The 1046765-nt window shown below is 44.9% G+C and overlaps 1 protein-coding gene, 4 long non-coding RNA genes and 1 other non-coding gene across 12 annotated transcripts; 4 read left to right on the top strand and 2 right to left on the bottom strand.

Annotated features, from left to right (window-relative positions):
* Nucleotides 1-211551: 211551 nt before the first annotated feature.
* On the bottom strand, nt 211552-994980 carry LOC147573425 (uncharacterized). 2 transcript variants are annotated; one of them, XR_015244758.1, is made up of 10 exons: nt 994404-994980; nt 893924-894057; nt 804776-804930; nt 764611-764701; nt 614991-615072; nt 500920-500963; nt 486113-486213; nt 228918-229080; nt 217646-217729; nt 211552-212110 (listed from the first exon to the last, which is right to left on the bottom strand). It is a non-coding gene; the product is annotated as an uncharacterized LOC147573425 (long non-coding RNA). The 2 variants fall into 2 exon arrangements; XR_015244759.1 differs by lacking the exon at nt 228918-229080.
* LOC147573428 (uncharacterized) lies at nt 298806-306323 on the top strand. The gene is made up of 2 exons (XR_015244757.1): nt 298806-298905; nt 304623-306323. It is a non-coding gene; the product is annotated as an uncharacterized LOC147573428 (long non-coding RNA).
* LOC147573427 (uncharacterized) lies at nt 375930-395529 on the top strand. 2 transcript variants are annotated; one of them, XR_015244764.1, is made up of 5 exons: nt 375930-376104; nt 388633-388834; nt 390040-390101; nt 390580-390770; nt 394951-395529. It is a non-coding gene; the product is annotated as an uncharacterized LOC147573427 (long non-coding RNA). The 2 variants fall into 2 exon arrangements; XR_015244765.1 differs by lacking the exon at nt 390580-390770.
* Nucleotides 402525-402630, bottom strand: LOC112857605 (U6 spliceosomal RNA). The gene has a single exon (XR_003223335.1). It is a non-coding gene; the product is annotated as a U6 spliceosomal RNA (small nuclear RNA).
* On the top strand, nt 788453-804837 carry LOC147573426 (uncharacterized). Of its 4 annotated transcripts, none has more exons than XR_015244761.1 (3): nt 788453-788797; nt 794996-795209; nt 804138-804837. It is a non-coding gene; the product is annotated as an uncharacterized LOC147573426 (long non-coding RNA). The 4 variants fall into 4 exon arrangements; XR_015244762.1 differs by lacking the exon at nt 804138-804837 and adding an exon at nt 795446-795893; XR_015244760.1 differs by lacking the exon at nt 804138-804837 and having other exon boundaries at nt 794996-795893.
* A 20-nt stretch (nt 994981-995000) lies between the features above and the next one.
* On the top strand, nt 995001-1028837 carry CDH5 (cadherin 5). 2 transcript variants are annotated; one of them, XM_086689277.1, is made up of 12 exons: nt 995001-995149; nt 1004741-1004942; nt 1009893-1010181; nt 1011250-1011366; nt 1012327-1012491; nt 1013379-1013566; nt 1015181-1015431; nt 1019302-1019444; nt 1021465-1021589; nt 1021945-1022053; nt 1024378-1024623; nt 1026692-1028837. In XM_086689277.1, exons 2-12 carry the CDS (start codon nt 1004760-1004762, stop codon nt 1027204-1027206), a joined length of 2331 nt encoding a protein of 776 aa, XP_086545403.1. In that variant the 5' UTR covers nt 995001-995149; nt 1004741-1004759; the 3' UTR covers nt 1027207-1028837. The 2 variants fall into 2 exon arrangements, with proteins under 2 accessions (XP_086545403.1, XP_086545404.1); XM_086689278.1 differs by lacking the exon at nt 995001-995149 and having other exon boundaries at nt 1004581-1004942.
* The last annotated feature ends 17928 nt before the right edge of the window (nt 1028838-1046765 follow it).

The raw sequence follows: 1046765 nt of genomic DNA, 5'->3' as shown, positions 1-1046765 counted from the left end.
ACTCTTGATTTAGGCTCAGGTCATGATCTCACAGTTGGTATGATCAAGCCCTGCATGGGGCTCTCTCTGTGCTGACAGCACGGAGCCTGCTTGGGATTCTCTCTCTTTCATGCTCTCTCCCCAAAAAATAAAGAAAAAAAAATATATATATATATATAATTTAATATAATTAAGATAAATATATATATATTAAATAAGATTTATTCCCCTCACAATTTTAAAATATAAAACCAGTTGTAAAATTGTGTGTGGGTAAGTGTAGTTAAATTGAGGATATGAAGAAGAAATGTTAGAGGATTCTCAAAACCTGAAATATTTATAATAGTCATGTGCTGAGAGCTGAACACATTGTGTAAAGCATTTTGTATACATTATTTCTAATAAAAATGTGATAGGATTATATCCCCACTTTATAGTTGAGCAGACTGAGGCTTAGTGAGGCTGAGTAACTTGCTCAGATCCCCCTCTCTCAGAAGTCCACATTGGTCTGATGCTGAATGATTCCCTTTCCCCCTGGTGCACTGCAGTCCACCCTGCAGAGCATACATGTAGCTCACATGGTATGTCACTGTCTTTTGGTGATGTGATCCAATATCAAGCACATGTTCCCTCCAGCCTGAAGAAGCTGCTCTGAGTAGATAACCCTTACATTCATTCCAGTGAGGGGCATGAAGGAACTGCTCCTACTCTCAGAACCAGAGAAAGGGGCATGCTGGCATGCACTGGGTCCTTATACACATTAAATACATCTCAGAGCAGCTTAATACCACAAAAAGTCTCCCCATTTTACAGATGAGCAAAGTGAGGATTTTAGAGGTGGTAATGCTTCCATACGGTTCTAGGCTACATCTAATATTCTGAAGCTGCTCTGTCTGATTCCAAAGCCGGTATTCTCCCAACACCATTCCTCACTGTTTCCTCTAAGCACTTAGTATCTTTTTGTTGTCTCAAACCAGTACAGAGTGGCTCTCCTCTGGCTAGGTAACCGTAAACTTGGAAGAGATTATTTTTGCCCTCTGGGAGGAGTCCTGTCTTGGATCTCAGATGCAGAGTTTAGTTGCAAAGCTGGATCCATGTGTGACGAAGGCAATAACACTGCTGGGAGTGGTGGGGAGCTCACTGGTCAGACGCCAGCTGGCTCAGGAGACCATCTCTCTTCCCTTTCCTGGAGCAAGCAACGATCCGTCTGGCCATGCTTGTCTGCTGTGGTGCCCAATTCCACAGCCATTTCAAGTTTTTCCTCTCCCCAAAATGAGCATTTACACTCCCATGGATCACCCCTTTGATATTTCTAACCACGTAGCTCCAGCTCAGAAAACAAATCAGGAGTGACATTCTGTTACAGTATTTTCAGCTATAGCTCATAATTTGGTGTAAGGCTTGTCATTGTCTAAGAAACATATCCCTGTGCAGAGAACCCATTGGACACCAGAATGAAATTGACTAAATAAAAGCAGTTTCACTGAACGATTTGCAAATATCACTGCTTCTTGCCAAGCCTTTTTGGCAAAACCATCTACAGTGACTTGAGAGCTTTTCCAGCCAGAAAGAGATTTGGGTTACCTTATGCTTTCCTCTCTCATTTTTCTGATATAAATACTTTCATTAAAGCCACATAAGTCACAGACAATAGAAATGTCATTCAGGGAAACATTTGCATTTATTTTTCAGGAAACATTATTCAGTTTTTCCTTTTTACAGGGAGGGGAGGGACCTTATTTTAGAGCCCAAAGTAATATTTGCTAGAGACAGTTCTGAATTATATGTTGAAGGAGTGTTGGGGGTGGGGGGTAAGGGGCAGGAAGCTGTTTCTGGAGCTGTATTTCTTAGGGGAAAATGTATCAGGTTCTCTGTCTCTCATGAGCTTAAAATTGAGGAAAGGATGACTTTGGGATAGGAAAGAAGTATGGTCTGAGGGATAATTGTGAAAACCCTGGTGTAGACATCAATGGCTAACATGGATTCTAGTCCAAATCTAACCAGCAACTGGTAGCATGTTCTTATAAATTAAGTAAGTGTGTATATATACATATTTATATTATTTATATAATATATATATCGCATGCTTATATATATTATATATGTAATATATATTATATACATGGCAAAAATAAGGGGGTTTTTTTGCAAAATTAAGTTTAAAGATTGATTTAAGTTTAAAGATTCCTTTTAAAAAGAAAAGGAAAAATATGCAAAATTACAATCCACTTTGATGCTTAAACATGTGATGTAGCTTCTTTAAGCCTTAGAGTTTTCGTCTATAAAATTGGGTAAAAAAAAAAAAAAAGCAGCAACCCAAATTGATACTTATGCAATCATGTGCCAGACTCCACATGAAACTTAAGACAACATGTCATTAGCCCAATTTTCCACTTGGCAAAATCAATGCTATTCCAGTTAATCATTTTTTGAGACATTTTAGGGGCACTTTCTAAAGGAAGATGTCATTATGAGTAGAACAAGCCCTTCCCCTTTCTTCATGGAGCTTATAGTCTAGTGACCAAGGTCACACAACCAAAATGTGAGTATCTGGACTAGGAAGCCAGGACCCCTGGACTGAAGCCTGGGTTCTTTCCAGTGTCCAGCTGCTCCCAGGATGACCCCCAGTGGATGGCTGATCTTCAAACATAATTATTAATGGCCAGTGTACTAGTTTGAATGTTAAATTAAATTATATGCTTGCACTATCAATGATGCCCAGGGTTCCTCTTAAGACTTCTAGCTGGACAATTTTTTTTTTTTCCCTGAAGATACACAGGTGAAACTAGGGCAGAGCAGCAGCCAAAAGTGTCAGTCCAACAGAGCCTCCAGAAGTTTCTGGAATAAGCAATTTGCTGAGACATGGAAGCTTTGAGCTTTTAAAGGGCTCTTAAGAGAAGATCTAAGCCAGGACAGTTTACAGAGAAGCAAGGCCCAGAAATGGAGACTGACTTAGAGAAGGTTCAACTCAACGTGAACAAAAACAGATCAAGGACAATAACCAAGTTTTCTGGACTCTGGTCCATTTTTCTCTCAGTCTCCGTACTGTCTCTGAGTATGGCCCTCAAAGCGATGTGATTGCATAATAAAGAAAGGAAGGAGAAGCCAGAGTAAGAGAGGGACTCTCCCCAGATGGAGCTGCTGGTGTCTTAAAGGTATCTGCAGGGACAGTAGAAACCAAACCTGCAGAGGAATAGGACACGGGACAGTTTGGCCTGTTTTTCTTCATTCTTTCAGGTGACTTTTAAATTTGTATTCTTTTTTCCCTTTTCAAAAGCACAGTAGGACATTTTGATAGTATGATATGTACAAAATGTAATTATATAAATATGTAATACATAGCAAAGCCCTAATTCCACCACTAACAGATAAGTCTGATTAACTCCCAGGGATATATCCTTCGGACATTATCTATGCATATAATTATGTTACAATAATAAGATCATACTGTTCATGTTAGCTGGTGGTTTGTCTTATGGGGTTTTTTTGTTTTGTTTTGTTTTTTGTTTTTTAACCCACGTAACCATATCTCTAACCTTGTTTTGGTAAAAGTCTTTGAGTCTTGAGAGGTCAGAAAAGCCTTTCTTCCCACCTCCATCCCTGGAATATCCCTCCCCAGTCTCCTATGATGCCAGGAACTTCATTAGAGAGCCACTGTGTTAGTGTTGATGCATGGATTACCATGTAGATACCCACAGGACAGGCATGGCACGAGGCGCATATCAGTAATTGAAATCATAGCCCGAGCCAGCTGATTGCATCTTTCTCAGCCTGCTTCCAGAGTGGAGATTTCTGTCAGAGAAGAGAAAGGATTGGGGATGGTGAGTTGCAGGATCTGTGTCACAGGGAGGGAGGTGAGGAGCACAGAGCTCCAGACACCACTCCCCAGAAGGCCAAGCGGGGAAAGGCGAATGACTTGTAGGAAAGACTTGAGTTCAGAGATCTGAGAGGAGAGAAAACAGAAGACTGACCCTGCCAAAAATGCTACCTTCTAGAGTGTCCTTATCCTCAGTATTAAAGTATAGTGATAATATTGCCTCCCTCCCCTCCTCCCTCCCTTTCTTCCTTCCCTCCTCCCTCCCTTTCTTCCTTCCCTCCTTCCTCCCTTCTTTCCTCCCTCCCTTCCATCCTCTTTTTCTCCCTTCCTCCCATCCTCCTTTCCTTCCTTCCTCTCTCCCTTCCTGCCTCTCTTCATTCCTCCCTCCCTTTCTTCCTTTTGCTTCCTTCCCTCCTCCCTCCCCCCTCCCCTCTCTCCTCCCTCCCCCCTTCCCTCCCTCCTCCCTCCCCCCTCCCCTCTCTCCTCCCTCCCCCCTTCCCTCCCTCCTCTCTCCCCCCTTCCCTCCCTCCTTCCTCCCCACTTCCCTCCCTCCACCCTCTTTTCCTTTTCTCCCCTTCCTCCCTCCTTCCTCCCTCCTTTCCTTCCTTCCTCCCTCCCTCCCTTCCATAAAATCATTCTTTTTCCAGTATTTATCCAAAAGCCTGCCATGTGCCAGGCACTTCCCTGTGTGCTGGGTTGTGATGATGAGCACAACAGACATGGTCTTGCCCCCATGAAGTTGACAAACCAGTGGCAGAGTCAGGCTGTTAACACAGGGATAATTACATAATTAAATCTTGTTATAAGTGCTAAGTGTAAAGGAGGAAAATGACAGTGTTCTATAAGAGAGAATAACAGAGCAGGATGAAAATTGGTCTACAGGGTCAGGGATGCCCACTGACACTGGTATTTAAAGGAAATCTGAAGAATGAATAGGAATCTGGCAGTCAAGAGACAAGGAAAAGGCTCTCCAGGGGGGCAGGGGTGGGGGACAGCAGGAACAAAGGCCTGGAGGTTAGAAAGAGTAGAGTACTTTGGAAGATCAGAAAGTCTGGTCACTGTGGCTGCAGTTCCTCCCACAATTAGAGGGGTCTGCAGAGGTGAAGGCCCTTTACCATCTGCTAGGGATTTTAGATGTTCAAAGAATTTTATGCAGAAAAGTGACATTTTCATATTTATTTTTCAAATCATTCTGGCTACTCTGTGGAGAATGTTATTCAATATATTTTTAAACTTGTTTTCTTTATTACCATTCTGTAAGCAAGATAAGAAAATAAACACCCATTAAAAAAAAAAAAAAAAAAAAGCCGAGACTATGAGTGTTGTCTCTCTGAGGTGAGAGGAGTCTGTGCTCATTGGAAATTTTCCTGAAGTTCTGAAAAGCTAGATCCATTCTTAGTTAGCCCAAAGCTGTGTTTCTGTCTAATAATGGCTCATGGTTTTTTGAGTACTTATTATGTTATGCATTTCATTAAGAAATTTGTATTAATATCTCTTTTTGCTAATAAAAAATCCTTATAGCAACTTTATGCAGGAAATGTTATTATTCCTACTTGAGACTCACTCGAACCCCCCAAATAAACTAGAATTGGATCTTTTTGCCTGGAATCTCTACTGGTGCTGACTTCGTCGTCTAGGCCACTGCCCCAAGGGGTCTGTTGGCTATATAAGTCTCCTTCATTCCCTAAAATGGCTTACATCTGGACCAAAATTTGTATTTGGGGATACAGATCAAATTGTGGACATTTAAATACAGCTTTTCTCTTGTATTTAGAAAAAGCACTTCACTGTTGTAGGAGAAGTTTTTGAGTGTCTAGAAAACATTATCAGGATGAGGGGGAAAAAAAGGAACTCTTATCAGCTGCTTCTGACTACTGCTACCTGGGCTCTGGTGACAAGTGATGTCTTAAAAAGGGATAATGTCTGTTGGTGATTCTTACTGACAGCATCAAGATTGGCTGAGCTTGATCTCAACCCTTGAGCTGAAGAGCCCCTCGCAGAGTGTCTGGTCCAGCCCTTTGCCTTCAGACTGGGGCAAACCTAATCAATCAACCCATCCACCAGTGTATGGGTCCCCTCTTAAGACTTGCAGGATTCCATTGTGAGGTAACATTTAAGTTCAAGAAACAATGTGAGAATGCTCTACCGTTTATTCAGTTGCAAACCAAAACATTCTTCTGAGTCCCCCAAGCACAAGAAACATAAATTTACCATTTTAAACTTTAGAATAATTAGGGAAAAAAAATATGGACTGCAAACAGTGAATTAAAAAGCAACATAAGAACTTACAGAAAGACAATTTTTAAGAAATAACTTTTTTTATATGGCTCCCACAAGATCTTTTTCTATTCATTGTGTGTGTTCATGCTGATTTAAAGATGCGCTAACTGGATTTCAAGTTGACAGATGGCCATTTCTTTTCACTTCCATAAACTTTTCCCTTTTTTGTACACATCCGGGCTGGTGGACACATTAACCATATCAGTCCTTCAGGTGCTAACTTTTATGGATAATATTTCAATTATAGTGTAATATCTACTCACTAAAGAAAATAGGGAAACTGTAGATAAGCAGAATGAAACATCTCAAAGCCCTATGTGCCAAATACAACAGATTTTGCCACTATGGGAAATTGCAATTTCTTCTTTTAAGAAACAAAAATTCAACTGGGTAAATTTGAAGATCCAATTGGCTTTATTTAATGCTTCATGAATCAGGCAGCATCCCATGTAGCCAGTAGAAAGGAACAATGCTTCAAGGAAACTTGGAAGACTTTTGTAGGCAAAAACGGGGTGGGACAAGGAAGTTATTAGTAAAACAAAAGAAAGGATTATTTTGGGCATGGTCACCTTCCTTTGAGGGAACTCAGGGAGTCAATCATGCCAGTTATCTCAAGAGTGCTAATAGGAAAATTCCAGATTGACAGGGAAAATTCACATTGCTACAATTAAGTCTTGGTTTGCTGTTTGGAGGCAAGTGACTCCATTTTGGCCCTGTTGCTTCTTCTTTTCATTTCTTTTAACATTTCCTTATTTTTCTTTGTAATCTTTGTTTTGTTGTTCAAATAAAATACTTGTTCATAAACTGAAATTTAGGACAGTTAAAAATAAAAGCAGCAACTGGGTTCTAAAATGCAAATAAAGCTATGGTAAGTATTGATACATTTATCCTCTATGGCTGTGCATTGTTTAATGTAAGCATTAAAATACTTTATAGATAAACTTAATATTTGGCCACTTAACTTCTTTTTTTTTTTTTTTTTACAGAGACACTATTCTATCTCATTACATTGCTTTTTTAAATGTCATTTTAATTACCTCCTGTCTTTTCATCAGGCAGATGAAACTAAGGACTATTTAACCACTCTTATTGCTGAGAGTTAAGGCAGTTTCTAAGTTTGCATCTTTATAAATAATTCTGTAATGGTGATCTTGTAATGGCAAATATGCTACACATACATTGCTTTCCAAGAGAAGTTTAGCTGAAATGAGATTACCATGACAAAAAGAATAAGCATATTTATATTATGGAAAAAGTTTTTCAGATTAATTTGCAAGTAGATGTTACAACTTTGTGAAAGAGTGACTCGTTAGACTTCCTAATAAGCACATGATATTATCATTTTTTTTAACGTTTATTTATTTTTGAGACAGAGAGAGACAGAGCATGAACAGGGGAGGGTCAGAGAGAGAGAGACACAGAATCCGAAACAGGCTCCAGGCTCTGAGCTGTCAGCACAGAGCCCGACGCGGGGCTCGAACTCACGGACTACGAGATCATGACCTGAGCCGAAGTCGGCCGCCCAACCGACTGAGCCACCCAGGCGCCCCGATATTATCATTTTTAAAATAGTTTTTAGAAGGTTTAAAATGATTCACATTTCATTAACTATTTTTGATTGTTGTTAAACTTTGCTTTTCTTGTGCCTCTTTACTGTCATAAATTATCTGTGTTCCTTGCCCATTTGTGTATTAGGGTCCTATTGTTTACTATATCAGCTTGCTTTAAGACCTTTTTGTGCTAAAAATAATCAGCTTTTTGTCTTCTATCTCTATAGAAAAGGTTTACTAGCCTGTTTCTTGCTTTTTAAAAAATTATTAGTAAACCTTTTTCACAATAGTTTTAGATTTACAGAAAAATTACAAAAATTGTATGGAGTTTTTGTATTCAGAAGTCCCCCCTTATGTGTGGGAGATATATTCAAAGACCCCCAGTGGGTGCCTGAAACTGCAGATGGTACCGAACCATGGATAGACTACATTTTTTCCTACACATTACATACCTTTTATAAAGTTTAATCCATAAATTCATCAGAGTAAGAGATTAACAACAATAACTAGGGGCACCTGGGTGGCTCAGTGAAGCGTCCAACTTCAGCTCAGGTCATGATCTCACTGTGTGTGAGTTTGAGCCGTGTGCTGGGCTCTGAGCTGACAGCTCGGAGCCTGGAGCCTACTTCGGATTCTGTGTCTCCCTCTTTCTCTGCCCCTCCCCAACTTGTGCTCGCTCTATGTCTCTCAAAAAATAAGTAAACGTAAAAAAAAAAAAAAAAACCACAATAACTAATAATAAACTAAATTTATAACAATATGCTGTAATAAAATTTATGTGAATGTGGTTTTTCTCTCAAAATATCTTACTGGACTATACTCTCCCTTCTTGTGATGATATGAAACGACAAAATGCCCATGTGATTGTGAGGTGAGCTGAATGTGTAGGCGCTGTGACATAGCGTTAGGCTCCTATTGACCTTCTGACAGTACATCACAAGGGGAGGATCATCTGCTTCTGGACTGTGGTTGACGAAGAGTAACTGAAACAGTGGAAAGTGAAGTGCAGGCGATGGGGAACTATGGTATCCTTAAATAGGTTTTTAGCCCAATTCTAGTGTGTGGGTGTGGGCTTTGGGGGATTTCCAACCAATTCTCTGACCTGCTGAGTATCCTCTAGTTCAGTTCAATTCTGACGCTGTCTACCCAGAGATAGCATCAGATGCTGCAAGTTAAGTGCTGAATCCTATAGGAGTGCCCCCCTTCCCCTTAAGATGCCAATCATAAGACCAGGTTATCACCTGTGCTTCTGAATCTCCAGTTATAAATCAGAGGTTCTGACAGCCTTCCCCTTGGGTTGGAATTGCTAGAGCAGCTCATAGAGCTCAGAGAAATATTTTACTTAGTGGATCATTGGTTTGTGATAAAAAGATACAATTCAAGGAAAGCCAGATGGAAGCGATACATAGAGCAAGGTATGGGGAAGGGGCATACACCTACCATGCTGTGTCTCTGAGTGGCTACTCTCCCCAGATCTCTTTGTGTCCATTAACCCAGAAGCTTTTTGAACCCTGTCCTTTGGGTTTTTGTGGAGGCTTCATTACATAGGCACAGTTAACTAAATCATTGGTCATTAGTGATTCATTCAACCTCCAGCCACTTTCCCCAAACCAGAAATCAGGGTGGGAATAAAAGTCCCCTGCTCTATTCAGGGTTGATTCCCCTGGTCACCAGTGCCCATCCTTAGGTATTTTCCAAATGTCACCTCATTAACATACGCCTAGTTGTGGTGGAAAGAGGTTTATTGTAAGTAACAAGACACCTATTTCACCTTAATGGCTCTGAAGTGATTTCCATAACTGAGGACAAGACCAAATATTGTGTCAAAAGATGTTCCTATTGCTCTTTTTTGCTTAGGAAATTTCAAGGACTCTGGGAGATGTGATCCGGGAACTGTGGATAAATATATATATATATATATATATATATATATATATATATATATGAGAACTATATTGTGGTCACCTGAATGACCAAATATATATTTCTTATAAATTATAATATCCATTATCTAGGGTTTCCTATAATTAATATCTTACATTAGTATGGTATATTTATTACACATAATGAATCAATATTGATATATTATTATTAACCAATGTCCATATTTTATTCAAAGTCCCTAAGTGTTTACTTAGGGAAAGACTACTGTTCTTTCTGTCTTCCACAGTCCCATCCAGGATACCACATTGCTGTAGGTCATGGTGGCTTCTTAGGTTCCTCTTGGCTATGATAATTGCTCAGACTTTCCTAGATTCTGATGAATTTGAGAATATTGAGAAGTACTTTCAGATATTTTTAACAATGTTACTCAATTGGGATTTGCCTGAGTTTTTTCCCATTATCCAACTGGAGTTATGGGTTGGGGAGGAAGAACACAGAGGAAAAGTGCCATTTTCATCATATCCTATTAAGGATACATACTGTTAACATGACAACTTATCACTGTTGATGCTAATCTTGGCATCGAACGAGGTGGTATTTGTCAGGTTTCTCCCTTACCCCTTTTATACTCCTTACAGTGAAGTCACTACTCAGCCCACACTTAAGATTTGGGGAGTTATGCTTCATTCATTGCCTTGAGAGTGGAGTATCTATATAAATTATTTGGAATTTGTAAGCATGGGATATCTATCTCTTCTTTCCCACTTATTTGTGTATTCAATCATTTATTTATGTAAGTATGGACTCATGGATATTTATTTCATACTTTAGGTTATAATTTTTTTTTCTTCCAAATTTTCATTTAAATTATAGTTAGTTACATACAGTGCAATACTGGTTTTAGGAGTAGAATTCAGTGATTCATCAATAACATACAACACCCAGTGTTCATCATAACAAGTGACCTCCTTGATACTCATCACCCATCTAGCCCATCCTCCACTGACTTCCCTCCATCAGCCTTCAGTTTGTTCTCTATCTTTGAGTGTCTCTCATGATTTGGGGCACATGGGTGGCTCCGTCAGTTAAGCATTCAACTTCAGCCCAGGTCATGATCTCTCGGTTTGCAGTTTGAGCTTCTTGTTGGGCTCTGCTTCAGATTCTCTCTCTCTCTGCCCCTCCCCTGATTGTACTCTCTCTCTCTCAAATATAAATAAACTTAAAAAAAAAGAGTCTGGGGCACCTGGGTGGCTCAGTCGGTTAAGCCCCCGACTTCGGCTCAGGTCATGATCTCACAGTTTGTGAGTTCGAGCCCCGCATCGGGCTCTGTGCTGACAGCTCAGAGCCTGCAGCCTGCTTCTGATTCTGTGTCTCATTCTCTCTCTGCTCCTCCCCCACTTGTGCTCTGTCTCTCAAAAATAAATAAAAATGTAAAAAAAAATTATTTAAAAAAATTAAAAACAAGGGTCTCTCATGGTTTGTTTTCCTCTCCCCCCCCATATGTTCATCTGTTTTGTTTCTTAAATTCCACATTTGGGTGAAATTATATGGTATTTGTCTTTATCTGAGTGAATTATTTCACCTAGCATAATATACTCTAGCTCGATCTACATCATTGCAAATGGCAAGATTCTTTTTGATGCCTGAGTAATATTCCATTGTATATATATGCTTTGGGTTATAATCTAATACTACTTTGTTTGTTTTGTTGATGAGATTCTTCCAGCTTTGGTAATTGGTAGCTCTTTCAGTTGGCTTCTGTATCCTTTTGACACATTGCCATTATTGTGAGTTTTCTTGCTTTTTAACTCTGGCTGTCTGTACATGCTTATGAATGCAACTGTTGTATATGGAAATTTTGTGTGTGGGTGTGTGGGTGTTTCAAGTTGTCATCCAACTAAATGTTGATGATGGTTTAGACAGAAAAATCATATAAGAAAACTTGAAGCAATAAGTCCTCAACTTTATTTTATGGGCAGAGTCCTTCCCTGGAATTGGACAGACCTAGGTTTCAAAATCGCTATGAGAGATTATTACATGAACAGCCCTCAACAAATCTTGTTTCCTAAAATCTCTGCATTCTGATGATCACTCTTCTGCACAGATTGACTCTAGGATTGACAGCTGATTTTCTTTGGCTAATAGGGTATAAGCTAATTCGACACAAGAGAGGCTGGATAAGCACTTGCATACAAGCGTGCACTCTTGCAATTCTGTGACCATTACATAAGAAATGAGGGCCATCCTGCTATAAAGGACATATGGAAGACACCACCACCCCAGCTGACAGCCCTAACTAGGCATGTAAATGCACCCACCTTGCCACAGCTCACCTCACTTAGGCCGCCTGATAACTGCACACATGTGCATGACCTGGGGAGAGTATCACAAGAACTGCTCAGCTAAGCTCCCCCCAGAATGTAAAACCATGAACAAATAACCTGCTGTTTATAATCTAACATATTTTGGGTAGTTTTTTATGTTGTAAATAACAGATACAACATCTATACCAGAAGTGGGCTTCAAACTCATGTGGACAGTATTAAGGTTTATTTTTTTCCTAATTTTTTCCAGTTTTATTGAGAAATAATTGACATATATCACTGTATAAATTTAAGGTATACAACATGATAGTTTGATTTACATGATTACCACGATAGGTTCAGCTAACATGTATAATTTCATCTGGTACAGTAAAAAGAAAAGAAAAAAAGTTTTTCTTATGATGAGATAAGGATTTACTCTCTTGACAACTTCCCCGTAGATCACATAGCATCCCCCTATATCATACAACAGTGTTAGCTTTAGTCATCATGTCATGTGTTACATCCCAACTACTTATTTATCTTATAAGTGGAAGTTTGACCTTTTGACCACCTGCATCCAGTTTTCCTCCCCTACCTTCTGTCTCTGGTAAACACAAATCGGATCTCATTTTCTATGAGTTTGTTTTCTGTTGTTGTTGGTTATTGGGTGTTTGTTTGTTTGTTTGTTTGTTTTAGACTCCACATATAAGTGAGATCATATAGTATTTGTGTTTCTTTTTTTTTATTTTTTTAATGTTTTTATTTTTGAGAGACAGACAGAAGGTGAGTGGGGGAGGGGAAGAGAGAGAGGAGACACAGAATCTGAAGCAGACTCCAGGCTCCAACCTGTCAGCCCAGAGTCCAATGCTGGGCTTGAACTCGTAAACTGTGAGATCATGACCTGAGCCGAAGTTGGACGCTTCACCAACTGAGCCATCCAGGTTCCCCTAGTATTTGTCTTTCTTTATCTTATTAATTTCATTCAGCATAATGCCTTCCAGGTCCATCTGTTTCCAAAAATGGTATGATTTACTCACTGTTTGAAGTTTATTATTTATTTTGAGAGTTTGGGTGAGGGACAGAGAGAGAGGAAATGAATCCTAAGCAGGCTCTGCACTATTAGTGCACGGCCCGACCTGGGGCTCGATCTCACAAATTGTGAGATCTAAAATCAAGAGTGTGTGAGCTAAAATCAAGAGTCAGACACTTAACCAACTGAGTCACCCAGGTGCCCCTGGATTTATTCATTTTTAATGGCTGAATAATATTCCACTTTGTGTGTGTGCATGTGTGTGTATGTGTACATACATATGTGTGTGTTTGTATGTGTGTGTATACATATCCTAACTTTTTTGTCTATTTATCCATTGATGGATGTTTAGGTTGTTCAGACAACCTAAGGTCTTGGATATTATAGGTAATACTGCTATGAACATGGGGGTGTAGGTGTTGATTCAAGTTAATGTTTTCATTTCCTTTGGATATACTTCCAGAAATGGAATGTTGGATCATATGGTGGTTCTACTTTTAATTTTTGGAGGATTCTCCATAGTCTTGTAGGTTCCCTTTTCTCCATATCCATGTCAACACTTGTCACCTCTTGTCTCTTTGATAATATAACAGGTGTGAGGTGATATCTCATAGTGATTTAAATTTGCCTTTTCTAAAAACCCGTGGTGTTGAACAACTTTTTATGTTGGCTTTTGGAATATCTTCTTTGGAAAAAGGTCTATTCCAGTCCTTTGCCCATTTTTTAATTGGATTATTTATTTATTTATTTATTTATTTATTTATTTATTTATTTTGCTGTTGAGTTGTATGAGTTCTTTATATATTTTAGATATCAATCCTTTGCCAGATATATGGGTTAAAAATATTTTTTCCTGTTCTGTAGGCTGTCTTTTCACTATGTTTGATGGTTTCTTTTGCTGTGCAGAAATTTTTAGTTTGATAGAGTATCACCTATATATTTTTTATTTTGTTGCTACTCTTTCTGTGTCACATTCAAAATATCATTAACAAGGAGCTTTATTTCTCTGTTTTTTTCTAGGAGTTTCATGGTTTCAGGCTTTACATTTAAGTCTGAATCCACTGTGAGTTAATTTTGTGAGTGGTGTAAGATAGGGGTCTTGTTTCATGAATATTAGTTTTTGTAATTTCAGCTTATTGTTTTAAGAGCCTGAACTTCAGTTATCCATCCCCGGATGGAAATAATAATAACACCTACACTCCTGCTCCCCAAATTGAGCATACACCAAGTGAAATCCTGCTTATTGAATGTCCCATCCAGGGCTGGAATATAGAACTGGCTCTTGCCGAAGCTTCCTCTGCTGCAGCCATTTTACTAAAGCAGAGTCATTAGAATAGTCCTTCCTTTCTCAAACACAGTGTTATCTAAGTCAGAGTCTCTTTGCAATAAGGAACATTGCAAATCAGGCTCATTCAATGCAGCAAAATGGGGATTTTGAACTAATGCCTCATCCATAAAAACTGCAGCCTGAAGGTGAGCTCCCTGAGTGGTAGTTGGGACATTTTGACATAGTTTTCCAATGCCATTTATATTTGGACTAATAAAAGTATTTGATTCCAAAGATCTATATGAAGCCAAACACAGGTTTTCCTCCTTATTCCCCAGTACTTAGAAGAAATCCTGAGTGCTAGGCTGTGTTTTGTAGATTTAATGCCAGAATATAAGTATGTGCCTTGGAAACAGGAATCTGTGAGCATGGCATGGGAAGATCAGACATTCCAGAAGAGCACATATGGCTGATAAATACAGACAGGACAGCACTCCTTTCTTTCTGGGGGGAGGACAAGTTGTGCAGAAACTGTCTGGTTTTGTTGTGGTTGAGTAAGAGCATTTAAGACTGGAGTGGTACACCGTCGTCATTGATTTACCTTAAATCCTTTCTCTCTATCACCTTGTTAGATGTAATTGTCTCTAAATTTATTAAGTGACTGCAATTGGTTATATATCATAACATGTTGGGAAAATGGCATTCAAGTTCTGACACATTAACAAAGTGATTATGAATTATCTGCATTTCACTGTTTCTTCATCTGCCAAGTTGGGTTTAGGCAACTTCATTTCCATTCAAGGTCTTTTTTTTTGGCTCAAACACTCACTTTATGGCTAATAAGCAATTACTAATACACAGGAGAATGGACTGAAGTGCACATGAACTTGGGTGAAGTCTTGCAGACAAGCAGAATCGTTATCAGTATGCTTAATATACTTTAAGCAAGAGAAGAATTCTAAGTTCCAAAGTATGTGCCCATCTGCCCCATGCCCCATGACATCTGTCAGTGATGTTTACTGCCCAACAGAAATGACAAAATTCAAATGAAGTCTAGCAGGGATCACAAAGAACAAGTCAGTTTTAACCAAGCTCCATGTCTTGTCTAACAGACTGGTCTGCTGTGACAAGGATTCAATAGACAGTGCTGAATTCCAGTGAGGCTGTGTAGTAGTCCCTTGTGACAGTCTTATCTGTAACTGAAAGGTGGTTAGGTAGAATAGAATCCAATCCAATAACCATTCAAATGGTACTGGTTAACAGAACACTGTCAATCTGAGTGATATTTCTGAACTTTTATCTCAGGGTTGCAACCTCCACCCTATCTTGTCCACGTCAATGATTTATTTATTTATTTATTTGTGGGGGCATAATAGTATTTATTTATTTTTTAATATGAAATTTATTTTCAAATTGGTTTCCATACAACATCCCAACAGGTGCCCTCCTCAATGCCCATCACCCACTTTCCCCTCTGTCCCACCCCCCATCAACCCTCAGTTTATTCTCAGTTTTTTTTTTGTTTTTTTTTTTTCAACGTTTTTATTTATTTATGGGACAGACAGAGACAGAGCATGAACGGGGGAGGAGCAGAGACAGAGGGAGACACAGAATCGGAAACAGGCTCCAGGCTCCGAGCCATCAGCCCAGAGCCTGACGCGGGGCTCGAACTCCCGGACCGCGAGATCGTGACCTGGCTGAAGTCGGACGCCTAACCGACTGCGCCACCCAGGCGCCCCTATTCTCAGTTTTTTAAGAGTCTCTTATGGTTTGCCTCCCTCCCTCTCTAACTTTTTTTTTCCTTCCCCTCCTCCATGGTCTTCTGTTAAGTTTCTCAGGATCCACATAAGAGTGAAAACATATGGTATCTGTCTCTCTCTGTATGACTCATTTCACTTAGCATAACACTCTCCACTTCCATCCACGTAGCTACAAAAGGCCATATTTCATTCTTTCTCATTGCCACATAGTACTCCATTATGTATATAAACCACAATTTCTTTATCCGTTCATCACTTGATGGACATTTAGGCTCTTTCCATACTTTGGCTATTGTTGAAAGTGCTGCTATAAACATTGGGGTACAAGTGCCCCTATGCATCAGCACTCCTGTATCCCTTGAGTAAATTCCTAGCAGTGCTATTGCTGGGTCATAGGGTAGATCTATTTTTAGTTTTTTGAGGACCCTCCACACTATTTTCCAGAGTGGCTGCACCAGTTTGCATTCCCACCAACAGTGCAAGAGGGTTCCTGTTTCTCCACATCCTTGCCAGCATCTATAGTCTCCTGATTTGTTCATTTTAGCCACTCTGACCGGTGTGAGGTGGTATCTCAGTGTGGTTTTGATTTGTATTTCCCTGATGATGAGTGATGTTGAGCATTTTTTTCATGTGTCGGTTGGCCATCTGGATGTCTTCTTTAGAGAAATGTCTATTCATGTTTTCTGCCCATTTCTTCACTGGATTATTTGTTTTTCAGGGGTGTAGTCTGGTGAGTTCTTTATAGATTTTGGATACTAGCCCTCTGTCTGATATGTCATTTGCAAATATCTTTTCCCATTCTGTTGGTTGCCTTTTAGTTTTGCTGATTGTTTCCTTTGCAGTGCAGAAGCTTTTTATCTTCATGAGGTCCCAATAGTTCATTTTGCTTTTAATTCCCTTGCCTTTGGAGATGTGTCAAGTAAGAAATTGCTGCAGCTGAGGTCAGAGAGGTTTTTTCCTGTTTTCTCCTCTAGGGTTTTGATAGTTTCCTGTCTCACATTCAGGTCCTTTATCCATTTTGAGTTTATTTTTTGTGAATGGTGTAAGAAAATCGTCTAGTTTCATTCTTCTGCATGTTGCTGTCCAGTTCTCCCAGCACCATTTCTTAAAGAGACTGTCTTTTCTTCCATTGTGTATTCTTTCCTGCTTTGTCAAAGATTAGTTGGACCCCGAATAGCCAAAGTAATATTGAAGAAGAAGACCAAGGTGGGAGGCATCATAATTCCAGACTTTAACCTCTACTACAGAGCTGTAATCATCAAGACAGCATGGTATTGGCACAAAAACAGACACATAGACTGATGGAATAGAATAGAGACTCCAGAATTGGACCCACAAAAGTATGGCCATTCAGGGTCTTTACATACACATGTGGCACACACACATATAAAGAAACATAAACGTGTATGTATAGATAACCACATACAAATATACACCCAGATACACATATAAACATGTATACATACATGCCCTTACATTTACAAACGCTTGTTCTCCACTATCAATATCAGTACTGTTATTGACTGAATGGGTGAGTTTTTATCTAACCTTCTCATATCATTTTTAGCAGGACTTAGCCCAGGGGTAAGGCAAGCTAATATGGTGCTGTCAGAGCACCCAGTGGGTACCCAGAATTAAGAGTGAGGGTGGGGAGCATCATAGGAAATCTTTGAGGAGGTGAGTTCCATATGCCTTGAGACCCACATGTCTTTGCATTTTTCCTAAGTAAGCATTGCTACATTTACTCTCAGAAGGGGGTGTTCAAAAAGATTCAGAAGTGCTAGGTTCTGCTTCTGTGTCTTCCACTGTCTTCTTTTGTGACCTTGTGTGAATCACTTTCCTTCCTGGACTGGGTAGAGACTTCCAGTCTTAGCCAAGATGAAGTAAGCTCATTATATCCCCTCCAACTGATTATAACTGAAATTCAAAACCTGAATGCAAAAAGCAACTGCCTGAAGTCTCCGAAAAGTAAAACCTTGTAGGTTGATTGGGGAGAGAAGTGAGAATTTGAAGAATGAGCAGTATGGAAGAGGGATTCTTTTCTTCTTTTATCTCCCAGCATTGACCTAAGGACAGAAGAGTACAGCCAAGTATGGACAGCAAAAACTCAGATAAATTCTCTCTAGTTAGAAGAGAGATCACTATAAACCAGAGAGTATGGGGTCACACTGTAAGTCAGAGAGCCACCTTTTTTTTCTTTCTTATTGTAGTGGACATACAATGTTACATTAGTTTCAGATGTACAGTTCAGTGATTTGATGAGTCTTTATGTTATGAAGGCCACATTTTGCCCATCCTTTTTTCCTCAGTTTTTCAGAGATATCATTGACATATAATATAAATAAGTTTAAGGTATATACATTATATATATATATATATATATATATATATATGTAATGTGATGATTCGATACATATGTGTGTGTGTATATGTGTGTATACACACACACACACACACACACACACATATATATATATATGTATGTATTGCAAAATAATAATTACCACAGTAAGGTTAAACACCTCCATCCCCTCACACAATTACCATTTTTATTGTGATGATACTATTTAAGATTTACTCTCTTGAAAACTTGCAAATATATACTTTTTCTCCCCCTTTTCTCTCTCCTGGCTGTGCCCAGAGGCCAGCTTGTGTGGCTACATGGTGGTAGCAGAAGTGCAGAGGTGCGGGCAGTTAAACCCTGTGAGGAAAACCCATCTCTGTGGTCAGATAATGTGAGCTGTGAAGAGCATATGTGTGAGGGGAAGCCAAACTGTTTATTATTTTTCTCTCACTACTTTGTTGAAAGGGTACCCCCGGCTATGTGAAAATGGCCAAGAACAAATAAACTCTGAGAAAAAGCACTTGTTTTTTTCTTGGTCAGAGCAATAGGAACAGGGAAAGGGGCTCTTGAGAGCTGGAGGGTATAAGGGAATCATGGAGAAAAGAGGGCTGGAAAAGGAGATCTCCTAACTCTGTGTATGTGCATCAGAAATTCCGAGCTCACCCTGAAAGGCACATGTACAGAAGAGACCCAAGAAAGCCTAGAAGAGGCTTTGAGAATTGAACTAGAATATCAACTACAATCCACATTTGGTGAGGGTATATGGCCACACTTACTTCTTAGTGGTGCATGTGTAGATGACATACATCCAAAGACCATAGCAAAGCCTGGAACCTCTGCACGCAGAAGACAGCACTTGTGACCTGTACCCCAGCCAAGTCTGCCACAAGCAAAATAACATCAATGTTCTCCAGAAGATTATAATTTCAGAGTCTCACAACATATTTAACTTGTCCAGGATACAATTTGAGATGAGTTACATAAAAGGAACCAGAAAATTGTGACTACTTCTCAAAATAGGCATTGGTGCACTATAGTCCATGGGCCAAATCTGCCCTGACACCCATTCTAGTATGACTTATAAAGTCAGAAGAGATTTTATATATATGTAAACATTTGAAAAAAGAATCAGAAGAATATTTGAAAACGTGAACATAGTATGTAATTCACATTTTAGTGTCCATCAATAAAGTTTTATTGGAATATAGCTGTACTAATTTCTCTATTGTCTATGCTGGCTTTCATGCTACAGTGTTAGATGAGCCATTGCAACAGAAATCATATGGCTAAGCCACAAAAGCCTGAAATAATTAGTATCTGATCCTTACAGAAAAAAAAAAAAAAGTTGGCTCCTGCTAAGGGAAAACACAATTGAAACAAGTAGCATTTAAATTTTTTTTTAAATTTTTATTTATTTTTGAGAGAAAGAGACAGAGTATGGGCAGGGGAGGAGCAGAGAGAGACGGGGACACACAGTCTGAATCAGGTTCCAGGCTCTGAGCACAGAGCTAGACACGGGGCTTGAACTCACAAATCGCAAGATCATGACATGAACTGAAGTTTGATGCTTAACCAACTGAGCCACTGAGGTGCCCCCGATTTTTGATATAGTCTACATATTGGAATTATCAGGCAAAGGCTTTAATGAAGATATTACTATGGTCAAAAAGGTAAGGATTAGTACTCTCGAAATGAATTGAAAGAGAGAGAGAAGAGAGAGAAACTATAAAAACAAAACCAAATGGAAATCTTAGAACTGAAAAAATACATCTGACATTAGAAATTCACTAGATGGACTCAATAGCACAACTTAGACAACAGAGGAAATGTCAGTGAACCTAAAGATATGTCAATAAAATTATGCAAATTGAAAAACATGGAGGAAAAGATTGGGAAGGGGGGAAACAGAGTTCCTGAAACCTATGAGACAATACAGAAAGATCTGATACTTATGCCATTGATGTCCCTGAAAAAAAGGAGAAAGAGATTGGGTACAGGAAAAAAATATTTGAGGGGCACCTGGGTTTCTCAGTCGGTTAAAGTGTCCACTTCTTGATCTAGCTCAGGTCATGATCTCATGGTTTGTGAGATCAAGCCCCGCATCTGTCTCTAAGCTGACAAGGTGGATGGAACCGTTTGGGATCCTCTGTCTCCCTCTCTCTCTACCCCTCCTGTGCTCTCTCTCCTTCTCTTTCTCTATTTTTCTCTATCAAAATCTATAAATAAACTAAAAAATATTTGAAAATATAATGCTGAAAATTTCCCAATTTTGGTGAAAGATATAAATTTATAGGTTCAAGAAGCTCAGGAAAGTCCAAATGAGATAAAGTCAAAATTATGCCCAGATACATCATAATAAAACCCATGAAAACAAAAAGAAAAGGAAGGGGTAGTAGCAAATAGTTATAAAAAACCTCAGTAGAGTCTACATTAAACTGATAAAGAGGTCAGTTACAGAAAGATAAATATGAAATAAACATGGAACTTTGTGGTTATAAGAAACAGTAAGTACTGTGGCACTCTCAATGTTTTCTCACACATGCTGTTTTTATCTGATTAAAATGAAGGCTGAAGGATTGAACAACATGGCCAAAGTAACTCTTAAGCAAGTGTTTTCAAAAAAGTAAGACCAAAAGACCAAAATAAAGGAAGGAAAGAAGGGAGAGAGGGAGGGAGGGAGGGAAGGAGGAAGTAAATAAAGAAAAGAAAGAAAAAAATAGTGATCTGTGCTGAGTGGGTGGAGTTAATAAGGATCATAACAGTAACTCTGATTACCATATTTTTTTCCTTAGGGAAGAAAACAAAATGGTGATTTTTTATGAAATGAAGTATTTTAGGGCACCTAGGTGGCTCAATAATTAAGCATCTGACTTTGGCTTATGTCATGATCTCACTGTTCATGAGTTCTAGTCCCTCATTGGGTAAGCTAAAGCCCTGCCTCAGGTGAACATGAGCCCTGCTTCTCTCTCTCTCTCTCTTTTCCTGTCTCTTTCTCTCTCTCTCTCTCTCTCTCACACACACACACACACACACACACACACACACAAATGAAGTATTTTAGGAGAAAGCAATGCTCACTGAAGAATCTCAGTTGGGAGTTTGGGACATCCAGGTTTCTATTGGGTGGTGGTAGAGATTACAGAGATGCAGCAAATGCTTGAACGTGAAGGTGGAAAGGAGCCGGGGAGATATTTTGCTTACTTGGAGATATTTGCTGAAGTCATGTTTAAAAGGTCAGGGGAGCAGGGGCAGTGCTTTATTTTACACAGGGCAAAACCTTGGAAAACTCAATCACAAAAGATAACTCATTTCTGTGCCAAAAAAAAATTAGATGAATTATCTGTTGATATTATGTAGACAGAAAAAGAAAAGTGACACAGTAGATTCTTGGCTACACTCACAAATGCTTTGGCAGAGTGTAGACATGGCTTCTCTTTCTCCTGCTTCACTTCTTCCTTCTTCTCCTTCTCTTCCTCTTCCTCCTCCTCATCTCTGTCCTACTTCCTTTTGTCTCTTTCAAACCCCCCACACACACTCCTGAATGAGGATCCAAATTCCAACAGGACCTACTCCCTCTCTTGAAGATATACTGAAGAAGCTCTTAAAAGTACTGTTTAGGACCTAAACCTTTGGGCTTAAGATAATGAAACAAACAGAGAGGAGAAATTCTATTTGGAAAAAGTGTTCTGAGACCCTGAGATTCATTCTAACATGTAGAGGGTTGAAATCTTGTCAAAGTTTCTGGCTATGGGTCAAGATACAGAGACTCAATTAACTTCCAAATAACACCCAGAGTAATTTATCTAATTTCTAAGACATATCCAACAATACTGGCACTTATTGATAAGACTACCCTCCAATGCTAGTGAGGAACACTAGCAGCCAGATCAGCATTAAAAACCATGGGTGCAACAAGATGGGCATCATCAGCCACCAGAATCACATCATCCACCTGAGATGTCAGGTGACCAACACCACTCTGAGCAGGGAGAGCAAAGGTAGAATGAATGGTAGCTAGAGGACATCTTTGAATTCGGCCTAATAGAGTGCCCCAGGATTCTGAGAATTCTTCCGGGACAGTGGACGGGACTTGAGATCCTTGAGACCCCTGAGATGGACGTCACACAAACTACCATTTGTAGCCCTGTTGTAAATCATAGACATATCCTTTATGCTGCTGGGGTCTAGAAAAGGAAGGATCATATCTATGTCAGTGTTCCTTGCGAAGAATAACTAAAACAATATACTTTATGGAACATGAAGATATTTTGCACAAGACCAGCATTTCAGAATAACCCCTGCAACCTCTGCTGCTTTCTGAGCCTAGGCTGATCTGGTCTAATCTTTCTGCATCTGACATTTTCCTTTGTTCTGTCTTTTTTGTCTGCAGACTCAATATTAAAAAAAATGTTGTTTTTAAAAAATGAAATGGATGGCTGACATCTAAAGGAAAGACTCCAGGGGTTTTCTTGCAAAGGACGATAGAGGCCCAAGGATTGTTTTGAAAGCTCCGCTGCTTGGGCCCTTCAGGACACCAGTTGGGAAGGGGAGAGGTGATATAAACTGATTAGAATTCGGCAAGAGGAAAAAAATTCCTGGCAGGTAGTCAGATACATTCTATTTGTATAGACTTGGCTAAAAAGTACTGTTTCTCCAGTTTCATTCACATCTCCAATTTTGTTTTATTTATTATTATTATTATTACCTTTATTATTATTATTATTATTATTATCATTATCATTATCATTATTGCTGCAGAGAGTTGAGCTGCAAAGACTTGCCTTGAGTAATAGTTATAAGCCTATAACAAGACACTCCTCCAGGTGACTTCTAGTGAGAAGAGCCTGTATAATTGTTCTATTGACAGTATTTTGAGAGATGTGACTCTGAAAAATAAACAAATCTAAAAATTATTGGGCATGATTGCTTGCCAATTAGATGTTAATTCGTTCTAAATGGGGCGATCAGCTTCCAAGGAAGTTTGCACATGCACAGTGCCATTTCCTTGGCTTTGTGCTCAGTATTGATTAAGGAGGGCGGAGCTCAATGCCCTTAAGTGAAGACAGATTCAGGACTCTTGCAGCAGCAGTTGGGAATGAAGAGGCCCCAGTGAGAAGGGGAAAGGGAGGATTCTAGGAACCCATCGGTGAATCTGCAACATGTCCACAGGCGGCAAGGCTGGTGATGAGTGGAGGGGAAATAGGAATCCTGTGTTAAGTCCCAACTCATAAAAATGTGAACAGCAGTTCTTTTTGTAAAATAAATGAGGTGCCAGGGCTCTCATCTTAATAAATTATGAAATGCTTCCCTCTGTCCACCTCTCCTCATACCCTCCTTCCATTCTTTATTCCTGTTAACTTGCAAGCTTGTTTCTGCCAGAGGAATCAGGAGAGATGGGAATGTTAATTTGCAAAAGGCCACTCCGTGCACATTGTTTGTAAGCTCTGGTGTGTTGGTGAGCTGAACGGGTGTGCATAGCACAAGTAACCTTCTAGAGCCTGGTGGGCATCACTGGTGGGAATATTTCAGAGGCTTAATTCATCTCAGTAGCAGGTTTTTGTTTTTGTTTTTTTTACATTAATAATTGGAGTCACAAATCCTGACTTCTTTCTTTTCAATTTAAACCAATCTACTGAGTATTAATTAGCTACTACTCTGTGTCAAGTAATAGTTGCTGCTAAAAGACAAGCAAATAAAGCAGAGTGTGCTCTCAAGAAATGTAGTCTAAGAGAGAAGACAAACATACAGACAGATATTGTCAGACCAAGTGATAAGTATAGACCTGAAAGCATTGCTAGTCACAGAAAAGAGAAAAATTAACTATATATAGTGATGAGATTACTCAGGGAAGGCTTTTTTAAATGTTTAAATTTGGGGGCTTCTGGGTGGCTAAGTCAGTTGAGCATCCAGCTTCAGCTCAGGTCATGATCTCCCAGTTCGTGGGTTCGAGCCCTGCATCGGGCTCTGTGACAGCTCAGAGCCTGGAGCCTGCTTTGGATTCTGTGTCTCCCTCTCTCTGCCCCTCCCCTGCTCATTTTCTCTCTCTCTCTCTCTCTCTCTCTTTCAAAAATAAATAGAACTTTAAAAATTTTTAAATGCTTAAATTTTGAGCTCATTTTTGAAGAAGCTAATAAAATGAGTTTACGTTTTGAACAAGGAGAACGGTATGGCATTCTAGGAAGCCACATTTGCAAGGCATGGTAGGAAATGTTTGGTGTTATAAAAATCTAAGTCATTTGGTATTGATGGAGCATCCTAGTTGTGTGTAAGCAAGTGAGGAAGCGCAGCTCTGCAGAAAGCCAGCAGCCAGCAGTGTCTTCTCCAAAGAGAGAAGAAACAGTGGTGGCGTTTGGTGAACTGCATCCTCAGCTAGCAGTGGGGGCAGAAGCTCAACACAGCCTCCAGTTCCATCTTGGAGATTATCAAAGGCTAAGAACCAAGGTGGGTAAAGAAATTGTCAAATGCCAGAACTTCTGTTACTTTCCCATGTATGTCAGTCCCTGTTTGTTTCCTTAAAACAGTCATCAGTGAAACCTTCAAAAGAATATGGGTCTTGGGGCACTTGGGTGGCTCAGACTTTAAGCGGCCAACTCTTGATTTCAGCTCAGGTCATGATCTCACGGTTGTGAGCCTTGCGGGAGGCTCCATGCTGAGTATGAAGCCTGCTTAAGATTCTCTCTCTCCCTCTCCTCCTGCCCCTCCTCCACTTGCTCTCTTTCTCTCAGTAAATAAATAAATAAATAAAATAAAAGTAAAGTAAAATAAAATAAAAAGAATATAGATCTCCAACCTTTTTTTTTTCTTCAAAAGAAGGAAACAATAAAGGAATTGGGGAGAGACTACACAGATTGAGGTATAGATGTCCCTAGGGAAGAATGGGTCAGTGCAGCTACAGAAAACAGTCTGCAGGCAGGCTCTAATGGTGAAACTAAATCAGAGAGAGAATAAAGGTTGGAGTGTAGGAAACATTTTATGAATCTGAGAAAAGGCCCGGTGTTGAGGGACTGAAGTGTTCTCAAGGAAGGGTATTTTCTCTCATATATAATTGGGCCAAAGCATGCCTCTTTTAGTTGGAAGAAGAGGTCTCCTACCCCCAGGAAAGGACATGAGGATGGAGCCAGTATTCCATCTCAAGGTCTGGAAGCATTAATGGGCATGTGATTCTCTGCTCTTGGTGATAAACATTCCTGACTTGGGAATCTTAGATTGTGTGCATCTGTTCATTTTGATAGCTAGGAAAATTAGCCATTTTGGAAGCAAAGTAAAATATACAACTTATTTTTTGGAAGGCAAAGTGAATCTCTCAGAAATGGAAAAAAAGGAACACCAAATACAACACCAAAACATATACTCAGAATCGCCGGATTGGATCCTGGAGACAAGATACAGTGCAGAAGTCAAAATCTAAATGATGCTCAAGGAATCGAATCCTCTCCAGCATCTCCCTCAAAAATGGAGTCAATAGAGTATGGCAGGTTCATGTAGAGGATGGAGAGATGGAATGCTTTGTCTGCAAATGGAGATAACAATACTGTATCACATGGGAATCTATTTACTGAAAATGTCTTCCTTCTCAAATACCTGACATCCAGTAACTTCTCCATATGTATACCCTCTGAGTAACAGCTGAACAATGTACAATGGCTAATGGGCTCCCTAGGGGTGTGAGATGGGAGTATCAGATTCATGAAATCGGTCTCTATTTAAACTCACAGTGTTGGAACTAATTATTTGATTTCAGTAACATGTTGTGGAGGTGTGGGATGTTGGATGTATGTTTAATGGTGACTACATGTAGGAGATGGTACAAAGGACCCAATATGGAGATTCAGATTCTTATCTCTTCTTCACATTAACATCGACATGTAGGCACATTACTAGACTGATAGATGAAGAAACAGGTTGAGCAATTTGTTCAAGTTCCCACTGCTGCTAAGTGGGAAAAGAAAAATAATAATCAGTACTATGTCTTCTCAAAAATCATGCTCTTTTCAACAAATGGTGCTGGGGTAACTGGATATCTATATGCAAAAGAATCAAGTGAGACCCCTGCTTCACACCATGCACAAAAGTTAACCTAAAATGGATCATAGCTTTAATGTAAGAGCTAAAAGTATAAACATCTTAGAAGAAAACATAAAAGTTTCATTACCTTGAGTTTAGCCATGGTTTCCTAGATATGATACTAAAACACAAGTGACAAAAGAATAAAAAGTAAATAAATAGGATGACATCAAAGTAAATATTTTTTTGTACTGCAAAAGATACCATTGAGTGAAAAGACAACTATGACTCAATAATAAAAAGACAGCCCCATGAAAAGTTGGACAAAGGATTTGAATAGATAGACATTTGTCCAAAAATGTATATAAGTGACAAGCAAGCACATGAAAAGATGTTCCACATTCTTATTTATGAGGGAAATGGAAATCAAAATCACACTGAAACACCATTTTAGACCACTAGGATAGCTAAAACCATAAGGATAGACAGTAATAAGTTGGCAAAAATGTGGAAAAATTAGAACCCTCATAAAATCTTGGTGGGAATGCAAAATGGTGCAGTCACTTTGGGAAATAGTTTGAAAGTTCCTCAAAGTACCAAACATAGAGTTGCCATATGACCCAGCAATTCCACTTTTAGGTGTATACCTAAAAGAACTGAGAACACATATCTGTACAATATAAGTAAAACCTTATGCATAGAGCAGTGTTATTTATAATTGTCAAAAAGTGTAAATAACTCCAATGTCTATCAATGGATGATGAAATAAATAAAATGTGGTATATCCATACAATGGACTATTATTTGACAATAAAAAGTAATGGAATACTGACACACGTGACAACAAGGATTAATCTTAAAAACATCCTAAGACCCCGTCACAGAATACCAAACATCGCATGATCCCATTTATCTGAAGTGTCTAGAATAGGCTACTCAATAGAGACAGAAAGTAGACTAGTGCTTGTCTAGCAATGGGGATTAGGAGCAGAATGGGGAGTACTGCTAATGGGTATGGGGTTTCCTTTCAGAGAATACATATGCTTTAAGATTAGATTGTGGTCATTCACAGGGTTGCACAACCCTTTGAATTTACTAAGAACATTAAATTTTATACTTTAAATGGTTCATGTATGACAAGTGAATTATACTTCAATAAAACTGTTTAAAAGTATAAGTAAGCAAAAATAAGCAAATAATAAAAAAAGGAAAACAAACACATAACACTCATGCTGTTTTGCTCTATAGCATTTAAACAGTACAGTGTGCTCCTGGAGGTGCTCAGGATTCACACACCTAGATCTTAGTTCTATCACTCATTATCTCTGTGGCTTTTGGAAGTTCATCTCTCTGCAAGCCTCAGTTTTGTTTTTTTTTTTTCATCTGTAAAGTATAAATAGCAGTGACCATCTCATGAGATTGTCATGAGGATTACATGAGATAATGTATGTTAAGATGCTTAACACAGTGCCTGATATGCCTAAATTCTTTGTTACTTTTTTCTCCTGCATTCTTCTTCCATTTTGCAAAAGAGATCCAGGCTTAGTCACTAGGGCCATTTTCTAACACCTACCAACAAGGCTCCTACCTAAACAGCAGCCCGGGTGTTTTATGACTGTTTATTGGTACTTTGTGTTGGCACAAGTGTGACCCTCGGTGAAACAGCTAAAAATAGTGGGAAGAGCATGGACCTACTCAGGATACAAATAGGTTCAAGATCTGATTCTACCCTGATAGCCCATCGACTGACCTCTTCAAGCTTCAGTTTTATTTGTTGATAAATGACTCAATAGTGTCTGCCTGGACAGGTTTTTGTGAGGGTTAAATGTCATGACCTGTGATAATGCAGAGAACACCAAGCACAGTACTTGTCACTGAACAGATGCTCAAGCGATATGAGCTCCCTTCTCTTCCCTTTGCTTTCTTGCATTCAGCCTCAATAAAATGAAATGATCTAATAAGAGAACAAGAATGCACTTGATATGAAGGAGTGAAAAACCCACCTTGGCTGATGGTTTTCTCTGCCAAAAAAGATCTTACCTGGAGCTTCCTAAATGACTCCAATTAAGAGGTATTTTTGAAGGCACACACATGTATGATGTTTTTATTCCCTTTCTCTTCAGTGATCAGGTTAGAGAGAAAGAAATAAGACAGACTACTTCAATTTCACATAGAATTTCATGAAAAATTTAAAACTCCAACCACTCCTGCTCCCCAAATTGGCATTTATTAGAGTTATGAAGAGAGTTTGCAAGCAAGAACTACATCAAAAAATATGCACAGGGCTCTTGGAGAGTTACTTTCTGCAAGTGATGATGTCTTACTGTCAGTCTTTGAAAGAAATATCAAAAAGGTAATGTGAGCTGAAGCTTAAGATTTCTCAATATGTCCATTTGAGTTACAAAGGATTTTTATGCTCCATTTCAGACATTATTTAAACATTGTTATTCCTGCAAACATGCCACACAGAGATAAGGTTTTGCTCTGAACCACATCGAAATGCAGATTGGTCTAGAAAGTCAGTTTCAAAGTGCCTTCTTGGAGGTAACTGTTTATTAAGCCTTGGAGGAATTTCAATTGCAAACCCTTAGTGGAAGAAGGGGGAGTAGTAAGATTTGTAATATTCTCCTTAATCATGTGATTTGCACAACACTGGTACAGTTATAATCTAAATAAAGTTCCTGGAGCCATCAGGGCATTATGCTGTAGCTGCTTCATTTAATCTAATGGTCCACATTTAGGTAATTTCCATGCATTTTAATCTATTTAATGATCACCTTTCTTGGGTGATTTACAGCAGCTGGATGTCTGGGGCTCTGGTACCCAGGAGCCATGCACTGCACAATAGACTGGGAGAAAGTGCTACTGGAAAATGCATGTTTTGTGTAGATCTGCCTTCACTAAACACCACGATAATATTTGCTGAGGATGTCTCTCTGCCTCTCAAGATTTGGCAATGGGCATTATATAGACACCCAAAGGACAGAGTTGGCTGTAGGTTACTTTGCCCAATAATATAGAATATATTGAAATACTGGACCTTTTAGTGGAACAGATGGACAAGTACTTACTGATCATTTCCCTAGAACTCAGTCTCCTAGGATGTCTTATGGAAGATGATTATGTATAGTAGCTCCCACACTGTGCCAGACTTGGGGTGTGCTGTATTTGCTTATTCAAGACTGAGAGAAGTCCATCCAAAGGAGGATATATTTTTATTAGTTTGTATAATCAATGGTTCCCAAACTGAACTACTCATAGAAATTATTGTACCTTGTTACCCCTTTTAACATCATGCAGAACATACTTCAGGAGAGAGAACCTCAGTCTATACTCAATATCCATTTTTCTTGGGAAAAATAAAACATAAATATGCAGACAGAAACATCTGGGCTTTCATCTGGCATGTACAAGCACTGAGATCTCACATCATAAGCTGTTTCAGCAATCAGAGCCTTTTGAAAAGTGAGGATGATAACAGCTACCTTGTAGGAGAACTGTGGAGTTTAAGTGGGAAGGTATATGGAAAATGATTAGAGAAGAATCCGGCGCATAGTAGGCCATAGTAGCTCCTTTCTTCTCTTCACTGTAGGTCTTGTAGTCTCTAAGAAGCTGAAATACAACCATTGGTTCCTGTTTTGTAGCATCTTAGAATTTTTTTCAAATGAAAGTCTGGTCTTTGTTTTAAATGACCCTCTGCACAGATATTTCAGGAAACCAATAATGGAGATTTTACCTTACATGAGCACTTACTACATGTTAAATATTGCACATTGTCATACATCATTTAATCATTGGAGCACTCCCATGAAGGGAGCATTTCAAATGAGAAAACTAAGTCTGCTGGATGATTGTGACTGTCTGAAATCAATCAGTGCTGGAGAAGAGGGAAATAAACCCAGTATTATCTCATTCAAAAGAACTTGATATTGATAACCACTAGATTGTTAGTTATCACAAAGAACTTGTTCTTTGTCTTGCCATTAGGGAATCAATGACCAGTCATGAGGGTCTTGAAGAGAGAGAAGGAGGAAAGAAGACAAGTAGGTAGATAATTAAAAGGCACAATTCACAGAGCCAGTATGCGAATGAGACTCAGGATGGTTGGGCTGTGTTTGACAGCCAGAGAGGCCCTCAGGTGGTTCTGTTATGTCATTGGCAGAATTCTGCAAAATATTGTGAATTTGTCAGAGCCTGGCAGATGACATGCCTCATTAGCCCATGTAAAGTTCAAAGTGATTAATATAGATTAAAATACTGTTCCATTTGCCAAGATTTTGTCTATCAAGTATGTACAAGAAATGGTAGAGATTCCCCTAGACTTCCATCCCAATGACCTCAAATGGCCTTGTCATTTCTCTAGGAGTTCGTGGGCCATAGTTTAGACTTCTGGGAAGCACTATCAGTAAAGGTAAGAGAGTTACAAGAGCTTAATTAACTCTGAAGCTTTTGAAGGTGATGAGGACATAATGTTTTGGTGGCATAAGTTTGAAATTGAGAATGATTTTGAGTAGATAAAGAAAATCCTTTCAGGACCCTGAGTTCAAATAATTTTGAAAAGTGATGAAGTAGTTATCTTTGAATATTTAGAGTTGTGTCTTATTAAATGGGCAAGAAATTTATACTTCTGAACATCTTTATCCATGTCTGTAACAGTTAGGAAACAATCTGGAGAACTTCTTTGCACAAATATAACTATGTTTATTTTATTTATTTAATTAATTAACTTACGTTCATTAAAGTTTTATCTGTCATGTACTTAATAATGCATGGAACTGGGATGGAAAAGGAGATATTGAGATGAAGGAGACCTGGATTTCTATGATCTAGAGCTCACTGAAAGAAAGAGATGAGCTCTAAGTATAGACTATTTGTGTTGGGAGACTAGAGAGGGCAAGAATTAATTTTCATAGAGGAAGACACTTTCAATTAAAAGAGTATTTCCTAAAGGAGGGGATATTTAAGTTAAATGTTGAGGAAGGGTGGGGTTTTGACTGGGAGATGGTGGGCAAAAAGAACCCAAAGCAGAGGGAGCCTTGACAGCGAAGCCAAGAAGGTGTGAGGTAGCTTGATGTGCTCCTTGAAGTATAGCCAGCTTGGGATGCTCAAAGCCATACTCCAGATGGGCGCATAATGTGAGCTGAAACTGCTGGGTGAGGAGGGACCTGGTCCTCGAAGGCTTTGATGGCCATGTCTAGAACTTCAGACATTATCCAAGTGAGGACCAGAAAGCCACAGAACAACTTCAGCAAGGCAAGAAGGAATGCACAGTACACAGAAAACCACCTCAGTATCTCTATGGGGAAGCCTCTGTGATTAAGTAAACCATCTCATGAGGTTGATAGACATCACAGAATGGTCACAAAGGTTCCCTCAGGCATCCAGATAGATATGCAGCCATCCTCGCTGAAAACCTGTCCCGTAGGAAGGGCTTAGTCCCTCCATTCAGTAAGGGACAAAATCCTCCTGTGTAAGCTTCACTCAACATCTCATGTCCTTTAGTAGAGTTTTGAATCCCACTGCATAAAATAGCATGGTTTAGGCAAACTTTGATTTCTTCATATTTTACATGGTATATTTTATATAGTCAGAAGTTAAAGATTAAAAGAAGCATCAAAGATAATTTAATTTGTTCTTTCAGCTGATGCTTGAATCACTCTTGTCACAGGTTGTTCAGGCTCTGAATAGGTATAGTGATAAGGAACTGACTATTGGACCCAGTAAAAGAACTAATCAGGCCAGTGGGGACAAAGGGAAGACTGGAAAAGAGCAGGGGGCAAGTGGGTATTCAGCTCTTAGGTGGCTGGATGCAGGGCAAGTATGCCCAGGTAGTGAGTGACTATTGCACTTGGAGCTTGGGAAACTTGTGGAAATCTCAGTGTATCAGGGAGGGTTGTGTCTACACCACAGGAGCCGCATTCTAAGAAGTCAGCGTCCACATCCCTGGGATTCAGGTGCAGAAGCTGGAAAGTAATGAAGTCGGATTAAGTATTAGGACAAATAGGCTGGTTGAATCAAGATATCTGAAGGTCCAGACTGAGAGTGGAGGACTATGGCTGCATGTTGATGGCAGGTGGAGATCGCAAGCACAGGATTGGTTTAGCAAAAGCCTAGGAGAAAGACCATCAAGTGTGAGAATCTGCAAGCCTGGTTTATGACAGAAGTCTGTAGAGTGAAGGTGTAAGACTTAAAGAAGCAGGTGAGCCTAGACAGAGCTTAGAGGAATCCAGCACAGGAAGGAGTATTTGGGACCAGGTAGAACTTCATTCCCATTTTCATATGTGGCCGATTGTGATGAGTGGCCGATTGTGCAATGCCGTGTGCCAGGTACTGCTGTGAGCAGGACCAGGCTTCACCTCCACGAGCTTGGGGGGGGGGGGGGGTACCTTGCCTACTAATAGCACCTATGGATGATATTGGCAACATGCAGTCTTGGTTTCACTTTAACCCCCCTGGAGAATTCTTTCAATGTGGAGGGTCCTCTCATTTCCTGCTGCTGCTTCACTTTTGAACGTATTATATATGCTGGGCAAAACTAAGTTGTCTGACAACACGAAGAAATGGCATTTTAGCTGGGGTGGGCAGGTAGGCTTATGTGCGCTGCAGCGAGGGTAAGGGGCAAAGGATGTCCTTGAACTGATCTTTGTAGGAAATTGCAAAATGAAAAACAAAGGACAGATTTTCAAACTAGATTTCCTCTCTGAGAGAACATCCTGAGACATCGCTATTAGTCATAGATACATAATTTAAGGGTTCAAAAGAAGTGTCAGAAAACAATTTTCATGCCAATTTTTCAAACTCAAAATGGAGGGATGAAAAATATGGAAGGCACTGAGGTCGTGGACATGCATATTTTTCAGGCTTAATGCCCTGATGTAGCAATTATAAAAATCTGGTAATTGGGCAGTTACTTTGTCAAGATACCTGACTGGTTAAATCAATTTGGCAGGTGAGGGTCTGTGAGCTTGGTGTTGAGCATTAACTCATTAAATAAGATTTTTTCAGGCATATTTAACACAGGAACACCAGATTCTTGTGTCGCTTATAGGAAAACTTCATGAAAGAAAACCTCAGAGAAAACCAAGATTAATTTAAATCAACTTAAATTCTCTCTCTCTTCCCCCTCCTCTCCCCACCTCCACCCCCCACACGCACAATACATGAACACACACACTATTAGGAGAACTATTTTAGCTTTACTGGAATAGCTAGTCATTGAAATCAGGACCATGATGAAACACAAAGTGTAATAGCTTATTTGTAGGTAGAAGGAATCTAAAAAGACAATGAATATCCAGCTGTAGGTATCCACTTGAATAGTGAGCACTTTACCCTCAACACCTCTCAAACTAAGCCCACATTCTCCTAACACAACTCTTGTCACTTCATGTTTTCCCAAACTTGTAAATAGTACTAACATCCACATAGCAGATCAGAGATCTGGGTATCATCCTTTACACCTTTCCCTTTCTCCTCTCTTTTCAAAGCAATGTCTATGTTCTGTACAGTCCAGTTCCTGACATGGACTTCTGAGTCTGTCTACACCTGTCACCACTCATGACCAAGGTACCATTATCACTCAATCAGACTGTCGCTACAATTATCAGCTACTGCGTTTCCTTCTTTTTCTCCCTTATTTTCAAATCCTCACACTATAGCTGCCCAATGAGCCTTTTTTTTTTTCATTTTTTTTTAATTTTTTTTCAACGTTTATTTATTTTTGGGACAGAGAGAGACAGAGCATGAACGGGGGAGGGGCAGAGAGAGAGGGAGACACAGAATCGGAAACAGGCTCCAGGCTCTGAGCCATCAGCCCAGAGCCCGACGCGGGGCTCGAACTCACGGACCGCGAGATCGTGACCTGGCTGAAGTCGGACGCTTAACCGACTGCGCCACCCAGGCGCCCCACCAATGAGCCTTTTTAAATGTAAACTTGATCATGTCCCCCACCTGGCCCTATTGCTTAAAAACACTTAGTAACTTCCCATTACTCTTAAGAAAACAACCAAAATACTTAATGGACCTACATATCCCTTCATAATAAGACACTAACTTATCTCTAGACTTAGTGAGGCCTCTCTTTTCTTCCTACCTGCATTAGTACCCATTCTCCCTGTAAATCCTTTGATTTCCGTGGTCCTCTGTCTTTAAGGCCGCCCCACGTGTCTTTCCCATTGCATGGAATGCTCCTATTCATTCCTTAAAGTTCAAAGTGATTTCTGTATACTTAGAAATCAAAATTATGTCTATAGGAAGTTTTCCCAGAAGCCCTAGTCTAAAGCAAGCTCCTATTATAAGCCTCCTTTTATCATTTTTGTTGAAATTATTTAATGACTGTTTACCATGCTATGACTGTAAGTTCCATTCATTCAAGAAAAGATGTGTCCTCTTAACCAGTGCATCCTCAGAGCCTGAAGCAGCATCTCAAACTGAGTACTAAAAAGGCATTTGTAAAATGGGCCAATGAATTCTTTGTGTGGCCTTTGATCTCTTGGAATCACAATGGATTGTACCCATAAATCAGATGGACTCAAGGTAAATGTGAGTTTCTGAGCCTGGATCCTAAAGATCAACTTTCCAATTGTAGATAGAAGAAAAGAAACTGAAGATTCTGGCTGAATATAGACATAATTAAAATGAATTGTTGCTGGTATAGCTGCTAAAGAAGTGATTTTTGTTCTTGGCATTTGTAAAGAGAAGTAGGCTATCCAGAACAAGAAATGTGGCACTTCTGTTCCATTCTGCACTGACTGAAATATTTCAGTCATATCTGAGATCTTACACATTTGAACAGTCCAGAGGTTGGAGAAGAGGATGCTGAGGGGGGCTGGAAACCATGGAAACCATGAGGTATTGTTGAAGTTGATGGGGAAATACTTGGGAACTCTGTTCAAAAATCTGGAGAATTCTCATGCTTGTAATGAAAGTGTCCTAAGTGTCCTAAAAGAGAAAAGGAGGCATGAGCCTCTGGGTGAATTTTGGATGGAGCCAGATGATGACTCTCTCTATAGGAGAACAGTTTTGAGTAAACTTCCTGAAATGTTAAAATGGGCTGTGCCCAAAACCAAAAGAACACTCTAGGAATCAGTATTGTCAGGTGGTAGAGTGGGCAAACCTAGAAATTTGTGAGGTTTCTGCCACTTGGTCTAACCAATGTAGACTCCCTGTCCACATAATGCTCACATTCCAGGCTTGTTGGGGATCAGCAGTATGGGGGCACTAGTGTCCTATTTCACTGGCATTTATTTGGGAAGACAGTATGTTTCTGGACTTTTGCTGGACTCGTTCACAAATGTGGACTGCTCTGTACCACACCACAGCTTCATAAAGTAGATATCTATCTCTATAGTCCCTATGTAGTAGAGGACGAAAGGGAGATTTAGCAAAGTTAGGGGACATCTTCAGAATAGCAGGGATGGCAGATGAGCATTCTCAGGTCCATTTTTTCTTTTTATTTCACGATCCTATGCCACTTTTTCAGAATGATACTTCAAGGCCCTTAGGACTTATCTTCTCCAATTCTACATACTGGGCTTGACAGCAAACATGGCCAGCACAACTGAGAAACCTAACCGCAGTGAAAATCCATTTTCACAATTGCACCAAAAAATAAGGGTCTTCAGACTGGGCCATTTCTAATCACCAAATGTAGCTGATACTGCAGAGAATGAAAAATAAGTAATAGTGGCAGAATATTTGTGATATACAGGATGGCATTCTAATTTAATATTGTATTCATGTTTCTAAGAGGTAACAGTACCAGATTTGGCAACTAGGGAGGTTGTGACTCAAGTCATTGAAGGGGAAACCTGGAAAATCATGATCAAACCTTCATTATGCTCATAATTAGGCTAAAAATAAGAGCATACGGCAGCTATGGGAACACGTGCACTGCAGATATTGGATTTCCAGTAGATAAAGTTGAAGCAGAATGAGTATGTGAAGTCATATTATTGTAGGTGGAAACAGGGAAGAAATAGATGGAGTTAATAACTTAATGCATCTGAAAAAGTAGGGAAGCTTTGCAGTGATAAATAGAAGTAGAAGTAGAAGAAAATAAATGAATAAATAAAGCAAAGAATAAATGGCCAATAATGCCAGATACTAAAATCCTAACCCGCCATCAAACATAATAAAAATACGGGAATGGATATGTAAGAAATAAAAAAGGCAGGAATGGAATGCATATGGCAAAAATGAGGATAAGAAATATCTCGGAACTGTGTAAGAAATCTCTAATTATTTGGTGAGAGACATGTAGCTCATAAAACCCTATGAAATTAGAGTGCAATAGGGTAGCCCCCAAGGCGTTGATTAGACATTCAGAGCAACCTGAAAGAGTGCCATAATATAGCAGAAAAAGAATGGAGATGTTACAGTATAGAGAATTTTTTTCTTCCTGCAGGATGAGAAATGGAGAGGGGTATTTGAAAGAACAGAGATGGATTTTGGGACCATGCTATTGGGGTTAGAATCCTGGCACTCTGATGTGAGGAAGGTGTGTGCCTTTTGCCAATTTTCCTAACCTCTGTAACCTCAGGATTTCCTCTGCTGAGTGGGAATACTAATGCTCACTGTGGTGTCCTGTTGTGAGCATCAGATATGAAAACTGTGTCTAAATGGCCTGCCAAACAGCTCCCCACACAAAAGCTATTTTGATTGCAAAGTAGGGTGGTGTAATGGAAAGAGCCATTACAAAAGTGAACTTAAAGGGAAGGGAGGAAATTCACTTTGGTTGAGCCCTTGTGGTGTTCTGGACAGGTACAAATGAATTCTTTTAAGCCTCGCAGTAACTCTATGACAGTGACACTAATGTCCCCAAATTTCAGAAGAGCAGAAGGAAGTGTAGAACGCTTAAGTGAAATGTCTTTGGTCTCTCCACTAATAATTGGTAAATCTGGAAATCAAGCCCCAGTACCTGAACATGAAAGTCCTGTTCTTTGCGTCATGCCAGCCAATTAAAATGGACGAACCATTTTCATCTGTCTGGTTCAGATGCCTGAAGGCTGTGACCCAACTTTAACTATTTGGAGTCCCATGTTCTTCTCTTAAATTTGAAGAGCTTTGTTTTTACCTCCAGTCCGTTCAGTGGGGAAAGACCTTCAATTCATAAGGTGTCTTGGGGGTCTATGAAGTTGAAAAACGACCCCAGCTCCAGCTTCTCCATCCCACTAAATATGCCAGGGGCAGAAGGTACCAGGAGGAGTTATCAAGACTTCAGACACCATGTCAGCAGAGGAGGGAAGCAAAAGACTAGAATAAAGAGCCCTGAGCAGGCTCCAGTGCCCCGTAGTCTATCCCGTTCAGTGAAGAGATCTTTAATTTAGATAGAGGACTTCTGCCCCAGAAGGACATGGGCGGCCCTTAGAAATGTATTCTCAGCAAAGGAGGTGTCAGAATGGATTCACGAGAGGCATTCATGCCTCACAAATCACCCTGAATATTTCATGTACATTAAAAAATTAGTAGACAAAACTGGAGCGGTGGTGTATAATTTACCTAGGCTTGTGAGATGTTTTGATATGGAGCAGGGTGGAAGATTTATCTGTGGGCGCATGAAGCTGCACTTGGAACAAAATGCATGGGTCCTGCGTTAGTGCCCATCAGAGAGGGTAGCAGAAAGAGCCGCATTGTGGTGAAGCAGTAAATACGGGCTCAGCAAAGGGAAATATTATCTTCATTTTTCTTTATTTTCTGCAGAGTGGATTGGTGAGTTTCTGCTCTCTGAAGGACGAGATAGCATTGCCCCTGTATGAATGAGTTTAAAAGGCATAAACAAGGGAGTCTGATGGCCTAATTTGGAGGGGTCCAGCGGGAATCTGCCTCCTTGTAGATAATGAGATCGTATTTGGAATAGATATGCCACCAAGTGAGAAAATGAATTTAATAGAAATATCACTGCTATTTACAACTAAAGGAACATTGGTGAAATATGCTGAAAGAGAATGAATTCGTGGCCTGGGACCTTTTTTATGTTTGGAAAAGCACATAATATGTGACCCTCATCCTTTGGATAAATGTAACATGAGTTTATAGTAATTCAAACCTCTGAGTTATATTTAGCTAAGGTTGAAAGAGTTTGAAAATTCAGCCTTGAGCTACATTTACTGGCAGTAGAATCAGTGTCTTGCGTTCACTTTCTACCTTTCTAGGTTCTAAAATTCTCAGAACTTGGCACCAGTCTCTTTTTCTCAACAGAGGATGTGCCCTAGAGTTGGTGCTACAAGGACACTGGTTTGTCTGCAACTCTAAACAGTGACTGTGTCTTGATCAGTGATGAACAGAAGTACTTTACTATGCCTTCTGCTAACAGAAAATCACACAACTATGTAGAACTTTAGTTTTTTTCTTCCTTTTGGCCCTTTGGCTTTCCTACACACGGGCAGAGTCTTCCTGAGAGACCTCACGTTGATGATGAATTAAGAATTTATTGGCATATACTTGCAGCACACACAGATTAATGTCTACTCATAAACACTAAAGTAGGCGTGTTTATGGAACAGCGCTGAACTGGAGACTGTGTGCTCCCAGCTAAGTGAATGCTGGTCTCCCTGGAATCTATTTACTTTGTAAACTTTAGGAACCAGAATATATAGTAGCCAGTTATTTCTTATGATTGTAGATAGTAGAGAAAATAGACATAGTGGACCAGAAAGAAAAGTTGGATGGCAAAGACTGAAGATGGTCATTTGGGGCATGTAATGATCAATGCTCAAGAAATAGTCTGTGTTTTTGAGCTACCCACCTTCCTAGGGCATATTCCCTGCTGCTCCATTTGAGTCAAACAACATACCTATAACACTTATTTCCATCTTGCAGGTGAGCAAATGATTCTTGGTGTTTTAATGATTTCTCGAGGTCACAGTGTCATCAAAAAGCAGAATTAGGTTATGCATATAGAGTTGACTAGCCCCAAGCCCAGAATGCTGAGGCTCAGCAGCCTCTAAGAGGTGGTACCCTAGGAAGAGTCACAACCAACCAACCAAACAGGCTTAGGAATTTGCCCCTCCATTTGAGGTACCTGATTTCCTCTCTCTTCCCCAGTGAGAACCCCAGCCTCCTTTTATGGATATAGGAAATAAAATGAGATGAATGAGCTGGAGATTTAAATTGTTATAAAACTATTAAAGAGAAATCTGTCTTAAGTTATCACCTAAGGGGCCCGTAAAAATTGGTCGTCATAGAGGTGGATTTTTAAATAAAGTTTGAACAAAATTACCCTCAGATCCCTAGGGATGCTGCTAAATAATCTTTTCAAACAGAGGGTTACACAGCGAGGTGACCTTCTTGCCTCACTGCCTGCAAGTTTTATACCAAGATATCCTGTGTCGAGCAAGGCTCTGAAGAATTCTCATTCCCTCTGTGGATACTTACGTCTCCTGGGTCTTCTATTATTTTGCCCAAAGCAACACATTAATCTTGGGGGAGGAGGAGTCAGTGCTTCCTGCAAATCTGGGGACTCACCTGAAATTTGCATCCTTGAAAATCCAGTATCCTTTGAAGAATCTTTACCTCAGCACATGTCTGCATAATAATCTCTTAACCTCACATCTCTAATATATCAGTCCCTTGCGTGAAAACCTGTCATGCTGGCCCTGGCATTCATACTACCCTGTCCTGTCTTCTGCACCATTTCCTGACTGTCTGTATTATTTTGTACTGGCCCCCCACGTACACCCATGGTAGAAACCGCCTCAAAATTTACCTCCTATGGTAAGATTTTCTTTTATTTTTTTTTATTTTCAGGGAGAGAGAGAGAGAGAGAGACAGGAGTATAAGTGGGGGGGGGGGGGCTGTCAGAGAGAGGGGAAGAGAGAGAATCCCAAGCATGCTCTGCAATGCCAGCACAGAGCCCGATGTGGGGCCTCGATCTCACAAACTGTGAGATCATGACCTGAATGGAAACCAAGAGTCGAATGCTCAACCGCCTGAGCCACCCAGGTGCCCTTCTATGTTAAGATTTTCTAAACCTAGTGCAGAGACAGATTTTTGCCTCCTTAGGCCCTGTACCTGCCCTACCATCTACACAACGTGCAGGTCTCTAATTGCCCATGACTGAGTGTTTAAGTCTGGGAGAATCTTGAAGGCAGGCTGTGGCTGAAATATCATTCCCCTCTCCCATGCTTAGAGGAGTTTTGACGCACCATAAGGAGAAAGTAAATGTTTACTGAACAAAAAACAAAGGAGTGGCAGAATGGAAGGAAGGTTTATTCTGGAAAGGCACTTGGAGGCTTCCCTATCACCAGAGCACACCTGGCAGTTCCCACTTTGCCAGGCTATGGGACACACTTCTCCAGTGGTCCCAATCTTCCCAGCCCATCAAGACTCATCTGCAGTGTGCTTCCCTTCTGAGCCCATCTCGTCTATCGACTCTACCTTAGAGCATCTCAGTCACTGAGTCAACATGTATGGACTGTTGATGGGCGTGGACACTGACAGGAAAGAGAAGCTTCAGGAAGATTTGCATTAGGTGAGGCAGTTTAAATGGAAAACATCTCTCCTTCTTGACCTAATTTTTAGTCATCCTGAGCACAGTTATAAGATGGAATAGAGTGGGGATCTAATGATGTCAGCAAGAAAGTGCAGATTGGCAAGCATCATCTCCCAGGTGTGGCATGGGGTGGAATTGGTGGGTCCCAGCTAACTCCATGACAAATGTGTTTCCCTACTGAGGGGCCTGGAGCAGTAACCCCATGCGCCCATTTCAGAGAGTGCCTATTCTCAAGTATGTCTTTTTTCAAAGTGAGACATTCGAGATTTACCTGAAAGGTGAGATTTACATCCTCAGAGACAACCAGAGACAACCACAGAGATTAGCCCATCATCTGCCATTGTCCTTCTGGAGGGAGATATTTCACATCCTAGAGAGTTCACGCTGGATGAAAACCACTTTCCAAAGTAGTCAGTCCAGGTATGCAAAGATGAAGAATACCCAATGCATCATTCTGTCTACACTTGCCTAAGAAGAAAATTGTTTCTAGGCTGCAGGAAGCATAATTGTTCTTAGTCTCAATACCACATTCTATCAGGATGGGGCTTTTGTCAAGAGCTCTTTATGACCGTGATTCCATTAAGCTTCCCTCACACCCTGTTATAGAGGAAATATCTTGCTTCCGTCACAGATGGGCAAAATGAGGCTTAGAGAAATGTGATGCTTCTACAGAGGAAGTAGGGAGTGGGGGTTGATCATGACCTCTGATTACTAGCTTACCTGGCAACCCGAGCTCAGCTTCTCTCCCTGCATTGTTTAAAAATCTCCACAATCAGCCAAAAGATTTATATTTTCTTATTACCTTAGCAGCTTCTTCTGAATAAATCTTTTTTTCCCGGCACAAGGAATGAATTTAAAGGAATATATTAAATATAAAAAAAAAGGGCTTGCAAAGCAAGGTTCTACTTTGACCCTAATATCTCCCTCAGATTTCCTCTTGCACACACACGTCCTTATCAAACACAATTCACCCCTCTGGAAACAGGCTGAGATTGGAGTCATGGCCAAAGGCAGGAACAGAGGTGTGAGCATTATCATAGCAAATAACAAGCAAGTGGATGATGGCTGTGAGGGATTTCAGATGCCAGACCACTAATTGCTGAGAGTTTTCCAAGAGTAGAGGAATTTGGGTAAATTATAATTTTTAATACAATTACATTAAGAAATACGTTTTGAAGAATGAATTTTAAAAATTGAGGTCACTGATGTTTTTGCATTTCTCTCCCATTAGAGGGAATAAAAACAAGCTTATTAATATCATAGCCTCATGCCAGATCATCCTCTTGGCTCCTGAGATTTCACACATAAGCTCATTGGACATCTGGAAATCAGCTCCATGAGCAACTTTAAAATAAATACCTACATATTTAAACACACACTTGTGATGGGCACACTGCTTTTCCTAAAAAGTGCAACACATTTCTTACACGAACTTAATCTCAAAAGAATGACATAGAAAAGCTAAAATAGTAGGCTTTTTTTGTGTGTGATATTCTAATTTGATTTAAAATCACTCCCAATTCAAATGAAAAATAACTTCTTTGAAAAAAGTGCTTTTGTCCCCCTGATGAGAATACACAATCACTTTGAGGAATTTGAGAGCTGCTGCAAAAGTAAAGAAAACAAAAAGCACACATCATCTCACATCTTAGAAGTAGGTGTTAATCGTTTGGTAAATTCTCTCTTTCTGTCTTGACTTCATTTATCATTTTTCCCACTTAACAGGTATCATAGTGCACATAGAACTTCATATATTTTCTTATATTCCTTTTAAGATTCTCTGATACTGATTTCCCCATGTTGATAGAAATCTTCAAAAACGTTTCTAATAGCTAGTCAAAGTTTTATCATATAGATACTTCTGTTCCCTTACATTATCAGTTTAGGCTCTTAAAGAACATTTAAAATGCATTTCTTAATGACAGAAGGGTATGAGCAAAGTGGGTTTGAATTCCATTTGGAAGAAGAGCATATGGAATCACAGAATTTTCAAGCCAGAAGACGACCACCTGGCCTCATTCAGAGATCTGAAAATCCCAGCCTAGGGGAAGGAGACTTTTGTAGGGTTACACTGTGAAGGAGCAATGGAAGAATTGGAACTGGAAATCTGTTTATCTTTTTCCCAGCTCCTCATCCTCCCTGTGCAAGACATTTTCCTTCAAGAAGGATGATGGCTCATTCTGCTCTTTGAGAAAAATTGCTTATGAAACCAGCACCTGGGGCCCCACAGGACATAAAGAGACTGAATAACGAGTCTATATAGGAAGGACACCTGTTGTTATTTCAGGCTTAAACAAGGTCTTCCGCCAAACCAAATCGGAATGATGCTCAGAGAACACCTGGACTAAAGGGATTCAAAAAGTTTCCGGTGCCAGGAAAAAAAAAAAAAAAAGAAGTTTCAGGTATCAACATCAGAAAGATTACTGACGATGCGATGTTCTGAAACTCCCCAAATCTCACATACTTCATACCTAAATGTCTTTGTTACGATGTTTGGGCACACGTACTTAACAATCTTAGAACCTTTGTTGAGAGAGTAAGTGTGTATCTGTTGTACCCCGCAATTAGGTAAGCGGCGGACAGAAAGAGTTCCATCCTCCTGGTGCTATGGAATCAGAGAACAGGTAGGAGAGAGCTGCAAAGACCCTTCCCACTCAGAAGCCTGGGACAGGGAGAGGAAGACAAGAGCTGCAGGTTTGTGTTTTTCTTAAAGTTAATCGCTAAACAACCAAGAAAGAGATGGAATGGATGGAGTGAGGGAAAGAGAGAGGGGTGGATGAGAAAGAGAGAAGAAGGAAAGAGCCATGGAGGGGGAAAAGGATGAGAGAAAAAAAGATGGAATGTCTTTGTATGCTGATCATGCTAAGTACGTCAAATATACGTGCAAAGGAATGCTGGCTTTCTTAGTCTGTCGTTCCCTACGTTCCCTATGGGGCTTCCTGAAAGATCAGTTCAGAGCTTAGTCTACCACTAACCCCCGACCCAGCCCTATTCTCCCTGATTGTAGGAAAGGAAAACTAAATGCAGGTTTGAGGGGTAGGGGCGAGGTGGAGTGCAGTGCTCTTGGATGTTATTCTGTCCTCTTTGGTGGAAAAAGGGGAGAGGGTTCTACCTCTCTGTGAAGCCAGAGAAAAGATGGGGTAGACCAAGACAGTCACCTGTGAAGACTGGGAAGGCTGCAACAAAAATCTCCGTATTGAAGTCTTAGTAGATTTGCCGACCTGCCCTTCAGTTACCAAGGGAGGAAGGCAGGCAAACGCAGAGGGTCCATGATGTGCTGATACTTTCAGGTAGATGAGTATGGATACCCATAAACCTCCTCCTAAGTTCTTTTGTCCTGAAAGTTTTAGCAGGTAGATTCTACATTTGGTTGCAGCCTGAGGGTTAATTGAAGTAGTTGAGATGGATGAGTGGCCAGGCACCGGGGGAATGTACCAAAAACATGTCAGTTTCCGCATCTGTAAAATAGGAATATTTTAGCCTTCTCTTAATGTGATTTAAGTATTCAATTGAGCTAAATAAAATATTTAGTTTAAATTTAATATTATGATAAGTGTATGTATTAGGCAGTGTTCTAAAGAGATTTATTATAGGGGACTGGCTAACATGATTATGGAGGAGGGCAGGTCCTAAGATCTGCAGGGTGATTCAGCAAGCTGGAGACCAAGGAGAGCTGATCATTTAGTTCTAGTCCCAGTCTTAAGACCAAGACCAAGGAGAACCGATGGTGTAGTTCCCATCTAAAAGCCAGCAGACTTGAGATCTAGAAAGAGCTGAAGTTTCAGCTCAAATCCCAGGCAAGAAAAAAACCAGTGTCCCAGTACAAATCCAGTGAAGCATAAAGATTTTTCTTATTAAAGAGAGGGTCAACCTTTGCTTTAGGTGGCCTTCAACTGATTGGATAAGGCCCATCCTCATTAGGGAAAGTATCTGCTTTACTCAGTCAACTGATTTAAGTGTTAATTTTATTGAAAAGCATCCTCACAGACACTGCCAGAATAATGTTTGATCAAATACTTGGGCACCTGGTAGCCCAGTCAAGCTGACATAAAATTAACCCTCACAATATAGTACCTGGCATATAATAAGAATTCCAAAATGGCGAATATTGATTATTTTTATTATTTTTAATATTTTGGATCATTTCATTTTGTCTTATACTTCCTTTAATGAAAATGCAAATATATGCTAAGCAAATGGATGACGATAGAAAGGCAGGGTTTTAATAGCACCTTAATTATAACCTACAGTCCGGCTAGATCAAGTTTTGCAGGTTACAACCATGAAAGTTTAAGCATTTTGTCTACTAAAATATCATACATGAAAGATTTAGAGAACTTTTATAATAAGTTTCATCCATGAGTCAGTCACCTGCAAAACATACTTTGGAAGGTGTTGGTGAACAACCTCTATGCATCTCTACTTACAGGTATATGACTGTACATCTGGGTCTGCATAGATACTCATACACACATAATCCTAAAAGTTTTTGGTAAGTTTGGAATAATTCAACCAACTTATGAATGTAATTAAGCGTTTCTCCACATAGTGTGTTGGAAGAGACAGCGGTTTATACAAAGACCATAATCTAGAAAAAAAAATTATTTTTCAGAATGGAAACCAGGTCCTCAGGGCAAATGGGACATTTTGCTTGTCAGCAAAATAAATTTATTCTGAATTTATGAATCGATAATAAGCCACCTTCTCATAATGATTAATGGTAATTAACCTTTTAAGGTTCCATCACTTCCTGGCCATCTCTGGCTGACAGGCCTTGGAGACAGGACAGAATGCTGATGGTGGAAGAGACCTTTCTCTGGACTTCCAAGGTCCTGTGAGGTAGAAAACACCATTTCTGTGTGGATTTGTGACAAATGTAATGCAGCCTCAGAGAATTTCAAACATGGGGAAAATATACGCATGACCCATAAGGGTCAGTTGCTTTCTCCTGGAAGGGCTTGGAAGTTACAGTCAGCTGTACTGCTGAAACCTGTGTGTGGGACGTTGGTAAAGTATTTTCACCTGTGTGCAACCAACTTCATCTGTAAAGTGGATGAATACTGAATTCATTAACAATCAACCTCTGCTTTTTTAAGAAAAAAAAGGGTTTTATTTTGAGAGAGAGAAATAGAGATTGAGGGGCAGAGTGAGAGGGGGGGGGAGAGAGAGAGAGAGAGAGAGAGAGAGAGAGAGAGAGAGAGAGAGAGAGAGAGAGAGAGAGAGAGAGAGAGAGAGAGAGAGAGGGAAAATCCCTAGCAGACTCTGTGCCGTCAGCACAGAGCCGGATGCAGGGCTCAAAATCATGAACCGTGAGATCATGACCTGAGCTGAAATTAAGAGTTAGACGCTCAACCAACTGAGCCGCCCACACACCCGACAGTTAACTTTTTAAATGAAGAGTCCAGGGGGCTCGCACAGGACCAAAGGCCAGCCCTCTTCTCAAGCAGGCAGCACCACATGAAATCTGTCTTCCAGCAAGTGAGCACTTGTCATACATGCAGACACTAACCTAGATCCACGACATGCTCCACATCTTTGCCTGTTCTAGGCTTTCCCACTGCGGACATTGGCAGTATGAACATCAAAGATAGCTGGGAAGTAGATTCTGGATTGGGGTTTAGCAGGTAAGAGGTTTATCAAGGGGAGCCCTGGAGAAGAGTGGAGAAGGAAGCAGGGTTCAGCAGAGTGAGAAGATCTGAGGCACGATGATAGATGTGGTTGAGTCCTGGAGCTTGAATGGCCCCATTGGAATTGTTATTATTTTTTACATTGAGGGATAACTAACATAGAGCATTATATTAGTTTTAGGTGTGCAATATAATGATTCAGTATTTGTGTCCAGCAGAGTCATTCTGAAACAGCATCAGTGGCCAAGACTGTATAGCCCTGCAACAATTAGTCATTGGATGCAGGCTGCCCCAGAAAGAGTTATGACCTTGATCAAGGTGGCACGCTCTACCTGACAGAATCCCTTTCGAGGGGCTGAGGGTTGAAGGTGATTTGCAGATAGCACTCCAGGCTTCTGCAGCCACCAGCCCTTCGTGGAAGGGGACACTGGGTGGCCTAGCACATTGCTCTCCACACCAGTATTCAATAAGCATTTACTGTATCCCAGACAGGCTCTTCTGGGCTGGTACCTGCTGTATCATATTTCACTCTTGCTGTAACCCTTTGAGGTAGGTATTAATGTGCACATTTGCCACATGATGAAATTGAGGCTAAAGGTCTAAGAGCCAGTAACTTTTGTGCACCTAGAATTCAAACCAGGTCATTAACTCTACTTAATATTAACTTGCATGAGTCCAAAGGTTTGCAGTAAGTTGAGAGTCACCTCACACTAATCACCAATTCTTACTAGTACTTCTGATTTTTACTTGGGGACTGGTTTCACTCCCCGCCCCTCCTTTTCAATTCCATATCTCTGTATAATTCATTCCAGACCATGATTCCATCTTTCCCAGTTAGCCAGAAAATCATTACCTGCTCTTTGTCCTCCAAGTATTTGGCTAGCTCTGTGAACTTGCAGAAGGTACTTGTCTCTCTGAGCCTGTTTTCCTCATCTGTAGTATGGGAATCATCGTGGCCCTATCACATCAAATTTCCAAGAAGATATTAAAAATAAATGCATAGGTATGACACTGACAAACATGCCTGGTGTAGTAAGGGCTATCTTAAGTATTTACTAGTGTTTTTATTTGCATTTTCCTCTAATAATGTATGTCGGTAATATCGTCATTAATGGTCATGTGTCTATGGATTTTCTTGTTCATCAGCTTCTTTTTTATAAGGATAAAGTAGTGTGATATTTACCATTATATACTTAGGTCTTAGCATAATGCCTCCTAGCAGTAGGTGCCCAGTAAAAGGCTATTGCATTGAACTACATTTTAACAAAACACAACCAAGTTTTATCAATTATAAACCTTATTATCTTTCAAAACCGTCTACTTGGCTCCATGCATCACCCTGCCCAAGTCTGTAACATTTCTTCCTTCTGATTTGAAGTCAGTCAGATTTGGGGGATCAAAGTCTAGCTGAACATTTGTTACTTAGCCAGTTTAATCCTGTATTTCTACACTGTAAAATGGAAATGGAGTGCCGAGTCACGGGGTTTGTAAAGAGAATTAAATGAGATATGTAAACAGAGTGGTTAGTCCAGGACATGGCACATAGCAAACCCTCAGCAAATGCTTGTTCACTAACAGTAACAGCTCCAATTACCACGACAGTCTTTTGAACTTACTTAGTGCTTCTTAGCCTTCTGTGGGATAAAAGCACCAAATTAGAAGTACAGTAGAAAGAACATATCCATTGGAGTCTGGTTGCATCAGAAAGCATGTCTTTTTTAAATTTTTTTAATGGTTTTTTTTTTTTGAGAGAGAGAGAGAGAGAGACAGAGTATGATTGGGGAAGGGGCAGAGAGAGAGAGGGAGACAACAGAATCCAAAGCAGGCTCTAGGCTCTAGGCTCTAAGCTCTCAGCACAGAGCCTGACACGGGGCTTGAACTTACAAACTGGGAGATCGTGACCTGAGCCAAAGTCAGCCACCTAACCAACTGAGCCACCCAGGTGCCCCCAAAAAGTATCTCTTAACCTTTGAACAAATTAATTAGTCTGCCTTAGTCTTGGCAGGGTTTTTTTGGTTGTTTTTTTGTTTGTTTGTTTTATTTTGTTTTGTTTTGCTTTGTTTTTGTTTTTGTTTTTGCAGTTGGGAACAGTATAATGCCTATATCATAGAGTTTTTGGGGTTAAGTGGGGAAATACATCTGAAGCATTTTATTTAGCTACTGAGACCCAGTAAGCACACACGAAATGTTACCTTTGTGTGTGACGTAACACACAGTAAATACTGCGGAGTTGCTCGGAGAGCACGGGAGATGCTGGCACAGAGTGGGTCCTCCACACACACGGAAGCCTTTCTGTTACAGATACCATTCTACGCCAGGGGAGACTGGCCACTCCCAGCCCGACATCCTGCACAGTGCCCAGGAGAATGTTAAATGGTGGGGAAACGTGACAAAGTCTGTTCTAATGAGATGTCCCGTTGACTCTGGCTGCTCCTAGGTCAAGCTGCCTGTGTCAGAGCAAGAACAAGAACACTAATAGACTAGGTGGTCGTGTCTCTCCATCTGACTGAGCTCTGGGTTTTTAATGAAGCAAGTGGCCCACATGCCCAGACGGTTTTGGTATGTGTGTGTGTGCCTGTGTCTCCAATGACAAATGATTTTTGTCCTAAAAAGAGAATGGAGAAAAACGACAGGACAGGAAGGCTCAGAATGTCCTCTTATTTGCATCCATCAGAGAAAAGCTGACCAAGACCTTCCCACACATGCAGATGACCCTTGCACCAGGCAGAAAGAAATAAAAAACACACTGCTTTTCCAGAGGGGCCATAATACCTTCAATAGCTTTAACAAAGGCTAGTGTCAGCCGCTTGACTTCTTAATGATGAATAATTCATATACATCAAAGCAGCCCTCACAAAGTTTTTTTTTTTTCTACAGGCTCAAAGACAATGAAACAACAGCAAAAAGGCCAGAAGGGGAAAGTTTTTTTTTTTTTGAAATCACAGCATCTCTACTATCTGTCCTCCCTACTTTATACTATCCATGCTCTGGTCTTGATTGAAATCAACTGCAATATAATTTTACAAAAACATTTTTTAATACTCTGATGTGCTTCTTAGCTCACATAATGGCAAACTCCTCTGCAGCCTTCAAAGCCCAGTTTAAAAGTCACCATGTTTTGAGGTCAACTCTGCTACCCACCTTCCCAACAGGGTCCGTCTAACCTTTTCCAATTATATGAAACACAGTCCTACTGCAAGCATTATTAAGCTCTCATTCCTTTAAATCTCTGACTCAGACTTCGAAATTCTTAAGCTTAGACACCCAGTCTTAGGCATTTCAGAATCACAGCACCCAACACGGAGCTTAAGACACAACAGGAACTGAATGAATGCTCATGGATTTGAAATGATTGAATTCTTGAAATAAACAAAGAACATACTTCAAGTGTAGAATTGGAATGCTAATATATATTAAGTCTATAAAAACCAAAAGTAGATGGAAAAGTATTTTCAGAACCTCAAAAACATCATCGAGCATTATTTTTATCATTTAGAATTTACTAAGAACCCAGATCAAATGCTTAGAAAGGCAAGGAGTTGGGGGATCCATTTGGAAGGCTTATCAGCACTCTTTAAGGGGGCAAGCATTTTAAAGTGAAATATTTGTCAGAGCTAAGATAAAATTAAAATGGCAGGCTCGCAATCTAGGTTATTTTTATAGTCTGTCTTAAAACATAAACTCCTTAAACTCCCTTTCTTTTTGATCATCGTAAATGAAAATTTACTACAGACGTACACACATCAAAATGCAGACATTACCCACTTTTCGTATTTCTCAAGTGGCTGCTGCTTCAACAAAATACCACTTCAATGTCAAGGGAGAACACATTTTTTTTTTTTTTTGTGGGGTAAATGCTTGTTATCAAAGGGAAAAGATATATTTTTAAACTGAACTATTTATTCACTGAATGTATGATAATGCTTATTGTGTGCCAGATATTGGGCTAATCACCAAGGGGACATTCGGATGAGAAAACGTCATCTTCTCCTCATGGACATCATAATGTAGCAAAGGACAAAGATGCAATGAGATGATTGTTTTAAAATATGTTTTTCTACTTAATGTATGAACAGAGTTATGGATTTGCAGAAGGTGCAGTGACTGATTCTTTCTGGAGAGTTAGAAACGGTTTCAGAAAGAAGAGATGATTTTTAATCTGATTCTTCAGGGGTGAGTGAAGGGATATTTTCCAGTGGAAGGAAGGCAGCTGGAGCTTGTCAGAAGAAGCGAGCAGTGCTTTCAAAGATCTGGGGTTATGGAAGGTATTGATGGAAAGTTCCATATGGCTGGGTGCCTAATTTATGGCAAGAGATGAAGCAGACAAAGCTGGAGAAGCCAGAAGACACCTCTTGCTAAGAGCCTTAATTCTAGGTTCCTAAGCACAGTGTTTATGATTAAAGACGACCCTATCTGCCTCTTGGGTGGTAGAATGGGGAGAAAAGAGGATGGGAGCACCAATTAGCCGCTTCTTGGCAATGAGTAAAGTGATGACAGTTTGACCTGAGACTATGGAAGAGGATACAGAAAGAAAGCCTAGGCTATTAAAGGTTACTGAGATTTTCTGAAGATGCCAAATACATAAGAAGATCAGACATGCAAGTGAAGGTGAGGAGGAACAGAGAAGGACTGAGTGGGGGGAGGTTTACAGTTTGTCATGAAATTAGTTGAATGAAAAAAAGAGAAAGAGAAAATGAGAAAGAAAGAAAGAAAGAAAGAAAGAAAGAAAGAAAGAAAGAAAGAAAGAAAGAAAAGAAAAGAAAGAGGGAGGAAGGAAGGAAGAAAGGAAAGAAAGAGGCAGGGGGAAGGAGGAAAGAAAGAAAAGAAAAGAAAAAGGAAGAAAGAAAGAAAAGTAAAAGAAGGAGGAAGGGAGGAAGGAGGAAAGAAAAAAGGAAGGAAGGAAGGAAGGAAGGAAGGAAGGAAGGAAGGAAGTTGTGTAACTTCCAGAAAGCTGGGAACGTAGCCCAGTTCATTTTAAATCATTGGAACCAAAGATAAAATGACAATTGCAAATTGAGGCACACTGAGTTTTGGGTGAGGGGGCGATGGCTGGAGCTGCAGGGCCTGGGACCAAGAATTGAGGTGGTATTAGGAAAGGTTGCACTATGGCAGGACTGTCACCTTTTATGAGCTTCAGGATCATGCGTCTGGGTTTTCAGGGATGGTCCTTACAGGATCGTGGGTGCAGGTGTGAAGCAACCATCTCAGGTCTACTGGTGAAGACAGTAGGAGAGCACATCCTACTTCTCTTCTCCCGCCCTCCCCTGAAAACCTTGCTTCCTTACTCAGTACTGAAGATTTTGCCACTCATGATTCTTTTGTGACTCTCTAAGTTGTCCAAAGGATGACTCCAGGACCTGGGTCTCACCAGTCTGGATATCCCTTAAAATCAGGAAACATATGCCATTGTAAGCGGACAGCAGACTGGGTATGGAAGGACAGATAGATTAGTATCATGCGTGGAGGAACCAGGGCTATGACCAGAAAAAAGACACAGACATAGTCAAACTATGATGCCTTACACCAAGGCATATCAGGAGAACCAACAAGCAATAAGTGGCCAAAAAGTTGTTGTTGTTGTTGTTGTTGTTGTTGTTGTTGTTGTTTAAAGAAAAAACAATAGATAAAATGCAAGGTGAAGTGGGCAGCTCAGAAACCAGTTTACCATTAATCTGGATTTCTCTTAGGTAAAGGTTGGTCTATCTCCGTTGCTAATTTAAGTCTTTCCCAGCGTTTGCAGGAAAGGTACAATACAGCTTCTTAATCCTTGAATGATGAGGAAGATAAAGCCCCGCCTTTTAATAGACATATATGAAAGGCAGCCATTTGGTTCCACCTAATTAATAAATAATTCTAGTTCCTTATCAGGCAACTAAAATTGTTTTGCATGTACTTCTGAAATGCAGGTTGCCAGATCTTCACTCATTGTTAGCCGATCTTTACTGAGTACCTCCTGTGAGGCCCTGTCTGTGAATGAGACAGTGCATGAATACGTGACAGAGAGCAAAATCGGGCATGATCCCTGTTCCCATGGAATTTTCAGTCTACTGAGGAGTGATAGACATTAATTACATAGTCACAAAACTAAATAATTGTAATTGAGATTAAATCTCAAAAGGGATAGAATAAATTTTTATAAGTGCAGGCATGACCTTGATTCAGGGGTAGGTTAAGAGTTCCCCAAAAGATGAGACTTGAGCAGTGATCTTAAGGATGAGTATGGTATACAAGCAGTTTAAACAGAGGGAGCAAGCAGCCTGTGCAAAGGTCCTGTGTCTAGGTTCTGAAAGATTTCTATTGTGGCTTGGGGTACAGAGAACCGGTAGAAGGGAAGAGGGTAAAGCATTCTGGAAAACAGCTAAAAGTCAAGGGAGGGCCACACAGATGCTTCACTAAGGTTTTGGATTCTTTTCTTACTGTTCTAAGAGCAGTGAGTTTCTGTGCACCAGTAAGTTCCATAATTTTGTTGCTTCAATATGCATGTGGCTTTCATTTCCTTCACTCTTCACAATAGTATAATCAGAGCTATGTACCTTGATGTAAGAAATAAACCAGAGATGAACCAAATTAGACAGGTTTGCAACTCTCAAGAAACCCACGGTTTACAAGAGAGAAAAGCAAACATAATTATGAACAGTGTAAACAGTGGGAGGAAAAGGATGAGCTGGGGGGGGGGGCGGCTAATAGGGGTGGGCTCCTCACTAAACTTCCAGAGTAAGGACAGATTTCAGGTGGGTAACATTTGAGCCCAAAGAACAAGTAGAATTTTCCTAAAATATTTAGAGCAACAGCTAATATACATTAAATGCTTACTACGTGCCAGGCACTAAGTGGTTTTCACCTGTATTTAAGGTAGGAAAGACCATATGACATATGTTCTATTATTATCCTCCTTTTAAAGACGCAGAAACCAAGGATCAGAAACGCTAAGCAATTTGTTCAAGATCACACAGCTAGGACATGGGAGAGACATGCTTTGAACAAAGATTATGTGTGCTTAACATAAGGGCCAGAGTGCAGGGAGATTAAATTGAAGATCTCACATCAAAATATTAAAAATTGAGATGTGTTGATTTAGAATGATTACAGCTTCTTTGAGATTGTAAGTGCAGCATCTTTGCCCAAATTTGTGAATAACAGCTTGAGCCAAAATAACACTAATCTCCACCCTTAAAATAGTGCAATCTTTTGTGCGATGGGCATATTAAAAACGAATAATGCATATGCATCAGAGAACACATCAGTACTTAGACAATCCAAAAGGACCTGTTTTTATTTCATTTGACTTTTCTTCTCTCCCCCTATAATTACTTCATTTCAGCTAAATCACACTGTATTATGATTTAACAACTGGAACAGTCACTTTAGCATTAATGTTTTGCAAGCACCTTTCCAGCATTCCCAGCAGCTATCCGGGCTTAAAAGGGACAACAACAAGGGATCAATCTCTAAGTGGCCCAGATAAACCATGTAGATGTGCCCAGTGTTCAGTTTTGCTGCTTGAATGCTGCCCTGCCTGGCCAACAGCTGCCAGAATTCTTATTATTAAACTCTCAGGTAGAATAATCATGGAGTGAAGCAGGAAAAAGATTGCAGCTCTTAGAGCAAAGTGAAGTTGGCAATGGGCGGGGAAAGGCAGGGATATTCTGACTATAGGTTGCAGCTTTACCTACCTTTTCAAAATTCACCCCTCCCCTCCGTAGCCCACTCTAAAACACTGTAAATTTCTTTCTTTACCCAGTCACCTCCAAATGAAGAGGCAATATGCATCCTGTAGCTCTAAGATGAAATGCAGAACCCTAATTGTTCCCATGCTTCCTGCAGATTTGAAATTCCAGCCTGTTTCATTCCCATGCATTTCTTGGTAACTCCACACATATGTGAATAATCAGACACATCTAGTGGTCAGGGGTTGTTTTCTCTGTAAAATGTGTATGGAGTAGGAGTAGGCAGAGCCCTCAGTACAAATAGTGACTTGTACTCGCAGATTTACGGACTTTTAGTCCTGAAAAGAATCTTGAAGACTGCCTTCCAGGCCTTGTGTGATAAATAAATAAGGGGCCTCGGGCACAGATGGGGAATGTGAACTGCCCAAGTTTGCAGGATGAAAACATTGGCTTCCTGATCTTAAGCGGCTGTTTTTCCAACTACCCTGCATGGACCTAAAATAGCTTTGCATTTCGTGCTAAGCTCTATGTCCCCTTACTTCCTAATCAAAGGCATAATCAATCATCATTTGTAAGGCACTCGTTTTAAAAAGTAGGAAACGAAATTTCCCAATGTAGTTACCTTTTAATTTGCAGAGAACCACCAACTCCGGCAGCAGAAGCTCTTAAGGGGAAGGTCACCAAAATGCATGCTGGTAACAGCCTTGCTACTCGGACTCATGTGAGTCACAAGCAGTGGTCGGCAAACTTTTTCTTGTACAGGTCCAGCTAGTCAATGTCTTTAGGCTTTGTGGGCCAGTATAGCAACTACTCAACTCTGCTCTTGTATCAAGAAAGAGGCCACAGATGATACATAAAGGAATAGGTTTGATTTAATTCCAATAAAACCTTAGTTATGGATGCTGAAATTGGAATTTGATATACATTTCACACAAACCAAAATCTTATTCTTATTTTTTTTTTTTTTTGAAAACAATTTTAAAATGTAAGAACTATCCTTAGCTCACAGTTATACAAAACCAGATGGCAGGCTGGATGTGTCCCTCATGCCATAGCTTGCTGTTCCCTGGTGCAGAATACAATACTTGTAGCTGCTTCTCGGTGTGGTTTGTACTATTAGCAAATATTCATTTGGCCGCAGAATTATTTTTCAGCACAGGTCCTATTTTCCATTGTATTCCAAAACACAGCTAGATATTTCCCTATAGAGAAGTCTGCAAAATACTTAAAGGTATATAAAGTAAATCTTCTTTCTCCCCTAGATTATAATCTTCTCCAAAAGAGACACACTATATTTTATTTGCCTTGAAATTATGGATATGTAGCAAACCACTAAGCCCATATAATCAACACTTAATAAAGAATTATTTGGGGGGCGCCTGGGTGGCGCAGTCGGTTAAGCGTCCGACTTCAACCAGGTCACGATCTCGCGGTCCGTGAGTTCGAGCCCCGCGTCAGGCTCTGGGCTGATGGCTCAGAGCCTGGAGCCTGTTTCCGATTCTGTGTCTCCCTCTCTCTCTGCCCCTCCCCCGTTCATGCTCTGTCTCTCTCTGTCCCAAAAATAAATAAACGTTGAAAAAAAAAAAAAAAAAAAGAATTATTTGGGTAGAATTAACCATATTAATGCCCTCATTAGAACGCTTCAAGGTTTCACTCTCACTGTAGACATCATGATTCCTAGTTTCAAGTTGTTTTTTTTTTTTTTTTAACTTTATTTCATTCATTCGTTTTTGAGTATCTCATGAGCACCTACACGGTGGCATTCAAGTCTCCCTATGATGTGACACGGATGGAATTCTGACATCATCTCATGATATGCCTCCATGCACATTCATTCATTTATTCAACCCACAGATGCTGACTATCGGTGTCCCAGCTACTGTTCGAGTTCTTGAGAGTAAGCAGTGACCAAGCCAGTCATAATTCCTGTTCTCACAGAGCTTTCAGTCTGGTAAGGGTCTTCAGCAGATAAGGGATACTGAACTGTATGAATAAATGATTAGAAACACGGATACATCATGGCGGCAGGCCAGGTTTGTGATGCATGGAGAGTTACTCGTGGGGATGGTTATCTGGCACTGAAAACAAGTCAGCCCTTTTCAGATACTTTCTGGTCCTCTGCCTCACCTCCACCCCCAACACACACACCTGAATTTCAAAGCAACATCATTTGCAATTGCTCTTTATCCCCCCCCCCCCAAAATCACCATTGGGGAGGAAGGTCATGTTGCTTTGCTGTTGTTTTTTTAAGGAATCTGTCACCCCACCCCCTTTCTTCAGTCTGACTCTGCATTCAGCAGTTCCAGAAGATAAGTCCCTTCTTGTTTGAATGGGGCTTGGAAAGCAGCCACATTTTACAGAGTCCAGTAGAAACAGCCAAAAACATTACTCTTCATCAAGAGGTGACACCATTTAATCCCAATTAACTCACATCTTACGTTCAAGGCTTCTGGTTTACTAACATGAATCAATACCTTACTTTATCAGTTATGTAAATGCAAACCAGTAACATTCCTTGGCAGTTTTTTGGAATTAGTATCAAAGTCCTGCCAAATGGGGCATCGCTGCAAGCCAGATTATGCTCCTGTCTGGAAGTGTTGCAAGTCAATCTTATTTTGCATTTTTGTTGTTGAACAAAATAACAAGAAGTATATGGGGGTAAACTTGGTGCCAGGAGCATAGTAAGTACTCAATAAATATTAATTAACATTAGTGTCACATCCCCAACTAGATATTCCAATGTTTCATAATTCTCAGTCCAATTTCAATGTTCTTTTGAATTTTCTTTTGTTCATTCATTCTTTTGTTCAGTAAATATCTATTAGGCATCTATGAGGTGTTTGTAGCTGTGTTACGTCTCTGGGGAGGAAATAATGAATGGGCAAGACACAGACCCGCTTCTCACGAAGCACATGGTGTTCCCTAACCTACCACAAATATGTCGCTTTTCTATCTAGACAGTGAATCAATGTCAAGCTTTCTCTTGCAGAAAGAGTTAGTCTGCCAAGAACTATCCTTCTGTGCTTGGCACATAGTAGTTGCTCAGTAAATCCCAGTGGAATGAATAAGTGTGAGCTGAATGAATAGATGGCTAATGGCAATGAATGTCTCATATTCTTGAATACTGAGGCATGAGTGAGAGGATGTAGACTCCTTTTCAGTGTTTTCAGTCGGAGAGACTATGTTGTGTGTGCATGCACGTGGTTTGCTTAATTTACTCTCAGTCAAAGAGTATCCTGTGGAGGTTTTAGCATGTTTACATTAAAATTCTGGTATTAACTTTATATCCAGTTGTCATGACAACCGTGTTATTGAGATAATTAGATACTAACTTGAGTGTCTGGAAGGGCCAGTCATTTTTGGCATGGAATTTGATTGGAGAAAGACAGCCCTGTTGAACTTCGGGTCCTGCCCCTCACAGTCACTTCTCTCAGAAGACCTAGGATCCATCAGCCCTACTGTGTCAGTGTGTTAGCTCTGCCTTAACAAACTATCACAAATTGGGTTTATTAAGCAACAGAAATTCATCGTCTCCTTATTCTGGAGGCTCCATGTCTAAAATCAGGATGTTGACAGGATTCCTTACCTTCAAGAGCTGTGAGGGAAGTTCTGTTCCAGGCCTCTTTCCTTGGTTTGTGGATGCTGTCTTCATATTCACATGGTGCTCTCCCTGTATCTTGATGTCTTCCCTCTATATGTCTCTGTCCAAATCTCCCCTTTTTATAAGGACACCCTAAGGACCTCCTCATAACTTGATGGCATCTGTAAAGATCCTGCCTCCAAATAAGATCACATTTCAAGGTACTGGCAGTTAGGACGTCAACATATGAATTTTAGGGGGACACAATCCAATCCATAACACCTTCTCACTGGCATTGACATTGGATCATGCTCTCTGTGACCTCCCAAGGTATTACAAAGATGCAGTTAACAGTCCCGTTTCATTTAGAGGAAAAGGGAGACCCAGGAGGGTGCAGCTACATGCATCAGATTATAGAGCTAAGAGAACTGGGACAGTTGCCTCATATATGATACTCCCAAATGCTAATACCCATTTTTTATCTGGTTGTGTCCAGAAGTTTTATGTTTCCTTTATTAAACAGTCAGAAGCCGAAGGAGAGCTATTGTGATTTTTAGTGCTCAGCTCCATCAGAGGAAGGGCAGAGTCTTCTGGATCCTCCAATATTAACTCCTAATCAGTTTTGTGTGGCTCTGGCAGGCCTGGCAATTAAAGAGATCCAAGGTGCATTTACCTTCCAGGCAGTGAACCTAGATGGCCACCGAAGCTGTCATATTTTTGCCTTCCCCAAAATGAAATGTTAATTTACCCACTAGACCCTCCACAGATTTAGTTTGTAGGCTAGTAACACTTCACATAAAAACAAGGGAAATGCCACCCTTGCTTTGATGTATAGTCACAAAAAGGAATGATCTTTAAAATTCCCTTCAAAAGGGGCAATGTTTATGCATCCACTTTCAGTGGAGGATATAAAGGGATCTGTCTAGCCCTGGTGTGATTTTACTCATGCAGAACAGCAGCCCCGTTCACTGAGCCCGCCCAAGTAGGAGCTCACAAATGGGGCCAACTTTCTTCCACAACACCAGCCCCGGGGCTTGAAGCTGCCTCAGCCTCCTGGACCACTCAGGGCCTCTGGGGCATTATTTCTTTTTCTTCTTGCTTATTAATTAATGTGTTTCTTTTTCTTCCTGCTTATTAATTAATTTGTTTCTTTTTCTTCTTGCTTATTATTTATATTAATTTGTTTTTCCCTTGTGCTCTTGATGTGAGAAGTGAAGAATATAATGGAAGACTTTTTTTTTCTCTTAATGTTTATTTACTTTTTTATTTTGAGAGAGAGAGAGGCAGAGAGAGAGGGGGGGAGAGAGAATCCTAAGCAGTCTCCACGCCCCATGGAGAGTCTCAGTGTGGGATTCGATCCCACGACCATGAAATCATGACCTAAGCCAAAATCAACAGTTGGATGCTTAACCAACTGAGCCACCCAGGTGCCCCTATCATAGGAGACTTTTTACCCACACTGCCGAACACAGCCCTGGCTGGGCCTTGATAACAAAAATGCCAAAGATGTTGAGTCTCTTTGGTTGCTTTCCTTTCCAAGTTTATGCACCAAAGGTTGTGAGCAATGGATTTCCTAGTGAGATCATTCAAAGGCAGGAAGGTAATAAAATGTCTTTATTTTTAAGTGTGCTGGTAACTGGTTACCTGATATCTAATGCCCATTGTTTCATATTGCATCCAAATTTTAAACTAAGTTTTATATACCCATTTTGCTGATGAGGAAAGTGAGGCCGAGGCAACTCAACTAAGTTTGCCAAATTTATGCAGCTCATTTAGATTCCATAGGAGGTTGACCTGACTCTTCCTACTACACTATGATCCCATAAGCTTTAAAATGTCCATATTAACCATACATCTGCTCATTCATAGGCATGCTGGCTTGTTGCTGCCTTTATGGCTCTCAAAAAATTAATTTCATAAATGATGAAATAGATCAGTTCTCTCAAGAACACCATAAGAGATGTAGTCCTAGAAGTTTGTTAGATTGACCCTTGTTTAAGATGACTGTTACTCACTTTAGACTCTTCAGGAAGTTCTTGAAGACTCTTCAAGAAGGTAATTGTCTCATTGAAGAAAACTAGAAGAGCCAACATCCAGATTGTCATGGCCTTAGCTGCCATTTAGTTTCTGGAGGAGGGGACTAGGGTGGGAAAGCATAGTCCTGTCAGTCATGAACCTTAGCTCTTTGTTCTTATTCTGTCTCTGGCTGCTTGCATGACCTTTGTTAAATCACCCAAACCATAAGATGTCATCTGTGAAATGACTAAAAATGGGTATGTTGTTTAAATACACATACGTCTGTGCACACGTAAACACACACACATGCGCACTGTATACATATGTTTAATTATAAATGCTCAATAATTATTGGAACCCTACCAAAAATCAGCTTTTGTACTAGAGCTCTTATATGCTTTTTAAGTATTAAAGTTATTCCTGTTTATCGGATGAGGTGATTGAGGGTCACAGAGATTGAAAGAATTTCTGTAGTCACACGGTGATGGAGTTGCAAGTCAAACTCAGGACTGTCTGGCTTCAAACCCATGTCTTTCTACAATATATATTTCCCTATCTAGGATTATCTGAAAGAGTTTACTATAGTTTATATAGATGCAACTTTGAACATGATGTTGAATCTAAAGAAAGCTCAGTATATGATCTGACATTCTAATGGGGTGTCCGACAAGGACAACTAAATTTCAGAGGTGTTTCTCTGGGCTGCAGGAAACCATCAGTGTGCACAGCCAGGCAAATAACAGAGGGCTTAATCTACCAGAGATTCCCTGACCTTGAAGGTGCCCAAAGACAGGGGTGCAGGCAAATGCCAGATTCATGTATAGTATTTGTGTCTATTCTCATGAATACAAGATATTTCATCCCTAACCACCCCACCTGCTTTGAAAATTTGGCTTGTTAGCCATACACCTGCTACACAAATTTTCCAGTGCTCGTTTGACTACAGTTCCACTTTTCTGGCTATGATTTCCTGCCAAGGGAAATTTATGACCTGACCTAAACAAACAACTGCGACCACAGCCTACCTTTCCTCTGCAGCTGGGGAGAACCCATCTTTAAAGTGAGGAGGGGGCTATTTTTGGCATCGTCACTCATTATCATTTTCTATTTCTGCTCCATTTTAGGCGTGTCGTTTGTTGTAAAACAAAACCAAAACACCTCACATCCTTTCTGGCAAGAGGGGGGTTCAAATTGTTTAGGCCCACAAAAAATGTGGGTTAAAGATGGAGGGAGGTCCCATCACTAGACTGGAATTGCCAACACAAACCTCTTCAAATGGTATATTTCCACAATTCCAAGATTATTTCTCTATGAAATATTTCCAATGAAAATTTGTTCTAGACTTTGCCAGATGTATAGGCTCTCCTCACTTCACATGGCAACTGGAGTATTTATTCAATAATCATAAATTCAGCACCTATAAAGGGCTGGATAGAGTCATAAGTAGAATAGGGACCCTGCTAACCTCAGCTCATGGTGTGAGAGACAGACAGGAAAAAAGGGCGAATGCAATATATTATGAGTCCTGACCCCTTCTCTTGGTGGGATGGAGATATGAATCTTAGAAGTGCTTCATTTCACTTAATTTAACATTTTCTCATTTTTTTATGTCACACTTAACATTTCAATTCATTCTGCAACTGAGACCATCACTCTTAAATACTATACCAAATATTTATTTTCTCCAACCTCTCCCAATCTACTAATTTGCAGTTGTCAAGGGCTTTCTTTTATTACCTATAGAATCAAGAGTAAATTCTAAACATGCCATTGATGCTACAGGCCCATTTTACACATCAAGACTTATCCTCTGGAGTCCCCTCCGTGAACTTCACACTCCACACAAGCTGCTTTCATCCCCCTCCTTATGCTCATATGAAAACCCATTTGTAATGATAACCTTTTCTTTTCCTGCTCCTCTCACCTCTCATGTCCTCTACCTGTAAATCTCAAATCATCACAGAAGCCCCAGATCTGAACTCCACTCTCTCTCCAGATCTTCCCCAGCTAGGGCCATGGAATCTTTGAATTGACTGAATCATCTGTGGTCACACTTAAACCAAGTCAGTAATTCCTACTCAGTAGGAGTAGGTAACTCCTACCTCCAAGATGATGGCTAACACCATCCCTGCTCGACATTCAGTAAATAGAGTGATCCCAAGATTTTAAGGAAGATGTACTCATCATCGAATTGTTCTTATCTCTAGGAATTTCTTTTGATGCAGCCAGAATTTACTTCTCTGGAACAATCTTGACCTGGTTTCTGCTCTGCCTTTTGAAAGAAAAGAACAAGTCCGTCATCTTTTTCACATGCCTACCCTTCACATGAGTGAAGGCCGTCATGTTTCTGACTTCATCATCCTGCTTAGATCTCTTCTCCTGCAGTCCAAATATCCTAATGGCCTCACCTCTCCTGGGGGAATGCTGTGTTCTCTCAATGCCCCATTCAAATGCAATACCCCAATGCAGCATATACCTCAGCTGCAGTCTTTTATAGAAGAAGATGGTTCACCTATTTCTTCTCTTCTTCATTGATTTTATTACTCAAAACTAAGTTCATAATTGTTTTTTTCCAGCACCTATTTCATGCTGGTAGTCATCGTGAGAACAAGGTCAACTGAAACAACCCACTTTGTCTGCAGACACTGCTATTTAGACAGGCCCTCTCCATCTGGTGCTTGGAGAGTGCAATTTAAAACTTGGTCTAGACAAGCCCATGCAGTTTCCACCCACCATGCTCTGCATCCACAGAACAGTTTGCCTGCCTCACCAGGGTTCTAAAGCTTGAAACCTTCAAAAGCATGAGCACAGTATCACGGGTATTGAGAGCTGGACTGAAATATTTCAACGTCCTCTCATTCCAGCAGACCAAACTGTCAGGAGTAATAGTTATGTTTTACATGTCAACGTAATAATAGTTAATAATGATGCTTTGTATTTATCCACTGCCTTTCCTCTGGAGACATTGGCAGAGTAAAGCAAATCTAACATCGATATTAAAAAATAAACCCCTGAATTAACACCAGCATGACACCCCCCCCCATAAAAAAACCAGAATGCATAATATATGGTTCTCTGACAGACTGGAAATGAATGGTTTTTCAAAGCCTGAAAATCTGGCCTGTAGGGTGACAAGAAAGTAACGTGTCACCTGTGACTAGTCCTAACTCCTACCTTTGGAGTGGGTGTTGGTTTAATTTCCACTCTGGAGAATAGCAGAGAGGTGAAAGGCAAAGAAAATGCAGCGAGGTTGGGGCAAGGCTACTACCTCGGAGAGAAGAAGCTGAACATAACAGCTTGGCTGCCTGGACGGTGGAGAAGCGACCCATTGAGAGGGAAGTTTTGAAAGCTGCTCTGTGAGGGGCATGAAGCGGTCTCACACCCCTCCCTTCTAAGGGATGCTAAGTAAAACAGACATTAGTCTCCGAGGCTTTGAACATAAAGTAATGACTTCTGGGAAATGTAAACAGATGCCAAGTCCTCTAGGTATCAGTGGACTCACAGCAAAGACTGAGAGAAGGAGCAGGATTAAGAGAAGAGCTGACATCTGCATAAGAGAGTTATTAGGCATAAATTAGTATATGTAAACACCTCCTCGGAAACACTGCATCAATTATCATGAAAGTAATTTATACATGAGCCATTTTAAGCAGTAATAATGCCTTAAGCATAAGGAAGAAAGTTCTAATGGTAAAAACCTAAACATAAACTGTAGACCAAAAGGAGGGAAAATAAAGTATAGAAGTTAATTATAAGTCTTTCTATATCTGCAAGTAAGCCATGGAGTTATCAGTGCAAAAAATATTTAATAGATTAATAGATTAGCCAATACTCCTTAAACCAGAAAGTAAAATACAATTTAATTTTCTCTCTCACCCTCTCTTCCTGACCCCAGCTCCCAAATACCCATATTTATTGAGTATTTAGGTGTGGAGGGAAATAGAACATGATTCCTAAACATCCCTTTCTCTCAAGGAGCCAGTACAACCATCAGGGAGATGATGTATCAAAACAAATAGCCAAAATCTAAGGAAGAAGGTGCCAATTAACATACATGAAGATAAAGGGCTCTGTAGGGTCATTGGGAAGGTGATCTCACTGGGGAGTGGGAACAATCTGGAACAACACCTTAAAGTTGCAGAAAGGGCATCCTAAGCTATGTAAACACTCATAGCAAAGACATCTGAAAAGAGCAAAAGGTATAGTATTGATGGTCTAGAACACAGGGGCTATCAACTGCCATTATTTAATATGAACCTGTTCCAGGGTAGATAATGTCAGTGTTCTCATGGTCATCTTTTGGGATTTTTAAATAGTGAAACTATTGGGCAATATCCAATCTGTCATGACAGCTAACTTTTATTAAGCAGTTACTATATGACCAACTTTATGGTCAGTGCTTTGCATTTGGTGCTTGATTGATTGTACTGTTGGCCCTAATTATTGGCCTCCATGTACTCATGTCCCTGTCCCTTTTTGAAACTTTGAAACTCCTTTCTTTCTGGCTTTGAGTTTGCTTTGTGGCAGAACTGATGATATACTAGATCTGAGCCTAAGCCCCAATAGGGTTTAGGATCTCTCTCTCTCTCTCTCTCTCTCTCTCATTCTGTGTGTGTGTGTGTGTGTGTGTGTGTGTGTGTGTGTCTTTGTCTCAGTCTCTCTCTTTCTCAACTCTGCCCAAACCACAAGAACAAGTCCAGGATAGCCTGCTAGAGAATAAAACACCATCTAGTAGAGAATCTAGTTATTGTGGCCAAGATCATTTTAGACTAATGCTGAGCTATCCACCTCCCAAACATTTCAGAGAACACAGCCAAGATCAGCAAAGCTTTCTACCCGTATTATAGTTAATCATACATGTGTGAGTCCAGCTAAGACAGAACTGTCCAGCTAATACATAGATTCATGAGCAATAATAAATGTGTTTTTTATTTTGAGACATTGACTTAAACAATTGAGTTTTGTTAGTATGTCGTGCATGCTCGCTGATACATATATACTCCTCATAACAAACTGTGAAGTAGGCACTGCTATTCATCCCCATCTTACAGATAAGATAATTGAAGCTGAGAATATTACATCACTTTTGCTGTGTTATACGTAACAAGAAAGTATTAGAGCCAGTGTTTTAATTCAGACAGTCTTTTTCTAAGAGCCAGAGCTCTTAGCCACTTTGCTGTACTGACTGCCCATTATGGTCCAAATATCACGGTTAAATTTGAAATAGGCAGAGTCAGGCACGTACTAAGTAGCAGAATTGAGCTGCCAAACCAGGTCTACGCGACTTCAAACCCTCATGTGTTTTCTGCTGCTCTAGCCCCTCCCCCCCCCCCCCCCACCGGAAAGGAAGCACTAAGAACTGAATGCCATGGTAAAGCCACGTTGAGGTCAGAACATGTGGGCTTCTGGACACCAGGCTGAAAGAGCTGTGCCCATGTTTGTAGATGTCAGGCAGCCCTAAAATTATCTGAACAGGGGCAGTGAAAGAACAGGGATCTTCTCAGGAAGTTTACGAAGCAGCAGGGCACTTTGAAACAAGCCTTAACCCAAGACTGAATTTGGTACTTGTGTTTCCTGCCAAGAAAAATATCTCTCTGTAGAAAGTGTTCCTCTGTTTAGCTTAAAAATAAATTCAGGATGGATAAACCTCCAAAACTTCAGGGGCTGGGTCAGAAAGGTCTCTTCCATGCAGAACATAAACGCCAACTTTGTGGAAACTTGAAGTGTCCGTATTTTCTTAAATCATAAAATATGTTGGCAAACTTTACTTCCACAAGAACCCCTACCATGAGGATAATCTTAATCCAGCACAAAAGAAAAATAGTTACAGGAACTGAAGCCGGCAAGTTTCTCTCCCCTGTGCTATATGATATACTGACTACCCTGATTATGTGACAGTTTGATGGGCATGGTAGGGAAAAAAAAATGCTCCAGAGTATAAATATTAATGCTTAGGCAGTGATTTGTGTAAACTGCATAGCAAAAACAAAAGTACAGATATAAGTTTTTTCACATATTTTGCCTTGTCCACAGCGTGTACTATTCACCCCGCATGCTTTCCATCTTTACAGCTCGTCTGTGTGACTGGGGGCCACATTTCTCAAATACTGAATTCTCATACGAGTTTTATTTTAATCAGAACAGAATCGAAGCCGGTTTGCAAACTGACATTTCAGACATTAAAATTGAGCTTTAAAAGTCTTCTGTGAGTATTATGTGGTATCAAAAGGAATTCGGTGTGGCAATATTACGCAGCATCAGTGTATTTCTAAAAATATTTTTAAATACCATTCCAGATGATGCAGTCTTCAAAGAAGAAAAATGTCCAAATACCCTGCTGGGCATCATCTGTCAGGGGACCAGGGGCCTTATTCTACTCTTTGAATCCTACAAAATGGCCCTCAGTGGTGACAGGAGAAAAGAAATTCCTTGATTCTTTGCTAGAGGTAGAAAAGAAGCTGAATTCTTCTGTACCCTGCATGCCACACTCTTCACTAATACTACCACAGCTCATACTTTTTGTTCTTGAGCAACACTGATGTACACATTCTCTCTGTCTTTCTACCAACTATTTATTCCTAAACTGCAACATGTAGCCAAACTGAGGACAAACGTACTGTGGCTCAATAGAGGCATCCCTTATCTGGATGGTTCTAGTTATCCCCTTAGGTCAGGTGGGAACACCTGACCAGGCTACAGCATTGACCTTGTAGGGTTAATGGCAAGTGAGGTCAGGGATGTCATGTTCTACCCTTAGAGTCTTCAGCCAACTAGTCAACAGATAATTCTGGAGTACCTACTTACTGCCAGACCTTGTGCTTGGTGCTAGGCACGTAGCATTGTGGAGGGCAGCAAGATAGACATGCTCCTGGTGACCATGGGAAAGAGATCACAAACTGTAAAGAAATATGCAAACAAAGAGGTTTGGGGTTGTAATATGTGCTCTGAAGGGAATAAATGTGGTGATATAGTAGAGGGTAAGTCTATAGTGGAGGGCATCTGTAAGGCGAAGGTGGAGTTCAGATCTGAGGGAGAAAGCAAAGCCAGTTATATGGGGATGCACAGAGGTACCTTCCAGTGAAAAGAAAAAAGGAAGTGCAAAGGCACCAAGGTGAGAGAGAGCTGGCATGCTTGAGGAACTGGAGCAGGTGGGAGAAGATAGGGCTGGGGAGTAGGCAGGATTCATATGATTTAGGCATTTACCAACTGTAGCAAGGAGTTGGGATTTCATATACATGCAGTGGAATGTTTTTGGAGTGTTGCAGTCAGAGGTGAAACATGCAAGCAGAGATTCATAAAGAATCTCATTCCGTACTCAAGATTGGGGTTTCCCTCCAACCTCTACTTTGTAGAGAAGTTCCCCATGGAGGAGACTTGTCTGCCTCCTTGCTGGAGCCGGAGTCTCATCCTGACCCCAGGGATTCTGCTTGCTGCCTGGCTCCCTAATTGGCTGCCGTCCTTCCCCTGATGACCATCACTGTCTAGATATCCCTTCTCCATTACCCTCCCATCTGTTTAACAAGCTTACATAATTACCCTGGCTATGCCTGAATTTAGTGTTCTGTCTCTTTGTAACTAGTGGTTGAAGTACTGTGAGAGTCAGCCCCAGGATCTGTATGGGTCTCTATGCTCTTCTGACCTGTGCTACTAGCATGCCTTCTCAGAGGGAGACCCATGAGAGATATTCTGAAGCTTAAAATCCCCGAATAGAAAGAGCCCAAAGTAGAAAACTACACAAGAGATAGCTTGTATGCTTTGCCTTGTCAGGTCATCCAAATCTTAATTGGTAAATATTGACAGGATTGAATCCCAATCCTAATTAGATCATTAGTTCATTAGTTCCTTTCTCTCATTTCCTTCCATCTTTCTTCTTTTCCTTCCTTCCTCTCTTCTTTCCTTCCTTCCTTCTTTCCAGTTTTCCTTCTGTCCTTCCTTCCTTCTCTCCCACCATCACTCTTTCCATCCTTTCTAACTCAACATCTAGAGGAATGATAGAGTCCTTTAAGGTATTTATGAATATGATAATCCTGGTAATAATACTAATAATGATTATGATGATAATAAAATAATCATGGCTAGCATTTACTGAACATTTAAATGCTGCAGGAATGGAACCAACACCCTTACATACATATAATCTCATAAATCTTCACAACTCTAATGGGTAGTGTTACTATCTCTATTTTAAATGTGAAGAACTCAAAACCTTTTAAAGTGACAAGTGAAGACACTTGTCAAAGTTACGCAGAGGGCACACGACAGAACTGGATGGTCCAAATGCAGAGGCCATATTCTTCACCACACTATTTTGGATGGCTTGTGTTAAGCATGAGTGAATCTATATTCTTTACTGAGAACTCTGTAAAATATACACATGTAGAGACAAAGCAACTTTAACTCTCATCTGGAACAAGATAGCTATACTTAAATAAAGGGAAATTGGATCCAGCAGACAAATTGTTCTAATCTTGGCCCTCTCGTAACTTTTCCCGGAAGTGCAGGTAGAAAATCTTGACCATTGTGTCTGATGGGAAAGGTCTGGTCCATCTGGAAAGAGCCATAGTTGTGTGTGTGTGTGTGTGTGTGTGTGTGTGTGAGAGAGAGAGAGAGAGAGAGAGAGAGAGAGAGAGAGAGAGAGACAAAGAGAGAGAGAGACAGAGACAAAGAGAGACAGAGACAAAGAGAGACAGAGAGAGAGAGACATCTCTAGATGCCATGAGTACTGAACCAGCCCAGATTCTCAATCCCTCAGTCTGAAGTCAGTTTACATCAGTAAGGATGTATCTCCATCAATTTCTGCATCCCCTCAAGGTGTCTACCTACTGAGGGCTGTACTTGTTTGATAGTTCAGAGATTGCTGTCTTTTCTGCTAACCTGAACCCTCCATTGATGGTGGTGGTGGTGGTATAGGTGTCGGGGGGCGGGGGCCCTTTCATTCTGACCACTGTGGCTTATGTAGGAGTATTTTAGATTCTCTTCTGAGGGAAGAGTTAATCCAATGTGAGGCTTGTGCCAAAACCAGATTATCCATTGGACAAATACAGCCACCGTAACCCTTCTTTCCTCTTCAACCCCGTTAAATAACCCCTGTCATCAGGCTCAGCAGTACGTTGGGGGGTGTGACAGTATAATCACCGTATGCCCATTAGGGGGTTGGCTCAGCAGCAGCATTTACTTTCAGAGTAAGTACACCTTTGAGATGACTTCTTTATAAAAGAATGTAATTTAAAATAAAAAATCCAGCAGGTTTTGTATTTTAAGCTGTTGATCATTGAAGAAACTGGTCCTATTATCATTTACTTTGCTCTATCAAATAAGACATCATTGCACAGAGCTATTTATTTGACTAGGCAAAGTACACAGAAGCATACATACAAAATCATTATGCACAATGGTCTCTAGGAAATTAGGGTCTGGGATGAAATATTATTATGCTTTAGGAAGCCTCTGTAGCCTAGAGAATTATTTCTAAAGATACCACACTAAATAGCTACCAAGTCATTTTAGGTTGTTCTGTGAGTTGTTATTTTTTGAATATATTTTTAATATGGAGATATCAATGTGTTTGGCCACATATTTTCCACATAATTGAACTTTCCAGATAACTGAGACTCAGCATCCACCCTGTTGAAAATTGCTTTTTTTTTTTTTTTTTTTTCCAACGTTTTTTTTTATTTATTTTTTTTGGGACAGAGAGAGACAGAGCATGAACGGGGGAGGGGCAGAGAGAGAGAGGGAGACACAGAATCGGAAACAGGCTCCAGGCTCTGAGCCATCAGCCCAGAGCCTGACGCGGGGCTCAAACTCACGGACCGCGAGATCGTGACCTGGCTGAAGTCGGACGCTTAACCGACTGCGCCACCCAGGCCCCCCGAAAATTGCTTATTTTAACTATTCTAAAAAGGAAACCATTTTTTAATGTATCACATACATCTTAGCTTTTGGAATCAGAAAATACAGAAACCAGGTTAACCTTTTCTCAATGTCACAGGCTACCATTATCAACAGTTGTGGCAGATGGAAAGTACTGTATTTGAAGTTATTTGATACTATGTACATGTTTATACTTTGCTTCTCTTCACCAAGAATTTGAAGCAGTTTACAAAATTATATGTAATGTAAAGGAAAAGGACAAATAATTGAAGGAATCAAGATAAGGGGAAAATACAAACTTGCAAATACGAAAGCCAGGGAAAATATCCATGAGCAGGGAACCTGCCTTAGTGTTCTGGCTGCAAGTGAAGGAAATCCAGCTTGGAATTGTCCAAGGACAACATGAGGAATTCATTGCTGTATCTAAAATAATGCATTAGTGAGGGATGGTGAAAATGGCCTTGTGGTTGACCAGGATTAGCTCCTGAACACTGTCAGGATCCTCTCTATAGGTTTCTTTTCTTTAAACATTTTTTAAAAGTTTATTTATTTTTGAGAAAGAAAGAGAGCATGAGCAGGGGAGGGGCAGAGAGAGAGAGAGAGAGAGAGAGAGAGAGAGAATCCCAAGCAGGCTTTGCACTGACAGCATGGAGCCCCACGTGGGGCTCAAACTCATGAACCACAAGATCATGAAACCAAGAGTCAGACACTTAACCCACTGAACCACCCAGGCGCCCTCTCTATAGGTTTCTAATCTCTGTTTCTTTGTGCCCTGGTTCCTTTTCCTTCCACTACATAAAGGGGGTGAGGTGGTTTGGCTCACAGGAAAGTGCATTTCTCTACCAGGTCTGGGGTGGGAATCTTGGAGTAGGATTCTAATTGGCCCAGCTTGGATCACATGGACATCCTTGGACAAATATTTCTTGGTAGAGAGGGATTTTTATTAGGATCAAACCAGTCTCATTCCCATGCTATCTCCAGAGCTGGGTAAGTGATTCTCTTATCCGAACAAGGAGAAGGGATGATAGTCACTCAAAAGCAATAACCATTATAAAAACATTCCACATGACCTTATAAAATACTCAGTGTTGGCTAGATTTTCATTTAAGCTTCCCAGTGGGCAAAACAAAATAGGAAACATGATTGCTAACATGATTCTCAATTTCTGTAATATGCCAGGAAAGAGGGTGGGGGGTGGGGAGACAGTAGCAAAGAAGGACCAGTTTTTTCAAGGGAAGCTCAGTATCCCTTGCGTTGATTCCAGAAGTACCTCTCACATGGTGGTGTCTGAGCTAGGGAACCATGGAAACCCAGAATTCAGAATGTAGGATAAGGAGCTCCAATACCAAACTCTGGGGCTGGAATTGCATTCCCCTTTGCTGAGTGGTGACAAACAATTGTGTTCCCTCACTTCTTGGTCTTCAGGATCCTGCTAGGGTCTGGATAGCCTGCCTTTGCCAGCATTCCCAACGATCCCTGTTGCAAATGGCAACCAAAATAAACAAATGCAACATCCTGGATCCCTTACCCATAGCAGGAAATAGACATCCACATCCTGGACCCAGAAATTTGCACAGAAGGAGCCACTCTGGAATGCTCAGATGTACAATAAAGGCCCAAGTACCCAGCGATGTGAGTAACCCCAAGGAAGCCCTGGTCCCCGCCTCAAGGTGCTATTTTTAGATGTAACAAAACAGTTGCTATCAATCCAAGTGCAAGGATACTCTCCCACGTTCATGATCATGGAGATGTAGGTTAATTTGCATTCTTCTGCCAGGGAAAACTTTAAATGGCCTTTTGTGAAGCCCACCTTTATTGTGCATGGAGGGCAGTCTGCACTTCTGTTCTTTAGTGGCTCATCTTCTCTCCTGGTAGTTCCATGCCAAGCCACAGCCTCACAGGAAGTAGATCTGAGTTAGAAATAATGCCCCAAGGTCCTGAGGGTACTGACTCAGCCAGGCTTGCATCCACTTAGCCCTCAGCCTGCCAGTTCTCTCTGTTGCCAATACTAACACCAATTAGAGTTTTCCTACCCCAGACTGCCATTTGCTTGTTTCTTTATTGCTGGTCATTTCTGTGATTGTTTTGGAGGACAGGGGTTCCTAGTTCTCTGTATTTGGATTCTTCTTTCAACTGGCAGGTAATCTGTTTTATAACCTTCAGTGTGCCAAGCAGTAAATAGCAGTTTCTAATTGTTTTATAGGTTGGAAACCACATAAGAAGGTTTATTAGAATCACGTATAAAGTTACAGTCCATGAGTACTGAGTGAGTTCTAAAGTGTGTGTGTGTGTGTGTGTGTGTGTGTGTGTGTGTGTGTGTGTGTGTATGCATTTAGAGGCTTTTGGAAAGCCATTATTTCTGCCTATCTCAGTCCCTTCTCACTTATTTCTAATTTCAAGAATTAATTTCGTTAAGCTACTACAAGTCTGACATCTAAGTAAGTGACACATAACTGTTCTTACACAGATATCAAATAGCCTATGAACCATACGTTCCACACCTCTTAGAATGACTAGTTGATGTGTTTTTGTGAATAGATTGGGGACCCAAATAAACTGTTCCTGTGTCCACAGTGAAGAACATCATTGCTCTTGTACAATATATTATTTGCAAAAAGAAATATACCTGGAGCTTCTCTTTCAGAGGGCCAAGTGTGTTCTGCGTGGATTTAGATTTCCTTACATATTATTGCTTAGATGAGCCGCCAGAACGCTCACATTTTCTGAAGGAAGTAGAGAAGCAGGAGTGGTTGCAAAGGGAGATTCATGCCCCAACTAGGCTGGGACTCATCAAAGGGCAAAGCTTTCCTGGGGCTCCAGACAGCTTCTCATCAAGATGCCCTGGAACTCTCCCAGCTTTGCTTCAGATGTTCCAAGCTCATTTTGGTATGTGCATTTACATCTTCTCTGTCTTCCTCAGGGGATGTGGTTTAAAGTAAGGAGATTGTGAATTTGAAGTTTTGGAGCTCAGCTTGCCGACATTCCTCTAGAGGAAATCGTGGGGCAGAATGACAGGATCACTCCCTAGGGTTTAAGTACAAGGAAACAAACCTTCCTTCCCGCCCCACTTCCACCTCCAGTATCCATGCACTACGCGCGTGCACACACACACACACACACACACACACACACACAACTTCAGGCAAATCGCTGAAATCATCCCAGACTTATTTATTCACTGTCAAAGGCGAATAGCAATGCCCAGACTCTATTGGGATGGGGGCGGGGGGGCACTACAATTAAGCACAAAATACCAAACATGGTACCTGAGACATACTCAGCATTCAATCCCTTTTTATTTTTTTTTTTAATTTTTTTTCTACGTTTATTTATTTTTGGGACAGAGAGAGACAGAGCATGAACGGGGGAGGGGCAGAGAGAGAGGGAGACACAGAATCCAAAACAGGCTCCAGGCTCTGAGCCATCAGCCCAGAGCCTGACGCGAGGCTTGAACTCACGGACCGCGAGATCGTGACCTGGCTGAAGTCGGACGCTTAACCGACTGCGCCACCCAGGCGCCCCTCAATCCCTTTTTAAAAAAATAAGAACTATAATTGCATGACTGGGTACTTTAGGAACCTGCTGAGATTGTCCTCTCTCCATGAAGGTCTCTGTAATTTCTCCAGCTGAAAGTTTGTGTCCATTCTCCAAGGCTCACTTAGGACTCTGTTGGTTTCTGGGCAGACACAGTCACTTATTTATTTCACTATGTATTTGGTGTGTGTGTGTGTGTGTGTGTGTGTGTGTGTGTGTGTGTGTGTGTGTGTGTGTTTATGTCCCAGTGTCTGTGTGTGCATTGTATTTATGTCTGTGTTTCTTGTTGGACATTTCAGTCCTTAAATTTGCTAGTCCCAGACAGGAAATGTGGCTTTGTCTCTTGATCTCTGTGCTTGTCCACAGGAAGGATTAATAATGTCGTGACAAGTTTATTTATTTATCACCATGTGAGAGCTATTATTGTGTTCCAGGCTACTTACTGAGTTACTTTATACATGGTATTTTATTTAGTCTCCATAACATCTCTAGGAGATAGGTTTCATTAACTGCATCCTTGTAACCACGATTTATATAGTCAATCAGACTGTAATGACTTCCACCCCCCTACTGAGCAGATGAGGAAACCAAGGTTCCGAGGGCTTAAGTGGCTTACTGGGTTTCACACACCTGTGGAAGTGATGGATCTGGGACTTAAACCAGCTGTCTTGTTACTAACTCAGGCTCTGAAATCTAATTAACCAATTGCTCCCATGGTGAGGCCTCCAAACCAGCAGTATCAGCATCACAAGGGAAGGTGTTAGAAATGCAAATCATTGGGCCCCTGGCCCCAGACCTGTGGAATCAGAAATTCTGGGGGTAGGTTCCAATAGTCTTTATGTAACAAGCCTTTCAGCTTAGGTTTGGGAACTCCTGCCCTAAAGCATCAAACCAGGCCCAGGCCTAGAAGTCAGGGCCAGGAGGGTGCCACGGTGGGTCACAGCAGCTCTGGTTCTGGTTTGAATTCCAAGCCAAGCTTCTCTGCTTTCTAACTATGTGCCTCCAACTATGTTTTTCATCATTCCTGTGTTCCAATTCCCTCCTGTGTAAAGTGCCATGATGACAACAAACCCAGGTCACTGTGAAGATGAAAAATGTTGGTAAAACATTTAACCCAATACCTGACACATAGTAGGGACTTGGTAAGCGCTATTTGTCGTGATTCTAATTTAAAGACCTAAGATTACTTTTCCAACATAGTTCTTCAGGATCCAACTCAGAGTCTGAATTGTTTTGTTTGCTTTTTATTTTTTATTTTTGATAGAAGACAAAATGACTTGGGGTTCGCCTTGCTTGAGCTCCTAAATTTTCCTTCTTGTGCTGTGTCAGTCTTCTAAGGATTTCCAGTTGTTTACCCCTCTCCTGAATTGCCTACCCTTTCTTGAAGGGTGTGACTTAAGTGCTTTTCCTAGAGAAAGGTCTGCTGTAATATGATCTCAAAGTCAGCCTGGAATCTGTCTGCAAATTTGAGTCATGAACCTTAGGCATGCTTAACATGTGGAATCATCTTTTACCTTATATGCAGAAAGTGGGGGAAATTATCATGAGAGGAGATGCTAACATTTATTGAGCACTTACTGTGTCCCAGACATTCTTCCAAATATTTTCTATGTTATCTCATGCAAGCCTCAGTTTACCTATGAGGTAGGTAGTAATACTGTCTCCTGTCACAGAGAAGTCACACAAATAAGAGTGGAATCCACAAAGTCTGACTACCAAGCAAGAATTCTTTTTTTTTTTTAAAGAGATCCCAGTATAATTAACATACAGTGTTATGTTAGTTTTGGATGTATATTAATTAAACAATTCTATACATTACTCAGTGCTCAACATGAGAAGTGCACTCTTGATCCCCATCACCTATTTCACCCATTCCCCCACCCACCTCCTCTCTGGTCTGGTAACCATCAGTTTGTTCTCTCTACTTAAGAGTATGTTTTGAGGTTTATCTCTTTTCTTCTTTGTTTGTTTTGTTTCTTAAATTCCACATATGAGTGAAATCATATAGTATTTGTCTTTCTCTCACTGACTTGTTTTACTTAGCATAATACCCTCTAGATCTATTAGTGTTATTGCAAATGGCAGGATTTCATCCTTTTTTTTAAAAGTTTATTTATTTATTTTGAGAGAGAGAGAGCACACAAGCATGAGCAGGGGAGGGGCAGAGAGAGGGAGAAAGAGAGAATCCCAAGCAGGCTCTGCACCATCAGCACAGAGCCAAAAATGGGACTTGAATTCACAAACCATGAGATCATGACCTGAACAGAAACCAAGAGTCAGATATTTAACAAGCTGAGCCACCTTATCCTTTTTTATGACTGAGTAACATTCCATTGTGGGGTGTGTGTGTGTGTGTGTGTGTGTGTGTGTGTGTGTGTCACATCTTCTTTATCCATTCATCTATTAATGGACACTTGAGTTGCTTCCATTTCTTGGCTGTTGTCAACAGTGCTGCAATAAACAACTCAATGAGTTGTTGAGTGAAATAAGTAAAACACAAAATGGTGCCTGGCACATGAAAGTGCTTACTAAATATTAGTTGAAGCAATGAATAATGATAATAGTAATAATATTAAAGACAATCATCAACAATGCTAGAGATTTTATCATTTGTTACAGGTGGGATTGAATCTCCTGAGAACCAGGTAAAGAGATCTCTGTCTTGCCCATGAGTTCAGCCAGCACTTAGAGAAGACTTCTCTCTCTTCCACCCTGGTGAACCACTGGTGTCATTAAGAAACAGTTAACACACATCATCTTTCTTAGCTATTTTTGCTGCCTGCCATCTGGAGTGCCTCAGCTCTCTTGGATGTGTTCACACTAAATCAGCAGATGAAAGCATTAACTAATTTCTCCATTTCAGATCTGCTCATTTGGGTTACGATGACCTTTAAAACTAGTGTCATCCACCTCATAACCATGTGCCATATGTTGGATGTCAGATAATAAAGCATATTTAAACTTAGCAGGCTCCATAACACCTTATGGCTGACTGGCAAGTAATTAATGACTTCCTTACCAGCATCTTCTGGGCTAAGGCTGACAAGGCGTTTTGTTTGCCACTTAGTGTCCGTTTGCATTGGAACCTTTTCAAACATACTCCAGGGAGATTTCATTGTATACTGAGCTTCCCCATTCACTCTTGGCATTTGAGGCCAGGACACTTCCTCCCAAGACACTTATTGCCATGCAGAAGAATATACTAGATGTAGATCCCTAAGTGCTACATGTTTTACATGGGTTCTCATTCATTGCTTATGGTCATCTCACAGGACAAGGGTTTCTGTACCCATTTACACCCACTTAGCAGACAAAAAGAGTGAGGATCAAAGAGGCTGAGCAGTTTCCCCAGTTCATGGAAGGGCTTTGATTTGAACCTACATTGCTGACTCCTAATGCTATGACTTCATTTTCATTTATTTTCCTTTTCACTGAAATGCAAGATACTATGTTGACTGTCTTCTTGTCCTGCTCAGAGAGTCAAGCTCTGCTCACATTCATTTCTGAATCCCAGTATCTCCAGTCTCCTTCCAGTTCAACACTTCCATCACCCCGAGGGTCCACGTAGAGACAAATGAGCAGGGATCCTGACAGTTATCTTGCCCAGGACTCATGTTTCTTCCAACAGCCATTCATTCACAGCCTCAACCAGTAAGCCATGGCTAGACTCCTCTGTGCACCAGGAGATTTATCAGAAATCTTAAATCACACTATTTTATTAACTACATACGAGGAACAAATATTAATCAATTTACCCTTTGTGAACCTTAGATTTCTAGGGACTATCCTTGGTCCCAATGAAAGTAACTTCCAGTCTTTAGAAGAGGTATTTTGAAGTGATTACCTGGGAATGAAGGGGAACCAAGGGAAACCATGCATATACCCACTGCCCAGATATTCAGATACTCCATAATGCAGGTGAGACCAATAGAATTTGAATGGGAGAAGAACTGAACAGCACCGTGTTCCCAGAACCTCCTACAAGTCCATGTCTTTAACTATAGAGTTAAGCAGGGTTAAAGGTAACAACCCAGGCCTCTAGGAGTCATAACTTATCTGAGTTCAGTTGTAACATAGTGGAGACCTCTCAAGATAAGAGAGCCAGTGGGGAGGCTAGGGATGAGCACACTAGCCAAGCAATAATGTGAGTAAGGTAGGTCCAGCAATCCAAGTCACCATATCCAAGGAGGTGGGACAACCTGGGATGTGGTTCCATTATTGTTAATGCTCCATAGATTCCCTCATTGGGGAGGGTGACACAGTACTAGTCTCAAATTTGTTCTCAGGTTAGAGCACATTATATGCCCACAGACACAAAGTAGTAGGGAAAATATGGCACATAGCCCTCTGTTCTGAACTTTCCTTGACCGCTTTTAAAATAAATTATATGTTGAAATTAACAGGAATATAGAAAAGGAACAGTAACTGTGTGTGTGTGTGTGTGTGTGTGTGTGTGTGTATACACGTATATATATTTTAACCAAAAGTCTTCAAAATACTTTGGTCATTTCAATGGACTTTCAGGCTATGCCTCCAGACCTCCCAGGGTATGATTTTTCATTTAATCTGTAAGAGTGATAGAGAACTTTGATGAACCATGATGTTGCTTACCTGCCCTTACAAACCCACTTGAAATTCTGTACAAAAAAACCCTGTAGGGTTTTTTTTTTTTGTTTTAGAACTTCTCACAATTTTCATTTTTCTACCATACTGATCTCTTTAGTTGATGAGTTTTTTCCATCTAAAGTGTAAGCTCCAGGTAAGCAGAGATCTTGTCTATCTTGTGCGTGGGAACACAAAGAGACCATTTTACCCAGAGTGTCAGCCACATCCACCCATCCTGGAGTCCAGATAAAAAGGGTCTTCTGTAGGTAATCTTTTCACTCTAAAAGTGACATGGCCATGGCATGGTCAGCAGCAAAGACATTTGGTGAGCATCAGCCAGTGGCTGGGAGTAAAAAATAAAGATGAACTACCTATGGCAAAATGAAGACTCCCAGACTGTGGTGTATCAAGTTCACTTGCTTATAGTTCTTGATTGGCTTCTCTGAAGTTTGACATAGAGACTCAGTGGAGCAAGACTTACTTTAGAGAAGCTCCCTAATACCTTTAGGGAGTATCTGGGGACAGAAACAGACTGTCTGTTAACAGAATGCTTTCTGTTAACAGAAAGCATTAACCTAAGAACCTGCTGAGGTGTGATAGGGTGTAGGGGAAGGGAACCTTGGTCCACAGGATTTGCCTATTCCACCCTAGACCACTTCATAAAAGAAAATGCCTACCCCACTTCCAGTGAGATCTTGCTTCCTCCCCCTAGTTCATATAAGTATTTAATTAAATCCAATCACATTGAAATGTTGCATTTCAGATTCCACTTTTCACTTCTTCATTTACTTTCTGGTATAAAGACGCTCTGGGTTTTATTTAGTCAGACGTCTAACTAGAAATTGCACTTTTCAGAAAAGATAAAAAATAATGATCATCTAATTCCCTATTTTCTACAGAGCCACTTAACTTTCAAGTACTCAGTACTAATCAATAAAAGCCTTTCATCACAAAACCCAATAAGCAAGATCAAATTCAAGGGAAATGCTCAAAAGAGAGCATGGTTGGCACCCAAACCATTTTGTGAGGTCAGAATCACTTTTCCACATGAAGCTATTTCCTACTTATGGCCCGAAGCCATGCCACCTCCTGCTCTCTGATCTCTCGCTTTCAGAAGCTGAGTCCACTGGGTGTCCTGCTGAGAACACAGGGTCTACTGTGATCAGCATCTGGTGAAAATCTAAAACTGGAACTGACACCAGATACATTGTGTTACCTGCTTGATGCCCAATTTAAGGGCTGCTTCTCATCCAGGAGAACTTGCACCCATTGGTTTAGAGAAGAAAGCAGATATGAAAAACGATGTTAAGATTCAGTCTCCGATGACATTAAGGTGGCATTTGGACCAAGATTTTCTGAGCTCGTTCCCTATACCTCCTTCCTTTTCTCTACCCCCTCCAGGGAAGATGAAAATATGGGGAATAGGAGAAACAGAAGTGGAAGAGCCCTAATATTCAGCTGGGCTTGAACCCCAGATCTCAGTACAGAAAACTCTGGTAGCTGGATTGCAGTTCAGGGTCAATATTAGCCTTTCCTCCCACCTTAAAATCTAGCCTTTGAATATTACCATCTACCATTCAGTCACATGGAAAGAAAGGACAGAAGAGTGAGAGAAAAATCTGCCAATAAATGTAGACCAATTAGTTAACTGAAATTTGCTCATTGATAGTAGGATTCAACTATTACCTCTATGAAAATAGTAAACTGAAGTTTGGATTCAAGTCTTCTATGAAGAAAACTTTCCTGTAATATAGGTGAAACTTAATGAATACTTGTTAATTTATGTGTGAATATGTGAGAAAAAGAAAGAAATTATAGATATACAGATATATTCCTCTCATAAACTATTTTAACCCAAATTGGAAACACATTACCACAACTAAAACATTAATAATTCCTTGAAACATAGCCAAAGCACAATTTATTGTTAAATAGATCTTTTTCTTTATTTACTTTCTGTGTTATATTTAAAAAATACTAGCAAAGGTTGTAGAATTTTGCTCTAAGTAAAAATCCATGGGTATCAGCAAAAATATACATAGGTAGAAAACTGTTAAAATATAAGTAGTATCACCAAATGAACAACAGTCCACAGTTAAAGGTCAGATGTCAGTATAATATTAATAGCAATATAAATGCTTGCAGAATTGTTTTAATGTTTATTCCAAGAGAACTCAGAAATGGATTATTGTAAATTGCAATACAAAATTCCTAAAAATTATTAGCTCCCAGGCTACTTGGAACATTTTTTTTTCTTCAGATCAAGTCTAAAAGTCAAAGTAAAAGAAATCACTCATGTCCAAAGACCTCAATCCCAAAGTCACTGCTTGTTTAAGAGAACAGGAACAACCAATGGCTTTGGATTGGACTTATCCATGTGAATCCACCCACCACTGAGTATCACAGCCCATGCCAAGTAGGCTGTGGGCAGTATTTCAGTGCACTTTGAAGATGACCAAAATACTCCTGATTGAAATCTAATACAATAACTTCACTGCTTTCCTTCTAGAACCTGAATTTATGAAGTAAATAACCAACTTTTCTCTCCAAAATTGATACTTCATGAAGGAGAACTCTAGGAATCCCACCCACAAGAAGTCAAAATACTGATCCTTCTTACCTTATTAGCCTATTTACAATAGCGAGGTTATAAATTCTTTAATTATAAAACTTCACCTTGCCAGCCATCCTGCATCAACCCCAGAGGTCAACCAGAGGTTGCTCTTCCAAAAAATGGCCATTAAATTTGATCCACTTATTTGGAAAGAGCATCACTGTTGTCTAGATTTGGGGACGTTGCCTTGTTTGTTGAGTAGCCTCCAGGTCTTCCATGCGTCAAATGTTTATTAGTGAAAAATAAGTGAATGAACAAGTAAATTACCTTAAGTTTGGTGGGAAGGGTAGAAATCATGGCAACAAACAAAAAAGAACCTGTCCCTTTCTAAGAAAGATTTTGGCATTTTATTTTGAACAAGTTTAGAGCTGGATGCTTGGTTTTGTAACTGTGGGCTACATTTTCCATCATCCACTGTAGAGAACTCTCGTTTTACCAGATCTTATTTTGACTTGAAATGTTTCATGACAGGTTTATGGCATTCATTTCCTCCTCTTGGGTGCCTGGTCCTTATATGTGTTTTCTTCAGAGGGTAAATCAACTTGCTAGGGCCAGATAGAGTATCGGATACGTGACCATAAGAAATGGTCTTAAGCAAACGGACTATGAGGGATTGTGGCCCACCATGGAATACCCCCTCTGCCAGGTTTTAATGCTAAAAGCCACCAGAACACATAAGTAATCAGCTTTTAAAAATAAAGGAGTTTTAATTAAATGATTTCTCAGAGCCTTATTGCTGACACCGTCACTTCTATTTCTAATGGATTTTGAGACTTGTTGTTCAGAAGTTAATCCTGTTAATAAGATTCGATTTTCTTTTTGCCTTAATAGTGTACTTTGAAATACTTATGAGGAAGCCAGGGCATATGTGGTGTGCTGGACTGACGGGGCTCTGTGTGTAATCTTAGCAAATGAGACTAAGAGGAGAATGGAGATAAAAAGGGGAAAGATTGACTTCTTTGCAATTTAGAAAAGAAAATAGGCTGTTGTTTCCTTCTATGGGTCCAGTGAAATTCTGTTCAATCTGGGATGCAAGTGTTACAGTCAATGGCCTTTAGCCTGAAAGGAACCAGCCAACTCCCTTCTAACAATCTAACTGCTTAATAACTGCATAAATGATTGTACATTTGATTAAAAAGAAAAAATTTCCTGGTGCAAAGCAGACCTGCCCGTTCTTCAGATTTTCTTCTGATGAGATTTCCCTAATGAGCTTTAATAGTCCTTTATGTTTAAAACCTTTTTTGACTACCTTAGAGATATAAAATCTATGACTGTAACGTAGAATCCAGAAACACTTTTGTTTTATGTACCTCTTATTCATCATAGATATAGTATTATGAACCTGCCATGTGCAGGGTGCCTGGATGGCTCAGTTGGTTAAGCAACTGACTTTGACTCAGGTCATGATCTCATGGCTCATGAGTTCAAGCCCCATGTCAGGCTCAGTGCTGATAGCTCAGAGCCTGGAACCTGCTTCAGATTTTGTGTCTCCCCTCTTTCTGTCCCTCTCCCACTTGCTTGCTCTCTGTCTCAAAAAATAAACATTAATTTTTTTTTAAATAAAAGAACCTGCTATATGCAAGATAGTGGATGGAGAGTTCAAAAACCAACCAGAATTTCATTTGGATATTTGAGGATAATAGTGGAAAGGGAGGGCATGTCAGGTGAGGGTCTGCTCTAAGTAAGGACATTGTACTGTCATAGGGGAGGCAGGCTTTGAGGATGAGTCTGCATCTGGACTCCATGTTCATGAAGGAGAGTACCTGGAAAGCAATCTGAAAGTTAATCTAGAGCAAGAAGGTAAAGGTCTTGAATGCCAGGCTAAGAAAACATGGGCTTTATTCTGTAGACAGTGAGAAATGCTGCATTTTGGTAGGGAGGGGAGCAGGGGAAATTTATTGTTCAGGCTAATGCTTGAAAACACAGTGAAAGTTTTGAATTAGGGAATGTTTTCTCACGCTTTAAAAACATTGTTTCCTAACTTTCCCAGAATTATAATATATCTGGTTATTGTTGATGCTCTACTGAACTGAAAACTTTTATTAGTATTTGTGTTTTCATTTTATAAAATTATCATAACTGATGGATTTACGGTTCTGAAACAGTAACCAAATTTTAATAATGAAGCCATTAATACATACCTTGGCTTGAGGGTATGATATTTGTGACAATGTAATATTTGCTCTGAAAGTAGGAATCCCCAAACTAATATATTTATATCTCCATGTAAGTTGCACAAATGTCTCCCCAGCTAGCAGCACATTGTGTTGTCTTGACAGAGTTCTTCCACTGATGTTGGTGCTTTCTCCCTCTTTGCAGGAAGAAAAAAGGGATGTTTAAAATATAAAAGAAATTAATTATCAAGGTAATCTTGAGAGACTTAAAAAATAATTTAAGAAGGAATTTCAATTTGAAAAGCTCACTGTTCCTGGTGCTTCTCTGCAAAGGCTTCAGAGTGTGTATGTGGGTTTCCTAAAACTCACTGCTGCATTTACATTTAAATGAAAATACAGACATACATGTTTGACAAAGACCATGTACTTATGCACCTTAAAACCATTCTTTCATAAAAGGAACAGAAAACATCCTGCTATGCCAATACACCAAGATACCAATTTATTCTTTGTGGAAAAAGATAGCATATTATACATCAGTCTGGAATATTTATTGTTTACTTTCCATGTATTTGTCTATATATCTATTTATATTTAGTTTATTCATTATTTTGCTGGACAGACATATATGTTAAGAATCAGCCTCCTGAAGAAACAAATGGCTGAGGTGTGTATTCTTTTAATTACTGATGGTGAAAACTGAGAAAACTTTGAGGTTTGTTTTGACTGCACTCTGCTCTCCTGACTGCCACCGTTCTTGTTTTCATGAAACTGAGACCCACGTGGTCACATGACTTACCCTGACTTGTGCCCCATGTGACAGTGCTGGGATTTGGAATTATGTCTCTTGACTCCTCACCAGTGCTCATTTTTTTTTTCTTTTTTTTTTTAAATTTTTTTTTCAACGTTTATTTATTTTTGGGACAGAGAGAGACAGAGCATGAACGGGGGAGGGGCAGAGAGAGAGGGAGACACAGAATCGGAAACAGGCTCCAGGCTCTGAGCCATCAGCTCAGAGCCCGACGCGGGGCTCGAACTCCCAGACTGCGAGATCGTGACCTGGCTGAAGTCGGACGCTTAACCGACTGCGCCACCCAGGCGCCCCACCAGTGCTCATTTTTGACATGTTTCTCACACGCTCACTTAAGATACTTATTGGGAGAATGTCAATAGCATCTGAAAAGGATTTTCTTCAGAAAAGGATCTTACCCATCCAAGATCTTTCTGCTTGTCGTAAGCCAAGCAGTGTCCTAGGTTGGGGATGACATGGACTGGGGGATGTGAGCAATTAGTACTGATAAAAGAGCTAATTCTGAAAAAGTCAGGGTGTGTAATTACTTCCCTAGCATGTGTTCTTTTGTTCTAAGTCTAATTATTCAATACAGGCAATACCATAGTATCTGTGTTACTGTCTGTATTTATACCATGTGAAACTTGGAGACATGAATTGCTTGTCTAATAGCACACAGCTAGTAAGGTTCCGTGCCCAGCTTTGAACCCAAGTAATTCTGAAATTGAAGTCCATCGTTATCTCTATGATGCTAGCTCTCACTGCCCAAAGGACTACAGCCAGAATCCATCTTAACAATTCTGCTAACCGCCTATCCCTTTGCACAGCTTGTCCCTTTGGCTTCTAAACTGCATATTGATAAAGTATAACAACTGATCAAAGTATAAGGACCACCTGTGATAGTTGAGATACTTATTTCCACATGGAGCCTCTGGGGTCTTCAATTTTAAGTATCAAAGCAAGACTTCCAGGCATGACACAATGATCTTCCTGAAATGACTAATGCTGCAATGTTGGTATAAACCACTTTGGGAAACTCCCAAAGCTAAATTACTCTCCTGAGTCAAAGGCCTAACTGCTCTTCTGGAGAGCCTTAATTATAGTCGAGCAACTACTTATTTTCAGTCCTTTGGGACCAAGTTCACCCAAACCCCTTATTTTTCTAAGATGCAGAAATGTTTCTATGAATGTGATTTTCTCAGTTTGGCTTATTTATTAAATTTAGTATTGTTTATTATTTCTCTATTTATTAAAAGAAATATAGCTGTGTACAAACCTGGTGAGGTAGTCATGTGGATGGGAGAAAGCTGTTGTTTGTACAGTATCTAGAACTGAGGTCGATGGGTAACTGTAAATTTGCTTCCTGCTCGATGTCCTAGGGAAGGCGCAGGACAGACACGGATTCCAAGGAACTGAGCTGGAATTCCAGTCCAGATGCTCATCAGCTGCTGAGTGTCCTCGAACCGAAACTAGAGACTTGGCAGAAGTTAGCTTCAAAGGAACAGAGATCAAATGTTGCACCCCATGCACACTTAGGGATAGATACCTGATTGGCCCTTGGAGGTCAAGTTTTCCGTAGAAGAGGGGAAGCATATAATGTGAGTTCTGGGCAAATCCATGACGGGTTGAGGCCAAATAGGGAGAAGAAACGGTCCCACTCACAAAGTGGGGCCCCTGGTCCCACTCACAAAGTTTTCACAAGCAGGTTCATTGTCACTGGTCCTGTTTCCTTTTGATCTGTCTTAAAGGCACCATTAAGCATTTAAAATTTACTAACTGGCAGCCATTTTTCAGCACTATTTCCCCCAAGGCTGTAAGCTCCACAGGGACAGAGAGTAAATCTGCTTTGTTCCTTGCCATGCCCCAAACTTACTTCATGCTTGGCAGCTGGCAGGTATGTCCTAGAGGTAATGGTTATGGTTATTACTGAAGGCATTTCTATTTTCCATATTCATATTTCCATAATGGACTCAGATAATTTTCCAGAATCACTGCACTCTACCATCTTGGCTCCTTTGTTTGCATTTGTTTGCATCTTATTGCTGCTTTTCAGTTTTTACTCATTTTTGTCTCACGGTTCTTAATTTCTATGAGCACCTGATTCTCTTTTCCTATCCCATACTTCACATCACCCTCCTTGACTACCTTTATGTCCTTGCACAAGAAACGCCATGTCTGAGCCTCATTTTCCGGATGCTGGGTTTCTGGGTGGCTGTCTAAGAAAATGCATGTAAATTATCCAGCACGCTATTCGAGATGTGTTTATTCACTGCCGCACTAAAAACCTTCTGACTAATTGTGTGTTCGGTAAACTCTTCTGATGGGATGAGAGCTGTAGTTACCCTTCCCTCAGCCTGGAGAAACGGAGCTGGGAGAAATAAACCTGTGGGTTACGACTCGCTGTAGAATTTTCCTGGGCTGTTTATAATGGTGATTTCTAGAAATGAGGAGTTGCTCTGAGCACAAAGCAAAGTAGCGATGTGTACATCCTGAAGTCCACCTGTACTCATTTACAACTGAGCAATAAATGTCATTTGCACTTAAGAACATAAGAACAGTGCAAAGCTGAAATTTATTTCACTGAGAAAGAGTAAAAAAAAAAAAAAAAAAGGTATTTGGACAGACGCAGGCATAAGCAAAACCTCATGTTCCCAGTGGCCATGACGCGATGTGATTCATAAGGTCAAATTTTACAATTACAAATTTTGCATAGGTCACTCCTTTGGCTTGGAAGATAATTCTTTCTGAGATGTGTTCTCTCTTCTACCCTAGCTCTAGGTGGCCTGTCACACTCTTTAGGTGCAACATTGCAATTCAGCAGCGTAAGAGATTCTAAATTTGACCTAAGCTTTGGCAGAATTAAATGTGCCCTAGCTAACTCCAAATCAAAGTTGGTTTTCCATTGCCCCTTTCTGATATTTGCCACTTTATAGGGAAATGAATGTGTGAATGACTAAACTCATCTATATACTGCAAAATGGGCTAACCTCACCTACCTACGTATCTGAACATAAAAATAGATACCCTTAAGAGTCCATAACAACAAAAAAAGTAAGTGATATAAAAAGAAATGTATGGAATCAAATTATATGCGATATGCATGTATCAATTCAATCCATAGTTGAATAGCTGAATGTGCTTTCTGTAAAGTAGGATTTAGTCAAGCAATACAAACTTTCACTCTCGAAAGATTAGGCTAGCCATATTGTTGAAACAGGGTCTGGCCCTGACGCTGAAAAGGAAGGAGAGAGATTAAGAAAAATAGGAGTAAGAGAAGATCCTAGTGGGGAGAAAAGGCAAGAGTATTCACAGGCAGTGGCTTATCAGTTTATTCTTAGTTCTGTGCTTGGAGTGACCTTCCATAGTACCTGGTGTCATCTCTTAAGGCTCCTGTTTAGTAACCTTCATTATTTCCCTATAGCCCAGAGGGAAAGGGCAACCTAATGACTTGGCAGTCAAGATGCTCCCCAGCCTGTCCCAGGCTCCCTGTCCGTGTTTTATTATTCCTCCTTTCCCTGTAAAATCCAGTACACATCCATTCTTTATCGTAGCTTAACTCCTATGGAATTGAGTTATGGGTGTCCATTCAGCTCCCCCTTCTCATCCTGGTGCCTATCTTAGCCCCTCCTTAACCATCTAAATCCCACTCAACCTTCCTTGAATGTTCAGAATGGGTCCTCTCTTGAGACCTGTCTTGCCCTGGACCCTCCCATGTGAAAGCCTGGAACACCGTAGGCTTTGCATGTTTAGGGAGGCATAATGGGTAAAAGTTTGACATGTGGAGTCAGCCACATCTTGATGAGTCTCCCTTTCTGAGGGACTTTAGAGTGCTGACTTATCCAGCTTAACCTCAGTTAGCACTGCTTGAATACAGAATGATAGTACTGTAAGTCTTACAACATATTTGTGAAAATTAAAAGATAGTGTAAACAAAGACTCGTGGCATATGATCAATAACAAGGTTCATAACTCCTTAACCCAGCCTTACATACTGGTTCTGAACTGAGCCTCCTTGAAATCCACTGATAATTCTGATGAGCCCATCAGTGTTAGCAGGAAATACATTAGCAGTTCATGGAGCACTCTTTTAAATTACACTTTAGCAAGGATTTCTTTTTGGAGATAGGATCACATGGGAGGTTTAGCAAAAAGACAGATTTCTCCATCCTCCATTTCCACTAATCGTGTGTGTGTGTGTGAGGTCGACTAGGGGAAGTCCAGGAATCTGTACTTTTAACAAATAATCCTGCTGATTCTGATGCAGAAGTGTAGGGAACACATTCTAACAAACAGGACCTTGCAGAGGTAATCCTTATTCTAAGATTGGAAACTCAAGACACTATATTTAGGATTGTTTGACATTTATACTTTTTATTGTCGTACCAAACCTTTGCACGTGTGTCGTTGTATTGATGTGTAATTCATATAGAGAGACACAAATGTAATATTTTACTTATGTATTCAATTATGTATGTGTACCTGTGTCTAACCACTATTCAGATCAAGACGTAGACCATTTCCATTCATCCAAAAATTTTCCATATGTGTCTTGGCAGCAATACCCACCTTAGAGCTAACCACTGTCTTTACATTTATCATCATAGCCTAGTTTTACCTGTTATTTAAGTTCATATAAGTGGAATAATACATTCTGTATTCTCAACATTTATCAGATTCACCCTGATGTTGTGACATGATATACATTAAATCTCTCAAACATGCTCTCTCGCTTTACCCAATGAAAGCTACCTTCCTCAGCAGTACTGCAGTTGCCTAGAGGGACCGACCTTTCTGAGACTTGAAAACCACAGCACACAGCCCCCAAGTTCCAAGCTGACTCACTGAACAAGTTTCAGATGTGACCTTTTGGAAATGATGCCTCTTCTGACACAAGCACATGTTTTCCAATCCAGGCCAATACTTTACATTCAATCCTGAGAGTAGGCACGAAGGGGGATACATGTCCTGGGCACCATCTATAATTAAAGATGACATTTTTCTGAACTTGGAAAATAAACAAAAACCTGCTGAATGAATCAGGGCAGAGAGCACCACGGAAGAAATCAGCAAAAAAGGAGCAACTCCTTTTCAAATCATATACCCCTTGAATTACATTGGTAATTTAGTGTGTCATCTGTTATTCAGCCAATTTTATAGAAATTATAGAGAGGTTCATTCCTAATTAAGAATAATCTGATGGCTGGGCTTGACCCAGTTAAATTCTTATCTTTATGACATCAATCTTTTATAATGCTTCCAGAAGCCTTGGCAAAGACTCCAATTTTATAAGTAAAAATTAATTAATTGGGACATTAAATTTGAAAGATGCTTTTATCTTTTCCCTGGTTCATGCCTTCACAACAGAATGCAATAATTAACAGTTTTATTCAAATATATAAAATGATTCCTTGAAGATTTCTAACCACTTCAAGTACTCCAAATATCAAGTGTTTTAATGTCGAGATATCAAGAGACAAAGGAAAGTGAATCTTTTGGAGATATTTTATCAAGAGCGTTCTCTGTAGTAATCACTTACACTGGGGAAAAGACTGGGTGACCTGATGTGAAGTTGACTTGGGACCAAATTATACTGCCGAAAGAAAAAAAAATCCAACATGATTTTTGGTTTTAAAAAAGTGATTTTTTTTTAATTTTCTTTTTAAAAAAAAGTTTTTACTTATAGAGAGAGAGAGAGAGAGAGCTAGGAGCAGAGAGAGAGGGAAAGAGAGAGTCCCAAGCAGGCTCTGTACTTTAAGAACAGAGCCTGACGTGGGGCTTGAACTCAAGAATCCTGAGATCATGACCTAAGCTGAAATCAGGAGTCGGATGCTTAACTGACTGTGCCACCCAGGTGCCCCTATTGTTTTTGTTTAGGATTTCAAAGCTTTGTCTCTGGAAAGTCTTCCTAGCTAAACTCACCTAATATGAGTACCCATAAAATAAAGTCTCAGCCTGCATGTTGAAATTATGATTTGAATCCATTGTCACAAAACTAGTATTTGCTTATCCACATAGGTTCCATATGTTTATTTGCCTGCCATTCATCACTACTTCCTCAAGCATGGCACATTCGGAAGAGAACAGTTAAGAAGACTATACAAACTCCAAGAGGCCAACAAGGACTCCTAGCAGGCCGAGTACTGCCTCTCAAGAGTTTGGTTGGCCAGCCTGAAAAGAAGCCTCAGGTGGTGTGCCCCAGCACTCTGACCTGGCTGAAAGTTTTATTACAAACTTGGGAGAAGCTGGAGAAAATGAACTGATCCTTTCAAATGAACTGACTTATTCCAATAACATGAAATGAATAAAAACAAGAAATTGAGTGGACCGGAGAGAACCAGCTTGCAAGTCTGAGAAGGGATGGTGGCAGGTACTGCAATACACTCGTTCACAGATTCTACTCCTTTTCTCACCCCAAAAAGGATTAAAAGTGGGGTGTGAGTAGGAAGATTACTTGCTCCAGATCACACAACAGTACATATTAGAGTTGATGGCTTTTTGAGGTAGGTCTGTGGGCCACAAATTCCTTCACGCACCTCTTATTGGGAAGTGGGATCTATGTCCTTGTCCCTTGAGTCTGAGTCAAGCTTTGTGACCTGTCATCGATGGAGAATCGTGGAAGTGGTGCAGACCTGGTTAGGAAAGGCCATGCAGCTTCTGGCTGGTTCCTGTGGGTTACTTGCTCTTGGAAGCCAACCACCACGTTGTGATGAAGTTAAAGCCCATGGAGAGACACATGTTGAGAGAAACCAGAGCCCCTGGCCTGACCCACAGTCCTAGCTGGCTTCTCAGCTAACAACACCAACTTACAAGCCATGTGAGCAAGCTATTTTGAAAGCGGACCCTCCAATCCCTCATTGAATGTACCCTGCTGAAGAAACTTAGAAATCCTTAATGTTCACTATCAACTGCATGAGGCTAAACTCTAGGCAAACAGGGTTTGAGCCATTAGCTTGTATTTGTCAGTTGAATCCACATTGTGATGGGTTAACTTGGGGGACCCAGTTTCTGCAGAGCATTTGTGACTAACATCAACTGAAGAACAAGCTCAGTAGAAAGTACATGTGGGTCTTTAAATGCAAAGAGGGCAAACCCCATTCCATCCTGACCACAGTCAGAAGGGTATGCTCAGCTTGGGGAGCCGTGGTCAGGAAAACCATTGAAGAAGCTGACCAGTATCCTGGAGAAGTCAATTAAATGATGAATGGTGTGCCGATTATGTCCTGTGTGGAAGAGATGGTGGTGCCATTGCCATCTAGCCAGCCAGAACAAGTGAAGTATGGAGCAAGAACCAGGACAAGGATGCAGTGACCATGCAAGGAAAGAACATTCACTTTGAAGCCAGATGGCCTGGCTAATCATCCTAGCTGTGTGGTTTCTGGAGAGTCCTACATACCCAACCATGAACTCAGTTACAAAAGGAAAGGATGGGGTGCCTGAGTGACTCAGTCGGTTGAGAATCTGACTTCAGCTCAGATCATGATCTCTTGGTTCATGAGTTCGAGCCCCACATTGGACTCTGTGCTGAAAATTCGGAGTCTGGAGCCTGCTTCAAATTCTGTGTCTCCCTCTCTCTCTCTGCCCCTCCCCCACTCACACTCGGTCTCTCTCTCTCAAAAAAAATCTATTAAAATATATATATATATATATAATATGTAAATATAGTACATATATAAATATATATATAAAGGAATGATCTCTACCTCTCTCATAGGCTTAGAGGTACAACATTAGGATTATTGAAGATAATGTATAGAAAGGCACCATGCATGGAAAACAGCAAGCCTCCTATGTTAATCTTCCTTTAAGGGCTGGATGCTTACTCATAAGGGGTATCAGAGAACATTTGGCTATGTGTGGGAGGCTGGCCATTGTGTCCTCTAACTTCCCTTTGGTCCCTAAGGGATTGCACTCACAGCTGCCTTCAGAAGCTCCGACACTGTCTCCCTTACTTGCCCCTCCACCCATCCTAGAAGCCTGGAGTGGCCTAACTCTCAACAGGCATTAGCATTGCTTTAGCATGGGATGAGTCCTCCAGAGTTCCAAGTTCTGTGGCCAGCAGGCCACGCACATTCAGACTTTGAAGTCGTGCATTCAGCTCTCCTCTCCCCCTCCACCACGAGTATAGAGCATCTTGGTTGAGATTTAAAATATTTTCAGAATTCATGTATGCAGAAAATGTTGTCTATCAGACAAGTGTCTGTACTTGAAAGGAACTATGAACATTTAATATTCTACACCAAATGTTGAAACCAAAATTCAAGGGCATTTTGTTCTTTGAATCGGAGACATTGTCATGCCTCTTCTTCCCTCTTCTACTTTTGTGTTGAGAGTTACTATTAAACAGGGAGCAGCAGCTATTTGTAAGGGGATTCAGTTTAAATTTCAGCTTCATGACTTACCAGCTCTGCAACCTACAGCAAGTTATTTAACCTCTCTGAACTTGAGCCTCCACATACAAAATGAAAGTAATAGTATTTACCTCTGGGGGATGTTGCGAGAATTTAAATAAGATGAAATGTGTGCTGGTGCCTGCAGCAAGTAGGAAATTAATACATATTAATGTGTTAATTTTTTCTCACTCGTTGATTTCGTTGGGCTGTTTCCATGAAACTGAAAAGGGGCATCATTTTTTCCCATCTTTGTCTCTCTCCCCAAGACAGACATCTGAATTGTGCTTTGTCAGGAGAAATAGCTTTTAGGGTTTGAGTCTTCATAGAGGAGGGAAATGTAACTCCCTTCACTTGCATTGTTTTGTTTGTTTGTGTGTTTGTCTTAAATTTTTATCCTGGATGCTGTGGCTGTTAGTTGCCCAGCTCAAGGCACATTCTCTCCGAACTGCTTAATATCAGAACCCCAATTTTTGGCAGGGCACTTTGCCTTCTTAGGGAAAAAACGGGGCAGCCAAATGCTGCCATGCACTTAACGTTCTGGCCCAAGAGGTGTATACAGGAATGGTGTAGACTGATTCATACTTAAAGAAAGCCAACTTAGCTGAGGCGTGCCTCCAGTTTGCTCTTCTCGACTGTCCTCCTTCTTCCAGCTTGAACCTTGTCCTTGCCACCTACAGTACCAGTACGAATCCTGAATCATAAAGTAACCTTGAAGACATGACAGAGAATAAAGATAGGACCATGAGTCTCTGTGGCCCCAAAGAAAGGAGCCACCATGACATTTTGACTTCTCAGTCTGACACTTCTTTCACTTGGGAGAGAAATAAGGCTGTATCTTGGGTTTAGCCACTGCTATTGATTTTCCCTCTTGTTTGTAGTCAACTCTAATGCTAACCAAGAAGCACAGTGTGTGGGGGGGTGGGGGGGAGGTGGGTGTTCCAGGGAGAAGAGTGTTGGAAACAAAGTTTCCTGATCCACTTTCCCTAAAAGGAGTCAGTCAGCTTTTCTCTTAGGAGGTGGCACAGGTGGTGACAGTATAGTTCTGTGTCATAGAGCAGAACAGTCTGGGAGAGGCATACAACTCATACATTCATCAAGAATTGTCACAGGGTATGGAGATCACCGTGGATGCCATCAGTGTATAGATCTAGAGCAATTACTCTAGCTTGAGTTGAGGAAAGGAGGGTTCAGGAAGGCTTTGCCAGGAAGGTGTCTGTGCTCAGTCAGGCAGGATAATAGGCTTCAGCCACGTTGAAGAAAGGACCTGCATTCCAAGGTCTGCAGCCCTGACTGACACATCCCACACCCCGTGGCAGAGCACTGTGTCATCACTAATAACTTCTCCCTAGTCTCGATGTTTGTTCACATCTGCCACAATTTAAATCTGGCTCAAAGGCCACTCAAAATCCCAGTCACTCAGTCAGTGTTGGATACAGACAAGTGAACACTCGGGGAAGTCTGCCTGTGGTAATTACCAGTTTAATCTCAACAACCTTGTGATTTGGGAAACACTCTTCCATGTAACTGTCAAATTAGCTGGAGAATTGCTCCCATACCTCCCATAGTGGGTAAGGGCAAATGCTTGGGGCATAGTGACCCAGCAGAGGCTCCAAGAGCCCTCCCAAGATGGCAGCCCAGTGCTCAGCAGGCAAAGAACGTCTGAACCTCATTGCCAAGAGGGCCAGGGCCCTGAGAGGTGCAATAATGTAGGTAATCAGGCAAGATTGATCAGCTCTTTAAGACATAATAGATATATTTTTTTACTGCTTGCCTTTAGGGATGCACAGGAACATCAGAGGAAGAAAGAATTGAGGTTGACATTTATCCAGCATCTACTATATGTCAGACCATTATTTTATGCATTTAACATATATTGTCTTATTGAGTCATCACATTAACACTTTAAAGGATATATTGGAACCCACATTATGTAAATGAGAATTACAATTACAAAAAGATTATGAGAATCCACGATTATGAAGGCTTCCCTGGGGTCACACAGGCAATCAAGGATTTGGGAATCCACTCCAGTCGACCTGCTTCCCCTACCCAAATCCTACACTGTCCCCTCACACCAAAGCACATTCCATACCAAGCTCCAATTCGAACTGACTCCATGAGGCAGAGAGACCACACTTTTATGAGTGAAGACAGGATGGAGGGAAGGCTAATAATGATGATGGACTAGCTATGCTTCTTGGTGTTTCTGTACCAGGAGCTGTGGAGATTTTCCCTTGTGGAGAACAGCTACCTGACAAGATATATTTACTGGAGATGTTTTATATTCCTTTCCCAAGGGGATAAATGTAGCTTCTGGTCTCTAACTAGGAGAAATAATTATGTGTGTTTCCTGTTTGTCCTCTGCCCAATAACGTTTGCCAAGCTGTTTGCTAATTACCCCAGAAACAACAGGTCCCCAACAGAAACAAAAAAGTGATCTATTATCTAGGTGCCTTTTCACTCTGGGTTAGAGAAGAAAAGAGAAACACACCGTATATCCTCAGTTAATGGGCAACCAAACAGATGACTTGGCAGAGAACAGGAGAAAGGACAAAAAATATCCTCTCTCTGCCACAGGAAATACATAAAGCAAAACAAAACTCAATATCACTGTCAAGTGCTCCTGGGTGCTCCCCTGAAGGGACAAACTCACAGTCCTGGTTTGGCTATGTTATAAACTTGAAAGCTATCTTTCCTTTGCCCCTAAATTATCCAGAGCTATTTCATCTCTCTTCCTCAGAAGAATCTTGACAACCCCTTTGGCACCTGGGAGATGGCCAGGTACAGCAGGAAGAACACGGAATTTGAAATCATTAGACCGGAGATTAGATCTGGCCCCACCACTTACTACCTGTGTAACCTCAGGCGACTCATCCTTAGGAGTCTTACCAGACTGTTGAGAGGAGCAAACAAGAAATAGGTATGTGTAAGCATTTTGCAAACTCACAGGCGCTCTATAATTTAAAAGGAAAAAAGTAAACATTGATGGGTCATACCATTAAGATACAGAAAGTACAAGTCACAGTCACAGGAGAATGTTAATGCTAAATAGAATCACATTCCCCTTTCAGTGAGCACCTACTAATTGCCAGGTATTATCTCCTTCCAGGGAGGTACTATTTGCATGCCCATTTCACAGATGAAGAGGCTGCCACTCAGATAAGGTGATTTATTCATGGTTACAGAGCTGGTAAATGGCAGTTTGAATTCAGATACTAGTTGGTCTGACCCCAAGGCCCACGTATGTTTCCAGGGTACCACCTTAGCATTTTCATCAAAATTCAAATAAAAACTTTGTGTCACCTGACACCAGTGACGTATCATGAAATACATATAGCTGGATGCCACTGGCAATGCTCAACAGCTGGCTCATCTCCTGACTGGCACAACACCCAGATGGAGGTTGGGACTGATTGATTGATTGCTCTCAGTTTGTCTGTCTCCTATGTCAGTGCCACTCTTTGGAGTGAGGTCACCTCTGCTCAGTGGACACAGAAGGAAACTAATGAGCATATTGGAGAAAGAAGGCAACTTGTGATTGAATTCTGAACTTGTCTTCTTCCCACATGCCCTCCAAGTTGCTCCGTTAAAATTCTCAGGTTTAAAATCCATTCGTTTTAGGGCCGCCTGGGAGGCTCAGTTGGTTAGGTGTCCAACTTCGGCTCAGGTTATGATCTCGTGGTTTGTGAGTTCCAGCCCCGTGTCGGGATCTGTGCTGACAGCTCATAGCCTGTAGCATCTGCTTCGGATTCTGTGTCTCCCTGTCTCTCTGCCCCTTCCCTATTCGCACTCTGTCCCTCCCTCTGAAAAAAATAAATAAACATCAAAAAATTTTTAAATCCATTCATTTTATACAAAGATAAAATGAGTGCATGTGAAAATTGGTGACTTTTGAGTCACGTCTGTGGACTTGTTATTGTAATGTGCCAATATCAATTTCCTGCTTTTGACAATGTAGAGTGGTTCTATAACATGCCACCATTGGAGGGGATTTGAGGGATGTGTACATGGGATCTTCTGTACTATTGTTGGAACCTAATACGTACTCTTTCAATTCATGTTACTTTCCCCCCTTGTTCTTTTTTTTTTTTTTTTTTTTTTTTTTTTAATGTCTGTTTTTGAGAGAGAGACATACAGACAGAGCTCCAGCAGGGGAGGGGCAGAGAGGGAGACACAATCTGAAGCAGGCTTTAGGCTCTGAGCTGTCAGCACAGAGCCCAATGTGGGGCTCGAACTCACAAACCACGAGATCATGACTTGAGCTGAAGTCGAAGGCTTAACTGACTGAGCCACCCAGGCGCCCCTCCCCACCTTGTTCTTATCGGAGTGACCCAGCCCGGAGCGACCCAGCCCCCTTCACTACTCTCATAATACCCAACACTTACCTTGATCTTGGCACTTAAAGCCTGTTCTGATTTCTTCCATTATCTTTTATATCTTATTGCTAGACTCTGAACTCATAGAAGGCAGGGATATTTCCTGTATGCACTGTATCTCAGGTAACTGTATGGAGTCTGGTCCATAAATTTTTGCTGAATATATAGAAGAATAGATGAGTAAGCTATAATAAATATAGTGAGCTTGCTAGTAAGAAACCTGTGGATAACTCACCAGGGAGACCCAGGGTAATGTTGCTATAGTTTCAGGGGCTGCCGTACGATGCCCAGTCTGTTCCCAGAGGCCCTCTTCCGCAGGTCATTTCACTTACCTGGTATGTCAGGTGCATAATGGGAAGTACAAATGGTAGGAACTGAAAGTAAGTAAAAAGCCTTTCTCACACACATAGTTCCACCAGAGATTTGTGCAGCAATTTTCGAAGTGAAATAGAAAGGGAAAATTGATGAGATAAAATATAAAATCAGAGGGAAAAAAAGAAACTTTTCTTTTGTATCATATGAACTCTTGCAGTTACTGTTATTGGGAAATGAATGTTCCTATTTTCTTGGAAGAGTCATATGGCACTGGGCATGTCACCAAGGTGCAATTTGATCAGCATTAAGTGATGCTGTAGACTTTGGGGTTCAGAATGGAATTTTAACAGAAACAATAAAACAGTCGTGATGGACCTTTTCTAACTTAATGAAGTGAAATATTGGTCCTGGAGTTGAAAATGGGACTCCCGGCTTATCAGTGCACATTATACAGATGCCTAGTGAGCAAAATAAGCACCAGACCAGTTGATGAGCCTCAGGTACATTCTACACCATACTTTCACTGTTTTTCAGGCATATTTGACTTACCTTTCTTTATTTCACATATTAACTTTAAAATTAGAATGCTGTTGGTTTGGTAGGTAGAAAGCTTGATGTAGTTGTCATTGCCTATCCATAGGTATTAAAAGTTGCAGAATGATGGGGGCGCTTGGGTGGCTCAGTCGGTTAAGCATCTGACTCTTGATTTCGGCTCAGGTCATGATCTCACGGTCTGTGAGTTCAAGCCCTGCATTAGGCTCTGCACTGAGAGCCTACAGCCTGCTTGAGATTCTGTCTCCCCATCTCTGCCCCTCCACTGCTGTCTCTTTCTATCTCTCTCTCTCAAAATAAATAAACATTAAAAAAATTTTGTTAAAAATTTGCAGAATTAGGATCAGCACCTCAGGAGATACCCGTTGCAATAATGCTCCCCTCTTTCAAGAAACGCTGTATCACCAGTGGCCTTGGTATGGGAAAGACCAGATATCAATAGCTTTGAATTGAATAGTGAACCTGAAAAGTTTTACTTTGAATGTGAAGAAGTTTTATTAGTACCTTAATCAATTAATTTCACTTTTAAAAAATAAATGCACAAGAGGGGCGCCTGGGTGGCGCAGTCGGTTGGGCGTCCGACTTCAGCCAGGTCACGATCTCGCGGTCCGGGAGTTCGAGCCCCGCGTCAGGCTCTGGGCTGATGGCTCAGAGCCTGGAGCCTGTTTCCGATTCTGTGTCTCCCTCTCTCTCTGCCCCTCCCCTGTTCATGCTCTGTCTCTCTCTGTCCCAAAAATAAATAAATGTTGAAAAAAAAAATTAAAAAAAAAAAAATGCACAAGAATTAACATGTGGCAAAAGCTTATGTCTAAAGAAGTCTAAAGGAGCTCTTTTCGATGAGTTTTTTAAAGATTCAGAGTGATAAGAAATTACTGTGCCATAGTTTAATTGGAAGCAGTTTTTCTTTTCTAGTTGTCTATATAATAATGATACACCTTAAAATTGACGGTTCCTGGATACAATGAAATAAATTGTGTTCTGGGTACAAGTGTCAAAATTCAAGTTTATAAAACATATTCCCAAATCAATTATGTAAAACCAATTAGAGGAGTGACCTAAAACCACTTTCTGCAAGCAATTACTGTCAATATCCAATAGTTGGAGAGAGAAAAGTTTTTAAAGCTTAATTTCATTGAAAATAGAAATTCAAATGATATATAGCAAAAATGGAAATTACCCATATTACATTGAAGAGCCCCCCAAAAAGTTAATAATAACATAGTAAATGTATCTCTTGAGTCCCCTGAGCATAGGGACACAGCCCTCCCCTGGAGGGAGTAGCACATGGCTCCACTAACTAGGATTGTCTTTGTTTTTTAATTACTATTAGGTTTTTTATTTTAATTCCAGTATAGTTAACATACAGTGTTATATTAGTTTCAGGTGTAGAATATAGTGATTCAACAACTCCATACACTACTCGGTGCTTATAATTAGGATTGTAGATTTTGAATCTACAGTCTGTAGATTGAAGATTTTGAATCAAAATCTTCAGGTTTCAAAAGTAGAAGGGTAGGGCACCTGGGTGGCTGAGTCAGTTAAACATCCAACTCTTGGTTTTGGCTCAGGTCATGATCATGCGGTTGATGAGTTTGAGCCCCACGTCAGGCTCTGTGCTGACAGCATGGAGCCTGCTTGGGATTCCCTGCCTCCTCTCTCTGCCCCTCCCCAGCTTGCTCTCTCTCTCTCCCTCACTCCCTCAAAAACTAAATAAACATTTAACAAAATTCAAAAGTAAAAGAGCACCTAAACAGAGCTCTTCACTGTACAGATGAAGGAATTGTCACAGGGTTGATTCTGATGCTTAAGTCACTCACAAGGTTGTTCTCAATCTAAGACTGTACTTACACACCAGAAACATGAAAGAAAAATATACATTCAAAAATAACATAAATATCAGCTGAATCATGGATCATCAAAAGACTTTGGTCCACTTAGGGGAGCCTGGGTGGCTCAGTTGCTTAAGCGTCCAACTTCAGCTCAGGTCATGATCTCACGGTCCGTGAGTTCGAGCCCCACATTGGGTTCTGTGTTGTCAGTTCAGAGCCTGAGGCCTGCTTCAGATTCTGTGTTTCCCTCTCTCTGCGCCTCCCCCGCTTACGCTCTGGGTCTCTCTATCAAAAAATGAATAAATGTTTAAAAAAAATTAAAAGAAAAGACCTCAGTCTACTTCAACATCCATTGAATGTCTTGTTGCTGCCTTACCTAGAGGATCTCATGTAAGAGAACACTCACAAACCCTATTGCCCAGCCTAAAATATGAGGAATCTGAAGCCTAAAGGTTACAGTGCTTTGTCCTGGGTCACATGGCTATTGGGAGCAGTGAGAAGCAAATCAAGTTCTGTGATATCCATGTCATTGCTCTCTTTCTGTCACGTGACACTGCCTCAAGGTACAACCATGGAAGAAATGTTGCACTCTTCTGAAACTGACACTCTCAAGGGAAAGAACAAATATGAAGATACATAGTTAAATGCATTTGATCTAGTGCCTCATAGAGGTCTGGACACCAGCGGTCTGTTCCTCTCTACCTTTGCTTATAGCTGGAGTGGTCCCCTCTGTCTCTATCTACCACAACATTTTCTGCGGTTAACTCCTACTCATGAATTAAGCTTTAACACAAACATCAGTTCTTAAAGAAGAACTCTTAATACCAATTACTGGCTTCTTACTCTCTGCTCCCCTAGACCCCATGTTTCCCTTTATCGTTGCATTTATGCCATTACATATCAATATCACATAGGCCATTAGATAATGAGCTCCCCAAGGACAGGTAATAGCCTTTTCATCTTTAGATCCTCAAGGCTAGCACTGATAACAGGACTGTTGAATGAATCCCATGCCCCATGTGGATTGCTAAAATTTACTTGTCCCCTCTATAAGCAGAGACCCTTTGCTTCTCTACACTAGTAACCACAATCAAAATATTTTAAGTGGTGGGGCATATGAGGAAGAAAGCAGTCTAGCTCGCTTTATTAAAAATTGGATGACTAATTCCCCCAAACACATAATAGAAACAAGGTTGGGGATAGTCTGTGGAAGGTGCTGACCGTGTGTCATGCGGCTTAGAGAAAAAAAGAAATCAGGATTTGATAAATCATTACACGTTCTTTTTCTAAGATGTCATATTCCTCTATCATTCGGTCAGTGCCTGTACTTCTGTGCATCACACTTTCTTATAGAATGTTTTAGGATGGCAGCATCGAGGCAGAAGTTAAGGCATGTCTAGGAATTGGTGAATGAATGGATGAGAGTGGGTTCAGGAATCCAGGATCCTCTCACATTCCTCTCCTGCTTCTTTCTCGTTTTCCTCAGTAGCCCAAGATGTCTTTTCAAAACAAATCCCTCAGGAAACCTGGGTGGCTCAGTCAGTTAAGTGTCTGACAGTTGGATTTTGCTCAAGTTACAAGCTCACCGTTCATGGGCTCTGCGCTGTCAGCACAGAGCCTGCTTGGGATTCTCTCTCTCTCCTCTCTCTGTCTCTCTCTTTGCCCTTCCCCATTCACTCTCTCTCTCTCTCAAAAATAAATAAAATTTAAAAAAAATAAAAATTAAGGGGTGCCTGGGTGACTCGGTCAGTTAAGCGTCTGACTTCAGCTCAGGTCATGACCTCACAGTTCGTTGGGTTCAGGCCCCACTTCGAGCCCTGTGCTGACAGCTCACATCCTGAATCCTGCTTCGGATTTTGCGTCCCCCTCTCTCTCTCTGCTCCTCCCCCACTCACGCTCTGTCTCTGTCTCGTTCAAAAATTAATAAACATTAAAAAAATTAAAAAATAAATGAATAAATAAAATAAATACAAATCCCTCAACATGTCACTCCTAATTATTAGAACCTATTCAATTAAATTATTAAACATCCCACCGGAAAATACCTACCAGGCCTTGCAAGATTGCCCCCAACCTATTGCTCTGACGTCTCCCCCCACAACTCACCTCTTCTCTCACTACACAACAGCTACATTGACTCTCTCCCCTCCGTGAACATGCCTAGAACCGCCGTGACCCACACTCCTCCTTCTGGAGCTTTACCCTTCTCTCTTCATCTGGCCAGCTCCTCCTCCTTCCAATCACTGCTAGATATCACTTCCTCTAGGAAGTCTCACCTGATCCCGTAAGCCTAAGTGGGATCTGTTATCTGTTATCTGTTGCATTCCTTAGTTCTCCACTGGAGCACCTATTACAGATGAAATTAAATCATTATGAGTACAATAATTAGTTGGATAACTCTCTCCCCTATTTGGCCTCCTCCCAGGGGCAGAGACTGCCTGTCTTTTTCACTACTCCCTCCTCAGCGCACAACACGGTGTCATTAATGTTCAATGCTCTGTGTTGGAAAAAAATGTATATTTTTGGACAAAAGAAAAGGAATAAGTGAATGAATGAATAAATAACGATTCCTTTGGGGATGAAATGGGTACCATGTAATACAAGATAACATGTTCCTCCTTCTACCCTTCCCATCCTGCGAACCACTTTCCCACCCTGCAGCTGCCTTCTCAAAGAATCTCAGAATCTCTGCTCTTTAAATCGTGAAAGCTTGCTGCTGGGAACACCCACAGACGCTCTCTACAAACACACACAACTCACTCTGAGTAATCGTATTGATTCGGAATTAACGGCCATTCAGATACCTCATTGAAGATGCCATCTGGGATGTTATTGCTCTTCAGAGGTAGATCATATTCTGAGAAAATCTGTCAAAACGTAGAAATAACTCATCAAAATGGCCATTGCAGAACGTAGCCGCGCTTCAAAGAGAAGCAGACTCTGATGATTCAGGTTTCATTCCCCCTAAGACGCAGGAGGAGGAGAGGCTGTTTCTTTCCTCTGTTTCTAAGAGTCAAGAGAAATGGAAAGTTGAGACGTGCATAAAATGATCTTGGACTCCTTTGCTCATTCAGAGACATCTCCCTGAAAAGAAATGTTTCTCAAGAGTATCGCTGATCCTGAGGGTATGTGTTTAGGCAGAACTCAGTTTCAGTTCTTTCCTGGCCACTTTACTGTAGAGTTTGCCTATTTTCCTCGTATAAGTACCCCCACCATGTTCTGATTCAAGCAATGACAGTTCATCAGCTAGCTCCCCAAAGTATAACAATTAAACATTGCAAGCCAATACAAGCCAGCTTCGAAAAACCACAGGAGGAGCATGTTCGTGTCCTACCTGCCCTCCTTCTGGGTTGCTGCCAGGCCTTGATTGTGCCTGGAGAAACCCAAAATACAGGCGTCTCAGTAGATGCCTGCCTCCTCCACCACTCAGGAGCACCCAGGTGCTCCTGGCTTCCGCATCATCTTTTTCATCTCCACAGAAGACCCACCCTCCGTGGGCAGCACACCATTGTCATACTTGGGAAATCCAGTATTATTCACCAGGCACCTTTGAATTGAAAATAACATTTGAAAAGGATTATCGGGGGCAAAGTCATCAACTGCTGTGTACTCATTGAACTCAAAACAATACAAGATTGATTACTTTTGTAGTGTATGCAAATTACAGATGGCATTGGTATTACTAAACCCTTAGTATTTGACTTCACCTCCAAGTGCTTCACAATTATTGTTTTTAAATCAAGAAGCTGGATTTTTTTGTGTTTTGGATTTTTTTTTGTTTTGTTTTGTTTTTCTTTTTACAAAATCAGTTTATATATGTATGTATACCCTTCTTCAGAAAACAAAAGTGAGGAAACAAATCACATCTAAAGTATACTAATTAACCTTAAATGCTCATAGGAAAAAAGCACTTTATCAAAATGACCTCAATCCTCTGAGGTTTCTGACCTCCCGCATGGCACCTATAATAAAATGTCATGCCTTTGTGTGGGTGGTTCCTTTGACTCTAATTGAAGGTTTTACCTTTTCCCTTTACCTTTTCACAGCTTGGCCTAGTAGATTTATCATCTTCACTTCCAACATATCATGGGTATTAGCATTAATTTACCTAAGTGTCTTCCATATGCACAAACACTCTTTAAGGAGATTGAGCTGTAGGACCTTGGACACAGATAGGGGTATAAGAGGGAAGAATTCTTTAACATGGTCTGGGGGGGGGGTGGCAGGGAACAGGTGTGCTAATATTTGCATAGCACTTACTGAATACCCACACAAGATTCTGAGCATTACATAAATTATCACACTGTATTATCACAACATTTTAAGAAGACAAAAATATTCCCCTCATTTAAAAAAAATGCAAAAACAGATGCTGAGCACTTAAAGAAACTTTCCCAAAGTGGTACATCTGAAACTGGACAAGGCAGGATTGGAAACTAGGTCCTTCTAGTTGCAAAAACCATTGCTTTCTGTGTGGCATCACTCTGCCTTATAAATCTGTGCCCCAACAGCTGTCTGGAAGCTTGTCTCATTCCTTCCATCTATTTCAAGTCAAAAACAAAGGCACCTTCTGTTTCCACCTTGTCTAAAACTTGAACTTGAGATGATGTCATGGGATAGTCAAATTAAATCAGTACAGATTGATCAAGGTCTTACTTCATTGGAAATGCTATGCTGGGTGTAAAATAACTGCAGAGTCCTTCCCAGTGGGAAAGTTGGCTCTTCTGCAGAGAGAGATGTTGAGTATGATGAGACAGAACCTGATTACAGCCAGACCTGAGCTCTTCCCCTCATCCCTTGAGCCCTGCTTGCTCTGCTCACATCAGAACCTTCTGGTTCTCCTCCCCCTCAGTTTCCAAGCCACCTAGAGCCTACCTGTGCCTCAGCTCTAAATCCGTATGTACCCCTGCCCCATGTAACCATAACCACTGCCATTACCCCAGCACTTGGTTGTATTATCTCTTTCCTGGACTATTTAAACAACTTTGAAGCTGACATCCTTCTTTGTTTCATACTACATGTACACCCAGATTAATCTTGTGTTTATAAATTCAGCCTTTATCATGACACTGCCTGTCTCCAAATGATTTACACACTTAAAAAGAATGTAAATAATATTTTCTCAAAACAAAGAATCTTGCTTAGAAGCTTAGAAACAAAACAGGTGAGAACAGATCATCTTTAGTTTAGACCTGAGAATTGGGGGCCCTTGCCCTTTGGATTCCCCCTTCCTTAGGCCCCGAGCACATCCAAGGCACCTCCATGTAAACACTCAAACACGTTGCAGTTTGAGATCACTGGCCTGAGAAAAAAATCCCAGGTCATTAGTACAATATTCACGGACTTTCAGCCCTTCTGTATAGTGGGCTTAAGAGCCACCCCATAGGGTTGCCGTAAGATTCGGAGTCAATACACTCAAGGACTTAGAACACTTCCAGTACATGGTAAGTGCTCAGTTAATCGAGTTTGCTTGTTTCCAATCCTTCACCCATTTCTGAACCCTAAGCTTCAGTTTACATGAGCTTCTCTGCCCAGTGTTTTCCTTCCTCATTTATCTGTCTCTAGTCATGCCCTTAAAACTATTTCCTCAGCCTAAAATCCCTTTGCCATCTCATTTCTGCATGTTCAACCAGGTCCCTCTTCCAGGACTCATGGCCTCCTGAATTATCATCTCAGCCAAGAGCCATCCCTCCTACCTCTGAGCATTTGTAGACTTGTACCTGGGCCTTTCCCAGAACCTGGTTGCAGCATTAATTGTGCTATTCTGTTCCATCTCTCCCACCCTAATGGGCATGCTGAATCTGAGCCATTTTTTTCCCTTGCCTCTATCCCTATGTACCATGGTAGGTTCCCAGTAAATGTTGAATAAGTTACAACTCACTTCATCCCTTGAAATGATGATGTGATGCCACCACTTTGGCATTGCCACTGCTGAGTTAATCAAGGATACCTATGACTGTGAGATACCAACAAATGTTATTTGAAAGCTAAAATGTCATGAAAGGTGAACAGGCCTTTCTCAAAATATTTTTGATTGAATCATACAGTGCTTGCATGTCAACCTCATTTTATTCCAGGTTATATTTCTTTCCTGTTGTTGACCTGGAGTTTTTCTCCAGCAGGTTGTTGGCCGTCATGCTGCTCTGGCCCCAGCCTGTGGGTCACGAGTCTACTGAATGAAGAATCCCAGACAAGGTAAGCTGCCCATAGCTCTGAGCTTGCCTCTGTGGTACCTCCCCCTCCTCAGCTCTGCCTAGGTTGGACCACTTGGCTCTCATACCTGGATTACTGGGGTCAGCCTTCTAAGCTAACCCTGCCTCATCTCTTCTCTACTTGGCCATCCTTCAAAGCCCCCTGAGTGGGGTTTTATAAAGCAGGGATGTGACCACATTATTTATTTTATCCTTTCTTAAAAGCCATCATTAGCCACATTTCCCAAAATTTGATCCACAGAATTATCAGAAGCACTTGGAGAGCTTGGTAAAACGCTGATTCCTGAGCTCTGTCCTGGACCCAATAAGTCCTGGCAGACAGCATTTTTCAATAGCTTCAAAGGTGATTTCTGTGCACACAAAGGGTTTTTTTTTAACTTTATTTAATTTTGAGAGACAGAGAGACAGAGCATGAATGGGGGAGGGGCAGAGAGAGAGGGAGACACAGAATCTGAAGCAGGCTCCAGGCTCCCAGGTCCCAGCTGTCAACACAGAGTGTGACGCGGGGCCTGGACCCACAAACCTTGAGATCATGACCTGAGCCTAATTCAGACGCCCAGCCAGCTGAGCCGCCCAGGCACCCCTATGCACACAAAAGTTTAAGCAACCACAACTTAAATACGGGCCAGTTGTCCTTGCCAGCATCCCCTGGAAGCAGCAGCATCTTTCTCATCTTGGTCCCGTGGAACCTCCTCATTTCCCCCATGGGCACACTCTTGCCCTATGAAATACTTTTGCTTCCCTCTTGCTGTCTAGGAGATGTCACTGCTTCTAGAAAACTTAGTTTCCTATAGGCATGTTCAGTTTCCCCCACTCAAGGTGCCTTACCTTACCTCCTAAAGCACTGTTCTGTGAATGTTGATTTACATGCTTTTCCTCCAACCCCCATAAGTCACCCCCATAAGTCCACCATAAGTTGGAACCATGTGTGGATTTAAAGTCAGTATAATACTGTGGGTTTTGAGCCATGGGCTCATGTAGTATGCTTCTTCTCTGTGGCTTTCTCACTGAGTGACAATGGATATATCCATGTATCTCCCTGGGCCTTGGTTTTGTTATCTAAGATGACTACATCACTAATCACTACCCAACTTTCCTTTTTTTGGGACTAAATGTGATAATACATGTGAAAGGCTTAGAAGGGTACTCAATAAATACTAGTCACACTTTTGTTGTTATCAATATTATCATTCCCTTATCTTGTTATCTCAAGGGTGAAACAAAATGCCTGCCACAAAGGGACATTAAATCACTATAGACCTTACCTCCTTGTAAGGCTCTTCGGATAAGGTCTATATCCTTGGTAGAAAAAAAATAAAGTAGCATTACTTTTCTTTTCTCCCTCTTACTTTATATAAGATAAATGTCCAGACTTTGCTGGCTTGTAAACCAGAACTCAATTCCATGTGAGGTTCCTGTGACTGCTGATGGTTCTCTCATGGTACAGGCAGAAGAGAGCCACAGGAGAGGTATCAGCACATTGTGCCTCAACCATGAAAAAAATTGCTCTGTATTGACCACTGAATACCAGAGACCAGGCTCAAATGTAAAAGACTTTAGTGGACATTCTGGGTGAGAAAGGAGAATAAAGAGCAATGATTATAACCATTTACATTGATTGAACAGCCTTCTACACTCTTTATCCAGTCAAGAAATATTTATTAAGCACCTACTGTGGGGAAGGCATCTACTATACATGATACAAAAAATGTTATACTAATGATTAGTCAAAAATCCCTGTACTTAGGTAGTTTACATTCCCATAGGGACAAAGAGTAAATAAAAACAATAATAAGCAGGACGCCTGGGTGGCTCAGTTGGTTGAGCTTCTGACTCTTGACTTAGGCTCAGGTCATGATCCCAGGGTTGTGGGATTGAGCCCTGCATTGTGCTCTGTGCTGAGCCTGGAGCCTGCTCAAGATTCTGTCTGTCTCTCCCTCTGCTCCTCTCCCGCCCATTCTCTCTCTAAAAAATAATTTAAAATAAAAACAATAAAAAGCATAAAAACCTACAGATTATGATATGTGCTAAAGAGCATAAAAGGAAATAGAGCACCATAAGGAGGGTGTTTTGTATTACCTCAGTAGCCCATCATTGAGTAGACAGATTCTATAGTGTTCTTAACTGAAAAAACTGAAGCACAGAGAGGGGAAGTAATTTGCCCAACTAGCAAAGAATCAAGTTAGAATTTGAATTCAAGCCATCTGGCTTCAGAGTCCGTGCTGTCAACCACAGTGTACCCCCACAACCAATGTCAGTGGTCCGGGCAGGAGTGACAACTTGTTTGTGGCTACCGTGTGCAGTTGGACAGTGGGACAGCTGGCCTCCTACATAAACAGCATCCTGAGCATGTCTGCTCTTCAGGGATCCAGGCCCTAAATGCAGTGAGGACCAGAGAGATGAAAATGATTTTCCTTCACTCCAGCCTAATGCCCTTATTCATTGGCTGTGGTCATACCTTCAGCCTCCTTCCAGGATGACTGACAATGTCCATGTCCAGTTCTTTCAGGGAAACCCAGTCCCTCCCTGCAATTAAAATACATTAGAAAAGAATTGTGCAACCTCAGTGTGATTTACTCTCTGCCTAAATCACCTGCACTCAAGTGGCTCAAGGTTTCCATTTTCTTTAGGGTCTTTGGGTGGGATGTTGTTTAATATTCTAGTGTAGTGTCTAAGAGACCCTTGAAGTGATTTCCATGGAAAAAGAGACAATCTGCTACAATGATAAATGCAAAGTTCAGTCTGAGAGACAGAAAACAATTTAAAGGTTTGAAATGGCAATTTTCACGTTTCAAAACTCTTAGACACTGTCATATCCAGAGCTGTCTGTGATAAGTACTACAACTAGGACATCCCAGAACTGCTGAGATTGAGAGAATCTAAATGGCTGACCCATCCATCAATCCATGCCAGAACAGAGCGAGCTCTTCAGCAGTGGTGAAGCCCCTTCTGGCAATGCTGTGGCGTAGTCCTATTGTCGTACATCTCTTTCCATCCACACTCTGCTTGCACCCACTTCTCTGTGTCCGCTCCTGCTTATTCCTGCCAGACAAAGTTATCCTGATTCTTTTCTACTTCCTAAAAGCCCTCTCATTTTATCATGATATCTGGTTCCCACCTCCTCTGTGAAGCCCTTCAGTGAGAGCTTTGACCACCTCTGCATCTCCAAAATTGAGATGCCCCCAGATTGACATGAGCAGTTCTCACAGTGTTTTTGTGAATCTACCTTCTCCCTACTATTGTCACATACGCTTCATGCTCATACACATTCACTCTCTGCCCATATTTATTGAGCAGAAACTGCTTTCCATACCTGAGAACTATAGACATAGAACCAGACTGGTAACTGTTCCCATAGAACTTTTAATAGAATAATAAAGCATCCATATATTTCCCTTCTGTTCCACACACATGTGCATTATATGCACGCAGTAAATACCTGATGATTGACTGAATTATTGATTGATTAATGTTTTTCCTTACTCAAAAGCTATGATCCTGTGCTACACCAGGCAGTGTGCTAAGCACTGCCGTTTCTGGGTGGGCATAAAAGAAATAGTGTCCATGCTCATGAAGCTTTGAACCAAGGTACCTATGTAAAGCCTAGGATTAAGTCATTAATTTTTAAAGAAATATAGTTTGTAGAAAGACTTCTAGACAAATGCATCCTTTCACCAAGAGCATCCATACTAACTTAACATCCAACTAACTGCTTTTACTTCAAAGATGTTACTTAATCCACACAATTGTATGTGGTTGGTGCAGCTCTGAAGGTAAGAACACTGATGATCAGAGAGGTTAAGTGACTTCAGCCTGTGCCTGAGTGGTAGAGCTGGGAACCCCTTGCGGGTCCCCTGAGTCCAAACTCCAAACACTGTGCCCAAACATCTGGGAATGATTCTCTTACTTTTAAGGATCAGAACTGTGCCACAGTCCCTTACACAATCAAATAATAGAGAGATGGAGTTGAGATTCTCATGCAGACTGTTAAGTATTATGGAAAAATAAATGAGAAATAATGATAGTTATGTCAGGAAGCAGGATTTTCAGTATGAAAGAAAGAACATGAAGATGTAAGACTGAAGGGATCAAGTAAAAACCTTGCAGTCAAATGAGATTTATTTTTATTTTTATCCCTGCAAAAATTATACCTCAGATTTGATCTTGAAAATATCGGGGCGCCTGGGTGGCGCAGTCGGTTAAGCGTCCGACTTCAGCCAGGTCACGATCTCGCGGTCCGTGAGTTCGAGCCCCGCGTCGGGCTCTGGGCTGATGGCTCAGAGCCTGGAGCCTGTTTCCGATTCTGTGTCTCCCTCTCTCTCTGCCCCTCCCCCATTCATGCTCTGTCTCTCTCTGTCTCAAAAATAAATAAACGTTGAAAAAAAAAAAAATTTAAAAAAAAAAAAAGAAAATATCTAGAAACATGGAGGATTACTCAGTTTTAATGTTCAAAATATTTTATTAGTTTAATCTGTATCCAAAGATTTTTTAAACATTGGATAAGATCGTTTGTTAGAGAATAGATGGAGACGGGATTTCGATCAATTCTTAAATAATTCAGTTACTGTTCACAAAATACTTTGAGTAATGTAGAAGGAGACTTTACAACATAATGGAGTATCCTCAACTTACATCTTCATTTTACAATAATATTAAGATCATATTTCCAAGATCCCTATAGAGTCATGATAAGGTAATCCAAGTAATTTTTCTTACAAACAAAAGAGATCTGTCTCTTACAGGCTAATTATGTACTATTCCAATAAAAGATCCAAGACTTCTCCAGGCTCTGCCTCCACACCATAAATAAGAGCATCAATAGTAAGTAATCCTTGTATTCTTGCTTCGGCCAAAAGAATATCTAGTTATTAGTTGTGGCTCCGTTAGGTTTTTCCTTGGATTTCTAACTCATTCCTGAGAAGAAGGGTGCATTGTGTTTTACGTTAGCAATATTTCTTGTTGATTCTCATAACTCCACTTAATGAAAAATAGAACTTGGTCTGGATTCTTAGTGTCTTGTGGCTCTTTGTTGAGAACTAATGGATTTGAGACACAAATCCATTGCAGTAGTGTGGGAAACCATCAATATATTTTAAAGTCAGCTGGTATAGTGGAAAAAAAATAATGAAAGGCTGGAGACTCAGCTTTGGGTTCTAGCTTCCTGACCTCTTGTGAGTAAACTTTGGAAAGTTATTTAACTGCGTGGAGTCTTTGTTTCTTCAGCTATAGAATGGGATAACCCTTATAGGATCTTTAGAAGGACGGAAATAAGATCATGTAAAATATTTTGCATAAGGTAGTATCCAATACATAGTATTTATTCCTTTATCTTCTGAGCTCGAATATTATAACTTTCTACTAGATTTTTAAAGAGTAATTCACCACATTTATGTATTTATTTACATACTAAATGTGTATTCATATCTATCTATATGTCTTATAAATGAAGATTTCTACTTTATATGGAATTTATAAGTCTGTCTCTTTCAAATTTAATGTTCTTTAAAATTCATCTCTTTCTGTCCACTTATAGCAGTTCAACCTGTGTAATATTCTTCTATAACTCACATGAGCAAAGATTCGATGAATCATTGGTTGTCCTCCCTTTCACCTTCCCAGGCTCGGCAAGGTCCTTCTCATAATTAATCCACTGCCAGAATCCTTGACAGACAAAGGGAGACAAACTTTCTCAAGAACAGATGGCTGTGTCCAATCTCAAATCCATATCCACTCCAATTTAAAAAGCAGTGATTCCTCCCTATGTTCTGTACTTCTGGACACCACCAGCATAAATATTTACCTTGATATAGTGTCTTATTAGGAATATCTTCACCGTGGACTTTCTTTGATGCTTTTTTCTTAGGGAAAGGATTCAGAGAGTTAGAAAATAAAATTCCTCTTTGCTACAGGCATCTTGGTGTAAAATGTCATGTTACATGAGAAAATGGGCCTGACTCTCTAGTTACTGTTCACTCCCCATTTATTTAGTCTTTCTCTTTTTCCTCTTTATTTTTCCCTTTTATGCTCTGCCTTTAAACATTTTTGAAGTATTGTGATGTGCCAAGACCTTTGAAACACATGGGCAAATAGACTATTCATTTTTAAAAGGTTAATTACCAAAAGTCAGTTTCCAGGTGTTTTAAATGTTAATGATTAAAAGACCTGAAAATAACGTATGGATTGTAAATCACTATATTTTTGATGGTATCCAAGCAAAATAGTGGTTGGGGAATCATAAAATTCTGCTTTCTCTATGCTCTTTGTCTTAGAAATACCTTGCAAATGGTAGAAAACTTAAATAATGTTTGAAATAATTTATCTGGCTTCAGGTGATGCAATAACCTCTATAGGAACCTCTTATTTTTCAAGGATTTAAGACGACTATGTTGTAGCCTTTCGACACATCAATATGAAATCTGTAACATAAACTTGGCTTAGAAATTGCAAATGCCTGTATAGATTTGTTTTAAAAGATAGTCACAAATCAAATGACCAATTAGAAAAAAATATTTGCACCTGAAATCACACAAGCAGGATTGATATCCCTTATAGAGAAACAATATTTTAAAAATAGAGAATAAAAATAGCAATTCTTTAGAAATATGGGCAAGAAATATAATGAGGCAGTTCACAAAGGAAAAAAAAAGAAAAAGAAATGGAAAGTTCCATAAATATGTGAAAAGATGCTTAACCTTGATCACAGAAATGCAAATTAAAACTACAATGAGATACAATCTCTCACCTATCTATTGGCAGAGTTCCGAATGATAACATTGTCTATTGGCATCTCTGTGGAGAAATAGGCATTCTTCTGTGTTGTTGGAGGAAATGCAGCAGTGTGTAACTGGTATGGAGGAGAACTTGGCAATGTCTGGCAGAATTACTAACCATTTAACATTAACCCAGCAACTCCGCTCCTGAGCATCTGTCTCCAAGATACACAGACAAAAATATAAGCCAAAAAATATGCAAAAGACCGATTATTTTAAGTTTATTTATTTGGAGAGAGAGTGCACAAACAGGGGAAGGGCTGGGGGAGAGGGAGAGAGAGAGAATCTCAAGCAGGCTCCACAATGTCAGCACAGAGCCCAGTGTGGGGCTCAAACTCACAAACTGTGAGATCATGACCTGAGCTGAAATCAAGAGTTGGACGCTTAACTGACTAAGCCACACAGGTGCCCTAAAAAAATAACAATTTTTGCAGCATTATTTATAATAGAAAAGGATGGGGGTAAATCACAGTAAAGGTTGGACTTTGAACACTAATACGTATCCATATAATGCAGGTGTAATGCCAGTATAAGAAATATATGATATATAAAATGTACTTTAAAGTGAAAAAGCAAGGTAACAAAAAGGTGCATAGTATATAAGAAAAGGAAGAGATACAAATACAGATACACACATAGTTTGATCAGATTTTTTGAAAAAGCTACACAAGGGGATAAAGAGGAGAGAAGACCCAGCAATAAATCTAAACTCTCTCTGGATTGAACATGCCTTGCTGTATAGCCTGACTCTTGAAGCATATCATTATCTTAATAATTATAAAACAAAATTAACTCTTAGAAAGGCCTTTCTAAAAGTGATATGAAAAGTAAAACAAATTAAAGTAAGACAACTTAATACTATTGGTGTATTAAGTTGTTAACATTAGCATAGACAGGAGTAATTTCAATAACTTTAAAACACAGTGATTTGGGGCGCCTGGGTGGCGCAGTCGGTTAAGCGTCCGACTTCAGCCAGGTCACGATCTCGCGGTCCGGGAGTTCGAGCCCCGCGTCAGGCTCTGCTGATGGCTCAGAGCCTGGAGCCTGTTTCCGATTCTGTGTCTCCCTCTCTCTCTGCCCCTCCCCCGTTCATGCTCTGTCTCTCTCTGTCCCAAAAATAAAATAAATAAACGTTGAAAAAAAAATTAAAAAAAAAAAAACACAGTGATTTAACTGTACATCTCTAATAAGACATATGAGGTTAACTCCAAAACATCTTTGGTTCTTTTTGGTAATCTTATTTTGTGGTAATGTTGGTAACCATATTATGAGACTCTTGCATATGGTGGGGAAATTAAGGATATAATGATACTGGGAACCAGGAGTTTCAACATAAAAGTAAGAAGATAAAGATGTATTGTTCAAGAAATTAAGTAAAAACTTTGCAGTCCTAAATTAAAATTCATGGTGTATTTCACCTATAAAGCAACGTATATCTTAGTTATGTTATTTTCAAAGAAGTTGAAACAATGGTCAGCTACATAAAATGATGTCGTTAGGTATACTGAGTGTGGTCTCTAAATACTATTTTCCATTAAAAAAAAAAAACAAGAAAGATTCTTGGTAAAAGATGAAGTCTGAATCACCTTATCATACCACAAAACAAGGGAGCTTTCAAAGACTTCTAGTCAGCCTGTCATGGCAAAACAACTCAGGAGTCAAATTGACTCCACTAGTCAAAGACAATAAGGATAATAACTGCAGTGGAATGAAATATACCAAATACACTTAAGTTCGTCCTTGAGGTTGTAATTATATTTAAGATACACAACACTTTGATTACTTTTGGATGATGTTAGGGAGCCTATTGATTTATTCTGCATATTGGTAAATGAAGGAAAGGAATAAAGCCTTTCCTGTATAAACTGTATCTCAGTAGTCTATAAGGAACAATTTCTCTTTGTAGAACATTCCCTGTGAAGTTGTCTTGTAAAAAATATATATTTATATTATATATATAAAATAAGTAAAAACCAAATCTGAATCTCATCAAGCTTCTGGATCTAACTTCCAACTTAGAGAAATGTAGAAAATGTTCAATGACATCATAGAGATAAAATCAACAAAATCTAGAATGTGGCAAATTCTGTATGACAAAAGGATTTGGTTTCTTCATCAAAGAAATTGAAGAATTGGAGAAAGAGACAGAAATAGAAGAAGAAAGAAGGTAGTGAATGATGGAGGGAGAAAGAAAGAGGGAGGAGGGGAGAAGAGTTTGATAAAGGTATTATGGTTGTGCTGAAGTCATAGTTCTTTACTTTTAGAGATACATAATAAGGTATTTACACATGAAATAAATTGTCTGGAACCTGCTTCAAAGTTAATTAGGGTAGAGAAGGTGGGTAGGGATATAAATGAGGTAAAGATTGCTATGATATAATGTATTTTGAAACTAAGTGATGGATACGTGGGGGTTCATTATATTATTCCTCCTACTCTTATATATGCTTGATCTTTTCTATATTTAAAAACTCTTTATAAAAAAATAATCAGAGACTGCATGGTAGCATTTATGAATTTGAGAGTGACAGTTCTACGTTAAACCTCTCAGCGAGTTCTTCTGGTTGGTTTTCAGGTTGAATTCCAAACCATTTAACAAGGGACGCAGACTTTCCACACTCAGACCATTGCATGTACTTTCTGTTGCCTGGAACATTCTTCATATTTTGTTCTGCCTGAAGAAATTCTGCTCATCTTTAAAGACACAACACAAATGTAGCCTTTTTCTTGACTGCATTTTCTGCCCCTTATTTAGCAGAATTAATTACTCTCGCCTCTCTTCTTTTTGCCATAACCTGTACATTCAACAGTTATGTCTTCACTTGATTATTATCATTCTTTTTTTTTTAAGTTTATTTATTTATTTTGAGACAGAGAGAGAGGGAGGGGGACAGAGAGAGAGACAGAGACAGAGAGAGAAAGACACAGAGAGAGAGAATCCCAAGCAGGCTCCACACTGCCAGCGCAGAGCCCTTCGCGGGGCTTGATCCCACAGACCGTGAGATCATGACCTGAATGACCTGAGCTGAAATCAAGAGTCAGACATGCAACTGACTGAGCCACCCAGGTGCCCCATCACTTGATTATTCTAAAAAAAATTTTTTCAGTGCCTAATGTAAGCCAGACTTAGTGCCAGATACTAGAGATGTTGCAACAAGAGTCCTTGCCCTTGAAACCTCGAGTCTTGATGGAAAGTCACTTAAACTATTATGAGTGTAATGCTGAGAGAGGTACTGGGAGCTAGCTAAGGAAACATCTTCTGGGAAAAGGTAACCTAATCTGAAGCAGGGAAATCCTCAGACCCTCTCACCCAGAACGGCCTTTATGTTTATATATCTCTGTGTCCTTCCCATTCCACCTTGTAAACTCATTGGGATTACCCTAAAATTTCTTAAGGATTTTGCATACTTTGTTTTCTAATCCTATAATCCATCAAAGTTGCTATTTTTATTCTCATTTTGAGATGATAACATTGAGGTTCAAAGAAGACTACTTCCACCTAGTAAATGCAAAAACATGGTTCACCTGATGCCAGGTTCCAAGTGCTGTGTAGTGTGCCATACTGTCTCTGAAGAATGAACCTAAAAGTGAGAAATTCCCATTAGGCTAATTGATCCATATAAATGTCAGGTGGTCAACTTTCATTAAGAAACAGAAATATCCTTGTTCTAAGGGTTATCTTTGTGTTAACTGATTGGATGTCCTCTTTTCAATAGGAAAACCACTCTAGTTAACTATACTGATATCAAAAGTCCATGTGGAGACCATAGAGGCTAAGTGAAAGGTAATGAATACCTAGGGCAGTGCTTCTCAGTCAGGGACAGTTTTGCCCCCAAGGAGACATTTGGCAAAGTCTGGAGGTATTTTTGGTTGTTACAAATTGGAGGGAGCGTGCTACTGATATTTAATGGATAGAGGCTTGTGTGCTACTAGACATCCTACAAGTCACAGGCTAGGACACCCCCACAAATTGGAATTTTCCAATTCAAAATTTCATAATGTTGGGGTGCCTGGGTGGCTCAGTTTGTTAAGCATCCAACTTCAGTTCACTTAATGATCTTGCGATTCATGGGTTCAAGCCCCACATTGGGCTCTGTGCTGACAGCTCAGAGCCTAGAGCCTGCTTTGGATTCTATGTCTCCCTCTCTCTCTGCCCTTCCCCCAGTCCCTTTCTTTCTTCCTTTCTTTCTTTCTTTTTCTTTCTTTCTTTCTTTCTTTCTTTCTTTCTTTCTTTCTTTCTCTCTCTCTCTCTCTCTCTCTCTCTCTCTCTCAAAAATGAATAAACTGTTTTTAAAACAAGGTCATAGTGCTGAAATTGAAATCCCTGCAGTAGGGTAGCTAGCTGCACATCCCTCTGCACTGTAACATATGGTTGAAACTGACTGCTAGAGTTTCTTTTCCCCCAACACTTGGGGAAGAATGAATGAGACCAAGATGCCATTTCCCTTCCTAATGTCCATTTAGTGCAATCATTTGGTTCCATCTTCTTTTCATCAGAAATATGGATTTTAAAGAATGATGTGTATTGCTAGAATGAAGATCTAATACCTAGGAAATTTGGGTGACAGTTCCACCAGTTGAATATAGTTATTTTAATTTTTTCATGTTCTTGTACGGTTCTTTCTTCTTTTCTCACAGAAAGTGATATGGAGTATTGGTTAAGAACTCCAGAGCTAAGACTAGAATACCTAAGTCTCCTTTCTCCCTCTGTCACCTTAGGCAAATTACTTAATCCCTCCAAGTCAAAGTTGGCTCCTCTGTAAATGGGATGCTAACAAACCTCATGGGGCTGTTATGAAGATTCAGTAGGATAGTCAATGCAAAGTGCTCAATAAAGTGGCTGGCAATAAAGAATACTGTATAAATCTTAGCTATTATTTTTTAAGTCTGTAATCACAGTATAGTTCCCATTAAATATTTTTATTTATTTTCTATCTAATTAGATATTATGAATACTTTTCATGTTGCTACAAAGTTGTCAGCATTAGAATGTTCAGTAATTTGTCTAGGCAATGGATATGTCACCATTTATTTAACCTGTTCTATGTTGGATATTAAGGCTGCCTCCAACTTTAAACTTTAAAAACAATAAACACACACATAAATTAGCAATTTTCATTCATGCACCTCCTCCTGCATTTTGGATTATTAAATCCAGGAAGGACTCCCAGATGTTGATTACCACATAGGAATGTATTTATAGCTCTTGACAAATTCCTCCCAAAAAGAGATTTATAAAAAGTAATTGCCATCAGCAATACAAAAGCATGGCCATTCCAACACACATTTTGTGTTATCATTTTCTATCAAAATAAAAGATGCAAAGTGATAGCTCATGGTTGTTCTACTTAGCAGTCTTTGTTTATTACTCAGGCCAAACCTTTTAAATGTTTATTTAGTGGTGGATTTCCTCTTATATAGTGTTCGGTATTTCTGTCATTTCTTTATGTATCATTAGGATGTTTTCTTAATTATTTGTAAACACTCTTTACATGTAAATTATATTGATACTTTTTAATTAATTCCTCAGGTGTACTGTCTCCCTTTGAAACCATGGAACAGTTATTTCTCCTCTTACTATTAAAGGCAGATACATGTTGTCACATTCATGCCTGTGACCATGTGGAAAGTATCATAGCTGACTTTTGTTTCTCATTTCTGAGGAATCTGTCACATCATTTCTGATCTTCTTTCAGAGTCAAAACCTTTTCATCTGAGTTCATTCTCTTCCAAACTCCATTCCCCTGAAATTGCACCAGAAACCCATGATCACATCATACCACCACCGATAAACCCTGTGCTGAGCGTTATTGTTCCTCCAGGCATCTGAAATGGTTCTAATGTTCAAGTTCCGAATGTCAATGGGGACTGCGCACCCTTCACTCTCAGTAGATGCTGAGTTTTATGCCCACCCATTACTTTCCGTTCACTGCCACCAGTTCATATAGTGCATCAATTTTCTTTCATTTTTGTTTCTCAACTCCTACGGCAAAGTTTAGCACCGTAAAATATGTGACATGACTCGAAGCAGCAACTTCCTGCTAAAACTTCAGAGCAAGAGGCACTTTTTTCATTTTAAAGAAAGAAAGCCATCGAGCTACCAGCTGTTCTCCTAAAAACAGATGTGGCAGCATTAGCCATGCAGATATTCTGCAGTTGTTCCCTGGCCACAATGAAAAGGGATCTTTTCTCTTTGTTTAAGGCTCAATTGCATGTGGCTTCCAGAAACTGGCCACAGTAAAGATCTGTTATCTTTGTGATGGCTAAACTGAGTCCAGGTGCCATACTCAGCCATCGTTAAGGTCAGTGTCTTCATTTCTTGATTCCATCTGCAATTACTGAAAGACGTATAAAAATATAGAAAATGGTGTTTTTAAAAGGTTACATGACATTAAAATGTGTCTCATTCTACTGTCAAATACCAGTAAATGCCACTTAAAAGAAGTGTTGCCCAGATTAAGGCAAGCAAGAATTCACTTGATCTTTCTCTCTCCCTGTGCCCTTCAACAATATTATCCAAGAGGAACTATCCACAACACGGATGGAGAAGTATACTGGGGGCAGGTTTGATGCTAGGGTGAGTTGTTATTCTCCAAATGACTTGAAGAGCAAAGACAAATGGAATCATTGCTCCAGATAGCACATAGTAGGAATGGCTACTTTGCACAGATAAAGCCATAATTTTGCATTTACGTGTCCAGTAAAGCTCCTACCACCTGGTTTAAGAGCACTTCATCCAAAATGATAGTCTACTCTCTCTCTCCCTACTCTCTCCTTAAAACCCACCCCTGCTATGGAGCTTGGAGTAGAGGCAGGATGGGGAAATGATTGCAGAGGCAGGCTTTTTCTACTTCCTTTCCAAAGAGTTGAGCTACCAGGGTTTATCACAAAAATGTTGAGACAATTGGGGCGCCTGGGTGGCACAGTCAGTTAAGCGTCCGACTTCAGCCAGGTCACGATCTCGCGGTCCGGGAGTTCGAGCCCCGCGTCAGGCTCTGGGCTGATGGCTCGGAGCCTGGAACCTGTTTCCGATTCTGTGTCTCCCTCTCTCTCTGCCCCTCCCCCATTCATGCTCTGTCTCTCTCTGTCCCAAAAATAAATAAACGTTGAAAAAAAATTAAAAAAAAATGTTGAGACAATTAAAATAATTAGGGGGAAGGAGAGAGAAAAAGGGAGAGACCATACAGAAGTCATCCAGTGCTCTGGGGATTGTCCTTGACTTACTCCTCTCTATTCCTCCTCTGCAACCAATCACTTACAAAGGCCTGTGATTTCTGTCTCCCAAAAAATACCTCCCCAGTGCTTCCCTATCCAAAGGACCTCTTACCCAGTTTTCACGAGTTGGCTGTTTTCCCTTCCTTCTGGGTCCACCTCACCTTCCAACCTTTCACCCCAGGCACTGGGTGCTGGCTCTAAAAGGCATTTACTCATGCCTTTTAGTAAATAAATCTAATTTACTTTATAAGTTCATATATTTTATAAGGTTCCTTATTTTACACAGAAGACCCTTTGCTTTGTATTCTATAGAGAATAAAACTCAAATCTTATGCTGTCATGTAGGAGAGAAAGTTGCCCAGCAGGGTGGGGGAAGCAATCTGGAAATCCAACTGTTTCTCAAGCACACGTTTAACAGTGGTCCTACTCCTTAAAAGCACTGTCTTCACCTTTACTTTCAAACATGTTGTCTAATCCTGATCCATTAGCTTGGTCTACTTGGTCGAACTTGGGTTGCCTCTCAATTTTCCCTATTACCAGCTTGATACTTTTCTCAGTACTACCAAGCCTATTGGTATTTATCCACCTGCTTTCCACCTTCCAAAATTTTGTGGAGGTTGTCACATATTTCTTTCTCTGTTTCTTATTTATGCCTTTTAAAGAAACCCCTTATTGTCATTTTAATTGGATTTGGAGAAGGAAAGAAAATCTATGTAAATCTCCAATCTCCCATCTTTATTGGAATCCACCTGTAACTTCTTATTCTTTATGTAAATACAATAAACTAGTCATAGTCACACAGATTCATAACCACATACATACAGTATTTATGTGAGGAGGTGAAAGGGATATTTTCAAAATTAAAAAACTGTGTTGAGTCACTGTACCATGCAAAAATGAAATTGTTAGAGATCATTTGTAGTTTAATATGGAACTTTAGAACATAGCCCTAAAAGAGATGATCAATTTTTATGCTCTTAAAGCAGTACAACACAATAATAAACATAAAACATATTAAAAATTCACCCATAGTGTGATATCCAAAATCAAACTGTTTCTGTCTTCTTTACAACTCTTGTGTATTATGAAATATACAGTTTCATAAACAGTTTCATGTGAGAATAGTCTTCATAACTATCATTTGTAATTGTTGTGGAGTTTTCTATTGAATTGATACACCACAATTCACTAATTCATTTCCAACTGCTTCCCTAGCATAAATAAAACTCTATACACATCATCATGCTACTGCAGTGGTGATCCACCCCAGTTTTACCACGAGTTCTACAGCATTTGGCATTTCCATTTTAGACCATGTTTATTTAGTAGTGATAAGTGTGTTTCCATTACAATTTTTATTAATAACTTTAAATATTGTATTGCCAATGTTTACCATGATATTGTGTTATATATTGTGGGGAGTATTGATATCTTCTCTTCTTTTACAACTTAGTTATTAGTTTTCTAACCAAGCGACGTGAAATCTTTCTTCATTAGACACACACCTACAGCAAGCATGTTGTGGGACAGAGAGCAGGGAAGGACCTGACCATTGCCTGTTTTGAATTCACAAGATATTACAGTGCAGGCTATAATGAGCTTGAGAAGACTGGTGTGGACATGGTGGGGGATGAGCTGAGGATGCCATGTGCCTGCCTCAGAAACAGTGTGGAGAGAGCAGTCTCGGTAGATGAAACAGGAGAATCAAAGTTAGGGAGGCAAATATTTAGAAAATATAAGAAATAAATATACTGTCTCATCTCTCACATTTGCTGTAAACAGTTTTTCTCATTTTTGCCTTGCAAAAACTTATTTAATATTTTGAAGTGCATATACATGATCAGATTTGTCAATTATATTTTTTGCATTCTTTCTCTAAATATGATTCCAGCAGGATCTGGGTCATCACGGTTGACTTGGACAAAAGCATAATCAAGCTAACGGTGTTTGCCATGGCTAACACCTCACCTTAGGGGCAGTTATACAAACATCATTTTTTTTTTAACCATAAGTAATCGATAAAGAAGTATTTGATTAAGACAACACTGCATTAAGGCAGTATTCTCAAAGTGCCTCTCAGAATGGTTTTGGCTGTCATGTGTTAGGATGGCAATCAACATCGCTGATCATTATTCTGAGTAAAGAGTGTAGTTATTTGGCTATTAATGACAGATATGGAATGGGCCTGAAGGGACTGAGTCTGGCTCCATTCTTGATGCAGAAATACTTCTAAAATGCAGGACCTTATAAAATGCTATGGTCTTTGCTACATCTTGTTGCATTTAGACACAAAGGGAGTCACAGTTCTTACCACAAGCCCCTGAGGGTTTGATTATTATTTGGGCAACACTTCTTCACTAAGATATACATAAGTAAGAGAGATGTCAAAGATATGAGTGAGTTTTTTCTTCTAGGGTTTATAGAAAATTTGGGCTGATCGTAATACTTTGAAGACTATGTTCAGTTACTACTTGCCTATCTATTGCTTGCTAAAGTGTAAGCCCATTGAGGGCAGGAATTATGTGCATCTTTCCTTATATCCATAGTGCCTGCTATATAATAGAAGCTCTAGAAGCTCAGTGAACATGTATTAACTGGCTGGAAGATGTGCATGAATGAGACGTGTGCATGTTACAGCTCTAATCCTGCTGCCCTGTGTGAGTGGTGGAGAGAGATGTGAGAATCTGTGGGCTGGAAAGAGGATGACCAACTGGGGAAGATGAAAACAGACTACTAGCAGAGTCGGTTTGTGGGCTCAGCCTGTGGGTAAGCCAGGGGCATGCAGAGCAGGGAAGAAAGGCAACTAAGGCAGCAAAGGGAAAGGTGAGACTGAGAGGTACAGCATCAAATCCCAGCAACAGTGACCAGCTCAGATTGGCCACAATTATGGGTATATGGAGGAGAAAGGAGGACAGTCGGGTAGGCAATGCTATCAATGAAGCCAAGGGATATTAGGATACTCTCGGTAGGTGATGGGAAACCATACCCAATATATGCATAGTAGCATCATCAGATTTTTGCATTTGAGAGTGCATTCTAGTGGCACTGTGGGGGGAGAGAGAGAGAGAGAGAGAGAGAGAGAGAGAGAGAAGCCTGTGCAAAAGGAAGCAAATTACTAAGCTTCTGCAGTACTATATATATGCAATAATATATGTGAAGGTGAAATAGGGCAACTTTAGTTGAAACTATAGATTTCATGCATCTATTATGCAAACAATACATAGTAACACAGATGTGAGGGCCTCTGCCTGCCACACCTGTATTATGTACAGAAGATACAATCCTAAGCAGACAGATTGCCTCACTCGCATGAGAACACAATCACAGACTGCATGAAGGACAACAAAATCTGATCCTGCTTAGGGGTTTGAAGAAAGACTTCAATAAGAAGACTTTCCAGATATCAAAACCTGAAGGACAAAGTTGTGCCCCTTAGATAAAGAGGGTTGGCAGAGGATGAGGGTCATGGAGGAGGACGTTAGACAGAGGTGCGCAAACAGCTTCTCTTAGCAGGGACACGGGGCATTCTGTGAGCTACACACCACATTCTGTATGGCTGAAGGCATTGAATGAAGGGATGCTCGCTGAGGGTGACTCCAGGGCATGCCCAGATCAAGCATGGCCAGCCAACATGAAGAGGTATTGAATTTTGTTTTTAATCAGAGGAGATGGCACAACTAGATCGTTATTTTGGAAAAAAAAAAAATCATTCTGGATTTTTTCTGGAAAATGGGTTGACAAGAGTGAGAGGTAGTGTGGAGGCACCATTTAGGTGGCCACCAAAGGTAACAGGTGAGGATTGCTGCTCAGACCAGGAGGGTGCTGAATAAGTGGAAGAATTCCACAATTATGTAGGAGGCAGATGGCCTATGAGAGATAAACGTAACTGCCAGTGCCATTAACTGTGATAGGAGTCTTAGTAGGTCCCAGAAGGAGACCAGGTTGGGCAGGTAGTTTGGGAAGAATCATGAGTTTGATTTTGGACATGGCAATTTTGAGATTTTGGATAGGCAGAAGCCTAAATAAACCTTGATTTCAGGGTATGTGCAGATTTGAGTCATTGGGTCAGGGTAATCTAAATCCTCAATGTTATCCCTTCTCCAGGAAATTAGGGAGGGCATAAGGGTATATGCAGAAATGTAGCGTCAGACTGGCCTATAGTCCAGGGAAGTTCACAGGAGAATGGAAGTCTCTTGACTGAGTGAGGAACTGCTTCATATTTTCTAGACTCCTTCTATACTAGGAGTTTTCCATAAGCAGGCTTATTACCCCACTCTAAGGAGGACTGGAGTGGTGCCATTCTTTGAGGTGTCACTCATGGAGTTGGGGCCATTCTTCTAAGGCCACACAGAAAGGAGTTTCAGATTTAAATCAAGTCCATAATTTTTCTTGTATATAATTTAGTACTCCAGTACATGAGATCTTAGGAGATCATAAGTCTTGCTCAGGTCTAAAACCTGATGACCTTACACCACGAATCTACCTTAAATATAGAATGCCTCTTTTTTCCTTCTTAATGGACTTCACCTCCTGTGGTAGTGTTACAGACTGAATGTTTGTGTCTCTCCAAAATTCACACATTGAAACCACACCCCACAATGTGATGGTATTGGGAGCTAGGGCTTTGGGGAGGTACTTAGGATTGGATGAAGTAATGGGGGTGGAACCCTCATGAATGGGATTAGTGCCTTCTAAAGGATCACTTGAGAGCTTGCTGCTCCTCTCTCTGCTCTCTGTCATGTGAGGGTCTAAGGAGAAGTCAGCAATCTGCAACCCAGAAGAGGACCCTCAACAAAACCTGACCATACTGGCACCCTGATCTCGGACTTTCAGCCTCCAGAACTGTGAGAAGTAAATTTCCATTGTTTATAAGCCACCCAGTCTGTGGCATTTTGCCTGAACTAAGACCAGTAGGCAGAACAAAACATTACTGCCCCACAAGATGTCCACATCCCAATTCCAGGAAACCGTGAATATGTTACGTTACATGGCAAAAGGGACTATGCAGATGTGGTTAAGGACTTCGAGAGAGCGAGATCATCCAACGTCATGCATGTGGGTCCAAACTATTACATGAGCTCTTATAAGTGGAAAGCCTTTGCTGGCTGTGCTCAGGGGGAGATGAGACTATGGAATTGTCAGAAGGATGTAACATAGCTGTCTTTGAAGATGCAGGAAGAGAGCCATGAGCCAAAGAATGTGAGAAGCTTCTAGAAGCTGGAAAAGTCAAATGAAACAAATTCTTTCTTACAGCCTCCAGAAGGACACTGCCTTGCTGACACCTTGCTTTTATACCAGCTAGATCTCTGTCAGACGTCTACCCTACAAAACTCTAGAATAATAAATTTGTGTTGTTTGAAGCCATCATGTTTGTCATAGTGTATTACAGCAATAATAGAAAACTGTTACACCTTACAGGAAGAACTCTACATTTAAGTTGTATGGTGGGCGTAGTAGGAATCATGTGACTCAGGGTAACATGAGTTTAGGTGGCTGTGTTCGGTGGCCCCAGCCTGCCACACTGCAACAGCCAATTACCCTCACAAGGGTCAGGATTCACTCCGTGGAAATATTGCAAAAATGTCATTTTGTTTCATCTAAATGATACCACACCTGGAGCATAAACACTCAAAACACATACCTTCATAAATAGATCATGAACAAAACAGAATGACCTGTCCATAGCAGTCTGGGTCTGAAGGCCTGAGATCTAGGAGACCTGATGGTGTAAATTATAACTGAAGGGTTGAAGAAGGCCAATGTCCTAGCTTGAAGATAGGCTGAGAGAGCAAGTTCTCCCTTACTCAGACTTTTTGTTCTATTTAGGCCTTCAGGGATTGGATGAGACCCATCCATATTAGGGAGATCAACTTGGTTTACTCTGTCTACTTAATCAAATGGTAATCCCTTCTAGAAACCCCCTCAGAGACATATCCAGAACGATGTTTAACCAGATATCTGGACCACATGGCCCAGTCAAGTTAGCACATAAAATTAGCTATCAAAGATAAACCAACAGATATATTGATAGGTTGACAGATAGACAGACAGACAGATAGGTATATAAAGGAAACCAGAGGAATCCTGACAACTGAGTTTACCTGTTAGTTAGACTCAGCTAAAGCCAACATTTCTGGAGATAGAAAGAAAAAAAGCAATCTACACTCAATGTTGTTCGCTTGATTTTGGACAAAAAGGAACCTATATGGGCACCAAGGTTGGAAGGATAGTCTAGCTTTGCCTATTCCTGGAAAAAACACTGACTGCTGGTGGCTAGTCATTAAATGACTTAGTCTTTAAAAGACATGTTAATAGCTCTTAGATTATGTGTGTGTGTGTGTTTTGTTGACTGTGTTTGCTTATTTGAATTCTTACTGCTTTTCATTGGTTTCGGAGAGGTACAGTTCCTGAGGCCATATTCTCTGGATCCTTGCAAGCCCTGGCCTCAACCCTAATAGTGCCCTCCAGATACCGGAGAGTGGGGGGAGTTCTTGGTGCTTGAGTCATTAACCACCAGCAGGTACCAGGTTCTTGACTTTGCCCAAGGAAGCATTCAAAGATGAGTCAGAGTAAAGTACAGCAGAGGGAGCTTTATTGCCAAGTGGAAAGTGCACAGTCCAGAAGAGGAAGTGCACTCAGAGGTTCTGAGTCACCCAGGGCAGATGTGGGGGCTCCAGTTCTTAAGGGTGGTTATAATTTGGGCACAAAATATTCATGTGGGGTTCTGGGAATAAGTGGTGTTTCCTGTGAACTCTGCATGATATTATGCATGCTTGATGTTAGCTACTGTGCACAGGCGCAGTCTGATTTTCCTCTTGCGGATACTCCATATACAATCCGGATCTGCTGAGAGTCCTCTAGCACCCCCAGTGGAGGGGTCATTCTCAGTCATTTGCAAGCTAACTGGGTCATTGTGCACATACATGCCAAAATTAAGCAACAGCATCAGGATGCTTAGGAACCACAGGTATATCACAAGATCATTTAATCTCCAGAAACTCTGTGTCAGGTGTCAAACTCAGTTGCCTGGTTTTGTTCCTCCTGCAAATATCCGGTGCTTGTGTATTCCACCTGCCTCCCTCCGTCGTCAGCGACGGAGAGGGTGTGCCCCAGAGCAGTGCAGTGTCGTCCTGGATCCCATCCTGGGATCCATGTCACAATACTGCATGTGCTTCCCTCCTGTTCTTGGTGGGATAGACTTTTAACTTTCAGAGTTTTTTAAAGAGTAGATTAATTTATTGAAAAAAATAAAACTTTCTCTTGCTTACATTGATCATTGTTATAGATATCAATGTGCCAGGACATTTAAACATACTCCTCTTCACCAGGGGTGAGGCTAGGAAGGAAAAAGCCGGTAAATGAGAAAAGAACTCTGTGATGCCACATATATAAAGATTTCATATAAATAAATAAGGAAAGAAAAACTAAAACTAAGCCCCTAATAGAGAAGTAAAGGACATAAAGAAAACAATTCACAAAAGAGGAATTTGAAATCATTAACAGGCAATTGCGGGGTGAGGGGAGGATTTTCAAACTCTCTAATAAAAATTAAAAAAGGAGGCAATTGCAAAAATGAGAGGCGGTTTTTCACCCGTCTAATTAACACACATGAAAAATTTAAAAGACAGGAGAGAAGAGAAAATGATGCTTGAAAGTGTTTGGCTTAACTTCCTTTCTCCGTTTCACTAGGGAGTGTTAATTAGCACAACCCTTTTAGGAACATTTTAGCAATATGTATCATGTGCCTTTAAAATACTCCTACCTTTTGACCCATTAATTCTACTTCCAGGATACACGTAAAAATGAACATAAGAAGTTCATGAATAAAGACCTTTATGGAAATTATACTTATGATAGTGATCCACTGAAAAGACCTTACACTTCCAGAGAATTAAAGTTGTATCTATGAAAGATATCTTAAAAACAAATTTTGTTATTGTTAGATTCAAACTGATTTTTTTTTAGAATCAATACTTCCTTGAAATATGCATATAAAGAATGCATCAGAATTCTAAAACTATTTTACAAAACCTTGATTGGGATCATAAGTGATCACGCTTCTTTTCAGGTTTTTTTTTAATTTTCTAGATTTTATATAGGCAGTCCATATCACTGAATTAATTAGGAAGAAACTATTTAAAACAAAAATGTAGAATCCATTGTGAAGTCCTTATATGATAGATCATCAGTGAGGCCCCAAATGAAGAGTCTTATGTGTGGCTTTAGCAGTTTGGGGGGGGAAGTGGAAGTTATTTGATGGTACCTCCCCAATCACACTCATAGAGGTGACCCTAACCTAGTAATCATTTGTAATATGACAGTGCCACATAAGCCTCTGAAATCCTCCCTCTACCTGCAAGAGAGAAGCAGTCATTTTGGAGGAAACTAAATTCATATTGGATGAGAGAAAGTCACAATCGTTGCCAAAGCCAATTGTGTCAGAATTGTAGCTGATGAAAGTTCTATACTCCAAAAACCAGTTCCTGAATGACTGGAAAGAGAAGGAATTCTTTGCAATTAGCTTATCAACTCCCCACTCAAGGGACATTAGCTCTGCAAGAACATGACACATTTGCTGTCAGGTCCACCTTCCTAATAGCCAACATGTGGCTTATCCTAAGTGCTCAAGGAATATGTGTTAAGTGAACAAATCAAGTCAGTTGCTCAAGCCAGATCCTAGGAGCCTTCTTGAGTCTTCTCTAGCCTCAGCCCCATATCTAGTCCATCCTTTTAGTTCCACCTTAATGTGTCTCCAGTTGTCCCCCCCCACTTCCACCACCCATCCCTCACTCCAGGCCAGCATCTCTCTTGTCTGGAGAACTCAAACAACCTCCTGTCTGCTTCACCATCTCTGGCCCTCTTCCTGTGCATTCTCCACTGACATATCGAGTCATTCTGTTGCTTAACTTCGAATTTCTCCAGCGATCCACCTCCTTTCATGCTCCCCAGTCACCTGTGTTGTCTGCCACTTTCTGTTTCCTCCCAATTCTCGACTGGTCCACCTTGCCCTTTCTCACCATGCCACCATCACCTTGTTCTTCCAGTTGACTGAGGTTTCTTCAAAAACCAAGCTCCTTTCTACCCCGAGGCCTCTGAACCGTGTTCCTCCTGCCCCCCAGCACACTTTCTTCAACTTAAATCACCTGTCTTCAAACACCCCTTTCTTATCCACCTAATTAAAGAAGACCTCCTTGTTATTTTTCATATAGCTCTCACTTCTGGCCTTGTGTAGCACTTATGACAATTTATAATTACATATATTTATCCTTTCAGTCTGTTTCTCCCGCTCGGATGGCACCCCATGAGTATAGGAATGGTGATCAGCCTTATCTACTTCTGTATTCCAGTGTCTAGATGAACAGCTGAGCAGGGTAGTGACTTCATGTCTGTTTGCTAAATGAATGAATGAGCTGTGCAAGGGAGAAGTGAATGAAAACACAGATCCATTGAATGAGTGCAGGAGGGGGTAGACCAATATATAGTTGGGAAGCAGGTAAGAGCAAAGTACTAACAATAAAAGCAGCACTGATGTGTAATAGTCCATCCTGCCCAGAATTTCACCAGTGCCCCTGGAAGAAGTGAATGGCAGGGTGTCCTTATGAGGTCGTGAGTACTAATGGACAATGACGTACTCCTCAGTACCTCTTTATAAACTGTATGCAACTCATTAGTGTGAATTCTCTTTCTTTTTAAAATATATATAAAATAAAATATATAGAGTTTATACTTTTTGTTTTCAGTAATTCTCACCAATCTTTGTTTATTTATTGATCTTCATGTTATTGTTATTAACATAATATCCTGAGTTTAAGAAAACTGTTGGACCAACAAAATCAAAGTGAAGCCTGGGTACCCAGAGTGATCAGAGCAGCCGACGTTCCTTATTACAGATTGGATCTGAAGAGAGCCTACTTACATGTACGGGGCAGAACCATCCCTTAAAAGAACACAGATGGTGGAGGACACACTTTGAAACTATGCGCCGAACATGTTGGGAAAGCAATTATGAAGGGATTTAAGTAGATGGCAAAAATTGAGAGGTTAAGTCTTGATCTCTTCTGTGGTATATTAAATGGTAAAATGAAAAAGCTTTGGAACATCAAACTAAACTCATCTGGCAAATTGTTTTGGGAAGGAGATGAGCTTGTGCATTTGGACTCCTGTCAGCTGTGTAAACACCCCATTATCTAGCTGGTTATCTCCGCGGTCCTGAAAGCCCCGTGCAGGCTCGCTGTACCTGCCCACGGATGCAGCCCCCCACCCTGAAAGCAAAACAAAACAAAAATGCCTGTTATGGTAAAGGTGCCTGTCTGGGTGGCCTTGGCAGTTGCTGTCTCTATGTTGGAACACTTTGCTGCTGTTCACTTTAGGGTCACAATGACCCTTTTTGGTGGGAAGCCAGCTCTGGGAAGCACAATTTTCTGAAAGAACGAGGGGTTGGTTGACATCCCTGACTGAATGGCAGGATGCAAAAAAGATGGTCTGCTGGCTGAATAGTCATTTTGTTTTCTTTTTAGGTCCCCCAATTATGTTAATTTGGAAACTGTATCTATTAATTGCCCAATTAGACATCTGGTAATCGCTCTCTACAGAAATATCCCAAATCATAGTGGCAAGGGCTGGGTGCACTATTTTATTGTATCGCAAATAAAAATCTAATTTAGATTTAATAAAAACTAATTCCAGCTAATTTAATACCAATTGATCATTAACAGCGTGCATTTTGTGGTTTATCAAGAATATAAGAAGGGTATATAATTAACTGGAAATGGCGTCCGCAAGGTTATAATTAAATTCTTGGTAACTTTTAACTGTCAGCAAATGTTTTACCACTTAATTAACATTTCAGAAGATGATTTATAATATGACTTGTTAAACACCCATTGCACAGAGTGCTGGACAAGCTAATCAGTGCAGTGATGGAGCTTCCTATTTACAAAGTGTTTTCTCTTTTCAAATAGAAAAGTGTAAATATCCTGTGTAAATATCCTGTTGCAGAATAAATCAGATATCTACATACCCTTTTAATAAAAATTAATAATCACTCATGGGCTAAAGTGATCGCATTTTGAAAACATTATGGTCATAGTGTTTAAGTCACACCTATTTAATTTCTATTCAGCGGAGACCCGGAGACTCAGATGGAATAACCAAGAGTAATGGTTTCTTTGCCTGAATTTTGTTCACCTCCTTCCCCAGAAGCTAGACACCATCTCTGTTAGCTTGTGAGGGGCAAGAGGGCTGGGACCAGTCAAGAAGTGGGAGGTCGCATCCCCAGCAACACATAGTCAGAATCAGCGAATCATGATTTGCACGTAGTCAGATTTGCTGCTGAGATACAGAGCAACTGTGAGGAGCACAGGAATGAAAGGCAACGATGTCTATGATGTCTGCAACACCTAGGTTGAAAGGTTGGCTGCAGTGAATTCTGCATTTTGTACAGACTTACGGTGTGTATGAACACATCAAATGCAAGTGTCTTTGTGAGATTTAAGTAAGATGATGCCTATTAAGAGCGTGATGGAGTAAATACTAAACAAATGTTGGCCGCAATCCTCCTTATCTCTTTATCACAGTTGTAATGTCGCACTGAGTTGGATGATCGCCTGATCACTCACTTTCTTCCCCACCGGACCACAGGGCCTGTGAAGGCAGCACCAGAGCTGGGTTTGCTCACCATCGGGTCTCCAGTACATGGTAGTAAAAGCGACCACAATATTGGCTTTCGGTCAATATTTGTTTAAGCAATGAATGGATGAACGGAGTCGTTATTGTTCTTCCTTATTCAAAATGGCCAACATATTTGGCCCTCTAATTCTATGTTCTTCAAAAGAAGGAAAGAAAAGCAGAAACTCAGATGATGGTGTGTTACTCGTAAAGTGAACTGTGGTGTTGTAAAACCTGTGGCAGTTTGTTCTCTGTGGCAGGACAGGTCTTCACAGGACTCCAGCCACAGGATCTGTCTTTAACCTTCCAGCTGGCCTCCAGTGACTCTGACGTTATGAGCTGCCTGCATTCTGTGCCATCTTTGTTCTCCCAGGATGGCCATCGGAGCTTATTGGAGAATCATTTCCCCACAATATCTCAATATGCTCTTACACCAAGCCTGGTCCTGCAGGGGCTGTCTCATTTGCATCTGAAGGTATCAAAATCTTGCTGAGCTAGTCCCTTCCATCCCAGGCATCTTTTGAGATGTGAGCTCAGCGCCGTTTTAACATGATGCTTCTCGCTTTCCCTGAGGCCTGTTCCAGGAAGGTAAGCTATATTAAACTTGCTGCTGTAATGTTTGGGCTTATTGATTTTTTTTTTAACTTGGCACCAAACATCCAACAGGCAGTTTAAAAAAAAATCAAAAGGGGAGAGAAACAAGAAGGGAAAAAAATGTACCCTACTGCAGCATTTAGCATTGTCCATCGTGCAAGGCATTTAAGGGCTTATGCTCCAAAATGTATCAAAGCCAGGGCTCTTCCCTTGACGGCCTTCGTAAATGGAGGAGGCAGTTTAAGGGTAGAAGCAACACCAAAGGACAGGGATCTGAATCCATAGTTTTATACTGTCAGTGTTTGGCTGACTCCCAGAAGGTAGAAAACACTTAGGTGAGGCTCCTTGCAAGTGAGGATTCTCTTCTCCCATTAGTTCTGGCAACCTCTAAAATTTGACAGCCAGATTCATTATGGGAATCTTGAGGTCTGTAGTATTACCACAAATTCAAAGGCACTCTTCACACAGTTGCCTCTTGAGGGTTGTAGGATCAAGTTTGCTCATCGATTATATGTGGCCCTTTTGAGCAAAGTGCAGGAAGCCTTAGGAAGGGATGTTTAACCCAGTCTGAGGTACAAAAAAGTCATCTCAGATTTGTCTCCAGTAACCATCAATGAAAAGGAGGCTGAGGCCAGTGTAAAGTTCATCCATCCATCCATCCATCCATCCCCCATTCATCTCTTCCTCCATCCCTCCACCTGCCCTTCCCTTCCCTCCATCTGTCCCTCCCTCCATCCATCCATTCATCCATCAACAACTATATGTCAGACACTGGGCTACGCACCATGGATTAGTAAGATTATAAAATTATTTCAAATCATCAAGTGTCTCTATCTTCCAAATCTTTCATGATCTATCCTTCATTTTTTTGTTCTTGCTTATAACCAACCCCGAAATACCCTTTCCCATCAGGAAAATTGCTTCTCATTGTTAAAATCCCAGTCCAAAGATACCATTACCTGAGAAATATTTCTCAAATGTTTGAGCCTGAATCAGTTGTTTCTGCCTGTTAATTTGCTTGATTCTTTATGCATATGTATTCACTAGCTCTTGTCACATTTTATTTTAGTAATTTAGGATAATGATAGCAAAGAATAATAGCACTAATAAATAGATTTGATGTAACAAATACTCACTATGACTGGGCACCTTTGCCAGGCACCTCACATGTATTACATATTTAGCCTTCACAATAATTTCAGGAAGAATCTACTATTATGACCCTTACTTTTGAAGAAACTGAGGCACAGACAAGTCATTTATGGGTCATTATAACTTGGCAGTGAGCTCTGCTTGGGAAGTATGAGGGACACTGTACCAAAAAGATGAGTTAATGCCTATCACAGAGGAACAAAAGAGATACTCAAAAAATGATTGGACGAACCAGGGAATAAAAGAGTAAGTATAATTCAGAAATTCCAGGTCTAATCTCACCTTCCTACAAGATTGGACCAATTATAATAATAACCACAAAAAAAAAGCGCAAAATGTTATAGTGGTTCCTACTTGGCCACCTGCACTTGTCACGCATGTGTGGTTTTACTGTGAATTTTGGTGCAGTTCAAGGGACCGTCACTGGGTCCTGAATTTATGTCAGGCAAACCAATATACATTTTTTAGTTTTTTTTAATGTTTATTTATTTTTGAGAGAGAGAGAGAAAGAGCATGAGTGGGGCAGAGAGAGAGGGGGAGACACAGAATCCGAAGCAGGCTCCAAGCCGTCAGCACAGAGCCTGACACGGGGCTTGAACTCACGAATCGTGAGATTATTACTTGAGCCAAAATCAGACGCTCAACCAATGAGCCATCCAGGTGCCCCAAACTTTTATACATTGTACATAGATTTAGTCCTTTAGGAGCTTACAACACCCTATGAGGTAAGAACACTTGTTATTTTATTTCACAGGTGCAGAAAAACCAAGGCTTAGAGGTATTAGAAGCTTACCCAATGTTACCTGGCTAGGAAGTAGTGAACTTGGTGTTCAGAGCCATGCAAGCTATCTCCAGGGCCTTCAGACTTCAACTGTGTGTCTTTGCTAAGAGGCACACAGAGAGAGATAAAGTGATGAATGGGAAGAGAAAAAGACCAGTACAGAAAAAATAAGACAGGGACATCATTTCCTGAACAGTATACTTAAGCTGTTCTATCCATACTTTTCTTTCAAGCTCATTGTTTTCAATAATATCTATTCAAAGTGCCTTGAAATGCTAAGCACTTGATTAAAATTCCCCTGAGAAAAGGCTGGACTTCTCCTCAATGAGAAATTATGTATAATTTGTGGGGTTTTGTGTGTGTGTGCTTTTAGGTTCAAAATGATATTATTAATTGCATAGCCATGATGGCATGGCTGACCATTATGTCTCTTTCATCTCTATGGGATGTTTTCTGTTCAGGTTTATGAATAGATCCATATATACCACAGGCCTTGGCCTTCAAAGTAGCCCTACTAATGCAATTATTTCTTACCCTATCAGGAGTTCAGCAAAGCTATGAGTACAGATGGTATGCAATCTTTCTGCAATCACTTGCAATTGTTTATCTTTTCCTACCACAACCTTGAAATACCTTTCTCAAAGATCACAGATGACCCTTTGCTCACCAAAATCAATGGCCTCTTCTCAGCCATCATGTTCCTGGAACTTGCTGAACCATTTGATATCCGTCATCACTCTCTCTGTGAAGCTTGTTACTGCCTTGAACTTCTTTGTCTTTGAATACTGGGCACCTTTTAATTTCACCATCTATTTATAATTTCACTTTATAACTTGCAGAGATCACCACATTATCTAGCCTTCAGGGTCAGCCTTTCTATTGATATCTCAAATAAAAATTGGCTCGAAGCCTGTTCCTGTGATATAATGGGAAAACAACATTTTACCGTCATCCCATAGATTTGGGCCATCCATTTAAGAACTCCTATTTTAAGATTGTCAACTGCCAGAGCCAGTGTCCAAAATTCATGTTGAAATAGCTCTACATAGAAAAGGAGCATAAACTGAGTTTTATGTAGGTGTAGGACAACTTCATTTCTAATCATCAGACTCTTGTACTTGTGATTTATTTGGCTTCTACCTGTTGAGTATGACAAACCACAATTCATCACAACCCCAGACTTTGGGGCCTGAGAAATATGACAGACAGTAAGTGAGAAATGGAAATAACATGTGAGCCCTCTTTAACTTATAAGAAGTAAGCATTCTTTCAGACCCTGTCTACTAAACAATAGAGAGGAATGGATGTTTACAACTGGAAACCAACAAACACCTATAATTAATATATAATTGTAGAAAAGAGTAAAGGAACAAAAATTATGTTTTTAGAGAGGTCCATTTAGTCTTTGGGTTTTCAAGGAGTAAAAATTGAAGCAGAGCACACACACGTACACACAATTAATATTTGTACTGCTTCAGCACAACAAACCACCTGCTGTGATTTTGGTTGAACTGACATGAAAACACTATTAGAAATATCTTCACTCACTTTTGAGCTATTCACAAATATTTTGTGAATATTCTTTCTAATTCTCCCTTAGGCATTTGGAAGGTAAGGGCAGCATGGAGCACCAAGTCTAAGCTTAACCTTAGGCATTTGGGAGGTAAGGGCAGCATGCAGCACCAAGTCTAAGCTTAACCTGGGCATCTGTTATACAGCTACACGTGGTATTCTAAGGGAGGTGTTCAAGGGTCCAGCACTGGGCTAATTTTTTTTTGACCAGTCATGGCCAGAAAGGCCTAAGGTGTTTTCCCTGTCAAAAAGAACATCAGTTGTAAAATCAGATAATTCAAATGTAGACTTTGGTTGCAAGGAGAATCAGTGAGTAGTGAGTAATGAAAACAAGGCAAGGACTCAGGAGTTGCCTGGTTGTAGAAATCAGTAAGGGCTAGAGAAGTTGGGGACAGGGAATAAATAAAACACATGTGTCTTGGATGTGCACTTAGATGTCCTTAAGGGCCCATGTGCCATTGCACTGATGCTGACTGAGTGGGACGTGGGTGGGTTGGTCTTGTTTCAAAGCACAGTGTTGGCAAGGACAGGAGCCAGCAGGGCAATAACACATACATATTTCTCAAAAAATATTGAATGAAAGACTGAAATGTCATTGGAAGGTTGTTAGGACCATTTCTTTGCGTAGGAGAGGATAAGTTCTACACAAATATATTTTTTTTCTTTTTATACTTTTTTAAGAGGAGACGTTATTACAAATATTTTATGTAATGTCTTGATAAACTAAAAACTATTTCTCCTACCCCTGTTTTCTTTGTGGATTTTTTACATCCATTTACTTTGAGAGGAAGAGAGAGAGAGAGGAAGAGAGAGAGTGAGAGCATGCACATTCATTCGTGTGCGTGTGTGAGCATGGGAGGGACAGAGAGAGAGGGAGAGAGAGAGGGAGAGAGAGAGGGAGAGAGAGAGAGAGAGAGAGAGAGAGAATGAATCCCAAGCAGAGACAGAATCCATACTATCAGTTTAGACCACGACACTGTTCTCCATCTCAGGAAGTATGAGATCATGACCTGAGCTGAAATTAAAAGTCAGATGCTCAGACCAACTGAGCCACCCAGGTGCCCCTCTTTGTGGATTTTTAAATACTATTTACAGTGATATGACCACCTATTTTCCCTGTCAGTTGAACCAGTTGATATGGAAATATTTAATTTCTTGAAGAAGTACCTGTCAACCTTATGGTGACAAAAGTAATACTGGTACAACCAATATGAATCATCACCACCTTCAACAACAGCAATAATAATTATTACAATAATGATAATAATAGTATAAACCAACAACACTGACAGTACAATATTTGAAGTAGATAAAGCAGAGACTTGGCAGTCAAATATCTCAAGACTCAAATTTCTAACTCAGTAACTTTGGGTAAGGAACCCTTTAAGTGACAATTTCTTATTTAGAAAAGGAAGCTAATTATACATAACCAGTAGGGTTATATACAACTCACAGGGTTGGGGGAAAGTGAGTATGTTATAAAATTAAAAAAAAAAACATATCTTCTAATGCATATTTGGCTTCTAATACATGATAGTTCTCACATGTATTTTCATGATCCCAAAGCCAGTTGAATAACTTTTGCAGAGTTTGGAGGAGAGAAAGGTGGCATTACAGACAGATGAGCAAAGGTCGTCCAAGTTGTTTTTTCCCCACCCAAAACAGCATTATCCCTGGAGTCATTTGGATATTATTACCCATAAATTATTGTTAACTCCACAGTGCCTACTTAAAAACCTCTCTCTCTCTCTCCAACCTTACACAAATTCTTTTATACCCATAAAGTGAGATACTTTGACAAGTCAAAGCTGAGAGTAAAAGACAATCTTTATCCAGAAAGATAATGGTCAAAACAATTATCAAAAAAGAGAGTAAGAATGAGTCTATAGACAGTAACATATACAAATTCAGTTCTTACGTGAGAGGCAGTGCACTAAGAATTTCACATATGAATTTTATTTAATCCTCAAAACATTGGAGGCAAGGAATATCTGACCTCCACTTTACAAGTGAGAAAACAGAGATTTTTATCAGCCATTAAACCAACTGTTCAAGGTCAAACAGCACCAGGTAGCTAGCTAAAATTCAAATATAAACAGGCTTTCTCCAGCCTATATGTTCCATGTTAAATTTATCCTACCCAGAAGAAAGGAAAAATATACTATAAACAAAGACAGGGAGAAAGGCAGGAAGGGACAGACAGAGGCATAATTTTTAAAAAGTGGGGTTTTTGGGGGGGTTTTTTGTTTGTTTTTTTTTTTAAGAACGGTACATAAAGTTTCCTATGGAACTCAAACAATTGAGTTGGTTCCAAAAAAAAAAAAAAAAAAAAAAATTCCCATGACCCTAACACTATGTTCTCCCTAATAACCCATTTTGAAGCACATTGTAATGTTAAGACCTTGAATTAAAGGCTCAGAGGAAAAGTTAAACCTCAGAGCAGAGGCAGTGCATTTGTACACGTGAAGAGCACAATTTGTTTACATGTCTTCTAGAACTTTATTCTCAAAAGAATGGTCTTATTTCTATTCTTCAGCTTATTATTCAGTCTGGTTTGGCTGGACCTTATTTTTCTCCTCTGAGTCCCAGTGGTACAATGTTGTTTTCAGTTTGCATCTATGAATAGACCTACGAACACCACTGACCTTGGTGGAGGAAGCCCATGCCACTAATGGAATTATTTTCAGACTAGAATTACCCCCAGGAATTCAGCAAAATGTGGGGTAGTGATAGCACGTTATCACTCAACAACCTTTTCAATCTAGTGTGTGCTCTCTCTGTAATCTTTAAATTCTTTATCTCAAGGATTGCAAGTCACTGTCTCTTCCAAACGTAATGGTTTCTTCTCAGCCTTCAGTTATTTCACGATTTTTTTAACCATTTGATCCCACCTATCTCCTTGCAATGGGTCTTCTGAACTTTTATAATTTGTTGACTCTATGGCATGTTTTTAGCAGTAAAACTCTTTATAACATCCAAAAGACTGAATTCCCAGCTTTAAAAAGTCGACAACTTTCCTTTGAAACCACGCTACATCCCCATTGTGTTAAAGGCCGAAGTCTACGTGCTTTGGTTGACATTATCTACATCTCATCTCCAGTGTCAGGTGTGAACCCAGGTCTCCAGGATCAACCCAGGTGGACTCCTAGGCCACAGTGATGAATTCAAAAGTCAGCATGTAACTTTCTTTTCAATCCCAGGATTTCTAGGGTGAGATGTCCTCTTTAAGAACTTGAAAAGCGCCAGTCAGAATGGCCAAAATGAACAAATCAGGAGACTATAGATGCTGGAGAGGATGCGGAGAAACAGGAACCCTCTTGCACTGTTGGTGGGAATGCAAATTGGTGCAGCCACTCTGGAAAACAGTGTGTAGGTCCCTCAAAAATTAAAAATAGACCTACCCTATGACCCAGCAATAGCACTGCTAGGAATTTACCCAAGGGATACAGGAGTACTGATGCATAGGGGCACTTGTACCCCAATGTTTATAACAGCACTCTCAACAATAGCCAAATTATGGAAAGAGCCTAAATGTCCATCAACTGATGAATGGATAAAAAAAATTGTGGTTGATATACACAATGGAGTACTACGTGACAATGAGAAAGAATGAAATATGGCCCTTTGTAGCAACATGGATGGAACTGGAGAGTGTTATGCTAAGTGAAATAAGCTATACAGAGAAAGACAGATACCATATGGTTTCACTCTTACGTGGATCCTGAGAAACTTAACAGAAACCCATGGGGGAGGGGCAGGAAAAAAAAAAGAGGTTAGAGTGGGAGAGAGCCAAAGCATAAGAAGAGACTCTTAAAAACTGAGAACAAACTGAGGGTTGATGGGGGGTGGGAGGGAGGGGAGGGTGGGTGATGGGTATTGAGGAGGGCACCTGTTGGGATGAGCACTGGGTGTTGTATGGAAACCAATTTGACAATAAATTAAAAAAAAAAAAAAAAAAACTTGAAAAGATGTGAGGCTTAAAGTGCTGGCAGCCATTCTGCCACCAGGTGTTGTATGAGAATAATCCATCATGGAGGAGAGCAGAATTAGATTTTCTATCAGAGACCTAATGGACACTCCAGTGTTTTCTGCTCAATCCTGCGTCAGCTGACACTTTTCAGTCTCTTGTTTTGCTGTTTGCCTCAGCACTCCTGGACATCTGTTCTGTCCTGAGAGATCACCTGTTACCCACTTCTCACTGTTCCTTCATGGTGCTGCTCTGCCCATTCCTGTGAGCCTAAGGAGTAGATGTTGACTCTCTCTTAATCTGCTAAAGCACAGTTGAAACCAGACTGTTTGAAAATAAGCCTGTGACCTCAGGTCATAATGCAGACAATATCATAAAGGCATATAAAACTCAAAGCTAGATTGTGTACTCTGGACTCCTTTAATTGAATTACTGGTCCCATGCTTCTACAGGGGAATACCCCCTCCCCATCTTTCCACCCAGCCTCTGGCCTGATGCCATATTGCAGAGGCCAGATTAGGGAACCACCCCCCCCCACCCTGCCAACACCACTGGAAGAAACTATTTAATTATTTCCTTATCCCTCTCAGAATCTGTACCCACATTTTCCTGAAGCCCTTACAAAGGGAAATCTTGTCAGACTTACTTCTCCAGAGCAATAGACAAAAAATTAAAAATTATGGTATTGATTTTTAACTTCAAGTCTGACCCCATTTTTTAGCCATAAAAATTTTAGAAATACATCAGCAGTTTAGTCACAGGGCACCTAGTTACATGATACACCTTTTATTTCATATTTGTAATAACATTAAAGACACATACATTTCTGTTTCCAGTAATTCAATTAAAGGAGAAATGATAGGCTGATCTTACTCAATAATATAGGTGTAAAAATACTACATAACACGTTAACAGAAGGAATACAAGATTGTTATGACGAAATAGTATGTATTGAAGGATGAAACAATGGTTAAATGTTAGACAAGCTAATGTAATTCTCCATATTACATGATTCATGGAGAAAAATTATATAATCTTTCCAAGAGATACAGAAAAAAATCAAATAAAATTTAACACCTATTCATGATTTAAACAATAAAAAATACTTTTAGGAAATTAGCAGTGGAAGGGGACTCCTTTAACCCAATAAAAAGTAAATGAAAATTTAGAAACTTTTCCATTACACTCAAGGCCAAGATGTGAATTCCCATTTTTACATCAACCTTGTTCTGCATATCTTAGCCGGCAAAAGAAGGAAGGAAGGAAGGAAAGAAAGGGAGGAATGGAAGTCACTGAAAGGGAAGAATCAAAAGTGTTCACAAATGATATTGCCTTTGTTGAAAATATGAATATTTACAGGCAATTTACTGGAACTAATGAGAGTGTTTATCAGTATTGTTAAGTAATCAATGTAAAAATGCACATTAAAAAACTAGTTTCTTATAACTAATAGAAACAAATTAGAAAATGTAATTTTTAAAGATTCACAGTAGAAGCAAAAATATAAAACACTATGTGAAATTTGAAAAAATTTATAGAAGGAGGTGAAGTAAGACCTAAGTAAAAGGTGAAACATACCATGGTAATATATGAAAAGATTTGATATTTTAAATATACCAATCTTTCTTAAATTAACCTGATGTGAGTCTTATGCTAAAACATATTCTTTACCCCCATCAAATACTACCAAAGGGTTTCTCTTGAGAAACTGGATAAGCTTAACCCAAAATAACCTACATATATATATATATATATATATATATATATATATATACACATATACATACACAAACACACACACATATATGTATATATATAGAGGACAGAGAAACAAAAAGAGGATTAAAAATTAACAACATTTAGTATGAATCTGTAATAATTATTTCATAGTGGCTGGTGCAGCAATGGACAAATAGATCAGTCTACCTATGTACGAATAATATACTGTTGTAATTACAGAGTCCCAAAGCATGGCCATGTATAAATGGGTATGTGCTATATTTCATATTTGGCTTTATAATGAGTGAGCATGGATATACAGTCTAATAAATGGTGTTGAGTTAGGGAGGGGAGTTCCAGATTGTCATCCATATACAAAATCAAATACATTTAGATACTTGCCTCACACTGAACACGCAAAAATAACTTCCAGAGGTACACAACGTCAAAGACTGATGCCACTACTCTCCATGTTAAAACAATCCTAAATATAGTTGTAAGGACATATATATGAAGTTGAAGTGTGAGAGCATTCATGGGAGGATTTCTCATCAATTTTAGGGGTGTGGAAGGAGAATGAAATGAGAGTGGGTAGGTCTTTAGCTGTATCTCTAATATTTTATCTCTTTTTAGAAAAGGTAAGGTAAACATGGCAGAATATTAACAGTTTAAAATGTGGCCCAGCGCCTGGGTGGCTCAGTTGGTTAAGTGCCCGACTCTTGATTTGGCTCAGGTCATGATCTCATGGTTGTGAGATCAAACCCCGTGTCAGACTCTGCACTGAGCATGGAGTCTGCTTAAGATTCTCAGGGGCGCCTGGGTGGCGCAGTCGGTTAAGCGTCCGACTTCAGCCAGGTCACGATCTCGCGGTCCGTGAGTTCGAGCCCCGCGTCAGGCTCTGGGCTGATGGCTCAGAGCCTGGAGCCTGTTTCTGATTCTGTGTCTCCCTCTCTCTCTGCTCCTCCCCCGTTCATGCTCTGTCTCTCTCTGTCCCAAAAATAAATAAACGTTGAAAAAAAAAAAAAAAAAGATTCTCTTCCTCTGTGTGTGCTCGCTCTCTCTCTCTCTCTCAAAAAATAAATAAAAATAAATACTGCAAAAATTTTTTTAAAGTGTGGTCAATAGGCATAGTAATATCTGATTGCTTTTTTAAATATTTGTATCTATGTTCAAATACCCTATAATTTAGAAGGAAAAATAAGCAATTATAATAGGTCAGTCACCATGTATTCAGTCATTAAATTCACCATTTTAACAGAATAAAAGAAGAAAAAATAAACGAACATTTCAATAAATGCATAAAATACTTCTGTTAAAGTCAATACTCATTCATTATAGGGAAAAAAAAATCTCTCAGAAGACTAGGAATGAGGTAAATCACTTAATCTGATAAAAGGCATTAGACAAACTACAGCTAACATAATACTTAATAGTAAATATTGAATGCTTTCTCCTCTACACAAGAAATAGAGCAAATATGTTCGCTGTTAACTCAACATTGTACTGGAGGCTCCAGTCAGTGAAAATAAGGTAAGAAAAATAAATATAAAACATACCATTATAAAAATAAGAGGTTGATCTTTTTATTTACAGATGACATGATTAGGTACATAGAAAAATCAAAAGGCAACAAATAAACTACTAGACTATAATAAGTGAAATTAGTAAGGTCACTGCATGGAAGGTCAAAATATAAAAACAAATTGTGTTCCTATGTAACAGGAACAAAAAATTGGGAAATTAAAATCTAAATTTATTGAGACACATTAAAGGAGACATAATTAAATGGACAGAGATATATCATGTTCAAGGATAGAATAACCTGATATTGAAAATATCATTTTCCCCAAATTGCTCTATAATTAATTGTTTCACTCAAAATTCAGTACATTTTTTATAGAAATTAACTATATACAAATGCAAAGAAATGCAAAGAACCTGGAATAGCCAATACAGTATTTAAAGTGAACACAGGGGCGCCTGGGTGGCTCAGTCGGTTAAGCATCCGACTTCAGCCAGGTCACGATCTCGCGGTCCATGAGTTCGAGCCCCGCGTCAGGCTCTGGGCGGATGGCTCGGAGCCTGGAGCCTGTTTCCGATTCTGTGTCTCCCTCTCTCTCTGCCCCTCCCCCGTTCATGCTCTGTCTCTCTCTGTCCCAAAAATAAATAAACGTTGAAAAAAAAAATTTAAAAAAAAATAAAGTGAACACAATTAAGGATGCCTGGGTGGTTCAGTCAGTTGAACATCCAACTCTTGCTTTCAGCTCAGGTCCAGGTCATCATCCCAGGATCGTGAGATTGAGTCCCACATCAGGCTCCATGCTGAGCGTGGAGCCTGCCTAAGATTCTCTCTCTCTCTCCCTCTGCCCCTCTTCCCTGCTGTCTTTTTCTTTCTCTCTTAAAAAAGAAAAGGAACAAATTACTCTTTTAAATGTTAAAATGTACTGTTGACACTACAATCATTAAGACAGTGCTCACTTAGTGTGAGAACAGACAAATGAATTAAGCTGGGAAGGAACTTTAGAAATAAACCCACATGTATGTAGGTTTACATATACAAATATACCAACCTGATTCAATATAGAAAGGAGATATTTTCAGTAAATGGTGCTGGAGTAACTGGGTATTCACATAGGAAAAAAATGTCTTAACCCTTACTTAACACCATACATATTTTTTTTTTTTTGAGATAGAGAAGAGACCTAAATGTAAAAGGAAAAAAAGAGAGAGAGAGATTGAGAGAGAAAAAGAATCAATAAGGATAGGAAAAGCGGTTCAATGCCATTAATCATCAGGGAAATATAAAATTAAACAATTAAATTAAGTTAAATTAATATTCAGAAATAAGACCAAAAGACAAAAGAAAATATTCAGCATTAAACCCACTATGGGGCAATAATACATGGTACCCCACAGCATGGCTAAAATTTTGAAGTCTGATAATACCAGGTATTGGTGAGGATGCAAACCAGCTAGAACTCTCATACATTGCTAATGGATGTACCACTTTGGAAACTGGCAGTTTCTGGCAAAATAACCTATGAGTCAGTCATCGCACTTCTAGGTAGTTAAGAGAAAAGAGTACATACGCCCTTAAAGAGACGTGTACAAGCATGCTCTATGGAATCTTTATTCATATTAGCCAAAAACTATAAACAACCAAGTGTTCCCATCAGTAGAAAGATGAATAAATAAATTTTGATATATTCATACAGTGGAAATCCTGGAATACTAGTTAGTCATGACAAAGAACAAGCTCTCTAATATGCTTAACAAGATGGGCAAATCTTTAAAATGTTATGTTAAGTGAAATAAACCCGACAGGCCAGTAAATACTGTATGATTCTATTTGTGCCCAGATAAGGGAAGGGGAAGTCTAATAGGGTAGGAATGAGTCAGTCCATTAGGATAGGCTATGCTGTGTTGTGGTAATTAATAACCTCATAATCTCGGTGGCTTAGACAAGAATTTATTTCTTGCTCGTGTCGTGTGTCCATCATGAGTTAACAGGAGGGTTTTGCTTATAGTCAGGCTGTAGGAACAGCCACTATCAAGCAGGATAATTAGGAGGATCTCATACTGACATTTAAATGTTCAAGTCTGAGGGCACCTGGCTGGCTCAGTTGGAAGAGCATGCGACCCCTGATCCCAGGGTCATGAGTTCAAGCCCCACATTGGGCGTAGAACTTACTTAAAAAATACATACATACATACTCAGGTCTGGAAATGTCACAAGATACTTGGCCATTAAAACTCATTGGTAGGAACTTGCTCAAAGGAAGCTAAGAAGCATAGTCCTTTTATTTGCTCAGAAAGCAGAGTTAGAAATACATGTCCGGCAGCATGAATGACTACTGCAGCAAGATGAGGATGAGGAGCTGGAAAAGAGACATTAATAATCTAGGGAAAGGTCTTAGAAATACCAAGATGCTGTAGACCATGGGAATTCTCTTGTAATGGCTATCCAAAAGGCTTTTGTAACAGGAATGTCTAACATTCAATTATAACTTGTTGGCTTTGGTTGGTTTTATATACTCCTCATCGAAACCTGCTACAGAAACACACATGTACCATTTTCTTGAATTTAGGTTTTGTTTTGCGAAAATCAAAGTATGCAATGACACAGTGTGTAACAAAGAATAGACCCAATATCAGTGCTCTGAGTCAAAGTTGGCAATGAAAGCATAGCTCTCAAGGAATCTATGAAAATCGTGAAGAGGCAATTGGGCTGTCCTAGAATCATGGATTGGGGTCACACCCGAATTTATCTAACTCTTTTTAAATGATTTATTTACTTATTTATTTTGACAGAGATATATAGAGTGTGAGTGGGGGAGGGGCAGAGAGAGCGAATCCCCATCAGGCTCCATGCTGTCAGCACAGAGCCCAATGCGGAGCTCAAACTCAGGAACCATGAGATCCTGACCTGAGCCAAAATCAGGAGTCAGACACTTAACCAACTGAGACACCCAGCCACCACTGAATTTATCTAACTCTTAAGAAGAAGACACGCCTCAGTTAATGATGTTATCAGAAAGAAAAGCAATCAGCATTTTGTGAAATGGTCTCAGAGAGTGCTTAGCGCTGGGGCATTGCTCTGTAAATACTAGTTTTAATGTAAGGCCTGAGAGAATTATATAACTTCTGATAAGAAATGGTGTGTTAAAGAGTTACAGTGTGACAAAAATATGACACAGCAGCCTCAGTACAGTCCAGGGATCCATGGCTGGGTCTCTGGTCTTCATTGCAGAAGGACAGTGGCTTCTGTTACACTAATGGGAACTCTGCCTAGGTTGTGTTTCCTGCCTATTTGCAAGGGAGACCAAAAACCTAGAAGAAAATTTTTTCACTGCCTAGTAGGGTTAGAGCCACACTTTTTTTTTTTTCCCCTCACAAATGTGGAAGCTGGAACTCAAGGCTATAAGCCAGACAGGGGCCCAGGGTGGGGTCAGCAGTTAAGAAATGTTCCATCCATTGAGGAGATGTCTTACGCCTGATCCCCATCCCTAATGAAACTTCAATGGGACTTTCTAATTTGGAATTTCCACTTGTCTTTCGTTTATCAATTCCATTTTTGTGTCTTTCTACTTCTCAGAAACAAATGTTTTAGTAAGAAAAAAAATCAGGGAGCAAGGCACGATGCATCTCCTCATCCCCTCAGCTCTACTGACAAAGTGCTGCTAATTCTGGCTCAGAATGCACTCTTCTGCCAACACTCGCTGGCCTGCCTTAATTCTATCCCTAGACATCTCTACCCTGGATGTGCAAAGCAGCCTTCCTTGGGGGCACACTGCCTTCATTCTAATCCATTTCCAGGCTGTTCTTTGCACTGTGCACAATCAAAGCTCCAAAATGGAGTTGAGCTTGACATACTTGTTTGTAAAATCTTTAGTTGTCTCCATTATCTGAAGCAGAGGTTACAAGCAGGGTGCCTACAGGGGAGCTGATGGTACTCCCCTCAGGTTTTTGCATGTCTTTTTGCAGTTTCTGCTTGACCCTGTCTTGTCTTCCCTGTGCTTTTGCCCCTGCAGCTGGGACTGGAGCCCCTTCACCTAGTAGCACAGGGAGCACCTAGAGGTTTCCATCCTGTGGGACAGCTCTAAGCCAGTAACTAATGGGCATGGAGTATGAAAGCCTAAAAGTGAGCCCCCTTGCCTCAGGTCAGTACAACTCTGAAGTACCACTTCCACTCAGAGCTCCCCTGCAGGAACAGCCTGAAACTCCTGTTCACAGGCCTTCCCTGCAAACACACTCCTGCCTTTCCCACCCTGGCCTGTCCCACATTGTCCCCCATTCCCAGACTGGCTTCTCCTGGGAACACCTTCTTAATAACCCACTTGCATACGAATCCTCACCTCAGAATCCACCTCTAGAGACCGACCTAAAGACACTCCACTCCTCATGGGCCAAATTTAGATTTTAAAACATTGTTTGTCATATTTAATTTTCAAGCTGAGTATTTTTAAACTTCATTTACTAACCGAGTTTACTTCTTACCTTCTATTTTATTCCAGTCCTATTGTTTACTGATCTTCTTTGCCCAGACTGTGAAGGCATTTGAGTTTTTAACCCCTGACCTATGGGCTTTTGACTAAGGTAGAGTGGTTTAAAGTCCTTGACAGTCTGACTGTATTATACTGTCTGGCTTCATCTCCACCTCCCTGCCCCAGGCATCCTGATTTCCTGCCACCACTGAATGCCTTTGTATCCCCCAGCCATGCAGACACTTGCTCAACTGTGTTCCTCTTTACACATGATTCTTGATCTGAATGAAAGACTCTTCCCTGCTTTAGGTTCATCTCACAAAATTCTATTCATCAAGGTGCTCATCAAATGTCTCTTCCTCTGGGAAAGCTACTTCTGCAATTTCCTATAGTTTCCCCTGAGACATTTTACACATGTCTGTGATTTGACATACCATACCAAAGTGAAATCTGAAGGACATCTGGGACTAACTTACTGGAAGGAGATGATGTAAATGTGTTTTAGGCAGAGAAACAGCAGAGGAAAGACCTCATGGTGGACTGGAAAAGGAAGGATGGGCTGGAGCATCATATGCTGGAAGAACTGAGTAAAGACCAGTGCTGGGGGCAGCTAGAAAGGCAGGGGCAAAGAGTGGACAGTAGTGGACAGGGGCAAAGAGTGACTGGGAGTCACAGCAGTTTCCAGTCTGGAATTCATGGATGAATGCTACAGGATGGGAAAACACCCTCAACTTTATATAATGTTGGCGTATTTCCATTTGTTTCTGGAGAGAGAGATTGTAGTTTTCATCTCATATCTCTACTAAGAGACAGGAAGGGAGGAGAAAGAGAGGGATGGAGAGAGAGAGAAAAGAGAAAGAGAGAAGGGAATAGGAATTTTTGAACATTCTACATGTCAGAACTCCACTCAGGCTCCTACTCTCCATAACAACATAATGAGGTCTATAGCTACCATTGTTCCCATTTTGCAGGTGGTAGAGCTGAGGTTCAGAAGGGCAAAAGATCTCCAAGGACACAGCCTGTCCATGTCAGAGCCAAGATGCCAATCCAATTTTAGGACATGCAAGATTATGCTCTCTGTTCTACTGGCATCTGGACAAGAGAGATCAAGTTGAGGTATCTCCAGAAGGAAGGCTTTTGTGTGACATCATGGGGCTAGGACAGGGCAAGTTGCAGGCAGAGGCTGGCTGGTATTGTTCTATTATATGCTTCTCTGGCCTGTTAGCTTATAAAACTGAGATTGCTTGGGAACTGTGCTCACTGGGGCCAGAGCTTGCCTTGACAACTTCATTTGGAAAAAAAAAAAAGTCCCTAATAATCAAAAGCCAGAAAATATGAGGAAAGAGAGATAGAAAATTAAAAAGCCATCTGTTCTCTCATGACCCTGTAGCCTCCTTTAATTTAACATGTGTTCTTTATAATTATCTACACTTTAAATCTGTGTTTCTCAAAGCATAGTCTCAGGACTGGCAACATCAGCATCATGTGAGAACTTGTTAAAAATACAAGTTCTTAGGCTCCACTTCAACCTACCTGATCAGAAACACTGGGGGTGGGGCTCAGCAATCTGTTTTGTTTTTTTTTTTTTAACGTTTATTTATTTTTGGGACAGAGAGAGACAGAGCATGAATGGCAGAGGGGCAGAGAGAGAGGGAGACACAGAATTGGAAACAGGCTCCAGGCTCTGAGCCATCAGCCCAGAGCCTGACGCGGGGCTCGAACTCACGGACCGCGAGATCGTGACCTGGCTGAAGTCGGACGCTTAACCGACTGCGCCACCCAGGCGCCCCCCAGCAATCTGTTTTTAACAAGCCTGCCAGTTGATTCAAATGCACGTCTAAGTCTGGGGACCTCTGATGTAATGTGTGCAAAGCCCTCTCAGATTTGTGATCTCAGTGGTTCTTCCTGGAAATGTTGAATACATTTTTCTTAGTTGCACTGTACATTTGAAGACACTGAGGATAAAAAGGGATGTGGTTTCCTGATCATAAATCCAGTTTGTTGGCTTTGTAGGATAGCCCACTTCTTTGAGTATAGTGTATCTCCCACCACATTCTCAAGGTATCCCTGTGAGACTCACAGCTCACCAGAAGTTAAGAAGGCAGCTTTGCCACCTTTCTCCTGAGTATTCATGTGCTTCATGACAAGCCGGTGGACAAATATCCAATTTGTATGCCTTGTAGGACCCTAACTGATGTTGGAAGATATATTCAGACCAATCCACTTGACTTATTTTCTAGGAAAATAATTTGGATGTCCAAGACTTTTGATCCATGAGAGATATATGTTTCCCCATAAAAAAAATTCTACAGACATCTGAAATAGCCAAGTTTTTAAAACAAAGTGCTATAAAAATTTTAAGAGTCATCACCCTTTTGATGAGCATATACTAAGCGACGTTACTTTCCACATGTCATCTTTTTCAGTCCTTATAACAAGGGTGCAGAGTTGGTCTCTTCTTGCTCATTTTATTAAAAGAGAAAAATTAAGTTTCTAATGTAATTGTGATCACTATCACTCTTCCTGCTCCAAACCTTTCAGTTAATTTCCATCCACCTACGGCAGTGGCTCTCAACTGTGGTTGCAGACTAGAACACCTGGGGAATTTAAAGTCTTGATATCCAGCCTTTATTCCAGACCGATTAAATTAGAACCCCTGAGAGAAGGACCTGGTATTTTTCAAAGTCTTCCAGAGGGTTCCAGTGCATAGCACAGCTTGAGAATCACAGATCTAGAAACCTCAGTCTCTTCAGTGTGGTCTACAAATGCCTAGATGCTCAGGCTCCTAGCTACCTATTTAAATTGCATCTTATCTCTTCTCCCCAGAGCTCAGCATCCTGGCTTTTTCTGTGCCTTAGCTGTATTTCAATGGCTTCTCAGGGTTTTGCATCTATTCTTCCTTCTGCCAGGATGTTTGTTCTAGAAGCTCTTCATGTGTTTGACTCACTAGCATTCTTCAGGTCTCAGCACAAATGTCTCCTCTTCTTAGAGCACTACTTTGGCCACTTCATCTAAAGTCATGCTCAGTGTTGCCTACCTCCTGGTTCATTTCTTTGGAAACATGTTTTACAAAGTCTTGGTTATATATTATTGACTTGTGTGTTGTTGGTCTTACCCACTTTAATAGAGGATCTAGAGAGCCCAGAGACCATTCTCTTCTTCTTCACTACCATATTCCCAGTGGCTGGAAGGGTGCCTGGTTCAATAAATATTGCTTGAATAAACAAATGAAGGAGAATGAATGAATTCAGAGCATTTAAGCGATTAATCTTCAGCCCTATAATTGTATTCAGTATTTGGACTCCAATGTTCTGAGTCCAGGTTCATTGATTTTTTTTTCCAACACAATCTAACCATTTCTGCTTTCACTCTATTCACACATATTTAAACCAACAAGGTTAGAAAGACATACTGTAGCTAATAAGGAACCTGGGACGTGGTGACTTGGAGTTCACCTTCTGGGACGCAGCAAGGAGTAGGCGACCGGGTATGGCACAACACCAGCTGTGTAAATAGCGTCACCTCCAGTCCAATTTAAATGAAGTCAGTAAATTATGCTTCCAGACCTTAAACCATTTATTTCACCATGCTGGAGAAAGAAGAAGGAGTGTTCAGAGAAGTAATTTCTCTGCCCAGGTATTTCATTAAAAACGGAATAGAAGGGGCTCCTGTGGGAGAACATGGCACCTGATATGATGATGGGCGACACTTTCTAACAAAATGGAATAATCAAACGGCAGTTCGCCTACCCCAGTCAGTTCTCACCATTATCAATAATGGAGGGCCACAAGCTGGAATGAACTCCAGCCCACAGTGTGCCCTGGCAGAGACACAGAGGTCCAGATCAGCCCTCCACCAGCAGAAGCAATAACACCAGTGTTAATAACAAGTCTCACCTTTGTCAGTTCTTTGGGGGATAGCTGTGTGTGTGTGTGTGTGTGTGTGTGTGTGTGTGTGTGTGTGTGTGTGTTGTGTGTGTTGTGTAGGGAGGTGATCTTAATATTTTTCTCCCTCTCCATTGTTTCTGACAATGGAAATGCACCTGCGGATAATATTTTGTTGGCTTAACATGCACAATAGAGTCAGCTTTCGCTCCTTTGCCACCACAATAAAACAACCTCATTCAGTATCAGAGAAGGCTAAGTCTGGGCAGCTATGGCTGAGAGTTGGCTATCAATATTTACCTTACTAGCATTTGTTCTTAAAGGATGATTGAGGGACAAGGGTACAGAGATTTCAATAATTCATTTTCAAAAACTGTCATTTTCTTTGAGCCTTGTCGTAGTTCCAAGAACAAAGCAAGAGTTCTTGTTCCCATTTGGGAGAAGAGGAACCTGAAAGGAAGGCCATGCAACTTGCTTGCAATCCTTTAGTTACTAAGCCACAGAGCTGGGATTCAAACCCAGACAGAACACATTTTGTAACACACTACAGACTTGAGGGGCCTCTGTGGGTGCTAATAATAATAAATATACTAATATGATTAATATTAACACTAACATTTATTATTAATATTGGCACCTAATAAATGTTAAGTACATGCCAACACTGTGAGTGTATTAGGCATCTAATTTTATTTAAATTTCATACACAATGTTATTTAATTCTTATCACAACCTTATCAAGTGAGACCTATTACTTTCTCTTTATAGATAAAAATACCAAGGCTCAGAAAGTTTAATGGCTTGCCTAGAATAGTCTAAAGGTGGCAGAGATGTAATTCAAACACACATCTTTGAACCTCTTTTTGCTCTTCCCTGGTACCCCATGCGGACCACACCAGATATCACCAGGCTTCTCACAGCAACAATAATGAACCCAGAGGTATGAAACCTGCTTTGGCCTCTAAGTCATGGTGCGAACTTTGGATGAGTCCTCTCTCCTCTCCAGTGGACCGCAGGGCTGGCCAGCATCTGTTGCATTTGTTGCCTCTTCCCATGTTCATTCCCGTAATGTAAAGACGAGGATAGAACACACAAAGCCACCATCTGGTAAGCATTCCAGTTGGACACTTTCAGATGCAAAATCACCAGGTTTAAACATTAACGGTAAAAGAAACTTTCCTCTCTGGACACGAGTCTCAGGAAGACAGAGGAGCAGGGGCTGCTGGTAGAGGATGGGCAGGAGACACTCCCCTGTCCTTTTGCTGCCGCTCCAGGAAAAGGAGCAAGTGCCTCATGGCCTCACCTCATGCACTCTTCACAGGAGCTTTGGGAATAAAAGAAAAAAACATACACACACGATCTGGAGCTGAGAACATAATTACATGAACTTGAAAATGAGGTAAAAACCAAGTTAAAGCAGTAAGCCTTAGGCATAAATACAAATGGATGAAAATTGGTAAATCCCTTGTGGCAGCAAGTTAAAAAAAATGAGAGAGATCCTCTTGCTATTAAAGTATAAGTTGAAAGAAAGAAAATGTGGGAGGTAGCACAGAGGTGGAATCCAGGGGTTTTGCCTTCCTCACAGGGCTCCAAAGAGATATCATTGTCATAGCAATAGAGGCATCAGGCCCTGTGTTCAGCTTCATCTCTCTGAGTGTTCACACAGTCCCACGAGACAGGTGTCATCACTACTCCCAATCTCACAGACGGGCAAATGGACTCCAATGCTAAAATCTTGTCCAAAACATACAGCCAGTTAGTGATACCGCCAGGATTCAGAATCAAGATGTCCTCATCCTGAGATTTTCTCTTAACCAGTGTGATAGACTGGTTTGGGGCAGAGTTTAAGAGCAGCTCCCGTCACTGGCTCTATTCCTGACTAGGGAAACCCTCTTCATTCAAGGGATAAGACAATGTGTTCAATCCCAGCGGCCAAGTTTGCCACCAGGGCTCTCGGCTTCTTTTCTCAGCCCCATGCAATGTGCTGCTGTTGTCAGTTGCTTAATCTCCACAATCCCCCCTCAGCCCGCTAAGTCATTGTTCTCTCTCCTCATTATGTATGACATTCATTTCTTCCGCTGTACTTAAAACTTCTTTATTTGGTTACTGATAGCTTATTGATTGAATATTGGTTGATTCATGAGTCTTCAAATATCTCCAAGGTGTGTACTTCAGTGCCAAGCTCTGTCTGAGGTGCTGAGCACATAGATAAGGGTGTGAAGTGGGGTGCAGGAAAACTCCTCAGGGAGTGCACAGTGCAGTGAAGACAATGTTGGGCAAATGTACCCCCAGCTGACAGTGGAGGGGGTGCCACTGTGCTATGTGCAGGGTCTGAGAAAATGCACAGAAGGAGCCCCAAAGCCCACCCAGGTGAGGACAGTAGGTTCCCTAGAAGTGACGCTGGAGGGAGGAGCTGTTCAGCCTTGCCTAGGATGGTGTGCACAGGAGGCCCGTGACACTCCAACTCTAGTGTATGAAAATCGCCAGAGGACTGGTAGGGAAAACAGAACATGGGCCTCATAACCTCATGAGCCACAGAGTCTTATATAGCCATCTGGGTGGTGTCAGGAACCTAAGTTGTTAACAAGTGATTTCATTTCAGGTGGTCTGAGCTACAGCAGGCAGTCAATTAGTACTTGCTAATGAATACATACAAACACACATACATGTATGCCACTGAAATAGACAAATACATGTTTATTAGGTACTCCTCGCGGACAACATTTCATAACACTTCCCCCCCTCCTCCACAATGTAGTTATTGCACAAAGTGTCATTGGATGAGAGAGTCCACTTTTCGGGAAGTCCTGGAATAGCTGAAATGAAGGATAAACACACTGAGGTCAGAATCATAGCACAAAGCTTAATGAACAACACCACCACAATAAATGTTCACTGTCAGGGAATGTGAAGTCATAGTCTTCACTCAGACTCAGTCGATAGAGCCAGTCCCTTCCTCTGCCCCACAGAGCTTCATTTCCCTCCCAGTGGCAAGGTCAGTGCCCACCTCTACCTTTATACCTCTGATGCTTCACTAGAATTCAGTCCACACTAAGTCTTAACGTGCCACAGTTTGAGCTTTCATTGCCCCTCAACACAGATGCTGGCTTTGCCTTCCCAGCTAACTAACCAGCCTCAAATCTCTTGATTTTTGATATCCTAGATGTCTACACATCACATAGTAGCTATTGCCTAACTACTCACTCATCATCCAACAAAAACTTACCTAAATTAATTATTCATGCATGCGGCGGGCATTTCTTGAGCACATACTAGGCACCTAGCTCTGTTCCAAGCACCATGTGCCCTGCAACGGAAAGGCAGACATAAATCTCCTGCTCAGAGGATCTTGGGAAGTCCGTCATAAAAAAAAAAAATAAGCAAATGTTTAACCCTATTGAGTGTTTTAAGAAGAAACTTGCAGGTCATGAAAATAGGGAAACAACAGAGGTGATAGTGTACATGAGTCTGAAGAACTAGAAAATTCAGGACATAACATCTTCAAAAGGCTGAGTCAAGAAAGGGCTTGGCATCTTCATCAAGGTGAGGTGGTGAGAAAGAAGAGAAATAATATAAGACTAAGTTGGAAAGGCAAGATGGGCTGGATGTCCAAGCACCTTGTAGCCACAGATGGCGCCTTCAGTAGAATATGAAATGAAATGGAAAGCCATTTAAGGGTTTAAGCAAGAAGTGACATGATTTGTTAATAAGGATGCCTATTGTGTAGCTATAACACATTGTTTATGTATGTATTAGTATGTATTTGGTTGTATCTACCTGTTGGCCATTGTGAAATAGTGCTCCTATGAATGTTCGTAGACAAGCTTTTGTTTGAATACCTATTTTCAGTTATTTTGGGTATACACCCAAGAGTGGCATTGCTGGGTTAACTAAATACTTAGCTTCTTGAAGAACTGACACAGTGCCTATAGCATTTTACATTCCCACAACTATGTGAGTGGGTTCAAAATTTTCCACACCTTCTCCATGTTACAAAATGGACGAAACTTGAACACACTATGCAAAGTGAAAAAAAGTCAGACACAAAATGCTGTGTGTTGTACAGCTCAGTTGATGTGAAATGTCTGTGACAGGCAAATCCATGGAGTCAGAAGGCAAATTAATACTTGCCAGGGGTGGAGGAGAGAAGAAATGGGGAGTGACTGGTGGCCGGTGCAACGTTTCCTTTTGGAGTGATGAACTTCTAAGTTCTAGAATTAGACAGAGGTGATAGTGGTTGCACAACACTGTGGATGCATCTAATGCCATTAAATTGTACACTTCAAAATGGTGAAAATGGTACATTTTATACTGTATGTATTTTACTGCAATTTAAAAAAATGGCTGCCTACCAATTGCATGGAGCATTAATTAGGAAGAGGACATGAGCAAGGCTGTGTCAAGATGGCTTCAGTAGTCTGCATAAGGGACAACAGAGGCTCTGAGTAGGAGGGAGGCCGTGGGACCTGCAAAGACAAATGGAATTCCTTTCACTTGATGCCTTGTTATTCCTTCTTAATGCAACCTCTTTTTCTGTTTCCCATCAATTTACTCCTTGTACCCACTGATTCATCCCTATGTCTCTCCTCCCATTGAATCCTCTGTTGTACCAGAGGCATCCGTGTCTTATTACATTTGTTAAATAAATAAAATAAGTCAGTAGCATCAGATAGCTTGAGGTTGTGTGTGCAAACCTGCTGAGTGGCTCTCCTCATTACACCTTCCTCCCCATCTTCCTACCCCAGCCAACCTGGGGTCCTAGGTTGCATGGAAGGAAAAAGGCCCTGAAATCAATACAGTATTTAACGGGAAGGCGCTGAAGCGTGGCCAGCCCAGAAGCAATCTGCTGAGTCGAAGCATCGGGAGGGCTTCTCAGGCCTGGCTGCCGCCTGCCCAAGCAGTGGTGGAAGCCCCAGAAAGACAAATTGCAGTCATCAATCCCAGGGAAGAAAGATTTGCATCCTACCTCCTGTATCAGCAGGAGGGAGAAAGAGTTGCAACCTGGTAGCTCTGTTTCTGAGATAGTAATGAGGATCCTTCCGACACTGGATGACAGTAGACTTGAAAGCAAGTCGGAAATCACCCGGTTTCCTGTTAGCAGTCTGACTTTATATGCTGCGGGGTCAGCATGGGCCAGGCCTGTTGGCGTGACTTTGCGGAGAAGGTGCTCTGATCCCATTAATATGGACTCTGCCTCCTTCGACCCTAACACGAATAAGCATGCTGCCATCCACTGTGCACAAAGATCAGGTACAAGGAAGAATGCTCAGAGCTTTGAAAAGTAAACACAACAGACTTATGCGAACATTGTTAACTATACTCTCTTCTCCTATAAAACAATCCTGTGTATCAATTATAATGGAGCCTAGTGCTGGGCATCATTACATTTCATTGTTGAAAAAAATAATAATTTTATAGGCATCCCTCGGTAGAAAACAGAGTAACAAGGAGGGTAAGACAACGTCCTCTGAAGTCACACAAACCCAAGTTTAACTGTTGGCTGTACCACTTGCAAGCTGAATGACCTTGGTGGGAAGATTACTTAGAGTCTTAAAGCCTCAGGCTCCTTCTCTGCAAAATGGACATAAAATGGAGATAATTATATTAACTTCACAAAGCTACTGGGGAGTATAGGACATGATAAATGCATGTTAAGATCTATGACGTGGCTTGGGTGCTGGTGAAGGACTCATATGATGACACATAATCTACGTAAAGCCAATGTTCAGGACTTTTCAGTGTCACTATTACTGGAATCACCATTTTATGCAAAAGCAGAAAATTCCTTTGCTATCCCGACCTCACTTAAGATGAGGACAGCAAATGTCCACAACTATAAATGACTAACTTACTTTTTCTTAACCTTCTCCTCACCAGAAGCTGTTTTCAATACTGATCAGGAGTCCTGGTTTGAATCTACACTATATTTACCCCAAGCTAGGGGGAAAGTATTTCCCTGAGCCCTGGAGAAAAACACCACCCAGGGGAGAGAGAAGGGAGGTCCACCTATGGAGCACTGTGGGAGCAGACAGGGGTGAGAATTTGGAGGGAAGCTCACTGCCCATCAGTCTGGGTGCCCTCTAGTATGAGTCCCTGGAGTTTTTGATCCATTACATATGTCTCCACCAAAGGGGGGAGGTGCTTTCCCAGGACTCTCCCCAAGGATGTGCCTAGTGAGATGTTCTCCCTCTCTTTGGAACTCTTTGCTCTAGAAACTCTGATGACTGCCACTGGGGTGATAACCTGTGGGTGGGTGCAGGGCTAGCAAGAGTTTGAAGACCACTTTACTAAGGTAAGGGGCTTTAAGGCAAGTGTTCACAGTTAGTAAAACCTAAAGGCTGGAAGAAGTGAAAGAATGTTTATACCAACCTGATTCATAACGAAATATCTGAATGTCCATCAACAGTAGAATGATTAATGTGTTCTAGGTTTCATTTTTTCAAAGTTCAAAAATAAGCCAAATGAGTTGATGGGTTTCAATAGGAGAATAGTGGTTGCTTTGTGAGGGGAGTGACAATAAAAGGATGCTAGAACATTCTATGTCTTGATGCAAGGGTTGGTTACACAGGTGCTTTCATTTTGCAAAACTTCTTTGAGCTCTAAATGTATGATTCATGCACTTTTCTGTATATATGTGATTCCACTAAGAAAATAAAGTTCACTTAAGTAGAAAGCACTGGCTTCCCGAAGTCTCCAGGAGGCATTGGGTCAGTTCAGAACCCATGGCTTCAGCATACATGAGCAAAGGTGCCTCAGGACCAGGATCAACACCCTCAGCACCACCCACCTTTACAGAGCAGGGCAGCAGCAGCAACCTAGGTCAGAGAAACCAGGACACTGGAAGCTATTACATGCACTGAATATATCACTTGTTGGAGTCCACATATGTAGACATCCTTCATTTAAAGATTCTCAGGAAATATCTAGGGAGGGCTTGGAACATCCTGACTTTCCTACACAGGGGGTTAGTACATATAGAAAAAAAAATACCATTTTAGAAAGTTGCTATGACTCTGCTTTCACCCTCAAGCAGGTGACAACTAAGAAACATATTTTGAAATGTTTTGTGAAGACTTCATCACCAAATGGATGGAAGGAACTCTTAGGGAAAAAAATGCAGGCAATGTTCCTTCCCCTTTCCAAATATTTTTTAAAGTTTATTTATTTATTTGGGGGGGGGGAAGTAGGGGAGGGGCAGAGAGAGAGGGAGAGAGAGAATCTCAAGCAGACTGCACTGTCAGCAGGGAGCCCGACGTGGGGCTCAAACCCACCAACCATGAGATCGTGACCTAAGCTGAAATCTGATGCTTAACCAACTGAGCCACCCGGGCACCCCATCCCCTTTCTATATTATGCAAATTGAAGTCATTGAAAAACAATAAAATAATTCCTCAACTTTAATATAATTAAATAAACAATCTAAATTTCTGAACTATGGACACTTTTGCTTCTGTGAAAATTATGCAAGTTAAAATGTCCTCCCCTGCTCCAACAATATTAATATAATATTAATGAGAATGAAAAATTATTCACTCATGCACCACTGTGCCAGTGAATAAACTATTGTCTTTAAACATCAATCAATGGGTAGATGTTAAATTTTGTAACCACTCCTACTTCACTGAATATGGATATTTTCCCCAACCTTTGATGTTATAAATATCACTACAAAGAAATGTTTGTGCATAGTTTGTTTTTCCCTCTCTGTTTGGATTATCTCCAATAAGTTATTGGAGTTCATGCTATAAATAGCATTACTAGGTCTATAGACTTGGGCATGTTTAAGGCCTATGACAAATACTTCCCAAGCTTTTTCTTATAAAAATTGTAAATTTTACTTCCTCAGTTTATTGTTTTATTTGTTTGTTTATTTTGTATTTGTATTGCAAGATTATTTGGGAAGAGGTCAGACGACTCTGGCCCTCATGTCCAACTCTGGCGTAACTGAGCACTTAAGATTCACAGAGAGAAGCAGTTCTATGGAAGGAAAACTTTATGGTTTTGAGCTTAGCCAGGCTCTTGAAATGAGAACAGCCACATGCAGGATCCTCTCAATATTTCTAAACCAACTGAAATCAGACTTCATATTCAAATCCTATCTGGCTGAATTACTTCCAATCTAAAGTGGCTTTGAAATTTTTCATATTAATGGATTTAGATATAAAAAGTAATAAGAGAAATCTATAGACCTATATAATTTTAAAGTTTTATGTGTGTGAACCTGGAAAATATTAGAAACGTATCTCAGGCTAGTGAATAATATTCGCAATCTAAGAAGATCTATGATGTGGTCTGGGTGCTGGGGAAGGATTTGTCCAATAGCACAACCATTTTTTTTTTTTTTGAAGGGCACAAGGAGTTTAAGGCAGGGAACATATTGCAGCAGAAAAAAAAAGAGGAAGAAAGGATACAATCATCTAATTGTCCCTATTTACCTCTAGTACAGTGCTTCAGACCTGTACTCTTCTTCCCACAGACATTGTACTGTGCCCTCTAACCCTCAGATTTTCATGTTTGGTTCCCCCAAAAGTTTTCAAATGGTTGCTTAAAATGACATTGAAAAATTGGAATTTAAAAAGAAAATAATTAAGAGTAAAAAGGGGGGAGGGAAGAGAGCAGCTGTAAGGGTTCCAATGTTTCTATGATTAAGTATAAAGTAGGGCTCTGAGCTCCCTGGTGTCCAAGATAAAGAAGGAAACATGGTCTCTTTCTAATGGCATAAGACATCCTCCCAGTTCTCTGAGTCAGAAAGAAACTTGGTTTCTGAGTGAAACTTCTTCTCTGGGCCATTTATGCAAGGGGCAGAGGGTAATGTGAAGGTCAATATTATCTGCCAAAATTTTACTGCAAATGCAGAAGTTGAATTCATTTTTTGAGCTTTTAGCACAACCTTCAATTAAAGTTAGAGGAGCTGGCTGCCGTCCAAGTCAGCGATGGCAATTGTGTGAGGACAAGGATGATATATTTCAGGTTTGTAATAGAAGTACCGCAAAGACCTATATCACATTTGGGTTTCCAGAGAATGACCCTGTAGCTCAGGGTCCATCTAGACAAAGGTCGGGTGTCAACAGACAAGGTCAGCTTGACATTTAAGAAATCAGGGTTTCACAAAACGGATTAAACATCAGAATCACTTGTGGGTTTTTGGGTTGTTTTTTTTTTTTTTTTTTGCCTTTTCTATACATTGAATCAGAGGCAGTGGGGATAGCATTCAGGAATGTGCATGCGTTTTTATTTTTCTGTTTTTGTTTTTTCTTAATTCATTCTCCGGAGGAGTCAACATAAGACAGTTTGGGTCAAATTTGAAAACAAATGGTTTTGAAATGGCTTTTCCCCGAAGGCTTCTTCTGCCTTCTGGCCTTTGGCAGGAGCCAAAGAGGAGCCAGGAGGCAAAGGACAGGAGACTGGGACCCCTGAAGAGCTTCTGCCGAGGGGGCCGCATCATGTGGAAGATTAAAGGTGAAGCCTGCATCTTAAAACTGCTTAGAGACCGTGGTGGTTTGGGGAAGAAAGAACAGGAGCCCAGACCATGAGTCCACCCTGGCGTGTCCACTTCTTGCATTCAGGGGGCCCAGATATTCCCTTCAAGGCACAAGGGCCCATTACAATCATTCTTCTAGCATGGCAATGTCTGTCTGCTCTGGCAAATTTTGATAAATGCAATGCCAAGTTGAGCAGTGTGCAACCACTGCAAGCATTATTAATCAAAGAAGGGGCTGGTAGATCTCTCGGGTACTTCTGTAGCAAGGGAAAAATAATCATATGTCTGATTTCTTCAAATGACCACATTCTTTGGTTCATTTTTTTTTAACCTAACGATCAGGCTGTCTGCCGTTTAATAGTTAGAATGGTATCACCAGCTAGTGTGTAAAAAGCTATCCCCTGGAGGCCTATTCCTGATTTGTACTCTCTCCAGGTCCCTGAAACACTAAATAAATAAAAGCGAATGGCTTTTAATGAAAGCCTTAGCCTCCTTGGTTTAGCTTTTAATTGTGTGACAGTCAAAGACACACATACACATCACATCCTGAGCTGTTTATTGGAATTACAAACCCTCAGCCTAAATGTCAAGCTATGCCACAGAGAAATGTGAACAGCTCAGTTTATTAATGGCAAGTTCGGTGGTTGGTCCCATCATTCACTGCGATGGGGACTCCAGCTTGCTCAAGCTCTTAGCTTCCAATACAGATCAACAGGATCACAGTGTTGACTTAGAGCAGACTAGAAACCCAAGGCAAAAGAAGAGATTGATGAGACCCCTTTGCCGGCTCTGAGTCATCTGCATACAGAAACTTGAAACATAAAGATAAGAGGCACCGGTGTTGGCTTGGATTAAAAGGCTTTCCGGGTTTGCCGGGTGTGAATCTGTTCACTACAGATTGAATAGTTATCGAGCAATGTGTAAGTCTTCTTTTTCTCATTGGAAATTGGCCATCGTATCACCTGCCTCGGTAGGGTTGCTGTGAGGTTTCCAGGCCACATATTTTAATATCTACTAAACATATAGTTGGTTGTCAAAACAATAGCTGCTAGTTCAATTGATAGAAAAAAAAAATTAATGTATAGGGTATGGTCTAATTTCAAGTGAATAGTTCTTTCAATTTGGAAATTCAAGACAGACATTTATTTTTTTTTTTCTTTCAACGTTTATTTATTTTTGGGACAGAGAGAGACAGAGCATGAACGGGCGAGGGGCAGAGAGAGAGGGAGACACAGAATTGGAAACAGGCTCCAGGCTCTGAGCCATCAGCCCAGAGCCCGACGCGGGGCTCGAACTCACGGACCGTGAGATCGTGACCTGGTTGAAGTCGGACGCTTAACCGACTGCGCCACCCAGACGCCCCAAGACAGACATTTATAATAAAGACACATGCAGATGAAGACATGTGGTGTACATAACAATACAGTTGAAAGTTCAATACCAAGTCAGATGGGACACCTTATAGTGCTGACTCATTCTCCAACTGGTACCCTCAAGTCAGAACAGGTCTGCCGGGATCAAAAGCAGGAGTCACTTTTCCAATTCTTGTTGTCATGTCATTAAGGTGACAAAATGCCAAAGGGACAGGAAGCCAGTGAAAGAACAGTGCCAGAAGCCAACAATGGGCCTTGCAATATCTTACCCTAATGCTACTACACTAGATATTATTAGCTTGTGACATGTTCTTCTCCAGATAAAGACAACAAAGAAAAAAATCATCTAAGAAATCGTCTTAGGTCAATAAACAGCTAAACACTATAGGCATCTCAGTGCTTATAAATCCCTTAATATTTTCATCCCAAGGAATGGAATAATTAATACTGGAAAAACAAGCAGCTAGGTAAAGACAGGTAACTTCGTGTTTTCTTAAGAAACTCCTCAAGGACAATTCATTTTCATTGATCTGGTATTTACAGACCCCAAAGCCTTGCTTTATATGGTTCTAGCACACATTGCCTATAGAGGTCATCTCCCCTTGAGTGCCACAGGGTGGGAACCCATTTATCATACTTGGCTGTTACTAGTAAATTAACAGCAGCTACTAAAAATGACTCAGTTAATGTCCTTGTCCAATAAATTTTATCAGTTTTGAAGCGGAAGCAGTGAAGGGTTATTTGGATGCCTTGGGGTTCCAAATGTACCTTGGTGACCGACCTAAAGTTGACTTTCCTCTTATTATGGCAAGTGGGGGATAGGAAGGTCTTAAATTAAAGCATCATGTGCTAATATACCACCAAGAATGGTCCATCAGCTCTCAACCACAAATGCTTGCCCCAGACCTGGGCATCACACCCTTGAGGGCCCAAAGACAATCTGTGAGCTACCATGTACTGGAAGCATAGCATCAGCCAGCTGTGTGTGTACTGCATGCATAGTTCAGGCCTCACAACGTTCTTCTCGCACCTTACAGATGAAAACACAGATTTAGACAAATTGAGTATTTTGCCTAAAGGCACACAACCAGTGAGTGGCAAAACCAAGGCTCGAACCTAACTAAATCCCAACTTCGTTCTGCCTCCGTATGCACGACAAAACTTACATAAATGCCATTCAGGGAATGAGAAGTCTTCTCTATTCATTCCTATAACCTCATCCAGCACTGGACCTGGTTCAAAGCCTGTGTTCAGTAAATAGTATTCAATAAATATCCAATGAGGGGCTACTGTCAAGGACAGCTGATGTTGAGAAGATTGGCATCCTTCAACCCCACATCTCCTTGCCTCCATTTATTTTTTTTAAGTGTTTATTTATTTACTTTGGGAGAGAAAATGGAAGCTGGGAAGGGGCAGAGAGAGAAGGATAAAGAGACAATCCCAAGCAGGTTCTGCATTGTCAGGGCAGAGCCCTATGAGCAGCCTCATCTCACCAACTGTGAGGTCATGACTTGAGCCAAAATCAAGAGTCAGATAGGGGGCACCTGGGTGGCTCAGTCGATTAAGCTTTTGACTCTGAGTTCAGCTCAGGCCATGTTTTCATGGTTTCTGAGATCGAGCCCCATGTTGGGCTGACAATGTGGAGCCTGCTTGGGATTCTCTCTCTGCCCCTACCCTGCTCGTGCACTTGCACCCTCTCTCTCTAAATAAACACTTTAAAAAAGGGGGGCAGTGGATGCTGGACTGACTGAGCCACCCAGGCACCTTGCCTTGCCTCTATTTATACCCAACACCGGACTGGGCGTTCTTCATACATTTTGTTTCCTTTGGTGCTTGTCACTATTTTACTGTATGATTTTGGCTAGGTTTACCCTCTGCCCCCAGGGTGTCTCATTTCTTGTAGGAACGTTCCTTGTTCTCATTCCCAGCATCATGCATTTTACAACCCTGCCTCCCACTTCTGTACCACCAGGTCTGGCCCTTGACTGATGCTTGATCATGAACTCCATCTCCCCATGCGTGAGAGGAAGAAGGAGTTCATTTAGCCCAGAAGAAAGATTTGATACGTCTAGGGTAGGAGAATATACCAAGCATTCAAGACAAGCCTCTAATTGGTAAAATCTTTTGTCTTGTGCTTTTATACCAAGCATTAGTGTTAATAATGCATTTCCAAAACAAAACTTACTTATTTTCATAAACCTGCAAAGCTCCAATATCTTGTGAGAGGGTTCATGTTGTCCTTTCTCAGTTTGTCTTCAGTGACCTCAGAAAAGGAGACAGAAGAGTCATCTAAGGGACACACAGCAACATATTAAATGCCTCATGTAATACTGAGTTATGACTTAGGCGTTCTTCATATATAGGCAAATATTTTATTATAAGTATATATCACCATGAAATACAATTGAATTGAATTCTAAATAAAGCTAAGTAGAATAGGTGAGTTTGTAATTATATCAAGGCTGTTTAGATGCTGAGGGTTTCTTTTAGAACAGGAAGGTGCTTTTCAAGATGTTCCCAATGCCTTGTCCATGAAGAATCTATTTGGGGGTTGTGTAATATGCAGTGACCCTGTCTTCTTAAATTCAGTCTGGAAAGGGCATAAGACAAGAGCAGTCAATCTAAGTCAAACCATGGGCAAGGCTTCTTGTATACTCTTAGCTGCTCTGGACCCCCTGCAGCCTTTCTGTGATTGCTCTGTGCCTATTGATTGCTTTTCCTGGGAACCTGACTAATGGTTGCAGTAAAATGTGACTTAGGAGAGCTTTCTGTTCCATCCAGATCTGGCTTGATGGTGATCAACCTTGACCTCACTGCGACCCAGGCAGTATAGGTAGAGAAGAGGAGTGTATGTGTGTGTGTGTGCGTGGGGAGGAGGGGTGGTGGTGGTGGTGGTGGTGATGTAAGGTGAGACTCAAAAACACAATAACTGGGGCCATTTGGTCTTGGCTGGCGCATACTACCAAGGAAAGATGGGGCCAGAAAAGCAAACTGAATGGGTTTCCTATGGGGTAGCTCCAGAGGACAGCCTCTTCCTGAAGTTAGACCTAACCACTCACCTGCATCCTGGCCCCAACATCTTAGCTCCATACCTCAGCTTCAGTTCCTTCCTTTAGCCTCTTTGGATTTGGACACTTCTCTGTCCTCTCCTCCTGGTCATCTGGAATTTGGGCAGATATTCCAACTGAAAAATCGACTTCTGCCCCCAAAATGTCCAAAGACTCCAACTAATCTCTATTTGCTTTTAAGCCTACAACAGCTAAAATCAAGCTGAAGTGAGTCTGCACTAGTGAATTTGTAGGCAGCCCTAGGGACAGAGGTGACAGCCACATCCCTCCAGCACCTGTGGCCCCTGCCGGCTCCATTCGCTTCTCTGTCTTATGTCTCAGCAGCAGCTCAGTTATGTTTTCTGTTCACTCAGCTCCGACACTATTTTTACATCTCCGTCAAAGCTCTCCCTGATCCCCCTCCTTTGAAAAGGACCCTTCTAAATCCCATCATAATGGCAGGAATGCAAGAAAGTGCAAGGGTGGGTAGGGAATGGGCAGTGCATGGTCCTACAGCTGTTACCATTTTGGGATCAGAAAGCTGGTGACATTTTTTTAAAAGGCAGCCACACTGCTATATATCATACCATGTCTGTCTTTCACACATTTTAACTGTCTGTCTTCACAAGGCCTTCCATGGCTTTTACCTTAATAAATATATAAGTAAAATTTTTAAAATTCACTTCATTCTTTTTTAACCAAGCTCCACGACTTGAAATAAGCCAACTAGAATGCCTCATTTATTTACATGAGTCCTGTCCTCATGAGTTCACAGCTCATTTATGGGTATATGATGAGGGGAAGGGTGAGGTAGACTGCAGATAAGTAACCCATCAGTGACTTACAGGGTGACACATATCCTCGTTGATGAAGAACCAAAAGCTGGAGGAGTCCAGTGCCAGGGTCCTAACTCAAGTTTGCTGAATCTGATAGTACCTTCTGGAGGAAGTAGTGTCTAAGCTGAAACCTGAAAGATGAGTGAAGAGCCAGATATAGAAGGAACAGAGGGTATTACAACCACATGCTCCAGAATGTGCAAAGGCCCAGGGTCCAAAAATGGTGCAGTGAAAGAAATCTGGTATTGTTTTTGCTTGGACTCCAGAGAGACAATGGTGAGGAATAAAGCTATAGAGGTTACCAGGACCAAACCATGAAGACTATTGATATCAGCTTCTAAAGCCTTCCTAGTCCACTCCAGCCTTGAATCTGGAAGCCAGAGCCACAACATCTCCTGTCTTTCTGGGCAGTGCGGTGCTTGGCTACTTCTGGATGTTCTGGGCTCCCCATTACCTAGATAATAAAGTCTACCTTCTAAGACTTTTGTTAAATGTCTCTCACCCACTCATTCCAACTCTCCATTATCATTTTCCCATACAACTTGATACCGCCATCCCAAATTTCCCCTCATTTCATGACACTCCATACTCTTCCTAACACCATGTGTCTGCCCATGGCACCCCCTCTTCCCAGAACGGCCCCCTTGCACTTACTTTCTGCTTACACATCTCTGCCCAATCTTTTAAGGTCCACCTCCAGGTGCCCAATCTTTCAATGCCACCTCCAGGAAATCCCCTCAGAGATGATTAGCCATGCCTTTATTAACACTTTGCAGTGCAATCAGCTTTCTTCTCTAGACCTTTGTTCCTAAGACTCTATCACAAGCTGTCGATTTCTTTACATAAGGTCTTCTCGCACGTGCCTAGATAAATAGTGCAAAGTACTTTTTTAATATCAGAAATAACACGAGTAGTCATTTGATAAACTGTAAAGGACAATTCATAGTTACAGTCTATAATTATTTTATGTATATTCATGTTGGCTTATTTGTATAGTTCTGCATCTCCAACTAGACTATAAGCTCTTTCAAAAAAGGAAACATAGTTTTCTTGTTTCTATATTCCCAGTGTTTAATTCCAGCACATGGGACATATTAAGTGCTCTCATAAATATTTGTTGAGTAAAGAAATGGGAAAAATAATGCAAGCAATGGACCCCCTCTATCCTCCCTGCTCCCCACTCCCCACCCCCAATACACACTCAAAAAAACCTTAATCCTCTTTAATTCTTTGCTAAGAATTTCTGGGTCAGTGACTGAGGACAGCAGTTAAGTGCCCAAAATGCCTTTTTTGGGATATCCAAGAAAAATTTAAACTTTCTGTGCTGGATTATTCAGCCTACTGGAATTCAACAAGACAGAGAGCCACTGGAGTTTTACTCTTGACTTTATCACTGACCTTTGAAAGGCACTCAACATACCAATTAGAAACTGTACATTTGCACAACTCAGTAAATTAACAGATGACCAAAATCAAAAAAGAAAAAAGAAAAATTAAAGAAACTTTCCTTCAGTTCTCTGTGAATTTTCCAATCTAGTACCCAAATTGCTACATACACCTTCCCTAGAAAAACAATGAAAGTCCATTTTTCATCATCAGCTACCGTCTGCTGTCTTCATTTTTTTTAACCCCAAGGTGTATGCAAAATTAACTGCCCTGAAGAAAGAAAATGGTTTCAACATAAGTCAACCAGCAAGCTCCTGCTTCAGCAACCCTGTGACATCTGAGACCGCATGCACTCACTCCCATGTTTGTTGAATTTGGGGCCTGTTCCACAGACTCTGCATCTGTTTCTAATCTGGCCATGGGTCTTGGGAGTTCTAATCTGAAGCTTGTTTGAGAGTAATTCCTGAAATCATCACTGGAGTAGACTCCTAAGAATAGAGGCCTCTCTGAAGGTAAAAGCTTAAAAGCTCAATCTGGGAGACCCTGTTCCTCTGCACAGTGGAGAAGGCCAGCAGGACAGCAGTAAGCTTTCTCCTAGTTATGGGAAATAGAAAATGAACTCACGATTTCATTCAGTTGAGTATCTGGTCATATTGACTTTAAAAAAAGTTACTTATACAAGGATATTAACATTACACCTGCTGGAAGCTTCCTTTTTCAGAGGCCTATTTGTAAACAGAAAACATTGCAGATTGATGGTAATTGTCACATTAAAATTATCCTGGTGGTTTATACAAATTTTGTAGCCAGTGCTGCTTACTCAATTCCAATTGCATTGTGCAAATTGGCCTAATAATGAAAAGCCATACATTTTTATTAGTGCAGTTGTCCTGTCTGCTGATGGCTGACATTCTAACTTTTGATAAACAGCAGGAGTCTCTAAACTGCTGATGTCGCAACTCAGAACTCTCTGCTAAGACAAAATGAAATTTGACTTCTGAATCTCACTGGTAAAAACTCCTCCTCAAAGATGTTCTGAAATTATAGGCATGTTTTTTAAGACCACCTGAAATGGTGACTTCTTATTTATAAGCTGTCTTCTCTCGTTTGTAAAATGTACACAGTAAGGCATTTTGGAGGCTCATTCATTCATTTCTTCATTTTTTGACAGATATTTGCTGATTGTCTACCAGATAATTCGTCCTACACTAGGGATTGTGTGCTTGAAATAATGTGAATACGCAGTGGCTGAGGGCAGGGCCTTCTCCCCTTTCTACAAGAGTCTAGGTAATAGGAATAATAATGAGAGATTTGTATCATAGTCATTTTGACCAAAGAATTGTCATCTGTCATGGGAAAGACTTAGATTTTGAGAATTAGAAACACTCTCTGATACCAAAAAGCTTTCTCCCTAACTCATGCTGCGATTCCCCCACCCCCACTGCACTGTTCATGTTTACATAATTTCAGCAAAAGTAACCTCGGAGCCACTAAGGCAGCCCATTCTATGAGTAGACAGTTTGAGCAACTGGATCTTAAAATATGCCTCAAATAGTGGCCCACCCATTCTTGGGCTTCTCTCAGAGGTAGAAAAAGTAAGTCATCTCAATTTTCTATATTTGAAGATAGTTGTTTTTTTTTTAACTCCTAAGCCTTCTTTCAAAGCTGATCACCCATGTTTTTTCTAACATTTAAGTTGTTGATGTAGATTTTAGCCTCTTCTCCCTATTGTTCACTTACCTCTAGATGTCCGTCAGTCAGTGACCCTCTTAAAATAAAATATTTATATAGTTTTAACTCAAAGTAAGTGAGAAGTAACATCAGCAGAATTTCCTATGGGCACAGTGCTCATGGACCACTCTGTATTCAACTACTTGGGTCTTCACAAGCAGCCCTACAAGGTTTCAGTTTTAGGGTAATGATTGGCCTGTGGTCTTACAAGACACTAAAGGGCAAAGTCAATGCTCAAAGCCTGGGGGCTCACTCCCCAAGTCATGTGATCTTTTCCCCTTGTTCCACAGATCCATTATAACTGGAGTCAGTTTATGAGTGATTCTCATCTACATTATTTACAGAAAATATTCTCTTGCTAACACGGACCTAAAGAGAGAATACAGAGGCAAGATTTGTTAGGAGCAGCCGTTCTATATAACCCTCTGAATGAAACTGTGAAGTGAGAGACAAGGAAGCAGACAAAAGAGAATTATGTAGAATCAAGAGGGCTTTAGATGATATATGAAGGCATTAATAGAAAAGTGGCTATTCACAGGGTTATGATTGATTATGTATTTAAAGTAAACACAGTTGCCTTTCTTTACTTTGGCTCTGAGAGGGGCTGAACTTTAGCACCATAATGGCCCACTGTTGTCTACATGGCAGGTGGCTGGTACATAAATCCCCACAAGTGGCAGACTGAGGGGCCAATGTATGGATTCGATCTATGAATATTGCATACCCTGCATTTTTGCAGAGAAAGAAACCAGCTGTGTCTGTGTTCCCCAGTCTCTGCCTCAGCTTCATGGGAGAAGCAATGAGGACCTATCTCCCCTTTAGCTTAAAAATGGAAATTACTAACTGCAATTAAAAGTTAATTGTTGCAATCCCTCATGTAAAATATCTTTCCAGAGTATGGAAGGAGCATTTTCATGCACTCTGAGGTTATAAAAAGTCCTCTAGGGTTATCAAGTCCAATCCCTGAAGGGATACTTTAGACATCTGTACAAGAACTCAAAGGTATTATAATGCCTAGTGGAATATTTGGGGGGGAATGCAAACTAATTATTTCCCAAAGTAACCTACTTTTTCATATATAAATACACGTTACTTCAATATGGCAACTCAGTGGAACATCAAATACAGGACAGTAGTCCCCTTTAATAACTTATATTCACTGGGGTATAGAAGACAGGAGGGAAAATTTTAAAAAAACAAAAAACATCTTCATTGACAATCCATCCATGTGCCAAGGGAAGATTTGGGGGAAAAGAAGGAATTCTTAGGACTGGAATTATCTCTGCAGGTCACCTGGCCCACCATCCTGATGTACAGATGAGAAAAACAAAGCCCATATAGAACCATGACCCACCATTGGAGAGCCATTTCTGTTCTACCAAACCAACAATAGTCTCTGGCTTGATGTCACGACCATCCCATTGCCCTCATCATCAGACACCTATTTAGGCAGTGTCTTACAGTGGTTAAAAATTTGTGTGTGTTTCTCTCTGATTTCACACACACACACACACACACACACACACACACACACACACACACTGTCCTCTAATCGAATGACCAGACATTTGTTCAATTATTTTTAGAAACACGGGTCTTTTAACTGTGCCATCTTCTCCTTTTATCCTCCTGCAAACAAAAGGACAACTAAAAAACACATTATGGAGGGGCTGACCTGATTTTACAGGGAATGAACATGAGATTTTGTTGTAAATTGCCATTTTCCTCTACTAGTAATAATGGCAATAATAAGATAGTTAACATTTACTGATACATTAGTATGTTCTGAGCATTACTCTTACAGTCTTCCACAATCATATTTTAAAAAATTGTAATAACACTAATATTTATCAAATACTAGTATCATACCCATTTTATAGAGGAAACTGAGGTTTCAGGAGGTTAAGTAACTTCGCTAACGCCACAGATCTGGAAAGTGATGGATCTGGGATTTTAACACAGATAGTTGAATACCAAAAACCTACATTTGGACATATGGCCCCATTCTTTGGGAAGGCAAGTGTGAAAAATATATAGCAACAAGACACTCACTCATACAGTGGAGAGGGTAACACAAGCATTTATCTTAAAACTTAAAAGAGCTAGGTGAAGTGAAAAATCAATAAATGATTTAAAAAGTGAGAAAAGCAAAATGTCTGATTGTGTGAGACTTGCCACCATAGTTATGAAAGAATGTACGTCTGTGCAGACGGGCACTGGAAAGATAAAATCATTAGTTTTGGGGTAGTGAGACTTGGAGCAGTTTATTTTTCTATTTAAAATATCCTTCAGCTGATGACTATTTTTATCAATATCAATTTTTAAAAATCAAATGGTAATAATATGGACTTCTCCATGTTGTCCTTTGGTACATTCTCTAACGCACCCTAAAGGTTGGATGACAATATTGATGAAATGACCCACAGAATTCCCCATTCTGGCCCCAGCACATCCTCTCTGCAGCAGAGTGCAGCCATCTGCCTCGGTTTATATTGCATTCAGCAGATATTGTGGGGCAACCACTACATGCCAGCTGTCCAAGCCAAGACTTGCTCTGCTCTCAAAATATTCTAGGGAAGGTGAAATGACCCCCACACAGAGACCATAACAGAGCAGGAGAAGGGGACACATTACCTGAGTTCAGGGCTTCACAAAACAGGTTTTATCTGAGGGGAGCCTGTAAGGATGATTAAGAGTTTGCCAGAAGACGAAGGCAATAACTGAGGGTAGGGGGGACTGTTTGTGCAAAGGCATGGAATTGTAAAACCAACATAAGCAGATGGGTGTGGTTGGATGTGAATCGCAAGCGGGGTGGCCAGGAATGAAGGTAGGTAGGCACCGGGGACCATTTCTTAGAGGGTTTCCTGAGACGTGCTGAGAGTCTGGAGGATCCCTAGATTCATTTTTAGTAGACAAGTGCCGGAACAGAGTATAGACCTTCCTGTTCATAAAATTATAATGGCTCCCATCCCCTCATGCTACCACCTATGGATGTGGAGGAAAACTCAAAATAGAGAGCCAGAGTGGAAATAGGCTGGCTGGCTGGAGGCTTAGGTCTCCAGTTTAGAGCCCCTTGGGGGTACCTCCTCCTCAGGTGACATGCTGTGCTCACATCAATAAACCACCTCACAGACAGATCAACTAACACACAATGTCTAGAGCCCTTGTATTCCTCTGTGGACCTCAAAAGCCCCTTAGTGCACAATCTTGTGTAACTAGCCCTTGGGACAGATGAAAACACATACAAGCCCCTATGTACAGGAGTTTTTTTCTCCAGTTTGTGTTTTTCATTTTGTTTGTAAGAATAAGGAGCAAGGACCGTTCACAAATAATCAATTGAATGGTGTCCCAGTCTCCTGCTATGTTCTGCTTTCGTGTTTTAATAAGCTTAACAGTGAACACAACTCAATGTTATTAAAAAAGAAACAGCGTATGGCTGTTTCTTCCCAGTCATCCTATAAATGTGCTTCCCTCTGTTACTTCAAAAGTATTAAAAGGTAATTGTTTTATTTTTCAATTAAGACCTGCATTTGCGAGAGTTTGTGTCCATATGCATTCCCAGCACAATTGTGTTTTCACGGTGCCATGGCTCTCCCTTGGGTGACTGTTTTTCCATTTGGTGGTGAATGATGGCAACTCCAGCCCAGCTCTGGTGAGCGGTTGGCAGAGTCTGAGCTAAAACTCACCCAAGGATCGCACTGCCTGGGTTTTTGTCAGCAAAGGAATATGAATAATTGAAAGCCAGAAGAAGCAAGGATGCTGTTTCTGGAGCCTGGTTCGACTAACGGAGATAAAATGGCTTTGATTTAAGGGGAGAGAAAACCACACCATAATGAACTCCAGGATTTCATAGGCGAATTTTGCCATTTTATCAAGGGAACAGGCAAAACCGATGTAACTCAAAGTGCTGATTACCTTGCTCCCTGGATTATGCAAGGTAGTAACTTCTGGGAGCAGGAGACAAATTGGAGCAAGTTTTAGGAGAAAATGATTGGGCTGTTCTCATTTAGAACCATCTCCCTTTCCCCAGTCCTACCCCGGCAAAAATGCAAATGGAAATTGCCTGGCAGTTCTTTCTAATCAATCTGCCTCCAGAGGTAGTAAATTCTCCCTGGCCTTCTCTTAACTGAGCTCTGCTCCAGCTAGAGCATGATAGATCCTCTGCCTTTTGCCGCCTCCATCTGTGACACTTCTGGGAATTAGAATCCGCAAATTTGCCACTAGGAGAGTGTGGGGTGCCCAAATACAATCTCACCAATCTTCAACTGGATTATTTCTCAGTGAAAAAGCAGCTGATTAAGAGCTATAGTATTTCATTCAATTGCAGCTCATCAGAAATTATTTAATAAAGGTATCCTATTCACCAACAGCTGCAGAAAGTCTCTGGCATTTAAGGACAGCCAAAGATGACATAGATTGTGAGGTCTGGGTTTCTTTCCCGAAGACAACATTATTATACTTTATCATATTTACCTGTTTGATATCAGCCTCACCTGTAGGATTATAAGTCACACACTGACAGAGTCCAAGTCAAACTTGTTCATCCCTCTCTTCCCCATGCCAGGTTAATGACAGGCATTGAGAGCGACCCAATCAGTGCTTCATTCATTCATTCATTCATTCATTCAACAAACCAAGTGGGGACCTTCTCTGAATGAGCAGGCACTGTGTTAAGCCCTTGGATTACAACAATAAACAAAACAGGCATGGCTTTTGGACTCACAGAGCTCACACTATATGGGGGAGGCTTGAATTAGCAGATAACTGTGGAGAGTGAGAAAGGAAACGGACAGACTCTGTGAGACACTAATGAGAGAAGGGGGCTTCATTCACTTTGGGGTCAGGGAAAGCGTTTATAGAAAGGTGACATTTCTGTTGACACTGGAGGAGGGAGAAGTACCCAGGCATACAGGGAGAGAGGGGAGAGAAAACTCCTGACATCAGAGAGGCCCTGCTGTGTCAAAACTTGGCATGTTTGGGAAACCCATGTGTTAGTCCGTTAGGGCCACCATAACAAAGTACCACAAACTGGACAGCTCAAACAACAGAAATTTGTTTTCTCGCAGTTCTGGAGGCTGCAAGTCTGAGATCAGGGTGTCAGCATGGTTAGTTTCTTCTGACACCTCCCTCTTTGGCTTCCAGATGGCTATGTCTTTCCCCTGTGTCTTCACATGGTCTTTCCTCTAGACCCATCTGTGTTCAAATTTCCTCTTTTTAGAAAGACACCAGTCGTGTTGGATTAGGACCTACTCAAATGAATGACCTCGTTCTAGCTGAATCACCTCTTTAAAGACCACATTTCCAAATACAGTCACATTCTAAGATCCTGGGGTTAAGGACTTTGACATAGGAATTTTGGGGGACACTGTTCAGCCCACAACTTGATGAAGGCCAGTTGGGTTGGCTCTTTCCATCTAACTGTGAAAGATCTATGAAAGGGTGATAAACAAAGAGTCCCAGGGCTGATTTGCTTTTATAGTCACTGCTTTGAGAGAAGTATGGAGGAATAATCATGGTGTGACAAAAGTAGATGTGGGTAAAACAGGAGCTATCACAGGTGCTCAGCAAGAGAGGATGATGGAAGTGAGGTTAGGGAGAGGAGAGGGCTTCAAGATGAAGCTGGGAAACAGAAAGTCATGTTTTGAATGAGTGAATGAATGAATGAATGAATGCATCATTTAATGAAATATACAGAATGAATAAATCAAGCCCCATAGACATTATGAAAACCCTGTTTTTTCCTGCTGTCAATGAAATGAGACCTCTTGTCTTTCTGTGTCTGTCCCCCATATGGGGACTTCTCTGCATTGTGTGGTGCGTTTGTGTTGGGGAGCCTCTTATTCTGCATGCAAAAGGGTCAATTCTCTGTTCTTCCTCTCCCTGTCACACAGCAGGCATTGCACATGCATTGTTTGAGCGGGCAGAATGCAAAGAAAGGGCAACATCCACCTCACTGACACTTACTGGGGACACTGGTATTGGTAATTGTCATTCATCAGCCTTTCTGCTTTTTAGACAAGCCCCTGTCTTTGAGAATGTCTTTCCAATGTCAATTGCAAAGCAGCTTTTTTTAAAGGAAAGTGGTTTTACTCAGTTGGGTTTGTGACATTAGCCAAGCACCATTTTCCACAGTATTTATAATGTGGGTTTTCTTCCTTCACCTCACACGTGCACACACAGAGCGAGGGAGCCATTCCTTGCAAGAGAGGTCCAAATGATTGATTAATTAGTGCAATCAGGGATTCACAGATCCATTCAGTTGCAGCTCTGAACGGGGCCCTCATGGCATGTGAGTCCACTAGCCCCTCCCACCTCCATCCTGACCAGAATTTCCTCTAGAAAAGTTGTGACAGGTACCCCAGCCTCTTCTTGTACCACCCATGGAAGAAGCAGCTCACCATCTTACAACACTCTCTTCCATGCTACTGCCAATCTACTGTTCATTTTGACCTAAAGAAGAAAAATCAGGTAGTCTTTCCCATATTCACACAGCTCCACCCCTCCTTTCCTGTAGCAGCCATTCATGGGTTTGCAGCTCCTTGTTTAATGGCTCCATTTCCCTTAGTAGATGCACAGGGCAGATGATTTCAGTGCCTTCATCAACCTGATCGTTTATCTAACTGAGGCCCAGTTGGGTCATTGTCTCTCTTAAAATGAGGTGCAGACATTGAATAGTGTTCCAGGCATCTATTGGCAAAGAGTCTCCATCTTGGTTGATGGAAACACCATCCTCCCAGACACTAATTTTCCTTAAGTTCTTTTGTTTAAAAAAAAATGTTTATTTTTTATTTTGAGAGAGACCACATACGAGCAGGGGAAGGGCAGAGAGAGGAGACAAAGAATCCCAGGCAGGCCTCTGTGCTGTCAGCACAGAGCCCGATGGGGGGCTCAAACCCATGAATATGAAATCATGCCCTGAGCAGAAATGATAAGTCGTACACTTAACTGACTGAGCCACTCAGGCACCCTTCCTTTCCTTTCTTATTAAAGACTGAATGTTTGTGTCTCCCCACCACACACAGCAAATTCCTGTGTTGAAATCCTAACCCCTGCTGTGATGGTATTAGAAGGTAGAACATTTAGTAGGTGATTATGTCAAAGGGACGGAGCTCTCATGAATCGAATTGGTACCCTTATTAAAAAAAAAAAAAAAAAGACCCTAGAGAGCTCTCTCACTCTCCCTCTGCCATATGAGGCTACAATGAGAAGTTGACCATCTGCATTCCAGAAAAAGGGCCCCACCAGATCACACCCATACTGGTGCCCAGATCCCAGACTGTCAGCCCCCAGAACTGAGAGAAATAATTGTCTGATTTTTATAAGTCACCGGTCTATGGTATTCTGTGGGCTTCAGTTCAGAGGCCTTAACTGACTAAGACCATTCTTTTTCTACATGCAAATCATGTAACCTTGTGATATTTGTCTCTTAACTTTTCCTTGTTTTTTTTTTCTCTAATCTACTAACTGTTCTTCCTCTTGCCTAAAGAGTACAAAAATCTCCAATTAAACTATAATCCTGTCTCCAGTCTTTTTACTCTTGCCTTAATGTTAAAGCACTTCCCCAAGGACTACAAATTGTGCAATCTGAGCTTGCCCTCTCCTTCTTTAAAAGCTCTTTGATGTGTGTGTGTGTGTGTGTGTGTGTGTGTGTGTGTGCGCGCGCGCGTGTGTGTGCGTGTTTGCATGGTGAGGCAATAGGTTTCCGATGGCTTTAAAACGCCTGAAAGTTCAAGTTCAAACTTCAAATTCATACACTGCCTTTCACAATCTACCCATCACCTGATTCCCTAGCTAGCCCCATCCCCCTTCCCCATCTCCATACTGTGCTTTTTGAATGCCACTTTAATCCTTGTCCTCATCATATTTGTCCACCCACTGCCAATAATGACCTTCCCCACTGCTTCTCTGGGCAGCACCTACTTGTCTGTCAAGAATTAGAGTTCCATCCCTCAGGGGACCAGTCCCGGCTGCCCAGGTCAGGCTAGAGAACCACCCTTCTCTCACGAGGTTTTTTCCTGGCCCTGAAGGACAGACATATCACAGTGTGGTGACCTGTGTATCTCTCCCATTAAACCACAGACCCCAGTTCATCTGTATCCTTGGTGTCTGGGACTATACCTAGAATGGAGGAGACACTCAGTGCATGTTTACTGAGCTAAATTTTATCCCCAGTGAATGGAGGCCTGAAGATCAGGACTGCCTCAGTCTAACTGGGAGGCCATATCATGGTTCACATATTCATTTCCTGGTAGTATTGGGCACAGAGAATATACAATACCACCCCTACAGAGTCAGCCTGAAGCCCAAGAGTACGAGGGCTTGGCAGAAACCCTACATCTAAGCAGTTATATTTACACTGCAACTGGGAAACCAGATCAAAAACAGCTCAACAATACCTCGCCTCAAGAGGTGGGAATGTTTCATGGACCAAACACAGCTCCAGCCATAGTCACTAGTAACCACTTATTACCTCAGCCCAACATGAAACATATATTAAATTGATTTGATAACTGCCCCACCCAAGTATTAAGGAAGAAAAATGCATTCACATTCTAATTAGTAATTTTAAAAAGTAATTTTATACATACTTTTATGATCAAACAATGCAATATAAAACAAATATTTAAAACTTATCTTAAAACATAGCTACCCTGATAAGCATAATTTAGAAAGCTTTAATGAATTCACCTCAATTAGCCTTTAATTAAATAGCTCATTAAAAGCTGATTTGAATACTGCTCATGGAGAAATCCTTGTTCAACTGTTGTGACAGAACAGGAAGTTAATGAAGTTAAAATTAAGCGCAATTTTGGGGGAACAGCCTGAAAGTCATAAAGCTCAAGAGGAAATAAAATCTCTGAACTTTGCCTGACACCTGAGACTTTTCATCATCACCAGAGGCTCAAGTAAAGGGTAGATTTGAGGCCCCAGGCAGGAAACGTGTCTTTCTACCCTTTGTTCTCCTCTTGGGGCTTAGGGCGTTGGAGGCAAAGGTAGTGTTTGATGAATGAACATATGAGTGAATGAATAGTCAAAACTGATCTGTACACATTCTAAATTCAAGCAAAAGAGAAAGTAATATAAAATAAAGTCATATTTTTGAAGCACCTACAGTGTGTCAAACATTTTGCAGGAATTTTTAAAAATGTATTTCTCCTTATAGCTCTTCATGCTGGGGGGGCTAAAATATTTTTTACTTTTAGGTGAAAATATAGAACAAATTGGTTAACTAACATAGGTAGCAAATATCTGAGCTGAAGAGAACCCCAGCATTTTAAACCTTTCAAGGCCTCTTTATAGACTTACCTGGAAAAATATGTCTGCCATCAGCCTTCAACTTCTCATGACTCTCCCCACTGCCAACTCCTTCCAAAGAATATATCCCCAAGTTGCTGACTTTTGTTGCCATAGCTCTGACATTCTTGGGATGTCATCTATCAATTGATTATTCCTGTAAATGCTGCTCGATTGCCTCCTTCTGGGAAACCTGAGGTTTTCTAGCAGCTCCAGGTGAGCTACAGTGAAAAGACCGAGAATTTACGTTGAGGGGTATGGGATGCTGAGGTGCAGAGATCTGGTTCCCCACACCAGTATGGCCAGAACAGCTCTGTTGTTCTCTTTTATGTATCAGGTTGTTGCAAGGAAAGTCTTTAGGACACAAGTTTTCCTGGCTTAAGGATAAAGGACATTTAGAAGATGCTGATAGGACCCAACTCCTTATGCCTACAAACCCCACTGATGCTTTTGCAATTTCTGTTCCATTACTTTCGGGCTGGGCTAGAAGTATCTCTGACCTCCAGGAGCTGCGTTTTCCATTCTCAGACAGGTATGACCTTGAGAACAACCTTCCTTGCCTCAAACCAAGAGACCATTCTGAAGCTTATAGCCTCTAGCCCTGTTTATTTATATTCTTTGTAGTCTCAAGGAAAATCCATTATCTACATAGACATTAATTAACATTTACTGAGCGCCAGCTATTGGGCCAGACAATATCTTTCGTACAACTCCCCCCACCCACAGTTTATGTCAGGTAGGGATTATCAATATTCCCATTTTGTAGAAATCAGTAAGGCTCCGTGAGTTAGGATAACTAGGTCACATTGATGGGGTATAGCAGGGATGAGATTCAAACTGTGTCTCTGAGTCAATATCCCATGTTGGCAAACATACAGAATAAAGAGGGTGGAGAAAACATGGCCTCTCTGATGGGCAAGTTCCCCTAAAAGCTCAGTCTGGGACACAAGAACCTCTGTGCTCTGTGGCCTCTGGACTCCGCATTCACCAGGCCATGCATCCTCTTCTTACCTCTGTCCCACCCAGGACCTAGTACATAAGGGGTACTCAGGAAATGTGTGCCACCGAAATAAATGAATGCAGAGGGCAAGGAACTCCTTGAGGTACCTTCAAGTTCTTTAAAACAAGTGTTTTCTGGACCTTGGTTGGTTAATCTAGAAAATCTATTTAATTCCTGCCCATGAGTAAGTTTTGAAATATGTAAAGCACTGTGTACAGGAAGCACTATGTATCCGTCCCCTGCCCACTTCTCCCGCCTTGCCTCCGGCCTAGTTCTCTCTGCCTTTCTGGATTCCTGTCTCCCCAGCATTTTTAATGGGCCATAATCCTTCACTTTGTCGTAGTGTTGGCATGGGCTCCTCCCCCTGGCTCCTGTTTTGTTCCACCTTTACATGCTACTCATCCTCCCTTTCTTCAAGGAGCCTGTCTTTTTCTTTCTGGTATCTATTAAGTGACCATATGTGTCATCCCATAGGACTCTCTATTATTTCCCTCTTTAAAATATCATGATTCTATATACTGAACATCCCCAGTCCCCAGTAGGGACATCTCTGAGGAGGAGAGATGGTGCCTCCTGCTCACCATGAGATTGCCACCACCTGGTACCTAGTAGATGTTCATTAAGTATGTACTAAATGAATGAATAAGTGAATGCAGGGCTCTGTAGTATATGCATACAAACAATTGTAAGATGTCAAACAAATATTTAAATGCTCACATCTGTGTAAATAGCTCACCCTTCTGCCCTATCCAGAAAGCCCTATCCAGAAAGACTCACTGCATTCCTCTCCCTACTTGCCAAGGTGCCTCTATCTATCTACAGGACTGGCCAGGCCATGTCAGCACTTCTGGGACTTCTAGGAAGGTTGAGTTAGAACCACAAATTCTGTCTCCAGACCATGAAGAGCATATGGGACACAGCATCATTAAACTGAAGGTAATTGGTTGTGAATAAGTTTGAAATTTTTTCAAAGGTCCACCTATGTGCATGAGAACACTCAGGCTGGGTTTGCATCTCCTTCCAGATGTTAGCACATGAATGAGCACATCCATATACTCATGCAGCTTTCAGTGCAGTGATACAGCGCAGGTGACAATCAGGCATTCCCTTGCATAGACCACTGAATTTCATCATGCACCCACCATTCCTTCCTTCCTCATTCAGTCCTTATTTGTTCATTGCCACCTTCAGTTCTTCATTTAGACCCTAGCATGCAGAATCCATCCATCCATCCATCCATCCATCCATCCATCCATCCATCCATCTCGATTTCTAAGCACCTGATCTTTGGCTAAGATTACTGTCTGGCCCACAGTGGGCAATTCTCAGGCATGTAGCATACAGTCTCTCAGAGGCCCCCAGCAGAGCTGAGATGCAGTTGCCCACGGCATTAATCTGCTCCTTGCAATCACCTGTATTTGCTTTCTTCAATTCCTTGTCTCATTTCTCCACTCTCTCACTGAACTCTCTAAAATCACTTCCCTAAATAAACATTTTGTGCCCAAATTGTTGTATAAGGATCTGTTTGAGGGGAGACAAATTAACAGATCATCACAGAAACATGTTCCTTTCTTCCAGATCACCTCACTCATTGGTGATTATGCATGCATTAGAGCCAGTCTTTGCTAACTGTCAGTCTCCCTCTTCAGACTGTTAGCTCCTTGAGAAATGGCACCTTGCTAGCTCTTAGTTCTCCATTGACTACCTAGTGCCTGGCACAGAGCAGGTCCTCAATGAATCTTTCTTAAATGAATAAAAGGGCATGCCAGGCTGGAAATTAAACTATATTGACTCAATCCCTGATCACAGGCTGGGAGAAGCAAATTGGAATATTTATAATATACTCTCATTGAAATAATTGCCATTCATTAGCATCAATGTTATGAGGTCTTAGGAAAGGATACTGAACCCAGCTAAAGAGTAATCCATGAAGCCTTTCCAGGGAAGTGATCCTGAAGCCTAATCATGCAGGACACATAACCCAAGGGAAGAAGGGCACATACACCAAGGATCTGTGGGATTATTGAGAAGAAGCAGAATACAACTTCATGGGCTTGATAGTTGGGAGAGTTATAATACCTGTAACTCAAAGGCTTAGAACCAGACTAATCATCTTATAGTAAATATTAATAATGAAAATGAATACTGAAGACATCCATAACAACAGGCGCATCCAGTGTGTGCACTCAGATGTGGCTTTTTCTAGAAATTAGGCTGATCTAAAAATACTCTTGTGGAGGTGATCTCACTTTCTGGAAGTAGTGATTAGGGCAGCAGGGGGCTTGGCCCAGGGATGTTTCCTGTCTGCCAAAGCTTTTCACTCCCCAGGGACCAGGAGTCTTGTTCAGGGAGCAGATGCCTCCCCAGCAGAGCTTCTGAGTCCTTAACTCCAGTTCTGTCTTTAAAGAGCCATGCCTGCAATTGTCAGCAACTCTGTTTTCATTTGCAAATGTACTTACTCTGGGAGGGATTTGCCAGATTGTCTATCAACTGTGATCATTGAGTAGGATCCAAATTTGTCTTCTGTATTATGGTGAGGCTGATTGCTGTAACGAACAATCCTAGAACCTCAGCCTAATATACTAAAAGTATATTTCTTGCTCACATGAAGTAGAATTGGGCATTAGGTGGGTGGTCTTCCAATACTGCTATGTAGAGACCTAAACCTCATTAGCTGCTGGTTCTGCCATCTCCTCTGGTCTCAGTGTTCACTCTGGATGCTCTACACCCTACCAGCAGCCTGGACAAGTGCCTCTCGGGTTGCACAGGAGGTTGTATTTCCTGAGCCTGGCGAGGTTTGCCATTTCTGCTCACATGTCATTGGTCATAACTCAGCTCCAAACTCCACTGAAATGCAAGGGAGCGTGAGAGTCATGGTCCAGCTGTGTTCCCAGGCAGAAAAGATAACAGGATTTTGTGGACCTAGAGTTCTCTCCCATACTTTCCAAGGTATATTTTGAAAAGATGAGGCCATGAGAAAATAACCAAATATGGCATTCCCTATCTGGTTAATGGAATGCAGTCTGCCCCTCTTTCTTGATAAGATCGTTTTTTCTTCTTTTTAACTGATAATGAGGATGAAGAGCTGAGTCAGTTGGACCCACTGATCTAAAATCTTACTGATGATTGTGTTGATATGAAGACTTACTGGAGAATGTGTCCAAATCACCTTTTTCACTTTAGGAAATGCAAGGTCCAAAAATTAGTGATGTTCAAAGAATGGACTGCCTCTTGGCCAGATAAATGACTTTAGTTTTAGCTAAAAGTTTATAAGAACTGTGTGTGCGCGTGTGTGTGTGTGTGCACGTGCGCACATGGACAGGTACACATGTGCAGGTGTGCCCAAAAGGCCTTGGGAGAGGCGATGTAAAGATATACCAAGTGAGAATGTATCCCAAATATATGTGTCTTTGAAAAATCTCTCAATTAGAGCTGGAGGATCTGAAATTATTTTCTCCATATTAAGAACGGAGTTGAGGGGTGTCTGGGAGGCTTAGTTGGTTGAGTGACTGGGATTGAGCCCTGTGTCTGGCTCCATGCTGACAGTGTGGAGCCTACTTGGGATCCTCTTTCTCCCTTTCTCTCTGCCTCTCCCCTACTCAAGCTCTCTCTCTCTCTCTCTCTCTCTCTCTCTCTAAAATAAATCAATAAAATAAAATTTAAAAAAGCATTGACTCTATAACGTCTGCAACCATATTAGATTGTTATAATCATCTCCATTTAAAAGGTGAGTAAACCAAGGCTGAGAGGCATTAACAATTTGGCCTCCAAGGCTATACAGCTAGTAGAAGGTGGAGGTAGGATTAAAACCTCAAAAATCCTTTGTGAAAGCCCATCGTTAACAGTATGTTTTCCTAAGCCTCTTGGAGGTATCTACCCTCCAAGAGGGCAATATCTGCCCAATATTTTTGCATGAAAAATATTGCTTTCTAACATGCATGTAACTCATTTGTGACTATTGTGTACTACAGTCTAAAAATTTGGACTGAAGTGGAGTAAACAAAATCCCATAGTTCCTCTACCCAAACTGCAACCATGGCTAAAATTTTAGCAAAAATGAGAGCAAATATTTATTAACTACCCCACTCACCACATCTCACCTTCAGAAATCTTCTTTACTAAGTTATTAATTCTGTCCAGTCCTTCTTTATGCTTTTCATCACCCTTAATATCTTCCCCTCTAACCATGGACTTGGAGAAGCCAAAAAACCTCAGGGTCTTTTACTGAGAAGTCTGTTTTCCAAATCAAAGTAGGAATTGTGGCAATTCCAAACTCAGAGATGATGTTGTTCATAACAGATCCATTTCGGAAAAAAAAGTGGTGTGGCCCATGACTGTGCCCTAATGACATTGCAGTTCCCAGGAATGCAATAAGTCATGATGACTGGATGCTGACTTCACGGTTTCTCACATGTGTGCATTGTCCCCAAGTATCGTGACATCTCTCCTTTCCATCTTACTATGGAATAATAGAAATAATTGAAGAACATTGAAGTAGAGTTCAGTGCACATAGCCATTCATTCTTCCGCTATTAATTGGGGTGTTCTTTGCACAAAGTGCCATGTCAGGTATGAAGGATACAACAAAGATAAAATTTTATATTATGGCACGTTTTCTACCTAGTCTGGGAAAAAAGCAATGAGAACTCAGCCCTGGGCCACCAGTGTGGTGTTTGTTCCTCTTAAGTATGGGAGGTAGAAGAGACACTTCAATATCACCATTTTGCTGAGGAGGAAACAGAGACCCATAAAGTGGGGGTCTTTATTTAGTGATTTACTGAGGGGGAAGCACAGGTAGATCATAGTCCATCCAGAGCTCAAACCTGTGTTGGTGATTTGTAATGTAAATGAGGACATCGTTGTGTAAATGAGGGCATTGTTAGGAGTTACAGGTCACCACTTAGACACATCTTATGTAAAAATCCACAAGACCCGTCCTACCCAATATTGCTTTCCTAACCACTTAATTTGGAGGATCATGATAGTAACCTGTCAGGATGTCCTAGTTACAAGTCGAAAAAAGAAAAGAAAAGAAAAGAAAAGAAAAGAAAGGAAAGGAAAGGAAAGGAAAGGAAAGGAAAGGAAAGGAAAGGAAAGGAAAGGAAAGGAAGAAAGAAAAGAGAAAAGAGAAGAGAAAAGAAAAGAAAAGAAAAGAGAAGAAAAGAGAAAAGAAAAGAAAAAGCCCATGTTTCCTGACTCTGAAATTGTGCATGGAAAGCCCTAGCACAGTACTCGGCGCTTGACAAGTGTTTGGCATGCATCATACATTCCTGCACTTGTCACATTTGAGATGATGAACACATTATTCCCAACTTACCTACTTTTCAAATGTGCACCTACTTCCCGGTCCCCCCCCAAAATCAGGACTATGCTTTTTTTGGTCCCCGAGACATTTCCATAAATTACTGAGGAAAAAGTACCAATTTACTAGCAAAATAAAATTTAAATCTTAGCACAAATCTGCTATAACCTCAGCATGTTTAAAAAGGTGCCTTTGTCCATTGTTTCACGCCCTGAAGTCCTGGGCTGATGTTTTTTACAAGGAATTGATTTGAACTGGGTAGGAGTAGGCAACATGGCAAACAAGGTAAGCATTCAAAGGAGCTTTTCATTTGGGCCATATCATATGTGTATAAATTACCTTCAGCAGGGAGGTTTTATTATTAATCATTTGTGCCAATAAATGTCTCATTAAATCTAACTTTCACTTACGGAGTATGCAATTGCCATTATATAAATATTATTTAATTACATAATGGCTCAACTATTAAGAAATCTGTATTTAACTAATATTCAAACCATGTTCTTAAAATGCTCTATCCTAGTGACTATTTGAGAATTCCATCATCTTTTGATTAAAGACTGTAGTACTTTACTGATTGTATTTGGATAAGCCATGTTGTCTTTATAATAAGGTGTGTTGATATTAAAAATGATTAAACATTTTCCAGGGAAGAGCCACTTCATGTTCACCCAACTTTCATCTCCATATTATGAATTATATATTATTCTTTCACTTCTATATCCTAAATACTTTTTTTTCTCTTCCTTTGTAGGCAGTTATACAGTGACCCATCCATATAGCTCATGAGATTTCTCAATTTTTTATGAATGTCTGTAAATATGGAGGAAATGAGTACAAAATTTATGACCAGTTGGACCATATTAATTTTTTTGGAGGGATATAGTCATCACACTGTCCTGTTTGAATGTAAGAGGAAATTATTATAGAATAGTAGAGGAAAGATGGATATTTAAATCCAGAAATTTCTTTTAGCCTAGGATGTGACCAAGTTCCACGTAAGCTGAAGCTTTGGGAGAGCTAACTTGGATGCTACTTTGATGCATTTTCTGGGACATGGCAGGAGATTCAGAGCTCAAGGCATGATGAGTGAGTTTTAGCTGCCTGCTACCTAGAAGAGGATGAATGGAGGTGGGACTGGATTGGGTCAAGTTTAGGGAACTAGTCTATGAAGAGTGTCCATGTCCAAGGAGGCATGATAGACTTAAATTTGATCTTGGCCCAATGCTAATACTCACAATAACATAACAGAATGCTTCAGATGCACTTGAAATGTGGTTAGTGCCAAAGTGGCTTAAAGCCTAACCCAGAGAGGACAGGAGGGAGACCATGCATCCCTCCCAGGAATTATGGCAGAGAATAACCCATGATAGGGGGTAATCTCTATGAGGACACGGCCCATAGCTTTTTCATTCATGGTTATATCCATAGCATCCGGTATATGGTCAGCACACTAGTTTTCTAGAAATATTTGCTGAATTATAGATAGAAGGAGAACGTGGCCATTGTCAAGGCTCAGACAGAATATCAGACTTGTGGGCTGGGATTTAGTACATGGTTGGACACCTAGGGCAGAGCCCTAAGAAAAAATCCAGGTGTGTGGACTAGTCCTAGAGTAAAAGGCCTCCTAGGATGGGGAAAGTACATGATGCTCAGATCTCACTCAAGGAGCAATGGGTACCCATCTGAAGTGGAATTTGTTTCTCTCCTTCTCACTTATTCATCCAACAGATATTTTTGGACACTGGCTTTAGTCCAAATATCATGTGAAACTTTGGGACACAGTAGTAAAATGTCATGATATCTGGCTTGGAAGAACTTGCACCCTAGTGGGGGAAAAGCATTCAAACATCGTTACATGGTGAGCCAACATAGGCTATAAGAATGGTGTTTGCAGAGTTTCAGCTTGACTGCCTCCAGGGTGGTGCTCTGGATATCACATTTTGAGGAGGAGTTCAGAGAGCCCAAGTTCTCCTCCACAGCAGGACTTGAACCTTCGAGACACCCCAAATTATGCTTAAGGTATCGGTTACTTCATTTCAGTAAGCACTTAGATAGGGTCAGGCACTATGCAAAGGGCTTCACAAAGTTTAATACACTTGATCATCACAGTGATTCTGAGGAATAGGTACTAGCATTACTATTGTAGAGGTATTCAGGGGTTAAGTCATTTGCCCAAGATCCCACAAATAGTATTTGGGGAATCCTGGATTTGAAAATCCATAATCCATAATGGTAAACTCTACCTAACTCAACTCCGAGTGATGTACTATTTCTAGATCCGTGTGGGGTGAGGCTGGTAGAGCTGGGTGTGTGGAGGTGTCTGGTGGTGTCTCATGGAAAGTAGGGACTTGAGTTAAGTCTGCACGTGGAGGAGAAAGGCCAGCCATTCTAGAATGAGTCTCCAGTAAAAGTGAAGGTGTGAGTGTATAAATCCTTTCATTTATTTGAGAGATATTTATTTAGGATCTGCAAAGGATTTGGGGCCTTATGCCAGGTGCTGGGCACACATTGGTAAGCAGGGTGGGCAAGCCTTCTTCCTCAAGGAGCTCCCAAGCTACTAAGGGAATCAGCAAGTCAACAGGTGATTCTAATAGCGGGGCAAGTTCAGCCTTGGGTGGGGACCCAGAAGAGGGGCTCCCGACTTATGAGAGGAGCCTAGTCAAGGGAAGATTTCTGGAAGAAGTGCAACATGGAGAGAACGGCATTGGAAGAGTCTAAATGAGATTTGAGGAGTATGCTGAGCAACCTAGCCAGGGGAGCCGAGGCAAGAGGCAGCAATGCCAGGTTCAGAGAGACCAGCTCTCTGCAGTCTCTGCTTCTGCTTCCCAGAATGGAGCCAATGAGTCCTCACCAAGGACAGTGTCTCAGTATCTCCGAGGAAAATATTATCGATCACCCTCGGTTCCTCAAACCCAAAGCAACTTTTCCCCTGCATCAGCAATCTGGTAGATTTAACTAAATTATAAGACATTCCTGTTCCAATCTGCTTTGTGAAGCACTTGTGAAAAGGCCCTTTATAAATCTTTATAATAATGAATTATGAACAACAAAAAACATGCTGCAGCATCCCCCTCCCCACCACCCTCCTTCTCCTCCGAAGGGGAAAGCTGAGTCTGATTCATATATCCTGCTTCGTCTGGCCTTGTTGTCTTTTGAAGACAAGAGAACATCATAACCTTGAGCTATCTGGTAGAAATAAAAGATTGATGCTAACTTTACTGTGTAAAATTTGGGGTCTTTTCATCCAGATGTGAAGACAGTTGAATATTACAAAAATGCACAACCCACTCGAGGAAAACTTATTTTATCCAAACACCGAGAACCTTCACCTTGAGAGAAACCTTTTTCTGTGAAAATAAATAAATACATGCCTCCATACATGTATCTGGCAATTTCAAATCTTGAAGCTAGAAAGTCCAACCACCTCATTTTAACAGTGCAGAAACTGATGACCCAGAAGGAGACATGACTCACTCAAGGTCACCAAACACAAATGGGCAAATTAAAATCCAGAGAGTTTGACCCCAGAGTTTCCTTTCACATCCACAACATGGTGTTAACCATCACCTTCCAGGCCATGACGCAAAGTCGGCTCTTCATGCTCAAAGCACATTAGAAAAGAGGAACCAGGAGAACCCTCACTGGCTGAGCCCACACCAAAGAGGGGGCCAGAAGGAGTTGGGAAGAACACCTGATATGAGGTTGTCCCGGGAACACCTTGTGCGAGTTGACATCTAATTGTCATGCTCATTATAAATGAGCACTGGTGTGTCTGACGAAGATGGCACGGGCAGGTGACTAGGCAGCCAACCTCCTGGGGCAGCATTAGTTCCAGCACCCAGTGTGGTCCAGTCTAGCCCTGCACCCCTGGCATGTAGACCCCAGTCCTGGCACTGTTCACACATTCACTGAGAAAGCAGGAAGCAGAGGAGAGCTGATCCAGCAAGAGTTCATATGATAAAGACCTGATTTGACTCTACCTGAAAACAAATCAATGGCATGATCCATGGGGGGAAACATGCATGATCATATTATAATTAAAATTGTTAAAATTTGAAAGGGCAAATCCACAAACAAGTAATACCCTAACATAATTTTAAAGTACATTAAGAAAAGCAGAATATCCAAAGTGTGGATATGTGGATAAACTATCAGCAGCAGCATTATCATTAATATTAATAATAACATTATTATTATAATCATCTGCCATTTTTTTAGTGTCAAGCACTCTGCTAAGCATTTCAGATGGTTTAATTCATAATTCATCAATCTCCACAGCAACACTATGAGATGGGTGATTTTATCTTCACTTTATAAAGAAAGAAAAGGAGACTTAGTCGATATGCCCAAAGCCACTTGGCTACTGAGTGAAGTAGGGGTGTTCAGAGTTGGTTAATAGGGGTTTACCGACATCCTCAGTGACCCAGGTTCTTTCCACCTTTTTTTTCCACCGTCTCCATTAAGTCAGTTGGTCTGCAGTTGGCTACTGAAGTCCCAGCCATTCAAAGCTGACAGCGTCTCTTGAGGCAGAAAGGGGCTTTGTCTTCACTCCATGGGTCTCTTATTAAGAATGAGAAAGCCCTTCAGTACATCTGCCATCATAGCTTATTGACCAAAAGTGGAACTCAAACAAATAATCCCAGTGGGGACATATTGTAAAAGCTCCTCAAATGATTTCCAAGAGTGGATGGTCAAGACTATGGTAGATTCACTCGTTCAGTCTCAAAGGGGTACAGACTCCCCTGAGACACAAGCTACCATACACTGACCAACTGGGATCATGTAGAAAAAAGAAGGGAGTGGGTATTAACAGTCGTCTCCCCCAGTCTCCCACAGCCAGCCTGGGGAGGGGCAGTAATTTACATGCAGTGAGGTTGAACTTGAACTGAGGATTCCCAGTGGTAGGCTACCTGCTCTTGGCAAAAGTCCTCTTTCCATCACAAACCTCAGGATTCTGGGTTCTGTGCTAGCAAGCAGGTGTTTGTGAATGCTTTTATGAATCATAGGAAATCCTGTTGTATTGTAGAGAAATTTGCTGGGTGGCATGAGAATGATGGATTTTCCATCAAAGAAGAGTCACCAACTGGCTTTGCTTCTGAACCCTTTCTGAGGTGTTGATTTAAGGCAAATGTAAAAGATGTAGATAAATTCTTTTAGGAACCAAAGTTTAGCCGTTTAGCCAAGTGTTTTCCTTCCTTCCTTCCTCCCTTCTTTCCTCCCTCCCTCCCTCTTTCCTTCCTCTCTTCCTTCCTTTCCTCCATCCCCCCTTCCTCCCTTCCTTCTTCCCTCCTTCCCTCTTTCCCATTCTCTCCCTTTCCTCTATATAAGGTGAACTGCCTCATGGTGAGCTAAGTCAGGTCTGGTCTTGTTGCTGTGCAGTCACCTTGCTCCCTCTCCTTCTCCATTAAGATGACAGCCTCACATAGCACAGGTTTACTATCTATCACTTTCAATAATATCTATTATTCCGGCCAGGCACTTAGTTCCACAAAGGTGGGCACTACTGTCTTTCCTCTACTTCTCTAGAGGTTTAACACAATGCCTGGTCCATACAAGGGACTCGGTGTCCAGTTAACGATGGATCCTTGGGTCTTCTATATCAGAGCCTTGACAGGAGGGGTAACCCCCGCAGGCTGAGGGAGCTGAGGCTCAGCACTTCAGTGATGAGGTGAGCCTTGTGCAAATAGGATTGTGTGAGGCTCAGGTGGCCCTGCCTGTCTGAGGGGACCGCAGTGCAGGTAGGGGGTGCAGCAGAGTGCCTCCCCCCTGTTCACACCTTTCTGTAGCAGCAGTTCTGAAACACCAGAATCGCCTGGAAAGCTTGTTAAGACAGACTGCCCCTCTCTCCTGATGAAGCAGGTCCAGGATGGGGGCCTGAGAACATGCATCTCTAACAAGTTCCCAGGTGAGGCTGATGGCTGTTGATCAGACACTGTGACAAGCACTCCACAGCCTGTCCTGGAGGAGTTCATTCCTTATCTCGGGAATTCACAGACACTTCATGGGGTTGTTGTGGAGGACGGAGTCGGCCCACATTTGTGTCTGAAAGGAGGCAGTAGCTTTGCCGAGTCCCCGGGGTAGACATCGGAGTCTAGGGACAGAGGGGGACTCTCGGGGCCAGTGCTCCCCCAGGAGTGGGGCTGGCGAGAAAACCCAGACCTACGAGGCAGTGAGCCCTCTGTGAGCCCAGGGCTGCACTGCACCCACATAGGGGCCAGGGGACACTCAGAACTGGCGATGCTCACTTCCAACCCGGGGACTTCCACAAAAGGTCCTTGTTGCCACAGTCACTCCACACGGAATCTTTATCAGTAAGAGCTTTTCAACACAATTCAGCTTCTCTGGCGTAATCTAGGGACCTGCTCACCACAGGGCCCCTTTCTCTGTCCTGGGCTGTCCGTGTTTGTGTTTGAGCTCTCCTTGGCCAGGTCAGGGTTTTCCTCTGTGTGTGGTAAAGGGGCATGCATGTGAAAAAAAATTTTTTTGGCAGGAATAATCACACCCTGCTTGATTTCCTAACTAAAAATAGTTTCTCTGTGTTGTGGAGAAACTTAGAGGCCAAAAAAGTACAAGGCGACATCAACCCTCTCTCCAGAAGCAGCAACACCTGGAATGGCTGCTTAATTATTTCCGAAGCAACGACAGGCAATTTAGAGGTTTCAGGAACCTCACGTGTGGTCTTGGCAGCTGCCAATCACAGCAGGATCCAGCCCCAGAGCTGGGGGTGCTTTCGGTCCATCATTTAAGAGTGATGTGACTTTGGGCATGTCGTCTCCTCACTGGGCCCCAGCTTCCTCACCAGTAAGTTGGGGGAAATTGAGCTTTGTTCTCAGGACCAATGTGGCGACACTGCAAGAGCATTTCTGAGAAGAGTCCTCCCTTCAGAGACAAGTACCACTGAGGGCTGAGGAGGACATCCCAGGGGGGAGACAGGAGCAATGCTGGCAAGCATGCGCCAAGAGGCGGGCACCCAGAAAGGAGCGGTGAGTGGGTTTTGCCGACCTAGACAAAGCAAGAGGCTGGGGAAAATGAGGCATACCCAGAGCTGGTGCAGGGCGGAGGGAAACAGAGATAAAATGCAGCTTGGGATCCGATAGAAACAGTTTTCTGTGGCTGATGGGGTGTCACTGGAAGCTTTTAAACAAGGAAGGACATCAGAGTTGTATTTTAGAAAGTGTGGGGAAGATAGGAATAGCCTGGAAGTGGAGTCCAGGGAGGAGGCTCTGGCCAAAAAAAAAAAAAAAAAAAGTCAAAACAGTACAGAGGCAGCGGGGATAGAAAGTAGGGACACACAAGATTTTTTGGAAGGCTAAAAAAACAGGCCTATTGACTGATTAGAAATAGCTTGAAATTAGCATATGCAAATGAAGACCTGCCTCCCATTCAAGCCACGCTGTGCCCCTGGCAAATCCCAGGGCTTTCACATCACACTGGCCTTCTCTCGCCACGTCCCCACTGTCCCCCGCTTGTCCTGCCCCAAGGTTTGGCCTATGGTCTCCTTCCAGGCCCGAGCTCCAAGTTCACCCTGCCGACTGCAGCCAAGGAAAAAGGACATCCAAATGGGAGGAAACCGCAGAGTTTTCTGTTTTCTTCTGCAGGAGAAAGCAAGGTTATTTTTGGCCCCTTTCAGTACAAATCAGATTTTTTTTTCTTTCTCAAAGCCTTGTGTCTGGCAGGCTTCGGGCAGGGGAGTGGAAATTAGCGCTTGCATTTTGAATACCTCTGCATTTTTTCTGGGTGTCGGTTTTGTTTGTCTTCCTCTGCCTGGCTGTCTCCCCTGTCTCCGGATTGTTGACTTCACTCAAACGCTGCTCTCAAGCCAAAGAAAGTAAAACCAAGTCCTCGTGCTCAAGGATGGGGCGCTTCGGTTGGAAAGAAAGGACAAGAGGGAAATGTCTACAGTCTGGATCTGGCTGTGCACCCGCCACTTTCACACTCAAGGCCAAGACCTTTAAGGTCCTTGAGTTAACTCTCCTGCGGGGAACCTGTGACTCCCCCTGGTTGTTGCACAGCTGGCGGGGCTCGGCCAGAATTGAAGCCGGGCTTTCAGACACGCGGGCCACCTTTGCTCCTATGTTTCACCTCTGCCTCCTTCGTGGATTGTAGTTGCTGCCGTTCCCCCCCCCCCCCCCCCCCGCCCACCTGATGGCGTCGGAACCAGGCGCCGTGAGCCCCAGCTTGCCCCAAACTGCTGGAAGGGTTGGAGCCCTGACTGAGCAAACCTCCATTTTCCTGGTTTGCGAAATGGGGATGTTAGCAGTGCATGTTGAGTTGATGTGAGGGTTAAATGGGATGAACCATATAGAGAACTTTGGGAGCCACCCGGGACACATTTAGTGCTGACCAAGTGATTGTGCATGAGTGTGTGAGTACTGTGTGCACGTGCGAAAACCACATGGCCTTTTGCACCCAGCGGCCGCGCGATTTTGTTAAAACCCTGCTCGTGGTGTTCAGCAGAAGTTGCCAATGAGTTTTTGATCCTTTTCTCAGAAGATTCTTTTAATTTTTTCCTTCTTTCCCAATGGAATCTTACACTCAAGGCAGTTCAGGTTAATGTAAAGCTGTAAGGATGTGACAAACAAATTGGAAGGCATCGCTTTGTGCATTTTTAGCCTGTACATTTTTAGCTCTTTTTTCTTCCGTAAACAACACTGGCATGTGCACCATCACACACATCTACACCATCCTGATGGCACTTTGTAAGCATCACCTTTTCTCATATCCAGTCCTTGCTCATCTTGAAAAGAGATTCCTCCACTTGCTAGACGTGAGGCCCTCCAAAAGTTCCTACTCTGGTTAATGCTAAATGACAGCCAAGACAATAATGCTGAATGCACCCCATTGAATGAGCACTTGTTATGTTTTGGGAACTTTGCTTATGTTAAGCCAATCTTTTGAACAGCCCTGAAATTTGTTCCCATTTTTTAGTTGAGTCACAGGGAGGATGTTGGATCAGGGATCCAGAGTTGTGAAGGATCAGCGTTGTTCAGGAAGGTAATGAAACAAGGCTGATAATGGAAAGCAGGCCCATCTGATTTCAACTTTTTAATGTTTATGTATTTTCAGAGAGAGACAGACAGGCACAGCCTGAGTGGGGGAGGGGCAGAGAGAGAGGAGAGAGGAAATCTCAGGCAGGCTCCGCACTGCCAGCACAGAGCCCGATGTGGGGCTCGAACCCACAAAACCGTGAGACCATGACCCAAGCTGAGATCAAGAGTGGGATGCGTAAGCAAAGGAGCCACCCAGGCGCTCCATATCTGGTTTCAAACCCTGTGTTGTGGTTTATTAGCTTTGTACCAAGATGCCTCTCCTTAAGGACAAGAGGGGTGTCGGCCTTGCTCTCTCTTGTATTTCCAGTCTCTGGCACATATTTGTTCAGCATTTGCAAACATTTGTTGGATGCCTGCAGAAACAAACAGGCACAAGCACGCACACACACACACTCACAAACACACAGATTGTGTTGTTGTTTTATTGTAACAAGATACATATGGCTTCAAACCAGGCTTCAGTGGCCATGGAGAAGAGAAGTGGAGGGTCCCCGTGGTTTTGGCAACTGCCAATCACAATGGGATCTCGCCCCAAAGCAGGAGGTACATCATTCCATCACTGAGGAGTGACGTGACCTTGGGCATGTTATCTGTCCTCTCTTGGTCCCCTGTTCCTCATCGGTAAGTTGAGGAGAGATCTCAAAGAGCATGAGAGGGGGCAGTTCTCTGAGGGACCTGGCAGCACAGAGACCTCCCCATCCTGCCTGGTTTTCCAAATGTTGCAGAGACCACTGAGCATCCTGGAGCTGGTCTCCGTCTCTGAAAGGGAACCAGTTAATTCCTACTGATATGAACGCAGAGCTGGCACCTGGTCACCAGTGCCCCCAAGTCAAATATTCTCAATTTACCAGGTCTACAGAACAGCATGCCTCACACCCCAGCTTTTCTCACCATCGCTGACACTCACCACGTTAATCCCATTAGCACTCAGAGTGCTGTGTGTCAAAAAAAGCACGGGAATCCAGCTCTTTGGGTTCGATTTAAGGGCTTCTCACCCTGACTAGTGGTGGTCATGTGAAGGCTTTTGACACCAACCCTGGGAAACCAGGTTAGGCTTCTCTGCAGAGGCAGCAAACACGGGGACATGCGAGGCTGTGTGTACATATCGAAGGGGCATTGCTATGAGCTGTTTGATTCATTTGTTCATTGACTGAAGGACTATTCCTCCCAGGATAGAGTTCCGGCTTGCTTCTGAGGAACATTGTTTCTGTGTTCTGCTATTAAGTTAGACTTAATAGAGACCCAAAGAGGGAGGGAGGGCAAAGAAAGAGATGGAACATTCCTTAGTCAAATAATTTTGGGAAATTTGGATTAAGCAAACTTAAGCATACTTTTTTTTTTTTAATGCAGGATTTCTCAGCATCTTTAAGAGGTTAATATGCATTATAAGTGCACAAGAGAAATATGGTATCTTATAATTAACATGCTCTTCTGACAACAGAATCATTTCCTCCCTAAAAACATCCCAGAAAACTAATGTTCTGGACCACACTTTGGGAAAAAGAACTTCCACAGGAAAAGAGGAATTGGAGCCTGGCCTTTTACGCAATTTTTACACAGATGGAAGCAATTCCAGGTGATTCAAGTCAGGTCAGCATAAAAGGCCTCAGGCGGGGGAGAGTCTCCTTTTCAATGGCAGCTCCGTTTTCGATTTCCTCCTCAGCAGGCTTGTGGCCTCACGTGCTCTGTGCAGGTAAGTCTGTGCTGAGCCTTGAGGGCGGGCCTTCCAGGCTTTGCAGAGCAGAGGGTAGGGCATCCTGAGCAAGATGGAGAAGGGAGCGGTAATACCGGGACACATTCTGGCTTCTTTTCCTGGTCTTTTCTTCCGCACCCACATCAACTAACTACACACACCATTCTCTGGGAAAGCCTTAGAAAAGGGATGTTCAAGTGTGTGAGCAGAGGTGTTACCTAGTGGGGGGGGTAGCATGTGAAGCCCAGGTTCCTAGGCTGAACCTAAAGTGATTGTACCCCAAAAGGTCACCATTTGGGAAACCCTTGTGGAAGCTCTGTGGAAGCTGTGGTGGCACAGAGCTGTTGGCAGGGGATGGCTTGCTCTGGGTGGACAGTGGCCACTGACTTGGGTAAGGCTGGGATGGTCCTCATGGATTTGGTGGTCTAGGTCATTTCCCTAAGAGGGGTGGTTGGTCACAGATCCATACAAGTGTCCCTATATTTGTGATTATTCTCAGTATCTTAATGCACAGGCTCATTTTTAACTTCAAGCAACCATCTAAAGTTGAGGTAAGATCAAATATTGACTTTAGGGGCGTCTGGAGTAGCTGGGTTCTGTGTCTCGCGTGAGGTCTGCACACAGAGGTGCCCTGCCCCCACCCGAGAGGCTCTCTGTTAGAGGAGGTTCTCATTCAACACCCGCCCTGACACAGATTGGCTCTGGGCTGAGCTGATAAAGGGATTGTGATAAGAAGGAAGGGCAGGAATTTCAGAAATGCCATTGCCTCACTTCCAAAGATGAGCTTCCAAAGATCAAACCCTGAGCTCCTACTACCCTTGCTTTTAGTGAGTGGAGAGTCGGGGAGCTTGCCTCGGATTGCAGCCTTGGTGCCTCCTTGACTGGCATTATGTGCCGGTGGTTTCTCAAAAAAGCATTTGGAGACCCCCATTTTCTCTAGGATTTAGGGAAGAGGAGGCAGGTATTAGCATTCACTGAGTGATGACTATGCCTGGGGAAGACACTGGGTTAAATCTCCGGTTCACAGACTTGGCTACACGTTGGGATCCTTGGGTGGTTGGCTGGTTTATAAATAGTGATTTCCGGGTCCCATTCCTGGATATTCGGATTTAATTGATCTGGAATGTAGCCTGGGCATCTGAGTTTGTGAAGCCCCTAGGTGAGTCAAATGTGCGATGAAGCTTGAGAACCACTGGTCTGGAAGCTTCTATCACTCCCATTTACTCACCAACAATCCTCCGATGGGGACACTCATGACAGCTGCTTTTGGCAGTTGAAGAAACAGAGGCTCAGGGAGTTAGGGGCGTTCCCAAGCCCACACAGCTGTAGAGACTAGAACATGCTTCCACCGCCAGTGTTGTATCACACTGACTCACATGAGGCCAGTACTGGGCTTGAAGGAGTTGGCGTCTTACTGCAGCCATAATGCTCACTCAGTGTGCTCTTCTGGGCTCCTTTCAAAGGGCAGGAAGTTGTAACCAGGCCCATGAGCTAAGTGACTTGAACCCCACAGCTATTAGGCCCACCCAGGAATCAAGATGGGCTAACACTAGGCAAAGTTTATTTTTCTTTTCCCTTCGAGAGTGGTAGCCAGAGGAGAAGACTGCAGGGGAAGTAATGCAGACACATGTGGGCCCCTGGGGGTGTGGGGTTCACAGTCCATCAGGAGCCAGCCAGGCTTGACGCATCATCCCTCCCTCTGCACTTCCTCAGACACAAGGATGTCTGCACTCCCACTGGTATTCAGGAACAGAGACTTGACTTGGAAAAGAAAAATGTGGCCAGAAAGGATGCTAGGGCTGGAAACCAAAAGGGTGTGGTTTGTACCAAGTTGTTGAAAGAAGGTGTAAAAAAGAAAAAAGGGGGGGGTGCATAAAGGATAAAGGACTTCGAATATCACTTCCCTAGATTTTGCATAAATCTCATCACCTCCAGGAACTTTAATTTCCTTATCTTCCTATCAGAGATTAAAAATTCAGGTCCTTCTCTACAAAGTAAGGATTACAATCACTCAGAGTTGTGATAATGAAATGTGATTATATGTTACATATTTGTATTATATGTAGGTATTACATGTTATATAATGTGTTGTTAAATGTATAAATAGTATTATAGATAACTGTTATATTATTTATATGTGTATTTGCTCTAGGCACAGCCACAGGGAACAGCATGTCGCGCTAAATCAGTGCTGATTCCGTCGGTAGCCAGTTGGCATGCTTATACAAATGATGGTACATCCATTGACCGGAGTTCTTTGTAGGTGTTGAAAATAAGATCTGTCCATATATCCCAGTAAGGAGAGCTGTGCCAGAAGGTCAGGAGGAGGAAAAAGCAGTGTGCAAGGCCTCCTTTTCCTTGATGAAAGGCGTTTACGTACACGTGTGCTTGTATAAAAATGTAAAACAAAACCACCAACAGATTCTTGTTGTGCTTATAAATGTGCATCTCCTCAAGAGGATGGGTGTGTTTTCTGGAGAAAGTACCTGTAAGAGTAGACTTTGGCAAAGGGAAAAGAGAAAGGAATTCTCCATTTGATTTTATACTTTGCACCTTATTTCATGCTCACATGAATGGTTTGTATGTTTACAGTGTGTGTGTCTGTGTCTGTTTCAGTAACAGAAACAAAAGGGATTTGCATTAAAACATGAAAGAAAACAAAGACAGGTCTAACCCTGGGCCTTGAGCTCCTTCCCTGTGTTCTGGGCCAGCCCGGCAGACCTGGTTATTTTTCCAGCCGGGAATCGTTTCATTTTCTTGCCTCAAATCCTGGATGAGTCCGGGTCTAGCAGGAGGCTGACAGAGGCCTGGGCTGAGGGAGGCCAGCCACCACCTCCCGCGGCAGGTGCTGTTGTTCGTATGTGTGAGCGTGCAGAGGGTGTAAGGGGTGGGCATGTTTGGGGAGGGGTGGGGAGGAGCTGGACAAGCCTTCAGAGCAGAGGGAAGAACTGACAGTGCCGAATAAGGAAAGCCATGTGGTGTGGCACCAAAGTTTTAAATGCTTTAAAATAAAACTGGAAGTAAATTTAATTCAGAGGAAAATGCTGATAATCCATGCATGGATGCTGGAATCCTCTGGGTGAACAGATACCAGCTTTGGGGTTGGTCCTTCCCCTCACCAGCTCTATTTTTGACTGGTGACCCCAAAAAGTCCTGTCCATACCCCACGTGTCTGGTTTACCCCAGAATCTGTGAACACAAACGTACTTGGGGAGAGGTCTTTGCAGAGGTAATAAGTTAAGGATCCTGAGAGGAGATAATCCGGGAGTATTTAGATGGGCCTTAAATCCAATGACAAGTGTTCTTGTTAGGCACTTGGACGAGACAGAAGAAAAGACACGAGGACATGGAGAGAAAGCCATATGAAAGTGAAGGCAGAGATTGAAATGATGCAGACTAGCTAAGGCACACCTGGAGCCACCAGGAGCTGGGGAGGCTTGGAAGGTTTTTCCCTGGGGCCTTCAGAGGGAGCAGGACTCTGCCGAAACCTTGATTTCAGACTTCTGGCCTCTCAAACTGTGAAAGAATAAATTTCCATTGCTGTAGCCACTGATATGGTAATAATTTAGTATAGCAGCCCTTAGGGGACTAATATACTTGCTGAAGAGACAAGGGTGGCCTTGGATCGACTTCCCAGCACGAGGGGCAGACTCCGAGGTTTGGGAAGAGAACAGGCAGCCCTCTGTACCTCACCCAGGACACCATGTCAAGCCCCTAATACCCTCTGTGGCCCTGCCCCTTCTTCTGACTCTATTGGCTTCTTCCGCCAAATTTTTTCTGCTTAGGGCCTCTCATGACCTGTTACTCTTATCTATTTGTTTGATTTAATTTTGCATAGTAACTGTCTCCCCCGGGAATGTGTGCTTCCTGAGGGCGGGGCTGTCATTTGGCTTCCTTCGGAATCTACCCCTGGAAGAGTGCTGGGCATATAAGGGTGCCCAGGTGACAAGGTGATCTTTGAGGAAGGAGGAGAGGAGAAGAGAGGGCACTCTGACCAGGACCCTGGGATTAGCAGGGCATAGAGCTCAGAGGGAGGTGGAGAGCTCTGTCACTGAGCTCACAGTTGAGGAAGGTTAGGGCCAGCAAATGGGGGGGGGGGGGGTGGGGGGAGGGGGGGAGGGGGCGCTATATCACAAGGACAGAGGGGAAAGAAGGAAACAGAAGTTGTAAGAAGGGGGCAGACAGTGCTGCGGGAGGAAGACAGGGATGGAGAGACTCAGCATCTGGGGAGTCTCACAGCTGTGACAGAATCCCCTGAACCCAAGAGACAAGGCCTTCTCCATGCCACCACCTTTGCGACAGGCAGCGAGGGAAAACAGAGATGAGGGGCAGTCAGGAGAGGCCCTGCAGAGAAGGCCCGGTGGGACCAGGAAGACATGGTGTTGTGTGTCCAGGGATGAAAGGCCCAGAGGGGCTTCAAACCAGGAGCCTGCCCTACTGCCCCTGTCCCTGGACACCAGCTCCCCCACCTCCAGGAGGTTAGTCTGTCTTCCGTCCTTCCCAAAGCTCGCAGTTGTTACGTTAGGAACTGCAACTGCTCCTTGAGTCCAGAAGCTTCCATAGGTAGAGTTTTAATCCTTTCGAAACATTCATATGATAGCATGATTATGCCCTTTCTGCAGATGGGCAGCATTGAGGCCTGGAGTGGTAAAATGGCCTTGGAGCTGGAAATTTTGGGGTTCAATATTCAACCCCGTGTCTCCTGCCTCCTGGTGACAGGATGTGCGCTCACCGGGGCCTGTACTCCTCCCTTACTGCAAATGGTGCCAGGATTTCTGGAGGAGTTCACACACGGGGCTCTCCTTTGACCTGAAAGCAGAAGTTTGGGACAGCCTAGGGCAGGGATTATTCACCCCATTTTACAGAAGAGAAAGCTGACAATTCAAGGAATGGAGGGGTCTTTGCCAGTGAGCTGCATCAGAGGAGCTGCAGACCCAGGATGAAGGACATCAGTGTCTCGTGCTTAAAGTCCATTGCTGGGGTGGCTTGTGATCAGTTGTGTTGATACAAAAATGCAAGATGCGTGCAGTGGAGACCAGAGTAGGGCAGGAAGTGGGTGAGGTTTGCTCCAGACCTCATGCCTGCTGAGAAGGACTGTTGTCCACGAGCCCAGATCAGTGGGCAGTGAGGCTGCCCATCCATCTCCAAAGGCCCTTCCAGGGAAAATCGTACTCCCTGGAAGGGGCTGGATGCATCCATCTTGTAGGACAATATGCTATTTTCATGAGAAAGCCACAAGGCATAAATATAGATTTCAGAACCTTTTTTATGAGCTGACATCATGGCCTCTGGTCATCTCTTCACTAAACCAGAGAAAGCCAGACAGCCCTTTCCAGAAACCGCACATCTACCTGTGTCCCAGGTAGAGCTGGGAGCCTACAGCTACATGGCAGAAAGGGACCCCCTTTGTGGGGAAAAAAAAAATCAGTGGCTGTTTGTGTCAGTACAACCTTACAGATGAATGAAGTAGTCACCAGAGGGCCCCCTCTGTCTCTCCTGCTGTGACATCTCTTTCCTCCTGCCCTATAACAAGGTCAAATCCTGGGATGCAGAACCAATCCTGAGTCCTGTGCTCAACCTCCCTCAGCCTCTATCTGCCTTCCCATGTTCCCAGTGCTGCTCGCGCGCGCTCTCTCTCTCTCTCTCTCTCTCTTTTGCTACCACAGGGCCTTTGCAGGTGCTCTTATTCTACCTGGAATGCTCACCTGTGCCTACCATCTGTGCCTAACACCCTTTAGTTCTGACCTCCAGTCATACCTCCCCGAGCCTACCATCGGGGTTACACCCCTTTATGATAACAATGCCTGGAACCATAGTCCTTTTATTCTGAGCACGTACCCCAGTTTGTAAGGCTGTGTATGAATATTTTATTAGAGTCTGTGTTCCCCACTCCACTGTAGTGCTTCTGTTGCATTCCCAGAGCCTAAAAAGATACCTGGTCCACACTCAGTTCTAAGTAAATAGGTCCTGAGTGTAAACAAATGGACCAGTGAATCAATACTTAGATGAATAAATACATGAGTGAACAAGTGAGCAACCTGTTTGTCCCACCTGGGCACGGTGGTGGTTCTACGGGGACAGGATAGAAGCCAGGGGTGCTGTCAGCATCCAACACTGCACAGAATAGTCCTTCCCACCTCCCAGCAAAGAACTGATCTTGCCCTACATGTCAACAGTCCTGAGGGTGAGGAACCCTGAGATTTTATTCCCTAGGGCTACGTAACAAAACTGCACACATTGGGTGGCTTCAAACAGCAGAAATGTATTTGATTTTAGTTCTAGAAGCCAGAAGTCCAAAATCAGGGTGTTGGTAAGGTTGGTTCTTCGTGGAAGCTCTGAGGAAAGACGCCCCATGCCTCTCTGCTGGCAAGTCTTGGTTGTTGGCCGTCCTCCATCTTCCTGGCTCCCTCCCAGCCGCCTCCCTCCAGTCTCTGCCCCTGTCACCTTCCCTATGTATCTGTTTGCATCTTCTCCACTTCTTATAAGGACATCAGTCATTGGATTTAGGTCCCACCCTAATGACCTCAACTAATTACACCACAAAGACCCTATTTCCAAATAAGGTTACATTCACAGAGAGAGAGAGAGAGAGAGAGAGAGAGAGGGAGAGAGAGAGAGAATGAGCTGGGGAGGGGCAGAGAGAGAGGGAGACAGAGGATCTGAAGCGGGCTCTGCACTGACAGCAGCAAGCCCGATGCAGGGCTCCAACTCAGAGATCCTGAGCTGAAGTCAGACACTCAACTGACTGAGCCACCTAAGCGCCCCCATGAACATCTCTTTTTAGAAGATGCAATTCAACCCACGACACCTTGGTTTAACAGAAAGTTAATCTTTCTTACCCCTCTCCCCTCAAAAAAGAAACAGCAGGGAAAGGAAACCTGTCTTCTTCCTCCTCCTCTCCCCCACTCCTCTGAGGGTTTGCACTCAGCCAGATGCCTGGTGGGCTTCTTGGCCTTCTCTCCCTAGCCCCCGCCCCCAACCACCACTCTGTCACTTGTATGTTGTCAGTTCTTTACCTGAGGAAACTGCCTCTGTGTTAGAAATGTCCTCTACACGAGGAGCACCAATCCCATAAGCAAGGCATTCCTACTGCCCCTGTTTACAGAAAAGGCAACCAGGGTTCAGAAGGATAAAGTAGGTGCCCAAGATGACAGAGCTGGTAAGTGACAGAGTTTGGGCATCTGATTCGACAGCCCACACGTAACCCCTGTTCTAGGGAGTTTTGGCCTCCCTTCCTTGGGTCCTGGTTCTCTTGGGCACTTTCCTGGCTGGAGCTCCTCCCTGTCCCCTTCTGATGTAAGAAATTTGCTTCTGCCACAGCCCTGTTCTCTTAGCTTCCTTCTTGTTTGTTTATATTCCTCTCTCCCTTCCAGACAATGAGGGCTTTCAGGGTGGATACAATGTTTATTTCATCTCAGTACCTACCCCAGGGCGGGGCACACACAACCAGGCCATGCTGGCTGAATCAATGAATGCATTCACGCTTCAACAGTCAAGTCTGAAGACATTCCCTTTGTTTCTACCAGAAATCCCCAAGTTACACTGCCATGAAGACACTACAACACTGCAGCTTTCTTAGAAGCCACCAGAAAGTGAATCAAATTATAACTAAAACAGAAAGGTTGTTCTGTAATCAAATTAGCCTGGGTAACTCTAGAGAAACCAACACTATACATGTTTCCTTACTGCTCGACATCACAATCCTCTCAGGTGCTTTTGGAATTTCAGATAGTCTTCTAGATATTGAGGATTCTTTTTTAACCAATTAAACTGGTTTTTATTTTTTGAAAAGTCTCACAGAATACTAACCATCCTACAAAACCCAGGAGGGCACGTTCGCCTTCCTGGAGAAAGACTCTTATTCCTCAGGATCTGGGAGCAGAATACTTCCTTCCAGTACTGGAGATGCCATCACCTGAGGACTGGGATGATTCTTCTTTCCCTCTGGCCTCAGGTCTGCACCCACATTCTCTTGTGACCCTTTTCAGTCTTGTTTTGGGTTGATTTTTCTCCAACTCATCAGAGCCTGAGTTCCCAGAGCTGGAGATGAATGTGGGTGGCCCAAAGCTCCCTGTACCTCATTAACCTCTACATTATCTCAGGGAAATTACGGCCATTATCACACTGGAGCTCAGGATCGAAAAGCCACCAAGGCTGGGCAGACAGAGATGGATGCTACCAATTTAAGGAGAGGAGAGGCAGCTCCTTAGGTGGTGAGAGAATCCTTTGTTTTGCCAGAAGAAGCTTTGCCATGGCAGACCCCAAGTATGGCTCTCCCGGCACCTTTCTGTAGGCTGCACATTTCTGGAGGGGACTTTGTTTTAATAGCATGTACTGGTTAATCTTGTTTCCTCATTGACTTAATAGAAGTAAAGAGGAAAAAAAAAAAACCCAAACATATAAAAATGGTCCATAATCCACCTACCCAGTGATATCTGTTGACCTTTAAAACCAATCAAAATGAAAGTAATAGAATATAGGTAGGTCTAGACAATTCAAGGACTTCAGTAAGTAACAAAGTTAAAGTGAAGGTCTTCGGCCACCTTTCCAAGTTCAGCCTCTCAAAAGCTAATAGAGTTTTGTGGTTCCTTTAGAAATAACATGAACTGGTGGAGTATCCCGGCTTACAGAGCGGTGGCTCTCTGACCTGCGTGGACATTGAATCACTTGGAAAGCTCATTCTGTCATAGGTCGCTGGACCCCAACCTTAGAGAGAGTCTAGGCCCAGCAGGTCTGGGGAGGGGCCCCCAGACTTCCTTATTTAAAAGTTGTTATAGGATGATGCTATGTCTTGGGCCATTTCCAGCTGTGATTTTTTTTTTAATTTTTTTTTCAACGTTTTTTATTTATTTTTGGGACAGAGAGAGACAGAGCATGAACGGGGGAGGGGCAGAGAGAGAGGGAGACACAGAATCGGAAACAGGCTCCAGGCTCTGAGCCATCAGCCCAGAGCCTGACGCGGGGCTCGAACCCACAGACCGCGAGATCGTGACCTGGCTGAAGTCGGACGCTTAACCGACTGCGCCACCCAGGCGCCCCCAGCTGTGATTTTAAAGATCGCCTCTTTTTGCCTCAGGTTCTCCTTCTGTAAAATGGGGCTCATAGAGCTGATACGAGGATTAAATGGATCAAACTATTAAAAAGCTCCTCTATATTAAGAATGATGTAATTTTGCTACTATTCTGCATATACCAGCCTGTAAATGTGTCCCACTATCATCTATGGCTTTGTAATGTTAACAAAAGGAATAATTCTATATACACCTCAGTGCTGTGCTTTATTCATAATATTTTTCACATACTTATATACAGATATGTTTAGTTCTTTTGAATTATCTTCACATAAAATCATAGATGTACATTCTAGAGGATCTACTAGTCCCCTGGAAGTGACCACACCAGTTGTTTCCGGGTACCAGCTAATATCAACCTTGCAGCAAGGGACATTCTTGTACATGTCATGGCACACATTTTGTGAGCATGTTCATGGAGTCGATTCCTAGAAGGGGTTTCCTAGGCCAAAGTGAATGTGCACTTCACCTTTTGGTAGTTGGAAATAAAAATACACATTCTTGGCAAGGCTACATTTGTTTCTAAGCATAGGTCTGCCAGAAGCCCTGATGGAACCGGATGGTAAGTGGTGTTAACACCTCTCTACGGACTGTGTGGTGTTCATCTTCAACACGAGAATGGGAAACCAAGTGATGTTGCATATGGAGAGTCGGTTCACTCTGAGCTCTTTGTCTAGCACAGATCAAGAAGCTTAGGGTCCAGAATTGGTTAAAGCATATCTCTATGTTCAAGGAGTCCTGCTCCGGAAGGGTGAACCCTTAAGAAAACAGTTGCATCATAGACTGGCATGAGAAATGCATTGAAAGCATAATGTGTACAGATCAAAGATTGCATGACCAGTGAATCAGGTAGGCTAAAGGGATCAGGAAAAAGTTCAGGAGGATAAGGCAGAGTTTTTTCAAAATGAGAGAGAGTGGGCAGGAGGGAAAGGCAGTTCCAAGATTAAACTTGGTATGTGTGAGAGCCCAGAGGTTGGGTAGCACCTTACCTGAGGTACACTAGGTGCTCAAGGACTGTTAGTTGAACACAGTCTCAGCCCTCCTGGGGTATACAGTGTACAGATCTGCTACATTCTAAATGTAATTTTAGCTTCGTGACTAGCTTAGTGAATTCCTAATGAATTCTCCTGATCGAGACAATATCTGCCCTTTTATACCTCTAATGACCAGGTTGGAATATAAGTATTTAAATAATCTTCAGATGAGCCCCGACCTTGCCGGCAATACCTACACCCTGGCTCGAAGTCCTAGGACTGAGTGTTGACTAGTCCTCGTCCCTCCCTTCCACAGAGATTCCATTCCCTGGTAGATGACCAGTGGACATTGCTCTGGCTCTATTGCCAGCCGAGACAGTCTCCTGACACAATCGGCTGAAACAGTGGACATACATGCAACCTTGTAGTTACAACACTTTGGATTTTGCAAACTCTTAACCCAAATGGTAAGGGAAAAAAGGACATGAATCAGAACTGTAGGAGACATTTGCTATCATTGCTTCAAGGGACAGTGTTCTGGTCCAGGCTGCTCTTCAAATATGTCCCAAGATGAATTGGAAAGCATACATCAGAAAGGTGCATTTCATTTTTACAGTCTGCAGGTGGTGCTGGACAAGGACACTGTGACTGCAGTGGGTAAGACAACATGGTCCACTGTCATGGAATAAAAGCAGCCGATGCAGTCTTCAAGTTGACCCCCAAATATTCTAAAGCCATCATCTCTTCCAAAAAGGTAGAAGAAGATCTTTGAGGTGCTCTGATTAACCTGCCCCATTATCAGACCCCTGATTGACAAGTAAGGTCTTCACCCCTGGTCCCTGCTCACTTCACCAGCTCTATGTCTGCCATGCTTCCCTGCCAGCCAGCCCTGCATAGGCGTTAAGTCTGACAGACTGACTTGAATCAAGCAACGCTGCTTTGCAGCTACACAAGCCAAAGAAAGTCTGCTAACCACTCTGAACTCCACAGTGTCCCTATCTGTATCATGGCGATAATGTTGGGAGGATTAAACAGTAACCATTTTTGGAAGGGTCCAGCTCAAAGCTTCAATCACACGCATTCATTTTTTGCAGTGCCCTCTATGGCACTGAAAAAGAGGATTGCTATCACATATGGATATTCCTTTTAAGTTGGATGGCCTGTTAGCGCATCCCTTAACTATAGGTTTCGTTGGTGATCTCACATGTGTGCTAATAAGAGTTAGGGAAAATGAAATGAATTAGTTAGGACTTTTTGTGCTTGCCAAGACTAAACCCAACTTGAGCTGGCTTAAGAAAAACACAGATGGCATATTAGCAATAGCGACGTTTCATGAAATGGTGGGATGGAAATGGCAACGGAGACTGACTAGGGAAGGGTCTCAAAACCGGGACTGGAAGATGTAAGTAAATCTGATAATTAGCTCCTTCCATTTGCTATTCCCGCTTCCCTTCAGGTGCTTGATTCATTGTTTCTTCTGTTTACTTATAGCCTCTCTCTGCTCCCAGTTCCATGGTAGAAATATATGGCCCCACAGATCCTCTGTTTACCTGAGGACTGATCAGGAACAGAGACCATCAATACTATTCCTGGTCTCAGTTTCAAATTGCTACAAGACAGAATCTGATTCTTCTGCCTGTAGCCTACACTTGCTCTAATTAGCTCTGGGTGGTGAGTCATGAAATAACTAACGGCTATGGGGAGCTCTTGGACATCATGGATAGAAGATGGGAGGCGTCTATCATAGAGGGACAAATCGATGGTTCTAGCAAGAGAGGAAAAGGAAAGAGGTTTAGAAAAAAGTAGTAGATTAAATGTTGCTCAGTCCTCACTTGCTATAAAGTACTATTGAATACCCAGGTGTGTATATCAGGCTTTGGAGAAGTATCTATTTTTCCATGAGAAAGTTGAAATAGATCGATGGGTTATCAGCCCTGGCTCATCATATGAATACCATGGGAGGTTTTAAAAATCTCAATATTTAGGCAGCATTCCCAGACCAAATAAATCGGATCTCTATGGGATCTGAATATCAATTGTTTTAAATGTTCTTTAGATAATTCCAATTTCAGCTAAGGTTCATAACCATTGGACAAGAAAAGTAACTCTCAAATGAGAATCTAGTGAAAATGAATATTGTGATCTAATGGGCTCAAAGTGAGGCATTGGGGTTCTGCAGGGCTAAAAAGCTTCCCGGTATTGTCAGTAAAGCTTGTCCATAGATTGTACTTAGAGCTGCAAAGCACTAAATTATCCCTGAGTTCTAGCGCAGCCCCAAGACTTTAAGAAAGAATATTTACTCCACAAATATTTATTTTCTGCTCTGTACTGGACCCTTGTGCTCAATGCTAGGGCACAGAAATCTAAGTTCTAGCCCGGGGGGGGGGGGGGTCACATGTAGCCCCATAGCTTGAGAGTGGCTAGAGAAAACATACTATGTATACCACTTTGTCTTTGTTGGAAGTCTAATTATCAGGGATTTTTGTTCGCTTTGTTTTAGTTTTCAAGAAAATGACCTCGTTGAAAAGTCAACTGGCTTCCCTGAAAGAGAAAAGCCAGTTCAAGTCTGGGGCTAAGATCATTTGATACAGAAGGAAGAGAGGTGTTAACATCGAGTAGTTGAGGGTAATATGAGCAAACCATGGAGTCTGTGATGGAGAGAGAAGCTTGGCCCTGGGCAACAATGGAAAATATAGAAGCTAATATTGGGGAGTAAGAAAATGATCTGTGTGATGGGTACATACATAAATGCTCCATTAAAGAATCTTCTTGTTTTCCAGTGGATTCAATGATTAATGAGCCAAGGCCACTCTAAGAGATCATTAAGATGTTGTAGGGCATAGTGAGAGTCCCTAGTAACAACAGAACTAAAGTCGTTCCAAGGCTTATGGTGTAAGTCTACTCACTTCTCAGTAAGCTACTTTGTGCCAGAAAGCCCGGAATGACACGAGTTGTGATGCCTCGTTTCCATATCATAGAGTGGGCATCTAAATAGTAGATGGAGAAAGGCCATAATAAATAGCCTGATTTTCATTCAGCAAATATTCCCAGAGTGCCTCCTGTGCGCCAGGCACTAAATTTGATCAAAGTTTCATGCATTTTGAAGGTTATTCCAATGCTATTAGCCTTTAATGACAAGTGCAAGCTGTTTGTCTATACATGATTACATTTAATCCTTACTAAGACCGGGATGGAGGGGTCAGGCTGATGATGCTGTTGATATTGCTGCTGATGGTGATGGTAGTGATCAGGTGATAGTGGTGGTGTTGCGATGCATTTCCTGTTTAAAGAAAATTTTTAAATGAGCTCCAAAATGGCAAAGGATTATAGAAAGCCCCACAGTTGGTGCATAGATAGCCAGGCTGGGGTAAGAATCCGGATGTCCAAACTCCAACTGTGGCTTGCTGTCCATTCAGCCATGCTGAGGAACTAGAACATGAGTCAGTTGCTGAAGTTTAGCTTTAGGGAGGGCCAGGCAAGAAGCACGAGGAAAGATGAACTAAAACTCCAGGATCCTCACAATATTATGGCTTCATGTACAAGAGAAGGAGAGTTTCACAAAGGCAGCTCCGGAAGTCTCACTGATTTTTCATTTCCAACTCACATTCTTCTCTCCTGGCAAGGAAGTCTGGAACAAACATCGGTCGTAAAGGAAACGTTTCTCTCTGCCTCACAGATGCATTTCTGTGCCAAAGTTAGCTTCCACCTTTACAGCTAATACACATAAAAAGAGGATATTTAGACAGGCACTTCACAAAAGTGCGGTTAGCTCAGGAAGTCAGAGGGCTATAACTGCCCCCCAAGAAAATGCCGTGCTTTTCAAACGGCTTCAATCTTGCTGGCCTTGCAGCACACACACCGTCTGGTTGTGTTCCAGTCCCACCCACCCCACAGCCAGAGCGAGTCTATCCAAAATGCAAATGTGATTGCCTCTCTGGGGGGCTAAACATTCTCAATGGCTCCCTCATCTGCGGAAGAAATTCAGGCTCCTCAGCTTAGCACGCAATGCCTTTTGTGACGTGGCCACTGCTGACCGCTCCAGCCTTTTTTTCCTTCCCACCTTCCAGCCTTCCGTAATGTGCTTCAGCAAAAGCAAATCGCATGTAGCTGCGGCCCTGCTTATTAAACTCACAGCGTGATGTTCCTATGCCTTTGATTATGCTGGTTCCGCGGCAGGAAGGCTGTCTCTGCTTTCCTCACCCGGCACACTGGCTCTCATCCTTAAGGACTCACCTTCTCCAAAAACCCATCTTGGACCAGTCTCAGCAGAGGGGCCACCTCGGGCATAATTCTGTCAGACTATGCCATATCTGTGAGTTGGTTTTTTTTTTTTGTTTTGTTTCGTTTTGTTTTTACAGCAAACCCATTCACCATCGTGGTCGCCCCTCCTCCAAGCAATCATTGAGGCTCTACTAGGTTGTAATCACTTTACATGTATTCTTATTTTAAATATTCATCCAGCTCTACGGGATTTGAAAGTAACCAAAAACAAACACAAACAAAAACAAAACCTGGAGCTTCCCAAATGTAACAGTGCCTGGAATACAGTAAGCATAGTATTGCGCAGTAATTTGTACAGCTGAACGGATAACTACTTATTCATTTTTAAAAATAGGCTTTATTTTTAGAGCAGTCTTGGATTTACAGAAACACTGAAAATACAGTGCAGAAAGCTACCATATACTCTGTATCCAGTTTTCCCTATTATTGACATCATACATTACTACAATAAATGAACCAATATTTGTATATGAATATTAACTAAAGTTTATAGCCTATTCAGATTACCTTAGTTTTTACCTATTGTCCTTTCTTCTCCAGGATCCTGTGCAAGACACCACAGTACATTTTGTTCTCACGTCTCCTTGGGCTCCTCTCAGCTGTGACAGTTTGTCAGACTTGCCTTGTTTTTTGATGACCTGGGCAGCTTTGAGGAGTACTACTCAAGTATTTCGTAGGATGCCCCTGTATAGGAATTTGATGTTTTACTCATGACTAGTCTAGAGTTGTGGGTTTTTTTTTTTAAGTTTTTATTTTAATTCCACTTAGTTAACTTCCAGTGTAATATTAGTTTCAGGTATACAATATAGTGATTCAACAATTCCGTACAACACCCACTGCTCATCACGGTAAGCGCACTCCTTAATCCTCATCACTTGTTCAACCCATCCCCCTCTCCTCCGTTACCATCAGTTCTCTATAGTGAAGAGTCTCTTTCTTGCTTTGTCTCTTTTTCCCTTTTGTTTCTTAAATTCCACATATGAGTGAAATCATATAGTATTTATCTTTCTCTGACTGACTTCACTTAGCAATATACTCTCTAGCTCCATCCGTGTTGTTGCAAATGGCAAGATTTCATTTTTTATGGCTGAGTAATACTCCAATGCATATGTATATATGTACCACATCATCGTTACCCATTCATCTATCAATAGACACATGTGCAGCTTCCATATCTTGACTGGTGTAAACAATGCTGCTATAAACATGTACCCTTTGAATTGTGTTTTTGGTTTCTTTTTTAATTTATTTATTTTGAGAGAGAGAGAGAGCGTGCGCACACACCCACTTGTCGGAGAGGGGCAGAGAAAGGGGAGAGAGAGAGAATCCCAAGCAGGTTCCAGGCTGTCAGCACTGAGCCTGACATGGGGCTCAACCTCATGAACTGGGAGATCATGACCTGAGGTGAAACCAAGAGTCAGATGCTTAACTGACTGAGCCCCTTGTATTCTTTGGGTAAATACCTAGTAGTGCAATTATTGGGTCATAGGGTAGTTCTATTTTTAACTTTTGGAGGAAGCTCCATACTGTTTTCCACAGTGGCTGCATCAATGTGCTTTCCCACCAACAGTGCAAGAGGGTTCCTTTTTCTCCATATCCTCACCAACACGTGTTGCTTCTTGTGTTGTTGATTTTAGACATTCTGGTAAGTGTGATATCTCATTGTAGTTCCAATTTGCATTTCCCTGATGATGAGTGATGTTGAGCATCTTTTCATGTGTCTGTTGCCCATCTGTATATCTTCTTTGAAGAAATGTCTGTTCTGCCTTCTACCTTTTTTTAATTGGATTTTTTTAAATTTTATAAGTTCTTTATATATTTTGGATACTAATCCTTTATCAGAGTTATGTCATTTGCAAATATCCTCCCCCCTTCTGTAGGTTGCCTTTTATTTTTGTTGATTGTTGGCTCCATTATTGTTTTGATGTAGTCCCAATAGTTCATTTCTGCTTTTGTCTCCCTTGTCTCAGGAGACCTATCTAGGAAAAAGTTGCTACTGCTGATGTCAGAGAAGTTACTGCCTGTGCTCTCTTCTAGGATTTTCATGGTTTCAGGTCTCATATTTAGGTTTTTAATCCATTTTGAATTTAGTTTTGTATATGATATGAGAAAGTGGTCCCGTTTCATTCTTTTACATGTCGCTATTCAGTTTTCCCACACTATTTGTTGAAGAGACCGTCTTTTTTCCATTGGACATTCTTTCCTGCTTTGTCAAAGATTAATTGACCATATAATTATGGATTCATTTCTGGGTTTTCTGTTCTGTTCTATTGATCTATGTGTCTATTTTTGTGCCAGCACCATACTCTTGATTACTACAGCTTTGTAATATAACTTGAAGCCTGGAATTGTGATGCTTCCAGCTTTGCTTTTCTTTTTCAAGGTTTCTCTGCTTATGTGGGGTCTTTTGTGGTTCTATATAAATTTTAGGATTTTTTGTTGTAGCTCTGGGAAGAATGCTGGTGGTACTTTGATAGGGATTGCATTACATGTGTAGATTGCTTTGGGGAGTATAGACATTTTCACAATATTTGTCCTTATAATCCATGAGCACGGAATATCTTTCCATTTCTTTGTGTCATCTTTAATTTCTTTCATCATTGTTGTATAGTTTTCAGAGTTAATGTTGTGGAGTTTTGAGAGTAAGACCACAGTGGTCAAGTTTCACTTCTCTCCTATCATATCAAGGATTCTTAGTATCCACATGACTTACGTCTATGGATGTTTGACTTTCATCCCCTGGCTGAGGTAGTGTTGGTCAAGTTTCTCTACTGTTAAATTACTCATGTTTCTCCCTTTTTCATATTTTTTTGGAACAAAGTCACTGTGCAGAGACCAAACTTGAGGAGTCTGGAGTTATGCCTCCCCCTTCTTAAGGGCAAAGTGTCTACATAATTATTTGGAACTCCACACAGGATATATGTCTCTTTTCTCAATTACATTTATTTAATCACTTATTTAGACAAGTATGGACTCATAAATATTTATTCTCTATTTTGGTTTTAATACAGTACTACTTAATTTTGTTGTTTAAATTATACCAGCTTTGGCCATTGAAAAAGTTCTTTCAGCTGATTTCTGTGCCTCTTTGACTCCCCCCACCCCAATAAATGTAAGCCCTTTAATTTTTTGAGTACTTTCTTCCTTTTTTTTTAAAGTTTATATTTACTTAGAGAGAGAGAGTGGGATGAGAGCTGGGAAAGGGCAGAGAGAGAGAGAGGGAGAGAGAGAATCCCAAGTAGGCTGCATGCTATAACTGCAGTGCCTGACATGGGGCTTGATCTCACAACCCGTGGGATCGTGACCTGAGCTGAAACCAAGAGTCTGATGAGTCTTTCTGATCCAGGCTCATCTTGCTTACTTCCTGCTGTGGCACTGAAGTCAGCAATTTCTTCTAGAAGCCCAGTTCACTAACCAAGATCTTGGTTCTAGCTGTGCACATTGCTATTGGGGTGTTGTTTCTTCTTGGTCTTCTCAGCTGAGAAAAAAAATTATAAGTATTATGTATGTATCTGTATACCAACTCCTGTATATATGCATCTATCTATCTATCTATCTATCTACACACACACTCATGTATATACACACATGAATATTTCTGCCGTAACCATCTGTATCTATATCCAGCTAAACATGAGTTCATACTCCTATCTCCAGCTTTAATCCATTACATTAATCACTCTAGCCTCCTTACCTTGCTTATCTGTAAATTCCTGCTTAAACAGTGAGAAACCCAGCTCCCATCACCTGCCATCCATTTACTGAATTGTTTAGTTCCAGTATGCATGTCTAACTGCATCAGAATTATTAACCTGTAGCCCTTAGGGAAACAGCATTATCAGCCTGAGTACAGTGCTTATGTGTGGTTCTTTTTGCCGTTAATCTTACAGACTCCACTTACTTCCAAAGTTACCGCTATCAGCACCTTCTCCCGCTGCCTGCTTCAGCGAGATTGTCTTACACATTTGTAATACAGTTGGAGTCTCTTGTCACAGTCTACATTTCTTTCTGGGGTTCCCCTGATTTCCTAAATGATTTTTTTATGTGCATGCATTAAGGTTTATCCTTTTGTGCTGTACAGTTCAATTATTCATTCACTCTTCATTATCTATTCATTCCCTAGTCATTCATTGTTTACAGCACTCCTATCACATGCTCAAAAATAAGTTGAATTAACTGACATTTAGAAAATGTCTCTACTGGCCTTTAAAGTAGAAGAGAAAGATTAGAATCTACAGAGAGGAATAGAATAAACTCTACCAGAGCGTAGCATGAAAAAATTCCTGCAGTAGAGAATTAAAGCTGGCTAGGAGTCTCCTGGCTGCCACGCTGATGAAAAGAAACATAGCAGGGTCCGAGGACAGACAGATCCTCTCCTGGTCCGGAACACTGAGTGGTAGCTGTAAGGGGTCACTTTACAGTGCTGTGATACAACATCTGGGCCTGGCATGCCTGTGGGGAGTTGTAAAGTCCGTATATATGGACTAGTGGACTAGGGTTCACTTTCGATCTGCATGCAGACTCCCAGGTGGCAAGAGTTCAAATTCACCCTAAGGCCAGAGAAGCTTGCGTTTCAAATTCCTTCTGGTTGCTCCAGGGATCTCTCCCCTAGAAGCTCAGGAGAGCACGTGAGATTTGCTGCCACCACTGGTTAAGAGCCTTCATCATCAGCATCATCAGGAGGAACATTTGAAGAGACATGTTACCCCCGTCTTTACAAAATGCTTGTACTTGTTCTTCCTCTTCGTATGTTCATGCCCACCTCGGAAGTCTTACCTGGTACCTGGTTATCCCCATCTTACAGATAAGTGCAAGGTCAGAGAGGGCTTGATTTCCTGGTGGCCCACAGTGAGGACAAGGTACTCAGCCCCAGGATCCAGCTTTCTCCTGACTCCCCAGAGTGTTTCTATTTCCATCACCCTTAATGACTTGGGGACAGAACCCCAAATAAAGGTCATCTGACCCTGAGACTGCATCCTCATTTGTGATTCCTGTGAGAATCTATATTAGAGGGACTGAGATTTCATATATACGGACTTTACAACTCCCCACAGGCATGCCAGGCCCAGATGTTGTATCACAGCACTGTAAAGTGGTCCATGGCCTTCTTTGACAAAGAAAGCAGATGTTCCCTTTTGTCTTTCCAGGTCCTTCTTAGGTACCAATATTTTCTCATATCTCACATCATTTTTTTAAATACTCAGAAACAAAGAAGAATGAAAACTTGTGAACAGTCGGAGAAGGTTGTGTTCATTCCATTCCCATTCTGTTTGCACACACATATTCAGAGATTTTTCACTCTGATTTTACACACAGAGTTCAAATGTCAGTAATTACTTGATACCTAGGCTTACAGAATATTCAAAACAGAAACTGGAAGAGAGGCAAGCAGGTATTAGAAGGATTAGGCATAAAGTATTTAAAATAGGAAACTGTCAGGGAATGCTTAGTTCGGGGTCACAGTGTCTCTGGGCACCTCCATTTCCCCTGAGAGCACTGGTTCATTGAAGCACAGTGCTATAATCTGTGCTCAGAAAAATGTTTCCAAAATATTTTTTAGGTACAAATATTTTAAGTGGTGACAATTTAAAAAATGTTATTCAAAATGATTAAAATAAGTAAACATTTCTGTATTTAAACTAGGTAAGCCTTAAGTCTGTGGAAATCAAGATTACCCAGTATTACACATAAACTCAATCAACATTTACTGTGTATAAACTGTGCAACAGGAATTGGGGATAGAGAAATAAATAATATTGATCCCTGTCTTCAGGAAGCTCAACATCTAATTTGAGAATCTGTCCCCAGGGGTCTGGATTGCTGATGTTTTGGGGCATAAAAGGCTGATGGTTAAACCTTTCCACTCTATGAGTCTTGGGGACTCCTGGAGGTGAGAACCACTGAATCAAACACTTAAAGTTTGAGAAGAAGCAACAAGGAAGGATGGAAAGAGGGAAAGAACCCTGTTACCTTATTGAATTTGGGCAGATGGAAAAAAAAGTCTTATCCAAAAATTTCCACTCTGTGGATCCATATCAATTTAGCCAAATGCCATAAGTAAAAGGGTAATTTTACAAACACCATCCCCTCCATGATTTGTAAGTTAGCAATGTAGGTGTTATTATCCCACTTTCATGGGGGTACAAAACTGAGGCCTCAAGAGTCGGACCATCCTACCCAAGCTTAGGCTAGGGTAGCCAGGCATGGTTAGGATGCGAATTTGGTGTGAAATCTCGGCCCTCTTCACTAGGCAACATCGCCTTCAGCCATAGGAGGTTGGACTGACGAGAGAAGTGTCTACAATGATGTGCTACGAAAAGAAAAAAAGAAAAGAAAATGCATCCTTAGGATTCCCTTCACAAGAGAGGCAAGTGCTAACTCCTCATTCATCCATGACTGAGTATCTAATCCATCCCCTTGTAACATGGCCACTCCATCAGTGAGGGTTATAGTGCATTCCAGTTGTGTGGCTTGAGAGTTTAATAAAAAGAATATTTACTAAAGACATAGTGCCATGTAGCAAACCCACAGGACATGTGTATAGTAGCCCAAGCTGAGTCAAGAAGCAAGGGGAGGGAAACAGTGACTGGGATCTGGAGAGGGAGACCTGAGAGCAGAAGGACTTCTAACAGGAGCTGTGCCCTTCCTTTTGAGGGGGATGAAGTCATCCATGGTACCCACAGTGAGGGAACCAGGGGAATAAATGATACCCTCTCAGTCTTTTTTTTTTCTCCCTCCTTTCAATCTCCTGATGGATTCCCCATTGGCCCAATCCATCTGGAAGCTGGGAGGTGAGGGACCCCATGAAGCCAAGCACAGAGCGGAACAAAAAGGGGAAAGTTCATCTGGGGAAGGAAATAATACACCCCACCCCCACCCCACCGATGCTTTCCAACATGGAATAAACTTAGCATCAAAAGATGTTTTTCCATTGGGATCAGAAGAAATCTCATGATCTGTGCTTGCTTTGGGAGCATATATACTTATGGTCTTTTTTAGTACAGCTTTCCAGGACCTAAGAGTAATTGATTGGAAGTGGCATAGAGGTTGGGATACATTTGCCTAATCCCAGCCTTAACTTGTCCCTTATTTTTCTTTGATTGGTTTGATCATTTTGATACCAGTAATGGCTTATAATTTTTTTGTGTGATTAGCTAGAAACCCAGCATAGGTAACACTTTATGGATTTAAAATATCCAGGGAGGAGTGCCTGAGTGGCTCAGTTGGTTAAGTGTCCAACTCCTGATTTTGGCTCAGATTATGATTTTGGCTCAGGTCATGAGATCAAGCCTGGTATTGGGTTCCATGCTGTGCATGGAGCCTGCTGAAGATTCTCCCTCTCCCTCTTCCCCTCCCTGCCCCCCCCCACTCTTACTCTCTCACTCTCTGACTTACTCTCAAAAAAAAAAAAAAATCCAGGAGACAGTAATGTTGTCATGAAAGTAGCAATGGACTTGGTTTTAGAAATTTTCATATCTTACAAACTGGGTGACCTTGGGCAAGCCATGTGCCTTATCAGAGTCTCAGATCTTCTCAGGGAATGTCACCAAAAAGATGTGACTGTCACTTGACCCGTGAGCTAGACCTGGGCACTCAGAGGTCCCTCACCCCTTTCCTTGTCCTTGGAATGTGTCTTTTCTGTTCCCAGAGGCTGCTCCAAGGACATAGCCTTGAGATTGTGACATGGTATTGAAAACACTTGCATGGTATATGTGACTGAGGACATTGAAGGCCTCTTTATAAACTTTTAAGATTTGGCAGGTAAGGTGCAGGGATCCATTCATCTTGCTGCTGCCTAAGACAAGCTTGCATGTAAGTTCTCATTGCCTATTAAGTCCACCATCTACCAACTTGAAGCGTCCTCTTTCTTTGGCCTCTCCCTGCACTCCAATAGTCGGGGCTGGTTTCAGATTACACCTGGGAAGTTCTGGGAGGCTTACAAACCAACAGATCTCACTGGTGTGAAATAGGAATATGAAGTTATTTCTCAGGATGGTACAATTCTGAACAATAAAAATGTGGTTATATTACACACAAGAGGGATATGATTTTTCATATTACATTTTAGTGAGACATTATAGTAGTTTAAAAAATCAACCTCTAGGTTGATAAAGACTTCAAACCTGGGCTCGGGAACTTCCTAGCTGGGTGACAATGAGCAAATTCCATAATGTTTCTAAACCTTAGTTTTCTAATTTATAAAACAGTACTAACCAGAGCACCCAGCTCACGGGCCATTCTTTACCTGTTCATAATAAACAGTAACAGTAACCATGGGTGTTAGTTATTACTGCCTCATCCTAGATGCAAAGGATGCCTTCAAAGCAATGGTCAAGTCCATAGTCCAGGTCATTCTTTAATGAAACAGCACTCACGGTGCCCTGGTATTCTTTAGGATGCCTTATCTCTCTGGAGACAAACATCAACAGTTAACATCTACCACTCTTGAGACCATAGGTCATAAACAGAATTAAACTCCTGAGTGCTGCCTGCTTCTAGTGTTCCTCCTGGATTTTGTTTATCAAAGATACTTTTGCTTTAGTCTCGTGATTTGCCATATAAGCTGATTGAACTCACTCGCTTGGCAGTCAGATCGGCACATCTCCTGTTTCTGCTAATTTGCTAGTTGACCCTGTATAAACCACCTAATTTTCTAGGTCTCATCAAACTCGATAGATAGATAGGATATGTAGATAGATATACAGATAGATCAAATTTACACTAGTAAACCCACTCAATTTCCATTTCAAAAATTTTGTGATTCCATCAACCATTCTCTGAAAGTAAATTCACTAATTCCTGAAGTTCCTTTATCACTCTTCACACGTAGAAAGTGTTCAACAGACTCAAAAGAACACACAAATATCAAGCACCTACTATGTGCCTGACACCAGATACGTACTTAATAAAGTCTGGATGTTTTCTGAAACAAACAGTGTCTTCCATATCAATTTCCCAAACCAAGACTTTCATCTGTCTCCAACGCAGTAGAAGCAACTCACATGAATCTCACCTTTGTTAAATTCTGCAGTGGACATAAAGGCTCCGAAATTCCATATGGATGCACGTTGCTGAGCTTTGATTCATACTTAATTTCCTAAAATGAGAAGGGAGGATTAGTTGAATAAAGGGCTGTGGTATAAAGAGCAATACATATGTCTTCTTGGCTAATGTCTGCTTTTTTTCCAGTTATTAGAGTTAATGCCATCACAGGAAGGGAGCAGAGTTGTTTTTCCCCAGTAGAACAACAGGGGGAATGTACTGCAGATAAGAAACATTTCTGGAAACGGAAACAGAATAGCTGTATACATGACAGCTTGATCTGGGAAGCCTGACAATCTTCCCCCTTTCCTCATCTTTTAATTCTGATTACTGCCAGACTGAGATCTATCTATCAGTTCTCAATGCTCTTTGCAAGAAAGGTTTCATTGTGAAGGAGGGGGGCTGGCCTTATTTTACCAGTAGAAGGCTATTATCTTGCAACAGCTGTTTATAGTTAACTGCAGCCCATACTTAAAGCCTGAACGCTAGAGCCTTATTTAGTGCCTGTGGATTTGCGGTGAACAGAGTCAGGCTTAACTCTTTGTTCTCCCTGGAGTTGATGGCTTCAGTGGGGATTCGAGATGGAGAGGGTCTTTAACAAAGAGGGTGGAAATAGATGGAGGGTTGCAGCTCACAAGTGGAGCAAACAGTTCCACGTAACGATGGTAAATATTGAGGTATTATGATCTCTTACGGATGTGCTGAGCACTTTGTAGGTATTATTTCAGTGAATTTTGACCAAAAGTGCTCTGATGTTGATATAGTTGTGCCCATTGCACAGGTGAATAAATGGAGGCTCAGGCAATGAATGCTGGGATTCAAATCCACATGAATCCAGTTACAGAGCCAGAGTGCTTAATTCCTACGTTATATTGTATTAAGTCTCCCATTATTCCAGAGGTGTTAGCTGAAGATACTCAGTGCTTTGCACTGTGGTGCTGTACTGTCTATTAGAGAAAGAAAGTTTCCACCCAGAGGACACTCAGGCTGGCCAGAAAGGTGAGTGAATACAGGTGATGCACTGCAAACAAAGAAAATCAGTAAAAAGTACAGAGACTTTTCAGGGTGGAGAGAGTAGATGAGGACCCAGAGGAATTTAGGGAAGGGGCAGAGTTTACTATATAACAAAACAAAACAAAACAACAAAAAAACCCCACTAATTTCAAGAAGGAAACCCAGCTGCAAAAAAAAAAAAAAAAAAAAAAAAAGGAACAGTGCAGACAGGCTGATTTAACCAGAGGATTATTGAGGGGGCCGAGGTATACAACCAGAACCCTGGAAGCATCTTGGCTGCCCAGCCAGGAACTTAGACTTGATTCTCCAGGATAGGAGCAACGAGGTGGTCAGATGCGCATTTCAGAAGGACCACTCCAGCTGTGGTAGGAAGATGTTTTGGAGGGAGTAAAGCAGAGGAGGTGAGAAGAGTTAGGATGTACTGTGATGATCCAGGAAGAGGAGAATGGTGCCAGGACAGTGGAAATGGGCAGCGGGAACTGGATCAAACAGATGCATTGCAGGTAAGAACAAATAAAATGGTGTTCAGCCTCCTTGCCTCACTCAAGACTAAAAAGAGGTTAAATTTTCCAGCAGGAAGTTGGAAGGAACATTGCTCCAACCACTAACTCAACCCCAAATGACATACATTCCTGAGGGTTACAATGCTAATCAGTGGCATTTGGCGGTGGTGGGTGAGACCATGCCAACAACACACACACACACACACACACACACACACAGAGTTTCATTTTCTCAGCACGCCTGGAATTTTTGTTCTTTGTTTGACTCCAACATCTTTCCAGATGACAAAGAAAACCAAAGATCTCTCAGCCCATTGTTAAGCACAAAGAGAGGCGAAGTCAGGGGTTGTGGGGGAAAAGTTGGCGGACTCCGAATTTTTATTCTCTGCGAGGAGGTTCGCAACAATTCACAGTGGGAGAGAGAGTGGCTTGCCAGAGGGCTCCATGTGACTGGGCTAAACTAGAAGAATATGTCAAGTTCAAGATGAAAAGACAGCCCTTGCAGTTGAAAAAGGAGCTGGGAGCTAATGGAGCTGGGGAAGGGGGCCTTTACAAAGGAAAGTGCTTATTTGCAAACTTGCTTCTCTCTAGCAAATGCTCCCAGGACCTCTGGCAAAAGGAATTCCTGGACACAGGCCTTCCCGTTGAGCCGTTAGTGATCTGCGGTTAATTACCTCTCGCCAGGCTCCCCTTCTGCAGCCAGTCTGTGGGGTGGCTGCAGAGGTTTGGGGTGGAGGTTTTGCCCTTTTAATTCCAACATTCAACAAAGTTAAACTCCTACAACTGCAGAGCTAGAAGAAACCTTACTTCTTCTGCTCTAAGTTCCTAATTTTTATAGTGGCAGGAGTCCTGGGTCAGACAAAGCAGGGAGAAAGGCAAAGCCAGCATGGGAGGCCTGGGGGTCTGTGGGTGGTCCATGAGCAAGGTGGGGCCCTCATGCTGGGAGGGTATTCTAGGAGATCCTGACTGTCACTCAGCAAGAAGATCTGCCTTCATTGTAGGAAGTGGAGCGTTCCCATCATTTAGGCCCAGATTTGCTTACACTGGCCAGATGGGCTAAGGCCACTTCTACTGCCCTTTCATGCTCCCACTCTTTTACAGCAAAATAAAACCAGTCTTTCCTGAGAAGAAAGTGCATTAGATTAGTCAGGACTCTGCAAAGATAGATAAATAGGTAAGTGGAGAATTATTTTGAGGAATTAGCTGATGGGATTGTAGGCGCTGGCAAACCTGAAATAGAGCAGGCTCAAGGGCTAGAGGTTCAGGTCAGAGTTGATGTTGTGGTCTTGAGGAGAATTCTTTCATCATCAGGAAACCTCTCTTTGGTCTTCAGGTCTTCAACTGATTGGATGGGGCCCACTTACATTAGGGATGGTGATTTGCTTTATGCAAACCCCACTGATTTAAATGTTACACTTTAAAAACATACCTGGGACACCTGGGGGCTTAGGTTAAGCGTCAATCCAACTCTTGATCTCTGTCTCACAGTTTCGTGAATTCGAGCGCCACATTGGGCTCTGTGTGGACAGCTTAGAGCCCGCCTGGGATTCTCTCTCTCCCCTCTGTCTCTGTCCCTCCCCTGCTCACACGTACTCTCCCTCTCTCAAAGTAAAGAAATAAACATTAAAAAAAATAAAAAACAAAACAAAACAATATATTTGTGTTTGACAAAACAACTGAGGACCACAGCCTAGCTAAGTTGACCCATAAAATTAACCATCACAGAAGGAATTCCAACAGTGTCCAAAATGTGTCCGTAGTCTCTATTGGGAGATCCTGGGGATGAAGCCCTGTCTAGGGATTTTCATCCTTCCTCCCCTGACAAGAGTTTAACACATGCCATTTTAGATCTACCAGCACCCCACCCATCTCTTCATCCCTAATCGTAGCATTTCCTCATTCCAAAAGTAAACATAAATCATAAGATGAGCAAAGCCAGGACTCTGCTTCTAGATCATAGATCTCATAACTGGCATGAGCCCTTGGCAGGGGTCTGTTGAGGAATCTCGAAACCCTAAGGTTATTTGGTGCCTTTTATCTCCATGATTTACTCATTCCATAACTGGAAGCTTTTTATCTCCCACTCCCGTTCACCCATTGTATGCAGCCTTCCCCACCCCTCCCCTGTAGCAGCCATCAGTTTGTTCTCTGTATTTATGGGTCTGTTTCTGCTTTTTGTTTGTTTATTCATTTGTTTTTTAGATTCCACGTATAAGTGAAATCATATGGCATTTGTCTTTGGCTTATTTCATGTAGCATAATACCTTCTGGGTCCATCCATGTTGTTGCAAATGGCAAGATCTCATCCTTTTTATGGCTAACACTTCATTGTGTATATACATCATCACATCTTCTTTATTCATTTATCAGTGGGCACTTGGGTTGCTTCCATATCTTGACTGGTATGGTCTTCCATATCTTGACTTGACTGGTAAATGCCCAGTACTGGAATTACTGGGTCATATGGTATTTCTATTTCTAATTTTTCGAGAAAACCAACATTCTGTTTTCCATAGTGGCTACACCAGTTTGCATTCCCACCAAAAGTGCATGAGTGTTCCTTTTTCTCCACATCTTCATTAATGCCTGTTATTTCACGTCTTTTTAATTTTAGCCACTTTGATGGGTGTAACCTGATAACTCATTGTGATTTAGATTTAGGATTCCCTGATGATTAGTAATGTTGAGCATCTTTTCATATGTGTTGCACATCTACATGTCTTTTTTGGGGGGAAAAATGTCTGTTCAGGTCCTCTGCCCATTTTTAAATTAGATTGTTTGGAGTTTTTGGTGTTGAGTTGTATAAGTTCTTTACGTATTTTGGATATTAACCCCTTGTTGAATATATCATTTATGACTATTTCTTCCATTCATCAGAATGCCTTTCATTTTGTTGATGGTTTCTTTTACTATGAAAAAGCTTTATATTTTCATGTAGTTCCATAGTTTATTTTTGCTTTCATTTCCCTTGCCTGAAGAGATGAATCTGGAAAAAATGTTGCTGAGGTCAGTGTCAAATAAGTTATTGCCTGTGTTTTCTTCTAGGAGTTTTATGATTTCATGTTTCACATTTAGGTCCTTAACCCATTTTGAATTTATTTTTGTGTATGCTGTAAGAAAGTGGTCTGGTTTTCCCAGCACCACTTATTGAAGAGACTGTCTTTTCCCCATTGTATATTCTTGCCTCCGTTGTCATAGATTAACTGACCATATAAACATGGTTTTATTTCTGCTGTCTACTCTATGTGTCTGTTTTTGTACCAGTACCATACTATTTTGATTGCCACAGCTTTGTAGTGTATCTTGAAATTTGGGATTGTGAAACCTCCAGATTTGTTGTTCTTTCTCAAGATTACTTTTGCTTTCTGGGCTCTTTTGTAGTTCAATACAAATTTTAGTATTATTTTGTTCTAGGTCTCTGAAAAATGCTGTTGGAATTTTCATCAGGATTGCATTGGCTATGTAGAGTGCTTTTGGGTAGTGTGGACATTTTAACAATATTTTTCCAATTCATGAGAATGGACTATCTTTCTGTTTGTGTCATCTTCAATTTCTTTCAACAATGGTTTATAGTTTTCAGAGTACAGGTCTTTCACCTCCTAGGTTAAGTGTATTCCTAGATATTTTATTCTTTTTGGTGCAATTGTAAGTGGGACTGTTTTCTTAATTTGTCTTTCTGCTAATTTTTATTAGTGTATGGAAATTCAACAAATTTCTGTGTGTTAATTTTTATCCTGAAACTTTACTGAATTCATTTATTACTTCTAATCGTTTTGGGTGGAGTCGTTAGGGTTTTCTATATATAGTGTCATGTTATCTGCAAATAATAATAGTTTTAATTCTTCCTTACCAATTTGGATGCCTTTTATTTCTTTTTCTTGTCTGGTTGTTGTGGCTACAACTTCCAGTACCATGTTGAATAAAAGCAGTGAGAGTGGACATTCTTGTCTTATTCCAGATCGTAATGGAAGAGTTCTCACTTTTTCACCATTGAGTAAGATGCTAGCTGTGGGTTTTTCATATATAGTCTTTATTGTGTTGAGGTATGTTGTTTCTAAACCCACTTAGTAGAGAATTTTTATTATGAATGTGTGTTGAATTGCATCTATTTGAGATGTTCATATAGTTTTTATTCTTTTTTGATGTGGTGTATCACATTGATTGATTTGTGAATATTGAACCACCCTTGTATCCCCAGGATAAATCCCACTTGATTGTGGTGAGTGATCCTTTTAATGTATCATTACATTTGGTTTGCTTGTATTTGCTGAGGTATTTTGCATCTGTGCTCAGCAGGGAAATTGGCCATAGTTTTCCTTTTTTTGTAGTGTCCTTGTTTGGTTTTGCTGTCAAAGTAATGCTGGTCTTGTAGAATGTATTTGGAAACTTTTCTTCCTCCTCTATTTTTTGGAATAGTATGAGGAGAATAGGTGTAAACTCTTCTTTAAATTTTTGGCAGAATTCACTTGTGAAGCCATCTGGTCCTGACTTTTGTTTGTTGGGAGTTTCTTTTTAATGAACTTAACATTTTTCTTGAGGTTTTTTGCTCTTTATATTCTTTATTCTTTAAAAAAACACAAGAGACAACACAAGGGGAGAAAAGGTCTGGGAGACACAAATTTAAAATAAAAATCAAAAAGTTAGAGCTAAAATATTACTCTCTTATTCTAAAAAAAAAAAAATGTATCACTGTCTCATATTGTTTCTTTATACTGCTTTTGGCCTGAAGGTCAGTTTATGTACAAGGAGGGGAAACCGACTCCTTAGATTGGGAATAAAGATTTATACTGGGGTTTTCCAGACTTTAAGTGAACATATTCTGAGAAGCCCCACTATTTTTCTCTCTGCATAAGAAGGGGTCATATATATAAATACAGGTGGAAAGTCGTAGTATAGGTCTTTGATTTAGGTAAGGGGTATATCCTAAGAAGCTCCTTTAAAAAGTCATTCATGAATGCCTCAGTAGCACCAATTAACCCCCACATAATCCAGTAAAACATAGCTAAAAACTTGGAGTGATACAACTCAATCTTTAATAAGAATCACTAATTATTATATGATGATAAATAAAAACAAGACCACCTGAAGTTTTGGGGGTGCCTGGGCAGCTCAGTTGGTGAAGCTTTGACTCAGGTCATGATCTCACAGTTTGTGTGTTCAAGCCCTGCATCAGGCTCTGTGTTGACAGCGTGGAGCCTGCTTCAGATTCTTTGTCTCCCTTTCTCTCTGCCCCTCTCCCACTCATACTCTTTTTCTCTCTCAAAAATAAATAAACATTAACAAAAAACAAAGACCACTTGAAGTTTTGGGTGCTTGTAGGCAGGTTAAGGACCTTTGCAGGTTGAAAGGGTCATATGATTATCCTGGTGTCACAGTAAATTTTTATGCACAGGCCTCACAGGAATGACATACTATAGACCTAAGAGGCCTTAAAAGTATGACCAAATTCTAACTTTCCTTAGCCAATGCCAAAAACATGAGACTTTTCAGATGCCTTCTGATAGGCGTGACTGGCCAAGGCCCTCAAGTCTGTGCTTCTCCCTTTGTAGCACTCCTTGCCATCATGGTGAATAAATTGCTGGGTCGGTTGTTTATTTGATGGTCTTTCTCCTCTGCTGGATGGTGAATTCTGTAAGGGCAAGGATCTGAGCCTAGTGTAATGATTGACATAACACTGGGTAAACTATAGCTTGAGGAACACTCATCAAATGAATAAATATATTGACCAACTAACCAGTAGCCAAAGTACTACATTCTTCAAGTGTGATTAAGCAGGTATTTTTATTCACATGGTCCTATCTACTTCCAGTTACCATAGACACAAAACTTTAGTTTTCCCTCTCTTTTTCCTTTCTTCTCTTGGGGTATAGACATGGATAACTCCATACTTGCAGGGATATTTAGAGGCTACCACATATTTGAGGCTGCCCCCATTTTCTGCTACCACCACTCCCATGGATTAATTCTTAGAAAACCAATATCAGTGTGTCAGTGTTTGCCAACTACCCATCTTTTATCTTCCTTCTCTACAAGTTACTTCAAAGCTTGAAGAAAATCTGGTGTGTTTGTTACTTCCACATTGGCTGTTGGTTTTTCAAAATGAAGATGTCTGGGAGCATATATCAATTAAAGACGTTACTCAAGGCGCTCTATAATTTTATCTACATCTTTTAATTTGTTCTCATTCCTAGCCACTTTCCACCATGCCCTGAGTGCCCCAGCCCACCACAGCATAGGGATGCATATAGAGAAATGGTAACTAGGTATCAGGTCGTGAGGAAGGTACTGAGAATACATGGAGAACCAGACAGACATGGTCTCAGCCCTCATGAATTTACACTTGTTAAAAGACAGACTGAGGCATATTAGAAATTTCAAGAGTTTATTTGAGCAAAAACCATTTCAAATCAGGCAGCCTCAAACTAGAAGAGTTTAGGAGCCCTGTGCTGACAGGAGTCAGGGCAAAGACTTATACAGAGAAAGTACAGAAGCAAAGAAAGGAAATTATGTCATTGGCCACACCGTAAAGCCTAGTTGGCTGTTTGTGATTGGTTGTCCTTAGCATTTCAATTTTGTAAGTTTGAGGCATTTACAGGCTTAAATTTTGGTTTGCTTACTTAGTCCTCCATGGATTAGGGACTCGTCAGTTTCATGGCCTCATCGTTTAATTAATTTAACACACTGGATTGGGGAACGTAGGCATTAAGCAAGTATGCCAAGAATAATGCAAGTTAACAAAGAGGATTTAAGAAGTGTGATGAGAGCATAAATCTAAGAATTTAACTGAGTCTCGTGTGTCAGGACAGGCCAACTTGAGAACGTGACATTTAAGAGGAGAATTGAAGGAATGGGTAGGATTTAATCAGGGACCAGAACTGGGCTGGGGACTCTGTTACAGGCAGAAGAAAGAGTGGTTAAGAAGACCCAGTTTTGAGAAAGAATATGCTGTGTTCAAGAAAATGAAAGAAGCCAGAACACTGGCAGGAGAGGGAGAGTTCTTCTACTACAACATACATATAATTTGGTGTCCCTCTATCTTCCTCACTCTTGCATTCCCTTCATCTTGAATGTTATCCCCCTTCTCAACCTTGTGCATACTTGGTTCAATATTAATGTTCTAAAAGTTTGCCGAATATCTCCCCTGATGGAATCACTTCTTCCCTGACAACTCTGTATTCAAACTTCTTCCATGGTGCTCATTTATTCATGATTCTGCCATGTCACTATATTCTCCTCTACCTGGTGGTGGCCTCTATACACCTTATTCCCGGGACTTACACTGTGGCCAGTGCAGAGAGAAACTCAGTGCCTTTCCCCAAATGAATTATATTGTTTGATTCAGCCACATTCAGTGGAGAGAATACCCCCCCCCCCTCAGAAAGCATCTAGTTCATGGTTCCACCTAATACTGAAACACTTTCTTCAGCATTTCTAACTGACAACAGGCTTTCTAGCTAATTATTGCTTCAAGAAAGCCCACAGAGGGCAATGAATATAAGCTTCTGAGTTTGGAAATATCTATAAAAGAACAGATTGGGAGAAAGGTTTAATTTGGGTAAGAAGATTAATACTCTGAGCTTAAAAATCATTAAGGAGATGTGAGGGAGGAGTGAACTTTGAATAAACAAAGCCATATCTAATGAAACATTTCTTTGATATTAAAGGCAACTTAGGAGCCAAGGGACTAACACTGGGTTTATAAACATCATAGAGTCATGGATATTGTGAGCAGGAAAACCTGTCACAGTAAGATGTGGCCACGAAAATCAGGTCAGCACCAGAAGGTCTGAGAATATTCTAAGTGTTTCTGAGTGGAGGACTCAGGATCATTGAACTCCCTGCTTGGTCCTCAGACCCAGCTTGTACCTCTTCAGCTGTCCTGGTCTCTGAGGCCCTGTGTTCTTCTTTCAGTAGGTAGCCCACCCCCACAGTCCCTTCCGCACTTGTTTTTCTTTGGGCTTATAGTCCCTAGCATGTGACAAGTGCACATGTGTGCATGTGTGGCATCATTATGATAACAATAAAAGCAACAACAGCAACAACAATAATGATGTTGTAATATACGAAAACTCTCTTCACCTCTGTGAGCTGCCCTTTTTCCCTTTCTGAAATGCAGATCATAACATTCATCCTTAAGTCTGAGGGCGTCATCAGGAAGGGGCTTAAACTGTAGTGAGTACACATAAAGTTACTGGAAGTAAAAGCATCATGTCATGATAGGAAAGCATCCGTTTTTGCATAGATCAATTTGGCAGACTTCCCTTCATGTATATTCATTCATATATTCAATCATGTGTTCCTTCATCAGCAAATGTTTATTCCATGACTTAGAAAATCTGTCAATAATATGCCATATTTGCTACTTACCACTAAACATACTATCTAGAGTTGGCAAGATGAGAAACTTTGATTGCAAGTCAAAGCATAGTCTTTTGATTTAGAGCTTGTATTGGAAATTGCAGTTTATTTGCTATTTCATATGACCTTGCATGAAGGAATTTTCTTTTTCCATTTGGCTGTCCTGGGGCATCTTGTCGTATCTCAGTGTCTTCAACTCAGAAATGTCTATTTTTTTTTTTTTTTAACGTTGCCTCCTGGAGCCACCCAGTGGGAATTTTAACTTTGACAAATAGTTTATATTTTATCTTAGACCATCCCAAATATACCTTCTAAATTGTTGGTATTACATCCACAAATATTTGTGGAATGTGGTAAGAAACAATCAGAAATGTGGTTTTATTTATATGGACACCATACTAGACCTTAAGCGTGTAATCCTAAACAAGGAAGGCCCAGCACCTGCCCTCCTCGGGCTTAAACTCTGTAAGGGAAGACAAATGTTGTGCAAAAAAACACAGTAAAATCTGATGAGTGTTAAAGTAGGGAAAGAATAGAGGAACATGTAGACAAATGGCAGAGACCTAACTCAGTGTAGGGGTCCATGACATTTAATAAATATTTATGAGTGTGTAATCTTAAGTAATTCAAAGGCACAAGTAGGGTTAGGCTAGGAGGTAGTAGGGACAGAGAACCATGCTCTAGTTAGCACAACAAGTTGGTATTTTAAGTCTGGCAATGAAAGGATAGCGGTGAATACAGGATACTAGGGTTCAAATCCTACCTCTGTAACTTACTATGTGACTCTGGGTAGGTTACACAACCTTACTGTGCCTCAATTTCCTTACTGTAAAGTGTAAAAATGCAATGCGCAATCTTGTGGCGTTGTTTTGATACTCAAATTGATATATAAAAAGCTCTTAAAAGACTGCAAGGCTCATAGTGAGAGCTACATAAGTGTTAACGATTATGATCATGATTATTCTACTGTTACAAACTCTGCAATTTCAAAAGAGGCAAATAAGCACCCGGAACCTCATGCCCTGGATCCACAAAATGGGGATATTAATATCTTCACTGCAGGGGGCATTATTAACTGAAATGTTAAATGCAGAGCATATGTATCTGCTAGACATCCTGTAGATGTTTAGCAGATGCCCTTTGGTTTCATAGTAATAGCCCAAACTTCGTGGAATGCCTTGGCCTTGACCTTGGCCCTGGCTGCTGTTGACAGGCTGTCTTCCTGTGTATATCCTTATAGGTCTTCCTCCTCCAGGTTTTCCTAAAGCAATGAAGCTCATTCAGAGGACAGGTCAGGTGTCCCTCACCCAGACATAAAGATGGACCACCCATGCTTGGCAAGGACCATGTTAGTGAGCCCAACACTACCTGATGACCGCATGCTTCCTTTGTAAGTTGTTTAATGATGGTGCTTCAGACATCCTGGACCCTTGACAATTTTCCGTGTCTTGCTCTGAGTGTCACACTCAGTGGGGGAAAGGTCAGCAACAAAGAGGAGGTGGACACAATGAGGAAACTCTTGTGCCAACACCTGTCAAAGAGAGATGCAATGACCTTTCAATGGCTCCCCTTGGGCTCTCCTTGATGCAAATCTGGGAGGCATAAGACGGGGCTGCTCTCTGTAAAAAGAATCCATCACCCAGCCATTTCCCCAGATCCCATTAAAATGCTGACACCATTAATCTGCACTACTTTACTCCTCATTATGCAGAAATGTGCTCCTGATCAAAAGTCCCCTTGTGTAGCAGCCTGATTCATCACCAATAGCTATGGGCCACACACCAGAAATTCATAATCGGTTGACATTATCCACCCAAATCATTCCCAGGATTTGAAAGCCTAAAATGATGTCTGTCATTGGGAAGAGGCAACCACACAGGATGCAATCTGTAAACATCTGCAGATAGCCCTGGTGGCTAATACAATGGATTCCCTTTTGAACATGGTTAAATTAAGGAATGAGCGATCTCCCTTGTACATGTTTGGGTCATCTGTTTTCTGAGAACTCACCCACATTCCCATGTGGGAACTAAACAGTTTGGAGACTAAAGGGGTACCTAGGTACCTAGGTATCCTAGGTACCTAGGATAGGGAGATGCAGACTCCGTGATACAAAAGTCCTAGCTTGGGGACACAAAGCCAGAGACATTTCTACTATGAGCTTACATACTTCTGAGTGCAGTGCCCTTTCCCCAACACCCACATTTGACGGTTGCCACTGAGTCTTTTGTGAGCTTGTTTCAGTCACTTGCATTCTGCCCTCGCTTCTTCATTCTGTCTTTCAGTGCCTCACACAGGAGTGACTTGGATTAAATAATGAACTGTGAGTTGTAAATGTGTTCTGACTCTGAATCTGTTCTCTGGGTGATAACCTCTCAGTTGACTAGAACATTTTTTTGTAAGAAATGGAGCCCTAAATCAAGCTTGTTAATAAAACTAATAGCTACCTAATTCCCTGAGAGATGATCAGGTACCAGAGACTGTGGCATGTGCTTTGCAAGCATCATAGCAATTATTTTTACAAACTGCCACAACTTCGTAGGATTGTTACGGGAATTTAAAAATTAATACACATAAAATACTTAAAGCATGGTAAGTACTCAGGAAATGATATTCATTAGTATTATGGATCCCTACTAAACATTCCACAAACAGGCTGCTTTATCTCCATTTGAACATCTTCTGACAAGAAAATTGCTTCTGAACACTCTATCTCAATTCTAGACCCGTCTGGCCATTGGGTTGAACTGTCGTGACTTGGGCTAGACAGAATCTGCATCTTCCCAGGTCCCATCTACTGTTTCTATATTTGCCTCCTACCTAAATAGAAGAAGTCCAGTTCTTTCCATTAAGAAAATATCCCTAGAATAATTTAAAAAGTAATCCTAATCTTGTTAAGTCTTATATTAGCTAGGCCTAAAAAAAAGTCATTTCTTTCCACTGGCCCTTCTATGACTCGAGCTTCACTTCTTAACTTAACATTTAAAACCAACCATCCTCCACCTCATGGTGCTTCATGTTGAAGAACAGTGGTCAACGAGCCAAATGACTTCTCTACTTAAGCAAGAGAGGAAATAGGTACTAAACAGGCACCCAGGGACTTTCCTCAAGGATTAAACAGATGCTATCATTTTGCCATATTCACTTCAACTTTCTTTTAAGGAAGAAATAATACAGTATGGCTAAAACCTCACTACACATTCCTCCACCTGTCTCTCCCTCCCTGGAGGTGACCAAGTTGAAAGTTGATTTGTAACTTTTTCTATGTGGATACAATTGGATGTTTCCACAAATAATATGTAGTGTTGTGAAAATTTAAAATTTAAATAAATGCTTCCATGCTGTGCCTATCATTTGATACCTTACTGTTTGTACTCCAGTTATACACATTTTTTAAATATTTGGGTTTTTTTTAAGTTTATGTATTTATTTTGAGGGAGAGAGAGAGGAAGAGAGCAGGGGAGGGGCAGGGAGACAGGGAGAGACAGAATCCCAGGCAGGCTCTGTGCTCATATAGTACCAAGCCCAACGTGGAGCTCAATCTCACAAACTGTGAGATCATGACCTGAGCCAAGATCAAGAGTCAGACACTTGGGGCGCCTGGGTGGCGCAGTCGGTTAAGCGTCCGACTTCAGCCAGGTCACGATCTCGCGGTCCGTGAGTTCGAGCCCCGCGTCGGGCTCTGGGCTGATGGCTCAGAGCCTGGAGCCTGTTTCCGATTCTGTGTCTCCCTCTCTCTCTGCCCCTCCCCCATTCATGCTCTGTCTCTCTCTGTCCCAAAAATAAATAAACGTTGAAAAAAAAAAAATTAAAAAAAAAAAAAAGAGTCAGACACTTAACCAAGGTGGAGGCTCCTTACCAGTGGTATAGAATGTAGGCAACGCTTCCATATTACAATTTTTCATTTTAATTCTTTCTTGCTGTTGTATAGTGATCTACTGTGTGAGTTAGCCACAGTTTATTCAATCCCATTATATAGGACAATTACCTGTAGGTTAATTAGGTTGATTTCATTTTTTTAAAAAATACACACACACACATATATGTATATATACATGTATCTAAATATATACATAGATATGCACATATATACATACACAATCTCCTCTTATATATATATATATATACCCATGTGTGTGTGTGTGTGTGTGTGTGTAAGCACAGAGACCCAGAGAGTATGTGTATACTCTCCCCTTGTATATGTGCCTGGGTGTGTGTGTATGAATTTCATATAAATTACCAGTGGCATAGAATAGGCTGTCATAGAACATGCACACCTAACAGCATTATTGGATATTGAAAACTTGTTCCCCCAAATTGCTATGCCAATTTATTAACACCATTAATATATGGAATCATATACTTGATCTCAAAAACATAAAATTAGGAGAGATTATATAGGTCACATTTCCTACTCACCAATCTAATAAAATTAGAAATAATCACAGTAAAAGGCAAAAGCCAAAATCACTTGAAAATTGAAAAAAGTACAGGATAATTGAATTATGAACCTTGGAAGCAAGTGATGAGGTAAATTGTTGCATACGAAAACCTACAGAAAGTAACACAAAACTGTACTCAGTGGGAAATATAGAGCCACATATTAAATTCATAAATTTTAAAATGCATTCTTTTCAGAACCAAAGAATAAGAACAAATTAAGAAATGTGGTACTCAGTAAACCAGAAAGTAAGAAACAAAAGGAAGGAAGAATTAATAAAGTCTATAGTTAATAAAATTTTAGAAGTAGCAATGACAAGGAAACCCAAAATCTGTGTCCTTAAAAGACCAATGAAACATATCAGGAGTTTTGTTGAGAGAGAGAGAGAGAAGAAATAGGCAAGACTATAAAAAAGAAGATATGACTGCAAACAGCAGATTAAAATAATGAAAAGGAATCATACCTATAATTTTATGGAATCAGTTGGAAAACTTACTGGAAATTCATGATATCTTAGAAAAATATACATTGACTCAGGAAGGGAAAAATAGAATACTATATTACTCTAATATTAAATAATTAAAATTTATCACTGAAAAAGGCAACAAGACAGACTAGTTCAATGTTGACTTTTATCCATCATGTTTAAAGTCGCCAACTCAAATGTTATAGAAGCTAGTTCTGACCATAGAAAAAAAATGAGAAATTGGCCAGTTTTACATGCAGCCAGAAGAACACTAAAATCTGATGAAGGTAGTATAAAAAATACCAATCACTTTCACTTAGGAATATATAAACACAAATATTATATAAAATGTCAACAAATTGAAACAGTGATACACCAAAGAGTAACCCCTGTGAGAAGCAGCAAAGGTGCAAAGTCTCATTTCAACTCCTAGGGAAAGGATGGATTATTTCAAAATGGCACTGGCAAAACTGTCCATCTGGAAGAAAAACATCCAAGACCATATACAAAAATACATACTTAAAGTCTTAAAAGTAAAAAGTAAAAATAAAATCCTCTATAAAAACCAATAAACATACATACAAAATATGCACTTCTTGACGAAATCTGGGAACCCAAATGTCTTTGCATTACATGACACAATTGCATACAACACATATAATATTAATTATTATAGTATTTAAAGTAACCATACATATTGACAAAGAAAAGAAACTGTAAAGGAAAAATCTGTGAGGATATGAATAATAACACACGAGAAAAATTAGAATGGCTCACAAACATTTAAACATGTCCAAAGTCAGAATCAGAGGCATACAAATTAAAGTAAGAGTCAAATAATAATTTATACCCACAAAAGGTAACTTTTTAAATTTAAAAACAGCCATTGTTGTCAGGGATATGGGTACTCCCATAGATTAATCATAGAAGTCAGAATTTTTAACTTCTATTATGAACAACCTGACAACATTTGTTAAACCTAGAAATACACCTAACCCACAACCCAGCAATACCAATCTTGGGACTCTGTTCCATAGAAATAGAGCTCCAGTGTGGGAGGTTATTTGGGTACTGTTTTGAATATTATATCTGTATTTTTGGAATCAAAATGAATCAATTAATATATTTGAAATAAAAGTGAATAGATGGACACACATATATAAATGCATACACACATATTAAAATTATATAATTCTCTCCAGAAAGGCAATCATATAGTACATATTTTTCTGCAATGTGCTTTTCTAGTTCAACAGTACCTCATGGATATCCTGTCAAGTCAAAAGGTATGCCTCTAACTAATTCTGTTAGTTATGCAGATTATTTTTTGATGTGGTAAGATAATTTAGTCAAACATTCCTACAGACTTGGGTGGCTTCACTGGTAAACATTTAAAGAAGAATGAATGTTAATCTGCATCAACTCTTCAAAAAAATGGAAAAGGAGTGAATGCTTCCCAAAAAATTCTGAGTCCAGTATTACCCTGATACCAAAATCAGGCAAAGACTTCATAAAAAATTATAAACCAATATCTCTGGTGAACATAGGTGAAAAACTCCTCAACAAAACACTAGCAGACCAAACCTACCAACATATATAAAGAATTATACACCATGACCAAGTGGAATTTATCCCCAAGTTTGATTTAACATTTGAACACAAATTAATGCAATACACTATATTAATGGAATAAAGGATAAAAAATATCATCACAACAGATGCAGAGAAAGCACTTAAAATCTTACATGCTTTAATGATGAAAACCCTGAACAAACTAGGAACAGGAGATAATTTCCTCAACCTTATCAGGCTAAATATTTACAAAAGAACACACAGCTAACATTTATACTTCATGGTGAAAGACAGGATGCTTTGTCTCCTAAGACCAAAAAGAAGGCAAGGATGACTCCTCTCATCACTTCTGTTCAACATTTCTAGTTCTAGTCAGAGTTCTAGATAGGGTATTTACATAAGAAAAAGAAATAAAAAGCATCAGGATTGGGTAGGAAGAAGTAAAAGTACTTATTTTTGAAGGTATCATGACCTTGTACATAGAAAATCCTGAGGAATTCACTTTAGGTAAAAACCTGTTAGAACTAATAGGAGTTTAGCAAGGTTACAGGACACAAGAGCAATATACAAAAGATCAATTTATATATATATATATATATATATATATATATATATATATATACACATACATACACACACACACATACACACACACATATATATATAAATTATTTCCATATATATAAATAAATGTTTATTTTTGAGAGAGAGCATGAGTGGGGGAGGGGCAGAGTGAGGAAGACAGAGGATCTGAAGCAGGCTCTGCACTAATAGCAGCCTGGTGTGGGGCTTGAATTTATGAGATCATCACCTGAGCTGAAGTCAGACACTTAACCTACTGAGCCACCCAGGCACCAAGATCAATTATATTTCTATACACTAGGAATGAAATATCTAAAAATGAAGTTAAGATAACAATTCCAATTATAGCATTATAAGGAATAAAATAGGAACAAATTTAACCAGAAAAAAGTACAAAGCTTATACTCTGAAAATTACAAACATTATGAATAGAAATAGAAAACCATACCAAAATAAACGGAGAGTTATCCCATGATTATGAATTGGAAACCCTTAGTATTGTTAAGATGGCAGTACTCTCCAAATTGATCTATAAATTCAACAAAGTATCCAAATTTTAGCTGGCTTTTGTTGTTGTTGTTGTTGCAGAAATTGTCAAGGTAATCTCAAAATGTATACAGAATGCAAGGGACACAAATTAACCAAGACAATCTTGAGATGGGGGGAGAATCAAGTTGGAGGACTCAACACTTGTCCAATTTCAATACTTACTACAAAGGAACAGAAACCAAGACAGTATGGTATTGGTAGTAAAATAGCCATCTGTGGTATAGAATTGAGAATCCATACCTAAACCCTTACATTTACAATCAATTGATTTTTGGCAAGGTTGTCAAGACAATAAGGGGGGAAGGAAGAGTCTTTTCTATAAATAGTGCTGGGACAACTGGATAGCCACAGACCAGGGAATGAAGTTGGGCCACTTCCTTACACCATACAAGACAACCACAGTGGATCATGGACCTAACCTTAGAAGCTAAGTTATAAAATTCTCACAAGAAAATGTAGGAGTAAAAATTCATGACCTCAGGCTAAGCCATGGTCTTCGTGATATAGGACCAAAAGCATAAGCAATAAAAGAACAACTATATAGATTGGACTTCATCAAAATTTAAAAACTTTTGTGTATCAGGGGCGCCTGGGTAGCTCAGTTGGTTAAGCGTCTGACTACGGCTCAAGTCATGATCTCATGGTTTTTGAGTTTGAGCCCCACCTCAGGCTCTGTGCTGACAGCTCAGAGACTGGAGCCTTCTTCCGGATTTTGTGCCTCCCTCTGTCTGCCCCACCCTGCCCACACTCTGTGTGTCTCTCAAAAATAAATATTAAAAGAAAAAAATTTTTTTAAATAATAAAATTTAGAAAATTAAAAAAATCTTTTGTGTATCAAAGGATACTATCAAGAAAGTAAAATGACAAATGCAGAATGTGAGAAAATATTTGCAAATCATATATTTGATAAAGGACTTGTAGCCGGAATATTTAAATAACTCTTACAATTCAACAATAAAAAGATAACCCAAAGAAAAAAATGTGCCAAGTGTCTGAAGATATAGGTCTCCAGAGGAGATGCAGAAATGATCAATAATCACATGAAAAGGTATGCAATATTGTTAGTCACTAGGGAAATGCAAATCAAAACCACAATGAGATTCTGCTTCCTACCCAGTAGAATGATTATCATAGAAAAGCTCATAAGAAGTGTTGGCACAAAGGTGGAGAAATTGGAACTCTTATCCAATGCTGGTGGAGGGTGAAGTGATGCGGCTGCTTTAGAAAACAGTTTTGCCATATCCCTTACACCGGTAAACGTAGAGTTGTCCTATGACCCAACAAATTCATCCCTAGATGTACATGTAGGTGAATACATATACCCAGACAAAAATGTGCACACAAATGTTCATAATAACATATTCACAAAGCCAATAAGTGGAAACAATCAAAGGTTCAAACACGAATGAATAAATAAAATGTGATCAACTCATTTGATAAAAAAGCAGTAACAAGGAAGTTCTGATGCGTGCTACAGTCTGGATGAACATAAAAACATTATGCTAAGAGTAAACTCAGATAGCCCACCCATTGTATGGTTCCGTTTATACAAAATGTCCACAATGGTGAACCCATGGAGACAGAAAATAGATGAATGGTTGTCGTAGGCTTGGAGAGATAATGGGGAGAGACTGCTAATGGCCATGGGGTTTCTTTAGGAAGGTGATAACTATGTTCTAAAATTAGACTGTACTAATGGTGCGCAGTTCTGTACTAAAACTTATTGAATTGTGCACTTTAAATGGGTGAACTACATAGTATGTAAATTATGTCTAAATAAAGCCTTAAAAAATGAAAGAATGGATCGAGAGTCCAGAGATGAATCAGACTGGCCTACATTTGGGGCCTTGTATTATGAAATGTCTCTTATCACCTGGGAGACTCCAGGTTCTTTACCTATTCCAATGTCTATTTTAAAATGAAATAAAGTATTAAGCCTTTTATTCTTCCGTGGAAATTTATATTACATGAAATTTGCCATTCTGTTCCAGAATGTAAAGAAATATCTCATTGTAAATGGTATGCCTATCCCAAATGGATAGCTAGAAGCAGCTGAAAAGCATGTTGTGAAATTTTGGAGACAGTGAAGTTAATGAAAAGACATATTTATGGGGCGCCTGGGTGGCGCAGTCGGTTAAGCGTCCGACTTCAGCCAGGTCACGATCTCGCGGTTCGTGAGTTCGAGCCCCGCGTCGGGCTCTGGGCTGATGGCTCAGAGCCTGGAGCCTGTTTCCGATTCTGTGTCTCCCTCTCTCTCTGCCCCTCGCCCGTTCATGCTCTGTCTCTCTCTGTCCCAAAAATAAATAAACGTTGAAAAAAAAATTAAAAAAAAAAAAAAAAAAAAAAAAGAAAAGACATATTTATAACATCAACAACTTTAATGCCAAGCTGGGCAAATTAATTATAAAGTGATTTGAAGGGGTTGGACCAATGAAAGAATCTTAAAACCATCAATATAATATATGCTATAAAACCATAAATATAATTTTCATCTCTTAGTTTCTTCACATATCAAAACTGCAAGTTTTTATTCTGGAATGTGCTAGTTGCAAAGATGAATGTCAACTCATAGTATTTTTTTCATTAGCACTCATTTGGGAACAAATTATTGACTCAAACTTAACATATATAGACGTTTCTAGAAGTATTCTAGGAAAGTTAACTAATAATTAAGCATGACTAATACCGGGGAAAAAAGGCATGTATCAGGGCTGGTTCACAAGTAAGATCTTTCTGGAGTTCATGATGGTCTGCATGTGTAGTCATCTAGAGTCTTCGCAGCCTCCACAAAACTTGTGGTTACCCTCCTTTAGCCTCTTTAAATGGGCACAATAGGCCACCCAAAATCTCGTAAAAGGCTGCTAGAATTTCTTGCTTTTGAAGAGTTTTCTCACCATCCTCTGTCAGTGTGTCCTGATCCTCGTCTTCAGCTTTACTGAGTTAGAAGCTCCATTCCAGGTCCATGTCTTGGTTTTTTAACATTTTGAGGGGAGACTCAGAACCCCATGCATTTCTGCTGTTACAGAGTATGAGAGTTTCCAAACGGTCAATGAGCATTATCTATACCCCAGAACCTCCACCCTTCTCACTGAAGTGGAGGTGATAAAAGTAATTATTATGAAGCACACAATATAAATCAAGTTTGACACAGGTGCTTTATACCTTTCAATCTTCATGGCCATTGTCTGCCATTGGATTTCAATGGGAAATGCGTTAAGTGTTTCAGGAACTTTAATACAGTTAAGCAACTACTTAACAGGGTCAGAATCTGAGTATTTAGTCCAGCGCCAGTGTTTCCCTCAGCTTGGCCTAAGAACAGGTGTTAAGGTCACCTGGTTGTTTGTTAAGCACACTGATTCTCTGGGCCCAGCCCAACCCCCTGAATCAGACTGGGTGGATAGGAGGGATGGGTGGACATGTTAATACTTCACAATTTCCACTGGAGACTGTGATACACGCAAATGTGAAAAGGGACTACATTCTTCCTTGAGCGTTTAGTGCAACATTTCAGCAATTTCCTATGAAGACTCAGTCCCCTCATGGCTGAAGTACACATGAGCACCATCATTTCTACAGTGTATAGAAAAGGATTTTCTTCTCTTTACGATCCCCATTTGTTATACTGTTCATGATTCAGTATGTACCAGAAAATCCAAAAGGAAAAAAAAAACACACACACACAACAAATTATTCATTGTGTCTGTGGCACCCCTTGACTAAAAAGATAAGCTCATGAACCTGGTTTTTACTGTCATTATTCAAACATATGTAGAGGACCCCCCACCACACAATTCTCACGGCTCAGCTGCAGGCTTGTTCCAGAGCTACTAAACCCTCTTGCTTATGACTTAAAGTTGAGTTTCCAAACACAGTCAGTCTGCTCCTATTTCAGACACAAGATCACAGGCATGGAGAGATGTTAATAGACTTCATACTCTTGAGAACATGGCCCTCACAATGGCAGGGGGAAGGGTTTTTATTGGATGCTTGGTAGAAAAGTTTTGTTTAGGATTTAGACAACTGGTTCTATGCATTGTCCACAAATTTAAATAGAAATCCTCTCCAACACCCAACACAATGCCTCATTAATGGCAAATTGCATCACAAAGTTGGACCAGATGAATGTGTCAAGGTACTAACCGAGGGTGAATATCAGAACCTGAAGAGACCTTTCATGGGGCTGCTTTGGATGTGTGCATCTCTTTTCACAATTAAGAAAACATGATCATTGGGGCGCTTGGGTGGCTCAGTAGATTAGGTGTCTCACTTCAGCTCAGGTCATGATCTCGCCGTTCCCGAGTTTGAGCCTTGCATTGGGCTTTGTGCTGACAGCTTCCAGCCTGGAGTTTGTTTCAGATTCTGTCTCTCTTTCTCTGCCCCTCCCCCACTCACGTGAGCTCACTCTCTCTCAAAATTAACATTAAAAAAATGAAAGAAAAAGAAAAGAAAAGAAAAAAACCCATGATCCCTGGTCAAGACTCAGATCCTTTCCCCAGAGGATCAGGTCCCTCCATCTCCATCTGTTTCTCCAGAGTGTGGGGCACTTGGTTTAGAGTAGATTGTGCCATCTATGTGCCAGGCTCTGTGAGTCTCTGACTTTTACAGATTTCTCTGTTGTATTTTGTTTGCCCAAACCACTGTGACTTCAGACAGTGTTATTTTCCCACTCCTTCTTTATGTAATACCGATACCTGCCCTCTGCCTGACAAAGACAAATAAAAGGCACACTTATTGAGAGAATAAAATGAACAAGAAAGAGAAGATGATACTCCGAAGATGCTACTCATTACCAGACACAAGAAAAGGAGAGGAAGGTGCAGAAGATAATTTCAAAAACACAATCCCACTGAGCTGGCAGCGCTGAGGCCTTAGAATACCCCCTTTTAGGGTAAAGTTTCATTCGTGCTGACATGACAGCCATTTTCCCAGCAAAGGAAGTTTAACACATTATATAAATACCCCAACACACATACGCAGTGGTAGTAATAATTAGTTTTCTCCCCTTTCATCTCCATTGTGCCTGCCCACACATATTTCCTATTTCGAGCTTTGGTGTAACAAATGCATCTTTCAAACTGGAAGCCCACGCCTTGTTTGCACAAACACAGGTCTCTTTATCGCCCGGCGCAGTCTCTCCAGCTTGCAGAACTGAACAATGAGGCATTTTCTTTCCTCCCCGGCCCTGGGGCTCTGACAGAATTCGTTTAATTTCCTTGTAAAATGTAATCTGCAGATAATAATAGGTCACTCACAGCAATATCACTCCACTCGCCCCAATCGCCCATCGCTGTGCTAATTGTGGGATAATGGAAGAGACAGCTAAGGCATGAGAATGGAATGGGACTTGGGCATTCTGTTTTTGTGATGCTGTGAAGGACGATGGAAGAGAAAGTGGGAGGGAATGCCATAGACACTGCCCCCCTCTCAACTGACTCATGAGAGAAACAAAGGTAAGGCTCCTCGTGTGCAGGACAGCCTTGATATGCTTGATGTCACCTGCAAAGCCCACAGGATTTTGGTGTTTTACTGGGCACAGGTGTTCTACTGGGCACAGGCTCTCCCATACCTGATGGAGAAGCTTCCTGGGAAGAAGCAGAGTAGCCACGTGATTGCTGGGCAGGTGACGATCACCCATTTAGTAGTTAATCTTGCTTTAACATATTTCTAATATGTTGGTCACAAACCTCTAAGCCCAAAAGAGAGGCACAGCCTGTTTCTGTATAGTGCGGCTTTCCTCAGGGTGACAGCCTTCATCCGCCCGCCGGGTGCTGTGTTCTCTTGTTTCTGAGTTGGCCAGATCAGGAACTAGCATGAAAGGTGGGTCCCAGGAGGACTATGCTCAACCCACTCACTTAACTGGTATCATAACACGGTTTCTTATTACACAGACAACACACAGTCGTTGTAAATTATTCGGAAAGAGGGAAGACAGCAGAAACAGGGCCCCTTCCAGAGAAGCCCTGGGTGCAGGCCGTGAGGGTGAAGCAAGCCGTTCTGTGTCAGGAGAGACAGCAGCAAAGGTGGGGCTTGTGCTTACAGTGAGGTTCGGAAAGCCATACCTGAAAAGAGCCTGCGTCTCTCCCTCTCAGCTGTCGATGTCACCCATGGGCTCCGTCTCACCCTCGCTTTCCGCCTACTGGGTGAGGCAGAGGGGTGCTGCTCGGCAGGGCCTCGGGTGCCTCTCCTGCCAAAAAAGCAGAGGCTGCTGGGTCAGCTCGGCAGGCCGGCTCCAGGGCGTCGGGCCAGATGGTCAGGCTCCGAAAGAGGGAAGGAGCGGCCCATTCCCCGCACTCACTCTCCAGGCTGGTTTGGGTAGGGGCAGCTGGGAAGTATGCCCGCACCCTGGAGACAGAGGGGAAAGTCAGAACGAGACAGAGTGAGCCTGAGGAAGAAAGTCTAGAAAGTGAAGGGAGTGAAGAGGAAGGCACAGAGGAGGGAACAGGGGATGGGAGAGACAGGCACAGGGGACAGGGGCGAGCTGGGACCCAGGGGAATAACATGGGGACAGGGGGATGGAGAGAGAGACAGAAACATACAGGCAAGAAGGACTGGATTGCAAGGAAGAAGCCTGAATACAATAGAAACCAACAGGAGCTCTGTGGAGCTCCCCAGGGCCTGAGGGGGCTGTGAAGCCGACTGACCTGTGCCGGGCGCTGGGGGCCGAGCGTGTGCCCAGTGTGCCCATGGTGGATGGATGTGTGTGAGGATGTGAGTGTGTGGTGGGGCAGTCAGAGCCCGGGGGGCCTTGACAGGCCTGGGTTTGAAAGCTTCCTCGGACTTTTCCAGTTCTCTCTGCCACATCTACCCCTAGATCCTTCCAGCACCTCTGTGAGTTTCAGAACTCTTCTTTTTGTTCTTCCTCTCTTCCTTAGAAAGAGTCAGTTCTTCCCCCATTCCAGTCATTCTGTGGACAACCTGGTGACTGGTTTGTAACTGCACACCCTGAGTTGTAGGAGGGGTCACTTGGAGGGGGAGTCTTGGGGTCTGAAAGTGGTGTGGGGAAGGGAGCTGGGCCCCACAGGTGTGAGAGCTGTCCGATGGAGGGGTGAGACCCGCTTCTTGCGGGGCACTGAGGGCTAAGCCACATGCTAGCTCAAAGGTCTGATGCAGGAAGGCAGGCACAAGGGTCATTCCTGAGCAGTCAGGCGGGTGACTACTCTCTGTCCAGGAGGCCGGCTGTGGGTGCATTAATGGAGTGTTGCAGGCACCCGGATGGATGGACACCCGCTCCAGGGCACAAAGACCAGGATGAAATTCTGGAGGCCAATATGGGCTGGGGGAGGGGGGGGCGGGTGAAGAGAAAGCTCAGTCTGCAGGCAAGGAGAATGAATGGAAGTGGAGGAGATCCAAGGTAGAAAGTGGGGTTTCCCAGCAAATGCAGCTGGGCCTCTCTCTCCCAGGTCACAGCAGGTGACTTGATTCAAAGCCTCTCGAGGTGGAAGGAGGGAAGCAGCTAGAACCTTCTGCCTGTGAAAGTTGTTTCCAGTTCTGGACAAGGTGGATCCATTTGTGGGGAACGAGAAGAAGAGAGTCAGATGTGATGCCTGTCTTATAGGTATGCGCAGGTACACAGGACGGGCAAACACACACACATCCCCCACCCACCCCCCAGAAAGGAATGTTAACTTTATATCCTTGCTGCTCAAAGTGCAGGCTCTCGTGCCCCATCAAGGACATACTGAATCAGAATCTGTGCTTTAAGGAGAGCACACCAAAGTCTGGGAAGCAGTCCTATACCAGGCAGGGGATCAGGGAAGGCTTCTCAAAGGGCTGGCAATTTCATGAGGTGGGCATTACTCTTTTTGTCATGCAAGTGAGGAAATGAAGTTTGAAAGATTCTGTATTAGTAGCCCAAGGTAGCATAGCTATTAAATAAAAGCTGGTCCTCAAACTTGGGTGTAATGACTCAAAATTATATTTGTTAAACTAAAAGTACCACTTATTCATGGCTACTCTGTGCCAAGCCCAGAGCTGAGTATGATGAGGGAGCGTGGGGCAAGCTGAGGACAGAGTGCAAGCTACCACAACCCTCCACTCCTCCAGGTTGGATATATGTGATATTCCTCAGGCTCTCCTGGCTGCCCAAGGACAAAGGAAAGGAAAGAAAACAGACGGCTGATAGAGATCACAGTCATACAGGACATAGGTCTCCATCAGTTTACAAATATCTTAGTAAATTACAAGAAAAAGCCAATCTTTTTTTTTAATATTTGTTTTTGAGAGAGAGAGAGACAGAGTGTGAGTGGGGGAAGGGCAGAATGAGAGGGAGACACAGAATCCGAAGCAGGCTCCAGGCTCTGAGCTGTCAGCACAGAGCCCGACGCGGGGCTCAAACTCAAGAACCACGAGATCATGACCTGAGCCGAAGTCGGACGCTTAACCAACTGAGCCACCCAGGCGCCCCAAGAAAAAGTCAATCTTATCAATAGCCAACTCTCCAGAAACCTATAGACTCAGTTTCCTGGAGCCCTAACATCACCCCTCCACAGTGATATGGGGAACAAAGGCAAGACGGAAATGGCAGGTAAAATTAAGTTTCCTCATAACCTGTAGCTCATTGGCAAATACTTGAGGCAAATACAGAGTATACCATTTCTCCAGGAACCCCCTACAGTCCTAAGGTTAATGCCTTACTAGAGGGAAACAACCTTAGCTTGACAATAGCAAGGCCTCACGTGTCATAGGAGTCTTCTTTAGCATATCAAAGTCCCTCTGGAGGCCTCCCTTTGACTTTACCTCCCCCAAGTCCATACTATATAAGAAGCCACTCTTTACAACCCTAGTGCAGCTTTTTCTGCCCATAGGACCTGTCCTGTGCTTTAATAAAATCATCTTTTTGCACTAATGATGACTTCAAGAACACTTTCTTGGTTGTCAGCTCCAGACCCCCCACCATCACCCCAAAACCTCATCGAGTACTTTATTATATCCATTATCTACTTGGATTCTCCCAACCACCAAGATATACTTTCTCCAATTCGCAGGGCAAGAACTAGTTGACTCAGAGAGGTCAACAATGTTTCTCACAGCTAGCAAGAAGCAGAGCTGGGATTCAGATGCACACCGTCTAACCTCTACACCTGCACTTTACTTTTGATATTGTTCTGTATTGCCCAATGGCTGGCCACAATGACTTCACGCTGCAATTCTGTAGATGGAAAATCTGTTCCCCTATTCTTTTCCCCTCTCTGGTTACAACCGGCCACGGCAGTGAGGCCTGTGGCCAGCAGGCAAGAACCACCAAAGCCACATGTTGAGGACAGGTCTGTGCACATGCTGGTCAATGACACTGAGCACAAGAACTACAGACCAGCTGAGCATTTGGAACTTGACTGTGGGGGCAGAAATAGCAATCTGTGTTCTTTATGCCTGAGCTACACAGTTAATGTCTTCCCGTGGCCACAGGCTGGACCCCCTGGAGCTGCCAGCCTGGGGAAAGTTCAAGGAAATCAGGTTCCCAGAATGTCTCTGGGTTTCCTGGTAGCAGAATGTCTGGGGGACACGTCTGCTCCACTGTTTCTCTAATTATAACAAGACATCTTTCAACTCCCCCTGCTCACTGTTCTTCCCATGCAAACTCCAGGTGGCATTTCCTGTCCTCACAACTCTTGCGTCAAATGCAGGCAGCTGCGAATCCCTGCCCTCTACACTGTTCTGCAGAGCTGACAAGGGGGATGCCAGTGGACCTTCTCACAATTTTGTTTTCTGAGTTCCCCACTCGCCCAGCCTGTGTGTGAATGCATCTGCCTGTAGGAGAGAGCTCTCCAAAATGCAAACCACATGTGCCTGAAGCAAGACAGCTCCTTGTATTCTATTATACAAAAACTAGCAAAATCCAAAAATACAATCAAATCAGGTGACTGAAAATATATATGGATCATAACGTACCCCTCAGGGACACAACCATTCAGAAGTCCCAGAGTCTCAATTCTGATTTTCTGAACTGCTTCTCTGAATGATCACTCTCTTGGGTTCAGATCGCCCCCAGGCAGGCTGGAGGCCATGGGCCCTGCTCAGGTGAGGCTGCTTAGTGGAGCAGGTTCTTAATAAGGCAGGTGTCAGTCGAGAGAGAAAATATCATTAGTGATTGTTTGTGAAGGAGGAAACGCTCACGGAGTGGCTGGGAAGGCAAGTGACTGCCTTAGCGGTCTATGATCAAAATATAGAGTCCTCATATCCACAGCGGGGCGGATCCCATCTCTGTGTTGGAAAGCAACGACCTCAGGACGACAAAGCCATCCTGTTACTAAGACGCCAGACCACTTAACAGGTACAGAAATATTTAAGGAAAATGGTGCCTGTTTGACTGTACTCATTGTAAAAGGATGTTGAGGCAGGCTTAGTGATTGTGGGAAAGTTACCTGGGAATAAAAACACAGCTTTTAGCTCTACAAATGCTTTTGAGATTAGAGGAGCCCCTTGGTGGCTTTGACTTTAAGTGGAGATTGTTCCCCTGAGAGAAATCAGCCTCAAATTTTCCGAGCGCTCATGGGCATAAGGAAGGAAATTGTTCCAGCAGGGAGGCTTTTATCAAAGAACCGGGTGTAAAGTCAGAAGTAGAGAAAGGCACTCACTACATGTCAGTGGGATAGGCTGCTGGAGCCCTCCAGTTAGAGAAAGGGCGGAGAAGACACGGGTACAAAGCCAAAGGTGACCCCTTCCCAAGGTGAGAGCTTCTCAGGAGACCACAGACGGGCAGTGGTTGCGGGGGGCGGGGGGAGGATATGAGCTTGGGATATCGAACCAAGACTCCTGGCTTGGAGAACCTGACCCATCTTATCTCTTAGCCAGTCTGACCCCAGAGGGATAAACATGGCTTTTGGTTTTTAGCTTTTCTAATTATCATTTATACGCAACAGGATTCTCAGATTTTAAGTGTGCAGCTGAGTTTTGATAAACGTAGTACCCGCGCTCCTACCAAGCCAGTTAAAATATAAAACATTTCCATCACCCCAAAATGTTTCTTCCTTCTCTTTTCAGCCAATACACACCCCACCCCACCTCCTTTCCTTCCATGGGCAATCACTGTTCTGAACTCTGTCGTCACAGGTTTAGTTTTGCTTGTTTTAGAGCTTCATATAAATAAAAGTCACTAGTATGTATCCTTTTAGGTTTGGCTTATTTCACCCCAAAGAATGCTTTTAAGATTTGTCTCTGCTGTTGTGTGTAGAAGTTGGTTCTGGGGTGCCTGGGTGGCTCAGTCGGTGAAGCGTCTTGTTTTTTTCTCATGTGGCAAATTTCAGTTTATTTTTATTTTTTTTAAATATAATTTATTGTCAAACTGGTTTCCATACAACACCCAGTGCTCATCCCAACAAGTGGAAGCGTCTGACTCTTAATTTCAGCTCAGGTCATGATCTTGGATTCTGTGGCACAGGGCCCTGTGTCGGGCTCCACGCTGACAGCATGGAGCCTGCTTGGGATCCTCGCTCTGTCCCTCTACTGCTCGTGCTCTCTCCTTCTCTCTTTCTCAAAATAAATAAATAAACTATTAAAAAAAAAAAAAGAAGTTGGTTCCATTTTATTGCCTAGCAGTATTCAATTATAAGATTACATCACTGTCTGTTTACCTGTTCACCTGTAGATGGACTTTGAGGGTGATAACAGTTTTGGCTATTAAGAATAAAGCTATGAAGAACATTCCTGCACAGGAATTTTTCTGGAGATAGGTACTCATTTACTTGGATAAACACCCAAGAGTGGGATTTCTGAGTTGCAGGGTAGATGTATTTTTAGCTTTATAAGAATCTATCAAATTGTTTCTCAACATAGTTGAACCGTTTTACATTTCCAAAAGCAATGTAAGAGCATTCCAGCATGTTCCACATCCTTACTAACCCTTAATATTGTCTGTCTTTTAAAATTTAGCTGTGCTGATGTCTGTCTGTAAAGTGGTGTCTCCTGTGATTTGATTTCCCTTCTCTGAGGACTGTGTGATGCCGCTTCTTACAAACTTGTTGGCTGAGTATATCTCTTCTTTTGCCAGTGATTTCTCCATTTTCTTCTTGGATTATTTGTTTTATTATTGAACTGTATGAGTTCTTTGCAGATTCTAGATAAAAGTCCTTTGAAAATTTTTTTTTTCCAGTCTGCCGCTTTTCTGAAGGTGATTTTCTTCAAGAGCAGAAGATGTTAAAGTCTATTTTTTTGTATTTTATTATTAGTGCTATTGGAGTCTCATCTAAGAAATTTTCATCTATGTTATTGGCATGAAGATATTCTTTCATATTTTTATAGGAGTTGTCTAGTTTTAGCTTTTATGCTGAGCTATATGATCCATTTAAAATTAACTTTTGTGAATGATATGGGTAAGGATTGAGGTCTTTCCTGATTTTTTAATCTACCTGTCCAGTTGATCCAACACTATTTCTTAAGGACTTTACTTTCCCCACTGAATTGCCTTGATACCTATAGATGTGAGTTTATTTATGGACTCTGATTTTTGTTCTAATTGAATTATTTGTCCTCACAATACAGCTGCACAAAATTTTCATTTGCTGAAGCTTTTCAAAATCAGGCACTGTAAGTCTTCTATCGTTTTTATTAAGATAGGTTTTGACTATTCTAGGTCCTTTGAATTTGCACATACATTTTAGAATGCACGTATCTATTAGCACAAATGGACCTGCTGGGATTTTAATTAGAAACACAATGAATCTGTAGAACAATTTGAGGAGGAATTAGATCTTAACAGTATTGAATTTTCCAATCCCTGAACATGGTAAACCTTTTGTTTATGTCTTTTTAATTTTCATCAGGACAGGGTTTTATAGTTTGCCGTGTAGAAGCCTGGCTTATATTTAAAAAAAAAAAAAACTATCCTCAAATATTTTGTTGATGTTTGTTAATGTCGTTGTAGATGATAGTACTTTAAAGTTCATTTCCCAATCACTATATTAGTTATCAACTGCTGTATAATAAACCACTCAACAATTCAGTGGCTTAATATAACAGTATTTTATATTCCTTCTCTATTGTTCCTTCTCTGTTTGGAGCCAATTAGATGGCAAATTCCAGGTCTCCTAAGGCTGCAGTGAAATATCAAACAAAACTGCAACCATCTGAAGGTTTGACCTGTGACTAGATGATCCCATCACAAATTAGCTCTCACGGGGTTGACAATTTGGTGTTGATCATATTCACTCTATGAGCCTCCCCATGGGGTTGCTTGAATATCTTTATATCAGGGTCACTGGCTTCCACCACACATCCAAAAGACCTAAGGAAAAGCTGAAATGCCTTTTATGTAATGCCTTGTTACTTTTGACTTATTCTATTGGTCATTTAATGCAGCCCTGATTCAGTGTCTGGGGGGGAATAAATAGTGGGAGGCAAGGATCACTGGGGACCATTTTGGAGATTGACTACTAATCTAGTCTATAGAAATAGAATTATTTCTGTAAGTTGATTTGTATGCCATGCAAATTGACAATAATTTTAGTAGGTTTTATTAGGTGCATTAATCCCATGTAAACAATCATGTCATCTGTGAATACAGTTATCTCTTCCTAATCTCATGCCTTCTACTTGAATGTATTGGCTAAAATGTGTAGTACAATGTTGAATAGAAATGGTAAGAGTAGACATCCTTGTATTCTCCGTCTCAGGTAGAACATATTTAATACTTAACCTAAAGCGAAATGTTGTCTGTATTTTTTTTTCATGAATGTCCTTTATTAGCGTGAAAAACTTTCCTTCTATTCCTAGATTCCTGAGAGCTTTTCCCCCCTGTATAATACCATGAGACTGAATTTTGTCAAATGCTTTTTTCCTGCATCTATTAAAGTAATTACATATTTTTTTTCTGTTTTATTTTGTTAATGTGGTAAATTACACTAGGTTAGCATGCCCAAATCAATCAATTTTGCATTTTGGAATAAATCCCAATGATGCATTACCCCTTTTTTGTATTTCTGGATTAATTTTCCTAACACACTTTTAAGGACTTTTGCATTTGGACTATGAATTTATTTACTAATAATATGGTTGTTACATTTTGATTATCAGAGTAATATTGACCTTAAACAGGTCAGAAGTGTTACCCAATTTTCTGTTTTCTAAAAGAAATTTTGTGAGATTAGTGTTATCTCTTTCTTAAATGTTTCTTATAAGATTTTTTCCCTAAGTCAATTTCTCTAAAGATATATTACTATTCCATTTGTATCTATCTTATTTATTCATCTGTTGATGGATACTTAGGTTGTTTCCATATCTTAGATATTGTGAATAATGCTGCAACCAACATGGGAGTGTAGATATCTCTGGAAGATTCTGATTTCAATTTGTTTGGATATATACCCAGAAGTGGGATTGATGGTTTATATGGTAGTTCTGTTTTTATTTTTTTATCAACAGTTGTGTGCATTACTCAGTGCTTTGATAAGTGTAGTCACCATCTGTCACCAAACATCATTATTAGAATATTACTATGTTCTCTATGCTGTATCTTCCAACTGCATAACCTATTTATTTTACAACTGTAAGTTTGTACCCCTTAATCCCCTTTATGTATTTCACCTATCCTTACACTCACTTCCCCTCTGGCAAACATCAGTTTGTTCTCTGTATTTAAAAGTCTATTATTTGTTCATTTGTTTTAGTGTATGTACTAAAACACACACACACACACACATATATATATGTTTCATATATATATGTTTCATATATATGTTTCACATATGTGTGTGTGTTTCACATATGTGTGTGTTTCATATGTATATATATGAAATGATATAGTCTTTCTTTCTGATTTATTTCACTGAGCATAATATCCTCTAGGTCCATCTGTGTTGTTACAAAGAGCAAGATGCCATTCTTTTTTTTTTTTTTTTTTTTTTTTTTTTTTACAGATGAGCAATATTCCATTGTGTGTGTGTGTGTGTGTGTGTGTGTGTGTGTGTATCTTCTTTATCCCTTTATCTATCACTGGACATTTGACTTGTTTCCATATCTTGGCCAATGTAAATAATGCTGCAATGAATATAGAAGTGTAAATATCTTTTTAAGTTAGTATTTTCACTTTCTCTGGGTGACCCGGTAGTGGAACTACTGGCTTATATGGCACTTTATTTTTAATTTTTTGAGGAACCTCCATACTGTTTTCCACAGGAGCTACACCAATTTACATTCCCACCAACAGTGCAGGAGAGTTCCTTTTACTCTACATCTTGCCAATGTTTATTTCTTGTTGTTGTTGTTGTTGTTGTTGTTGTTGTTGTTGTTGTTGTTTGAGTCTAGCAATTCTGAGAGGTGTAAGGTGATAAGTCATTGTGGTTTGGATTTGCATTTCCCTAATGATGAGTGATGTTGAGCATCTTTTCAGGTGTCTGTTTGCCATCTGTATGTATTCTTTGGAAAAATGTCTATTTATGTATTCTCATTCTGCTCCTTGTTTTGTTGATAGTTTCCTTCCTTGTGCAAAAGTTTATCGCAGTATAGTCTCAATATTTTTGCTTTTGTTTCCTTTGCTTCAGGAGACATATCTAGAAAAATGTTGCTAAGGTCAATGTCAAAGATATTACTGCCTATGTTTTCTTCTAGTTTTATGTTTTAATGTCTCACATTTAGATCTTTAACACATTTTGAGTTTATTTTTCTGTGCCACGTAAGAAAGTGGTCCAGATTCATTCTTTTGCACATGGCTGTCTAGTTTTGCCAACATCATTTTTTAAAGAGTGTGTCTTTTCCCCATTGTATATTCTTGCCTCCTTTGTCATAGATTAATTGACCACATAAGCATGGGTTTATTTCCAGGTCATCTATTCTGTCCTATTGCTCTGTGTCCATTTTTGTACCAATACCATACTGTTTGACTGATATAGCTTTGTAATATATCTTTTAATCTGGAATTGTGATACTTCTAGCTTTGTTCTTCTTTATCAAGATTCTTTTGGCATTTGGTGGTCTTTTGTAGTTCCATACAAATTTTAGGATCGCTTGTTCTAGTTTTGTAAAAAATGTTGGTATTTTGATAGGGATTGCATTGAGTCTCTAGAATGCTTTGGGTACTATGGACATTTTAACAATATTCTTCTGACCCATAAGCATTGATTATCTTTCCATTTCTGTCATCTTTAATGTCTTTCATCACTGTTTTATGGTTTCCAGAAGACAGGTCTTCTACCTCCTTGGTTACATTTATTCTTAGGTATTTTATTATTTTGGGTATAATTATATAAAAGGGATTGTTTGTTTTTTAAAAGTTTTTATTTAAATTCCAGTTAGCATACAGTGTTATATTCTTTTCAGGGGTACAATATAGTAATTCAAAACTTCCATATATAACCCAGTTCTAATCAAAAGTGTACTCTTTAATCTCTTCCACCAATTTACCCATCCCTGCCCCCCCCCCCCCCCCGCTCTCTTCCCCTCTGGTAAATATCAGTTTGTTCTCTGTAGTTAAGACTCTGTTTCTTGGTTTGCCTCTTTTTTTTTGTCCCTTTACTCATTTGTTTCTTAAATTCCACATATGAGTGAAATCATATGGTATTTCTCTTTTTCTTTCTTACTTTCCTTAGCATAATACTCTCTAATTTCATCCATGTCATTGCAAATGTCAAGATTTCATTCTTTATTTTATGGCTAAGTAACCTATTTTATGGCTAAGTTATGTGTATATGTACCACATCTTTATCCATCAATTAAGGGACACTTGGGCTGCTTCCATATCTTGGCTATTGTAAACAATGCTGCTATAAACATCAGGATGCATGTATCCCTTTGAATGAGCATTTTTGTATTCTTTGGGTAAATACCTGGTAGTACAATGGGTGGATCATAGTGAGTTCTATTTTTAACTTTTTGAGGAAACTCCATGCTGTTTTTTAGAGTAGTTGCACCAGTTGGGATTCCCATCAACAATGCACGAGGGTTCCCCTTCCTCTACTTCTTTGCCAACACCTGATGTTTCTTGTGTTATTTTTGTCATTCTGATAGGTGTTAAAATGATACCACATTATAGTTTTGATTTGCATTTCCCTGATAAGTGATGCTGAGAATCTTTTCATGTGTCAACCATCTGTGTGTCTTTTTTGGAAAATTGTCTATTGATGTCTTCAAATTTTTTAACTGGATTATTCATGTTTTGGGTGTTCTTTATATACTGTGGATACTAACCCTTTATCAGATAAGTCACTTGCAAATACTTTGTCCCAATCAGTAGGTTGCCTTTTAGTTTTGTTGTTTCCTTTGCTGTACTTTGCCTCAGGAGACCAATCTACAAATAGGTCGCTTTGGCCTATGTCAAAGAAGTTACTGGCTGCGTTCTCTTCTAGGATTTTTATGGTTTCAGGTCTCACATTTAGGTCTTTAATTCATTTTTTAATTCATTTTTGCATATGGTGTAAGAAAGTGGTCCAGTTTCTTCTTATTTGCATGTACTGTCCAGTGTTACCAACACTATTTGTTGGAGAGACCCTCTTTTCCACATTGGATATTCCTTTCTACATTGTCAAAGATTAATTGACCACATAATTGTGGGTTAATTTCTGGGTTTTCTTTTCTTTTTTTTTTTTCTTTTTTTTTAAATTTACACTCAAATTAGCATATAGTGGAACAATGATTTCAGGAGTAGATTCCTTAATTCCCCTTACCCATTTAGCCCATCCCCCTCCCACAACCCCTCCAATAACCCTCTGTTTGTTCTCCATATTTAAGAGTCTCTTATGTTTTGTCCCCCTCCCTGTTTTCATACTATTTTTGTTTCCCTTCCTGTAGGTTCATCTGTTTTGTATCTTAAAGTCCTCATATGAGTGAAGTCATATGATATTTGTCTTTCTGTGACTGGCCAATTTCGCTTAGCATAATACCCTCTATATTGTTAAAGTGTCAGTACTACCCGAAGCAATCTACATATTCAATGCAATCCCTATCAAAACAACACCAGCATTCTCCACAGAGCTAGAACAAATAATCCTAAAACTTGTATGGAACCAGAAAAGACCCTGAATAGCCAAAGCAATCTTGAAAAAGAAAACCAAAGCAGGAGGCATCACATTTCTGGGTTTTCTATTCTGTTCTATTCATCTATGTGTCTGTTTTTGTGCCAGTACCATACTCTTTTGATTACTACAGCTTTCTAATATAACTTGAAGTCTAGAACTGTGATGCTTCCAGCTTTGCTTTGCTTTGCCTTGCTTTTCCAAGATTGCTTTGGCTATTTGGGGTCTTTTGCGGTTCCATATAAATTTTAGGATTGTTTGTTCTAGCTCTATGAAAAATGCTGTTGGTATTTTGATAGCTTGCTTTGGATAGTATAGACATTTAGCAATATTTGTTCTTTTGATCCATGAACATGGAATGTTTCTTCTGTTTCTTTGTGTCACTTTTAATTTCTTTCATCAATGGTTTTATAGTTTTCATAGTACAGGTCTTTCACGTCTTTAGTTAGGTTTATCCTAAGGTATCTTATTGTTTTTGGTGCAATTATAAATGGGATTAATTCTAAAAGGAATTTTCTTCTTAATTTCTCTTACTTTGATATTAGTGTATAGAAATGCAGTGGATTTTTTGTATATTAATTTTGTATCGTGCAACCCCACTGAATTCATTTATCAGTTTTGATAGGTTTTGGTGGAGTCTTTAGGGTTTTCTATGTAGAATATCATGTCATCTGCAAATAATGATACTTTAACTTCTTCCTTACCAGTGTGGATGCTTTTTATTTCTTTTGTCTGATTGCTGTGGCTAGAACTTGCAGGACTATATTGAATAAAAATGGTCAGAGTGGAAATGCTTGGCTTATTCTTGACCTTAGAGGAAAAGCTCTCAATTTTTCACCATTGAGTTTGTTGTTAGCTGTGGGTTTTTCATAGATGGCATTTATTTTGTTGAGATATATTCCTTCTAAGCCCACTTTGTTGAGAATTTTGATCATGAATGGATGTTGTATTTATCCAAATTATTTTTCTGCATCTACTGAGATGACCATGTGCCTTTTATCCTTTCTCTTGTTAACATGATATATCTATCATGTTGTTGATTTTGCAACTGTTGAATCACTTACATTCCTCTAATAAATCCTGCTAGATTGAATTTTTTTTCTGTAATTTTGAATTTGTTTTGGTAATATTTCATCATGGATTTCTGCATCTATGTTCATCAGGGACATTGGCCTGTAATTTTCATTTTGTTTGGTAGCATCTTTATCTGGTTTTGGTACCAGGATAATGCTGGCCTCATAGAATGAATTTAGAAGCTTTTCTTCCTTTTCTATTTCTTTGGAATGGTTTGAAAAGAATAGGTATTAAGTCATCTTTAACTGTTTCCACCTGTTCCACCTGTGAATCCATCTGGTCCTAGACTTTGAGAGGTTGTTTTTGGTTGTTGTTGTTGTTGTTGTGTTGCTTTGGGTTGGCTTTGGGTTTGTTGTTGTTGTTGTTGTTGTTGTTTTTAATATTACTGATTCAACTTCATTACTAGTAACTGGTCTCTTCACATTTTGTATTTCCTCCTGATTCACTTTTGAAAGAATATATGTTTCTAGGAATTTATCCATTTCTTGTTCTCCAATTTTGTATGAAATTTTTCCATGATATTCTCTTAAAATCCATTGTATTTCTGTGCTGTTATTTGTTAATCTCCTTTCAGGCTTTGAGTCTTCTCTCCTTTTCTTGATGTCTGACTAAAGGTTTATCATTTTTTTTATTTTATCTTTTCTAAAAACCATCTTTTGGCTTCATTAATCTTTTCTATTAGGTTTTTAAGTCTATTTCACTATTTCTGCATTAATCTTTATTATTTCCTTCCTTCTACTAGCTTTTGGGCTTTGATTATTTTTCTTTTTGTAGCCCCTTTAGATGTAAAGTTAGGTCATTTCTGTGAGATTTTTCTTGCTTCTTGAAGTATGCCTGTATTGCTGTAAACTTCCAAAAGTACGTTTGCTGCATCCCAAAGATTCTGGGCCAGTGTGTTTTCATTTTCACTTGTCTCCATATATTTATTTCCTCTTTGATGTCTTGTTTGACCCATTCTTTAGTAGCATGCTATTTCACTTCCATGTATTTGTATTCTTTCCAGATTTTTTTCTCATAGATGATATCTAGGTTTACACCATTGTGGTTGGAAATGATGCTTGATAGAATTTCAGTCTTCTTGAATTCATCAAGATTTATTTATTTATTTTGTTTTTTGGGTTTGTTTTGGTTTTTTTGTTTTTTTTTGTTTTTTGTTTTTTTGTTTTTTGTTTTTTTTTTTTTTTTTTTTGCAGCTTAATGTGGGAGGGCAGATATCTCTAGAGGATCCTCACTTCAATTTGTTTTGATAAATACCCAGAAGTAGGATTGCTGGATCATACGGTAGTTTTTAAATTTTTTTAACTTCATAATGTTTTCTATACTGGCTGTATCAGTTTGTATTCCCACCAACAGTACATAAGGATTCCCTTTTCTCCACAGCCTTGCCAATACTTACCTCTTGTCATTTTGATGACAGCCATTTTAACCTGTGTGGAGTGATGTTTTATTGTGGTTTTGATTTGCATTTTCCTGATGATGAGTGATGTTGAGCACTTTTTCATATACCTGTTGACCATGTATATGTTTTCTCTGGAAAACTGTCTATTTAGTTCCTCTGCCCATTTTTTTTTTTTTTTTTAAATTTTTTTTTTAACGTCCATTTATTTTTTTGGGACAGAGAGAGACAGAGCATGAACGGGGGAGGGGCAGAGAGAGAGGGAGACACAGAATCGGAAACAGGCTCCAGGCTCTGAGCCATCAGCCCAGAGCCCGACGCGGGGCTCGAACTCACGGACCGCGAGATCGTGACCTGGCTGAAGTCGGACGCTTAACCGACTGCGCCACCCAGGCGCCCCTCCTCTGCCCATTTTTTAATTGAGTTTGTAGCTTTTTCTGCTATTGAATTGTAAGACTTCTTTATATATTTTGGATATTAACCTTTCATCAGATACAGAATTTACAAATACTTCTCCCATTTCTTATGTTGTCTTTTCATCTTGTTGATTCCTTTGCTGTGCACAGCCTTTTGTTTGATAGGATTCTATTTTTGCTTTTGTTGCCTGTGCTTTTGCTCCCACATGCAAGAAATCATTGTCAAGCAGTTTGTTTCCTATGTTTTCTTCTAGGAGTTTTATGGTTTCAGTTCTTCCATTTCAAGTTCTTTTTTTTTTTTTTTCTTTTTTTAGTGTTTTATTCTTCTGCATGTGACTCTATAGTTTTCCCACCAACATTTATTGAAGAGAAGATCATTTGAGTATCCCCAATGAGTATTATTGGATTCTTTGTCAAATATTAACTGACCATATATGTGAGAGTTTATTTCTGGACTCTCAGTCCTGTTTCATAGGTCTGTATGTTTATTTGTAAGCCAGTACCACACTATTTACATTACTACAGCTTTGTATTACACTTTGACATCTGGAAATGTGGTGCCTCTGGCTTTGTTCTTCTTTCTCAGGATTGCTTTTGGCTACTTGGGATCTTTAAAAGTAGGCCCCATAGGAATTCTAGCATGGCTTTTTCTATTTCTGTGAAAAATACAGTTGTGATTTTGATGGGGACTGCATTTAATCAATAGATGGATTTGGGTAATATGAGCATTCTTAACAGTATTAATTTTTCTAGTACATGAACACAGGCTATATTCCCATTTGTATCCTCATGTTTTTCATCCAAATCTTGTAGGGTTTTTTTTTTTTTTTGAACTTTTAAAAGTATTTACTAGCAATTGTTTTATTGACTGAAAAATTGGTTTCCTGGTACTAGTGGGCCTGAGTTACAGCTGTATTGAAAATATATTTTTTACTTTTATTTTTTATTTTTTAAGATTTACATCCAAATTAGTTAGCATATAGTGAAACAATGATTTCAGGAGTAGATTCCTTAATGCCCCTTACCCATTTAGACCATCCCCCCTCCACAACCCCTCCAGCAACCCTCAGTTTATTCTCCATATGTATGAGTCTCTTTCTTCTGTTTTGTCCCCATCTCTGTTTTTATATTATTTTTGTTTCCCTTCCCTTATGTTCATCTGTTTTGTCTCTTAAAGTCCTCAGATGAGTGAAGTCATATGATTTTTGTCTTTCTCTGACTAATTTCACTTTCATTGCTGAATAATACTCCATTGTATATATATGCCACTTCTTCTTTATCCATTCATCCATCGGTGGACATTTGGGCTCTTTCCATACTTTGGCAATTGTTGATAGTGCTGCTATAAACATGGGGGTGCATGTGTCTCTTCGAAACAGCACACCTGTATCCCATGGATAAATGCCTAGTAGTGCAATTGCTGGGTCGTAGGGTAGTTCTATTTTTAGTTTTTTGAGGAACCTCCATACTGTTTTCCAGAGTGGCTGCACCAGCTTGCATTGCCACCAACAATGCAAAAGAGATCCTCTTTCTCCACATCCTCACCAACATCTGTTGTTACCTGAGTTGTTAATGTTAGTCATTCTGATAGGTGTGAGGTGATATCTCATTGTGGTTTTGATCCGTATTTCCCTGATGATGAGTGATGTTGAGCATTTTTCATGTGTCAGTCGGCCATCTGGATGTCTTCCTTGGCAAAGATTCTTTCATGTCTTTCACCCATTTATTCACTGGATTATTTGTTTTTTGGGTGTTGCGTTTGATAAGTTCTTGGTAGATTTTGGATACTAACCCTTTATCTGATATGTCATTTGCAAATATCTTCTCCCATTCTGTTGGTTGCTTTTATTTTTGCTGATTGTTTCCTTCGCTCTGCAGAAGCTTTTTATTTTGATGAGGTCCCAATAGTTCATTTTTGCTTTTGTTTCCCTTGCCTCTGGAGATGTGTTGAGTAAGAAGTTGCTGTGGCCAACATCAAAGAGGTTTTTGCCTGCTTTCTCCTCGAGGATTTTGATGGCTTCCTGACCTCAATGTAAGACCATGTAAAATCTTGTAGTTTTAAGTGTACAGAACTTTCGCCTTCTTGGTTAACTTATTAAGTATTTTATTACTTTTGATGCTATTGTGAATGGGATTGTTTTATTTCTTTAAGATGTTTTGTTATACTATAGAAATGCAACTGTTTTCTGTATTTTGATTTTTGTATCCTGCAACTTTACTGAATTGGTTGGTTGGTTCTAGCAGTTTTTGTGGCGTTTTTAGGATTTTCTGTATACAATCATGCCATCTGCAAATAGACACGATTTTACTTCTTCCTTTTTTATTTGGATACCTTTTATTTTTTTGTCTTCTCTGATTGCTCTGCCTAGGATTTCCATTACTATGTGGAGTAGAAGTGGTGAGAATGGGCCTCTTTGTCTAGCTCCTGATATTAGAAAGCTTTTGATCTTTGAGCAAGTATGATATCTGTGAACTTGTATGGTCCTTATTGTGTTAGTTATGTTCCTCTTATACCCAATTCATTATGTATTTGAGCATCATAAAAGAATGTTGTACTTTGTCACAAGCTTTTTATGAATTTATTGGGATGAATATAGGATTTTTATTTTTCATTCTATTATGGTTATCACATTCCTTGATTTTTTTTTTCACATTTCTTGATTTGTATATGTTGAGCCTTCTTTGCATCCCAGGGATAAATCTCACTTGATCATAGTAAATGATCCTTGTAAATTGTTGTTGGATTCAGTTTGCTAATATTTTGTTGAGAATTTTTTAATGTATATACATCCGGAATATTGGCCTGTAGTTTTTCTTTTCTTGTAGTATCCTTATCTGGCTTTGCCATCAGGGTATTCCCTTATAAAATGAGTTGGAGAGTGTTCCCTAGCCCCTTCAGTTTTGGGGAGAGTTGGAAAAGGATTGGCATTAATTCTTCAAGTGTTTGGCAGAATTCCCCAGTGAAATTAACTGGTTTTGATCTTTTCCATTTTGTGAGTTTTTTGATTACTGCCTCCATCTCCTTACTCCAATATTTGCCTTTTCAGATGTTCTATGTCTTCATCATCCAATCTTGGCAGGTTGGATGTTCTTAAGAGTTTATTTCTTCTATGGTTATCCAGTTTGTTGGCATATAATTGCTCATATTAGTCTCACACAAACCTTTTGTATTGCTTTGATATCAGTTGTAATGTCTTTATTTTCTGATTTATATTTTGAGTCCTCTGTTTTTCTCAGTCTAGCTAAAGGTTTCTCTTTTTTTCACCCAAATAAACAGCTCTTAGTTTCATTGCTCTTTGCTATTATGTTAGGGTTTTTTTTTTTTTTTTGGTGTTTTTTTGTTTGTTTGTTTGTTTGTTTTTTCTAGTTTCTTGAGATGCAACAAGAGGTTGAGATCTTATTTCTTAACATAGGATTTATTGCTATAAATATGCCTATTGGAACTGCTTTTGCAGCATCCCATAGGTTTTGATATGTTGTGCTTCCATTTTCATTTCAGAAGATTTCTTGCTTGCTCTCTTGATTTCTTCTTTGACTAATTGGTTATTCTTGAGAATGTTGTTTAATCCCCACACATTTTTTAATTTTATTGCTTTCCTCATGTTACTGATTTCTACTTTCATAACCTTGTGATTGGAAAAGATACTTGGTATGATTTCAACCTTCTTAAATTTACTGAGACTTGTTTTGTGACCTAGCATGTGCTCTATCCTGGAGAACAGTTTTGTGCACATGAAGAGAATGCATTTTGCTGTTGTTGGAGGAAGTGTTCTTTATGTTTGTTAGGTCCTTTTGGTCTAAACTATGGTACAAGTCTAACGTTGCAATGTTGAGTTTTTCTGTCTGAATAATCTGTCCATTGTTAAAAGTGGGGCATCAAAGTTCCCTATTCTTATTGGTGTCTGTTTCTCCTTTCAGATCTGTTAATATTTACTTAATATATTAAGATGCTGCATATATATATATTTATTTTCTATCTTCTTGATGATTTGACCACCTTATTATATAACAACCATTTTTTGTCTCTTGTTACCATTTTTGATTTAAGATTATTTTATCTGATATTAATGTAGCTACTCCTGCTTTTGTTTGTGTGTTTGTTTGGTGTCCACTTGTATGGAATATTTTTTGCCATCCACTCACTTTAAATCTGTTTCTATCCTTAGAGCTGAACTAAGTCTCTCTGGTAGGTGGCATACAGTTGTGTTTTCCATTGTTGTTTTTGTTTTTTATATATATCCAGCCACTCTTTGTCTTTTGAGTGGAAAATTAAATCCAATGACATTGAGAGTAAATATCCATAGCTAAGGACTTATCAGTGCCCTCCTATTGTTTTTTGGCTATTTTGTAGTCGCATTTTTCTTCCTTTTCTATTAACTTCCTTTGTATATTGATAATTTCCCTTCTCTTTATTTTTGTGTACCTAAAGTTGATTTTTGCTTTGTGGCTCCCATGAAGTTTACGTAAAACACTGTAAAGATATAAAAGTCTATTTTACACCAATCACAATTTAACTTTGATCATATACCTCTCTTTATCCCCTCATTATGTTTTTAATGTGCATTTACATTTTTGTGTGTATTATTAAAAATTTGTTGGGGTGCCTGGGTGGCTTATTGATTAAGTGTCTGACTTTGGCTCAGGTCATGATCTCACAACTTATGAGTTGCAGCCCCATGTCTGTGTTGATAGCTCAGAGCCAGGAGCCTACTTCAGATTCTGTGTCTCGGTCTCTCTCTGCCCCTTGCCATCTCAGGCACACATACATACATGCACTCTCTCTCTCTCTCTCTCTTTCAAAAATAAACATTGATTTTTTTTTTTTTATATTGTTGAAGTTATATGGGGCGCCTGGGTGGCTAGTCGGTTGAGTGTCTGGCTTCAGCTCAGGTCATGATCTCCACAGTTTGTGGGTTCGAGTCCCACATCGGGCTCTGTGCTGACAGCTTGGAGCCTAGAGCCTGCTTTGGATTCTGGTCTGCCTCTCTCTCTGCCATTCCGTCGCTCACACACACTCTCTGTCTCTGTCTCTCTCTAAAATATAAATAAACATTAAAAAGTTTAAAAATAAATTGTTGAAGTTATAACCTTTTTCATTAGTGCTTCCATCCTTTGACCTTTATTCTAGAGTTTACTTAACACATCTTAGAGCATTAGGGTACCCTAACTATGTGTTTACCTATCAGACTTACGTTTACTTTTACTGGTATGGTGTATATTTTCATATGTTTTCATGTTACTAATTAGCATCTTTTTATTTCAGCTTGAAGGACTCCTTTCAGCTTTCCTTGTAAGGTGGGCTTAGTGGTGATGAATTTGCTCAGCTTTTGTTTATTAGGGAAAGTTATTACTTTGCCTTCAGTCTGAGGAATACTTTTGCTAGGTAAGGTGTTCTGGCTGGCAGTTTCTTTTAGCACTTTGAATATATTCTCCCATTTTCTCCTGGCCTGTAAGATCTCTGCTGAAAGATCTGCTGATGGCCTTAGGGAGGTTCCCTTATAGAGGTTTTTTTGGTTTTTGTTTTTGTTTTTGTTTTTCTCTTTTACTTTTACAATTCATCTTTGGTTTTATACAATTTTATTATTCTGTGTCATGGAGAATAAGATTTCAGATTGAAATTTTCAGGTGACCTATTAGCTTCATGAACTTGGATGCCCAAAGCTCTCCTCATCTTTAGGAAGTTTTCTGTGGTTACTTATTTTAATAAGGTTTCTATTTTCTCCTTCTTTTCTCCTTCTGGGACTCCAGTAATGCAGACATTATTTTTGCTGATGGTGTCCCATACCTCCTGTGGGCTATCCTCATACCCTTTCATTCTTTTTTCTTTTTGTTCTTCTAATTTTCTAATTTCAATTGATCTGTCTTCCAGCTTATGGATTCTCTCTTCTCCTTCTTCAAGTCTGCTCCTGAAATCATCTATTGAATTCTTCAGTTCAGTCATTGTATCTTCAGCTTCAAATTTTCTGTTTTGGTTTTTTTCAATGTTTTTTTAATCTTAGAACTTCTCATTTTGTTTTAGTATTGTTTTCCTTGTATTGTTAAATTGCTTTTCTGTGTTTTATTTTAGCTATCTGAGATTCTGTAGAAAAATTATTTTGAAATCTTTATCAGGTAATTACTGGATATCCATTTCTGGCTAGGTCCTGGAGTTTACTTAATTTATATATATATATATATATATATATATATATATATATATATATATATATATATATATATATATATATTATTTATATTTATATTCATATTCATACTTTTTTTGCTGCAGACATATTTCCTTGATTCTTCATGATCCATACAGCCTCGAATAGTTATGCATTTGAAGAAACACAGACTTTATGTACTAATTTTAGGGAAACCCTTCATCTCAGATGGGGCACACTGGATTGTGCTATGACCCTGGGTCTAGCGTTGTATGGTGGCAAGTGCTGGGGCACTTGGTAGTACCATCTCCAACTGGGGTGTGATGTTTCATTGGCCCAGGCCAGTGAGGTCTACAATATTGACAACTACGTGGTCCTTGGCAAGCACTGCAAGGGTGTCTGCAGTGCTGCATGGGCTACTGGGCTCTTAAGCAGCATCCTCCATGACTGGTAACTAAGGACCAGTGCAGGCAGTGGTGGTGGTTGGAGCCAGTGGTATGCACACATTCAGCTGCAGGTGCCTATATAGTGGTAGAGGTAACCACAGACATACTTGAAGTGAAGGAGACCAGGGCCAGTAATAGGCTCATTGGTGTCTGCAGAGGGCCTAGGTATCAACGTGCCCTTTTATGATTTTACACTGTGCTCCCAGGTATGCATACTGTCTTGGAGGCCAGTGACAGGGATGGACCCGGGGGACATATAGCCCCAAACTGGAGGGACTTGCTCTAGGTGGGCATGATGGTGCTGGCCATTGACAAAAGGCAAGATCTGACATGGATTTTCAAGCAGCTGTGGGGAGCCTGGATATTCACATGCTCACCTAATGGCTACAGTCTCTTTCCCTAGGTATGCACACTGTAGTAAGAGTCAGTGACAGGGGTAGGGCTAAGGGTGAGGGGCATGCCAGAACAAAGCTATCTTACAGCTAGGAATGGTGTTTCTAACTGGTGACAGAAGGCAAAACTTGATCCATACCCACAAGTATCTGTGGGAAACCCTGTATATTAGTGTGTTTATTGGTGGCTGCACATTCTCCCCCCTCCCCATGCATAAGTGCTGCAGTAGGAGTCAATGATGGGCATCATGCCAGTAGCATGCAGATGCATTTCTGGAAGGGCTAGCCACAAGTGCAAGCATGCTAGTAGGGGTCAGTCCAGGTTGCCTCCACTGGTATCCTGAACTCACATAGCTGTAGAAGCCTGGGCTGGCTGTGAGCATAGATCCCAGGCCCTGGTGGAGTTGGGAAGGGACCAAGGTGCTGATTTATTATACTTGCACTGCCACAAAGATCTTGAATGGCTACCGGTGTGGATCCAGGCTTTCGCAGAAGGGGCTTTTAAGGGAGGTAACAAGAAGGGAGAAGGGAGGGACTGAAGAATAGCTAATATTAGCAATAGTAAATACCTGTGGCAAAGCTGCTGAGTTTTTCTGCGGAGCATGTCTCTGTGAACCACAATCACTCCTGCTATGTGTTTCCTAATAATAGCCTCTGTTTTTCTTCCTGTTCCTACCTAGCTCTCTTTGCCAGTTTTGGTGGGGTAAAAACTGAAGTTTGACCTTCACATAGTGCCTGAAGAGGCTAGAGAAGCTCATCATTCACTCACACTGTTCTCTCTTTCCCAGTGAGAGGAATTCTCACTAGCTGTGAAGCTTCTTCTTGGACTGAACAATGCTGGCTTGGGAGATGGGATGATGTGATGAAAATAAAGTTGTCTTTCTTCTCTTCTTGTGTGATTTTTCTCAGGTTTTTTGTTCCATGTTGTTACTAAAATTTCCAAAGTGGAATCGAGCTTTCCTGGAGCTGTGTTTGTTCATGGATAGCTAATTATTGGTTTTTGTGAGGGTATAAGGAAGCTGGAATCTCCTATATCACCATTTTTTCCTAAAATGCTTTGGTCATCTAAAAGTGATTGCCTGCTAATGCCAACTCATGGTCATTTGGGAGGGGGAGTTACTTTTACTGACTGGTTTCCCCAAGAACAAGGGTCACATTGTCTTGTTCTTGCATATACCTATTTTTTATTGTGTGTTGGGCATCTTTGGTAATGTGGTGTAGAGACTGAATCTTGCTAGCTCATTTGGAAATGGGATGATTTTTTCTTCTATCAGTTGAGTATATTATTTACAGTTCACCTTGATCCTGTCGCTGCTTAGTTTTAGGCTTTGTTAGGCCGATTGGTATGTTAGCTTTGCCCTTAGTCCTAGGACAAATTGCTTAGTTCTTAGAGTCTTTACTTCCAAGATAGGGAAGTGAAAGCCCAGAGACTCACCAAGCACCTCTCCCATAGAGGGATTCTAACTCCAAACTCTTCCTCCTTTATGGTAGGTGGCAGATTAAATCTCTCTGCTTAGCTCTTTCATCTTTCAAGTTTCTAATATCGCCCCAGACTGTGTCATCTGAACATGCATAGTTAAGGATTCAGGATAAAACTTCTCAAAACTTTTCTTCTCAATGTTCAAGGATTTCTGGAAATCCAAAAATTGTATTCTGATTCCATGGGGCCAAAAGACTTATTGTCAGCTCTCCCTATCATATGCCATGACTATTAGAGTATCCTCAAGAGAAAAATAAATGTGGCTATCCTGCAGTGTGGCTTCTTTTTGTTTTCCCAAGGATCAAGTCCTTACTGGTTTAAGCCTACATTTGGTCACTCTATGAGTACTCTAGTTTTGTTGTTGTTGTTGTTGTTTAATTGTATCCATAACTTTTCAGTCCTTTCCTCTGGAATAATTGGTTCATTGCAAGCTGCCCTATTGCCTAAATTAAACTCTTTGAGTAATCTTAACCTATTCATTAATTCAGTAAGTGTTTGCTGAACCCCTACCATGTGACTTACACTGGGGTTAGACATGGGAGATATAATGGTGAATAAAAACATAAAGGGAGTGAGTAAGATAATTAAAAAGGCTATAATTCCCATCTTTATGAAACTTACAGTTTGACAGCAACACACACAAAGAAATCACACAAATATATGTATAATGATAGTATGTGATTATGAGAGCCTATAATAGGGCAATTTGAATTCATCAAGGAGATTCAGGAAGATGTCTCTGGGGAAGTAATAATGGAGCTACCATCTAAATTTGCTGTTGGCACCTGAGAAGTATTCATGTGATTATAGAAGCTGAATTCCCTTTGCTGAGATGGGTAGCCATAAGCTTGATATCAGTTGTCCAGTCAACCATGCATTACCAGCAGAGGAGTCCATGATGTGCTGGATACTAGATGCATGGATTTATCCTGGATACCACTTGTCTGAGAAAGCATCTGTGATAGACCCATGGATCAGGAAATGTGTGATGGGAGTAGGAAGAGAAAAAGGAAGCCCCAGCAGACCTATCGCTCCAGTGGAGGGACATATGTGAAAATAAATGGCCACTTCCAGCACTTCTGGATAACTGTGAATAGATTTCAATGACACAGATGGGGTAGGATCTGAGAATTGCTTTCTTTACTGAATTCTAAAAGAACCAGAAAAGAAAATTTTCTTCATGGAATAAAAATTCTGTTGGTGGAAGGGAACTGGGAGACAGCCAGGATTTTGTCACTTCATTGGAAGCCTGGGAATCTACCCCTATGGATTCATGTTGTCACGACCTGAGGAATGGAAGGCAGGGGGCTACAGAATGAGCTTTGGGGAGCAGAGGGTGAGCACTTCGCCCATAAAGCAAGAAAGGGGGAAGGCACTCCTTCATTCCTGTCATAGCAACTGCTTAAAGTTCTTTTATTAAGATTTATTCTGAGTCCTGTCAGCCTTATGGTAATGTTTTCTCAACTTATTTTATAATTATGAAGTAATTATAAATGGGTGACACAAGATACTTAATTCTTCTCTTTCTTTCTGTGCAGTGGTGGACATTCTGCCTGAAATTCTATTCTGATTAGCCAACCCTTGTAAATCTTTGTAAATTTTCCTAGTTCTAGTTATTTTTAAACATTAAAAATAACTGTTACAAGGCATTCATTCTTTGAGTATCAATTGAATTTTCATTAATAGAGGTTCTGATGCTATGAAGAATATGTAAGAAAGCAAAACAGAATGGTAGGAAGAAAGACTTTAAAATATGCATATCCTATTACCTAGCCTTGGATGTTGGCAGCAATGAGCTTTAAGTGCTTTGTGCCTGTTAACAGAAACATCTGAACCAAAAGCAGGACTCTCTGTGGGCCCCAAAGTGGCTGCATAGATAAGGCAAAAATGATGAGGCAGGAAAGGTTTCCTTTGACCAAATCATATATATAGCCTTTTGAGATACATTAAACATTTTAGTACTTATTCTTGAATGAAAAGTCATTGAAGGGTTTTAAGAAAATTCTATATCAATATTCATATATCCCTCTGACTGCAGTGTAGAGAATGTATCGGATTGAAGCAAAGGTGCATGAGGAGAGGCTGCTAGGAGGTTGTTGATCTCATCCTGATGAGAGTCACCAGTGGCCAGGAGGAAGATGGTAGTGATGGAGAAGTAGCAGTGTTCATAGATTTAGATCTTTAGGAAGACCAAATGAACAGGCTTGGTGATTGGACATGGAATTTGTTCTAAGCTTTTCTTTCTCATATACATGTTTCCCCTTAATAGTGTTGTCTTCTGTACAGAAATATTATACTCTGATTCTCTCATTAATGTCGTTATTACATACTGTCATTAGTGATATATAATAACCCATTGAGTTTACGCACCATAATTGAATCCCCTGGTCCCCACTGTGGGATGCACAAGCTGTCCTCCAAGCTTTGCTAATCTATATAATTCTGGTTGATATCTTCGGGCATAAATAACATTCTCTATCGCTGATTATTTATTTAGAATAAATTCCCACCAAAGAATTCATTTGGCTAAGATATATGATCATACTAAGATTCAGATGGCAACAAATGGATATGCCATAACATTATAATTATATCATTTCTTTAGGGAAACAGTCTTATGTCAGGTTGATTACATCAGGATTCTTTGATCATGTAAGAGATCGTGATTTGTCTTCACTGTAGTAGATACATATTCTGGATATAGATCTGGCTTTCCTACCCACATTATATGATATATCAGAACCACCATCCATAGAATAGCAGAACATTTTATTTTTCATCATGAAAGAACACACAAAATTGCTTCTGAATACAGAACTTATTTTACACTAAAATAACTGTGGTGATTGTTTTGTACTAATGGAATTAAATGGTCTTATAATATGCTGCATTTCCTTCAAAAGCATCTAGTATCCTGGAATGGTGGAATGACCTACTGAAAAGTTGGTTATAGTGCCTATTAGGAAACAGTACCCTGAGAGTTTGGAGTTAGAGCTTAAAATATGCAGTATCTGCTTTAAACAAGCAACTGATACATGGTTTATTTTGCCCACAGTCAGAAATATCGGTGTGAGAATCAAGAGGTAAAAGCAGGAACAACTCTCATGTCTATACCCATTCATAGGATATTTGTTCCTTGTCCCTACAACTCTGAGCTCTTGTGATCTGAATGTTTTAGTTCTTGATGGGGAAATGTTTTTTCCAGGAGACACAATGTTCCACTCAATTGGCAGTCTCAATGGCCATCTGCCCATTTCAGGCTTGTTACACCACTAAACGAGTAAGAGGAGAAGTTACTATCCTAGCTACATGTTTGTTCTTAATCACGAAGAAGAAATTTGAGCTGCTGATGCACAATGGGTCAGAAAGGACTATGTCTGGAACCTAGTGGATTCTCTTGGGAAGGTTTTAGAATCCCCATGTACAATACTAAAAGTACCCAGAAAGCTGAAATAATCTAAATAGAAGGCAAAAAAAAAAAAAAAACCTACAAAAAACAAAGGATTTAGACCATATAGGAATGAATCCATAAAGAAGTAGAGATAGTGGATAAGGGGGAAGTTAACAATAGCAGCCACTACCTTATGAGAAGCTACATGCACACATACACACCATGATTTTCTTTCTTTTTTTTTTTTTACTTTTTAATAAATCCTCTTCCTTTTCCTTTATTTTATATAAAACTTACTAGCAGTGGTTGAGAGCATAGGTGGCATTCAGTGCTGTCGTTAGATTTAAAGAAAAATGTTCTTAACATGGTTTCACCACGTGTACCAGGGCAAAGTAAATGAAATGAAAATGTTCAGATAGTATACGGGTACACTGCCTTCTTGTAGGATTGGCATAGCCAGAAGGATATCCCTGTCATTAATGACCAATGGAGGACTGAGTTCACCTTAGCATAAGAAATAAGTTTCTGGGGCGCCTGGGTGGCGCAGTCGGTTAAGCGTCCGACTTCAGCCAGGTCACGATCTCGCGGTCCGTGAGTTCGAGCCCCGCGTCGGGCTCTGGGCTGATGGCTCAGAGCCTGGAGCCTGTTTCCGATTCTGTGTCTCCCCCTCTTTCTGCCCCTCCCCCGTTCATGCTCTGTCTCTCTCTGTCCCAAAAATAAATAAACGTTAAAAAAAAAAATTAAAAAAAAAAAAAAAAGAAAGAAGTTTCTAATAACACTATGCAAGAATGAAACAAGCCTCTTTGTCAATGTAGTAAGTTCCCTGTCACTGGGAGACTAAATGATCCTCAATGGGATTTATGTACTAAGTACAAGATTGTGAAACCAAATCGAGCACTATTGTTTTTGTTTTGCATTTGAGGAAAATAATTCTCAGAGAGGTGATAAAACTTGCTTATCATCACACAGCTAACAGTGGCGCTGTCTAATTGCATCTAATGACAAAAAGTTGCTCTGCAGTTTGCTGGTAACCCAACAGAACAACGAGTAAAACTATTAGATTTTTTTCTTTGTTTCTAAGAGTTTCAGCTCTTTTTGGGAGCCAAGTTCTTTCTGTATATCAGCTTATGTGAGCCTTACTTACATATATATTTGAAGTGCATCATTACATGATATTCAGACCAATTATTTATCCCATTAACCTCTAAAAAATGTACAGAAAACTGGCATAACAATACATAACCCAAAGGCAGTAACTGTTGTCAGTATATTTCTTATGCTCCTCTTCCCTTACCACCCCCAGCCACACACAACATACAGGTATACAATATGCTTATACACACACACACACGTACACATATAACACACTGCACATATTTTCGTAAGCATGTGTGTTTGATTTTAAACATTTCTCATCATGTGTACTGATGCATTTTTAAAAACTTAAGTCCAAGTTACTTAACATATCATGTAATAATGGTTTCAGGAGTAGAATTTAGTGATTCATCACTTACGTATAACACCCAATGCTCATCCCAACAAGCACCCTCCTTAATTCCCACCACCAATTTAGCACACCCACCCCCCTCATACCCCTCCAGCAACCCTCAGTTTGTTCTCTGTATTAAGTGTCTTTCATGGTTTGCCTCCTTCTTTTTTTATCTTTTTTCCTTCCTTTCTCCTATGTTCATCTATTGTGTTTCTTAAATTACATATATGAGTGAAATCATATGATATTTATCTTTCTCTGTCTGACTTATTTCACTTAGCATAATACACTCTAGTTCCATCCACATTGTTGCAGATGACAAGATTTCATTTTTTTGGTCGCTGAATGATATTACATTACATAATATATTCTTTATCCATTCAACTGATGCATTTTTTTAAAGTAGAAGGTAGCTACATTGTTTATATACTTCGCTATCCATGTACAAAACAAAATGTTTTTTCCCAGTATTGAGATATACTTGACATACAGCACTGTATAATTTTAAGGTATACAACATAATGACTTACATATATTGTGAAACAGTAAGTTTAGTTAATATCCATCCATCTGATATAGATACAAAAAAAATGGTTTTTCCTTGTAATGAGAACTTTGAGGATCTACTATCTTAGCAACCTTTAAACATACTATACAGCAGTGTTAACCATAGTCGTCATGTTTTACATTATATTCCCAGTCTTACTTACTCTTGTAACTGGAAGTTTGTACCTTTTTGAACAACTTCATCCAATTCCCCTAACTTCAGCCCTCATCTCTGGTAACAATTCCGACCCCTTTTTCTATGAATTTTTATTAGGATTCTACCTGTAAGTGAGATCATGCAAAATTTGTCTTTCTCTATGAACTTAATTCACTGGCCATAATGCCTTCAACAATTCATTCTTGTTACAAATGGCAGTGTTTCCATTTTTATGGCTGAATAGTATTCTTGGGTGTGTATGTATAATACATATATGACATTTTTTTTATTCTTTGTTCATCCATCAGTGGACACTTAGGTTGTTTCCATGCCTTGGCTATTATAAATAATGCTGTAGTAGACATGGATGGGGATGCAGACATCTTTTAGACACAGTAATAACATTTCCTACGAATATATACCGAGAATTCAAATTCCTGGATCATAAGGTAATTCTAGTTTTAATTTTTGAAGGAACTCCCATACTGTCTTCCATGTGACTGCCCCAATTTATAATTCCACAACACAAGGGTTCCCTTTTCTCCACATCCTTATGGGCATTTGTAATCTCTTGCCTTTTTGATGATATCAATGCTAACAGGCATGAGGTCATGTCTCACTGAGATTTTGATTTGCATTTACCTAACAATGAGTGGTGATGAGTACCTTTTCAGGTAGCTGTTGGCTATTTGAAAATCTTCTTTGGGAAAATGTCTATTAGGCCCTTTGTCCATTTTAATTGTATAATTTGTTGTATTGCTATTGAATTACGACTTTATAAATTTTGCATATTAACTCTTTATCGGATATATGATTAGCAAATATTTTCTCCCATATTGTTGGTTGTCTTTTTAGTTTCTTGATTGCTTCTTTTGCTGTACAAAAGCTATTTAGTGTATGTATACTCACTTTTTTATTTTTATTTTGTTGCTTATGCAATGATCCAAAAGTCCATTGCAAAGATCCATCTCAAGGAGCTTATTTTCTGTTTCTTCCAAGAGTTTTGTGGTTTCAGGTCTTACATTTAAGTCTTTGCTCCATTTTGAGTTTAATTTGTGAGTGGTATTAGGTAAGGGTCTAGTTTTGTTCTTTTATGTGTCAAAATCCATTTTTCCAGCACTATTTATTGAAGAAACAGTCTTTTCTCCATTTGAGTATTCTTGACTCCCTTGTCAAATATCTGTATACCATATAAGCATGGGTTTACTTCTGGGCTCTCCATTCTGTTCCATTTGTAAATGTGACTGTCTTTTTGAACATCTTTTTAAGTTTAATTATTTTGAGAGAGGGGGAGAGAAAGCATGAGGGGGTAGGGGCAGAGAGAGAAGGAGAGAGTATTGCAAGCAGACTCTGCTCTGTCAGTGCAGAGCCCTACATGGGGCTTGAATTCATGAACCGTGAGATCATGATCTGAGCGAAGATCAAGAGTCAGTCACTTAACCCACCAGCCCACACAGGCACCCCAATGTGTCTGTTTTGATTGCCATAGCATTATAATATTGCTTGGAATCAGGAGGTGTGATGCCTCCAGCTTTTTCTTTCTCATAATTGTTTTGGTTATTTGGGGTCTTTTGTAGTTCCATGTAAATTTTAGGGTTGTTTTTTCTACTTCTGTAAAAAAAAAAAAAAATGCTAGTGGAATCTTGATAGGGATTACATTGAATCCATAGATGGCTCTTGCTAAGGATATTTTAACAGTAAACTATTCCAGTCCAGAACATAGGATATCTTTGCATTTATTTGTGATCTCCTCAATTTCTTTCATCAAAGTCTTATAGTTTTCTGTGTAGAGACTTTGACTCTCTTGGTTAAATTTATTCCTAAGCATTTGTATTGGTTTTGATACTGTTGTAAATGGAATTGTTCTCTTCATTTCTCTTATAATCTTTGTATGTAGAAAAGCTACTGGTTTCTGAATGTTATTTTTGTATCCTGCAAATTTACTGAATTTGATCTAACAGATTAAACAGTATTTTGTTGAGTTCTTTGGATTTTCTATATATAAAATCATGTCATCTGCAAATAGGGACAATTTTATTTCTTCCTTTCTAATTCCATTGCCCTTTATTTCTTGCCTGGTTGCTTTGGCTAGAAATTCTAGTATTACGTTGAACTGAGGGTTGATGGGGGGGGGGGGGGTGGGGTGGGGGGGGTGATGGGTATTGAGGAGGGCACCTGTTGGGATGAGCACTGGGTGTTGTGTTGTATGGAAACCAATTTGACAATAAATTTCATATTTAAAAAAAAAAAAAAGGAGTAGTGAGAATGGGGACCCTTGTCTTGTTCATGATCTTAGAAGAAAAGGTTTCAGCCTTTCACCACTGAGTATGTTAGATGTGGGCTCATCATATATGGCCTTTGTTATGTTGAGGTACAGTCCTTCTATACCTAGCTTGTTAGCAGTTATTTTTTTTCGTGAATGGATATTGAATTTTATCAAATGCATTTTCTGTATCTGTTGAGATGATGATATGATTTTTATCTTTTATTCTGTTAATATGGTATATCACATTTATTTGCATATATTGAACCATCCTTGCATCCTAGGGATGAATCTTACTTGATCATGGTAAATGATCCTTTTAATGTGCTGGTGAATTTGGTTTATTAGTATTTTATTGATAATGTTTGCATGTATATATTTCAGAGATGTTGACCTATAGTTTTCTCTTCTTGCAGTATCCTTTTCTGGCTTTGGTATGAGGGTATTGCTCAAGTGAATTTCAGAGAGTTCCCTCCTGTTCAAATTTTTGGGAAGAGTTTGAAAAGGCTTGGCATGAATTCTTCTTTAAATGTTTGGTAAAACAAATGAAGCCACTGGTAAGCCACTGAACTTTTCTTCCTTAGAAGATTTTTGATAACGAATTATATCTCCTTACTAATAATTGGTCTGTTCAGATTTTCTGCATCTTTCTGAGTCAGTCTTGGTAAGTTGTATGTTTCTAAGACTTTATTCATGTCTTCTAGATGATCCATTTCTTTTAGTTCACCCAATGTGATGGCATATAGTTATTCATTGTAGCCTCCTATGGTTCTTGGTATTACTGTGGTATCAGTTGTACTGTTTCTCTTTCATTTGCACTTTTGATATGGGTCCTATCTCATTTTTCCTTGACTAGGCTAGCCAAAGGTTTGTCAGCTTTGTTCTTTGCAATGAACCAATTTTTTTTTTGATTAATCTTTACTATTTTCTTGTTTTCTATTTCACTTATTTCTTTACTAATCTTTATTATTTCTTTCCATTTGGTAACATTTGGCTCAGTCTGTTCCTCTTTTTCCAGTTTGTTGAGCTATAGAGTTAGGTTGCTTATCTGATTTTGTTTCTTAATGTAGGCATTTATTGCTATGAGCTTCCCTCTTAGAACTGCTGTTGGTGCATCCCATGATTTATGGTAAGTTGTGTCTCCCTTTTCATTCATTTTGACAAGCTGTTTAATTTTCCCTTTAATTTCTTCTTTGGTTGTTCAGAAGTATATGCCTTAATTTCCACTTATTCATGAGTTTTCCAGTTTTTCTCCTGTTAATGATTTCTCTCTTCATATCATTGTGGTCAGAGAAAACACCTGGTATGATTTTGATCTTCTTCAATTTGCTAACCCTTGTTTTATGGACTAACATATTGTCTATCCTAGAAAATGTTTTATGTGTGCTTGAAAAGACTGTATATTTTGCTGTTGTTTAGATACAGTACTCTATATATTTGTGTCAGGTCCCTTTGGTCTATGATATTGTTCAAATCCTGTTTCCTTACTGATTCTCTGTCTGGAGTACATCCATTATTGAGACTACAGTAATTAAAGTCTTCAACCATAGTATTTTGCTATTTACTTCACCTTTTTTAGTTCTGTTTTGCTGTTGTTGTTGTTTATATATTTGGGTGCCTCAATGTTGGGTTTATAAGTATTTACAACTGTTATATCTTCTTGGTGGATTGGATTGACCCCTTCATTATTATATAATGACCTTCCTTCTCTCTTTTTACCGTTTTTAACTTCTGTTTTGTATGATATATGTATCTCCTAGTTTTTGGTGGGAGGAGTTACTCTTTGCATGAAATACATTTTCCATATCTTCACTCAGTATATGTGTCTTTTAAAGTTAAAATAAGTCTCTGGTAGGCGGCATATCATTGTATCTTATTTCTTATCCATCAGGCATTCTATATCTTTAATCAGACTAGAGAGTTTAATCCACCTACATTTAAAGTTACTATTGATAAAGACTATTGCCATTAAAAAATATTTTCTGTTTTATAGATCCATTGTACTTATCCTTCTGTCTTATTTGTGTGATTTGATGATGTCTTTCAGTATCCGTATGTTTGGGCATCTTATTCTGTCTTTTTGTATATTTACCACTGGGTTTTCCCTTGTGGTTACCGTTAGGCTTACATAAAATATCTTGAATTAAAACACCTAATTTCAAAAATTAGAACACTCTGTTTCAAACTGATAACACTTCACTTCATAGCATTCCTAAACTTTATGCTATTTTATGTCTCCTCTTCCTCCTCCTCACATATTAGGTTACGGACATTACAGTTTATGTATTTTTATATTGTGTATCCAATAGCAGATTATTGTAGTCATGGTTAATTTTACTTGATTTGTTTGGATTATAACTATAGTTTAAAAGTAAATCACACATCAGTATTCCCATGCTGCAGAATCAAACTTTGATTATATGTTTACCATTACCAGTGAGTTTAATGAAACCATCCTGGTTTTTATGGCAATTAGCATCCTTTCCTTCACTGAAAGAACTCCCTTTAGTATTGCTTATAAAGTAGGTTTAATAGTAATGAACTGCCTCAGTTTGTTCAGGGAAGTTGTTATCTCTTCTTTTTTCATGAGCTTTGGCAGATATAGAATTCTTGGTTAACATTTTCTGGCTTTCAATATTTTGCATTTATCACCCCATTCTCTCTTGGACTATAAAGTTTCTGTTGAGAAATCTGCACATAGCCTTACTAGGTTTCCTTGTATGTAACCTGTTTTCTCTTGCTGGTTTCAAAATTCTTTTGAGTTTTGATAATTTAATTATAATGTGTCTCAGTGTTTCCCTATTCAGATTCAGCCTATGTTGGGTCTTTTGAGCCTCATGCGTCTGGATGTCCATTTCTCTCCCTAGGCTTGGGAAGTTTTTTGTCCATTACTGTTTTGAATATACTTACTGTCCCTTTCCCTTTCTCTTCCCCTTAGGCCATTCTCATCTGATGGTGTTCTATATTTACTTTAGCTTTCTTTACTCTTGTTTTCTTCCTTTTGTCCCTCTGGATAATTTCAAATGGACTGTCTTCTTTTTGAGTGGTTCTTTGTTTTGCAGGGTCAAAACTGATGTTGAAGCTCTCTTAAATTCAGTTCAATTAGTGTATTCCTCAGGTCTAGGAATTGTGTTTTGTGTTTTTGATGGTTTGTGTTTCTTTTAACTTTTTTTTGTTTATGCATTGTTTTCCTAATTTTATTGTCTGTCCGTATGTTCTTAAAGTTCACCAAACTTCTTTAAAAGAAATTATTCTGAATTTTTGTCTGAAAGTTCATAAATCTACATGTCTTAGGGTCATTTATTGGGGCTTTATTAGTTCCTTTGGGTAATGTCATGTTAACCTCATGTGTGTGTGTGTGTGTGTGAGTGAGAGAGAGAGAGAGAGAGAGAGAGAGAGAGAGAGAGAGAGAGATCCTTGATTCCTTACATTGGTATCTGTGCATTTCAGTGAGTGGTCTCCTCTCTTCCAGTTTCTTCAGGTTCACATTGGCAGCAATGCTTCTTCACTAGTCAACTTAGTTTTGGTTTCTCGATGTGTCAGTGATAATGTCCAGAGGGTGGACTCCTAAGTTGCCTGGAATCTCTGGTTAGGTTCCTGAGACAGTTGGAATTAGATACCATACTCAGCAGGTGGTGGGGCTATGAAATAGTGTCCTTGCCCTAGAAGGGCAGCAGAACAGGCCCCAAGTCCTCAGCTCATTCCATGAGGACCCTCAAATCAGGCCAGACTGTACTGAATAACCTGGCCAGATGGAGCCACTGGTTTTCTTTGCAGATGGGGAAAGCCATGAGCTGTGCTCTCCATTCAATTGACACTCTAAGCAGGGCTGAAGGATGGGCTATGCAGCTTCCCATCTACTCTGGTTAGATTTACCATTCAGGAGAGCTGAAAGCTGCATTCAACAGAGGGCAGGCTATGAATTAATGTTCCTACACAGGCCAGCCCCTAAGGTTGGCAAGCCTCCTATTTGGGGATCAAATTAGACCAATGTATACAGTAAATTTCCTGTCTTAGCTCTGTAGGTGAATAGATCCACCTACCTAGCTCTACTCAAGTGTCTCTGTAATCTGAGTTTCAGGATGAGCTACACAGATCCCTGGGGATTCTCGTTAGATTTCTGCTTAGGCTTGGCTATATAGGCTGTATTCAGCAGCATCTGTGACTATAAATTAGCTTCCCAGCCTGGTTGGGTTGCAGAATGGGCCCCATTTCTGGAAAGTTTCTTTTTTGTGTGTGGATCAAATTAGAAATGTGTGCTAAAGTCTCTGAACAGAAGGGGCCACTGTCTTGGCTCTCCAGATACTGAATCACTGGCCAGGATTCCCATTCAAGTGCTGCTGTAACCAGGACTAGAGGGTGGACTACCAAGATTCCCAGGAACTTTGGTTCCTGGTTGGCAGTGTGGAAGGCTGGATTTAGCAGCAGATGGGACTACAGATTACCTTTCCTGCTGTGGGGGGGAGAGCCACAGAGAAGGCCCCAAGTTTGGCAAGAATCTTGTTTGGGAAGCAAGTCAGGCAGAGCTGTGTATCAGGCTCTCTGGCCAGACTGGGTCACTGGGTTGGTGTGCAGACAGGCAGACCTGCTGGCCAAGGTGATAGCTTGAGTGTTACTGGACCAAGCAGTTTCCCAGGTCTCAGGTCAGGCTTTCTGGCCAGGCAGGGTCAGGAGCTATACCCAGCAGGGAGTGGGACTATAAATTAGCTCCCCTGCCTAGGCAGACTGGCAGAACCTCCTCCAAAGCTGGCAGTGCTCTTTGGGACTTAAGCTGAGCCATGCCTCAAGTTCCCTGTCAAACAGGGTCACTGACTTTGCTCTACAGATGGTCAGTGCTTCTCGCCAAGCTCTTAGCTCTAGTGTTGCTGGGCTAAGTAGCTTCCTAATTGCTCGAGCCAGACTTCCTGGTTGGGTGGGTCTAGGAGCTATACTCAACAATAGATAGGGTTATGACTTAGCTCCCCTGCCTGGGCAGAGGGATAGACCAGGCTGCAGTGATGGCAAAGATCTTTGTTGCAGATCCCAAACCTGTGCCCTGCCAAGTTCCCTGGTCAGTCTATGCCACCAGCTTGGCTCTGTAGATAAGCAAAATGACTAATTAGAATTTCTACTTGGGTGCTGCGAGTAGGAACTCATTCTGCCAACATGTGAACACTGGTTGCTACAAGCCCCTCCCTCCTCTTCCTCACAATCCAATTCTCAGTGGTCAGACCCTTGATATTTCCTCCATAATACCCATGGAGACCCAAGTAGGCCTACCAAAAAGCAACTCACAATGTTGGGGGTGGGGCTGGATGTCTACCTGGGCTCTCTTTCTCCTCCTGAAGAAAGTGTAGAGTCAGGGGGAGTCCTTGACCCTTCCAATGCAGTTCATCTCAGTTCATCTCAGTGTCAGTGGAACAGGAGATCTGCTTCTGCCTCACCCTGTGTTCTAGAGTTTTCACAGTGGTGCCTTGTCCATGAATAGTTGTTACTCTTCTTGTGAATGAGAAGGAAGCCAGTGATGGTGACGTCACTCCTCACACACCAGAGTTTCTAGTTCTCCTATCCTTCCAAAGACATGTAAGGATTATACTTGCCCATACCTTTGAAGTTCAATATGGCCATGTGACTTGCTTTATCTAATGAAATGGGGCTATGAATTAAGAGTCATCCTGAAGCCTGGTATTGAGATGTTAATATCCTAAGATGGTGGAGTCCCCACTGGATCAGATCCTTGCAGGACTACAGATAGCAGAGCCCCCTCTCACACTTAATTAGCCATGTAGCATGCACAAGAAATAGTTCTTTGTTGTTTTAAGCCACTGAGAAGCAGGATTTGATTGTTACTACAGCAGATCCTAATCTTTTACATGTGACTGCCAGGCCCTATATTAGGGATTGAATCTGCAAACATGTCTGCAAGATAGACATTATTCCATTTCCTAAATGAGGAAATTTTGGTTCAGTTATTAACATGCTCTAAATCACATAGTGAGAGTCCAAAGAGTTGGGAGAGACAGTGGCCCATATTTCTAAGGTAAGATAAGGCTTTGGATTTGACGCTGGAAAGAATCATTTGGTTTCTCCAAAGGGAAACCTTTCCATAAGCTTTGATAGTCCCTTCTCTTAACAACATTAATTTTTGTAAAGATAAGACCAGAAGAATATGGAACTAACTCCACACCGAACATCCCCAAGATGGGTTCTTGGATGAGGTCAAATGAAAGTGACTATGGTAGAGGCAGGTGGCTGGGAAGGGATTATATAGAAAAATGACAATGAATTGTACATTCAAAAGAAAGGTCTTCTCTGGAATCAAGACCCACAGGAAGATGCAAATATACTCCAGTAAGCTACAGCTGTTTCTAATCTGTCTGAAACAATACCTGTTCAAAGTGTAGGTGATAAAACATCACAGTAGTGGATGAAGTCATGCAGGTAAGTGTGCATGAGGTTGGGGGTAGGGGGGCGGGAAAAGAAAGGAAAAGGAAAGAATTCAAGGTATCAATTCTGGTAAGTTAGGTGTTGAAAAGCCACATCATAATATTGTGGGCTCCAACCAAGATATTATTGCACATTATCTGAATTGTCCAATGTGGAATCCAGTGAGGAATGACAAAATTTTTACTGTAGTAAGTGTATAAGCTTTCAGGCTGACTGGCCCATTAAAACCCTTTTTTATTTGACTGGCTGTGATCTACATAAGATGATGGAAATGCTTGCTTCTGTACATAGAAAGCAAGAAAAGGAAGATACCCAAGTTCATCTTCTTAAAATGTCTCATCTGTAAAAACAAACCAACAAACTAATTATCCCTTTACCTGGAATGTTCTCCCACAGATGGAGACATATGGTCCCTAAACAAAATTGCTGTCTAAAGTGAACTGCGTAAACATGTTGTTTTCTACTTTAGCAAAATAATGTTAAAAGAGGCAGAATGATTTGCTTGAGGTCAAAGCTTGATGTAGAGCAGAACAAAGAAGCCCTCTGCTCTCCCTTGACCCTGTATATAGCCCTTCATTTGGTCTTGTCTAATGTGCCACCACTGAAGCACTCAGATGCCCTCTTTGTCTCTTTTCTCCCTTTCTTGGTCTGCATCTTGGCCAGTGACCTTCACTAAGGACATTGCAACAGCCCCCAAATTGCTCTTCCTGCCTCTAGTCTCTCCCTTCCTATCCTATCTCCAGTAGATGACAGAATGATTTTTCAAATCAAAATAACAATTGAATCACATCACTACCCTGATTTTAAGGTCTTGTGTGGTTCCTTAGAATGAAATCAAAACACCTCATGACTGGGAAAACCCTTCCAAATGAGGCATCTCTCTGTATTTTTTGTCTTATTTCCTAGCAGATGCTTACACTTTTCCCTTTAATTTTATGGAAACATGAGAGGTTTTGTTGACCTGAATTCTCACCCTTTCTTTCCTCCAAAATTCCTACTTACCCTTTAAAATCAAAAGTAGGCATTTCTTTCTCCAAGAAGCCTCCCTAGACATCTCACTTCACCCCAGCATCTTGGGGATGTATTTGATACTCTGTTTCAATTCCATTTCATCTTGATGACTTTGACCACCAGTAAATTGTGAAGTCCTTGACATGAGGGAATCAGTCTTATTTACTTTGTATCATGAGACATACCTTGGCCATGTAAACACAGAAAGAAAGGAAGTGAGGGAGAGAGAAAAAAGTGAAGGGGAAAAAAAAAAAAAAGAAAAAAAGAATATGTCAATTCTCATGTTCCCTCTCTCTTGGTCCATAGCCTTTTCACCCATTTCGTTGCTATTTTGACTATAGCTATAAATGAAACATTACCATATAGATATTTTGATAGTTAATGAAAATTTTATTACTATATAATTTTATTCAAATTCAAGAAGTTAATAGAAAAGTGACAGGATTTCTACAGTGAGGTGTTATAGCAGAGGTACTTTGCAAGCTCAAAAGCTGTTGGTTGTTGGATGTTGAAATAAGCATAAAAAGAAGACAATAAAATAGTTTATAGAGTTATATAATCCTTAAATAGCATTCATGGGTAATCTCTTATGTGGTATTCAAAAATGTTATGTTAGGCAGATAGTACCATTTCCATTCTGCAGAAGAGGAAATGGAGGTTCAGAGAGGAAGTCATTCCTCAAGGCCACCTTCCAAGTCATTGGCAGAACAGGAGAACATATGCAAACCTCTGAACCTCACATCATTCAACTTCACTTTCCATACATCCTGCTGAGCCACTTTGCCTTAAATAAAAAGGGAAGGAAATTTCCTTGCCTTAAATGCTGCCCTGGGTTTGACTGCCCTTTGTTTAGGATTTTATATTCAGCTTTCTATGTGAGTTGTTACAACTCAGCACTTACCCAGTAATCTTCTCCAAGGGAAAGAATAGTTTTCTTGGGTTTGGGCTGTTTTTTCCTAAGATCTCAAAATTACTGTTTCCCAAATATCTTCCCTGAAGTTTAAAGTGTATAAAACAAGAGTATATAAAAGAGATGAAAGAAAGGCCATTGGTCCCGTGAAGCCAAGGACTCTTTTTATGACCAAAGACCAACTTAAAATGAAGATTTGATCCTTAACTTAAATCCATGGAAGAATCTTTGCATTAGTATAGGGAATTTATGCTTAACCATCAAGTATCCCTGGGCCTGGGGACTACAAAATTATTCTTTCATTGGTCCCTTTAATTAATTGATCATTTGGTAAACATGAAGCTCCTATACTCTACCAGGCATTGTTTATACATAGGATTTGTTTGTTTATAAGCTTAAAACCCCAATCTTGAAAGCACCTTAAATCTAGTGGAATCCTCTTCTCTTTCTGAATTTCATTCTTGAATTCTGTATTTCCATGCCAACAGGCTTTCTGCCTGCCCAGGTTTGAATTGCTCTGCTGATGTGAGTCTCATTACCTCTAGAGGTTCCTACAGTTGAATAGGTTGCTTTGGTCAGTTTTGGGACAGATAATTCTCTCACCCTCGGGGAATGACAGAAACACAGGGAGGCCAACTCATTAGGAGACTTTGTAAAGCTTCCCCTTGGTACTGCATTAGACTAGCAGACTGTAGTCTGCTTTAAGACAAAAGAGACCCAACCATAATTAAATAGTCACAGAAATTCTTCGTGGGTTTCTTTCTTTACACATTTAGAAGGACACTAATTAGGTAGGGGATCCTTGTATGCCAAGCTCTCCTGAGGCATGGAGGGGGTCTATCTTGGGGGAATCCTCTTTGACCAGCAGCAGTGTTTGGCCTCCTCATTGATTCTCTAAATTTTGTTTGCCCCGCTAATAAAGCCCTAACAGTGGGAGCCAGAAGGCTGCCTGCCTTTCTCCATCCAGGGGACTCAGCTTTCCTCCAGTGTGGGCTGCTAGCCATGAATGACCCCTTTGTCTTTATCGCAAATGTTTTGGCAGTGCTTCTGAAAACAGTGGTGAATGAAAAACCACATGGTTCTAATTGTTTTCTCTGGGATCAGACTGATTTCCTTAGGGTGTCTACCACACACACACACACACTCACACACAAACTCACACATGGTGCTTTGGGATCAACACTATCCTTACACTTCCCAACTAACACCCCAAACTGTAATGTATTTTAAAGTACCAACATATACACAATTATTTTCAGAGAGAACATCATCTCTTCCTGTTGGTTATCAACCAGGTGAAAACAACGGGGTGTGATTTTTTTCTTACCAATTAGAAGGTACACTAAGCCAAGAAGAGCCACCTGTTTGTATCAGAGAAGGTATTAAAACCTTGAGGAGAGGGTTGCAATTTCTTGAATGAGGAAACAAATGAATAAACACTGAATGAAGAAAGGAAGGGATTGGAATAAACTTTTTTCATTCCAAAACTGTGTACATATTGTTGGAATATTTATCTTGCCCCAGTCACGGGGTCAGGGTATCTCAACTATTGAATTTTAGGCTGAATAATTCTTTCCTTTAGGGGCTGTTCTGTGCATTGTAAGGCGCTGAGTAGCATCACTGCCTCTACCTACTAGACAGCAGTAGCAACACCCTTCCCCTAGTTGTGGCAATCAAAAATGTCTCTGATCTTTCCAAATTTCCACTGTTGGGAAGGGGGGGGGCAGCGTGAAAAATTGTCACTGGTTGAAAACCACTGAGTTAGATGAATCAAAAGAACAAGAGTTGTGGAAAAGTTCATGAGAGTGAGTGCTAGAACTGGCAGCTGGGTAAGAACCCTAGCTCTGTCTATCCCTGACCTATTCCCCATCCTCCCTGAACCCACCTTATGAAGTCGTGGCAACTTAATGAGAAATCACATATAAAGTGCTTAGCACAATGCCACGTACATAGCAAAAGGGGAATATATATTAGCTAGTGTCAATATCATCCCGCGTGGTTACCTCTGCCATTTAACATGGATGACAGACCTCTTGTCTGAGAACATGATGCTCTCTCTGTTCATGCATCTGCTGTGCTCATTTTATGCTGTTTGTGTTCATCAGTTCTAGAGTTTCCCACCTCCATATTTCAGACTCAGGAACAACAAGGACTCTGGCATCACCACGACCCTTGGCCTCCCTCCTGGGGTACACACATGCCAGGGGCTGAGAAAGAAAGATGTTTCCCACGGACGAAATGGCTGCTGACATTTTAACAAACACATTCTGCAGGCCTCTGACCAGCCAGGGCCATAGGTCAGATTCCTGGCTCTCCCATTCTCCTTCCTCCAAAAGAAAAGGTCCATGGTGCTAATAGATACCTTCGGCCTCTGGTTACAGCCTGGGAAGGAGAAGGAATCCCTGCAATGTGGCTGTTACAGAGGTTTCCACACCTCACATAAATGCTGATACCAACAGTCCCCTACCCAGCATGGCCCAAATCCTGCTCTGTGGACCTGCCTCTTCTCTCGTCCTCAGGACTTCCCTTGATTTCCATCTCCCTGTCACTCCCTGAATTGGAGATTTACAGCAGCCTCTTCACCACCCCCTATCTCCAGTGCATCCTCCAAGCCACCAACCAGTATTATTTTTCTAAACTGCAACTATAGTTATCGCTCTCTGCTTCAAAAATCTTCCATGGCTGTTCTTTTCTTTTGGACCAAAGGTCTCAGTTTGACATACAATCCCCTGACTGTCCTGATCCTTGCCTACCTCCCTTCATCTTTCAAGAAATCGCTCTTTTCCTTACCTTCACTAGCTGTCTGTTCTTTAGGCAAAGAACTCCATGCAACTCTCTGAAAATGTCCTATTTCTCTCTAGAGCAGATGTGTCCTCTCAGCACTATAGACAGGATGCTCAGGACCAATGATATTGTCAAGAGCCAGCAAAAGTGTTTGAGGTCTGGAAAACAGATGTATCAGATTGTATTTTTGAAAAGAAAAGTGAGAATGCAAAATGAATAAACACTTAATTAAAATCCACAAACTCAATCCATAAAACACAATCCATAACTCAATTCATACAATCTTATATAAATATGGATTAAATTACACAAATAAGTTATTGTGCCAAAACTGAAAATTAGATGTATAATGTGAACTGTGCATATGTATTTATGTCTGATACAAAAAAGGTTGGGGCGGGGCGCCTGGGTGGCGCAGTCGGTTGAGCATCTGACTTCAGCCAGGTCACGATCTCACGGTCCGTGAGTTCGAGCCCCGCGTCAGGCTCTGGGCTGATGGCTCGGAGCCTGGAGCCTGTTTCCGATTCTGTGTCTCCGTCTCTCTCTGTCCCAAAAATAAATAAACGTTGAAAAAAAAAAAAAAAAAAAACAAAAAAGGTTGGGGCTCCCGCCATCAGGAGAGGCTTGAATGTGAAAAGGTTTGAAAATGTTTCTTTCAACCAGGGATATTTGCATGTATCCCCCCCCCCACCGTTTTATTGATATAATTTACATTCAGTACCATGTAAGTTTAAGGTGCATAGCCTAATGACTTGACATACATACGTATTGTGAAGTGATTACCAGAATAAGTTAACATTTATTACCTCATATACTTACAAAATCATTTTTTTCATTGTGATGAGAACTTTAAGGATTATTCTTAGTAACTTTCAAATAGACCATACAGCTTTGTGAACTATAGTTATTATATGGTACATCACCAACACTTACTCATCTTGTAAGTAGAAATTTCTATGTTTTGAACATATGTACCCTATTCCTCCATCCTGACCCCCTGCCTCTAACCACAAATGTGATTTTTTTCTATGATTTTTTTTAACATTCCACTTATAATGAGGCCATACAGTATGTTTTTCTCTGTGTGACTTATGTAACTTAACACAATGCCCTCAAAATCTATCCAGATTGGACTGGATTGATTTGGATTCGATTCAATTTGATTTGATCAGCAGGATTTCCTTTTTTATGGCTGAATGGTATTCTATTGCATATATATGCCATATATATTTTATCCATTCACCTGTCAGTGGACACTTAGGTTATTTCCATGTCTTGACTATTGTAAATAATGTTGCAATAGATACAGCAGTGCAAATATCTCTTCAACATTGTGATTTTGTTCCCTTTGGCTATATACCCAGGAGTGGAATTGCTGACACTATTTTTATATTTTTAACTGTTGGAGGAGCCTCCATACTATTTTCCATAGAGGCTATATCAATTTACATTCTCACCAACAGTGCACAATGGTTTCCTTTTCTCCAGAGCCTCACCAGTATTTGTTACTTGTTGTCTTTTTAATGATAGCCATTCTAACAGGCATGAGGTGGTATCTCATTGAGGTTTTGTTTTGCCTTTCCCTAATGATGACTGATAACTTTTCAGGTACCTTTTGGCTATTCAAATATCTTCATTGGAAAAAGATCTGTTCAGATCCCTTGCCCGGTTTTAAATTGGATTTTGTTATTGTTGTTGCTGCTGATGTTTTTACTACTGAGCTGTAGTTCTTTATATATTTTGGATACTAACCTCTTACCGTGACAGATGATTGCAAATATTTTCTCACATTGCCTTTTCATTTTGTTGACTCTTTCTTTTGCTGGGGAGAAGCTTTCAAGTTTGATGCAGTCCAACTTATTTTCTGTTGTTTCTTGTGCTTTTAGTAATCTATCCAAAAATCGTTGCCAAGATCCATGTCAAGAATTTTCCCCTACATTTTCTTTTAAGAGTTTTATGGTTTCACTTCTTACATTTAAGTCTTCACTCTATTTTGAGCTACTCTTTGTGAGTGGTGGAAGATGAGGATATGGTTTCATTATTCTACATGTGAATATCCAACTTTCCCAGCACCATTTAATGCAGAGATGGTCTTTTCTATTTAGAATACTTGTGACTCCCTTGTCCAATAGTAACTAACTGTATATGCAAAGGTTTATATCTAGGCTCTTGATTCTGCTCCATTGGTCTATGTGTTGATTTTTATGCCAGCACCATGCTGTTTTGATTGCTTAGCTTTATAATATAGCTTTAAATCAAAAGTGTGATGCCTCCAGCATCCACAATTTTGACTTCTTTCTCAAGATGGATGTGGCTATTAAAGGTCCTTTGTGTGGTGGTTCAAATTTTTATTTTTTCCACTTCTGTGGGAAAAATAACAAACAGTGGAATCTTGTTAAGGATTACACTGAATCTATAGATGGATTTGGGTAGTATGGACATTTTAACAATATAATTTTTCCAATCCATGAACACCATATCTTTGCATGTATTCATGTCATTTTCAATTTCATTAATCACTGGTTCATAGTTTCAGTGTAGAGATCTTTCGCTTCAAGATAATTTCTAAGTATTTTACTGTTTTAGATACTATTGTAAAAGAGATGTATTTCTCCTTCAGGTAGTTCACTATCAATGTGTAAAAACACTGATTTCTGTATGTTAACTTTGTATCCTGAAAATTTACTGAATTTGTTCATTACATTTAACAGTGGTATTTTCTATATATAAAACTATATAATGGAGACAATTTTACTTCTTTTTAATTCTGATGTCATTATTTCTTCAGTACTGTGTTGAATAGAAGTGTGCACCCTTGTTTCTTTGGTTGTCATTGTTTTGTTTTTTAGTGTAGTCTTGTTCTTGATAATAGAGGAAAAACTCTAAAACTTTCGCCACTGAGGTGTGCCTGAGTGGCTCATCAGTTGGTTGAGTGTCCGACTTGGGCTCAGATCATGATCTTGCTGTCCGTGAGTTTGAGCCCCACATTGAGCTCTGTGTTGGCATCTTGTAGCCTGGAGCCTGCTTTGAATTCTGTGTCTCCCTCTCTCTCTGCCCCTCCCCCACTCATGCACACACACTCTCTCTCCTCTTTATCTCTCTCAAAAATAAATACAGATTAAAACAAATGAAATATAAAATTTTCAACACTGAGTAAATAAAGGAAAGGCTTTAAAACTTTGACCACTGAGTAGATTTTAGTTGTGGGCTTGTCATGTATGGCCTTTATTATGTAGAAGTATGTTATTTCTACGCCTAATTTCTTTAGAGTTTATCAGGAAAGAATGTTGTATTTTGTGAAATGCTTTTTCTTCACCTATTGACTTGATCCTATGATTTTTTGTCTTCAATTCTATTAATGTTAGTTATTCCATTTATTCCCATATGTTGAAACATCCTTTATTCCCAGGGATGAATCCTACTTGATCATGGGGTATAATCCTTTTACTTATTTTTAAGTTTTATTTTACTTCCAGTATAGTTATCATACAATGTTTTATTGGTTTGGGGTGGACAATATAATGATTCAACATTTCTACATATTACCCAGCGCTCATCATATTAATTGTATGCTTAATCCCCTTCACTTACTTTACCCATGCCCCCACCCACCTCGCTGCTGGTAACCATCAGTCTGTTTTTTGGTTTGTCTCTTTTTTTTATTCATTTGTTTTGTTCCTTACATTGCACCCATAAGTGAAATCATATGGTATCTGTCTTTCTCTAATTGACTTATTTCAGTTAGCATATTTTCTAAGTCCATCTATGTTGTTGTAAATGGCAAGATGTCATCCCTTATGGCTGAATAATCCATTGTGTGTGTGTGTGTGTGTGTGTGTGTACACACACATACACACCATATCTTCTTTATCCATTCATCTATTGATGGACACTTGGGCTGCTTTCATAATTTGGCTATTGTAAATAATGCTGCAATCAACATAGGGATGTATATATCTTTTTGAACTGGTGTTTGTGTATTCTTTGGATAAATGCCCAGTAGTGAAATTACTGGATATGGTAATTCTATTTTAACTTGTTGGGGAACTTCCATACTGTTTACCACAGTGACTGCACCAGTTTGCTTTCTCACCAACAGTGCATAAGGTTTCCTTTTTCTCCACATCCTCACCAACACTTGTTTATCATTTTTAATTTTAGCCATTCTGACAGATGTGAGGTGATACCTCCACTGTAGTTTTTATTTGCATTTCCCTGATGATGAATGATATTGAGCATCTTTTCAGGTATCTGTTGGCCATCTGAATGTCTTTTTTTTTTTTTTTTTTTTTGGAGAAATGTCTGTTCATATCTTCTGTCCATTTTTTATTGGATTATTTGGGGGGGGGGGTTTGTGTTGAGTTTTATAAGTTCTTTATGTATTTTGGATACTAACCATTTACCAGATATGTCATTTACAAATATCTTCTCCTATTCAATAGGTTGTCTTTTGGATCTGTTGATTTTTCCTTTGCTGTACAGAATTATATTTTGATTTAGTGCCAATAGTTTCTTTTGGCTTTTGTTTCACTTGCTTCTGGAGACACATCTAGAAAAACATTCCTATGGCTGATGTCAGAGAAATTACTGCCTGTGCTTTTTTTCAGGATTTATATAGTTTCAGGTCTCACATTTAGGTCCTTCATACATTTTGAATTTATTATTGTGTATGGTATGAGAAAGTGGTCCAATTTCATTCTTTTGCATGTTGCTGTCTAGTCTTCCCAACACCATTTGTTGAGCCAACTGTTTTTTTCCTATTGCATATTCTTGCTGCTTTTGTTGAAGATTAATTGACCATATAATGGTGGGTTTATTTGTGGGCTCTCTATTATGTTCCATTGATCTATGTGTCTATTTCTATACTAGGATCATACTGTTTTGATTAATACAGCTCTGTAGTATATCTTGTAATCTAAGATTATGATTACCTCCAGTTTTATTCTTTATCAATATTGCTTTGGCATTTGGGGGTCTTTTGTGGTTCCAAGCAAAATTCACCTATGAAGCCATCTAGTCCTAAAATTTTGTTAAGCTTTTTTTTAATGTTTATTTTGAGAAGAAGAAGAAGAGCACGAACAGGGGAGGGGCAGAAATGGAGAGAAAGAATCCCAAGCAGGCTCCACATGTCAGCACAGAGCCTGATACGGGGCTTGATCTCATGAACTGTGAGACGGTGACCTGAGCCAAACTCAAGAGTTGGATGCTTAACTGACTGAACAACCCAGGCATCCCAAGTATTTATAATCTCACTGATTCAATCTCCTTGCTACTAATGGGTCTGTTAAGCTTCGTTATTTCTTTCTGATTCAGTCTTCATTATTTTGTAATCTATAGGAATTGATGCATTTTTTTCTAGGATGTCTAGTTTGTTGTATAGATGTTCATAGTAGCCTCTTAGGATGTTTTGTGTTTGTGAGGTATCATTTGTAATGGCTCCTCTTATCATTTACAATTTTTTTTGCTGTTAATTTTGTCCTCATTCTTTTTTCCTTGGTAAGTCTAGTTAAATATTTGTCAATTTTATTTATCTTCTCAAAGAACCAACTCTTAGTTTTGTTAGTCTTACCTATTATTTTCCTGTTCTCTCCATTTATTTCTGCTTTAATCTTTATATATATTTTTTCCTTCTGCTTGGATTTACTTTGTTCTTTTCTAGTTCCTGGATACATAAAGTTAGGTTATTTGAAATCTTTTCATTTGACAGTAGTATTTAGAGCTAAAAATATCTTTCTTAGAATGTTTTGCTGCATCCCATAAGTTTTGGTATGTTGTATTCCTATTTTCATTTGTCTTAAAATACTTTTTAATTTCTCTTCTAAGTCTTTGATGTGTTGGTTCAGAAACAATATAGTTTAACTGCTATGTATTTATAAATTTTCCAGTTTCCCTCCTGTTACTGATTTCTAGTTTCTTGCCATTGTGTTCAGAGAAGATGGTATGGTTGGTATGGTTTCTATTGTCTTTCATTTGCTATGACTTGTTTGTAGTCTAACATATGATCTACCCTAGAAAATGTTCTGTGTATGCTGAAGAATGTATATTCTGCACTTGTTAGATAAAAGGGACCTAACAATTACACAGAGAAAATTCTGGCCATAGTGTTGTCCAAATTTACTGTTTCATTACTGATTTTTTTCTAGATGATTTATCCATTTTTGAGAGTAGGATACTAACATATCCAACTATTACTGTATTGGTGTTTATTTCATCTAGTTTTATTAGTACTTCATATATTTTGGTACTTGAATGTTGGATTCATGAAGATAAAACAGTAGTACTTTTTTTAATGTTCATTATTTAGATAGAGCACAAGAGTGCATAAGCAGGCGAGAGACAGAGAGAGAGGGAGACAGAGGATCCAAACAGACTCTGTGCTGACAGCAGAGAGCCCAATGCAGGGCTTGAACCCACAAATTGGGAGATCATGACCTTAGCCAAAGTCTGACCCTTCACCAACTGCGCCACACAGGTGCCCAACAATAATAAATATTTTTGAAGGATTGACCATTTTATCATTAAATAGTGACCCACTTTGTCTCTTTTTTACCATTTTAGCTTAAAGTCTATTATGTCTGATACAAGGATAGCCATTGCTGCTTGTTTTTTGGTTACCCTTTGCTTGAAATGTCATTTTGATTCCTTCACTGTTTATATGTGTCTTCAAAGTAAGTCTCTTGTTGGCAGCATATAATCACATCTTGTTTTTTAATCCATTAACCCATTCTGTATCTTTTGATGGAGAATTTAATCCATTTGTGTTTAAAGTAATTATTGATAGGCAAGGACTCACTATTAGCATTTTGTTAAGTGTTTTCTGTTTCTACATCCTTTTCTTCCTTGCTTCTTATCCTGTTTTGTTTTGTGATTTGATCATTTTTGTAATTGGTGTGCTTTGTCTTCTTGATCACGATCTTTTATGTGACTACTACAGGTTTCTGCTTTGAGGTTATCACGAGGATATATACAATATCTTAAATTGTAACACCCCATTTTAAACTGATAACAACTTTAACAGTGTTAGTGAAATTTATATTTCACTCCCTCCCACATATTTAAATTTACTGATACTGCAATTAACATATTTTTGTATTGTGTATCCAATAACAGATTGTAGTTATGGTTATTTTTAGTGTATTTTTTAACTTTTAAAGTGAATTATGCACCAATATTACCATAACCAAGATTCTCAGTTTGACTATATATTTACCATTACCAGTGACTTTTACACTACCTTCATGTTTTTACTATGTTACTTAGCATCCTTTTGACTCAAAGTACTCCCTTCAGCATTTCTTCTAAGGCTGGTCTAGTGATGAATTCCCTCTGCTTTTGCTTGTCCAGGATTTTCTGTCCTCCATTTTTGAAGGACAGCTTTGCCAGATATATAATTTCGGTTGACAACTTGTTTTCTTTCAATATATTCAATATGTCATCCCATTGGCTTCTGGCATGAAAAATTCTATTGAGAAATATGATGATCTTCTGAGGTTACCTTCTATCTAACTTGTCTTTTTTTCTTGTGGCTTTCAAAATTCTTTCTTTGTCTTTGACTTTTGGCACTTTAATTATAGTGTGTCTCAGTGTTGCCCTATTCAGATTAAACCTATTTGGGATCTCTTGGGCCTCATGGATCTGCAGGTCTATTTCTCTCTCTGTGCTCTGAAAATTTTTAGTCATTATTGCTTTAAATATACATTCTGTTCATTTTTTCTTTAACTTCTGGAAGTCCCATTGTTTTGTCTTGTTTTTGTTTTTTTGTAAGTCTGTAGTTTTTCTTCTCTTGCATGTGCTTTTTTTTTATACTATTTTCTTTTTGTGCCTCTGAAAAATTTCAAATGCCCTGTCTTCTAGATCTTTGATTTTCTTCTTCTATATAGTTAAGTCTGATGTTGAAGCTCTCCGATGAATTCTTCAGTTCAACCATTGCATTCTGCAGCTCTAGGGATTTGTTTTTTTTCTAATGGTTTCTATCTCTTTGTTGAGCTTCTTGTTCATTCATTGTTTTCCTCAATTCTTTTAGGAATTGTTTCTTAGACCTAAACTTCTTAAGGTCTGTGTTTTCTTAGACCTTAAACTTCTTAAAGAGGTTTTCTAAGAGATTTTCAAAATTCTTGAACAATTCACAGAGCTTCATTTTTTTTTTAGGGTCTGTTATTGCAGTTTTATTAATTTCCTTTGGTGGTATCATGCTAACCTGGTTTTTCACAATGCTTGATTCCCTACATTGGTATCTGTTCATTTGAGTAAGTTTTCTTCCCCTCCAAACTTCAAAGGTTTGCTTTGACAGAGATAGCCCTTTGCTACTCAGCTCAGCTTGGGCTTCTGGACATGTAATCTGGTAGCATCCTTAATCAGTGGAGTTGCTATCGGGTCTTTTTGGGCAAGGCACTGCTGAAGATCTAGGTTGAGATGGGGGTGCCACTGGCAAAGAACATTTGGATAGGGCTATTGGCATAGTTCCACGTCCTAGTGCAGCTAGAGCATAGGTTCCACAGTTGCCCAGATTCTGCTGTCAGGCTTTCTAGATGGTCAGGATTGGGCATTATACCTGGCAGGAAGCAGAGCTATGAATTAGCTTTGATGCTTGGGTAGGGCAGCAGAAGGGGAACTAAGGTTAGAATAGCTTGTGTCAGGCAGGACTATGCACCTAATTCCCTGGTCCTAATGGGCCACTGGCTGTGATCTGCAGACAGGGGCAACTACTGGCTGTGTTCTTTGTTCAAGTGCTATTGGGTAGAGGGCTGAGGATTGGCTATACCACTTCCCACAGGTTCTGGTTAGGTTTACTGATTGGGAAGGCTGAATGTTTTACTCTGCAGTGTTGGGGCTTCAGATTAGTCTGCCTGGATCATTCAAACACCAAAGCTCTTATCTGGGGACAAAACTGGGCAGAAATATGCACCACATTACCTGGGCAGACAGCTGGATTCTCTATTCAGGTGCCACTATAATCAGCATTGCAGGACAGACTACATGGATTCCCTGGAACTCTGAATAGACTTCCTGCTCAGGCAGGGTGGAGGCAGTACTCAAGAGTGGGAAAGGCTATAAACTAGATTTCCTACCCAAGTGGGGCCTCAGAATAGGCCCCTAAACTGGCAAGGCTCTTTGGAGACAAAATCAGGCCGAACTGTGTACCAAGCTCCCTGGGCAGATAGGGGCACTGGCAGAGCTCTACATATGGGCAGATGTTTCCTGGTAAGGCAGGGAAGGGATCTAAACTCAGAAGTAGCTGCAGCTATGAATTAGCCTCCCTTCCCAGGCAGAATCAACTGGCTTCAAGGCCAGCATTGCTTGTTAACTGGGGTCCTCAATCTGGCAGACCTGTGCCCTGCTGAGTTCTTTCATCTGACTGGGCCACTGTTGGCCCTATAGATGAGCAATGCCTTAGGCTGGGATTTACAGTCGGGTGCCACTGCAGTTGGGGCTCAGTCAGCCAGGATCTGAGCATGGTTGCTGTAAGCCTTACCATCCTTTTCCAGTGCACTCTGATACCCAGTGCTCAAGTCCTACAGATTACCCCACAGTTCATATAAAGTGAGACCACAGTGGGCTTCCTGAAAAGCAACCCACAATGCTCGGGGAGCTGGATGTCCAGCTTAGGCTGTCTTGTCACTGGAGGAGCTGTAGGCTCAGAGGGGCCCTCTCAGTGGGGAAGGGCAGTGCTGTCAGTGTAGCCTCTTCTCTTATTCTTTTAATGGTGTCTGTCTCAGTCTCTGTGTTCCTGGTGAGTGCTTCAGTCTTACCCTGTGTTCTAAGATTTTTGCAGTAGGGTCTTGGCCATGGATAGTTGTCTCATGAGGGGGCCTAAAGTCAGGAACAACCTATGTCACCATCTTGATATTACTCTCTACAGGTATTCTCTTTCTGCAGAACATGTCCTCTAGTCTAGTAAACGAGTCTAGTCTAGTAAAGCATTATTTCTCATTAAGACTTAGTTATCTCCTTCTTGCTGTGTGCCCTGTGTTCTGAGCACTTCTCACACTAAAGGTCTATCTCTTCCCAATTTTGTTTTGGGAGGGGTTCGTATATGAGACCCAGGGCTACATTCTGTTGATGTTTAAGCTGTCCTCTAGTGCCCGGAAATTGCTGTGTAATGGGTAAGTGTTAACAATGATAGGATCTATGGTGATAGTTATCTAGATGCACTTAACTGGTAGACCCAGAAACTTAACTCTCAGACTATATGCAGAGTGGTCTTTCTGCTGTTGCTGTCGGCTGCATCGGAACACCCTGTGCTCTGAGCATGGGTTAGGTCATGTTACAACAAGTAGCTATTAGCTGGGCAGGTAAATCACTATTCATCAGCATGACTGGCTTTCTCTCTCCAGCCCACAACATGGTTATAAATGAGACTGGCACATCTCAAATCTGCTGCTCTCCATCATTAGTACCTCCAGGGCCTGGCATGGCCCTTCTCCCTGAGAAGTAAGATACCGAGAGAATTTCTCAGGCTTAGAACAAGGGACCAGCTATATTGGGCCCGTGGTGGCAATGAATGGCTTTTGTGGCTGAGGAAATGAAATTCTGAGTACTTGAGGCATTGTGCATCTAGCCATGAAGCATTCCTGGCTGCTGTCCCTAAGGGAACTGTGGAAATTTCACAAGTCCCTGTTTCTCCCCTTTTAAGGGTTGGGGGTAAGGGTAAGGAGGGAGGTCCATAGAGGCATGTTCTTGGTTCATGAACCAGATGCTTTGTTTCTTTATCGTTGCTCAGAAAAACTAGAAAAGCAAGCAGAAGTAGCCTTGGGCAGTATTAAAAAGTGGCTTTTGGTGTAAGTCATGCTTGAGTTTGGATCCTAGCTCTGCTACTTACAAGCTGTGTGATTGGGGAAAAGATCACATAACTCCACCAACCTTCAACATCCTCCTTTGTAACCAGGCATAACATACCTTGAGTTCATATATTAAATACCAAGCATGAGAGTATCCATGGTTCATGAGTAGTGACTGGTGCTATTGTAGCTCACATGCTGGGTGAGACTGATCCTGGCTCCAACACCACTATACCCTGCATTCCTTCTCCTAAAATGAATTTTCCATCCTTAGAAACAAAATCCTAAAAGCTAAAAATGCTTTCCTGAAGAATCCTGCTCTTAAGGACTCTAAGCCATGGCAATGGACCACACTGCAAACTGTGGGTATAAATTTCATTTTGAATCTTCCTCCCATTAACTGGGGACAATTATTCATGTGAGAGAGCCTTCCGGAGAGAGAGTGGGACATCAGAGAAAACTCTGGAGTAGGAATTTGAACACTTGAGTTACGATCTCAAATTTGCCACCTATCCATTGTATGGCCCTGGATAAAAAAATAGTAAAAATGAGTCTGTACAGTTTTAGGGAATAGCACTGTTTGTAAAGTGCTTTAACAGCACAGAAAGTTACTTTAACAGATGTGGCACTTGTATTATGCTCTGGGAGGTGTACTAAGCATATTGGCCTATGTTATTTCACCCTACCTTTTTAGTGACTCTGAGTGTCTTCATCTGTAATTGTCCTGGTTAACATAAGGACTTTTTACCTCAGAGTGAAAGGTTATACAACCAATAAGTGACCGAATGAGGATTTGAACCCCCATATCTGATTTTAAAACTGATATTCCACCCCTAAGGAGCTCCCTGAACCTTAAGAGTAGGGCTATCAGACATAGCAAATGATAATATGATACCCAGTTATATTTGCATTACAGATAAACAACTAATTTTGGAAGTATATCCAAAATATGTTATTTATACTTAACATGCAAGATGCCCAGTTACATATGCATTTAATACATATGCATTTATCTAGCAACTCTACTGGGGTGCCTCATGTCACATAAGCAGGTGAGAAGTGGTATCGTAGAGCCTTTCCAAAGGTACCTAAAGGCAGTTCTCATGAAAACGTGCCCTTCCAAAAAACTAAACACACTCTTCCATGATAGGAATTGTAAGAATTTTAGACAAACAGAGATAAAGGAAATCTCCAAAGGTAATGTAGGATGTGTCTTCTAGATGAACTTAACATGGGTCTAGATACTTACAACCTGTGCAGAGCAAGAATTGCAAATCATGATTGATAGTGGCATGCATTATGGGCAGACCTTCTTGGCTGGGTAAACTCAGGTCTCACTTGTAACCCAAGGCACAGACCTTTTCTGGCAGCCAACACTTACTGAAACCCTCCTATAGACAGTCACTATGTTGTCACGTTATTTATGGCATCTCATTTAGAATCAAGGCAACATCGTGAGGTAGGATAACTGCATTTACTGACTGACTGCCTGTCAGAGAAGTGGAATCCACAGCTCATGAGCAGCAGAGCTGAACTTGAGGCAGATCCATCTGAACTCTACACCAGCATCATGCTGTTTAGTTGATGGGAAGTCAGGTTGGCCACAACCCAATGATTGAGAGGTTACTCAACAAATATCTGTAATAGAGTTTAAATTATTCTTTTTATAGGCCTGTTACCTGAATGTTTCCCTGTCTTTTCCCCTGTACCTATCTTAAACCCTACATCTAAAAACTGTGCTTGATGCTTTCATTGGGATGCAGCCCCTCCTGTATGCCCCAAAGCATTCCCTGGCTTGGCTTCCAGTGGCTTCCAGATTTGGACTCTCACTGTGGAACTGGGCACTTCCTCTCCCACTGTGGTCTTCTGTAACTACTAGAGGGTCCATACAGCATAGTAGTTATGATTATGGGCTGTGGAGTCCTACCACTGGACCCACCCTTAATGGCTGTGAGACCATCTGCGTACCTCCATTACTTCACCGTCACGCAAGAGATGATAATACCTACACCTCAAGGGGTGATAGTGAGGACTGAATGAATTAATGTGCATAAGTCACTTAGGACAATTCCTGGAACATAAGTATTCAATACACAACACAATATAGGGATTACTGTTACACCTATTGTGATTTGACCTCTGGTAGGCACCAAGCACAGAGCTGAGCAGCTCACACACATAATGTCATTCTATTCTCACAGTCCTCTTACAAGTAGATGAAATTATCATTCAAACAGAAATCAAGGAGGAAAGAGGCAAACCCTGACTGACCATAGAGCCTATAATTGCAATCTCAACCCTTCTATTCTCATATTTCCCTCTTTATTTCTCATAGCTTCCTGAAGTTACTCCAAAATGGTGATTGACATGAAGTGTTATTTTCTCTATTTACATAACACATGAAGAAATAGCATTGAATGCTACTGAGTCAAAACCTTCTTTGTAATATGTGCAACTAGAAGAACTTCTAACAGAAAGGGTTTAATGAGGCCATTTAAGTATAGATTTAACAGTTAGCCTGACCTAGTTTTCAATATGTGAGCTGCTTTTCATGGACCATGGCATGACCACTCCAGACCTCATATTCTCCCTTGGGCCATGAGGGTAATACAAGTTAGTTGTGAACGTATCTTAAATATTCAGATGCCTCATCTTTCCTTCATTCCTTAAAATACTTTTTTTTTTTAACTTAGTATACCATTTTACTAACCCCACGCTGGGGTGGACTCGGGGGCAAAATCAAAGAAAATCTTGATCACCTAAATCATTCAGTGTATTATCCATGAATGTCCACATTTCTGCCATAACAACATACTACACCAAGCAAATCATTTGTCTTGAGCAAACAACTCTTCTGTTGATTGTATAACCTCTAGAGAGATCTGCTTCCATCCCTAGCAAACAAAAGACTCTAGACAGATAACTTTGCTAATGAATAAGAAGGATTCTTTTCTAAAAGACCTGAGCAGGATTTTCACAGCCACAGTGACCAAATGAAACATTCCAGTCTAAAAGCCACAGTGGCAACTTCAGAAAGACACTGAATCTTCACAGATGAGTGAAGTTTGTGAAAATTTTCACATGGCATCGGCAGACATGAGGCTTACAATCCATCTTGGGATCGATCCAGGGATACCCTGTCTCAACTGTGGGACCATGGGCAAATGTGTCAGCTCTTCTGAACCTCAGTGTTCACATCTATGAATTTGTGGAAACCATCCTTCTCAGAATTGTGATAGGTACACAATGAAGTCACAGATGTCACAGCACTTGGTATGGTAGCTTCCTACCAATTACATTATTTTGTTAAAGAAGTTGATTTCCCAAGTATCAATCTTAACTTTATTCATAGTATACATATTTCTGGTTTCAGGAAACTGATTATTTTATCAAACTCATAATGGGCATGGCCACTGAAATTCAAAGGCTCTCTTCTTTTGCTATTTAACGGCATTGATTTGCTGGGTTTTCCCTTCTCACCCACTCATAGTTCAGTTATCTGAGTGAAAAGACCACGCTAGAGCTATAAAAATATGATTACATTGCGGTTCCAAGTTTCCAAACTCAGATGGTTGTAACCTGATGCAGGGCATTCCAATTTTAACTATCTACTGCTGTTTTTATTTCATAAAGCCACTAAAAACATCCTGCACTGCTTTTATATACATCACTACTTTTATGGCTTTTGTGTCATAATAAAAGGCAGTTCATTGGAAGCTGATGGGGTTTTTTTCCAGCAGAAAAATAGCGAACTTAGAATGAGACATCTCTGTCTAGTTTCTTTCTTCTAACTCTGTCCCATGCAATCAGTCCATGTTCCTCCAGGCTTTCAGGCTTTTTTTTCCAAAAAGCTATTTGTAAAGCATTGCTCTGTTCAACCTTCAACCCCCCCCCCCCCCCGGTATGTTGATTGGGAGGCCCTACATCCTGAACCTGGCACTTTAAAGATGTCTAGTATCTTTGAGGCTCCTGGGTGGCTTGGTCAGTTAAGTGTACGACTTCAGCTGGGGTCATGATCTCGTGGTCTGTGCTGACAGCTCAGAGCCTGTTTGGAATTCTGGGTCTCCCTCTCTCTCTGCCCCTCCCCCACTTGTGCTCTGTCTCTCTCTCTCTCTCGAAGATGAAAAAAATCATTTTTAAAGGGTTTGAAAATGTCTAGTATCTTTATAACTTTTGTTTATATAAAATAAAACACCTATTTGCTCTTTACCTTCGTGCATACTCATGGCTTTATACACAGTATGCTGCCTCCACCATTTTGGGGAAACCCTCTGCCTTGATTCTTTCTGTCAATTTAACTGTTATCACTAGGAAGCCTGTTTTTTTACACAACTTTTCCAGGAACTCCTCCCTGTCATAACCCTTAGCAGAACTTACTGCCCCCTTTTCTTTCAACACAATCATATTCTGCCTAGTCGTGTCACTTTGGTTGTTGCCTTATCACTTGTGTGACTCTCCAAATCCAGATCTAATGTTCCCTTGAATTAGAAAATAGGTTTTATATGTTCACTTTTCCTGTGCTGTGCCTATGATGCAAATGTTACATTTGGAATGGAAAGGACTCCAGGTGGAAACTCATCAGACCTTTGTTTTACAGAGGTTAAATGACTTGGCCACGGCCACATGGAATTTATGGGAGATCACCTGAAGCCCACTATAATGCACTTTCAAGGAACGAGGGAGAAAGGGATACATGGACAAGCAGGTAGGTGGATATATACGTGTGTGTAGTGTAAGTAGATACCTATTCAACTCTCGATTCAAGGAAGGAAAAAAGCCTGATGAGAGAAATGACAACTATCATGTCTAGTTGGTAGAGATGGGAGTCCTTCAGTCATAACCCACCAAGACCTTGGCTGAGTAGCCAAACAGGTCCTGCGGGGGGCTGGGGCGGGGGGAAGATATCAAGTCTCTGGGAAATATTAGAACCAACTTGTTATAAAGGTACATTTTTTCATCAGGGATCTAGACTTCCCTACTATGTCCTCCCCAGCCAATGTTTTCCTTCATTCTTCAGGGTCCTTGCTACTCAGATACTAAACTTACTTCAATAATATAATCAGCTTCAAGGATGATATACAATGAGTGATTTATACTCTGATGTATCCGTTAGTTACTAACAATATCACTGTGGAAACTCAGAAAAGTACCTATCTAGGCATCTTTCATGTGGACAGATCACCTGACAGGTGGCTATCCAGACTCTGATAATAAATATCTAGTGACATAAGGACTTCTTCGGTTGGTTATCAGCTCTAATTTTCAGACAATTCTGATTCCTATTAAGTCTCTTGCCTAATAGTCACTTTGTATAGTTCCTGTCAACAAACAGTTGTTGACATTGGATGAAATAGTTGCCATAATGCTACACGTGGCAATTATGACAAAGACAGGGCTCTTTGTCCTCAAATCACTTTCAATCTAGGTAAAATCTCCATTTAATCCGCTTCTCCCATTAATCTTGTGTCAAGCTGAACACTTTAATTAGTGAATAATCAGCTCTGTAGGAATATTAAAAATAATTGTTTGAATCTGAAAAATAATTATTTTCTTCCCCATCAGTATCTCTCCTTCTAGCTAATCATCACAGTGCCTTCTAATTCTTGCCAATATGTCATTATCCGAGTTCGTCCACATTCCTGGTCACCCCACCTGTGACCACCTCTCCCTCTTGGTAATGAGTTATAAATGAAAAAAGCCATATGAACTCAGCTCTTAATATTGACGGAAACTCTTCAGTCCAATACTTCCTTATTATAGATCATATGGTAGGTTCGATGAATAGAACCAGAGCCAGATCAATAATCCCCAGCACTGGACTACCAATAAAGTCATCATTAACCTCTGAAATCCCACTTCCATAGTGGGTGGCTAACCATATTCAAGATAGCCTGTTGCTGAGAGCAACCTTCGGTCATTCTTGACCTGAAACCTAAGTCTCCCATATGCATCCTCAACATGAGTTTCACACATGCTCATCTGGCTTGGGCTGTTTAAAAAATGTTCACAGTGCCCCACAAGGCCTCTGATAAATCAGAACTTTCTGGAGGGGATCTCGTTTTGGTCCAAATACAGGCTCTTCCTCAGCCACACACCTTAAGTTACAGTCTTCTTGTAATAGGTTACTGTAACCTTTAATGAGAAAATGTAATACTTAACCTCTCATCCATCCTCTTGAATTCTGCACATACAATACATCAATGATGCTTAGAGGAGATAAGCACATACAGACTGTTCTTCGGCCTTTATCTTATCTAATAGCAATATTAGGAGTCAGAATAATTCAGCATCCCACAAGTTCTATTCTTTCTGGTTGTGAGTTTGATTATGTATTACCACAAAGGATAAGGTGCATTCTATGAGATGGGATCTAGTAAGAGTGTAATGCAGTTATCTGTCCCCTGTTTAAGAAAAGCCATAGCATTTCAATGTTAACATCAGAGAAGAAATATCTAGGAGAGGTTGGTATGGTTGAGGCTCACATCACCTTGAGCTATCTCATGCCAGTGTTTTTGTCACCATTACATTAATCCCCTAGGAGTCCTATGATACGCCCATTGTGGACACTGGCTCCTTTTATGTATGCAGTGCCAGTAAAACAAGGTGAATCATTATGGTGAAATTTTATTAAAGATTCATAATTCACATGGAAGAAATCATCGCTTAGAACTTGAGCTGTACAGTCAGGCAGATCGTGGCCAACTTCTGTGATTGTGCACAAGTCAGTCAACCTTTATCAAGACTTCATATTGAAACTAAGAATTTTAGTATTAACCCCATTGGCCTGTGGTAAGGATTTAGTGAGAATAGAACATACTAGATGCCAAAAGAATCGGCTATAATTAAACAGAACAGTAATCTGGCTTACCTTTAAGGCACAGTCTCTAGATCTCCCCATAATTTTTAGTCCATTTTTATATTACAAGCTTCATTCCAAGCACAGAACTTTGAAGAACACACCTCAAAATCCAGACCCAAAAAAGAGTGATACCCTTGCTCTTCTCCTCTCTTAAAATGAGAATTTTATTTGCTTCACATTTTTTCTCCAAAGTATTAAAATATATGGTATTTCTTCTGTGTCCGTAAAATTTTAAAACAGATACAGATGTTCTTCTCGACTAAGAGTCAAATTCAGACTCAGAAGACCGGGTTGTGAATTCTGCCTCCTCTGCATATTAACAGTGGGATCTGCATCAACTGACTTCACCTCTGATTCTTGGTATCTCTAAATGCTAAGGAATAGCAGTGATGTCCTGATGGTGATGGTGACAGTAAGGGCATCTACCTCACAAACTTGTTGAGAAGATTGGATGAGATATTATGTGATAACAGTTACAATGTTGAAATTAAAAAGCTCCCCCCGCCTTATGATTGGGGGGAACCAAAGCTCATGTTGTGGAAAAAAAACGCTCAAGGTCATGCACCATGTGAGGCACTTCCACCTATGTAAGTAGCCCTGTGACATGTTAAGTAGAGAGTTATTCCACCTTTACTTCCTACTTTGGGGGAATACCCATGGAGAAGAATAGGTCCAGAATCTTCACATCTGTATGGTTTTAATGTGATGGACAGAACTCCCTCTACAAAAGAACAGTATTTAAGCTTTCCATTAATGTAATCTCTTAATTAGGGCTCCTTTGGCTAGTTGAAATAAATTGGGGATTTATCAAAAAGCTCCTGGGGTATCTCATAAAATTGATGCAACAGCTAAAGAACCATAAGTTGACAAAGGAGATACCCAAAGAGGCTCTGGAGATTTCCTTGGAAGCCAAAGGCCATAAAATTGAACTCTAGTGCTATGCTGTCCAATACAATGTATATATTATATTTTTTATTTTTTTTAATTTTTGTAAATGTTTGTTTATATTTTGAGAGAGAGGGAGACACAGAATCTGAAGCAGGCTCCAGGCTCTGAGCTATCAGCACAGAGCCCCATACACTATATTTAATTTTAAATGTAATTTTAAATTTAAATTTAATTGCTAATTTAAATTAAAATTAAGTAAAATTAAAAATTCAGTTTCTCAGTCATTGTAGCTGCCTTTCATATACTCATTATCCACATGGCACTACTCTATTGGATAATACAAGGTATGGAACATTTCTATTACCTGAGAAGTTTCGATAGCAGAGCGCTGCTCTACACTGATGTCATTTAAGTACCTTTAAAACTCCCAGACTTTGTGTCCCCTTATTCCAATTTTCTAATTTTTCGGAGAGGGAATTAGCCAGGTTTATATGGTATCTACATTGTGAAACAACTATGACCAAGTTGGACAGTATCCTTTAATATAGTCCTTGCTTTGCTGGCCTCCTTGACTAGGGTGGGGGATGGTTCCCAGAAAAAGGGTATGGTTTTGCCTCCCAGAGCTTTTTTCCTGCTGAACCCTTATAACCCTCACTGCAGCCTAGAAAGCAGAGAAAAAGCTCCACCCAAGACCTCAGAACAAGTGATTCAGGGTTACAGCCCACTTCCTGTGTCTTGTTTGGAAGACTTCTTTAAAATCTTATTAGGAGAGGTATTTATATTTATTTTCTCATTGTTCATTTTGGATAGCATTCTTGCAACATCCTAATAAATATCAACCTCTTAAAGAAGTCCCACTGGGCATGTTAATAGGAAAAAAAGACAAAACAAAACAGCACTTTTATGTCTCTTCATTCTCAAGGTATAACCCAACATATCTGGAGCTGTGTATGCTGAAAGGATGATTTATTTTAAATCTAGACAACCTTCTGAATGCATGATGCACTTTTTTAGAACACAAGTTCAGAGGAGGGACAGAGAAGCCAAAAGAGGTTTAATTTACGATCTTTTGTCCCTTCTATGAAAAGCGCCTGAGGTAATAACAAAGAAACTAAACACACGAAACTAATTATCGGAGTCATTTTTAATTAACCTGGCCAGCTAACGTAATCCCTGAAACATTTTATCTTCAGGACAAAACATCACTGGTTTTTGTATTCCTGGATCTGCATCGAGTGAGCATCATCAAATCCTGATACCAAGTGGATGGGTTTGTGCATCTAGGGTGGGTAAGTAAGCGGAGGGTTTTGACTTCCCCCACAGCTTCTAGCTTCTTGAGTTTGCTTTCCTGTAGCCTTCATTTTCTGGGTGTTCTCAAAAAACACTCAGGTCTTGTGTCTCACGGTACCTAAACCATAGGAATACCCTGGCCCAAACATGCCTTCAGACCAGGAATCAGAATGCCTCTCACCTGCCGCAGGCAGTGACACTCTGAAGAGGCACGTGCTGTTCCTTGAAGGCGGCGGTTCTCAGCCTCGCCTGCACATGAGCATCGCCAGAGGAGCTTTTCAAAGGACTCAGTCCAGCTGTACTCCAGACCAATTAAATTAGAATGTGGAAGGGCAGCACCAGCATCAGTACATTTTATAGCTCCCCAGATGACAGCAAAGATTCTTGGCAAGCGAGTGGATAGCAGCACGAGCGCCACCTGGAGTTCGTGACAAATGGAGGCTCCCTGACCCCCAGCCACCCCTCCTGAACAAGAATCTGCATTCTGAGAAGATACCCCAGGTGACTTAATTGTGTATTGAAGGTTGAGATACAGAGCCCAACCAGTTTGAACAGGTATCAGAAGCACCTGGAGAGTCGTAAAATGCAGACTGCTGGGCCTCACCCCCAGTGTTCCTGGTTCATAAGGTCTAGGGTAAGGCTTTGCCTTTCTAAGAATGATGAAATGCTCGTGATCCCCATTGATGCTGACACCATGCAAGACCCACAGTTTCAGACACACTCCTCCCTAATTCATTTATTAACTCTCTCCCCCAGTTCATTTATTCTGCCAATAATCTTGAGGCACAGGGGACTTTGCAGTGAACAAAGAGAATCCGTGCCTCATGGAACTTTAATTCTAGAGGAGGTTCAGACAATAAATAAGCAAACGAAATATAGAAACAAGTGTTACAGATTATGTTAAGTTTTTTATGAAAAAAATATACTGAATAAGATCCAGGGTGACTAGAAGATGCCAGTTTAGATTAAATGGTCAGGGAAGGACTTGCATTTGAGCAAAGACCTGACGGATGAAGGTTTTTTTGTTTTTTTGGTTTTTTTTAACGTTTATTTATTTTTTTGGGACAGAGAGAGACAGAGCATGAACGGGGGAGGGGCAGAGGGAGAGGGAGACACAGAATCAGAAACAGGCTCCAGGCTCTGAGCCATCAGCCCAGAGCCCGATGCGGGGCTCGAACTCACGGACCGCGAGATCGTGACCTGGCTGAAGTCGGACGCTTAACCGACTGCGCCACCCAGGCGCCCCGAAGGTTTTAAAAGCACGTTATCGAACAGGAGAAGCTGGCTTCTAGGCAGAAGGAAAAGGAACCCTAAGTGCCCTGCGCCAAGGTGGGTTTAGTAAACTCCAAGACCAAAAAAGTGAGATTTTCCTCTTTATTTCTCAGATCTACAACCTTCCTGCTGAATGATGTGGGGACTGCTACCCTCCTTTCATGGCCTGTTTACTCATCAAGCTTCCCTGGTAACATTCTTTGGAAGATTAAAACTTCAGTGTGAACAGAGCATTAACTAAGTTTTTAATGACGTTACACTTGCTTACTGGCACCTGGTCTCTGAGGGAGAAAGAAAACAACTTTCTAACAACAGTGAGTGAGCCATCTATCTTTCCGGAACCTTGTAATAGGAGACATGAAGAATGAGAAGACTGGACTGCCATCAGGAAACTCCCAGCCACACAGGATGGTAAATGGCAGGAAGAAATAGCAAATATGTAAAAAGAGCAGAAATGGCTGCATAGGTATGGGGTAGGAGTGATGTCACCAGGAAGGTGACATAGGTAGCTCCTGACTGTACAAGAACTGAAAACCATTCATGATGAGACCTCAATGAAAACATTCTAGAATGTGAAGCACCTCTGCACCAAAGACCTGGAGACAGACCTCACTGGAAGGATAAGAGGAGCAGTTACACATTGGTGTTATGCCAGCCGAGGGAGGGACACATGGGGAGGTCTCCCTAAAGCCTACAGCCGTCCCGTAAGAAAAGAGAGCCCATCATGGACAGTGGGTCCCTTTTGGGGAGTTTATACTTTGGTCTCACCTCAAGGAGATCATGGGAGAATCTGCAGGGCTTGCAAAAACTAGCATTCAGATCTTGGCCAAATGGCTCCTACCAGCAATGCCCAGGTGGAAGTCCCAAGGAGCAGCCTCACCCATCTGCACGGCCAAGACAGTGGTGCAGTTTGACCAGGGAATGAGGCAGGATGCAGGTCTGCCTGATCTGGGAACTCAGATGAAGATCCTTGCTGTACTCTGAGTCTGGTCTCCTCACCCTGGCAAGGCAGCTAATTCTTAGCCCAGACCAATACTGAATGCAGTTCCTGGCCCTGCCCAACCAGCAAGCCTGTTCTGGTAACTGGGAAATGTCATGGCACGGCAGGGCTCAAACAGCCCAGCCAGTGGCTCTGCCCATCTGTGGAGACAGACTAGTGAGCTTATCTGGCCAGAGAGTTTGAGGCACAGGTATGTCTGGTAAGACTCTCACTTGGGGAGCTAAGCAGACTTGGGACCTTTTCTTTGGCTGCCTACACCTCCTTGTGCAGGAAAGCTCAGCTGCAGCTCTGCCCACTGCTAAATAGAGCCTCCAGTCCTGCTAGCTGAAACCCCTAATCTTGGTAGCGTGCCCGCCAGCCCTGATTATAATGGTACTTGAACAGAGAACATCACCAGCAGCTTTGTATCTGTGGAGCCATTTGTCCAGACAGCTGAGTGTGCAGGTCTGACTTGATTCCTCCCACCCTCAAAAGACTAGTCTGCAGCCTGCCCAGGCAAAGGAATATAGAGCGGCCTCCAGACTGACACAACCCTAACCAGAGCTCTTTCCAACTTGTGACCTGTGAAGGGCCTCATCTAAGCAGAAACACTAATTCGAAGCCTCACCTAAACAGACCCTGATAGCAAGTGCCACCTGCTCAAAGATGTTACAAACTGATAAATGCAGAAAATCAAGTCAAGTGGTCTGGCCCAGTCTAGAAGAGGAGACCACTTACTCAAATGTGCAGATACTGACCTAAATCACTAAAAAATGTAAACACGATACCACTGGGGCAACTAATGAAGCGCTAATAAATGACACTAAAAAATGGAGATCTTGTAGTTCACTAAACTTAAGAGGATTATTCTGAAGTGTCTGACAGTTAACAGAACACAGAAGACAACAAAATTAGGAAAACAATGCATGAACAAGTTCAACAAATAAAAATCATAAAAAATTAAATCCTAGAAGTGAAAAATACACTGAATGAACTGAACAATTAAATAGCTTCACCAGCAGACTTGACCATGCAAAAAAAAAAAAAAAAAAGTATACAGGGCCAATAGGGCACAATCAAAAGAAAAATACCCACATAGGAATCCCAGGAGGAAGAAAGGGATAAAGTATATTTAAGGCACTAATGGCTGAAAATTCCCAAATTTTGGGAGAGAAATGGACATCCAAATCCATGAGGCTGAAAGGATCCAAAATAGACTGAAGCCAACTAGGGCGCCAATAAGTCACATTCTAATTAAGTTGGCAAAAGTCAAAGACCAAGAAAGAATTTTGGAAGCAGCAAGAGAAAAGAGAATTTACCTAAAGGGAACCCCCATAAGACTACTCAACAGAAAGTTTCAGGCTAAGAGAGAATGGAATAATATATTCAAAATCTCGAAAGAAATTATAAACCAGGAATTCTATACCAGGCCAAGAAATTACTCAAAAATGAAGGAGAGAGAGCTTTCATAAACAAAAGCTGAGAGAGTTCTAAGACTAGACAGGTCTTAAATGTTAAAGGGAATTTTTTCACTGAAGAAAAAGGATGGTTTATATCATAAAAGCATAAGGTAGTATAAAACTCCCTGGTAATGGTAAATATATGATCAAATATATATTCTGTAATATGGTAACTGTACATAATTCACTTACAACACTAGTTTAAAACTTAAAAACAAAGGCAATGAAAATAAGTATAATATTTTGAATTATTTTGGATAGATTAAAAATATATAAATTATAACATCAATAACCTACATGTGGTGAAAAGTATAATTTGAAAACATAGGGAGTGCTCTCAAAATTAAAATGAGAATAAATTGAAAACAACTTAAGATATTTCATATAAGCCTCATAGTAACCCCAAGAAAAAGCCTGTAGTGATTACAAAAAAGATAATCAAGTCAAAGCAAACTGATACCAAAAGGCATCAAACACACAAAATTGGGTAGGATAAGAAGCAAGGAACAATGGATCTATAAAAAAGAAAACTATTAACAAAACAGCAATACTAAGTCCTTACCTATTAATAATTACTTTAAATGTAAATGGATTAAGTTCTCCAAAAGACATACAATGGCTGAATGTATAAAAAAAAAAATCAAGATTTAACGGTATTCTGCCTACAAAGACTCACTGTAACCTTAAAGACATGCAGACTGAATGAAAGGATGGAAAAAGATATTTCAAGCAAAAGATAATTTTTTTAAAAAGCAGGGGTAGCTATAAATCTATGAGACAAGAAAGACTTTCTCTTTTGCCATTTTTAAAGAATGTCATTATATAAAGGCATCAGTCCTACAGGAGGATGTTACAATTGTAATATGTATTTACCCTATATTAGAGCATCTCAATATATAAGGCAAAAGCAGAACTGAAAGAATCAAATAATATAAAAATTATTAATATCTTATTCTTAATAATTAGATAATCCAGAGAATCAATAAGGAAAGAGTCAATGTGGGCAACACTATAGACCAAATGGACCTAACAGACATATGCAGAACATTTTCTCTGACAATAGTAGAATACACATTCTTCTCAAGTATACATAGAACATCTTCTGAGACAGATTATATGTTAGGCAATAGAAACAAAGTCTTAGCAACTTCAGGAAGATAGAAATCACACTGAGTATCTCTCTGATCAAAATGGTATGCTTGTTAAAATAAAAAATAAATTTGAAAAATGGTATACATGCTAGAAATTAACAATAGGAGAACAAGTGGAGTATTTCCATGTATTTGTAAGTTAAACAGCACTCTCCTGAACCACCAATGGATCAAAGAAGAAATTAAAAGGGAAATAGAAAAGTATACTGAGAAACACAAAACAGGAAGCACAACATAGCAAAACTTAGGGGATGCAGCCAAACTAAGAACTTCTAAGAAGTTCATAACAATAAATGCCCACATTAATAAACAAAGACATCAACTACACAAGCTAACTCTATACCTCAATGAATTAGAAAATGTAAAATTAACTAAGCCCAAAGTTAGCAGAAGGAAAAAATGAAATAAATGAAATAGAAAACAGGAAAACAATAGAAAAGATTACCTTTTCAAAGAACCAACTCTTAGTTTTGTTAAACAAAAAGGTAAACCTTTAGCTAGACTAAGGAAGGGAACAAAAGGAGTCAAGTCAAAATTGTGAATGGAAAAGGAGACAAACTATCTGCCGACAAACTGGACAAACTAAAATAAATTATTAGAATCATAACCTACCAAGACTGAATCAGGAAGAGATAGAAAATAAGAACAGACCCATTATTACTAAGGAGATTGAGTTAGTAATAAAAAATCTCCCAACAAAGAAAAGCTGGTAAATTTTGCCTCCCATTAAAGAAGGATTGTAAGAGTTACAATCAAGATAGCAGAGGAAGAATTATCCTGATCTCCCTTTACCCATTGGACACACCAAAAGTATACATAGAGCACAACTCTCTTTGAGAATTAACTGAAAGCTAGCAGAACAGCTCTTCCACAACTAAAGATATAAAGAAAAGCCACATCAAGGGGGGGGGGGAGGGGGAGGGTAGAGATGCGATCTAGGCAGGACCTTACACCCCTAGTGCAGCAGCCCATGAGTAGGACAGATATAAAAAAATGCAGTGATCCTGCCTGAGGAGCAGATCATTCAAGATTCACATGAGGAACCCCTTCCCTGGGAAGACAAACTCCCATAATGCCTGGCTTTGAAAATCTGTTAGACTTAAACTCTAGGAGAGTCACAGGGCTATAGGATATCAAGATTTTGCTTTTTTTTTTTTTTTTTTTTTTTTTTTTTACATATTTATATTTGAGAGAGAGACATAGTGCCATTAGGAGAGGGGCAGAGAGAGAGAGAGGGAGACACAGAATCCAAAGCAGGGGTCAGGCTCTGAGCTGTCAGCACAGAGCCAACGTGAGGCTCAAACTCAGACTGTGAGATGGTGACCTGAGTCAAAGATGGAGGCTTAACCAACTGAGCCACCCAGGTGCCCACAAGATTTTTCTCTTAAAGAGCCCAAAGTCACTCTGAGACCCAGCACAGAGGCAGCAGTTTGGAAATCACCTGAGTAGTATGTGAAGGAAATGTCTCCAGGAAGGGAAGGCCTGCTGGGTGCCTTTTTTCCTACTTCCCTTCTTATCTAGCCCAGCACTAGGGGGTGCTGTTTCTGACATTATCCTTCTACTTTGCTAGCACCACTTGACCTACCCTCCCTGGCAGTTGCCTCTCCAAAGCAGGTCCTGTTGACCACTCCTACTGAGTGACCTCAGCCAGGACTGGTGCCCCCATAGCCATAGCAGAGGCCAGCTCTGTCCACCAGTGTGCCTGCAGCAGTCGTGGCTGGGCCACACAGGGACCAGCCCTGGAGTGCCTAGTTCTGATGGCTGGGTGAGGAAGGGATGGTGCTTCTTTGCCCCACAGGACACTCTCTATATAAGGCCACTCTTCCAAGACTAAGAGATGTAGCTGATCTACCTAATACATAGAAACACACACAGAGAGTCAGGCAAACTGAGGAGAGAGAGGAAAGTGTCCCAAACAAAAGAACGAAGAAAAAGGACTAAATCAAAGAGACATGTGCAATCTACCTGATAAAAATTTCAAAGTAATGATCGTAAAGATGCTCACCAAACCCAAAAGAAGAGTGGGTGAACACAGTGACAACTTTGAAAAAGAGATAGAAAATATAAAGAACCAATCAGAACTAAAGATTAAATAAAACGAAAAATACACTAAAGGGAATCAGATTAGAGGATGCAGAACAACAGATCAGCTATCTGGAAGATGGTAGTGGAGATCACTCAAGCTGATCACAAAAACAAAAAAGAATTTAATATAGTAAGGATAGTTTAAGGGACTTCTGGGATAACATCTAGCATACTAACATTCATATTACAGGAGTACTAGAAGCAGAAGAGACTGAAAAGGAGGCAGAAAATTTATTTGAAGAAATAGCTGAAAATTTCCCTAACCTGGGGAAGGAAACATTCAGGTCCAGAAAGCACGGAGAACCACAAAGAGGTCTGCACCAAGATCTATAATTAAAACGTGAAAACTAAGAGATAAAGAGAGAATCTTAAAATCAGCAAGAAGAAAGCAACTAGTCACATTTCTTCTAGAACCAACCCCCCCCCCCCCCCCCGCCCCATCCCATGCACTGAGACTATCAGCTAAATTTTCAGCAGAAACCTATAGGCCAGAGGTAATGACACAATAGATTCAAAGTGCTGACAGAGGGGTGCCTGGGTGGCTCTGTTGGTTAGGCGTCTGACTTTCTCTAAAGTCCTGATCTCATGGTCTGTGGGTTTGAGCCCCGCGTTGGACTCTGTGTTGACAGCATGGAGCCTGGAGCTCACTTCTGTGTGTGTGTGTGTGTGTCTCTCTCTCTCTGCCTCTCCCCTCCTCACACTCTGTCTTTCTCTCTCAGAATATTAAAAAAAAAAATCAAAATGCTGATAAGAAAAATCCTACAATTAAAAACATTCTACCCAGAAAGGTTATCCTTCAAAATTGAAGGAAAGATAAGTTGTTGTCCATATAAACAGGAGTTAAAGGAGCTCATCACCACTAACCCGGCCTTAAAAGAGGTCCCTTTAGCATTTCTTTTAAGTGGAAAATAAAAGACCACAAGTAGAAGAAAATTATGAAAGAAAAAAAATCACTGGTAAAAACAAACCTATAATAAAGGCAGTGAATCAGCCACTTGCCAAGCTAGTATGAAGGTTAAAAGACAAAACTGGTAAAAATCAACTGTATTTGCAGTAATTAAGGGATACACAAAATAAAAATATAGAAAATAGGACATCAAAAACAAAACATGGAGCTAAGGAATAAAAATATAATGCTTTTACAATGTATTTTAAGTCACCATTAACTTAAAATAGACTGTTCTATACATAGGATGATCTATATGAACCTGATGGTAACCACAAACCAAAAACCTATAATAGATTCACTTAAATCCAAACAAAACACTAAAAGTCTAACCCTAATCTAATCACAAGAGAAGAGAGGAACAGAGAATTACCAAAGCAACGAGAAAACAATTCACAAAATGGCAATAATTTTATACCTGTCAATAATTACTTAAAAGGTAATGGACTAAATGTTCCAATCAAAAGACAAAGGGTGGCTAGATCAATTAAGAAAGGAAAGAGACCCATTTAGAGGCTGCGACAAGAGACTGACTTCAGACATAAAGACACATACAGACTGAAAGTGAAGGGATAGAAGGAGGTACTCCATGCAAATGGAAACAAAAAGAAAGCTGAGGTAGCAATACTTAAGTAAGACAAAACAGATGTATTATAAAAATTTGAGGGGCGCCTGGGTGGCGCAGTCGGTTAAGCGTCCGACTTCAGCCAGGTCACGATCTCGCGGTCCGTGAGTTCGAGCCCCGCATCGGGCTCTGGGCTGATGGCTCAGAGCCTGGAGCTTTCAATTCTGTGTCTCCCTCTCTCTCTGCCCCTCCCCCGTTCATGCTCTGTCTCTCTCTCTGTCCCAAAAATAAATAAAAAATGTTGAAAAAAAAAATAAAAAAAAAAAATTTGAACAGGAGACAAAGGCATTACATAATTATTAAGAAATCAAGAAGAAAATCTAACTGCAAATATCTATGTGCCAAACGTAAAAGCACCTAAGCATATAAACATTAACTGACATAAAAGGAGGAATTGACAGTAACACACTAATAGTAGGCAACTTTAACACCCTACTTACATCAATGAGTAGGTCATCCAGATAGAAAATCATGAAGAAAACAGTGGCACTAAATGACACATTAGACCCACTGAAGTTAATAGATATTTATAAAACATCCCATCCCCAAACAGTAGAATAAACATTCCTGACAAGGGCACATTGAACATTCTCCAGGATAGGTCACATGTTAGGCCCCAAAACAAATCTCAATAATTTAAGAAGACTGACATTAAGCATTTTTTTTGCCCACAATGGTATGAAACTAGAAATCAATAAGAAAAAATAAACTGGAGAAAAACTTGAACACATGGGAGCTAAACAAAATGCTAACTAAACAAGTTGCTGAATAAATCACAAAGCAAGTAAAAAAATACCTGGGGACAAATGAAAGTGAAAGCACAACAATCCAAAAATATATGGGAAGCAGCCAAGGCAGCTCTAAAAGAGAAGTCTATAGCAATACAGTTTTATCTCAAGAAACAAAAAAATAGGGGCGCCTGGGTGGCTCAGTCGGTTAAGTGGCCGACTTCGGCTCAGGTCATGATCTCACGGTCCATGAATTCAAGCCCCGCGTCAGGCTTTGTGCTGACAGCTCAGAGCCTGGAGCCTCTTTCAGATTCTCTGTCTCCCTCTGTCTCTGACCCTCCCCCGTTCATGCTCTGTCTCTGTCTCAAAAATAAATAAACATTAAAAAAAAAAAAAAAAGAAACAAAAAATCAAACTATTTAACCTTGCACCTAAGTGGACTAGAAAAAGAAAAGGTCCAAAATTAGTAGAAGTAAAGAAATAATAAAGATGAGAGTGGAAATAAATGAAAGAGCCTTAAAAAAATAAGCAATAGAGAAGATCAATGAAACATAGAACTGTTTCTTTGAAAGATAAACAAAATTGATAAACTTGATCCTGACTCACCAAGGGAAAAAAAAAAAAAAAAAAAAAAACAGGGCCCAAATAAAATCACAAAGGGAAGTTACAACCAATCACACACAAATACAAAGGCTTATGGGCATTATGAACAATTATGCACTAACAAATTGGCTAGAAGAAATAAATTCCTAGAAACCCATAATCTTCCAAGACTGAATCAGAAAGAAATACAAAATCCAAATAGACTGATCGCTAGTAACTAAACTGAATCATTAATAAAAACTACCAATAAACAAAGGTCCTGGACTAGATGCTTCCTAGGTGAATCCCACCAAATATTTTAAGGGTTAATACCTATTCTCCTCAAGCCATTCCAAAAAACTGAAGAGGAATGAATACTTCCAAATCCATTCTCTGAGGTCAGCATTACCCTGATACCAAAATCACAGACCCTACCAACATCCCTCCCGACGGGCGGCCTCCCTCCTGGTGCTGCAGGGCCCCTCCCGCAAGGGACCACCAACACAAAGCTAGCTAAGCCTGCCCCTCCCGCCCCTGTGCACCTTGTGGATCCACCCCGTTTAATACGCCCTTGGCCGGATCCCATTGAAGCAGCACCACAAGCCTGGCATAGTGCAAGTAGCCCAGACAGGGGCCACACCACTCCACAGTGAGTCCTGCTTCTGGGAGAGGGGAAGATAAGGTACACACCAGTCTGACTGTGGCCCCAGTAGTGAACTGGGGGCAGACATCTGGTCTGATTTTGGCCCCACCCACCAACACAAGTTTCTCCGGACAGCACAGGGGAAGTGCCCTGCAGTTTGGAGCTACCGCAGGGACTGGCCAAAAAGACGAAATGGAACAATTCTCCTCCAAAGAAACACAGATGCAAAAATCCTCAACAAAATATTAGCAAACCAAATTCAACCATACATTCACAATATCCGAGACCATGATAAAGTTGGATTTGTTCCAAGGATGCAAGGATGGCTCAATATCCACAAATTAATCAGTATGATATACCACATTAACAAAATGAAGGATAAGAATCCTATGATCATTTCAAACAGATGCAAAAAAACATTGGATAAAATTAAACATTCATTTATATTAAAAAAACTCTCAAGTGGGTAGAGACAGCATACCTCAACATAATAAAGGCCATTTTTGACGAACTCACAGCTAACATACTTAATGGTGAAAAACTTAAAGCTTTTCCTCTAAGGAACAAGACAAGGATGCATACTCTCCCCACTTTTATTCAGCATAGTACTGGAAGTTCTAACCACAGAATCAGACAAGATAAAAGGCATAGAAATCGGTAAAAAAGTAAAACTGCCACTATTTGCAGATGACATGACACCATACAGAGAAAATCCTAAAGACTCCACCAGAAGACTATTAGAATAAATTAATTCCATTCAGCTGTAGGATATAAAATCAATATATAGAAATTGGTTGTGTAAACTATACAAACTAGACAAATTTCTCAGAAGAATTAAGAAAGCAATCCCATTTACATTCTCATTAAAGACCTGTAGTCTGAAACCTATAAGACATTGGTGAAAGAAATTGAAGATAACACAAATAAATGGGAAGATATACAGTGCTCAGGATTGGAAGAATTAATACTATTAATATGTCCATATTAATGGACAAGATTGTCCAAAGAAATCTTGAGAAAGAAAAACAAATCTGGAGGTGTTATAATCCCTGATTTCAAACTGTAATACAAATATACAGTAATCAAAACAGTATAATACTTGCATAGAAACAGACACAGATGAATGGTAAAAATGTAGAGCACAAAATAAACCCATATTTATAATAAACCCATATTTATATGGTCAGCTAATCTATGACAAAGGAGGCAAGAGAACACAATGATTTAAAGACATTTTTCAATAAATGGTGCTGGGAAACTGGACCATTTTGTTATACCATACACAAATAAAAACCCAAAATGGATTAAAGACCTAAATGTAATACCAGAAACCATACAACTCCTAAAAGAAGACATCGACTGTAAACTCTTGGACATCAGCCTTAGCATTATTTTTTTTATCCTTCTTCTCAGTCAAGGACAACTAAAGCAAAATAAACAAACGGAATACACTAAACAGCTTTTGCACAGCTAAGGAGATCATTAATAAAGCAAAAAAGGCAACCTGCTGAATGGGAGAAAATATTTGCACAGAGGACCTGATAAGACATTTTTTTCCAAAGAACACATATGGATGACCACTTGAAAGATGCTCAACATTACTACTCATTAGGGAATTGCAAATCAAAATCATAATCAGATGTCACCTTACACCAGTCAGAATGGCTAGTATCAAAAAGACAAGAAAAAACAGGTTTTGGCGAGGATGTGGAGAAAAGGGAACCCCTTGTGCTATTGGTGGGAATGTAAATTGGTGCAGCCACTGTGGACAACAGTACGGAGGTTCTTCAAAATATTAAAAATAAAAATATCACATGATCCAGCAAATCCACTTCTAGGTTTTTATCCGAAGGAAATTAAAACATTAATTTGAAAAAATATATGCACCTCTCTGTTCACTGCAACTTTACAATAGCCAAGATAGGTAAGCAACCTATCTATTGACAGATAAATTGATAAAGAAGATGTGGTGTGTGTGAGTATGTGTGTGTGTTGTGTGTATGTATGTATGTATGTATATATATGCAATAAAATATTACTCAGCCATAAATAAGAAAGAAATCTTGCCATTTGTAACAACATGGATGGACCTAAAGGGTATTATGGTAAGAAAATAAGTCAGAGGGGCGCCTGGGTGGCTCAGTAGGTTAAGTGGCCGACTTCGGCTCAGGTCATGATTTCGTGGTCCGTGGGTTCGAGCCCCACGTCGGGCTCTGTGCTGACAGCTCAGAGCCTAGAGCCTGTTTCGGATTCTGTGTCTCCCTCTCTGACCCTCCCCCACTCATGTTCTGTCTCTCTCTGTCTCAAAAATAAATAAACGTTAAAAAAAGAAAAGAAAAGAAGTCAGAGAAAAACAAATACCATGTAATTTCATTTGTATGTGGAACCTACAGGGAAAAAAAAGAACAAAACAAAAACAAACTCATAAACACAAATAATAAGCTGATGGTTGCCAGTGGGGAGGACAGAAGGGAGGGACAAAATAGGTAAAAGGAATCAAGAGGTACAAACTTCCAGTTATAAAGTAAGTAAGTCATGGGAATATAAAGTACAACCTAGGGAATATAGTCAATAATATTCTATTTACTTTGTATGCTGACAGATGATAGCTATACTTAGTGAGGTAATCTTTTCAAAATGTATCTAAACGTAGAATCACTATCTTATACACCCAAAACTAATATAATGTTATAGGCCAACTTAAATTTTAAAAAATTAATGCTACATGTTCTACTTTTCAAACAAATTGAATAGGGGGGGACCCTCCCAAACTCATTTTACAAGTCCAGCTGTATTCTGCTATGAAAGCCAGTAAAGGTACCACAAGAAAACTGCAGGCCAATATCCCTTATGAATATAGGTGGAAAATTCTCAATAAAATACTAGAGGAGTGAATTCAGCAGCACATAATAGGATCCTTCACCATGATCAAGTGGGACTTATCCCTGGGAGGCAGGGATGGTTCAACACATGCACATGAGTAATTGTGATATGTCACATTAATATAATGAAAGATAAAAATCATATTATCACCTTAATAGATACAGAAAAAGCATTTGACAGAATACAATATTCTTTAATAAAAACTCAACAAATTAAGTATAGAAGGAATGTAATGCAACATAATAAAGGCCATACATGACAAGCCCACAGTTAACATCACACTCAGTGGTGAAGGATTTAAAACGTTTCCTCTGAGATCAGGAAAAAGACAGTGTGTCTGGTCTTACCACCCCTATTCAACATTGCTCTAGGTAGGACTTCCACCACTGTCAGGCAAGTGAAAGAAATTAAAAGCATCAAAATTGGAAACAAAGAGAGAAAACTGTCCCCAAATACAATCAGATCTAATCAAGGAATTCAGTTAAGTTTGCAGGATTTACAAAATTAACATAGAAACCTCGGTAGTGTTTCTATGCACTGACAACAAAGTATCTAAAAAATAAACATTCTCATTTATAATATCATCAAAAACAGTAAGATACTAAGGAAGTGAAAGATCTCTACACTAAAACCTATAAGACATTAACGTAAGAAATTGAAGAGAACACAAATAGAAAGGTACTGTGCATTCATGGATTGGAAAAAATTAGTATTGTTAAAATGTCCTTAGTACCCAAACCTATCTATACAGCTAAAGCAACCCCTAACAGTATTCCAAGTGACATTTCATACAGAAGTAGAAAAAACAGCCCTAAGATAAATGAAACCACAAAGGACAATGAATAGTCAAAGCAATCCTAAAAAAGAACAAAGTGGAAGGTATCATTTTCTGGTTTTAAGCTGTATTATCAATCTGTATAATCAGAACAGTATGGTGCGTGAATAAAAACAGACACACAGAACGATGGAATAAATATGAGAGCCCAGAAATAAACTCATGTCTATATGGTCAACTAATATTGACCAGTGAGCCAGGGATACTCAACAGAGAAAAGACAGTTTCTTCAATAAAAGGTTCTAGGGAAATTGACCACTCACAAAAATCAACTTAAAATGGATTAAGATCTTAAATGTAAGACCTGAAATCATAAAACTCCTAGAAGAAAAAAGAAAAAGTTCCTGGAGATGGGTCTTAAAATTGATTTTCTTGGGTATTCAAAAATAAACAAATTGGACTATATCAAACTTAAAACTTCTGCACAGGAAAACAACCAACAATATGAAAGGATAACTTACAGAATGGGAAAGAGTATTTGCAAATTATGCATCTGATAATGAGTTAATACCCAAAATATGTAAAGAACTACTACAAATCAATAGCAAAAAACCCAACCCAAATAAAAAATGGGTGAAGGACCAAAATAGTCATTTTTCCAAAGAAAATAATCGGCCGAGAGGTACATGAAAAGGTGCTCACCCTCTCAAGAATCATTAGGGACGTGTACATCAAAGCACAATGAGATATCACCTCACCCCTGTTAGAATGGCTATCATAAAAAGACAAGAGCTAACAATGCTGGCAAGGCTATGGAAAAAGGGGAACTATTTTGTACTGTTGGTGGGAATGTAAATTGGTACAGTCACAATGGACCAGAGTATGGATGTCCTTCAAAAAGTAAAAAATAGAACTACCATATGACCCTGAAATCCCACTTCTGGATATATATCCAAAGGAAATGAAAACATTATATCAAAGATACATCTGCAACCCCATGCTTTTTGCAGCTATACAATAGCCAGCACATGGGAAAAATGTAAGTTCCCATTGATGGATGAATGGATAAAGAGTGTGTGTGTGTGTGTGTGTGTGTGTGTGTGTGTGTGTGTGTGTGTTCACGATTTAAAAATAAGGAAATCCTGCTATCTGCAACAACGATGGATGGAATCCGAGGGTATTAAACCAAGTGAAGTAAGTTAGAGAAAGAAAATTCCATATGATCTCACATACGGAATCTTAAAATTCATAGAAACAGAGATCAGAATTCTGGTTACCAGAACAGGGAGTGGGATGGGAATTGGATACAAGTGGTCAAAAGATACAAACTCCATTTATAAGATAAATAAGTACTGGGGATGTCATGTGTAACATGATTACTGTAGTTAACACTGCTGTATGTTATATTTTGAAGTTGCTAAGAGTATATCCTAAAAGTTCTCATCACAAGGAAACACAAATTTTTATGTATCCATATGAGGTGACAGATGTTGACTAAACTTTTATGGTAATCATTTCACAATGTATGTAAGTCAAGTCCTTATGCTGTACACCTTAAACATACACAGTGCTGTATGTCAATTATATCTTGATAAAACTGGAAAAAAGTTGTGAGGTGCATGACTAGGGGATAGTCCAAAGTCTTAAGCAATCAAAGAAAGCTACCTGGAAGAGGAAGAGTTTCAGGTAGCCCTTAAAGGAGGATTAGGGTTGGGGTAATTTTATATATATATATATATATATATATATATATATATATATATATACACACACACACACACACATACACACACACACATATATACACACACTATATATTAAATTATACGTTATATATAATATATATTATATATAGAATTATATATATTTAGAATTCTATATTATATATAGAATTATATATATATAATATATAGAATTATATATATAATAGATATACTATATATAATTTTGTCAGTTTGTTTTTTTAGAAGAGCTAGATGCACAAAGTATGATGATGATAATACTGGACCAGCTTTAAACACCTTGTCTTGGAGTTTATATACTTCCTTAATTCTTTAAAATATTTTCACTTCTCATTTCCCTCCTTGACTTCCCTTCTAGAAAACACAGGGCCAGAATTAATAGCCACTTAGAGAAAACATATTTGCTTAAGTTTCAGATGTAATGATTTGCCTCCTTTATCCACAGCTTAATATTATAATGACAACATTTTAAAAATTATCCCCAATGGGAAATTCTTGATCTTGGGTTCAACCAGGCCTAGATTTGGAAGTTCCAGCACTTTGAAGCTTTGAAAGAATAAGTAAGTCTTAAGGTTACTGAGCACCCATTTCTTCATATAAAATAGAATGTCTGAAAAAATGACTTTTAGGAATTTGTTTCATCACACTAGGAAAAACAATATGTGGAAGTAAAGGGGGTTAGTTCCTGGCATATGTTCTGTAAATGCTGGTTCCCTTCCCTCCTACAATATGTGAGCTGCCATCACTCTTTTCCACCCTGTCTGAACAACACAGATCCTGTCCAATGTACGATTGGGAAATATTCCCAAATGCTTAGGCCTGACTGATGTTCTACCTTCGGCTCTCTTCCATCCCCAATCCTAGTTAAATGCTCTATAAACGATCCCCAGCCCACACACATTTCCCCTCTAACTTCCCCCTAGGTAAATAACAGATGCTATTGTCTTCCATTAGGTTCATTACAGATGTTTAATCATCCGAGCCCCTATGGTTGCTTGCCCATAAACAAGATAGCCTTACCAAAGTGTGGGGAATGCCAGAGCTCTCACATTATGAGTCCTAAAATTGATAAGGGAGTTGGCAGTGCCTGAGCCCCACAGCCCCGTGTCAGGGGAACCCCCCTTCCTGATTTGGATGTTCTTTGTTACTTATATTTGGAATGTCAAAGAATATTTCATAACCCTACTTCCTTTCCTTTTACTGTCTGTGATCCCAAAAGGGATATCTTTGGTCAACAGCTGTTCATAAATGAATAATGAAAAAAGATGCCTTTAGAGTGTTCCTTTAACAGCCTAAAAGATAGCAAGGCAGCCCTGAAGCCGGGATTATGCTTGAAACCCTGGCCAGTTAGCTCAATGTATAGGAATGAGGGTTATTTCAATACAATTCCATGAGGAGTCCTGAGTTTGCAAAATCCACCACTCCCATGCTCCAGCTCCACGTTGACCTTGTAGGTAAAAGCCCGTGCACATGCAGATGACTCAGTGACAAGGGTACAGACACCAAACCAACACCCGGTGCTGCTCTGAACACCTTCACTGGTCATCTTTACCCAGCTTTCATGGTGTCTACTTCTAAGCATCTGTTCATGGGTTTAATTTCTGGAGCTAGATCTTTTTCAAGGGATAGGTCCATGGATTCTTGATGCATCCAAAAGTTAACATTCATGTCTAGCCACTGTGGATGCCATCTCCTCACACTCCTGTGTCCTAATGCAGTAAATGCTTTTGGTGCCTGACCTACCTCTGATTTGAGCCACAGCTGTGGTGGAAAGTTCCATTTCCACAGAGCAGAGGGTCTCTGCTGATGGGTAAGAATAGCTCAGCATAGCCCTAGCATTACACAGCAGCATAGTTCTTACTCTATCTGTGTATCTCCTTCTCCTTTCTTTCCTTCCTGTCCCTCCTCCCATGTAGACAGAGAAATATACACATGGCCATACAGAGAACTGAACGTGGGTAAGCAGCCTCGTAAGTTTAACCTGAGAGATAGAAAGGTAGGATCTCAGAACTCATCCTAGACCTACTGGCTCATATTCTGCATTTTAAAGAAGATCTTCAGATTATTCAAATGAACACTACAATTTGAGAAGCACTGGTCTAGATTATTTTACGCATAGGAAAAATGACCCAAAGAAGCCCACCGACCCTCTGATCACCCTTCATTTCAGATATTGATGGCCGCTCTAATATCTAATGGAGTAGACCAGAGTCGTCTTTCAATAAAAGGGAAAACTGCCTCATGCTGTCCATTATATTTCGTTGTCAAATATCAAGAATCATTCAATTAATTAACTTGGAAAACAAAGCTACTTTAAATTACCGAATGCAGGTTCATTCTGGTGCTTAAACACCAGCAGTGCCAGAAAGAATAATTTCCTGAAAGCTTCCTATTGCCACACAAAGGAAGTCATTCTTGAGGGAAAAAAAATAAATAAATAACAGTCCTAATATAATCGCTTTTCATTTGTGCTCATGCAGGAAGTTGCCAAATGTTTGCACTCACCCATTCTATCAAAAAGTTGCTTTCTTGCCATAATTAAAATATATGAACTCTGCTCCAGCAACTATGTCATGACACTGGCACAGGCACAGAGAATCTCCCAGCTCACCCCCCGCCCCCCACTGTGTCATGAGTAGATCTGAGGTTGTTGAAGCTGCGCTAAGCCTTACACATGAATCTGGAGCAACTCCTTTATTTTACAGAAGACGCACACGCATGTGCACTAACAGGCCTGAGCACGCACACAGAGGCTTCAAGGAATTGTCCAAGCTGGAATTCTATTACAAACTCCTCAGCCCTGGCCACAAGGATCTTCTGATGTCTTTTCAAAAAATATTTGAGCATTCATTTGATCCAAAGGAAGACTGGAAGTTGAGAAAAACAGTTGCATTCTAGTCCTATTCACCTCTCCCCGCCTCTACCATATCTGCCTACCTACCTATCTAATCAGCGACCGTTTAAAACCAAAAAATATTCATTTGAGCAAACTCAGATACACTCAGCAAGGGACAGGTCTATTACTATGACTCTACATGTAAATCCTGTAACAGCTAGTGGACGTGTGGCTCCGCACATCACAGCCCTGGGGATTATTCATTCCCTTGAGTTTTAACCAGCGTTGCTTCTTTGAGTCACCTGGAATCATATATGAAGACCACTGGGCAACATTTGGTAGCTTTTCTCTGAATCCTGAGTGACTTCTGTTTCTGACCCAGAGTTCCTTTGGGTTCAGCGAGGGGAGAACCTCTAGTTCAGTCTGCAGAGGCCCCGGGAATTATCCTATAGACTTCTGGAGTTGGTTTGCCCTGACTCTTCTAAGTCACCCTTTGTTTCTGAAACAGAAACCTCTCTCTTGCTGTTTGCCAGGTTACAAGGGAAGAAGGAAATGCCTAGGATCACACAGAGAAAAAGTCTACGAATCACAGGAGAAGTGAAGTCACACATCCTAATAAAAGTGACACCTCCTTGTAACAACCCAAATGTTCAGTTTTTACAGTACATGCATTGCCCAATTTGACCACCACAACTCCAGGAGGTGGCCAGGTCCAACACCTTTTATTTCATTTTACATGGGTGCAGAGAGACAGAGACTTTTTGCCCATATGGCACACTCTCAGTGCCTACTGAGAAGCTCCAGTTTGAATGTTCTATGGTTGGAAAAATGTCTGACCCTAAGAAGCATATCAAGCCCCTATGAACCTGTGTTCCAGCTCATTCCAGACTGGCCTTACTGGAGAAATGAGATGCTGTGTGTATACATATGGGCCAAGAAGGCAGATGTCAGTAAATGGTGTTTCTTGTGCTATCAACACCATACATGGAACATGACTGTTTATACTACTCAACTTTATTTTCTTGCCTTTGGGTTTCTCTCTTGCCTTTTAAGCTCGCTCGCTCTTTCTCTCTCTCTCTCTCACACACACACAGCCTTCTTGACCACTAACACACTGTGATAGTTTCAAAGCAAGCCCCCACAATTGGAAATTGCTCTTTAATTATTCATAAAGATGATCATCAATCTCCAGGTCTGAGTCACCCTGGGACCCCAGCAGTGGCTCAGGCATTTACTTCCAAACCATAGCCACTTGGACAAGAATAGCAGCAAATGCCCAGGCTTCCTTAGCCCCCGACCCAGGGCAAAACTCACCCCTCAGGTGTGTGTCCCTCTGTCTGTTGCATGTTTCAAAGACCAGGGTTTTCTTTCAATTAGTGCTATGAGGCAAAGGGAACACCCCCGACACAGACACACTCATCCTGATAGCGCAAATCCATCTGTTTAAGAAGCAGACTAGGAACGCCTGGTGGCTCAGTCAGTTAAGTGTCTGACTTCAGCTCAGTTCATGATCTCACAGTTTGTGGGTTTGAGCCCCCTGTCAGGCTCTGTGCTGACAGCTCAGAGCCTGCAGCCTGCTTCGGATTCTGTGTCTCCCTCTCTCTCTGCCCCTCTCCCAGTCATACACACACACACTCTCTCTCTCTCTTTAATCTTTACATAAAGATTAAAAAAAAGAAAGAAGCAGACTAAGAATGAAGATCCTTAAGCTACTATTCATACCAATACTATATAACTAAAAAGATAGGGGTCTGGGTGGCTCGGTTGGTTAAGCATTCAACTTCAGCTCAGATCATGATCTCACAGTTCATGAGTTTAAGCCCCACATCAGGCTCTGTGCTGACAGCTCAGAGCTTGGAGCCTACTTCGGATTCTGTGTCTCCCTCTCTCTCTGCCCCTCCCCTGCTTGTACTCTCTCTCAAAAATAAACATTTAAAAAAATTAAAAATATAAACCTGTTTGCCCCACTGCTTTCAGCCAATTACTGTAATTTTCATAGTGATGGTTAGAGACCTTATGCCTCCCTACTGTCCCCTTCTTTATTCATGTCCTTTGCTTTGAGCACTTAGTTTCCACTAAGCCCTGTACTGGCCACTGGGGTTATAGAGATGAGCATGACCAGCCCCTTCTCTGAAATACAGACAAACTAATTTTTTGTAGAAGATGCAAAAAATAATATCTGGGGGTGGGTGGTCCAGCTTATTGGGGGTTGGGTACCATGTCAAGCCCATCTATCATTCACGTGCCTCACCTAGTCAAGGCCACACCCCCACCAAGAAATAGGCTGATGTCATCTTTGCCTCACAGATGAAGAAACGGGCTCTTAAAGGTGTTTATGGACTTTGCTCAAGCGTAGCTAGAATGGCTGCTATGGACTCTCTATGTCCTCATAAAATTAATACATTGAAATCCCAATGCCAATATGATGGTATGGGAAGGTGGGGCTTTTGGGAAATGCTTAAGTCATGAGGATAGAGTCTGCATGAATGGGATTATAAAGGAGGCTCCAGAGAGATCCCTAGTCCCTTTCATCACACGAGCAAGAAGGCACCGGTTATGGGCCAGGAAGAGGACAGCCACCACAAGGTGACCACGCTAGAACCTTAGACTTCTCAGCCTCCAGAACTATGAGCATTAAATTTCAGTTGTTTATAAGCTACCCCGTCAGTGGAGATTTTTAAAGTTGTCTGAAAGGACGAAAACAGTGGCCCATGTTCTGTGAAGCCCATCCCAAATCTTACTATACGTAGACATCACCCCAGAGTTTATAGGACACGAGGAGGTCCCCAAACCGAGATGGGTAGAGGTGAAGTAGACCCTAAGTAGGCTCTTCCCCAAAGGTGATGCCTGAGGTCAGCAGTGAAAAGCGAGCAGGAATTACTCAAGGAAAGGACGGTGCAAACAGCATCACAGTACAGAAAGGAGCAGAGGCTGGACTATGGCATGGCAAGGTAGCGATGGGATACATCTTCAGGGTTTTACTGTGGCTGGAGAGACAGTGGATGTGGAGGGAAGGGAAGGGAAGGGAAGGGAAGGGAAGGGAAGGGAAGGGAAGGGAAGGGAAGGAGGGGAGCAAGAGAAGACGCAGCAGTCTCAGGGATTTTCTCAGCTATAGAAGGCAGGGATATGGGACAAGCTCCCTCAGGAGAGAAATGTGGGGCCACTTCCAGTATTCTGATGTAACATGACCCCACTACCCTGCCACACACACAGCACATACCCTGAGCAGGCAGTCATGGAGGGCTGGAGACCCAAGCAGAGCCACATGGTCGCAGGACAGGCCATGAGAGAGATGGTGCACAGGGCATAGTTTCAAGGGGAACTTCACAGGGTGGGAGAATTTTTCATTTTAAAGGAGCTAAAAGGCTCAGAAAGAACAGTTCAGGGAGGCATGAGGACCAAGAGGAAGAAACTCCTCTGCGGTATCAGGCTGAATCCGAGCTCTCAATGTCCGGTGGGTGTGGGAGCACGGGGGGATGATGAGGAGGTATTAAACAGGTGGATCCTGCCACCTGGTCCTGAGAGGGGACTTGGCTCCAGCAGTCATGAGTGGGGCACACACCTCATGGGGTTCAGCACGCAGCATTCTGTGGAGCTAGGGGACATCTGAAGCCTGCCTTCTCCTGGTCAATAAAAGACAGGAGTGCACTTTTCTCTCACAGACCAAACACTGCGCACTGAGCCTTCCGTAAATGGAAGCTCTTTGCACAATATGTCTGTAACATGCTCTGAGTGAGCGTGAAAGAGTAAGCTGACAGTTTTGGGTCACAGGTGCCATCCCCGAGGGTAGACGCAGGCAGTGTTACACAGGAAGACTGAGAAGGAAGTAGGGTCCTGAGGAGGGCTGGGGAAGAGGGGTGGTTCATCCCACCGGGACGAAGACCAGACCTTTCCCTTCAGGATGCAGGGAAGATGGTGACAAGAGAGAGAGGCAATAATGGGAGAGCAGGGAACTCAGCCTCCTCCTCTCTGCCGGGAAGGCTTTGGGTAAGTAAGCCAGCACCCACCATACCTGGAGTGAACCCCCTCCTACTCTTGCTGGGGGCCCCCCACATTTGTGCATTTGCACTTAGGGAACCTGGAGCCCAGAGGTGGGCTCTGACAACACTGAACCCTGTCAACCCCACCTCTCCCAGGATAGCAAGACTGTACTCTGCATCCCAGTATCCTGAGTCTCGTGCTGGTCCAGGGTGAGAGGGATAAAGAAACATGACAGGGCAATATCAATGTGCACCTGAAGCCATTTTGTGCTGACTCAACTCCCCTGATGCTGAGCCCACCCTGTATGTGAATGCTGGTCTAGATGGAGCCAATCTCTCCCACGGTCAGCAGGATGTATACCGTGGTGGCCGCCCCCATATCCTACCTGGGACCCCAAACTAGCACCCAGTCATACCATTGAGGGGGGAGAGAGCTTCCCCAGATCCTAGTCCTGACCAAACCTCCTCCCCTCCTTCCCCCACCAGCCTCTGTGGAGGCCCCCAGAGGCCCTCACAGTGATGTACAAGGTGTGAATAGTCCAAATCTGTCCACCACCCCACCTGGGCTCTCCCACTTCTGTCAATGGTATGTCACTCATAGATGAGAGCTTGCACCTTCTGTGTTCTCATCCTCACCACCCTTAGAACTATTAATCTGTCCATGCTAACAGAGGTCAGGTTCACTTTCCATGTGGCCATTTTAGAGATGGTGTCCATCTCACACACTGTGGTTCTCTGCATAGAAGGTACTTCATGAGACCTGGAGACCAACACTATGCAGCTGTTTCACAAAGCTTGATGTGAAGAGAAGGAGCTAACAGAGGGGAGGAGAAAAGAGAATGGAAAGTACCCCACCCCTCTTCAGAGCAAGACACTGGTTTGAATTCTGCCTCTAACAGGTACTGTTGTAAGAGTGAACGGTTTTCCTAGGGATGATAACCTCAGGAGAGCTACTTAAACAAGTCCTTGTGATACGCAGTGACCTACTGTGCATATAGCCTGATGTGAACACTGTATAGACTTGACTCCCCCTCTATCCTTGTGTCATCCCTGGGGACTAGGGATTATTTCCATTTCAAAGATGAGGGGAGTCAGATTCTGAGGAAGAAGACCTGAGCAAGATCACATGGTAACTCAACACCAGAGCCAGTATTTGGACCTTGGGCTGGACATCCATCTTCAAAGCCCACATTCTTTCACTACCCTACACAGTGCCCTCCCCCTTTGCCTCTCTCGTCCATATTGGGAGGAAATGTCAAGTATAATTCCTGAATCTTGAGCTTGGAAAGTCAGGCCAAGAAGTGCAGCAAATATAGTACACATGACATATCTTGTGAGAAGCTAAAAAATGTCAAGTTTTGAAACCATGAATTATTTTCCTTCTGTTTCCTCAAATCAGCACAAGCCCATCTGCATGTGGTTTTCCTAAGGCAATATGTTGAGAACAAGTTCCATCCAGGTCTGTTCCACACCCTTAAACCTCCCATGACACTATCTGAAGAAGCATAGAGAACACAAGGGTTGGAAAAATGGTGACTGCCTTGTGGTGGATTTCATAAGCCCTGGCAAGACCTTGAGCTTCACCACTAAATACCCAGCCTGATTGCAGATATCTCTGCTTCATTTAATAAGAAAACATGCTTCATTCTTTAATGAGAAAAATGGAACTTGTTCAAACAAATTCCCCAGGACGACACTCTAAATTTCCTACAAAGGTACATATGGCTGACATTAGGAAGAAGAGGATGATGCATGTTTAGCATTTTATATACATTTCCCCATTAATCTTCATACTAACCATTAAGGAGACAGGCTGTTCTTGCTCCCACTTTACAGATGAGGCTCAACCAAACACAGACACATTAGTGGGAGAGCTAGAGTTTGAACTAAGGCACTTGAACTCCAGAGTCTGTGAATGTTGGAGCAATGAAATAGAAAATGTATCCAATTTTTCCACTTCACAGATACATAAACTGAGTCACAGACAAATGTATGTGCCCTATAATAGTTTACATAGTATGTTAAGAGTCTTTGTACTTAGACAGTTAGGCTCTTATTTACTCATACTTCCAATTACACATCTCTTCTCAAGCACTCTGAAAACCACCTACCTGTAGCAGACTCCTTCAGTATTCTGCCTCATCCTTCTTTCCAAGAGGGTGTACCCATTCCCTACCTGCAGTGTATGTTGGTTGCTAATAGCCCACAGATGCAACTTTCTCTGGAGAATTGCCCTCGAATGACCAGAGTAGGCTAAGAGGTTATTTCCATGCTGGGACTCCCCACAGGAACAGCACAGAGTCAATGAATGACTGATTTATTGGACCCCCAAAATCACGACAGGACAACTTTCCAGAGCTCCCTATGAGATCAAGCTAAAACGAGTCTCCAGGTGAGAAAACATCCTTCCTCAGCTTATTTTCTTTTGCCTTATTCTACTTCCCTCAGTCTCCTTTTCATATAAACACTCCTTCAATAAGTCATTTGCATAAGAATCATCCCTGTCTCAGGCTCCACTTCTAGAGAACACGTCCCAAGATACCATCTAAGGAAGGAGGGGGTACAGCACACAGGCTAAAGCCATTAAGAGTAGACACCGAGGGGCGCCTGGGTGGCTCAGTCGGTTAAGCGGCCGACTTCAGCTCAGGTCATGATCTCACGGTCCTTGAGTTCGAGCCCTGCGTCGGGCTCTGTGCTGACAGCTCAGAGCCTGGAGCCCATTTCAGATTCTGTGTCTCCCTCTCTCTCTGACCCTCCCCTGCTCATGCTCTGTCTCTCTCTGTCTCAAAAATAAAAAAACGTTAAAAAAATTAAAAAAAAAAAAAAAAAGCGTAGACACCGAAGTCTTTGCCTTGTGCTCATTCCCTGGATACTACTGGAACTTTTTATAGGTTCCCAAAATAAGAGCTAAATATTTTTTAAACTCAAATGGGCTTTCGTGACATCTGGTCAACCCCTCCTTTTTAGTGGTGGGATGGCCAACGCCCACTGAGGGGAAGCAACTGACCCAGCTCACACAGAATTAGAACCCAGATCTATTCCTACAAATTATACATTGAGACCAAAGATAAAGCACATTCCCATTCCTACTGTGGAATGTTTATGATCTGCTCCAGTATAGGTGGGAGGACTTCTCTGTGGTGGAACAAGACAGTTTGTACTCAGACCTTGACTCAAAACTTGACAAGTTTTGATCTGACCACTCTCCTACTTATAAACCACTGCTCACAGAATTAGCACCATGCTCCCCAGCCCAACACTTAGGTGCTTTCACATGGCAATGCCCTGGAGCCTTAGCACTTGACATCCATGCTCCCCAAGACACCCCAAATTCCATGTACCTCTCATCTTTCCCTAAGCCTAAGCATGATGTGCTCTTACTGGTCCATGCTAGATATCTGTAGAGTTACTAGATCAAATACAGATTCCCAATATGAAATTCAAGTAAACAACAAATACATTTAAGCATAGTAAGCATGTCCCACATACTGAACGGAACATATTTATGCCTAAAAAGTATTTCTCGTTTACCTAATGTGGCATATTATTCATTCTCTCTGCCTGTAATTCTCACCCTAACAGTCTTAGCAAACTCCTCCTCATCCTCCAAAACAGCTCAACTTGAATTATTGATAAATAGCTTTCTCTAAATTCTGAAATAATCCCTCTTATCTCAGGGGCAGAGTGCCCTGGGCTTTGCTCAACTAGGGTAGCACTGTTACAACGTTATAATATGTTATCAGGAATGGCTTTAGCACTGGGTTCCTGGGAACCACATGGGACAGCAGGAGGGCTCTGTGCCCCATTCACACAGTTATTCATGCACGCATACATATATTTATTCATTCAATATGTACTTAGCATCTTCACTGTGTCTATCCTATGTGGGACGTAGGGTCTACATATCATTAAATAAAACAGGCATGTTGCCTGCCACAATAGGGCTTACCACTTAGGTGTTGGAATAAATAAATGATTTTAAATTATGTTCAGTTCTATAGAAGAAAGAAACAAGGTACTTTAATGAAACTAATATAATATTATGTGTCAATTATATTTTTATAAAAAAGATTTTAAAAAATATAGATGAGTAATAGCTAGAGTGGTCGTGGAAGATCTTTTGTAGAGGTAGCCTTTTTTTTTTTTTAATTTTTTTCAACATTTATTTATTTTTGGGACAGAGAGAGACAGAGCATGAACAGGGGAGGGGCAGAGAGAGAGGGAGACACAGAATCGGAAACAGGCTCCAGGCTCTGAGCCATCAGCCCAGAGCCCGACGCGGGGCTCGAACTCACGGACCGCGAGATCGTGACCTGGCTGAAGTCGGACGCTTAACCGACTGCGCCACCCAGGCGCCCCTAGAGGTAGCCTTTTTAACTAGAAACTGAAGGATAAAAGTAACCAGTTGTATAAGAAAGAACAGCCTGTGAGGAGGGCCTGAGACCAGAAAAACTTGTCATGTTTGAACCCATTAGAAGAAAGGAGTAGACAACAGGAACAGGAAGCATGAAGAAGTATGATGCCATATGTAGGCGACAGATCATACAGGACCTTACCAACCATGTGAAGGAGCTTATTTGAAGTAAAGTGGGAAATTGTTGAAGTGTCACCATCTGATTAATGTGTTAGAAAGATCACACTTCCTGCTGTGAGCCTCTTACATCTCTGAACCCCCAATGTTCACACTGAGTGCACTCAATAAATATGTTTTGAATCAATTAGTCTGTTCCCTTATTTGACCCTTGCTTTTCTCATCTGTAACAGGACCAGTGGAACATCCATCCTGACAGTTTTTCATCCAGGCAAGATGGCATCCCATTATTTACATGTCCCAACTGTTAGGAAAGTTATCAGAAAGGTATTTCAAATACTCAGACACCCATCTTTTTTGGAAGGAGCTTTGGTCTACAAGAGCTGAGATATAAGTTAGCAAACTTTACCAAGTAGCATCTTAGCTTTTAAATTAAATGTCAGCACTGGTTTTCCACTGGGAAACTGGCCCAAGCTTCTGAAAAGCAAAATATGATCAACAACACAGGCCCAACCTCAGGATGGGACACAAAGAGAAACTGAGATGTGGGGGGATGACCGAGTACCCCTCCCAGTATGCTGATCCTGGGGCATAGTGACCCATTCCAGGAAAGTGTGCATGTCTACGTGTGTGTGTGTGTGTGTGTGTGTGTGTGTCTGTGTGTGTCCAACAGGAAACAGAGGGAGACGTTTCTACTGTCTAGAAGAAAGGGAGGGAGGGGAGAATGATGCCTTCCTCAGTCCACTCTCTTCATCCAGTGAAGACCCACCATTGAAGATCTTACAGGCATCTTCTGTTGAAGATCTAAACCACAGTTACCAAGAAAATGGCTAACCCATAGTTACCCATAATTCTCAAGACTAGAGGGAAAAAAAACAGAAGGGATTCGGGGAGTCTCCTCCTTTTTCTTTCTTGGCTGAGATTTTTCTGGACCTCAGTCAAGTTTTTATCCCTTATCTCGGGACTCCAGGGTCTCCAAAATTACCCTCAATATCCTTGGAGTTTTATAGCCTACTGTTTCCCTTCTCTTCCCCAATCCATTTCACCTCCAAAATACCCTACACTGTAGTCAGACCTGAATACATTTTGCTCAAAAAGTTCCTTCCCTTTTTTTTTTTTTTTTTTTTGTTTTCAGCTTCCAAAAGTCAAAAGTCTTAGTACCCCCTCAAAACCCCAAGGTCTTCTGGCCCTGCCTCACCCTTCTATGCATGAGTGGGAAGGTTGGACAGCGCCCTCCCCCCACACCAAGCACCCAACTGCCCTGTACCTACACCTTCTTCACACTTTGGTTGTTACCCACCTAATGATACAGTCAATTACATACCACCAAGGAGATCAGCTCTTTTAAGAGGAAGGAATAGCAACTCTCCCTCTCTGAATGCCCCAAGGGTCAAGCCCCATTATTGAAGAATGGAGGGAAGAGTCATAGAGTAAGACTCAGTAACATCTCAGTTTACTTTCACACTGACTCTATATGATTCTATCAGATGAGAAAAAAGGCTTGTAGAAGTTAAGCAAAACCCCCAATCACCTAGGTATTAAGTAACAAAGTCTGAATTTAAGTCCAAGCCCATCTATCTCTAATACTGATTCCACTCAGCCCCGACTCAAGGCTACCCCAAACAAAACTACGTAACTTTTTAAGAATATTTGCCTCCTTTTCCCTTCTGCAACCAACTCTTCTCCTGCATTTACTGCAAAGATCATTTGTACCCACACCTCTCTCCTCCAGCCCTTCACTGAAATCTGGCATTTAATGGGAGTGAGCTCGCTAAGCCTCCTGCAAACACGATGGGAACACAGGGACTGTTTGGATTCCAAGCGACCAGATTGGACCAGAGGCACCAGAACAGACTACATCTGCCACGCGTGTGAGGAGACATTTTAGTCTTCACTTGCTCGAAGATCTCATCTGGAACAGTTATAGTCTCAGAGCAACATCACAGCCAGCAGTGAGGATTTTTTTTTTTTTTTATACTTTTCCACAGGTCAAAAGTGGTTAACTATAGCAAGAAGTCTCCTTCTGGTTGCCCACTGCCAAAAAGTAAAGTCTCCTTTGCAAGGTTAAGGGACTTAATTCCCACTGGGGATACAGCAGTGGACCAAAGGAACTAAATGCCTTCCTTCACGGGATTTATGTTTTGGTACATGGACTGCCCAGTCACGTGAGGCTAGGTGAAAATGCTTGGCCCCTCCAGCATTGTTTGTGCCTCCAGCAAAGAACACTTAACTCTCATCTTTGTTTCTCCAGGACAAATTGAGTAGATTTGATGGCAGACACTCCATCATTTTTTTATATTAAATTGGGGAAGACATATGTCAAGACTGAGTGACACTCACCAGGAGTCCAGGATACCTGGCTCTGCACAAACAACCTGTATGATCTAAGACCAAAGCCAGTTCCCATTCTCAGACGTAGCTTCCATATGCTTCAAATGAACTATGTAATTCACAGTATATTTTTCACAGGAGGAAAAAAAAATTAAAAGCTCTGGGTAGATCCTAACTGGATTTGGACTCAGTTACCAGGAAGTCCCTATGTCTCAGCCAGTTCCTTCTGATCCTAAGCCCAGGGCCCGCCGGCAACCTGATAGCCCATCTTCAGATCAATCCCATTGATCTTGCTCTGTAACAAAGCCACTTCCCGACAGACTACAGCTTGGCAGAGGGGCTTGCTGGGATTTCCCGCCATCCTGTGTGGCCATGACTTTATTTCTATGCAGAGACCGAGGATGTATGAGGCATGCCTTAGTCACAAAGGTTTGACCCTTTTTGTGTTCATGTTGAGATAGTGGCCTTTCTTCCTGCCACAAAGTAATTCTATCCAGGGTGTGAAGGAAAACCTGAAATCTCACCAATACATCCTCCAGATGCATGGCCATCTCTCTCATGAATTAGGGGAGACAAGGGCATCTTGGAGGATATTATGAACAGGATGGGAGAACCCCTGAGGATTCTTTTTTCATCACCTAGATATGTTGATGGATTATGACCTAAAGATGGTTAATGACCAGAGGAATAGAATCATTTCATCAAACACCACCATCTCTTAGGTATTTGAATAGAAAACTTCTTTAAACGTTGAAAAGAGGAAGAGGCCCGCATGGGGAGAGAGTCTGGACCTCCCAGCCCAAATTTAAGCCTCTGATACCCACCTTCCTCAAGAGACTTCTAACCAACTCCCCCGACCCACTCTTCAGTAGCCTCGGGAGGTGCTGTTTCCCCTGTCAACTTGCTGTTTCTCTTAATCCTTTGGGGCACAACTGAAATAGAGCTGGGAACTCCAACTGAGACAGATTAAAAACCTAGGAATAACAAGAGGGAAATAATCGCAGAGTATCATGTTAAAGCTGAAAATCAGATCACCTGACTTAGAAAATTTGACTTGATCTCTGGACTTTTTACTACATCTCCATTCTAGCTCTGGGTTTGCCTCCATGAAATCACACCCCCAGGAGCCCACAGTTTGATGCTTGCCCACTCAGGAGTCCAGATGCCGGGAGTGAGTCTCTGAAAAAGACAAGAGTTTCCCTTCCCTGTGCTATTAAAGGCTCACTTTGTAAGATCCAGTTTCTTTTTTTTTTTTTTTTTTTTTCCGAGGGACACAATTTCCCACTGGGGATCAGTCTCCTCTAGAAGGGACCTCGATCGTACTTTATGGACTCAAAAGGTTGATTAGATGAAAATTTAGTCCAATAAAGCCAATACCCCCCTTTGTGACAAGTGATAGATTAGTGTAGTATCAGAAGACTTGTGTTTTGCAGTTTTGCACATGTGACTGCTTAATGGACGGATGTTTCTTCCAGATCCCCAAACTCAACTCACGATCACCCTCCTCCCAGACGCCACACCTGGAATCCTCTCTAGCATGCCTCGTTTCTTTTTTGTAACGTTTATTTCTGAGAGAGAGAGAACACGCAAGCGGGGAGGGACAAGAGAGAAGGAGTCACACAATCTGAAGCAGGCTCCAGGCTCTGAACTGTCAGCACAGAGCCTGACTTGAGGCTCAAACCCACGAACCATGAGATCATGACCTGAGCCAAAGTTGGGTGCAAAACTGACTGAGCCACCCAGATGCCCCTAGCATGCCTCTTTTCAAAGCAGCACCAGGTACCCCATAGCCAAACATACAAGCTCTTTGCATCCTTTTCCTCAATCTTTCTTTGCTCCCTCTTTTGCCAAGCCCTGGTAATATTATCCTTGTAAGTTACAGCCATCTTTGCTCTCTACCTCCCCAGCTTTGTCCTTTCAGACACTCCCACCTGTTCCCTGAACTTCTGGAACATCTTCCTAGCTGTTTCTCTTTGCCGCAGGTCACTCCTTTCCCAACCATCAGGCTCTTGCTACACAGTTCCCTGAAAAATCACCTCAGGTCTTATTGCCTTAAAACTGCTAGAAGCTTCTCATTGACTTAAAAAAAATCAAATATTTTATTCTCAAGGGTTTTACTAAGTGTCCCATGGGCTACATGTAATACAAAAAGAGATTTTCTGAAAAATACACCTGGGAAACTAGATTAATACTTTGAAAAAAATTGTAACTTCAGGACTTCTCAGTGCCTTTGATAAGATATAGATAAGCAAGTGTATTGAAGTCCCATGGTGTAATATATTAGGCAGACTTCCAAAAATTATTTTTTTCCAAAAATTATTTTATCAAAAAACTATTTTAACAGTATGATATGGTACTCATGTCACATGGAAAGTGCCTTTAAAAATTTGGTTTTGTAATATAAAACCCAAAGTCTATATTCTCCTATTTAATGTACTCCGTAATTTAACTCCACTTTTGTTTCCTCCTCCAATTTTATCCATGAACAATGCTTAGTTTATTGGGTTCCAATTATAAAATGCATAATTTTTATGAAGTTAACTAAGAGTCTTTATAAAGAATTTAACATTTATTTTCCTTTAAGCCACTGCCCAAAGATGACAAATTCTACCATTTTTATCATTCGATTTCTCTCTTGCTATGCTTATAGTTACACAAAATGCAAATACAGGCTTCCTTATTCTTTCTCATCTTCCTCTTCTTTTCTCTCTCTCTCTCTCTCTCTCTCTCTCTCACACACACACACACACACACACACACACACACACACACACACAATCAGAACACTACATATTTTAGTCTGCAGCTTTTTATTTTACTGACAGTGTTTTGGACATCTCTCCATATTAATGCACACTGATCTTTCTCATTCACTTAAGTAGCTTCCTGATGTGTTACAGGGCAGATGCACCAAAATACCACAATTTATTCAATCATTTCTCCTATTGATGGATTGATGGCATTCTAGTTGTTTTCAGAATGTGTGTGTGTGTGTGTGTGTGTGTGTGTGTGTGTTAATACATGCAATGCTATAATAACCACTTACAGCGAAATCCATTCATTTTTAATTTCTGAAGTCTAGTCTCAAAAGTTGACCAAGCCCATTTTTACCAGAAACTCAGATTATTTACTTTTACTAGCTCTTGGGTGAGACAAACACCTACTGAATGGTCAAGTGTAGATGCCAACCCCCTGGCAGGAATTCTAAACAAATAGGTTAAAATGACCTTCTGCCCTTTTGAAGTCAACCCTTAGGATGCCTCTCTTGTCTCTAGCCATCCCCTTCCTGCCTTTACTCCTGCTGCATGCTGATGATCCCTCCTGAGGTGGTTCTCAATGACATCTTCATTTAAAGAAAAGCAAAAAGTAGCAGCCATGTGACAGAAGCAGGAAATAATGCAAAGAACATGTGACTCAGAGACTACTATGACCACAGAGGCTCATGATAAAGACACAGGAGCAGGGCTGACATAGGGACAGGAGATACCCCACTCTCTCTCATCCTGTAGAGTGACTACTCAGTGCACAAGCGGACTCTGCCCACAAACTGGCTCCCAGTAGGCTCTACTCATGGACACAGTCCGTTCTGGGAGATATCAAACTTTCCTTCCCTGCTCCTTTACTGCCTCTCCCCTTTGAAACCCATTCTGTTTAACAAGCTGCAAGTGATCCTACAGATTTAACTTTCATCAGAATCAAAATAACAGAGAGGATGTAAGCCCAGACTCTGGAACTAAACCGCCAGGCTCAAAGCAAGTTACTTAAACATTTTGTTCTTTTGGCCTCAGTTTCATTATCCATAAAATGGGAATAATAGTAACAACACATAGGGATTTGAAGATTTAATAAGTATAAAATTATTTCCATTCAAATCATTGCCCAGATATATAGGTACATTATATATATGTATATATAATATATATATTATATATGTATATGTATGTATGTATACATATGTATATGTATATACATAATGTGTAATATATATTATATATACGTATATAATATATGTAATATATATGCAATACATTATATATATTTATATTTATATTACATATGTATATATATATTACATTACATGTACATATTTATAGTTATACTTATATGTATATTTATATTTATATATACCTATAAATTGCTTAGAACAGTGGCCCACAGTAATCTCCCAGGAACATTACTTAGCTTTTACTCTTGGACACATACCCAGTGTGAGGCCAGGTCTTCCTGTATCACACCAACTCTACTCTTGGACACATACCCAGTGTGAGGCCAGGTCTTCCTGTATCACACCAACTCTGTTCCCTGCACAGGGTATGAGGCCAAACGCCTACACCTTTGCCCATGCCCCTCCCTCCCTCAGATGGACTTCTCCCTAATCCAGGGTCTGCTTTCCCAAGTCCTTATCTTCAAAAGCTCAGTTCAATGGTACCCCCTTATAAAGCCTTCCAAGATTCCCACCTATCCTCCGCCACCTCCAAAGCTCTCTCTCTCACCTTGTTTTATAGCACCCCTGCTCTCCTTAGTTCAGTCCTTCCTTCCTTGCATTACAGTCAGGTATGCCCTTGACTTTCTCTCATTCAGACCACAAGCTCCTTGACAACATGGATAAATTCCTTCTGTCCCCTTCACTATCTACAGTGATTGACACATAGTGATACTAAATACTTACTGCCCAAGAGTGTCATCTTAAGAATGCTCTGCAGTGACAATGTCTCTGCCCATCTTTGAATTCCATTCCATCCCTGCATAAAAATCAAGGCTTCCTCTCAATGGGCAGGTGGATGCACAGACTCACTGCAGTCTGGGGTCCACCACAGCGCCCGGGTGAAGACAGAATGGCCACGGTATCATGCAAAGTGTGGGGGTCAGGCTGGGTTGTGGTGCGAGCACAGGGACTGACCATGCGGGCTCAGGGCATCTGAAGCTCCAGCTTCAGTCATGTGCCCACACACCTTACCAGCTCATCACCTGTCTCAGAGCCCAAGTTTTAATTTAAAGTGCAGTGTCTGACCCAACTGAAATGGAATCTAGGGAAGGTCGAATCCTATTAAGTCACCAGACCATAAAGCAGAAAGGTATAAAGTTGACAAATTGCTTCTCCCCGAGGCAGCAGCTGTGAGGCACTCAGCAAGGCTGGGCTCTGACCCAGGAAAGGGCCAACAGATATTCCCTCCTTTTTCCCAGGGAGTGATCTAAACATCCTTTCCCAGTCAAGGGGGCCTAAGTGTTTTACAAGTAAGTGTTTAACATGGTTCCTTGTATTTTATTTTCCAATTTAAACAGAACCTGGGTGTACCAGGGTCATGCTAACCTGCAGAATAATAAGTCCACAGTAACCCTTTAAAAAGGGATTTCTGCTGGGTGTGCAGCAAGTTAAAATTGCCCAAGTCCCGGAACCCTGCCCTTTACCTCCCAGATGGCCCTGGGAGGAGCTGAGGGTGTCACTCATGCATTCCTCCAAAGAGTTCTCTTGGCTCCACTGGAGTATGCACTATGCTCCTTATTAATGCTCTGTCAGCCAAGATGACTGCATCCAGAAGAGGGGAAGATGAGGAGGGAGGCAAATATTGTGTCCATTTTATCTGCATTATCCCACAGAAGTCTCCCTACAACCATGTAACGTCAGCATTATGATCCCCATTGTACAAATGGACAAAGAGAGGGCCTGCAAGGACAGTTACTTATCCAAGGTCAAATAGCTAATACAAGGTCAAGTTGGGACACAAGGTTTAGTCTTCCTGATTAAAATAATTTTTAATCCATCACACAACACCCATATTCTCACTGCCTCCAAAGCCCTCTTCTGGTCCACGAGTGCCTCCCTGAAACGTAAAAAGCAGCATCCTTCATCTAACATGTGCATTCTTTATTCTCACAATGAAATTATGCATTCCATGCTAGGACCTTTCAACAGACTTTACGGCTTCCCAGAAACACCTGCTAAGATTTTTGTAAACACGGCTATGATGTTGGTCTCTGGTTTCAGTATTTCTCCAGAGCACTTCCCATTACCCCGGACAGTTCGTGGTCTTTGCCTTACACTATACTGGTCGCCCTTCCCCTACCCACCTTAGCTCCTAAACCTGGCCCCCAGAGCCCTTGTTCTGATGAGCTATTGGGGAAAAAAAGCTTCATCTTCTGAGCTTCAAATATTATTGCTCAAGCAAAACTTTTAAATGGGACCCATACACCCTAGCTAAGGGACACTTCTACTTAAGCACAGTAGTGAACCTCCGTTTCCTCGCATGTCAAAGGAATAATATTTATGCCTCTCTCCTTGGGAGATAAAATGTTGGTCCTGTCCTGTGTATATCAGGTGCTTAAAGTGGTAGCCAGCACAGAATGAAAGCCCAATACATGTTAGCCCCATCCTCTTCATCAGCCACTCTACCTAGTCCCAAGTCACCAATGTTGACAGGACCAGCATGCCCCAACCCTTGTTACTGCGGACACTAAAGGGTTGGTTGAGGGGAGGGGGGGGGCTTACATGGAACAGAGTAGCCCAGGGTTTTCCACGTCTCTCTCAGAAGTTGTGATTTCCTTCTCGCCTGGACCAAAGAAAGGACTCAACATCAGCTGGCTAACTCACTGCTGCTCTCAGAAGTGCCCTATCAACTGACTTTAATCCATTTACCCTGAAGATTAATGTACCCAAAGCTCTTCCTTTGGGGTTTAAATCTTTCTGGGAAATGCCCACTTCTCATGTAGACGCTCTCAGGATGATCCATCCCTCTGGCCCTGCAGACATTTGGATTCACTGGGAAAACCTTTTTTCTCAAAGAAAGTAGAGACAGAATTAGGGCCACTGCTCTACTGACCAGGTCTTCCTCCCTTCCTACTTCCTCGACCATGGCCAGCTGCATCCATTCTTTCATCCATACTTATCAACAGATTATTTAGCTCTGTCCAGAAGATCCAAATTCTGAGGTATGTTAGGACTCTTACTTTTTAAAGCAAAAACTTCAGAATAAAGAGTAATGTTACCAGTCTGATAGATATTTTGATAAAAGCTGATTTTTCTATCTTGTCCGCATTCTTTTTATTTCTTTAGGCCATAAAAATCTACCAAGGTCCTACTATATGCCAGGCACTCTGCTAGGTGCCAGGGATACAAACATTGGTACTAATAAATCCAGTGCAGATCCCAGAATTGTAATGGAAATATTTTCAGGGTGCAGTGGAAGCACAGGGGAGGGTGAGCTCAGTTCGACCTGAAAGAAGAGTAACCTGATGCCATTCCACTCTCGGAAAATGCCTTCTTCCTTCAAGTTATTGTTCAAACTTTACCTCCTTAGGAAAGCCTTTCCAATGAGCAACTTAAAGTTTCAGCAAAGTTCAGTGAATTTCAAAGACCGAAAACAGGGTTACGAGGTTCCATTCGGACTTCCCCTCGATAGGTCTGGGAACACAGTTTGACCTGGGAAGTAACTGGATTTGGAATCTGGTGAGCCATGCAAATACAGGTGTTTCCCCAAAGTTCTTCAGAGGATGAAGAAAAGGAGGAATCTAGGAAAGTCTTCCAAAGGAATGTAAATGAGAAACTTCTCCACCCTGTGGGGATTTTAGCCCAATAATTTTGGGAACTTCCAAGCATATAACACTGTGACACACCCCCACTTCTACATTGGGTGTCTTCAGGTTGTATGTGGGAGGTGGGGCGGGCAGTGGGGTTCTTCAGCTCAAAAAAGGCTTGTCATTTGTAAGGTATGAAGTCAATTATCACATTCAACTCATGAGTGGATATAAGAATAATTAGCAACCATTTGGCCCAAGGGGCTACTTTTCTTCTGTGAGCAACAAGTGCTTCTTAACTTTCCTATACATTTTGCTATTCGTGTTTCATTTAATGCCAGAAGGCATCAAGAACAATCCCATTCCTGGGGCGCCTGGGTGGCTCAGTCGGTTGGGCGTCTGACTTCGGCTCAGGTCATGATCTCGCGGTCCATGAGTTCAAGCCCCGCGTCGGGCTCTGTGCTGACAGCTCAGAGCCTGGAGCCTGTTTCCGATTCTGTGTCTCCCTCTCTCTCTGACCCTCCCCCATTTGTGCTCTGTCTCTCTCTGTCTCAAAAATAAATAAAAACATTAAGAAAAAAAATTAAAAAAAAAAAAAAAAAAAGAACAATCCCATTCCTATTCTCACCTACACCATTCCCATGACTGCACAGGCACAAGAATTCAGACCGGGATGAAGCAAGACACTGATCTTTGCTTAGTCAAGCTTCGGACAGTCCCAATTGGATTTAGGAAGACATGATTATTTTCATTCAGTGTTCTCTCTACTGAATGTAAAAGGAGAGAATTAGGACTCGTGCCAGAGTTCGAGCTTCTCATATGATAGATCTAAAGAATGTTTCCTCTTATGGGCATGTCCAGTTCTATAATGCAAGCTCTATTATGAACTCATGATGACTCCTTCCAACAGCAAGACAGTGGGCTCCAAGATTTGCCTGTCCAACCAAAATCTGTATCCTGAGATCTGATTGTCACTGAACATGCACCAAAGCCCAAGTGTATTGTCTCTCCTCTCCCTGTATCTCCCTCTCTGGGTTTTCCTATATTGGTGAAGGATGCCACCCATTCACTAACCTGTGTGCCATCTTGCTGTTCTCCTCCCTTGTACCACCAAGTCTTATAGAGTTTATCTTCCATATTACCTACTATTCTTTCCCCACCCCACTATACAACGTGGTCCAGCTTCATGTCACCTCATGCATGAAGACAAATATCTCCTCAGTGCCGCCCACACACACTTGAGCTGTCTCCCAAGCTTTCCCAGCTGCCATAGTAATCTTTCTCCAGGGTAAATGTCACTAAGTCACTAAATTCTTTACATTACTGCTCATTTCCCTTCAGGATAAATTCCAAGCTTCTTACACTCCCTGAAGAGCCCTCCATAATCTGCGTGTGGTCCTACTCTCAGCCCCTTCTCTACATGCACTCTATTCTCTATCTGTGGGAACATTTATATCCCTTCATCATCAACTTCTTTTATAATGATTTAGTGTTCCTGTGGCAAATGGCATAGAGGATGATTGGGTTTTATCTCTCAATCTGGAATCACTGTCTTTTAACAAGTGACACTAATTCATTCATAGTGTTGTGATTACTAATGATTACTAATATACTTGGACTTATGTCCAAGTATATTAGTAATCACAATACTATGAATGAATTAATTTGTTCCTTATTTGCTGCTCTTTCTGGTTTTTGTTATTTTCCTTACCTTTTGTTACTTCTCTGATGTCTGTTGGGTTGAGTTTCCTCTGCTCTGTTTCCCCTGACCTGAATATTTAGTGCTTTGAAGGATTGTACTCCAGGTCTATTTTTTGAATTGTTACCTCATGCTTTAGATAAACATACTTGAACATGGGTTACTCTGAACAATTTTAGAGATAATCAGCATCTATATTCTCCACATAACAAGAATCCCAGCATGCTCTAAATTCCATCTGCCTCCTCTCTCTACAGCCCAAGTACATTGCATTTGAAATTAGGCGAAATATTTTAGTTGGAAAATTAATTTTTAAACATCAAAATTAGTTTTTTTCTGGTTTATTTGCTCACAACTGTTTCTTTCATCCTACTTCATCTTGGATTTATTTTCCCCTGGCTTATAATTCTCTTCAAGGGATCTGCATGTGGCAAATTTTCCCAGTTCTTTGCATACCAGAAAATCTATGGATTTTATCCTCAAACTTGAATTAAACTTTATTGGATATAGCTATCCAGATTCAAAGTTAATTGTCTCCCTGACATTTGAAAATATCGCTCTATTATCTATTGCACCCATTGCTGCTAAGATTTCTGGTGTCAACCCTGATTCACACCCCTTTATGAGTAATCAGTTCACCCAAGCCCAGTGTACCTCACTCCAGATGCTTTTGGAATTTCTTTTAATGATCTAACATTTCACCACAGAGTGTCTTGTATGGATTTAATTTTTCATTTATTTATTCTGTTTGACATCTAAGAATGCCTTTCAATCTAAGAACTTATTGGATTCTTTAATCCTATGAAATCACCTTTTATTGTGTTTGAATTATTGCTAGGTTCATTCTGCCATTCAACTCTTTCTTCTTTCAACAATATTTAATTTCTGATTCTTCTCTAATATCTACTTCTTTTATCTGGAATTATTAAGACCTTACTAAACTGAGCTCAAAAAGTATTCTCATTAAGTAGGATAATTATGCTAAACTGAGCTGTTATCTGGAGTGAGTCAGTTTGAAACAAAAATGCCCAATTAAAAAATATATAGTTTTCATTACAGAAGTTTGTGAAAGGCCTGGACAATTCAGGATTTTACGTCCTCAGAGCAGGAAAAGGTGAGGAAATCATAGCTCCGGATGAATGTCTGACCATGTCCTCATTGCTGGTCTTTCAAAGACTCTGCCCTAATCACATCTTTGAAGTCAAGACACCCATGCCCCACCAGCCCTGCATCGGTACACAAACCTCTGAGACAAGTGAATGACTTCAACACACCCTAACAAGCCAAAAAAGACAATGCCCCTATAGCAACCTTAATGCATCCACACTACATACATCTACCTGGAAACAGCACTTCCTAGGGCCATGTGATGCATATGAACCAGGGAGAACACAAATAAATACATCTTCACTTTTGCTATTCTGTGACCTTGGAGTATTTACATTCTCAACTAAACTGTTATATTGCCCTAGGGTTTGCATTTAATACCTAGTCTCATACTGAAGACATGTCGCTGGTGAATGACTTTGAACTGGTTGAAAAAGCAATGAGCTCCAAATAACAAAAGCAATGTGTTGAAGATGTTATTATTAACTCCCCAGCCATCCTTCAGAGTGTCAAAAATCACCCTCTCAAGGAGCAGGAAGTCTAATATTGGTACAAATTCCCTGAGTCTTGACATTCAGTTTCAGAGTTTTAATCGACTACAGACTCATACACCATGTGTCCCATGAAAGACAATACTCTTCAAGATCTCATCCCTACCCCCCCACAAACTGTCTGAAACTCCAGATTCTTAAGGAAAGGATATTGTCACATCATTAGCACCCTATTTTCAGAGGCCCTCTCTGCACCTGGTAGTGGCAGTATTTTCCTGAGTCTGTGATCAAGTCCCTCAGCTATCAAAAACATGCATCATGGAAAGTTCAGTCTTCAAAAAAATTTCCATGCGTTATAGTTCTGGCCTTCATAATCCTTTCCAGTCAAGGCATTACTCTTCCACTGACAAAACAGAGAAATGTAACAACAACAACAACAACAAAAAAAAAAGCACCAACAGACATAGTTTCCTAACATAGAAGAAAGGGAAAGGAACTGGTATTAATTTAGAAAATGAAATGTTTACCAGGGGGTTCACCCACACAATATAGTAATAGACAGAGGGGCGCCTGGGTGGCGCAGTCAGTTAAGCGTCCGACTTCAGCCAGGTCACGATCTCGCGGTCTGTGAGTTCGAGCCCCGCGTCAGGCTCTGGGCTGATGGCTCAGAGCCTGGAGCCTGTTTCCGATTCTGTGTCTCCCTCTCTCTCTGCCCCTCCCCCGTTCATGCTCTGTCTCTCTCTGTCCCAAAAATAAAAATAAACGTTGAAAAAAAAAAAAAGTAATAGACAGATATACAAAGACATAGACAAAGGCATAGATATGGATATACATTTCCCCCTCAACATAATCCTTTGAGGTAGACTGAGTTACATCATTACTAGCTAAATGTGCAAACTGAGGTACAGAGTGATTAAACCCTAAAACTCCCTGCATTCATCCTTAGCCCTTGGCTAGGTAGTAATGTATTCTCAATTGTTATTTCTCCCATTTGATGGTCAGGACCTCTGTTACATTCATCCCAGGATCCCTCTGCCAGAGTCTGGAACATGGTAGGCAGTCAGTGAACTCTGACCGCCTGTCTATAAAGTCTGTCATTCTTCATTACAACTTGTATTATTGTCATATCAGCACCAACTCTTTTTTTTTTTTTAAGTTTATTTATTTATTGAGAGAGAGAGCACGTGCACACATATGGGGGAGGGGCAGAGACAGAGGGAGAGAGAATCCCAAGTAGGCTCCACACTGTCAGTGCAGAGCACAGCATCGGGTTCGATCCCACAAACCATGAAATCGTGACCTGAGTCGAAATCAAGAGTCTGAAGCTCAGCCGAATGAGCCACCCAGGTGCCCCAGCACAAATTGTTCATTTACTTGTTGAAAATTCATTGACCACCTACTATGTGCCACACCCTTTGTTAGGCAGAGTAATAAAGGAATAAATGGAACAGAAATAGTTCCTGACCATCTACTGGGATGAATAACAACTAAGAATACATTATTACTTAGTGGAAGGCTAAGGAAGAATGGAAAAGATGATTGTGAAGGAGATGAATTCAGGAATGGGAAAAGAGGTGGGTACCCTCGCATCAGATACCAGGGTAGTGAAATCCTCTCTCTCAGAAGGTCATCATGACCTCTGTAACCCCCACATACCTCAAATGCTATGGCAAGATTCTGCTGCTTCGGAACACACACATACTTCAAATATTGAATTTCCTAGGACCTAGGGTTGTCACATTTAGTAAATTAAAACACAGGATTCCCAGTTGAATTTGAATTTCAGATGATCCATTTTTCTTTTTTTTTTTAAAAATTTTTTTTCCACGTTTTTATTTATTTTTGGGACAGAGAGAGACAGAGCATGAACGGGGGAGGGGCAGAGAGAGAGGGAGACACAGAATCGGAAACAGGCTCCAGGCTCTGAGCCATCAGCCCAGAGCCTGACGCGGGGCTCGAACTCACGGACCGCGAGATCGTGACCTGGCTGAAGTCGGACGCTTAACCGACTGCGCCACCCAGGCGCCCCCAGATGATCCATTTTTCTAACATAAGTATGGCTCAACTGTTAACTGGAACATACTAATACTAAAATACTAAAATAGTTCTCTTTGTTTATGTGAAATTCAAAATTAAGTAGGTGTCCTGTATTTTCTCTCTCCAACTTACTAAAAAAAATATTCAACAACTTTAAAGTTAAATAGAAAAAAATGTAGATTTTATTGGAATAGAGGTAGGAGACCTAAATTCCACTGATTATTAAACACACACACACACACACACACACACACACACACACACACACACACACGAGTTAACTTTCAAAGAAGAAAGCAGTATCTGTGCAACCCGTTTTTCTGACACGGTAAATGTAGCTCATGAAGACCACAGAACAGCAAGAGTCTGGTACACAACAAAGAGTCAGTGCCAACTATGGTTGTTAGATTATTTTCATTGTTGCTGGTGGTGTGCTCATTATTACATCGTGATCATGTCTATTGAACCTTGTTATTTTCCAGGCACCTTACTGGCGTTTTTCACTAACACAATCTCATTCAACATTTCCAGCACACATATGAGAAAAAATATAATTAACTCGAGATTACATATGGGGAAACTGAGGCTGAGTGATACAGTATCTTGCCCAAGGTGAGACAATCTGGGTTTCAACCTAATTCATCTTGATTCCAAGCCTTCAGCTTCTCCATCACAGAAAGTGAGAACATAGAGTGTTTGGGTTTTAATTTTAAACTTCACCATAAAGAAAGGAAAATGAATCCAAAATAGCTAATTCTAATTAAGCAGTGCTAAATATATCTAGTATGTTTTTGCAGCAAGGCTCTCTCTGCTCTGTGTGGTTACTTGTGACAGGTCACCCACCTGTTTCTTTGCAGACATAAATAACTCCAAGGAAGGAGTGTGTGGAAGGAGATGTGGAAAGACAAAGAACAAAAGAACTTTGGTGTAAAAATGTCACATTTGGTAGAATAAACATGGTCGACAATGAGTTGCAGGCCTTAGACTCTGCGCTAGTGACCCAAAACAAAGAGAGGCTCAGACAAGGGGAATGAGGGACAGTTTTTGTCCAATACCATACTCCTTATGTATAATGAGTAGGCACCACTCTGAGGTGGAAATGGACTCAAGTCCTCTAGGACACTCTAAAGCTCTTGCCCTCCAGGATACTGTTGGTGCATCAGATAAACATTAAGGTACTGTAATGGGGGGCAAAGTCTGTGAAGTCCTGAGCTGTTCATTCAGTATCTGAAAGTCCCCAGACAGGGAGAAAGGGTTGCACAGAGTAGGGGACAGAGCTGCAGCAGCCTGCAAAGCTGTTCTCATGGCTCAATGTTAATAAAAATAACAACACAACATACATCCCTAGTGTATAATTTCCAAAGCTCCCTGTAGTGTAAGTATGATATTCATAATTATGCTCATTTTATAGCAGAGGTCCCAGAAGACCCGAGGGGTTGGTGATGCTACTCTCCCAGAGTTTCACAGCACATTCACAGGAGAGCTGGAAACAGAAGGCAGGTCCAGAGTGAGTGCTGGAGGTGCTGGATCTCATGCTATTAAAGGACATTCTCGGGCGCCTGGGTGGCGCAGTCGGTTAAGCGTCCGACTTCAGCCAGGTCACAATCTCGCGGTCCGGGAGTTCGAGCCCCGCGTCAGGCTCTGGGCTGATGGCTCAGAGCCTGGAGCCTGTTTCCGATTCTGTGTCTCCCTCTCTCTCTGCCCCTCCCCCGTTCATGCTCTGTCTCTCTCTGTCCCAAAAATAAACAAACGTTGAAAAAAAAAAATTAAAAAAAAAAAAAAAGGACATTCTCATGCATCAAATTGTCCATATTTTTAACCAGCCTTTCATTACTGTAATGAACCCACCCATTGGTACATGTGATGCCCCAAAGCCCATACTCCTTTGCCTACCCAAATACATCATTCTATATATTAACTCCTCTAGCATCATCAGTTGTGACTTTGATCCTCGATCATCCTCATCAGCATAAGAATATATGCTGCATTGTGTACAATCGCTCACGTGTGTACACACATACAATTTCTGACCCCATCTCACTCCAATTCTGCATCATTTCTCTATCCCTTTGACATAAAAAAAGGCGGATTGCTAAATGGATGTAGGGTTAGAGAGATGGATAGACATGAGAAGGCAAATCTATAACAGGTTGATTATGAATCTGGGGGGGTTTATATGGGCACCCACTGTACACTTCTTTCAACTCTTCTGCATATTTGAGAATTTTCAAAGTACAATATTGGGGGGGGGAAGTTGTCTCTATTTCCCTTCACCTCCTCTTCTGCTCCTCCTAAGGTCACTCCAATAAGGCTTTCACCACCACTGTCCACCAGTTCTGGTCAAAGTCACCAATGACATTTACATGCCTAAATGTGGTGGTTCCTCCCAATCCACTTACTTGATCTATGTACAGCACTTGACTCCTTCCTTCTTCCGATTCTCTTCCCCCAACTCGGCTTCTGGGAGATCAGTCTTCCCTAGTTTTCCTCATAGGTCACCGGCTTCCTCTTGTCAGTTTCTTCACATTTTCTTCTCACCTCCCCAACATCTGAGCAACAGTGAGCCGAAGAATTTATTCCTTAGATATCTTTTCTGTTCACACTCGCATGCTGAGCTTGTATCTAGTCTCATGGCTGTAAATAATATCTTTACAGATGACTTCCAAATACATATCTTTAGCCTAGACCATGCCCCTGAACTCTGGACTCCAACTGTATATCTGTACTTGAAGGTCTAATAGACATTCCAATCATACAACATCCAAAGTCACACTCCTGGCTGTATACCAACACCCCCAGTCTCACCAAAACTTGCTTACACCTTGTGAACAAGCCCAAGTTGGTCAGCTAGGGGATGAGAGGCTGTGGAGAAGAGAACCAAGGCCCTGCAGGTGACATCCCATCAACTGCAAGTCATCTGAGTAAGGCCATCCTAGGTCATCAGCAAGTCACCAGGCAACAAACCAGCTAATGACAGATACACGTGTGGGCTGAGCAGATCAGGTGAGTTGGCCCAGTCAAGCCACAGAATTATGAGACCAGTAAAAGGTCATTTTCTTAAGCCATTAAGATTTAAGATGTTTTCTCTTTTCTTGATGAAAAACTTCAGAATACCTTGTTCTACAAAGTATGTGTGATTTTAAGCAGAAAGAGTCACTCTTGAAGAAAAGTAATTACCTAATTCTTTAAATACATGAATTGGGAGCTGGTCCGGTCATTTGCCCTTATTTCCTTGAATATCGTTTCTTAAACTTCGTCAATTTCCTCACTGAGGAAAGTTTTCACTTTAGGACAGCTTCTTCCAACTATCTCTGAGATTTTTACACACGGTCTCCAGTTTGAGACCCCTGAGTCAATACACACTCCCTTCTCTCTGAACTGCAGACAAGGGAGAGGGAGGTCTACACAATGTGTCCTCTGTTTCTTTTTATTTAATGCCAAGTGATATCCCCTGGATTTTAAATCTAATTAGTGTGGTTTACATGGTGAACACACCTCCATTTTGTATTGATTAACTTGTGAAATTGAATCAACCTATCTTGAATTATTAAAACCTTAATTTTTGACTCGCAGTCGAATGCAAATATGGTTTCAAAATTTGTTATATTTCTCAAATTCCTCCATAAACTGTCTTAGGAAGCTAGTGGGGTCTACCAGTTTTGGATTTGGTCTGTGAGAAAGATGCTCCAACAACTTAGCAACTACATAGGTTCCAAATCCTGACCCCGAGCAGTTACATTTGACTTCACAAAATATTACTAATGAATCAGCAGTCTGATCCGATTGCTGTAGTAAAATAAAAGATTCCACAGGACCCAGTAACCCCTAAAGTTAACTACTTCTACTCCTTTTCTGTCTTCTCATTTGCTTGGCTCTATTCTAGTACACTCTGATCACACATTGGGAGCCAGGCCCATGAGATCCCCTGCCTGAGCTCCTCCCACCCAGCCTCATTTACACTGTTCTCAACTAGGGCCTCACACTTTACTTTATTATGTCTGGTTAGCTCTTAATGCATGGCATCACCATTATGAGTTGGTTAGCCATCTGCCCTACTAGACTAGATAGTCCTTGAGCTCAAACACTGTCTTATTTATATCTGGATGCCTTGTGCCCAGCATGGGATTTGGGACTATGTTGGTGCCCCAAATAGGTTTATTGATTTAATGAAGTAAATAGCCTCACATCTTGTTGTCAAGTACAGATCTCCCCCCAAGAAGGCTGGGAGCTGATGAAAACTATCCCAGTGTTCATTACCATCATCATCACCATCATCATCATCATCATCATCATCATCATCATCATCACTCATTTCATTTCAGTAGCTGTGTTCCCTAGACTTCATTTGTTTCCCCAAACTTTATTATCTAGTAAGCAGTGGGAGACTGGGCAAAACTCCAGGCCTCCTGGCTCTGAGTCAGTCCATCTTTCCTCACAACATGATTATCATTAGTCTGATGGAGACCCAGAGAGGTCAACATAGCAAGAGTGGCAGAGAGAAGTCTGGAACAGCACATTGGAGCCACTGGCCCAACAAACGAGAAGGAAGAAAGTTACCATTCAGAAAATAATAACTGTGCCCTGTCACTGTGCTTGTCATTCTATGTTTCACCTCTTATTTAAAAAAATTTTTGTGTGTGTATATACAATGGAATACTACTTGGCAATGAGAAAGAATGGAATCTGGCCATTTGTAGCAACGTGGATGGAACTGGAGAGTATTATGTTAAGTGAAATAAGTCAGGCAGACAAAGACAGATACCATATGTTTTCCACACTTACGGGGACCCTGAGAAACTTAACAGAAGACCAGGGGGGAGGGGAAAGGGAAAAAAAGTTACAGAGAGGGAGGGAGGCAAATCATAAGAGACTCTTAAATACTGAGAACAAACTGAGGGTTGATGGGGAGTGGGGGAGAGGGGAAAGTGGGTGATAAGCATTGAGGAGGGCACCTGTTGGGATGAGCACTGGGTGTTATATGGAAACCAATTTGACAATAAATTATATATATACACATATATATATACATATATATATGTAATGAACATTACAAAAAATAAGAATAAATAAAAAAACAGACTTGGGTTTTTTGAGAAGTTTTAAGTTCATGGCAAAATTAAGAGGAAGGTACAGAGATTTCCCATATATCCCGTGGCCCCATATATGACTAACCTCCCCCACTATTAATATCCCCCACCACAGTGGTCCACTTGTTATAACTGACAGATCTACAATGACACATCATCATCACCCAAAGTCCATAGTTTACATTAGGGTTTACTCTTGGCATTTTATATCCTGGGGGTTGATCAAATGTGTGATGACATGTATCTACCATTATAGCATCATACAGAGTTGTGTCATTGCCCTAAAAATCCACTATGCTCTGCCTACTCATCCCCTTCCTCCCTACCCATTGGAACCACTCATCTTTTCACTGTTCCTAGTTTTGCCTCTCCCAGAATGTCCTTTGTTGGAATCCTACAGCATGTAGCCTTTTCAGATCCCCTTCCTTTACTTCAGAACATGCATTTAAGGATCCTCCATGCCTTTTCATGGACTCATAGCTCATTTCTTTTTAGCACTGAATAGTAGCCCACTGTCTAGATATATGACAGTTTACTTATCCATGCATGTATTGAAGAACATCTTGGTTGCTTCCGAGTTTTGGCAATTATGAATAAAGTAACTGTAAACATCTGTGCTCAGGTTTTGGATGGATCTAAGTTCTTTACTCCTTTGGGTAAATACCAAGAGTGCAATTGTTGATCATATGGTAAGAGTATTCTTAGTTTTGTAAGAAACTGTCTCACTGTCTTCCGAAGTGGCTGCACTGATTTGCATGTTTCCCCTCTTCTTAATTCTCATGACAAGGCTGTGAGGTCAGTAATAATATTACAGATGAGGAAGCTGAGTGACAGTTAATTTTCTAGGCAAGGCAGTGATTAAGTAACTGACCACTCACCACCCTTCAAGCCAATTTGCCATCCCAGATGTTCTACAAATGTTTCTACGTAGCTCCAAAAGGTTGCTCACAGCCCTACCCGAAGGTAAAATAAAAATCTATGACATCTATTAACATGGCCAACTTTACTGGAGGCTGGAAAAAGAGGAGAATGCTATTAGAAAAAACAAACCAACACACACACACACACACACACACACACACACACACACACACACACTATGGTTCTTGAAGACCAAACAGCTCTTCAAGATAGAAGGGGCACTGAACCAAGCCTGTTTCATGAACAGGACTCTGTAATTTTCCAAAATGTCTGAGCCCCAGGAAGTTTGAATCTGTTGTCTGTGACTCTGCTCCGAGATCATACATCTCATAAGCAAACATCCTGAGACCGTGGATGATTTTGGAGGAAGATACCTCACGAATGTCTCATGGGCATCTAAATATTGCATGGAACATACTTTCACTAAAAAAAAAAAAAAAAAACTGTCATTTATCTGAAATTCAGATGTAACTAGGTGTGCCGTATTTTTATTTGCCAAATCTGGCAACCCGACATGGGTCTCTTTTTGATAGTGAGGACACTACCAGAAGACTGGTCCTGCCTGTGTCATTGGCCAGAATGATGACCCATGTCCATGTTTACATGGACTCGTAGCAAGGGGGTAGAACCTCCATACAGGATTTCAATCATTATGGATAATTCCAACGGGCCTCCAGCAACACACCGCCGTGGGTACTGAGTGGGGCCTCTGAGCCATAGGGAAGGGAGATGGGAGGCGGAGGAGCAACCCGCACTGTCAGCTCCATTACTATCATTATGGCACAGTCGCACGGCTGACACCCCCTTTTCTAGTCCCAGTCAAGCACACACGTTCTTAAGACCCCGTCTGCCACAGCTATGGAGGATGGAGGGAGCTGGATGCATAAAGGGAGGCAACCTGCAGCCTGCTTTACTCTTTACCTGCTTTACTCTTTACTTTTGCCATGTCCTTCAGTAGCTACTACTTCATGTTCATCACTTCCTTCAAGACCACGCCTCAGAGGTCATGCTGTGGAAAGAAAACTACCCTGCATGAGTAAGGAGACGTGCTGCAGTGCTGAGGCATAGACCCAGCTCTGTATCTTGAGTGCTGCCCTCGGACAGGCAACGTCCTCCGCTGTAAAAGGGGCGGGGTATATACTGTAAAGAAGGAAAAGTCCTTTCTCATTGTATTGTTTTATTGTTTTTTTTATTTTATTTTATCTTCTTTTATCTTCTTTTATCTAATTTATTTTTTAGCAGAAATCTCCCCTGGCTTCTCTCACCCTAAACCAGCTTTGGCATCTCTTAGAGATCACTCTTTTTTTTTTTTTTTTTTTTTTTCATTTGTTTCCCCATCAGAGTTCAAATGAGTGTCAAATATTTCCCGGACACTATCAGGCAGATACTGACAAAAGATGAATAAAATGTGCCCCCAACCCCAAGCTACCCTTGAGCTCACAGTCCTGGAAACAGACAAGCTAACTGCTAACTGCCATTCAGTGTGGGAAGTGCCACTGTCGAGTGATAAAGAAAGTACCAGAGGATGTCTGAGGACGAGGGGGCAAGAAGCCCTATGTGAGGGAATCTGGGAAAAGTTAGAGATGAAGGGACTTCCGAACCAGGTCTTGAAAGATGGGTAGGGTTTCACCATTCAGGTGAAGAGCCTAGTGTGTTTAGGGAGCAGTGAGAGGCTCCATTTGGACAAGAGAAAGTTCCAGGATGGTAAATGATAATGACAAGAGGTAGAAGGACCGCTTCCACAGCAATGGGGATAAAAGAACAGGAGGAATCCATCACGTTTGTGAGCACCGAGAAGACAATTATTTCTAATGCATCAATTCTCAAAATGCCTTTCCTGGCAACATTAATTCACTTAGGTGATATTGAAGCCTCTTTAAAAATAGGGTTGCTAGCAATGCATTTCAAGGCGATGTGATGCAGGATCCTAGAGCACTGCTTAAATGAGAATGTGTCACCCCACGAGGTATTTGCCTCATTCCCAACACGGATCCCATGAGAATGGACACATCCCACAAGCAGCATTTATACTGCCTTTCCATCTCATGGTATTTTATAACATCCTCAACCTAAATGAGGCTCCTAGAGAAGGACGAGTGGTGGTTTTCGGGTTGAAAATCAGTGTCTGTTCCTTTCAGCAGGAAGCTGACATCTCATTTTTTAAGGGTGACATGCCATTACAAAGATGCATTGAAAGGTTAAAATTCTAACACACTCTTGAACATTCTAAGTGGCACGCCGGCTAGAAAGGAGCTCTCATTAGGTGTAATGGCTCTTCTACCTTGAAATGCAGGAGAAGGACGTACGCTACAAGAAAATATAACAACACAGGTTGGGTAAATAAACACTCTCTCGAAGAAATCAGAACAGAACAGGTTTTCTCCAGTTTCAAAATGGCACAGCCCATTATGCTAAAGGGGGCCTAGCCCAAATACGTATTGTTAGAAGCCTCCTTTTACAAGAGCCCGTTGCGCTCTGCAAAGCACTGGGAGGGCGCCCTGATATTCAGCAAGCACTAGTCATCCCTATCATCATCGTGGGCATTTTCTGGAATGACATTCACCTGCCTTGAGTGAACTAAGAGCTGTCTTCCAAAAGTCTCCCCAGAGTGAGGGAGGCTCTCGCAATCTCCACTTTGAGATAAAGAGAGAGAGAAAGAGATGGCTAAACACCATCCCAGAGGCTCCACAGCTAAAGAGCGATAGCACCTTGATAAATTCAGGCTTCCCTGAAACCCAATGGAACGTTGTTCTGCTAAAGCCCAGAGACAGGACACGATTTGCTCAAGTTCACTGAAAGGTCCTGAAGGAGGGTTGGAGTTTGAACCAAAAACCTTATTTTTCTGAGTTCAGATTATGCCCTTTCAGAGAAAGTCTTCCTCTCCCAAACCTCCTGACCAACTTAAAACTTTCAGTCAAGTTCCCTTCAACAACTGTAGTCTCCGGTATTTCTGCCCTCTATTTGAAAGGGAATAACTTGATAACCTTTAAAAATCCTTCTTTGGAGAAAAAAAAAATACCCATTTATATTCCTGCTGCAATCCTCATGGCTCTACCTGCCTCTGAGCTGGCTTTCTTGGCCTCTTCTGCACCTTAGGCTTTGTTAACAAACCCTCTTTGAGGTTAGGGTGAGAAATGGTAATTCAACTACTCACAGGGGCTACTGGGAGGCAAGCCTGAAAGGTTTCCAGATAGCCAGCAGGCACAGGTCATGTTTTCAATGGACAAGGGCAAAAGAGCAGGAGTCATTTTCCCTATGTGGCACATATGTGAGTATGTGCCTGAGAGAGGGCAGGGGGGAAGGAGGAAGAGAGTTACAGAGAAGGAGTGGGAGGGAGATAAGGGGAGAACAGAGAATGAGAGATTATACCAGTGGCAAGGAAAATCAGTCTAGATTCTTTCAAAATAAATTTAACTTTTGGGCAGAATCTTGGTTTCCAAATAGGCTTACAGAATCTCCATTTTTCTCATTTCAAAGCCCCCTATTGCATCCAGAATTTCTACAAATATTCCTTTGTAGAAAAGTAGCACTGTAAGAACAAAGAGGCATCATAAAATAGAAATTGGGACACAACACATTCTCTTCCAAACAGCAATCTATCAAAGGCACGGTTCTGATCTAGGTGGAAAAGGGATCCCAAGGTAAGGTTTGCTTTGCGTTTCCCTTCCCACCTACATGCCCTGAGTGGAGCAGTGTCCAGCACTCTGCACGTGAAAGGAAGACCAAGCTATAACTACCAGAGTCGTCCCTGTGGGTGGGTGGGATGTTGGGGGCCTTGGCCCCATGCTCTGACTCCATTTTTCCATTTTTCCCTTGGGGTAACTGAAGTTGTTTCCCATCACAGCAGACCCTGGGCATGTATCCTGCTTTGAACCCAAGACCTTAGTGAGTTCAGCACCCATCCCTTCCTTTGTTCCCTTTAGCATAATTAAAAGAGAAGACTTTCCTGAACCAAAAGGGAAAAAGAATTGAAAATCAACTCAGGCAACATAAAGGCTATAAAGATGGGTGTGGGTTTTTTGAGGGGGAAATCTACTCAAACCCACATGTTCCCTCCTGTAAAACTCCTTGAAGAGGTGGCACTCCCATTTAGAACACAAAAGAAGCCTCAAACCAATCCCTGCTTGAAGCTCATCAGTAAACTCCTGGGTGCCGGGTATACGTGTATCATGGACTATTAATCAGCCTAAAGAGGAAAGAGATTCCAACACGTGCTACAGCACAGATAAACCTTGAGGGCATTATGCTAAGTGAAAACGCCAATCGTAAAAAGACAAATACTGCCTGATTCCACTTCTAGGGAGTTACCTAGAGTGGTCAGATTCATAGGCACAGAAGGTAGACTGGCGGATGCCAGGGGCTGGGGGAAGGAAGCGCGGGAAGCTGGTGGATACAGAAATCCAGCTTTGCAAGATGAAAGATTTCTGGAGATGGATGGTAGTGTTTGTTACACAACTTGAACGCACTTAATCCAATGAAGTTTACATTTAAAAATGGTTAAGATAGTAAATTTTATATGTACTTTACCACAATGAAACATTTTTTGAACATGTTAAAACCTGGGGGACTTCCACAATGATTGTGCCTTTTCGGCCTGGTTCTGCGACCTTCACAAACCTTGGAATTGTTAGACTCCGCCAATTGTGCTAATAAGCTGCAAGAAATGTTCTTGACTTTGTTGGAAACAAATGGGATTCTATATTAAACAGATTTTTTTTCCCAACTAACTGTAAAGTTCCAACATAACACACTTACAGATCCCATGACCTCAATTCCTCTCTGCTAATTACCTCATCCATTTCTTCACCTCATCATTTAATATATAATATTTTGCTCATCAACCTTTTTCAAAATCTTAGGACAGTTAGAGCTGTGCTCTCATCCCTTCCTCTAGGAGGAGGGGGAAAAGGGCCATATTCATAACTGACTAATCAACACCAGATTCAGCTGACATTTATGAAGCTCCCACAATAGGCTAGGAAGTAGGCAAATAAAATTGTATGGCCACAAGGTTCTAATTTAATCCTGCTTCCTATCTAAACCGAATCACAAGGCTATTGTTTTGCCTACACTCTGAGCAACTCATTGAATTCCTGTGTCAATCTATCTTCCTGAAGCATCGCAATGGATGGTCCCTAATCCTGGCTCACCAAGACCTTACTCCTGCTTCTTTGCAGCCGCACATCATTGTGAAGTTCCATGTGGAGCTCCAGAGTAAGGTTCTGGGGTCATCAGCAGGTAAGTAGATGGTGGGTGAAGCCACGAGACTTCACGAGATGACTCAAGCAGAACTTAGACGGCGAGACAAGAGGAGTGAGGAAGAAATCTTGGAGACCATCAACATCCAAGTGATGAGCAGAGAAGTAAAATGACTGGAACAGAGAGGTGTCACCAAATCCAAAGGAAGAGGAGTCTTCAGCAGAAAGTAATGGCCAACAGAATCTTGTCAAATAGGATGGGAAGTGAGGGGTCATTAGGATGTGACACTTAGGAGGTTCCTGGTATTTTTAGAAAATCCTTTCCACAGACTTGGGGTGGCAAAAACAATGGTAAAATGTAACACAACAGGGCAAATAATTGCAGATAGTTCTTATACAGCCATTGACCAGGAAGTTAAGGAAGCATCAGAGAGGAGTCTCAAAGGGAGGCAGGTGGACCCAAGGCTGGGAGGTGGTGGTATCTGTTGTTGAGTGCTTTTGCAGGTTGTACTGGAAATGATTTTGAGAGAGAGAGAGAGAGAGAGAGAGATTGATTCAAGACTCAAGAAGTAGAAGGGTGGGCAGGTCAGTGGAGGAAAATCCTAGAGTGGTGATAGATAGGAGCCTGAATCAGCCAACAGGGCATGCCCTAGAGGGAAGGGAAAACACTTTTACAAAAGAAAAGCCAATGAGGTTCAATGGTACCTCTTCCACAGAGCCTCTCATACAGACCCCCGACTCACCTAATGCCAACCTCCCTTGCTGACCACGGCAGGGCCATGTGTGGGTTGGGCACAGAGCAATTATTTGTAGTGAATGAGGACAGAGACGTGGCTCAGAAATAGATTCAATGTGGAACCCTGGGTGTTGAGCAGCCCCTATGGCGTGGGCAGCAGGTGCTCTGGCTCCATCAATATCCGCCACTCACTTCCCTTCTTCTTCCCTGCGTCTCTCCTTCTCGTTTAACCCTCAATGTTTTTATTTCGGGTGCATTTCTCTTCCTAATGACAGAGACACTGGGTCATGCTGTAATGTGCTGGGAAAATCCAGAGCCTTTTATGAAAAGGCAGGCAGAGGCTTTCTTGTTCACAGCAGGAAATCTGAGCAGTGCTCAGCCCTGCATCCACAGGGAAGGGGAAGGGCTAGCTCATCCTGCCCCTTCCCTCCTCCTGTGGGGCGCTTACCTAGAAGCACTAATGGTGCTAAGTTCATGCAGTGCCTAACAGTGAAGTGAGGGCTGCGTCTACAAAGAAGTCGGCAGCCACCTGCTCTGCAGGAGAGGGGAAGACATCGAACTCTCCATAGAGAGATGGTGGGCGGCACTGCCCGCCACCCCTCCCCACTGCTGGGCTGAAGGACCCAACAGAGAGGCTCGGCCCAGCCCACAGAAGAAGAGCTGGCTGCTCACAGAGGGTCGACTTTCCTACTTATCCACACTTGGCTTCACTTCCTGCGGGAGGGCACAGTGCCTCCTCCTAAGAACACAGCGCCTTCCTCCTTCCCAAGGCAGCCCCACCCTGTATCCCAGACTGAGGCCTTGGATAACTGGTACCCGGAGCTGCAGCTGGCACTTCCTCCCCATCACTGTGCCCTTTGTAGGAAGTACATTCCGCTCCCACACACCAGCCAAGTCCCGGGTCCCATCCAACTCGCGACCCCATCCAACTCGCAGAGGGCAGTTGCCGCCTGCATTTGCCTCACCCTGCAACCTGCCAGGACACCGTGGGGGAGCCCTCCCAGCAGGGACTGCTCACCTGAACCCCACCACCCATTACTCACTGACCAGCCTGTCTCATTCCACGCTGGCCTCAGTCTCCTGCTTTGTAAAACGGATGGGATGATAGCACCCCCTGCCCAGGGTCGGGGGGAGGCTTCAGTGAGACAGGGAGGGACGGCACGCCTCAGACCCCCCATGCGTGATCACTGGTGGGAACTACTGCTGAGCTCTATCCCTAGCCTGCAGTGACTGCTTCAATCCCAGCACACACAACGTGCCCACTAAGAAGTTACCCAGCTGGAACCAGGCAGACCGAGGTTTGAATCTAGACCCCTGTACTTACTACCTGTGCAGCTCAGAGCAAAATCATCAACACCCCCCCGCCAAGCAGCTTGTTCATCTCTAAACCCTCCCTCGCAGCTTTTGGGAAAGACGAAGCGTGGTGGCCTGGAACACACCTGGTTATCCAGGGACCTGAAATAGATACCACACTCCTGCCTGGCATCCCATCTTTGGAAAATGCAGGGAGGGCCTCCCAGACTTTGATCCCGAACACCTTGGGATTTCCCTCGGAAGAGCCCTGGATCCTTTCCCTGAAGGACCAGTGTCACTTCCCCTGCAAGCATGAGATGTGTTTGATGTAACCAACGACCGCCCCTGCCTGTCTGCTGCGTCCCGGGGAGGCCTGTATCCCAGGTGCCCACATAGATTCCACCAAAGTAAATGCAAGCCTGGGGAGAGAGTGACCTTTGTCAGGATGAGGGGTCAAGAAGGATTCCCGTTCTCCTACAATGGTTATCGCACACACCTGTGTGTTTCTCCCAGCACGACCTTTCAGCTGATAACAGCATCCTGTAACAGGACTGGGAGGTGCAGGAACAGGCCTCGATCACCCCTGCCACTGAGCCAGCTGAGGAGGTCCTGGGCCCTGCAGGGAGGTGTCCAGAAGCAAGCACACTGGGGTCAAACTGCCAGGGTTGAAACCCAGCTTACTAGCTTAGGAATGTGGGCAAGTAACATCACCTCTCTGAGCCTCTGTCTCTTCACCTGTGAAATGGGCATTATAACACAGCCAGAGGATGCAGTGTGGCAAACTCAAGGGCACAGTGCTGATGTTCTCTAAGTGTTGGTACTATAATTAGCTGGAGCTGGATGAGCAGCGTCTGAGTTCTAGGTGTTCTGTAATGGAAAGGAAGGGAAAGCAATGGCGGTGCAAAGTACCTACTCTGTGCTCCTAGTACATAGGTGTTTAATCCTCAAAACAAGCCTAGGAAGGGGGTACACTATTCCCATTCTAAGGCAGAAGCTGGAAAGCCTGGAGAGGTTAAGTGACAGACTGACGTCTGCATCACTAGCTCGGGGATGCTCAGCCACATGTGCCTGCTTCTTAAGCACCCCACAGTGCCGGGATGCCTGGGGGGTCCAGGAGGGTTAGCAATTCACAGGTGCTCTGGGCTGCTGTCTGGACCACACTGGAGGAGGAGACAGGGAACGGGCAAGTGGGCCTGACTGAGTAGCATGGCCATCCCTCCAGGATACCCCGAAGCTGCATGAGCAGGCAGGCAGAGTGCTGACTGTGGTCAGCACCCCATCCCCCAGAGCAGATGGGCTTCCACTGGCTCTTTGGCACCAGACTAAGGCAACAGAAGGCTTCTGGAGGAAGAGCAGGTGCACCCAGGTCTGCTGTAACCATCCAGCTCAAAGGACCCTACACCCTCCAGCTGTGGCCTCCTCCGGAGTCACACCCAGGGTTCCATCCTTCCTGCATATGGTCCGAAGCATGCAACACACCTCTGCGAGAACTGTGTCTCACTACCCTGCTGCACACAGTTCCAAACCCCACCACACACAGGAGGGCACATGCATGTCATTACCAATGATGGCCTTACTGAAAGGACGTAGGTGGAATTCTGACTTCACCCCACAGGGATGCACCCGGGGGCAAGGGGCGCCAGTCGCCGTGGGCCGGCTACAGTCTGGACCGTGCAGGAGGCTCAGGGCTATTCATGGCAATGCTTCCAAGCCGATTCATTCATGTGCTCATTCATTCAGCATGTGTTTTGGGTGGCAGATAATACCACAAATGGAAGATCCCAAAGCTGATAAGACAGAAGGCGATGACAGCATCCGGCAGGTGAACAAGGGGCAGGTGCCGTGCTGGGGGATCAAAGACAGGGGGCAGAAAATTCTACCTGAGACCAGCAGGAAAAGCTTGTTTGGCAAACAAGAAGGCAAGACCTGCTGAGCAGCCAGTTAAAAGCAGTTCAGTTCAGAACCATGGAGCGTTGGGACGTTTTACAAAATCCCCAAGAATACAGGCATGCTGACCACGGAGAGAGAGAGCGGAACAAGGATTCAAGGCTTCAGCTGGATGAACCAGCTGGCCCTATTTCCTTCTTGACTGGGTGTCTAGGCTGCACAGCACAGTAGCCTCTGCCTAATATTTGAGTCCTGAGCCCTGGGGACAGTCGATATTGTTATTAACAATAACAGTCAATATTAACAATAATAGTTGCTGAGACATTGTGGGCTGCAGCCCTCAACTTCCAGACGTGGCTGAAATATGACAAATAGAGACTTTAGCCGGGAGGGGGTGACTTTACAGGACCCCTTCCAGGCTGCAACTGTCCTCATCAAACCACCCACCTCCCCACTCGCCCAAATGCCCTTCCTTCTAACTCAGGTGTGATTAGAAAAATGACCAGGCTTGAGCTAAAAATACAAATGCTTTATGTTCCTCCACAGGGGGAAAAAATAAGACAAGAGAATCTATGAAAGTAACAAGGAATTTCATCCTTCAGTGGGCTTTAGAATGGATATTTTAGACTCAGCCATCCATAAACATTGGGTAATATCATAGTCTTGTAGTGCAGAATGAATTCCAGGGAACGAGCCACAAATCTGCATTAGGCCCAGCAAGGGGAGGGGGGTGGTCCACCAGCATTTAAAAATCCTGTGGCTGGCAATGGCTGGCATCCTGTGTGTCCAGGTAAATAGATGCCCAGTCAAGGGTCAACCAACCAAATAGCAATGTGCTGCTGAGATGTGAAAAGAGGACACCTCGGGCCCCGGGCTTAGGCAGCAGGTCAGCTGAGACAGGGGCCTTCAGGCCTGAATCCCAATCACATCGGCCCCTGTGACTAGCCTGGCATCCCAGCGACTTCAGGGCTTGCAAGGCACCGAGTGGTGTGGCCCCAACTTCTGGCCACACATTATCTCCCATCGTTCCCCACTTCCAGCATAATCCTTGACACGCAACTGAAAGAGTCAAGGCTGGCTGTCTGTCTGTCCTCCTCCCTGCCTCCTGCAATCCCCGGGGTTCCGTCCCCACTCTTCTTTCCACGTGGGGCAGCCATTCCCCAAGACTTCAGCTCCCAGCTTAAACATCACACACTCTGGAAGTCCTCCAGACCCCAGAGTGGATTAGCCAGCTGCCTCTTCTGCAGTGACTTGTTGATTTGAGGCAGTAAATACCAAGCCTGGCACATGCTTAATGCCACCTCGCCCAAGCCCCAGCCCCACCCAGGCTTCCTCCTCATCTTGCTGCATTAGCCAAGCTGTACACATGCGTGCACACACAGTACTTTGAGTCCCTGCCTTCCCTGAGCCTGCGAAGATCCTGCTCACATCTGAGCCACCGTCCATGCAATTTCCCCAGGGATTTTCCCATGGTTGTCAAACTGAATTAAAACCTCAGAACCTCCTCCTCATCCTTCAAGGATCAACTCAAATGTTACCTCCTCTCTGAAGCCCCTTACTCCAACCAGAACCTATAGACCTGCCCTCAGAGGGGTGCCCCTCAGCCCCGGGTACCATCCACATCCTCCCCTGCTCCCAGCAGTTTGCCCACACGTGTGGAAAAGGAGCATTCGTCTCAGCTGAGTCCAGAGCTTAATGCGCAGGTCTAAGCCATCTCCCATATCCCTGGGATCCACACAGCTCCTGACTCACAAGAACCTACCTCACCATGAAACCTGGAATAGGAAAAATAAAATACAGGGGTTTGCTTCCCTCATTGTATGAGCTAGTAACCTGAGTTGTAAGACGAAGGGGCTATCTGGGAGGAAAGGTGCATAGTCTCCACTCTCACCCCCAGCTCTGCTCAGAAGGACATGTCTGTGAGTATCCCACAGCAAAGCAAATGCTGTCCCAGGACCATGGTACAACCAGTTCTGTCCACTCTGGACTTGGAAAAAGAAAGTACAGTATTTGTAATAAAAGCCGGCATTATGGAGGATTCATAGTGCATTTGCCTGGCCCCATGCTAAGTGTTTTCTATTCCTGATCTCCTCCTACCCTCTCAACCACCTGATGAGTTCAGTCCAACCACCCCCATTGCACAGAACTGGAAACCGAGACACGTAAGTATTTAAGTCTCCACCTGGCCGGGTCACGCAGAAATCCATGGTCAAACTGGCATTCAGGGTTTCGGCGCCAGTGGCTTGGCTCCAGAGCCAGAGCCGCCATGCTGTGTCCCTATCTTTGCATGTGGATTTCTTCAGCACATACTTGGATTCTGCCTGGTGCTGGGAGAGGCTGTACAGCTTGCGCACATTTAGATCAACTTGTCAACGGCAGGCTTGCTCACAACAGATCTTTTTCATCCCTCCTCCCCTGGCTCATGAGGCTGACAGAGTGGTGTATTGGATTTCCAAAGGAGTCTTTCATTAGAAAAATACATTCTTTTGATCACCCTCTGTCTCCCCAAAGTTGCAAAGGCTGAAGATCAAGTTGCCGACTGGAATCCCATTCATCATGGAGATAAACATCAGCCGCCTACCCCTCCACACACAGGCTGCCACCTTCAAAGAGCACATGTCAGCTGGTTGACAGCTGGTGGTAGGACCAGAAGACCTGGTCCTGGGAAGATCCTAGTTGGAACCCAAGCTCTGTTACTATGCATGCACCAGTGTGACCTTGGGCAACTCACTTCTTTCTGCATCTGTCCAGCAAGTCTGGACCCCTGTAGACTAGTAAATGACTGAATAAATGAACTGACGAATTAATGAATTAGGTAAGATACCCACCATCTTCCTGCTCAAAGATACTAGACTCTAAAGCATTTTTCTAAAGAACAGCCCAGCTTGGTTATTGGCCAAACCAGAATCCAGGCAATCAGAGACAGAACCACCTCACATGTCCAAGTGAGCCTTATACTCATAGTCCCTAAAGCAACAGGGCTTTAAGCTGGCCCCGAAGCATGATGCGGGGCTTCTGAATGCAGGGCCTCTCCTTTCTGCCCACGGTTAAGCCCAGCCATCCATCCACAGGCAGCCAGCACAGGGCGAGGGACTGTACAGATTCGGGGGCAGCTGAGCTGAGCATGAGCTGACCTCTCAAGGTCACTCCTAGCTCCAGATTCTCTGATTCAGTAATAGTCCCTGTGAATAATAGATCTGGTCTCTGACACTGTGCATGATAAAGTGACCCGGTGCAAAGTCCTATTAAGATAAATCACATTTAAGTTTAGGAAATTATATGTTTGAATCCTGTAATTTAATGTCACCGTGACGCCCGAGAGGAAGGAGAGGAAACTCAATTAGAGGCTAATTAGACCAGACTACTCACCAGGCCTGGGTTGCCTTTCTGCCTCTGCTCAAGGCAGTGAAGCAGAGCAACCCGTAACCCCAGCCCCTGTGCCTTAGTTTCCCCACCTGTAAAATGGGGACAGTCCTTGTGAAAAAGAGGGAGCAGAGGGCATTGGGTAAGCAGAGAAAGAGGTGAGGGCTCCCTAGCACCTGCCCTGACCCCTTTGGCTTCTGGGGTGGGGGAGGGGGGTCCTGGATAGGCTTCAGAGGATCTGTGAACTCTGTTCCATGAGCTGTATGTAGCCCCTGCACGTGGGTCAAGTTTGCAGAAGAGTGGGTCTCTTGTGGCTTCCATTGAATCTTCCAAAGGTGTGTGGAGGTCAAACCACCACAAATTACTCCTCTCACCATCCTTGCATCCACTGCTCCAACACTTTCCCATCTCACCAGCACCTTCACGCTTTACTGTGCCCTGCTATGACCCATCTTGCTGCAACAGTGGGCCATGGCTACCATGCTACTTCCCCACTCCTCAATGTCCTGCTGTCACCCCCGTTCCCTGAAACCGCTCTTCCAGGGTCTCCATGGTCTCCTAGAGAGCCACCCCATTAGTCCCTGTCCCTCCTGCCATCTCTCAAGCATCGTCCACTCTTTGCCCCTTCACTGAATCTCTGTCCCCTTCTGGCATCTGTGACCCCAGATGCTGTGCTTCTAGAATCTTAGCCAGGCAAGCACATCACTTATTTCTCCTGGGCTCCAACCTCATTCCTTCTCCAACCATGCTGCACAGCCTGCCAGAGAGTACCCCCCACCCCATCAGCACTTCTACACTGGGATGCCCAGATCTAATGCCACCTGAACTTCTTCTTGAAGATTCAGACCCCTGTATCCTCTCCTGGATTCCAGAGACTCCGGACATTCAACATTCAAGAACAAACTCATTCATTTCCCACCCATTTCACAGAGATGAGATCATGACAAACTCAGTTGCTATAAGCAGAAAAATTTCTCCTCAACTTCCTGCATCTTCCAAACCTGATGTTCTGTGGATACCAAATTCTGGGACGTGTAAGATGTCCTGCTGACTGGAGGTCTTTGGTGGGGGCGGGGGACATTCCATCAGGGGGATTGTGAGGGTCAAGGTTCCCAAGGAGAGGCTAATGCTTTGAGGGGGGGCTCTACCTTGGAGTGGAAGTTCCAGAACACCACCTCAGAATAAGCAGGTGTGAGAAGATGGGCAGGGCTGAGCTCGGGATGTAGAGGCCATAAGAAAGAAGGTGACAACATTCAGTCCAAGATGATGTGCCGTTTAAGTGGTAAGTAGGGTCAAGGGCAGAGTGGGATTCAGGGGAAGGCTATGGATGGAGGGAAGGAACATTTAGGTTCAAAATGGACTATGGGCACAAGTTTTCTGTAGCTCTGTTCTCACCCCATTTCCTGCCAGAGTCTGGGGTCCGGCATGTTTCACCTGCTCTTGGTAGGGGAGCTAGTTTGAGGTGAGGAGAAGAAACTTGGTAAGGGATACAAGCCCATAGGAGCAAGCTCCGTGGAGGGCAGGTGGAACATGGGCAGGGAGGCCTCTGGCCCCAGACCAGCACCAAAGGAGTGACAGAAACCAGGCTTGATTTCCTGGCCTCCCATAATGAATATCAGAGAACTTCCTCTATGACTACTTTGACCAAACGATGATGGGGAGAATGAGGACTATGTAGGAATAATGAAAGGAGAGCCTCTCTCTGTGCAGCACTTAAGTACCATTTAAGCTTTAATAACTTCAGATATAAATATATAAATACACACTCACTTGCAAATTTGTCTAAATTTCTTTTGCATTCATTCACTTCTGTACATTTAAAAAAAAAAAAGTCTCTAAGTTTTTTTTTTTTCTTTCCAGCCCCTCTGGCTGAACATGGCAAATATTGACCGAAACAAAAAATTAAAACTAAACACATATAAATTCATAAAATTAGTATCTTAAAAAAATGGAAATACATCAACTTTTGAATGATGTGTTTCCTAAGCTTATAGCATCTATGCCTCTGAAGTTATTAAAGCTTAAAATTACGCTAAAGCTTTTGGACACTTTTTATTTAAGAGTCACCATCTTATAAAACAAAAAAATCACCATCTCAGCCAATCCTCATAATAATTCCCTGAAGGTAGGTACTGTTATCACCCCCATCTTTACAGACAAAAAGCAGAGGGTCAGGGAGGTTGAGAGACTCACCTGAGGTTACTCGGGGAGGGATTCTGGAGCTCAGGTTCCTGCCTCTTGTGACCAAAAGGAAATTTAACCTAAGGAGAGGTCTGAGGAGCAAACCCCCAGCTCAGGCAGCGGCATCTCTCGGCGGACCTGCCAGGCAAGTAGCCTTATAAAGTAGCAAGGAGCGGCTCCAAAAGACCACCGCGTGGACAGAATGCAAAGCAAGGAGAAGCCGAGAGTGAGCCTGAGGCCAGCTTATCTCAGGAGGAACACTCCAGAGTGCAATCAGAATCAGTGAGGGTCACGCCTGCAGGGGATAAGCTGGACACCATTTCATCTCCATTCATCCTGGCCTTGAGGTTTATACAGACTGTGGGGAGCAATCTGGGCCTCCTTTTAACTGGGGGTATGGGGACCAGACGGGGAAGGACGAAGGGCAGGTAAAAAGAAATCCAGAGGGAGACTGGAGAGCAGCAGGGGGCAGAAATGGAAGAGACACGTGGGATTTGGTGAATACAGGCTATGTATGTGCATGGATGCTCAAATATGAATCAACTATATTTTAATGGCGTAAAACACCAGTGAGCTTTGGAAGGATCATAAAGAACGTCGATATCCCGAATAACGGTATTGTCACTCTGAGTCCTTATAGCCTCACCTTTGGCAGGAAGCTCAGCAAAACCCTAAGCAAACAGTCCAGGTGTCGGACACCGGCTTTGCCACACGCGTCAGCCACGGGTCACCAGCACCCACACGTTGGTATCATGACCAAAGCTCTACGTTAGCCGCCCCTTCACCATCGAGCCACGTCTGCAAATCCCAAGGCTACACAGCTTTTTCTACCGAGAAAGGCTCATCCAGGAGCCACTGTGTGACCCCACGCACAGGACGGACCTTCTGGAATTTGACTGTGACAGCACCAGGGGGACTTGAGGGTGGCGGAGGAAGGTCAACAGGCACACCGTGTGACGGGACCAGCACGGGCCCAGGTGTGTGGTATGTGGGGACAAGCCAGCCCCAGACCCTCGTCTGGGGGCTCCTCGTCTTGGCTGCTTGGGGTCAAGGATACCAGAAGAGCAGCGAGGTATCCACCCTCACGCAGCGCGGCGAGCTGGGCCCTCGGCGCGGGGCTCTGAACTCCCGTTGCCTGCTGTCCTGGGCCGCACGCGGGCCTCTCCAGCAGGGCGAGGCCGCTGGTCGACAGGGAACTGCACTTATTCCTTGCACCTCCTTGCACCGTCTGGGGAGACCATCCCCTACCTTGTAAAGTTGCAAAGGCACGGAAGGCCGATTTTCTTAGACCCGTGGTGTAACCCGCTCTGAGCACTGACGTGAACAGCAAGAGGACTCAGCAGCAGTCTCTAAAAGCCGTGGCAGTCTGCCCGTTCCGGAGGGAGACACGAGATGGCAAGCACGGCCACCGGCACGGGAAGCAAGAGAGAAACCACCCACATCCACCCAACACCTGCTCTCCTGAGGCCTTTCGCCTACAATGGCTCCGCCCTTCAGAGGCAAAGCGGGTTGAGAAAGCCGAAGCCCCTCGTCGGGGTCACTCGGCTCCTGAGTGACACTAGTGAGCCAGAGTCCCACGCACCGGGCTCCAAAGACCCCTTAGGTGTTCTATGGAGCCACCTGTCCAAGGCAGCCAGCAGCTCAGGGAGATCAAAAGACCCCAACCTGGGACACCAGACAGCTCTTCACCGTCTACCCTTCCTGCTGGCACAAAGTGAGCGAGTGGGGAGCGCACCTGGGAGGAAAAGGCGGGCACCTGGGGAGGCTCGGGAGGACAACCTATCCGGAACAGGACGAAGGGAAGGGCAGGCTGAGGAGTCAGGCCCACCTGGCTGGGAATCCCGACTGCTCCTTCTGCCTCACCTTCTCAAGCCCAAGATGGGAGCCACAGTCCTACCCATCCACGTCACAGGACTCGGAGGATCAAAATGCCAAAACGCTTGTGATGTAGCAAATGGTGTACAAACGTTGTTCTCCTCTTTCCCTCCCTTACACAAGTTCAGGATCACTCTCCCCAACAGACCTTGGGGTTTCCCTCTTCTCAAAATCTTCTGGCCTCAGTGTCTTGGCGTGAGTGTGATTTTTTTTTAATGTTTTATTTATTTCTGAGAGAGAGAGAGAGAGAGAGAGAGAGAGAGAGAGATCGTGTGCAGGGGAGGGGCAGAGAGAGAACGAGAATCCCAGGCAGGCTCAGCACTGTCAGCCCAGAGCCCGCTGTAGGTGCTCGAGCTCACAAAACAGTGAGATCATGACCTGAACTGAAACCAAGAGTGGGACGCTCAACCAACTAAGCCACCCAGGCGTCCCTGTGTGATTTTTTAAAATTGAAGTATCATAGACACACAATGTTGCATTAGTTTCAGGTGTAGAACAGAGTGATTCCAACTTCTCTATCATTTTGCTGTGTTCACAAGTGCAGCTGCCATCTGTTACCATATATCGCTATTATAATAACATTGACTATATTCCATATGCTGTACCGTTTATCCCCCTGACTTATTCATTCCATGACTGGAAACCTAGACCTCCCACTCCTCTTCACCCATGTTGCCCAATGCCCCCTCACCTCTGGCAACCATCAGTCTGTTCCTATGTTTATGGGTTGTTCCTGCTTTTTTTGTGTTTTTAGATTCCACATATATGTGAAATCATACGGCACTTGTCTTCCTCTCTTTTCACTTAGTATGATACCCTCTAGGTCCATCCATATTGTTGCAAATGGCAAGGTCTCATCCTTTTCTATGACCGAGTAATATTCCATTTACATATATACCGCATCTTTACCATTCACCTGTTGATGGACACTTGTCTTGCTTCAGTATCTTACCTATTGTAAATAATGCTGCAATAAACTTAGGGTACATCTATCTTTTTGAATTCGCGTTTTGTTTTCTTTGGGTAAATACCTAATAGTGGGATTACTGGATCATGGGGTATTTTTAATTTTTTGAAGGACCTCCATACTGTTTTTCACAGTGGCTGCACCAATTTACATTCCCACCGACAGTGCATGGGGGTTCCTTTTTGTCCACATCCTGATCAACATCTGTTATTTGTCTTCTGAATTCTTACAGGTGTAAGGAGGTATCTCGTTGTGGTTTGGGTTTGTGTTTCCCTGATTAGTGATTTTCATGTGTCTGTCTGCTTCTGGTCTCAGTTTCCACATCACAAAACCTGAGACAGCAGATCTGCCTTCCAGGCAGGGCTGCTGTGGACAAATGCTCAGGCAGTGCACTGTACAATTCCAGGACATGCTTCCTGCAGAGCTGTAATCTTCACATAGAGAGGTTTGTGAGAATTTCATGAAATTTTGTGAGATCAGTTTGGAAAATGCCAAAGACTGTGTGAAGATTAGCCATCATGAAAACTGTTGCCACAATTAGGTTTACAGTTATCCTCTCTTCACTGATTCTCTGCAGACTCTAAACTTTTGTGGTACAGTAAAACCTTGGATTGCAAGAAACTTGTTCTGTGGGTCCTCTGCAAGACGAGCAGACATTTCTAATAGATTTTAACTTGATAGATGAGCAATGTCTTGCAACATGAGTAGGTCACGTGATCACAACTGAGCCAATGGTTCCTGACATTTGCTTGGAGAAGCAAGTGCTTTGGATTACAAGCATATTTCTGGAATGAATTATGCTCGCAAAACAAGGTTTTACTGAACTTTTTTTCCCTCAACTTTACTATCAGCGTGACAGCAGCAGCAATATGCCCACTATTTAAACACAAGTGTCCATCACTACCCCCAAGATCACGCTCTCTCCTAACACAGTACTTTGCAAACTTGAAATGTGTAGGTCAATCATTTGGAAAATTCTATTAAAAGGCAGATTCTGATGGGGGAGGTAGGAGGTTTAGGGGGAAGAAGGGGAGGAGGTACTCAGCTTTTGTATTTCCAACAGTCCAAGGGGACCTCGTTGTGGTGAAGCTGATGCTGTTTCGCTGACCACCCTTCGAGGAGCACCTGGCCTTAGTGTAAATAGTGTAAGGGATGGACTTTTCTTGAAGACTAGCTAAAAAATGAAGGGGCATCAAACCAACACCTATAGGTCAAATCCAGCCCGGGTGCCTCTTTTGTAAATAAAATAGTAACCACATCCACTTATTTGCCTATTGCCTACACTATGTATAACACAGCTACACCTATTTATTCGCAGATTGTAGAAGGCTGTTTTTGCAGGAAAGCAACAGAGTAGTTGTGGCAAAGACCACATAGCCCACCGTACTGGAAAAGAGATACACTCAACTTAAAATCAAACACATTTCTTTACGCAGGATATTTTGCGTAAATATCCTGGGGCCAGGCCCACTGAATTACTTGAAGAAAGTTTTTGCCAATCCCTCTCCACAGGAGGACTGTAGATCAGGTCTCCCTGGGTTTCCCTGCTGGGGGAAGAGACCCCCCGGCCCCCATCCCTGAGGCCTCATGCAGCTGGCAGAAGCTGACAAGTGTGCAGGGTCCAAGGTATTCTAGAGGAGCTCAGCTGGCCCAGGCTGTGTCCCAAGACGTGGCCAACCATCCCTCAGGGGGCCAGTTCATTTGAAGCTGGGCCACCACGCAGAGGATCCACTGTTACAAGGCTGACCATAAGTAACTGAGTCAGCCCCTGTTCCTGAAACATTTTATGGTCCCATAGACTCTTAGAGCCAAGCTGCGTCTCAAGGTCCTCTGCTCTGATCCCACACAGGAGTTCAAGGTTCTGACCAGGGGACTCCAGCCTCTGCTTGAACACTTCTGATGGTGGAGAGCTCACTACCGCACATTTTCAGGAGAGTTATGTTAGCCAAGTTCACACCTGCTTCCATGTAGAACCCACCCACTGACTATTGTTAAGTCTTCTCCTAGATGATCTCCAAGAAGTCCCTTTGCCACAGCGAGCCTCAGTCCCTTGCGTTTCAAAAGGGGAGGACCTAACCGAACAGGCAGAATGGGTGTGAGGGTCGGTGGGCCAGTGCTTGTGAGGCCTTCATCTGCATTATGTCTTGATGTTCACACCAGCCGTGTGACAGGGAGATTCCTCATGCTCATTTTGAAAATAAGAAAGCAGGGGAGCCTGGGTGGCTCAGTCCCTCAAGTGTCTGACTGTGGCTTAGGTCATGATCTCATGGTTTGGGAGTTCAAGCCCCATGTTGGGCGCTGTGCTAACAGTGCAGAGCCTGCTTCAGATTCTCTCTCTCCCTCGCTCTCTGCCCCTCCCCCACTCATGCTGTCTCTCAAAAATAAATAAATATTTAAGAAATAAATAAAAATAAGGAAGTTGAAGCTCAGAAGGGTGCACTGAGGGGTGTGGAGGCGGGGAGGGCTTCAAATCCAAGCACACCTGCCATAAACTCGGGGTTCTGTGGGGCTCCTCACTTGCCTCTCAGGAATGTAAGAAACACACTGGGGACAAGGACACCCTCAGGCCTCCCAGTTCTGGACTCAAGGATCCCTAAATGGGCCCCCAAAGGCTTGAAATCTATCAGGTCCATCTCAAACTCCCTTCGTTAAGAGAAATGAAATGTTTTATCAACTTCTTCGACAGACAATCTGATTTCCTTCCCTGTCGCCACTTATCATTTCCTCCCAGCTACTATTGAGGTCACAGCTTCAGAGACTGTTAGATGTCTGTCACGTGGAGTATTATTGCCCCCATTTTTCACCCAAGAGAAGCGGACTGACGCTTGCTGCAATCGCGGGGATGGAGTCACAGCTGTCTGTGCAACCGCGTGTGAGGGGGCAGCGTGCACACCTCCCACACTGTGGGGTGACGGAGCACGGGGCCGACTGACCCACTGGGCACCGCAGCGAGGCTGGGAAGCCAGGGAGAGCGACAGGAGGGAGGGGCGAGTCCTCAGGTGCGTCCATGCCCCCTGGTGCGCACAGCTGGCCGGCCGCCCTGCCCCCGCCCACCTCTTTTGAGGCAACAGCACCTACCTCTCACCGGAGTTCTGCAGTCCTTCCTTCCTGCCGTTGTCCTTGGCTCCAACCAGGTCCTCTGCAAGCCTTTTCCCACAGTGAGATTTTTCTCAGCTGCCCATCTGATGTCACACCCCTGCTCCAAATCCTTCAGTGCCTTCCCACTGGTCCAGGATAAAGTCCAGACTCCGCGACATGTGGCAACAAGGTCTGTTCCACCGGACTTCTGCCTGTGGGGGATCCCCGCCCATGACCGTGGCCCTGGTGTGCTCAGGTCCAGCAGTCAGGGGTCCTGTTCGCTTCCCCCAGGTGGTCAGGCTCCCTCTGCTGGAACCCTCCTTCCAGCTCACCAAGATGACAGATTAAAGACGGCCACATATTCTTGGATGCTTCTTCATCAGCAAGTGGAGGGGGAGATCTTTGTCCTCTTCCCCTGAAGCTGGGGAGCCTTTGTGACCACCTTGACCAGTGGGGCTCAGGGGAAGCGACACCTTGCCAGCTCGTGGCCCCCGGCCTTCAGAGACTGGCCCTTGCCAAGTCCTCTCTCGTGGAGCCCTGAGGTGCCTTGTAAGAAGACCAACTACTTTTCTAGAGAGACAAGACAGGACACATGGACAGTCCTTGAGACCATATAGAGAGGCCGGCTCCCTGCTGTCCCCACCAAAGCACTAAGCACGTAAGGGAAGCCCTCTCAGACTCACCAAACCTGACTAATTTCCAGCTGAGTGTTATCAAACGGCCTCAGGACCCCATGGAGAACAACCACCCAAACAAGCCTTGACTCACAGAACGGGGAAACAGAGGAAAATGGTGGTTGTGTGAAGCCACTGAGGTGTTGGGGCAGTTCATCATGCAGTAACGGCCCAGACATTTTCTCTCCCTTCCTTTTGTTGACTAATCTGCATGTATCCTCTAGCTCAGATGTCCCTTCCTCGGGAAAGCTTTCTCTGATGATGAATCTGTTTTAGGTGCCTCTACTTTGGGTAGGTGTTCCCATAGAAACCCACCCCCATCAGAACACACAGAGTTGCTGGCTTCCCACTCCCCCTACCTTACGAGGCCCCAGGAGGTGAGGATCCCCTGCTTGCCTGCCTCAGCACTCTATCTCCAGCAGGGAGCCCAGTAGCTGCTCAATAAAGATTTCACGAGTGAGTTAATGAACAAATAAATGGAGTCACCTGAGATAGCTACGAAGTTCCTAATTAGTGGTGAGAGGTGAGCTACAGACAGAACCAATTTTTTTAATTTTTCTGAAATGTTTCTTCATTCATGTTTTTTTCCTTTTGGCGGGGGAGGGGAGAGAGAGAGAGAAAGAGCATGAACAGACGAGGGAGGGGCAGAGAGAGAGGAGGAGAGAATCCCAAGCAGGCTCCTTGCTGTCAGCACAAAGCCCGACATAGGGCTCGAACTTACAAACCGTGAGATCATGACCTGAGCTGAAAGCAAGAGTTGGATGCTTAACCAAATGAGCCACCCAGGCACCCCAAACCAAACTTGTCAAGTAGTCCCAGCAAGCAGGGTTAAATGACTCTATCAAGACTGTGAAGGAAGTAATGTATAAATTATGTCCAGCCCCAGGCAGTTGGGTAGATAGATATTCCAACAAAAATATAATGAGCTACTATGTGGCCATTAAATGTCTCCATATGTGAAAAGCAATTGCTAACAATATTATGTGATAAGACAGTTGACAAGTCCCCACCCAGACCCTTGCACTCAGCTGAATCCCAGACCTAGTTTATGCGTTCATTCATTCCCACACATTCATTTGTTCAAGAAGCATTTATCAAGGGTCTCCTGTATATGGGACGCTCTGCCAGTCACTGGAGCTGTAAAACAGCAAAAAGCACAGGTTGTGGGACCATGAGAGCCCCGCACAGACTCAGCGCTGATCGGGGAAGGCTGTCTGTCCCCTTGCAAGCACCTGGCGGGAGGAAAGCGCGCCAGGGAGAAAAACCCCTTCTGCCCTTGCTCTGGAGTCGCCAAGGATTATATATTGCTCGTGGCTGTAATTATGAAATTAAAAGCAGCTGGGGAGTGGGGATAAAAAGGGAGGTATCCTCAGTGGTGGGGCAGGAGCAGATGCTTCTTAGGAGGGAGAGAAAGCCCCTGGGCAAAACCCAAGGCCTGCAGTGAGGGCGGAAAGCTGGGACCTGTTAACGAGGAAAAAATGAAAAGCTTGAGGCAAAACCCAGAGTTAAGGCTTAATTAAGAAAGCAGGCGTTTTAGGTTCACACAAATAAGCAAACAGAATCCCCTCAGCCCTTCCTGATCATCACCAAGTAATTGCTTTAAAGCTGTGGTTTGCTCTGCTTGGGCAATCCTTAAATACATGTGGATAAAAGTAAGGAAGGTAGAGTGAGTGGAGAGCAGGCTGCCTGTCCCTTGACGGCCGGGTCCTGGCGTGGCCCTCGCTGTGCGGGACCTGGACGCTGCCAGCCCGCGCGGGGCCTCTGTCTGCCTCCCCGCCCCGCACCGCCAGGGCACGGAGGGAATGTATAAAGGGATCCCGAGTCCTCTCTCATTCTGGAAGTAGGAGGTGCGGTTTGATATAGGGGCACAAACTCTCGCTTTGAGAGCCCTTTGGGGTTCCCGTGGAATCTCCATCATGTACCACCCGCGTGATGTTAGGCACAGCAGGTTAGGACTTGGAATGGTGTGTCTTTTCACCCTAAAATTGGGGTTTTTACTGCCTGCCTCCGACTTCTGGGAGAATTATGGGAACAAGGTCCACAGCATCAGTGCCCAGGGACACCTTGTTACTGCACGGGACGGCTGATGTCTACCACGGGGTACTGCCCAAACCAACCACTACCAACGACGCTTGCTCAGAGGCAGAGTGGTGCCTTGCAGAAAGGGTGGGCGTGGGACCGCCAGGTGTGGGTACTTGTGGTCCTGTGCGGAACTCTCTTCCTCCGAGCATTAAGCTTGTCTTAGGAGCAACCCCTTCTTCCTCTTCCGGCCCCGCTGTGGTGGAGCCTTCCTCTTGGATGCTGCCCCAGAGCCCCAAGTTCAAGGTTGATTGTCCTGCTACCATCAGAGCCTTTAGGGTGCATCACAAGCACCTACCTCTTTGTCCCTCCACTGGCCCTCTCCTCCCAGGACAGGAAGCTCTGTGAAGACAAGGTCCAAATATGTTTCAACGGACACCGTCTGGCACTTTGTCACAACTCCATGACTGTTACTTAAATCAATTTTTGAGTCAATCCAACCCACCTCCAGGACCGCCACTGGCTAACTGTGTGATTTTATGCCAAGAAAACCACATTACCTTTCTAGGCTCACCTGTGAAATGGCCCCACCTGTCCCCAGTGCCCACGTATTGAATCACCATCAGGCACCATCAATTGTAGGATGCGTGTTGTCTTCTACGTCACTGAGAAAGAAAGGATACTTCCAAATCACTTGGACCTGATGTTTTAAGTCTCTTAAAAGTTATTTTTTGTTGCTAGTTTAAATGCTCTTTTCTATTTAATTGGCAGGTATTTTATCACTCTTGGGCTTATGTATAAAGGGAAAATTATGAGTGGATTAAATGGGTGAAAGTATCCCTAAACCTTCTTCAGATTCAGAGTCACTTTGTGATTCAAAATCATCAGGTAGGTAATGTTTCAAAGAGCACTGCCCTCCATGTCATCAAGATTATAGGTGATGCAGCAGTTCTTAAAAGAATCCTTAAAAAGAACCGAGACATGTTTGCTGAATGTTCCTTCTGCCTTTGCGGTGATGCAGAGCTGGCCTCCTGTTGATGCCTGCTTTCAGAGTATTGCTAAATACCTCTGATTTGGCAATTCTGTCACCCTTTCTGCACAACCATTTGATTCCTGGGGACTCAAAAAAATGATCTCCGCTTCTAGGATTTTCTTCCCAGCCACTGACACCCATCCTGGGAGTTGTGATGCTGGTACGTGCAAAGGCAACACTGTGTATGTCACGATGCTACATGGCCAACAGCAGTGATAAGGTGACATCGGTTATAAGGCACAGCCCAATTTTGAGTTATTAATGAATGAAAAACACATACATCTTGAAACTGATGAATTATAGTACTTCGTGGGATTGATCTCACAATGAAAGCATGACCTTTCTGGAAAGCCTCTAGCATAGAGCCTTGCATATGGTGGGACTGAACACCATGTTCCTTTCTTCACTCTTTCCAGCCCAGAGATGTTTCCTGTGACTATAGGTCTCCGGGCTACGATGAGGGGTTGATGGATGGGGAACTAGTTTTAATACACAGAATGAGCATCTGATGGGGGGTGGGGAAAATATGAGAGGCAATATGGGGCACGGTGTTTCTAAGCCTACATCTGTAACGACCATATAATTTATCATCTAAACAAAGACACTTCTGAGAGTGGAAGAGGTCATTCGTGATAATTTCACTGAGACCATAAGCATAAACTGGGGCTGACCCAGAAGTGCTGGGATGTATAACAACCCACTATATCCCATCTTCCATCCAGAAAGGCAGGCGAAAATCAGATGCAAATTTCTCCGTGCTTGGGCTTTGGATGCCTTTGTCCAAAACCAGGAAGGCCGTGAGGTAATTGATGGGCATGCAAGTACTTTTGGCTCCCATCCCAAGAAGGCTTAACAATAAATTCCAAAACTGGTTAAAATCCGATGCTGCTGCGTTGTGGGAGAGGCTCCCCTTCCCCAACTGTTATTTATGGTGCAGAGAAAAGGCACCGCATTGATGATGGATCTGCTTTTATCAGATAAAAATGGGAGGAACAGTGAAAGATCATGGTGAGATATTGTGCAGAATTTCAGCAGGACACTTTAAAAACGTATATTAGAGAAAATGAATTTTTCACTGGCGAAAATGTATCCATTTACAGTCGGAGCATCCATATATTTATGAGTGTTTTTTAGCCCTTAAAATAGTAACCCAGGACAGAATAACAGAAAGTCTCTTAATAGCCCTAATTTATCAGGCTCGGCGGTTTAAGAAAAATAAATAAAAAGAAATAGAAATGAGAGAGAGAGAGAGAATCTGAAATACTGGAAATGGTACCACTCAAAAGGTGACACCATGTCTATCTTCTTAAGAGAATGAGTCTGAGCCTGAGCAAGCCAAGAGTGGCTTTAAAAGTACCCAAGGTCGGGTCCCCAGGGGGTGAGGGAAGGTGGGGACGAGGACAGTGGTTTGGCCATGTAACCCCATCTCTTTTTGAATGGGCACCTTTGCCCTTGCTTCTTTGAATGCATTTATTTGAGGACTCCAATCGCAATTTCTTACTAGTTTTCTCCATTCTCCTTTCTCTTTCCTTGTCTGATGTTTTCTCTGGACTGTGACCCATTTATATCTGCAACATTGCTTTGGATGCCACGATGCCACACAGTAGACAGAACACAGAAGTTGGGTTCAAATCTCATTTCTGAGACTTTCTGCTGCATGACCTGTGGCAAGTTACTGGACCTCTCTGAGTCTTGATTTACCCCTTCATGAAATGGGGTTGTCACAAAGCCACCAATCCCTTCTTTGCATAACTTTCATCATCACTAGAAACTGTTTCTTAACCCTGGACTGAAGTCTGTCCCCTGCCCCCAAAAAAGGTTCCCTCATCAATTAAAAACACGACTCACAGGGACGCCTGGGTGACTCAGTCGGCTAAACATTGGACTCTTGATTTCGGCTCAGGTCATGATCTCACATGAGATCAAGACCCACATCATGCAGTCAGCACAGAACCTGCTGGAGATTCTCTCCCTCTCTCTCTCTGTCTCTGTCTCTCTCTCTGCCTCTCCCCCACTCACACACGCATGCACTCTCACTCTCTCTCTCTCAAAATAAATAAACTTTAAAAACATGGCTCCTTGTGTTCAACTCTCTGTGACTTCAACCTAGGGAAAACATTTGCAACATAAATGTTAGTTCCCTTAATATATAAACATTTCTAAGAAATTAATAATAAAAGCATAACCCAGGTAAAACAAAAGTAGAAATAACAGGAAAAGGACATGCGCAGGAAATTTGCCAAAAAAAAAAATCAAATAAAAATCATCCAAACTGGTAATTAAGGAAATAGAAATCAAAACAATACCTGTGAATTTTTAAAAGGTCAAAAAGAATTATAATACTAAGTGTTGAAAAACAGTTGCTCAGGGAGCTGTGGAACTAGTGAAACTTCTCTAGGTGGAAGTTAGAAATATCTAGCAAAGGTATAAAATATCTGGAACCCTTTTGACTCTAAAATTTCAGGAAATTCATCTCAAGGACAAAAGTTTTTGGGTTTTTTTTTTTTTTAAGTTTATTTATTTTGAGAGTGAGAGAGCACAAGCAGGGAAGGGGCAGAGAGAGAGGGAGAGACAGAATCCCAAGCAGGCTCCTCACTGCCAGCACAGCCCCAGGCAGGGCTCAAGCTCACAAACCATGAGATCCTGACCTGAGCCGAAACCAAGAGTCAGATGCCCCACCGACTGAGCCACCCAGGTGCCCCTCAAGGATAACAGTTTTTCAAGTGCACAGAGATTTATGTGTAGTGATATTTAGCACATTATTTAAATTATAGAAAATGTGAAAACATTCTACATTTCCAACAACAAAAGATGGGCTATGTAAAACTAAGATAAAGTGTAATTCTTTGCAAACATTTAAAATTATGCTTTGGAGAAAATTAAATAAGAGAAAATGTGCAGAAAACAATTACCAGAAGCAAATACACGGTGGTTATCTCTGGATGGTAGGATAAAGGATGATGGTTCTCTTTAAGTATTTCTGTATTTTGAAATTTTCATTTTGAAGCAAGGAGGAAAGAACAGAGTGGGAAGGAGGAAAGGAAGAGCAAGAGAAAGCTTTGTTTCTGCCATGTTCTCTATTGGATGTGAATCCGAATGTTAGAAATAGTCGGGAGACAGGAGGTAGCATTGGATCACCGTCTTGCTGCTGACATGCTGTGTGAGTTTTTACTTTATCCTTAACCTCTCTCTGCACTGCCGCTTTCTTCCGTGTCAGATGAGGAAAAATGGCCAGGCTCGCTTATGCATCGGGTAGCTGCGATGATCAGAAAGGACGCCAAGCGTGAAGGGGCTCATAAAATGGCCAAGTGCTGTACAAGTCCTGGATAGGGTAATTATTGCCTTCGTTACTGCAATCATTCTCTCCTGCTCCATTATCCTTTGCTGGAGAGCTGCTTGTCGGGCTGTGAAGTGCACTCAGCATTTCCGCATTACACAAAGTGAAGTGCATGCGGCTGCCTGGACCTATTTCGACAGATCTGGCATCCAGAGATAACCAAGCAGACCCCAAAGGCCTCCGTGGCTGCCCGGTGGGAGTACGTGTGGTTCTAAGAGGACCAACTTGGCACCGGCAGACCTAGACTGGAGTCCAACTTGTCCATGGTAAGCCACGCGAACTGAGACAACTCGCTCCACCTGCCTGAGTCCCAGTCACTCACCTGTGAAATGGAGACAGTAATACCAGTCCTAATTCTATCACGTGATCATCGGGAGGCTGCCTCCCAAGCATGTGTGTGATTCTCCATGACCACCAACGCATGCAAGTGGATGTAACACCGAGAGTGCTCTGTAATCTGGGCCATCGTGTGTCAAGTTCACACCCTACAGGACATAGTTCCTCTTGAAGTTAACAAGCAATACGTGAAACACAGGCTCTGTGAGCAAAGTTTGCAGAATCACTGGATTTTAAACAGTAATGACACTTATAGTAGAACAGGTTTCTGTAAGACTTCTCAAAGGCTTTAATATGCTCTTGTCTGTGTGAATCTCCAAGAGCAGGTTAAATTTCCTAAAGACCTTTGACCATGGAATTCTGATTTTATGCAGCATCTAGCTTATGCTCCCTGACACAAACCTGGCAGAGGTTGACCTGAGACAAAATGAACTACAAAGGCCCCAGCTGGGTTCTAACCTTGTATCTTGGCTGCTTTTTACTCCTGAGTCCTTTCATCCCGACCCTAAGATGTAGCAGCATCTCAACTCTGGAAAGGAAATCTCTCTCTTACCCATTTATACACGTTAATGCCAACACAGCCTACCCTCTTACCCATCACCTTCTTATTAATTATTTGTTCTGGATTAACCAATCCATTGATTCCTCCATTCTTTCAACCACCCATCAATCCATGTCTGTCTGTATATTCATTCCCATTTAACAGACTGAAAATCAGAAACTCAGAAAGATGACATAATTTGTCTCAGATATGTAGCGTTTAGATTCAAATCTAAATATATGTGTTTCTGAGGTCGACTAGGAAGTACGGCAGCCCCCCAGCTCCCCACTACTCCCAGAGGCCCCACAGCCCAGATAGTCAGGAAGCCCCATCAAGACTGACATCCAAGAGCACCAATGAGTCGTGGAGTAGTAGAGAGGAATCTGGTGAGGGGAAGGGAGTTGGAATGGGTGAGAAATGGTCTTCATCATTCTGGTGTACTGGGGTAATAATCAGATTGTGGACTTGGGGGCCAATGACATTTCAGTTAGAATCCATGATCCAAGTTTACTAGCAATATACCCTCACTGAGCCTTGGCTTTCTTCTCAATAGAGTATGACGCTACCTGTCTTGTGGGAAGGCTACAAGAAGCCAACGAGCTAATGTGTATAAAGGCACTGAAGCTCTTGGCCAAGTACATGGTGAGTAGCACCTGGCCTCATTTTATCCCCAGTTGATATGGCCTGGGTACCACTCATGGAGTCACCATTTACTGGATGCCTACCATATGTCAAGTGCAAAGGACAAGAGCAAGGACAAAACCCAGATTCATCCCTTGGAGGAGACCAGAGCCCGTTTGACCTCCTTCACATCTCTGCTTTTCTGGGCAGGGAGGGTTTGGTACATCAAGAGACTTCTTTACAAGCTCTGCAAAATCAGCTAAAATTTCCAAGTGTTTGTGTTTGATGAAAAGATTGTCAGAGAGAAGTTCATAAACCCCGAGGAAAGAACAACCAAGTTCTAAGAAAGTGTTACTATTATTAATAACAAGGGCAGCAACAACAACCTGACCAAAGCCATGTTATGTGCTTTTTAATGGTATCTTCCCCCAAATTCAGTTTTTATTCGGTAACCAATACCAAATAGGCAGCCTTTCTGAGGCATCCCTAGAAGACCCTGCATACGTTGTCCTTTTCTCTCTTTGTTCATTAAAAGAAAAGGAAGAAGAACGTGTTTCTTGTCGAGGACTGTCCTGTGCTGCAAAGGGCACTGGATACAAGGATTGTTCTAGTTGAGGACATGAGGAGCAGAAAAGCTTGACTAATTATGTTGCTAATTACTTGAAGCATCTTCCATTTGACAATATAATTATGCCAGTGTAAGGTGAGATGTCTCAATTACTGAATAAAAAGAAAGGAATGCCCCCTCCCCACTACTCTTCCCTTTTCTGTTATTCAGGGTGGATTTTAAAAACTCTCTCTCAACTCAGAGGTGATTTACCAAAAAATGAGGCCCCACCCCTTTCTCTTAAGCCATCACAGGACATGTAAGGTCTGATGAGCCGCCCCACACACACAGCAGGACTTCTATAAATAAATGAGGTTTGCTCAAAGGAAGTAGACCTTTCAGTGACTACCCAACCACTCCATTGCTCTAGGTTAAGGTTCAATTGTCAGCAGGGTGTGGCTTCCTGCAGGATCTTTAAGAGTGTTCCAGAAGGATCAGAAATGTGAAGACAAACAGTGCTTTCTTGTGGTCAGGGTCTGAACACACCACAGTGGAGGTGGACATCACTTCTGAGATGCCCCCAGTTGACCAGGTTGGTAACCGCAAGATGGGTGCAGGGGTAGAGAGATAGAAAAAAGTCAGTAGAAATACAGAATGATGAGCAAAAGGTTATCGGAATTCCTGCACCAAGCAACTTGTCATGTTGATGGTGAAGCAGCCTTGACTCCTCTCTTCAGCCTCTTGAATCGGTTTCCTAAGTGGTAAAATAACCCATTGGGCGAACAGCTTGCTATTCAATGTGTGGTCTGTGGACCAGCTGCATCGGCGTCACCTGGGGGCTTGTTAGAGCTGCAGAAATCCCAGGATTCTCCCCAGGTTTAACTGCATTTTAGAAAGATATCCTAGGTAATTCATGTACACAGTGAAGTTCGAGAAGCCCTGGAATAGCAAATACTTCTGACGTACTTCCTTTGATCATTTCTCAAAAAGACAATCCCAAATGAACACATATCCACAGGTCCTTGCTTCCACATACAGTCAACCCTTGAACAACACTGAGCTAGGGGTTCTGACACCCTCCTGCAGTCAAAAATCAGTGTATAACTTTTGATTCTCCAAAACTTAACTACTATATATATTTTTTAAGGTTTATTCATTTATTTATTTTGAGAGGAAGAAATAGAGTGTGCATGCACAAGCGGAGGGGGGGGAGAGAGAGAGAGAGAGCGAGAGAGAGAGAGAGAGAGAGAGAGAGAGAGAGAATCCCAAGCAGTTTCCACACAGTCTGACCAGAGCCCGGCACAGGGCTCATACCCATGAACCACAAGATCATGACCTGAGCTGAAATCAAGAGTCAGAGGCTTAACCCACTGACCCACTCAGGCCCCCCCCCTTCAAAACTTAACTACTAATAGCTGGCTATGACCAGAAGCCATATTGATAACATAACAGTTCATTAACTGATATTTTATACTATATTCTTACAATAAAGTAAGCTAGAGATAAGAATACATTATTTTTTTTAATGTTTATTTATTTTTGAGAGAGAGAGAGAGAGAGAGAGAGTCGGGGAAGGGCAGAGAGAGAGGGAGACACAGAATCAGAAGCAGACTCCAGGCTCTGAGCTGTCAGCATAGAGCCCGACACGGAGCTCAAACCCATGAACTGTGAGATCATGACCTGAGCTGAAGTCAAACGTTTAACTGACTGAGCCACCCAGGTGCCCCAGAGGAAAAAAAAAAAAAAAACATAATTAAGGAAATCATGAGAAGAAAACACATTTGCAGTACTCTCTGCTGTATTTATGGGAAAAAATGCTCATATAAGTGGACCGGAGTAGTTCAAGGGTCAACTGTATCTCTAAAAAGACCCTGAGAGACCAAATCACTGACAAATATGTCATCTCTGATTGGTACTAGCTACCTAGACTGTGGTGTAGATAAAAGATCATGAGGTAGGATTAAGACCCAGGAAGAAAGAGTTCTGTGATCAGTTAGTAATGTCTGCCATAGGCACAGGCCACAAATGGCAGGTGTAGTCAGTTATATTTTAATGAGTTACATCTTAAAAGAGGACTTGAGGTTTGGGTGTTTATGGGTAAAGACCATGGGAACTAACTGACCTGGATTCTATTTTTGATTTCAGACCTCAGATGGAGATGCTGAACTCAGATCAGTGAAGGACCTTATTGCCCTGATGTTCTTTAATCCCAGTGATCTATGATCACATGTATAGAGTCCTATCACATATGCTCATGCTCTCACGAAAACAGATTTCATTCCTGTGTCACACAAACATAGCTTCCCTTAAAACCAGAGCCCTCCTCTTAAATAATCACCTGGTGGTGCCTGTGGGGGTGGGGGGGGGGAGACAGCGGGGGTTGAGGGATATGGGGAGGAGAGCTGCCAAGCACGCTGGTCTGAAGCAGGCCCCAGCCCGCCACCTCCGCTAGGCATCTGTTTCCAATGAAGCTAAGGAAATGCCTAACCCCACTCCTGCATTCTCTCATCATTGCCCTGGTCTCGCCTCCACACCAGCCTCTCCCCTGTGCGGGCTCTGAGCCAAGCCCCAAATCCCCATGGGCTCTCAGGGGCCAGGAAGCAGAACAAGGCCTCACTCCCTGACTCCTCTGGAAGCGGAGGAGGGGCTGTGCTAAAGGTCCCTAAGGGGAACACCCACCCTTCAGGGTGTCTGAGGTCTGCTGGAGGTGAGCCAGACCTCTCAACGTGGCTGTGTGTCAGGGCAAGAGTTTTAAATTGAACTCTCAGTGATGTGGCTTTTCTAGAGATACCTGCCCACATGTATCAGGAAAACCACATGCTACTTTCCAACACTGCAAATGGGGGGGGTGAAAGTGCACCTAGAAAGTCTTAGGAGAAATGCAGTGGCTTTCAACTAGGGGCAATCTTGCTCCTCTGGGGGCATCTGGCAATGTCTGGAGACATTGGGGGTTGTCATAAGGGGAGAGGGCAGTGTTACTGTCCGGGGGTGCTGGTAAACATTCTGTGATGCACAGAAAGCCCGCCACAACAAAGACATTATCCAGCACAAAATATCAATAGGGTTGAGAAATCCTGCTGTAAGACAACTTGGGGACTACCAAGCATATCCCTCTGGTTCACAGATGGGACAACTGCAGGCCACAGAGGAATGCATACTTGCTCCGGATGGCAAGCTAGTAGTGGAACTAAAACAGGGGCTCTGATCCCCTTGTCTGCCCAGCTGCAAACTCAGGGAACCTGGAGAGTGAAGAAGAAAACTGGCCCTGAGGATAGGCCCTGCCCAGACTTGTAGAGAAGGAAGAAGAAAAAGAATAGTTATGGGAATGATGAGCCTTAACATATGACCACACCCAGCAGCAAAACGTCAGTGGCTCTCCTGGACTCACTCAGATTAGCCAATCCTTCCTCCTTATTGGGAATTAAAAAGGAATGGAAAGAAGGCATGAGTGTGGTGGAAGGGAGCCAAGGAAACTACATCTAATCGATGCACACTGTGGGCCACAAAATACCCAAACAATAGGTAATTTGTTGTCTTAGTTATTTGCAGAGGAAGCCTCCAACTTTTCCCTCTAGAAAGTGATTTGTAGGGCACTATTGAGATGCATTCAGGTATATCACTAGTCTCAGGGAGTAAGTTCCACTATCATTCTGTGCCTCCAATGTGAAATCCCATCGTGAATCAGGTAAGAGGAGAGCCATCCCATACCCATGATCCTGATTCAATATTGAAGTCTGAGTCAGACTATGTCAGAGCAACTGCTTGGTTGTCTTGCTTCAGAGTTATTCTAATTACTCCCCTATTGTGACAGCAGTGCCTTGAGAAGGAGTTGAAGCAGATGGGAGCATTGACATGAGCCCCCATCCCGTGAACTCCATCTGGTTAAGACTCTCCACTGTCAGTCTGTCCAACCCAACCAACTATCCCATGTCATCCAGAGATCTGTTTATTACAACTACCCTAGTCTTACATACACAGATGTGCTTGGAATGTCCATTTTCAAGTGGCCCATTTCCAAATGTCAAAGTTGGAGTTCATTCTGGAAGGGGCTTTTTGAAGCCTGTAGACTCAAAATCTCTCCAGTGGCTCTGACAGCTAGCCCCCACTAATTGTCCTGGCTTCAGCATATCTGGAAACCAGTCCCATTTTTTTTTAATCAACACATTTTCTGATTTTAAAAGCAATCCACATACATTACAGCATACATGCACAAAACAAAATGTCACTTCACATAGCCTCATCAAGAAATAACCAGTGTTAAGTAGTGTGCATACCCTTCTACATTTCTTCCAATATGTGTGTGTGCCTACATCTATATCTATCACTATACACAAACACACGCAAATATTTAAATTTAATCTCACTGCCTGCAGAATTTCATCACCTGCTATGTTATCAAATTATGTATCATAAATTTCTTGCCCTGCCATTAAGTCCTTTTCTACATCACCACTGCATGGCATTCTATCATATCACCCTACCATAATTGACTGAACTCACACTTTATAATCAGGTGGTATTTTTCTCCTGTGGCTACTGCAAATAATTCTGTAATGAACATACAATACACATTTGAGAGCATCTATAGCTTCCTAGGGCGTGTTCCTTTAAGAGAAAGTGTTGGCACGAGATCCATGTACCACTTTTATGACTTTTGAGGCACACCTTCAAATTGACAGGTCATACTTTTGAATATATTGGAAACTTTTGTTTCAAACATGCAGGTATATAAACTCCCATATTGGAAAAATGATTAGAATGACTCTTTTTGCCAAGATTTGGGAAGTTAGGGGGCACCCAGATGGCTCAGTCGGTTGAGTATCTGACTCTTCATTTCGGCTCAGGTCATGATTCCGGGGTCGTGGGATTGAGTCCTGTTTCGGGCTCTGTGCTAAACATACAGCCTGCTTAAGATTCTCTCTCTCTCTCTCTCTCTCTCTCTCTCTCTCTCTCTCTCTCTCTCCCTCTGCCCCTCTCCCCTACTCATGTGCATGCAGCTCTCACTTAAATAAGAAAAAAAGAAAAAAAGATTTAGCAAATTAAGATCTAATTCTAGTCCTGACGCCTTATAACTCACTCAGTGGTTCTACACCGGCCATTCAGTAATTGGCCACTAATGGCCACTCTTTGGCTTTGGAGGATGAGGGTAAAACTTGCAAGATCACATAGGTATCCAATACTATAAATCCACCAATATTATAGCATATATTATTCACAATTCTGTTTCTCCCCATCAGATTTGAAATCCTGAATGGAAGGGGCCACGTATCTTTAATCTCAGAAATCCCCAACACAAGCAAAGTGTTTGCCACAGACTACACATGTATGTTACGGGTTGGAAAGCTGCCATCAACATCTAAACAAACACCTCCATACAATTTACATAGCAAGGACGCCAAGGTCCCCATGAGAGATTCTGCTTAATCAAAAAGGAGACACCATCTCCAGCATGGATCTTAGTGCCAGTCAAGGAAGAAGTGCATTTTTCCATTCTCCCAGACAGAGAAATATGTTTAAATAAAGATATTTCTAGAAAAGCATCATAATTTAAAATACAGAAAAGATAAGAAAATAAAAAGAAGGTAGCTTGTGGTATCTTAGGGTAACCAGCCAAAGGATGACATTTCTCTCCTGGTTTCTAGTACATATTTCTGGGAACAGATTAGGCTGCAAATGGAAATAAGAGTGTGTATCATTCCAGGTCCTACAAAACAGACGGTGAGAGGCAAGTTGGTTCATTTCAAAAACAGAGGGTCTGACTTTGAACTACTTTGTGGTGAATGAACCAACCTTCCTTGCAATGTCTGGCTAAGGCTTCTGTCTACACTGAGTGCCAAGGACATTTAAATGTGTGATATTTGATTTGCTGGGTGCAAAGCTCAGATGGGGCCTGGAAAATCCATCTGTACTCTCATAGCTTTTCAAAGGGAAACAAGGTTATTAGCATTTATGCGGGCTTTAATATCACGGATCAGTCACTGAGAGCGTGAGAAGTCATCAAGTCAATGGGATGGATCCCATGATAAGCTCTCAGGACAGTAGAGAGTATGGTGAATTTTGGCCAAGACTGGAAGGCACATTAGGATCATATTCTTTAAGATGGAGAAAGTAAGCCCCAAAGAAGGAAAGTGACTCACCTGAGATCACCCAGGTAGTTAGACACTTAGCCAAAGCAAACAAATAACCAGAAATACCTGGTCTATTAACTTGTAGGTTATTGCTTTGTCTCTCTTCTCATTTCTGTTTTAGTCTTTTGTTCTCCTTGTCTGTTTCATTTCATGGAAATGTGAAAACTGGTGATAAATTAGAGCATCCATGCCTGACCAAGCATCATTCTTTACTGGCAGAGTTACATAACAAGGGGGTCTTAAAAGACCAATGCTATTTGAGATCTAGGGGACAGTATCCCAAATGGTGGAATGTCATAATAGCAAAGGATACTCTTTTTTTAAAGGTTTCTTTTAATTGTTGTTAATGTGTATTTATTTCTGAGAGGGGGAGAGAGAGAAAGAGAGAGAGAATGAGCATAGGAGGGGCAGAGAGCAAGGGAGACACAGAGTCCAAAGCAGGCTCCAGGCTCTGAGCTGTCAGCACAGAGCCCTATGCGGGGCTCAAACCCATGAACTGCTGGATCATGACCTGAGCTGAAGTCAGATGCTCAACCAACTGAGCCACCCAGGCGCGCCCCACAAAGGATACTCTTTAGGTCAAGAAGACAAGGAATTACAACTCTATGTAGGATTTTAATTAAGGCCATCTCTAAACCTTCTCCTCTCCTCCAGCCACTCTTATTTAGGCCTTCACATATTTTACATGTATGACTTCAATAGCCTGCTATCTCGGGGTCCAGACAGAAAAACAGAAACCACAGAATGTATCTGAACAAGAGGAACTAAAAGCAGGAATTTGGTTATACCAGTGTTGGAAGAGCTGAGAATCCACAGAGGTGACAGAGATTCACAGCAGCAGGAAGTTGCTACCTTCCTTAGATTTCAGGGGCAAAGGGGGGAGATAACATCACTGGAGTCCCGGGTCTGGAATCATGTGGGGGAAGCTGAAATCATGGAAGGCCTATATAGAAAGGAGAGAGACAGAGAGACAGGAACAGAGGGAGACTGAGGGAGAGGGAGAGAGCGAAGGAGGAGGAGGAAGGAAAGGAACAAAGACACAGAATATCCCGGCTTCCCTCTGAAGCTAGGGAACAGGAATAAAAAGACAGGTAAGGGATGGGTTTAGTACCAACAGACCCAACCAAGCCTGATTCAACTCCTAAATTATTTCACTGCCTCTCATCTCTCCCTTGCAGAATCTGCCCACCACAACACTGCCTGAGTGATCGAACACGCAAGCCTGATATTGTCAACCCCACTTTAAATTCTTCTTTGGCTTCTACTGCATTTTGGGGAAATGACCCTCACTTCCAGCCCAGCATACAAGGTTCATCTCCACCTGGATGCATTTAATAAAAGCAGACCAAAGCTACTGAAGTTCTCACTCTGCAAAGGCAGGTATGTTGGGCTGCAGGAAGGAGGTGGCAGGCCGTGAGCCACATGGGCCTGAAGTGATGATGGACGACATGAATGGAGGCCGTTCTGGAAGAAGATGATCATGGGCAGAGAGGGAGAGCACACGAGGTTGGGGCTGGACTTCAAACCACAGTCCCCCGGGTTCTAGCACCCTTCAATAAGAAAATGGATGGGGAGGAAAAAAATTCCTTCTTCACATCTCCCACGTGAATGTGCCCAGCCCCTCTCACATTCCAGGCCTATGATAGATACAGTACGAGGACAAAGACAGAAGTACAACTTAGGTCAAAGAACTAGGCCTTGAGTGCCATACCCAGCAGCCTAGACTTCATTCAGGGGGCAGGTGACATGAGCCCCGCTGTGGGAGGGAAAGCCGGCTCTCCCCCAACCTGGAAGCTTGGTCTGTGTGGGGAGAAAGGGGCATCCTGTGGCATGGGCTGCTGCCCCCTGCCCAGCCTGATGGAGCAGGGCCTCTACCAGCCCCTATCCAAACCCCCTACCCCCACCCCCCGTACTGCTCCCTCAAGGCTGAAGAGTCAATAAACTCAGTTTCTCCCAGAAAGAGTATGTCTTCGGGAAGGCCCTGGGGAATACGTCTGCAAAGTTTAATTTCTGTTGAAGGATCCTGAGTAGGCAAAGAATATGGAAGGAGGGGGAGCGTGAAGAGGAGCGGAAGAAGCAGACATCTGTTTGCTGAGAATTTAACTTATACCAGGACTTTCTGGGCGCATGGTAACCTCATTCGATGCTTGCAACAGCCTTCTGAGCTGGGGAGATAATGAGGGCATGGGTGGAACTCGGAAGAGATCAGGGAGGCCCTGTGATCTCCGATATTTGATTCGTTCAGCAAATAATTATCAAGTGACTCTGGGTGCTGGGCATCGACCGAGGTGCTAGGGACCCAGCAGTGCACATGACATCATCCCTTTCCTCAAAGATCTTTCCGTCTCGTGTTGGAAACAGGCATATTGACAGGACTTTAGAGCCCTTTTTCCAGTGCGTTAACCTCCATTCATGTTTCTGCCTGATCACCTCCAGGAATCAAGAGACTTTACCTCTCAAGAAACTTATCAAACATCCTTAAGCATATGATAAATATTTCTTTTCTTTTTTCATTATGTCTTAAAAATACGAATGCATCTTACAAGTGACACAGGAATTCACGTAGCTGATTTTTTCATTAACAGCAAAAACAAAGAATACAATGTTATTCAATCAATGATGTGGATCGATAGAGCCTTAAATCTGGGTAAGCATGGAAAATGTTTATAACTGAGATGTGTTTGGGGTGGGGGAAGTTTTGGGGGATAAAATTTACAACCCCTCTCTCTGATGATGCATTTGATGCATGACTGTTTTCATAAACATGATCTTAATCACTGTCCCATGTGAGTTAATTAAGGTCATCATGAAAAACAAGCAAAAAAGAAAATCTGCTCCTTAATGTTCTTTAATATGAACATGTAACTCTTGGAGAAGGAAGGTTGTAGATCAATCTAGACTCAAGTCTCTGACCAAAGGCCTAGTAAAGATGGGAATGTGGATACCCATGAGGAATTGCATCTATGCCATTTTCAACAAGAGAACAACGTAGACCATGACAAAATACCCTGTTTTTCCTTTTTCATTTGTTAAGCCACAATCACACTGAAAACATTTCAACTTCTTCCTTTGTTAAACCAAAAGTCAAATCCGTGTAACTTACACAAATTTCCCTAACTTCCTAGAGTCTGAAGACCGAGAACAATATCTAGGTTTCAAAAGGACGCAGAATGTGTTCCAACTTCCCTCTGATACAGTTCTAAATTAAGCGCCGTGGAAGAAAATTTAGATGAAACTTCTTGGGTGCTTTTGCAAAAAGGTTACCCACAAGGCTGTATGCATGACTGGAAATGAGGTGGCTTCAGAAATGCAGCAGGTAGGTCCATCAGAAGGTAGAAACCCCCAGGTCAGGGGAACAGGGGAGACCTGAGCCAAGCAAGCTCATGACAGACCTCCTCTCTCCTCTTCTAAATGGGAAAAGAGGGAATGTGATTTAAAAAAAAAAAAAAAAAAAAAAATCTCAGCCCTGGGGATCTCCAGGGGACATTTGTTTTGATGAGATTTCAGGCCTGATTTTCAAGAATAAGGAGGTGCTAACTATTTGTAAAAGCTCCTAAAACAGCATGATCTCTGGCCCTTAGGAGATTTATCTTTTATTTATACAGAGTATTTTTAAAAACCTGTTACTGTAACAAAGAAGCAACTGAGAGGCTTCATGTAAAAGGCAACACAATGTTTCTAGAGCCTACATCTGAAGCAAATATGTGCATAATATTATAAAACAAATGAGCTGAAGGATAGGTAGAAGGTTTCAGGCAGTCACTTCAATACACATGTAATCTGGCGCTCTTAGGCCACAGGGAAGAAGAATCTGAACACAAGCCATTGTCACTGAGGAACGAGAGCGGTCTGGAGAAGGAAACTGACTTGTAAACATACGTAGTTCAGCTTTGACTGACATGAGATGGGGTAAAGGAAACCATGACTCAGAGGAAAGAAAAGTAGCTACTTCCCTGATGGGATCAATTAAGGCTCTCCTGAAAAGGTGGTTGGAGTTTGGGCTTGAAAAAAAATGCATCCTCTTAACCTCCCATCTATACTAATATATTAGCTATTTATAGCTGCATAACAAATTACCATGAAATTTAGTGGCATAAAATAAAAATAAACATTTATTATCTCACATATTTTCCATGAGGCAAGGGATCTGGGTGCAGCTTTACTGATTGATTCTGGTGCGGGAAGTTTGAGGACGTTACACTCGGGATCGGGCCAGGGTGCAGCTCTCCACGGGCTTGTCTGAGACTGCAGGATCTGCTTCCAAGGCGGTGCACTCACACGGCTGGCCAGCTGGTGCTGGGTGCTGTTGGAAGGCCTCAGTTCCTTATCATGTGGACCTCTCCATAAGGCTGCTAGAGTGTCCTCCAGCATGATGCTGGCTTCCCCAGAGCTAGGGATCCAAGAAAGAGCTAAGCACAAAGTTCAGTATCTTTGGGGACTTAGTCTCCTCAAAAGGTATTGTCGATGATATCCATGATATTCTGTTGACCACACAGGCTGGCCCCATTCTTGTGAGAGGGACCTACGCAAGGGCATGGATACCACAGGTAGGAATGATTGGAAGCCATCTTGCAGGCTGGCTACCACAACCAACCATGATGCCTTAGATGGTGGCACTTGGTTGTTATATTTGGTCTGTAATGATTGGGGATGGAAGTAATGGAGGAAGTTGGGAGTTTTGTTTTGTTTTGTTTTTAGTTTAGTTTTGAGAGAGAGAGAGAGAGAGAGAGAGAGCGAGCGAGCATGAGCTGGGGAGGGGCAGAGAGAGAGAGGGAGACACAGAATCCAAAGCAGGCTCCAGGTTCCAAGCTGTCAGTAAAGAGCCTGACACGGGGCTCAAACCCACAAACTGTGAGATCATGACCTGAGCTGAAGTGGGACATTCAACTGACTGAGCCACCCAGGTGCCCCAGTAACGTGGGAAGTTTGTCCAGTGGTCAGTTAACACCAGCCTTTCAAATCACATAAGCTTTGGTTCAAATCTGGGCCCCATCATTTACTGGCTATATGGCTTCTCTGATGTTTCGGAGGTGAAAGGATCTGGTAAAGCCATATTAGATACAGAGATAGAAGCCATAGTTTGGAACGAGCCCAGCCACACCCAGCTGCCCTGGGTCACTTTCCTGTGAACTGTCATGTGAGGAAGAAGTAAATTCTACTGTACTTAAGACACTGTGTTTTAGGGTCTCTTTGTCATAAGAGCTTCACCCCTACCTTAATACATTAGTTGATACAAAAAGTTTAACCTCTGAATCTAATTTTCTTCATCTGTAAAGTAGGAATAGAAAAACAAACCTCACATTTTTCCTGTGAAGAAAAATAAAATAAGGCATGAAAGAGTTTGTCCAGTGTCTGGCCTGGAATCCACAGACTCGTCATTGTCACACTTGTCCTGTTTGAATTTATGATCAGTGTCAACACACTGATTCAACAACTGTGTGTCTCCATCCACAACAGTATCTCCCAGGGAATTTAGAACCATTTTCTTTGGAGACTCCTTTAATGGGAACTCGGCGGTATTTAAATAAACAAGGCAGTGGCTTCACAGAAAGATTATTCAGTGACTGGTTTGGGGCCAAGATCTGCCATGAACATCTTGTCCTCCCTCATCCTCCGTTTCCAACTCTGGAAAATGAAAGGGAGAGAAGAAGGAAGAGAAGGGAGGGAGGGAGGGAAGGCATAAGATCAATAGTTCTCGAATCCCAAGGGTTCCAGAAAGCAACCACAGGAGCTATGCTATTTCCGGTGTTACGTTTTTGGTTCTGCATAGCATTTTGCTGAGGAAAGTGTTTTACTCTAATGAATAAGTCTGGAAACCACAGATGGACACGATGATCTACAAGGTACTGTCGGGCTCTATGAATCTTTCCTAATCCAGTAGCAGGCACTTCTCCAGCAATAACTCCTGCTTCGAGAATCAAAGAATCCCCCGACTTCTTATACTCTTAGGGGCATGCTGTTTGTCCCAAATGAAATTAACAGAAATTTGACAGGAGTCCAGTGATGGCTTCCTGAGCCAGCTGAATCCGGGCAACGCAGAGAAGTAGTCTGAGCCACGCCATCTAGTGAACAAACCCGGGCAGCAAAACCTCCTCCACTTCCTGCAAGTTCAGGATGGGCTGAAAAGCCTCCTTCCAGATGCAGTGGCAATTTAAATAAAGAATGAAAATGAGGAAATGAATTAGAATGCTGAAATGTCGTCTCCATCCAATGCCCTGGGCCTGAAATGATCAAAACTGTCATTTTATTTTTCTCCTCTCTTAAAATTACTACTTTTAATTTAATTTCTCTTGCTGAAGTTTCTCTGGCCAACTCATCAAATTTTCTATCAGAATTACCCACAGAATTAATTTGTATGCATGGGCATAAAAGAATGGGCTGACAAGATGGGTCACATCCAAATGAAAAGTAAAAAAAATAATAATAAAATAAAATACTATAAAATAAAACCTCCCTCCACCCACACAGTAGATAGAACAGAGGGGTGATGGATATGATGTCCCAAGAGTCCTGCACACATTGGCTGAATCCTTGGCTTCCCTCTTGATGGTGAGTGTCTCATAGCCTCAGCATCAAGCCACGTCCAGTTTTCCTTGCAGAAGCTTTTCATTGGAGGACCAGAGTCTGATGCCAACACTTCTGTGACCCCTGAACCCTCCTCTGCAGGTAGAATCTGCCTTATGAATGAACACCTAGGGAAGTTTTGAATGCATCTGGAAGTCCCAGAGTGCGTCATAAAAAAGAAGTATGGCATAAAAAATAGAGTTGAACCTGATGATGCCCTTTCATCAACAAGATATACATAGTTATGCACCTGTAGGGTCAATTAAATATATTTGTTTATTATAAGGAACTTTGTTTGAGGCAGGGGTGGGGGTAGTAAACACAAGGTCGTCAGGGATCAGTGAGAGAAGTCTAGGCTTCAAAGTCGAGTTCTGGGTCTTTCGAGATTTCATCTACTGATGAATGATCTTAGGCCAATGACAACTTCTCTAAGCTTCCATTTCTTCATATGTAAAACAGAACTTATAACAGTCTCCTTCTTTGGATTCTTTCTGGAACGGTATGAGGTTTAAGAATGAAGTGACTGAAGCATGGGACCTTGTCCCTGGTAATCATGTAATAAAACACTGGTCACCTTGCCCCTGGGGCTGACAGTCCCAGCCCTGTGAAATCTTTCCCCAGTGTGGCTCACTGGGCATGCTCAGGAGTCAGGAAGGAGCTGAGGAAAATGTCACGGAGAAGAGAGGAACCGGTGGATCCCAGCTATGGTGATGTCTGCACCTGTGTTATGGCAACATAAAACACCAACCCACGCTGTGCCCTGATAGCAGAAGCTGTCACTCAATGCCTGGATGTGCAGACGCTCAAAAAATGCTTGTAGAGTTCATTAGAAATTACTGTTATTTGTAAACTGGATCTTTATATAAAGTTTTATATTTATTAAGTGCTCCAATTCAATCAGAAAACATTTATTTTGCATTTACTTTGTGCAGGCATTGGGCAAGGACTGTGAGAAACAGAGATGAACCAGGGCGCCTAGCCTCAAAAGGCTCACAAAATGGGATCCTCTTACAATGGGCCTAATGTCATATTCGCAGTGAGAAATAACAGGAAATAATTGTACGTGAAACCACTGAGAAGGCTTTCCAGGGAGCATGTGCTTTCAAGGGCGGATGGAGTGAGGGACTTGAGGGCACATGAGGAAACTCTCGCAGCCAGAGGGAACAGAGCATGCAAAGGGATTAAGAACTTGTCTGGTACGTTTGGGGAAGAGCCACAGAATCAGGGGACTGGAATCAACCATGCAAGAAGAGAGTCTGTGGTAACCAAGATGAGAAAGTTGGCTGAGTCAGGAGCTGAAGGAAGGCCCTCAGGAACCAGGCTCAGTAGGAGAGCCCAGGTGAGCGGGGACCTGTCAACGCTTCCAAATGGTGAAGGTGGTTTGTTCTGACTGGAGGTTTGGTTTCCATAACCTGCCACATACACTGTCTCCAAACAGTTGTACGGCCGTAAATTTCCAGGGTGGCCCAGTGAATGGAGTCCATGAAATAAATAATAGGAAATCTTTGTCAGCTGATTTGCACAAATTTACATAAATACGTTGTTGTGCTTTAGTTGAGTAGATGCTAGGAAACACGCAGAACAAAAATATGAGTTCCTGGGGCATTTTCTCATCACGTACAAAAAGAATCACCTGAAAGCTTATTTTCAGAGAAACCAAATGTGGGACCCAGGGCTCTGAATTTCTGGCTCCTAGAGAATCAGGAGAAACTTGAGGACTTTTAGCTCTCTCCCCGAATCCTGTGGGCCGCAGGCGCCAGGGCTCCATCTCTGGTGATGGATGGAGAGGTCACCCTTCGTGGCCAGCACGCAGACATCCATCCCCAGGCAATAGACAGAGCTGCTTCCTGGATTCTGTCCATTTTCTACCATGTTAGGAAATTCATCTTGAGAAAGCACATTCCTTCTGAGTTCACCCCGTGATTACCATTCTGAACAAAAAAAAGAAAGAAAGAAAGAAAAAATAACCTCGAAGATGAAATTTCTTCTTGTGCCTCTGCCCATTGCAACTCCAGTTGGTTTTCATTTATTTCAATGTGTACTTTGGAACCCGAGCCCCAAGCTTTCCCAGTTAACTCCCGCCACCTGGGGTACATTAAGTGTGGGGGGGGCAGGGACTCTGGCTCGTCCCCTGCTCCCACCTCTTTCTCCACATTGTAAAAACAGATTGTTAAAAAGGTGGCCCCCGTGTGCACAGAGTGAGAGGGGAAGAGAGTGAGCCCTTGCTGCTGGGCTGCGTTAAGCAAAAGGCTTGGGGGCCATGACCACCTTCAGCCAGGAATTGCAAACCCCAGGGCCAGGCAGGGTGATGGGTCCCTGAAACAACCCCCTCTGTTTGGATCACTTTTGGGGGCGAGTCTAATCAAGATGGGATGTGTGACTCCAAAACAGCTGGGAAGCATTACAGGTCAAAAGTTTAAATCAAGTTAAGAACCGTCGGAATGTGCAAACCCTGCCGTTTCTAATCTCTGCCTCCTCCTCTAATCTGCACAATTGTGGATAAAATGTCTTGGTCGGGCTGGTGTTGACACATGGGCTCAGGCAGGTACATTCGTGAAGGAAGGACTGGGGAGGATGTCCGAGAGGTAGCTTATTTCCTTGCAAAGTGAAGATGGGCCAATCCCAGGTGCGAATGTAAACAAGGGACATGCAGAGTCAAGATACCGAAGCTGAAAAGATCATTGCAATTCACTCAAACCCATTTACTACTAGTGTGAAAATAGGCCCAGAGAGGTTAATGTCCAGCTCAAAGTCACACAGCACTTTGTAGCTATGCACTGTAAAGGTGAACATTGTTAGATCACGCTACACCCCCTGCCCAAAACCCAGTGGCTTCTGCTTGCCAGGGAGATAAAATGAAATTTCTCTGGTCTATGAAGCTTTGGGTGGTCTGGCTCCTACCCACTGCTCTGTTTGCTGGGACCACACCCCACCTTTTCCACCATCCTTCTGGCATATTAGTTTCTTCTTGGTTCCATAGATTCACGAAGTCCTTTCCTACTTGAGAGTTTGGGGACTTGCTATTTCTTCTTTCTAGAGGATGAGCCCTCTGTTCCTCTGTCAACTGGTAGGTGAAACCCCACCTGTCAGCAAGGCCTCCCTGAAGAAGCTGTCCAGAGTCACCCCCCTAGAAGTCCTCAGCTGGCTCATGTCCATCCTGGCACCTGATGCCCCACGATCTTCCCTGTTTGTTACTCAGTGACGATTAGCCACTTTGTTCGAGTCTAAGTGCCTGAGGGTGGACACCTCGTCTGTTGTTTTGTTATATCCTGGTGTCGGACACATGATAGTTGTCCAATGTGCGTTTGATTAACAGATTAATCAATCAGCCAGCTAGACAATCCAGCAATTCAGACAGGCTGTCACTGTCTCCTCAGTGATTAAGTATTGAGATGTGTGGAGATTAAGGATGGCCACAGATGGTGTTGAAGAGCAATGATCTGTGTCCATCCCCTTGATTCCAGGTGGATTGTGACTGTTTGGTCAATAGAAGAATGTCAGCAGTGGCCTGTACCACTTTCCAAGCTTTAAGACACCGGAAGCTTTTTATTTTTTTTTTTTAAGTTTATGTATGCATTTTGAGAGAGAGATTGAGAACACAAGTTGGGGGGGGGGGTGCAGAAAGAGACGGAGAAAGAGAGAATCCCAAGCAGGCTCTGCACTCAAAGTGCAGAGCCTGATGCAGGGCTGAAACCCACAAACTGCGAGATCATCACCTGAGCTGCAGTTGGAGGCTTAACCGACTGAGCCACCCAGGCACCCCGAAGGCAGCTTCTATTTGCGAGTGCCTTGGGAAGCCCTGAACTGCCATGTAAGTAGTCAAGATACCCTGAGATGACCACCATCCTGAAGAGGCCATTGCTTCAGTCAATAGTCCCAGCTACACCCGCCCTCCCAGCGATCCCGGACAAGGCACAAAGTAAGTGAGTGAAGTCATTTCGGACCTCCCTCCCCCCAAAAAGCCCAGCCACCAGGTGAATATCAGTAGGTGACCTTAGCCAGTGCCATAAGGAGAAGAAACACCCAGCCAAGCTGAGCCCTGCCTGGATTTCCAACTGCGATAAAATGGGTGTGGCTTTTGGCTGCTAAATTTCAGCTTGGTTTGTTAGACAACAATAGATAATTGCAGTGGGACTCTTGTAGCCAGATGGTTTGGGTTCAAATCCTAATTGCATCAATTGTGAGCTAGCTGGCTGACCTCCTGCATATGGATTTTCCTGAAGCATCAGTAGCTGAATCCTCTGCCAAAGGGGCACGGTGGGATCTCCCACCCAAAGCGTTGTTAGGGGAGGAAGTGAAATCCATGTCAAGCACTTAGCACAGAGCCTGGCTAGGGACACCAAATATTGTTTGTATCTTCTTTGACACACCCTTCCAGCCAGGTAGAGCTCCTCTTTCCTATAGGAGGCAGGAGAAAAGAGATTCCAGGCATTTAAAGTGCACCACTCCCTTGCCATTAATTCATCCATCTGTCCCATCACCAAAGGGAAAAGTCCAAACTCATTAGAAGTTGCAAAGCTCTCGCCCTGCTTTCATTTGGTTCGGTGTCTCCACCCCCCGCCCCACCTCAAACCCTGTTTTCAGCCAGCCCTGTACACGTGCGTGCACCACTCCCAGAAGTAACAGGAAGGAAATGGATAAACATTCCCACAGTGAATCCTTCTGAGTATGGAGATTTCAGGCCTATTTCTTCCTTCCTTGTGATTCCTTTTGTATTTACTAAATCTTTTACAGCAAACACTTTATTTTCATAAAACGTAGTCAATATCACCAAAAACAGGAAGTGACAATTCCTTCTACTTGAAGATTAAGACACTATTTTATTTCTCTGTCTTCCTCATGCGATCTGCCTGAATATCTCTTATGTGATTGAATGAACGAATGCATGAATGAGCTCAAAGTAGTGCAAAGTTCATTGTGTATATATTTAGGTGGAGTAACCTACATTTATATACTGAATATATTTGTAAGAATATAAAGTTGGAAAGTTCTCTCTTTTTTTTTTTATTTGGGTTTCTTTTTTTTTTTCAAAGATACTCATTGGTGAAGCTTTTTTTTTTTTAAATGAAGAAACCCTTTTTGAAGTGACTAATCATACTGTAATTTATTCTTTTTAAGGCCAGAATGCCAGAGTTTCTTAAAATGAGTTTCTTCTTCTGTATCTATGTTTATCAACTAATGACAGGCTCTTAAACATTCATTTAGCAGTGAGAAATTTCCAAGACAGCGTGTTATATTCTAGTTAGAAGAATTCAGCTTAGCCAAATATATATAAACTGCTCGCACGCCAAAGGGAGAGGACATCTCCGGGAACACTAAACTACAGAGTGCAGATTTGTAGCCACAAACATTTCTTCTCTTGGGACAGCCAGTGAGCTGACTCCCCGTGGCAACAGCCACAGGCAGGCAGGGCAGATAAGCACCCATTTCTCCAGAAGTCCTTCTCTCCCTCAGTGTTTCTTTCCGGTGGCTAACTGGATGGATTCAAAGTGTTCCGTTTCCAATTCTTTCACGAATTTTCTAAATAGGTTACTAGTTCATGCGCTGGTTTTTTGTGCAGTCTTCGATTTACAAGCTCAGTTTAAACCAAATCAGGCCAGTCTGTGTGAGATGAATTCAATGAAGGTGGAAATTGCCTCCAAGTCCCTCCTGCCTCCAGTGCATACACAGCCTCTCCCAGAGCTCCTGTTTTGGATTCCTCATGCATTAGCCAGCTTCTTCCAACACGATAGCACAGCCGCCTTCCCCCTTCCTGAGTCTGTATGATCTCAGGAGATTTTTCGAATCTTTAAGTCAACCCAACAGGCTTCTTTTCTGGTCATTTCTCATCACTTAGAGCTATAAATATTAATCACAAGCCTCATATTTTAAAACCTCTTTGAGCATATTAACTATTTAGCCACATAAATCAATCCTCAACTAATCTTAGTGGTCCTTCATACTTTTTCAAGTTCCAGAACTTTCTATTTTAGCTGTCACTCTTCACTGCTTTGGCCACCACAGTTATTTCATACATTTTCAATCTAGCATGCCCTTCTTTAAATAAAAAGGAAGTGAAAGGCAAGGAGGGAGAGAGAGAGAAGGAAATGGGGGAAGAAGGAGAAAGGACAGAGGACAAAGAGGTGAACCAGTGAGCGACATAAACCCCTCGTGGGTCTGAAAGGTCAGGGCCTTGCTTCTGATTCTCCAAGCAGCCTCAGGCATGCCAAGCAAGCCGCTTAACCTCTCTGGGGTTGGCTTGGTTTAGAAAGTATCTCTAGCATCCTCCCACTGCAGACCCTATCCTCCCCACAGTAAAATCGAGAGTTTTCTCTCTTCATAGCAGAACATCTTTCTAAAGGGACTCCCAGGTAATACAAAGGTTGCTTTGTACCTTTTTCTAAGTGCTCACCAGAGCAGGTCAAGGACTGCAAGAATAGTGATCAAGATGGGCCCCAGTCCTTGTCCCAAGATTCACTAGTGGACACGAGCTCTGCGGGTGTAGTCTCTGCAGTGTGTTTCTGGGGAGCCCATTTACACACAAATTACCTTTCAGGGGTACCTCCTCGTTATACAGAAACCACATAGACAACCTAGGAGTACTTGGGGAAATCCTAATAGCACTGATCGCTTTGCACCAAGTATTTCCAAAAGGGATCGGCGGCAGGGGGAGGGAATAACACTGGCAACTAAGACAGCAGAGTCAGGTATGCCCAGTTCAAATACTGGCCCCTGCAGGTGTTCGCCATTAAGCCAGGTGCCTCACGGCCCTGAGAGGCATTTCTCTCACCTGTAAAGCACAGGGGCTTCTACATGACTCATCTGGTTGTTATCCAGAATAAAAGAGACAATGCTGCAGCATGTCCCGCTCTGCACCTGACTCATAGTTAGTGTTCAATAAATGTGAGCTTTTATCATTACCATATTTCGTCCATTCTGAGACACCATCGATCGGAAGTCAAAGCATCAATTTAATAACTTCTCAGGGGGAAAAACAATATATTAAACACACATTCCCATTTTAAGACATCACAATTTCAACAATATTAAAAGGTGAAAAGAAATGTGTCTTAAAAATCAATGAAATGTGGCCTTATTATTGTCACATTCTGGAACCATTTTAAGTCATTTGCTTGTTTACTTGCCTTTTTCCTGTTTGGTCTGGCTTCCCCTCAGGAGACACAGAAGTTTCATGAGAAAGAAGAAATAAATCCATGTTCGACACTGTGCTCCCAGTGTCCAGCACAGGTGTCGAAAAAATATTTGTTTGACGAGATGATTTAATGTTACCTTAATATGAGGGGCTATGGATTAAGGCCCCACTAAATGTCATTGCTTCATATAATGAAACTTTTCCTCATATCTTTGAGATCCATTCAACTTAGTTCCTTGGGAGAAAGGTTTGTTTGTCTGAACGTATATTTGTTAAAAACTGGCATTTTCCTTGAACTGTACATGCAAAGAATGAGGATGAAAACAGACAAGTGCACAGTGTCCACCGTCACCCCTGACACAGAGGTGGGAGTCACAACTCGCACTTGAAATTGAATACAAAGTTGGGGCACCTGGGTGGCTCAGTCCAGTTAAGTGACCAACACTTGATTTCAACTCAGGTCATGATCTAATGGTCTTGAGATCGGGCTCAGTGCCAGGCATAGCGTCTGCTTAAGATTCATTCTCTCTCTCCCTCTCCCTCTCTCTCCCTCTCTCTCTCCGCTCCTGGGTGTCTCAGTCGGTTAAGTGACAGACTCTTGATTTCGCCTCAGGTTATGATCTCAAGGTTCATGAGATCATGGGCTCTGAGCTGGCGCCACAGAGCTTGCTTGGGATTCTCTCTCTCCCTCTCTCTCTGTGCTCCTCCCCAACTGGCGCGCGCGCGCTCTCTCTCTCTCTCTCTCAAAAAATAAATTTAAAAAAAGGATCCTCCTCCTGCCCCTTCCCCGCTTTCATGTGTGCATGCTTGCTCTGTCTCTCTCAAAAGAAAAAAAATTAAATTAAAATAAATTAATTAATTGAAGAAATTCAACACAAAGCAATGGTAGGGTATAGGTTCCAGTCAGCCTAAAATACGCTGCCAGTTTGAATGTCTTTAGTTTCTGCAGATATGCATTAGACATTAATAAATATCAATTTATGGAATCAACTAAAATTTCCCCTTTCAATTTCCAAAAAAGAATAATAAACATTGAAGTAATCTCCCCAGGGCAAGTGACTTTTAATTGCACATTCAGAAATAAAAACATTCATTCAGTCAATCAGCAAGTGTTTATTGAGGCCCTTCTATGTGCTGGGTGTGCCACGTGCTGGGGGTGAGAAGCCTTCTGCAATAGTATGGACAGAGAAGACAAATGAAGGTGACACCCGCATATACAGGCCATTGTTCCATGTCAGGGAGAAAGCAGCACTGTCTCAGGGCTGTAGGGCCCAGGGTAAGGGGCAGGAGTGATTCTTTTTTTTTTTTTTTTTTTTTTTTTTTAATTCTCAAATTAGCTAACATACAGAGTAGTCTTGGCTTCAGGAGTAGATTAAAAATATGGAATGCTCAGGAATTTTCGTGTTATCCTCACACAGGGGCCGTGCTAATCTTCTCTGTGTCATTCCTATTTTAGTATATGTGCTGCCGAAGTGAGAACAGGAATGATTTTGAAGAGGAGAGAATGTCAGTCCCATCAGATGGCCTGGAAGTAGAAGGAACTTCCATCACCGATTCTGCATCCCTCCATCCCTTTCAGATTCCCTGCTGCAGAAACCAAATCCCAGGTCCGGGGACCTGCCAGACTCCAAGGGATATTCTAGGGTCTTATTGAAAATGAAATGGTTTCTTACTGAGAGGAAGTAAAGTTTTCTCACTTGCCTTGCAAATGAGGTAATTACACAAAGAAAAGTTACTTTTAACTTACCATGAAACCGTAATTCTCTAATAATTAATATAAACAGGAAATTGGGTCCTCTTACCCCAATCATGAGGAACTTGTTTGACAAGAGCCTGTTCCAGGGTGGTTCTCTTCTTTAATGAGGATGAGGACAATTCCTTAAAGAGCCCAGGGAATAGCCACACTATCTGAACAAGGAAACAAAAGGAACTGACTGATAGAAAAAGCTGTAAGCCCAGCCCTCAATAGATCAGGGCTGGATTGATCAGATGGACAGGATGAGTTCTAGGATGTCAGACTAGAACGTGTCTCTTCATGGAGACTGGGGCAGGAAGCGTTGTTGGAACACGATGGCACTGCATTAGTCTTCAACCATGAGAAGAAATTCAACATTGGCAGAAAGGAAGAAAGGCCTTGCCAGCCTGAGATAGCACTGGAGCAGCAAAGGAGCTAATCCAATATGGCATCAGTACACAGAGATGAAGGTGATGAAGAGGGAGATGCAGGCAGGAGCTCATTCAAAGTGGATCCTGATTCTACAAGGAGCTCAGAGTTGTGTTGTTTTGCTTTGCTTTGTTTCAATTGTATTGAGGATGAAAATTTTGAGGACAGTGACACAATCGGTTGTGCATTTCAGGAAGACTATTCTGGCAGTGCGGAAGTTCAGCTGGGAGAGATGGGAAAACATTGGAAGGAAACACAGTTATTGCAGTAATTCAGGCAATGGGTGGCAGGGTCAGACCTCAGAGACTGGGGAGATGGATGCCTGGGCCTCGGAGATCAACTGGATAAAGAGGAAGAGGTTGAGGAAAACCACCCCAGCCTGCTAGATTATTAGCATGAAGACCGTTACCCTCTTATGTTCACCAGAAGGAATGTCCTGGAACACTCACAGCAGCACTCTCCATGGTGGCCACTTGGAAGTTACCCAACACCCATGAAACACCGTACCACGTGGCTGTGAGACAGAAAGATCTCCAACAGAATGATCAACATGGGTGAATGCACAAACCAGACTGCGCATACGCTCACCAAACAGAAGAGCCAGAGTGTATGCTGTATAATTCCATTGGTGATAAGTTCAAAACCAGGCAAAATGACTGTATGGTGTCCAAAGTTATGATATGCCTTATACTTTGGTAGGAGTTCATGGCAGGTACTAATCGAGGGAACATGGGTATCCATTGGGTGAGTTCTGGTGTTCCAGTTCCAAGTTCTGGTTATATAGGTGTGTTTGCCATGTGAATATCCACCCAATTGTATACATATTATCTGTGTGTACTTTTATGCAAATATATTATACTCAAATTAAAAATGTACACAAAAATGAAATGATTTTTATTTGCAGTGCCTCCCGTACAAGATTAAATTTCAGTACAACATGACAGCAATTTCAGTTACAACAACAGCACCTTCGATTTGGGAATGTTAATCCTATGTGCTAGAGACTGGTAGGTGCTGACAGCAACCTGGGGAGATCAGTTTTAAACTCCTATTTAAAGATAAGAAAATGGAGGCACTGAGATGCTAAATAATGCCTAAATCCACCATCTTTCTCTAGAGATAGCCCCTTACCTTGGGCTGTCATGATTCCACAAGTGTTTCTAGAAATGTGGCTGTGATTATTCTATTTTAGGCATTGGATCTGCTATGTCTACATGACTTTACTTTTCCAGCATAAGGTAGATCTGTCACCCACGTACTTCCAAATATTTGGGTTATCTATGAACTATTTCAGTGCTCTGCATTGTGCTTACTTCCACAACCTCAGCCCTCTCCAGCATACACCTTCTTTTTGAAATTTTCAATCAAACAAATGAATTCAACCCAGAAAAGCAAACACATTTTGGATAGAACAGTCATCATTTTTAATCAGTTTTTGTGTTTCCCATATAAACCAGCAGCCCAGAGGTACTATTTCTGAAAGCATTTTGTAACAGAAGATTTTACCTGAGTGCTATTTAGTATTATCATTATTATCCCTGTTATTAATAATAATGATTTATAGAGCAGTTTGAGGAGGCATTGCTATTTATAAACCAGGAACACCAAGCCTGATTTGATACTTAAGTCAGCAAATAGGAAGAAAAGAGGCAAGAGGAGAAATTAAAACAGACGGCTGTATCTTGAGACATCTACCTTCCTTCAGGAACCAAGAAGCAGGTAATATGAAAGAAAAATTCAGCAGAAATGGAACCCAAGGACAAATATTTTCTCCACTAGGTCACCACCACTCTGTTGAAATTCACAGAGCCTAGCCAAAAGCCATAGTACCTTGAATGAATCAGCTTCAGACATGTCAATGACCCTGGAGAGTTTTCAAAGCAGTTCTACAAACAAGATTGCATGTGACCTTTGCAAGAATGCTGCGAAGTAGACAGGGGTGGCCTAACTTCACATCTCCACCCTGACCACACTAGTAAAAGCACTGAAATACAGGAGCACAACACCGTGTGGCAACATCACAAAAAAACACACTGGCCACGCTATCAGGTAAAAGCACCAGGACAGAAAGTGATCCCAAGGGCCATCTTATTGGGTGGTTCACAGACATTACTGACTAATAAAGCTTCGGGGGAATTTTGTGAAGGATCACAAAACTCCTGAGCCCCGTTCCAGAACTGAGGGGAACCCAAGAACTTATAATTCAAAGAAAAACTGTCCCAAAGAAATCATCATAGGAACAAAAGAACTTGGGTCTTCCGAATGATAGATTCCTTTGGACTATTGCCAAGAAGACAAAAAAACCATAAAGTTTAGGGGCGCCTGGGTGGCGCAGTCGGTTAAGCGTCCGACTTCAGCCAGGTCACGATCTCACGGTCCATGAGTTCGAGCCCCGCGTCGGGCTCTGGGCTGATGGCTCGGAACCTGGAGCCTGTCTCCGATTCTGTGTCTCCCTCTCTCTCTGCCCCTCCCCCATTCATGCTCTGTCTCTCTCTGTCCCAAAACTAAATAAAAACGTTGAAAAAAAAATTTAAAAAAAAAAAAACCCATAAAGTTTCACATCACATCCCTGTGAGTATCCAAACTAGCAAAGATAAAGAGAAAATCCTGAAAGCTCAAAGAGAAGAAAAGAGTTATCTTCAATGGGACAGTAATCAGATTCACATCAGTTCTCACCCTTCGAGGGAAAATGGATTTCAATTATACACCCAGACAACACAAATACAAAGATACTAACATTTCTGCAAAGAATATTTTCTACAAAACAAGAATGAAATTGAGAATATACTTCAGCCAAATGAAAAAGAAATCCAAGAAAAATAGAAAGAGTCCAGGAAATCCAAGGAAAAATAGAAACTAATCCCAGAGGGGAATAAAATGAAATCTCAGAATGACAAGTGCACAGCAAAAAGCAATCAGTGCAAATGGAAACAGGAAGTTGGCAGGTGCCGGAAACAACATCTGCAAGAGGGAAGTAGATTCTGTCCTTTCATTGGTATAACAAAGAAGCTGCAAGTCCTTAATGGGAACACGAAGGCAGAGTTTTCTCTGTCAATAAGAAAAACTAAAGGAACCCCCGGAAAAACAAGAACATACAGTTGGCCCTTGAACAACATGGGGATTAGGAGCGCCAACAATGCACCATGCAGATGAAAGTCCCCATAAAACTTTTGACTCCCCCAAAGCATAATCTCTAATAGCTTACTGTTGACCGGAAGCCCTACCAATAATATAAACAGTCCATTAACACATACTCTGTATGTTATATGTATTATATACTGTATTCTTAATAAAGTAAGTTAGAGGAAAGGAAAGGTTATTAAGAAAACCTTAAGGAAGAGAGAATATATATCTAGTACTGTTCGGTACTTAATAAAAAATGTCTGCATAGAAGTGGACCCAACCCACGCAGTTCAAACCCATGTTGTTCAAGGTCCAATTGTACACAAAAAGCCTGGGATGACTGTGAAAAACTAAAATGCAGGATGTCATTTTGAGGAATTCACTTGGTATAAGCAAAGAAAGAAAGTTACGTTTTCCCACATCCCTTCAAGTGGTGTGAGTTTACAGGCACAGTCTTGCGCTCCCTTCCTGAGCCCAGCTGGCCCACAGGATCATGGTGAGTGCCACGAGGGGTACTGAGAGGCCACAGAACATACTGGCCCTGAGCAAGAGGTCTGAGGTGACAGCCTGGGATCAAACTCTTGCCTCTGCCACTTACTAGTTCTGTGACCTTAGAAAAGTTACTTAACCTCTCTGTGTCTTAGTTCTCTCATCTATCAATGTCACCTACCTCATAGGGCTGATATAGAGGCAAAATAAGCTAATATATGTAATCTATTTGGCATGGTAATTCCCTTCTAATAAACATGCAAATAGTAGCTGTCATTATTATTCTCACAGTATTAAAATATAGAGGGGTGCCTGGTGGCTCAGTCATTTAAACGTCCAACTCTTGGTTTTGGCTCAGGTCGCAATCTCATAGTTTGTGGGTTAGAGCCCCATGTCAGGCTCTGCGCTGGCACTGTAGAGCCTGCTTGGGATTCTCTCACTCTACTTCTCTCTCTCCACCCCTTCCCCACTCTCTCTCTCAAAATAAACAAATAAACTTAAAAACATTTATAAAGAATGTTGAGTTTTGACGTAAAAGCTATTATTAAAATTAGCCTCAACAAAACATAGAAAACAAAAACAGAATTAGATATCATAAAACAAATATAAAAATTGAGAAGGGAGAATAAAGATATAGTTGACACAGCAGGAGGCAAGAGACAGAAGTTGCAGGAGGAGGAAGGGTGTTGTTAATTCCTTTACTTAAGATGGAAGGATCTAGACTGTACAAACTGAGTAGATGAATCCATAAAGAGTTTTAAGCATAAATATATAATTTTAAATCATTTAATTAATAAGTTAATTTTAATTCTCATAAATTTATTAATTCCTCATTGATTATAATTATACATTTTATCTACATGTTATATATTTTATATAATTTATATCATACTTATGGCTAATTATAATAAATAATTAATCCATTAATTTAAATGAAATTTAAAGTAACAAAGCAAACACTAAACGTGATGTTTAGAAATTCAGAAAAGCAGGTGGTAGAGAAGGAAGGTGAAGTGAGAGGTAAGTAATGACTGTTGACCTTTGCAGAGTGCTTACCATGTGCCAGGCACTGTGCTAATTGCTCTACATATATTATTTCAATTAATCCTCTAACAACCCTACAAGTTAAATACCATTCTTATGATGATGACCGTTTCACAGGAATTTGAGGCAGAGAGAGACTAGGTACCTTGCCGGGATCTCACGACTAGTAAGAGAAGAGTAGTCCTTAGCCTCTGCCTTTTACCACTTCTAACAGAGCAAATCCTCCTCCACAGTGGGGAGGGAGTAAGAGTGGTTTACAGATAGGATTGAGTGTTAGGGTGGCAAAGAAAAAATTAACCACTGCGGCGGCATGAATAGTGTACCAGGAAAATGTCATGTCTACCCAAGACCTCCTAGAGTGGCCTTATTTGGAAGTAGGGTCTCTGCAGAGGTAATTAAGATGAGGTGATACTAGAAATGGATAGGTCCTAAATCCAAGGACTGGTTTGCTTGTAAGAAGGGGACAAGAAAACACAGGGAAGAAGTTCATGTGACAACACAGGCAGAGACTGGAGTGGAACAGCCAAAGACCGAGGAACAGAGATTGTCAAGAGCCGCCAGAAGCTAGGAAGAGGCAAGGAAGTATTCTTCCCTAGAGCCTCAGAGGGAGTCAGGCCCTGCTGACACCTTGGTTTCATACTCACAGCCCCCAGAACTGTGAAAGAGTAAATTGCTGTTGTTTCATGGCCACCTGGTTTATGATAATCTGTTAGGGCAGCCTTGGGAGACTGAGACAACCAACCAAAACCTTAAAGTACAAACGGTCAAAATCGATGGAAAAAAGGAGAATTGGACCCTACAGCTTTCTTTACTTTTTGCTTTTTAAAGAACTCTCACGTGCTACTCTTTGTGGTAGGCAGACTCGAAGGTGGACTCCACGACCCAGGTTCCCGGTAGTCACATGACTGTGTAACCCCCTTCTCCTGAGTGTAAGTGGAAACTGTGACTTGCTTCTAACCACTAGAATACAGCAAATACAGGATGCCACCTCCATGATAGTACTATTTAAGACTGTCATGTCAGTCTTGTAGAGTCTCTCCCTTGCTGGCTTTGATGGAGCAGATGGTTGTGTTGAGGAGACCCACGTAAAAAGGAACAGGGGCAAATCTCCAGCCAACAACTATCTAGGAACTGAGAGTGCTGGCCTCTCACCCACAGCCAGCAAGAAACTGAGGTCTCCAGTCCAATGGGCTGAAAGAAACTGAATTCTGCCAACAATCACATGAGTTTGGAACCGTAGCCTTCCCCAGTCCAGCCTCAGCAGAGACCACTGCCCTATCGAACCCCTCCATTGTTGCCTTGTGAGGCTGGGGACTCAACCAAGCTGTGTGTAAACTCCTTACCCACAGAAACTGATATCGTAAAGGTAATAAAGGCATTTTTTTTAAGCCATTAGATTTGTGGTGATATTGTTATGCATCAATAGATAACTAATATTCTCCTATAAATAAAAATAGTAATACTAATACGCTAAGGTTTTTTAAACTAGCAATGGTTTGCTACAATTAAAAATAAACTTAAGACAAATTATTTGGATGATCAGTCAGGTTTGGGAACAATGCCCTCATGAAACAAAAAAGGAAACCAAAGCACAGAAAGATGGAGTGGCAGGGACAGATTCACCCAGGCCATTAATAAACTGAGATGTCACTGAAGCACATGTGTCCCCACCGATTCTGCACGTTCCATCTTGCTTCTGCCTGCAGAACGACAGCTAGAATACAGTCGGAGGATGGCGAAGGAGCAAAGAGTAAGATAATTGCTCAAATCAAGGGCAAAGCTTCAGTTTTGCCTTCGATTATATTCATGATGAGCTCTGTTCCCAACATTACCCCCAGTTCCTGGAAGGGTAAATGTGTGAAACAGGTCCTTATTAGACAATTTTTTGACAGTTGCTGCCTTTGCAATTACTGTGGTATAATTTTTTTTCTTCTGAATGGCTCCAGATTTGTTTTTGTCTGAGCCGAGGTGGAAAATTGAGAAATAACAGATTCAACAATAATTGACTTTATTAGGAATATGAATGTATTACACATGCTGTATATTAAAAACTCATTGCTTTTATATTGGCCTCGCACACTGTATGCTACTTTTATGGTTCCCTAGTCTCCGGTGTTCCCCCTTCTTTACTGTTCCCATCAGCTTTATGTTCCTCATTCCCTGTCATGCAGAGGAAATAAATGGTTAAAAATCTAAGTGCTCATCAGACACAAGCCAGAGTTCATAAATGAAAGCGGGCAGGCTTGGGTAATTTAAGATATTGCTGTGAGCTGGTGTTGCCAAAAAAGAGATGCACTTATTGAACCATAAACAAAAGCAATTAAGATGAGATGTTGATTAGTGTGGAGAAAAGCTCCCCAATAGCACAGAGAAGTGGACCACAGAGGGAACCTCATTTGCATAAGCATCTCTGGACTCCTGGGATGTCTAAGGAGGGGCTGCAGAGGTCCCTTTTGCAAAAGGTTTCTGATGTCTCATGGGAAGAATCCTGAAAAAGCCCCTGGAACATTCAGCATAAGGAATCACAATTCCTAGGCAAAGAAGGGAGAGGAAGGTTGACTACTTCCTTACAGCAACGACAGACAGGGAGGAAGGAAGTCCCTTGGAGGCAGTTTGAAGGCATAAGACACTGGGCAAAACACAGCTGGAATGTAATACTGTTGAATTCTACCTGGCAAAGCATTGCCTCCGTCCAACATTCCACATCTCCTTGGAGAAGGCTACGAGCTCAGGGAGAGGAAGAAGGCCTCCTGGTGCTACCTCTAATGGCTGGACACTCCCGGGTTGAATGAAATGCAGTTCTGGTGTGAAAGGCTGAGCAACGAGAGCCTGGATCAGTATTTGGCAGAGCACCTGCCGATGCCTGGCTGCAGAAGCAGCAAGAACCACGGAAGCAAGAATATATATGAGCTGTCACAGAGGAGGGGAAGATGCAGGAGTGGTTAGAAACCTGGAGACAAAACTAGGTAACTGGTCTGGACAAACCCGTAGCCATGGCCAGCCCACGACCCACCTGGCTCCAAGCCCTCAGCCATCCCCCACCACTGGGGCAGACTGCACAAGATCGCATTAGACATCCGTGGACACTCTGGTCGTGCTATCCTCTCTCTGAAGCAGAAAGACACTGATCATGGGGAATTGTGCCTAAAAGTCCCCGAGAGCAAGGCACATGGTAGGTACTTGACAATTGTTGAAAGGGGAAAAAAGAGAACGGGAACGAATGGATGAATGGATGGCATGCATGCATCCCTGGGACAGAAGCTAAGGCCGGGACTGACATTTAGAGTGGCCTTGAGGAGGCAGGGTGGGAGGAAGGAGCACACCAGGGCAAAGCGCCCGAGACACATCTTAAGCAATGAGCAGGAGCTAGACAGGCAGGAGAAGAAAAGTGAGCATCCAGCCAGACAGATGATGTTGGGTCAACTCAACCCTTCCCCTGCTGTCTGCAGAAACTCCGCAGGCACACAGTACGGCATGCCAATCAGTCACAGCGAGCGGTGATTGGCATCTGTGGGCCCGGCACCTATGAGAAGATTGACATTCAGGCAGACAGGTCCAAATGTCACCAGCCAAAGGCCAGAGCACCTGGCAGGCTGGCTGGGGCCACTCAGACAGGGGAGGTGACAGTCAGACCAATGCAATCACCCTGAGTAGTGGTTTGAAATTCACCTCCAGTGGCCGGTTCATTCGACCAGGAGACATATGTGCATTGGTGTATATGAGGTTATAAAGGTGCGGGAACCCAGGGAAAGGCAACTAATATGTGGAGACCACTTGCTTAGTGCCAGTCTTTCCACTAAGGTCTTAACACCAGCTCGCTGAATGGTGGTGGTTATTAGCTCTATTTTTCTGATAAAGAACCTCAGGCTCCAATAAAGGCAGTGGTCTTTAAAAATTCCCACAGGTGATCAGAGACAGACCCAGGATCAGATCTCGATTGTCTGAGCCATGGAAGTCTTGTTCTTTCTACTAACTCTACACTTTTGACATTGGCACCGAGAGGCACGGATATCTTCAAGGTGAAATGTTTTCCAAGGCAAAGAGGCAGAGGTAGAGGAATTTTAAAAATGTTTTTCTGCATATTGCTGTTGCCATTCTGCAACTGCAAGAGAAATAATTCATGAGGCAGATGGAGAATAAGATGGTATGCAAAAGTAGCAAGAAGAGAAAGAAGTATTATTTCTGCATCGGGCTTGTATTCCAGCCCTGAATGCCATGATAGATAAGACGGAGGCTGAGAGGGAGGCATCATTTCTGGCAGAAACAGGATCCCAGAGCACACTCTACAGTGTCGCTGGGAAGGTAAAATAGGTTATGTACAGGAACGTGGAAAACTGACACAATGTGCTGAGTGAGGAGAAAAATGGTAAAGGACTCAGTTACCCAGGATTCTTTCAACAAACATTGCTGAGTGTTGCATTAGCTGCCCTCATCCCAGGCTACAAAAGCCCATTGGGGGGGGGGGGGGAAGTCCTGCCCATACAGCTGTCCGAATCCAGGAGGAGGGCAGACACAAGGGAAGACAAGGTCATACGGTGATGCTCTCTTTAGGGAAATGTACTTCCCAGACTAAGTTTGTACGATTTTGTGAATTAATTCATTCAGTCGATAAACATCTATTGAATGGCTCCCTTGGGACAGACCATTGTTGGTTCTAGGGGTGGATGAGTGAAAAAAACAGACGAGAAAGTCTCTGGTCTCCTTTGCCTGTATTCTAGGAAAGTGTATTCTGTCTATATCCAGTCTTACCACATTTCCTCTCCATGGGTCTATTAGAACAGTCCTTGTACTTCCCTCCTCAGATAAGTGGGTGTTGGGCATAGAGAGTAGGATTATTATACACAGGAAGCCTTCATGAAATCTTAGTCCCGGATTGTCACATCCTAACTAAGAGATCCTCTAAAACAACATGTTGCAAAGGCTTTTTCTCCCTTGTAATACTGGTGACAATAATCTTTTTTTTTTTTTTTTTTTTTTCAACGTTTATTTATTTTTGGGACAGAGAGAGACAGAGCGTGAACGGGGGAGGGGCAGAGAGAGAGAGGGAGACACAGAATCGGAAACAGGCTCCAGGCTCCGAGCCATCAGCCCAGAGCCCGACGCGGGGCTCGAACCCACGGACCGCGAGATCGTGACCTGGCTGAAGTCGGACGCTCAACCGACTGCGCCACCCAGGCGCCCCGACAATAATCTTTTCCTTGAAGGGATTTTAGGAGACTTGATTTGAGTATGCTCACATCGTCTAGCCTGACACATAGACACTGAAAACAGAAGTTTCTATTCCCAAGTCGAGACCTCTCTCTCCCCAGGCCTGAGTTGTTGTATCAAACTGTTAAGCACACATCCCTGCTTGTGGTTATAACTTTTAGTTATATACTTTTAGTTATAACTGTCCGCATAGCAGCTCCTGTGTACTGTGGACATCTGCGTAAGTTGGAAGCGTTACTTACGTTATACTATCACAGCATATAGAAAACCCCAAATAGTTAAGTGTGGAAAACAGGGACAAAGGAAGAGGGGAGGCAGAGGCAAAGAGACCAAAATAAGGTATTTCTCCAGTCAGAGACAATGATGAGCATCCTTCCCTTCACTGGGTGTATGATCCAGTAGAGCAGGAGGAAATGCTTTGGGGAGAACTTTAGGAAGTTCTTCCCTATAAGTCATGTCAAGACATTAGGGCTCAGAAACAGGGAAGCCCCAACATTGTCCAGTTTCTGATCTGGGCTACAGGGTAGAGAACAGTGCTACCTAGAAAGACCCAACAGAAGGGAGGCAGAGTTACGAGCCGCGGCTCTGTTCAATTTGACGTGTCTAACGGGCAGTTGGGTGATAGCAACTAGGAGCTACCTAGAAGACTCTGCACTTTATGGACGCCTGGGCAGGAGATGCAGATGTGGGAGTCATCGGAATGTGGGCAGTGTCTGTTGCCATGAGAGTAAATGAGATGATTTGAGGGGAGTTAGCAGAGTGAGAGGACGGCATTGAGGGAAGAAGCACAGGGAGGTTGCTGTATAAACTCGAACGTGGAAGTAAAGTCAAGGAAGTGAATACAGAGAGGGAAGCAGAGCCGGAGGCTGAGTAACTCTGGAACCGAACTGGTCCGCCAAACGTGAATCATTGTCCGCATCAGGACCAAGGGCAGAGACCCAGGACACATCCTCTTCCTTTCACCCACAATAGGCAGGGTGGGCACACCAGTAGCTCCCTGGAACACACCCTTCTCCAGGGCTGGAGAGAGAGGGCTCTGCACAATTACAAAAGCAGCCACTGGCTTTGCCAGAAGAAATGTTCCACTGGGGGGAGTCCCAGCCCCAGAAAGGCAGGTGACTAGGGCAGCAGTGACCAAAAGTGTACCTGAGATGGATGGCCCTGGAGAGTGTTCACTGGGTTTCCTGGGACCTTCTGGAGAGTTTGTCCTTCCCCTCCTCTGTGAGGTGGAAATGCTTTAGAAAGAAATCTACAGTTATAAATTCTCTGGGTTCCTTCTTACCCAGTCAGGCAAGATTGATGGGCTGAGCTTGTTGACACCGAAGCAATTGGGAATATCATTATTCGCCTTGTATTTATCTGCATTTATGTTAATGGTTTTGTTCTTGATCAGAGTGGCTACTAAACTAGGGGAAATGTTTATTGCACTCAAAGTTTTGCTATGATAAATTATGTGGGAGTCACAGAATAGCCAATGCACATAATGTGTAGAAGAATTTTCCTTTCTTTTCTTTTCTTTTTTTTTTTTTTTTTTTCCTGCTTCTGATCCCAACAGCACAGGCCTCCTGCATACTTGGGACCAAACCAACTCAATTTTTCATATTCTGCCTTGTCATCTGATTGATTTAATGCTTCTTGTGGTCAGACTTTGCAGAGAAAAAGAACACGCATACAATTTCTCTCTCTGGCATGCGCTCTTTCTTGCTCTTTTTTTGATGGGCAATTTCATAAAATCACAGGGCCGGGAAGGACCTTTATGTGCATTTTTTCCTAACTCCTCACTGTACAGAAGCATTTGGGAGAAAATAAGAGACAGAAAGAAGTAACTTTTTTGAGATCTTTCACAGGTCAGGCTGTATGCACAGATGCTTCACTTATATTAGCCTATTTTATCTTCCTGAATCTTTTTTTTCCCTCATGCTGAAGATGAGTACATTGAGGCTTGGAGAATTAGGTAGGCAAACTACTGCCTGTGGCCCGAATCTAGTCCACCTTCTGTTTTTGCAAATAAACTTTTCTTGGAACACAACCATAATCGTTCATTGATTTATATATTGTCTATGGCTGGTTTCGAGCCACAATGTCAGAGGGGAGTGGTTGTAACCAAGACCATTCAGCCCACAAAGCCTAAAATATTTACCGTCTGGCCATTTACAGGAAAAGTTTGCTAATACCTGGTGTAGATAATGGCTCCGGTCACAGATAAACCACCTGTTTCTGTCTGACTCCAAACACTCTTTCTTCCATGTCACTGCTTTCCTGTTCACAATGTCCACCACATGGAGGACAGACCAATTTAGGCGGCCTCATCCGAAACCACACCCACCCACCCACTCACAAACCAGTAAGGCTTCCTGCAGCAAATTCAGGCAGCAGTAAGGGTATACATGTTTGGAAGGCATTTGATAAATAGGGATTTAGTTCTTCCTTACCCTTCATCCCATAGTGGGTTTCCTTTCCTGTTTTGCAAAGGAAAGCAGAACGGATATTACTTTAATGTCACTTAATGAGAATATTGCTATCCTTCATAACTGTGTTTATTAGGGAAGGCTTCCTGGAAGAGGTAGAATTTGATACAAGTTTTTCATGTCACAGGTCTTGTAAGTTTCTCAAGCAGCTTCTTGTAAGTTTCTCAAGCAGCAGGAAGTGAGAAGAGGTAAAAAAATAATTTTGAAGACTACCAGCCATTCAGAAAGGTGGTGCTGAGGCAGGTGGACGAAGATGAAACTGTCAGGAGCAGCCACGTCCTGAACATATATCACAGGGCATGACATTTATGTCAAGTTCTTCCAGTCTGCACCACCCTTGAAAAACAACATAAATTTTTTTGAGATGAGGAAAGGGGTAATCCTAAAATGTGAAGGGACTCACCTAGGATCACATGGTTAGCAAGACAGGATTTGAATTTGGGTCTGGATGCAAAGCCCACTTGGGTTTCCCACGTACCACTTCTTTTTTTTTTTTAATTTTTTTTTTCAATGTTTATTTTTTTATTTTTGGGACAGAGAGAGACAGAGCATGAACGGGGGAGGGGCAGAGAGAGAGGGAGACACAGAATCGGAAACAGGCTCCAGGCTCTGAGCTGTCAGCCCAGAGCCTGACGCGGGGCTCGAACTCACGGACCGCGAGATCGTGACCTGGCTGAAGTCGGACGCTTAACCGACTGCGCCACCCAGGCGCCCCTACCACGTACCACTTCTTAAATGAAGCTAGCCAGTCAAAGAAGCAACTTCCAGAATTGATCCCAAAGGCAGTGTTCACATTTTCTCAGGGCTAACTTTTCTTAAAGATGAAGTGAACTTAAGTGAACAGAAACCAACCAAAGTAGATATTTCTGGTCCTGATGGCAACTAGAAATCTGGAGATGAGAGAAAAGAGGGGTGTAGCAGAGACAGGGTCTGGGGAGGGAAGTATGGAGGGGAAAGAAAATGGAAAAAGAAAACTTTAAGTGGAGGCTCTCTGGACTGGGAGACCTGTAGGATCCAGTCAAATCTAGGAGGAGACTCAAGAGAGACCAAATGAGCTCTACCCATGGAGGCCAAGTCTACAAGGCTTTGAAAGAGCAACACATATGACCTTGGGGATCTCATGTGAGATGTGATCCCTCTAGATAAAGGGTCTGATTAATCAGGGAATTTTAAAACATCAGGCAAAGAAAGGAGTTATGGGTCATCCGGTTGGTTCTTCCACCCATCCTGACACCTCTCTGCAACACCCGCTAGTGTGGATGCCCAGACCCCACGTGATTATCCCTAGTGACAAGGAACCTAATACCCACAGCACCAGAGAAACCTAGTAAGACAAATGATTTCCCTGCCAATCAATTTACATATGCCAGTCAATCCCAACTCTCCCCCCAGGAGATGATCAGGACACATGTAACATCTTTCTCATGTAAAATTACTTAAAAAAATTTTTTTTAATAATTATTTTTAGAGATGGGGCACATAGGTGACTCATTCAGTTAAGCATCTGACTCTTGGTTTCGGCTCAGGTCATGATCTCATGGTTCATGGGTTTGAGGAGCCCCACATCAGGCTCTGCACTGACGGTGAGCAGCTTGCTTGGGATTCTCTCTCTCTCTCTCTCTCTCTCTCTCTCTCTCTCTCTCTCTCTCCCTCTGCCCCTTTTCCTTTTCCTCGCTCTCTCTCTCTTTCAAAATAAAAAATAAACTTTAAAAAATATCTTGAGAGAGAGAGAGAGAGAGAGAGAGAGAGAGAGAATATGCATGGGAAAGGGGCAAGGGGAGAGAGAATCTTAAGTAGGCTCCACACTCAGCGTGGAGCCTGATGTGAGGCTCAGTCCCACGACCCTGGGATCATGACCTGAGCTGAAATCAAGAGTTGGAACCTCAACTGACTGATCTGCCCAGGTATGCCTGTCATGTAAAACTTCTTAAAGTATACAAACACAGCAGGTACCCTTATGGTTGTCTTCCCAAGATAAACACAAAAATCATCATATATGGATGCCTTCTATGTAGATACACGTGCCTTCTATGTAGAGGCCTTCTATGTATAGATCCCTCACCAGAAGCTTTATATGTTACATCCAAAAGAAGTTTTTATGTCTACTTTTATAGGAGAGAAAACAGAGGCTCAGACCACAGAAGTAAGTTCCCCACGATAACGTCACTAGGGGGTACGAGAGACAGATTTCCAACACAAGTCATTCTTTAAATCCCACGCACTTCCTAACATGATGATTTTGAGCTCTCTCAGCATTATGGTAACTTCACTCAGGACTTTAAAAAGTAGAATAGTATAGGTGGGTATGTTTTTGTCTATTTTTTTTTCTTCATTATATTGACATGGAGGAGAAAAAGTAGGTGATAAGTAGAATACAGTCAGAGCTCTAGAAGAAAGACAATTGACCAGTTGAAGAATATCTTCTTATAAAATACCGTTTGAGGTTGCTTCTGACTTTTAAAATAAAAACCAGTGGTACGTGTCTCTGTAAATTCAAGTCAGAAAATCACCAGTTTCCTAGGAAGAGTCAATAAAGTCATATTTTCTTACATTTATCAAACAGTTGGGAATATATATTTCATAATTAGATAAACTTCTTCTCTTTGTCATTTGAAAATCAATAACATCTTTAAAATGTATTTTCATGATAATCTCCTTTAATAAAAAGTGTCAGAAGAGGCTGTTTCATGGACTATAACTTCACAGACAAGGAGATTAATCAAGGTGGATATGTTTGCACAAATGGCTAGGAGTTCTCAAGCCTCCAAGGTCGAAAGACAGACACCAACTCTATACAATTTTGGTTTTAAATGGTACCATAAATGCCAATGCCAGTTACAATTTCCAGGTTTTCTCTCTTCAATTATTTTGCCCCAACACCCTTCCAAATTAGGAACTGGCTTTCTGTGAGCACATTAATGAAGTTGTAACTCCTGTGAATTCTGTGTCTGGAACAACTTCCTTATGTTGCAGATGAAACTATCCAAAGCCACAGGGGCTGAAGTTTGATTCCAAAGGCCCAGGGCACCCACTGTCTGACACACACTTACTTTTTGAATATTTTAAAGACAAAGGGATTAGGCACTTCAAAAATAACAGATTCTGCTTTGCATGAAAATATAATATGTTTCCATCTTAATGATGTAAAAGAATAGCTTGTTATCACCGAGCTTCTGAAGAAAAAACAAATTACACATGCAAATGTTTTTTGGCTAATTAATTCAATTCTGAAGATAAAATTGGGACAGTACAGAATTTCAAGCAGATTCCTAATAAGTTCTAGAATCGAGCAATTTTCAACTAAGATACCAGATCATCTATTTCCAGGAGATGAGGCTTCTTGCAAACCCTTGCGTCGACATCGACTCACTCAAATTTTGCAAAAAAACTTTAATATATTGCTTGGTTATTGTCCCATCACTCCTGCACTGTCAAAATTTCAGGGTCAAAATTTAGACTAAAGGGGTGGAAATTCTAGCTGTCTTGTACAAATTAAACTATGTCCCAGAAAAGGACTTCATGGATAGCAGTGATATAAAGATGACATTATAAAACCTATGTCAGTTATACAATTAAACTGGTCTTTCAATCTGAAAGCCTGATTCCACTTGAAATTAGTGGGAAGAACATGGTGTTGGAGGCATACAGACCTGGATTTGAATAATGAATCTGCCAGCTATTTGCTACTTGAGAAAGAAAACATAGTTATAATCCCTAATATGTTATTCAATTTTTTAATGTGTAATCTGGGATTAAAAATGTCCACCCTCAGGGCTTTTTTTTTTCTTTTAATGAGAATTAGAACCAAAAATGTATTTGCATTGGAGAAAAAACATCTTTATGATCCTTTATTTATTATTATTTTTAACTATTTTTTTAATGTTTATTTTTGAGAAAGAGACAGAGCACAAGCAGGGGAGGGGCAGAGAGAGAGAGAGAGACACAGAACCCGAAGCAGGCTCCAGGCTCAGAGTTGTGAGCACAGAGCTTGACGCGGGGCTCAAACCCACGAACTGTGAAATCCTGACATGAGCCAAAGTCAGACACTCAACAGACAGAGCCACCCAGGCGTCCCTACAACTTTTTTTTTCTTTTTTTTTTTTCTTTTTTTTTTAATTTTTTTTTTCAACGTTTATTTATTTTTGGGACAGAGAGAGACAGAGCATGAACGGGGGAGGGGCAGAGAGAGAGGGAGACACAGAATCAGAAACAGGCTCCAGGCTCTGAGCCATCAGCCCAGAGCCTGACGCGGGGCTCGAACTCACGGACCGCGAGATCGTGACCTGGCTGAAGTCGGACGCTTAACCGACTGCGCCACCCAGGCGCCCCTCTTTTTTTAAATAAAAACTGCCTTTTGTATTTGTTTGCTCCTAATTTAAAAAAAAAAAAATATTTTTGTTCTGCCATGAGACCAAAATCTCTTGAAAACCACAGAAATCTTGCAGAACTCTTTGGACTTCCACAAGGCATAGATAAAGGAGGTGAGTAAGTTTGTCAAATCCAGAATTTAGGAATCAAGAAAGACTCTAGATTATACAGACTGTACAGAAATCATCTCAGAGCTTGGTATGCCATAGATGATCAAGAAACATTTCTTTCTTTCTCTTGTATAGGCATTGTTTCTGTGCGGTGACATCCCAGTTTTCTAGAAGTACCAAGAAATTCCCTATCTTCTTTTGGAGTACCAAATCTCTGCAGTCCAGCAGCAAAGAGAAAATCTTTACTCCCCACTTAATGGTGGGCTCCAGACAAGTGACTAGAATTCTAGAAGGAAGAGCATACATCCAAATGGAACAAAACGTATGTGACACACAGTTATGACACCCTACCCTGTGGCCAGGAAAGACATTGCTGGCCAAAGACAAAACTGCCCACAACTCCGGAACTTCACATGGCCAAAGAACTGGACTTGGCATGAGAGATTAAACAAATTTCCCATTATTCATGTGTTTCAGTAGAAGGGGGACTTCCTTGGTATCTTGCCTGAGGTTGACCACTCTGATCGACCCTGCCAGTGAGAAGAGGAAAATACCGAGGGTCACTGGGCAGGGAGACTTCTATGAAAAATCTTGTCCAGACCATAAAAATCAGAAATTTAGTCTAGAGTTGTAGGAGATAAGGACCACCTGTGCTGAGATCCAAGAGATGAGCTGACAACAAGAAAAAGAGATCACAGAGCCAAGTAATGGGTCAGGTCAAGAAGAACGAATGGAGTGAAACAGAATAGTGAGCCCAGAAAGGGCCTGGTAGGGGCACCAGGCCAGGACATGGAACATTTCTCATGTCTTGAGGACTTAGCCCAGGAAGGGGTTTGAGAGGAAGACATCCAGTGTAGGACAAGTAAGGGAAAGATGGGAATCTAAAATCTGTGAAGCAACCATAGGCATGAACAGCCAGCACTGGGAGCCCACCTAGGGGTAAGGGCCCATGGGACTCATGAAATAGCTGCACCTCCGAGTAGTTTTCATTTTCAAAGAATGTCTTAGATTGTGTACCTACCCAGGAACATCACAAGGACAAGTAAAAGCCATACTTCTAAATCAAATGCGTGGAGGTCCCTTTGATCTTTCTGTTGGTGGGAATGAACCACAAATTCTTGCAAGCCCAATGAATAAATCCAATGCAAGTACATTTTTTTCTCTTGCTAAAATACACCAGTATCTCTTCCCTGAATTGCTTCTGAAGTCCTCCGACCAACACTGATTTCTCAGACCTTCAGTTTTCCATCTACCAAGTGGTGTGAATAATGTTGACGTGGCGGCACGTCTTGAGATAGAATTTCAGCAGGAATGGGGAATTGTCCCGGCTCTCTGGTTAAGCATCTCTGAATTCTGGAGTTAAATTGGACTCCCTATTTTGGCCCCTGTTTCAGGACCTCTGAAATTCAACTCTGAAGCAGCCTTGTCTAGAAAATAAGGCCACCCTTGGATGATCTGAGTCCTCTCTTGGACTTGAGCATTTCCTATATGGTAGGCATGGTAAAAAAAAAAAAAAAAAAAAAAAAGGTGCTAGATAAATTATCTCCTTATAACAACCCTATGATATGAGTACTACTGCTTAGCCTCATTTAACAATAAGGATACTGAGAGATGGCAGTAAAGTAACTTGGCCAAAGTCACCCAACTATAAAGTGGTAAAGCCAATACAGAGGTTCCCTGACTTACAATAGTTTCAACTTAGGACTTTTTTTTTTTTTCTTACTTTACGATGGTGTGACAGCAACATGCATTCAGTAGAAACCATACTTCGTATTTTGATCTTTTCCTGGGCTAACAACATGTGGGACAATACTCTGTCGTGACACTGGGCAGTGGCGGTGAGCCAGAGCTCCGAGTCAGCCACACAATCACGAAGGTAAACAACTGAGACACTCACAACCGTTCTGTACCCACACAGCCATTCTGTTTCTCACCTTTGGTACAGTATTCAATAAAGTTCATGAGATATTCAACACTTCGTTATAAAACAGGCTTTATGTTAGATGATTTGCTCAACTGTAAGCTAACCTAAGTGTTCTGAGCACGTTTAAGGTAGGTGAGGCTAACCTATGATGTTCAATAGGTTAGGTGTATCAAATTAATTTCCAACTTAAGATATTTTCAACTTTACAGGATGTAACCCCATCTTAAGTCAAGTAAGATCTGTATCCGAATTCAGGCAGTGACTCCAGAACCAAAGCTTTAAGTCTCAGTGTATACCATATTCAGAGTTAGGATAAGTGAATGATTTTGAGCTTTCCAGTAGAGAAGGGGAGGGCTGATTTCTATAAACACTGGTCACAGTGTTCTCCTTGATGCGGAGATTTCGGCACCATCATGCAGGGGACACCATGAATTGATAGTGTGGACTATATGTGAGTCAGACCTGTTGTTGTCTTCTCCATAGGATTCCAGCCCCTAAGTTACAGGAGAAGGGAAGGCCTTATGACCAAGTCAGCACAGAACAGTTCAGGCTTTGGCCCATCTGATCTGCTCGCCTTGATTTGCAAATGCCCAAAGCCCCACCCATGCAGGATTGTGGGGGAAAGACAAACAGGTCATCCTTGCTTTTTAATTCCTCTTTTCATCTTCTTATCTCAAGTTCTTTGGTAATTTTCCGATTTCAAAGGAAATATTTGGAAAGATATCTGAGGACCACGTTTTACACCAAATGCTTTCAACATTAGAATCCGCCCAGTCGTATCTAATAAAAATATCCTTCCAGAGCTGGTACCAGGAGGTTTCATTAAAATAGCAGTCGATAAGCAGAACTGATTTGGCACCAAGAGGAAAAAAAATCATAGGCCTATCAGGCCTTTGGAATTCAAGAATACAGCTGAATCTAGGCCCTTTTTAATTGTCTTAGGACCATATCCTAAGTCTTGCCTCATCAGATATGGAGGAATGTACTAATCCAAACAATACTGAACTGTCAGCATGAAAGAAGAATTGGATATCTTTTCTCTATCCATCATGCGTGAGGCAGAGAAATCGGAAATGCTTTCGCTGGGGTCCTGGGATATGGGACCCCTCCGGCCCATGAGTTAAAAGTTTCTGTGAGCTCCCAGAGAGGTTTCTTCCCAGGGCTTCATTTTGTTGGACTCAAATGCCTGATCAACAAAAAAGTCAGAATAGGGTCCAAATAAGTAACTCCAAATATGTGCATTATTATATTTTTAACTGCTTCTTGCATAACATCATGGGTTAGGTCTGCTAGGTGCTGGGGACTCTGAATTAAACAGAGATCTCAGCTGCAAGGGGCTTGCCACATAATGGGGAGATTAGGAAGCCATCATTGCCAGAAGGAAATTGAAAAGAGGAAGGAATTATTCACAGCTAGTGGAAGCATGGAATGCTTCCTGGAGGAAGCGACATCAAAGCCAGGCTTTGAGTATAGGTGAGACCTGGGAATCAGAGATAGGATAGAGTTTGGAGGGGCAAGTTAAGAGGATGAAAGACCAGGGCTGTGGCTGGACAAGGGGTATACTTACAAGTCCAGGTAAGGTAAAGGTACGTAGAGGCCCGAAGGTAAATGTATGTAGAGGCCACGAATGGCAAAAAAGGTCAAACCCCAGTAACGGGCCTCTACTATCTGGATGTAAGTTTATTCATTAACCTGGTGCATATGCATGTGGAGGTCCCTGCCAGCACTGATCATTTCTAACACCACCTTCCTGAAACAGCAGAAACCTTGGGGTTTCTATAAAGGTAAGGGGAATGCAGAGAGGCACGAGCTAAAACCCAGGCAAGCAAGAGCATCCTTAAATCTCACAAATATTTCTAGTCTAATCCTGGGCCTTTGCACATGGTGTTTCCCAGTCTGACATGACTTTCTCCTTTCTCCACCTGAAGTGGTTCTAGACACTCAGCTCAAATACTGCCTCTTCTGTGACTAAAGGCCGCTCTCTTCCCAGTCACCTGGCAACTCTGAACTTCAGGCTCTCTTCTGCTTTCCCAGGACCCTCTGCCCATCCACTGAGCCCTTGTCCCACTGTGCTGAGTTTATCTGTGTAAGCAACAACAGCCGGGGTGAGGACAGATTGTCACATCACTTACTCCGATGGACTGGAATTCACCACAAGGACAGGGACCTTATCCTACAGTAAAGAGCAGGGATGCTGGAGCCAGACTGCCAGGGTTTATTTACATCCTGGTTCTGCCACTTAAGTAGCTGTGTGACCTTGGGTGAGCTACCAGTCTCTATGTGCCTTGGTTTTCCTCATCTGAAATATGGGGATAACAAGAATACCAGCTCATAAGCACTATGAAAATCGCCATGAGTCGCATAAGAAAAACCATGGCCCTGGAGGCTGTGGCAGAGGTTCAGTGAGTCAGGATGTGTAACGTACCTAGTGCTGAGTGCACAGGAGGAGCTCTGTTTAGGAATGTTTATTTTATTATGTGTATTTTTAAACTCAACCTTCTCTACATCTAGCAACTCTGCTGAACACATGAGCAAATTTTCTAAAGTCCCTCCCAGTCCCAGCTGCCACTTATTGGTGTTAGGGTAGAGCATAACCCCTGGGAAGACCATCTTATCCCAACACATCACGGTGCAGGAGGTGGGGGGAAGCCACCGCAGGGGTACAGCATCCAAGCCTGAGAGGGGCACCCAGGACACAGATGTCCTGGGTTATGCCTGAGACTTCTAGTGCTATGGAAATATATCCTTCAAAACATTTTACTTTTTTGTTTCCAGTACATGAATTAGGTCTTTAAAAAAATAGAAAAAAAAAAAAAAGAAAAAAGAAAGAAAGAAAAGTAAAGAAAGGAAAAGTAACTGATCTGTTTTGTGCCAGAGCTGTCTGGTCTCTCCAAACACTTAATCCAGTGGCTCTCATTGTCTGGGATCAAAGCGCCTTCCCCCCCACACGCTGGCTTTGTTCTGTTTGGAGCAGAAGAACAGGCTGAAAGGAAAACTCCTCCAGGCTTCCTGTCCCTCCCTTCCCCTGAACTTTGAGAGAACAAAGAGATTTACAAGGCAAGGATCCCAACTACAAGGTGCTAATGATCTGAATCACATGCGTCCAGATCTGGACCAGTTTTCCTAAATCAGAAGGCTTCCGGGAGGGGGAGGAGCCACAGGGAGCAGGGAGGAGCCAGGAGCTGGGAGTCTGCAACCAAAAGCACTCTGGATTTGCCTATTGGAATGCACAGCACTCCCAGGCAAAAGTGTGGCTCCTCCAGGAAGCCTGCCCTCCCCTGGGGTTGCTCACTGGGCCCTCAGCCCTCCAGAAATCAGGCTGGCTCCATCCCATAATTAGGTCCTCTAGGGCACAGCACCTGAAAGTGCTGTTTAGTCTCAGTCTGTGCATACAATGGCAAAGGGTTTGCGGAGAATGACAAAGCATAAACTCTGGAAAGAGAGCTGTTTAGCATGAATCAGAACCACCTTTAGGGCTTGTTAAAATATAGATCACTGGGCCCCAGGCTCAGAGTTTCTGATTCTGTAGATCTGGGCAGGGCAGGACATGAGAATTTGCATTTCTAACAGGTCCCAGATGCTGCTGGTTCAGGGATCTGCCTTTGAGAGTGCTGCCCTGTACAACTCCCTCCTGGCTGATACACAGTAAAGTGTATGGGGGCTGCTATGGTCCCTGCTCACGGTTTCTGGTTGCTTCTCCCTAAGGGTCTGGAGACCTCATAAGCCACCAAGCTGAATGCACAGTCACCTCCCAGGTTGGGCCTCTGTTCTCTTGTGTTTGCCCTGGGGTGGGTTGGTCAAGGTGGAAGCCTGTGTGTCCTGCTCTAAAACCCTTGATGCAAATCACAGAGATGCACTAACGCTGTTGTGAAAAGCCAACTGGGGTGCATGGTGGCAGAGCAGTGGGAGAGGAGGTTGCTAAGGCAGACTCTCTGGGTTCTGCAAATCTACTTAGTAGCTGGGTGATCATGGATAAGTCACCTAAACTCCATTAGCCTCTCTCTGCCCCCTGGAGAATGAGGTAAATAGACCGCTCCTCACTGAGTTGTTGGAAATAATATTACACAACCTCATATCAAGTTCTGTAATAAGTTAGTTTAAAAGCCACCCCACCCTGCCTAACCTGCCTCTCTGACCTAGACTCTGTCTGTCCTTTCCACGAGCTTAGCTTTTGCCTGCAACTGGTATCAGTGAAAGGAATGATTTTAACCTCAAAGAGCAAAATAAATGTCTTCCTGCCGGAAGTCCCAAGGGCAGAAACATGGACCCCAAGACTTGCGTATCCATGATCTGCAGCCACCACCACCCCCGTGGCAGGGGCACGTGGCAGGGGCACGGGGTGGCATGGCTGTTCAACTTGGCCATGTCCAGGTTGCTGACATTTATGTTTTGGCCTGCACTGCCAGGGATCTGTCCTTTCATGGGCAAGACCCTCCTACCGAAAGGGTCTCCTCTCTTTTGCGGCTAAGAGCTAAAGCTGGTGGGATTTCTGAGGGATTCTCCAAAGGCAACCTCAAGAAGGAGCGGCCAGCTCAGGTTGGCAGAACAGATAGATTCCCAAACATTTCTGACTTGAAACAGAAAAAATAAAAGTAAAGCAATGTGGTGACTTTCCTCATCTTGTGAACATTCATAGTAGATGCATCAGGCCTGACTCCCCAAGGACTCTGCTCAGGGGAAGCACCGAAGAGGGAGAACTTGAGCTTGAGTTTAGCTGCAAGCACTTTCCGTCCATGGGCTGGGTGTCTGAACCTCTCTGTGAGCCAGTTCAGACCTCTGTGTGATTTCATAAAAATCAAACCAATGACCAGACACGTCTGCTGTCATATTGCTGCAGCCTCTATGAGGAGCAAGGTGCCTCCCACAGGCCGCCAGCTGGGCTTACAGTGTCTAGGATCCTGAGCAAGGCGTGAAAGGCAGACTGTGGCCCCCAGTGCGCAGAGGACTGAAGGTGAGGCTGCCGTGTCAAGGTTAAAAGGGGAGAGGCCAACAGACGCACCAGCCTCTGAGTGAGAACTGCATAGCAAAATAGTGCAAAGCCACTAGGGGTTCCAATCCCACTTTCAAATGCCAGTGGAATGACTGGTGTTTTCAATGCTATTTCCAAGAAAACACGTGGTCAGGTCAAGGTGTCTCCAGCCAGCCTCAGGTGTCCTTTTCTTGGTGAATCCATCTAAGTGCTGTTTTAGGTTCTCAGCTCCGGGGTTTGGGAGAATGAGGTTTTGCCAGCATCTGGAAGGGGAGGCTCATCTCTTTGTGCCAGACTCCCACATTCCAGCTGAACAGTGGCCCCCAAAGATATCCAGGCTCTTATCCCTGGCACTTGCAAGTATTACCTTAAATAGTGAAGGGGGGATGACGGGATTAAATGAAAGCTCTTACTATAGGAAGACCAACTTGAATTATCCAGCTGGGCCCAAAACAGTCACAAGTGTTCCTATAAGAGGAGGGCACAAGAAATGTGACAGCATAGACAGAAGAGGCAGGCCACGTGGTGACAGAAGCAAGAAGCTACAGGCAGGCCACCCCCCAGTTCAGGGTCCTCTGCAACAGAATGTATATCAGATGCTGGGAAGCCAAAACAGACAAATGTGTACTGTGAGTGTCCATGCTCAGCTCAAGTCATGGGAAGGAATGGGGAGGACAGGGAAGGTCCAAGTACAGAAATCTGGAACCAGCACATCCAGCAGTCTGGATACTTCCCCACATCATGCCCCAGGAAAAGAGAAAGTGCTAGCACTGGCCATTCTAGAAGAGGTCAAGGAGAAGTTTTCATTAGCCCTCTACCATCATGGCGGCCATTTCTTGAGCACTTACTATGGGTGGCCCCCAGGGCCAGGCAGTAACCAATTCTCACAAAACTCATAATGATCTTACAAGGAGGACAGCATCACTCCCTTGGCCAGCCTTTATTTTTCCCCCAATAACATTTATCACTTCTACATACTACTTAAACTCACTTATTTCTCTTGTGTTATTACCCGTCTCTCTCCATTACCAGAAGGTAAACTCTGTAAGTGCAGGGCTTTTTGTCTGTTTTTGCTCACGCTTTTGATCCAGGGCAAACGAGAGGACCTGGCACATAGTAGGTACTTTGACGAAGTCCATGTTGAGTGAACAGATTTCTCCAGCAGACAGATGGAGGCACTGTCCAGTTATGTATATGACTGGTAAGCACAATGGGAAAGATTCTGAATTCAAATTCAGGCCTGTTGGAATTCAGAGTGTTGGAGAAGTGAATAAAGTAGGCCAAAGATGGCCGATGGGGCTAAAACAAACTCTGGTTTCTAGCTTAGAGACCCCTCCTCCGGGTTCTTCTCCTTTTGTTTGCTTCGCGTGCGAAAACCCCCACAGATATGGAAGGTGACAACTATAAATTACCCTCCCCACTTGCATTCTGTGCTCAGATCTTTGGAGAAACAGTCTCCTCTGAGCCCACCGGTGTTAAATAAATCTCCAATCCACCAAGATTTCTGAGTGCCGCTTGGTTTTTCCGCCAGTGTTCCAGCCTCATTCCCTAACATGTTTGCTTCCCTGACCTGGAAACCCAACCGTGCTGGCCCTTTGTTGCCACCAGTTTGGAAGAACGGCGAGACGGTGACGGAGCAAGAGATTGCGAGGGAGAAGGCGGGCCCTGCCTGAATTTCGGCAGTCTCCTACTCGGTTGCCTTTGGCTGGCCCCACTTGGTTGTTCCCACCGGATTCAAAGAGACCTGGTAGGTAAGGACCTGAATGCGACGTTGGAACCGGTAAGGCTGGGGCCCCAAAGTAGTCAAGCCCACCCAAAAGGGTGGAAGGGGGACCTGATCAATCCCCGAAAGCCTCAATAGTCTCACAGGTAGAAAATTTTGCGGGAAGGAATGTAAACAACTCTGGGGTGTGTGTGTGTGTGTGTGTGTGTGTGTGTGTGTGTGTGTGTGTGTGTGAATGTGTGAATGTGTGGCTCAGCCAGGCTTGCCAATCGAGTTCGAGTTTGTGGCTCCATGGACAAGCACTCTTAAGGTCCCCAAAAGTCTACAGAGTCTGAATGGGCTCTCCTGTGTCATGGTGAGAATATAAGGTCTAGGGTGGTATTGGATCAGATTCCGATCACAAGTCACAAAGCTGAGTCAGTTACAGCCAAACTCACCTAAAGTTTCCCTCAGGAATGTAACCAGTGGAGTATCTGATTGGTCCTCTCATCTGAGGGGATACCCTCCCTTTGTGTGTCTTTGCAACACCAAACACGAGAAATAAATTAATAATGGGATCAAAACAGAGTAAGCCTACGATTTTAGAGGTCATGCTCAAAAATTTTAAAAGGGGATTTTCAGGCAATTACAGGGTGAAAATGACACCCAGGAAGTTAAGGACCTTTTGTGAACTGGAATGGCCCATATTCGATGCAGGATGGGCCCCAGAAGGGACGTTAGATGCTCAAATAGTGCAGCGGGTTTGGCTAATAGTCACTGGGAACCCAGGCCACCCTGACCAATTTCCATACATCAACTCCTGGCTTGAAATTGCCCCAAATCCCCCGCCTTGGGTGCGATTCATCCTTAGCAAACAGAGCCAGGCAAAAGTTTTATCCACTTTATCTGGAGGCTCACCCAGGGAGCCAAAGAAGCAACCCACTGCTCCTCTAATATTTAAAGGAGACACAGAGGAAGATATTGTCTTTCCACCTCCTTATGACTCATCCAGCTCCCTCGTCCCGCCCCCTGAGCTTCAAACTCCTCCCCTGTCTGTCTCTCCAGCGCTGCCTCTGCTGCTGCAGTCACTGCCACCCATCTCCCTGCCCCTCCCGGACCTGGAGAACCCTCCCCCCACAGGGGCCAGCAGCCATACTGCACCCCAGACCCAGACCTAACGCTCTCCAAATGCCTGTAAGGGAGACAAAAGAGCCTGAAAGACAGAATGAGGACGGAAGAGTCCAGCCCAGCCGTCCCATGATGTATTATCACCTTTCTCTACAACCAACCTCCTCAATTGGAAACAAAACACTCCATCATACTCTGAAAAGCCACAAGCAATGGTCAACTTGATGGAGTCCCTCTTCCAGATCCACTGACCGACTTGGGAAGACTGTCAACAGTTACTCCATACTCTGTTTAATACAGAAGAAAGAAGAATAAGAATGAGAGAAACATGACAGTACCTAGAAGATCACTCACCTCCGGGGATTAATGACCCTGCTGTCTGGGCTCAAGCTGCTGTGCCTGAACAATGCCCAACATGGGATTTCACCATAGAAGGACAAGCCCACATCCTATGACACTAGGAAGCCCTCCTTCGGGAAATCTGAGCTGGAGCCAAAAAGCCCATGAACATGACTAAAATATCGTCAGTTACACAGCACCCTGGGTAGTCTCCCGGAGACTGCTATGAAAGATTATGTGAAGCATACCATGTATACACCTTGTTTGACCCTGAGGCACCAGAAAGTCAACAAATGGTAAATACCTCTTTTGTGGGACAGGCTGCCCCAGATATCAGAAGAAAACTCCAAAAGTTGGAGGGCTTTGCTGGGATGAATATCACTCACCTGATAGAGGTTGCCAATAAAGTTTTCATGAACAGAGAAGTCGCAGCCAACAGAGAAGCGGAGAGAAGACTAAAAAAGAAGGCCACCTTTCTCACAGCAGCACTAAAAGAAACAGACGCTACAAAGATGGGAAGACCTCAACCACCAAAAGGGGGGAATCCCAGAGCCCCCTTAGCAAAGGACCAATGTGCATACTGTAAAGAGAAGGGACACTGGAAGAATGAATGTCCGAATTGGAAGGGGCCCTCAAAATCCAGCCGACATAGGGAAGAACCTCGAGGTGAGAACCTCATTGGTCTGGCCTGGATAGATTCGGACTGAGGGGAACCAGGCTCTTTCTCTCTTAGCCCCCATGAGCCCACGGTCGAAATGAAGGTTGGGGGCTGAACAAGAACTTTCATGGTTGACACTGGGGCTGAATACTCCATTGTTACTTCCCCAGTGGCGCTCTTAAGCCAAAAGATGGCAACCATACTTGGGGTTACTGGGACATGGGCGATGCAACAGCCCTTCTGTCAAGCTCAACAATGTGAACTTGGGGGGTCACAAGGTCCGGCATGAGTTCCTTTACTTACCTGACTTCCCAATTCCTCTCCTGAGCCAAGATCTGCTCTCCAAACTTGGGGCCCAGATAACTTTTGACCCCGCTGGACACGCTAGTCTCCAATTAAACCCAAGGCAGAAGGAAACCCTGGTCTTGGTGATTACCCTGCCAAGGGAAGAAGAATGGAGACTATTCTGTGCCCAGGCCCCACCCTGTAGCCCCTCAGAATTCAGGCTTACATTCCCCTCTGTATGGGCTGAAGATAACCCACCTGGACTAGCTTGGAGTCAGGCCTCCATCATTGTTGACCTGATCCCTGGAGCCCAACCTCAGAGACAAAGGCAGTACCCCCTTCCACTCGAGGCTAGAATGGGTATACAAGAGCACCTGACCAAGCTCAGAGAAGCAGATATTCTAATTGAGTGCCAATCGGCTTGGAATACCCCACTCTTGCCAGTCAAGAAGCCAGGAGGAGAATACCGACCAGTACAGGATTTGAGGGCCATTAACAAAGTAACTGTTTCCTTACACCCAGTGGTTCCAAACCCGTATACTCCCCTCAGCCAAATTCCGGGGTCAGCCAGATGGTTTAGCCTCGACTTAAAGGATGCTTCCTTCTGCCTCCGCCTGGCTCCTCAAAGTCAACCACTGTTTGCCTTTGAATGGATTGAGCCCGTTACAGGGCGCCAGGTGCAGCTGACCTGCACCCGACTTCTCCAAGGTTTTAAGAATTTGCCCACTCTTTTTGAGGAAGCACTAGCTGCAGACCTCGCCGACTTTCCAAGGGAAAACGACATGGTGTGTCCTCCTCCAATATGTAGGCAACCTCTTCCTTGCCAGCGACACCCAAGGAGACTGTATGAAAGGTATCAAGGCCTTCCTGCAGCTCCTATCCTACTTGGGGTCCCGGGCCTCTTGGAAAAAGGCACAGGTTTGTCAGCAGCAGGTCTGATACTTAGGCTTCAGGACCAGAAAGGAAGAAAGTTATCACCATGCTGCCACAGCCCCAAACAAAACGAGGCTTTTGTGAATTTTTAGGGGCCGAAGCATTCTTTTGCATTTGGATTCCTGTATTCTCAGCCATAGCGAGGTCCCTCTCTGACCTGTTGGGAGGGCAGGACCGGGAGCCCCTCACATGGGCTGAGGTGGCAAGGGCCGCTTTCACAGAAATAAAGTCGGCTTTGGGACGAGCCCCAGCCCTGGGTTTGCCTGACACAGAAAGGCCCTTTAACCTCTTTGTACATGAAAAGGACAAAATAGCCCTTGGAGTGCTCACTCAGAGCATGGGGCCTTGGCAATGGCCAGTGACCTACCTGTCAAAAGAGCTTGATCCTGTGGCTGCAGGATGGCCACCGTGCCTCAGAGTGCTGGCAGCCACAGTCCTACTCATTAAGGAGGCAGACAAACTCACACTGGGACAAAGACTTAATTATAAGGTCCCACACACGGTCATGTCCTTCACGAGCACCCAAGGATATCATTTCCTCTCCAATTCCCGGCTGACACAATACCAAGGCTATGAAAACTCATGGGTCGCTCTCATAACAGTAAGAACACTAAACCCGGCCACCTTCCTTCCCACAGAGGAGGGAGAAGCTGACCATGACTGTTCCAAAGTAGTGGATGAAGTCTACACCAGCCGCCCGGACCTCCAAGACCAGGCTATAACGAGCCCGGAGATCACCCTGTTCAGCGATGGGAGCAGCTATTTACAAGAGGGCAGCCGAAGAGCAGGGTATGCGGTAACCACAACCACCGAAGTTCTGGAAGCCAAGGCCTTGCCGGAAGGACAGTCGGCACAACGGGCTGAACTGTACGCCTTAACCCAAGCCCTCATCCTTAGCAAAGGTAAAGGAGTTAACGTCTACACTGATTCCGGGTATGCCTTTGCTACTGTGCATGTACACGGGGCCATCTATAAAGAAAGAGGCCTCCTTACTGATGCAGGCAAAACTATCAAAAACAAGGAAGAAATACTAAAGCTTCTTGAGGCCATATGGCTGCCAGACAAGGTAGCTATCCTACACTGTAAGGGACATCAGAAAGGAGACAACCCCATAACTCGAGGAAATCGCCTGGCAGACAAACAGCCAGAGTGGCCGCCAATGGTGACCCAGGCAAAGCTCCTATCACACTATGACTCTTGCGCCCCAGAGGGAAGCCTCCCCACCCCAGTACACAAACAAAGAAAGAAGCTGGGCCTCGACAGAAGGGGGCACACTAAGCAAAGAAGGATAGTGGGTCATGCCAAATGGACACATCTTTGTCCCGTCGTCAATAGGAAAACACCTAATGAAGGAATATCACCAACTCACGCACCTACGGAAAAGTGCACTAGAGGCCCTCCTCAAAAAGAACTACTATATCAGCCAGCTGCTGGCATTATGCTGAGCTGTCAGTGAACAATGTGTAGCATGTGCCAAAAACAATGCTTGGTCTGCCCCACAGCCCCTGCCTGGCACACAAAGGATGGGGGCCGTCCCTTTCGAAAACTTAGAGGTGGACTTTACCGACCTAAGACCAAATAAAGGGTTCAGGTACCTTCTTGTAATAATCTGCACATAGTCAGGATGGGTCAAAGCGTTCCCGACCAGAACGGAACGAAGTCACGAGGTGGCCAAAGCTCTTGTATGGGAGATTGTGCCTCGGTTTGGTCTACCCTTAACTATACACAGTGATAACAGACCTGCATTTGTGGTGGACATTATACAAACCCTGACAAAGTCCCTCAACATTACCTGGAAACTGCACACTGCTTACCGACCCCAGAGCTCAGGGAAAGTAGAGCGGATGAATCGCACCCTCAAGGAAACCCTGGCTAAGTTCCACCAAGAGACTAATCTCCCATGGCCAGATTTACTACCACTGGCCCTCCTGCGTGCCCGATGTGTTCCTGGGGCACTAGGATTCTCCCCTTTTGAGTTATTGTATGCACGACACCCCCCCCCCCATCATGTTTAGGAAAACTCCAAGGAGACCTACACCAGATTGGAGACAAGGGAATAAGAGAATAGCTCCAGACCTTGGGGGCAGTCCTAAACAAGTTACAGAGATACACCATAGAGAGGGTCCCAATTTCCTTAAGGACTCCTGTTCACCCCTTTCAGCCAGGAGACTGTGTTGGTCAAAGATTGGAAGAGGGAACATCTTAAACCACAGTGGACTGGGCCTCATACTGTTACTCTAACAACTCCTACAGCCCTTAAATTCTCAGGTATCATTCCATGGGTCCATCACTCCAGAGTTAAGAAGGCCAACTCAGCAGAACCCACAACCTGGCAAAGTGATCCAGATCCAATCAACCCACTTAAACTGACCCTCAAAAGGGAAACTGGCCCCTGAGACCTCCAGCCCTGCTCCAGCCACACCCCAGAAGCTGGCTGGCCTGCGCACGGCAGAAGCTTGAGGAATCAACGTGTGAACCTAGCCCAGGGGTTTGGATGCAACTCTGCCAGCCCTTGCCCCTTACTGGTGTCATAGCCCTGATCTTACTTTTTTACTGTTGGGTTGACAGAGACTGCACCAACAAGCTGGACATGGGACAAAATATGCATGCTGGGTCTCACATACCTCCTCTGGATGGGAGGATTATTAAGTATTGCCTGCATATTATGATAACCTCTCTCACCCTCAAAACTGCTGCTTACCCATTTTGCCCCCAGGATTGTTATATGACAATAAGGGTCAAGGGCATCCAGCACCTTCACCTCCTTCCACAAAGATTGCTACAAGGGAAAAACACCCACTCTCTGTCAGTCACCGGTGCCCCAAGGACTAAGTATTGGATCATAGAGATAACCCAAAATGTCAGGAACCCATGTCACAACAAGGGCCTCCAGAGAGGGAAGCGAGCTTGTTACACTTACCTTCCTCAGTGGGGGATCTCGGGGGATCTCGGACGGGGAAGAGATGCAAGACAGGGCCCTTCAAAAGGTTACAAAGGATACTCAGGACAGGGTAATATAAGCCATAAAGGTGACCACTCCCCCAGCAGCCTACCAGGGTTTGAGCCTTTCAGCCCTCAATCAGATGTTTACCAATTCCCTACTCCAACGTTGGACTAACACTACTCTACAAGTCCTCCACTTGTAGATAATCACACCCAAACCTGCTGGATGTGTTTGCCCCTCAGCCGGAGGGCTTACTTAGCCACTCCTATCCCTTTGACCTGGGAAGTTCCTGAAAATCTCAAAACCAACACCTCTGTCTTAATTGGACCCTGGCCACTGGGATCTGTCTCACAAGTGCTGACAATCTAATCTGTACAACCCCTGAAGATATGAATGGTACCTCTCTATACAGAAGAAATATAACCTTAGAGAGGAATGCAAACCTGTGTTCAACCCCTGGGGTGTTCCATCTGTGTTCTGATTCGGCCTACCGATGCTTAGAGGCCAAGCGGACTCAGGTATGTTATTCAATCTTCCTAACCCCAGAGATATCTGTATACACTGAAGATCAGCTCCTAACACCCTTTAGCCCCAATCTCGGACTAAACAGGCAATCCTGCTACCCGTTCTGATAGGAGCAGGAATTGTGACAGGAATAGGAACCGGAATAGGGGGCAGAGATTCATCCATAGGACTGTACCATAGACTACATCAAGAGCTAAATGAAGACATGGAACGGACAGCAGATTCTCTGGTAACCTTACAAAGCCAAATAAACTCTCTGGCAGCAGTGACCCTCCGAAACAGGCGAGCCCTTGGCCTCCTCACTTCAGAAAAAGGAGGGACTTGCATCTTTCTGGGGGAGGAACGTTTCTGTTTCATAAACCAGTCAGGAATAGTTACAACTAAGGTTAGGGAACTCAAGGAAAGAATTCAACGTAGACAACAGGAAAGTATCAATCAACGGAAAGGATGGGATCTTAACGGATTGGGCATCCTGGCTTCCTGCCCTGGGGGGGCACCTCCTCTCCATAATTTTACTTGTATCCATAGGCCCCTGTATAATGAATGCTGTGGTACATTTTATTGAAAACACTGTTGCTCTCTAAACTACAGCACGTATCTTAGCCTTCCGAGAGTACCAACCTATAAAACTGAAAGGTGATGCCTACTGAAAGTTTTTTTTTTTTTAAAGGCATCAAAGGGGGGCAATGTTGGAAAAGTGAATAAATATGCCAAAGATGGCCGATGGGGCTAAAACAAACTCTGGTCTCTAGCATAGAGCCCCCTCCTCCGGGTTCTTCTTCCTTTGTTTGCTGTGTGCGCGAAAACCCCCACAGATATGGAAGGTGATGACCATAAATAACCCTCCCCATTTGCATTTGGCGCTCAGATCTTTGGAGAAACGGTCTCCTCTGAGCCCGCCAGATGTCAAATAAATCTCCGATCCACCAAGATCTCTGAGTCCCGCTTGGTTTTTCTGCCAGCGTTCCAGCCTGGTTCTGTAACAAGAGTCCATGACCTTTGCCTTCCCAAAAGGGGAAGGGAACTGGAGAGAGAGCTTCCTTTAAGAAGATGCAGAAGACATAAAACAGAGCCAGAGGTGAAAGAACAAGTGAATAAGTCAAGGAGAAGCCTTAGTTCAAACAAAAAGTCCCATGGGCTGGAAGTAAGTTCAGGGTTGAGGAACCTCATGCAGGCCTATAATCAAGAGAGTAAGAGATGACAATGGCGGGGGGGGGGGGGGGTGGGTAGAGAGAGCAAAAAGGGGACACTGACTTGGGCAGCATACCCTCATAGACCAGGTGGAGGTGGTGTTGAGCTGCCGAGAAGTATCCAAGTCATGGCAGACAAGAGCTCTGTGGCCTCGGCCATGACATTTAATCACTCTGGGCACAGACTACAAGATCTGCCTAAGCTTTTACTTGACATTCCGATTTTCAACTGCAGGCACTTTCCATTTTCTCAGTAAGGATGACAAATACTTTACAGGGCCTGTAAGAATCAAATGGAATACTGTGTGTGAATTATCTGTATTAATAACTAGCAATGGTTATTAACTGCTGGACCCCAGTTTTCTGTATGTCACAGACTCTATGACACAATATAAGGTTCACTCTAAGGAGTGCCCGATGCCACAGATACTCTTCCTGTGCCCACTTCATAGCTGAGAAAAGCGAGTTTTAGAAAGGTTGGGCACCTTGCACAAGGTCACAGAGCTGTGGGGAGGGCAAGTCGGGAGTGAAACCTATGAAGTGCGACTTCAGAGTCTGTGCCTTTAACCACCTCCGGCCAGGGCAGTGAATGTAGGTGTAGGCTCACTACAAGGTCATCACAGGCCCCTGGGAACCCAACAGTGCTGATCGTCATCCCTGTCTGGTGTGCCTTCACCCGGTGACACCCATGTCTTTCTGATTCGAGAGACGTTAACTGGAGCCACAGCTCAGTGCTGATGCTAATTGCCTCCAAGCCTCTATGCTCCACAAGGAGATCACCCAACAAGCCACGGGCTGCCTGGAGGCTGTGAAGACATGCGCAGCCCCTTTCCAAAGCTCGTGATTGAGAAGATACAGTTCAGATGGCACCCCAGGGCCTGCTCTGAGCCTCAGTCTTGTTGACTGGAGCTGATGTTTTCTGGTGAAAAGTTACTGGCCGCCTGTGACTGACATTTACTAGCAGTTTAAACACGAGGCCCCTTGGGGAGAGAAGCTCAGAACATGCTTCACCATGTCTTACTCTGATTTTCTATATTAATCCATTTAGGAAACATTTTTGAGCACCTACTACTCTCTATTGAGAGGGAAGGTCCAAGTACAGAAATTTGGAACCAGCACATCCAGCAGTCTGGATCCTTCCACATCATGCAGCAGGAAAAGACAAAGTGCTGGCACTGGCCATTCTGGAAGAGGTCAAGGAGAAGTTTTCATTAGCCCTCTACCATCGTGGTGGCCATTTCTTGAGCACTTACTATGGGCGGCCCTCAGGGCCAGGCAGTAACCGATATACTGAGCTGGAAGAATAAAGGAGGTAGTTCACTCTATGGCTTCTTAAACCTCAGAGTCCAGCATTAAAGACACACACAAGGTGGGACACAGACCGTTCCAGGCATGAGGATGTGGTGCTGAGGCCCAGGAACTAAGTGGCTCAGTTTGCCTGGAGGCACTGGGAAGTGTTGAGAAAAACAGTGCCATTCAGTGTAATCGTACTGCTTGCTCAGCAGAGAGGGGAGCCCTGCCAAGCAGGGAGAGCAGCTTATGTGTACAAAGACTTAAGATACTAATGAAGGACCATGGAAGTGCAGCCCTATCACTGAGTGTATGGAGACGATGCGCGGGATGAAGGGCTCACAGTCCTAAAGGTGACAGAGGGAATGGCGGTTCAGCCCCCCGCCTGACGGGGATGGAGATTACACGTCAGGCTCTACAGCAAAATCTGGAATGGGCTGAGTCTCCAACCTTTTCTCCCTCTCTTGCCTCAAACTCTTGAACCCTGGCTCTAAAACGTGTCACTGCAATGCTCCCATGTTAATGAGGGAACGTCAAGGCATCTCATTCATATGCAAATGCTCTGACACAGCCGCTCTAGGAAATGAATTCAGATGGAATGTGCCAGCATCTTTTTTTTAATCCTTCCAGAGAGTTATGATGTTGCTACATAAGTTAATGAGAGGAATAGAAGAGGAAACGCCGCTCCTGAAACCTGTCAACAGTATAACTATTTAGATGGGTATTAAAGCCAGACACTGTCATATAATTTGAGGGTATGGTTGAAGACATCTTAAGAATATTTTGTTTCTGACAATTGAGTCATAATTTTAATAGACATCTCCAAAAAGAGAAGCAGTGGTAGCAGCCATGTAATGTTTATTTAGGAGCTGGTGAAGATCTCTGATTCAAAGTGCTGGCTGCAGTGACAGTACCCGGCTCTTAGAATGTCACACCTGCCAGAGGGTTTGAATTTTGTTCTAACGGTAAGGGCCCAGGAAATATCAACTCGGTGCCCGGCACCATGCGAAATGCTTTACGTTCATTTTCCATAAAATCCTTGCAGCAGCTTTGCGAGGTAGCCACTTTTATTACTCTCATTTTATAGGTGGGTAAACTGATGCCCAGAAAGGGCGAGGAACTTACCCAAGGTCACACAGCTCATGAGTGGAGGAGTAGGGATTCTAACCTTAGAGTCTGGCTCAAGTCTCACCCACTGCCCTGTACTCCTTACAGGCAATGAATTCTACTGCTTGATCCTTAAAGGCGGGGACGTGAAGTCCAGCCCAGGAGGGCCAAGCCTTTTAGAAACACTGTAGAATAAAACTGTTTTTCCTTAACTCCCAGTAAATGTGAGCTTTTCATCGAATCTTCTAAGGAGGTGGTACGATTTTGTGAAAGGAACAGAATCTTTACAGAAGCTAAAAGCAGGATTAGAATCTCGGCTTTGGCATTTGTTAGATCTGCTGCCTTGGGCATGTATCAAAACTTTCTCAGCCATGGTGTGGTCATGCGTGCAATTGGGAGACTCTTACTATCGCACAGGGTTGTCAATGGGGACACCTGCAGTCCTGAATTAAAGTCCATGCAATAAGCCTCATGTCTGCAATTGCCCTGAAGTCCCACCCAATGGCTGCCAGGAGCTACTGGGGAAGTGAAGCAGGTGGCTTTTAGAGCAAAGGCTCCATGACTATCAAAAAAGTGGGCACTACTGGATTGTAAAGGAAACAACCCAAATGTCCATCCACAATAGAAAGGACATGTAATTTGTGGTATATTCACATATTTAATGGAATATTATACAGCAACGAGAATTGACAAGTTATAATTACACACAATAGAATGATGATTTTCACAAATGTAATGTCAGGTGAAAGAAGCCAGACAAAGAGTCCCTGTGGCAGGATCCCATTTACATAGAGAACATAGGTAGGCAAAAGTAGCCTACAGAGGTTACCCAGATTGGGGAGGGAGTTACCAGAAAGGGCAACGGGGAAGGTGATTTCTGGGGTACAGGTAAGAATCTGCTTGGTAATCTGGGTACTATTGACATAGATCTGTTAATTTTGCAAAAATACAACAGGTCGTGTGCACTATTATATGTACTTTTGTTTTTTTAATGTTTTTTTAAATTTATTTTTGAGAGAGAGAGAGACAGAGCATGAGTGAGGGAGCAGCAGAGAGAGAGAGAAAGAGAGACACAGAATCCAAAGCAGGATCCAGGCTCTGAGCCGTCAGCACAGAGCCCAATACAGGGCTCAACCTCATGAAACATAAGATCATGACCTGAGCTGAAGTCGGACATTTAACCAACTGAGCCACCCAGGTGCCCTTGTATTCACTTTTCTATATGCTCTAATGATAAAAATTTAAGGACTCCAGTGGTCTAAAACTCCTCTTTTAAAGGCACCTGGGTGGCACGGTCAGTTAAGCACTTGACTCTTGATTTCAGCTCAGGTCATGGTCTCATGGTTTGTGAGTTCGAGCCCTGTGTCAGGCTTTGTGCTGACAGTGCAGAGCCTGCTTGGGATTCTCTGACTCCCTCTCTCTCTGCCCCTCATCCACTGGCTTTCTCTCTCTCTCTCTCTTAAAAATACATAAACATTTAAAAAAAAAAACCTCCTCTTATAAAGAACAAAGTCTTTGATCCCACAAAGCCAAAAGAGGCATAAGGCATACCCACCTGGGAAGAGAGAGACCACCCAGTCCAACCCACTAAGAAGGACAAGGGACATACCCACAGCCCTCCTGAGAGATTTTGGATGGCAGACATATAAGAAGACAATCTTGGGGTGTGGAGTGCAGGTAGGGAGCACCTGGGAGAGAAGAAAAGCACTGAAAGATAGGCCGGTGACCATCTCAAACACATCCATTCCCTTTGAGGGAGCTGCTCTTATGCACGTGTCCACCACATGCCTATCACTGCAGGGCATAGGACAGGCATCACGTTATTGGGTCTCACAAGGGCTTTCTGAGATGGGTTTTATTGTCCCTCCTTACAGAGGGCAGAAATAAGGCTTTATGCAAATAAGTTGCTTGCCTAAATGTAGCCAGCAAGCCGCAGATCTGGAATTTGAATCTGCATGTCTGGCTGCAAGAACTGTCCGTTGACCCAGGCCCTGTTCCTCCTCTACGTGGAAAGAGAATTGTGCTGACCTCCCGATCCCGGGCAAGAGTTGAACGGTTAGGATGAAAGCGAACTGTGTGGGTGAAAGCGAACCAGAGTGCCTCAAAACCAGTCTGCCTGACTGGTTTTTAATGACCAAACCTCCTGTTAGATCCTGATGATGTAGAGAAACCAAGAGAGACATTCAGGTGACAACACCCGATCAACGTATCCCCTGACAGCAGCGTGCCTCCGCGAGTCCGCGAACAGAACGAGGAGAGCACATGGCCGTGGCCGTGCAGCTGTCTCACCGTAGCTCACCCTCACCATAAACACTGCAACGGTTTTTTATCCCCGCTGTACATACAGATGAGAAGGTGAGGACCAGAGACAGGAATAACTGGCTCAAGAAGGCCCAGGAAGGGAACAGCAGCGCCAGAAATAGCCAGGCCTATTAATGCGCACTTGAAAAACCTGTGCCAGGATGTCAACACTCCAGCCTACTGTTTAGACAGTGAATCCTCAAAACCATGCTAAAGAGAAGCCTCTCTTTACTTAATGAAGCCCAATGATCCTTTAAAAATAGTGCTGCTATTTATTGTATTTCTGGAGCACAGAGCAGCTGAGCAGAATATTTTAATTCTGAGCAGCTCTCACAACGACGCGGGTTTAGACCAGTGATGCAATCGGCAAACCTCGAGAATACAGTTGCCTGTGATATTTGCACAAACTCTCCTTCTTCTTCCTTCTCTGAGGTCTCTGAATGGCATACTATTCCTGTCTGAGGCCAAGGAGAGGAGAAGAGGGGTTTGCCTGAGTCCACACAGCCTGGTTAAAAGAATTTACCAATCACCCAACTCCAAGGAAATCTCACTCATCTGCAGCCTCTCAATCAATTAGTTCTGACATTAATAGGTGCGTGTCGGGGGGTGTCTCTGATGGATGCTTCCTCCTCTGCAATTCTCAAACAGTACTGCATGGCCAGCACGTAATTAGGGGCCATAAAAAAAAAGAAGAGCAAGAGTTTGCCCCCTTCTTGTTCCTTGCTCTTAGTGGGGAGATTAAATCACAGGCCCAGGACAGAACTAATGAGGGAACAACTATAAGCCAAAGGGTATCTCTGTAGAATCCAGTGGAGACCATCTGAAATGGTTCCTTCTTACTCCATGACCTTCTCTGCGTAGAAACCAATTCCTCCTGTTCCCAGAAGACAACAAGCCAGGAATTTGAACGCCATGTGGAAAACAACTTATTTTATACTATTTTACATTCTCATTACACTGCTGATTCATTTGTCACACTTCTTGTTCTTTTATGATCTTTGTGCAATAAAAAAAAAAATGTTTTCACTGGCTTTTCATCTGTATCGTCCAGCATGAAACCTCACTCTGTCGGTGCTGGAGACGGTCCCCGCTCTCAGAGTCGATGCTCTCCTGAAGGCAGCTGCTCTTTCTACTGCCCGTCATGCTTCCTCCCTTTCTCTGAGACCTTCTCTGCTCTCCCAAAGCTGCCTTATCCACATCTGTATCAGCCCCCACATTCAGACACCAGCTGAAGTCATTGAAAATTCCAACCTCACTCCTCCAAAGTGTCCAGCCCTTGCCTATCTCCCAGTGAACAGAAACTGCAAGGCTCATGGCTCCCCTTTTGTTAATTAGGATCAAATCTCACTCTCTGATAACCCAGAGAAAGGAAAAGGCAGCCAGTCATGCTAAGAGGCTATAAAAGGACTTCCTCGAATCCTCCCAAAGCACTCAAGAGAAGGCTTTCCGCCAAGTCAGGGTCACTTAATGTATTCTGCTCTAGAAAAGATATTTAAAAATGATTGAGTTCATTAAAAAAGAAAGAAAAGAAACCTCATCTAAAGCAGTGACCTCTGCTCAGCAGCTTGTGTTAAAACAAGTACCTTTTCTCAGGATCTGATATGTGTCTGAAATTTCAACAAAACTGTGTAGAAAGACAAGACACACCCACACCAGGGAGTGGGTCTTTCTGTCTAGCAAACCAGCAAAAGTGCCAAGGATCAGAAGCAAACATCACTCCAGACTCAGTGCTGAAGAGGGGCCAGAGCAGGTAATATACGGTTGCGGTCCATAAATACCTTACAGTCTGAAAAGAGAGACAACAAAAATACAGAAAAGAAAACTACGTGATGGGCACAAAATGAAAGGATCCCTGGAGAGAGAGCCTGTGTGCCAAATCTTGAACAAGGAGTTGAGTTGGGAAGGGCAGAAAGCACGTTGCAGGTAGAGAAGAAAATTTGAGCAAATAGAGGAAGTTTACAAAAAGAGAAATGCAACGTTGGCCCCAGGGGAGAGTGAGTAAAACAGATTGAGTCTTTAAGAGCTTAGACACAAACCAATGGGCTGTGAGGTTGTTCAAAACATCGAGTGTGAGTGTATTTTTACATGAAAGGGGATGAGCAAGATCTCCTCTTAACCGGCTCAGAACTCCCAGTGCGCAGAATTCTCAAGTTGCTATTACATCTAACCTTCCCTATCTTTCTTCTCTGAATTACCTCAAGTTTTCAGCTGGGGGCAGTACCCATCGACAGAGCATTTGGAAATGTGTGTAGAGCACTGGATCACCACTAGGACTGGGAGATATGACTGGCCTTTAGAGTGGAGGGAAAGAATACAAAATGCCCTCCACCGTTCAGTGAAGAGCTGTCTTGACTAACTCGGCAACAGTCCCCCTTTGAGTTGGACCAGCTGTGATGATGATGACACTAAAACAATAAAATCACAGATCTAATCAATATACAGCTGAGAGCTAAATTCAGGTGTATCCGAGTCAAAACCCTGTCCCTTGCCACCAGGATGACAGCCTCTAGTAGATCTTGACAGAGTATGTGTCTGCCCATCACTCATGCTGGAGAGGCAGCAACCATGGCCAACCGATTTCCTCTTTTTCCTGCAACTTTCGATGTGGGAGTCATCAATGTAAAAGATCTCTCTAAAAATGGGAAATAGAGGCAAAGGGGGCATTGCCTTGTCTTCTTTCAGTAGTTCTGAAGCCAAATAGGACTACAACAACCCTGTATTCCAAAGAACAAATCATGGTTTGCTGCCAAGGCACAACAAAGAATGAGTGTGCCCCCTATAAGTACGAGGATCAGGGTAGAAGATAGAGTGTGGGTGCCTACGTATTGGACATATTGGAACATCTCAATTAATAAAGATGTATGGGGACAATAGTAGAGAATACTTAAAACATGGTATCGGTCCATTGACCATTGTTCCTCTCACAACTTGGAATGGGCTCTGACTCAAGGTTTGCTCAACTTGCAGGTGGGGAGAGGAATTTCCAATTACTCAAAGGGGAAGATGAAATTTCTCGTGTTGTGTGATATTCACCAACAAAGTAGACTGAGCATCCTTAAAGAGTCTCAAAGAAGCAGAAAAGATTAGCAAGAGGATTCTGCAGTTGTGAATGGCCTGTCCATACTGGAGTATGACCCAAGTAGTGTGACTTGATCTTGTGAAGGGGAAGCTAATTGGATTTAAGCAGAACCGCAGGGCCCTAACCATGCATACTAAACTCCGGGCAAGATCTCCATTCAATACAAACTACTGTGCATCTTACTATGTACCAGGATTTTTCTCCATGATATACAGTGAACTAGACCACATCCATTACATTCTCAGCAGGAACCCAAGTATTAAGCTAAAGCTAAAGCTGTGGCCCTTTTGGACACCTCCCAGACATTGTGGTGGGAACAAGGAAAAGATGATGTCATGGTGGCAAGTGAGGGGGCAGTAAGAATCATCCCACAGCCACCTGGACAGGATTGGCCTACTGTTCCTGGGCTGGAGAATTTAGGTAAGAGGAGGTGACTGACCATCCTCGTTTCCCAGAAACTGAGGGGTTTCCGGCACAATGGAATTTCTGTTTGATTTGGGGAAGGGCCTATGATGAACTGGTCACTGCAGATGGGAGATGCCATCTTTTGCAGCTGAGCAGGGATAGGGTGGAGGAAAGCTGCAAGCCTGAGGCCAGCCTGGACTCTGCTTCACTCCTACTTGGTTCTCCTTCCCTCTTTCCAGTTTCACATGCCCCACCCCAGCTCTGTTCCATTTTAGGTCTTGAGGCTTCACCATGTGCCATGAACTGGTTTGCCCAGCTTAAGACTCTGACTCTTTTTTTTTTTTAATTTTTTTTTAACGTTTTATTTATTTTTGAGACAGAGAGAGACAGAGCATGAACAGGGGAGGGTCAGCGAGAGGGAGACACAGAATCTGAAACAGGCTCCAGGCTCTGAGCTGTCAGCACAGAGCCCGACGCGGGGCTCGAACTCACGGACTGTGAGATCACGACCTGAGCTGAAGTCGGCTGCTTAACCGACTGAGCCACCCAGGCGCCCCAAGACTCTGAGTCTTAAGTGGTACTACCACTACCACTGACATCAAGATAACTCCCATTCATTGGACACCTGATATCTGGTGGGTAGGTGTTTTGCACAATGTATGTAATGAATCTTCATATCCGCGAGATAAGAATTATTCTCATGGTAGAGACTGGAAATTGAGACTCAGGGCAACTGAGTGCCCAAGAGACTCTCCTCCAGATCTGCTTGCAAGTAGGATGCCCCCGTTACACCAGACCTTGGAACCCTGCAGCACCTGCCCACCTAGCTCATTCTCCCACTCCAATAAAAAAAAGAAAGGCATTTTGCAGCATCACCCACACTTGTATGTTTCTCTGATGACTCAAAATGCCCTTGGAAGCTAAACCAGGGAAAGCCACCATATGGTGAAATACTCCCATCTATAGTGGTAATATTCACTGGCTTATAACCTTCACTGTGAAAAATCTCCTTGAGGCCTTTATAAGCGATATATTCCCTTACAGCAGATTTTGAGAAATGCAACACTTTCCCAACACCTCAGACCCTTAGAAGCATGGAGAATTCCCATCATCAACTATGCTTTGTCACCAGGCATTAAATGTAACACAGTGCACCTAGTGTCTGGGATTTCCTTCTTGAGCAGACCCAGTAATGAATCTGCTAGTTTGTACCTTTCGTTTTCCTTTAAATAAAGAAAGGAAACTTAAGCTCTCCTATAAACTCCATGCCCTTCAGCTCAGCCTTTCCAACAACCATTTACAGATGAGGAAATGGAGCTTGAGAGAGGAGCAGTTCCTTGAACAAGGTCACAAGGCTAGTAAGGAAAGAAGCCGTGATTTGAGCCCAAATCTTGGTTCCAAACCCACTGCTCTCTTTCCTCTTGGCCTATTCACTCCTGCTCACGATGGAATGAGGGATGGGGGAACAAGAGAACCACTAGGATGTTTTTCAAAATGTCCATGTCTCATTCCCCACTTCAGATCTCTCTTCCTGGAAAGTTGCAAAAATCCGCTGTCATACCACATGGGGAAACGTGTATTATGAAAAGTTTCAAAGATGGTTCTGCTAAGATGCCTCATATTTGCAAGTTGGAAACCTGTGCACCAGACTGTAGGGCATCCTATCATGACTAGAATCCAGAGAAGGTAATCTCAGAAATCTGTGAGCCCCTGAGAAACACGAAGTGGTCTGTGCATGTACCACACACATTGTTCTTGGAAAGATGCCCTAATTTTTACCAGATTCGCAAACTAGTTACCGACTCAAAAAAAGTTTAGAAAGCACTCCTTTGGAGAAAATGGGTTGCCCCTCAAGCAGGAATGTTAATTCGGTCCTTTCCAGCCTCAATAGGCCCTGGACATGTGTGATTTTAAGCCATTATTCAGGGCACTCATTCAGCTTGCATTTAAGGGAATGATGTTTCTTCAACTTAATGTAATATTGCTATTGGCAAATAGATCACTCTTAGAGTCATCGAACTGCCAACTTTTATATCCACCAAGGTAAAAAACGTTCATCAGATTTTGTCTTTTCATTCTCTCAACAGGCTTTAATAGATTTCTGTCTAGGATCAAAAGGTTGGCTGAATACTGGCCATGCATAAAGTTTTGTGGGTTAATTAAGATGATCATTAGCTGATAGAGCTCACTCTTAGCATCATGATTTGTAGGTAGAGAGATTGCTTCTATCAGACACAGCTTCTCCACTGGGATCAACGTGTGTGTGCGCGCGCGTGCGTGTGTGTATGTGTGTGTGTGGAATGTTCAAGCCAACACAAGACCCTTACAGAAAACCTGGCTGGTTTCTCAACATCAGTCCTGATGCTGCTCATCCAGCAGGGTGCTTTTCTCCTGGTTTGGTCCATTAAGCCATTGCAGTGGGAACTTTTGTTTAAACATTTGTGGGGAATCCTATTGCTATTATAATTGCTTCCTTATATTCTCTGCTGGTAAGTTTCCATCTTTTTCACCAGTGGTTGTCGGAATACATCCACTGTATCTCTTTTGTTCTGTGTGGGGCACATCGTTATGTTCATTGATCCAAACCCTTATTGAGCACCTACAGTGAGACGGGCAAACTGCACTCACGAATAAAAGTATAAGTGGGACATGTGGTCTCCATCCTCAAAGAATTCCTCATAACCAGGTGGGACAGAGAGGGAATGAATGAACCCATCATAGAGCTTTGGTGGAGACAGGGTGCCAGAAGGAAACAACGTTGAGTCTCGAAGGGCCATTAGAAATTAGATGGGAGAAAAGGGAGTAGGTAGAGGCTCTCCAGGCGGAGGGAATGGTTTGTGCCAGAGCAGGGAGGCAGGCAACAATACACGTCTCATGGGCCACACCTATTTCACAATGGCCAGAAGAGAGATTGTAGATCACACAGGAATGCCCACCCCTCTTTTAGAAACGTGAACAGTCTCAGGTTAGTTGTCTGGCTCACAAGTAAAGATGCTTTTAAGGGCTAAATGTTTATGTCCTTCCAGATTCATATGCTGAAGCTATAAGCCTCAATGCAATAGTATTTTAGGTGCAGCCTTTGGGAGACAATTTGGTTTAGATGAGGTCATGAGGTGGGACCCTCATGATGGAATTATAAGAGGAAGACAGCTTTTAGGAAGCTGTGGTCACAGCCATAGAAAGTATGGGCAGTGAATCCTAACACTTGACTGTCTAGAGAGGGATAATAGGGGTTAAATGACAATTTCTTGTTTATTGAATTTTCAACAAAATGAGGCAGCTCTTTCTGGAAACCCCAAGATGACCAATGATAGACAGTGATGTGATACGAGATTTAAACTCTGTATTTTATGCCCAGGGTGCATTTCTTACAATTCTCCAGGCAATCTGGTAGGAAGGCTAAGAACTTTGATCCCCTAAAAAGTTCGGTTGGTGGGTTGTGGGGACTTGTGGAGAAGATGAAGGATTCCATAGGGAAGCCTACTTGAGAGACACCCCTCATCCAAGGGCTTTTAGTATATTGAGTGTCCATGAGTGTAAGGCCTCCAGTTCAAAACTGTTCGACTTTTTAATTTTGGTCACTGTTAGTATTTTCCAAAGATTATGACCTTGTATCAGCCTCCACCATCCACCTTTGTGTTGTTGTTGTCATTTCAGGTTTACTTGGGTTTGTTTTGCTATTTTGCTCCTAACCCTACTTAACATCCATCTCAAGGATCCCCATTTGGGAAAACTGCACCAGACCGGTGCAAAGACCCGCATACACACATTCGCTGGGCAAAAAGGGAGGGAGGCTAGCACGTTCACAGCTGTTATCTCTGTGTGATACCTTCCCATCTAATTGTATTTTTATTTTTATACTTTTCTGAATTTCAAAGCTTATAAACTGAGTACTTTACCTTCAGAATTCGGGGAAATTATTTTTTGGCTTGAAATCAAGTAAATGACTATTTATGGCACCCAGGGGCACTTTTTACTTACTGCCTGGCCAGTTGTACAAGTTGCAATTGTTTATTCTTACAACGATTGGGGAGTATCGTTGAGGAGTTTGAAGACGCGGGGCTATGGAATTGGAGGACCTGGAGATACTCTTTTTTTAATTTTTTCTATGTCACTGGTTCTCAAAGTGTGATTCCTCGACCTGCGGCATCGCCTGGGAATTTAAAAATGCAAAACTCCCACCACCGCAAGTACATATATCTCCACTGAATCAGAAGCTCCAGGGATGGGGTGTGTGTTTTCACAAAACCAAACAGTAGTTTCAGCACTCTCTCTCCTAGACTCAGAGAGTCGTGGGTGGGCTGTCAGCGTTGGAGGTGACTTGATCCTGACTTCCCCCTTCCAGCCACCTCCTCCCCGCCAGCTTGTTCCCCGGGTCAGCAGCACGGGGGCGGGGGCAGCCCTGGCCTAGAAGATTCTTCCAGGTGTCTGTGAGGAGCAACAAGCTGCCTCATCGCCTTAATCAGCCTTCAGCTGCTGCCGCTTTCGTTAGTCAAACCGCACCAATCAGCGAGCGGGTCCTACAGCTGGAGAACATCAGGCGCCCGGGGAGGTAATGAGGGGCTTCCCCTAACTGGGGTCGATTCCCCAGCCCGCCCCCATCAGGGAGCCCAGCCCCTGCAGATGGCTGCGTAGCCTGAGGTGGGCCCCCTCCTCCCTGACTTCATCCGGGCACTTGAACCCACCCGGGGCAGGTGGGATGGCTCAGCTGTGACACGACCCCGAGATCACCCCTCCCGAGTCCCTCATTTTGCAGATAAGAATCTGAGGTGCAATGAAGATAAGCATAGGGTATAACCAACAGTGGCTTTCAAAAGTTCCGTTCCTCACCTTAAATCCGTCTGCAGGACACGATAATGGGAGATGAAGATGTTCATGAAATAAATACATGTAGCAATGAATCAATCATCATCTTGTTATCGCAACAGATATAGTGTAGATGAGTAGATATCTATCATAGACTGGTCACCATTTAAAATAAGGCTACCATAGAGGACAGCTTGCAAATTACACCAACCGGCCCTGAATTACACTCTTTTCCAGGCCTTTTGTACTGGCTCCCAGTCTGCCCTTTGCTCACGTTGGAGCAATCAGGAACCATTTTGCCCCTGGTGCTTTGAGACACGGCCAATTCATGATTGAGGCAGTGGGAGGTGCCGGGAAAAGACTACTGGCTTCAAGCAGTCCCGGACCTGCTGCTCACTCATCAGTGTGACCTTGAACAAGTCACTTCAAACGCCTGGCCTCAGTCTCCCCGTCTTTGAAACCCAGGGGTTAGTTAATGCTCTTCAAACGCCTTCTCATTGACAATAATACACACTTCCCACACACTTCCAATTTGCCTGCTTGGGGCAAACAAAAACACCCTCTGCAAGCCCTCTGAGATAGGCCAACCTGTCTCTGCCTGGGTGTCCTTGTCCCCTCCACCCCTTCATAGCATCCCCTGTCACAAGGCTTGATCTTGTTTGAGGCTCTTGGGAGTCAGAAGTCCTGACTAATTTGCCTGCCTGCTCAGCCAGCAAGCCAGCCTTGGTGGGCTCATTTGGCATTCCAGAGACATTTGGCTCTGGCTCCAGCAGGAATTGTCCCTGTCCCTCCAAATGGCCATCTTGGAGACTATGAAATTAAAGATTAGACCGCCGAACGCTGAAGCACACCCCACTCCATCCAGTGCCCGTTGGAGATGCTTCTGCCATTTACAGCCCCGAGAAGAGCTGGTCCCCACTTGGGCAGCTGGAGTCAGTCCTAAATTACCTAAAGAGCCACAGTGCCGGGCCTGGGCTCCATTTGTTTACAAAATAGGCACTTTCAAAGGCCCTTTACTAGGGACTGGCAATTCCCAGGTCCCCTGCTATAGGCTGATGCATAATGCATAAGATGCTGGGAAATGTGTATTCATGAGGGCGGCTTGGCTTTTGTCAAAAAGAACTGTGAAATATTATGATGGAACAATTTTCATTTCTGCCACATTGTTTTTATCGTGCATTCATGACTGGGGATTGAGGGCTTTTCGAGTTTTGTCTGGTGCAGATGTTGCGGTGCTGAGAGCTGCTTCAGACATCCTTATTTTCCAACTTTGTTGCTGACAATTACATGGGGGGGGGCGGTTCTCACAGGAGACAAAGGATATATGTCCTCAAGTGATCTTGTCCTGAATTCATTCAGGAGGGTAGGGGTGAGGAGGGATGGAGGGAGGGAAGGATGAGAAGGAGGGAAGAATGAGAAGAAGGGAAGGAAGAAGGAGGAAGGAAAGGAGGGAAAGAAGGGGGCTGAAAGGGATGTTTGGAGACTAGCCTCCTTGAGTGCCAGGCCTTGGGCTATAGGGCATCCCACGTTGTTTCTCCCTTATTCCCACGAATTCCCATTATCTCCATTTACATATGAGGACACAGAGGTCCAGCAAGGCTGGGCCACTTGTCTGAAATCACGTAACCTGTGAGTTGTGAAGCCTGGGTTTGAATCCACTCTGATGTACCCAAGCTTCTGTTCTTCTCCAGCCCCAGGCTATGAGAACTGAAGCCAAGGATGACTCTACTTCTACAACCCATCAAGAGACAAGGGGTGAGAGGAGCACAGGCGGCCACTGGGTGAGAAAAGACTTGAAGAGACTCAGGGCTAGAAACGGCGTTGGGCATCTGGGCGCCATGTTTGGGCAAGCACACATCTCGGGAGGTTGAGGAACTTGCTGAGATTCCATAACCCCTGCCTTCTGGTACCAGCACCGTGGCTCAGATCTTCCACACCACAAATACCAGCTTCGTCTCACTAAGCCATTGGCTGCCTCCTAGTCAGGGAAAATGCTGGACACTTCAAGTCCCTCAGCCAGGAGGCCATAAACTCCTGGGGGGCAGGAATTGTGGCTTCATTTTACTTGGATCCCCAGGGCTGGCATAGCTCCAGGCAAGCTCAGAGGGCAGGCAGGCTCCCACACACACTTTAAATGTATCCAGCAATAAAGAGAGGCCCCGGCTTCAATCAAACTCTGAGGCAAAAGGGCAGCGGGACAGTCAGGGGAGCAGAGCAAAGAAAGGGAGCAGGGAGTGCCCTTGGCCTTGCCCCTGGAGAGCAGTGCAGTGGGCACAACACAGGGGGTCTCTTAAGACGAACACATATTCAGAGCGCTGAGCAGATGAACGGCAGAGAACAGAACAGGGAATGAAGGAGTGCCATAGGCACAGGTGGGTCCCTCCCATAAGGCAGAGGCAGAACCTTAAGGCCAAGCTTCAGGGAAAAAAAGGCAGGGCTTTTAGGTCGAGGAAGCCCACAAACAGGAAATCCCTGGCTGCCACTGAAGACCCACTGCCCCTGCTCGTGGACATGACCCAAGTGAGTCTGAAAGTCGTGGGAAGTAATAGACACACAGAGAGACACTGATGTGTCTCCTGATTGTCTATCAGGCTGGAGTTCATGAGGATCTCCAGACGTGCCCAGGCCCACTTCCCTTTCCACGCCAAAGTCTTCCTTGTTCCGGGAATCTTGTCCATGGAGCAATTCCAACTTTCGGTGGTCAAGAGCTAGTGTTACGGTGGTGGGTCTCAGAGCAAATGTATCCCCCACAAACCTCTCTCCCCGTTTCTAAAGCAGACCAGACTCTTTCTTCCTTGTGGGTCTTGGCACTGGCCGTTCCTCCATCTCCAGCACCGCCCACCCCCTCTCTAGTCAGGGCTGGTGCCTGCCCACCCTAGACCTCCGGTTATCTGGTTGGCTCTCTCATCCCAGTATTTCCATCCGAGCGGGCTGTCTGGGTTTGCTGTTGCCCGTGTGGTTGTTACTGTCTCGGTGTCTTTCTCCAGCGGTAATGCAAGTCTGTGATAGCAGGGATCAGGCCAGATCTATTCACCCTTCTCTCCCCAGCAGCCAGCATCACGCCTAGGACATGGCCAGACCTCACTAAATGTTTGAGAATGAATGAATCAGTTCACAGCGTGTTACGCAAGAGCATTAATAAGGCGTATCTAAAGGGATTAAAATCCAACAATTTGCTCTCAAGCTGCACAGGGCGCTTCCGCCTATTTGGATAAGCAAAACCGGGCCGGGGGCAAGTACCAAAGCATGAAAAAACAGATCAAAGCTCACTGCAGTCAAGTCCAAAAGTTTGCCCTGACCCTTCTTCCCCTCAGCTGTCAGTCAGAGTCTTGCAAAAGATCGGAACAAACGTGGTTTCAAAACCACACACTCCAGGTATAAATGTTGTAACCATCAGCCTCAGTTTTTCTCCATCAGCATAAAAGAGAGTAAAGCCCTCTGCCGGGGTTGCCATGAAGATTGAGTTAGAGCAGTGTTTCAACCAACGGTGATTTTTGCCCCTCAGGGGACATTTGGCAAATGTCTGAAGACATCTCTGGTTGTCACAATAGGGGTAGCAGCTCGGGATACTGTTAAACATCTGACAAAGTGCAAGACAGCCCCCACAACAAAGAATTAGCCCCAAACGTCGGCAGTGCCGAGGGCCAGCAACACTGAGTCCAACAGGTTGCAGCTACAGGAAAAGTATTCATACCCCAACCCCTTTTCCACGACTGGGGCCGCCTGCAGGCACTCGTGAGGGGCCTGACCAGCCTTGTGTGAATCTGCCCCGACAGCTCCTCCCCCCGCCATCTCTATAGGAGAGTCTCACCAGGAACACTGTTGCCTTAGTCTGTCTGAGCTGCCATAGTGGGATATCATAAACGGGGTGGCTTAAGCACAAACACTTCTTTCTCATACTTCTGGAAGCTGGGACGTCCAAGATCAAGGCACCAGCAGATTCGTATCTGGTGAGAGCCTACTCCCTGGTGCACAGACGGCCGTCTTTTCGCTGTGTCCCACCATGGGGTGGAGGGGATGGGAATGCTCTCTGGGGTCCCTTTCATAAGGGACACTAATGCCATCACAAGGGCTCTACCTGCATGACCTAATCACCTCCCCGAAGCCTCACCTCCAAATACCACCATAGTGGGTATTTCCAATGCATGCAATGGGCAGGGGCAGTGGGGGTGCACTCAGTCTAGAGCACCTGTCTTCTAACTGCTATTCCTATTAAGGTCCTTCTTTCATATCTAAATTCAAATCTGCCCACCAAGAAGCCTCCACCTGGTCTCTTGGCTGCCAGTCCTGTTTGTTCCTGCTGCACTGAACGTCTCCAGCAGTACAAATTTCAGTCCGCCTGCAGCTGAGGCTTTCTGGCTCCACACCAGCACTTCCTCCAGCCATCCTTAGGCCTTCGCATAAAGCATTGCCTCCTAAGGAGAGAACTTGATTCATGAAAAAGGAGAGGGCTTCCCAGGTAAGCAAATCCAGTCTCCTAATTATGTGGTTTCTTCCTGTCTGGCCCTTCTCACTTGCAAAATGGGCACAAGCAAATCCAAGTATCAGGCTCCCCCTGAGCATTTGAGACACTGCATGTGACATGCTGCATGTCGGCAGTAAAAAGCCTTTTTTTTATTTTTCAGATGCAGAGCTTGGTAAAGTCCTGACTGTTAAATCACTCTCTTGAATGGAATGGTTTTTGGTTTCTAATTCCTTGAGAGTCAAGCATATTGCCAGGTAGGATAGGAAGGCATCAGGCTTCAAGGTGTGTACTTGGGAGAGCACATTTTCCTTCTGGGATATCTTTCCATTCCATTGCTCTCCCTACACGAGGCTGAAAGGGCTCTCCTTTCTGTAGCAGAGGTCTGGCAGCGTGGATTCCCCAGCTCTCCTGATCCCGTCTCCGCTCCCGAGTATGAGCCGGCCACCTGTGATGAGCAGGAGGCTATGTGGGGACACCGTCATTGCCAGGTGTGTGCTTCATCTGTAGCTGCCCAAAATGGTGCGTTCTGGGGGCCAGGAGTGTCTATAATAACCACTTCCTGAAAAAACAAAGGGACTCACAGCTCTTCGATTCCCGGACACTATTTCCAGGACACACAGTGATTCTAGAAGGAGAATGTCAAAGGAGGGACCGGTGGCTCATTTTAGCAGGCCAAACACTATTCACCTCCAGCCACTGAGGCAAGTCTGACAGAGTCAGGGACACAGATCCAGCCACTTGCCCCCATCCCCGGGGCCTCCTTCACCTCATTCACAGCCCACTGTTTTACGAAGTTCATGCAGAAACACCACAAGGGGAAATAGTACTGGCAGATGGGCTGAGGGTACACCCGTTTCCTTTACTGGAAGGCCATCCAGGATGGCACACACAGGTCCCTTGGTTCATAGTTCCAATCTTGATGGAGAACAGGGGACAATGATATCCTAGCCCTGAATGAACCATCTAACAATGCAGGTTTTAGAGCAGATTTCACGTGCTGGTTCTATTACCGTGCTGGGTTTCAGATGGTCCCAATTCCTTCCTCCCGGCCCCCACCAAGGACCTGAGGAGAGGTGGACCTCTGTCCTTGCATGCTTCTCCACCTCATCTCTGTTAAGTCTTACTCCAGAATACATGGGACAAGCAGAAAACACTGTAAGAACTTTAGCAGCTTGCTCTGAAGATCTTGCTAAGATGTGCAGCTTTCTGTCCAAAGACAGGGAACCATCACAGGAGGCCTCCAAGCAGAGGGGAGCTAACGATTTGGGAGGAGGAAGCAGAAGTCTGCAGCAGACACTAATCCACAGACACAGGAATGGTCATTCGAAGAGGCCAGCTGACAGGAGCAGCTGCAAAATACTTTATTTCAGTGACTCAGAATTTTACCACTTCTGAGAGGACAGGCACAGCTATGTCTGATCAGACTTAATATGTAAAACATAACCCAGAAACTGGCAGACAAAAACAGACACCATCTTCACAAGGCTGACTGATACCAGGGATGATGCAAAACCCCAGGGTGCACTGGGCTCTAGGGAGGGGGAGATCTGCTCTGGCCCCCTCTGTGCCTCACTGTCCCCATCTGGGACATGGGGACAATAACCCTGCTTGGCCTATCTATTGTCAGGATCAGAGCACAGGAGGATTCAGAAAAGATGAGATAAATCCTTAAACATTAAAGGACTAGGAATTGCTCTCCGCAGATGAAAGTTTTAGTATCATTTCTTCTGGAAGATTCCCAGGTCCTCCCTGATCCAATCAATTTTGCCATTAGCTCTCATAGTACCATGTCACCCTCCGGAAAAACACTTCTCATGGTTGTCATCTCACATTTTTCTGATTCTTTAGTGTTTGCTCGCACGTGAGAATGTAAACGCCAAGCAGGCAAGGAGCCGTGTCTTCTGTGACGGCCACTCTTTGTTCTTACTGTGGCCTCCTGGTCCAGGTCTTGATAGACATCACATGACCAAACAAATGGCGTTGGACAGAAACTGCAGCAAACGGCCCTCAATCACTGCCACTGCATCGTTACAAAGGTGTCCTCAGGCTTGATAACCTACAGTATGCCTCTCTCCGAGACCATTATCTCTTCCTGAGATTGAGCAGGTTAATGAAGGTGGCCGCTATTTAATCCATTTGGGGGGGGCCATGGAATCTTTCCTTATCTACTAACCACTGAAACATATTGTGCAGGCATCCTGAAACATGGAGCGAGTTTATTTGATTTGCTTTTAAAGAGAAAGAGAGAAAGAGAGAGAGAGAGAAAGAAAGGAAGAAAGAGAGAGAGAGGAAGGAAGGAAGGAACTCGTTTTGCATTTATGGTTTCCAGCAACCACAAAAAGCAAAAGGCTGAAATGGGAAGAAACAGGAAGTGTTGGGTGAGTCTTAAAAGAAACATGGAGAGTAAGTTAAATACTACTTTGTGCTAGTGGCACAATGCATGGCAATTATTAATCCTCAATTATGTAGAAATCTAAAGATCTGTGGCCCTCTAATTAAGAGTCCAATGGTCTCCGGCAAGCATGCACCACTGTTATCACGTCCGTTGGAGAGAAGCAGGAAACAGTGCTTTGCACTCTGTGGCCATTTGTTATGGCCAACTCATTTTCTCCAAGGTTTTGAGCAAAATAAGTTCCTGAAACAGTCCTTTTTTTTCATCTTTTTTTGCTCCTTGTCCCAAGTTGAATTTCCCCTCTTTTGCAGTGAGCTTTGGATAATGGCATCATTAACTTGGTTACTACCCATTTGGCAGGGGAACAGGTGGGCAGTACAGAGGTAACCGTGCTAGAATGAAGAGAACAGCAAAAAGTAAATTGTTTAAAGGCCCCAGGCGATTAAACAATTACTCTCTTTGTAGTTCATATTTTAGAGTAAATAGCATTTATCCTAGACTGCACTTTTTTTAAATTTTTTTGTCTCAGAAACTCATCTGCCTCTGCCGACCATCCGTGGGTCCCCTTTCTCCCCGATGAAATTTTATCCCTCCAGGAACTCTTTTGTGAGCAGAAAAGCAGAGTTGGCTGATCTCTGGCCAAATGAAAAAGGCCTGTGCTTTCTGCTCCTCATCCCGCATCAGGCTCTAATTTCCAAACACGATATCGTTTCCCTGATAGCCGGCTGCACTCCATTGCTTCTCTCTGCACACTAATTCAGAGGTTATAACTCCTTCTCTCAATACTGTTTACCAAGGATGCCAGCGATACGGCCGGCCTCCCATTTTCAATGGATTTCTGACTTCCAGAGGCCGTTCGTTATTCAGGCCCCCACCCTGATGCCCGCAGCCTCTGTGTGTTAGTTTTGATGAAGTATCAATGGAGCACGTTTGTGAAGCTGAGCCTCCCTAAGCTGGACGTCTGGGAAGCTTAAACCCCCAGCATCTAAGTGGGAGTTTGGGGGGCTAGGAACTAACTGTGGCCCACGTGTTGCTGTGATGTGAACCAATCTGACAATTTTAACCAGAAACAATGAAGAGTGTATATGTATGTCTGTAATAAAAGAAACACTCATGACCTGGGTGGGTGGGAGGGAGGGAGACAGATAGATGCAGAAGGAGAGAGAGAGGGAAGCGAATTACAAATCGAGGGCTGCTCCTAAAAGCACAAAGTAATAGGAGTGTCATAAATTTGGACCAAGTTCAAGTTCCACACAATTAGGGGCAGCCCTGGAAATCTAGCAAAAGTGGGATATCAAACTGCAGTAAGACCTGTTCCTGCAATCTGTGCCATCCAGGCAGAAGAGTCTCAACTCCAAGACTCGGATGACTGTACCTCCTCGAGGTCTCTATCTGAGCTAAGAGGGGATCTTTATCTCCAGCCTCTTCCTCAAGATGATAAATGGATTTATTGAGTATGCTGAAGTTCATGCTCTGGAAGGAGAACTTGATTCATGTGAGCCCACACACTGAAATAAATAGACCACATAGAACACAGTGGGCTTTGAGCCCAGGCTTCACTATTAACACTGAGATGGGAAAGCGGCAGCGGCACCTGGGACTTGGTAGACATGCAGATTCTCGGGCCCCCGGCCCAGACTTTCTGAATCAAAATCTGCATTCTCAGAAGCCCCCCATTTGGAAAGTGCTGCTCTAGAGAGTTTCTGATAATCTGCAACCAGTGTGTGTGGGGGTTTTGCAGTTCATTTCCAGCCCAGATCACCAGCCCCTAGAATGTGGGCTCTAAGGGCCATGGTTCATCTACCCCCTCCCTAGAAGGCCCCCACTAAATGAATGACTCTTGTTCTCTGTGCTCTGTATGCACTGGACTGGCCACTCCCGGCTTCAGGAACCATGTTCCTAAGTTTTAGAGTTTGCTTATGAGTTGTCAGCTTGTTCTAAGCCCAACCTGTGAGGTCCTAGTGTTTGTAAGCTAACCCCATGATTAGCAGCATTGTGCAGCAACCATACATCCAATGTGAGCCCTGGGACAAAACTTCCACTTTCACCTCAGCCTGGGAATGTTTCAATCTCTTCTACTAGCAGCAATCACTTTCTGGTTGCTGGGGAAAGCCCAGAGGGCAGAGCCTGGGCACATCCTGTGCAACACTATGAAACTTCCCCCAGCAGAGCTCTGACCCGGCCTGTGCAACACCATTAAACTTCCCTGTTCCTTTACTGACTGCAATCTAGACTGCGATCATTTTGTCCCAAATATCAATTATAAGAGGACAAAAAGCAGACTCTCCTATGTCCTCAGTCTCTCTTTTCAAAGTGTAGTGGCTGTGCCTCTTTCTAACCAGACTTGGCTTTACAGCTGGCCATCATAAACGAAACAAAACAAAAATAAATACCACCACCTGTCTCAAGATATTGGAAGGGAGGCAGAGAATGTGAAATAAGGAGAGTATCTAGGGCAGATATGGCGGTTGTTTCATCTTTTCTTATTTCACGGATGGGGTACGTGAGAATCTGAAAAAGGACACCCATTACCTTCAGTTCCATCTTTTCTAACCTCACATACAGAAGGTGAGAAGCCCTCATTACATTCTCTTCAAGTCTGGACTTGGCCTGCCCTGCACACTGAGCCACTGAGAGGGTTTGCTTTACCACAGACTGGCTCAGCCACAGCCAGCTCTGCCCTCCCTGAAGGCCCCTTCCTGTGCCCACTCCCCTCCCACAAGATGGCCTCTTCCACCTGCTGCTCTCCGCCCAAATAGAGCTGCTCATATACTGTCACTTTCACTTATTCACATTCCCTGGGAATGTTTCTTTACTTTCCCATTCACCCCCAAGTGGGAGACACAGTGACCTATGGATTTTGGAGTTAGATGCCCATGCCTTAAAATCCCTGTCCTGTCTCCTCGTTGTCAAATGACCCTGGCAACTCATTTATCACCTTTACGTCTCTGTTTCATCCTCTGTAGAACAGAAGTAATAGTATATACCACATAGGGTTGTTCTGCCAATTAAAAAAGTGAGCCTATATCAGGTACATAGGTTAATGGTCAATACGTACTACTGACCATACTACCATACTACCCACCAGGCTCTGCTACTGGGGTTCCTACGGATGCTCTAAATCAGGTCTGCCTAGAGACGGAGAGGAGAAGCTTATGGAAACCCACTTCACCTCATATGTGAGATCAGACCCAACTCCTTCTCAACCCTTGATCTTCCCCAACTGTCACAGAAAATACACAAAAGCGAGAGCCATCTTGAAAATCAGTGAGTGGAATCCTAAGGCCTAAGAGGGGAAATGTATTACAGGAAAAGAGACGCCAATTTTCCAACCAGACAAATCGAAACCAGACAAGCTGTGTGGCCTCGGGCAAGTCACTTGAGCTCTCTGAGCTTCCATTTCCTCATTTGTAGAACGGAGATAACCACGGCTCCTTGCAGAGGTTGCAAGGTGGGATTAAATAAATGTGTTTAAACATCTAAAACAGCAGATCCATAATTGGGGATAAACAAGTGAGAGTCGGTCGTCTCTCTTGCCTTTTCATCAAAGGTCAGGGAACATTGACATTGAGGAGGCTGACATCACAACCTGCTCCTCAAGAAGTGACAGCTCCTCGTGAGCCATCAGCACAGGAGTGATCACTTGAGCTATTCATTAGCATAAATATTCCACAACAATGTCATTTTAATGCTCCCAAAAGAGCACCTGTTATCTATCCCACAAATTGGGCCTTCCATGACATAAATCATCAAGAAGCACTTCCCATGTGTCTTAAATGAAGGAGTGCCATTCCAACCAATAAAGCAAATAGTAAACAAAACAAAAAACAGACAAAGCACAGAAACACCCCACGCTGTGACTTTAATAGTTGATCAATTGCAGATCAAGAGCTTTAATTTCTCCTTAGCACTGGGTTGACAGCAGGAGCTGAGTTCCCACTCATTTAGAGATGATTACTTTCGTGAAAAACAAAGGCTCCATTCATCAGAACTTGGCCAATAAACACCTCCAAAGTTGAGACCGGCTCCCAGAGAAAGATCCAGAAAATAGACAACACCACAGAACTGCTAAATGACCCCCACAGAACAGGGCTGTAGACTGACCATCATCCTACCACATAGCCGAGTTGCGAAGCTGATTCTGTTTCCCTGAGTAGATCATGGGTCATCGGAGGTTACAGGACATGCTTGCTCTACCACTGGATCCAGACCCAACCAAGTTTGCTTAATTAATTTCCTCAGGCAAACAAGTGGTGGTCAAGCCAAACTTTGCCTCTCTTGCAGGACTATTCAAGTTCCTTTGCTGATTTTTTTTTTAAGAGAGAGAGAATGCAGGAGTAGAGAGGAGCTGAGGAAGAAAGAGACAAAGGGAAAGGGGGGAGAGATGAGAGAGAGAGAGAGAGAGAGAGAGAGAGAGAGAGAATCCAAAGCAGGCTCCATGCTCAGTGCAGAGCCCAATGCGGCACTCAATCCCACAACCCTGGGATCATGACCTGAGCCAAAAATCAAGATTCAGATGCTCAGTGGACTGAGCCACCCAGCTCAGTGGTTATGAACCTCTAATTCTACCAGGCCCAGCTATTTACCACCTTCTCTTTGAGTCCTCCTCTGATATTTTGCTGAAAAACATAACAGTAATTATAATAATAATAACCCACACTTCTTCCAGTCCACCTAGAACTCCTTCTGGTTCACACTCGTGGCCCATTTCATATGACAGCATCTTTGCCCTTACTTGAGGACAATGGAGTCATCATACAAGACTGGGGGACGATGAGGACATGGAGATACCACATCCACTGGAGTCAAACAGACCAGATCTGAATCATGGCTTTGCCAGGTAATGGTGCAATACTATTTATATCACAGTTTACCCATTCATTTTTTTCTACAAATACTCTGGAGTGCTTCATTTACCAGCCACGGATCTAAGCATTGGGGATTGAGCAGTGAACAAGACAGACATGATCTCCGATCCTGTTGAGTGAGGTGTAGACATAGCCTCTTTGGAAGTTGCTAGTCCATAGGTTCCTCAAAACATTAAAAATAGAACTACTCTATAACCCAGCAATTGTACTACTACTTATTTATCCAAAAGATACAAAAATGCTGATTCGAAGGGGCACATGCACCCCCATGTTGATAGCAGCACTATCCACAATAGCCAAAGTATGGAAAGAGCCCAAATGTCCATCGACTGATGAATGGATAAAGATGTGGTATATATATACAATGGAGTATTACTTGGCAATCAAAAAAGAATGAAATCTTGCCCTTTGCACCAACACAGTTGGAACTAGAATGTATTATGCTAGGTGAAATAAGTCAGTCAAAGAAAGACAAATATCATATGATTTCACTCATATGTGGAACTTAAGAAAAAAAAAGATGAACATAGGGGAAGGGTAGGAAAGAAGAACAGTGAGGGAAGCAAACTGTAAGAGACACTGAAATACAGAGAATACACTGAGGGTTCCTAGAGGGGAGGTTGGTAGGGGGAATAGGCTAAATGAAACAGGTGATGGGCATTAAGGAGGGCACTTGTTGGGATGAGCACTAGGTATTATATGTAAGAGAGGAATCACTGGGTTCTACTCCAGAAACCAATATTACACTGTATGTTAACTAACTTGAAGTTAAATAAATAAATTTCCATGCTGGTCCATGGAAGTAACTCAACAAATACACAGTTATTTCATTTGTAAAGCCCAGGACCATGCCTTGACATATAACACTTGCTCTATAAATAATGAGAGAATAAAGTAAGTAATTGCTTCTAAATTAGCCAGAACCAGATCCAGCATACTTTAAGCAACATGATCATTTCTCTGCCTAGTTAAGTGTCGTTCAGGTCAACTATCTTGTCATGGGGCTGCACTTAGCTCAAGTTTCAGGGAATACCTAGCAGAATGGATCATATTCTGCTAGGCTGAGGGGAGAATGAGATGTAAACAGCTCAATATAATTACCATATGGAAATGCACATCAAGTTAGACAAATGTGCAAGACTCTGCAGAGGAAGGAGTGAACTCTCCCAAGTTAGAGGTGGCCCCCCTCCAAAGGAGTCACACCTGAGTGGGTGTGACAGAGGGAGGAGCTTTGTTATTGGATGTTCCTTTCAATCTGCTCATTTTATGCGCTCAGTGTGTGCCCAGCTCCATGCTGGGTTCTGAAGGTCAGGTTCAAAGTCAGAGGCTCTGTCCCAAAGAGTGCATAGGATAAACAGGTCTTTCCCAGAGGGCTGTGAGGAACTCTGTAGTGCTCAGAAAGTGGTGTGCCTAGAGTAGTCAAGGAGGCCCTCTTGGAAGAGGGAGATGCGGATCTTAAGGGGAGAGCCATATTGAAGCCAGGTGAGAGGGAGACACACTGCAAGAGAGTTGCGTTTCCTACTTTCCTTGGCCTAGACTTTTTCTCTTAAGCATGACCTCACACGGGAAACATCACATCTGTGGAAGAACAGAACCAAAGAGGGAAGTTACCACTGAGAACAGCTATTTGGGGCCTCAAAGGGTGAGGAGGCACATGCTGAGTGGCCTTCAGAAGCAGGACATTGCTTAATACTGGCCAGAACCAGACGCCAGACAGACTGGTCTCAGGATGCTGGAGAAGCAGGCTATGTGGGAGGGTGGCCGTCCCCAGGCCTTCCCAGCAGAGAAGGGATAGGCCATGACATGGGTCCGGAGCTGGTAGGGGATGCATGCGTTGGGTCCTGGCCCTTCCTTCTCGACCAGAGCCCACGAATTACAAGCTGCCTGGCAAGAGCCAAGGGCAGTGCTGAGCTGAGCAGAGAAGAGCAAGGGACGTGGGTCCAGGCCGAGAAAGGCCTGCTGCCTTTCTACCCTTCTCTACTTTTCAGAGGCCTTTCGGCTTCCAGCAGCTCACCTTTACGAGAGGACAGGGCACAGACAGAAGGGGTGATGGATCAAGAATCAAAATCACAAAATGAGATGCTGGTGAGCTCCAACTTTCTCCTGGAGTCTCTGCATTTTTCACCTCCATCTCCAGGTATCTATCATCAGCAATAAAATCTTGATAATAAAATCAACCAAAGAGTAAAATTCAGCAACAGAGAGAGGCCCTCTGTTGTCCGGGAGCATGTGTTCCGGCAGGAGAGGAGCAGGAAAAAGCCCAGCCTCGTGGAGGCTGCAGCCTTCTCATGACAGGCCATGAGGGCACTGCACCCACAGGAGAAGCGATGAGGGGCCGCAGTGATTTGGGAAAGAAAGGATCCTATCTCCATCCTTCTCCCCAAGAGCATCTTTGCCCCAGGCTCTTCAACTGCCTTCAATTAATCTCCAACCTCGAACAATCTGCACTTGTTAATATGGAGGGAGTGACATGATCATTGTTATGAGCTGAAATATGTCCCCCCAAATTTAGATGTTGAAGCACTAGACAGGGCTTTCAAAGGCAAGCAAGTCCACATAAGACCACTTGGGTGGGCCCTAAACAAGATGACTGGTATTCTTACAAGAGGAGATAATGACACAGAACAGACACCAGAGATGCATGCACACACACACACACACACACACACACACACACACACACACGGCCATGTGAGGACACAGCAAGAAGGCAGCCATCTGCAAATCAAAGGGAGAGGCCTCAGAAATCAACCCTGCTCATTGGTGTCCTATTTCCAGCCTCCAGAACAGTGACAAAGTATATTTCTATTGCTTAAGACCCCCCGGTCTGTATTTGGGGAAGGCAGCCCTGGCCCACAGTTTCCCGTGAGGCAGCATATCCGAAGCACGGAGCACTCAGACAGCAAGATATGTACCAAGCAACAACCCGCCAAGCCCACCGACACGCACATGCGCACACACAGCCATGTGACAATATTTACTCATCCACGTCTGTGGTTGACATGATGGAATACTGAGAGCTTCCAAATGTCCAGTCCTTCCTTTTGAAAGAAACAATTCATTTCTCAGTAACTGTGGTGTGGTGGGGGGAGCGTGCCTTTCTATAGTTCATTTGGATGGTTTAGTATTAAAAACAAAATTTAACTCCTACAAAAATCCTCTCCCCATTTGACCTAACTAGTCACACTGGTGGGTCTGAAGGCCTCATTCCTTTTGGGGGCAATGGCTGTTGCAGCTCTAAGCTGGAAAGTTTGCTCTTCAGGGCACGGGGGAGCCCCGTAAACATGACACCGCCTCAAAGCCACATTTCCTATCATTGAGCTCAGCTGTCTCTGAGAGCTTGGGACATGTGTGACATCTGTGATACTGCTAGGACAATTCCCCACATCCCTTTGTAACCTGATGCCTTTGTCAGACTGAAGGGCTCCAGCCTGGAGGAAAGGAGCTAATTGAAGGCAGGTGGTTTCCACTCCTTCAGGGAGGAAACTCATTTGATGGCTTCCTACCTCTCTGTCAGTCAATCAACAGGCAAGTATTGGCAGCTCGCTGAGTGCAGGGCACCAAAGTGACTGTGGAAAAATAGAGAAATTTGAGGAAACAAATATCCCACTGGCAACATCATGAATCACCAATGGAAAGATCAGGGCAAACAATGACCACCCCTTCCAGGCAATTTTAAGACGCAGCTCAGCCTGCGTAGATAGAGCCCCTCACTCCGTGATGGGTTGATGACTTCTCTTAATTTAGACTGTAATACTTTGGCCTCTATTTCCTGCCCACTCGCTGCTAGGAAGTTCATTCTGGCGGGCAATACCGGGCGTTCAGCACAGGCTCCCACCACCCCATGCAGGAGCCTGCACCTACCTAAGCTCACTTCCCGCAGAGGCTGCGGTCTCAGATGGCTTCTCCATTCTTCCTTCCCATCCTCTCTACAATTGCCACAAAGCAGATAGCGGAGTGCTTGACATTTCCTTTGAATTAAGGCTGCAAGTTAAGTGGACATTTTCCAGTAGATAGATGGCGACTCCAGACCTCCCCACAGCTAATGACGCCTGCCCGGGATTGCAGATTTCACCTGTTTCTTTCATAGGCCCACAAGCTGCTTGAAATTTGCAAGTCCTCAATGAAGAAATAGCCCTGATTGCTCATTAAAAGGAGAGAAAGCAATTAAAATACAAAAGACAGAGCAAAGCTTAACACTTGGAAGTTGAGCAAGCATTGTCAGAAGGTGGGGAAGCAATTTTGGAGGGCGGCAGGAGAGAGAATCGAGGGCCCTTGTCAGTGACACCGCAAATGCGGACAGATGCAGGGTGGAGCGCAGAGCCACAGGCTGTGGCAGGCCTAGAGCTGAGCATTCTTTTCCTTTTTTCCATTTCTTTTATATTCATTTAAATTCATTTAATTCACTAAAATGAGCTTGGCATGAAATCTAATTTCCTTAAAAAAAAAGTCCCCTTCCTTTTTGTCTAGAAAGCTCATGTTCAGCAGACATGGAAGCAGGCTTCATGGACACATAAGCTGCACCCTGCTTTGAGGGGCCACCTTGCACGGACTCACTTCTGAACAAGGGATCCTGCCTTTTCATTTGGCCCTGGGCCCGGCAAATTATGTAGCCAGTTCTGCCGCTGGAATAAATGACTGTCCAACCCAGATTGTTGTTTCCAAACCCTTTTCCAGAACGATGGGTGGGACGGGCCCAGCCCCTCCCAGCCCCACACTGCACTTGTCTGGTCTGTCCGCACACATGTTGGCCTCATTTGCCAACAGGATCATGGTTAACTTGAAAGAGGATCCATGGTGTATTACAAATTAAAATAAGACTCCTAGATGGCAGTTCCTGGGAGGATTTTTGGTTGGCCTGAAGTATTTGTGGGGAAGTGAGTCTTCCTTCAAATTGTTTTGCTCCTGGGTAAGCAGCAGAGAACTACTATCACTGTAGAACCATTGTCCCAGGCAATGCAAATTTATCCTAGGTGTTAATTAGCTCAATATTTATCTCATCTAATATGCAAATTAAGACACTGCGGTCTCATTAGCGTCATCTGTGTTTCCTTTAAGCAAAAACTAAATCTCTTGCCAATGCAAGAAAAAGAAAAAAAAAAAACATCAGTATTTCTCTTTGAAGCTAATGAGGGTGTGATTTGGCTCTTTCTTTGTTATGAGGTAGCAAGTTAGGAAAACCACATTTTAAATATGCCAAGTGGAGCCTGACCTCATCTATCAGAAGCAAGAACATGGCCTTGACTGGTTTATCAGGCTTTCTGCGTCTAGCATGTGCAAAGCACCGGGGCCTAAGAAGCCAGCCGGTGAGTCGGCCACGAACCACTATGAGCAGTTGGACCAAGAAAGGAGATGCAGCCTGAGGGAGAAGCCTGCATAGCACACAGATATACCTCACTGAGAAGAGAGGGAAGAAATAACTTTAATGCCACAAATCTTAAAATGAGAAAACTGTTCTCAAATTGAAAAAGAGCAAAGGGATTTTAGCTCAAAATTTCTACCCCTTCCGGCTACCCATTTTGAGGTTTTAGAGTTTATACAGACAATAAGCAAACAGGCATCAGATACCCACATTGTGCCCCAAAAGCTAGGCTTCGTGTGCCCGTGACAACAAATGCTACGTACAGAACATCGCGAACATCAGGAGCAACCTGAATGTTCTGGGCCCGCGGCAGGCTGCTGGGAAGTCCACCCGCATCAGCTCTAACCTTGGCGGTCCCTCAGCAGAAGGCTATCTCTCCTCCTCACCTTCTCCTTCTCACATCTCTCCTTCACACGGTGCTTCAGGGTGGTTAGGTCACTAGATCATGCAGCTAAAATGTAGCCAAGGTGGAATGAAAAGGCAAAAGGACCATGACAGGCCACAGGGTATGCGGCCTAATTAGCGAGGTGTCCTATGCACAGTGATCGGAGGGTGGCGGGGGTGCGTGGCTCTCTCACCCCAGAGGCCAGTGCACGTTGTGGATCCCTGAATCCCGAGACCACAGGCTCCAGTGTGGCTCCTCGCCCTCCCCCCTTTCCTAATTTAACAAGCTATTCAAAATCTGTTTCGTGAACACCATCTGCTCCTTGGGGCAGGAGAGAGACGGGTCTGCATCCCAACACCTTCTGGCTGGAGCCTGAAAACTGAAAACCACCGCACACGCGGACGGAGGCTGATTTCCATACTTTGCAAATCGCGTCAAGTGTCGCCGCTGTGGAGCAGGGAGAGCTCCCTGCCTGCAGTCGACCAGGGACAGGAGTGGAAGGCGGAGGAGCTGTTTCCCAGGGGAAACAGGAGAAAGAGCCATGACCTCCCCGTGACGCGTGGCCCAAGGATGACAGATTCCCGCAGAGAGACTTAGTCTTGTCAGATTCCATGCCTGTGAGTCTGGCCTTCACCTTGAAGCCGAGCAGCTGAGCAGAAGGCAAATGAACGTGGCTGGGCTGTGGGAGAGCTGCGTGAAAGTGCTGCCATTTCCAAGAGCATCTCCACTGGGCTGTCAGACAACCGCATGGACAGATGCCTCGAGTCTCTGGAGACACTTACACTCTTGTACTGGAACTTCCGGAGGACGCTTCTGATCTGTCTGGGTGCTTTTCCTTCCATCACTGTCTCTGAGCCACACACACAGGCAGACATGGACAGCCCCACTTGACAGATAGGAATACTGAGGCCCCAAAAGGCAAAGTGGCCTGCTCAGGCAGGAGAGCCAAATAGCTTGGAAAAGAACCTGTTTCTGAACTGTCGCCTCTATTCTAGTTCCCACACTGGGGAAGGGTGGGGAGGGGGCGACCAAAATGGGCTTTCTCCTAGCACTGTCACAATGTCCAACTGAAGTAGGTATTGCTATCTCCATTTTAGGGATGGAGAAATTGAGCACATCAAGGAATGGGAGAAGGAAACGAGTATTTGTTGAATGCCTAATGCTGGCGGTGTTGTATAGAATAGGAACAGGTAATAGAGGGATGGCACCAGAGTTCCAAGTGCAGAACGCCCCTCAAGGACAAGGTAGAAAAAGTGAGAGGGGGATAAAAAGCTAGCTATGTACTTCCTGTGACCAAATAGCACCCTTCACCTCCTGCCCCAGGGCAAGAGTTACAGGCAGCACACAGAGAACAGAGCAGAAAGCAGAACAGCAGCCTGTTGCAAAGCGAGGAGGTGTGGACACAGGCATTCCAGCCCATGGCCTGCCTTGCCTGAGGGGGAAAAAAAAAACCCAGAGGAAGAAAGCCACACCTGCTGAGGGTAAACAATGCATCTGGAAGCTTAGGGTCACATGGAGTCTCAGTGCGTTTTTGCTACTGTCTCTACATCTGGTGACAAATAATGTGTTTTTGATTTCTTTTTTCCATTTGATAAACCTCTTCACATAAACTTGCTTTCAGGGTGGTTGCTCTGGGTTTCTTTAGGTTATGTAATATTTGATACATAATGAAACGTACATCAGGTTTGTGCAAGATATAAAGCAAAATCATAAAGCCCACCCCCACAGACTAAGCACTGTTGACCTGAGAAATAATGTTACTAAAGCACTGAGGCTTCTGAGGGTCCTTTTCGTATTCTGTCTCCACCTTCTGCCTGTCAGAAACAAGGTTTAACCTGAATTGTGTACTCATCCATCATCAGATTGCTTATATATTAATATATATCTATACATACTACATATATATGTATAGATACACATATCATATATACACATCCCTTCATGGTCCGTTGTTTAGATTTCCTTGTTGGTGAGCTCTACAAAAATGGCATCATAGTATGTGGACAGCTGCATCTCTCTTTTCTCATATTATGCCCTGTTTCTCAAAGTCTCAGTAAAAGGGGAATTTGACATAGCAGTAAATTCTATACAACTAATTTTACTAAGAGTTCATGAAAAAAAAAAAAAAAGGTGGTATTGCAGTGGGTGTTACGGATCCTAGTGATTTATTTCATCCTGTCCCCATTTTATAGACAGATGTCGAGTCTAGGGGGATCGGGTCACTTCACCTCCCCAGGGGCCTCAGGGAGCCAGGACTTGGCCCTGGGACTGCCCAGTGCCCCCTGGAGGTGACACGCAGCACCAACTCCAGTTTGCCAGCAGGGTCTGGTAACGGTGACTTCCTTCTCCTGGGATGCGTGATGGGGGCCCTGCCAAAGCTCCTACTTCCATCTCTTTGCTTTGCGCCCAGAACGGGACTTTTAGTCAAACCTCTGCCAGGACGACATGCCTGCTTTTTAGGAAATTTCACACTGCCAGTGTACTGACTGAGTCTTATTTGTTTTATTTCCTGTTATCCGATTTGTGACAGTGAGCCTACTAAAAATTCCTTTCAACTCCAATGTCCTCCCCATGCTATATAATCCCGGAAAAAAAATCACATTTTGCGTTACCGAGAAAGCGTCTCGCCCGCCTGATTGTCCCCGACACCCAGGAAGAAATGCCACCGCTGAGAGATAAGACAGCCTAGAAGGGAACGTGAGGATCTCTAAATGAGATTTCAGCTGTTAACCACGGTTCTTTCAGAGCTGTCTTACCTGAAGGGAGAGAAAATGCTGCAAGGGTGAGAGAAGGAAGCAAGGGAACCTCATTCCTGGGGCCCCACAACACACCAGGTATGTTTCCCATATGCATGACCACAAGCAGTTGTCATGGACGTCCTGGCAGGCAGTGGGGTTGTAAATCCCATTTTACAGATGAGCAAGCCGAGGCTCTGAGAATTTAACTGCCATGCCAAAGGACAAGAGCTCGTCAGTTTGTTGACCTTCAATCCAAATGATTTTCTTCCCACGAGAGCTTCGTGCTTCTTTCAGCATGACAAGATGATGTCTTATGCCTGCTTGGACACAAATCTCATTAGGCATTTCTTGAGTGTGAAATTTGCAGACAGGTCAAGAATTGTGGGTGACAGACTTCCAAATAGAGCAAACAACCCTACTTCCAAAATGTGGAAGGGGGTCCAGAGATCATCTCACACCTTTCTCCTGTTCTACAAGTGGCAACAATGAGAACCAAATCTGAAATCAGTGAAGCATCTTTCAGAAGCCACACAACATCAAAGGCGCCCCCTTCTGGATCACATTCACTGATTGCCAGAGAAGAGCTCATAAGTGCATATCCATTGTTGCATTAACTTTGCCTGCTAATTTTTTTTTAAAGTTTAAATAAGCCTTTTACTCTTGAATAACTTTGGACTTACAGAAAAGTTACAAAGGTGATCTGGGGAGTTCCCATATACCCTTTACCCAGCTTCCCCTACTGTTAATATCCTCCATGATTATGGTCCCTTTGTCAACATTAGGAAATTAACATTGGCATATACCGTAACTAGCCAAAGGTTTCATTTGGATATCAGCAATTTTTTACTAACGTCTTTTTCTGTTCCAGGATCCAATCCAGGATTTTAAACGCCAGTTTAATTATTTATAAGTCTCTCAGCCTTGAAAACATGTCCAATATCTGCCCACCCAGTAGGCCATGGAGTTTCCAGAAAGCAAGGGCCCCAGGAAATGTAGTTCTTAGCGTGCAGCCACAAGATATGCATTTGTTAAATGTGTACTAAGCAATGTAGACTTAACAAAGATTTGTTATACTGGCTGTTGATCAATGCAAAGACCTCAAAAATGGCCCCAGGACCACAGTGCCTCCTTCATTCTCCTCCATATTGCCATTAAAAATATGAATGTAGGGAATTAGGGTATATAGACCTATGTGTGTATGCTATGCACACCAGCACGTGTGTATATAGAAACACAAATGCATAGGAACATGCTCCACAAAAGACACATTTCAAATCCACTGAGAAATGGAATGAGAACAATTAATCCATTGTTCATGGAACTCTTGGCTATTCATAAGCATATTCATGTGTGAGTAGATTCCTACCTACCCCTTATGTAATACCATTCATAAAAACAAGTTAGAGAATGATTAAAGTGTCAAATATTGAACAAGTAAAAATATCAAATAATTAGAGGAAAAAACAATTGAGGTGAGGCTGGCCTTCTAAACGCAAATGCTGTGAAGGGAAAGAACAAAACAAACGCTGAATTAAATATATAACAAAATATATAACAGAAAACACTAATGAGGAGAGAAAGATTAAGGTGAGAACATATAAAAATGTCTACAGATCAATAGGTAAAAGATTAAAGAAACCGACAGAAAATGACCTACATTTGAACTGGCAATCCCCAGAAACAGAAGGATAAACCCCCAAAGCACAACCAAGAGGAGCCACCCTCCCTGGAAACTGGGAAGCAAACATGAAAGCAACAAGATGACCCTTTCACCCAAAGGTTACCACGGGTTAAGCAAATGTGCGTCAGTCTGGGGGGTTGGGTGATGGTAAGGGGAACAAGCCTGGCTTGAGCTGAGCTGGGAGAGGGCTGTGGCTGTAAGGCACCTTACCCATTGTCATTAACCGTCTAATGCAAATTCCACACCTGCAACAACTGTTGCCTTTACAGCTTCTAACCTGGGCCCGGGGAAGCTTAACCAAGAGTCCCGCACCTGAGAGAGAGGTGTGAACCAGGACTGAAGTCTCAGGCCAGTGCACCAGGCCCTAGCATCAAGGCTTTGGGGAAGTTTGACCTTTCTCTGGGGCAGTAATGTTGGTTCGGGACGAATGTACAAAATACTGCTGTAGGTGGGGCTGTGTCCCAGGTGCGGCTGTGTCCCTGTGTCAGGTGCTGGATCCAGGTGCCCCTGGCCCATCCTCAGCCCACCACCAACCCCGCCCCAAACTCAGATCCCCAGTGTCTGCTCATGAACACTGAAGGCAGAAAGGCAAGAGAACAACAGCAGCAAGAACTGTTGGGCACGCTGCTGGCTGCTCAGATCGTCCTGAGCTTGGGCAATTTATAGCCGGGCCTTAGAGCCCTGTCTGAGAAGAGACTTGATCCCTGCCCTCCCCGGGGCCAGCTGCCAGGTTCTGCCGTCCCAGGAGGTGGTTCTGAAGATCCGTCCTATGAGGATTGCCTACAGTGGCTCTCCTAGTCCCACGCCATTCGTTACAGAGCTTTATTTAGAGCCTTAATACCAAGGGGCCCTGACCCAGCACCCACCATGAGTAATATTTTGTATGTTCCCTGTGAACCATTGTTGCTGCCCACAGAGAAAGGCCAACATTTCAGGCTCCTTCGGGGAACATTTGCATGACTTACGAGGTTTATTTAGGGCCTTAGGAGTGCCTTCCCAGAGGAAGGGCAGGGCTGGGCCTCCTCCTGGCTGGAGGCCCCGGTCAGTAATATGCCCGAAGATTTGCTGGCAGGAAGCTCTGAAGCTCTCCCCACACTGCCAGGCAATTTGTTCTGGAGTCTAGCGACTGGAGAGGGGAAGTGTTATAAGAGGATAGTGAAGACTTCAAAAATACTGAGGAAGGAGCTCAAAAGCCCTCAAATCCAGACTCAGTAGCCTGCCAAATGGAGCCATTTCCAGGGCTTCCACTGGTAAAGTGTGAGGCCCTCTGAATGACATCAGCTTCAAAATGAACAGCTCAGGAAATAACAGATGTTGGCAAGGGTGTGGAGAAAGGGGAACCCTGCTGCATTTTGGTGGGAATGCAAACTGGTGCAGCCATTCTGGAGAACAGTGTGGAGGTTCCTCAAAAAGGTAAAAACAGAAGTACCCTACAACCCAGCAATAGCACTGCTAGGGATTTATCCAAAGAATACAGGAGTGCTGATGCATAGGGGCACTTGTACCCCAATGTTTATAGCAGCACTTTCAACAATAGCCAAATTATGGAAAGACCCCAATTGTCCATCAACTGCATCAACTGATGAATGGATAAAGAAGATGTGATATGTGTGTGTGTGTGTGTGTGTGTGTGTGTGTGTGTGTGTGTGTTTACACAATGGAATACTACTCGGCAATGAAAAAGAATGAAATCTTGCCATTTGCGACAACAATGATGGAACGGGATGGTATTATGCTAAGTGAAATAAGTCAGTCAGAGAAAGACAGATATCCTATGTTTTCACTCATATGTGGAATTTGAGAAACTTAACAGAAGACCATGGGGAAAGGGAAGGGGGAAAAATAGTTACAAATAGAGAGGGAGGCAAATCATAAGAGACTCTTAAATACAGAAAACAAACTGAGGGTGGAAGGGGGCGGGGGGACAGGAGGTGGAGAAAATGGGTGACGGGCACTGAGGAGGGCACTTGTTGGGATATGCACTGGGTGTTGTGTGTAAATGATGAATCACGGGAATCTACTCCCTAAGCCAGGAGCACACTGTATACACTGAATGTTAACTAACTTGATAATAAATCATATTTAAAAAACGACATTAGCTTAAATTAGCCAATAAGTTTGGTGGCTGAGTGTTCAAACCCCAAACTTGAGGCCAGTCAGTGCTGGGAGAAGTCCACCAGGCAGAGAGGTGTATCTCATCCCTGACATTGTTCAGAATTGCCAGCGCAAGGCGATAACAGAAAGTTGGCTGATTTTTATTGAACTCTCTGCCGACAAGGCCCTCCCTTCTTGCCTACACCCAGTGTGGACTGTCCCACCATCCTGCCCTTGGTGTGCTACTGTGTGAGACCTGGCCTAAAGCAATGACCGAACGGTGACTTATATATGGGAAAAGACTTCAAAGGTCAAGCTATCAATTCATATTTCGTAGGTAATTAATGATTCATTCATTCTTACTAGAAAGAATAAAATCACGCAGACTTGAGACTATGGTCTGCTTCTGCAGTCGAGCCGGTGACAGACTTGGAAGTTGACCTGGACCCTCCTGCCTCACCCTCGCACGTGAGCAGACCCTCCCTCCCATGACAGCCTCTGGGCCACTCCACTGTCCAGGCATCACCTGGTTCTCACTCATTCCCTGGGGATGCAGAGGGGAACTTTTCTGAATGTGCATTATTCGTGTCATTCCGTGACCTCCGAGGAGTCTCCATCTACCCTTGTCCACCACGCAGGCTGCACAAATCCACCCTGATCCCGGGATGCTGTTCTGCTACGCTCCACATATGCTGTGTAGCAGCCCCATCGCTTCAGCCAAGCTGTTCCCAGTGGAAAAAGAGGCAAACCTCTTGCCTCCATGGTATTAAGCCTGTGTCATCCTTCAATATCCATCCAGCTGCCCTGCACCTGGGACTTAGCATTGTCAGTGCCCCAACTTCTGGGAACTGTTTATATGTCCATCCCCAGCTAGATGTCTTACTACGTTTGAATTCCTGTCTGGATGGTTCCTGGCCTCTGGGTTCATGCTCAGTGAAAGACAAAAATAAAAAAAATCAATGAGTGTGTGGTTTGGGGATTTCTAATCCCCGCAGGGAGCTATGAGGGTTGAGAATCCAAAGTTAGTGGTCACTGATAGTTTCACGGAAGATGGGGAGTAGGTTCTGGGGCCTGGGCTCTCAGCCTGTGAAAACACCACCCGGTCATCTCTGGAGGGAGGAAGATCTGGGGGCGACTGCCTGCCCCCAGGACCTCAGGCAGACTGAGGGAGCCCCGACAAAGCACAGGGCACAGAGCCAGGCCTCCCAGGAGCCCCCAGAACAAGCTGAGTCTCTGCCGTGGCCCAACCTGCAGTGCTATGGAGAACGTGGGGGCTGCCAAGAGCGCGGGGCAGAAGCAGCACCCCATGCTGCAGGGCCCGAAAGGATTTCTGCTACGTGGCAAAAAGCAAGACCCAGCCAGGCAGTGAGAGGCAGTGTGGTGAACTTCTGGTGCCGAAGTGAGAGTTTGTGAATACATTCTGCTGGAGACACAAGCCACACGGGCCCGGCCTCCATCAGAACCCAGCCTGAGCACAGGCATCTACTAGGAGCCAGGTCCTGCTCGTGGGGCCCGGGTTCAAATGCCAATCCTGTCACCGACCTTCTGCCTTACACTGGATGAGCCACTCCCCTTTCCCTTCCTCAGTTTCCTCTTTTGTTAAAGACAAATGGGTCAGCCACTAGGATTCCCACTGTTCCTCCTAGCAGTGACTGTAGGGGGTCACTTCTCCCTTGAGGCCTCGGTGGGGTCCCTATCTGCCCACACAGACTGCAAAGACTTGAGTGGAAGGAGGAGATTGGATGGGCAGAGGCAAGAAGGAGCACGCATTTTCCAAAACTGGTCTGCTGACCTGTAGATTCTGTGGGAGGTGTACAGGGGTTGGGAGGGGTGAGGGTTCTTTGTTCATAAGTTTGCAGGACTTCTCAGAGCTTTTAATAAGCAAATAAACACTAAGAAAATTGACTGTGAGCCATCACTTACTAGACGCAGAACGCACCCTATCCCAGTCTGGTCTGAGCATGGAGCCTGTCTTTCCTCTAGCAGACACTCTCCTAGGACCAAGAATCAGGTAAAAATCACTTTCAAGAAACAACTTTCTGGGTCTCAGAAATCCTAGTCAGATGAAAACCACTATCAAATTTGAACCAAATCTTCCTCATCATTTATTTGTGTGAACTTGGGTACATTTGAGGCTTAGTTTACTTGGATGAAAATGGAAACATGAACCATATCTAACAGGCAGCATATAATTCTGTCCTACATTTCTGTATTTTCCAAATTTTCCATAAGAGGCATTTAGAGTAGCTACTTCTTAAACTTAGAATAATATGAGTAGCATGTGAAGTGAAAATTCAAGGCCTTCTCCCAACCCACTAGTCCCATACCTCAAAAAGAAAAAAAAAAAAATTAGCACCTTGTTTGCATAACCTTTTAGAACCTCCATGTGAACACTTTAAAATGCGAAAGAAAACGCTTTATTTTCAAACCAGAGTGCCCATGATCTCCAGCTCTGGTGACTGCTGTAAAAAATGTGAAGTTGGCTCTGCGTATGAATGAGCCCAACACAGAGCTTGGCATAGGACGGGCACATCAGAAATATTAGCTCAAAGCAAACTCCTACTTCTGGATCCAAACACTCGCTCAGGGGGATCCTATGCCAGTTGCTGTCAGGCTTGATGACTTCCAGAAGTTGCTGCCCTGTGCATACTCAGGAAGAAATGTATCCCTTCCTAGCTCCAGCCCCCGGAGCCTCTAAAAGCAAACAACTGTGGCAGAGATGTGTGCCCCACCTCTTGGAGGGGCCACAGGGCTCGAAAGCAGTGCCTCCGCCAGCCCGGGGCCAAACCGCTTTCCTGACAGTGGTGCCAGGAGAAATCCCTCCGTCTGGGGAGCCGGGGGTCAGAGCAGGAAGGAGGAGGAGGGCTGGAAGGGGTCTGCACCTCACTACGGGCCAGGAGCTCCACTCTTCACCACAGGGTTCTCTCCAAGTCCTTCCCCGGCCAAGCTTGGAAAAACTCCTCCTGGATTTTTATCATGGTCAAATTACTCATTTACAAAAAACACTGCTGCAGATGGGCAAGTCCCCACGAAACCATGCCAAGGACTCTTTAGGGCAGATCCCGCTGCTTGGCATAATAAGCCCTTATTACCGTAGCACTGAGGGGTGTCGGCTTGCCAGAGGCCTGCTTTTAATGAACTTTACCATCCAAAATTGGCCGAGGGAACACAAGTCAGATTTTGCCAATCAATTGGAATTGATTACTTCTCGAAAGCCAGGCCTCAGCTTGCAGGAAACACACACACAAACACACCCAACATTTGGGGGTTAGTTTGATTTCTTGGAGAAAAAGGAGTTCTTGGCAGCCTGAGATAATGATGGATCAGCCTTTTCAAAATTCCCAGGACACTGGAAGGAAATGGTGTTTCTTGAAGGAGCCCAGGCAGATGGGGGAAGCTTGGCAATCTCATATCAGATCAGGCTCTTTCGTTTTGGTTGGTTTTTTCTTTTGTTTTGTTTTGTTTTAAATTCATCTACCCGTCTATCCATTCACATGTCTGACCTCAGCAATGCTGAGAATTGACTCTATCGCAGGTCTGGTACCAGGATCCGGGCTGTCAGAGAAGACATCTGTCCATTGAGGGCACTGGGCTCACTGTTGGGTGGTGACACAGGTTCTCTGGAAGGTATGGGGAAGGGGCTATGGGAAGTCAGAGCAAGGAGATTCTAGGCTGGGCTGAATCCTGGAGCATAAGGTGCATTCTCCTGGGGACCAAGGTGAGGTGAGAAATGTTCTCGACACCCAAGCCTTCCCAGCGGCTGTTCCTTCTACCTGGACAACTGCCAATTGCCAAACCCTGCCACAAATACCAACCCCTTTACCAGTGAAAGTGAATACATCCTTCAGTCTTGGCTTGAGGGAGCATCTGCTCAGGGCAGGCTTCCTGAAACCCTACTGACTTGGCTGGGCACCGTGACTGCACCCCAGGGTGCTCAAGGGCCTCGTGCGGCCCCCACCAGAGCCCTCGGCCCTAGGCATCATCAGTTCTTACTTGCCTATCTGATATGCCCATGGAGCACGAGCCCTGTGATGGAAGGGGTCATGCCTAGCTTGTTCCCCACTTTATAGGTGCTAGAACATAACCGGCACAATACTAAGTGTTTGAGCATAGTAGGTGCTCAAAAAATGCTTACCGTGTGCAGAGTGGGTGGACCGTCTCAGGAGGTAGCAGGAGACACAGGGGAGTGGCATCTGTTCAGGACCCTGGGAGCAGATCACTGGCTGCCACCGCCCCTCACATACACTGTGAGACATAGAACAGGTGGTGTCCTCCAGAAGGGGAGGCCTGCAGGCCCGAGGCAGCTGTACTGGCCCAGGTGGAGGGCAGAGTCAGGCTTGAGCCCTCACATCTTTTTTTTTTTTTTTTTTTTTAAGTTTATTTATTTATTTTGAGAGATAAAGGGAGAACATGAGCAGGGAAAGGGCACATAGAGAGAGACAGAGAATCCCAAGCAGGCTCCACACTATCAGCGTGGACCGTGAAGCAGGGCTCGAATTCACCAACCACAAGATTACAACCTGAGCCAAAATCAAAAGTCAGATGCTTAACTGACTGAGCCACCCAGGCGCCCCTTGAGCCCTCACATCTTAGCTACTTGCTTCTTTAGCCTCCCCATTCTCCAGAAAGCCAGGCCTGTCTAGGGGCAGGGGGGCTCTTCATCCACATGGCCAGGCTGAGAGGGCATCAGAGGGGTTAGGGACAAGTAGTCAGGCCCAGAGGGGGCAGTTCTCCATCAGGGCCAGGCCTGGGCCGCCAGCTGATAGAGTGCTTAGCAATGGAGGGTGAGACAGGCCAGAGTGGGGGTGGGGGGTGTGCGGGGGCAGCGGCTGGGCTCTGTCTGGAGAGGCCCAGCCATGCAAGAGAAGACACCAGTGGGGTGGGGGCAGGAGCCAGTGCTGGCAGCAGAGGGAGGGAGAGAGCTGCATACGTGTAGAAGGAGAGAGAGCGAGCCAAGAAAAGAAAACAGGGTGGGGGCAAGTGGGAGAGGAATAAGCAGTGGCAGGCAGAGTAGAACTGCAGAGCACATGGCATCACAAGGGATTAATGAACCCAAGGGAAGCATGTCAGAGCGGCAGACAAAGATTTGAAGACAACCAGAGGCAAAGACAAAAGACAATGACAAGAGTTAGAAAGGCTGGCTGGAGAAAGCCAATCCGGGTCTCCAGGCCTGCAGGCCAGGGCCCGGGGCCTCCTGTTCCCCTCTGGGCCATGGCTCTGTTCCACTGCCTCCCCCGGAGGGTATGGCTCTCCTGTGGCAGTGTGAGTCCCGTGTGCGGTGTGCTAGGTGGTAGGACGGCAGGAAGAAGGAGGGGTGAGGGAAGGAGAGGTGGGGCTCCAGCTCTCTGCACCTCAGACAACAACCCACCCCTGTAGGCTGGTGAGGGCGGGCCGCCCGGCCCTCAGCTCACCCTCGTCTGGCCTTGAACACTGACTGGCTGGCACGGCTCTCCATGTGAGGGTCACCTTGTCCCTGACCTAAAGCCACCACACGGCATGTACTGCTCAGATTCTCCGTGGAGTCCAAGGACTCCCTGACCCCAGTCCTGGGCGGGCGACAAGGCCAAGTTCCTTCACTTCTCTGACCTGTTTCCCCCCATTCAATGGAATACTGAGTAATCACCCACAAACTGTGTCTATTCCTAAGAACGGTAGCAAATGCGTGCTTTCCCTGTTCCTATGGCTCAGCCCATCCTTCCTGCTGACAAGCTGACCCTCCTTTGGTCATTGGGCAGAACATCTCTTCCTGTCTGTGGTCTTCCCTGAAGAGAGCACAGCACTGTCCCAAATAGGGAGGCTAGTCTTACTTATTTTTCATCTTCCAAATTACTCTTCCCCCTAAGCCAGGGAAAGCATGTCATTACCCTCTCTTCTACTTAACCTATAGATATCTATACGGTTTTCTCCAGAGCCTGCTGCAAAAGCCCTGTTTCAATTAACTTAAAATTATTTCTTAATGAGGAGCATGAGATAATAGACATGTAAATTTGGAAGGGGCCTTGGAGATCTCCTAATCCAACCAGAAAATTCTATAGTCCAGGACACCAGGCCCTGAGAAGCAGCTCTAAACGTACCAAGTCACTCAAATTAACTGAGGCGTGCAGACTTAACTCCATTTGCCCTATTCCCAGGCCAGGGCTCTTTGTAAAAAAAAAAAAAAAACCCACCTTTCATTTGTTTGTCTATTAATTCAGTTATTAAGCAGTGTTTGGTCATGCAATATACATCTGTTGGTTTGGACTTCCCAAGGATCCTTCCCTTTTCCTGGTGCCCCAGGTCCTTTCTGTTGGATGACTGTCCTTGCCCTTGGTCCCATGGGCTTGGGGGAACTGGCATCCATACTTCTCACTCCACTACATACTGCTGGGGCAGCAGGAGTTAAGAGTCTGACATGGGGGCGCCTGGGTGGCGCAGTCGGTGAAGCGTCCGACTTCAGCCAGGTCACGATCTCGCGGTCCGTGAGTTCGAGCCCCGCGTCGGGCTCTGGGCTGATGGCTCGGAGCCTGGAGCCTGTTTCCGATTCTGTGTCTCCCTCTCTCTCTGCCCCTCCCCCGTTCATGCTCTGTCTCTCTCTGTCCCAAAAATAAATAAACGTTGAAAAAAAAAAAATTAAAAAAAAAAAAAAAAAAAGAGTCTGACATGTACTATCCACTCTCCCCCATGTGATCCAGGGGTGGAAATGGGACCCAAGCATGCCAGCCAGCCCTCCTGGAGACTAACAGATGGATCTCAGGGGAGGAAGAGCCCTGCATCCCACCCAGTGCGTCCCCACGGAATGCTAACCCGTGAGGGCGTGACTCTGCTTCAGGCTTGTCTCCTTCCACCTTCCCAACCCACAGAGACAGACAGCCTGCCTGCAGAGAGAAGCCAACGCACAGATGTCGGCGGCACCACACAATCAGAAGAAAGTGGGGGCCTAGCAGCACCGTGAGTGCCGTGGACCCCCCCTTGGTTCCTCGAGGAGCCCCATCTTCTGAGGAAGACAGCCACCAAAAATCACCCATGACGAAAGCCATACAAATACAAATGATATCCGTCTTTCATGCTGATGCTAACTTGATCTCCTTCAATCCACAAAACAATTCCACGAAACAAATATCATTAAGTGCATTTGGTGAAGTAAGGAAGGCTTTGAGAGGTTAAACGTCTTGCCCTAAATCTTAAGTCCAAGATGGGAGTCGAGACTGACTTCAAAGCCAGAATGTTTCCCTTGTCCACACTTGCTTAGCTGTGATGGGGAGAAGGAAGAGGGTGGTGAGCCCAGAGGGAGCCTGGGACAGGAGGGAGGAAGTGAAGGATGCCTTCATTATGAATATGGACAGGGAATTACATCTTGAAGAAAAAGCCAAAGTGGATGTGGCCCCTGAACAGGGAGGGGAATGCCTTCAAAGGATAAGCCTACAGGTTGTATCTGACATGCACATCCTGTTTTATCATTTCCATTCCAAACTGCAAAGAGGCTTCTCCATGTTCAGACAGTGGTAATGATCAAAACTGTGTAGAAGTTACTTTTCAAAGAGACCCGCCCCACCTCTCTCTCTCTCTCTCTCTCTCTCTCTTTCTCTCTGTCTGCCTGTCTGCAATTCCTGCCAAAGGCACTGGAAGTTTGGAGTCTGAATTCCAGGGTGATCTGAGGTGACAGGAAGGCCCAGGCAGGCATCTATCTGTATTCCAGAGAGCCTCGCTGCAGCATTACTTAAAAGGCGTTCTGCAACCTTTTGCTGCTGCTTTCTTTAAAGGCTCGAGCAATTTCGATATTTTGGTTCAGTGTCACTATAGAAAAGCTTTACAATTCTAGCTCGGGAATTAGAAGATATATTTGTAATAAGAATTGCTAACCACTGTCAGCTGGCAGGCCCGTGTCCATGCATGAAAATGATGCCATTAGCTTTCACAAGGGTGGGCGAAACGTAAAGATCATGGATCATATAAGAGACTGAAGAGGAAAAAAACCCCTCCACACTCCGGGGATTTCTGGACGTCAGGGTGATAGGGCTAACATGCATGCATTTAGCCCCTTGATGAGGTAGAAAGCTCGATACTACTTGTCTCTGCAAATACTCATTTTTTCCCTGTATTTTATCTAACTGCTTTCTCCTATAATGTTGATGAATCACACAATTGCATTTTAATGAGGCAATTGCAAAATCTGAGAGACAGTGAGGGGGAAGGAGAAGAGAAGAGCCAAGGGAGACGGGAGCCGTCCCTGAGCACACAAGTCCCCACAGATCTGCGTAGGTCCAGGGCATGGAAGCGACACCCCATGTGTCCCCGGCAGGAGAGCTGGCTCACCCACTGCATGAGCATGAAAGGGTTGGGCTTCTGAACCAGGCAGGCCGGGTTTCGGTTCTTGCTAAGCCACGTGCAGGCCACGCAGCCTTTGGCAGATTGCACATATTCCCATTTCTGGTAGAATGTACTCCCTTGCAAATGGAGAGGGCATGGCTGTCTCTTGGCCATGTCCCGGGTGCTAGTGAATGCAAGCGTCAACCATTCTTGCATTCTTGACACTTGGCTCAAGTGGGACGAGGACGGTAACAACCCAACAGCACTGGCCTGGGAGAAGATCATATGGAATCAGGGGGCCGAAGGGCCAGGCATAAATAAAGTAGGTGCTTTATTAATGCCTGTTCCTTTCATTCCTTACTCTCATTTATTGATCACTTTGATGAAGACAGGAGCTTATCTTTAATACCATCTCCTAGACAAGGATGAGAGTGAGGGGCAGAGGCTAGAAGACACATCAAGGACAGAAGCTTACTGGGCACAGTGTGCCCTTAAGTCTGTCTGGCTCAGAGCTGTGTTGACTTTCCCTTCACCAGCTCTTTGCAAGTCAAAGACAGTAGCCAGGGTCAGAGTTGTGGAAATATCGGTTATCCTCATTATGAGAAACATGCAGGTGGCAACAGGAAAGGTGTAGCCTGCTCCTTGACCCCACCTGTGGAGTACAGGAGAGGACAAGAGAGGTGTGTAGATGGAGAGTGGAGTGTGGGGGACAAGGGAGGGGACCAGACCCGAGGCCTCAGCAGAGACAGGAGAAGGAGGCCTGGGCAGTGCCACAAGCAGGACCTCACTTCGGCCTACCCTGTTCTGGGGACATGGGGGCAGGTCACACCGCTCTGTCCCCACTCCAAACCTGCACCTGACGGATCAGGCCAGTCAGTCCCTGTCCCCTTTCAGCACTGCCTTTGTGGATTACAAGTGGTCCCCTGGGCTGACTTAATTGCAATTCACCTTGTAAACGATTCTTTATTTTTGAAAAATAATTTCTTGGGGCGCCTGGGTGGCGCAGTCGGTTAAGCGTCCGACTTCAGCCAGGTCACGATCTCGCGGTCCGTGAGTTCGAGCCCCGCGTCAGGCTCTGGGCTGATGGCTCGGAGCCTGGAGCCTGTTTCCGATTCTGTGTCTCCCTCTCACTCTGCCCCTCCCCCGTTCATGCTCTGTCTCTCTCTGTCCCAAAAATAAATAAAAAACGTTGAAAAAAAAATTAAAAAAAAAAAAAAGAAAAATAATTTCTTATTTAGGATTAAGAATATGGATTTGGAGACTCATCATAAAATAAAATGAACCCATAAATTTAAAAATAATTAACATTTGAAAGGTATTTTATGGTTTACGAAGCACTTTTCTCATATAATATCTCACGTGATACCCTTAAAAGGTTCCCTTCAAATCTGTACGGGCAGGTGAGAAGAAAAATGACACCCCCAAAAGTTAGCAATGGGTCTCAACTTTCACAGCTGTTTTTGGCGGGTCTGAAGTTTAAGCCCAAACATCATGACCTAAAACCCAGCAGACATCCTACCAGCAAGGATCTCCTAATCAACGAAGGGAGATGATGTGCACCAATCAGGTGCAAGTCTATTTACAGCTGCACTGAGACCTCACAATGACCCCACAATGCAATATCCCTCGAGTGTCGTCCTCAGGGCACCCACATGGCACCCCAGTTTCCCCAGGAGCTTGTTGTGATATAACCATCAGAGCCCATCCCAGACCTAGCGATTCAGCATCTCTCGGGACAGGGTTGAGGATCTGCATCTTATTTGATGAGCTTCCCAGGGATTCTCATTGGAGAACCACTTTAGTAAGATCAGTGTGTATTGTCTGTGGTTATCTAGAATCTTGTCAAGTCCATGGAGTGTTAGATTGTGGGTCCAGTCTCTACTCTTCATGACACCTAAAGCCTGGGGCCTACCAATAGACTCGTTCGTTCAGTGAGCATGTACAAAGCCCAACAAAGGGCCAGCCGCTGTCGTTGATCACGCTGACACACAAAGATGGCATCCATCCACTTCCTTGTTTCACTGGGTAGTTGCTGGAAGAAATAAGCCTAAAAGTTGGGGTTGGGGCAGAAAGAGGGGTCTCAGGGCTGAAAAAATTGTTGGGTCCGGATCTGTTTACAGAAGCAGTGAGGCTATTGGAGATAGCTCTGGAGAAAGCTCTGTTATCTAATCTGCCAATAATCTCTGAGGAGGTGTTATTATTATTATGCTTCTCCCTCGTTCAGAGCTGGGAACTCAGAGAACAGGAAAGCTGAGTGAGCCCACAGTGAACGGGAGGTGGAATTGAGCTATCTGATTTCAGAGAACACACTCTTGAGCCCAACATTGGAAAAGCCCCCAGTCTCCCTTTGAGCTCATGAAGAAAGCACGCCCCAAACACCAAGTTCATGGGCTTAGTATCTTCTGTTCTTGTGACTGGTTCATTAGCAGTTTCCCATAAAAGCGACAATGTTAATAGCTATAACCTAATACAACAATGTAATAATCATTATAACAGCAATCAACATCGCCAAACACTTTAATGAATCACGGATGACTTTCCATCACCTTAAAGAAAAACACATTTGAGCAGCCATTTCCACGAGAAAACAAGAGACCCATCATGCTTAACCAGCTAATCTGTGGAAACGGGTTATCCTGCTTGGGGGCAGCCCCATGCACGGAGGGTTCTGGTTTCTGGTCAGAGGCAGGGTGCAAGCCAGCCAGCCCTGGACTTGACTGGCAGCTGAGGGTTCCGGGGGTGAGCACAAGATGTGGATTTAGAAGACAGATGGCTTCTGTCCTTCCTTCTAGCTCTTCCCTTCCTTCCTTCCTGCCATTCTTCCTTCTGTCCACTATCAGCCAGGGTCCAGTCAGGAGACAGAAGTCAACCCAGTTATGGGAACGGAAACCACTTAACGTTAAGAATTGTTCACTGGGAATCTAGTTGATAACTAGGCAGCCGAAAGGGTAAGAAAACCCCCGGGCGTCACGGTTCAACCAACTGCAGGAGAGAGAGCCACCACTAGGGCTGGGAAGATGAAGACAGTTGGAATTAGGAGGCTCCGGGGACCATGGACAGGGACTCGGGCCCCTGCAGGGGGATGCCCGCAGGCCAGGGCAGGTATCGCCAAGGGGTGCATCGAGACCAGCGCTACAACTGTTGCAAAAACTGCCAAGTGTGGTCAGCTGCTGCCCCTGGGAGGCCCTGCTGCTGCCCGGTGCACAAGCCAGGCTGTGGCAGCACCACAGGGTCAGGAACCTGAGGGCAGGCCTCGGAGGGAAGAGCCAGGGGGGAGGACAGGAGCTGCTGTATCCCCGCCCCAGAAGTACTTCCACACTGCCTGCTGTCTGGCTCTCTGAAAGAGGAAAGGATTTGGGGCATCAGGGAATTTGGGGTTTCCCGTACTTTGCCCACTGTGCCAAGACTCAAACCGCACACGATATTGTCCTGACACACCCAGCAGTGGCTCTAGGCCAGTGCGTCTGTTATCTCATTCACCTTTCCTCCAAGTTCCTGGGAATCAGATATCATCATGCCCACTGCAGGGTAAGCAGAATGCCACCCAGGGAAGCTGAGAAGATTCTCCAGAGCCACACAGCTCATCAATCCCAGGCCTGAAAACTTGCAAACAGCGCTCTCCTGGGAGACCCTATCCCAATTCCACACATTTATTCTGATAGTCCCCAACATTTAGCAGGGATCACAGGACTTCTACTATACGCAGTGCCCTGTATGTGCTAGATACACACAGAGCATAAGGACATGAGGCGCGGAACGGTCTGGAAAAAAAAGCATGTGACAGCTGTCAAACGGCAGCTTGACTGCACGCACCAAAACCAAATGCCCTAAAGTCTCTTCCAAGCCGAGGTGAGCTTAAGAGACACTCTAGGAAAAAAGTCCCATCTTGCCAGATACATTTGGGAAATAGAACCCCTCTTGGAGGGTCATCATGCATGGTGACAGAGCAAAGACTCAGAGGGGAAAAAAAAGGCCTACAGTAAGAAAATTCAAGTATTTGGCAAGCTTATATCATAAATCTTGTTTGCCCACAACATTTATTAATGTCCCACGGACGGTGTTTTGCCTTGCATGCCTGGCAATGCTTAATTCGAGGGAGGCAGGCTTGCAAGGGGCACAGGTGTGTACTTACCTTGGACCCACCGTTCAAGGTGGCCTCTGACCTCAGAGGCAGGGAGGTGAGGGTCTGCTGGGGATACAGGAGATCCAGAAGTTCGTGGGGGACACTTGCAGCTGAGGAGAGACAAAATCAGGGAGTGTAACTGAGAGCAGATGCCCCGGGACCAGAGATGGGGATACATCACTGCTCGGAAAATGCGCTGATCATCTCAGACCGCAGCTAAAACCTAATGCCCTTTGAAACACTTACTGTGGAGCATTTCAGTCTCTTCCTGTGCAATGTGTATAACAAAGAATACACAGAACATATAAAAAAAAAAAAACATAACAAACCTATAAGAAAAAGACAAACACCCCAATACAGAGTAAGCACAAGAAAGGAAGACACAAGTATCAAAAGAAAAAAAAAAAGAATGGCCCACAAACATAAGAAAATACACTCATTTTGACAGTAATCAGTGGAATGCAAATTAAAACAAGACATCTGTTTGGTGATTTTTTTTTCCATCAGATTGGGAAAAAATTAGATTTGCTACTACTGAGAATGTTGGTAATACAAAATGGTCGGGCCATTTGGGAGGGCAACCTGGCATTTTCTGTTAAAATTTAAAATGCGCATACTCTGTCTCAGCAATTTCACTTCTTAGCATCTACTATAGATAAATGCACAAGGAGTTGTGAGTCCGTTCACTGCAGCGTTGTTAGTGACAGCCACAAACTTCAAACAGCCCAAGGTCTCACACCATGCCAACATACAATGCCAAAGGGAGCTAGGTCTGAATATACTGACATGTGCATTGAAAAGGTAACACCTCAGTCTGTACAAGATAAAGATGTGCACATTTACACATGCAAAATGATAATGGTATAAAAATTCGAGAAAAGGCCTGGAAGGACACATCTCAATCTGATGCCAGTGGCTACCTCTGGAGATGGGGGGAGGCCTTGGGGTAAAAAGGGCAAAGGAGGCTTCGGCCTCCTTTATCTGTGGTGTCTGAAGTTTTGCAATGACAGTGTGTTTGCGTGTTGCTTACATACTTTTTGAAGAAAAGCAAGTTTATGGGAAATGAAAAACTAGTATATGACATGAAACAAGGACAGACATCTCTTGCAGGGGACACAGAGCAGAGAATAGAAACATCTTTCAGTGAATGCAATGACTCTTCTGCTTCCAGCAGCTATCAGTCCATTTAGTACTGATGGCTTCTGCACGTGGGGAGGAAATAGCTTTCCTGGAGCACCTCCTGGGTACCAGACCCAGTGCTCGCCACTCTGTACACACTCGCTCATCTATTGTTACCAAAACCTTAGGAGGGCAGCCTCTAGAGAGGAGGAAGTACCCCGGAGGTTGTCTCGACAAAGCCTGGACTGAAATCCAGATGCGCCTGAAGACACATCACAAGATGTGATGGTTCATCTTATGGGTCAATGCAGCTGGGCTCAGGGATGCCGGGAGTAGGTGAAACACTATTCCTGGGTATGTCTGTGAGCTTCCCAAAAGAGATTGGCGTATGAATCAGCAGACTAAGTAAAGAAGAACTCCCCACAGAAGTGGGTGGGCTTCATCCAATCTGCTGAGGGCCTGAGTCAAAGAAATAGGTAGAAGATGGGAGAATCTACTCTCTGCTTGAACTGGGACATCCCTCTCTTCTTGCCCTCAGACACTGGTGGTCCTCTTTCTCAGGCTTCTGGAGAACTAGATGTCAGACTGTGGGGCTTCTCAGCTTCCAAAGTCACATGAGCCAATTCCTATAATCTCCATATACAGTTGACCCTTGAACAGCACAAGGGCCAGAACTGTATAGATCCACTTACAAGTGGATTGTTTTTTGATAAATACAGTACAATAAATCCATTTTCTCTTCCTTATGATTTCCTTAACTTTTTTTCTCCAGCTTACTTTATTGTAAGAATATAGTATGCATATGACATACAAAATATGTTAATCGACAATTTATGTTATCAGTAAAGCTTCTGGCTCAACAGTAGGTATTAAAAGTTTGGGGGGAGCCAAAAGTACATGAGGATTCTCGACTGTGCAGGGTGACAGGGCCCCTAATCCCTGTATTGTGCAAAGGGCAACTGTGTGTGTGTGTGTATGTGTGTGTGTGTGTGTGTGTGTGTGTGTATGGATGGATGTGTATGTATGTTTATATATGTATTGTGCACATATGTATATATTTCCTACTGGTTCTGTTCCTTTGGAGAACACTGATTCACAGTCTTTCCAAAAACAACCTTTATTATTGAGCTATGTATACATATGTCCATGTATATTTACCTATAGTCTTTCAATCTCTCTATCTCTGTAATCGTAAATAGTTGTATTTATACCAGCGGTTCTCAATTAAGGATGATTTTGCCCCTCAGGGGACACTTCGCACTATCTGGAGACATTTTTGATCATCGCAACTGAGGGGAGAGGGCTCCTCCTGACATCTGGTGGGTAGAGGCCAGGGATGCGGTTAAACATTCTACGATGTATAATACAGCTCTCACAACAAAGAATTACCCAGCCCCAAATGTTAAAAGTGCTGAGGTTGAGAAACCGTGGGCTTTACCTATAAGAATTGCTTGAAATCAGACACCCTCAGAAAAGTCTGGCAAGGTCAGCATGAAATGCCCAACTTATATTTAGTCCCTAAACCCAGGTTTGGCCAGTTCCCACGGCCAGATAATATACGGCAATGAAAAACTATTGCTCACTGCCCTCTGGACCAAAGCCAGTCAAGTTCTCTGTGGCTTCCTGTGAAACCAAATAGGAGGGCAGCAGGGTCCAACCCAGTTAAAGATAATGCAGCTGAGGCTGAGGTAAAAGGTCAAGGAACAGGTGAAAATAGTCCCTTTGATATTTCTCACCCAGAAAAAAAGCTTATGGAATTCGTAACCAATTAGACCAGAAAAGTACAAAGAATATTAGTAAGTAAACAGAAATGTCCCATTTTATATTTGGATTTTTTTTTCTTATCAGATGGCATTTCAACTTGAAGATGTGTTTAGATAAATAGGCTTTCAGAGTATTTATCAACTCTCCTTTTGGTGTAAATTCTTCCCGTCTTGTTTTCAAGTCATTTCCAGTAGTGAAAAGGTGCCAGTGATAATTAAAACCTAATTCTATCCCCACAGTCCTTAAAAAAATAAAAAAAGAATATGATCTCCTATAAAGCTCTCAGAAATAATCAAGTCTCCACATCCGCCCATGATAACGTGATTTCAAATGGATAAGGTTTGCAGAAGAACTACCCAGAAATGTAGTGAAATTAATTGCTGTTTTTCACGAAGCAGCTTTAAAATGCAGTAATTAATTGACCTACTGCTGGAGACAGTTTCCTCATAGTTAATAACCACTCTTCCCAAACATGAGAAAGACAGATTGCTTCCATTTGAAAACAGTCTCCACTAAAACCAAATGATGGAAGAGATGGCCACATTTTCTGGTACGTGCACCATAGCCAGATGGGGTTTCACGAGCTGCTGTTAGTCTTTTAGCCCAGTGAGGGGAACCTGCATCATGGGTCCTGCAAGACGTGTTTCTGTGATTCCTGAGTCTGAGACACCTGTCAGTCCACTGACTGGTGTGTATCCAGAGAGAGCCTGCTCTTGGAAATCGGTGTCTTGTCCCATGGGAGGCAGCGTGGTGTTGCGGCCAAGCCTTGCTTTTCCTCATCTGTCTAAAGGGCAGAGCAGAGATGGGAAATGGGTTCCACCTCTTCCCTCTCACGCTGACGATCACTGTGATGTATAAGGGCAATGAAGCTGGGAGGGAGCAGTCAGGTCAAAGTCACAGAACTTCTGCAGCTTTCCCCATGCCTCCACTTGTGAGCAACTCTGAACCCCCACCCACACAGTGCTGTACCGCCCTCGCCCTCCTCTCTGCTTCTGGTGTCCTGTGGGGCTGACCTGTTTGGACTGCACCAAGGGACTCACTTGGCTTCTGGCAATCCCTTTGGGTGTGGCCAGCGAGGAGCCCCGCAGGAAAGACTTGGCAGGGGTAGGCGAGTGAGGTCACGGTACCTTTTCTTCTACCATTCACCCCCCTTCTCCGTCCCCCTTGTGCAGATCTTCCTCAAGTTGGCTCCAACTGCCACGGCTCCTGTCTTGGCACCCCTCTTCTTGCCAACCTCTCCTTCCAGATGCTGTCCACCTTCCCTCTCTTTGCCTTTATAGGCCCAGGGTGACAAGGATAACAACCCCTCCCCACACCGTTACTAGTCCCAGGGCACTGCACTCCCCCTTGGGGTTTCTGTACACCCAGGCACATGTTTATAAAGAAGGCCTTTATCAAACCCCCCTCCAGATGCACGACTTGAGTACGCTCTCCTTTCCTGCTCTGGACTGACCTTCTCATGTCTCTCTCAACCTGACCTCAGCTGGGGCATTTGCTTTTCTCTAACCTTCCAGGGCCTCGCAAGCAATTGCTCTTCATGAATCTGTCTACACCCAAAGTGCTCTCAGGACCATACAGGATTTAAAGTCTGCCCCAGCCCCCAGGAGTGACAGGGAGAACCGGAAGCTAGAACCAGAAGTAAGCTAGAGCATAACTAACCACTATCGCTCACTTTGGGGGTGGAGGAGTCAGAACCCCCTCCCCCCATCCTGGAGGCCAGAGGCAGGCAGTGAATTCTGACTCCGTGCACACGTGGGGTCGAGTTGAGATAAATTCACCCAGAGGCAGACAGACTTTTGTCAAGGGGTTTGGATGCATCTTTCTCCTGAGTGAGGAGTTGAACTCAAAGTTTTCCAAAATCCCTCTTAAAACCCTAGCTCCATGTATCACATTCCTTGAGTCAGGATTCACGGCTCAGGGTTTAAGGTGACTTTCCACTCCTCACAGTCTGGAGGGAGAAACACTAACTAGTTCTGTTTGTTCGTCAGTCTGTTCTGTTTTATTTTCTCTTCCGTCTTTGGCTGGAGCATGAAAACAAAAGTTCCTTCTCTCTTACTCAGGGTGAATGCTGAATCGTGGTGGCTCCTTTATCCAAATTTCCCTCAAGAGAAAAGTAGCACACCTATGTGGGTCCTGATCCTTCTCCTGACCCTCCCCCCACCCCTTCTCCTTCCTTTTCTTTCTTATTCATTTTGCAAAGAAAGAAAGTCCATGATACCACCCCCACAACAACACCCAGTAAAGCACTCAACAGAAGAGCTAAGACGTATGGCTCCCAGAACAACTAGAGCCCTCCTGCCGTCCATCAGGTGTGGCTATTGTATTTAAAATTTAGGGCTCTCACATATCTCAGTATAACTACAAAAACTGTCCATAAAAGTCTCTTCTTGTCCTTGAGTGGTCAGAGCGACAAATGACTGATTACCCTGCAAGCAGATTCTCAGCCCATCCTGTGCAGTTGGAGAGAGAAGACGATGGAGGCATGCAGTCAGGAAGCCCTGCATGCAAACAGAGTCCGGCGGCCTGGCTGGAGGAGGTGGTCCCACTGCAGTAACCTGCTCGCCTACACAGAGGCATCCTGTGTCTCCTTGCCCCATGACTGTCTAAACTAAATTTCAAGGCAAGGAAACAGCTGAGAGAGACCATGCCATCAGCATCCCTGAAGCTATGGTTGGCTCTGGGAAGGAAGCTTCGAAGAAGGTACAAGCCCAGGTGTTTACTGAATTTGAGAACAACTGGGGCTGCGGCAGAGGGGCCATCCCAGGAATCTTAGAGGAAATGTCCTATGCTAATCCTCACGTCTAGTCCTTCCAACTATTCCTACAACTGAGACAAGAGGTACCAGGTGTGTTAAAACAACAGTTACCCCATCTTTGTGAATGAATCCAGAAAAAGCCCAATGACCTTAGCACACTGGCACTCTACAGATACTTCCGAGGCTTTTGTGCAAACGTGTACCTCGATCAACACGTTAGGATGACTTTACACACAGAAACACCTGAATAACTAAATTAATGTACTATACAGAATGAGCATAAATAATGATAGAGGACCCAGGAGTACATGTATATACTGTATGTGCATAGGAATACACATGTGGAAAAGAGAGCAAGATAGGTAGATAGAGTAGATTGATAGATGACTTGGTGGATTCAGAGACTGGTTTTCCCAAAGATTCTTTGAGCAATAGAATCTGTTTGATTTTGAAAATGTACTTTTCAATCCATATCATTAGCCCAACAATATATGGTCCTACACTCTTCAATGTATGCTGTTTTGCTAGTTTGTCTTTTTGTATTTTGATTGAAAGTTGTATCAAATAGGGGCTCCTGGGTGGCTCAGTCAGTTAAGCATCTGACTTCAGGTCATGATCTCATGGTCTATGAGACAGAGCCCTGCGTCAGGCTCTGTGCTGATTCACAGGGATTCTGTGTCTCCCTCTCTCTCTGCCCCTGCCCCCACTCATGCTCTGTCTCCCTTCATCTTTCAAAAATGAATAAATGTTAAAAATGTTTAAAAAAGAAAGTTATATCAAATATACATAGTCTGTGATATTACTAACTTAGAAGTACATATTCATATTTTGCCTGTGCTTTAAGGTGATTTATGACTCACAGAAACGATCTGATCTTCAATGGTATGACAGAAGCCATCAATGGAATTGCCTGCCACGTTAGACAGGATGTTTTCATTTTCTTCCGTGGTAATTGGTCTCTTCAATTAATTATTGGGTTGTGGGTTTTTTTTTTAGCCAATTTCAGTTATTTCTATTTCTTCCCTAATAAACTGTATCAATAATTTTATTAAAGTACTGACCTAGAGTTTGTACATTTTAATTGCATTCTCTTATTTTTAAGCCTTCTCTATATTTGGAGTGATCTAGTCTCTAATTTTCCTTAAGGATAAATGGTGATTCTTATTTTTTAATAAGATGATAAGAAATTGATCTAGTTGATTGGTTTATTTATTTTTGATAGAGGGCAGAGAGACAGACAGACCTAGACAATGGGCTAACTTAGTTCTTTTATTTTCTAATTATTTCCTATTTCAGTTTATTTCTATTCTTATCTTCATCATTTGTATTTGCCTAGTATCCCCAGGGGTTTTGGGTTCTCAGTCTAACATCTGAAAGAGACTGATTAATTTACTTTTATTACTTCTTATTGACTAAGGAATTGACTTCTGTTATGACTTTGCCTTGGAGTAAAGCTTTGGAACTATAACTTGTGTTTACAATAAAATATTCTTACTTTAAAAATATTTCTAAATAATTACTAACTTAGGTCCCATTACTCTTTAACCAAATATTAGTTAGAGGGGAATTTTAATTGTTATTATTGTTTTGACTTTTATTTTTCATCTGTATTTATCTGACATTAAATTTGGAGAGTTGATCTTATAAAATACCCCTATAAGGAGTGTATCATGCTTATTCTTATGGCTTAGCATAAGAGCAACTGTTATCAATCTTCCATGAAAGCCTAAGGAAACATTTTTATTTTAAAATATGAATGTTATTATTTTATTTAAATTTGTCTATGTACTTATGTATTTTGAGTCTCTTCCCTGCCAAGGATAAGAGCGATATGTCTCAGCCTCCCAAAACAAACATGTGTCTGTAAATTTCCCATTTTATTTTGAACATTTTTAGCCTTATATATTTTGATGCTATGTAATTCAGCAAATAAATTTTCATGACTATTTTATCTTCACTGTGGATTGTAAAATGACATTCTTTGTCTCCTTTAATATTATTCGGCCTGGAATAAAGTTTGTTGGAAACCAATGTTGTCAGCACTGGTTTCTCTGTTTTTGCATTTCCTCGGTAATGTGTTTTATCCAGTTTTTCCAACGTCCTTTGTCTTTGAGTTGTATGTAACACCAGGTGGGAATTTACTGTTGAACATAATAAGAGAAGTTTGGTCTTCTCATTGTTGGAGAATATTGTTAATTATATAGAATCTTTTAAAAGGGTCTAAAAACATCAACAGAAGCCTCTCCCGGGCCGTCCAGGAACCTCTCTCTGTGTGGTTTCCTCTGGGATGCAGAGCTGTGAACTATCAGCCCTTCACATCATTTTACTCCTGCCTGCTGGTGAGAATGTGCTGCTTAAGCAAGCATGCCTCTAGGCTACAGAAGCCATTGGGCACTCTGAAAACATAGGCAAAATGACAGAGGTACGTAAGACGTGACTCCTAGGGAAAATCCCAGTGTTTACAATATTAGCAATCAGGTACTTCTTCGTGTATTTTTCTTCCCACTGCCCTCTTCTCCTGTACTCTCAATATAACAGTGGAGCTGTAACAGTGTTGAGTTGGCAGGGGGATAAGATCGCAGGAAACTATCTATAAGATCTTCTAGATTTTAGGTAGCATCCTCTCTGCCCAAGGCAGGCTTAGATAAAAACGTTGCCTGTCTGCAATGCCAGATGTCAGGGTCAATACTAACTGCCAAGAAATCTGCTCTAAGCACTGTCGATGTACTTAAACACCTGTGCCTCAGTTTACTCATCTATTAAAAAGGATTCAGTGAGGTGCATAAAAAGTGCCGACAGCAGATTCTTGGCATATAATAACTAAGAGACGAGAATCAGTTAATGTTATTATTGACTGACTTGATCATCTTGTTTTATATCAGCTTTTCATATTGCTTGACCATTTCCTTCTTTAACCATATTTTTATTTTTTTGGTCTACATTTTGTTTTTGCTTATTTTTTTCCCAGCAGTTTGGAAGGAGCTGTTTTACAAATTTTGCTTTGCTCCGCATTGCTTTTATATATTTGTGTCATTTTTTTCTCTGATTCACAAGATTTCACATCAACTCTCACCCCCTTGTAAGATGAGCAACGTAGTGAGTTTGTGTTTTTCACCTCCCTTTCATAAGCCCATTTCCTATTAGATTAGTACTGGACGATTGAGAATCATCTCTTTGAAGAATTATATTTGCATTCAACTTAGAAGGATATTTACAGTTTTTGACTTTATATTCATTCTTTTCTTTGCTTGTAACCATCCTTTTCATACCTTGGGCTTCACCTTCTTGAGTCTCTAATTTCAAGACAGTATCAGTATGTGTAACTCATATTCACATTCTTTCCCCCCACTGAATAAGACTTTAGGGGAAATCTATTTTAAAAGTTTTTCAACCTGTTTTTTGTTTGTTTGTTTGTTTGTTTGTTTGTTCATTTTGTGTTTGTGTAGGTTTTCTGGAGATTTTTGTTCTGTTTGTGTTTTGCTTTTGGCCCTTACCGGCGAAGGGGCATTTGGCTGGTTTTCCCATTGTTGAGTCACATGTTTTTCTCTGAAAACACTGTACCAGTCACTCTATTTTCTGGAATTTGCTATGGTATTCTAGGTGTAAATCTTCTTTTCATTATCTCTTCTTATAATACAGTGGGGATGTTTGATCTCCGTATTTGGATCCTTTCAGCTTTAGAAAATTGTATCTAATTATACCCTTGATGATTGTTTTCTTTCCATTGCTCTTTTAATCTTCAGAAATATCGAAAATTTATGTGTATTATATCCATTCTCTGCCTCTCTATCCTTTTCTCATCTTTTTATTTGTATTCCTGTGACACATATTGAATGCTCAATAAATACATAAGAAAGACAGCAAGAAGGGAAACCGGGAAGGAGGGATCTATTTAGCGGACATGTTTTGAATTTATCCTAATCAGCTTGGATTTGACTTTCTGATCATTTCTGTCTTAACTGTGGGTAGGGAGCCATTTACCTCCTATTACTCTCGCAATCTTTTCTTGTATCCTGAGCTTCATATTTTCATATGTTTGTGTTATTTTTGAAATAGCTTCCAAAGACCGTTTTAGGACCCGTCTTCCCTTGGATTTTACCAAACATTCTCTGTGTTTCCTCCACACCTAACTTTTACAACAAATGATTTTCAGGGTGATGTTATTTTTCTTTCGTACTGTAGTACTTCCCACTCACTACCACTGACTTGTTTTGTGATAAACGTTCTTGAATGATTCCACACGGATTTGCTCGTCCGCAGGAGTGTTCTTCCATTCAGGTACTGCGGGGCCAAGGTGAGATCCTCTCCTAATCCATCTGTTTGGTTCTCTGACACGTGAAACCAACGAATCAATGAAACACAGAAGTCACGGTTATTGTCAGCACTGCTGCCAGGGACTTTCCTGTCTCCCACACAGCCCTTTCCATATAGGAGTTATGGTCCCTGAGATGTAAGGGGGCCCTGTTCACCCTCATTGCTTGTCTGAATTTCCTTTGACTAGGCACCAGTGGGATGGAGCAAGATATGGGGGAGTCAACTGGCCCTTCCAGAAGAATAAGTGCTTTAAATAAATGACTATTTTTATGATTGGTATAAATCCTGAGTCTCTGAGCCAGATAGAGAGAGTGTGAAAGTGTTGGGGGGGGGGGGGAAGGGTGTATGTGTGTGCAGTGGGTGAAGTGGAGAATAAAATTTCATCCTCCATACTTTATACATGCAAAATACACTTCTGCAAACTACTGCTTTTTCTCTCCACTCACTTTAGTTTAGTATCTGTTAAATCCAAGGATATATTTTTTCAGATAGGAAATTAACATAGACAACAAACCCCCTGAGGACAGGGACTATGTACTTACTTCCCCAGTGAATCCCATGGCCTAGCCCATATATAAGACTGAATGAATAAATGAGGGATTAAATAAAGGTTGGGATGGAGTGAAACAGCCCCACATTTTTTTTATTATGGACAGTCTTCTCCGTATCTTTCTATTTATATTGGTTTACAAATATATTTTTCAAATTATTAGATTAGAAAATTATTCCTACCAGCATCCAGCATATGGTAATGATTGTAAGGGGAATTTTTTATTAGTCCTCTTTGTAAATTTCAATTTCAATTATTTCAATTCCTTATATGTGAGAAGTGTTAAAATTAACAGAATTTAGTTCATATAATGTCAAGGAGTTTGGTATGCACATGAAAATTACCGTGACTGTTACAGGTTGTTTTGTTTTGTTTTGTTTGGTCAAAGTCCCTAAAAGACAGTTGGAGAACAAGGGAACAAAAAAGCCCCCAAATCCCAGGACCGAATGTAGCCACTATTTAACATCTCCATATGTTTCCTTCCAGGCCCTTTTCTCAATGTTGAGCCTTGTGGCTGTGGGTGGAAAGGGATTCATCAGCCAAATCCTACTGGGAGGGTCAAATCATGGTATTTAGGAAGAGGCGTGAAAACTATACCCCTGTAGCTGAGACACTCCTTTTATTATTTGTATTTTCCCATTTTGAAAAAATAATTGCTGCTACCAAACACCCTCCACAGCACTACACCCCATGGCAATCAAAGGAACTGAACCATATCTGGGTGCAGAAAACAGAGCGGGTGCACAGACAAACCAGAGAAGTAGCTGGATATGGTGGAACACGATGGAGGAAAGCAGAATGCCCTTAGAACATGACTTATAATAAGTTGTGTTGTTCACATTCTATGAATTTAACTATTTCTAGTTGCAGGAACCTAGGAAATCCTGCATCCCATAGTCCTCGGCCTGCCCCACAGAAATGTGACCTTGGGACAAGTCTACATGTGTCCAGAATGGCATGGGAAGAAGAGAGCTTGGATAGCGAAAATGAACAAACTGAGAAAAAACAGATAAATGTCTTGGAGGAAATTGGAAGTTTTTATCCAGGCCCTGCTTTGTAACATTCAAAGGTTATGTGAATCATGGGTATGCCAACCATCTAAATATCTCCATAAAATTTTCATTTCAGATTGAGTTCAACCATGCTGACCTGCCTTCTGACTCCTTTATGATATCCTCAGTTCAACCACACCCTCTACCCTCCAAGTCCCGTACAACACGCTCTGTCCATCACAGAAATCCAAATCAGGCTCAGACTAATGGGAGACAGATTCTGATACTCAATGAGGACAGAGCAGATGAAAGGCCGACTCCCCACCTCACGGAAGAGGGCTCTTTCCAGATGCATTCCTGTGTGATTGTGCTAAGTTTCAGACGTTACTGGATATTTATTAGATGGGTTCCTTTTTTACCGTTAAGCATTTTAACATGCATTATAGAACATACTTTGCTTCTTATTTTCACTTACAATGATATAATCAAGTATCTCTATTTTATTAAATGGCTGTTGTAACTACCATTTTAAGAACTGCCTGATGCCCCAGGCACTATGCACACCACCGTCTATTTCTCCCAGGGTCAAAGATCTAGACGGAAGAAGTTACTTTGTAAAATCCCAATGTGGACTATTCACTGGAAGACTTAATGATTTACACCAAGGGTTCAGACGTTTTGATACTTTGTGAAGACAGATGTCTCCCACCCAAACCAGGAAATGTACCATTCAGAGTCCTGTGTTTTATTGTCGCTTTTTTTTTTTTTTTTTTTTTTTTTTTTTTTTTTTTTTTTGGTTTTTAGCACTACTAACCAACTCTCTGTTTTTCTGTTTATAGACAACAGCTCATTAAGTAATATAGTAATTAAGTAAGTAGCTACTTTATATAAAGCTGCCAGGGGTTTGGGGTATCACTTCAGAAAGGGGCATGGAATAATAAAAACTATGAGCCCAGCCACACACACTTCTTCTGGGGCCAGTTGTTGGATATTTTGATTTTAATTCATAGCAAGAGGTCCTCTGGCAGGGCCTGGTCCTGGAAGCTGACTGACGGAATTGAGGGGATTTAAGAAAGAGAAGGAAGGCTGTAACCAGAGCCCAGAACACCTTCTCTTTTTAAAACAACAATAAATGATGACTCTTCTCTCTCATATATATATAAGGCTTGGCAATTTCTGAGTAAAATAAATTCAAAATAAGATGTGCAGCCATGTGAAATACCTTTGGTTAAGCTGTCCTGTGAATCACTAAATTCAACACACAGATGTGAGTGTGTATGTATGTGTGTGTGTGTGTGTGTGTGTGTGTGTGTGTGAGAGAGAGAGAGAGAGAGAGAGAGAGAATGTGTGTATGTGTGAGAGAGTGAGTGTTTGTGGGAGACAGAGAGAAAAAAAAACACATGTATTTAATATGAAATAGGTAGAAATAAAGATAGTGCCCTTCTGTTCCATACAAGGGAGGATGGGTTGGAAGTGGAAGCCATCTGTCCCCAATGAAGGGTATTTTATCAGTGACATTGTTTAAGAAGTCGGTTGTGTCGGGGCCCCTGGGCAGCTCAGTCAGTTAAGTGTCCAACTCGTGATCTTGGCTCAGGCTGTGATCTCATGGTTCATGGGTTTGAGCCCCACATCATGGAGGCTGCTTGGGATTCTCTCTCTTTCTCCCTCTGTCTCTGCCTGTGTGCTCTCTTGCTCTCTCTCTCTCTCAAAATAAATAAATAGACATTAAAAAGAAAAGTCAGTTGTGTTATTACTTTTAAATCTCTATTGCAACACACTCACCACTGTCTGTACTCGGGACAGAACATTCGCACTTGCCAAACCTTGTGTGCCACCGGTCCCCTCAGAAGCACCTTATCACCCTTACAAAACAAAATCAGCTGGGGTAGTGGTTATAATTCCACTTTAAAGATGAGGAACCTAAGACTCAAAGAACTGAAGCAACCTGCCCCCGGCCATGTGGCTCATAAGAGGTCAACTCAGGATTTGAACTGCATACATTCGGAGTCAAAAGACTACATCCTGTGAGACACGCTGACTGCATAGAGATGGTGGCTAGAGCTTTTATTCACAGAGAGAGAAAGGGGAAAAGCAAGAAGAGTAAGAGCGGAAAAAGAGAGAAACACACACACACAGCAAGAGTGGAGAGAGAGAGAGAGAGAGAGAAGTTAGTTACAGACTGGCCATTTTTACATTTTTGGGCCTAAGATCTTTCCCTTCTTGCCTGATAATATTTAAAAAAAAAAAAATTTTAGGGGCGCCTGGGTGGCTCAGGTTAAGCGTCCGACTTCGGCTCAGGTCACGATCTCACAGTCCGTGAGTTCGAGCCCTGCGTCGGGCTCTGTGCTGACAGCTCAGAGCCTGGAACCCGTTTCAGATTCTGTGTCTCCCTCTCTCTGCCCCTCCCCTGTTCATGCTCTGTCTCTCTCTGTCTCAAAAATAAATAAACATTAAAAAAAATTTTTTTTTAAATAAATTTTAAGCCAGAAGTGTTATGTTGAAGTCCTACCCCTAGTGCGTCAGGATGTGACTGTGTTTGGACATGGGGTCTTTAAAGACATCACGAAGTTAAAATGAGGTGATTATGGTGGGCCCTAATCCAATGTGACCAGGGATCTTGTAAAGAGGAAATTCTGACACAGAGAAGATACAGGCACTGAGGGAAGATGATGTGCAGACCCAGGGAGAAGATGATCATCGACCACCTGAGAGCCAAGGAGAGAGACCTCAGGAGAAACTGCTCCAGACGTCACCAAGCTCCTGGACGGTCCGCCTCCAGGAGAAAAGAAGCGTCTGTTCTTTGAGCCACACGGCCTGTGGTATTCTGTTATTATGGCAGCCCCAGCACGCGCACACTCTGTCAGACTCACATGGAGGCAGCACGTCTGGGGGGCGGTCCCATGCTGACACTGACAAAGCCGCTCTCCCCATGTGACCAGTTAGCGGGGCCCTGCTACCTCCGCAGGAACAGGGTTCCAGGATCAGGCCAGGACCCACTGCAGAGACGGGACTGGCTCCAAATTAACGTTTCTGCTAGGGCACGACCCCACCTTTCTCTTTTTTTCTGTGTCAAGCCGACGTTTCCCAGGAAGTTGGATTAAACGTGCACTGGCAGCCTTTGGCAGAGATGGGCCCTCGTACGGGCGCTGGTGAATCGGGGCCTTAACCAAACACGAAATGACAGCACCGTTTCCAGCGGAGGACTAAGTGAGCCAACTCAAGACAAACACAACGTATTTTGGCATTGCTTTTGACAGATGGAAACAAAACAAACATTAGCAACCGGACTGCAGCTAACAATATGCAAAATTAAAGAAGATACCTTTTTAACTTTGTCTCGGAGCCCACCGGCTTTTCTTATAAAATCTGCCCAAGAAAAAAGAAGACAGAGCTGTTAATCTCGTTACACAACCAGTTAGCACATGCAAACAAGGGAAATTAAAAGTCTTTGCATTCAGGGGAGGAAATAGATATTTGACACATATATTTATTAAGGAGACTGGACTGGAAAATAGCACTGCTGTATTAATCAGAAATGGTGTAGGAAATACTTAAATAATATAACAGAATATGCACAGACAGCATAAGCTGCTTACAGATGGAAGCCTAAGGTCCAAGTATTTTTATTTGAAGGTTAAATTTTCAATTAATTTTTTTCAGCTTGTTGCCATCTCTTCCAAGCATCACTGTTAATTGCCATAAAACAATACCTCTCCCTGTTTAAATTCTGGACATGGAGGCCAGAAGCCGTCAGCCATCTAATGAGCATCAGAGTATTGTGGCAGAAATGAAAACCACTCTGTAAGAGCTGAACCAAAACATCAGGCCCCGAGAAGTCAACTGATCGGTTAAAGCCCCTTTTTCCATTTGCTCAGTTTTCCAGAAGTTACATTTATAAGTTCCAGCCTGTCACTGGAAAGTACAAATAGAAGCCTTCTTTTATTGGAATTTCCATACATCCCAACTTCGGGGAGTTGTGGCAGCCAACGGTCTGTATGCCCACTTACTTGCTGGCTCACCAGAGAAGGAACCTGACGCTTTCTTTTTCTTTAGGATGGAACAATATACATGTCCCGGCCGTAAATGGGCTTATTCACTTCTGCTCGGTTAACCGGCACTGCAGGGCTCTCTTCCAGGCTGAGATCCAGCCCACATCGTGTGGGATGACACGAAAACAGACTTTAGAAAGCACTGGTTGGAGAACTGAGGTTGGAAATACGGTTTCGTCTTGACTTGAAGACAGGATTAGAATGAAGGTTTGGAGCATAAATACATTCACATAGGTTTGGGCTGGAAGACCTCTGTGTTGAGAGTCAGAGTTAACTTTGGAAATGATTTTAGGTTGAGAATAAAGGAGAAAAATGGCATTGATGATAAAACGCATAACACTGCATTTAATTTAAAATGGCCTAGCATCCTAGAAAAAAAATGGCCTTTTCTAATAAGGCAACTTTACTTTGTAACCCAGCACCACCACTTACTGCTTATATAACTTTGTGTAAGTCACCTAAACCCTCAACCTGTTTCTTTAGCTGTAAAATGGGAGTGATAATGTCTACTCCATACCTTCTTGAAAAAAGCAATAGAGAGAAATGAATAGATAATAGGTCAATCTTGTTCTCCCTTCCTCCTAGGGGACGTGTGGCATTGTTTGGGGAAATTTTTGATACCAGAGGCTTGGGTAGTGAGTGCTACTAAAATCTAGCGGACAGAGGTTCAGTATTACGCTATATACCCCATAACAATAGGACAGACCCCCAAGAATTGTCTTTCCCAAAATGCCAGTAGTGATGATACTAAAAAACCCTGAATTAGATATAAATAGGCAGATGACAGAACACAGATAAAAAGCTAATTTTTTAGCCTTTGGGGAGGAATGTATAGATCATCTATAAATTTACAGGTAGATCAATTAATACAATGATGAGAAATATTCTGACATGGGATACTCTAGACATTCAACAAATGTAAATAAGTTTTTATTAAATCCGAAGAGAAGATTAACAACATCATGGTTGGGATGAGGTTACAGATGGTGCTAAGCATGAAACAGTAATGTTACTGATGGAAAAATGCCACCATCATGCCGGGTGCTTGGTATTTTTATCACATTTAAGAAGGGGGTCATCTGAGTCTAGGGCTGGGGCTCGTGTTAGAGCTACGGGTCCAGGGAAGGTTGGGATCAGGGCTGGCAGACCATTCCCAACAAGCAGCCAAAGCTCGCTAATTATTTTGGCAACATGCAGACAGTCTCTCCAGTGCCAAGCATCTAAGTCCCTATTCGGAGTCCCTGCAGTTCCATAGGAGAGGGGCAGACCCGATGTGGCCTATACATGTCAGGGCGGCCCACCCCATAGTTGCCCACTTTCTCAGGCAATGGTATTAAGATTATCTGGAGTATGTTGATGACCCAGTTCTATCCCAGCCTTTGTATCCAACTCCATGAGGAAGGAGCAGCAGTGGCTTAAGAGATCGGGATTTCATGTTAAGAGGAGATGCTAGGAACATTCCAATATTAAACCCGCTTTGAGAAAAGGCAACTGTTTGTTCAACTCATATTTAAGAGAATAAGAAGTGTATGAGGTTCAAGCCAATGTCTATACCCTGTGTCCAATCTACAGGAGTATTGGGCATCTCCAGAATCTAGGAGAGCAGGGCCTTTGAGAGATAATAGGAGGGCTGGCCACCTGCAGTCACACCTTCACATCTTCCTGTCAGGAAAGTGGGTCAGCATAATCACACCACAGTGTGAGAAGATAAATCTGTAACGTCATCATACATATGAACAAAGAAACAGTGTTCTGGCTGGAGAAAGTCTGCTTGAACAGAAGTGAGTTTTCTGATTGGAGTAGGCTAAAGGGGAGAAAAAAAATAGACTGGAGCACTTGGGTGGCTCATTAGGTCAAGCATCGGACTTTGGGTCAGGTCATGATCTCACAGTTCGTGAGTTCGAGTCCCACATTGGGTGAGCTTGAGCCCCACTTCGGGTGAACATAAGCCCTGCTTCTCTCTCTCTCTCTCTCTCTCTCTCTCTCTCTCTCTCTCTCTCTCTCTTTGCCCCTCACTCACTTGCGCCCTCTCTCTGAAAGAAAGAAAGAAAGAAAGAAAGAGAAAGAAAAAGAAAGAAAGAGACTTGACAATGATTCACCTGCAATGTCCTGGCTGAGAGTCACTGAATCTGGGAAACAGTAGCAAACTGGACCATAAATGGGCATCTGCAATAAGTGGCTGGTTTGGTACGTGGGCCCCTTCAGTGGACAGTGTGAGCCATACGTGATACTGTTGATCACCCCAGGTTCTTACACCATGCCCAGAGAGTGGGCTCCAGATGGCCAACAACCTGCCAGATATTCAGTGCAGAAGGTGTGAGCTCTCGTAGGGCGATGTAAACCTTCTTGTTCCTGGGAAGGTCAGTTTCTTCATTATAAATTCAGAATGGACTTTGGTTCCAACATGTCTCCCCAATCTGGATTCCCGTGCAATTCCATGGGCTAGAGGTCTGACGTTCTGCCAGCAAGTTTTATTGAGTAAAGGAGAAGTTAAATTTTGAACCACCGTAACCTTGCCGTCTTACTTCCAGCAGGCTCCTAACGCGTGCACGCACACACGCGTGCTCACACTTAGACAAAATCTACACACCATAACATTTACCCATTTGAAGTGAGAAATTCAATGATTTCTTTCATGGTAAACTTTCACTGAGGTGCAACCATGACCACAATTGCATTTTAGAACATTTCTAACAGCTCGCAAAGATCCTCCTTGTACTCTTTTGTAACTAACCCATTCCCACCTTCTAGTCTCAAATGACCACTGGTCCATTTTTTTGACCTCCAGGACTTGCCTTTTAGGGGCATCTCACATAAACAGAATGATACATCAGGCACTTCACTGCATCTGGCTGTATCCGCTTAGCACAATGTCCCCTGAGATGTGTCCATGCTACAGCATGTATGGTACTTCACTCCTTGTTAAGTCTAAAAACGGTGCTTGATTGTGTGGATACACCACATTTTGTTTACCTGTCCATCTGTTGAAGGACGTTTGTGTTGTTTCTACTTGTTAGCTATAGTGAATAACGTGGCTATGAAGTTGGTTTGGTTTTCATTTTCGTTTTTTGCTTGGGGCAGCTATGAAGTTTTGTGTACAAGCTTTCGTTTGGACGGATGTTTCCATTTATTTCTTTTGGGTAGGTACCCAGGAGTGGAAAAGCTAGGTCACTTCGTAAATTTATGTTTCCCATGGTGGGATCTTGAGCAGCCCCTGACCCAGCCTCCTCCTCAGCGTGGTGCAGGCTCATAATGGGATAGCCTGAGAACCTAGCTACTAGGAGTTGATAGCATTCATTTCCTGGGAGATTTTGAAGTTTTTGAAACCGTACCCAGCTTTAAATGGAGGACGACCTTGTAGCAGCCACCTGAGATTGCTATTTCAATCAGAGGATTCTCTGAAACAAGTGAAAGCGTCTTGAAGAGTTGATAATACGATATTACTGCCGTCATTAGTGTTACCCATTTGTCGTCTGCGATTTGAAACGGTGGGGTTTTAAGCTCCATGGTAGGATCAGGAAGCAGCTAAAATCTAATGCAATGAACCCTTGACTCTGATGTTTGGTCTCAACACTCCCACTTCCCAGTTACGGGACCTTCCCTACAGTGATGTGCCTTCCCAAGCTTTAATTGCTTCGCTTAAAAAATGGGGCCACCAACCTCATCTCTCAGGGTTTCCATAGGATTAAACAAATTGGCAGCACATTTAATCTGGTCCTGTGGGGCTGTTGGGTGGTTAAATTACCTGACCCTAATTTTAATCTAGAAAGTCTGTGTATCTCAAGGGAAACCTCCAAGAAGTAAAATATGCAGCAGGATAGGCCACATATGATTCTGAGAGCAATTCCAATGGGGGTGGGGGGCTTTCCTGCACCAACCAATTCTCGGACACCACCTGGGTGTCCTGCAATTCAACTAAATTCTGACACTATCGACCTAGAGATAGCATCAGATCCCCCAGGTTAAGGGTTAGTCCTACAAGACTCCTCCTATCCCCTTTAGACACCAGTCACAAATCCAGATTGTCACCTATACTTCCGATCTACTAGCTATAAATCAGACATTCCAATGAACCCCTCCTAGGGTTTGATTAATTTGCTAGAGTGGTTCACAGAACTCAGAGAAATATGTTATTCACCAGATTACCAGTTTATTGTAAAAAGATACAACTTAGGAACAGCTAGATAGAAGAGGTGCACAAGGCAAGGTATGTGGGAAGGGGCTCCGAGCCTCCATCCACTCTATGGCAGGCCCCCTTCCCCAAATGTCCACTTGTTCACCAACCTGGAAGCTCTATGAATCCTGTCCTTTGGGGTTTTTATAGAGGTTTCATTCCACAGGCATGAATGATTAAATCATTGACTACCTATTAAATCATAGGTACTTGAACTCAGTCTCCTCCAGGGAGGTGGGACTGAAAATTCCAACTCTCTAATCATATGGCTGGTCCCCTAGCAACAAGCTTTGGGTGGCCAGTCATCACCCCCATCCCCAGCTTTAGGGATTCCTAAAGTCACCTCATTAACCTAACTCAGTTATTGTTGAAAAGGCTTGATGTAAACAACAAGACACCCATTTCATTTTTATAGCTCTGAGGAGATTTCAAGAAAAAAGGACAAGAGACCAAATTAAACAAAAGATATTCCCCTGCTCTTATGGCTCTGGAAATTTAAAGGGCTAGAGGAGCTGTGAGCCAGAAACAGGAAAAAACCAAATATCTATTTCTTATTATAAATCACAGTATCACATTTTATTCATGTATTCACTTTATTTCACTTGAGATTTATTTGTACAGAATGTTAGTATACAACATTCAGTACTAAGTGAAATAATGACAAAAATAACAGTACCCCACACTGATAAGGCCTTTTTATTATTTAAAAAAATTTTTTTAATGCTTTATTTTTGAAACAATGCGAGAGACAGAGTGCAAGTGGCGGAGGGGCAGACAGAGGGAGACACAGAATCTGAAGCAGGTTCCAGGCTCCGTCTGAGCTGTCAGTACAGAGCCTGACGCAGGGCTCGAACCCACAAACCGTGAGATCATGACCTGAGCTGAAGTCGGACGCTTAACCTACTGAGCCACCCAGGGACCCCAATAAACCCCTTTTAAAAGGGGATTTCATATCAATATGATTTAGGCCATTAAAACCTGTGACTTGAGAGCCTGGTTGCTCATTAGTATGACCTGGAGAGAATTCAGTCATGCTCAGTGCTTGAGCCCCAGCCTCAGGGATCCTGATTCAGGATCCAGCAGGAGGCAGGACCAGGAGGGCTCAGAAATTTGGAGGGTTTTTTTGTTTTGTTTTGTTTGGTTTGGTTTGGTTTGGTTTGGTTTGGTTTCTTTTGTTTTGTTTTTACTTCCCAGGTGATGTCAACGCAGAACCAGAGTACAGACCCATCGCATGGACAGTGAAGAATTAGGCAAAGGCTACCTTCTCTACGATTTAGTTGGGGAGCTTGGAGAGAACTTACAGGACTTGACCTAGAGGATCACAGGTTGTGATGCCATTGGCGTTTTAGCCCAGGTCTCCAGATTCAGTCCAGGACTCTGTTTCCTACACGATATTTTCAAGGAAGAAAATGTAACTAGACTTTAGCTAAAAGGAATTGAAATGGATGGAAGTCCTGGAGTGGAGAAAGGACAATTGGAGTCCTTGGCAAAAATATACAAACGAGCGGCAATAACACACTCACCTAGAACAAGTCCACAGGAGGGCCTCGTCGTGCCTCGCATGTGCCGAAATCAGGGCATGGTTGGTTATAAAACTGCTTACTGTGAAGAAGTTCAGTGAGGGGTAGAGGTTCTAAAGGGATAGATAAATCTATAAGCAAGATTACTGAGTTGGTAAAATGCCCGGCTCAGCAGTTCGGAGCCAGAAACAGAAAGGCTTTGTGAGCAGGTGGGTACCTTTATTATGGTAATCAACTCTGGGCCCAAGAAGCAATGAGGTCATCAGGTTCCCGGGATGCTCTGAAGGAAGTGAGTGGGCCTGGCGAACACAGAAATATGTAACTGGAGGTCATCCTGCTGGGGCGACCAATTTAGGGCCTCTCTGCAGCCAAGGCCTGAGCAAGTTTTAGGCAACTTGTGAATCGTTGCGGATTGATGGGGGAAAGGCTGAACCGGAAGGAATGCGCTTGAAGGACCATAACATTTGAGAATGAAATGGGAGTCCAAATTCATGACACCAAACCCCTCATTTTACAGTTGAAAGAAAATGAAGCCCAGAGAGGGGCAGTGACTTGCTTCAAGGACACAGAGCTGGGGGAGTGGAAGATCTAAGCCTTCCTTCCCAGTGATTCTGCCCCCATTAAAAACCAAGCAAATATGAAAACATGGTCAAAACACAGACAAGCTCCAATTACTGTCAGGAAGAAGAGATTTGGGGTGGGGGTGGGGGTGGATCACTGCATGCATTGTCACTCTCTGTTCTACTTTTCTATCCTCTCCTCTGCCTGTGGAGTTAAGCTGCCACTTTGGCTTCCACTCTGTGTTATAGGGATCAAGAGAACATCGTGGACATCTGGATTCTGGTTCTGGCTTTGCTGTGTGTCTTAGAGTAAATCACTTCACTTCTCTGGGTCTCAGGTTCTCCTTTAGCAACATGAGTGTGAAAAGACAATGCGAACGATACACCACTTGATCTATTCTCCAGGGATTGGCAAACTTTGGCCAGTTCTGGCCCACCACCTGTTTTTGTGAATAAAGTTTTATTAGAATATAACCACATCCGATCGTTAATGTATTGTCTATGGATGCTTTTCTGCTATCGTGGCAGACTTGAGTAGATACAACAGAGACCACCATATGGCCTGCCAAGCTGAAGGTATTTACCAGCTGGGCCTTTACAGAAAAGTTTGCTGATCCTTATACAACATCTATCATCTATTACCTGAGAGATACACACACATACACACACACGCCTACCATACATTTACGTATGTCTTGGTCCAGATAATTTCTCTGCTATGTGTTTCTGGTGGGAAAACATTTCAAATATATACCCACGCACAGAAAAAAAGTCAATAAGTGATCCTCATAGCCCCCTCATTTTAACAGATGTTTGTATTCAGTTAGAATTTATGTTTTCAGAATTCTGTATCATAGTAATCTACATTTATAAATAACACCGAATTCTCTGAGAAGGAGGAGAAGAAGACATACACACATGTACGTAGAGCTAAATGACCCAAAGAGTTCAGCCCTACTCTACCATGATTACTGCCAGTTTGGAAGGGGGAGGTTTTCAGATGAGTAGCAGGGTCTTACTTATGAGATCCATGGTCTAAATCACTAGATTGACATTTTACCAGAAATTCAAAAAATAATCTTGAGGACTTTTGTCAGTCAAGTATATAGTTTAATATGAAAGTCAAATTGTGATTTTGTTCATGACACATCATCAGAGCTATCTTAACCAGCAGCGTTAGAGGCAGTGTTCAAATGCTCGTACAAATAGGGCAAGATTTAAAGGAAATAAAGCCTGAGATTGTGTTGAAGACCCTTTTCCATCTTTTTCATTTCCTTATCTTAATCCACTTGGTGAGATCTCAATCTTAGGTATCACTCTTAATCAGAATGTCCTTTTATAGCCACTCTAGCTTTTGTTAGGAGAACTAAAACCTTGGAGACTTCTCTGGACTCCAAGGTTTACACAACTTCATTTGAACTCACAGTCCCTATAGCCATTCAGCTCCCCCGTGACCTGGCCCCAGCTCACATGAAAACAAGGACAGATTTTTGTTTCATTTTCTGCAGACACAAGAGACAGAAGAGGAAGTCCCTGCCTCTTTCATTGGACTTCATCAGCATCAATATTTGGCTTCTGTAACCTGGTAGTATTTCTTCACTGTATTAATTATTTGCCATTGTGAGGATCTCTCACGGTGTGTGCGCGTGTGTGTGTGTGCATGCGTGTGTGTGTGTGTGTACGTGTGAATATGCGCATGCGTGTCTGCCTTCTAATCCTCTTTCGCTCCTTCCAATCGATAACTGGCCTGGAAATGAGGTGCACAAACACTGGCGTTGAGGGCTCACCTTTGAAAAATCTCCCTAACCAATATCCTTCTAATATAGAACTTGAAGTTCAAACTGTTTCTGATAGAGCCAGAAAAACATGTTCTTCAAGAGATGAGAAAGTCTGCTGGGTTAGCTCATGGTTAAATAGTCACAGAAGTCAGCTCTTGAGGCAGAAATATATATTAGTTTTATGACAGTTATTTTAGCTGTGCTAATGACTCCACAAGGCAAGGAGGGGGTGACATGGTCAAAAGATAATGTTTCCGCCTGTCTTCCCTATTCCACTCTGAAGTATGCCTGTCTCGCACGTGTGGTTCCCCTCTGCAGATTAAGGCCACAGTGTTTTTAAACTTTGGGAATGAATATCTCTGTTTCGACATGCAGAAAAGCTCTCCCTAAAGCCAGGGACAGATCTCCAACCACCTATCAGCCATCTCAACCTCCCAAGCCGGGAACCAGAAGCGTGCTCCATGCAGAACCCAAGGCGATTTTGGGATGGCTAATAATGGGCGATTCTTATACACATCATAAATATCTATTACCAGGACGATTAATAATGATAAGAATGACCTTTCCTTAGTGTAAGGCTTTTCTCTCTTGATATTTAACCCACCTGCATAGATGAGGTTAAGCTATGTACTTAATGGGGGACTATTAAGACACCTGAAATTAAAATGACTTTTCTCTGGAGTGCTCAAGGAAAATTATAATTTTTTTCACCTAAAAATTATGAAAACATAAAAAAAACTTACAGCAAATTTGAAAAAGATAGTATCTCTCCTAATTCTATACCCCTCAAAAAGGCATAAGGGAACGGTCTTGATATAGGACCATCACGCTTGGGAGATACAAGGACACCTGCAGAATCTACTCAAAATGCATGACCCCAGGCCCAACTCACATCAACTCTGCTTGTTGAGATTGGGGTCAGGCTCAGGACTGCACCTATCAGTAATGCCCTAGGCGCTTTGGATTATTGATAGTCAGAAGAGCAAGCTTTGAGAAATACTGTAAATATTCAAGACTGCTCTTTTTTCTTATACAACATATACCCTCCCAATACTCCAACTCTACATTCTAGCTTCTGGTTATCCACTACATATTTATTTACTCACAGGTATGTTTTTCAGGCTAGTAAAAATTTAGGAGATCAGAGTTTAAATCCCAAATCTTCTGTTACACAAATTTGAGCAGACACATCCATATTAACAGGCCAGAGGGCAGAGACACATTTACAGCTTCGACTTGTGTTGCCATAGTGCTTTCTTCCAGCATTAAGAAACTTCTGTTTCAACTGGCAGATTAAGAGAACCCCATATTCACCATAATGTCACCAGCAATGTGTATTTGAATTTATTTTTACTTTGTTCTGCTAATTTAGTCGGTGTAAAATGGTATCTCAAGGTGGATTTAATTTGCACTTCTTGCATTTCTAGTAAAGATTAATATGTTTCCCTGTATTTCTCTGCTATTTATATGCTTCCCAGAGTTACAGTTAAACTTTTGAATCTCTCTTTGGGTTCAGGGCAAGGATTCTTGCTTATTTATCGTTGAGGCAACGGAGCCTTAAGAGAGAGCACAAACCAGTAATGGAGCCGAAGCCATGGCTTGAGTCTGCGTCCAAGGGTGGTGTTCTCGGCTAAATTACCCTGTGTCCTGCAAGTCTGAAGACAAAAACTTCGAGAAGGGAGGAAGGAAGGCATTCCAGGTCAGGTTCCCCAGGAAACAGACTCTGAGACGGAGATTTGCATGCAGAAGATTCTTGACCAGTTTCCTCAAGGTGAAGACCTGCAGGGGGTGAAGGAAGCTGGGGCTGGCAGAGGGACGTGTTTAACAGGCAGAGTCTCGCAGCAGCCCTGGGGACCTCTAGAGCCGGGATGACCCTTCGTTGTTGTTCTGCTGTAAGGCAGAGGCACCAGGACTTTCTTCCTGTGCATGGACTAGCCATGTCCTGCGGGCTGCCCCAGGGAAGGGACTGTGAGTTCAGGTGAGGTGACTCTCTGCAGGGGAAGGCAAGTTCTGGAGAGGTGCTCAGCAGAGAACTGTCAGCCAGCAAGGCTACCAGCAGCTGGGGGGTGAGAGCCCGAGTCCTGAAGAGGCACCACGGCATCCCCTACTGATTTGATGTTGGTTGAGATGCTATAGTTTCTCTAATGGATTCTGATGTTTCCCTTATCTACTGACATATAACAAACCATTCTAAACCTTAGTGACCCCAGAACAAACAAAAACATTTTAATTTTGCTCATGGTTTTATAACTTGGGTTGGGTTCAGCTGGGCATTTTTTCTGCCAATCTTGATAGTGATTTGCTCATTGGGAGTTGTGGGCTGGGCTCGGCTGGGGTGATAGGTTGACTGGGCTTTTCTGGCTCTCTCCAGGGATTTTAAGGCTTCTTCTCAATGTGGTCTTCTCAAGTCACCTCCAGATAGCCTCTTTTCATGGTCATTGCAGCAAGATAACTGCTTTTCTTATATGGAGAGTTAGAGCCAATTTCCAGTTGAGTTTCCCAACCTCCATGCTGTTGACACTTGGGGTTGGATCATTCTTTTTTTTTCAATGCTTATCTATTTGTTTTGAGAGAGAGAGAAAGAGAGAGAGAGAAAGACTGGGGGATGGGCAGGGAGAGAGGGAGAGAGAGAGAATCCCCCTCTGTGCTGACAGCACAGAGCCTGATGCAGGGCTTGAACTCACAAACCATGAGATCATGACCTGAGCTGAAATCAAGAGCTGGACACTTAACCAACTGAGCCACCAAGTGCCCCTGAATAATTCTTTGTTACCATTAATATCCCCATATTATAATGTGAAACCAAGGCTCATTCTTTCAGAACCACACAGTTAGAAAACCACAGCACTGAGACCCAAGCCCTAGAACTGCCTGACACCAAAGCCCACACTATCCCCACAACCCTGAGCTGCCCACAGCAGGTTTCAAAGTGTTACTTTTAGAAATGAATGACCCTTAATCTCCTAAGAAGACGTTTTAGAGAAAAGAGCGAGGTCTTACTTGGGTTTAGTTACGGTTCATGAAGAAAACATTAATCACTTGAAGTGCTATTTTGGAGCTCATGAAACTGAAATGAAGCGCAATATAAAATGTTAATTTATTTCTGAGGTGTTTATTTTGTTAACATTCCATCTTTCAACCCTCTGCCTTATTTATAAAGTTTGAGGGAAAGAACACTATTTTTTTTTTAAAAAGTAAAATTCTGAATGGTACAAGTAACAGCCTCCTTCTCTCAAGGATGCAGAAGTCAGGGGCTGGAGGCAGAGCAAAGACATGCCATCGGAGGCCATGCCCACCAGGCAGAGTTCCCTGGAGGCTGGTGCTCCACACTGAGTGCCGGGGCCTTTGCAAAACCCCAGCTTCTGCCAGGGTATGAGATGCCTGGACTTCAGGCTTGGCCTCACCACCCACAGGATTCTTGGCTTTTGATGAGTCATTTAAATTTCCAGAGCCCCAGTTTCCTTATCTAGATGTTGGGTGAAATAACTCCTAGCCTGGGGGTTCTGTGTTGAGTAAATGAAGTGATACATGGACATATAATCCCTTCGCTGTTCCTTCCTGGGAAAGGAGGGAACTGGCAGTGGATGTAACAGACACAAACAAGAGAAGGTCTTTCGACTCACGGACGGATGAACTCAAGCCTCCTCCTTATCAAGCAAGAAGCCCAATGTAGGAGAGGAGGCTACCAGTGGGTTAGGGCTCCTTCTGCTGCCACCGTGACTCATGCATCAGTGCGAACAGAAGACCGGAATTCAACCGTCACCCATCATCAGGAACTAGTCATCACTACGTTCCCAGCGGCTCTCAAAACACAGTCTGTGAGCTCTTCTCCGTCTCATGTTCCCCATATTCATCACAGAGAAAACTCTTTTGTCTGGAATGCCCAGGACCTTAATGCTCGTCTCCACTGAATGCTCTTATTTGATGGGAAGGCACCAGCTATTCTAGGAATTCTAGCTTTCAATGTTGGAACATGGCAATGGGTTTTTTTTTTTTTTTTGAACAAAGTTTTAATCAAACTCAATTTAATATTCATCTGAGGACTTGTAAAGCACAGCAGGACTTTATACTGCCTCCAGGGCATAATAGGAAACATCCATTTTCTAAGTCTTATCTTAGAAGGGTAAAAATGTGCATTATTGGAGGTTTCTCCTTTATATAGTGAAAATGACATGGATTTCTTTCAAAGTCAAACTGATCGGGGTTGAATCCTGGCTCTAGATTTACTAGCTGCCTATACTCAAGGAGGGTAATCTCCACAAGCTTTAGTCTCCTATCTGTAAACTTGATATAATGGCATTGCCTGTAGGAAACAATCAGATGATGATAGAGCCCTTGGTGCAATGCCTCACTGATAGCAAGTGCTTAGTCAAGTCAACTTTATTTTGCCCATTCTGTTCTTTGGAAGTCTGTGTCAGCTGCGTGAAAAATAAACATGCAGAGAAGGATCCAGGGAAAACTACAGAACACCTAACTGTCCTCGTGGAGGAGACGCTGACAAGGCATGCAATGGAGGGTGAGGGTATGGAGAAACTTCCAAAGTGGGTGCACACACCCCATCTTATGTAATCATCACGGCCACCCTGCCGGTGTGAACAAAGGCTCATTAGAGACATCAATTCAGGATGCCATCCTAACTTAGGAGTGGACTTCCCCAAGCCTGTGCCGGGGAAACCTCTACTTGGATAAGAGTTCCTGCAGTGGTGAAGTCACAGGTATATTTCTAGTGCTTTGGTTAAAGTGCTATCGGTCAGCTCCAAATGGCTTTCCCACAGTGACTTAGGAAAGGAGAGGGCATCACAAAGCCCTTGCTATGCCTCCTTGTGTGATCCCAGAGACACACAGTGGCTCTCTTCTGTCGTCAGTCACCCTTGGGCATCTGTAAGCACAACTATTTCTAAGAGATTTTGCTTCAGATACTGAGCCTAATCATTAAACTAGTGTTTATTTAATTATTTCTAAATGATAGCTAAAGTCTCCCTTTTATGTGCTGGCCCATTGTTTATCTTATTATTAATGTGCCTCAATTTCAATTAGGTCAACTGATGACAGGTCTAGGCTGAGACAGGTAGACTTTCCAGTGAGGACCCCCTGTCTATGTCTCAGCCACCCCAAGCGTTGTTCTGTGACAGTTTACTCGTACAGGATGGGGTTAGCTGTCCATGGGGCACCGAGGAAGCAAGAAGTTGTCTTGAAGTGTGACGTGTGAACAGAAAAGCTCAACGGGCATCAGTGATGCAAGAAACGCTTTGGCAAGAGGAAACAGATTGAGCGAGGTGGTGCTGTGGGCAGTCCCCTGCAGCCCAGAGAAGCAGCAAAGGAAAGGTTAGCAGGACATGCAGTTTCTCAAGAGACACAGATGAAGAAAAATGTGTTTTTTCAAAGACTTGCTCCAATGGTGACTGCTGTGTTTGCGTTAGCTCTGCACATGAAGCCTCCCATTGGCTGCACCAGCCCGGGGACCGGGATGATGTGGGGGCTAAAGGCAACACTATTCCCATAGCACTGAAAGGGAGGTGTTGGAAAGGCCAGATGAAACCAGCCAGTGTCTTCTCGAGGGAAATATCTCCTTTCTCACTCAAGCCAGAGAATGAACACATGGGGAGAAGTGAGGTGTTCAGTCTTCTGGATTTCAATCTGCAACACCCCATATTGAAGACAAGGCCGTGGAAGATGGAAGGGGTATGGACTTGAAATCCAATGTCCACGGGGCGCCTGGGTGGCGCAGTCAGTTAAGCGTCCGACTTCAGCCAGGTCACGATCTCGCGGTCCGTGAGTTTGAGCCCCGCGTCAGGCTCTGGGCTGATGGCTCGGAGCCTGGAGCCTGTTTCCGATTCTGTGTCTCCCTCTCTCTCTGCCCCTCCCCCGTTCATGCTCTGTCTCTCTCTGTCCCAAAAATAAATAAAAAAAACGTTGAAAAAAAAAAATTAAAAAAAAAAAAAAGAAATCCAATGTCCACTGGTCCACTTTTTCTTTGCCTCTTGTAAGTAATTTGATCTTGGGTCTCTGTTTTACCAAATTGAAATAGGGATAAGACTAGGACGTCGTAGGGCGGCCATGGGGTTACATGGAAGAACACATTTAAAAGATATGGTACATATGATCCTCCCATGTGTATCCTTCCTTCCTTTGCTTCCAAAGCCTTGACCAACTGTGGGTAATTTCCTACTAAAATCCAATGTCCCATCTCCCTAATAACCGGACCCTGATTCCACGTAAGGGCAGCCATGAGCCTAAGTAAAAGACCACATCTGGCAGCTGTCTTGTAGGTAGAGATGGCAGCAGTCACTGAGTGGCGCTTCGAGGAAACCCCCTTCAACACTTGTCCAACCCTTTCTCCCACCCAGACACCATCCAGGAACCTGGCGCGGTTTACCTGGTGCCCAGGTTACACTATCTGACTGCACGGCAGGAAAAGAAATAATAACGATGACAGAGACAGCTGACATTATGAGTGCTGCACTACGCCCATCAATGTGCCAAGCCTTGTATTTGTTTCATTTAATGTCATCTTTAAAAAGACTCTATAAAATAGTTTCTACTATTAACAACCATTTACAAAAATTAGGAACTTAAGGTTTAGGCATACATGAGTAAATCCGTGTAGGCAGGAGTGAACGAATGTTTGCATGAAAGTGGAAACACATGAGTGACAGGCCCGCTGGAGTTCAGGCAGGAAAATTAGAGGTGGTAGGTAGGTTGAGTTTTCTATTGCTGCTGCAACACGTTGTCACAAATTTGGTAGTTTCAAACAACGCAAATGTATCCTTTTACAGTTCTGTGGATTAGTCTAACACAGGTCTCACCGGGCTGACATCAAGGTGTCAGCAGGGCTATGTTCCTTTCTGGAGGCTCTAGGGCAGACGCTGTTTCCTCACCTTTTCCAGCTTCTAGAAGTCACACAAATGGATCATGGCTCCCTTCTTCCATCTTCAAAGCCAGCAAAATTGGGTCAAGTTCTTCTCGTGTGCTACATAGCTATCTCTGTTCCCTCTGCTGTTTTAGGGACCCTGGTGTTTACACTGGGCCCACCTAGATGACCCAACATCATCTCCCTGTCAAAGAGCTGACTAGCAACCCTAATGCCGCCTGCAACTCGAATTCCCCTTTGCCACATAAGGCAGCATATCTACCATTTCCAAGAATGAGGACGTAGACGGACCTCTTCCGGGACCATTATTCTGCCTATGACAGTAGGGTTTTCAGAGGATTTCTCCTTGTTTATAAGGAACCGTTTGCGACGGGAGCAGCTGAGGCTTATACCTACCTTCGTGGCAGGATGTCAGATCTCATTTTAAAGATTACAGGAAGACGAAAGCTGTTTGGCTCATTTTTCCCGGCAGACAGTCTCATGCTGTCACCTTCTGATGCAGACTCGCAGTCAGTCCTCCGTGTGGAGGGTAAGCCACTCACACCTGTGGGCCACAGGGCTTCCTTATTTTATATCCAGAGGCCACTGGCCATGTGAGATGATTTTCAAGAAATAGGGAAAAAGGGAGACACTGAAATTACAATGGAGCCAGGGTCAATCTCTTCATGTTCATTTTCAAGATTTAGGCTTCAGTGTAAGACACTAAGGCCTTAAGAGGGAGAGCAACCAGCTCCAGGTGGCCCAAGTACAAAATGACAAGGCAGAAACTGGGGTGCGGGGCCTTCTGTCCAGCCTGTCTCTGAGCCAGCCTGTCTCTGAGCCAGCCTGTGTATCCACCAGTCCCCACAGCCAGACCATTCCTTGGATCTCTGAGCCCAAAGCCTTTGATGGCAGAACCACCTCTCTATGCGCCTATGTGCTTATAGCTTTCTATCAGAATCCATGCTGCTTCCAGAAAGTAACCTCCCACCACCCCGCCGAAGTAGGCCATTTGGCTTCTGGTCCTTCCTTTGTCCATGTCTGACATCTCTGTTACGTCCAAGATGGGTCCCTCTCACTTGCCCTTGGGTTCCATTAGTTCCCCACCACCTTGGCTCCTGCCACACCTTTCCCACCACTGACCATCTCTAAATCTTTGCTGCTTAAAAGACAACTGGATGCTTTGAATCGACTCTAGTCAACAAATATTTTCCTTGTACTTTTTCACCTTAACACAGAAGCCTCAAAGCAAATCAGCTACCTTTTCTCTAAACTTCAACGACAAAAAAAAAAAAAAAAAAAAAAAAAAAAAAGAAAAGCATTAACATTTTCTTAGGACCTACTGGGTCCTCCACATAAGTCCCTTTCCATGCTTTGGAAGAAATTCCTCCCCACTCTTCACCCAAAAAGCAGAAGACAGACTATTTGGTCCTTGAGCCGCCTTGAAGTTTCTGCAAAGTGAAACAAGGTGACAACATAGCAAAGTCCATTTGTGAGGCTGAGAGAGCAGCGGCCCTCCCCCAGCCTCAGTCCATTGAAACCCAAGAAGCAGATGGTGGTTTCTTGCCTAACTGAGCACTGCTAAACACTACTGTTTGAAGAGAAACACTCCTAGGTCAGATCTCACAGATAAACACGTAATCACAATTAATCCCTCCTAATTGCCATCCTCCTTCTGCCTGGCACACTGGAAACAAATCCTCACTCATTCTTTCCAAGGGTCCTGAGAGGTGGGTGAAAGCTTCCATGCTGCCTGTGGAACCCTCTAGGTGAAAGACCTGTGTCCCCATTTCATGGATAAGAAAGCTGAGAATACATAAGGCACATGGTTTCTGGAATTGCTGGGGTGGTGGAAACATCTGAAACTGCATCTCTCCGTTTCCAGGAGGGTTCAGTTAGGGGGATAAAAGGGGCACCTGGTTGGCTCAGTTGGTTAAGCGTCTGACTTCAGCTCAGGTCATGGTCTCACGGTTTGTGAGTTCAAGCCCTGTGTCAGGCTCTGTGCTGACAGCTCAGAGCCTGAAGCCTGCTTCAGATTCTGTGTCTCCCTCTCTCTTGCTGCCCCTCCCTTGCTCGCACTATCTCTCTCTCTCTCTCTCTCTCTCTCTCTCTCTTTCTCTCTCTCTCTCTCTCTCTCTGCCCCTCCCACACTCACGCTCTGTCTCTGTCTCTCTCAAAAATAAACAAATATTTTTAAAAAATTGGGGCTCCTGGGTGACTCAGTCGGTTAAGCATCTGACTTTGGCTCAGGTCACGATATCTCAGTTTGTGAGATAGAGCCCCGTGTCCGGCTCTATGCTGACAGCTTAGAGCCTGGAGCCTGCTTTGGATTCTGTGTCTCCCTCTCTCTCTGCCCCTCCCCTACTCATGTTCTGTCTCTTTGTCTCTCTCTCTCAAAAATAAATAAATGTTAAAAAAATTAAAACAAAACAAAACAAAACAAAAAAACTAAGGGAATAAGATGCCCGAGGACTGATGATCACACAACTAATCTGAAAGACCGTCCATCTTTGAACCTCACTGTGGGGGGAGGGGTGGGCTAACTTTGGGGAAGCACCTACTCTCCACCAAAAACTGAGCCAGACATTTCTACCTTATTTCACCTAATCTTTATAACAACCCTGTATACGTTATAAATTCCATTTGATAGCTGACAAATCACTTCACTCAAGGAAGTGAAGTGACTTGCCCAAGCCCCCTGGCCCTGGCCCCCGGTTGCAAGAGAGACAAAACCAAATCCTGAATGCAGTTTATCCATTCTTTTTGATTTCTTCTTGAACAAGTATTTATTATAGCATTATAGGCACTGCATCCATAGACAAACCAGGCCAGCGGGAGAAGCCAGAGTCCCTGCAGGGCTGCGCTTTAATCTGAAACTGGCCTGGCATATCCCAATAGGCAGGACATGCTGAGTAGCTGGGGCAGGTCCAAGGGAGAATTTGTGTCCTAGAAAAATCTGTCTCATTCGGCATTATCTTCCTTCCCAGGGCAAAGGTAATTATGGGATCACTAAATGCAGTTTTACAAGAGCTTCTGTTTTTCCCAATCCTGGGAGAAACACCCCCAGCACAACCCAGTAGTTCACAGCCATTTCACCAGCAGCAGGGCAGACCAGAGAGAGACGGCAGGAAGTGAGTGGCCAAGCTGGGTAGGCTGGGCCCTGGACTTGAAGTGCAATTACTGGGTTTGGGCACCAACCCAGACACCTCCTAGCTCTGCAGATGTCACTCCGCCTCTTGGTGCCTCCATTTCCCACACAGTCAAATAAATAGTAAGTCCTTCTTGCAGACTATGGTGGAAATCGGAGGAGGTAACATATTTAGCACATGGGAGACACCTTAAACAAACATGAGAGAGAAAAAAACCCGCCCAGTTTGGCCGGGCAATGTAGGAAGGTTGTAGAGGGAGTCAAACCTAAGCAGAGCTCCCAGGTGGAAGAGAGTAAGGCCCATGAAGCCAGGAGCCACATCTGTGCCCCAGTGTCTAGAAGACAGTCTGGAATACAACAAGCATTAAAAACAAAACAAAACAAAACAACACTGTGAATTTAGAATGAATGGAAGTTAATTACTGTCATGGTGGTACAAGAAAATGCCAATAATGCACACCCTGGTGGGCAAAACTTAAATCCTAAGACCATGGGTCTAGGGCCAAGACATGGTGACAGAATGAGAGAAAGGCCAGCATCCTTTGAGACCAATTCTAGGAGGTGGGCAGAGCCTTGATCTCAAACAGGAGGAGAGTGCCTGAGATCTAGCTATGGAGCACTTGACTTGGCAAGACTGGGTGCTGCGACGAGTAGACGAGGCCCCCTGGGGCTCCTCCCTGTCCCAGCCAAGCCCATTAGAACTAGCACCATTTCCAACAGGCCCCATGTTTGGAACCATTCCTCCGGAACTTCTGGGCCAATTTAGCAAAAAGACAGAGGCATCCAAAGCCAATCCCATGTCCCCCAAATACAACCAGAAATGTCATACAGAGAAACATGGTGGGCCTGTGTTGTGGATGTCAGAGGCTGCCGGTCTGCTCCTCGCCTCCGCCAGGCCTGGGTGGCTTCAGAACTTGGCATGGCAGGGCTGAGGGAGGCCAGCCTGCCCCTCACCCCACTTTTCATTCAGGCCAGGGCCCCGTGACCCATGTCCACCACCACCTGCCTCTGCCGGAGTTCCCATCAGGGTCTGAAATAGTGTCACAATCCAGGATGCACCACAGCAGTCTACAATTAATTAATTAATCAGTCATACTCTATCAGCAAGTGCAGACCAGGAATGTTAAATAAACAAATTAAAGGCTATGTTTCACTAAAGCTCAGCCCAATGAAATAATAATGAGGCAAAGTTAACTGCTCTGAACAGAAGAAGGGAGAATATTATAATGGAATAGACCAGCGCAGTAATATCCTAGAAAAATGCCAAGAGGATCCTGCTGTGGGACCCTGTCACCCCGTGCTGTCCTTGGGGAAAGTGGTGAGATGCCAGAAGTGCTGTGTGCCCTGTTCTGCAGTCACACGGAGCTGCACTTGAGTCCCAGGCTGGCCGCTTACCAGCAAAAATCCATCCCAGCAGGGCTGCTTATCAGCAAGTCCCTGAACTCCTTTGAGCCTCAGTTTCCTAACTTATTAAGAGGAGGAGGAAGAGAACAGAGGTCAGTGCCCACCTGCATCCCCTCTAGGCACTCACTTCTGCAGACACTACAGCAGAACTTTCTCATGCTGCAGGAGTGTGGCTTTGCTCTGGTCAGGCCAGTGCACTGGGGAGTTGACCCTGGGGGAGAGCTCTCCACCCACGTGAGTGTGGGTGCGTGAATCCATACCTCAGCTCTGAACCCTGGATAGGACAACTCCAGCGTCTCCCAGAGACCCCATGGGGGTGGAGTGCCCGTGCTCAGAGCCTGCTCGCTCTTCACAGACAGGAATTGTCTTCCTTCTTGCCCTGTCATGCTTCTCTCGCCTTCTGGTGCTTCCCTGATCACCTCCAAGGTCAACCACTTGCAATCAGAATCTGCTGCTAGGAGACCCCTGCCTGAGACTTGTTCTTTGAACAGCTTTTGTGAGTTATATTCAAATGTTCTGCCTCTTTCCCTTCAGCTACTCTGTAGTCCTTGGTCATAGAAGCCACAGAGATTTAACCCTCTTCAAGGACGGTGGGCCCATCCATTCCACTGGTTGTATCGCCCAGGAGAACTTGCCTTTATGGCTGTTCAGTCATTGAGGAATTATTTGCTGAGAGTCCCACATGCCAAGACCTGTCTAAGGGCTGGAGGGACGACTATAAGAAGCACAGTCAGATATCACTTGGAACGCTGAGACACCCAGGGCATGCCTCAGGGGCAGGGAGAAGCCACTGTCACAGCACAGGACTAGGTGGGTGGCTTCTGGTTCTGGGCCTGGGATAGAAAGCCACACACCATTTGGCATGACCCTCAGCCTCTGCCGCTACAAAGGGAACAAATTCAGACCCTGGCTGAAAGTAAGCTGAATGCTTTAGAATCTTCAAGAAGCTGGCTCAATCGTTCTCGCAGAATCTGTGCTTACTCATCCAGGAATTGATATCTGGGCAATTTTCCAGCATCACTGTTAGATGATAATGTTCTTTCCCAAGGCTTTATCTATACAGATCAGCATCTGTGGCCGTCAGGAAAGGTCTCTATTTTTCCTCTTCCAGGCCTTCTGTTTGGAACCTGCACGTGGTCCCAGGGAAGGCCCCTCACATGTACCGGGGACAGCAGCATCTCTGCTCCCTGCTAATGACATCATCATGCAAGCATCTTGTGTGCATTTTCTGAGCTCCTCCACAGGGAAGCCCCCAGCTCTAGGATTCTGGCACAAATAGGTATACAGTGCATCTGAAAGCCAAGGAGAAAAGTTCCCAGAGAGTGTTCTAGAACTTGGATAAGAGGGATCCAGAGGACCAAAGTTACACTATGGGCCAGTCACAGAGGCGTCCTGCTCTCTCCCCAACTGGGGTCTCTGAGACGTTGCAGGAAGGTTGTCAGTGACGCTCAAACCAAAGAGACGGTAATTATCTCAGGGAAGTGCTTCCAGTCAGGGCCCTTCTAGTGGTGGTAGGTTTTCTGTGCCTGCCGGTTACACGTAAAAAATGCAGGTGATGACTGGTGATAGGGAGTTCCATTATACCTGGACACAGATCTGTCTGCCAGAGAATTTTACTCTGCTTCTCTCGTGCCCTCCCCATTACACACACACACACACACACACACACACACACACACAAGTTTACCTTGCTTTGCACCAACACTCCCTTCTATCTCACCCAGTAATCGTAGAACATCAGAGCGCTCTATAATGTCACATAACAGTTGTGGGATGGTCTCTGTATCATCTGACAGACTCTCCTGGATTTCTACCACCCTCATGCACACCATTCCTGCTGGGACCTGGATACCGTGCTCTGTTCTGCCCAAATATGACTGGTAGTAAAAAATAATATTAATGATACTAACAGCCAATATACTACTTATCATGGCTTACACTGTGCCAGGCCCTATGCTAAGTGCTTTACATGCATCAATTTAGGGATTAGCAAATGACAGACTGAGGCTGAATCCACACCCCCTTTCCCACATGCTAATGTGAATAAAGTTTTATTAGAATAGCCACACCCATTTATTTATATAAGGTCTGTGGCTGCATTAGCAATGCAATGGCAGAGGTGAGTAATTGAGACTGAGACCACATGGCCCTCAAAGCCTAAAATATGTCCCTCCTAGCCCTTGATGAAAAAACGTTGCCAACCCATCCATTCATTCATCTTGATTTACAATCATGATTGTAAAAGTATTTCACACAGAGGCAAAGGAAGTAACAGCACTTTGGGTCCTGGAAGCATGCATCAGGAACAGGTGTTGAAACCTCAGGATATTGGGGGACCTTGAGAAGAGGAATTTGCCCAAATCTACAGAGAGACTCATTCCTTAGGTCCAACAGAACACAGTAAAAAGGCATCTATGCCAGAGGCTTAGGAGGAAATGCTACCAGCACCAGATGACGACAAATATTTCTGTGGGTCACTCACTGATGGGAAACTTCTGTTCTACAGACACAGGCAAGTGAAGCCTCATTAAATAAGCGTTCTCAAATTTACAAGTCATCCTCTCTGTGACTGTCTGGTAATAAATGTCACAGCTTATTGTCAGTATGTGGCAAAATAGATAATGTTCTAGTTCTGTCTACTCTGGTCTGGTTTTAAAGTGAACACCCTCCTGAGGTTAGTTAGTCCTGGTCACAATGACCCTATAAAGACACTAAAGCATCCTTGGAAAGCAAATCCGCCAGCACACGTCAGCAGGATCACAGCAACGGGAAGCAAGGGAAAGACTGCCCTTCTTACTGACAGGACCTCACATGCTAACTGTTTGCTACAATTTGTATCCAAATAAACGGAGGCCACAAAGTTAGAAACGGCAGTAACACAAGGATAAGAACAGCTTGGGGTTAAGTCTGGTGACCTCCACACACATCTAAAACGAGCTGAGAGAGAGAATCTGCTCCTCTAACAGTCCCTATGACTGTGCCCAGACACCCACATCCGGCAGGAAGTAGCTACAGAAGATGGACCTTCACCCCATCCCCCTCAAGAACGAGGAGCAGAATAGAACCAGAGGACGGATTTGTCACCAGCTAGATCCCAAGACCTGGCCTTTATGGCCCACCTGCTTGTCCTCACTAACCTTTGTCTTACATTCTCCCCTAAACTCTTCTTTCCCACTTTCCTTTTAACTCAGATGAAACTGGAATACACCCCCAGATGATGGGGGCTTCCCTGACAAAATCTCCTGCCAGCCCAGACCACCCAGACCTTTGAGCCAAACCAGACTCGCGCCTGCATAGATGGACCATGGAGTGACCCTCTGGAATGACCTGCAATTACCTTTACCTCATTATAATCCTAAAACCTCTGCCCAAGGAGGAACCTCAGCCTCCTTTACGTAACACACAACGTATGTCTAGGTATGTTTCCTTAAGGCGCACCTGCCTCGACACGGGATGACAAGGCTCCCCTACCTAAACATTCATCCTAACTCTAAATGGAAGGAACCCACCCATCCTCTCTCGGGGGAGTCACAGCTTGGGAAGCCACTCCCTGTGACCTCCTTATTTGCTGCAAGTAAAAGTTTTCTTTGGAAGACAACTCAATAAAGTGTATCTCACATAAAAATAAAGGAATTCAAAGAGGTTAAGCACTCATCTCTGGGACACATAGTTTGTGAGTAAGAGAACAAGGATTGAAACCCAGGACTGCCTTTGAAAGTGAATCCAAGACAAGGAACACGTTGAAGCTGTGGTCCACAGGAGGACCAGGCAGGGCCGGGGCGGGGGCTGGGGCACTGATTAAGGAATAACCAGAAGCCCCAGGGTGGTAGGAGGGTCAGGAGTCTCACAGGTGTTCTGAAATCTGGAAAGGATTTGTGTCCCTTCTTCTCCCCGTCTCTGTGAACACTTAGTGGTTTGTGTCTGCCAGACTTATAATAAGATTCAGTATCATACGGAGCAATTTGTCACCTGACATCATGAATTTGCAGAACCTGGTGAATAGCAGATGCTTGACTGCGTTTGCAAAGGTTTGACTCTTTTTAAGTCTCCTTCCCACAGTGTATGGAGAATGGGGCAACGTTGTCTCAGTTTTAGAATTTCAGAATTTCAAAAGTGCCTGAGGACCTAAGAAGTTATCCCCTCCTCTGGAATGCCCAGCGTGTCCAGAGCACCCCCTAATTTGTTGGTCTCCTAGACCCTTCAAGGACCCCTGGGCTGAGCTTCCCCACGTGTTTCCACTGCCCTCATAGGATAAGGTAGGATAAGGTGGCCACACGTGGGTCCTCCCAGCTGGGTCCAGTGACTCCCGACTCCAGCTGCCTTCAAAGCCTTCAGAGCTTTGTCCAAACACAATCGAGAGTCTGCTCGGAGCGGACTCTCCAGGTGTCCAAACATACCAGGTCTTCCGCGGAGCTCAGGGTCTGTTAAAGTCCCACCAGGACCAGTGTGCAGTGTGGCCTAAGGACTGGTGTCCTGGTCCGTTATGTCTCAGAACATTCCCGGTGAACTGAGGATGGTTTTGCGAACTCTGGTTTGCTCAGAAGGGCCCCTTAGTGCTGCTGGTGCCCTCCTTCCAACAGACATCAGCTTGTCACACACCTCCCGGGCCAGGAAGGCTTCTGATTGGAAATCTCCTCTAGTCAGAAAAGTTGGAGCAGGTTGGTTGCACATATGAAAAGGAGAACTTCTAAGGATCTCTCCATCCACACAGGGTGTTGTTATTTAGCACCTGCATCTACAACAACTGCAAGGAGACTGATAATGATATTTATTTTTTTAATGTCTAGTTATTTTGAGAGAGAGAGAAAGAGGGAGAGGGAGAGGGAAAGGGAGAGAGAGCATGCATGTGTGTGAGCAGGGGAGAGGCAGAGAGAGAATCCCAAGCAGGCTCCTCACCGCCAGCTCAGAGCCCAACACAGGGCTACATCTCACCATCGTGAGATCACGACCTGAACCGAATCAAGAGTCGGATGCTTAACTGACCAAGCCTCCCAGGTGCCCCAAGCCTGATAACGACATTTAAACAGGAAATGAAGTTGAATTTTCCTTACTGCAAAGGAATGATTTGGAAAAGTAGTGACGGGTTTTTTGGTGAAGTTCTATTTCAGAAAAGAGGAACTGATGATTCGAAGCTTGCAGTTAGATTGAGGGCCCAACTCAGACCGTGACACGTCCAAAATATCACTATCTTCGACGTACCCTTCAGTATCTCCAACCCCAGCATCTTCATCAATCAAATGAAGACAGTGACCTTCCTCTCCCCCAGAGTAGTTGGAAGACAAAACACTGGTATCAATTCCCGGGGCCAGGTGGTCCTCCAAAGACACTTAGAAAACCCATAAGGCCCAGTAGGAGAGAAAACATCATGCATAGAGCTCATGACCAAAGGCGGGGGGAGCCACAAGATGGTGGGGAAGGTCAGCAGAAGCAGGAAGGGAGACTTCAGGATAAAGGAAGTCTGTGACCTTGGTCTGAGAGGGCCATTTGGCTGGGTTGCAGTATTTAAGACCGGGGAGAAAAGGCCAGCCTGGCAGAGGGACGGCAGAGGTGCACAGGGGCAGCCGTGGGCATGGACTGACTGCCTGTACGGGCCCCGCGCTTTCAGCAATAAATGCGGAGACCGTGTGATGGGGCAAGTGGCCCAGGGTGCATTTGTTCCCCTCCCCCCTCCTGCTGGGGGACGGGGAAGGGGCCAAAGGAGATTTTATCCCCAAGGTCAGCTTGGAATTGAAGAGCTCCAACATCTGTGCCCTCTCTGCAAGCCGCCAGGGGGAGACACCCCAGAATCTAGACACAGAAAAGGCCAGGACAAGGAGGCTCAGAGCACCCAGGAACTGCCCAAGGCAATGAGTATGGCCCAGACAAATGGGAGCTTTACCAACACCTGGCAGGAAAACACCAGCAGAGAGGGAGCTGGCCAATCAGCCGGACACATCAGTCATTCTGCTTTTATGCCACCTATGCTATATTTATCTGCTTATGGAAAGGGAAACTCTAGGGGCATGAAGAATGGGTTTTGATATAGTCTGGGGTTGTTCAATATTTTCTAAGATGAATTGCCTCAGCCTTTGCATGAAAAGGCGCCTATGGCCCAGGAGGATGCAGTGACAGGTGCACACCTGGCTCAGTGTCCCCAACAAGTGCCAAGAAAGCCTCAGAATACCAGCATGGTGTAGGAAAAAAGGTCTCTGAGGTCAGAAGTCTTCGCAAAGGGCTCGGTCACACCTTCTTTGTGGCACTGGGTCTTCAGAGAGGGCGAGATGCTGATAACACACTAAGAACCTGCAGAGGAGGAAAGAGCACGTGGGGCTGTCAAGTTCACACCACCATCGTGCCCCGGCCCCGCTTTTTTCTAAGAGGCCCTTGAACAGCTCTGCTGCCCTGGGGGCCCACAGAGCATTTTAGGATGGACGGAGATTGCAATATAGAGTAATGTAGCTTCCTGTGACCAGTGGCCATCCTGGCAGGTGCATACACCTGTGCTCAGGAGGTGGCACGAGCCTCGGCTTCCTCCTGTCTGCCCCCCTCGCCCACCTAATCCTAGCTGCCTGGATGCCCCTAGGGGGCTGATGTGCATGACAGCTGGGCCTGTGCCCAGCCCTCTGCTTCCTTATTTAATTCTCCTGGAACTCCTTTTCATGTTAACCGTATAAGGTAGCTACTGTCGATGCCATTTTATAAAAGAGGAAACCAAGAGAGACAACCCGGGGACAGTCGGAATCCTGCCAAGGTCACAGGAAGAGCTGGGAGTTGGATCACACCTAACTGGGTGGGCATTTCAACCCTGTGACGAGGAGAGATGCAAGGATAAATGCTCACGGCTTCTCTGAAGTTGAGGAGAAGAGAAAATGTGGGGCGTAGAAGGTAGAGCTGTGTAGCAGAAAGCCAGAACTCAAACTCCAGCAGCCACTGTCTCTCTGGCCACCAGCTGACTGCATCTCAGCAAGTCAGGTGGGCTTGGGGGTAGATGGATCTGCAAAGCCAGCGGGTTCGACATTCCATAGTTGTATCGTTGGGTGTCTCGCTTCCGTGGAGGCTGTTAGGCCTGCAGGTGAGCCCTGGTGGGATCCTGGGGCTCAGTCGCAGTTATCAGATATGATTATGTCCACAAATGTAAAACCAAGGAAGCCGAACTGCTATCCATCAACAGAACAGCAGAAAGTAATGTGGGTTTATTTTCCTTGGACTTTATCATTTCATATTCTCCTGCTCCCTCCTTTTTCTCTACTTATGAAGCAAACTCTGGAACCTTCTATCCCGGAAATGAGTGTGCGGAGCCGGTTGGCATTATCTTCATCTTTGATTCCTTCCCCCTGCCTCCACCACCTCACACCCCAGATCAGAGCCGAGCGTCAAGTTCTGACACCTCCACCAGCTGCTGTGCGGTCCTGGTCAAATCTCTGCCTTCTCTGAGCCTGTGTCCTCACTTGTTGTAGGCTGAATAATGGTCTCCCAAAGATGTCCACATCCTAATCCTCAAAACCTATGAATGTGTCAATCTACACATCTAAAACGACTTTGCAGATGTGGTTAAGTTAGAATCTTTGAGGTCAGGAGATTATCCTGGGTTACCTGGACAGGCTCAATATAATCACAAGGGAGCAGGAAACAGAACCTTAAAGACGGCAGCAGTATGAGATCTCAGCCAAGAGTTGCTGACTGTAAGATGGAGGAAGGAGCTGTGAGTGAAAGGGTATGAGCTGTCTCCAGAAGCTGGAAAAGGCAAGAAAACAGACTCTCCCCTGGACCCTCCAGAGGGGACACTGCTCTGCCAACACCATGATGTCAGCCCAGTGAGATCCATGTCAGACCTCAAACCTACGGAACCGTTGGATAACAAACTTGCATTACTTCAAGCCACTGAGTTTGTGGTAAGTTGTTATAGCAGCAACTGGAAGCTAATACACACGGATAAGGAGGAGAACGGTGTTCATCACCTCCAGTGAGAAAAGGCCAAGTGATTTTTGCCCCTGTTGGTGGGATGATCTATGCAGCAAGAGCTGTTAACTATAGCTGTTTCCCGAACTCCCTGCCAGGGGTGACACCTTCCATGTAGCTCTGTGATCTCAAGATCTATATAGACCCTCAGGAGTCACAGCACCTGGAAGCAGGCTCATTGGTTGTCCTGGGTCTGAGGTCACAAAAAACTGGATTCCATTGACTAAAAATCGTGTTTCGTAATATTTTCTTGAGTATCTACTGGTGTCTAGCATTTTGTCAGGCAATTTCACAAGCTTTATTTCATTATTTTCCCCATTTCCTAGGGAATACCTAATTATTATGCTTCTCATGTGACATATGAAGAATAAAATAAAGACACTTGACACATGTTTCCGAAAGTTACCCACGTAGCAAATGGCACAACTGGAACTCGAGCCAAGTTTCTCCAGCTGCAAATCCCAGGGTCTGACCTAGTGGAAAGGGGGGATGGTATGCAAGTACATGTGGGGTTGACATAAACAAATAACACAGTCAGATAAGAAGATAGGTGTAAACCACTTCCAATTCCTTTAAAAGCCACAAGTGAAATAGTAAAGTGCCTGGCATATAGTGGGTGATCGATGAAAATGAATTGACTTTTTAATAAAAGAGTAAATGTGTTTGGATCAAAAGGAACATTTACTTTTTCCTGTTATTCATTTCAAAGATGAGGAAACTTGCAGAGAAGAATCAAGTTCAAAAAATGCATGACAGGAACCTGGCTTACAAGAGCGCCACTGATTAGCAGTGGGGGGGGGGGGGCTGTACGCATCATCTTAAGTTAGAGGTTGAGGGAGAGGGGAAATAAGACTCTTCAAAACTCAAACAAGAGAGAAAGACCATATGAAGAGGCAGAGGAGGTTTCCAACAAGTGAATTACAAGGAGATTGACAAGGCCATCGAAAAGGGCACCGAGAGTGTCATGGCAATGTGCTTTTAGATGTCAGTGACCAGAGCTCCCACTGCTTCTAGGAAACTGGCAATCAGGGAGTGAGGGGTTCATGCTACCCCCACACCCTCCTTCCAGGGGTCTCAGTGGAAGACTCAGCCAACTTCACGAGGAATGCCAAAGATAAGAGGATCCTTCAGAGCTGTCCTGAGTTGGGACAGTGAGAGGGCCAGGCCCTTAGACCCCCACAGCAGTCAGCCACAGGAGGTGGGCCACCCTAGAAAGAGGGCAAGCCTTGGGGAGAGATCTTTCTTCAGCTGAGGAAATCCCTGGGGCAGGGAGCTCTGCGTGGTACAGGAGACAGTCTTCCACGGACAAAGTCTAGGTTGCACAACGTTTTTCCAGAATCCATCCCTGGATTATGTCAAGGCCATCCATCCGAGGGCACCTTCAGCCATCCATTTCCTGTTGATCCCGTGCCCAGACCAGTGCCTGATTAGGCACTAAATTTCAATTCTACCATCAGATGTGTGCCTGCTCTCAGAAGCTCTACTCTGTTGTTTAATTTCCCAGAGTGGTAGGATCCCAGGAGCTGGAGGTGGAGAGATAGACAGAAGCACTAATCAGGATCTGGTCTGGGTTTTCCTTCCCCAGAGTCAGGTTTCTGAGATGAGCACATCTCTAACCACACCTTGGTGATGAATCCACTTCACAGTTTGATGCCACTGTGCAGAGCAATGGCTTTCAGTAATAGGGCACACCTAAGCACACAGCTCCTCACCTTACTATCTCTGGGAAGACCCCCAACCCAGCTGGGCCGGGAGCCCATGCTTGGGGGCCTCTCAGCAACAGCAGGAAACCTAAGCCAGGCCTGCTGGAGGAGGCACAAGTGGGCATGGAACATGACTCTCTTAATGAGTATTTACTGGCATAGAAATCCACACTGTATTAGCTTTGATCCAAAGCTCAGGAGTCCTGAGTTCAGGCCAAACAGTGGCATTCACTCATGTGGGAAAGTTGCTGGACATCTCTAGGCATGGATTCTCATGGTAAAGTGTGTTTTCCTTGCCTCCAACCTTTCACACATGCTGTTCCTCTGCCTGGAATGCCTACTCTCCCTTCTTCTCTTTTACTGTCCTTATTCTTCAAGATCCAGCCTCAGCATCTCCCCCAGGGTGATTCCCCGACCACTCAAAGGCAATCAGATGGTTCCTCTTCTGTGCCCATTGGAACCACATACATCTTTCTCACAGAACTCCCCTCCTGCTTTCCCCACCATCCTGAGGTTTCCCTGAGGACTGGCACGACATCAGCCTCCAATCAGCGTTCCCAACACTCCACTCACAGCCTGCAGTAGAGCAAACATTCAAGAAGAATTTGCTTACTGAATCAATGGACCAACGCTGGGATCAGGGAAACACTAATATCTAGAAATCTGTGACTGCTATGTTGGGTGAACATATTTTCCTTTGTGAGACTGAATGAGGCAATTTGAACAGACACTTCTTCAAAGAAGATATACAGATGGTCAGTAAGCACTTGAAAAGATGCTCACCTATGCTAATCATTAGGGAAATGCAAATCAAAACCAAAATGAATTACTACTTCACATCCATTGGGATGGCCATTGAAAGAAAGAAAGAAAGAAAGAAAGAAAGAAAGAAAGAAAGAAAGAAAGAAAAAAGAAAAAACAATAAATGTTGGTGAGGATGTGGAGAAACTGGAACCCTTGGGCACTGTTGGTGGGGATATAAAATAAGGCAGCTATTATAGAAAACAGTATGGTGGCTCCTCAAAACATTAAACACAGAATTATCATTGGATCTAGAAGTTCTATGTCTGGATATATATCCCAAATAATTGAAATCGGGGATTCAAACAGTTATTTGTACACCCATGTTATAGCAGTATTATTCACAACAGCCAAAGGTAGACACAACCCAAACATCCACTGATGGATGAACAGATAAACAAAATGTAGCCTACACAGATAATGGAATATCACTGAACCTTAAGAATGAAGCATTCAGGGGCGCCTGGGTGGCTCAGTTGGTTAAACTTCTGACTTCGGTTCAGGTCACGATTTCACGGTTTGTGAGTTCAAGTCCCACATCGGGCTCTGTGCTGACAGCTCAGAGCCTGGAGCCTGCTTTGGATTCTGTGTCTCCCTCTCTCTCTGTCCCTCCCTCACTTATGATCTCTCTCTCTCAAAATAAATAAACATTAAAATTTTTTTCTATAAAAAAAAAGGAATGACATTCTGACACATGCTTCAACACGAATAAACCTTGAAGACATTAACCTAAGTGAAATAACCCAGACAGAAAAAGACAAAAGATTGTATGATTCCACTTATAAAAGGTACCTAGAAAAGTCAAATATATAGGACAGAAAGTAGCACAGTGATTACCAGGGGCTGAGAGGGGAGTTCACGTTTAATGGGTACAGAGTTACAGTCTGGGAAGATGAAAACGTCCTGATGGTAGTGGTTGCACAAAAATGCAGAACACTTAATGCCGCTGAACCTTAAAATGCCATTTAAAAACGGTTAAAATGGTAAATTTTACGGTATGTATACCTTATCACAATAAAAAAAAAACTAAGTGGAACATTTTTCTGGAGGTAACAATTACAGTCCAGCCACCCTTTACCTAGTGCTTATGCACATGTGACTGCCCTATGACAGAGGCATCATTATCCCGACTTACAGATGAGGAGAAGGGGACAAGCAAGTATGTAGTAATTTGCCAAAGTCACACATCAATTAAGACAATGAACTCAGAAAGAATCCATCTCTTTCCGACTCCAAACCTATAAGGCTCCATGTTGCTGACATCTGCACGGATTAGGTCACCCCCACCCCCTTCCTGGGGAAGGCTCTGAGGCAGGTTCTGGGGCAATGTCAAGTCACCTGCCTCAAAGCAGAGGGCTCTGATGACAAAACTTGTCCATCCACATGGTACCAGATCCTGTGGCGGCATCCTGTCTTTTTGATCAAATCTAATATGGGCTTTCCCAGTCCATACTTAGCAAGAGAAAGAAAATAATTCATTCTCCCAAGTATTAAATGTTGGTGAAGCAGGATAATTTGTGTACACAGAATGGCATTTGTTAGCCACTGAAGACAAAGAAAGTCCAGAGATGCTCACTAGAGACTGTGTCCCAAACTTTGGTGGAAACTTTCCTCCAACTCAATGTCCAATGGAAAGTTAGGCAGAAGTACCTGTGAGCCCTTCCATGCTAGGGACCTTTCAGGAAGCACAAGCCTAGGAGACTCCACAGACCAGGCCTTCATGGCTGCCTGCCTGCCCTGAGGCATCTGGGAAGCCTGAGTGTCGCCAGCAGCTGACTGGGCTGCCAGTGTTGCTGGCACCTCTGCTCATCAGGGATCAAAGAAAACTGCTATCACAGCATCTTCTTAGGACAAGAACAAGATATTCCTGCTCCTCCTATATCCCAGAATCTAAGCAAGGCCCAGGGGTGAGGGTTTGAACAGCCTTCTTAAAATGAAAACAGTAATAACAGTGGGTAAGCTTCCTTGAGGTCTTACTACGTGCTGTGCACAGGCTATGCCTTAGTCCTCACCCAAATGCCCACAATAGTGTGAGCAGGGTTCTTGGATCCATTTGCCTTTGGAATTTGAGGACTGAGGCTGGGAGAGGTTGAGGACCTCATGCAAGGCCATATAATTTGTGAGAACAGGATGAGAAAGGAAACTCAGGTCCCCCAGCTGCTAAAGGCAACTCTCTTATCATGGTGGCTGGACTTGAACTCTGACCAGGAAGATTCAGGCCAAATGCCAGCTCTGGTACCTACTAACCATGGAATTTGGGGCAAGTTGCCCTAATTTTCTACTCCTCTTGCTCTGTAAATGGGCATAAAGACTTTGCTCTTTTAAAATGATTGCAAGGTGGGGGCGCCTGGATGGCGCAGTTGGTTAGGCGTCCGACTTCAGCCAGGTCACGATCTCGCGGTCCGGGAGTTCGAGCCCCGCGTCCGGCTCTGGGCTGATGGCTCAGAGCCTGGAGCCTGTTTCCGATTCTGTGTCTCCCTCTCTCTCTGCCCCTCCCCCGTTCATGCTCTGTCTCTCTCTGTCCCAAAAATAAATAAACGTTGAAAAAAAAAATTTTAAATGATTGCAAGGTGGTAGTGGGGATTGGGGCAGAAGAAGGATATATATATATATTTCCATATATATATGGAAAGGACCCAGACCAGGATGTGATCGGGCCATAGAAGGATCTTGTAGAAGAGCCCCATCTTTGTAGGTATAATGGGCATGTGACTCTTCATTCTTGCCTGTCTGCAATCCGAACCTCCATTCCCTTCCTGGGCATCACAGAACTCAGTGGACATCCCTGTTCTCCACAAGGTAGAAACGGACTGAAATTTCAAGTCCTCGGGGAGGACCTTGTGTCTGGGGTAGATTCAGGACTCACTGGTGCATTATGTGGTTGCAAAGAGGTTATGAAGGGACAGAACCCAGGAAATGGCTGGCACCTAGCAGGTGTATGATACAAATGGCATGAAAATGCAGGTAGACCAAGGACTGGTGTGAGCCTATGTTTCTAAGAAGACAGCTATCTGGGCTGTTCTGTCTCTCTTTGCCAGGACTTTTTAGTGAAGGATCTAGAACTGATGTTGGAGCCTGATTAGTATTTCACTGGATGCACTCACCTCTCTTGGCAGGCTTCCTCTACCTGCATAGTCATATGAGCCAAGCACCCAGAATCTTTATGCTCATGAAACTCTTCCCTGGAAGATCTGGCAACCAGAGGCCAAGAGTCACCTTCTCAACTAGAATTGGCCAAGAATCGTCTATTATCTCAATCCTTCAAAGTAAGTTTCCTTTAGACCCCTCGTTCCTAGAGATGCAACTGAAAAGCCCCAGAGTCTCCCCTAATCCCTGCCTCGTGGCACAGTGGTGCTGAGAGAAGCCAGAGGTCTGGGGGACTCTTTTGATGGCCTGGGGGAAGGTGTGGCTCCTGTTGGGAAAACTGAAGGTAAGGCTACCATTTGCTCACATGGTCACTGTGCTGACCTCTGGCAGTTCAAGGTGACACATAAGCTTCCCGCCTCCAGAGCCGTGGGGCTGCTGAGCAAATGCAACAAAGAGCCAGCTGAGCAGCAGAATGAGGAGCTCTGGGTTGGACATGGAGAGAATTGAGAACAAAAAGCCCCTGACAGAGTAAGGAGAGATGGTGTGGTGGGGACATAAGCTGATGTAGAACAGCCAGCATGGCTTGGTGGGAGCCCTGAGTTATGGGACGTGAGGCCACATTGGTAGGAACCCACCATTCCACACTAAAACTTGGCTTTTGTTCTAAAGGCAATAGCCACCGAAGAAACTGGACCCAACGATGACATGATTGGATTCTTTTGACAATCCGACAGGTTATTTGGTTTGAAGACAGGGCAAGAATTCCAGAGAAGGTGTTGGAAGGACCAGCATTTTTACTACTAAGTGTAAACCCTGAGTTTTTTTTACATGTTTATATGCACCCCTGTGCTTGTGATAGCCTGTTACCTTTATGCAGACAAATGTCCTCTGGGCTGGACGGTGGCCTAACATGCCCCGGTCTGTGGTCCATTCTACTCTAGCAGCCTGGAGTGCGGCTCTTACCACACCACTTCTCTCCCTCCTCAAGGAGCCTCTATGGTTTTCCATCGCCTAAAGAAAAAATTCCAGCCTCCATCTCTGCCAAATTCTCACAAGTTCCCTTGACCTGATTCCCTACTTCCTTTTCAGTCTTGGTCAGAGAACCTCTGTCCCATGTGGTCAAAATATGTTCCTCACTCTTCCCATGACCTGGCCCTGGGTTCTCAAGTCTCAAGCCTGTTTAGCACCCTTCCCTCTGCCTGTGAGCCTTTCCTTCCATACCCACCTTCTGCTCACATCCAAATTCCAGCACCCTAAGCTTGGCTCAAATGACACCCCTTCCAGGAAGTCTGTTCCGATCCTCCCAGTCAAATGGTGAGGTCGTCCAGCCTCCACCCCTCCCTAAAATTACTATATTATATTAAAACTGCTGATGATGGGATGCCTGGGTTGGCTCAGTCGGTGAAGTGTCTGACTTTGGCTTGGGTCATGATCTCATGGTTCATGAGTTCAAGCCCTGCATCGGGCTCTGAGCTGACGGATCAGAGCCTGGAGCCTGCTTCAGATTCTTTGTCTCCCTCTCTCTCTGTTCCTCCCCTGTTCGCTCTCTGTCTCTATCAAAAATAAACATTAAAAAAAATTTTAATTGCTGATTAACTGGTTATCAGTTCACTATTAGCCTGTGAATGGCTAGTGGACAATAAGCCAACCTTATCATTCCTGCTTCCTGAACAGAGCCTTTTGCATACAAGATTTTTAATAAACGGGTCTTCTTTGAGTGCTACACATTCAGGCTTCAGCTTCGTTTCGCTCCTAACTCTGTTCTCCTACAGTGTCTTATAGTGGGACACCTAGTCTGTCTTCTAAATGTAAGTCCCATGACTGCTCATGGGCCACAACAGACACCAAGGGTAACTAGAAACCACAGGTGGGACCAAAATCCACATTTATTGCCAGGCTGATGACACAGGTGATTTCCTTAAAGGTAGTTTCTCTAATATCTAGCTGCAAGTGATTTAACGTAGCCTTCTTTCACTTATCATATAATTAAAATCTCACCCTGAAATTAGGTTCTTGGGCAGATCATGTGTCTTGATCTTGGTTTTAGGAAAGAAAGCGTACACTCCCATTTCTCTCTATCAGGCTGGACACAGGTACAGTTTTATAAATGTTTTCCAAATTGAGCTGGTCTGGACAGAAGTCAAAGGAGAGGGAATTAAACAGCATTCTGAGCACCACATTTCAGAGTCGCATCCTGTAGGCAGAAGAGTGGGAAGGCGTGTGGGAACCCTGAGAAGAATCGGAGAGTTCTGGGGGCATGCATGGTGATGGTGATTCTTATGATAATTCTGATTTAAGGCAAGGAACAGAGACCTACTCACACGGGGTAAGTTCCCATTCGAAATCTTCTACTGTCTTCAGCTGGGGACAAAATGAGGCATAGAAGAGTGTACATTGCTTTGATGGATGTAGCCTTTATAAATTATAAATGAATTTATAATTCAGTTATAAAACCCACAGTTACATCTAGCTTAAAGGCCCCAGCATGGGTGACTTGCTCTGAATGTCACCCCTGCCCCAGGCTCAGCAGTGGTGATAATCTGGACTCAGCCTCATGCCAGCCAGTTGATGATGAGTGAGTTACTGAAGGACGCTGATTCCGAGGCTAGCCCAAATGTTCATCGCTCTCTTTCCCTGAACTGTTCTACTCTTCAATTCACCAACTCTGTAACTGACGTTTCCACATGACTTTCAAAGTTTATTTATTTATTCTGAAAGAGGGGGGGGTGGAATCCCAAGCAGGCTCTGCACTGTCAGCACAGAGCCGGACATGGGGCTGGTTCCCACAAACCGTGAAATCATGATCTGAGCCGAAACCAAGAGTCCAACGGTTAACCGACTGAGCCACTCAGGTGCCCCTCCACTTGAAATTCAAATAGTTGTCTCAAATTAAATAATTCCTATACCAACCTTGTGATCCTTACCCCGAAGCAAAACCCTTGACCACACGCTACAGAGTAACATCACCCACCTTATACCCAGGTCCAATCCCAGGGTTTAATGTTTCTCTTTCTCTTGCTCTCACCCTTCCAGCCAATCCACCTTCCTCTCTAAGATGTTACTCCAGGGGCCCCTAGGTGGTGCAGTCGGTTAAGCATCCAACTCTTGTGTTTGGCTCAGGTCATGATCTCAAGATTCGTGAGACTGAGCCCCAAGTCAGGCTCTGTGTTGAGCATGGAGCCTGCCTGGGATTCTCTCTCCCTCTCTTTCTGCCCCTCCCCTGCTCGCTTGCTCTCTCCTCTCTCTCTCTCTCTCAATATAAATAAACAATTTTTTTAAAAAGATGTTGTTCCATAACCAGTTAAGTGGGGATAATCTCTCCCTTCCTCAGATGATACGAGGATTAGATGCAATGTACATAAAGCTCCAGGCACACAGAAAGTGCTCAAATGATACCAATTTTCATTACTGTGCCCCCATTCACTGAACAAAAGCCCCCACGCTCCTACGTATTCACATAGGCTCTGAAAACGTGCATTACAAAATGAAAGGGAAGAAGGTATGTCCTAGAGTCCAGGCTTGGAGGGGCAAATGCTAATGGCTTTGGGTAGGTGAGCAGGAGCTCAGAGTGAGAGCTGTTTGGCATTAAATGAGGGCCCTCTCACATTAAAGCTCCAAAGCAACCCTCTAATAAACCATGACCATAACAGATAAATGGAGATTTAACAAAAAGAAGAAGAAAAAAAGGAAAGGAAAACAAATGTGCTCTTCAATCGAAAGCCATTTTGCTGCAGTTATGCAATTTCAAGTTCAGAATCAGGCATTATGCTTATTTTCATCTCTGATAACTAATACATTAGTCTGCTGCTAGATGCAACTATTATGGAGAAAACAAAATTCAATTCACCTGCATTTGTCACCAGAGTATTGTGTTTGCTACACAAAGGCAGGAGATTGAAATGAAAGATGCCTCTTATTGAATTTTAATTTCGAGAAAATGTGACCAGTTTCTGGGTTTTGCACACACGGCCAGCCAGATGGTTTGAAGAAGGCTCAGTGTTCAGCATACAATCCACATCTAAGGCACCCAAACACGTTCTGTTTAGGCACATCTGCACCCTGGCCCCACCCTGTTTCATATTTATACCGAAGATCTTTAGTCTTTCTTATTTGTAGACTGTTGAGGCAGATGTTTGCCCCTAATGAATCTGAAGAGCCCCTGAAGTCTCAAATAAGACATTTCCCCTCACTGGTACAGCTCCTGGAAACCCCCATCATAGCTGGCTCTGGGAAAATGTCTGCCCCTCCACAGGTCTCTATCCAATGCAGTATCTGGGGTTGTCTGTTACCACTTTATCAAAATCAAATTCTCTATCAAATTATTTTGCTGTAGCACAACAAAGAAAAAGATCACCTTTCCATTGACCTTTCCCTCACGGCAAGGATAAAGCACACACTAGAAGGAGCCATAATCTGTTGATCGTGATAAAACAACAGGGAGGAGGTAGAAGCTCATAAGGAAAATGTCTCCCTTAATTTTGCCTGAAAATGTCAGAAACAAGAACTTAGAGTCAAGGAGACCTGAATTTTGGTCTTTGCTTTGCCTCTGCCTTACCTTGGGACATGGAGCAAGTCCAATTCTTTGTGGTCCACAAAGACTGGCGTAAGGAAATTCACCTGGGGGTGAGGCTGGGATGGAGGGAAGTATTACAGGTACAGGACCCAGGCCAGGGTCAGGCCCAGGATCTTGCAAAAGAAGCTCAATCTTCTTAGGTGTGTTTGGCACCAGGCTCTTGATTTTTGTCTGTTATTTGAACTTCTGTCTCCTCGCTGTGCTTGAGAAGCTCTCCACTTTATGAGTCAGGGACAGCCTCTCAATATAAAGGGCAAAAATGCAAGATACTTTTTTTTTTTTTTTTTTTTTACCACCACCATCCCCTTGCATCTAGAGTGATATATGGAACCTAAGTTGTGCCTGAACAGACTCGGGATGTGGTAACTCAAAGATTCAGAACTGCAGAGATTCTATTCTGGCAGGGGGCGGCCATAGTATAGGGGCCAACACTGAGCCTCCAGGGAGAGTGGCAGCAGAGGGAGAACCAAAGGGTCCAGCCACCCAGTTGTGGCAGGGCATCCTCCCAACTGGCTCTGTGGTCTTGATTTTGGCCATCATTCTAGGAGTTGCCTGGCAGCCACTGTTCTTATCCCGTTCTTAGTTCCTTCCGTACTTCCACCCTTCCTTCCTTTTTCCACTTATAAAGTTATTTTCAACACACCATAAAATATTGAGATAATATGAGAGACACCTGTTTCACAACCACAAGCTTGATAAAATCTTAGCATTTTTCTAAGAACTAAAATATTGCAGATAAACTTGAAGCCTCTGTGTATCCCTCTCTAATCCCATTTCCTTTTCTGCCTTCCAGAGATAAACTCTATCCTGAATATAATAATTTTCGTGCAAAGATACATTTTCATTATGTGAAATTTACTAATTTAATAAAATTTATAAATGTCACATATGAATGTGTACACCCACACCCACAGTGACACACGCTAGATATACATGGGTGACTTCTGCTCCAGACAATTTGGCAAACAGATATCCTGAGAAACCCTCTCATTACCAAATATGTAGAACAAAGACGTTTTTTAGTGGATAGATAACTTCATAAAAAAGTGAGGGAAATCAGTAGACTGAGTAAAGCAGGCTGTTGTATCTAATGTGGGTAGGTCTCATCCAATCATTGAAGACCTGAATAGAACAAAAAGGCTGAGTGAAAGGAAACTGCCTGTGTGATACTTGAGCTGGGACATCGGTCTTCTCCTGCTCTTGGCCTGGGACTTACACTGTCAGCTCACCCGGTTGTCAGGCCTTTGGACTTAGACTGGAACTAAACACCAGCCTCCTGGGTCTCCAACTTGCCCAATGAGATCTTGGGACTCCTCAGATTCCATAATCACATGAATCAATTCCTCATAATGAATCTCTTGAGGGGGCGCCTGGGTGGCTCAGTCGGTTAAGCGTCTGACTCTTGATTTCAGCTCAGGTCATGATCTCACAGTTCATGAGTTCGAGCCCCACATCAGGCTCTGCTCTGACAGCGCAGACCTTGCTTGGGACTCTCTCTCTCTCTCTCTCTCTCTCTCTCTCTCTCTGCCTCTCCCACACGTGCTCGCTGTCTCCCAAAATAAATAAACTTAAAAAAATCTCTTGATAAATAGAGACAGGTAGACAGATAGAGCCTATTGGTTTTATTTTTCTGGAGAACACTGACTAATACAGATTTTGGTACTAAGAGTGGTTCTAGAGGAATAGAAATTTAAGGATGAGTTTTCTTTTTTTTAAGTTTATTTACTTATTTTGAGACAGAAAGAGACAATCCCAAGCAGGCTCTGTGCTGTCAGCACAGAGCCCCATGCAGGGTCTCCATCTTATGAACCACAAGATGATGACCTGAGTCAAAACCAAGAGTCAGATACTTAACCAAGTGAGCCATCCGGGAACCCCAAAGATGAGTTTTCTGGGTTTTTTTGTGGGATTTCTGGAATTGACAGTCCATCTGATTAGATTTAAGGACAAGAATGACTATTTCCAGTAGTAAAGAGAGCACTGGTAGTCCACAGCCTGATCTGGCAGCAAAGAAACACAACATTATCAGCCATGCATATTCCTAATGAACCACTTCTAAGAAGCACAGGGCTGGCTGGCTGTGTATATGATACTTTCAAAAGTTTCTGGCAAAATAATGAACATCATGAGATCAGCTGGTTGCTCCTAATGTCGCTGGACAAAGTGGAGAAAGAAAAAAAGATGAGTTCAGAGATTCGAATTCCCAGCGTGAGTGCCACCTAAATGAGGACTTGGACTAATACAAGCTGTAAGAGGGGAGGACAGACAGTCGTCACAGGAAATGTCCAGTGGAGGCTTGGGGTTGCGGTGCGGTGGAGGAACAGCAGCGACAGAACGGGTGGGAGATGAGAGCAATATGGCGGCAGAACAAACACTGGCCAAGTGTCTCTTTATTGATGTTGGGTCCAAAGACCCAGGATCACAGGGTTCTCTTCTTCCCTTTTATTACCTACTTATTTCTTGCTTTAGTTTTTATTATTAAATGAAATAAAGTATGTAAAGCCCCCAGTTTTAAGAGAACAGCATTATCCCCCCTGAGGAAGAAGAAACAGAGAGCAAAAAGTAGAATGAAGTACTTAGGGATATGGGTCTGTGGCAGATTCAGAAACGGTCATCTTTGCTCAAGGAGATAATTTGCTCCATGGAAGTCATATCTTGCCTTCTGGGCAGAAGGAAAAAAAAAAAAAACAACCAAAAACTTTGTTCAAATATTATTGTTATAAAGTAATATAGGCTCAGTGGAGACAATGTTCAGAGTAAAGAAAAGAAAATTAGAGATAGAAAAATCATCCATAGACTCAGCACCCAAAGACTTTACTGTTGGTAACATTTCAGGGTGTTTCTTTTCAGATAAAAAATGTAATTTTTAGGGATGTGAAAGACTGTCAATCAACAGAGAGCTGTGGCCACAGGGGACATGAGGGAGAACAGCCCATGCTGCTTCCTAACTGCCTTCACACTAAAGTCCTTCTCATCCCCTAGGTGGGGGGTGGGCCAGCTGGGGAGCCTAGTCCCACCCCTCAAGCCCCTGAGGTACAGCCTCTAGTAAGCCCCCCAGGATTAGTTTCCCAGACATCTGTGGGCTTGGAGGAGCTCTGGCCTGTTGCTTGCTGGGGCTCTCTGACTTCTCAGATCCTGCAACAGGGCTGAGCCTTTCCTCCACCTCACATTTCTGCCTAAACATTCGGGCCTGGAATGCATCAATGTGAAGTGTGTGACACAGCTTGGTTTCCCAGGATGGAGGCCAAGCATGGGACAGGGCCCAGATGGCAGAGAGATATGTATATAAACAGCACGTGGGAGGTCTTGTCACCAGGGCAAGTCTTATCTCTTCCTGATTGGCTCACAGCCCTGAATCCTGGGCAAGATCACCAGTGGCCAGTACCTCTCTCTGTGTGTCACTGAGAGCCAGCGCTATCCCCACTTAGCCCTCATTCACCGCCAGCAGCAGCTGAGAGTCTCCCTGGTAGGAGGAAAAAGCCAAGTATGCAGCCCCCACCTCCAGGAAGTTCAGGAATAAGAAGCTCACTCCTAACCGGGCCATCATCACCTTAATAGCACTGTCCCAATTGACATCAATGCTCAATAAATCTTGGTTTTATTGTTCCACACTAGTGGGCTGGGAGAAGAGTGGTGCACTTCCCCTGGGCCCCCAGGGGTGTAGACTATGTTCCTTTCCATGGAATTCCATTTACAAGGGACCTGCGGCAGATAAAGACAGTGGGCATCAGGACCCTGGACTAGTCTCTGTCTCTCTCTATGTCTCAGTTTCCCATCCGGGAAATAGGGAGGGGCTGCTATGCTAGTGAGCAAGGTATCTTTAGCACTATTATCAAGGGTTCAATGACTGCATAAGGGATGAGGATTTGCTCATGATCAGGTTCGAATCCTGGCTGCCCGGTATGACTAGAGGCCAAGATCTCACTTCCCACATGCATGTAATGTACAAAATTAGGACAAGAGTTTCGACTTCACCAGAGCAACGTGATACTGAAGAAAGGCTCTCAGTGAAGAGAAATATGGACACATCTGACCAAGGAACCACTTTCTCTCTTCTGAGAGGGCTTGAGCTGCTCCTGTCCCACTGAAACTGTGATTCCAACAGCTTACATCTACTTGTAACAAGTCATGGGGGTTTGTGGAAGCCTTGACCTTTGGGCCCATATGAAGACCCTCACTGAGAGGAGATGTGGGCGAGGCCCTAAGTAGGGCAGCCATTGTTTGCAATTTAAATTTTTCTAGTAGTGGGGTACCTGAGTGGCTCCGTCAGTTAAACATCTGACTCTTGATCTCAGCTCAGGTCTCGATCTCAGGGTAATGAGTTCAAGCCCTGCACGGGGATCTGTGCTGGATGTAAAGCCTACTTAAAAGAAAAAGTTAAAAATAAAATTTTCCAGTAGTTACATTTTTGTAAAAAGTAAAAAGAAACTAGTGAAATTAATGTTAATACAACCTATTCAACCCAATGTATCCAAAATATTACTTCAACATTTAATGACTATAAGAAATACTAATTTGAGTTTTGTGCCTCATTTTCTCACCCTCAACTTTCAAACTCTGGAATCCTTGTGTAATTACAGAATATCTCAATTCAGATGGTAAATTTTTATTAGCAATGCTCAATCTGTACTTAGCCCTCCTTTCTCTCTGAGTCTGTTTATTTAGTGACTTCTCAGGACTCAGAAGATCAGAGCTGCTGCCTGGGTTGCAGAGGACAGAGTGGAACAGCACATTTTCCTGTCTTTCCAGGAGCATCCTTAGTCTTGGCCACCAGGTCCCATCTCAGAACTTTTGCTTGTCCCTTGCCTCCTGCCCGGAACGCCCTTCCCCGTTCGTCTCCACCTACTTCAAGTTCAAACGTGCTTCACACCCAAGCGCTACATGGTCTTTTCCAGTCATTTGGTCTTCACGTGTCCAGAATGCCAACCGTGTTCCAACACGTGTCCTTTGTTCATCCCTGGAAACACCATGTCTTTTATTTGCACCACTGTATTTTTCCCTTTCCAGTTAAACTGGATGAAAGCTGGAACCTGTTGAGGGCTTCATGTCCCAAGAGGCCCTCCCACGTCTGCCATCCTCGCCAACACCGGATGCGGCAGACAACTCGTGGTATGAAATGTTGACTGAGCTCAGTCTCTATTCTCAAGGGGATCATATTCCAGCCCAATGCCTTGCTCCTAAGAACACAGATATTAGCAGTAACTCACTTTGCGAACGCTCAAAGGCTTAAAAGGCACCTCTGTGTGACACTTTGATAATAATCCTCAAACAGTTCTAACTCCTTGCCTCTGAAACTCGCCTAACATCCCCTTCCCAACAGGCTCTTTCTAAGACCCCCTACTTCTTTTCTCCACACCCCATGCCACAATTTGGCATTACTTTGTTTTTTCTTTTGTCTCTCTCCCCTACTAGAATAGAAGTCCCACAAGGGCAGGAAGCACTTGTATCTCCCTCTGCCAGCACAATGCTTCATCCCTGGAGAGCACCCCCTACATTTGTGGTGAATGAATGAATTAGCTCATTAATGTGTGACAAGCTTCGCATAAGGCTTTCTCGACATCAGCTTTCTCCAATAGAAATAGAACGTGAGCCATGTTTGTCATTTTATTTTATAATTTTTTTAACGTTTATTTTTGAGAGAAGGAGAGTGCGTGTGGGGGAGGAGCAGACAGAGGATCTGAAGCAGGCTCTGTGCTGACAGCAGGGACCCCAATGTGGGGCCCAAACTCACAAACCACGAGATCATGGCCTGAGCCGAAGTCGAACGCTTAACTGACTGAGTCACCCAGGCATCCCAATGCTTGTCACTTTAAATTTTGCAGTAGTTACATTTCAAAAATGTAAAAACAAGCAGGTGAAATTAATGATACTATATTTTATTTAACCCGATATATTCAAACTATTATTGTAACACAAAATGAATATAAATCATACGGTTGAATTTTTTTAGCCTTAACTTTTTCATCTTATGTTTTGGAAATCCGGGGTGTCTTTTACAACGAATTTTGGTTGGCGATACCTGATCTATATTTAGATCTCATAACTGTGCGGTTGAAAAAGCAGATTCATACACCCAAGTTGTTCCAAACACACTTAAAAGTTTTCCAATCACTGAATCAAGTAATGATTTTTTAATTTAAATTTAAATCGATTCGAATGAAATAAAATGGAAAATCCAGTCCCTCTGTCTCCTCAGTCACAGTTCCAGGGATCCATGGCTTCCACGTGGGGAAGCAGAGGCCTAAACGGTACCGCTAAGACAGAGCTGAATTGTGTTGTTGCTGTGATTATCATTCTCCAGTAGTGCCCGTCATGTCTGGGGTAACAGTCAAAATCCTGACAATGGCCCTCAAGGCCGCCAGCTGCACCACCTACGCGTCCATCCTCATTCTTGCTTCTCTCCCCCTTGAGGACTCTACACCCCCACCTCACCTCCTCACGGTTCCTCACACTCCCCAGACCTCCTCTCAGTTCAGGCCCTCCGCCATGATGCTCCCACGCCCTTCCCCAGTAGCATCCTGAGCTACCCTCACTCCCTTCCGATCGCTCTTCAAAAGCCACCTTCTCAGGAAGTCCTTGCCTGGCCAGTCTGTTCTGAAGTGATGACTCCACCCCTACTGATGCTTCAGTTCCTTCTTCCCTGGACATCTGACTCCTTGGCAGTCAGTTAGGTGACAAACTCTGTATTTTACTTTTTTGAGATGTTTATTATCTTACCTCCTCACCCCATAGAATGTCAGCTCTATGGGGGTAACATTTTGTCTGTTTTGTTCACTGCTGGATCCCTAGCCCTTAGGACTTCATTTGTGGAAGGAAGGAAGGAAGGGAGGAAGGAAGGAAATGTATAAACATACATTTATGTCATCTGGTGACATTATTATCTCCATTTTACAGATACAGAAACAGGATCCAGATGTCACAATGATGAGCCCAAACATAAAATGGTCAAAATAACTATAATGCAGGTTTTACTCCAAATTCCATGTCATTCCCATCATTCAAGCTGCCTTCAAAAATTGCTGCTTGTCAGATACCTTCAGAAAGGGGATTAGAATCTTATAGAACACTTGAGAAATACAAATCCTTCAAAGAGCAGGTCAACAAGCCAATTAATAACTGTAAGATACCCACACGTGGGCCAAATCCATTCCCTTTGTTTTGTACATTCCAAACATGCACTGTGCTGTCACAAGTGGAAATCTGAGACAGCTTCCCTTTGGATGAAATTGATACATGCCCACCACTGCCCCTAGTGGATGCTACCTGTAACAGATGTGGTGGTAGGTAACTGGCCCCTCCGCCCTTCCTTTCAACCATGTCTAGCCCAAATCTCAAACTTGAAGTCACACAGTTACATTTGTAAATATTTATGTGGATGGCAAATTTCCTTTAGGAGCAATATCGTTTCCAACAGGAACAATCAAAACACAGCTTACAATGAAATAACTACCAAGTGTCAGATGCTAATTTTTTAACACACATGATCAGATGCATTCCCCTAATAACCCCATATGCACCGTCGTGCCCATTTGGCAGATGAGGAAACTGAAGCTCAGGGAAGTAACTGCATCATGGTCCCACTATTAGGAAGTGATGGAGTCAGAATTTAAATCCAAACCTATCTGTCTGTTATTGTGTCCATAGCAAACTGTTTCACTACCCTGAGAGCTCTGAGAAACCCATAATCAAAACTTCTGGAAATAAGACAGAATTAGTCCAACAAGCCAACTTAAGACCCATTCATTTCCCAGATAAATTCACAAATTCATTTGCAAATATGTAGAATCTTGTAGCAATTATGTTGCTTCAAATTTGCTTAATGAATGACAACTCAGCAAAGCAGAAATGCAGCTCAAAGACCCTTTTATTAATATGTTTCTCTCTATAAATCTACCAATGCGTCAAGACAGCGATAACAAATCATTAGTAAGACAACACCTTCCTGAATCTGCACATTTAGGTCCCGACCTTGGGATCCACAGAGTCTGGCACAAACACATCGCCTTAGCTTCCCTTCGCATCAGCAGTGACAACCAGGGCGAGACTAATTCAGCCCAGGCGCTATGTTGACGATCATTTGTTTTTAAGTGACACACATATTTCATATTCTCAATGCACGATCGACCTGCGTGAGTGTCGCCATTAATATTCACAACGTGGCTGTGACAAACAGAAGCACGTTCACAGGGCTATTCACATTTTGAGTTTTTCAAGGAAAAAGAACAGGCTGTTGCTAAGACCCTATTGGTAACACAACAAAAGCCCCCTGCAAACAAGCTTAAGCAGAAAAAAGGAAATACATAGGCATAATACCCTCATAACTCAAAAACAGGCAACAAAGGCAGGCCTCAAGGAGTGCTGGAAGGAGAAACAGAAGACCAGTCAGCAACATAGGCCACTGTATCTCCCCACCTTCACTTCTTTCCAGATAGTCTCTATACCTTCTCTTTCCCATCTCTCTCCCTTTACAGGGCAGCGCCCATCTGTTCATGCACAGAACGGCCACCAGGGCTCCAGGGTTTATGTGCCTGCAGTTTGAACAACATCCTAACAACTGCTAAGTACAAATCTTCAGGGAATACATTGAGAAGAACCAGTTTTGTTCATGTGATCTTCAGTGGTCCCAGGAGATCACACCCTAGAGAATATCTGTGGGGTAAGGTCAATATGAGAGACATGTTTGGACTCTGGGTAGATGAACCCCCGAAAAGTTATCACCCACCAGTGTGACTAGTCTCAGGAAGTTCTTAGTCAACAGTAATTTTCTCAAAATTGCTTCTTCTTCCCAGTACTCACTTATTCAATAAACACTTATTAAATGCCCACTAAGTGCCAAGCAATCAGCCCTACCCAAAGGCGTGCAATCTGGAAGGAAACACTATCAGGCATTTTAAGGCTGTGTGGAAGTTAGTATAATCGGACAAATCATGGGATATAATGGGCGAACATATATAATTCAGCCCAAGATGGGGAGGGTGGGTGAGTGGGGTTGTGGGTGGGGGTCGAGCAGGGATAGGATGTCTCCCAGAGGAGGAAAGAATGACCTGACATTTGGAAGATGAATAAAAATTAACGAGGCTATAAAAGAACAGAGTGGGTGATTCTGGATAAAAGGAATGTGGAGGTAGAGACGCCAAGTTGTCAGGAAGCAAGAAGTTGGGAGAAATCAAGGGATTCGGGCTGGAAAGCTAAAATGAGGTCAGCACATGAAGAAACTTGCGTGCCAAACTACAGACCTTGCAAATGTTTCAACAGTTCTAAACATTAACTTAATAGAACCAAAGACAGCCTGCCAAGAAGGTAAATTTAGTAAATGTTGCCCTTTATAAGTTCCTTTTGGAGAGTCACAATTCACATCGGCATATTAAAGGTTGTGAGAAGCCTTGTAACAAACACACAACAAAAGCACCCGGTTAACTTTGTTTAACCCAGGGTTTCCCAAATGTATCAGACTATGAATGTCATTCCTAGCTCATCCCCTGTGAAACACTGATGAATCCAGTTGGAGAGAGGCAGCTCTGAGGCAATGGGGAGCCTCCTGTAGGGTTTTAAAAAGCAGAGTGAAATGATACCTCTACGCTTTAGAAATGCCTACAGCCTGCTGCAGAGAATGGAACCAAGGAGTGTAAGCCAAGATGCTGGGAGACTTGTTGGGGCTGCTCTAATGATCTAATGGAGAGAGGATGGGGACCTAAACTGAGGCAGCGGCAGTAGAGATGCTATAGCTGGGAACAATCGTGGTTGTCTAAGATCCTAAAGCAAATAGCTGCTCTGTGACAGGCTACATTTAGGAAAATAAAAAATGAGCACGAGACGGAACTTTATAATGGGAGCCAAGAATGGAAGCACTAGCAGGGGGCAGGACAATTACCAAGCAGTGACCGTAAGTCTCCAGCTTATAAAGGATCTGACATTTCAAAAAGGACAGTGTCCCTCTGCTGTGGAACTGTACGGTCTGCCCCCTAGGAAGGACCGCCCCGAGCAGTCCTGACTGCTGGCCTGGTTTACAGACCAATCCAGTTCAACAGAGGTTTGCTCGTCAAAGAGCAAGCCTGCAGTGGACAACCAAAAGAGAAACTGAATGGCAGGCTGCAGAATTTACCCCTTCTTCCTCATGCACATTTTATTTATTTATTTTTTTTTTAAATTTTTTTTTTCAACGTTTATTTATTTTTGGGACAGAGAGAGACACAGCATGAACGGGGGAGGGGCAGAGAGAGAGGGAGACACAGAATCGGAAACAGGCTCCAGGCTCTGAGCCATCAGCCCAGAGCCCGACGCGGGGCTCGAACCCACGGACGGCGAGATCGTGACCTGACTGAAGTCGGACGCTTAACCGACTGCGCCACCCAGGCGCCCCTGTCATGCACATTTTAATTAAGCACTTATTATGTGCTAAGTTTATCCAGATACTTTGAAATTTTCTTTTTCGGTGTGTCCGTCAGATGTCGCTAGATTACAAGCTGTCCCCAAACTTAGTAGCTTCAAACAACAAAGATTTATTATCGCTAGTGATTATATGGGTTAGCTGGACTCACCAGGTGGTTGTTCTATCCATGTGATATCAACAAGAGTCACTGTCATCTGGAGGCTTAATGGGGCTAGACCAGCCATGACAGTCTCTCCACGTAGCCATGTCACTGGCAGGTGGTGCTGGCTGTGAGCTGGGAGTTCAGCTGGGGCTCTTTTCTAGGATATTTGCATTCTCTTCTACACAGCCTCTCCTGTGGCTAGGCCTGGACTTCCTCAAAACATGGTGGATGGGTTCCAAGCCCCAACTCACATGTGGTTACCAAGACCTGCTGTCACACATGCCAAAGGCCCATTGGCCAAGACATGTCCCATAGCCAAGTCTAGTATCTATGTGAGAGGGACCATGAATACTGGGAAATGGTTCCTAACAACATGTATAATACGTAGTATATGTAAAAATATACCACACTTTACAAATTATACACGGTACATATAATAAACCCTAGGATGAATTCCTGTATCTGTCTACATTATTTTAGGATGAAATAAGGTCTAACTAAAAAAGAGTTCTCAAGAGAAACCAACACCAAATGCACAGATATAGAAAAATAATTTGTGAGTAATTAATTTAAAAAACAGAGATTTGGGGGGCAGTGGGGCAAGGTTCATTCCAAGGCCTGTTTCATCTTTTCTTAGATGTGTGTTTTAGTAAGCTATTTTGTGCCCGATTCCTCATCTGAGAAGTGGAATTAGTAAAAGCTGCCTCGCAGGGCGATCTGGGGGATTTAAAATAGTGATACGTCTGTACGTAAAATAAATTTAGTGTCACCAGTGTAACAAAGCAGACATATTCATGTCTTTTTGTTCCTTTTGAACCTTTATGCCTCCATGTAAATATATCAATCTGCATCATTTTAATCAAAGTGTGCACAAAATTGTATTTTGATATTATACGTATTTTAAATCAGTCCGTGTTTCTACATCAGCTTTGTGTTTAGCCTTTTTAGCTGCTGCAAAGTATTCTGTATGTCGACGTACGATAGGGTAACCCATCTCCTATATTTGTGCACTTGTGTTACTTCTTGTTTTCACTCCTGTATATTACACGAATGAATCCCTGTTTAAACTGTTCCTCTTTTGAGATTATTCTCTTGGGGTGCCTGGGTGGCTCAGTCAGTAGCATCTGACTCTTGATTCCAGCTCAGGTCATGATCTCATGGCTCGTGAGTTGGGAGTCGCACATCAGGCTCCACACTGACAGCACGGAGCCTGCTTGGGATTCTCTCTCTGCCCCTCCCCTGCTCATGCTCCCTACCAAAATAAATAAATAAAACTTAAAAAAAAAAGATTATTCTCTTGTAGTAATTCTTAGAACTCATATTCTAAGGTAAAAAACATGTGAAAATATTTAGAATTTGATATGCACTGCTAAATAGTCCTCCAAAGCGGGTGTGCCTGTACCAACACAATGTCATCAACCGTGGGCTTTTATAATTTCCTTTGTTTTATTCTGTTTTGATTCTTGTTTGACAGAGATAAAGTATATGCTCTACCTTCTGTCCCAATCTCAGGGTGTCTCTGTCATATCGTGCAGCTACAATATGAGAGTGTGCTAATGTGTGTACTGTGAAATTCTTTCAGAGATTTTTTAAAGATGTATGAAGTAACTATTATTACTTCCATTTTTTTTAATGAAAAAGAAACTGATGCAGACACTTTGAGTACTGAAAGAGTCTGGTCAAGTCTGGAGTAGCTTTACTGATTTTTTTTTTTTTTTTAATAGAGAAGCACACATTTTCTCCTTCATCAGTTTTCACCCTGAGAAGCAAATAACCACTCATTCAGAAGAAAAAAAATGCTTAATAGAAGGCAATCATGTGAACGTACTGGACTGGATGCTGGAGGGAGCTGGCAGCAGGAAGTGACAATACTATACACGTGCGACCCACCTTTGTTCACGTGCATTGCAACAACACTCAGAAACTGTAATTTCTCTTTTTTAATGTTTTTTTTTAATTTATTGTTGAGACAGAGAGAGACAGAGCATGAGCAGAGGAGGGGCAGAGAGGGGGAGACACAGACTCCCAAGCAGGCTCCAGGCTCTGAGCTGTCAGCACAGAGCCCAAGGCAGGGCTCGAACTCACAAACCGAGATCGTGACCTGAGCCAAAGTCGGACGGTTAACCGACTGAGTTACCCAGGTGCCCCCAGAAATTGTAATTTCTGAGACTCATGTAGGAATCCAAAATATTAATTGAACACATGCTATGTGCAAGCCAAGGCTCCCCGTGCTGGGGATGTTCAAGGTGGGTGAGATGCCTTCCCTGGAAGAGGATGTGGAAGGGAAGTGCAGATGTTAGGGGCACCTACTACGTGCCTAACACAGTGTCAGGTCAGGAACTGTCCTGATGCTCTCCCGGGGACAGCGCTAATCCCATGAAAATTCACATAAGAAGGATTAAAAGGCTCAGGGGCATGAGGTTGGCCCTTTGCTGGAGGTAATCAAGTCTGTTGTGGAATGAAAGGGCCTGAGCAGGTCCTTAAGCAACAGAAAGGACTCAGCCTTGCAGGGGTGAGAGGCAAGAGCAAGAGGCAAGCCGGGGAGGGGTAGGCGCTCACACATCAGCTTGGCAGGAAGCTTTTCCCCCCTTCCATTCCTGAAATGCCTCTCCTCTGAATGCACACGGGGTGACACCAGTCACTGGACCAGGACCACACCCATTCAGGGGCAATTCTGAGTTAAGGGCTGTGGTCTGGACCTCCTCCAAGCCGAGGTGCTGTAGAACAATTCGGAGAAGATAAAGCAGGATACAATTTCCTGCTAGTTTCGCACGCTTGGCTCTCCATGAGCTCTCCCACACCTGCCAGACGATACAACCAACTGGGGCACTCTGTGGGTCCTTGGCCCACTCACCCTAGAGACTTCGATTTGATGGGTCTGGGGAGGGAGCAGAATCCCAGGGGTCCCCGTGACCCACATCTGCACTGACACCACAATGCGCACCTCTTAAGGTAGCAGTTCTCAAAGCCACAAGGACCCAGGGCCCTGGCAAACCAAGCACAAACGCTGGCTCTTCACCCCAGAATGTCTGCTTCTGCAGCTCCGCCATCATACCATGAGTCCCCGTGCCGGTGGTCATGCCTCCCGAAGTTTGGGAGCCACCGCTCTGAATGCCCGGTGATCTTCCAGAAAAGTGAGGACATCAAAGCAAAGCACAGTGGACACAGTCACAGGGGCCCTAACTCTTTCTCCCTGGGGCAATGTCAGGCCTCTCTGAGCCTCAGTTTCTCCACCTGTAAAAGGGACGAAATGATCCCGACCTCACAGGGTTGCTGGGATGCAGAATGAAATGACGGCTGTTTAAGGTCTGATGCCATGCCAGGTACTCAGGTACCAGAAGGCATGTGCAGAATGGTCAGAGCTTCCTCAAAGAGGGGGCCTGAGATAGACTTAAGGGGTCTAATTAATAAGAAAAGGGGAGTTCATGGGGCATTCTGAGGATGGGGGTGTAGAGAGCTAGAACAGAAGCGGAAGATCAGGATCAGAAGTGAGCACAGGACATTCCAGCCACGGGACAGGGAGGGAGAGAAGAGGAGACTAGAAAACAGTCGTGTTACACTGGGTCTTGCCAAGACCTGCACTGCACACGTGCAGACACGCTGCAGACCCCACAGCGGGAAGCTTCCCCTACATGCAGCTAGTATCTCCGGGCAGCCGAGATCAGAACAAGAAAGCTGTGTGCCTGGCTGCACACAAGATTACCTTCACCTTCCTGGTTTCAGTTCACGTTGGTCACATTAATTCACCCTTCTTGAGCTGAGTGTCATTCTTCAGGCTCAGTGGCAGCCCAAGGGAGCACTGTAGCACACAGTTTGGCATGTCCGGGCCCCTAACAGATGGCCACTTTCAGCTTCCTTGGGACTCCATCCACCTGACCTGGAAATTTCTTGCTCAAGTGATCTCATATCAGACATGATGCTGTCACTTACATGGCACCTATCTGCTGACCGATAGAAGTTTCCTCACTGTGGCATCTTCTCTGTCAGCCTGGGATCCTCAGATGGGAATAGGATGGGGGCTATTTTGTCCCCCTCTCGATGGTGGCGGAGGCGGGAAGAAGCTGTTTGGAGGGAGTGGCTCTGAGAGAAGCCGGATCCCAGAAATGTTGCCAAGCACTCAAGTCTCTCATTCTGAGGGGCTCCAAAGCCAGCTGCCCCTTCCATGGCTTGGTTATTTAAGGTCCACTATACTCTGAGCTCTGCCATGACTGGGATTTCCATAGGTTTTGATAACCACTGTGTCCCTAGCAGGTAAAATAATTTCAGGCCTATCATGGACACTCAACAGGTACTCAATAGGTTGGCTTCATTCTCTAATACTGTCAGCTAAAGCAACCCGATAGTCCCTCCCCATCAGCAGTACTCACCAAATCCCGTGCCTGGAGAATCTTCTATCAGTTCCAAGGGTTGGCGTCAATGTTTCTCTCCCAACCAGACACCTGGCGTGACTTGGAGGCATTCTGCACATTGACGTAGCCAGGAAGTCCCCTTCTTCCGCCTTGCCTCCGTGTGACACTAGTCTCAACTGCCGGAAGTAAGACCCTGTGAGGGCTGCGTGCTGCCCTTCACATCACCACCGCCGTCCCTGGGCTTCAAAGGGGCTCCGACAGAACTGACCGGGGCACTGGGTGTGCTCTGACATGTAATCAGGAACTGAGCTACTGCTCAAGGACCCTGATTCTGGCTTCAGATTTTGTTTTGTTTTTACTGAGTTTTTGTAGGTCTGGCTTTTTTTTTTTTTAAATAAAGTTTATTATAAATGGGTTTGGGTTTGACACGGAATCTAATCCCTGTGGAAGAACTTAGGGATGCCTGCAGGCCAGGGGAGAGAGAAGGAGGAGGCTGTTCCTGTAGAGGATCCCCCTACTCCCACTTCCTTACTGCCCCAGTGTGGACAGGAAGACAAGAGCCTGAAAGGTCCAGATCCTGCCTCTGCTGTCCAGAGGTGGAGAGAAGGTGGAGCCACGTCCCTGCCTCAGGCATGGCGTTCAGGACTGATAGAGGTGGCTTGGCATTGAAAGAGAAGCAGGTCAGTCCTTCCCCAGCACAGCAGCCCTAGTGGCACTGGAGAGCCCAGGGCTCTACCTCAACATGGCCTGGCTCCTATGGCCACCCCATACCCCACACCAAAGTCGGTAGCCTCTTCCCAGACCCAGTAAGGTTGGTACTTAGCACTCATCGAAGGAATTCTGGATAGAACCCAAAGCACTTACAGAACATTGCTTTGAGGAGGGACAACCTGCATAGAGGGGTAAGGGGGTCTCCCCAAGGGCCCACGGCCCCCACCTGACCTCACAGGGCCAGCAGTACAGTGCCAGTGTCTCTTTCTACCGAACATTGTTATCTTTTTAATGTTTATTTATTGGAGAGGGAAAGAGAGAAAGAGGGGGCGCATGTAAGCAGGGGAGGTGCAGAGACGTGGGGACAGAGGATCCAAAGGGGCTCTGTACTGACAACAGAGAGGCTGATGAGGGGCTCGAACTCACAAACTAAGAGATCATGACCTGGGCAGAAGCTGGATGCTCAACCATCTGAACCACCCAGGGGCCCCCCACCCCACCCCAGTTGAACTCTGTTATTAAAAGCTACTATTAAGGTGCTATTAGGGAAATGGGACACAATGATGTTGCAAATAGGCATATATTTCATATTTTGAAAAGGGTGTGTGAACTCTTCCAGCCTGCCTGGAACACACGTGTCCTCCCAGCCGGGAGAAGGCAGCATCCCAGCCACAGGAGCCTGGCCCTCCATGAAGGGAAGGCCATTTCCTGGACCATGTTTCTCCCAGAGCTGAGTTTTGATGAGGCGCTCCCCCAGACCTGATACTCCTACAGCATTGAGGGACTGCCTGAAGATGGGGGTTTACTGTTTAACAGAGGCAGCGCATAGAATACAAGAGGCTGTGGGTCTGAAGGGTCCCCCTGTGTCCACAGAAGCAGCAGGTGTCCTGGTGATGGAAAGTGAGAGAGGGAGGGAGGGAGGGAGGAAGAGAGGGAGAGAGAGAGAGAGAAGTAGGAGGAGGAGGGAGAGAGACAGAGAGAGGAGAGGGGGACAGGAGGGTAGGACAGGGGACAGAAGGGAAGGAAGAAGCTTTCAGGCGACATATTTCTTCCTGAGCCCCAGTCCCCTTTCAGACTTTTACTTCCTGACAAAGATATAGAACAACCATAGAAGACGAAATCTCCTTTTCCAGAGTCACTGACTTATTTACTACCTACCTACTGAACTCCGCCTGCGGGGCAGGCCCCATGGCAGACTCCGGGCTTGGGCCGATGAGGGTCAGGGCCACCATGCAGCTGCCTGGAGCACCGCCCGCCTGCACTGTAACTCTTGCTGTCAGGCAGAAGCCAGAAGTCTAACATCTTTTCCAGACTTCCTCACAGCTGGAGATCCAGATGTGGCTTCTTTTTCCCCTGTTCGTCCCACGCATCAGAATCAAGTCACATCGAGAACAGACAGGCTACAGGCATTTTGCTGGTGTGGATCAGGGCAGCAGGGTGGCTGCGGGGCCTCCATCAAAAGGTGGCTTCCCGAGTCCCTCAGCAGCTCCCCAAGCTGACCATTTCCTGCCTGTGACAGAGATGGCAGTGGCCTTGCGGCCCCCAACTCTGCCGTGATGCTTTGGGAATGGCCCCCAGAAGCCCAGTCTGTTGTCTGTTTCTTCAGACCTATTAATGATTTTGTAGGAAATTTAATACCTGACTGCTGGGGCGCCTGGGTGGCTTAGTCGGTTGAGCGTCTGACTCTTGGTTTCAGCTCGGGTCATGATCTCACAGTTCGTGAGTTCAAGCCCCGTATTGGACTCTAGTGTAGAGCCTGCTTGGGATTCTCTCTCTCTGCCCCTCCTCTGCTTGCACTGTCTCTGTCTCTCCCAAAATAAATAAATAAACTTTAAAAACATAACCTGACTGCTAAGGTATATAATAAGCTACAATGAAGTACACAGAAGACACAGTCAGTGTCCCTACCAATAGCAACCCAACCAGGGATGTTGGTAAATGCTTCAGCACCTGTTCTTTGGAGGGAAAAAAAGTCCTGAGATCATTGACCAATTTCCACGATGCGAATATTCCCTGAGTGGCTGATGTACATACACATCATCGTATTCTATTTTCACCATATGAATATGATAACCTCAAGAGCGTAGAGAATTGAAAAATGTAGTTAAATAATTAGATAAGATGTATTTGTTACCTTTGCCTTTCATATAATTTATTTAATTATGGGTTTGTAAAATGCAATTTTTAATAATGGCTGTGTTTCACGACCAGCTAGCAAAAATTCTTAAAGACTCGACTCTGGGCTCTCAGACAGTGGCATAAGCTGACTCCAGCATGTCAGGGATCCCCACCCTCCCCAGAGGTCCCTGGCAGGTAGTTCCTGGTCTTCCAGTGGCCTTCTGTGTCTCTCCCAGAAGGGTTTTCCCTGGCAAAGGCAGCATGATTGGCCCAGTCCAGAGGCACGAAGTGCCAGAGAATTCGTACCCAGAAGAGGCTGTCCACCGGCCAAGAATGAGGGTGATGCATAAACACCCAGTTTCTCCCCAGCAATAGTACAATTTTGACATACGCACCTGGGTTCTCAGAGTTCCCTGGGGAGAGTGCCCACGTGCCCACAGCAGCAGCAATTCGTTAATGCACCCTAAATGGTTTTCCTCCTTCCCCGCCTCACCTCCCCGCTCATGCCTCATGATTCCTGTGATCACTCCCCAACTACACGACTCGCACCAAAATTCTTGTTCCAGAGTCTGCTGTGGGGGAATTCACACTAATAGAAGGTGGGATTCATGCTACAATATAAGCAAAACAGCTAGTATAGGCTAGGCACAAAAAAGGATAACCACATATGCTCCATATCTTTCTGTGAACACTTACAGGGCATGACAATCACTGAGAACCCTGTGAAGTGGGTCCGCTGGGGTACACTGAATCTGACATCAGCATCACGACAAGGTGCGGGCAGGTGGAAGAACGGGACCGGGCCACTCCCTAATAAGAACCACACAGTGTAAGTGTTTCAGGGGACCTTAGAGATCTCTTGGTCTCTGGAGGTCCCTGTCCACTGTGGCCAGCGTGGCCTCCTGGCCAGAAGCGCCGTCAATAGAAAGATGTGGAAAAACTGCACGTGTGCTCCCCAGAGGCCCCTCACCCCCTTCCTCCAGGGCCCTGGCATCAACTCAGCTTAGGAGGTTGCTAGGTGACAGTGCCCCGGGCAGCATTGGGAGAAATTTTGAAGCTGGAACCACAACATGTAAAAGGAATGGATACAGTGGGGCCCCAGGACCATCAGAATGTATCTCCGGATCAGCAGCCACCATGTGGCCGCAGAGGAGTGTGACTTACTTCAAGGAGCAGTGAAGCCTTGGGCCCATCCACTCGGGGGGGAATCACGCCTACACTGCGGTTGAGGCACCATAAGCAACTTTTCCTAACCGTCAGCAAGCCTGTGATGGGGCAGAGAAGGAGCCTTATGCTCTCACGCTGCGGGGCTGGAGGCACATACCAGGTACAGTGTCACCCAGAACCTGCTACAACAAAGTGGGGGTATTATTCTCATTTTCAAATGAGTCCACTGCTGAGGCTCGGTATGGTTCACTGATATGCCTGAGGTCACATAGACTGGTAGTAGTGCTGGCCTTTGAACCCAATTCTGGTTGTGCAATCTGAATTTGAGGATTCTCCTACTCCACAGAAGCCTGCTAAAAATCACTGGAATACCACAGTAAGGCAAAGACATGTCAAGTTCATGGTGTGCTCAAGAACTGCAACTGATACAGAAGGGCACAGGGCAAGGATGGCCTGGATTAGTGGGAGGGCAGGAGGTGAAGAGCCCTGAGGGCCAGACTAATAGGTTTTGTGTTGGTTCAGTGAGCAATAGGGAGTCATAGCCTGACAGAGGGTGAGTCCCTTCGCTGAGCTGAAGCAAACCCAGAGCCTACGCCTGTCACTGATTAACAGATAGTATTCAAGGCAGGCAGAGCAGAGAGAATTACTCTGGAGAACCCAGGTTCTAGGAGGTCAAAGCCAAGAGCCAAAAGTTAGAACCAGAGACTCAAATCAAGATTTGAGGGTGAAGGATAGATGCCAGACCACAGACAGAAGACAAGACCAGAGAACACACAGGGACAGAGGGGCAGGGACATCGTGAAAATGAGGTGCAAAGTGGGAAAAGGGGGAATGGAGATGAAAGTTGTGGATGTTGGCCATCAGCGAGCCAAGGGTGTGACCAGCCTCTTTTTGTTGGCTATTGGACACAGTTATTGGACACAGGTTCACTGGCCAAGAGACCCAGATTGGACTGGAGGTACATAAGCCAAGAGTGGTTTCTCTGCTATTTATGGGTTTTTCTGTAGGAGTCACATGGTCAGAGGGCTATGAATATAGGAAAGTGTGGAAACGTGGGGAGGAAATTCAGCACAGATTGTCAAAAGTGTGCACACAAGACTCAGAATGGGAACCTGGTATGGCCTAAGCCCCAACAGGTCATATATCTGTGTGGATACATGGATGGGGTAAACCAGCTTGAGACTTCTCAGTGGCACAATACTCAAAGCCTAAGGCAGGACTCAAGCTGGAGTGGGCATTGGTGTCATCTAGAACCTGACCATATGTCCTTAGATAAGCACACCTCTTTCTGGGTGAAATTTCTCTTTCTTCACCTGCAAACGGGGCTCTTCCTGATCTGGCATCTGCCTGGTGCATCTTACCACCAGACAATCTAGGGAATGTTGCAGCCTCCCCTGTTGCTTCTGGAAAGTTCTAGAGGCTTCCTAGAGGCTGCCCATGCCTCTTGACTGGGCTTTGAAGGATGTGGAGAATCAGAACAGTAGAGCATTGATGGCAGGAATGGGGCTGCGGGAGGCTGGAGAAAAAGCAGAAGCAAAGCAAGGTGATGAGAAAACACCTGATGGCTTGTGGGACAAGGACACTGACAGGTGAGCCTGGAAAATGAAGCCTGGTGGGGCACGTCCATGTGGGACGATGACAAAGAAGAACATGACTTAGAGAGGTAGGCATGTGTGGACAGATTGCCGAAGGCCTTGAGGATTACATCAAAGAATTAAATTATGTGCATAATGAGGCATCCATGGGCGGGGGTGCCGGGCAGGTCGCCATTTGCACTGGAAGAGCAGTCCTGAGGGAGTTTGCTGAGAGGTCATGGGGGCTGGGAAGAGATGGACCAGAAGTAGCCCCCAAGGCCGTGTGTTGTCCAGTGGGTGGGGGGCAGGGGGTGCTGCTGCAATCACCTAATTAACAAAGTGCCCACGGCAACAAGAATGGCCCGGCCCTAGAAGAAAATTCAGGAGACGCCCTTTCTTGTGGTTGTCTATATATTTTGGGCCCACATATTAAACGCTGGTAGTCATTCCACAGAAGTCACGCAGAGCCACATCCTAGAAAATCCTTGGCCAGATAAAGACTTCAGGTCAAAAAAGAATTTAAACCTCTTTTCTGCCTGTGTCGCCTGGTGAAAAGGAGCCTGTCCGGCCCAAACTCAGCGCCTTGTCTTTTTAATTCAAGCGCAAATGGACTGAAGGCTTAGATAACAACATAAAATTTGTTAATCAACTTTCATCCCATATTTATATTGCAACGGGGAGATTTTACAGTTTTCTGCAGCTCAGCCCAGTGTCCTGTGAAAGCCAGCCAGCATTTTATGTCCCCTTAAAACTGCAAACGAAAGGCCCCTCTGCTGTCAGTGACCCACCACCCCTCCCGCTAACCAGCTCTCCCGTCCGTCTGCACAGAGCAGTCGGTTTAGTTTTCATTCTGAGCGCGCAAGGCCCTGCAGGAATAGGTTTTATGTTTTACTCGAGAAATGAAAATCGCTTTTTGTTCCCATCATCACATCACCACGGAGGGATGCCAGTGAAGTCATGGAATGAGTAAAATGGCTGAAAATATTTTAAACTTAATTTTCTGTGTCAGGCAGACCCATACCATGGTTGTTGCAGGCCTGGTTAAACGTCTCTCTTGGCTTCCTGCCGTTCACAGGATAAGGTCTGGAGCTCATAGCCTGGCACACGAGGCCCTCTGGAATCTGGCCCCTTCATCTCTTTGCTCAAGAAGTAATTTTTTAGGACACAGGAGGAGCATGTCACAACGCCAGGCACTGGGTGTAGAGCTGTGAGCAACACAGAGCAATCCTCCGGTCCCGGGTTGGTATTCTAATGAGGAGGACAGTCCAAAACACTATAGGCATCTAAATGAAAGAACTAATTACAGACTGTATACAAGCTCTACAATAAAAGAAACAACGGACTCAGAGAATAGGTTGGAGGAGGATGGGAGAAGGAAAGGGGAGATGCTTATTGTAGAAAATGGTGAGTTTGACAGGCAGTGGGAACAGCATGCGCAAAGGCTCAGAGGAGAGAACAAAGCTGGCAGGTTTACAGACAAAGAGGACCCTGTGGTGGGAGCTTATGGAGAGAGAAGGTGATTGACAGGAACTGAGGTCTGAGGGGTTGGCAGAGGCCAGCAGATCTGGACTGCGTCCCAGGGGCAAAAGAGAATGACCTACGATTTACGTTTCAAATGTGCATCCCTAAGGAGCACTTGGGTGGCTCAGTCTGTAAAGGTAAAGCCTCTGATTCTTGATTTTGGCTCACGTCATGAGTTCAAGCCTTGAATAGGGCTCTGTATTGATGGTGCAGAGCCTGCTTGGGATTCTCTCTCTCCTTCTCTCTCTGCCCCTGTCTCTCTCTCTCTCTCTCTCAAAATAAATACAGTGTTTTAAAAGAAAGATGCAACGTGGCAGAGAGATGAGAGAAAGGACAAGTAGAAGGGAGAGCCTTGCTGAGGCTTCTGTTCTGGTTAAGATGAGAAAAGATAATGGGGAACAGAGGAGGTAATCAAGATGGGTGGGTGAAGGAGCAGACAAGAATTTTGCCTCTCCAGCCTTACTCCCCTGCTAACCTTGCACTCCAACCTTCTCAGCTTCACTCTGCCCTCTGAATGCCTTACACCCTTTTCTGACTCAAGCCATTTCTCCCTTCTCCATCTAGTGAACTTCTATTTATCTGTCAAAACCCTATGCAAAGTTTCCCTTTCCATGCCTTCACCCCTGGAAGGGCTTACTTTCCCTCTTCTGTGTGTTCCTATTACCATATATCATCACTGACCTTAATATATGAGGTTGTCAGATATCTCAGGACAGTTTAATCACTTAAAATCATTTTGGGGGCACCTGGGTGGCTCAGTCAGTTAAGCGTCCGACTTTGCTCAGGTCACGATGTCACAGTTTGTGAGTTCGAGCCCTGTGTCCAGTTCTGTGCTGACAGGTTGGACCCTGGAGCCTGCGTCAAATCCTGTGTCTCCCTCTCCCTCTGCCCCCGCCCTGCTCAGGCTCTGTCTCTCTCTCCTGAGAATAAATAAACGTTAAAAAAATGTTTTTAAATAGTTTTCATATATATTTCCCTTGCTTCATTTTAATACAAAGACAAAGACTTTTAAATTTCTGAGTTCCTGACACACTCACACTTAAGGAAGTGTCCCTAATTAATGGTGAACGAATAAACTGTAGCCAACAAAATGAAGCAAATGACCTGGCTTCAGAAAGCATCTGGAATTAGCATATTAACAAATGACCATCTTTGTGTGGCTTTTTCCTCCCTGCACAGATTGCCCTGATATTTGGGGAAATAAATGTTCAAATGCTTAAAAGGAAAAAAAAAAAAAAAAAAAAAGGCTTCCAACTCTAGTATCCATTCTTGTGGCTTAAGAGTCGTTTATGGAAATTATGACCGACACTACCGTGATAATTAAAACCAAACTGAATACCTATTCACTAGCGCTCCGGCTTAGTGGGAACAAAGAGGAAACTCCATGCTTATTCGAGCTGCCCTAATTATGTGTTCCTTGTAATCAACATTACTTTTCCTGGTTACATTTCACAGTTAATTTGTTTTTCCCACACAAATCGAATTCTGTACCAGAGATGCAAAGTTTATTGTATTGCTGCCCGCTTTTTTTTAGATTCTAGTTTAAAAAGAATACAATCCCACAAGTACAATTAGTCTTAAAAAATGAAATTCTCCCCACGTGGGTTTAAGATTAATGGTATTTGTTTATTATTGGATGATCTGCCTTCAATAAGTGGCATGAATAAGAATTGGCTCCGTATCTTAATGTATTTATTTTCATAAGCCAAATAGCTATAAACAACATCAAATGTAATTCTCCAGAATGGTAACAGGTTATTAACTTCTTAAGCCATTCCCTAATGGGCTTTAAATCTCTAAAAAACAGTGAGTTCTAAAGCAAAGGAGACATGGTAACATTCCTGTCTGCTTTGGAAAACCAGCCGGCCCTGGGTCTCCCAGCACCCAGAGTAGGGCCTGGCAGAGGTTGCTTTCTGCATCTCCTCCAGGATTTCAGTCTGAATTACTTCTTCCTCACACCTCTGCCTGTTTTCACTACATTTCCCCACTCCTTTTCCACAGAGAAGACAGAGTCGGGTTCCATTTAGTCTTGGGTCATTATGAGCATGAACCAGAGCAGGGTGGGACAGCGAGTCAGGGGTCTGTGCCTCCAGACCCAATCATCAGTGTCCAAGAGCAACTCCTTAACATCTTCCAGAGCAATCAAGATTGGATCCGCAAGGACCCAACACCTTCTGGGTGACATCATTCTGAATGCAGAATGGGCCATCAGGACATTGCCCATGAAGGTGAGAAGGGGCGAATGAAGAGTAAGAGAGGAAGAACTAAGGTGGCTGATGGAGAAAGGGGACAGGGTGGCTCAGGAAGCACCAGCTGTTTTTAGTCAGACGGGAGTTATCTTAAAGCAAAACATCTGCTCTCTGCCAGCCCATCTGTCTCTGTATTCTGTGCAATTTTCTTGCCCTTTCTCTGTCTCTTTATCCCTAAAGCATTAGGGGGAGCAAATTCTGTCTCTGTTCAATGCAAGGGCAATGGGCTTGGTCTCTTGCTGGTTCAGGAGAAAGGGAAGCACAAAACATTCCTGGTTTCGCACAAATGCTACCTGTTCCAGCTTCTTAGAACAAAGGACTCAGTCCCCAACCTCACAATGGCTGATCTTCCTGCTCCCTCACCCCCTGGGTCTGAACACTCTTCTCCGGGACCTGCTCTTCCCTCCAGCCCAAGCTCAGTACCCTCCTCCAGGAGTGGGTCTCACATCAGGTAAGCGTGAGGTTCAGAGGCAGAAGTGAAGCATGGAGATCCCGGGAGGACCAGGGCAGAGATGAAATCCTGAGACAGGGAGACCAGGGCAGAGAGGGTAGAATTAAGTATGATATTCAGGGATAGCTATTTAATGGTCACTTTCTATCTGGAGTGACCTTTGATCCTCTCTGGGCTCCCCTCTTCAGGAGGGTTTTACAGGGTCTTCGATTTCCTTACGTCATCCAGGGAGCTTGATAAGCATGCATGTTTCTGCGTACCATGATGGAACCACTGAACATATGTATGGAAGGTGAGGTCCAGGAAGATGCCGTCTCATGAGCTCCTCAGAGGATTCTGAGATACCCTCGGGGATAAGACTCCTGTTCCATAGGAGAAATTGCATAGGACCAAGAATTGATCGCCTGGGCTTAAAAGCATACCAACGTCTTTCTAGTTCTTGGCCTTGGTCCCTACTGAGCTTCTGTCTCCTAATCTACAAAGTGCAAACAATGAATTTACTTACAGGGCTACTCCATGCATGCTCTTAAGTAAGTCAGCAGATGTAAAATCAGTGACCCCTAGGCCTGGCACAAACAGATATCCAACTAATATGAGCCACTCTTAAAGACACGGGAGCTAGCCTTCAACTTAAATCTCTAGGCAGTATCTAGCAGGGGCTCAAAAGCCAATTTAACAAATATTCCACAGTGAGCGAGAGAAAAAAAACCCACAACATTCTGTAGTAATGATCAATTATTTCTAAATAGCAACATTGGTCTGAAGGTAAGGGCCAACGTGACTCCCAGGTTTAACTGCCATAGTTTTTTCTTCTTTTCCACATTTAAATAATTGTTTTAAATGTTGCCGGTTCAAAGTCCCTAAACAATAAAATCATTTGCTGATGTGGAAACCATCAGAGGATCAATGATCTCTCAGCACCATGTTCAATTTTGGGCAGTGACAAGGGAGGCTTGCCTCGTCTGTCTCCCTAGTGGGATACTGCAGGGGACTTTGTAGTTAGCTCAGGCTTCATATTTTCAACCTGAGAGGCAGGAAGGACAGATAAAATCCCACCTCTAACCCAACTCTCTTCCCCAATCTTCATAACTGTCAATTGAGACCTGATTCAAAGCTAGAAAGATCATTCAATCTGAGGGACTAAGATATTACATCACAGCTATAATACAATTTAAACCTTTTTAAAGGGAAACCATGCTGAGATTCTTATATTTGGGAAGGAAAGGAAAAAAATATAGCTCAGCCTTAGTCTTTGTTGATTAAGCACACATATTAAACATTTAAGGAGAATGTATCCACCAAAGGAATAAAATAGAATATATAACTTATAATCCCAAAGGGTAAAAATAAACAGAATTTGAGCAGTTCAATATGAACCAGGAAAAGAGAGAAAAAAAAAACCAAACCAAAAAAGCAGGGTAGATGTAAAATTTGAAATTAAATGGTGGAAATAAGTCAATATATAACAGCGCTCAGAACAGATTTACTCTTATTTAAAAAGGCAGATGTTGTCAGATTCAGTTGGAAAAAATCCAGCTCTACATTTTTCTGAGTCACTGAAAAAATTTAAAAGTAAAGAGACAGGAAAAGGCATGCCAATCAAATACAGTCACATCTCATTATTCCCAGTAGTTATGTTTGGTAACTATGTTTATGTTTGATAAATTCAGTGAACACTGAATTAGCGAATACTGAAGCTGGTCCCAGGGGACATGCAGAATCAAGTTCCTGCAAGCATCTAGTCACAACATTTTCATCAACTGATCAATCTATAAACTTGTTTTGTGTCTGTGTGTTGGCTTACAATACCTTATTTAATATGCATGTTGTTGTTCATTAACATTGAACCCATGACCACCAGCACTAAAATTTTAGGCTTGAAGGAAGTTAATCTAACATGCATATTTTCCCCATAAAGCACATCACAGCCTTGTGAACCCAAGAACACCAGCCAGTACTTCAAAACTATGCCTGGGGGCCATTCAAACAGCAAAATCGCTAACAAAAATCACAAAAATGCAAAAAATGTGGCACAACAAAGACAGAAAGGATAGTTGTTTATAGTATAAGAAGGGCAGAAAGAAAGCTGAGCATTGCCTTGTTTGACCTCAGCTGGGATCACACACGTTGGATGAGCCAACTCCTTGGGCACTCTGTGAATGTCTCTGTGTGACCATGAAAACACCATGCGTACTGATTTGGGGGTGACAAATTTTGAAGAATGGGCATATTCCCAGATACAGAACCCATGTATAATGGGAATCAACTGCATCGGTAAAAACAAAGGTGGTGTAACTATACCGACATGCCAACGAGGAAAGGGTGATGACTAACAAATGAGGCTGGGACCGTTGGCCATCCCTGCAAGAATAAAATTAGAATCAAATAAAATTAAATACCAATTTACTACACACACGAAACTAAATCCAGATGGTTTCCAATCAAAAACCCAAAAGGTATGCATGTGTGTGTATGTGTGTGTGTCTTGATAAGCTTATTATGAACTGGAAATACAGAGATCCAGAAGGAAGGAAAACACCTCTGAAGAAGAATACAAGGTAGAACTTGCTCTGCTAGGTCTCAAGACTGACCGAAAGCTTAATGAATTCAGGCGGTATGGTAATGACGCAAGAAGAGACCAGTGTAACAAAACAAAAACCAGAAAAGGGCCCGTGTGTATACACACACTTGGTTTATGATAAAGATGCTACCTGGGGGTTCTGGGGAAGGGCCAATCTTTTCAATTAATGGTTGTGGGAGAAGCGGACACCCCCAGGGAGAGAAATGAGGCTGAGCCCCATCTTACACCATATCTCAAACTGGAAACAATCCAAGTGCCCCACAAGAGCAGAATGGATAAATGCATTGTGGTTTACGCACCCAACGGCCTGACACACCATCAGGAAAATGCATGAACTGGAGCATACCTCGTGTGGACTAGACTCACAGCCTGGCTATTGAGGAAGAGAAGCCACACATGAAAGATTGCATGCTATACCATTCCATTGAGATGGAGCTTTTAAAATATAGGGGCGCCTGGGTGGCGCAATCGGTTAAGTGTCCGACTTCAGCCAGGTCATGATCTCGCGGTCCGTGGGTTCGAGCCCCGCGTCAGGCTCTGGGCTGATGGCTCAGAGCCTGGAGCCTGTTTCCGATTCTGTGTCTCCCTCTCTCTCTGCCCCTCCCCCGTTCATGTTCTGTCTCTCTCTGTCCCAAAAATAAATAAAAAATGTTGAAAAAAAAATTTAAAATACAAGCAAAACTGCGAAGTTTAAGGTGCACACTTTGACCGTGAAACTTTAATGAAAAGCAACAGTATGACTGCTATCACAGTTAGGATGCTGATTACTTTGGGCAAGGTGAAGGTGGTGTAATGAACACGGGGCTTATGAAAGGTTTCTCTGACCCTGATGTTTTATTTCTTGACTTAAACCATGGTTACATCATGTTTGCCTTATAAAATTTTTTTAATGTTTATTTATTTTTGAGCGAGAAAGAGAGACAGAGTGTGAGCGGGAGAGGTGCAGAGAGAGAGGGAGACACAGGATCTGAAGCAAGCTCCAGGCTCTGAGCTGTCAGCACAGAGCCCTATGCGGGGCTCAAACCCATGAGCCATGAGATCATGACCTGAGCCGAAGTCAGAAGCTCAACCGAATGAGCCACCCAGGTGCCCCACATTGTGTTTGCTTTATAATAATTAAGCCATACAATTTAATTTCATGAAATTTTCACAGTTAAAAGAAAAGCTTGGAGTTTTTACTCCATTTGAGTTAGGGATTTAAGTGTAGAAATAAAACCTTAAATCTTCTGCAGGAAAATATCGGAGAATATATTTATGGCCCCAGGACAGGGAGGATTCCTTAAAATATAAATGCACACCACCACCAAAGGAAAGATTTACAAATATCTGTAAGGGAGAAGTCTCTGAAAACAGTATTAAATGATAAACCAGAGATTTCTCTGGGAGAAAGTATTTTCAATACATATAGGCAACAAAAGGCTAGGATGCAGAAAATATGAAAAACTTAGACATATTAACATATGAAAACGAAATAATCTTCTCTATTAATCAGAGACGTAAATAAAAATCTCAATGAGATATTGCTTCATGCTCAGAAAATTGTCAGAAAACTGCAATGTGCAATAATACCAATGTTGGAAAAGGGAGTCTGTTATGTTGCTGATTTACGTGAAAATACATACTAACTCTTGGGAGAGCAATTTGGAAATATGTCATGAAACTCACAATGAAACTCCAAACTTCCAAAGACCCAGGTAATCTGTCTCTGAGAGATGAGGAAGAAAAGTTCTCCCACAAATGTGGAAGGAAATATACAGAAGGATGTTTTCTGCAACAACTCAAAAGTATCCATTCAAAGGAGAATGGATACATCATGGTATTTTCAAACAATGGAATACACTCTATAGCAGTTCCAATGAAACAACCAGATTCCACATGATCCATATGGATAAATCTCAAAAACTTAGTACTGAGAGATAGGGAAAAAGTAAGTTGCAAAATACATGTATCATATGATAGGTAGGTGGTTGGGTGGATGGATGGATAGGTAGATGAGAAACAGAGATGATAGATAGATAGATGATAGACAGATAGACAGATATAGATATGCATACATACACGTACATACTTTAAGGAGAGAGGGAGGGAAATGTGATCCATAAGAGTTACAAAGATGACTTCACAGTGTAATGTTTTATTTCCTTTAAAGAAAATACGAACCAAATGTGGCACAATAATTTCTTTGTTTAAATCTGTCTTGTGTATATGTGTGTAGGAGGGTTTTTTTTTCAGTTTCTTTCAATTTCTGTATATTTTAAATATTTCAGAATTCCAGTGAAAATACAATAAAATAAAAAAGGGAAAATTACATCATTCCCTGCAGAGCAATGACACAGCCCCAAACGACATCTTACACGCATCAGAGGTTCACTATTTTATTTTTGTAAAGTCCCTTGGCTCCACTGGGAACCAGTCTGGGGCAAGCAAGGCCCCCCATATGGGTCTATACCCACACCCAGCCCGCACTGTTATCCGCTGTTCCTGAAACGCAGCCCCGTGGAGGCACTGTCGAGGTGTGCTTAGGAGTGCCCACCTGCCATTAACCTCCCATCCCCCTTCTCTGGCCCGGTCAGCCCGTGGCTGTGCTTCTGTCTCCAGGGTCCCACTTTGCACCACCAGACCGGTGCACTCCAGAGTGACAGGTATTTCACGATGTGGTAACTGCTGTTTATGGCTCGGCCGACCCCTCCCTGAGCCTGGCAGCCCCTGGTGGAGCCCGGTCCTGGGTGATTCGGCATCTCCTCTTCTGGGAGCCTGCTCTGGGTCTCTCTTAAGGGTGCCTCTCCCCAAGTCCGGTGGGCTATATGTCCTCCAAAGAGGAGGCGGCCCAGAGCAGCGTCTGTGTCCCTGGCCTCTTCTAACCGTACATCACGCCAAATGGTGTGCAGACTAACACTGATGATGTTCATGTTTATGAATACTTCCGTGCAGAGGTCCAAGGGGACCATACTGACATGAAAATAGTCGTTGCATCAAATTGGGGAAATTATACTTTTCTCCCTGGTTTTCCAAGCTTTCTGCAATGTGATTTTATTGTCCTAATAAAGATGTATAAAAAATACAAAAACCCTATTTTATCTAAGGATGGCAAGTGTTAGAATGTTTCAAAAGATTTAATCCCTCACCCTTTAAATTTTCCCTGCAAAATGACCAACAAATATATAACTAGAATATATATAAAATTAGAATATATATACATACATATCATTAAAATAAGAATACCTAAATAATACAGGCAAGAGTACCTGAATGAGCCCAAATTAAGTGCCATTTCTGCAAGAAATCCTGCCGACAGGATTAAAAATGTGGATTTGAAGTTTTTAGGCTCAGGGTGGAGGGAGCTGCATGTCTATGCCAGGTGATTCTGATTCAGAGCACAGTTTTGGAAGACACTGAGACGGAAGAAGAAATTAGTCGGGGAGGTCAATGCCGACTTAGGAATAGTGCTGTTGATGTAAGTGCATGGAATGTGAAAACCAGAGAGATGGGTGGAGATCATTAGAGGGGGTTAAAGGTGTTGGTGGCCAAGCGTGACCGGGAAGGGTCAGGCTTCCTTGACGCAGAGGGAGCTACAGGGTAAGTGGAGACATTCAGGGGAATGGGGAGGGGTCTGTCTATGTAGAGTGGGAAGGACAAGAGAGGAGAGCAGTGCCCCAGGCCACCTTCACGAGCCCAGGAAAGCCACCAGCACCTCCATCCCAAGATGCTGCTGGTCCCGTCATGTGTACAGAGGGCAGGTTCCCACACAAGTCAAAATTACCCTCAAGAGATGCAGGTTTCCATTTTTCTGGGACCTAAGTATTTGAACAAGGACCTATCCAAACTCTGCCAGAATCCATTCTTCCCCCAACAATGGGCAAATAGAACCTTCTCTCCAAGAATCAGAAGTAAAAGCATAATCACTGGACTTCTGAGAATACTCAGTAGTTTACAAGACAAGGATCATTCTGAGACATAATCACAAGAACACAGAGTATCAAGAGAGAATTCAAGAAATCCTCTAATTTATATCCTCAATAAGTTCATTACCAATTCCATAGCTCATGTGAAAAAGGACAAAAAAGGACTGCTTTTACGTGAAAACACATTTTTGAAATAAAATATAAAAGATTTGCAGCAGATAGGAGACTGTAAATGCTGAAGATTCAATTGGTCAAATTTACCCACGTGAGACATGATCTTTGGAGCTTTCTGCCCTTGCCCCGTCAATCTACCCCCTGTAACAAATTTGATTAATCGGACTAAACCCAGCTCTAGCCAAGCCACTCTCCTGCTTGAAAATACTAATTGCCTCCCAAAAGCCATCGAGGTCCTAACACCTGTAGGTGACACTCACAAGCGTCCTAGCACAACTTAGTAAAGCATGCTCAAAAGTCAACAGAACTTCCTCTTTCCTATAACTAAGCCCTATTTCCCGATTTCTGTGAATTGGCTTATACTGGTGCTTCCCCATAAGAAAGTTCTTCCCTCTCAGGGAGCCTGGGTGGCTCAGTCGGTTAAGCGTCCAACTTCAGCTCAGGTCGTGATCTCACAGTTTCCAAGTTTGAGCCCCGCATCGGGCTCTGTGCTGACAGCTCAGAGCCTGAAGCCTGCTTCGGATTCTGTGTCTCCCTCTCTCTGTTCCTCCCCCACTCGCACTCCGTCTCTCTCTCTCTCTCTCTCAAAACAAGTAAAGATTTAAAAAAAATTTAAAAAAAAAGAAAGATCTTCCCTCTCTTCACCATCTAATAATTAGGACATTCAGTGACCATTTCATGGTCCAGGTATTTACTAAGTACTGTAAGTAGGTAAGTGTCACTACACACAGCACTTCCATATATAAAACAAAAGAAAAACCATCAGAACCATCAGAACCATCAGAACAAAAGAAAAACCATATGCAGAACACCTAACATGTTGGGACATTTGTCTAAGTACTCATGAAATAGCAGGGAATAAAATAGAACAACTCTCTTCTAAGAGGGGACAGTGCATAAATAACAGCAAATTTATATATAATTATATATATTAAGTATATACATTATATATATAATTCATATATTGAAAGCCTAATAATCCCCAGCGAGACTTATATCCCCATGTGGAAACAGGACCTTTAGAAGATTGTTAAGGTTAAATGGGGTAATAAGGATGTGGCCCTAATGGGATATTGGTGGCCTTATAAAAAGAGAAGTGGAGATCTTTCTTTCTCTCTCCCTCTCCTCTCCCTCCGTAGGAACACACAGAGAAAAGGCCATGTGATGACTTAGGGAGAAGACAGCTGTCCACAAGCCAAGGAAACAGAAACTAAACCTCCTTGATCTTGGACGCCCCAGCCCCCAGAACTGTAAGAAATAAATTTCTGTTATGTAAGTCACCCAGTCTATGGCATTCTATTATGGCAGCCCCAGCAGACTAAAAAATAAAATAAAATACATTTAAAAAATTAAAAACATATGTACACACATATATGTATAATTAGAATACGTATCTATTTATAGTCAGCTGACTAGTCAAATAAATACATAAAAATAATAAATGTATAGAAATCAAATAAAATACTTATCAATGTGTCAGGGGCTTGTAAGTGCTCTAGGGAACCTGGAAGGGTGATGGGGTGAGACAGGGTAGGGTGGTCACAGAAGGTTCTTTGCTGAGGTCACACAAGGGCAGAGACCCGAGGGAAGTGAAGGACCAAAGCTTGCATATTTCTGGGGGGAGGAGTCACAGCCACTGCAAGTGCAAACCCCTTGAGGTGGGGTGTGCTCGGTGGAGCTGAGGAACTCCAAAGAAGCCAACGTGGCCAGAACAGAGCAAGTGGGGGAAGGAGATGAGGAAGAAGGTCAGAAGGAGGGAGGAGGGGAAGGGCAGGGGGCAGATGGTGGGGTCTCATCAGCCACGGCAAGACTTTGGCTTTTTACTCCGAGAGCACTGAGAAGCCGGGGGAAGCACGTGTTATGAAGGATGGTTGTGGCCGGGGAGGCAGTTGTGGGAGAAGGGTGGCATTCAGGAAACTTCCACAGTCCACGTGAGGAAAGGTGGTAGCTTAGACCAGGGCGGGAGCAGGGGTGGTAATGCGAAACGGCCATGCTCTGCCTGTATTTCAAACGCAGAGCCTGTGAAACGGGCTGTGGATTTCCTGTGGGCTGAGAAAGACAGAAGAGTCGAGAACAACTGCAAAGTCTTCCCTCATCTTTAACACATAAGATGGAATTGTCCAAAACTGAGATGAGAGAAACTTGTGAAGGCATGTGAGCAGGTGGGGAGAAGGGGGCTTCAGTTTGGGAGACGTCGGAGGCTTGTGAGACTGCCTGCATGGGACGGCCAGGAGACGGCTGAGTGTCTGAGTCTGGAGTTCAGGGGAGCACTGGGGACAGAGATGGAAGCTGGGAAAACATCAAGGGGGTTTTCAAATGAGATCACAAAGATGACCAATTGTGAGAGTAGACAGACAGGAGGTTTCAGAGTTGACCTCTGGGCTGGTCCTGCATCTAAAAAGAGATCAGGGAAATGATGAGGAGACAGCAAGGCAGGCTCAGAAGGCATAACCTGGCAGCGGGGAGGAAACCAACAGCGTGGCATCCTGGAAGCCACTTGAAGGAGGCGAAACTGATCACTTGTGTCAACGATGCTAAGTAAGATCTGGGCAAAGAACTGACCTTTGGGTTTGGCATCATGTATGCGACTGGTGACCGCGACCCAAGCAATTACACGGGGATGACAAGGACAACAGCCTGGCTGGAGTTGGTGCAAGGAAGAATGGGAGCAGAGGACAAAGAGACAAGGAGACAAATTGTAGGTGGAGACTGTTCTAAAGAAAGGCAGTGAATTGGGTGGTAGCTGAAAGGGGAATGTGGTTTCAAGAGGAGGCTTTTCTTTTGTTTTAATTGGAGACATTATACTGTATGTGTGTTAAAATAGCCAGCTAATTAGAAGAGAAAGAACAATTACAGGAGAATATTTTAACCAATTTTACAGGGGAAGAAGTTAAGGTTCAGAGAGGTGAAGTGATTTCACGAAGGCCACACAGCTAGTTGGCTATGGCTCAGCATTCAGAGCAGATCTGCCTGGATAAAGGCTGCATTCTTAATGATTTCCCCTTTTTGGTTCAAATCCTCCCCCACTTCAAGTTCAAGTTCACCTCTTCCTTCATGTAGCTCTCTTCAAATATCCAAGCCAGAAGTGATCTCTGCTTCCTCCCCTGACCTCTCCTATAACCTAATCCTGATTTTTTTATTACAGCTATTCATTTTCTGTCTCCTACCATATTGTAAGTGTCTAGAAGGCATAGAATATGCATTATAAACCTCTTTATCCTTCCCATCCCCTAACACAGCGCTGAGCGTGTGATAGGACCTCGATCAATATGGCTCCAGGCAGGCAGGTAGGAGGCAGAAAGGCTGGTGGGGAAGGAGAGAAGGGAGACAGGCCTTTTCCCCACAGATTCTTCACAGGTTTGACACCTCATATATTATGGTCTGTTTTTTCTGCCCCAGGCTGAGGGACTATATTTACTTTAACTTTCCTCCTAGGAGCTGTTGACTCTTTAGTCATGTCTCTGACTGTTTTCTGGATCTGCTCCAGACCCACCGCTTCCTGTTAATAATCAATCAGACATGCAAATGCTCTGCAAAGGGGAAGGCCGTCCAGGTGTGCACCTGTCAGGTCAGGAACTACCTGGAGAGGACTTGTACCGTCTGCTGATTATGGCTGGGAAGAAGCTGCAGACGGAGTCTGTGCCTTTCAACTCCCAAGCCCCTGTAGGTCTCCTGCTCAGAGCCAGATCCTGTGCTGGAAAGAAGGGACAATAACAGGGATAAGGCATTGTCCCTGCCTTCACCAGGCTCATGATCCCATGGCGAGGTGACTGGTAACAGCAGAGCTGCTCCGATGGGGGAATTTTGGCCCCTGGAAGTAAAGACAGGAGCAGTGACTCGCCCCTCTGGTGGAGGGTGGCCAGGGGAGCCAGCTGGGTGAAGATGAGCTTCTTCCCCTGGCCAGAGAGCCCTCCCTACAGTGTGGGCTCCCAGAGCCTTACCTGCTATAGCTCTGAGTATGGTCTTCCAGCCACAGTCAACCACGGATACCAACTGCCACAAAGCATCAGGCTGGTCAGGACCACTGTCAGGCCCAGAACAAGTCTGTGCCACATGAATGCCAACCCCACATCTCAGTGAGGATGAAGGCACATTCTGCCATAACCCTGAGGGATAACAGTTTACTCGTCATTCAAAAATAGGAGGCACAGGGAGAGGAGAAAGTCACTCTTTGGAGTTTCTCAGTGTTTCTTGCCCAACGTAGGGAAGGACACAGTAGCAGAGGGGGAAAATATCCCTGAGAAGAACCCTATTATCTTTCTGGAAATGCTGCAAACAGAAGGCACTGAGAAACAAAGCTGGAGAATGCCAGGGCTGTGAAGAAGTCCATCCAGAAAGACAGTCATCAAATTGTGTGGGTGTTGCAGGGAGGGTGCCTACAGGGCAAGGCGTGGGGTTCCTCCAGATTTAATTTTTCTCTTTTACATGCAAGACTTCATAGGATTGCCTCTGAGAAACCTTCCCATGGCTCATTTAAAACCATTTTCTTTTTTTTTCACAAATTTGGCAACTAAGACTCAGAAAAGATAAGATAGGAGACTCGTTTAAGGTTGCACGGCAAATTACTGATGGAAAGAATAAGGCTTTCTGATTCCAGCACAGAGTTTCTGGATCTAGCCTCTGAGGCTGGATAAACTAAATGAGAACAGCCCTTGAAGGGGACCAGTCTGGTGGTCTGAGGTTCCAAAAACCAAGTAGACAAGCTGAGGGAGATATTGTATCCAAGGAGGGAACCGATTGCCCTGACTAGAGAAGTGAGGGCAAGGGTCCCATCTACCTACAGAAGGAGGCAGGAATATTCATACATTTCGGTTGGGTTGAGGTTAGGTGCTGTCCAGGCCAGTGAGCTCATACATAAGGCAGGGACATAGTCAGCTACTGAGGTCACCAGGATCCCTTTCCCACTTTCCTCTCTCCTTACAAAGCTTTCAAAGCCCAGATCCCGTATCTCCTTCTTGAAGCCTGATAGACCGACACCATCTCCTCCATTCTATCCCGCATCCTGCTGGGGGAAGAAAAAATGAATCAGACACAGCCTCATTCTGGATGCCCGCCGGCAGTAAGGGGAGGTGATGTACAGAGAAACAAGCACAGTACAGGACATCACACATTGTAACAGAGCTTGAAGAGCCCGGAGATTGAAGATGCCTCAAGAGATGAACCCAGGAATTACACAGCCAAACAGTTTCCGTGATGTCCTCTCAAACTCTGGTATTGAATGAGCCTCAAACACCATTCTTCTGTGTATGGGTTTTTTGTTTGTTTGTTTCATTTTGTTTTGTTTTTGAGAGAGAGAGAGAGAAAGGGGGGGGGGGGGACAGAGAGAGGGAGAGACAATCTAAAGCAGGCTCCACACTGTCAGCACACAGCCCAATGCAGGGCTCAAACTCACAAACCATGAGATCATGACCTGAGCCAAAATCAGGAGTCTGCTTATCCAACTAAGCAACCCAGGCACCACCCCCCCCCCACATCCTTCCGTTTAAAACCCTTCAATGGAGGATACTTTAGGTCTCTAGTAAGTTTCTTTGAAGTCTACTGTAGCTGATATTAACATAGCCATGCCTGCTTTTCTTTGATTAATGATACATTTTTTTTTCTGTCTTTGACTCTCAGCCTGGCTATACCGTTATATTTGAATTGAGTTTCTTATAGACAACATATAGTTGAGACACGACTTTTAATCCACTCTACCAATCTCTTTTAATTGGCATATTTAAAAAATTGACACATAAGGTAATCCCTGATATTTCTTTGCTGGAAATTTGTGTATTCATTATTTCATGTGCTTTTGTAATTGTCGACTAAACGATTTTGTTGAAGGCGGCTAACACATAGGCCTTGGAATCTAACATTCCTGCTTTCAACACTAGCTTCAACCATGTACTTTATGCTTGAGTTTGGACAAGTTAATTAACCTCACTAAGCCACCGTGTCTCATCTGTAAAACGTGTGTTAAGAGTCTTGCACAATGCCAGGCACATGGTGCAAGAGGCCTTTGATGATGATGGCGCCATCCCTGGCTGTGGCGCAAGTGGAGTCTTGACCAGAGGCAAGGATGCCCACAGCTTCCAGGGTGTTCCCAACAGAAGGGGACTGTTTTCTTTGTTAAGTTTTAACTTGCAACTGACAGAACCCTTGCTGCAAAGTAATTTATTTGTTGCCTCCAGGCTCATGTTTAGAAGGGCTCCCTGTTCTGTCCCAGGCTGATTTTCCAAACATTAACATATGTCAAGAGCTCACACAAAGCCAAGGATGTAAAATGGCTCTTCAGGAGAAGAAAGAGCGAGGGCGGTTCAGGGAGGCAGCGGGGAGACAGGAGGCAAAGACTTGTGAGCAAGTAGGGTGAAACCGGGGACTGGAGGTAACCTGAAAACAGAGCCCAGGGTGGGAGGTAGGGGTGGGGCTGCCAAGGAGGAGGCTTGGATTTGCACAATGAGGGTGGCAGCAGCTATTTTTCAGAACCCACCTACTAGGAGCTGCCTTATGTATACACACCCCATTTAGTCCTCTCGAATCCCTCAAACCCCATGTAAAGTCGTTATCACCCGTTTTACAGAACACAGAACTGAAACTCATAGACGTCAGGCAACTGGTCCAAAGTTCACCCGGGCAGCATGGGGCAGAGTGGGGATTCACATGTGGATCTGCCTGATGCCAGGCATCAAGGCTTTTCTCCCAGATCTCTCTTCGCTGGAGAAATCTACAGTGTCAGAGGAGGAAGCATCTTTACTCTTTGATGTGCGTCAACTCTCTTTTAACAGATTGGGAAACTGAGGCTCATAAAGATGAAGTGAGGTTCCCAGCTCACAGAGCTATAGGAGGAGAGACATGACTGGGATATGGGTCAAAGGGCCCCCATACGCCCAGATCTTCAAGTTGGTCTTCAGGGAAGCTCCCAGCTGCCTCTCTGCCCATCTGTCTGTCCATCACGTTGCCAAGTCGGACAGATCTTCGCCATGTTACCTCCCTCAGCATTCCTGTCACTCACCTAGACCCTTAGCCTCCTGGGCTCTGACAGCCTGTCTCTAGTCTGTTTCCCCAGGTTCAGACCTAAGAGGCGGTGACATCTTTTGTCTGCCTCCTATGATCCCAATCTGATAGGTTCCTCTTCACAGGCTTCACACATTGCCCCTCATTCATTCACAATTACAGGTCCAGATACAACCTCTATAGCAGACACCGTGTAGGTTGCTGGGCACACAAAGATAAATAACACAGAATGCCTGCCCTCAATGAGTTTGTATTCTATGGAGAGGCAAAAGCATGGGGAGATGACTGCAGGGCAATGGGCTCCAACTGATCGCCTCCCCACACTTCTGCCACTTCAAGGAATCCCTGAAGAGGTGGGACGTTTGCACATACAAAAAATCTTGCTGCCAGCACCGTAAACAATGGATTAGAGCAGACACAGAAAGTGTCCGGCTGCCAGGCCAGTTAGGATGCCGAGAGAATGTGCCAGCTGAAAGCAGATGAGGGACCTAACAAAGGAGGCACAGCAATGACAGAGTGGGGACAATGGAGGCAGAAGTAAGTCAGAAGCTCGTGTGACGGGTGAATAGCACTTGGTGACTGGTTGGCAGGGGTGAGAAGGTACAGAAGGATCTGTGGGGGTGACAGGCTTAGTGGCTGCACTCAGGTCTGGCCCGGGGGCATGGAAGGTGAGCTGAATTAAATGCTGAGAGCAGAGACCTGTGCAAATGCACATCTTTAACCAGCTAAGAGGAATCTACTGAAAAGAAAAAGGACTAATTACCACCAAGCTGCAGTTGAATACATCCCGGGCTCATTGCTCTGATTGGCCTGACCTCTGAGATGTAAGACATCGCCATTGCAAGGGAGGAGGTGGAGGTTACTCTAGGATTAAGATTCATCTGATCTGAATCCTCTGGGCTTTTGTCAAAGACAAAGAAGAGTGTTTAACCAGAATTTTCTTAAACTTCTCTTTTAAACATGAAAGCTATGCATCTCAAAATATAATGGCATCTAAGGAAGAGAACCTCCCCAAAGTGCACAGAGGCCAAGAAGTTACCAATGCTTTTGCACAAATGGAGCATCATGAGGAACTTCAAAAGCTTGCGAGAGAGAAATTTATACCCAGCAGTGACAGACGGGGAAACTAAGGTCCAGATGGCAAGGGCTGCTCAAGGTCTCATTCCTCACTGCTGGAGACAGACTCCCAGTCGGAGTCTTTCTGAAAAGCAGGATAGCAGAGAGGCCAAGTAGGAGACCTATGTGAGTTGAAAGCGACACCTGGATGACTCTGAGAGGTCTGTGTCTAGCCTGTTTCTCCCAGTTTGGACTAAGGGGAGGGTCCATCTCCTATGGATTCACCTCCTGCAACCCCAGTCTGAACGGTTCTTCTTCACAGCCTTGCACACTTTGTTCAAAATTAAACATCCAGATACACCCTCTGTAGCAGATAGCAGGCACTCGATATTCTAAGCCTCCCCTTCCACATCTGTTAAATGGGAACACAGCAGCACCTGCCTCTTTAACAGGTGGGCTGTGGCAAGACAGTGAGGTGAAGCACTTTCTACAGCATCTCAAGTGTAGTAAAACACAGTGTGTGTTGCCTCTCGTCATTTCCAGCGCCCCCCCTCCCCCCACCCATCACAGTTGTGACAGACACAACCATGTCCATCATGAATGAAGGCTGATGGAAAGCCCAGCCTTTGTTCATGATGAACATAGTTTTGACAGGATGGGCAAGGAGGGTCTCTGCTTGAAGGGACCTCCTGTACAGACACTACTGTGATCTGCTGAGCACCACGTGCACAGGGGCCTGGGTGAATTTATGCACAAGGAGAAAAACGGCAGAGAAGAGAAGGTGTCAGCAAAAGAAGGAAGAGTACTCCATTTTTAATTAGTGACTTGTTGGATCTCTTCAGACACTAACCCTTCCAGGGAAGGAAAGGCATAGGCTCCCTATGCACTTTGATACAGACACATGGGCAGATTAGAGGCCGGGCTCTACCAACAACCCTTGAAAGAAAGCTTCATCTCAAAAGGCCAGCCAGATGTCATTCTGAGGGTGTCTGTTTATCTACTGCTGTGTCATAAGTCATCCCCAAACTTAGTAGCATAACTAAGGTTCTGGGCAGGGGGTAGGAAGGAGTTCAGGCAGGGCACAGAGGGGAAGGCTTATCTCTGTGCCACAAGGTCTGCAACTTCAGCTGGAAGACTCAAATTGCAAGGAATGACTCAGAATCATCTGAGGCTTCTGTGTTCACATGTCTGCACCTTAACAGGGATGATCAGAAGGCTAGGCTCAGCTGGGATGGTCTACTGGGTTGATGGCATTTCCAGCATGGTGGTGCCAGAGCTCCCAGATCTGGTGTTCGAGAAAAGAAAAGGGAAGCTATATGGCCATTATGATCTAGTTTCAAAAGTCACATAGTATCACTTCTGCCATGTTTATTGGTTGAAGGAGTCACAAACTCATCTAGGTTCAAGGGTCAAGGACAAAGACCCCATCTCTGGATGGGAGAAATGTTAAAGAACTTTCGTCCATGTTTTAAAACCTATATGGGGAGGCGGGGAGCACCTAGCTGGCTCAGTCAGTAGAGCACACGACTCTTGATCTTGAGGTCATGAGTTCAAGCCCCACGCTGGGCCTGGAGCATACATAAAAAAATAAAATAAAATAAAATAAAATAAAATAAAATAAAATAAAATAAAATAAAATAAAATAAAGTAAAGTAAAGTAAAGTAAAGTAAAGTAAAGTAAAGTAAAGTAAAAGAAAAGAAAAGAAAAGAAAAGAAAAGAAAAGAAAGTAAAACCTACATAGAGGGGATGTTCTAGATGTCTCTCAAAGGAATTCAATAATCTAAGGCAGCGTTGGCTGAATCTTCCAAAATGGTGTGGCATTTAAGAACTCAGAGGATGTTCAGGGAACTTCTACACCTACACTTTAGAGATGAGGGCTCTAAGGCCATGGGAGGGAGTTGAAGAATGGAGCACATTGTGACATGGGTGGGGATACTGAAGCCAAGAAAAAAGAACTGGCTTACCCCAAAGATGATGGCACACTTGGGTTTTCAAACAGTGATGATACTAAGGAGAAACTGGGTACCTGAAACTCACAGATGAAATGTAAACCCCATTTTGCTTTTTGTTCTACCTTTCCAACTATTTCTTGCCATTAGTTGTAGGATACAGTCAGGGGCCAACAGACAACAAAGAACCATGTGATGAGATAAGGATGTGGATGATCTTGAGACGTGGACATTTTCATTGTTACCTTGTGTAACATGACCCAGGGTCCGAAGAGAAGGGATTTCTCGTGAATCCAGACCCACATTCAGGCTGTGTGTAGTGACCTGATCAGACAGACCTAGAGATATGTTTAAGTTAATTTAGGGTACATTTCATAAGTGAATTGAATGTATTCAACTGACATCTGTATTTCTTTTAGAAGATTCTAATTAATAAACTCCTCTAGGGGCAGCTGGGTGGCTCAGTCAGTTAAGTGTCAGACTTCGGCTCAGGTCATGATCTCACGGTTTGTGTGTTCGAGTCCCGCATCAGGCTCTGTGCTGACAGCTCAGAGCCTGAAGCCTGCTTCAGATTCTGTGTTCCCTCTCTCTCTGTTCCTCCCCCATTCATTCTCTCTCTCTCAAAAATAAATAAAAAAGTTAAAATTTGTTTATAAATAAATAAATAAATAAATAACCCCTCTAGATATTGCTGAAGGAGGCAGACTGCTTGGACATTTGAAGTCAAGATGCTGGTGACCTTGGTTTGCAATCAAAGCAAGGTATCCTAGATGGGTCCTATTTAGGACATTTCCTTATTCAAATGGGTTATTCCTAAATACCACAAACAAAAGAGGGGCCAAGAAAAGTCTTTATAAACAATTTGGTGTTGTTAGTTCTTACAAACACAGTGAGGTTTCATTTTCCTTAAAGGTGAGGATCCTGGCTCATTCTAAAAGTTATATAAGAGGGCATTGCACATTTAACACTCTTGCAACATCTCCTTGGCCTTCACCAATCCAAGAAGACCCTACCCACTGCCTTTCTTAAGGGCTGATTCCAGGCCATTCATTCACGCCTGACAAAGGAGCTGGATTGAATAAAATTCCTTTGCTGGGTGACTAAATGCAAAAAATCCTGGCATACAGCGTGGGTCATCAGTGACTGGGGGTTGAACTTGAGTAGTGTTCATTTGCTGATGGAATCCTTGCATTTTGAATTATAAAAGGCTTTACAAATTTTGAATTATAAAAGGCTTTACTTTAAGGGAGAACGTGGACAAAAACGTGGTGGGCCAGAAGAGGTCAGAATGATGTGCCCAACCTTGGGGGTGCCTGGGTGGCTCAGTTGGTTGAGCATCCAACCAGCTCAGGTCATGATCTTGTGTTCATGGGCTCAATCCTCACATTGGGCTCTGTGCTGACAGCTCAGAGCCTGGAGCCTGCTTTGGATTCTGTGTCTCCCCCTCTCTCTGCCCCTCCTCCCTTGCTCATACCCTGTCTCTCTCTGTCTCTCAAAAAATAAAATAAGATCTTAAAAAAAAAAAAAATGATGTACCCAACCTTGATATTCTCTCCTTACTACGGCAGAGGCCCCAGGAAGCAGGCAGAGTAGTGAAAAGAGCTTGCCTTAGTGTTTTAGGAGGGAAAAGCTTATACTTATTCACTGCATTCTGGCAATGGCTATATTTATAATATTCCTTAGGGTGGGGATAGGCATTTTTGCATTCATGTAGCGCTTCGGTAGATTTTGTTAGGCACCTACTATATGTCAGATGTTACATTATCTGTTAGGGCTTCAGACATGAAAAGGACACAGTACTCTACCCACAGGAAGTTTCATATTAGAAGTGAAAATAAAATGGCAGACTGGAAAAAAAGACAATGTGTGGAGGTTAATACTGGGAAGAAAATCCTTGAGTATTTCCAGAGGTCACAAAGCTCACTCTTTCCTATGTCCCAAGAGCTAAGGAATGTTGTCATAAGGGTGAGGTTGTTCTCCTTCTGGCAATTTTGTGAGTACCCAGGGTGCTGTAACCTAAAACTCAATAGAAATACTAGGTTTTTTGCTTTTTTGTTTTTTATCTTTCAACTTAGTTCTAGAACCTGGTTAGAGGACTCTTGGTACATGTGTAGAGGAAAGAACTAGGTTTGTAGCCACATGGACTTTCCTTCATGTGATTCTAGCCATGGGACTTCAGCAGAGTAACTTGAACCTGAATCTCCGAGTCAACAACCAGAAAATACCCACCTCATGTGGTTGTTGCATTTGATGGCAAACATGTGAATGTGCCTGAGGCACAGTGGGTATCTCGTCATGTTAATTCATTATTTCCCATTTATAAATGTTTCTTTGATGTTATTACCACAATTTTTTTTTACATTGATTATCTGATGCCAAAAATGTAAATGAGTTGGAAATAAAAGGCATTTGCCTAAACAGACAGCAGAAAACGTAGAAAAGTAAGGTTCATCCTGAAACCCCAAAGGCATCTTAGTCTCTGTTCTGTGGGTAAAAAGATCAGCTATCAATAGTCATTAGTGATTTAAAATTGAATCACTTGCAAAACAACTGGTAAAAGGGTGATAATTTTTCATGCTCAGGAAAGATGACCCATTCGGGGCTTCAAAATTAACAGCAAGAAATATGTTGTCAATATGACACCAACACAGACCATAATTAATCAGATCCCAGTCCCTCTGTCTGCTGGGAAATCTCCCGAGCCTGTTCCAAGCACCTTAAAAGATAAAAGTTGACCTTGCCCCACTTGCCTAATAATAATTTATAGATGTGTAAACATTTACCACAACAATTACAGCCTGGCCTAATGAAATTCCAGGGGCACAAGTCACAAAAGACCTGAATGTGCATCATAAATTCAGATCAGTCCCGCAGGTTGGGATCTGCAGATCAATTATAAGTCAAGGCAAATCCTTGCAAGAGCATACCTTTTCCAGGCGATGGGGGGCTGGGGGCTTTGTGGCCTGTCAGGACCCCTTAAGGGATCCAGACATATATGCGCCAGATCCTGAATGCTAACCCTGTGATATTCTTCACTTAGAAGTCAGTGAACTTTTATGAGCCTTTACTTCCTCATCTGTGAGATGGGTAGGTGACGGTGGGCTTCCTTGCACAGTAGTTGTGAACACGATCACTTCATCCATTCACTTGATAAGTACTTCATAATTATCTTCTATAATCCAGAAATCTAGTGATGACACAGTACCTGGCTCTTGGCAGATATGAAATAAATGGTGGCTATGACATGTTTATCATAATAACCAGCAACATTACTGTTGGAAGTTTATTCCTTAGGCATTTTATTATGATGATGTAACAAATTTACTCCTTGGGAAGTTAGAGGACTAGCAGAAAAACAGGAAACTGGGAAAAGCTACCAGGTTACTAGTACCTCTTCCAAGCCCCTCGGAGACAGGTGTTGGGGCTTAAGCAAGGGGAAAAATGAAGGAAACTTCTCTCTTGCATCACACAGACAGAACTGTTAAAGGAGAGGAGACTGACATGACCTGGGGTTGTGCCTGAGACACATCATTCACTCCTTACGGTAATTCTGTTGAGTTCGCTATTGCTATCCCCACTGAACTATAAAATAATTGAGATTTCAGGAGGTGAATCCCAGAGAAAGAGAAATAAGTGACAAAGACCTTTGATTATAGACTAACGAATTTGGGAGGAACCTGTGAGGACAAATGACTCCCAGAGCCCTGGGAGAAAATGGTTACCCAGCCCGGGGAAGGATATCCCCATTCAGGGAGCAGGAAAGAGCCAGCACCTGCCAACCTCCCCTAGGCAGCTCGTGAAATGGGAGACAGACAGGAAACACACAAGTGCCACCTGCCTGTTTCTCCCTCCAGCCATGCATTCAGATGTCATCCTACACGGTGAATGGGAATATTCAGGAAAATGATGGTCTCATCTAACATTTCACGGGCTACCATTGCTGTCTGCTTTTAGCAAAACTTGATCCTATTAAAACAAATGCAAATGCAAGACAAGTGCCCTGAATGCCACACTCAGAAAGCACTCTGTCTCTGATTAATCCTAAATGTGACCGTTCGATGTGTGCACTTTTCTTTTCCTTAAGTATACAGCCCATTTGTGAAGAAAGATTTGTTCCAACTGATTGCTTGACTACAAATCTCAGCACTGACATCTTTTTTTTTCTCCTTCGTTACTAAAAGAATCAACCTCAGACCTCTGATTTTTTAAGAGTATTTGGGAGTAGAGAACCTAGGCTTTGATTAGTTGATCCAGGTCCTGGGTAACCCATACCCTATTTCAAACTACCCAGATGTGGGGGTGCTTTAAAGGAAATGTCTCCCAGCGGAGCCCAGTGGTAAAAAGTCAAGTTTGTGAGGCAAACCTCCTGAGATAGAACCCTAGCCAGGATTTAAAATACTTACACAAAGTACTTAAAAATGCGCCTGACACAGGGGCCCCTGGGTGACTCAGTCGGTTGAGCGTCCGATTTCGGCTCAGGTCATGATCTCGCGGTTTGTGGGTTTGAGCCCCACGTCGAGCTCTGTGCTGACAGCTCAGAGCCTGGATCCTGCTTCAGATTCTGTCTCCCTCTCTCTGCCCGCCGCCCCCACTCACACTCTGTCTCTCTCTCCTTCAAAAATCAATAAACATTAAAAAAAATTTTTTTTTTAATGCCCCTGACACAGGGGCACCTGGGTGGCTCAGTAAAGTGAGCATCCAACTTTGGCTCAGGTCATGATCTCACAGTCTGTGAGTTCGAGCCCTGCGTTGGGCTCTGTGCTGATAGCTCAGACCCTGGAGCCTGTTTCCGATTCTGTGTCTCCCTCTCTCTCTCTCTCTCAAAAATAAACAAACATTGATAAAAATGTGTCTGACACATATTAATCCCCAGCAGACTTTAGCTAGAATGACTGTTGTCCTTGCAAAAGGGGAGAGGGCAGCTCACGTGCTCTCATCTCCAGGTGAGATTTCTTACTCCAGGGCTCACCTCTACATTCTCTCTGCCTGTTACACTACAATGAAGGCCAAGAACTTGCTAAGTGCCAGCCACCCTGCCAGGGATTTTGCAAGCATCATTTCACTATAGCTCCTAGAAGGAGGCACAACTTGTGATTCCCTTTACACAGGGGGTGAAGGGAGGCAGGGCACAGAGAGGTGACAGCGATGAGGTAGGTCCAGAGCCTGAGCCATTCGGGCTCAGGCCCTGCAGTCTCTGACCTGTCGCATCCAGTAGCCCTCTGACCTGGGTCAGGCAGGATGTTGATGTAAGGGGGAACCTTAGAGAAGTGACATGCTCCCACTGGGCATGACAGATCCCAAGGAAACCTCTAGGAATTGGAAAACAATCTTGGGGGGCCTCCCTGCTTCCTCCAGGGCAAAGGGGGAACAAAGGATAGGAGACGGTAACAAAACCAAAGGGTGAGACCCCAAAGAGACATAGTGGGTGACTCAATTATAAGAGGTTCACAAGCAGAGCAAACATCATCAGAACAGTGGGAGCCAGTGGGGAACATGGACTGAATGGAAAGGGATGGAGAGAAACATATATCTTATTGGGGTTTGGGCTATGTGGTGATACAGTTGTCAAAAATAACAGCATTGCATTTCAGTGAGTGTGAAGTTTATCCTCAATTGGTACTAAGTTTGTAAAGGACACAGAGCTGAGAAGGGTGGGGCAGAGCAGGAGATGGGATGGCCAGAGGCCACAGGGGTGACACTCTAGGGCACGGGGTGGAGGCATGCTGGGGGCACAGGAGGGGCTACCTGAGTCACAGACCTGGAGTCACAGCTACTCAGCCCCGCTGCCTGTCCCTCCTGTGGGCCTGATCTGAGCCTTGGGGGCCCTCTGTAGCTCATGCTACCTTGTCAGCACCCCACCTTCTGCTCTGTGGTCCAGGCTCCATGCACATCACATTGGCAGAAGGTGAAGGGAGACACCGATAAGTACAAATGCTTTCTTAGCCCCCACGAAAGAGGCCCAGCACGTGGACTCCCTGCAAATGTCTCCACCTGTTAGCTGCTGCCCCATCTCCCCGGGAGCCGAGGCAGGGTGCAGCCCAGGAACCAAGAAGTCCTCCCTCCTGGGTGGGTGCCTTGGCCACACTGGGATAAGGTGATGTGGAAATCAGTTCGTGTCCTCCATCATTATTTGAGCAATGAAAAGGTCTCACAGAGGCCTGACCCCCATTCTTTGCCAAGCCCAGGATCTTGAACGCTCAACGTATTCTCATTGTAATTTGAAAAAAATGATTTGATCTGTATTATTCTCTACGCTCCAAACCAGACCCCCAGCCACCTGTGTCCTAGCACCACTTGCCCCTGGGAGTTGGCAACGTGCATGAAGCCCTGTCTCCCCTCCATTCACGCTTCCACATCTGCACCTCCCTCTGCCTAGGACGTTTCTTCCTACGTCATCTTTCTAGCAGTTTGCTAATTCCTCTCAAGACCCAGCTCATGTCCCGATGTCTGCAAACATGCCCAGTGCTGCTGACTCTGCTCCTACCCCTGTGTTCACAGCGTTTACGGCACCCCGCTGGCGCCTGCTCTCCCTCAAGACCCAACAGCTACTTACCAGGGGGGGCTAGGACTCCATTGTTCTATCCTCCCAGTGTGGTACCACGTAATGGGCAAATGCTTGTTATGGATCGAGAACACACACACAATAAAGAGAACAGTACTCTGCCAAGATCTTCCTTCTTCTGGGTCCGGGGCTCCCTGCTAGGGATATGCCTCGGGGCCGCAGTGGGACCAGTGGACATTCTCCCACCGCACATCTTCCATGGCCCAGGCCTTCCGTGTTCTGCTGAAGGCAGGACTTCCTGCACCCACAGGGTCTGGAGCAGGGGAGCCTCTTGTACCAACCACAAAAACAGAATTGAAAAGCATAATGATTTCCCCATGTGTGAGGGGAGAAAAGGCCATTTGTCTCCAGTATGCAGTTGACATACGCGTTCAGGCCTTTTTCTTCTTTCCTTCTTTTAATTATTATTATTAATTCTAAACTCCTCAACATAGAGGGGATCTAAGTGACCAGTAGGAAAAGGACAGTCTTGTTATGCACTGAAATTCTGGGCCTGTGCTGGGAATCGTCAAGCAAAGAAATAGGCTAACCCAGAGGGTAAGCGGCCCCACCTCCAGAGTCCAGAGCAGCTGCTGCCTGGGATCCAGGGAAGGCCTTGATGCAGGGTTGCCATGGCGACAGAGCTGTCACTGGCCCAGGGCCTTGCTGGGTAAGCACAAATGGATGGCATGCAGGATCCCTCTTTTCAATTGAAGATTACCACTAATTTGCAATTAGTTGGAGGAAAATTGGAGATGGAGAAAAAGGAATTGCTCCTTTCAGCAAACAGCCACAACTACTGAAAACTGACTTTTCCCCTGAGTCACGGTGGACAGGGAAGAAAACTTGTATCTCTAAAGAACACAGGCGATGGTGCTGAATAGAAGGACCGAATCCTGGTTCTCTCATGTCGGGGCTGTGTGACCTTGAAGAAGTCTTAGCCTCTCTGGCTTTACTTGCTTCAGCTATCAAACCAACACATGGTTAACATGAAGGTTAAATGAAATAACAGTAGTTAAGTGCCCAGCTAACGCTGAGTCTCACTGTCACTCTTGAGATTTTTCACTCATTCACAAAGTCTTCTCCCCTTTCCTTGCCATTCTCTCTATCCAATTTGTTCATTTTACTAATACTCATTAAGCATCTTTCTGCCCTGGCGTAGTCTAGAAACTGCCGCTCATCAGGTCCACAGGCAGCCATCAGTCAGAATCACATCCTACTTATAGCCCTATAGGGCGTTTCACGTTCGCCACCTTCTCCATGATGTCTTCCAGGGCCCATCAGCCCCTTCTCTTCTGCATTCCTGCCAACTGGGAGAGTCAAGACTCTCCCTTGACCCTCAGCACAAGATCTTCGTAGGTCCTTTAGGAGCTGGAAAGATTCCAGGAGCTGAGGTTCATAGGGCTGATAGCCCAAGGCAACAATAAAGGCAGGGACTGTGAGAAAAAGAGAGTCAGGACTTGCTAAGTCTGAGATCTGAGATCTTCCGGAACAGGGACTGGGCTCTGCTCATCTCTGAGGTCTGACCCCCAGGATGACCATGCAGAGTGGGCACCAGATCGCTGGCTGGCTGGGGAAATCCCGCTGGAACAGCTAGAACAAACTGAGTTGTTCCCTCTGCCTAGAGGGCCCTTCTCCTCTGTGCCTTACAGAAACCCACACTTCTGGCTTCAAGTCCAAGGACCCAGAGTATACATGGGAAAGAGTCTCTTGCTCTCTCTGTGCATCCAACCACCCACCCCTACATTGTCAGGAGGAGCTGAGAGCTAGTCCAGAGGGGAGAAGTACTGGACATTTGTCAAACAAGCCCCTGTTATCCCTCCTCCCAAAGGCCATGCGGCACGGGGGCTAGAGGTACAGACTGTGCCCAAGTCCTGCCTCTCACTAACCGTGTGACCTTGCACAAGTTACTTCTTGAAGCTACATTTCATTCTTTGCAAAAATGAGTAATGATGATTTGGTATTTCCAGGGAACAGCCCTGCTGTCCAAGTCTGAATCGCAGGGCCAGGAGTAAAAGCTGTTCTCGTTCAAAAATCGGGACATGAACCAGTGAGTGCAGCAGGAGCTTCACGGTGACGGAAGTGAAGAACTCAGGCCCCTGGCCTGCAAGAGCCGGGCAGTAAACCAGAAGGAAACCAAGGCTGCCATGCTGTACACAAAGCTGGCATCCAGAGCAGCACTGGCACTGGCTTTTCCAGCTCACCTTCTTCCTGCTAGAAGGGATGACATTGACTAATGGAGGATCATCCACCCACACAGTAAGCCACAAGGAATTATGAATTCCATTACCCAGCAACTCGTCCGAGGTGCCTCTCGGCTCACCCTCAGACGGGAAGTCTCACCCAGCAAATGGAGGGCCCTGGGAAGCAGAATGGTTCACGGGGATGGAAGGCTGGCTAATTAAGTCCTTGACCAACACCAAGCTGTTCTCCCCTCATGATGCCTTTCCCCTTTCTGGTAGAGGTGGAAAGAGGGCAGAAAGGGTCAGAACAACCATGTTCTGACAACTGCTCCACTGTGGGAGCCTGGAGAAGGGATCTGATCTCTTTGAGTTCCATGTGCCTTCTCTAACAAATGAGAATACTACTGCTTCCCATGAGGGAAGAAATGTGTGCAGCCCTCGGAAAAGCCCTCGGAAGCCCAAGATCACTGATGAGGGACACTGGCCATCATTGGTGACAGTGACCTGCAGAAGGTTTTATCGTCATCCCCATAAAGACAGCTTTCATTTTTCAAATGTGGGGTCCACCGATCTTGGGGGCTTACCATTCATTATTTCATATACTCTCAAAATAACGGACAGGGGTGTTCTTATTATACCCCTCATGACAGCAGGGTGATTGAAACTCAGGATTAATGACTCGCCAGTGGTCACACCACTTCTTAAAAGCTCAAGACAAAATGTGCACCTATCCCTCTGACTCCACAGCCTGTGTCTCCAACCCCATCCCATCCTGACACCATTAACGTAGACCACTTACTGAATCCGAGAAACCCTGAGGGGCTTTGGGTCTGCGTTTTACAGTAGTAATTTAATAGCATCACAGCTATTAGGTAATGCAAATCCTACTTCAGAGTTTGTTTTTTTCTTAATAAGGATCACAGGGTACAGGGCATGTGAAGGAGTATTTTCTGGCCCATCTCTGATTAATGCTGGGTGTTAGGGTAAGGCGGACTCTTGTAAATAATTCAGCTGCCACTGAAACACTTTCATCAATACCTCTCACCACTGAGCACCAGCTAATACTGGTACTGCTATCTGGGTGTGGCTTCCTAAAGGGAAAACAACCAGCAATCAAAAGAGCTGGGCCTGGGAATGTGGTCCCTTGCTCGTGGCTCATGAGCAGACTTTCTCTACCGTGACACATCAGCTCAGCCTGCCAGCAAAGACTCAAGTTTTGCTGGCCAGGATGGTTGATGATCAAAGCACGGTCTTTAAGATTTACCACGCATCCCAGAAGAACCCTAAACTGTGCATTGTTTACCCGTTAGCGAACACACACTTATTAAACACCTGCCACAACCACTGTTCCTACATCCTGGCTGAATGAGCATCACCTAGCAAGGAGATGATAGACAGAAGTGGATACCTAGATGCCATTCCTGCTGTGTTGAACCAGAACCTCGTAGATGAAGTCTAAGCACGCATTCACAGAGTAGGTGCTCAATAATTTCTATGAATTTACAACAACGACAAGAACTGTGGCTTCTCGGGGTAATACTGTCTGATGCTGCACAGATACTGGCTCCACTACTTACCAGTGCTACATGACCATGAACAGGTTTCTTGGTCTTTCTGGAACCTTAGTTTGCTCCTCCACAAAATAGGCAAATTAATAGGGAACTTTAGCAGCTTTTTTGAGACGTAATTCAGATGCCCTACAATCCATCTATTTAAAATGTACAGTTCAATGGCTTTGAACATATCGGGCATCCATTCCACAATCAATTTTAGAGTATTTTCATTTCCCCCAAAAGAAACTCAACCCCCTCTCATCCCCCCCAGTCCTAAGCAACCATTAATCTACTTTTTTCACTATAGATTTCCCTAATCTGAACATTTCTTATCAGTGGAATCACGTTATACACACACACACACATTGTTCTTTGTGACAGGCTTCTTTCACCCATGTTGAATCACACATTAGTACTTCATTCCCTTTTATTACCAAATATATTCCGTTAAATAGATATGTCACATTTTGTTTATACGTTCATTAGTTGATGGATATTTGGTATTTTTTTCATATACTTTTTGGCCATACATAGACCTTCTTTGGAGAATCTCTATTCAGATCCTTTACTCATTTTCAATTGGTTTGCCTTTTTATTATTGAGTTGCAATATATTTTATATATTCCAAATAAAGTCCTTTTTTGTTTTGATGTCAGTTCATACACATATTTTTTCTTTTGTTGCTTGTATTTTATGTGTCATATCTAAGAAGCCATTGCTGAATCCAAGGTCACAAAGATTTGTACCTATGTATTCACCACAGAATTTTAGTTTTTATTCTTACATTTGCATACTTTTTACAAATTTGCTAAATGTTTATTTATTTTTTGAGAGAGAGAGAGAGAGAGAGAGAGAGAACAAGTGGGGAAGGGACAGAGAGAGATAGAGACACAGAATCCGAAGCAGGTTGTAGGCTCTGAGCTGTCAGCAAAGAGCCCGGTGCAGGGCCTGAACTCACAAACCATGAGATCATGACCTGAGCTGAAGCCGGACCTTTAACCAACTGAGCCACCCAGGTGCCCCTACATTTGCATACTTAATCGGAGCTCATTTGTGTATATGATATGTAAACTAGCGGTGTCCACCTTCATTCTTTTGCATGTGGATGTCCAGTTTTCCCTGAACCATTTGTTGAAAAGACTATTCTTTCCCTCACAGAACGGTCTTGGAATCCCTTTTAAATATCAAGTGACCAAAATGTGAGAATTTCAATTCAATTTCTGTAATTTTAATTCTTATACCATTGATCTATATGTCCACTCTTACGCTAGTTCCGCAGGGTCTTAATTACCATAGCTTTGTAGTAAGATTTGAACTCAGGAAGTACAAGTCCTTTTAACTTTTCTTTTTTTTTTTTTTTTTTTTTTTTAAGATCCTTTTGGCTACTCTGTATATCTTGAATTTCCATATGAACTTTAGATCAATTTGCCACTTTCTGCAGAGGAGTCAGCTGGGATTTTGATAGAAAGTGCACTGAATCTGTAGATTACTTTGAGTAGTATTGCCGCCTTAAAAATAATAGGTCTTCTGATCTTTGAACACAGGAGGTCTTTCCATTTATTTAGGTCTGTAATTTCTTCCCACAGTGTTTTCCAGTTTTCACTAGTCTTGCATTTCTTTTGTTCAATCTATTACTATTTTATTCTTTTTGATGTTATATTAAATGGACTCTGTTGCTTAAGCACAATGTTACAATGGTAAGAGCAGACATCCTTGTCTTATTTCTGCTCTTGTGGGCAAGCATTAAGTCTTTTACCACTAGGTATAATGTTAGCTGTGGGTTTTTTATAAATGCCCTTTATTAGGTTGAATAGGTTCCCTTCTATTCCTAGTTTATTGAGTATTTTTATCATGAAAGGGTGTTGAATTTTATCAAATGCTTTTTTCTGCATCCTTTAAGATGATTGTTTGGGTTTTGTTCCTTATTCTACTGATCTGGTGTATTAAGGTAATTGACTTTGGATGTTAAAGCAACCTTGCATCCCTGGGAGAAATCCAACTTGGTCATAGTGTATAATCCTTTTTATATTGTTAGATTTGATATGATACTATTTTGATAAAGATTTTTGCATCTATACTCATAAAGGGTACTAGTTTATAGTTTTCTTTTCCTGTAATATCTTTGCTTAGTTTCACTATCCAGGTAATACTGGCCTCCAGAATGAATTGGAAAGTGTTCTCTCTTCTAATATTTGAAAAATTTTGTGAATAACTGGTATTAATCTTCTATAAATGTCTGATAGAATTTACCAGTGAAGGATTTACCATCTAATACTGAGCTTTTTCTTTTTGGGAAAGTTTTTGATTACTAATTAAATCTCTTTATCTCTTAAAGGTCAATTCAGACCTTTCTATTTCTTTTTGAGTCAGTTTTAATAGTTTGTGTCTCTATAAGAATTTTCCTTTTAATCTAAGTAATCTAATTTATTGGCATGCAATTGTTCATAGTATTGCCTTATACTTTATTTTTATATTTCCATAAGGTCATAGTAATATCCCTTCATTCATTTTTTATTTTAGTATTTTCAGTAGTTTTTTCTTAGATAGCCTAGTTAAATCAACTTGTCAATTTTGTTGATCTTTTTGAAAAGCCAATGTTTGGTTTCACTGATTTTCTCAACTGTTTTTTCTATTCTCTGTTCAATTAATTTCTACTCTAATCCTTATGAATCCTGTCTTTCTGCTTGTGTTTAGTTTCCTTTTCTTTTTTCAGCATTTTACGATGGAAGGTTAAATTTTTAATTTGAGATCTTTTCCTTAAATTATAGGCACTGACAGCTATAAATTTTGCTCTAAGCACTGATTTAGCTGTTTCCCATAAGTTTTGGTATGGTGTATCTTCGTTTTCATTTATTTCAAAGTATTTTCTAATGCCCCCTGTGACTTCTTTGAGCTATTGGTTATTTAGTAGTCTGTTGTTTAACTTCTACATGTTTGTGACTTTTCCAAATTGCTTTCTATTAATTAATTTCCAGTTTCATTTCATTGTGGCCAAAGACCATACTTTGTACAATATTAATCCCTTTTACACTATTGAAGATCATTTATGGTTTATAATATGGTACATCCTGGATATCAATGCATTCTTGAGAAGACTATTCTGTTGTTGGATGGAGTGTTCTATAAATGTTAGATCTAATTTATATACAGTATTTTTCAAATCTTCAGTTTCCTGCTTTGTTGGCATAGAGTTGTTCATAGTATTCCTTGATACATTTTTTAAAAATTTCTGTAGGGTCAGTAGTAATATCCCCTCTTTCATTTCTGATTTTAGTAATTTGAATAGTCCTGATTTTTCCTTAGTGGAATATTGCCATCTACAACTTTCATTTTTGAAATGTCTGTTTCTCCCCTCAATTCTCTCAGCCTTTGCTTCACGTATTTTGGGGCTCTGTTGTTAGATGCATACATGTTTATAGTTGTGGCTTTCTGATGGATTGATACTTTCTCATCAAAAAAAATGTTCCTCTTTAATTTTAGTAACATGTTTTTTGTTGTTAAAGTATACTTCGCCTGATATTAATATCCTGACCACAGTCACCAGGGTTTTGTGAGGGATTAAAAGAGCTAATCCATATAAATCACATAGAAAAGCATGTGGCACAGGGCAAATGTTTGATAAATACTAGCTAATACTGTTACCCATGTGACACCGTTGCAGTGGCCTTACATGCCTGAGCTCAGGTAAGTCTCGCCACATCCAACCCTGTGGTACACACAGTTCTCTATATTTTATAGAAGACATTGAGGAACAGAGTTCACCTAGATTGTCCAAGATCCTCAAATCAAGACACTGGTCCAGTTGGATCCTTCCTACTCCAAAGCCCAACCTCTGTTCTGTATGCTCTGCCTGCATGGAATGGCTAAAGTAGTTAACTTTGTAGTAAAACTGAAGGCAAATTGTAGTGGCCAATGGACTTGGAGGTCATAAGAGCTTGGAATAAATCTTGGAGCCACTAATCACTGGCTTGATGGCTTTGAACAAATTCTTAACCTCTGCAGGTCTCAGTTTCCTCATCTGTGACATGGTGGTGGTGATGGTGCTTCCACCAAAGGTCATTATGAGGATTAACCGTGACAAACCGCGAAATTTACAAACCATAAATTTCCTGGCACCTACAGATCAGTCAGTAAAAGGTGGCTGCTATTGACGTTATAATTCTCATTATTACTAAGAATATGTGCGTTAACATATCTACCAGAGTATCTAAGAACTGCCACAAGGTAGACGAAAGGAAGATACGTTGTGTTTAAAGAAAGGAGCAGTCTCCCCTGACTCAAGGACCATCAGAGGATTCCTGAGAAGTGTGACATTTCTGTAGGACCTTGAAAAAGGTAGAATGAGGGTAGATGAGCAAGGTATGACTGGCCTGGTGAACAGCAGAGCCAAGGCACCAAGGTGGACAAGCACTTAAATGGCAGAGAATGTGAAACATGCTGGAATTCCTGTGTCCACACAGCTCTGGCCTCCTTTGAAAGTGCCATCCTAAATTCATGGTGCCATAAAAGTTAAAGCACACCAATAAAGGAAGAACAGGTGGCTGAAGATACAAAAGGAGTGATATCATAAAGCAAGAATCTACATTCTCTCTTTACCCCACCACTGTTCTCCCCCTCCTGCTTGCCTTTATCTCATATGAGTTTATTCAGAGCCCATCTGTCTGGTGCTAAAAGCTCTGTAGGGTGCAGAGGACTGGTTTGGAGAAGTAGCATCCTGGAAAGCTCAAAGCTCCCCTCAGTTCTGTGCTCAGCCCAGGTATCCTCAGCCCAGGACCTCTATGGCATCCCTAGAATCTGGACAGTGGTGAAGGAGTGAATGATCCAGCTGAATCCGGGGGGAAGAGGTAGGAGAAGATGCTGGGATCTTGCATCCTTCAGCACCACTCTGGAGAACACTGGACTATGGGCATGGTTCCCTAATCCTACCTTATCAATTCTGCCACTGTGATCTCCTTCACACAGCACCCTGACCTCCAAGGTGGAGGAAACAAGGGATATCTGCATGAGGAGCATTGGCACGTGCTGCCACTTTCTGGGACAAGCCCTCCCTCTAATCTGCTCTGAACTGGGCTTTGTGCTCATCAATTTCACAAGCATGACTCAACGATGACTTCGCTTTTCCCTAACAGTCTGTGTGTTGGTATTCTTTTTATAGGCTTCCTATAGCTCAAGCGAGGCTCAAAGAGGCAAGGTCATTTGCCCAAGGTCCCAAAGTAATAAGTAAAGTAAGTCAAGAGCTATACAACTTCACTCACAATGCTATCAATTTTGTTTAGGGGCATGGGACACCAGACAGCTCAAGGGTGCTCCTGAAATATACCAGATGTGGCAAAGCTGAAGCGAAGGAACCATGTATTACGTGTTGGGCTCAAATCACAGGCCCACCTCGGGGTAACGAGGGAAGTAAATGGAAGGAGGCAGGGACAGGAGAGAAGGGCCAGCAGGCAGGTGGAAAGTCTCACTGACAGCGTCCAGTGAGCTGGGCAAACAAGACAAGGCCATCTTCAATGCCAGGTCAGAATTTAGAAAGTATCTCATCTTTATCCCACCAAAGGACACAGCCCAGCCACCAGGAGTCTAGCACCTTGCAATTAGGGGGGAGGGGAGGCTCAGACTTGGGTTCAAGTCTCCAGTCCATGAGAGCAGGGACTGGCAAAACCAAAGGAGTAGGAATGACATTAATTTATCACCCATTATTCGTCAGAAGCTCTCACACCTTTCATTTCCTTATAGTCCCCACCGTGCCCCAATAAGGGGTTAGTCTGTACACCTATTTTAATAAATGAGGATGCTGCAGCCATGATAAGCCAGTGGCTTACAAGCTCCATGTCCCCTCCTTCTGTGGCACACAGGTGGATGACACCTCCCAGCACAAGTGGCTCCAGAACGCAGTCCGATGAAATTGGGAAAGACGCATATAGGTCTCATACATACTGCTTGGTCCTCATATTTCCCCACAAGGTCCTCCACACCCCCCTTCACTTGTCTGCTGGCTGGACTCAGAAGCCCCCAAAAGAAGGAGCCCGGGTCCCTTAGTGACAGCTTGGAACAAGCTGAGGTAGAGCCTTCAGCAAAAGCCCAGGAGATGCAGCCCTCTAGATGACCAGTCGTGAGCCCCACTGCTCTGTCATTTCATCCCTGTGACCTTGGTGTCCCTTTCTGCACAAGATAAGGATGAGACTGGGTGATGCCCAAGGCTCCTCGAAGACTGCGACAAGGAGATGTGTATGCTTCTTTAAGGGGAGGAAGAAGAAAGATAGCGAGGACTCCTCCTCCTTCCCAGCAGCTCTGCGGCCTTTCTTTGGGGCCGTCTGGGGGTCCTGTGCAGCAACTCCATCAGAACACAGGACACGTGCAAGGGTGGCGCCCATACCCTTGACACCCTTCCCGGCATTGTCACTGATGCGTCGGTTCATTTTCACCCACGACCGGTGTGACCTACTTACGGCCACCTCCCCGGGGAGCGGTCACCACGATGACACCAACCCCCACTCAAGCCGCCCTGTCCCCTTTGGTCTGAAGGTCCAGCACCTCCCAGAGGCACAAGCCTAAGGGATACTTGTCTTCCTTCCTTCTTGCCTGGACACTCCCTACAGGGCAGTGACATTTCATTTTCCACGGAGGCTCGCAGCCGGCTCCACCGTGCTTGGTCCCGGGAGACCTGCGGAGAAGGCGACAGCTGCCTGCTCAGGGCCATGAAGGCCATTTCTGCCACCAGAGTCCTAAACAGGGGACATGCCTGGCTTCCTAAAACCCTCCCTAGGTTATTTGCTGGCGGTGTTATTCCTCTCCCCGTCTCGCTTCTCCATCTCCCTCCCGTGAATATCTGTCCTCACCAGTCACTCTCCAGAGGCATTTGTCTGCTGGGAAAATAGCAGTTGGCAGCAAAGGTCACGGCGGCCAGTTCTGGCTCGCCGCATACAAATGTGCCTTTTAGCTGTGGGCCCTGCAAAGAGGGACCCAGTCCTATTATTGATAAATCCTTGAAAAGACTCTAATGTATCTTCATTTCAGGGAAAACAACTGCCTTCAAGGTTGCACCAAGAAAATAAAGCAGGCGGCCTGGTGACTGATTCGAGAACTTGGCATTTTCCCGAAGATTAAAAGATTATAACACTTCTATTAGGATCACTCCGCCACGCTGTATTGATCTCATCAGGGAAGCCACTGCAGGTCTAATATGAACAGAGCGCGTTCGGGAATTAATCACGGGGGGTTTTATTACGGTTCATAGGGCGTTTCGTTCAAGCCGCATCGTTTGCAATATTTATGGCCCCGCTCCCCGGCCGTTATTAAGTGCGCGGAGCTGGGCCTGCTGGGTTAGAACACAAAGTCATTCTTCAAAAGTAAATCTTATCTAAACTGTGCACACAAAGCCAATTATCTTTTGATTTACATTTTAATTCTGCGGCAGAAGCCCCATGTGGGAATGGGAGGGGCCAGAGATGCAGATCTGGAAGGACCCGGTTCCCATCCCACACCAGCCCCCTTCCAGCAGAGGCAGGACCTCAGACAAACCTCCAAGCCTCCGGAGCCTATAGGAATCCTTCCAGATCTGTAGGAGGAGGGCCTCAGCATTTCCCTCCCAGCATGAGAACTAGGGAGAGGGGATCCCCGAGCATCTGTCCTAGGGGGCGGGCACACAAAACTCAGCAAAGTCCTGCTACCTGATGGGAGCATTGTTTCTTCTTTTAGGAGATCCCACCTGACTTGAATTCTGGAGAGACCAATCTAAGTGGAAAATCCAGTAAAAACAGGATGAACACAGGAGTGTGCTTTATGACCCACGGAAGCTAGTTCCTAGTTCACCGGTTTCCACCTCCTGTTCTTTTCTTGGGGATCAGGGATGCCTGTATTTAGCCCACAACGCGGGGCAAACCATTAGCTTTTAGGTAAAGGCCATCTTCAATCTCAGTGAATTGTTGTGAAGAAGTAAACAAGATAGAAGGGAAGAGGCTTAGTCCAGGATCTTACACGAGTACACACCCAGTAACTGAAGACTTTATCACTGGAAGGCGGAGAAGCAAATAGCCTGAGGTACTGGTAATACCAGTAATCACAGCAGTGGGCCTAGCAACCATGGCAGTAAGCCTAGCAGAGTCGAAGCGACTGCAGCAGCAAACAGGACAACAGTGGTAATGGCAGTAGCACCCGTACTGGTGGCAACAGTGAGACCAGCAGTGGTTGTGGTAACGGTGGTGAAGAAGTGTCTAGGCCCCAGCGCTCACTCCCTGTGTGACAGTAACCGAATCACTTAACCTCTCTGAGCCAAAGTCTTAACGTTTATAAAACGGCAGTGAAAACACCTCACTCTCACGTATCCTGTCCATGCCGAATCCGATGTCATGCAGAAAGCTCTGCCTGGCCTACAGCGGCTCAGAAAGCGTTTGTTTCCTTCCCGATCAGCCTCCACCTACCCCTTATCTCTTGTTTTCTCCCTGTCCTGAGCTTCCGAGTCTCCAGCACTTGACGCCCACACATCCGCAGTTGGTGTCTGTGAACTGGGATAACGGGAAGAGACTAGATCAGGAGGACGGTGGGCGGGGTTGATACTGGATGGAAGCCCTCACGCTTGTATCCTCGTGCCAGGATGATGTGTAGACGGAAGGAGAAGAGGCAAGTAAGCCCTTCGCATGGGCCTGGCCACCAACGGCATTCAATGCCGGGTGTCCCCAGAGAAAGGCTCTTCACCTTCCTGACCTCAGTTTCCCCAGCTACACAACAGGCATCATGGATATCTTTTCTATTTAACAGTGATGCCCAGACTAAGGAACCTGCTAGAGCTTCTTGGGCTCTAGAAGGGCTTCACCGTCTCTCCATTCACAGAGCCTGATACAGTCCCTGCATACAATAGGTGTCCAATTAGTAATGACTGCATCACTCTGGCTGCAAAAGAATTCTCTGCCACATATCACTGTCAGGAAGTCACGTGGTATCTTTCACTTGGACATGTCTAGTCTCAAGGAGTTCATCATCCCAAGACTCGGTCCATCTCCCCATCAAATAACTGTAGCTTCCTGATACGGAACTGAAATCTACATCCCCGTTGCTGCCCCTCCCCCCTATCCCAGCTCATGCCCTTGGGATCACAGGAAACACATCGATAGGACAGTGCTTCCAGTACTACGAAACATGCCCTCAGCCCTTCTTTCTCACAGGCTGAGTGATACCAGTCCTTCCACCGTTTATCTCATGACATGGCTCTTTCGCTTCCCAGCCCAGCAAGCACCGACTGCACGTGCAGCTCAACAGGCCTGCGCTGTCATCTAGAACACAGCCACGGGAACCAGCTGCCTGCCTCTGCTTACAAGTGTCTCCCATGACGTGGCCACCCTCTCGGCCGCTCCGCTCAGGCCCTCGAGCCGAGCCCAACTCCAGGCGCAGTCTGACCAGTTCAGAGAGACACCCCAGCCCCTAGCCCAGCACCGGCATGTAGTAAACACCCAGGAAGGTATGTTCAGTCAATGTTCCCCAACTGGATATCACCTTCCTCCTTCTAAAGGTACACGGTTACTAACCTCCTTGTCTTGTAGGGAAAGCTAAGGGAGCAGCCGACCCGGCATGGGTCCCATAGGACAGAAGCCAAGAGTTTGAGCATCTGGACCAGTGAATAAGCTGGACCTGCTGGTGTGCACAGAACACAAGAGAGCAACATCGAGCTCTGCTAGCCAGAGAGAGGACCGACAGGTGTCTCGCCTAGAAGGACAGCTTGAGACAAAGTCCCTCACCAGCGGGCGGATGCCAGAATCCTAGGATGGAGGGGCTTGGGGGGTGGCATGCCCGCGGATTAAGTTAGGGACAGGCCCAAAGAGGTAGAACAGAGAGCAGACGGTGAAAGTCAAGTGTGCTGGCTAGAGAGAAATTCTAAACCCATAATGGGGACAGGGCTTCTGACGGACGTGTGTGACCCTGCGGCCAGACATCGGCCAGAGGCACGTAAGCTTGGTCTGTGGCAGCCAGCACCACTGCTTCCTGAGACAAAAGAGGGAGCAGCAAGAGAGAAGAACAAGTGAGGGAAGGAAGAGGAAGAGCAAGAGAGCAAGCAGAAGGGTGAGAGTGGACGGAAGTGGGTGGGCGAGAGGGTCGGCCGGAAGGAGGAGATCCATGGCGTATAACCCCAACCCTGTGAGCACTTCACAAACTTGGCTTAGCGAGCAAGGTATCTTTACCGTCAAAGGGACTTGCGCTTCCCTGCACCCCCAGTGTCCCGCCTCCTCCACAGCAGGAGATGCACAGCAGTGTTACCGCCACACGTCACACAGTCACACACCTCGTAAGCCCGCTGGCTCCGCTGGCTTCCTAGGAAACCCAGGTAGCACTTCCAGGAGGCCTGTAGCTGGGAGCCCTGGCTGCTCCCTCAGGGTCCCCGGCCCTGCCCAGAAATAGACGCAAACGTCCGTGTAAGAAAAGAGCGCCTGTCACGTGTTCGGTTTTTAGCTGAGAAAACCCACCGCTTCCGGAAGTGACAGAAATACAGCCTTGTGGATTTGGAACAAACAGGCAAGAGCACATCAGTTAAACAGCGTGGCCCTGGTTCTTGCCCTTTCATCGGACAGGGAGTGGGCTGCCTGAGGGCACAGATACCGAAGGTTTCCAGCACACAATTAGAAGGACACCACGGGCTACCACTAAAGACCAGTGCATTTTGTTATCCTGAATCCGGAGGCTAATTTTCAGAGGTTTATAAAGCAACTGTAAAAATAGCTCTCATACTGGCTCAATTTGAGAATACTCATGCTAAAGCTATAGCTCCTAATCTTCCCCATTAAAGTTTGACACACACTTTAAATTGAATATATACATGTAGATATATGTGTATATGAATACATGCATATGCATGAATGAAATAATAGACGGTACCCCATCTGCACACTCCTGGTGAGCTCTCAGTGCGGGATGAATTCTGTACATGCTGAATGAGAAGAGAACAGTATGCAGTTGCCACGCAGCACAAATACACAAACACGAGTCTGACTGTTGGCCAGTTAGGCTTATGAAATCGTCTAGGAAAACAAAAGCCATCAATTCAAAGAGGTTAAAGACAAATCCCAAAGGCAGGAAAGCAAACCACCAATCAACATATAAAAAGTTGCTCAGTCCTTCAGACAACAGAAGAAACAGAACAGAACCAGTAATGATTATCTTTTAATTTGGCAAAAACTAATTAAAAATACTAATATTCAAAGCCAGCAAGACTGTGGGAAGACAGTTACTCCCATTCATCAGTGAGGCAAATAGACATGGAAGTAGGTACAACACTGCCTTTTGAGGTGTCTACTAATAGCCTTGAAATTGTTTATTGGACACAGTAAAGATAGACGTTCTGTTTGTTTTGGTTGTTGGTGGGTTTTTTTTTTCTTTTGTTTGTGTAATCACAAACAGAAAATCTAGCCAAGATAAGAAAAGTGATGTTCCAACATGAACGTAGGGAAGAGGAGAATCATGGGATGAAAAGAGGCTTGAACAACGAAGAGGACGTGAGTAGTCCGGACAAGAGCTTTCCTCCAGAACCATAACTGCCTAAAGGTTTTACCAACTGCCCTGTGAAGAAGGATCAGAAGGGAGATCAGAACTACTCTGCAGTCACCTGTCACTATGGGCTTACGGCGACCTAGAAACCTCTATTAAGAACATGCCTGGGGCTGGGGCAGGGGGCGGTCCAGGCAACCTCAGCCAGTCCCTGTGTTTTCACAAGTAAAGGAAAATCTTCAGAGAATACTAGAAAGCACCAAGTGAGGCTGGTTCCATGGAGACTCTGGGGCCTGAGTGGGAAGAACAAGATAGCATTCCCCGAAAGCTCTCGAAGAGCCCCAAACCCAAGGGGGCTCATTTCTATCTGAGATGGACAGCAGCTCCTTGCTCATGGCTATTGAATGCCTTTCCTGCTGCCTGTGTTCTCAACACTGCTCCCCACCAGCAAGGATGAGCAACATCGAGGTACCTCATGTACCACTGGACTTACACTTTTCCCACAAAAACCGTCTTCTCCAAAACAGACACAGATGCAATTTTGGAAAGGGAAGACAAGCCAGGAGTGATTTCAGGATGTCAAGTGACTCATGTGGCTGGGTAAGTCTCTGGTCCTGCGTCTCTACAGGTTGCAAGGCTTTCTCACCTTCTCTTTGTATTAAAAAAAAAAAAAAAAAAAGTTCAGATTTATAAACAAAGTTCCTGATGATGGCCGCCTAGTTAGTATTCACACTCAACATGCATTATTTGGAGGGTTTTCTATTATTATCTGGCCAGAGACTGTTCAGGAACGTCCTCGTTGAAGAAGCCATGAGCCTCGCCTTCATTCCTGGTACTTACTTCAGTGACTTTCCAGGATCAAAGGGCTCAAATAGAAAACCTTCAACTAAATAGAAATTAACCATCCAAAAAGTTCAAGTTGTGGGCATTCACTTCTATATTTGAATCTGCTGGGAATATATTTTATCAATTCAATACACCGATTCTGCAAATGCTTATTGTGTCCTCATCAGGCACTGTTCCGGGTGCCCCAGAACAAGCAGTGAAGCAAAGGAAACTTCCTTGTCTGCATAGACTCTGCACTCTGAGAGGGGACACATACAGTGAAGAAGTCAAGGTTCAGAGCTTGCTGGTTTGCAAGCTCTCCCTCCACCTCTTCTCCCTGCCCGGTGGCCTGCAGCTCCAACTCCTCGGGGCCATGGGAGTCACCACAGGCTCTGTCTACCCCACGTGAAGCTCTATTTCTGCACGGAGGCAGGTGGGGCCAGTAACACGGCTCTGGCATGGTGAAGGGATTTGGTAGTAAAACGGAGATACATGTCATAGACCTGGCCCCAGAAACCAGGTGAAAGCCGTTTCATGCCCTAGCAAAAGTAGCCTCATGAGAGAATTCAAAGAGTTTCGTTTCAAACATACTGTAGTTGAGGTGCATCTGGACGTGGAGGTCAGGATGCTTGGTGGACTGTGAGACCCCTGGTTCTAAAGGTGAGGGCCCGCCATGGAGATGGCAGGACCAGCCGCATGGAGGTCTTCCTTGAAACCCAGAGATGTGATCACCCAAGGAAACGCCGCAGAGAAAGAGAAGAAGAGGACCAAAGATGCTCAGAGGGAATGAACTTTTAAGTTAGTGAAGGAGCAAGGCAGCCAGAGCTCAGGTGTGGTGCACCATCGGAAGCGTTCATGAGTACCGCAGAGGAGAAAGCTTGGGGGACAGAGGGAAAGTGAAGGGCCCCAGGTTAGGGGGGCTGAAATGGGTTCACGGGGCTTGGCAACTTGGACATTTCTAATGACTTTCAAGAGAGGTTCCAGTGGTGGGATGGGAGTCCCATTCCACAAGAAGAGAGGACAAGGTATTAGGAAGTCAGGGATACAAGCATGCAGGTCAACTTGACAAGTTTGGGGGAAACGGGGAGGTGTCGTGGCTTGGGAGGAGGTGGGATGACAAAGAGTTTAAGTGGGCTCTCAGGCTGAGACCTTGAACAAGAAAGCAAAGATCTGCCGAGAAGAAGGTCCCACAAAAGGCAGGAGGAACTGCCTGGAAAGGCACGGATGCTCTCTGCCGTAAGTGACAAAACGCCCCGCAAAAGTGGCTGAAACAATACAGCCTTATTTTTCACATATAAAGTACAAAGTGTCAGCCACATGTCTCAGGAAGTGATGGAAGTGCTAGAACAAGAAGTATTTTTCATGCAATCAAGATCCAAGTGACACCAAACATACACGGTTGGCATGGGAACCAGAAAGCTTGAGGGACCCAATTTTCAAAATTCATTCTACAACTGTATCTGCATTTTGGGTGGGTGTGGATGCTAATTGTGATGCTTAGGCCAATAGAGGCACAAAAACATAGTTCTTAATGAGCTTCCTAATACTTTCTTCACGGAATAATCGGTGCTTGTGTTTTTAGACATTAAATATATTTATGTCAATCATTTTTCCACACAAGTATAACCTATAAATGTTGCTCAGTGACAGCTTCGCTGCTGAGTGGCCCAATTTTCATGTGCAGGGGCAGCAGAAGAACTAAGCTGAAGTCCCACATTCATTCCCATTCTCCCCCTCCCCAGGCAACCGCATCCCTCTGTTGAAGGATCTGATTCCAATATCTGGGGCCAATGGCACTTTGCTTGAAGTGATGGATCACTCTCATTAAATTAGGATTGGTCACCTTCATGTGACTATTTATTTTGCCTTGTGCCTATTGACCGTAGATTTTATTGATTACTAATTTCAGCTAAAATAGGCCTCAAGCATCACAGATTCTGGCTCATTCCACCAATGCTGAGGGATAGAACAGGAACCAATGAGTGGAAGGCATGGGATGGGAAACGACTTTCTAACAGTCACAATGACCCCAGAATGGGACCAGTGATTTCTGGAGGAAGTGATTCCTCATTACTAGGTCTGTTTAAAAATTTGAATGTTCTTCTCGTTTGGCCTAGTACCCCCAGAGCCAAGGCAATGTAAAGACTTGGGAATGATGCTGGCCTCTCATGAAAAGTCTGTATTCCTACTTGGCTTCAAGGAGTCTCCATCACCAGCAACCTTAGTCTACCTGATTCCAACGGACTCGGCAGGCTAGTGTGTGACATCCAAACCCAACATTCTCCGGAGTCTGCACACTAGGATTGAAAAGCCCAGAGCCCTGACTCTCCTGTGGCCCTGCCAACCATTTCTTACTGCCCCCTACCCAACTGAGAACCACTGTCCAGACACTAGACCATGGAGCCACCTCTTTTAAAGCTCCCCTGGTCATTTTGATGAACGTGCAAGTTCAGACCACTCGTTCTCAGGACAAGTAAGAAACTACAGATATCACTGTGGTCCTTAGTGACCTGGGACCTACCCAGGATTTCAGTCGCCTGTCCCAAGGCTCTGCTTTCTTCAACTTCTGGCAGCCATAACTGGTTTGTAATTCTCTCTATGCACCTTGTGTCCAGAGAGGGAGAAATCTGAGAACTTGGCTTTGGGCATGGGAGACCCTGGGACAATGGAGACTTCCAGACTTGCTTTTATGTGAATCCTTGGTATGTGAGGAAATGGGGGAACTCAATAAGGGCTCAGTCTGCCTTCCTAGGTCTTCTCTGCCCAGTGAACATAACTGTGTTATCTGGGGCCTTTTGTTTGCTTCCCTTGTATGTATGCTATGCACACCCCTTACTGGGACCTTCATGGGGAAGGGGTGGCTGTGCGCCTAAGCCTTCCACACACATTCTTCAGTTACCTAATCATAAACCATTTCTGGGTCTGCCCCCCACAGGAAACTGAGAGCTATTCAAGGGTTGGCCCATGTTTTTCTGTTTTCTATTTTTCCACTTCTCAGCAGAGTACGTGGCAAAAAGGACATGCTCAAAGAATTACTTATTCATAAGAAATTAATACATAAGGGGGCACCTGGGTGGCGCAGTTGGTTAAGCGTCCGACTTCAGCCAGGTCACGATCTCGCGGTCCGTGAGTTCGAGCCCCGCGTCAGGCTCTGGGCTGATGGCTCAGAGCCTGGAGCCTGTTTCCGTTTCTGTGTCTCCCTCTCTCTCTGCCCCTCGCCCGTTCATGCTCTGTCTCTCTCTGTCCCAAAAATAAATAAACGTTGAAAAAAAAAATTTTTTAAAGAAATTAATACATAAGGAATATAACTTTCCAGAGGCTGTGTGGGATAGAGGCAGGAGAAGGGAGATTTTTTTTTTCAGTTTCCATGACAAATATGAGAAATAGGGATTTTTCTTTCCATTACACAGATTCATGAACTCAGAGGAAAAGAATTTAGCCAAGACAGAGCCAGGCAATGAGACTTCAAGTAGGACTCATAGAATTTTCTCCGGTCTGCCTCCCTCCTTTCCAGGGGCTCTTTGACTCAAATCCACACTGGCACATTTGAGGCTCCATAATGGGTATAACCATGACAATTACATTTTCAATTTTCAGAATCAGTTGTATAACTTTCCAAACTTCATCAAAGAAGCATTCTAAAAATATCTGTTAACTCATGGGCAATCTTATTGTTTCCTGAGATCAAGCCCAGGGTCCCCCAGTTCTCTCTGTCCAGATAACATCAGCCATCTGCTTCTGGGTAACCACCATCGCCCTTTTCCACATAAGAGCATCTCTTGTGAACATTACCAGTATAAGATGTCACTGGCACCATCAACCAGGCCTTCAATACATTCTGTTGAGGGTCTCTAGATCCAATGTTGTATAAACCTGGGCCCTTTTCTCCTACCACTCCCACACCTGCCCTTTTGTGCTCAACCTAAACTCACTCCTGACTCTTCCCAAACCAGATCAGAGAGAACAATACAGAGGGAAGAGTCACAGGCCTAATTGCCCAGGAATAAAGTGTTGAGATGTTGAGCATGTCAGATATTTATTAGGAGTGCCCTGCAGATCAAAACCTGGGGAAGGGATGAGAACCGAGGTCAGTAGCAGAGCGAGACATTCAGTCGTACTGCAAACCCAATGGTAGTTTTGACTAACCTTGCAGAAAGCTCTAGAGTTAGAATTGATCCTTCAGCATTGTTTCTAGTGGAGCTAAAATACTTTACACTTCCACATCAACTATTTAATTAGATTGGCCACCTGACAGAGGGGGATCGATCTTAGGTGGGTGGCTTTCTGCACCAAAAGAGGGGACAGATGTCAAGGTTGTCTGCCAACAGTCCTCCAGCACCCTGGGAAGTAAACCCTCATTGAAGGGAACTTCAGAAGCACATGATAGCACCTACCACAGTATAGTAAAGAGCTAGTCTAGCTCCGCCAAGGTGTAGAACCAGCACATGCTTCACACCCAAGTAACCAGCTCAGAGTAACCAACATGTGAACTGGCCACATAATGTGGATTCCAAGAAGGGACACTGCCTGCCAACAGCCCCCTCCTAATCACTGTGTGCATGGGTCAACTCCTCCCGTGTCAGGAGCATGTGGGGCACTGCCCCCACTTCCCTGTCCAGCACTTCTAGGTCTCAACTGAGACTAGAGTTTGGTCCTGAATCCTCAGCTGCTTTTAGGGGGCCATAATCTCTGGTCAGTCTCTTCCCAGTCCTTACTCAGGAGATTCATTCTGTTTCCATTCTGCCATAAGTGGATGGAACATAGGCAGCTATGCCTCTGCACCCACCTACCATTGATTTCCATCTATTCCCTATATTCACCTTCTCTACTGTGTCAATCCTTGTCAGATAACAAGAACTTCTTGGCCCCAAAGAGAGTTCCCTCCATCACACTGACAAGGAGCTCCTAACTGCCTGTGATAGCAGCAGGGTCAGGCTTCTAGTTCCCACTTCTGGCCATTTCCAATTGCCCACATGGCAGGAACTCATTTTAAGTAACAAACATCTTCATGACATATGTGACTAAAGATGAGGTTGCAAGAGATTCTGAGGGGGAACTCAGAGACAAGCCTGCAAAGTTAAGAGTGAGCTACATTTATAATACCACTCAGGCCAAGGACATCAATTAGGGACTTAGAGAAATGGGGAAAGATGCATAGCCACAAATCTGTCAGCGACTGTCACTTCTTAGGCATTCTCCCATTCTGTCCATAAGCATTAACAGATATCTACTTTGGGCCACACTCGTACTGGTTTCTGGGGACACAAAGGTCAAGATGCTTGGATGAAAGTCTTATGTATACTTTCCCCCATGTTTCCACTTCACCTCGTAAAGGCTACATTTCCATCCACCTTCCTCACGTAGGGAAATGCCTTAGAGGGAACTCTGGTCCTCCTACCTTCTCACTCCTCCCTTCCTGTGCAAGGAGAATGTCTAATCCAATTGGCCAGCTTGGATTCAATAAGCTGCATGTGCCTAGTGGGCAGGGATACTGTCCCAAAGGCAGGCAACCCTTCTTTCATTTCCCTTTGCCATCCAGGCTCTAGTGCCATACATTCTCCTTCTCCTTCCCACCACTCTGTTGTGAACCCAGCAGGGCAGGACCCCTCTCAGGGGACAGACTCACCATTTTCCTTCTCTCTCTCCTTCACCCCACTCTTAACTTTTATGGTTGATGCAGGCAGGCATATAGTTCTAGTTCACAAAGTTGAGAGTTTGGAGTCTATGAGTCATGCTTTTTTTTCTTGGGATTTGTTCAACTTTTCGGGTCCTCAAGTTTAAACACAGGGTAGCACGTAGGAGATACCACTTGGCCCCAGGTTTAAGCCACAAGCACCTACATAGTTTACTAGAGTCTCTAGGTTTGATGACTACTGGGTGTTGTACAACCGCTATTGAAGTAGATAAAGGGATCCCCATTCAGCAATCAGTACCTTGCGTATACATTTTTAATGGTCAAATTTTGGGAAGAAGAGTGCAGGGCTTCTTTTGCTCCAAATCCCTAAGAAGACATAGTTTCTATTGTCCTGGAGTTGACTATCTAGTGGTTGAATAAAAAGAAATATTAGAAAAATACAGTAAAAAGATACCTAACCCAGCCTAAGGGAGTCATCCGTAAAGGTTCCTTTCAGAATAGATGCAGAACAGAGACTTTAGTGATGAATAAAGTAAATAAAGGTCACGGAGCAAGAGCCAATCTAGTTCAGTCAGAAGAAACTGCATTAGCAACTGTTCGGGGTCAGGTCGTGGCATGGTGTGAGGCAAGAGCCACAGGTAGCTAGCGCTGGTGTGTGAGAGCTTACGTCCAGTCAGACTGAGCTCATGAGACCCTTGCAGCTTGTAAGGAGAACGTGCGTATCTTATCCTCCGATTCATCTCTACATCCCTGAGGACATGCCAAAACATTAAGCCCATCTTGATTGACTCTCACATCTTGGAAAACAGACCAGACTTGAGCTTCCTTCAAAGTTCTGAGCAAGAAATAAATGCCAGTCAAGCCAGGACAATGCAATCCATATACTGGAATGGCTTTGAGCCTCCCCACTTCCAGGAGAAGCTTCTATCTGTCTAACTGGTCTACCTGCATCCGTTTGACCCTCATTACTTTAGCCTTCAAACCAGCCACACTACAAATCCAAATGTAATGCCTCAATAACGTCCCAATGCTTTCAGGAGAAAGTCCAATTTCTTTATTATGATGTCACAGGTTGAATTCTTCAAGAAGAAGACCCTGAGACAAAGGTTAGCATACAGGAATGTATTAAGAAGCAGTCTTGGGATCAATCCATATGGAAGGGAAGGGATGGAAAGGGAGCAAGACTGAAAAGAAGCCTCTAATTCAGCCCTTCATTCAACCCCAAAAGAAGTTCTGAACCCAGAGGACCTTTCAGAGGTGAACCAAGTAGGGCAAAGTGACCAAGCCTTAAAACACACACGTCAACAAGTCTTGGATGCAGACTACCCTGGGGAAAGGGTCATGTCCTCGGACAAGGCAACTCAATCCAAGGCACATTCCTAAAACAAGCTGATAGCTGAGGGCTGTCTTGCCCACAGCATTTGCAGCAACTGGAGGAATAAGGCCATTGGACTTGAAAGGAGATCTAAGTGATACATCACAGCATCCAGTACGTATGGCATCCAATGATTTTTATATTCTTTTATGACCTACTATATTAGTTTTCTAGGGCTGCCATAACAAAGCACCACAGACTGGTGTCCTAAACAATAGAAATGTATTTTCTCACAGTTCTGGAGGCTTGAAAGTCTGAGATCAAGGTGCCAGAAGGACTGGTGTCCTTTTTTAGTTTGTAGATGGTCATCTTCTCCCTGTATCCTCACATGGTCTTCCTTGTGTGCCGGCGTCTGTGTCCTGCCCTCCTCTTACAAGGACAGGAGTCACGTTGGATTTAGGGCCTATCCCAATGACCTTATTTATTATTGTTTTAAGTTCATTTTATTTTCAGAGAGAGAGAATGTGTGTGGAAGGGGCTGAGAGAGAGAGAGAGAGGAAGAGAGAGAGAATCCCAAGTAGGTTCCACACTGACAGTGCGGGGCTCAAACTCACGAACCATAAGATCATGATCTGAGCCAAAATCAAGAGTCAGAAGCTCAACTGACTCAGTCACCCAGGTGCCCCCCTAATGACCTTATTTTAACTTCATTATCTCTTCCAAAGACTTATCTTCAAATACAGTCACATTCTGAGATACTGGGAGTTACGACTTTGACATGAATTTTGAGGAGGCGCAATTTGCCTGTAACACCTTATCATTTCCCCACTATCAGCCATTCTCCCCACCATCTCTAGTCAAGTCACATCAAACAGCTGCTTTTTTTTTCCCCTGAATCTTATTCACTTACTTTCAAACAAGTTAAATCCCTAAGAGATACAACATCACATGGATTCGGTATCTAATGGCCTCAGGGGGAAGGTTGCTTCAAAATTTAGCAGAAACCATGCTGCTGTTCCATGGAAGCAAGTTACCTTTCCCTGGATTGCTTGGACTTTAGTTTGCTGCCAGGGGTCGCTTTTCCTGTACATGGAAATACATGTCTTGCCTACATAAAATTCAGTTTTATCTCAGGCATAAACACTTTCATTTTTGAGAAGAGCTACATGCTCCCTCTGTTTTAGAAGACCTTGCTTACAATCAGAAAAAAAAAAAAAATGGCCTTGGGCCACAGCCTTGGAGACAAAATTGGCATTTTAGAAGTCATGATCCCAGTAGGCCTCCATGAGCTCCAAGATGAAAAAAAAATTTTTTTTTTTTAAAAAGAGCTACTGGGGGCGCCTGGGTGGCGCAGTCGGTTAAGCGTCCGACTTCAGCCAGGTCACAATCTCGCGGTCCGTGAGTTCGAGCCCCGCGTCAGGCTCTGGGCCGATGGCTCAGAGCCTGGAGCCTGTTTCCAATTCTGTATCTCCCTCTCTCTCTGCCCCTCCCCCGTTCATGCTCTGTCTCTCTCTCTGTCCCAAAAATAAATAAACGTTGAAAAAAAAATTTTTAAAAAGAGCTACTGGCTGACTCTGGAACATGCCATGCTGGTCTAAACCTCTATGCTTTGCACAGGCTGTGCCTTCTGCCAGAAAAGCTCTCCCTACTTTGCCCCATGGGCACCTTTATATGACCTGTGTCTCCTTCAAGAGTCAGCTAATGTGCTCACCCCTCTCTGAAGCCTTCCTCACAGTGACCTGCTTCATTAGGACCTTATCTCCCTTGCCCCGCGATGAGAGACAGTTGTCTCAGGATCTAGTGGGTGTGTAGCATGATCTGTAAATGTGTGTCGTTTGAGTGTCTGGCTGATAGTTGGTGCGTTGAGTGATTTGGCAAGGATTGTGAAATGACCACAGCTTCTATTTTTCTCAGTAGATCAGACACCAGTGTGGGTGTGGAGGAAGACGGAAGGATGGTCAGAGAGTACAACGTTGCTGACTCTGAAGCTGGAGGAAGGGGACCGTGGGCTGAGGAAAGTGGACAGTCTCTAGAAGCCGGAAAAAGCAGGGAAAAGGACTACCCACTAGAGCTTCCCGAAATGAATGCAGCCCTCCTGATTTTAGCCCAGTGGGCCTTCTTGCCTCCTGAACTGTAAGATAATAAATGTGTTGTTTTGAGCCACTCACTTTGTAGTAACTTGGTACAGCAGGGGAACACTGGCACACCATTCCAAACAGGCCTTTCCCACCTTTGCCCTCATGCTCTAGACCTACTTCATGTATGCTGGGGAGGGTAATCTAGGTGACCAACACTGGGGAATTTTCCTGACTCAACACCAGGGCTTCTGAAGACCCAGGAGAGCCCAATATCAATGCATTTGGTGAACTCTGTGAAGGTATGTTCTGTGTGGACACCATGGTAGGAGCTATGTGATTACACGGGGTCAAATCTGCTCCAGCTTGCTCACAGACTACAGGATAGATACGGTGACGCGTGCAGTGACCAAAAGCAGGTTCATAAGAGGGGCAGAAAGTGGGGCTAGCACTAAGGTTCCAGGACAACGGTCACGGAACATCACAATGGTACCACTCTGCCCCCTCTCCACCCTCAGGTGTGCTCTTAAAAATTAACAATCAAGGTGACAGTAAATCTTGGAAACACCGGAACACAGATTACAAATGGGAAAAAGCAGGACAGTATTGTCAGAGATGGCACAAGCAGGACTCTGAAGGACCCATCAGGCAACAGGGAGCCATGACAGATTCTGGAGAAGAGGATACAGTAAGGGTAGAGTGTGCAGGATAAGCATTGTGGGTGGCACAGACACAAAGCAGAAGGGGAACCTGGGGTGATTATCATGTTCAGCTCCGAAGCCACATCACTGACTTTTCTTACCATTCCTAACACAATGAGTCTGACAGATCTGAAGTTGTTTTTTTAATTACCATTGACAATATTGTGAACTTCGTTCACTTAATCTCCATTAAAGTCATTGAGGATGATGCATGGACCTTTTAAGCTACTAAAAAAAAAAGAAAAAAAAACCCTGAAAATAGATTCTCAAAACTTCCCTATCCATAGCCCAACAGGCCAGACCAACAAATACTGCTTAACATTAAAGGTAAATAACTAATGCATAAACGGGGAGTAAATTGTACTCCCATTCTCTATTAATTGCCTGACATATTAATGCTATTTTAACAAACCATCTGTGACATTCTTGCAGCCCAGCCTCAAAAGGTAGGTGTTGGTATATAAATTAAAGGATAATAATAAATAAAACTGTAACGAATCTCCATCTAGCTTTTCACATTTTTCATGGAATTTTCACATGCCTTATGTCACCGGACTTCATAAGCACTGTGTGGAGTTGCTCTTAATAGATACTTAGAAAGGTTGAAAGCCAGGAGCCAAGCCCAGGTGGCAAAGCTCGAAATGCTTTGCTCTTTTCACAGAATCACAGCGTTTCTTATGTTTGAACAAATGGCACAACGTGTGTGAGAAGAGACAGGACGTGAAGCCGGATGACAGAATATCCAAGCTGAAACACCCAGCAAGGCTAAGGCAGAACAGCGACTTCCCACAAAGCCAAAGCGAGAATGGGCCCCGCCAGACCCGATGACCTTATTCCAGGTCCAGAAGTCCTGAAATGGAAGCTGTCAGCGCAGAACAGGCCTGGATGATTCAGACATACTGGTTGCAGAGCAGTGGCCAGTAGGGAATGCGGGTTTTGTTTTGTTTTGTTTTGTTTTTTTATATCCAGGGAAATGGCATTTCTCTGTCACTTAAAATAAGTATGTGATTTGAAGGAGGAGGAATCAACAGATTGGGATGAACCATACGCCAGGCACTGCACTGGACTCTCAACAATATTCTCTTACTGATTTCTCATAAACACTGGGCCAAGTTGATACAAAAGCCCCATTGTACAGAAAAACAAACTGAGCATTGGATCCAAGAGTATAATACATTCCCCCATGGTCACAGAATGCCCCTATCATTTACAGGTTAAAAACCACTCATTTGTGACATCCAAAATATGATCTGATGTGCCACCTGCCTGCACAGATAGCACACAACGAGGATTAAATCTAAGCCAACCTGTCTCCCAAACACATGTTTCTGTGTCTGTTGAAGAATCCAATTAATAGGGGCTGAATACACAGGCAAATACAGACATTTCTACCATGCCATGCTATCCTCTTTGTGATGGGATAAACAGAGAGGAAAAAGGATGTAAATTACAAGATTTTTAAAGCAACCAAGAGGCATAAATGGACAAACTTAGTGAACAACAAGAGTATTCACAAAGAACACTCGCCTGGATCCAGACCGGGAGTGCATCTAGGATGGTTATTCTGAGGAAAGCAACCACATAATTTGAAAGGTGCCTGTGGCACTAACACCCCCTTGAAAACATGGCCCCACGGACACTATACATCGGGGTCTGATGAAGGAATGTGGTGAGGAACACAGAGGCCACTCACTCTCCCCCATCAATGCACAATCCTGCTTAACAGCACTTTTCTTGTGGGTGACTCTCCCTCCTGGGACAATAGTGACGTTCCAAGGTTGATCCCTCCAATTCTCCAGTTTCCACCACTAATGGCTGGGACTTGAATCCACTGCCAAGACCAGCTTCCAGTAGCCAGCCACGGAGCCAGTGCATCAGGAACCTGAGCATCGGCCACAAACGTGACAAATGTGCCCAGGATGAAGCTTATCAGCCTTTGAGGCACAGAGCTAGCTGACTTGGCCCATATGGGAAGGTGGTGAATCCAATGAGGGCAGAGAGATACTACAGCTGTCATGTGGGTATAGGCCAATGTTTCGTGGAAGATTCAATTCCTGTTTCATCCTCTTCCTCTCCACCCAACCACCGCCATCATCCTGAGGGACATTAACGTGCAGAGCTGACTCAGCCAACTGCTATCATGGTGTTGTGAAAAGCGGCTGAGAATGGAAAAGACCCCCTACCTTCACGTCCCAGCCTCGAACGATGACTCATTTGTGGCTCCTTAATCAATCTGTTTCTTCCCTCTCTGCCTCAGTCTCTTCCCTGTAAAATAAGAATTTCCATGAGATTAAAGGGGAAAAGCCATCTAAAGCACTTAGGGTTGTATTTAGTGTAATGTTAGTGACCATTTTTACCTCCCCATCAGCTGCCAGACCCTGGATCTTATGGTCACCACCCAGAAAGTTTCTGGCTTTGAAATCTTAAAAATCTAACATCTGACCACAGCCTAGGTATTCTCAGCTCTTTTAACCATCTACCATCTTTTGTCTGACCTTATCATGGTATCCCACTCTTTGAGTTCTCTATGCATATCAGCTCCCTGTTCCAGGCTTCTCTTAATCCCATGGCTCTAAACCATCATTTCATTAATTCTCTGGCTCCTTGCTCTATAGCTCCCCAGCCATACTTCCCATAAGTAGAACCACGGGACAAAGCAGCCATCTGCTTCTGCTGCTGCCCTATCAGTTCCCATTTTATGCCGGGGATAATGACCCAGTGACGCCCTATGCCGGGCCCCATCCCAGCTGCAGCATTAACACCCCTTGGGCCTCAGGCAGCTCACCTCCATTGTTCTAAGTTGACCTGCTACATTCTCCCAAGCCCCAGCCCCACTTGGTTCCCCTGTCTCACAGAAGAGCACCTTGCTTCCTACTTCAGACTGATCAGAGAGGGATTACATATAAACTCTCTGTTTTGTTTCATTACCCACAAATTTGGAATGCTTTCCATTTCTTCCTACCACATCCTCCTCCTCAGAGGAAGATGAGTGTGCTTCTTCCTTCCTCTGTACCATGTACCGCTCAGGAGTCTTGCCCATCAGTTATCACTTCTGTATTCTGCCCTGCCAGGTGACCCCCCAGCAAAGACTCCTTCCATCAGCATATAAATATGCTTGGACTTCCCATACCTCAAAAACAAAAGGAAAATCTCCCTTGAGCCTCTACCTCCCTCCAGCTCCCTCACACAGATATGCTCCTTCAAAGCACTGTCTATACTTGTACTCTCTGCTCCTTTACCTTCCACTAGCTGTACAGACCAATTTTCCAAGATATTTCTCTAAGAAGGTCAATAACAAACACGGAGCTTCACTTGACTCCCTTCTCTTCCTCACTTCTCCTACCTAAGAATCCAAAAGTTCCATCAACTCTGATGCTTCATGCATAGCAGCTTTTAATTCTGTTCCATCTCTCCATTCAACGTACCCCAACCTTCCAAACTCATCCAAAGACATCTAAATCACACTTCTCTGCGATCTGGCCTCTACTCCATGCCAAAGAGGGAAAAGAGGCAAAGGAGGAATGTTTCTCTCCTTGCTCAGCATCCTGAAGTGGTTCCCACTATATTGCAGGCAGATCCGCTCCCTTCTGCATGATGTACAAGGAAGGTTCTTAAGATCTGGGTGTAGTGCATGTGGCCACCATAAGGGCTAACTGAAGTATGGAGACTATAGATCTCAGTGTACTTCTTCTACAAAATGCTTTCAGTAGGACATTAAAAGTGTTTCAAAACTTTCAGAGGAAACTCATCAAATGTTGGCATTTCACAGAAAATTCATCAAATATTGGAATGCTTTTATGACCTAATGTCCTTAAGAACAGATTTTATATGGTTATTTCTTGAGATGTTTCTCAATGCAGAAGGTACCACTCAACAAAGATGCTGTGAGAGGGGACTTTCATATGACCCAGATGTGATCTCACGTGACATCTGCAAATGCAAGATCAAAACGTCCTTCCTCCTGACCACAGCAAATCCAACTATTCATTCCGACCGTCAACCCTAAGATTCCAGCATTCTGACTGAGGCAGCTATTTCTATGCTTCTTTCCAGATGAGGACCCTGAAATTCCAAAATGAAAGGGAACTCTCTTCAAGTCCCACTTCCAGTGTCCATAGCTGAGTTGGGACCAAAACCTGGTGGTCTCTTGCCACTGAGGTGTGGGGGTGTCTGCCCACAGGTGCCGAAAGTCCACATGGTCCAGTGTGAGAGGCCCCTTAGTTGTTAACAGTGTGTTGTTAGCACAGAGGCTGTGATCAGTAAGAAGGTCTAGGGGCCACAAGCAACCACACAGACAGAGGAGGAGGAGGAGGAGGAGGAGGAGGAGGAGGGAAAGGAAGAGGGGAGGACTCCAAGGGGAGGAGTAGGGATGGCATACATGCAGCCACAATGGATGAAGCATGAGATGAAGGGGAAAGAGGACACACTGAGCCTGAGCTTGGCCCCACAGGAGACCCCCTCGGGAGACTGAGTACTGTGTTGCCTACTCTGACTTAAGAAGCACTGAGTTCCCTCTCTGAGTCAGACCGTATTTTCATCAAGGCCTTCAGTCCAGCCCTAGAACACCAAGCAGAAGACAGTCAGATAATCACTCTGCTGTTTGATTTTTTTCCCTCCCACCAGTAGACAATTATGCATCACTCCAGGCTTCTGGTAGCACAGTCAGTTCCACACTAAATGGCTCCCAACATCCAAGTCAGATGCACAGTGCCATTGACATGGCTGGTACAGCCTGCAACCCAGCATAGACCAGCCTCCCTTGAGTATGCACACACACACACACACACACACACACACACACACCTGCACGCACAAACACACAAGCATTGGTCTCAGAGTCAGTGAATGACCAGCTTCTCCACCCAGTTGGCCAACTTCAAACCAAGGAATCAGCTTCAGTCCTGCTTTCAAAGCAGCCCATGGAGCCAAGTCTGTCTAATCTCCATGATATGTCTCCCTCTTCCTAGTCCCCACACTCCTCACCTGGCTCCAAACCTCTTGATCCTAAACTTGGATTAGGTCTCCCTAATCCCTATCTTCCCTTCTACATAACCGACGTAAAATATAAACACATAACCCCTCTGATTAACTTCCTTCAGTTCCATTGTCCCTAATAAAGTTCAACCTCCCCATTGTTCACAACAATGAATCCCAGCCCTTCACCTGGCTAAGCATTGAACACCAATCATTCATTAATTCATCTACTCAACAACTATTTATTGAGTATCTACGCCATGCCAGGCATTGTTCTAGGCACTTTGGATAAATCCAAAGCAATGACTCCTGTCTTCACAGAGCTTACATTCTAGTTGATGAAGAAAGAAGTAAGTAATATCCATAATAAGTATGTAAATTACATAGTATGTTAGAAGGTGGTAAATGCTATGGAAAAAATAAGACGGAAGACAGAGAGAGGAGGTCGGGCATGCTGGGGGTAGGGTGGAAGGCTTTTAAGTATAAACTTGGTGGTCAGAATCATCCTGAGAAAATGACATTGGAGTAAAGACTTGAAGGAGGTAGTGTTGTAAGTCTATTCTATTCTAGGAAAGACTATTCGGTGTTGTAAGTCTATTCTATTCTAGGAAAGATTATTCTAGGCAATGGGAGGAGCCAGTGCAAAGGCCCTGAGGTTCCTGGGAAATAGCATGGAGGCCAGTGTGGACAAAAGAAAGTTAACAAGAGGGAGAGGCATGGGAAATGCCATCAGAGGGGATAAGGAGGCCAGATCATGCTCCTCTCTCACTCCCTACCCTGCGACTCATGAGTCTCCCCCCTAACACTTGTCACTGTTGCAATTCCCCAGCAGGTTGGGTGTCCTCATGCCCTAGCACCTGTGCTTATGTTCTGACCCCATGTTGCCTGATCACCAACTCTTCTGCCCACCACAGAGCTCTGATCATCCGTTTCCCAATCCTCCCATTTTCCTTGACCATAAAGCTAGTATAGCATTAAAAACTGAAATGCAGTTACCCAGCTCCTGGTCTCTATCACCCCCTGGACTGAGTTACTTCAGGAAATGAATCCCATCATCCCTGTCCTCTCTTTTTCCCTAAGAATCACATGGCTACAGAGACACTGGATAAAAGAATAGGCAGTAAAGCATAGGAGAAAGGGAAGTTGGAAAATAGTGCTGAGGGTTGAGATTATCTTGGTCGAATACACACCTAACCTCATTGAAACTCAGTTTCCCTGTCTGTAAAATGAACATAACAATTGTGGCTCCACCTACCTTCCAGAGTTATTCCATAGGTAAAAGGAGACTAGACAGGGACACAGCTTATGGAGAGGGGCTAACCAACTGCAAAGGGTTATCATTATTGTTCCATTGCTGTTACCTAGCAAATCCTTTGTGCTAGATAAAAAGATGCCTCTGGTTCCAAACATGTCCCAGTTATGTGCTTTGGTTCCAGGAGAGGCAATGTTGGAGGAAAGATTATCTTGTGTCACATGTGATTTCTTCGCAAAATGGGGCACAGGGAGCCTGACTCCCTGTGGAGAAGAGCCTCCCGGGTAATGAATTAGGAGGGTCCTCCGAATGATCCATCCACACTCTGTCCAGCAGGTCCAGCAGGCACTGACTGAACCACACCTGCCGAGGGAACGCCAGCTGCCCCTCCCCCAACCCATCCCCACCCCCACAAATTGTCAAAAAGGCACCGTGATAGATAGAGCTCCCACATGCCACAAGGTAAGTGTTTAAATCTTTTATAAGACAGTCAATGGCCTTTATAAACCCTCAGACAAGAATTACACTGTGTCTGAGATGGGGCTGAAAGTCAATGGGAAATTGATTCTGTCTAGCTGGTGCTGTTTCAAGGAGAAGGCTTGCTGGGTGCCTTTGGGACCAAACGTGCCATCTCCCATGTGCCCTGGGGTGTAGCGTGTCACATGCTGTGAATACAGAGATACTGGGGCCCATTTCCTGGCAGAGGCCCCAGGGAGCTGTGAGTTCCAACCACAGGAAGACCCTGGAGGGCATCGACCAGCACCAGGGATAGTTATGAACTGTGTTTACCTTCCCAAGAATTGATGCCAGACCAATCATGCCACTGCCTGCATCCCAGGTGGAGAAGCCAGAAGATGATAAACGGCCATTGATCTGGAGGCAACCAGGGGGGTGAGGCATACCTACAATTACTCTCCTTTGCTAATGACCCCATTAGCCATTGGATCAAACACAGTTAGAGGCTGTGATGACGCTGGGGTTATTTTTCTGCCAATACCCATTGGCCTGATGCATACTGTCCTTCCAGGGGTGCCAGAGGGGGCAACAGGACCCCCGGTTTGGGACTTGGGAGCTCCAGGGTCCCAGTGTGCCTACTTTCTCTGCAGCACAGGCCTGGTCATGACAAGGATGGCTCTGGGTCACAAGTGAGTGGATAGACCTTGGCAGGTAAACCAAACAACCCCCATCCTGGCAGGCAGCTGGGGGGGGGGGGCAGTGGGAAAAGCACCCACTGTGGAATCAGGCAAAGGTGGAGAGTGAAACCTGGCCATGCGATTAACTAACCAAGTGACCTCATGGAAACCCCTTTCCTGCCCGGGGCCAGGCCAAGTATAACTCAGGGATGATACTTAGTCTGTCTCCCAGGACTGCTCGGAGAATAAAATGTGACAGCACAGGCCACATGCAGGGCACAGAGCAGGCACTCAGTGCTTCTCAGCTCTGCTCACCATCCAGTGCTGAACCCCAAACTCGAGGAGCAGGTGGAGCTCTCCCCTGGAAGTGGATGGACCGGAATCACACAATAAAAATGGTAACGTGATCCCAAGTACTGACCACATGTAAACACTGGAACCAGCGCTTGCTGTACATCACCTTGACCCTTCTTTGTCCCCATTTTATAGATAAGGACACTGGGGCCCAAGGAGTTTCAGGAGGTCAGTTCATCCAACAAGAGCAAATGTTGAGGATGTGATTACTAAGGGCCTACTCTGCACCAGACAGCCTCCAGGGGACCCGGTGATGACGCTGAGCGAGACAGAGGCTGCTCTGAGGTCAGGCGTCGGCAAAGCCCAGGCTAGAATCAAGGTCTCCTGCCATCAAGTGCTGGATCCTTCTCTGTCCCCTGCCATTTCTCCCACTAGAAGGGACTCCTCAGAGGATCACTGTGTGCCCCAGCTCAAAGTGTCCTTGACATTTGTCCCGACTCCCCAGCCTGCTTTACAAACGAGGTCGTGTTTTGCAAGGCCACACAGCGAGGGGGAGAGGAGCTGTGATCTTGAAATGGGACTGGTGCAACTCCGCGTCAGGGCTTCCCTCTTCACCGGCTGCCCGTTTCCTAGAATGCAGCACTTCCTGTCTGTAGGAAGCCAGCAGTCCACAGTGTGCCATGGACCCTGGGAGGTGGGCAGAAGGAGAGGGCCTCTGTGCGCATGAACCATTCACAAATATTTACATAGCCTGCAAGAGAAACCACCCTGTCGGGCTGAGAATAAGGGCGGAATGAAACGGCATCCTAGCATCCCTGCTCCTCTGTCTCTGGTTAAGTCATACCATTGGTACTAGATGGTCAGGTATCTTTGAACTGAAAGGAGTTTTATTTGAAAACTCTTCAGGGTGCCAGAGCAACAGTCTTTTTCCACATCAGTAGTCTACCCAAGGCAGGCTCGGCAAAGAAGAACAAATATGACCGTCTGCTGCGGAGGGGCGGGGCGGGGGGCAGAGTGGTGGTGGGATTAGTAAGGATGAGGTCAGCCAGGAAAGGACGGCAAAGAACAGCCCCCCTGTTGTCAGACAGAGTCACAAATAAACACTTGCTGGCAGCTGGAAATTCAGCTCTTAAACCCTGCAAAATGAGAAAAACCAGTCATGGTCAGAAAGGGTATATTGTCTGATGGGGTGACACAGCACAGAGTGGGATTCAGACCAAGAGCCACTGAGCCATTCCGATGAGGCTCGGCCTTTCCTACCTAGAAAGTGGGCAGAAAGCAAACACCCAAGTGCTTAGAGGTGATGTTTCCATGCTGCCATACAATTGAGAAATCCAGCATAGATATGTCTATTCATCTATCAGGCAACTGTCGAACACAAACTGCATGCTAGCACCATGCCAGGCTCTGGGGACTCAGCTATCAGTCTTCCTCTCCACCTTTATGGAATTTAAAATTTAGCAAGGAACACAAACACAGGAAAATGCAATTACATGAGGGATGTTAGTGGTGGCCTGTGTGCCCAAGAGGCCAAGGAAGGAGGGAGTGGGGAGCTGTGGAGACGGCAGTGGAGGGTCGAAGGGGCTGGAGAAGTGACTAGCACGGCAGGGAAACTGATTACATAGAGAGGAGTTAGATAAATAACTAACTAAACCGAGGATAATGGGAGCCAGGTCTCTGATGGTCAGAGAAGGATTTACAAAGATGGAAATGGAGGTTAGAATGAGAGGTATTGAGGCAGTGGATTAGAAATAGAGGCAGTGGATTAGAAATAAAGGCACTGTGGGCGCCAGGGTGGCTCAGTCGGTTGAGCGTCCGACTTCGGCTCAGGTCATGGTCTCACAGTTCGTGGGTTCGAGCCCCGCATCAGGCTCTGTGCTGACCGCTTGCTCAGAGCCTGGAGCCTGCCTCAGATTCTGTGTCTCCTACTCTCTCTGCCCCTCCCCCGCTCACGCTTTGTCTCACTCTGTTTCTCAAAAGTAAATGAATGTAAAAAAAAAAAATTAAAAAAAAGAAATAAAGGTACTGGTATGAACTGAATTTTTAAAATTATATATGGAAATAGATATGGAAATCTATATAGATAAGCAACTATCAACCAGGAGTGATTTTGTCCCTTATGGACAATGGCAATGTCAGGAGATACTTGGGGTTGTAACAACCGGAGGAAGGGGTGCCTACTGGCATGTAATAGGCACAGACATCCTACAATACACAGAACACTGTCCCCAACCAAGAATTCTCCAACACCAAATTTCAATAGTGCTGTGGCCCAGAAACCCTAATATAGATGTGTGTGTGGGCATGTACGCACATGTGGATGGATGAATGGACGGACAGACAGATAGTTCGAGACAGATAAAAATAGATGTATTTGTTTGTATGTGTATGTATCATATATGTATATAATAATATAATATATATCACACACATATATGCATACATAGATTTCCTAGCTAAGTTGCCTAAGTGGACCAGGAGCAATGACACTCCAGTGGCTATGAACACATCCATTACCCAGAGCTTGGTTTCTAAATACCATTGTCTACTAAAAGGAACCAAATTTCCCCTGGAGAAATAGCTAATTTCAGAGCTGGCACAGAAAACGTGTAACGGGAGCTTGGAAAATGTTTCTGTGCCAGAAAGTAGAGAAGTGCCCAAAGAATTATGGGAATATGTTCAAAAGGGCAAAAGGAGTCAGATTCAAGAACCTCCCACCAGCTAAACCTGAGACAATGTGAACATCAGAATAAATCAGAATAAAATATGAATAAAATATGAATCTATGCATTCATATGAATAACTAGTTAAAGAACAGATAAATGAGGGAGAAAGGGAAACTCTTCCTTACAGTAGAATAACTAAAAAATGTAGGAAAATTGTGAAAATAGAAAATCACCATTTGACAACCATCATAGTGGTGGCTAACTCAGCAGGAAGCATCAATAGAAGCCAAGGCTAGCGGGCAGAGGTTTGATGAGGTAAAGAATATTGACAGCCTTTCAGAGAATCTCCCCACAAAAATGCCTTTAAATTATACATAGAAACTGGTGACTTTATGGTAGAGAAACTTGGCATATACCAACTTGACCAGGTGATCAAAATTACCATGAAAGGACAGGATAGATTGGCATCGGTGTGGTCCATTGAGAAAACACAGCATCATTTCCATGGCATTAAGGACAAGATATGGAATGGTTCCAGATTGAAGAAGAATAACGTATACGAACAATTCACCACGGTGGACTGAACCAGAGAGGAGGATGATATATTGATGGGGAAGTTGGGGAAATCTGAATAGAGGTGGGTAACAGCCCTCTTTCAGTGTTGATTTCCTGAATTAAATGGTTGTCCTGGGGTGATTAGACAGTTTTCTTGTTTTAAGGAAACGTATACTGGCGTTTTGGGGGAAGGTGGACAATTGTATATACAATTGTATATTGCTCTCAAATGATTCAGAAATGAATAAATTGGTATTAAATATGCACATACATGTACACAAATACAGAGGGAGAACAACAGCAAGAGAGAGAAAAGGTGAGGAATGGAACAAATGAGGTAAAAAGTTTAAAAATTCATGACTTATAGGGAATTCGAAATTATTTTTTAAAAGAATATAAAAATATGTAAACTATTGTTTACATATATTGCTATATGAGTACTATATAAACTATTGTGCCAATTACAAAATTATAGTCATACAGTAGGATATTCACATAATATACATGCAACCCACCATGCACACACACATATGAAAAATATGAAGGAAATGTACAAATATGTTACTGATGGTTATCTCTGAATGATTAAATTGTCAGAAATTTTTATCTTTTTTAAATGTCTCTCCATATGGTCCAAAATTTCTCCTGTGAACATACACTGTCTACTGCTTTACGATTGGAAAATAGCACTGTGTGTGTCATCAAATAATTTGACAAAAAGAAATAACGAACTTGATTTCTGAGGGCATTTTTCCTCCATTCAAAACTGGCCACCCAGTCAGTCACTCGCGGAACTACCTGGAGGCTGCTCAGTGAACACCCTGGGGTTGAATGAGGCAGAAAGAGCACAAAAAAGAAGTCTGGCATCTCTGGACTGTGCTGTGGTCCTGCCCATCGGTCAGGCCTCCCTCATCTGGGTAATAGGATTCATGGTCTATCCCTTGAAGCATCATCAAGACTCAGAGACTTGAGATGTAGACATTTTTCACCCGTAAGGTGCTTATGCATGGGAGGTAATATGAAGACACAGGTAAAGAGATCATCATCACTCTAGTAGTTAATTACTACCGTCACTGGGGCAAGCTCTCTCCCACCTTTAACTTCATTCTCAATACCACTATCAGTAAGCATCCCAGTCTACAGATGAAGAAACGAATGCACAAAAACATTAACACTCATTTGTCTAACATCATCCTCGCAAGTGACAGAATCAGGATTCATACTTGGCGCTGACCGTAAAACACACAAGCCATCCACCTCCACTACCCCCACGATGCCTGCCTTCCCTTGGCACAAGAACGGTCACCTAACCCTAAGATGCCCTCGAGGCAGAAAAACAGAAAGCAACTTTAAGTAGATTGGATATTTCTGAAACTCTCCAGTCTTGGTGACAGTTGCCATACCAGGCTTTTCTCTCACCAGGAAGACAGCTTCTGGGCACCTCTTTATATGCCCTCCATGTGTTCCAGCATGCTGTTCCGGGTCCAACAGTGGCATTTAGTAAAGGCCCCTCCACTTCAAGGCTGCCTTTCTTGGTCATGACAACCCACAGTTAATTAAAAAGAAATACCGAAGCAGATGAGGAAACATCCCAGTGACAGTTCCCTGAGTCTGGCATCCCACCTGATAACTCCTGGGTCACATGGAGGAAGTCACATTGCGTCCGGGAAGCCAGCTGTGTGAGTGGTCACTTCTTTCAGGACCGGCAACACACAGGTTATTCCCGGGGACCACTGACTCCGTAGTTTCCTTATCTTATTTGATGTTTTTAATTGTCCTTATTTCCACAACAAACAAACCTTCAGAGACTACACACGAAATGAAAAGCCATTTGTTTCCACCCGTTAAGCTGCTTAATTTCTTCCAGGAGGAGATCTTCCCTTTGACTTTTGCAACTATGGAAATATTGTGAAGACCCAAAGTATATGAAAAAGATCAATAGGTCTTCTAAAATGAAGGATTCTACTTCAGAGCGTGACTGTCCTAGCTGAGCCTCGGCTGTTTTTATTCTATTGTGTCTTCTCTTAAAATTGATGTGAGAGGCAAACAAAAATACTGCAAGAATTAGAATCAGATAACATCGGCACTTCTGGGGACATGAAAGGCAACAGAATCCAACAAGGTCATTTGAAAAAGGAGAAACCAAGTCCTACACAGTCGATGCACCTTACTCAGTGTCACAGAGCCACTCTGTGGTCCAGCTGGGATTCTAAGTCATAAGCCCCGAACAATCAGTATTCAGAATGTCTCAGACTGAAATTATCTACATTAAAGGGTTTGCAGCCACTAGCCTATAAGCTCACCGAGGGCAGGCACTGTGCCTCATCCGGGGGCTTAGCCAGCAGATGGCACTTATAGGTATCCAGCAGGCATTTTTTACGCAAAGAAATGAATGATTTCTAATATCGTTTTAGCGGAATTCTAAGAACACTTACAAAAGCATCTATTTTAAAACATTTTTATTTGCATTTAAAATGAAGTTCTATATGGCCAAGCCCAGACGGGTCTCATGCTCATGTTTACTAAACAAAAGATGACTGGTGCTGTGATCATTAATCAGTTGGCATTGACTGAAGCTCTTAATGAAATGAGGCATGAACTGTTTGAGAAAGCAATTGAAAGCCATCATACATGCCATGAATCATCTCTCGAATGCACATTTATTAAATCAGAATTCATAACTTTGATATTTTATCTAACAGGTTTGTTACCCTTTCGAGACTCTATTGGTGAATAAAAAGACAGATGTTTCCAGAGCTAAATTGGAGGAGGGATGAGGGAGGGAGAAACCAGCCAGACATCAATTAAAGGGAACAGGCAGCAAAATACCATTACCCAATGTCTGGGTTTTGCGCTATCGTCTTGAAAGAAAGTTCAAAGAAACCTTGGCAAATGAACAGATACGGAAGCAGGATGCAACACTGAAGGTTTCAGGGGTCTGCCTGGTAGCAGGCAGATGTTGTGATGGATCCAGAGGTGGTGACTGTTTGGGGTTGCGGAGTTGACTGTCATCAAGGGAAACGTCAGTGAAACAAAAGTCAGACTAATGCAAAACCCTATTTTTACTTCCTGAGGGTGCCAGGGAGCTGGAGGGGAATCAGAATCCTCTCCCATTTCCAGGATCTTCAAAGACACCTGCTTCTTTTAGTTGAAGCAAATATATATCACATCAGTGTCACATCCCACGACTATTGTCCCAGGCACCTCTTTTGGATGATCCAATAAAAGTGGATTGAGAGGCGTGTGAAGATGTTTAGCTCTTTTGACTGCTGTCGGCAGTAAATTGGTGGATCAAGGTGACATGGTCCCCCATGGCTCACAATTGCCACACTTCTTAGAGTCTCCTCTTCATGAAAGCAGACCTGGAATCCTTATAGGCAGCGCTCTGGCACTTTTGTGTAAAGGAGACCTTCCTTTTTAACTGCTTTGACACAACATGGCCATTCTCCTTCAAAGCCTTTCAGACCCACCCTTTCGCCAGCCAGAATCATGGTCCAGCCACTGAGTTACATGCCCCAGGAACGTTCTGGTACTTTCTTCGCACAGAACAACTCACATCTAAATAACAGCTTTTCTCCACTGTAATCTGATTAGATGGCCGTAAGTAGGACGATCCCAGGGATAAACTTGAACAATGACACATCGACCAAAAATAACCACCTGGGTCATCATATGCAGTGGCAGTGGCTTCTCCCTTTTATCTATGTTAAGCAAAGGACATTCAGTTCTAAAACCAAAAGCGTGGAGAACATGCACCCGATTTGAGGAAGGCAAAAGCCGCCAATGAGTGCAACAGACACATGCTGCCAACCTCTCCTCCGTCTCTTTTTAAGAACACCAGAGAACTAGGTGTTTGTTCTATGGGACATAGGCATTCAAGACCGATAGCTGCTCCTTGTGCCCCTCCGGATTGGGGCTGGAAAGTAGCTACAAGCCACAGCCACATTTCCCTGGGTCAGTGGCTCTCAAACCGAAGGGTGCATCACAGCCACGGGGAGGGCTTGTTAAACCACAGACTCTGGAACCCCACCCCAAGACTTTCCAACTCAGCAAGTGTGGGGTGGGGCCCAGGAATTTGCATTTCTGGCAACTTCTCGGGGGATGCTGCTGTTACTAGCTAGCGCAGGAGCCACAGTTTGAGAACCAGCCCCGTAAGCAAAGTCTCATCAGCAAAACCCCACCACTTTCTACAAGGCAAGATGGAGGAGATGAAATTCACCAGCCTTCGGACCTATGTTCTCATCTTGTTTTAGTGCCTCTGAAGAGACCTATTGGCTGTATTTTTTTTTAACTTCTCTGTTAATCTGCAGTACTATGCTAGCCCTTCAACTTAAGACAGCGAGAGTGAGACAGAGATTCACCCTCATGTCCTCAACAGAGGAAGGGAAAGCTTAGGATCATTAACATAGGAAGGGGAAAGGCACTCAGGGATCCTCCAAACCCCAACAGCACTGGGTCCCAGGGGAAATTGAGATCAGAGAGGCCGAGACACTTGCCAGAAGCCACAAAGCAGAGATGGAACTAAAACCCAGGGTTGCTGACACCCACTTCAAACCCTTCCCTCTAGCTCAGCCCGGCCACTTGCCTGAGGCAGCTGTTTGAAATATGCACCCGATCCCAGCAGACAGGTTTTCTGTTTACAAGACTGCACCTCCCTGGACCAGTGGTTCTCAACCCTGGCTGGCTACACTTTAGAATCCTCTGGAGAGCTAACAAATGTAATGACAGCGGGCCCCACTTCAGAGATTTTGATTCAATTGCTCTGGGTGGAGTCCAGGCACGGAATATTTTTAAAGCTCCCCAGGTAATTCTAAAGTGTAGTTGAGCTTGAGGACTGCTACCGAGACTGTGGGGTTCTCAAAAGCAGAATGTTTCTTCCCTAGGACAATGACTCTCAAACATCAACGAGCATGAGAATGCACTGCTCCCTTAGCAGCAAGGCCCTGGGAGATTCTTAGCAAATACATGTTGAGCCAAAGACCAGGCCAGCGCTTTCTAAAAATCTCAGACCAGCATCACTTGGAAACACGTTAGAAATGCAAAACTCTAGGTCCCATCCCACATGCAGTGATTCAGAGACCCTGAGGGGGAACCCATCAATCTGTGTTTTAGCAAGCCAACGAGAACTCTACTAGATCTGGACATATGCTGGCACTGAGGACTTCTAGAAGAGAGGAACGGAGAAATGGATGACAAGATTTGGTTAGAAACATAAAACTAAAATTAGAGTCTAGAAACAAATAATGACACACTGCCCAGAAAGGAGGTGATGGGTAATAATTGGGAGGAGTTGAGGGCTTGTGGGGAAAAGGGAGAGTCCAGCCCCATTAGAACGGAGGATGTGTGAAAGGACGGGTGGAGAGAGAATGGAGAAGTCACTGAGACCCTGATAGCAGACTCAGGGATGGCAGTTACCCGTTCATCTAAGAGAGAAGGGGTTGGGGACAACAGACATCTCACTGGAGAGCAGGAGGCCATCACCAAGCATGCAGGACAAGGGTAGTCCCCTCGATCCTCGCGAGAATGCTGTAGGTGAAATTCTGCAGGCAGGTGAAGCAGACAACCACCACGGGGTCCTGGAAAACATAAGGCCTTGGAGACCCCTAAACTCCTGGCTTTGCAGCATAGTAGCCAGGAGCCCGTGAAAGAAGGTACTGAAGCTCCCTGGACTTCAGGGTCATCATCTCTGACATGCACACCATAGCTACTTACCAAGGTTGTTACAAAGTTCTAAAGTTACATTAGCAGCCAGCACAGCGCCTGGAAGGTGAGTGCTGCTCAAGCACGATAGCTGCCATCAATGCTCCAGATGAGGAGAAACAGCTCAAACTCACCGTGCTCGGCGTGCAGGAAAGGGAACTGGAGAGCAACTCACTAAATCACAAGGAGGAAGTAGCCCTTCAGTGAGGAACGCAGGTGAAAGGTGTTTCATCCTAGAAGCCTTGCAATACCAGGTTGTTGGGTCCCCGGGCTAATCCACACCCACCACCTGGAGAGGAGGGAGTGCTGGCCAGGAGGGATGAGGGCATCACACCTGCTCCGTAGCCCTTCGGGCCCCTATCCTGGCCCGGAGCCACTGCCACCAGCCCTGAGGTGGTGAGAGAGTCAGAAGGTATTGGAGGATTGTTTTCAAAAAAAGATACAAAAGAGAAAGAACTCCACCTAAAGAAATTAACTTAAAAGCATACGGAAGCCACCAAAAGCCCTCTGCCTTCAGTTCAGGACTCAAAGGGCACAGTCTGGCTTTGAAAATGAGCACACGCAGCAGGCACGCATGTTTCAATGGAATGTGAACATAGTCCCAGCGCCACCATTAACTGATCACGTACCTTGGGAAAGTAAGACTCAGTGAGTGCACTCCACACGCCAGGCAGGGGTAGAAGCTTCCCCAGTTTTATCCAATGATTCTTTATTCAATGATTCATAAGAGGTCCTTTGTGCCAAGCACTGTGCTGAATACCGAGGAGCAAAGACAGATAACTGGGGGGGGGGGGGGGGGGGGGGGGAAGGGGGGGGAGGTATACCCCATCCCACCCTCGAGGAGGTCACAGACTAGACCGCTAGAGACAACTGCTCCCATATCAATGACACCATTCCTTGCACAGGTCTTTCCCATTTTACAGGTAAGAAAACTAAAACTTAGGGAAAAAAAACTTTGATGATTAAGTAGTAGCTGGGATTTGAACTCAAGATTTTGTGTCTCCAATGACAAGGCTAGTTCCATGTATACCAGGGGATGGGGGCAAATCCCTCCTTTCCAACCTTCAGAAAGACAAATGATGTGAAGAAATAAGCTCTTGGGTCCCCTCTGTCTCCATCTCTGCTTCTAGCTGGGTCACACCCTGGGGTTCAAAGCAAATACATACCCATTCATAGCCCATCGGACGTTAAAGCCAATTTATCCAATCCTGTCATTTGAGACCCAGAGAGGAGAAGGGAACTGCCTGAGGTCACACAGCACAATGACAGAGCAAAGACTTGGAGGCCAGCTCTCCTCATGTTTGGGATTTTGCCATTTTTAAACACAGACATATACATACATCTAAACAACTCAAATAATGTCCTTCGTCATAGTTGTTTTTTATTGCTAAGAAACACCAAAGGAAAAAGCGACTCTGTCTTCCCCTTCAAGCTTGGGTGCTAAGCATGCTCTCTTCTTTGGGGAAGGGCTGGGGGAGGGGGTGGCAGGGAACCTCTAGAAAGCTTCACCCAGGTGACAGGAATCTCAGCTCCCCCAAGGCAGGCAAAGGGACCCGCAGCAGACTAACAGACACAGCCTGGCCCTTTCATTCCCCAGCCACAGACAGAGGAAGGGGTAAAGAAAAATGCTGTAAATCAGCCACCACATAATCATGCATTTTTAGAGTTTGCTTGTAATTAGTCTGTATTCATAGTGCTGTGTGGGTAGAGAAATCTGTACCCAAGGAAACTCTGAAAACCAACATGTTTGTTTCAAGTGATTGATCTACAGGAACCATATGCCAAGTGACAGACAGCTGAGTTCCTCCACTGTCTGAGAGTAGTGAGAGAACCTGAGGTCATAAGTGTGCATGCACAACCTTGATACAGCCTTTCCTGCTTCCCCCAGGCCCGCACCACCTCGTTTGGCTCCAGATTTACTAAGGTTTCCTCTTAAAAGAGCAAAATTTTTTTATCATCATGGCTTACTTCTCAGGGGTAGTCACTAACAGGAATCACCATGTTGGGGATGGGGAGAAATGGCTGCTGGCCCGTATGGAAACTCTATTTCACACCAAAAGCTATGCCAGGTATCTACTTGTACTCAGTCCTCCAGGCGACCCTGTGGAAGAATCACTGCATTACCCGAGCCACCTGTGTCTTCTGCTGGGTCTACACACTGGGTAGGTTAGGTTGTTCCACAGAGATTACATTCACGGAACCATGTGCTTTTGACCAGTAACAATAATAAAATCCAGGACTTGCAGTTTCCAAACTATGTGCATGTTAGACAGTGCATTTGAGCCATGTGAAAACTTCACCTAGCGATTTGGGCCTCCTATTGACATATGATGCACCCTCTAGGAAAAGTCAAAAACAGCACTAATCTTACCTGGCTGTATTTCCATGGATGACAAATCCCAAACGGCCCTCCTTTCCTTTCTGGAAAGCGTTAGCAAAGCAGTGAGGGTGGTGGCTAGGGCAATTTACAAGTCTCAGGTACGTATTGAGAAGAGGTGGGTTCTCCCAGCTTGAAGGACAATTGTGGACCTCATCGGCCTTCCCAGGCATCCACACCTAGCCTGCAGACCCAGCTCCATACTGCTGGTTCTCGAGACCCCAAAAGACCCTGTGCACCTAGGACATTATGCAAAGAGCAGAAAGGTGAGTTGAGAGTGGATGGAATCACATTATGTGACAATCTACACAAGCATATGAGACACTGAACCTAATTCTGTACCTCCTGCATCTGAAAATGGCACCCCAGCTGAGCACAACAGACCTCTGTTGTCTCTTGTTTACCACCACAGCAGACTTGGTTTTTTACCACCCCTGCTCAGCCAATTCCTGGCAGGTAGCACACATTCGATAAGTATTTGTTGGCTGACTCAACGAATCGGACAAAAGGATTGGTAGATCTCTATCGGTTTTGTGGGTTTATTTTGTCGGGTTCTCCTCTCAACACACACGCTATGGTCTAAGACAATAATTCTCACTTCTGACATCAAGATCACAATCAGGTTATTTGATGAGTGGGCACGCCGAGTTGGGGTGTTTGTGGTTCATACAGCGGAATCAGCCATAGAGCTTTGAACATGTACCGATGTCTGATGCCATGCTTCATTTGGTCTGGGACAAGCCTCTGGCTTCAGTATATTCTAAAGACGTTTTGGTGATTCTTACCATTCCGATAGGAGAGGGGGAGAAATCTATAGCAGTGGTTCTCAAAGTGTGGCTCCTCAAACGAAGAGCCTCACTGGGGCGCCTGGGTGGCTTAGTCGGTTAAGCACCCGACTTTGGCTCAGGTCTTGATCTCATGGTTTATGGGTTCGAGCCTCGCATCTGGCTCTGTGCTGACAGCTCGGGGCCTGGAGCCTACTTTGGATTCTGTGGCTCCTTCTCTCCCTCTCTCTGCCCCTCCCCTGCTCATGCTCTCTCAAAAATAAATGTTAAAAAAAATTTTTTTTGATTAAAAAAAAAAAAGGATAGCCTCAGCACCACCTGAATGCTTACTGAAATGTGACTATTTGGGTCCCTTTCCAGATTTCCTGGGAGGAGGTTAAAAAAAAGTCACTGGCGGCAATGGTGTTTTGATTTTACAAGCCCTTCAGATGAGTCTGTTGCACTAGGATGTACCACCGAACTGTACCAATGGAGGCCAAATGCTCGTTCCCTGCAGCTCCAAGCTCCAGTGTGGGGAGACGGGGTAAGACTCCTTCCTGGGGCTCAGAGCCTGAGATACACAATCTACCACTCAGGACGGCAGGAGCCGCAGCAGCTCCAGGGCATATGTCACCATTCTCCTGTTCTAAAAATTGCTACATCTGTACATGCACGAGCTAATAAAAACGTCTTCGCCACAGGGTTGAGAGCTTTATTATGCACTGTCACGTGCCCCGATTCTTCCCAGCTTTCTCCAGCCAGCCGACTGCATGCTCACCAAGGGCAGGTAGATAACCTGGCTCCTGGCTCCTCCTGCCCTGAGCCCATCAGGACATCCTGTGCAGCCTCCATCATCTTCCATTGGCTCTCTGGTCTCCTCCCTCATTCTCAGGGGTCCTGCCTGCTTCACTTGTCCTCTTCATTCATGGTTTCCCCCACTCCTCCAGCAAGACTCAGGCTCATGCAGCCTTCGCGTGGAACTTTCCAAAGACCAGCCCTCACAAAGGGACAAGATCCTACCTGCTCCACCTCTGGCAGAAGCCCCAAGATTGTTTAAGGACTTACAGTAAGGACAAAGGGGAGAGCAGGGCCCCTTCAGAAAGACCAAACAGGAAAGCAGCCAGAGGAGACGTAATTTACCAATCTGGCGAGAAGGAGGAAGTGGAGTTTCAGGGTCAGACCGCTGCCAGCCCCCACTCCACTCTGATGAGCCAAATGACCTAATCACATTCTGTATCTGCGATGCAGTTTGCACATCAGTACAACTGGGGAAAAGAACCATCAGCCCACTGGGGAAGTACTCAGTGATCTGTGAAAATATCTGATGGTATGTTGTTGTTTTCCCAGGCCCTTGCACAACACCTATCAGAAAGGGAGGAGGGGAAGGGAGGAGGGGGAAGGGAGGAGGGAGGCAGGCCACCCCTTGACATTAATCAAGTGCACACACATCTCTCCACCCATCTCCTGGGATCTTATTCGAAGCCTGGTGTGGGCTGGTCAGGAAGAATGTGAGCAGGATACACACCTAACAGACCTGGTGTGACCCGGGGAGTCTTTTCAAGACACTTTTGCTTGGGGGGAGCTCCCAAGCTGGCGATAGAGGCCCTCGGGCTGGTAAAGAGTAAGGAGAAGATTGGGGCGCCTGGGTGGCGCAGTCGGTTGATCGTCCGACTTCAGCCAGGTCACGATCTCGCGGTCCGTGAGTTCGAGCCCCGCGTCAGGCTCTGGGCTGATGGCTCAGAGCCTCGAGCCTGTTTCCGATTCTGTGTCTCCCTCTCTCTCTGCCCCTCCCCCGTTCATGCTCTGTCTCTCTCTGTCCCAAAAATAAATAAAACGTTGAAAGAATAAAAAAAGAGTAAGGAGAAGACAAGGAGAGGAAGAAGAAGAAGAAAAAAGACAAAAAGATGGAGTGACAAGGTAATTAAAGCAACAACATACAACAGCTTACGTTTGTCCAGGGCTGCTATGTGCATGTCCTAGACTACAGGCTTCTCGTGGACCATCTCATTCACCCCCAAACAGCCATATGGGGATGTGCTAATAGCGGGGAGCTGGGGCGTAAAGAAATTTGTCCAAAGACTCACATCATACAGGAGCGTCTGTGTGTAGCCCTGTGCCTAGCACTGCTCCTACCCCGGACTGTGCTCACCCCTTCTCTAGTATCTGTCACCACACTGCAAGTCCCTCTGTGCCCATGTCCCTCTGAGGAAAAGGGTAGTGATAACACCCACCCTGCTATGTTGTTACAAGGATTAAATGCATTAATTGACATGTAGAACTTAATGCAAAGCCTGAAACCTAACAAAAGTTCAATAAATGGTGGTCGTGATGAGAAGGCAGATGATGATGATGATGATGATGATGCTGATGCTGATGATGATGATGGGAGGAGGAGGGGGAGGAGGAGGGAGGCAGCGTAGGGACCTTTGAAGCCTGAACATCCAGCCAGACTTGGCACCTCACTGGCATTCAGAATGTGTGCATGGTGGAAGGCATGCATGCAGGAATGTGGGTCTGAAGGTCTGCCCAGCCCTGAGTCAGCCCCAGCCTTCCCTACTTGGGGGTCCCCAGTCTGAACATGAGAGACCCATGTTAATGCTCGCCCTGCCCTCAGGGAAAGGTTTTCCTCTCAATCAGGAGTCCTCAAGGAGCTGCTGCTTCCTACCCAGAACACTGAGATCACAGCACTGAGGCAAATCATCCTGTAGGCGCTCCAGGGGAGGGTCAGACCCCCGTCCCCACTGGAGACACTGACAGACTCTGCAACTGGCCAACAAGGCTGATTCCATCCAGCTGTCAATCTCTCCAGCCTCAGTTTCCTCTCCTGAAACAAAGGTTATAAAGGCTACCCCACCAGGTGTCCTGAGAAGTGAGCAGATATATGGAAATGCAGTAAAATGGAGCCCTACCCCCATTCCTTAACCACACCAGCACCTGCACAGACATGGCTTCACTCCATTACTGCACCAGTCTTACCCAGTGAGCTACCTGTGCTCATTCGCCCTCCAGCCCCTCCCTCCACCCTGCTTTGGGCACTGGGATGCTGACCTGTGTGAATGACAACTCTCAGGTCCATCTGGAAGAAGGTGCTGACTAGAGATCGGAGGGTGGAAGGAAAGTAGGGTGAGGATGTGGACTCCGGCTCACCCTTGCGGGTGCATTTGTGAATGGCTGCACTCTGGTCCTGAAAGCCGCAGTTCCTGTCCTAGTCCCCTCTACAGTGACAGCTGGGTTCCAGCGAGCCCTCCTAACCCCGCCCCTTCCCCTTGAGGTCTAGGGTGGTAGGTAAAGGCTCGCCAGCATTCCTAGCCCAAAAGTGCTTCCCTGCCCCTTGCTGATTTTCCCTTCATCCTCCTGAGCCATTATAAATAGTCCATCTATTGAACTCAACTCCATTTGAGAGCATCATCTGTCTCCTCCCAGGACCCAGAAAGCCCAGGCTCCTCTTTGGGTCCATAATGTTCACCATCACTTGAGCACGTTCTTCAAGTCCTATCTTTTCCAAGAAACCTCCCCGGATCAGCCGAAAGTAGATCTCGAGCAGACATTTAGCCTGTGTCTCCTTGTCAGAGTGCACTCCACACCCACAACCTGCCCACCAGCCCAGAGTGGCACGGGCTCTCCTTAGCCCCTCCACACTTCCCACTGCACCCAGCCCAAGCAGGATGTTCTCTGAGAGGTTTTAGGAAACATTTCCTCCCTCATTCACACCCAGGGAGCATCGCTTCAGCGCTTCTGGTTTAAACACCAACGATTTTTCACACTGACCTTTTCTCAGTCCATGACTCACAGAAGGGCTCGCTTGGAAAAGTGCCTCCCACAGTCTCCATCCCCCACTGGCCTTCAGAGACCCACAGACTACCAAGCCTTCATAAAGGTCATCTGTCCCCATCCCCTCATTGTGCTGATGGGGAAGTGGAGCCCAGGCTGCTTAAGCCACAGATGAGCCTGTAACGGGAGGAAGACCTCCCAGCCCATTGCCTTCCCGGACCCCTGTGCACCTGGCCTTGTATAGACAACCTCACGTATCTCCGGGCTTCTTTACTGAAGGTTCCCAGACCCACAGGAGCAGGCAGAAATGTGCTCCGGGGTTTCGGGAAGCCTGAGGAATAACACGCTGCCTCTTCTTGGAGGTTGCTTCTCTTTTGAGTTTCACGGGAGGAGACTGAAGCAGGTTAAGTACACTCAGGGCCAGGACTAGGGTAAGGCAAGTGAGGCATTTGCTTTCTGGAGAGTGGGGGGGGGGAGGAGGTGTGCAGAAAATTGAAGAGGGCACCAAAAAACTCAGTAAACAAAATATTAAAATAATATTTTAATGCAACATCTTTTAACTCAAAATTAATGCCGCAAGATCCATGCCAAACAAAGTATCACAATTTTAAGTAAAGGTAGACCCCAATTCTGCATGTGGATAATCCCACCCGCCTGCCCCACCCTAATCCTGTAACCGGTTCTGATAAAACTTTATTCACCAAAAGGGGTGGTCAGTTGTGCAGACTGAGTTTTTTTCAACATTGCATTAAAATGTTATTCATCTTGACGACTAGAGTTGTTTGGTGTCTTCTTAAATTTGGGGCCTAAAGCAAGCACCTCACTCTCCTCCGGTCCCAGCCCACTTGCTGTAAGTCACTTAAACTATACAAAGATCAAGCAAGCAGAGTTAAAATGCCGAGTGGAATACAAGACCTAGGGATTTTCAAGGTAAAAAAACAGATTTCAAAAGCATTTCATGGGTGATGCTGTCAACCTCCTGGGGGGGGCTACGCTCGTCCTCCCTGGATTTAGGGGCCCTTCCCGGAAACAGCACTGAACACGATTTTTCCCGGTAAATCAGGTGAATGGTTTGGGTCCACTTTGGAGATGAGGAAGCTGACGTTGAAAGAGGTTTGGTGAATCGTCACATGTGACCACATGAGTACAAGATGGGACCCGGGCCAACAGCTGGCCACTTAGCAGAGTAAAGGCACATTTGCATCTGAACCCCATTCCTGCAAAAGAGACAAGTGACCCGAATATGCCTCCGCTAACTTGTCAACCCACTTCTTCCCACACCAGGTGCGCAGAGCTTCTGAAATAACAGGTTAGTCACCATAATTGTCACTTGTGTGAGAAATTTCAGGGGTTTGGCAGAAATCAAACAGCACCTCGGTTACAGGCAGGCAGCTTTTCGGAAGGACACATTGCTCCACGTGAGTTCCACATCGGATCAAATTAGGCCCTACCGGTGACCACCTGAACCTGAAGGTTGGGGCTTGGTGCCCTCTGTGTCAAATGCGTCACCCTCCCCCTCCTCTATGGAACAATCACTCTCCCTCCCCACAACCCCGGCCAATTCTGCATGAAATTCAAGACTCAGTTCACACATCAGCCCTTTGCAGAAGCCACTCGCAACACCTCTCCTGCATCTATTCATCCGCTAACTCATTCATCCGTTCCATAAATACCTGCTGAATTTATTCAGCCCAGCACAGCAAGAGGCTCTGAGGGTCCAGTGGGGAACAAAGGGGGACATGGTTGGGACCCCAGTCTATTGTCCCCATGCCATGTGGTCTCTCCCACGCTCCGGTGTTAGAATGGTCTCACACTGAACTTCACTGGTACAATTCTCCCCAACTCGACTGGAGCTTCTCGAAGCCTTTTTTCTCCATCTAAATCCCCAGGACATAACAGGCCATGGCCTAGAATAGGTGCTCAATAAAAACGGGACTGAGAGACCAGACTGGTGTTTATCTTGCTTTGGTGTTTCAGGTGGTGTATCTGGGCCTTGTGGCCGTGCGCCATGCCCTGCGGCCATCGTTGTCTTGGCCCACATTCCCATTTGGGACGTGAGCGGCGGACAGAGCTGCCTGTTCATCCAAGAGGCAGCATCAACAGGCCTGGGCAGGAGTGTGTCCTATAGCTCTAATCGGTACACATTCTTGAGCCAGCGATCCACGGGCTGTTGAAAGGTTTCAACGGCAGCACGACTAATGTCATGTTTTTGATTGGAAAGTGGGGAAAGAGCTCTCAGCGAACCACTCTCCTTAATTACGTGAGGCCAACACCGCCTCAAGTAAAGCCGTGGAAGCCTGTTTCTGTCTCTGGCCCCAGCCCTCCTCCTATCCCGCCTGCTGACCAGCACAGACAGGTGAAAAGCCAAGGCCTGCTGGACGAATCAGCAAAAGGACGTGGGTGTTGTATGTAAGCCAATTTGACAATAAATTATATTAAAAAGAAAAAAAAAAAAAAAGGACCTCTAAGACCATCTGCTTGGGACAGCGGGACTGTGCGTGATTCTCCGTGGCATCAATTCCTAACATACACTCCCGTCCCCAGCTCCCTCATACGAATCTGTAGACAGTGTTCACCTGGATATCCCTATATGCAGCCAAATTATGGATGGGCCCAGGAGGGGCCAGGCGACACCAGGGAGCCCCTAGACAAGTGCAGGGGACCTCAAGCCCACAAAGTCACTGATCTCACAACGGAGGCCCAAGGGGGTAGTGGCCCAGGCCACTGGATTATCATACGCTCGGGGCACGGCACCCATTTCTTTCTCCCACCGGCCTCCTCCCTGGCCTCCCAACTCGAGTCCGCACAATTTCCTTTCCACAGCTCAGCCTTTGCCACGCACTTCCAAGACCCACCTGTACACATTGGCGGACCTTGGTTTGGGAGGCCTTCCCCAATCTCATTTCCCCACCTCCCAAACAGCTGTGTTTCCGAACGTCCCCCAAATTGAAACCCCTGCGTAGATTCAAGGGCACGTGCAAGCAGACCTGTCTCTTTTCTAAACCTCATCCACACCCTGGGCCCACATCCACTTCCACATGCACACTTCCACACACATAAGCATTTCTCGTTTTCCTCCCCGCCCCCGCGCCCGCCCCCCGCCTCTCTCATATCCAGGTTTATCCAGCATCAGTTGAATGCCTACCATATGCCAGGGGAAGGGGATCAATAGTTTTCTTGAGTACCACCAGAGGCCAGGCCTTTAGACTCCCCCCACTTTGAACCTGTGTCCCATGTAGATATTATTAGGACTGCCATTTTACAGTTTACAGACTGAGCCAAGAGCCCACAGATACGTGGTGGTCAGCACGACCTGCTGTCCCACCTTTCTACTACAGCCTCCAGTCCCCTGCCCACCTGTCCAAATTCTGCCCATCCAGGTCGGACCCCACATCTGTGAGGTTGCTATATGCCTTAAGGCCTGAGTGGGGAAAAAAGACGATGGCACGTTCAAGTGGGTTATTTAGGGAGAGTCTGATGAAGGGTATATTCCCATAGGTGTGGGCAGGATACAGGGAAAGCCACCAGAAGTGGTTCAGGGCAGGGCCCAAGGGCTCATGACAGCAGGGAGCTATCCCCACCACAGGCCTGAAGAGAGGAGGGTGTGGGGAGAACTGCCAGAACCCAAAGCCAGAACTAGACAGACAGTCGTGTGCTAAGGGGTCTGTGACTTTAGGTCATTAGATGCATCCAGCCCTTGAGCACCCACGGAAGGACCCCCCCCCCCCCACACCACCACTCCGCATTCCCTTGGGACACTCACCACTGACCCAAACCGACAGGAAGCCAGAGGCCAAGAGGGCAAATGATGTTTCAAAACAATCAACAAAAAGCCAGGGACACCCACCGCTTTCCGGGGGAGAGTTCCTGTCCCCAGTCTCTGAGATGCACAGAGTCTCATCGGCTACTACATCACTCCAGGCTGACGCCAATTTCGTGGTCCTCCCAACCAAGCCCTCGGCTCATCAAGTGCCAGTTTATAATCATCGTTCCTTCTTCCACTGCCCATTCAGCATCCCCTCACGCTCTGCCAGGAAGAACCCTGGCCCCTGGCGGTGAATCAGGCCTCATTCTTTGTGGTGCGAGTCCCCAGTGGTCTCATCTTTTTATTGGGTTGCCATGGCCGGATTGGCCAGGACTTTGAGAAGGGAGCATTAAGAGGTGACCCAGCCGAGCCTCCTGCGGGTTTCAAGCATAATCCTCCCCATGCACCGCCTGTGGGATAGCAGTGGCAATTGGGATCATTTTCCTTGGGTCAGTTCAGCGAACTCCACCCCCGCTTCTTTGCCTGTGGTTTAGCAGCACAAAGAACCCAAAATGTCCAGGACGTGTTTTAAGTTTCCGATTTCGAAAATCCATGCTTGTGTTCCCTCCCATGATTCCTCCTATGGGCACCAGGGCCTCTCAGTTTAGAATATTAAGAGTAACCTCTGCTTACAGTGACACGGTGTCATTTGCATAAATTACCACATTTCACTCTCCGGTGTGCCCCTGTGAGGTGAATGGCCCTCATCTGGTCTATAGGTGAGGAAACAGGCTCAGAGCAGTGGATTCATTTTCCTGTTGAAACACAGAATCCGGTTTGAGCACTGGTACGGGACTCTAAAGCTGGGGTCCTTTCTCCCGCCCCAGGCTCTGCCTCCAGAACTATACTGGCCACCAGCACCCCGTGAGTGCTACAGGTTTGTGCCCAGACAGACACACAGACAGCCTTTTGGACTCCTAGGGGCCATAATCCATTTCCCTCCATGTCCTTTGCTCCACAGGCTCCCAACACTGCAGAACCGGGGGAGCAAAACATCCTCTTCACCCCTCACGGGGGGCCGGAGCCCCAGGCCTCCTCCTCCAGACCGACCGGGTTCCAGCATCACCTGGAAGCGCCTTCTGTGAAAAGAGCGACAGCCCTGTCAGCTCTGCTGGAAGGCTGACACTGGTAAGAGCAGGGACCTCGCTGGGGTCGGCGGGTTTAACTGGAAATGGATCCTCCAGACAAATCACCTTCACAAAACCCCAAAGCCTCCTTCCCGTCATGCCCCTTCAAATTAAAAGAGTTCCCTCTACTAATATATTAATTAAAATGAAATATTAATAGCCGACCTCTATTATTTATTGGCTGTTTTTGGAGAATAAAATATTGAGATCCAAAGAGGAATCAATTTTGATGAAAACTCCCTCTCCTGAGCAGGCTGGATTCGTGTCACATAATAAAGAGATAAGCTTATCAGCTGCATCAGTTCAAAGACGTCTGCTGTAAATGTTGATTTTAAACCAATAAGAAGATTATAAGCACTGTCATAAAATATCTTTCCAGGATGTAAATTATTCAAAGCCCTCCGTGGGCAGACACAGTATCTCATGCCTCAGTGATCCCCATTCTGTGCAACACATTTCATTTATTAAAGCCAGAGAGGGCCTCTGTTGATAAAGCCCCCTAAATAAATGATAACCCTCATCTCCTTCTTCCGAATTATTTCCACGATTAGAATTCAAAATGTTTGTGCCAGAGGTGTCGAGAGGCACGGCTTCTATAAGTGATGCGTATGTCTTCATGGGGGAGCTCAGCACCACGGCCGCCAAGCCCCCTTCTTTGGAGGAGGGCAGTGGGTCCAGCCCCGGAAACGAGTTCTGAGTGCTCGTCTTGACAACGTTTGAGCTGCAAGATGAAGCAGGGAATGTCATGAACCAGCTTGGAGCCCAAACCTTCTCTGCCACTCAGGTTGACCCTGACCCTGGACATGTGACTTAACCTCTGTATGTCGGAGTCTTCACACGGTGGGGGAAGGGAATAATATGCACACCCACTGGGCACGGAGTCTGGTTCATTGTGCCTTCTCAGTCAGTACTAAGCAGGTAGACGGCCATGGCACACACCCCGTGGGGCATGCCGCATCTGGTCCTTTCCCAGCGTCCTGGAACCTCCTAGAGTGTCCTGGGCAGTTCCTCCTGCCCCAGAGGGTAAGTGAGAGGGCCCTTCCTGCACCCATCTCCGGCCTTTGTTCACACAAAAGCCAGATAATCCCTACCCATCTTTTAAGACCTAATTCCAATGCCGTGTCCTCCTCGAAGAATTCCACGATTTCTTCTTCCCCTGGATTTTTTCTTACCCTTTTGTCCTTTCTCAAGTGCATCCATCCTCCGCCAAGCGTTGATCTGGTAGCTTTTCAGGAAACGTCTTATGTCATCTTCATCACAGCCTTCACTGCAAGGTAAGCCCTGTGGTCCGTATTTTGTAGAAGAAGGAATCAGGCTCAGGGAGGTTCAGCATGTCGCTCAAATCACACACTGAGTAAGTGAGGAGGTTGGTCCTCCAACCAGCTTTGGCCCGATACCAAAGCCCATGCGCTTTCTTTTCTACTCCCAGTCCTGCTGCTGGACTCATAGTTCAGGGCTTCCTATCAGGGCTTCAATTATTCTGCTGAGTGTGCCTGGGTTTTGCTGGGAATGGGCCTCTACCCCCAGAGAATCATTCAGTCCCCCACACGGAGCCCTCAGGGCCTCCGGGAGCACTAGGCCTAGAGTTCGTCACAGACACTACAGCCCCAGCTGCCTGCATCCCAGCTCGCCCAGGCCTGCTCTGCTCATGGTGCCCAGAGTCTCCGAAGAGTCTCCTCTCCCGGCCCAGCCCAGGATGACGACGGTAATGGCCACTATTTCTCTTCCCTCTCCATTCACCATTCTGTCCTTCAGTTTCCCCAACTAGAAAATGGTAATGAACAACGGCACTTCTCCCAGGCAGCAGCTGTGATGATTAGATGGGATCAGGAAAGTAGAGGATGTTGGACAAGCCTGGCACACAGTCAGAGCTCAACGAGACCAGCTACTATTATCTTGAAGGTTTCTGACTACTTCCTTCTTTTTTAATTTTTTTATACTAAAAAAAAAATTTTATGTTTATTTATTTTTGAGAGAAAGACAGAGTGTGAGCGGGGGAGGAGGAGAGAGAGGGAGACACAGAATCTGAAGCAGGCTCCAGGCTCCGAGCTGTCGGCACAGAGTCCAATGCAGGGCTTGAACTCAGGAACAGCAAAATTATGACCTGAGCTGAAGCCGGATGCTCAACCGAATGAGCCACCCAGGCGCCCCTTTAACATTTACTTATTTTTGAGAGACGGAGACAGAGCATGAATGGAAGAGGAACAGAGAGAGAGGGAGACACAGAATCCAAAGCAGGCTCCAGGCTCTGAGCTGTCAGCACAGAGCCCGACGCGGGGCTTGAACCCATGAACTGTGAGATCATGACCTGAGCAGAAGTCAGATACCTAACTGACTGAGCCACCCAGGCGCCCCTGACTATTTCCTTCTGACTTCAAATCCATGCCTGCCCCATGCTGCCCTGAGCACGTGCGTCCCCACAGCAGGAGCCTGGCAGAGGGTGCCTGGTCAACCGGCTGTGAACTGCTAGTAAACTCTTTCATGTTCTCCAAAGCCTATGCCAATCAGCTCCAGGTACAGCCTCCCGAGACAGCAGGGGGTGCACAGGCTCTGGAATCAGGCTGGGGCAGGAAGCTTGCTGTGACACCTTCTGGTGGACAGTTCCGGATGAGTCACTCGGTCCTCCCCCAGCCTCTGCTTCCACATCTCTACAGTGGGGCTGGGAGACAGAGCTAGATGCCAAAGCTGCAGGGTCACCGTAGCTGGAAAGAGAATGTGGTCTACAGCGCATTTGACCGGGACACCGTAAAAACTCACTTCCTTCTTCCCTTCCACCTTTGCCTCTTGCTTGTCCTCTCTCCTCTCCCAACTCCCTACCTGCTGGTCTTCAGCCTCTGCACCATCCGTTACGAACACCATCAATAGGGCACTCTATTCCACTGGCAGCCTGCTCCTACGCATTTGGGGTATCTTGTGCTCACCCACCAATCATTTTGACCTCAACTCCCCAGGGCCGCAATTAATGCTTCAGAGACAAGGATCGAAGTCGGCCTTACCTTGAGTGACAGGAGCTACTGGGACATGTTCCACAAACATCCATGGAAGGAATTATTCTCATCAACCAGGAAAGGGGACATTTGGCAATAAGGAGGGCCCCCCCCCAACCAAGCTGTAACGCTCTCCATCTCCCTCCATGCTACATAGTTAAATCCATTATTCTAAGCCAATACTAGGAAAACAAAACAGTGTCTCGCTGTGAGGATGATGCCAAACAAAGCTGATTAACCGTCCAACAAAGTGTTTTAATATTTCCATATGCCCAATAAAATAACACACATAGACACAATAAAACAACGCACGAATCACTGGCAGTGTGCATGGAGATCGCAAGTTTCCTACCAATTCATCGGAAAGAATGGGTGCTTGGAATTCTCTCCCACCCAGGACACAGACGCCGTCTAATACATTTTGTTCCCACAGCATCCTGCCTCGTCAAAGGCTGACGATCAGACAAGCGAAGCCAGTGCTACGTATGAATGTTGCACAAGTATCACCTTGGGAAAACAGAACCAAAACAAATTGAGAAATCATATAAATAATTACTCTGAGCTTCAACTCCAACGTGAAAAAGGAAGGCACGCGGGCATAAATGCTAATTAATATGACTGTTCAATTACAGGGGCACAAATTAATAAACCGGAATTACTCCAGATTTCCAGCAGGCATCCCATCTCTGCATGTGATCTTGGAGGTGTGGGCACAGGGAGACAAATGCTTAGCTTTCCTTTGCCAGGTGCCCAGCTGGAATGGCATCAGGAACGGGGAAGGTGAAGCCCCTGTGCAAAAGACCAGATCCTCCTAGCCCCGCCTCTCTGTCAGACACGTTGAGGCCTCAGGGACACCAGCAGATGCAACCTTCCGCCATGGTACCCTCCCTAATTAGGAAATCATTCCTCACACAGCTTCGAGGTCCCCACCACCCCATGCTCAGGACAAAATGAAACCCAACACAACCAAGCTGCAGGATTTATTAAGTAGCTACTATATACGTCAGGCACTCTGTCTCTCTCTGTCTCTCTGTCTCTCTCTCTCTCTCTCTCTCTCTCTCTCTCACTTTATTTTGGTTTTTGATTTCCCAAAGTAATACTTTGGAAAAATTCATACACATCACTTGTTTCGCATGCCTGATTGTCAGCTCTTGACAAGGCAGGATGCTGTGACAGCAAAATGCATATCAGACCTCGTCTTGTAGGTGGTGTCATCTACATGGGAGTAATCATCCCATTATACTGCCTTGAAAACTGAGGCTCCAGAGGTCAGCTGATCTGATTTTGCCAAAACCAGATCACTAGAAAACAAAGGGTTCTGGGACGCCTGAGAGGCTCAGTCGGTTAAGCATCCGACTTCAGCTCAGATCATGATCTCGTGGTTCGTGGGTTTGTGCCCCATGTCGAGCTCTGTGCTGACAGCTCAGAGACTGGAGCCTGCTTTGGACGCTGTGTCTCCCTTTTTCTCTCTGTTCCTCCTCTGCTCAAGCTCTCTCTCTCTCTCAAAAATAAACATTTTTAAAAGTTTTAGAAAACAGAAGGTTCTGGATTCAGAACTCTGGGTGCCTGAGCTCAAAGTCTGTGCACATTTCAATACACCCAGCCTCTTTCTAGAAATCAGAATGCAGCTACAGCATTCATTCAATCATCTTCTCATTCACTAAAGTCAGTCATAGACCTACAATGTGCCAGCTTTAGACTATGTTCTGGAAATACAATGGTGAGCAAAAACTGACCCAGAACCCACTTTCAAGGAACTTACGTGGGAAGCAGGAGAGGATGCCACAGATTAAATAATCACACAGATATGTTTATTTCAACAGCCTTTGGTCAGGGCTTCATAGGGGAGAGAATAGGGGCTACGAGAGCTTGTAAAAGTAAGGGCCGAGTGGTCTGGAAAATCTCCCCTGAAAAAGTAATGCTTGAAGTGTGAAAGATGAATATGAATGTATAACATACAGAAGAATATGTATGAATATAGAGTTTTCTATACTTGCTCTGTTTTCTTCCCACCCATTCACCCTCCACTTGCTCCAAACTAATGTGCCTTCGGCATTCCCGTCACTTTGCCTCAGGAGTTCGTGTGATGAATCTCATGGACATTTTCAATCCTCTGTTTACTTGAGCCTTCAGGCATTTTGGACAGAGTTGATCACTCCCTTCTCCTTGAAATCATCCCCCCCTTGACTTATGAGCCAGAAATTTACTTGTTTTCCTCTTGCCTCTATGGATCCTCTCTGAAAATTGCCACATCATCATTCTGTAAGTGTTCTTACATCCTTTCCCTGGACAACTTCATTCCTTCCAACAGCATTATTGAGCACTCCACTGTGGTGATTCCCCCATTTGTATCTCCAGCCCAGACCTTTCTTCTGGACTCCAGGTCTGTATTTCCCAATTGCCCGATGGACAGCTGCTTTTGGAGGTCTCACAGGCACCTCAAATTCAGTATGACTAAAACTGAGTTTGTCTTGTGACTCTGACTCTATCTCAGAGCCATCTATCCCACTGACAAGACAGACCCCAACCAACACGTGTGATCTCTTTTTCCCCTTGCCTATGTGATATCCTGAACAATAGCTCCCAAAGACATCCAGGTCCTTATCCCTGGAACCTTATTGGCAAAAGGGACATTGAAGACATGATTAAATTAAGGGATTTTAAATATCTTCAGCCTCAGAGTGGAGGGATCATCCTGGATTATCAGGCTGGGCCCTAAATGTAATCACAGGGGTCCTTAGGAGAGGGAGGCAGAGGGCAATGAGATAATGGAAACAGAGAGTGAAGTCATGCAGCCATAAACCAAGGAGTGCCAGCAGCTGCTAGAATATGCAAGAGGCAAGGGAACGGAATCCCCTCTCTGGGGCCTCAAGGAAAACCCAGCACTGCAAATACTTTGACTTTTAACGCTTTAAGACTCCTTTCTGACTTCTGGCCACCAGGATTGTAAGAGAATAAATTGCTGTTGTTTTAAGCCATAAGCTTCTGATATTTGTTACAGCAGCAATGGGAAACTACTACACCCTACTGTAACATATATGCTACCAAATTGCCTTTATTTTGCTGCCAAAGTAATTCTCAAATGCATCTACTTTTCCCCATCTCCACAGCCCCTTCCCTGGGACCATCTTCTGTCATCTCTCAATCTGTGTGCAGATGCCACAGCCTCTGGCTTCCCATGGATCCTTCGACAAAAAGCAAAATCACTGGCACGGCCCCCTACTAACTTGTTTGTCCTGGTCCCTGCCTCCCTTCCCAGGCTTATCTTGTACCCAGACACGCACCGGCCTTCTTTTAATTTGTGGAGGGTACTAATCCCCTATCCACCACAGCGCCTTTGCACAAACTTCTCCCTTGGCTTGGGATGCCTGTTGATTTTAGATAATAGCTAAATGTCATGTCCTCATCCTGTTCTCTCTGATCTCCCAGAACTGGGTTTGTCCAGCACATACACTTGCAATTTCACATTAATTTCTAGAACTGTATCGTGTATGTCTAACTCCCAAGCTAGTTAGTAAGGCCTCAGAGGACAGGCTAGTTATGGCTGGGTGTGCCCACCACTGTATCCTCAGCATCTAATACAACACCTGGCAGAGAGCAAATGCTTAACAAATATGTTGGGATGACTCCCAAAGCCTAACAGACTGCCTTTGGGCATCTTTGTGGATAAGGTGAGTGATCTCAGCAGTTGGCTTTGTCCCACCCCTTCTAGACACACAGTTAGAGAAAGGGGGGAGGGGTATAATGACACGGACTTGATTGCACTCAGCAATGGCCAAGGAAACTCCAGAATGAGAACTTCACCTTCCCCAGTGCCATCTTCTAAAGACAGGCATGGGGCGGGGTTCTCATTAATTTAGTATTCATAGGAGAGAAAGTGATGAGCTGTGGGAGTTTTTACCATTGGCCTACCCTCTCTCCATTCCCAGCCCTGTAAAGGTTCCTTGGCCATTTTCCCTTCAGTTTCTTAGATGAAAGCACTTTGGAAATTATCTAATTATAGACCAGAGTCTTTAAATAGTATTCTGTGCCAGGGCTTACGTGAAGGCACGTCATAGGCCACTTGGGGTCGGAGGTGGCTCTGCATTAGCCAAAGCCCCTCTTTATCAATTTTAGGTACTGCGATTTCACATAGGAACTTTTTATTAAAGGTTTTTGTGCCCAGAAAGAAAAATTTATAAAAGGTATGACTTATGTTATTTGTGCCACACTTCATAGTTTTCAAAATATTTGATTTTTTTTTCCATTCAGTTTCCTGTAAACCCACCAAACTAGAAGGAGATTATTTACTCCAGTGGATAGATCAGAAAATGGCTCAAGGAGCTTAGGTAACTCACCCCAGATCACAGATCTGGTACAGGAAAGAACTTGGACTCCAGTCCAGGACACTGGCCTTTATATAAGCCATGGAATAGTGATTTGATCCCATTTTATGGGCTTATTTATTCATTAAGGAGATGACTTCAATGAACATTTAGGTTTCTTATGTACAGAGAAAGTAGTGTACCATTTTAGATGTGGCAAAGTTAGGTGGAAAGATTACGAGTAAATTTACTGCCTTTTTGTGCTTCTCTGTAACTTCTACAATGTACTTGCATTAATTTCATATTTAGAAACAGTAGAAAATAAAGAAGTATTAATTTGAAGTAGATCAGTGGGTAAACAGAGGAAGGTCTCTAACTCACCTTGGGAGGGCGAGGGAGGTGACTGATTATTTGGAAATGGCTCTGAGGCTTGATGATAAAAGCAGATGTTATTCAAGCAAGGAAGTGGGCAGTGACGTGATACTGGGTTAAACCAACTCTTTAGCTTCTGAGACAGACAGACCTGCTTCACCAATTACCATTTGTGTGAGTCTCAAGTCTCTGGAGGAATGGAGGAAATAAACCAACCGACCTATATTGGTCAAGGGCCTTGATCAGAAGTCGCAGAAACACAATTTAAACTAGCTTAGAGTGCGGAAGGAATTCGCTGAGTTCCATAAATGAGGAACTAAGGAATCTCATTGTAGAAATGGCTCTCGTTCCATCTATGAACTCTGCCTTCCCATCCTCAGCTCTTAAGCACACTCTCCCCATGTGACTGGAAATGTGGGCACCAGCAGGCTTGTTGCTATTTTCCCAGATTGGCAACCCTGATGGGAATAAAACCTCTCTCTGAGCCCACATATTAAGCCCAAGGGTGATTCTGATAGGCCACGCTTGAATCCCGTGGCCACACCCCCTTTCTCAGAACGAATCACTGTGTTCAGGTAATAGGGAGTAGGATGGGCCCAGCCAATCCCATGTGCCCACCTCTGTGCCCAGTGGCCTTCTTCCTGGGGACACAGCTCTCTTGTCATGAATGCTGAACCAGGCAAACTCCTGACTAAGACAGATGAGGTGAGCATTTCCACTGGCCAGAGGGTCCAATTTACGTGTGCTGTTAGAAAGTTTAATTAGCTCGTGAAATGCATTAAATGATAAGTAAGTTTTGCTAAAGCAGCATTCCAATACTTAGCAGAAGGGGGTAGGGGAAGAGAAAAACTTTAAAATCAAGGTGACAATACAAAAATAAGGGAATTTCATTAGGAAAAAAAATAAGATCATAAAAAGTTAGGTTCTGGAGAAAATCGTCACGGCACAAGGTTCAGAGAAAACAGGTATGGGGCCCCTTACATGGACTAAACCCTGGATGACCACCAAGTTCTTCCCTGTGATGTTTGCTCCTTAACTACTCTTTGCAAATTGCAGACAAGAATTGCAGAAGATGTTCCTCCCTCAATAAAACTCCAAATAAATTAGATATTGAACAAGACACTGAGATCCTGGCAAGATGCACACAAAAAAATCGGGCCTCGAGCTGTTGAGAGGTGACAAATTGTCAGTTTCTCTTTAATAAGATTGTGTCTCATCGCCATCTCCTGTAAGGGATTTGATGGCTTTTGTGTTTAACCTGTGAAGATTAAAATCAATTCCCAGCTAGAGCTGGAAGCTCCAAACCATACAGCTGCAAATATATCAATTAATCAATCAATCAGTCAGTCAATAGATCAGCAAGACTGTACTGAAGATCAATTAATTCTTGCTGGGCATCTGGGGCAGGGAAAAGAATTAGAAAAGCTGCCCCTGCAGATGCTAGATGAAGGAAGCCCTGATTCAGAAGACATTAAGTCCAACTTTAAAGGCAACAGCAAACCTCTTTCTATTAGAATTACGCTGGGTCAGGGGTGCCTGGGTGGCTCAGTCAGTTAAGCGTCTAACTCCTAATTTCAGCTCAGGTCATGAACTCGTGGTTGTGGGTTCAAGCCCTGCATCAGGCTGTGCACTGACAGCGCAGAGCCTGCTTGGGATGGAATTCTCATATTCATCCTCTCTGTGTCTCTCTCCCTCCCTCCCTCCCTCCCTCGCTTAAAAAATAAACTTAAAAATATTTTTAAAAAGAAAAAAAGACTCATGTTGTGTCAGCACGTCCCACCTTCCCATTTGTCCCATCTTATAAATATGTTTGATTTTAACCCTGGGTCAGTCCACAGACTTTGACTTATACGTGTGCCCTACTCAGGTGTCCACACTGGCAACAACATTACTCTTTATGTATCAGCTGGGTTCATGGATCCTACCTGTGCTCCCCGGGCATCTCATAAGAGACAGAAATGAGGAAGAGGACTTGGGAACAAGCTCAAATTCCACCCCTACCCTTAAGTTATTCAGCCATTCTTGGCTCTGGTATCTTTAACCACCAAAGCAGAAATAATATGTGCCTTGTAGCTGTGTAAGGATTAAATGAGATCACAAATGTAGACGGGTTAAAATAAGACCCGTTCAGAGTTAATGGCATTTTGTTAACATCACAATCACCATTGGTGGTGGTGGTGGTATTATTTCCACCATCAGGTGTGTTGCTTCTAGGTCAGATTTTTTTTCTGGGCGGGGGGAATCCATAAAAATGAGTGTAGGCATGGTTTGCTCCTCTGTTTTTCCCCCCCTCTCTAAATGGACTTCCTCACCCTACAATAATCCTATTAAATTCTACAGACTTTGACTTACATGACAAATATCCCACCGGCTTCAGCCCAAACAAAAAACTAATTGTCCCCTTGTTTGTCTGTGTGTGAGTTTGTTTTTCCAGATGAAACGTTTCAGACTCTATTTTCTTGTCCCTTGGCATTTTTTAACAACCAACACTGTATGAGTTAACCACAAAGATAGGGTTTCTTGGAGCAAGGAAGTGAGAGTGTGTGAAGCCAGTGGCTCTATTTGAAGCCACAGTTCTTAATTTCGGCTAAGAAACGGCTGAAGGAGTGTGATATAGAGGAGAGAACATAAACTTGAAGGTCAGGAAAGGCAGTGTCTTAATTAATCCTGCTTTCTCCCTTCTACCTCCTATAAGCGACATGACACCGGGTATGTTTCTAAACCAGTGCAAAAACCAACTACTGTTCTTGCCCTTACAAGAATGAATTTGGCATGATTTATGGACATGATTTCCTTACCTATTCCTCACAATGACATTAACAAGTCAGAGTCATCGTGACCCTTCGGGGGAGGAAATCAGTGGGTGTATTTCCATGGGAGGCTCTGAAGAAAGAGACTTAAGGCAGAAAAGGAGGAGATTCAAGTTCAAGTCCTTGTCCTACCGTCAAGATCTGGGGGAACTTCAAGAAGCCCCCTCTCCATGCTGGCCTCCTTCTGCTCATTGAGAATGGGGAGATTTAGACCAAAGGATCCATTCAATGTCCTTCCAACTCGGGCCCTTGGTCACACTCTGTCCTAAGACTTTCCATGGCATAAAATCTTATTGCTCTTCTCTCCCAGCTGCCTTAACAACCACACCTGCTACCTCTTGCTTGTCAACAATAACCAATTATGGGTCAGACTGTGCCAGGTGCCTTATCCTAGTCTCACCCCAACCCTCTGAAGCAGATGCTGTCATCATCCTAGCTGATAGTTAAGGAACCCAGGGCTGTGAAATGTTGAAATACTTCTTACTTAAGAAACATCTCTGGGGCTTGAGATGCATTCTCCACATTGCTGCACTGCTTCTCAACCCTATGACCTAGGTTTGCAAGATAGAGAACTCACCAAGGTCACCTCTTATCTTCCCTGGGGTCTCGAAGGCATCTGCCTTTGTTCAGCAGGTCTTCCTGCCCCCCCTTCCCCCTAGTCTGGGCTTTGACTCAGGTCTTTGATGCAGGGGAGAGGAGTTAGGGGGGTAACAAATGGTTCGGAGATCTTGGAGGTGGGCTGAACAGGAGTCCCTTGTCTGCCAGGAAGGAAAGTGTGCTCTCTGAGGACCCGCCCAAGCCTGTGGTCCTCCTCTGGAGCACTCCTGCCAATGAGGCTCTTGGGAAAGTCAAGTGGGACTCTATAGATTACACTCCAAGGACAGCTGCTGACACACCACTGAGCCAGGACCCTACCCCACCCCCACCCCGCCCCCACTCTGCTTTCCTTTAAGACACGACCCTTGAAAAGCTGCTTTTCTATTTTTGGAAGAGATCCACCCCTCCTTGAATCAATCCAGGTCCCGACAAGGAAGAGATTGCATACTGAAAACAGTGACTCAGGTGAGCTTACTGCTGAAGGGGCGATGAACAAAGGTGTGGGTGAAGGGCGCTAAAGTGACAGGACAGTACCCTGAGTCCTGGTAGAATGTCACCACCCCCAGGACCAAAAGGCTGAGGTGAGGGGAGTAGTTTCAGAGACAGAGAAAGAGAAAGAGAGAGGAAGGTACAATCATCTTTCTTGGGAGGAGCAATCTCTAGTACAAGGACAAAGCCAGCCAAGAGGTAACCTCAGAGGGAGGCACTTAGAGGATAAATACTCCAACCTCACTCTTGGCTCTGAGAGTTCATTCCAGAAACATATAATTGGCCTGAGCTATTTTGCAAAAACACCTGTCCAACACAGCACTGACCCTCGGTCAGAGCATGAAATGTACTGATTAACAGTGTTGCTTTTAACTGTGGGGACAAGGCATTTGGGGCTGGTTTACACCAGCTTGTCAGCGTGGTTTCCTGGCAATGGTGACTTGAATGATTTGCACTCTGACCTCCCTCCAAACACTTTTGGGGACTCCTCCTTGGCTGGGCCCCATGGGAAGTAACAGGCAGAGGAAGTCCTTGATATCACGCATGTAGTTCAGACTCGGGGGTGGAGTGCAGGCTGGAAACGGGCAGAGAGCAGTCTCCTGCTTGTTCCTCCAGCGGGAAGGCTGTGTCCGTGCATCACAGCTACTGAGTTCTTTTTTTTTTTTTTCATTTTCATTTTAATGCTTATTTATTTTTGAAGGAGAAAGAGTGAGGGGGAGGTGCAGAGAGAGAGAGAGGGAGACACAGAATCGGAAGCCGGCTCCAGGCTCTGAGCACAGGGCCCGACGCAGGGCTCGAACCCATGAACTGTGAGATCATGACCTGAGCTGAAGTCAGATGCTTCACCGACTGAGCCACCCGGGCGCCCTCGATGGGTTCTCTTTTATATCAGAAAATCATGCATGTGGGTGTGCTGACCCCACCCTCCTGACCATGAGCCCCCTAAGAGCAAATATCCCCTCCCCGCCATGGGCATCTCCCCACCAACCATCTCAGTGTACGGCATCGAGTGGCTGCATGGTAAGTGTGACAGCATCCCTGGGGCCAGCAAGCATCATGGAGAGCCAGCCAGGTGCCATTCCCCAAGGTCTGTCCTTTTTGTGTTGTCGTTGCCACACAAGAGCCCTGCCAGCTGCCCGGCAGCTACAGAGACACTTTGGAAGGTGGGGAGAGACACGGATGAGGGGAGAGAGGAGTGGCAGGTGGAGGTCTAACGATAGCAGTTCTCCCCTGGCCTCCCCTGGCAACATTAGACAAACAGAGACGGGAATCACGTTTCAGCGTGACAGCTTAAAAGGCATGTCAAGGAACAGTTAAAGAGATCTCGCACAACCGGGTCCTGAGAGACTTTTGTCAGATGAGACTGCTTCCCATCCCGCCATGTGGGGGTGACATGGCCCACGAACATATGTTCAGGGCCTTGAATTCTCAAAGGCAGGATCCTCTGAGACCTGGGGCTGGAGGGTAAGTGAGCCTGGACAATCTGACCCTCTATTGCTTTCCGCTGTTCGAGAAGTCACCTGCAATGAGCAGCACAGAACACCTGTCCCGGCAAGTCTCCACGCCAGCATGCCAGCCTCCAAACCCTGTCAAAACCCCGACTGTGAGGAATAACACTTACAGGGTATTGCTCGCAGGAAGTTCCCTCTGTCACTCCTCTGGATCAAGTTTTTCTGATTATCTTCCCCAGAGCCCTACAATTCCTGGGGGTGTCCCTGAGGCTCCCTAGAAACCTGCCCCGACCCAGAGATTGCCAGGTTTTGTCTGATACGCATGGGATACTGGGGTTGCAGATAAGAAATCGCCTTTTTAAAAACGCATGCCGAGGCCTTAAAAGAGCAAAAGCCATCACATTAGCCTGAATCTTATTCTGTGATCAAGCCAGATGAAGCCTGGGTCGTGTTCCTTTGCTCCTCTGCCCTTAGAATTTCTGGTGCGAAATTGAGCTTCAGAGGAATCCCATCAGCCCACTTTGTGGGAGCCCATAAAAAACAGCTCATTGAAATTCCTGAAATGTCTCTTGAAGGACTTATTTTGGTGAATTCATGAGAGCCCTGCCTCTTTTGTATCAGGACAAGTTGATTCTATTCTGGTTTGATGCTGGAATGTGATTCCAGTTTGATGTGTCACGCAACCTCTACGGGCTGGGAATTTGACTCTGTTTCCATCTCAGCCTTGGCCTCTGGGAATCTCAGAGCTCTCCCTGTGGCCCACTTCCAAATGTGCAGAACCTTTGCTTTTAGAGATTCTAATCCCTGCCCCAGCTTCCTCGGTGAGTTATTTGATCATTTGTTTGTGTGAGTTAATGTGGACTATGTGTATCAATATCCTCCTTCCCTTGTGAAAAAAGAGGGAGAATAGACTGTATAAAGAAATAAAAGTACATGGCCCTTAAAGAGAAAAGCAGAAACCCAGTTCATTGGTAGGGCTTCTGTCACCTCACAGACATGTTCTCATTCTGATATCCTAGGAAATATACTGCTTTTCCTATTCTCTGCTTACAAATCTATTGGCTCCCAGCCTGCTGGCTATAGGAGGACATCCAGACTCCCGTGGATAGATGGAATTCTAAGGCGTTCTCAGTTCTGGTCCACCAGCTCAGCCCTGTCCTGCCCCTGCTTTCCACACCCCTATGAGGCTGAAGTGCTCACCAGTCCCCAAATCCATGCAGCCTTTTCCTACCCCAGTATTTGGCACACATGGTTCCTAAGCTTGTAATGTCTTTCCCCATTTTCCCCTCGGAAAGTTCAAGACCAGGAGTGTTTCCATCCTTGGTCATGCCTACTCTGGCTTCTGGTGCAGACTTCTGCACCTACTCCCAAGTTTTTCAGTCTGAGTCACGTCTCTGTTGGTCACTCACAATACTGCATTGCCAGGCTTCTGTCTGTTAGTCTCTCCCACTGCACTCCAAGCTCTCTAGGCACGGGGGGCCCACTTAACCAGAGAGTCTACACCGGGGATAGACCTCAAAGAGGGCTTGGCGTAGAAGAGTTAGGTACTCTCTTTATGCCATGACAGACAGGCAGACAGACCTCCCAGGCATCATTCCATTGCTCACTACCAACAAAGGTTTTGTAACTGTGGATGGCCGTGGTCACTCAGTCTCCCCCAATCCTGCCTTCCCCTGCACTCCCTGAGATCTTCACCTCTAATCTCAATACACCTGCAGGTGCCAGCAATGACTACTGACTTCATCTCAGGCTTTTGATATTCTTAATTCCTGACATGAAGCATCCTTGTTGGTTTTGCTAAGAAGAGAAGAACATAATCTGAGTCCCCATGGAAGCCGCATTTGCTTCCATGATTCTGCTATCCTGACTGATGAGGCACAGTGAGCCTCCCACGACAGCACGGCAGACCAACTGTGCCTTTGTTGGGTTTGCACGTCCATGGCACCCTCACCCACCCCACAAATGCCCAGAACCCTACCCCACCCCATGCTGAGATTGCATGTCAAGTGAGAAAGGCTGGAGTCAAAATACTGGTTCAGCTACTTACCCAGTGTGTGTGTCCTTGGGCAGGTCTAACCTGTACAAACCACACTTTTCTCTGTACGGTAGGGATATCATGTATTATTTTATTTCCCCTACAAGCCAAAGAGATGGCAAGCCAATGATGGGTATGAGGAATAGCTCCAGTTTATTAAGTCACTTAATCTCTGCATGCTTCAGTTTCCTTCTCTACAGAGCACGGATATGCCTACTTCACTGAGCTACTAGGAGAATTGGTTAAGAAAATGCACGTATAGAACTCTGTACAAACTCTAGATATGAACGTTTGTTTATTGTCTATGGCCACATCCCCAGAGTATGAAAATGTTCAGTCTTTTGATGATTTTCTACCAATTCAGGGAGGATATCACCTATGGCTCTGATATGTGTCGTGCCTGCTGGCTATAAGGATATTCCTGGGAAGGAATCTCACTGCCAATTTGAACAGATCACTCTGATCCTTACCTATGCACTAAAGTCACTCTCATTGTCTGTCAATGAGCCCCTTGCTGTCTGGGTACCTTGGAAGCTTTCTTGCAGGTAGTACCCCCCTTGCTAAGCTCCAAGTTGCTGTTGGATGCAGGCCCCTTACTCATCCCCTGTGCTCCCACCTAAGGTTTCAGTGGCATCCTTCCACTCATAGTGCTGGTCACCACGCTCCAGATACCGTGCGGTCAACCTGCCAACAGTAGCCCCTCCATCCCCGTCTCCTGCAGCTACAAACACCTGCTCTAACACCCCCACTCCAGTAAGGGTCTCTAGATTCAGGGCTGGTCCCTCTCAGTCAGCTCCACTCCAAGACAACCAAATGCTGCATACACAGCCACCCTTGGGAAGTGACAGGTAAGCAAGGAGCACTGACATGTTGAGAAGAACCTTCACTGTTCCCGTGCTCAGAGAAAGAAGGAATTTGCCTGAGGCCAAGCCTGGGGAGGCTGCCATTTTTCTTCCTGAACTCTCCCCATTCCCAAAGGGCCGTCTGTGTGTGTGTGTGTGTGTGTGTGTGTGTGTACAAAATTCATGATGCTGGGGCTGGCACCATTGCCAGATAGATTTCCTTGACGATTAAACATTAAACACACAAGTATTTCAAAGCATTTGAAATAACTCAGAACTAATGAAGGACTAATTGCTTCACTCTGTGTATTCAAATAGTGATGTTATTTTTTTTAAAAAATGCATTCTTATGTCAACTGCTGCATCAATTAATTGCACATTTTCTAACAGTTAGCTGTAGTGTGATTAAAGCATATGAAAATAATCTTTTAATTAGCTTTCATTTCGAAACAAATAGACAATTAAACCAAAGAAGTAAGTGTGAAAATTCTGTTGGTCTGTTTTGGGCGGGGGGGGGATGCTTGTACAAATAATGACTATATCACTGGAAATTATTTCCTTGGCTGGTCTAATGGCTGTTATAGTAATTTCATCTTTTCCCTATTACATCCCTTCTATTTCTTATAATCCCATACCCCTACTGTTTTCCCCAGAAGCCTAATATATGTAACTAGATGAATAATAGTCTTTTTCAAGAATGTCTTTCTGAGTGGAACTATTCAAAGCACCAGCCCATTCTTATTAAAAATATCACTGTACACATCACCGGTGTTTAAAAAGACAGAAAAACATCTGTTTTGGCTCCAAGGCATTAATACTTTCTCCCACCCAGCAGGAGTGGGGCCAGGTTGAGAGAAGAGGTGCCAAGGGCACAAGACTTAAGGAGGCATGCACTCCCCCATGCCAGCCCTGTGCTTGCACAGCCCGCAGAGTGTGTGCCTCCTTAAATTTTGTGACCTGGGGGCCTCCCTTGCCTCGTGCCAGTCCCAGCCTCTTTAGGAAGAGTCACAGGGTACCCACCATGTGCTCAGTGCCATTCAGGAGCCAGGTAACAATGAGAAATGGACTGTAGGGTCTATTGGGTCCAAACCCTCTTACATTACCTGTAAGGAGACTGGGGGCCCAAAGAAGAGGAAGGAACATTCTCAATCTGCTACAAAGAAAAGAAAGATGGAGATGACAAGGTCCTTGTCCTTGGCCATTCAGCCAAGAAGCATTTGCTGGGCATCTCTCTGCGTGTGGCATGTGGAGGAGATCACCAGCCTCAAATGGGCAATGTTACCACACAAGGCACACTGGGTAGGGCAGAGCAAGAGAGCTGGCCCTGAGGAAATAAAGATTAAAGGCCATTCTCTGAGCTGAGTGACCTTGGGCTAGTGGCTTCAACTCTCTGAGCCTGTGAATCGTTTCTTTAAATGAAGGTAATATTTACATAACTGTGAGCACCAGGGAAACTATCCAGAAGTGTGTTGCATAGTGACTGACGTGGAGTAAAGCATAATAATGATGTGTCGAGAACTAGGCTAAATGCTTCACTGCATTATGTCATTCTATCTGCCTGGCAACCCATCACACACTTCCTTTTACAGGTGAGGAGATGGGCTCAGAGAAATGAAATGACTTGCCCAAGTTCACATAGCTGGTAAGTGGCAAAGGGAGGATTTGAACCATTTCCATCAATTTCTGATATTCAAGCTCTTTTCTTTCTTAAGAAAATGGAGCTCAAATTTGGGGACATACCCATGGTTGGCAAATTCTTAAGGAAAGCCCTACAGATGTTAAATACAACACCCAATCCCCTCCGCCACCATCACAAACTCAACTAATGGGACCCGGTAACACCATCAGCAACAAGAGTAGTGTAACCTCATCGCGATGGAAATGATGTATAAGATATGAAAAACTCTGTTCCCACATGATGGTACAATTGCACCTAGGTACCTGGGGAGCTTGAGAATAGAACCACAGCATGTAAGAGACTCACAGAATTTAAGACTTAGAAGGAATCCTGGGGCACCGGGTGGCTCAGTCGGTTGAACATCCAACTCTGGATTTCTGCTCAGGTCATGACCTCATGGTTCTTGGGACCAAGCCCCACATCAGGCTCTGCGTTGACAGCACGGAGCCTGCTTGGGATTCCCTCTCTCCCTCTCTCTCCGCCCCTCCTCTGCTTGCGCGCTCTCTCCCTCTCAAAATAAATGAATAAACATTAACAAGAAAAGAGAAGGAATCCTAGCTGCTTTGTTAGCCGACCTCCTTGGCATCTCTGGCACGAGGTGGCACGGCCCCTTGTTCACCTCCATGAAAGGGGCCCATTCATTTCACCAGAAAAATCCTTCATTACATAGAACTGAAATCTGATCTTCAGTCCCCTGGGGCCAAGCAGACACATAGCACTGCTGGGGCAGCCCTCACACAGCCTCTTTCCCAAGGCGGCCCACGCCGGGCTCCACCCATCCTCCTCGGGGCGCACTTTCTACACGCCCCGTCGTCTCAGCAAGGCTTCCCATAGCCTCCTGGGTTTTGACAGATGTGGGGTTAAATTCGAGCTCCACCACCACAGCTGACCTCAAGGAAGCCAATTAACCTCTCGGAACTTTAGTTTCCTCTTCTAGAAAGTAAAAGCCATACCAGCTACCTACCTATCGTAGAGCTGTATTAAATGAGATGAAGCATCTAAGCACATTACCTGCTCTACATAAGCACTCAATAAATGCTCTTCCCTGCCATCATTACTGTGATTACTTCAGAGGGAAGCAGGAGAGCACTGGGGGACGGGAGGCAGTGGAGAACAGGTGATTAAGGAGGGTCCTGCAGGCCGACCTGAGAGGGACCCAGCAGAGGTGAGATTAGCCCCTTCTCCCCAACTTCGCAAAAGGTAATTGGTAAACAAACAGTTGTATTGAATGGATCCCCCGTGGGGGCTCTCTGGAGCTAGAGGGTCTGCAGCTCCATTCAGCTACGGTTTGGGTTCTGCTAAATTATCACCAGAATGTGTTATCACAAATCATTCTGTGACTTGGCAGAATTGAGTGAAATGTGATCCCGAATCATACATTAAAGGAGTAGGGCATTTGCAATGGCACATTCATTTACACCATTTCATTTCGCTCTTTCAACTGCTAAGACACTCAAAACTCCCAGCAGGGAGCGTTGGCCACAGCACAAGGAAGACACTGAGTTATGACACATCCTTGTCAGTCTTCCCCGTGAAAGCAGGAGTGAGCATGTACTGCTGATGTGCTGTGATTCGCTGAGGATCAGAGGGAGGTGAGGGCGGCTCAGCCTTGAGCTTTCCGAGGTCAAACCACGAACAGCAAATTATAAGGACCCCAGGATGCCTCCTTCTTTTCGCCATCAAGTATCAGTGAGTACATGGATTAAAAGGAGAATGCAATTTGGAACTGTCCACTTCATCCTCCCTCCCGTTCCTACCCCAGCTGCTGGGATAGAATCTCTAACCCTCCCAGACTTGGAGACAGCAAAAGCCAGGTGTGCTGGTAACATAACAGGAACATCTTGAAAAACCCAACACAGAGATCTGAAAGGGGTTCTGCCTTTTTGTGGTTGCCCAAGGATAAGGAAAGTCCTGGGTACCTGGTGACCTGAATCTCAGATGTTGAAACCCTCTCATCAGTTAAGGCCTTGACCCTTCCAGATTCAGCGTTCCCTATCCCATCACCGGGGCTCTGACTGAGATAGTGCCCCAGGCTCATCTACTGACAGCATGAACACAGGGCACTGTGCCAGTGAACAATAAGGGAAAGTGATCTAATCTGAGGATCGGTAAAAGATTTACATAAGAAAGAAAATAATTATTGAGGTCTGAAAAATGAGTTGGCATGAAATAGCCAAAGGGAGGTTGGAGGGCTGGGGGCAGGACAGCGGCTTGTGACAAAGCTCTCTAGCAGGATAGACCCTGGCAAATATGGAGGACAGAAGGACACCATGGGCTGGAATGGACAATAGGGTGGGGACTGGAGGGTTAGGGGGCCAGAGATTGGGGTGGCACAGACACAGAGGGCCCAGTCCATGGTGAGGATTTTGATTGCGGTAACAGGTCAACAAGATTAGATTTGAATTTTGGAGAAAAATAAATTTTTTAATCGGTCTGCTGTATGGGGACTGGACTGTAGGTTTTATCAAGAAGGGAGGGAGGGAGGGGCATCTGGGTGGCTCAGAAGGTTAAGCATCTGATTCTTGATTTCAGGTCAGGTCAGGATCTCACGGTTCATGGGATCAAGCCCTGTGTCAGGCTCTATGGTAACAGTGCAGAGCCTGCTTAGGATTCATTCTCTCTCTCTCTCTCTCTCTCTCTCTCTCTCCTCCCCCTCTCTGCCCTTCCCCTGCTTGCAAGCTCACTCTCTCTCTCTTAAAATAAATAAACTTTAAAGAGTTGTAAAAAGAAGAAGGAGAAGAAGGAGAAGAAGGAGAAGAAGAAGAAGAAGAAGAAGAAGAAGAAGAAGAAGAAGAAGAAGAAGGCGGAGGGAGAAAGGGAGATTGAATAAGGGGTGATTACAATTGTCCCCATAAGGGTGAAGAACTGGGCTTGGGGCAGGGCAGCTACTGGAGGTGGAGTGGGGAGGAGATAGCCCAGAGAGATCTAGGAGGTAAAGTCAGCACAATTTGGCAACAGCTGGTCTGTGGGCGGTAAGAAAGACTGGGACCAGGTTTGGTGTTAGTGTTCGTCCAAGGGCTCCCCACCCCCTCCCCCATGCAAGGTCATTTGAAGCCAATAAAACAGCTTTCATCAAATTAGATTTGGTCAAAAGTCACGTGGTAGGCTGCTCACTTGAACAATATTGAAAACTACAGTGCACGGTAGCCATATTGCTCTTTCTAGAATTTTCATTGTCGTGAACTGGAGCACTGTTCTTGACATGATCATACATATTTCTCTTTAGATCTGTTCTAGAATCTTTTTGAGGCAGTTATCCTAACGTTAGTCTATAGAGAAAGAACTGTTGAATATTCTGTGAAACAGAAATTCGGAAACAACATTTTTTTCCCTTTCCTTTCATCAAACTCTACATCAGGATACCTAAACCCCTTCCAACTTTGCCACTAACTTGCAGTGTGACCTCAGGCAATTTGCCTCCCTCTCTGTGCTTTTATTTCAATTTTGGGAACACTGAAATAAGTAATCTATAAAGCAACTTCGAGCACTAAAATTCTTTCCATTTGGGACACCCTCTATACACACATGGAGAAGAACATACTCATAATCGCAGGTAACTGAACTTCTGTCTCACACTGAGTATTGCACACTTGGATCCTGACTTTAACTCAGACAGTTCTTTCAAACAAAACACAATATAATTTACCATCAATTTTGAAACAAATTTGCTCTAATGAAAAATGTTCCAAGCAACAACATCGTTTTTATAAGAGTTACATTTTCCTAATGGGCACCAGCCAAAGGGAAACATCAAAATATGTTCCAAATCTGCAAACCCCGAGAAGACACAACACTTAAACATCGCTGCATGTTCCCAGTAAAATTAACTACACGTTACCTGCACAGTCGGACTCCTCAGGTGATTTTTCAGAGTAGTGCCGATTTATATCTCGGGCCTCCCTGGCACAGCACACCTGAATGCCCCCTCTGCCGCATCATGCAAAGGAACATCTGCTCTTAATGTCTCAGAGCTGTTTCCATGAATACACTTGTACCCTGTGCACAGAGCTGTGGATTCAAATGCCTACCCCCCACCTTCTACTTCTGCTGCCAATATCTTACTTTATATTAGATCATCCCCATCCACTTGTGCAGAGCGCGGCAACAGGAGAGCGGCCGGGCTACCTGATTCCAGCTGCATCCGTGTTCTGTGTCAGCTTCCAGTATGTTTTTTTTTTTAAGTTTATTAACTTATTTTTAGAGAGAGAGAGAGCTCAAGCAGGAGAGGGGCAGAGAGAGAGGGAGAAAAAGAATCCCAAGCAGGCTCTGCACCAGCAGCACGGAGCCCATCGTGGGGCCCAAACCCACAAACCATGAGATCACGATCTGAGCTGAAATCAGGAGTCGAACGCTTAACTGAGCCTTCCAGTATGTTCTCTATAATAGAGAAGCCTGTCTTTCTCATCCCCTTGGTCCAAGATGAAGCCCAAACCCCCAGAGAAGACATTCCAAGTCCTTCTGGAATCTACTCCAAGCCATGTTTGCAGTCTTGCCTGCCCAGACTTGGCTCTGTGCACCCTCTCCCAGACACATTGGTGGTTTTGCTTTCCTCACGACGTGACATCATTCTCCAAACTGGCTTATTTTTCCTTATAGTGTTGCCTTCCTCTGGAATGTGGTTTCTCTTCCTCAGCTTGGTGTAAACCTGCTTATTAATTCAATAAATGTTTGAGCATCTATCATATGGCTAGGAATGGCAGAGTATTTAGGTCAAACTCTACCAGAAGAAAGATGAATCAAAATGGAATACTCTGGAAGCAGCAGCATTCTGAAGGATGCTTAGGAAGGGCTCTTCTAGAACAAAGGAGTTCAGACGCAAGCAAGTGCACGGGACACCTGGTGATCCTGCTAAGATGCACTTTCTGATTCAGCAGGGCTTCGATGGAGTCCGAGAACCTGAAATTTCTAACAAGCCACCCATTCTGCTGGTCCAAGGCCTTTGAGTAGCAAGGGCATCACCTGTAGATTTAGACACAACTGGGTTCAAACTCCAGCTCCACTTCTTTCTAGCTGGGGGCAGTTGGGCAAGTCACTTAACTTGTGTGAGCCTCAGTTCTTCTACACTGATTTGATAACTGGCAGGTGCTGATCATTCAATGAATTGTTCCTGACCAACTTCGAGGTGAGTGGGAGAGACGAGTATTTGGACAAATGGGGTAGAGCTAGATGTGTGCTATTATGGGGATATTGCCCCAGGAAGTGCTCAGAAGACTTTCTCAAGAACCCTGTTCCCAATTTGAACATTATAAAAATAGGAGTGAGGGGCACCTGGGTGGCTCAGTCGGTTAAGCTTCCAACTTCGGCTCAGGACATGATCTCGCGTTTGTGAGTTCGAGCCCTGCATCGGGCCCTATGCGGACAGCTCAGAGCCTGGAGCCTGCTTCGGAGTGTCTCCCTCTCTCTCTGCCTGTCCCCTGCTCATGCTCTCTCAAAAATAAATAAACGTTAAAATTAAAAAAAAAAAATAGGAGTCAGTAAAAGGTCAAGTAAGCTGGGTGGAAAGAGTCATCTCTCCAGGGAAAAGAGAGAATGGGGGTGAGGGTACAGTAAACCGGAGACATCCTCAGGACAGGGTGCTGGTCTGAGGGTCGGGAGAAGTGGGTCTGGAAAGGAGTGATGACTAAGTCATGTCAGGCGTGCTTCTAGGTCAGATGTGGAGTCTGGAGTTCCCCCAGAGGACAAGATGGAGCCACCGGGAACTTAAAGCAGGGGAGTGACCTGGGCAGATCTACCTGCTGGTTTCACATCCTGAGTGGCCACGTGGTGGGAGTCAGACTGAAGGAAACGAGGTAGGGAAGGTTTGTTGCAGAAAGGGGCTTGTCATATGCCTCAGAAACGTTAGTTGAATAAACAAGTGAATGCGTGATTTAGTCATCCCCTTTTTTGGATCCACAGGCTTTGTTCCTAATGTTATAAATAATTCAATAATAGAAGTAAGCCCATCTTACTGCTCCAGGTCTCAACAAGCAAACTAAAAATACCAAGATTCAGTTATAGTCTAAATTTCTACTAACATGGGCAGGGTTCTTGAATTTGGCTGGTCTAGCTGGATAGAAATCAGCAACAGTGGAAAAAAAATGGCTACAAACGGCAACATTGTCAAACTTTGTAAAACTCTTTACCCCGCTGAAAGCATCCACCGAGGCACCCCTTACTTGCTCATCTATGCAGCCTTGCGAAGTAGGAAACATGCATTTGGAACCGCTGGCCATAGCCCATGGCCCCAGAATGCTGAAAGCTTGTTGCCGAACAAGTCTACGGACTGTAGGCTGGTCTAAGACAAAATTTGCATTGGGATACACAAATGAGAAAAAAAATGAGGAGTTATTAATTCACTTTAATGGAGTTGCCTTTATTCTGAGATTATATATTTGGTATTTACAGGGTGATATCAAAATGTCCTTTAATGAAATGATTACGATGTTACAAGGTGGGAGATATTTCGTTATTGTTTTGCTTTGTCTTATATCTTTACTTAGCCAAATAAGAAGGCGGTTATTACCATGTGCTCAAAAAATATTCTTGGACATTTTAAAGGTTTAAAAAATCTAGGGGAGCCTGGATGACTCAGTCAGTTGAGTGTCTGACTTCGGCTCAGGTCATGATCTCACAGTACGTGAGTTGGAGCCCCGCGTTGGGCTCTGTGCTGACAGCTCGGAGCCTGGAACCTGCTTCAGATTCTGTGTCTCCCTCTCTCTCTGCCCCTCCCCTGCTCATGCTCTGTCTCTACCTCTCCACAATAAATAAATGTTAACAAAAATTAAAATCTCAAAGTTTGGGGTCTACTATTCTACACAATTTAGAGGCCTTGTTGCGGGGCACACTGAACTGAGGTTTAGTAGATTTTATTGAGTGAGTTTTATCCCCTGAGAAGACACCAACTCATCGATAATTGTGGCCTGGAAAATGTACTGGAAAAGATTCTGAGCCTCATCGGTGCTCAAAAGGGGAAGACGTTCCAGAATGTATCGGTAAGACCTGCCATGGATGGGCGGGGAGGGGGGGGGGGGCGGTGATCCATTCACGGTGCGGTGCTACTAAATATTTAACAACTGTTCTCTAAGAGGAAGAAAAGCCCTATCTGTGTCATTGACCGGTGTCCATGTAGCAGTGCTCCCACCATGGCCAATTTCCAGCCGCTGACATGACGTCACTGAAAGCAGAGTGGGGAAAGAGGACACACAGCCATCGGGAGATGGGACGAGCTAGCTTCAGGGCGTCGTGCCACACTAGCCCCGCGTTTGCTTTTGCAGCTCTACACAGCAAGATGCTGTTGCTCCTGTGTGGTTCAGCGTTGCACTCCCGACCACAACTCTCCTTCCCCTATTCACTGAAGAGAAGATATTCCTTTGGCTGGAAAAGAATCGTACATTGCTGTTTCTTATATTAAATGTGGCAAATTTGTCATTTGTCATTTATGTGGCTCCAGTATGAAATGAAACCAGTGACTGGGGCACCTGGGTAGCTCAGTTGGTTGAGCGCCCAACTCTCGATTTCGGCTCAGATCATGACCCAGGGTTGTGGGATCGCCCCACATGAGGCTCCATGCTGAGCATACAGTGTGCTTAAGATTCTCTCTCCCTCGGCCCCACTCCCACTCTCTCTCTCTCTCTAAAATAAAAAGAAGAAGAGGAGGAGGAGGACGAAGAGAAAGAGGAGGAAGATGAAGAGGAAGAAGAGGAGGAAAAGGAAATAATAAAATGGGTGATTCTGTTGTACTCCTTGCTGGCAAAAACAATGACATTGAAATGTGAATACTGAAACATGAACATCAAAATATGAAAAGTGTCCTTGAAGCACAGCTACAGAAGTGAACTCCATCGAGGGGACCTGGCATTAGGCACTGTGGCTAATGGAAGCCTCACTGCTGTTTGCACCCTTGCTATGGATACAACACAGACAAATACAACAACCAGAGCTTGTTATCTAGTGACCAAAATAAGTTGATTCAAGATGGTATTTCTAGGCTGAGTAAGACAGCTTTCTGAAGAGCATTAAATCCTAATATTTACGAAAATACTGAGTCCTAACATTAAGCCTGAGGTGTAGGGCCCAAGAAAGGTTACAGTACTGAGTGCTGGTTTTGTCACTGGGCTTAATGCACACGAAAATTGCACCCTACCTCTTTAGCCCAGCCTCCCCCAGGTTTACTCTGCAGCTCAAGTCTCTAGGTTGAGGGAAAGCCAGGAGCTTAGTCCATACGGGGGAGGTAGGGGGGTGGGGGGTAGGATCTGGGAGTGAGTGAGGGCTGAATTTGGAACCTAGAGCATGGGGTACTGTGTTTTGGAGCAGTAAGTTCATGCAAGGTTTCAAAATACATCTGTGTAGGCTGTGCACTGCACAACTCCAAGGGTCACCATTTTATGTGAATATGGCAATTCTGCATCTATAGGACCTGGAAGTGAGACAGGATCTGGAGCAAGAACCAGGATCTTCACTGTCAGGGATGAAGAACAAGGAAAACTGATGAAAGTAGTTCAGAGAACAAAACAAAACAAAACAAAACAAAACAGAACTGCCGTAGCCATTGATGGGGAAAGAGCTATTATGTATGTAGGTCTTGCTTGAAGTACACTAGCATTGTACAGATGGGGAAACTGAGACAAAGAGAGGGTAGTGCTCATTTCCCAGAAAATGAGAGGATTGACAGAAAGAAAGAAGGTTGTTGCTTGAGTTAGAACCTCTGGAGGATAAGCGATCCTTGCAACTTAAGCCCGGGAGTGTCATAAACTAAGTGAGTCAGTAGGCATGGGGTATGGGACCAGGTACAGAATCAGCAGTCAGGTGAGAGACAGGAAATGGGTTCCAGAGGATGTCGCCGGAGCAGGACAAGGGGCGGGGGGAGGGTGGAGGGGGAGATGACCAGATCTCCACTTGATCACTTTCCCGTTTCTTAAATGCAGCCACAAGGGGCTCCTGGGTGGTGCAGTCGGTTAAGCGTCCGACTTCAGCCAGGTCATGATCTCGCGGTCCGGGAGTTCGAGCCCCGCGTCGGGTTCTGGGCTGATGGCTCAGAGCCTGGAGCCTGTTTCCGATTCTGTGTCTCCCTCTCTCTCTGCCCCTCCCCTGTTCATGCTCTGTCTCTCTCTGTCCCAAAAATAAATAAACGTTGAAAAAAAAATTTAAAAATTAAATGCAGCCACACTTGCCTTCTTGCCCACAGGGACAATCACAGCCTGCACAAGAGCCCCCTAAAAGTCTGCTTTTTATCAAAGTTACAGGATGACCCATGCCCCAGGCTAGGCTGCAATCAGTATCCTCCTGGATATTCACTGCACTTGGCAGATATCACTGGCCAGGGTGGAGAGGTGACCACAGGAAGAAGGGAACGAATGTCGGATGAGAGGATGACAATGTAATTACGGTGTAGGATGTCACACGTGTGGCCACTGGCACAGACTATCCCCTCACATCCTCACAGAAACCCCGAGGGCTAAGAATTTCGCTCCACATTCTCAATGCCCAAGAAATGAAATGCACACAAGTAACTTGCCCAACTTCCTCCAGCTACAAAGAAGCAGAGCTCGAATCAGAATCCACTTATGTCTAAAGCTACAGGTGAGGCCCTTGCTACTCAGTCTTTGGAACGGCAGCATGGGCACTACCTTGGAGTTTATTAGAAATTTCTGACTCCCTGGCTGCATCTAAGACTGGCCACATCAGAATCTGCACCTTAGCAAGATCACCAGTGACCCGTGTGCTCATTTACATTTGAACACCTTTGTTGTAGAAGAGCCCCTTCCAAGAATCCTTCAAAACGCTTCTGCTTCCAGAGTATTACATCTTGATTCATTTTTCTTCCAGTGGAGTTTGGCCGAAACATTCTGCCATTCTTAGCTGAAATTTACCCTGGGGCAAATGGAAGCTGTTACTTCGTCTTCCATTTCTTTGCAAAGGAGAGAGAAAACAGCACAGCCACGTGTGACTTCTCTCATGGTGACAACACAGCCAAGATGAGGCCTGTTATAAGGTGAAACAATGGGTCTGGACCAGCCATTGTCCCCAGGGCTTCATCTGGATTGATGTGAGTTTTCATCACCACACCTCGTGGGCAGGGAGGAACTCCATGTAAGTTCATGATGCAGATGCTAGGAAAAGCAGGCATAGGACTAAGACCACCTGCTTCCACCTCTCTTCTCCTCAAGTTGTCAGAACACACCCACTTTTATTATCAGAGCTCACCTACCCACCCCTCCTTTATTCTCCAAGTACTCCTTACTGTTTCTCCCCTCCCACACCCCATAGCTGGAATCATGAAACACAGAAGTTGTCCGTTAGCAGTGAGGGCTCACAGCAGGTGCCGTGGATGCCCCCCTCCCGTGCCCTCCAGGCCCCATGTCTACATGCTGAAAGCCACTTCCCACATACACCTGCCTCTCTCTGCAAAGACAAAAGCTCGGCCAACACCTAGAGGAAGCTGGGAGTGATGATGAGATGATACCCCACAGTGGCCCAGAAAAATGACTGGTGACACTTGGTATATAAATACCCCAACTCTCTGGCCCCTCGTGTAGACTTGCCCTGGAGGTGTATGTTCAGCACTGATGACCCGAGTTCCCCAAAGGATGAGGCGCAGATGCCCAAAGTGGTAACTCACTTGATCACACAGCCTTTCCTGCCTCGCTTGTCCCTCCCTCACATCCTCCCCCCGACCCCCACTCTTTCCGCCATTTTCCTGGAATCACTTCCCAAATCACCACTCCTACTTGAATTTTCATTTCAGGATCGGCTTTTGAAATCCATCTCAAGGAGCTCTCCAAGCTGAAGGAGGAGGTCACGGAGAGACAGGGAAACCGAGGTCTGCAAGAGGCCGAGGCCTCGACAGTGGGCCCTGGACCCGACTCAGGCCCAGAGAAAGTCCTCTTCTTTACAGAGGCTGGAGGGAAGACTCAACCCTTGACCCCCGGACAGCCTAGGTAGATCCACAGGCCAAATGAAGACAAAGAGGCACAGGCAGATGATATGATTAGGACAACAGTGACACTTCCTGTGTTCCCGGCGCTGCCTTAAGTACGCCATGTGTGTTGACTTACCAACCCTCACAACAACCCTATAAGGTAAGTGATAGTGATGAGGGAGCATGAGAAGCTGAGACCCACAAAAACCCCCACCCTCAGGCTCTCCTGGCCGCCCAAGAATGAAAGAAAGGGGAAAATGAATGGTTAACTGACGGAGACTCAAGTCTGTAAATTACAAGAAGCAATCTTATCAATAGCCTAATCTCCAGAAACCCATAGACTCAGTTTCCTGGAGCCCCAACATCACCCTCCACCCCATCGTGACATGGGGATGAAAGGCAAGAAGAAAATGGTAAATAAATTAAGTTTCCTCATAACCTGTAGCTCATTGGCAAATACTTGAGGCAAATACAGAGTATACCATTTCTCCAGGAACCCCCTACAGTCCTAATGTTAATGCCTTACTAGAGGGAAACAACCTTAGCCAGACAATAGCAAGGCCTCAAGTGACACAGGAGTCTTCTTTAGCCTATCAAAGTCCCTCTGGAGGCCTCCCTTTGACTTGGCCTCCCCCAAGTCCATAGTATATAAGGAGCCACTCTTCACAACCCCAGGGCAGCTCTTTCTGCCCAAGGATCCTGTCCCTGTACTTTAATAAATCACCTTTTTTGCACCGTAGACATTTCAAGAATTCTTTCTTGGCCATCAGCTCTGGACCCCCACCACTCCAAAACCCCATCATCAGCATTACCATCAGGAATGAACCAAGAAATGAAAGGAAAGTGAGTCACAGAGAGGCTAAGGTGTGTGATTTGCCACAGGATCAGCTGTGGGCTGGAACTCACATGGTTTATCCCCTAAACACCACGTGGGGACTGGTCCATACGCCACTTACTGTGGCACTGCCCTCCTTTTAGAGGATGGGTTTTCACATTTCCAGAGCCTATTTCTCATATAAAAAGTTATTATAACCTCCAAAAGCTTCTGGTTCTGGACCTCATCGTTTCTTACCAGGATTTAGTCCCAAGCTATGCTGGGGCCTGAAGAAGGCAAGGTCCACGTGCTGAGCGCAGAGCCGGGAGCTTTATCTGCTTAAGGATTTAATGTGGTCTCTACTCCCATTGAGTATGTGGTACCATCCGGATTTAGCATCTGAGGAAATCCAAGTTTAGACAGGAACTAGAGCTTCCTGGAGCCCCCAGGTCTTTGGGGCTCCTGAAGCTGGTGTCCTTGCCCAGAGAAATCTGGATGGACACTGGCCTGGCTCCAGTCACCCAAGGTGCCCTATCAAGTAGCCGGGCCATGTGGGCAAGGGCTCTCCAGACAGTGGTGGTTGGTGGCCAGCCATCAGCACTGGAAGGACACTGGGCCCAGACCCACGGCAGACAGGTGTGAGAGCCCCCGCTTGCATGGAGACCCGAGACTTTTCTCAGAGACCCATCAGCATCTCTGTCCACACCACATCCCTACCACGTCTGGCCTCCTGGCCCTTCCAATTGGAGAACAGGAATCCCTTCTCGGGGTCACCAGGAATTCTCTCAAATCTATGGCCGGGTGTGAGTTCCTCTGTTTCCTGCAGGGCCTGCATGTTTTAAATACAAAAGCCAGTACGGAAATGGATGCCAGGAGACACAGCAGGAAAGGAAAGGCTGGGAACACTGATTAATGCTCCAAAACTATATTGCTCCCAAAAATATACCACCTCAGGTGTGAAATGTCACTTCATCCAGCATTTAGGAGAAGTCCGAACTTCAATTTTTTTTTTTCTTTCTTTCTTTCTTTCTTTCTTTCTTTCTTTCTTTCTTTCTTTCTTTCTTTTTTTTCTTTCTTTTTTTTTTTTTTTTGGATACATTCCTCACTTTTCCTTTCCTTGAGACTTTAAAGGTTTGTGCTAGTTTCCTTTTTCTTATTTTTTTTCCCCCAGAGATCGAAGGAGTCAAGAAGAAACCCAAAGCAGACAAATTCTGATTAGAAGGTGCCCCCACAGGAAGGGCTGAAAAGAAGCTTTTTAAGAAAATAAAAATAGAAAAAGCAATGCGGGCATTTTTGCCACTAAGAATAGCAGCAGTGGGCCCCAGGCGCTCTGGACCTGACTCCTGAAGCTCGTTGTTTCGGGGCTAGAATCCATTTTCTGTTTCAACTGACGTTAATTTCATCCCAGCATATTTCAGGCCTCTCATCATAGGATGATTCATTGCTGTGTGTAAGTGAGTACAATCAGCTCAAATGTTTGTAGTCTTCATGCAATTGCTGTACGGAAACGGGGCCACACGTCCCGGATCGCCCCTCCCCGGCCACCGTGTCCGCTGGAATGACAGGCGGCGGCCGCCGGGCGCGTCCTCTTTTGCTATGCTGACTTCCAACCGCACAAAGCATTCATCTCTCTGGAGACCAGCAGCTTCTGGCACGGAACTATTTTCGTGGAGAGGGTCATGGTCCTGGCAGCCTGGCCAGGAACGTTTCCAAGGGCAATTCGGAGGAAATCTTGGCAGATCTTGTCCTCACACAGCTTTCTAACCTTTGTGCCCAAGCAACTCTCAAGGTGCGTTTTCTTGTCGATAATCTTAGCATCCAAGAACCACGGGGCAGGAGGCAGCCTCCGACCTCTTCCTTGCCATCCCAGTAATTGTGCTGCAGGGAGTGAGGGGCAGTCGAGAAATAGTAGACAAGACTGATCAAGGGCCATGAGGTAAGAGAATCCAGATAAGAATCCAGATCTCTTGCTTCATGGTCCAGAGTACATATAGCTGCTCTTAATCCATAGGCTTTTAGAGTAACTCTCTTTCCTGTTTTTTTGGGGGGGTGTTTTGTTTTGTTTTGTTTTGTTTTGTTTTAAGGTATCTTCCTATATGGATAGGCATATGTAGATCATTATTTTTTTAATATAATTTATTGTCAAATTGGTTTCCATACAACACCCAGTGCTCATCCCAACAGGTGCCCTCCTCAATGCCCATCACCCACTTTCCCCTCTCCCCCACCCCCCATCAATCCTCAGTTTGTTCTTAGTATTTAAGAGTCTCTTATGGTTTGTCTCTCTCTCTCTCTCTCTCTCTCTCTCTCTCTCTTTTTTTCCCCTTCCCCTCCCCCATGGTCTTCTGTTAAGTTTCTCAAGACCCACATATGAGTGAAAACATATGGTATCTGTCTTTCTATGTATAACTTATTTCACTTAGCATAATACCCTCCAGCTCCATCCATCCATGTTGCTACAAATGGCCAGATTTCATTCTTTCTCATTACCAAGTAGTATTCCATTGTATATATAAACCACATCTTCTTTATCCATGTCAGTTGATGGACATTTGGACTTTTTCCATAATTTGGCTATTGTTGAAAGTGTTGCTATAAACATTGGGGTCCAAGTGCCCCTATGCATCAGCACTCCTGTATCCCTTGGGTAAATTCCTAGCAGTGCTATTGGTGGGTCATAGGGTAGATCTAATTTTAATGTTTTGAGGAAACTCCACACGGTTTTCCAGGGCGGCTGCAGCAGTCTGCATTCCCAGCAACAGTGCAAGAGGGTTCCTGTTTCTCTGCACGCTCTCCAGCGTTTATTATAGAGATCTTTCTACATATGGAATATGTTACTCCATTATCCCACTCCTCAAAGATAATCACCATCAAGACCAGTTGAATGGATAGTCAACCTGTGCAGTCACAAAGGGCTTCATGTTGAGAAGGGTCCTGTGCTTGATTTAATGCTCTGCTGTTGCCGTTCTGAATCTCTTAATAATTTACTAATAAGGAGCCATGAATTTTCATTTTGTGCTGTGCCTCATTAATGATGTCGGTGGTCCTAACTGCCATTAATATTTTAGTGCCTTCCTCTCCAGCATCTAGCACCTTGTTTTAGCCCATTCATTTGCTCTTTCATTCATTTGTTCATTTCGCAAATGTTTATTGAGCACCTACTACAATGCAAAATATAGAATCCTATGAAAAGACCATTGAAAGGAAGCCTTCCTTGATGGCTATACTCCATGAACAGAAACTAATATGCTGGAACTGTTGCTCTAGGGAGATTCAACTGGCTGTCCATAGGGAAAAGACTAACTAAAGCTCATAGGACTCTAAAAAATAAAATAAGGGAGAGAATAGGCAGAGGAAAGGTCATGGTCCTTAGGCATCTGTGGCCATATACTCTGCAGGTCTACATGGATGAAGTGCTCTGATAGAGGCACTGAAGGCAGACAGGCATTAGTTACATGCAACTGGTAACTCGGGCAACACACCTATAATTGTAGATCCTTTTACAACCTAGCTGCAGGACTAGGACTAAACTCTCTTCAGTTCCCACAGAGGTCAACTCCATAGTCATGGCCCAAGTGCTTCCAGTGAGAAGCATACATTTAGTGATTGCTCTGCAGACCCTGCTGTGTCCTGAGTTTCCTAGCATTTGGGGGGCGGGGGGCAGAGCATGGCAAGAAATCTCTGCCCTGAAGTCAAAGGAAAGATACTTTTCAAAGAAGAGACGAGCTTTTTCCTCCAAGCAGCAGGTAGAAAATATAAAAGAAAGATAAGAATTACCCCAATTACATGGTAGACCCTGGAAAAGGAAAAGCCAAAGCTCTGTATGATCTAAATGTTATTTCTCCACAAGGAAAAAAAAAAATAATGTAACCTTTCTTTTTCTGGACCAAAGGCATCTGATATGGGTGTTCTGCATTTATAGCAATATACCCCACAGGATATTTGAAAACTCTGATTTAATCTTTAATTTCTCCCCAACAAGGTGAGTGCCTGAATTGAACCACTTCAATAAGATAAAAGTTTCAATTCTATAACTGGGAGTTGCCCTAGGTCCATAAATATTTACCTGCCTTCTAGGGGTTCTGGAAATGGGGAATGGTCAAAACTTCAAGTGCCTCCTTGGTATCTGACCATTTATCTTTCTGCTGATCACCTCCAGGGATAAAAGTTTCAAGACCCAGTGAGTTGAGAGACAAATAACCTTTAATATAGACCGGGATAACGTTGCCTCCTCACCTTCAATACTCCTCTTGCAGGGAACCACTCCCACCATTTCCCCAGGGTTTCTCCTAGAGAAGAAACTCAACACCGACAACATTCAAGTCACATAGCTTTGACTGAACTTGAGGTAACTACTACAGAATTTTCTCCCATAAAATATGTCTGCTACTGCCAGTCTTTCTCCCTCCAATCCATACTCCTTACTGAGACCAAAGTGACGTTCTAAAAAGCAGATCACACCATGTACATAGTAGATATCCCCCATCCCTGAAGCTCACCTGAGTTAAGGGTAGCTATGATGCACAGCCTCATACACAGATTCAATATCCCAACTCAAGTGTACTGGTTTTTTTTTTTTTTTACATTTATTCATTTTTGAGAAACAGAGTGAGACAAAGCGTGAGCGGGGGAGGGGCAGAGAGAGAATGAGACCCAGAGTCTGAAGCAGGCTCCAGGCTCTGAGCAAGCAGTCAGCACAGAGCCTGATGTGGGGCTCGAACCCACAAAGTGTGAGATCATGACCTGAGCCGAAGTCGACTGCTCAACCGACTGAGCCACCCAGGCGCCCCAAGTGCACTGTTTTCTTACCTCTGGGCTTGCTCTCTGAAGCTGCAAAACTAGTGGAACCCATCGTCAACTAAAACTCATTTGACTCTAAAAAAGAGTACCGCAAAAGGCAGAGGTGAGGCAGAGGGAAGATCAGGCACGGTCCTTTGGGGTCTATGGTGATCTGCTCCCCGTGGCCACAAGGGGGGAGTGCTCTGACAGACACAGTCAGGGCTGGACACGAAATGCAGACAGACCTATTTCTGTGTAAGCAGCCTGAAGCGCAAAGGACCATTGCCACTGAGGGCAACCTTCAACCAATGGAGGATGGCAGTCAGCGCATCCAGGCCCCCGGCTCCCATTCTTCAGTAGAACAACTGAAGAAATTCTACATGGTTCTTTTTTTTTTTTTTTTAAGATATTTTTAACTATTTATTTTTGTCTGTGTGTGTGTGAGAGAGAGAGAGAGAGAGAGAGAGAGAGAGAGAGAGAGAGAGAGAGTATGGGCAGGAGAGGGGCCGAGAGACGGGGAGACACAGAACGTGAAGCAGGTTCCAGGCTCCTAGCTGTCAGCACAGAGCCCGATGAGGGGCTCGAACCCACAAACCGTGAGATCATGACCTAAGCCGAAGTCAGACGCCCAAATGACTAACCAACCCCGGCGCCCCTACATGGTTCTTTACAAGAGCCCCAGCAAGGTTGAGGTCTGCCTTGCCCATTGTGGTTACCGGCTCAATCGCACGCATGGTTTCTGCATTCTTCCTTCCCTGCATCCCTTTTCCACACTCCTTCAGGTTCCTGGGTTCGCCTTCCCAACAAACCACATGCCTCCAGGTCATCTTAGGCTCTGCTTTCAGGGGAACCCAAACTAAGACACCATCTCATCCCCTTCTTAAAACCCCTCAAAATCTCTTTACATTCAAGACAAAACTGAAGTTCCTTCGCTTCATGTTCAAGGCCTTTATGAAATTGGCTCTTGACTGCTAGGTCTTCATTTGAGCCCCAAAGGCCAACAGCACCCCCCTACCTGCAAAGAAAACCTCTACTCCATAGCTTTCCTATCTTCCTCTGTGCAGAGTCCACACTTCCCTATTTCCTTGTACTGATCTTACTAGTCATGTCTCAAACTCCGGCTTAACAGTGTCTCAGCTGGGAGCCCTTCCCTGCTCTGTCTTCTGCATCTGGATGCATTTCCATGGAGCCTCTTCCACAGCATTGGTACTTGCGCCCGACTCCCTGGTAGAATGTGTGTTCCTCAAGGGCAGGGCTGGGTCTTACCCGGTCAGTAGAGGCCAGGGCCTCATACCAAGGTTGGCATACTGTAGGAACACTTAGATGCTTTTAAAGGGCCATATGGTTTTTCCTTCTGTTCTCAGCTAGATTTGGTGTCCTCTAAGCATGCTGGGTACCACTGGCCTTTTATGTGGGCAACAAAGGGACATATCTTTTTTTAAGGAAGTAGCATGAAGCAACTCATTCAAATATTCGCCGACTTATCTACCATGCAAAACTCTGTCTCCTGGAGGGAGGGGTGTGGAGATTGATGCTCCACAGGTATCAACACAAGGCCAAGGAAAACAGAGACACTAAGGGGAAGAATCTTGGGATGGGCAAAGCTGAGAACGGTATAGCCCAGCACAGAGAGGGAAAGTGACTGCTCAAAGGGACAGTGTAAGGACTCAAAGCCCAGGCTCCAAAGTCCCAGGCAAGCATTCATCTATTTACTCACGTCACCTCTCATCAATGGTGAGTCAGGACCAGCCTGGCCGGGTCTTAGTCTTTTCTAGCAGGTCCAGATGCAGTATTTTTTGAAGGGTGAAGAAGTAGCAGGGAAGCAATACTTCAGGGAGAATAACTGTTCTGAACTCCCCAATTCAAGGTAAATCTGGCAAATTTCCCCAGAAAAATCAAACACTATTTGTAGAACAAAGCTCATGGAAAAGAAAAAATTAAGCAACGGTAATTGAGTTGATGGATCAGGTTTTCTAGTATGTGCTGTGTATTCTAAATATTTTTCCTTGTTTTCTTATCTAAGTATGGTCTTTTCTCCACTGCGTATTGTGCAAAATATCTGATTGTGAACTGGGTGAAATAGAAAAAGCCCTGTCCAATTCATTTCCATTTCTCCAGCATGGACTAGTTAACCCTTTCCTCACCTTAGACCAATAGAAGTGAATTATGTAGGAGGCAAGGTGGGTGGACAAGAGGATCGATGAATGGATGGTGACAGATGAAGGGACAGAGGAATGTGCGGGGTGAAGGAATGGGCTCTCTCTTTAGTGCTTCCCTCCCTACCCAGCTCTTTCATGACCTCTTTTCTGTCTTAGCACTCTAAACCCATTACCTTGCCTTTTTTAAAGCCTACTTTAAAGACGATCTGATTATTTCCCCAGCATGTAGTGTCTATGTGACCCCAAAGTTTCCCAAACTCTCCTCATCTCCTTGAAAGAAGAGTTTCTTCCATTCTCAAAGACCTTTCTTCATATCGTTATTACTCAGCCTGACCAGTCTGCACAAGTCCATCCAGTGTTGAAGGCCATCGCCTAGATATCCTGCAAGACACCAGACCAGAGACCCTTCTGAATACAGACCTGCACTCCGGACCACATACAAGCCCTTCAGTGCTTGAGACCCATGGTCAGAGGTCAGCATCCTGAGGCACTTTCCCCAGAAGATACAGATTCCTCCCTTCACCATCCCCTCCAAATTCGGTTCAGCAGTTTGTATAATGTTCATTTCCCTAGACAGTTTCCATCATGTTTATTTCAGGAACTTCAGCAGTCACTATTAGTGTGACCTACATATTTTTTTGATGTCCTAGGTGTTCTCCAATTATCATTAACCCAGTATGTTTTAAAACCAGTCTTAGAAGTAATTATAGCAGGGAACTAGTTTTGCTTCTTTCCAATCAACAGGAGGAAATAATAAGAGAAGGATTTCAATCATGAGCAGAGAAATCTGCTTCTTAAGCAAAAATCCAGGAGAAAAATTGGCCACTTGGGAAAGAAAAGAAGCAAAAATTTCTTGATCCCCTCTTGTGCACTAGATATTTTCACCTGTTATTTCCCACAATCCATATACCATCTTACAAAATAAGTATCAAAATTTCCTCTTTTACAGATGGGGGAACTGAGGTTTAGAGAAGTTAGAAATATTCTTGAGATTAAAAAAGACAAGTACATATGAAAGCAGAAGTTTGAGCTATGCAAGCAAGCTTGGCAGGTCCACAAGGTGGTCCAGAAGTTGCCTCTACCTAGGTGGGACTACCACATCCGACCACCACCTTCTCTGCACAACAGCATCCTGTGGCTTCAGAGAAGGCAGCCATGCTCTTCCTTGGCCTCAGCCCCATCTCACCTCCATTGGAAACAGTTGATTGGTCCAGAGTTAGACATTCAAACCAAGTCTGACCAATAAAACTGGTCCATGGTTGAACATTCAACCCAAGGCCAACCAATCACAGTCCCTCTCTGGGATTTTTTTTCCACACTGGAACTGGAAATCAGAGCCAAATTCTCCTGCTATCTGGTGACAGAAGAAAAGAGACTAAGTCATGAAAAGCAGGAGCAGTGGGAAACCATTCACAGGAGAAAGCGGAGCTGAGAGAGGAACAGAGAAATGGCAGAGCCCCTGACATACGTAGTGCCCAAAGCCTAGCCTCATCTTTGTCCTTCCTATGGTTTGGTTGTCCAATCCTACCTTGTCACCCATAAGCCAACAAATATCCCTCTGCCTCTGCTGGCTCTAGAGAGATTTTAGTCTTGAACAACCAAAAAGAGTTCAGCCTAATACAAAGGTCCTGAGTGTACATTTCCTATTTCTTGGTTGGAGACCAGATAAGTAAGGCTGGGCTGAGGCTGAGCCAAGGATGTTCTTTAATTCTCTAACATGAGTGAGATCCAACTGAAAAGCTTTCCATGCCTGAAGATTGAGTATTGGTTCCTAAAGAACCCAAACGGCCGGTCCCAACTCAAAACAGCGCAGTAAGTGAGCAGGGGCGCTGGGCAGGGAGTAGAGAGCTGAATCTGCCTCAGAGCCCCACCCAGCCCACCCCCAACACTTTTTAGAAAGAGGCTCGATTTTATTGTCCTTTATCTGTGAATAACAGATCTGATTATCCAGCCCTATTTTCCCAGCACACATTAAAATGCATAACTACTCACGTAAAACATGTTTGACTGTGTACCACTCAAATCCCCCTGGGTTCCACACCCTGGAAAAGAACAGAGCAGATGATCTCTAAGAAGCCAACGACAAAGTCCTGGAAGGTCCACTCGGCGTTCATCCAGCAGACATTGATGGTGTCCCTGCTCCAGGCCGACCACTTTAAGAAACTACAGAAATACTTGTAGCTTCAGCGGACAGTAAGTGAGCACTTATGATGGGCTGGGCACTGGACTAAGTGCTTTATGGCTGTTCTCTCATTTTTTATCCACTGAAAAATCCCATGAGGTAGATATAACTGATTTCTGAATCTCAGGGAGGTGAATTATTCATCACATAATCCCAAAGCTACTGTATTAGTTTTCTATTGCTGCCATAACAAATTATCACAAATTTAGTGGCTTAAAACACACATTTATTATCTTATAGTTCTGTAAGTCAGAAGTCCAACGTGAGTCTCAGTGGGCTAAAGTCAGGCCGCATTCCTTTCTGGTAGCTCTAAGGGAAATTCTGTCTCCTCGCTTTTGCCAGTTTACGGAGGCCACCATGTTCCTTGGCTCATGGCTTTGTCCTCCATCATGAAAGCCAGCAATACATACTCTGTCTTTTCCACGATGCCAGCTCTCTGGTCCTCTGCACCCAGGAGAAGTGTTCTGCTTTAAATAGTCGTGTGATTAGATTGGGCCATCCTGGATAATCCAGAATAATCTCCCCCATCTCACAGTCTTTAGCCTTAATTACATCTTCCAAGGCCCTTTTCTCACTTAAGGTCCCAGGGACTAGGACAGGGACACCACTGGGCTGTCACTCTGTCTATCACAGATAGTAAGGGGCTGATGAGAGTCAGTCCTTCATCACGTGGTCTTAGCCAGCACCGGATACAGAGGCAGAGTCCCAGGGGCTTAGAGGTTAGTGAATGGTGGGTAGAGTGACACAGAAAACAGACCCACCCCAAATCATAGGCCATACTGCTTTGTTTTCTATTGTTTCTTTCCCTAACTGGAATGTCCAGTCTGTGAAGGCAGGGACTCTAATACCCTGCTAACTGCTGCATCTCATCTCCTAGAGCTGTACTATACAGCAGGCACTATACACAGCACTGGAAATGTGGCCAATCCTAGCTGAGATGTCCTCTTTGTATAATCTATACCCTGGATTTCCAAGACTTAATATGATCAACAGATTTTTAAATATCATTAATATTTTTGTGGCTTAGTCGATTAAGCATCCGACTCTTGGTTTCAGCTCAGGTCATGATCTCACGGTTCGTGAGTTGAAGCCTGGCATCAGGCTCCTCAGTGACAGTGCAGAGCCTGCTTGGGATTCTCTCTCCCTCTCTCTCTGCCCCTCCCCTGTTTGCACTACCTCAAAATAAATAAACTTAAAAAAAATGTAGAAATCATTGAGACATATCAAGTTAAAATAAATTAAAATTACTTTCATAATGAGATATTGCCCTATACATGTCCGAATGGCTAAAATAAAGATAAAAAATAACAAGTGCTGATGAGGATGTGGAGAAAAAGGAACTCTCAGGCACCGTGGGGAACATAAACTGGTGCAACCACTGTGGAAAACAGTATGGAGGTTCCTCAAAAAGCAGAAATACTATATGATCCAATAATTCCACTATGGGATATTTACCCAAAGGGAAAAAAAACCATTAATTCAAAAAGACAGATGCATCCCCATGTTTACTGCAGCATTATTTATAATAGCCAAGAAATGGAAGCAACTTGCATGCCCATCATTAGAAAAATGGATAAAGAAGATGTGATACACACACACACACACCCATGTGCACAGGTGCGTGCATACACACACACACACACACACACACACACACACACACACACACACCTTTAATTGGAATATTACACAACCATTAAAAAGGATGAGACAAGCCCATTTGAGAATACATGGATGGACCTAGAAGGTGTTATGCTAAGTGATGCGAGTCAGGCTGAGAAAGACAAATATGATATGATTTCACTCATAAGTGGAATCTAAAACAAAAACAAAAACAGAACCAAAGAAACAGAAAGCAGAATCAGACCTATAAATAATGAGAACAAACTGATGGCTGCTGGAGAAGAGGGGGATGGAGCATGGGCAAAATGGGTGGAAAGGAGAGGGAGGGACAGGCATGCAGAAAGGATAAGTCACAGAATGAAAAGACAGCGTAAGAAATACAGTCAAGAATATCATGATGCCGTGGATGGGGACACAGTCAGCTACACTGGTGAACACAGCATAAGGCATAAACTTGTGCAGTCACTATGGTGTCCACCTGAAACTAATGTAATATTGTGGGTCAATGATATGGCCCCCCAACTTAATTTCACCTTTTTCTTTTTACCTGTTTTAACGTAGCTAATGTAGCTATCAGAACATTTAATATCACATGCTGTGTGCGGCTCTCCTATCTCCGCTGGACAGTCCTGACCTAGAATACTTGATGCACGGCAGTCACCTGATACATGCCAGTGAACAGAGGGGTGGAACAGCATGAGATGTTGGGGAACAGAACAGAGTCTGGCACTTGCAAACGTATAGTATGAGTCAGCGAGGCACGGGCTGTCAGCTGGGAAAGGCAGGCAGTGGACGCAACATGGATTCGCACAGGGAACCAATGTCTCCTGAACACCTGGCGTGGGTTAAGCTGGACCTGATTCTATTCCTTGTGGTAGAACCAGTGAAGCGTTTTAAGCTAGGAAAGGACATGGCTGGGGCACCTGGGTGGCACAGTCGGTTAAGCGTCCGACTTCAGCCAGGTCACGATCTCGCGGTCCGTGAGTTCGAGCCCCGCGTCGGGCTCTAGGCTGATGGCCCAGAGCCTGGAGCCTGTTTCCGATTCTGTGTCTCCCTCTCTCTCTGCCCCTCCCCCGTTCATGCTCTGTCTTTCTCTGTCCCAAAAATAAATAAACGTTGGAAAGGACATGGCTGAATCCTGTTTGAGAAAAGGGCCCCTTATCTACCTCCTAGCAGGCTGGATCAGGAAGGGGGCTGGGTCCTCCTGCAAAATGAAGCTTGGGAGGATGGTGAACACGAACACATCCCTTTGAAGAGAAACTAGCTAAGAAACAACACAAAGGGGCCTGTAGAAAAAAGGATGGGGGCTGCTCTATGTATGTCAGAACCAAATTGGGTAAGAAGCAATTAAACGGAATAGGGGAAAATGGTAAAAGCAAGTTCCCATCACAGGGAGCCCCTCTGTTCTGCCCTCTGAGGGTGAAAGCACAAAGGTTCTCGAGTGCAAAGCTGGGTAAATCCAGAGCAGACAGCAGGAAGGAAGGTTTCATTCTGGAGATCACAAACCCAGAGACGCTTCCGCAGAGAGGATGTGGATGCCTGCGAGCGGGGTCAGCGCAGCACTGGGCCGCGGGTTCTGGAAAGGTCAGCGTCCACCTGACCGAGAAGGAGAGAACACACCGCCTCGGGGCCCTGAAGCGCCAGCCAGCGCTCCCGGCGCATCTGGGCTCTTTGTTACGGAACCGGGGAGCAGGACACTTGAGAAGGGAGGCCAGTAGACGCTGAGCCCTCCTCAAGCCCCATCAGCAACACACCTTCATTAAATATTTCACAGAGCAGAAAGCCCACTTCAAAAGAGGAAAGCCTCCGCAGCCAGCCACAGATGGAGTTTCCCTGTCAGAGACGGAGCAAGGCACCGCATCAGAGGCTCTCCGCTCCGGCTTCGTGTCACCCCCTGGTCGTGCCAGTTAATTTCAAAACAGACGTGTGACTCACAAGCGAGGATCCATTCAAGTGGGGCAAAGGAGGCAGGGTGCGGGCTGAAGTGGGGAGAGACGAAGACACGCTCCGAGCACAGGAGTGGAAGGGCTGGTGATGGGGACCAAGCGGGGGGTTCCTGGGTGTGAGGCGGGCTCACTCCCTCTGCAGGTGGGGGATTTTAAAAATAAGGGTTTAAGGATTTTAAAAATAAAAGCGCCACCCCAAGAGGGAACGCTGATATAAGCTATAAGGATGCGTTGATGCAGGATCATCAGTTGTAACAAACAAACCACTGACTGGGGGCATTGACAGTAGGCGGGGTACAGCAGGGGGCCCATGGAACCCTACTTTTCCCGCAAACCTATGACTGCTCAAAAAGTAAAGCTTTTTGAAGAATTAAAAAACAGCAAACATGAGGAGAAGGAACAAGGAGAAAGGAATGGCAACATCGGAAGGAAGAAAACAAGTGGATGGGAACTGGCTGACGTAGAGCCCTGGACACGAACTCCTAAGTCTGCAGAAAAAGGAGAAGCAAACCCACTTATGAAACGAGGTCCCCGAAGGCTCTAAACCAGGAGCCTCAGGAGCATTCCACAAGCTCCCTCCCTGGCTGGTGGAATAAGGAAGAATGAAGAGGGGAGGGAGGAGGAAAAGGAGGGGCCCCGCACTCAGAGTGCCATCCTGCCCGCCCCAGGTTCACCCCCTGAACTGGCAAGACACATCTGCTCTCCTCACACAGCGCAAACGACCGGTCGCCTTACCCCCACTTCATTTTCTCCAAGCTTTTCTTTGAAAATATTCAATCCTACTGAAAAATTGAATAGTACAATGAACTCTCACAGCCCCTTCATTTGATCATGAGCACTGAATGTTTTATACCTCTTCTTTGCTCACATGTGTGTATGTGTGGTGTAAACCATTTGAAAGTAAGTATTTAAGCCTGCATCTCCTAAGAATTAGGACGTTCTCCTATAAAATAATTTAAGAAATTTAGCACTCAATTTATAATTTCATCTAATAAATAGCCTGCATTCAAATTTCCCCAAATATTCCTTTTGAAAAACTACGAAGTATCGTTTGCAGTGTTTGAGTCTAAGACTGTTGAAGGTTCGGGGCGCCTGGGTGGCGCAGTCGGTTAAGCGTCCGGCTTCAGCCAGGTCACGATCTCGCGGTCCGTGAGTTCGAGCCCCGCGTCAGGCTCTGGGCTGATGGCTCGGAGCCTGGAGCCTGTTTCCGATTCTGTGTCTCCCTCTCTCTCTGCCCCTCCCCCGTTCATGCTCTGTCTCTCTCTGTCCCAAAAATAAATAAAAACGTTGAAAAAAAAAAATTAAAAAAAAAAAAAAAAAGACTGTTGAAGGTTCATGCATCATATGTGGTGGTCGTGTTCTTGAATCTCTCTTAATCTCGACTTCTTCTACTCAGCGTGCAGCTGTGAGACCAGCTGGTGTGGCATCACCTTAGGTAGTGTTAGAAATACAGAGTCTCAGGCCTCTCCCCGACATTCCGAATCAGAATCTGCACTTTAACAAGGTCTCCAAGTACTTTGTGGCCATGTTTAAGTCTGAAAAGCACTTCCCTGAAATACATACACGAGTACATACATATAAACACACACATTCACACACATGCATGTATATACACATATCTGGGCGATACATGCATAAATCTACGTATACACATACTTGTATATTCTCTACACATACATATAGACCTGCCTGTATATACACCCACACATGCCTATATACACACACATATATACACATATGCCTATTTATACATACATGCATGTATACACAGACACATGCTTATACACACATATACATATGCACATACATATATAAATACACCTAAACACACATCACCATACATATAGACATACGTATCTATATACACACACTCACACACATACACATACGAGTATACACACTATGCACACACTCTCTCCCACCAATAGCTTTTTCGTTTCTTTCGCATGGACAATGACTTTCTTTGTGTTTGTAAAATCCAGGCCAGCAATCTTGCAGAAGGCCCCACATTACAGATTTGTCTACTTGTTTTTTTCACAATTCAATGCAGAGTAAACTTTGTTGGCAAGAACATCACACATGGCACTTCTTACTGCCTCACACAGTAGGCACATAATGTCATGTCTGCGCATTCTTGGTGATGCTAAGTTGGATCACTGAGTTATTGCGATGACTGCCAGATATCTCCACCATAAAGGTCCACTTCCCCACTGCATATGTAGTTCATCTGTGGGATGATTCTTTGAAATCCTGTTAATATCCTGTTCCACACCTTTGACCCAATGGTTTCGGGCACCTGTGGTCCCTAGTAGGCATTCTTCTGTAAAGAAGAACGTCTCTCTCCTCGCTCCTGGACTACTATCAATCACGAACTCACAATGTACTGTTTGATGCTCAGATTATCCCTGCACGCAGCCACGTAAGCTGGATCCAGGTGTCTAATTCCTGTCGACATGACCAGTAGCTGTGTGACTTTGGACAAATGACCCAACCTCTCTGTCAGTTTTTTCACCTATAAAACAGAAAACTTAATTGATGGCAACAGTTTTGGTATAAAGATTAACGAGTGAACGCATGCGGAACACGTGCGACTGTGCCTGCCACATAATCAGCTACGTAACTGCCTGTTATTACTTCCTATCGTTCTACTGGTCATCCTCACTGCCCGCACATGCCATCCAGCCCAGCCTTTAGCACAGAGCCAGAGCTCCACAGACAGTTAGGAAGGAAGTAATGGGGGAAGGGAGGAAGCGAAGAAGGGTGGAGTAAAAATTTTTAAGAGAAGATATATCAGAAAATGTTAGAACCACTTTCTTTCCTACCCTGTCCTCACACACCCACCCATGACCTCTTCCTTGCTAATATCCAGCTCCCCATGGAGGCGTGGAGTCAAGCCCAGCCAACACTCCGGAGACACATTTGGGGAACTAACACCGGGCTACTGGATAAACCCAAGTACTGGCTGAGGGGACGTGAGCTCCTTCCCATCTGCCGTCTCCCAAACAACGCCGGTCTTATTACTTCCAATGACACGCAGTTCTCTCTGTAAATTTGTATGTCGTGCCAATTCAGCTTTTATGTGAGTGCATTTCTCATTTCATTTTCGTCTGCATACAAGTCACTGATGCCAGGCAGCTACACCCCAGAGCTGCCGCGCTCTCTGAAGGATGACCTTGGTCAAGTCTCCAGGTTCTTGACCTCAGTGGACACCTTGGTCCCCTCTGCAGAGACCGTAGAGAGCCTTTGAAAGTTGTGTGGCAGAAGCAGTAAATGACAAAGTGAGAACAACAGGAAGTTGGTGCCTTGTGAAGCCGGTGATGAATGTGAGTTGGTCATATTATTCTAATTGCATGTATTTGGAATTTTCCATAATAAGAAATGGAGGGAAAAAGCCTCTGACAGGTGGGTATCTGCTCTGAGTTGGGTAACTCAACCTCCAAGCTTTCTTCACTCCCCAAGGGTCAGGCGGGTTCAAAGCCCCAAACATCCAACCATAGTTGTTCTTTCTGGCCGTCGGCCCCCACCCTGAGTCATCTAATCACGTTAGCATAAATTCAGGTGTGATCCAAGGGGCTCAAGAATTACCAGGATACTCTATCACTTGGGCAACTCCAAGGGTTCTAGAAGCTCTGTGCTGACAACCCACAACGATGACCAAATTCTTTATCATGCAACAAGGGGACAGGGCAGTGAAGTCCCCCCGGCAATGGGCACTCATGGAGCTCCCTGCCACACCCTCACTGCTCCCAGTGCTCTGACCTGCACTAGACACTGCCCCCTGTTCACTGCAAGGTGTGTGTGCAGGGCAGGGAGAGACGGAGGACAGAGGGAGGGACAGACGAGAGAGAGAAGAGAAAGAGGGAAGGACAAAGATTTTAACTCCATTTTACAAGAGGCTGAGCCTCAGGCATGATGAACATCAAGTCCAAAATCACATGGGTTAATAAAGGCATCAAAAAGACCCAAATCCAGGGGCACCTGGGTGGCTCAGTTGGTTGAGTGTCCGACTTCGGCTCAGGTCATGATCTCACTGTTTCTGAGTTTGAGCCCCACGTCAGGCTCTGTGCTGACAGTTTCAGATTCTGTGTCTCCCTCTCTGTCTCTGCCCCTCTTTGACTCATGTGTGCTCTCCCTCTCTCTCTCTCTCTCTCTCTCTCTAAGATAAACATTAAAAAAAAAAAAAAAAAAAAGACCCCGGGGCACCTGGGTGGCTCAGTCGGTTGAGCGTGTGACGTAGCTCAGGTCACAATCTCACAGCTTGTGAGTTCAAGCCCCGCGTCGGGCTCTGCTGACAGCTCAGAGCCTGGAACCTGCTTTGGATTCTGTGTCTCCCTCACTCTCTGCCCCCAACCCACTCACATTCTGTCTCTGTCTCTCTCAAAAATAAATAACCAATAAAAAAAAAAAAAAGACTCAAATCCAGGCCAATTGCACTCCTACCTGTGCCATTTCTGTCTGGAACAGACAGCAAAAGTGAGCTCATTAGGGGTCGTGCATAACCAAACTAAGTTGCTGAGACTTTGTGCTGAGTAACAAGAACAGGCAGAAGTTTGTAGGCGGCGGACCTAAGACCTGCACCTGCGGGTCTGTGGGCAGGACAGAGGCAGCAGGTGGTGGTAGGCCCAGGTAGTCCAGACAGGTGAAGATGTGACCTAAGCCAGAGGAGTCACAGAGGGGGTGGAGTAGGGACAGACCAGAGGCAAGGAACGTGCTGCCAGATGACTCCCATTTGGGGGTGGGGGGGGGGCAGGCTTTCCCTACCACCTGAACATAGGAGGCCTTTATGTTACACATTACCCAGGCCTCTGCTTTCTATACGTGTGTGTCAGATTATTCTGCATTCGTGCAAATACGTGCATAATTCTCTCATCATCCCAGAGGTCACTGGTGCTGTGAATCCTGTGGCAATGTATGTTAGCCATCCCTGCAATAAAGAGCCCCACTGGCATCTCCCCTCACCCAGAGTTGTCCTATGGACTCTATGAAGAACCAAGATGAGTGACTTGAGGCATTTGCACAATGACCTGGACGGGACAGCCAGAGCATCTGGGCAGCCCAGCTCGTCCTCAGAGAGCCCCACCCCTACCCTGCTGTAGGGTTCTAGAGGAAATGCTGGGGACAATACGCCTCACACACACACATGTCGCAGTGATGGGCTTACAGCCAGGCCCAGTCCCACCCAGCTCTTCATCCCTCCAGCAAAAGTGACCCGTGTAAGGGCAGCCAATCAGAGTCCTTCCTTGGAAGAGAAGGGCTGTGTTGTTCCAGTTTTGGTCACTGCCAACCTCATTCCGCAAAGGCACGGAGGATATCCTTCAGACACCAAGAAGAGATGGGGATGGAAGAACAGGGAGGGACACAGACGGGGATGTCTACGAGGCCCTGGCTCAACCCTTGACCTTCCAAATACGTACTATCTGTCCTGGCCTAGGAAGGGAGACACGGGTGGGGTGCTACAGAGTTTCGAAGCTTACATGAGCACCACACTGGCAGAGGGAGGGGTCCCTCCTCTGTTTCAGCAGGAAACCCCCTACAGAAGAGCATCCTGCAGGTGGGAGATCAAGGAGAACCTTCTGCCATCAGACAAACTGTCAAAGGCACAAGCTCCAGGCTGGGTGTGGAAAACAAGCGTGCAAAGTGGCCGTGAACAAAGAAATCATGAGTACGAATCTAGCGGGGGGCACGAGGGGTTGAGCAGGGAGTGAAAGGATGTAGTGGGATGCCAGGTAGCACACGGAGGAAATCCGAGCACCGTGCATTTGTGCTAGAATTAGGACGGCGGCCCCAGATCTCTATATGCCAATTCTTGTCCCCAGATCCTGGTAGAGAATCCCAGGCCACATTTTTCATTTATTATTGTTGTTGTTAATACTCATCAACAGCAGGAGCCACAGCGAACATCCAGTGGACTCTGTGTGCCAGGCAGTGTGCTAACGGCTTCAGTTATTACCATTCAATCCTAGGTAAACTCCATCAGGTGAGCAGCGATGTCCCATTTTAGATGAGGATGCTAATGCACAGAGAGGTGAGGAAATTTATTCCCAGCTTCTCAATGTATAAGTGATAGAGTCATTATACAGATGGGCAAACCAAGGGCCAGAGAGAGAAAGTGACTCACTCAATGTCACACAGGAAGTCAAGCGAGGAACAGGATCCAAAGTCAAACTCACAACTCAGATTCTCCATCTAGTGCTCTTGGTTAGATCTCAACTACCTCAACAGCACCAAAGGACCACTGGCCAGGGAACGAGCAGGAGACGCCATTAGACTGACTGCTATTCTGCATTCTTAGATCCTCCGATGAGAATTTTAGTCAATGCCAAGGGCTTGGAGAAGGGGTCCATTCAAGGTGGACCAACCAGAGGCTGCTGATCCGTGGGCTAGTCAGAGTATGTGGTTTTGTTTTGCCTGTGGAGCGGTATACAAACTTGACTCGCTACTTTCAAATTGAGAGATGGCACACACAATTCTAGGCTACAACTTGCCAGTAGATTCTGCTGGATTGGGAACAGATTAGTGGGAGTCTGGTCTCCACATTGGGAACGGAGGGCCAGCCAGGCGTGGCGAGTCCACTGGAGTTTACCTTCTCTGTTCCCATTTCCATTAAACAAACTGTTGCTAGTGTGCCTACTGTGCTCCCACCAAGCATCCAATGAAGCTGGTAAAGAAAATGACACAGGCCCCGCACCAAATTGATCCCTCGCAGTCACAACTTTTGGGTTTGGGTTTGGATTCTTTCCAATACTGCTGTGTAACGAAGAACTCCAAGCCCTCAGTTGTGCAACAATGTTTTCTGCTCTTAGGTCCGTAGATTACTGGGGAAGCCCTACTCCTGGCTTTGGGGAGCGGGGAAAGTTTGGGTCTGCTCCATATCTTCCCAGGACCAGCAAGCAGCTACTCTGAACTTGTCTCCTCATAGCAAATGGCAGAAGGGCAAGAGTCTCAGCAAAATGATACAAGTACAATTAAAGAGTCTGCTTTTGTCACATCGCTAGCTTTTTAGTGGCTAATGGCAGTCCCGTGGCCATACCCAAAGCCAATGGAGCACAGATAAATATTCTAGCTTTTCCATAGAAAGACGCCACAAGATCCTATGGCGAGGGGTGCAGATGTACCATCCTAGGACAAGGAGGGCATGAAGACTTGGCAATAGTCAGTCTGCTATACTCATTATGGACCGGTGTTTTAAGTCATGATCTGCTACTCTGCTGGGCCCGGTGGGAAAGGCAGGCGGAGAAGCAGTGGGGTACGTGGGAGTTTGTCTCTGCACTAAAGCGAAAGCACCTGCTCAGAGTTAGAGAATGTGAAGCTGCAGCAGAAAAGGCACTGGGCGGAGTGGGGCAGGTCACACGCTTGGGCTTCGGAAGAGAGGGAGAACAGCTGGGCTCAGTGGTCCGCAACCCGCGGCCAGAGGCAAATGTCAGAGCGTCAAAGTGCCACATCTCCCACTACGCGAGAACAAGTCAAGGCTAGCAAGGAGGAGGTCTGAGAAATGGGTCCCGGTGGGCAGGCACGGCCACTCCACCAGAGGCAGTTCTCACTAACTGGCCTGCTTCGGCCAATGCTTCACCAAACACAGGACCGGATCCCAAGCCCGGCGAGGGTCCCACAGCCTGCAGGTCAGGGCTCAGAGGCAGGCAAGCACTGGGTGGCTAGCCACACCAGATTCTGCCTGAGTCACTGAGGTTCTGAAAATTCTGCTTTAACCCACTTCAAGCCTCAGGTTTGAGAAAATTTGTAGGAGAAGGAAGAGGAAGAAAGAAAACACGGTGAATGGAAATTATTTTTACAAAGATTGGGTCTTTAAGGGGTTGGAACCCTTGGTGGGCATGGTTCTCCTGGGCTAGACAGGCAGCCTACCAGCCTCTCTGTCCACCCCCAACTCCAGCTCCTTGGAGAAGCCTGCCAGGAGCTTTTGTAGCACCATCCAGACTTCTTTGGTGACACTGACCAACAAGAAGTGAATTATGTCCCATCAGCAGCCAAGACACATCCACATGCTTCATTTGGGGCCGTGGGGACAAACCTGGGGTGGACAAGATGCTTCTCTCCACCCAACTGGCCCATGCAACCAGGATAGGCCACCAACCTCAAGCTTCAGCACTCAATTCAGCTTGAGCACATGCTCGGGGAAAAAATGCATAACAGATTTCAAAGATGAGCTGAGGTTCTCTGCCCTGGATCACATAGATGGTCTGCTATGAGAATAGGAGAGATATACAAGTTTACTTTCATAACTTTACAGACAGAGAAACTGAGACTTGGGGTTTAAGGAGGTCCTCAAACATTAGCTTTCCTCCTAAGAAGAGCAAACAGGGGCACCTGGGTGGCTCAGTGGGTTAAGCATCCGACGTCGGCTCAGGTCATGATCTTGCGGTTCGTGAGTTCAAGCCCCGCATCGGGCTCTGTGCTGACAGCTTGGAGCCTGGACCCTCTTTCGATTCTCTCTCTCTCTCTCTCTCTCTCTCTCTCTCTCTCTCTCTCTCTCAAAAATAAATAAACATTAAACAAATTTTTAAAAAGAAGAAGAAGAGCAAATAAATGAAGACTAATTAAAGACCAGAGCAGCTGCCGGCCCCTACTGTACCTTTGTAAGAGCAGAAGGGATCAGATACGTGCAAACATGAGGCAGATCTCAGGGTCTGGGGAGTTGAGCATGGGTTCAGTGTCAGCCTCCATTTCCCCCCCAGCCAGGTGCTCTCAAGCAGTGTGCAATGAGCACAACCACACATGGAAGCCCTGCTCAGCACTAGCCACAAGGCAGATGTTATTTGTAGCATCAATTACCAGGAAAAATTAGGGTTAGAGAAAGTGAGTAACTTGCCCAATTTTGTGTAACTAATAACACAGAAGTCTATGCAGTTTGGGGTCTTAGAAGACAAGACACAGTCATTACCTCCCTTGCCCTAGTTTTGCTTTCAGGGTGGTCAAATATTTTATTGGCTTGTCATTTTACTTGCCAAAATGTGGGTTCCTGGGAATTAACAATGCATTAAACTAGTGTAATAATGAAGATCGAGTTATCTGTTTAGAAGCGTAACATCATGGGTGGACGGATCCAGGGGAGGCATTCTATCTAGGTTCATCTCCCACCTCAGGAAGTGAAGTGATTTCCCTAAGGTCTCACCTGACAGCAGAGGCTGAGCCAACCCTGGAGCCCAGGTCTTGGTATTCAGGCCAGTGGCCCTCATCTCACCAGGCCAAATGCAAACACAGATGCCCACCCACCCCCAGCTTTGTGCCTGACAAGAGACAGGGCAGAATGCAGAAAGGTGGCGGGGGGCGGGGGGCAGGGCAGGACAACAGTCTCTGGAGCCCAAGCCCTTGAGCAGCTCAGGAACAGGGCTGGGAAGAAGAAAGGGCAGAAGTGAGCACCAATATATTGGCCACTGTCAACTGAGGGTCCTGCTCAGTCCTTTGGATGAAAAGGCCACCCCATCCCACAGATGTGTTCTAGGTTTAATACCCAAGAACCCACCCACAGCCTTCTGAAAATGCATGTGTTCTTATTGGCAGGTAAGAGGAGGAGCCTCCTGTCAAGGGAAGCCAGCCTACTGTCCTCTCCTGACACACCCTGGATATACCTGCTGCCCCCAGAGAAATCAGACGCCCCGTGTACCCCCCCCCCCACCATGTCCCACGCCTCCATGCCTCTGCGTGTGCTGCCCCCTCCCCCTGCTCACGTCTCCTGCCATCCTCCCTTCCTTTGCCATCCTCTGCCGGACTAGATCTCTGCATCCTTCAAGCCTCACCCTAGGAAGGACCCCTCTGCAAAGCCTACCTGATATCCTGGCCTTACCCTCCAGCTCCTGCCCTGCCAAACTAAATGTCTCTCCTTATGGACTTCCCAAATGCCTTCACTTCTCATTCACAGAGATGATGCATCCATGTCTTTTCCCCCATAAGCTGTTAAGAGGCAAGAACTGTCTTATATTTTATGAAGCACATAGCCCTTTGTGCATTCCATTCTGTAGAGTAGGTGCTCAATAAATGTGTTGAATGAGCGAATAGGAAATGTTTGTTACACATACAATAAAGAACAGATTTGGTACGTTGTAAAGTGCAGACCTACTGCCAAGAATAGCTACAGCCAGCAGTGGGTGTAGTTTGAAACTTAGTTTGAGTCCAACTAAGAGGCCATCCGAGACCCCCAGATGGCAGAGGACATCCTGATGGCACCTCTGGCCATCTGGACTGTGAACACCGTTAAGCACATTCATTAATCCAGCCGCTTGTCTGGGCCTCCGCCCACAGGAGTTCATGCACCCACGGCTCATGGTCCTGCAGAATAATGATGGGGGATGAAGAGCCATTGGGAGCAGACGGTGGAATAATCGAGCAGCCATCAGGCCATTACCAGGGCCACAGGGAGGCCTTGGCCCTTCAGACAGAGCCAGGAGAAAAGCGTCTGCAGAAATCACAAGGGCTTGTCAGAAGCCACGGGCACGTGGAGAAGTCCAAGTTTGGAAGAAGGGGCGGGTTTTCTCCTGATGACTTCCAGGTGCTCCTGAGAAGGGCTATTACAATGATGCATAGCCAGAGGGGCCCTCGGGAACACTGCCTCCTCTTGAGGACAAAATATTGAGCCATCGGTCAAATTTAAACACTCTTTCATCAGGAGCCTCGTTGAGGATAAAGGACTGTGATTCTACATCATCCGCAGCTAAAGTAGCCCAGGAGGCAATGCCCAGGGGAAGGACGACGGTGGAGGCGCTCAAGCGAAATGTAGGATTTGGGGAGGGATGGTGATGGGAGCACCTGCTGTCCCATCATCAGGCGCCACTGGGTTACAGCCCATGCCAGGGAAAGGCAACGAAAAAGCAGGACTTATTAATTCTCAAATGCTCTGAATGCCAGCTGGCCCCGGGGGCTGATCCAGATCTCCGTAGCATGAGCTACTGTGTATTCAGTCACTCTGAAAAACTTTGAAACTTTCTGGACCCCCATCCTATCTTCACACAAGGAAGAGGCCAGTACTTCTGCTTTACACAGACTAAGACACTGGAGCACAAGTTGGCTAATCACACCTCTAGGAACTGCTGGGGTCCGGGATTGAACCCATGTGTCTGTGCCCAAAGTTAACCTCTCCCCCCGCCCTGCCCACCTTGGGTGTTAGCTCTCATCAGCCTTGTGCTCCAGAGGGAGAGGCTAAACCTGGCTCAGGGTGGGGAGCGCCTCCCATCCACCAGCACCTGACTCGTCCTCCTATTCTTCGCTCAGTTATTAAACCGGACACGTATCTGCTGCCCCACAATGTCCCAACCTCTGTGCGGGGCAGGAGGTAGGGGACACGCAAGGAGGGCAACCCCAAGGCAACTCCGGCTTGCTTTAAGTGTTCGTGCACCTTCTCTCCTCTGATTAGCAGAGCAGCTCTTTAAGGTGAAGATGGCCACATGCGTGTTGCCAACTGAGAAGCAGAGGATCCTAGAGGAGAGGGGAACAGCTCTGTGCTCCCCTCACGCCTGCCTGGTGCACAGAACTCACGCCCATGTAGCAAGTGGGTGGAGCCCCGGGGCCCTCAAGGTGACATGAACGACAGGAACTGCCAAACTGGGGCTTCAAACCTGCTTTCCTGCCTCCTCCACCATCACTCCAATGTGGCATATTTTTATTTACTGCTGTGGACTCAGTGGTACCCCTGCCCACATTCACATACAGAGGCCCTGACCTCCAAGCATGACTGCATTTAGAGGCAGGGCTTTTGAGAAGGTAAATAAAGTTAACTGAGGCCCAAAGAGCAGGGCCCTGATCCAGCAGGACTGGTGTCCTTATAAAGAGACAGCACAGTGTGTGCTCCCTCTCCATATACGCACACAGAGAAAGGCCACGTGAGGACACAGCAAGAAGATGGCCGTCTGCAAGCCAGGAAGAGAGACCTCACAGACACCATCCCTACTGGCACCGTGACGTCAAACTTCTGGCCTCCAGAGCTGTAAGAAAATCGATTTCTGTTGTTTAAGCCACCCAGTGTATCAGAGCCTGTTATGGTAGCCTCAACTAATAAAGCTACATTCAAGGATGGATCTTTCTTTGGCCTGTTAGGTTCTTTGATACGCCTCACATCCTCTTTTTACCCTCAGATCAGGGCTGGCTTATGTGGCTCCATCTTGCTGATGAGGCCATTCCTAATATCAGGTCTGCACATGCCATAAGCACCTTCCCTATTCCTGGGGCTGAGGGAAGGACACCGACGGAAGCCTTTGGCAAGCCTGGCTTCTTAAGGGAACAGTGGGCAAACCCCTTGTGAAGAGCACACACATTAAATGGGACCAAGGTTATTGGGGCTAGAGTGGTTGAAACGACCCTGGTCACAGAGGTTGGTGTCACCGTCACCAAGGTGGGACCACCTCCACTCCAAGAGTCAGAGTCACCAGACCCTGGAACGCTGAGCCTCCTGCCACCTCTCAGGCCACATGATACAGTGGAAACAGCACGGACTTGGGAGCCCGGCCTGTGTTTGAATTTGAACTTGTCACTTGCTGAGAGGCTGGTGGTGAGTAGAGCTAGTTGTCAGCATGCCAGCACCCTCCTTCTGGGCATGTGGTTTTCCCACCTCCTGGAAGTTGGATGTGCCGTGCGGCCTGCTTTGGCCAATGTGCGAGAACTTCCAGAGCCCAGGCTTGCTCCTCCACATTTTCTTCTCCCTCTGGCATTGTCAAAAGGAAGGTTCCAGGTGGTGCCTGCTCCAGCAGACTGTGTTCCTAAACAAGGGAGGCAACGAGGAACAGAACCCACAGCGTCTCATGGTGGATGTGGAGAGTGAGCAAGAAATAAACCTTGGTGGGGCTGGCCAGCCCCAGCCAGCCTGGCTGGCTCAGTCGGGAGAGCATTCGACTCCCGATCTCATCATGTGTTCAAGCCCCACACTGGGTGGGAAGCCTACTTTTAAAGATTAGTAAAAGAGGGGAGAATACCTAGGAGGCTCAGTCGGTTAAGCTTCTGACTCTCGATCTCAGCTCAGGTCCTGAGCTCGCATTTACTGAGACCAAGCAGCACTCTCAGGGTGGAGCCCACTTGGGATTTTCTCTCTCCTTCTCTCTCTGCCTCTCCCCCACCCACATTCATGAGTACTCTCTCTCTCTCAGAATAAATAAAACATGAAAGAAAGAAAGAAAGAAAGAAAGAAAGAAAGAAAGAAAGAAAGAAAGAAAGAAAGAAAGAAAGAAAAGAAAAGAAAAGAAAAAAGAAAAGAAAAGAAAAGAAAAGAAAAGAAAAGAAAAGAAAAGAAAAGAAAAGAAAAGAAAAGAAAAGAAAAGAAAAAAGAAAAGAAAAGAAAAGAAAAGAAAAGAAAGCTTTGCTTTCAGCTGTGAAGCTCCTGGAGCTGTTTGTTGCTGCACCATAACACAGTTCATCAGTTCTGACTGACACAGAAAAATTGTTGAATCACAGGCTCCTTGAGATTTCATTTTACCACCTGTAGAATGTAGATAGTATCTCACTCACCGAGTTTTGGGGTAATAATACATATTCTGCTTGACACACAGCAGGTCTCTGACAAATGGTAACTCTCTCTTTCTTGTCTCTGCACCGTTTTACCCCAAATCCTTCATGATGGAGATTAGACATTTTGGGAGCCAGTTCCTTAGGGCAGATTTCAGACACGGCCCATCTGTGTTTCCCTGGCACGGTGTACTGGGTGGGCATCAAAGCAAGTTCTAAGTACATGTAAGTGAGCACCTCGACCCAACTGGTAAGCCCTGAACAGGTTTCTTACACTGCACCAGGTGGCAGAGCCCAAGGTCTCTGATAACACCTGTGGCCACCACCTTCCGGGATACACACATTTCTTCCTTCCTACATCAAGAGAGCACACGATCCTGGACTCTCAGGGCTCCATAAGCAACTCCCCTTCTCCCTTCGGTAGTGCAACCCCTTCAGCAAGATCCTTGTTCATCAATCCCTCCATCTCTGCCGGAAACACTTGCAGCAACAGAGAACTCCCGCCCACAAAATGTTCTTCTATGTCTAGAATTACAAGAGGTGGGTTTGGCTCCAGGCCGGGTCCATGAGCCCTTCAGGCAATTCTGCAAGGCATGTACCATCATCATCGCCCCATTCTCAAGATAGGAAAGTAGGGCTCGAGAGATGAAGCAATTTCCCGAGGTCACACAACCAGTGAGCTACGACCGTATTCCTGAAGGCCCACAATAATGCCCACGTGATAAATTTGAGTAGACTGATGGCTCCATTCCCTGGAGGGGCATTCCTGGTGACTCCAAATGTCCACATAAGCCCCGCCCCACAACTGCCAGCTTGGCTTGTGGGAACCTTACTACAAACAGCCCCTCAGCTCTGTTAACACCTAAATCTCGATAAATGCTTTCCAATAACACAGTCCTTGCCAGGAAAGGAAACATTTGCACTATTGCTATGCATAATATAGGTTAATATTTCAGGACGCATTAAATGTGTAAAAGTTGGGGCGCCTGGGTGGCGCAGTCGGTTAAGCGTCCGACTTCAGCCAGGTCACGATCTCGCGGTCCGTGAGTTCGAGCCCCGCGTCAGGCTCTGGGCTGATGGCTCGGAGCCTGGAGCCTGTTTCCGATTCTGTGTCTCCCTCTCTCTCTGCCCCTCCCCCGTTCATGCTCTGTCTCTCTCTGTCCCAAAAATAAATAAACATTGGAAATAAAAAAAAAAATTTTTTAAAAATGTGTAAAAGTTTATAGTGAAGCGAGGTGCCAGTTGTGAGCCAGGCCACTGTGCAGAGAAGACAAGATGCTGAAGGGAAGTTGGGTACAGCTTGACACTGCCCCTAAGTACTTTGTGTCAGAGAGCACAGTACTCGGCCCCGCTCCTGGTTTGCCAGGCAGGAAAATAATATGTTGCTTTCAAACGGATGCTCCCAAACCCTTAATGGAAGTTGATGACTTCAAAATGCGCTGGTTGCTTTGTGGCTTCTTCGGAGACAGTGGAAATTAGGATGGGATTTGGGGCATGACCAAGGGCCAAAATCTGCCAAAGATGTGCCTAACTAACTGAAGAATGGAGGTGGGTCAGATTGGCCATGTGCTAAAATCAAAGGCACATGCAGGAAACTGGAATATGAACTTGGCATTTGGAAGAAGCGGAGGATGAAGGCAAGCTGGGGGGAGCGGTGAGTAGGGGGGAGGAGAATACTCTGCTTTAAATAAATAGGAGATTGAACCATATGAAATTGCCAATATTTGATGGCGGTTGACGAAAAATATGGCACTTTGTTTAGACTAATCTAATAAAAGATATATTATTATCTATTAACATACTATCCTAACCATGCATCCCAAGCAGCACCACCACATCAAGGGTGGGACAGCAGTCATGCAACCATCCACAAAGCAAGACAAAGTCCACAGCAAAGAACACCAGCCATGTCACCTCTGGAGTTTATGTGGCGGAGGGCCAAGCACGAGGTTTCTACCAAGAATGGAGGGTAAAAAAAAACAACACAGGATACGCTATGATCTGAATGCTAAGTCCCCCCAAATTCCTATGTTGAAATCCTAAATCTCAGGGATGATAGTATTAGGAGGTGGTGTTTTTGAGAGGTGCTTAGGTCATGGGAATGGAACTTTCATGAATGAATTAATTATTGCCCTTATAAAAGAGACCCCAGAGGGGTGCCTGGGTGATTCAGTTGGTTAAGCATCCAACTTTGGCTCAGGTCATGATCTCACAGTTTGTGGGTTCGAGCTCTGTGTTGGGCTTTGTGCTAACAGCTCGGATCCTGGAGCCTGCTTCGGATTCTGTGTCTCCCTCTCTCTCTGCCCCTCCCCAACTCACGCTCTGTCTCTCTCTGTCTCTCTCTCTCTCTCTCAAAAATATTTTTTTATTAACTTGTTTTATTTTTTATTTTTTTAAATTTACATCCAAATTAGTTAGCATATAGTGCCACAATGATTTCAGGAGTAGATTCCTTACCCATTTAGCCCATCCCCCCTCCCACAACACCTCCAGTAACCCTCTGTTTGCTCTCCATATTTAAGAGTCTCTTCTGTTTTGTCCCCCTCCCTGTTTTTATATTATTTTTGTTTCCCTTCCCTTATGTTCATCTGTTTTGTCTCTTAAAGTCCTCATGTGAGTGAAGTCATATGATTTTTGTCTTTCTCTGACTAATTTCACTTAGCATAATACCCTCCAGTTGCATTGACGTAGTTGCAAATGGCAAGATTTCATTCTTTTTGATTGCCAAGTAATACTCCATTGTGTGTGTGTGTATACATATATATATACGTATATATACATACATATATATATATATACATATATATATATATATATATACGTATATATATATATATATATACATACCACATGTTCTTTATCCATTCATCCATCGATGGACATTTGGGCTCTTTCCATACTTTGGAAAAAAAAAAAAAGAACACAAAGGAAAAAATAGACACTTAAAAAAATGTTTTAAAAATAAAAAAAGTAGATAAAATAAAATAAAATAAAAGAGACCTCAGAATGTTCCCTCGCTCCTTCCGCAATGTGAGGACACAGAGAGAAGGTGCCGGCCATAAGGCTGGAAGAGGGCCTTTCCCTACAAGGTTACCATGCTGACACCTTGACATTGGTCTTCCCAGCCTCCAGAACTAAACAGTAAGTTTCTGTTGTTTATAAAGCACCCAGTGAGTGGCGTTTTGTTAAAGCTGCCCAGATGGACTCAGACAGGCTCTGAGGACCCTCAGGAGACAGACCAATTAAAACCCCAGCCAAGCTGCCTGAGGCTGGCATCACTGACATCCGTGCTGCCGTTGCACCAGCACATTAGCAGAGGAGCAGAGAGCACAGAGCAGGGCCAGAGAGTCCCAGTTCTGCAGCCACACTGCCGGGCTCGAGTCCTGCTGGGCTCCTTATGAGCTGTAGTGGACTGAAGGGTGGCCCCCAGAAAAGACAGGCTTGTGTCTTCACTCCCCTAACCTGTGAACATTACCTTAAAAGGCAACACAGTGAAAAGTATACCTTGTAGGAGAACATCTCAGTTAAGATAAGGACCTTTAGAGGAGGCGTTTATACTGGATTATCCAGAAGGCCAGAAATCTGACGACAAATGTCCTTATAGGAGACAGACAGAGAAGACCCCACGCAGGAAGAGGGGGAGATGATGTGACGACAGAGGCAGAGATTCGAGTGACATGACCACAGCCAAAGAATGCTGGAGCCACCAGAAGCTTGAAGAAGCAGGGAATAGATTCTCCCCCAGAGTCCTATGAAGCACAGCGCCGCCACCACCTTGGTTTCAGACTTGTGGCCTCTGGACCTGTGATAGGATACATTTCTATTAAATTACAAAGTTTGAGGTCCTTTGTCACAGCCACCCCAGGGAACTACTACAGGAACCCTCTGCCTCGGGTCTTTCAACTGTAAAATGGGCTCCTAACCTACCGAGAAGATGCCTATGAGGGGTTTCACACGACACCTAGTATACACTAAGCACTCAATAAATGTAAGATGTAATAGACGAACTGCAGAAGGGACAGAGAATCCCATAAGACCCAAGAATATGGAAATACCGGCCTGCCATGTACGCCTCTGGTACATAAGCCAGGATACCCCCTGCTGTGAGGTGCAAGGTGTTCTGGGCAAAAGCCCGACTCCTCTGCCCCAGTGGCCATCTCAACTCACCACTGGGAGCTAAAAGCCCTTCTTGGGTAACTCTTGAACAAACACCAGCAAAAGCAGCTTTGGTTAAATATAGATGTATGGGACAGTATTCTGGAAGAGTCCATTTTCCTTACAGAATTGCACATTGCACCCAATTTAAGCAACTGGGAATCTGGCAATTTGAGCTTGTTCAACCACTGGAAAAAGTGTCTTTCAAAAAAGATAGTTAAAAAAAATAGGACACAAGGGAAGAAAATGGTTATTAAAAATGCTTAAGAGCCTTCCTGAACTTCAAATGGGCTCTTCACAACAATAATACTGATGATTTAAGGGAAAAATGAATCAAGACTCTATTGATTAAATGTTCCTTAAATTATGTGTGGGTTTTAAAATGTGTGGCAGTATGCAAAACACGTTGGAGATAAAACATTTGAAAAATCATCCAAGACATTTAAAGAACAGGCAATGTAGCTGTAGCCTCTGTCCTGGGGGTGAGCAGTCTAGGCAAGAGAGTAAAAAGTCAACCCAGAACCCTCAAGACCATCTGTGACTCGGGCCAGTAACGCCCAACCCCACAGCCATGACAGCCATCAGTGGTGTCGATTTCTGCTGACACAGCCCTGATCTCCCTAACGCCCCAGTGGTCTTGGCTCAGCACCAGTAACCTGAACACATCATTCATTCCAGGAACATTTACTGAGCACCGACCAGGCGCCAAGCCCTGTGCTCACAGCCAGGGGATACACAGCACAAGGCTTCACGCAGCCGCAGATGTGAAAACAGACCATTACGGTTCAAGGGTTGAGAACCAGGACAGGAAAGATATAGGGTGGGGGTTGTGAATACCCACTGGGGCAGCCCCATCCAGCGGGGGACCAGGGGAGCTTCTCAGGGAAAGAAAATCTAACATGAGACCGAAAAGGTGAGCCAGCATTGACCAAATGTAGAGAGAATGCAGAGACGGAGAGAAATTCAGAAAGGAAGGGGCAGAATGGTAACTGTAAGGTGCCAGAGGCTCAGGATGTTTAAGAACAAAAGAAGTGCATCCCAGCTGCTTGTGGGCCCTCCACCAGGACCACCTGCTCAGTCTCCCCTCCACAGCCACTAGACTCCATTCCCTGCAGGCCCCCGGCTCTGTTCGTCCAGTGTCTTCAGAATCCCTTGAATTTTTAAGGGAGAGGCTCCTTCTCCCCCAGAATTTCACTGGCCCTGCCCAGCCCAGCCCAGCCCTCACTGGGGGAGGACAGCCAGGCGGCTTGCAAGGAGGCCCCAAAAGATGTAACATTCTGGGATTTATGTGGAAACTCAGCATACAGGGAAAATCCTCTCCCAAGCAACCTGGCCTCACTCGGTGACCAATCACCTCCCCAGGCTGGCATATCCCTTCTCCTCAGTCAAAGCCAGGCCCAGTGGCAGGCTCCATCCATCTTCTCTACCTCCCTGTCTTACAGATTTATGCTAAGTTGGGATCCTTCCTCTGTCTAACCCACCAGATAGAGAACAATGAGAAGATAGGCTGAGCATAGAACTTTCAGGAACTGCTCAAGGGGCAGGCAGAGGCTTGGGGACCAGGGCCCTCCCTGATCAGTCTTCACTGAAGATAGGACCCATTCCCTTGCCGTCCCCAGAAGCAGCATCTAGAGGTCCAGGCATGTCCTAGTACAAAAGCAGGAGACGCCCCATTTGCCATGCAACTTTCAGATCCCAATTCAACCCGCCCCACTATGAGCTGCTCAAGAGCAGGGACCAGTCCCCTTTGCTAAAGGCTGTCTGCATGTGGCCCACTGCCTGGTACAAGATGGTGCTTAATAAATGTAGTGAAGATATGCTTGTAGATGCCTTGGTTACTAAGCACTGGCCCATTCATTATTCCTTTGAAGCTCACCTCGACCTGGTGAGACACAAAGGGCAGTGTGACGAGCCTCATCAGAGATTTATCCAAAGTGGATTGGTCCACACAGCCCCGAAAGGCAAAAGCAGGACATGAGCCCAGGCCTCTGGACCCTCACACCCCCCCACCATGCCAGCCTCACCTTTTCTATCATGCTTCTGGCAGTCTAAATATCATCATTCTTTGCATGGGCCAATCTGAGCACCCAGCGGGGCACATGAGACAAAGAGGAGGAGAGAGGAGTAACCCGTACTTCCCATGCCCCGGAGAAGCTGGCTGCTTGCACTCAAAAATTACGTATTTGATTTAAAGATATTGTTTCCCCCTTTTCTCCTTCCACAAAGTGGTACATGGCCCACTTATATATTTAATTAGAATGGGTTAAAATTAATAACATCTTGAGTAGTTCCTGACCCTTCTTGAGATAATTGGAGACACCCCGGGGTGATAGGAAACTGGGAGGAAGAATTGCTGATCTAACCAATAGAGGCTGAACTTTCTCATGTGCATGTAATTAGTGCATTCCCTAATTGCCCTCTGTGTGTATGTATATGTGTGTGTATGTGTGTATATATATATCTTATCTATTATTAAAAAAAAACAAATATAGGTATCCTTGTGATTTGGAATCATGTTCTGTCCCTTGGGCTACAGAGCTCAAGGCACGCCTGTGGCAGGCAGACCAGCTGAACTCTGTCCTGTCTGTGTCCGCAGACTGATACACAGCTCTCATAGATATTTTAACAGGTGTGTGTGTGTGTGTGCGGGCATGTTAACAGATTTTTATTGCACTGTCTCCATAAGTATAAATATAAAAAGACATTTCTGAGCACCCACTGTGTGCCAAGGACCATGTTAAGTATGCTCCCATCCGTTCACCTGTCCACTCTTTACAACAACCCCATGGAAGCAGAGAGGGTAGAGAGCAGGGTGACTCTCTCCCGTTTGACAGCTGGGAGGACAGAGGTGAAAGATGGCACAAGAGTTAGATTCAGGATGGAAACCTGGACCCTGGGGGTCAACTACCACGTAAGACCTTGCTCTAATGAGCGCTTTCTTCCCACCCTGTAGATGTGTCTCAAGAAATCACTAGTGCCCCCAGCTCAGTTTCTGTTAGTACAGCCACATGCAGGCATTGACACGGCACAGCTGGACCTCACTGGTTGTCTGAACATCTCACACTTTCTCAGACTCCAGGAAAGAGAAGTGCGAACAACAGTAAGTAAGCTAGAGCCCGAGAATAAGCCACAACCATCCCTAAGGGAAAGGGTCAGAGAGCAGTGAACTGAGTCCACCAGGCCCCCTGCCTCCTGGGCTCCCAGGGCACAGGAAGACGGGAGGAAGGAGAACCAAAGACCTCATCAGACAGGGCTGGGTTCAGATCCTGCTCTGCCACTTACTGTGTGAGACAGAGATAGGACCCCAGATAAGCCAGCTAAGCACACCAAGGGTCAGCCTTTGCACTTGTGAAATGAGTGGGTTCATGCCCGTCCATCAGAGCCGTAATGACAACAAATCCGTCATTGGGCGAGCGCCTAACAGGAGAGTCCCTGTTTTTGTAGATGAGATAACAGGTTCAGGGTGACATGGTCATGCAGAGATACCCATCTGTTTCCCTGACACCTCCTGGCTTCTCACAACCCAGGAGCACCAGATTTCTTGGCCCACGATGACAGCAATGAGCTTTAAACAGTAATTGAGGGGTGCCTGGGTGGCGCAGTCGGTTAAACGTCCGACTTCAGCCAGGTCACGATCTCGCGGTCCGTGAGTTCGAGCCCCGCGTCGGGCTCTGGGCTGATGGCTCAGAGCCTGGAGCCTGTTTCCGATTCTGTGTCTCCCTCTCTCTCTGCCCCTCCCCCGTTCATGCTCTGTCTCTCTCTGTCCCAAAAATAAATAAACGTTGAAAAAAAAAAAATTTAAACAGTAATTGAGAGGGGCGCCTGGGTGGCTCAGTCAGTTGAGCATCCGACTTTGACTCAGGTCATGATCTCACAGTCCGTGAGTTCGAGCCCCGCATCGGGCTCTGTGCTGACCGCTCAGAGCCTGGAGCCTGTTTCAGATTCTGTGTCTCCCTCTCTCTCTGCCCCTCCCCCATTCATGCTCTGTCTCTCTCTGTCTCAAAAATAAATAAACATTAAAAACAAACAAATAAATAAATAAATAAATAAACAAACAAACAAACAGTAATTGAGAGAGGAAAGCATTTGCTTATCTTTTTGGGGTCACCCCAAGCTTCAGAGGCAAGTAACTGACATCCCCTCCCCTGGTTCGTCCCCACACCCATTTGGCAACTGCCCTCACCACTTCCAAGCATCCCTGTCCCCTGCTGTCCCCTGGACAGGTTAAACCCTACCTGTTTCCACAATGAGGACCGTGCCTGTGAGTGGGACAGAATTTCTGGGTCAAATTAGGTCAAGGCCGATCAGTGGCGCTGGAACTGCCACGGCATTAGGTAATCAACTCAAGGCTGGTTCTGCCCGGAGCCATTTAATTTTGGGGAGGCAAGATTTAGCTGACTTGAAAGACGGGGGAAGCAAGCTTGCAGAAAGAGATTGATTTCAGCGAAATACAAATTCATACTCACTAACTGCCTTACCACTTCAGAATCAATTAAAATGAGATGGAGAAAAAGGCACAGAGAAATAGAGAATGACAGAAAGCCCAATTGGAAAAAAGGAGCGGGTGGGGGAGAAGGCTTCCTGGAAAGCAGAGCAGAAAAAGCCCAATCCAAGGAAACCCCCTCTTGGGTAGGAGGGGAAGTCTGGGGGCTGTGAGGCATTTTCTTTTCCAGTCCTGGGCAACTGGTAAGCAGCAGACCCGCAACATGAGTCAGGGGTTCTCAAAACCCAGTAAGCATCGGAAGCAACTTTTGATGAAAGGAGGTAGGGCTTACATATGTCCAGTCCTGAGGCCACCTCCCGAGGTTCTGATTCATTAGGTCCGTGCAGGAGCTGGCAATCTACCTAACAGAACCCGTCTCCTGGACAGGTGCCCTCGGACCACACTCCGAGGAGCAAGGCCTAGACTAGAGATTTCATGATGTGCCCCTCTTCTCTGGTCACCATAGTAACAGCAATGACCACACGTGTTGCTTATCTCTAGGACTGCTGCACAAAGCCTCGAGAAAGACTGTGGAAAGACCCCCACGTTAGCCCGTCCAGAGAAGATGAAGACTTTGGAAATACAGTACTTGGAAGGTGCGGACAGTGGGACAAAGAAAACCTGTCCAGATCCTGGCTTGGACAGCCCACCTCAGAGAGGACTAGACAGGACCCAAGAATAGTGCTGGACCACTCTGGAAGACAGTTTGGCAACTATCTTTTTTTAAAAGCAAAATAAACATACTCCTACCTTATGGTCCAGTAGTGATGCTCCTTTTGGCATTTACCTCAAGAATTCAAACCTTAGGTCCACGCAGAAGCCTGTACAGTTTTATTCACAAGTGCCCAAACTTTGAAGCAACCAAAATGTCCTTTAGTAGGTTAATGGACCAACTATGACAGATCCAGACAATGAAATATTATTCGGTGCTGAAAAGAAATGAGCTATCAAGTCATGGAAAGACATAGAGGAAACTTAAATGCATATTTCTAAGTGATAGAAGCCAATCTGAAAAGCCTACATGCTATATGATTCCAAGTGTATGATATTCTGGAAAAGAAAAAGCTTTGGTGACAGTCAAAAGCTGAGTGGCTACAAGGAGGATGGCAGGGAGAGGAAGGACTGGGCAGAGCACAGAGGATTTTTAGGACAGGGGAACTATTCTATATGATGCTGAAATGCTTGATACTTGCCATCATACATTTGTCCAAACCCACAGAATGTGCCACACTCAGAATGAACAGTAAACCATGGATGGCGTGGGGCAGAGGGGGGATAATGACGTACCAATGTAGGCACATGGATTGTAATGAACAGACCACTCTGGTGGGGAGTGTGATAGTCGGGATGGCTGTGCACGTGGGGGGCCAGGGGTATACAATAACTCTCCTTTCTGTCCAATTTTACTGTGAACCTAAAACTGCTCTAAAAAGTAAATTCTATTAAAAAAAATACGCAGGACTAGAGATTGTCTCCGGTTCCATGAAATACGAGATGACATGGGAAGGCAGAGTAGTGAAGCATGCAACGGGGACTGGAGCCACTGGGAACACGGCAGGAGTAAATCCAGGCTGCCAGCCAGGTGCCAATTCCTGAATGGGTGGGGGTTGGGGCTGTAAAATCAGGACAGGAAGTACAGGGCCCCTCTCTTCCCACCCTTCCTGCCAGAGAGGGGGATATTGCAAAGGGCATCAAGATCTCAACAAGAGAGCAGTCTCTCTGTGGTGTTTGAAATTCTCAAAGATCCCTTAATCCTCCCAAAGAAAACAGTTCAAACAGGTGAATAAACTAGCGAGTCGAACAGGGAGCCTCAGCATCATTATCCAGGCCTCCTAACGCCCCTTAATGCAGAATCTCCGTGCCTGCACCTAATAAGGGCTGCTCTCCTTCATGAGAGTCCTATAAAATGCATAAATATTCCTCAAGGAACCGAGAGAGCTCCTAACAGTCTTTAATAGCTATCATAAAATGAAGGATAAAATGTGTGAAAGGAGATTGGTCATGATAATAGTGCAAGGCTGGAGAGCAGTGAATTTCCTAACCCCTCCCTGGCTGGGTTTCACAGCACAAAGATACTGTCCCGAGTCAGAAGCATGCCCAGAGGAGGCAAACTGGGGAGAGGACATCCAGACTCCTGTCAGAGAATCCCAGACAGTTGAACTGGAAAAGCTGAGGGCCAAAGACAGGAGGAGACTTGCCTAAGGTCATACAGCAAACAGCAGACTCCCATCAAATCTGCCAAGATTCTGTGTGGCCCAGATGGAATGGGTCCTAGGAATTTGCATTGTTCATTTATCCTCTGGGTGATGGAGATAAAAACTAGTCTATACCAAATAAGCTCGTGACTGATACAATTTGGCCCTGGCTACATAGCTCCTCCAGCCTTTGTGGGAGCCAGAGATTGGTCTGTTAGTAGAACTTACAGCCTGAGCTCTGCTCCAAAACTGGACAAGGACTCTAGAGCATACCAACAAGGTGGGTATTAACAGCAGAGGTCATCATTGAGAATCTGCAGACCAGGGAAACAAGAGTATGCTCTAAAGGACTGTTTGCTTCAATGGGTGCTATGATGGGCTTTCCGTGAGCACCTCAGGGCCATGGCACATAGGTGTGGGGTGTGGGGTGGGGAAAGACCCAGTTGGCAGGAAAGCCCACATCTAACAGACAGCCAGTCCCCTAGCTCATGTCCTGGAATGCAACAGAGCTCAATAAACAGCAGTTATTGGCAGGTACAGCACTAAACACCTAGAGGTGCACCCACCAAGAACTGCTGTTTGTTGAGCTCTATTGCATGCCAGGACATGAGCTGGGGGCTTTGCATTTATGATCTCATTGAGCCCTCCAAGTGCTACACCTGACTGTAATCACACGGACCCACAGGTGCATGCATGACCAAAGGTTGGCCAAATAACATCCAGGCAACACAGGTCTGGGCATTTGTTCCTGCTCCCACCATAGTCTGGGGCCTACTGGGTCTCCCCATACTTTGGCTTGGGCTTCTAGTTTACAGCTTCCTTTATCTTGATGGCAGTGGAATGGCCTCTTACATCTGACCCTCAAGACCTTCGAGATGTTGACTCCCTGCTCCTCAGGCTCACCCCCCTCACTTGTCTCAGCTCTGGTTTAGGAATCCCCATCCCAGGGCTTTCCTGACTCCCTGGGGTCTCAGCCCAGCCCATCCTGCTCCGAATGACAGGAGGTCCAAGAAGCCACATTTCCCTCTGCCCATGCAGGCTGACTAAGCAAAGCTACCAGAAACTTCATGGTGAAAGTCAACCAGCAGAACCTCAGGTGAAGTTCTTCAATGCATAGAAGTCAAATCCCAATACAGATGGGGTACGGACAAGTTGAAAAGAATAAACCTTTTCTTCTAAGTTAAACTCCCTGGCCACATGGGGGACAGTCCTCAGAGTCGATAACCTAAGATTCTGGTGTCATCCACTATTACCCTGATGGCATTCAGCAGCCAATAAGACATCAAGAGGTCAAATGTAGGAGGACTGAAATAGAACAATAAAACTATCGGCATTCCCAGATAATGGGCTTCGTGGAAAATCTAAAAGCATCAACAATTAGAATTTTTAGAAAAGCTAGCGAAATCACTTGGAAATAAGAGCAATGTACAAAAATCTATTATATTTATTTCACCGTCAAATAGATATAAATGCAATTTTAAAGATACAAAATGCACGAAGGGTCTAAGATTCTAACAAAAGATGCTCGAGACCTTTGAGGAAGAGATTAGAAAAATTTATTGGAAGACACTGAAGAAGACCAAAATACGTGAAGAAACAGACTGAGTTCATGGGCAGAAACATTCAATATCATAAAAATAGCAAGTTGAAGGGAATTGGCCTACAGATTCCATGAAGCTCTAAGAAAAAACTCCCAACAAGGTTTTATGTGGAACTTGACAAGTAACTTATTTATAAGCAAACAGGTAAAATGTATATATGTGTGTGCAGTTTGTGTATGTACAAACACACAAACACATGCATTTATATGTAATTTTTAGCTTGCTCAAAAGACCACAAATGTAAATTGAAACTGCACTGTGATACCAATTCTCATCTAAAAGTTTTCCAAAAATACATGGGAAAAAAGTGCCCTTGTACACTGTTGTGAAGAACTGAAAATGGTGTTAACACCATGTAGGGGAAATCTTACAGACATTAAGGTTGATGAAATTAAATAGAGACCATGTAATCACAAATTCGAGAACCCATGCTGTATCTTTAATACATGTGCATCTAATGTAAGTATTTGCTAACTCTGTCCACTGAAACAGCCTAGAAACAACGACTAAGCCAACAGCAATAAAGACTCCTAATGCTCACACTGTAATTTTCTTCAATAGCATTTTGCACTAATAGGAACCAAGCCTTCTTGGATAAATGCTCATTCTGGGTCTGGGGCAGAAAATGCCCAAAATGAGCCTAGAACATCTTGTAATTTTACATTTCAAAATTTCAGAATTCTTCAGCTAACCTGAAGAAGCTCCCAGTGACCACAGATGGGGCAATTTGGACATCAACGAGGATGATGACTAGAATGGATTAAAGCATATGGATTTAATCCATGAGTTCATGATGTTATTTTTAAAAGGTATTTGTTATCTTTGAAGAATACTTGGGCTCCAAGTCATTATTTTGAAAACTGTTAAATTAAAGAACCACCTGACAGTGCTCAGTATAGATAACTGATTGTGGCATTATCCAATTTGTCCTGTTTTTCCTCCATAAAGTGTACCTTGAGGTAATTAATAGCTAATTAGGGATAATTCATCTTTTTTTTTTTTTTAATTTTTTTTCTCAACGTTTTTATTTATTTATGGGACAGACAGAGACAGAGCATGAACGGGGGAGGGGCAGAGAGAGAGGGAGACACAGAATCGGAAACAGGCTCCAGGCTCCGAGCCATCAGCCCAGAGCCTGACGCGGGGCTCGAACTCACGGACTGTGAGATCGTGACCTGGCTGAAGTCGGACGCTTAACCGACTGCGCCACCCAGGCGCCCCAATTCATCTTTATAAAATAATTCCAGCTAGTAAGTGGGAAGGAATTATAGAATTAGCATGCCGCCATTTTGTAGTCCCTAGTGAATTCATGAATCTAGACTATAACGATCAGTGGCTACTATTAACACAGAAAAGTCAACTAAATATTATGTGTCTCCTGATGGAAGCGCATGCCACCACCTATGAGGTAGCCTTGCCTTTCCCACTCTAAAAAATGAACTTGAAGCTGATCAAGTTTCAAATCGCCTATTATACAAGACATACAGAGAACAGATGTTCAAAGGCCTCTATAGTGATGTAATAACCAAGCCAAGACCATGGTCAACTCTTGGGATGGACTTTTTTGAATCCTGATTCAAAACAACAGTTTTTTAAAATGTTGGAGAGTTTGGGAAATTTGCTTTGTTAACTGAATATGTGAGGTTTTAAGTTATAGATGTGATAATGGTATTATGCACGTTTGTAAAGAGTCCTTAAACACACATACAAGAACAAAAATGGTTGAGACACCACAGGAGCCTTTGCCCCACCAGCCATCAAGAATTATGAGAAAGCTATATGACCAAGGTAGATACTATGACATTCATGCAGGGATAGACAAAATGACTCAGGGAGCAGAATAGAGATACAAAAATTAATTTTTACATGTATATTTTATTTTGTTTACACAGCTCATTTTTCAGGTGAATGGGAAATGGCAAAACTCATTAGTAAGTGGTATTTGGACAGCTGCATTGATGATCCACATGGAAAATAAGCAATTTAGAAAAGACTGATAATGAAAGATACACTAAAATTTAAAACTTCTCTTTATCAAGAGACACCTCAAAGGAAGTGAAAAGATGGCTCCAACTGGGAATGACATTGACCACATATATATGATGCCAAATGATTAGAATTCAGAATAGATATTTAACTCCTAAAAATCAGAGAGACTCACAATCTAAATTTAAAACTATGGAAAAGACTTACACAGGTATTCTCAAAAAAGGAAACTAGAGTAGCTCATAAACTTTGGCAAGATACTTCATTATATAATCAAGAAAATTTACACTTTTAGAAAACAAGAGTATGTTTCCACACCCAATTCAGGAACCCGACAATAGAAAGGGCTGGTAAAGAAGTACATTAATGATGGGGCGCCTGGGTGGCTCAGCCGGTCAAGCGTCCGTCTTCAGCTCAGGTCACGATCTCACGGTCTGTGAGTTCGAGCCCCGCGTCCAGCTCTGTGCTGTCAGTTCAGAGCCTGGAGCCTTCTTTGGATTCTGTGTCTCCCTCTCTCTCTCTGCCCCTCCCCCACTTACGCTCTGTCTCTCGAAATATGAATAAACGTTAAAAATAAAAAAAAAAGGACGTTAATGAAATATTTCCTATGCTACCAGAGAGCAGTATGGACTCCAGCATTTTTTAAAGCAATTTGACATCAGCTAGAATTTAGTTTGAGCATTCCATATGGGTTAATAATTCTGTTCTTAGATATAAACCACTGGTGCACCCTATATATTTACAATAATGTTTACGGCATTTTCTAGAAAAGACTAAAAACATTCCAAATATTCATTAGAGAAATAAGTTGCAGTGTGGTCACACAATGAGACCATATATGGCAGTGAGAATTAACCAAGAACAAGTATACGCTTCACGATGAATGAACTTCGCGACCCTAATGGCAAGAGAAAAAGACAAGTCGCCTAAGGATACTTCTAGCATGACACACTTTTTATACATCTCAACTAAAAAAGAAACCACAGTAACGTATCGTTTAGGGGTATATACCCATATAGTGACATTCTAAAGAAAGGCAGGTGAGTGATCAATACCAAATCCAGAAAGGTGATTATGTACATGGGAGGGAAGCCAAGCTTCGGCAGTGTTGATCTTTTAACATTTTTCAAATCAAGTTTTGAGCTCACAGATGTTTCATTATGGAACTTACACATTTTATACATTTATTTTTGAAGAAATGGTCTAGTTGAAACGGTGAGGCCGGCACGGGACTGACCTGGGTCCGGTTTCTGTACAGAAGAGACAGAACCGACTCTGGGAGGAGATAAAAGATGCCTTCTCTAGGGCCGGCAGTACGACTGAAGCACCAGCATACCACGTGCATCTTGCCAAGACCAACAGACCTTCCCAAACATGCAAGATTAAGGAGGGAGAATTTTCCCTGAGCAAAGGGAAATAACAGAGATCAAGTTTGCATTCATTCCTAAAGCACTGTGCCACCTTTGAGAAGCAAACAGCCTCCCTGCTCGTGGCAGCCAGGCCCCGTTCACGGCTGGATGACCTACTTCAGATTTATGAGCCATATCTGTTTTCAGAGACCCTCCACCCTGCCTGCTTCGAAGGGTGGTGCCTCCAGGTATACAAATCCCTGGAGGAATATAGGACAGACTTCCAGTCACCCAATTCTACCAATATTGGGGACTCTGCACCCATCCCAAGCACTTCTGTGGGTGCTGGGGCCAGGAGATAACCCAGAGAACATCTTTGTCCTTTACCACACCTCCCAGGGAAGGAAGAAGAGGAGAAGGAGCCCACGTGGGAAAAAAAGCCGCCCACCCCACTGACAAGGGTCCTGTCATTGGGCCCGAGATCACAATGAGACACAGAAATGCAGTTCAGGGAAACAGCATGCACTCACAGCACCAGCTGATCTGTATACTAAGAGGTTTTTAACCTCAGAAACAAGAATAATGCCCAGAGATTTTTCCCTGAAGCTCCTCCTAGTTTTCCTCCGATTTCTTGCAAAATAAATTATCCTTAAGTCATCAATGTCCACATAATGTCTGAAGGCAAGAGGGAGGGTGGGAGGCTTTTCACAAAGCTAGAGAAAGGATGAGCCGCCAGGGGCTTGAGGGGGACCCAGGGACAAGGTGTGCATGTCAGTAGGTGTCAGTGAGTTCCCATCCACCTGACATTCTGCAGTGGATTCATTTATCTCACATTCAACCCGGCAGATGAAATCAAGAGGAAGTTGGTATCACTTCTTTATACGGACACCCATGTCTTTCTCCTGGCTGCATCATTTCAGGGGCCAGGTGGGGGTACAAGAACCCCACTGAAGTGAGGAAGTAACAGAAAAATGTAGGGCATTCAGCTGGCCAGCCTCTGGCAGCCCAACTGCCCAGGATCAACAGGGTAAGTCACTAAGTCACTGCCACCATAACAGAGGCCCAGGGTGTGGCCAAGGTCCCTGCAGGCAGAGAAGGCTGGAAGAATTGGAGGAGGCACATTAGATCCACTTGAAGCAACCACAGAGCCCAGGAGAGTTTCCAGAGTTGGAGTCAACAGGAAGCACTCAAGCTAGAACGTGATGAGGAAAGAAAGAACAAGCTGGAAATGCGTACAAAGTGTCGCTGTGTCCCCCGTGCAGTCAGGCAGTGGTCCTTTCCCCCATCTGGCAGAAAACTCTGGTATTACTGCTCTCTGGGGATAGTCAGACAGAGGTCAACTCACCATTGACCGGGACAACAGAGGGCTGTACAGAGGCACCACATTGAGAGCAGAAGGAAGGAACAAAAGTTGGCATGGGAAGCAAGGAGACCAGGACCACGTCCAGCCCAGCCTGAACCAACCCCCTGGGCCAAAGCCAACTCCTCCAGGAGCAGGGTGACCAGATATGGACATTTGGGCCCCCAGGTAATAGCAGAAGTGTGTGGACAGGTGACAAAATTGCCAGGTTGGGACTCTGTGTCTGGACAATGATGCTCCCAGCTGACAAGCTCTGTCCCCCACGCCAATATTCCCCATCAACAGTTTGACATTTCCCTCAGCCATGTGTGGACAGCCAAGAACTGCCAAGCATTTAAGAAAAGTCTCCAACAACAAAGCAAACAGACATACTAAAGGAACTAAAACACCGATACAAGAAAAACCATCATAATGTTAATATCCTTAGAGAGGTAACCAAGTAGGAGATCCTTAAGACAGAAGTTTCACTTTGTTAAAAAATAGTAACAAAAATAAACTTGTAAAAAAGAAAAAAAAATGAAAATGAAGGAGAAAAAGTACAACTTTAGGGAATTAATCCAGGAAAATATTTGAAAGCCAGAAGTTCTAAGAAGTAACAATAGAAGAAAACGAGAGAAAACTATCAAAGGAATAAAAGAATTCCCCCAAAGAACATGCATCTCCAGATTGAAAGAGTCCATTGAGAGCTCAGAGCTAACAAAAAGATCAATACAAGTCACATCATTGTGAAATATCACAACACCAGAGAGAGAAAGAGAAAATATCAAAAGCTTCCAAAAAGAAAAAGCAGATTATAGACAAAAGATAATTAAAGTGCCATTAACAGCAATGCTGGAACCTGGAAGATAATTCAAAATTGTGAACAAAAATATGTCCTTGCAGCCTAGAATTCTATACCCAACTAATCATCAATCCAATGCTCAGGTAGGAAAGATCTTGTATGGTCTTTCAAAATGCATCCTCTGTGCACTTTGAGAGGAAGCCATCTATCCACTTGAGGAAGTAATCAAAACTTAGGAAGAGGGTGGAATTCAAGAAACAGAAGATACAGGGGCACCTGGGTGGCTCAGTCGATGAAGCGTCTGACTGGCTCAGGTCATGATCTCATGGTTCATGGGTTCAAGCCCCGCATCGGGCTCTGTGCTGACAGCGCACGGCCTAGAACCTGCTTCCAATTCTGTGTGTGTGTGTGTGTGTGTGTGTGTGTGTGTGTGTGTGTGTGTGTGTATCTCTCCCTCCCTCCCTCCCTCCCTCAAAAATATACATTAAAAATTTTTTTAAAAAGCAAAAAGAAACAGAAGATATAGCACAGTCGACTGGGAGGGAGGAGGGAGGGGATCTCCCAGGCAGATGGAAAGGAAATCCCAGGGTAAGAAAGACACAGCAACCCCAGAGAACAACTCCTATAGACTGAGCTACAGGGCAGTGGCTCCCAGAGCTGAGAGACCATCTGGGGGTTCAGCCTCCCTGATGGGCTTGGCCAGTCTGGGATGCACAGACACCCAGCAGATGAACAAACAAAGCCATCATTTTAGCTCTGGACAAAATAATTGTCGTAGAAGAAAGAGGAGACATAATCATGAGACACCACATGTCTCAACTGTGAATACTATTTACACGTTCATAACAACACTGAGTGTTGATGTAACTAAAATGGGTGATAAATACACTTGGAGAAGGGGAGGGCACACATGTGGGAGGGGGGGAGGCAGCAAAGCAGTGTTAAACCCTCCTCTTCCTCGGCACAGAGTCGATAGATAACACCCAACAGGAAAGCATTCAAGATTACATTTCTGAAGATCACCCGTATATTGTTACAATGAGTCTAAGACACAGCTCGGAGTTGAAAACTGCCACTGCCTCTGAGGAACAGGAAGCAGGTGAGGAGGGACTGGGCAGGAATTTGCTGTTTTTCATTGAGATCCTAGTAACACGCTTTGACATTTTAATCTACGCCTTTGATACAAAATTAAATTATACTTAAGTTTCACATGCACACCCCCACCTACCTCCACCTCCACTCCCCACTCCCCACCCCCCACCCCCCACGGGTGAATCTACCTGCATCTACACACACTTCCCCACTGTGTGAAGGGCTAGGACTAGTCCTGAATGTGGTGAAATTGTAAGGAGTGAATCCCAGGAAAATCAGAGGCAAGGGTCTTGGAAGAAGGAAAAGGAAGTCCACAGGCTTTCAGGAACAAAATCTTGGCTGGTCCTTTGGGCACCTGGGTGGCTCAGTCAGTTGAGCATCTGACTTTGGCTCAGGTCATGATCTTACCATTTGTGAGTTCAAGCCCCACGTCTGGCACTGTGCTGACACTCAGAGCCTGGGGCCTGCTTTGGATTCTGTCTCCCTCTCTCTCTGCCCTTCCCCTGCTCATGCTCATGCGCTCTCTCTCTCTCTCTCTCTCTCTCTCTCTCTCTCTCTCTCTCTCTCTCTCTCAAAAGTAAATAAACATTAAAAACAATTTTTTTTAAAGCTTGGTGGTCCTTTGCCGATGATCTAGCCAGAGAAGCCCTGGGAGATTCAACTCTTATCTGGCTTCAGTATCTCCTCGGGAGCCTACAAGAGCCCCTTCGGATCTCACCATTGTCACTTCTGAATGTTTCTCCTAATAAATGAAGGTTTTAGACCATAAAATCCAGCATTCTTTTACAATGCACAACATCAGTCTCGCCCAAGTGGAATGCTGTAAAATGGTAATGAGGTACGATAAATCTGCTTTCTGTGAAGATCGGGAGTATAGAATCCCTCTATTTATTTAACACGCCTGACACAGTGCAAAGCCACCTGGTTTTAACCCAGTTCTGCTCAAGTCCACCTCATCCCTCTCTCTGCTCACAGCCCACCCCCAGCGCTTTCAGACAGCAGGTCCAGGAAGAGAAGCCAGCAGCAACTGCCCTCTGCCCACTCTAGGTTTAGGCCATGCAAAGTCCCAGGACTTAGGAGCCTTGGCACCGAAGAATGAAAACCTGGACGCCGCATGTCCCCCAAACCAAGGCAGAGTTCTGAGGATGCTTGGCTTCATCTCTTTGAAGGCCCTCTCCATTTGAAATTGTGAGTTTCGTCTCTTTGGGAGAAGGTTATTAGGGATCCATTATCTGCTCTTAAGCCATAGAAGTTCTGGTTTTCCTGGCTCTCTCAATGCAGGGCCCCACCCCTGCCCCCCAGAGAGGAAGGAGATGCCGCACAGGGGAGGCAGACTGGAGCTCCCCTTGGCGTTGGTTGGAGACCAGCCCTGAGCCCTTCTACTTTTCTTCTCACTGCCTTGCTCCAGGCCTCTGCAGCCCTCTGGTTGGATCTCTTTCCCCTTAATGGTGTCTGGTCACTGAAGGGACATCTGGTCACAGATGGAACATCATGCTCTCCATTGCACGTCCCAGGGTATGACTGAGAGGGTGGAAGGTGGGGGTCACTGGTCAACCAGAAGCAGATTCCTACAGGAACATGGCAGGTTAGGAACAAGGGCCGGGAGGAAAAACAAGGGGAAGACAGTTGGGAAGACGTGGAGAGAACTAGCAAGGCACCTGAATGTCCCCTCTGGTGATTGTCACCAGCCCCAACTACAGTTCTCTGCACCGTAAGGCAGAGAAACTTAGATTCAGTGTTTGGGTTTTGTGGAGTTTTGTTTTTTGTTTTGTAAAGCAGAATGGCATTTAATTTTTTTAAGGGAGAAAGTATGCTCCAGTATCTGGTGCGACTGGGATCTGGGATCCTCTGGACCTTGTCCCAGCTGCACAGAGGATGTGGGCTTCTGCCCATTTCCATCTATTGGCAAGGACAGAAAAGCACACTCGTTCTCTGGTCTCCTGCCAGGCTGAGAGGAGCAGGCAGTCTCCTCCGCAGTGCATTCCGAGCTGAAAGGCAGTGGCCCAAGCTCCGGATCCGGGGGAGAGACAGAGCCCCAGCTTCCCATGTCCAGGCCTCTAGAGCCACTCAGGCTAAGTTCACGGCCCGGCCTTCACATCTCGAGGGGAACAAAGACTTCAGAACCAATCCTACACTTTGCCCACTCTGGCTGTGTGATATGGTCACGTCACTTCACTCCTGTTTCTTCTATAAAACGTTCTGTATGTTTTTAATGGAAGGCCAAGCAACACTGCCTGAGGGCAGGGTCCAGTTCTTGATGTGTGATTCTCTGCCCCTTTGCCGACCTGCTCCTGAAGGGCGTATTCGAAACATCTTCAGTGTTGTGGACTCTTCATCCCCTGCAGATGCATTTTATCTTGGTAAATAAAAGTCACTTATTTGATGATGAATTAAGGAGAGTCTGACATTGGTTCTGATACTAGATTGTCAAGCCACTTCTACTCTCTGGGCCTCAGTTTCCACATCTGTGAAATGGGGGTGCTTGGCTTCATCTCTTTGAAGGCTCCTTCCATTTGAAATTGTGATTTTAGGGGTGACTGGGTGGCTCAGTTGGTTGAGTGTCTAACTTTGGCTCAGGTCATGAATTCGCTTTCCTGAGTTCAAGCCCCACGTCGGGCTCTGTGCTGACAGCTCAGAGCCTGGAGCCTGCTTCAGATTCTGTGTCTCCCTCTCTATCTGCCCCTCCCCTGCTCGTACTCTGTCTCTCTCTCTCAAAAATAAATAAAGATTAAGAACAAAAAGAAGAAATTGTGATTTTATGTCTCTTTGTGGGGGGAGGTTATTAGGGATCCATTATCTGCTCTTAAGTGCACAGAATTTGGACAAACTAGTTTTGAGGTTATCTTGAGATGAGAATCGCCCCACTTACCTGCTCACAGATGCTTCAACGGACTAGGGACGAGGGCCCAGAGGGGCAGCACACACACGAGGCTGTGTTTTTTACCACAGGCAGGCTCGTCCAGAATTCAAACCAGAACTTGACAGGAACAGCATGAACATGGCACTGTCCTATTTTAGCTTAAGACACCAAGGGGCCTGCACAGCTCACGCGGCGGGTTAGGGCAGAGCCACCCATGCCAGGAAGAGCCGAGCCTCTGCCCTGCCTGGGTTCCGACAACAGCCCTCACTCACAATGAACCACGTTTCGGTGCTTTGATCCCAATCTCAAATAATTAAGGAGGTTTCTGTGGTATCGCCCTAAATGGCTTAGCGTCTCCATCAGAAAGGCGGCTGGGAGGCATGCCAGTTTGGGGGAGGGTCGGATAATTAAGGAAATCATGGTGAATTAAGCTTTCTGCAACGAGGCACAAACATCTTTTCATGAACGGCAACATCATGTTAGCTTATGTTTTGCCAAAGAGAAAGGCAGGGCCTCTCCTTGGGGTTTTCAGCCTGGTAAAACACATCTGGCAACTGAGCCAAATATTTAAGGGTCATTAAAATCCCAAACTCCCTGCGCCAAGAACTTTTCTCCTTTGTTATTCAAGTGCGGAGCAGTTACGGAAAATGCGTTCCATATGGTTTGTGCTGCTGCATATTTCTATTTACTTCATCAAATCACTGCTTTGAAAGAGCTATTTGATGTCAAAGATGCGTTAAGATTTTATAGACTTTCCCAATCCAGCTTTTCAAGATTCTCCCTTTGAACCAGAAATGCTTGCCAAGAGTAAACAGAACTGAAACCACGAGGGGTCAAGGGCTTTGTTGGAAACAAAGACCCCAGCCTGATCAAGGGCTTTCAAAGGTTGGGGGGGCAAATATGCATTTCCAACTGATTGCCAAAAGTCCCCAAAGATCATGTTTCCCACATAAGTTACATTAAAATGAGTGTTTTCATGTATTCATATTTTATTAATAATGTAACACTGTCACCCACCAGCTCCCACCAAGAAGCAGGACACAAGATAGTCAGGCACTTAAAATATGAACACAACTTTAAAAAACTGGAAAGTTTATCTTTAAGTCGTACATCAAAATTCTCCCCAGGGAGACTTTGTCAGCCTTGAGAGAAAAAGCAAACCGACACAGACCTTGGAAAAGCTCTCAGGGCTACAGTCAGACTCTCCCAGACACACGGAGCTGGGAGGACATGGGAGAATAACCCTCATTTTACAAATAGGGAAACTGAGGACCAGATCCCGGCGCCAGAGACAAATCCTAGAAGCTCCCAAATTGTTCCCTTCTTTTCCTCCAGCCTTTTCTTCATCATTGCTCCTTCCCGAACCTCCCCACAGCCTCCTCCCATTCCCACACATCCTGGACACCCAGACACAGCAACGGTGGGGCAGGGGCTTCTGTAAAACTAACTCAGGCCATAGCCCCTCCCTGCTCAAAACCACTCAGCACCCTGATTATCCAACCTACCGCCCGTCTTGCCTGGGGCGACTGCCCCTACTCATTTGCCCACACCTGCCCAGCTCCAAGAGCCCCCTGGTCGCCCTGCTCCACCCACACGACTGCCTTCCAGCCCCTGGAGACCACAAAGCTCATTTCTGCCCCAGGACCTTTGCATGTGTGGTCCCTTCTTCCCTCCTGTGCACAGTTCTTCTTTCAATCCTCAGCTTCAACTGTGCTGCTTTGAAGAGCTCTTTCCTAGCATTCAAGGTGATGAGCCCACACGACCTTTGCTGACTCCTCTCTCTGCACATTTATCATCTGAACCCCCACACTGAGTAGTGAGCTTTGTGAGGCCATGAAAAGAAGATTTTCTTATTATCTCTCCCCTGTAACTCCAGCACCCAGCACACTGCCTGGAATTTAACAAGCACACTCAGTACGTGTAATCTGATGTCTTCTATTACCCAGCCTGGGCTCCCTCCATTAACAAGAAAAGATTTTTTAAAAAGAATCCAGGGCTTTATGTTTAGAGCCCAACTCTGCAACCCCCTCCTTTTTTTTTTTTTTTTTTTAAATCTCTCCCTAGTGCTGTCCTGTCACCCCATTTGGGGACTCTGCCTCTGCTGTCTCCCCATCTGTTCTTGGGCACCCCCCCCACTACTCTGAGAGCTCAGAGTCCCCCAACACTTCAGAATGCAAGCCCTCAGAGGAAACCCTGCAATTTAAATGAGATCTGTCAATTCAAAACATGCATCACTTCCAGTGGTGAGAGCTGAGGCAGAAACAAGGTGGGGAGTTGCAGGGCGGCCACTCAAGGAAGGTGGAGATTCGAGCCTTTCCTCCGAGATTCCAGACTCTTGCCCTCCCCGCACCTGGGAGAACTCCCTCTCATTCGGTTCCCTCCTGATCATGAATGCAGTCCCTCACTGCACCTAGAACTGGTGTCTCCATTTCCCCTGTAGCTTTCTTGATACACAAAAATTCCACCTAAGTATTTTTCACTTGTATTTTTTGTGGAGTAAAATAAAGCTGGCTTGGGATAAAATGTACTGAATCACAATGATTATCCAGTCTCTCTCTCTTTGCCAGGAGGTCCTGAGGTAGGTAGATGAGTATTTAGGACCAAAAGCTTATAAAGAAGATCAGAAATCTATAGATCATTCCACCAACTTCTAATAAGCTAGTATGTTCCAGACATTTCACGAAGATCCCGAGGTGAACAAGACCAAAGTGGTCCCCACCAGGAAAGCAGACATGAGGCCAATTATCTGTGTCCTCACCCAAGCACTCACTGAGGGGTCATCACTGGTCTCATGAAGGTCATGTGACAAAGAACATGGTGCAGGGAACCAGTTCCAAGCTGGTGGGGTGGAGACATCTACTCTAGGGAAGCAGCAGCTGGGGAGAGGTTGGTGGCTGGGAGACAGATGGGTGTAGTTGAATGGGCACTGGCCAGAGTCAAGAGGACCCAGTCTCCAAGCCCAGGTCCGGCAACTTCTAGCTGAATGACTGCACACCCTTCTTCCTCCTCGGCGGCACCCCATTAGGTCTTCAAATCCTTCTAGCCATCCCCCGCCCTCCACTCCCACCACCACTTCCCCGTTGCGATTCTGCTGATCATAGAATTGTTGATATTCCAAACATCCCCACCCAGTGTCGCTGGCCCCGGATCCTCTATTCCCAATCTTCTCCCAGGAGCACCGCCCCAGGCATTGGGAGGGAGGAGGGGTTGGAGCTGGGTAGTGCCCAAAGGAACCCATTCATCTCTAGAAAGATCTTGCAGAAAGGCTCAACTTAGTGTCACGATGACTAGTGAAAAAGGGGGAGTGGAGCAGGCTGGGGTTACGGAGGGGGAGGACTCCAGCCAGACGGGCTGTTCAGAGGGCCAGAGGAGACATGGGAGAAGGGCAGCCTGGCACCACAGGGAGGGGTGAGCAGACCCACCACCAGGCACAGTACCTGCACCAAGACGCTCCATACCCCTCTGTTCTCACGGGTAGGCTGACATTCTTCCTCTGGATCCATCAGGACCCCCAAGTGGGTTTACACTCAAGTGAACAGAGAAGAACATATTCAAATGGCTTGAGTTCTGGCTTAAACATTCCTCTAGGAATAGCTCTGGCAAGTGATCTGTTCTGGATCCATGGTGTGCTAGGGGCAAAGAGGAGAGAGAATGAAGATAAGAGGAGTCTCTTGAAAGGAGCTTTGACCCCAGGCCTCAGAAACAGAATCTGTCTTTAAGCCTTTGGATGCTCTGGTAAAAAGAGATTGTAAATAATTTAGCACCCAAGAGATAGATTGTAAACGGCCAATGCAGCCTGCTAAGAGGAGGGCCGTGGAGGCTCGGACAAAAAGAGGGCTTTAGACCGTGAGCCACACAAGGGCAGGGGTTACAGCTACTGGCCTCCACCAGACCTCCAGCACCCGCAGAGTCCCTGTGCCATACCAGGTCCTCGGGGCTTATTGGAGTGAACACCTAAGGGGACAGACAGATGACCAAGTGACTTCTCCTTGGGGAAAAAACACACACATACCAAAGCCAAACCGACCATCACACACAGCCAGAATCCTGTCTACTTTTGCACAGCGGACTCCTCCCCAGCCTGTCACTCACAGGTAGAGGAAACTGCTTCCCAGACTCTGGGCTTCCGCCAACATATGCTAGGAAGCATCTTGTGTTAGTCAATTACAAATGACAGACAAAACTCAAAAACAAAACAGTGGGGATGGGGGTGATTTGTTGAGTAGTATTTCTAGGCTCTCTCACTCCTCAGCTTCCCTCTTCCCATTCTCTCTGGCTTCCCATGATGCCACCTGCCTGGAAGGGAGGATGGCTGTATCCAAGACCTTTATTTAACATACCAGAGGCAGAAAAGAAAAGCTCTTCCTTCTCCAGTATAGGTAAGACCTAGGGAAGAAGCTGACCGGCTGGTTTCAGTCACATGTCCACTCCTTGGTCCAAGCCTTTGTGGCCAGAGGAAGTAAGTGCACTCTGATTAGCAAGGCTTGGGTCAGCGGAAAGCCCCCGTGGCCCAAGGACCAAGGACCTGCTTGCGTAACTGACATCCCCACAAGAATTTTAGAATGGGCTAATGGCACGTGCCTTCCAAAGCAAAAAGTCTGCCACCATCACCACCAGAACACAGAAGAGGAGAAAGAAGAAAGGCACGCTAGACAGATAAGACCAAACCCGTAACCCCGTGTCCCCACCCACAACCTCCATGCTCATGAAATGCTTCGTTACTGCTGCAGACATTTGGATGGAATAAAAAAGGGACCATCACTCATTGGCATCTTAGATAAAATTTGCTTCCAGCTCTTCTTCCCCTAGCAGGGAGGCCAAATGCAAATGTAGGTTTTGGAGCTGGATAGACACAAGTTGAAACCTTGGCCTCAGAACATGCTTGCTATATAATCTTGGGCAAGTTACTTAAATTCCATAAGCTCCACTTCTTCATTTGCAAAGCAAGCAGCAAGACCCAACACACACTATGTACTGAGGATTAAAGGAGAAAAACATGTGACAGACTTGGCACACGTCTGATAGAAAGACGTCCATAAACATTTACTCAATGCGTGAATTAATTAATTTGAACTTCACAGGTCAGAGAGGACCTGGCTGGATTGTCCTACTTCCACTGCTAAGCAGCAGAATGTTGTTTTTTTTTTTTCCTTTCTAAAAATAGATAGTGGCATAGATTATAACTCTAGGATAGAAAGAGTCTAACTGGCCAAGTATAGAACTTCGATACTAAACTTTCCCCATTTTAGAGATGAAGAACTGAAGGTCATAGGAGAACAAAATTTCCCAAGAGGAAATGGGATTGCCCTGACCACAAATAGGGGAGGTAAATGCTAGAACGGGGGCCCATCTTGAAAGATGGTTCAGCTGCCAGGAATTAGCTAATTGCTGCTCTCCCACACACCAGCAGGAAGACAAAACTGCCTTTTATCTGCATGGAGATTATGTCTCTTCCAGCGCTTGACCGGAGCCTCACCTGAGCATCCTAGGTATGGCACCAGCAGTGCTTTTCACAGACGGGAAATAAACTCGGAACGTTTAAGTCACTCGCTTATGGCCACATAACCATCTAATGGCCAGATCCAGGGTCCAACTCAGCTCAGTCTCACAGAGGACAAGTAGAACAGTAATGACTACAATCCTTTAATTGCATATTGATATTTATTATATATTGATATGAGCCATTAGTTTTAATTTAGACATGGACTCTGAGCACGGGATTGATCTTGAAGGTCAGTAGGCAAACCCCCTTCCAGCTTGGGAATCTTCCTTCAGCCTCATGTGGAGTAGAGGCAGAACCTGTGTAGAGGCACACGCTATTTCCATCCCCCACACAGCCGAGAGCACAAAATGGATCACCAAGTATCGACCAACGTATCAACCCAGGTATAATTTTGAAGATGAAAAATTCTTGGTCTACAATACACCTCACATTGTAGCAAAGAACTTATGATTCTAGTATGTCATACCAAGACATAAGAATTATGACAAATCCATCTGTCATTGATGAGAAGGGCTAGACTCAGGACCCTGACCTCTAAGTTTTAAGACGTCATATGTGAAAAGGATTTGTCTACATCACCACGTTCCGCACGTTCTGGGAGATTGGAGTTTTCTCTGCATATGTAGACAGTGACCATATAATCTACTGTCCATATTGGAACACCTTCAAGAACCAAGGTGTGGGGGAAGGGGGGTGGGAGGTACTCATCATTATGCCACGACCACGGAGAAAAACCAGGACTGTCTTGAGTAAGCCCAAGACAGCCAGCCTAGTTAGAGGAAACAATCGAAAATTAGTCAGTCACACAGAGCTAATATCAAATGTTGGATATCTTGCTCAAAACATCTTCCCTCTGTACCAGTCTTTTTTGACCTCAATTTTTCATGTAATTCCTTGACAGAAATTGTTCAGGGGAAAGTGCAGATAAACATATATTCTGAGGGAAGGTTTTACATGATTGCTAATTTAGTTAAAATGGCTTTTAAACATTGTCTTTGGATAATCTAAGTTGGCTACAGAACAACAGCACAGTGGGAGGCTAATGGAGATTTAGCAACCTGCAGCTAATTGTAATTTCTTTTGGTTTCCTTGCTAAATCATTTTCCTTTTTGTCTTTGAATCCCCCTCGTCCTCATTTATGTCAGGTTTGGCCGATTCACAGCTCCAACCCCCTCCCTCTGAGGCTAAGAAGGGTCCAGGTGGACAGTACAGCTAAAGGATCCAGACAAGGCTACACTGAGAAACCTGTCAGCCATCCAGAGCTGGAAAGAGTACATTGGTACAGAACCCTATACAAGGAGTTCTTCTGTGGCATGGAATATTCAGGCATGGTGCTAGAAAGTCTGAGTTCCTAACACCCTCCCCTGATTTCCCACAGGACAGCTTTTCAACCTGCAGGTCTTTCTATCCCAGGAACCCCCTTCCACTGATGGACAAAATTCTGTTCTCTTCCCCCCACAATCCTCACCTTGTGAGGACCAGGGGATGGGAGGGTGCTTATCGATAGAGAAAAGGAAACCTAAAGCCAAGGAGCTTAGTAACATTGTAGCCACTTCCTTAAAGGGTGAGTTCAGTGATTCAAAAAGTGCCAGGAGTGTTCCCAACACTGGGGATGATGCTTCCTCCAGGGAGAGCCCCACCAGAAGCACACTGACTTTTGCTGGTTGGAATGTGGATCTTCCTATGGTCTTACGTGTGGGGAGGAAAGGTTCATTTAAACAAGGGTATCTGAAAGCCATAGTGAGATGCTTCTGAAATCAGTGGAGGACCCATAATTTTTCTATAAGACGTCAGTTAGTTAGACGAACCCTAGAAGGAGACATCTGGAGTAGAGCCATGGGGGGTAAGTAATGAGTCCAGGAGGTAGGCATGAAGATTACAAAGAGTGCAAAATCAATGAGGAAAAGAGACTCAAGAGGAGTATGTAAGAACCAATTCAAGAAAAGTCTCTTCCAGGGGTGCCTCGTGCCTCAGTTGGCTTAGCATCGCACTCGTGATTTCAGCTCAGGTCATGATCTCATAATTCATGGGTTTGAACCCTGCATCGGGCTCTTTGGAGCCTGCTTGGAATTCTCTCTCCCTCTCTCTCTGCCACCCACTTTCCCGTTCTCTAAATAAACTTTTTTTTTTTTTTTCAAAAGAAGCGTCAATAATTTTGGGGGTGTCTCATGGCAGAAGAGTAGGTAAGACCAAAGAGCCATATACACTTCAGCGGTCTTTCCCCTATGCTGCCTGGAGCCCTAAATTCCAGCAGAGATGCTTCTAGGACCCCCCAGTGTGGGTGAGGTTGAGTGCTAGGACAAAGGGACTCTGGTGCGTCAGCCCCCTTCATTCAATATGTATTTGGATTCCAGGTAAGACTTCATCTGCATAGGAGCCAGTCACTGAAAGATGTGGTGACCAAAGATTCTAGTTTATTATTTGACAGACCTGAACTAGGGAATGAAAGGACTTGCCAAGGTCAAACACAAAAGTAGGAATACAACCAAAATAGCAATCAGATCCCCTGGCTCTGGTCCACTACTTTTTCCATTACACAATTTGATATGAGGATCTTTCCAGAATTTAGTGAGCAAGTGAAAAAAAGCCAAAAAAAACCTGAACCTTAGTTTTTCCCATTAGTGGCCAAGAGAATTCTGGTCCCAAGAATTAAATACACTCACTCATGCCCACACACAATCCCTTACCTAGGAACCTGGAAAACCAGTCACACTAAACCTAGGGCTCAGTGGTACCCAAAACATGTGTCTTATAGGCAGTGTGGCCCAAGAATCCCTTTGAGCTGTTTAAACCAACAGGTGATGGAGAAAATATTAATGGTTATTTACAAAACCCCACTAACCTTCCTGGTCCTCCAAATATAGATACATCCATGACAAAATCCTCAGTTTCGCTGGGTGGAGTAATACAAAGAAATATCAATTGATAAAGATTAAAAAAAAAAATTCTTACGTTGCTTGAAATCAGCGGTCTGCAAATTAAACCCTGTGGCCAAATCTGGTCCACTTCCTATTTCTGTGAACAAAGTTTTATTGGAACAGTCATGCCCATTCCTTTCCTTACAGCCTGTGGCTGCTTCCAAGTTAGAGCTATTCAACTCTGCCCTTGTCACTGAGAACACAGAGCTTACACAACCTCAAATATCTGCTATCTGGCCCTTTTCAGAAAAAGTTTGACTATCCCTCCTCTAAATACAAGTCTACAGAAATCAGAAGATCCCAGGAAAGGGAAGGAAGCTGGAACAACACAGCCTGAGAGGGGAGGGAGAAGAAACTTGGGGGAGAGACGGAAATGGGGGTGGGGTGATTTGGCAACTGCTGTGAAGATAAACTTAAGAGATCTCATTTTCCAAAGATAGATTTGTACTTTTTCTGTGCATCAATGTGCATAAAATGAATCCCCCTGGTCCCTTAAGAAGAAGAGTTTCCATTTTTTTTTTAAAAAAATGCATCATTGGGGGGTGGCTCAGTCCGTTGAGCTTCTGACTTCAGCTCAGGTCTTGATCTCGCAGTTCACGGGTTCAAGCCCCGCATCGGCCTCTGTGCTAACAGCTCAGAGCCTGGAGCCTGCCTCAGATTCTGTGTCTCCCTCTCTCTGCCCTTCCTCACTCGCACACTCTCTCTTTTTCAAAAATAAACAAACACTAAAAAATTTTGCTTAATAAAATAAAATTAAAAAGGCATTATTTTTCCTTTTTTTTTTCCTTTGGCAAGTTATTTTTGACTGTCACTGATGGCAAGTTCTATGAGATTCACCTACAGATAGAAGATGGTGGGTGAAGGCAGGGACAACCTGAGGAAAGCCAGTTATGTTTGGGGTTATAACAAAAACAAAAAACCAAAAAAAAAAAAAAAAAAAAAAAAAAAAAAAAAAACCCAAAACTTTCCACAAAGGCCTGATAGCAAATGTAGGAAAATTGAGACTTTATCCCCCTTTCTCACTTTCCAAAGCCACTGCAGCCTGGCCAGGAGATGACCATAGATGCAGGAGGAATCCATGGTGAGCTCAGTGCAGTGACAACAATGACTGACATCTGGGCATTGGACAAGTCATTGGACACTTCCTATTCACTACCTCACTGGCCCTTGAAGGGAACCCTGGAAGGGTGCGTCGTTTTTAGCCTCATTTTACAGACAGGAAACTCAGGCTCAGAGAGGGCAGGTGGCCACTCGGAGTGCCAAAGTGGAGATGCAAACTTGATTCTAGAAGACACTCCCAGGGTTTTGCCTCCTTGCCCATTCTCAGAGGGCCCCAGGCCACCAGTTCACCCAGACATGCCAGGCCCATCCTGTTGTCAAAGCCAAACAGTCCCCACAGGCTACCTCCTGAGAGGTCCTGAAGGCTCTACAGGGGATCCCAGCTCTGCTCGTCACCATCTGAACCTGCCCCCTCCCCCCACGTCCCCCCTTTTTCATGGAACCCCTCCGCTCCTTCAGCACACCCGTGCTCCCCTTCCAACTGCTCCTTGAACTCCCACCCGCCCGCATAGCATTCTTTATGCACTCCCCAGAACGGACCAGCACGTACAAAGACACACGCCACACTGCAGTCACGACAGTCAGGAGCCAGTGAGAAATGCATGCTTCCAAAGGCACACAGGCCTGGCACTGATAAAAGAAAGCATTCCCTAAAATCTTCGGCAATCACAAGAGGTCAATCCAACAAAGAGTCTGAGTTTCCTAGCAGGCAGCCCAAGGAGGAAACCTGTGTCCACACAACTGAAGCAAAGTGAGCCTACTCCCCAACCCGGGAAGGCATTCTTCATTCTAAAATCAAAAAGTTCACGCTCCAAAGAGTCCTTCTTAAGGGACACCATGGTATGTTGTATACATGCTCTTCAGCAATATTTTAGAGTAAATCCTCTGATAATTCTTCAGGCCCTTTCTTTTTTTAATTGTTTTTTTTTTTTTTTAATGCTTATTTATTTTTGAGAGACAGAGCGTAAGCGAGGGAGAGGCAAAGAGAGAGGGAGACACAGAATCCAAAGAAGGCTCCAGGTTCTGAGATGTCAGCACAGAGCCCGATGTGGATGTGGGGCTAGAACTCACAGACCGTGAGATCATGACCCGAGCCGAGGTTGGACGTTTAACTGACTGAGCCACCCAGGCACCCCAGGCCCTTTATTTTCTATTCAACATTTAACAATTATCTACTGCATGTCTACTATGAGTCGGCCACTATTCTAAGCACCAAGGGCACACTGATGAACAAGACAGGCGTGGACCTGGTCCCATGAGGTGGATGGTAGTACAGCCAGATGGCATCAAACTAAAGATCCGCTAACGGCATGTAAACCGGTAGGGGGGCGGGAGGTGGCGAAGATGTAAACATCGCTTTCCAGATATCCAGCTTTCAAAGATGTAATGACATTGGATGTGAAACGCTAGAGAGAAGTCTCTGGGCCACATCTGGCTTACAGCCTCAGTGTCCAGTATATAAAAATATGTGTATACACAGAAACACACACACATACACACTCAGACACACGCACACACACACACATACACTTGGACACACACACCAAAAACCTGCCCCTCTCCCTACTGCCTTTCACCAAGCCTTCCTGGAACATTTATAAGCCTGCTGGCCCCTGCATGGTTCTCAGTGCTGACTTAGAGGAATGTACAGATGGACCATGTCCTTCAAGCAATTTCCTACCACAATGTAATATATTCTGCAACCTTGATCACGTTATATAAAGGGCATTTTTTTAAGGGTGAAATTGCTCCTCAGCCCTTGGAAGAGGTGCCAGGGACCAGCAAATACCTAGTGGAGGTTTTTTTTTCCCCCATTTGAGATTTCATAAGGGGAAAAAAAAAAAAGAAAGTAGGTGACCAATCTCCGGTCATCTCACTTGAGATCTAAGACTGACTTTCTTCAATTCCCAGAGAAAGCAAATGAAATTCATTCTGGCAGGCAGACCCCAGAAATTCCACAAGTGTCTGCATCACCAAGGGATGGACATTATATCAAATGAACAATACCCTGAAGACCTGAGGCATCTGTTTGCGAGCTGTTGATTCATAACTTGGAAAAGCGGGGGAAATTTGAAAGCTGAGACCTTCTATCTGAGAAGGGATAAAAGTTCCAAGTGACCCCAAGGGAAGAGACTTAGTTTCACAGTCAGCCAGAGAATGTAAGAGAAGGAAAAGCAAACACACACACACACCACATTCCTAACATCCTTTCACTGGTAGCCATGCAGGATCACCTTCCAGCGGTAGGCTGCAATACGAACCATGACTTCTCAGTGACTCCCTTTCTCGCAACTCCAAGTAGTTGCCTTGTCTGATTCTGGGCAGAACTTGAGGCTAAGAGAAATGAGGATGTACATTTCACTTCTCACCACACCCAAACCAAATACTTCTCAGAGAAAAGAAAGGAGAACTAGGAAAGCTTGCAGGGGAGAGTCCTGCTTCGGGTCAGGCCAGAGTCCAGGGCGGGCACCATCTCTGCAGAGCAACAGTCCGGCCACCACAAAAGTCACCATTCCTGGAGGATCCAAGTGGAGGAGAGCAAGGGAGAGAGTGAATGGTTACTGACAGAGCTTTAGCTGTGTCCCAGATGCTTCCTGTTATTTTTGTCTATTGCTAATAACAAATTACCCCAAGTTCATCAGCTTAGTCACATTTAGGTTTCAGTTTCTGAAGCTCGGGAAACCAGGTGTGGCTTCACTGGGTGCCTCTGGCTCAGGGTCTCTTACAAACTGCCATCAAGCATGGGTGAGGTCTCAGTCATTGCAAGGCTCAAATGGGGATTGGAGGGGGTGCAAGATCTGGTTCCAAGGTCACTATCATGGCTGTTGGCCAGCCTCCAGTGCTCCCTGGCTGTCTGCTGGAGACATCAGTCTCTTGCCACATGGGCCTCTTCATAGGACAGATTATAACATGGTGGTTGGCTTCCCTTAGAGCCACCAAGTCAGAGAGCATAAGAGGGTCCCCGAGATGGAAGCCATAGTCTTTCTGTAACCTTATCCTGAAGTGACATTCCATCACATTTGCCATATTCATTCGAAGCAAATCTGTATGTCCGGCCCAAGTCCAAAATGAGGGGATCACACCAGGGCACAAACAGCAGAAGGAGGGGGGATGGTTGGGGCCATTTAGAGGTTGCCACTCACACAGGCCCAGGCCTTTGACATTTGCTTCTTGGAAACACAACGGTGGAAACTATTCTTCTCCTAATTGTACAGACTTTGCAGCTGAGGCCATCGATGTTAGGCTTTGTGAGACAGGATTCAAACTGAATGAACATACTTCCCGCGACATCACAGAATGGGAAGCAGAAAACTACAGAGGGGGATATTCTTACCCTCTCCTCCTTAGTTTCCTCCTCATCTTAGAAGAAACTAGTATTTGACAAGAGCAAATTCATGCCTAGAGTGGCCTAATAGTTTCCCAGAGATTTGTGTGTTTAGCTTGCTGCAAAAATTCTTTTAAGATATTTTGGATGGGGAAAAAAAAAAGATATTTTGGATGGGACTCTCATAATGTCAACCTTTAAAAGTATCTGCTCTCTTCTTCAAACGTCACAGATGGGTGGGTGAGGTCAGGTGAGGATGGGACAGGTCTCCATCCACCCAACCTCACTCCCTCGCTCTTTTTTTTTAATGTCTTATTTTTGAGAGGGAGAGAGAGAGAGACAGACAGACAGAGCATGTGCAGAGGAGGGGCACAGACAGAGAGGGAGACATAGAATCCGAAGCAGGCTCCAGGCTCCGAACCGACAGCTCAGAGCCCGATGCCGGCCTCGAACTCGTGAACTGCAAGATCATGACCTGAGCCGAAGTCAGATGCTCAACCGAATGAGCCACCCAGGCGCCCCTCTCCCTCTCTCACTCTTAAGAGCCCTGAGAAGTTGGCTTGAAAATGTACAACAGAAACTACAGTCAACCTTAGCAGAGCCTCACAGTCAGAAAGTCACCCCCTGCCAACAGGGAGGTGCCAGGCAACTCCCTTCTCCAATCTCAGCCACCCTTTCCTCACTTCCCAGGGGGATAATGGCAAGGCCTACTCCACAATGGGGGACAGAAATTCCAAACAGAGCCCTGGGTGTGTGCTAGTTAATGCTAGCTAACAAGTGCTAGTTTATAATTTTAGACTAGAGAATTAAGTACCAAGATATTATTCAGGTATCTGGAATTTGGGGGGCAGGTACTGGAGACAAAGTATCTAAAGATAGGAGCTCCAGAAATTTGCATGCGAGTCCTCTTTAGTCTTCAGCTTAGTACTAAGCTCTAACTGAACAGGGCAAGACTCCTGGAAGCCGGGAAATGCACAAACAGTGGGAAGAAAATAATTTCTGGGCAACTGTGAGCTGAACTCCCAGAGCTCTCCCAGGGCCAAGAGAGGCCAAGTCCCAACCAGTGAGGGCGGAGAGACTTTGTTGAACACCTTGGGCATTCAATAGAGAGACTAGAAGGGCCACGCCTTACAAATGAGCTCATCTAGTCCTAGACCCACCAAATAAAGCTTTTTAAAAAGCTTTAATGATTTAAGAAATCTACAACTCAATTAGCTTTCTGCCGGAGCAAGAGAGAACACTGTGAACAAAGAAGACCTCAAAATCTGGATATCCAAGAAGTCCACACCTATAAATTCAGCATACAATAAAAAGGTATACGTCTAGACATGCAAAGGAGACAATGAGATGCACAGCAGGAGAAAAAAAGCCAGGAGATACAGACTCAGAAAAGATGGGATAAAATTAGCAGGCAAGGCTTTTAAAAAACCTCAAGTTCAGGAACTCAAAGAGAATAAGAACATAGAACAAGTAGAAAGTTTCAACTGGATAACGAAAGCTGTGAAGAAAATAACACCGCACATTTATTAGCATGGCGAGGATTCGAACATTGAGAATACCAAATGCTAATGAAGAGGGTAGAGCAGCAGGAACTTTCATTCATTACTGGTGAGAATGCAAAATGGTACAGACACCTTAAGAAACTGTTGGGTGTTTTCTTACAGAGCTAAACATAGGCTTCCCATAGGATCTAGAAGTCAGGTTCCGTGGTATTTACCCAAAGGAGTTGAAAACAGGTCTACATCAAAACCTGCACCTGAGTCTTTTTTTTTTTTTTTTAACGTTTATTTATTTTTGGGACAGAGAGAGCATAAGCAGGGGAGGGTCAGAGAGAGAGGGAGATACAGAATCTGAAGCAGGCTCCAGGCTCTAACCTGTCAGCACAGAGCCCGACACAGGGCTCAAACCCATGAACCGTGAAATCATGACCTGAGCTGAAGTTGGATGCTTAACCAACGGAGCCACCCAGGCGCCCCTGCGTGTTTATGGTAGCTTTATTCATAGTTGCCCAAACTCGGAAGCAACCAAGATGTCCTTCAATTGATGAATGAATAAGCCAATTGTGATACATCCATATAATGGAGTATCTTTCATCAGTAAGCAGATATCAGCTATCGGCCACAAAAAGCAACATGCATTTAAGATTCCTCCATGTCTAAGTGAAAGTAACCAGTCTGAAAAGGCTACATCTGTAGGATTCCAACTAGTTGACATTCTGGAAACGATAAAACTACAGAGACAGTGAAAAGATCAATGGTTGTCAGGTGTTTGGAGGATGGGAGAAAGGAAACGATGAGTATGTGAGGCACAGAGATTTTAGGGTGGTGAAACTACTCTGTATGATACTATAGTAGTGGATACATACCATTATGCATTTGTTACAAAACACAGAACTGCATAAATTGTGGACTTGATAATAAATTATCAATACTGATGCATCAACTTTAACAACTGTACCACATTAATGCAAGGTAAAAGATATTGGCGGGGGGGGGGGGGAGAAGGGTTATATGAGGACTCTATACTTTCTATATCCTTTTTCTGTTGAACTTCTCCACAAAAAAATTTTTAAAAATCAAATGGAAATGCTAAAACTAAAAATTACAGTTTTAAAATCTGAAAATTTTAAAATCCACGGAATGGGCTAAGCAGCAGATTAGATCTTGCAGTAGCAGAGATAAATAAAACTGTAGCTGAGGCCGTATAAAGTATCCGAACTGGAGCACAAAGGGATAAAAGGGCTAAAGCAGATGACAAGAGTCTCAACCATGAGACAGTAGCCAATAGTCTAACACAGGTGAAATTAAGGGACCCAAAAGGAGAAGAGAGAGACTGGGGTAGGGGAAAAATTTGGAGGGAAAAAAAAATGGACGGAAATTTCCCAGATTCGATGATACACAAGAACTCAGATTGCAGGAAGCACATCAACCCCAACAACGATAGAGAAAAACACAGTAAGATTTATGATAATTAAATTGTGATAAACTAAAGACAAAAATCTTCAAAGCAGCCAGAAAAGGGAATATAACATACAGGGGGAAAAAAAACAGTCATCATTTCCCTGGACTTTTCGCCAGAAATAATGCCACCCAGAAAAGAGAACAATACCTTTAAAGTGCTGAAAATAAAACACTGTCTACCTATAATTCTATATTGAGGACAAATACCCTTTTTGATTAAGGCAAAACAAAGAGATTTTAAGACAGACAAAACCGAAAAAAAATCCTAGAAAACCTGTACCACAAGCAATGTTGAAGGAACTTATTCAGAGAGAAGGCACACGATACCAGACAGAAATTCACATTTCCACAAAGGAATGAAGAGTATCATAACAGCAGAGTTCTGAGTAAATAAAGATTTTCCTCTCATTTCTTAATTTTTATTTTATTTTTTAAAGTCTATTTATTTATTTTTGAGAGAGACAGAGACAGCATGATCAGGGGAGGGGCAGAGAGAAAGGGAGGGAGAGAATCCCAAGCAGGCTTTGAGCTGTCAGCACAGAGCCAGCTCCAGGGCTCAAACCCACAAAACTGTGGGATTAAGACGTGAGCCAAAGACAGAGGCTTAATGAACGGAGCCACTCAGGCATCCCTCATTTCTTACTTTTTAGGGACTATTTTGATAAAAATAGTAACAATGTTGCTAACACATAGAAGTAAAAGGTGAGAACACAGGAACACAAGGGCATAATAGCTCTACACTGCTACATGGTTCTTACATTAAATGTGAAGTTGTGAAATATTAAGAGTACATTCTTATAAGGATGTTTATTGTAAAACCCAGAGAAACCACTAAAAACACAGGACACAGAGTTGTAGCTACTCAGCCAATTGAGAAGATATAATGGATTACTGAAATATGTTCAGTTAATACAAAGGGAGGCAAGAAAATTAACAAGATAGACCTAAATCCAACTACATTAATAGTTAAATGTAAATGAACTAAACATGCCACTTAAAAGACACTACTTGTTAGACTGCATTAAAAACATCAAGCCCCAACTTTATCATGTGCACAAGTGCACAGATTGGAAATAAAAAGGTGAGTAAAGATATACCATGCAAACATTAATTGTAAGAAATACGGGGTAGCTATGTTAGTATCAGACAATGTAGACGTCAAGATAAGTATTCCCAAATATAAAGAGGAACATTCCATGACAAAGTGTCAATTCATCACGAGGACATAATAATACTTGCATGTAACTGAGGCAAAAACTGACAGAATAGGAAAACCCATCAATTCACAATTAGAGTTGCGGATGTTAATGCTTGTCTCAGTTCTTGACAGACCCAGCTCTTCAGCCCAATTAGGCAGCTGTAACAGACCTAAACTTCGAGACTTGGAAACAACAGAAATGTATTTCTCCTAGTTTGAGGCTACGAAGACAAATTAAAAGCACCCAAAGATTTGGTGTATGATGAGGATCACTTCCCGGTTTGCGGAGATCAGTCTTTTTGCTGTGTCTTCACCCGGCAGAAGGGAAAGGGAATTCTCTGAAGTCTTTTTTTGTGTTTTTTAATAAGGGCACTAATGCCATCACAAGGCCCCAGGCTCCTGACCTAATCACCGCCCAAAGGCCCTACCTCCTAATCCCAGCATACAGAGGATTAAGGTTTCAACATATAAATTTGGTGGGGGGAGGACACAAACATTTCGTCTATAGCAACAAATAAATCAATTAAAAAAAATCAAGAATATATAGTGTGAAAGATTCCACTATCAACTCAGCCTGACTGATAGTCCACCAAGCACACATGGAATGTTGCCCAAGATACACCATATTCTGAGTCATGAAAGAAATATCAACTTTAAAAGAATTTGACTCTTACAGAGTTTTCTGATTAGACTGAATTGAATTAGTAATGAATAATGAGCTACCAGGAAAATCCACAAATACGGGAAAGTAAGCAATATGCTACTTAAATAGCCCATAAATCAAAGGAGAAATTACAAAGGGAATTAGAAAATATTTTAAACCAGTAAAAATAAAAACACAACATACCAAGAGTTGTGGGACGCAGTTAAAGCTGTGCTTAGAAACAAGCTCATAGCTCTACAAGTTTATATTAAAAGAAAAAATAAATACATAATTCAGCTTCAGCTTGAAATTAAAAGTGAAGAAATTAAACTTGAAGTATGAAGAAGGAATAAAGGGCAAAAATGAAAGAACAGCCAAAAATCATTTAGGGGTGCCTGGGTGGCTCAGTCGGTTAAGTGTCCGACACTGGCTCAGGTCATGATCTTGTGGTTCATGAGTTTGAGCTTTGCATCAGGCTCTGTGCTGGCAGCTCAGAACCTGAGTCTGCTTCAGATTCTGTGTTACCCTCTCTCTCTCTCTCTCTCTCTCTCTCTCTCTCTCTCTGCCCCTCCCTCATTTGCGCGCTCTCTCTCTCTCTCTCTCTCTCTCTCTCAAAACTAAATAAACATTAAAAAATTAAAAAATAAAAACATAAAAATCACTTCAAAAAATGACAAAGTTAGTTTCTTTGCAAAGTTTAGTAAAATTGATAAAACCCAGGCTAGACTGGTCAAGAAATAAGAAAGAAACACAAGAGATCACTATCAAGAATGCAATTTCCACAGATCCTACATATATTAAAATAATGACAAAACAAGTCTATTTCCATAATTTGAAAACTTAGGTGAAATGAACAAATTCCTTAGAACACACAAATTATCAATATTAACTCAAAAAGTAGAAAATCTCAATGGCCACACATCAATTAAAGGAAGTGAATTTGTAATTAACAAGATTCCCACAGAGAACACTCCAGGCCTAGAGGATTTTCCCGGAGAGTTTCAGCAGATAATTAAGGAAGATGTAATACCAGTCCCACACAAAATCTGGGAAAAGTTGTGGCAGTTTACTCAAGAGTTAAACGTACATTTGGTTTAGAACCAGCAGTTGCACTTCGAGATATCTGCCTAAGATGAAAGCACATTATCCACACAAGGTCTTTTACAAAGATATTCATAGCCGCTCCGTTCATAACAGCCCAAACCTGGTAGCAGCCCGGGTGTCTATCAGGAGGTAAAAGGATGAACAGACTGCAGTGTTTTTATACAACGGAAAAATGCTCCACAATTAACAATGAACAAACCACTGACTGACAGATCGAGCCCAAGTATTATGCTGACAGAAAAGCCATTCACACAAGAGTAGACCCAGCTTGGTTTCGTTTACGTGAAGTTCTAGAACAGGCCAAATGAATCTTAGGGGACAGAAATTGGGATGGTAGTTCTTTCGGGGCGGGGGGCAGAATGCCTGGGAAGGGGCACAATGACACTTTCTGGGGTTACTGAAATGTCTTGAAAAGAACGTTATTTATACGAGTATATACATTTGTCAAAACTTGTTGAACTATCTCCTCAAGATCTGTGCATTTCACTGTATTTAAAGCTCGATTTTAGAAAATCTTAGGTTTTATTGGCAGCAATTGGTAAGAAAATGTTAAAATGGAAATGCAGAACACAAAGAAAAGCCCAACAATCGTGAAAAAGATAAAGACAGCAAGGACTTACCCCACCAGCTTTCAAGACTGACTACAAAGCTATGGTAACCAAGACAATGTGGTATTAGTAATGAAAGGCACATACATCAGTAGAACAGAAGAATCCAGAAAGATCCACGCTTATATAACCAATTGATTTTTTTTTTGGTCAAAGTACCTAAGCAATTCAATAAGGGGAAGGACAGTTGGTTCAGTAAGTTGTACTGGAATAAATAGCTCTCTAGAAAGGGAAGAAATGAACTTCACCTCATGCCTCACACCACACACAAAAATCAAGTCAACGTGGATCGTACAGATCCACATAAAAGCTTGTTAACAATAAAGCTGTCATAAGAAACCACAGGAGATTATCTCTTTGCAACCTTGAAGAAGACAGATTTCTTAAACAGGAATGAGATAGAACTAATCATAAGGGGAAAATTTGCTACATTAGACTGTCAAAATTTTTAAAAACAATTTATAAAAAGCCATCATTAGAAAAAAAATAATAAGTCAGACTCCGACTAGGTGAAAACATTCACAGAACATATCTGACAATCCTCTGGATCCACAATGTATCAAAAACTCCTCAAACCTCAATCATAAAAAGACAACCCCATTTCTAAAATGAGTAAAAAGACTTGAACAAGCAGTTCACAAAAGAATACATGTGAATGGCTGATAAGCACATGAAAAAGGGGTTCGATAATATTAGTCATCAGGGAAATGCAAATGAAAACCAACACAAGATATAATTATATACACACACTGTAACTGATCTGACTATAATTAAGCAGACATTTGAAAGGCAGACAACACCAAATGCTGATAAAGATGTGGAGCAACGGGAAATCTCACACATCATAGTCTCAGGACTGCAAAATGGGATGGACACTTTGGAAGTCTGTCTGGCAGTTTCCCATAAAGCCAAACATTCAGAAAGTCCACTTCTATGTATTTGCCCAAAAGAAATGAAAACACGTGCACAGCAAGACTTGTATGAGAATATTCCATTCCTATTTTCTCAGCAGTGACAGGCTTGGTTTCATCTCCCGCCATCCCCCTTTCTGGGGGGGGTTGTCAATTATCAGTGCAGGATCACAAAAGGAGAAGAGCCCAAAGCTCTATTCACAATAGCTCCAAACTGGAAATGACCCAAAATGTCCTTCAACAAGTGAATGGATAAAAATTAAGTTCTAATCCTACAACAGAATGCTACTCAGCAAAAGAGAAGAATGAATTACTGACACACCCAGCAATACAAATGAGCCTCAAAGACATTCTGCTATAAAAAAGCCAGATACCAAAGAATACAACCCGCACAATTCGATTTATCTGGAGTTATAGAACAGGCAAAATTAACCTCTGTTGAAGGAAATCAGAGCAGTGTTTTCCTGAGGGCCATGGGGAGAGGGAAGGGGGAGGATGAGCTGGAAAGAGCAGGAGGAATGTTTTAGGGTGATGGAAACATTCTGTGCCTTGACAGAGATGTGGGTTACGTGGCCATATGCATTTTCGAAAACTCATTAAAAGTGTATCTTAAGATTTGTGCATTACACTGGATATTAATTGTATGTCAATTAAAAAGATAAGGAGCTAACGCTTTTTTCTAAATGAGGAGAAGAAACAGGAAAAAGGCATATAGAAGAGCCTGAGAAAATATCAGGGCCCAACTACAGCAGTGATGAGTCACAGGTAGGCATCAGTGAAAAGCACCAAATCACAGTGAAATAATTTGTTTTCTGTAAAAATTTGTTTTGCTAATGATTGTGGGTTTTTAGTGTTATTTATGATTGCTTTAACTAATTCCTCCTTTTTAAGCATGCTCATGTGGAGAAACACGCTCATTTTTTAGTAGGTTTACAACACTCTTAAGTAGGTACAACTGGTTGGTCAAACCCTCAGGCTATAATCTGTCTTTCTCACCTACCGGGTAGGCGCAGTCACCTACCTGAGGCCCAGGTAACCGAGAACAGACGGGACAACACCGGAACGCTGAGCTAGCACATGTGACAGGAAGCAATAAGCAACCATAGCACAGAATCATCCTCTGATTCACCCTGAGCCCTTACATTCTTTATCTCAAAAATCTGGCCTTTTGTAGGCTTTGGGCTCTAGTTTTCCTGAAACCATTTTCAGACGCTTTAAATAGATGTAATGTACAAAGAGGCAATTAAGGAAACTTACCAACTTATTTGGTAGACGGCAAACTAAGATAACTGTAGAACACGCTTTCAAAACATAACCGGTGGGGCGCCGGGTTGGCTCAGTTGGTGGAGCGTCTGACTCTTGGTTTTGGCTCAGGTCATGATGTCACAGTTTCGTGGGTTGGAGCCCCACATCCGGCTCTGTGCTGGCAGTGAGGAGCCTGCTTGGGATTCTCTTTCTCTCTCTCTCTCTCTCTCTCTCTCTCTCTGCCCCTCCCCCACTGTCTCTGTCTCCCTCAAAAATAAATACTTTTTTTTTTTTTTAATTTTTTTTTTCAACGTTTATTTATTTTTGGGACAGAGAGAGACAGAGCATGAACGGGGGAGGAGCAGAGAGAGAGGGAGACACAGAATCGGAAACAGGCTCCAGGCTCTGAGCCATCAGCCCAGAGCCTGATGCGGGGCTCGAACTCACGGACCGCGAGATCGTGACCTGGCTGAAGTCGGACGCTTAACCGACTGCGCCACCCAGGCGCCCCTACTTTTTTTTAATAAAAAAAATAATAACTGGGACATCAGGCATGTTTAGTCCGGCATCAGGAAGTAAACATTTTTTCTCAGTGGCGAGAGCAGGGGCTACACCTTTCCCCCACGTCCCTTCCCTGAGGGCTTGCATATTATCAAAGGAGGATCATAAAAGGAGCTTTTGCTTTAGCAGTCAGGCCAATGCTGAGACACACCATTTTTGCAAAGCAACGGGGGAAAAATTTACCCTAGAAAGGCCCATATCCGCAGTGGGAGAGACTAGTCTGTAAGACGCTCCATTAGTGGGTCCTAAACCCCCACCCCTCACCCTTCTCTCTTATTCAGAGTAAGAGAAGCCAGTTGACTAGATGCCATTGGTGATTAGCAGTCCCCCGGTCCTGGAGTAACCAGCAGGAGCGTTAAGGGGTTAGGAAGAGCATTAAGTGAGCATTAAGGTCTAGATAGTCTCATACCAACTGCAAGAGGTTGGTCCCGAGAGTTTACCTTCAAACACTCACAGCTGTGAGGGAGCTGAGGCAAGTTAGGCAAGGCAGATGAATCACTCCTGAACCCTTCCCACACTCCTCCAGCAAAGGCTATAGACCCCTCAGTACCCAAAGCAGGGCAATGAGTCAGCAGCAGCAGCAGCAGCATTCCCAGGAGCTTGTTAGAAATACAGAAGGTTGGGTCCCACCCCAGACCTACTGAAGTAGAGTCTGCCTTTCCACAGGATCCCCATGTGATTCATATGCACACTGAAATTTGAGAAATACTGGAGGGAACTTCATTTGTTTTTATTTAACAAACACACATATAGCATTTATTATGTGCCAGGCACCATTCTGTGTTTTACAAATACTAATAGATCTAAATCTCAGAGCAACATTCTGGTTGTAGGCACCGCTGTCATCTCCATTGCAGTAAACACGAATATGGGGCAGAGAGAAGTTAAGTGATTTGACCAAGGTCAGCCAGGAAGTGGGGAAGCTGGAATTTAAACTCTAGAAACCTGCCTCCGGTGTCCATGCTCTTAACCACTCGGTGATGGTTGAAATGCCTCCAAGGAGAAATCAAGGGTATTTTTACATTTTTCTGGGACCAATTTGTATGTCTGGCCAGTTAATTCTTTTGTGGTTTAATAATGGACTTTGACACACTGGTTTTTCCACCCTAACGGCTGACAGATTGGGGTACACTTATTTTAGGGGTTCTCCACAAGAGAACCTAAACATATCCCTCCTCTATTCTGTAAAATGGCCCTGTTTGCCTAGTTTTTCCACTGAGGGTTGGAGAACTTGAACGTATATGTAGCTGGGCTTACTGTTCTTAACCATCCATCTTTACAAACCTGGAGGAAATCCTTCAGTAACATAATGACAGGAAACGGCTGAATCCACAATATGGAAAGCATTAAAATAGTTCCATCTATGATTTAAGTAAACAAATATGCATCAACCAAACTACAACTAATAGCCACCATCACTATCACACATTTCTGGCATTAATTCCCATTCTTCCCCTACCAAAGAACTAGTAGAACCCGCAGGCACGTGTGGCTCAGGGAAATGATCCTGAAACAAAGTCAAGATTGTCCGTGTCTCATAGGAGTGCATAATAGACCAATTACTTCTTATAAGAAGGTCGTTCTAGTCATGTCAGCACAGGAATTTGTTAAACGTTTTAGTGTAGGACCTGCAAATGTACACAACGTCTTCCTGGATTGAATTTTCCACCTCTGCAGTGGTGGGTCTTACGTGCAGATCTTCAGAGGCCACGCCGACTTTGGGGCACCAGTGAACACAACTCTTAGGACATCCGCCACAGGAAGAACTCTCCCTGATGTGTGAAAGCCATTCCTGTCAGACTTCCCTCCTGTGCCACCATATGCAATGTCCCCTGGGTATTGCCGCTCGCTGTTAGCACTTCACGTTCCTTATGTTTGGGCAAAAGGCTCAGATACTATTTTTGACTGACTAGATTAGTCCCTAGAGAACCTGTTTGTTCTCGAACAAAGCTATGCCCACAATCAATGGCCTCACTCCAAGTACCCCACCCATCCTCAAATCGGTATTTGTATTGATGGCTCCTAATGTTCTCTGAAACATGCTTTCTGAGAGGCAGCCGGGTTTAAGGCAGTGATTTCAAACGTTGTCTGCATATTAGAATGGCTTGGAGCACTTTTTAGGGGCACCTGGGTGGCACAGTCGGTTAACTGTCTGACTCCTGATTTCGGCTCAGGTCACAATCTCACGGTCTGTGACTTTGAGCCCCACATCGGCTCTGTGCTGACAGCACAGACCCAGCTTCAGATTCTCTCTCTCCCTCTCTCTCTTTGCACCTCTCTTTGCAAAATAAATACTTAAAAAATTTTTATTAAAAAAAATGGCTTGGAGCCCTTTTTAAAAATACCAATATCTAGGCCCCACGCCTGAGATTCTGATTTAATGGGCCCACCGTGAAGACTGAACTTTGAATTTCTTTAACACCCACAGTCACCATGAGGATTAAATGCGATGCCTCGGGTGGGACTCCGGCCACAGTGATTGGCACAGCCGTTTATTGATAAATGCCGATCGTCCTCTGCCACCTGTGCCCTCCCCGTTCCCGCTGAGGCGAAGGCAAGGCCTGAAATATGGTTCTGCTTCGGCGGCTGCCAGGGGCGGCAGAGCTCACGGGAGACACTCATTAGGGGAGAAAATGAGAGCACGCAGAGGAGTAGCCAGCCACTGACAAGGGACCGTGCCATAGAAAGATTTTGTTTTAATGCAGGGCGAGAGGTCAGGAGAATGAAGAAAAAGTCAGATTCAGTAAAATCTGATCACCTAGCCATTTTAAAAAGGGTTATCGCCCACAAGTGTGCTGCTGCATGGAGTACGTTCTCCTCAGAAAAATGTGAGGGGACAGGAGGTGACCAACAGGCTCCATTTCGCTTATAATCTATATTTAACTAGAAAGGTCAAGGCTGAAGTCCGGGGCGAGAAAGAGGAACTAATGCAAGTCAGAGAGTCTTCTTGGGAGGGACCAGATGAACCACAGTTCCTCTCAAGTTTGAGCCAACGTCCTGTCCTCGCTCTCCATCTCTTAGGGAAGAAGAAAAAAACGTAACAGCAAGATGGGGGACTAACACATGACAAGCAACTTCATCACTTTGAACACTTTTCTATAGGAAACACTGTTAGCTCGGTATTCATTTCATTTGTTCCACATGTATTTATGGAGGATCTACTATGTGCCAATCCCTGATTTCACGACTTGTGCACTGAAGCTAAGTCACGTACCTGAGGGTGAATCACAGAGCTGGGACTTGATCTGAGGTCTGACCCAAATAACATTTAGTGATGATAAGGTCCCACTCATAGCTGGGGAGTATTTATTTTTTAAATGTTTATTTATTTATTTTGAGAGAGAGAGGCAGAGAGAGAATCCCAAGCAGGCTCCATGCTGTCAGCACAGAGCCTGACATGAGATTCAATCCCATGAACACTGTGATCATGATCTGAGCCCAAACCAAGAATCAGAGCCCAATGTGGGGCACTTACCTGACTAAGCCACCCAGGCGCCCCCATAGCTGGGGTATTTAAAAGACATGAAATCCTCGGTTTGCAGATCTTACTCGCGTCTGACACTCCTCTCCTCTGTGCCAACCCCAGCAAGTTTTCTCCTGTCTTACTTCCTTTTATGCTTCAAGGATCACCTCGTAAATTTCCTTCTCGAGGCCTTTCCTGACCAACATGAGTTGACTATTCAGAGACCTTGGCAGCTCATGCATACTTCTGCCATGGCAAAGTTACATTGCATGGTAATTATTTACTTGCCTGTCTTCTCCACTGGACCATGAGATCCTCGAAGACAGGGGTTACTCATGATTCTTGTATTCATAGGACCTGGCATAATGCCTAATGAAGAATGGGGAGAGAAGGAAGGAAGGGAAGGAGGGAGGGAGGGAGGGAGGGAGGGAGGGAGGGAGGGAGGGAGGGAGGAAAAAGGATTTCAGTGAAGTCTTCCTACAAGAGGTGAGAAATTGAGCTGGATATGAGATCTGAATCAACATGGGAGTGTTGAACGCTTGGATTTCCTTGCTGGGGAATCAGTTCAAGGAAAGTCACAAGGAAAGGAGTGTGGGGTTGTGTGGAGAGCCCACAGATGCTACCACCTGGCCTGGAGGGAAGTTTTCAGGCTGAGCAGAGGAGTTAAGAGTGTAAGGGCTAAGGATGTCTTACAAACAGACAAGCATTCAGCCAAGGGACGGCTATCTACTGAGCATCTACTATGAGTCAGGCGTCCACTCAGCACAGTGAATGAGACCAGCACAGGACCTACTGTCATGGACCTCACAGTCCCACAGACTATACCTGTTCTGAGAGACAAAAGGGAATCAGTTAGGGTCCTCACCCAGGGAGTGATACAATTAAGGGGAGTTTGAGGGCCATTTATCTTGCTCAGAGTGAAGGATGATCTGGAGTGAGGGAGAGGAAGAGGAAAGAGAGGAGGGAGAGAGAGAAGAGAGAGAGAAGAAGAACATGATAAGAACTATAAATTAGGTTCAGCTGTGGGAGGGCAAAATCATAATTTGTATCGCTCAGGCTTGTGTCTGTCTGGTTTGCCAGTGTCCCCACAGCACCCAGAACAGCTCCTGGGTATGGCAGGTGCTCGAGAAATACTCATGGGACAGATGGGATGGGATGGAGTAGGATGGCATGGGGTGGGGCGGTGGAATTTTACTGAAATGAAGTGAATTGAGGGAGGACAGGGGCAGAGACCAGAACTGACCATGGTCCCCAGTATCCAGTCCTTCCTGGCTCTGCCATTAACCAGCCAAGTGATCAAGCACTTTGAGTAGCTTCTCTGCTCTTTGTTTCCTCATCTATTGAAAGTGGATAGATTTCAATTTGTACACTAATTTTCCATAGAATCTGAATAATTTATGTGGTCAAATTAAAGGCTGCATGGTCAGCTAATTTTGGTCTCTTGACCATAATTCAGGTCTCTTGACCATAGGACATCTGAGTCCTGAACATGCCTTTGTCAACTAGGAAGCTCACACAGAGGAAGAGGAAGGTAGTGTATGCTGCAGTTCCCAAACCTATTTGACTGCAGAACCCCAACCCTGACCCTTTTTTTTTTCAGAACCTCTCCAGCACTAGTTGTCTGTGATGTCACCCAAGTTCACAGAGACAAAGATGGCCATGTGGACTTGGGCATCCGTGACTAGGGTTTAGATGGTGCAGACAGTCTAGGTGGGATAAGAGGAGGGTCTTGTGAAAAGGGACAAAGGGTGTCATAGGGAGACTTGAAGGTCCAGTAGAAAAGTCTGTTATTGCTATTCAAGATGGAACCTGGAATCTCACTCAAGAAAAGTGAGCCTTCCTCTGTGTGAGGCATTGATATTCTGGCGTGGTTTTTAATTTCCCATCCCTGGGATTAGGTATGTCAGGGAGGAATCCTTTGGCCGCCTTCTCTCAATACATCCCGGAGCTTTTATTTTGTTACCAATTTCCCTACATTGTGTGCTTTCTTTGAGAATCATAACCGTGTGAATATTTGACAATTGAATGGTACAAACATCTTGAAACATACAGTTTTCCCCAGAGCTGCATTTCATACTATAATCCAAGGTGATCTCGGTTGCCAGAAACACTCACGCTGTTAATGGATTTGGAGGGAAGATGCTGGTAATGAGATTTTCAAATGCGAATTGTTTTGCTTTCAAATTCAGGGTGAAATCCAACGAAATATTACCTTAGACACACTGGTGTAGTAAGTCCAGCTGATCTAATGAATGTCTGGTGTGTGTTTTGTGTGGGCCTTTTTCTGTTTCAAATAAAAGCTAGAAGGGGATTGGTCTTCCTATTGCTGGTGGGTGGGCTCAAGTAACTCCTTTGTATTCTGGGGCACATGCTTGGCCTCTTCATGTCCGTATTGTTGAGAGGTTGATTTATTTCATTCATTCATTCAAAAAATATTTATCACATGCCTACTATGTGCCAGGCACTGTTCTGTGCACTGAGTGGTACAACAGTGAACAAAACAGTGAGGTTTCTGTCATCATAAGGGCTACGAACTGATGAGACATATCTACACAATAAACAAATAAACACATTTAAATGTCAGGTGGCAGGGAGCCTGGGTGGCTCAGTCGGTTGAGCGTCTGACATCGGTTCAGGTCATGATGTCATGGTTCATGAGTTCAAGCCCCGCATCGGGCTCTGTGCTGACAGCTCAGAGCCCGGAGCCTGTCTCCCTCTCTCTGCACCTCTCCCCCTCAGGAAGAGAAGAAGCTGGAAGCCAGTGACTGAACTCTTGAGTGATAGAGCCAGGCTTTGAGTCTAGCTTTATCTGATTCCAGAATGGACGCCCCTTCCACAACATCACACAGCCTCACAAGAAACCGAACAGAATTATCAGGGAAAGGCAGGAAGCTGGGGTTAATGCCAGTTCTGGAGGAGAGAGCTGCTAGGACTGAATGAAAGAAACTCCATCAGGGCCAGGCAGACATGGCACAAAGAAGATGGGCAGTTGTTCTGGACCCCATCAGCCCAGCCGGCCTGCCCCTCGCAACTCACATGCAGCAAGTCAGAGCTGAACTCCTCCTCCTGGCCCCAGAGCCACCGCCTCTACCCGACTTCTCCAGCTCCATGGATGGCACCCAACACCTGCCTAGTCACTCAAGTGTGATTTACCACATCTCCCCCCCCCCCGCCCCCCCCCCCCCCCCAGTTCCCTGCTCTTCACTTGTCACACACTCAGGACTTTCTTGAGAGCACATGTGAGTGTGATCAACTTCACCTGCAAGCAAGTCTTCCCTTGGGGAAAACAGCCTTCCTTGAGGAACACTAAGCCCATTCTCCGGGAGCTGCTGCAGAGGAATTGATTGCCAATGAGCAAATAATCTCACGAGGGGGAAGACTTCTCTCATCCACACATACACCACCCCTCCTACACCAAGATGGGACAGCAGAGCCCTGTCCAGAGAACCATCTCTAAATCACTTTTCCAAGTGTGTATGGTGACGATGGAGGGCCCTGTGGCCTGATCTCACCAGCCGGATTCCCTCCCCACAGGAGATGGGTTTGTGGTTCTAGGTACTTTGAAATTATGTGCGTTTCTTTGCCTTCCCCTCTAACTCTGAGCGGCCAGAGAGACAGGAGTATGAGAATTCACCACTCTCTCCCCAACTTTCAGCATTGATGGCACAATGTAGATGCTCAAATATGCATATGATGGATGAGAAGCATGAACTGTAATTCTCCACACTAAGAGTCTGTAGCGAGGGCGTGTGATGTGCTTAGCTCCCTGGTTCAGCACAGTAGCAGTGGACAGTTCCCTACAGGGACCAGTGTCCCACATCAAGCGGGGCCCAGAGAAGGCCACTTAGTTGCCCTACAGGCGATGAGAAGTGAAGGGGAGTCAATGTGCCAGGGACACATGTCAATTACTAGGGGACAGGAGTTGCTGGATAAATTCTCAGCCTCCCCATCCCCCTCTGTGGAACAATTCTAAAGTGTGTTCTACACTGCTTTTCATCAAGTCCCCAGTGGGACTGGGCCCAGCACACTCACCAATAACCTGTGAATTAATGTACCCTTTCCTCCCACCCCATCTTGCTTTCTCTGCTCCCTCACCATGCTTCCTAGAATCACCTCACACATAAACCACCTGCACCCAGATTCTTGTCTCCATCTCTGATTTAGGGAAACCTGAATTAAGGGTCTGACAGGGGCTCTACTTGGAGGGCCTGTTCAACCCCCTAGTGGTCAGAGTTTGCTTTTTTGTTCTGGTATTTGGCCCCACCTCTGAAAACTCCCAACTAGGAATCTCTCTTCCCCACCATCCAGCGGTCCCCTGAACAGTGCCCCTGAAGGTTGGCCCTCCGCATCAGAACTTTGACCATCATCTCTGACATGTTGAAAACTGAAAGCACTTAATACTTGAAACAAATGGCATTTGGGAAACTTCCCTCACGCCCCAAATCTGGAAGTTTAGAGGCCATATCAAAACATTTATGGAGCCGTTCAGGGAGCACTATCTTCTTGAAATTATATCACAATCTCTTTTTAAAGGGACCAGCGGAATAGAACCCAGAAGGGTGCCACTTTCAAATGCAGCCATTTGAGAAATGATAGCTGTAGTTCCAGAAAAATTTCCCCACCCTGCTGCTGTGCTGCCTGGCTAACCCAGGATTCGCTGAAGCAACGGGATGCAGAGATCCGCTGGATGAAGCCCTCCTTTCCATAGAAAGGAAAACTAGCAGAAGAATCCTTTCATCCTGGTTTCTGCAAGACTCCGCCTTTCATCTAGCTGAGTGGTGAGTCCGAAGAAACAGAAGTGGCTCTTTTGAAGTGTCATGTCTGAAACAGGTGCTGGGTGTTAGCGGAGCAAATGCCTCTTGGAAAGGAGTTGAAAACTCAGCCAGAGAAGAGAGGAAAAGTGCTTTGCATTTTGGGTGGGCTCAGTGCAGAAATGCAGGAGCCCATGGAGGGAGCGGTCTGGAGAGGAAGGGGCCTGGGGTAGCTGGCAGGATGGTGCCGCCCCAGAGCCCACCCTAGAGGTCACTGGCTTTTGTTCCCATACACACCAACATCTTCCTGCCTCTGCCTGAGGGTCTTCATTGGCTGGAAGAGCACGCTTGGCCCATATGACAGGCCCAGGGCAGAGGAGCCATTTCCTCCAACAAGACCTTCCGCCAAAGGAGCACAGGAGTTGGTGCATAAATGCCTCAGCTTCCTTGCCCCTTGGGGGACAATCCAGGTGTATCCCACATACTCTATGTTGGGTCCCCGTTGGCAACAGCCCCAGCTGTAAAGTACTTATCACCCTGGTTATCAGCTGTGCTCCTCTCCCTGTCTCACTGCCCCGCCCCTCACATGGCTTCTTGGGGATCACAGTCCCAATGAACCTCATGTACCCAGTCTTTGTCTTGGGATCTGCTTTTTGGAGGAAGCAAGCTAAGACGATGGGGAAACTGGCCCATATGTAAGGTGGCCCCCGACAGTCTGAGGTGTTCAAACGGTCGTGTTTCTGGCAGGTGTCAGAATCAAAGCACAGCCAATTGCCGGGCTGTGAGGCAGACATAACAGGCCTTTAGGAGAAAGAATTCAGTGACCCCCTGGGAAGGTGCCTTGCCAGTGTAACCTCACCAAAAAGTCTGGATGTACAAAAGCATCCCAGGCATTTGAGAACCACGTGTTGCTCTGCTACAGCCACCATAACAAAGCACAACTAAGAGGCTTAAACAACAGAAATGGGGGGGGGGGGGCCTGGGTGGCGCAGTCGGTTAAGCGTCCGACCTCAGCCAGGTCACGATCTCGCGGTCCGGGAGTTCGAGCCCCGCGTCAGGCTCTGGGCTGATGGCTCAGAGCCTGGAGCCTGTTTCCGATTCTGTGTCTCCCTCTCTCTCTGCCCCTCCCCCGTTCATGCTCTGTCTCTCTCTGTCCCAAAAAAAATAAATAAACGTTGGGAAAAAAAAAAAAAACAAAACCAGAAATGTATTTTCTCACAGCTCTGGACATAAGAAGTCAGAGGTCAAAATGCTGGTAGAGTTGATTTCTTCTGAGACCTCTCTCTGTGTCTTCACATGGTCTTTCCTCTTGATGTGTCCGCGTTCTAACACCCTCTTCTTCTAAGGACACCAGCCATATTGGATTAGGGCCCACCCATATGGCTTTGTTTTACCTTAATTACCTCTTAAGAGGCCCCATCTCAAACACAGCACATTCTGAGTTACCAAGGGTTAGGACTTTAACATATGAACTCTACATGGAAGGGGACACAGTTCAGCCCACAGCAGACCCCAAGAGATGCCCATCTCCAACCTGAACAAAGAAAGACTCTAATTCCGCCATTTGCAAGGTTCCTGGATGTGGCTGCTCTTGGTTAGGGAGCAAAGTGATGAAAGATAATGAGGCCTGAAATGAGCCTGTCAGAAATGAGGAGGTGGCAGGATGGGAGGGCGTGAAGCCTAAGCCACAGCAACTATTTGACCCACCAGTGGGTCTGGTCCTATTTCTATGGAAATGAGCTCATTGTGGTTAAATCTTTTCCAGCTCCTGGTTGATTCATGAAGTGGTTTCAAATGTTGATAATCACTTCATGAATCACTGACAAACACGAGAGCCAAATATCTAGCACTTGTGATGCTGCCTCTCCTGATGAGCATTCCCGCCATGATTTGGGGTGTCCCCATCTCAGCGAACAGGTGTGCAGACTAGAAAAGTCCTCATTCATGTGCCAAAGTCTCCTGCCTCAGTAATTCCATGCTGGCCATTTTGTCAAGCATTGAATCCCACCCCCCCCCCCCAAAAAAATTTAATGACTATTAATGAGTTAACTCTGAAAGATCACTTTGAAACCCTGATGACTTCGGGCATGAAGAGACCAGCCATCAACTTCTACAGCACTGCTCCTGGGGAGAGGAAGACGGTGTTGCTCAAGTCCGTGATGGCATCCGTGTCTCTGCCCCAAGGAGAACCTGCTTCAGTCCAGACTATAAACAAGATGTGGCCATTCCCTCCAGGCCAAGAGAGAATACATATCTCTCAGGCCAACCACAATGCCCAAAGAAAACAAAAAGGATCCCACTGGAGAGATGCAGAAAGCTGCCACACTGCATCTGGAGAGTAGAGAGACACAAAGGATGCAGCCTCCAGTGCTAAAGGCTTCTTGAGCACTTGAGACACAGAGACCAGCAACTTGGAAGCAGGGACCCCTCAAAACCAGAGGCAGACAGATGTCCCTTCCAGATACATGCCCAGATCTTGCTTCATTCACCCCACTTGCCTGGCCACCCCCACCCCAAAGGTGCTCCCATGAGCACTTCTGCTGTCCTCCCCTGCTGTATTGTCCTCCATGGCACCTATCACCACCCATCAGCTGATAGATCCATCTACTGGCTTCCTTTCGGTCTCTCCTCCATGAGTAAGCAAGGCCTGAAAGGCAGACATCTCTGTCTGCTTTGTCCTCTGCTGTAGCCTCACAGCCTAAACAGTGCTTAGCAAACACAGTAGGTGCTTAACAAATATTTGCGGAATAAATAAATGATTTAAGTGTGCCAAGAACTACGTTCAACATAAAGAAGACAATCTGTGGAACTTTAAAGAAGAGGAATGTTGTCTGAGTGATCGCTTCTTTCTCTACCCCAGGTGCACATTTATGGGTCTCTCAAATCCTTGGTGAGAAGGAATGGGTTCTTCACACTCAAGTTTGCATCCGGTTCTCATGTCTGTGTGGACTTGGGCGCCCTCAACATAGCATGTCTAAGCCTTCACTAAGTCTGAAGGAAAGAACTCTCTGCAGACGCTGTAACAGAACCAAGCCACGTTTGGGTAGACCCTGAATGATTCAAGTCTGGACCCAGCTGTCCAGAATGGGCACAATCAGGCATGGGTCTCTCTTCTCACAAGGCTGCCTCTGCAGGGTTTATTTGTGTTCGGCCACGTTGTGGTAGAATCTCTATATGCTATCGAAAATCACACACCAGTTTAGCTGAAAGAGCCCTTCCAGAGTATCTACTTCCTCTTCATTGGCAATGGAGCTCCTAAAACTCAGAGAGGGAAGGTATTTAACCCACGGTCACACAGCAGGTTGCAGTAGAGTCGGGACAGAAACCAAAGCCTTCTCATTCCCACTAGAGAGTGTTTTTTTCAATGCTAAGCTATCTATCTGCATTTCAAAGCTGAAGCATCTAATTCTGAGGAAGAAAATGACAGGTCATCCACCCGGCTTTCTGTAGACCAGAAGAAATCAGGTGGATTAGAGCAAGGATTTCTGGGGTGTCTGGGTTGCCTTGAAGCCCAATATCTCTACTACAGAAAATGCCTTAGCGTCTATCTCACCCAAGCGCCCCATTTTCAATAGGCACACGAGAGTTCAGAAGGTCACACAGGGAGCGAGTTGGAAGACTAAGACTAGATCCCCCCAACCCCAGCCCTCAGTTAAGGCCCTTTTCTACCACATCCTGCCAACCCGATCACCAACCATAGATATGAGAAAGAGCCTTAAGTGTTGTCTTGTCCAAATGCCTGTTTTTCAGTGGAGGAGAGAGGCTGAAAGATACAAGCAAGCATCAGAGTCCAGGGCCTAGGTCTACACACCTTCTCCTGCAGCCCCTTTTCTGTGCCCTCCTTTTCCTTGCTCCTCTTTTTATAGGACCTCCTCAAGAGAAAACAGGTACCCTCACCCCACCCCTACCCCCACACTCCAGGACATCAGCATCCCAGGAATGGACTTTCCACAGCTCTCCCAATTCTGCCCCCTAGCGGCAGAGCCCAGCAGACCCACGCTCTCTGCCATTTTCACTCCCTGGGAAGGCACTGAGTATCTACTATGTACCCCGCAAGGATGAGGCCAAACAGCTTGATTCTGTCATAAACATGGAGTCTGAAGGATGCGCTGACTGTCCTGTGCCAGGCACAGAGGAGGGCCTACCGGTGAAGCTCAAGATAGCAGCACTCGCTGCTCAGCAGGAGGACCGGGATTGAACAAAGCACTCCTCCAATTCGCTTCCAAATGGAACTCCCGATTCTGCCATGGAGGAGACCAACAGGGTGTACGAGGGGGGTCCAAGGTCACAAAAGTGTTCCCCAAGCTCATGCCTGAAGAAGAGGTGAGAGCCATCCAGGCAAGAATAGGAGAGGAAGTGTGACGACCTCCAAGGACAGGACATGCTGTTTCATTCCTGGGCTGAAGGTCCAGGAGGCCACCTTTACCCAGAGCAACCACGTGGCTCCGGTGTCAGAAGCTTCTGGCTGCCTGACATCTGATCTAGAAACGTGTCCTCTCCCAACCCGAAAAGTAGGAATGTTTTGCTAAAATAGCTCTGCCTTTTAAGTAGACTGACAGCCTCTCACGATACTGAGGGTGATTCAGGACTTTTTAGGGGCTCAGGCTCCTCATCTCCAGCCCGTGGCAGACAGGACCATCCTCCCCGGAGGAATAAACAGTGCCTCCAAACCATAGTTTCATGGCTGAGGATGTGCCTCGGAGTCAGGAAGCTGTGCTCCAGTCCCGGCTCTGCCCCATGCTAGCTGGGTGACCTCAATCAGGTCACTTTACCACTCTGGGCCCATAGTTTCCTCTGTTTCTTAGCGTCCTTTAAATGTCCAAATATGATCAGGTCTCTGAATTGCCTAGCACATAATGGACATCTATGTCCACTTCGGGGTTTTTTATCTGCCTCAACAAAGTTCTCTCCAAACTTTTATCCCACTGGCAGTTAGATCTTCATCTCTTTAAATAACTATTTCCATTCTTATTAAAATGGGAACAAAGAAGTGTTCCTTAAGCAGGGGGCATTTGAACCAGGCCTTGATGGATGGTTGGGAATTTTCCAGGCAGGCTGAGGGGTGGGGGGCAGGAGAATGGGGAAGGGGGGTTCCAGAATGATAGACTCACTTCTACAAAAGCGTGTAAATCTGAGAAAAGGAAACCTTCACAGGCGCCTGAAGGGGAGGAGGCAGTGGCGGAGTAACGAGGCTGAGGGTGAGAAAAAGCAGGATGTCTGCAGAACGGCTGTGGAAGGCCTTGAAGGCCACACTGAAGAGACTTCCTGGAAGGGATGGGGAAGAATTGGAGGTGTTCCAATGGAGAAAGGATGAAGTCACAGGAATTTCTTTGAAAGGCCACTCACCTGGGCAGCAGCTGGAAAGATGGAGTGTTGGGAAGGGAGAAGGAGGTGAAGCAACTGCTTAAGAGGTCTTGGCAGAAGTCCAGCTGGTCCACGAAGAGCCCAGGGCTTTGGACTGAAGGATGGAAGATGGCGACGAGAGCTGGTAACGGCTAAGGCTACGGATGGTGCTAGGAGGCACTGCCCCGACCCCCTGCCAGGCCGCCTCTCCCTCTGCACAGCCCCCCCAGGGGTGACCTCAGACAAAATGTCTCCAAGAGAAGACTGTACCCGACTTCCCCACCCAGCAGGAGATGCGCCTTAAGCACCTTCCTCTCCTCCCGTTTCCTGGTGTCAGGCAGCTGGTCTTCCCTAGCTTTATTGTTTTTCTTTCCCTGGGACTTCCCAATCACCTCTCCTTTGTCATTTCAGAATATTCTCCAGCAGAGCCCTGACCGACCCCACCCATCCTTCCACCAGCCTCCCCCTCCTTACCAGCCTCCCAAGCTCCTCCGATGCCTTCCCGGAGCCACGGCACCTGCATCATTTACACACACCTTCCTCATCAACAGAGTGCATATCTCAGTCTGGTTTTCAGCTTCAAATAAGTTTCTAAAAATCTTCCTGTGAAAACAGACTCCCTCACTGCAATAATATCCAGGTTGTATTTTCAGCTATTGTCTCTTTAAACCAGGGACTGCCTTGGACTAATGCAGGTGGTGCATGTGTAGCCAACACCTCCAGCCCACATTGGTGTGCCTTTGATGGCAACTATCTGTTTTTTTTCTTTAAGTAGGTTTCTTGACCTGCGCGGAGCCCAACTCAGAGCCTGAACTCACGACCCTGATATCAAGATCTCAGCTGAGATCAAGAATCAGATGCTCAACCAACTGAGCCACCCAGGTGCCCCTTGAAGGGACCTATCTTAGCTGTAATCAGTTTATTGGGTTATGGGCCCAAATTCCCTCTGCAAAACATCAGCTTAAGAGGCTTCACCTGCCCCTCCTCTAGGAAAAGAGCTGCACTTTGACAAACCCAGAGATGCCGTTTCCTAGAATTCTGCAGAACCCAACAGAGCCTTGGTTCAAATCCAGCGCACACCATCCCAGGGCAAAACCAAATCTAAGTTTTATTTCAGACGCTGTAGGGTGACCACTGTGTTTAGCAAGGTAAAAGAGATGATTCCACCAAACAATTATTGCAAACATACTATGTTCCAGCTGTGAAAGACGACCGTCAACTGTCTTCGTGTGGCTCGCATCTGGGTGGGGTGGGGGGCTGGGAGAAATATTGAAAATGAAACCGCTTACCATCTGATGTGATCGGTGCAATACTGTGAAGGTGTGAAAGGTCCTCGGCTGAGCCGTGGGTTTTTTGCTTGCCAAGGTAGGTGTTGTTTTTAATCTTTAAATGAAAAAACCCAATGCTAGTGAAGTTACGGTAAATGTTGCACAATGTTACAAGAGGGCAGTATGAAAATGCACTCAAAGGATCAAGACAGTGTGCACATATTCCCTCTTCCCCCGACAATTACTCTGCTAGAAATTTATCCGAAGTTATGAGTCAGAGGAGCAGAGATGTGTAAGCATGTTCAGTATATCATTTTCTAATAGAAATGGCTCCAGTAATTGAAACACATCAGCCCAACGATATAGTGTGCAGTTATTTAAAATAATTATGGAGACAAGTAATTTGAACTTGATTTGGGATCTAATTTTAGGTAGAAGAAAGAACACACAATGCTATGTTCAGTAACTGCATATGGTCCCTGCACTCAACGTCCTCATCTTCTAGTGCCTTATGCTTGGAACATCAACAGGCTGGAAGGTCTTCCTCTCTCTGCTCCCATTCACCTCTCAGGACAACCCTGTGAGGTTGATATTATGGTCCCCATTTTACAGATGAGGTAAGTGAGGCTCAGAGAGACTGAATGACATGCATATAACATGTACGTCAAGGAGCAGGCGCTCTGACCCAGGTCTCCCAACTCCCAACCCAGAGTTCTTTCTTTACGTTCACCAGCTAACCAGGTGCAGTGAACACGGAGAAGTGCCAGAAGCACCGTGGGTGGGCAGCAAGATGCTTGGACCATCAGTCTGCTACTGCCTTTCCATGAAGAAGGCCACAATTCCTCACAGAAAACCTGGGTGCATCTTTGTTCCAAGACATCCAAGCCAGCCAGCGGGGATGAAAAGGGCGCCCCTGTTCCAGTCAAACCACAGCACCTAAAAGCAAGCCTACCAGCAGGAAAAAATATGAAACCAACATGTGTCGATTCATGCAACCCTGTAATTGGGCTGGGCACTGGTAAGCGGGAAACGGGGGACGGAAATAACCACCTTACTGCCCCACTGCTAAGGGACCACCAAATGTGGGCATTTACTTGTCCATGCATGTACCCATCCGTTCATCCGTTGTTTCTCCATCTTGGCTATTGTGAATAATGCTGCGATGGACAGAGGAGTGCAAATACCTCTTTGAGATCCTGACTTCAATTCTTGTAGTTAAATACCCAGAAGTGAGATTGCTAGATCATATGGTATTTCTATTTTTAACTTTTTGAGGAAACTCCATATTGGTTCCCATAGTGTCTGCACCATTTGACACTCTGACCAACAGCCTTCAAGGGTTCCAATTTCCAACCACATAGAATGGAATACTATTCAGCCTTGAAAACAAAGGAAATCCTGCCATAGGTGATAACAGAGATGAACCCTGAGGACACTGTGCTAAGTGAAATAAGCCAGTCACAGGTGGACAAATATTGTGTGACTCCACTTACATGAGGTAGGTAACATAGCCAAACTCATAGAAGCAGAGAGTAGAACGGTGGTTTCCGGGGACAGGGGGATTAAGGGGGTGCGGAGTTGCTATTCATCAGGCATAAGGTTTTGGTTAGACAAGATGAGTAAGTCCTAGAGATCTGCCATACAACACGGTGCCTATAGTTAATACTGTATCGTACACTTAAAAAATGTATGGAGGGTAGATCTCATGTTAAGCGTTCTTATCACACACACACACACACACACACACACACACACACACACACACGAACCTGTAGGTACAAGTTAAATACCAGAGCTTACCTCTGGTTTCCTCATCACTTACTACTGTGGCCTTGGGCAAGTCAGTTGACCTGTCTGTATCTGTCTCCTCATCTATAAAATAAGGAGAATAATATAGTACTTACCTCATAGAATTATCATGAGGCTCAACGTTTTTCTGATATTAATAGGCCAGAAAAGTTCCTAGAATATATTATGCAGCTATTCCCCTAAGTACTTTATATATATTTCTCAATTTAGCCTCAAGATTCCCTGTGAAGAAGGAACTATGATTTCCATTTTACAAGTGAGAAAACTGAGGCTTTGGGAGTTTGGGTTATTCACACCATAAGGGACCAGTGAATTGCACAGACAATAGGCCCCGCCAAAGTGTGCAGAAGGAAGAAATTCTGCTGGCTGGTATATTCTCGGAAGGCTTCCTGGAGGAGAGAGCATGGCATCTGGGCTTTAAAGAATAGGGAAAACATGAGTCAATCTTTTCAGAGTTCCTAAGGGAGGAGATAAAGGCATAATGTGGAGAGGATGTTTAGGTGCTCAAGAATAAAGAGACCAATTGCAAAGGTGCATTCTGCACTGCGCCTTGAATGCCTGGTCGAGGTGTCTGAAGATGCTTCCTTGGCAGTGGTGAGTCAGAAAGGCTGGGGAGCAGGAGCAGAGGCAGTGTGTAAAGACCTTCATCTATTTACCTGATCAACAAGGCTGCATCAGAAACTCACATCAAGTGCCAGTTTTTACCCTGACCATTGCCACCAACCCCTTCTCTGAACATGCTCTGAGCGAGGCTGGGAAAGCAGAAACAAATGAGCCACATTCCCAGTGGTCAAGCCCAGTGCCTCTTAGACTTTAACGTGCCTTAGAATCACCTAGAGGGCTTATTACAAACAGTTTCTGATTCAGTAAGTCTGGGGGGGGGGGGACCTGAGAGTCTGAATTTCTAACAAGCTCCCAGGTGATGCAGATCCTTGGGCCACACTTTGAGTAGTGAGGGTCTAACGTGTTTGTGTTCTTTCTGGTCAAATAATTGTTATCGCGACAAGCAGCAAATGCCTGGTCCAGAGTGGATGCTTCATAAAACATTTGTTGAATCAGAAAAGTTTCACCATTTTCTCTGCTGTTATCACTGAGTCCGATTAAGGAGACCTGTATACACCTGGCAGGGACCAGATCTTCCCCCTCAGTACAACTGCCCACAACCTAGAAGTAGAATTCAGCTTCCCTATCCTCTCTCACACCATCTCTGAGTGGCTTTCAACCCTCAGGGTCTTTTCTTTTTATTACACAAATTATGCATGTTAATTGAAAAAAATAGGGGTAAAAGGTCAGCAAAAAGAGCAAGAAACCACAATATGATACACAACCCTTCAGACTCTGTGTGCGTGTCACAGAATAAAAACATACTCCATGTTCTGTTGGTATCTTCATTTTCTTAAATTATGAAGAATGTTTTCCCATGTCAAAAATATCCTTTTAATGGTTGTTTAATGTTTCAATATTTAAAAGCTTCACAGAGTACGCATGTCACTGACTATATAAAATATAGTGATCTTAAAAAAAATCGAGGTCCCTACTGTAGAATTTATGAACAAAATGTTACATCTGCTTTAAAATGGTTTAGTGAATGAGGAAGGGTGAGCCAGCAGACAGAACAGGACAATCCCTGTGGTGGTCCCTGTTGAACTCGCACCGGCTGTATGTGGGGTGCATTATAGGACTCTAACATTTCTGTTTGTTGGTAACTTCCCATAATAAAAAGGATTCTGAGACCGGGATAGAAAGTGCTGGAAGTTAGTTTTTCACCGCCGCCGCCCCCCCCCCCCCCCCGGCCCTCCACACACACCAGAAAGAATAGTGTTTCATTCAGGACCATTCAGTCTGTCACTTCAAAATTCCAAGGTCCTTGAGCTACTAAATTGCACTGGAATAATCTGCCTGTATTATTTCCTGTCCTGTCAGAATGGATTTGCATTTTAAGTGCATGCTCAATGTTATGTCTAAATTGGAACTAATTGAGACAGGCAGGAACGTGGAAGTGCACTCTGGCCTCACTGGGGCTGACGTGGGGCTTGCCCATTTAGAGCCCTGCAGACAGATGGAGGGTCCTGGGGAGCAGGGGGCATAGCCCTGCCCTATCTGTAGTCTGGTTGAACCTTGGCCAGGTCAGTTCTCCTCTCTGAGCCCCGGCTTCCCAACCTGTAAGGGGAAAGAATTCAAACCAAATGAACTTTACAACTTCTCTCTGCTCAGAAATCACCAGGTTCTACCTTGGGAACCCCTTTCACCGCTTTGTTTCGCAATATGCAAATCAGCTGAATTTGGTAATTGGACAAAGCTGACGGGAGCAATTTAATAAACTTTGATAACATTGCACAAAGTAATTGTTCAATTATTTCAAATGGTTCAGTTCGGAAAGTACAGCGGGGGTGGGGGGGGTGGTCCTTAGAAATTACTTTTGCTTATTAATCATCTCATCCGGTAGAAGCCAAATGAGAAAGAAGACTGTGTGGGGGTGTCTTTGTTTTAATTCTGATTAACTGTACTTTCATCTGAACATTTTTAAGCTGTGCTTTGGTCTTCCTCATATGGATGTTGACTGAGTTCTGTTATCAGGATTTTAATTAACACCAGGTTGAGAAGGGGAAGCCAGATGACATGTTATTACTTCTGTTTGATTTAAAGTCAACGCTGGGGACTCTTCTTCGAGGAGCTGTTGAAATTGTCTTATCTCATGCATTCCAAGGATGGCTGTTTCATGTAAATGTCATTTCTGCTGTCCAAAATGTTACAACACACGCCAGCACAATAGAACTACTGTCTTGTTCTAAGAGACACGAGGGAGCCAGCAAGCTTTTGATCAAAGGCACGATGCGAACATCAAAGTAATACCTCTTCTGTTAAATTCAGGAATCGAGACTCTGAATAAAGGAATGGAGACTCGGGCTTTATGATCACCTAGCCTACTATGCTGGGAAGTGCCTGAATTTCCAAGGCTTACTCCCTCTGCCAAAAACTGGCTGAAAGAGAGCACTTGGTGGTACAGGTACATTTATTGCCTCCTGTAGTCAGCGTGCATGTATCAGTGGGTATACCTTCATCTGCTCCTGCGTACGCTTCTCTTCTGGGACTAGAAAACAGAGGTAGCAGCTGAGAGCCTTTGGAGTAGGACAAAGCTTCGTGCAAATCTATACTTGCCCCCCTGCCCAGACCACCATTTCTTCACATTTTCTCATCTATAAAATGAAAAAAAAATCTGATGCACAGTATATATATATATATATATATACATATATATATATATACACACATATATATGCGCATTATGATATGTTCATACAGTGGGATAATTCACAGCAACAAGAAATGAAATACTGCTAAATACAACAAAGGAAATGAATGTCAAAAACATTATGTTGTGGGGCGCCTGGGTGGCTCAGTCGGTTGAGTGTCCGACTCTTGATTTCGGCTCAGGTCATGATCTCCGCATCCGCAGTTCACGAGATCGAGCCCTGTGTCAGGCAAAGAGGCTGCTTGGGATCCTCTCTCTCTCTCCCCCTCTCTCTGTCCCTCCCCTGCTCGTGTGCTTGCTCTCTCTCTCTTGCTCTCTCTCAAAAAAAAATAAATAAACTTTTTTTTTTAATTTTTTTTTCAACATTTATTTATTTTTGGGACAGAGAGAGACAGAGCATGAACGGGGGTGGGGCAGAGAGAGGGAGACATAGAATCGGAAACAGGCTCCAGGCTCTGAGCCATCAGCCCAGAGCCTGACGCGGGGCTCGAACTCACAGACCGCGAGATCGTGACCTGGCTGAAGCCGGACGCTTAACCGACTGCGCCACCCAGGCGCCCCTATAAATAAACTTTTAAAAAACATTATGTTGTGAGAAAGAAGCCAGACACTGAAAAATATATACTGTAGTATTCTACTTATATGAAGTCCTAGAATAGAAGGTCAAAAACTACAGTCTAAGAAGTCAGAATAATGGCCACCTCATCAGGAGAACAGTGTTGGCCAGCAAGGGGTGTGGGAGAAACTGCTGAGGGGATACGGCAATGCCCTGTATCTTGATCAGGGCACTGGTTACACGAGAAGGTACATGTGAAAAGAGTAAACAAAATATACTCCATGAAATGTATACCTCATGTAAAAGACTGCACCAAAACTATCATAATATGGGATGTACAGAATTTGGGGGAAGGGAAAACACAGAGAGTCCATGAAATGTAGCCATCGCCGTGGCTGAGTTAAGTAACGAGTGACGGCTACCGTTTATGTTGTTCTCATCATTAGTGTTAGCATTTTGGCGAAGTTACATCTGACCCAGAAATTGGGGTCTAAAGTTCAGCACATAAGGCAAAAAAAATCTATTAAAATTGTCCCCTGAGAATCCTGTAAATTGTCCATAAACTACAGCTTGCCTCATTTGGTACAAACAGCCCTGCTCGGTCAAAGATGTTACTGTGTATAATGGATTCGGTAATGGGAGGGCGGCAACAAAGAGGGCTGGGTATAAGAAGCGCACCTCTGTAGACAGCAGGATCACAACCAGGGGCCCGACCTGTAAGAGACACACAGGTACCAAGACCAATGGCAGCATCATCACCACCTCTTGCTCGTGCCTAGAAATGGGCTCATCGAAAATGGCAGGTGTAATCACCAGACCAAGCAAACTGTTAATCACTCTTCTCTGTCCTCTGTCTCTCTGTCTGTCTGTGTGTGTGTCTCTCTATGTCTCTTTCTCTCACTCCCTGAATTTGCATTAGCTAAGCAAGCATAAATGCAACTTCACTGTACTGTATCTCCATAATACTGAAGCACTGAATGTTCTGTCTGGCTCAAGGGGTCTCACCCGTCCCCAAATGGGAAGAGACAGGAAGTTAACATCATAACCACCTGTGTATTATGTTACTTGCAAGTATAATAGTATAATAATGAATCATCTTACAAGCTTTACAAAGTCTCGGATACCCCTTTATAATAATAGATACCTAAATCTGAGCAACCACGCTGACAAATGCATCTCGGATTCCAGCGCTCGCAGCAGACAGACCCGGTGAACAGCTGCCCACCACCACGCCCTTGAGCACTGCTCTACACGACGGAGCCCAAAGGGAACTAGAGAGAAGGAGAGTGATTACCGGAGAAATCTGGCTCTGGAGTGCCTCCAGCGCAGGCTGCCCTATGAATAAGAAGCGAGTAGGGGGCAGGGCCTGGTGCCGGAAGTGCTTATACTTTGTAAAGCTGGTGGGTTCTGACTCTGCTCTTAAGCTGTGCCCGACATCCCATTAACCCACTTGGAGAGCCTCAAGGGAGGTCCGGACAGGTGTTAAATTACCTTTTGTCACCCCACAGGTGTGGGAGATGTGCTGCAAAAGCACCTGTCACATCTCCCGAGGCAGGTGGCTCTGCCGGGGATTTTCTCTAAGCACGAGGATCCGGAAACTGTATCACTTTTGACTTAGAAATGACCTGGATCAAGGACCCAGGTTTCTAAGCAGGACAGAATGATAAAAATAAGCTCTGACAGCGTAGCCATGTGAGAGAGAAGACTCTGAGGTGAGCTGTGGAGCTGGAAGAATGAATGCCATCCATTCTCTTACCCAATGGCCACTTATCACGCACGATCACATGCCCAGGCTGGCAGACAGCTGGGAGAATCAGAAAGTAATAATGATTATAAAAAAGAATCTGAAATAAATCACACCTATTCTCTAGGTGTTTAAGGCCTAGGTGAAAAGAAGGAAAATGTGAACATGACAAAGTAAAGTTCAAGGCCATCTAATTATTTTCCACAAGCCTACACTAGGTGTCCATCATGGACCAGGCACGGAGGACCCTCCGGAGAATCAGAATGAGTCTGACATAGGGACACCTGCAGGGAGCCACATCCCAAAAGAGGACGTGGATGATTAAACAAGGCACAACGCAAAGTAACAGGGAATAAGAGAGGTGTATCGAGAGCCTGCAGAAGCATGGAGATGTGAGCTCTAATTTAGGTGTGGCTGTGTGCAGGAAACATTCACGTTCCGCCCTGTAGAATAAGTAGGACTTAGCCAGGGAGGCAAAGTAAGGAACAGGGAACCACATTCCAGGTACAGGGAACCACATACGCAAGGGCACAGCGACTGCGGAGTCCCCTGCAGAGCTGTGGGGGAAAGGCTGGAGGAGGAGGGCAGTGGGGCTGAAGGGGCAGGAGGGATGGGGAGAAGGGAGAGGTCAGCCCTGGCATCGGTGGGAGGTGTGGGCGGGAGGGTGAGAGGCAGGAGGTGAGGGCTCTGCAGCTGGAGAGGAAGAGCCCTGCTCCAGGGAGCTTCCGGGAAGCATTGGGAGCAGAGGAATCCTCCAACCCATTCCGTGATGGATTTCCAGTTCCCTGCAGAGCTCTGGGCACTGACTTCCTGGGAACCTCAAGGAAAGTGTAGAATCCTTCCCCTGCATCCCGGCAAGCTCCCTGCTTCCTTTCCTCCCAGGTCACAAGCTGAAGACAAACGAACGACCTTTCGTCGCACACCTTCTGATTTTCCTGCGTACTTTTCCAACCACAGAAAATGTTCCTCATTGATGGGCCTGCTTTGTTCTTAAAAGAGTCAGGTCACCTTTTTCTTCAGAATCTTCAGAACAATTACAAACACATGAAAATCTATGTTTTTCCAACGAGGGGATAAAAAAGAAGGGGAAGATATGGCTCTTGTCCTGGGGAAACGAACAAGCGGCTTTCTGTTCATCCCACAGAGAGGAGCAAAGTCTCTGGGCTGCACCAAACGAGGCCTGGAACAAATCCAGGGGCTCCCCCGTCTTCCTCAGGTGACTGGGGCTTGGGACTAATTTTCAAAATCATCAATCTCTAACCCAACAGAATTACTGGAAGTAGTTTCCCTTTCTTGTTACCTCTTCTGATGACATTTGTCACTCACCACAGAAGATGAAATGTCACTTGCATGGCTCCCCAGTGTCTCCCTCTGTTAATCAAAAGGCCAAGGTGGCCAGAATGTGTCTTGTCCTGTTCCCAAAGGGCCTTAGTTTGGGTTCCTCCAGAAGCAGATCTTGAGGAAAAGTCTCAAGTTCAAGAGGTGTCATTTATGTACCACGTGATACATGTGCACATGGAAACCTGCAGCAGGTAAATGACTCCACAAAGGTCATACCCAATATAAGAGCTAATACTCCTGTTTCTTATAGAAAAACTCAGCTGGATGGGATGCTATGAAACACATTTCCCACGGGAGGATTCTTCCTGTATAACACACACACCACAGTCACCACCACCACTACCAACAACAAAAACAACGAATCACACGTGGAGAAGAAACAACCTCTCTGTTGCGAGGTCCACAAACCTACACTGATGACAAATGTCACAGTACCAAGCACCTCAATGTCGCGGAGATCGGAAAAGAGGGAGGACCACTCAGTCCAGTTCTTGACAGAGTATAGTGTTCCTGGGATGGCTTGGGATCCATCTGGAAGTCAAGCCCACAACCCACCTGGTTCCTCACAGCCTCTTCCACCCGTCACTGCACACCTAGCATGTGCTGGGCACTTCAAGTGTTATGCTGCTCAGCCGTGATGAAAGCCCTGGAAAGAAGAAAATGCTGTCTGTATTTGAAAAACAATGTGACTCATCAGCTAGCTGTGGAGTTGTGATGTGAGCCGAGACCCATGGGAGTCCATCCAAAGTGCCCGCTCTCAACCATACACATTATTCCTCATTTATAAGGAGCTGTTCTGGTGTTAGCCCTAACTGCCTTCTTCATGCTAGAAATATGTACAGAGCATCTCCTTTGTGCTGGCCTCCAAAAGGCACATCCTTTGAAGAGGTTACCAGTGGGCAAATTATAAATAAGCTGTAAAACTCATGTAGAGTTCCTATGGAACCAGAACTGGACTTAGTTAGGTCCAGATGATCACCGAGCCTTAAAGTAGACATCACACAGGGCTGCCATTACTGTTCAAGTGTCTGTCTTTCTCACTCCAGGTGACAATCATATGAAAGTATTTTAAATTTGGGAAATATTGAGGTCAATCAATCCTCTTATTTGAGAGAGGAGAAAACTGTAGGTCACCAAGTGGATATGATCTGCCTACAGCCTCACACTGAGTCAATGACAGAGTCCAGAAGGTACTCAGGCCCACTGACTCCCACTACAGTGCTCTTTCTGAAACCAGGATCTGGGCCACCTCAGGTAGCTCTTGACAGCTGCCTCGTGATGTCTACTTCCAAATGTGCTGCTCTGACCCATCCTTCAGACTTGCTTCCCCTCTCTCTGTCTGACCCACAGATACCCTCTCTTCTCCAGGCCTCCCAGGCAGCCCCTTCCGCAGCCTATCCCTTGATTTGGCTCATGGGTGGGTCTCATCCTGTTCAGTGACAACCAGGAAAACTAATGCCCATCAAGCATACATGGTGTCCAGACCCTCTCAGTGGCCTGGCCAACAATCTCACTTCATGGGCCAAACAAGTCTCACACCTATGAGACAGACTGACGGGGGGCAATGTATGCATAAGAAGCCACTTGGGAGACTTGTCACTTTCTAGGACTCTGCTGTGACAACTCTGGAATACACTTGGGCCATTTGATAAAAGGCAGATCTGTGGTGGGCTCGCCTGTCCTCTGGAATGAGAGACCATCCAAGCTCACCAGAGGTTCTCTTAAAATAAGAACAAACCTTCAACACTCAGTTGATGGTGGTAGTTAGCGGGAAAGGAAGGGCAGGGCAAGGAAGGGTGGGAAGAGAACAGAAGGGAGTTTTGCTCAAGACCTGTTGATTTTTAAAATCTTAATGACAAAAAGGTTTTAAGGATATTTTTGGAATCTAAATGCTATGCACCAATTAACTTTTTTTCTTTGACGCTAACCAGGGGATTGGAGACTTTGAAGAGTTCTGGGGTTACTTTCCCCTAGACTTGTTGCAATGGGGCCCATGGGGGTGGAAAGACTGAATTTCGATGGCTCTCCACAATGGGGCAGCACTGGATGGTGAGCTGTACACACGATAGGTGAGAGGAAGGATCTAGCGTCAAGGATTCAATCGCTGAGTGCTACATCAGTGCTAGTCTTCTTGGGGAGAAATACAGGATCAGAGACAGATGGAGGGAGGGCCTTTGGCCTGGAGGACAAGGAATTTGAACTTCACCCTGAAAGCAAAGGCAGGAGATGACTGTTTAACCAAGGCAATGTCATGGGCAAACGTGTTTTGGAAGGATGGAAGGATTGCAATGTGGAGTGTATACAGGGACAAAATAGCCCAATGGTTAAGAACACTGGCTTTAAGGTCAGACCCAGCATGCATCAGTGCCATGACTCTGGGCAAGTTATTTAACCTCTCTAGACCTTTGGGTCTCATAAGTGAAATGAGCATATCAACACTATACCTGTCTCAGTGGCTTAAACTAAGTGGGACAATCTGTTTAAAGACCTGTAATATGTGTGTGTGTGTGTGTGTGTGTGTGTGTCTTTAATAAATGGCCCCTATAATTTTCTGTGTTTTCTTCTAAGTCATACACGTAGAAACAGAAACTGGGAGAGGCTGCCTCTCAACCACTGTCCCCAAGGCCAAAACTGTGTTAGTCACACTTCTTTTGGAAGCCACTCCCCTGCCTACAGCTTAGCTCTGTGTTCTGAGTGGAAACTGTTGTCTTCCCAACCCTACCTCTCTAGGCAGTGATTGGTCCAGAGCTTGAGCATGTGATCCAAGTCTGACCAATCAGAGTCCTGTCCCCAGGAAAAGTAAACTGATGCTGACAGAAGATCCCCTTTTCTTCTCACTACTGAAACTGTTGAGATATGCATCTGGAATCTACAGGTGACCCTGCAGGTATGGAGGGAATTTACAGGGAGAGAACTAGGCTAAAAACAAAGATGAGATATAGAGGGATAGTCCTTGGGGCGTCTGAAGACCTATTGCCCATTCCTGGGCTCCATGGACTTGTCCTGGCTTTGTGTAGTCTGATTCTTCATCTTGTTCTTGATTCTATGAGCTATCTTAATTTGCCTTCCAACAAACACCTTCCAAAAAACAGTATTTTTGGCCTAAGCCAGTTCAAGTATGGCATCCATGATGTGTTACCAAGCCCCCTGATTTAATGTGACCATTGACTGATCTTGGTTTCAGCACATTGTCTTAGAGCTCTGGAATTACCCAAATTTTTCCCCAACCCATCTCCAACAAATATTTTGTTTCTTCATGATTTGGGGTACATTAATCTATAAAGACAAAAACATATTTTAAAATTTTTTTTTTCAACGTTTATTTATTTTTGGGACAGAGAGAGACAGAGCATGAACGGGGGAGGGGCAGAGAGAGAGGGAGACACAGAATCGGAAACAGGCTCCAGGCTCTGAGCCATCAGCCCAGAGCCCGACGCGGGGCTCGAACTCACGGACCGCGAGATCGTGACCTGGCTGAAGTCGGACGCTCAACCGACTGCGCCACCCAGGCGCCCCCAAAAACATATTTTAAAAAGTCAAGTTTCATTGTACATTTAGTGAACCACCTTTATTAAAAAGACTAACATGACACAAAATTAACTCTGTCCCAGGAAACTCAGGACACATTGTCAGAAACCCCATCCTCCCTGTTGATCAACCCACTTGAGTGCAGTAAATCTCCAGAGGTTGATAAACATCGAATATTCTACACTTGTATTTATTGTCCATTCTTAAATTGACATTTCCCATTGCACATTTAATCACAGATTGCTTTGTTAAGCATTTTCCCTGTTCAGAGGAGCACATCAGAAATTGATTCCCTGATAGAACGAGGTAGGGGATGAAGCACAAATTCAACTACAAGCATTTGGACTTCTCCTGTCCTGTCGCCTTTGTGGTTTGGACACTTCATTCCCCAAAGTGAAAGGTAAGGGCTTTAAGACAGAAAACCAATTGGGTTGCTGGAATCCAATCAACGGCCATGTCCCAGGGCAAAGGACCAGTCCAAAGTGGCCACCATCCATCTCTCAGTACCTCCCAAATGCTACAGCCCACCCAGGTCAGATTCAAGGAGGCTAATTCTCTTTGTTCCCAATGAGCGTGAGGCTGATGGGTAAAAAAAAAAAAAAAAAAAATTTGCACCAGGGGCAGAGGAAATGAAATTGAATTCAAGTTGGAGGTTATTTGTCTTCCCTGTGACCTGCAGTGGTCTCAAGTGATAGCCCAAGTGGCAATGCTCAAACTCACATGTGTGAGTCAATTACTGGGTACTTGCGTTTAAAAACTGTTCTGATGTGTTAAGTTTAAAACGGCTCAAATATATCGAACAGAAAGAAAAAGAAGAGGGAACCAAGCCCCTTTAGGGATTTTGTTTGAATCTACAAAAAGGCTGGACTGAAACCTGCAGAGTATTTATAAAGAAGCTGTAAAATCTTTTATTCATTTGAAAGGAGTTGGAAAGAGACACAGGAAGTAGGCAGGAGAGGCCAAGCAGCAGCGTGGCAAAATGGGGAGCCAGCAGAGACAACTTTGTGATGTTGGCAAAAAAGCTTTTCCTAAAATTGGGAGGAAGTTCCCATTGCCATCGTTCATGTCCTGGACAGAAGATTTGGGTGAGAATCCCACGTCCACCACTAGCTAGTTCTAGAAAATGTCACTTCCGCTCTGTGAACCTCAGTTTTCTTACCTATGAAACGGAAATAAATTCCATATACAGGGTTTTGTAAGGACTCTAATGCTATAATAGATGTGGAAGTCCTTTATAAGCTGTTGAAAGCCACACAGATGCTTGTTGTACTTACAAATGGTTTAATTTTTTTTAAGTTTATTTATTTATTTTGAGAGAGAGAGAGAGAGAGCACAAGCAGGTGAGGGACAGAGAGAAAGGGAGAGACAGAGAATCCCAAACAGGCTCTGCACTGTCAGCATGGAGCCCGATGCGGGGCTTGAACTCACAGACCGTGAGATCATGACCTGAGCCAAAATCAAGAGCCGGACGCTTAACCATCTAAGCCACCCAGGCGCCCCATACTTAACATTGATTTAATCTGAGCCAGAGTATACCACACATGAAAGGGAAATCCTGACAAAGAGTCCAAGGGCAAAATTCAGATCAGAACAGCCAAGACTAGAAAAGATAAGGTCCAGTCAAAAAGCAATTTCCATTAAAGAGCCATTTGTAAAAGGCCTAAAGCGGTTAGTCTTGTTTTCAATTCTTAAGCCTACAAGCCTACCCATAAGTTTGCCTTAGCTGAATAGGGCAAGTGGTTTACATGAGCTGACCAACTAAGAGTGATTTCTCAGTTTTAATGCAAGTTCTAATTATGCTAGGAGATCTCTGTAGCTAGAGCCAGTGGGAGCTCTCCAGAGAGCCATCCCCAATTGTTCTGCCTCTTGTGCATCTCCTCACTAGCGCTTCCTAGTGACATGTTCCTGAATTGCAGGCATAACGTGAATCAGCCATGGCAGCCTCACGAGCAGTGCTTCTTAATCTTAGCTGCATGCTGGGATCACCTGCAAATCTTAAAAATTATGGATGCCTTAAATCCACCTCCAGAGATCACTATGTAATCAGTTTGGTGTCTCTTGGCCATCGGAATGTTTATAGTCAGGTTCAAGAACCACCACTCTAGAGCAGACATAAGCAAAATTCTTCTGTAAAGAACCAGATAGTAAATTTTTAAGGCTTTTCAGGTCATATGGTGGTCTCTGTCACAACTACTCAACTGCGCTCTTTTAGCTTGAGAGCACCAGAGACAATATATAAACAAATGGGCATGGCTGTGTTCCAAAAAAACTTTACTTAGAAAATAAGTAGCAGACCATAGTTTGCCAACTCTTATTCTGGAGATTTGTTGCATAAAGTGAGGTCTGAGGACCGGAAGCACGGACAGTACCTGGGAACTTATTAGAAATGCAGAAGCAGGACACCTGAGTGGCTCGGTCGGTTAAGCATCTGACCTCGGCTCAGGTCATGATCTCACAGTTCATGGGTTCGAGCCCCAAGTCGGGCTCTGTGCTGACAGTTCAGAGCCTGGAGCCTGCTTCAGATTCTGTGTCTCCCTCTCTCTCTGCCCCTCCCCTGATTGTGCTCTATCTCTCTCTCTCAAACATAAATAAATATTAAAAAAAGAAGAAGAAATGCAAAAGCCCAGGCCTCAACAAGATCCCTCTGGTGATGTGGATGCATGTTCAAGTTTGTGAGGCACCACTCCGGAGGTGACACTTTGTGAATCCAGCCCCGCCAGCATCACAGAACCAAGGTGGAGGGTTCCCATCGCTGTCAGCGTCTCCTGTGCCTGTCACCTCTATCAGCCCGGCTGTCTCCCCGCTGCCACATTTCTGTAGCTTCTTCTCCTTGGTGATTCAGACAACCTGAGCAGCTGTCTGGGTTTGATTATGGTGTTTCCAAAGGGTCAGTGGAGCCACACACTGAGTTTCTATTTTTCATAATAATATATGGAGAGGATGTGGCTGTGGAGCCATAGCAGGTGATATACCTCTGCTCTCAGGAACTATCCATTTAAACTTGTCAAATGTCTCAGAACTCCCCAAATGCCCCATGCTGCTCCAAGTCTTTGTGTCTTATATATGGTACTGTGCTTGCTACAAGACTCTTGTGGGTCATCTTGCCACCAGGCAAATTTATCTAACCTGAAAACAACTGACATGGGTGAGACCTTCTGCCCCCACTCCCATTCCGATTTAATCACTTCTTCCCCAGGCCAGCCCCATGCCCTGTACCCACCTTTGCTCTTACCCTTAGCACACGGACGGTAATAATGAGCTCGCCAGTCTGTCTCTGCAACCGATGCTGAGCCCCTCTGGGCCGAGCAGCACTCCCTTCTGCATGCACGTGCCTAGCACTGGGCTTTCGTGTGATAAACGACATTCGTTTCAATCTAATTGAGTTGAAAGTGAGTCAACATTTCTTTTGTTAACTGGCAGGCTAACCTAATCACCACAAAACCCGTTTAATGATTAAATACTTAATAATAGCTCACAAAAAAATACTGCTCTCCAGAACAAACTTTGGGAAACATTGCCTCTTCTGGCCCAGATCAGATCCAAGCTTGTAAAACTCCCTCGAATATGAATTCTGGCTCTGGCTCTTGCCTAGCAATGAGGAGGAGGTGGGAGAGGGACTGATAGGATAAATTTGGTTCCTATCCTCCTGAGCCATCTTTCCTGAAAGATGGTTGCAGGACTGTCTCAGGGGCAATTATTAAGGAATTAGAATTCCCACCTGACAGAGGAGAAAGTTGGATTCATGTATTTAGGATTTGCCATCAACTTAGTGGCACAGCCAGGGCCAGAATCCAAGTCTCTTGGCATTGGTCCCGGATGCTGTCCAATAGAGCAAGGCAGACTCCTTTACGAGGACTTTCTCAGGAGGTCACCCTTTGTCACCATGTCCTTTCTCCCACCTGACCCACCTACACCATAACCGGGTGGGAGGGTAGAGACAGAAGGCACCAGTTTGGACCCTCGGGAGAACCTCACATCTAGATCCAGAACCCCAGACTGTTGAACAATGAGATGTCTTTCCATTACAGACTTGAATCCAACATTCAGCTCAATCAGAGATTGGTCCAAAATGCTCATCTGTCTCATCCCTGGGTCTGTTTGGAGCTGACATTTTGATGAGGATTCCACCCAAGAATCCTGCCATTTGGACAAAGCTGCCCAGTCTGGACAGAATCTTGGCAGGAAATGTGGCATCGGGGCCCATACCCCTGACTCCCTGCCCAGTCTTCTCTCTGGCCAGTACCCCCACTCTTGTGTATGCAATGCCCCCATAGGATAGTCAAGATCTGTGCACAAGCACATGAACACCTGGATGCATTCCCGCATGTGTGTACAAAGGCAAGTCCCGACTATTTTTCCCACCACATCCTATCATGAAACCACTTGAGGTAAGTGAGGAAGGAGCCAGATCGTGCTCTGCCTGCCTTTGGCATCACCTTCCCCGGACTTCGCCAAAAATGAGAAGCCCACGCTAAGCCATGAAGTGGCACTGAGAAAGCCCCCTCTCCACTCTGGGCTCCGGTTACCATGTCTCTAAAAGGAGTGCGTTGGACTTGAAAGCAGTAACGGCTGATATCGATTTGCACTTGCTGTGTGCTCGGTGCTTCATGCGTATTATCTCACTTGACCACGACAACAAGGCCGTCCTACAAAATGGGAACCCCTGAGTTTATCAGGTTGCGGTTGCCCCAGGGGCAGATCCTGAGACAAAAGTTGAAGGGCACATAGTTGGCTTGGGAGGTGATCCTAGGAAATATTAGTCAGACAGTGGGGAAGTGACACAGGCAATGGGCCGGCGGCGATAAAGGGTGTGCGGTTAAGCTGGCTCCACAGTGGTGACTGGATCGATCCGACAGGAAAACTCTGGGAAGTGGGCAGACCGTCCCTGGCAAATGAGCCCACCTGAGAGACTAGATTCGATTGAACTGTATGAAATTGACACCATTCAATCATTTTTGACCTGTAGAAATGGCAATGTCATTGGTTCAACATAACATTAATTCCAAGAGTTGTTGGTTGAAGGCTGCCAGACAGGGGAAGGGAAGTATTCGTCTCATGGCACTTCCGTCCTTCCCTACACCCCACAGCAGCTTTCCCAACCTCTGGGGGGAATCTGTTGGGCCGAGAGATGCAGTTACTGGAAGTGAGGAGGGAACACACTGAACACTGTTGGCCCCTGAGTGGGTCCGATAGCCCATGCCGTACTGACCTGGAGAACCAGGATACAAACAGGATTCAAAGCCAGGCAGTCTGTCTCTCCAGCTCCTGTATCTAACCCACACACTACCTCCACTCAATTTCTAAGGCTTCAGCATTTCCCTGAATTACACAGTCCTATGCTTCTAAAATTCCAGAAGTCTTCAACTCCAAAAGCTACAACTCAAAGAAAAAAACGTCTTCAACAGCAGGAAAAGACGAGCCAGTTGGCCATGGAAGTTCCACGGGCACTGGTCAAGCGCACACGATGTTCCAGATTCCTCACTAGGCTCAAAGGATACATGCTGAGGAACACTGCACAGAGAAGATGGAGTAATCCCAGTACATGAGAGCAGTGCTAAGAGGGTGCTGGAGGCCGGGGGACCACGTGGCCTTCGGGGGCTGGGAAGTGGGAGACCTCCCGCATTAGCGTGCACAGCCTGAGCTAGAAACCGCAAAGCTGGGCTCATGCCCGTGCACCTCCCTCTGAACAGCCATTCCAAGGGTACAACAAATGTGCTTTGTAGAACAGGTGATTTACAGAGTTGCTCAAGAGCCCAATTCTTTAAATGTTGTCCATGAACTTATGTTTCAAACTTTTAGGAATGAGTTATGACATACCACCCTGAAAATTCAATTACCTCAGCAAGGCATTTGGCATAAATCAAAGATATATAGAGCTTGGTGAGGCATTAGAGATTATCCACAGATTGGAAGCGACTTGCCCAAGGTCATACTGCAGACGCTAGGGTCCACTGAGATAGATCAGCAAGCCATAACTTTTGCCCATATTGGCATTGTTGGGAAACAGAACACCGCCTTTCCAATGGATGCCCTCCATCTCTATCAGAACAGAGTACAGAAAAGCCCTGGACAGGGAATCAGAGAACCTGACCTACACTCTTGAGTTCCCCCCGACACTGGGTCATTGTGACCACCCCCTGACAATTACATGAGCTCCTGTCTGAAGACGTCAGCTTAGTAAGTGGTACACAGTCCTACAGATGCAGGGTGATTAATCATGTTTACTACTCATTATTTGGGGATATCCTTGTTTATTGTGCCTGGACCGGTGACAGCTAACTTGTTTCCTGTTTGTAACATTTTTGTTAAATTTAGTAACATTTAACAAATTTTGTTCTACTTAATAAAGTATATTTTAAAAATTCAAACACCACAGAGAGTATAAAATGAAAACTAAAAGATCCCCCAAAGCAACCTCTGTTAATATAACAGTTTCTTATAGACCCTTGCAGATGTCTATTTCTGCATCTAAGTTGGGGGGGGGGGGAGGTGTGTGTGTATATGTGTTTTCCATTGTCCCGCACCTTGCTTTTTCATCTTCATGTAACATACACCTCAGACAGGGTCACACAGCAGTATGTGTAGATTCAATTCATTCTTTTTTTAGGTGGAAAGAGTTCCATTAACGGATACACCAGAAATTATTTAACCAGACCTCTGTTGATGGTCATTTGTGGTCCTGTTGGGGATTCTCTCCTGTTACAACAGAATGGCCAGGAGTACCTCATTCAAGCCGTTAACAGCATGGCCGGGAAAACCGCCCCAGGATGTGCTCTTAGACCTGAAATTGCTGGATCAGATGCCACGTGCATCGGAAGGCTTTAACAATGTGGCTGGAGGTCGCCCTGGGAGCCCCCCCACATGTCTTCCTCTCATTCACTTATATCCCAGTGGCCCTTTGTCCCAGGCTCTAGTCAACCCTGGAAAAGAGAAAACTTTTTTTAGTATTTGCCAATCAGAAAAGGGAAAAATGGGATCTTGTTACTATTTTGACTTGTATCTCATTTATTATGACTGATGGTTGATGTCTTCTCACATGCTCATTGGCAATTTATTGCGTGATTGTTTTCTTTAGAAGATGGGGGGAGGGACGCCCAGGTGGCTCAGTGGGTTAAGTGTCCGACTTTGGCTCAGGTCATGATCTCGTGGTTCATGGATTCGAACCCCACATCGGGCTCTCTGCTGTCAGCACAGAGCCGGCTTCAGATCCTCTGTCTCCCCCACCTCCACCCCTCTCGTTCTCTGTCTCTGTCTCTCTCTCAAAATAAATTAATAAACCTTAAAACGAAGAAGAAGATGAGATCGTGCACACTTGCTGGATAGAGATAGAGACTGAGATGAACCAGAAGTTCCCTCATTAACTGACTGTTTAGAGCCCCTACCCATATTTTAAACTTTTTAAAATTCCATATCAATCTCACAACCCTATTATAAATTCAGAAAAGCCATCTTGGGTGGAATGCCGCAAACTTTTTTTGTTGTTGTTCTGATTCACTTTTCATTTTATTCCTTGGTTGTGTTTTGTTATGGATTTTTTTTAATCTATAAAATAACCTTCTAACTGATCCTCCCATTTCTACTCTTGTCGCAGCTGTGACCTTTTAAAAAACTGAGGTGAGCACGTCGCTTCCTTGCTTGAAACCCTCTTGGTGTTTTCCATCGTCCTTAGAACACATCCACAGTTTGTGGTGACCTAAGGCACCATTGCCCATCTGGAAGCTGCCTGCTGCTCCTGCCTCACACCACACCCTCCCCCTCACCGCACGCACACCTGAGCTCCTTCCCATAAGCTTTCTTGCCGTCTGGGATGTTCTTTCCTCCTGTCTCCAGCTAGCTAGCTGAGGAAGTCATTCCCATTCTCCAAGGCCACAGTTTAAACGTCACATGCTCAGAAAGACTTCTGTGACCCCTGACTGAAGGGGGGGCCCTTCCTCTGCTATTCTAGATCTCAGCTTCTTGTCTGCCTCTGCAGTCGTATCTAGCACAATGTATCGGTACGTATTTATCAGCTTCCGTCTGTTCTCCCCATCCAGAATACAAGCCCCATGAAGGCAGGACTTTGTCTGTCTTATTCACCACTGCATGCCCAGCGTCTCCATCAGTGCCTGAAACACTGTGGGTCCTCACCAGATATTTATTTAATGCATGAATTAATGTGTACTCAGATTTATCATTCCCTTCTTGAACAGGTTTTCATTTTTCTGGGCAGCTTGGAAAGGTACTTAACCATTGTTTCATTTTCAAGGTTAAAGTCGTTCATTGAGACTCATATATATCCAGGACCTCCTCTGTTCCGGGCCCTGTCTGTAGGTACAGTGAACAAGAAGAGAACAAGACGACAAGACAGCAACTCTTCCAAGAGCTCAAATCCCAGTGTGGGACTGATGGGCCCATCCCAAAACTCAGATGAATAAATGATGTTAGAAGATGGCAAGAGCTAAGCAGGAAAAAAAAAAAGCAGGATTATGTAAAGAGGATGGAGGTGGGGGGAGGGGTGTCTCGTGAGAAAGGTGGAAGCCGGAGAAGAGTGTGCAGGCAGGAGGACAGCAGGTGCGGTCTCTGAGCAGGAAGGAGCTTCTGAGCCCCCAGCACGGAGATTCGGAGATTCGATCAGGGCCTCCTGAGAGAAGTGGGCAGGGCCTTGCCGGTGGGGCGCGTCCTAGAAGTGGGCGGGCCCCCCCTGCAGGGCATCCGCGGTACAGCATGGGGCGCTCTTCCTGAGAAGGGCAGCCACTGTCCGGCTCTAAACCAGGGAGCGGCACCATCTCATTTCAGTGTCTGAAAGACTACCCTCTGATCCATCTAGAAGCTTTTTTAGTGAAGGAAACAAAGAAACAGGAACATCGCTTTGTAACTTTTTTTTTTTCAAAATGACCAGTCAGTTGTCTTATTTATTAAATGATCCACTCTCCCGTCCCTAAAATTTAAATTAAAATGCTTCTTTTAACATATACTAAAACTCCCTTGGGTATTTGGGGTGGAGGGCACTTCATTCTGTTCATTTGTTTCCTGAAACCAAACATTTTGAATTTTGTAGCTTCATGATACATTTTAAGATCTGCTGGTATCAGTCTCCCTGTATTACTTTTTATTGAATATTCCCTGTATTTTTTTACAGAATTTCCCTATTTTTGCACACTTCTTTTTTCCTAGGTGACTTTTGAATCCTTTTGTCAAATTGTGAAAACGCAACCTCTTAGTGTCTCAATTGAGATTCATTAGGCTTGTGGATTAACTTATTAATTATATCAAAGAGAAGTTACATCTTTCCAATATTGCAATTTCTAATAAACATAATGTATATCTAGTTGTTCCCATAGTGTTTTCAGCTTTTTATATACCAATTTAACAGCTATTGATTAATTAAAATAACTTCTATAATTTGCTTGCCAAAAAACTCATTAAAGAAATTTGGAAAACAGAAACACGAAAGAAAATACAGAGGCAAATAAAAATCCCATATAATTGCATCTCACATAGAATCCACTGTAACAGTCTGTCGTGTGTGCCGGGCACACGTTGACACCTGTGCTGGCCATTACTCTGCAGCATATTTAGTGTTACATTGTTTACAAATGAAGCTTCACATGTCATCCCATGATAGTAGGAATTCTCTAAAGTACAATGATAACTGCCAACATTATATCACATAAACGTACTACAATTCATTCAACCAGTCTTCAAATGTTAAACATTTCAGGAATTTTTCTTTTTCTTTCTTTCTTTTTTTTTTTTTTTTTTTTTGGTAACATTTTCTTCTAAGTGGCACTAAATGAACAAACACACTACAATGAACAAACACACTTTTAAAGAGGTATTTGTTCTTGTTGTTTCTTTTCTTTTTTAATGTTTATTTTTGAGAGAGAAACAGAGTGTGAGCGGGGGAGGGGCAGAGAGAGGGGGAGACACAGAATCCGAAGCAGGCTCCAGGGTCTGAGCTGTCAGCACAGAGCCCGACGCGGGGTTCGAACTCATGAGCCACAAGATCATGAACCTGTGCCAAAGTCGGACACTTAGACTAAGTGTCCCAGGCGCCCCTCTCCTGGTTATTTCTTAAAGATGGTTTCTCTGACTTGACCTGTGGGGTCACATCCTTTGCTAGCTTTTCCTCTGACATGGAAGACATTTTTTTATAATAAAAGATTTTGTCTGCCAAAGGTATGGTAAGTTTACTTAGTTTGTCGTTGGCTTTTTAATTGTATAGAATATATTGAATGGGGGGAGGGTTGAATTTCTTTAATATTTGGGGGACTTGGTAAAAGACAAGGAGCTATCTAACTTGATTTTCCTTCCAAATAGCCAATTGAATGTGTTGAACTGTGTGCTCTTATCGTCTTCATTCTATGGCCTCAGTCTGTACCCGGTTCTGGTTTACATAGGACTATCTATTCTACTGCAGTGATCTGCCAGCTGATTCTTACACCAGGGCCCAACTCTTCAATCACTAGTTTCATAATGCATTCCCACCACCCCAAGGTAAGAATCCCCTTGTTGTTCTCCCTTTTTTAAAATGCTCTACTTCTGAACCAGAATAAGAAGCAGCCTCAGATGAAAAGCAAGAAGCCCGTACATGTTGGCTGATATGCTCACACGAGAATTAATTCCATGCTGAGGGCACGCTACCTGGGCGGAAATGGAAGAGCTGAGAAGGAACGCCTGTATCCTGACTGCTCACCTCCCCGAACCACAGGAGCTCGGTGAAAACTACGGTTCCCGAAATGCGCTACTCCAGGCCTCTGCTGGATCCCCCGCCTCCTACTACACTGTGATCTGTGATTGGGGGCCACGTTTACCAGGACAGGAGCCCCTCCATCAGGCCCCAGACAGCAGCCGGGGGAAGTGCTGGGGGCATGGCCGAGAGAACGGAGTGAGCAGAAAGGTGCTCTGAGGCCTCAAATGCAGAAGCCCTGTGTAGTGAGTTGGATGTCCAGTTCTTGGGGTCGCTGGGACCCTGGCCCTCTGCCTCAAGAATCCTGCAGAGGAGAGACCCCAGATCTACCTCCCTTCCTTTAAACTGATGAATATATTCAGATTAGAAAGGCAGGACACGCTTGGGCCTCCCACAGCAAGCTGCACGCTGCCCCTGTGGGGACCACCCCCAGATGCCTCAGACAGTGGCCGCCAGCTGGGGCTCCCGGTCCGGATGCACCACTTTGCTGCCTCTACTACTTCAGACGTATTTCTGAAGGACCTTGGAAGACAAGAGCGAGAATTGCTTGCAAGATCCACTTGGGATGAGAAGTCACCAAGTATTCATTTAATACGTAAATGTAATAAATATAAAATACTATCTTTTGACACTGAGTTTTATTAGAAATAGCCACAATTTGGGGCGCCTGGGTGGCTCAGTCGGTTAAGCGTCCGACTTCAGCTCAGGTCATGATCTCACGGTCCGTGAGTTCGAGCCCCGCGTCGGGCTCTGGGCTGATGGCTCAGAGCCTGGAGCCTGCTTCCGATTCTGTGTCTCCCTCTCTCTCTGCCCCTCCCCCATTCATGTTCTGTCTCTCTCTGTCTCAAAAATAAATAAATGTTAAAAAAAAAAAAAAAAGAAATAGCCACAATTTTCTCTGTGTGCTGTTGAAAGCTCTTGCTTGGTGCTACAAAACCCACGGAAGAGAGAAAGAGGGGATGGCAGTGGCTACGAGGCTTAGGATAGATTCTGTAGCCCATGATCTCAAAGCCACATCACCTGGTCCCTAGAGGTCTCCCTGGGGGGTGACCACAGAGGCCCTGCTGAGAATAAGAAGCTGGTAGTTTTGTTCCCATTCACCAGGCTTCCCTGGGAGCCTTCCTCCCTCCCGTGGGGACCTTACAGGGATGAGGGAGGCTCTTCATGACTATCTGGGGTCCTCTGGCCGTAACCACATGACAATCATAGGCAGGATCTCCAGCCCAGCCCCCCCAAAATCCCATTCCCTTAGTTATTTAAACACTAACCTAGAAACTTCTTTCTGTGAAGCATTTGGCAGCTGTAATTAAAGTCTCAAGTCAATTGACCTTACAAAACAGAGATTATCCAAGTGAGCCTGACCCAAATAGCTGAGCATTTAAAGGCAGGGAGTTTTCTCTGGCTGGTGACACAAGAAGAAGTCAAATCGGTTCAAAGCACAAAGTGGGATTTGATGTGCCTTTGCTGGTTCGAAGGAGGAGGTGGGCACATGAGAAGAAATGCCAACAGCCTGAAGTTGTTCTGAGAGGGCCCTCGAATGATGGCCAGCATGGAAACAGGACCCCAATCCCCACCCACAAGGAACCGAGTTCTGCCAATACCCTATTTGCACTTGCCAGCAGCTTTCTCCCCAGAGATCCTGGGCTCCACCCAGCCATCACCTTGAAATAAGCCTTGTAGAACCCTGAGCAGAGAGCCAGCCACACTGGGCCAAACTTTTAACCTCCACACCATGAGCTAATAAATGGGTGTCATTTCAAGCCACTGTGAAGCCACAGAAAACTAATACAGCATCCAGTGGCAATAAAATGCACCTCCCACCCCAGCCCTCACTGTGCTAAGCTGGGCAGCCAGGATTAGAGCCCCACCCTGTATGCATCTTTGCAGGAAATTCCCTGTCAAAGATCAAAAGTTGGCTCAGCAGGGTTCATGAAAGGAAAACCAATTGCTCCCTGCCTGGCTCTGTGCCCCCCCTCCCCGATCTGAGGGGAAAGGGAGAGAGATCTGCCCATATAATAGTGTCCCTGGCAGCAGGGACGGCAGGGCAGCAAGCGTGACCCATTAACACATCAAGAGGATGCCAGGGGACAGCATCACTAAAGCCCCACTTTGATTTTTCCAGGCATGAGGGGGTGGAAGCCGGCAACAGAGGCTGTGTTCTGAATCCAAAGCCATCTATTTCTATGCCTTCAAAAGGGAAAATCATCTGAGCCCTCACAAGGGGAAGAAAAGAGAAGACGGATGGAATGAAAGTCTGCGCAGCCAGGCAGCCGCAAAGAGGAAGCGTGGGACCGGGGATGTGGGTCAGGGGACCCCAAGGACCGCCACCAGAATGTTAAATGTTCGCCCCCACCACCACCACCGCAGACCCGACAACTGGAGATTTAGGCATATTCAAGTTTTGTAAGCCTCAATTAGCCCTTGTAAGAGCTTATCTTCTTTCCCCCCAATTGACTTTAATCAAGAGCTTCAGAAGCTGGGAAATATTTTAAGTTAATCAGGCCCTTAATGCGGGCCCCTGGGGAATGCTGCAGACCTGTTCCTCCTCCTGTTTGCCACACTGGGCCCCGTCTTTCCCTCCTCTCCCTTCCCCCCAGGGTGTCTGTGAAATGCTTGGCAAACTTGTCTCTCAAATGAAAGGGAGACTGAGGGAGAAGGGAACCGTTGACAGGACACAAGACGGCAGAATCCTAACGTCGTCTTCCGCCAGGGTCAGGCAAGTGGTCTTTTCAACAGCAGACTTTTTCACACGCCCTACCAAAAAAGTTGAAAATGTTCACTGAACACCCAGCTCGGTTCCAAGGACGCCCAGCACCATGACCTCGTGTCTGAACCTCAACTAGGAACCCGAGGTCTGATGAGATGATAAATATTTGAATGCCAATAATAATCACTAACGCTGATGGCGCTCACCATGCGCCCAGTGCTTTTCTGCATATGCAAATTAACTGGCTGCTCAACCAGTCCTTTACTATCAACATGATTATCGCTCCCATTTTACAGACAATGAAACTGTGCCCTGCAGAGGCTAAGGAACCCACCCCTAGGAGATCTTTCCGGCACATGTTCTACTGTGCTGTGAATCTGGGGCCACGCAGAAATCCCAAGCGGACATTTCACACGCCGGCAGTCCACGCAGGGAGCTGAGCTAGTCACGTGAGATGAGGGACGAGGCTCTCGGGCTCCAGAAAAGGGCAGGCAGGGGTCAAACACACCTCCATATCTTAGGTCAGGGTGCCCACAAGCAGACCCGGAGATGGGAATTTATGTGCAAGAGATTTATTAAGGGAAAAGGAAAAGAAACGGCTGAGCCAGAGGAGAAAGAAGAACAGAGAAAGGGAAGAAGCCAAGCAAAGGTATGAGTTCAGGGTTCTCTGGAGCACAAATCACACCTCAGGGTCTGTCCTGCCTCCAGGCAGGGAGCTGGCCCTTCAGACTCCAGCCCTGGTTGCCCATCGACTACAGGCTGCCCAGGAGGCAGTGGGATTTCCAGGCCACTGTAGTCCAGGGGAAGACCTCCTGGGACAGTCACCGATACAACAGTTAGAGACACAACACGTGGGGCTGGGTACCAGACATGCAAATCCCACCCCCCACCCCCCCACCCCCCCGGTAAGGGGGATCTGAGGGGCTCTGGGCAAGCCCCATCCACTACAATCTATCTGAATCTTGAGGCTTCTAACTGTGCTGCTTCAGGAAAGTTGCTTGACCTCTCTGAGTCCCAGATCTACATCCGTGAAATAGGAATAAAGATTCTATTTCCTCTCTCACAGAGTTACCATGGGGATTCGATTCAATACAATAAGCGCGCCCGGTCTAAAATCAGCATGGCTGCTCTGGGATGCAGCGTCACACCAATTGAAATAAAATTACCACAAAGACACAGGAAGAGACAGAAATCCACTGAAGAGTCATGAGTAACTCACAAAGCCCTGCAAATGCTCTCCTGAGGACCAGCCCCCATCCTCCTCTGCCAATGAAGAGGATGTTTGGTACCAAGCCCTTGGGCTGTGACCACAGAGCCGGCCACAAACCCACCCACTTCTGCCCTGAAAACAAGCTCCTTGGAAAGAGTCGGGATCTGTCCCCAAGCAAAGCCAACTACCCCACTGCACATCAAGCATCGGGGACCTGCGTCTCTGTTACCATCCAGAGGACAGCCCTGGCAAAGTTTGAGAGAGGGCGCCATCTGAAAGGGGGTTGCAGAGAAGTAGGTCCGGGGGCCTCTGCTGGAGCTCTCTAATCTAGCTCCATTCTTCTAGCTCTCTGATCAAGTGGCTCTGCTCACACTTCAGCTCACCTTCCAGAAACCCAGCTCTATCGAGCAGACATGTAAAACCCGACAACTGAGTAGTCTTATCAAATTTTCACAGCTAAGTTGCTCAGTTGCATGGGAAATTGTTCGTGTCTGTAAATAGAAGAAGAAAGTGTCCGGCCCAGAGGCCTCAGGTGGGCTGGGGGAGCTGAAGGCAGTCCCCCAGGATGGCTGGGGAGTGCAGGCCCGGCTGAACTCCAAGTTGGGGTCTCCTTGAGTCCTCAAAGGGCCCAGCAGGTCTTGTCTTGACGAAACATCCAGGAAGCAAGGAGCAGCAGACATTAGCTGACTTCTCCGAGGTCCCTTAGGGGGCCCTGCACTTGCAGACAGCAGGCAGAGTGCCTGAGCACAAGGCCCCACCGCTGAGCAGCCGGAGGAAATGGGGGAAGTCACGCACATAACCCGAGCCTCAGTTTACCTATTCCACCTAGCCAGAACAAGGACAGAAACCTGACACCTGGGGCCTCTCCTCAGTGCTTTCTTGAGCACCACTTCTCAGACAGAATTCTCCACTGCAGCTGCGTTTGAACACAGCTTCTACTCTGGACTGCTGAGCAGTCTGGCTTAGAGATCCGACCCTGACAGGGACGCCTTCCTTCCTGCCCAGGATGGCAGGCCCTCCTGGCCGTTACAGAGGTTCTCATGCTAAGCCTCCGAGTCAGCACGTGACCATCGGAAGCCGCAGCCCTGTTGCAATAAAACATTCTTGTGGTTGCTGGAAGAATTGTTTTTTTCCATTTCGGATATTAAAGGAGAAAGCTTAACGTGTCTCATTTTCCTGGAATGGCTCATTTAGATGAACTGTTTGTGTGTGGATGGTCCAGCTTCCACCCCAAACACACAAAAAAAATCTACAAATTATACAGTTCTGTGAACAAAACGCTCAGCCACATTTTGACCCTTGGCATGGATTTTGACAACTATCACTCCCTTCGTATGAGATTTCTTCCTTCTGGTTATTAAAAAGAAAAAAAAATCCAGTATTTGTTTTAGCTCGGCTCCCTGGAAGTTAGAGAGGAGCTAGAGAACCCTCCTGGGGTTGGGGGCAGGAACCTCGGACAAAGGCATCGGGTGGAGGCAAGAGAGAGGGTTCCTTTCTCTCTTTTGGATCAAGATATGCTTATGGGATAAAACCTGAGGAAGCAGAATTTAGAAGTATCCTTGCTCAGGCCCAGCCAGGCAAAGAGAGCCAGCGGCCGAGGCCAGACTTACTCAGCACATGATCGGATGGCCCAAAACAGATCTCCCGGGATGGACTTGCCCTGGACGGTGCCCATCAGTGTGGAAATGAGGTCAGCCTCTGTCCAGCCAGAGTCCAAGTCCCAGGAAGCGGCGGCAACCCCATCACTGGCCAGCCAGCTGGAGGGGCCACAGCGCATCACACACAGAACCGCCATGAAGATACACAGGTGTGCACGGACTTCTTCATGACTTTAGGATGTGGTCACGCTCACCATACCTGGTGAGCCCATAAGACCCCTGAGAGGCAGGCAGTGGACCTTCTCACCACTTCTGTTTGGTCTCATAGGAAATGTCCAAGTTCAGAAAGTCTACTACTGTCTAGTCCCTTCTTCAGATAGAACATCCAAGTCTCGGTGGGCTTAATTGACCCATCCGAGGTTAGAAAAACCTCTAGATGGTCCAGGACTGAAATTCAGGGTTTCTAACTCTGAATACGGTCTTTCGCTCCATTTCGGGACACGTTGGGGAAAGACCCAGTCACAGACCATAAAACTCACAGACCACCAAAAATCCGTTACCCCCAGGTCAGGAACTCGGGAACAGACTCTGAGCACATGTGTCCTGGAGAAGAGCCAAGAGCGTGGGTGTTTTCCTTTCTCCCTTTCCCGTGGCCATTGAGTTTCTCCTATGTGTAAAGATTCCCCTCCCCTTTGTCCAGCTCTGATAAAGTGAGGCACTGTTGCTTGTATTTTGGTGAAGTTCCAAGTGCTGCACTCACACGTCCCTCCCTCCATTTGCACGTATTTCCCTTCCATGTCACCGCCACCCGTATGCAGGACGATAGGCACCACGTCAGGGAAGGCACCACGGGGAGGAGAGGGGGGGAAACGTCATCTTCTTCTAAACATACAAAAACTGACAATGTGAGAATTTTCTAGATAAAATTAGTCACGTGTATGCCACAAAATGAGTCGGCTAAGTTAGAAAGATTAATGTGGTGACTGAACACGCAGCAGCCTTAAGGACACAGGCCAGGCCCCCGTGCTGGTGTGGGCGGGTCACCAAAGCAGCAGCATCCTATGCACTGAGTGGGACTCAGACACGAACAGGAGCACATGACCAGGGTCTCGAGGAGATTTGCATGGAGGCAAGAAAACCCACCAAAGACAATACACAAGACTCAAGCTCAAAGCTAATGGAAACCCTAGCATTTTATCAAGCAGACATCTTCTCCCTCGGCAATTCTAAGGTAACAGACTGGGAGTCTCCTGGGAGGTCACGGGTGAATCAGAAAGAAGACTGATCAGAGAGAACGGAAGCAAGAGGTGGAGTGTGCGGGAGGAGACTGGAAGCACCAGAGCAGGGAAGACCCCTTCCCAAAACCAACATGGTGCAGCATGGCCTTGTCAACTAAAGGGAAAGACATCATGGGCATAAGGTCAGGTAGGGCACGCAGGGCTGCTCGGTGACATGCATCCCAGGGACGGGAATTTCCCACCCTTGATCCCAGATCCCCTCACTTCCTATCCGTGGGACCCTGGCTGAGCTCCAGACACCTCATCCATCTCCCAGAGTCCCTGTGCATATCGTGGGCTCACACAGGAAAGCACCCGCCATGCGTGGGTCCTGAGACACGACAGGCATCCCTGACCCTCACCATGACCCTGCACGGTGGAGTTGCTGGGGAAGCGCCTGACCTGGCTCCACGGCGCTCACATTCCTTCCGCTTTGCCACCAGCTGCTGATATGCTCTAGAGCAGCAACCCCTTTTGTCAGGTTAAATATGGTATGGAACCCTCAGGACGCCTGGGTGGCTCAGGCAGTTAAGCGTCTGACTTCTGCTCAGGTCATGATCTCGTGGTTTGTGGGTTTGAGCTCTGCGTCAGGCTCTGTGCTGACAGCTCAGAGTCTGGAGCCTGCTTCCTCTGATTCTGTGTCTCCCTCTCTCTCTGCCCCTCCCCTGCTCTCTCTCTCTCTCTCTCTCTCAAAAATAAACGTTAAAATAAAGTGTTTTAAAACATGATATGGAACCCCGATGAGAAAACCCCTGTGAGCAGAGCTCCACTGGCTGAAATCAGAAGACTGAGCTCAGCCTCTCACTGAAGCCCTCCCCATCCCACATCCCGACCCCAGGCGGGGCAGGCACTCAGAGAGTCCAGGGCTCCACATGCCCAGCTTGGGAACTATGAATTTAAGATATAACTTTTCACAAAGGAATGGCTCCACCAAAAATGACCACGACTTCAATAACGTGTGTGGTTACTTTTCAGACACAACATTGTCAGGTAGGTTATACTGTCAGGTCCATCTTACAGACGGCAAGACTGAGGCTCAAAGCAGCTAATCAGCTCATCCAAGGACACACACGTGATGGGTGACAGGACCGGGATTCGGCCTCAGATGCCCGCACTGTGAATCTACTATTTATTCTCTCTGATGGCAAAATTCCTTATTAGCCGTCCTTAGCCTGAAGACAAAGCGGAGCTGAGACAACAGAGTGGCCCTTCTTCCAGGCTCCCCGACCCCTTCGCCTCCAACTGACGCCACCACCTGGTCTCCTTCAGCACTGGAGACTGGAACCCACAGGAGGCTGGCATACTAGGCACACAGAACCTCCCCGGGGGCCCTCGGCCCCAACCCAGGCAGAGGCCCTCGGGCTCCAGCTGCTAGTCTCCGCGGGGGCTCACCTCGCTCATCCAGCTCTCTGGGCACCCCTCCCTCCACCCACCCCAGAAAGCAGAGCCAGGCTGGAAATGCTCTCACCAGGCCATCCAACATAGTCAGCCGTTCCCAAGCGACTGCTCCTTTGGAGACAAATCTCCCCGACCTGGTCTGCATCATAAACATGCCTTTCCCAACCCAGGGCTTGGCCCAGGACTTAAGGATTCTGAGAAATGCCCCAGAATTTGGTTCTTGGAGGGTCCCAGCAAAAAGAGATATTGGGGAAGAAGCAGACTCATTTGCACACAGTGAAGGAAAGCCACTGGGTGGTAGGCGCCCACCCTGTGCTAGGTTCTGGGGATACAGAAAGGAAAAGACACGTCTCTCTCATGACCCAGTGAGTCTTTAGAGATCATTCAGTCCCTCTTATTCATTCAAGATAGGAGAAACGGAGACCCAGAGATGACGGATTGACCTGAGATGTTCATATGATTCAAGCCAACAGGGGCCTTTCCTGAGACTTCTCAAGCTGGAGCTGGAGGAAAAGGCTGTGTAGCTGGGGCTTTCCAGCCAGGCTGGGACCACCACACAGTGAGGGAGATGCCTGGCACAGAACGCCAGGAGAGATCAAATCCGTGGCCACGTCAATGCTTTCCAATATGTCCCCTCTAACACTTAAACCAGAGGCAGCCGAGTTTCTGTCACTTGCCACCAGAGAGTTTGAATTATGAGACCTTGCTGTGCCCATCCCCCCACATCTGCCTCTGCTTTGTGACTCAACTGTCCTCTCTCTTGCCTGCCCAAGGCACCAGGCTTTCTCCCATGCTATAGGGCCAATGTCCCCTCCTCCAACACCCATCTCTACCAGGCTCTCCAGAGCTGCTGGGTAGAGCCTCCCAAAATCTCAGTGCCCAGCCCCCATCACCCGGGGGCTGGGTGGCCAAGCTGAGTTAAGCTAGAAAGAACAGGAGAGTTCAGGAAGGAACATGTGTCTCAGCTAACAGGGCAGGGTAGACTGTGCTGGAATGGTGGAATAAGCTGAATGCTGTCTGAACAGGGGCGTGGTGTGACTCCTTCCGAGAGATCAGAAATGCCACAGAAAGGACAATGAGGTAGAGGGTACTAAGAACCAGGAGGCAAGGCTCCAGGCTTCATTATGTCATGACCAGTAAACTCAAGACCTCTGCCAGTCCTCCCAGATCCCACGTTCCAAAACATCATGGTCTCTTCTCCTGTCTGCCCGGATCCAATGGACGCCGGTCTTCCTTCCTCTGGCAAGCTCCTGCCAGCTCAGGATCCTGCCAGGATGCCCAATGCCCACAGCCTCATCTCCAGATCTAGTCTTGCTATGAGCCCAGCTGCAGCGGCCCTGAGCCGTCACTAAACTGAGCAGACCCCACCCTGCCTTCTCTGCATCAGGATTAGAGGTTAGGGAAGGGACATGAGAGCAGATTTCCTGCTGTCGCTTCCATCGGACCAGACTGAGACGAGATGAGATGGAAGGCGTGTGGTGGCAGCCATGGGCGCAGTGGGGGAAGCAGGACTGGCCACCAAACAGATTATTGTGGACGCGTGGGGGTCTGGGCAAGCTATTTGCCAACACGGCTTGCATCTCAGGCTGATGTTGGCAGAAGCCCAGGGTCTCGGCCTGCAAGACGCTGGGGAAGAACATCTACCAACCCTGTTCTCCTTAAAAGGAGAGCTCCTCCTCAAACAGGCACACAGGACACAGCCGTAGGGGTGGAGAACCAGCCAGCAGCTACCAACAAGCAGGACATAGCTTCCAGCCCAGGAGGAGTTTAGTGTTTCAAACCACACATCACAAATCATTTCCTCTGCACATTCCTTGGAAGTTTGGGGGCATTAACTTTCCATCTTATCTTTCCTAGGGTGGATGCCAGGAGCTGGCCCTAGTGATGTTTGCATTTGAACAACAGTGAGATTGGGTGTCAGCTGCCCCAGGGGCGCCGAGGAAGATGAAGAAATGGAGCAGGCTGTCTCCAGGCAAAGGAGGAGAGAAGGGCAGAATCCGGATGGTATGGAATGAACAGCAAGGGAGGGAAGCGGAAAGGGGAACTGGGATTTGCTACTGCTCTATCAAATTACAGCGTGCAAAGCTAGCTCCAGGTGGTGGGCTCCTGAGTGTCACCGCCAGGGTACAAACCTCAGTTGTGCCCTCTACTTACTGTGTGACCATGTGTGAATGGGCAAACTCTCTGAACTTGAGTTTGCCTCTCAGCAAAACAGTACCTACTTCCTGGGACTGTCAGGGGCACTGAATGAAATGACAAGCGACCCTTAGCCCAGCACCTGGTACACAGCAAACACTCCATCCAATCTGGACACGATTATCATTCTGCCAGAACTTCTGTGAAATTTGGTTACAGGTAGGTGGCAAAGCCTGGGTTCTGGTCTTTCTGATCTCAACAGATGGGTTTTGAATAGGCAGGCTTACCTGAGTCACAGATGACCCCTCTACCTTGACCTATGAAATCCAGAGCTCTAGAAAGGCAGACAAAAGTGCAGCATTAACATTTCACCTGCTATTGCCAAAGTGATAAATAATTAGAATATTACTTAAAGATATGCAGATATCTACGTTGGCTAACCTTAAACCATTGGAAATCAGTGTTAAATTTGTCCTAGTTTTTCCTCGGGCTTGCGTCTTCTGTAAAGGGGATCTGTGCCTGCGTTATATATATCATTTGAAAAAAAAAAAAAAAAAGAAAAGAAAAAGGTTCTGCTGCTTTAAAAAAGAAAAAAGTTTGAAATCCACCATCCTAAATAAGAGCACCTCCAGATACAGGTCTGCACCTCTGAGACCTACTTCAAGTCATTTGTCTCCAGAGGAGATGCCTCTTTGAGAGTCCTGAGCGTCCAGTGGGTTGAGACCAAACCCAGGGAATTATCGCTAAAGAAACCCAAGCCCCGCTTCGGATACGTGTTGGCGGTAAACACTGACCGTATGATGTAACTATTTCTTTTGTTTTAAGAGACACTCCTTTCCTACCACTGAGGCATTGCTGTCAATTTAACAAAGCCAAAATTGAGTTCATGGAGAGAAAAGGGCCTCTTCCACTTCAAGGACTACAACCTTTGAAAATGCATTTAAAAGAGAGTAAAGTTTTTTTTAGATGTGAATAGCCAGAGACCCAGCGAGGTGTAGGAAAGGTGACCCTGCCAGAGGGCCTTCCCGAGACAAGGTTCACTCAGGTCAGCCGGCAGTCTGTCGCAGGTAAGAGGCAAGGGTCACCCTCTGCCCTCCTCCGCCCTGGCCCTGGCACCCTGGAGCCCTGACAGGTGACAACTTACTTGCAGGACTAAGCAGCCCCCTCCTCGGGCGAGGGAGTGAGGAGGGGTTGGAGAGGCCAGTCGGTAAGAAGCATAAGAAGAAACCTTCCTTAAGAAAATTACAATCTCCACTTAGGGGCTAGGCTTGCCATCCAGCCAGAGGGCTAACTTTTTTTTTTTTTTAAAGGAATTTATTGGGGCACCCGGGTGGCTCAGTCAGTCGTGCATCCGACTCCGGCTCAGGTCATGATCTCATAGCTCATGAGTTCGAGCCCTGCGTCAGGCTCTGTGCTGACAGGTCAGAGCCTGGAGCCTGCTTTGCATTCTGTGTCTCCTTCTCTCTCTGCCCCTCCCCTGCTTGTGCTCTGTCTCTCTCTGTCTCTCAAAAATGAATAAATGTAAAAAAAAAATTTTTTTTTAAAAGGAATTTGTTGGAAGGATACAGGGTCGCTCACTGAATCAAAGGCAAAAACCAAAATGTATTATGCCTTGGGAAGGACAGAACTAGGTGGCTCCTGGAAATGCTAACTGGTGGCTTATCTTTCTAGAATGTGGGGAGATGGAGGTGGCCTCCCTCACCTTCCCCTGCCCCAGCTTTGGGCAGAGTGATTGACAGGTTCTCCCAACCATATCAAAGGAAGAGGGTGTAATTCAATTCCCCCATGGGAAAAATCACACTTCGGTTTTGACAATTTATCATTTATGTGTCTTTTTCTTGTGAGAAAATAGCTTTTAGTCAAACTCCCAAACCAGTGAGAAAAGTTGGGCACTCTATCAAAATAACAGCGGAGGGGGTGGAGGACAAGGTTCTTTTTATCTCCTTCCATCTTAATACATACTCTGGATTAGATGCTGATTTATTTGGCACTAAGGGCTGCTGTTAATCAGTTATATGTCAGCAATCATTTCCAGCGACATTTAAATTATAAAGCGCGGTGGGATTAACTGCACTTTTGCAAATTACCTCTTTATAAAAGTATGAGTAAACCTGATGTGCACCCCGGGGGTGTCATCACCCCCTGTCTACATTTGCTGTGATTCTGGGGATTATGACAAGGCTTGGTTTGAGCTGATGAATTCGGTAGGATGTGTTTAACAAAGCATCTTGAGAGACCTGGGATAGCCCAAGCCAGTTTCCAAAGTGACAACCAAAGACTTGTTAGGGTCACACCTAGCAGGAACCCCAGCTGAACTTGGGGACGGTGCCTGTCCTCCTGCCTAGCTGGTCCGGGCACGCAGCTGACCCTTTGCAGAGCACACACTGCTGAAGGCCTCCCTTGTCTGGAAGGTCTCCGGCCATCTGTCCCTTCAGCGAGGATTAGAAAGTTCAGAGCAGCAGGAAGGGGAATTATCAGTCCTTAGGGTCCTAACAGGCTCCAGGAATTGTTTTTGGTTTTTCTGGGACTTCCCTCTTGATTATATAAACATTACTAAAAAACAACAAAACAAAAATTAGGAAAATACTGAAGAAAATACTGAAGAATACTGAAGCAAATCCAAAAAATGAAATTACCCACAACCTTACAGCCCAGGACCACCAATAGCATTTTCAGACCCTGGCTTTAGGCTTCCCCTGAGGACACGGAGGAGGGCATGCTCATGTGTGTTCACCTATACTGTTGTCAGTGCTTTCCAGGAAACAAATAGGGAATAAATAACTAAACATATGTGGATAATTAGGGTCATAATATATGCCTATTTTCACATCCTGCATTTTTCACTTAACTGGATATTGTGTTTTCCCTGTGCCGTTCTAGTCTTCAAAAATAACATTTTGGGGCGCCTGGGTGGCTCAGTCTGTTAAGCATCTGACTCTTGGTTTTCGCTCATAATCTCACAGTTCGTGAGTTCAAGCCCTGCATCTGGCTCTGTGCTGACAGTGCAGCGCCTGCTTGGGTTTCTCTCTCTCCCTCTCTCTCTCTCTCTCTCTCTCTCTCTCTCTCTGCCCCTTCCCCACTTGTGCTTGCTCTCTCTCTCTCTCTCTCTCAGAATAAATAAATAAACATTTAAAAAGTTTAAATAACATTGTGATAACATGTGCTTTGGTTTTAAACGTGACGCAGGCCCTTGGTGAGGACCTCTGCGGCATACATCACGGTATGTGGCCCTGGTTAGCTCACCATAGACCCTAATCATGGCTTACATCTTGTCCTTGTGTCTCCACTTCACTTTTTCCTGTTCCTGAGTCAATTTCCACGTGTGTGTGCATATTTCTGCATTTTTACTTCTGTGCATTTACACAGCTTTTCATACTCCCATTTCCCCACATTACTCATGTGGTGAGTTTTTTCTTTTTTTTTTTTTAGTTTATTTCTTTTAAGAGAGAGTGCGTACGAGTGGGGGAGGGACAGAGAGAGAGAGGGAGGGAGGGAGAGAGAGAGAGAGAGAGAGAGAATCCCATGCAGGCTCCCCACCATCAGTGCAGAGCCCCATGCAGGGCTAGAACTCACGATCTGTGAGATTATGGCCTGAGCCAAAACCAAGAGCCAGACGCTTAACCAACTGAGCCACCCAGGCACCTCTTAAATTCTGTTTTTAAACCTCACCTGAATGACAAACGAATATTACATTATACGGTGGTACCATATTTTGCCTTTCCAACACCCAATTCGGGGACACTGGGTTGTTTCTAATGTCTAATATGATAAATAGTGCCGGAAAGAACATCTTGTCCCATGAAACTTTATGTTTGTCTCTAATGTTTTCTGGAATCTTTGGGAAATTAATTAAAACTTTGGCTCAGTTCTATGTTAGGCTAAAAGGCTGTCACTGCTGCCCGCCCCCAGCCCACTTAGTGAATACTGAAATTCTCACTGAAGTGACAAGGGGTTTCTGTTTTGATAGGATGCTTCCAGTGACAGAGCACTCACTACCAACTGCTCACATTTGAGCATCACAAACAAGGTCCTTCCATCGATCAAAACAGAATTTAGTGCTACAAATCAGGGACATGGAGAACCAGTTAGTTCTTTCCCATGGGTTGTTCACATAGTCAGACATGTCTCTACCCCTTCCTCCTCCATTCTAATAAACTTGAGTCATTAGAGTTTCCTTCTGGGGGCACCTGGGTGGCTCATGGAGCCTGCGTGGGATTCTCCCTCTCCCTCTGGCCCTCCCCCACTCTCCCTTTCTCAGAGAACAAAACAAAGAATTTAAGAGTTTTCTTCTTCTGAAGAAGGGGGGGAACCCCTCCCCATCATGGGCTCTTTCCTCTGGCTCCCCCCTGGTGCCTTCATCCCTCCTAGCCTTTGCAGGCATTCTGCAATTCATATGTATTTAGGAGAATAAGTCTTGAATGCACTCTAACTGATAAGGTGTAGATGTACCACAGCTACACCCTGGGGACAGCTGTTGCATCAGGGTTGAGCTCACCTACCACCTTTGCAGCCCGACCGTCCTGGTCCTTGGCCCTGCTCCAGCCCTCAGTGGCTGTGTGACTTTGGGTACATTCCTGAATTTCTCTGGGCCACCTATGTTGTAGGAGGAATGAGGTGAGATGACACACGTGCAGAACTCACAGGGGGCAGCACAAGGTCTGCCCTAGGTGCTACGTAGACCACCCCGGTGGTCGGATTCCAGCAGCGAATTCTCCACCTGGCAACTGCGAGACGACACAGAAGACACATGCCATTCAATGCCCCCCTTAGATCCTACAGGAACAAACTCTCTGGTCCCAGTGGGACGAAGCACCCAGGGTTTCGAGTGTGCCCACAGGTTGCCATATGGTGGGGAGGAGCGTAATGAGGAGCTCACCAGACAGTACCGGTGTGCTTGGACCTGTTTATCTGGAGCATCCCTGACAGGGACACAGGGGCTGTAAGTCAGACATGCCCAGTAAGTAGGAAGGCTTCAGGCATGGCTGGTTTCAGGTCACCTGCTCAGCTCTGCTGCTGAGATGCTGACCAGACACACACACACACACACACACACACCCTTTTCAGCAGGCAACTCCCAGATCCAGGACCTCAAGACCTGGGATCAGCTCTGGAAATGGAACAAATAAAAGCCCAAAAACAAAAGAAAATAAAGAAGACAGGTCTTGGTTTAGCCTTCCGAAGTACATGGCATTCTGTATGCTGCTGTGATCTGGTCAGAAATGAAGATGTTTGCAGGCTGGTTACAATAAGATTTGGGGAAGGGAATGAAAGAATGGCTGGAATTACTCTGCAGCTCTGATGAGGAGACCTACTGCTCCCATCACCCCAGTTCTGATCCAGCGGCACCTAAGAGCTGTACAAGAGGCAGCTTAGAGGGAGAACCGAGGGCCTGGGGCTTCCCTGTTCTCCAGGAAGCCCCCAGGCCCACAGCTCGGGTGACAAGGGGACGAGCAAGTCAGGAGGGTGGAGAGCTGCCTAAATTTCATTAACTCAGAGCCTCTGGATGGAGCTCGTAAGATGTCTGTGAATGAAGCGTTGAAATACCTTTCATTATTTCAAGCACTGATGATCATTTTCTCTCCCTGCTGCATTTATAGTCATCACTGCTGCTAAGATGCCTGTTTCGTTACGGTCCGTGCCTCACCAGGGTAACTAGAGTCCAAGAGAGGCCTTGTGCTGCACGCCCCAGTACATCCAGTACATCCAGCACATCCCAGTACAATATGCCTTTGCACGGCCATTCCTTCTGGGAAGAAGACCTGTCTCTGTCCTGTCCATTGTGTAAACTCCTATTCATCTTTTGAAACCCTTTTCAAAGGCGTTGAAACCGAGAAACCTGGGAGTCATCCGTTTCTGACAGCTCTCCTTCTGAGCCTACTCCCAGCTCCCACTGCCTCTACCTCGGGGATCGCTCCCCTCCCCTTCCACCCTCACCGCAATGCCGACAGGCCTCAGCACCTGTCCCCCAACACGGCCTGCCTCTAAGTACCAAGTACTGGACCAGGTATGTCACAAACACTTCATCCCTCAGCAGCCCTGTGGCACCCACCCGAGATACGGGCAAACTGCGAGTGTGCGGATCCACCACTAACTTGTTCCGTGACCTTGGGCAGTTTGCTCCCTCCCTCCTTGGCCTCAGTTTTCTCATGTATAAATGGGGAGCTTACATGACACTGTCTTTAAGACTGCTTATAGGTCTAAAACTGGATACTTCAGTTTCTTCCTTAAAAAAAGAAATCCCTGTAGTGGGCTGGTGTTTTCAGTTTTATATTTGGAACTGTGAACGTTTTAAGGGGAACATTGATCAAATGGACTCCATGATGCATGCCAGCAGGGCCTCCAGAAAGCAGATTTGAACTAAACACAGAACCTCTTCGAGGGGCGTGTTGCAACTGAATTTACAAAATAATTTCCTAGGTCTGCACTCCTGAGCAATGAAAGGGCACAGGCCTTAGAAATAAGAAGACCCAGGTTGAAAACTGGCTCTGCCACCTATGATGACCACCTTCTTGAGTTTTCTGGGCCTCAGGCTCCCCCTGGAAAATGGAGATAAAGTAAACAACCGCAGAGGACTGCGGTGAGAAATGAAGCACACGGTGTTTGTAAAGTGCTTGGAGCAGCAATGGCCTGTGTAAGTAGCTGCAGTTATTACCATTATCATTATCACTGTCACTTTTAGCAGAACGACAAGGTCAGGGGTCAGTGGGAGGGTGCCCCTGCCCACGCAAAGCCTCTTGGGTGATGAAACCACCTCCGCACAGACCACGAAAGGTATCTGCCAGCATGGGCAGACCTTAACACCAAAGGCCAGACCCACCTTGAGGCTTAAGTCAAGTAAGTCACCCAAGGCGCTCACCCACTTTTCAGAACCACAACTTGAAGGAATCGCCTGATCCTGGGGGCCGTCGATGGCCTTCCCTCCTTGAAGGTATCCACACGGAGACAACACGACCCTCTCTGAAAAACAGGGAAAGGTCTCCACCCATGGTGGCCAGGCTGTGTCCTGAGCTACTGAGGCAGAAAAGCCCGGTGGGTGTGGGAAAGCAGGGCAGGTATTAGCCGTGCCGCACTGGGTGCCACAGAGGCTGGGCCACCACACGGAGACCGGGGCCCTGTACGAACTCAGAAGAGCACTTGCCCCAAGAGACAGAACGCAGTAGCAAGGTGAATTTCCACGTTACACATTATCTTCGAAACTCATCTCCTTAATTCGGAAGGATTGAAAGTCAAATCTCCTTTTCCAGTGTCTCTGAGAGCCCTCGGACAGGGGTTCTTTCCTCAAAGGGGAGAAATAAAATTAAAACCTTGCCTTCTCCTGCCAAAGCCCATACTTTCTTCCATTCAGGAGCCCCGCTGACCATATTCCCCCAAATACCCTTAGAAAATCAAGTCGGCCGTGCCAGCAGGCCATGACAGACACCTGGCAGGTGAGGTCAAGGCTACTTCACCCGGGCACTTTGTGACCCAACCGGGTATCTCCATGTTTGGAAGAGCTTCTCTCCCTCTGCCCTTTTCTTAAAGACAATAACAGTAACAGCACAATCCAAACTTTGTTTTGTTGGAGGTCAGTCTGTTTACTGAACAAAGGTCTAGGTTTGGGAATACCTGGGCACTGTGGATAAAGAAGGATGTGGAGTTCTGTGGGCTTTTATTTATTTACTTGTTTAGACAGAGAAAGAGAGAGAGAGAGAGAGAGAGAGAGCGAGCTCAAAAGCAGGGGAGGGGTTGAAAGAGAGGGAGAGAGAGAATCCCAAGCAGGCTCCGAGATATCAGCACAGAGCCTGACTCAGGGCTTGAACTCATGAACCGTGAGATCATGAGCTGAGCCAAAATCAAGAATCAGACACTTAACTGAATGAGTCACCCAGGTGCCCCTGGAGTTTTTGGTTTTTTAAAGTCTTGGGAGCTTTGCTACCAGGCCAGGGGGCTCACAGCACCAGGATCACGTCAGAATCACCTGGGCAGCCTTAAGAAATACCAATGCCTGACTCCATGCCAGGCAATGAAATTGGAATCTCTGGGCATGTGATGGAGGGCAGATAAATCAACCAAACCCTGGCTCTCCTGATATCAGGTGACAGGAACAGCCTTCCCCACCCATATAATGGGGGAAGCAATGTGCCAATCTCATAGGGCCATTGCAAAGATTAAATAAGTCAGCTCGTGGGAAATGCTTAATAGCATGCGCCCAGCTCTTCCCAAGACCGTTGGGGGGGATGAGTGCTAATACTGGGCTGTGTGCAACACCTTGACATCATCGCATAGGTGGGAAGCTCTCTAGAGCTCAGCAGTGTAAAGCGGGGGCCCATGCCTGAGTCCCAGTGTCCTCACCTGTGAAATGGGGTAATGACCCCCAGAAAGTCATTCTGAAGATTAGGTGACACGAGTTATGGAAAGTTTAAGACACGCACGGCCCAGTGCACACCAACACACGTTGGCTCTCACTGTTGCAAAAGGTGATGTACCACCTGGAAGTGCCCCATTATGGAGATGCTGGGTTGAGGGACTGGCCAAAGGTCACCAACTGAGAAACAGAACACCCAAGATTTGAACCTCAGACTGTCTTTTCTCCAAAGTCCACATTTCCCCTCCTTGTCAATCTCCGCTCTTACAGTGGGTTGGTCGCTTCTTGCACAAGAGCTTCAGCCCTCAGGCTGGCATTCGAGGCCTTTGAGGTTGGGCTCCAACCAGCCTTCCCAATCCTACCTGCACTCACATCCGCTGTTCCTGGAATGTGCACTGCACACCGTCGCCCTGGGGCTTCAAGTCCTACTTCTGTGCATGCTTCTTCCAGAGCCTGGTCCAGACGCCTGCCCCCCAGTGATCTGCCTGCCAGCATGTGCTTCTCCCTCTGCTGAGGTCCCTTGTCAATTATTTTAGTGTTTCGCATACACTGCATGTCGCTTACAGGCATATCTGTCCTGCTGGACTGTGGGCTCTCAGGACTGGAATTTGTCCTTATTTCTGTTCTGGCCGCTGCCTCCAGTAATCCAACCTAATGCCTTCGGTTTTCAAATGGGGGTTGAGGGAAACATGTTGTCATAAACTGACCCATCTGATTCACAAGAGATGTCACAGACATACTTAACACTATTAATTTTCCGTGAGGTTTGGCTGTGAGGCGTTTGGCAAACTGTCCATGATGAGTATTTGACAGCCAGTCATGCTGGGAATTCGGGGCAGCAGATGGGTGTGGTTGGCAGCATATGGCTGAGTGTAGGTTCGGTGTTTATGCATTTTTACAAACTATGACTTTATATTTAAGCGTAAAGAAGGGAAAGAATTCAAAATTAAGTTGTGCATTTTGAGGAGTTGTGTTCATGCTTTTAAATGAGAAGCAAGTTTAGGGATACAGACAGGATCGCTCTCTGGGACCATCATGGAGGGGAAAAGCTTTGAACGTTCTTGCCCTAGAATGACCTCTGGTGCTGATAAGGGGCCTACCTGATTGACTGAGTTCCTATATTTTCTGGATTCATTTGACAGACAGGTTCTAAACTCTTGCCAATAAGGAACACATTGCCCCATAGGATCTGGGCTTTGGGGGGAAAAGATTAGATTCCATTTGTTTTACAGAAATACATCCAGACCTCAGCTACCTTGTACCTCCAAGAGGGATTATTAAATCTTGGCTTTTGGAGATCAGCCTATCCAACAACTGCCTTGTTCTATGGATTGGGAGAGTGAGCCCAGGAAGGGCAGTGACTTACCCAAGGTCACTACCCAAGGTGGGTAGAGCTGGGGCAAGGATCCTCTTCTTTTAGTTCAGGGACCACCTCCCTGCACACACTGTGCTGTGTAACTGAATGTAGGCATGGCTGGGGTTGGGAAAGACCCTGAGCCATCTTGGGAGGAGCGGTTTGGATACAGAGCCACATGAACCCTTCGTCCCATCTCTCCTGGGTCAAGCAGGTCAGAGCTGGAGGGGCATTGGAGAATGTCTAGCCCGGTGTGTGTGTTCCCAGGCTGGAAGGAGGAGGCAGTGAGCCAGGAGCAAGAAAATCCCAAGCCCAATAATGTTGAAGGTGCTAATGACATTTTGGGGGAAGAGCCTTTGGGAAGTAATTAGGGTCAGATGAGGTCACGAGGTAGGATCCTCAGGATGAGAGCCACGCCTGGATAAAAAGAGGAGGAGACATGGAATGTTGCTCAATGCTCTCTACCATATGAGAACACAACAGGAAGATGGCCATCTGCAGGCCAAGAAAAGTGCTCTCTCCAGGTCCTTGATCTGCTAGGGCCCTGATTTTGGACTTCCAGCTGCCAGAACTGTGAGCAGTCAATATTTGCTATTTAAGCCACTCAGGATATGGTAACTTGTTATGGAAGCCTGAGCTGAAACACTAATCTCATACAACCTCTTCATTTTATAAATGAATAGACTGAAGCCAGACAGGGTAAGTGACTTTTTCAAAGCCACACAAGACCCAGGACATTCAGCCAAACCACACGTTTGTCTTTCTGCCCCACACCCTTGCTAAAGGGTCAGAAAATTCTCCACCCTTATGGGTACATCCAGAAAAGGCTAGAACCATTCCACACATCCTCTAAGGCGTTAGAATGCTCAAGTCAGGAGGACTTGAAAGATTTCCTGTTTTTAAAAAACTCAAATCGAAAAGTGCTGTCATTTTCCTTAAATACATTCTTTTGAATAAAACATCTATTCTTGATGCCAGCAGCAGGCTTCGAAACATGTTCAAGATGACATGATTGATAACAAGAAGGCTTTTTCAAGATGTTTCTAATTTCATCTTCCTGGTTAAAGAATGCGAACTTTCTCACATGATGTATGGTCTAATAAGAAGGTGTGCTTGAACCAAAGTTATTTATTTATGCTTCCATCTTTGACAGATGAATATTAACTACTGAGAAAATTGTAAAGCCAATTAGTAAAAGCTGAATAACGTCCATATGAGAATGTGAGCACAGAAACACCAGTTACTTGGCTTCCAAATGCGGAGCCACAGACATTCCCTGCCTTCCTCTGGGAGGCAGTAGCCCTGCAGGGCACGGTGGCCCCTCCCCACCCCCACCCCCACCCCCCAGTGCCCTTGGGTTGGCCTTGATGACGCCCAGTCCGAGAGCTCATTCTGGGATGCACAAGGGAGGGGCACCCGTGCCGCTGAATTTCCTCCACGCAGGAGCTGCAGAAAAATCACACTGCTCAGCCACTGACCCCCAGCACCGCAGGCAGATGAGCGAGAACAAAGAGAAGCTCCAGAGATGAGCTCTGCTCTTCTCTGCCTCCGGGAGGGAGTCTGCAGTGGGGGGAATGGGGGTCACAAGCTGTCTCACCCACTCATCTCCTCCTAGTCTGGTCTGGTCTGCTCTTCACGAAGAGCTTGCTCACAGGAGCTGGGCGTGCTACAAGTATTTACTGAGCACCCACGATGTGCCAGGCACCAGAAACACAAAACAGACACAGTCCCTGCTCTCATGGGGCTTCCAGTCCAGAAGGCAGTGAGACAGCAGTATTGCAATACCCGGGGACCCCGTGAGAGAGCTCTGAGGCAGGCGGGGACAGGGTCGTTCCGCACCCCCTTGCACAGCCCTCTCATGGCTGAAGCTGAGAAAGGGAGGGGGAGGGGCTGACAGCAGCTTCCAACATTAACAAAAGGTTAATTTATCCAACACGTGCTGCAAATGTTGTGTTGGGCTTCCAGAAGTGCAGAACAAACAACCTGAGATTTCACTTGAAGGCTGTAAATTATTCTTTCCCCCAGCACCCTGGGCACCAATCTGTCATCCTGCGTTTCCTCGGTCCATTGCTAATTTTTAATAATTTCTTGACAACTGCTTGCTCCGTATTAACATCACAATACCACGTTGCAGTTCAAGAAAGCAGTGTAGCAGGACACCCCCCCCCTTCAGTCATCCCCTCAATGCCCCGCCTATTTAGCCAATGATCAGATCTGCCCACAGACTGACCTGCATGCTTTTTTCCATTACAAGCACCCTGTCTTTAAAGGAAAAGGCCTTTCTCCAACCTGAACCACCAGTGGTAATTAAAAACCCAGCAGAGCTACCATTTGGCTCCGTCCCCTGACTCTCCTTGTCTTGTCTGGGGCCCTCACTAAAGTATGGGAATGAATTTTCCATTAAGGATCCCTTGCCTGCTTGATGAGTCCCAGATGATACAGTGGACTCTGCAAGAAGGAACAGAGATCAGACCTAGGGTTGTAGACTCCTAGCCTATCTGAACGGAGAGGAACCTTGGGGCTATTCCCATCCTAACCCTTGATTTTTTTTTTTTTCCCTTGTCCAGAGAAGGACAGCGCCTCCATCCACAGAGGAATGTCACACACACAAGAATGTCAGGCCTGGGGCAGGAACACCGCTCTTGGCCATTACTAGATCACTCCGACCAAAGCACACGGCTACTCCCCACTCAGCCGTGTCCACCTCCTCGCCCCAATTCATCTTCCTGGGATTTGACACCCTAAATAAACTACATGAAATTCCCAGCAGCTCGTTAAGAATCCAGTCCCATGCGTGTGATGGAAAACACTAGCAATTGTGAACAAGGCGTTTGCACGTTTGATTATGTATAGCAGTTTCTAAGCCCCCTCTGGACTAAAATCTCTGGTGTTCCAGAGGAGAGTACATGGAATTTCAATTTCTCCCTGGGCTTAAGTACAGAATGTGCAAAGTCACAAACTGCTTTTCATGGCCAAATTGATTAGCTTCTCTACATCCTCACCTAAGGAAATGCAAGGGGTCCAAGCGCTCAGTTTCAGCACAGAATCTATCCTTAAGTTAAATGCAAACGTTGTTCGTCATTACTCAGCTGGCTCTTCTTTGAGAGGAATTTCATTGTAATACGATTGGACAAACCCGTGGAATAATATTAAAACCATAAACTATATAGAAGTACATATGATGGCAGGCAGAGGGGATAAGTCAGGCACTCTGAAAAGTTATTATCATGCTCCAAATTGAGTGTCACAGCATCTAACTACAACTCATAATGTTAACTCTCAGACTCTTTAGACATCTTTATTTCTTGTCGGGGAAGTTATCATTTGTCATGTTGGACCGCCTGAGTATCCATTTTATATCAAAGACAACAAAAATATGTAATTTTATATGTTCCTGTACCCATCATTTTAGCACAAAAGGACTTTATACTCAAATTAATACACTTGTGCAGAATGCTAGTTTTGAAAACCATAGCACAGCAGTAAATGAAGAACATTACATGACACATGCAACTCCTTCTGCCATTTTTTTTAGATAAGACAGAAGGAGAGGAAAAGGGAGTGTGTATCATCATAAGTCACTTCCTAAAGTGTAGAAATCTCCTTTTCATCACTGTCATTTGGTGATCAGCTTCATTAACATGTAATTATCTGTTAGTGGGAGGTGAGACTTTTTTTTTTTCTGTCATGGAATTTGCAAAGAAATATACCAGCCCCACCCAAGTTCCTGGTGCCCTGCGCGTCTTCTGGATTTGGGCTTTGGTGGTGCATCAGGACCAGAGAAATGGGGTAATGAGGAAATAAGACAGAGAAAGACAAATACTGTATGTTGTCACCCACATGTGGAATCTTAAAAAGCCGAACTCATAGAAACAGAGACTAGAATGGTGGTTTCCAGGGACTGCAGAGTTGGGGGAAGTGGGGAGATGTCAGTCCAAAGGTACAAACTTCAGTTATAAGATGAGTCGGTTCTGGGGATCTATCATACAGCATAATGATTAGAGTTCGCAATACTGTATTGTACACTTGAAAGCTTCTAAGAGAGTAGCTTTTAAATGCTTTCATCACAAAAAGAAATGGTAATTATGTGAGGTGATGGAGGTGTTAACTAACCCTATTGTGGTGATGATTTCACAACATAAACATGTATCAAATCATTATGTACACCTTAAATTTACACCACGTTGCATGCCAATTATATCTCGGTAAAGCTGGGGGGGGGGGTAGCTTGTTTTTTTAAGAATATACAGAGGTGAGAGTCACATGACAAGGCTAAGTGAAGAAATGAGGTCGAGATAGGCACTGACCTTAGAGAACTTACTTCTACTAGTTCCACCACAGTCCTATAACTTGTGGTAGCTTACCTAATACCTTCCTGAGCCTCTTATTCCTCATTTGTAAACCCAGGATAATCATATCACCTCCTTCATAGCAGTGCGGAAGTAAATGACTGGAAAACCCTCATCGACAGCCGGGATCATAGTAAGTGCTCAATAAATGTTAGCTGTTCATCTCTTGCTAACACCTGAGAAATTCTTTCCTTATGTCTCTTAATCTCTCTTTAATACCTTCTCCTTTTGCCTTCCAAGCATGAAAGTACCCGAATTTCATGAAATTGTTGGGTCGAAATCTACATGCCTTGTTGATTTCACTAACGGTTCCAAATTGCCCCTTCAAAAACACTAGCATATTTTGCATTTGGCATTCACACGATGCTGACAAGAGAAACCAATAAGTAATTTCAAGACCATGAGAAAGTTACTAAGTGTGTAGAAGCTTCTGAGGTGTATTTATTTTCGATCAAAGAAAATAGTCATCTTGATAGCTAAGAGAGGTGTTTCTGTATAAATGGAAATAAACTATTCTTGCTCACATAACTCAAAAACATAGAATAAATGGGGTGACAATGCCAATGCCCCCCCCCACCTCTCTCCATTCACTCCTTTGTCCTGACCTTGCCTATATCTCCCTGAAAAACTAAAGGCATTAGCCAAGCTCATGAATCATCCCTTACCATCCCCTTGAGCTGGTCCCACCTCCCCTCCCTCCCTCATTTCACAGCTCAAAAGAGGCTCTCAACTTCCCACAGACCAGTCACTCCGTGTGTGTCTGGACTCTAGCCTCTAATCTGCCTTCAAATTTTCACACGTCCAATCTTCCCTCCCTGGATCATCCATTCTGCACCACCCACCACCGCCTCACCCCCTGAGCGTTCCCATCAGTGCAAAAGCACGCTCCTAAGTCTCCCATCTGGGGACAAGAACGCTGTCTCCTGACCCCAGGCTCCCACCTGCTTCACTCAGGAGATGTCCTCATGTCAGTTCCGCTCCTATTGCTTGTCTGTCAGCAACTCCCTCCACTGGGGCTTCTGCGCCCACCCCTCCACGGAAACTGCCCCCTCTGAAGTCACCCGGACCTCCTCCCCTCCACTCAGATCTGAGAGCTGGCATGCCCTGGGGTCCCACCTTCTCTCCCTATTCCCTCAGCACGTACCACACCTGAGCAAGCAGACCCAATGGCTTCAACTACAAGCACCTGCTATGCTGCGTGGTGGCCTTTTCTGGTCACTGGAGCATGCTCAGCTCACACAGGAGACCAGAAGCCCCGGGGAGTTAGCACTTCCTCGAAGCAGCCCTTCACCCATGACTGCCAGGATCCAGGGGATAAATAGCCCAGCTCCCTCACCTTTTGTGGGGGATAACCTTGAGGCATATTTTACAGTATCTACTAGAATTCCCAGGCTAGCTTGAGCCACAGTGTGATTGATTATTCGTCAGAGGTTGCTATGGACTGAATTGTGCCCTCCCAAAATTCCTATGCCAAAGTCCTAATCCTCTCTCACTCTCTTTCACTCTCCCCAGCCCCCACTAGGTGAGGCCACAGCAAGGAGATAGTCATCTGCAACACAGGAAGAGGAGCTCCACCATAACCTGCTCGTGCTGGCCCCTTGATCTCAGGTGTCCAGCCCCCAGAACTACGAGAAATAAATGACTGATGAGCAAGCTTCCCCCTCCCCGCCCCCGCCATCTGTGGCATTTTATTATGGGAGCCTGGACTCATACAGGCGTTATATGATTAGAACTGACAGACACCGAAGCCGGCTGATTCAAGGGCGAGGTCCAGGCTGGAGATACAAACCCAGGAGGCCTCAGCACGCGGACAAGTTAGTACAACAAAAGGGGGGTAATATACTTCCTACCTCACAAGTGGCCGTGAGGACTGAAATAGGTACTTCACACGGCCTGCTTAGCACTGTGGTAGGGCACGTATGAAAGCTTGGTAAATGGGACTGTTACCTGCAGAAGATCACACAAGGATATGCTCTTGGAATCACAGAATTTTGGATAGATTCTCTAGCTCAAAAACCTTAATTTGTAGCTAGGGAGACTAAGCTAAGCCAAGATTATTGACTTGCCTGGCATTTTTCTACCATTAACGATTGTTTTTTTTAAGATTTACAGACCCAGCCATAAAGGAGGAAGGTGAAGTTTAACCGTACCTTGATATTCAATTAGACAGAAGGGTACCAATAAACCTTGGAAATGCCAACGCCAAAGAGCACTCTTTAGTCCTGATTTTGTGACTCCTTCTTCATCCAATGCTGCTGGCCAGTCTCCTAATTTGGTTTCCATGAAATGATTCTCTCTCGATTTCCTGAAGAGAAAGAGAGGGAAAGAGGAAACATTAAAAGGCAAAAGGGAAAGTGACTGGGGTTGCATCCCCTGGAAGCAGAGCCCATGACAGGATTGTAGGGTCCTGAGTCAGTGAAGGAAGCAGCACGGGGCAGGGCGGGTACCAAGAAGGATGTGACCTCAAGTGGAGACGAGCCTCGTCTCCCGGGCAGCTCCAGAGCAGGAACTGCACCACAAGTGGGTCCCACCTGGCGGAAGGAGAGCAGCTGCGCGTGCTTGCGTTGGTCAGTCAATGGAATGGGCAGTCAGGGCAGCGAGGGCGCATTCCAGGGTGGGTTGTTCATAGGCAGCCCCTGTCTCACTGAGGGCAATTCTGCAAGAAGGGGGCAGCTGTGAATTAGCCCCCAACACTCACAGCAGCTAGAAGGTGGATGCACCTGCTCCCCAGAAAGGGGATCTGGGTAGAGACCCCATTATGCCCACCACGGAGACAGGGAGGGCGGAAGCAAGGACCGCTGTATTCACCGATCATCGGAGAAGTGCCCTAGAGGCTTCATTCTCATGACTGCCATCTTCCTAAAAACCCAACAAGGTCAGTGGGTAGGCATTACTAATTCCAGCTTATTGATGAGGAAAAAGGGAGCGTTTGTCCAAAATTTCGAAGGAACAATGAAGTGACCCCCCCACCCCCAGAAAACAACCAACCAATGTGAGAAAGTGTCAAATTATTCACTTTTAAAGACCAGCCCACAGGTCCCAGAAGGACCTCAAAACCTCAATTCTACGATTAGGGAGAAGGCTTCAGACATCGATTTCCTATACTGCTTAAATTTTCCAGGCCCCAAGTTCCAAGTCTATCAAATGGGCATGGCATTAATGGACTGTGGTAGGCTGAGTAATCGTCTCCAAAGATTCCTACAGCCTACTTTTGGGAACCTGTGAATGTTACCTTACATGGCACAGGGGATTTTACAGATGTGATTAAAGTAAGGGTCTTGAGGTGGAAATTATCCTGGATTATCTGGTGAATTCTAAATGTAGTCACAAATGTCCTTAGAGAGAGAAGCAGAGAGAGACTGGCAACAGAAAAGAAGAAGGCCATGTGACAACAGAAGCAGATTCAGAGAAAGAAGATGCCAAGCCTCTGGCTTTGAAGATGAAGAAGGGGCCCACGAGCCAAGGAATACTCTAGAAGCAACAAACGTAAGGAAATGGGACTCTCCTGGAGCCTCCAGAAGGAGCTAGCCAATACTTTTATTTTAGCCCCGTAAGACTGTCTTTGAACTTCTGACTTTCAGAATTGAGAATAAATCTGAATTATTCCAAGCCACTGAGTCTGTGATCATCTGTAACAGCAGCAAGAAGAAAACAAATACACTGGATGTCAGTTCACTCTTAGGAAAATCATGCACCTGGCTCACAGACTAGTGCTCTCAAGGCCTGGAGCAGGGCCAGGGGGAGACAGGGAAAGGGGTTGTAGATCCAGTTCCCCTGATCCACAGCTGCTGGACTCCCCTGCCTCGCTTGGGGGCTCCCTGGGTGTTCCCACTGCACAGCCTCCCCTCAGCCAGGAGCCGGGCAGGAGAAGGACTTTAGGGCACGTCTGCTGACTGACTGAGTTCTGGGTGTTTGCAGCTCAGGCAGCCTGGGCACGAATAAGGCCAGGTTCGAGCTGGACCAGCAGCAGGAGTTGTGCACCTACAGAAAGGCGTGCAGGCCTGCAGAATGAATGAGCGCAGCCCCGATGAACAAGGCCAGCAACACTCGGGCTCCCTCAGGGCCCTCAGAGACCCAGCTGAGAGCAGGACACGGAGCCGGAGCCGAAGGAGGGGAACTGTCCACCCACCTCTGCCACCGATGTGCCCTGTGACTTCAGACAAGTCTCCCCCGACCCTGCTCGTTGGGCCCCCATCTCCCAGTCTGTGGGCAGCATGTGAGCTGGGTGACGCCCAAGGAGCCAGCCCGCTCTGATGCTGGGTAGCCCCAGACTCCAGCCAGGCTGACCCCAGTGGACACTCAGCACTTGGAGGTTCACAGAGTCAAAGGCTCGGGGAGAGCACATCCCAGGACCTGCAAAAGCCAGGTGAAAGAGGCAATGCCAGGAATGAACCGTCAAAATGTTTTGTCTAAAAACGGGCCGACGCAGCCTGCAAAATGCCTATTGTACATGGATCCTAAACCAACAGAGACTGAACAGAGCATGCCAGATAAATGTACAGAAAACGGGAGCGGCCCACTGTGGGCAGAAAACACATGAACCGGTTCCTAGGAGAGAAAGGTGGCTGAAAAGGGGCCCAGGGCTCTGGGGTCTTCTCAGTGACAGCACTGACCAAGAATCTTCCAAGACTCCCTCTCAACTGCCTGGGAAGAGAGAGGCCTCTTAACCAGCACAGAGTGAGCTGGTGTGTTATTTGCATTTATGGTAATCCCCTGTGGCCGGTTAGGGAGCTGAACTTGGAGAGGAAAAGCACCTGCTCAAGGTCAGAAGGCTACAAAGTGGCTGAATTAGGATTCAACACCACGGCTGTTGAACCCCAAACCCCAAAGCTTTTAGCCACTAGGCAAACTACAGAGATGAAGTAAGACAATGTTTCCCATAGTAGACCATCCCGGGTCACTGACAGAAAGTTCTGGAGGTTACAGCACATGCCTAAGCTTTGGAGTGGTCATGGTAAAAGGAAGTGATCACGCTTGTCCAACAAACAAATGTCCATCACTCTATCAAGAACACAAACAAGGACGAAAGGACTGAGCATGGTATGGGATTGTCCCTCAGGAACCCCCGAGGCCAACAGCGGGCACTGGCTTGCTCTCAGAAAGGACTTTACTATGGGTCAGAGCTGAAGGTGGAATGGGCCCCCAGAGGTAGTGAGCTTCCCATCACAAGGGATGTTCACAGAAAACCTTTCCAGGGTGTCCGGGTGGCTCAGTCGGTTAAGCGTCCGACTTCGGCTCAGGTCATGAGTTCCAGCCCCGCATCGGTCTCTGTGCTGACAGCTCAGAGCCTGGAGCCTCCTTCAAATTCTATGTCTGCCTCTCTCTCTGCCCCTCCCCAGCTTGCTCTCTCTCTCTCTCCCCCTCTCTGTCTCTCTCTCTCTCTCTCCCAAAAATAAACATTTTAAAAAAACCTTTTTTTTTAAAGAAAACCTTTCCAAAACACAGACTTGACACTATCTGCCTCATCCTCGGTGTTATAGGCTCTTCCCAGTCTCACACACATCTCTTTGCCACCAGCCTATTCTCTACACACTGGAACCTCTTACCAAGTTCAGGCCTCTCAGCCCTCAACCACACTGCCCCTCTGCTGAAACATCCATGAGCCCTTCCGACTCCTCCAGACTCCACAGTTTTTATGGATCTGCTCAAACACCGCTCCTTGGCCAGCCACACCGCAAGCAGGTCTGGGGACACGATGTCTATGCTCCCGTGCAATCAACTTCCTATTTGCCTCCTTCCCCACCTCTCTGGTGGTCATCCAACAGCAGTAACTTTGCTCCCATTACCTACCACCACGCCTAACTCTAAGTCGGCCCCTATTAATGTTTTTGCGTGACAGTAACTGGCTTACGGTTTGCACCCCTAAGCCAGGCTTGCTGCCTTCCCGTCTTCCTGGAGAGAAAGCCAGCACGCCCACAGCGCTGCTCCTGAAAGCTCTGAACTCAGAGTGAAAGCCGGCCCTGCTCTGCCGGGAAGCCTGCGGCTGGGTAGCTAATCAGGTCATCTTTGAAGCTGAGACCACAACAATTTTATTTAAAAAAATTAAAAAGCTCAAGGAAGAAATAATCAAGGAGCTCAATTAGGGACATCTGGGCTCAGAAATCATAAAAGTCAGTGATATTTTACAAAGAAGAAGGCTTTCCCGATTCTCAAGGGACACACCGAGGTTCGTCGGTGTCCAACCATTTGCACCTCCTCCCTCATGGAGATTAAGACACATCTCCCCAGCCTCCCTCTGCATCTCTGCTGTTTCAACACTGAAGACAATCCTCTGGCACATGGCCGTATGGGCCAGATGGTTAGCACTTCTTCAGGCAGGATACAGTTCCATTCCTTCCTCACGACGGGAATGTGGGGGCTGGCTCTTGGTGGAACCCAATGACGGACAGAAGCAACAGTTCCCTCTCTTCCAAGGAAATGTGCGTGGAGAGCCACCCAGGGCCCTGACATCAGCCAATTCCAATTCAATGTCTCTGACCAAGTCATCCCATGGAATACCCCAGTAAGCTCTCATGGGAACACATGGGCACAACCAGGGGTGACCTTCTAGCAGACAGCATCGGACTCAATAATATTTCAAACCCCCCATGCTTGTACAGACCTTTGTTATTTGCAAATGGCTTGTGCACACCCTCTTTCATTCAGCAGCCCCAGAATGTTCAGAGAAGATGCCACTGGTCTCTCCCTGTTGCACATACAGAGCCCAAGTCCCAGAGAAGGGAAGAGACTTTCCCAGACTGTTTCCTGATTTCTAACTCCAAGGTCTCCTTATAGTGCCTTCACCATCTCTGCAGCACAGAGTAAGAGATCAGTAAGTGTTTTCAGTTTAATTGTATTTCTGCACTGAAACAATGAAAAGATGGCTCTTGGTGTTGGTGTGGATCTATTTTAGGGAGCACAGGATAAGGTGTCCAAATGGTGGGGGTGCATCCTGAGTGCCCCACTCACGACCCAGCAGAGACATTCACACATCTCATGAACTGAGCCAATGCACTCTCATGGCCCAGAACGATCCACCCTCCCCCTGGGGATCACATGGCTGCCAGGGGCCAAGAGCAAGTTTTGAACCCGAGCTGCCCGACCACAAAGTCCCTGCATCACCTCCCAGAGGAGGCTTGACTTGTTGCCCATCCCAGCCACCAATCTCCTCTTTCGGTGTCCCTTTTGACTCCTGAGGCTCCATCTCTCAGATTTTTGGCATTTGTATCTCGTGGCTCACCTCCACTGACATAGTGGGGTGTTGAATGACTCTATATTTGTCACCTATACCTTAAGAGAAACAACTGTGGGTCACACATCAGCTCCTTCAGGAGGACTAGGGTTTTCTACCATCTTCTCCGGTGATCCCTTGCATAAGGAACCAGAGAGTCGCCAGGGAGGGGTGTTCGGGTCAGGGCCCTTCTCTGGCGGCCCTGCCCCGGAAGCACACCTATGGATTTGGCAGGGAGCAGGTGCAGAGGAGTTTCTGCCAGGCCACCTCGAGGGAGTGCAGTTTCAAATTCCTCATGAACACTGATCCTCGAGAGTCACTTGGAAGTTCACACTGCAAGATGCATGAACAGCCCACTTTTTGCAGAGAACTAGGTGGGGGCAGTTCAGGCAGAAGACCAACTGGTTCCAAAGAGGCAGTGCACAGCTGCAATCTGGGCCCTGGTCTGTGCAGCCTCCCACACATCCCAATCCTTCCAGTCAGAGGGAGGAGGGTGCTGGGTCTGCCTGCTCTCATCACTCCACTGGACAAAATCTTCCTCCTTTGCCCTCTCTTCTCCCTCTCCAGGTGACAAGGCAGAAGGCCATTTACCACCCACGGTGTCGCCACGCCGGGGCCGGCCCACGTGTAGCAGTCAGGAGAAGCCAGGTTGTGTCACTGCGACAACTGACTCCCACTCAGTGGCTTCTCCCCAGGCACGGTTTGTCACTTGCACGTATGCGCACGGCAGAGTTTGTCCTCACCCCTCCCGTGGCAGGAGAAGCAAACGTAGCAAATCATACTCCAGCCCTGAGAACTTCTGTCCAGGGTGATACACACATTTTTCCTTATGTTTCATTGGCCCCAAGCAAGTCGGAGGCATTGCCTAATTTTAATGGATCAGAAGTATGGTTCTACCACTTGCCCAGAGGCGAACGGCAAATATTGGGTGAACAGCATGAAGGACTACCACACCATGATAGCAGAAACAATAACAATGATAAAATATTAAAAGAAGCTGACATTTATTGGTATTTACCATACACCAGGCATTGGGCTAAGTGCTTTGTATCCTTTATTTCATTTAATATTTACAACAAGGTGGATGTTAATATAAAGCCTGAATTTATAGGTGAAGAAATGGAGGCTCGTGACTCCAAGGGACTTGCCCAAGGTCAGCTGGTACGTGATGGCCTGGGACTTAAACCCAGGACCCTAAGGCACTAAGACCATGATGTTAATCTCTCCGCCACCCTGCGCCCACACATATTTAGGGACACTTGGAATGGGCAAAAGACAACCACGCTGACTTTGAGGGAATAGTCAGAAACACTGCTTTTTCATCTTACTCTCAAGCCACGGAGCCCTGTCACATGTAGCAGGTGGCTTCAAGGCCCAGGAGGAAAGCACCTTTCTTGAATCAAAGCAGTTCAGATTTGCTGATCATCCAATCAGCTTGCCATGGTGTGCCAGGACCCACACCCGGCAGCTATGTGACTCCTCACTCATCGAATTCTCGTGCCTCTGACAGGTAAGTCTCACTGGCCCCATTTTGCAACTGAGAAATCCAAGGCCCACAGCTAATCAGAACAGGGCCGTGAACCCAGATCTGCTGGCTCTAAGGCTTGTGATGACCAAGAAAGATCTTTTTGTGGGGAGGCCAGCCCAGGGGTGTGTGTGGCTGGAGAGGACCAGCTCAGGGAAGGAGTCCCTGAGTCCGTACAAATGTGGGTATGCTTCTCCAAGCCAGCCCCTTCCTTTCTCAGGCTCGGAGGAAGGCCTGAGGAAGAAGGTGGCCCTGGACAGGGCAGCCTCTGAGTGATTGGTAAGCCCCCACTGGAGACACCTTCCTCTTAGTGAAAGGCATCTGTGCCTCTGGGAGTCCTCCTGGGAAGGCAAACAGGAAGTCCCTGCCAGGCAGTTCAGTGCAATGAAAGCAGATGGCTTTGGAGTCCAGGACAGATACCATCTCTACCGCTTGAAAGCTGTGTGACTCCGGGCAAGTCACTTAACCTCTCTGAGCCCTGGTTTCCACAAAACAACAGAATGGGGCAGGATCTTCCTGAGGGTTTCATCCTTGGTCTTGTTTCAGGAACTAACTATTCTCTGATGAACTCAAGCAAAGGCCCTGGGGCAACAAAAGGTAAGTGGGAGAGTCAGTGAATGGAACTCCACGGGATAGCGGGAGGTAGCTAACACTTATGAGCCACTTCAGTGTGCAAGGGGTGGCCCTGAGCACACTCCCCACATTAGCACCTACGACTCTCTCTACCGCCCTGTGAGAAGAGCTCTTGTGATCCAGCGTGCCAGGCAGGAATCACTAGAAGCAGGACGAGTGGGGCGCCTGGGTGGCTCAGTCGGTTAAGCGGCCGACTTCGGCTCAGGTCACGATCTCATACTCCGTGGGTTCGAGCCCCACGTCGGGCTCTGTGCTGACAGCTCAGAGCCTGGAGCCTGTTTCAGATTCTGTGTCTCCCTCTCTCTGACCCTCCCCCATTCATGCTCTGTCTCTCTCTGTCTCAAAAATAAATAAACGTTAAAAAAAAAAAAAATTAAAAAAAAAAAAAAAAGCAGGACGAGTCCCCAGACCTGCAAAGGCCAGAGTGTGTGTGTTGGGGGTATTAACAGCGCGTATGAGAGTGTGATTGCAGGGGCGCCTGGGTGGCTCAGTTGGTTGAGTGTCTGGCTTTTGGTTTCAGCTCAGGTCATAATCTCACGGTTTTGTGGGTTTGAGCCCCATGTCGAGCTCTGCACTGGCAGAGAGAAGCCTGCTTGGAATTCTCTGTCTCCTCTCTCTTTAATGCTCCACCACTCATGCTGTCTCTGTCTCTCTCAAAATAAACAAATACACTTAAAAAAAAAAAGTGTGATTGTAGGGGAAGAGTATGAAGGGATATTTTTTTCCAATTATTTTGGTTTTTAGTCTGATCACAAAAATAATTTAAACCCATGACAAATTCAAACAATACAGAAACGTACAAAATACCACTGGGTGTCTCATCCCTTCTCAGCCACTTCTGCCCCAAACAGGCAGTCACTCTGTTAACATTTTCATGAAGTTCCTTCCAAATATTCTCTATGCTTCTATGTGATATCTTACAAAGTAGGATTCACTCATCATTTCTTTATGGCCTGCTGACAACAGTAAGAGTAGCCACATTTATAGAGCACTTCCTGGGGCCAGGTTCCGTCCCAGGTGCTGGGGACAGCTGTGAACAAGGGGCATGGCCCCTGCTCTGCTGGGACATCAGCAACACTGTGCCACTCACTTCACCCCCCACCTACGAACACATCACGGACTATCACCCAAATCATCACCAATAAATCCACTATGCTTTTCTAAAATGGAAAACTTTGTTGCATTTTGTAAGTATATCGCCTTTGATTCGACCAATCCCCTACTGATGGTTATTTCCGATTTTTTGCTCTTACCAAAAAAGAGTGCATCTTTCACGCACATGTGCTAGTATTGACATAAATTTTACAGATTCCTCAGATGTAAATTTTTATTTTATCCAGACAATGCCAACCTCCTTTCCAAAAAGAAGTGTGGCCCAATGCACTCTCCCACAGATAGTAGACAAGAATGTCATTTTGTAGCAGCCTTGACAGCACTGGGTTTTATTAATTTTTTGGATTTTGCCAATCATTTAGGGGAAAAAACAAATCTCATTTTTGTTTTAATGTTAAGAGTTCCTTAATACCAAACTCAGTCCTTTCATAGAGAGAAGCAGGATGTGGTGAAGGTTTGTGGTGAGGATGACAGGTTCCAGGCAGGATTTGGGGGACATCCTACCCCTCTGTGTACTAGGCAGGAAAAGCAGCTGTGGTTCTCTCTTTCCTTCTCTACAGAACTGAACTCTTAATAGAAAGGGCACATATTGACCTTGCAAATCCCCCTTTCTGCTTTCCCATTAAGGGACACATCATCTGCTAATCAGGATTAATGGCCTCCATCCATTGCAATGATGATGAAAGCATAACGAAGGAGAATCAGGCTGAGGTGCAAGACAAACAACAGGGGCTCCTCACCACAAAGTGCTGGAGCTGCTGACCTGGGGGCCCCACCTCCTGAGGCTCATGACACCCAAAGCCAGCTCCTGGGTCCCTGAGGGCAAGGCTCAAGGCTGGCATGTGTGTTGCCCCCACGAGCCATTACCCTGAGATGGACCACACTGTTGGCGCTCAATCAATATTCGTTGGAACAGCCCGGTTCCTGGCAAGCGTTACTAACACCTCAAATTCACAAATGGCGGCTGGGCCCCTGAAATGGACCACTCTCCCCAAGGAAGGGACATGGGATGCTGCTAGACAGAGAGAGCAAATCGGGGGTTGATGGGAGAACTCCCCACTGTTGGAGCAGTCTGGGGAGGCATTCTGGAACAAGTGAGACCGGAGGTGACACTGGGGAAGGGGGAAGATTTGAATAAACACAGACCAGAGGAGAGAGCACGCCAGGCAGGGGAGGACTCAGACAAAGACAGAAGTCTTCAAGCGGTGCCAGGCGCCCTGTGAGAGCTACGCAGCGATGGGCCAGAGTCACTGCTGCCACTCATCGACAGCCATTGCTGAGTATTCTGAGTGCCGCCAGCAGAAGGCTGCAGCCTGAAACAGTGGGAATCTTTACACCACGGCAATCAGCAAATACAATAAAATCGGGACTTTTCTTTTTCCGCTGGTTTGCCAGCACATGACAGTTTATAGATAGATGTACGCTATTATTATGGGGAAGCACAAGAGGGTTTAAGTGGGAGGATGACTCGGGTCAGGTTTGCATTTGTGGAAGGGTCACTCCGGGGCCAGCGTGGGAGGGACAGTTGGGGACAGGAGGAGAAGCAGAGAAACAGCCAGAAGTCTCCTCCCGTTATCCAGGCGAGTGATGCGGAAAGGAGCCAAGGGATAGATTCCATTGAAGGAGGAGGATTGATGCCTTGGAGACTGGAGGGGCGTGGGGGAGGGGAAAAGGGAAGAGCAAAGGCTATTTGAGCTTTTAAAGGATAAAAAGCCTTTCTCAACTTGGCAAACGTCTGACCTCCTCTATCTGATCTCCCGTCTACCCAAAGAAGAAAGGAGACATGTAGAATGGGTTCTGGAAAACCCAGAGGGGCTGGTCCCGTGCGGGCTAGCAAGAGAAAGGAAGCAATCCCCCTCTATCTCCTCTTTTCCTCCCTCCTCCTCCACTTCCTCCCTACTCCTACTCCGCTAACAAAGCCCTCTCATCTGAAGGATAAATATCGCAGCTGCCTTAGCTCTTGTGGTCCACCCCCACCATTTGCGTCTCCACTGGAAACCCTGAGTCTCAGACACAAACGCCCAAGGTTTACGATCAGTGCCTGCCATTAAAAATACATTCCTGAAATACTCCTCTCCCTGTGCTGTCTGCTTTGGGACATAAAAGAGGAAAGTTTAGGAAAAGGGAATACGCCGGCTATCCAGATAGACTGGATACAGAGTCACAGCGACCTAGGGCCAGAGCTTGGATCTGTCCCTGGAACCTCTCAGAACCTCAATCTCCTCATCTGAAAAGGGAAACTGCATTCTCCAGCTTAGAGGATCTTTGTGAGAACAAAATGCAGAGGGGAGGGGAGGGGAGGGGAGGGGAGGGGAGGGGAGGGGAGGGGAGGGATGCCCCACTGCCACTACCACCACCACCACTGCACACAGAGCCTGACAACAGCAGGCACCCACTCCAGGTAGTTGGCCAGGGGAGAGAACATGGATTCAACAGAAAGATAAGCCTGGGGTCTGGCTGACTCTCTCCTGTTGGCTCTGTGCCATGCGCCTCTGGGCCATTTACCTAACTTCTCTGTACTACAATCTCCACCTTCATGGTTATTGTCTCAGGCCAGCCAACTTGCCTCAGTGATCTTGTCTGTAAAATGGGGCCGTGCTGTCTGCTCATTGCAGAGTTTAGGTGAGACCCAGATCCACATAAAAGCGCTTTGGGAGGTGCTCACTCTATGCGAAGGCAAGATATTATTCGAGAAATTCTTTTATATATTTTGTTTGGCCAAGGAAGGAAAAATCTGTAAAACACAGAAAACACTATTTGCTGCCGTTCCTAAGCCCCAAACGCTAATGTTTGCAAGGGTCCATCGTGTCGGCACCCTAAACGAGTGTCTGTTGAACCCCTACTATGGGCCGGCACTGTGCCAGCCACTGGATACGCAGACGTGAACGAACCGTCCCCGGATGCCGAGGGGACCCACTCCCCGGAAGGAGCACTTAGGGGGTGATCCCAGGAAGCTGGTGGGCGGTTGGGGCAGTAAGACGGATGTTCTACAGATGTGAGCTCAGGCTGCTATAACAAAATAGCATAGGCTGAGTGACTTAAAAACAACAGAAATGGAGTCCTCACAGCTCTGGGGGCTGGAGGTCCGAGATCGGGGTCAACAGAGCCGGTGGTGGTGGGAGCCTCCTCCAGGTGGCCCACTGCTGCAGAGAACAGAAAGGGGAAGCAAGCTCCTTCAGAAACCTTAAAAGGGCACCAATCTCATCATGAGGGGGCCACCCTGCTCACTCGATCACCTCCTAAACGCGCTGCCTCCCGGTCCCATCGCATGGCAGGTTAGAGGTTCACCATATGAATTCTGGGAGACACAAACATTCAGCCCAAACCAACAGGGAGAAGAGGAAAGCATGCGTTTATGAACAAGTGGGACACTGTAAAGGCAACTGGGGTCCAATCGCCCCGGGAAGGCTCTGAGAGGCTGTGAAGGACGTGCCTCAGAGTCGTCCCATCGAGGCCCTCGAAAGCTGGATATTTCGCCTCCAATTCCTGCTCCTCATTCACTGATTGCGGGTGGCTCCTGAGTCATCCCAATCACTCCCCCCCGCACCCTCCCACGGCTATCCTACTTGGTAAGCAGGCAGGGCATCTTCCCGAGACCAGACCAAGTCTTCAGGCAGAGACTTGCAAGTTCTTGAGGTCTGAAGCCATCTGAGACACAGAACCATCCATCACAGATGGCGGTATCTTGGGGGTAAATGGAGGCAATCAGGGCGGGGCATTGACAGTGGCTGTAAAGACATGCAGACAGGCAGTGTGTGGTAGTGTGTGCCCGCAAGCTGTTTACCCCGCACCCCAGGGTGGAAGGGCTGAGGGAACAGAGAGTACAAGAGGGGCTGCAGAAGGTCTATAGAACACCTTACAGAGTTTACAGAACTCTTTCCCAGAAGTAACTGGGAACCATGGGAGAGATTCAGGGGAGAGTCAGTGGCACGGTCCGATCTGTGATTACATGGGCCACTCTGGCTGCCTTCTGGAAAAGAGACTGCGGCCAAAAAGACTAGAGACACGAGACCAGGTAGGGCAGAGAAGAGAGAACTGGAAGACTTGAAGCCAGAGGGGACAGCACGTGTCTCCTACTGACCACCCACCCTCCAAACCTGAAGGAAGGCCTCCCCGGCCCCTCTCTCCCTGCCCCGCCCCTCCCAGGAAGCCAGGTGCTGTGCTACCTTGGGAAGTCAGGGCTCCCACTTCCGTGCCCTGTTACATGGAGTCACAACGCATCTTGCGTGGACGCCCAGAGTTGTGGGGTGAGGGGCTGCCCTCGCAGGGGGCTGACCTAGCAAAGACCTAACATGCCGCACCAGCTGGGAGTCCCCTCCTGCTCTCCCTACTGCCCCTGCCCCTGCCCCTGCCCAGGGCCTGGCCTCCCCTCCCCATCCCCCTCCCCCAGGGGCCTTTTGTGGGAAGCGGGGGATCCCACCTTCTGCACATGTTCCTAGAACCCCTCTTGGCTCCAGGAAGGCACCTCGCCTTGCCGGTCCTTTCTTACCATAAAAGTCCTGCCTTTCTTTTTATCCTTTAATAAGGTTACAGCAGGACTGGGGGAGGCAAATTGAGGCCTCAGGCTACATCTGCCTTCATTTAAAACTACCCGACTCCTGAAAGGCCGAAAAAAAGTCTCTGAACCTCTCTTTTATAGTCTTTGTTAGATCCAAGTCCAGAGTTAGTCTCGCCAGCAGATTGTATCAGCCTGAATGGGGCCCATATGCCTCCAGGAACTGACCCTTTTACAGCTTCCCCCCTACACTCCCAGGTACCCCAATTCTTGCCCGTCCCTGGCCCCTGGGAGTGGCCTCAACTTCTGAATGTCATTTAAGAAAACCTGGAAGCTTTTTCTCTCCTCCTGGAAGCTCCAGGATTCCTCCACTGCCCCCAAAACCCTGCATCAGCCGCGTCCTCTGAATTCTCCTGTGGCGTGCAGTTCCGGATGAGAAAATGTGTTTTTATTTTCCACTAAAAATATATAGAAGGGGGAGTTTATTGTTGTTCGTAATTACACTGGGCTATTTGACAAAGAGCATCTGGACAAAGGCAATGCGTGCACACTTAAAGGGGGAAACTCTGTCATTTACAACAGAATAAAGGGAAAAAGTAAGACAGCACCTCCAACTGCTCAGCACTCAGAGGCAGCGGCTCCTCCCCTCTCCTGGAGCTGGAGGGGCCCTGACAGTCTTCTGCTGTTACTAATTGACCAGGCTGGGCCCAGACCCCAAGGCCAGGCCTGCCTGCAGGAGAGGCAGAGCTAAAAACAGCTACAGCCTCCAGGAGGGGCCGGTGAGTTGTCTAATCGCTCAGCTTTCTCCTTGCCCTCCCCGCCAACTCTGCTCTGAAGCAGGCGGCAGAGAGCGAAGGCATGCTTTGATTTGGCAAGGAGGGAAAAAAGAAGACTGTGTGCAGGTGTAGAGACAAAATTGTCCGGGCAACCTGGGGGAAAATGCCTCTGGGCTGCCACTGGTGCGCGAGAAGCGATCAATCCGAGGAGTTGTTTGTGGGTGCAGTGAGGGGTGCGGCTTCCCGGAGCCCAGAAGCAGGGTGGGGTGTTACTAATGCATCCACATGCCCCGGTCACAAGGGGGCTGTGGCTGGGAGGTTTCTTGTTATGAAAGTTAGCCACAGTTAGTGGGTTTTCTTAGATCCTTTGTATATTTTATTGGGGCCAGGATGGGAAGGGAGTGAGCATTCATTACGCACGTTTGGCTGAAAGTTGCCCAGACACTCACTCATCTAGGCAACCCCTCAGCCTACATTTATTATTAATAATAATAGCTACCATTCAGTGACATCCATTGCGGGCCAGGTGCTGCACTAAGCATTTTACCTTTGGTATCTGATTCAGGCCTCACAGCTTCCCCGTAAGACAGACGTTATCGTCCCCATTTTGTCAATAATAAAGCAGGCTCAGGAAAGGACAGTGACCTGCCCCAAAGCCCGTAGCCTGTAAGAGCAGAAATTCAAAGCCAGGCCCGTCTGATTTCAAAGTCCAAGCTGTTAACTGGTACCGTATCCAAGCTCCCTGCGTGGGTCTCTATGCCTGGCCTTGGGCTGGGTGCTAGAATAAATGTTTGATGCAAGTAATGTTTCTGGAATGACAGATTACAGGTCTACCCTGAATGTATAAGTAATAAAAGCTGGGTTCCGCCTTCACCTCTCACAGCAAGACTACCCCCGGACAGAAAGGACAGCAGAGAACAGCGGGGAACTTCTCCGCCCAGGCCAAAAGACGGGTGGGCTGTGTATAGGCTGTCAGCACAAGTGGCCCCAGTTCTCTGCCTCTCCTGTGACCACGCCCCATGCCATGTGACCTTGCAGCTCCCCATCCTGACACTGTCTACTGGCCCATCCCTCGATTCCGGGCTACTCTAGGGCCTTGCTCTGGTCAAAAGAAGGCAAAGGAAGTGATGGCCTCAAAAGGCCTGTCGCTTCGGCTTTGGAGCCCTGCCATCGTCATGTGACAGCCCCCCTTCACTGGCCTACTATAGGATTAGAGACATCTAATCACGTCTCTCAGTCAGCCCAATGACCCTAAGCCACAGCCAGCCAACCACCACCCAAGGAGGCCACGGTAGATCAGTCCACCTCCAGGCAAGCTGGCACACGGCCACACATGGGTGAGTGAGCCCAGACAACACCGGAACTGCCTGACGGGCCCCAAAGTGCTGACTGCAGAATCATGAGGTTCGTAAATGTTGCTGTTTAAGGGACCAGGCCTGGGGGTGGCTTGTTATGCAGCAAATGCTAACTGATACGTTGCTCATGTGTTAGCTGAGAAGCCACGTGAAGTGTGGTCACGGCCTGGAACAGCCCTGGTGCCCCAGGACCTGCCAGAATCCATCCAGGCTGCTAAAGCAAGGATATTTCTGGACAACCAGGTTTGCCCTTTGCCTGTTGTTTGTTTCTTTGCTGCCTCCTCCCTTACTGGATATAATGTGAAGGAAAGAAAATATCGCAGACTGGGAGGCAGAGAGCAGAGGCAAAGATCTATCAGCGGATTCAGTGAGTTGAGTGTCCCAACCCCTGTAACACCCACACGTGTCACATTGTGTGTAACAGTTTTTTTCATGTGTGAAACATTGGCTTTTTGTAACATATGCGTATGAGAGAAGACGCTGTGTGAGGAAGCTTTGGGAGCACAGGGAGGAGGACAAGGAAGGTCAGTGACCCCAAACACCCCACACGTGTATCTTGCAGCCACTGTAACAAATTACCACAAGATTGCTGGCTTAAAACATAAATATGCACTCTCGCACTTCTGAGGCCAGACATCCGAAATCAAGGTGTCTATGGGAGTGGTTCCTTCTAGAGACTTTGCAGGAGGACCTCTTCCATGCCTCTTCCTAGCTTCTGGAGGCACCTGGCAATCCTCGGCGCTCTTTGGCTTATAATCGCATCACTCCACCTCTGTCTTCACATGGTCTTCCTCCTGTGCTTCCGTGGGTCTGCTCTTGGTCTTAGAAGGGCACCAGTGATTGGGGTTGGCACCCACCCTAAACCCAGGATGACTTCATCTTAAGATCCTTAACTAATTGTAATTGCAAAGATCCTATTTCCAAATAAGGTCACATTTGGAGGTTCTGGGTGGACACGAATTTGGGGGAATGCTGTTCCTTCCGCCTACAACAGGCCCCTCATTGTTCCTGGAGCAGCGGCCTGTGTCCGCTCCTGAGGTGTGCTCCAGGCTCCAGGTTTTGTCTTCGGCCAACACAAGCCTGAGGTACTAGGGATGCAATCCCACCCCAGGTTTTCCCTCCTGCCCATTTTACTTGAGAAGGTGGGGGTCCAAGCCAGGCCTCTCCACCCCAGGCTTGCAAAGGGCAGAAATGGAGGCTTCCAACCAGGTGTTGTATGTAAGTGATGAATCACTAAATTCTATTCCCGAAATCACTGTTACATTATATGTTAACTAACTTGGACATAAATTAAAAAAAAGAAAAAAGAAAAAGAAATGGAGGCTTACCTATTAGCTCTCTCATTTCTAAGGAAAATGGAAACCAAGATGAAAGCTTACAACAGGGCCTGGGGTCCCCAAATCCAAGAATGGTCTAGTGGACCAGCTGGAGGAGCCACAGGAAAAACCTGCCTGCTCTCCAGGGGAGGAGCGCCCCAGCGCCTCCATGGTACGCACAGGCCCTCGGCCACACGCACACGTACCTATCCTTCCACTCAGCCCCCATCGTGTGTGCGTGGGCTGGCGCTGGGACGTGGTTCCTGCCCTCCCGGGACCTAAGGTCCCCAGCAGCAGAGACACACGGGACCACTGAGCATAGGGGTCGGCGGAGGGCAGCCCAGGAGGGAGAGTAAGGCTTCTCGCGGAGCCGCCACCTGAGCTGGGGTGGACAGGTCTGGGAGTATACGTGGCGGGCAGCGAGGACAGGGCAGTCCTGGCAGAAGGAACAGCTTGTGCCCAGACACGGCAGGGCAGACGAACCCGGTGTCCCAGAACAGCGTGTTCTCACAGCAGAGGGTGTGAACGCTCACGAGCAGAGCAAGAGACCATAGTGGGCGGGAAGCTTGGTAGAAGCATCATCACAGACTGGATGCCCGGGGAAATAGGTGGTGGAGAGTGACAGTAACCAGGACCCATGCATGCCTTGTTCAGCCCTGCCCCTGGAGTCCTAAGTCCTAGCGGGATGTGGACTCAGCTAGAGGCTGTAAGGAGATGACACTAAGTGGTGTGGCACACCATGTAAGAGCCAGGTAACTGATTCCTTGGTTCAAACCTGAGCCTGAGAAAGACAACTTCAGAAAACAGAAGCACCGACATGGCTTCTCAAGGGCTTCTCGCTGGGTCCGTGTGTCTCCCAACCCAACACTGTGAGCACCCACTTCCAGGACGGAAGGCAGAGAGGACGGGGAGAGAAGTTGCTGGAAGCCTCATCTCTGATTCTGCCCATTCTTATTTCACGTCTTGACCATCACCAGACATTTGGTGCGTGACACAAACCTCAAGAATTCTGAATTCTGCACTGAATTCCCACACCTGAAGTCCAACAGGCTTCTCTGCCTGCTTTCCCCACCTTGACTTCTGCTCCCAGACTTACATCTCCAAGGCCTGAGGCCTGTTTTCTTGGAGGCTGTAAGATTAGCTAGGAAAGGAAGATCCCACCTACCCTAAGAAAACAGCAGCGCCTGGAGAGATAAAAGGAATGTGAAGAAAAATCTGGAAGCCTTCTGCCCAGGTTCTTTTTAACGCTATGCTTGCTTGAGATTAATCACACCATACCCCAGCTGCCTGATCCTTGTCTGAGGTTTGCTCCTACTTGGCATCATTCGCTCCAAGCTCCAGGATTCAGTTCAGCTCCAGACCTTGAACACAAGCCTGAACTATTGAGGTACAAGTCAGTCACTCACCGGGCCTGAACTGCGGGGCTTGGGGGTCTTCTGGATGGAGGGGGAGCCACAGAAGAGGCAGGGCTCCTAGAGGAAGGTTAAAGTTGCACCAGAACAGGAAAAAAAGGATGACGGGGATGCCCCAATTCTGTCACCACGACCAGCCTTGGTGAGGAACACAGAAAATGGTCTTATTCATCCAGTCTGTCCTCTCCCTTTGCACATTCCAGACCCTCTGCCCAGCACTCTATACCCTCTCTACTTGAAAACCTCTCCCATCAAGTTGCAGCTTCATGGGTCCTCTAAGAAGCTGTCTTTACTCCCCCAGACCCAGTTATGTGTCCCCTCCTCTGCATTCACACCCCACACACAGCCTCCTCTATAGGAGACAACATCATTCATGTATCTGACTTTCACCCCCTGTGCTCAAGGCTGTAGACTCCTTCCTACAGGGCCTAAGACTTACTCGACTCACTCACTGTTGCATCCCGGAGATTTGTCAGGGAATCTTGCCCTTAGTAGGTGCTCAGCAAATCTGGGGAAAGGGGGAAGGAAGAAGGAAGGAAGGAAGGAAGGAAGGAAGGAAGGAAGGAAGGAAGGAAGGAAGGAAGGAAGGAAGGAAGGAAGGAAGGAAGGAAAAGGAAGGGAAACAAAGGCAGGCAGGTAGGTGGAGAGGGGCAGGAGCAGGGAGGGAGGGACGATAGATGCATTCAAATGATGAATATCTGTACTTGGAAAGGAAAGGCACATGAGCTTGTGGATGAGGAAGAATAGGAGTTCTGCAGCTTTGACCCCTTGTTAATATTTCATAGGAAGTAATATCCCCATCACTGCTGACCTGACTCTTCAGCATCTAATAGACACCCAAGGGTTCCCCTGACAGCTGCTTCCCAAGAGCATGGGCCCTGGTGAAGGGCAAGATCTCTGTAGTGTTGGCAGAGAGGTTGTCTGAGTACAAGGAGAGAAGTTAAGCCCTTGGAGGAGGTTCCCCTTGCCCCTTAGAAAGCAAGGGGGAGGCGGGGGGGGGGGGCATTGGACAGAACAGGCCACCCCCAGCTGCCTCTGTTCTCAGCAAAACAAGTCCACCACACTCACGCAGGTCCCACCTCCAAGACTTTGAGGCCAGGGCCCAATATCACTATGATAGGGGATCCCCTCCTTCATCTGTGGTCCCTGAGGTCACCAGGGTAATGTAATGAAACAAAGACATGTCAGGCTCCCAGCACTGGGAAGCCTTTCTTAGTCCCACACTGACCACCTGTCAAACCAGGATCACCAAGGTGTTGCCTAAAGCCCAGCTCTAAGAGAAACTGGGGCAATGGCTGCATTATGTCAAAATTCTATATCCCTGTTGTAACTTTACTCCCTAGGTTTTCTCCCAGATTAGGCCCCTTTCCATCAGCAGAGCAACCCACCTCCCTGACAAGGTTCAAGGGTGTAAGTAGGGGTGATGGGATGGGGAGAACATGTAGCCTCCACAAGCAGTGCTCGTGTCCATTCAGAGGACCCCCCTGGGGATCTGGACATCCCTGTGAGTTCTTGGCACCTTGGACCACATAGCAGCCACCCCAGGAACTGAGAAAACATCCCCACTCCTTATCCGCAAATCATCTGTTGAGTGTGATTTTACTGGACCATAGTATGCTGTTCAGGATCCCCTGCATAAAGACGTACTAGAAATCTGGAATTAAACTTTCTCTAATTAATACTTCTTCTCCATCTCTCCTGTCCCATAAATCAAGGCTTCACTTCTCTGCCAAATGTACTCCCTGATTCATCAAGCAGTGAGACCAGATGATAACCAACTCTCCCACGGTATCTTAGCACACATTCCCTGGTTGGCGTGGAGCGTCTGCATAGTTCCAGTATATATATCTCTGACTTATTGACCCTGGACACGGAGAAATTCCCTACAAGTAATCCTCTGCTGAGATTTTAGGAAAAACCCGGATGCTTTCAAGGGGCCCCTCAAATGACAAATTCACACCAGGAGGCAAGTTCCGAGGCTCGGCATCAGAAGATGACAAGTCTGTCCCAGTGATAAACCGACCTGGGTTTGCCCTGGGCTGCCCTGGTGATGTGAAGGACCCACACAGGACCAGGTCCAGGATATACTGCAGTGGCTCAAGAGGTTTCTGGGATAAACTTGAGCAAGACATCCACAGCTGATCTTTCATGCTGCTGCAATAACCTGAGACAGCCTTTCTCCTGGCGCTGTGAGACCACCCCTCCCAGGGCTCTTTCTTCTGCATTTTACTCAAAGCCTACAGAAGACATTGTCTCACTATAAAAGGGGCCCTGGCACACGTGCAAGATCCACAGTGGGTCCTTTGACAGGCATCCGTAGATAAGACAAATACCAAGATTCTGGAAGTATCCTCGAAGATTTAGAAAAAACTGCAGGAAGCCTGTTCTATGGCTGCAAAATTTCTAAGACAAACTGGGCTTTAGGCGATTGTGGCAGGCCATGGTGGCTGTCAGCAGCAAGGAAGCAGGTCCGTGCCTGACCTGGAGAACAAAGGCCGGTGGTAGGGCAGGGGGTCATGAGATCGGCCGGGGGGTCAGACCCCACTCTTGAGCAGGTGCCCGGTGCGGCCTCTGCGTTTCTGCTAGAGTGAGCCTCAGCAGGCCACTGCTCCCTCAGGCACCAGTGACAGAGAACATCACAGAGGACTACTCAGGGATCAGGGGCCAGGTCATCTCTTCTCTTTCCATCCAAGACGGGACCTAGGGTCACTTCAACTGCTGTGCTACTGAAAAGTTGCCCGGGTTGAGGATTCAGGGCCTCGAGGTGGGCTCCTGGGGAAAGCAGGCTGGCTTTATTCTCAGGTCAACGGTTTTCAGATTGTGCTCCCAAGATTTCCTAAAGTGCCCCTCACCCAGACACGCTGAAGGGGGGAGAAGGGCTGGGTGAGCAGAACTGACAGCCCCCATCCCCCTTCCACTGGTCTCCTCACTTTTCTGCATTTTACACAATTACAAAAATGAATGTGTCTACAGAAGGTTTTTGTTTCAAAACTGGGTTCTACTGCCTTAAAGAAAGTTTGGAGACCACTCTTCAATTTTCAAAGCAAAACAATGAGCTGGCTCTGTCTGTTCCTTGCGCATACGCATTTTATAATCGCACTGTCATTTTTCTAAGTATGAAACAAGATTTTATGAAAGCTGGGCCATCGGGCCAGGCTCTGCAAACTGTTCCAAACGCAGGACTAGACTCCACAGGCTGATTTATGGTCTCGTGGTTACTTGTAACAGAACACCAGCACTGAGCTGTAGTGGCTCAGCTCTCCAGGTGCCAGGGCTGTGCAGACTGGGAGACATCTCTAACCATGTGTGTGTGTGTGTGTGTGTGTGTGTACCTGTGTGTGCATGCATGCAGGCACACATACGTGCACAGCGGAGGCAGGGAGTCAGTACTGTGGGGGCATCGACTTGGATGTCTCCCCTGCACGTCTCTGGGCTGTTCCTGAGCTCCAGCTCTCTGCATTTCAGGAAATCTGCCTTCACAATTCACGGAGCCAGTCCTGGTTTGGGAAAGTATGGTGAGGGTCCCCTGTCCACCGTCCTTGAGGGCCCACAAGACAGAACTAGGGCCACCTAGAAGCTTATGAAGGGATCCACTGAGTGTCAATGGAAGCAAGACCCTGTGACGACAGGAGTTGTTAGGGAAACAAAGGCAAGCAAGGTTCATTTGCAGAGGTCAGAGGATTCGATTACTCTCTGCTGTTGACCCAGGGCTCTACTCCATCCTCTGTGCCTGGCTGGAGGCAGAGACCGGGCTTAGGGCACACTGCTGACAGTTTAGTGAAGGGATGGGTTTGAGGGGACTCGTGTCTTTTTCAGAGCATAGGGAGGTCTGACTCTCCAGCTCAGGCTCCTGCAGACAAGAGAGCTGGGGCTAGCCTCCCCCAAGAAACAAAGGGAATGCAAGCAGCTAGAGCTTCCCCCCATGCTGTCTTGAACCCAGTGTTGATGAGACTGCTCAGCACAGATCCCTTGGCCCAGGCTCCCTGCCCCGAAGTCCAATCCAGAGGCAGGCGCTGGCTCTCCAAGAGCATCAGCCTTCAAGGGAAAATCCTGCAAAAGACAGGAGGTGTGAATTTTGGCAACACTGTTGTTGTGTGTGTATATATATCTGTTGTTTTCCAAAACACACAGGGTAAATGAGCCAGGATAAAAATAGATGGCAGCAAAGAAACAGAAATGATGCAGCCTCGCTTACAGGTGCAAGTGACTATCGTGCAGGTTCCTTCTCAGAAAACAGAACACAACACTTCCCAGGAGGGAACAGCACTGCCACACCCAGCCTCTGACTCTAGGGAAGCCCCTCTAGGTGGAGGAACGGGGCCAGGGTGGATGCAAGACAAGAGTGGCCATGCCCTTGGTCACCAAGAAATCTGTCCCCACCTGGGGCCTGACACCAGGCAGCATAGGCTGGATTCTGCAATTCCCCAGTGCAGGCTGGCATCTCCTTTTCCTCCATGAACTGGTGAAGTGGCCTTTTTGGTTCCTAGTCTAGAGCAGAAGCCCTTTGCTAAATCCGAGACTATGGAAATAGTCATGGAATGGAGTGTTCCTGCTTGGAAATGTGGACTCTTTCCCAAACAGGAGTCCTGAAGAGCTACTACCTGAATCGAGGTCAGTGGGTCAGCGTCAGCCTCAATCCTCGCTGAGATCATTAGGAAAAATGGTCTCCAGCAAACACGCTCTCATTCATTAAGTGAGACAACAGGTCCTCTTGGGAAAGGAAGTAAAGGGAGTCATCCATCCACCTATGAAATACATTTACTGAAGGTCTGCTCTACCCCGGGTTCTGTGCCAGGCCTGGGTCCTTGCCCCTGGGGAGAAGGGGCAGGAGTCTAGATCCTTGGTGGATATTGGTACCATTATTCTTCTAAAGAAGAAGCCATCTTGGGAGGGGAGAGGTTGGGTCTCATCATGGACACACTGAGTTCGAAGGGCGTGTACGATGTCAAGACTAGTAAACCGTTAGGATTTGTGGTCTGGAGCAGGGTGGGAAGGACTGAGCCAGCAAGGCCTATGGAAGTCATGAGCAAGGTTGGTGGAGTCTCTGAGGTGGGTGAACATCCCTGGGGGGAACAGAGGTAAACACCAACACTCACGGGATAAAAGGGGAAGAAAAGAGTCTGAGAAGGAGCGTCCAAAGGCCAAGAGGAAACGAGAGAGGGTTCAGAGGGGGAGGAAAGGGGCATCTGAGTCCATCAGTACCAAGAGGTCAAATACGATAGATTCACTGGAAATCCTAATGAGAAGAATGTGAGTGTCAGGCCAGGGACATGGCCATGTTCTGGTGGACTGAGCTGTGAGTAGGGGAGACCGTGTAAGCTACAACAGTGAGGAGAGGCAACAGAGAGTGGCTGGAGGGGAAAGTGGGGTCAATCAAGGTTTATGATTTGGTTCTGTTAGGATGGAAGGACTTAGCACGGTTCAAGGCTGTTGAGAAGGAGAGAGCAAGTTAAGAAGCAAGAGGGTCTAGCAAGAAAATGATTACGAAGCCCAGGCAGGCAGGAACACGAAGTTGAGCCCAGGGACATTGGCCCATGGCAGGAAAAGATGCTGTTTGGCCCATACGGGAAAGGAGGAAGGGAGGGACCGCTGGGAAAGCTTCCAGATGTGCAGGCAGATCTCGCCTGTGGTCAGGAAGCATTTATCAGAAGACCTAGGACAGAGGAGCAACTGGAAGGAAAGGTCTTTAGGAGGGCAGGTGACCTGCCTGCATTCGCAGAGCTAGTGAGCCACAGAGTCAGGACTCAAACTCAGATCCAGGTGTCTCCAAAATCTACACTCTTAATCCCACAGGCCCAGTGAGAGGATAAAAGTAGCTTAATTTCCCCTCTGGGTCCCTTTTCTGAGTTTCCTTCTAAAAGTTACCTCTTGCTGGGGGAGAAGAAGAAGAAAAGAGAGCAAGGCTGGCTTTGTCATTTTGCTCTGGCGCTGAGGAGGGTATGAGCCCGGGGAGTGAGGGCAGCGCTTGGCCCTTCGTTGCGACAGGCGGGAGTCTTCCCGGGCTTCCCGTGAAATGATAAAGCAATTCATAAACACAAGACTTGCAGGGGAGGGCAATGAATCTCGGGGGCCCTGCTAATTAAAAAGCCCGTATTACATTACTTCCTCAAGGGCTCATCCTCTAATTTTTAGGATTATGGTACATTGATTAATTTATACAAGTTTTTAATCCCTCTGTGCTTAATGAAGTCCAGGAACATGGGAACAGGAGCATAATTGAGCTTCATATTATTTTATTAGGGAGAATTATGGCCCAACGTGTCGTGAAGAAGTTTGTGAGGGTGGGGAGGCAGTGCTCATGCTGTTAACCAGTTGCTTTCCAAATGTCAGTGGGGACATTCCCGTGGGGGCAGGCACAGAGGGAGTTCATCTGTCTAAGCCCTGCTCTTCTGTGGCTCCTGGTGGCCATAAGGAAAAACACCCCATCTTTGGTATGGGGCACCGTACCCACAATGGCAGGGCCACCTTCTCATAACTGTTCCCTCACCACCCCCCAGCACTCTGTCACCAGTTGCACAAAACCGCCCCTCCCTCAAGCCCTCCCTCTGCCCCAAATGCTCTTCTGTTCTCATCTCTTTATCTCTCTCTCTCTCTTTTAATGTATGTTTATTTTTGAGAGAGAGAGAGAGAGAGAGAGAGCGCGCGCAGGGGAGGGGCAGAGAGAGAAGGAGACACAGAATCCAAAGCAGGCTCCAGGCTCTGACCTGTCAGCACAGAGCCTGACGCGGGGCTCGAACTCATGAGCTATGACATCATAACCTGAGCCTAAGTCGGACGCTTAACTGACTGAGCCACCCAGGCACCCCCCTGTTCTCATCTCTTGATTCAGGCTCACGCGCTGTCTGGGGAGCCCTCCTCGAACCCGTCCCCTTCCAGGCAGAACCCATCTGCAGCAGAAGGCCTTGTCTCCCCCAGGCTCCCCAAGCTTTTCAAAATCAAGAGAGCTTGGGCTGAAAGACCTCCTATGTTTCCTGCAGGCCTAAGAGCCTGTGTCTCCGTCTTGGGAGCTTGCATTCCGAGGGAATTTACTTAGTTACTTAGAATGACTCAAAAGGCTAGAACACTTCATGATAAACAAGGTGGATGAGCCAAAAGGGTAGACAGGTGGGGGAGACCTCCTCCCCAGAGCCGCGTCTCCCCGTCACCCAGGGTTTGCAAAAGGCCTGAACTGGGGGCCTTCTGACTTGGGCTCCATCCCTGGCATCCCTGCCTTCTAAGTCTCCATGTGACCTTAGTCAGTTCCCTTCTCTAAGCCTCAATTTCCCCAGCTGTGACCTCAGGGCAAGAGACCTAATGATGCCTCCTGGGGCCCTCTTCTACAGGTACTTTCAAGAATTCCAGAACTCCCCACAAATCTGCAGGATTCTGGTCCAGGGGCCCTGGAGTTTGGGTCCCACACCCTCTAGAGGCCAGAACTGGAGTTGCAGGTGTGGAACCAATGGAGAGGCTGGCCAGTTTTTCTGACTCTGGTAGATTCCAGGATAAATCCTTCACCCCAGAGAGCTGGCCCATCTCTGGTTCCTAAGGAAGCAGAGCTCAGAATCTGTGTTGCATTTTGATTCTTTCTGCCTCCATCAATTCATCGCTGCTCAAAAGCTCTCTCTCTGTGTCACGCTCCTCCTCATGGAAAGAAAGGAAGGTCCATCAAACTAGAGAGAAGGTAAAAAGGATTTTCTGGAGCTCTTGATGCCCCTAAAATCACAGCCCAGAAGAAGCTCCTTGTTCATTAGGGAGACTGAGAGTGGCGCTGGTGGCCCAGCATCTCTCTCACCTCTTCTCCAAGCAAGCAATGCTGCTCTAATAGAAGTGTCCCCAGGAGATGTTTTTCAAGTAAACTAATCACTGACTAAAATTATTCTGCCATTGGATAGATATAAAAAGGAACTTGTGCTTGAGAAAGAATCCAAATCCTGGACCATGATTCAAGGTCATATAATTCTCTACCTCTGTTGTACAGATGAGGAAACTGAGGCAGTCAGAGAGAGTCATTGTACTGGAACAGATCGAGATTCCTGACCCTCAATCCCATGCTAGACCCCCAAAACCCTGCTACCTCCCACTTCAGAAAACTTTCTAAATGGACCTTGAAATAAATCAGGCCTCCATCCACAGCATACTCTGTCCAAAGTGAAACAGAAAGGGCCAAGCAAAAGCTAGAGGGAGCATTTGTCCAGATGACCATTTTATAATCAGGGATTCAAAGTCCCCCAGGGTTCACAACGCATTCCAGGGTTTCCTGTCATCATAACAGTAAAACTGCCTGTTTTGGTTTTATTCTTAAAAAAACAATAAAGAGATTATCAGTGTCCTGTTTTCTTTCTCTTTCAAGCAGAATGGTTCATGAGTCTTCCAGGGCTGGCCAAGGGAGCCCACACCAGGGTCAGTGGGGGTCAGCTGGCCAAGGGACTCAGAGCTCAAACACTGGGTCCTTCCGCCATGGGAAGTGGGAATTCACAGGGAAGGTACAGTGATGATGATCCTGCAAATTCCTCAGCAGACGATCTCAACAAGACCTAGAAACTGCATTCAGCTGCACAGAATTCTAAAGGAGCACCTCGAGATGCCTCCAGAGCATCAAGTCACTTTCTAAAGAGAAAAGAGCAACCATTCTGTCTGATTGACGCTTTATTATAAATGGAAGACACCTATGGCCCATGATGTGTTATTAGTGGGGACCGGCTCACGGTGACCTGAAACCCTCTCTCTTATGTCATTTGGAAGCAAAACACTAAATTTACTTTTAAAAGAACAGTTTTCATTTTAAGTCAAGTTTCAGACATGACAAATGTCAGGTCATGAAAACAATGCACATCTGTTTCTGCTGCTGTAATATATAGTCAAATTCTGGATCCCATTAAATATACATTTGGTCCAAAATCCAAACATGATGTCAAATGTCAATTTTTAATCTACATGCCAACAAATCACGCTTTTTCCTACTTCAGGAAGCATCATTTGTCACTTATTAATTGGAGAAAGGTCAACATTTGCCTGTTTCGATATTATAAATATTTATAATTTTATGTAAAATGGATTTTAAGTCCAACATCAATAATATACTGATTTAATATCATTTCTTACTGAAAATCATGTTTTTAGCTTTTACCACATGAAAATATTGTTTTCAAAAATTCTTAAGGGGTTTTCTTATTTAATTTTATTTAATGTTTATTCAGTTTTGAGAGAGCACAAGTGGGGCAAGGGCAGAGAGAGAGGGAGACGCGGAATGTGCAGCAGGCTCCAGGCTCTGAGCTGTCAGCACAGAACCCGATGCGGAGCTCGAACTCACAAACCGTGAGATCATAACCTGAGCCGAAGTCGAACACTTCACCAACTGAGCCACCCAGGCACCCCAGGGGTTTTCTGATTTAAGTACACCATTGTGAAGAAAATCTTCAAGCCAACAAATGTTAGGAAGCACAGGTCTGATAACCACGTATAGGTGAAACCACGAAGCTGGCTTCTCTAAATGGCCTCAAAGTTCTCCATGACGTGGGGTACACCAGCCTGAAATGTAAATGGCACGCGGTGAAGTCACCTGTTGTCCACTGGGTGCGGCCTTCCCAGGAAACGTAGGACAGGGAAGGGCTTCTTCCCAACGTGAGAGCTAAAGGCAACGTGTAGGGAGTCTAGAACCCCACACCTGGCCACAGACTTCAACTTTTGGGTGCCTTTGTCTGCAACCTCACTAAGTTTCCCAAACATTCAGCTGCCTGGCTGGTAGGAGCCCAAGTTGGTAGAGCCTTAAAAGCACCAAAAGCATGAACCCAATTACTATCCATCTGGGACTCTCCTAGGGAAATGACCAGATGCAGACAAATCTTCAAGCACAAAGAGTCACTGCAAGGTTTTGACAATAATACCAAATCCACAAAGAACCTATAAACATTCAAAATCAGGGGATCACTTAAGAGCATCATTGGTGCAGGCATTCACTGGGGTACAGCACAGTCACATAGTGTGCAAGCCGTGTGCACACCCATTCACACTGCCAGTGACAGAATCCAAGAGCCTGTGAGCACCTTGCTTACCAATGTTTGTTTCACAAGGTAAAATGCAAGGGCATGATGTTTTGAAAAGATAGGCTCAAAATTCCATCTGTAAGTTGACATGGTGATCAAGGGCACAAACTGTGGCCAGAGAGCGTGGCGTCTCAGGTCCCCTCATCTACAAAACGGAGCTCATGTAAGCAGGGCCATTGTGAGCACTAAATGAGATAAAGATATTTAAAATGTTTAGGCAAAGGCTTGGTTTCTGCTGCTATTAATGCTTCCTTGTGGCATTATTATTGTTATTATCCTGCCTTGATTGCTTTTATTAAGATAACTAGATCCTTTACAGCCTATGCTGTGAATAGATGTTCTCTCTGGTTTATAAGAATCAGGACAATTTTCACTTTCTGCCTCACACTCTTCGGTAATTTTGTAACTTTTTTATTTTACGAGGAACACATTTACTTCTATAACCAGGAAAAAGATGAATTTTAACTAAAAGTAGAAAGTAAGTTATTTCCCAGAGGAAAGCTCCCAAGTTTGCCTGGTCTTAGGGGAGGGCTGGTGCTCAATTTGTGACTTGGGCACTTTGATATCTCAGTTGGAATGATCCCATTTTGCAGATGAGAAAACTGGAAGGCAGAAAAGCGACAATTTTGGCCCAAGGTTACTCAGCCAATGAGTGATGGAGCCAGCACTAAAACCAGGACTCCTGACTCCCCAGCTCTGTGAACAATGAAATCAAAGATCTGCTTCCTCTATAGGTGGTGAGATCCCCATCACCTGTCAGAGACGAATGCTCATCTCTGAGAACAGCTACAGGAAAGATTCCTTCCACCTGAGTGAAGTGACCACTAAAGATTTCTCTAGTACTGTGATTCTGTAATAGAATTCTAGACAGACCAAACTTTAAAAAGCCAATCATGAGGACAATGCCTTCTGACAAAAGAGTAGAAGTTCAGAAGAGAAGAAAAAGATCTCATTTACAGTGGAGGGAAAAAGGACAGAACTGTAATACTGGCAGAGATAAACAACCTTCCCAATATGAAAAGCTCAGAAAGAAACGTGATTAAATTTTGTGCTTCCTGCCCCACCCTCCTTCCTTCATTGTGTGTGTGTGTGTGTGTGTGTGTGTGTGTGTAAAGAATACTTAACATGAGATCTACCCTCTCAACAAATTTTTAAGTGTACAATATACTGTTGTTGACTATAGGTACAATGCTGTACAGCAGATCTCAAGAGCTTATTCACCTCGCTTGACTGAAACAGCACTGTTCACGATAGGCAAGATGTGGAAACTACATAAATGTCCCTGCATTGCTATTGGTGTGCATGTTTTTTAAGGAAAAGTTGCACCCTCATCTCTTCAGAACCTTGGGGGCAGGAATGGCTGCCGGCTTTTTACATGGAGGGTCCCTCTTCATGGCCACAAAAAGCAATGTAAGCAGAGCTTTAGCATTCGTAATTTTCAGATAAGGAAAGGAGCTCAGAGAGGTCAAACGACTCGCCTCAAGTCGAAAGGGTTTGGATCTCCAGTTACCAGGCAGTCTACTCCACGGCAATGTTAAGGGGCAGCCAGAGGGCTGAGACACAGCATCCAGGGATGTGGCGCCTTCACCTCAGAGAGGCCAGACACCTCTCAAATCCGGTCATCCTCGAACGTGCCTTGGCTTTCCAAGCCCACCTCATCCCACTGACACTTGTATGGGCAAATGGGAGCATCTGGTCCCAGGAAATTACAACAGAAACCATCTACGGCAAGCTCTTTCTCTGCTTCCTGCCTCCTGGTCTTCTGGGAGCAAAAGAGACAAGAAAATAAGGACCATTTTAGAAAGAGGCTCTCAGTCCTGGAGGCCTGGAGCAGGGTTTCATGAGTGTGAACAGTGTAGTGATTTGAGGTGGACACCTAGACGCATCATCAAATTACACAGAATCACACAAGAGGCCCTCTCCTTTTTAAAAAAATTTTTTTAATCTTTATTCATTTTTGAGAGACAGAGCATGAGCGGGAGGGGCATAGAAAGAGGGAGACACAGAATCCTAAGCAGGCCCCAGGCTCTGAGCGCTCATCACAGAGCCCGACGTGGGGCTGGAACCCACGAATCGTGAGATCATGACCTGAGCCGAAGTTGGACGCTCAACCAACTGAACCTCCCAGGCGCCCCGGCCCTCTCCTCTCTTGAAGTCTCTTTTATTTTGTGTTAGTTTCAAGTATATTATGAGATATTTAGATACACTAAAAGGTATATGAAATACTACCATAGTCATTCAGGTACCTACTATTCTGCTTAAAAAATGAAACCTTATTGGGGCACCTGGGTGGCTCAGTGGGTTAGGTGTCCAACTTCAGCTCAGATCATAATCTCATGGTTTATGAGTTCGAGCCCCTGCATCGGGCTCTGTGCTGACAACACAGAGCCTCGAGCCTGCTTACGATTCTGTGTCTCCCTCTCTCTCTGCCCCTCCCCTGCTTGTGCTCTAATTCTCTCTCAAAAATAAATGAGCATTGTAAAAAAGAAATAAAACCTTATTAATAGAGCTGAAGTCCCCAGAACACCCTCCCAGCTGCATCACGCTGACCTTACCCCCACCCCCAAGATGGAACTACCTTGAATTTGAGTGTTTATCATTCCCATGCATTTTTTCATATTGTACTGTATACACTTGTGCCCCAAGCAATATGTATTTCTTGGGGTTCTCCAGAGAAACAAAACCAATAGACATACAGAAAGAGACTTATTTTGAAGAATTGGCTCATGTGGTCATGCAAGCTGGAGGCCCTAGAAAGCCAGTGGTATATAGTTCCAGTCCAAATCTGAAGGCTTAAGAACTAGGGAAACCAATGGTATTCCCAGTCCAAGTCCAAAGGTCCAAGAGATCATGACCCGAGGAGGTCCAAGGGCAGGAGAAAATGGATGTCTCAGCTCTAACCAAGACAGCAAATTACCCTGTTCTATTTGTTCTATTCAGACCCTCAATGGATTAGATGATGCCCATCCACACTGATGAGGGTCTTTCTTTACTACATCTACCCATTCAAATGCTTTTCTGGAAACATCCCCACAGTCACACCCAGTAATTTTATACCAGCTATTTGGGCATCCCTGAGTCCAGTCGGGATGACACATAAAATTAACCATCAGACACTATTTGGTAGTTTTTGCATGTTTTTAAAGAACTTTATTAAGCGGTATCATACATATATTTTACTCTGCAACTTTTTTTGCCACTTAACCTCAAATTAACAGGATTCATCCATCTTGATATATGTCACTCTAGTGGATTCATTCTTCTCTCTGGCCAAATCCAGCTGGCCACCTGTTTTTTGTAAGCAAAGTTATTAGAACACATCCACACTTGTTCATTTAAGTATTGTCTATGACTTCATTACCATTAAAATGGCAAAAATGAGGGGCGCCTGGGTGGCTCAGTTGGTTAAGCGTCCGACTTCAGCTCAGGTCACGATCTCACGGTCCGTGAGTTCGAGCCCCGCGTCAGGCTCTGGGCTGATGGCTCAGAGCCTGGAGCCTGCTTCCGGTTCTGTGTCTCCCTCTCTCTCTGCCCCTCCCCAGTTCATGCTCTGTCTCTCTCTGTCCCAAAAAAATAAATAAATAAACGTTAAAAAAAAATTTTTTTAATGGCAAAAATGAATAGTTATGTTAGAGACTGCATGGCCTGCAAAGCCTAAAATATTTTCTATCTGGCCCTTTCTTGATGCCTTACCATAGAGTATTCCATTATTACTATTATCCAGCTAATTCATTCATTCTTCTCTTGATAGATATTTAGGTTGTTTCTATTTGATGGGATTACAAACTGTGGTTGTAAACTTCCTCATACACATCTGTTTGTGAAGTCACGTGAGAGTTTCTCTAGGGTTTATGTCTATTGGCAGAAGCACTGGGCCTTAGGGTTTATGCCTGTTAAACTTTTATGGAAATTCAAAAAATGTTTTCCTAATTGATTTTACTAATTTACATTCCCAAAAAGAATGTAAAATAGTTTTGTGACACCAAATTCTCACCAACATGTGAGAATAGTACTGTGGCACGTTTTGTTGTTGTCATTAGTCTGATGAGTATGAAATATCTTATCATAGGTTTTCATTTGCATTCTTCCAGGTTACGTGTGAGGTAGAATTATATTTGCTTATTAGCCATTTGTGCTCTTCCATCATTTGCCCATTCACACCTTGGGCCCCCTTTCCATGATGGTGTTTGTCTTCTTCTCGTTGATTTATGTCAGTTATTTCCATGTTCTGGATACTGATCTTTTGTCGGTAATATTGCTAATATCTTCTCCCAGGCAGTTTGCTCTTCACTTTCAATGGTGTCTTTGGTTAACAGAGGTTTAAAATAAATATTTAGGAGTAGAAATTACTGAGCTTTTTTATGGTTTGTGCTTCTTTGTCTCAGGGAGTAAGTATATATGAAGTTTAACTTCAGGCAATAAAGATAAAATGTTTTCCAGTCTTATACCAATAGGGCAGTGTCTCAGAAAACTTGTGGCCCCAGATTCATCCAATGCTAGGTATTTTCATCCTTTTAATTTGTGCCAATTGAGTGGATGAAAATGATCTCACTGTGACCTTAATTTGCATTTCCCAGACCACAGATGTTAAAGAAATGTTAAATATCTCTTTGTGTGTTTATTGGCCTTCTATACAGTATTGCATGCCAAATGTTGATTCACATCTTGTACCCATTTTTAATTTTGTTTTTGGAGTTTTCTTTTGATCTGTAAGAGCTATTTTATATTCTTAATAGTAATCCATTTCAGGCTGTGCATATTGTAAATATCTCCCCCCCAGTTCATAATTTGTCTGTTGAATAACAAAAGTTCTTAATTTTAATAAAGCCAAATTTACCAATCTTTGTTATAATGAATACATTTTATATCTTTAAGAAATCTTTTCCTGCACCTAAGGTTACCCAAGATAAACTCTTGCAAATGTACAGCAGGAGACTATACAAAACTGTTCTTAACAGCATGGTTCAAAGAAGCAAACATCCTGGAAACAACCAAATGCCCATCACCGGGACAGTGAATCAACAAACCGGTATACTCACACATGGAATATTATAAAACAGTCAAACAAATTAACCACAGTGAGACATAATAATACAGAAAAATCTTAGCAATATAAAGTGAATAAAGTAATTCTCAGAAGATCGAAAACACCATGACACCCTTTTTAAAAAGTTAAGAACAATTCCATTAAAAACACACAGTTTTAGGAAATTTTAAGTAGAATAAAACTGTATACAAAATAAACCAGAATAATGAGCATTTAGTACAGGGAGATGGTTTCCTTGTGCTGCAGAGACAAAGGGATGGGATGTAGGGAGACCACACTGTTAGATATAGGCTATTATATCAAGGTCCTAGTTTTTATTTTAGGTGGTATGTTCATAAGTGCTTGCTGCATTATTAATAATAGCTGAATATAACAAAAGCAAGCCAAAATTATGGTGAGAGTGTTCCACAAACCTATGATTATAATTAATCCAATTCTGTGTACCTAAAATTAAAAAAAATAAATAACTATGGGGGTGGCTGGGTGGCTCAGCTGGTTAAGCACCCGACTTTGGCTGAAGTCATGATCTCACGGTTCGGGAGTTCAAGCCCTGCATTGGGCTCTCTGTTGTCAGCACAGAGCCTGCTTTGGATCCTCTGTCTCCTTTTTTTTATTTTTGTGTGTGAGTGAGCGAGCTGATTGTTTTCCATACAAATAATTAATTGTCCCCAAACCATTCATTAATCTGTTACATCATCTCTGTCACTAGGAGGCTTGCATAGGTGTGTGCCTGGCTTCTCAATTCTGCTCTGTTAATCTATTTGTCTAGCCCCACAATAATAGTACAGCTTCTTAATAACTATAGCTTTATAACAAGTCTTGATGCCTGACTGAGTCTACACCTTATTCATCTCCAAAAGTGCCCTAGCTATTCTTAGCCCTTTGTTATTCTATATCCTATATTAGGATATATCCTATATTCTATATCCTATATATAGAATATATATATATTCTATATCTATATCTATATTTAGAATAAGCCTATCATTCTCTACCAATAACCTGTTAGGATTTTTATTGAAATTGTATTAAATTGATTAATTTGGGAAGAACCAACATCTTTTAAATATAAGGTCTACATATCCTTGAACATGGTATATCTCTGTGTTTATTTAGGTTTTCTTTTAGTATTATAATTTTCTTTCAAAGAAATCATATACAGCCTGCATTATATTTATTCCTAAGCAAGTTACTTTTGTGCTGCTATCATAAATAGTGGTTTTAATGGCTTAATGCTGATGTACAGAATACAACTGATTTATGTAGATAGATCTTATATCTAGCTAACTTAATGAGCTCTTAGTAACCCTAATTATTATTTTTAGAGTCTCTTGGATTTTCTCTGTAGATAATCATAGTTGTCCATGAAGAATAGAAGCCTTACTTCTTCTTTACAGTTCTTACCCTCCTGTTTTATACACTTCTTGTACTATGCTGGCCAACACTGCCAATGTAATATTGAAAAGAAAAGGTAAGAATAGACATCCTTGTCTCCTTCTCAACTTTAAAAGAAATGTATATTTCCTCCCTGAGTGTGAGGGGTTTTTAATATATGTTTGCCACATATACTTTGTCAGGTTAAGGAAGTTTCCCATCACAAGGATTGTACAAGTACAGAAGGTAGCATGCCTATATGTCCCAATTTGCCAAATTTATACCTGTCATCCCACGATAATTATTAACAGCGCTCCTTTCATTCTCTGAAGGGGTTTAGTTTGGACAATAAATTACATGTTCCCTCTAATAGAAGGGTAATGTTACATGGCAATGATAGTGAGGCAATGTGATCTATGATTATGAGATGAATGAGAGGACCTTGGAGGTTTTTGTCAGCCTAGAGGCTCCAGCATGTTTTCTGCCTAACTAGGAAATTTCCAACCTCAAGTAACAAAGCGGTAACTACCTACTCCTTCCCTGTGCAAATTCATCAGGAGAAATGCTCTGGAGACAGCCCCAGTATTGCCCAAGTTGCCATAAGAGAAGCAAGAAACACACAAAATGGAGCGATTATCTTATCAAAAAACCAGCACGATCGGCAATCTGAGAATGAAGCTGACAACAACCTGGCTTGTCACATGCTCTATTTTGTCACTTACATGCCCAATATAAATGCAAAAATGTGAAAACCAAGGGCGAGATTGAATGGCAATGGATCCATTCTGACACTGGGCATGAGCCACTTATTGAAGACATAAATTATAGTGCTGTCACCATCTCCCTTCCTATTTGCAAATAAATGTTGTCATCTAATTGTACAAGACTTGGAGATTGTTTAACAAATTTCTCTGAGGAAGGGCTCACAGCAGCTCAGATTCCCTGGACACCCAGATTCTATCTTTCTACTTTGGCTGTCTCTCTGCACGTGGTTCTTTTTGTTTTGCATGACAGGCACCGTTATCCTCTCTTCTCAGCCTTTTATGGAGATACAGTTACAAAGATCCGATGTGTTTCTTGACTGATTCCATTAAGGAATCATTAAGGATGAGAGATGGAGAGAGGCAGGCTCTAAAAAAGTAGTGAAGGGAAGGTCTTCCTTGATGCAAGAGGTGATTCACCAAGCACAATCACCAAGTATGGGGACTCTGCAGAAGAAGACCTCTTCTTGCCCTCTTTATCAAGACAGAAAAACAAGGAACACAAAGACAATCAAAGGCTGAGGATGAGGCCTGGAGTTCTAGGACTTGGGGTACGTTTCTGAGTCTGTAGACTCCCCACTTGCTACCTATGCACAAAAGTCTTCAGGAATGACAGGACAAGGGATAAGAGCAGTGACGTTGGCTGGCTCCAACTCATACATTTATTCACTACCCAAGAATGGACCATTGAGCACTGGCTGGTTTGGATTCTCCCAGGAGCAGACCCTTAGGTAAGAATTCAAGTGCTAGCAGTCTGGGAGACAAAAAACAAAAACCAAAAAAACAAAACAAACAAACAAAAAACATCAGAAGAGGAGTGTGACAGTTAGTAAGAAAAAGAAAGTTCGTAATAGGGGGGCATCTGGGTGGCTCAGCTGGTTAAGTGTCCAACTCGGTTTGGCTCCTGGTTTGTGGGTCCAAGCCCCACATTCAGTTTCGCACTGACAGTGAAGAGCCTGAGTGGGACTCTCTCTCTCTCCTGCTCTCTCTGCCCCTCCCCTGCTCATTCTCTCTCTAAATAAATAAACAAACAAACAAACACTGAAAAAAAAGAAAAAGGAATGTGGCCAATAAGGATGCATTATCAAGTTCCTCCTACGGTGACCTCTGAGATTCAGTGTGTGGCCTGTGTCTTAGACTTACCCCTTCGGGAAGGGGAGAGAGCTGGGGTATTTACACACTCTGGCATTAGCTGAAGGCTGCTTTTCCAGGGGTGTTAATTTCCCCATTTCTGGTCTTCCACACAAAAGTCTACTCTGCCTCACACCTTCAGCAGGGCGGAGCAGGCTTCAGTAACCTAAGAGAATCTGCCGGCAAAGAAGCATCGAAACTGGCAGTTGGAAAACAGGCTGAGGAACCATAAAATGGTAAGGGTTAGGAGATATGGACAGGGCATCAAGGTCTGCTACCAGATCCTACTATTCCCAAGAACTGTGCTACATGCCCTGGCTATACCCATCAACAAGTGAGAAATGGTCTCTGATCATGTGGAGCTTGCTGGAGACAGAGAGCAGGTTATGTGTCGCTGCACCTCTTCTTTCCTCTTCCCAGGGCAGACAGGAGGCTGCCACAAACCTGTGCCTTGTGTGTGCTCTACAGTCATCTCTAAATTGCCTGAGTCTTTTACTTCTGCCCCGTCCTATGTCTTCATCTCCATCCCTCCCTGTCTCAGTCCCTCTAACTGAGGCTCTGAAATGTCTCCTTTCCCTTCATCCACATTATCTGATAATAACAGTGATGTTACGGTTACACCAAAAATAACAAAATACCAGGGCACGTGGGTGGCTCACTCAGTTAAGCTCTGACCCTTGATTTCAGCTCAGGTCATGATCCCACGGTTTGTGAGATCAAGCACTGTGTCAAGATTCTGTGCTGGCAGTGCAGAGCCTGCTTGGGATTCTCGTTCTCTCCCCTTCTTTCTCTGCCCCTCCCCTGCTCATTCATTCTCTCTCTCTCTCTCTCTCTCTCAAAATAAATAAACTTTAATAATAATAATAAAATACCTAGGAATAAACTTAACCAAGAAGATGAAAGACCTGTATATTGAAAACTATACAAATAAATGGAAAGATACTCCATGCTCATGACCTGGAAGAATTAATACTGTTGAAATGAACATACTACCCAAAGCAATCTACCGACTCAATGCAATCCTTATCAAAATTCCAATGGCATTTTCCACAGATATAGAACGAAAAATCCTAAGATTCGTATAAAACCATAAAAGACCATTAATAGCCAAAGCAATCCTGTGAAAGAAGAACAAAGCTGGAGGCATCATACTCCCTGCTTTCAAACAATATTAAAAAGCTATAGTGAATAAGACAGAATGGTATTGGCATAAAAACACAGAGGTCAGTGCAAGAGAATAGAGAACCCAGAAATAAACCCACATAAAGAAGATCAATTAATTTATGACAAACGAGCAAGAATATACAAAGGAGAAAGGTCAGTCTCTTCAATAAATAGTACTGGGAAAACTGGAAAAACACATGCAAAAGAATGAAATTGGACCACTCTCTTACACCATACACAGAAATTAACTGAAAATGGATTAAGGACATAATTGTGAGACCTGAAAGTGTTAAACTTCTAGAAGAACACAGGCAGTAAGCTCTTTAACATTGGTCTTGGTGATGGTACTTTTTTAAATTTTTAAAAATGTTTTATTTATTATTTTTGAGAGACAGAGATAGAGTATGAGCAGGGGAGGGGCACAGAGAAGGGGAGACACAGAATCCAAAGCAGGGTCCAAGCTCTGAGCTGTCAGCACAGAGCCCAATGAGGGGCTCAAACTCACAAATGTGAGATCATGACCTGAGCCAAAGTCAGATGCTTAACCAACTGAGCCACCCAGATGTCCCTTGAGTGATGGTGTTTTGAATCTTACACCAAAAGCAAAAGCAACAGAAGCAAAAATAAATATGGAGGACTACAACAAACTAAAAAGTTTCTGCACAGCAAAGGAATCCACTAACAAAATGAAAAGACAACCTACTGAATAGGAGAAAATATTTGCAAATCATATATCTAATAAGGGGCTAATATGCAAAATGTATTAAGAACTTATATAACTCAATAGCAAAAAAATTTCAATTAAAAATGGGCAGAAGCTCTAAATAGACATTCTTTTCAAAGAAGACATAAAGTATGTGGAAAGATGCTCTACATCATTAATCATCAGGGAAAGGCAAAGCAAAACCACAATGAGATATCCCTGTTAGAATGGCTATTATCAAAAAAACAAAACAAAAAAAAACTAGAAATAACAAGTGTTGGCAAGTATGCAGAGAAAGGGAAACCCTCATGCACTGTTCATGGGACTATAAATTGGTGCAACCACTATGGAGAACAGTGTGGAGATTCTTCACCAAAGTAAAAATACAGCTACCATATGATACAGTAATTCCACTCCTGGGTATTTAGCCAAAGAAAACAAAAACACTAACTCAAAATGGCATATGTACCCTAATATTCATTGTAGCATTATTTACAGTAGCCAAGATATGGAAACAACCCAAGTGTCCATCAATGGATGAACAGATAAAGAAATTGTGACATATATATACAATGGAATGTTATTCAGTCGTAAAAAAGAATGAAATCTTGCTATTTGCAAGAACACAGATGGATCTCAAAGGCATTATGCTAAGTGAAATAAGTCAAACAGAGAAAGACAAATACCATGTGATTTGTCTCATATGGGGTTTAAAATAAAATTTTAAAAATTAAAAAAAAAAAAAAGCTCATAGATACAAAGGCAGTTGCCAGAGGTGGGGGTAGAGAGGTAAGAGAAATGGGTGAACTGTTTTAAGTTTGTTTGTTTGTTTAATTTAAAACAAATTGATAAATAAATAACAGTGATGAATGATACCATTTATTGAGCACATGCTATATACTAGTTAATGGGTTAACCTATGGTTATTATCTCATTTAAATCCCCTAAACAACCAGAGCCTCATGCTGATGCTCCCAACCCTGCTCCTGTCTTATTCCACCTGCTAGATGGGACCTCGTTGGAAAACAGGCATGTCCCAAATTAAGTGCAAGGTGCCCCAGGCCAACTGGTCACTCCCTTACATGGGCGAGCCAGGCAGGGCCTGCCAAGCACTGCCTCTGTGGTCTCATGCAGCTGGAGTCCCAGCATGCCCTGCATCCTCCAGAAGGGACCTTCTGCTCCTTTCCAGTGACTCCCCACCTCCCAAGGGTAGACCATGCCCGCATCCCCCGTGTTAGGAGCTCCAGAGGCAGGAGAACGGACAAAATGGCTTCTGCAGTCCTTCTTAGTTGCTTTAGGCAGATGTCACATTTTGCCTCCCTCTCCTCTATGCTTCTATCTTTGCAGCCTGAAAATGGGGGACTTGACTAAATCAGTAATTCTCAGACCCTACTCCCATATGACATGATTCCCCTTCTGATGGATTAATGCATTACCTTGTCCCCGATGATGCATTTTCATGGTGCTTTCTAGACACGGTGCCCTTATGATGGTTTTCATGGTAGGGATCCAGGCACAGTGGCAAGGTAGTTAGGAGACTGTCAGGAAGGGGGGTGGGAACGGGGGGGGGGGGTATAGTTGGGTGTCCCCTTGTCTGCTGGTGCAGCAAAAGAGCTCAAAGTCAGAGCCTGGGAAATACAGGCCAAGAAGGGTCAATGACAACGAAAGGAAAGATAATCACTCTCTACTGGGGAAAAAAGCAAAAGAGGGCAGCCCTGCTTATCTTGCATTCTGGCAGAACTGCAGACCACCAGCTCAGATACTTCAAAAGACCCCTGGCTCAGCTCCCCAGCCCCTCCCCTGAGGTTCCTGCAGCGAGAACATCATAATACATCTCCTCATTTTCTTCTGCACTTTTGAAGTCAAAGTGTGGTCTGGTTAATTAGATGTTAGTGGGGGCCTGGGGACACTGGAATCCAAACTCAATAAATTTCATTTCTGAAAGACAAAGAGGTCAAGAGCATATTAAATTTGAGCACCCACTGAGCTCTGCCGGGGCATTTATTTAGCCGGGCTCCTTACAGTTTAGGCAGAGAGAGAGCACCGGGCGGCTTTTGGAGGCTGGCTGGATGCGGGGGCAGGCCTGGAAGTGTGCCCGTCTTACATTGTGGAAAAGAGGGGGGCAAGTCATTCAAATGTTTTCAATATAAATAGCTCAGTCCCACAGTCAGAATTTGAAATTTCTGCCAATATCCGACTCCCTTCAAGAGTCTAGCCGGGGGGCGCCTGGGTGGCGCAGTCGGTTAAGCGTCCGACTTCAGCCAGGTCACGATCTCGCGGTCCGTGAGTTCGAGCCCCGCGTCAGGCTCTGGGCTGCTGGCTCAGAGCCTGGAGCCTGTTTCCAATTCTGTGTCTCCCTCTCTCTCTCTGCCCCTCCCCCGTTCATACTCTGTCTCTCTCTGTCCCAAAAATAAATAAACGTTAAAAAAAAAAAAAAATTTAAAAAAAAAAAAAAAAGAGTCTAGCCGGGTAAACAGCCTGGCCCTTCCTTTCACTTCCTGCTGAAATTAAACCCACCAGCTCCGCTGTCTCTCTGGGGGAGGCCAGCACCGAGCAGAGCCCACTCGGAGCCACTTCGAGCCCAGTGGGCCAGACAACCCCTCTTCCCACGCTCCGCTATTTCTCAAATTATCTCAGAGCCATAGCCACAGAACAGGAAGTTCTGCCGCTTAAACTCCATACCCCCATTTCCCTGACCCCCACAACAAGGAAACATAAACACACAACTCCCCAGCTCTGTGGCTGCAAGCCTCCATAGCTCTGGGAAAACCAATTCATGCCAGATGTCCACAGGGCAAGAGACCTTGGTCCCAGCAGGAAAGTGTGGTGTGGCGCAGGCCCAGGGGCGAGACAGCGAGACCACTCCTGGCCCCTCCACTTGTCAACTTCTAAGCTCAGGGCTTTTCTCTAGGACTCTCCCACCTCCCTTCATGAGTGAGCACTGCCTGCTATCTTTGCCAGGATTCTGATCCACATTCTGCCAACCTCATAAAATGCAATGGGCGACTTTCTCCGCGCTTTCTAACTCAGCTACAAGTTTATAACAAAATGTGCGGAGTTTGAGGCTAAATCTTAAGGGTGCATTTTGAAATATCCCTGTTGCTTCGCTTTGTTTTGTTTGTTTTCTTCTTTCCTTTAGTGTGTTTTGATTGGGGAGCGAAGGTGTTAGTCACGCATGAGGTGTCTACATTTAGAAAATTACTGATTCGGCAGTTTAATTACATTTGGAGGCCACTGAATAGGACTGTTTCCCTTTATTTAGACAGCCTGAATCTTCTTAGTCATGATTTAGGAATGTGATAATCCAAGTGTAGCTTTATCTTGAAAACTTACCAAACCACCAGAGCACTCTCTCCAAGCAAACAAAATGTCACGGTGAGACACTCAAGTTTGGACATCCCTAAAACCCGCTACTTAAGACTTCTCGTCTGGCAAAATCCACCAGTGCCTGCTGCAGCGCTGGGTGGGTGGTAACTGTCTCTGACTGTGGCTCTCCTCTCTATTTCTGTAGCACAGAGTCACGCAGCTACAATTATTCCTTACTTCTGCACCCCGGGCTTTCTGCTGTTTTGAGAGAGGCCCTTTTTGGTTTTAAACTTTAGCAAGAGGCAGTCTGTCGTAGTTGGAAGAGTTCCGCTGAACCTCAAGGTCTGGACCCAAGGTCTGCATTTATCACCATCTTTAAAAATCAGAGACCCTTGGGGGGCGCCTGGGTGGCGCCTGGGTGGCGCAGTCGGTTAAGCGTCCGACTTCAGCCAGGTCACTATCTCGCGGTCCGGGAGTTCGAGCCCCGCGTCAGGCTCTGGGCTGATGGCTCAGGGCCTGGAGCCTGTTTCCGATTCTGTGTCTCCCTCTCTCTCTGCCCCTCCCCCGTTCATGCTGTGTCTCTCTCTGTCCCAAAAATAAATAAACATTGAAAAAAAAATTTTTTTTTTTTTAATTAAAAAAAAAAAAATCAGAGACCCTTGGGGCGCCTGGGTGGCTCAGTGGGTGAAGCGTCTAACTTCAGCACAGGTCATGATCTCACGGTTCATGGGTTTGAGCCCCACGTCAGGCTCTGTGCTGACAGCTGGGAGCCTGGAGCCTGCTTCACATTCTCTGTCTCCCTCTCTCTCTCTCTCTGCCCCTCCCCCACTCATGCTCTGTCTCTCTCTCTCTCTCTCTCTCTCTCCCTCTCTCTCTCCCTCCCTCCCTCAAAAATAAATAAGAAACTTTTTTTAAATCAGAGATCCAGGGTAGGAAATCCCCAAGAGCTCTTTCCAGGTGAACCACCTAATATTCTTAACCAAGAAATCTGAAGAAACCATTCAGTGATGAACTTGGTGGCCTCCATCTGCCTACTTTTTGCTTCCTGAAAATAGTTTGCTAGAAATTTCAGAGCTGTGTCTGAGAGGGAGGAATATTATGAAGAAGGTTTTCAGTCAAAGAAAGTATTCCCTCCCCTGGGGGAAGTGCCAGTGATCTGGAGAAGCAGGGGCCCAGAACCTTGGGAGGCAAGAGAGCCTCAAAGAACTGTCTTCTCAATGCAGTCGAACCCTTCTCAATGCAAGCCCAGTGGGAAGTGACTCACAGCCCAGACTGAGCCTCTCCTGACACTGGGTAGGCTCCTCCCACCAAGACAGAGACTTCTCTCAGGGTAAGGCTGGGAATTCTGTAGGGTGGTACACCCCACCCAGAAGGGGAGATTCTGATCTGTCCACAGCCTGTCCCGGGAAGTTTGAATAAATTTAACTTCCTATATTAGAATTGGGAGGAGTCAGTTTCAATGTAATTAATACCATATCCCAAAGCAGAATTCCCAGGTAGAAAGTCTGCTGTGGGCCTGTGTTCCACAGTCATGTTCAGCTACTAGCAGTAAGTGTCAGAGTCCCAAACCTCTTCTCATAAGAGCCTTGGGCACCCACCATCGGCTGTCACCTCGCCCCTCACCTCTCCAGTTTCCTCATCTATCAAGCCCTGACCCTCTGGATTTTTTGCCTATGTCTATGGGTTACAGGCGGTTGTGTGTGATGGCTAGGGTCTAGAAACCTGACCTCTAAATCCTCTACAGTTGGGACACCTGGGTGACTCAGTCAGTTGAGTGTCTGACTCTTGATTTCAGCTCAGGTCATGATGCCAGGGTTGTGGGGTCGAGCCCTGTGTTGGGCTCCACAGTGAGCATGGAGCCTGCTTAAGAATCTCTCCCCCTCCCCACCTTGGCCCCTCTCCCCTGCTCATACTCTTGCACTTTCTCTCTCTAAAATAAATAAACAAAAATTTAAAAATAAATCATAAATCCTCTATAGTCACAGTCCCCACCCACCTCACTGAGGTCCCCTGAGGGAGATGTGTGCTCAGTGGTCAGAGATCACAAAGATGATGTATGCTTCCTACAGACTCCTGATGAACCCGGCTGAGCCACGAGGATAGCAATTCTACTATGTGAATTGTGAGAGGCATCAAGGTAGTCACTTTTCCCTTTCCCCTTCCCTGCTCACATATCAGCCCCCTACGTCTCCGTGGCTGGGAAAAGGGAGATCAAGGAGAGCAGGAGAAAGAAGGCATTTTCTGGGGTGCCTGGGTGGCTCAGTCAGTTAAGCGTCCGACTTCGGCTCAGGTCATGATCTCACGGTCTGTGAGTTCGAGTCCCACGTCGGGCTCTGTGCTGACAGCTCAGAGCCTGGAGCCTGCTTCGGATTCTGTGTCTCCCTCTCTCTCTGACCCTCCCCCGTTCATGCTCTGTCTCTCTCTGTCTCAAAAATACATAAACATTAAAAAAAAAAAAGAAGGCATTTTCCTGTAGTGTGCCCCAAACCAACAAGTTCTATCTGCAAACCTTATCCCATTCAGTGAACCTATGCAGTGTGCTTTTGGCTAGATAATGTGTTGAGATGTATTTCTCTTTTGAAAAAAAAAATATTTTCTTAAATTGTTCTTCAAAAAGTTTAAAAATTAGAGTTCTTCTGCCAGCCATAACTAAGTAAATGGACAAAACATATGAAACAACTGTTTCTCCATTATTAGATAAGAGGCAATGCAGGTCTGTGATCCATGAGAGAGGGAAACACGAGCTTCACAATGCCCTGGCTTTCTGTTTGAACTTTCCGTCCAGACCACGCAAGGTGATGGAGCCCTTATAGACCAGAGTGGTTTCTGTGAGCTGAGAAGGCAAAGATCAGAGTTCTGTTGAGGCAGCTGGAATCTGTGGGTGAAATCCTGGACAGAAAGGAGCAGAACCAAAAATGAAGCTTCAGAAATAAGTATAAAGGTCCCCTTAAGTCTTTGGTCAAATGCTAACCTACATGTGCACAGGGTAAGACACCAAGAGGCTTGGCCAAAAACAACTACTGAGTAGTTGTGAGCTGAATGCTGATCCCACAGTACTGGGAGACACAGTGGTTCCAGCCACCAAGAGTTGAGATAAATCCCCGAACACCCTCGCCATCCAGCAGAGACTGCAGAGAGAACACACCTCACACTCTAACTCAGTGTACTACTTTAAAACCACCTCAAAAAAGTCTTTTTTTTTAAACCTAAGATGATTAAGTTATTTTTAAACATAAATTAATTGACTACCAGAAAACAAATCTACATTCCTTAAAGGAAAATAACAAGATCCAAAAGCTCAACAGTGTGCTATCCGTAATCTCCAGCCTATGATCAAAAATCACTAGCCATGTGATGTAACATGTGACCCATAATCAAGAGAAAAAGAAGTCAAAAGAAACAGACCAATGGGAGTAGGGAGATGGGCAAAATGGACGAAGGGGAGAAGGAGGTACAGGCTTCCAGTTACAGAATGAGTAAGTCACAGGGATAAAAGCTGCAGCACAGGGAATATAATTAATGGTATTGTAATGGCACTGTATGGTGACAGGTGGCAGCTACACTTGTGGTACACACAGCATGACACAGAGCTATCGAATCACTATGTTGTACACCTGAAACTCATGTAACATTGTATGTAAACTGTACTTCAATTTTAAAAAAAGAAAACAGACCAAGAAATAATAGATATGTTGAAATTAGCACACAAGGGTTTTAAAATAATTATCATAAATACTTGCAAAGATTTAAAGGAAAATATGAGGCAACAGAAATGCAGAATTTTAATAGAGATATGGAGACTATAAAAAAGAACCAAAGAGAAATTTAAGAACCCCAAAATAAAATATCTGAATTGAAAAATTCAGTAGATTGGCATAAAAACAGATCAAACACTATAGCAGAAAAGATCAGTGCAAAAGACAGAGTAACAGAAAACTATCCAAACGAAACACAGAGACCTAAAAACAAAACAAAACAAAACAAAACACAACAAAATGGCAGACACAAATACAATCAACTAATCTTCAACAAAGGAACAAAGGCAATTCAATGGAGAAGAAGTACTCTTCTCAACAAATGTAGCTAAAACAACTGGACATCTACATGCAAAGATTTCATCTAGACACACACGTTACATCTTCCACAAAAATAAACTCAAAACCATAAAAGTCCTAGACCAACGACCGGAGGAGAGAATGTTGGCAACCTTAGGTTTGGCAATGACTTTTTAAATATAATACCAAAAGCATGATCTGTGAAAGAAAAAATTGCTAAGTTGGGTTTCATTATAATTAAAAACTTCTGCTCTGTGAAAGATAATGTTAAGAGTATGAAAATATAAAACACAAACTAGGAGAAAATCACTGCAAAACACATATCTAATAAAGAATCTGTTTCTAAAATATACAAAAAACTCTTACAACTCAACAATAAGGAAACAACCCAACTTATAAATGGGTAAAAGATCTGAACATACACTTCACCAACAAAGAGATACAGATGATGGATAAACATATGGAAAGATGCTCAACATCAGGCCATTGAAGAATTACAAATTAAAACAACGAGATACCACATCATACCTATTAGAATGGCTAAAATATAAAACACTGATAATGCCAAGGTTCTAGATCAAAAGGAACACCTATTCATTGCTGGTAGGAATGCAAAATGGTACAACCACTCTGGAAGACAGTTCGGCAGTTTCTTACAAAACTAAACATGCTTTTACCATAGGATCTACCAACCAGACTCACTGGTGTTTACTCAAAAGAGTTGCAAACTTACGTTCACAAAAAGGCTACACTTTAATGTCTACAGCAGCTTTATTCATAATTGTCAAAACCTGAAGGCAACAAAAATGTCCTTCAATAGGTGAATGGATAAATAAATCATTGTACATCCACACAATGGAATATTATTAGTGCTGAAAAGAGACAAACTATCAAGCCACATGGAAGAAACATAAATACGTATTGCCAAGTGAAAGAAGCCAATCTGAAAAAGTTACATACTGTATGATTCCAACTTCAAAACATTCTCAAAGGGCAAAACCATAGAGACAGTAAAAAGATCAGTGTTTGCCATAGTTTGTGGGGAGAGAGGGAGAGATGAATAGGTGGAACACAGGAATTTCTAGGATGGTGAACTATTCCGTATGACACTATAATGGTGGACACATTATTATACATTTGTCAAAATCCATAGAATGTACAACCCAGAGTATTTCCTAATGTAAACTGTGGACTTAGGATGACATTGGCACATCAACGTAGAGTCATCAGTTGTAACAAATGTACCATTCTAATGCAAGATGTTAAAAAAAGCAGAAACAGGCAAATGTGGTGGGCTATATGACAGCTCTCTGTACTTTCCATTCAATATTTCTTTAAATCTAAAACTGCTCCAGGGGCACCTGGGTGGCTCATTTGGTTAAATGTCTGACTTTAGCTCAGGTCATGATCTCGCAGTTCGTGAGTTCGAGCCCTGCTTCGGGCCCTCTGCTGTCAGAGCAGAGCCCACTTCAGATCCTCTGTCTTCTTCTCTCTCTGCCCCTCCCCTGCATGCTTGCATACTCACTCTCTCCCTCTCTCTCTCTCAAAAATAAAATAATCTTTTAAAAACAAATAAACAAATCCAAAACTGCTCCCCAAAAAAGTCTATTAATTTTTTAAATGGACAAAGCTTCAGTGTCCTATGGGGTAAAAAACTAGAGGGCCAAAATAAGAGAGAGAGTTGGATAGAAGGAAAGGAAAGGAAAGGAAAGGAAAGGAAAGGAAAGGAAAGGAAAGGAAAGGAAAGGAAAGGAAAGGAAGAAGGAAGGAAAGAAAGAAAGGAAGGAAGGAAGGAAGGAAGGAAGGAAGGAAGGAAGATGGAGGAAGGAAGGAAGATGGAGGAAGGAAGGAAGGAAGGAAGGAAGGAAGGAAGGAAGGAAAGAAGGAAGGAAGGAAGGAAGGAAGGAAGGAAGGAAGGAAGAAAAAGATGGATGGATGGAGGAAGGAAGGAAGGAAGGGGGAGGAAGGAAGGAAGGAAAGAAAAGAAAGAGAGGAAGGAAGGAAGGAAGGAAGGAAGGAAGGAAGGAAGGAAGGAAGAGGGAGGGAGGGAGGGAGGGAAAGAAACTAACAAAACATTAACGCCAAAGATTGTCCAAAATTGATGAAAAATACCAACCCACAGATACAAGATGTTCAACAAAATCCAAGCAGGATAAACTTAAAGAAAACCATACCTAAACACATCATAATCAAATAGGTGAAAACCAAAGATAAAGAGAAAATCTTCAAAGGAGTCAGGTGTGGGGGAGGGTCACATGATGGTGAAGGAAACAGGACCAATCATTGACTCCTAATCAGCAACAATGCAAACCAGCAAATAATGGAACATTTTTAAAGTGGAAAAAAAAAATTGTAAAGCCCGGCCAACTGCAAATTCTAAATCCAGTAAAAACATCTTTCACAATGAAAGTAAAATAAGCATTTTAAAATAAAAACTAAGAAATTTTGTCACTAGCAGACTGAACTCCAAAAAGATTTTTTTTTCTTTAGGAAGTTATTCAGACTGAAGGCAAATGATACCAGATGAAAACTCACATCTGCACCGCAGGAAGAAAGTATGCACTGCAAACAGTAAATATGTGGTTAAATAGAAAAGACTTTTTTCTCACTTCTTAATTTCTTTAAAATTCAATTGACTATTTATAAAACTAACAACAGTGTATTTCAGGAAACATAACTTATATAAAAGTAAAATGTACGTGCACAGTAGCATAAAGAACAGGAGGGGCATATGACTATACCACTGCAAGGTTATTAAATCATTCAGTAATTGTTCCATATGACATTAACAAATGAGTCTAGGTAAAAATCCAATCCAATACACAAAATGTAACATCAAAAACAAATGCCCAATTAATTCAAAAGGAGCAAGAAAGGAGGAAAATAAAACAGGAAGACAAAGAAAAAATAAATGGAAAGATGGTAGGGTTAAATATAGTCATACAAATAATTATGTTAAATGTAAAGGCAGAGTTTTTCAGATTAAATTTTTGATTGATTGATTGATTGATTTTAGAGAGAGCATGAACAGGGGAGGGAACAGTGGAAGAGAGAAAGAATCTTAAGCAGGCTCTACTCTCAGCACAGAGCCCGACATGGGACTCGATCCCACGCCCCTGGGATCATGACCCGAGCCGAAATCAAGAGTTGGAATGTTTGACTGAGCCACCCAGGCGCCCCCAGAATAAATTTTTAAAAGTAAACTCCAAACATATGCTGCTTACAAGGGATTCACTTGAAATATAAAGTGACAAAAAAGATGAGGAAAACGTATGCCATGCAACAACATAAATCTCCCAGTATCAGAAACAAAAGAGAGGCCATCCCTAACTATACTCCAGACGTTGAAAGGAAAAGGAGAGAATATTCTAAATGATTTTATGCCACAAAATTTGGTAATCTGATGAAACTGACAAATTTCTTGTAAAACACAAATTACCAAAATGGATACAAGAAGAAACAGGAAATATAAACAGCCCTATATCTATTTAAAAATTTAATTTAGTATAGAAAACCTTCCCACCAAGAAAACATCAGGTCCCGAATGCTTTACTATTCAATTTTATAAAACATTTAGGAAAAAATAATGCCAATTCTACATAAACTCTTCCAGAAAATAGGAGTAAAAAAACACTTCCAAACTCCTTCTTTGAGACCAATATGACTGAAACAAAACCATACGAAAGGGGAATTATAAGAAAAGAAAACCACAGACCAACATGAATATAGATATAAATGACTATAGATATAATAGATGAATATAGATATAAATGAATGTAGATATAAAATCCTTAATAAAATGTTAACAAATTACATAAGTATATACTAATATATATTTATAATAATTATATAAATATATATATAATATATCATGACAAAGAGTTTATTTCAGGATTCCAAGATTAGTATAACATTCAAATACTCACCAATGTAATTTAACATATTAATAGATTAACAAGAAAATGTATATGAGCATCTCAATAGATGCCAAAAAAGTACTTGACAAAATTAAGCAAAAAAAAAGAAGAAAGAAATGAACCTTCGTCAACCTGATAAAGGTTATCAATAGAGAATTTACAGCTGATGTCATCAATAGAAAACTTACAGATGATGAAATGAATACTGAATTCTTTCTCCCTAAGACAGAGAACAAGGCAGGGATTCCTACTCTCAATACTTCAGCATTTTACTAGATGTATTAGCCAGTGCATCAGAGCAAGGAAAAGAAATAAAAGGTAGACAGATTGGAAAGGAAGAAGTAAAATGGTCTTTATTTGCAGGTAACATACTCCTTTATGTAGAAAATCCTAAGAAAGCTACAAAAAAAAAAAAAAAAAAAGAAGCAGTAGAGCTACAAAGTGAGTTTAGTACAGCTGCAGGATACAGGCTCAACTTACAATAATTAATTGTGTTTCCATACTCTAGCAACAAACAATTGGAAATTGTAATATTAACCATGTTTATGATAGCATGAAATATTTATGAAATATATTTTCATGAAAACATGAAATATTTAGGGATAAATTTAACAAAATATATGCAAGAATTGCAAACAAAACTTCAAAAATATAAGGTTACCACCTAAATAAAGGGAGAGATACACCATGCACATGGATTGCAAACTCACTATTGTAAAGATGGCAATTTTACCTAGAGCTGCACTGTCCAATACAGTAGGCACAAGGGGATTGGGCACTTGAAATATGGATACTTTGATTTGAGATGTGCTATAAGTGTAAAATGCATACCATATTTCAAAGCCAATATAAACAATAATGCAAAATACCTCATAAAACATTTTTAATATCTACATTGTACATTGAAATGACAATAATCTGGATATATTGGTTAGATAAAATTAGCATTAAAATAAATTTCAACTTGTATTTTTTTTTTACTTCTTTTAAAGTGATTACAGGAAATTTTAAAATTATATATGTGGCTCACATTATGTTTCTAGTGAAGAGCACTGATCCATGGTTTTAGGGCATACAACAGGCTTTTTGTAGAAATTACAAGGCTAATTCTAAACTTTATGTAGACACTCAAAAGACCCAGAGCAGAACAACTTTGAAAAAGAAGAAAAAAACTGAAGGACTTACACTACCTGATTTTAAAACTTACAAGGCTACAGTAATCAAGAAAGTGTGATATTGATGTAAAATTAAACCCATAGCTGGAATCATGCAATCTGGCTTTAAATAAGGACATGAAAAAGTGCTAGACATGATGAATCACGATGAAACAGTAAGTTAACCCCAAATAACCAAATTAATGTTGAAAAAGAAAACCAAAGCTGGAGGCATCACAAGTCTGGACTTCAAGCTGTATTACAAAGCTGTAATCATCATGACAGTATGGAACTGGCACAATAACAGACACACAGATCAATGGAACAGAATAGAGAGCCCAGAAATGGACCCAAAAATGCATGGCCAACTAATCAACAAAGAAGAAACAATATCCAAAGGCAAAAAGTCTCTTCACCAAAAGGTATTGGGAAAACTGGACAGCGACATGCAGGAGAATGAACCTGGACCACTTTCTTACACCATACACAAAAACAAACACAAAATGGATGAAAGACCTAAATGTAAGACAGGAAACCATCAAAATCCTAGAGGAGAAAACGGGCAACAACCTCTTTGACCTTGGCTGCAGCAACTTCTTACTAGATTTGTCTCCAGAGACAAGGGAAGCAAAAGCAAAAATGAACTATTGGGATCTCATCAAGACACAAAGCTTCTGCACAATGAAGGAAATAATGAACAAAACTAAAAGACAACCAATGGAATGGGAGAAGATATTTGCAAATGACATATCAGATAAAGGGTTAATATCCAAAATCTATAAAGAACTTATCAAACTCAACACCCAAAAACAAATAATCCAGTGAAGAAATGGGCAAAAGACATGAACAGAAACTTTTCCAAAGAAGACATCAGATGGCTAACAGACACATGAAAAAGATGTTCAACATCACTCACCATCAGGGAAATACAAATCAAAACCACAGTGAGATACCACATCATGCCTGTCAGAATGGCTAAAATGGACAACTCAGGAAACAACATATGTTGGCTAGGATGCAGAGAAAGGGAAACCCTTTTGCACTGCTGGTGTGGATGCAAACTGGTGCAGCCACTCTGCAGAATAGTATGACGGTTCCTCAGAAAATTAAAAATAGAACTACCCTACAACCCAGCAATTGTACTACTAGGTATTTATCCAAGGGATACAAAAGTGCTGATTCAAAGGGGCACAAGCACATCAATGTTTACAGCAGCACTATCAACAATAGCCAAATTATGGAAAGAGCCCAAATGTCCGTCGACTGACGAACAGGTAAAGAAGACATGGTGTGGGGCGCCTGGGTGGCGCAGTCGGTTAAGCGTCCGACTTCAGCCAGGTCACGATCTCACGGTCCGTGAGTTCGAGCCCCGCGTCGGGCTCTGGGCTGATGGCTCAGAGCCTGGAACCTGTTTCTGATTCTGTGTCTCCCTCTCTCTCTGTTCCTCCCCCGTTCATGCTCTGTCTCACTCTGTCCCAAAAATAAATAAAACGTTGAAAAAAAAAAAAAAAGAAGACATGGTGTATATATACAATGGAAAATTACTCAGCGATCAAAAAGATGAAATCTTGCCGTTTGTAACAACGTGGATGGAACTAGAGTGTATTATGCTAAGCGAAATAAGTCAGGCAGAGAAAGACAAATATCATATGATTTCACTCATATGTGAAATTGAAGAAACACAACAGATGAACATAGGGGGAGGGAAGGAAAAATAAAATAAAAACAGAGAGAAAGGCAAACCACAAGAGACAGAGAGAACAAATACAGAGAGAACAAACTGAGAGTTGCTGAGGGGGAGGTGGGGAGGATGGCTAAATGGGCAATGGGTATTAAGGAAGGCACTTGCTAGAATGAACACTGAGTGTTATATGTAAGTGATGAATCACTAAATTCTACTCTTGAAACCATTATCACACTCTATGTTAAGTAATTTGGATTTAAATTTTTAAAAAAGGATGTGGGGATGGGGCGCCTGGGTGACTCAGTTGGTTAAGCGTCCAACTTTGGCTCACATCATGATCTCACGGTTCAAGCACAACGCTGAGCGCTGTGCTGACAGCTCAGAGCCTGAGCCTGCTTCCGATTCTGTGTCTCCCTTTCTCTCTGCCCCTCCCCCAGCCATGCTCTGTCTCTCTTTCTCTCAAAATTAAACATAAAAAAAATTTTTTTAAAGAACGTGGGGATAAAGAATATGTATATTTTGTATATATGTATGAATAAAATACCTCTGGAAATATTTTTAAATACCAAAAAATAAACTGCCTGAAAATTTCAAATAAATAAATACATAAGTTAAAGCTATAATAAAATACTATTATATACCCAATAGACTGGCTAATATGAAGCTAATCGTGTCAAAGTGCCAGGCAAGGATGTGGCACAATCTAGAGTTTAGAAACTAAACTGGTTGTAATTGGGAAACTTACAGAACTAAGCATATGTCTACTCTTCAACCCAGCAATTCTGCTTCTACTTCTAGGTATTTATCCAAAAGAAGTAGAAGTACATGTACAAAAAAAAAAGAAAAAAACTTGTATAAGAATCTTCATAGAAACTTGCTCATAAGAGCCAAAAACTGGTAACAACCCAAATGTCCGTCAACAGGATAATGGATAAACAGATTTTGGAATATTCATACAATGGAATGTACTCAGCATTAAAAAAGAATGGCCTACTGATGCATGTTGCAAAGTGGATGAATCTCAGAAACATTGTGTTGAGCAAAAGAAACCACACACAAAAAAGTACGCACTGTATCATACCATTTACATGAAGTTCTAAAACAGGAAAAGCTAACCTATGGTGAAAGAAATCAGAATAGTGGTTGCTTCTGGTAGAAGGAGTGACAGGGACTGCCTGAGAGGGGCGCAAAGCAGCTTTCTGGGGTGTTGGAAGTGTCCTACGTCTTGATAGGGATGTGGGTTACGTGGATGTAAGCATTTGTCGAAACCAATGGAACTATCCAGTTAAGATGATATTGCACACGCCCATACTGAACTGAGCACTCAGTGAACTACACTTCAATTGCTTTAAGTTTCTTTAAAAGCTTCAAAAGTACTACATGTGCGAACAACACAGAGAATTAATAGTGCGCTCCAACTTCATTCTTCCCCCTGCATTACCCTCACCTCCCGTGTAATAAACATTAACAGCCTGGAGTGAGTTCTTCCACACTCTTCTTCTTGCTTCTAAGACTCACAGAGTCAAATCCACATTAGGTAGGAAAGGGTGCCGGCGCTCGTTTGGGTTGTTCGTTTGTTTGTGTAATGAGTGTTCCCTATGCATGGGTTTCTGCTACCTGCTCCTGTCACTCACCATACTGCAGGCCAGAGCTACACAACATTCTATGGTATGGGCAAACCACAATTTCTCGATCTTTTCACTTATCTCTACTCCCTCCATCCCAGGGATGGGCTGTCAGCCTCACCCCACTTTTGGTCATAATAAGCAACGTTGCAAAAACTTCCCCAATCATATACCTAATCTCCCTGGTGCTTTTGTTTCTATAGGAGAATTTCCTAAAGTGGGACTGGTGAGTGAAAAAGACAAGTGGGTTATTTGCTTTAATAGATATTGCAGATTACATTGTGCAAAGGGTTGTAGAAACCTCATTCAGCGTTCAGTCTGATATATTTTAAGTTTCTGCAGACTGGCTCCAGAAATGGAAATAAATTATGTACATAGCACAATAATCATTGTAGGCAACTCATCTATGCTTTGAAGGGGAAAAATTCAGCAACATATATAAGTCCACAAATAACCGAGTTATTCTATCAAAATACATTCTGGTACAGGGTGCCTGGGTGGCTCAGTCGGTGAGTGTCTGACTTTGACTAAGGTCATGACCTCATGGTTCGTGGCTTCAAGCTTCACATCAGGCTCTGTGCTGACAGTCAGCTCAGAGCCTGGGGCCTGCTTCAGATTCTGTGTCTCCCTCTCTCTCTGCCCTTCCCCCCGCCCCCACCTTCTGTCTCTCACTCTCAAAAAATGAATAAACATTAAAAAAATATTTTGTTACTACATCATGAGAGGTAGGATAGCATGATGGTTGAGAACTGAGTCAACCTTAGCTAAGGAACTGTCCAAACCTGTCATACATCATTTCCATGACCTTGAATAAGTTACTTGACCTGTTCGCACCTGAGTTTCTGTAAATAATAATAGTGCCTAGATCATGGAAGATGAAGTAAAGATAATATGAAGAACCCCGTACATGGAGAGTGGAAAATGTCTAATACATGGAATGAGCTTTAGAAGTGTTAGTTATTGGGGTGCCTGGGTGACTTAGTCAGTTAAGCATCCGACTTCAGCTCAGGTCATAATCTCATGGTTCGTGAGTTTGAGTCGGGCTCTGTGCTGACAGCTCAGAGCCTGGAGCCTGCTTCAGATCCTGTCTCTCTCTCTCTCTCTCTCTCTCTCTCTCTCTCTCTTCCCCCTTCACACTCTATCTCTCAAAAAGAAGTAAACATTAAAAAACTTTTTTAAGAAAGTGTTAGAAATTATTGGGCAATTTGCTTAACTTCTCTGGATGTCTGTTTTCTCTTGCCTGTAAAATGGGGACAAATAGCACTATCCATCTCAAGGGCACATTAGAACAATGTATATGGCAGGTTAAGCTTCCAACACAATTATTGAATATTAAAATACAATACAAACATGAAGGAGCCAGGTTTAGGCAGAAGTATAAATGATGTGGTTGGCACGCAAACCTTCCAAAATTCAGAAGAAAGCTAAGTTCCCGCCAGGCCTGTTGATGATACTGAATTCTTGGAAGGCCATGCAAATCTTCCAGAATGCAGAAAGAAATGGATAGGCACCCTTGGAAGACCTGTAACTGTGGCCTTCATGAGGCACATGTGCCCAGGTGAACAACGTGGCACCTGAGGCTAGCAGATGGTTCAGTGTGCAGGTGACCTGGAGCGTCAGGAGAAAGCGCATCATTCACATTACCTACACTGACTGAGCACTCGCTGTGCCACAGGGCCCAGACTCTGGACTAAAAGCGGGGACCGGGGGGGGATGCAGAGTCCCTTCCCTACGTGATGAAGCCAAGAGCCCCCCATTGGGCCACATCCACTAGGGGCTGCCATTCAGTAGAGGTGCCTGTATTGTCAATTTGGGGGGTTTCAACTCTATTTATTAACTCAATTGTAGATTTTATCTATTAAAAAAAAAAAAAAAAGCCCTAAGTCAAGTCAACGTTTGTCTTTGGGAAGAGCAACCATATACAAGCCCATTTTATCTCCTTCCAGGGTCAAACAAACAAATAAACTTGGCTTTGATTTACTAAAGGCTCCTAATGATGCTTTTTGCTGAAAATTAAATGTCCCTTAGCTTGGGGACAGAAATATCAGGCCAGGCAGTCAATTGGACTGCTGATTGTTGACATGAGCCTGGTGCCTGATGCCCCTCGATGAGAGGGGTAGACGGGCTATCAGCAATGGGGTGCAGGGAAAGAGCTGTGGCTACACAGGGCTGGACATTCAGGTTTGTCTAGGTGCCCTGAGGTGACCAGATCCCATGAAGCTCCTCAAACAGATCCCACTCACATTTCCCTGATCCCCACTGCGGAGCAGACTATCCCCACAATTGCAACACTCGTGCCTATTCCCAGAGAGCTTTGGTCCCACTATCAAGGGACCAGGGAAGCCCAGCTTGTGGCCAGCAAGTAAAGTGTGGGATCTCGACAAAGGATGATGGCTGCTCTTGGATGATATTGGACCCAGCCTGGTGATTACACCCAGGTTCATGCTCTTCTAGCATCTAATCCTTTCCCGATGGCAGGGAGGGGCCAGGTCCACTGAAGGAAAAGCATGTCTGCACCCTAGGATATGGCTTTCTGCCCATGCCCGGGGCCTACAGGCCACAGGAACAGAGCTACATTTTGATTGTAGAGCTCACAGGAAACAAAATGTGATGTTTTTTCATATTTGATGCCCATAAAATTCAGTCACATTTCAATAAGCTATCTCCATGACATGTGTTTCAAGGCTATCTCCATGACATGTGCATGATGGGGGAAGGGGCCTAGAAAAATACATCAACCATGTAGGTCCTTGATTGTACTAGGAAGAAAATAGGATAAAATAAAGCCCACCAGGCAACATAAACAAGTTAAAATTAAATTGAATTAAATTAAACAAAACAAAATACGTTCTCAGGTGTTTCACATGACATCAAACCTGGATCATAGCCCAGATTATCTGGCTAAAGGCTCATGAAACACAAGTGAATTGCTTATTAATTAGAAGCTGAATGATTAAAAGTCTTTTAAACAATATCCCCATCTCCTCCCTCCACCACCCTCACCAATTTGTCCTCTACACCCACTGCCAGAGTGACCTTTTAAAAATATAGTCACTCACCTGCTCGAACGACTTCTCTAGTTTATCAGGACTACAGGGTAAAATCCAAATGTCTGAGGCACACAATTCAAGACACTACCAGTCCAATCTCTCTCCCAGGAATCCCTGCCTTACACCCTCTGCCCTACCTGCCCCAAAGATACCTCTGTGTCTCTGAAAAGCAAGTTCACCCACCTGGTTCCACTTTCTCCATCTTGTCTACCTATCATTTAATCCCAATGTCATCCCATCCCTTGATTCTTCTACTATGCCTTTCAGAGTTTGTTCCTGTATTTCTCACGTTACAATTCCTTGTCCTCCTGTGCTTCCTGTTTTTCTTTATTCCATCTCCCCGAAAAGAGCCTGGAGTAAGTGCTAGTAAACACTGGTGGGTGGGTAGATGAGATGGATAGTTGAATGAATAGCAAACAGAGAAGGTCTAGCTAATGATAGAAAAAGACAGAGATAGATAAATAGACGGATGGATGGATGGATAAGTAGGTAGGTAGGTAGGTAGACAGACAAGACAGATAGAACAGAATAAATAGATAACGCAGATTTCCTAGGCCTTTGCTACTCCTCCTCTGATCTCCAAATGATTCATATATTCTATTACCTAGAAAGGAAAAAAATGTTATTTTTGTCTCAGGTAAAAATTGGTAGGATTTTTTTTGGCAAAAGAAATGGGGCACAGATAGCTGACCTAATTTCTTTTCTCTGAGTGAAACCTACTTTGGGCAAATTTCAGTTTGCAGGGAAGCTCCAGAAGACAGAAGGACCTCAGAAGAAGCCAGGCCTAGGCCTGGAGAAACACAAAAGGATTTTATGATGGAAGCCAGCATTGCCTTCGAAAAGTCTCTCACACTCCCACATAATGCATTTCAGGGACAAATCCATCAAGAGTCTTTGAATATTTCTGGAGATTTGAGTCGAGCCACACTCACTGTCCCCAGCTCTGGCCAAGCTCTGCGTTGAAGTCTGGGCTGCAAACTGAGTCAGTCTCCTACATCTGTGTGCCATTCTTCACCTGCTACTTCTCAATCATACCCCAGAAGTGGACATTTCAGTGGCCAAAGGCTATGCAGATGTCCTCATTGACAGGTTTCCATTCCTACAGGAGGCCAATAAAGTTACTGCTATTGATAACAGGCTGAGCCAGGGACCCTGTTTCATGTGCTATCATGTGAGCACAAGAGCATCATAAGGAAGATACTAGGTGTTAGTATCTCCCCATTTTACTGATGATGACACCAAAGCATGAGAGGTTAAGTAATTTAGTCAAGGTCCACAACTAGTTGGCAGTGAGGCCGGGATGCCAACCTATACAGGCCCAGCCTACGGTCTGCTCTTAAGTACTACACTGAGTAATCGAGGTAGTAAGAATGCATTTTCTCTCATGGGACTAAACTCATTTACTTTTATTTCCTACCTTTTAGAAATTCAACTCACAGATTTGTTTATTTTTCCTGATGTGTCCCTAATGCCAAGCCTCCACTGCTCGAGGCAATCCAAGAAGAGAAGTGGGCATCTAAAGACCTCCGCAGGGTCCCCAACACACCACACCACACCCCCAACCTTAACCTGCCTTTGAGGAGAAGAAGTATCAATGCCCATCATGTTTAAGAAAGTTGTGGTCAAAAATGAAGTATAGAAGTGCCTGGGTGGCTCAGTCGGTTAAACGTCCAGCCTCGGCTCAGGTCATGATCTCATGGCTTGTGGGTTCAAGTCCCACTCTGGGCTCTGTGCTGACAGTTCAGAGCCTGGAGCCTGCCTTAGATTCTGTGTCTCCCTCTCTCCCTGCCCCTCCCCTGTTTATTCATTCTCTCTCTCTCTCTCTCCCTCTCTCTCTCTCTCTCTAAAATAAACATTTAAAAAATTTTTAAGATAATTAAATATAGAGTTACCCTATAACACAGCAATTGCACTGCAATGCATCTTCCCAACAGAGATGAAAACACCTGCCCACAAAAAAAAAATTTTACATGAATGTTTATAGCAGCATTACTCACAATGGCCAAGATATGGAAATAACCCAAATGTCCATCAATTTATGGATTAACAAAATGTGGTATATCCATATGATGGAGTACTAGCTCTATAAAGGAATATAGACTAAAACATGCTTCAAAAATGGATGAAACTTGACATCATTACACTAAATGGAAGAAGTCAACCAACAAAGGTCACATACTGTATGACTCCTTTTATCCAAAATGTTTAGAATAGGTAGATCCATAGGGACAGAAAGTAGAGCAGTGGTTGCCAGGGACTGAGACACAGAAAAATGAGAAGCAACTGCTAATGAGTATGGAGCTTCTTTTGGGGGTGATGTAAATGGTCTGGAATTACACAGTATTGGTGCTTATACAATTTTGCCAATCAGACACTTTAAAGGGATGAATTTTACGATATGTGAATTATATCTCAATAAAAAATAAATATTTTTGAACGATTAGCAAGTGCATAAAAAAATGTGAATGCCCCTCAATTGTTCAGTGATCCCATGTGTAAGAAACTTGATAGATGCTTTCCTAAATTTGGTGACCTTCCTAAAAATGCACATACTATTACCAATAAAAAGTAGTAAGGCAAAAAATAAACCTGTTCTAAAGCATTAATAATAAATACATTTCGATCAGTCATGCTAGAGGAAGGACTGGATTATCATCCTCTCTAGGGAAATTATTAGAAATTCCTTGTCATATGAAGAGGCAATGACAGGATGCAGCCAAAGATTATAGGAGAAAAATATTAGAGATTGTCAAAAAATAATAAAATTATCTTATTTTTCTGAGTTTCCATCATGGTTTTTTTGCATTTGGAAGTTGTTTAAATGAGTGATTTGTTACATCTCTTCTTTTCCTAAATAAAAAACTTTTGTACCTAAAAAAGGAGGCTGGGGGTGAGGAGTCTAGTCTCTCTGGGCTGGGAGTGGCATCACCTCCCTATGCATATGGCCCCTTCTCTCTCTCTTCCTTCCATGCAACCACAGTGGCAAGACCTCCAGCAGAGCCATGGCTGGCTGTCCCTTTTGTCTGTTTTCCCTTCTCCATCAGAGCCCCGGCTCAGGTGCCACCCTAGACCAACAAGCCAGGTGTTGACAACCTGGGACAGCTCTGCCCCAGGAATGGGGCCCTCCTTCTGGTGCTGATGCTCTCAGACCATCCCTTGAGGGCCCGTGGGTGGATTCCTTTCCCTCGACAAGGGGGGCCTGCTAAGCCTGGGTCTGGTCTTAAGGCATATGGATGGACATACTACTCTGATGTCCACTTGGACCATTGAAGAAGAGTCCTTCACAGTGCCTAGCCTGGTGCACCAGAAACCCACTTTAGTTCTTGGGGTTCAACACATATTAACAACACTTTTTTTCATTGTCCTGGGAATAGATTCCTCTCCTGGACATTGTAGAAGGGAGAAGAGATGGAGAACAGGATTTAGCGACCCCTGGGTCCTCTAGCTGTGGTAAAATCTTAGACTTGGCACAACTTCTCTCTCGGATAAAAGAAGAGTGTGATCCAAGATAGAGGGAAAGGATCAGACTAAATGGGTTCCTGGAAGGATGAGAACTTATCTCAATACTGTGGATGGGTAAGTCTAGAGAAGACAAAAATGTGGTTGTAAAAATGGAAAGTGGAGAAGAGGTGCTGCTAGAAGGCTTTGAATGCCAGTAATTCTCTCCTCACAGGACTAATGAGCTTCATAGTCTAACAGCGCCCCTTAGCAATCTATACACACACACCCAGCCAGAAATGCTAAAACCATGTCAATTTTGCACCTGCCCACCCCTCCTTACGTCCGAGAGACTCAGACACAGTAATTGTGAAGAGACAGACGTCTGGGGATAAATGTCATTGGTCCCATTAATTCTCCAGGTCACTCTGCAGATCTCCTCTGTTCTGAAATGGATGGTTGGTGCTGTGTTCACAATAATGACCATCAAACCTTAGCATTTGCTTAACATTTTACAATTTATATGAACTTATTTGATCCCCCACAGCTCCACGAAGCAAGTAGGACAGTATAATTCTAACATGTGTACAGACAAGAAAACTCAGACCCAGGCAAGTAAAGTGATGGCCTGGCCAAAGATTGCCAAGTTTGTAAGTATTTTAATGTCTAAAAAGTTATCTCAGTCTCTCTAATATGAATAAAAACCTCCCAGGTTTGAGAGATCAGATTGACTAACATGAGGTTTTCTTTGGGTGTCTTTTATACATGGAGGGTGAGAGTTGCCTCCAATTTACAATTACTCCTTGGGGAAAAGGCCACCTCCTTGCCCTTCAGACAAAAGTACATACATGTCTTGCATAAAATGGATCTTCAGGACCCCTGAATCAACAGAGCTCTCTCCTTTAAGGGCCATGGATTCTATAAAACCTGTTGATGGTCAGCTCTCTTTCCAGACAATAGAGTAAAATTCAGCCTTCCTCTTCAGCCTCAATCCAGCCTCAATAGATGAAAGAGAGGAGGAATACGTAAAGCACGTCACACAGGGGTGTCCGTCTGAAAGCCGGTGTGCGCTTAGCAGCAACTGATCAATACCTTCCAAGCATCCCAGCCGGTGGGCAAGGCAGGCCGTCTGGCTCTGAACTCACGCCCCTTCTCTGGCCCTGCACGAGTAGGAACTGTCCACAGGGCTATGCCCTCCTCTGATGCTGCCATTCCCGAGCTCACCCAAACCTGGGAGGTCCTGCAGAGGCTCATCCAGGTCAAATCAGAAAAAAAAAAACAAAAAACACTCAGATCCTATCAGGAGACCACGGCAGGGAAGAGAGATGAGGCCACAGGAGGTGAGCAGTCCAGCCCCAGAGCAGGAAGTGGAGGCAGGTGAGTGAACTCTGAAGCTCTGAAAGAAGCAGGACAAAGGGGCACTGTCCTCTACATGTGGTCCTCAAAAATATTTCCCGGACAGTCCACCTAGTTGGGGTTAATAAATTCTATTTATGAAATGTATCACAGAAGATTATGGGCTCCCAGTTGCTCACCCATTAGTATCTCCTTCTCTGTCTCTGTCTCTCTCTCCCTCTCTTTCTTTCTTTTCTTTTCTATCTGTCTGTCTATCTATCATCTACCCCATTCATGCCACATGTGAGCCCTGTATCCACAGGTGTTGAGCATTCAAAGACAACACAAACCCGGAGGTGGACAGCATCTCTGACTAAAGCAAGAGGCAGAGATGCTCAATTATTCTACAAACTCATGCATCCATCTCTCCCTGCCTTTCTCCATCCATTTGTCCACTCACTTGTCTGCCAATTATCAATAATCCCCACTACATGTCAGGGCAGTTGAATCAGATCAGTACTCTTTCCCAAGAACTGGACAATCTACAGGGAGAGACAGATACATGAGCAATACAACATGACAAGCACACAGTAGGGATAAGGAGCAGCACGGAAGGCTTCTAAGAGGAGGCTACAGGTGAGCAGGGCCCTCGACGACAAGTAGGAGTCGGCCAGGAGCTCAAGGTAATCAAAAGACATTCCAGATAGAGAAAACAGCAGGCGAAAAGTCAGAGAGTCTGGGAATATCAGGGCCAAATGCAGAGTTAACCTTGGCAAGAATTCTCTTTTATTGCCGGTTTGAGCCAATAACTGAAATAAAGTTTCCCTCATTTTCCAGTCATGGGTCCTGTTTGGATTGTGGTCAGTTAAAGTTAAAATGGTAATACTAGGAGAAAGAAAAGGCATAGGAAACAACACCACAGAGGTAGGAGTGAGTAGATGAAGTTCCAGGAACACTGAAGGAGCAAGCCAAGTTGCCTTGGTTAATCCAACCGACCCTCCTGTCCTGTAAAGAAGATGGGAAACTTTGTCAAGTCAGTGGCTTGGCATGGGAGAGACCACAGTGGCAGCCTTTCAAAATTAGAGTGTTACATTACTGACACATTTTCCCTCTTTCTGGGGTTCACTTAGAAGAAAGGGATACTGTCTTAGTCTGTTTGGGCTGCGATAACAAAATACCATAGACTGAGTGGCTTATAAACAACAGAAAGCTATTTTTGCACAGTTGTGGAGGCTGGAGAATCCACGATCGAGGTGCCAGCAGATTCAGTGTCTTGTGAGAGCCTGCCTCCTGGTGCACAGATGGCCATCTTTCCTCTGTGTCCTCATGCGGCAGAAGGGATGACGGAGCTCAGTCGGGGGTCTTTAATCAGGGCACCAATCCTGTCCATGAGGGTTCACAATCCCCTCCCAACAGCCCCATCGCCAACTACCATGAAATTACGTTTCAACATATGAATTTGGGGTGGGGGACACAAACATTCAGCCACAGCAGGTACTGTCCCCCAGATCCAGACCACAGAAAGTACTTCCCACATCCACACCATCAAGCAGAACTTCTCTAAAGTTAACAAACTCTACTTTTAAAAATGGTAAGACCTCAGGGAACATTATGAACTATCATCTGGTTGCACCTTTGGGTAAGTTTTTAAAATCATATTGCTTTCTGGGGTACCTGGGTGGCTCAGTCAGTTAAGGGTCCGACTTCGGCTCAGGTCATGATCTCACGGTTTGTGAGTTTGAGCCCCGCATCGGGCTCTGTGCTGACAGCTCAGAGCCTGGAGTCTGCTTCGGATTCTGTGTCTCCCTCTCTCTGCTCCTCCTCCCCTCACACTCTATTTCAAAAATAAATAAAAACGTTAAAAAAATTTTTTAATAAATAAATAAAATCATATTCCTTTCCTAGCATAGGCATCCCTTGTAGATGAACTAGAAACCTGAGCGTGTCTGTAGGAAAAGAGGGGAAGACAATTATGAGAAAGAGGTCCTCAGCACAGAGCAAGCACAGTTCAGAGTGCAGAGGTTAGGAAAAGCCCGGAATCTGTGAAAGATAGCCAGCCCTTGGGTCAGGCAAGAGGATGATGGAGCAGGCCAATGGCAAGCTTGTCCATTCTCCACGTGCTAAGTTTCAGCCACGGAAGATCAACTTTGGTGCCACTGAGTATCTTCTCCCACAATCTGTCATCAGCAAGCCATTAAATGCCTGCAGCTGAAGAAGACAGCTGTTGGATAGGATAATATTAATCATAATCGATCACGGCTGATCAGTGCTAAGCACTTCAGATGCATGTTCTCACGTCTCCACAGCGTCCCGGGAGGGAGGTGTTCTAATCCTCACTTTACAGACATGGAAATCAAGGATGTTGCCCGTCCTGGCTCACATAGCTTGCAGAGCCGGCATTCAGTCCAGGCCTGCTTTTCTGTGAGGAATCTGCTCTTCCTCACCGGTGGGGAGTGTGCCACTTTTCCCGGGACCTGGACAGAGCAGGCACATATGCAGGCTGGCCTAACTGCTACACACTAAATATCTGAATGAGTAGGCATCACTCTTGAGAGAGTGACTGCCTCCCCCATGTGTGTGCCAAAGATAAGGAGCGCCTGGGTGGCTCAGTCGGTTGGGCGTCCAACTTCAGCTCAGGTCATGATCTCACAGCTCTTGAGTTCGAGCCCCACGTCGGGCTCTGTGCTGACCACTCGGAGCCCAGAGCCTGCTTCGGATTCTGTGTCTTCCTCTCTCTCTGCCCCTAACCCACTCCCATTCTGTCTCTGTCTCTCTCAAAAGTAAATAAACATTTTAAAAATTTAAAAAAAAAATAGCATGCCTTTGTCTTAATGGGGAGATTTGAGAAGCCAAGTGCTCCTCACTGAAAGCACCTTCAATTAGTTTCCTAAGGCTGTTGTAACAAAGTACCAAAAACTGCTGGCTTTAAACAACAGAAACTCACTATCTTGTGGTTCTGGAGGCTAAGAACCAAGAAGTCCAAACTTGTATTGTTGCAGGGCGATGTGCGAAGCGATGCCATCTCTCTCTCTGACAAATCTGGGGAAGAATCCCTCCTTGTCTCTTCTAGCTTCTGCTGTTTGCCAGCAAGCCTGGGGGGGGGGGGTCCCCTGGCTTGTAGACGCATCACCCCGGTCATAAAGGGGACCGTCTTCCCCATCTGTGTCTTCACACCATTTCCCTCTGTGCACCTCTGTCTCTGTGTTCAAAGTTCTCCTTTTTATGGGGACAGCAGTCATACTGGATTAGGATCCACTCTAATGATCTCACTTTAACTTGATCCCCTCTGGAAAGACCCCATCCCCAAATAAGATCACATCCTGAAGTACTGAGAGGTAGGACTTCAACACCTCTCTTTGGGGAACCTAAGTCAACCCATAACATACCTCAACTGCTAATCCTCAGAGTTGAACTTTGATTCGTTTAACTGCCTGCCACTGGCTCCCACCTGTGCCCGACCTGACATGATGATGTCCTCCAGCCCCCCACGGTGCTGGAGGTCATCTACGGTCAAGACACCCCACCCCATCCAAGCTCCATCTCTCTTGAGCTTCCCCCAGGATTTCTATGAGGTGCAAAGAGGTCCTTTTTTCTGGCAATTCACTAATTTCACTTTTGTTTCCAGTTGCTAACAGCATCTGGCAGCTCAGTGCTAACGGCCCGGTGCCACTCTGTCATAATCAGCTCTTTGTCTGCTGCTTCCGGTTGGGTATTTACATGCAGCTGGGGACAGTCAGCTGTTTCCCTAAACGCTATTGTGTGCTTAGGAAGAAAAACTTAAGTCTTTTTCATTAACCACCATCTTTCAACATGGAAGCCAAAAGCATATCCACTTTACCTCACTTCACCCCACAGATGTATTCCTGAGGTAATGACAATATGGTAGAGGCCGTACTGTACTATTTTTTCTAAGCACTTTCCCACCCACAATGTCTTGGAGATAAGCAGGAGGGCAGGAATCCCCACTGGGCAGATGCACTAATGGAGGCCCATCTCTGGTTAAATAACCGGCAGGTGGTCTCTTAGGCCAGGCCTCATTCTATTTTGTCACATCCCTCCTGTCCACAAAGCTGATAAAAAATCCATTATTTAAACAAACACTGAGCAAGGATGACATCTGATTTCCAAGAAGTCCCAGGCTCTTCTAGCTACACTAAGCTTTCATTTGGAGGAATTCACTAAGTTCCATTGTGCCCCTGGGCCATTGCACTTGCTGTTGCTGCTACCTGGAATGCTTTTCCCTCCAGTACCACTCCTTCGAGGGTCAGCTCATGAGTCACAGCCTAGAAGAAGCATTTCTTCCTTTTTAACTTTATTGAGGAATGACTGACAAATACAATCACATATATTTAAAGTATACAACGTTATGATTTGATACACACATATATATAGAATAATTACTAAGGTCAAGGTTATGGACACAACCATGACCTCAAATGATTAATATGGTTATGTCTTTTTGTATATGTCTGGTGAGAATGCTTAATATCTACCACCAGCAGCTTTCAAGGATGTAGTACCATATTATCAATTACACTCACCATGCTATACATGAGCTCCTCAGAACTTTTTCTTCTTGTAACTAAAAATTTGTATGCCCTTTGACCTATGGCTGAATGGATGAAGAAAATGTGGTGGGTGTACATATATACAATGGAATATTATTCATCCATAAAAAGATAAGGAAACCACGGCATTTGTGACAACATGGATGAATCTGGAGGACATTTATGCTGAGTAAGCTAGACAGTGAAAGATAAATACTGTATGGTATCATTTATATGTGGAATCCAAAAACAAGACACTGATTTCACAGAAATAGAGAATACAATGGTGGTTGCCGGGGGTTGGGGGCAGGGAAAATAAGTAATATGGGTCAAAAGGTACAAATTTTCAGTTATAAGAGAAGCATTTCTTGATGTTTCAGGCAGAGTCACCCCTCTCATCACTTACTCTCATAAAACTCTCCACCTCTCCAAACATTTGTCATGAATGAAACTGGTCGACTTGTGTGATTATATATTTAACAGCATCTTCCCTTGTACACAAAGGGCAGGAACCAAGGATGTCTTGTTGATTCCTAATCCCCAATTCTGTAATCCCCCTCATCCTGTGCCTGGCATGTGGTGAGCTCAATAAATATCTGTCAGATGAATGAATGAAGGTTATCATACCCATGAATTGTCCCCCTGCCAAACAGAGCCATCCCTTCCTTTGTAGCACTCTCCTATCCCTAAGCACTTTGTTGATAACTAGAATATGATGAACATGATAATACACTTCAGATAAAAAAAACTTGACACTCGCATGATACATGGTCTGTGCACTGAACAAAATGCTTGAAACTGGGACCAGCAGAAAATTCTGTGTCACAGAAGGACTGTAATTTACCACATACTGAATTGGGTTATAAGTTGGGTTATAATTTACCTCATACTAAGTTGGGTTTATTTGTCTCCTCTTTCAGACCTCCTTCAGAACTCCTGACTCCTGATAGTGACCATGCCTTACTCCTCTGTGCTCTCAGGACATAACATAGGCAACAAATGATTGTGGAAAGAGCGCATTGCTGAATGAATAAGCACACCCAGTAGTTAAAAAAGAAAATACTTTGCAACGCCAGCAAACATTGCCGTATAAATTGGCTTGGTAATTTGGCTTGCTTTTCAACATTAGAATTTTCGGTAATAAGAGACCACTAGAAAACATGTTAGAACGAAGAATTTTCTATTCTACTTGCTGTGAGGACTTTCTCATAGCCTTACAAGTTTGGGAGCCTCATATGCTATTTTCCATTCCAATCAGTCACAAAGCATATCAGCACATTAAACCCAGAACTTACATCATAAGTAGAAATATGCACCCACTTAATATCCTTTCCCAAAACTGCTCATGACATTTGGGAATAAACCCAGTAGCCAAAGAGTGGAGGCAACATGGGGTCTTAGAAAGAGAAGAAACTTGATCTGGCTTTTTAAGGGGCCAAAGCTTCTCATATCTTTATTAATCATGGAATCACCCCAGGAGAAGAATACCTTGTTAATGTGCAGACTGGTTTCCTAGTTCTAAGGTGGGGCCTGGGAATCTGCATTTGCAACAAGCTCCAATGTGATGCTAATGATGCTGACCGTCTATCACTCTTTAAGTAGCAAGAATCTAAAATCTATTGCTTAATGGGCCCAAACCTCAACGCCCTCACCTCTAAGATGGTATTGGTAACCCATCTACGTTAAGAGGCTGTTGTGAAATGGCATTGTGATCAATTGTGAACACCGCCCTAATTTCCTCTCCCTCCACTTTGGTGGGGTGAGGGCTCAGGTTCATAAATTCTGGAAAGGAACCCATGGGGGACTCTATTTCCTCACCATTTTATAGAGTGATGAAATAGATGGAGCTCTGGTGCAGGTAACTGGTCCACCTCCTGGAAGCCCACACTATCTGAAGGCAGCAAGGAGTTTCCTTTGCATAAATGACATTATTTCCATTCAGAGCCTCTCTTAACTGTTTTATGTTCAATAGTAGATGTTGTCTACACTAAAATATAGCAAACATGTGAACAGATAAGTAAGCCGAAAAATGCATAAACAAGCGATCAAACTTAATTCAAAGTTTTTATGTCACGTGTATGTCATTCTCAAGCCTGAGACTTTACATTGTGTTTTATAGTACGTAAACGAGGCTGAAATTTCTAAAAGGGGGAAGAAGAGCAAAGCTGGACCTGGATTGAGCTTTTGGGAAAACATTAAGCTCCTTGTCTGGGCATTTAAGACCATCCGTAATACGACCCCACCTGATTCTCTGGCCTCCCTTCTCACCACAGGCCCCTCCCACCATGTTCAGTCTATGCTATACTACTTTCTAGTCCTGAACAATCTGTTCTCTCAATTCCCCACCCCCACATGGGCCTTTGCACTCTATTCCCACCGCTGAATGTTCTTTCCCGCCTCCTGCCCAGGATGATATGTGCCCATCTTTTAAGACTCAGCTCAAGCACCACTTCACCAATGAAGACTTTCCTGATTCTCCTACATGAGGTGACCTCTCCCTGCTCTGGCCTGACTCACCATATCCCCTACAGATTGCCATAGCTTATATTTAATTATAATCTGTTTATATGTCTGTTTTCTGCTCCTAGACTGAGCTCCCTAAAGTAGGCACTGTGTCCTGTATCTGCAGAGGCCATACCTTTATCTTCGCAAATCTCAGTCTTCGTTGAATGAGAGAATGAATGAATCTTAGTGGCAACACTACATCAATGCTTGCTTAACTCTATCACTGCCCTGGTCACATTAAATTGCAACTTTTTGCTTAGATGTCTACTTCCCTATCAGACTGTGAGCTCCTTGAAGACGGGTTCTGGGCCCTGCATTTTTAGCACCTATCAATGCTCATATTTATTTAATGAATGTGAGTTGCTCTGGATTGAAGTCAGATGAGTCTCCTTCGGAACACAAAGGATAAATGCCTGATGATAAAGATTTTAAAGGGCTGTCAAGTTCATCTGTTGATTTATGAAGCAAATTAATACAACAGCATCAACACTTCCAGCCATCCCCAATCAGTTTCAGCAATTATGTGTACCCGGGGCAGGGCACAGCTGTTTGTGAGGCATGACACGACAAAGGTCTCCCTTGGTTTACTCAAAGGTCTTCAAGATATTTTTAGTTGACAAACAACCATGTGTCACTCATCAGATATCCCATTAAACCAAATTGTACAACTTGTAAGACAGTTTCCTATATTAGCTGTGAAGGCTCTGTATGTGATTTTAATCCTGCTGGGTGCAGGGCCTCCCGCAAAGCAGGGATGATGGTGTGTATGTATGTGTGTATATACACTCCCCCCGCCTCCTCTCTCTCTCTCTCACTCACACACACACACACACACACACACACACACACACACACACACATATACACATACATACACAAACAACTATATATATACATATGTGTATACATATGTGTGGAGAGAGAGAGAGAGAGAGAGAGAGAGCAAAAGAGAGTATATGCCCTGAAAAATACTGACCCCATGGCTTCTCTTACCACCTATGGTCTTGTCCCACCCATGTCAGTATAATTGTGCAACAATTTCCACAGGGAATTAGCAACATGGAATATAATCAGCTGGCAAATTCTCTGACCCAGAACTCCTGGTAATATCTAATGTTACAGGGACTGGCTAAACTTTCTTGCCCTAAGTAGATTTAGAAGTTTTATCACAACAAGAGAGACTATATAACACATATTAAATGTCGAGTTGTGTGATGCATATAGACACTGCTAATTCTGGGCCACCGGTAATGTCATGGAGACCCCATCTCTGAGTATGGGAAGAGAGGTTTGGGAAAGGGAGGTGTAGCATTTTGGTACAAATCTCACAGGTGCCTGAAGATTCCAGAAGGCCCCTGAGCAAACTGGTGTGCTGACTTCGTGGTATCCAAGCACCGAGGTAAAAATTCATCTTGGAATGAGGCTCACCTGTCACAGAGCCAGCCCTCAAATATGGGAGAAGATCAAAAAGTCACCCTCCCAACAAAGCTGCTCCCCCACCAACTCCAACTATCTCCCGCATCAAGGTCTCCGTGAGAATGGACTCTCCCTCCTGCCTTCTGGAGGTAAATATTTTTAAGTGTTATAGCTTAACTTCATATACACACAAATCAGTTGTAAAATATAGTGGGAAAAACACAGTGAAAAGCAGAACCACATTCAAAATATCTACAGCAATTACAACGCATCTAAAAAATGTGTTTAACAAGAAACATGCAAGCACTTCCTATGAAAATGTACCAAATGGCATTTTTGAAAGACCTAGGATGAGAGATACGCTTGTTTGTGAAGATACACAATGTACATTTCTTTACCTTTTCCCACATCAATTCATTAATACAATGCTATTTTGATGAGAATCTAAGAGCTATTTTAACAAATTGGTAATTAAAGTCACCTAGAAAACAAATACGCAAGCATAGCGAAGACATATGTAAGAGAATAATACTGAGGGGAACTTGAAAACAAGTTCCAAATGCTGAAATTTATATTAATCTAAAACAACTCAAAGAGTCCAGTATGGATCCAGTCAGAGGGCAGCCATACCAGAGACCACAGGGACCCAGGAGGAGGACCCAGGAAGTCAGAAGGATGAGCTGAAATGGCAGCCTAGGATTTACAAAGAAGATTGCCCTTACAATAAGGTCCATTTGCTGAGTCTTTTCACAGGTCTCTCATCCTATTTACATGTGTAATGGAGAGAAGGAAGGAAGGAAGGAAGGAAGGAAGGAAGGAAGGAAGGAAGGAAAAGGAAGGGAAAGGAAGGGAGGAAAGGAAAGGAAAGGAAAGGAAAGGAAAGGAAAGGAAAGGAAAGGAAAGGAAAGGAAAGGAAAGGAAGGAAGGAAGGAAAGAAAGAAAGAAAGAAAGAAAGAAAGAAAGAAAGAAAGAAAGAAAGAAAGAAAAAGAAAGAAAGAAAGAAAGAAAGAGAAAGAAAGAGGGAGAGAGAGAGAGAAAGAAAGGAAGAAAGAGAGAGAGAGAAAAGGAAGGAAGGAAAGGAAGAAAGAAAGAAGAAAAGAAATTCACAATCTCTCCCTGTCCCTTTTTGCGGGGGGGGGGGGGGGGGGGGGGGTGGGCGGGAAGATGGTAACAGCAAGGAGACAGGCATAGATCACTGTAACAGAATGTAATACAAAGAACACTTATTACATATGATAATTTAATTTTTTTGAGTGCAAAGTGGCTGTTCAAATCAATGAGGAATAGACTAACACAGGGTGTTAGAAAAATTGGCTATTGGTTGGAAAGACTGATGAAAGATAGAAACAATTCACAGATAGGGTTCATACATACATATATACATACGTTCCTATTTTACTTCACACATAAATGTTCAGTGGGTTAAAAATCTAAATGTAAAATAAAGAACTCTAAAACCACCAGAAGGAAATATAAGAGAATGATAATGACTTGGAGGTAAAGAAGACCTTTTTTTAAAAAATGTTACAGAAAGCCCAAGAGCCATTAAAAGGGGAACGAGAATTGACAAATCTGGCTATAAAGAAATGTAAAGCTTCTCCATGTTAAAATAAGTGCCAGATCAATGAAAAATATTTATAAAATGTATAACTGGAAAAGGATAAACATCCGTAATACGCTGAAAGTGTCTACAGATAAACAATAAAAAGATAAGCACTCAACTTTAAAGGAGTCAAATTTTAAGTAGGCAATTCGCAAAAGAAAAAATAGAAATGGCCTATAAACTTGTAAAAAAAATTCTCTTTTTTGGCCAAATCTTTTTATGGTAGAATAAATATATATCAAAACAATATTTTCACTGAAAATAGGTTGGTGTGTTTGTGGAAAAACAGTGCTCTCATCCTTTCATGGTAGAAGTTGAAACTGATGAAACCTTTTTGGAAGGCAATTATCTAATATCTATTGAAAAGCATATCCTTGAGCCTGCATTTTATTTCTAGGAATTTCCCATTCAAAAATATTTCCTCATATACTCAGGGATACGCTGCCACATGATTTGTAATGGTGAAATTTTGGGAGCAAATATATATTTATGTACATGAAAAATATAATAAATATTAAATTATACATACTTCCACAAACAATATTATAAATATTAAATATTAAATTATATATGTTATATATACATGAACAAATTGTGGTAGAACCATATCATGGACTATTCTTCAGCCAACAGAAAGCATTAGTTACATCTAAGTAAAAATTTATACACACACACACACACACACACACATATATATCATGTGTATGGTATGGGCATAAACCATGTGTATCCCATGGGCATGCGTATATATGCATGTACACTGACTGACACTTCCAATTTGAACTCAAGACTGGGATTTGCACACAACCATTTTTAGATTACATCTGTGTCTTCTCTCTTCCATGCGAAGAATAATTCTCAAGATCTGGGAGGTGATAAAACACGAGCAACTCGTAAGTATTCATTTGCATTGTTGCATGTGACATACAACAATTTCAGGGTATCAGTATCAATACTGCCATCATCGATATTGAAAGTTAAAAAGAAACTGGTTTTTTGTAGTTTAGCTACTCATTCTTCTCCCATTTTTAAAGCTGGACTTTTATTTACGCTGTCAGAGGATGTAGCTGCTACAGACTATTCTCTTTCCCATTAATTTTGTTATTTTTGTTAGTTCCGCAAGTAACTATATACTTAACGCCTACCACCGTTTCTTATGTTAATGTCTTGCATGTAATGTGGGCAGCCTGAAGCTCATTTGTCAGTAGAGTCCTCTCTTATGCTCTCAAAGGAGCTATATTCTCTGAGTTCTTACACACGTAACAGTCCATTCTCTTTTATACTTTGAACGTCACTGTTGACGGACATAAAATCCTTGGCTCACGTGTGTTTCCTCAAGTATACTAAACACACTACTCCATTTTGTCCTGGAATGAAGAAGCACTTTCTAGAACTCTGACGATGATCTAATTGTATTTCCTTTTAAAGTTATTAGCCCTTTGGACCTAGCTACCTAAAGGATTTTTCTCTTTTTATGACACGCTAATTTTATTAGAATGTGTCTTGTGGTTGGTTGTTTTGTGCCGATATTCTCAGGAACAGGGTGTGCTCTTTCAATTTGTAGTCTTAAATCATAGTTTATTTCAGAAAAGTTGTATTGAATTATAGCTGGGGTGTTTGTTCTTTCATTCTGTTCTCTTTCTTTGTTTTTCAGCTCCAGGGCCTCCTATTGCCCCTATGTTGGATTGTCTTTCTTATCTTCACATCTGCCTCTCTCTCCTGAACGCTTTTTCTTTTTATGTTTCCGTTTGTCTTTGATTTTTAATTTCTTCTTTTCACCCTCTATTTCTAATTAAGATACATGTGGTGTTTTTATTCTCTTCTGCTCCTTACAGTTTAGTTTTTATTTCTATTTCTCATCCTTTCCTAGCTCCAATGCTGTGTTTCCGTTTTTCTAATTCTGACATATAGATTTCTTTTTTTTTTTTTTTTAATTTTGAGAGAGGGAGAGAGAGAATGCGTGGGGGAGGGGAGCAGAAGGAGAGAGAGAGCTCCAGGCTCAGAGAGGAGCCCGACACAGGGCTCAATCCCACCTGGGATCACCACCTGAGCCAAAATCAAGAGTCAGATGTTCAACCGAACGAGCCACCCAGGCACCCCTAGAATTCTTTCATAGCCTGTAGCATAATGTCTTCTACCCATTTGAAATACAGAGTTATGCTTCTGTTTTGCAGTACGTTTCTTGGTTATGCATAAATGTCCTTCTCTTCCTTATTCTCATATGTTCTTACAACTTGATATTGGATTTGGTCTTGATTTTTTTCTGTGGTCCATTCGTATGTGAAAACAATCTCCCCAAACTTTTCAGAGGCATCGTTCACAAGTTAGAAACATTAACCTCCTAGGGATCCTCCTTCTATTGTTTCTGCAATGTTTGTGGCTTGCTTTCTGACATCTCCTGGCCCATTCTCTCCTGCCACAGTCATCCAGACTTTCTCTGTCTCTGTCTTTACTGTCCTCATCTTGCTCAATTTTGATTCCATAATCAACACCTTCTCAAGGGCATGGGCCCTGTTCTGGAAAAGAGTGTTGGATGGGTAGTGTTAAGAGGGATAGAAATCTAATCCTTAGGGCTTCCCTTGTGCTCTCCCACTATTGGATTGAGCATAATCTTTGCACAGCAGCTGGGTTCTCGAATCTGTCTGCTGTGTTCTCCAGTCAATACAGGAGAAAGGAGGAGCGACCCAGAGTCTTCTGAGGTTTTAGCTATGTTTGGCTTATTTCCCCCTCTTTAACTGTATCCTCTATGCATATAATCCCTGCTGTTGTTCTGAGTCTCAAGATTTGCTGGCAACTTTGTCAGAAGGGTCAGCAGTGAGACCATGAAGACAGCTGAGATCTCATTGCTCACTAGGGAAAACCACAGGGCCACCAGCATCTTATCGGCTCTGCAGCTCATTACTTAATGGAATCCCTTGGTAAGGTGCAGATGGCTGACATAAATCAGTTTGAACATTCTGAGGGCACCTGAGTGGCTCAAGGGGTGACTGGGTGGCTCAGTCAGTTGAGCATCCGACTTCGGCTCTGGTCATGATCTCACAGTTCGTGGCTTTGAGACCCGCATCTGTGCTCAGAGCCTGGAGCCTGCTTTGGTTTCTGTGTCTCCCTCTCTCTGCCCCTCCCCAACTCACATTCATTCATTCGTTCATTCATTCTCTCTCAAAACTAAACATTAAAAAACTTTTTAATAAAAAATTTTAAATAAAGAACTTGGTTTGCATATTAAGAAACACCACACCTTCAACCAAACAAGTGACTTTCTAACAGCAGGGTCTCAGGCACCATGGCAGGTCAATAAAGAGATGGATGCCACGTCTGCCATCTTCTGACACTCACTGACTAAAGCCCAGGTATCCAAGCCAGATGAGGGGGTGGGGGCTGGTCTGGGCAGGAACCCCCACAGAAAGAGGGTGGAGGTTGCACGTTGGGAGCAGCGAGGACGGATGACTTGGGTGGGGGTGAAGAGTCCCGGATCCTCAACTATGGAGATAAGCAGACCATCTCTGACCTTCCAGACCAGGACAGAGATGCCTTGAAGATGGAAAAATTTGGAAAATGTCATAAAGTAAAACCAGAATCCAGCGCAGGGAGCTATGTCCACACTCTTCCGTAACCAGCTACAGGAGACTGGCCAGCAGAGGCAAGGCACAGGTCCGTTCCCAGCTGTGACTGACTCACAGGGAAATAAAAGGCAGCCAGAATTCCCTTCCTGGAGGGCAGGGGTGGGGGTGGGAAGGTTGAGAGTGGAGAGGCCCTGGGAGAGGAGGGCCTGGAAAGTAGCATATCATTACAGGGATACACTGAGCATTCTCTACCTGCCTAACACTATGTTAACAGCTACTCACCCAGATCCAAAGGAACATCCTAAATGATGTCATCCTCACATTTAAGCTGAAGAAATAAGACTCAAAGAGGCCAAGTGACCTGCCAAGGGTCATATGATGACAACTCAGTTGGTGACAGGTTCAAATCCAAGGTGTCCTCCCGCTCCAAAGATTTCGCTTCTCACAACTGGACTTGGGTTAACTTTTAGCTCTATCACCAAGTGGCTGTGTGACCTTGTTTGATTGCTTGGCTTCTTTGAACCTCAATTTCTTCGTCTCGGAAATGGAGAGAATTCACAGAATTATTTCAGAAATGAAAGGATTCATTCGCATCCCATGTAGGTCACATCTAGGACGGTGTCTGATGCAGGGTAAGCCCTTTGCCTCTATGTGCCAGCTCTCTGTCCATCATCAGCTGCCATCTGTGCATCATCTTTCAAGAGACCATTAATATGCTGCCATTTTCCACCTTTACCTGCTTCATCCTCTTCATTAAATCTATAGAAACTGTCTCACAGAAAGAGTTATATGGCATTCGGGGAAAATACATGGGGAAGGATTACAGTCTCATCAATGAATTCCAATGATTTCCCCCCATGACATTTCAGAGCAGGCAAGAAATTTGCTTTTCCTAGAGAGTCAAATGACATTTAGAGAATTATGTTTTCTGTCTTATCGCAGGGAGATAATCCATCTAACCCTTCAACGTCTGATAGTCAATAAACCTCAGGAAGAAACCAAGTGAAAGATAAACCCTCCAGAACAGCCCCCAAAGCCTTGTCTAGAAATCGCACCGGAGACCTGGCTGTACTGTGGAAGGGAGAGTGTAGGAGGGACCCATGAGGACTGTCACCAATGAATTCTCAGCCTCGGTTTGAGAGCCAGAGGGGCTGTCAGAGATGTTCTAACCCATTCTTTTGTCTTTCTGTTTTTAATTTTACTATTTATTTTGAGTGAGACAGGGACAGTGCCAGTGGGGGAGGGGCGGAGAGAGGGTGGGGAGAGAGACAGAGAATCGCAAGCAGGCTCCGCACCGCCAGCACAGAGCCCAGTGCAGGGCTCAGACCCATGAAGCCACAAGATCATGACCTGAGCCAACACCAAGAGTTGGACACTTAACGCGCCCCTGTTCTTTTTTTTTTTTTTTTTTTTTTCAACGTTTATTTATTTTTGGGACAGAGAGAGACAGAGCATGAACGGGGGAGGGGCAGAGAGAGAGAGGGAGGCACAGAATCGGAAACAGGCTCCAGGCTCTGAGCCATCAGCCCAGAGCCCGACGCGGGGCTCGAACTCACGGACCGCGAGATCGTGACCTGGCTGAAGCCGGACGCTTAACCGACTGCGCCACCCAGGCGCCCCAACGCGCCCCTGTTCTAACCCATTTCTATACACTTCACAGATAGGGAAATTGGGACTCAGGGAGGGGAAATAACTTGTCCAATTAACTGCTATGCCTGAAACTTGCACCCAGGTCTCCTGACTCCGAGTCTGAGGCTCATCCTGGCACATTCAGCAACCTGGCCTTTGGGAACTGGGGTTGGCCCCAAATCATAAGTCCTGGCTCCACCACTTAATGGGAGAAGGAGGGGGCCCTTAGCAGGTGGTCTGGCCTTCATTCCCTCACATGGTCAAAGGGGAATGCTAAAGTCAGCCTCACAGGCTGACTGTGAACAGAGTCCTGAGGTGAGGATGTGAACAGCCTGGCACAGACAGCTACAGCGGAAAGACCAGGTGAAGAAATGGAGAAAAGACGGCCACCGAGAAGCCCTTAAAAGAAAGCCAACCTGCAGATACCTTCATCTTGCCTCCAGAACCGTGAGAACAAACTTCTCTTGTCGAACCCCGGTGCCACACCCACTATTGATTGTGGTTATCTCTAGGTTTGGAAGCTCCAAGAGGTGCCCCAGTGCATCCCCTGAATTCCAGTTATACTCTTTCCTGCCCCCATTATACAGCAACAACCACACCTCCCTGTGGTAACCAGTCATTCCCCTGCCGGGATTACAACTCCTTTCTCTGGCAGCTGGGGTACCTATGTGAGCCCAGTGTGACCAGGCAAAGGCTGTCACTTTAGGGGAGTCCTCACTGTGCCCTGAGTCCAGGAGGGCATTAAGTTATAGGGATGGAAAGCGCACAATCCCCAGACGGCCCACTGGGAGTGATGGGGAAAGAATCCACCCCTGCTTCCACCTCCTGTCCCCAGTCCAAGAAGCCATATCATCCCCGGCTGCAACCCAGCCACCCTCTACTTATTGGTGGGTCTCACGGGCTTTGTGTCAGTGACTGAGAGCAGTTCCACGATCCGTCAGCCCCCACCTTCTTCTGTTAGCATGCCATGGATTGGGTTCGGGGAGGGAGTCAACAGCCTGAGCTGCCATCTGATCCAAAGCAGTGTTTGATGCCTTAAATAAAATATACCCTGGGGGCACCTAGGTGGCCCAGTCGGTCAGGCATCCAACTTGATTTCAGCTCAGGTCATGATCTCACGGTTTGTGGGCTCAAGCCCCACATCGGGCTCTGTGCTGACGGTGTCGAATCAGCTTGGGATTCTCTCTCTCCCTCTCTCTCTGCCCCTCCCCTGTAGCACCCTCTCTCAAAAATGAATACAAACATTTAAAACTTTGAAAAAAACACATACTGAGAATACAAACGTGGTGGAATGGTGGACGCCCGGCGACGGACGGATGTGCTTTACAGAAGGAAGCGCCCCCACCCCATTCCCTGGGGGGCTCTGACCCACCACCTGCCCAGCTCTGCCAACTCTCTCCTCCCCGAGGCCGTCCTGACCTGGAAACTAGACAGTGATAGTCACACACTGATTGCAAGAGTAACATAAAATTACTCAGGTCTTACTCTTCTATCCAACGCGAAGCGGATGCATTTTCTCCTTTACCTGTGTGAGCTGAGCCCCTGTAGGCGAGGAAACAGTGACTTGCGGATGTGAGGTCACCTGGCCCTCAGGGGCAGACCTGAGACTGGAATGAAAGCCGTTTCCTCAGAGCCCCTGCTCCTCACATAAAAAGAGGTGATGCACAGGCTGCCTCCCCCTCCCCCACCCTGCTGGGTCCCCTTCCCCTTTCACTGCACCAATGCCGTCCTACCTGTTCTGGCCGGCAAAATCTATGTTCAGTTTGTCTAAACAACTAAGTTGACCCCAAAACAGCCCCCACCCTGCAGAAGAACCCCTCCCTGAGCAACCAGCTTTATGAAATCTGGTGCTGAAATCTGGCTTGGGGTGGGGGGCAGCCAAACTCCCCACAAATGCTCTTTCAATGTATAAACTTAAAAGCAGCTTTTAGGAAACGGGTGTTTACTCCAAACCAGAAACTAAACATTTGTTCCCCCCCCTTCTTTTTATATCTTTGAGACGGTAATGGCTGTGAAGGCAATTGGGGTGGCATTTACAATTATAAGCAGGTTGATGCTGTTCATCCACTGAGGGAGCACATCGGGGAACAGAAAAGAGCGGTTTCGGGGGTGACAGGATGTCACACAGCCCCGTGTGGTTCCCCAGCCACTGGGTGGTGGGGGCTGCGGGAGCTCTTCGAGAACCCGAACATTCCTTCAGCACGACGCGTGACCTCTGCTCTAGCTTCAGGTGGATAAAAGGATAGAGGAGATTCTGACATTCTGCCGTATTTAATGGCTTCCACAGAACCCACTGCTTAACTGTCTTATGACCAAAATAAAAAAGAAACAGTGTCCTGAGAGGTGCTTAGGTGTCAGGTGAAGGACTGGAATCCTGGGGCTGGCATGGCAATTAGATCCTCGAGCATTTTGCTGCACAAACAAAGGGCTCCAGGCCTAGAGACTTTGACTGAGGAGGGGTAGGTGGGGTGGTCTAGAACTGCCCCCAGCTGGTTCCCACACTTGAAGGGGCTGGGGCTGCCTGAGGATCCCGCCACTCCCCCACCCCCAGCTTCAGGGCAGCCCTTCCTCAAGGACGGCTCTTGCCTGCTGGGGCATCTCCCTGAGGATCTGGTGAAAATGCAGATTCTGATTCAGTAGTTCTAGAGTGGGCCTCAAAATTGGCTGGGAAGGAGAGAACACGATGAAACAAGACGCTGGGCCCAGCCAAGGTGACTGAGCACAGGTGGAGGACCACCTGACAAATGGCGGAATGAGGGGAGCTGGGGTCTGGGGGACGAGCAGATCTACACGGAGGCCCCTCTCTGCCACTTACTGGCTGTGTGACCTTGTACAACTTACTTTCCTTCTCTGAGCTTCAGTTTCCTCTTCTGTAAACTGGGAATGGCATTACCTACCTCACAGGATCTATAAATGCCTTAGATCAGGTTCCCGAAAAGCAGACCATGAGATGAGGCTATGGATCAGTGATTTTGCAGAGAACGTCCTCAGGAAAAAGAAAGAGAGAGGGAAAGGGGAATCCGAAAGAAAGGTGAAGCAAGGATGCCGTAGCAAGGTCTTTGCTACCTGAAGTTCAGCCCAGGGATCTGCAGCAACAATCACACCTGGAGTTTGTTAGAAATGCAGAATTTCAAGGTCCACTCTAGAACTACTAAATCAGAATCCGCATTAACAAGATCCCCAGGGAATATGAAGAGCATTGGTAGAGGACAAGACCAGAGATGCCCCAGCAGGGAAGAGCCGTCCTTGAGGAAGGGCTACCCTGAGGCTGTGGGTGGGGGAGTGGCAGGAACCTCACACAGCCCCCCTGGGCACCTCCCACCCTGGCAGCCCCTGGGCAGCCCTCTGAGGACAGGGATGCAGGTGCTGGAAGTGAAAGCAGAGGAGCAAGGGCATAGAAACAGCCACTGTGAACCAGAGGGGACAAAGTGGGACACTGACAATACCTTCCATAGGTGACCACTAAAGAGAGCAATGAATCCTTTAGGACTTCACCTCATATCTGTTCCCTGCCCTTTGTTTCCCGGTTCCTTGATGCCTTCTCTCCTTCTTTTCAGGCCATGAGCACCCAGTGGGTCAGACAGAGCCATACCGAGTACCTATTTGTCCTGGCTTCCTCCCTATGGGAGAAAGGACCACGACTGGAATTGGCAAGTGAGGGCAAGCGGACCTCTGTTTAGGGATCATCCATTTGGTTTGGGGTCTTATCACCCTCCTCAGCTGCCTCTTGATGGCACCCAGACCTCAGCCCACACTTGCAGTCTCAGGGGCTTGGAGCAGGCACCCTTCAGCTCCTTCCAGCAGGTGGCACTGGCTCCAGTAACATGGCCATGAGACAAGTCACCTGCTTCTCCCTCTCACCGGGCTTGCCAGGGCCTCTTGCCTTCACTCCTACCTCAGTTTCCCTTTCTTTCACACCATGTCGCCCCGGTGTGAAGCTCAGTCTACTGACTCAGGACCTAAATACAGTCTGCCTGGCTCTCCTAACACGCCCTGCCCACTCTGGGCTGGATCCTGTTCTCCAGACACACACGCTGGTCAGAGCTTTCCTCCACAGAAGAACATGGTCTGAAATACCCTGCTACCTGCCCCACTTGCTCCCCAGCAGACACTGATGCTCTATTCCCTGAGCATGACCGTGGCCATGACACTTCCTTCCACCCAGGAGAAAGCTCACCACTAGGTTGCTTCCCTAATCTCAGCCCCTTCTGGACGTGGCCCCCCATCCCTTCTAAGTCCTGGGGGCCTATGAAACTCCAAAGCAACAGGCAGGTCTGGCTCACGGGTACAGAACTGACCTGTCTGGTCACACGGGGCCCTGCATTTTGGGTTGGATGCCCTGCTGTCCCCATCTTGCAAGTGTTAATTTTTATAGGGGTTTCCCATTTCCATTTTGCACTGGGCCCCCCAAATTAGCCAGCCGATCCTGATAACACATGATACCTTGCCAGACACTCCCCCAAGTGATCTCACGGACATGCTGACCCCTGGCCCAAAGCACTAGGGAGGGTGAGCATTGTGCCCCCACACTCCACACTCCCCCAGCCCTCCTCACCCCTTTGTGGTCCTGCCCCAAGAGCCCAGTAGATGACCCCTTAGCTAGGATGGCAAGATTGTCACAGGTCAAGAGTGGCCCGTGTTGGGTAGAAGAATCCTTTCTGGTCCCAGTAATCTTCATCTAGAATCCCATGCATCAGAACAACTCCTTGAGATGTTTTATCCTGAAGTTTTCCCCTTTCCTACTCCCGTTTGGATGGAGAGCACTGGCTTTTAATTCCAAAGCCAAAGATGAGGGTTGCAGAGAGTTAAGAAGAGAAGCAGGGAACAGGGGCAGGGAGACCTATGTTCTGCCCCCACCTGCTCCATGTGCCTGACACTTATGCTCACTAAACTCAGGTCCCATTAATCAGACTAAGATTCAGGGACTCTGGCAGCCACCCGCAAAGAAAATCTTGAGCAACCTAAGATTCTCAGCCAACATTTACAGCTGCATTATTGCACCCTAGAGACAGAATTCCCAGCCCTGGCTGTATGTGCACGTCACAAGGGAGCTTTCAAACATCCACCTCCACCAGGTACCCTAACTCTGTTGGGTGGAACCCAGGGATGGGGGAGTCTGAAAAGTCCCCCAGGTGATACTCAAGTGCAGCTGAAGTTAAGCGATGCTGATCCAAGGGCCGCATTGGAGGCGTTCTGAGTCTATGCCCTCCTGCCTACCCTTTCCTCCCAGCACAATTGGATCTACTTAGCTGCACTGAGCAGCCAAGCCCCTTCCACACTGGGTCAGAGGTCATCCAAAGTCAGCAGACCAAGGAGCAGTCGGGGTTCTGGATGTTCTCAGGCAGCTAGTCTGTTCTGGCCACTGGTTCTACTGGGACCCTGTGGCTCAGCCCCTGCTCTGCCCCAACTCTGGTCACTGGATCCCCTGCCCTGGGTACTTCCTTCTGGAGTAGCCACTGAGTGTGGATGGAAGAACCCAGAGGGTTGGGACAGAAGCTCTACATTCAAGCTCCTGGCCCTGCCACTTACCATGGACACTCAACAATGGGTAAGAAGATGGTGTGAGACAGCTGTTGCTTTTGCCTGGGCAGCATCCCATATGGTCTTGGTGGGACTACAGGTCAATGAGCCCCCTCCCCAGGCAGGAGGTGGACTCTTGGCCCAAATGAGGCCAATCAGACTCTCTCTCCCAAGAATGTATATGTTGGGCAGAGTGACCCAATCATTTAAGACAAATTACTCTGCCTGTTCCTTCCAGCAGAGGTCTGCTGGCTAAATCCGGGGTGCCACAGCTTCTGTCCTTTCAGGGAAGTTCCTCAGGTTAGGATGGCTATCATCAAATAACATCAAGGGAACATCAGATAAGAAACAAGTGTTGGCAAGGATGTGGAGAAAAGAGAACCCTCGTGCACAGTTGGTGGGAATATAAACTGGTGCAGCCACTGTGGAAAACAGAATGGAGGTTCCTCAAAAAATTAAAAATACAACTACCCTATGATCCAGCAATCCCACTTCTGGGAATATATCCAAAGGAAACAAAATCAGGATCTCAAAGAGATATATGCACTGCCATGTTCATTGCAGCATTAGTCACAATAGCCAAGGTATGGAGACGGCCTAGGCATCCATCTGCAGATGAATGGCTTCACACACACACACATGCACGCACATAAATACATGGAAATATTATTCAGGGGCGCCTCAGTGCATCAGTCGGTTAAGCATCTGACTCTTGATTTCGGCTCAGATCATGATCTTACGATTCATGAGTCTGAGCCCTTTGTCAAGCTCCATGCTGACAGTGTTGAGCCTTCTTGGGATTCTCTCTCTCTCCCTCTCTCACTGCCCCTCCCCTGCTTGCTCACTCTCTTTCTCAAAATGAATAAATAAACATTAAAAAAGAAAAGAAGTATTATTCAGCCATGAGAAAGAAAGGAATCCTGCCATTTGCAACAACATAGATGGACTCTGAGGGCATTATGCTAGGTGAAATGAGTCAGACAGAGAAAGACAAATACCGTATTACTACTTACATGTGGAATCTAAAAACATAAAACACATAGAAACAGAGGAGGATGGTGGTTTTCCACGTGCTGGGGAAGAGAGGAAATGGAGAGAGGTTAGTAAAAGGGTACAAACTTTCGGCTGTAAGATGAATAAGGTCTGGGGATCTAATGTACAACATGGTGATTATAGTTAACAATATTGTATTATATACTTGAAAGTTACTAAGAGAGTAGATCTTAAATGTTCCCACCACAAAAAAAGAAATGGTAAATTTGTGAGGTGATGGAGGTATTAACGAACCCTGGCAATCATTTTGCAATATAGGTGTATGCATCAAATCATCACATTGTATCCCTTGAACTTACACAATGTTATACGTCAATTATATCTCAATAAAGCAGAAAAAAATTAGGGCAATAGTAAAAAAAAACAAACAAAAAAATAGAGGAAACACAAAACTGGAGATCATCCTTTTTTTAAAAGAAATATCTGTGACAACTGTATATAATTTTCAAGGTTAATGGCATCTTGATTCACAATAATGAAAGTCTTGTTTATCTACATATTAGTGTCCTGAAGCTAGCTTAATTTACATAATCATAAACTGCATTTCAACTGTCCTCATCAGCTTGTTCCCCATTTGATGAAAATGTAAATGGTAATTTTATTTGGGCTCAATTGCATATATACTGCATTTATGCAGCATCAGAAAATAGCATTTTAATTTAACCAGCAAGTTGGGCTCATTACCAAAAAAAAAGAATATTGGTTAAAACACCAAGTCAGTTCCCCAAATGTCTTTGAAGGCTCTAGTCATTGTTGTATTATTGCCCAGTGGGTTTTAATTGTATTTGCTCAATGCTGGAAAAAGCTAGGACTTCACAATGAAAACGTCCTGTAGACTCCAAGCTACAGGTAGCCAGTGGACCCCAGGATTCCAAGATGGCTGGCTGGAAGGAGGCCACAATCGTGCAGGTACTATAGCCGGGTACTATAGCTCAGAAGAGTGAAGCCACTGGCCTAGGTCCATTTGCGCAGCTCTAACAGAACAGCACAGACTGCCAGGTGTCTTAGCCCATTTGGGAAACTCTAACAGAACAGTACAGACTTGGTGGCTTATCACAAAAGAAACCTACTTCTCACAGTTCAGGAGGCTGAGAAGTCCAAGATCAAGGCACTGACAGGTTCAGGGTCTGGTGAGAGCCCATCCCTGGTTGACAGACAGCCATCCGCACTCTGTGTCCTTACTTGGCAGAAGAAACAAGGGAACCCTCCAGGATGTCTTTTTTTTTTTCAATGTTTTTTTTTTTTTCTTTATTTATTTTGGGACAGAGAGAGACAGAGCATGAACGGGGGAGGGGCAGAGAGAGAGGGAGACACAGAATCGGAAACAGGCTCCAGGCTCTGCGCCATCAGCCCAGAGCCTGACGCGGGGCTCGAACTCACGGAGCGCGAGATCGTGACCTGGCTGAAGTCGGACGCTTAACCGACTGCGCCACCCAGGCGCCCCCAGGATGTCTTTTTTATAAGGACACTAATCCCATTCATGAGAGCATCACCCTTCGGACCTAACCACCTTCCAAAGGCCTCACCTCAAACGCCATCTCAGTGGGGTTGGGATTTCAACATACATATCTTGGGGAGAACGCAAACATTCAGTCCATAACACCCGACCAAGGCCAGAGTGACGATGCAAGTTCAGAGGGACAGGCAGAAAGTCTTTAACGTTCACTAGGAATGTCGAGCTCGGGTTCCCAGGGAAGCAAAGGCAAAAGCAAGTTGAAAGGGTGGCCGGGGGCAGAGCTGAAGCAGGGTTCCCTGTGACACTACCCTTCACCACTGCCACTGCAGCGGGCGTTAGCCCACACGTCAGTACCTACAGCTCCCACCTCAGCTGGGGGCTTTGGCACTGCTCTCTGCCAGACGTGGTAAAAGCGTGAGAAAGGCAGAGCTCACAGGCATATCTTCGGAGCCCCCTGAGTTCACACCATCCCTGCACTCCACGGAAGTGGGACATATTTCTTGCTAATCAAAGTTCTGCCTGACAGCTGTGTCCGACACACTGGCCACCACAACCGTATGACCCACAGCCGGGAGCAGATTGCACTACAGAGAAAACGGCCAAACGCCTGTTGGGGGCAAGGAAGCTGTTCTCGGCTGTGGACCAGCATGTGTTCCTAAGGCACAGTGGGCAAGACCAGAGGTTTCTCTAAGCACAGAGCGGGTCAAAGTGGAGAGGAGGGATGCATTTACTTATGGTGACTGTGAACAGCGCGTCGAGCCCTTTAGAGAGGATTCTCAGACTCTACGGTTCTCGGTAGACCAGAGACGAGACCGAGGCTGCAAGCCCTCACAGCTCCCACGCCTCTCCGCACACGTGAGACAGTTTTCCCGTTTCACAGCGCTTTTGTGACCTGCGCACACCTATGCCTTGTTAGCACTCCACAAGGCAGGCTTTCTCAAACATGCATCTCCTGGGGAGCCTGTTAAAACCGCAGAGGCCCAGGCCCCATCCAACACCTTCTGAATCTCTGCTGCATTAACAGGCATCACAGGTGGCTCTGGGGACCCTGATGAGAAAACAGCTCTTTATCCCTTATGGCCGGCTCAGGACCCAGGACCCCAGGCCCCAACCAAATTCCTAGTCCCCTTGGTGCAGAAAGCCTTTGTAATACCTTCCAAGGGCAGCTTTCTCTCCTGACTTTAAAATGACAGCAAAAAGTTCTGGTGAGCAAGATCGAGGCCACATTCTCTAAGAACTCTTTGCTGTAATTTACTCTCTCAGATTTGCAGGCAAATATCTGATGAGTGAATGGGACTGGGCACTCAGTGATTTCCAAGCTCCAGCTTTTCCCTTCTAAGGACTGGTAATGACCTTACCTAGCACAGCAGGGGAGTTAGCCTCCACCTTGATCTGGTCTGCAAATGTCTGCATGAACCACATTGTTCTTGCAACAAACCCTGAGCTGGGACACTTGCTTCTTGTTCCTGGACCCCCGGATCCTGTGTGTTTACACATCTATTGCTTAGGGCAGACTGCAGAGACCTTCTAGTCACTATTCAGGTGCTTGGGGGCAGCCACGTTTCCCTGCATCTGATCTGTATTCTCTCGGCACAATCAACAGCTTCCTGGGTGCCATGGCTCAGGGCTGTGTCACCTTAACCCTGGATCCCAAACTGAAACACACGGAGGCTGTGATACTTCCCGTGTGACACCATTAAACATACCCACTAGCAATAACTCAGGGCTAACGTTACGGTAGTGAGTTCCCTGTCACCGGAGGTATCCAAGCAATAATCAATCTACCATAGATCCGGAATGCCAGCAGCCACCAGCTAAAGCATTAGACCTCTTAACCAGTGGAGTCCTTCTGACTCCAGGTGTGTTTGATTCTGTGAATTTCAAATTTGACTTGTGCCAATGCATCATTAAAAACATCCCAATTCTGCCCACACAGCTCTCTGATACTGAGACTGGTTTTGCACAAAGTGGTAAAATACAATTTAAATATCTTCTAAGTGTCAGAACCAGGAGAAAGAAAAACAAATTAATCCACAAAGAATTCCTTTTCAGTGGTTTTCAAGCCAGCTTGTGTCTGTCACCAAACCACAGGTGAAATGCTAATAAAACTCAGCCTGCAACAACAGCATAACAATTTAAATATGGCCTATTTTTCCAAAGAAATAGAATGTATTTCCAAACATGGCCTTTTTAATGAGTGCCAACTTTCTTATAAGAAGATGATTACAAAAGAGCAAAGGTCTCCTCAAGACTGAGATGAGGTGGAGTCCACAGTGAATGGCAGAGGGGATGACCCAAGAGGCCCGCGGGTGGGACGGAAGACCCCCCTTTAGGGGATCTAGCAGGAGGGGTCCTGAGAGAAGAGGCAACTGGCAAAACATGGTGATGAAGCCGCTACACCTTTCAGCCTAATTTGAAGAGACAGGGCCGCGGGGACCTCCCACTTTGCACACTGAGCGCTCACAGCAGCACGGGAAGGGGTGTGTTGGCTGTCCCCGTCACAGGGTCAGAGCACGCATGCGGGGTCCCGCAGCACAGACGCTGGCCGCCTGCTGCCCACATCAGCCTCCCCTATGCCCTGCACCGCCTACCCCGCCTTTCTCAAACACACAGATCTTTCTCCACTTCCCCGCTGTCGCGCCTTCTCTTCTTATCTGCCTCGGCCTTGCTCCAAACGCAGTTTCAAAAATCACCTCCTCCGTGTCGTCTTCCGTGATTTGCTGTGTAATGTTGAATACTGCCTGCTGGGGACTTAGGAGCCTCCAAATTTGTCCTCTGCCCGCCCCTTCCTGAGGGTTCCCACTGGGATGAGGCTATTAAAAGATATGCCCAAGCAATCCAGCCATTTTCCGAAACTTGCAGAGACGTGGATACTATGCTCATGGCCTGGAAGGCAAGGACCTGGGCCTGTGCTCTGGAGTCAGGCAGGGTCACAATCACAGCCCAGTGGGCACCCTGCTGTGTGATCTCCGAGTCTCAATTCCCTCAGCCAAGACACAGAGATAACAGTTCCTCCATTGAGTTGCTGAAAGGTCGTAATGAAATAAAATCGGCGGGAGCACCCAGCAGCACGGTTCTCAGTAAATGCCATTGTCTTCCCCTTCGTGCAGAGCTACCTACTGTGCGATTTTAGATCACACAGTACCTCAATCTTACCATCTGTAGAAAAGGCAGGCATGCTCTCAGCTTCTTATTTCACTGCTCAAGAGAGAAGCTTATGTAAAAAAAAAAAAAAAATTATAATGGACTTCATTTATTCCAATATTTACTGAATATTCCATTTATTCACACTATCATGTCAGTGTGAAATAGTCATCCATTCTTCCTAAACAACGCAGGAATTACCGGCTGTCATTTCTAAGAGGATTAAGAGATCGTCACCCATTAAGGACACGCTGTTAGCAGGGAAAAGCAAGGCCCCTGGAAGAGGCCTGGTTCCTGGGTGTGGGAGGAGGAAGGGCCCACACTCCTTCTGCTGCCCAGGGGTCCCCCAGCTGTGTGTGTAAAAGGGTCTCACATAATCCCCACCACATATGAGGCTGGTTGCATACTCCATTTTACAGATGAGGAAACTGAGGCTCAGAAAGGTTTTCTGGGTTCAGGCTCAGAGCTCTCGGCTCACCTCTGCCCGAGCCACTGCAGAGGGATAGCTGCACTGTAGAGAAGGTGGAGGCGCATGTGAGATTCTCCAGCGCCACACAAGGGATATGGAAGGACAAGAGTTCCTGGAGCACCTACCTCCCTCCACTTTCAGAGGGGGGAAGGGAGATGCATACAAGGAGAAAAGCGGGGCTGTTGCAAACAGCAGGACTCAAGATCAGATTCATGACACTCTCCTATAATCCTCTGCAATACTGTAGAAGCGCCAGTGTTTGAATCCACATAGGAAAGAAAAGCAAAATTCGAGTATCTTCATGCACTCATAGAAGACAATTCTCAAGGGTGTCTCAAGGTTAAACTAGAACAGTCCCAGTTTATGCAAAATAACGGTTTACTGTTGCCCCACTTGCTCTCAAGAGTATCCAGATATATAAGATCATCCCACATCTGTGGTTCTCAACCTTGGTGACACATTACAATCACCTGGGAAGCTTTGTAAACAAGATTAAGTCAAAATCTATGGAGGTGAGATCCAGTCATTGGTCATTCTTTTTAAGCTTTTCCCAGCGATTTTAATTGTGCTGCTAAGACTGAAGGCCGCTGTCCCGGGTAGAAGAAACGACTCCCTTCTTATGCAAAGGGGACTCAGGTGCAACAATGGCAGTTCACAGGTGGGACCCCAAGGAGCTCAGAGCTGCTCTGCCCACGGGAGAATCGGGCAGCTGAGCAGGGAGCACGTGGCTGGGTCCAGCTGACCCCAATCAGGCTACACCTGCTGTTCATCTGCCTGATTGAATTTACTTACCTGCCTACTTCTGGAAAGATCGGAAGCTCTGTGGCGGTTCCTGTTGGGCACCAGCAGATCATTAGTGCTCACCCGGCTCCCACAGAGGCAATGCGGGAAGTCACTGGTTTCACCTTGAAGTGAAGAAGGAGGACCTGGAGAGACAGATTTTCCACACATTTTGGAGAGGTTCTGCCAGAGAATTCCATCGAGGCATGTGAAGTCAGGCTACTACTGGCAAGAGCAGCACCAGAGCCCAGGGTACAAATGTGTCCTGCACAGGGTCTCTGGAACAGATTGTCTCCAAAACTGCATCTATCCTAATTAAGGCTGCCAGGCAAGTCTCTGGCCCCTCATCCAACTCCAGGGAGGTTCTTGGGGAGAGAAGGGCTGCCCTCTCCTTGTCCCCGCCACAGAGAGCAGAGTCTGTCCTCAGGCGGCTCCCCTGGGTTTTGAATCATTTTTACAGCTCTGGCATTTGCATTCCGGACTACAAGACGTTTCCAAGAGCAGAACATAACAGGGGAGGTTTGAGAGATTTCCTCTTTCTAAAGAGGGCCAGCAAACATCACTGCAGCTAGACCCGGACGGATACATTCCAGCTACATAACACATTACGCTTCTCAGTGTTTTTCAGACTGTATCCCTAACAAACTCTCTGAGAGTGTATTAGGAGGTTGTGTTCATGAAATACTATTTGGGAAGCTTCAGAGTATATGGGAAACCCTTGTCATTCATGGATGTAACACTCACAATTTTGACTCAGGAGTGAGAAACGTTACCAAATTACTTCCTCATAAAAGTAAAACAATTTATCACACACACACACACACACACACACACACACACACACACACACACACACACATCTGTCTTGTGATTTTCAAACTTTCTGATCTTTGCCAATCTGGAAAATGAAAACGATTACCTCCACGTCATTATAACTCTCCTCTTTTATTAGCGAGACTGAGTAATTTTTCACATGCCTAAGAAACAGTTTTACTTCCTTCTCCATGGATTCCATTTATATCCTTTGCCCACTTTTCTACTGGGCTCATAATTCTTGCTTATTTATTTGTAGACTCTCTTTCTATATGAGAGAAACCAGCCCTTCCTCTGCAGTATGCAAACAACTTTGCAGTTTGATGGCTCATTTTGATTTTATTTACAGTCCAAATAGCTGAGTCCATTTTAATGTAACTGAATGTATTAATATTTTCCTTTGTGGTTTCCGGGTTTTGAAACTTTAGAAAGTCTTATAAGGAAAACAACTTTCATTGTTTCTTTAGTATGAGATTTTGATGGGACTAAGCCAGGCCGGAAAGCATTCAGTTGAAAAATATTCAAAGAAAATCATGACCAAATGTCACTCTTTCTGTGTGTCAAGATCATGGCACCCAAAGAGAAAGCCGACAAAATACATCATCCATTATCAGATTTGGTCCACGGTGGAGCTTCCCATCTGAGGGACTATTTCCCATGAGATATCGTGATCTAGAATTCCCAGCTCCTGGGCAATTAAATGCCCCTCCATACCGAGGCCCTGGTTACATTACTCTTATTTATTTGTAAGCCATTCTAGAAATTCTTCTAAGATTGGGGGGGGTCTCTTTCTATCAAACCCACAACTGCCATGTCAGTTGGGGTCTCCCAGAAGACATCAAATGGTAATAACTGCATGCCACAAGTGAGACAGGGTCAACATATATACCAGGGAGACTTCTTCTGTAGGCATTTAGATGTGCTCATCTGTTTCTAGGGATTCCACTGCTCTCCTGAGTCACCAAACCCTTCAACGGGGCTTCTGCTTCAGTTGCCTATTTGGTCTTCAAATACACCCCTGGACATGGATGCCTGCCCTGAGCATCGGCACGGCAGCTGGTGGTCTGACGTCAACCTGCCCCAGCCCACGCCACCCTGTCAGTCCTGCCTTCTCCCTCCAGCCAGTCCAGACTCTGGGTCAAAGAACCCCTCCTGGAGGCGTGTGAAGAAACACCCACATGTGGGGACAGGCTTTGCCCAACTGACTCTTACACTGTCATGCAGATGCTGGGGAAACTGAAGCACAGGACAGGTATGAATCTCCTGGTGGTAAGGGAGCCTAGAGCCTCTCTTCAGCATTAAAACAGAGACTCCTAGGAATGGAAACCTGGCTTTACCCTCATCACAGCACCTGTTTTCCCTTCCAAGTCCCCAAAGCCTCTGGACTTCAACCTGGGACCCAAGCATGTGACTGGGTATCCTGAACCCTTTCAAGGTCCTGCAAACAGAGCTGGTCCGTTTGCTCAGACTTCCTCGCTTGGGTCTCCAGGACACCTCCTTGCTCTTCTGAGCCCTCTCCTCAAAAGTCCCTGGCCATTTCTCAAGTTTTCATGGGGTATAGAAACATCCCCACCAATTGACCTTGTGGTTTGGATAGCATAGTTCCTAAATGAGAGTACTCCTAGCCCGAGTGATCATTTATTAGTGCAGAAGAAAGTTAAAGCTTCAGAGAGGGTGAGCCTTGCCCAAGGTCAAAATCCTGTTGGCTTCCAAGCCAGAATCAGAGCCCAAGCCTGCTGATTCCCAGCCCAGTGCCACTCCACAACCCGCTGTGGCTCCCAGACCAACTGTCTCCCACTTTCTTGAGGGACTCTCCTGGTGAGAACTCTGGGGTTTTTTTTGTTTGTTTGTTTGTTTTTAATTCTATCTGGGACGAAAAGAGAACAGGTTGACTTTGTAACGTCGTCAAATATTAAGCTTGATTTCCCAGCTACTGACATCCAAATTGCCAGTGAGCTTGAAAGTCCCCGTGGAGGCTGCTGGCTGTGCTGATAGAATGAGGCTTGCAGTTAGGGAGGAGGGGAAGCATCCCTCAGCTTCAAGGGGAGACGAGCATGAGTGAGGGGCGGGGGGTGGGGACTGCAGAGCAGGTGGCCGCCAGGAAGCCAGGGACAGGGCAGCAGCCCATTAAAACAGATCAGGGTAAGGGTCCTCCATTAAAATTTTAAGCCACAGGCACTCCATGACCACGCACACTTGAAATGCCATCCCTGGGAGACGGAAGCCAAGAGGCTGTTAAGGGTATTGTGTGAAGTTGCCAAAAATTGAAACCATAACACATCCCTTGTCCTTCGGAAATTTTTCGAAAGAAAAGTTCTCCACGACATGGAACACACTGTGCAAATGGAGGAAGGAAAAGAAAGTTTTCCTGAGAGTCACACCAATGTGTCCTCATTATTTGAGAGCGCAGAGTCAGAAAAATGCCTGGAGTTAGAAAAATGGGCTCTCGACACTAGAAAACTCTGGATTTGGTCTCTGGCCTCACACATTTGTTTACTGGGCAGGGAACAACCCCTTGGAACCTTGGTTGCCCCACTTGTAAAATGAGGCTAATAGCGCTTTCCTCCAAGGGTTGTATTGAGGCGTAAATGGACTGTGTTACAAAGCACCTGGAATGGGAGCCCACCTCATGAGCTGGTCATGCCTCCTCTCCTTTTAGAGCTTGAAATGGCCTTTATGATGTGCTTATCTCAATGCGTTCATTTTTCATACGGGGAAACTGAGTCCCAGATGTGAAGTGACTTACCCGTGGCCCTCAGCAAGCTCCAGGCAGAATCGAAGTCAATTCTTCTGATTCTCCCACATCAAGAAACACCTCCTCTCAAACTACCTCCTCCCTGCTTCTCCCCAGAAGTTCACCATCTCTTAAATAGTCAGCAGGAGGGAGGGGGAGACAGGTGGCTGGGTGCCACTGCCGTCTATCTTCAGCAACTGCTTTCTAAGGCAAGGCTGATAGTTAACCCGGCAACCCAAGCGATCCCTGTGTGACCGCCTCTGAGAAATCTGAGTCCAGTGAGAGGAGGCATAGAAGGAAAAGAGACAGAGGGGCAGAGGGAGGAGAGACAACGAACAGCGGGGAGCGCCAGAGGGATTCCTCGTGAGATGAAGATTCACTCTGACATTGTTTTCAAACGAGTGCAGGGGAGAGAACCACAGACAGCGATGGCCAGATACGCAGAACCAATGAGGGAGAGTACAAATGCCCCTGAACTGAGAACACATCTTCGAAGAGGAGTCCCTGTGAGCAAACGGTGCTTGCTGACGTACAAAGGGATTGGAGGCCCGGCCAGGCTTCCGACAGTGAGTGACGTCACGGTGGAGGCATTATCTGGAGTTGAGTAAGGCAAAGAGCTCTTGTTTTTGTTTCTTTCTGTCCTCTGTCTTGATGGAATGTTCTGATCTTTGCACTGCCATATACAAGTAGAATTTAGCTCTTTCCACACATTTTTGTGTGGCATTGGGGGTATTTCCGATAACTAAAACATTTTCTCCTCTAAGAAGCTGAGGGATGGAGTGGAGCCATGTGCCTACCACCCACCCACACCCCGATTTTAATGCCCTGCAACCTAAGTTGGCAAAACACTCCCAAATGTGTCCTCAGCTACTCTCTATTACCACATTCATGACACATCTGACACCACGTGGGGCTTTTCCATACATCAAGTGTCACAGACTATGAGTCTGGAGTTCTCTCTTGTCCAGCAAGAGAACAGAGGCAGAACTGAATATGAGAGAGGCTAATGTCTGGGAGGAGACAAAAACCCTGAACAAGGGTTTCGTCTCCATATTTATAGAGCTCGCAAGATATTACCCATGTGGTGAACGTGAAGAAAACAAGATCTCACACATGCGAACATGGAGAAGACAATCGGTCATCATCAACTTGTGTGTATAAGAAGCAAAGGGTCGGGGGGCGCCTAGGTGGCTCAGTCGGTTAGGCGGCCGACTTTGGCTCAGGTCATGATCTCGCAGTTTGTGGGTTCGAGCCCCGCGTCGGGCTCTGTGCTGAGAGCTCAGAGCCTGGAGTCTGCTTCTGTGTCTCCCTCTCTCTCTGCCCCTCCCCCATTTGCTCTCTGTCTGTCTCTGCCTTTCAAAAATGAATAAATGTTAAAAAAGAAAAAAAGAAGAAGAAGAAGCAAAGGGTCGGAACACCTGGGTGGCTCAATGGGTTGAGCACCTGACTTCAGCTCAGGCCATGATCTCCGAGTTCAGGAGTTCAAGCCCCGCATCCGGCTCTACACTGACAGTGCGGAGCCTGCTTGGGATTCTCTCTCTCTCTGCCCCCACCCTGCTTGCTTGCTCTCTCTCTCTCTGTGTCTCTTTCTCTCTCACAATAAGTAAACCTAAAAATTTTTTTAAGAAAAGAATCAAAGGGTCTGGGGGGAGAGTGGAGTTTGTGATCAAAGTATATTAGTATATTGGCATCAGATGGAAAGAAATTTTACTCATGATCCCATTAAATATCTCACCAGCTAACCTCGGGCGTTTTCACCCCATGATGGCGGCTTCCCACCCTAAGTTTTTTCTAACCCATTTATGTAAGTAGAGCCTATTCCCCCCCCCTCCCCCCCCGCCCAATAGAGCACTTCTCCGACCCCAGCTGTGTATCCTGCAATTCACGTGTCCGGTGTGTCTCCCCAGAGACAGCATCAGGTCCCACAGATTAAGGACTCAGTCCCACAAGACCGACCCCACCTCAGATGCCAACTGCCAAGTCCAGGTTGCCTCCTAGACTTCTGACCAACTGGCTATAAATGGGGCTTTCTGTGACACCCCTCCCCCACCTTGGGTTCCATCATGTATTAGAACAGCTTGCAGAACTCAGAGAAACACTCACCTATGTTTATTATAAAGGATACGATAAAGGATACAGATGAACATCCAGATGAAAAGATGTATCTGAGGTACCTTTTTGACCCTTTCTGGGTCCAGAGGGTCCCGAGCATGGGAGCTTCTGTCCCCATGGAGTTGGGGTGTGCCTCCCTCTCAGCATATGGATGTGGTCACCAACCCAGAAGCTCTCTGAACGCCTTTCTTGGGATTTTTATGACAGCTTCATCACATACACACGATCAGTCATTAACTCAATCTCCAGCCCCTCTCCCCTCCCTAGAGGATGGGAGGTAAAGCTGAAAGTTCTAAGTTTCTAATCGTGCTTAGTCTTTCTGGCAACCAGTCCCCATCCTGAAGGTATCCTAGAGCCCACCGAGAGTTTCCTCATTAGATAAAAGACACTCTTGGGGTGCCTGGGTGGCTCAGTTGGTTAAGCATCTGACTCTTGATTTCAGCTCAGGTCATGATCTCACAGGTTCATAAGACCGAGCCTGATGCACAGAACCTGCTTGGGATTCTCTCTCTCCCTCTCTCTCTGACCTTCCCACTTGTATGTGCTCTCTCTCTCTCTCTCTCTCTCTCTCTCTCTCTCTCTCTTTCTCTCTCAAAATAAACATTAAAAAAAGAATACTCTTATCACCTAGGAAATGCCAAAGGATTTAAGAGCTCTGTGCCAGGAATCAGGGGAGAGATAAGATATTAGATCCAAAGATGTTCCTGGTGCTCTTATCACTTAGGAAATTATAAGGCTTTTAAGAGCTCTGTGTCAGGAATCAGGGCAGAGACCAATATGTCTATCTTCTATTATTTCATGCAACCCAGACACTGATTCCACATGTGTGAGGTATCTACTAGACCCTTCTAGGGAGGATGCTTGGCCTCACAGAAGGTACGTTTTAGCTAGAAGGCAACAATGAGATTTGGAATAAGATTGTTTATGAATAAGAAAGAGATGATACCTAGAAAATCACGGAATGAGGGGAAAATGAGAGATCTTAGGAATAATTCAATCCAATTCTCCAATATTACAACAGACACTTAGTGGACCAGAGAGAAGTGACTTTCCCGAGGTCACACAGCTAATTTGTGATATAATGGAGACTAGAACCTGCGTGCCTCACCCAGCTTGTTCTCATTGGTGACTAAAAGGACTAGAGGGGGTTTCATCCATCTTCTTGTGCAGATAAGACTCTCCTCCTGAGCCCAGACCACCGCTCAATCAGAAAGAACCAGAAGTTGCATGTGGGTTTGTCCTTGTCTGTCACAGTGAGCTAAAAAACCCTGGGCTACTCACTCTGCCTCCCCTGGTCTCTGTTTCTGCAACTGGACACCTAGGAGACTGCCACTTGGGCCACAACATGGGCAGAGTCTAGCAAGAGCTAGCACTGACCACCTCATTGTCCAATCCGAGGCACGGACTTGATTTTACTGTGTAGTGCACACTATTCTCAATGCTTGAACTTGCATGTCTTTCCATCCTTAGTACAACACTATGCAGCCAGTGCTTCTCTGACCCCCATTGTACAGTTAAAGAAACTGAAACCCAGAGAAGCCAAAAAGTCTTCCCAAGACCATGCAGCTGGCAAAGGGCAGACCCATACTTAACCCTAGTCTCGCGTGCATACTTGCTATTGACAAACTCCTAATCCTCTCCCTTATACCATGTCCCATCCATTCATCACCATGACCCACCTGGGTGGTTACTGACCCCATTTTCCAGTCACAGAAACCAGCCTCAGAAAGATTGAGTGACTCACTCAAGAACAGGAAGCTCATGTCAGGCACAGTTGGGTCCAGGAATCCATACGTATGACTCTGCGTCCTTGTTTTGAAGATGGCCGCCAATTCCAATGTGTTTTGATGCTGTGGCTTACTTCTGGCTATGGGGAGCGGGGGGAGGTGGGGGGGATGGGTCAGTAAAAGTCTGAAGCTGGAGGTGAGTGTAGGATCTGCCCGGCAGAAGCGGGCAGAAGAAAACAAGGATTTGGGGACTGCAGCTCTCGACTTCCTGGTTTTGCAGCAGACATGGTATTAAGCGATAAGAGTCTGGTTGGCACATACGACAGGGTGACAAGACTCTAAATGACGCCCACGAAGTAATTACCACCATGTCCCGTGTAATGTATAACTGGGTCTCACTGTGTCCGTTAAAGTGCCACAATGGAGACACTGCCCACTGGACCTCACCCTGCCCTGTAAGACTGTTTGGAGGAGGGCTGGTGCTGCCCAGGCCACCTATGCTTTCATAAACCAGAGCTCCCCGATGTCGTAGAAACATACGTGTTCTTGTGACCCGGCTTCATGGCTCTCACCTTTTACCTTCAACCAACGGAACCACCCCAGCCCCACTTCTGGTCTGCTGGACACTGGCCATAATAATGTCTACTGGCAATTGCAATAAGAAATATATTTTCTACATCAACTGAAATTTTGTGGTGAACCCACAAAGCATTTCTGGTATGCTGGGTCCAGGGACCTGCAAGGAATACCCTTCATCCACAGGTCCATGACAGAGGGTGTTTTTAACAGCTGGCATTAGCACATGGGCTGGCTGGGGACTGAGGGTCCCTTCCCCTGGCGGGGGCCTTAGGACACGGATCATGCTGAAGTGGCCATGGCAGGCTGAAACCCTCCAGAAAAGACTGTCCACCAGGGGACTCTGATGATTTGTAATCAAATTGTGTTTTATTAAAGAGAAAGTATCCAGAGGTTTCCCGTGGCCGCGTTCTTGCAAATTAAAGATAATGGAGTTAACAAAGAACAACTGGAAGTCAGATACCAACATGTGAAATGAGCCCAAGGCAGCTTCATCTCCTTGGATGCTCACGTGTGGAATGTGGGTCCTGCTCAGACAGGAGCCAGGCGGGATTCTATCTTTGTCCAAAATCACAGGCACCCATTAAAAGCAACTCTGGTGCCAGCTGCCTTTGACCACAGCCGTCTCTGACTCTGAGCCAGTCTCTGACCCTGCCTCTCATATTTAAAAGATGGAAAGTTTGTAGGGTGACCAATGTCCCATTTTGCCTAGCACTTGGGGGATGAGGAGGATTGGTTCTGGGGCACAGGATTCCATTGCAAGAATCAGGAAACTTCTGGACAAAATAGGACAAGTTGGCCACCCTATTGGGCCTCCCACAATCCCTGACTGTGTCGACATTCTGGGATTATTATATTATGACTGACTCTAATATCCTTACATTACAGATCTGTAAGAACCCTTGAGCCTATAACAAATGTGTCATGAGCCCAGTAGAGTTTCCAGTATACAGCAGGGACTCTCAAGTGCTGTCCCCTCCTGTGTTCCTGGCCAAGCACAGTGGCCTCTGGCTATTCTGAAACCTTGGAGTCCTGTGATGGTAAAGTGTCCAGAATGTTACCACCTGCAACCCTCACCCCAACCCCAAAGGCTGGCAAATGTCTCTGTTCCAGGTGAAGAAACAGATGCCCAAAGCAGGTGTGTGATTTGCTCGAAGCCAAATGAGCTCTGACTCCATCCTATGTCCTGTATTCTAAGCCCAGTGGCCCCTTGGCCAAACCAGGCTGCTGTGTGCCCCCTCCGCCACACACACACTCAGGTGTGAGCCCAGGGGGCTGCAGACTGGTGAGCCCTTGCCTCTACTGCGTCTGGGTTTCCCCCCACCTAGAAGCACCTGCTTACTGCCTGCTTCTTTCCTCCAGAGCACCCCACTTCCTCTGTGCCCACTCGCAACCACACGGGCACCTTGTTACCCAGTGGAGGGAGGGGTGGTCAGAGTCCCAGCAGCCCTGTGTCCAGGGATCAGCCTCACCCCACAGCAGGAAATCCAGGCCCTCCTTATGTCACCAGGAACTCAGTTCTCGCTCCCTACTCATCACCCCCCAAAAACCACCCCAGAGAAAGAGAAGGGCCTGGAAGGGTAGGCAGGCAGAGGGCAGGGCAAGCAACACCCTGCCATAGACAGGGGCTCCAGGAGCAGAACCGCTGCAGCTACGCATCCGCTGAGGCCCAACTGGGCTAGAGAAACCTGCAATCCCAGCCAAGAGGGATGGAGACCCAGGAGGAGCCGGGCCTGGGAGAAGGCGGCAGTGTGTGATTTTTAATTTACTTTTTCTTGCCCTGAGACAAAAATTAATTTGACTTGGGAAAAAAAAAAGGTAACTTTTTACTTGACTTTTGAAAGTAAAATTTCTGCAACTCTTTTTCCACTTAACAGAACATTTCCTCAACTTCTGAGGCATAATGTTAATATGCGCCAAAGATGGGGAATTCCCTGAGCTCAGCTCACATATCACTGAACTGATTTTTTTCTTAATTTCCCAGTAATACTGGCTGGGTTATGCTAACAGGAGAGTTAACAGCTAATTTTGCTACAGGGAAGATAATAACAGGAAATGATCTTTAATAATGAATTAAACAGACTCCTTGGATCCCGATTCCTTTTATTAGATAAGGTCAATGGCATCTTAAATGAGCAAATCTATCCTAGGCTGGCAACAAGATACAGAGAAAATTGTCAAGCTGACTTACAGGGGAGGGCGTGAGCTCTGGAAGAGAATCTGATGCAGCAGTCAGAGCACAAGCTTCAGACACAAAACTGGACGCCAACCCACACTAGCTGTGTGACTGCCCCCACCTCTCTGAAGCTCTCTCAGCTGTTCCTGGGGACAATAATCCCCACCTTCCGGGGCTTCGTGATCATTACACACTGCGTAAAGTGTGTAAAGCCCAGCACAGTGCCCGGTGTGAACAACACCACTGTATTTGCCAGCGGGTAGAGAATGTAGTTTACAAAACCATTTCGTATGCATTCTGTAGTTCAGCCTTCAGAAAAAAATGGACCATCCAGACACAATGAACCTCATTTCAGGACAAGGAAGGTCCAACATTGCCAGAGGGAGGATCAGGATCCTAAGGCAAGTCTTCTGATTCCAGTTTATGTCCTCTATGTGGTTCTCAGTCTGCCAACTAGTCATCTCCATTTTTTTTAATCATGCAGATTTCTTAGTAAAAATTTTTTTCAGGACACAGCACCAACCAGTATTTATTTATTAGGTGTATACATGTTCTGCTCTATTGATATCACACACACTCTTCCATTCTAGAATACTCTGTTCTACTCTATTAAAATTTTACGTATACACACACACACACACACACACACACACACACACACACACACACACCTATGTATAGGCAAGCACACACAAAAGTAGAAGAAACAGACACAAACTATGAACTGAAGGTCTGGTGTGTTCTTGTAGGAGAGTGAAACCACTGAAAAGGATAAAGTTGAACAAAAATCAAAATGGCTGCACTAAAGCTTCAGGGAAGCTTGATTTTAAAGGAACCTTTTTCCTCCCTTCCACAAACCTCCCTCCTCCCTTCTTACACTTTTGTTTCAGGAACCTGGCACCACCCTAAGGACAGAACGAAGGCAGCTGGTACCACATACACAATTTCAGTCAAAACCAGTTAAATCCTGTATGTCCCTATAAAACCCCCCAGCCCCTTCCTCCAGGAGGGTTTGCAGGTTTTGAAGACCTTACCCTGCTGCAGCCTCCTTTGCCCTGCAAAGCAATGAAGCTATTGTTCCTCTTTATCCCAAACTCTGTCTTTGCATTACATTTCGCCTCTGAAGAACAGAGGTCAGTTTTCAACAAGAAGGAGCTGTGCATAAGCTGGAGGGAAGAAGACAGCCAGTCTAAGGTCATGGAAAGTGGCACTGCCTCGGGGCTGGGGATAGCTAGTCCTGCCTCCTTGCTTCAACAAAGAGGAAGCAGGGGTGTGGAGATTTATTAAGGGTTCGCTCAAGGTCACACAGATCTCACCTCTCCAGGCTCCCTGCCCAGTCCCCTTTCCACTGAAGACAGTGCAGCTGCTACTGATGCCAGCAAGCCCTAGGGGAGCCACTGAAGGTGTCTGAGTGAGGGGAGGGCAAGACACATCCTGCTGCTGAATGCTTACCCCAGGAACTTCCACAGGCCGGTAGTTTCGTGCCAGCCAAAGCACTGGCTCACTCTTAGCCAAAACCCACGTGTGGAGGTTCCGGTTCCCGAAGTTTCCAAAGCGGGGGATGTAATTACAATGTTTCAAAGCAAACAAATACACACCCAAGTGGGAGAACAGCATATTTATTTGACTAATTAGAGGGAATTCACTGAAAGGATGTACGATAACATCAGCTTCTTTTTTTTAGTAATACTAATTGACATTTTCTTTTGACATTTTACTAGTAGCTCATCTTTATTTTTATTGCGCTCTCAATAAGGTACCAAGGTGAAGCGTCATACTCTGGCAGTGAGCGAGTGTGAATCATGCACCACATAAACAGCAGGGGTTTGGGAGCTGAAGAGGCACACGGAGCGCCAGCTATCAGCCTGCTGCAGGGAGGGGAGGGCAGCGCTCTGATCATCGTGCCCAGCCGGGAGCCCTGCCAATTTGCTGCCTGGCTGCCGAGGGCGCTGGTTCTGCCCGACCCAGCTCCCAAAGGGGCCGCCGTCAGCCCTCCTGGGCTCCAAGCTGGTATCGCACCCCGATGACCAGGAAGGACATGTGAGTGTGTAGACAGCCGGCACCTCCTAGCGCTGCCCCGTGCCGCTGTTCATCCCAAGAAAGAGCCAGGAAACTGAGGTCTCAGTTCAACACAGTTAACTCGTGTTCTCTGAGAACGTAGAGCACACCCAGCTAAGGGGCTGGACGCAGTATGGCTGAAGGGGCGATTTGGAATCCAACAGATCTGGGAGCAGGTCAGTCTCTCTGAGTTCCCATTTTCCATCCATAAGTGGGGATTAAATGCCTACCTCATGGGTTGTACCGAGAACTAAGTCAGAAAATTACACAAAGCATTTTACACAATGCCTGATGCATTCATGTGTCCCAGGAAGATTTGCTGAGGGCCGATGGAAAATACAATTATCATAGCTCAGGGAACTTCTCATCAGGACACACAAGTGCCCTGTCGGACCCCATAAAAACTCAGCGTTGGAGAGAGAGGCAGAAACAGAAATCACTGTAATATAGGGATGGCTCCAACAGGTTGGGCAATGGGGAGCCACTGAAGTTCTTTGAGTACAGGAAGGTGATCAGAGCTGTACTAGACAGAGAACCAATGGCTACTGAGCACTTAAATATGGCTCGCCTGAACTGAGACGTGCCCCATGTGTAAAATACACCCTGGATTTCCACTTGATACAGTAAAAAGAATATAAAATTACTCATTAATACTTTTCATATGGATTACTCGTTGAAATGATAGTATTTTGAATATGGTAGGTTACATGAAATGTTATTAAAATAGAGTTTACCAACTTCCTTTGTGGCTACTAGAAAATTTAAGACTGTATACATGACTCAGATTATGTTTCTATTGGACAGCACTGCCCAAGAGCATTTGCCGGACGTATCAGAGCAAAGAGCAGCTGGAGGCAGCAACATCTGGGCCATTTCATTCCAGCCAAAGTGCTGATGTCCTCTCAGCCTGGCCCTGCCTCTCCAGCTGCCAGTTCATGGAGTAATCAAAATGCCTTGAAGCAAAGAGCCCAGCCCTTGAGTGTGCTTGACAATGCTCAGAGTTTTGCAAAGCTGTTTCGGCAGGGAACATCCGAGCAGTGTTCTCAAACACCCCACATTATCTGGAGCAGGGATCAGGTGCCAAAGTGCCTGGCTCTCAGCCCCGGTGATCTGGTGGCCAGAGCTCACACCCAGAAGCAGCCGTTTGACAGGTAAATTAAAAAGCAACCAGCATTTTCCTCTCTAACTGGCACAAAGTGGAGTGTTTTTCTGAGAGTATTCCTCTTGTGGAGAGATCTCCAAAACCTGCAAGATTTATCCCAACAGATCCCATGCACAGTGCTACCAGGGACAGAGAATGGACAAAGTAGATATTGCTGCCCTGCATTCGGCCTTGGTCCGTAAGCTCCAGGCTCAGACGTAAAATTAAACCAATAATGCCACTGACCTTCTGGGTGGGGACTTTGAACCTATGCCTCCACTTTTCTCCCTCAGCAGAATCTGGAAGCTGGATTGCATGGTCTAGAACATTTGGGAGGGGAGACAAAGGAAGGGGTGGGGGAGGGAGGGCCTGCCACCACAGTGGTTAAGTACCTGTGCTTTGCAGTGGGCAGGTCTCCGTTTAAGCACCTGCCCTGACACCTGCAGGGGGGCATACTGTCTGGGGAAAATTATTTAGCCAGCCTGAGCCTCTTGTTTCTGTTTTGTAAAACAGGGATATGTATAGTGGCAACCTCATGGGTTGTTGGGATGGTTAAATTAGGGATGGGGGAAAGATGCACAGTGCAATAATTGGCACCTAGGAAGCACCAAATAAAGTCATCTAGGAAACAGACCACACGGTTTGCTGTGGAAACATTAGTCCAGGCCTCAGGAGGCCTTGGTCAGCACCGGAGTTTGACATCTCTTCCAACTGCTAACTCAGCAGAGGGATTCTGATGCTTCTTCCAGTACAAAGGGTCTGCACCCAGTAGAGGCAGGGGCAGAACAGGTAAAAGTGACTCTCTTTGGAAACCGCTGTCCCAGGCAGGCACAACTGGGGCTGGAGATCAGGAAATGTGGATAAGATATGAAGTACGATCAAGATGTAGGGGGCGCTGTTGCCCATTCACTGTGGTAGGCAGAATCCAGGGGGCTCTACGATTCCCACCCCCCTGTGCGTACTCCCCCTTCTTAAATATGGGCAGAATCTGTGAATATGGTGGGGTATCACTCCCCTGACTACGTTACATTATATGGCAAAGGTGAAGAGATGTTGCAGATATAAATAGGGTCCCTAGGGCACCTGGGTGGCTCAGTTGATTAAGTGGCCAACTTCGGCTCAGGTCATGACCTCACAGTTCAAGAGTTCAAGCCCCACATGGGCCCTGTGCTGATACCTCAGAGTCTGGAGGCTGCTTCAGATTCTGTCTCTCCCTCTCACTCTCTGCCCCTCTCCCACTCATGCTCGCTCTCTCTCTCTCTCTCTGTCTCAAAAAATGAATAAATATTTTTAAAAAGTTTTAATAAATAAATAAATAAAGTCCCTAATATGTTGACTTTTGAGTTAATCACAAGAGAGATTTTTTTTTTGGTGGGCCTGACCTAATCAGGTGAGTGGTGAGGGTGTAGAGTCAGAGATGGGAGAAGTCCGAACGCTGTACCCTGCTGGCCTGGAGGAAGCACACAGCTATGCTTCTGTTATGGTGCAAGGACTCGAGGACAGTCTCTCGGAGATAAGAGCAGTCTCTTGCCACAGCCAGCAAGGTAGCAGGGACCTCGGTCCTACGACACAAGGAAATGGATTCTGCCAACCACCAGTACACTTGCAAAAGGTCCACAGGCTTAGATGAGAACATATCCCCTGCTGACACCTTGGGTTCGGCTCTGTGAGTCCCTGAGCAGAAAACCCACCTAACCCAAACCCAGACTCCTGACCCATGGAAACTGTGAGATAGTAAATGTGTGTTGTTTCAAGCCACTAACCGTGATGATTTGTTACGAAGAAATTGAAGATGAATACTCCCAACCAGCTCATGCTGGACTCCATTCCACCTATCCCTCTTGGGTCACAGAGAACCCATTTGGTCAACCTGATTTGCCTAAACCACTCAGCTGAATCACATCCTGGGCGCAGGACCCAATGGGATCCCTGTGCAGCCCAGGACATCAATTTGGTGGCTGGAGGAAGAGAATCTCTCTCCTGGCTCTGAGTGGTAGAGTGGGAGGGAATGAACAGCTACGGCCCATGAGGAAGCGGGCTGGCTGTGGGGCATGTGGGGAGGGCGACCGCATCACCTCCCAGACTTGGATGCACACTGCATGTAATCCCCCCCAATTTTGGTCTCTCTGGACACGTGAGCCAATGAACCCCCTTAATTCCCCGTATCACTTAAGCCATTTTATGTTGATTTTTTCTATTCCTCACAACCTGCAACTAAAAACCTTCTCACTGGTACAAGAGCTGTGGGAGCATGCTCTATGCAGGCCCTGACTGGACCCAGCAGCTTCCTCACTCGCCCTTGGGTCCTAACAAGAATAATAATGCCTCACGCTCTACTTTGTTCGTTCAACAAGAATTGGTTGAGGGCTTATTACATGCACCGGAACGCAGAGCAGTGATGCGGCACCACAGTCCCGGCCCCATGCATGTCGGGGTCCAGTGGGGCTACAAATAAGCAAGCCAGCAATTGCACAAAGCCCGTGACTTTGGCCGAACGGCTGGATGTCAAAACTGGCACCTAGTCCCTGCTGAGGCCAAATGACACCATCATGGAACTTACTTCTGGGATAAAAGAACAATTCTGGCATCTTATTTTAAAAATTCACTGTTTTACAGGAGCACCTGTGTGGCTCAGTCAGTTAAGCATCCGACCCTTGATTTCGGCTCGGGTCATGATGTCATGGTCGTGGGATCAAGTCCCATGTCGGGCTCTGCACTGACAGTAGAGCAGCAGAGCCTGCTTGGGATTGATTCTCTCTTTCTTCCCCCCACCCCTCAAAATAAATAAACATTTAAAAAACAAAAAGCCATTATTTTACAATTTTCTCATTTCTGTTTTTGTAGTCACATTTTGAACATTAGGAACAACAATTCCTCGGACTATTGGAGGTCAGGTGGCCCTGTGACCTCTTAGCTCACATCTGTGGTATTAACTAAGTGCTCCCTCCCAGCAGAAGTCGGAGGAGAAGCCAGATCTTTGAGGGCTGCCTCACCTTTTGCTTTTTCTTTATACTCTACATAGTTTTTCTTTTTTGTGGGTTTTTTTTTTTTTACTTTTATTTTAGAGAGAGAGTGTGTGTGAGTGGGGTAGAGGGGCAGAGGGAGAGACAGAGAAACTAGGTCACACCCTGGATCCCCCACACATCTCCCAACCCAGGAGAAGGATGGTCAAGACCCTGGAGGCCCAGCCCGACACGTCCCTGTGCCCTCCCATTCTCACTTTCTCCGATTTATTATAAAGTAATATGGCAATTATCACAAAGAATTTAGAAAATCCCCAAACAGAACTCCTTCTAATCCTACCACGCAGAGATAACCAGGGCTACAGACTTTTTCCTTTCATGTCTTTTTTCGATACATAATAGCCATCTTCCCCTGTGAATGCGGGATCGGGCTGGACTTGTAGTTCTGGGTCTTGATTTTTCCATCTCCACGGTTAAAGTGACTGGCAGAGTGGCACATGGTGAGAAGCAGTTGAGGTTCAAAACCCCTCAGTGCACATGGGCAAGTAAGTTTGGCTTTCCATCTTACAGGGCTGCTACATCCCGATCTGTGACGTGGTCATTATTCTGATATGGCACCTGCGTTCCAGGGTTGTTGTAAGGATTGAGTCACTCCCTGCAAAGCCTTAGATCAGTACCAGGCCCACTGTAAATTATGATGATTATTATGTTTCCATAGCAGCAAAAATGCACCTGAGCATGGTTTTAATAGATGCATACCACCATTCCACTAAACGGATGACGGATGGGTGACGTAAGTTACGTAACTACTTCTCCGTTGTTGGATACTTAGGGTCTTTCCAAAGTTCTGCTACTCTCCCCAGTCTTAAACTCACACATAAATCTTTTTGCATCTGTTGATTTAGCTGACTTCCACCCTAGAAGAAAAACTGCCAGATCAAAGGGTAGGAGCTTGCTGAAATCTCAATGCACGATGCTGAATTACTCTTCAGAGAAATTGTGTCATTTTTATTCCGCGGTGGTGGGGTGAGACCATGCAGCCTGGGCATTATCAAGTACTTGTTTCATTGTTGTTAGTTTTGAATCAGTGCCAAGCAGATGGGCAACAAATGATATGCTGTCATCTTAGTTGCTATGTCTTCGCCTCGGCTACCTCAGTGAAGCCCTTCTGCCCCATTTCTCGGCACCCCCACCACTACCCGTGTCTTTTCTTCCCACACACCCAGCACAGACAAAACATCAGTCTCCCACTCATTGGTTGACATGTTTAAGAACAGCTGCTCCCAGGGGCCCGAGGTCACTGAAGACGACCATCCTGGTTGCTCCTGGGATTGGTCAACAAGAGTGGCAGAAATCAGAAAGAAGACGACGAACAACTTTCTAAAGCACCTGGAAGAGAATCTCCTGGGATCAAAGCTCGTGATAAAACAGGACCAGTAGCCATGAGGCATGTGCTTTCACTCAGGAAAGGGGCAGATGTCACCAGGAAGATATGGGTGGACAGGCAGCCCCCTCCAGGGCTCAAAGGCCACAGGAGAACAGGAATTAGGGGCGTGACTCCTGGCCGAGAGGGGAGGTTTCCAGCTGTGGCTGCTGGGCTCCCTTGAGGCCACTTCAGAGGCTACTCTATTTTTACCCAAACACCAATAAAAAACTACCTTTTCAAAACCATGGATATAATTAGAGTCTATTCCTGATAAGACTGAGAAAATAACCCTGCTGCATGTCCTAGGTAACAGGGACTCTCAGCAAATGTTTACAGAATAAATAAATCAACAGACTAGGGAAAATTGGTTTGGGATTTGTCAAAAGTTCTGATTGAACTGAACTCTCTTGTCAAGACTTAAGAGATCATTAACGGATGCAAAAATCATGTTTTCACTGGCTGTTCCGTGCAAGGCACTCAAGACACAGACACAACAGAGAAAAGAAGTGGGTCCGGCCCTCATAACTGCTCCTGGACAGGGTTGTGGTAACAACGTGCCCTTGGGTTTGAGTCTCAGCTCCCCAACTCAGTGGCTTTGGGGGTATGGACTGAAGTCTGTAAGCCTCAGCTTTCTCATCCGTGAAATGGGGCGCTAACAATGACCACCTTACAGGGCCACGTGAGATCAAGGAGCCTGGCAGTGAACACACAGCAAATGTCAGGTGCTGTTAGTCTACTTTTATGAAGAAGGAAGAGAAGGGGCTACTGCTCTGCTCTGTCCACCAGCCCCAGGTAAAGTCATGCCAGGCTCCATCAGTGACTGCACCGAGGGCCCATCCTCTTGTCTTTCATTTCACTTTCATCTGCAAAGATCCTACCTCCGGTAAGGTCTTATCAGCAGGTGCCAAGGGACGGGATTTGAATGTATCTTTGGGGGGGAAACAAACAACAACAACTAGGAACACCCCTTCCTGTGGTATCTGCGTGGTTCACTCACTCTTTTGCTTCATTCCAGGATCGGCTCAAATGTCACCCCCTCACAGAGGCTTCTGGACCCACCTTAGCTGAGGCAGCCCTCCCCACGCCCTGCTCTGCTTCACTTTTCTCCATAGAACTTGTCACTTTCTTTTCTGTACATATTTTAATGTGTGTTGTTGGTCTCTCCCACTAGGACGCAAGCTCCCTGAGAGTAGGGCTTAGTCTAGCATATAGTTGGCACTCAATAAATGTTTCTGGAATGACTCAGACAGTGAGTGATGGCTGTTTAGTCACTCTGCTGGGACACTGGGGGACACCCATGCTATGGCCAAAGACTCTTCATTTGTTTTTAAAGTTTATTTATTTATTTTGAGGTTTGGGGGAGAAGAGAAGAGAGGGGGAGACAGAGAACCTGAAGCATGCTCTGCGCTGTCAGTGCAGAGCCCAATGCGGGGCTTGAACTCACGAAGGGTAAGATTATGACCTGAGCCAAGATCAAGAGTCAGATGCTTAACCAACTGAGCCACCCAGGTACCCCAAAGAGTCTTCATTTCAAGCTGGGTAATGCCCCCCAAAGATGTCCACATCCTAATCCTCAGAACCTGTGAAGTCCTGGAAAAAGGACTTTGCAGATGTAATTAAATTAATGCTAGCGATGGGAGATTGTCCTGGATTATCAGGCTCACGAGAGTCTGTAGAAAGGGGAGCTGTGAGGGCCAGGGACAGAGGAGACATGACAGGGGAGGCACAGGTTGGAGTCATATGCTTTGAGGATGGAGGAAGGGCTCACAAGCCAAGGAATGCAGGCCCCTCTACAAGTCACAAAAAGCAAAGAAAACAGATTCTCCCCTGGAGCCTCCAGAAAGAACACAGGTCTGCCAAAATCTCAATTTTTAGCCCAGGGAGAGCTGTGTCAGACTTCTGACCTCCAGACCTATGAGAAAGTAGTAATTTTCTATTGTTTTAAGCCACTCAGTGTGTGCTGAGTTGTTACAGCAGCAAGAGGAAACTAATACTGACACCTTGTCCTAACTCCCCAGAACAGCTCCTCCTGAGCCACGCAGGTCAGCCAGTAAGCAAGGATCTGCAGGTGAAGAATGGAGGCCCAGAAAGGTCAAGGAGCTTGCCCCAGGTCACACAGCTGGGGAGTGGCCAACCCAGGATTTGAGTCCAGTTTATCTGCCTCTGAAGTCCTTGCTTTTGCCTCAGCACCAGTGCGGAGGGTATGCACGGATCTGCAGTTTCCCGTGGCCTCTCGGCCCTGCCCCAGCTCCCAACAGCCACCCCGTGGTCCACTCAGAGACAGCCATGTGAGTAGGGTTCTGTTTCTAAATGGCTTTTCCTGGTAGAGATACATTTTGAGTGTATTTGTGGACACATCTGGTCACCGTGCAGTCCAGGCTATAGACTGATTGTTCAGGGAGCAAGGAGAGCAGCTGGTGGGATGTGCCCAGTGTCTTCACATGTGACACTCCACAGAGCCAGCCTCCAAGAACACCCTGAGCCCGGGAAGGGCTAGAACAGGGAGGGAACGACAGGAAGCCCCCAGGGCTCATGCACCACAGAGCATCCTCCTGCCCACAGCTCCTCTGGGTCTCACAACAACCTGCAGGGGTTCTTATTACCCCATTTTACAGATCAGGAAACAGAAGCTTGAGGAGACTGCTAATCTGCCCAAGGTTACTCAGGCTTTGCCTCCAGAGCCTGAGTAACTCTCTTAGAAATAAGAGAGTTTTGGGGGACCTGGCTGGCTCGGTCGGTTAAGCATCTGACTCCTGATTTCAGCTCAGGTCATGATGTCATGGTTCATGAGATCGAGCCCCACATTGGGCTCTGTACGGACAGTGTGGAGCCTGCTTGGAATTCTCTCTCTCCCCTCTCTCTCTGCCTCTTCCTTGCTTGTGCACACATGTTCTCTCACTCTCTCAATAAAATAAATAAAAACTTTAATAAAAAAAAAGAGCCCTGGAAAGAAACAATCCCAGCTTCATATACCCACCATCTCTCTCTCTCTCTCTCTCTCTCTCTCTCTCACACACACACTTACCCACACACAAATGCACACACTTATATACACACATATATACACCCTAACACAAACATATTTACACTCACAGACACATACACACCCACGTACACAGACATGTCCATACATACACTTACCAAGATAACCGTATGCACACGCATACACACACGTACACCTGCACACATGTACACATACGCATGCGCACACGTACACATACACCCACGTACACCTGCACACACGAACACCTGCACAAACGTACACCTGCACACACTTACACCTGCACACACGAATACCTGCACACACGTGCACGTACACCCACGAACACCTGCACACACGTACACCTGCACACACGTACACGTACACCCATGTACACCTGCACCCACGCACACCTGCACACACGAACACCTGCACACACGTGCACGTACACCCACGAACACCTGCACGCACATACACCTGCACACACAAACACCTGCACACACGTACACATACACCCACGAACACCTGCACACACGAACACCTGCACACACGTACACCTGCACACACGTACACCTGCACACACATACACATACACCCACGTACACCTGCACACACAAACACCTGCACACACGTGCATGTACACCCATGAACACCTGCACACATGTACACATGCACACACGAACACCTGCACACACGTACACGTACACCCACGTATACCTGCACACACGAACACCTGCACACACGTACACCTGCACCCACGTACACCTGCACACATGAACACCTGCACACACGTACACATACACCCACGTACACCTGCACACATGAACACCTGCACACACGTGCACGTACACCCACGAACACCTGCACACACGAACACCTGCACACATGTACACGTACACACACGTACATGTGCACACACATACGCATACACCCATGTACACCTGCATACATGTACACATATGTGTATTACACGTACACTCATGTACACATACACATGTACACCTGCACACACCTACATGCCGACATTCAAAACACCACGTGCACACATGCACCTGTACATTCATAAATGACATGTATGTGTAAACACGGAGACACATGTTTACATTCTCCCCCTCACAGACACACAGACACACACATGTGCACATTCATGCATGCACACGCACACTCCCCAACACAAGCACGCACATACACAGTGGGGCCACAGCTGCTCTTCCTGATACTCACCTGCTTGTTTATTCAGGAAGATGAAACAACCCTGGCCCATTGCTCACTCTCCTGGGAGAAAGACAGACTCATAAAATCCTTGGCTTAACATCATTTAATCCAGCCTCCCCACCCATCGATTCCCCTCTGATGCTGCCGTCAAGCTGTCTATTTCTGCGGGATGTGCATCTGATCTTGGAGAAATCACAAGATTAGTCACCTGGCCTTACACGCACCCCGCTTACCCCAAATGGGGCCCTCCTGGGCCCGACACCATCTCTCTGAGCCATTCTCTAGTACAGCAGGTTTTTTCCTTCTTCAGCAGGATGAGGAACAGAGGGATGTATGCACCAAGGCCAGGAGGGGGTCCACCGCTCTCTCTCCAGCCGCGACTATGGTGGGCACAGATGTCCCAGGGTCCTTGGTTTCCCTTCTGTGACTTGGAGATAAAGATCCCTCCTCTCGGGATGGAGAGGAGGGATGAGGCAGAGATCCACTGGAGTCCAGAGAGCAGGACAGAAAATGCCAAAAAGCAGGTGGAGGAAGTTCCGGGAAAAGTGTGGATGCAGCAGAAGTAAGAGTGATGGCTGAATTTAATCCTGCATCTGGTCAGCTTTTCCAGAGCTGAGCATTTCCTGGGCAGTTCTAAAGACTTATCAAAGAGCCCTTTCACCGCCCTGGTTTCAGCCACTCTGCGGTTGACTGTCGCCACTTTGCAGCACTTGTTTCCAGGACCCACCAATACAAATTCCGGACATACACAGAAACTCGTATTTTTAAGTTAAACCATGCAAGACCTATCTGCCAATGAGGTGAAATTCTGAAGCCATGCACCCTCCTGAGATGCAGTACCATGATGGCGCTTAAAATAAATGTTCTACAACCAACCCCTAGAGCACTAGGAAGACATCCCTGGCTCCTGGAAGGATCTGGGGGCGGAGGCAGATGGATCTGAGTTCAGAGCCCAGATCTGCCACCCACCTGCCAAGTGAGTGGCCTTAAACAAGTTTTTTGCGCTCTCAGTGTATCTGGCTTTCTCATCTACTAAATGGGAGCACCACCCATTCCTACCTCACAGGGTCTTGAGAGGACATGATGACGTGCCCTACACAAAGCACCAGCACAGGGTCTGGCACACAGTGGGTGCACGTAAAGGGGAGACCCTCTCCTCTCCTCTCCTCTGAGCACTTACCAGCCAGTCCTGGTACAGGGCTGGAGTAAAGGCCAGCTCTGAAGTCAGACACTCTCGGGGCTGGGAGCTTGGCTCTGCCCCTGGACAAGTCACTTTGCCCTATCATGCCTGGGATCCCAGGAGAGATGCTCTGTCTGTGATGCAGAACATGCCTCCGGGTCCACCCCAGCTCAGTGCCAGGACCACAGACTCTCCTGTCCTCCCTTCAGTATTACTCATCTGGTCTCTTCCTGTCTGCTGTGGCAGGGATGGAGAGAACAGAAGCTCCAACATAAGTGCCTCTAGGAAACTGTCACCGCACCTCAGCATTGCCCCCCCCCCCCCGGAGAGATTCCCTCACTTATTACTAACTAAGGCTCGGTTGCTCCTGGAGACAGTAGTCCCAGCACCTCTAACAGCTGGAGAACAGACACCCTCAAGAAGAGAGAGCCAGGTGCTCCAGGTGGGAGGTCCCCGCTGTGTTCAGGAACTGTCCACCGAGGCTGCAGGTGACATCCAGCGGGCCAAGAAGATTAAGTGCAGAGCTGGGAGACCTGGGGTTATGGAGCTAGGCACTCCGCCGGCCCTCAGGTATCTTCTCAGGGATGCCCCTCTCTATCAGCCTGGGTCCTGACACCTGAATGGGGAGACTGAGGAATGTGTAATGAAGGGCCTTGTGTGTATTCATTTCCTAGGGCTGCCGCTAAAACAGCAGCAATTCATTAGCCCACAGCTCTGGACAGAGGCCAAAACTCCAAAATCGAGGTGTGGGCAGGACCGTAATCCCTCTGAAGGCTCCAGGTTGAAGCCTGTATGCCTCTCCAGCTTCTGGAGCACCGGGCGCTCCGCTCAGCCTCCAATGCCACCTTCACACGGCCTCTCCCTGTGTCTCTGTGTCTCCTCCTCGTCTGTTTCTTATAAGGGGTCTTGTCACTGGGGGCTCAGCTGGACCATCCAGGATGATCTCACCTTGAGATCTTTAACTTAATTACATTTATGAAGACCCCTTTTCCAAATCAGGTCACATTCATAAGTTCCAGGGCTTAGGACACAGGCATATCTTTTGGGGGCCACTAGTCAACCCATTACAGGACAATTTACAGAGGTGCAGGCAGCCTGAAGGCGGACCAACAAGAGAGGGCAGACTTGGTAGCAGCCCTAGAGGGTGAGGGGAGGGGAAAGGACGGGGCTGTGGAAAGCATGTGAGCTGGCTGCCTGGCTCAGCCACCGCTAACCCTCAGCTTAGCAAGGAGAAGCCAGGGTTCTCCCTGGCCCCCTGCAGCTGCCCCCCACTGGCGACACTGAGCCTGAAGCCAGAGGGCGGGGGAGCCCAAGTGATGCAGGCAGATCCCCGGCACATAGCAGCGTGAAGAATTCTCTAGAAAGGCAAATGTGAATATCCTGCACACCCCAGTCTCTTGCTTCAAAGTCCTCTGGTGCAAAGTCTCCTGAATGAGCATCTCATTACAGGAGAAACATAAAAACTGGGTATCTGTTGAATTTGCATTTTCTTCAAGTTGTTCCAGACGTTACCCTCTTGTGTCAAACTCCTGAAACCCCTTCCCATGCCTGTCCTAAGTCCATGATGTCCCAGACCGGGGACCTCTCCGGGCGAGGGCAGGCCCCACCCACATCCCTGCCACACCAGACAGGGAGACCAAATGAGTAATACTGAGGGGAGGACCGGAGAGTCTGTGGTCCTAGGACTGAGTTGGGGTGGAGCCGGAGATACATTCTGTATCACAGACAGAGCAAGGAGGCTGGAGCCAGTGGAGCCCGGCCAAGCCACTGCCAATACCACGCACCAAGCCCATCTCTGCTCACCCTCGGGTGCCAGGGCAGCGAGGGGCTGCCAAAGATGAAGTCAATGGCCCAGGATCCGCCAGAAGTGCCACCTTCTCACCCGATGCGGAGGCACAGAATCCTAGCCCCTGGGCCGCTGGGCCCTGCTCCGCTGAGCAAAACTCAACCTTGCAAATCACCTCCGCTGCTATTTCATCAAGCACCATGAACAAAATACACAGGGAGCCTCTGTGGAGGGGCCGAACAGCCCTCCAATTACTGTCACATAACCTTCTCCAACTTGATCTCCCTTATCTTATCTATAATAGATAAATGCCCAGCCCCAGGGAAGGCCAATATTTTTAAAAGCTGAGGATACTAAACCGGAAAAGTGCCAGCTGTCACCGGCAGGAAGCAGTGCCCATCAGTGGGCTCAGAGCAGTCTTCACGGCCTCCACCAAGCCCCTGGCCCAGGGAGAGTGCGCTCTGGAGGCCCCCTGCTCGCCAGAAAGGGCTCACTCCCAGCCAGGCCGAAGGAGAAGCGAGCGCCATGCCTGCTGTCTGCCCGCAGCTCACAGTACGGGGGAAGACTGTGTCTGAGCTGCAAGCAGCCAGCCCACAGAAGATGTCCTTGTCGCCCCGAATGTCGTGGACACAGACCCTGCACTCTCCCCGACCTCCTGTCAGTGGCTTGGAAGGGCGCGGGCAGGCCGGCCAGCAGGAAGCTTGGCTAAATCCACCCTCTCTGCGGGAGCTGCACAGTCTAATTTCGCCTTGGCAGAGATGGGGGCAGCCAACAGGCCTGGCCACCAAGAGGGACGACAGCACAGAGCCAGCCGCCAAGGGGGGAACGGGAGAAAAGGTGGTCAGTGAGCACGCGCCCATCCTGCAGGCGCCTGCTCCGAGCCACCTCCTGAGCCCTTCTGTGAGGCCGGGGACTCCAGGAGTGCAGGGAGGCCTGCCAGAAGGACCGCAAGCTTGGGGGCTTCTGCCCCGAGTCCATTCTGGGCCCCCATCACCACCAGAGCTCTGCTGCTCAAATGGTGAGCGTGGGCCTTTACACGTAGCCTATCCAAGGTCCCTGTAAACCTTCCCCTCAGGCTTGGGGACACAGGAAAGAGCTGCCAGCAAGAGGGTGGCCACCTCTGGTGGCCTGGGTCCCACTCCTGACTCCATGTCTTGGACAGGTCACCTAACCTGTCTGAGCCTCAGTTGCCTTATCTGCAGAGAAGGGCAGCTTATAGGATCCACCTGAAAGAGATGGGGGGTAAAGGGAGAAGAGCTGCGGGAAGGGCACACAGTAGGTGTTAATTAAATGGCAAATGGTAGTATCATTACTTCTGTTTTATGACTTTCAAACGGGGAGCCAGGCGAACGATAGCCAACAACACACAGCAGGGAAGTGAGGTGCGGACCCCAACCCAGGGTGCAGAGCCAAGACCACTCCCTGCTGGCCCCAGCCGGTGCCTCCCACGATAAGGCCTCCGCACTCTGCACAGACGCAGCTCAGTCACAAAGAAGATGCATTTCCGGTCATTCTGGGGAAGCTGTCAAACAGCTTACTGGACACAGCTGAGCCCAGAGCCCTCCTGCACGGTGTCATTTCAGGGAGAATCCTGGCTGTGTGACCGCACCTCTCCAGGCTGGTTCTCCAGCTACAAGGTGAGGGGGCAGAACTAGATGGCTCTGTCACTCTCTGTGACCTAACAAGCAACCATCTCAATCCCAGACCCCCGTCCCCTGCCGTCCCACACCTCCCGGTCCCCAGTGAACGTGGACACCCTGGCACCATTGAATGAGGCCCTTTGCTGCCTGAGGGCAGTGCAAGAGATGTCTAGTTGCTGGAAATTTTTAAGTCATGGAAACAAATATTTCTGGGAGAGGGTGGAACACAAGCCGTTTTCAATATGTATTTTTAGGACCCTGAACAGGCCTGAAGTCCCTTTGATTAGTTTAGAACCAAAAACACGTGTGTCAGTTTTGCCTGATTTGGACGTGGGCGTGACCGGAGTAAAAACAGCTTCCCCCGCCGCGTTTTCTGATTTGTTGGGAAAAGCCAAAAGGTTCTTCAGAACAAAAAGACAGGCTTTGCCCCCCTCCTTCAGCCCATATCCCATTCTTCTCTTTCTCCTGGCCTTCCCTGCTCTGAGGGGGTGTCTGAGGGCCCCGGGGAGGTCTCCAAAGCTGGGGTGTCCAGTCCCGCCCACAGCCCGAGCCCCGCCCGGCAGCTGGAGACCAACTGCTTCCAGATGTTGTGCGTGGGCCAGCAGCTGCCCCGCGCAGGCTGGAGAGTCTAGGGGTGAGGGCCCCCACCCGCCTGCCTCCCTGAGACATTCCTCTCAAACCCTGTCAGGAAACCTCCAGAAAGATCAGGGTATTGACCCCAGACTGTGCCGCGCCGCCCCGGAGCCCACGCCCCATCCGGCACCCTGCCCCAGGCACACTGGATCTGATCCCCACAGGGAGGACTCCAGCCAGCTGCAGGCCTGCTCCCCTGATCTGTCGGGAAGCACGTGCATCCACATCGTGTGCGTGTCCACTTCATGGTGAAGCGAGGACTGTGGGTCTGTCCAGACGGAGGCCACTAAGGCCTCCCCATCCCCACAAGGCAGCCTGGCACAGAGCCCCTTACCCGCCTTCTCTCCTTGGAACCTTACAACTGTCCTATTCAGACATTTTTAGACCACTTCCAGATAAGCCCGGGGAGCTCAGAAATACGAAGGGGCTAGAAGGCAAGAGAGCCGGGGGGCGACCCAAGTCTGTGTCCCCCAGCTAAGTCCCTCAGCTATATCTCCCTCAAACGCACACATCCTGCAGGCAGATGCTGGGGCGGCGCAAGGCTAGCTGGCCACCTATGGGGCGGGCAGAGAGGGAGCCTGGGTGCCGAAGGCCCCTCCCACGCACACAGCTGGGGCCGTGGCTGAGGGAGGTCAGGACTCAGGGACCTACCACCCCCACGCACACACGACCACACATGTGCACAAACATCCTCCCACCCTCTTCTGCTTCCCGTCCTTCAAAGCGTCCCGTGGATGCTTTTGAAACTTCCTGCCTGCTCCTTTACTCTAAAGGACTCTCAGCCTTTCTGGAACTGGACAGCACATAAATGATGACTACTAACATGTATTCATACCCCCAGGCAGCACGTATATGGAGACCCAGATGCAGGAAGGACACAATCGCACACATACAGTTCTCACACAGGTGGACCCACAGACACACACATTCTCCCCTGCAGGGCCACCCTCCTACACCTGGGGGTGGTTCAGTCTGTGCCCCCTGGAAGGCACCAGACATCAGTCCAAAAGTACAAGGTCTAGATAAAGGGAGGGGGGACATAAGGAAAGAGACTTAGAAGGGAACAAAAGGAAAAGGAGAAGAAAAAAAAGGAAGGAGGAGAGGGAAGGGAGGGAAGAAGGAAAGAGGGAGAGGGAGGAGACAGAGTGCTGGAGCAGGCCCCCTTTTGTGCCCCAGGGAGTACACAGGGTGTACCCCATTAACCTTGAGGTCTGGAATCAGATATACAATAAATCACATTTTTTTTTAGCTGTGTGATCTTATGCAACTTACTTAACATCTTTGAGTCTCAGCTTGTTTTTCTGTAAAATGAGGATAATACAGTAGCTGTATCAGAGAAGAGCACAGAACACAGAACAGCGCCAGGCACGTAGAAGGTACTTCATGAAGTTGAAAGAAAGACCAGACATGGTTCCTAGAAGTGCAGTGAGGCCATACACGCCCCATGCCAGGAACATGCTCACTGCTCAGAGGATATTAACTGCTGTTGTTTCTATATTATCATCACCTTTATCACATGCCAGGCACTGTTCCAGGTGCCTTTGTAGCCATTATCTCAACTGACCCTCCAACAACCTTGCAAGGTATTATATCATCATCCTTGTATTGCAGATGGGTTAGGCAGAGGCCCAAAAAGGTTGAAAAATCCTTTGTTCAAGGACACATTGCTAGCTGGCAAGTAACAAAGCCAGGACGTAAGGAGGACCCTGGACCCTGTCTCTCTTCCACAACACCACCACGGGGCAGGGCATCGTGAATTTAAATTGTGCTTTTAAAAATTTAAAGTAGGAGCACCGGGGTGACTCAGTGGGCTAAGCATCTGACTTCAGCTAAGGTCATTATCTTGTGGTTTGTGAGTTCAAGCCTCACGTCGGGCTCTGTGCTGACAGCTCAGAGCCTGGAGCCTGCTTTGGATTCTGTATGTGTGTGTCTCTCTCTCTGCCCCTCCCCTGCTCATACACTGTCTCTCTCTCCCTCTCTTTCTCTCTCAAGAATAAGTAAACATTTTTAAAAAATAAAAGCTCTGATTTAAAAAAAAAAGTTTTTTAAGGAGGGGCTCCTGGGTGGTTCAGTCAGTTGAGCATCTGACTTTGGCTCAGGTCATGATCTTGTGGTTCATTGGTTCAGGCCCCACATCAGGATCTATGCTGACAGCTCAGAACCTGGAGTCTGCTTCAAATTCTGTCTCCCTCTCTCTCTGCACCTCCCCTGCTTGTGCTCCGTGTCTCTCTCAAAAATAAACAAACATTAAACAATACATAAATAATAAGTAAATAAATAAATAAATAAATAAATAAATAAATAAAGGAATGATTTGATACCTAACATTTATTGAGCATTTACTGCACACAGAAGCCTATGTGGAATGTTTTTGCCCTTGAGTCTTCACAATGACCTCATGAAATAAGTATTATTATGCTTATTTTTTAAATGAGGAAACTGGAGCCCAGAATGGTTAAATAATTTGCCCAGAGTCACCAGCTAGTAAGTGAGGACCCTGATTCAAGTACAAGCAGGGTCCCCAGAGATGAGCTCCTAACTACTCAGCTGGACACAGATCAACCTCACCTAGTGATACAGAAAAGTCTCTAAAACCTTTTTTTAAATATATTTTAAGTCGAAAGCAGGGTGCAGAACAGCCTGTCTAACGTGCTGTATGTTTAAAAGGCGACAGAAGGATGTAGACACTTTCATCTGTGCAGAATATCTGGGAAGCCTTGTAGGAAGCTGGCCACAATTGTAGCCTCCAGAAAGAGGAACCAGGAAGCTGGGGTTGAGGATGGGGGAGATTCACACTTTTGTACCCTCTACATTTTTATAGATGCCTTTAAAAGTATGAACGTGTCATTCCCCCGTTCAGAAAAAAATTTTTTATTACTTAGCTTAATGGAAATATGGTGTTAGCATGTACCTCAAGGTGGCTTGGGAAGGAGTCCCAGGCAGGGATAGAGGTGACGCCCCTGACTGGAGGCCCCCACAAAGATGAGCAGTAAAGGTGTGGCACATTCACATCTGTGTCCACAACCTCCAAATAAGACTAACCACAGCTCCAGGGTCCTTCCCTGTTACCTCTGCTCCAGCCCAGGACTCAGATTACAGAGAGAGGCCCACAGACTCTCCAGTTGGAGAAATGATTTCTTCATCCTGGAGAGTATTTTAGAACTTTCTGTGGCTCACTATTGCCTTTCCCATACAAGTGGGCAGTGGGAAGACCTCTGACCAGGGGCTGCCTGCCCTTCCTCACTGTTGACCTTCACAGGACGGTTTTCCCCTCTGGGCCAGCGTCCCCACCAACAGAATGATGACAGCCTAGGATGAGAGCTCCCTCCCAGCTGTAAAGACATTAAGGCCCAAGGACTCCAGTGCCCCCCTGCCAGCCCCAGACCCCCACAAGCACTTACTGGGGTCCACACAGACTCACACCTGATGGGCTTCCATTTAGATGTGGTTACAAGTAGCCCAGTACATATTTTCAGCCTAACCCTTCAACAGTACATTCACACACCTGTTTCAGAGGCTCATACTCTGAGTGGCCACAGGGAACTTTGAGCAGCAGCTCTCAGAGCTCAGTGTCACGGGGTCCCTTGTTCAAACTGCACATTCAGGACCCACCAGGGAGACTCAGCTTCAACCAGCGGTCTGGAGCGGGGCCCCCAAAGTCCACATTTTAACAACGCCCTCCATTCTGATGCAGGTGGTCCATGGGCTTCAGGACAGGGCAGCTCCACCCCGTTGGCTCTCAGAAGCCCCAAGGTTCTGTCCCTTCTCAGGGCTGTGGGGCTGAAACAGTCCCTGGAAGAGGGGCAGCCTTCTGGGGAAGAGTGCCAAGTCCGGCTCTGGACCCACCAAATCAAAGGCGCCTGTGGGGGAGGGTATGGGGGCAGCAGGACGGATGCTCCAGGGCACAGGTGAGCATCTCCTCTAAAGAGAAGAAACTTCAAATCAAATCCATATTCTTCTGCGGAACCCACAGCAAGAAAGAAAGAAGAAAAGGGAGGGAGGCCAACTGCAGGGAGGAAGAAGAAGCTAGCTCTGACGGGGCGAGGGAAGGGACCAGCGTATGGTGAGCGCAGCCAGTTCCAGGGCGCAGTGACCCTCAGAACACAAACCAGAAACTAGAAGGCCTGGAGCGGAGCAGGGGCCGCCAGGGGAGCAAGCGGCGCCACCTCCAAGATGAGCAAACTGAGGCCGCAGGAAAAGCGGAGGCTCTCCCGCGGGCCCCACTTGGGGCCAGGGGCTGACGGCGGTGACGGCGTTGTGGACACGGGGCTGCAGCGGGCGGCCCGCGTAGAGCTGAGCAGGCTGCGCTCCTCTGGGCTGCGGTTCTAAGGGCTCGGCAGCAGCACCACGGGGAGGTGGGTGTCCGGGCAGCCATGTGGCCACAGCGCCCCCTGGCGGCCATGGGGAGCAAGCAGCAGCCCCGTCTCTGTGCCGCCGCTTGGGGACAGAAGGTCGCCCGCCGCCTGTGCCCGCAGATACCCCACCCACCCCATGAGCATTGAAGTGGCTGCCTTCTGACATCAGCCCCGGGGAAAACAAAGTCCTCTCCTCTCTGTACACATATTTTTTTAAGGGAAAGAAGATGCCCACTGCTAACACACACACACACACACACAATGAGAAACACACAGCAAACACCTCATCCTTCCTCAAGTGCCAGGGCTATGTAAGCACTTTCCAGGTATGCTTTTTCACATCAACCTATTATTATTCCCATATGGATGAGGCAGCTGAGGCACAGAGAGGTTAAGGAACTTGCCCGAAGTCACACAGGTAGAGGGGAAGATAGGATTTTTAACTCCAGCAGTCTTGACTCCAAAAGAGAAAGGGAAATATTAGGTGGGGGCGGTGGGTGGGGGTGAGAAAAAAGTCACTTCTAAAACAGGGCAATGCACGAATGCTTGGGGCCTCCGTTTTGTGTGTGAGTCCAGGGTGCCCCATTGAAAGTTCTCTGTCTTCAGGGATGCCCCCGGAGTGGGCTCACCCACAGTGAACTGCCCAGCCCAAGTTCTGGACAGCTAGATGGAGGGAAGGAGAGGGAGTGGAGTTCCGCCTCGCCCCCCACCCCCAGGCCTCTCTGTCCATCTCCACTAGCTGGGATGGTGCCTGAGGATGGAGAAGGAAAGAGGCTGCAGGGAAGAAGGGGACAAGGAGACTTTGCCTGTCAAAAGTTTCTCTGAGCTCTTTCAAATGCCTGCAACACAATGGCTCACTGTGGCTTCACATTCAGCCATAGGCCTCCTCTCCCCTTCCCCAGGCCCAGGCTAGAGATGCTGGAACAGAATTCTCACTAGGCACCTGATTTCTCTGTCTGGCCTCAAGCACAGAGGGCTGAGGTCTATAACTTCCAGAGCTGCTTCCTCCCTGACTGAGGTCTGAAGTCTCAAAGTTTCCCCATCCAGCTGCTGTAAACCCACTCAGGTCTCCGCACGCCTCTCCCCATGGCCTGTTGTCGGCAGGCTGAAGAGCTGAGCCCAGTGGAATAGACAGGCCAGCAGGGAAGGAAGGGGGAGCTAGAGCAAGGAAGAAGGGGCCACTACAAGACTGGATCTGCTAAACTAACCAGAACCATCTCTGAGGTTGAAAAACTAACACAGGACCCACTTTCCCCTTTGTGGGTGAGTTGGAAACCAAGCAAGACCTCATGGTGCCAGCTGGGCCCCTCAGCCCCAGGAGCAAGAGATGGGAAGTTTTGGAAGGGAGGAAGACAAGCCGAGGGGGTGGGACTAGGGTACCACTTATCCATACCATCTGTCTGATGGTTCCCTACTATTAACACTACCCTGGAGAAAGAGGTCAAATTGCACTGCTTATTCAAACAAATCACCTGAGTTTCTCTGGCCTTCTCCCTTATGGGAACTCACCCAGCAATTCCCCCCAGAACACCCCAAAATCGAAGCAGGAATTGTCACACTCAGATATACTCTCCCCTTTGTTCTAAATAGCTAAACCTTGGTGCAAGGCATGCTGGGATCTTGATTCTGTGGAGCAGTGGGGACAAACAATGTGGAACCAGCAGGACTAGAGGCCGGGGGGCCCTTGTGATGTCTTCTTAGAACAGGCCATACTCCCCCTGCCAGCCTCAGAACCTCTGCACATGCAGCTTTCCTGTGCCTGGACTGCTTTCCACCCACCCTTCTCACCCATTAAATGATGAGTTTTTCTTCACCTGTAGGAAAAATGTCACTTTCTCAAAGAAGCTTTCCTGATACATGTCCCCCCTGAGTGCAGTGTAAACCCTCTGGGCAGCAGAAGAGGGGTGGCTTATGGGGGTTTCCAGAAGGCACAGCCTAAGACCAGGACGGGGATTCAGGTAGTTTATTTGGAAGAAGTCCCTAAGGAGCGGGTGGGAGGGAGGGAGGGTGAAGAGTGACACCAAGAAGAAGGAAAAGACCATCAGGGGCTCTGTTGGGACCTCCAGAGAAGCAGTGAGGAGACCCCAGAATTGCCCCCTGAAGGACAGGCGCATTTATCCTCTGGTGCACTCATGAAGTGGATGCTGTAAGAGCAAAGTGACAGGGAAATGGCCGCCAGCCACCGTCACGGAGCTGAACTCCTAGCTGGCCAAGGAATGTGAGGAGCAGGTACCATGCCTTGTGCCTATCTGCTTGTTTTCCTCGCCACTGAACCCCCAGGGGCTAGCAGAATGCTGGCATCGTGTGCAGACGTAATGATTACCTTCTGAATTAATGGACTGGGTGACTGGATGAATGAACGCTGTAAGACTGAACCCCAAAAGAGAAAGACTAACAGTCCAATATAAGTCATTCCAAGGCTCCCAGTCAGTACATCAGAGGATACTATCAACAGAGTGAAAGGCAACAAACATAATGAGAGAAAATATTTGTAAATCATGTCTGTGGCAGGGTTGTTATCCAGAATATAGGAAGAACCCCTACACCCCAACAAACAAAAATCAAATAACCTGTTTTAAAAATGGGCAAAGGACTTGAATAGAGATTTCTCCAAAGATGACATACAAACCACCAACAAGCATATGAAAAGATGCTCAATGTTACTAATCATTACAGAAATGCAAATCAAAAACCACACTGAGTGGGCACCTGGGTGGCTTAGTCGGTTGAACGTCTGACTTTGGCTCAGGTTATAATCTCATGATTCATAAGCTCGAGACCCATGTCGGGCTCTGTGCTGACAACTCGGAGCTTGGAGCCTGCTTCGGATTCTGTGTCTCCCTGACTCTCTCTGCCCTTCCCCCGCTTGTGCTCTGTTTCTCTCACTCTCAAAAATAAATAAACATTAAACATTTAAAAAAAACACACTGAGATATCACCTCACACTTATTAGGATAGCTAGCTACTATCAGAAAAAAAAAAAATATCAAGGATACTGAGAAATGGAAACCCTTGTACAAACTGGAATGTAAAATGGTAAAACCACTATGGAAAACAGTATGACAGTTCTTCAAAAAAATAATAAATATTGCCATATGATTACCAGAAAACCCATTTCAGGGTAAATTTTCAAAAACAAATGAAAGCAAGGTGTTGAAGAGATATTTGCACCCTCGTGTTCATAGCACCACCATTCACAATAGCCAAGGGTTGGAAGGAGCCCACTGACATATAAGTGGATAGATAAAGTGAGATACACACATACACACACACACACACACACACACACACACACACACACACACACACGTATACACAGGGGTATATTCAATCTTAAAAAGGCAGGAAATCATGTCATTGGCTAAAACATGGGTGGACCTTAGGACATTATGCTAAGTGAAATAAACCAGTCACAAAAGGTCACATGCTATACGACTCCACTTATAACAAGGTATCTAATATTGTCAAATTCATAGAGACCAAAGTACAAGGGTGGTTGCCAGGAACTGGGGGGAGGGGGGCGTGGGGAGGTGTTGTTTAATGAGTGTAAAGTTTCAGTTTTGCAAGATGAAAGAGTTCTGGAGGCCTATTACACAACAATGTGAATGTATGTTACACTCCCGAACTGATACTTGAGAATGCTTAAGATGTTAAATTTTCTGTTATGCGTTTTTACCACAACTTAACAAGAGAAAGGGACCCTTGAATTATTATCCATAGACCCAGGTGAGAGGGGTTCCTGCCTCAGATCAGCTTTATAGAATGCCCCACGTTATACAAACATCAAAATATTTGTATTTGTTTTGGTCCCTTAGGACATTTTTTTTTTTTGAAAGTTCAGTGACCAACCATCAAATGGAGAAGAGAATAGGAGCCAAAAGGGCCACGACGGCAGAGGGTACCGGGCTGAGGGTGTGGGTGGGATGGCGGTGTGGGGGGCCGGGGAGGGTGTGAGATAGACATGGGGATGGCATCTAGTGGGGGGGTGTAGGGTGGGGGTGGACACAGGGACTGTGTGAGGAGGGCGGCTCGGCTTGAGGGGCTGGCAGACACCGAGTAAAGGGGCCAAGGTGGGGAAGCATGTGACATGTTCAACGCCAGGCAGTCTGACCCCCGCCCCGCGCCATGTGGCAGCACCTCAAGGGCACCAGGGGAGATGCTGCTGGAAAGGAGGGTGAGGGTCACGTGGAGAAAGACATGAGCATCAGGCTAAGGGGTGGCTGAGGTAGCCATCGCAGGTTTGGACCCTGGCAAAGAAATGTATGCTTAGGTGAGCACCACCCCCTGCTCATCTCATTTGGGGAACAGAGAAATTGAAGACAGCACGAAGCTCAACTTTTGGTGTCTCACTCACTAGCTGGACTAGTCACCCCAGCCTTGCCCCATGTGATAAGCAGAGGGTGGACAAATCACTTAAACCCCGACTTTGTATCTGGGCCTCTCCCTCTAACCCTGAGCCCCCCCAACACACACACAGCAATATCACTCACATCATTGTATGTGATGGCATGGAAGGCTACACAGCCAAACCCCCAGACAAGGTGGGAAAAGGGGACATCACATGAGAATAGCCATGGAGTCAAGGACTCCTGCATAGCAGAGAAGGCTTTTTAGGGTACCACTCAATTCTAGAGGCTATTTTGCCCTGAGAGAGAGAAGTGGGAGGGAAGTTGACAAATCAGGCAATGGACAATTTGCAAGGTGTGCACTGACTATTGCAGTAGCCAATTAGGAACAGCAGTAGCCAGACCTACGAGGATACTGTTGCTACACACTCTGTACTTGAAGGGTTTTCCATCAAGAAATTGCAGGAGAGACTGAGCATCCCTTGTAGTTGACAGTAAAGGCTCGGACTCAGGAAAGCCAGCACTTCAATGCACCTGAGTGCGGGAAATGGAGGGTGACCAACCAGCCCAACTCTTTCAAAGGCTCCAGCTCACATGTACTCCACCCAGCATCCCTTCGTGCCTCAGCTCTGCCCCTGGGACCCGCCCCCAAGCCCCTCTCATTTCCATCACCACCCCTTCACTCTGACCTTTCCTGTCCACTGATTCTGAATAACTCCAAGTTTCAGTTGCCAGAGCGTTTCTTCTGTGACCCCGGCTGTAATAGCCACCCAGACGTGGCTCCCGAGATACCTGTACAGGCTCCGTTTCCAGGCTCTGTTCATCTAGGCGATGAGGGGAGGCAAATGGTGTGAGGAACCAAGAGAAACATCTCCCTTGGCCTCCCCACAGGTCCCTGAGACGAAGATGAGAGACAAAACTCAGGACTGTAGAGAATCGCTCCTATACTCAGTCCCCAGTCTTTCAGGCAGGTCCACACATTACTAATAAATCTTCCTGTCATCTTTGTCAGAACCCGAGTTCAGAAGGCCCCTTTGGATACTGTGATGATGGCAGGTGTATTAGTTAGCCACTGCTACATAACAAATTACCCCCAAACTCGATGACTTACAAGAACAATCAACATTCATTACCTCTCACAGTTTGCGAGTCAGGAATTCGGGAGCGGCTAAGCTGGGAGTTCTGGCAAGAGGTCTCTGCAAGGTTGCGGTCAGGATTTCATCAGGGCCTCCCCCGTCTGAAGGCCTAGAAGAGCCATTCATATGCCTGACGGGCTGGTATTGGCTGCTGGTGGGAGGCCTCAGCACCTTGCCCTGTGGGCTCCTCCACAGGGCTTCTCAGGGCTTCCCCCTGAGCGAGCCATGCATGTCCCCACCCCTACACAAGCCACCCGAGAGAAGAAAGCAGATGCTGCAACACCCATTTGAGCCTAACATCAGAAGTCATACGTCGTCACCTGCCCCATAACCTACCAGTCATGCAGACCAGCCCAGACTCAGTGTGGAGGAGACTACGCGGGACGTGGATGCCCGGAGGACATTGGGGCCACCTTGGAGACAGGCTACCACAACAGCAGGGCAGAGCAGGAGAAGAGGTCCCTCCCAGGCCTGCCTGTCTAGGAAAGCTGCGGGTCATGGGTCCACAGCATGGGTCTTCCCCAGGCCCATTGTCTGCCTCTGGGGCATGTGTCTTGTTGGGGAGAATCTGCCCAATATTTGGGGGTTGTCAGGAGAAATCAGGAGAGACATCGTGGGCCAGGAGCCCTGAGACAAGAAAAATGGAGGTGAGCACCTAAACTGTCCTGCTTCTCATTCCAGAATTATGCAGAAATACAGCCCATAGTCCACTATTTGGTCACATGGGACACAGCATGTGGGACCACCCAGGGGCAGAGACCACATCTCAAAGTCTTTTTATTCCTCTAACCCAGTGGTTCTCAGCTGGGAAAAGTTTTATCCCCCAGGGGGCATTTAGCAATGTCTGGAGACATTTGTGTCACAGCTTGTGGGAAGGGAACGTTCTACTGGCATCTAGCGGGTAGAAGCCAGGGATGCTACTGAACAGTCTGTAAAGCACAGGACAGCCCCCACAACGAAGAACTATCTGGCCTAAAATGAGCCAAGATTCAGAACCCCTCACTAACCCTGCTTATAAATAAGGGCACCTGGGTGGCTCAGTCGGTTGAGCATCCAGCTTCGGCTCAGGTCATGATCTCACGGTCTGTGAGTTCAAGCCCCGCGTTGGGCTCTGTGCTGACAGCTCGGAGCCTGGAGCCTGCTTCTGATTCTGTGTCTCCCTCTCTCTCTGACCCTCCCCTGCTCATGCTCTGTCTCTGTCTCAAAAATAAATAAACATTAAAAAAAATTTATAAATAAAGGCTGTGACCAGGTGTGGGAAAGACACTGTGGCTGGTGTACAATGATATCTGTCCAAACACAACCAAAGCCGCCATCAGGCTCGGCTGGCCACCTGGTATGGAGGGAAGTTTCTGTGGGCAGGCAGCCCTGCAGAGCCCCCAACACAACTTTTTTTTTAAGTCTTCTCACTGAAGTACGGTTGACACACAAGGTTATACTGGTTCCAGGTGTGCGACATAGGTGATTTGACAATTCTGTCCATTATACAGCGCTCGCCGTAAGTGTGGCCACCATCTGCCACCATATAATGTTATCACAATATGGATGACTATGTTCCCTATGCTCTGCCTTTCATCCTTGTGACTTATTTATTTCCTAACTGGAAGTCTGTACCTCTTCACCCTTCACCTTTCCCTCAGAAATGAGGGGAATGACCCTATGCCAGGAGATGAAGGCGGCCGTAAGGACGGGTTCTTGGGGGTACTGCCCAAAAGGCCCTTAAAAGCCACCATCCGGGACCCGTCTCCCCACAGGATCCCAAAGTGCGAAGCCCTAAGGAGCCAAAATATCCACGCCCATGTGATCGTTGACCTGGTTAAAGCGGGGAGAACGTCACACCCACACGCCTACACCTGTACGGTCACAAGCACAGAGGCACATGCAGGCATACGCAGTCTCCAGGGGCAGGCCGCAGCTCCCCGCACTATTTTTATGAAGGGAACGGAGACCCAAAGGAATTACATTCCTGCACCATTCTAAGCTGTGAAATTTGTCCAGGTGGGAAAAGGGACGCTGGTACCAAGCTTCTCAGACCGACCCCCTCTCCCCAAGACCCCAGTGCTTTCCGGGCAAAGCTCCATCTGTGGCCACAGCAGGCTGAGGGCATGACTGGCCCCAGCTACTGATGCACCCAGTTCCTTCCTTCCTTTGAGAAATACTTACTGAGCCTCATGTCAAGCACAGTGCAGTGAACAAGGCAGAGACTGTCCCTGCTCTCAGGGGGTGCACGCCTCATGATGGGGACAGAACTTCACAACTGGCCACACACATGAAAATGTCACTATCGTTGTCCTAACGGTAGCCGCCACCTGCCAGTGGGCAGCTGCTCTGTGCCCAGAACTGTGCCAGGTGAGTTACCATCCCGTTCAACCTCGTCAACGAGCCAGGAAGACCAAGGTCTCGCCCTCAGCTCCTTCCCCTCCATCAAGTCAACTGTCCTGCTGGTTTGGCTCCCACTCCTCCCCTCCCCCATCTCTCCTTCCCTCTGCCTCCCCCAGGTGCCCTGTCTCTGGTCCCACCCCCTCTAATCCAGCATCCACGCTTCAGTCAGAGGGAGCCTTTGACCGTGTCACTGTCCCCCTCAATGTCTCGGTGGCTCCTGTCTTCTAGCCTCAGCTTGTCCTGTGCTCCACAGCTCAGCCCCTACCTCTACCGCGCTGAGCTCCCGGCAGCTCCCCAACCTGCTCCACCTTCCCCCGGACACCCCCAGTGCGGCTGCAAAGCAACGGGGCTGTGCCGCATGCATGGAGCCACAGTCCTGCAAGCAAAATAGATTTAATGGTGATTCAAATCTTCACCCGCCCCTCCCAAAGACCCAGAAGAGGCTCAAAGTCACAACTGGCCCTCCTGAGGCTTCCTCAGCTCTTCTTTCTGCTTTCCCCCTTCTCTCCAAGCCTGCAGCTGCTCAGGACTTGTGACCCCGGACTCTCAGCTCTCCCCGACGCCCTGGGGCCCTGGTCATGCCAGATCTTGTAAGGCCTCCGTCCATTTTTCTTTCTGTTCTGTCTGGTCTTCATAATAAAAGCTGAGGACCCACGGGAAAGGCCCACCTGTCCTTGGAGCACATGCCACAGGGACAGGGTGAGGTCTCTCTAGCAGGGAGGAGGCAAGCTCACACCATCCATCCCACCCTATTTCACCAACGTCAACCCACAAGCCCTCGCTGTTGCTGCTTCCAGCTCAGGGGGTCCCTCTGAGCTCCAGGCAGGCAAGTGCCCCTCCTCCACACCCGCAGCTGCTCTGTCACAGACCTCACCTCCCCCTCCTCAGACGGCCTGTGGGCTGTGTCCTCCTGGCCCCAGGTGAGGGCTGGGCAGGCCGTGCTCCTCCCTCCACTCCCCCACCCCATAACCTCCCCTGGGTGGACTCCACTGAAACCAACAAAAAGCCCGGCAGCATCGTGAAAGCCAAGGGAAGTGTGGGGCAGGGAGGAAGCCCCCCAGGAACACACAAGTGGCTGTCAGATGAAAGGCGTCCTCATGGGTTCCCACCATGTGGGGCCACCCAGGCTACAGGCCAAGAAGGGTCATTTTCTGGCTCAGTGGAAGGAGCTTCCAAGTGATATCTGGCACCAACAGGTGTCAAAGCAAGCAAACTGGTGCATTTCTTCCCCTCTGATCTGATCTGATAAGGAAATACCTTCCTGCCTCTTGTGGTAATGAATCAGGACGTTGGTGATAGCTAAAAAATTATTATAATAAATCTTAAAAGTGTATAAAAGACCTTTTCCTTATGAGGTAGGATTTTTTTTTCCTCTCTCCCCCACAGCCATCCCCTTCTTAGGATGTGGCCCCTCCCCAGGGCTGCAGTAACAGAAGGAGGCATTTGATCAAGGCAGCAAAGGGAATCCATGTGCCTTCAGTATCATCACATGGAGATATAAGGGAAGGCCAGTGTTGGCCAACTGAGCCCCTGCTCCCTGCACAGAAGAACCAGAGGCGGCTGCAAACTTCAGGCCCACAGCAGAAACTGGGTTCACAAAGAGAAGAACACCAGGGACAGACGGTCAAGGAACCACAGAGCATGAGAGACAAGGAAGAAAATCCAAAGGAAAAGGGTGCCGTGGTCACATGTGGAGGTGGCCCCAAGAGCCGAGACCAGAAGACCCACACCGGCAGATGGGGAACAAGGACGGAACAATTCTGTGCTCCTCTGGGCTCTGCGTATGCCCGAGCCGCTTGCGAAAAAGACGACTGGTAACGAAGCGTCCCACCCTTCTTGTCCCCAGGTAAGACTCCACTACAGGGGCCGCGTTTATACTTCTATTGATAGACAAGGGGCTGGCTCATTCTCACTGGGCTTAGTAGAGAGACAGCCTGTTTCCCAACGGCCACAGCAATATCCCTCTTCTGCAACGTGGCCTTGGCAGTTCCGCCACTGGGAAGTGGGGTCGACTTTACCTCTCTTGGAAGGAGGTTGGCAGGCAACAATGTCGACAGTGGAATACACGGAAAGGATGCTGTGCAACTTCCAAGGCTGAGTCACTATGGCCAGCAGGCTTTCCCCATATTCCCTAAGACATCCACCTTGGAGCCTTGGAGCTCTGAGCCACCATGTGAGGAGTTTTGCTACTCTGAGGTTGCATGGCTGGAAGGCAGCCAAGCTACACGGAGAGGCCACAGCCAGGCAGTCTGGGTGCCAATCCTAGTCTTCTGCTCATGCCGGCCCGGCTAGTGGGCAAATGAGTGAGTGAGTGAGTGAGTGAGTGAATGAATGATCCTCCAGGTCATTCCAGACCTTGCCATCAAGTCACCCTCCACTTGGGAGTGTCCCCAGCTGACGAGCAAGCCCCGTTACTCTATCTCAACTCCAACCCAGAGAAGCTATGAATGAAATCGAAGTACTGTTTTCCACTGCTTTGTGTTGCTGTGATTTGTCACACAGCAATACTGACTGGAACAGGTTAGGTCCGGGGATGTGCCACGTAAATCAAGAGGCTGGAAAAAACCCTTGCTATTAGAACAATCACACCTACGCTCAAATTTAAGTTCACTCAGGCCAGTTGCTTTACCTCCCTGCCCTGGTTTCCTCCTCTGTCAAGTGGGAACAGCACCGTCCTTGTTGTTAGGATTTAAGTAGCTGTGAAAATTATCCCTGTGAACTCTGAGGGAGGTGGAGCCGGTGCAGATATGAGGGCTGTTTGGATTAGGACACTCAACATCAATTTGTGGGTGACAGAGCCTGTTCTGACATTTACACTGAATTGACCCAGTTCTGTGGGTAATCAAGATTCCATGGCTTCTCAGACGAAATGAAGAACCCGGGGCATTGCCCTCATGGCAAAAATCAGCGAGATTTAATTTATCTCCTGTATGCGTTCTGCTTTAATTCTGCTGGAAATTTTTTTTAATGCGTGGAGAAATTCACTGTCAAAATACAGAAAAACTGTGCACAAATAAGCTGAAGAAGCAATCATGAGATAAACTCTCCAATACAATATTTCCAAAATGGCAACTGAACTGGTGTCGCGGTTCAGCAAAGGGGCTGCTGGAATCTTGAGACTTTGAAAATAGCATGGCCGGTGTCTCAAACTGGGGAGGGAGAGAAGGTCCCAGCCCTTGGAATGGACCTGGCAGAATGCTTGGAGCCTGTCTTTATTCCTGCCGCAGGGGGCGCCCACCACATGGAATCCCAAGTCCAGGTAGGAGAGGTGAGCCGGCACGGGAGCCCCCCAGGGAACAAATTCCAACACCAGGTAAGAGAGGCACTCTGCTGATTTCTGCATGCTTCACAGCATAGTGCATGGAGGACTCAGGGAATGGAGACCTTGAGGGGAGACAGCCTGATAAGCCTCAGCAGAGAGCTGTGAGCACAACACCACATTCCTGGGTGATTCCCCCAAGATGTTACGATCCGTAGATGCCAACAAGGTGGGCAGGAGCAGGAAGGAATTAAAGAGTGCCGTGACAGGGCAGAGAGGGACTCACATGACATATCGGGGCACTGAGAATCCCCAGGTGAGGTTTGAAGGTCCTACTATAGTGGATGGAGCCAAAAACTCAGAGAAATAGAAGGTGGCTGCAATCACACAAACAGACACACCCAGGAGGCTGGGACGAGACGAGACAGTCCAGGATTTTATAGAAGGATATTAGTGGCTGCCAGAGAAGCCAGTTGGGGTACTGAACGAGAGCATTCATTCATCTGTTCACAAAATAGCTACTGAGCACCTGCAAAGTGCCAGACACAGAGCACAGCACACACATGGCCCGGCCCTCGGGGGATGGAACGATCAGGAATAGAGTAGGCTGGTTTCCTCCCCCTCCCCCAAGACCACATTCTCATCTCCTGGGACTCAGTCATTCTTCGGGATATCTGCTCCTGAAGCCGAGAAACAGGTGGAAAACGTGTTTCCTTTAATAAATAAAATAAAATCTCCTTCGCCTCACCCTTGCCTCCAGGCGGATGCTGGTAATACTAAGTCAAGTGGGTTCTGTCGTGTATGTATGTTTTAATAAATAGAAACCATCTCCCCAGCCTCATGTTAAACAAAAATCTTCTTCAGCACAATTCCATGGTGTGTTTTCGAAAACAAAAATCCACACATTTTAAGGGCCTCTGCCATCACCCAGAAGACAGAACAGTCCCTCCCGAAGCAGGGCTGATGGACGGGGTGGGGGGAATGAAGTGACCCCCACCCCACGCCACCCTAGAGTGCCTCACACCTGGCCAGATGACCCAGACTCACCTCCAACTGACGGCATCCACAGTGGCTTCCTCAAAGCCGTGTCCGCGGCCCTGGTGGGTCACCAAGGGCCCCTCCGTCATCTGTGTCCTTGGCACTCTCCGGCCTCCACTTCTCCCCTGGTGCCTCTGAGACTTGCAAACAATGGGGCCAGGGCTGCACCCAGTGTTTGTTGTGATTCTTCTTTAACTAGGTAAATAATATCTCAGAGGCAGACATCTATAAAATGAGCTGTTCCGCCCCACTGAGGCTTGTCGCGAATATGAGGGCTTGTTCTTTTCAAAATACTCCAACATCCCGCGGGTATGAAAAATATAATCCCCTCTCGACTGATTGACTCAGAGCGGTGTTTGAGCAGAAGCCACAGCAGCTGACTGGCGGAGCACTTCATAAAGGACACGGTCCCGGGGCCAGTCCTCCTGAAGGCCCCGCACCACACTCCCGCTCACCCGGTGTCAACAGGCCAGCTCACTCGCACAAGGAGGCTCTGGGGGCCAGTGTCCGGGATCTCACAGCCCCAGACAGGAAGCCGCGCTGGTTGCGGGATGTGGGCTTGACCTCCTGATGCAGCCGGACACAGGTTTCCTGTCCCAGGCTGCCTGCACACCCATTAGAGAGAACGAGGGGCCTGTTTTGCAGTGGAGAAAGCATTTAATCAGCTAGCGAGTGCCCGGCCATAGCAAGGGCTGTGATAAGGAAAGTCTCCCTTAGGACAGAAAAGGAGTGATCCTGAGGGAAAGGTCCAGAATGTGCTCCACGTCAGTGAGGACTAGAAGACTATTCGTTAGCAACCACGTCACTATTGAGGAAAACCTCCACCAAAAGGAAAAAGAATTTTCAGTTCTCGTAGTGATGGAGACTAATCAAAACCAGCTTCAAGTCTGAAGTGTATTAAGGATCCAATAAATAATCTTGATTCAAGCAATTACTTAAAATTGAAATTTGCTAAGTGAGGAGAATGAGTCATTCATTAGCACCGTGACACCTGTTACGCGGCAGGAGCAGGGAGCCCTGGGGGCTGAAAGAGACGAATGGGTGGAGGTTGGAGGCTGCACGGACCTCAGTGTTTCCTTCTGCAGGACCGGACCCAGGGGCACTGATGGGAACCAGGCCCGTAACAACTCACTGCTCTCAGTCTTGCCTCTTTAGAGCCCCTGGTCACTTTTACCCTTGCACTGGGCTTTTAATCTGAAAGCTTTGCGGAGTGTATTAGTTTGATTCCCCCATCCCAGAAGAAGACCCTGAGACAAGGTTTCAGGTGCAAATGGTGTGCATGGTGGGAAGGTGACATTGAGAGAAAAGAAGAGAGCCAGTAAAGGATGTGCCGGTAACCAGTGACCACAGGGATGATGACATGGGAGGCAGAGTAATGGCCCCCGAAGATGCCTGCCTCCTAATCCACAGAACCTGAGAATATACTACGCTTCCTAGGAACAGACATTTAAAGTCAGATCGCAGGTGGATTAGGCTGCTCATGAGCTTGATGTTGAGACGGGGAAATTAGCCTGGAGCAGCCAGGTGGGACCAACGGAATCGTAAGCGTCCTTACAACGTGGAAGGAGAATGGTTAGCTGAGGGGCCACTTGATATGAACAAGACGCAACTGACCGTTGCCGGCCTTGAAGATGGAAAGGGAGGCCACCAGCCAAGGAATGCAGGAGGCTCCAAAAGCCAGAAAAGACAAGGAAATGGATTCCCCACCCAACCCCAGTGCCTCCTGAAAGGTCCTGTCGGCACCACGATTTTGACGCAGCAAGACCGATTTCATATTTCTGGTCTCAAGATAGTAAATCTGTGTGGTTAAGCCACTAAGTTTGTCATGATTTGTTACAGCAGCAGTGGCAAACACAAGTGACGTTAGGAAACCCTCCTGTGCTTCCTGCATCCGCGAGTGTCCTAGTAAGATCGGGCTGCTAAAACAAAGGTACCGGGGACCGGGTGGCTCATAAACGTAATTGGAATTTCTTCCTCATGGTGCTGAAGTCCAAGATCAAGGCACTAGAAGACTCAGTGTGTGCTAAGACCCGCTTCTTGGTCCTTAGACGGTTCTCTCTGTGTCCTCGTGTGGGGGGAAGGGGTGAGGGAGTTCTGGGGGGTCTCTTTGGTAAGGACACCAATCCCATGCATGACCTCTACCCTCACAACCCAGTCACCTCCCAAAGTCCCCACCTCCAAATACCCGCCCCCCACCTTGGGGATTAGGTTCAACTCAGGACTCTGGAGAGGACACAAACATTCAGTCTGTGGCATTGTGAGAACAGGAAGACACAGGATGGCCATTCCCATCTATGTGGCCATCCTGGATTCATTGGTGGGATCTAGGAACTTCCTGCAGGCCTGATGGCCAAGCTGAGTCCCCCAACCAGCTTTTACCGAAGGCCGTCACATGCTCACCCAGCTCATTAACAAGCCTTGCATGTGACCCTCTCTCAGGCAAAATCCCAAGCCAGAGACAAACTCAGAGCTCATGGGGTCGGGCCTGTGGCCAGGCTGTGGTGGAGCCTACAAGAACCAGGTCCAGGGCAAGGAGAGGGAGGCAAGACTCTATTAACAGCTTGTCAGAGATGTCCTTTCTGTGCCATCTCATGATCCACACCCTCTTGATTGCTCCTCCCTAGCTGGCAGCCAGGAGGCCACTCTTAACTAACAGATGAGGGAGTATCTAAGACTGGATTTCCCGGACACGGGAAAGAATGTTTATTGACAAGTGGGCCCGGGAGACACGCGAGGGTAGCTAGAAAGGTGGGGCTGGGCAGAGGGAGAAGGTGACCGCAATGTGGGGGGTTACACTGTGGCCACTGAGGCCTCAGCTGATTCCAGGGGAACCTTAGAGCCAGAATGGACCCTTGGAGCTATCCCAGTGAGAGGCCAGAGGGACCAGCCCTTCAGAATTGCACCCCCTCCTCCGTCAGCCAGGCATTAGCTAATGGGATGAGCACCTGGGGTGAGGCAGGTTCCCATGACCGAGGGCAATGTCCAGTGAAGGGTGCAGCTGGAAGATAATCCCAGCATCTGGGGAATGGGTGTGAGGGCGCTGAAGATGCAGGGGTCTGTGCAGAAGCCCCAGCATCCACTCGAGAGGAGACAGCACGCTGGCCAAGGCAGGCAGTGGATGGGGCCTGGATGGAAGGGGTGTCCCCTTGTCACCTCCACTCCTGGCAGAGGGCCCCACAGCCCTCCACTCCTCCCAGGATCCCACAGGGGCGCTGCATCCCCTGTCCTCGGTCCCAGGCAACCCCAGCGAGCCAGTCTGTCTCCCCCACGGAGGTGCTAACAGAGACATCAAAGCTGCGGCATTTCATTTTCAAGAAGCTTTGAACAACACTTCTGAAATGGCTGTGCCCAGGAAGATTAAAAGTCTTCCTATTGAAGAATCAGAGGGTCTCTAGCATCAGAACAGAGTGGGTGGGTGGGCTCACGGATATAGAGTGCTTTGTGCACCAGACAGTGGAACAGAAAAGCCAGAATAAGAATATGTGGAGAACCTAAGCAATAAAGTCTTAGTTCCAAAATCTCTAAAGCAGTGATCTAAGCTGGCAGGACCCCAGGTCGGGAAAGTGAGCACCTTGCCAGGAAAGAAGCAAAGCCCTGTATTAATTCACTCAATCATTCATTCATGCAGAAATGATTAATGAGCACCTACTAAGTACCAGGCACTATGCTAGGGCCTAGGGGTACAGAAGGAATTGTAGAGACCTGCCCCTGCCCCCAAATTGCTGACAGCCTAGCCGGGGAGCCAGACAGACAGTCAAGTGTGAAATATGCTGAGATGGGGAAGCACAGGGGCCATGGGACTCCAAAGGAATCAGGGAAGGCTTCCAGGAGGCGGCAAAGCCTGAGTGGAGCCCTAAAGGATGCATAAGAGTGAATCAGGTGAAGGGCAGTGGGGAGAAGAGAGTAGAAGTGAGGCAGGAAGGAAGGTTTGAAAGAGATGTGTGGCTGGGGTGGGGGTGGGGGGGTGTGTGATCAGAACACAGAAGGCCACGAAGAACAGACAAAAAGTGTGGAATTTTCAAGAGGGCAGTGAGGAGCCATGGAAGGGCCTTCAGCAGCAGTGACAGGATTCCATCTGGGATTAAGGCAATGAAAACAGCCCTGCCAGCCCCTGAAGACACCTCTGGGTCCATAACCCATAGCTCTGACCCAGGATTGGAGAGGCCTGGACTCATGGGGGCAGTGGGAGCTCAGAGGATATGGATCGAAGCCCTTTATAATCTTGCCCTTGTCTACAAATCCAGCCCCTCTCACACAGCTCCCTGATTTAAAAATGTCATGCTCCCCATACCTAAGTCCTCGAACCCTCCCTCAAACCGTGTTGTTCTACTACTGTTCTACTCCCCCAGGCCTTTGCTCTGCCTCAGATCCCCTCTCCCGACCTGCCTCCCCTGGCTGACTCCTCCATGTCCTTAACCACCTGCCACAGGTAGGCCAGGCCCTTCCTCCCAGAGCCCACCCAGGCCCAGTGTGTCCCCGGGCACAATTCCCTGCTACAGCCACCTGTTTACATGTCTGTGAGTCTACCGGTCTACCTGTGTATCTACCTGTAAGAGCTGAACTCCCCAAGGGCAGGGACCTCATCAGTGCAGACCCCCTAAAACACACCAGGCCCAGCTCTGCCTGGTCCTTGCAGCCCTGGAACAGGAGGAGTCGTCAAAGAACGTCTTGTCCACACCACCCTTCCAAGTGAGCAGACATAGCAAGAGAACAGTGGTGCTGGGTTCCTACTGGTGCCAGGCCGTTTGTGGACACCATCTCTTGTCATCCTCAAATATGTCTGCCAGCAGGTGCTATGAGTCCTGCTCCGGGTGCTCAGGGGACAGGTAGCAGCCGAAGCCACAGAGCTGGTCAAGAACAGACCAGTCACACTTGGCCCTTTGCAAATCCCGTCCTTCATCACTGTCCAACCCAGTTCTCATGGAATGGCGGGCCACATAGCCAGCAAGTAGCCTTCTGTGTATTCACATAGACTGGTCCCACGGACTCAACAGGACTACAGATCTTTCAATGCAACTGATTTGGGAAAGAAAGGAAAAGCCTCCCTTGGGCCATGACTGTGGTGTCCTGGGAGCGCACACGCCTCATGGCCTCCCAGCAAGGAGAACTCAGCATCCTCACAAAAACCTTCCCCTATGCTTCAAGGCCTGAGGCTCACAAACCCAACCCATGACAATGTTTCCTCAAAACCAGGAAAGCGGGGCGCCTGGGTGGCTCAGTCAGTTGAGAGTCCAACTTCGGCTCAGGTCATGATCTCAGGGTTTGTGAGTTCAAGCCCCGTGTTGGGCTCTGTGCTGACAGTTGGGAGCCTAGAGCCTGCTTCAGATTCTGAGTCTCCTTCTCTCTCTGCCCTTTCCCTACTTTCTCTCTCTCTCTCTCTCTCTCTCTCTCTCTCAAAAAATAATAAATAAACATTAAAAAAAAAAAGACACGGAAAGCAAATGGAGCACTGGATACTTCTCCGTGGTCTGTGGGACCCAGGATGGACCAGCACCCACGTGACTCAGCAGACCAGTACAGCTGCGCCTGGGCCAGGGCCCTCCTTGGGGCAGCCTCTGGGCCCAAGCGAATTCTCTGCAAGAGGAGAGACATTGCCCCTTTCCATAACATTTTCTTCATGCCTGGAAAGCCACTGGGTTACAGCCAGAGGGCAAGACCACCTCATTGGCCTAAGAAGGCCGATCAAGAACAAGAGATGAGCACTAAGAAGGCTGATGGTGACCCACGTCTTTCAAATCAGCTAACTCTGGGAACTGAAATCTGCTAACAGTCATAACCTGGGGGGAGCCTGGGAAAAGTCTTGAATCTTTACATTTAAACCCAGAGGTCACAAATCACGGTGTGTTTTTACTCAAATTATGTAAGGGGCCTGGCCTTTCTGAACAGAAAGAGTGGGGAAGTGAGGCCAGTCTGGTCCATGAAGGCCGATCAGATGCAAGAAATATCATGTTGCGATGTGGACAGCGCATGTTGTTCTTAATTGTATTTTATTATGACTTCACGGAATGTTTTCTTACAGGTCACCTCAAATCCTTCAGGGAATAAAGCAAAGCAAACATAAATAAATACTTTAAATTAAAGCGTAGGCAAGCCAGCATTCCAGTGACAGAAGCGGGTGTTCAGGTAATCAGGGAGGGGCTTCGCGTGGAGACACCGGCCCCCGAAACAGGCAGGAGCAGCTAGTCTAGATGTGGTAATACTTGCTTAAGCCTACCAGGAATTTCCACATTAAGTCCGTCCCCAGCACTGAAACCCGACATCCAGGCAGCCTGGGCGTACAGACACCCCCTCCGTCCATCCTCAGCTCCCTCCAGGCCTGCACCATGCAGAAGGAGGGCCAGGAGGGTAGAGGAGCGTTTTGGAGCATGGGGGGGGCCCTGGAGCCCTCTGTCCCAACCCTGGCTCCATTTCTTCCAGGCTCCATGACTTTGAACACACCTCTTACCCTTCTGCTCCTGAAATGGGGTCAGTAGAGCACCTGTCTCAACAGGAGGGTTTTGAGCTCGTACACAGAAAGCATGGAGCTGGACATATAATGAGTGCTCAACAAATCTCATTTTTTTTTATTTTTTTATGTTTATTTATTTTTGAGAGAGAGAGAGAGAGACAGAGTCCAAGTGGGGGAGGGGCAGAGAGAGAGGGAGACACAGAACCCGAAGCAGGTTCTAGGCTCCGAGCTGTCAGCACAGAGCCTGATGCGGGGCTGGAACCCACAAACAGCGAGATCATGACCTGAGCTGAAGTCAGACGCTCAACCGACTGAGCCACCCAGGCACCCCAACAAATCTCAGTTCTAAGACCAGGGCCTGGCTGCTGGGAGTCAGCGTCCCCACTGGGGAATAAAGCTGTTCACAGCCTGAGACAGTGGGGGAACTCAGATGACTCAGGGCCACCGGGCCCATGGTGGGGCCTAGACGCTAGGTTTGGTGGGGTCTCAGAGCAGGAAAGGACTGGAAAGTCTCAGGAGGGTTTCACAGAGATAGGAGGGCCCGGGGTGTTTCAGAAAGTGAAGAGGAGGAAAGCAGCACCCCAGAGCATGCACAAAGGCTTGGAAACCAGAGGGCAGAGTAGGCGTGGAAGACAGTAAGGAGCCAGCCTGGCTGGGGGGTCAGGCTCAAGGCTGCCCAGGGGAAGATGGGAAGCTGGCTATCCTGCCTGAAGGTTGAAAACTAAGCAAACAGACCAACAAGATTAATGCACACAGGCAGACAACTCAAAGCAGTGTGTGTGTGTGTGTGTGTGTGTGTGTGACCTGGATGTTGTGTAAATACTGGAAGAAGATGAACAAGAGAAGAATTCTTTGATTGATCCAGCTGACACGGATTCTAGAATTTCTGCCTTTTGCTTGTGTTTAAAGAACTGAAATTAGGCCTTTGCCAGAGAAGAAGGCACTCCTGGTTTTGGCAAAGATGAAAATATTAGTACTCAGTATGCCCTCAATAAATACTTGTGGAAGGAAGAGAAGGAGAGAGGAGGCTGGGGGGGGGGGGGGCGGGGAGGGGCAGGAAGGAAGGAACTGAAAGCTCATTAAAATTTTTCAGGTGCCCCCCTCCTGCCTGCAAGTTGGAAACCAATTGTAATTCTCATCAGCTGGAGCCCCCTGGCTCCCAGCGGAGACTGAGACTGTTCTCACTGGTGTGTTAATATTGAACTTCAGCATAAAATGGGGCCTCCCAGGCTAGGAACCTCCAAGGTTAACATTGCCAGGATCTTATTAGGAACACTTGTAATTGTGAATTAAAATCCTGAAAGAAGGGAAACTGGAGTGGCAGGGCAGGGGTAGAAAGGCTCTCCAGCCGGGAGGAGAAACAGTATGGAGCCCCCAGCTCCCTGTTCAAAACCAGCTCAGAGTACGATGCACTCGCCACCTGCCTTGATCTACGGGTCGGGTCATGCCGTCTGGGTTCCCTGGTCCCTCCATGACCATTCCTCAGGCATCCCACTGCCTTCTCCCTCCACCCCCAAGGGGCATGCTCCCCTGGGCTCTGGCTTGAACTCTACGGTCCCCACCCCACCACCACCCCCACCCCCCCGCCCCGCTGGAAAACAAATCATTGAGGAATGCAGTTACCAAGTTTCTACTGTGTGCCTAGCCCTGTGCTAAGTACTTTCCGTGCATTATCTCATTTGCTCCTCAGAGCAACCCTCCCAACGGGGTATTTTGAGGCCTGTTTTACAGATAAGGAAACTGGGGCGCAGAGGTCCAAGTTCACACCACTGCAAGAGTCTGAGCCAGTGCTCCCAACCCCATGAAGTGGTTCGTGTACAAGCATCGGGATGTTTGCTGTATTCACGCACCACCTGCACTATTGTTTACTTAACATTTTTCTTTAAACAGACTCCCTTTATGTTTAACTGAAATGAACATATTCAAGAAAAACAACATATCACTGTGATATGTGTAAAAATAGTATCCCTCCCTCGTCAAAAATGACCGGGAAAGAAGACGGTGGGTATGAATGGCCGCTGGATCCTGGGGCCTGCTGAAAACACCCACCTCAGCCCTCTCACTCTTCATTCAAAAGGGAGATTCAGCAAAACTCAGAGGATTCACTGGCACCAAACTGTCTCCTTCACCAAGACGAGATGGACAGAGATCAAAGGGGTCCCCTTCTCATCCTGTGACCCAGCACTATAAATACTGTGTCTGGGCCCTGATGACATCCCCCTAGGACCCACCTGGGGTAAAAGCTCTTCCCTCCTGTCCTAGAACCCACCGATTCCCATGGCTCTGACCCCCAACACGTGTGGACAGCCCAGACTCAGACTCCTGTGGCCAACTTCTCAACAGTCAGGTTCTGAACCCTCCCAGGGAGCACCTGAGAACCAAGCCCACAGACAGTGAGTACTGACACGTACCTGACCACCCACACACCCAGATGACATCACCCTCAGCCCAGAGGCCCAAACTAGAAAGGAGGGGGGGTAATGTTCACCTCCTTGCTCACCCCAACATCTTACCCCCAACATCTATCCTGTCCCTACAGAGTGCTAGGCTGTTGTGAGCTGGGTGGGGATGGGTTAGACATACCCATCCCTGCTTGGATGGGGTTCTCCGTTCAGCGACAGGTCAGTAAGAGCAGTGCATCCCAGACAGCTCTAACTGGGCAAGGAGAAGGTTTGGGAAGACAGACAAGAGAATCATTGTTTAACTTGGGCGGAGGTGGGGAGGGGGTTGAGGAAGCTCACAAAAGAGGTGATGCTCACTTAGCAGTTAAGAAAGCCTCCCTTGGAGTGCCTGGGTGGCTCAGTCAGTTGAGCACCAACTTTGGCTCAGATCATGATCTCACAGTTCATGAGTTCAAGCCCCATATTGGGCTCACTGCTGGGCTCACTACCATCGGCACAGAGCCTGCTTCAGATCCTCTGTGTCCCTCTCTCCTCTGCCCCTTCCCTGCTCACACCCTCTCTCTCTCTCTCTAAAAAAAAAAAACAAAACAAAACCATGAAAGAAAGAAAGAAAGAAAGAAAGAAAGAAAGAAAGAAAGAAGGAAAGAAAGAAAGCCTCTCTTTTCTATCACCGTATGTGATTCTCAGAATAGGGCTGTGGCAGTGGGTAGTTTTATAGATGACTAAATAAAATTTTTTTTTTCAACGTTTATTTATTTTTGGGACAGAGAGAGACAGAGCATGAACGGGGGAGGGGCAGAGAGAGAGGGAGACACAGAATCGGAAACAGGCTCCAGGCTCTGAGCCATCAGCCCAGAGCCCGACGCGGGGCTCGAACTCACGGACCGCGAGATCGTGACCTGGCTGAAGTCAGACGCTTAACCGACTGGGCCACCCAGGCGCCCCTATAGATGACTAAATAAAGACCCAGCAGGCTTAAGTAACAGTGTCATGCCCCTGACTGAAAGTCAGCCACCAACCTGGTCTCTCTTCCCCAGACTCCACTGTTTCTCAAATGGGCACTCAGGAAACATTCAGTGACTCGAATCCAATTCCTGCATCTCCAAACCGAGTGGCAAGCCCCTGAATACAAGAGCCACTCCTTATACTCTGTCTCCTCCACCATCCTCCAGTTCCCAATGCCGTCCTCACAGCACCAAGCACACAGCTAGTTCCCCGCAGATCAGAGGTGCTCTATCAAGTGGGAGTGGGGAGTGCTAAGAACAGGAAGAGAAGAGGAGGAAGCAACAGAGCACAGTCTGTGGCTTCCTTCTTGCCGTGGAACACAATGCCCAGGGACCCGGAGCAGTTCACAAGGCAGGTGCCTCTGGAAGGCCTCCCCAGAAAGGTCATTTTGAAATTGGCCGAGGGCCGTCCAAAAATGTAACTGTGCTTTTCACATTTAAGGCGGAGGCAGATTGGTGACGATGGATGGGGACATGGCTTAGAGACGACAGGGTCTCCTTCAAATACTGCCAAATATTGTACACCTCTGCCAGGCAGGTCAGCAGCCACACGGTCCCCATTCCATCCCCGCTTTGGGAATCCCGGATGGAAAAGCCAGTGATGGAGAACGCCTCCTCTGGCTTCGCGGTGTGGGAGAGCGGCCCTTTGCAGAGAACCTGGGCTCCCTCTAGTGGCCACGTGAGGCAGCGGCGCCGGGGAGGGCGCGGCTGAACTAGGATCTGAGACCTCTGGCCGGAGAAAATAGAAGGTCAGGCCCAGCCTGAGACACCTCACACCAGAGGGTGCAGAAGTCAGGGACTGAACAGCGCCCTGGATGCCCACGGAAGTTTCATTAGCCCAGCTTCTGCAAGTTGTGAAGGTTCCCCTCCTCCAAAGCGCTTTCATAACCCATGGTTTGAATACTATCTTTGAGCAGGATATTAATAACACTACTATTGACACTAAGCGGGCTTTCAAAATGCCTCCAAGAGCTTTTCCCCCAGTTTCCCATATCTAAATAACTGAAAGTTTTTAGCAGCTATTGTTGAACCAATGGCAGCCACTTATTAAGGCACTTATCAGAGTTAGATTCTGCCTCCTTTTGCCCTGGAGGTAAGGGAGAAAGTTTTCTGGTTTTCCCTAATAACAGTGTTTTTCCAGGCAGTCTTTGCACTATTCGTGGGCCTGAGCCTCCCACCACCCCGCAGGCGGGGAGAGACAATCACAATCTGGCACAGACCTTCCCCATCGTCCACCGAGCCAAGCCGGCTCCATCATCCCTGTTCGAGAGAGCCACGCGGGTGGCCCAGTCGGTCGGGTCCTGGTGACTGCAGGCATCGCACAGGGAGGGGCAGGAAGGGCACCTCCTGGCAGGGAGGCAGCACAAATGACCCATAAAACAGCCCTCAGGGAGAAACTGCTTTTAGAATTTCAGTTCCTTAACTGCCTAGTGGGCACAGCCCGGAAAACCTGCCAGGGGGTGATGTTTATTTAACTAGAACAGGGACAGAGAGGCCTTCATCTAAAGAGGTGCAAACAACTCTTGCCAAGGCCCTACAGGTTACGGCTGTGGGTTGAGGGAGGAGGGGCCGGCGCCGTGGTGATGCATTTTCCTGGGAAACTGCTCCCACGCCTGTGCCTTGCACCAGCTGGGCACCGGAGAGCCGGCAGGGCAGGCGGCAGCACAGGACAGCTATAGCGGTGCCCTCTGAAGACGTCCCGGAGCCTGGCGCACACGGAGAGTAACTGCAGGCCAGATGCTTTCCTTATGCCTTAACGTGCATTTTCGCACTTAATCCCAAATCCAAAGCAGAGGCTGTTACTAATCCTCTTTCAGAGATGAGGAGACTGTGACTTAGAGGTTAAGGGATTTATTCAAAGAGCACGGTTCCAGAGGCGGGAGGCAAACCCACGTCTGACCACACAAAACTTCCAGATGTCAGGTGCCTGGGAGGCTCAGTCAGTTTAGCATCTGACTCTTGGTTTCGGATCAGATCATCTCACAGTTGTGAGATGGAGCCCCACGTCGGGCTCTGTGCTGACAGCGCAGAGATTCTTGGGATTTTTCTCTCTCCCTCTCCCCCTCCCGGCTCACGTGCACTCTCTCTCTCAAAATAAATAAACTTTAGGGGCACCTGGGTGGCTCGGTCAGTTAAGCGTCCGACTTCGGCTCAGGTTATGATCTCGCGGTCCATGAGTTCGAGCCCCGCGTCAGGCTCTGTGCTGACAGCTCAGGGCCTGGAGCCTGCTTCAGATTCTGTGTCTCCCTCTCTCTCTGCCCCTCCCCCTTCATGCTCTGTCTCTGTCTCAAAAATAAACAAACATTAAAAAACAAACAAACAGGGGCGCCTGGGTGGCTCAGTCAGTTAAGCGTCCGACTTCAGCTCAGGTCATGATCTCGTGGTCCATGAGTTAGAGCCCCGCATCGGGCTCTGTGCTGACAGCTCAGAGCCTGGAGCCCGCTTCGGATTCTGTGTCTCCCTCTCTCTCTGCCCCTCCCCTGTTCATGCTCTGTCTCTCTAAACAAACGTAAAAAAAAAAATTAATTAAAAAAAATAAAATAAATAAACTTTAAAAATAAAAAGCTTCCAGATGCCAACCAGGCCCCGCCCACTCCTCCCCCACCCCCAGGCTCTCTGACACACTACACACACACACACACACACACACACACACACACACACGTCTCATGCCTATGCACCCAAACTCACCACTGGCTCATCCAAAGCCACCTCTGGGGCCAACATACAGACACACCTGTTCCTAATCAGATACTCAGATACCCACGGTCCTACTTGTCACCATCAAAAGGGCATGATGTTTCTCACCATTGAACTTAATAATCTGCCCTCTGTGGATGGTGATCGTATTGTGTTACGGTGACTATAACTGTGTCCTGCTTACATCATGCCAGCAGCTCACCAGGGTGGGGGAGATCTCACCCATGCTCTCTGCCCTGGGTCAGCCCTTGTCACCTCTGCCTGCACCAGCTGTGGGAAGTGTCCCGCAGGCCTCATGTTAAAGCAGTCTGCCCCGTCCACTGGCTTAACGACCACCACCAACCACCACCGATGGGCTCCCGGCATTTAATCCCATGCCCCCCACATCTTCAAATCCTCCAAAAGCTCCCCATTGCTTTCAGGATAACACCCAAGTGCTTGACACTCGAAGAATCTGTGGTGAGTTAGCAGGTAGGGCGATGGCACCACCAAGGTCCATGCAGGGTGTGAGGAGGCCCAGGATGGAGTCCGTGGGGTGGGGGGAGCAGGTGAGAGTGCCCGGGCACTTGAAGACTCCCTCACCATCGTGGCTGTACCAGTAACTACAGATGAACCACACGACCTTTCTTCTTCTAGCCCTCAGTGTCTTCATCAGCAAAACAGGCTCTAACAACACAATGCCAATCTCTCACATCCTCCCAGAAGCTGATGAGAAACACGCGGCCCTTAGTAGGACTCACTGCTACTGGATCCAGCTTTGGGGTTGCTTCTGTGGACCGAGGCATTCTAAGGAGCTTGGTGCCAGAGGCCCGTGTTAAACTAGGCTTTCAGGGATGAGTAAAAGGTGGGAAGATGGATGGAGAGGAGAAGAAATCTGTTCTAGTCAGGGCAAGTAATCTAGGGAGACCGTAGCAGGAAGGAGAAGGGGAAAAAAGGAAGTAAGCCCCTTCTGAGCACCTACTACATTCCTGGTTCGTTACATTCTTATTTCACACTCCCCAGATTCATCTACAATCAAAGGCAGTCAATTTCTGGTCACCAATGCTGCCTTTACAATGAATGAAACCAGCCACCAACTGGGAAAAAATATCCATATGCAGAATATATAAAAGAACTCCTACACATCAACCATAAAAAGACAACCAACCCAATGTTTTAAGTGGGCAAATGACTGGAACAGACACATCACAAAACAAAATACAGGAATGGCCAAGAGGCACATGAATAATGAGAATTATTATCCATCACAGAAATGTAGATTAGAACCAGATGAGACGCCACCACACGTCCACTAAAGTGGCTAAAATAAAAAACCAGCATCACCAAATGTTGGCGAGAATGCGGAGCAACTAGAACTCCCTTGCATTGTGAGCAGGAGTTAAAATGGTCCAGCCCCTTCAGAACGTGCCTGGCGATTAAAAAGTTAAACATACACCTACCTGTAACCCAGCAATGCTACTCCAGTATCTACTCAAGAGAAATGAAGACAGACGTCCATACAAAGCTTTGTGTGTGAATGTTCTCAGCAGCTTTGGCCATCATAGCTCCAAACTGGAAATAACCCCCAAATGTCCATCAGTAAGGGAAAGGACTAAACATCTTGTGGTGTGTCAGTACAAATGCAATGCTTGGCAATTGCAATTGACTTGGCAATAAAAGCAATTGACTTTTGATATGTGCGACAATATGGATAAATCTCAAAAACCTTGAGCTGACTGAAAGAAGCAGTTACATAAAAGTATAGACAGTAAATATGAGGAGTGTGTGGTGTATACTTCCATTCCTACAAAATCCAAGAACAAAGTTGGCCTTGACAAAGTTTACCACCCAGAACAATGGGTGCCTCCACACGGGGGTGGGCAGGGATTGACAGAGAAGAGGCATGAAGAGTGATGGAAGTATTGTATATCTCTCTTAGAGAACTAGTTACATGGGTGAATACATTGGTCAACAATCATTGAGCTGAATGCCTGAGATCTATGCATTGTGTTGTATTGTAAGTATCCCTCCATTAAAAAAAAAAAAAAAAAAGACTGTGTAGTCAGACCATCTAGGTTCAGATCCTAATTCCAACCCTTACAAGCTTTGTGACCCAGGCTAATCTCTGAGACTCCATTTCTCATCTATAAAATGGGGATGGTAATAGCTCTTACCTGGGTGCATCTCAGCTATTAAGTGAGATAATGAATGTGTGTGAAGGGTCTGCCTCAGTGCCCTGGGACTTGGAAAAGCATGCAATACATGGGAAGTGAGTGAAAGCAGCTTGCACAAGGTCCTGCAGTGGTGCAAAGAGACGCACAGGTGAGGATGACCCCGACAGGGTTGGGGGGGCGGGGGAGAACAGTCGCAGGGACGAGGACCAGGAATAAGCCAGGTATGTTGCCCCCAGCCCATGCATTGCCTCAGGAGGGTGAGGTGAGGCCAGAAACTTTGGGGGAAAACACACAGTGCCGGGAGCCCTATGGGCACCATGGCCCCAGACATAGAGGTTGGCATTATTGTCTGTGAGTGGGTCGTGATTTCTGGGTTGTTGGAAGCTGCAAGGAGAAGACAGATAGGTGCTGTCCAATGATTTGTTGTGGGAGCTCTTGGCAGGAAGAGCAGGCAGCCCAGCCCTGAAAATGGACTAGGCCACGGGACACATAGACTCGGAAAGCAGATTGGAATGCAGTGTAGGGAAACTGAGGCAGATGCACTGCCGATACATCAGGGTGAGGGCGGGGAAGTTTTCTTGCCTCGGCTTCCGTGAGCCCATGGGGTGTGACTGAGCCCAGACCCACCTGCCAAACATGCAGGGGTACCCTGTGTGACCCTAAGAGCACCCACCTCCTGCTGATGTTAATGGGGCTCACCCCTCTGCACAGCTATGAGTGCTAAGGTCAGATGCCCGTGGGCCTGGCTTCTCCTCATCAAGCCTGTCGAAGGGTCCCTCTCCGCAAAGGACACTAATTAATGTGTGATCCCCGGCAGGGGTCTGCCGCATCCTGCATCTGCCAACCTAATTATAAGATAGCTCTTCCAGGCTGGCTCACGGCCCCGGGTGATTCCAGCGCAGGCACCAACAGCTGGAGGGAACAACAATGACTACGAAAAGAAAGGATTAAAAATCAGGGCTGCTAATGATGATAACGATCATCATACTAACTTGTTTATCAAGCGCCTGTTAGGTGCCCTGTACTTTACAGATATTATCCCCAATATTCCCAGTGACCCTAAAGGTATCATCAGCGTTGTTTTCCAAACCCAGAAACTAAGATTCAGAAAGGCTACGGAATTTGTCCGAGTTCACAAAGCCAGTTAGCACCAGACCTAAGATTTGAACGCAAGGATGTCTTACTCCAGAGCTCTTGTTCTCACAGGGCAGCAGACCTCCAGAGGAGTCCCTTCCCCTATTGCTGGGGGGGCTTCAGTCTCCCCACAAGTACATGGGGTTGAGCCTGGTTCCTCAGCCCCAGCTGCAGAAACACAGCCGGGTTTACCTTCCATATCAATGGTCAGATGGGCCCCAGTGGCAACTCAGTACGAGTCCACTTCCTAGAGACAAGATTTGGGGTCAGCACCACGGAGAACATTTTATTTCACTGGCTGAGGCCATGAGGCCTCTGTCCTGCAGCCAAATGCCAGGTCTTGAAAGTTACGTGTGTTCTACACCATGATCTGTGCAGCTGTGAGTAACTAAGCGCCTAGTGCGCACCGGTCAGCCCCCGGGGTGCCAGGCACCACGCAGACTCGTGGAAGCGAACAGTATGGAAAAACAAACGTGGGAATGCACAAAGGTAAAAGAGGGTAGACTGAAAAGTTGCTCAGGATTCAGGACAAACTGTAGTGGGAGCATGAAAGGAGAAGGGGTTTCTTCCAGCTCGGGAAGCTGACGGCTGAAGCACGTGCACTGTGCACCTAGGACAGGGAGGAAGCACATAATCAGGGCAGGGCAAAGAGCAGAAGCAAAGGTCCAAAGAAGATGGGTCTATTCCACACAAGTGCAGGAATGATTCATTCACATGGTCAACAAATAACTGACCCAGGAAACTGAGGGCACGTGAAGGGAGAGTGAATGCCAGGCCACATGCAATCTAACCCCGGGGCCATGCAGAGTACAGAAGGGTACTGAGCAGGCGACTAGGACCGTGTAGATGTTGCATACAAGGACAAGACAGGTGGTTAGAGAAGCTGCTGGAGGGCGCAGAGGACTGGTCTAGTTAGGGTGAAGCTGAGCTTGTCATCCTGCACCCCGTCAGCCCCTGAGCACCCCCTTCTCCTTGACTACTCCCAGGCAGCGGCCTGGCCCTCGAGGCAATGGGATGGCCTACAAGCCACAGCCCCGTGGCCTACACCAGGTTTGAAGTCTTCACTTCTTAATTCCTGTAAATTATCGATTTTTTTTTTCTCTCCACTCATTTACTTGATGTCTCTGACACCTGTTCAATGGAGAGAAAAAGAATCTGCAAACAGAATGGCACAGCAGCATATCATATTTGAGCATTACAAGAATAAAACTGACGCACAAAGAAAAGCTGCTTTGAAGCCAGCACGAGCACACACACTCCCTGTTTGCAGAGCCGCATTCCTCCCCTGGGAAAATAGGGGTGTCCAAGGGGGACCAACAGGAGGCTCAGAGAGTAGGAAGGAGTGTGGAAAGTGCTCTAGGGGAACAAGGTGGGCTCCATGGCCAGAGACTGGGGGGGGGGGGGGGGTGGGCGGCTAGTTAGGAGACACAGTGAGGGAGTCTGGGATGCTCCACATTTACTGGGCACAGCCTGGCTCCTGCCTTCTCAACCCCCTGACTCTCAGATTTCAGTGACCCTCACAATCGCCTGGGCAGCTTATTGACAATGCATATTCCCAGGTTCCCAGACCTCCTCTATCCAAATCTGAGGTGGGGCCTGAGAACTGTATTTTTAACAAATTCCCCAGTTCATCCTGAATGCCCATATTGATTTGGGAAGCACACTCCAGCCCTGCCTCCCAATCAGGTTTTGCTTTCTCCTTCCTCCCTGGGCCACTTCCAGGGCCCCTGGGGGTCCCTAACTATAGCCCCCAATGCCTTATGCTGAAAGCCCTGCTTTAGGGATGAGATCCTGCCCCACAAGGTTATGGAAAATTCCATCTCTGTTTCTTAGGGTGGAGATGGGAGTGGCCTTGTGTAGGCTGGGTGGCAAGAGCCCCCTGGCCCTCAGAGCATTCTTACTACCTTGAGTTCACGGCCTGTTGTTCAACACGGGGAAGTGGGGGTAAGCTGCCTCAGGTATCCCATAAAACCCATTTCTCTTAGGTCCAGCTACCTCTCCCTTCCCCCAAAATTCTATGAGCGGTGCACTAAAAACACGATGCCCTGCCCAGTCCAAGAAATCTCCTCCCATGGGCTACACCAGTCTACTCCACTTCTACCTACCAGAATATTCTTCCCTCCATCTTCTCCTCCTCTTTCCTGGACACAGGGGTGGGCAAAGAAGACACCAAAACTGGCCAATTTTTCCTTACTGACTTACCTTTTACATGGGCATGTTTCTATCTCTTTCTCTTATTAAGGATTTCTTTTATTATTAATGAAGCTCTTCTTAATCCACCAGTTTCAAGTGAGTGACTTAAAATTCTATGCCATTGGAACAATGAACCTGGACCACTTTCTTACACCATACACAAAAATAAACTCAAAATGGATGAAAGACCTAAATGTAAGACAGGAAGCCATCAAAATCCTCAAGGAGAAAGCAGGCAAAAACCTCTCTGACCTTGGCCACAGCAACTTCTTACTCAACACGTCTCTAGAGGCAAAGGAAACAAAAGCAAAAATGAACTACTGGGACCTCATCAAAATAAAAAGCTTCTGCACAGCGAAGGAAGCAACCAGCAAAACTAAAAGGCAACCGATGGAATGGAAGAAGATATTTGCAAACAACATACCAGATAAAGGGTTAGTATCCAAAATCTGTAAAGAACTTATCCAACTCAACACCCAAAAAACAAATAATCCACTGAAGAAATGGGCAAAAGACATGAATAGACACTTTTCCAAAGAAGACATCCAGATGGCCAATTGACACATGAAAAGATGTTCAACATCACTCATCACAGGGAAATACAAATCAAAACCAGACTGAGATACCACCTCACACCTGTCAGAATGGCTAACATTAACAACTCAGGCAACAACAGATGTTGGTGAGAATGCGGAGAAAGAGGATCTCTTTTGCACTGCTGGTGGGATTGCAAACTGGTGCGGTCACTCTGGAAAACAGTATAGAGGCTCTTCAAAAAATTAAAAAGAGAACTACCCAGCAACTGCACTACTAGGTATTTATCCAAAGGACACAGGTATGCTGTTTTGAAGGGGCACATGCACCCCAAGATTTATAGCAGCACTACCCACAATAGCCAAAGTATGGAAAGAGCCTAAATGTCCACCGATGGATGAATAGTTAAAGAAGATGTGGAGTATATATACAATGGAGTATTCCTTGGCAATGAAAAAGAATGAAATCTTGCCATTTGCAACTACATGGATAGAACTAGAGGGTATTATGCTAAGCAAAATTAGTCACTCAGAGAAAGACAAATATGACTTCACTCATATGAGTCCTCATATGAGGACTTTAAGAGACAAAACAGATGAACACAAGGGAAGGGAAGCAAAAATAATATAAAAACAGGGAGGGGGATAAAACATAAGAGACTCTTAAATACGGAGAACAAACCAGGGCTGCTGGAGGGGTTGTGGGAGGGGGGATGGGCTAAATGGGTAAGGGGCATTAAGGAATCTACTCCTGAAATCACTGTTGCACTATATGCTAACTTGGATGTAAATTAAAAAAATAAATTTTAAATAAATTTTAAAAATGCAACGCCATTGAACACTCGTAACACAATAAGCAATAATGAAACAAGGACTCTCATTTGTGGAAGGTCTGCCATGTGCCAAACTCTGTAACAGAAGCTTCCCATAGGAAGGAAGGACTAGTGCTTGTTCTTAGCTGCACAGTGGAATCACCTGGCAGCTTTTTTTTTAAATGCTTCTGTCCAGATCCCATCCCGAGAAATCCTGATGAAATTGGTCCAGGTGGGACTCAGGGTGGACCCCAGTATTTGGTACTTGTTTTAATCACCCTGGTGATTCTAAATACACAACAAGGATTGAGGACCACTGGCTTGATTCTGGCCAGGGCCCTTGTTGGTGGTGTCTCCATTATGCAGATGGAGAAACTGAGGTCTTAGGAAGAGCTGGAGGTGGCAGGAGGGGATATGGAGCCAGGGGGTAACAGACTGGGTAATTGGTCCGGTGGTGGAGGTTGGGGCCGGGCATGGGGGAGCTCTGCCCCCACTCTGGCACTGTCTAAGCAGATCCTGTCTGGGGGTGAGGATGCCTTTGGACCACTCACAGCAAGTCAGTAGTAGGTGGCTGCAGGTAGGGGAAATGGGCTCCAGCCAGCAAGAAAGCAGGAAGCCTAGACAGGTGCTCCTGACTGCTTATGCATCAACCTCCCCATGGGAATGACTGGAAGTCCCCCCCAGACAAGGATCAAGTGGGTTCCTCTCCTTCCCCCAGGGCCAGGCTACCACAAGAGATCACAGCTGGCTGGGTGGGGCTGGCTGAGGCGGAAAAGAAGAACAAATCTCAGATAGGAGTGAATCTTGCAATAACCAAAAAAGAAAGCAGCCCTGTGAATAAAATAACATTTGGGGACTGGGGCGGCGGGGGGAGGTGGTAGTTTTCCCGGCCCCAAAACCATCCTGCTTCAGTCCCCACAACCAGCAGCATGGCAATAGCAGGGATATAGAATTAGCAGCTGTTATTACATTAGCTTGTGGGATGCATGCTGATGAGATGCCTCATCCGGGAGGGGGCTTCAGGCCAGGAAGGCGGTCGGAAGATGGGGGGTGGGTTGGAGGATCCCCCTGGCTCGGCCCCCAGGCCTCTCACAGTGGCCAAATCACACCCGGGACATCCCGCCCACCCCCTCCCGCTGGCCTCCGCCTCTGGGGACTGATCTTTCTCCGCGAGGATGAAGTGTGCCCTCCTGCCCCTCAGCCTGGCAGATCGACATCCGCTTCCCCCCAGAGCATCACTGCGGGGCCGACAAGGACACTTAATATTCCCCATCAAGCTCTTGCAAGACGTTCCGCGTGTTAATAAATTCAGGACACTTTGGGATTCTGAGCAGCTGGTTATTTCAAAGCAGCACTAAACACGGTCTAACGGCAAACCCTGCCCAGAGCTGAGACCAGACGGGTCTGGGCATCGGAGCAACTTCTCCTGGTGTCTACTGGGCTGGGACAGGCTCTTTCTCAAAGCTACCACTCCACCAGTTAGTAGAGTTGAGCCCCAGAGGTTGAGAGAGGATCCTGGGTCTCCCTTGGGGGTGTCTAAGCCATGATTCTCAAAGTGTCTTCCATGAGCCACCCGTGTCACCCACGGTGCCTGTCATCAGGCAGATTCCGGGGTTGAGCCCTGCTGAAATACTTGGGAGGACCTGGGAATCTGTATTTTTAGCAAGTTCCCCAGATGATTTTGATTCACATAGAGATTTGGGAAGCCCTAAACTGTGGATGTGGTAACAGGCCACAGGGTTGGTCACCAGTGAGGACAAGCAGATGCTGAGAGGAGACTTGTCTGAGGCCCAGGGGCCAAGCTGCTGCAACATGCCAGCCCCTTTACATACATAGTCTTGCTTATGCACATACAACATGAAGGAGGGGGCTCCATCACCATTTTACAGACTAGGAAACTGACTGTCACAAAGGTTCAGGCCTCAGCGCAAAGGTGTCACTTCCTTCCAGAGGCCGTGACCTCCCAGGTTAGCATAGCCCCCAGTCATTCCCTCTCACCGGATTTGACCACAACACTTTAAACTGTTCAAAATTATTTTGTTTGGCAGTGTGTCTGTGCCTACAGTGACCTTGACAATAGTGTTTGTCATTACGACCCCAGTACCCAGCACCAAGCCTGGCAACCAGTTGACATGCACTGGATGATGGAGGCAAAGAGGTCAGGGGTCACGCCCAGGTTTGATGACTCCAGAGGCATCCTGAGATGGTGGCCCAGAGCAAGGTCATGGGTAGAATGGGGTGGGGGGAGGGGCGGCAGGGCAGGCACCCAGACCCTACTCTGAGCCAGGCACAAGTCAGCAGGCATCTCCTCTACCTTCATGGTGCTGCCAGTCAAGAAGCAGGTTTAAAAGCACAAAGAAGGGTAGGGTCAGCTCCGGTATGCAGATGAGGAGCCTGATACTAGAAGGTGAAGTGAGGGACCCAGGGCTTCCCAGCACAATCTCATCAGGCATGCCCCCCTACCCCCCACACACTGTCCTCCTCTCTCTTCTGCCTGGGGGCAGAGTGCTCCTCCAGGGGGGTTTTGGGGGCCCAATCCCAAGTTGGACAGAGGTCAGCCAACACCTAGCCTTGCAGGGTCCTGAAGGGTCTGCTGAGCCAGGGCGGGGTGGAGAAGAATGTGGGCAAACAGCCCGATCACGTCCATGGGCCAAAGACAATTGCAGCAGAGCCTCTTTGTCGGAGAGACCGGTATTTATGCTGCATGTTAAGCAGCTGCGGCAGCTGGTCCACAGCGAGGCCTTCAAACCCGCCCCGCCGGCGCCTGCTCGGGCCAGAAAATGGACTTTGAACACGCAGCAAATGAACATGTCAAGCCCAATCATTCCACAGCCGGAGACCAGGACTGTTGGGGGTGGGGGACAGCTGAGGGACGCTGACCTCACGGCCCAGCTGTTCCCGCTAGTGCTGGCTCCCCCTGGGCTTGGTAATCTGCTGAGCCCACAGGCCCTTCAGCTCCATCCCCACACCTCTCAGCCTGGGCTGAGGGGCATCTGTCAGGGGAGATCTGGGTGGTGACACAGGCAGGGAAGGGGACAGGCTGGTGTGGGGGGAAGGGGCGGGAGGCTCTGGAGGCGGGCAGGGTGGAACAAGACCTACCCAAGGCTTAACTGGGCAAGCCTATAGCCCAAAGGCAGGGAGGTATTAGCTCTCTCCACCCCACTCCAGGTCAGTAGGGGCCTGTGCTCTCTAGGCCGTCCAGAAAGGCTTCGAGGGAAAAGCCCTGCTTCAAAGTAAACCATCAGAGCTCTTAATGACTGTTTATAAATGACCCAAACCCTCCTGAGAGGCTCCCCTTAGCCCCACTCTGCAGGCTCAGCATCAGTTACTGAAGGTGCCAGGGAGCCACCCCCATCCCAGTCCCACATGTGCCCTAAGGACTCCAACATCCCCTGCAGCCTCCCCCCAGCCCCAGTCCCACCTCCTCCTGCAGCCCTGACCTCATGGCCCGGCATGGGGTTGCCTCTCTGTTTAGATCAGAACTTCCTGAAAGGAGGATGGAATGTCTCTCCTACCCCCACAACGCATCCCTAGGCCTAACCCCAGCCAAGTCTCTCCTGAATGAAGGCAGGAAAAGGCACCAATTGCGTGGCAGGAATCAGGCTGGGTGCTTTACCTCTGCTGAGCTCTTTAGATGCTACACTGACCTGGACAGGAGCTCCCCAGCATGACAACTTTATCAGAAAAACTGAGGTCATGGGGGCCTAGGAGACTCACTGAAGTCACCCACCACATACACATGGCATACACAGGATACCCCAGGATACCCCAGAAGCAAGCAGCAGCCCCAGGACACCCCAGGGCACCCCAGGAGTAGGCAATACCCCCCCCAGGACACCCAGGGGCACCCCAGGAGTATGCAACACCCCCAGGACACCCAGGGGCACCCCAGGAGCATGCAGCACCCCCAGGACACCCTGGGGGCACCCCAGGACCAAGCAGAATCCCCAGGACACCCAAGGGCACCCCAGGAGCATGCAGCAACCCCCGGACAACAGGACTAGAAGCCAGGTGTCCTTTCACCCACCACAAGGTTCTTCCCACCAGGGAGTCTGGCCTCACCTCACCACCAAGGGCTCATTCAGGCATTTTGTCTTTAAGATTTCAGCAGAGGACAGCTTCCATTCCTTTCATATAGAGGCGTAGTCCCTTTTTAAACCAACCATCAGAAACCAGCCCCATTTGTGCAGGCTTTTATTCCTCACCTGCTCAGATTCCACAGTGACAAACCCATCCACCCCACCCACCTGCCTTGTCACCCCTCACCCAAGCCTTGACCTACAGCCACAGACCTCAGCCAGATGCTGTCCCACAGGCAAAGGCAGCAACTGGCTGGGAGGATGTTGCCCCCATCTGGATCTCCTGCCAGATGGCCACCAGATGGTCCTTCTGAGACCTCATTCAGGGACAACAGCCCTCGGTCTGCCCGGAGATGTGGCCTGCCCCTCGGCTCCATTCTGAAGGAGAGAGGAGAACCCCATGGACCAGGATCAGGCATGAAGCAGGCCTGGGACACTCCAGCACAGATGGACAAGGAAGGGTATGTCTCTAGGTCCCATCGATTTCTGGGGGCTATATGGGGTGCAGGCGGTGTTGGAGACCTCTAGAACCCCTAGAGTGGAGCCAGCTCTCTCTTTTACGGACTGGGAAACTAAGAAGAGAAAGGGAGGAAGAAGGCCCATCCAAAGTCACACAGTAATTTAGTGGCCCTGGCAGAACTACAAACAGCACACTGAGGCACAGCTCACAAGCACCCACCCACTATCCCACCGACCGGCTCTGAATAGGGGGCCTGGGCTCTACCGCCCACCCCAGCCCACACGGCCCGGGCTGCAGCCAGCTCTGGCTCTCCCAGAGTTACTAAGGGGTTTTAAGATAAGTACTTTCAGGGCACCTGGGTGGTTCAGTTGGCTAAGCATCTGACCTCAGCTCAAGTCATGATCTCACAGTCCATGAGTTCAAGCCCCACATCGGGCTCTGGGCTGACAGCTTAGAGCCTTCTTTGGATTCTGTATCTCCCTCTCTCTTTGCCCCTCTGGTACTCATGTTCTCTCTCTGTCTTTCAAAAATAGTAAGTATTAAAAAATGTTAAAGATGAGTACTTTCATCTTTTTAAATTGAGATAGAACTGACATATAACATTAGATTTGTTTCAGGAGTTCAGTGTAATGATTCAACATTTGTATATATGGCAAAATGATCACCACAATAAGTCTAGGTGACATCCATGACCACACAGTAACAAATTTTTTCTCGTGATAAGAACTTTTAAAAATCTACTCTCTTAGCAAGTTTCAAATATACAATACAGCATTATTAACCATGCTGTATTATATATTTGAAACTATTATTACGTTATTAACTATAGTCACCACACTGTATATGACATCCCCAGGACTTATTCACCTTATAATTGGGAGTTTGTACCTTCTCACCCCCTTCACCCATTTCACCCACCCCCCCCCCTCTGTTTTCTGTATCTACGAGTTTGGGGTTTGTTCATTTTTTAGATTCCACGTATAAGTGAGGTCATATAGCACTTGTCTTTCTCGGTCTTATTTCACTTAGCAAATGCCTTCAAGGGCCATCTGTGTTGTTGCCAATGGCAAGATTTCCTTCTTTTTCTTTCATCTTTAATGAATAAAGAAATTGAGGTGCTAGGCCGGACTATAGAACTCAGCGAGGGTTCCGAAAAAAGGACAGACAGCGCTCTGCCTCACAGCCAGGCGCCAGTCACTCCCGGGGCCTCAGTGATGCTCACACCAATCCTCAGGGAGGCAGGCAGCACATCTTTGACAACCTCATAGAGGAAAAAAAGTGGCATTACCTGACTAGGGGTGCCAGATTCAGTATATAAAAATATAGGATGCCCCATTACATTTGAACTTCAGATAAACAGTGAGTAATTTTTATAAATGTATTAGCTTCCTAGGACTGTTGTGACAAAAAGCACAAACCGGGTGGCTTTATTTATTCTCTTACAGTTCTTAAGGCTGAAAGTCTGAAATCAAGGTGTCACGCTCCCTCAGAAGGCTCTAGGGGAGAACCTATTCTATGCCTTTCTTGTAGCTTCTGGTGTTACCATCGATCCCTGGCTTATAGACACATCACTCCAACCTCTGCCTCTGTCATCACATGACATTCTGCCTGTGTGTGTCTTCCTGTGGCCATCTTCCCTTTCTGTGGCTCTTTGCCTCTTAGTATAAGAACAGTCATATTGGATTTAGGGCCCACCCTACTCCAGCACGACCTCACCTTGACTTCATCACTCCTGCAAAGATCCTATTTCCAAATAAGGTCACCTTCATAGTTATCAAAGGGTAGGACTGGAACCTATTTTTTTAGGATACACAATTCAACCCACAACAGTAAGTTTGCCTCAAATACCACACGGGACATACTTATTTCTGTTGCAGTCCATTCCGGGCTGCCGTGACAAAATACCATAGACTGGTGGGCTTACACAACAAATGTTTATTTCTCACAGCTGCGGAGGCTGGGAAGTCCAAGGCCAAGGTGCCAGCAGATCTCTCTGGTGAGAGCCTGTTTCCTGGTTCACAGATGGCTCTCACTGGGTCCTCATGTGGCAGAAGTGGCAAGGTCGCTCCCTGTTATAAGGGCACTAGACCCGTTCATGAGGGCTCCACCCTCATGACCTAATCACCTCCCAAATGACCCACCTCCAAATACTATCATCTTGGGAGTTCAGATTTCAACGAACTGGGGTGGGGGGAGGACACAAATATTCAGTCTATTGTAGCAACTAAAAACCTATTTGTAATTTATCTGAAATTCAAATTTAACAGAGCATCCTATATGTAATCTGGCAACCTTATACCTGAGTCCTATGATCTTGCCCAAATTCCCACAACCTGGTCCTGGTTCTGCCCTCTAGAAAGTAAACTACTATAAAATAGGGAGGAATGGGGATGAACAAAAGGTTAGTGTCCAACTTTTTCATGAACAAAAGGTTAGTGTCCAAAATCACTTAAAAATGCTTCCACCAGAGGTGGAAGCAGGGCTGGGGGGCAGATATTCACGCCTGCTCCACATCCCAGATCTGTGCTGGGTGCTCAAGACAAAGATGGGGGAGCAGGGCAGGGTGGGCACTGGGTCTCAAATGGCCAGAGGCCATGCAGAATCAGAAGGGTGCTCCAGGCACTGCACTGGCCTGGGACCTGAGCACGTGCTTGGACAGAGCATCTCCAGTCCTGACATCGGGGTCATTAACACCTTAGACCCTCAACTCTGCCCCAATAGAACATCCCTGAGCCCTGTTCCTCAGTCTGTGCCTTTCTCACTGTGATGCATGTCCTGGAAAACGCACCCAGAAGTCCTCAGTTCCATGTGGTCCTCAAATCCAGCTGAGCAGGATCATTGAGCCACACTCATTAGGCTGGAACCTGCCTAGGTCTCCCCTTTGGGTCTCTGTGAGGAGTGAGGACTGGCAGACCGCAGGGGGGACAGACCTGGATCCCTACCTTGGAGGATGGACACTTCTAAGTGATGCAAGACTCAGCACATGATTCAAGTTGATTAAAACCTGCCTGAGCCACCCCACTCTAGGTGAGGGTAAGGCTGACCTCGCCGGTAGGGGTATTGGGGGCTGGCTGCAGTTTCTCATCTACTCAGGAGGTGAAACTGAAGCCAGTGGGAAGAGTAGAGCCCTGGGCCCAGAATGAAGAGCTGAAAGCTATAAAGGAAAGCAGTAAGCTCGCTGACCTCCCGCACCAACAACCTGTACTAGGGACCCAATAAGCAGGTTGGCACCATGATAACTCTGAGCATTCCTTCTCCCTCTAAACTGGAAGAGCTGGGAGAGTCAGGAGTGCCCAGAATATTGCTTCGCTACATTAAAGGGCAATTATCAGAGTGACCAGGTAACATGGGGCCGGTCTTGAGCCATGTCCAGAATAGACCCGGGTGACAGGTGGGCACAGCCTGGATGGTGTGAGTGGGGCTCCAGTGCCCCCACCTCTCAGAATGGAATGTGCAGAGCAGTGGGGGCCTTTGCAGCCAGGCTCCTTGGCAGAGGGACGCCACTTGTGTTTCCAAGCTCTGGGTGAAAACAGCGTGCTTGAGACCAGACAAGCAGGACAGACGCGGGAAGTTGGCACTTCTGCCTCTAAACACGGACCTGGAAGCCTGTAGCAGAAAGAGCTGACTGTTCATCCTGCAGCGTACCTCCCCCAGGGTCTTGCATCCAACCAGGCACACTCTGACCGCTTCCCCCGCCCACCAAAGACCCAGCGTCATGGGCCACGGACCCACACATGCACACACACTCACGTACGCCGTCCCACCTATCTGTGCACGCATGCACAGATCCACACTGAGGCACACACACACACTTGCCACAGATAGATGCAGGCGCATGTGCGTGCACACCCTAGCCCACTACCATAGTTGGAAGCTATGGGCTCCAAACTACGGATTTACACACACACACACACACACACACACACACACACACACACACGGGGCTCTCACACCATGCCCAACTTCACAACCACACCCACGGCGTATATTTAAAGCGTTTCCTTGGCTCACCAGTGGAAAATACAGATTTTCAATCCTCAACCTGGTGCCAATTTCCATTTGTGAGATGACACCCAAGAAAGACCAAGAACCTAGAAAGGGAAATGAATCTGAGCCCAACAGGTGCTGGCTTCCTGACAATGCAGCTGATGCTGTTACAGCCCCTCTTTGTGGCTGAGACTAAAGGGCACCGGCCAAGGGGAATATCTGAACGGGAGTACCAAACTGCTGCTGAGGCCAGTCACCAGCGGAAATGAAAGGGGTGGGGCTGACAGGAGGCGGTATCGGGGCAGTAAAGCCAGCAGGGTAGAGGGAGGAGAAGGAAGAGGGCAGGGTGGCAGGAGAGCCCGTGAACAAGCACAAGGCTAACTTGAGCACAGCCACACAGGTGGTGCCACTGCTGAACTACTTAAGACAGTGGGGCTGGGGGGGGGCAGGGGGATGCCGAACAGTTTTCCAGAAAGTAGTGTGACAGGCTGGACTCAAATCAAGAAGTAACTTCTACCCCTGTGTGGCAGTGCAGGCAGGATGAAAAGAATGACGTGGCTTGCCCAAACTCAGAGCACTGAAATGAGAGTAACAACGTCCTGATAAAGTATTAGAGTTCTAGGGCTGCCGAACAGAATCACCCCACACTGGGAGGCTTATCCAACAGAAGTGGACTGTCTCACAGCTCGGGAGGCTAGAAGCTGGAGATCAAGATGCTGGCAGGGCTGATTCCTTCTGAGGGCTGGAAAGGAAGGACCTGTCCCAGACCTCTCTCCTTGACCTGTACACCACCATCTTCTCCCTGCCTCTTCACACCATTTTCTTTCCATGTGTCTCTGTGTCCAAATTTCCCCTTCTTATAAGGAATCTGGGCACACTGGAGGGGGGCCCACCCTAAATAGCTTCACTTTAACCTCACTTCCTCTGCGATCACATTCTTCTGACAGACAGGGTGGTGGGGGAGGAGCTGGTTAGGACACTAACTTATCTTTGGGGCAGGTGGGACACAATTCAGCCAATATCAAGTTGAGACTGAACCACCATAATAACCGAACTAACAAAGACCCTGGGGTTCAACTTAACACTAAGGGTCATGACTGAGTGGGTCGGCAATCAGAAACATGGACCCCAATTATAGGGGACCTCTAATGGCAGAAAGCCAGGACTCTGCACCATGTTTTAAAGACTGCTTTCAGTCACTTCCTTATTTTTCTTGCAGAATAAACTTTCTACGAGAATGAATGGCTTTATCTGTGTTTGCAACTGGGCTCATTAGAAGTGGATGTGCAAGGTCCACATACCGGCTCATCTTCACAAAGTTGGTCAGTAAAGCATCCTCTTACCAAAATCATAGTTTACAACTATGTAAAAGTAAATAAGTAAATAAACACAGTTTTCTATAAGCATTCTAACAAGTTTCATTTTCTATAATAAATATTCAGTCTCAAATGTTAACAGTCCACAGCCCTTGGAACTATTAAAATAAACCTCTCAATGTTTCAGGAACACTCTTTGTCCCCTTAGGAAACACACTTGGACAGAAAATCAACTTTATGATGACAAGATACTGGACAAATACAGATTTCACTTGAATTTCATAGTAACTGTATGTAAATATTTGTTGCACTTCTCTATTTCAAAAAAGGCTAATGCTTAATCCAGGGTCTGGCATTCTCAAAAGTGCTCTACCCTCTCAGGGCACCTGCTACGGAAGCTTGAAGCCTCTGGCCTCAAGTTAATTTTTTTTTAAGTTTATTTGTTTATTTTGAGAGGGAGAGCATGAACGGGGCAGAGGCAGAGAGAGGGGGAAAGAGACAGAGAATCCCAAGCAGGTTCCATGTTCACAGCGTAGAGCTCGATGCAGGACTCGACCCCAAGAACCGCGACACCACAACCTGAGCCGAATTCAAGAGTCGGATGCTTAACCAACTCAGCCACTCAGGCGCCCCTCAACTTAATTTTAATCAAGTCTGATTTTAAAGTGTTTGGAGTTTATAATTTTTAACTCTGTATAGCTCCTAGGAAACACTTTCAGGGCCCCTTTTTCAAAAATCATGACCTTGAAGTGGTCTTGGAGGCAACATAAGTAAGACAATGCCTGGTTCATGAGCAAAGACTTTGGGGCTGGTCTGCTTGGGCTGGACTCCCAGCTCTGCCATGCACTAGCCACATGGCCTTGAGCAAAGTGTTAACTTCTCTGAGCCTTGCTTTCCATTTGTAAAACTGGGACAATAATACCAAGTTCTCCCAGTCACTGTGAGAACTGAACGAGATCACATATGGGCGGTGGCTGCTGTGGTGTGCCTCTGCTCAGAAACACAAGCCTCATTCCCCAGCTGCCAGGCACACTGCCAGAACACAGCCTTCAGCTGTCAGCCCTCTTGGGGGGTTGTCTCAGCTGCAGAAAACTGCCCGAGGTCACACCTCCTTCCAGGGGCAACCTGCGTGAATAACTGATCGATGTAGGGCTGTAAAGACTTGGCATCCTTGTCTCCACTCAGGCAACTCTGCAGCACCATCCCAGTTCCAGGGCTTCCCATGGAGCTGCCTGACCCTGCCCAACCCTGCATTCTGTCCCCTCCCTTCCCTGTCCCGGTGTTGACCCCAAGACCCTCCCTCCAACTTCATAAACATCCTGAGCTCTAATCTTTGACTCAGAGTCTGCTTCCCCAATAAGAACAGTATGTGACCATATGTGAGGCCCTCAGAAAAGTTCCTGGCACATAGTAAGCATGACTTAAGGGCCTGTCAAATAAAAAGCTAGAAGAACATAGTGACCAGAAGGTGTTCCCCATGCCTTGGAAGTCAAGTGTATCTGGATCCAAATCTGCCTTAGAGGCAGAGGTCTGGGGATGACCTTGTGATGGGACACAGGGGACATCATCGGACTGCACACCTCTGGGCCAGGGGAGGTGGGGGCCTGGGGGCTTTGACACAATACCCTGGGAAGAAGAGAAGGTAGGTAAGATTTGAGGATGCTCTATATCTCCCTGCCTTGATGCTGTCTGCCAGAAAGGTGAGAGATGTGGAACTTTCTTCCTGAACTTTTCAAATTCTATTTTAATACAAGATCTCTGGATGCTTTCTACTATTTATACAATATTGTAGCTCAATATTGTCCCAGAGCAAGAACATCTGGGACAACCAGAAGAGCAGAATTCAGACCAGAGCAGAATAGACATCTGGGATGGCCGTTAGCCAAAGATGCCTGGGACAGTGTGAATTTTTCATTTAAAAGTTAGAAACGCCCAGCTTTGAAAGAGGGCATCTCTCTCCACTGTGATATAGGGCCAAATCCTGCCCAAGGGATAAACAGATGACCATGTAGACCCTCTTAACCACTGGTTGACTTAGACAAATGTCCATTAACCTCCACTGAAAGCAGATATCAAGGGCATGAGACTGGTGCTATGCCAAGAAAGGGCTTTACATGCAGTGGAAGCCCAGTGGAAGACAGAGATTAATTCTGTCTAGGGCAGGAAAGGTGGGCTTCCTAAAGGAGGTGATGTTTGAAGTGGCTTTTGAGAGATGAATAGAAGTTCTCCAATCACACAAAGTACAGAGGGGTTTCTAGGCAGAAGGAAACAGCACAAACAAGCAGGGAATGCTCAAGAAAGGTTTAGGTGATTTGGTTTGGCTGGAACTTGGAATGCTTGGGAAGAACTGGCTGGAGTGGGGATTAAGGAATCACACAGTAAGCTGAGGAATCACAGGATCATGGCTGGCCCGGGATCCCAGATCAGAGAACTTGGATTTTATTCTGAATACGGTGAGGCACCCACAGGAGCTCCTGAGCAGGGGACTTTCCAGCCCAGACATGGTTTCTGGAAATATAATTCTTGTGGTTAGCCTGGGGAAATGGAATGAAGGGTGCACCCAGCCACAGGGCACATCTTTCCAGTTTGCACTGCTCAAGCAGGAAGAAGCAACCTGGGTTTTGCATTTCCAAGTGAAAACCAGAAGACAAACACGGGTCTGGAAAAGACAGAAGGCCCACAGTTGGAGACAACCAGGGAGCTGGAGCAGTTTCCTTCTAAACAGCTGTGGTGTACAAGCGTTTGGATTTGGCTTGATTATTTAAATGGAATGTACTTCTCACTGCCTCTCCTTGTTTTATATCAACATCTGAGGTGGCCGCAACAGTATCCAAATGATCCGGGGACTTGCTCAGCACATAGCAGACGCTCAGCCACAAGCCACAGCTGGAGAGCCCATCTTTCTATGGAATTTCCAGTCATAAAAAGACCCAGATGTTCTAAGATGATTATCTTGGTGCTGAAAAGATGCCAGGTCTTAGCAAAGACCTGCCAAGAAGATGGGTGTCTTAGAGTCGGTTCCCTGGAAACAAATTCTCGGATGGATACTTGCGTACAAGAGGTTTAGCGGGAGTGTTTCGGGGAGATACACCCTTTAGGAAGGCAAGGTTGAGTGCAGGGAGAGCCCCACTTGCAATGCAGCGGCAGTGGAGGCCTCAGCCAATCTTGTGAGAGCTCTGGGGCTGAGAGGGCCCCGAGGTGAGGCAAGGAGGCAGGACTTGATTTCACTGCCACAGGCTTTTATCTAGGAGGAGCATAATGTTGTGTAAGAAGTTTCCACAAGCCAAGGGTAAGTCTCAGTGACTGATAGAGCTATTAAGTGATGTACTCAGCAGCTGAGGGATGGGGGTATGAGCCCTGAAGTGGGGAACTGGGCCAAGCACTCCAATACCCTGCACGGGGGGATCTAAGTCGGCCTCCCAGCCCATAAGCCTCCAAACGATAGACTGTGCAGCTAGAGCTGGATTCAGGAACAAGCCACATTCAAAAGAGGGGACCCTCTGCCCAATTCAATCCACAAACTATGGCCTCTGCAGTCCTCTGGGTCAACAAAGTGACATCCAGACTCAGGGGCTGCCCTGTTGGGCACTGATGCCAGGAACCTATGGGTAGCCACAAAGCCAGGCTGAACATCCAAGATTATTCCCAAGAGCCAATCCTACTGTGAACAATCCACATGGGGTAGTGCGTCTAGACAAATGTCACCAAGTTTCTGATACTGATTACATGTCTATCAGGGTACCACCAGACTCAAGTGTGAAACTTTTTTAATATGCACATGCTCCCCCACCCTGTTCCTGCTTCAGAAAGTCTGAGTCTGGGATGAGCCCAGGAATCCATACATCTCAGAAGCGCATGGTTGATTCTAACGTGCAGACCTCTTTGATACCTCTCTCCTAGACCGCCTCGTGCACAGACCTGTGTCAACCTGGGGTCACAGACTCAAAATCTGCCCCCCCCCCGAGGGCATACGCAGGTATCCCTATTGTGTGAAAGGAGCTGAATGAAGCCATCATCAATGCAAAGTGGAGAGAGCACATGCCCCACACAAGAAGAAATCAGGACCCAGTCCCAACTGATAGTTGCTAAATGGGAATGGAGTCTCACGAAGGCCATGCGCCTTCCAGATTAAAAAAATAATAATAAAATAAATCCAGATTTTTATGAAAATCTTCTGATTTTAAAACGCTAGCAATTAGCTCAAATATTCTTAAACATTTTGTAAGCCACATAATACCAATCTGTAGGTCTGGTTTTGTTCTTGGGGCACCAATTCATGATTTCTGCTGTAGATCTTCCCAGATCAAGCAGGGTGAGGAGTCCTATATATAGAACAGTATAGACCAGGGGGTGACCAATATGGACAGTCATGAACCAGACAGGGCTAGCTATCCTGGATTTGACAGCGAGGGTAGTTTTGGATTAAACTGTGTAGACCAATGAATGTGAAAACACAGTAGTACTGGATTGGAGAGTGTAGACTATCTTGGATTTGACAGCAGTGACAGCCCTAAGTTAGACAATATAGACCAGTGGTTCTCAAACGGGGGTTATTTTATCCTGCAGGGGATACTGTCAATGTCTGAAGACATTTTCACTGTCACAACTCAGTGGGGAGAGGCACATGGGCATCTAGTGGGTAGAAGGCAAAGATGCTGCTAAATAGCCTGCAATGTATGGAACAGCCACCCTCAACCCCAGCAAAGAAGTACCCATTCAAAACATCAACAGTTCCAGGGGCTCCTGAGTGGCTCAGTTGGTTAAGCGTCTGACTTCGGCTAAAGTCATGATCTCGTGGTTTGTGGGCTCAAGCCCCACATCACGCTCTGTGCTGACAGCTCGGAGCCTGGAGACTGCTTCTGATTCTGTGTCTCCCTCTCTCTCTGCCCCTCCCCCACTCATGTGCGCATGCGCGCACGCGTGCTCTCTCTCTCTCTCTCTCTCTCTCTCTCTCAATAATAAATGTTAAAAATTTAAAAGAAAAAAAAAGGTCAACAGTGCCACCATTGAGAAACAGACAATCAGACCATCCTGGATAAAAGCATGGATAGTGCTGGGTAGAACAGTGTGGAACCATGCAATCCAAAATGGTAGCCATAGTCACATATGACAATTGATCATTTGCAATGTACCTAGTGAAACTAAGGAAGTCAATGTTCATTTTATTTTAATTCAATTTATATTTTATAAAATCTCAATACTAATCAAGGATTTCCAATGAAGCATGAACACCTGAATTAAGATGGGCTATAAATATGAAATACGCACCAAATTTCAAAGATACAATCCAAAAAAAAGGTAAAATTATCTCACTGATAATTTTATATTGATTATATGTTGATAATAGTTTTGATCTACTCAGTTAAATATTATTAAAATTGATTTCACCTGTTTCTTTTTACCTTTTTGAATGTGGCTACTAGAAAACTGTGAGTATGTGCACACATTGTATTTCTATTGGACAGAGTGGGAATACAACATCTTGAATTCTCTAGAACAGATGGCCCTGGGTTGGACAGAACAGACCACCCTGAATTTATTAACATGGATTTGCTCTGGGTAGGACGATGCAGACCATCCTGAATGGGGAGAGGGGGAGGGGAGGAGGAGGAGATGTACGGAGATGACATAAGGAGGTCACAAGAGGGTAGGTCACACAGGGTAAGGCAGGCTCTGATGAGAAGTTTGTATTCCCTGTGATCTAAGTGAACAGGGAGGCCCCAAAGGGTTGAAGTGCCTGATGTAATTGGATTTGTGTTTTAGGACAATCCCTCTGGCAACAGAGTGAAAAGTGGATTAGAAAAAGACAAGTCTGGCTCTTACATAGAAGATGCCCCAGCAGATTCTATGACTGCATTTTGCTCCCCCATTGCATCCCTCATGCCACCTAGCACATGGGTGACACCAAATAAATTCCCAAATGAATCAATTGATCAATCGATACCTTTGGTATGCTATTCCCTAGTTCAAGATCAAGCAGGTAGTGGATGGAGCCTTTTTCTTACCTTCTCTGAATACAAATTAATTCCCAGCTCCCACACTGGGAGGAGAGTAAAGAAGAATATCGTTTCTTGGAAAGAAAAACCTCTCTGTGGCTGTTTTCCTTCTTCAAATTCTAAAGCGAGAATATATTATTCAGAGAGAGAGATAAAAGGCATAAAACCCAGCCTCCAAGTCCCCTAAACAATTTGCTTCTTTTCTGTACACAGGGAAGAGAGAGGATAGTGTGGGCAGCCGGAATCTCCAGCAGCCGGGGAATGGGTAACTGGAGAGACACAGGGAGAGGGAAGGGCCCCCCAGCCAGGGTTGGGGGTGGAAACAGATGCTACCTGAGGGTGACGCCAGGGATGGGGTAGAGCACTGTCCCAGGACCCTAACACCAAGCCCAGAGCAGATACTTTCTAGGCTGTGTGACCCTGGGCAAGTCTGCACAACTTCTCTGGGCTTGCCTTGCTCTCCAGGGGAGTTGCCTTAGCACAGGTGGCAGCACTGAGGCTGTTCTGACAGAAGTCACTAGAGCCCATAAATGCAATGATGGCAAGGCAGTGGGCACAGGGATGGCAGACAGAAGCGCTGGCTCTATCCTAGCTCAGGTGTGCACTGTGTGGGCCCCCGACTCACTGGGTCACATTTTCCCCAGAAGGAGGGGGTGACTGGGATTGTCCCTAAGTCCCCAGCGAGGCTGAGCAGGCACCAAGATCTCTGTGAGTGCCAGACGTCTGAAGCCCAGGAGAGACCAGCGAGCCGTAGCTGCCTCTCCCGGAGGGGACATGGGCTCCTCTGGAGGCCCAGAGGGACCCCACTTCCCACAGGCAGTCAGACAAGGCCTCCGCCCCACCCTCCATTAGGTGGTTGACAGCCAGGTCTGGTGGCAGGAGTTTGTCTCCATTCCACTTCCTGCAGCCCGGCACTGCCCACCCTACCCTCCACCCATGAGCTTTGCTTAACAGCAGGCAGGACACTTTTTACTATAACTCAAGGGCAAGGGGGAGCAGACCCTCCTCCACATAACAAGGTCTGTGAGAAATGCCAGCAACAGCGTGAGAGCTCTGTTGGTTTTCAGATACTATGCCCTGAAGTGGGCACCCGTTGAGGGGTTCTCCCCACCACATCCCACCTCCAACTTCAGAATCCAGCCCCCCCACAACACTGCCATCCAGCAGGGGGACAACAAGAAACCCTACGTGGGGCCCAACTCAGGAGAAAATGGGATCTTAGGAAGAGGGGATGAAAGGGAAAATATGATGGACGGACAGGGGAGGCCAGAAACATTGTGCCCACACTTAGAAGAAGAGGACGGAATCCCCACACCCAACACCAGAGCCTGGGAGACGCTGAAGGGACCAGAGAAGTCACCCTAGCAGCGTGTGTGATCATCAGATGGTGACCCATGAAACTGGACTGGGTAAAAGTGATGTTCATTCTCTGCGACTTTTTTTTTCCCTTCCACAATAAGAGACAGGCCTAGAGAACACACACCAAAATATTTACTGACCGCTTCCCGTGTGTGCCCCACCCGGCCTCCTCTAGGACGGTCCTCTGCCATATTCCAGAGACGGCTCCCAGGCCTGCAGTCTCCTCCACTGGCCTCTCTGCTACATTCCCCGGGGGCCTTCGAGGCTTTCACAGGCGGCTGGACCACCTTTCCCACGGTGCTTCCCCCAGCTCACAGGACTCCTTTATCTGAATGCTTATTGCTTTTTAGACATTTACCAATTGTTCACTTTGTAAGACATGTGCACAATGAAAATCCTGTTTTAATCATCATAGCAAGGTTTTGAGGCTGACTGCGCCGTTAGTCCCACTTTTCAGATAAGGACACCGAGACTCAAGGTGGCAACAGCAAGCAGTTCATGGTGGCTAGAAGAGACTTGGGCTGTGTGTTCCTCCTCACTGTCACCAGAATTGCCATCCCCACCGTCTGAGCAGGAAAGAGCCCACGCAGGCTGGCGTGCTAAAGAGAAAACGTACAGACTTTGGAGTTAGACCTGGGTTCAACTCCTCTCTCTGCCGCGCACCAGCTCTGTGATCTGGGTAACTTGCCCCATCTGCCAGGGACTCAGAAGTCTTATCTGCAAACTGGGATCCTGTCATCCCAATCCCATCAGGTACCCAAAAGGAGAAGACGAGGCTGTGTGGACAAGCTCCTTGCCGGGACTGGTAAAGACGGCATTTTGTCATCACCACTTCGACGGCATGCCATAGGTGAGGAAAGGGAGGCCCAGAGATGCCAAGCCATTTGCCTAAAATACGAGGAAAGATAGCAAGCATCTGAGCAGGGTGGCAGCCTTGAGTCTCCTGACTCCAGATTCAGGGCTGTTCTTCTTCATTTTCTCACTGAGCATGGTTTCAGAACAAAGCAGGCTGAGTACCCAGAGCCCAACTTCTGCAGAGACCAATAAACAGGGATTTTCAAATGTCTTGGACTTGGATTTGGCTACAGAGCAGCCATGTGCCCCCCCTTCCCCTCAGCTCAGGCAAAGCTCAGTAGAGATGGTTCTTCTGCTCACCCCCACCCCCCCCACACTCCCCCACCCCCACCCCTCCACCCCTCCACCTCCCTCACCGCCCCCCCCCCCCCCCCGCCCGAGGCTGGCTGGGCATGGGCCACAAGGGGAACTTTGGTAAGAGATTCAGGAAGTCACCATGCAGGGAGCATTTAGGAAGTGCTGGGCATCTTGTACACATTGCTGCCCTCTAGTGTCCTTGTGAAGAAGGTTAGTAGCTTCCAGGCTTGGTGGTCATGGGCCAAAAGAGAAAATAAAAAATGAAGGGAGAGCCAAAGAAGAGCTGCTAATGCTTTATTATTTGGAAGAAACAGGATTGTACTACTTCCACTGCTTGAAATCCTCTAGTGCTGCCCTCTGGTGGTAGATCCAAAACGGTGGCCATTAGTCGCAGGTGGCGATCTGAATTCAGTTTTAATTAAAACAAAACTAAAATTTCAGTTCCTCTGTTGCATTAACCACATTCCAAGTGCTCAGTAAGCACATATAGAAGTGGCTACCATACGGCACCTGGGTGGCTCAGTCAGTTGAGCATCTGACTTTGGCTCAGGTCATGATCTCAAGGTTCATGGGTCCAAGCCCCAAGTGGGACTCTGTGCTGATGGCTCAGAGCCTGGAGCCTGCTTCCGATTCTGTGTCTCCCTCTCTCTCTGACCCTCCCCCCTCGTGCTCTGTCTCTGTCTTCCTCTCTCTCAAAAATAGATAAACATTTAAAAAAATTTTTTTAATAAAACAAATAAGTGCCCACTGTATTGGACAGCTCAGATATACAATGTTTCCATCATCACAGAAATTTCTGTTAGTGCTGCTCCAGCAGCTCCCCACTGTTGTACTTGAGATGAAATTCCTTCTCCCACAGTGGCCTACAGGTGCCTTTCTCTCCAGCTTCATCTTGGGCCACTGTCTGCCTCTTTCACTCTCTGCCTAATGATGTAAGTCTCATTACCTCCATTTGGCAGATGAGAAAGTGAAGCTCAGACAGGTTCAATGATATTCCCAAATCAGCACAGCTAATAAATGCTTCAAGTCCAGACTTGAAACCATGTCCGGCCCATAAGCCTTCACCGTCTCTCAGGTTCCTTATCACCCCACAAGATAAGGAAGAGCCCTTCATTCTGCTCTTCCAAGCACAGCTCGACCCCCTTCAGGCTCCTGTCCCAACAGCGTCTACACGGCAGGAGCTGAGATTCTGCCCATGACCGCGCCAAGGTCAAAGGCAGAATATCCAGGGTGTGGCCAAAAAGAGATTTGCCCTAGTTCCCGGCTTTTATTGGCCAAGAGCCCAGAGTGGACAGAGGAGTGACAGGGGTAATTCTTTTCAGACAAGAAAACAGCTTTGAAGACATTTCCCGATGACTACATGTAAGCACATGTTCACAGGCAGGAACACACACAGTGGCCGGCACAAACTCACACACGTACACACACACACCAGCTGGCACACTCTCACATGCGTACACAGATGAGCATATCCAAGGATGCACGAGCTTCTTAATACAGAAGGCAGGGTCCACACCTGAAGCAGTTCAGAAAGACAGCCGGGAAAGTGTGCCCCAACTTAATGCTGAGCTGTGTCTCTGAAGCAGTGGCCTTCCAGTTTTGTCTCTGATGAATCTCCACACTCCAGAGACAAGCACCTACAAAGGCTGTTCAGAAGCACACAAACGGCCATAAAGATTGACTGACAACCAGAAATGCAGGGGACAGTGACAGTGACAGGGCAGGAACACCCTGGTGCTGAAAGGGGGCCCACAGGTGACAGTCCGGGTGGGGGACGGCAATGACAGCACACAGGGAAGCAAACACACCAGTCTGTCCAGTGTTCTGGCCACAAAGCAGATGCCAGAGTCCCCTCTAGGCCTCCCTGGGTTAGGCGCCAGTGCCCACGGCATGGTTATGAGCCCGATTAGAGCCTCCTAAACGACAGCAGCCAAACAGGGGCCACAGGGCGAAGAAGGGGAGTTGGTCAGGTTGGGTGTGCAACAGGAAGTTTCCAAAGCTGATGAACGGTTGCAAAAATACCCAGACCAAGGAAATGCTGTGACCTTCCATAATAGTCCCAAACAGGAAAGACCCAAAGTATCCATCCATGAAAGAATGGACGTGGTATATTCCATGTGGAATACAATGGAATGTTACTCAGTGATTAAATAAGCAAGTACTGACACACACAACAACATGAACGAAGCTCACAGGCACAACACAGAGGCAGAGAAGCTAGCCAGAGAGGGAAGCAGACTGCATGACTCCCTTTTATAAAAGTCCATAATTTTATGGACAGCAACACTAACCTGTGCTATTAAAAGCCAAAAGCGTAGTGACCTCTGGTGGGGAAGGAGTTAGATACACACTTAGAAGGATCATGAAAGAAATTTCTGAGCTGCTGGAATTCTTTTTTTTTTTTTTTTCCCCACTGAGCTGTTCATTTCAGATGTGTAGCCATAAGTATACATGGTATATACTTCAACAATTTTTCTAAGGGAGAGGGAAGGAACATGCTGGCCAGCCGGTGAGTGTGTCAGAGCCAAGGCCCTGGGGCGTCCCCACAAGTGAGGGCTGTTACACCTGTTGGACGGACCCCTTCAGGGGGTGCTCTTCCTGCCCACTTGGTCCTGCCATGACCTCGTCCCCAGAGGCATGTGAACCTTAGCCCCAGCAGAACTCACAAAGGGGGTCTTGTAGGAACTATTCCAAGTGAGGATGGACCCCGCCCCAGCCCAGAGGTGTTCTCAGTCACTCACACACACACACACACACACACACACACACACACACACAGCACCCTGCTGGGGCTGAACTGCAGGGCCCACATAGGGGAATGCAGTCTTGAGGAGGGACAGGGTGGGTTCAGTCACACGGAACTTCAGGACATCAGGGTCAGGAAGAGAAACCGAGCCTCCGCCTCCACCTCAAGGCAGGGTCCCTGCAGTGCGGCCCCACTTCCTGGCGCGGCTCTCAGCTCCAGGACCCTGTACGCTACCTGCCCCTGCCTCAGCCTCCAGGGCTTCAGTTCTCCTCCTGCCTCTTGGGGCCTCAGTTTTTCCCATCTCTAAAATGGGGTCCTTACCCCCTTGAAAAATGGCTGTGAGGACACAGTGTGGCCCAGCACCTGGCACACAGAACATGCCCAGTCCACATGTCTGTCCCCTTCGGTCTTCCCCCTTCCCTTGCAAACTGACCAGTGTGACAGGGTCTCCTGGGCTGAGAACAGAATCACCTGGATCCATATTACCCACGAAGTGGCCTCCCAGGCCCTCCCAAGAGGTTGGGACTCCGTGGAACTAGGGAACTGTGTTTTTCATGAGTTCCCTGGTGACTCTCACATTGGAAACATCCGGGAAACTCTGCTGGGCAGGACAGAGTGACGAGACTCGGGACAGAATGCTGGATTGGTATGACTGTACCTATCTTACCTGGCGGTTTCAAGGACTCGAAGATGTTACTATTCTGAGGGGTGTGCTAATGAGTTTTCAGACCCCCAACCTCAAATGCAAGCACAGAGCAGGGGCTCACAGTCAACTGTACTGTTGCTGGAGACCCAGCAATGGATCTAGGCACTGGGGGACCAGGAGAAAGGGTCCCCCATTAGCTATATGGCAAGCCAGGGTTGGGCCCCAACAGACCTCTTAGGGTCAGTGAGGTGCCAGACAGAAGATGAGGGGGCCCAGCAGAAGGATGCAAAGGTGCGGGACAGTACAGTCCCCCAGTGGGGATCCTGGACGCTAGGAGAGGAAACTGACCACGACCAGAAAAACCACCCTCACCATTTCTGACTCCCCCTAAGTGAGCTGCTGACTCTAGGGGATGCTTGCCCACATCCTCTGACTTTAAGCCCATTGCACGCTGTGAGGCAATAAGCATCGGGGCTGCATTCTGACCTCCACGGGTCCTCAGGGCTTTTCCTTCTGTGGGTACCTTCCTCCAGAAAACAAATTGTTTAAACCATAGTTTACAACTGCCTTGGTACAAAGATGAATATAATCCAGTCTGGGTTACATTGACTTTTCTTCTGATTTAAAAAGAAATTAGAGGGGCACATGGGTGGTTCAGTCAGCTGAGCATTTGACTCTTCATTTAGGCTCAGGTCGCAGTCTCATCATTGATGAGACTGAGCCCCGCGTCATCAGGCTCTGTGCTGACAGCACAGAACCTGCTTGGGATTCTCTTTCCCTCCCTTTATGCCCCTCCCCCACTCATTCTCATTCTCTCTCTCTCTCTCTCTCTCTCTCTCTCTCTCTCAAAATAAATCAATAAACATTTTTTTGTAATTTTTAAAAAGAAATTAGAACATGTCTGTGGGCTCATGTATTCATTTCCTATTGCTGCTATAACCAGCTACCACAAACGTAGTGGCTTAAAACAACACAGATTTATTATTTTACAGTGCTGGAGGTCAGAAGACCAAAATGGGTCTCAGTGGGCTAAAATCAAGGTGTGGTCAGGCTGCAATCTTTGCCAGGGGGTCTAGGGGAGAATACCCTCCCCTGCCTCTCCCAGCCTCTAGAGGCAGCCACACTCCTGGCTACGGCCCCTCCCCCATCTTCAAGTCCACCTACACTCCCGCCCATCTAAGGACGCTTGGGATGACACTGGGCCCCCCAGGATAATCTAAACTAATCTCTCTACTTCGAGGTCAGCTGACCACCATCCCTAATTCCTCTGCAATGTTAGTTTCCCTTTGCCACGTAGTATAATCACAGTTTCCAGGGATTAAGACATGAGACTCTTTGGAAGGCCATTTTTCTGCCTACAGCCCCTGCTTTAGTATCTTGGGTTCCAGCCGCTGTCCCTACTAAGCCTGATGGGAAAATCGGCCCTGAGCATCAGTGTTCCCATTCTGTAGCTGAGAAAGCTGAAGCTCAGAGAGCACAAGCAATTCACTAGCAGTCGCACAGTGTAGAGCTGAGAGGCCAGCTCACACATGCCTGCCTCTGAGTCCGGGAATGGGGTCAGGATCTGGGGGAAGTCCATGCTGGGCCACTAAAGTCATCTGTACCAACAGCACCTGGAAGGGCCTGGCTTTGGTGGGGAAGGGGTCTGGATACGAAGGCAGACCTAACTCTTTGAAGCTCCCAGTTCTGAAGCAGGAAGGCAATGCCTGCAGGCACTGACAATGTCGGGGAGTGGGGGGCGGGGGGCGGGGGTACCAGGGGCTCCATGATTCACGGTCCAGCAGATGCCTCCCTGTACCAATGTGCTGATTCTTCACAAAACAGATTCATTTATCTCTGACATTTATGACCAGAGACAGAAATCATGTTGGGGGAAATGTATTACTTTTCAAATACACGTTTGTTTTTTCCTCATCACCTAGCAGTAAGCAGGTGTGGGTAAGAGTTATTTATTTGAGGTTCCTATTAACCGGTATTATAGTTACTAACACACTACGAAAAATGCAGTTATGCAGGTGAGAGTATCCTCTTCAGGACAGACAAGCCAGGCTGCAGAACTGGATGGAGACCCTGCCACATTCCTGCAACATGGGGACTGTGACCCAGTGAGCCCAGAGAGGCCAGCAGCAGGTGGGGAGTTGTCCAGCGGAAGTCAAGGACCCTGAGCTCCGAGAAGGAACTGAGAAATGCTGGATCATACTGGGGCCACAGCAGGGCTGGAAGCAGGACACAAGTGTGGTGAAGAAGAAGGGTCCAGGACGTGAGGGTGGGGTGCCAAAAAGCCCATTAGTGCACACCCCAGAATAGTAACACCTGCTGTTCACAGAGTGCCTGCTGTGTGTTGGGTACTTGGCAGATGGCCGCGGGGTGCCTGGGTGGCTCAATCGGTTAGGCGTCCCACTTCTGCCCAGGTCATGATCTCGCAGCTCATGAGGTCGAGCCCCACGTCGGGCTCTGTGCTGACAGCTCGGAGCCTGGAGCCTGCTTCGGATTCTGTGTCTCCCTCTCTCTCTGCCCCTCCCTCACTCACACTCACACTCTTTCTCTCTCTGTCAGAAATAAATAAACTTCAAAAAAAAAAAAAAAAACGGCAGACAGCCACTTTAACCTCCACAGTGTGATTGCCACAGCTGACAGGTACTGGTTTGCTAACTGTGGTGGTCCCATCCCTGTGTCTCATATGATGCCTGCCAGAAGCTCCCCCAATTTTCCAGGTGAGAAAACCAAGGTGCAGAGAAATTAATTCACCTGCCCACGCTGCCAAGCTCAGGGGCTGAGATTCATACTTAAGTGGGTGGGCACCAAAGGCAAAAGGGGCAGGCCTCTCCCTGCTCTGCCCGGCTGCTCTAAGCACCCAAGAGTCTCAAGGAGGCCCCACAACCTCCCCACTTCTCCAAACCGACCACACACATCAGGCAGCCCAGCCTAGGTCCTGTTGCTGCCGTCACCCAACTGCTGACAAGGGACTCAGGCAAGGAACAGAAGGGAGGCAGGGGAGGGAGGCAGGAATCTCCCCCCACCCAGATGCCTGCCCCAAACCCCTCACAGATAATTTTCTCTGATGTTTATTGCCTTTCCCTTATTTATTAGCCAGGCTGTCTCAAAATTTATGCCAAATCAATGTCGTAGCAACAGCTCAGCTGCAAAGATTGATTTCTTGTATGTAGGGTGAAACTAGTTTAGTGTGGAGGCCCCAGCAAAATCCTAAGTCTGCTGAAAAGAAGCTGTTTGGCAAGAGAATTCCTGGAAGGAACCCCAAACCTGGTGCCCCCTGGGAAAGCTGCCAGCCTTCAAGGCTAGTGTTTTCCAAGGCAATACCATCAATGCCAAGAAGGACCAAAGAGCAGGAACCAGGGCCACTGAGGAGGACAGTACCACACGCACCACCTCAGAATGCCGGGAAGGGCGTGCCTCCTCCCCTCCAATTCCTAAATGAGGAAACGGAGGCACAGAAAAGCGGAGAAACTCAACCAAGCCACCTAGCGCTACGTCTAAATATATGGTCCTTTTCTGAACCTGGTGACTGAGGGAAGCTTCCCCCAAAGTAAATTCTCTGAGTTTCTGAAACCACATCATAAAATGAATTGTCATAAAGCAGGACATGCTTTCCCACAGAAATGCTATAAGATATTCAGCTTGGGTTTCTGATCAATGACTGGGCATCCAGTGCATCATAAATATGACAAAACCTGTATCATAAATATAAATGTACAATAACTATAAATGTCTCAATAATCAACTGAAATGTAAAACCTAAACGGTCATGTAAAATTTGTCACAAGCCCTAAAACTTGGAAATAAACACAGTGTACATGTTTGTCATAGGAGAAACCCTGAAGGATTATAAATAATGCATACAGGCAGTGCGTAAAAAACAGAGTTCTCCCATATCATACACTTGGTTTTAAAGTAATAAGTTGCTGGGGCGCCTGGGTGGCGCAGTCGGTTAAGCGTCCGACTTCAGCCAGGTCACGATCTCGCGGTCCGTGAGTTCGAGCCCTGCGTCAGGCTCTGGGCTGATGGCTCAGAGCCTGGAGCCTGTTTCCGATTCTGTGTCTCCCTCTCTCTCTGCCCCTCCCCCGTTCATGTTCTGTCTCTCTCTGTCCCAAAAAAAAAATAAATAAACGTTGAAAAAAAAAATTAAAAAAAAATAAATAAATAAAGTAATAAGTTGCTTTGGCAGAATTACAGAATTGCAGAGGAAGGGGAGACCTTGAATTGTATTTATCCTAGTCCTCATCTGATGCTGGGATCCTCACCACAACAGCACTGCCAGGGTCTTCTGGCCTCTGCGTGAACATCCCAGGTACAGGGAACCCACTACTTCCATGGGTTCCTAGTCCACTTTAGGTTAAACTTCCCTGTAGCCATCCCCCATACATCCTACAGTTACTTGAAAGGAATGAACACAGCACACTCCAATCAGAGTCTGGCCAGGGTGGAGCCAGCAGACCTCAGGGGGAGGTCCTGTCCTTGATTAAAGCTCTGTCACCTACTAGCTATGTGACCCTAGGTAAGTTACTTCACCTCTATGAGCCTCAATTTCTCCATCTGTTGAATAGGCACTGATAGTAGTATCTACATCATACATTGTTGTAAGGGCACAATAAGGTCATCCATGTTAGCTATCATTATTTTTCATATTGTTATTATTATCCCAAACATTGACCAAGAGCCCTCAATTTCTCTCATGTGTCTCCCTATCTTTGGGCAATGGCTCCTGATCTGTTTTTTAAATGTCAGTGCAAGCAAGGCCTTCAACGCATACTTGTAATGTTACATAGTGTTATTCTGAAATACTTCTTCACCCTGTTAAGACATCCTGACCCTGCCACCCAATGCACTCCCCAGTCTTTCCAAGTTGGAATCACTCATTGGGTTGATTAGCAGACAATCAATGTCTTCCTCTAAGTCATTGATGAAAAATGCTGATCTCGATGGACTTGTGATGGAGCCCTCTGACCACTGGAGATCTGCCTCTGGCATGATATCTACCATTTCGAGGCTAGATGGTTTATCTTACAACAGCATGAACCCTTAGATCTCATTTGTCCACTAAGATTTAATTCTACATGAGTTGTACATGACATGAAAAGATGCTCAACATCACTAGTCATTACATATATCTAAATCAAAACCACAGTGAAATCCCATTTCCCACCCATCAAGATGACTACTAAGAAGTTAAAATTAAAATTAAAAAAAAAACACAGGAAATAACAAATGTTGGTGAAGACATGGAGAAATTAGAAGCCAGGTGCACTGCTGGCAGGAATGGAAAAAGGAAAATAGTATGGTGGTTCCTTTAAAAAAGTACAAATATGATTACCATATGATCCAGCAATTCCACTTCTGAGTATACACCCAAAGAACTGAGGGTAGAGACTCAAACAGATATGTTATACACTGTATTTGTAGCAGCATTATTCACAACAGCCAAAAGGTAGAAGCAACCCAAGTGTCTACGGACAGATGAATGGATAAGCCAGATGTGGTATACATATATACAACGGAACATTACTCAGTCTTCAAAAGGCAGGAAGTTCTGACCCATGCTATAACATGGATGAACCCCAAGGTCATTCTGCTGGGCAAAATAAGCCAGACACAAAACGATGAACACCGTATGATTCCACTTCTAGAAGGTACCTAGAGTAGTCAGATTCCTAGAGACAGAAAGCAGAATGGTGGTTGCCAGGGGCTGAGGTGAGGGGAAGGAAGAAAGGGAAGTTAGTGTTTAATTGGTATAGACTTTCCATTTTGCAAGATGGAAAGAGTTCTGGAGATGGATGATGGTAATGGTTGCCCAACAATTGTGAATATACTTAACACCACCAAACTACACACTTCAAAATGCCCTGCCTGTAGCCAGTCACCCCCACCTTCCTCAGATGCTTTATTTCTCTCAATGCCCCTACCCCTGGTGAAAAGCCCTGCCACTCCAGCACCTGAGAGGTTTCAAGCATTTCCTGGGATGATCCCACTGGAGCCAGCAGGACAGGCAGCAGCCATCGATTCTGACTCACCTCTGTGCTCACCTCTTCAGATCCTGGACACCAACTCCAAGAGGCTTCCCCCTCCCCAGCCACTTCAGCTCCCCCAACTGGGGGCACCACCCCCTCCCCACCTCACCTGCCTCTGCTAAAGCCTCTCCCAGGACTGACAACAGAACTGCTTAGACCAAAAGACACTGAGTACCCCAAATATGCTTCTCCCACTGATGTCTGAGACCCAGTACCCCTTTCAGACCTGACCCACTGTAGATACCTATCAAATGAACCAGTGCCCAAACACAGGTCTGACAGCCCCGAGGGTGGCTCAGCTTTCTTGCCCTAGTGCATCTCCATCATTTCAGATTCCTCTCTGCTTCCCCTTCCAGTCCTGCCTGGGACCCAGATTCTCCAGTATTAAATATATATACAGGGGCGTCTGAGTGGCTCAGTTGATTAAGCGTCTGACTCTTGATTTCAGCTCAGGTAACGGTCTCATGGTTTGTGGGTTTGAGCCCTGTGTGGGGCTCTGTGCTGACAGCATAGAGCCTGCTTGGGATTCTCTCTCTCCCTCTCTGTGTCTCCCCTGCACGTGCGCTCTCTCTCTCACACACATAATAAACACTGTATGTATGTGCGTGTGTGTGTATATGTGTGTGTGTGTTTATACATACATATATATGTATATATATATATATATATATATATATATATACATATATATATATATATAATTTCTGACACTTGCTAAAAATGGTAAAGCAGACTCTATGTAGGACCATCATGATAGTTATAGGGACCGCTGCAGTGGAGTTCTGGAGGAGAGCAGGCTCAAATTCAAACACAGCAAGGACGAGAGAGGACTTACAGCCAAGGAGCAAGCTGAGTGGGAGGCAATGGATGGGAACTTGCTAAGAGAAACATCAGGGGTAATGGGGATTCTGGCTAAAATGATCTAAACAGGACTCTTGCTGAAGGCAGGCCAGGGAGAGGGGGGATTGAGGGGGAGGAGGGGGAGGGACCTGACCGGATATCCAGGGTCAGGGGTTCTGGCTAAGCTGAATTGGCAGGGCTCTTGCTAAAACTAGATTTCACAGAGAAGTACACAGATGGGCCTGGGAGAAAGTCATGGAACCTGCCCACAGTGCAATTAAGAAGACAGTCTCCTCCCCAGCCTCTCTCCGGCTTTGTGAATAGACTTTCATCAACAGTGTTTAAACATGAAGCCTGCCATCATTCCACTATTCTTTTCTCAAAATATGTCTTTTAGAAAGATGGGCCCAAGTCTCCCGAACACATTTGTCTTAAGTAACTGTAAATGGCGGCCTTTCCTCTTCCCTATGTGTCCCCTGAGAACTGTTAGAAGTCCTCAAGATGCTCACTAGTTCTCATCAATGGCCACTAGATGGCAACATTATGCACCAGTTAAAATTTCCCAAAGCGCACAGCTAGAGAAACCAACAGAGGCTCTAAATTCAGCAAAAAGTAATGAATGGGAGTTAGAAGGGGAAGTGGAAAACAGGGACTTTAAATTCCGGCTCCCCCTCCTTCTGCATGGCTATATAACCTTGGACATGTCCTTTATCCTCCCAGAGCTTCTGCACCTATAAAATGGAGTTGTGGGGGCACCTACTCCTAAGGAAGTGATTAATGCCCCTTTAGGTGCATCTTAGGACCTTCTGGGGAACTTATAAAAACTGTGAAGTCCAGCCTCTACCAAGTCCATTTAAATCAGAATCTCTAGGTGTGCCTCCCCCCACCATGTGGTACTTAGAAAAACAAACAAACAAGAAAAGCCTCCCCAGACAAATGCAGTGAGGGCCTTTAGGGCAGTAGTTCTCTAAGCTTGAGCACATCAAAATCACTTGAAACTCTTAAATAACACAGACTGCTGGCCCCACCCAAGTTTCTGATGTAGCAGGAGTAGGGTAGGGCCCAAGAACTGGCCGATGCTGCTGGTCAGGGCCACCCTTTGAGAACCACGGCCACGGAGGGAGAAAGTGAGATAATGCATATACAGCACTGAGCCCTGCACCTGGCACAAAGCAAGTCCTCCATGAATGTCGGTTTACTCTTTTCCTTAACCCACTGCTGGGGTTCCAATGGTGTGTGTGAGTCACCTTGGCACCCACCTAAGCCCAGCTTGACACTAGACACTCTGCCATATACTAGCTATATGCCTCAATTTCACATCTGTAAAATGGGAGTGAAAACTATCTTGTCAGGATGTGATGTGAGGAAATAATATATGTAAAGTACCTGACACAGGATAGGTCTCAAGAAGTGATAGCTAATCTTCATGACCATGGATTAGGGAATAGTTTCTTCAGTTTGATACCACAGGTACAAAAGACAAAAGAAAAAAACGTATATAAACTGGACTTCACTAAAATAAAAAGCTTTTGTGTTTCAAAGCACACAATCAAGAAAGTAACGACAACTCAAAGAATAGGAGGAAACATTTGCAAGCCACATATTTGCTAAGGGACTTATTTCTTGACATGGAAAAAAACTTCCAATACAACAACAAAAAAAGACAACCCAATTAAAAATGGGCAAGTGACTTGAACAGACATTCTTCAAGAACAAAAGATACACAAACAGCAATAAGTATGAAAAGATGCTTAACGGCATTAGTCATTTGGGAAATGTGAATTAAAACCGTGTTGAGATAGCACTTCATACCCACCGGGACAGATATTAACAAATGTTGGTGAGGGTGTGGAGAAACTGGAGACCCTATATATTTCTGGTGCAAGTATAAAGCAGAAATACCTCGACGACTAAATTTAGAGGTTACCATATGACCGAGCAATCCCACTCCTAAATATATGCTCCAAGAGAATTAAAAAAACATCCTCATGCAAAAACCTGTACACAAGTGTTCATAGCAGTCTTATTCATAACAACCAAAAAGGGGCAGCATCCCAGATGTCCACCAAGTGATGAAAGAATACACAGACATGGTCTATCCACACATGAGAATATGATTCAGCCGTGAAAAGAAATGGCAGTTCTGATACATGTTAAGTGAAAGAAGCCAGTCACAAAAGGTCACATGTTATATGATTCCATCTGTATGAAATGTCCAGAATAGGCAAATCCACAGAGACAGAAAAGTAGATTAGTGGTGGCCAGAGGCTGTGGGGAAGAGGAATGGGGAAACACTGCTAACGGGTACTGGGTTTCTTCTGGGGTGATGCAAATGTTCTAGAATTAGATGATAGTGACTGATGTACAACTCTGTGAATATACAAAAAAGACCAAAAAAAAACATTGAACTGTTTACAGTTCAATTTACAAGATGAACTTTATGATCTATTAATTGTATCTCAATAAAGCTCTTATTTTTTTAATTATTTTAAATGTTTTTATTATTTGAGAGAGAGACAGAGAGCAAGCAGGAGAGAGGCAGAGAGAGGGGGAGACACAGAATCAGAAGCAGGCTCCAGGCTCTAAGCTGCCAGCACAGAGCCCGACACAGGGCTCGAACCCACAGACCACAAGATCGTGACCTGAGCTGAAGTCGGTTGCCCAACCGACTGAGCCACCTAGGGGCCCCTAAACCTCTTATTTTTAAAAGGGAAGTATCTATGGGTACCTGGGTGCTAAGTTCATTGAGCATCCTACTCTTGATTTCAGCTCAGGTCATGATCCCAGAGTTGTGAGATCAAGCTCCACACTGAGCTCTGAACTGACCATGGAGCCTGCTTAAGATCCTCTCTCTCTCCCACTGTCCCTTTCCCCTACTCGTGCACTCACACACTCTCTCTCTCTAAAATAATAAATAAATAAATAAATAAATAAATAAATAAATAAATAAATAAAATGGGAAGTATCTATATTCTTTATTGGTATTGTTTGTCATGGAGAGAATGACATTTGGATTGAATTTCAGGGAGTTGGGAGGGCCTGGAGGTTCTTGGGGAGATGGAATCCAGGCAGTGGAGATGTCATGTGCAAAGGTCCCGTGGCCCAACAGAGCACTGTGCTTGTAGAGAACTCAATCCTCCAGCATGGTTGGAGCTGAGAAGTAGGGAGTGGGGCTACACGGGCATCAGGGTACTGAATGCCAGGCCCAGAAGCTTGGACTTTGTCCCAGGGAGTAAAAGATGGTGGCTGTCATGCAGGAACTGGCACCAAACAGCAGACCAATGGGAATAGAGGGGGAATGGGTTAGAGGGATAAGGTGAGGGACAGTAGGGGTCCCAGATATGAAGGCATTTCAGGGCTGGTCTTTGGGGCAGAAGTGGAGACAAACCATCCCCCATCAAGCCTTCCTAGTCCCCAGGAGTCTAGACACTGCCCCCCCAACCCACTGCCCTGACCCCAGCCTCCCTCACCCAGGCTAAGGACCACCATGTTTCCCCACAAGTGCCCCCAGCCAGGACTCAGAACTGGAAAGAAACTTTCCCAGAATCACAAACAGTCCAGAGGGAGCTGTTCTCAGGATGATCCCTCAGCCCGAGGCAGAGGCAGAGGAACCCCTAACGGCAACCAGATTCTCAGACACAAGGAGGTGCAAAAACAGCCAAAGGTTTTGAAGAGCTGTCCACATAGACAAAAGACCCCCAGGTTCCTCATCTCCATAGGTTTGGCTGCCCCCGCCCCCCAGAGAGGCCCAGTTTGAGTGCCACAGCCCCATCCTGTCCCTTCCATGCCACCAGGCTTGTGAAAACAGTACATAAACACAGAGGCAATAGGTCAGAGACACCCTGTGAGTATGAGCTTCAGCGCAGGGGCTGGGGAGGATTTCTTTCGGCTGGTTAGTCTCTCTTGTTTCCCTCCTGGTTCTCAGTGGCATGACAGGTGGGTGAAGCCAGGGGATCTCCAAGATCTCTGCCAGCCTGAGTGATTAGTCCCGTCCAATCCGCCCTGAGTTCTCTCCAGCAGCCTCCTTCTCCAGGACGAGCTGGACTGTGCCCAGAAGACCTGACTCGGGCCATAGGGGATGGGGAGGGGAGCAGGGGGCAGTGTGTGCTGAGGGGTGTGGAGGTGGCCTAAATAAGGGATGGACCTGCACAGGCAGGAGGCAGACGTCCCAGGTCGGCCAGGTTCCGACTCCGCTGTCACACTGCTGGGCCCAGAACTGGGGCCGGAGCCCTGTTGGCCCCATCGAGAGGCAAGACTGACCTGCCCCTGACCCACCTTCCTGCCCCACAGATGGCAAAGACTCTGACCCATTGTTCTCCAAGACACTTTGACAGAGGACACAAGGAATGTGCGGCCTGGAGACAGGAAGTCCTGGCTTTCAAGGGGCCAGTGCTCTGCCAGACTCAGGCCTGCCCCCCAGACAGGGAAGCAGGGGCTTTAGTCTCCACCTTTGAGCCAGGCTTTGACTTCTGTGGCCTCCGCAGGAGACAGGGGTGCAGAAGGACTGGTCAATGGGATAACGTGGCAGATGATTCCAGATGATGGGGGAGGAAGGTGCTGCTCCAAGGCCTGGCCCTCCCCTGGGCAGCTGTACCCACTCACACACCCATCAACACCTACACAGTCAATCCAGATGGGTGCCTTACATGCTCTATGTGCGCTCTTAAACATACACATGCAGCCACCCGGCTGCCCAGCAAACGCTATGCTCATGTGGTGCCCTGCCCACACCCTCAAGTGTGTCCCACTATCAACTTCTATGGACATCATTGTCACGACTCATGTTTATCAAGCACTTACTGATGCCAGGGACTGCTCCATGCACTTTCCACCAACCCCATGAGAAAGGCATGCGATCACCCTCATTTTACAGAAGGAGAAACTGAGGCACCAAAGGCTGTATGGCTCAGCTGGGATCGGCAGGACGGTAAGTGGCAGGCATTCTCAGGACATAACCACGGGGACCCTTCGGAACCCTCACCGACTGCTCCTTGGTCCCCTCAGCCCCAAAGCACGGGAGCGTGGCTTCCTACCAGCGTCCCCCGGATGTTGTGGGAGAAAAGTGAGAAACATCTGGGAAAGTGCTCGGCGGATAAGGTATTGTTCTCACTGTCGGGAATTCAATTCCTGCTCAGCTAGTCCTTTCCTGGCTGAGGAGAGGCCTCAGTCGGGCTCCAGCAACGGCACCTGCACAGCAGCGGTGGCCTGAGGTTCCCCAGCCTGCAGCCTCTCCCTGGCCTGACCGCAGGATGCTACCCTGGACCAGGCAATTCTCCTAAAATTCAGGGCTCTGCAGGTCCCTGACAAGTGGGAGGCCTCAGGTGTGCCCCTGCCCAAGCTCCTCAGGGAGGCAGGAGCGGCTCTCCGCCACTGGCCTCATCCAGCCAGTCCCCGATTCACCCTCACAGAACCTCAGTGCTTCCCTCCACGGGATGGCTTCTTGCCAAGGAGGCCTCCGCACCTTCGGCCTTAACCATGCCCTCTGCCTGGCCAGTCCTTCCTCCTGCTCTGTGCTTGGGCAGCTCGTGCCTATCCTTTCAACATCTTGGGGACTCCCATCCTCCGCGGCTCCCCAGGGCCACCTCCAGGCACCCTCGGCATGGGGCATACACCTCTGTTCCCACCCCGGCCCCACCCAATGCAGCTCACACTAACGTGAAACATCAAAGGCAGGGACCAAGCCTGGGTCATGTCTGCATCCCCCATGCCGAGCACAAAGCTAGGCAAAGACTGGACACCATTAACAGTATATTTTAATAATAGATGAGCATAAAACATTGTTACCCAATGACAATTCGTCAGGAGTAGGATGGTGTAAAGTGAGCACTAAACTGGGAACCAGAAGATGAGCACTGGAATCCTGGCTCTGCTACTTGAGAGCTGTGTGACCTTGGGCAAGTTCCTCAGCCTCTCTGAGCCTTGGCTCCCTCTTAAGAAAAATGAGCATATGAACAGCATTGACACTTCTCAGGGCTATAGTGAGGAATCATTACACAAGAAAACAGGCAAGGGGCCCTATAGGTTTTGGAACGGAACAAGTGGGGGGCAGGTGGAGTGGAAGCTTCCCAGGGGGCATGATGCTCCCAGAATGGGAATCTAGGCAGGCTGGATGGAGGGGCAGTATGTCTGAGCTGGGCACTGAAGCGCTGGGTGGGAGGTTTGGGCAGGCAGAGCTGGGAAGCGAAGAGCATCCTCGGAGGCAGTGGCTGGAGCAGCTCAGCCTGAGATGGGATGGAGGCAGTGGGGCAGGGCTGGCACGCTCACGGGAGCCCTGGTCTGAGCCAGGCGCTGCCATGCTGGGCCACGTACATGATGCTGCAGCAGGGGCAGAGCCATACCCCCCTCACAAGGCCACCGGGAATACTGAAAAGAAAGCACAGGGCCTGGAGCGGAGGTGGCACATAACTGGTGCTGAGTTCACAGCAGTGTCGGTGACCGCAACGGCTCCACCCCAGACTCAGAGTTTATCACGGGCTGGCCTCTTTTCTTCCCTGGGCGCCCACCCGGAGCCAGACACAGAGCTGTGCGCCCAGCGGGGCTGAGAGTTGGATGGATGGATTGAGTCAGAGCCTCTTTGAAGGCTTCAAGAAGAGGCCCCACCATGTGCCGGGATATACCACAGAACACAGGTGTATACCCAACCCCGCGCCTTGTGTCTGCCTCAACATGCCAGTGGTCGTTGACCCATTCCGTGCCTCACTCATGCATTCTTTCATTCAATGAAATGGGCAGGAAAGCCTGGGCATGGGGGAAGGGTGGGCAGCGAGGACATGACCTCAGGAAACAGAGGCCATGGGTCAGAATTTCCATTCTACCACTGACAAGCTCTGATCGTGGAAAGCAGTTCATTCCCAGTCTCTGTTTCCCCCTCTGCATAATGGGGATGACGACAGTCCTGCCCCTCAGGGTTGCTCTGAGGACTGAAAGAGGAGTCCCTGGAAAGAGAGCTCAGGGCTCTGAGGACACGCATGCCATGACTCCCAAACCTGAGCATCCAGAGAGCTGCAAATGCATCGCAGGCCTCAGGGCTCCACTGCCAGCCATTCTGACTCCATCAGTCTGCATGTGAGGGCCAGGAATCTGCATTTTCAACAAGCGCCGCCCCCCCACCCCAAGTGGCTGGGAGGCAGCTGGCCTGAGGACCACACTGTAAGAAATTTTACCTGCTTGGTAAAATGCTTGTCCCTGCAGTCATTTATTTATGCTGTCTTATTTGATCCTCTGGACGGCCCTGCCAAGTGTGGACTGCAACCCATTTCACAGGTAAAGAAACAGGCTCAGAGCGGCATGTCAACCACCCTGGGTCACACAGCCAGTGAGAGGCCAGGGTAGGATCTGAACCAGGTCGGCCGACACCCAAGTCTGAACCTCTCCAAGCAGGACACCACAGGGCCGAGTCTCCAGTCAGCTTTCGTCCTGGCAGAGGCTAGGTGGGTGTCCTCAGGCCTCACTGCCACACTCCCAGTCCACCCCACCATCCTGATTGTCGCTTCCTCCTCCACTGCTAATCAGGTCTCACAGACCATCCCGTTTCCTGCCGGCCCACCGGCTGCCTCCTTTGCTCCTGATGGCACTTCCCGGCCTTGTGCCTTCCCAGTGCCTCTTGTGCCTCCAGAGGGGTTGGAGCAGGGGCTGGGTGGTGGCAGAAATCGGACATGAGCTCCCCAGGAGCCCCAAGGGCACTAGCCTTCCTCCCATGGCCTGGACTACCTCTTCAGGGTGACCACATCCCTGCCCCAGGGCACATGCCTGGATAGCCATCCCTTTGTTCACAGATGACAGGAACAGCAGGCTTCGGGGCAGAGTCAACTTTCCTGTGGACTGGGAGTACAAAGGGAATCAGCAGATGGTGCCAACACAGACCCTGTCCCCATCTGCCACCAGCGACAAGTCTGAGACCCCACAGGAAGTGAGGCCAGGCCCAGCCCGGTCCCACAGGCACGTACACCACAGAGCAGGCAGAGAGCCCAGGCTGGGGCGTGCAGAGCCAGGAGCATGGGGCTGAGGGACCAGCTGGCCTGGGGCCACATCCACCCTCTGGCTGGGGAAGACAGAGTTAAGCCTGTTGGGGAAGAAAATAAGAAAACGCTGCGCCTTTGTTTGTTCATTCCACCAAAAGTGATGGAATGTGCTGGATCCTGTGCAGAGGCCCGCCTCAGGACCGTCCTCCCTCCACAGGTCGCTCTTCTCCCTCCAGCATCATCTAGAAGTCCCCTCCACACAAACATAACTTTAAAGACACACACACACACACACACACACACACACACACACACACACACACACACACAGAATCTCTCTCCCATTTCTTGTTCCTGTTCACTGTGAAGCTGTGATCACACTCATCTCCCCCTCTTCATCCCTGTTCACCAGCCCCTCTAATCTGCCTTGTCTACCCCCATTCCACTTAACCTGCTCTGTCCACAGCTGTCTGTGACTTCCAGCTTCCAAATCTGCCCTCCCCTTACCCAGCTGACACCCTGTCCTCGTCTTTGCCTGCTCTCCACAGCCCTGCCCTCTCCCGGCTTTCCCTTTTCCCCGCCAGGCTCTCCTAGAAGATATACAAATCTCAGATGCCAGGGGCCTCCCTCCCTCTAAGTTCATCCACTCCCACAGCCTCACGGAAATAAGCCATAAGATCAGAGCTTCTAAACCTCATCCCTAAGCCACCTGTATGCACCCGTCTCCAACTGCAAACCTGGCATCACCACCTGGGTGTCCAAAAGCCATCTCCAACTCAACATGCCCCAAAGAGACAGATCTTTATCTCACCTTCCCAAAAATCATTTTCCCACCCCGTTCCCCAGCTCCATACCCATGTCCTCAGACTTACTGAGTGCTTCTGGGCAAGACGTTCTCCCTCTCAGGTCTCTGTCTGCCCAGTCCCGTAAAGGAGCACATTTGGGACTTCCCAACTGCTCGCTCAGGAGAAAACGAGAGCAACCATTCAAAGGACACACTCCCACCACCCTGGGAGATTCCCAGTCAGTTGAGCTGATCAGGTCTGTTCAGTTTATAAAAGCTCCTCCTAGGACTCTCCAGGTTCACAGAATCTGTGCCCCTCCTGCCCCCAGCTGCTTGGTTCTGACGGACCGGATCCCGCCCTCAGTTTCATTTTGACTCTCGCTGATCCCAACACCCATGTGAGTTTGAGGTCTGATTATCCCCATTTACAGATGAGGAAACTGAGCATCGGGCCAGGGAGGGAGATGTGTCTGGCTCCAGGTCCCATCAGGAGCAGAGCTGAGGCCTGGGACTGGGATCTGACCTGAGCGTGCCAGGCCCGGTCCAGGCCCAGGCCTCTACGAGCACAGCCCGGCTGGGCCGAGGCAGCCGCCCACCACAGAGCCTGCCTATCTGCAGCCAGCCCGGCCCTCACAAAGGAACAATAACAGGAAACCATCCCAGGGGGAAGTGGGCCAGGGCCAGCTGGAAAACCTGAAGGGGCGGCAGCCAGGCCTCCCTCACTGACCGGGTGTGGCTCCCCTCGAGAGGCTATCGGCTGAGCTCCACGGAGCTCCACAGCAGCTCAGCCAAACGGACAGACGGAACCAAGACACCTCTCGGTCCGCGAGCTCGGTGAGTGCGGAATCCCCGCCCCTACTCCACCCCAGACGCCTCACCAAGCACCCGAGCTGAGAGGGTGCTTGGCTGCCCCATCTGTAGAGCGGTCGTTGTTGGGGTCCCGGGGAAGAGCCATTCCTTGGGGGCGGACCGAGTCTCCTCCTGGCTCAGAGCGGTGAGCTAGTGGTGGTGTCGTGGGCACAAGCGGGCATTCTCAGGACTTGGTGGGGGAAGTTCTTCCACGTGTAGACCCTCCAACTCCATGAGCCTTGAAGGCCCACTGGCTTCCATCCACGCCATGTTTCAGAGAGCACAGGGGTCTGAGTTGCCAGCACTCAGAGGCAGAAGAGTGGCACCCGGGCCTAGTCTCCTCTTGGGTGGCCCTCCCCCACGGGAGAGGATTTACCAAAGCCTCACATCATCCCTCCTACCAATGTTCTGTTATGGCATTGGGAGAGGAGCCCTGGAAGGGGAGCTCTGAGCCGCGGCCCCTCTCTGTCAGCCAGCACCACCATTTTTAGAAAAGGCAAGCTGAGGCTTGGCTCTGGGCACCTGAGGCCCTGCCTATGGATCCCTCCCCTCCCTGCCCCGGACACTTCAGGGACCAGGTACAAGCCACGGGAGCTGTGGTCGGCAAAGCGGCCCACCCTTTCTCCCCAGACGCCCCAAGTTTGGGACCCCACAGCCCTCATGTTTTGCGGAAGTTCCCCCAAAACGAATCGAAGGCAGGCAGTTTAGGGTGGGATGCCCAGCTCTATCACTCCTTCCCATGTTACTCCGGGAAAATTACTCAGCACCTCCAAACCTCCATGTTCTCCAAACCTCTGTGTGTTTGTCTGAACAAGAGACAGTGACTCTACAAGCTGTTGTGGGAACTGCAGGTGATACAGACAAAAGGTTCTCTTTTTTTATGTTTATTTTTATTTTGAGAGAGAGAGAGAGAGAGAGAGAGAGAGAGTGAGTGGGGGAGGGACAGGAAGAGAGGGAGAGGGAGAATCCCAAGCAGGCTCCGCGCTGACACAGGGCTCAATCTCACAAACCATGAGATCATGTCCTGAGCTGAGATCAAAAGTCAGATGCTCAAGCAAATGAGCCACCCACATGCCCCAGGATAAAAGGTTCTAACTGACGGAGCACTCGATTCTACTACTGCGAGAGTTAGAGGAGTCCTTTCTCCATTCCGCAGGGGGTACGACTGAGATGGGTGAGACTGAGCAAAGTAAGAGCAGGAGTGGGGATGAGAAGCAGGATCTGCACCCCAAAGCCCAGACTCTTTCCAGCACCATGCCTCAGCTTTCTCATCTGTACAATGGAGGAAGCAGTCTTCTGGTGAGCCTAGTGAAGAAGGCAATGTACACACCCAGCACTGGCTCCAGGAATGGCTCAGGGGAGGGGTGCCTTCAAGAAATCACAGCTGAATTTACCCGCCACACCAGAGCTGTGAATGTCCTCAAGGTTTTGACCCCCCAAGGTCAGCCATTCCATGGCAGGTGGGAGTGAAGAGGGCGTAGGTGAGAGGATGTTGACTCAGCAATTCCTCTGGCAAGAACTCTGGGCCCCGGGCTCACTCCCCACCCCAAGGACGGTGCTGCTGTGTGAAGGGGGCAGACAGGATCCCCCAAGATGTGAAGGGTCTGCTGGGGGAGGCAGGAAGCCTAGGCAGCTTGGAGGATTTGGGGAGGCTGGCTGGCCACAGGGTTTTTTAGAGCAGGCAGCGCCAGAAAGGCTAGTGACACTGGAGGCCATGAATGCCAGGACCAGGAGCTCTGGCTGCCCGTTAGGTGGTAGGGAGCAGCAGAGTCCGGCCACCTTGGGAGCCCAGCCCAGAGGGCAGCAGGTGGCCTCCAAGGGGCCCAGGAGCTGCTGAGCCCCCAGGCAGCCCTACCAATTCCCACTGACTGCTGCAAGGCAGTAGGGAAGGCGTGCACTGGCCTCGCAGGGGTTAAGCTGCCCACCCTGCAGTCTCAACCTGACCAATTGTGCTGCTAAACAAGGGCCGGACATGAGGGCAGGAAACCAGAGGGGCCACACTTATTTTCTTCCAAAGTTGGCTGACTCACAGTTCTGCTGCTGCCTCGGGGACAAGAGGTGAACACAGTGGCCACTCGCTCTGGAAAAATCTTGGGCCCCTCCCCTATGGGGATCCATCCCTGCTACTTCTGGCCATCTCTGCACCCCCTCGGCATCCTTGAAGCTACTAAAAGAAATCCCATTTGACAGAGGAGACCACAGATGCTGAGAGAGACCAAGCAGCCAGTCCCAGGCTACACAGCAAGCATGAGATGGAAGCAAAAATATGAGGCCAGCCCCTTCTGACCCCACAGCCCCACCACACTCCACTGTGAAGCTTAGAGAGGAGAAAAGTCAGAGAGGATTGAACCTGACAGTTCAAGCCACAGAAGCAGGCATGAGGACAAGCTAGGAACCCAATGATCCTGGGAGGAATGTTGTAGGAGACAGGTCCTACCCTGAGGAGCTTGGTTTCTGGCTAGAAATACTAAAAAGCCCATCCTGACACAAGCCCAAGCAGATAATGGGTGGAAAAATCCCAGCAGGCTTCCTGGAGGAAGAGCAGGAGCCCAGAGGATATTGAGAGGTATTTCTGGGCTTCAGTCTTCTAATCTCTCTGGGCAGGGGATGGATCAAATGGTCCCTAAACTCATTCAGAGACCTCCAGATTATCTGTCTTGGGACACAGTAACAGTCAGATCCTGGCAGGAAGGGAAAAAAGGGACCCCAGGGACAGGTAGGCAAAGAAAAAGATTTCCTTCTGGAGAACAGAGGGGTGTAGGAGGTGGGCCCAGGGCACAAAGAGGAAATGCAGTCAGGTATGAGTTGGCCAGTCAAGCCCACAGTCACCAGGCTGGAGTGGGTGGGCACATAAAGGTCAAGACACCTGCATACTTACTGAGCACCTACTGTATACCAATTTCTCACCCATGACCTCATTTAATCCTCCTCAATAGGCAGCTATTGTTGCCTCCATTTTAGCTGAGTGAGCTGAGGCTCAGAGGGCAAGGAATGGGCCTGAGGCCACGCAGCTTTTGAGAAGCTGGGCCAATACAAATAGGCAGGTGTGTGGGCCTCATTCTGTTGCTCCCATTGACAGCCTCAGAGCCCCAGTCAAAGTCACAAAGCCCACAGAAGGCTGGAAAAGTCTCCCTGGTGTGGGTAAGGGGTGTTCTATACTTGAAGCTTGAAGCTGCCCCATTAGAAGACAGGGGTATAGACTGGATGGCCCTAGAACTCAGAAACCCAGCAGGAAATTGTTTCAATTTCAACATTTGGTGAATCGCTAGTATCTACTTGAAAGATTGTATTGAGAATTCAGGGGCTGAGTTCAAATTCAGTGGGGATGAATACTGTAATCCTGTGATCAGTGATGTCTCACAGGTATGGAAAGGGGTGAGTGGCAACTGATGAGTTTGTCTTGCCAGCCATATGTAAGAGGTCCTCTGCTCAGGGATACGTGTGTGTTCATGTGTCCCCATGCAGGGGAACAGCCTGTGCAAAAAGCCTGCTGGAGAGAGGAAGAGCAATGTGCCTTCCAGAAATGTCTACTCTCCTCATGGTTGGAAGGAGCAGGGAGATGAGGGAGAGAAAAGCCAGAGAGGTGGGCAGGGGACATGCTATGCTGGGCCTTGAACACAGGCTCAGGAGCTAGGTTTCATCCTGCAAGGATGGGGAGCCAGGGAGGAGAGGTCAGCAGGGGAGCAGCATGGTCACCTCGAAGGGAAGTAGAGACAGGGAAGCTATTGGCAGGACCCCAGGGAAGGGGCTCAGGTCTGGGACCCACAGGATCAGGTCCCTAGGCCGAATTGGGCTGCAAACCAGGAGAAAGCCCCAAGAGGCCAGCTCATAGCTGCCTAATTGCCCCAATACACCCCATGCCCAAGGCTCACAGGGCCTCACCCTCCATCCTCCCAGTGCCCGTGGCTGCGAAGACCCAGCTGTAAATGCTGAGGATCAGGCAGACAATGAGGGCGTCCCTGAAGGAGTCTGTTCTAGACTGAGGCTCAAGGTGGTGGCGTAGGAAGGCAATGAGGAGAGCCATCCACGGCCACACAGGGAGCGCGGGGGGGGGGGGGGGGGTGTCCAGCACTTGCCCCTCCCACAGGCACAGCCCCCACGTGTTCTGGGCCTTCCTCCCAAAGTCCAGCCCCTGACCCCTGACCCCGGGCCTCTGGGCTAGAGTCCAGAGCCTGTGGGAGGTTGGGCTGGAACTGATCGTCCTGTCCACCCTGAGGCTTTGCCTGGGGCTGGGTTCAGCTGCCAGATCTTGTCCCAGCTGATGGGGGTATACTGCACGGGTACAGAGGGGCCGCTCTGCATAGCAGAGACTCTTCAGGAGCCGGCGTGGGCAGATGAGTGGACACAGGGTGTGTACTTATGCGGACGTAGGTCAGGGTGTTGTGTGTCCATGCAGCGTGAGGATGTCATGTGTGTATCCCTGACCTGCAAGCTTCCTCTACCCCACTCCAAAGGGCTCTCCAGCTTGCCTGATTACCCCCTCAAGCCCAGACCCAGCCCCTGAGCCTCAAGCTTGAGCAGAGCTCTGGTCAGGTCAAGAAGCAGGGGTCTGCCACTGGTTGGGGGCAAGACGAGCCCAGGGACACCTGCCAGGCTGGCTCACTGAGGGGCTACCAGCTAGATCCAGGCTTCCTAAGATCTATTTCGCTTAAAAAGGACCAGCCCCAGCCCCTCCCCTCCCTTTGTCTCCCTCTGTGTCCCCCTAGCCCTTTTCCAAATCACAGAGCTGAGCAGACTTCACAGCCCCTTCAAGACCAAATCCCAGCGACAGATGGGCCCACAAACAGAAAGGGACCAAAGGGATGTTTGCCTAATGTCTCACAGCAGCTCAGAGAGAGGTAGGACTCACTCTTGGACTGAGACACTCAGCCCAGTCTGGACCCTGCTGGCCCCCACCTCCAGCTTCCTACTCTTCTCCATCAGCACACCTCACAATTTTAAACTGTATGTTTTTTATCAAGCGGTTAGTATACTCCTCCATGGGAGTACAACCTGTGTTTGCTCCCCGCATGTAGTTCAGTGCCTGGCACACAGTAGGTGTTCAATAAATGTTTGTTGTGTGGCTATGTATGCCCAGGGCTCCAGAGAAAGCTTCAGAGAAGCGGTGACATGTAACTAAATCCAGGCAGAGGAGACAGAATGTCAAGTGCAGAGGCCGGAAGGGTGTGACCAAGCCCAGTGGGTGCTTGTTATTTTAAATGTTTATTTATTTTTGAGAGAGAGAAAGAGAGGGGGTGGGGAGATGGACTAGGATCTGAAGCAGGCTCTGAGCTGACAGCAGTGAGCCTGATGCAGGGCTCAAACTTGCAAACCACGTGATCGTGACCTGGCCAAAGTTGGACATCCAACCGACTGACCCACCCAGGTGCCCCAAACCTGGTGGGTGTTAATGTCCTACAGGCTGGGGCTGCTACTAGAAGCTCACCAAGTACCCTCAAGACCCAGACAGGTAACTGGAGAGGAGCAGACAGAGGCACAGGCACCCGCACTTGGCTCAACCTTCAGAGCCACCCCTCAGTCCTCAGACTCAGTCCAGGCATCAAGGTTCTGACATCAGCAGTCCCACCCACTGTGGACAAAAAGCGGGATCCGAGAGCTCTCTGAGGCCCCAACCTCCCATCCGGGCAAAGGTGAGCCGGCTGTCCCCCCAGATTCTCCGAGGCTCCTCTGCCCCTTCTCCTGGGTTCCATGACTGTTCACCTTGGACCACACACTCTGTCCTCTCATTTTGGGTCTCTAAGACCTTCCCAGACCAAGTGAGAGTCCAGTGGGCCCACTCATACCCAGGAGTGCATTTGGAGCTGCCCCCAAAAGCCTCTAGAAAAGCTCCAGGGATGGGGCATGGTCACAAATCTTGGATGACAGGGACATGGGCAGGCACCTGGCCTCCGTGTGCCCACCACACACATCTGAGCTGCCAAGTAGATCCCCTTTCCCCTCAAGGCTGTCGTCAGGCAAGTTCCTGGGGCTGCTCAGCTGGGAATTTCTGAGCACAGAAATCACCTCCAAAATCCTCAGACCCTCTGCTCATCTGTCATACCCCAAATCCACCTGGCAGCATTACGACCACTCCAAAAACTTAGTGAAGGTAAAGGGCTTGTGGGGAGGTAAAGGGCTAAAATAAACCTGCCCCCAGTTGTGGCTCTGACCACACCTCCAGAGGTGCGGCCAAGGGAAATTCTGTTTCCAGCTGTGGGCATGACAAATCCTGCCAACTGACTTCCTGTCCATGAGCAGCGGGAAGAGAAACAATTGTCTGGTAAAACCCTCCTTCTCAGCCCCCATTTTGGAGGCCAAATTCCTAACACAAAATGCAAAAGACATAAATAAATGTGGCTTTTCAGTTGGAAAAGTCCCTCAGGTCCCTCTGAGTTTGGGTGTAGAAGGAGCCCAGGATTCAGAGAAAGAGCTGGGTGAGGGTTCTAGATCCATCAATTGTTTGGGTCTGTGCCTCAGTTTCTCCCTCTGTGCAATGGGGGCGGTAATTCCTATAGCCTGGGGTAACATGAAAGCCAAGCGTGGAGAACAGTATTTTATTATCATGCGTGTGAATGTCCCCACAGAGACACAGAGGGGAGGCATGGTAGGGAAAAGCAGTATTTGGGGTGAAAGGCAGACTAAGTTCAAATGCTGGCTCCGTCTCTTGCCGCTATATGACCTGGGATGACTCACTCCACCTCTCTGAGTCTCACCTGTAGAGTGGGGTTACTGCCAACTACCTTGCAGTTTGCAAGGTTTAAATGAGATAACATAAGCCACTGAGGAGGTGCTCAGGGATGTCAGCCCCCCTCCGCCACCCCAGGCAAGAAGGAACGTCTTGAGAGGGCACTCCAGGGTCACGCATGGAGACATCCTATCTGCTAAAAGTCCTTTTGCCATAAAGAGTAAAACGTTCGCACATTCCAGGGATTCAGACATGGACATCTTTGGCAGGGGGCGGGCATCACTCAGCCTACCACACTGACCTGGTCACCTCTTCCTGTCCCCCGCCCCCTAATGCTCATTTCTACCTGACCCGGGGGCACACCAACCATTTTTCCACCCCAGGGCCTTTGCACATGCTGGTCCTTCTGCCTGGAATGCCCTTCTTTCCCCTGGCATTCCTACGACTAACATTCAGATGCTGGTTGAAATGTCCTCTATCTGAAAGGCCTCCCTGATCTCACAGTCTCAGTCAGCAACACCCTACCTCTGTCGCACCCAATGTATCACTAACTGGTACTTTCCCAATTCACTTATTTTCATGGTGTTCCCACCACAGTGTGCACTCCCTGAGGACAGGCCCCATGTGCCTGTTAGCTCAGTACATGGGCTCTCACTCCATCCTGCCAAAAAGCCTGAGAACTCTCTCTCTCTCCCTATTTCTTGGTTTCACTTCTGTTTGTATTACTTTTTCATTTTTGAGTCACTTCTCACTTGGGAGGAAGAAAGGACCAGGATTCGCAGTTCCTTTGTAGGCAAAGAAGGAAATGACCCACCAGGCCTGGGCCCTGCAAGGCTAGAGCAGGGGCATGCCGGCCACCTCCCCTGAGTCAGGAGCAGCTTCCCGGCCAGGATGCCCAACCTCCCCAAAGCCTTTGTTCACTGCCTTCCTTCCCTCCTGCAGTGGCCACCCTCTCCACGTCCTACCTCAAAGGACACCAAGCCTCCTCCAGTTCCACCACCTCACAACTGAGGAAACTGAGACCCAGAGCCTCTCTCCAGACACATGGCACGTGCATTGTGGGGACTTCCTCGGAGCCCTGTCCCACCCAACCCTGGGAGCCCACTTCCTCCCACACCAGCAGCAGGGCCCACAGGGTGGGGATCTCAAACGCTAAGATCAGCAGACCCAGAGGCCAGGCTAGCCCAGCGCAGACACCCTGGGCCCTCACTGAGGACTGCCTGGCGCCAACGTCTCAGAGGAAATGTTACTAGAGTTTAGAGACCTCCTGTAATGTGCAGAATCCAGGCTCTCCCATGGACCAAGGTGGGGGATGACCAGGGTGGTGGCCTCCCATCCAGCATCTCGTGGTCCTTGTCTCTCTCTAGGCAGGCGCCCGGGTTCCCATTCCCATCCACCTGCCCTTTGCCCCTGAACCATCCCAGGAGCCACAGATGAGTGACACAGGGACCCAGCATGAGTAGACTGATGGGGTCAGGGTTGAGAGGGCACAGGCCAGCAAGGTCACAGCCTGCACCCACCATGGGGCAGTGGGGAAAATCCCTCTTCCTGGAATTCAGGAGGAAGCCAGGCCCTCATTTCTGGGTGACCCAAGATCCTGGTTCAGGCTGATCCCTGTCCTAAGAACTCCCTTCCAGAGCGAGCAAGCACACTGGGCCTGGCGCATGATGCCTCCTTTCATGGTCTTCTGTCTCCACCTTGATTGAAATTCTTTTTTTTTTTTTAAGTTTTTTAACGTTTATTTATTTTTGAGAGAGAGGGAGACAGAGTGTGGGCAGGGGAGAGGCAGAGAGAGAGGGAGACACTGAATCCCAAGCAGGCTCCAAGCTCTGAGTTGTCAGCGCAGAACCCGATGCAGGGCTCAAACTCACAAACCACAAGATCATGACCTGAGCTGAAGTCGGACGCTTAACCAATTGAGCCACCCGGGCGCCCCCATCTTGAAATTCTTAATACTCTTTGAACAGAGGGCCCCACATTTCCATTTTGCACTGGGCCCCTTCAATTATGAAGCCAGTCCCATGAGACCAGCCTTTCAATCCTCCACCCTCCCCCACCCCTGCTCTTGTGATAGTTCCTCAGCTGATCACCAACTGTGAGCTCTGGGCCTAGTGAGGGCCTGACCCTCTGGGTTAAGACATTTGGGTTTCCCAAGCACTTTCTGAAGACAGCATCAAAGCATCTTGCCACAGGGGCTCTCGTGCTGGCCAGGGGGCATGTTTGTTCAGAGGCGTCTTGAAGTCCCACCCCACAGCAGCTGTGAGGACAAGAGAGGCCAGTGGGAAAAAGCCTGAACTTTGGGGCCAGGCAGACTGGGTTCAAGTCTGGCTCTGCCGCTCCCTGCCTAGGTGATCTCAGGAATGTGAACTGAACTCTTCTGTTCCTCGGCTTCTTGGCAAAAGAAGCATTATAATTATATCCACCTGAAGGGTTACTAGGAAAATTAAATGAGATAACACACGTGAAGTGCTTGGAATGGTGTCATGCTTGTCATAAGTACTTGATAAGTGACAGCTGTTGAGGTCAGACACCAAGGCTCCATTCCCAGCCCCACCACTCGCTCCAACGTGAACTTAACCTCATGTGTAACATGGGGATAACTGGGGTCCCCGCTGCGCAGGACTTCGGGAGCCACCATCAGCATCAGCCTCACCCTCTCCTCTAGAAAACCTTCCCCGTCGGGAGCCCTCCTTGGGGCTTCCATGCCAGCGCATACGACACTTTGGGAGGAGTTTCTGCATCTGCCTTCCTCTTCCAGACCGAAGCAATCTGGGGGCAGGAAGAGTATCTGGTTCTGCTGGTATCAGCAGAGAGGGAAGGATGACAGGAGGAAGTTCAGTTGTCCCTGGGAGCTGCTCAGACCCCAGGGTGGTGACTACCATGCCCTCATGGTGTCCCCTCTCTTTGCCCAGATTGGTGCCTCTCGGGAAGATGCAGGGGCTGACGGTGCTGCTCGCCTCGGCAGGCGTGTGCCTGGGCCTGCTGGTGGCACCCGCGGAAGGCACTGACCTTGCCCAACCGGCCGCCCCCCGGCGCCAGAAGAGGGACTGGATTTGGAACCAGATGCACATCGATGAAGAGAAAAACACCTCGCTGCCCCATTATGTGGGCAAGGTAAGGCTCAGGCCCCCGAGCAGGAGTGGCATCAGCGGTGACAGTGGTGGTAAAGGCGGTGGCAGATATTGTGGTGGGTGCGGGGGCGGGGACGACGGCTGTGAGGGGGAATGGTGGCAGAGCTGGGAGAGGCGGGAGAGGCGGTGGCGGTGGTCACGGTCACAACGATGAAGGGAGAGGCGGTGGGAAAGTAAAGGGAAAGGTGAGGGGGCCGTGGTGGTGATGGCAGTAGAGGTCATGACGATTAGGGCAATCATGATGGCAAAGGGGAAGGGGAAAGTGCTGGCGGTGGTGAATGCTCTGGTTCATTTTCTCCCGGGCCTTGGTCTGTGGACTAAAAATCACCAGGGGAAGGGCCCACCTGCACACAGGGGGCCCACCTGGCCTGGGGGTTCAGGGCCTAGGGCAGAAGCAGCCAAGACTGCCATTAAATTCTCCCATCGGAAAGTCCGGAAGCCCTGAGAAGCCTTCTACAAAAATGTGCTGGTGACAGAATTCATCATCCAGGCCGCAGGTTGCCAGCCTGGTCTAGCTCTTTAAACCCGAAAAACCCCCTTCTCTCCGACTATCCCTCCCTGGCTCCCTGTCACTCTACACAAGTCCTCAGATTCTAGGACACCCATAACATGGTGCCTGACCCAAGCCTGCCCTCCAAGGCAGCACCTAAGGCTCTAACCCACACTTCCTCCCCCTTCAAAACCTGTTCATCTCCAGCCAATGTTCTAGGGCTTGGAGCTAATGTGAGTGGCCACTGAACGGTCTTACTGGGTCAAAGTACTACTGATGTCAAATCCATCCATTCTGATTCAAACCAGTGGCTCTACTGGAGGAGTTCCACACACAGTGGCAGACGGCTGGCCCAGGTATTTTGAGAGTTTTTGACAGGGAGAAAAACTCCTTACAGGTGTATAAACTCTCACCGTGTCAGTTTCTTGGAATCTGAACGCGATCCACTAAAGAAAAAAATAGATCAATGTGCCAGTAAGAGGAAGCATGGTGTCAAGCATGGGAAAGACAGCAGTGGGCAAAGACAGATAGGGTCCCTACCTTTGTGGAGCTCATGGTCTAAAAGCAAAACTGGCAGAACCAGTTCACTGCCTGGTTTTGTAAAGTTTCACTGGAACAGAGGCAAGGCCATGTACAACAAATCGCCAAAGCTGCTCTGATGGCAGAGTTGAACAGCTGCGACAAACACCACATGACCCACAAAGCTGGAAGTGTTTACTTCCTGGCCCTAATCTATAGGGGCAGCATACGTCAGACAAAGAACCCCACAAAAAGTAGGGTTGGGGGATCCCTCTGGTCACAGAGAAACAGGCTGGAAATACCCTTTGATGGGGGAGGGTGCAGCCTGGCCTTGGCACCAGAAAAGCCACAGCAGCTGGGGGCAGGGCCAGCTGGGGAATCTCCACTCACAGACTGCCCACAACCGACTGTGCCCACAGGCTCCTCTGGCTCCCTAGAATGGCTGGGAACTTTAAATGCCTCACTATGGCCGCTCAGAGAGAAAGATGTTTGACCAGGGTCACACAGGGAGACCAGGACAGAGCCCGAGGAGAACCTAGTCCTAGGAAGGCATAGGGTTCCTGACTCCCAACACAAATGTGAACTGTGTCAGAGAGGAAAATGTCGTCAATCCACCTACATCTTTCCCAATGGGATAACTGTGCCATGAATCAGCCACTGATGAGAATGGCCGGCCCCGAGAAAAATCTGCAGGGTGAGTCAGGAAGAGTCAGCAGAAAGCAGAGGCCACCTGCATCATGCGCAGCCCCGACACGGAAACCTTTAGAGGGCTCTCCCAAGGGTCTTCGAGCAGCAGGAAGAGCGTCAGGCCTGCCATCATCTGCCAACAGCATTTACTTTGCAACTGGCATGGGGCCAGGGGACAGAGGAGCTACACGCAGTCCCCACCCCGAGAAGGAACAGAGTGCTGGGGAGAGCCAAGGACAGGGCTCCAAGGATTACCTCCTCACTCCCAAAGACGTAATCTGAGGGAAGGAAATCCCTGTTTATCAAGGCCACAGTCCGGAGCCTTTGTTTACAGACTGGTTGGACAATGGGAGGGAGCCCTTGTAGCCTTTTGAATCCACAAATATGGGTCACTATGGTTTGCGGCATTAAGACGTTATGCCCAAATATAGTGATAATTTAAAAAAACACTGCTCCCCAAAACCCATAATCTCAGTCTGATCAGACAAATTTCAGTAGAGAAGCATCCTACAAAATACCTGACCAGTACTTGTCAAAATGGCCAAGGTCATCAACTCTGAGAAACACTGAAAGTCTGAGAAACTGTGACAGCCAAGAGGAGCCAAAGAAACGTGGTGACTAGATGTAATATGGTGTCCTGGCCAGGCTCCGAGAGCAGAAGAAGGAAATGAAGCAAACACTGAGGACATCGGTATGAACTATGGCCCCCAGTGACTACTAATTGGTCCACTAATTGTAATAAAGTATTGGTCCACTAATTGTAATAAAGGCACCATACTAACATAACATTAACATAAGATGGTGATAACAGTGGAAACTGGGACAGGATATATGAGAACTCTCGGTACTATCTTCTCAATTTGTCTATAAATCTAAAACTATTCTAAAAAATGTAAGTTGGAGGGAAGGAGCTTATACGCAAATGGAATCGTATACAGAATTCCAATACAATAGATCAAAGCTCCATTGGTCCCCATCACTACCCTTGCCCATGCGGGTCCTAACACACCCACCCAGAACCAAGTTTGGAACTACCATCTAACCCTGAGCGACTCACACAGAGTCCCAGACTGTCCCTTCTCCTTAAACCCTCACTGTCCCCCCACACCGCAGGCTGCAGAGCTCGGGCATTTGCTTCTCACCTCCTGACCCACTATTCGTCATACATCCTGGCCCATGGGTCCTGGGAACTCCTTATGAAACCACCTGGCCCCTGCACACCACACCTCTGCTCCACCCAAGGCAGAGGGTCCTCACTCCTTGTCTCTACTTCCTCACCTTGTGGCCTGTTCTCCAAGCTCTGTCATCTGGCTTCTCACCCTACTCCCCCACCCCCGCCTGGATGCTGCTCCCACCAAGGGCTCCAATGTCTACACTACTGCTAAACCCTAGGGATGTTTTCCAGACTCATGGGATTTTTTTTAATGTTTATTTATTTATTTTTGAGAGAGAGAGAGAGATAGACAGCAAGCAGGGGAGGGGCAGAGAGAGAGGGAGACAGAGAATCCCAAGCAGGCTCCTCGCTGTCAGCACAGAGCCCAACGCAGGGCTCAAACCCATGAACCATGAGATCATGAGTTGAAATCAAGAGTCAGACACTGAACTGACTGAGCCACCCAGGCACCCCCAGACTCACGGGATTTGACCACACCCTTCTTGCTGCTCCCTCTCCTGTCTTGAGACCCGCTCTCTCTTGATTCTCCTCATCGGATACCTTCACTCAAGGCTCTTATCCCTGAACCCTTAAATACTGCCCATCCTAAGAGTCTCAGCTTCTGGGGCTTGGGCCCAAGCCCTGAGAGCAAGAATGGGGTCTGGGTTACCTCTGTGCTTCCAGGGTGCTGCTTGGCACCTTATAGGTGTCCAATTTATATATTTTTAATTGAATTGAACTACATTTTTTGAACATTCTAACCATCTGTGAGAGTACCACTGCATGAAATATGATTCTCTGAAGTTCCTAAGAGTCTCTGCTTCTAAGATTCTATAAATGAAATGTTCAGCACTTTTAACCTAATATCTTTTAACATGGATCTATCATAATAGCCTGTGCAAGCTGCTTTATGTATATTAGTTTCCAAATCTTTTTCTAAATCTTGTTCCTTAGGGCACTAATAGTATGTGTTACAAAGAAAACGGGGTCAGTGGTCTAAAAAGCATGGGAAATCCTGAGTTAAAGCTCATTAGAGTTTTTTTCTACAGGACTATACACTATAAATCTCCAAGAAGAGAACATTTTACGTGTCATTCCAAAACTAAATTGACCAGAACCAGTGGTGTGCTGATAAATATTTATCAACCTGTTCTCCAGGAGAAAAACTCCTGATTCATAGCATTTGCTCATTTCCATGGTGTAAATACTTTCGCCGTGTCTGTTTTAAGCTCCCAATTTGATGTCAATGAAGGCAGAGTTGTGAAAAGATATGCATTAACCCAGCACTGTGTGGTATTTCCATCATTCAACACAGTAAACATAACCTCAAGAACACAGAAAAATGCAGTATGGTAACGAGGAAGCAATGAATTTTGGGTATGCTACCTCTGTTTTTTATAGAATTCATTTAATTTATAAGTTTACATAATTGGATTTTTAATAATGGCTGTGTTTAACAACCAGCTCACAAACATCCCTAAATATGTAAGTTGGTTCTAGAGATCCAAGCCAGTGGAAGCCAACTCCCAGTTCCCTGGGACCCAATTTTCACGTGGAGCAGCAGAAGAGACTAGCGTGTCCTGGAATTCACTTTCAGAAGCGCCGTTCTGCTCATGAGAGCAGCTCAACATCCAAAGCAATATTATCTCCATTTTACAGATGAGGTTACCACAACTCAGAGAGGTTAAGAGACTTCCCAGGGGCAAAATGCCCCTTGCCTTCCACTGGCACCAAGTACACTCCTTCACACACAAAAAAAACGTTTTATAAGCACCTACAATGTCCCAAGCACTGGTGGAGGCATATTAGGGAAGTGCGCCGAGCAAGTCATATTGGTGTGGTGTTCGCAGCAACCTGGCTGACAACAACGTGCTAATGACCAGTCAGAGATTCCTGTAAAAACTGCAGTGTCGCGTTCAGGACCCCTGGCCAGCACCGCATGTAAGTGCACATACACACACACATGTGTACATACACACCGACATAACCTACACGCTTGCACGCTCACATGTGTGTGCACACATTCACACACGCACACAGCCACCCCTGCCCATCCGCAGCTCATGGCACCTCTTCTTTCCTAGATCAAATCAAGTGTGAACCGCAAGAACGCCAAGTACCTGCTCAGAGGAGAGTCTGCCGGCAAGGTCTTCCGGGTCAATGAGGACTCAGGGGACGTGTATGCCTTTGAGAGGCTGGACAGGGAGAAGATCCCAGAGTACCACCTTACTGCCCTCGTGGTAGACAAGGACACCAATAATGACTTAGAGTCTCCTTCCAGCTTCACCATCAAAGTTCATGATGTGAATGACAACTGGCCTGTGTTCACGCACCGGTTGTTCAACGCCTCTGTGCCAGAGATGTCGGCCGTGGGTATGTGCCCTGCTTGTCCCTCTCACTCCTCCCCTGCTCATCTCCAGCCTGAAGGTGCCTCTCCTATCAGCAGCTTCACTGTCGGGGATCAGGATTCAGTGAGTTCAGGGCGCTTGAAAGAAACTCTGATCCCTAAAGACTAAACTCTGACCTGGCCCCACACCAAGCCCTGACTTAGTCATAGACTAAGCCCTGACCCCAGTCATGGACTGAATCCTGATCCTCATCATGGACTGAGTTCTGACCCCAATCATGGACTGAGCCCTGATGCTCATCATGGACTGAGCCCTGACCCTGATCATGGACTGAGCACTAACCATCAGAAACATATACATAATAATGTTCTCATTATTCTTCGGAGCAAACCCCACCCACTTCTCTGACTCAGGACTGGCACTCTAAGAGTGCCTTTGCACACGAAGAATACCAACTCTGCCACCACAGCGAAAAGACTCCTCTCTAGGACCCATGCAGGAGTGGAGGGAGGAGACTAGAGCCCTCACCCCAAGATGTGACACCAGCCTGAACCCCAGGCTTCTTGAAATTACTACTTCCTCAATTCTACCCCCAGCCTCTAGGAGGTAACAGAAAAGGATTCCCTTCCCCACCCCTTGGTCCAGGGTTCCTGGCTAAGAACCTGGGAGATCTTAACAGCCCTCCCTGTTAAGTATGGGGATGAGGGTCCCAGAGTTCAAGAGAAACAGAGATGTGACACTCGCCCCTGTGGGGCACCTTCCCATTCTTTTGTTCTCATCTTCCAGAAGAAGGAAGAAGCAGCCCTTTCCTCTCCTCTCTCTCTCTCCTCATGACCCTAGCCTTCTGCCTCCTGCCTCCCTTCTCCTGTGACTAAAAACCACCTGTTCTCTTTGCCTCCTTCCAAGATGACCAGGCTGAACCTTCAGCACTTTGCCCCCTTGCAGGCTCCTCAGAAAACAAAGCAGTCTTTTCTCCCCCAGGGCCTAAGGAAAGTGGGTTGAGGGAACAGCCTGAGCCCCATCTGTCTTCATCTGGAAATGGGGCACAGGGCCGACAGTCACAAGGCAGTAACCCTGGATTCTCTCTCCTCAGGGACCTCAGTCATCCGTGTGACAGCCGTTGATGCAGATGACCCCACCGTGGCAGACCACGCCAGTGTCATGTACCAAATCCTGAAGGGAGAAGAATATTTTGCTATTGATGGTTCTGGTGTGTGTCACTAACCCTCTTGGGCAGGCGCTGGCTTGGAGCCGGGTAGGGACAGATATTCAAGGTGCAGGCACTGAGGGAAGTCCAGTCTGACAGGTGTCAGCTACCATCCAACCACACGATCCCATGGAAATGGTTCTTATACACATGAAAACAAGGTGGCTGGCGAGGGGAGAAGGAAGCAGACAGCTGCCAAGACATGGACTCCAGTCCAGGGAACAAAATCAGGACCCAAGCAGTGACCCAAGAGGCAGAAGAGAATGCTGGTTAGCAGCTCTGGGTGTAGAGTCGGACAGATCTAGTCTCCAAACCCAGTTCTGCTACTCACTCCCTCTAACAACCTGAGGCAAGTCAACTAGCCTCTGCGAGCCTTAGTTCTCTCACCCTGAAAACAGGAAAATGTATGTTCGTTTTGCATAGCAGCTGTGAAGTTTGAATTACATAATGTATAGAGAATACATGGCCTGCATTAATTATCCACTCAGTGTGACTTCACAAAAACTGTAAGGACAGAGTCTGGGGAGCAAGACAGAAGTCCAGGTGGTCAGACCTGGGACACACTGTCTTTCAGGGGGGTGGCAGGTGCAAAATACAGGTACCACCACAACCAATGATGTGCCAAGGCAGGCATCGCTAATGAGTCACAGCACTCTCTCCACGCTGAGCCCGGATGTGGCCTCGCACTCTTTCTCAACACCATGCTCCCAGCAGCCAGGACCAATCTTGGACCAAACCGTTTGGGCAGCTTTGGTCTAGCAGTGCAGGGTGTGAAGGTGGGTGGTGGCTGGCCGGTGGTTCTCAGCTCTGGCTGCACAGTGGAATCACCTGGGGAGCCTTTAAGTCACATGTTAAGTCACTTTATTTGCATCAGCTTTTACGTTAACTCTGGATAGGGCCCAGGCACCAGTATGTTCTAAAAGCCCTCCAAGTAACATGGCTCCTGCTGGACACTTTTTGCAGGACTCATTTTCACTACAACCAAAAACCTGGACCGAGAGACCCAGGCCAAGTATGAGATCGTGGTGGAAGCACGAGATGCCCAGGGACTCCGAGGGGACTCAGGCACAGCTACGGTGCTGGTCACTCTGCAGGACGTCAATGACAATTTCCCCATCTTCACCCAAAGTGAGCTCCTCCTCCAGGGCCCTGGGGAGGATGGGGGTTGGGATACTCCAGACTCAGTGGCCTGGGGGATCTTGTGGAGAAGCCCAGAGTCCCTCTACCTCTCCCTAAAGCCCAGAAAAGTCATTTTGGTGCAAGGAGGGGGTCTTCTCCCCATCCCTGCACACATTCCCAAGGCTTTCCAAATACCACCTGCCATGGTGCCTTCACAGGCCACAGGGAAATCGCACTCCCTGCTGTGTGCCACCACTTTGCCCAGAGTCCCACTACCAGATAGGAACAGTTTCACCCAGTTTCTATGGGCTCGGAAAAATCCAGGCCCTAGCTAGAAAATCCCTGTGAGCTGGTGAACAGGGATACAGCAAAGTTCCATATCCAGAGCTGAGGCTGAGCCCTGAGCCCACACACAGACTGCTTCTCTCCCCACAAAAAAATGTCTGACAAGAGTTTTTCACACGCCCCGGTTAAGGGTGGGAAGGAAAGTCAGACGGTTCATCACTTGTACCCTCTGATGCTGAGGTGTAAATCAGAGGCTCAGCCATCCCAATGACGGTGGCCTCACTCTATGTGGCAGAAGCTCCCTCACATCAGGACTTGTCTCTCTTGTCAAATGATAAGTTCCCTAGCAAAAGACCCAGCATACAGTAGGTGTTCAATAACTATTTGTTAAATGGACGGAGGGATGGAAGGATAGATGGAGCAGAATCTCTTTGCCTTGAGACCCAAAATTCCTGTGGTGGTATTACTACTACTACTACTATTATTATTATTATTATTATTATTTTGTCATGCTGATTTCCTGTATAAAAATGCATTAGGATAGCATGAGGGACAATCACCTTGTCTATCTCATTAATCCAATGCCCTCGGGGGCGCCTTATTTGCATCAGCCAAGTACACATTTGCGGTGCCTGAAGACATCCGTGTGGGCAGCTCCTTGGGCTCTCTGTTTGTTGAGGACCCAGATGAGCCCCAGAACCGGATGACCAAGTACAGCATCGTGCAAGGCGAATACAGGGACACCTTCACCATCGAGACGGACCCCAACCACAACGAGGGAATCATCAAGCCCATGAAGGTTTGTAGGCATGCAGCAACGACATCAGATGTGGGGCTTAGGGCTCCTGGCATTTTCAGGACTCACCCAGGGGCTGCTCCAAGGTCAGAAGCCATTGAAGGTGTACATTCTGGGTCAGCTTAGAGCTGGCCACGTGCTCATGAGCTTGTGACCCTGGAGCTGGGAAAGGGAAGCCAGGAGAGAAGGGTCAGTGCCTTAGGCTGAGTTATCCCAGAAGCAGACCTTAAAGCAAGGATTTGAGTGTAAATAATTTACTTGGGAAGTGATCCCAGGAAGTCTCAGGAGCAGTGACACATAAGAAAAAGAATACAGGGGCGCCTGGATGGCTCAGTTGGTTGAGCACCTAACTCTTAATTTCTGCTCAGGTCATGATCTCATCACTCATGAGATCAAGCCCCACATGGGGCTCTACACTCGCAGTGCAGAGCCTGCTTGGGATTCTCACTCTCACTTTTGCTCTCCTCTCTGTCCCTCCCCTATTCGTTCTCTCTCTCAGAATAAATAAATAAGCTTTAAAAAAAAAAAAAAGGGAATGATACAGGTTCCTTAACTGTCAGGTTAATAGTGCAGGCAAGTGGGGCACAGTCCCACTGGTAACACCCAGGGCACAGTGTGAAATATGCCTCAGAGTTGCAGGGGCTGAGAGTGAGGGAGCTGCAGGGTCGTGTGAGGGCCCCAGAGGGCGTTCACTCTCACACTTTCTGGCCTGCCCTGGGCACCCACCAAAGTAGAGCCCTGGTAGTGATACAGGCGCTTGGAGCAGACAGCCACAGCGTGTAAGGAAGCAGGGAGTACTACAGGGGTGGGGGTGGGAGTGGCTACTGGCAGTGGCTGCTGCATACAGACAGAGCAGTCAGGCCAACTGAATCTGGAAGAGGAGGCAAGAGACATAAAATGCCTCTAGAATGGTCATGCAGAGGACTGGGGGCCCTGGGCCAGGGATGACCCACCTCAAATGGGACATTCTAGAACCCCTCTGCCTGAGCTGGGCCATTCCTGCAGGAGAACTCTCCTGAGGCTATCCCCGGTCCGGCCCTGCACTGGGGACCAGAGGCACCTAGGTGAGTCCCATGGCCTCCACGGCACCAAAGCTGTCAGAGAGCGGGGCACACAAGCATAGATGAACAGGGTAGCCGCATGTAAGTGCTACAGCAACCCACGCAAGGAGCAATTACCTGTGTCAGGGAGGCAAGATGGGTTCTGAGAAGACATCTGGCCTCTTGAGTAGGGATTGTGAAGTGGGCAAAGGCAGGAGAAGCATCTTGAGCGAAACCACAAAGGAAAGGCACATACTTAAGGACCTGTGGCTAGAACTAGTAGTTGTGATCTCCTAGAGAGCAGGACTGTGGCTCGCCCACTGTGTGGCCTCAATGCTCAGAACAGGGCCAGTCACAGAGTTAGGGCTGGGGGTGCCCTAAGGTTGTCGAGATGCAGTGGAGGGAAGCTGAGGACAGACAGAGAGCCCTAGCCACTCTCTTGATGACCATGGAAACATCACTTCCCCCATCCGTGAAACTGGTGTCATCCCAGTGCAACCTTGCAAGGTTGCCGTGAAGACCACATGTCACGTGCTTGGCTCAGAGCAGGCGTTCACTGCACTTTTCCCTTCCACAGCCCCTGGACTATGAATACATTCAGCAATACATCTTCACCATCGAGGCCACGGATCCCACCATCAACCTCCACCACCTAAGCAGCGCCTCCACCAGAAAAACTGCCCGAGTCATCATCAACGTCACAGATGTGGATGAGCCCCCCAGCTTCCAGCAGCCCTTCTACCACTTCCAGCTGTGGGAGAACCAGAAGAAACCTTTGATCGGCTCAGTGAGGGCCAAAGACCCCGATGCAGCTCGGCGGAGCATTGGGTAAGGGGGTAGAGGGTGTAAGGAAAATGATGATCACAATGGTCCTGGCACCTGCAGGATTGACAATAGGGCCCAGATGGGGAGAATGGCTTCTCCTGGCACACACACGGGACGTGACAGAGGCAGGACTAGAAGCCCAAGCTCTTCCACTGACCCCCATGACCAGGCGGGACCCTGTCTTGCCGAGGCACCTCTGCCCAGCTCAATCCTGGCCATCAGAGCTGTCCGCTGGCTGCGCTACCTTGGAGGGGCTATTCTTTGGAATAACTGGCTCTCACAGGTCCATCTAGGGAGATCTGATGGTCAAGAGGGTAACCAACTAGATGACATCTGTGAACATGTTTTATGAAGTTTGTCTTCCCAAAACCAAAAAGGAAAAAGTGTTCATTTCACACAGTAAAACAACACAAAGATCTGCAAAGAAAACATCAGTAACCCCCACTTCCAGGTAACACTCATGTTTGTGGCTTGATGCTGTTCCGTCACCCCTCTTCTTCATGCCCACACAAACATCCACTTACGTTTACAGTAGATTTGATGGTTGCCTGTCTGTCTGTCTGTCTGTCTCTTTGTTCGGGGGTTTTGATTGTTTTCAAAATTTTGGGGGTCATACCATGCCCATTTCATCACCACCTGTTCTTCATCTCCATTAGACTCCCAGCCTCTACCCTCTGGGACCAAAAATATGGTTCTAACCCATGCATTCTAGAGCCATGTAACATTTGATTTTAACACAATCTCATTTTATTCCAGAGGGCTAGCCAATTGTGGCAGCACCATTTATTAAATAAGTCATCACTTTCCCACCTTTGTTATACACCTGAACCCATTTCTGAATCCTCTCTTCTAGCCACTGTTCTGTGGCAAAGCCATTCTGTTTTATTGTAGCAGCTTTACAAAAACCTAGTAGATACAAACCAAGTCCCTCCCTCGTTGCTTTTTTACTTCCTGTAACTTTTATGTGTTCTCAAACATTCACTCTTTCACATGAACTATAAAATTAATTTATCTGTTGTTTAAAAAACATTGGAATTCTTTTTTTTTTAATTGTTTTAATGTTTATTTATTTTTGAGAGAGAGAGAGACAGACAGTGTGAGTGGGGGAGGAGCAGAGAGAGACGGAGACACAGAATCTGAAGCAGGCTCCAGGCTCTGAGCTGTCATGAGACAGAGCCTGACATGGAGCTTGAACCCACAAACAGTGAGATCATGACCTGAGCCAAAATCAGACACTTAACCGACTGAGCCACCCAGGCACCCCAAAAACATTGGAATTCTAAGGAGAATTGTTCTATATCGATTTTGGGAGAATTAATGTTTCTAAGAAATCAGGTCTTCTTACTAAGGTAAAAAAATATGTCCCCAAAAATGGAGATTTGGGCCACACTGCACAAGTTTTGGGACTACTGTTTTCATAGCCACACTATTCTAAATAAGCTATAATGATAGTTTTTATTTCTTTATTGAGCCAAGAATTTATTTTTTTTAAGTGTATTTATTTATTCTGAGAGAGAGGGAGAGCACAAGCAGGGGAGGGACAGAGAAAGAGAGAGAGAGAGAGAGAGAGAGAGAATCTCAAGTAGGCTCTGCACTGACAGTGCATAGCCCAATGTGGGGCTCAAATTCACGAACCTGTGAGATCATGACCTGAGCCAAGATCAAGAGCTGGACACTGAACCGACTGAGCCACCCAGGCACTCTGATCCAAGAATTTATTTAAGAGATTGATTTGATTTTTTTCTTTTCATTTACAAGTGGTAGGGTATTTTTTGTTTTAGCTTTAACTTGCTCTGTGATATAATGCAACTGTATTTGCATCCATTTTTTCTAGAATATTTAAGATTTTGCTTTATATATTTCAATTTTTCTGTTTATAAAGGTTCATAACTATTTTACCTTCATTACAACTTATAGCTTTTATCCTTATGAAATTACCCAACTTGTTCTGCTAAATACTTTGCCTTCGGTTCCATGTGGCCTGATGTTAAGTTTGCCAGTCCTGTTTTCATATTAGTCTTTGCCTGATAGAAGTCTTCCAACCTTTACTTTTAACTTTTCTAACTTCTGCTTTTCACTTGGCATTAAGTTGTCTCTCAAAATTAGAATGTAATTGGCTTTGCTTTTTAATCTAAACTGAGATGCTTTGGGTTTAACTTATTTATATTTGTCATCAAAAATCATAGGTTTGGGGACGCGTGGGTGGCTCAGTTGGTTAATCACCTGACTTTGGCTCCGGCCATTACCTTGTGGTTCCTGGGTTCAAACCCCACATCGGGCTCTGTGCTGAGAGCTCAGAGCCTGGAGCCTGCTTCAGACTCTGTGTCTCCCTCTCTCTTTGCCCCCCCCCCCCCACTCACATACTCTCTCAAAAATAAATAAACAGTTTTAAAAAATGATAGGTTTGAGCTTCCTGTTTTAAACCTTGTTACACATTTCTCATTTCTCAAACTTAATGGCTTTTTCCTTTCCTCCCATATATGCTAGAGTCTTTTTTTTTTCCTTTTTTTTCTCCTAGAGATTGGAATGTGAACATCCATTTTTACTTCTCCCAGTGAAACTTACTTCTACCTGTAAAATTAAAAGTGTTTTCCTGGACATTTTCTACTTTGAAATCTCTCTCTCTCTCTCTCTCTCTCTCACACACACACACACACACACACACACACACGATTGCTTTCCTATGTACCATAAAGAAATCAATAATTTCATTTAATTCTTCTGAAAGCAGGCTTTTTTTGGTGGGGGACGGCGGGGATTAGCAGAGAGAGAGGGAAAAAGAGAATCTCAAGCAGGCTCAGCACTGTCAGCACAGAGACTGATGCAGGGCTCAAACCCACAAACCATGAGATCATGACCTGAGCCAAAATCAAGAGTCAGACACTTAACTGACTGAGCTACCCGGGTACCCCATCAGGCTTTTATTTTATATTGAGACATTTCTTAGTTAGATGAAATTAAGTTTTCATAAAAATTTTTCAAGACCCTATTTCTGTGTATGATATACTTCCTGAGTTCTTGTATACTTACAAATACCTTAGTTCTTTTGCCTTATGTTAATAATACCAGATATGCTCCTATAATTTTCAGTCTATAGACACTTCCTTTAAAAATACTATCAATGTGTTCTAGAATTTAATTTTGTGGGGATATCTGAGATAAGTCTGATTTTCTTCACAAGAACATATTTTTCTGTCTGAACTCTGTTTAGTTCCTTCATATAGCCTTAAAATTCAAAAGTGTCATCAGGATATACATAAACATTGATCTCTTTTAGAAATTATGCCTCATATTAATGACCTCTTTTAATCTTTTAATCTTAGACTTGTGTCTTTCTTTAGATCAGGAATGTTTTCTCTTATTATATCTTTTGTTACTACTTCTATTCTATTTGTTCTAGAATTTTCCTAAGTAGTAGCAAATATATACTATATATCTCATATATATATATATCTCATTTCTTCATACCTTTTTATTGATTTCTGGAAGAACTTTTCAATTTTTTACTTCATAAATTTAATTTCTTTTCAATCATTTCCTATCTATTCCAGCTCCTTTTTTTACTTCTTCCTGGCTCTTGCCCAACCACCTTTTCATTAATGACAAAAACCAACCCCAGCTCTGGTGCACCTGATTAAAACTCCTCCTGCCACAGCTCTCAGAGTGCCACTGATGGAGTCTCGAGGCACCACCTCCAGCCCAGTCAGGGCAGCACTGCTAAAATCAAAGGGGTTATCTCACCTCCCTGATTCCCTCTAGGTGGTAGAACACAATGAGCAGTGAGAGGAGGATGGAGAGGACACAAGGGTTAGACCATGAGGGGTCTCCCCAGCAAAGAACAACAGAAAGTCATGAATTTCTCTCCCCTGGCAGATACTCCATCCGCACGACCAGTGACAAGGGCCAGTTCTTCCGAATAACCAAACAAGGGGACATTTACAATGAGAAAGAGCTGGACAGAGAAGTCTACCCCTGGTATAACCTGACAGTGGAGGCCAAAGAACTGGATTCCAGCGGTGAGTGGTCCCAGATGCTAGGGGACCTGGGCTTCTCTCCTTTCCCTCACTGCTTCAAAACAGGCATAATCTGTCATTTTGGGGCTCTGGAGGTATCATAAGCTCCCACTGAAGCACTACTTGGCTGGGATACTATAGAGCCTCTATCCCCAAGGTGTGGATGGACCAGCAGCACCCACATCACCAGCAACCTGGTTGGAAAGGTAGAATCTTGGGCAACCCCCAGACCGAATCAGAACCTCTTGCACATTACAGCTGAAGAAGCACTGTCATAAAAGAGCCTGCTAGATGTCCCTGTGATGAGAATCACCTAAGGCACCTTTTAAACATAGAGCCTTTCCTAGAGGATCACTGGTGCAGTGATCCAGAAATGGGGCCAAGGATTGTGTATCGAACAAGTACCACATGATTCTTATTATCATGGATGTTTGGAAAAGACTGTTTAGGGGGAAAGGAGGGGGACAATTTATATGCCAGTCAGTGGGTTGAATTCAAAATGTGAAGCAGCTTCCAACTTCAAGATTATTAGGTTCTCCAGATTAGTGTAACTTTTGCCAGAGGGAAAGGCAAGTGTTGGGATTTAAAAATTTTTTTTAATGTTTTATTTTATTTTTGAGACAGAGAGAGACAGAGAATGGATGGGGGAAGGTCAGAGAGAGAGGGAGACACAGAATCTGAAGCAGGGTCCAGGCTCTGAGCTGTCAGCATAGAGCCCGACACGGGGCTCGAATTCACAGACTGTGAGGTCATGACCTGAGCCGAAGTTGGAAGCTCAACCAACTGAGCCACCCAGCCACCCCAAGTGTTGGGATTTTATATCCTTTACTTACATGAGAAAAATCACAGCTCCAGGAGATAGATTAATATCCTCGCCTTACCCAGAAGACCACCAGGGCCTGGGCGGGGGCGGTGACTTGACCAAGGCCGCACTGGTGCTACCCTAGAGTGTCCCCTGCCTCCTTCTGGGCTTCCCAGACTTGGTCATCACCCCTGCCATGGCACACAAGCTCCAACTGTGATGGACTCTTGCAGGTTTTCCAGATCAGTCTTTACCCCTTTCTTCCCCATCTAATCTCATTCGCACATTTTTAAACGTTAAAGTAATGGTTTGTTGTTCATTTTAAAATATGGGATGGGGCACCTGGATGGCTCAGTCAGTTAAGCGTCTGACTTCGGCTCAGGTCATGATCTCGCAGTCGGTGAGTTCAAGCCCCATGTCAGGCTCTATGCTGACAGTTCAGAGCCTAGAGCCTGCTTTGGATTCTGTGTCTCCCTCTCTCTCTGCACCCCCCACCCCACCGCTCTTATTCTGCCTCTCTCTCCCTTAAAAAATAAATAAACGTTAAAAAATGTTTTAAATATGGGAAAAACTGAAAAGAAGAAAATCATTCCCCTATAACCCCACCATACAGAGATAATTACTGTTGACACTTCAGTGTACTTTCTCTGGTCTTTTTTTCTCTATACATATTTTCATGTAAGTGAGACCATAATATTTATATAAAAAACATATCCTGCATTTTTACTTAGCCTTATTTCACAGCCATTTTCATATAATACTAAAATATCTTTATTACATTTTTAAATGTAATTTACATGGGCATTGTAAATAGCCACATGTTCCATTCTTTGAAAGTGGTTTAATATGTTAACACCAACTCACTTAGGTTGTTTACCTTTTAAGTATTTTGTAATAAATTAATTTTATTTATTTAAATAAATTATATTTGTTTAATTTAATTTAATTAAAACTTTCTTTAATTTGCTTGCATTGTTTACCTTCTTGATTCTTACAAGTAACTGTTTAGTAAAAATCCCTGTGCATGAAGCTTGACGCCCTTCCCTTCCTCTCCCAGCCCGTTCATCCAGAACACCAACCCTGGCCTCTCTTCCAGAGGTCCACAGCCCCCTCTTCCTGTAAAAAGGGCACCCCTCCAGGACTCCCCGTCCACATACTTTCTACCCCTGGGACTGGCATCAATCTGAGTCAATGGCAGTCAGGAGCCCTTTCTCCCTGCAGGGTACTCCACAGGCAAAGAATCCATTGTCCAAGTCCACATTGAAGTTATGGATGAAAATGACAACGCTCCAGAGTTCGCCCAGCCCTACGAGCCCAGAGTGTGTGAGAATGCTGCCCAGGGCAAGGTGAGTCCGGCTCAGCTGGGAGGGCGAGGCACGCTCACTGAAGATGGGCTGAGAGGCAGCACCTCCCACCCACGGTCAGCTGGCATTTCACTGAGCTTAATGTAACCTGCACAACAGCCTTGAGGAAAGGTGATGTTATCCCCACTTTATAGACGGAGAAACTGAGGCTCAGGGAGAACGTATGAAGAATACACTGGTGGGGAGGTTGGTCCAAAGGGTGGCTTTGTGGAGACTATTTAGGTTAGTGTTGCAGAAAAGATGCAGCCATGGTCAGATCTGATACCAAAGTCACCATCACTGATCCCCCAGCCACCCCAACACCACCACTGACTGTCCCCCATTTTCCACATTCCAGCTGGTCGTGCAAATCTCAGCAATAGATAAGGACATAACGCCACAAGATGTGAAATTCAAATTCTCTCTGAGCACTGAGGACAGCAACTTCACCCTGACAGATAATCACGGTATGCATCAAAGTAGTCAGCTTGGCTACTGGCAAGGGCAGGGGCACAGTTATTTGAGTCTTGAAGCACCAGGGTCAAGAACCAAGCCAACCAAGTGGGGGCAAGCCCTCACTGGGGTCTTCAAGTTACAGGATATTTTGTACAACTCCTTATGGGGCTGTGCAATGATCAGAGCTAATCTGGCCAAACTGCCAAGTCCACATTCTCCATAAGATGCTCAGGTCAGCAAGGAATATAGAATAGATATGGGGTGCAGACGCTTGCTCAGTTCACGATCTAGCCAGTGGAGTCCTTCCCACACTGGATCTCTATGCTCAGCACAGCTGCAAATTCTCTATGAATTCTGAGGTCACTACCAAAGAGTCAAAACTGGAAACGTGAAATCCAAATGCCAAGAATACAGTGAACTTTGTCTTATTTCAGCTACAATGACTACTTACCACCAGGTGGCCCCAGGACAGGATCTGGTCCACTCCTCACAGCCCAAAGTCTGTGATATCAGCAGTGCCAGTCAGAGCTTCTGATGAGCATACGCTTACAAGAGTGACGATGCTGAGCTGACTGAATTCCAGGCAAAAGTAGGCATGCTTCCGTGGCCTCAGTGGCTTCCTGAGGAAAACAGAAAATCCCTCTTGGGTCTAATAGAGCAATCCTTCACCCAGCACAGAGTAGCGTTCCTGCCTTTCTCTGATGGCAAAACTGTGGCGGATGAGGATTCATTCCTGTATAGAAGAGCCAGTGCCACCTGTGAGGAAGGTCAGGGTCCCTGAAGGCGGAAGGCAGACCCAGGGGATCAGCCACAGACTCAACCTTAAGGAGCCATTCTTAGAGAAAAGGTGGCCACGATGTGCTGATGGTCAATTACAAACCATTCAAATGTTCAGCTGTCTTTAGTAGTAAACAATGTGGCAAAAATACTTGTCACCCCACCCCCCATCTCCACCTCAATCCCACCTCAGAGGGGGTCTGCATTGGGATAGAAAACTTAAGTGCCACCCCAAAGACACCCATGTACAACCAGGAGGGAAGCCTGTTGGTGCCAGATTCACTTATAGCATGAATGTCCTGTTATGATATTAAGTGAATGTAGTGAGAAATCTCTAATTTCTCTCAAAGTATCAATGGCCATATAGCTATTATTTTTAATTATAATAGACATGGTTACTTAATAGCAAAATGTAATCAGCTTTCATTTGAAATCTAAAAGACAGACCCCTTTGCTTTGGGAGCTGACCCAAAGGGAGTCAGCTTCCTGAGGGAGCTGACCCTGCAGGGCTAGATAAATCCTGGAGCAGGGAATCCCTAGACCCTCTGGCCACCAGCATCATAACCTCCCAGAAGCCTACAAAAGGCAGATTACCTGGCGTCTGATAATGAAATGTGGGTGTGGGAGATGGGGGGAGGGGTAGGAAAATGGCAGCGAAGGGGGAACAGGGCTCTGAAAATCTGTTTAAAAAGCTCCCTGGGGGATTCTTCAGTACATGGAACCACTGACCGGAGCTGGGAGGGGCAGCCAATATTTGGGCCAAAGCGTATGTGCAGTTCCAGCCTGCCTAGGACATCCTCAGTTACTGTGTCATCATTCCTTTGGTGCCCCAGGGAACATGTGCATTGTTTTCACTTTCTAATGGATTTTCAGGAATAGCAGAAAGAGCCTTCAAAGTTAGCCCAGTGCTGAAAGACTTTGAAAAACTTTATTTTTCCCCATTGTCAAAGCTTGCAAAAATGCATTAATTGAGCCAAAAGAGAACCACCTGTTATTGCAGTAGGGTTAGGAAAGAGGAGGTGGGGGTCAGACGTATCAGTTGCCCACAGAAACAGAAGGCAAGGACTTTACGTTTTGGCCAAGCCATTCTTTTTTTTTTTTAATTCTTTTTTAACATTTATTTATTTCTGAGACACAGAGAGAGACAGAGCATGAGCATGGGAGGGGCAGAGAGAGAGGGAGACACAGAACTCGAAGCAGGCTCCAAGCTGTCAACACAGAGCCTGATGCGGGGCTCAAACTCACAAACTGTGAGTTCGTGACCTGAGCCAAAGTCAGATGCTTAACCAACTGAGCCACCCAGGCACCCCCTGGGCAGGCCATTCTTAAAGGCTATGTCAAGGCAGCTGCCCAAAATATCCCCTCTCTGGAGGAACAGACCTGCACTCAAATGGCTGAAACATGAGGCAGGGGATACAAACGGCAGAGAAGCAGACTGCACATGGGCTGGTGCAGTCGCGGAGGGTCCCCTGGAGGAGGCAAGCCACATCATCGGTGTGCACGAGGGGACAGGCACTCTGGAAGCCAGAGCCTGACTCTGCAGCCCCGGTATTTCCAGATAACACGGCCAACATCACAGTCAAGTACGGACAGTTTGACCGGGAGCGTGCCAAGGTCCACTATCTGCCTGTGCTCATCTCAGACAACGGGAGGCCGAGCCTCACAGGCACCAGCACACTGGTTGTGACTGTCTGCAAGTGCAATGAGCATGGCGAGTTCACCTACTGTGAGGAGATGGCTGCCCAAGCAGGTGTCAGCATCCAGGCGCTGGTAGCCATCTTCCTCTGCATCCTCACCATCACAGGTCAGTGCCTAAGATGGGGGAGGGAACGATGGTGGGGAGCGCTTCACAGGAGGAGGAAGAGACCGGGGATTCAGGCGCAAGCCTGCTTCCAGCCCATATCCCACCCTGGGCCTCAGGGTTCCGTAGCAGGACAGAGGAATAAAAGCTCTAGCTCCCTGGATGCCAAAAGGTGGGGGTAGATGTGGGGGGAAAGGGAGAGTTCAAGGCCTTTCACTTACTTTAAAATACCTCATATATGACATCCATTCATTCGTTCATTCAATTTATACGTTTTGAGCACTTACAGCATTCTAGGCACTGTTCTAGGCATTTCTTTCCATGAAACCTATTTTGGAAAAAAAAATCCTCTTTGGGGGAAAAAAATAGAAAATTTAAAAAATTCCAGCTTAGATAGCCGCTAGTGGCTTCCTTTCCTTTTTTAGGATTCCTCCAGGCTTGATATCTTTTTTTTTTTTTTTTCTTGTTTGGGCCTCAGAAATTTTAGGAGCATTTTAGGCCTTGCCTTGGTTTGGGTTACTCAGGAAGCAGACCCTGGGACAAGGACTGGCATACAAGTGGTTTATTTGGGAAGTGCTCCCAGGAAGCCCTAGAAGGAAGAGAGGGGAGTGAAACAGGGAAGGGAGGCAGCTGATGAAGGAAGCATTGTCTCGCAAGTTACTAGTGAGGGTCACTGGCGCTCCCTGTCACTGGGGATGGAGAAGCAGCGGGGCACTGTCAGCAAGAGTTTATCCACCAGTTCCCCTCAGTTGACGGTGGGGGGTTCCTCCCAGTGGAATACATTCTCCTGCACCAGCCCTGAGATGGGGCAGGGGCCGGCCCTCTAGAGGAAAGTTAGAGATCTCCCTGTCACTGAAATGATAGGCCCTGGGGGTGAGGTGGGGTTCCCACGTTATCTCCTCCAGGCTTTTCCTGCCAGTGGCTCTCCTTAGAGGCCCCCTGGGTGTGCCACCTTCCTGAGGCTTCTCTGGCAAAGAGTCTAGACTCAGAACCCCTTTTAATAATAATTAGTAATAATAATGACAATGACATCACCACCACACGTAGAATACACTTAATCTCACAACTACCTTGCCAAATATAAACAAAGCAGGAAAGTCAACACTTTCATCTTATAGACAAGGAAACTAGAGCTCAGACAGGGTGTCCCAGCTTCTCTTACATACGTAACAGTTTGTTAAGTAACTCAAGGCCAGAAGGACAGAGTCTGGGGGATGCTCTGGCCTAATTTTAGGAGCTCTCTGTGCCACATGGACCACCTATCCTCAGGGGTTGGTGACTCTCACAGTCACACCCCTCAGAGCTCTGAGCAGGGTCAATATCTACACCACTGCCCAACCACAGGACCCCAGGCAAGCCACTCAGCCTCCCTGAGGTCAGTTTGCTTAAGGGTAAAATGGGGAGAATAATACCTGCCCTGAGTGAAATAACACGAGAACGTGTCCAGTATGGAGCCAGCACATATCCAATAGGTGCCCAACAACAGCTGCTGTGAGAGCCATGGGCAGCATGCCTGCCAGCACCACCGTTATCCAGCAGCAGCAGCAGCACGGCCATCAACAAAACAATGGTTCGGAATCTCTGCACTCCGAATTTCAACTCCATTCCCTTCCCCATTTCTTCTCCAACCTCTGGCCTCCCCACCTTTGCACACAACATAGAAGGATTTGCCACAGTGGTAGGGGTAGACAGGAAATGTGGACGCAGGTAGATGGGGTTGAGACTGGCAGGAGAGAATGAACTTAAGGGAGTCCCACTCTGTTCCTCTTCCCCCATCTCCACCAGTGGCTATGACAGCCAGTCAGGACCAAATCCCCAGGGAAGGAGGGTCTGTCCCAAGGGGGTGGGAGGCACGACTCTGACCCACGGAGGGCGGAGGTTGCGGGGGGGAGGCGGGGGGGGGGGGCCGGGCGGGTACCCACAAGGTGTCTAGACCAAACCAACCTCCGCCTTGGCCCAGGTGTCGCTGGGATGCTGGGCTGGCCCGGGAATTTCCAGGGAGGAGGGGAGGACGCAGGTGAGCCCCACAGGGCCAGGTGGGCAGGGTCTGACTAGCTCTGGCTCGCTGCAGTGATCACCCTCCTCATCTTCCTGCGGCGGCGGCTCCGGAAGCAGGCCCGCGCCCACGGCAAGAGCGTGCCCGAGATCCACGAGCAGCTGGTCACCTATGACGAGGAGGGCGGAGGCGAGATGGACACCACCAGCTACGACGTGTCGGTGCTCAACTCGGTGCGGCAGGGCGGGGCCAAGCCCCCGCGGCCCACGCTGGAGGCGCGGCCGTCCGTCTACGCGCAGGTGCAGAAGCCTCCGCGGCACGGCGCGGTGCACGGCGGGCCGGGGGAGATGGCCGCCATGATCGAGGTGAAGAAGGACGAGGCCGACCACGACGGCGCAGGCCCGCCCTACGACACGCTGCACATCTACGGCTACGAGGGCTCCGAGTCCATCGCCGAGTCCCTCAGCTCTCTGGGCACCGATTCATCCGACTCGGACGTCGATTACGACTTCCTCAACGACTGGGGCCCCAGGTTCAAGATGCTGGCGGAGCTGTACCGCTCAGACCCCCAGGTGGAGCTGGTGTACTAGGGAGACGTGGGCCTCCAGGTCTGGGGACCCAAACCTCTGCAGCGCGGGCCAGTCGGACAACAGGCACTGAGCCCGCAAATTGTAGCACTGACACCCTAGCCCAGCAGCCCTTCCTCGTGGGTCCCAGAGACTTCACCACCTCGGGTAGCAAACTCCAGGTCCCTGAAATGTCCAGGAACATACTTCAAGTGATAGCTACCCCCTAAACTCGGGAAGATCCAGGCTGGTGTTCTGTCTCGGCTTGGACATCCATAACCCTGTCACCTGGGACCACGGGTCCTACTCAGAGACTTGCTGTGGCTCCTTAAAGCAGCTTATGGTTCAAAAGCCAAGGGGAGATCTTCCCCAACCCCCCCCCCCTTCCCCGGTAAGGTTGGTGAGATCCTGGTGCCTGTCTGCCTGGAGCAAAGGGCATGGCCTGTGGGGCAAGAGTCTCTGCAGCCCAGTCCCACCAGAGACTGGAACCATCCATCATGCCAGCCCTGCTTCAACTTCCTCATGCTCTCCCAAGTCCCTACCACTCCCAGCCTCTCCCCAGGTCTGTCAAGAAGGATGAGTGGGTCCCTTGACAGCTACCAAACTTGGGTCCTGAGGTGACCTCGCTGGCTACCACACCTGTAACTGCTGTACTGAGCACTGAAAATTCAACCAAAGTCAGGAAAACGGCTTGTTGAACTTTGAAGCAACTGTGAATCCATCCTGGAGGGACAGTGGAGACCAAGTGTGACAGATCATATGCTGAGGGCCACCTGCACACCCACACCCTCGGGAGAGGGCCTGGAGTAGCTGTGACCCCAATTTGAGTCTCATTGACACCCCATCAGTTTTGCCTGGGAAGTGGAGCAGATGTTCCCCAGAGCAGAAGACCTCTCCCCTTATCTTCCTTGCCCAGTCACTCCTTCACGCTCTTTCTCTCTCTCTCTCTTTCTCCATCCACTCCTTATCTCTTGACTTGAAGGCCCTCAAGATGTGACCCTCAGCAACTCTGGTCAAAGTCCAAACCCAAACATGACTGCACAACAGAACTGTGTCATTTGCCTTTACGCACCTCGTTTGTTGCCACATCTCAGGAAACCCTGGCAAGGCCTCATCCCTCGGGCACACCCTGCCTTGCCCATGCCCTGTGGTCATCTGTGCATCTCCCACTTTCAGCCAAATCTGGAACATTCCACTGCAAACACACCCTGGGGAAGTGGCATCACTCAACGGGAGAGGGCAGGAAAGGAGGCAAACTCTCCAATTCACTCTTGGTCATGGACTGAGGTTCCCCTCAGGGCAAGGGCCCTCACACTTCAGGAGACTGTAGATAACACTTGACTTTTTTTTTAAACCAATAACTACTATATATATATATATACATATATATATGTATATATATATATTTTACTAATAATACTTACATATTTCTAGCTCTCACAAACATATAGAATAAAGGTTTTTGCATAATAAGTGGGTTGCTATTTAGGTTAACAATTTTAATTCAGATTTTTTAGTTGGATGAACAAATTCCTATAACCTTCTTTTTCCTATCATTGTAGTTATTGCTCTAGTGATAATAACTATATATTGGCCACACTGGTGCATGGGACGTACTGTATTTTTTTATACCTAAATAAAGAAAATTCTTGAAATCCTTTTATTTCTAGAGCTGAATAAGCTCATGTGAAACACATACACACATACACATTATCACACCACCACCATCATCAAAAAAGGAACCCAGGGTGCAAGGGGATATTTGCAATTAGGATTTCAGAGACACTCACTCTGTATTGCAGCAAAGAATAATAACAGACACCTAATCCAACCCCCTTTCCTCCCAGAGCCCAATGCCTTCACTTGGTGTCTGTACATGCCCCCCAGTCCCACCTCCACCCTACACAGTAGGCAGGGCCTGTGGAAGCTGGAGCTGCCACGCCATTTCCATGATGGGGTTAGTGAAAGTCATCAGCAGTGAGGGAGGAAGTCAACCTCTAATTGGCTGATTGACAGGAGTGAACAGGTGGCACTTTATTGGGGGTGTCTGGGCCCAATATTGGGGTCCTGCCTTGAAAACCTCACGATCAAAATGAGAAGAAACGTCCTTGTCAGACTCAGGTCTTGAATTGAGGAAGTGGGGGTTGAAGTTCACTTCATCAAGGCCTCTGCTCCTTGACCCCTACCAGCGGGGATTCCTGGGGATTATTTCTTCCAGGGATGGTATTTTGTAAACTGTGCTCTGGATAAACGCTAGTTCCTGGAGCTCTCAGGGGTCAAGTTGTCCTAATTCCAATTTTGCTCTAACTTCCTTTGTGATTGCCTTTTTGATCCACTGGTTATTTGGAATGCATTATTTAATTTTCACATATTTGTGAATTTTTCAAATTTCCTGCTATTACTGATTTCTAATTTCATTCCCTCATGTTAAGAGAACATAATTTTCATGATTTCAGTCCTTATAAATTTATTGAGGCTTGTTTTATGCCTTAACATGTTTCATCCTGTGCAATATTCTGTGCACCTGAGAGGAATGTGTATTCTGCTGCTGGTAGTGGAGTATTCTGTAGCTGTTAGATGTACCAGTTTATAGTGTTGTTCAAGTCTTTTACCCCCTCACTGATCTTCTGTCTAGTTATATATAGTCTATCCATTACTGAAAGTGGAGTGCTGAAATCGCCCAACTATTATTGTTGAGTTGTCTGTTTCTCCCTTCAATTCTGTCAGTTTTTGCTCCATGTATTTTGAGTCTCTATTGTTAGGAATGTAAAGGTTTCTAGTTGTTATATCATCCTGAAGGATTGACGCATTTAGCGTTGTAAAACGTACTTTTGTATCTGGTAACAATTTTTATCAGTCTATTTTGTCTAATATTAGTATAGTCACTCCAGCTCTCTTTGGTTAGTTTACATAGGATATCTTTTTCCATCCTGTTACTTTCAACCAATATGTGTCTTTTAATACAAAGTGTGTCTTCTGTGGACAAAGTATAATTGGATCATGGCAATTTATCCATCTTACCAATCTCTGCTTTTTGGTTGGCATGTTTAATCCTTTACATTTAATGTAATTACTGATAAGGTAGGATATATGCCTGCTATTTCCTTTTTTTTTCTATGTCTTACATCTTTTTTGTTTCTCTGTTGCCCCATTACTGCCTTCTGTCATGTTAAAGAGGTATTTTCTAGTGTACCATTTTAATTCTCTTGTCATTTTTTTGCCTTTTTAAAAATTTCTTTAGTGGTTCCCCCTGAGGATTACATTTAAAATCTTAAAACAATTCAGTTAGAATTTTTACCAACTTCAATACTGTACAAAACTTTGCTCCTATATAGCTCCGCTCCCTCTCCCCTCCTTTGCACTGTCCATTGTTATACATATTACATTTTTATGCATCATATGCCCATCAACATAGATTTATAGTTCTTGCTTTAGGAAGTTGTCTTTTAGATCATAGAGGAGGGGGAAAGTTACAAACAAAAATATATATATTTAAATTTTTATATCTACCTATACAGTTACCTTTACTGGTGATCTTTATTTCTTCATATGGTTTCAAGTTACTGTCTGTGTCTTTTCATTTCAGTGTGAATGACTCTCCTTAATAATTTTTTTCTTAATAAATTTTTTAATGTTTATTTATTTTGAGAGACAGCATAAGCAGGGGAGGGGCAGAGAGAGAGAGAGAGAGAGAGAGAGAGAGAGAGAGAGGGAGAGAGAATCCCAAGCAGGCTCCATACTCAGAGCAGGGCTCAATCCCACAAACTGCAAGGTCATGATCTGAGCCAAAACCAAGAGTCAGACATTCAACTGACTGAGTCATCTAGGTGCCCCTCTCCTTAGTAATTCTTGTGGGGAAAGTCTGGTAGTGAGAAATTCTCTCTTATTTTGTTTATCTGGGAATTAACTTGTCCTTTATTTTTCCAAAATATAGAATTCTTGACTGATAGCCTTTTTCTTTCAGCACTGTGAATGTCACCCCACTGCCTTCTGGCCTCCCTGGCTTGATGAAAAATTGGCTGTTAATCTTATTAAGGAAACTCTGCATCTGATAAATCAAATCATTTCTCTCTTACTTAAGGCTTTCAATAGTCCCTCTGTCTTTAATCTTCCATAGTTCCATTATGATATGTCTAGGATAAACCCTAGGACTGTATCTTACTTGGAGTTCCTTGAACTTATTGGATGTGTAGATTAATATTTTTATCAAATTTGAAAGTTTGGGGCCATTATCTCTTCAGATATTCTTTCTGCCTCTTTCTTTCTTCTCTGGGACTCTCATTATGCATATAGAGTATGTTTACTGATGTCCAATAGCTATCTAAGGCTCTATTGATTTTCTTCATTCTTTTTGTTGTTGTTGTTCCTCAGACTAGATCATCTCAATTGACCTATATTCAAGTTTACTGATCTTTCTTTAACTCACATCTGCTCTTGAGCTCTTCTCAATTTTTCATTTGTTTATTATATTTGCAACTCCAGAGTTTCTATTTGTTTTTTTTTGTTTTTTGTTTTTTTTTGAGAGGAGGGGAGGGGCAGAGAGAGAGGGAGACAGAATCCAAAGCAGGCTCCAGGCTCTGAGCTGTCAGCACAGAGCCCGATGTGGGGCTTGAACTCACCAAGGTAAGATCATGACCTGAACCAAAGTCAGGCGCTTAACTGACTGAGCCACCCAGGTGCCCCTTGGTTTTTTGTTTATTTGTTTGTTTTAATAATTTCTACCTCTTTACTGATTATTCTCTCTTTGGTGAGACCTAATCTTCACATTTTTCTTTAGTCTTTAGACATGGTTTCCTTCAGTTCTTTGAATATATTTTAAATAACTGGATTAAACTCTCTCTAGTAAGTCCAACATCTGGGTTTCTTCAGGGATAGTTTCTATCAATTACTATTTTTCCTATGACTGGGCGATACTTTATGGTTTCCTTGTATGTCTCATATTTTTTTTTCTAAAGTTGGATTTTTTTTTTTAATTTTAACACTTATTTTATTTATTTTTGAGAGACAGAGTGCAAGATGGGGAGGGGCAGAGAGAGAGGGAGACAGAACTTGAAGCAGGCTCCAGGCTCTGAGCTGTCATCCCAGAGCTCGATGCAGGACTTAAACCCACTAACTGCAAGATTATGAACTGAGCCAAAGTCGGATGCTTAAGTGACTGAGCCATCCAGGTGCCCCAGAAAGTTGGATAGTTTAAATAATACAGTGTGGCAACTGTGGAAACCACACCCCCTTGACCTCCAAGGTTTCTTGTTTTTGGTTTTTGTTGGTGCTGCAGTTTGGTTAGTGGCTTTCCTAAACTAATGCTCTAAAAGTTGTACTGTTTGTTGTGTGTGGTCACTGAAGCCTCTGCTTAATGGTAGTCAGGCAGTGAGTGGTCAGATACCCTCCTTAAATGCCTGGAACCAATAAATTTCTCAGCACTTGCTAAAAGCCTCTGTGTTTATGTTGTAAAACTCCTTCAAAGTTCAGGCAGGCAGTTTACAACTCAGCCTTAGCCTTCCCTTTCTGATTGCACAGAGCCTTAAAGTCAGCCAGAAGTGAGAACTTAGGGTTCCCCCGGTCTTTCCTGGGCATGTGCAGAGCCCTACACAAGTGAGTGGCCTTTTAGATTTCCAGGAACATGCCAAAGTTTTTCAGAGCATTCTGTGGATAGCTCATTCCCCAACTTTTCCTTTTAAGATTTTTGGTCAGTTGCTTGTTTGTCCCAGCTGTTATCACCACCTCAGGCAGCTGTGATGTTAAAAGATTATCGCTGATTGTTTTCAACAAATGCCCTCAGGAAGAAAAAAGCTGTTTGCACTGAGCAAATTTCAAGTCAGGTGAAATAAAAGCAAGCTTTCAAATGAGGCCTTCTAGGGACCACCAGACAGGTCAAATAATGACAGTTACCTGAGAATTGGGCTTTGGAGGAGCTCTAACACTGTTCTGCCCCTTCCAGCTGCTATGCTGCTGATTTTCACTCTGATTGTGGAGCTATTGGGTTTCAACGCCACCATAGGGCTGAAGAGAGGGGAATGGAGCTAGGGTAAGTTAAAACACCACAAAGATAGTTGTTTTTACCAAGACTGAGCTGCTTCTCTTGAATAAATACTCCCAGAATTGTTGAAAGACTTTGGTTAATTTTCAGAGTTCCTAAAAAGTTGATTTTGGCAATTTTTTCCAGTGTTCTCATCACTTTTATGGAAGACAGGATTCCTTATTCTGTCATTGCTGTCGGTGTCAACCACCACCACCACCACCACCCCGGCTGGTTTTTGAGCTCAGTTTTCTTACCTGTCTGCTATCCAAATTCAGGGGCCTGCCCTTTGAACTCACAGTTGCCCAACCCCTGGAGCTCATGAGATCTGTACACTACCTTTTCCTCTAAGAAGACTCCCAGGCTTCAAGTTACCTCCAGATCAGGCAGTTCCTATTCCTCCAACCCTCCAGTGGTGGGGCCTGGCTCTGAGCTCTCAGCCACTCTAGCCACCTCCTCTCTTTGGTCCCTGTTTACCCTGAGGTTGGAGGAGTGATCTTTGTGAAGGCAGGAGGCTTGCCTCTGAATTTGCAACCTCTGGTAGACACCACAGTAGGGCAAAAACCCAGTACTCCCTGGATTCTGCTAACCACACTACACATACTTGCTCCTGCCAACCCTAGGCCTCGGACCTGGCAAAAGTGGGCAGAAGCAAGAGAGGCTCAGAGCCCTTCCCTTACCCCAGGTCGAATCTGAGGCTGACATGGCCTTCCTCATTTCACAGAAGACTAAAGTGAGGCCCAGAAAGGGGTGCAATGTGACCAAGCCACACAGCAAGTTAGAAACTAGAGCTAGAACCCACCTCCTGACTCTTCCAAAACTGTGAACCTGCAGGCTTCCCCAGTCCTGGGCGCTGAAGGCTGGACCAGGAAGCACTATCCAGGTCTATTGAGCTGGTCATGGAAAAAAATGACCACTTAGGGGCACACGACACAAACAAATGTTCAGCAGCAACCCCAGTACAGCGCACCCAGGTATCTTGATGTGAACCATAGGGTCTGAGAGTTCTGGCCCTTGACAGAGAACCTGGATCACAGAGACAGCCAAAAAGTACAGTCCCACAACCCATGTTAGGCTCCCACTCCGTCCCTCCCCTCAAGCCAGGCTCTGATGTGGGAGAGTCAAGGACCTAGTTCTCCACCTTCCCAAGGAAACAGGACACGTACAGCTTCCAGCAGTCCTATTGCACAGAGAATCTCAACCCACAGGAAGATGCTAGCCCTGGCTGAAACAGCCTTGGGCTTGTAAGGGTCACAGTACACTGCATAATCCCTCCGGGGCACCAGGGACCCCTCCGTCAGGGTCCACACCCAGCCCTCCTGCTCTGCCCTGACCTTTCACTAAACCAATCCTGGAGCACAGACTCTGGGCCACAAACAGCGGCCATCCCTGAGTGCCCTGGTTCCAGATACCTCCCAGGTCAAGAATACTTACAACAAATCCTACTGTCCTCAAGGTGTTGAACTGAGTCTCTGATCCTCACAGCCAAAACCCTAGTCCACCCAGCAATCTCCCTTCCAAATATTAGCCAAGATGCACACATAGGGTGCCACAGTGTTAATTTCTGGTTATATACAAGGCAAAAAATTGGAAACAATGGAAATATCCAACAAGAGATTAGTTAGGTAAATTATGTAAGATCTAGTATTAAAAAAAATACTGGACAGCCATTAAGAGTCATGTGATCTTGAGCTGAACTCAAAGTCAAGCAAAAAGGCAGAATCCAATGCATTATTTATAGTCAGGTCCCAATTTTTTTTTTTTTACTAGTAGATATTCACCTCCAGGTTTTGGAATTATGAGTAATTTTTTTTCTTCTTAATTCTTTGTTTTCCTAATTTTCTATATCAGCATGCAATATGCTTATAATCAGAAAAGATGTTACTTTAATGTTAATTTGCAAACACTTTCTTCTAATTGCAGATATAATAAGCAGTTTATCTCCAAATATCATTATTTACCATTGAGTTTTTGTTTTAAAAAAATGTTTGAGTTTACTACTATTAAAGCAACACTTTTTGTTTTTTAAATTAGGCAAACTGCTTTAAAAACCATTGCTTTTGAACCAGACAAAACTATTGCTGGAAGGTTTATTAATTTTATTGGATTTTTTTTTTTTTTTTTTTTGGAAGCATTTATTTGAACTTGGCCATATGGGACCTGCACCTCTTAGCTTTTGGAGTTTTTTAACACCAAATTTCTAGCAACTTTCTGGATCAGAGCAAGTACAGTCCATAAATGAGGAAAACCTGGTTTTCCAGTCAGGTGATCCTCGTGATTCTGCAATGCATAGAAATACCCTACAATACTCTTTCTCAGAGATATAAGAAAAAAAGTTGGGACCAACTTTCCACAGCCCATCCAGAAACCACCTGGGGATGTCTGGGAGAGCTGAGTGTGCACCAACACCCAAGAATTTCACACGACTTTGCAATGTGCTTTTCTGGCTTGGGGTGTTTAAAGCGCAATTAACTTATTGCGCTCCTGAGTAATGGTTGCTGGAGGGATGTTTAATGATGTTGCGCAGGAAGCTGTGCAAGGGAGTTTTGTTTACTGATGGGACTCTGAGCAGGAAGTGAGTCTTCCTATCAAAGGGAAAAAAACAGAAGTCTACCTTTGAATTCAAGGAAATAGGGAAGGCTTTTTCTGACTGAGCATAAGGAGACCTTCAGGCATAGAGTGCTCTGCAGGGGAAAGAAAAGCCCCACCTGGGGCATCATATAAAGCAGCTAACATTTTGCAGAGCACACAGAAGAATGAAAAGTGATCTGGGGCTCCTCTCTCTCTCTCTCTCTCTCTCTCTCTCTCTCTCTCTCTCTCTCTCTCTTTTAAACCAATTCTGGTACAGACATATAACGAATACTACCAAGTAACAAAAAGGAAGGAAAAATTGATACGTACAACAACTTGAACAGATCTCAGATGCATTATGCTAACTAGAAGAGGATAGACTCCAAAGACTACATATTGTATGATTTCATTTATACGACATCTGACAAAGGCAAAACTAGAGCAAGAGAGAACAGATCAGGATTTCCAGGAGTTGGCAAGGGAGGAGGATTTGACTAACAAAGAGAGGTTGCATGAGGGACACTTTTGGGGTAATGGGACGGTATCTTATTTGTGGCAGTGGCTAAACAAGTCTATGTATCTGTCAAAATCTTAGAATTCTACTCTCCCCAAAAAGTGAATGTTATTGTACGTAAATAGAAATTAAAAACAAAACAAAACAAAACAAAACAGGGGAGGTTGGGTGGCTCAGTCAGTTAAGCATCCAACTTTGGCTCGGGTCACGATCTCGCAGTCCGTGAGTTCAAGCCCCACATTGGGCTCTGTGCTGACAGCACAGAACCTGGAGCCTGCTTCAAGTTCTGTGTCTCCCTCTCTCTGCCACTCCCCCATTTACTCTCTCTCTCTCTCTCTCTCTCTCAAAACTAAATAATCATTAAAAAAATTAACAATTTTTTTAAATGGAGAGATTTTCCATCAGGATCTCATTTTAAAAGTGATTGGTTATTGGTCACGTCATTGGTACACAAGGCCCAAGTGCATGTACTTACTGACTTGTTCATTCTCTCTTTCAAAAGGATCTGTTGAACACTGTGCTAGTGGACAAATTCCCTTGATTCTATTCCTGATGTCTCCTGAAGTCCTCGCCTCTAAACTGTCCCAGGCTTAGTTGGGGCCCTCTTCATTCTGTACTATAATGCTCCCAAATTTTCCAACCGCTCTCCCTATCTCTAGCCTCAGCCCCTACCAGCCATTCCCCTGCCATCACTGAAATTATTTTTCTAAAACGCAACTAACATCTTGCACTTCTTTATTTTAAACTCCTCAACAGAATTTTTCAAAGTTTCCATGGCTCTCCGCTGTCAGATCACAGAGTCCAAACTCTTCAGCCTGGTACCCAAGGCCCCGAATGATCTAGCTTCTCCTTAACATTTTAATCTCTTTATTGTCATATCTGCCCTCATGCCAAACACTGTCATTTTTTTATAATGTTATTTATTTATTTATTTATTTATTTATTTATTTATTTATTTATGAGATTGAGAGAGAGAATCAGAGTGTGATCAGGGAAGGGAAGGAGAGAGAGGGAGACACAGAATCTGAAGCAGGCTCCAGGCTCCAGGCTCTGAGCCTGTTTTATTGTTTTATTGGTCAAAATATGCACTGCCCCTCTCTGTGGGAGGATTACACATCCCTAACCCACTGATGTCAAGCTTGGCCAGGTGATTTTTTTTTTTTTGAAATTTATTGTCAAAAAAAAAAAATGAAATGTATTGTCAAATTGGTTTCCATATGGCCAGGTGACTTAATTTGTTAAATAAAATACGGGTGAAAGAGACCCTTGCCACTTTGGAGCACAACTCTGAGAACCAGTTCATGGTTCCACCATTCTGTTCTCTCTGCCATAAGCAATGAACATAGAGCATCAGTGAAAAATAAACCTTCATTTTGGCAAGCTGCTGAGATTTGTTACCACAGCATAACTTAGCCTAAGCTGACTAAAGCACTTCATTAAAACATAACTTAACTTAAGCTGAGGCACTCCATAACTGTTCATTTTGTAACCCCTATGCATAGTACAGACACATGGCTGGCGTTTGGTACATATTTGCTGAATGAATGGATATGGTCAGTGAAGGAATGAACACATGACCTCTGGGCCTTTGCACATGTTGCTCTCTCAGTAAAGAGTAGACCACCTCTGCTTCTTCACTTGCCCAACTCCTCCCCAAGTCAAACCTCAAAGATACCCTCTTCCAAGAAGACTTCCCTACCCATCGCTCTCCCCTCCCTAAGAAATATGTGTATATTTCTGCTTTCATAATAACTGTCCATCTTCTTGCCCTGATTTAAGACCCTTAAGCAAGGCCAGATACCCCTCACTTTGGTGGCCCTGTGCCCAGCACACAGCCTGTCCCACAGCAAACGGGTGGATGAATGAAGAAAGGAGTAAAGGAGTGGGGAGCTTTCTACTCCTTCAGTCAGTCACAGGCTTTCTCCACTTCAGGACTTTTGCACATGCTGTTACCCTTCCTGGAAGATCAGTCCCGTCCCTATTTGCTAGCCTAACCCTTCTAAAACCTTTAGGGTCACCTGCCCCATCCATTGCACATCCCTATCACAGTTAAGTCATTCACTCCCCCTTGTTCTCACAAACTTAATACATCCCTTCAACACAGCCCTTATCGCATGGCACTGAGATCTCCTGCGGTCTGTCTGTCCCTATGAGCGGTGTGAGGGCAGGGCCTGGGTCGGATTCAACCCTATGTCTCCAAACCTACACAGACTTAGCAACAATGACAGCAACATGAAAAACAATAATAAAGATAACCAGCCAAGGTGTATTCTGGTCAGATAAACAGATGAATGAATATTTGAGTGAATTAATTAATTAACATGAATAGGTCCAGGCATGTTCTCCCATTGTCCCTCAGAAAGCCCAGGCTCATAACTAGAGGAGAGCTCTGAATGTGATGAGGGCTAAGTTAACTGATGCTTTGCTATCCTAGCTGACTGCTCTCCCAGGCGCCTGCTCCTGTCCGCAACCCCATGGGCCACACGATCCCATCAGTGCAGGACACTGTAAGGATCAGCACACGGTCCCATTTTCCAGTCCACCACTGACTGCCTCCTGCGACCTGGCAGAGGTGTCCCAGAGTGTGACTCCAGGGAAGTGTGTACACCAGGTCTGCCAGCCCTGGATCCTCCTCTAATCTGTCACCAAGAGGGGACAGATGGAAGAGGGGAGGAATGGAGAACAATTTTCAGAAAAGGAGGAACAAGAGGGAATCTGCATCCATTCCGAAGTCAATATGCACGGCAAATTGCATGATTGACTGTAGATGTGACCAGGAACTCTGAATATGATGATGAAAACCCAAGGTCAGGAAACACTGATCACCTCCACATAATGCTTGCTCTCCTCTAACTGACTCTTGCTCCAGAGAATCCCAAGGGAACCAAGAAGACTGAGAGGGGAAAAAGAAAAAGCAGCACCTATCCAGAACTCATCCTAAAAGCAGACCTTTAGGAACTTCAATCTTCCGGGAACCGACCAGGAACCAGAAACAAATAAAAAGCTTCTATGTAACTGATCAGTACTCATCAGAAATGCCAAGGTCATGAAAGTAAAGAAAGGAGAGATTCTTACAGACTGGAGGAATGTGAGGAGACACAACAACCAGGAGCAAGGTGGGATTCTAAATCAGATCCTGAAACAGAAGAACATTTGAGAAAAATGGGTGCAATTCATATAAGGTACAATAATTGCATTGTTGGATTGTACTACTGTTAATTTCCTGGTTTTGATCACTGGACTATGGTTATCATGAGGGGAAACTGGATGAAGAATATACATGAATTCTATTTTGCAACATTTTCATAAGTCTAAAAGCATCTTAAAATAAAAACTGTGCTTTGTTTTGCTTTCCAAAGGACTTGTACACAGGCATCAATCTCCTGATAAGTCATTCTCACCAAAACTAGTTTTGCTGAATTGTCTGTGAATATAGCTTATTTACTTAGCAGTCACGGATATTGTTCTCTTAAGACACCTACAGTTCTCCTGTGAAGCTTTCAAGTATCAAATGGGAGGAGGAGGAAAGCTAGAAATGACACAGTGAGACTAGGCAGGGAGACAGAAAGAGCTACAATGATGCCGTTTGGAGCCATTTAGCGCCAGGGCAGATCTGCCTGTGCACCTGAAGGACCTCTGGAGGCAGCTCCTTATCCCAGTTCAGTGGCTGGTGTCTTCATGATTTGACTCCATTTGTGCAGCAAGTGTGTATGGAGCCCTGAGACAGACCCGGAGCTGTGGACACAGTAGTCAACAAAGCTAGGTCCTGCCCTCCAAAGGCTCACAAACAGGGCCTGTTAGGGAACCCCAGATCCCTAACACAAAGCAATTAATTCAACCTCAGAGAAGACACTGAAGAAGAGGGTGTTTGGATGTTAGAGGCAGCTGGAGCCCAGGAGTTGAGGTGGAAAGTGGTTGGAACAGAACCTAGCAAGGCGGGCAGAAACCAGATCAGAAAGAATCTTCACCATCATTTCCAGTGTGGATTTGACCCTGAATGACAGGAAGCTATTGAAGGTCTGAAGCAAGGCCATGGATTGATTTCAGGAAGCTCCATGGTGGCAGTGGGGAGGGGCATCCTTCCTTCAAGACTGAATTGAGAAGTTACATCAAGGCCACTGTGTGCCCTGCTTTAGGAGGCGGAATGCCTGTGTGAGGGTGAAAATGAACGAGGCAAGAGTCCAGAGATGCTGAGAAACAGCTCCTTCCCCCACAGGGCTGAATTCATAAGGCTCTGCTATCCACCAGGCTGCCCTGCCTTTCCCCATGTGTAAAGGCTCAGCTGCTCCAGGCTGGGGTGTGAACGGTTCATGCTCTGTGCTGCATTCGGATGGCATGGTTACTGTACTGCTAGGGGACAAGTTCTCCCGGCAGCATTTCAAGTCCATTCTAGTCAGCTCGAAATGAATAGCAGCCAGAATGCCTCCCAAGGGAGGGAGAAAGAGGGGCCCTACCTCTCTCTGCCCATCCAGGCTTCCAGCTGTCTCAGCAATCCTAAGTCCCCAAGCTACTGTGCCCGCTTAAGAGGGGGCAGATGCAGGGGGGCAGCAAAGACCCCAGAGCAGTCGAATTGGGTTCTAGGATTCCCTGAGTCTTGTGGATGTGTGTGGGTGATATGGAGGTGTTCCTGAGTCCCCAAGAGTCACCAGAAACTCTGGGAGAGAGGACTAGGACAGAAAAGAGAGGCAGGGTTAAGAATCCCCTTCACACTTGCTAGCTGCCCCAGCAGAGGGGGCCATAAGCTGAAGATGCTAGAAACCCAGATCCCAGGCAGGGCCTGCGTAAGACCCTTCCGCTAGACCAAGTTTCCGAAGAGCAAGTGATTTGCCACAGGAAGCACAGCAGGTAAAGGGCAGAACAGGAACAGAACTCAGGTTTTCTGGCTCTAAACCCAGTCCAGAGTGAACTTCTCTGTGCTTTCCAGAACTTAGAGAAAGCAAAGACCTCACGCAATCCCCTGTGTTCCAGCCCTATCTCCCACTGGCAAATGCCTCACAAATGCATTGGGCACCTACTAAGTGCCAGGCCAGCCCCTCCTGAACCACGCCTCCTCCCTGTAACTATCCTCTAAAAAGGATGGTAGAAATGCCTGACACGTACACAGGTTTTCTATAAATGTTTTCTGCACCACTGGTTTATTCATACACCATCTTCTCCCAAAGAGAATCAAAGCCACTTAAAACACACACACACATACTACGTATAATGTTTTCTCTAACAAGTGAGTAACTAGGAGTAAAGGAAACATACACACATCTCAATTTTTTTAAATATGTAAATGAATCAAGACAAGAGAAACACACGCATTACAATATATTTTTTTTAAATAAGTGAGTGAATTGGGGCAAAGGAAAAATAAGGATAAGAAATAAAAGAAAAAACTGAGGATGTCACTGAAAGACAATTCCTGCACTTGCCAGAGGTGGACCCCAAAAACTGACTGTAAGTAACAGCCACCGTAGAGTGAGACACCCTCTGTTGTAAGATTTACAATATTCAAGAGATTATTTTTAAAATATACAAAATGAAAAAAATTTCGTTTAGAAGTGAAACTACTTCTGTGACTAGGCATGGAAAGAAAGTTCACTCATGGACTGAATAAATATTAGCTCCTTCCCTTTGCCCCTCTGCCTGGAATCCCAATTTCTTTTCCACCTTCCAGCTGGGAACCAGCCTAGACCGCCTCAGATGGGCAGATGCACAAAAATGGGGCACTCTTTTGCTTTTTTAAAGACTTTTTCTCAAAGCATAGTATACGTACATTGAAACACACATCAGTGTACTGTTCCATGAATTTTCACAAACAAAATATACCTGTGTACCCAGCACCCAGATCAAGAAACAGCATTACCAGCACACCTAAAGCCCCCTCCCAGCCAATACCTCGCCAAGGGCAAACTGCCCAGACTCCAACACGGTAGATGTACTTTTCTTATTTTGGAACATTATATAAATAGAATCATTCAGTGTCTGGCTTCTCTCACTCAGCCCTGTTTGTGAGTTGCCCATACATTTCTTGTGGCTATAGTATGTCTATTCTCATTGCTATAGTCCGTATGTGGCTATCCACAATTTATTCTCCTATAGATGGACAGGTTCATCCATTCTTGGTCAGAAAAATAAAGACAATCACAGGTTGTCCATGGGTATTTTTAACTAAGTTAACTCTGTTAATAATAATTTAAGTACTTGAGTTCAGAAGATGCCAATGTTATTTTTCTAAACTTTTAAATTAGACTCAAATGCACCATCTGAAAACTGTCAGTCTGGCAGCTGACATTATTTTGATCACTGAATTCTATTTTTGTAACCAAAGATGTCTCAGTCCGATGGCCAGGGAACCAAAAAACATATAGAAAAGCCATATAATTTTTTTTTTTGCTCTTTTGCAATTAGACATTTAGCATTTGTAGGCAACATTTATTGAGACTTCACTATGTGTCAGGAACTGTACTAAACATTTTTCTTGTATTATTCCTTTCAATTCTGACAATGCTGTGAGATAGTTTCACTTTTATTACTCTCATTTTTCAAGCTTTGTCCTCAGCACCTAGTGGAGGATCTAGGGCACACCAGGTACTCAATAAGTGCTTATTCCACAAGGCAATGAATGAATAATCACAGCTACCATTTATACAGCTTATACTTTATACCAGAAATCGTGCCAAAAGCTTACATTCATTATCCTATTAAATCTTCCCCCAAAACCGAGATAACATAGGCAACACCTTTGGAAGTCTTGTCCAACTCACAAAACCCCATTTTCTTTGCAAACTACCCCCTGCTTATGCATACGCCCACAAGCTGGGGTGTTTGTGCTAGATGACCCCACCCCTTTGGTCACAGGTGATTGGACCAGAGGTAGACACCTAATGCAGCTCAGCCAATCAGATTCTCTCTCAGGATTCGGACTTGTGATTGAAAGAAGGTCAGTTAGTTTTGCTTGTGGCCAGAATTTAGGTGCTAGGAACTCACCCCCAAGCCACAGTGTGGACTTTTTATGGAATAACGGAGAAAGAGGAGAGGGGTACAGAGATGAGAGGTGGGTTCCCACCTGTTTCTCTATTCTCCACTCCAGGACCTCAAAAAGCCCAGACTTGGGTCCTAGTAAATGTTCCTCTTTTTTGCTTAAAATAGTTCAAGTTCACTTCCATTAATTGCTACTAAAATATAAATTCTAAACTAAAATAGATAAATATTATTTCTCCTTCCACATATGAATAAACTGAAGCTCAGAGGAAGTAACGTGACTTGCCCAGAGTCACAATCCAGTGAGCGGAGAGCAAAGATTTGAACCCAGGTCTGCCCAAGTCTGCAACCTGAGCTATTTCCCTTTCCACACACTGGTGTTCCTTGGTCCAGATCACTGGGACCCTCCAGATCAATCTTTAATACCTGTTGCAAGGGTGGGGTCATGCTGCAAGTTTTTTGAAGGCTGGGGCTACATCTGACTCACTGTAGCATCTCCACCTGGACTGAATACTGTCAGGTGTCATCGGCCAGTCACCAGGATGGAGATTTCACGGGGCCAAAGGAAACATCGTGGTGTGACTGATGGGAAGTTAATGGATTTTGTGAATACAAATTATAGAGGCAGAAAAGTGGGGCATGGAACTGAGATACTTCCTAATGACCTTGACAGATAAGCCAGTGAGCAACTGATGAAAGTCCACAGAAGCCATAAGCTGGAGAGGGACTACCACAAAACTAAAGACCATGGTGTGGGGATATGGTATGCCACCCTGAAAAATAGAGAATACCTAAATCTTCCTCATGCCACAACCCTCAGCCTGGCTCCTTTGGCAAAATAGGTGAAGTGAAAATTGGGTTTGGGTCCAGGCCAAATGTGGGGGCCTGGCCAACCCCAGGGGCTGAACCAAAAGCACATCACTGGCCCAAGTCCTCATTCTGCAGAGACTGGACCATCTGATCCCCTCTGCACACACATATTCCACCCCATCTTCCACAAGGTAGCCAGAAAGATCTCATAAAACACCAACCTGATCAGGTCATCCCCTCCATAAAACCCTTATGTGGCCCCCAAGGCCCTCAGTCTGTCATTCAAGGCCTTTACAACCTGCTGTGGTACAGTGAGAAATATATTAGGTCTTTGGCTGGGTTCCTGGCATAAAGCTCCTAAAATCCTTGTAATCTCAGGGTGTTAAGAGCGATAGGAGCATCTTTTGTTATACTGGGTTTTGTACAGAGCTCCCAGGATTCTTGGAAGTGTCTTGGAGTGTCTTTTGTTAGTATTCATTACAAGCCCTTTTGATCACACCTAAGTATATGCTAATGAGGTGATTTCAAATGAGGCCTCTACAGAGCCTCAGAATGAGTATGGTCACCAGAAAGACCAAATGATTACAGGATTGGAACTTTGAGCTCCACCCAAGGACCTATGGGAATAGGAGTGGGGTGGGGGTGGGGAGGTGGGAAGGAAGAAGACCTAGAAATTAAGCTATGTAAAAACTCTTGAACTATGAGATTGGATGAGCTTCTTGGTAGGTGAACATGTCAACATGTCAACATGTCCTGGCTGGGAAGGTGATGTTCCCAGAGAGGTCATGGAAATCACACACTAATCCCCCAAATACCTTGCCCTCTGCATCTCTCCTGTCAGGCTGTTCTTAAGTTGTATTCTTTATAATAAACTGATAAACATAAGTAAAATGTCTCCCTGAGTTCTGCGAGCTATTCTAGCAAATTATTGAACCCAAGGAGGGAATCAAAGGAAACCTGTAATTAGAGCCAGAAGTATAGCCTTGTGATGGGGATCTAAAGTGGTGAGCAGTGTTGTGCTACTGAGCCATTAAGTTATAGAGTATCTATGCTAATACCAGGTAGTTAGTGTCAGAATTGAATTGAATTGTTGGACTAGCCCAATTGGTATCTAGGAAGTTGGAGAATTAGTTGTTGGTGTTGGAAAACACTATGGACCTGCCATTTCAGTCCTCTCATAACATGCCACTCACTCACCCTCAACTTTGCTCCCAATATTCCAAGTTGCTCCATCCCTGACAGTTTAATGGAACTTTAAACTCAACTCAAGGAGCACAACCTCAAAACAGCCTCTTATAACCTCCTCACATTGGGTGAAGTATCCTTCCTTTGTGCACATCTGGCACAGAAAATATACTGCTCTGTGACCATTGGTTCACACATCTGCCTCTCCTAACAGATTGCAGCCTCCTTAAGAACAGGGACTTGGTTTTCTACATCATTTTCTTTCTCTTTTCTTTTCTTTTCTTTTCTTTTCTTTTCTTTTCTTTTCTTTTCTTTCTTTCACCAGTACACAGCAGAGTGCTGGACCTAGAGTAGGAATCAATAAGTACGTATGGTTAAAGGGATAGGAGGGAGAATAAGTGGATGTGTGGGAGAATAGGCAGGGGGATAAATGAGAGGAAGGTTAGATGGATGATGGATGGATGGGTGGATGGGAAGGTAGAAGAAGGGATAGGTAGATAAGGAGAGCATAGAGGGGTGAATGAGTGAATAAATGGGTAGATAATCGAAGATGGGAGAAAGGACACATGGATTCATGGGAAGATAGATGGATACATGAGTAAATAGACAGTACATCAGTCAATCCCACGCCTGAGTATCTAAGGCTGGGGTTCGGTCCTCAGGTTATCTTTGTGGCCTAGACTGCTCTCAGAGTTCTGCTACCTACCAATGATTCCTAAAATTCAACATGTATAAAATCAAATCCATATTCATCTTCCCCAAACTTCCAGCACTCTGCTCCTCAATGAATGGCAACACCATCCATCTAGCTTCACCAACTAGAAATCCAGGGATGATCCTTAACTCTATCCACTCCTTCAACCCCCATACTCAAGACATCACCAAGTCCTGTTGACCTTACCTCTGACAACTCTTGCCAACTGGTCCATTTCCTTCCATCTCCAGGGCCACCATCGCTTCTCTCCTGCGCCAAGGTGATCATCACCTCACCAGCCTTCCTGCTTCCATTCTGTCTTGCCCTCAACCATCTCCACACTGCCAATAAAGCTGCCTTTTCAAAACTCAGGTCTGATTATGCCACCACCACTCCTCCAACATTGTTTAAAACATTCTAATGCCTTCCATTGCTCTTAGGACCAAAAGCAATCCTGACTCCTGCCCATTTCTTCTGTCTCATCCCACACCCTTACAGGGTCATGCCTCCTATAACACTCTCTCACGGGCTTCTTGTGGTATGTCCCATCATTGCAACTTTACCTCTATCTCTGTGACTCAGTGGTTAATCTCTGTCACACCCTCTAGGCAGTGAGCCCTACAGAGGAGGGAGATGTTAATTTTGGCTTTACTTGTTTTGGGGGTCAGGCAGGCTTGGGTGCAAATCTGAGTTCTGTCCCTAATTAGCCATGTGATATTGAACAAGTTACTTGACCTCCGTAAGCCTCTTTGCTGTACATGAAAAATCAGAAAATATTGTCCCCCTCTACAAGACACTGGAGGATGAAATTAAATAATGCATGT

This window comes from Puma concolor, chromosome E2 (assembly GCF_028749965.1).
Source record: "Puma concolor isolate L17-30 chromosome E2, mPumCon1.1.hap2, whole genome shotgun sequence".
In the NCBI taxonomy this organism is placed as follows: Eukaryota; Metazoa; Chordata; class Mammalia; order Carnivora; family Felidae; genus Puma; species Puma concolor.
This window is presented reverse-complemented; position numbering and strand designations above follow the sequence as displayed.

Coding starts and splice junctions, on each gene's coding strand:
- CDH5 (XM_086689278.1), top strand. CDS start 1,004,649: ATGACAGGAGGAAGTTCAGTTGTCCCTGGGAGCTGCTCAGACCCCAGG. Junction 1,013,567..1,015,180: donor GAATCATCAAGCCCATGAAG/GTTTGTAGGCAT, acceptor TCCCTTCCACAG/CCCCTGGACTATGAATACAT. Junction 1,015,432..1,019,301: donor GCAGCTCGGCGGAGCATTGG/GTAAGGGGGTAG, acceptor CTCCCCTGGCAG/ATACTCCATCCGCACGACCA.